This window comes from Heterodontus francisci, chromosome 1 (assembly GCF_036365525.1).
Source record: "Heterodontus francisci isolate sHetFra1 chromosome 1, sHetFra1.hap1, whole genome shotgun sequence".
Classification (NCBI taxonomy): Eukaryota; Metazoa; Chordata; class Chondrichthyes; order Heterodontiformes; family Heterodontidae; genus Heterodontus; species Heterodontus francisci.
This window is the reverse complement of record NC_090371.1, coordinates 196,708,527-197,861,959: the sequence shown is the minus strand read 5'-3', so window position 1 is coordinate 197,861,959 and position 1,153,433 is coordinate 196,708,527. Positions and strand designations below refer to the sequence as shown.

General features: G+C 43.9%; 1 protein-coding gene and 1 long non-coding RNA gene across 5 annotated transcripts; both read right to left on the bottom strand.

Annotated features, from left to right (window-relative positions):
• Nucleotides 1-152,241: 152,241 nt before the first annotated feature.
• LOC137353315 (uncharacterized) lies at nucleotides 152,242-157,427 on the bottom strand. Its single transcript, XR_010969839.1, has 3 exons — nucleotides 157,320-157,427; nucleotides 155,506-156,193; nucleotides 152,242-152,590 (listed from the first exon to the last, which is right to left on the bottom strand). It is a non-coding gene; the product is annotated as an uncharacterized lncRNA (long non-coding RNA).
• Nucleotides 157,428-198,725: 41,298 nt separating this feature from the next.
• Nucleotides 198,726-886,622, bottom strand: spock3 (SPARC (osteonectin), cwcv and kazal like domains proteoglycan 3). 4 transcript variants are annotated; one of them, XM_068039972.1, is made up of 12 exons: nucleotides 886,516-886,622; nucleotides 886,231-886,392; nucleotides 689,881-689,926; nucleotides 580,459-580,573; nucleotides 463,606-463,720; nucleotides 432,166-432,280; nucleotides 256,127-256,255; nucleotides 237,844-238,005; nucleotides 231,692-231,913; nucleotides 216,829-216,891; nucleotides 202,008-202,145; nucleotides 198,726-200,215 (listed from the first exon to the last, which is right to left on the bottom strand). In XM_068039972.1, exons 2-12 carry the CDS (start codon nucleotides 886,390-886,392, stop codon nucleotides 200,046-200,048), a joined length of 1,437 nt encoding a protein of 478 aa, XP_067896073.1. In that variant the 5' UTR covers nucleotides 886,516-886,622; the 3' UTR covers nucleotides 198,726-200,045. The 4 variants fall into 4 exon arrangements, with proteins under 4 accessions (XP_067896073.1, XP_067896081.1, XP_067896088.1 ...); XM_068039980.1 differs by having other exon boundaries at nucleotides 256,127-256,252; XM_068039987.1 differs by lacking the exon at nucleotides 237,844-238,005.
• Between the last annotated feature and the right edge of the window lie 266,811 nt (nucleotides 886,623-1,153,433).

The window sequence follows — 1,153,433 nt, the reverse complement described above, 5'->3', positions numbered from 1 at the left end:
TAGTTAAGTAGCCTCATCAAGACATATAGAATTGCCATAAGACTTCTTGGGGGCTAAAGTGGATAGCCCCTGAAATCAATCGTGGGTATTGCAATGCATGATTCCCGCACCCGAATGACGTGATGAGGCAGCATGCAAATTTTGTGCTGTCTGCTCATTTCCATGAATGTGGAGGACGGCCCAATGTTGATAGTCCTACTGAGTGGCTGCACACCTCAGCAAGGGGCCCAAGTTCATGCAAGGCTAGCACCACTTAAAGCTACACTACTTAAAGCCAGACAGCACCTCTTAAAGGTGAGCTGCATTCTGGCTACAGCAGGGGTTGAAACTGCTCAGACAGTACTTGAAGTCCTTCAGGAAGGCCCCAAAGTGGCACAACAGGCCAGAGAGCAATCCCAGGTTTTTGGATGGCACCATAGAGTCACTGGTGCAGAGAGGTTCTCTTCCCCCTGGGGCCCAGGAGACCCTCTGGACAAGTGCTCAGAAGGTAGTGGGAGAAGATAGCCGTGGCAGTCAATGCCCCCAGTCTGGTCCTAAGGACCTGAATGCAGTACTGAACTCACACGAGTGGTCAAGGTCAGCGAATGCATCCTTATGTGCACAACTAGACTCACACATTGGCCATTTACCACTGTAGCCTATCCCCACTACTGGTCCGGAGGTTTACTCTTGGTATCAACGACTCAAGACTACCAAATTATTGTTCACACATGGCACATTTATTCAGCGTTTCAAAATCTTATCTTCAACAGAGTTTATACTCACGCGTCCATGTAAGCTAGGTTACTTAGGTTCATCCGAGAGTCGAAACGGAGCAGATGATCCGTCCTCCCTTTCCGATTCTCCAAGTAGTTATCAGACTACTTAGCCCTGAGCTAGCTAGCCAGCACTTCCGAGCACACTTTCTTATACCCTGTTTCATGCATGCTACCTGCATGATCAACTCAGGATGGGTTGGACCTGATGACCCGCTGTACAGTGATTGGTTGATCAGCTGTCGCTAACACCGCGGGTGCGCTACGTCAGCCACAGTTGGTCAACCTTTCACTGGTTTTGATATCTGCTCATTTTTAGTAGCCTCATCCCTCAAGTTTCAACCACATTGCATAGCTAGTTCTCTGTTCTCCAACCCTTGTCTGTTAACAAGGCATTACCTCACTCTGCCAAACCCCGGTCTCCAAGCAACCAGCCCACATGGCGCGTCTGTTACAAACTTAGCTATAGTTTAGATATACCTTAATGACCACCTTGCAGGTTTTACTACATTCACTTCCCCTTTATCAGTTCAGTTCCACCACATTGCTGCTTCAATACATCCCACGTCCCTGCTGTGGACACTTATCTACCACTTTTAGCCGCACACACTACTTTCCCCACATACCAGGTTACATACAGTTCACGAGTTGGATGGTGGTCGCTGACAGAGCTCCATCCACCCTTTAGACCTTACCTGGCCCCTTCAGTGTCCAGTTAAGTTTAGATAAAACCTTCCAATTCGTGATCCTCCAACCTCCCCCGAGAAGTCCCTTTTTGGAAAACCTCTCGTATAAGTGCTTGATTTTCCCGTTTCTTAGTTCATCGCCTTCGCTGACAGAGGATGATGAGCAGGCAGAACAGCACCACCAGCTGAGCTACAATCACAACATGTGAGAATATTCTGATCTGGGGTGAAATTGTATGTTCATTCCCCACTTGCCCACTCCTTTGCTGAAGGATGTAATAAATCGGTCCAGCCCTTGTCTAACCTCTGACATACGTTCTGGCAATGGGGGGGTAAGGGGTATGAGAATTGGCTAACATACAGTTCCAGATCGTCCCTCAAACTTTCAGTGGCATTGAGGACCACTGCCTCTCGCCTGTGTATGTCCACCAGTTCCACCTGGCCTATCCTTGAGGAAAGCTTTGGGGTAAAACATACTGTACTATTCTCTAGGGGGCACTGTGTCCTACCATACCAGAATGATGTCTGGGAGGTAGTCATACAATATTTCCTCTTACTCATGTAAGCCAACCGAGTTGGATTCATAACTGCTGATACTGCCTCCATAGTGCAATTAACTGTTGCAGTAAAACCACAGACTGCTTCCTCAATGGCATAGACAGGATGTGAATACACTATGGTCAATTCTCCCATACAACATCCTCTCAATGACGTTCCCAGCATTACATTTCTAGAGCAGACTGCATAGGAGTGAATGTGATGATACACAACATGGTGTCCTTCCCTCGTTACTCCAATGTTCTCTCCCCGGTATACATCCTTAGGTGCATGATTCAAAGTATTACCAGTACCATTCCCAATAACATTCCTCCCTTTTCAATACAGTTAGTATTAGTAGCATACACATGTGTTAATCCCCTGAATTGGCAACCGGTTAGATTGATGGGTTTCGAAACCAAATTCTTAACCTGATCATCACTGCTCCAGAGGGGTACCTCTCCTTGGTGAATTTGCCTCAGGTTTTCCCGGGCCTGTTTGACAACCCAACTAACCATAGGTAGAACAGGCATCGTTCTTAGCTACTCTCCTGACTCCTCCACTTCCCTACACAATTTATTGATTGTTTTCACATGATCCTCCATGGTGGGCACCAACAATTTAACTCATTTGGTCAGTCTTTGGGCATTCTGGAACCCAACAGTTCGGATCTTTTGTCTGTCCCTTAGAATTTCTTTCAACTGAGCGCTGAGGGTCCTAACCTTTTGGTCCAAATTGCCTATGTCTAGGGTGTTTACTACTTCTGGACTGGTATTAAAACCTGTTATTACATCATTCACCAATCCACTTTTACTCCTTCTCAAACTTCCCCAAGATCCACGTCTCGGCCCAGTCTCCCTCTGGAGCTCTGGCCTGGGATCCCTGTGCATGGGTTTCCTGTTTGATCATTTGTTTCACCAATTTTTCATATATTGTTCTGGCCAGATTTGAGCACCACAGGGGTAATCCCAAATCTGAGATGTTTCGGACCATGGGTACCAACTCATGGTGTACATTAGCAAACAAAACATTTTTCATTTTTGTCAACACTAGTCCATTCTCTGGTCCAGGGCTTAATGCTGGGCAAGGGGGATCCGTTAATTGCATCCGCGGTGTTTTGCCTTTACTCGTTCTTGCCGATACACAGCATTATTGTCGGTGTTACCCCTCCCGTTCTGGGGAGGTTCAACCCGCCCCCTGGTCTTACGCACTTAAATCGTACTTTGCAGTCACTCTCGCTGCAGGCCTCTCTCACGGAGAGCAGGAGAGGGTATTCATCCGAGGAGGGGACCTCAATCTTGTTTCCCTCCGGACACTTGAGATACACCCAATGCCCGATGGTGACCTTCACCACAATCATACTAGTTGTGTCCATATTGCCCTGGTAGTTGCCATCTATCTTTATGCCATCTGAGCCTTTGTTACTACAGCAGTTTTTTGGGGGGATTAATATGTACTGAACTTCTGCCTGTCCCCAATCCCAGTAGTATCAGTATGATGAATAGCATTCTGCAAGATATAATGTCCTTCTCCAGTTGTCACTGGTCAGCTGTGATTAATTCTGCAAGACAAAATATTTACACATTGCTAAGGCTTTTACTCAAAGGCCTTGCCAGAGGTATTAGAAATCCATAAAGAATTCAGCCCAGTACGACAGCTTTCGCCGTTTCCGGTTACTTTGATGAGACCAAAAGGTCGGAGGGGTATCCTCCCTACAATGGGATTGGGACCGACTTCGTCGATCCCAATGGGGTATCGGAAAGGCATCCTCTTCCGACCCTTCTGAGTCGTTTTATTGTCATGCTCATCCCAAACTAATGGGCTTATCGAGGACTCGAGTTCCTTTCGAGGTGTGCTACTCGTCACCTTTCCTGTCTCATGGGTTGGCAGATATACTTTCTTCATTTGGTTTCTGTGGAACCATTTAACACGTTTGGGCAATTGGATGGTATAAACCATAGGACTAACCTTGTCCACAATGTGGTATGGGCCTTTGTACAAGGGTTCAAATAGTCCCGCCCTTGCATAGTTTCTTACCATGACCTGGTCCCAACGTCCCATTCTTGGGACTTGCCCGGCATCAGCAGTAGTTTTCCTGCCAATGCTTCATCCTGATAGTATGAACTGTACTTTCATGCAACAATTGCAATTGGTTCCACAGATCTCGTGTGAATTTATGTTTTATTACTTCCTGGGCCTGCTGTTCCGTCGGTGTGGGTATCAACAGGTGGGTGGGGGTACGCATGAGCCTCCCTGTCACTATTGTCCCTTTGGACTTCTGTCCTCTGATGTGCATGAGGACTAGGGGCAGTACTTCATCCCATCGCTGGGACTGTCCCTCCAACTCTTTCCCCAAAGCTGTTTTAATGGTTCTGTTCATGCATTCCACAATCCCCGATGATGGGGGTTTGTGTGACACATGTCATTTGTCCTCTATCCCCAGCAATTTTAGAGTTGCCTGTGTTACCTGTCCATGAAGTGGCTTCCCTGATCTGATTCCACTGTATCAGGCAATCCCCATCTCGAGAACACCTCCTTGACCAGAGTCCTAGCAATCCACAAAGCTCTGGCTAACACATAGGGGGAAGCCTCCACCCATTTAGTGAAATTGTCCACTAATACCAGGCAGTGTTTATTCTCCCTTTTGGTGGTGGGTAAGGGTCCGATAAAATCAATCTGGATTGACCACCAGGGTCCCTCCACCTGAAAACTTTATGCAAACTTTAGGTCAGCGCACTGTCTCTCGGCCTCTTAAGCTCTGCAGCGTTGCGTGTGTGCTTCCTCAGCCCAGGAGTCACTCTGGCACTGATGGTTCACACGCTGAGTCAGCTATACCACTTTTCCTTTTCAACCTCATGCTTTTCTAAATCCTCTAGCGACCTTGTCGCTCCTCTTCCAATTCTTTTAGTAATCTATTCACTACCGCTTCTCTCTCCTCCCGTTCCTGTCTTAACTTCTGCATCTCCTCTTCTTTTGCCAATAAACCATCAACCAAATGGCCCTTTCTATGGCTGACTTCCGAGTGGAACTTTGTATTCACTCGTCCACCTCCTGTACCGGGTCCTCACTTCGGAGGATGGTCTGCGCCCATCACTCTTTGAGGGGCACCTTTTTCCCTATGTAACCTTGTACTAACGCGTCCATGTTTAGTCTCATCATTTCTTTGCCTTCAACCTCTTGGCTGGCTTGCCAATTAATCTGTACCCTATCCCCACTACTGGTCCGGAGGTTTACTCTGGGTATCAACGACTCAAGACTTCCAAATTATTGTTCACACACAGCACGTTCATTCAGCGTTTCAAAATCTTATCTTCAACAGAGATTATACTCAAGCATCCATGTAAGCTAGGTTACTTAGGTTCGCCCGAGAGTTGGAACGGGGAAGATGATCAATCTTCCCCTTCTGATTCTCCAAGTAGTTGATCAGACTACTTAGTCCTGACCTCGCTAGCCAGCACTTCTGAGCATGCTTTCTTATACCCTGTTTCGTGCATGCTGCCTGTGTGATCAGCTCCGGATGGGCTGGACCTGACTACCCGATGTATAGTGATTGGTCGGTCAGTTGCTAACACTGCGGATGCGTTACGTCAGCCACAGTCGGTCAACCTTTCACCAGTTTTGACATCTGCTTATTTTTGGTAGCTTCATCCCTCAAGTTTCAACCACATTGCATAGCTAGTTCTCTGTTCTCCAGCTCTTGTCTGATAACAAAGCATTACCTCACTCCACTGACCCCCGGTCTCCAAGCAACTAGTCCACATGGCAGCTTTCCAATTAACCCTCCCTTCTTCCAATCAGTGATTAGTCTTGTATTAAAGGATGCCTTTCTTGACCAACCAAAGATCATTTTGTGATGGTTGCTAACCTTTCGAATTTGCGCAAGTAGTACCTTTTTGTGTTGACTACTTCATATCAATGCGTTTACATTTTGAGGTTCCTTATCTCATTACGAGACAAATCTACACAGAAGCTGTTTTCACTGTCTGCTCTCAAGGTCTCACCCTTTTACTGCAAGTAAGCATTTAAAATTTGACATAATCTCCCAGAATTCCTCTACCTTGACATCTTATCTATACTGTGCCCTATTTCCTAAGTTTTCCCACTTTACCATACTACAAAGAAGGGGCTGCATTCTATGTACCCCTCGCCGTGCGGCTCATGTGGCGGCTCATTTAAATAGCCAGGATGGGCCACCGCCCCCCCTCCAATCACCTGGTGGGGGCAGGCTAGCCATCCCTGGCAATGGCGTCAGCTGCCTGTGCGTAGACGCTAACGCCATTTTTAAAGGGCTGCCAGCCCTACTGGGAAATTTTAAATATTTGAAGGGAAATGGAATTGAAATAAATAAATAAATCTCTTTTGCCCCTCTCCCACCACACCCCAATAACGATTAAATTAACTATTTCCCTTTTCCCCCCAAAAACACTTACCTTTACCACCTGACTTTCTCCCACCACAAACTGCACAAGCTTTCATCTACAATTTTTCCCACCATCCCCTACACCCATGATGCTAATTTGACCCTGTTTCCCCTCCCCCCACACCGTGCACTGATAAACCTACCTCACCCCCTCCCACAAGTGTTCTGCCTTGTTTCTCCGTATGGGGATCCGAAGGCGCAGGAGTGCTGGCCACCGGGCTGAAGATCGCGGCGCGATATTGGTAGGCGACATGAGATTAATTAATTCACTTATTTTAATTTATTTAAATATTTAAATTGTGGTCTCATCATGAGCGTTGGGGTGGGGGGGGGAGTGGTGGTGAGGGCCGCCATGAGGTCTCGCCACCACTGGAAATATTGGGCTGGGCCCTCCCTGCGTCGAGGTGCGTGGCAGGCCTCTCCCAGAGGTATTTTCCAGCGCCTCCCACCGCCACCATGAAACCCGTGTCATGGGGTCGGTAAACCAGCCCAAGGGTTCTAATAAAGTTAAATGTTAGTTTCTAATAATGTCAATTGTTAGCTTATAGTAGCTATATTTTAACAGTTAGTACTCTGGTTAATAACTTTTAGTAACCTAATAATTTTACAATTCCCCCAGTTGAGTGGAAGATTTCCTTATCGACCCCTCATGAATTATTTTACTATTTTCAAGAAAAGCTGCAAGCTCCAAGTTTCATGTTCTGTAACACACCTGTCGCTCAAGTAGCAAATAGAAAAGCATGAAGAGTCCTCCTACTATGGCCTGGGTTAGTATCATAAACATGGCTAGAATCTGGAGTCATGGGTATTGGCCTACATTATATACAGTCTCTCACCTAGCCGTTGTATTTCCTGCATTCTATGGTCATTGTTCTGCATCTTTTTTACCAAGTGTTTCTGTGAGTTGTTGTGCTTTCTGTTCCAGGCTGCAGTGCTGACTGCTGTACCGATACCCAGCCATTCCTCTTCCTTGATTCTAACCTGTCTAATTGGGGTGGCAACATGGCCCAATTACATTGGTCACTAAAGCGTCATATTACATTCATTACAGCAAGGCTCTCTACATCCAGCCCAAGTGGACTTAAAAGTTTCTCCAGCTCTCTCTTTGCCTGAATCCATTTCGTGGATAGTTCTTACTCAATATTATTATTTTCCTAGCCCTTCAACTGTCTCGCTGAACTTTAATTTTACTCCCTCTGTCCATTACCAGTATGTTTAATTTATCCTGATTTCTCTATGGAGAATGTATCAATGCCTTGATAATTTAAAATATTGTATCATTTTACTGGCCACATTAATCATTTCATGCCATGCTGTTTGTCAAGTAGGTGAACATGTCTGAAACCCATTCTACAGTGCATTTCACCTTGCATTTTGCATGTTAGTTGATTCACATGTAACAAGTCACATCAGAACTATTTCATGCCACACATTCTCAATTGTCAGCAGATATTATCAAAAGATTAAGAGTGGTGGTGGTTGTGGTGTCTGAAATATTTGCTTATCTCCCCCTGCATGGTCCCAGTGTCTCAGGTAGTCACCAGACTATCAAATGCAGCTCACTTAAAAAAAAAAACTCATCAGCAAGGATACAAAAATCTCCGAGAAAGTTATCAAATTACCAGTATTACCTTATTAGGTATTAGTTAGGATTATATTCGCTGATATTCGCTGGAGTTCAGAAGAGTGAGGGGGGATCTCATAGAAACCTATAAAATTCTAACAGGACTTGACAGGGTAGATGCAGGAAGGATGTTCCCGATGGTGGAGGAGTCCAGAACCAGGGGTCATTGTCTAAGGATATGGGGTAAACCATTCAGGACTGAGATGAGGAGAAATTTCTTCACCCAGAGAGTGGTGAACCTGTGGAATTCACTACCACGGAAAGCAGTTGAGGCCAAAACATTGTATGTTTTCAAGAAGGAGTTAGATATAGCTCTTGGGTTCAAAGGGATCAAAGGATATGGGGCGAAAGCGGGAACAGATTACTGAGTTGGATGATCAGCCATGATCATAATGAATGGCGGAGCAGGCTCAACGGGCCGAATGGCCTACTCCTGCTCCTATTTTCTATGTTTTTATGTTTCTACCTACACTTTCCTGACTTTGGAAATTTCTGGACTTCTTGGAAATTCCACACTATATTCATTTAATGGTTTAAATTCTAATTTCACCATTGTGTGTCCCCAAAATTCCTTTATCAGCTCTTGCATCAGTCAGATCTAGCTTCCAATTCCCATTAATTATAATTCTATTTCATTTTTTTAGCCCGAGAGAAACTTTATAGCCCAATACTCATAATATTTTTAAAACAGAAATCAAACATTCCCATTTGATTCCAGGCATTTTGTTTGTTTGTCCTTTATCTTGGATAACATTTTGGTTTCCTAAAAGTAACTTGCAAAATTACACTGGACTTTTTACATCTCAAATTATTCCAAATTCACATAAGAGTGTTGCTGGGGTGATAGGTTTTGTTAATGTTCCATTTATCCTTCCCAAAAGAGCCTTATTCCTCAAGGTTCATAGAAACTACCTTGACTGTGTTTTTTTAAGTTTTCTAAAAATTTGACTATCCCTTAAATTTCAAATAAATTCCCCTTTGAGTGATTCCAATTTCTTAAGCCCAGGCTAGTTTGTTTGTGTTTTACATGGTGTTTTACATTAAAGACAGACGTGCTTGCAACTATCTCTCCTTCTCAAACACTTTGTGTTGGAAGATAACAAATAACAAAAGTTTTTGAAAAGGCAAAGCCTTTAGTCCAAATTGTGACAATGCTGTGACATTTTATGCCGACAGATAAGTTCTTAAATTCTTAAAGTTGCTGGATCGCTAGCAGTGGCATCAGTTCTCATGTGGCCCTGGAAACCATTGTCACCTGTTTAAAAATAGCACAAAGAATCCATTGTGACTATATCTGTCAATTTAGAAACTTAAACTTTAATAATGTCCAATATATAAATTTTAAGCTCAGCAGTACAAAAGTTGCTTGGTGAATTAAATGAAAAAAATAAATTTAATGAGAAAAACAACAGCTGCAGCAGGGTTAGCTTTTCTGCTTGTCTCCAAGGGGGCAGAGCAAATCATTCAAACACATGGGATCCAGGGTGAGCTAGCAAATTGCATACAAAACTGGCATGGTGATAGGAGGCAGAGGGTTGTAGTGGAGGGTTGTTTTTCAGATTGGAGGTCGGTGACCAGTGGTGTGCTGCAGGGATCGGTGCTGGGCCCTCTGTTGTTTGTCATATATATTAATGACTTGGATGTGAATGTAAGGGGCATGATTAGTAAGTTTGCAGATGACACCAAAATTGGTGGTAAAGTGGACAGTGAAGAAGGTTGTCTAAGGTTACAACAGGATATAGATCAACTGGGCAAGGGAGTGGCAAATGGAATTTAACGCAGACAAGTGTGAAGTGATGCACTTTGGGAAGTTAAACCAGGGCAGGACATTGAATGGCAGGGCCCTGGGGAGTGTTGTTGAGCAGAGAGACCTTGGGGTGCAAGTACATAGTTCCTTGAAAGTGGCAGCACAGGTAGACAGGGTGGTGAAGAAGACGTATGGCATGCTTGCCTTCATCAGCCGAGGCATTGTGTACAAGAGTTGGGACGTCATGTTACAGTTGTGCATTACGTTGGTTAGGCCGCATTTGGAGTACTGTGTGCAGTTCTGGTCACCGCACTACAGGAAAGATGTGATTAAGCTAGAGAGGGTGCAGAAAAGATTCACAAGGATTTTGCCTGGTTTGGAGGGCTTGAGTTATAAAGAGAGATTGAATAGGATGGGTCTGTTTTCCCTGGAGCGAAGGAGGCTGACGTGGGACATGAAAGAGGTATATAAAATTATGAGAGGCACAGATACGGTAGATAGCCAGAGTCTGTTTCCCATGGTAGGGGTGACTAAAACTAGAGGGCATAGATTTAAGGTGAGAGGGAGGAGGTTTAAAGGGGATCGAAGGGGTAAATTTTTCACACAAAGAATAGTGGGTATCTGGAATGAGCTGCCTGAGGAGGTGGTGGAGGCAGGAACAGTAGCGACATTTAATAGGCATCTGGACAGGTACTTGAATGAGCAAGGCATAGAGGGATGTGGAATTAATGCAGGCAGATGGGATTAGTATAGATGGGCATTATGGTCGGCATGGACACGGTGGGCTGAAGGGCCTGTTTCTATGCTGTACGACTCTATGACTCTATTCTGAGATGTGTCACTTTACGTAACTTTTTTAAAAAGCTCTGATTGAGAAAGAACTAACCTCCATTTTAAAATGTTTTTTCCCCTAATTCCTTTTGGTATCCTTAGGGATTGAAAACAACAAAAATCACTAGTAACGTTATCAACTTCAAAGGAAAACATCTCCATCAGGGAAGAAAGCATTTTATATTAAACTCCAATTGTTCCCAAACTTTTTAATATCTCTTTGTAAGAGGTTTCTAACCCAAGGATTTTTTTTAACAGAACCGAGCTGATTCCAAATTCCAATTCACAGCATGAAACATTTAAAAGTCAAAATTGCCAATGTTATATGAGTGAGCCTTATATCCAAAATTAAAGACTCCCTCAAAACTTGACATGATTACTTGGAAGTTCATTGTGGCCACTAATGAAATTCCAGTTTTCCCAACTTAACAGGTTAGTTAACCTTAATAATTTAAATTTACTTCAGATCAATACTTACTAACTACACACAGAATAGAATAGCACATTTTAAAAAAAAAGTAAATTACATAATTTTTCTTGCTCTTTCTTCAGGACCCTTTTCAAATGACTGTGATAAAACCAAAAAAACTGAAGACAAAGTTATTTAACATTCTTACTACAAAAGCCTTAACACAACTTTCCCATATCTCCTTTATTTATCCTTTCTCTCCCTTAAACCAATTTCAAATGCCTGATGTTTGCTACTTAAAAATAGTCAGTAAGTCATGTCTTTAATTTAGACTGCAAAAAAAGCAATAGCAGATTTTAAACTTTGGTCCTTTTAAAGCAAAGTGTTTTAAAATTTCAAATTGGATTTCTGCCAAGCATCTTCAAGCATTCAAGGCAGAAGCCTATCTCTTACAAAATTGTTCATTGCTTTTTCACAGTTGCAAAACCATTTCTGGGTACACAATCTTACATTGAAATGAACACACTCAATAATCACATTCACTCTTTTTAATTCCAAACAACTTAGAAATAATGATTCCTGTAATAGGTTGTGAACTAAAAGCATCAAAAATCTGTGTTAAATTCCCTGTCCCAAGCCCAAGTAACACACAGGTTCACCTAGTTCATAACCAAAACATGACTCAGGAATATTGAAATAATGGAACAAGTAACAGGCTCATGTTTTCAACATTAAAGACAGAATACAAAGGGTTGATGACCATTAGCTTTACAGAACACAAGCTACATAGATAAGGACATTCATTCGTGGAAGCTTCCAACATTCACACATGCGAACAAAATACACAGTAACTTGCTTTTACTCACTTTAAATTTCACTAAAAGTGTTTTATTTAAGTTGTCCCTCTTTCCTCAACCTGATGCCACTCACTTTCCCACTCCAGCTCTTCCCAATCTACATTTCTACCATCGTCCTCGTAGGAGGTCGGGATAGTACGTCCCACGGTTACTGCAGATACAATTGCTCATTGTCTCCCCAATCTTCCCTGCAATTCCAAAACATTTTTAAAACATTCATTCTTCTCCTCCTGTTGTTTCAACTGACTTTTATTTTCCTGAGTATCAATCATGGCTGTGCCAGCATTCAGGTTAAAGATATGTTGCTGTTGTAACAGGGCAGTCATACGCTTGTGGAACAGCTCCAAATCTCGAACCTGCTGATTGAGGCGCTCAACCTCTTTATCATTCTGAGTATCAGCCTCTTGGATCCACTGAATGCTGTAAGCCAGAAGGTTTTTTGCCTTCTCTATCAATAACTTCTTCTGGCGCATTTTGCGGTCCCCAAGCCTTTAACTGAGGCATGAGGTCCCGCCTAATGGAGCTGCGGCCAATCATCAGGCTGGCAGCTCTCTGTCCCAGCACTTCCGTCAGGAGCGGTAGCCATAGCTGGGACTGCAACCCAGCTTCAGCAGGAAGATGTTGGGGAGCCCCGGAGAATCGGTATGATTTTGGGGCCTCGCTGGGGGTATTCGGTCGGGCCCCACGAGGCAAGGGTGGTCGATTGGGGGGATGGGGGGCATGTTGGGCATTGAGAGTGGTTGGGGCATCAGGAGCAGCCCTCCATCGGGCGAAGGGTGCCTGATCAGGAGGGCTTCCCCCCGCCCCCCCACCCCCCAGGCCATCGGAAAGCCGCCCACCTTTACCAGGCGGCTTTTCTCGGGCCTGGGCCACCTGCCAGCCAAGGGTAAAATCCCCATGGGGTTGGGCGGAGGCCCTTAAGTGGTAGTTAACTGGCCACTTAAGGGCCTTGATTGACCTGCGGCGGGCGGTCCGTTTTTCGCCACCACCACCCTGTGTAAAGTGGCGGCGGAGGCGGGAGTGGGGCGAGGTGGGCCTCCCCGAGCCTCCCGCTCCATTTTACGCTCTTCCCACGCACCACCCCCCCCCACCCCCCACCACCATCCCGTTCTTTGTTGGGGGGGGGGGGGGGGGAGGAAAACTCCGGTCTATAACTTCCTTGTATTTCTGCTCGAAGTCGCATTTAACATCTTTAGGCGACATAACTTTATCATTATCTCTTTATTTATCACTTCTCTTTATATATTCTCATTTAAGAGTCCATTTAGGTCCCCGCATTCCCCAAAAGGGTTTTCCCTCCCAAGACTCGTGTTGGCTGGACTAGCAAGGACCCAAAAGCCTACCATCTTTCGGGGGCCGTTGTCCCTTCTTGCTGCTGTTGGCTGGGTATAGACCCAGCCGTGGCCACTGCTCCCGGAGGCGCTGCTGGTACTAAGAGCTGTTGACCTGCTGATTGGCTGGCAGCTCCATTAGGCTGGACTTCCTGACTCAAGGAGGTGGAAGTCCTGTCTAAGGCCATTTAGCAGCCTGAAGAGCAAAAAATCCTGGTGTGGCTCCCCAGGCTTGGCAGAGATTGGCTCACCTCTGACTTTTTGGTCAGTGGGTGGAGCCTCCCACCCAATGTAAAATTCCGGCCCTCATCTCTGAAATACATCCATGGGCCAGATGGAAACCTTTGGTGGGCTGTATGTTGGACAACCCTGATCTAAAGGTATGGGACGAAGACAGATATACTTATATTCTGCATTTTGTAGACCTAGCAACCAGATGTAGTCTTTCTAGAATAATACTTAGGACAAAAGGGTTATTACAGACAAAATCATGGAGAAATGGATAAGGACTGAACTTGGAGGAGCACCAGCAAAGTTTCTGACTGATATTGGAGGGGAATTTGCCAACGACTAGTTCAGAGAAGTGTGAAAGCATGAATATTGTGATCATGAATACTGCAGCTGAAAGTCTTTTCAGCAATGGACTCTGCAAAAAGCATATGGTGATCAATGAAATGCTGCATAAAATGGAACCCAGAAGTCCCAGTTTAACTCAGTGACTATTTATAGGGGAACAAGTGAATCCCCAGTTAATGCCCACCACCTGCTTACAATTAAAAACACTATTAATGTACAATTAACAGTCATGAGATCTATTCTTGCTGCCATGCAAACCCAGCTTGGTACTATGTAGGCTCAGACTGCTGCCATCATAGCTGCAGATACCTGTGCTCAAAGGAGCTTGCAAGCTCTCAAAGCAATCCAGCAATCTGTCCTCCAACAGATGAGTAGCATTCCAAGTAGTCACAAGTGGCGCTAATGCCATTTTTCACATCAACTGCGCCCCCCCCCCCCCCCCCCCGCCCACGCCCCCCATAGCACTGAAACCACGGGCACTATGGAGCTGAATTTTGTTGCCCTTTACACTCATACTCCAATCCCTTTGTAATAAAGACTAACATACTGTTCATTTTCCTAGTTGCTTGCTGTACCTGCATGTTAACTTTCTGTAACTTATGTGCAAGGAAACTCATATCCCTCTGAATACCAACATTTCCCAGTCTCTCATCTTTAAAAAAATATTCAGCTTTTCTATTCTTCCTTTCAAGGTGGATATTTTCACATTGCTCCACATTATACTCCACGTTCCTGCCCACTTACTTAACCTGTCTAAATCCTTTTGCAGACTCTTTGCATCCACTTCACAGTTTACTGTCCCACCCAACTTTGTATCATCAGGAAACTTGGATAGATTACACTTGGTCCCTTGACCTAAGTCGTTCATACAGATTGAAAATAATTGAAGCCCAAAACTAACCCGTTCATTCCTACTCTCTGTTTTCTGTCCATTAGCTATTCATCAATCAATGCAAATATATTACCCCCAATCCCATAAGTACGAATCTTGTGCCATAACCTTTCTGTGGCACCTTATCAAATGCTTTTTAAAAATCAAAATATGCTACATCCACTAGTTCCTCCTTTTCCATCTTATTAATTACATTCTCAAAAAACTCGAACAAATTTGTCAAACATGATTTCCCTTTCATAAATCCATGCTGACTCTGTCTAGTTATGTTATGGGGATTTTAAGGAGCTCTTGACTTTGGGATCCATGGCGGGGCGTGGGGGGTGGGGGGGTGAGGGGTGGGTTCCTGAAGATGGTCCCGGATGAGGCCCGCCACAGACCTCAACTCTGCAGAGCCCGGCCCGATCCTCCCGGTGATGGCGAGGTACTGTGGTGGCCTCCCGCCACTGGGCAATGAGGCCACAATTTGAATAGTCAAATCAATTAAAATAATTAATTTAAATATACTCATGCCTCCTGTTGATGGTCCACCGTGATCTTTGGCCTGGCGGCCAGCACTTCCGCACCTTCGAATCCCTGTCCGGGGATACCAGGCACAACACTGGTGGGGAGGGGGGAGGAGGTATGTTTCGCAGTGCGGGAGGGGGTGGGACAGGGTCAAATTAATGTCATGGGTGTAGGGGATGATGGGAAGGGTTGTAGTTCAAAATTTGTGCAGTTTGGGGGGACGGTCAGATGGTAAAGGTAAGTGTTTTGGGGGGAAAGGGCAAATAATTAATTTTATTGTTATTGGTGGTATTGGGAGAGGGACAAAAGAAATGCATTATTTTATTCAATCTACCTTTAAATATTTAGATTTCCTGGTAGGGCTGACAGCCCTTTAAAAATGGTGTCAGCACCTGCACACAGACAGCTGACGCCATTGCCGGGGACGGACAGCCTGCCACCTCCACAAGATTGTGGGGGGAGGGGTGCAGCCCGCCCTGTCTATTTAAATGAGCCGCTGTGCTTGAGATTGCGCCGGATCTATGGCGTGCAGCTCGCATGGGCAAGCCACCATTTTTGAAGCAATCGGCGGTGATGATTTTCCAAGTGCCCAGTTATTACATTCCTAATAATAGATTCTAACATTTTCCCGACTACTGATATCAGGCTAACTAGTCTATAGTTCCCTGTGTTTTCTCTCCCTCATTTCTTGAATCGGAGTGTCTCCTGGCAACAACAGCCAAGTGCTGACATCATCACTGCGGTCCAAACTGAGCGCATGTGTGAGTGTATTCATCCTTGCGCACGCGCTAAATTCACCCAAGCTTTGCCAACTTGCCAGAACTAATGCTCGCATGCACGCGAGCACATCATCACGCAAATGGATGTCAGCCTCCAGCGCGGGTTTTGGAAAGCGACCTGAATCACCGCTTCTGTTCCCCGCTCCCTCCCACAATCAGCGCCTCAATCATTGCTTCTCTTCCCCGCTCCCTCCCGCCGTTTTCCCCTGCACCTGCCTGCTCGTGGCTCCATGTCGCCACTCCCAACTGGCCACCGTTCCATCCCGCTGCTCGCTTCCCGCCTTGCCGAGAGCACCCTGCTCACTCCCCATCCCCCCCCAACCTGCCGCATCTCTGGGCAGTGAGGCAGGGAGCGCGCAGTGGGAGGGAACGGTGACCAATCCGGTGCGGGGGAGAACGGCGGGATGGAGTGGCAAGCAGTCAGGAGCGGCGAGATGGAGTGGTGAACAGTATGAAGCGGCAGGAGGGAGTGGTGAGAAGGCGGGTGCGGGAGGGAGCGGGAGATTGAATATGGCGATTGAGGCGGCCATGGGGGGTGGTTTAGATTCAATTTTTTTTTGTGTTAAATTGAGCAGCACCATCTTTATTACTGGCTGCTGCCTGAGACATTGCAGATGATTCAGTCGATGAGACTGCATTTGCACATGTACCAGTACTGTGCCGCCGACTGGTTGCATTGTCAACAAACACAGCCTTCTTGAATAATAGGGTTATATTTGCTACCTTCCAATCCATGGGAACTGTTCTAAAATCTAAGGAATTCTGGAAGATCAAAACCAATGCATCCACTAGTTCTGACAAAAGTTCACAGACATGAAAAGTTAACTGTTTTTCTCTCCATAGATGCTGCCTGACCTGTTGAGTATTTCCAGCATTTTCAGTTTTTGTTTCATATTTCCAGCATCCACAGTATTTTGCTTTTGCACTATTTCTGTAGTGACATCTTTTAAAATCCCAGGATGCAGACCATCAGGTCCAGGGGATTTATTAACTTTTAGCCCCATTAATTTTTCCAGTACTATATCTTCATTAATATCCTTAAATTCCTCATTTTCACTGGACTCTTGGTTTCCCTCTACTTTCAGAATGTTTTTATGTCTTCTACCATGAAGACAGATACAATGTATTCCTTTAATGTCTGTCATTTCCTTATTCCCCATTATAATTTTTCCTGTCTTTGTTTCTAAGGGATTCATGTTTAATCTCGCTAATCACTTCCTTTTTGCATACCTGTAGATGCTTTTACAATCTGTTTTTATATCTCTTACTAGTTTACTCTCATAACCTTTTTTTTCTTTTTTTAATCAATTTCTTGGTCATTATTACGGACCGAGATGAGAGAGAACTGAAACCCCAGTTCTCCTCCCTTAATTCTGGCAATCAGTGTGTTTTGAAAAGGAAGATGGTTGTGTTTCTTAACCCCTGATTGTGGGGCCAATTTGAATAACTAACAGCATGCTTTTTGTGGGTTGAAATAAAGAGGATTATTTTTATTCATATGTTCTCCCTGAAGGTCTGATGCTATGTCACTCATTCACCACTCACATGCACAGTCACGCACACACACTCGAGAAAGAAAGCCGTTAAAGAGAATAGTGCACTTTTACAAGTTACAAATGAAGGAATAGTTCATAAGTCATGTGATTTGGCTCGTCTTGGGGAAAAGGCATGTGTTGTGGGCCCGGAGAAGAAGGTGTTTTCACTCCTGAAGTGTAGTTAGGTGGATTCGATAGCTGGAGTCGTATATCAAAGTCATTGCAGAATTCTCCTGAAGAGGTGGATTTTCAGCTGGCCGTGAAGTTAGTTGCTGGTAGTCTTATTACCAGGAGGTCTGTTTTCTGTGCTGGTGGACTGGAAAAGGAACAGGCTTGAGGCCTTACAATATGGTAGTCTCCAGTTTTAAGGTATATGTGTTCTGCCTTTGCTGCTGTCTCTGCAGATGTTTTTTGAAGACTGCTCAGTATCTCCCTGGTGCTTAGAGTAAAAATATTCAATATCTGTGATTAATTTTTGTCGGATGACCACCTGATTAATATTTCTGTTGTCCACTCAGAACGATTTGCCACACAATGGCCAGAAAAATGAAAGCCCATGGGATACAGGGGAATGTGGCAATTTGGATCCAAAATTGGCTCAGTGACCGGAAACAAAGGTTAATGGTCGACAGATGCTTTTGTGAATAAAAAGCTGTTTACAGTGGCATTCCACGGGCCTCAGTGTTGGGTCCCTTGCTGTTTGTGGTATATATTAATGATTTGGACTTAAATGTGGGAGACGTGACTGGGAAATTTGCTGATGACACAAAAATTGGCTGTGTTGTAGATAGTGAAGAGGATGTCTGTAGACTCCAGAATATCAGTGATTTGGTTGAGTGGGCGGAAAGATGGCAAATGGAATTCAATCCAGATAAGTGTGAGATAATGCATTTGGGGAGGGCAAACAAGCAAGGGAATACACAATAAATGGGAGGATATTGAGAGGAGTAGATGAAGCGAGAGACCTTGGCGTGCATGTCCACATATCCTTGAAGGTGGCAGGACAGGTGGATAGGGTGGTGAGAAAGGCATATAGAATGCTTTCCTTTACTGGTCTATGATGACATTACGAGCAAGGTGGACAGTGGGGACCCAGTGGATGTGGTGTACCTGGATTTCCAAAAGGCCTTCGACAAGGTGCCGCACAAGAGGCTGCTGCATAAGATAAGGATGCATGGCGTTAGGGGTAAAGTATTAGCATGGATAAAGGATTGATTGACTAACAGGAAGCAGAGAGTGGGGATAAATGAGTGCTATTCTGGTTGGCAATCAGTCACTAGTGGTGTGCCTCAGGGATCGGTGTTGGGACCGCAATTATTTACAATTTATATAGATGATTTGGAGTTGGGGACCACGTGTAGGTTGTCAAAGTTTGCAGATGACACTAAGATGAGTGGCAGAGCAAAGTGTGCAGATGACTGTGAAACTTTGCAGAGGAACATAGATACATTGAGTGAGTGGGCAAAGGAATACAATGTTGATAAATGTGAAGTCATTCATTTCGGTAGGAGTAACAGTAAAAAGGATTATTACTTGAATGGTAAAAAGTTGCAGCATGCTGCTATGCAGAGGGACCTGGGTGTCCTTGTGCATGAATCGCAGAAGGTTGGTCTGCAGGTACTGTAAATAATTAGGAAGGCAAATGGAATTTTGTCCTTCATTGCTAAAGGGATTGAGTTTAAAAGCAGAGAGGTTATGTTAGAACATTAGAACATTAGAACATTACAGCGCAGTACAGGCCCTTCGGCCCTCGATGTTGCGCCGACCATCTGACCTACACTATTCCATTTTCATCCATATGTCTATCCAATGATCACTTAAATGCCCTTAAAGTTGGCGAGTCTACTACTGTTGCAGGCAGGACGTTCCACGCCCCTACTACTCTCTGCGTAAAGAAACTACCTCTGAAATCTGTCCTATATCTTTCACCCCTCAACTTAAAGCTATGTCCCCTCGTGTTTGCCATCATCATCCGAGGAAAAAGACTCTCACTATCCACCCTATCTAACCCTCTGATTATCTTGTATGTCTCTATTAAGTCACCTCTCCTCCTCCTTCTCTCTAACGAAAACAACCCCAAGTCCCTCAGCCTTTCCTCGTAAGACCTTCCTTCCATACCAGGCAACATCCTAGTAAATCTCCTCTGCACCCTTTCCAAAGCTTCCACATCCTTCCTATAATGCGGTGACCAGAACTGCACGCAATACTCAAGGTGCGGCCTCACCAGAGTTTTGTACAGCTGCATCATGACCTCGTGGCTCCGAAACTCGATCCCCCTACTAATAAAAGCTAACACACCATATGCCTTCTTAACAGCCCTATTAACCTGGGTAGCAACTTTCAGGGATTTATGTACCTGGACACCAAGATCTCTCTGCTCATCTACACTACCAAGAATCTTCCCATTAGCCCAGTACTCTGCATTGCTGTTACTCCTTCCAAAGTGAATCACCTCACACTTCTCCGCATTAAACTCCATTTGCCATCTCACAGCCCAGCTCTGCAGCCTATCTATGTCCCTCTGTACCCTACAACACCCTTCGACACTATCCACAACTCCACCGACCTTCGTGTCATCCGCAAATTTACTAACCCACCCTTCTACACCCTCATCCAGGTCATTTATAAAAATGACAAACAGCAGTGGCCCCAAAACAGAACCTTGCAGTACACCACTAGTAACTAAACTCCAGGATGAACATTTGCCATCAACCACCACCCTCTGTCTTCTTTCAGCTAGCCAATTTCTGATCCAAAGCTCGAAATCACCTTCAACCCCATACTTCCGTATTTTCTGCAATAGCCTACCGTGGGGAACCTTATCAAACGCCTTACTGAAATCCATATACACCACATCCACGGCTTTACCCTCATCCACCTGTTTGGTCACCTTCTCGAAAAACTCAATAAGGTTTGTGAGGCACGACCTACCTTTCACAAAACCGTGCTGACTATCGCAAATGAACTTATTCTTTTCAAGATGATTATAAATCCTATCTCTTATAACCCTTTCCAACATTTTACCCACAACCGAAGTAAGGCTCACAGGTCTATAATTACCAGGGCTGTCTCTACTCCCCTTCTTGAACAAGGGGACAACATTTGCTATCCTCCAGTCCTCCGGCACTACTCCTGTCGACAATGACGACATAAAGATCAACAACAACGGCTCTGCAATCTCCTCCCTGGCTTCCCAGAGAATCCTAGGATAAATCCCATCTGGCCCAGGGAACTTATCTATTTTCACTCTTTCCAAAATTGCTAACACCTCCTCCTTGTGAATCTCAATCCCATCTAGCCTAGTAGGCTGTATCTCAGTAATCTCTTCGGCAACATTTTCTTTCTCTACTGTAAATACTGACGAACAATATTCATTTAACGCTTCCCCTATCTCCTCTGATTCCGCACACAACTTCCCACTACTATCCTTGATTGGCCCTGTTCTAACTCTTATCATTCTTTTATTCCTGATATACCTATAGAAAGCCTTAGGGTTTTCTTTGATCCTATCCGCCAATGACTTCTCGTGTCCTCTCCTTGCTCTTCTTAGCCCTCCCTTTAGATCCTTCCTGGCTAGCTTGTAACTCTCAAGCGCCCTAACTGAGCCTTCACGTCTCATCCTAACATAAGCCGCCCTCTTCCTCTTGACAAGCGCTTCAACTTCTTGAGTAAACCACGGCTCCCTCGCTCGACAACTTCCTCCCTGCCTGACAGGTACATACTTATCAAGGACACGCATTAGCTGCTCCTTGAATAAGCTCCACATTTCGTTTGTGCCCATCCCCTGCAGTTTCCTTCCCCATCCTACATATCCTAAATCTTGCCTAATCGCGTCATAATTTCCTTTCCCCCAGCTATAATTCTTGCCCTGCGGTATATACCTGTCCCTGCCCATCGCTAAGGTAAACCTAACCGAATTGTGATCACTATCGCCAAAGTGCTCACCTACATCTAAATCGAACACCTGGCCGGGTTCATTACCCAGTACCAAATCCAATGTGGCATCGCCCCTGGTTGGCCTGTCCACATACTGTGTCAGAAAACCCTCCTGCACACACTGGACAAAAACAGACCCATCTAAAGTACTCGAACTATAGTATTTCCAGTCAATATTTGGAAAGTTAAAGTCCCCCATAACCACTACCCTGTTACTCTCGCCCCTGTCGAGAATCATCTTTGCTATCCTTTCCTCTACATCTCTGGAACTATTCGGAGGTCTATAGAAAACTCCCAACAGGGTGACCTCTCCTCTCCTGTTTCTAACCTCGGCCCATACTACCTCAGTAGACGAGTCCTCAAACGTCCTTTCTGCCGCTATAATACTTTCCTTGATTAACAATGCCACACCCCCCCCTCTTTTACCCTCTTCTCTGTTCTTACTGAAACATCTAAATCCCGGAACCTGCAACATCCATTCCTGCCCCTGCTCTACCCATGTCTCTGAAATGGCCACAACATCAGGATCCCAGGTACCAACCCATGCTGCAAGCTCACCCACCTTATTCCGGATGCTCCTGGCGTTGAAGTAGACACACTTTAAACCAAGTTCTTGCTTGCCAGTGCCCTCTTGCGTCCCTGTAACCTTATCCCCTACCTCACTACTCTCAACAGCCTGTACACTGGAACTACAATTTAGGTTCCCATTCCCCTGCTGATTTAGTTTAAACCCCCCCGAAGAGCACTAACAAATCTCCCCCCCAGGATATTGGTACCCCTCTGGTTCAGGTGAAGACCATCCTGTTTGTAGAGGTCCCACCTACCCCAGAAAGAGCCCCAATTATCCAGGAAACCAAAACCCTCCCTCCTACACCATCCCTGCAGCCACGTGTTCAACTCCTCTCTCTCCCTGTTCCTCTCTTCGCTAGCACGTGGCACGGGCAACAACCCAGAGATAACAACTCTGGTTGTTCTCGCTCTAAGCTTCCACCCTAGCTCCCTGAATTTCTGCCTTAAATCCCCATCTCTCTTCCTACCTATGTCGTTGGTGCCTATGTGGACCACGACTTGGGGGTGCTCCCCCTCCCCCTTAAGGATCCCAAAAACACGATCAGAGACATCACGTACCCTGGCACCTGGGAGGCAACACACCAACCGTGAGTCTCTCTCGTTTCCACAGAACCTCCTATCTGTTCCCCTAACTATGGAGTCCCCAATGACTAATGCTCTGCTCCTCTTCCCCTTTCCCTTCTGAGTAACAGAATGTTGCAGCTGTATAAGGTACTGGTGAGGCCGCACCTGGAGTACTGTGTGCAGTTTTGGTCTCCTTACTTGAGAAAGGATATACTGGCACTGGAGAGGGTGCAGAGGAGGTTCACTAGATTGATTACGGAGTTAAGGGGGTTGGCTTATGAGGAGAGACTGAGTAGATTGGGATTATATTCATTGGAATTCAGAAGAATGAGGGGGGATCTTATAGAAACATATAAAATTATGAAGGGAATAGATAAGATACAAGTAGAGAGGATGTTTCCACTGGCAGGTGAAGCTAGGACAAGAGGGCATAGCCTCAAGATTAGAGGGAGCAGATTTAGGACTGAATTCAGAAGGAACCTCTTCACCCAGTGGGTTGTTAATCTATGGAATTCCTTGCCCAGTGAAGTAGTTGACGCTTCTTCAGTAAACGTTTTTAAAGCTAAGTTAGATATCTTTTTGAACAATAAAGGAATTAAGGGATACGGTGAGAGCGCGGGTAAGTGGATCTGAGTCCACGAAAAGATCAGCCATGATCTTATTGAATGACGGAGCAGGCTCGAGGGGCCGGGCGGCCTACTCCTGCTCCTAGTTCTTATGATCTTATGGTTGAAGTATAGAATACAAAAGCAGGGATGTATTGCTGGAACTGTATAAAATGCTAGTTAGGCCACAGCTGGAGTGTAGCGTACAATTCTGGTCACCACATTACAGGAAGGACATAATTGCTCTGTACAGAGGAGGTTTACGGGAATGTTGCCAGGACTTGAAAGCTGCAGCTATGAGGAAAGATTGGATTAGCTAGGATTATTTTCCTTAGAACAGAGGAGGCTGAAGGGTGACTTAATTGACGTGTACGAAATTATGAGGGGCCTAGTTAGAGTAGACAGGAAGGACCTGTTTGTCCTAGCGGAGAGGTCAATTACCGGGGGCACTGATTTAAGGTGATTGGTAGAAGGGTTAGAGGGACATGAGGAAAAATGTTTTAACCCAGAGGATGGTGGGTATCTGGAATTCACTACCGTGAATGGTGGTCGAGGCAGAAACCCTTAACTCATTTAAAAGGTACCTGGACATGCACTTGAAGTGCTGTAACCTGCTGCAAGGCTACGGACCAGGTGCCGGAAAGTGGGATTAGATTGGGCGGCTAGTTTTTTTTTTTAGCTGGTCAATTTCACAGCTGATAGCTGCTAAAGCAGCAACATGCTTCCCAACTTTGACAGATTTTTAAAAAGCCCGCCAGAAAGCCCCAAATCTGCCTGATGTTGGGAAGCACATTCCTGCTTCAGCAACTGTGAAACCGACAGCATGATATTTTTAAACAAACTGACCAACCACAAAGCTGCTCAGCTGAGCACTCCCACTCAGTCAGACTGTAAGAGAGGGGGACAGAGAGAGAGAGGGGGGAGCAGAAGGAGAGAGAAACAGAGAGAGAGAAGGGGGGAACTGAGACAGAGAGAGGGGGAATAGAAAGAGAGAGGGAGAGAGGGGAGAAACAAAGAGAGCGCAAGAGGGAACAGAGAGAGAGAGCGCGAGGGGGAACAGAGAGAGGAGGTAACAGAGAGGGGGGACAGAGAGGAGGGGAAACACAGAGAGTGAGGATGACAGGGAGAGAGAGACACACACAGATTACTCCTGACAGATGGATATCTATCCAGAATAGTCTGCATCACTACATCAAGTGTGCGGGCAGAGATTGACTACTTAGGCAAGCAAAAACAATGCCAGGTATGTCACTAAATCAGTTTTCAATATAGTGATGAGAAAGTAAGTCGATGAATTAGTCTTCTCATTTAAAACTTCTTCACAAAAATGCACATTTGTGGTTGTTTTTATTAGTGAGATAAATTTTTAATGCCTTTATCTTTTGAAATTTGGGCCGAGTAAAAGTCGTAATGCGACCCTCCGCCCAAAAAGGTTGGACAACCCTGGTTGTAGACAGTGAGTCTAGGAGTCCATGGATATTGAGTATTAGGTAAGACCATAAACAATAGACGGTAAGAATTCCACAAATGGTTTTGTCTTGGTATGTCCATTCAAGGGAGTCATTCCACTCATGGTCATTCAATTAGGAATTTTCCAGAGGCTTGAGATACATCTGAGTCTTGGCCAAAATTGCAAAAGTCACCTGACCCTGGACAGCCATCTTATGCAGCATTTTAATGTCCATTATGGACCATTTAAAAAAAAATTCAGCTCCAATTGATTCTATGCTGAACACAGTCCATGTTTAAAGTTATGAATAAGACATGCCTTTACTGGGCATGACAGTCATCCTTCAATTATTTTTAAAATCCTTCCAATCCCTGGGCTTACTACTCTTTTTGGCAACAATATAAGCCTCTTTCTTTAATCTAATACTATCTTTAACTTCTCTTGTTAGTCACAGTTGAACCACTTTTCCAATAGGATTTTTATTCCTAAAAGGAATGTATATACATTGTGGATTATGAATTTACCCTTAAATGTTTGCGATTGCTTATGATATCCTTTCACCTAATTTCTAATCTACCTTAGCCAACAGAATTATCTTCAGTTTCTGTACCAGTAATATTAAATCATTTCTGGTCCTGATCATATTTAAACTCAGATAACATTTGTCCTTAGCTTCAGCCCTGGGTCAAGGAGTAAGAATTTACCATTGAAATGCCTATTCTGTGTGATATTATATAATGTTGTTTACTTCCAAAGGATCTCAAAAGACACAACTAAAAGTCCAGGGATACTAATTGGTTTGTGTTGTGCCCACTTTCTGGGTGTAATTTTATCAGTGGGATGTCCCAAACCCAATCTGAATGTGCGTTCAGTTTATTTATCAGGAATATTTTTTAGGCTGCCTGGTGGCCTGAGTTGAGTGAAGGTTATTGTTGCCAGACTAAATAACCCTTTGTTGTAATCGCAACTACAGGAAATCTGTTAATAGATTCCCTTGCCAAAACTGGTTGGCAACAAATGAAGCAGGAGCTAGGGCTGCTTTGCTAGAGATTCTTCAGCCACCCCTACAGCTACCAGTGAAAGTTATTTTTTTATTTAAATTCAGAAATTGTTACTATGGAACCAGAAGGAGCAGGAGAACTCCCATGATTCCACAGCCCTAGAGATGGCACCCCTCTCCCTTAACCTTCCCCCATCCACCCAGACCCCCACCATTGCTGTCCCAACACACCCCTCTCAGCACTTACCTACAGGTCTCTGTTGGTGAAGCAAATTGCCAAATATTCTTCGAAATAAAATGCGTGAGCTGCCCGTTGAGGCACCACATGCACCAGCTGCTCATGCAACAATGTTGATGAGGCCCAAGGACGCAATTTCAGTCTGGCCTCGGGCCTCCTGATTTGAGGCTTGCACATAAGAAATAGGAGCAGGAGTAGACCATACAGCCCCTCAAGCCTGCTCTCCCACTCAATGCAATCATGGCTGATTCTGTCTCAACTCCACTTTCCTGCCCACTCCCAATATACCTTGATTCACTGAGAGACCAAAGATCTGTCTATCTCAGCCTTGACTATACTCAAAGATGAAGTATCCACAACCCTCTGGAGTAGAGAATTCCAATGATTCACAACCCTTTGAGTGAAGAAATTTGTTCTCATCTCAGTCCTAAATGATTGACCCCTTATCCTGAGACAGTACCTCTGTGTTCTAGATTCCCCAGCCAGGAGAATCAACCTCTCAGTGTCTGTCCTTTCATGCCCCTTCAGAATCTTGAATGTTTCATTCTTCTAAACTCGAGAGAGTAAAGGCTCAATTTACTCAGCCTTCCATCATAGGACAACCCTCTCAGGAACCAATCGGGTGAACCTTCGCTGTACCGCCTTCAATGCAAGTATATCCAACCTTAAATATGAAGACTAAAACTGTGCACTCCATTGTTGGTGCAATGCTGGTTATGGACCCATAAAACAAACCGTAACCAATTTCCATTCGCATCCTTATCTTTCTGTTTATTCTGAATCAGGAGCATAGACTAATCTGCACAATTCAATGCAGGATAAACGAATCGACTGAAATATCCATTACAGTTGGCTAAAAGCCCATCAAAGCCAGATGGTTCTACAGAATGGCCAAACTTTAACAGATTGTTTATCAGCTGTGCTGATCAGTGGCCCATCCATATGGCCAATTAGGTATGCAAAATTGTGGTATGTATTAACTTCCTCAAGGTTAAGTGGTTCTAAATGTGCTTTAAAATTATCACTAAAATGCATTTTTCAATTAACTATAAAAATCTTAAACCAAAATGGTTTGCATTTATTTATTGAATGAATGAGCTAAAGGAATCTTCAGCGACTCTGGAGTTAAAGCACTGTAAAGTTTTGAGACACATTTTGCTTCTATTAGGTTGTGGTTTTTTGGCTACTTAGACAATTTCCAAGCATTTGTCGTGCCTGTAGAACATTCTGAACTCTTAACAGAATTCTGGCATGCACTTGTTTTCATCATGGGGATCTTCTGGTTAGAGGAGGAAGAGGCTCAGGAGGAAGATGCACATCAACCCATAGGGAAAGCAAATTGAAGGAGGTCCTCTTACCCTCCCTACAAAATGTAAAGCCCAAGACAACCAACTGAAGTACTTTGTGGAATAGGGCGTAAGGAAGCTAAGCTTCTCCAGGGAGGCTGTCACAGAGTTATACTATCTTTTTATTTATTCATTCATGGGATGTGAGCGTCGCTGGACAGCCAGCATTTATTGCCCATCCCTAATTGCACTTTAGAAGGTAGTGGTGAGCTGCCTTCTTGAACCACTGCAGTCCATTTGAGGTAGGTATACCCACAGTGCTGTTAGGAAGGGAGTTCCAGGATTTTGACCCAGCGACAGTGAAAGAACGGCGATATAGTTCCAAATCAGGATGGTGTGTGACTTGGAGGGGAATTTGCAGGTGGCGGTGTTCCCATGCATTTTCTGCCCTTATCCTTCTTGTTGGTAGAGGTCGTGGGTTTGGAAGGTGCTGTCTATGGAGCCTTAGTGCATTGCTGCAGTGCACCTTGTAGATGATACATACTGCTGCCACTGTGCGTCGGTGGCGGAGGGAGTGAATGTTTGTAGATGGGGTGCCAATCAAGCAGACTGCTTTGTCCTGGATGGTGTCGAGCTTCTTGAGTGTTGTTGGAGCTGCACCCATCCAGGCAAGTGAAGAGTATTCCATCACACTCCTGACTTGTGCCTTGTAGATGGTGGACAGGCTTTGGGGAGTCAGGAGGTGAGTTACTCGCCTCAGGATTCCTAGCCTCTGACCTGCTCTTGTAGCCATGGTATTTATATGGCTTCTCCGGTTCAGTTTCTGGTCAATGGTAACCCTTAGGATGTTGACAGTGGGGGATTCAGCGATGGTAATGCCATTGAATGTCAAGGGGAGATGGTTAGATTCTCTCTTGTTGGAGATGGTCATTGCCTGGCACTTGTGTGGCGCAAATGTTACTTGCCACTTATCAGCCCAAGCCTGGATATTGTCCAGGTCTTGCTGCATTTCTACACAGACTGCTTCAGTATCTGAGGAGTCACGAGTGCTGCTGAACATTGTGCAATCACCAGCGAACATCCCCACTTCTGACCCTATGATTGAAGGAAGGTCATTGATGAAGCAGCTGAAGATGGTTGGGCCGAGGACACTACCCTGAGGAACTCCTGCAGTGATGTCCTGCAGCTCAGATGATTGACCTCCAACAACCACAACCATCTTCCTTTGCGATAGGTATGATTCCAGCCAGCGGAGAGTTTTCCCCCTGATTCCCATTAACCTCAGTTTTGCTCTGGCTCCTTGATGCCATACTCAGTCAAATGCTGCCTTGATGTCAAGGGCAGTCACTCTCACCTCACCTCTTGAGTTCAGCTCTTTTGTCCATGTTTGAACCAAGGCTGTAATGAGGTCAGGAGCTGAGTGGCCCTGGCGGAAACCAAACTGAGCGTCATTGAGCAGGTTATTGTTAAGCAAGTGCCGCTTGATGGCACTGTTGATGACATCTTCCATCACTTTACTGATGATTGAGAGTAGACTGATGGGGCGGTAATTGGCCGGGTTGGACTTGTCCTACCTTTTGTGTACAGGACATACCTGGGCAATTTTCCACATTGCAGGGTAGATGCCAGTGTTGCAGCTGTGCTAGAACAGCTTGGCTAGGGGCGTGGCAAGTTCTGGAGCACAGGTCTTCAGTACTATTGCCGGAATATTGTCAGGGCCCATAGCCTTTGCAGTATCCAGTGCCTTCAGTCATTTCTTGATATCACGTGGAGTGAATCAAATTGGCTGAAGTCTGGCATCTGTGAAGCTGGGGACTTCAGGAGGAAGCCGAGATGGATCATCAACTCGGCACTTCTGGCTGAAGATTGTTGCAAATGCTTCAGCCTTATCTTTTGCACTGATGTGCTGGGCTCCCCCATCATTGAGGATGGGGATATTTGTGGAGCCACCTCCTCCAGTTAGTTGTTTAATTGTCCACCACCATTCACGGCTGGATGTGGCAGGACTGCAGAGCTTAGATCTGATCCGTTGGTTATGGGATTGCTTAGCTCTGTCTATCGCATGCTGCTTCCGCAGTTTGGCATGCAGATAGTCCTGTGTTGTAGCTTCACCAGGTTGACACCTCATTTTGAGGTATGCCTGATGCTGCTCCTGGCATGCCCTCCTGCACTCTTCATTGAACCAGTGTTGGTCTTCTGGCTTGATGGTAATGGTAGAGTAGGGGATTTGCCGGGCCATGAGGTTACAGATTGTGGTTGAGTACAATTCTGCTGCTGCTGATGGCCCACAGTGCCTCATGGATGCCCAGTTTTGCATTGCTAGATCTGCTCGTAATCTATCCCATTTAGCACGGTGATAATGCCACACAACACGATGGAGGGTATCCTCAATGTGAAGGCGGGACATCGTCTCCACAAGGACTGTGCGGTGATCACTCCTACCAATACAGTCATGGACAGATGCATCTGCGGCAGGCAGATTCGTGAGGATGAGGTCAAGTATGTTTTCCTACATCAAGACCAACAACCAAATGCCACAGCAGTCAAGATCACTGCTGTCTTCAACTTATTTGCCTCTCGCTCCTTCCAGGCTGTCACAGGGATATCAATAACATCAGCCAATCTGCTTTAAGCAGGTAACTGATGCCATCTTTCATCACTGTCACTGCGGCTGCTGAGCTGCAGGACACTGCACGTCTTTCTCAGAGGTCCAGGTAGCTTCAGAAAATGTAACCCCCATGTTACAGGGAAGTATCACAAGCAATAAGGTGGGATTACCCTTCGTGGAATCCAAGGTACTTGAGGTAAGTTGAACAAAGTTGCTGTCCCCTATGAAATCAGTGATTTTAGGCTGAAGGAACTGCTCCTGTCAGCATAAGCCTTTTTCTGTGGCAGACCACAGGCTTGCCTGTTTCAGCCTTTATACTGCTCAAATTAGGTCAGTTTCACTCGATGACATGTTCTCGCTGTGCACTCGCCTTCTCCAACCTGATAAGTTACAGACACAGTGTGGAATTTGTGCGTTATTGGGATTCCACGCTTAAAATGCTCTAATTGCTATTTTAAGTACCTCAGTTGCTTGCCTGCCAGACCTAGAGAGGCTCCCCACTGGACTCACAACCTGCCTGGGGAAAGCTGGAAGAGGGCGAGAGCGTGTCAGGATCATGACCTGGGGACATTTTCTCGAACTTTCCCACCCCACACGTACTGGAAGCCTCCTCCACCAGGCTGGGAAATTGTGCTCTATGTGTGAGAAGAGCTGAAGATCAGTAAGTAGAGTGGGATGTATGAAAAACTTATCAAGTGGAACAGGCTCCAGTGGACCAGGAGTCCAGTGGAAGAAAAATGTAGCTTGGCACTGAGGTTGCGGACTACCCTGCCAGAAAAATATTCAGGCGAGACAACCGGGCTGGGGTGCCCCCATGCCTAGCATTAAGCCATTTGCATCCCCCACCCTCCAAAGTGCCATGTACATACCCATCCCACGTTGCCATGCCCTATTATTTACTTAGAAAACAGCCTGCTGTCCTCCAAGTCAATTATTTGATTTCCTTGATAGTCTGAACCACTTTTAGAAAGTATGTCAAGTACAGGAAGACAGATTATTTTGTACGAATTAAATAAAAAAAAACAATGGGCTGGATTTTATCCAGCCAGTAGGAGGCGTCGGGTGGGGGGGGCAGAAAACTGGGAGGGGACACGCTTACCCAGAAACCCAACGTCGTGACATCATTCTGGATTTTATCAGTGGCGGGAAAGGTCCAAGGCAGTGTTGAGGCTACGACAATGCTGGACTGCAATTACAATTGTTGATCGGCTATTTACCATGTATTTGCATCAGCCTGACTCAGATTTTATGGGGGGGTTTCCAATTTCGTGAACGGCACACAGGGATCTCGTGCCTTCAGAACCCCGGTGTTGAAAGGTGATGGTACCGAGGCGAGGCCTCAGTGACACCACGGGAAGGCAGCCATGGGGAATGTTGGATGAATATAGGAAGGGGAACAGTGGGGTGTGGAAGCCATTGACTGACAGCGGTGCAGCCCTTGAGGCAAGAGTGGTCTTCATCTCAAGTGGTGAACTCTGTGCAAGGGTGGGTGGGCACTGAGGGGCATTAGCCTGTGTTCAGAGGACAGTGGCAAGGGAAAGGTTCCAAAAGCAAGGTCCTCTCTCCAGAGACAGTGCACAGAAGGGGAAGTGACCAGCTGGAATGTGTCACTCGGCACTGCAGAGACTCACAGAGAGGCAGGGCCCAGCGGCGGCTGGGCAAGCTGGTGAAGATTGACTGGAGGAGCCACAGCAGCCGACCACAGCAAGAAGGGCCAATCTGTGGCAGAGAGTGTACCAAACTCACCTCAGTTACTTCCAAATGTTCAAGTGGCAGTGTCAGCAAAATCTGTGACTTTCCATGGGTCATGCTGTAGGACAAGCTGTGACCCATGGGCTTTGGTGGACATCTAATGCCCGTGGGCCTAAAGATCACTGTGCTACTCAACTTCTTTGCCTCTGGATCTTTCCAGGGATGCACTAGGGATATGTGTGAGGTGTCCCAGGCAGCAGCCCATCGCTGCATCAAGGAGGTGACCCATGTTATGTTCAAGAGGGCCGGCGATTGTATGCGGTTCTCGACCCACTCTAATTGTCAGGCAAAGAGGGCCAGCACCTTTGGAGCCATCGCTGGATTCCCCTAGGTGCAAGGTATCAATTGCACGTATATGACCATCAGGTTTCCCACAGAGCAGCTAGCGGTCTTCATAAATGGACGGGCTTCCATTCCATCAACGTACAACTGGTCTGCGACCACCTACAATGTTTCCTGCAGGTGTGTTCCCACTTCCTGGAAAGCAGCCATGATACCTAAATTCTTCAGCAGTCCCAGGTGCTGCAGCTTTTCTGGACCCCCGCTCGCCTTCACAGATGGATTCTTGGGGACAAGGGCTATCCAATGAAGACATGGCTACTGACGCCTGTAAGGAACCCTTGCAATTCAGTGGAGGAGAGGTACAACACTTGCCACAGCTCCAGCTAAGTGACCATCAAGCAGGCCAATGGGCTGCTGAAGATGAGATTCCGGTGCCTGAATCGATCTGGTGGAGCCTGCAGTCTGCCCCAGTGAGGTTTCATGTATCATTGTGGTCTGCTATACTCTGCACAATCTAGCACTGCAGAGGGGAGAAGCCTTGCATCAAGAAGACATGATTGATCACCACTCCTCATTCAACGAGGAGGATGTGGAGGAGGATGCCAAGCAGACAGTGCAAGATGATGAAGCCCTTGTACTGGAGGCAAGGGCCATTGAGAGACGCACAAGGGAAGCTCGGGAAAATCTCATACATACCCGGTTTCTGCCACCATGATGCCCATTCCAAGTGAACTTAATAAAGACTCACCCCACTATATTCCGCATGTCGCCTCTTTCCTATCTCACTACCGCACCTTGCCCCAGGCTCACCAGGTGCACACACAGAGCTGAGAAGGTGCCCATATGCAGCCTGTCCCTGCCCATTGAGGGAGCATATGTGAAGGCTGCATCTGACAGGGCAGCAGGAAAATCATGAGAGATTCTCAGCAATGAATGTGACCTCAATTTAGTTAAAAGTTTACAATACCCAATAACAAGACCAAGTTACACGCATCCGTAAAACTCCAAGTGCATTCTCTTCACCTGATTCCTTGAGCTTCTATGCAGTGCTGCCCCTGTGCTGGCAGCTGGGGTGGAGGAAAGCTGCTGAATACATTGCCCCCTGGCTTGGGATGACCTAGGCTGGCATCCTCTGCTGCTGCCTGAGGTCTGGAGGGCCCCTGCTGGCTGAGGGCTTCCTGCACAAGTGCAGGAGTCTCCTCAGTCGTCGCAGCTACTAGAGCTGGAGTCACTGTCGGAGGGGCTGAGGAGCCACTGTCCACACTCAGAGCACCCTGAGAAGAGCCCCCAGATGAGGAGGTCAGCCTTTCCTCCTCCCTTTGAAGGACCACTTGAACCTCCCTGCTACCAGAGAAAGATGAGAACCTGGAGAAGACTCCAGGTGCCTTGGCCCCTTCTCGCCTTGCCACTGCTGCATTGAACTCATGGCCAAGGCGATGGTATGCAGGTCTGCATGTATCTTCAGGATCTGGCTCTCCAGGAAGGCCACCGACCTCTCGTTGGAGGAAACCATGCACTCACACACCTGAGACATGGCAGCACTCCTTCATCGCCTGCACATGACTGCGCATTGCCTCTGGCAGCTCCGTCAGATGTTCCCTTACCTCTCTGTGCAACTCCAGCAAGTTCTGTGCTGTCGACACCAGAGGCTTGTCATCAGCCGGGGGCTCAGCACGAGCCAGGCCTCCCACAGTCCTCCAACTGTCAGTGGCCTCGCCAGTCACAGCCTCTATCAGCTGCTTGGATGCATCTGTAGTGCTGTCACCCGCTTGTGAAGCTGCATCTAAGCCTGAGTGCATACCCACCAATGTGAGAGTCTCTGCGCTAGTGGAGGGTGCAGGGGAATGGTGTGATAGTGCACCCTCCGAGGATTCTTCCCCTCATCCTCAGAGGGCGATGCTATTCCAGCAGCATCAGCAGACAACCTTCCCTCCCATGTTCCACAACCTGCATGAGAAAACTCAAACATTTAAGGGTTCAGTTACATGGATCTGCCCATGCAAACCACACGTGATCTGGTTCCCTAGAAGGGCAGTGGTGGGCACATGAACACCAGCACAGTGTCTCCAGCAGGGGTGGGGGGGGGGAGGTGGGTGGGTTAGCAGCACACCTGCCAATAGGGGTCAGCAGCACAGGGACACCAGGTGGGGGGGGGGTCAGCATCACAGGGTCTCCAGCTACGGGGGTCAGCAGCACAGGGTCTCCAGCCAAGGGGGTCAGCAGCAAAGGGTCTCCAGCTACAGGGGTCAGCAGCACAGGGTCTCCAGCCAAGGGGGTCAGCAGCACAGGGTCTCCAGCCAGTGGGGGTCAGCAGCACAGGGTCTCCAGCCAAGGGGGTCAGCAGCACAGGGTCTCCAGCCAGTGGGGGTCAGCAGCACAGTGTCTCCAGCTACAAGTGTCAGCAGCACAGGGTCTCCAGCTACGGGGGTCAGCAGCACAGGGACACCAGGTGGGGGGGGTCAGCAGCACAAGGTCTCCAGCTACAGGGGTCAGCAGCACAGGGTCTCCAGCCAGTGGGGGTCAGCAGCACAGTGTCTCCAGCTACAAGTGTCAGCAGCACAGGGTCTCCAGCTACGGGGGTCAGCAGCACAGGGACACCAGGTGGGGGGGGTCAGCAGCACAAGGTCTCCAGCTACAAGTGTCAGCAGCACAGGGTCTCCAGCTACGGGGGTCAGCAGCACAGGGACACCAGGTGGGGGGGGTCAGCAGCACAAGGTCTCCAGCTACAGGGGTCAGCAGCACAGGGTCTCCAGCCAGTGGGGGTCAGCAGCACAGGGTCTCCAGCCAAGGGGGTCAGCAGCACAGGGTCTCCAGCCAGTGGGGGTCAGCAGCACAGGGTCTCCAGCCAGTGGGGGTCAGCAGCACAAGGTATCCAGCTACAAGTGTCAGCAGCACAGGGTCTCCAGCTACGGGGGTCAGCAGCACAGGGTCTCCAGCTACGGGGGTCAGCAGCACAGGGTCTCCAGTTAGCAGCACAAAGACAAAGCAGCAGCAAACTCACTAAGTGAAGCAGCTGTACAAACGGGGCTGGCAGTGCCTTAAATATGGCACCAGAACCTGCTTTCATCTCAGCTGACGGCACCATCAGCATTTCATTGCCTGCCCCCATCCTCCAATGGGATGGGCCCCACAACTCCTGCATTCAAATGGGCTGGCCGCCACGTGATCACAGTCAGGCAGCCGCACAGTGATGTGCAGCGACAGCACCCTCATTCAGTGCCGCCATTGGGACCTGCGACAGCTGCTAAAATTAAGCCCAATGTCTTAAAAAAAGTGCTTGACAGCTGTTGATCATTTGGAATGCAAACAGTAGGAAATGTTCTATTCATCATGATTGAAAACTGTGCTGGTGCTGCGATGCTGCTGAGCCCCCTGGCTGGAGTCCCTTGTGAGCACAAACAGATTTAAAATATTCATGATAATTTAAAAAAAAAAGAAATATTGTTTTCATTTCTAAAAACACCTAAGAACAGCTACAGTAAATCATTTGTGGAGAAATCATTACAGAAATGAGTTGAAATAACTCTCAGATCAGTGATGCATTTGTTGTGTAGTAACTATGTATCTATATTCTTGGTAAAGTGACAGCAGCCATTCAAGCACTGGTTTAATAGCCATTTCAACAATTTGAACATTTTGCTGCATTTCTAAATAAAAACAGGTCTATTTTGTGTAAGTACCCGTTTTTTCTGAAGATAACTGGTTTTAGGTTAGAGTTGGCCAACTGGTCTCACTGGAATAGCTCAATTTACTTCGAGCATCACTGTTTCCTGTCTAACCCCTAAATCTTGCCTGGAATGGCAAAATGTCATTGTCGCAGCATCCAGCTGGATGAAGGTATATTGACTAACAATACAGAAACAACAATCCTAAAAACAGCAGCAGTGGCTGAGATGTACTTAATTTCTTTAACTAACAAAGCACAGATACACAAGAGTGATTACAAGACATTCGTCTCGTTGTGGCTTTCAAATGACTCAAACTTGTTTTTCTGATATATGGATGTCATTATAACTAGTAATGAGCTTAATTTTATTTATTTTTTTGCTGGCAGGGATTATTCTAACAGCCAGTGTGTTCCCTGCTGTTGAAGCATGATGACATTTACTGATGGACGAACAATTGTGAGATAATCACAGTAAATTTATGAAGCTACAATCAACAGTTGATTACCAGAAAATAATGCAGATAGTATAAGTATTGTAAAGACATTATGCCATAGCTGAAAGCTGATGGCAGCATATGATCTAATATCGGCAGGAAGCAAAGGGATGTTTTGATGGATGTTTTTGTGACTGGTTGGCTGTTTCCAGTGGGATTCAACAGTGCTCAGTATTTGCTGTTTCTCATTTATATCAATGATTTAGACTTCAATGTATAGGGGGCATGATTAAAAAGTTTGCAGAAAGTACACAAATTGGTCATGTGGATAGTGTGGAGGAAAGCTGTAGATTTTAGGAAGATAGGAAGGACTCATCAATCCAGAGAGTAATCAGGTAATGCATTTGGGGAGGGCAAACATGACAAGGAATGTTAGTATAAATGGGTGGTTGTTGGTTGGCACAGACTCAGTGGGCCGAAGGGCCTGTTTCAGTACTGTATCTCTCTATGACACTCAATAAATAAATTTCCCACCCTGCCCCAGTAACAACTACAATAACTATTTGCCCTTTCCCACCCCCCAAAACACTTGGCATTTACATCTGACCTTCCCCCCACCACCCTAAACTGCACAAAGTTTAAGGTTCAATCCTTCCCACCATCCCCTACACCCATTACGTTTGTTTGACCGCGTCCACCACCCCGCACTGACAAACTTACCTCCTCACCCCTCCCCACCAGTGTGGCGCTGTGTTTCCCTGGACAGGGATCTGAAGGCGTGGGAGTGCCAGGGCTCTTAAGATCGGAGGTAAGTGTGTTTGAATTTATTAGTTTTATTGATGTGCGTATTTTAATTGTGGCCCCATCACCCAGCGGCGGTGGGGGGTTGGTGGGGGGGGAGCTGCCACAGAGCCTCACCTCCACCGAGAGGATCAGGCCAGGCCCTGCCAGCATCGAGGTCCATGGCAGGCCTCATCCGGAGCCATCTTCCGGCCTCCCCCACCACGGATCTCGACGTGAAGGGCTTCTTAACATCCAGCCCCATGTGTGCAGGACTCCATCTTGGCAAAGGGGTTTGCGTGGGTGCACCTATTGACTAACGGCAAGATTCAGAGCAGGCAGATCATGACGCGAATCAGTGTGCAACCTTGATTTGATATAAGCGCTGCCATTTTTGAACTCCACACTCCAACCAAGGCCCCGTCTTAATCTTGCATGGCTGAACATGACATTAAACAGAATGAAAGCCGCTTAAAGGGATTATGAACAGATTAGATTATTTCTGGGTTATATCTTCTGGCTTCTGGTGCAATTGCACTTGTGTTTGGAGTTTTCTTATACTTGGCTAAAGTTTGAATAGTCTACAGGGTGTGGTCTGGCTGGAGCTGGAGTATTTTCTGTTCATTTCAAAGCTGGTGCTGATGCAAGTTGCTTCCAGTCATGGGTGTCCAAGTAGGGCTTCTTCTGGGAATTGATCAAGACTGGAAGAATGAAGAGAGGTCATGCAAAGCAGGACAAGCTATGTGAAGAGGGAGGAGGAGGAGGGGGTGAAAGGCTGTCAGCAGGAAACCATATCTGCTGTGTGTCTTTAGGGAGCAATTCGTTTACCTCAACTTCAATTGTTGAGACATCTTCTCTTCACTGAAGAGTTTTTAAATGAAATCTGCCAAATGTTACAGCTACAACTGCAACCCCAAAGCAGGGTAGGATACACATTACCTATGGCTGTCAAGGTATCTGGGTGTGCTTCTTAACTTTTATGCATCTGGCTGCTTCCGGGCTGCTACTGGAGATTAAAGCATCATTTTGCAGTTTGCAGTATGTTGCTGCATAAGGAGCTCACTGAACACAGAGAAACAATTAATCTCATTCCCTTTTGCCAAAGACAAGGGGCTGGATTTTCAGTCCCTGCTGGGACCAGGAATTGAGGTGCGCGGGTGCTAAACATTGCACTGCCGGCCTGTGTGCCAGTTCTCTGGCTCAACTCTGTGCCCAGGCGGGATGAGGGCGGCAGGGTTATCCACCCGGGGCAGCCGATTAAGCCAATTAGAGGTCTATTAAGGTCTGTTGACTGAGGCTGACTGGGATTTTCCAGTTGGCCTCCAGGTTCTCAGAGGCAGCGAGGGCCAGTTTATCTGCCTGAAGGTTGCCTCCCAGTGGCAGACCGAGGAGCCAACGCTGCAAGCAGTCTTTATAGGATCTCCCTGTCTGCCCGGATGCTGCAGCAGCTGCAGGCCGCTCTGTCGAGGGCTTCCTCACCCCACAGTGGTGGCCTGGCTGCTAAAGCTATTATTTTGTTTAAACTTCAAAAAAACATGCCTGCATTTTAGGCGCCCTCTTGCTTACGTACCTGCCATTGCATTTCAAGCTGGAAAGCTTCTGATTGGCCCTCCAACTTCGAGAGCCTGCCCGCTGTCCTTAATTGGATGGCTAGTCTGCCCTCTTGCCGTAAATGGTGAAGATCACATTGAGTGACTGTTTCCCACACAATGGTTGGTATTTTATGCTCTCCAATGGATGGGTTTGGAGACGCGGAGGCCATAAAATGGGTTGGGATGGTAGCTGGAGGGAAACCCCACCACCATCCTGACTCCACCAAAATTTAGTCCAGAGCAGGAAGGCCTGTGAATGGCCTTCCTGTCCTGCCACTAGCTGAGGCCCTTAACTGTGTAAGGTCCTCTTACCTCCACAGCCGCAATTACCTGTGCAGTGGGCGGCCCTGTCACTGTATGGGAAGCATGGCACAAAAACCGTGCAGTCTGCTTCCCGGTTCTGGGGTGGGGTGGGGTGGGGGGGAGCCCTCAAAGGCACATAGTACCTGAACGAGGAACCCAGCATCTGGAAGGGGGGGGGCCCGCTGAGGGCCACTGCCCTGCCCTTGCTGCCAATCCCTCTCCTGTCCTGTAAGACCCTTCCCACCCTGACCTATCTTAAGCCTGGTTCCGGCACCATTCTTCTGTGTCTGGTGACTGCAGCTACAGCGGCAGCCACCGCCCCCACCCCCCGGTGGCGCTGTAGCTGCTGGCCTCTTATTGGCTGGTCGTTATGCAAGGTCGGGACTTCCAGCAACGGGATCCTAAATCCTACACAATGCCCACTGCTCTCAAGTTATGTGCTTGATTGGCACTAAATTCGGTTGGCCTTCCGTACAAAAGGCAACGTGGGGATCTCAGTGTCAGTTTCCCCCAACATCGAGGTCCCCACCACCAGCATAAAATTCCATCCAGTGTGGGCTTCTGACCCCCATTTGAGCCTGGCTGTGGGGTTCAGAGACCGCAGGGAAAATCCTGCCCAAGCAGCTGGAGTAAGTTGAGGCTTTGCATGGATTGCAGGCTTTATCGTGTTGCAGGGTGACATGGACTGCACACACTTTGCTTTGCTTGCAGCTCATGTGAACTCAGCCATTTTCATGAAGCGGAAGGGATTCCACTCCCTCAATGTGCAGCTAGTGTGTCACCACAAGCAGCTCATCATGCAGGTGAATGCCTGTTATCCTGGCAGCAGTCATGGCTCCTTCATTTTGTGGAAGTACCCTCTTCCACCACTTGGTTTTGACCACCACGGCAAGTCAGCCTGCCTACTAAGACATGGCTCACGACTTTGGTCCGGAACCCACATACGCATGCAGAGAGGACCTACAATGAGAGCCATGATGCCTTGAGGAATATTATAGAGCACACCATCAGCATCCTCAAGTAACACTTCCACTACCTGGACTGCTCTGGAGGAACCCTGCAGTATTTAGCCAAGCAGTTATCAAGATTTGTAGTAGTATACTTCATGCTGCACAACCTGGACATTATAGGAGCATAGGAACAGGAGGAGACCATTTAGCCCCTTGAGCCTATTCCACTATTCAGTGAGATCATGGATGACCTGTGACCTAACTCCATATACCCGCCTCACCACAAAACCCCTTAATTCCTTTGGTTAATAAAAATCTATCAATCTCAGATTTAAAGTTAACAATTGATCTATCATCAATTGCCATTTGCAAAAGAGTGTTCCAAACTTCTATTATCTTTTGTGTGTAGAAGTGCTTCCTAATTTCAAGCCTAAAAGGTCTAGCCCTAATTTTTAGATTATGTCCACTAGTCCTAGACTCCCCATAATGAGAGAAGGCCCCTAGCCACCACATATCAGGTGACAAGTTGAGGAGCAGTGGCATGAGGAAGAGGAAGAGAAGGAGGAACATAAGAACATAAGCAATAGGAGCAGGAGTAGGCTATTCAGCCCCTCAAGCCTGCCCCGACATTCAATAAGATCATGGCTGATCTGTCCCAGGCCTTAACTCCCCTTTCAGTCCTACTCCGCATAACCCTCAACTCCCCGAGATTTCAAAGATCTCCTCCTTAAATACATTTAGTGACCCAGCCTCCTAAACTCTCTGAGGTAGAGAATTCCAGAGATTCACCACCCTCTGAGAGAAGAAATTCCTTCGCATCTCAGTTTTAAATGTCTGACCCCTTATTCTGTAACTATGTCCCCTAGTTAGACATTCCCCCACTAGTGGAAACATATTCTCAACATCTACCCTGTCAAACCCCCTTAAAATCTTATCTGTTTCAATAAGATCACTTCTCATTCTTCTAAACTCCAATGAATAAAGGCCTAACCTGTTTAGCTGCTCTTGATAAGACAGCCCCTTCATCCCAGGAATCAGCCGAGTGAACCTTTTCTGAACTGCATCCAATGCTAGTATATCCTTCCTTAAATGCGGGGATCAAAACTATACGCAGTACTCCAGGTGTGGCCTAACCAACACCCTGTACAGTTGTAACAAGATTGCTCTATTTTTAAACTCTAACACCCTAGCAATAAAGGCCAAAATTTCATTTGCCTTCCTAATTACTTGCTGCACCTGCATGCTAACTTTTTGTGTTTCATGTACAAGAACACCCAGATCCCTCTGTACTGCAGTATTTTGTAGTCTTTCTCCATCTAAATAATAATTTGCCTTTTTATTCTTCCTACCAAAGTGGATGACCTCACACTTTCCCACATTGAATTCCATCTGCAAAGTTTTTGCCCATTCGCTTAACCTATCTATATCTCTTTGCAGATTCTTTGTGTCCTCGTCACAACATGTCTTCCCACCTATTTTTGTATTATCAGTAAATCTGGATACACTACACTCTGTCCCTTCCTCCAAGTCAGTAATAGTTGAAGCCCGAGGACTGATCCTTGTGATACCCCACTAGTTATGGCTCTCCAACCTGAAAAAGACCCATTAATCCCGACTCTCTGCCTTCTGTGTGTTAGCCAATCCTCAATCCATGCCAACATATTACCCCCAATACCCTGAGCTCTTATTTTGTGCAATAACCTTTTATGTGGCACCTCATCGAGCACCTTCTGAAAATCCAAATACACTACATCTACCAGTTCCCCTTTATCCACTCTGCTTGTTATATCCTCAAAGAACTCTAACAAATTTGGCAAACATGAATTCCCTTTCATAAAACCATGTTGACTCTGTCTGACTGCATTATGTTTTACTAAATGTCTTGTTATTTCTTCCTTAATAATGGACTCTAGCATTTTCCCAATGACAGATGTTAAGCTAACTGGTCTATAGTTTCCTGCTTTCTGTTTCCCTCCTTTCTTGAATAGCGGTGTCACATTAGTGGTTTTCCAATCCGCTGGTACCCTACCAGAATCCAGTGAGTTTTAGTATATTATGACCAATGCCTCCACTATCTCTGCAGCCACTTCATTTAAAATCCATGGATGTAGGCCATCAGATCCTGGCGACTTGTCTGTCTTTAGTCCCATCAGTTTGTCAAGCATCTTTTCCTTCGTGATAGAGATTGTTACAAGTTCCTCCCTCCCATTTACACCTTGTTCATCTATTATTGTTAGGATGTTTATAGTGTCCTCCACCATGAAGATCGATGCAAAATATTGGTTTAAATTATCTGCCATTTCCCTGTTATTAATTCCCCAGTCTCATCCTCTAAGGGTCTCACACTTACTTTAACTGTTCTTTTCCTTTTTATATACCTGCAGAAGCTTGTTTGTTTTTATATTTCTTGCCTATTTACTCTCAATCAATTTTCTCTCTTTTTATTAGTTTTTTTAGTCATCCGTTGCTGGTTTCTAAAAAATTCCCAATCCTCTGGCCTACCACTAGCTTTCGCCGCTTTGTATGCCTTTGTTTTTGATTTGATACTCTCCTTAACTTCCTTTGTTATCCACGGGTGGTTCATCGTTCTCATCGAGTCCTTCCTTCTGACTGGAATAAATGTTTGCTGAGTGATATGAAAATACTGCTTAAAAGTCTGCCACTGCTCATCTACTGACTTCCCTTGTCGTCTATTTTCCCAGCCTGCTTTAGACAACTCTTTCTTCATACCTCTGTAATTGCTCTTGTTTAAGTTGAAGACACTGATTTGAGACCCGAGTTGCTCACCCTCAAACTGAATTTGTAATTCTGCCATATTATGATCGCTTCCCCCAGAGAATCCTTAACTATGAGATCTCTTACCAATCCTACCTCATTACACATTACCAAATCCTAAATAGCCTGTTCCTGGGTAGGTTCTCCAATGTATTGTTCTAAGAAACAATCCCTGATGCACTCTATAAATTCATCTTCCATGCTACCCTTGCCAATTTGATTTGTCCAGTCTATATGTAGATTAAAATCACCCGTGATAATTGCAGTGCCCTTCTGACAGGCCTCCATTTTGTCCTGATTAATACTTTGTCCTACAGAAAAGCAACTCCTCGGGGGCCTATAGAACAGTCCCACCCGTGAATTCTTTCCCTTGCTATTCCTTATTTCTACCCAAACTGATTCTACATCACGATCTGTTACACCTATGTCATTACTCACAACTGCACTGATCCCTTTCTTTAATAACAAAGCTACCCCACCTCCTTTTCCTTTCTGCCTATTCTTCTTGAACACTGAGTTTCCAGTCCTGGTCATCCTGCAACCACATCTCTGATAGCTATCAAATCATATTCATTTATTTCTATCTATTTCATCGACCTTATTACAAATGCTACGTGCATTCAGATAAAGAGCCTTAAGCTTTGACTTTTACCATTTTTACCTACTCTGGTTCTAATTTCTGCTGTACTCTTATGCTTGTATTCTCTGTCCCTTCCTGTCACTCTCTGATTAATGTATGTCCCTTCACTACCCTGCACCTCTTCTCTCTTGTCACTTTTCGACTTTTTAAACTTCCCTTCAATTGAACCCTCCCCCTAACTATTTAGTTTCAAGGCTTATCTATAGCCCTAGTTATACGATTCGCCAGGACACTGGTCCCAGCATGGTTCAAGTGAAGCCCATCCCATCGGAACAGCTCTCTCTTTCCGCAGTACTGGTGCCACTGTCCCATGAATCGGAACCCATTTCTCCCACACCAATCTTTGAGTCACACGTTTACCTCTCTAATCTTATTTACCCTATGCCAATTTGCACATGGCTCAGTAATCCAGAGATTATTACCTTTGTGGTTCTGCTTTTTAATTTAGCCCCAAGCTGCTCATAGCCCCTGAGCAGAACCTCTTTCCTAATTCTACCTATGTCTTTGCTACCTACGTGGTCCATGACAATTGGATCCTTCCCCACCCCCCACCACTCCAAGTTCCTCTCTACCCCTGTAACCTTGGCACCAGGTAGGCAACACAGCCTTCAGGACTTTGCTGCAGAGAACAGTATCTATTCCCCTAACTATGCTATCCCCTATTGCTACAACATTTCTCTTTTGTCCCCTCACTTGAATGGCGCCTGAACCCCAGTGCTGTGCTCAGTTTGCTCATCCTCCCTGCAGTCTCTGCCCTCGTCCACACTGGGAGCAATTTAAATACATTTAAAAGGAAGCTGGAGCATTCTTACTGGCAGTTCTGAATCTTCTGAGCGATGTGTGGCATTTTCGTGTCTTCACTTTCCCGTCCAGGAAAAGCTGGCACCACCAATGTGGGGAAGGGGGGAAACTCTGCATTTGCAGTGAAGTGGGCAGGAGGAATGGGTCAACTCTGCATTGTCAGTGTAGTGGGGGGTTGCGGGGAAGGGTTGAACTCGGCAATTAGGTCTGTTGGGAGGGGTGAAAGGGGTCAACGCTGCACTTAGTGCTGTTGGGATGGAAAAGGGGTAATCAGGGCTTTTCTGGTGTAGTTGGGGGGTGGGTGGGTCAAACTTTACTTTTTCTTGCAGTTGTGGGGGGCGTGGGGTCAATTTTCATCTGTCAACACAGGCCTGGCAGCGCTTAATAAATGGTGCCAGCGCCTGCGCAGAAACAGGCGACACCGTTGACGGTGTCGCCCCCGCCCCCACGATTGGGGAGGTGGGGTGGTGGCCGCCCTGCATATTATAATGAGCCGCCGGGCTGAAGATTGCGGCGGCATGGTGGCACGTGGTCCATGTGTGTGGGCCGCCATTTGTCTCACCCACTGCCGCTGCCGGCTGCGCGAAAACAAAATTCAGCCCGCTGTCTTTCGGATGAGATGTTAAACCAAAACCTCACCTGATCTCTCAGGCAGATGTAAAAGATCCATGGCATTATTTTGAAAAAGAGCCCTGTGTCCTAGCCAATATTTATCCTTCAATCACCTGTTTGTTCTGTCAGTGGGCTTTGCCCAACTTCCAGGTTTCCTGACCAGTGAGGATGATGCACCAAATCTGTCAGAGGAAGGATTTCTAGTTAAAGGGACCCCAGTGGGAGCCAGAATGGCTGAACTGTACATTGGTTTCTGTGGCTTCAGCAGCCAGAGGAATGGAAAAGAGACCTGGGAATGCTGCTCGCCTTGCCCCCAGTTCTCTAACTCTTACTGGGGGGTTCTGTGGGACTGAAGTGAGGTCATGTTTGCCAAGGAAAGGAGGAAAAGCAAAATACTGCAGATGCTGTAAAACTGAAATAAAAACAGAAAATTCTGGAAATATTCAACAGGTCTGGCAGCATCTGTGGAGAGAGAAACAGAGTTAACACTTCAGGTTCATGACCCTTCATCAGAACTACGAATGAAAGTGGCCAAGGAAGTAAGCAGTAGGAGTGTGGTCCCTCCAACCTGGAGACAGTGCACCAAGAGATTCTATTAGATCAGAAGTGCAGGAAAGATGTTTGGTATGACATCTTCAGGTGCCAACCTCCACATTCTGACTTTCTCAGCATTCTCCTGCACAATACACCTCAATACACCTTACAGCTCCACTCATTCCTCTTTCTCCAGGCACCTCCTCACATCCCCATCTGATCAGCCAACACTCACACTCATCTTTGTGCCATCTCACACCTATCTCTCACAGTCACCCTCCACAAATGTTGTCCTTCCCTCTTCTCCACACATTCCATTTCTCACTCACAATTCTCTGCTTTCTCTCCTTACAGGCAAAGACAGTGCAGAACTTCAGGGAGAGGCAGGAAATATGAGGGCGGCTGGGGTATGGGGGAAATGGTGGAGACCTCCAGTGATAGGCACCTTGATGGCCACTGGCAATGCATGCCTACTTGGTCTTGTTCCAGGATGTTGCAGCTGTCAGCAATGACCTGCCATGAAAACCTGAGCCTCACACATGTCGAGAGAGCTGATCCTCTGCCTGTAGACCCTATGTTAGGGATCATGCTTCCTTGGTGCTGGATCTCTGTGTCCATCCCCTCTGTCCTGTGGAGTGGCATGTGGCTGAGGAAAAGGCAGCTGGTGCTGTTGGTGTTGCTCCTGGTGCTAATCTTGTTCCTCATCGGAGTTGCAAGGTAGAGCTGCATAAGTTACTCCCATGCCACAATGAAGGCTGAAGCAGGGGCTTGAAGACCAAGGTGAGTGAAATCCATGACAGTTGAACTTACTTCCAAGAAGTTGGAAATCACCTATCAAGGAGTAAGAGCACATTCTGAGAAGAAGTGCTATAAACAGCGGCCTCTCACCTAGGCATGGCTATAGTTCTTCAGATTTACTGTTTGAAGGCTTCCCACCTTGTCAGTATCACTTGTTTTTAAGGTTTCAATTATCAAGAAAATTCATTTTACAAAAAGATGAACAAGCAAATAACTAAGTGATATAACATTTTTTTTTGTGGTGATATTTTGGTCCCGCACATCAACCAGAAAACAATAATACCTCTCCCTGCTCCCACTGGAACAGCCACTGTCAACTCCTTTCCCACCTGCTACATGCATGTAGTGTTTGGGGAGGGAAAGGTTTGGTTCCTCAGTTGATTTCCCAGTTACTGCAGCTTTACATGTCTGTCATGGGGAAGGTGGGGGTAGGCCCTTGGATAACCATGGGTTTCCATAATGGAGGGAAAGGCCTTTGTAATGCTCCCCTCATCCTCCATTCCAGCTCCCACTTATCTTCTGGAAGCCTCAGTGCCTACTAGGAAACCAATGTTTCATTGTTTGGGCTGCTTCTGCTCCATTAACTGCCTGGCCATATCTTGCGGTGCCATAGTGTCAGTCGCACTACAGCATCACTCGAATTTCATAGATTGGCAACAGCAGGCTCTCTGGTAGGAATCCTGCTGGAAGCCCGCTGTACATACCAGATGAACCGCAATCCGGGAAACTGGATCAGGATTCCAGCAGTGGTGGATGGGTAAGTAAAAATCCATGGAACACCACCTCTGGGAGGACAATACAGGCCCTGTTCTATAGACATGTGAGCTCTGTAAATATGAAATATTATTCAGTTTGTTGGAAATCTTTACATCAAGCTGTTAACAATGTCAGTTCGACAGCAGAGGTTAAAAGCAAGAGTTTGAAACTGCAGTGAAATTCTTGGATTAGAAAAAGCAAATCGATTTTCACTTCCTGCCTGAGGGACCAGTTCATATGGAAAACTTGTGAAAATGCAAAACTGGCTGAATATACCCTGCAGAAATTAGCATTTTTCTCACTGAATTTACAGACATTTAGGCCAGAAATTTTTCAGCTGAAGCAGCAGTCTTGCTGCTGGGGCCGAAAGTGGGGGGTGGATGGGCTAAATGACACTGCAACAGGAGCAGTGGGACCTGGGGCTGCATTCTGCCAGCAGCAGCCAATTAGGTGACAGTCACCAGGGCTGCCATTCCTATTAAAGTCAGCTGCCCGCCCCCAAGAGCTACCGGCCCAGTCAGAGGGCTGGCAGCTCAGCAGCAACTCTGCTAGCAGTGACCATTGCTGGGGCTGCTCCTGGGTGATGAGTGTGCATCAATGGTTGATGCCCTTGAAGAGGGGTAGGTGGGGTTGGGGCAGCCACGACCTGGTAGGCAGGTCCCAGCAACTGGGAGGGGATCTCAGTGGACAGGTGGCACCATTGCCGTGGGGCAGTCATTGTCACCGGTGGACCCCTCCGTGGGCCAAAGAGTGCCCAAAAAAGAGGCCCTCCCCCATTTGAGACCACTGAAAGGCTGCTAAGTTTCACTGGATGGTCTCCCCACACAGTGGTGGGCCCCCCCAGCTGTTGGCACAATGCTCGCAGAGGCGGGAAGTGGCCCTTAATTGGCCATTTAAGTGGATCAATTGGGCTCTGGGCAGCTAGTCTGCCATCTTTCCCACTGCTGGAAAAATGGCATGATGGCGGGAAGGCATTGGACATGACCAACGATGCCTTCCCACTTCCCAGCCTGTCCAAAAAAGGATGGTAATATTCAGATCTTATTCTCAAGATAAGCCATTATTATGGAGGGTAATTAATATATCATTTGATTTTTTTTCAATGCATGTACATTTCTGAACTTTTTTCTGTTGGCATTTGTGAATTATGGTGCTTTACATCATTGCTGACTTGTAAGAAAAAGTGCTTAATCTGTAAATCTCTGGGGTTTTGTGGTAAAGATTTTGACAGTTTGTTGTATTCGAAAGGCAGTTTTCTGCGAGTGTGACAATTTTCAGACCTCCCAGTCATTACCTCTACAAGAACTGAATATAAAAAATGTATACTTTATGGATCACAGGGAACAAGGTTGTATGGGAACCATTGTTAGACAGTGGAGAAAATGCGAGAGAAATGATTGTAAAAACCCTGCAGTTGTAATAGATTGGTTTACAGCCCTTCTAAAGTTTTGACTTTATTGTTACTGAATGGAGCTGCTCTGTACCACCTCTATCAATTATGGAGTAGCTTTGGGTAAGAGCAGTGCCTGAAATGGTGAGTAAATCAGTCATTGAAAGAAATAAGTTGCATTTATATATCAACTGTCATGACCTCAGTACACCTCAAAGCATTTTACAATGAATTAAGTACTTTCTGAAGTAAAGTCACTATTGTGATGGAGGAGACACAACAGCCAATTTGCGTACGTCAAGCTCCCACAAACAGCAATAATACACTGACCAGATAATCTGTTTCAGTGATGTTGGTTGAGAGATAAATATTGGCTGGGACACTGAGGATAGCTATCCAGCTCTTCTTCAAAATAGTGCCATGGGATATTTATCATCTACCTGTGAGGATAGTTTAGTGTCTCACCTGAAAGACGGCATCTCAGTGCTGCCGTGAACTGTCACACTGGATTATGTGCTCAGGTCTCTGGAGTGGGACTTGAACCAACAATATTTTGAGCCAGGAGTGAGAGTGCTACTGCTGAGCCAAGGCTGACACTGCCATTAAGCCAAAGGTATCTTGCAAAAAGGTGTGGGAAAATAGATTGTACTGCCAGTACTACTTCTACACTTTGTCTTCATTCAATTTTAATTAATAATAGCCCTAAATGTCCATGGGCTTTCTGCCATTACGTTACTGTAATTTCATCAGTGGTGTGACAGAACCCTCATTTACATGTATAACCAGGGTTTCTGTCACACTTCCAATGAGGTTGTGGCAGTGTAAACTCATAAGGAGCTAAATTTGATGGACCCCAAATTCAGGTGCAGGGATAGCAATGTGCAATTATCTCGTGCCCGATTGAAGTAATGCAGGCAGCACGCAAACTTCATTCTGCCTGCCCATTTCCATGATTACAGCATGTAACTCAACATTGAATGTGTTGCTTAGTGGCTGCATACTTCAATTTAAGGAAACTCAGGGCCAGATTTTAATACACTAGTATCTTAATAGGAGCTCAGATGACAATTTAAATGGCAATGTATAGAAGTGTAGTACACTTTTGCAATGGCATATCTCTCATTAACTTTGCCCAAGGTGAAAATTGTAGACATAGCAATGTTATAACAAAAACAGTATAAATTCAGTCTGAATCAATAATCGGACAAGAAAATGGTTTGACCTCATTCAGCAAGGGGAAAACATTCCCAAATGATCATAAAGAAAGAGATATAAAACACTTTTAAAATTAGTTCTGCTTTCCGTCATACAGTGATAAAAAGAGATAAGAATTACAAATGTTGGCAATTTGAAATAAAACAGTACGCTGATCTAGTTAGGGACCATTACTTTTAAAAAGAGAAAGTCGAATTCTCAGTTATTACTGAAATGATTACACCACAAGATTTCATGTTTTAAACAAAAAACTTTACTGTACAAGAGTGAAACAAGCAAACCACTACTATGATAAAAGCAAAATACTGCGGATGCTGGAAATCTGAAACAAAAACAAGAAATGCTGGAATCACTCAGCAGGTCTGGCAGCATCTGTGGAAAGAGAAGCAGAGTTAACGTTTCGGGTCAGCGACCCTTCTTCGGAACTGACAAATATTAGAAAAGTCACAGATTATAAACAAGTGAGGTGGGGGTTGGGCAAGAGATAACAAAGGAGAAGGTGCAGATTGGACAAGGCCACATAGCTGACCAAAAGGTCACGGAGCAAAGGCAAACAATATGTTAATAGTGTGTTGAAAGACAAAGCATTAGTACAGATTAGGTGTGAATATACTGAATATTGAACAGCAGCCACTACTATAATTTGGAAACACATATTTTAAACTTAAAATCTTAACAAAACACTCCTGTTTGACTGTTACTTTCACCCTAAGAGTTCCCCTATACATTACAGGATCTTGGTGGTTTGTTCACTTCTCCGGGGACCAACCAAAGTGTGTACCACAGCTCTTAGAAATTCACTTTGATTCCTTGGTTTCTCAGCTATCACCCAAGGCATGAGATCACCTTCTGAATCTGGACTTTCTAGCTCAAGTACAGTCCTGCCTCAAAACAGAAACATCCCTGGTTCCCGAAGACCTCTTTGCTCCTGAGTCCAACTGACTTCCAAAAGCAACTGCTTTCTCTGTAACCAACAGCCTGTCTGAAGTCAACTGCTTTTCCAAAAACCAACTGCTTATCTTTCAGCAAGCACACAGATCAAAACACTAACAGGCACCCACTACATCATCTAAAATAAAAGCAAAATACTTCAGATGCTGGAAATCTGAAATAAAAACAAGAAATGCTGGAAATACACAGCAGGTCTGGCAACATCTGTGGAGAGAGAAGCAGAGTTAACGTTTCAGGTCAATGATGAAGGGTCACTGATCTGAAACGGTAACTCTGTTTCTGTCTCTATAGATGCCGCCCGAACTGCTGAATATTTCCAGCATTTCTTGCTTTTATTATCTTTGCATTATCTATCTCCATTGCAAGTCCCAGATAGCAATTTAAACTAATTATTTCCAATTCCAAATCTTCTCTTTGTTCTGGGAAATCATATGAATAATTTAAACCCCTGATAGAGGCAGCTGCAGACACACCATCTCCATCAAGAAGTTCAGAGAAGTTCCCATTGTTTAGGGTTTTCACACTTCCCATTATGACCTAAGTAAATAAACATGGGCTACCGTTTGATTTGTCAGCACCCTAGGTTTGTTTACCAGCTTCTCAAACCAGATGTTTTCATTTGTCTTGCATTAAAAAAAATCAATTCCCAAGTTAAAAGTTACATCTAGAAAATTAATACAAACCATGAACCAGGTGATCATAACAAAAGAAAATAATGGTACTGTCCAGTCAGTTTGTCAGCACTTGAAAAGGAAAGTTGGGTTAAAGCTTCGGATTGCCTCGACCGTCAAATCACTAACCTGTATTTCTTTCAACTGATGACTGCCATTTACTGCAATGTGGGACTAAATTTGATAGGCCCCAAATCTGGGTGCTGGGATCGCAATGTGCGATTATCTCGTGCCTGATTGAAGTGATGCAGGCAGCATGCAAATTTGATTTTGCCTGCTCATTTCCATGATTGCAGCATGTGTTGAATGTGTCGCTGAGTGGCTGCATGCTTCAACAGGGGCCACAAGCTCATGTATGGCTAGCACCCCCTAATGCTAGCCCGCATTACTTTAAAGCCAGACCATATTTTTAAAAGGCATGGTGTATTCTGGCTGCAGCAGGGGCTCAAACAAGGATGTTGCCAGGGCTTGAAAGTTGCATCTATGAGGAAAGATTGGATAGGTTAGGGATGTTTTCCTTAGAACAGATGAGGTTGAGGGGTGACTTAATTGAGGTGTACAATATTCTGAGGGGCCTAGATAGAGTAGACAGGAAGGACTTGTTTCCCCTAGTGGAGAGGTCAATTACCAGGGGAAACAGATTTAAGGTGATTGGTAGCAGGATTCGAGGGGCCATGGGAAAAACTTTTTTACCCAGGTGGGTGTCTGGAATTCTGTGCTTGGATCGATGGTGGAGGCAGAAACCCTCAACTCATTTAAAAGTTATCTGGACATGCACCTGAAGTGCTGTAGCTTGCAAGGCTACGACCAGGTGCTGGAAGGCGGGATTAAATTGGGTAGCCAGTTTTTTCAGCCGGCACAGACACGATGGGATGAATGGCCTCTTTCTGCGTCATAACATTTCTATGGTTCTATGGTTCTAAACTGCTTGGGCAACATCAATAATGAGGTCAGATTGACCTTCCTTCAATCATAAGGTCAAAAGTGGGGATGCTCGCTGATGATTGCACAATGTTCAGCACCATTTGCGACTCCTCAGATACTGAAGCAGTCCGTGTAGAAATGCAGAAAGAACTGGACAATAGCCAGGCTTGGGCTGATAAGTGGCAAGTAACATTCACGCCACACAAGTGCCAGGCAATGACCATCTTCAACAAGAGAGAACCTAATCATCTCCCCTTGACATTCAATGGCATTACAATTGCTGAATCCCCCATCATCAACATCCTAGGGGGTTACCATTGACCAAATACTGAACTGGAGTAGTCACATAAATACCATGGCTACAAGCACAGGTCAGAGGCTAGGAATTATGGGATGAGTAACTCACCTCCTGACTCCCCAAAGTCTGTCCACCATCTACAAGGCGCAAGTCAGGAGTGTGATGGAATACTCTCCACTTGCCTGGATGGGTGCAGCTCCAAAATCACTCAAGAAACTCGACACCATCCAGGACAAAGCAGCCCGTTTGATTGGCACCCCATCCACAAACATTCACTCCCTCCACCACCGACGCACAGTGGCAGCAGCGTGTAACATCTACAAGATGCACTGCAGCAATGCACCAAGACTCCTTAGACAGCATCTTCCAAACCCGTGACCTCTACCAACTAGAAGGACAAGGGCAGCAAATGCATAGGAACACCACCACCTGCAAGTTCCCCTCCAAGTCACACACCATCCTGACTTGGAACTATATTGCCGTTCCTTCACTGTTGCTGGATCAAAATCCCGGAACTCCCTAACAGCACTGTGGGTGTACTTAGCTCACATGGATTGCAGTGGTTCAAGAATGCAGCTCTCCACCACCTTCTCATGGGCAATTAGGGATGGGCAATAAATGCTGGCCTGGCCAGTGACGCCCACATCCCATGAATGAATAATAAAATAAAAGAAGAGCTTCAGGAAGGACCTGAAATGTTGCAACTGGCAAGAAAGAGTGCCCCTCGGCTTTTGGATGCCACGCTTGAGTCACTGGTGCAGGTGGTAGATTGCAGGGGAATGATTCTGTTCCCTTGAGGCAGAGGGAGCAGGTAGACATAGAGATCAATGCCAACACTCTGGTGCCGAGGACCTGGATGCAGAGCCACAAGAAGTTTAATGACCTCAAGGTCAGTGAATACATCCTTACATACCAAGTCCTACCAGCTGCACCAGGAGCCTCACACACTGCTACAAACACCACTGCCCCTTCCCATTCCTACCAGCAATCTATATTAACCACGACTTAATCCTCACATTCATATGCTGCATCACACCTTCACACACTTAGTGCTGCTAGAAGCTGCACATTCACATCTCACAGCTTGCACATACTGTCAGCTATTCAACTGTGGCAGGCACATAACCCAAACATATTGCACTCACTGACACATTTCCCTCTTTTGGACAAGGTGGCCCATAATAGATGGCAGCAGCAACTGACCAGTTGGGGGGGAGGGAGCGGGGGGGTGCAGGCATGACCGCTTACCCTCACCCCCATGAAGGAGACAGTGCTGGAGCGGCCGTCACTGACGCCATTGCATTCAGCATCGCTGAAGCCATTGAGAATGAAGGTATGTTCCCATCTTATGCACCTTCTCAAATCCCACTTCACCCTCATCCTGCAATCTGTTATGATGTACAAGCTGCAGATGGTGCAACCATACAACTGTTGCTTTCCCCTTACTCCGTTTCTCTCACATCAACACATCCCTTGTGCATTTATGCTTTCAGATACCTGTTACGTCAATGTGTTTTGTTGAATGATAATTTTCTTTGGTCCACTGACTGGAGATTTGACTTAATTTCTTTTTGAAGAAACTTAAAAAGAACATTTTGAAAAGGATGACGGCTGGCAGCTTAAGATGATCACCTCGTCTACAACACTGTATCCTACATTGCAAAGGAATTTGAAGTGGGAGACGAAATGGCTGCATTTCCCAGCAAGAACCAAGACCCAGGAAGTTTAAAGGAACTGTTTGTTCTTTTCAGAAAGCAGAGAAATACTCCCAACTACTATGTTTTAAATCACTGAGTGACTGTCATGTGACAAGCCCCTCCCCATCTGTGGTTTTAAGCTGGTGTTTTCTCTGCAGCAGAGGAGAAACAACTGGATTCTGGCATGAGCAGACCTTAAGTGGTGTCCCTCTCTCTCTCTCTCTCCATTCCAGCTCGAAAGCTTTCAAATCCTGCTTGTTGACTGATCACCTTTGCATACTCTGGCTACAATCAGAAACCCCATTGGAGGAAATCCTCCGCATCGCCGTCTCCAAGAGACTCACTAACTAGTCATCTATTACTTCAAAGGAAAAGCCTCAGGATCACTGAATTCAGCTAGAAGCCAGCCGAATCACCAAACTCCACAGACTGTATACCTTTTATATGGACTCTAACTCAACCAATTTACCCCTGCCCACTCTGTAACCTTTTGTGTATGTATAAACCTCTCGGGCTGAATTTTATTCGGGCGCCGCGCTATGCGGTGGCGCCCTTTCAACTCAGCGCGGCGCCCGCATTTAGCGACTGCCCCACAGCTCCCGCGATATTCAGCGCAGTGAGACAGTTTTTGACAGTTGTGCAGCAGGTGCTGGGAACCCTATTTTAAGCGCCCCAGCACATACTTCCTGACAGCTGTCAAAGAAATACTTACCTAACTACTGAAGAGTGGGGCTGCTGTCAATCTGCAAAGCAGAAAGTGCTGCAGAAATCCAGCAGGTCAGGCAGCATCTGTGGAGAGAGAAGCAGAGTTATCTTGACCAAGTTCACGCACCTGAAAGTTAACTCTGTTTCTCTCTCCACAAATGCTGCCCGACCCGCTGAGTTACCCCAGCACTTTGCGCTTTGCTGCCACATACTTACCCTGCTGTGTCCCAGTGTCCTGTGAAGTTGCGATCCTCTTCTTCCACTCAAGTGTAACATTCCTTCCTCCTGGGTGAATAATCTTAATTTTGCACATTCCAGGACGTGGGACTGAAATATACCATAAATGGTATTACAGAGGTTTACAGAGAGCACACTGACACAAATGAGACTGCACAGGTATCACAGCAATGTAAACACGTCTTTCACTAAACATTCCTCACCAACATGTGTGTCCTTTTCTCTGTGTGAATGATGTGTGCCAGCATGTAGTGTCAATGTCACATCCCTTTGCACCGCTGGCCTTTTAGGAGAGCCAATGTATGCAATAACATCATTGCCATGCCATTACTTATGAGCGTCTCCAAGGATTCAGTGACATGGACATTGGCTCAGTCAGCTGCTGCCTCTAATGGTTTACACAGGGATGCTACAGATGTGAATTGGTGCACAGCAGGTGAGTGAGGGTGATGTGTGGCATGCAGAGCTCATGTCGGTTTGTATGGTGCAGACAGCCTTTGTCTGAAAAGCCACTTCCGTACATCCCTACCTCACTGCCTGGGTCCATCTGCCCTTCCGTGCGTCTTTCATGTCGTAGATCCTCAGCATTCTCATAGTCCGAGAACGAATCCTGTTGACGTTTCTCCTCATCAAGCCAGGCCTGGACCCTATTGGGTGCGTAGTTGTGCAGAGCAGCAAAGAAAGGAGCTGGTTTATTCGGCACATAGTACAGAGCATCACCCTATCCATACAGGCATTGGAGGTGTTCTTTCAGCATGCTGATCTCCTGCTCAATGGTGGCTCATGTAGCTCAGTGGCTGGCGTTGTATCTCTCCTCTGCAGCAGTGGTGGGGTCTCTCATTGGTGTCGGGAGACATGTCTGCAAAGGATAGCCCTTATCTCCAAGAAGCCACCCCTCCATCTGAGCCAGTTCAGTGAACAGCAAAGGCAGCTGGGACCAGTGCAAGACCCAGGTGTCATGGCAACTGCATGAGATGCGGTCACACATTCATTGCAAGCATCTGCGGTGTTCACATACTAGCTTCACCTAGATTGAGAGGGCTCCTTTAATGGTGACGGCTGCATGCGGTAGCCTGATGGCCACATGAGTGCAGTCTATGAACATTATAACCTATGGTTCTCTGGCAATGGTGCCAGAACCAATGGCCCTCTGGGCCTGGCTGTGAGAGTCCGTCCTGAAGCGGACATACTCACTGGCACTCCGGTGCAGGGCACTGGTGACCTCCCTGATGCAGCGGTGCACTGCTGACTGTCTGACCCCACAAAGGTCTCTGGTGGGCCCCTAAAAAGGTGCATAAACATCAGGCTTGAGAACCGCTGCCACTATGAGGAACAAAGACATGGGATGTCCACCAGAGAGAGCCCATGGACTGCAGGTCATCCTTGAGCAGGGCACAGAGACGTGTCACCACCCTCTCTATATGAGCAATCTCCTCTGACACTGGCGCTCTGACATCTGTTGGCATGTCATGTGGCGCCTGTAGATGCACGGTAACGGTATGGCGAGCTCCCCTTGGGGGCTGCTGCTCACGACCGGGGGCATCTACGTGGATCGCACCCGCCTGTTGATATTGCGTCTGGCACATACGGATCCTCACATGCAGAGGATCACACAATGTAGGATGAGCCATACCTATTTCCATGTGATAAATAAAGTTGAACCCTTCGTGTGTCTGAAGTTTCCTAACAGGGCAGGGATTGGTGTTGACAGGTACATCAGCTGCTTTCCTGGATCGACTATGTGGCATGCCATGGCACTGCCCATCTTGGCCAACATTTAGAGTGGCTCAGCATGACCACATCAAGATCCTACCAGCTGAATCGATTGCCCCCACCATCCATATAGCCTTAATGCTCCTGCCTTTTGTGTGCCATTCCCCCCTCACAAACATAGAGCGTACACTGTTAATGGAGGGATGGTACACGGTACCTCCCTTTATGCCAGCACAGCTTTCCCTCCAGTAATCCCAGACCCCTCCCTTCTAGAATGCAGATTGAGACCCCTTTGTATTCCATCCTCCCCCCTCCCTTTAGGAATGCAGAGCTAGACCCCTGCCTATCCCTGCTCCCTCTTCCTTTAGGAATGCAGAGTTAGATCCCTGCAATCCCCCCTCCCTCCTCCCTTTAGGAATGCAGAGTTAGACCACTGAATATCCCCCTTCCCTCCAGGTATGCAGAGATAGACCCCTGAATATCCCCCTTCCTTCCTCCCTTCCATAATGCAGAGTGACATCCCTGAATAACAGAACTTACCTTCGCTGGTGACAACTTCTGCCTCTGAGGACCCGCCGGCTTTTCAAATAGTGAATGGGAAGGCACGTGAGGGCTGCCCGTTCAGTGAAAAATCAAGAAGTGTCAGTCGAGAGGTGGCGGGCTGCATAATCAGCGAAAGTAAGTACTCTTTACCATATGCGTATTGTGGTGCCGCCGCGGCGGGAGGACCGCACCAAGGTCCCGCCACTGCCAGCAATATGCAGCAGGCCCTTCTTGACATCACGGGTCGTGGTGAGCCTCTCACCACAGCATTATACCAGCCCCTGCACCGCGGCCCGCGATGTCGAGGAGCCGGTAAAATTCAACCCCTAGTGTGGGTGTGAGGGTGAAAGTTGGTGTGTTTTTTTATTATTTTATTAGTTCGGTTTAAGTACAATAAAATTAAACTCTTTCTTTGTTAACTCAAAAAAACCTGTCTGATTGGGTCTTGTTATGAGCATCGAAAGGAAGTAATCAAACACTTGTTGAATTTTCCAGTACATCCACTTTAAGAAAGAATTAAACCTGTTGTGGTCAAATAAGGAGAGGGAAAAGAGGAGAGGGAAGCCCTTTGACCCCTCCTCACTCGATCTTAACAGAAATTTGGGAGCTTGCATCTGGGAAATTGGAAGCGGAAAACTAAATTTATCCCTAGCAATAATTTGAAAACTTCAGGTTATCCTGTGGTTTTCAGTACTAGAGTACTAAAATGTCCACATTTGAGGCCAGCATCCTCCCAGAGCAGAGTGAAGTAACTTATGTTACGATGAAGGCAGGAGGAGTGCACTAGCTTTCTCTAGTTCCATTTCTCCACAGGTCACAACATGTAATTAAATGTGTACCCAGTTACCAATATCTATACTCTATCTATTTTAGTTTCAGAATAAAATACACCAACTAGGATTCTTCAATAAACAACAAAAGTATTAATTTATTATAAAACAAGACTTAGTCAATAAAGATGCAAAGCTTCAGCATGCAGTTTGAAATATGACAGTAAATATACATATTCCCTTCTAAATATCCAACACATGCATACACACACACACCTTTTAAAGGAAAAATAAAGATGCTTTGGCCAAAGTATTTGATAACTCTGAAAGAAAAAGGATTAGATATCTTATGTTCCAGAAGGCATTCACTCTAGCATCGGAATACCTGTAGACGGGACACTGGGATCTTTTCAGAAGCAGTTCGTTCAGGAGATGACGAGAGGAAGTCTTCCAAAGATTTCTCAGGAGAAATGCGGCATCAGGCATTACAGCTATCACACACTGGATTTTATTTTTGCAGGGTTTTTGAGAGAGGTGGAGAAAAGATGAGCTGGGTGTTTCTTTCAGCAGACTACAAATCCAACTGACTCAAAACAGTATTCAAAAATGAAACCCACTCTTCAGAACCATAAATCCTGACAAGTGACTTCTCTAGTAAACAACTCCCATAGTCAGAAGGCACCTGTTGTTTACAGAAGACATGTGACATCCAGTAAATGTTGTTTTTAAACAGAGTCCTTCCAGTGACCCTTTAAAAAAAACATGGAATCCCTTCAGTCTTACATGAATCCATCTCCACAATTCGAAAACATAAGTCCTCAAAAATATTTTATGAATGGAAGCACTTTCATAACACTTGGGCTGGGTTAAAAGCCCTATCTGTTGAAGAGTTGAGGAATACAGCTGGGCAGTTAGAGATTACTATCCGTCCAAAAGCGAGGAAGCCTGAAATCCTAAAACTTATGGCCAACCATTTTAAAACTGACCCTGAAGAACTGAAGACAGGCAAAGAATCTGAAACAGACAAAGTAACATTTGCTAATGTACAACTAAAACAGAGGAGACTAGAATTAGAATTCCAAGAAGAAAAAAGAGCATTTCAGGAAAGGGAAAAGGAAAGATCTTTCCAAAGGAGGTTAAGGCAGCTCGAACTATCTTGGGGAAGAGTCAATACAATCAAAGAACAAAGAACAAAGAACAAAGAAAATTACAGCACAGGAACAGGCCCTTCGGCCCTCCAAGCCTGCGCCGATCCAGATCCTCTATCTAAACATGTCGCCTATTTTCTGAGGGTCTGTATCTCTTTGCTTCCTGCCGATTCATGTATCTGTCTAGATATATCTTAAAAGACGCTATCGTGCCCACGTCTACCACCTCCGCTGGCAACACATTCCAGGCACCCACCACCCTCTGCGTAAAGAACTTTCCACGCATATCCCCCCTAAACTTTTCCCCTCTCACTTTGAACTCGTGAACCCTAGTAATTGAATCCCCCACTCTGGGAAAAAGCTTCTTGCTATCCAGCCTGTCTATACCTCTCATGATTTTGTACACCTCAATCAGGTCCCCCCTCAACCTCTGTCTTTCTAATGAAAATAATCCTAATCTACTCAACCTCTCTTCATAGCTAGCGCCCTCCATACCAGGCAACATCCTGGTGAACCTCCTCTGCACCCTCTCCAAAGCATCTACATCCTTTTGGTAATGTGGCGACCAGAACTGCACGCAGTATTCCAAATGTGGCCGAACCAAAGTCCTATACAACTGTAACATGACCTGCCAACTCTTGTACTCAATACCCCATCCGATGAAGGAAAGCATGCCGTATGCCTTCTTGACCACTCTATTGACCTGCGTTGCCACTTTCAGGGAACAATGGACCTGAACACCCAAATCTCTCTGTACATCAATTTTCCCCAGGACTTTTCCATTTACTGTATAGTTCACTCTTGAATTGGATCTTCCAAAATGCATCACCTCGCATTTGCCCTGATTGAACTCCATCTGCCATTTCTCTGCCCAACTCTCCAATCTATCTATATTCTGCTGTATTCTCTGACAGTCCCCTTCACTATCTGCTACTCCACCAATCTTAGTGTCGTCTGCAAACTTGCTAATCAGACCACCTATACTTTCCTCCAAATCATTTATGTATATCACAAACAACAGTGGTCCCAGCACGGATCCCTGTGGAACACCACTGGTCACACGTCTCCATTTTGAGAAACTCCCTTCCACTACTACTCTCTGTCTCCTGTTGCCCAGCCAGTTCTTTATCCATCTAGCTAGTACACCCTGGACCCCATGTGACTTAAATTTCTCCATCAGCCTACCATGGGGAACCTTATCAAACGCCTTACTGAAGTCCATGTATATGACATCTACTGCCCTTCCCTCATCAATCAACTTTGTCACTTCCTCAAAGAAATCTATTAAGTTAGTAATACATGACTTTCCCTGCACAAAACCATGTTGCCTATCACTGATAAGCTAATTTTCTTCCAAATGGGAATAGATCCTATCCCTCAGTATCTTCTCCAGCAGCTTCCCTACCACTGATGTCAGGCTCACCAGTCTATAATTACCTGGATTTTCCCTGCTACCCTTCTTAAACAAGGGGACAACATTAGCAATTCTCCAGTCCTCCGGGACCTCACCCGTGTTTAAGGATGCTGCAAAGATATCTGTTAAGGCCCCAGCTATTTCCTCTCTTGCTTCCCACAGTAACCTGGGATAGATCCCATCCGGACCTGGGGACTTGTCCACCTTAATGCCTTTTAGAATACCCAACACTTCCTCCCTCCTCATGCCGACTTGACCTAGAGTAATCAAACATCTGCCCCTAACCTTAACATCCGTCATGTCCCTCTCCTCGGTGAATACCGATGCAAAGTACTCGTTTAAAATCTCACCTATTTTCTCTGACTCCACGCATAACTTTCCTCCTTTGTCCTTGAGTGGGCCAATCCTTTCTCTAGTTGCCCTCTTGCTCCTTATATATGAATAAAAGGCTTTGGGATTTTCCTTAACCCTGTTTGCTAAAGATATTTCATGACCCCTTTTAGCCCTCTTAATTCCTCGTTTCAGATTGGTCCTACATTCCCGATATTCTTTCAAAGCTTCGTCTTTCTTCAGCCGCCTAGACCTTATGTATGCTTCCTTTTTCCTCTTAGCTAGTCTCACAATTTCACCTGTCATCCATGGTTCCCTAATCTTGCCATTTCTATCCCTCATTTTCACAGGAACATGTCTCTCCTGCACGCTAATCAACCTCTCTTTAAAAGCCTCCCACATATCAAATGTGGATTTACCTTCAAACAGCTGCTCCCAATCTACATTCCCCAGCTCCTGCCGAATTTTGGTATAGTTGGCCTTCCCCCAATTTAGCACTCTTCCTTTAGGACCACTCTCGTCTTTGTCCATGAGTATTATAAAACTTACGGAATTGTGATCACTATTCCCAAAGTAGTCCCCTACTGAAACTTCAACCACCTGGCCGGGCTCATTCCCCAACACCAGGGTCCAGTATGGCCCCTTCCCGAGTTGGACTATTTACATACTGCTCTAGAAAACCCTCCTGGATGCTCCTTACAAATTCTGCTCCATCTAGACCTCTAACACTAAGTGAATCCCAGTCAATGTTGGGAAAATTAAAATCTCCTATCACCACCACCCTGTTGCTCCTACATCTTTCCATAATCTGTTTACATATTTGTACCTCTATCTCACGCACACTGTTGGGAGGCCTGTCGTGCAGCCCCAACATTGTTACCGCACCCTTCCTATTTCTGAGTTCTGCCCATATTGCCTCACTGCTCGAGTCCTCCATAGTGCCCTCCTTCAGCACAGCTGTGATATCCTCTTTGACCAGTAATGCAACTCCTCCACCCCTTTTACCTCCCTCTCTATCCCGCCTGAAGCATCGATATCCTGGGATATTTAGTTGCCAATCATGCCCTTCCCTCAACCAAGTCTCAGTAATAGCAATAACATCATACTCCCAGGTACTAATCCAAGCCCTAAGTTCATCTGACTTACCTACTACACTTCTTGCATTAAAACAAATACACCTCAGACCAGCAGTCCCTTTGCGTACATCATCTGCTCCCTGCCTACTCTTTCCCTTAGTCACGCTGACTTCATTATTTAGTTCCTTACAGGCTTTAGTTACTTCCTCCTTACTGTCCACTGACCTCCTCATTTGGTTCCCATCCCCCTGCCACATTAGTTTAAACCCTCCCCAACAGCGTTAGCAAAGGCACCCCCAAGGACATTGGTTCCAGTCCCGGCCCAGGTGTAGACCATCCAATTTGTAATAGTCCCACCTCCCCCAGAACCGGTCCCAATGTCCCAAAAATCTGAAACCCTCCCTCCTGCACCATCTCTCAAGCCACGCATTCATCCTGACTATTCTTTCATTTCTACTCTGACTATCACGTGGCACTGGTAGCAATCCTGAGATTACTACCTCTGAGGTCCTACTTTTTAACTTGGCTCCTAACTCCCTAAATTCTGCTTGTAGGACCTCATCCCGTTTTTTACCTATATCATTGCTGCCTATGTGCACAACGACAACTGGCTGTTCACCCTCCCCCTTCAGAATGTTCTGCAGCCGATCTGAGACATCCCTGACCCGTGCACCTGGGAGGCAACATACCATTCGGGAGTCTCGTTTTCGACCACAGAACCGCCTATCTACTCCCCTTACAATCGAATCCCCTATGACTATAGCCCTTCCACTCTTTTTCCCGCCCTTCCGAACAGCAGAGCCAGCCACGGTGCCATGAACCTGGCTACTGCTGCCTTCCCCTGGTGAGCCATCTCCCTCAACAGTATCCAAAACGGTATACCTGTTTTGGAGGGAGATGACCGCAGGGGACACCTGCGCTGCCTTCCTGCTCTTTCTCTGCCTTTTGGTCACCCATTCCCTTTCTCCCTCAGCAATCCTAATCTGCGGTGTGACCAATTCGCTAAACGTGCTATCCACGACCTCCTCAGCATCGCGGATGCTCCAAAGTGAGTCCATCCGCAGCTCCAGAGCCGTCATGCGGTCTAACAAGAGCTGCAGCTGGACACACTTCCTGCACGTGAAGGAGTCAGGGACATCAACCATGTCCCTGAGCTCCCACTTTGAGCAAGAGGAGCATAACACGGGTCTGAGATCTCCTGCCATTTTTAATGTTAAGCTTAACTTAGATAAATGAAAAAGGAACGAAAAGTTTTTACCAATCTCATGATAAAACAAAAAGAGAAATAGAAAAAGCCTTACCTTATCTTTTTTTTGGTTCGAGGAGGAGGGTGAGTGGGAGACACTACACGTGTAGTGTCTCAGGTTCAGAAACAGCCCAAATATATAAGTTTTTACTTACCCAGCAGCCCCCTGGTTCGCCGAAAACAAAAGGAAAATTAAGTTTAAGTTGAAACTGACCTTCCCAGCTGATCACTCGCTCAGCACTCTCTGCTTCCGAATAAGCTGCTGCAACGAAAGACATTGCTAGTGAGGGAGTTTCCTCTAGCTCAGGACCAAGTGCTGAGCTCTTAAAATTCTCCCAGTTGACACCAAAGTTTAACAAGGGAATGTGGAAGCATTTTCATCTCTTTTGAAAAGCTTGCAAAACAGTTGAAGTGGCCAGTAGACAGCTGGACACTGTTATTGCAAAACAAACTAACAGGAAAAGCCCTGAGGTTTATTCACTTTTGCCTGATGAGGGTGCATCAGATTTTGAGATGTCTAAAAATGCTATCCTGAGTGCATATGAGGTAGTACCGGAGGCGTACCCCAAAAATTCCAAACCTTCCGACAGCAGCTGGAACAAACTTACATTGAGTTTGAAAGGGTTAAGCAACTCGCTTTTGACTGATGGATAAGGGCAGTTAAGATAGAGTCCACCTATGAAAACCTCAGAGAAGTGATCCTCTTTGAGGAGTTCAAAACTCGCTTCCCATTTCCATAAAAAACCACGTGGAGGAACAAAAGGTTCCGGAAGCCAGGCAGGCAGCAATCCTGGCTGATGATTATACACTTATTCACAAGCACTTTCCCCAAGGAAAACCCTTCCCTTGTCACCTCCAAAAACCTGAAAAGGATAGAAGGTGGGAAAGTGATAGGATGATGAATAGCCAGCAGCGAGAAAGGAGATTTGGAAACACAGGGGGCCCTCCTCAGGCCAAAATGGAAGGTCCTGAGAACAGGAATGATGCCCGAAAGCTTGTATATTTCCACTGTAACAAGGCAGGTCACCTTTGAGCTAACGGCTGGAAGTTAGGGGAAAACAAATAGGTTTAGTCAGGTTACACCAGAACAGTGCAGGAAAAGGGGCCCTGATGGAAAGCACAGCAGACCAGGCTGTGGCTTTAACTGTGGCAGTAAAACCCAGTAAACCTACCGCTGAGAGTGCCGGAAAATGTAACAAAATCCCTGAGAGTTACCAGGATTTTGTGTCCAGAGGAAAAGTGACCTCATACCCCTCGAGTGAGGCAAGTAAGCCCATTGTCATACTTGGGAAACAGGGGCCACCCAATCCCTTCTGCTGGGAAAAGGCATGACCTTTCCCCCAGAGATTGCACTGAATGTTAGAGTGCTAGCAAACAGTATCGTAGGAAAGTATATGCCCATACTTTTTTACTGGGTGCACCTGGAGTGCGACCTTGTTACGGGACTGCTAACCGTGGGGATTGTCCCTAGTTTACGTGTGGATGGGGGTTGACCTTCTCCTTGGTAATGATCTGGTGGGGCAAAGGCGGTAGCTTCCCCAGTGGTTTTAGAGAGACTGAAAGAGGTCAGGGAGACAGAGCAGTTACAGGAAAAGGTCCCTGGCATTTTTCCTGACTGTGTGGTGAAGCAGTCCATGGCCAGACAAGCTCCGTCAGAGGAGGCTGAACTGGCACTGCAGACAGATGACCCTACTGTCTAATTATCTGAAACCTTCTTTGGGAAGTTAGAGGACCCAAAGGATGTGTTAAACAAATCTTCTTTAGTTGAGGCTCAGCAAGCTGACCCAGGGTTAAAAAAGTTAGTACAGACTGTCCAAACTGAAGCTGAAGCAGAGGGAGTTCCAGAGTGCTACAATTTAAAGTATGAGGTGCTGATGAGGAAGTGGAGACCTCACAGGCCTGCAGTGAACAGTGAACAGTGGTTCACCAGGTAGTGGAGCCACCGAGGTACCATAAGGAAATATTGAGAATATCCCACGAGATTCCAATGGCTGGACATGTCGGTATCAGAAAAACCCAAGCCTGCATTTGGCAGCATTTTCACTGGCCACAACTCCACAAAGAAGAGGTGGAGTTCTTTAAAACTTGCTACATGTGCCAGGTTTTGGAGAAGCCTCAACCTGCACTTTTAATTCCCTTACCAGCTTTTGGGGACCCATTCAGTAGAGTGCTGGTAGATTGTGTGGGATCCCTGTCGAAGACAAAAGGGGGCTACCAGTATCTTCTCACAATTATGGATGTGGCTACCCGATTTCCAGAGGCTATCTCTCTAAGAACTATCTCTACCAAGTCAATGGTGGAGGGGCTAACCCAATTCTTCACCCGATATGGGCTGCTTGCTGAGATCCAGTCGGATCAGGGCACAGATTTTATGTCCAGAATTTTTCAAAAGGTCATGGGTAATCTGGGCATAACCCAGATAAAGTCTTCAGCCTACCACCTACAGTCAATAGGGGCTTTGGAGCAGTACCACCCAACCCTAAAGACAATGATCAGGGTATACTGCTATGTGTACCTCATGACTGGGACAAAGGGCTGGGATTTCTTCTGTTTGCTGCCAGGGACTCACCCAATGAGTCACCTGGCTTTAGTCCCTTTGAATTAGTTTATGGACACGAGGTGAGAGGTCCTCTAAAACTAATGAAGGAGAGGTTTTTGGGACACAGGGACGAATCTTCCCTGTTAGACCACATCGTCATGTTCCGAGAACAGCTCATGAGAGCCTGTGCAGTGGCTCAGGAACACCTAAAAACCTCTCAGACAGCTATGAAAAGGTAGACAGAAAAAAATGCCAAGGCCAGAATATTTCAGCCTGGAGACCACGTGTTAGTGCTATTACCAATACAGGGAGAACCATTGAAAGTCCGGTTTGGTGCCCGTACAGAGTAATGAAGAGAATTAGCCACGTGAATTATATAATTGACACCCCAGATCGTAGGAAAAAGAAAAGGCTGTGCCACATCAATATGTTAAAGCGGTATCACAGCCGGGAAGGGGACAAACAAGGACAAGTCTGTCAGGTTGTCAGGAAAGAGGAGGGTAAAAGGGATTGTGAGGGCGAGTTAAAGGAAGGGCTGGAGGATTCCCAAATCAAACCCCCTACAGTCCGGTTAGCTAACACTGAAATGTTAGGAAAATTAAATGCCATACTCTCCTATTTAAACATAGAACAGAGAGGATACAGAACAAAGCTGCTCACAGTGTTTAAGGAAATCTGCAGGAACAAACCTGGGTGCACAACCCTAACCTTACACGCTGTGGATGTAGGAGAGATCATTCCCATAAAACAAAATCCCTGTCGCCTAGGTCCCAAGAAACTGACCCAAGTTCAGGAGGAATTTCAGTATATGCTGGAGCACAACTGAGTTCAGTCAGAGCAGTTGGAATTCCCCACTAGTGCTGGGGCTCAAACCCGATGGCTCAACAAGGCTCTGCATTGATTACAGAAAGATTAATGCAGTGACCAGAGCTGACTCCTACCAAATTCCTCACCTGGAAGACTGTATAGATAGAGTGGGAAATGCCACTTACGTAACCAAAGTAGACTTGTTAAAAGGATACTGGCAAGTTCCCTTAACTATCTGAGCTAAAGAGATTCCGGCTTTTGTCACCCCAGACGGTATATTGCAGTGCCGGGTGATGCCCTTTGGATTAAGGAATGCCTCAGCCACTTTCTAAAGCCTGATGAACCAGGTAGTGGCGAGCCTATCCAACTGTGTAGTGTACCTGGATGATCTGTTAGTGCACAGTGACACCTGGGGGGACCACTACACCAGTTAGAATTACCTCTTCCAAAGGTTGCAGTCAGCTGACCTCATGATAACTCTTGCAAAGAGCGAGATCGCTAAAGTTCAAATAACCTACCTAGGGCATATTGTGGATCAAGGGAGAGTGTTGCCCAGAAAAGCAAAAGTACAGGTTGGCGATGAACTTTTCCATCCCCACAACCAAACGGGAAATAATGCAATTTTTGGGGATGTGTGTGTTTCACCACAAGTTGGTCACACACGTCAGTACTGTAGCTGCCCCACTGATAGACTTATTACAGAAAAAGGCAAAGGTAGTGTGATCACAGACGTGCCAAATAGCTTTCAAGCAGCTGAAAGCCATTTTAAACAATGAACTGGTGCTGGCAGCTCCAAACTTTAACAAATCATTTAAAGTGTCAATGGATGCTAGTGACCTAGGGGTGGGTGCTGTCCTGCTCCAAGATGATGAGTTAGGCATTCAGAGACTAGTTAGGTACTTCTCCAAAAAATTAAACAAACATCAAAGGAGGTACTCTACTGTGGAGAAGGAAGCCCTGGGACTGTTGGTGGCTCTCAAAGAATTTGAGTTGTATGTCCAAAATGGATAGAGAGAGAGACTGTAGCTCATACCGACCACAATCCTTCTGCAGTGATGCCCTGGGACTGAGATGATTGACCTCCAACAACTACAACCATCTTTCTTTGTACTAGGTATGACTCCAACCAATGGAGAGTTTTCCCCCTGATTCCCATTGACTCCAGTTTTGCTAGTGTTCCTTGATGCCATACTCGGTCAAATGCTGCCTTGATGTCAAGGGCAGTCACTGACACCTCACCTCTGAAGTTCAGCTCTTTTGCCCATGTCGGGACCAAGTCTAATGAGGTCAGGAGCTGAGTAGCCGTGGCGGAACCCAAAACTGAACGTCAGCGAGCAGGATATTGCTGAGCAAGTGCCAGTTAATAGCACTGTTGATGACGCCTTCCATCACTTTGCTGATGATTGAGAGTAGACTAATAGGGAGGGAATTGGCAGGGTTAGAGTTGTCCTGCTTTTTGTGCACAGGACATACCTAGGCAATTTTCCAGATTGCTGGGTAGATGTCAATGTTTAGCTGTACTGGAACAGCTTGACCAGGGGTGTGGCTAGTTCTGGAGGACAAATCTTCAGTACTATTGCCAGAATGTTGTCAGGGCCCATAGCCTTTGCAGTATCCAAGGCCTTCAGCCGTTTCTTGATATCACGTGGATTGACTTGGATTGGCTGAACACTGGCATCTATGATGCTGGGGACCTCAGGAGGAGGCCGAGATGGGTCATCCACTCGACACTTCTAGCTGAAGATGGATGCAAATACTTCAGCCTTATCTTTTGCAGTGATGTGCTGGGCTCCCCCATCATTGAGGATGGGGATATTTGTGGAGCCACCTCCTCCAGTTAGTTATTTAATTGTCCACCATCATTCACGACTCGATGTGGCAGGACTGCAGAGCTGAGATGGTTGTGGGATTGCTTACCCTGTTATTGCATGCTGATTCCGCTGTTTGGCAAGCAAATAGTCCTGTGTTGTAGCTTAACCAGGCTGACACCTCATTTTTAGGTAAGCATAGTGCTGCTCCTGGCATGCCCAACTGCACTCTTCATTGAACCAGGGTTGGTCCCCCGTCTTGATGGTAATGGTAGAGTAGGGGATATGCTGGACCATAAGGTTACAGATTGTGGTTGAATACAATTCTGCTGCTGCTGATGGCCCACAGTGCCTCAAGGGTGCCCAGTTTTGAGTTGCTAGATCTGTTCTAAATCTATCCCATTTAGCACAGTGATAGTGCCACAAAACACAATGGAGGGTATCCTTAATATGAAGACTGGACTTCGTCTCCACAAGGACTCTGCGGTGATCACTCCTACCAATACTGTCAGGGACAGATGCATCTGCGACAGGTAAATTGATGAGGATGAGGTCAAGTAGGTTTTTCCCTCTTTTTGGTTCCCTCACCACATGCCACAGACCCTGTCCAGCATCTATGTCCTTTAGGACTTAGCCAGCTGTGGTGCTACCAAGCTACTCTTGATGATGGACATTGAAGTCCCTCAACCAGAGTACATTTTGTGCTCTTGCTACCCTCAGTGCTTCTTCCAATTGGTGTTCAACATGGAGAAGCATTGATTCATCATTCAAGGTGGGGGCAGTAGGTGGTAATCAGCAGGAGGTTTCCTTGCCCATGTTTGACCTGATGCCATGAGACTTCATGGGGTCTGGAGTCAATGTTGAGGACACCCAAGGCAACTCCCTCCCAGCTGTATACCACTTTGCCGCCACCTCTGGTGGATCTGTTCTGTCGGTGGGACAGGACATACCCAGGGATGGTGATGGTGGTGTCTGTGACATTGTCTGTAAGGTATGATTCCATGAGTATGACTATGCCAGGCTGTTAGTTGACTAGTCTATGGGACAGCTCTCCCATATTTGGCACAAACCCCCAGTCATTTCCTGTACCTAGGTTGATGCCAGGTGGTCCGTCTGATTTCATTCCTTTTCTTAGACTTTGTAGCTGTCTGATACAACTGAGTGACTTGCCAGGCCATTTAAGAGTCAACCACATTACTGTGGGTCTGGAGTCACATGTAGGCCAGACCAGGTAAGGACAGCAGACTTCTTTCCGAATGGGCATTATTGAACCAGATTGGTTTTTACAACAATCGACAATGGTTCGATGGTTACCATGAGACTAGATTTTAATTCCAGATTTATTAATTGAATTCAAATTTCACCTTCTGCCGTGGTGGGTTTGGAACCCATGCTCCCAGAGCATTAGCCTGGGGCTCTGCATTACTAGTCTAGTGATATCACCACTCCGCCACCACCTTCCCTCTGATGAGTCTGTGTGTACCGTTTCTTTTTTAATTTATGGCCTCATAATGAAATGTTCCTGCCGTCACATTTCATTTTGTGTTGGGGATTGGGGGGATGAGATGGTACTCCAATGTGTTTTGTTGAATGATAATTTTATTTGGTGCATTGACTGGAGATCTGAATTTATATTTTTTGAAGAAATTTGAAAAGAGTATTTAATAAAGGATGACTGCTCACACGTTAAGATGATCACCTAGTCTGCAGCACTGTATCCTACATTGCAAAGGACTGTGAGGAGGGAGATGAAATGGCTGCATTTCCCAGCAAGAACCAAGACCAAGGAAGTTTAAAGGCACTGTTTGTTCTTTTCAGAAAACAGAGAAATATGTTTTAAATCACTAAGTGACTGTCATGTGACAAGCTCCTCCCCATCTGTCATTTTAAACTGGTGTTTTCTCTGCAGCAGAGGAGAAACAACTGGACTCTGACATGTGCAGAGCCTAAGTGGGGTCCCTCTCTCTCTCTCTCTTTCTCTCTCCATTCCAGCTCGAAAGCTTTCAAATCCTGCCTGTTGACTGACCACCTTTGCATACTCTGACTACAATCCGAAACCCTATTGGAGGAAATCCTCCGCATCATTATCTCCAAGAGACTCACTGAACCAGTCATCTACCTCTTCAAACTAAAAGCCTCAGGACCACTGAATCCAGCTAGAAGCCAGCTGAATCCACAGACTGTATACCTTCTTTTATGGACATTAACTCAACCAATCTACCCCTCCCCACTCTGTAAGCTATTTGTGTTTGTGTAAACCTCTAGTGTGTGTGAGAGTGAAGGTTGGCACGTTGTTTATTATTTTATTAGTTAATAAAGTTAACCTCTTTCTTTGTTAGCTCAAGAAAACCTGTCCGCTTAGTTCTTGTTATGTTCATAGCAAGTAAGTAATCAAACACCTACTGAATTACATCCAGTTTTAAAAGAGTTAAATCAGTTATGATCAAACAAGGAGAGGGAAAACAGCCTTTCGACCCCTCCTCGCTTGACTGTAACATACCCATGAACAGTCGCCTGGCCAGCCAACAGTACCTGAGATTGAAGGCCCAGAGGAAATGCACAGCACTGAGGAAGAAATACTGTCACGAGCTCAGATACTGCCACAATACATACCTTTGAGGGTAACATAGAAGCAAGAATATGCATGTGGTGAGTCACTGGGCACAAGTGGGCTGCTGCCAGGCCGGGGAGAAAGGATGGTTTGTGTGCCAGCTCAACAAAGGGTGAGGTTGTTGATGAGTTGTGCTGCAGAGGATTCAGTTGAGGAGCACGATGGGACAGCATACAGGCGAATGCTGGTGGGCATGCACACCGAGATGCTGGGTGCATTGGCAGGCCTGCCAGCTAATCTGTTGTCACTATTAAGGAGCATAGAAGAGTCCAGCTCCAACTTGGCAGAGCTTGAAGCCCATCCTTTCCAGCATGGAAGTGGTGGCCAACTCCATGATAGCATTTGCGGACCAGACTATAATGCAACATCTGTTGGCCGCTACCTTAGCTTCCATTCCTGCACAGTCAAAAACACGCAATGTCTGACTGCTGCAGTGGAAGCTCAGATTGAGGTCATGAGATCTCTGCTTGATGACATGCAAGCCCAGTTTGATGCCATAGAGGCTCAGACTGCTGCCATCATGGCTGCGGATACCAGTGCCCAATGTCTCCAGACTCACAATGTCCAGCAACCTGGGGATTAGCAATGACTCCATGGACAATGAACCTGCTGTCCCTCTCTCAGGATGACAACATTCATGCTCCCACCACTGCCACGCCACCAGTGACCTTGCTGTTGCCTGTCAGCCAGTCATCCCAGACTGCTGTCACCCATGCCGAGATGGTGCAGTCTAAAATTTGGCCCTCAAGGTCCAGAGCTGCTTGAGGTCACCCTGCAAGGCCATCTGCAGTCTCCCCACCAGTGAAAGTCAGCAACCAAGCTACAGCCATGGGAGTAGTACTGCATAGGAGCACTAGGCCAGGCAAAGGCACCTGCAAGACAGGCACTAATGGAATGCAAAAGGATGATTAGTTGAATATTATATGGAGTATTGGATGTGTTGTTGGATAAAGTTTGGATGTAGTGGTTACTCTGTGGTGGATTTTATTTCAGAATTGAGGCCAAGAGGACACTATGATTGTCTGTGATAGAGGGATCATAAACTGGGGAAGTGTCAATCAACGGGGATCTGGGGTTTCATCCAGGAGAACCAGATTCTAGCGATACCCTCATGGACAGCATCCAGAGCACGTATGTGCCGGCTGCCTTTTTCCTTCCTCGTCTTTCCTCTCCTTCTGAGGTGGCCAGGATGTGGACGATGCAACAGACTATCGTGAATGGGGAGACATGCTCTGATGAGTACTGGAGGGCTGCTCCTGAGTGGCTCAGGGAGCTTCAGCATGCTGTCGGTCTGCTCTATGATGTTCCTCATTACAGCTTGGCTCTCATATGAGGTGCTGGCCATGTGTGGCGTGTTTGTGGAAGGGAGTCATTTGCCACATATACAGTGCATAGCCCTTGACGCCAAGAAACCACCCTCTGGTTATATGTGGTGGCTTGAAAATGGCTAGCACTCTGGACTAGCAAAAGATGAAAGCATCATGGCTGCTGCCAGGAGAGCAGACATTCACCAGCGTGATGTGTTAATCTGTTAATTGTGTATTATTTGTTTAATTATATGCAGGTGCAAGGTGTTAATTGGGGATTTACTTGAGCATTTATAAGCGGATACTTACTGAGACTGGTGCAGGGTTTTGAGTGAGGAGCTACATGTTTGTAATCCTTTTACTCTGTACAATAAATGTGAAACTAAATAAAGATAGGCTCCAGCATTATCCTTCCATAACAAGCTTTCTGGAATTTAACATGGTAGCAGACGATGGTTACCTAAAGCTGAAGGTTGGAAACTAGGATTTTATTTTACATAGAAAACTAAAATCTCACGGGTTATTGTGGAAAATATGGCAGAAAGCAAGTATAAATTGTGAGGATATAATTACCCTCCAATTTTCTCTGAGTCTGAACCGTATGATTGGTGGAAGAATGAAGTGGATATGTGGACACGGGTTACATCTCTGCCAAAGAGGAAACAAGGTATGGCTTGGCGTTGTCACTTCCTACCAAAAGTAAAATCAGAAGTAAAGTGTTTTGTGAACTGGATGTTCATCAGTTGGATACTGATGAAGGGTTGGATCTTCTGTTAGAATTCTTGGATGAAATGTACAAGAAAGAAAACCAACTGAATGCATTTGAAGTATGAGGCATAGTCAGACTTTGATAGATTTTAGAAAACAGATGGTTATTCAATGGAGGAATATATCATGTACTTTAACAGACTGTATAGAAGATTGAGAAAATTCAATTTGGAGATCCTTGGTTCAGTGCTAGCATTTAAATTACTCGATTGTGTTAGGGTGTCACATATGAGCAGGCTCCTGGTTCTAACTGGGGTTTGATCTTTGGACAAAGACTCTCTGTTGGATCAAATGTCTGCTGCCTTAAAGAAATTCCTGAGGAAACTTTCATTTCCTGCAGCCCTGGTAGAACACACAGGGCATTCTTTGGTAACACAAAGAATGGAGTACTCAATGTTTACTAGATTTCAAAATGGTCCTGATACTGGAAGCAGGCAATAGAAGTGTTAAAGACAGGGGGAACGAGGATGAAAACACCTTTGCAGGTCTGACTATTACAGTGCAAGACAGAATTAGAACAGCAATTATCGACAAATGAATCCCAGGAATGCCCAAGGAACAGTTAATAGGTGCTTCAGATGTGACTCAAAGTATCATTATGCAATGAACTGCCCTAAGCAGAGCGGCAGAGTCCTCAAAATAACACATGATGCAGAGAATTCTGATGCAGAAGAGGAAGATACTAATGAATCTGAATGAATTGTACTAGTCACATGAAGTTTTAGCCCTGAGATGAATGTGTCAGTTGCAGATTCATTCAACCGTGTTGTATTGGATAGTGCCTGCACGTTGACAGTATGTGGAACTGATTGGTTACAATGTTATCTGGATTCACTTAGTAGTGAGGATCGACGCAAGGTTAAGGAGTATAATAGTTCTACCAGCTTTAAGTTTGGTGATGACAACACATTTAAGTCACTGAAGAGAATAGTAATTCCATGTAAAATAGCTGGAGTAAGCCACTTTATCAGTACCGATATAATCTCTAGTGAGATACTTTTACTGTTGAGTAAATCTTCAATAAAAAAGGCACAAATGAAACTTGACATGGAGTATGATAAGGCAATTGTTTTTGGAAAGTCATTGAATTTGCAGTTTACCCAGTCAGGGCATTATTGTATACCCTTAACAAAACCTGATGTTTCTTGTCAGAGTGTTAGAACAGTATGAATGGCTTCAGGTGCTAAGAATCAGAGACACACAAAGGAAATTGTCTTAAGGTTACACAGACAATTTGCTCACCCTTCTTGTCAGAGATTAAAAATCCTGCTAAAGGATGCAGGTGTGATTGATGAATAGTATAGGAGGCTGATAGAAGAGATTAGTGAAAAAAATCAAATCTGTAAAAAGTATCGGAGGATACCATCACATCATGTTGTTGGTCTTCCATTGGCATGTCACTTTAACAAGGTAGATGCCATGGATTTAGAGGTGTGGGACAAAGACAAGAATATTTACATTCTACATTTTACAGACCTATCAACAAGATTTAGTCTTCCTACAACAATAAATAGCAAGGACAAAAGGATGATTATAGACAAAATTATGGAGAAATGGATAGGGACTGGACGTGGGGCACCAGCTAAGTTTCTGACTTTGCCAATGACGAGTTTAGAGACATGTGTGAAAACGTGAACATTATGGTTATGAATACTGCAGCTGAAAGTCCTTTCAACAATGGGCTCTATGAAGGGAATCACGCAGTGGCTGATGAAATGCTGCATAAAATCTTAGCTGACCAGCCAAACTGCAAGTTGGCAACTGACCTGGCATGGGCAGTTCGTGTGAAGAATTGGCTTCAGATGGTTGGAGGATAGAATCCCTATTAATTGGTCTATGGGCCGAATACTAAATTGCCTTTTTTACTGTGCGACAGTCCTCCTGCTCTAGAAGGAACTACAGTTAGTTCAATTTTATCTGCACGTTTGAATGCTTTACATGCAGGGAGACGGGCTTTCATCAAGGCTGAGGTCTCTGAGAAAATTCAGAGAGCTCTGAGGCATCGTATAAGGCAATCTGAGGTGGAATTTAATTCAGGAGATTTGGTGTATTTCAAAGCGAGGGTCATAGGGAATGGAACGGCCCTGCCAAGGTAATCGGTCGTGATGGTAAGACAGTAGTTGTCAAGCATGGAAATCAAACTGTTAAGGTTCATTCCTCATGATTAATCGGGGTTGATTACAAAATCTCAGAATCTGAGCAGTTGATAGAGGGAAATAATGCACCTTGTACCTCAAATACTCATGTGTTTTGTGATGAAGGACCTTAGTAACAGAATGAGGTAGATCAAGGGTTGGATAATATTGTGAGGGATCTTGATGCTCAAGAAAGAGCTATCACATCCAAAGGACAATTGTCCCGAGTAGGTATTCGAGTGACATATATTCCAGAGGGGTCTAATAGATGGAGGGATCCAACATTTGTGGGAAGCGCAGCAAAATCTACTGGCAAGTTTAAATATTGGTTAAATGTTCAAGATGATGACCAATAAGCAAGGTCCATAGACTGGCAGATGGGGTGAAAGGGTGGAAGGTAAGAAAGTGCAGTGCAAGTACCAATAGTGGGTCTCGAAGTGACTATTGCATATGAAAGTGATCACATACTGGAGAAAGGGCCTCCGATAATGTGCGAGGGAGGTCTTCTAGCAGTAGTCCCGAAAGACATCAAAGTAGGGGCTGTAGTTTGAGCAGATTCCACAATGAAACGAGGGCTAGAGAATAGTCTCAGAATAGAACTAGATGCAGAAGTCCTCATGACCATGAAGTTTTAGTGGCTGCCAATGAACCTGAGGACAAACTGATAAGAGAAGCAAAACATAAGGAATTAGAGAGTTTGGAGTTTATTCTGAGGTATCAGATAGGGAACAGTCAGCCTTGTCACATAGATGCATTTGAACGAAAAAAAGTCCTTCCTGAGGGAACTTATAAAACTAAAGCGAGGCTAGTTGCAAGGGGTTTTGAAGAGCGACCTGGTGATACTGATGTTAGAGTGGACTCTCCTACAGCTGGAAAAGTAATCTTGAAAATCCTTTTAGCTCTTTTGGCCACATATTCATGGGAGTGTAGATCCACTGACATAAAAGCTGCATTTCTGCAAGGTGATACTTTTCAGAGAGATGTGTTTCTGAATCCACCCAAAGAGGCTGCAGATGCAAGAGGAAAACTATGGAAACTGAACAAATGCATCTACAGCCTTAATGATGTTTCCAGGGCGTGGTATTTCTCGGTGAGATCTGTTTTGTTGAAAATTGGTTGTGTTCAACTAAAAGCAGATCCTGCAATGTTTTATTGGTATCATAAAGGGAAACTCTCAGGCATCTTCATGATGCGTGTTGACAATTTCCTATGTGGCAGTACTGCGGATTTTGAGAATTATTATTAATAAGATTCGGGCACAATTTAAGATTGGAAGTCAGGCTTGTGGGATCTTTAAATACATTGGTTTAGATATTAAGCAGACTAAGTCTGGAATAACTTTAAATCAACAATCCTATTTAAAGAGTGTTACTCCCATCCCGGTTAATCATGTTAGGTCATCACAGAAAGATGGCGATGTATCTAAAGCAGAGACTGAGCAATTGTGAAGCTTTATTGGTCAAATAAACTGGTTATGCTCTCAGACTAGGCCTGATGCTAGTTTTGATGTGCTGGAGTTAAGCACGATGATGAAACATCCAAAAGTTGAGAATGTTTTAGGGACAAATAAAACATTAAAAAACTAAATCTGGAGAAATGTGTACTGAAGTTCCTATCCTTAGGTAACCCAAAGAACATGAAGCTAATAACTTTTAGTGATGCTTCACATGCTAATCTTCTTGATGGTTATTCAAGTGCAGCTGGTTTCATAATATTTCTGATGGGTGAAAATGGGAAATGTTAACCTTTAGCTTGGGAGGCTAAGAAAATAAAATGGGTCATTCCAAGCACTTTAGCTGCAGAAACACTGGGTCTTGTGGAGGCAGTGGATAGGGGTTCTATTTCGGGTTAAATTCTGAACAAGGCACATACTAAAGAAAGGATACCCATTGAATGTTGTGGGGATAATTGTTCTTTGTGGGATAATGTGCACTCTACAAAAAGTGTGAGTGAAAAATGATTACATATTGACCTTGCTGAATTGAAACAAATGGAGAGAAAGGAAATTTCCAAACTTAAATGGTAGATGCAAGTCATCAGCTATCTAACTGCTTCACAAAAAGAAATGCTCATACAAAGAAATTGTTAGGGGTGCTAGAGGAGGTGCATCTCACAATGCAATACTTCGTAGCCAATATGGAATTTATTTAGATTTATTTTCAAATTTCTTTGAGCATGTTAATAATTTGTGCATAATATGGAATTTATTTTGAATTGTTGTTTGAGCATATTCATCCACATTGTATTATAAAAGAAAGAAGGGAATCTGTTAATCTGTTAATTGTGTATCAATTGTTTGATTATATGCAGGTGGAGGGTCTTAATTGGGGACTTACATGAGCACTTATAAGCAGACACTCACTGAGACTGGTGCAGGGTTTTGAGCGAGGGGGCTACATGTTTGTAATCCTTTTACTCTGTACAATAAATGTGAAACTGAGTAAAGATAGGCTCCAGCATTATCCTTCCATAACAAGCTTTCTGGGGTTTAACGTGATATTCTGGGCATAGTCACACACCAACTGCACATTGAGTGACTGGTACCCCTTGTAGTTGTGGCACACCTCCCTACTGAGATGTGGTACCTGTAAAGCCTCTTGCATGCAGTTGATGGCTCTCGGCTCCAAGGGGAAGCCTGTTATCCTGGTAAAGCCATGTGTCCACTCCTCCTGCTTTTCTTTGTTTTGAGAGAAGATAATGAATACCCTCTTCTGGTGTGCATGCCTCTGTGACCTCCCGGATGCACTAATAGATGGCAAACTACGATCACGCCTGTTCCAGCTTGGAAGGATCGATTGATGTAGAAATTGATAGCCAAGGTTGCCTCAACAGCCACTGGCAGCACCGTCCTTGCCCTATTCTGAGGCTGCAGGTCTGGATCGAGGAGGGCGTACAGTTCTGTAACCACCTCCTTGGTGAAGCGCAATTGCCGAAATCACTGCTCCTAGCTTAGGCAAAGGTAGGAGATGTACTTCCTGAAGACCCTAGGTATGTAAAGCACCTGCTGAGATCCCTCCTTCTCCTCCCTCTGTGAGAACTTTGTCTTCTACTCTGCCTCTGCTCCATCTCCCACTGATGCTGCAGCCTAAGGGGAACTGTAACTATAGCCCCCATGAGTGGGAGCAAGTGGTGTGCTCAGAGGCCTTTCAGAAGCACACAATCTCTTCCAAATATCCAGCATCACTCCCTTCTAACTTAAACAACTTCTCACAACTCCTCCAATAACCCAGTGCTTCAACTAAATCTGCAATAGCAAATAAATAGTCAGAAGTACCTCACCTGCAAGTTGGATGATGATACCGCTGGTGGGGGTGAGGGTTGTGGGGGAGGTGGGGGTCCCTCATGCAGCTGAACACATGTTCAGTTGTGCGTGTTTAGGAGAGGGTGTTTTCAGGAGTGGCGAGGTCGGGCGCCACGATCTGCACACTCAGCATACTTCCGGCACATGCACAGGATGCCTACAGTATTGGCTTCCACAACATAGCGATCAACATGGGCTGTGCCAGAAGTGGTCAGGATCGGTTTCTTCTCACCACGATTTTTCACCTCAACCAGTTCCTGTAATGCTGAAACCACTGGTGCTATACAGCTGAATTTTGCAGCCATGATGTTTTTAATTTCTAAAAGCTTTGATATTGTAGTCTTTTTTATCAGGTTCATTCTGAGCAAGATATGGTAGTATAGTCATAGATTTTAACTGACAATATCAGATCATCCACTCATTATCCATCCCACCCAATGTTCCTTTCCACTGAACTAAATGTAAAGGAACAACAGATGGAGTTGAATTTTATCAGCTCTCTAGGGACGGGCATGGAGGTGGGGGGGTGCCGGGGGGGGAGCTACCCATAAAATAACAAGGAAAAGCAGAGGGTGGAGTGCCAGTCATTTTCACAACGCCATTGAATTTTGTCAATTAATGGCCACTTGAAGGCCTCTTTCTAACACCGCTCTTAGCATTTAACCAATGGTGGAGGGACCCTCCGCCATGTGGGGAGGCCACCCAGTAACACCAGATGGCCTCCCTGTGGGCTGGGTGCGGAGAGGAGGCCCTCCTGCTTGGAAAATCTGTAGCTCATGGAGGGCCACTGGCAGCAAAGGCCACCACTGCGCTAACATTTCTCCCCTTTCCCTCAACAACTATTCTGCCCCCCCCCACCCCCCCCACCACCACCTACACCTCACCAGGGCCTGCCCAACTAGTCCGGACGAGACCCCCCATTTACCTGCAATCCGAGATTCCCTGGCCGCTCCCGGTGGCGCTGCTGGGACTAAGAGCTGCCGGCTCGCTGATTGGCTGGCAGCTCACTGAGGCAGGATCTCCTCCCTCAAGTGGGTGGAAGACCCGCCTTGAGACTATTGAAGCTCGGGGACCCGTAAAATGCAGGACAGATCCCCGGGCTACGCAAAAGCGAGTTTGCCACCGACTTTTATGTTGGTAGCGAATTCCTGTCCGCCAAAGGTAAAATCCAACCCACTGTGTCATGATCCTGAATAAAAGGGATGCAAATAATGCAAATCTAGAAATTTCTGTCAGCTTATTAATGTAAGAACAGTTAGTACAACGATATGGCATTTCTCTATTTTAATGGGGTATTCATAATATTTTTTTTAAAGGTTAATACCTCGAGTAAAATAGCAGGCAGAAGAATGTCATACAAGGGCTTAAAAAGCTTATACACTGATATCACGAACAATAATTTCCAGGCTTTAATCTCTCTGACAGTACTTTCGTGATAAGTGATTAGAATGCAGAAGCACTGCTGTAAGTACAATTTAATGCTTCCATATGTTTGGGAACAATCTTACTCACTTTCAATATTCTTTCAGCTTTAATCTGATGCCAATTCTAATTGCCATTGTATAGAAAGAATTACAGATGACTGTGTCTGGCCACCGGAAACAACTTGCCTTGTTTTTCCTTCAATAGTCTGGACATAGTTTAGCCAAGCCACTGGTATCATGCAGCTGAGAAAGTTCAACTTAATTGTCAAATGTGTAAAAATACAATGACTGGTTTCTGGTCCAAAGTCTGTAAGCATGAACATTTTTTATTTACATCATTTAACAAAAGGGATCTACTAATGGCATTTGGTTCTTCTTTAGACATAATTTGGAAACACTTTACTGATAGATTTTAAATATCTCACTGTTGTGCTAAAATAATTCATACACAAATTGGCAAAACTGATAAATTTTCTGAAATCTCAGTTTCCAGTGGAATCCTGTCAGTCGAAACACATCAAAAGTAATATTCACATCAATAAATTTGTAACTTACAACTATTCTTATACACAAAGGGCAGGATTTTCCTCATGGGCTTCAGGACCTCTCCGTCAGGCTCAAATGGGGGTAAGAAGCCTGCACAGTGTGGGGAACAGTCACTGGGCTGTGTTTTTCCCCAAATTGGACAATTAATGGCCAGACAACAGTCTCGCTGTCCAATTAGGATTAATGGGTGGGATCTTGAATCCGGAGGGACAATAGGAGGCCCTCCAGCACTGAAGAAGCAGAAGCTAGCCTTTCAAGGTAAATGAGAGAGGTGCTTCAGTATGGAGGCACCCACTGTCCAACTTTTTAAAATTTAAAATTAAAAGAGCCCTTAGCAGCTGAGCCACCATTCTGGAGGAGAATACTTTCTCAGAGCAGCCTGTGGCTACAGATAAAGCAGGCAGGCAGAGAGGGCCTCTAAGCCTGCCTGGAGCACTTCCCCCCGGTCTGCCGCCAGGAGGCCACCTCCTAGCAGCTGCCCCATTCCCCGATGCCTCTGGGGACCTGGATTCAAATGGAAAATTCAAGTCGCCCTCCAACAGTAGGCCATAATATGCCATTAACAGGTCACTTCAGGTAGCTGTGCTGCTCCCCTGCCCCCTCCATCCCCAATCCTGCTTCTGGAAAAAATGGCCCGGGAGCAAAATGCAGCCTGGGAAATAGAATACTGGCTGAAGGTGCGAAATTGCAAGCCCGCGGGCCTCTGTGCCCACCCCCATTTGGACCTAAACATTCAGCCCTTGATGTATATATAAAGCCAAAGAACTGAATCACCACATAATTTTGTGACTTTTGGTTCTGTGATTTATAAATCCTAGCAGTTACTCTCAACATACCAATTTTCACAAATTATATACAAATGTCAAATACTCATATTCTGAAAGTTAAACAGCACAACAATCCCAGCTTCTGCCATCACTTTCCTTTAATGAACTAATCATTTGAACAAGAAAACCTATTGGTGAATTAGTTTACTGCAGTTTCTTCATCTGAAACATTAAGCGTAATATTGTATTTTACGTTAAGGCACTCAAGAACCATATCAGCAAACAGAGATTTGTTGAAATTCCTTTGTATGCCAATTTTAGTATTTGCACCAAATTCCTGTATGTGCGGTTTATACAACGACGTCAACCGTAACTCATTATAATCATTATCGAACAGACTTGAACTGAGGTATACAAATGACTTGGTTCTGGGTTAGAAACGAAAGGAGAAAAGATAGCTCAGGTGTAGACTCTTGTCAACAGTTTTCTGATGAAGGATCTGTACCTGAAATATAAACATTTTTCTCTTTTTTCAGATGCTGACAGATCTGCTGTTTTCCAGCATTTGCAGTTTTTCTTTTAGTCTCTTGATTACACCCATTTTGGGATTAGGTTGAGGCTACTACACATTTTCTTTTAAATAACCAAGCTGTGCACAACGGGAGTTGCCTGTTCCAGTTTCTCAAGCCAGTTTTCTTTCTTTATGTATACACAGCAGTCCCCATTATAGACAGTAAACTGGGTCAAGCAATTACTGCACTAGGCTGTTATTCCAAGATTTGTTACAGATTATGGAATCTGCGTGACTGTAGCAAACCTGTGCTTACAAAGAAACAGAAATTCTAGCATATCAATTCACTTGTGTATTAACTAAATGAAATAACATGTTTGCTGTAATGAAATTATGACTCGCTTACAGCTCTCTTCCACTTTTTAGCCCGTGAGGAACAGTGAAATGTGTCCAACAGATCAATGAAAATTGCTGCCTTCAGTCACAAAGTGATTAATCTTTGCCTGTTCATTGACTGAATGACCTAATTACATAGAGTATATGCAATGGATAAAGTATTTTTACATTTACCACTAATTAAAACTATTGCATGCTTGAAAAATATTTTAGTATTGCTAAATGTGAGCTATCTTAACAGATTTTAATACTACCAGACACAGTAAAGCACCAAGTGGCAGCTATTCCAGAAAGCTTTCATCTTATGTGCTCCTTTTATTTTAAGATCTAGTTACAATCAGCAACCAAGGGGGATTTTTATGCTCTCCCCTGCATCGGGTTTGGAGTTGGGATGGTGGGCGGGGGGAGGGGGGAGGGGAGCCCTGCCACCTTCCCGCCTCCACCCTAATTAAGTACGGCACGGGAGGGCCTGTGAACAGCCTTCCCACCCTGCCACCAATTGAGGCCCTTAAGTGGGAAATTAATGCCTGTTGCCGCACGGGGATCACACGCTGAGAGCCAACCCCTGCCTTTGCTGCCAACCTCCCGACACCCTCTCCCCCACAATGCTCACCCCGTGAAACCCCTCTGGCGGAGACTTACCTGTGGCCTGGTTCCAGGGCCTTGGGTAAGTGCTGTACCAGCAGCAGCCACTGCCTCCGCAATGTAAGTGCTCAGTTAAAGAGCTGCCAGCCTCTAATTAGCCGACAGCTCTCAGCAGGCGGGACTTCGGTCACTGGGGTCCTTGATCTTAAGTGCCTAATTGGCACTTGATCCGGCGGGCCTTCCCCAGAGAAGGCGGTGCAGGGCTCTTGCCAGTGCTTTTGCCAATGGATGAGACCTCCCCTCATCCAGACAAAATCCCGGCTCAAATTTCTGCAATATTAAGGGGACGATTTTAATGTAACCCAAACATCAAGAAACTGATAAATCAGATGCAACGTTACTTTTACACCCCACCTGATTGTACCCTCCATTGAAGTCAATGAAGGGCAAAATTGGTTAGGATGTAAGACTGACATTCCACCTGATGTTGTGGGTTTCCTGCTTGGCAAGTTACATTAAAATTGTCCCCAGCAGGCTGACGTCACATAAGAGTTAATTGTTTGAGGTAATTGCCCCTAACAGTCAGACATCATATTAGAGGCAACTGCAAAACAGAAGAAGAAAGAATGATAAGCTAACCAGAAACACTGATGGGTTTCTGCATATAAATTACAACTATAGTAGGGATAAATCTGAAGGTAAAAATTGCAAGGGAGGGAAAAGTGATTCAAAAGCATTATAAAAAACAAAACTTTTTCTAGAGCAACAGAAAATAAACATGGAATTTTAGTGACATGGTTGCCAACTTGAGAATAATTTGGTCTTTTCTCCAAATTGTGATTTTAAACTCTCCATGAGAGAGCTGATTTTCTTTTCAGATTTGAACCACTCTGTGCCAATTCATACTTGGAATGACATGCTGTCAAGTGCAATACTGCCATGTTTATTTCTGCACTATATTAAATCCTATATCCTTATATTTTCAGCTGACATAGCGGAGACAGAAGTTTGGTTGTGACAATCTGGATTTATCCATCATCTTCAGAAGTTCCTATGTGACAAAAACACTTAGGGCCAATGTCAAATTATCCTGAGGAAAGAAGAAAGAAAAAATACAGATGTGGATAGAAAAATAATATAACCTGACACCACTGAAGGTTAATTGTTTTAACAACAACAGACAATATACTTTACCAAAAATAGATACAGAAACACATTAGTCCAAATTTTATTGTCAAAATAACTTTAAGGCAAATGGCGCTCACTGTTAGTTATGATCAAATGCTACAGCAACCTTAGGCGAGAGCAGAGAAGCAATTAAACTCAAAAATCCAAAAGTTGCCACAGAAAATAAAGCCATGTCCGTTTCCTTTTAACAATGTGATAAGTCTTAATTACTACCATCAACCTCTCTGGCTCAGAAAATTAACTATTGCAAATGTGAAGTCTCATTCCTTCAGATTTTAATTAGTGTTGGAGATTTTAAAAATGTCAAATTTTATATGTGTTTTTTAACTTTTCTTTTCTGTCTCTTCCTCTCTGTGTGTCTTAATCCAATTTTTCTTCTCTCTTTATCTCTCTTTATTTCTCTTTATGGACTTGTCTTGACATTGGAGTCATTCACTCTAATTTATACTCTCTTCTCAGTCCTTGCACTATTAATTTCACAATCTTTCAACCTGTTTGGTTAAGGAGATGCACAGTTCACTCAGGTCCCAGATACCCAGAGCTGGATTTTCGGCCCCCGCTGAGGCTGGGATTGAGGTGGACGGGAGCAAAAATTGGCCGCTCCGGCCTGCATGCTGGTTTCCCGGGTCCATCCCGCCTGTGAACCATTTTTGTGGAGGCAAAATTGGCAGCTGGTAGGGCTACCCACCTGCATGCGGCGAATCAGTCTCTTTAAGAGCATAATTGAGGGCAATTAAAGGAGACTGACTGACATTTTCCAGTCGGCCTCTAGGTTCCTGGAGGCGGCAGGAGCAGTTTAACTGCCTGGAAGCGGACACCTGGTGGCAGGCCGGGGGACAGCGGTCCAGCATGCCTAGAGGCCCTCCCTGCCTGCCTGGGTGCTGCAGCAGCCACAGGCCACCCTGTAGAGGGAGTTCTACCAAACTCCACCTACCCCCCCACCCCCCCACCCCCCCCCCCCACCCCACCACCAACACACAATTATGCCCTGGCTGCAAAGGCCATTTTTAAATTAAAGATTTCAAAAAGGTTGGAGAGAGGGTGCCTCCATCTTTAAGTGCCCTCTCTCTTATTTAGCTTCCATTACAGCCTGCTGTTCCTTTCTATCATCTGATATCATTACGCTATAACCTTCCTATCATTGGAATGTCTGTGCCAGCCATGCATCTTTACGCTTTTACATACAAATATATGAACATACGAATTAGGAGCAGGAGTAGGCTAGTCTGCCCCTCGAGTCTGCTCCGACATTCAATAAGATCATGGATGATCTGATTGTAACCTCAACTCCACATTCCTGCCTATTCCCAATAACCTTTCACCCCCTTGCTTATCAAGAATTTATCTACCTCTGCCTTAAAAATATTCAAAGACTCTGCTTCCACTGCCTTTTGAGGAAGAGAGTTTCAAAGACTCACCACCCTCTGAGAGAAAAAAAATTCTCATCTGTCTTAAATGAATGACCCCTTATTTTTAAACAGTGACTCCTAGTTCTAGATTCTCCCACAAGGGGAAACATCCTTTCCACATCCACCCTGTCAAGACCCCTCAGAATCTTATATGTTTCAATCAAGTCACCTCTTACTCTTCTAAACTCCAGCAGATCGCAGCAAGCTATGTGGAACCGTGCAACTTACCTTGGCTGAGCGTAGGAGGTCATTGACCCTCTTCCTGCATTACACCCAGTTATAACGGGTGACCCACGGCTGTTACCCACCTCTGCAATCTCCATCCAGGCTTGCTTGGTCAGGCAGGAGCATTCTCTTCTTGCCATTGCTGGGGAAGAGGACCTGCCACCTTTCCCTTGCAGCCTGGAGGAGAATCAGCAGGGAGGCATCACTGAACCATGGCCCCACCCCCCCTCTTGCAGCAGGGGTGATGCTTGCTGAAAAATTATAGCAAACCACTGAAGTGTTGCTGCAGTAAGCTCCTATTCAATGCAGAGAGAGTAAATGCAGGGCTGGTAGCCTTTTAAAAATGGCACAAGCACCTGCTCCAACATCAGGTGACGCCGGGAATGGTGTTGCCAATGGTGCCCCTGCCACGTGATTGGGCGGACAGCTGCCGTCATTATGCAAAATGGCCGCCTGCTGCGTAATCGAGGCGGCATGCCCACAAACATCACAAGCGGAACCGCCGACATTTTTTGCACCCGCTGTCACTCACCTCGGCGGGATAATAAAATCCAGCCCTAAGAGTTAATTTGGTGCAATTCGATTAATACAGCTGAAAATAGGTTTATCACAAAAAATAAGCCTTTTAATATCAGTGGCAATCCACCATCTGTAAGTAATCTGATTTCAAGTAACTGAAAATAAGTTTAAAAAAATAAAGAAATATTTACTAGTTATATTTGGGTACAATAGTTAGTTTCCCAGTAAATTTAAAAAATACATTCCAAAGCTTTGAATATGTGCCTTTTAGTGTCCTTGCACCCAAAAGAAGTGGGTGAATTTTTACAGCCTCCTCAAAGGCCTAAAAACAATCACAATTAGTAGAAACTCACAATGGTGATTAAATCAACTTGGCAGCATGGCCAGTTTTGTGGGCCGAGGGCTTAATTCGAGCACAATGTTTTTTAAAGTAGTGCAAAAAATCATGGAAACTCGATGTGTGCTGAACTTAATTTGCACTTAAAATTCTGTGATCTTTTGCATGGGTTATGCTGATTTTGGGTGAACCACACTGAAAAAAACAGCATAACTGAGTGGAAAGCTACCCCACATGACTGGGCCTCCAGTTATCAGCTAATTCAGGTGTAAACTGGATGTAATTGTAAAATTCAATGGAAGCCTTTATGCTGGATAAATTGAACACCCAAGTGTTTGGGAGGCTGGATAAATTGAAACCTTTATATGTGGTTTCTTAAATACCCATCTAGGCAAAGAAGAAAGTGTTTTGTTACTTAAGATAAAATATTGAATTCTAAGCCGAAAAGACTTAGTCATGGATATGGTGTTAGGGTTTGGGTTGATACATATTTACTATGCTTAACCTGAAATAGCAGAACATATGGGGTGAACACCAGTGGTCTAGACCTGATGTCAATCCCTCGGGGCTAATTCTAACTTTGTGCAATCAAGAACGGGTGACAACAAACCAGCAGTCTTTTTACACTTCTCCCGATTTTTATTTCAATGGAGATAAAATTTGGGAGAGGTGTAAAACTGCCTGCCAATTTGCTATCACCCATTCTAGCTACACTATTGCACAAAGTCAAAAATGACCCCTCCTGAGTGGGAAGGGAGCTTCGCCAATGGCGTATAGGGTAAATGCATTAGCTAGTTTGGTATGGATGCAGAAAATCAGAAGGGGACACAATAATTGGGAAGGAGGGGAAACGTTTAGGAGGGGTCACAAGCCTGATTGTTACCCACTGACAAGTATGCATCTGTAGACATTGGGTGAAGATATAGTCAGGTTTGGCTGTAAGGTGCCCCAATGTTGAATAGCTGCCGTCATACACCTGCTAGGTTTTAGACATGAAGAATAGCCACTTGAATAAGATACCAGAGGGCTTCCAGCACCCTCAGAATGGCACATCAGTAAAATTCAGGTAAGGAGATCAGGAAAGACAAGTGAGAAATAAGTGTGGGAAAGTTAATGTTGTACCAACCCCCTGACAGTGAGGGAGTGACATAGAAACATAGAAAATTTACAGCATAGTAGGAAGCCATTTGGCCCATCATGTCTGTGCTGACCGAAAAAGAGTGAACCAGCCTAATCCTACTTTCCAACTCTTGGTCCATAGTCCTGTAGATTCCAGCACTTCAGGTACATATCCAGGTATTTTTTGAATGTGATGAGGGTTTCTGCCTCGACCATCATTTCAAGCAGTGAGTTCCATTCTCATGGTTAAAAAGATTCTCCCCTTTAATCCTTCTTCCAATTACTTAAATCTATGCACCTTGGTTATTGACCTCTCTGCTAAGGGAAATAGGTCCTTCCTATCCATGCTATCTAATTTTTTGCACCTCAATTAAATCTCCCCTCTGCCTCCTCTGTTCTGAAGAAAACAACCCCAGCCTATCCAATCTTAGCTTATTGCTAAAATTATCCATTCCTGGCAACATACTACTAAATCTCCTCTGTACCCACTCTAGTGCAATCACATCCTTCCTGTAATGTGGTCACCAGAACTGTATGCAGTACTCTAGCTGTGGTCTAACTAGTGTTTTACACAGTTCTAATATAACCTCTCAGTTCTTATATTCCATATCTTGACTAATAAAAGAAAACATTCCATGTGCCTTCTTAACTACTTCATCTACTTGCCCTGCTACCTTCAGGGGTCTGTGAACCAATGTTCGCTGTTCCCTTTAAACCTGAGTTGTTCTGCACTGCCCATTATTTTCAGTGCGCATTGCCTTTAAAATGTTTTGTGTGGCCCTGCACACACATTAATTATCACAGAACAAGGCCTGCACGATACTTTTCAGGCTGCTGTGCAGCCAATCACCCAGGCAGCTTCGCGAAAACATTGTTGTGGTCATGCATTTCAAGGACCATTTGTTCCTCTACACTTCTCAGTCATTAATCCCATATTCCCTACCACATCCCCACCATTCTCCTACCACCTACCTGCACTAGGGACAATTTACCTATCAACCTGCAAGTCTTTGGTTGTGGGAGGAAACCGGAGCACCCGGCGGAATCTCACCTGATCACAGGGAGAACTTGCAAACTCCACACAGGCAGTACCCAGAACTGAACCTGGATCACTGGAGCTGTGAGGCTGTGGTGCTAACCACTGTGCCACTGTACCACCCATTATTTAATTATGGAGGATCTTTCTTTAAAAATTTAAATATGTCAGCAGGGCTGGCTGCCCTTTAAAAATGGCACCAGCACCTGCACACAGGTAGCTGACGCCATTGCCAGACAGCACATCCCCACCACGCGATTGGTGCGGGGCAACCGCCCCAGCTATTTAAATGAGCCACCGCACTTAAGATCACGGAAGCTCTTTGGCGCGCGGCCTGCCATTTTTTGAGCTTGCCACTGAGATCGGCAGTGGGCTCTTAAAATCCAGCCCATCCTGTCGGAAGTGTGGGCATGAATCTCATACCCTATTTCTACTCCTTATGTGGTGTATTGCTTCTAAAAATAGGTGCGACACAACCGAATAAGATCCCACTAACTCTGCATTCTGCGTACAACCTGAGGCAGCGCATTTCTTCCTATAGGCTCCTGCCTTTTTAACCTTCTTACAGCAATTCGCTGCCTGAGAGACTTCTAGCTATCTGTGTCCTAACTTTTAAAAAATCCTACCTCACTGTGTGAAAGAAGCCTGCGCCTCTTCTATTTCCCCATTCACATACCAACAGGGAGCAAAGACTTTTTCAACGTATGGTGACAGGTATCTTTCTGAAAATCTAGCCAAGCTGACAAATCATTTATTGTTGAATCTGCAGAAACAGCAATTTCCAATTAGCATACAAGCTATCTTTTGTCTAGTGACTCTTTTTGAACAGTTTGTGAGGATATATATTGCATTTGATACTCAGCAGCAAACAGTCATTCTGTGAAAATATAGTCAAAAGATTCAGTATTCTGACATGTTGCAGCCCATTCCCAGACTTCTTTACCATTTTGTATACACATTACAAAGTTATTTGAACTGAGTATTGTTAGCGTTGTCTGTTTGTCCGGGAGCATGATGTGATCAGTATTTAATATATTGTAAACCTTACAAACATCTTTTAAATTCTGTAAATTAATGAACTAATTAAACTCATAGTTGGTGCCTGACTGTAAATGTAAATGTTTCTGCATTGTAGTGGTGCTGTTTAATTAGGAGTGTGAAAGTAGGTGAAATTTTAATTAAGTCTAATGATTCACACTAATGAAAATAGATTCTTTATTGTAAATAATGTGCAATAATACCAGGTGCATGAATTTTCCATTAAACTCATAGCAAATTATGCATTGTGTTTAACATTTAACAATTAATTGGTTGCTAATTCATGCAGCTCATATTTTATTTAGTTGCTTTTCCCACCAAGGTGCTCGGAATGTATTATATTAATTTTACACGCATTATATCTATTATCCTGCTGATTCCAAGGTGTTTCATTTTGATGCATTTCTGCAGGTTTATCATTTTCTGTGCTCTGTTTAGGTCATCCTGTTCTTTCTTGAACATATTGTCATTTTGCTGCATTACAGGTACATATGGCCATTTGTAAGACCGCAATACCTGGTGCAGTACCTCACTGGACAGAAGAGAGGTTGCATAATTGGATGGAGAGATTTGTGGGCTGCCAAATTTCCCCACAAGAAGACTTTGAATAATTTTTGAGGCCTTTGGCAGACACATTTAAAGCCTCATTGTACCTTCAGTTTCCATGGTAACATATGGTAATTGGCCCCATGCAGGCTTTTTACAATTTTGAGGAGGTCTCCTCCCCTAGAGCTGTTCATCCATATAAAAAGGCACTAACTGTTTTGGTGACCTGACCTTTATGAATTGCTTTCTTAAAGGTGTGTTATACTTTTTGACTTCTGTTTGCAAAGTGGATCTTTTAGCCATACTGTGTAGCTTGATCTGCAGTTTGATTGAGCACTACTTACCGTGGTTGTTCAACCATGATTTTTATTTCTAGTGAACTGCCTTCAAAGTGTCAACTTTGATTCAACAGTGGCAATCTTACCTAGGAGTTAGAAGGTCCACTCCAGAGACATGAGTACATAATCTAGGCTGGGACTCCAATGCAGTACTGAGAGAATGTCAGAGATGCCATCTTTCAGATGAGATGCTAAATCAATGTCCTTCCGCCCTTTCAGATGGATCCCATGCCACAATTTGAAGAAGAGCAATGGAGTTCTCCTGGTGTCCTGGCCCATATTTATCACTCAAACTGTTGTTTGTGGGACCTCACTGTGTGCAAACTGTGGGCCGTGTTGTCTTATTTACAATCATGACTAAACTTTTAAAGTTCTACAAGGAAATTTACAGCCCTTTTGATGCATTCCTGCTATTACTCCAGCAAGAGTGCACAGAAGAACCAGAAATTAGGTTGGAACTCCATGTTTCCAGGTTCCGGCTTTGCGTGGGAATTCCCGCTTGGCCTATCTAATGGGGTGGAGCCTCTGCCTGTGTTGACCTAAGCTGGGGAGGCAGAGTTTCTTCCTCACATGCCTTAATGACTGCATACTCAGATCAGGTTTTGGGCTATGTAGCATCTGACCTTGTCCTCATCTCAGTATCTGAAAAAGGATTTTTCGGAGTGTAAAATTGGTGCCTAAGCATTTAATATGATGGGCAGCATGCATGCACACATTCCATGCTGGAGTATCAATGCCCAAGGCCCACGTCTGAAACAGACATTAAACCTTTTGTAGAAGCAAATAGACAGCCCAATGCCTGTTTCAAGGCCACTTCTGAAAATAGGAATGGCCTGAATGTTGCCTGCACACTGGGTCGGTTATGTTCTGAATAACCAAGTCTTTATGTAGCCTAACCAGCAACCCTTAAAGGAATCATCGAGGCTGCCACCAAAAAGGTATGCTTTTGAAAAAAAACCTGAATGTGAAGCTATGAGGAGTTGGCATGCTCCTTGCAACTGCAAAGCAATTGGGAAGACAGATTGGCCTACTTCCAATCATCCCCTCCTGTTGGTGGCTGCGCCAATAGGTGTTGGCAACTCACTGGTCTAATTGAAATAAGGCCTGAGGCCTAATATTGAGTGTACCTTGGGCCTACCTGTGAAATTTAGTCATAGAGAGATACAGCACCGAAACAGGCCCTTTGGCCCACCGAGTCCACACTGACCATCAACCACCCATTTATACTAATCCTACATTAATCCCATATTCCCTACCACATCCCCACCATCTACCTACACTAGGGGCAATTTACAATGGCCAATTTACCTACCAACCTGCAAGTCTTTGGCTGTGGGAGGAAACCAGAGCACCCGGTGGAAACCCACACAGTCACAGGGAGTACCCAGACTGAACCCGGGTCGCAGGAGCTGTGAGGCTGTGGTGCTAACCACTGCGCCACTCCTATCAAGAATGCTGGGCCTAGAAATTCCTTGGTGCTGTATCCATTTTACAGGCACAAAATGTGTCCCTAATCATCGAAGATGGCAAGCAGCATGTATGCATGCATTCTGCATTGGAAGTGCACTGCCAGCCATATTGGCGCAGCACATTCCTGCTGGTTCCCTCCCACCCCAATCATCCTTTCACTGCCATATCAACCTCCAACTTTGGACCAGTGTCGGGGTCCTAAACGTGTACCTGAAGTAGGCATTTTGCTCCTTTGCATATGCAAATAGGGGGCATAACACCTGTTTTAGGACTCCTTCCCAGATTGGTTTGCCTTGAGTGCAGTCGGCACATCTAGGGCTCCACAACAGTCACAAATCCCATTGATGACACCCGTTCAGCTCCCTCGCAGCAACCTGAATTGATGCCACTTCACAAGTGAGCTGCTGGTGATTGCAAAGCAGGAATTCACAGCTCGCTGGTCTAATTTAAATGAAATCCAAGGTCCAACTTTGATCAGACCTCTGGCCTACCCATTCCAGCACTTGTGTCAACTTTGCACGGGTAGGCCCTTGCTGTTCAATTTCTCCCCGCTGGTCTTTTATTGCTCCCATTACATGACCAGAATATGCAAGGTATTAAATATACCTCTGAAACTGTGCAGTTTGATTTCATCCAGGTGTACTGGAATGCAATATTTAATTTGTACGTGGGATGTGGGTGTCACTGGCAAGGCTAGCATATATTGCCCAACCACAATTACCCTTGAGAAGGTGATGGTAAAAAATGAATGCTTGCTAGAAGGCAGTTAAGAGTTAACCACAACGCTGCGGGTCTGTAGTCACATGTAGGCCAGACCAGGTAAGAACGGCAGGTTTCCTTCCCTAAAAGACATTGGTGGGTTTTTATAACAATCTGGTAGTTTCATGCTCACCATTACTGACACTAGCTTTTTATTCCAGATTTATTTAATTTACTGAATTTAAATTTCCCAACCTCTGTGGTGGGATTTAAATCTATGTCTCTGGTTTATCATTCCAGGCTTCTTCCAGTTACGAGTCCAGTAACATAACCACTGTGCTACCAAACCCATTTTTTCATTGGTCACAGGGGGTTCCCTCTGTGATTTAACTGCTTGTTACACCGATCAAAAACTAGCAAACAACCTTCTTACAGTTTTTGGGATGTTAATGTTTAGATCTCCTTCAAGATGGCTAAAATCAGGGCAGCATCCAATGCCACTGATCACTTCATTCAGTGTGTGATTATGGAAAACACATATGCAGTTTTCTCTAAAATGGTACTCTAAAACAGTGTTCAATGCTTAGGAATTATTCTTTTGTTCCTTACTATTGTGTACACAGTGATGGAGTAGAATATTTGTAGAAACTGAAACGATCTGGAGCTAGAGGTTATGCCTTTGGAAGGTCGGAGTATTGCATTTTTTTTGCTTTGCTTCTACGATTGGCAGCATCGATTTCCCTCTACCAGGTGTTAGGAAAAAAAAGAACCAATGAACGGATGTGAGTTTAAAGTAAACTTAATTTCCTTTTGTTTTCGGCAGAGACCAGGGGGCTGCTGGGTAAGTAAAACCCTATATATTTGGGTCGTTTCAAATAACTTGCCTTTCACTGCAGCAGCTTTTTCGGGAGCAGAGAGTGCGAGCGAGTGAGCAGCTGGGAAGGTCAGTTTAAAGTAAACTTAATTTCCTTTTGTTTTCGGCGGAGACCAGGGGCTGCTGGGTAAGTAAAACCCTATATATTTGGGCCGTTTCTGAACCCGAGACACTACACTTGTAGTGTCTCCCACCTGTCCTCCTCCTCTAACCAAAAAAAAAAGGACTCGGTGGTGTGTAGATAAGGTAAGGCTTTTTCTATTTCTCTTTTTGTTTTATCGTGTGATTAGTTAAAACTTTTCGTTCCTTTTTCATTTAACTAAGTTTAAGCTTAAGAATAAAAATGGCAGGAGATCTCAGACCCGTGACATGCTCCTCTTGCTCAATGTGGGAGCTCAGGGACATGGCTGATGCCCCTGACTCCTTCACGTGCAGGAAGTGTGTCCAGCTGCAGCTCTTGTTAGACCGCATGATGGCTCTGGAGCTGCGGATGGACTCACTTTGGAGCATCCGCGATGCTGAGGAGGTCGTGGATAGCACGTTTAGCGAATTGGTCACACCGCAGATTAGGATTGCTGAGGGAGAAAGGGAATGGGTGACCAAAAGGCAGAGAAAGAGCAGGAAGGCAGTGCAGGTGTCCCCTGCGGTCATCTCCCTCCAGAACAGGTATACCATTTTGGATACTGTTGAGGGAGATGGCTCACCAGGGGAAGGCAGCAGTAGCCAGGTTCATGGCACCGTGGCTGGCTCTGCTGTTCAGAAGGGCGGGAAAAAGAGTGGAAGGGCTATAGTCATAGGGGATTCGATTGTAAGGGGAGTAGATAGGCGGTTCTGTGGTCGAAAACGAGACTCCCGAATGGTATGTTGCCTCCCAGGTGCACGGGTCAGGGATGTCTCAGATCGGCTGCAGAACATTCTGAAGGGGGAGGGTGAACAGCCAGTTGTCGTTGTGCACATAGGCACCAATGATATAGGTAAAAAATGGGATGAGGTCCTATAAGCAGAATTTAGGGAATTAGGAGCCAAGTTAAAAAGTAGGACCTCAGAGGTAGTAATCTCCGGATTGCTACCAGTGCCACGTGAGAGTCAGAGTAGAAATGAAAGAATAGTCAGGATGAATGCGTGGCTTGAGAGATGGTGCAGGAGGGAGGGGTTCAGATTTTTGGGACATTGGGACCGGTTCTGGGGGAGGTGGGACTATTACAAATTGGACGGTCTACACCTGGGCCGGACTGGAACCAATGTCCTTGGGGCTGCTTTTGCTAACGCTGTTGGGGAGGGTTTAAACTAATGTGGCAGGGGGATGGGAACCAAAAGAGGTCAGTAGAGAGTAAGGATGTAGTAACTAAAGCCTGTAAGGAACTAGATAATGAAGTCAGCGTGACTAAGGGAAAGAGTAGGCAGGGAGCAGATGATGAAAGCAAAGGGACTGGTGGTCTGAGGTGTATTTGTTTTAATGCAAGAAGTGTAGTAGGTAAGTCAGATGAACTTAGGGCTTGGATTAGTACCTGGGAGTATGATGTTATTGCTATTACTGAGACTTGGTTAAGGGAAGGGCATGATTGGCAACTAAATATCCCAGGATACCGATGCTTCAGGCGGGATAGAGAGGGAGGTAAAAGGGGTGGAGGAGTTGCATTACTGGTCAAAGAGGATATCACAGCTGTGCTGAAGGAAGGCACTATGGAGGACTCGAGCTGTGAGGCAATATGGGCAGAACTCAGAAATAGGAAGGGTGCGGTAACAATGTTGGAGCTGTACTACAGGCCTCCCAACAGCGAGCGTGAGATAGAGGTACAAATATGTAAACAGATTATGGAAAGCTGTGGGAGCAACAGGGTGGTGGTGATAGGAGATTTTAATTTTCCCAACATTGACTGAGATTCACTTAGTGTTAGAGGTCCAGATGGAGCAGAATTTGTAAGGAGCATCCAGGAGGGTTTTCTAGAGCAGTATGTAAATAGTCCAACTCGGGAAGGGGCCATACTGGACCTGGTGTTGGGAAATGAGCCGGGCCAGGTGGTTGACGTTTCAGTAGGGGACTACTTTGGGAATAGTGATCACAATTCCGTAAGTTTTAGAATACTCATGGACAAAGTCGAGAGTGGTCCTAAAGGAAGAGTGCTAAATTGGGGGAAGGCCAACGATACCAAAATTCGGCAGGAGCTGGGGAATGTTGATTGGGAGCAGCTGTTTGAAGGTAAATCCACATTTGATATGTGGGAGGCTTTTAAAGAGAGGTTGATTAGCGTGCAGGAGAGACATGTTCCTGTGAAAATGAGGGATAGAAATGGCAAGATTAGGGAACCATGGATGACAGGTGAAATTGTGAGACTAGCTAAGAGGAAAAAGGAAGCATACATAAGATCTAGGCGGCTGCAGAAAGACGAAGCTTTGAAAGAATATTGGGATTGTCGGCACAATCTGAAACGAGGAATTAAGAGGGCTAAAAGGGGTCATGAAATATCTTTAGCAAACAGGGTTAAGGAAAATCCCAAAGCCTTTTATTCATATATAAGGAGCAAGAGAGTAACTAGAGAAAGGATTGGCCCACTCAAGGACAAAGGAGGAAAGTTATGCGTGGAGTCAGAGAAAATGGGTGAGATTCTAAACGAGTACTTTGCATCGGTATTCACCGAGGAGAGGGACATGACGGATGTTGAGGTTAGGGACAGATGTTTGATTACTCTAGGTCAAGTCGGCATAAGGAGGGAGAAAGTGTTGGGTATTCTAAAAGGCATTAAGGTGGACAAGTCCCCAGGTCCGGATGGAATCTATCCCAGGTTACTGTGGGAAGCGAGAGAGGAAATAGTTGGGGCCTTAACAGATATCTTTGCAACATCCTTAAACACGGGTGAGGTCCCGGAGGACTGGAGAATTGCTAATGTTGTCCCCTTGTTTAAGAAGGGTAGCAGGGATAATCCAGGTAATTATAGACCGGTGAGCCTGACGTCAGTGGTAGGGAAGCTGCTGGAGAAGATACTGAGGGATAGGATCTATTCCCATTTGGAAGAAAATGGGCTTATCAGTGATAGGCAACATGGTTTTGTGCAGGGAAGGTCATGTCTTACCAACTTAATAGAATTCTTTGAGGAAGTGACAAAGTTGATTGATGAGGGAAGGGCTGTAGCTGTCATATACATGGACTTCAGTAAGGCGTTTGATAAGGTTCCCCATGGTAGGCTGATGGAGAAAGTGAAGGCGCATGGGGTCCAAGGTGTACTAGCTAGATGGATAAAGAACTGGCTGGGCAACAGGAGACAGAGAGTAGCAGTGGAAGGGAGTTTCTCAAAATGGAGACGTGTGACCAGTGGTGTTCCACAGGGATCCGTGCTGGGACCACTGTTGTTTGTGATATACATAAATGATTTGGAGGAAAGTATAGGTGGTCTGATTAGCAAGTTTGCAGACGACACTAAGATTGGTGGAGTAGCAGATAGTGAAGGGGACTGTCAGAGAATACAGCAGAATATAGATAGACTGGAGAGTTGGGCAGAGAAATGGCAGATGGAGTTCAATCAGGGCAAATGCGAGGTGATGCATTTTGGAAGATCCAATTCAAGAGTGAACTACACAGTAAATGGAAAAGTCCTGGGGAAAATTGATGTACAGAGAGATTTGGGTGTTCAGGTCCATTGTTCCCTGAAGGTGGCAACGCAGGTCAATAGAGTGGTCAAGAAGGCATACGGCATGCTTTCCTTCATCGGACGGGGTATTGAGTACAAGAGTTGGCAGGTCATGTTACAGTTGTATAGGACTTTGGTTTGGCCACATTTGGAATACTGCGTGCAGTTCTGGTCGCCACATTACCAAAAGGATGTGGATGCTTTGGAGAGGGTGCAGAGGAGGTTCACCAGGATGTTGCCTGGTATGGAGGGCGCTAGCTATGAAGAGAAGTTGAGTAGATTAGGATTATTTTCATTAGAAAGACGGAGGTTGAGGGGGGACCTGATTGAGGTGTTCAAAATCATGAGAGGTATAGACAGAGTGGATAGCAAGAAGCTTTTTCCCAGAGTGGGGGATTCAATTAGAAGGGGACACGAGTTCAAAGTGAAAGGGGAAAAGTTTAGGGGGGATATGTGTGGAAATTTCTTTACGCAGAGGGTGGTGGGTGCATGGAACGCTTTGCCAGCGGAGGTGGTAGACGCGGGCACGATAGCGTCTTTTAAGATGTATCTAGACAGATACATGAATGGGCAGGAAGTAAAGAGATACAGACCCTTAGAAAATAGGCGACAGGTTTAGATAGAGGATTTGGATCGGCGTAGGCTTGGAGGGCCGAAGGGCCTATTCCTGTGCTGTAATTTTCTTTGTTCTTTGTTCTTTGAGGTGATGTGTCTGGACTCTGCATATCGTCAAGAGGAGCACAGATCGCATCATACAGAAGGTATATGGATTTGGTTTGAGTGATCTCCGGCACAGGTTTCAATAGCCTGAGATGGTCAGAGAGGAATTTTCCAAATTATTTTTTACCCTTACTGACGGTGTGTTTTTTTAGTTGGTTTTTGTCTCCCACAGGAGGTCTTGTGGCTGCAAGGGTCGGGGCAGCAAGTGATTCTCCAGCCGTCATGATTGTGGGGCAGGCCTGATGGACCAACTAGTCTTTTGATGTTGGTCATCTTCGTATGTTCAGTATCCACACATTCAGACATGCAAGCAGAAGTGCCCAGACTGTACTTTGGCAGATGATGAATGCATGCGAAGGCTCATAATTTTAAAGGCTGCTGGGACAATCCCTGATTGCACCATTAAAATATGTGAAAGCCTGATTAATCTTAATGTCAATTATTTCCTTGAAAGCCCTCCAATTACAGTATGTCATGTGTTCAGTGAAATAAGGCACAATAGGATAATTAACAGCCAGTTTCCTGCCTGGCCAGACCCACCAGTATGGTATCTTCCAAACTTGTAGCACCAGGTAAATGGCCATTGGGATCTATCTGTACCAGGCCCTGGTGATCAGAAAGCCAGATTAGCTAACCATTGCCAGGGCACCTGCAGTTACCTTGCAGCCTAGAGTTGGTACACCTAGTAACAATAACAGTTAGCTGCAGACTGAAACTTGGCTCCAGGTCTTTTGCAGAAATGCTACAACGGTGACTCAATGAAACAATGAGTTGGAATGGTACAAAAGGCTACCCACCTCGCAGCCATATGATGCAGTACCACCCCCACTTTCGTACTCAGCAAGCAGAAACTCACTGCTGGACAGTTCCATAACTTGCTGCAGACTCACAACAACAACTTGTATTTCTATAGCACTTTGAACGCAATAAAAAGTCCCAAGGCACTTCACAGGAGCATTATAAAACAAAATATAACACTGAGCCACACAAAGAAATACTAGGGCCGATGCCCAAAATTTTGAATAAAGAGGTAGGTTTAAGGAGCATCTTAAAAGAGGAGTGAGAGGTAGAGAGGCAGAGAGGTTTAGGGAGGGAATTGCAGCTCTCAGGGTGCAAGCAGCGATTAAAATTGGGGATGCTTAAGGGGCCAGAAATAGAGGAACACAGATATCGCGAAGGGTTGTAAGGTTGGAGATAGGGAGGGATCATGGGATTTGAAAACAAGAATGGGAATTTTAAAATTGAGGCATTGCTTAACTGGGAGCCAATGTAGGTCAGCGACTACAGGGGCGATAGGTGAACAGAATTTGGTGCAAGTTAGAACATGGGCAGCAGAGTTTTGGATGACCTCAAGTTTATGAGGGTAGAACTTGGGAGGCCAGCCAGGAGTGCTTTGGAATAGCGGTAACAAAGGTATGGATGAGGGTTTCAGCAGCTGATAAGCTGAGGCAGGGACGAAGTTGGGCGATGTTATGGAGGTGGAAATAAGCGGTCTTACTGATGGCACGGATATGTGGTCGAAAGCTCACCTTATGGTCAAATATGACACCAAGGTTGCAAACAGTCTGGTTCAGCCTCAAACAGTAGCCTGGCAGCAGGATGGAGTCAGTGACTAAGGAATAGAGTTTGTGGCAGGGACTGTGGTATTGATCTTCTCAATATTTAGTTGTCCTCACCTTGGGTTTCCCTTCGCTTCATTTCTTAATCCTCACTCTCATCAGCCTTGGCAAAAGCTGTTAATGGTTAAGGTGCCTTTTGTGCTTTCTAAAGGCTGTTATTCCTCCTTAATTATCACTAACCCTTTACATTTTACTTACATGCAATGTTTTGCTCCCACCACTAGAGTGCTCACAGCACATGTCCAAATCTGTACCAGGAACTGTACATAATTGTGATAACGAGCTATGCTGATAGTCATAATAATGCACAGGTCCTGGTGCAAAACAGTAGTTTTAAATAGTGCAATTCCATTTATGTCAATACAAAACCTGTTTCTAACCGGTCAAATGTAAACTGCAGCCATATCAGAAAGTTTAAGCTGTAGTCTATTTAACACACTTCCATTCAAGGAGGAGCCATAATAATTACTATGCAAAAAGTGTTTTGATGTATATTTAAGCATGCAAAGTGATTACATATAAAAGGATTTATCAAATATATGATTCTATCTTCCCACACAATGTTTTTTTTTGCCTCTCCATGTCATTCTGCGACTTTCTTTTCTTTATCGAGAAGCTTAAGTGAAGGGCCAAAGTCCACACTCAAGGATACGATCAAGATTGAAAACAATCTGAGAGAGGAACTAAAGCATATCAGGATGTAGTGATTTGGTGATGATAAGCTTGAGTTGTCTGTAAATAAAAAGGAGATAAAGACTGAGGGAGGTAGAGAATTCCAACAATGTGTTAGTGTAGTACAGAATGTAATGAATCTTGATTTCAGGGAGGTTGCAAGGTGAAGAAAAGCATCACTCCTTTACTGATCCATTCATGGTAGAAATTTTGCTGCATGCTATTCTTAGTGAGCTTGTTAACGGGTTCACATCAAATTCCTGTGTATGTGATTTTCATGAAGTCGTTCACTCATTTAAAATGAACAGCATAACGACTTAGTTAAAATAGCAAACAAATTAATTTGATACAAGCTACGTGCACTAAAATAGTGGAAAGAGGGACTTCTAGAAGTGTGCTAGAGAAGTGCAAGAGGAGCCCTCCACACATCCACCCTTTCTTGAACAGCTTGTCTGGTCACAGGCACCTTGTTGAATTGTGTGAAACTCACTCTCAAATGTCAGTTGAACCTTGAGTTCAACTATGGGTCACTTGATTGGGACATCAACATTTACATTTTAGCCACTGGGCTGCCAATCATTTATTTTCCTGTTGTCTTCCATCTGTGAGATTCTGTGTAAAGCAAAGAAATACATGGAGAACATTAAGTTTTTGTGAGGGTGTGAAGAATGGGATAGCCCCCTTTGACTCTGTTTTAGACATATACACATGCTGTGATCTGACATGATAATAACTGCTTGTTCAGCTATTCTGACTAGCCATACATGAGCCAATTAAATCAATATAAAAAATTCATTATCCATATGGAGCTTGACAGTTATGCAATGATAGCATACAGATAAATCAGACTAATGCCCTGATTTAAGTCTGGGCAGGATTTTGGTGGCTGAGAAGAGTTTGAAATTCAGCTGCTGCTCCAAAAGGCTATTTTAGCTCATTAACTATTTTGGCCAACTTCCCACCCAGAACGGGCAACAACTGAGCGAGAAGCAGCTGTCAGCATGTGCAAAATTGAGCTGCCACATATGTAGCTGTGGGGAAGGGAGATCTGGCAGGGTCGCACCGGAGGAAAGCAGGGGGAGTCAGGGAGGTAGGCCTCTACCTTGCTTCACAAGACAAATTTAAAACATTACCTTAAATGGGCTCTTAAACGGCTTTGAAATTGCAGTCAGTGTCCAATGATGTCATCAGACACCCGTCTGCATACCTCAGCGAGAACCCACCCCATCTAGAAACCTGAGTCAAAATCCCGGATGGCAGGACCCTGGCAGTAATGTGGGGGATTTTAACTATCCTCCCACCTAGTTTCTGCCAGGGGGATAGGGTTAAAAATCCATCCCACCCAACCCCACAACATTAGCTTACTTTTGGAGTAGAAAGCTACAGTTGTGAAAACCTTTTTTTAATTCATTCATGGGATGTGGGTATCGCTGGCGAGGACAGTATTTATTGCCCATCCCCAATTGCCCTTGAGAAGGTGGTGGTGAGCTGCCTTCTTGAACCGCTGCAGTCCATGTGGGGTAGGTACACCCACAGTGCTGTTCGGAAGGGAGTTCCGGAATTTTGACCCAGTGACAGTGAAGGAACAGCAATATAGTTCCAGGTCAGGATGGTGTGTGGCTTGGAGGGGAACTTGCAGGTGGTGGTGTTCCCATGCATTTGCTGCCCTTCTCCTTCTAGTTGGTAGAGGTCGCGGGTTTGGAAGGTGCTGTCGAAGGACCTTGGTGAGTTGCTGCAGTGCATCTTGTAGATGGTACACACTGCTGCCACTGTGCATCAGTGGTGGAGGGAGTGAATGTTGTGGATGGGGTTCCAATTAAGCAGGCTGCTTTGTCCTGGATGGTGTTGAGCTTCTTGAGTGTTGTTGGAGCTGCACCCATCCAGGCAAGTGGAGAGCATTCCATCACACTCCTGACTTGTTCCTTGTCGATGATGGACAGGCTTTGGGGAGTCAGGAGGGGAGTTACTCACCGCAGGATTCCTAGCCTCTGACCTGCTCTTGTAGCCATGGTATTTATAGGGCTACTCCAGTTCAGTTTCTGATCAATGATAACCCCCAGGATGTTGATAATGGGGGATTCAGCGATTGTAATGCCATAACCCTGGCATAATGTATGTGGCTTAGCACTGTGAATAAAGAAATAGCCATTTAAAGGTATTTCTTAATGAATAATAAATAGATTTGGCAACAATACAGATTTACACAAACTGAAAAACATGTTTTTACTACAGCAAAGAAGCAATTCCATAGAAATAAAATTCAATAACAATTCCAATATTTTGTGTATATTCATATATAAGTATATATAATTTAGAAACAAAATCAATCCTGTCAAAAACATAAGAGATCTGATAATCGAGTAATTTAAAATATATTTAAAAAAAATACCGCTTTCACACTGACAGGTAGAAATGCAGGCAGTTTTTAATATTATTTTGCTAGAACAGAGCTCCAAGGCAATTTTTCAACCCTTGGAGAACAGTGAGAACCTCCAATAAAGGCCAACAAGCAGTGCACAAGAGATTGAACAGATGGCAGCATGGTTGTATACTCTCAAGTACATGGTTACAAATCAGTGTCTAAAGGTCCTAACGTGTTTCCTGTCACTTTCTTTAATAAAATAATTTCTCAGCACTTTATCATTCAATTTTGACTATCTTAAACCGGATGTGCTAAACATCTCCTTCAGTCCGGCTCCTGCTTTGTAATTTAAAAAATGGGCAGGAAAGAAACACGACATTAGCTTTCGATCTTCCCTTGGAGACGTGGGGCTGGATTTTGTGCTGGAGACGGGCTCCTGGCACCAGGCTGAAAAGGTGGGGATAACCTCACCTCTGCATTTTCTAGGCCGCCTGGAGCGATCCTCCTGTCTTTTTGTGTCAAAGTTTAAGGAGGCAGGATCCTCGTCCCTTTAAAGACTAAATCAGAGGGCCGACGGCTCAACAGTATATTCCACTGCCAGTATGCAGAGGCCTCAGATCCAGGCCCAGCAGTGGAACCCCAGTAGGAGAGGCGGGGTCACCAGGGCCAGTCCAGAAGGCCCCGTTTGAGGGGGGTGGTGCTGGAGGGTGGTCTTGAAGTCCAGTGGGAGAGGGGGGTCCCGGGGGCTGAATTGGTTCCTGGTGGGGGTCCTCCATGGGTCACAAATTGCCCACGGAGGAGGGACGCCCCCCACAAGCTCACAGAGAGGCGCCTCATGTTATAAGGTGTCCTCCACACACGGCGGAGGCCCCCTCCACTGCCACTGGTAAGATCCCAGAGGCTGCGGGAAGAGGCCCCTAATTGGCAGTTAATAGGCCACCTAAGAGCCTCAATTGGCCTCTGGGTGGGAAGGCTGTCATTGGCCTATCCCGCCCCCGGGATGATCGCTGGGTGACAGGCCCTCCGCCCCACCGTCCACCACCCCCCGCCCCCCCCACCACCATCCACCCCCCCCTCCACCCCCCACCACCTGTCGTGATACTCTATGCCCCATGCCTCCGATCCCACCTCAGGGGGGCCCCGTAAAATCCAGCCTGAGGACTGGGAAATTCTGTGGAGCTGCTCACCCTCCACCATCATTACCTGGCCTGTGATGTGAAGCAGAAACCACGTTAATGGCCTTTCCGCTGCACTCCCTATGCAATAATGCTGGTAGAGTGGGAGCAGTTCCAAGGAACTTATAGCCAGCACTATATTGTACATATGACAACATTCTCCAGAATATTATTGGATGGAATTTTCAATTTCACTGGCAGTGTAAAACTGGCAGTATAGGATCATCCACTCATTAAACCCGTGCCTGGACTGTTCGGGGGGAGCCCTCCAGTACACGCTGGAGTAGGTGTCCAAGTTCATGGTGCTCTGCTGCCTCCTCCACAACATCTCATTTTACTTTTAACTTAAAGGGCTCTTTTTGCTAAAGTAACTTTAGACACAAACCCCTTTATAAAGAAAATGATCATTTATCATTAATATGCTATAAAATTGATATTAGAATCTATACAATGTCATGGGTTTATGTACGAATTAGAAATGCCCCAATAAGACAACACCATCTGAATTTCCAAAATGTGTAACATTTTAGAAATGTCTACCCTATAATGAAAGTTATATACTCATGGTTGGCTCAAGCTTGTCAAGTAGATTCCAAGTATTTTGATGGATAGTGTTGTAATGTGATATGGCTTTACCTTGTTGCTTCACAAAGGGTGGAATTTTATTCTCTCCTCCGGAGCGGGTTTGGTAGCTGGGAGAGCACAAAATCGAGTGGAATGGTGGCGGGAGCGGGAAGCGTACCCCAAAACCATCCCACCTCCACCAATATTTTGTCCGGGGCAGGAAGGCCTGTGAACAGTATTCTTGCCCCACTGCCAGCTGAGGCCCTTAACTGGGTAATTAATCCCCAGTTAAGGGACACTTCCTACCGCAGCCCCAATTATCCATGCGGCAGATGGCTATGCTGCCACATGGGAAGCACGGTGTGAAAAACCATGTGAGCTGTTTCCCGGCTCCAGGGGAGTAAGGGTGGCAGGGATGGGGTGGTCCCTTGTTCAAAGCCACTTATTGCCTAAACAACGGACCCGGCATCAGGAAGGGGAGGCCACTGAAGGACACCCCCCGCCCTTGCTGCTGACCCCCTCGCCCCCTCCCCCACAACCCCCAATCCACAAGACCCCTCCCGCCCTGACCTACCTTAAGCATGATTCTAGCGCCGGTCCTTGGTGTCTGGTCATTGCAGCTATCGCAGCAGCCACTGCCTCCATGTGGACGCTGCCGGCCTCTGATTGGTCAGCAGATCTGCAAGGCCGGGACTTCCAGCAACGGGGTCCTAAATCCTATGGAAGACCCACCACTGTCCAGTTAAGTGCCTGATTGGCACTAAATTCGGCGGGCCTTCCGTAGAAGAAGTGGCACAGGGATCTCGGCGTTGTTTTCCCCTGACGTCGAGACCCCAGCTGCCAGCATAAAATTACACCCAAACCGTGAGTCTGCAGAGGTATGAAGCTGTGAGGTAGCAAACAGTCAGGAAGATATGTCAGTTGGGGCTGCCATGATGCAAAACGCAAAGTTGGAGCAATTGCAGTGGAGATCTGCCTCTTCCTACTCTAAATTCTGCATAGCATTAAAAGACTTTAACATAGAACAACACCTCTGTGGCAGTGGCTTATCAACAATAGGTTCCTACAAATACAACCCACAATTGATATACACGCTTGTTTTCTCTCAGTGTCCACAACGTAACATATGCATTTGTTCAAAATGACCTCCAGCTGGTCGAGACTTACTTTTGTTGTTATGGTGGTCTATCTTCTGCTGTATGGTCTTTTACAATGTGTCCTTTTAAGGTCTTTTTTCTTTAGACATGCTGGAGTCAATTTAATATCAAGCTTTCGTTTATCAAATAAATTTTCCCTGTATCATTTAGCTCCCTCAGGGGATTGAATAAGTTGATAGAGACTGTGGGATAGTGTAAATTGAGCATGCCCTTAGAAGGAGCAAGATCTAGACCAGATGGGCTGAAAGGTTTTCTCTGGAGGCATGGCAACACTTCAAAAATCATAATCAGGTGGTAGGGGTCAAACCAGAAGTTTCTCGGAATTCAATATGTGCTCAAGCAACTGTGGTTCAATAACGATAGTTAACTCTGAATTTGAAATGTTGAATTTAAAAAAACCAAGGGGCTGGCGGTCTGTCCTCCTTTGTACATGGATGTTAATTAATCATCTATGGAGGAAAATTGGGTAGGCTCTGTTACAAACATGCAATCCTCCCCATTTGAACTCTCCTTTCTTTGTCAATGTCGAAACATAAAAGAGGAAATTCCTCCCCAAAAGATTCAAGCAATGACACAGTCATGAGAAAGATGTATAGGCAGGACATGTGGTCTGTAAAGTTTCATATTCAGGGAATTACTGAAATATAGAACAAAGAACAAAGAACAAAGAAAATTACAGTACAGGAACAGGCCCTTCGGCCCTCCAAGCCTACACCGATCCAGATCCTCTATCTAAACATGTCGCCTATTTTCTAAGGGTCTGTATTTCTTTGCTTCCTGCCCATTCATGTATCTGTCTAGATACATCTTAAACGACGCTATCCTGCCCGCGTCTACCACCTCCGCTGGCAACGCATTCCAGGCACCCACCACCCTCTGCGTAAAGAGCTTTCCACGCATATCCCCCCTAAACTTTTCCCCTCTCACTTTGAACTCGTGACCCCTAGTAATTGAATCCCCCACTCTGGGAAAAAGCTTCTTGCTATCCAGCCTGTCTATACCTCTCATGATTTTGTACACCTCAATCAGGTCCCCCCTCAACCTCCATCTTTCTAATGAAAATAATCCTAATCTACTCAACCTCTCTTCATAGCTAGTGCCCTCCATACCAGGCAACATCCTGGTGAACCTCCTCTGCATCCTCTCCAAAGCATCCACATCCTTTTGGTAATGTGGCGACCAGAACTGCACGCAGTATTCCAAATGTGGCCGAACCAAAGTCTTATACAACTGTAACATGACCTGCCAACCCTTGTACTCAATACCCCGTCCGATGAAGGAAAGCATGCCGTATGCCTTCTTGACCACTCTATTGACCTGCGTTGCCACTTTCAGGGAACATTGGACCTGAACACCCAAATCTCTCTGTACATCAATTTTCCCCAGGACTTTTCCATTTACTGTATAGTTCACTCTTGAATTGGATCTTCCAAAATGCATCACCTCGCATTTGCCCTGATTGAACTCCATCTGCCATTTCTCTGCCCAACTCTCCAATCTATCTATATTCTGCTGTATTCTCTGACAGTCCCCTTCACTATCTGCTACTCCACCAATCTTAGTGTCGTCTGCAAACTTGCTAATCAGACCACCTATACTTTCCTCCAAATCATTTATGTATATCACAAACAACTGTGGTCCCAGCACGGATCCCTGTGGAACACCACTGGTCACACATCTCCATTTTGAGAAACTCCCTTCCACTGCTACTCTCTGTCTCCTGTTGCCCAGCCAGTTCTTTATCCATCTAGCTAGTACACCCTGGACCCCATGCGACTTCACTTTCTCCATCAGCCTACCATGGGGAACCTTATCAAACGCCTTACTGAAGTCCATGTATATGACATCTACAGCCCTTCCCTCATCAATCAACTTTGTCACTTCCTCAAAGAATTCTATTAAGTTGGTAAGACATGACCTTCCCTGCACAAAACCATGCTGCCTATCACTGATAAGCCCATTTTCTTCCAAATGGGAATAGAGCCTATCCCTCAGTATCTTCTCCAGCAGCTTCCCAACCACTGACGTCAGGCTCACCGGTCTATAATTACCTGGATTTTCCCTGCTACCCTTCTTAAACAAGGGGACAACATTAACAATTCTCCACTCCTCCAGGACCTCACCCGTGTTTAATCTTTGTCTTCTCTGCAATATGTTAAAACATTTTTGATTTTCAATAAAACTGTGTTGTTCTCCTTCATCAACTTTGCAAAGGTAATATATATTTCACAATAATAATTAATTAGTATTTCCAGATTTCAATCAACTAAAAGTAATTGGTATTTTTGTTTCTTTGGCACATAATTCTAAATCAATATTTACTTCTCGCAAGAATGCCAGCACTAATTTATCAAGCTTCTAGAAAGGTTTTGTCCTTTATGCATGAAAAATGGGGTGCCAGGTGCAGAAATTGTGTTTGTTTTACTAAATTAAATTTAAACATGCACCATTAAATTATCTTACGCCCCCTCTCCCCCCGCACCCACCCCCAACCCAACATTGGAAAGGAATTTCAATCTAGACTGGTTCTGTTTACACAGGAGTATCAATTAAGAGATTCAGAAATCAGAAATAATTGTTTAAAAAACTAGATGTAATAATTTTGTAAACCTCTCTTTCCACCATGTCTTATCAATGTAAACATTATAACTAGAAACTTGCTGCTCTTTGTCTGAAAACACACCTGCACTACAAAGCACTGCAAACAGAACATTATCCCTAAGGTGTGAGCATTACCGAAACATGAAAACAAAGATGACAAAACGAGTGTTTGATTAATCAGTTGAGGACCTCAGCAGCAATATTGTACTGATATAAAGACTGAAACAGATTACAATGTTCTAAAGGAATAACAAATAATGGAAATGATGGAATATTCTGGAATTAGACCCTTTTCTCGAACTTTGATTTTAAAAAAATCTCAAAACTATATCAGGCAGATGTTGAATTTAGTTTACCATCTTAGTTAACTTTTTCCTTTCCTACTTGTTTCTGTGCATTTAATTTACAGCCACATGAGATGAAAATCTCCCAGAAATACCAGGAAACCAAGGAACTTGTAAAAATGAGGAACTGAAATTAATTAGTATCAAGAAAGAGGTGGTACTCAAAAAATTATTTGGATTGAAAGTTGATAAATCCCCTGGACCAGATGAGCTACATCCCAGAATATTGAAGGAGGTGGCTATAGAGATCATGGGTGCATTGGTGGTTATCTTTCAAATTCTATAGATTCTGGAAGGGTTCCTGCGGACTGGAAAGTAGCAAATGTAATCCCATTATTTAGGAAGGGACCAAGATAGAAAATGGGGAATTACAGACCTGTTAGTTTGACACCAGTAGTAGGGAAAATGTTAGAACCTATTATAAAGGATGAGATAACTGGACACTTGGAAAATAATGATATGATTGGGCAGAGTCGACATGGATTTGTTAAAGGGAAATCATATTTGGCAAACCTGTTGGAGTTTGTTGAGGATGTTACTTGTAGCATAGATAAAGGAGAATCAGTGGATGTGGTGTATTTCGATTTTCAAAAGGCTTTTGATAAGATCCAACACAGGAGGTTAGCAAACAAATTAGAGAACATGGGATTGGGTGTATTATACTGCAATGGATTGAGAATTGGTTAACAGGCATAAAGCAGAGAGTAGGAATAAACGGGTCATTCTCAGGATGGCAGGCTGTTTCTAGTGAGGTACCGCAAAATCAGTGCTTGGGCCATGGCTGTTTACAATCTATATAAATGATTTGGATAGGGGGACCAATTGCAATATTTCCAAATTTGCAGATGACACAAAACTAGGTGGGAATGTAAGTTGTGTGGAGGATGCAAGGAGGCTTCAAGGGGATTTGGACAGGCTAATTGAATGGGCGAGAACATGGCAGATGGAATATAATGTGAATCAGTGTGAAGTTATCCACTTTGGTAGGAAAAACAGAAAGACAAAGTATTTCTTAAATGGTGAGAGGTTGGGAAGTGTTGATGTCCAAAGGGACCTGGTCTCCTTGTACATGAGTCACTAAAAGCTAGTATGCAGGTGCGGCAAGCAATTAAGAAAGCAAATCGTATGTTGGCCTTCATTGCAAGGGGATTTGAGTACAGGAATAAAGATGTATTGCTTCAATTGTATAAAGCCTTGGTGAGACCGCACCTGGAATATCGTGTACAGTTTTGGTCTCCTTATCTAAGAAAGGATATACTTGCCCTCGAGGGAGTGCAACAAAGGTTCACCAGACTAATCACTGGGATGGTGGGATTGTCTTCTGAGGAGATATTGAGGAAACTGGGCCTGTATTCGCTAGAGTTTTGAAGAATGAGAGGTGATCTCATCGAAACTTACAAAATTCTTAGGGGTGTGGTAGGGTAGTTGTGGATAGGATGTTTCCTTTAGCTTGTGAGTCTAGAACAAGGGGACACAGTCTTAGACTAAGGGATAAGCCATTTAAGACTGAGATGAGGAGGAACTTCTTTATTCAGAGGGTGGCATATCTGTGGAATTCTCTACCCCAGAGGGCTGTGGAAGCTCAATCATTGAGCATGTTCAAGACAGAAATGTATAGATTCCTGAATACTAATTACATCAAGGGATATGGGAATAGTGGTGAAAAATGGCGTAGAGGTAGATGATCAGCCATGATCTGTTTGAATGGCAGAGCAGGCTTGATGGGCTGAATGGCCTACGACTGCTCCTATTTCCTATGATCCTATGATTTGGCAACAGCTACTTGAAGGTAAATCAGTGTCATATCCATGGGAGGCATTCAAAGAGGAGATAGAGAGGGTTCAGAACAAATATGTTTCCTCAAAGAAAAAGGGTGGGATTTCCAAATCTAGATGCTGCTGCCCCCACCCCCACAGATGTCAAAGAGCATACAGAGTAGGATAAGGCAAAAAAGGGAAGCTTATCAGATACCAAGAGCACAATACTGCAGAAAGCCTAGAGAAGTATAGAAAGTGCAGGGGTGAAATGAAAAAGGAAATTAGAAAGGCAAAGAGAGCGTGAAAAAATATTCGGAAGTAAGATCAAGGAAAAGCCAAAGGTGTTTTATAAATACCCGGGAACAGGCTATTTAGATTCGGTAATGTGTAAGGAGGTAGGATTAATAAGAGATCACGTCGTTAAGGATCCTTTGGGGGAAGCGATCATAGCATGGTAGAATTTCAAATTCAGTTTGAGGGTGAGCAACTCGGGTCTCAAACCAATGTCTTCAACTCAAACAAGGGCAATTACAGAGGTATGAAGAAAGAGTTGTCTAAAATGGGCTGGGAAAATAGACTACAGGGAAAGTCAGTAGATGAGCAGTGGCAGACTTTTAAGCAAACATTTATTCCGGTCAGAAGGAAGGACTCGATGAGAACGAAGAACCACCCACGGATAACAAAGGAAGTTAAGGAGAGTATCAAATCAAAAACCAAGGTGTACAATGTGGCGAAAGCTACTGGTAGGCCAGAGGATTGGGATTTTTTTTCGAAACCAGCAGCGGATGACAGAAAAACTAATAAAGAGGGAGAAAATTGATTATGAGAGTAAATTGGCAAGAAATATAAAAACAAACAGTAAGAGCTTCTACAGGTATATAAAAAGGAAGAGAGTAGCTAAAGTAAGTGTGGGACCCTTAGGGGATGATACTGGGGAATCAATAACAGGGAACAGGGAAATGGCAGATAATTTAAACCAATATTTTGCATCTGTCCTCACGGTGGAGGACACTATAAACATCCCAACAATAATAGATGAGCAAGGTGTAAATGGGAGGGAGGAACTTGTAACAATCTCTATCACGAGGGAAAAGGTGCTTGACAAACTGATGGGACTAAAGGCAGACAAGTCACCAGGACCTGATGGCCTACATCCAAGGGTTTTAAATGAAGTGGCTGCAGAGATAGTGGAGGCATTGGTCATAATATACCAAAACTCATTGGATTCCGGTGGGGTACCAGCAGATTGGAAAACCGCTAATGTGATGCCCCTATTCAAGAAAGGAGGGAGACAGAAAGCAGGAAACTATAGACCAGTTAGCTTAACATGTCATTAGGAAAATGCTAGAGTCCATTATTAAGGAAGAAATAGCAAGACATTTAGAAAAACAGAATGCAATCAAACAGAGTCAACATGGTTTTATGAAAGGGATATCATGTTTGACAAATTTGTTAGAGTTCTTTGAAAATCTCACAAGCAGAGTGGATAAAGAGGAACTGGTAGATATAGTGTATTTGGATTTTCAGAAGGCGTTCAATATGATTTGATTTAGATTTAGAGATACAGCACTGAAACAGGCCCTTCGGCTCACCGAGTCTGTGCCGACCATTAACCACCCATGTATACTAATCCTACACTAATCCCATATTCCTACCACATCCTCACCTGTCCCTATATTCCCCTACCACCTACCTATACTAGGGGCAATTTATAATGGCCAATTTACCTATCAACCTGCAAGTCTTTTGGCTGTGGGAGGAAACCGGAGCACCCGGAGGAAACCCACGCAGACACAGGGAGAACTTGCAAACTCCACACAGGCAGTACCCAGAATTGAACCCGGGTCGCTGGAGCTGTGAGGCTGCGGTGCTAACCACTGCGCCACTGTGCCGCCCCTGCGCCAACATGGTGCCACATAACAGGTTATTGCACAAAATAAGAGCTCAGGGTATTGGGGGGAATGTGTTGGCATGGATTGAGGATTGGCTAACACACAGAAGGCAGAGAGTCGGGATTAGTGGGTCTTTTTCAGGTTGGAAGCCGTAACTAGTGGAGTGCCACAAGGATCGGTCCCAGGGCCTCAACTATTTACTATCTATATTGATGACTTAGAGGAAGGGACAGAGTGTAGTGTATCCAAATTTGCTGATGTTACAAAAATAGGTGGGAAGGCATGTTGTGATGAGGACACAAAGAATCTGCAAAGGGATATAGATAGGTTAAGTGAGTGGGCAAAAACTTTGCAGATGGTGTTCAATGTGGGAAAGTGTGAGGTCATCCACTTTGGTAGGAAGAATGAAAAAGCAGATTATTATTTTGATGGAGAAAGACTACAAAATACTGCAGTACAGAGGGATCTGGGTGTTCTTGTACATGAAACACAAAAATTTAGCATGCGGATGCAGCAGGTAATTAGGAAGGCAAATGGAATTTTGGCCTTTATTGTTAGGGGGTTAGAGTTTAAAAATAGGGAAGTCTTGTTAAAACTCTACAGGGTGTTGGTCAGGCCACCCCTGGAGTACTGCATACAGTTTTGGTCCCCGTATTTAAGGAAGGATCTACTAGCATTGGAGGCAGTTCAGAAAAGGTTCACTGGGCTGATTTCTGGGATGAAGGGGTTGTCTTATCAAGAACCGCCAAACAGGTTAGGCCTTCATTCCTTTGAGTTTAGAAGAATGAGAGGTGATCTTATTGAACCATATAAGATTCTGAGGGGGCTTGACAGGGTAGATGTTGAGAATATGTTTCCACTGGTGGGGGATCTCGAGCTACGGGATATTGTTACAGAATAAGGAGTCACACATTTAAAACTGAGAAGCGAAGGAATTTCTTCTCTCAGAGGGTGGTGAATTTCTGGAATTCTCTATCTGAAAGAGATTTGGAGGCTAGATCACTAAATGTATTTTAAGAGGAGGTGGATAGATTTTTGAAATCTCGGGGAGTTGAGGGTTATGCGGAGCAGGCCCGAAAGAGGAGTTGAGGCCTGGGACAGATCAGCCATGATCTTATTGAATGGCAGGGCAGGCTTGAGGGGCTGAATGGCCTACTCCTGCTCCTATTTCTTACATTCTTATTAACTAAGGAAGGCGTAAGGCCGATAAGAGACCAAAAACGTAATGTGTGTGGAGACAGAAGACATGGGCATGTTTGTTAATGAATACTTTGCATCTGTTTTCAGAAAAGCAGGGGGAGAAACAGATATTGTAGTTAAGGATGTGGAGTGTGAAACATAGGATGGGATAAGCATAGTTAGAGAGGAAATAGAGGGTTTAGAATCCTTGAAAGTAGATAAATCACCAGGCCCAGATTAAATGTATCCTAGGCTTCTAAGAGAAGAAAGGAGGCTCTGTCTATCATTTTTCAATCCTCCCTGGCTACAGGGACGGTGCTTGAGGACTAGAGGACTGCTAACATTGTATTGTTTTATTAAAAAGGAAAGAAATGATAGCCTGAGTAATTATAGGCCAGTCGGCCTAACCCCATTGGTGAGCAAATTATTGGAAAAATTTCTGAGGGACAGTATAAATTGTCATTTAGAAAGGCACAGATTAATCAAAGACAGTCAGCATGAATTTTTTATGGAAGGTAACAAGGAGGGTTGATGAGGGTAGCATGTTTGATGTAGCATACATGGATTTTAGCAAGGCTTTTGATAAGGTCCCAGATGGCAGACTGGTCAAAAAGTAAGAGCCCAAGGGCAAGTGGCAGGAAGCCAAAATTGGCTCAGTGGCAGGAAGCCAAGAGTAATGGTTAATGGGTGTTTTTGCAATTGGAAGACTTTCCAGTGGGGTTCTACAGGGCTCGGTACCAGTTCCCTTGCTTTTTGTGTACATATCAATGATTTAGACTTAAATGTAGGGGGCATGATTAAGAAGTTTGCAGATGATACAAAAATTTCCCAGGTAGTTGATAGTGAGGAAGAAAGCTGCAGACTGCAGAAAGGTAATCAATGGACTGGTCAGGTGGGTAGACAAGTGGCAAATGGAATTCAATCTGGAGAAGTGTGAAGTAATGCACTTGGGAAGGGCAAGGGAAGGGAAAACACAATAAATGGTAAGATACTGAGAAGTGTAAAGGGACCTGTAGTGCATGTCCACAGATCCCTGAAAGTAGCAGACAAGGAGAATGGTTATTTCATAGAATGATTGCAGCACAAAAGGAGGCTATTCAGCCCATCATGTCCGTGTCAGCTCTCTGCAAGAGCGACTCAACTAATCCCATTCCCCCACCCTTTTCCCATAGCCCTGCAAGGTATATAAAGTGGTTAAGAAAGTATACAGCATACTTTCCTTTATTAGCTTAGGCATAGAATAGAAGAGCAGGGAGGTCATGCTAGAACAGTATAAAACACTAGTTATGCCACAGCTAGAATACTGTGTACAGTTCTAGCCACTGCATTACCGGAAGGATGTGAGAGAGCACAGAGGAGATTTACAAGGATGTTGGCATGAATGGGGAATTTTAGCTATGAGGAAAGGTTAGATAGGGGATGGTTGTTTCCTTTGGAACAGAGGAAGCTGAGGGGAGATTTAATTGAGGTGTACAAATTATGAGGGACCTAGACAGAGTGGATAGGAAGATCCTATTTCCCTTGGCAGAGAGGTCAATAACCAGGGAGACATAGGCAGAAGGGTGAGATTGGAGTTGAGGAGAGCTTGTTTCACTCAGAGGGTGCTGTGGGTCTGGAATTCACTGCCTGAAAGGCTGGCAAAAAGAGAAACCCTCATTGCATTTAAAAAAATACTTGGATATGCACTTGAAGTGCTATAGCCTACACAGCTATGGAGCAAAAGCTGGAAAGTGAGATAAGGCTGGAGAGCTCTTTTCTGCTAGCACAGACACAATGGGCCGAATGGCCTCCTTCTGTGTAGTATTTTTTTTTAATTCAATATTTTCTATGTTTCTATGTGTTTTCTCTCCACCTACCTCCAGCTCTGACTCATTCCATTCAGATTCCAATGGAAGTGTCTTTTCTATCATCAAGAGCATATTTACATGGCAAGTTTAGAATTGACATAAAATAATTTCTACTTTAAACTGGCACTATAGTGATGCTAATGATCCAAAGGCAGGGCCTGAGCTAGCTCTATAACGGAGTGGATTGAGACTTTCTGAAAGTGATATCTCACACTGCTTTGGTTTGCCATCCCGTCAAATGTCAATTCAGTAGTGTCAGCTCCCACTTACAAAGTGCTCAGGGAATCCACTAGACCCTCAGGGCACTTTGCAAACCCACCTTGCCTCAACTTAAATGTATAGAGATCATGAATTTAGCTGCCGTTATACTCAAAATGTTTCAATTTCTATCCATTGGGAGAGAGCTGTGTCCCAGCGTGTATTCAGGCATGTGCACAGCTCTTTCCTAAACAGCACAGTTCAAGTTCCAGCCAGGCAGAAGCCAAATGAGTTAAACCAGGTTCTGCCTGGCTGGAACCTGAACTGTAGCTATCTGTTTCTGATGCCATGTGAATGCACTGTAGCAGCTTTCTAGTAAGTAGAATGCCTTAGGTATCTGTTGTTTCTCCCCTTCAGTTTTCCAACCTAAAGAGCTTATTTGCCTTTAGGATATCCCAAAGTGCTTTACAGCTGATGAAAGGTCATTATTGTTGTAATATAGGAAATGCAACAGCCAATTTGTGCACACCAAAGAAGATTCTACAAACAGCAAACAGGCCAACTGTTTTAGTGATGTCGGTTGAGTGATAAATATTGGTCAGGACACTGAAGTCAAATCCCCTTTTCTTGTTCAAAATATTCCTGTAAGACCATTTACATCCACCTGAGAGGGCAGATGGATTAACATTTCATTTGAAAGACGAAACATTCCCCAGTGCAAAGCTGCCTCAGTACTGCATTAAAGTGCTGGCCTGGATTATGTGCTCAAGTCCCTGGAGTGTAACTTGAACCCACAATCTTCTGGCTCAAAAATGAGATTGCTGCTACTGAACCAAGGCTGACACCTTCACATTTTCTTCCTAGTATTTTCTGTTTCTTTTTCATATTTTACATAGTGTTCAATGCTATGAGCTTGTCCATTCACCTTGATTTTTCAATGCTTTGAGCTTGTCCATTCACCTTGATTTTTCAATTTTAAAAAATTGACACGTAAAGAACATTTCAGAGGGCCAATCTAATCTGGAGATGTTTCAACTCTGAAGATGCTGAAATGAGCAAAACAAATTATGCCAGAACGAATCTTATATCTGCCAAAATCATATTCACTCATGACCGCCAGCTACCTGGTTTGAAGCAAATCTGCTCTTGTTCAGGATATAACATGAGGGTGTTGTATAGCTCCACTGTAAAGTATACTAAGGACACGAGACAGCTGCAAGTAGGAGATTGATAAGGTATTAGAATGAGGAAAACAGAGCCTATGAAAGAAAATGTTAGAAATAGCATCGTTCCAGGTGGATGAACCAACAAAGTTTTTTGCATATTCATTCACAAGGCAAGCATTTATTACCCATCCCTAATTTTCCTTGAGAAGGTGGTGATGACAACTGAGTGGTTCACTATGTCATTTCAGAGGGCAGTTAAGAGGTAACCACATTGCTGGAGTCACACAAAGACAAGACTGTCCAATAGGATATTAGAAAGCTAGATGGATTTTTACAACAATCCAGTAGTTTCCACCATTACTGATACTAACCTTTTATTCCAGATTTAGTTAATTAGTTGAGTTTAAACTCCCCAGCTGAGTGGGGGAGTTTGAATATACATTGTTTGAACCATTAGTCCAGGCCTTTGTGTTACTAATCCAGTGACATTACCACCATGCTACCATATCTCTTATGAGTGAATTCATTTACTAAAACATTTAAAAGGATGCGAGAGGGTAAATTCATCAACCTTTCCATTATGCAAGTTATTAAAAATTATCTTTATATGACAATAAAATGAGAGGATAAAGAACAGAATAAAATCCTTCATGAAAAATATGCTTGTGATAATAGGCAGAAAGTCTTAGGGAAAATGTTAGAAGCTATTATTAAAGATGTTTTAGCAGGTCATTTAGAAAAATTCAAGATAATCAGGCAGAGTCAACATAGTTTTGTGAAAGGAAAATCATGTTTAACCAATTTATTGGAGTTCTTTGAGGGAGTTACATGTGCTGTGGATAAAGGGGAACCGGTGGATGTATTGTACTTAGATTTCCAGAAGGCATTTGATAAGCTGCCACATCAGAGGTTATTGTCCTTTTCCATAGCCAACCTAAACCTTATGATGCAATGATCACCGTCCCCTAAATGTTCCCCTACTGACACTTGATCCACTTGGCCCACTGTTATGTTTACGCAGGGTTACTGGGTTTAGTTTATAATATCTGATTTAACTCTGAGCAATGCAGATATCAAAGAACAAAGAACAGTACAGCACAGGAACAGGCCATTCGGCCCTCCAAGCCTGCGCCGATCTTGATGCCTGCCTAAACTAACACCTTCTGCACTTCCGGGGCACATATCCCTCTATTCCCTTCCTATTCATGTATTTGTCAAGATGTCTCTTAAACGTCGCTATTGTATCTGCTTCCACCACCTCCCCTGGCAGCAAGTTCCAGGCACTCACCACCCTCTGTGTAAAAAACTTGCCTCGCACATCCCCTCTAAACTTTGACCCTCGCACCTTAAACCTATGTCCCCTAGTAACTGACTCTTCCACCCTGGGAAAAAGCTTCTGACTATCCACTCTGTCCATGCTGCTCATAACTTTGTAAACCTCTATCATGTCGCCCCTCCACCTCCGTCGTTCCAGTGAAAACAATCCGAGTTTTTCCAACCTCTCCTCATAGCTAATGCCCTCCAGATCAGGCAACATCGTGGTAAACCTCCTCTGTACCCTCTCCAAAGCCTCCACGTCCTTCTGGTAGTGTAGCGACCAGAATTGCACGCAATATTCCAAGTGTGGCCTAACTAAGGTTCTGTACAGCTGCAACATGACTTGCCAATTTTTATACTCTATGCCCCGACTGATGAAGGCAAGCATGCCGTATGCCTTCTTGACTACCTTATTCACCTGCGTTGCCACTTTCAGTGATTTGTGGACCTGTACACCCAGATCTCTCTGTCTGTCAATACTCCTAAGGGTTCTGCCATTTACTGTATACCTCCCACCTGCATTTGTCCTTCCAAAAATGCATTACACTTGTGTTAAATAACCAACTGGTTTATTTACAAGGCTTTAACTTAAGAGGTTCTTACATGATTTAAGTACATGCCTTGAGAGCCATGTTTTCTATGTGGAAGCTTCCAGAAAACTCCCTCAATTCCATTCCTGCTCACTGGCTCCACTTGGAGGCTTGAGCAATCAAACACAGCGAACACAGATAATGGACAAACTGTCACAATCAAACCTGATCGATCAAACACTACATTTTTCCCCCTTTTGACTAAAAACTTTATTTTTACATTAACGTATTCTAAACAACAAACAGATATACATCAAATTATTTCTTAGTGTTCAACTTGTCAGTTTTCTCTAAGTACAGAAATAGTCTTTGAGATAGGAAGGTCGCTTATGTCTTTGATTAGATGTACAAATTTGAGGTTGTGGATCTGTTTGGCCAGCTTGATGAGGCGGATTCTCAATATCATTCATAGGATAAGAAATGTATCCTCATCACCACTAACCTAGAAATATCTTGGTCTGCTCTCCATCAAACGTCTCGCATTCCACTTGCTGTTGTCAGCCAACAAATAAGCATTTGTACTGAGCAAATGTTTAATCTGCTTTGGACCTGATACTGATGAAGCAAGTTTGTGGTTGCCTTTTGGCCATTTGCTTCGAACCCAATCCCCAACTTTAAACTGTGTTTCCCTTGTTTCTGTATGTTCGGCAAAGTATGCTCTTGTTTTATCTTGTCACTTTGTGATTTAATCTGCTTTTGCTCCGACATCCTCGTTAACAGGTAGTGGTGGCTTAAGAATGGTCAGTGGCAAGTGAAAGTTACAACCTATCATAAGTTGGGTTGATGTCTTGCTGGTCAGAGAGTGTGGGGTGGATCGGTATGTGCGGAGTAGGATGTGAACGGACTGTTTGAATGTTTTCCCCTCCAACATCCTAGTTTTCAGACTTTCCTTCATTACCCTGTTGAACCGTTCAACGCCACCATTCGATTGTGGGTTGTAGTGTGACGCCAGCTGGCGATGGATACCATAACCGGCTGAGAATTCCGTGAATTGACTTGAAACAAACTTCAGTCCATTGTCTGACGTGATGGTCTCTGGCAAATCCCATTTTGTAAATAACTTGTCCAGAATGACAATGACTGATGTGGTTATAATGGAACTTGTTGTAGAAATTCTCAGCCATTTGCTATGGAGATCATGAACAACAAGCAAAACATGTTGATTCCTGGGGGGCTGCTTGGACTTCTCCAAAAACATCAATGTGAAGTTGTTGCCATGGTTTCATTGGCCATGGGGTCAGTTTCAGAGGCGGAGGACAAGGTTTAACAGATTTTTTACTGAGTGCACAAGCTGCACCGTCCCTAAAGAACTCCTCTATACAGCGATCTATTCCTGGCCACCAGACTGCTTCACTGGATCGTTGTTTCATCTCAACAATGCCCAGATGTCCTTCATGGGCAAGATGCAATATACGTTGCTGTGGTGCCTTTGGGATAACTGCCCGAGGGCCACGTGCAATATGGTTATCACCAAACAATGCGAGTTTGTTGCGTTCTCTGTAAAACAGGATCAGTTCTTCCCCTATATCACGAGGCCACTCAGATTTGAGGTATTGACTTACTTGCTTCAGTACATCATCTGCTGCTGACTCTGTCTCCAACTCCTCTCGTGTAACCAACCAGAGCAATCTCTGTGGCACCACTGGTGGCTCAGCTTCACAGGAGAGGAGGAAGAAGAGTGGAAGAGCAATTGTGATAGGGGACTACTGTTTGGTGTCCATCTTCACATTGAGGATACCCTTCATCGTGTTATGTGGCACTACCTCCGTGCTAAATGGGATAGATTTCGAACAGATTTAGCAACGCAAAACTGGGCATCTATGAGGCACTGTGGGCCATCAGCAGCAGCAGAATTGTACTCAACCACAATCTGTAACCTCATGGCCCACATATCCCCCAATCTACCATTACCATCAAGCCGGGGATCAACCCTGGTTCAAAGAAGAGTGCAAGAGGACATGCCAGGAGCAGCACTAGGCATACCTCAAAATGAGGTGTCAACCTGGTCAAGCTACAACCCAGGACTACATGCATGCTAAACAGTGTAAACAGCATGCGGTAGACAGAGCTCAGCAGTTCCATAAACAACGGATCAGATCTAAGCTCTGCAGTCCTGCCACATCCAGTCGTGAATGGCGGTGGACAATTAAACAACTAACTGGAGGAAGTGGCTCCACAAATATCCCCATCCTCAATGATGGGGGAGCCCAGCACATCAGTGCAAAAGATAAGGCTGAAGCATTTGCAAAAATCTTCAGCCAGAAGTGCCGTGTTGATGACCCATCTAAGCCTCCTCCTGAAGTCCCCAGCATCACAGATGCCAGTCTTCAGCCAATTCGATTCACTCCACATGATATCAAGAAAAGACTGAAGGCGCTGGATACTGCAAAGGCTGTGGGCCCTGACAACATTCCAGCAATAGTACTGAAGACTTGTGCTGTAGAGCATGCACCACCACCACCCCCCCTCCCCACCTCCCACACCAGCCAAACTGTTCCAGTGCAGCTACAACACTGACATCTACCTGACAATGTGGAAAGTTGTCCAGGCACATCCTGTACACAAAAAGCAGGACAAGCCCAACCCAGCCAATTACCGCCCCATCAGTCTACTCTCAATCATCAGTAAAGTGATGGAAGGTGTCATCGACAGTGCTATCAAGTGGTACTTGCTGAGCAATAATCTGCTCAGTGACGCTTAGTTTGGATTCTGCCAGGGCCACTCAGCTCCTGACCTCATTACAGCCTTGGTTCAAACATGGACAAAAGAGCTAAACTCAAGAGGTGAGGTGAGAGTGACTGCCCTTGACATCAAGGCAGCTGAGTATGGCATCAAGGAGTCCTAGCAAAACTGAGGTCAATGGGAATCAGGGGGAAAACTCTCTGCTGGTTGGAGTCATACCTATCGCAGAGGAAGATGGTTGTGGTTGTTGGAGGTCAATCATCTCAGCTCCAGGACATCATTGCAGGAGTTCCTCAGGCCCTAGTGTCCTAGGCCCAACCATCTTCAGCTGCTTCATCAATGAACTTCTTTCAATCATAAAAAAGTGTGCAACATAGGAATTTTGTCGTGTTAAAGGGTATTTATTTAAATGCAAGGAGTATAGTAAATAAAGCTGATGAGTTGAGGGCACAGATAGACACATGGCAACACGATATTGTTGCTATAATGGAAACTTGGCTTAAAGAGGGGCAAGAATGGCAGCTCAACATCCCTGGGTATAGAGTTTTCAGGCATGATAGAAAGGGAGATAGAAAAGGAGGGCATGTAGCATTATTAGTTAAGGAATCAATAGCAGCTTTGAGGAGGGATAATATGCTAAATAAATTATCAAATGAGGCCATATGGGTGGAGCTCAGAAATAAAAAGGGGGCAGCCACATTATTGGGAGTGTACTATAGCCCCCCAAATAGTGAGAGGGAGATAGAAGAACAAATAGGTAGGCAGATTTCAGGGTGCAAAACCTTAGGGCAATATAGTTGTGGATTTCAACTACCCCAATATCAACTGGGATACAAACAGTGTGAAGGGCACAGAGGGGACAAAATTCTTGAACTGTGTTCAAGAGAACTTTTTTTAGCCAGCACCTAACAATCCCAACAAGAGGGGGCGCAATTCTAGATTTACTCCTTGGTAATGAAGCTAGGCAAGTGGATGAAGTAACAGTGGGTGACCATAATACAGTTAGTTTTAGCATAATCATGGAAAAGGACAAAGATAAAATAGGAGCAAAGGTTCGAAATTGGGGGAAGGCAAATTTTATGAAACTGAGAGGTGATATGGTGCAAGTGGACTGGATACAGCTACTTGAAGGAAAATCAGTGGCAAACCAGTGAGAGGCATTCAAGAGCAAGATACTATGGGCACAGTGTAGGCATGTCCCCACAACGATTAAGGGTTGTACTGACAAATCTAGAGCCCCTGGTTATCTAAAAGCTTACAGGGTAAGTTAAAGCAAAGAAAGAAAGCTTATGACAATCACAAATATCTTAATATTTTAGAAAGCCTAGAGGAGTATAGAGTGAAGTAAAAAAGGAAATTAGAAAAGCAAAGAGAGGACATGAAAAATTATTGGCAGGTAAAATCAAGGAAAACACAACGATGTTTTATGAGTACTTTAAGAGCAAGAGGATAACTAAGGAAAGGATAGGGCCTATCAGAGATGTACAGGGGAATTTATGCATAGATGCAGAAGATCTGGGCAGGGTTCTGAATGAGTTTTTTGTCTCTGTCTTCACAAAGGAGAGGGTTGATGCTGATATTGTAGTTAAAGAGGAGGAGTGTGAAATATTAGATACGATAAGCATAATGAGAGAGGAAGTGCGTCAGGGTCTGACATCCCTGAAACTGGATAAATCAGCAGGACCAGATGAATTGCATCCGAGGTTGTTAAAGGAAGCCAGGGAGGAAATAGCAGGTGCGCTGAGGATCATCTTCAAATCCTCACTAGATACAGGCGAGGTATCAGATCATTGGAGGTCTGTGAACGTTGTACCATTGTTTAAAAAGGGTGCGAGGGATAAGCCAAATAATTATAGGCCGGTCAGTCTGACCTCAGTGATGGGTAAATTCTTAAAATCTATTCTGAGGGAGAGGATAAACTGTCACTTTGAAAGTCAAGGATTAATCAGGATAGTCAGCATGGATTTGTTAGGGGAAGGTCATGTCGTACTAACTTAATTGAGTTTTTTGAGGAAGTAACAAGGAGGATTGATGAGGCTAATGCAGTGGATGTGGTTTACATGGATTTTAGTAAGCCATTTGACAGGGTCCCACATGGCAGACTGGTCAGTAAAATGAAAGCCCATGAGATACAGGGGAAGGTGGCAGGTCGGATCCAGAATTGGCTCTGGGCCAGGAAACAAAGGGTAGTTGTCAACAGATGTTTTTGTGAATGGAAAGCTGTTTCCAGGGGCAGTCCACAGGGCTCAATGTTGGATCCCTTGCTGTTTGTGGTATATATTAATGATTTGGACTTAAATGTGGGAAGCATGATTGGGAAATTTGCTGATGACAAAAAATTGGCCATGTCGTTAATAGTAAGGAGGAAAGCCGTGGACTCCAGACAGATATCAATGGTTCGATTGAGTGGGCAGAAAAGTGGCAAATGGAAGTCAATCGAGAGAAGTGTGAGGTAATGCATTTTGGGAGGGCAAATAAAGCGAGGGAATACACAATAAACAGGAGGATATTGAGAGGGTTAGAAGAAGTAAGAGACCTTGGAGTGCATGTCCACAGGTCCCTGAAGGTGGCAGGAAAGGTGGATAGAGTGGTGAAGAAGGCATATGGAATGCGCTCTTTTATTGGCTGAGGTATAGAATACAAAATCAAGGATGTAATGCTTGGAACTGTATAAAACGCTGGTTAGGCCGCAGCTGGAGTATTGCATACAGTTCTGGTCACCACATTAAAGGAAGGACATAATTGCTCTGGAGAGAGTACAGTGGAGATTTACAAGAATGTTGCCAGGGCTTGAAGGTTGCAGCAATGAGGAAAGATTGGATAGGCTAGGGTTGTTTTCCCTGGAACTGAGGAGGCTGAGGGGTGACTTGATTGAGGTGTACAAAATTATGCGGGGCCTAGATAGAGTGGACAGGAAGGACCTGTTTATTCTGGCAGGGAGGTCAGTTACCAAGGGACACAGATTTAAGATGATTGGTGGAAGGATTAGAGGGGATATGAGGGGAGACCTTTTCACCCAGAGAGTGGTGAGTGTCTGGAATTCGCTGCCAGGAATGGTGGTGGAGGCAAAAACCCTCAATTCTTTTAAAAGATACCTGGACATGTAATCTGCGAGGCCATGGACCAGGTGCTGGAAGGTGGGATTAGTTTGGGCAGCTAGTTTTTTTCAGCCGGCACGGACACAATGGGCTGAATGGCCTCCTTCTGTGCTGTACTTTTTCTATGGTGCTATAAGGTCAGATTTGAGGACATTTGCTGATGATCACACAATGTTCAGCACCATTCGCAACTCCTCAGATACTGAAGCAGTCTGTGTAGAAATGCAGCAAGCCTTGGACAATATTCAGGCTTGGGCTGATAAGTGGCAAGTAACAATCGTGCCACACAAGTGCCAGGCAATGACTATCTCCAACAAGAGAGAACCTAACCATCTCCCCTTGACATTCAATGGCATTACCATTGCTGAATCCCCCACTATCAACATCCTGGGGGTTACCCGATTGATCAGAAACTGAACTGGAGTAGCCATATAAATACCGTGGCTATAAGAGCAGGTCAGAGGCTAGGAATCCTGTGGTGAGTAACTCACCTCCTGACTCCCTAAAGCCAGTCCACCATCTACAAGGCACAAGTCAGGAGTGTGATGGAATACTCTCCACTTGCCTGGGTGGGTGCGGCTCCAACAACACTCAAGAAACTCAACACCATCCAGGACAAAGCAGCCCGTTTGATTGGCACCCCATCCACAAGCATTCACTCCCTCCACCACCGATGTCCGGTGGCAGCAGTGTGTACCATCTACAAGATGCACTGCAGCAACACACCAAGGCTCCTTAGACAGCACCTTCTAAACCTGTGACTTCTACCACCTAGAAGGACAAGGGCAGCAGATGCATGGGAACACCACCACCTGCAAGTTCCCCTCCAAGCCACACACCATCCCAACTTGGAACTATATCACCATTCCTTCACTGTCGCTGGGTCAAAATCCTGGAACTCCCTTCCAAACAGCACAGTGTTTGTACCTACCCCACATGGATTGCAGTGGTTCAAGAAGGCAGCTCACCACCACCTTCTCAAGGGCAATTAGAGATGGGCATTAAATGCTGGCCTAGCCAGCGATGCCCACATCCCTGGATTTTTTTAATTCCTACATGGGTTCATGTTAATAAATAAATAAAAACATAGACCTGGCTTTCCAGGGTGCTGATGGCCTCAAACAGGTGTAGGACTCCTTATTTGCATTAGCCATGTTTCAGACCTGGGCACTGCACGGCGATTGTTTGGTCCCATCAATAAGGCGGGTGCCATATTTCCATCTTGCAATGAGAGTGCATTGTCTACCCTTCATATTAGAAGCTGTTTAGCAGCTGAATTTCTCGGCCTTTGAGTCTCAGGGTTCTATGATTGCTGCGTTAAGTCCAACTGCAGGAGGTGGGAGTTGACAAGTCTTTCTCATTGCTGCCTGATGGTGACATCTTTTAGGAAGAAATGGGTATGAAGATTTCCTGCCTAAAATGTTGCCATTGTTCTGACACTTGGTTCTCTCTGCCACTTACCAAAAACCTCAACAACTTATTGATTACACATTCCTTCTCGTTTCAGTAACTGGAGATATGAATATAAAAAAAAACAGGATTCCTGCATCCCTGCAATATGATTGAATTTGCACAACAGTACTCTGTGAGAGAACCACAATTTTCATCTCCAGGACATCAGTATTCCATTCTAGTCTGTTATTATTTCTGTCTACCTGGTGCAGTCAGACAGCAAACAAGATTGAATAAAAATGCAGTCTGGCCACATGATCCTTCAGTTTTGCTGTGAACACATGTTAATGCTGACTAACCTTTTTCTTACCCAAGTGTAAAACTGCAGTGCTGACATGTCATTTGGTAATCAACATTTTATGAATGCTGCAATGCAAAGATCAGCAGGTGACCTGTGAATTTCCAAAACAGAATATTCTGACAGCGTTTAGCAGTTAAAGCAAAGACTATGCAGTGTTGTGGTTACACCTCTACCTCCCTGATGTGTTGTGGAATGAATGATAAATATGGAAGTTTAATGATTTCAAGCACATTTTTGGTTACCAATGAGTATAGGAAATTGTCACAGCCTTAAAAGCATTTCTTATCATATTGGGATCTGTCAGCGTCAATGGTCCTTTCAGCAACTACTGTGGATTCACTGATTTAGAAGAAAGGAAGTGAAATTTGATGCCTGTAATACAAACACGTTCAAGTCTTGTTAATGCATGGAAACTGGAACCCAATTAGGATTGATATATGCAGGTGATAAAATAGCACTTCACTTGAGATAGAGTTCTTGTTAAATAATTGCTGAGAATATCACCTAGAACAGTCAACATGACTCTACCCTCATGGGAACCTCAATTGTTGTTATGAATGTTTCAGTTTTGAAGGGTTTTCATCACCTGTAAAGTTCAGATGGTAAGGTTTTCTTTGGTGTTATGTAAACACTTACATGATGGTAACATTTCTGTCACAAAGTCATCATATTGTGAGAACACCATAACATCGCTGAAGTCACTGTATATTCTATTCATTGTACCTGTTTCATTTTTCATCCCCTCACATAACAGTAATCTGCCTGTAATATCTTATGCCATATCCAGCTATGTTCTCCAGTAACTGATTAGTTAACCTAGAGTTTTCAGCCAGTATCACCAAATAAATAAATGTAAATCAGGTGAAACTGACCATTCTGCTGTGTCCAACTTCTCAATACTAAATCTGAATCGTGTCAGTAACACCTGCCAGTTCACGATGTATCCATGCAAATACAGTCAAAATGACCAAATAGCATTGCCATTTTCCAGAGTTCATGCCATGGTAGGACTGTAACAACCCACATAAAATTTGCATCCATGATTGCTAAGGATGGAGAAATTTACAGAAGTGCCTTTAAAAAGCACTGTAATAAGTATAAACATTAAAAAGCTATTTTTGTACTGATTATCATTTTTTTAAGTTGTTACTTAGGTTGCAAAAATACTTCGCAGCAATTGTACAGATATTGTAATTTTCCAGTGGAATTATCTTTTACTTGTGTTATTGGTAAGAAGATAGGGAGCAATGGAAAGATGCTGCAGGTGAGACTAAACCACAGGGATTCTGCACCTTCCTATACCAGAATCTACAAGCAGGAGTACCTATATATCCATTTGTCAGAGAAACAGCGCCTCTGGAGATTTCAATTTCAAGGGATGCACTGACTGAATTGTGGCACACGCTGCAAATTGATTTGCAGCCAAAGTCTTCCACAGGTCAGTGACGGTCATGCATCATAAAAACTTTTAACTTTTACATTTCAGATTCATTCCAGGATGCTACTGGGAACATTAGCAACATAAGACAAAAGCCATACATAATTGCATAAAGCAAGTTACTGGTGCCTTGCTGAGTTCTGATGAAAGATCATCAACCTGAAACATTGGGCTGGATTTTCTCACGGGCTTCGGGAGTGCAATGTAAAGATCAAATGGACGTCCCTAGTCTGCAATTGCCAGCAACATGCCCGCGGGCGCAATCTTCCCGGAGACTGCATCCTAATTGGCCACTTCCGTGCTCACCATCCTATTAAGAATGGTGGTCGGGCTTTCAATGTTGCAGGCCCAATCAGAAGGCTGACAGCTCTGGAGGTTTGGCATCCCCACCGGGAGAGGTGGGCACTGCTGAGGCCGTTCAGGGACCACGAGGGCACCTCAACATAGAGGAGTGCTCGCTGGCCTCAACATAGAGGCATCCTTGCTGGCCTTCATAGCAGTGAGTAAATAAACAAGATCTAGGTCAGTAGGTACATTGGGATAGAGGGGAAACCCTTATGCTGGATCAGGGTTGGCCACAACTGCAGCCTTTCATGCCCACAGCCCCCTCTTTGGGACATTGAGCTTCTGGCTCCAAAGATCCCCCAGTCTGTCACAGGAGGCTGCTTCTACTGAGCTGGTGGCCTCCACATGCGGCAGGAGGGCCATTCCACCAGCAGGAAAATACTGGTGCGGCCACAAAATCACTCCTAATTGGGGCCTTAATCGCTTTAATTGGCTGCCTGCCTCCATGGTGCGAGAAGCTGATCCAGGTCCCCACCCAGCCCTGTGAAACATTCCCAGCAGCAGGAATACATCAGGGAGCCTCCCCACTATTCTCATGACCACACCACCACATCTCCAACCTGTCGCCTCCAAGCCTGCTTCCACAGGGCCAGGGAAGTCCTGCCTGTTAACTCTATTTCTCTCTCCACAGATGTTCTAGCATTTTCTATTTTATTACTGATGCTTTGTTTGCATCAGCAAGCAATTCTATTTATTTCTCACTGACAAGAACCTTAGAGGGCTGTGTAATTTTCGACAGTGACAGGATGCCTGAAGGTCTGAAGATTATTGATTGTATATATGTGCCATTACCTGTTCCCCTGCATGATGCCACTACCTACTTACAGAGGGAAGGATTCCACCCTCTCAATGTTTAGCCTGACTGCAACCATCACAGCAGATTTTCTAGGGCAGTCACAGATCACCTAGATGCATCGCATGGTGGAACATTGGGCAGTGAGAATTTAGATGGGTAGAAAATCCATTAGACTCCATGATGTGTGTAATCCTCCCACTTGATTTTTATCCTTTACTCAAAAGCACAATAAGAATAAGTGCTTATTTCTCAGCTAGCTGACATGGTCCCTTCATTGTAAGGCAGTCCACCATTACACCAATATTTGGCTCAAGATAACTTTTTGTGATTAGGACTTTCCTCATCAGACATGATTCATGACAACATTGTGGAATCATTAAGCATACCATTAAACATACTTCCAAACCTTGGCCAAAACACTGTTTGCACGCACAACTTCATTGTGTTAGCAATGTTAACAATGGAACGTGTCATGTGACACAGTGCATCAGATGCTTGGGCAGTCCTGGGAGCATCCTGCAATAAAGCCAGACCTAGGATTCAAGGATTGTGGTAGTCTTCTTCACATTTCTCAATTTCATCTTGCAAAGAAGCATCATCATAGACATCCCTGAGGATGATGTGCATCAAGCTCTACCTGGGAACCACACAGAAGAGCACAAGCAGCTTGATGAGACTGTGTGAACCATTTCTCAAGCTCTCATACAGGTAGCCTTCTCTTAATTGGAAAATGTTCCCACTGCATTAATAGTCCGGCCTACATCCATTCAAAGTCCTGCACAAATATACCTCCACTTACAATGTTTTAAATCTTCCACACAACTCATTAATCTCCTAATCATGGGACCTGACGAAACATACTCCCACAGCTTTGCAAAAACCCTGTCTGTTCACACAACATCAGTGCAAACGGGTTATTAACAACGAAAGGCGGCATGTGTATTTTTGTTGTACCCTTCCACAGTGTTCCTCTTGTCACGCTCATGTAATGTGCAGCGATTGAAATACAGAACCCAAACTGAAGAGTTATAAATTGACTTTTCCTTTAAAAAAGTGGACAATGTGCTGCAAAAATGGCTGCCGCCTGGCCCTGCATATTCATAATGACTTACTGTCTGTTGAAGATAAAAGGATACATGCCAACTAAGAGGTGTCAATTACACCCATCCTGAACCCATCGAGAGACATTTTTGAATTGAATGGGTTCTTCTGAAACCAAGAACCAAGGTGATTTGAGAGTTACTGCCCTTGACATCAAGGCAGCATTTGAGCGAGTATGGCATCAAGGAGCCCAAGCAAAACTGGAGTCAATGGGAATCAGGGGAAAAACCCTCTTCTATTTGGAGTCATACGTAGTGCAAAGGAAGATGGTTGTGGTTGTTGGAGGTCAATCATCTGAGCTCCAGGACATCACTGCAGGAGTTCCTCAGGGTAGTGTCCTAGGCCCAACCATCTTCAGCTGCTTCATCAATGACCTTCCTTCAATCATAAGGTCAGAAGTGGGGATGTTCGCTGATAATTGCACAATGTCCAGCACCATTTGCGACTCCTCAAATACTGAAGCAGTCTGTGTAGAAATGCAGCAAGACCTGGACAATATCCAGGCTTGGGCTGATAAGCGCCTCACAAGTGCCAGGCAATGACCATCTCCAACAAGAGAGAATCTAACCATCTCCCCTTGACATTCAATGGCATTACCATCACTGAATCCCCCACTATCAACATCCTAGGGGCTACCATTGACCAGAAACTAAACTGGAATAGCCACATAAATACCGTGGCAACAAGAACAAGTCAGAGGCTAAGAATCCTGCGGTGAGTAACTCACCTCCTGACTCCCCACCATCTACAAGGCACAAGTCAGGAGTGTGATGGAATACTCTCCACTTGCCTGGATGGGTGCAGCGCAAAAACACTCAAGAAGCTCGACACCATCCAGGACAAAGCAGCCCGCTTGATTGGCACCCCATCCACAAACATTCACTCCCTCCATCACCAACGTACATTGGCAGCAGTGTGTACCATCTAAAAGATGCACTGCAGCAACGCACCAAGGCTCCTTAGACAGTACCTTCCAAACCCGTGACCTCTACCACCTAGAAGGACAAGAGTAGCAGATGCATGGAAACATCACCACCTGCAAGTCCCCCTCCAAGTCACACACCATCCTGACTTGGAACTATATCGCCATTCCTTCACTGTCGCTGGGTCACAATCCTGGAACTCGCTTCCGAACAGCACTGTGGGTGTACTTACCTCACATGGACTGCAGTGGTTCAAGAAGGCAGCTCACCATCATCTCTCAAGGGCAATTAGGGATGGGCAATAAATGCTGGCATAGCCAGCGACGCCCACATCACATGAATGAATAAAAAAAAGGTGTGAAGTAGCCACACCCTGGGGTATTGTTGGTCACCAGAGGGAGGGGAGATCTATGGGTCCCCACAGGGGTAACGTGTGAGGAATTTTTCACCTTAAAAAGTAGCCCTCTGGAGAGAGAGGGAGAGATCAGAACAACATCACGCAAGTGTGTCCAGCTGAAAGCTGAGGGAGATCCAGCAAAAGCCAAAGAAAGTGCCCTGCTGTGAATTCTACCCAACACATTGTGCAGCAGAGAACCAAAAGTGATCCCCCATATCCAGATTGAAGTCTCAACTACCAGAGAAATCTACAATCATGGATCAAATATTAGTTAGCTAACAGGAAACAGAGAGAAGGCATAAATGGGTCATTTTCTGATTAGCAAGATGTACTGAGTGGTGTGCCGCAGGGATCAGTGCTGGGGCCTCAACCTTTTACAATTTATATAAATGACTTGGATGAAGGAACTGAAGGTATGGTTGCTAAATTTGCTGATGACACAAAGATAGGTAGGAAAGTAAGTTGTGAAAAGGACATAAGGAGGCTACAAAGGGATATATAGATAGGTTAAGTGAGTGGGCAAAGTTCTGACAAATGAAGTATAATGTGGAAAATGTGAAATTGTCCATTTTGGCAGGAAGAATAAAAAAGAAGCATTTAATCTAAATGGTGAGAAACTGCAGATCTCTGAGATGCAGAGGGATCTGGGTGTCCTAGTGCATGAATTGCAATAAGTTATTATGCAGGTTCAGCAAGTAATTCAGAAAGCTAATGGAATGTTATAATTTATCGCGAGGGGAATTGAATACAAAAGTAGGGAGGTTATGCTTCAGTTATACAGGGCATTGGTGAGATCACATCTGGAGTACTGTGTACAGTACTGGTCTCCTTATTTAAGGAAGGATGTAAATGCATTGGAAGCAGTTCAGAGAAGGTTTACTAGACTAATACCTGGAATGGGTGGCCTGTCTTATGAGGAAAGATTGGACAGGTTAGGAAAGCAAGAGACGACTTGATTGAAACATATAAGATCTTGAGGGGTCTTGACAGTGTGGATGTGAAAAGGATGTTTCCCCTTGTGGAAGAACTAGGGATCATTATTTAAAAATAAAGGGTGGTGCATTAAAGACAGAAATGAGGAGAATTATTTTCTGTCAGAGGGTTGTGAGTCTTTGGAAATCTCTTCCTCAAAAGGCAGTGGAAGCAGAATCTTTGAATATTTTAAGGCAGAGGTAAATAGATTCTTGATAAGCAAGGGGGTAGGTGGCAATGTGGAGTTGAGGTTACAATCAGCCATCAGCTTATTGAATGGTGGAGCAGGCTCGAGGAGCCAAGTGCTCCTAATTTTTGCTCCTAATTCATATGTTTATTTGTTCTTATGTACATAAACAACCCAGGCCTGCAGCTTTAAAAGACAAATTGACCTCCGAGAACATTCAACAGGTTTACCGTGAACCCCAAAAACCTACCTCACTTCAAACTACTTACACCTTTTCCTCTCTATCTGGTTTTTCTTGTGTGCGTGTGTGGGTGCATGTGTGAGTACGGTTATGACAATTTGGGACTGAATATTGCTCAATAAATAAGCAATCTGCTGTTTTAAACCTAGAAGAAAAGCTGTCACTGTCTGTTTATTAGATAAATAAAGCACTGCAGTCAGTTAAGAGTTGAATAGTGAGAACCACCCACACCCCTTACCACCTGACCAACACTCTTGATGACCTGTGCACCATCTGGTCTCATACTGAGCCTTGTGATGCATCTCTGTAGTATCAGAGACAGGAAAAGGTGAGATGGTTGGCTGCCTTGTGTGAACAGGAGTTAATCGCGAATGAGGAAGGCCTTGGCATCCAGGCAGCTGAGTCCTGAGGTGGACCAGCTGCAGCCTGTCATCACTTCCATAAATACATGAGCGGCTGTGTCCTGCTCACTTTCCATTACATGTGCTGGAATGGAAAATAGTTGGTGGAAGGGTCCAGATGGGTGGCCTCCTGATTTATAGCAAAATCATCCATGCCCATTCCAACTGTGCTACTGCTTGGTACTGTCTCATGGCCACTGATCAGCATAAAATCCTGGATGCTTCTTGTGCCCTTCAGGACCAGATGTGTAGGAAGTGTCACCAGCTAGAGCAGCTCAAGCTCCGGATTTCAGAGCTTGAGTGGCAGCTGGCATCACTATGGTACATTCTCGAGGTTGGAAGCTTTGTGGATAGCACATTTCTGGATGTGGTCACCCTGCAGCTTAAGAGAGTGCCGGCAGAGAGGGAATGGATGACCACCAGGCAGTTAAGGAAGATCAGGCAAGTAGTGCAGGAGTCACCTGAATGCATCTCGCTCTCCAACCAGTATTCAGCTCTGAAGACTGGTGGGAGTGATGCTTCCTCTGGAGAGTGCAGGCAGAGCCAAGTCCACTGCACCATGTGTGGCTCAGCTGCACAGAGGACGAAGAAGAGTGGAAGAGCAGTAGTGGTGGGGGATTCAATAGTGAAGGGAACAGACAGGTGCTTCTGCGGTGGCAGACATGACTCCAGGACAGTAAAAATCAAGAAAAACCCAAAGATATTTTATAAATATGTAAAGAGTAAGAGGATAACTAAAAAAAAGAGTAGGGCCCATTAGGAACCATAAGGGTAAGCTGTGTGTGGAGGTGGAGGACATGGGTATGGTTCTTAATGAATACTTTGGGCTGCATTTGTGCTCAGCCGAACGACAGGTTCCGTGGTAGTGGGGGGCTGGGGGGAGAGGGGAGTGCTGGGAGATTGGAGCGGCTGCAGCCTACTACGGAACTCGACACTGTGGTTACTGGGTCCAATCTCCCCGGCGGCGGGGAAGCTCCGTGGCAGCCCCTCCATTGCTCTGCAATGGGACCCTGCTTTCCAGATGCTAGTTGGATCTTTGCATTAATCTAAATGTAACCTGCAGCAATCTTACCTTCAGTTCCCGATCTTGAGCTGGTCGTGCGGCACACACACGCCTTCATTTTCCTGCCCAGAGATGGGGAAGGGGTCAACTCTGCAATATATACTGTATGGCGTGGGGGGGGGGGGGTGGTGGTGGAGGGGAGGGCCAACTTTAAAATGGTAAGTTTCTTATGAATTGTCCACTGCAGCATTGCTGCTAGTTTCTGCTAAGGTTTTATTGCACATTTATCGCAGAAATAAATCACTGTAACTTTATTCCATCAAATGATCAGTAGCTGACTGCATATGGAATGTTACAAGAATGATTCTTGTGAAGTGAATTAGTGACTAGGCCTGCATTTGAGGTCTTTCCTTAAATAAAGAAACTTTGATGCTGTGTAGTAGAAAAATGGGTTTGACTCATTATTCCTCAATGGTTCTGTAATGCCTATTGGGAAAGCAGTGATTGAAAAAAAGTTTATTTTTTTATCCTGTTTTGTGTATAATCTATCATAAAGGGCATTTTGGGAAAATTCCTGACAGCTAAAACAGTCTGACCCGGGCCAGGCCGATTTCAGCAGTACGACAATGTAAGGACTGGCAGCCTTATAAAAATCGCGCCAGCACCTGCTCCTTCATCGGGTGACATTGTGAATGGTGTCGCCAATGTCATCCCACCACATGATTGGGGTGCAGCCACTGGCCTTATGTTAAGTGGCTGCCGGACACAAGATTGTGGTGGCACGGCGGTCCAGGCCCTGTGTTTGACGGCTGCGATTTTCTGCACCCGCCGCAGCTCCCGGCAGTGGGAGAATAAAGTCCAGCCCTTTGTGTCTGTTTTCACAAAAGAGAGGGACAATACAGATATTGCAAAGAGGGAGGAGGAGTGTGATATATTGGATGAAATTAATATAGTGAGAAGGAAGTATTAAGGAGTTTAGCATCTTTGAAAGTGGATACATTTCCAGGCCTGGATGAAATGGATCCTAGACTGTTAAAGGAAGCAAGAGAAGAAATAGCCAAAGGTCTGACCATCATTTTCCAATCCTCTCTGGCTACAGATGTGGTGCCAGAGGACTGTAGGCCAGCTAACTTTGTACCATTGTTTAAAAAGGGAGAAAGGGATAGACTGAGTAATTACAGGCTAGTCAGCCTAACCTCGGTGGTGGGAAAATTATTGGAAAAAATTCTGAGGGACAGGAAAATCTTCTTTTAAAAAAATGTGAATTTATCAAAAACAGTCAGCACGGATTTGTTAAAGGAGGGTCATATCTGACTAATTCATTGAATTTTTTGAGGATGTAACAAGGAGGGTCGATGAGGGTAATGCATTTGATGCAATCTATATTAGAGGCCTGCTACGTGACCCAAACCCGACAGTGTGACCAGAACGCACTGCCTGAAGAGGTGGTAAAGGCAGAAACCATCACAACATTTAAGAAATATTTAGATGAGCACTTGAAACGCCATAGCATACAAGGCTATGGGCCAAATCTGGAAAATGGGATTAGAATAGGGAGGTGCTTGATGGCCGGCACAGACACGTTGGGCTGAAGGGCCTGTTTCTGTGCTGTATGACTCTATGACTCTATGACTCTATGACCCAACAACATGCGTCAGGTTCGGGTCGGGTTGGGCCCATCTTCCAGGTACGGCTTTCGGGCTCGTGTCGGGTCAGGCCGAGTCCAGGTTGAGTCGGGTCGGACACACACGGTAAGTTCTCTGCTGGTAAGTATTGAAATTTAAAAAAACTTACCTGAGCTGTGAGTCCGGGACAAAACTGAGTCTGCATAGTGAGTGAGTTATGTCACTATGACATCATCACGCATGCGCTGCAGCTTCCTGGAGGGTCGATGTCAGGAAGGTAAGTAAATGGATGGTCAGGTCAGGCCGAGTCGAGACAGGTTCAGGTTGGGTCGGGCTCGTGGCAAAATCAGAGAGAATCGGGCCAGGTCAGGCTCGGGTCCGCTGTGGTTCTGTCGGGTTCGGGTCGGGTTCTTTTTTCCCGACCTGAGCAGACCTCTAATCTATATGGGTTTTAGCAAGGCTTTTAATAAGGTCCCACATAGCACACTGGTCACACAAGTAAAAGCCCATGACATCCAAGGCAAAGTGGCAAGTTGGATCCAAAATTGACTCAGAGGCAGGAAGCAAAGGAGAATGGTCGATGCTTTTATTTATAACTGGAAGGATGTTTCCAGTGGGGTTCTGCAGGGCTCAATACTCAGGCCCTTGCTTTTTGTGATTTATATCAATGATTTGGACTTGAATGTACAGGGTATGATCAAGAATGCAGCAAGACCTGGACAACATCCAGGTTTGGGCTGATAAGTGGCAAGTAAAATTCGCGCCACCCAAGTACCAGGCAGTGACCATCTCCAACAAGAGAGAATCTAACCATCTCCCCTTAATGTTCAATGGCATTACCATCGCTGAATCCACCACTCTAAACATCCTATTGACTAGAAACCGAACTGGAGTAGCCATATAAATACCATTGCTACAAGAGCAGGTCAAAGGCTAGGAATCCTGTGGCGGGTAACTCACCTCCTGACTCCCCAAAGCCTGTCCACCATCTACAAGGCACAAGTCAGGAGTGTGATGGAATATTCTCCACTTGACTGAATGGGTGCAGCTCCAACAACAGTCAAGAAACTCAACACGATCCAGGACAAAGCAGCCCGCTTGATTGGCACCCCATCTACAAACATTCACTCCCTCCACCACCGACGCACAGTGGCAGCAATGTGTACCATCTACAAGATGCACTGCAGCAACGCACCCAAGGCTCCTTAGACAGCACCTTCCAAACCCGCGACCTCTACCAACTAGAAGGACAAGGCAGCAAATGTATGGGAACACCACCACCTGCAAGTTCCCCTCCAAGTCACACACCATCCTGACTTGGAACTATATTGCCTTTCCTTCACTGTCACTAGGTCAAAATCCTTGATCTCCCTTCCTAACAGCACTGTGGGTGTACCTACCTCACATGGACTGCAACGGTTCAAGAAGGCAGCTCACCACCACCTGCTCAAGGGCAATTAGGGATGGGCAGTAAATGTTGGCCTAGCCAGCAACGCCCACATCCTATGAATGTATAACAAAAGTGTGAGGTAATGCATTTAGGGAAGGCTAACAAGGCAAGGGAATACACAATAAATGATAGGATATTAAGAAGTTTAAAGGAACAGAGGGACCTTGGAGTGCATGTCCACAGACCCCTAAAGGTGACTGGACAGGTGGATAAGGTGGTCAAGAAGGCATATGGGATACGTCTTTATTAGACAAGGCATAGAATGTAAGAGCAGGGAGGTTATGCTGAAACTGTATAAAAAACTAGTTAGGCCACAGATGGAGTACTCCATGCAATTCTGTTCACCACACCATAGAAAAGATAGCAGTAGAGAGGGTACTGAGGAGATTTACGAGGATGTTGCCTAGATTGGAGAATTTTAGTTACGAAGAAAGATTGGATAGGCTAGGGTTGTTTTCTTTGGAATAGAGGAGGCTGAGGGGAGACCTAATTGAAGTGTATACATTTATGAGGGGTCCAGATAGAGTGGAAAGGAAGGCCCTATTCCCCTTGGTTGAGGGGTTCATAACCAGGGTATATGTATTTAGGGTGAGAGGTAGGAGTTTTAGAGGGGATTCAACGGGAAATATTTTCACCCAGAGGGTGGTGCAGGTCCGGAACTCACTACCTGAAAGGGTGGTAGAGGCAGAAAGCCTCATAGCATTTAAAAAGTACTTGGATGTGCACTTGAAGTGCTGTAACTTGCAAGGCTACAGACCAAAAGTCAGAAAGTGGGATTAGGCTGAATGGCTCCTTGATGGCTTGTGCAGACATGATGGGCCGAATGGCCTCTTTCCATGCTGTAAATTTCTATTTCTATGCTAACAGCAGAACAAATGCTACCAAGGAGACCAGTGCAGTCCTGCTGCATGATTCTCTTTATCCACTCTCCCGGCAGCTCCAAGCCACGGAGATAACAGCACTTAGTTCAATCCCCAACCATGAGAATGGGGTGTGTAAAAAATTATAATATTGCCTGCATGGCACTCACCAGTACCACTCTTAACACATGCCACACATTATTTTAACAGGTGCATTTCAAGCAGAGTGTGAGGCCCTCATCCAAGGCAAGCAAGAGCCTTATTGAGATTAAAAATTGGAAGTTTGATGATGATGCTAGTTTGACTCGGTGTAGTGAGGTCATCATCTGTTTCTGGCCTCACCAAGCTGATACCAGGAAGCTGCCCAGAAGAGGGCAGAAGAAGGAGACCAGTCAATTTCTGTTTTTTCAGTTTTCTAGTGGACCAGAAGGGGCAGAGGCAAGAGTGCTCCTTCAGGCCCCACAAGGAAACTTTGATCTTCCCTTGCCCCAGGCTTTCCACCCTCCCTTAACCACTATTCACTCACCTGATTGCCTGAGACCATTTTTGTGCCTCCTGTCATGGCCACTGGACTCCTGCTTATGGGTTTCCTGTAATTGATGCTGGGATCTCGAGAGAGTCAGGCCAAGTTATTTAAATGAGGCACCAGAGTTAAAATGGCCTGGGCCTGACTTTAATGATCCCCACATGAGTTTAATAAGGGTTTATTGCTCCCGCTCTGGTACCCCGGACCTCTATGGCAGAAGCTGAGCAATCCTGGGAGAAGCATTAATTGCCTTTGGGTTCTTTGTCATTGAATACTTCACCACAAATATCCCCAGAGTTGCCAGTTGATAAAGAAAAGTATATACCCAATGTTTCTCTAAAGAAGCTTTCTGACTTCCAAGTATGTATATAAACCACACCTGCATGTTTATGCTGCTGCAAATCTGCAGTACATCTGATTTTCTACCCACCAATGGGTGATGTTCTCAATCATGGTTTTTTTTGTGGCAGGAGCTGGTCCATATTATGATAATGGGGTTGGTCCATCAAATACAAATGGGGCCAGCTCAACCAAGGTGGGGTCTGTTCCTTCACTGTCCCACTTCTTCTTGAGCCAACATCTGACTGGAAAAGCTGGACTACTATTTCTCATTTAAATCATCAGAAGTCTAAAAGTGTTCCATTCTGCCATGTGGAATTATGAGCTTTTGCATGGAAATGTCAAATGGATTGAGACTAGTTCTGGTCACATTTCTGTAAGACTTTCTGCCTTTTGCCAGTTACAAAGCTGATCAACTTGCCTGGTTGCATTGGAACCTCACAACCCAGGGCATCAACTGTTGTTTATCCTTTCTGGTAAAAAAAAGATCAACTAATTGCTTCCGTCTGACTGCTTTTAGTGTGTAACCTAGATTACATACTAAAGAATAGTGATCTGTACAAAAGTAAATGTACGAACCATGCAATATTATTATGAGACTGATGTCTCCTTAGAGATTTTAAATGGCACTATTTGGACTTTACACAGTTTAATATGAGTTGGCTATGGAAAGAATGTCATCCAGTTAAACTGATTGAAAGGACTTATGAAAAGCACTTAACCTGCAGCTCTATTGGTGATAAAAAAAACATCAAATTCTGCATACAAAATTAAGCATCATATATTGGATATATGTTTGCACTGATTGAAAATCATAATATCTGTGTACATTTTAACAATTGTGGCTCATCACTCCACAAAGCATAGATGAACAAAAGAGAAATATACTGCTGATAAAATTAGATTCTCATTTCAATCAAACCCTTGTGGGCAATGGCAAACTGGGATCCGTTGTGTCGAACTTGGTTAATAATCTGTCCTCCCAGATACTCATTCTGACTTATTAACAAAAAGATGTACTGTATTTTATGGTTGTAGCCAATGGCAGCAGCTTGTTCATTAGCTTAGGAGCACCTCATTAGCATAATATTAACCTCTGCTTGTAAAAGATAACTTACTCTTCGAAGTCACTGCCTGCCAAAACACATGCTAAAACGAGTGCTCAGTTGCACTGAATAAATTGTGTCTATCTCGTAATAGAGAGTCAGTTTGAATTTTCCATAGGTGCAACTTGGGCACGTTTTTTGACAACAGCAGAGAATTTGTGAACTGAATTGCCTATTATAAATTAGAATCATAGGAAGTTTATATATGCAGAAATAATTGAGGTGGGAGTGGGTTTGTGACTATAACATATGTGGCAATAAGATTTCTCTCCATCCATAATCAGATGAGATACAAAGTGGCTGTAACCAGCCAAGATTTTGACAGAAGTAATCAATCAAATGAATCCTGTTCGAGTGTTGAGTTTAGTTTTATTCTGTTACAAATGACTCACAAGAGGCCAAGTAAGCAACACAGTACTTCAGTTACGAATGGTTTATACCCCACTGTACTACTTTTTTCGGACTGTTATTTTATTAACCCTTAGAGTGCCAGTATCTCTATGAAATTCTGTATCCAGTTGCTTGATCCTTTTTTTTTAAGAATGGGAAGCTCTTTGATCATTGTGGATGTTAACATCGGACATCATAGAATTTATTATCCCTGTTAGATTATTATACATTTTCTGTAATCTATCCAACTTCACAACAGACCAACAGAACAATGACAAGGATTCTTGAGACTGCAGATAATGCAGGTTTTACATCTGTCATATATTTTAGACTAGTTCTCAGCCAATCATCTTCATCGGGTTATAATTTTATCTTAAATCTGCTTTGTCTAACACATTAGCTAAGTCAGTGTTATATATTAGAAGCCCAGGACTAGCTATGGCATAAAAGTTTAGGTGCTTTAGAATTTCACTGCATGTTGTTTGAGATCATTAATAAAGTTGTGCTGCAAAAAATAAGGCTATTAAATCAGCCAGACTCACAAGATCATATGATACATACAGATGAATAACATCATTCTAACCATTTTAGCTGTTCCATCCAGAAAGACCCTATAATCCCCTCATAAGGGCATCTAACTGTGTATGTAATGGTTCTAGAGTTTTTGCCTTCATTGTAATTGCCAGAAGTCTACTCCATACTTTGATCACTCTTTGTGTGAAGAGATTTTTGACACCAATCCTAAATTTATCTTTTATTACTTTGAACCTGTGCCATTTTGTCCTACCCTAATATTTAGTTTGAGCATGGTTTCTCCAATGATATACCAAATGAGAAGTTAATGTAAAATTAATCACATAAAAGTAACCAGGTCATAAATGTAGCCATTAATCTGATGCTTATTGCCCATTTTAATATATTTTTGTAGTTTTGTAAAGGATTTTTTTACCTTATGTCTGTGTAATATTTACTGTGCTGAATAATATAAAACCATTGATAGTAAAACGAGAAAGTTGCTTATGGATCAATTTTTTTCTGTACCACTTACTATCTTATATGCTTGTCCAAGATCATCTCATGGTGACAGATTTCAAACCTGAAAACCTCAGCTCTCTTCAGTTTTGTCTTGTAACTCAGTTCTCTAATAGGGATCATTCTCATAACCTTGCTCTGAACTGCCTCCAAAGCTTGATGTATCTGTACTGTTAATGGTGTCTTAGTGATCAGATCTTGGCACAGTGCTCAAGATGTGGTCTGACCAGAACCCTACATTCCACTAATGAGAATTTGAAATAGTTCTTCCTTGGGAAAAAAAAATCAATATGAATTAAGTTATGTAAATAGCACAGCAAAATGGGACTTTAATGCAAAAGAAATTGAATTATTAGACAATTTAAATTAAGCAGCATTAGAGGAGTAGATTGTATAGAATTATCTATCCCCTTTGATTTCTACTTGATTATTCATCAAATAAGGAAGAAAAACGTCACAAATAACATAAACGTAAGAATGTAGTAATAAAACTTAATACTGCAGATGGAGATTCTGGGGTTTAGGAGCATTGGTCTGGTCCTGAAATAAAGGTCATTGGGAGAGAGGTTTCCAGAATAGGGTGAGAGTACTGGGGTTCAGAAGAGCTGGGATGGGAATCTGGGAGGTTTTTGGAGATTGCTGGGTCTTAGCACTGGGGAAGACAGGGTCTAGCAGCCGATGTGGGAGGATGTCCACAGAAGTGAGACCCTGACATCCCATTGCCTTTTTTGAATCATCAGGCAACACTTTTGCTCCCTTCAGCATGCTCCTGGCTGTAGATCTCTTCCCCCAACCATTTGGAGTCTCTTTTGTACCTTCAGGGTCCTGCCTTCCCCCACTGTTTTCCCCATTGTCAGGTAGCTCCTGCAGTCCCGAGGAAAGGTCTTAGACCTGAAACGTTGATTGACTGACTGACTTTTATTTCTCCACAGATCCTGTAAATATGCTCTAGAACCCTGTTCATTTTGGCTATAGCTTATACTTTAGTCATGGGCCTTTAAAAATCGTTGGACTGATACACTAAGATCTATTTATTTGACGTTTAGCTTAAATTCTTTTCCCTGCAGGGGGTATGTATCCCTAGCCCAAGTGTATGACACTACACCTTTCTGAATTGAACATCGTTTTCCAAACACGAGCCCAATCCTTCAGCACATCCAGGTCTTGTATTGGTTGCGCATCCTCTACAGTCCTAACTCTCGCACCTTGGTATGGTCTGAAAAGTTGTCATTCCCGATCACCTACTTCTACTCCATAAAGGGAAATATTAAACAGCAAAGGTCCAAATACCGATTCCTGCAGACTGATAGCTAGTCTTCAAACAATTCCAAATCCATTGACTACAACTTTCTGCCCATGGGCATTCAGCCTATTGTCAATCCACCACAGCAGAGTATCACTAATGCCAAGGATCCTATCTTGTAGAAAACCTCTTATGTGGTACCTTATAATTATGGATGGGGTATTAGCAGAATGACATTTTTGAACTTGCTTTCCTTGGCAAAAAGTTTCAATAACTACTCCAAAATGGAAAAGGGAATCAAGAGAGGTGTATAGTGGGCAGCTGAATTGTTATCACCTATTTTACACTGTCACCCAGAGTCAACATTACCCCCAAATACAATAATGAGGTTTCCTAATCCTTGCAATTGTGAGAGAATGGTAATGCTTATGATGAACAAAAATTAGTTTTCACCCATGATCTCTCAGCTTTGTTCAACTAAAGGCTCAAAATGGACTTCAGGAGTCTGCAAAATACATGGGATCTTTTACATAGCAAATTATTTCCAACCTTGTATGGGTCAGGATCATTTACAAAGGTAAAGTTACAGAAATCTTGCGCTATCTTGCATTTCAGTGGAGTGAAATCCCTGCAAATTCCTCATGATTAAAAGATCAACTTAATAGATTCCTCTCTGTGATTAAGACAACAGTTATTGCTGGTAATTGTTTCGATTATGGCTTTTACTTTATTAGGCTAATATGCATTGAGTGCAACCTCAGGGTTCAGGTGGAAGCAATCTCCAGTTGTTAGTATTGGTATGACTTTGTTTTTCACTTTTAGGTACGACAGCACAGATGAATGGGTTTCCTGTATTTAACATGTTAGATTTCAGCAAGGTAAAGTGGATTTTGATCTAAGAATAGCTTAGAGCCTTTTTTTAAGTGCTATGTTTATTCTAACAAATCCTTGTGAATGAATGGCTTTGGTTTAAAGATTGCTGAGAACTTGTTACACATGATCCATAATAAATTAATTGGAGTTTAAAATTCAGCATGGATTCTCTGCCATAAATTCTAATGAATATTCCTTCAATTTTCTGTGATACAGCATTGTTGAACTGTACTCAATTATTTGGTCAGTCTACTTTAATGACTTACCACAGTTCTGCCCTTCAACATTTAATTTATCTCTCTCGTTAAATTATTCTAGAGCTGGGATCAACGATTTAACAGTTCCCCTCAATGAATTACTCTTAAGCTGTGCTTAATAAATTAACTCAAGATATGCTTAGTGACTCTCCTCAATAATTCCTCCCAGAATGGAGCCCATTAAGTTACCCCAAAACTATGCTTAACATCTTAAATGCTATTTTATTCTCATACTTTTCCATTCCCGATGTGATTCTCATTACTCATTTCCATCCCTCTGGACTTAGATTAACTATGCTGCTTCATTTTTCTTTCAGGTTGCCAATTGTTTACTGTGTTCCACAAGTCTCCACAATTTGGAGATGTTTGGTGGGAGACCTACCATGTGCTGCTATCTTAAGAAAGAGAGCTATGTTATGATGGACGACTTCTGCCATACCATTGGCAATGGGTCCAGGTTAAGGGTGGTCACTGATCAGTGTGAGGGAAGATTTAATGGCTCCCACAGGATCTTGAAAGCCACAAAAGAGGATCTTTTGTAACTCAAACCCAAGCCCAGGATGTTACAAAGCTCCATGGCAGGGGGCTGCTGAAGATTGTTCCGGCAGTGGCCTGCCATGGAGCCCGACGCCAGGAGGACCAGGCCCGATCTTCTCAGCAGTGAGGCTCCGGGACCCGGATTAAAATATTCAAATTAGTAGAATGCATACATTTAAATAAAATTGACTCCAATCTTACTGTCAGGCTATGATCGTCTGAGCGACAGCCGGCACTCACACACCTTCACTTTCTCGTCTGGAGAAGGCAGGCGCCGCAGTGGTGGGGAAGGGTGGAACCTAAGACTTTTGGCGTGGGGGAGGCGGTGCGGATGGGGTCAAATTTACATCATTAGTGTAGGGGCTGGTGAGAAGTGGTGACCTGTGCACTTTGTTCAGTTTGTGGAGTGGGGGGGGGTGGTGGGGATGAAGGTCAACTGTCAAAGGTAAGTGCTTTGGTGGGGGAGAGGGCAAATGATGAATTTTATTGTTATTGGCGGGGTGGAAAAGGGGCAGCAGATTTTTAATCAGTACAGTGGGGGGGGGGGGGGGGGTGGGTAAAAATTTAAAAATTTAAATTGGCCGGCAGGGCTTTAAAAATGGCACCAGCATCTGCACACAGGCAGCTGATCCCATTGTTGGCATCGGAGAGCCTACCCCCTCCATGTGATTGGAGGGAGGGGTGGCCTGACCGGCATATTACTGTGGGCTGCCACGAGGAAGATTTTTGCCTGCTGCCAATCCTGGCAGTGGTTGCATAAAATCCAGCCCCAAGTGTCTGGAAACTGGAATATAGTACTCTCTCTCAAGTCTATCACTAAAGACTTAAAGGCTTTAGTCTGTACTTCCAAAGTAGAGGCCAGGATTTTTCAGAGACAGTAGGGGTCCCACCGCCAGGGCCGAAAGCCAGGGGTGAGCCTGCTTTGGTGAGCAATGGGATCCAGAATACAATTAAATGGCTACCATCAAATTAAGAAATGTGGCCTTTCCCCAAGAGCTTCCAGCCCAATCAGAAGGCCGGCAGCTCAGCAGACTCACTGTTGGGGCTGCGCTTGGAGGACAAGGGTGCATTGATGTATGTGCGACCTCAAAGTAAGGTAAGTGGAGTCTGGGGGCACCAGGGCCAGTCAGGCAGGGCCTGATGAGGGATGCATGAAGGTGAGGCCGATAGTATGGAATGGCCATTGCTGCCGGGCAGCCCCTTCGTGAGTCAAAAAGTGCCCAAAACGGAGGGCCCACTGAGAGGCCACAAGGGTTTACCTGGCAGTCTCTCCACTTGGCAGACGACTGTCGACCACTGGTAAAATGCCAGTAGAGGCAGGAAGAAGCCCTTAATTGGCCACTTAAGAGACTCAATTAGGCTCTGGATAGGCAGGCCATCTGTCACCCTTCTTGCCACTGTCAAAATGGCACGGTGATAGGAAGATTTGGGCATGCCACCCGACGCCTTCCCGTGCCTTTTTTCTGGCCTTTCCACCTTCAAGCCCATCCCCAGTGGCCCCATAAAATTCAAGCAAATCAATTGTCTTGGGCTATCTTGGCAGATGGGCTACAGTATGTAAACATAGGTGTTATGCTTATTAAATAGCCTTCTTTTCTGAAGAGGGCTCAAGATACTCCTCTACCAAGGGTAACCCTGTTTGCAGCTTGCACTCATTGTTGGTAGAATCCTCTTCTACTCCCTATTCCTTCAGCTCCTCAATGATCTGTAATTTTCCCGGTGCAAAATCCTCAACATCACTATCTTTCTTATGTTGGGTGAAAGTTTCTGAGCTGACGAATTGGAAAGAAAGTGCAAGTGATGCAGGGGCAGAAGAGAAAGGCCACAACCAGAAGTTGAGGGATTTTGTCGTCTTCATTATCATTATCATCCTCCTTCTCATTTTCCTCCCTCTTCTGTGAATGGTCTGTAGAAGAAGAGGAAAGGAGCTAAAATGGAATTGAAAATTGGGAGAGATGTAAAACAGGCAGCTGAAATGATATCACATATTTTATCCCAATGCCCAAAGCCAAATGCTCCCTGGATGCTGAACATGTCATTCCATGCAGCTGGTAGCATGCAGACCATATGGGATTGAGATCTGGTAAATGTCATTAGCAAGGGAAATCTTGTCAGGCTTTCAGTGTAACTATTCATGTTGTGAGAGATGTGATGGGGACTTTCTGGGTTGCTATAAATTGATGGCAAGTTGATGAAGCACTTAAAACAGTTGGGGAGATGGTTGTTAAGTGTAAACCATAATATCACAGTGCAAGGGATGTCACAGCCCTATCTTTTCTTGGCTGTCTTGATAAGGTCATTGAATTTATGTTGGCTCTGGTCCCCATAGTGAAAATGCTGAAGGTAACAAGAACTGTCATGGTCAACCCCTTCCATTGTGACTGGATATCTCTTTTTGATGGGTACCCCTACGCAGTACCAATTCCTTGCTCTCCCATCTGTCTGATATGGGCCTGTGGTTCCTCTACCAATGAGTTCAGGAAATTTGGAGCTTAGGATACTGAAGCTATGCTTCCAGATATACCTTCTGGAAACTTTCAGGAGTACCTCAAATTTTGAAATTTGTATCCTGCTTCTTGAGGCAGCACCCACTCTTGGCAAACTTCCAATGGCAAGTAGCATTAACACCAGGAGCCCACCACAAAAATAAAACCAGGAAAGTAGTTGGCTCATGGCCCACCTTACTGCCTTCCTGGTGGCAATCCCATTCCCTTCAGAATGTCAAGGCCATTGAATTATCAGATGAGCTTTTAATTTAGGTATACACATTATTGTTGCTTTGTATGTACTAGCCAGGCTGGTTTCAAATTTCTATCCCTGATAGGAGTTTCAGGTATCAATATCAAATTGTTAAAGTGCATGTCCAGTAGATGAATCAGCATTTAACACTAATATTTGGATAAGAGGAAGAGAAGACATGCTGGTCACTAATCCGCACAACCTATTGTCCTTATATAAGCATAATTGATTACCAACTTGGCCTTGTTCAACCTTGTCAGATTATAAAAAATCATTTTAATCAATAAGACAAAGATAAAAATGCCATTATTAAATGTATTTCATTTTGAGTGATTTATCTGGTTTCGGTAGAACTACAACACAGACTGGAGAAGCTGATCCTTTGGTGGATAAATGTCAGAGCTGTTACTTTGCCATAGGCTGTGTCATGATGCATCATTAGGTTATCCTCATTATTGAGAGGCAAGGGGTTGGTCAGAATGTTATCTACAAACAGCTGACTGTTGAACAAGCTAAGTATTTTTCACTTACAATGCCAATAAAAGAGAAACAAAAGAAAGAACTTGCATTTGTATAGTAATTTTCACAACCTCAGAACATTACAGTTACTGAAGTGCTTTTGAAATGTCGTCACTGTTGTAAAGTAATGACAGTCAAACACAGCAATGCCCATAACTGAATGACTAAAATGCCATTAGGCCCCTTTAATAAGTAAATTATCCTAACAGCTGTTGAAGACCCTCTTGCTGAAATTAGTTACTGATGAGTGGGGCAGATGTTGGGCCTCAGGGTTTTTCAATGGCTCCCGTAACCGCCAACGGAAAATTAACGTTTATTTAATTAAAGAGAAAACATTTCTCGGGAACTAGGAGGAACAGGAGCATTTCTCTGACTTCATAGGATTTGCAGTTAGGCCCCACTGTTAGCCTGCTCCAATTCCTCTTCCCGAGGGTTGCTGTCGGTGAGGCAGGTGTCCTAACATTGATCATTTCACTCAGGCGAACTGCTTGTAGAGGCGTGACCAGTGCTGGCAGCTCTGGGTGAGCTGTTGTTGAGGGTCTTAAGGACTAATTTCCATCGATCCTCAAGCCTCTTGAGTGCATACTTGTTTTACATTACTGAGTCTGGGCCTGAAAACAAGCTCAGGCCAACATCTGCACCAGGATATGTAAACTTCGAATGTTATCAGTTATTTTTACTTCACCCTTACTTTGTGTTGCGGACACATCAAAAATAAACAACACTTAGAGCCATACAAAGTTTTGATATTTAGATCCCACAGTGGATAAATGTAACCCTGCAAACTCTAGATTAACACAAGAACTCTCCAAGATTCTTAGGGTGAGCAGAAAAAACAATAAAAAGGAAGACTGAGCTTCATAATGATATTACTCGCAATCCCATAACTACTATTCTAATACTGGCTTTTTCATGTTATCCCAAGGCCAAAGCATTACTGAAAAACATGCCAGAGCAGAATATTAGACAAATATTGATCTTGGCTCATGATACTAAGCTCATGTAGACTGATGGCAACTGAATGATGCTTATTTTATGGAGCAGTGATAGAATTGCTAAAATATAATTAAGTACTTTTTTCTTTAATCTTTTATGGACAGTTTATTCTATTGCTATGTATCGCTATGAGCAGAATATGACTGAATTGCAGATAGAATTGTAGAATCATAGAATGGTTACAGCACAGAAGGAGGCCATTCAGCTTGTTACGTCTGTGCTGGCTGTCTGAAGGATCAATTCACCTAGTGCCACTCCCCCACCTTCTCCCCATAGTCCTGCACATTCTTCCTTTTCAAATAATAATCCAATCACCTCTTGACTGCCTCGATTGAACCTGCCTCCACTATATTCTCAGGTAGTGCATTCCAGATCCTAACCACTTGCTGCATGAAAAAGATTTTCTTCATATCGCCATTGTTTCTTTTGCCAATTCCTTAAATCTGTACTCTCTGGTTCTCGATCCTTCCACCAATGAGAACAGTTTCTCTCTCTCTACTCTGTCCAGACCCCACATGATTTTGAATACCTCTATCAAATCACCTCTCAACCTTCTCTTCTCCATGGAAAGCAATTGCAACTTCTCCAATCTATTTACGTAACTGAAGTTCCTTATCCCTTGAACCATTCCTGCACCCTCTCTAATGCCGTCACATCCTTCCTAAAGTATGATGCCCAGATGATTTTCTAATATACTGTAAAACAGTAAATTCACTGCTTTAGAAAGAAAAATTTTAATGATACTTTTGCTCAAATTGATTCTGCTGAGATTGAATTAAGAAATAGTAAGGGTTCGTTTTCATATTGGCCTAGGCAATTTAGAGAAGTTTGAGGTCATAACATTTGTAATAATGGCAGATTTGAACTATTCTAAGATAGACTGTGATAAAAGAAAAACTTGTGGTGAACTTTGGGAGAAGGTTCTCGAAAGGTATCGATGGTAATGTTTGATAAGCAAGGACTACAAGTATCATATTTGGTTCTGGGTAACTAAGCATGAAAAATAAATGACCTGAAGATAGGAGAATACTTTGGAAATAGTGTCCATACTAAATTACGTTCAGATTGAAAATAAAGAAAAAGAGTTACAGACATTGACCTCAAAACTAGTTGAGTTCAGTGGGCTAAAAGGGCTTCTAGCCGAGAATAAATGGCTGAAACATCTGGCAGATAAAACAGTAGCCGGAATTTTACATTCCCCCCCTCCACAGGAGCAGGCTGGTGTCGGGGGTAGGGGAGGCATAAAATTGATTGGGAGGCGGTGGGTGCTGTTCAAGATGGCTTCCTGTCCCTGCTGCAGTGGTGGTGAGAAGCTGCTTGCCAGCTCCAGGCCAATCAAGGCCCTTAAGTGGCCAAGTAACTGCCACTTAAGGGCCTTCTTCCACCGCTGCTGGTATTTTACCAGTGGCTGGTGGGTGCCTTAGGCCCCATAGAAGGCCCCCAGGTCCTTGCAGGCTGCGGGGGTGGACCCTCCTGATCGGGTACCCTGTGCTCCATGGAGGGCGCCACCCCCAAAGCCCCAACTATCTCCACTGAAATAAAGTCTTCCCCCTTCCTCCAACCGATCCTCCCCTTGTTTTGCCAGGGCCTGGCTGATTGTCCCCACGAGGCCTCAAAACCTACCTCTCTTCCGAGGTCAACGTCCACGATCCTGCTGTTGGCTGGATGGAGTCCTAGCAGTGGCCACCGCTCCCAGTGGTGCTGCTGGGACTGAGAGCTGCCAGCCCACTGATTGGCTGGCAGCTCCATTAGGCAGAACTTTCTGCCTCAGAGAGGTGGAAGTCTAGCCCAAGTCCAATTAAGGGCCTTGGGAATGCAAAATCCTGGAGTGGCTCCCAGATCCGGTGGAGGTGAGCTGGCCACGACTTTTTGGCTGGTGGGCGGGGCTTACCAGCCAACATAAAAACTCCAGCCTCTGGATCAGCTGTATAAGGTCAAATGCATTCTCATCACGAGTAATGGGAGTGCATCAAAGGATGGATTTGGATAATTAGAGAGAAAAAAATTAGCTTTAAAAAAGGGGCAAATGATAATTAAAGAAGAAATAACACAAAAAGAAATAGAATTATTAAATAAAAGGATAAGGGGAGATTAGGCAGGATAAGAAGCTATATGAAAGAATATTGATAGTCAACATAAAGGAAAACAGCAGGAGCTTTTAAAAGCACATAAAAAACAAACGGATAGTCAAAGATGGAGTGGGATGACTAAAAGTCAAGGAGGGAGTCATCTTAGACTTGAAAATGAAAAAAATGTTTCCTATAGATTTTGCTTTATTTTTTGCAGAGAGAAGTGATAGTGGAATTGTAGAAGTACCTGAGCAGTGTATGGAAAGACCATTACTGGAAATGATCTTCCTCAATTGGTGTTAAATCATCTATTTTATGATGCTTGCTTATTGCTTGGGTAGGGGCGCATAGATGAAAATTTGATGGGGAGGATCACCTAACTTCAATCAAGCATAACATTGGGCAGTGTGTAAATAACATGGGCTGGAAAGTGACTGACTTTACTTATGCATTTTAGATTTTGGATGGTGTTGCTTTCTGAACCATTCAATGAGATTACTACCCCAAAACATATAATAGCTTATATATTAACTCATCTGCATCATCCTTTCAGATTATATAAAGAATATGGTTCCCAAAAGCATCATATATCAGATAAAAGAGCTATCCCATCAAAAGAACTTGCTGAGGTGACATGCCTTCAGATTGTAGCTCAAACAGTTCATAACTGTCATGGGAACACTAGTTTCCATGCTTTTGATGCATGATATCACAAACACAGAAAGATTAACAATTACAATATAATGAATCGAAGTATATTGAATTATATAGCTAATTACGTGAATAAAACATTGTGGCTGTATTATTTAAAATATATTAAATTGACTGATGTTGGATTTTGGGCTTCTCACTGGGAAGAAGGGGTGTGACTAACACTTCCTAAGTATTGTGTTGGTAATGTGACTAGATCATTTTTTTTCTTTTAGGAACAAATGAAGAGTATTTCTTTGAACTGATAGCTGCTAAAATTCTAGCAGAATCTCAGCCAGTTATATAAGTCAGCATTTTAATGTGGAAACAAATCAATTTACTTTAGACTTTTGTAGCTATGTAATACTTCATCATACCGAGAATTCAACAGTCTATTTAGAACTGAACTTTACCATGTTTGCATGTTGATATGCAGGTTGAATTCTTCATTTAAAAGTTGTTAAAATATCATAATATCTGTGATTCTTAGTTACAAATATTAATCCCCACTGATTTTTTCCCCAGTTACCTGCTTCAATCATTGTACTAATATATTTATAAAACTGTCGAAATTTAATTTGCGTTGAAATCATTTCACTTGTTTTATTGCTGCTGTAAAATCCCATCCAATACCTTAATTAACTCAGATTAAGGCTCACTTTTGGATGTGGTATTTATTCTTCAAACTCCACTGTAATCACAACTTCCAGGTACGTCTGAAAATCAAAAGGAAGGGCCACAAATAATACTATTTGTTGAGATATTTTTCTTTGTACAGCCGACACCCATTCTGTGCGGCCATCCTAACTTCGTGGCCGGGATTTTGCCAGTAGACCAGAGGTCCCACTGCCAGGACCAGAAGCGGGTGACGCTCCCACTTCTGAGGTCAGCGACCGGGAGGAAGCAATATTGAGCTAGTTGGCCAAGTAACTGCAGCAGGCAGAGTGGCGAGGTGATGGGCGACCAGTAAGGCAACGGAGGCGGTCGCTCAGGCGGCGGACGCAGCATCAAGTGATACCGCTAGAGGTGCTGTCAGCATATTTAAAGGGCTACCAGCACTCTCTCAATGCCGCTGCAGACGCCTACTCGCTGGTGCTTTTGGAGATCCTTCGAACACGCTTTGAAGATGCCCTACTCAATAGTGCCTTTGAACAGCTTCTGAACATGCTTTGAGACCTCTTATTCGCTGGTGCCTGAGTAAGCCTGCTGCCTTCAAAATAGCCTGCTCCCATCAGTGGCAACCCCAGTGAAGGCCTGAGGAAGTAAATGTGCCTGAAGGCATGGCGGAAGGAAGACCTTGGGTGGCCTCATGGTTCAGTGATGCCTCCCTGCAGACTCTCCTCCAGGCTGATCAGGAAAGGCGAGGAGTCTTCTTCCCCAGGGAGTAGGAGAGCAGGCCGCCTAACCAAACTAGCCTGGATGGAGGCCACAGAGGAGGTCAGCAGCCATGGGGTCATCCGTAGAATGTGACTGCAGTGAGACAAGCTGTTGAATGACCTTGTTTGTTCAGCCAAGATGAGGACTCCACTCCTTGCTTCCCTCAGGGGTTTTCAAGTGGCAACGTCTAAAGTCAGCTTGGTGGAAAGGGAATGCCCACCCTTTCGGTAGCAAATGGGTCAAGCAGAATCATATCCTGTGTTACAACCTCAATTAAAAATAAGAGATATGAATTTCCCAGACCAATTAAAGATTGACACAACACAATTTCACATTTTGAAACTTTTACTATAATAACTAAACTAAAAATCAATATTAATTAAAAGATACTTAGTAGGTAGCTAATACACTAAACTACAGAGAAAGGTATTTCCCATTAAGTTATTTGCACACTCAAAACCCCACACCACATTTATACATTACTCAGTGTTCTTACTGAATCGGTATCTTTGCAGTTAAAAGTCCCAATCTCCTCCCAGTTGCAATGGGTTGGATCTCCCAGTCCTTTACAAAGCCAATGTCCTCTTTGCTGACTTCTTCCGAGCACACTTGTCTGGTCTTCTTTTCATAACGCAATCTCTGCTGATCCTGTTGGTCTTTTCTTCTCTCCAAACGGCAACTTTTGAATCGAGTTCAATCTTAGTAACATATCGCTGTATCAGTGTTCTGAGACTGTGCATCTCCTGTTGGTTTCCTCATGTCTTCCTTTCTTCCTTACAGCCTGTCAGACTTAGGAAAGCATGTTGAATTTATCCAGAATCAAAAGTCAATAGGTGCTTTCCTTTACAGTATTCAGAGTCCATTATTCTGGCCATATCAAAACCACCTATACCTTCCTTTATTTTCAGGTGTTAATAATTACAACGCAAATTTGCATTTTCAGAGCCCTTGGCTCCTTTTACGATCTGAGTCTGGGAGAGTGAAACCCATTGCCCATCAGGTGTTACAGACCTTGCACTTTGCTTTCAAAAGGATCTTTGATCTGGGTTCCTTGTGTTCATGGTAACCAACTTATTTCTGGGCAGACCTTTAGGGGGAGGCGGTGGCGTACTGGTATTGACACTGGACTAGTAACCCAGAGACCCAGTTATTGCTCCGGGGACATGGGTTCGAATCCCACCACAGCAGAAGGTGGAATTTGAATTCAATTAATAAATCTGGAATTTAAAGCTAGTCTAATGATGGCCATGAAACCACTGTCGATTGTTGTAAAAACCCATCTGGTTCACTAATGTCCTTTAGGGAAGGAAATCTGCTGTCCTTACCTGGTCTGGCCTACATGTGACTCCAGATCCACAGCTATGTGGTTGACTCTTACATGCCCTTGAAATGGCCTAGCAAGCTACTCAGTTCAAGGGCAATTAGGGATGGGCAACAAATGCTGGCCTGACCTGCGACGCCCACATCCCATGAATGAATAAAAAAAAACCTGGTGTGAGGTCACATGTCTCCTCTGAATCTTTTTACACTGCATTAAAAATTACAAGTTTTTAAAACATAATCATACTACAAAGTCAATAACATCTGTCAGAGGCATGGCTACACCCCAGTAACGGGCGGTCATCAGTTAGTGGCGAATGTGGCAAGGTCAGTCCAGAGTGACTGCATGCAGGAGGCTTTGGTGTGACCCCATCATGGACAGCTAGGATGCCACCAGCTTAGGCATTGTTCTCATATTTGCCAGGTGACTAACATTCTTCATCTTTGTACATGCAGGAAAAGAGAGCTCAGAATACTAAAGGAAGGGCCCAGGCCAGTGGCGGTGTTCCCTTCCTGGCCATCCTAACACCTATGGAGATGGAGGCACTGGAATTGGCAGGCTGGCATGCTGGTTACTCCATTGCAGATAGTGAGACTGGAGTGCGTTCACTAGCGACTGAGTACCTTCATGGATGGGCACAAGGTAGCCTTTGGCGATCATGAGGCATGGTGATCCACTGGACACATGTATCTCCACAGTGGCGGAAGGACATGGTGGGCAGTGCAGAACCCTTTAATCTATCTTCCCTCTTATGCAGGTCATCAACAAGAGCAGAGTGCTGCAATGACCAGGGAAAGCCGCTGGTCTAAGGAGGAGGAGGGATCCTCAAAGAACACAGCATCATGTCATTCCCCTGTGCCGTCCTTTAGGGCAGATACTCTCAGGTCAGTGGGTATCTGTTTGCATTTAGATTCAGGGTCACCACCTAGTGAAGACAACATAGACAGCCTGAGCAGCTGACGGAGGCTGTAACAGCCAAGGCCACTGACACTTGGAGGAGTGTGGGAGGCCAGGCCGATGCTGAGCCCCAGGCTGGTGATGTGCCTCTGGAGTCGTCAGTAAGGCGACGGATGCTGGAGGTGCAGTGTAAGGTGTGTGAAGATCTGGCGGAGCTTCCAGAGGGTGTGCGCACCCTGGCTTGCACAGTGGAGGAGTCCATCCAGGCCATGAGTGCTGCACTTTCCCTCCCGTCTATGTGTGTGGCTTCCTTCGTCAAAAGATTGGCAACTCTCACGAAGAGCCAGATCCAGCAGACCACTCAACGGATGCCGGAGATGTGCACAGACTTACACACCATCATCGAGTCCATGAGCCTTGTGCATCAGTGGCTGGGCAAGAGGGGGACAAGGCATCTGGCTTCACCGCCAGCTCCTCGCACTACTCAGGTCAGCAGGGAGGTACAAGTGTGCCTTGTGACAGAAGAGGAGTGGATGCCTTCCTCACCTGCGGGTTCCTCTCAGGACGCCCCTGTGTGGACAGCAGCTCCTCAGCCCTTCTGTCAGTGACACCAGTGGCTCAAGTAGCTTTGATGGCAGAGGAGGCTTCTGCACCTGTGCAGGAGTCCATCAACAAGCCGGGGCCCGCTAAGCCTCAGGTAGCTAGAGGAAGGCCACCAAGGTCATCCCAAGCCACGAGGCACCAAGATCTGACTGCACCTCAGCTGCAAACATCAGGGGAGAACCTTGTACATGCACATGCAAAAGAATTAAGAGAAGCCACTAGCTGCACTTGGGGTTTATGGTGGGAACATTGTTAAACATTTACCGTTTCAGGCTGTTTTTATATACAATAATGGTCTACTGCGTTCTGCCGATATCTGTTTTCCATTACTGTCGGCCCTCTGGGACTTCAGGAGTACCCAGACTCGCCCCAAGGGCTGTCTCCTCAATTGCCCTTCTCCTTCCTTCCCACCCCGAGGTTGCTGCTTCCCACTGCCCGAGGCTGCAGCTCTCTCCCTCTCCGCTGCTCCTCCTCACCAGATCTTCTGCCTCCTGAGTGCACAATGCCCATGGCAGGTGGGAACTCTGAGCTGGCAGCGCCTATGACTCGAGTGCCTCCTCCATCCATCCCACGCCACCCCCACTCCCTCTCTGTTTAAAGCACAGAAGTGCCAGTTCCCAGATGGAACTCTGGTGGCTCCTGCCTGCTGTGCTGGCACCTTAGCTCCCACTCCTAGCAGCGATCTCTGATCCCCACACTGTTCTAGCCTCCCTTCCAAGGCATGCTACCTCACTTGATGACCATCACGTGAAGCCAGCCCTCATTTCGCATTGACCTGCCACTTTCGTATACTTGGTGGGACTCTGACGGCCCATGGACACTGTGCACTTTTGGTAAAATTCAAAAAACCGCTGTCAATTGGCAAATTAATTGCCTCAATTACCTGTTTGAAGTGTTGAGGCGCACTGCTTCCCGCCAAGCTGTCCGTCCCTTGGAAAATACAAATCTGACATAAAGAAGTCGGGCTTGCATCCTAATAACTTTAGTTGCAATATTCTGCACCCCACCGCACCTCCAATTCCATCCTCAAAGGACATGGAAAATCCTTGTGCTTATTGTTTGAACTGAGTGCCTTTCTTTTCATATAAACATAGAAATGTAGGTACAGAAGGAAACCATTTTAACCCACTGTCTGTACTTCTGTTAATTCACACCAGAGTTCTCACCCAATGTCATTGTTCTTTCAGTGTATCTTTGAATAATTTTCTGCAGTGTTTATCCAACTCCCTCTTAAATGGGCGGCACAGTGGCGCAGTGGTTAGCACCGCAGCCTCACAGCTCCAGCGACCCGGGTTCGGTTATGGGTACTGCCTGTATGGAGTTTGCAAGTTCTCCCTGTGACCGTGTGGGTTTTCGCCGGGTGCTCTGGTTTCCTCCCACAGCCAAAGACTTGCAGGTTAATAGGTAAATTGGCCATTGTAAATTGCCCCTAGTATAGGTAGGTGGTAGGGGAATTTAGGGAAGGTGGGGATGTGATAGGGTAATGGGATTGATGTAGGATTAGTATAAATGGGTAGTTGATGGTCGGCACAGATTCGGTGGGCTGAAGGGCCTGTTTCAATGCTGTATCTCTAAATAAATAAATAAAATAAATCAAGTTAAGTAACTATTTATCGGGATATATTCTGTATTCTAATAATACTTTTTGTGAATAAATTCTTCAAGCTTCCCCATTATCCTGATAGTACTGATCTTAAATTATGTCCCCTTATTACGAATTCACCAACCAGTGAAAATAATCTTTCACTATTTACACTCTCAAATCATTTAATTGCTGAGTAACTGCTCAAGTGAATAGAGCTCTACGTTTTGAAGTCTCTCATCATAACTCTACTGTGGTCCAGTGGGGGTAGCTTTTGTCACTAGGTGGGGGGGGGCCCTCTGTGGGCCACAGGATGCCTGATCAGGAGAGCCTTCCCCTCACCTGAGCATGCAAGGAAGTTTCCAGGTATTACCAGGCAATCTCCTAAGCTGATGAAGTGCCTGGCTGTTGCTGGTAATATACCAGCAGTGGCGGGAAGAGGCACTTAAGTGGCAGCTGATTGGCCACTTAAGGGCCTCAATTGGCCTGGGGTGGGTGGGCTGTTTTCCACCTCCCCTGCCACTGGTAAAATGGCAGCTGGGGCGGGTAGGCGAGGGGAATGGCACTCCTTGCTTCCCACTCGATTTTATGCCTGCCCCTGCCTTCAGCACCTGGGGCGGGAGCGTAAAATTCCCGCTTTAATCTAGGCTGACATTTCAGTGTAACACTGAAGAAGTGCTGTTTTTTGGATGAGATGTTAAACTGAGGCCCTGCCTGTCTTCTCAGGTGAACATAAAAGATTTCATGGCACTTATTCTAAGAGCAAGAGAGTTCTTATGGTATTTTGGTGAAAACGTATCCCATTCACAAATGTCACTAAAACCGATTATCTAATGATTTACATTGTTGCTCTTTGTGAGACCTAGCTGTGTGCAAAATAGACGACTATGTTTGCTAACATTTCATCGGTAACTACACTTTAAAAATAGTTCAATGGCTATGAAATACTTTGGGACATCCTGAGGTTGTTAGTGACTCTATGCAAATGGAAGCTCTTTTCATATTGAATGGAAGTATGAACGTTCTTTTCATATAGTATTAAATGGAAGTTCTATGTTCACAAATTTCCATTTGTTTGTTATTCTTTTCCCCAAAATGTATAAATTCACATTTACCTCTGTTGATCTGCATTTTGTACAGAGCCATTCACCACCCTGATTTGTCGATGTCCTGTGGTCTCCTGCATTCTTTGGCATCATTTGCTGTGCCCACCATTTGTAACAGTAAAGTTTGTACTATTTTCTTCTTTGCCTATGCCCAAATCATTTACGTACCTCGGGGTAGATTTTACAAATTAATGATCCCTGCACAGAGCTCAGTGCAACAGGACTGCTGATTCAGGAGTTTAGTCATAGAACGCTTTGTGTGATTTTCCATCTTTAAATTTTAATGAGCGGAAAATCCTGTAGGGCTTACTGATTACTCCAGTCATGCGAAGCTCTGCACAGGGACCGTTAATTTATACAATCTAGGTAGAGAAAAGATATTTCATCCGGTGGAGAGTCCAGAACAAGGGGACATAACCTTAAAATTAGAGCCAGGTTGTCAGGAGCGATGCCAGGAAGCATGTTTTCACACAAAAGGTAGTGGAAATGTGAAACTCTCTCCCAAGGTCAATTGAAATTTCAAAACTGAAATTGATAGATTTTTGTTAGGCTAGGATATTAAACATTACACAAGCAAGGAGGGTAGGTGGATCAACACAGATCAACCAGGATCTCATTGAATGGCTGAACCTGCTTGAGGGGCTGATGGCGTGCTCCTATTCCTATGTTTCCATATACCTTAGTAAATGAGAAATCCCTAGGGCACACCACTAGGCACGTCTTGCCAATCCAAGAATCATTTATTAACTCCTAGGGGGGGAATTTTAATCTGCCAGGTGGGTGAGTTTCTGTGCAGGCAGCAGATTAAAACACCTGCAACTCCCAGTGTATCAGGAAGCCTGCAGGAGTCTGCCAATTTTCGCCTTTAACCCAAAATAAAGCAAAATACTGCAGATGCTGGAAATCTGAAATAAAAACAGAAAGTGCAGGAAATACTCAGCAGGTCTGGCAGCATCTGTGGAGAGAAAAACAGAGTTAACGTTTCAGGTCAGTGACCTTTCATCAGAACTGGTAAAGGTTAGAAATGTAATAGGTTTTAGGCAAATAAAGTGATGGTTGGGAAAAAGAGAACAACAGGGAGGATGTGTGATAGGACAGAGGGCCAAAGAGATTAACTGACAAGGAGGTCATTGGCCAAAGGCAAATAAAGTGTGCGAATGGTGTGGTGAAAGACAAAGCATTAGTGCAGAGAGAGTGTTAATGACAGAATAATAGGCAGCCCTAACTAAAAGCACAAACATGAAATAACCAGTAGGCAGGTACAGGGTAAAAAACAAAAAAAAAAGCAAAGTGACTCCTGACAACGCAGTGGCCCGCCGACATCATCAGAGTGCTCCAAGCTGTGCCAGGACTAAGTGGCGCATGCGCATGATGACATCATAGCATATCCGCGCCACCATCATCATGCTTGGTCGGTCTTCGCACATGTGCCTGGACTGTGCGCACGGGCGATAAAGTGTCATTGGGAATCCAGCCCCTTTGAGGTTGGTGATTGATCCCCCTTTCCCCTCCTCCCCAGCAGTCGCTTCCCTCCCCCTCAGCCACACACTACAGACCTCGCTGCTCCCCCCCACTCCCCTGGCCGATTGTTTCCTGCTCCTTGCTTCGCACCACCCTGCTCTCCGGCCGCTCGCTCCCCACTTCTCCCCCTCCCCTATTCCTAGCTCTAGGCCGCGTCATTTCCCTCCTCTCGGCCACTTGCTCCTACGTCACCCCTCGCAACCCACCTTGCTTCTTCGGGCGTGCGTGGAGAATGATCAAACATTGTGAGCGAGTGGCCAAGAGGAGGGAAGCGGCGTGACCTAGTGCTGGGTGGGGTGGGGGGGGGTGAAGTGGGGAGCGAGAGGCTAGAGAGCAGGGTGGCGCAAAGCAAGGAATGGGGAACAATTGGCCAGGGGAATGGGGGGGAGCAACGAGGTCTGGAGAGAGCAGTTGAGTTGGGGTGAAATCAGTCCTGGTCAGTCATATAAAATGTGGATAACAAATTGGCAGCACATTTTACACTCTGCCCGATTTGCTTCTCCATCGATTGGGGTGCCAATTCACTATCTCCCAAAGTATCAGAGCATGGAAATTCATTCATAAAATTCCTTTTGTATTTAATAGGATTACTGGAATATTAAATGGATCTGAGGATTACGGTTCGTATATTACTGGGCTTCCATCCAACTTAATGTAAAGATAGTTTGCTAGAACTAACTTCTTCTTTGGCCTCCTTGTCTTGAGAGACAATGGGTAAGCGCCTGGAGGTGGTCAGTGGCTTGTGAAGCAGCGCCTGGAGTGGCTGTAAAGGGCAATTCTAGAGTGACAGACTCTTCCACAGGCGCTGCAGATAAAATTGGTTGTCGGGGCTGTTACACAGTTGGCTCTCTCCGAGGCTTCTGTCTTTTTTCCTGCCAACATGTAGGTCTCTTCGACTCGGCCCCCTTTAGCCTCGCCTTTACGGCTGTCCGCCAGCTCTGGCGATCACTGGCAACTGACTCCCACGACTTGTGGTCAATGTCGCAGGACTTCATGTCGTATTTGCAGACATCTTTAAAGCGGAGACATGGGCAGCCGGTGAGTCTGATACCAGTGACGAGCTCACTGTACAATGTGTCCTTGGGGATTCTGCCATCTTCCATGCAGCTCACATGGCCAAGCCATCTCAAGTGCCGCTGGCTCAGTCGGGTGTATATGCTGGGGATGTTGGTCGCCTCGAGGACTTCTGCGTTGGAGATATGGTCCTGCCACCTGATGCCAAGGATTCTCCGGAGGCAGTGAAGATGGAATGAATTGAGTCATCGCTCTTGGCTGACGGACGTTGTCCAGGCCTCGCTGCCATAGAGCAAGGTACTCGGGACACAGGCTTGATACACTCAGACTTTTGTGTTCCGTGCCAGTGCGCCATTTTCCCACACTCTCTTGGCCAGTCTGGACATAACAGCGGATACCTTTCCCATGCGCTTGTTGATTTCTGTATCGAGAGACAGGTTACTGGTGATAGTTGAGCCTAGGTAGGTGAACTCTTGAACCACTTCCAGAGCGTGGTCGCCGATATTGATGGATGGAGCATTTCTGACTTCCTATCCCATGATGTTCATTTTCTTGAGGCTCATGGTTAGACCAAATTCATTGCAGGCAGCGCAATCCTGTCGATGAGTCTCATCTGTTGATGTCTCACCAGACCCCTTTCCTATCCTGAGTGGCGTGAAACAGGGCTGTGTTCTCACACCTGCACAGTTTGGGCTCTTCTTCTCCCTGCTGCTCTCACATGCATTCAAGTCTTCAGAAGAAGGAATTTTCCTCCACACAAGATCAGATGGCAGGTTGTTCAACCTTGCCCGTCTAAGAGCGAAGACCAAAGTACGGAAGGTCCTCATCAGGGAACTCCTCTTTGCTGACGATGCTGCATTAACATCTCACACTGAAGAGTGTCTGCAGAGACTCATCGACAGGATTGCAGCTGCCTGCAACGTATTTGGCCTAACCATCAGCCTCAAGAAAATGAACATCATGGGACAGGGCATCAGAAATGCTAGAACTAACTAGTCATAAGCATTTCCTATGATAAATTGAGCAACACCATCTTGATTCCTGGCAGTTGCCAGAACGTCGCAGGCAGTGATGTTTCAGTGGAAGAGGCTGCATTTGCTCATGTGCTAGTACTGCTCCGCCTAGTGGCTGCGTTGTCAGCAGCAGCCTGTAAAAAATGTGTAATGATGAAACAAACTAAAATAAAACGAAATAAAAAGAAATAAAAATTAAAAATACAAAGTTAAACTAAAAAAAAGGGGGCCATTCACGCTCTGAAATTATTCAACTCAATGTTCGGTCCGGCAGGCTGTGCCTAATCAGTAAATTAGGTGCTGTTCCTCGAGCTTGTGTTGATGTTCACTGGAACACTGCAGCAATCCCAGGACAGAGATGTGGGCATGAGAGCAGGGGGGTGCATTGAAATGGCAAATGACAGGAAGCTCGGGGTCATGTTTTCGGACTGAGCGGAGGTGTTCCTCAAAGCGGTCACCCAGTCTGTGTAGAGGAGACCACATGGAGAGCAGTGAATACAGTATACTAAATTGAAAGAAGTACAAGTAAATTGCTATTTCACCTGAAAGGAGTGTTTGGGATCTATAGTTATGTTTTGTAGCTTCACCAGGTTGGCACCTCATTTTCAGCTATGCCTGGTGTTTTTCCTGGCATGTTCTTATGTTCTTAGAAGAACATAAGAAATAGGAGCAGGAGTAGGCCATTTGGCCCCTCAAGCCTGCTCCACCATTTAATAAGATCATGGCTGGTCTGTTCTTGGCCTCAAATCCACTTTCCTGCTTTCTCCCCATAACTTTTGAATATATTCAATCACCCAGCATCCACAACTCCCTAGAGTAGAGAATTCCAAAGATTCACAACCCTCTGAGCCAAAAAATTCCTCCTCATCTTTGTCTTAAACGGGCAACTCCTTATTCTGAAACTATGCCCCCGAATCCTAGATTCCCCCATGAGTGGAAGCAACCTCTCCGCAACTACCCTGTCAAACTCCCTCAGAATCTTATATATTTCAATAAGATCACCTCTCATTCTTCAAAACTCCAATGAGTGTAGGCTCAACCTGCTCAACCTTTCCTCATAAAACAAACCCCTCATCCCAGGAATAAGCCTAGTGAACCTTCTTTGAACTGCTTCCAATGCAAGTATATCCCTCCTTAAATAAGGAGACCAAAACTGTACACAATACTCTAGGTGTGGTCTCATCAAGGCCTTGTACAGTTGTAGCAAGACTTCCCTACTTTTGTACTTCATCCTCTTTGCAATAAAGGCCAACATTCCATTTGTCTTCCTAATTACTTGCTGTACCTGCATGCTACCTTTTTGTGATCCATGTATAAGGACACCCAGATCCCTCTGTAACGCAGCATTCTGCGTTCTCCCTCCATGTAAATAATATTCTGCTTCTCTATTCTTCATACCAAAGTGGATAACCTCACATTTTCTCTCCTTATAATCCATCTACCAATTTTTTGCCCACTCACTGAACCTTTCTGTAACCCTTTGCACACTTTTTGTGTCCTCCTCTCAATTTGATTTCTGACCTATCTTTGTTACGTCAGCAAATTTGGGTACAATTCACTCAGTTCCTTCATCCAAGTCATTACTATAAATTGTAAATATTGAGGCCCCAGCACTGATCCCTGTGACACCCCACTAGTTACAGGTTACCAACCTGAAAATGATCTATTTATGCCGACTGCTGTTATTTTGCCAATCTTCTATCCATGCTAATATATTACCCCATCTTATGCAGAACCTTTTCGAATGCCCTTTGGAAATCCAAATATGCTACATCGAGTGTTTCCCCTTTATCCACCCTGCTTGTTGCACCCTCAAAAAAATCTAATACACATATTGAATCAGGGTTGATCCCCTGGCTTGAGGGATAATTATAGAGTGAGGGATTTGCCAGACCATGAGATTACAGGTTGTGGTGGAATGCAATTCTGCTGCTGATGGTCCACAGCACCTCATGGATGCCCAGTTTTGAGCTGCTAGATCTCTTCTCAATCTATCCCAATTAGCATGGTGGTCATGCCACTCAACACAATGGAGGATGTCCTCAGTGTGAGAATGGGTCTTGGTCTTCACCAGAACTGTGGGGTGGTCATTCCTCCCAATACTGAGATGGTCAGATGCATCTTCGACAGGTAGATTGGTGAGGATGAGGGACAGGTAGGTTTATCCCTTGCGTTGGTTCTCTCACTACCTGTCACAGACCTAGTCCAGCAGCCATGTTTTTCAGTACTCAGCCAATAGTGGGGCTAGCGAGCCGCTCTTGGGGCTGGACATTGATGTCCCCCACCCAGAGTACATTCTGTGCCCTTGCCTCCCTCAGCGCTTCTTCCAATTTGTTCAACTGTTCATGCAGTAGAATCCGCTTGATTTGTCTGCCAAGCCAGATGACCACTGTAGCCTGCTGACCATTCCAACCAATTCCCTGCTGCTCCATTACAACATTAAAGGGGATTATTTGCATTGTTCATTTGTGTGCAGTACAAGCTGTTCAACTGATACCATCTAATACTTGGCTTTGCCTGTAAGCTTTTACATTCTTTCTTTTCAGATATCCAGATTATATTTATTTTTATCATTTATTTATTTATGTGATGTGGGCATCACTGGCAAGGCCAGCATTTATTGCCCATCCCTAACTGCCCTTGAGCAGGTAGTGGTGAGCTGTCTTCTTGAACCACTACAGTCCTTGGGTGTAGGTACACCCACAGTGCTTTAGGGAGGGAGTTCCAGGATTTTGACCCAGTGACAGTGAAGGAACGGCGATATAGTTCCAAGTCAGGATGGTGTGTGGCTTGGAGGGGGAACTTGCAGGTGGTGTTGTTCCAAAGCACTTCATGCCCATGTTCTTCTATATGGTAGAGGTCACAGGTTTGAAAGATGCTGTCAAAGGAGGCTTAGTAGTTGCTGCATGATTTTACAGTTTCTGTCTCAATAGCTGTTTGTTCTATTAACACGCTGTGTGAAGAATTTATTTAACTCTTCCCATTGTTCTTTGAGTCTTAACCCTGAGCTCTCAGTGCTGTTGGATACTTTGAGTAGCTGAATATTCAGTTGCTTTGTTTTCTTTCTGTATCCGCCTCTTTGCTTATTTAATCCCATTCATCCGGCCCAAGACTGCACTCTGAGTCAGACGCCAATCAGAGATTCAAGTAGGAAGTCTCTCAACTGATTAAATTGTTAGTTAAGTCTGAACTGTCCCATAAATTATCCCAGGATCCAGGATAAGCTGAACAGAACCAATAATGACTGACCAGAAAAACCTGCACATTTTAGATAAACTTGTTTTAGTTTCCAGGATTTGAGGCTTTATGTCTGCATAGTCACTAGGATGGATTTTATTGTTAGAATTAGAACATTACAGCGCAGTACAGGCCCTTCGGCCCTCGATGTTGCGCCGACCTGTGAAACCATCTGACCTACACTATTCCATTTTCATCCATGTGTCTATCCAATGTCCACTTAAATGCCCTTAAAGTTGGCGAATCTACTACTGCTACAGGCAGGGCGTTCCACGCCCTTACTACTCTCTGAGTAAAGAAACTACCTCTCACATCTGTCCTATATCTATCACCCCTCAACTTGAAGCTATGTCCCCTCGTGTTTGCCATCACCATCCGAGGAAAAAGACGCTCACTATCCACCCTATCTAACCCTCTGATTATCTTATATGTCTCTATTAAGTCACCTCTCCTCCTCCTTCTCTCCAACGAAAACAACCTCAAGTCCCTCAGCCTTTCCTCGTAAGACCTTCCCTCCATACCAGGCAACATCCTAGTAAATCTCCTCTGCACCCTTTCCATAGCTTCCACATCCTTCCTATAATGCGGTGACCAGAACTGCACGCAATACTCCAGGTGCGGTCTCACCAGAGTTTTGTACAGCTGCAGCATGACCTCGTGGCTCCGAAACTCGACCCCCCTACTAATAAAAGCTAACACACCATATGCCTTCTTAACAGCCCTATTAACCTGGTTAGCAACCTTCAGGGATTTATGCACCTGGACACCAAGATCTCTCTGTTCATCTACACTACCAAGAATCTTCCCATTAGCCCAGTACTCTGCATTCCTGTTACTCCTTCCAAAGTGAATCACCTCACACTTTTCCGCATTAAACTCCATTTGCCATCTCTCAGCCCAGCTCTGCAGCCTATCTATGTCTCTCTGTACCCTACAACATCCTTCGGCACTATCCACAACTCCACCGACCTTAGTGTCATCTGCAAATTTACTAACCCACCCTTCTACACCCTCTTCCAGGTCATTTATAAAAATGACAAACAGCAGTGGCCCCAAAACAGATCCTTGCGGTACACCACTAGTAACTAAACTCCAGGATGAACATTTGCCATCAACCACCACCCTCTGTCTTCTTTCAGCTAGCCAATTTCTGATCCAAAGCTCTAAATCACCTTCAACCCCATACTTCCGTATTTTCTGCAATAGCCTACCGTGGGGAACCTTATCAAACGCCTTACTGAAATCCATATACACCACATCCACTGCTTTACACTCATCCACCTGTTTGGTCACCTTCTCGAAAAACTCAATAAGGTTTGTGAGGCACGACCTACCCGTCACAAAACCGTGCTGACTATCTCTAATGTACTTATTCTTTTCAAGATGATTATAAATCCTGTCTCTTATAACCTTTTCCAACATTTTACCCACAACCGAAGTAAGGCTCACAGGTCTATAATTACCAGGGCTGTCTCTACTCCCCTTCTTGAACAAGGGGACAACATTTGCAATCCTCCAGTCTTCCGGCACTATTCCTGTCGACAATGACGACATAAAGATCAAGGACAAAGGCTCTGCAATCTCCTCCCTAGCTTCCCAGAGAATCCTAGGATAAATCCCATCTGGCCCAAGGGACTTATCTATTTTCACACTTTCCAAAATTACTAACACCTCCTCCTTGTGAACCTCAATCCCATCTAGCCTCGTAGCCTGAATCTCAATATTCTCAACAACATTTTCTTTCTCTACTGTAAATACTGACGCAAAATATTCATTTAACACTTCCCCTATCTCCTCTGATTCCACACACAACTTCCCACTACTATCCTTGATTGGCCCTAATCTAACTCTAGTCATTCTTTTATTCCTGATATACCTATAGAAAGCCTTAGGTTTTTCCCTGATCCTATCCGCCAATGACTTCTCGTGTCCTCTCCTTGCTCTTCTGAGCTCTCCCTTTAGATCCTTCCTGGCTAGCTTGTAGCTCTCAAGCGCCCTAACTGAGCCTTCACGTCTCATCCTAACATAAGCCTTCTTCTTCCTCTTGACAAGCGCTTCAACTTCTTTAGTAAACCACGGCTCCCTCACACGACAACTTCCTCCCTGCCTCACAGGTACATACTTATCAAGGACACGCAGTAGCTGCTCCTTGAATAAGCTCCACATTTCGATTATTCCCATCCCCTGCAGTTTCCTTCCCCATCCTACGCATCCTAAATCTTGCCGAATCGCATCATAATTTCCTTTCCCCCAGTTATAATTCTTGCCCTGCGGTATATACCTGTCCCTGCCCATCGCTAAGGTAAACCTAACCGAATTGTGATCACTATCACCAAAGTGCTCACCTACATCTAAATCTAACACCTGGCCGGGTTCATTACCCAGTACCAAATCCAATGTGGCATCGCCCCTGGTTGGCCTGTCTACATACTGTGTCAGAAAACCCTCCTGCACACACTGGACAAAAACTGACCCATCTAAAGTACTCGAACTATAGTATTTCCAGTCGATATTTGGAAAGTTAAAGTCCCCCATAACAACTACCCTGTTACTCTCACCCCTGTCGAGAATCATCTTCGCTATCCTTTCCTCTACATCTCTGGAACTATTCGGAGGTCTATAAAAGACTCCCAACAGGGTAACCTCACCTCTCCTGTTTCTAACCTCAGCCCATACTACCTCAGTAGACGAGTCCTCAAACGTCCTTTCTGTCGCTGTAATACTCTCCTTGATCAACAATGCCACACCCCCCCCTCTTTTACCATCTTCTCTGTTCTTACTGAAACATCTAAATCCCGGAATCTGCAACATCCATTCCTGCCCCTGCTCTACCCATGTCTCCGAAATGGCCACTACATCGAGATCCCATTGTTACTCACTCTGACTTCCTTAGGAAATGATATAAGCTGAGGGGTATCAGAACATAAGAGTAGAAGAAATAGGAGCAGGAGTAGGCCACTTGGACCTTTGAGCCTGCTCCACCATTCAACAAGATCATGGTTGATTTTCTACCTCAACTCCACCGTCCTGCACTATCCCTATATCCCTTAATTCCCTAAGTATCCAAAAATCTATCCACCTCTGTCTTGAATATACTCCACAACTGAGTATCCCCAGCTCCCTGGGGTAGGGAATTCCAAATTTTCACAACCCTTTGAGTGTTGCTCTTTTTAACTTCTTTTCTCTTTACCCATCCTAAACTGCTCTCTTCTATCTTCATGCCTCCTTTGACTTCTCCACTCTCAGATACTCTGCCCTCCCAATTCCCGACCCCACCTCTTCAGTACTCCTTGACCCTCCTGCTCTCTTGCCACTGTTGAGGGCTTGGCTCCCTCTTAGATAAGCCTACAGCTTCCCACTCTTGGCATCTTTCAACAGGCTCATCGAGGAACTCGGCACTGGCTAATTATAAGCAAGAATCCAAATTGCCCCATCCTACTCTGTATTGATCTTGCTGCCCATTGCGCCTGCTAGGGGTTAATCTTGTCAATCTTCTTCCTGTCTAACTCACCTCTCCCACTGCTGATGCTGTGGACTCTGCCAGCAGATCAGCTCTCATCACCCTTCCATGAATCTTAATAAAGGAAAGTATGAAGATATGAGGCGCGAGTTGACTATGATGGATTAGGAAACTTTATTTAAAGGGATGACGGTGGATAGGCAATGGCAAGCATTCAAACAGCGCATGGATGAACTGCAACAATTGTTTATTCCTGTCTGGTGCAAATGTAAAACGGGAAAGGTAGCCAAACCATGGCTTACAAGGGAAATTAGGGATAGCATTAGATCCAAGGAAGAGGCATACAAACTCGCCAGAAAAAACAAAAGACCTGAGGATTGGGAGCAGTTTAGAATTCAGCAAAGGAGGACCAAGGGATCGATTAAGAAGGGGAACTTAGAGTATGAGAGTAAGCTTGCAGAGAACATAAAAACTGACTGTAAATGTTTCTAAAGGTATGTGAAGAGAAAAAGATTAGTGTAGATAAATGCAGGTCCCTTACAGTCAGAAACAGGGGAATTTATGATGGGAACAAAGAAATGGCTGACCAACTAAATGCATATTTTGATTCTGTCTTCACAAAGGAGGACACAAATATCATACCAGAAATGGTGGGGAACACAGGGTTTAGTAGAGAGGGAGAGGAACTGAAGGAAATCAGTATTAGTAGAGAAATGGTGTTGGGGAAATTGATGGGATTGAAGGCCGATAATTCCCCAGGGCCTGATAATCTACATCCCAGAGTACTTAAGGAAGTGGACCTAGAAATAGTGGATGCATTGGTGGTCATCTTCCAAGATTGTATAGACTCTGGAACAGTTCCTACAGATTGGAGGGTTGCTAATGTAACCCCACTATTTAAAAAGGGAGGTAGAGAGAAAACAGGGTATTATAGGCCAGTCAGCCTGACGTCGGTAGTGGGGAAAATTCTAGAGTCCATTATCAAAGATTTTATAGCAGAGCACTTGGAGAACAGTGGTAGAATCGGACAGAGTCAGCATGGATTTACGAAAGGGAAATCATGCTTGACAAATCTACTAGAATTCATCGAAGATGTAACAAGTAGAGTTGATGAGGGGGAGCCAGTGGATGTGGTTTATTCGGACTTTCAGAAGGCTTTCGACAAAGTCCCACATAAGAGATTAGCGTGTAAAATTAAAGCGCATGGGATTGGGGGTCGTGTATTGCGATGGATAGAAAATTGGTTGGCAGACAGGAAACAAACGGGTCTTTTTCCGAATGGCAGGCAGTGACTAGTGGGGTACCGCAAGGATCGGTGCTAGGACCCCAGCTATTCACAATATATATTAATGATTTAGATGAGGGAACTAAACGTAATATCTCCAGATTTGCAGATGACACAAAACTAGGTGGGAGGGTGAGTTGTGAGGAGGATGCAGAGAGGTTTCAGGGTGTTTTGGACAAGTTGAGTGAGTGGGCAAATGCATAGCAGATGCAGTATAATGTGGATAAATGTGAGGTTATCCACTTTGGTCGCAAAAACAGGAAGGCAGATTATTATCTGAACGACTATAAACTGAGAGAGGGGAATATGCAGCAAGACCTGGGTGTTCTTGTACACCGGTCGCTGAAGGTAAGCATGCAGATCCAACAGGCGGTAAAAAGGGCAAATGGTATGTTGGCCTTCATAGCGAGAAGATTCGAGTACAGGAGCATGGATGTCTTGCTGCAATTATACAGGGCCTTGGTGAGGCCACACCTGGAATATTGTGTGCAGTTTTGGTCTCCTTATCTGAGGAAGGATGTTCTTGCTATGGAGGGAGTGCAGCGAAGGTTTACCAGACTGATTCCTGGGATGGTGGGACTGACGTATGAGGAGGGATTGAGTCGGTTAGGATTATATTCTCTGGAGTTCAGAAGAGTGAGGGGGGATCTCATAGAAACCTATAAAATTCTAACAGGACTTGACAGGGTAGATGCAGGAAGGATATTCCCGATGGTGGGGGAGTCCAGAACCAGGGGTCATAGTCTAAGGATATGGGGTAAACATTTCAGGACTGAGATGAGGAGAAATTTCTTCACCCAGAGAGTGGTGAGCCTGTGGAATTCACTACCACAGAAAGCAGTTGAGGCCAAAACATTGTATGTATTCAACATTCATTGTATGTATAGAGTTCGATATAGCTTTTGGGACGAAAGGGATCAAAGGATATGGAGGGAAAGCGGGAACAGGTTACTGAGTTGGATGATCAGCCATGATCATAATGAATGGCAGAGCAGAGCAAGGAGAAGGACTTGGTGGATGATGAGCCTAGGGAAGGGAGTGCAGATAGTCTCAGTCATCTCATTATCAAAAAGGAGGAGGTGTTGGGTGTCTTGCAAAGCATTAAGGTAGATAAGTCCCCAGGGCCTGATGGGATCTACCCAAGAATACTGAGGGAGGCAAGGGAAGAAATTGCTGGGGCCTTGACAGAAATCTTTGCATCCTCATTGGCTACCGGTGAGGTCCCAGAGGACTGGAGAATAGCCAATGTTGTTCCTTTGTTTAAGAAGGGTGGTAAGGATAATCCAGGAAATTATAGGCCGGTGAGCCTTACGTCAGTGGTAGGGAAACTATTAGAGAGGATTATTCGGGACAGGATTTACTCCCATTTGGAAACAAACGAACTTATTAGCGAGAGACAGCATGGTTTTGTGAAGGGGAGGTCGTGTCTTACTAATTTGATTGAGTTTTTTGAGGAAGTGACGAAGATGATTGATGAGGGAAGGGCGGTGGATGTTGTCTATATGGACTTTAGTAAAGCCTTTGACAAGTTCCCGCATGGTAGACTGGTGCAAAAGGTGAAGTCACACGGGATCAGAGGTGAGCTGGCAAGATGGATACAGAACTGGCTCAGTCACAGAAGACAGAGGGTAACAGTGGATGGGTGTTTTTCTGAATGGAGGGATGTGACTAGTGGTGTTCCGCAGGGATCAGTGCTGGCACCTTTGCTCTTTGTAGTATATATAAATGATTTGGAGGAAAATGTAGCTGGTCTGATTAGTAAGTTTGCGGACGACACAAAGGTTGGTGGAGTTGCGGATAATGATGAGGATTGTCAGAGGATACAGCAGGATATAGATCGGTTGGAGACTTGGGCGGAGAAATGGCAGATGGAGTTTAATCCAGACAAATGTGAGGTAATGCATTTTGGAAGGTCTAATGCAGGTGGGAGGTATACAGTAAATGGCAGAACCCTTAGGAGTATTGACAGGCAGAGAGATCTGGGCGTACAGGTCCACAGGTCACTGAAAGTGGCAACGCAGGTGGATAAGGTAGTCAAGAAGGCATACAGCATGCTTGACTTCATTGGTCGGGGCATAGAGTATAAACATTCGCAAGTCATGTTGCAGCTGTACAGAACTTTAGTTAGGCCACACTTAGAATATTGCGTGCAATTCTGGTCGGCACACTACCAGAAGGACGTGGAGGCTTTGGAGAGGGTACAGAGGAGGTTTACCAGGATGTTGCCTGGTCTGGAGGGCATTAGCTATGAGGAGAGGTTGGAAAAACTCGGATTGTTTTCACTGGAACGACGGAGGTGGGGGGGGCGACATGATAGAGGTTTACAAAGTTATGAGCGGCATGGAGAGAGTGGATAGTCAGAAGCTTTTTCCCAGGGTGGAAGAGTCAGTTACTAGGGGACATAGGTTTAAGGTGCGAGGGGCAAAGTTTAGAGGGGATGTGCGAGGCAAGTTTTTTTACACAGAGGGTGGTGAGTGCCTGGAACTTGCTGCCAGGGGAGGTGGTGGAAGCAGATACGATAGCGACGTTTAAGAGACATCTTGACAAATATATGAATCGGAAGGGAATAGAGGGTTATGTGCCCCGGAAGTGCAGAAGGGGTTAGTTTAGGCAGGCATCAAGATCGGCGCAGGCTTGGAGGGCCGAATGGCCTGTTCCTGTGCTGTACTGTTCTTTGTTCTTTGTTCTTTGAAGGACCAAATGGCCTCCTCCTGTTCCTATGTTCTATGTTTCTATTCAACTCCCTCCAGAATGCCCATTCATTTGTGAACAAGGCCCTTGCCATCCAGAAAACTTATTGTGGATGATTGCATCGATATCATGGCCTTAACAGAAACCTGGCTGGGATGACACCTTTGCTCTTAATGAAGCCTCCCCACCTGGCTACATCTTCCAACACTTGGGGATAAGCTGCACACTGCCAAGACTGTTGTGGTGGCAGTGTGGAGCTTATCATCAGATCACATCTTGGCTTGTCCCCCTCCTCAATTGGCACTTCCTCCTCCTTTCAGCATCTCACCTACATCCACCTCTCTCACCACTCTTTCAAAATCATCGTTCTCCACCACCCTCCCAAGTATGGTAAAACTTTTCTCACCGAGATATCTCCACTGCTTCCCTCCCTCATCCTCGGTGATTTCAACCTCCATCTCAACTCATCACGTCCTCTCTCCTCTGAGTTCAGTACCCTCTTATCCTCCCTAAATCTCTCCCTCCATGTAAACTTTCCAACCCATAATCACGGCCATTCCCTTAACCTTGCCATCCCACGTCCCATCGTATCAATTATAGGCAAGTTCATCTCTGAATACTTCCTTATTCATTCACTCTTCCACGCCCCAACCTGACCACCTTCTGTACCCGTCCCTGGAAAAAACTATCCCTCAATTCACTTACAACTTCACTTTCAAAATCCCAACTATCTTGCCTTTGGACCTTTATTCACCACAACATTTTTGCAGCTACTGATTTGTTTGACTGCACCCTCACCTCCACCTTTGAATGCCCTTGTTCCCATTAAGACCATTACACTCTCTCATGCTGGCCGTTCCCCCAGTACAACTCTCATCTCTGTTACCTTAGTCCAAGGGATGTAGACACGAACGGATATGGAAAACAACTAGATGAGCAATCCGCCGTCAGATCTGGCTGGACCACTTAAAACACTATCGCGTCCTGCTCTTGTTTCATGAAACTGCTCACGATTCCAGGATCATCCTGCAATGCAAAGATAAACCCCAGCCTCTTTTCTTGACTGCAAGCCATCTTCTTAAACCTCCCTCCCCTGAACTCTCCATCCGTACCTCCAACAATAAGTGCGATGCTCTCATGGGCTTCTTTGTCACTAAAATCGAGACCATCCGATCAGTTGCCTCTGCTGCATCCCTCCCCTACCCTAGCCCTAAACTTGGTTCCTTCGTTTCTCTCCTATCTCCCCTCATGCCCTCTCTGAGCTCATCTTATCCATGAGACTCACTTCCTGCTCCCTCGATCCTATTCCCACTAAACTGCTGCTACTCAACATCCCCTCGTGGTCCCCATGTTAGTCGATGTTGTTAACAGTTCTCTTTTTAAATCTGCTGTCATCACCCTTCTCCTCAAAAAAAGCACTTGATCCCACTGTCCTTGGAAACTACCGTTCGAACTCCAACCTCCCTTTCCTCTCCTAAGTCCTTGAACATGCTGTTGCCTCCCAAATTCATCCCCATCTTTCTTGGAACTCCATGTTTGACTCTCTCCAATCAGATTTTCGCTCCTGCCACAGAACCAAAACAGTTCTGATCAAAGTCACAAATGACAGCCTATATGATGGTGACAAAGGTAAACTTACCCTCTTGTCCTTCTTGACCTGTCAGCAGGTTGTTACGGTTGGCCACATCATCCTCTTCCAACGTCTCTCCAGTATCGTCCAGCTGGGTGGGACTACTCTCACCTGGTTCCATTCTTATTTATCTAATCATAGCCAGAGTATCACTTGCAACGGTTTCTCTTCCAGCTCCCACCCCATCACATCTGGTGTCCCCAAAGGATCTATCCTTGGCCCCTTCCTATTTCTCATCTACATGCCGCCCCTTGGTAACATCATCCGACACCACAGCATTAGTTTTCACATGTACACTGACGACACCCAGCTCTACCTCACCACCCCCTCTCTCGATGACTCCGCAGTTGCTAAATTATCAGACTGCTTCTCCGACATCCAGGACTGGATGAGCAGAAATTTCCTCCAATTAAATATTGGGAAGACTGAAGCCATTGTTTTCGGTCCCTGCTCCAAACTCCGTTCCCTAGCTATCAACTCTATCTATCTCCCTGACAATAGTCTGAGATTAAGCCAGTCTGTTCGCAACCTTGGTGTCACATTTGACCCCGAGATGAGTTTCCGACCTCATATTTGTGCCATCACTAAGACCGCCTATTTCCATCTCTGTAACTTAGCCCAACTTCGCCCTTGTCTCAGCTCATCTGCTGCTGAAACCCTCATTCATGCCTTCGTTACCTCGAGACTCGACTATTACAATGCATTCCTGGCTGGTCTCGTACTTGAGGTCATCCAAAACTCTGCTGCCAATGCCTTAACTCACACCAAGTCCAGTTCAACTATCACTCCTGTGCTCACTGACCTACATTGGCTCCTGGTCAAGCAACATCATGATTTTAAAATTCTCATCTCTTTGTAACAAAGGCTAACATACCATTTGCCTTCCTAATTTCTTGCTATACCTGCATGTTAACTTTCTGTGATTCATGTACAAGGACACCCACATCCCCTGAATGCAAACATTTCCTAGTCACTCACCATTCAAAACAAATTCTGATTTTTTTTTAAATTTTTGCTACCAAAGTGGATAACTTCACACTTCACTGCATTGTATTCCATCTGCCATGTTCTTGCCCACTCACCTAACCCAGTCTGTATCACTCTATAGCTTCATTGCAAGCTCCTCACCACTTACTTTTCCAAATAACTTTACACTCAGTCACCTTATTTAAGTCATTAATATAAATTGTAAATAGCTGACGCACAAGTACTGACCCTTATGGTTCTTTTGGGCCTCCTTATCTCGAGAGACAATGGATACGCGCCTGGAGGTGGTCAGTGGTTTGTGAAGCAGCGCCTGGAGTGGCTATAAAGGCCAATTCTGGAGTGACAGGCTTTTCCACAGGTGCTGCAGAGAAATTTGTTTGTCGGGGCTGTTGCACAGTTGGCTCTCCCCTTGCGCCTCTGTCTTTTTTCCTGCCAACTACTAAGTCTCTTCGACTCGCCACAATTTAGCCCTGTCTTTATGGCTGCCCGCCAGCTCTGGCGAATGCTGGCAAGTGACCCTTATGGTACCCCACTAGTTATAATCTGCCAACCCAAAAATGTTTTCTTTTTTTAAATTCATTCATGGGATGTGGGCATCGCTGGCTAGGCCAGCATTTATTGCCCATCACTAATTGCCCTTGAGAAGGTGGTGGTGAGCTGCCTTCTTGAACGACTGCAGTCCATGTGGGGTGGGGATACCCACTGTGCTGCTAGGAAAGGAGTTCCAGGATTTTAACCCAGCAACATTGAAGGAACGACGATATAGTTCCAAGTCAGGATGGTGTGTGACTTGGAGGGGAACTTGCAGGTGGTGGTGTTCCCATGCATTTGCTGCCCGTCCTTCTAGTTGGTAGAGGTCCCAGGTTTGGAAGGTGCTGTCTAAGGAGCCTTGGTGCGTTGCTGCAGAGCATCTTTTAGATGGTGCACACTGCTGCCACTGTGCGTCGGTGGTGAATGTGAATGTTTGTGGATGAGGTGCCAATCAAGCGGGCTGTTTTGTCCTGGATGGTGTTGAGCTTCTTGAGTGTTGTTGGAGCTGCACCCATTCAGGAAGTGAAGAGTATTCCATCACACTCCCGACTTATGCCTTGTAGATGGTGGACAGGCTTTGGGGAGTCAGGAGGTGAGTTACTCGCTGCAGGATTCCTCACCTCTGACCTGCTCTTGTAGCCACAGTATTTATATGGCTGGATAGTTAATTTTCTCCAGTGCTATTTCTTTACTTATCATAGAATAGTTACAGCACAGAAGGAAGACATTCAGCCTGTTATATCTGTACCAGCTCTCTGCAAGAGCAACTCACTTCGTCCCACTCCCTGCCCTTTCTCCATAGCCCTGCAAGTATTTTCTCTTCAGGTGCTTAACGAATTTTCTTTTGAAGGCCTTGATCAAATCTGCTTTACTTATACTGATTTCTTTAAGTTCTTCATTCTTGCTGGATCCTTGCTTCCCCATTATTTCTGGAATTTGTTTGTGTCTCCAACTGTGAAGACAGATACCAAGCATTTGTTTAATGTGTCTTGACAAACAAGGGAGTCAGAGGGTATCGGGTGTAGGCAGGAAAGTGGAATTGAGTCCACAAACAGATCAGCCACAGATCTTATAGAATGGCGGAGCAGGCTCGAGGGGCCGTATGAGTATACGAACACACAAACATACGAATTAGGAGCAGGAGTAGGCCATTCCTGCTCCTAGTTCGTATGTTCGTATGCCATTTCCTCATTTCCCATTATAATTTCACCTGTCTCTGCCTTTAATATCCCACATTCCCTTACACTAATCTTTTCCTATTTATATACATACAAAATTGTTTACAATCTGTATTTATGTCTCTTGTTAGTTTACTCTCATACTCTCTTTTCTCTTTCCTTATCAATTTCTTGGTCCTCCTTTGCTACAATCTAAAATCCTCTGAATATAAACAAACCTTCTACAGCAACAACTTTCCAATTGTCAGCTGGCTGGCAATATTTCCATAGTTCACGATCCCTTCACAAAGCAAAGCTGTTCAGTTCTTCTGCCTGACCACATTCACTCCTAGATAGATCAGCCAGTTAGTCACATTCAGTGCAGCTCCCTTTCCATCACTTAAACTGGTTGTGCAGCCTGCTGCCTTAAACCTACCCAGTATACAAACATATTGTGATGTCTGATCTCTCTGATATGTATTGTGAGGTTCATATAGGTTACAATGACTTGCTGAGTTGGAATGCAATAGCAGGTTTCCATGTGGTTATGACCCAGAGAACGGGCTGCATGGGCGAGGGCAGTGATGGGATTGTTTGCCTTTTCCTTGGCCCTTTCTCTTGGTGGAGAATGATCTCAATGCTCCAATGTCCTTCTGAAGTAGTGATTGTATTGCTTGGGTTTGGAGTGCTGTAGGTCATTGGCAGAACTGGATACCGTTGATCAAGATTGACTGATCACTGCTGATTGTGTGGCAGGGAGCTGATTGGTGTTAGTCAGACCTTAAATGGGGCTGAATTAAGTTCCTGCTGGGCTCTATATGTTGTTGGAGTCAAGGCCTTTCAACAAGTCCATGTTTGAGACAAAGGCCCGGGGGATGAACTGGTTCTGTTAAACTCTGTAATGTACCTGCAGCGAGCAGGGGTAAATATCTGCCTGGTACGTTAGGGTAGAGGCAGTAAGCATTTATAATGATTGCACTGTCTCTAAACTCTCCAGTGCATTGCTGTGGGAGATGTACCAATCATGCTAAGCAGTTGTATGCATTTACAGAATAAGGAGTGAGCACCAATCTCAGGGTCTGGCAGAATCTGGACAACAGGGAAGAACCTGGGAGTGGGGCTAAGTAACCATCAGTAACTTGGCTCAAGGTGCAAGAATGCTTATGTGCAACACCAGGGAAGATCTATTAATGACAATAAATTCAACTATGAAACTCTGATGTTGTTGATGGCAGATTCTCCACAGGTGAAGATCATGGGAAGGCTTATCTCTGTGGTAGTTGGCATTATCATTGGTGACTGAGGAGGCCAATTCTTGATCTGCAGGCTCTTGAGCAGTTGGAGTACCAGATCTCCTGGTTTGGAGGGGGCTCTGGTACAAGCAAACTCCTTCTTTTGTTTGCACCTTTCTTCATCAGCCTTACGTCTGTTAGTTTTGAACTTGTAGCCACTTTCCTGGTTGTTATGTACCAGCTGTCTCTGTTGGCAGCCTCCTGCTCCCACACCCATTGGCCAACATCAGTCAGAGGAAGCTGTCTTTTCAGCTGGTGTTTGAAGAGTTTGCAAGGTGCAATCACGATCTCGATTATCGAAGCTTAGTTCAGTATAAAGTACTGCTTTTGGCATTCTGGATCCTCCATGCGTGACACATGTCTTGCCCAGTGAAATTGCCATTGTAAGAGAATGCCTTCAATTCTGGGCAGATTGACTCTGTTGAGGACTTCATTGTTTGCGATGTAGTCCTGCCATCTGATGTTCATGATGGATAGAAGACAGCTTTGATGGAAGTTCTCCAGCAGTCACATTTATTTTCTGTACAGAACCCATGATTCTGACCCACACAAGAGGGTGATGTTGAAAATTGCTCTGTATACTTGAATTTTGGTAGAGATGTGCAGTGAATGGATTCACCAGACAGAATTCAAGAAGCGGTCAAAGGAGCTGTTGGCCTTGGACAGTTGAGTCTGTGTCCTTGTACAGAGTGTATCATTTGATAGGTAAATTGTTCTACTGCATTGAGATTGCTGATGTCAATGTTGATCTATGATGGACTGTAATTTCCTCGGGGCTGTGGTTGGTACAGCACCTCTATTTTCTTTAGGCTAATAGCATGGCCAAAGGAATTTGCTGCATCAGAGAAACAGTTTACAATGAGCTGCATCGTCTCCTCCGTGTGTGCCAGAAGGGCGCAAACATCAGCAAACAGAAGCTCCATGATAAGCTCTTCTGTGGTTTTAGTATGTACGAGTAGTTGTCACTTGTTGAGGAGACTACCGTCTGTTCGGAAGCAGATGTATATGCCCTCTGTCAAGCCTGCCTTTGCCTCTTGAAGCATCAGACTGAAGAAAATAGAGATAAAGGTCAGTACCTGAGCACACACTTGCTTAACAGCATTGTAGATAAGGAAGCTGTCTGAGAGGGCTCCATTCTTCTTGACCTGACCTTTCTGGCTTTCCTGCAATTGACGGAGAATAATGAGGAACCCTCGAGGCACCCCAATCCAGATGATATCTTCCAAAGTCTGTCCTGGCTGACTGTATCAAACGCCTTGGTGAGAGTTGCAAAAGTAACATTCGGACCTAAGTTTTATTCTCCACATTTCTCCTAGATCTGTCTCAGCAAAAAAATTATGGCTGCAGTTCCCTTATTGGGTCTAAATCTGTACTAACTTTCAGAGAGGCTTTCTTCAGCAATTGTCAGAACAATTCTATTTAGAAGTAAACTGACCAAAATTTTCCCTGCAATGGAGAGTAAGGTGATTCCTCTGTAGTTTAAACAGTTAGACTTCTCCCCCTTATTTTAGTCTCTTGAAGGTCATGAGGAACTATCCCTTCCTCCCAGCATTCACTAAATAGGTCTGTAAGTCTATTAAGGATCATATCTCCTTCCTGTTTATAGACCTCAGCTAGAATCCCATCTATTCTGGTGGTTTTGTGTGTTTTAAATTGTGTTGTGGTGGCCTCGATCTCTTCACGGGTTGGAGGGTCGTCCAGCTCGGATTTCACTTCTCTCTGGGAGATCTTTGCGATGGACGTCTCCTGCACCATCCGCTGGTCATCAGATAGGCTCTCAAAAGTGTTCTGACCATCGGTCCAAGATGAATTCTTTATGAGCAGGGTTGTGCCATCCAAAGATTTTAGTGGTGTCTGCACCTGGTACAGACCAAGGCTTTATAGAAGGATCTCACATCTCCCATACATGCATGCATTTGCATCCACTTAGCGAGTGCTGTTCACCAGTTGTTTTGGATGACTCGGATGTTGGCTTGCAGAGTGTTGCAGGCTTCCTGATATGCAGCTTTTGTAGCCTGGTCATCAGGGCATGCAAGTAATATATTGTGGCAAGAGTGTTTCTTTTGAAGAAGTTCTTAGATTTCCATGTAATTTTCATCAAACCACTCTTGGTTTCTTCTGGTGGAGAAGCCAACCACTTCTGCAGTTACTTCTTGCAGGACAAATTTTGACTGTTCCCACTGCCCAGATTCTGTCTTCAAGCTTACTGTGGAAAACTGCTTTTACGTCTGGTAGATAAAGTCTTTGGAATTGTAGTTTCCTTGTTTGTGGGCCTTCCCTTTTGGGTGATGGTTTGATTTCATCCTACTGTGCATCAATATTACAGGGTCTGTTAAACTTTTCATATCGCTCATTATTGTGGCTTTCACAAATAATAAAGCAAGACAAATATGTTGAGACACACATTTCAATGTCCACAACCTTCTGTCTAATCTGCTGGTTATATGTGTTTCCATTGTTCACGTTCCGTTCACAAAGCAAAGCTGTTCAGAATTTCTACTTCTTTGCATTCACTCCTAGATAGATCAGTCAGTTGGTCACAGTCAGTGCTGATCCATTTCCTTCACTTAAATTTCACTTTTGTTACATTACAACAGTGACTACACTTCAAAAGTACTTCATTAGATATAATAAGCCTTGGGACATCCTGTGGTCATGAAAGGCACTATATAAATGCAAGTCATTCTTTTTCTTTTTAAACTGATTGTGCAGCCTCCTGACTAAAATTTACCCAGTTTACAAACCTATTGTGATATCTAATCTCACTGTGACGGGCAGTGTGAGGGTGAAGCTTGGCCTGTGATGATAGGGATTGATTAAACTAATTAAAAAGGCCTCACCTTGATGAAACAGTGTTTGGCAAACCCTTAAGGGTTATTTTAGCCAAAGGGTGACAACAGGTGCTAAATAGGTGCAGTGCCGAAACGTCTAGCCTGTTTGAAAGTCTGGATTTAGCAAATAATTTTGGTCCAAATTGCTGATTACTATAATTTGAACTTGTATGGAGTTGCTAAACCAGAAACCTGCAGGTTTAGCACTCAAGTGCTGATTAAGCACAATTTTCATGATGCAGTATATGTGGGCGCCTTGGACCCACTTTCAGTAAAGATGTGGACTGGGCTGGCTGACGCACAGCAGCACATTGAAGGACCGAGGGAATGTGCATGGATTCTCTGATGCAGCACTGGAGGTTCTGGTGGAAACGATCCAGAAGAGGAGAGATGTACTATATCCATCAGAGGGCAGATGCCACCTTACCATCCTCACCCTCACTCCTACAGCAGCTGGTGATGTTCTGCCTGGTCTCATGTTCTCTCTCCAACCTTTGTCCAGACCAAGGGGGATCCCTCGCAAGATGCCCATAGCCAAGCACTTCATTTCTCCTGATGACTCCTATAAGGTGGAGTAGCAGAGCATTTACCCTTTTTAGGTGAAATCCTCAGAGAATTCCTGGAATAAATGTTGTTCGTGTGTTGGTGAAGTCTTGACAAAGTGTTGCAGAAAGTTTCAGGAATCAGAGGTCCTCTTCACAAATCCAGTAACAATGAGCATTAACTGGTGAGTATCCCTTTAAGTGGTGAGTATTACTTCAATTAGTGCTTGAAATTGCCATCAATGCTGTGTTTCCTCCCAAACAGCTGTTTGCTGTTTGGAGGGAGCATTATTTGAAGCACGAGCCACTACAATGCCGTGCAACCTCTTTAATGAGCAGCAGCAGGAATTTTAATTGGTAATCAGCTTTTTAACAAGCCTCGACGCTTCATCTCCTTTACCAAGATGGTGTCTTGCATGAACCACAGGCTAAACCAGCATTTCAGTTTAAGACCCCATCTTGGCCACCTCTTTATATTTCTTTAGTGCTGGAAGTGTTCAGCAAAAGTTGCCCCCTCTAGCTTCATTTAGGTTACAATGATTTGATGTGCTCAAATGCAATAATAGATTTCCAATGGTTATGACCCAGAAAAAGCACGTGTAGGTGATTGACAGTGATGGGATTGTTTGCCTTCTCTCAATGATATTCAGTAGTTGTATACATTTACAGCACCAGGAGGATGCTTTTCAGCCTCTTAAGCCCATTCCACCATTTAATTAAATGATGGCTGATCTGTACCTCAAATATATTTACCTGCCTTTGATCTTGTTCTGGACTCACTCACCAGAGGACATAGTTCCACTCTGTTTTCTATATTATATTCTTTAATAATCTAAAAAGGCTCAATTAGATCCCCTGTTATCCTTCTAAGCTTGAGGGAATACAAGCCAGTCAATGCCACATGTCCTCATGGTTTAACCCTCTAAATGCTGGTTTCATCCCGGTGCATCTATGTTGCATCCCTTCTAAGGCCAATATATCCTTCCTGAGTTCTGATGCCCAGAACTGAACACAATACTCCAGGTGGGGTCTAAGCAGAGCATGAAACAACTGTAAAATAACTTCCAGAACCTCTTGAGAGAAAGGCTAACATTCCATTTGCTTTTTAAATTATTTTCTGGATCTGTCCACCAGTTCTGGGACAGACACTGTTGGAAACACATTGATGTCGATATGATCTAATACTGGAGCCTGGGACCGACACTGCCAGACATCCCAATAAATCTGCTTTTGCTTCATATATCAGCTCCACTTCTGCTATCCACCCTCCCAATATTGGCACTTCCTTCTCCTTGCAAGCTGCTGTTCCAACCGCCACACCAGGCATTCTGCCAATCCTCAATCAATGCTGTTCTCTGGCCCAGCATCAGGGCCTACTCCAGACCTTCACTGCTCTTGTCCTTCCTTAAATACGTTAATACATCTAGTACTGTCCTACATGTAATGTAAAGCCATAGCTTTCTTCTTGTAAAAGCGCATGCTAAATAAAATAGTTTCTCCTGAAACTAAAGGTTTTTTTTCTTTTCGTTAAGCAGCAGGAAAACATTTCAACATTTACAGTTTGGGTTGTGGTTAAAACGTATCAAAGCTAACTGACTAGAACTGAATGGTGGACCTTTGTGACATTTTAGCCAACTGTTGAGACGAAGGTCATTCCGCAATGATGTTGAACAACACTTGGATTTTGATAATTGATTTTCCAAAACCACGTTTTATCAATCAAAACCAGAAAGTTTCATTGATATTCTCATTGGCCCAGACTTTCTTGTCAAAATAATAATAAGACTAATGGCATCACTGTTATTTATAGGTAAATGGGGAAAAAAACAGATAAGGAGTAAATCTGCAGTTAAATGTCAATAACCAAACGTTGGTGTTCAAGTTGCACTGCTTTATTTATAACCTCCTGGAGCCCCACAACCCTGCAAGATATCTGGACTCTTCTAATTCTAGACTTGAGTATCCCCAATTTTTAATTTATTTACTGCTGTGGCTGTGCCTTCAGCTGCCTAGGCCTTAAGCTCTGGAATTTCTTCCCTAAACTTGTCTGCCTCTCCACCTTGCTTTCCTCCTTTAAGATTCTCCTTAAAGCCTACCTCTTTGACCAAGCTTTTGGTTATCCACTCTAATATCTCCTTATGTGGCTACTAGTCATATTTTGTTTGATAATGTCCCGTGAAGCATCTTGGGGAATTTTATTACTTTAAAGACACAAAATAAAAACAAGTTGTTGTTGTTCTCGTTGAAACCTGCATCTTGCTAACTCGCACATCAATTGAAATTTATTAAATGGTGTCATGGTCATCGGCTGTCCCTTGATTTGAGGATGATGTCTACTCATGGTCAGGGAGCATCTGTGAAGAAAGAAGCAGAGTTAATGTTTCAGGTCTGTGATCTTCCATCAGAACTGACAAAGGTTAGAAAAGTATTAGGTTTTAAGTAAGTGAAGGTAGGTGGAGGGCGGTGGGGGGAGCGGTGGTGGTGGGGAAGAGAACAAAAGAGAAGGTGTGAGATAGGGCAGAGGGCAGGAGAGATTAAATAACAAAGATGTCATGGGACAAAGGCAAAGAAAGTGTTAATGGTGGTGGTGAAAGACAAAGCATTAGTTCAGAGAAAATCCTAATGGCAGAATAATGAGCAGCTCTGTCCAAAAGCACATGAAAAACAGGCACATGGTGAAAAAAATAAAATATTTTTTTAAAAATATAAAATGAAATAATAAATAAATAAATGGAATCAATGTTGAGTCCACAAGGCTGTAGAGTGCCAAATCGAAAGAGATTGTGTTGATGTTCACTGGAACATTGCAGCAGGCCAAGGACAGAAGGGTGGGCAAGAGAGCGGGGTGGAAGGGGGGGTGGGTGTGGGTGGTGGTGTTGAAACGTGGGTCTTCATCATTTCTGCACCACCGGATCTTTAGGCACATGGGGCAGAACTTCCCACAAGGTAGTGGGATCCGGAGTGCAGGATTTGCTTCATTTTCTTTCCTTCTCTTCTGCCACTCTGCCTCATCATTAAAGTCTTAGGACTCTAAGCATGATGCAGCTTGATGGACAGGTTGTCCCAGTTTTGGACAATTGGTAGCTAGCTGCTCCCAGTCATCAATGTCAATGCTGCTGTGCTTCAAAGAGAGCTTCAGAGTGTCTTTGAAGTGTTTTCTTTGTCCTCCCATGGAACACTGGCCATTTGAGAGTTGAGAAAACAGGGCCTGGCGAGGGAGACATTTTCGGCAATCTGGACACAGTGTCCAGTCTATCAAAGTTAATTTTGCAGGAGTTTTGCCTGAATCCTGTGGAGCTGGCTTCAAGAAGGACACTAGCATTTATTCGACAGTTTTCCCATTGATTTCGAAGGATGCAGCGAGGCATTGCTGATGGAATTTCTCTCGCGCTCTTAAGTGTCGCTGATACACAGTCCTGGTCTCACGGCAGTACAGGAGTGTGGTAATAACAACCGCTCTGGACATCAGGACTTCTGTTGACTTGCGGAGATCTTTGTTGTCAAACACTCGCTGCTGTAGTTTGTAGAAGGCTGACCTGGCGCAGCTGATCTGATGTTGGATCTCCTCGTCAACGGAGGCTTTTTGAGAGAGGTGGCTGCCAAGATATGGGAAGTGCTCAACATATTCCAAGTCTCTCCTTCAACATATATGGGAGGTGGAATATTTGGCTGACCAGGTGTGGGTTGTTGTGAGTTTTGTTTTGGCAGAATTTAAGGACAGGTTGAGTCTCTTGCATGGAATATTGAAGAGACAGAAAGTGGCTTACAAATCTAGTGCAGAGGGGGCAATGACATTGCAGGCATCTGGAAACTGTAGATCATGTATGTCTATGGTGGTTAGGTTAGTTTTGGCACTGAGGCGACTGAAGTTAGAGTTTTCCATCTAGGCTGTATTTAATACTCACACCAGAGGCAGTTGATCTTTGAGATGAATAGCACTGTCAGGTAGATTGTAAATTGTATGGGGGCTATCACACAGCTTTGCGTGACCCCGGTCCGGATTTTGAAGGCATCTGTTTCAGATCTCCCACTCAAGGCAGTTATGAAGTTGTTCAGTAGATTTGAACCAACTTGTCCATTCCACTCTAAATACTCTTTTAACAATGTGATAGAGAGTTTGATTTTCAGCTCACCCAGTATCCCTTGGAGCATCATAAGCTCCTAGTTTTAGTCTGAATAATTTTATCATTGTCACCCCCACTGCCACTGAAACTCTCAGTCATGTTCAACTTTTTAAAATGCTCATAATAAAGGTCAAGTCCCTGAATAGGACATTCAGCCCAGTAGAGCCCATTCCTCAAGCCCTCCTATTACCACACACAGCTCTAATATTCTTGCAGGATAATTTCCATGGAGCTTTCCTAATCTCCTGCTGTCACTTCAGTGATTGGCAGAGCCCCAGAAAAAGGTGTAAATGGCTATTTTTAGCTATTTATTTTGTTTCACTGGCCTTCTGCTGAAGTTATGATGAGAGTTCGAGAGAGCCCTTGCGAGCATTCCAGACATTTGGCTCTACAATTGCACCTGTGGATTATTCCAAATATTTATTACTCAAGTAAAGTTGTTCTTCCTAATATTGGTTGTCAAATAAACAAGAAAAAAAACTGCAGATGCGGGAAACCTGAAAGAAAAATAGAAAATGCTGGAAATACATGGCAGGTCAGTTTGCATCCTTAAGAGAAAGGGCAGGTGATGATGTTTAGTGTGCACCTTCATCAGAACTAACCCACCCAGCTTGTTTCCATTTCCTCCTAAGATTGATAAGCTGAAGTGTCCTAGCACATCTGATGAAAGGCCACAGACCTGAAACATTGACTTTGTTTCTCTCTCCACAGATGTTACCAGACCTGCTGTGTATTTCACTTTCTGTTTGTCTGTGCTAGCACCAATTGTTTCAGCCTGTTATCTCATTTCCTGTCCCTACCCAATTATACCTGTGACTCGGGTCACTCTGTCCCCATCATGACATCTCAGAATTTGAGGCCAGAATCTTCTACATATTCAATGCAGGCAGTAGCGTAGTGCCCACCTTGTGTACCTGCTTAAATATCAGAGCACCACCTTGCTGCTCTGAGATGGGTTGTGGGAGGGGGGACAGGGTGGCGAGGAGTGGCAGGGGGGAGTTGGGGAGAATTTGTGAAGCCACAGATAGGTTTTACTGAAGATTCAAAGACTTCTTATGGATATAGTCTTGCTACATCTTTCCGCACGTTCAAGAGCTGCGTCTTTGACCATGCCTTTTATCACCTCCCTTAACCTTCTCCCAATCTGTGCTTGGTGTTAATGTGCTTTTGGGAAGTGCTTTGGGATGTTCTGCTACATTAAAAGTACTATGTAGGTGTAAGTTGCTGCTCACTGGCATCAGTGATATCCAATACTGCTGCTTTCTTTTTCCTAGTTCAGGAGTTCAGACACTGTCAAAGCTATGGATATTGTAGGGTAAGTTTTTTTTTATGAATTTGCATTCGAGGCATAGAGCTTTGAGCACTGATGACACATGTCAGGAATTCAGATCCAGAGGTTGAGAATTTTCTGCCCATTAAAATTAATGGATAGAAGTTGCTGTGGCAATTGATGATTTCTGTTCTTGAATTCCCAAAATGTGCCCCCAGTTTGCAAAAACTGTGAACTAAGACTGCTAAAGGTGACCATAGAACCATGGAAAAATTACAGCACAGAAGGAGGCCATTCAGCCCGTCATGTCCGTGCCAGCCGAAAAAACTAGCCGCCCAATCGAATCCCACCTTCCAGCACCTGGTTCATAGCCTTGCAGGTGACATTGTCTCAATATGTGTAATGTCACAAACTCCATACATGTCCAGCTAATGACTCGAGAATGTAACCAACTGAAAGGAGTGGGTCCAGCAAAAAGTCCTTAACAGATTTCCAGAAGGCATTTGATAAAGTCCTCAAAAGGGGGCTAAAGTTGAAGCACATAGAACTGAAGGCAAATTATTGACCTGGTTAGAAAATTGGCTGCGTGACTGGAGACAGAAAGGAGGGATAATGAGCAGGTACTCTTAATTAGCAGGATGTGACTCGTGGTGTCCCACAGGGATGTGTTGTGACTGTGTTTATTAATGACTTAACGATGGGATAGAAAACCACACATCCAAGTTAGCCTATGGTACAAAGATAGGCAGTGTAGAGGGGTGCATAAGATTACAAAGATATCTTAATAGATTAAGTGAATGGGCAAAAGTGTGGCAAGTGGATTTCAATACAGGCAAGTGTGAGGTCATCCACTTTGGATCCAAAAAGGATAGATCAGAGTACTTTCTAAAATGTGAAAAGCTTGAAACAGTGGAGGTCCAAAGAGAATTAAGGGTCAATGTACATAGCTTGTTAAAATATCATGGACAAGTACAAAAAATAATTAATAAGGGAATGCTGGTCTTTATATCTCGATAATTAGAATACAAGGGGGGAGAAGTTATGCTACAGCTATACAAAGTGCTTGTTAGATCATACCTGGAGCACTATGAGCAGTTCTGGGCAGCACACCTTAGGAAGGGTATATTGGCCTTGGAGGAAGTGCAGTGTAATTATACCAGAATGACACCTGGACATCAAGAATTAAATTATGAGGAAAGATTAGACAAATTACAGTTGTATCCCCTGGGATTTAGAAAGTTAGATTTTTTTTAGATTTTAGATTTAGAGATACAGCACTGAAACAGGCCCTTCGGCCCACTGAGTCTGTGCCGACCATTAACCACCCATTTATACTAATCCTACACTAATCCCATATTCCTACCACATCCTCACCCGTCCCTATATTTCTCTACCACCTACCTATACTAAGGGCAATTTATAATGGCCAATTTACCTATCAATCTGCAAGTCTTTTGGCTGTGGGAGGAAACCGGAGCACCCGGAGGAAACCCACGCAGACACAGGGAGAACTTGCAAACTCCACACAGGCAGTACCCAGAATTGAACCCGGGTCGCTGGAGCTGTGAGGCTGCGGTGCTAACCACTGCGCCGCTGTGCTGCCCCTTTACTGAAGCTTCAAGATAGTAAGATGAGCTGAGCACTTAATATTCAAAGATACACAATAGCCTGGATTTTGTCCCACGGCATTCCCGATGGCAGAACTGGAAGTTGGCATAACTTCCAAATCTGTCATTTTTCCCGTTTCCCATGCAATTTCATATGTAAATTAAATGTGCGGCAATGGGCACGGGGGGCACATGTGATTATACGGCGGGGATGGCCTTTCATTGGCAGAATCTGCCATCACTGGGCCAAACATCATGATCGCCGCGGCTATAAAGCATTCTGTGCTTGTAGGCTCAAGAATAAGAAGCCTTCCTGTCACTGCAATTCTCTAAATAGGAGCCTGAAATGAAGCTTGAAGTCAATTCAAAATGCTTTTTCCTCCCTTAAATTTTGTAATCCAGCACTAACTTCATATCATTTACTTTCTTCTTCAGCAACACGAAAGAAAATGTCAGGCAGCAGAGAGCCTCCCGCCCCATGGTTCGGTGATGCCTCCCTGCAGGTTCTCCTCCAGGTTGTGAGGGAAAAGTGGGAGGTCCTCTTCCCTGCAGATGGAGTGCAAAGACTCTCCCACCTGACCAAGGCAGCCTGGATTGAGGCAGCAGAGGAGGTCTCAAACCATAGGGTCATTCATAGAACCTGTGTGCAGTGTCGCAAGCACATCAATAACTTGCTCACATTGGCGAGGGTAGTAGTCTTGGCAAAGTTGTTTCATTGTTTTACTCCCTCACTCCGTCTCTTTAAGACAGAGGGCAAATAAGGCATGCAGTGGATTGTGTGAGTAGCCTGAGTGCTGTACACTAAATGACTTTGCACAAAGTTGGCAATTGGCATTGTGATATACTTGGATGTATCATGCAAAAACCAGTCCTGAATGAGTGATGTAAACGCATGTTTACAATGGTTGTTTTGCATCTTAAAAAAACTCCCATTCAACCTGTACTATCTCCTGCAGGACAAACAAACCCACAACGAGTGTGAGTGAGCCAAGACAGGAGGAAGTTTCGCTGACATTATAATCCTGACACAGCTGAAGAGCAGGCTGCACAAATAGCCAGAGAGGAGGAAGACAGGGCCATATCAGATGGCGAGGCAGGATCCTCAAGGCGTAAGGATCTTCAGTCTTGCAGCCAGGTGTGCACACCCACCGAAAGTGTGCAAACCCCTGCGCAGCTGATGCTTAATGTGTCTCTGTTTGAGTCTCCACTGCTGGTGCCTGCACTTGAGTGTCTGGAAGCCAAGACAAGTGAGACCCAAGACTCCTCCTTTGGGGAGGAAGAGGAAGACAATGTCCCAGAGGGTGCATTGTCACCTGTTTCTTCTTCCATCTCCACCAGTGCAGATACATCGACACCCTCTGCTGGGTATTTAAGATTACAATCTGGGTCACAATCTGGTGTTCATGACTCAGATACGTCCCAGCAGCTGAGGGAGCATGTGCTAGCCGGGTCTGTTGACAATCTGAGGACTGCTAGGAACCAGGCCCTGCTCAGCCCATGACTTCTGCCATGGCCCAGGCATTTGAGCATATGTCTGCATCAATCGAGAGTTTGGCGAGCTCCATGACACATTTAGTTGAGCACTGAGCCATAGGCAATCTGACCTGCACTCCATCACTGTTGCTATGGGCTCCATGCAGCACAATCTAAGCGGGGGGGCGGGGGGCGGAAACAAGGAACTTGGACCTCCCTACAGGTGTTCCTTCCCCTCAAGGAGACAGGCAGGTTCCATCCTGCACCCAGAAGGAGGAGCAGCGCATGCCGGCTACCCCAGGGCCTTCCACTCAGGACACCCCTAGGGTATGCAGCATCTCATCCTCATCCCTAACATTGACTCCCTTACCTCCAGCAGGCAAGCACATAGGGGATACTCAAGCACCATTGCTGCAAACCCCCTGTAGGATGGAGCCATCAAGGCCCCATTCCTCCAGAGGAAGAATGCCGCAGTCATCCACAGCAGCGGGGCAGCACACTGAGCAAACCGCCTCCAGCTCAGCTGCCAATGTCGGGGTAGCACCTAGACATAGTGGGAGAAAATGGAAAAAGAAACAGTTTGAGCATGAAAGTGGCAATGGTGCAGTAAATATTGTGCAACTCTTCAATAAGTTTAAATACATCTTCATTTACTTTAACATTTGATGCACTCTTTTAAATCATTTGCTTGGCTTCAGATGAAAATGGAAATGTTCATTGGAGGCCTATGGCAGGAAAGCATTGATGCTTGCAAAGCTTCTCAGAAAATATACAGTGTCCATTTCTCATTGCTATTTGAGCCATCAGTCTTGAATGATGGCTGTTTGTCGATTAATGATTATTCACTTTTTTTTACTGCGGACATGCCTTACATTTGTGGTTCCGCTGTCACAACCTAACTTTGCTTGCAGTGGGGTGTATTCGGTTCCATCGTAGCCCATAGAAGATTTAATCTGCCAGTCACATCAAAGTGCAACAAAGCTTCTTTTAGATTGCAGCAATGAATAAGACCTCAGGCGTATGTGAATATTTGTGGGGAGATTTTTGTTTCTCCTTCCAACGCTCCTTGATGAAGTGGCTTATTGTTGGCTGAAACATGCTGTCAGGCAAACCCCCCACCTGCCAAGACTGAGGTACACATTATTTCACCACATGAACATTAAAACTTAAAATTGCAAGCCCCTGACTGGAAAACATGGTAACAGACAGTGTTGGAACATGGGACAAAGGACCATGCCCTGATCCATTCAACCAACAATGCAGTTTTGATTACCAGATGGTCAAGGTGGGGGGAGCTAGCATTCCAGGTTGACTACTAAGATAGCCGAATCCACAAACACAGAAGTGATCAGACCAGTTTTAGTCACATGACTAGCTGGCTGTTGGAATTTGAAGTTCCAACAGAGTGTTTGAAATCAGAAAGCTCCTGGTTTGAGAAGACTGCTCTCATGTCATTTTTCACCAGCTTTGGAATCCATTGAAAACACGTGAACCTCAAAGAGAGAAAAGTGTCCTATATGAACAAGGTTCAAGAAGAACACTGGGCCCCGACGAACAGCAAAACTACCTACAATCAAGTGAGCTTGAAACACAGTAAACAAGAAACTCTTCTGATATTGCCTCAAACCACTCTCCATTATATTTTCCTCTCCTCTTTTCTGTCCCCATTTGCATGTGTATATCATGTGTGCATACTAGCATGGGCGCATCGTATATCCGTAGGCATTAACCATATTAAAATTTAAGTTTAATAAATTTCACTCTTTCTTCTTTAAAACTGAGAAAACCTGGTGTGTTGGTTTCTTTGTCTTATAATTGGAAAGCTGTGAACAAGGATTCACAAAGGGGGACCTCAAAACAGTGTGTTTAAAATTAAATCCTGTTACAATAAGACCAGGTGAAGACAGCAACAGACCCCTAAACACTTTTCTCACCTGGTTGTAACAATGCAAATATGAGGTTCTCCCTGATGTCGCTTGCATGTCTCTCCATGGCCCTCATATCGATGACGGCATCATTGGCAATGTTGTCCTCCTCCTCACCCTCTTCATAGTCATCATCATCTGAGGAGGCCTGCTGTTCCTCTGCTTGCAGAATCTTGCCACATCGAAGTGCAAGGCTGTGCAAGGCACAGCAGATAACGATTATTTGTGACACCCTCTGTGGTGCATGGTGAAGAGCCCCTCCAGACTGGTCAAGGCAACGGAACTGCATTTTCAGCATGCTAATGGTGTGTTCAATAATGGCTCTGGTGGATGTGTGAACAACATTGTACGTCTCTTCAGCAGCACTTTGGGGATGACGCACTGGTGGCATCAACCATGTACAAAGGAGGTAACTCGTCACCCAGGATCCAACTGTCCACTTTGGCTGGTGCATCAAAACCTCCTGACAGCTGTGAGTTCCACAAAATGTAATGGTCGTGACAGCACCCTGGGAAACGTGCGCACACATGCATGATTCTTCTCTTGTGGTCGCAAACTAGTTGTATATTTAAAGAGTGGAAGCCTTTGCGATGCACAATATAGCAGGCTGGTCCCAGGGAGCACTAACGGCCACATGAATACAGTCGATTACCCCTTGCACTCTAAGGAACCCAGCGATGGCGTCAAAGGCTGCAGACCTTGCTGCCTGGCTGTCCTCATCTACAGCTAAGTAGATGAAATCATTGGCACATCTAAAAAGGGCACTGGTCACCTCTTTGATGCACATGTGGGTTGCAGACTGTCATATCCCACATATGTCACCCATGGATTCCTAGTAGGACCTGCTAGCAAAAGGATTGAGTGCAGCAGTCACCTGAGGGCAACTAGCATGGGATTCCCACCAAAGCCAAACGGTTGCATGTCATGCCACAAATTTCTGTGACCATTTCACGTGACATCCTTAGGCGTTTCTGGCATTGCCTCTCTGACATTTGACGGTAATTTGTCCTTGACCTGAGGATGTGATGATGTGCCAGGGTCCGTCTTCAATAAGACTGTTCCTGCATGTTATTCAGACATGATGAGCTGAGCCCTCCTTAGTCTCTCCCTTTCCTCTTCTTCCTGTGGTACAAGACAAATTGGATGTATGAGACCCATGTCGCTGTAGTTTTTCTGAACAATAAATAGAGTGTGGTGATTCAGCCCTCTGTTAATACTGAGCTGAAACATTGAGGCAATGATCAGCTCCCTTATATCTGCCTTCAATTGCAGCCAGGTAGAAGACACATCCACTATCGTTTGCCTCCTCCCACTCTCCTTGAGTGTCCATGTCATTTTCATTATCGTTGGAGAAAATGGTGCACGTGGAATTCAGGGCAAGTCTCCCCACCTTCCAACCTCCACCTGCAATCTTCCAACTTGAATCCATTACCCTCGACCCACCCAACGTTACTGTTATCCTTCCCTCTGTTACCATTGAGCTTCCCCCCATTACCGTGCATGGTGTAATAATCAATTTATTCATGCCATCCCTCCCTCCTGTTCCTACTCCCATTACTATCAACATGCTGATTCTGACACGTGATCCTCCTCAAATCGACCCGATCATTGTTTTCAAGTTTCATTCCCTCCTTATGATGCCATAGAATACCCTACCTTAAGTCTTGACCTTCCCCCCAACAGAATCCATTTGCCCCCATTGATTGTGACTGTTCCCTCTGCTAGCCAATACCCTCAATTTGCCCCACAGCTCCCCGACGTTGACAGCATTCATCCCTCCCTTTAGGCCATTGCTGACTATCTTTAGAATGTAATGCTCTAATTAACCCACCAACCCCGCAGCCGCCCACATCCAGCTTCAGCAACAATAGCAACCAATACACACCCTGGCTCTGCTCCTCTCTCCCCTGCTCCTCCATGCACTCGGTCACCCTGCCCTGTCCACGCCAAGTATCAAACCCTGCTCCTCCATACACATGATCACCCCACCCCTTGTCCTCCGCTCCTCTCTCTCTGCTCCTCTAATGCAGACCACCCCCCTTCCCCATGCCTTCGCTACCATCCCCTGAGAAGAATCACCCTTATTGGTGCTGAGCTTGGAGGCAAACATCCATACCAATGCTGGCCTGGAGTCAAACATCCATTCCATTGCTGGCCTGGACATATTGAGAGAATAGTTAGCAAAGTATATGGGATCTTGGGCTTTGTAAATAGAGGTATTGACTACAAAAGCAGGAAGGTTATGCTGAACCTGAATAAAGCTCTGGTTAGGCTACAGCTAAAGCACTGCATCCACTTCTGGTCACCATATTTTAGGAAGAATGTGAGCGTCCTTGAGAGGGAGTAGAGGAGATTTACCAGAATGGTTACAGGGACGATAGATTTTAGCTAAAGGTTTTAGGCTATGTCCCCTATTTCTAGACTCCTCAACCAGCAGAAATGGTTTCTCTGTACTTCCTTTCTTTCTTTGGCCTCCTTGTCTCGAGAGACAATGGGTAAGCGCCTGGAGGTGGTCAGTGGTTTGTGCAGCAGCGCCTGGAATGGCTATAAAGGCCAATTCTAGAGTGACAGACTCTTCCACAGGTGCTGCAGATAAAATTGGTTGTCGGGGCTGTTACACAGTTGGCTCTCTCCTTGCGCTTCTGTCTTTTTTCCTGCCAACTGCTAAGTCTCTTCAACTCGCCACGCTTTAGCCCTGCCTTCATGGTTGCCCGGCAGCTCTGGCGATCGCTGGCAACTGACTCCCACGACTTGTGATCAATGTCACAGGACTTCATGTCGCGTTTGCACACGTCTTTAAAGCGGAGCCATGAACGGCCGGTGGGTCTGGTACCAGTGACGAGCTCGCTGTACAATGTGTCCTTGGGGATCCTGCCATCTTCCATGCGGCTCACATGGCCAAGCCATCTCAGGCTCCGCTGGCTGAGTAGGCTGTATATGCTGGGGATGTTGGCCGCCTTGTGGACTTCTGTGTTGGAGATACGGTCCTGCCACCTGATGCCAAGGATTCTCCAGAGGCAGCGAAGATGGAATGAATTGAGACATGGCTCTTGGCTGACGGACGTTGTCCAGGCCTCGCTGCCGTAGAGCGAGGTTCGGAGGACACAGGCTTGATACACTTGGACTTTTGTGTTCTGTGTCAGTGCGCCATTTTCTCACACTCTCTTGGCCAGTCTGGACATAGCAGAGGAAGCCTTTCCCATGCGCTTGTTTAATTCTGCATCGAGAGACAGGTTACTGGTGATAGTTGAGCCTAGGTAGGTGAACTCTTGAACCACTTCCAGAGTGTGGTCGCTGATATTGATAGATGGGGCATTTCTGACCTCTTGTCCCATGATGTTCGTTTTCTTGAGGCTGATGGTTAGGCCAAATTCATTGCAGGCAGCCACAAACCTGTCGATGAGTCTCTGCAGACACTCTTCAGTGTGAGATGTTAATGCTCTGTACTTACCCCATCAGTTATAGAGTCATAACATACAAACATACATATGAATTAGGACTAGGCTACTTGGCCCCTCGAGACTGCTCCAACATTCAATAAGATCCTGGCGGATCTGATTGTAACCTCAACTCCCGATTCCTTACGACCTCCAATAACCTTTCATCCCCTTGCTTATCAAGAATCTATCTACCTCTGCCTTAAAAATATTCAAAGACTCTGCTTCCACTGCCATTTGAGGAAGAGAATTCCAAAGACTCACGACCCTCTGACAGAAAAAATTCTCATCTCTGTCTTAAATGGGCGACCCCTTATTTTTAAATAATGATCCCTAGTTCCAGATTCTCCCACAAGAGGAAACATCCTTTCCACATCCACCCTGTCAAGACCCCTCAGAATCTTATATGTTTCAATCAAGTTGCCTCTTATTCTCCTAAACTCCAGGGGATACAATAAAAGCAAAATACTGCGGATGCTGGAAATCTGAAACAAAAACAAGAAATGCTGGATTCACTCAGCAGGTCTGGCAGCATCTGTGGAAAGAGAAGCAGAGTTAACGTTTCGGGTCAGTGACCCTTCTTCGGAACTGACAAATATTAGAAAAGTCACAGATTATAAACAAGTGAGGTGGGGGTTGGGCAAGAGATAACAAAGGAGAAGGTGCAGATTGGACCAGGCCACATAGCTGACCAAAAGGTCACGGAGCAAAGGCAAACAATATTAACATATTGTTTGCCTTTGCTCCGTGACCTTTTGGTCAGCTATGTGGCCTGGTCCAATCTGCACCTTCTCCTTTGTTATCTCTTGCCCAACCCCCACCTCACTTGTTTATAATCTGTGACTTTTCTAATATTTGTCAGTTCCGAAGAAGGGTCACTGACCCGAAACGTTAACTCTGCTTCTCTTTCCACAGATGCTGCCAGACCTGCTGAGTGAATCCAGCATTTCTTGTTTTTGTTCCAGGGGATACAAGCCTAGCCTGTTCAACCCTTCCTCATAAGACAACCTGCCCATTCCAGGTATTAGTCTAGTAAACCTTCTCTGAAGTACTTGCAACGCATTTACATCCTTCCTTAAATAAGGAAACCAATACTGTATACAGTACTCCATTTGCGGTCCCACCAATGCCCTGTATAACTGAAGTATAACCTCCCTACTTTTGTATTCAATTCCCCTCGCAATAAATGTTAACATTCTATTAGCTTTCCTAATTACGTGCTGTACTTACATACTAACCTTTTGCGATTCATGCACTAGGACACCCAGATCCCTCTGCATTTCAGAGCTCTGCAATCTCTCACCCTTTAGATAATATGCTTCTTTCTTATTCTTCCTGCCAAAATGGAAAATTTCACATTTTCCCACATTATACTCCATTTGCCAGATCTTTGCCCACTCACTTAACCTATCTATATCCCTTTGGGGCCTCCTTATGTCCGCTTCACAACTTGCTTTCAATTCCTATCTTTGTGTCATCAGCAAATTTAGCAACCATACCTTCAGTCCTTTCATCTAAGTCATTTATATATGTTGTAAAAAGTTGAGGCCCCAGCACTGATCCCTGCGGCACACCACTCATTACATCTTGTCAACCAAGCAGCGGCCCAGTGGTTAGCACCGCAGCCTCACAGCTCCAGCGACCCGGGTTCAATTCTGGGTACTGCCTGTGTGGAGTTTGCAAGTTCTCTCTGTGTCTGCGTGGGTTTCCTCCGGGTGCTCCGGTTTCCACCCACATGCCAAAGACTTGCAGGTTGATAGGTAAATTGGCCATTATAAATTGTCCCTAGTATAGGTAGGTGGTAGGGAAATATAGGGACAGGTGGGGATGTGGTAGGAATATGGAATTAGTGTAGGATTAGTATAAATGGGTGGTTGATGGTCAGCACAGACTCGGTGGGCCGAAGGGCCTGTTTCAGTGCTGTATCTCTAAACTAAACTAAACCAGAAAATACCCATTTTTGCCGATTCTGTTTCCTGTTAGTTAGCCAATCTTCTATCCATGCTAAAATATTACCCCCTACACCATGAGCTTTAATTTTCTGCAATAACCTTTGATGTGGCACCTTATCAAATGCCTTCTGGAAATCTAAGTACAGTACGTCCATCAGTTCCCCTTTATCCACAGCATGTTACTTCTTCAAAGGACTCCAATAAATTAATTAAACATGATTTCTCTTTCATAAAACCATGTTGACTCTGCCTGCTTACCTTGATTTTTTTCTAAGAGCCATGCTATAATGTTTTTAATAATAGCTTCTAACATTTTCCCTATTACGGCACGGAAGTAGGCCTTTTTGGCCCATCGAGTCCATGCTGGCTCCTTGTAGAGCAATCCAATCAGTTCCATTCATCATCTCTGTTTCAACCACTCGCTGTGTAAAAAAAGTTTTTCCTTACATCCCTGCTGCATCCTCTGCCCAAAAACTTAAATCTGTGTCCCCTCGTCCTTGTACCATCAGTTAAGTTTAGGAAGTCTGCAAATTAATGATAACATTGATATAGTCTGAAAATTAGAATCAGGCTTTTCATGAGTGAAGTTTGAAAACATTTCAGCATGCAAAGGGTGGTAGAAGTTTGGAACTCTCTTGTGGAAATGGCAGTTGATGGTAGGTCAGTTATTAATTTTAAATCTGAGATTGATAGATTTTTGTTAACTAAAGGTATTAAGGGATATGGGACTAAGGCGGGTATGTGGAGTTAGGTTACAGATCAGCCGTGATCTCTCATTGGATGGTGGAACAGGTTCAAGAGATAAAATGACCTACACCTGTTCCTATATTCCCAAAAGACTACCATTGGCTAATGTTGTAAATCTGCATTCCTAAATTTTCTAATTGGTGTTTATTTTAATTTGAGTTAAATAAATATATGGGCTAAATACTCTGGTAAACAGGCCAGAAAGCCAAGGCAATTGGATTTCTACTTGCACTTATATTTCTTACTCTTTTCATTTGTCCAGTTTACTTTTTATGGGCCTAAGGTTTTGGAAAGAGCTGTTCTTAGCACTTTTTCCTCCATGGTGTTCAAGCTTAAATCAGAACACCAAGAAAGAGTTGTGTCCACAGTTTAGGAAGTATGCAAATTAATGGCAACATTGATGTACTTGTAACCTCCAACTTCACCTGATGGATTATGGTGTAAGCAGCTAATTGGTCCACAGAGACAAAAACGCTCGACTTAATAACCCTGGTTCTACTTCTGGTTTATGTTGATGCTAAGTCGTTTTCGATGTATGCTGTTGCAAAATTGGTAGTATAACTCGGATGTTATTGGCATTCTGATCTGTATAAAGCCTCCCAAACCAGTGACCTCTACCATGTAGGAGGACAAAGGCAGGGCAGTTGGTACATGGGAATGTCATCACCTCCATGTTCCCATCCAGGTCACACAGCATACTGCCTTGGACATCTGTTAACTCATGGGCTGCAGCAGTTCAAGAAGGCCCACCACCGCCACCATCTCAAGGGCAACCAAAAATGGGCTTTGCCAGAGATGCTCACAACTCAAGAATAAATATTAATTTAATTAAGGGATTTAAGGTAATTAATAAATAACAGTTCTTAGATAATTGGCAGAAGACCTGTGGAGGACCTGAGAAGAAATTATTTTATGTAGCGAGTTATGGTGATCTGGAATGCACTGCCTGAAAGGGTGATGGAGGCAGATTAAATAGCAACTTTCAAAAGGGAGTTGGATAAATATTTGAAGGGAAAAATATTGCAGGACTATGGGGAAAGGGCAGGAGAGTGAGTCTAATTAGATCGCTCTTTGAAAGAGCAGGCACGGGCACAATGGGTCAAGTGGTCTCCTTGTGGGCTGTATGATTCTACGATTAAAAAGAGATGTTTTCAGGCCGTGTCCAGGAGATGGTTTCACATTTCTCAGGTTTCACACCAGCTGGGACAATTAGCTCTCTCCTAAAAGACAGTTTTACCAACCTTTAGAAGACAACTAGTGGAGATGTGTACATGGATACAAGCAAATATGTTGTGGGTTCTGTTCCTAGTCAAAGAGCAAAACAGGAACCAGTGATGCAGTTCAAGCTGCTGGCTCTGCCTGTCTCAGACAGGTACCTGTAATATAATTGGTCCTTAAATCTGCTTTCTTGAGTTTGGCAAAACAAACATTAAGTAAAACACCTCACTTGTTTATAATCTGTGACTTTTCTAATATTTGTCAGTTCCGAAGAAGGGTCACTGACCCGAAACGTTAACTCTGCTTCTCTTTCCACAGATGCTGCCAGACCTGCATTTCTTGTTTTTGTTTCAGATTTCCAGCATCCGCAGTATTTTGCTTTTATTAAGTAAAACAAAATGTTTTCTCTAGCATGCGAGTTTTTTCAGATTACTATTATGTAACAGCAATAATACCAATGTAATTGGTTACAGGAGTCCTTTATTATTGCAAACTATACATACAGTAAAAAAAAATGCAGCATAGCTTTTTCATTTTAGAATGCAATTCAGTCTAAGGAAAAGATAATTAAAATGAGTTATTATTTATGATTTTCCTTTAGTTTAGATTTCAGGAGAAACAATTAAGACTGACAATCATATGTTCTAAATAAACAGCACACAATGTAAAGGTATGTTAATAACTACAAACAACGTTAATTTTAGTTGACAAAGGACTTAAAAGGCTCAACTCTAGTATGCATCAAGGCGGTGGAATTCCAAAATGTCTATACAATCAATTAACATGCTAACATAAATACAGGGCAATTTAGTCTATAGCAAAATTGTTCATTGCTACTGCTACACATTACTGGTATATACTCATAGTCCGTAGGATGACTGCCATAACTATTGAAAAATTTATTATTTAAAATTATTTTTCTCTTATCCAATGTTTGCAGCTGCAGAACTTATGCTGTGACCAGGTGTGCTTGAATATTACCTGAACTCCTATCTTTCATACACAAACAAAAAATATTTCTATTTTTAAGTTGAAAGGCACATCACAATGTGACTTCTATTCATTTTAAACAAGTAATTGAAAGTATATATACCTTTAAAAAGATGATTACATTTTATTGGAAGAAAAAAAAATCATTCTAGTAGTCAAGGCATCCACAATCTTCAGCAATGTTAAGGTAGAGGTATGGCAAGAACGTTTTGTTGCCATAACCACTCCTGTCTAAAAATTCTAACTGCTGCAAATTCTGCCATATAATTCTGAAAAAAAAGGATTTGTTCAGTTGTAAAAGTTGACTCATTATTGACGAAATTATTTTTGTTTTTTTATTGATGACATAAGTATATTTTAGCTTTTGCCATCTGAATAACCAAGAGTTTTCAAAAAAAAGTACATCAGTACTGTGATGAGTGGTTTCAGGGACAACACCAATGAGCTGTGTACACAAGTCATTTGTGGACGAGGTGCCGAGATTTACTGCATCACAATGCGAGCACGTACAACGACAAGGAAACTGATTTTCAAAAACAAAATTGAGATTTTCTTATGTGTTCTGGTATTGTATTTCTCTTAACTGGTTTGGATTATAATTTTTAATTTATGTTTTCAAAAACACCAGAGTAAAGATGTACTGAAACAATTTTTAAGGGATGTAGACTTTGTTTGAGGGTATAATTGTACAAAATATACATGTTGACTGAAATATCTTTTGTTCATTTTTAATGTGTCTAGTAACTCATGAGATTTCACTATAGAAACGTGCAAAATATTAAAGTTCATGACATTTCCAGACTACCATATGTAGCCACCTACATCATATTCATCATCATCATCTTCGTCATCTTCATTGTCAACTTCATCATCTTCTTCCTCATCATTGGTATCTTCCTCATTGTCCTCATCATCTGACCATTCATGGAAGTCACCGCTACCAAAGTCACCTGAAATCTCTATATCACCGCCTAGAAAATAAACCACCAACAAAATATTCAATTGTGAAAACATATGTCCTTGTCAGACAACAATGGTTTGCTTTTTCGTGCGGATAACTTTGTATGAAGTGCGATGATAATCTCTTTACTGTCAGGTTCAGTAAGAACATAACTATCATTTATGTAAAAGAATAATCTGTTATACTTTACCCATCTTAAAAAGAAAGAAAAACAGAAAGTGTTGGAAATACTCAGCAGGTCTGGCAGCACCTTTCATCGACCTGGAACATTTACTCTGCTTCTCTCTTCACAGATGCTGCCAGACCTGCTGAGTATTTCCAGCATTTTCTGTTTTTATTTACAATTTCCAGCATCTGCAGCATTTTGCTTTTATGCTTGCATCTTAAAAAGAGCTTGGGGAGTGGGCCTCTCCCCATTGCTCAGTGAATAAATGCAGTATAGTGCCACAAAGATTCTGTGTTTGATTTCTGGTCTGTGATGAATTAGCTTTTGGCAATAGTGTGTGTGCTACAATCAGCTTCCATGGCCTGGGCACTGGAGGTGAAAAAAAATCAGAATTCTCATTCAATTCACTGTTCCCAAAAAGACAATAAATTCTCTTTCTTGTGCTTGTACAGCAGGTTTATGCTATTGAGGTAAACTACAATAACAATGTGAAGTGAACACTGGCAAACATTAATGCCCCAAAACTGAGGAAGCCCTACCATAGATCACTAGTAGTAGGATGCAACAAATGGATTTATGTTGAAGGAAATGAACAAGAAGTTATAGGCCACTTAACTATTTATTCACTGCATTATATGCATATTTTAATCAATCAGAGTCTCTAGCTACCTCTTTGAGAATAGTGTGCTTCACTCTCCCGGAATGTAAAATCACTTTCTCACTCATTATATTTATTTATTTTATTTACTTATTTATTTATTATGTATTTAGAGATACAGCACTGAAACAGGCCCTTTGGCCCATCGAGTCTGTGCTGACCAACAACCACCCATTTATACATTTAATCCTACATTAATCCCATATTTCCTACCACATCCCCACCATTCTCCTACGACCTACCTACACTAGGGGCAATTTACAATGGCCAATTTACCTATCAACCTGCAAGTCTTTGGCTGTGAGAGGAAACCGGAGCATCCGGCGGAAACCCACGCAGACACAGGGAGAACTTGCAAACTCCGCACAGGCAGTACCGAGAACTGAACCCGGGTCGCTGGAACTGTGAGGCTGCGGTACTAACCACTGCGCCACTGTGCCATCCCATGATATTAGTTGCAGGATCTCGTATGTATTTTGGTGAATCTACTTTTCCACAGCAATGTAATGGCCTGTAAAGTGCTGTGTGCTCCTGGAGCCATGCACATTTGATTCTGCTGAAGCAGTCAATTAATCCTTTTACAGACCTTGACCTATATTATGGTTTGAACAGATACACTCCAGATATTTTGTTTTTTCTTTTAGCTAGGAAGAATCACATGTGTTTGACATTCTTTAAACTAAATTACACAACCAAGATGCATCTCAACAGGGATTTTGACAAAAATCATATATTAATGAATAAAAACAGAAAATTATTAGTAATTAGCTGTATTCAAAATAATTTCAGAATAACCAGGACTGCTGCACTGAGAACTTCCGCATCACCAAAATGGAATAATAGTTAAGTGTCACCCTATAGAACTGTAGGTTGTTGCTTAAATTATATAAACATGTGATTTACAGATTTCTGAATATTGCAGGTGTTTTAAGTATTAGCATATGAGACTGAAAGTTTTGCTTTGGTTATAGTGCATACCACAGTCTGGCAATCCACTTGATCTAGATCCTCTCATTTCATTCCCATATCGGTCAACGCACCAGCATTGTCCAACACTGCCATGACACTGGGTGGCTTTATAATAACCATCTTCATCACAGGTTGGAAGAAAAATTCCTGAAGTAACCAAATACATATCATGAAGTATGCATGAGAACATTGGAACTAACTTAACACTCTGGATGCAGTGAATGAGATATATTGTGTCAGTATCATCCACTCCCTGCTCAAGAAAACTAGTCAGGCTTGGGAGGCTGGAATTGCCTTGGATGCCCACTGGTGAAAAGTCAATTCAATTATGAACCAAATAAATTTCAAGACACTTGGAATAAGGTGTTGCTGCACTAAAAGTAAAAATTTCCTCAGTATTTACTCTTAGAAGTATTTATAAAATCTGCAAGCAATTTTCTTCTCAATATGATATTTGAATGTTTTTTAAACTAATATTAAAGGTAATGATAACTATTGGGTTCAACAATTCTGGCATTAACTCTCGCAGTGATGCTTTGCATGGAGAGGAGGGAATGAGGTAATTGAGTACATGGCTACAGAATTTTATGTTGGCTCCCAATTGTCCACTCTTCTAAATTCACCTGTGATAAGGTCAACCTAGTCTTTCAGTCCTGTTTAACATTTGCTTTGACATGAACCACCAGCAGAATATTTGAACAGTTAATCTGGTAGTTGCTGCTCACCATGCCAAGTATACAAAATAGCCGTGGAGCAGATTTATCCCAATCAGTAACCCAGTACCATCTACTGAAAAAAACCTCTGGAAATTGCTGTGGTTTAGCACATTCATTTCAAATGCCTCCCTTTGCTGATTTAACTGACATGTTAACTTATTTCAACTAAACAGGCTAATTCTTTTGTAAAACTGAAAAGAAGAAATTGATAAAAGCATATTTAAAGTTTAAAAAAAACAAAATGTTCACCATAGTCTCCAGGCTAGTATCCAGATAATCATTTCTGCAATCCTAAGTATTCCTTTTCTGTCGATCAGACCAAAGATGGCTCAATTTTCTTCTAAGTGTCAATAAGACTCCCTGTTGTACACCTTGAACTGGCTTTAGGCTATTTCAACTACTTGGTTGCAATTAATTCTGACACCAACAAGGAAACCCCATGCATCTCAATCATTTGAGCTCCCATTATTTTGATGAGTAATATTACTTATTGAATTCATTTAAAAACAGATGGCATAGGCTATTCAGAGGTTTTCTGTTACTTGTCAAGCAAACAACATTTTTTGCACTCTCCATGTAAAAGAAATGCATCAGTGTGCCTAAGTATATGGAAAAGTGGAGGCAGACCCTCAAAAGGAAATCTGTGAGAGTGGAGACACATAAGGCACAGTCAAAGAAAAGAGCTTTTAAGGAACTTCCAAAGGAAACAGAGGGAGCTAGCCAGGAATAGTGGCTTTTGGGGAGAATTCCAGGGGCAAGAACAAAACTGTTCAGCCTCTGACAATGTTGCAGGAATATTGAGTTAAAGGAGTGAATAATGTGAGCAATAACTGGAAGATTCCTTATAACATGGAGGGAGACAATGGATGAATCGAAATATGAAAACAAATATCATTAGGTTGACTTATTGGATCACAAGGAATTGCTGGAGCTTGGCAAGATTGAGGGTGATGTGCAGAAGAAAACATGGGTTATGAATGAGTTGAAATTTCCCAAGGATGGAGTTAGGGGGACTAGGGAGGAGGCCATTTGAGAAGTCAATTTTATAGGTGATGAAGGCTTGGACTAGCAACATGCACAAGTGAAGGATTGAGAAATTTAAAAAAAATTAAAAATAGCCTTTGAGGAAAATTTAAAGGAAAGAGCATGCAAAGAGCAGGTCATTCCAATATGCATGACTGTATTTTTGACAAGTAATCATGCTTGTAACATTGGGAAAATCAGCTTTGGGTTTGCAAACAGCACAATCCCACAAACAGCAGTGAAATAAATGATCAAATAATCTGTTTTAGTGATTCTGGTTGAGAGATAAATGCTAGCCAGGCCATCAGGAGAAAGAAAGCAAAGCCAGGGGATTTAAAGAAAAAAAATTATTACCATAGAAAAATGGCTGGAGTCTCTGCCATTGATGGTGGAGTGATAGAGGGAAGGAGTTGTAGAGAGACTAGGGTCAAATGGAAACATGAGCACAGGCTGAGGCAAAGGCTGCAAATGTAGTGTAAGGTAAAGCCATAGAGAGATTTGTAAATGAGATCAAGAATTTTGAATTTGAAGTATTGGGGAAAGGGACCTAATGGTGGGGGGCGGTGGGGGGAGTGTTGGAAAATTTGAGGTATTGAAATTAGAGGCAGAAGTAGGAACACAGTCAGGCAAAGATATATTTTTGCGGTGCTATTCTACTGCTGTAAATAAATTATTTTTTGCCCTCTGTACTATTACCAGCACCAATAAGTTTCCCAATGACAATCTTTCCAACTAATGTGTACGGAAGAAATGGATGGCATACAGGCTGCATGAACCATATCCTGTGCCTAACCTGCACATCAGTTTCCTTCAGGAAAAAGAGCCTTCACATGTGTGATAGAGTCCTTGTGTGTAGACTGTGCAGCTGACCTGTTGGGTGCTATGACTTTGGATTCAAAATGTGTTTTTTTGAGACAGAGCTTGATTCAAAAATGAAACTAAAAGTCTCAATGTTCTCGGAAGTCAGAACCAGGTTTTTTAAAAATGTTTTTTTTTGTACCAGAGACATGATTGAAGTTTAGGTTTCAGTTTTACAAGATGACCCTGGAGGGTGGAGGCTAGCTGCACAGCTAGGGATTGTTTTAAAAGGTTTCCCAGAGCTGCTGAACTGAAACAATCTGGAAGCTGCTGCTTTGAAAAAAGACGAGCTCTTTGAATTGGAAGTTGCTTTCTGGGAGCAGATCTTTGGAAAATTCAAGTTGCTATTATTGTTTTCAGTACCTGAAAGAGTTGTGTAAGGTGGAAGCAGTGAAGATACACCACCAGGACTGTTGTGAGCAAAGCCACAGAAGTTCTGGAAGGGTGCGCAGTTTTGGTGGAGACAGTATTGGTGGGGTTTGGATTGCAGAGAAACTGCCATGGAGTGGAATTGACGTTTGCAACTTGGGAGACAGGATCTGGAGGTCTACTTGAAAAGTTCAAAGACCTGAAGGAATTTGTGATGGTTCGGCTGATAGGACTGCCAAAGGACTTGTGAGATGCATCCTTGTTGCATCTGATAGTTAACGTGTAGCCTTTAAGATATATATATATCAAACATGATTAAACTGTCAGTTCACATTTAATTTATATAATAAAAGCAAAATACTGCAGATGCTGGAAATCTGAAACAAAAACAAAAAGCGCTGGAAATACACAGCAGGTCTGGCAGCATCTATGGAGCTCCTGCCTTATCAGACACCTTTCCCTTTGTCCTCTCCCCCACCCCCTCACTTGCTGAAAACCTAATTATTTTCTAACCGTTACCAGTTATGATGAAAGGTCATAGACCTGAAACATTAACTTTGCTTCTCTCGCCTCAGACGCTGCCAGACCTGCTGAGTATTTCCAGCACTTTTTGTTCATGTTTAATTTATGTTGGTTTTGGTTTAAGTGTTAAAGTAAAATATATAAAAGGGAAATCTTGTCCGTTTGGTTTTCATTTCCTAAATTGGAGTCAGTCGGTGGATTCAATTCTTTTGGTTTGTTGGTGGTCTCCACGGGGATAACAAAATTGGGGGCTCATCCAGGATCTGATTGGTCCAGATGAGGTAGTGAAACGGGCTCTCTGGAATTTTCCAGAGCTTAAACAAACAAGATTTCACATTTACTTTGGCTATGTTCAGTGGGAAATCAACATGATGGTCAGGGCTTTGTGCAGAAAGGGGATTTGTCTCTTAGTATCTTGAAACAGTTGACAAAAGAAAATCTGAAGGCTACAGCAGGGAACCTAAGGGTCAGCTTAAAGCCACGGACTAGAAAAGCAGAGATAATCCAATAATTAGTTCCTCACTTGAAGCTTGAGGAAGAAAAGGTTGTTTCTGCTAGTATTCAAGTAGATCTATCCAAAATTGAATCAGAAAAAGAAAAGGAAAGAAGGCAATTGAACGAGAGAAGCTGAAAGTGGAAGAAAAAGAGAAGAGAAGAGAAGAAAAGGAAAGACAATTTGAAATGAGAAAACTTGAAATTGCAAGAGAAAGGGAAAGGGAAGAGAAAGAAAAAGAACAAGAAATGCAAAGTTGGGCATTAGACCACAACTAGAAAATGGAAAGGCTCAAAGCTGGTGGATGTGAATTGGAGGTGAAAGATAAGGATGAACTAGAGGAAACTCCTAGTAGTTTTGATTTGGCAAAGAATATTTATTTATCTATGGTTTTAAGCTGGTGTTTTCTCTGCAGCAGACGAGAAGCAACTGGACTCTGACATGAGCAGACCCTAAGTGGCAATCCCTCTCCATTCCAGCTTGAAAGCTTTCAAAACCTGCTTGTTGACTGACTCCCTTTGCATACTCCAGCTACAATCAGAAACCCCGCTGGAGGAAATCATCCGCATCACTATCTCCAGGAGACTCACTGAACCAGTCATGTACCTCTTCAAACTAAAAGACTCAGGACCACTGAATTCAGCTAGAAACCAGTCAAATCACCAAACTTCCCAGACTGTATACTTTGTTTATGGACTCTGACTCAACCAATCTACCTTTCCCCACACTGTAACCTATTTATGTGTGTGCGTAAACCTCCAGAGTGTGTGTGTGAATGAAAGTTAGTGTATTGTTTATTATTTTATTAGATCAGTTTAGGTACATTAAATTTAACCTCTTTGTTTATTCAAGAAAACCTGTTCGATTGGTTCTTGTTATGATCATAGCAAGTAAGTAATCAAACACCGACTGAATTGGCCTGTATGCCCACGTTGAGAAAGAATTAAACCTGTATGGTCTAACAAGGAGAGGGGAGGCCGTGGTGTAGTGGTAATGTCACTAGACTAATAACTAATGCTCTGGGACATGGGTTTGAATCCCACCACAGCAGATGTTGAAATTTGAATTCAATTAATAAATCTGGAATTAAAAGGCTAGCCTTGTGGTGACCATGAAACCATTATCGATTGTTGTAAAATCCCATCTGGTTCACTAATGTCCTGTAGGGAAGGAAATCTGCTGTCCTTACCTGATCTGGCCTACAGGTGTCTCCAGACTAAAGGCTTGCTCAGGTCAGGAAAAAGAACCTGACCTGAACCCGACCGAACCACAGAAGACCCAAGCCCGACCTGGCCCGAGGCCCTCTGATTTTGCCCCTTGCCCAACCTGACCATCCCTTTACTTACCTTCTGACTCGGAACCTCCAGCGCGTGCGTGATGACGTCATAGTGACGGCACTCGCTCACTGCGCAGACTCAGTTTCGTCCCGGTCTCCCAGCTCAGGTAAGTTTTTTAATTTCAATTATACCAGCAGAGCACTTACCGTGTTTGTTCGGCCCGACCCGACCCAAGCCCGAAAGCCATACCTGGAAGAGGGGCCCGACCTGATCCGAACCCGAGACATGTCGTTGGGTTCCGGTCAGGTAGCAGGCCTTTACTCCAGACCCTCAGCAATATGGTTGACTCTTAAATGCCCACTGGAATAGCCTAGCAAGCCATTCAGTTGTATTAAAACCACTACAAAGTCTAAGAAGAGGAATAAAACCTGGAAACGACCAAGGCACCTGAAACGACAATAGCAAACCCAGCCTTGTCGACCCTGCAAAGTCCTCCTTACTAATATCTGGGGACTTGTGTCAAAATTGGGAGAGCTGTCCCATAGACTATGTCAAGCAACAGCCTGACATAGTCATACTCTCAGAATCATACATTGCAGACAATGTGCCAGACACCACCATCACCATCCCTGGGTATGCCCTGTCCCACTGGCAGAACAGACCCACCAAAGGTGGTGGCACAGTGGTATACAGGTGGGAGGGAGTTGCCCTGGGAAACCTCAACATTGACTCTGGAACCCATGAAGCCTCATGGCATCAGGTCAGACATGGGCATGGAAACCTCCTTGTGATTACCACCTACTGCCCTCCCCTCGGCTGATGAATCAGTGCTTCTCTATATGGAACACTACCTGGAAGAAGCACTGAGGGTTGCAAGGGCACAAAATGTGCTCTGGGTGGGGGACATCAATGTCCATCACCAAGAGTGGCTTGGTGGCATTGCAACTGATCGAGCTGGCCTAGTCCTAAAGGACATAGCTGCTAGACCGGGCCTGCTGCAGGTGGTGAGCGAACCAGCAAGAGGGAAAAACATACTTGACTTCGTCCTCACCAATCTACCTGTGGCAGTTGCATCTGTCCATGACAGTATTGGTAGGAGTGACCACCGCACAGTCCTTGGGGAGATGAAGTCCTGTCTTCATACTGAGGGTACCAATCATTGTGCTGTGTGGCACTACCACTGTGCTAAATGGGATAGACTTTGAACAGATTTAGCAACTCAAAACTGGTACCCATGATGTGTTGCAGACCATCAACAGCAGAAGAATTTATTCAACCACAATCTGTAACCTCATGGCACGACATATCCTGCACTTTTCCATTACCAAAAAAGCCAGGGGACCAACCCTGGTTCAATAAAGTGAGCAGGAGGACATACTAGGAGCAGCACCAGCCATACCAAATGAGGTGTCAGCCTGGTGAAGCTACAACACAGGACTACTTGCATGTCAAACAGTGGAAGCAGCATGCAATAGATAGGGTTACGTGGTCCCACAACCAACGGATCAGATCTAAGCTCTGCAGTCCTGCAGAGTTGTGAATGGTGGTGGACAATTAGACAACTGACAGGAGGAGGTGGCTTCACAAACATCCCCATCCTCAAGGATGGATCAGCCCAGCACATCAGCGCAAAAGACAAGGCTGAAGCATTTGCATGTTGTGGTTGTTGGAGATCAATCATCTGAGCCCCAGGACATTACTGCAGGAGTTCATCAGGGTAGTGTCCGAGGCCCAACCATCGTCAGCTGCTTCATCAATGACCTTCCTTCAATCATAAGGTCAGAAGTGGGGATGTTCACTGATGATTGCACAATGTTCAGCACCATTCGTGACTCCTCAGATACTGAAGCAGTCCGTGTAGAAATGCAGCAAGACCTGGACAATATCCAGGCTTGGGCTGATAAGTGGCAAGTAACATTCGCGCTACACAAGTGCCAGGCAATGACCATCTCCAACAAAAGAGAATCTAACCATCTCCCCTTGACATTCAGCAGCATTACCATCGCTGAATCCCCCACTATCAACATCCTAGGGGCTACCATTGACCAGAAACCGAACTGGAGTAACCATATAAATACCGTGGCCACAAGAGCAGGTCAGAGGCTAGGAATCCTGAGGCGAGTAACTCACCTCCTAACTCCCCAAAGCCTGTCCACCATCTACAAGGCACAAGTCAGGAGTGTGATGGAATACTCTCCACTTGCCTGGATGGGTGCAGCTCCAACAACACTCAAGAAGCTCGACACCATCCAGGATAAAGCAGCCCGCTTGACTGGCACCCCATTAACAAACATTCACTCCCTCCACCACTGATGCACAATGGCAGCAGTGTGTACCATCTACAAGATGCACTGCAGCAATGCACCAAGGCTCCTTCCAAACCCACGACCTCTACCAACTAGAAGGACAAGGGCAGCAAATACATGGGAACACCACCACCTGCAAGTTCCCCTCCAAGTCACACACCATCCTGACTTGGAACTATATCGCCGTTCCTTCACTGTTGCTGGGTCAAAATCCTGCAACTCCCTTCCTAACAGTTCTGTGGGTATACCTACCCCAAATGGACTGCAGCAGTTCAAGAAGGCAGCTCACCACCACCTTCTCAAGGGCAATTAGGGATGGGCAATAAATGCTGGCATGGCCAGCGTCGCCCACATCCCATGAATGAATAAAATCAAATCCATCTTCTGTCAGTAGTGCCAAGTGGATGATCCCTCTCGGCCTCCTCCTGAGGTCCCCAGCATCACAGATGCCAGTCTTCAGCCAATCCAATTCACTCCACCTGATATCACGAAATGGCTGAAGGCACTGGATACTGCAAAGGCTATGGGCCCTGACAACATTTCCGCAATAGTACTGAAAACCTGTGCTCCAGAACTCGTCACACCCCTAGCCAAGCTGTTCCAGTACAGTTACAACACTGGCATCTACCCGGCAATGTGGAAAATTGCCCAGGTATGTCCTGTTCACAAAAAGCTGATGCTCAGTTTGGGTTCCACCAGGGCCACTCAGCTCCTGACCTAATTACAGCCTTGGTCAAAACGTGAACAAAAAAGCTGAACTTCAGAGATGAGGTGAGAGTGCCTGCCCTTGACATCAAGGCTGCATTTGACTGAGTATGGCATCAAGGAGCCCTCGCAAAACTGGAGCCAATGGTAATCAGGGGAAAAACTCTCCATTGGTTAGAGTCATACCTAGCACAAAGGAAGATGGTGGCGATTTTTGGAGGTCAGTCATCTCAATCCATGGACATCACTGCAGGAATTCCCCATAGTAGTGTCCTAGGCCCAACCAGCTTCAGCTGCTTCATCAATGACCTTCCCCCCATCATAAGGTCAGAAGTGGGGGTGTTTGCTGATGACTTCACAATGTTCAGCACCACTTGCGACTCCTCAGATACTGAAGCAGCCCATGTCCATATGCAGCTAAACCTGGACAACATCCAGGCTTATGATCCGGTGGTGATAAAGGTGGTAGCTTCTCCAGTGGTTTTAGAGAGACTGAAAGACGTCAGGGAGACAGAGCAGTTACAAGAAAAGGTCCCTGACATTGTTCCTGACTGTGTGGTGACCTAGTCCATGGCCAAACAAGCTCCTTCAGAGGAGGCTGAACTGGCACTGCAGACAGATCTGAAACCTTATTTGGGAAGTTAGAGGACCAAAGGATGGGTTAAACAGATCTTCCTTGGTCGAGGCTCAGCAAGCTGACACAGGGTTAAAAAAGTTAGCACAGACTGCCCAAACTGAAGCTGAAGCAGAGGGAGTTCCAGAGTGCTACAATTTAAAGGATGAGGTGCTGATGAGGAAGTGGAGACCTCCTCACAAACCTACAGATGAAGAGTCGACAGTGGTTCACCAGATAGTGGTGTCACCAAGGTACTGGAGGGAAATATTGAGAATAGCCCACAAAATTCCAATGGCTGGACATGTCAGTATCAGAAAAACCAAAGCCCACATCAGACAGCATTTTCACTGGCAACAACTCCACAAGGATATGGTGGAGTTCTGTAAGACTTGCCACACATACCAGGTTGTCGGGAAGCCTCAACCTGTAATAGAATTTGCACCCCTTAATTCCCATACCGGCTTTTGGAGAACCATTCAGTAGAGTGCTGGTAGATTGTGTGGGGCCCCTGCCAAAAATAAGAGGGGGCTACCAGTATCTTCTCACCATTATGGATGTGACTACTCGATTTACAGATTTTTTTTTATTTTAAGAGGCTATCCCTCTTAGAACTATCTCTGCCAAAGTAGTGGTGGAGGTGCTACCCAATTCTTCACCCAATATGGGCTGCTTGCTGAGATGCAGTCGGATCAGGGCACAAATTTTATGTCCAGTATTTTTCAAAAGATCATGGGTAATCTGGGCATAACCCAGCTAAAGTCCTCAGTCTATCACCCACAGTTACAAGGGGCTTTGGAGTGGCACCGCCAGACTCTAAAGACAATTATCAGGGTATACTGCTATAAGTACCTCCATGACTGGGACAAAGGGCTGGGATTTCTCCTGTTTGCTTCCAGGGATTCACCCAAAAAGTCTACTGGTTTTAGTCCCTTTGAATTAGTTTATGGACACAAGGTGAGAGATCCTCTAAAACTAATCAAGGTGAGTTTTTTGGGACCCAGGGACGAATCTTCCCTGATAGACTACATCTCCATGTTCAGCTCACAAGAGCCTGTGCAGTGACTCAGTAACACCTAAACACCTCCCAGACAGCTATGGAAAGGCAGCCAGATAAACATGCTGAGGCCAGAACATTTCAGCCCGAAGACTGCGTGTTAGTGCAATTACCAATGCAGGGAGAACCACTCAAAGCCCGGTTCAGTGGCCCATACAGAGTAAAAAAGAGAATTAGCCAAGTGAATTATATAATTGACACCCCAGATCGTGGGAAAAAGCAATGGCTATACCACATCACTATGTTAAAACGACACCACAGCTGGGAAGGTGGTAAACAAGCACAGGTCAGTCAGGCAGTCAGGAAAGAGGAGGGCGAAAGGGACAGTGAGAACGAGTTAGAGAGAGGCCAGGCGGATTCCCAAATCAAATCCCCTACTGCCTGATTAGGTAACACTGAAATGTTAGGGAAATTTAAATGCAGGACAGAGAGGAGACCTAACAAGGCTGTTCAGAGTGTTTGAAGGGATCTGCAGGGACAAACCAGGGTGCACAACCCTAACCCTACACAATGTGGATGTAGGAGAGACCCTTCCCATAAAACAAAATCCCTGTCGCCTAGGTCCCAGGAAACGGACCTAGGTTCGGGAGGAAATTCAGACTGAAGACCTAGAAATTATAATTTAAATTCTGAGGGAGACATAGAAAAGCTTATGAGCCAAAGGAAAACCCTAAGCCCAGAAAGGTTTTTGTAGCAGATTTGGAGGGTGGTGATGGTGTGGTGACTACAAGTCAAGTATCCGAACTGAGGAGGAATTGTGGGCCAGGCTGGATGAGTTGGAACAACAGGAAGAGATGCAGGACGAAATTGATAGGTGGAAGGGGAAAAAAAAAATCCAGCATTGGCTTAAAGTACAAAATGACTATAAAGCAGGCTTAAAACTTTGCCTGACAAAGTGTCTTATGCAGTTATGGTGCCATTTGGCCCACTTCACAATTTTCCTAGGTGATAATTGGTTTGCAAAGTGCTCTACAAAACAAGCTGTTAGCCTGGTGGAGCAAAGGAAAAACCATGTACATAAAGCACTGGATGATTTTCACAAAGTTATGAACAACTTTGAATCCAGGGTTGAGTTCACTGATATTGAGAAACTATATGTATCCTACATTGCAAAGAACTGTGAGGAGGGAGACAAAATGTCTATGCATTTCCCAGCAAGAACCAAGACCCAGGAAGTTTAAAGGAACTACCTGTTCTTCCAGAAAACAGAGAAATACTGCTAACTGCTATTTTTGAATGACTGGGTGATTGTCTCATGACAAGACCCTCCCCATCTAAGGTTTTAAGCTGGTGTTTTCTCTGCAGCAGAGGAGAAGCAACTGGATTCTGACATGAGCAGACCCTAAGTGGGAGGTCCTCTCTCTCTCTTTCCATTCCAACTTGAAAGCTTTCAAAACCTGCTGGTTGACTGACCACCTTGGCATATTCCGGCTATAATCAGAAACCTTGTTGGAGGAAATCATCCGCATTGCTATCTCCAAGAGACTCACTGAACTAGTCATCTACCTCTTCAAACTAAAAGCCTCAGGACCACTGAATTCAGATAGAAGCCAGCTGAATCACCAAACTCCACAGACTGTATATCTTTTTTATGGACTCTAACTCAACCAATCTGCCTTTCCCCACTATGTAACCTATTTGTGTGCAAACCTCCAGAGTGTGTGTGTGAGTGAAAGTTGGTGCATTGTTTATTATTTTATTAGTTCAGTTTAGGTTAAAGTTAACTCAAGAAACCCATCCAATTGGTTCTTGTTATGATCATAGCAAGTAAGTAATCAAACACCTACTGAATTGGCCAGTATATTCACTTTAAGAAAGAATAAAACCTGTTGTGGTCTAACAAGGAGAGGGAAAAGAGGGAAGCCCTTCATTCCCTCCTCACTTGATCGTAACATTTGTCAAATAAACAGACAGTGACAGGTTTTCTTGTAGATGATTAATTATCTATAAAGCAATATGCATTCCCGAAATAGTCGCAACCGCACATGCATTTACTCGCACACACACTCATAAGAAAAGACAGAGAGAAAAAGGGGTAAGCGTTTTGAAGTGAGCTAGGTTTTTGTGGTTCACGGTAACTGTTGAATCTTCTCAGAGGTCAATTTCTCTTTTGAAGTTGCAGGCCTGGGTTGTTTCTAGATGTCTCTGGTAGTTGAGTCTTCAATCTAGAGATGGGAGATCACTTTCAGTTCTCTGCTGCACAAGCCAAAGTTTAGAACTCACAGCAGGGCACCTTCTTTGGCTTTTGCTGGATTTCTCTCAGTTCTCAGCTAGACAGACCTTCATGATGATTGTCCTGGGTCTCTCTCTCTCTCTCCAGAGGGCTACTTTTTAAGGTCAAAACTCTCACATTTTGCCTCTGCTGGCAGATGTAGATTTCCTTCACTGTAGTGACCAACAATGGACCAGGATGTGGCTACTTCACATCTTCTTTGTTTCAGAAGAACTCATTCAATTCAAAAATGTCTCTTGATGGGTTCAGGATGGGTGTAATTGACACCTCCTAGCTTGGAATGTATCCTTTTGTCCTTACCAGATAGTGAGACAGTTTGAATATACAGGGCCAGGTCTTTTGACTTTGGCGGTCATTTTATCCAGCACATTGTCCACTTTTTCAAGGAAAAGTCCATTTTTAAAACTGTTCAGTTTGAATTTTTGTATTTTCAATCACTGCACTTCATATGAGCGTTAACTTCAGCACAGTAGTCACATCATTGACTAATCTGTTACAGAAGGACATGAAGTTCGAATGGTCGGAGTCATGCCAAACTGCATTTGAGAAGTTATAGGTCATTTTAATAAAGGAGACAGTTCCTGTAGCCCCAGATTTTAATAAACCATTCAAAGTGGCTATTGATGCCAGTGACGTAGGGGTAGGAGTGGTGCTACTCCAAGATGATGATGCTGGTATGGAACGGCGGGTTAGCTACTTCTCTTGGAAGCTCAAAAAACATCAAGTAAAGTACTTGACCATCGAGAAAGAAGCTTTAAGTTTTGTACTGGCTTTACAACAGTTTGAGGTATATGTAACCAATAGTCAGGGGGAAATATTGATTTATACAGATCACAACCCACATGTGTTTCTGGAAATTTCAGAACAAAGAACCCCAGGTTGTTTCGCTGGAGCTTAATGTTATAGCCATTTACATTGAAAATTGTACATATTGCAGGGAAAAGCATTGTAATTGCTGATACTCTGTCCAGAGTTTAAGAAAGGATGTTAAGAGTGAAGGAAAGCTCTGAAATATTTACCATGTCTGAATCCTATTAATCTTAATGTTGTCATTGGTTAACCCTTATGATTATGTAAATATGATGTGTGTAATTTTAACATAGGAAAATGTTACCTCGACAGTACACAACAAGCTATTTGTTAAAAATGTTTATGATATTAAGAACCTATTATATTTTTTGAATTGTTTTAAATAAAACCTTACTGTGGTAAGGCATTATTTTACCCAAGGGGTCTGGGGATGGGAAATGTGATGCAGTCCTTGTGTGTAGATTTCATTCTGTGCAGCTGACCTGTTGGGTGCTATGACTTTGGATTCAAAGCATGTTTTTTTGAGACAGACCCTGATTTGAAAATGAAACTAAAAGCCTCAGTGTTCTGGGAGGTCATAGCCAGGTTAAACAAACAGTTTTTTTTGAATGTGACATGTGATTTAAGTTTAGGTTTCAGTTTTACATGACGACCTTGGAGGTGGAAGCCAGCTGCAAAGCTCAGGATTGTTTTAAGAAGTTTCCCAGAGCTGCTGAACTGAAACAAGCTGGAAGCTGTTGGATTTAAAAAAGACAAGCTCTTTGAATTGGAACCTGTTTTCTGGGAGCAGACCTTTGGAAAATACAAGTTGCTCCCATTGTTTTCGGTGCCTTAAAAAGTTGCGTAAGACATGCGCAGTGAAGCTACACCACTAAGACTGTTGTGAGCAAAACAACAGAAGTTCCAAAGGGTTCAAAGTTTTGGTGGAGATGGTATTGGTGGTGTTCAGATTGCTGAGATACTGCCATGGAGTCGAAACCGGTGGTTGCATCTTGGGATAGGGGATCTGTAGATGTACTTGTAAAGTTCAAAGACCTGAAGGACTTTGGAAATCTAGTCCATTTGTTTTTTGTTTCTTAAATTGGGGTCAGTCGGTGGCTTCCATTCTTTTGGTTTGTTGGTGATCTTCATGCGGATCATAACACATACTAATCTTCTGTTAAAACAGGGGTTGGTCACTTCTCTCTGCAGGTGTAGGTGTGCAGGTGTGAATAGTTAAGCACAGAACAGTATTCATGCAGCCTGGCATCTCTCCATATACTATCCTTTTCTTGCATGTACATCACTGCCACAGGTCCCACCCTCTGGAAACAGCATCTAGCTGCAACGTGCACTCCCACCAGCCACTGATTTATATTGCAATGATTTGTTAGTGGTCATCAGTTATAAATTTCAAATTAAAAAAAAACAAATTATAAAAAAGACTTAGAGTTACCATTGATTCAGCATAATTGGTGCATTATTGTGGTGACAAATGTTCAAAGAAATAACATCCAGCAAATATTTGTTCCAAATATTAACATGAGAGTACTATTGAAACTAAAATATTCATATGTACGTTGCAATAATATCCACTTAATATTTAAATAAAATGCATAATACAACCATTTAAAATGTGCAATAAATAATTGTAATATTCTATATTTCACCTTTTCTTAGCTTTTCTGACAAACATAAATGTACTGTCTGATTAATATATTGAAAAAGACTAAAATAATTAGTGCAAAATTAAACATAGCTGATAACAATTGGTAAAGTAACTTAAGAAGTTTTGTTGGTTTATTTCTTTTCAAATTATTTCCATTATTTAAATTAAAACTGGTTGAAAACGAATAATCGAGAGCTCACCAAGCAGTTTCTTTCCCCGTTGCTGTCTTTGAATATTGATCAGTTCCATCTGGCAGGGCGGGTCTGGAATGAATTGAACATATTATTTTGTTTATTTATTTATTTATTTTATTTAGACATACAGCACTGAAACAGGCCCTTCGGCCCACCGAGCCAGTGCCGACCATCAACCACCCATTTATACTAATCCTACACTAATTCCATATTCCTACCACATCCCCACCTGTCCCTATATTTCCCTACCACCTACCTATACTAGGGACAATTTACAATGGCCAATTTACCTATCAACCTGCAAGTCTTTGGCATGTGGGAGCACCCGGAGGAAACCCACGCAGACACAGGGAGAACTTGCAAACTCCACACAGGCATTATCTGAAAAGGTTTCCAGATGATCAAAGATAAAGGTGCTAAGCTGCATCCAATTATGATCTATGATGTAAAACTTCCAAAATATTTACACTTCCTGATTATTCTGCACTGTGGTAACATTAACATTTGCTTAGAAAATAAAAACATGAGATGACAGGATTTTGTACAGAATATTTTCCTTTAATTACAAAATTAGCAAGGTATTTGAGCCTGGTGGAACTAATTAGATGGACAAATGGGGGAAAAATTTGTTCACATGATGTGGTGCTACACAGACTACATCTATTCCCTGGGGGCAGACAGTGCCACAGCCTGTTACCTGCATGGCGTTTGAGGAAACCCACACAAGTAACGCTCGTGGCACGGCTTGCCCCCTGGGGAATCAACAGTGTTTGTGTGGTGCCACTTCACATGAACAAACGTTTCCCCCAATATAATCTGAATTTCTGTACGGCCTAGAATATTCACTGCGATACTGTGATGGCAGTTAGGCTGTGTTTGCACCTGCAGTGAAACTAGTTACTTAGCTTGTCAAAGTTTGCAGAGTCAGGGGAAGTTCCTCTGTGAGTAGATGCTTCCTGGTACATCCCCCTCAAAGACCCCAGAAACATCAGTGATAACTGTCCAGTTTAGGGGTAGATGTGTGCTGCTCCTCCACCCACCTCCCCCAATGAAAAGGAATCTGAATGCCACCACAGGTTCCTTACAAAGGCTGGTAGGTGCTTCAAACTCTCCTAACCAAAATTTGTTTGGCCTCTGATATTTGGGGGTCTTTGTCCCAACTATGGCCTGGACTCTTATCTGGGACTGAACAGGTATGTATGATGAGACCAGGCATACATGCACTGAATGTACACCAGGTTCTAACAGAGGCCATGGGAATGGGAAGTCTTTAGCTGAGAGAGTTTCCTCTCCTGGACCAGCCCCTTTATAGTGAAGGATTGGTAAGAATGGGCAGAGGCTGCACTTCACAATGCCAACACAGAAAGGCATCACAAGGTCAGGACCTGGTGTATATGGTGTAAATGGGTCCAAGTCAGTTTTGCAAATTCAACTGAACATATATTAAGATGCTGCTGGAACACACAGGTAGTTTCATGACCTATCTGTTTTATCAAGCAAGATTATTAAGCACACATTCTAAAGATTGACAGACCTTTTTGTATTGATGACTGTGCTGACTATGTTTGCAAATTATGACAATAGAAGGATTATCTAAAGGATTCAATTTATTCAAGATGATGGTACTAAATGCCAAGAATACCATGCAAAATACTAGTGGTTTTAGGGTCATAAACCGTCCTGATGCATTTTTGTGCTGATCTTTCTGATTGGCTTTGCTCAACCAGAACTTTGCCATATCATATGCCAGGTTTTTCTGAAGACCTGAGATAAAATGAAAATACCGTGAAATAGCACCACAGTGCTTACAAATTAATAGCATTAGCTGCAGATGGACAAAACCAACTTGAAAGATAAATACAGAATCACATCAGAAAACTTGCAACTTGAAGAGGCAAGTAAGCAACAGATGGTGTTGCTCATTTCTAGTTAAACTGTTTTCTAATTTAACAACTATACTCAAAAAACTAGACAAGAATCAAACAGAATCATTAAATTGTTTATTGTATCGTGGAAAGGAAATTCAAGTTTCTACAAATAGATACAACATGAGGAACAGATCAAAAGAAATTCCACAAGTCATACAGACCTTCACTCTGCTTTCTGATCAAATCTCATAAGGAAAAATTCAACTCAAAAATACATTTAAATATCCTAATGTGATCAATAATATTAGAATAAAGCTTTATTACATTCTGTGATGCCATATGCATTTCTTTAGTTTTGTTTCTTATCATTGTTTTTGCTCGAAATTTAATAAAGTTTTGGAAACTGTGATTTTTATCTCAGATACAAAACCAGAATCCAAGTCTGAGCATCTGCAAATGCCAGTTTTTGTTGCTCAACCACCCTACTTATTCTGTGGAAAACATAGTAGTAAAAAAGCCATTGCACAATTTCTTGGTCAGGGTTTCTACTGGTAAGACCTTTTTAAGTTGTAATTTAGTGACAGGAATTGGAATAGTGGTTAACTGTTCTAACTGTAACAGAGATGAATGTGATTTACTTTTTATTAAAAGTATTATTTAAATGGTGGTATATTGGGTTAGCCATTGACCTTTTGCCTCTGGGTCTTGGCTGGAAAGCAGCTCAGTGATCCATTGAAAGTTTCTTTCTCTGTTGGCTGTAAGGATCTTACATGAAGCGGGATTGTTCAGAGTAAGGGGTTGGTTTTGATCAGGAAAGAACTAAGCCTGGGTTTAACAATACCAGAGTCTATGGTGGGAGAGTTATATTAAAGACCTGAGGGGAGATTTGCCTTGGTCTTCGCTTAAGTGTACTGGATCTTATTGTTGCAGTGAGTGTGGGGTAATCATGTGGGTTGGAGAGCACACCTCTAAAGAAACCAGCCTGATTTTCCTTTCATAAATTTAAATGAAAGGAAAATCAAGCGAGTTCTGAAACAGATATGTGTTCCGACCTGCCCAATTTTCTGACATTCATTATGGCCAGGCAATGACCATCTCCAACAAGACAGAATCTAACCATCTCCCCTTGACATTCAATGGCAATACCATCGCTGAATCTCCTTCTATCAACATCCTGGGGGCTACCATTGACCAGAAACTGAACTGGAGTAACCATATAAATACCATGGCTACAACAGCAGGTTGTAGCGGTGAGTAACTCACCTCCTGACTCCCCAAAGCCTGTTCACCATCTACAAGGCACAAGTCAGGAGTGTGATGGAATACTCTCCACTTGCCTGGATGGGTGCAGCTCCAACAACACTCAAGAAGCTGACACCATCCAGGACAAAGCAGCCCACTTGATTGGCACACCATCCACAAACATTCACTCCCTCCTCCACCAACGCACAGTGGCAGCAGTGTGTACCATCTACAAGATGCACTGCAGCAATGCACCAAGGCTCCTTAGACAGCACCTTCCAAACCCGCGAACTCTAGCACCTCGAAGGATAACAGCAGCAGATGCATGGGAACAGCACCACCTGCAAGTTCCCGTCCAAGTCACACACCATCCTGATTTGGAACTATATCGCCGTTCCTTCACTGTCGCAGGGTCAAAATCCTGGAACTCCCTTCCCAACAGCAATGTGGGTGTACCCACCTCACATGGACTGCAGCGTTTCAAGGAGGCAGCTCCCCACCACCTTCTCAAGGGCAATTAGGGATGGGCAATAAATGCTGTCATAGCCAGTGATGCCCACATCCTATGAATGAATTTTTAAAAAGTCAATCCGGTGTTGCACCCATCCAGGCAAGTGGAGAGTTTTCCATCACACTCCTGACTTGTGCCTTGTAGATGGTGGACAGGCTTTGGGGTGTCAGGAGGTGAGTTACTCACCACAGGATTCCTAGCCTATGGCAAGTAACTCACCTCCTGACTCCCCAAAGCCATCTACAAGGCACAAGTCAGGAGTGTGATGGAACACTCTCCCTGGGCAGAGACCCAAGAAAATGCCCCTTGGAATTGGAAATGGAACATTTTTCCCCTCTGTGTACAATTTGAATTTGATAGCACACTGCAATTCAGATCAATTCAATGCTGCCTAATGACAATTACTTCCATATGAGCATTTATTACATCCATTTCATCTGGATTCCTACCTTCTATTTAAAAAGTCAAGTATTCTTCTCATTCTTAGCATCTACTAGGGTTCTTTTCACCTACTTGTCAGTTCTTAATCTCAATGACCTTCAATTTCAGCAATGGGTTTATTCAGTATCAGCTAAATGTATGCTGCTAATTCTGTCTTCCCCTTTGGATTTCTCCTTCAAGAATCAAAGGGTTTAACTCATCTTCAGTAGCTGAATGCACACACATGAAATAGGTAAACTTTTGGTAATGCACTTGGGTTCACTTCGTTACTCAGTGCCTTAATTCCTTACTTTTATTTATTTATTTATTTATTTAGAGATACAGCACTGAAACAGGCCCTTCGGCCCACCGAGTCTGTGCCGACCAAGAAATCCTACATTAATGCCATATTCTCTACCACATCCCCACCATTCTCCTACCACCTACCTACACAAGGGGCAATTTACAAGGGGCAATTTATCTATCAACCTGCAAGTCTTTGGCTGTGGGAGGAAAACGGAGCACCCAGCGGAAACCCACGCAGACACAGGGAGAACTTGCAAACTCCGCACAGGCAGTACCCAGAACTGAACCCGGGTCGCTGGAGCTGTGAGGCTGCGGTGTTAACCACTGCGCTGCCCACTTAAGTGAGAGAACTTTGGAATTAACGTTCCTTTTTGAGCAGTTACTAACCAATGAATTAGAGATCTATGATATCAAAATATCTTCATTGATAATAGATGGTGGTCAAGTGGTTAAAAAAATACCTAAAAAAGTTGTGCTTTTTTTTTATAAAGCTACTGAATGAAATTGGAACTATTTAAATCACAATTAAAATGCTGTACTTAAAGAAATAGAATGTTGAGGAGTCCCTGACAGATAATATTTACCCTTACATGCTTCCCAAGATGTTGTTTCTTTAAAATCGATTAGTTTCATAGATAGTTTCATTTATAAAACACTTCCATTGAACATTGTAAAAATCTATTTTGACACTGACTGAAATCCAAACTGATCAAATGCCATAGACTATTTCTCCACATGGAATCTATTGAGGCAGTGCTTGTTGTACATTATTGCCATTATAAAAAGAAAGACTCGCATTTATAGAGCGCCTTTCACAACCACTGGACATCTCAAAGCGTTTCCGGCCAATTAAGTACTTTTTGAAGTGTAGTAACTGTTGTAATGCAGGAAACGTGGAAGCCAGTATGCGCACAGCAAGCACCCACAACCAGCAATGTGGTACTGACCAGATAACCTGATTTTGTGATGTTGATTGAGGGATAAATATTCACCACGACACCGGGGATAATTCCCCGGCTCTTCTTCGAAATAGTGTCATGTGATCCTTTACATCCACCTGAGCAAGGAGATTGTAGTACAAGGGCCATAAAGGGTTAATGTTTGAGACAGTGAGAATATACCCCTACCACTGTAGTGATGATAATGTAATAGTCACATGGGTATTAGGCTGGAAAGAAGTTAGAAGCAGCAAAAAGTATGTTGGCTAGACAGGCTTGTGGAGAACGTAAATAGTTCTATCTGCACATAATAAGAGAATCATTTTTTGGCCCTCCAAAGAACCCGAGACTTCTTTAGATAACACTCGATCTATGCTGCAATAATTTTTTTTTTATTCATTCATGGGGTGTGGGCGTCACTGGCTATGCCAGCATTTATTGCCCATCCCTAATTGCCCTTGAGAAGGTGGTGGTGATCTGCCTTCTTGAAACGCTGCAGTCCATTTGGGGTAGGTAGACCCACAGTACTGTTAGGAGGGGACTTCCAGGATTTTAACCCAGCGACAGTGAAGGAATGGCAATATTGTTCCAAGTCAGGATGGTGTGTGACTTGGAGGGGAACTTACAGGTGGTGGTGTTCCCATGTATTTGCTGCCCTTGTCCTTCCAGTTGATAGAGGTCGCGGGTTTGGAAGGTGCTGTCTAAGGAGCCTTAGTGCGTTGCTGCAGTGCATCTTGTAGATGGGTACACACTGCTGCTACTGTGCGTCTATGGTGGAGGGAGTGAATGTTTGTAGATGGGGTGCCAACCAAGCGGGCTGCTTTGTCCTGGATGGTGTCGATCTTCTTGAGTGTTGTTGGAGCTGCACCCATCCAGGCAAGTGGAGAGTATTCCATCACATTCCTGACTTGTGCCTTGTAGATGGTGGACAGGCTTTGGGGAGTCAGGAGGTGAGTTACTCGCCTCAGGATTCCGAGCCTCTGACCTGCTCTTGTAGCCACGGTATTTATATGGCTACTCCAGTTCAGTTTCTGGTCAATGGTAGCCCCTAGGATGTTGATAGTGGGGGATTCAGCGATGGTAATGCTGTTGAATGTCAAGGGGAGATGGTTAGATTCTCTCTTGTTGGAGATGGTCATTGCCTGGCACTTGTGTGGCGCGAATGTTACTTGTCACTTATCAGCCCAAGCCTGGAGATTGTCCAAGTCTTGCTGCATTTCTACACGGACTGCTTCAGTATCTGAGGAGTCACTGAGGAGATAGGTATGACTCCAGCCAGTGGAGGGTTTTCCCCCTGATTCCCATTGACCTCAGTTTTGCTAGGGCTCCTTGATGCCATACTTGGTCAAATGCTGCCTTGATGTCAAGGGCAGTCACTCTCACCTCACCTCTTGAGTTCAGCTCTTTTGTCCATGCTTGAACCAAGGCTGTGATGAGGTCAGGAGCTGAGTGGCCCTGGCGGAACCCAAACTGAGCGTCACTGAGCAGGTTATTGCTAAGCAAGTGCCGCTTGATGGCACTGTTGATGACACCTTCCATCACTTTAGTGATGATTGACAGTCGGCTGATGGGGCGGTAATTGGGCGGGTTGGACTTGTCCTGCTTTTTGTGTACAGGACATACCTGGGCAATTTTCCACATTGCAGGGTAGATGCCAGTGTTGTAGCTGTACTGGAACAGCTTGGCTAGGGGCGCGGCAAGTTCTGGAGCACAGGTCTTCAGTGCTATTGTCGGAATATTGTCAGGGCCCATAGCTTTTGCAGTATCCAGTGCCTTCAGTCGTTTCTTGATATCACGCGGAGTGAATCGAATTGGCTGGAGTCTGGCATCTGTGATGCTGGGGACGGCCGAGATGGATCATCAACTCGGCACTTCTGGCTGAAGATTGTTGCAAATTCTTCAGCCTTATCTTTCACACTGATGTGCTGGGCTCCCCCATCATTGAGGATGGGGATATTTGTGGAGCCACCTCCTCCAGTTAGTTGTTTAATTGTCCACCACCATTCACGGCTGGATGTGGCAGGACTGCAGAGCTGAGATCTCTTCCGTTGGTTATGGGATCGCTTAGCTCTGTCTATCGCATGCTGCTTACACAGTTTGGCATGCAAGTAGTCCTGGGTTGTAGCTTCACCAGGTTGACACCTTATTTTGAGGTATGCCTGGTGCTGCTCCTGGCATACCCTCCTGCACTCTTCATTGAACTAGGGTTCATCTCCTGGCTTGATGGTAATGGTAGGATGGGGGATATGCCAGGCCATGAGGTTACAGATTGTGGATGAGTACAATTTTGCTGCTGTTTAATGTAATGTAGTGCATTTGGATTTCTAAAATGCATTTGATAAGGTACCACATAAAAGTTTAGTACACAAGAAAAGAGCTTATGGTGTTGGGGGTAATATATTAGCATGGATAGAGGATTAGCTAAATAACAGGAAACAGTGAGTCAGAATAAATGGGTCATTTTTAGGTTGGCAAAATATAACTAGACAGGTGTTACAGACAAAAGTGCTGGGGCCTCAACTATTTACAATTTATATTAATGACTTGGATGAAGGGACAGAGTATAGTGTAGCCAAATTTGCTGACGATACAAAAATAGGTGGGAAAGCAAGTTGTCAGGAGTACAGAGAAGGGGCTGAATTTAGTGGAACCGGCAAGGGTCCTGATGACAGGCCAAAAAGGCAAAGGGAACCCTGCCTCTGCCCTGCAAAGCCCTCACGGTGCAATTCAATGGTGCTTGGGCAACTGACTGCCCAGCACCAGGGTCCCCTCGCTTTAAGGACGGGGATCCTGCCTCCAAGAGCTGCCAGCCAATCGGAGGACTGGCAGCACAACTGGGAACGGTGTCCACTGCTAGTACTATACCAGGCCTTGGACCAGGCCCAGCACTGGAGCCAGGACCCAAGGTAGGTGAGGCAGGTCCCACCAAGGGGGTGGGGGGTGAGGGGGGTAGGATGATCTTTGAGGGTGTGGGGGTTATTGGAGGGGAGGCCTTTTCCACCAGGGGCCCTTCATGGACCACATATTGCCCAAGGAGGAGGCATAGCCCAAACCATAGGTAAGTCGCCTTGTTTTACTGGGCAGCCTCCCCGTGTGACAGAGCCCTCTCCTCCCCAACCTTCCCCGCCACCCCCCACAACAGCTGCTGGTTTAATTCCAGCTATTAATTTGCCACTTAAGGGCTTCAGTTGGCCTCTGGGTAGGAAGGCCGTCTTCATAATTTTCCGCCCCTGACTTAATTGCAGGGTGACGGGCCCTCTTCCCTACTCCCCACACCTTCTGTTACGATTCTATAGGTCCCCTGCCTCCAAGCCCATTTCCTGGGGGCCCATTAAATTCTTCCCTGAGTCTGCAAAGGGATATAAATAGGCAGGGTCCTATCCTCTACAGGCGAAAGGAGCATGTCCAGGCCTTGTGCCGTTTTTTGAATTAAACAAAGCATAGGGGACAATATTTTCCTGGTGCATTCTCTATGGCAATACCTTGACCAATCAGAATCAACTTGCCAACCAATCAGAGTCAACTTGCCAACCAATCAGCACCCTTTTCTCATGCAGTATAAATTGTTGTTCTCTCTGAAATTTGACATTCTTGCATCTGTATTGATAAGTGCAAGATGAAAAGGTTTGACATGTCTCTTTTTTTCAGCAATACTCAAGTTCTGTACTTCCAAGCGACTACATTGATATAGATCGGTTAAATGAGTGGGCAAAAATCTGGCAGATGGAGTATAATGTGGAAAATGTGAGGTTGTCCACTTTGGTAGGAAAATTAGAAAAGCAAAAGTTATTTAAATGGAGAGAAACTGCAGAATACTGCGGTACAAAGCGATCTGGGTGTCCTTGTACATGAATCACAAAAAGTCAGCATGCAGGTACAGCAAGTAATTCGGGAGGCAAATAGAATGTTGGCCTTTATTTCAAGGGGGATGGAGTATAAAAGTAGGGAAGTCTTACGACAACTGTACAGGGCATTGGTGAGACTGCACTTAGAGTACTGCGTACAATTTCGGTCTCCTTACTTAAGGAGGGATGTACTTGCATTGGAAGCAGTTCAGAGAAGGTCCACTCGGCTGATTCCTGGGATGAGGGGTTTGTCTTATGAGGAAATGTTGAGCAGGTTGGGCCTATACTCATTGGAGTTTAGAAGAATGAGAGGTGATCTTATTGAAACATCAGATTCTGAGGGGGCTTGACAGGATGGATGCTGAGAGGATGTTTCCCCTCGTGGGGGAATCTAGAACGAGGAGGCACAGTTTCAAAATAAGTGGTCTCCCATTTAAGACAGGGATGAGGAGGAATTTCTTCTCTCAGAGAGTTGTTAATCTTTGGAATTCTCTACCCCAGAAAGCAGTGGAGGCTGGGTCATTGAATATATTCAAGGCTGAGTTAGACAGATTTTTGAATCTACAAGGAAGTTACAGTTTTCAGGGGATGGCAGGAAAGTAGAGGTGAGGCCACAATCAGATCAGCCATGATCTTATTGAATGGCGGAGCAGGCTCGAGGCACCAAGTGGTCTACCTCTGCTCCTATTTCTTATGTTCTTACGTTCTTATCATCCATTATTGGAGGCTGAGCACAGAGCTTCTGCAACCAGCATCCTCTTTTTAAAAGTAGAGCTACTGAAATCAGGGTTCCCTGACTCCTCAGCCACAGATGAAAGCATCTGACCCTCTGAACCTCAGCCAAAACCACCTCCTCTTCCAGAATGCCCTCATCGTGATATCAAGTGCTCTGTGAATTACACTGTGAAATTCCTTGACCGGAGCTATCTGGGAGCCCTTGAGTGCTTTGATCTGTTGGCTGCTGCAGAAGGATGTCAAGGATTTGATAGTGCTTTAACTTCATTCTCTGCATTTTCTTGAGAGCTCAAGGGATCTATGGCATTACAACATGACACTGAACTTAATATACTGCATGTGTAGAAGGGGTATAAGCAGTCACTCAATAATGATTCATTCTCGAATTTTGTTGAGGATTTCTTGGCTTTGGACTTTCTGATGACCATGTCTATTAATTTAGAATAGGACATCTAATCCCTGGTTTCATGGTTGACTCCACTTCTCCATCATCAATACCTCCATGATAGGTTTCCACAGGACCTGAATTACTTCCTCTTCATGGTGGGGAATCAAGATCTCATGAAAGCCTGCTTCCCCCGCCTTCCATTCTTATGCACTGAAAGTACACCTCTTCTCACAGGGGTAGGCAATTATTATTAGAGGAAAAATAATTGTGCAATGGAGTTGATATCAATAGTCATGGACATGCTGAGATTGTGGTTACAAGAATCATTTGGATGTTTCAATCAGTAACCAACAGCATCCGCTATACACTCATAACTTGTGGTCATTCCAATGAGAATGATAGCACAAATGTTGCCGAGTTAAGCAAAATGCCAATCTATGCTTGGGAATGGTGAAGACTCATTTGCAGCTTTCAGTTGTTCTGTGCTAATATTACAGCTATATGCAGGCAATAGTGCCCAGATGCCTCCTGGAAAATGCAGGTGTTAGACTTACTTTGAGACCCTTCTGTCAGGTGATTAAATTTCTTGCAGGAGGTGGCACTAACAGCCAGTACAACCACTGTCCACTTTGCTGCCACCACCAACCAAGCTGCCTGTTCCCACTTCTTCCAGGTAAACTTTCCTTTCTTCTTAATTCTGCCAGCAATGCCTCCAGTTTGGTCCCTGCAAAATTGGCAAACCTTCTTATTCCTCACTTTTGACTGGCCACCTTATCCACCTGGCACCTTTGACTGCTCTTGCTCTTTCAATCTGTTAAAGTATGCCTCCAGCCATGAATTCCTGCCTTCCTCAATGTAATGTACTTGTATAGTATGCTAATGACGTAATGGTGCAGACAAATGGAGTGCAAAGCCCAATATAAGGGAAAGTCCCTCAATTGTTGTATTATCGTCATATACATTGTTGTAGCGAGATATGTCAACATACCAACGTTAATGGGCAAAGACTGGCTTCGCAAGCTGAAGTTAGACTGGAAGCATGTTTTCCAAGTTGAGACGACCAAGAAGCTTGATCAGCTATTGAATAGTTACAGCAACATTTTCGAGGACAACTATGAAGGCATAATCGGTGTGAGGGTGCACATTCGCATTAGCCTGATGCTAAACCAGTATATTGTAAGGCTAGGCTGATTCCTTATGTTCTCAAGAGCCTTGTTGAAGAAGCTAGAGAGAAATGGTGTGCTAGTGAAAACTGATCACAGTGATTGGACAACCCCAATTGTAGTAGTGCCCAAGTTAGAGTGAAATGGGTATAGTCGAAAGCACAACTAGATGCTTATGATGCATGTAAGAGAAGCTTGACCAGTGTTGCACTATTCATTCATTACAACACAAATCGTGACCGGAAGCTAGCATCTGACACTTCAAACTATGGTGTTGGAGCAGTAATCAGTCATGTCATGGATGATGGTCAAGAGAAACTCATTGCATTTGTGTCCTGTACCCTGACCAAGAGTGAACACAGCTATGTGCAAATAGAAAAGGAAACACTTGGAATCAACTTAGCAATCAAAACGTTTCACCAGTTTTTATTTGGTAGAAACTTCATGCCAGTAACAGATCATAAATCCCTAATAACAATTCTGGGACCAAAATCTGCAATACTAACGATAGCAGCATAAAAGCTTCAGCAGTGGGCTTAATTTCTCTCACTGTACAACTACAACATCGAATATCGCAGTTGGAAAGAGAATGATATTGCTCACACATTGTCGCGTTTGCTGCATGAAAACTCAGAAACAAGCTGTGAAGGTGCAATCTTCAGAATAGGAGTAGAAGATGATGACTTTCCAATCACTGCAACTGAAATTGCAGCTGAAACTCAAAGAATCTATGAACAGACATTGAATGGATGGACAGACGAGGAACTGATACCATTTCATGTTTGTCACAATGAGTTGTCATGTGAACAGGGCTGCATTAAGTGGGATCATACAGTAGTAGTACCTAGTTTTCTGAGAGATAGGATTCTGGCAGAACTCCATACTGAACACACAGGAATAGTCAATATGAAATCCATAGCTAGAGGTTTTGTTTATTGGCCTGGTCTAGACAGTGATCGAGAATAATTGGTTAGTAAATGTACTATCTGCCAAAACTATAGAAATAAGTCACCTAAAACCCCTTTGCAATCATGGTCATGGTCAAGTCGACCATTTCAGAGAGCTCATGTAGATTTTTTGAGAAAGAGACAAGATATTCTTTAAATACTGACCCAAAACCAAACAGTACAAAACCTGCCTCGACACGAAAACCTGTTAGGAGATCCGAAAGACTTTGTAAACCAGTTATTAAACTTGATTTGTAGAAATAGTTCAGGGTAGCAGAGTCATGTGAGACTTTGGGGGTGGTCACCCCTGCCCTTTAGCGAGTCGCCCCAGGCCCAGGTCAGGGTCCCATGCCCAGGATTATGAGCCATGGCCAATGGCAGAACCAGCAAAATTTCGGTGGTGATGGCGGAAGAGCTAGAACTTTGAGGGACAACGGCTGCTTACAGCTGGGGGATCCTTCAGGAAGAGGACTTGTGTTTCCTTTAAAGCACACAAGAGAAAGGCAACGGGAAACCTCATGTACGTTTTCCCGAGTCATTTTACTCATTTCTCATGGAAGTTAAAAAATGGGAGGCTGTTACTAGCAACTGAAAAGGATAGGGCCGTGAGACATGGAGAAATGAACAGAGGTCTTTAAGAATAAAACCAAAACCAAGCAGTCCACAACCTGACTCTATACCAAAACCTGTAAGGAGATCAGAAAGACATCTTAAACCAGTTATTAAACTTGATTTTTAAATATAGTTCATTGAAGAGAAACAACAATGAAAATACTTTTCTTTTGAAAGGGGAAGCAGTTGAATGTATTTGTATACCATGTTAATGATGTAATGACATGGTGTAATGTCATGTTGTAATGACATGATGTAATGACGTGATGTAATGATGTGATGACTTAATGACATAAGTAAACACTTCCTTGAACTGGCCATGCTTGGTGTTCATTTTCTCTTCTAGTGCCACCTGAGTATATTACACTTTGCATTCCTGGCTACTGTCTGATGTTCTCCAATGGGAGTCTATCAATCAATATGCAAATTGACTTGACCCCAGGAAAAACCTCATCAGCCGCATAGACTTTTGGAAGGAAGAAGTAAATGTCTACGTATGATAAGCCTGCACATCTGGTTTACAGCTACAGTACCTCAATTAGGGGGACAAAGTAATGCATTTATGAAAGGTTGTTGTACCACAAGAACATGTCCTATTAACTATTCAATTGAAGTAGCCAGACTGTACCATATTATATTTTTAGATTGTTTTGTAAATAATTAATTCACCCTATAATCTTATCAGAAGAAAATGCTTTTATATCAAAGTGGAATCCTGGATATGAATATTTCAGAACTACCAACAATGACTCATTTTGTTTAGTCTCGCCAAGAGGAATGGGGATGAATTAGGTTCCATAAATTTACATTTATGTAATTTGGATGATAATTGTACTCTTATTTTTGTTGAGGAACAAAACTGATTATTTCTCTGAGAAGTCAATGGAAAGGAAAGTTGGGGAGGGTGTATAATGGGTGAATAATCTGCTGCCACCCATTTTACACCCTCGCCAAAGTTGAAACTTCCGTCCTTTTAGTACTGAATAGACTGTTCAACATTTTTCAAATACAGCTTGTTTCTGTAACAGTTGTATTCATGCAATAACTTGCTAAGTTTGTACACAAAATGGCAGGAGTGATAGATAGTATCCATCTTCTGAAGTGACGTCAGATGTATTGGAATCCTATGTAGTACAGAGTGATGACTTAATAACAGAGAATTATTTGAAAACAAAAACAGAAAGAGTTGGAAATAATCAGCAGATTAGGCAGCATCTGTGGAGAATAATGGGATAATCAGTTGATATTTCAGGTCTTAGGAACCTTCATCAGGGTGTATGTAGGTAAAAATAGGCCCAATTCATGTACAGGCATCTCGTGCATCCTTTTAAGGCTAATCTCATCATTTGAGGTTTTGTGAGAAACAAAAGATTCCCTAGAAAATGCTGGGATTGCAAAAAGCACTATAAAATAATTGAATTTAATTTCAGTCATGCAATGTTTGTTATTTTGAATTAATTTTAATTGGTAACGGTAAATATGCACTGGGATTTTAATTTCATGGATATTTATTATTCACAATAGCAGCCAATTAAAAAACTGATGTAAACAAAGTATTTATAGCAGCTACATACCTTAAAACAGAAGAAAGAAAATCAGACCTTAATTTACATTTTGAAATTGAAAAATACCACTGGGGTCAAGCAGATTTTACTATTTTTATGATTCGTATTTGAATTTAAAGTTCCAGCATTAGTGAATGATTAAATTTCAATAAACTTAGAAATAAGACAATAAGAGTAACCTTGTGAGGCTCTGCTCTCAGTGAAGCCTCACTAGGCAAGAATGTTGTAGGTCCATCTCCAACCTGTAACTCGATCTAGCAAGGCTTCACACTGGGAGCAGAGCCTTCCAAAGTTGCCACCAATATACTATGAACATTATGATCTCTCACCTTGATTTCTCTGAAAGCAGTAGCACCACTCATTGTTGGAAATGCGACCATCTCTATATGTGTCACATGAGTTGAAAAATGGCTTCATGCACTGGTCATGGTTGTCAAAATAAATGCTTCCCAGCTCTGACTGATCAAGCAGCAGGTCATAGTTTGTGTCTAGTCTGTTAAACATCCAACCAAGTGAGTCCTTGCAAATGGGTAGAATGCTGGTGTCAAATCCTAAGGAACAGAGGAGAAAATAGCAAATGATTTTTTAAATAGCCTAAACTCATTGCTTATTAGATAATGGTATAATATGAATTATTCACATTAGTGACTATTGTGTAAGAGTTAACATTATCCAACTGATACCTAGTAGCATGTTACACAGCAATAATACAATGGGATTCAACCAAGATCATAAATCATAGCTGAACACCTAAATATGCTGCTACTTTAAACATTTTTGTTGCTTATTATATACATGCACAAGATCAAAAACCTTACAGGAGGAAGAAATTCAGAAGCATAGCAGCTAACAAAATTGGGCAGTAATACAACATGACCTTGGGTATGCCATAGTAGATGCATTGAGGTTTTATTCTACATAACGCATGCTGAACAATATTGGCCCATAATTTGCTGTCAAAATAATGGCGAGACTAACAGTGCTCACTATTATTTATGCACAAATGCTACAGTGCTACATGCTCAGGTGAGGGCAGATATACAGTTAAACATGGCAATCCAAAAGCTGTTGTCTGGGTTGTGCCTCTCTGCTGCTGGCTTCCTGAAAATGGCATCTCACTGTCTGGTTGAATGGCATTAAGTTGTCATATTTTTTGCAGTAGGTACAAACTAAACTCACCACAGAAAGTTAAGTTCTGTCCACTCCCCCCTGCTCTCATGCTCACATCTCTATCCTGGGCTTGCTGCAGTGTTCCAGTGAACATCAACGCAAGCTCGAGGAACAGCATCCCATTTACCGATTAGGTACACTACAGCCTGCCGAACTGAACATTGAGTTCAATAATTTCAGAGCATGACGGGCCCCCCATTTTACTTATATTTTTATTTATCTTTTCTTTTTTCCTTTTTTACATTTTTTACAATTTTTTTTTAATGTTTATTTCATTTTGTCTTAGTTTGTTCAGTTTGCTTACCCACTGTTTTTTTTTCATGTTTGTACTTGCTGCTGTTCAATCTTCAGTCCGTTAACACCCTATCTGTACTAATGCTTTGTCTTTCAACACACCATTAACATATTGTTTGCCTTTGCTCCATGACCTTTTGGTCAGCTATGTGGCCTTGTCCAATCTGTACCTTCTCCTTTGTTATCTCTTGCCCCACCCCCGCCTCACTTGCTTATAACCTTTGACATTTCTAATATTTGCCAGTTCCGAAGAAGGGTCACTGACCTGAAACGTTAACTCTGCTTCTCTTTCCACAGATGCTAACAGACCTGCTGAGAGGTTACAGCATTTCTTGTTTTTATAACTAGCTAGTAAAGGTTATCATCATTAAGCGCTGTCAGATGTACATCATCCCTTTTATACCTGTTGCTTCTAATATTTTCAGCAGTTTAACATCATATTAAATTTAGGTCAGGAATGTGACTGTCTTAATTATTAAGTTATCAGGAAACCAGAATTAAGACAAGAAGTCTATAAACTGCCTGCCTTACATAGTTAATTCCTTAACCTGAAGAGATATATGGCAAAGAGTGGCTGCACCAAATACTTGGTGGTGCAGTGAACTTGAACACTTTTCAACTTGATTTGAGAGCAGACCAGATTGGAAATGAAAAATTCCTCACGAATTCCCAGCAGTTGCAGTAAGTTGTGAAGCTAATATCAGCATATAAAAAACCAGTGATTACCACTTAAAGGGTGCACTATTTGTTTGAAATCAGCAATTGTGCTTCAAATCAGTTTGCCCTCTCAGACAAGCCTGAAAGGAAGGATGCTGTGCTCAGATTAGTGTGAAAAGTCTGCTCTATTCAGGGTAAAGGACCAACAGGATTACAACTCAGGCAGATGACATCTGACTACAGAATCAGGACTGCACCATGTAGAGATAGAACTCAGTGTTTTATAAAATTGAACTACACAGCCTTCAACAGTGGTGGAGATCAGTAAATACTTCAGTGATTGTCAGTAAATATCTTGCAGGACAATTTAAAGTTTATCCTAAAAATTAAGATGGTATTGCCTGATGCAGGAGGTGCAAGCTGTTCTCTAATGGATGCAGTCTTTGTTTTGTGTTATGTACCTGGTTCAATCTCTTCGTATCTTATTGATTAGCATGCTGCGGTCAGATAGAAGAACAGGAGGAGTATTTTAATTAGTTGGGATTTTAATGAGAAGCTCTGCTTTCCAGCTACTAGTTTTACTTGTTACCCTTCCTAGAGCATAATTTGTGAGCACATTGTATCCTGACTCCCAGCACTGTTTTTTTTTTAGATTAGATTAGAGATACAGCACTGAAACAGGCCCTTCGGCCCACCGAGTCTGTGCCGAACATCAACCACCCATTTATACTAATCCCATATTCCTACCAAACATCCCCACCTGTCTCTATATTTCTCTACCACCTACCTATACTAGTGACAATTTATAATGGCCAATTTACCTATCAACCTGCAAGTCTTTTGGCTTGTGGGAGGAAACCGGAGCACCCGGCGAAAACCCACGCAGACACAGGGAGAACTTGCAAACTCCACACAGGCAGTACCCGGAATCGAACCCGGGTCCCTGGAACTGTGAGGCTGCAGTGCTAACCACTGCGCCACTGTGCCGCCCTGTGTTCTGGTAACAGTTGGGTGAACTTGCCTAACAAAGCACGACTGGCTATAACCTCTGCCTGTGCTGAAATATCATGCAGAAGCAACATAAGCTGCAATATTTCATTGGTCCATCTAAACTATACCAGAATAAACAGACATTTGGATTCTACCAGAAGAAGAAAAGGGACAGAACATGTCAACCATACGCATTAAATGTGAGCAACTGACAATTATGGCACTAATTCACACAAACACAGAGTGATATAAGGTGGGTTTGCACCTCTTATCTTAACACTGCTAAGTCCCAAATCTAAGGTGTTTTGCTATAATGGAATAGTGAATGCAACTCAGATAAAATCAGTGGAAGGAAAATCAGGCAGTTCTCTTACAGGTATGTACTTCAACCCACCTAATTTTCCTGAGTTCGCTGTGCCCAGGTGGTCAATTAACTCAGGTGCAGGACCAGGTAAATCTTCTCTATACTTTCTAAAGAGCAAAACATTCGTCCTCCATCTCCATCCTGCAATCCTTGCTTGATTCACTCCTATACACAGCATTTACCTTCTCTCTCATCCTACAGCAGCAAAAGAATCAGTAGGTCCATGGAGTATTTGATCGTCCTTATATAATCTTAAATCCTTTCACAAACCCTATATTCATTCTGCTACTTTCTTCGGGAATTTGTTATACCTTTTGTAATTTTCATTGTAATTAAAGCTTCCAAATTTTAAACTATTGTCCTCAAATTCTGGGTGCGTTGTCTAAGTTCAATAGCCTATTTAGATGTATATCCTCGCAGCCTCTTAAAGACCTGGATTTTGTCTCCAGCGCCTCAGTCCAAAAAATAACGTTAATTTAATTTTTGGTTATATCTCTGGACTTTGAATCTTAACTAGGTTATACTGACAGGTTTTGTAAGCAAATTAGCTCAAAAGGGTAACTTCTACATCCTTTCACTTCTGCAGGTGAATGCTTATTAATAAATATACATTAACATGTTGCTGTACAGATAAAGGAAGACAGAAATCCTGCACAACCATTTGAACTGGTGGAAGAGAGCAGTGAGGCCAGATTTCCAGCCCTGCTACTGACCCTGTCCCAAATACTAGGGAGAGTGTAATCCACCTAATGGGAATGAGCACCTATGCCTGTGGTTGTGAAACAGAAGTGTCTGTATTCTAGAAATGATAGATTATGGAGCAGCACCCTGCTGGTCAGAAAGGGCAGACCTAGATTGGGCAGCAGATATTTACTGCCCTCAGGGAACAGAGAGATTACTTGGTGATGAACGCAATCTCTCACACACAGAAGACTTTCTTCCTTAGCAGTTCTTTAAACATTATGGGGTCCAAATTTAACATGGTTGCTGCTGTTTTCTGGGCCTAAAATGGCCTCAATGTTTATTAATTTAGCAGTGGCCCTGCACCTGAACTGCACAGGAGTTTGAGCCACTGCTAAATTGGTTGAAGCCTTTTTTTTAGGTCCCTGGTAGCTGCCTGAATTGAGTGCAGTTTCAGAGATTGCTCAATTCTAATGCATCTGCCCAGTAAGGGCAGGAAACTTGTTGAAATCTTAGTTTAAAATAGGACCATTTCATTGTGCTCACATAGTCTGTTTTCTGTTTCACTGTAGTTGGTTTATGTGCAGTAGAGAACAGGGAGGAAACAGTAACCTTGAAAAAATAATTATAAGGCACATCATTAGAGACAAAATTTATACGAGCATACAAATTAGGAGCAGGAGTAGGCCACTCGGCCCCTCATGCCTGCTCCGCCATTCAATAAGTTCATGGTTGAACTGATAACTCCATATTTCCATCTATCCCCAATAACCTTTCACCCCCTTGCTTATCAAGAATCTATCTACCTCTGCCTTAAAAATATTCAAAGACTTTGCTTCCACCGCCTTTTGAGGAAGAGAATTCCAAAGACTCACGACCCTCTGAGAAAAAAATGTCTCCTTTCCCACTTTCCCACATTATACTCCATTTGCCAGGTCTTTGCCCACTCACTTAACCTATCTATATCCCTTTGGAACCTCCTTATGTCCTCTTCACAACTTACTTTACTTCCTATCTTTGTGTCATCAGCAAATTTAGCAATCATACCTTCGGTCCCTTCATTTAAGTCATTTATATATATATTGTAAAAGATTGAGGCCCCAGCATTGATCCCTGTGGCACACCACTTGTTACATCTTGCCAACCAGAAAATGATCCATTTATGCCTACTCTCTGTTTCCTGTTAGCACACAATCTTCTATCCATGCCAATATGTTACCCCCGACTCCATGAGCTTTTATTTTCTGCAATAACCTTTGATGTGACACCTTATCAAATGCCTTCTGGAAATCTAAGTACAATACATCCACCAGTTCCCCTTTATCCACAGCACATGTAACATGTTATTAATGTTATAAACTGAAACTGAAGGTATGGTTTTTCCTGGCAGTATCTCCCTGCTGCATTGCGCCCCTCCACCAACTATTAAATTGAGCCGGAGGCAGGACGAGGCTCTTAAGTGACCATTAAGGGATTTTTGGCCATTAAGGAGCTTTGCAAGCCTCCAAACCACTGGCTGATCCTCTCACACAGGGACCAGCTTATTAAAAAATCACAGGTGCATTGTTTGTGATTTTCATCCTGGTTAGGTCAATGGACAAAAAATCATGGAAAAAGCACAAGTGGGCAAAGCATCGTGTTTTACCAATAAGTCATTCAGTGTGTGTGAGGCCCCTTTCAGTGGTGTGGAATCTCGGAAAATTCTGCCCTATATGTCCCTCACAATGTTGCCTTAATTCTAAGAGCTTCGCTAAATAAGGAAGTAATAATGCCCAGCCATCTGCATAGGCTTTGAAAAGCCCACTTTCCTGTATCTGTGACCTCCCTTAATATATTCAAACCAGTGTCAGGACTTTCCCTTTGTTCAAGTCTCTCGGGGCTCATAGCTTTAAGAGACAAAGCCCACGTTCACTTGTGCAGTGCTACAATTATGGCACAGAACTACTAGAGACATTTGTGGCACCTAACTGCTCAAGTGCTTCTCTACACATGCTAATGCTGAAGGGCATGTCCTCATCATGCTGACTAATCTCTCTGAACAGTTAGCAATTAAAATATCTCTGACTCCTTCTGCCATTGTTGTCTATAAATAGGTATCAAGCAAGATGAAGGAGGTGTGACTGTTCGGTTTTATCTATTCATAGCGCTTTCTAAAGCTAGCTGTATGGCACATATGGAAGCAACTGACTACTCAATGTGGTCCATATGTTCTAACGTCTTATGTTCGTAAGTAAATCTTTCAATGTCAGTAACTGAAGACAACTCAGCGGGGGTACGCAACACACAAATCAGCCTTGCACTTACAAACCACTTATCAAACCCCACCTCCAACATCAGTGCCCTGTCCTTCACTGTGTGCTTCCTTATCCACATCACTATACAATTGTTGCAAAGTGTCTGTATCTGTCCTGATGCTTGCTTCAAGTTGGCGCCCTGGTGACTGATGCCCTTCAGGTGCATACTGCTGATCAGTTGGTTCTCCTTGCTCTGTGAAGAGGGCAGATGGGATATTTTGAGTACATATGCACATATCCATTTCGGTATTGCATTAAATGCAGTACATAGAAGTAGGCGTGCACACCATCAACTTGTTTAGACCCAATACTTGAGTCTGTTCTCTTATTTCCCCAATTTTTTGTCCCTACAAAATTAACTTTCTCCTATTATATTCTTACCTTCAGATAAGATGTGATAAATATTACCTTATTGTGGATTAAGACAATCTGATTAGGCACCTGAAACTTCATTCTCTATGTGAGCACAGTTCTTTTCATTCATATAATAGGGGTAATTTTATGAAAAGTGTTTGCAATGAAGCTTGGAATTCAACTTCATCTCCATGTAAACTCTTCATTTCTAAATTAAGCAAAGCTAATTTGATACCTGGAAATTCATTAATTTCTCTGTGTAAATGTATAAATACTTGGGAGCAGAATTTCTGCTCATTTATGCCAGCAACATCAGTGCAATCTAGGCAGAATTGACTGAATCAGCACAAATGATCAGGGAATTTTAAAAATAAGTTAGGCCCAGTACACTTTTCTACTATTTTTTACACTGGCTCAAGATTCAATTGGCCTGAATTAAGCCACACTGCCAAAACTGGCCATCACCAGGTCAACAATGCAAGATTCTGCTGACTGCACTGGTACAGAAGGCTCTTCAAATTGTGCTCATTTTTTATTCAGGTGCACAGGCAAATTTTAAAAGCTTTTTCCTATCAAAAAATATCTAATTTATTAAGATACTGACTAGTGTACATCAATGAAACTATTAAATGGTTCAATATAATATTTTAAGTCATTTTCTGTGATTTTAAATCAGGTTACTCCCACCCTGAAGGACTTACTAAAAATGCTTATTTTTGGTGATAAACACATTTTCTTCTGCATTAATAAAACTGCACCAGGTTCCACTCTTAAATACATCAAAGAATACTTGTTAATGGAAACAAAAAAAGAAAAATGATTACAGTGCATGATTACTCGGGTTCAGGAAGATTTTATATGTGTGATTATGCAAATGAGTTTTAGCAGAAACTTGAACTGTAGCCTACTCCTTGCATTGTTCCAATTTTGCCCAGAACAGAAACTCTACCCCTTAAAGTTAATACTTTATTTTTCATCTAGATCTTCCACAACTTGGGCTTAAATCTATCTCCTGAACAAGAAAAAAATCTTGCATTTTCATGTCCTCGGGACATTCAAAAATGCTCCACAGTCAACAAATTACTTTTGAAATGCAGTTAGTCTTTAGACATCAAATATGCACATAGCAAGTTCCCTCTAACAGCCATGAGATAAATTAATATATAGGCTCCAAAATTCAGTTGCATAGTGCCCGTATCTTCAGTACTACGGGTGCCTTTTCAGGTCCAAAATGGCCTCTGCGCCGTGCATGCACACCTCTGCTGCTGCAAGAGCATTAGCCTGGACGCAGCAAGCGTTTGCCAGAAGTATGCAGAGTGCAGAGTATGCAGATTGTGACATCATGCTGATTTGATTCCATTGGTGCCATTTTCAACCTAAACACTCTAGCTAACATGCATTCAGCAGCAGGAAGGACACCTCACCAGCGCTATTTAAAGGGTCATCAACTACTTTCAGGTTAGTTGCTGAGTGACTTTTATTGGCTGCTGCTGAGTTTGGAGAAGTGTTTGGTGGTTTGTACTGTTATTTAAAGTTGCTGAAGTCTACCGGGAATGGGGTGGCACATGGTGAAGGCCTTGGTTTTGACTTCAAGGGTTCTGCTCAGATCACTTGCTCCCAGACATGGCGACAGTCATTTCTATCCCATGACCTGCAGCATGACAGGCACAATGATCAGAGATGACACAGCAGAGGACAAGCTGCTTAAAGAGGAGAAGAGGGAGGAGGCCATAACCGCCCAGGTAGCAACACTCCATTCTCAACCTCAGCGAGGAGTAGTGCATTCCATGTCTCAGCTTTACTAAGGAAGTGGTCACTGAAATCTACTACCTGCAGCAGCCCAAACTGCAGCCTTAGAACAGGATGAGGATGGCATCACCAGTGGTTGTGAAGGTAACAGTAGCCATGGACTTTTATACCTCTGGCTCCTTCCAGGCTGCAGCAAGCGATATTTACAACATCTCTCAGTTTGCTGTCCACTGTTGCATAAGGTAGGTCACTGAGGCTCTGGGCTGGATTTTGTTCCCAACCGGACATCGGGTTCTGTGGCGGGGTGGGGGCAGCAGAAAAATCGGAGCGGCAGCAGCTGCCATGGAACCAGATGCCAAAACTGTCGGGCCTGATCTTCCCGGCGGCGGGGAGCTCAGTGAAGGCCCCTCCGCCACTCTGCAACGGGACCTGATTTAGCATATTTAAATAACATATTTGCATGAATTAAAATATAAACCGCAGGATCTTAATTTCAGTTCCCGATCCTATGTGCAACCAGCAGCAATCATGCGCCTTCACTTTCCCGCAGGGAAAGCTGGTGCCACTGAGGTGGGGAAGGGGGAGAAATCGGCACTCCGATGGGTCGGGTCGGGGGGAGAAGAGGTGAACTCTGCACTCTGATGGGTTGGGGGGGAGGGGTGAACACTACACTCGGATGTGTGGGGGGAGGAGGGTGAACACTGCACTCGGATGGGTGGGTGGAGGGGGTGAACTCTGCACTCTGATGGGTTGGGGAAAGGGGTGAACTCTGCACTCTGATGGATTGGGGGAGAGGGGTGAACTCTGCACTCTGATGGATTGGGGGAAGGGGTAAACTCTGCACTCTGATGGGTGGGTGGAGGGGGTGATCTCTGCACTCTGATGGGTTGGGGGAAGGGGTGAACTCTGCACTCGGATGTGTGGGGGGAGGAGGGTGAACACTGCACTCGGATGGGTGGGTGGAGGGGGTGAACTCTGCACTCTGATGGGTTGGGGGAAGGGGTGAACTCTGCACTCGGATGTGTGGGGGGAGGAGGGTGAACACTGCACTCGGATGGGTGGGTGGAGGGGGTGAACTCTGCACTCTGATGGGTTGGGGGAAGGGGTGAACTCTGCACTCTGATGGGTTGGGGGAAGGGGTGAACTCTGCACTCTGATGGGTTGGGGGAGAGGGGTGAACTCTGCACTCTGATGGATTGGGGGAAGGGGTAAACTCTGCACTCTGATGGGTGGGTGGAGGGGGTGATCTCTGCACTCTGATGGGTTGGGGGAAGGGGTGAACTCTGCACTCGGATGTGTGGGGGGAGGAGGGTGAACACTGCACTCGGATGGGTGGGTGGAGGGGGTGAACTCTGCACTCTGATGGGTTGGGGGAAGGGGTGAACTCTGCACTCTGATGGGTTGGGGAAAGGGGTGAACTCTGCACTCTGATGGATTGGGGGAGAGGGGTGAACTCTGCACTCTGATGGATTGGGGGGGAGGGGTGAACACTGCGCTCTGATATGTTGTGGTGGGGGGGGGGGGAAGGGGTGAACTCTGCACTTTGTGTATAGGGAATTGGGGGAAGGGGACAACTCTGCACTTTGTTGAACTGTGTGCAGGGCTAGCAACCTTTTAAAAATGGCGCCAGCACCTGCTTCTGCATCAGTGACGCCGTGAACGGCATCAGCAATGCTGCCCCCGCCACATGATTGGTGGGAGCGGGGGGGGTGCCTGGCGGCGTGAATATGTAGAATGATTGCCCGCCGCAGAATCACAGCAGCTTGGGTCCCATGGGGGACAGCCACCATTTTCCGCGCCCGCCACTGCACAAAATCCAGCCCTCTATGTGGAAAGGGACCTGAATATGTTTAATTCTCTCTGGTCAGAAAGCAGCAGGTGGAGTGAGCACACAGCTTCATCAGGATTTCAGGGTGCCATTGATGCTCTCATGTTGCTTTGCGGGGGTCACATATAAATTCTGAGAACTGCCACAACTGAAAGGTGTTCCATTCCCTCAATGTCCAGCTGGTGTACAACCATACTCGGAGAATCATGCAGGTCAATGCCCAATATCCCAACAGCAGTCATGATGCCTTCATTCTGCAGCAGTCTACTGTATCATTTGCATCTGAGTCACCACGACAAACCAGACGGTGGCTATTGGATGACAAGGGCTATCAACTGACCACATGGCTCATGACTCTTGTGCGCAACCATGCACATATGGCCAGCACTTACATAATGGAAGCCATGCTGCCACCCGAAATGTCATTCAGCAGAGCATTGGGGTGCTTAAGCAGTGCTTCCACTGCCTGGACCACGCTGCAGGAGCCATGCAGTACTCACAAGAGCATGTGTCAGGATTTGTTGTGATCTGCTGCATCTTGCACAACCTTACCATCATGAAGGCACTGCCTTTGTCACCAGGTATATGGCAAGCAGCTGAGGAAGAGGAGATAAAGGAAGGACAGGTTGCATCTGAACTGGAGGGGCACCAATATCCTGGGCGGTAGGTTTGCTAGAACTCTTCGGGAGGGTTTAAACTAGTTTGGCAGGGGGATGGGAACCGGAGCTACGGATCAGTGGATGGGGTAGCTGTTGAACAGGCAGATACCGAGTGCAGAGAGTCTGTGAGGAAGGTTAGACAGTTGACAGGGCAAAGTTGCAGCCAGTATGATGGGTTGAAGTGTGTCTATTTTAATGCAAGAAGTGTCAGGAATAAGGGTGATGAACTTAGAGCATGGATCAGTATTTGGAGCTACGATGTTGTGGCCATTACGGAGACTTGGATATCACAGGGGCAGGAATGGATGTTGGATGTTCTGAGGTTTAGATGTTTCAAAAGGAATAGGGAGGGAGGCAAAAGAGGTGGGGGAGTGGCATTGCTAATCAGGGATAGTATCACAGATGCAGAAAGGGAGGTCGTCGAGGAGGGTTTGTCTACTGAGTCAGTATAGGTGGAAGTCAGAAACAGGAAAGGAGCAGTCACTTTATTGGGAGTTTTCTATAGACCCCCCAATAGCAACAGAGACACGGAGGAACAGATTGGGAGGCAGATTTTTGAAAGGTGCAGAAGTAACAGGGTTGTTGTCATGGGTGACTTCAACTTCCCTAATATTGATTGGAACCTCCTTAGTGCAAATAGTTTGGATGGAGCAGATTTTCTCAGGTGTGTCCAGGAAGGTTTCCTGACTCAATATGTAGATAGGCCGACTAGAGGGGAGGCTATGTTGGACTTGGTGCTTGGCAACAAACCAGCCAGGTGGCAAATCTCTCGGTGGGAGAGCATTTCAGTGATAGTGACCTTTACTATAGTCATGGAGAGGGATAGGAGCAGACGGGATTGGAAAATATTTAATTGGGGGAGGGGGAATTACAATGCTATCAGGCAGGAACTGGAGAGCTGAAATTGGGAACAGATGTTCTCAGGGAAATGCACGACAGAAATGTGGAGGTTGTTTAGGGAGCACTTGCTGCGACTGCTGGATAGGTTTGTCCCAATGAGGCAAGGAAGGGATGGTAGGGTGAAGGAACCTTGGATGACAAGAGATGTGGAACAGCTAGTCAAGAGGAAGAAGGAAGCTTACTTAAGGTTGAGGAAGAAAGGATCAGAAAGGGCTCTAGAGGGTTACAAGGTAGTCAGGAAGGAACTGAAGAATGGACTTAGGAGAGCTAGAAGGGGACATGAAAAAGTCTTGGCGGGTAGGATTAAGGAAAATCCCAAGGCGTTCTACACTTATGTGAGGAACAAGAGGATGGCCAGAGTGAGGGTAGGGCCGATCAGGGATAGTGGAGGGAACTTGTGCCTGGAGTCGGAGGAGGTAGGGGAGGTCCTAAATGAATACTTTGCTTCAGTATTCACTAGTGAGAGGGACCTTGTCATTTGTGAGGACAGCGTGAAATAGGCTGATATGCTTGAACAAGTTGATGTTAAGAAGGAGGATGTGCTGGAAATTTTGAAAGACATGAGGACAGATAAGTCCCCGGGGCCAGACGGGATATACCCAAGGATATTACGGGAAGCGAGGGAAGAGATTGCTGCGCCTTTGGCGATGATCTTTGCGTCTTCACTGTCCACTGGAGTAGTACCAGATGATTGGAGGGTGGCAAATGTTATTCCCTTGTTCAAGAAAGGGAATAGGGATAACCCTGGGAATTACAAACCAGTCAGTCTTACGTCGGTGGTGGGCAAATTATTGGACAGGATTCTGAGAGACAGGATTTATGATTATTTGGAAAAGCATAGTTTGATTAGAGATAGTCAGCATGGCTTTGTGAGGGGCAGGTCATGCCTCACAAGCCTTATTGAATTCTTTGAAGATGTGACAAAACACATTGATGAAGGAAGAGCAGTGGATGTGGTGTATATGGATTTTAGCAAGGCGTTTGATAAGGTTCCCCATGGTAGGCTCATTCAGAAAGTAAGGAGGCATGGGATACAGGGAAATTTGGCTGTCTGGATACAGAATTGGCTGGCCCATAGAAGACAGAGGGTGGTAGTAGATGGAAAGTATTCAGCCTGGAGCTCTGTGACCAGTGGTGTTCCGCAGGGATCTGTTCTGGGACCTCTGCTCTTTGTGATTTTTATAAATGACTTGGATGAGGAAGTGGAAGGCTGGGTTAGTAAGTTTGCCGATGACACAAAGGTTGCTGGAGTTGTGGATAGTGTGGAGGGCTGTTGTAGGTTGCAACGGGACATTGACAGAATGCAGAGCTGGGCTGAGAAGTGGCAGATGGAGTTCAACCTGGAAAAGTGTGAAGTGATTCATTTTGGAAGGTCGAATTTGAATGCAGAATACAGGCTTAAAGACAGGATTCTTGGCAGTGTGGAGGAACAGAGGGATCTTGGGGTCCACGTCCATAGATCCCTCAAAGTTGCCACCCAAGTTGATAGGGTTGTGAAGAAGGCGTATGGGGTGTTGGCTTTCATTAACAAGGGGATTGAGTTTAAGAGCCGCGAGGTTATGCTGCAGCTCTATAAAGCCCTGGTTAGACCACACTTGGAATATTGTGTTCAGTTCTGGTCACCTCATTATAGGAAGGATGTGGAAGCTTTAGAGAGGGTGCAGAGGAGAATTACCAGGATGCTGCCTGGACTGGAGGGCATGTCTTATGAAGAAAGGTTCAGGGAGCTAGGACTTTTCTCATTGGAGCGAAGAAGGATGAGAGGTGACTTGATAGAGGGGTACAAGATGATGAGAGGCATAGATAGAGTGGATAGCCAGAGACTTTTTCCCAGGGCGGAGAGGGCTATCACCAGGGGGCATAATTTTAAGGTGATTGGAGGAAGGTTTAGGGGAGATGTCAGATGTAGGTTCTTTACACAGAGAGTGGTGGGTGCGTGGAATGCACTGCCAGCGGTGGTAGAAGAAGCAGATACATTAGGGTCATTTAAGCGACTCTTGGATAGGTACATGGATGATAGTAGAATGAAGGGTATGTAGGTAGTTTGATCTTAGAGTAGGTTAAAGGGTCGGCATAACATCGTGGGCCGAAGGGCCTGTACTGTGCTATACTGTTCTATGTTCTATGAAAGGAGGAGGCAAGCAACACCGTCCCTTTCTGGCAGGGCTGTCCATGATCAGCTCATTCAACTGCAGTACCAATGAATGCAACCCCAATTCCACATTCACCAATAATCCCACAACCTAACTTCCCTTTGTTACTGACCATCACAGCATCTGCTTGGCCGCAAATATTGAAATAAAAGCCACCACAAAATAAACATTCCAAACCAACTTTATCAATCAAACGATCCAATATTCCAGGACAGAAGTCAACTAATTATCCTTGTGTCTTCCCTTAGTGCCTGTCTTCCGTTTGTCTTTGCCTGTTCTGGTACACCTACAGAATCCTACCCCAGTGGCTGCAGCAGAGATGGTGAAGGCTGCTGATGTTCAGTGGGGGAGACTGCAGATAGCCTTGCAGGATGACCTCGAGCAGCTCTGGGCCCTGAGGGCCTGGCTTCAGACCAGTGGTTAGGCCGCTGTAGAACTGGACAAACAGCAGTGATATCTTAAAATAGACATTAAGCTCCTGATCAGCATATTCACCATCATCAAGGCTTCTGTGGCAGCACCTCTCAAACATGTGGCCTCCACCACATAGAAGGACAAGTGTAGCAGGTGCTTGAGAACACCATCACCTCCAAGTACTACTCCAAGTCACACACTACCACAGGGACATAAATCAGCATTCCTTCATTGTTGCTGAGTCACAATCCTGGAACTCCCTACCTAACAACATTGTTACAGTCAAGTGAGAAGATGTTGAAGGGCTTTCCTCTTTTCCCTCACCTTTTTTGACCACAACAGGATCAATTCTTTCTGAAAGTGGATGTACTGACCAACTCAGTAGTTGTTTGGTAACTTACTTGCTATGAACATAGCAAGCCTGTGCGGAGTTTGCAAGTTCTCCCTGTGACCGTGTGGGTTTCCGCCAGGTGCTCCGGTTTCCTCCCACAGCCAAAGACTTGCAGGTTGATTGGTAAATTGGCCATTGTGTCTTGCCCCTGGTGTAGGTAGGTGGTAGGAGAATGGTGGGGATGTGGTAGGGAATATGGGGTTAATGCAGGATTAGTATAAAATGGGTGGTTGTTGGTCGGCACAGACTCAGTGGGCCGAAGGGCCTGTTTCAGTGCTGTATCTCTAAATAAAAATAAATAAATAAGAACCAATCGGACAGGTTTCCTTGAGTTAACAAAGAGGTTAACTTTATTGTAGCTAAACTGAACTATTAAAATAATAAACAATGTGCCAACTTTCACTCACACACATACTCAGGAGGTTTACACACACACAAATAGGTTACAGAGTGAGGAAATGTAGATTGGTTGAGTTAGAGTCCATAACAAAGGTATACAGTCTGTGGAGTTTGGTGATTCGGCTGGCTTCTAGCTGAATTCAGTGGTCCTGAGTCTTTTAGTTTGAAGAGGTAGATGACTGGTTCAGTGAGTTTCTTGGAGATAGCAATACGGATGATTTCCTCCAATAGGGTTTCTGATTGTAGCCAGAGTATGCAAAGATGGTCAGTCAGCAGCAGGATTTGAAAGTTTTCAAGCTGGAATGGAGAGAGAGAGGAACCCTATTTAGGGTCTGCTCATGTTAGAGTCCAGTTGCTTCTCCTCTGCTGCAGAGAAAACACTAGCTTAAAACCACAGATGGGAGGGGCTTGTTTCATGACAGTCACTCAGTGATTGAAACATAGCAGTTAGCAGTATTTCTCTGCTTGCTGAGACAACAGGTAGTTCCTTTAAACCACCTGGGTCTTGGTTCTTGCTGGGAGATTAGCAGACATTTCGTCTCTCTCCTCGATACTGTGTTGTAAATTAGGTGATCATCTTAAGCTGAAAGGATAATTTTGCTGGCAGCTTGTCTTTTTAAATGTCTTTTAAAAGATTTATAAATTCAAATCTCCAGTCAGTGGATTAAAGAAAATTATCATTCAATCTCCCCACCACGCAATACGAAATGTGACAACAGGAACATTTCATTATGGGGTCACAAATTTGAAAGAAACTGTACACACACACTCCTCAGTCTCACTGTCGTAACCATACTCAAGTTTTTATTTATCCTGGATTGGGCATGAGCACAACTGGGGAACACCAACTGCTCTGACTGGGCTCAATCAGCTTGTGCTCCAGCATACACTGAACTTCCTCATGTATTTCTACAATATCTGCGTTTTACAGTTTCTCTGTATCAGTGAACTCAACCCTGTATTCAAAGTTGTTTGTAACTTTAGGAATGTCATCTAGTGTTTTTTCTGTGCTCATCCAGCCTGGCCCACAAATCCTCCTAAGTTAGGATACTTGACTTGCAGTCACAATCACCATCCTCCAAATCTGCCACAAAAATTGTTTTCGTCTTAAGGTTTTCCTTTGGCTTCCAACAATCAGCTCGAAGATGACCTGCCTTGTTACAATGGAAACATACAGGGCTCCAGGCATCACTTCTCTTCTCAGCACCTTCCTTTTCGGCCTGAGGAGGGCCCTCTTTGTTTCCAGCTCTTCCTTCTCATTCATTGCTGTTCATCCTCCAATCACTCTCCCACCTTCTATCCTTTTCAGGGTTTTGGAGGTGATTAGGGAGGAGTTTCCCTTGGGGGAAGGGCTTGTGAATAAGTGTATAATCATCAGCCAGGATTGCTGCCTGCCTGGCTTTTGGAACCTTTTGTTCCTCCACGTGGTTTCTTATGGAAAGAGGAAGCGTGTTTTTGAACTCCTTGAGGAGGGTCACCTCTCCGAGGTTTTCATAGGTGGACTCTATCTTAAGTGCCCTTATTCATCGGTTTCGAACTTGATGTAAATTTGTTCCCGCTGATTTTGGAGAGTTCGGAACTTTTGGCAGTACGCTTCCATTACTAGCTCATATGCACCCAGGATAGCATTTTTAGTCATCTCATAATCTGATCAACTCTCATCAGGCAACAGTGAATAAACCTCATGGGCTTTTCCTGTTAATTTGCTCTGCAATAACAGTGCCCAGCTGTCTACTGGCCACTTCAACTGTTTTGCAAGCTTTTCAAAACAGATGAAAAATGCTTCCACAACCCCCTCATTGAACTTTGGTATCAACTGAGAGAACTTTAAGGGCTCAGCGCTCGGTCCTGAGCTAGGGGTAACTCCCTTACTAGCGGTGCCTTCACTTGTTGTGTTGGGTCTTACCCTAGTTAGTTCAAGCCGCCTTAACTCTCTTTCCCCCTTCTCCTTTTGGAAAGTTCTTTCTTTTTCCCTTTCCTGAAAGTCTATTTCTTTCTCCCTTTCCTTAAATTCTCTCTCTTTCTCTCTCTGGAATTATTTCCCATTTGTCTTTGGGTTTGATCCCTAAGGAGACCTCCAAATTTCTGTTATAAGGAGGTGTCGAAAGGCTTCCCTCTGCTTGTTTGATCACAACAGGTTTAATTCTTTCTTAAAGTGGAATACTGACCAATTCAGTAGGTGTTTGGTTACTTAACTTGCTACGATCATAACAAGAACCAATCAGACAGGTTTCCTTGAGTTAACAAAGAAAGAGGTTAACTTTATTGTACCTAAACTAAACCAATAAAATAATAAACAATACACCAACTTTCACTCACACACACACTCTGGAGGTTTACACACACACAAATAGGTTACAGAGTGGGGAAAGGTAAATTGGTTGACTTAGAGTCCATAAAAAAGGTATACAGTCTGTGAGATTTGGTGATTCGGCTGGCTTCTAGCTGAATTCAGTGGTCCTGAGACTTTTAGTTTGAAGAGGTAGATGACTGGTTCAGGGAGTCGCTTGGGAATAGCGATGCAGATGATTTCCTCCAACAGAGTTTCTGATTGTAGCTGGAGTATGCAAAGGTGGTCAGTCAGCAGTAGGATTTGAATGATTTCAAGCTGGAATGGAGAGAGAGAGAGAGGGAGACCCCCACTTAGGGTCTGCTCATGTCAGAGTCCAGTTGCTTCTCCTCTGCTGCAGAGAAACCACGACGGGGAGGGGCTCATCACATGACAGTCACTCAGTCATTCAAACATAACAGTTAGCAGTATTTCTCTGCTTGCTGAGAGAACAGGTAGTTCCTTTAAACTTCCTGGGTCTTGGTTCTTTGCTGCTGGGATATTAGCAGATTTTTGTCTCCCTCCTCACAAGCATTTCAGTGTAGGATACAGTGTTGCAAATTAGGAGATCATCTTAAGCTGAAAGGATGACTTTGCTGGCAGCCTGTCTTTTAAAAAAAAAAGTGCATTTATATATATATATATATATATATAAAAAATAAATAAATTCAGGTCTCCAGTCAGTGGATTAAAGAGAATTATCATTCAACGAAACATAATGGCGTAACAACATCTTAACCACATGAACTGCATCAGTTTAATAAGAAAGTCGAGAACTACCTTCTCAAGGGAAAATATGGATTGACCATAAATCCTGACCTTGCTATTGATATCCCAAAGAACACCTGTTTTAGGTAGGTTCCTTGCACACTCCTTATGGAATCTGGATGCAGGACACAATTGCTCGAAAGTTATCACACCAATGCTCATTTTCATGTGGTAAATGGGTGCAGTGTGGCCTAATTCTTCCCCAGAGAGATCAAGGGATACAGAGATATTTTAAGGTCAGTCTGCAGATTAAAAAAAGGCCATCAAAAAGGAAAGTAGTATTGTGTTTTAAATCTGGGATCACGGAATACAAAAGTAAGAGAGTGATGTTAAATTTACATAATATAGTAATTAGGTTTTTTTTATTCATTCATGGAATGTGGTCGTCGCAGGCCAGGCCAGCATTTATTGCCCATCCCTAATTGCCCTTGACCTGAGTGGCTTGCTAGGCCATTTCAAGGGCATATAAGAGTCAACCACATTGCTGTGGATCTGGAGTCACATGTGGGCAAGACCAAGTAAGGACAGCAGATTTCCTTCCCTAAAGGACATTAGTGAACCAGATGGGTTTTTACAACAATTGACAATGGTTTCATGGCCATCATTAGACTAGCTTTAAATTCCAGATTTATTAATTGAATTCAAATTCCACCTTCTGCTGTGGTGGGATTAGAACCCATGTCCCCAGAGCAATACCTGGGTCTCTGGATTACTAGTCCAGTGATAATACCAGTACGCCACCGTGTAATAGGAGCATTGTATGCAGATTTTGATATTCATTATAGGAAAGATATTAGCGTTATGGTAAGGGTCTTACAAAACTCACTAGAATTATACCATGAATAAGGGGTTATGATTATGAAAAATGGGTTAAAATGCTTTTTTTTCTTCACTGGACCAGAGAAACTTGAGGTTGATTTTACAGAGGTTTTCAAAATACTGAAAGATTTTGAGTTGGGTACCAATTGAAAGAAAATTTTAAGTGTATTGGCAAATTGGTACTAAGAGGCATGTGTGGGATTATCATTGAATGAATAGAGGGAATTAGAATTTTTTTCACACAGAAATGTATGAGAACATGGAATGCTTTAACCTATGTGATTCTTGAAATCGAGACTATTAAAGAATTTAAAAGTGAATTGCATAAGTCTTTGAAAAGTAGGAATATAAAACAGTATGGGGACAGCGTAGGAAATAGGATTAGTGCAGATGGCAGCAGTTGAAGAACTAGCACCAGCGCCGGTGCAATGGAGCAAATGGTTTTCTTTTGTGCTGAAACTTCTCTAATTCTTTGCATTCTAGTTTAAAATAGGTTATTGGAGTAGTGTCTAATATGGGCAGCTGGGGATCAATACCTTTTTCAAAGTCTACCTGGTATAAAAAAAAGAATGCATTTATGACTCGAGTCTGTGGATTTTGCAATCTGCATTAAAGCAAATCTCTAGGCTCCAAGCAACTCATATTAAATACATTGAGCACTCTTCCAGTATTTAGTTTCCAGTTCTAATTCACTTTGATAATTTCATCTACGCAGTACAGCAAGTACAAGCCATTAATTCCTGTGAAGAGATTGTTAGCAAACTTGCTACATGTCACATTACTTGCTGCTAGACTGAAATTAAATGGGTTCTTCAGGTTTAAATTTCAGTTTTGAAACCCTATTTGTAAAACTTGTAAATCTATGGTGATGGCAAATGGGGTAATTTTTAAGCTCAAAATGCTTTGAGGGTTTATATATATATCAATTTTTTAAATGACTCTCTTACATTCTGATTAGTTTTCCAACAGAATATTAATAAACTTTACTTTTGAAAATAAAGTTTAAACAGGATTGTATGGTTGAAGTTATGGAGCTATTTTTCCAACAGTACAAAAGCAACATAGACCACAATCCATAATTGGGATTGTCGCTTTTTCCTCCTAGCTGTCATTATTTTTAATGCAGTCATTTGGTCCTGGATCATATAATTTGTAACTCTTCTATTCCTGTGAAAAAATACAGAAGTATAATGGGTCTCTAGTTACTGGGTTATTGTGGTGCTACTATTCCTGCCACAGGGATACAAATACCAGGATAGTGATTTTGAACAAGGATCAATCTGTTTGCTTATTCAGGCTATCGCCAACAAACATCCAACATGTTTAAAATTATAGCCTAGCAAATACAGTAACATGGTATAACTGAAAGGCAAGTGATGAAATAAGGCAGCTAGCAAGCAAATGGGCAGCAGGACAGAACAGCTGACTACATGTGCAAGAAAGTATATCAAGTGGTTTAAATAAGTGTGATTCTTAAGATTAATGAGGGCAGCCAGCCCTCTAAGAAATGTTGAGTAATTGAAGAGAAGAAACAAAGATGGTTCTTAAATGTAAAATATTATTATATAAACTGTTTCTTCTTCTTCTTTGGCCTCCTTGTCTCGAGAGACAATGGGTAAGCACCTGGAGGTGATCAGTGGTTTGTGTAGCAGCGCCTGGAGTGGCTATAAAGGCCAATTCTAGAGTGACAGACTTTTCCACAGGTGCTACAGATAACATTGGTTGTCGGGGCTGTTATACAGTTGGCTCTCCCCTTGCGCTTCTGTCTTTTTTCCTGCCAACTGCTAAGTCTCTTCGACTCGCCACACTTTAGCCCCGCCTTTATGGCTGCCGCCAGCTCCGGCGATCACTGGCAACTGACTCCAACGACTTGTGATCAATGTCACAGGACTTCATGTCGTGTTTGCAGACGTCTTTAAAGCGGAAACATGGACGGCCGGTGGGTCTGATACCAGTGACGAGCTCACTGTACAATGTGTCCTTGGGGATCCTGCCAACTTCCGCGGCTCACATGGCCAGGCCATCTCAAGCGCCACTGGCTCAGTAGGGTGTATATGCTGTTTTAATAAACTGTTTAATGCTAACCCATTCGACTATTTTTAAGGTGGGTCATTATGGTAATCAAGAAATTACAATTGCTGGCAAGAAAATTGTAATAACGTACTGTGGTGGGTAACATGTCACTATTGTAATGTGCTGCTGTCTTAAGTAAAAATAAAAATTACAATGTTTCACACTTGCCCTGAATGTGTTTTCCCCCCACCCCACCCCCAGACACTAGGTAGATTAAACAAAAAAGCATGAGTTCATCCATTATGGGCATTTTCAAGTATTTAGAATTGAAGCACAGGATGTCAGGTCAATTCCACGAATGAGCAGTTTGTCTATTATGTTGACACACACTGCTAATCTGTACTCTTGTCTGCTGATCAGAGCTAGAACTCAAAAGGCAAAGAGAAGTGATCAACAACTGGGCACGAATTTTCGGCAAATTTCAGCTGCTTTGAAGAAATTGTTTAAACACAAGTCTTGTTTAAATCATTAAAGGCCTGAAATTGTATGTCTGATGCACCCCTGTGCAAGGGCACTTTCTGCAGATGGTGCCTGGAGGAAAGCCCTTCAGAGTTTGTACTGCCCTATTATAAGCATATCGGTGCTGTGCAGCCAGCAGTGGTAAGGAGGGAGTGCTATTTCTGAACACTGCCTTAAAAGAGTAGATACAGCAAGAGTAGAGATGCAATGGCACCTTCTGTGGGTTCCAAAAAGGGTAGTTTGGAGAGCAGCTTTGGTGAAACCATTGGAAAACATGTACACAGTCTGACAATTACAAGGATGCAGACAGGAATGCTTCCTTTACTGAGAGTGTTCTGCAATTCATGGTGAAGAAAGTAGAGGGAAGGAGATGTGCTATCTTTTGGCATGAGAGGCCCCTTCCTCAACAAGATACAGTCAAGGCTCCACGGAAAGAGGTGAGTACAATTGTCAAGAAACCAACTTCCCAGTTAAAGCAAGAAAACCTTTCAAGCCGTGTACTCTTATTTCTCTGTTTGTAATGCCATGCAACACACACACTTTCACCTTCATGAGCTTCATACGTAACTGGGATGGTTTGTTATTTTTGCACACTCCTTGCATAGAACCCATTCACTGTTTGGTGTGCAGGACCAGTAAAACCTCATTCAATTTTTGTCCAGAGAAATCTGATCCAGAAGTAGTTCTCGATTCATATTTGTCTTGCTACTTGAGAGGTGCTGATAAATCATGCATTGCCTCTCGTTCTGACCCATCTCTGGCCTTTCCTCGTGCATCCTCTATCTTTCAAAGAGCTGACAAAATCTCAAAATGAATCCCCATGATCTAGGCCAGGAATGACACCTGAAAGTCCTGGTGCAGGGAAGCCAAAGTCCTAAACAAATATTGTCAAATGACTGCACCCCTTCATGTTAAAACATACCACTCAGAAATTCTAAGGGTCTTGCAAGTAGAAAACTAGCACAATAAAGAACAAGTAACATGCTCACCAAAGACAGACATGAAGACAAGGGATAGATTTACACTTTCACCACCAGGTAGTAAATAGGCAGGTGATGGTGGATTGCCTGCCAGTTAACACCCCACTCAATTTTCCTTTCCTTGAATAAATAGCAACAGATGGTTGAAAGTTAAAACTTTACTACATTGAGTTATTTTTTAAGATGTACTGGGGTTTTTGTGTGAGCTTCACTGTCCACTTTTTTTTTTGATGCATCAGATGGCGTTGTACCCATGGCACAAAGTAGTGCAGTTTCTGAAGCCCTGGATGCTTCCCTAGAATGCAAAACACTTATTTTAATGATGCTTGTGGCACGAGGCAACAGAAGCCTCTTGTGCCCCTAATGCAGTATCTGAGCCAGGCGCAAACTCGTTGGAGGGATTAAATTCTAGACTTGCTGCTTCTTCCGTGCAGAGTCTTGCAGGCAGCATAAGGGGTGCAGGTTCAAGTCCTAAAAGCGAAAGTGAGCAGTACTGGAAGGCATGCAGACTAGTGGCACCCATCTTCTTTCAGTGTGATATCTATGCTTAATCCCCTTGCTGGTGGTGAAATATAAATAGGGTTGTTTCAGCAACAGGAAATAATGGTGAATTACTGCTCCTCACGTAGAGCTTCGTGCGATTGGAACATATATTGGGAATTCAGCTATGGATGTTAGTGGCCGCCACATGATGTTCCATCCATTAAAACAAATAGTCGCACCTATCTTCCAATTTCAGGGAAAACTAGGATCTGAAATTCTTGTGGCCAGGAAGAGTATGTGCATTCCTTGCTAAAATTCAGGATGGAACCAAATTCCAATGGGTTTGCGTCCCAATTCCCTTTCACATTAAATTCTGGCCAGTGAGTAGGTGATTCTTCTGGCCACCACCCCACCCCACGTCAAGGTGTCGTGCTCAGGGGGTGCTGCCAGGCTATCTCAGGATTTCTACCCATTATGTCCTTGTAAAGAAAGAAAGACAGAACTTGTATTTATATAGTGTCTTCCACAGCTTCAGGATGTCCCAAATCACTTTGCAGCTAATTAGTTACATTCTGAAATGATATCAGTGGGAAGGAACACACAGCAGGCACTTTTGACACAGCAAGATAAATGATCATATAATCTGTTTTAATGGTGTTGACTGGGAAATAAATAGTGTCCAGGACACAAATGGAACTCACCTGTGCTTCTTCAAATTGTGCCATGGGATCTTTTATGCCCACCCTTGAGGACTGACACGGTCTTGATTCAATGTCTCATCTGAAAGGTAGCTAGCTAGCACTTCTATCCATTTTTGGGTGGGGGACTGACCTGCCTATGAAGATTTTAACTTCCAGGCCTCATGGTGAGGAGGGCCAGACAGTCTGAAGACCTCCACGGCCCCTGTCCACATGACTCCCACCAAGGAATTCAAGTCACTGGAGTCAGGTTTGGACCCATGACCTTCTGACTCAGAGGTGAGAGTGCTACCACTGAGCCAAGGTTGACACACAATGCCACAATGGAACATTTTCCAAGTTAGAGCTACCATGATTTCCACTGAGGACTTTGAGATGGTTCCTAAAAGATTCCAAGACCTAAGCAGTTAATCCAGGGATTCATTAACTTTAATTAAAAGAATTACAGCTCACTTAGGAGTTGAAGATTTAAAATGCTCACATATGGGAGAGGGGGAGACTGGGGAATGGAGGCTCGGGGAGAGAGAGACTGGAGGATGAGGGCTTGGGGAAAGAAGACGATGACTGGGAAATAGGGGCTTGGGCCCTAGATATATACCTAAAAATTGGATTTCAAATAGCCTAATGAATTTATATGTGAAATTGTGTCTGTGTCGGTGTCACAAAAGTACATTCTTGTGGTATGAAATCATATGAGAGAACAGGATGACATTTTGAAGAGTTAATTTGTTCAAAAGTAAAATGTTCACCTGGCAGTTGGTTAAATTAAGTATTTCTAAATATTGTACATTATGTTTTGTTTCCCAATTTTGAGAAAAGTAAAAAGTTCAATCAAAAAAAAATGAAGAGGACACTCACTAACTCTGTCCTTATCTTGTCTCTGAAGCCCACGAGCTTTTTTGTTGTGGTTTCCATTTTCGTGCAGCACTTTGAACCAGTCCTTTAGTCTCGATACAACTTCTCTGAACTCCCTGTCACCACATTCTGCTAAAGAAACATTAGAATGGTTATTAAAAATGTGACCAAATAATAATGTATACATATCAAATTACATAGATTTTCTTTCTTCTTTTGTTTGCTCCAATTCCAAAACATTTATCACTGGAGGATGCAATAATTTTGGCAATATATTTCAAGACTGCATGAAATGATCAATTGAGGATAAAAATTCGTTGATGTAACAGAAGTTAGTTTTCCTCTTTCTCTCCTGATATTGTACGGCACTCCTGCTATTGTATGAAACTCAGATTTTAGCTGCGAACTGATAAACTGAGGCAACTAGGCTTCACTGAGCACTGAGACTTAAACATGTAACTCCCTGGGTAGGAGACAAATACTTAATTGTGAAGCATAAGACCACCTCATTGTTTTGTATATACATGCTTTCCAATGGAGATGCACAGCCTCATTCATAAAGGGAGGGGAGCTCATTACTCTCATTAATCGTTACAGGTGTGCAAGCACATTTCCACTTTTGGCAATTATTCCCTCTAATCTGACACTTGTAACAGTAAAGATTTTATCAGTAAAGTGAAATACTTGATTTTAATACTAATCTTCTGAGACTACCTGTTTCATTAAAATACGCAAAGATCTTTAGTGACATTACTCAGAGTAAGTTGGAGTTGTTTTATGAACAAGGATGTTATAGAAAGACAGAATTTGTTTTTAATATAGTGTATTTTTACCTCCTCAAAGATGTCCCAAAGCAGTTCATAGCCCATGAATTACTTTTGTGGTGTAGTCATTGCTGTTATGTAGTCAAAACTGTCAGTTAAGTTCGACAAAATCCATAAGATCAATGAACAGTACTGTGGGATATTTTATGTTCACCTGGCTTTAATAATTCATCTGAAAGATGGTACCTTCAACAATGTAGCACTCCATAGTATTACACAGAAATGTTAGCCTATTATATGCTCAGCCTTCACTTTAGGCAGGATTGAGAACTGGGATCTTGGTTAAAGAATGTTCAGAAGAAACAGAAAAGTCGTATACTTTTTAACCTCAGTTTCTCCCCAGTCTTCTTAGATCTGGAGACTATTTTCGACCCCTGTGCAATGTACTTCCATGCATTTATCATCTCTGCTTATTTGTAATGCTGCTTTGCTCAACAAATATTTCATGATAAAAGTCCATCGACGATATCCAGAAACTGGAGTGATTTGTTTCTTAAAGAGCCATTTTCTCCTATAATTGCTCACTCGATAACTACAGGACTGATGTTTTAGAGATTTAAATTGAATAAGTAGCTTCTTAGTTGCTTGAGAAATGTTAAAAGGATTACCATAGGTGTATTGTAATTGGTTGATATTTTTCATTATTGCCAATTAATCCATTTTTGCTGATATTACATATTACAGAATTATCCATTTACATTTTTGTTACCAAGATGTGTCTTTCTTGAATTTAAAAGAGGAATTTTAGACTCTTCAGGTATAGCATCACCAGTCTTCATGAATCTTATCAGTTTTGTAACTCCAAATCCAAATTTCATACCTATGCAATACATACACTGTACGTTATACTTCACTGAGGTTTAAAATTTGAAGCTTTAAGCAAAATGCATTTGATGCTATAGATTTGTTTAATTAGATTCAGGTAGGTGGAAGAGTGAACAAGTGAGTTTCAATAACACCAAGATATTGCACTACAGTTCGGTGTTTGTCCAGTCCCAAATCCCTGCCTTCTGGAAGAGGCAGAAAACTCTACTCTCCAATGCCTGTGAACTAATGTAACTCAGCTCCCTGGATAACCCAGGATTTGGTGCTCATGGGGCTTATACAAAAAGTCGCAGTCAGATTTAAAGATGTGGGCCAGGATCATACTGTACAAGGAAGCATTGCCATCCAGATACTGTTTTAGCAGTGTAATTCTTTTAGTAGTAATTCTACTTTCCACATAATAACTGTCAGTTCGCATTTTCCATGATGGATTAAGCATGGCTTAATGAATTAGCACACAGCAACTAAAACACTAATTAAACCAATTATTGGGGACTTAACTAAGCTAACCACCCATTTCCCACATTAAATACCTACATTAAATAAATGTAGGTCAACACATGACAAGCGGGAACCAACTTACTCTGCCATAGATAAGGCCCACTATTCTGCTTCATGGCATCTTTTCAAATCCGTAAACATCAGCACAGCACTGGTAAAATTGAAGCTCCCACCTTAATAGCGAAAACTAGAAAAATATTTATATCTAACAATTGGAGCTGAATTTTCCCAGTCCTGCAGAGACGGGTTTGGAGGAGGGACCAGGATCTTGCTGGACACAGGGTCTGACTGGTACCAGCTACCAGTTGAGGGAGGGGCAGGATTGGCAGCTCAATATCCCGGGATATAGAATCTTCAGGCGAGACAGAGGAGGGGGTAAAAGAGGAGGGGGCATTGCAATATTAGTTAAGGAGTCAGCTACTGCAGTAAGGAGAGATGATATCTTGGAGGGGGCATCAAATGAAGCTTTATGGATAGAGTTTAGGAATAAAAAAGGGACAGCCACATTGCTAGGTGTTTATTATAGACCCCCAGATAGTCAGCGGGAAATTGAGGAGCAAATATGTGCGCAATTCGCAGAGGTGTGTAAAAATTATAATAGGGTAATTATATTAGGTGATTTCAACTTTCCCAACATTAATTGGGATAGTCATCGTGTTAAAGGCTTAGATGGAGTGGAGTTTTTAAAATGTATACAGGAGAACTTTTTGGCTCAATATGTAGAGGATCCAACAAGGGAGGGTGCAGTGCTGGATCTAATTCTGGGGAATGAAGCCGGACAGGTGGTTGATGTGTTGGTGGGGGAGTATTTTGGTGATAGCGACCACAACATGGTACAATTTAAGCTTGTTATGGAGAAAGAAATAGACAAGTTGCAAAAAAAGGTTTTGGATTGGGGGAAAGCGAATTTTAGTAAAATAAGGCAGGATCTGGCCAAGGTAGACTGGAAAGAGTTACTTGTCGGGAAATCTACGGAAGAGCAGTGGGGGGGGGGCATTCAAAAAGGAAATGGGGAGGGTACAGGCCCAACATGTTCCCTCTCGGGTAATAGGTAGGAGCAACAGGCCCAGAGAACCATGGATGACCAGAAATATTCAGGGTACGATGAGAAGGAGAAGATAGGCTTTTAGCAAATACAAGGAGAGCAAATCAATGGAAGCATTAGTGGAGTACAGAAAGTGTAGGATGGAGCTTAAGAAAGCAATTAGGAGAGCAAAGAGGGGATTTGAGAAAGCTCTGGCTGGTAAAAGTAGGGAAAAATCCCAAGATATTCTATAAGTATATCAATGGGAAGAGGATAACCAGGGAAAGAGCAGGACCCATTGGGGACCAAGGAGGAAATCTGTGAGTGGAGCCAGAGGACATTGGTAGGGTTTTGAACGAATACTTCACATCTGTCTTCACCCAAGAGAATGAGGATGTAGATATGGAACTCAGAGAGAGAGAGAGAGACTGTGAGGTTCTTGAGCAAATTGTCATAGGGAGTGACAAGGTATTGGAGGTTTTGGAAGGCTTAAAAGTGGACAAATCTCCAGGTCCGGATGATTTGTGTCCCAGGATGCTGTGGGAGGTGAGGGTGGAGATTGCAGGGGCTCTGACCCAAATTTTTAATTCCTCTCTGGCCACGGGGGAGGTGCCAGAGGACTGGAAAACAGCTAATGTGGTCCCACTATTTAAGAAAGGTTGTAGAGATAAGCCAGGGAACTACAGACCAGTGAGTTTCATGTCAGTGGTAGGGAAACTATTGGAGAAAATTCTGAAAGAGAGAATCTATCTCCACTTGGAGAGGCAAAATTTGATTAGGAATAGTCAGTATGGCTTTGTCAGAGGGAGGTCATGCCTAACAAATTTGATTGAATTTTTTGAGCATGTGACCAGGTGTGTAGATGAGGGTTAGTGCAGTTGATGTAGTTTACATGGATTTCAGCAAAGCCTTTGACAAGGTCCCATATGGGAGATTTATCAAGAAAGCAAATTCACATGGGATACAGGGTAACTTGATAAAGTGGATTCAAAATTGGCTTAGCTGTAGGAGACAGAGAGTGATGACAGACGGCTGTTTTAGTGACTGGGAGCCAGTGGCTAGTGGCATACCACAGGGATCTGTGCTGGGTCTCCGATTGTTTGTCATTTATATAAATGACATAGATGACTATGTGGGGGTAGGATTAGTAAGTTCGTGGATGACACAAAGATTGGCCGAGTGGTTAACAGTGAGGTTGAGCATCTTGGGTTACAGGAAGATACAGACGGGATGGTCAAATGGGCAGATGGAATTTAACCCTGAAAAGTGTGAGGTGATACACTTTGGAAGGAGTAACGTGACACGGAAGTATTCAATGAATGGCCTGACACTGGGAAGTTCCGAGGAACAAAAGGACCTTGGCATGTTTGTCCATAGATCTCTGAAGGCAGAAGGGCAGGTTAATAGGGTGGTGAAAAAGGCTTATGGGACACTTGCCTTTATCAATCGAGGCATAGATTACAAAAGCAGGGAGGTCATGTTGGAGTTGTACAGAACTTTGGTAAGGCCACAGCTGGAGTACTGTGTGCAATTCTGGTTGCCACATTATAGGAAGGATGTGATCGCACTGGAGGGGGTGAAGAGGCGATTCATCAGGATGTTGCCTGGGATGGAACATTTAAGCTATGAAGAGAGGTTGGATAGGCTTGGGTTGTTTTCGTTGGAGCAGAGAAGACTGAGGGGTGACCTGATCGAGGTGCACAAGATTATGAGGGGCATCGTCAAGGTGGATAGGGAGCAGCTGCTCCCCTTAGTTGATGGGTCAGTTACGAGGGGACACAAGTTTAAGGTGAGGGGCAGGAGGTTTAAGGGGGATTTGAGGAAGAACTTTTTTACCCAGAGGGTGGTGACGGTCTGGAATGCACTGCCTGGGAGGGTGGTAGAGGCGGGTTGCCTCACATCCTTTAAAAAGTACCTGGATGAGCACCTGGCACGTCATAACATTCAAGGCTATGGGCCAAGTGCTGGCAAATGGGATTAGGTAGACAGGTCAGGTGTCTTTAATGCATCGGTGCAGACTCGATGGGCCGAAGGGCCTCTTCTGCACTGTATTATTCTGTGATACTCACCCGACAGAGGCAGGTAGCTAATTGGAATAAAGTGCCAACTTGGGGGCAAATTGGTGACGCTGCCAGGATCTTCCTGACGGCAGAGGAGCCCCCCACCAAGGCTGAAGCCCAGCAGTTGCCTGGACGTGGCCTTCTGGCGGCAGGCTGGAGGGCCATTGATGCCTCCTTTAAATGCCCCATCTCCTGGAGACGCAGGGTTTAGAAGGCTATAGTCGCGGCTGCAAGCCATCCTGAGGTGGGGGACCCCCTCCACAATGATAGCCTGGCAGCTGCAGCCACATTTATTTTTTTTACAATTTTATAATTAGTCATTTGGTAATACAGAACTTGAGTATTGCTGAAAATAGAGACACGTTGTCGAAGCTTTTTGTCATGCATTCATCAGGACTATCTGCAAGAATCCAATGTCAGGGAAAACGACGACTTTATACTGTATGAGAAGAGAGTGCTGATTGGTTGGCATGTGAACTCTGATTGGTAGAGGCATTGCCATGGAGAATGCACCAGTTTACCGTGACTGACAGTTAACTGCCAAGTTTTGTTTGAAATTTAAACCAGGCAGCTTGACTCTGATTGGTCAAGGCATTGCCCTGAGGAATGAACCAGTGAATGGCTATCACTTATTTTGTTTAGCTGGAACATGCGCAATGTTTGCACATGTTCTTTCTGTCTGCTAAGAATAGGGCCCTGTGTATTAGTATATGTAGCCTCCAGATTGCGCAAATGCGCCACACTGCAAGCCCTACTGGCAATCTTAAATTGGTTGTCAGTGTAATTCTTAGCACACTGAGGATCATTTCGCAAATGTTGTCCAATCGCAGAATCACATCTAATGTTGAACACTGTTTTGAGTTTTGCAAGCACGGGCTGGTTGGGTACGGCCTGCACCTTGCCCGTTGCGAACAGTGGAAGGGACATGTTGTTTGATGTGATCCACCAGTCTTTGGGATGTATGGCCTATATACCATGCATCACACTGGCATTGAAATTCATATATCACATTACTCATTTATTTATGATAGGCAGGGCATCTCTTTGGCCGGATGGTAGCATCCTGTTAGTGGCAAACACCACACGTGTTACTACTGCATAATAGCAGTGTGAGACAGCTAGCTTCACCTGTTGCTCAAATCTTTGGGATACATTACCCTTCCAGGGTAATTTGAGGTAGACTCGGCACTTTTCAGGGCTGAAAATGATGACCATAGGCCCATTCATAAGTTTGCGCGATGTACAGCAAGAAATGATCTGATCAGGGTAGCCATTGTCACACAGGATGTCTTTGATTCGGCCTATTTGAGCATCAGTTTTAACGACACCATGTATGCCCAAATAGGTGGCGTTACCCATGGGATCCTTTCTAGGCCCAGCTCTCGCTGTTGGGTTCCATGAGAAACGTGTCATTGAGGGAATGACACCTAGCCTCCTACCTCTTGCATATTTCCGATATGAAGATGACACGTTTGCTATATTTGAATCTTTAGCTGCATGCAATAATTTCCTTACATGTCTTAATGGGCTCCATTCTGCGTCCAAACTTACCTTTGAAATAGAGCAGTCAAATGAGCTCCCTTTCCTTGACGTACTAGTTGAGAAATCTGTTAAGGGGTTCTCTACCATGGTCTACCGCAAACTTACCTTCACTGGTTAATACACACATTGGGATTCTTTCAGTTCCACGGGCTATAAGATCGGCCTTATCGGCAACCTCGTAAATGGGACCCAAGCTATTTGCTCACCATGCAAGCTTGATGCTGAAATAGGGTGAATCTACCAATCAGAGTTCACTTGCCAACCAATCAGCACTCTCTTATACAGTATAAAGTTGTTGTTTTTTCTTACATTGGTATTCTTGCGGATTGTCCTGATGAATGCAAGACGAAAAGCTTCGGCAATATGTCTCAATTTGCAGCAATTTTATAATTCTTCAGAGACTGCCTCCATCTGGAGGCACCCTCGTGTTCTCCTACCTACATCGGCAGTGACCACCTCTCCTGGTGGGGCTGCCAGCCAGACATCATTGTGTGCCCTGTGATTGGGCCTTCCAGTTCCCTGTCCACCCGCTGTCTTTAATTGGACGGAGCTTCCAGAGGCGCTGAATTAAGCAGTCTTTAGGAAGATTGCGACCGGAATCCCGCCATGGCCACTTCTGAGTTCCCGATCCAGAACTGCGGTTGACATTGGGATCACAAACCAACCAGGAAAATCAAGCCTTTGGATTCTATTGTTCGGTTCAATTGAGTTGATCACTGACAACTAACATTTGTGCCATACTAGTGTCAGGCAATGACCATCTCTAACAAGAGAAAGTCTAACCACCTCCCCTTGACATTAAATGGTATTACTACTGCCTAAGTCTAACTATCAACACCCAGGGATCACCATTGGCCAGAAACTTAACTGAATACTGTGGCTACAAGAGCAGGTCAGAGGCTGGGTGTTCTGTGGCAAGTAACTCACTTCCTGACTGCCCACATCCTTTCCATCATCTACAAGGCACAAGTCAGGAGTGAGATTGAACAATCTTCACTTGATTGGATGAGTGCAGGTCCAACAACACTCAAGAAGCTCGATACTATCCAGGACAAAGTAGCCCCTTATGATTCGCATTCTCACCACCACTGGCAAACTGTGGCTGCTGTGTGTACCTTCTACAAGATGCACTTCAGCGACTAGCCAAGGTTTCTTTGACAGCACCTCCCAAATCTGCGATGTCTACCACCTAGAAGGACTAGTGTACTTGGCACGAGCTGCAGATGCTGGTCATGTCTCTACAGGCAACTTGCTCACGTGTAGACATCAATGTTGGGGCATCTGCCTTGCTGGAAGTGGCACTCAGGTAAGTCCTGAGAGTGAAGACTGCTGCGGTGTATTTGGGGGAATGGAATGATTGAACTCCTGTGGAATTGGAGGAGCACTCCTGCTTTTCCTGGCTCCACTAGAACAGTTAAAATAATCTTAACTTACTTCGCGATAGTGGCTGCTGAAGAATCCTAAGCAGGAAGGCCTGACACTTGCCCCACTCATTGGTGGCTAATTTGAACAAGTGGTCAAATTTACATGTTGAAGGGGCCTAACAGCTGGTTTAGATATCTGCCTGGGGCAACTTTGCTTTCAGAGGTGTTGACTGCTTTTTAAAAGTGACAGCCCTGCCAGAATTTCTACTTTCCTCCACAGATGAAGTACTTATCAAGCAGCACTGGAGCTTGCCATGAATACTGAAATGAGGCTTGACTGTGAAATTGGTTGAGGTCTCCTACCACCGACACTGGGCACCCGTAGCAGACACCAAGCCCACTGCCTGATCAATATAGGTGCTACATGAAAATCACTCCCTCAGTTTCAAATTTGAATAGTGGCAAAAGTTGACCTAAGGCCAAATATTACCACTTTTCAAATTGTACAATGGGGAAAATGCAATAGCCTCCTGAAAATGGAAGCAGGGATCGTGATGTAAATTCACCTGCACCCATTACTTTCAATGCTGGGAGCATGCCATCTTCATGTTGTCTGCTAATTAGTATGACTGTAGCTTGCAGCCATCACTAACCGTGCTGTTGAGTGGCTGTACACCCAGCAGGAGGCCGGAAACCATGTGAAGCTAGTACTAGTCAAAGCTAGCCTGCAACACAAAGGGAGGTGCATTCTGGCTGGAGCAGGTCTACAACGGATTCTGATGTGGGAAACACTCAATAATGGCACAACATGGGAGACAGCGGGCTTCATGATTTTTTGACGCTGCACTGGAGGCCTTGTTGAGGAGGCACAGAGGAGGAGAGGTGTGCTCTATTCACAGGAGGCCTGGAGGGCCACCAGCCAAACTCTCAGAAGGCAGCAGACCAGATAGCTGTAGGGGTAAATGCCAGGAATCAAGCCCTGAGTACTTGGATGCAGTACTACAAAAAATTCAATGACCTCACATGAATGGTCAAGATCAATAAATGCATCTTCAAATACTGTATCCTACTAATTGCACCACTCGGCTCAGACCCTGCTGAATGCATCACACCCCTAGCACTCACCTACCAACAATTTTAATCAATCAGGACTCATACCTAACATTCATAGTTTCACCTTAGCCTCACATGCTTAGCACTTCTGCAAGCCTCACACCCACATTTCAAAGCTTGCACATTCAATCATGATAGCCACGTCATCCAAACATTTTGCACTACATTCACTGACGCACTTCCTTCTCTCCTGCACAAGCTGAGCACAACTGGAGGCATCAGGTGCTAACCAGCAGAGGGCAGGCATGGCTGCATGTACTTACCCCCAGGGAGAAGACAGTGCATGCCACCACTGGAGTACCCATTGTTGAGGCTGTGACCAGCGGTGAAGCAGAAACCATAGGAGATGACTAGATCCTCATACCTAATCCTCATTCTCATAATCCAATGCCCTATCATACCACAATCTCTTCTGATTTAAAAGATGCAGATGGTGTAAGCGTGCAGCTCTTACTTTATCCTTACCACAACCCTATCCTTGTACCTCTCTCCTTTCAGATACCCAAGAACTGCAATCTGGCCAGGGAGTTTTTTTTTATTCATTCATGGGATGTGGGCATTGCTGGCCAAGCCAGCATTTATTGCCCATCCCTAATTGCCCTAGAGAGGGTGGTGGTGAACTGCCTTCATGAACGGCTGCAGTCCATGTGGGGTAAGTATACCCACTGTGCTGTTAGGAAGGGAGTTCCAGGATTTTGAACCAGCGACAGTGAAGGAACGGCGATATAGTTCCAAGTCAGGAAGGTGTGTGACTTGGAGGAGAACTTGCAGGTGGTGGTGTTCCCATGCATTTGCTGCCCTTGTCCTTCTAGTTGGTAGAGGTCGCGGGTTTGGAAGGTGCTGTCTAAGGAGCCTTGGTGCAGTGCATCTTGGAAAGGGTACACATTGCTGCCACTGTGCGTCGGTGGTGGAGGGAGTGAGTGTTTGTAGATGGGGTTGCGGGCTGCTTTGTCCTGGATGGTGTAAAGCTTCTTGAGTATTGTTGGAGCTGCACCCATCCAGGCAAGTGGAGAGTATTCCATCACACTCCTGCCTTGTGCCTTGTAGATGGTGAACAGGCTTTGGGGAGTCAGGAGGTGAGTTACTCACCACAGGATTCCTAGCCTCTGACCTGCTCTTGTAGCCACGGTATTTATATGGCTACTCCAGTTCAGTTTCTGGTCAATGGTAGCCCCTAGGATGTTGATAGTGGGGGATTCAGCGATGGTAATGCCATTGAATGTCAAGGGGAGATGGTTAGATTCTCTCTTGTTGGAGATGGTCATTGCCTGGCACTTGTGCAGCGCAAATGTTACTTGCCACTTCTCAGCCTAAGCCTGGATATTGTCCAAGTCTTGCTGCATTTCTACATGGACTGCTTCAGTATCTGAGGAGTCACGAATGGTGCAGAACATTGTGCAATCATCAGCGAACATCCCCACTTCTGACATTATGATTGAAGGAAGGTCATTGATGAAGCAGCTGAAGATGGTTGGGCCTAGGACAATATTTTTATTTATTTATTTAGAGATACAGCACTGAAACAGACCCTTCGGCCCACCGAGTCTGTGCCGACCATCAACCACCCATTTATACTAATCCTACATTAATCCCATATTCCTATCACAACCCCACCTGTCCCTATATTTCCCTACCACCTACCTATACTAGGGGCAATTTATAATGGCCAATTTACCTATCAACCTGCAAATCTTTGGCATGTGGGAGGAAACCGGAGCACCCAGAGAAAACCCACGCAAACACAGGGAGATCTTGCAAACTCCGCACAGGCAGTACCCAGAATTGAACCCGGGTCCCTAGAGCTGTGAGGCTGCGGTGCTAACCACTGCGCCACTGTGCCGCCCTGAGGAACTCCTGCAGTGATGTCCTGGAGCTCAGATGATTGACCTCCACCAACCACAACCATCTTCCTTTGCGCTAGGTATGACTCCAACCAGCGAAGGGCTTTCCCCCTGATTCCCATTGACTCTAGTTTTGCTTGGGCTCCTTGATGTCAAGGGCAGTCACTCTCAACTCACCTCTTGAGTTCAGCTCTTTTGTCCATGTTTGAACCAAGGCTGTAATGAGGTCAGGAACGGAGAGGCCCTGGCGGAACCCAAACTGAATGTCACTGAGCAGGTTATTGCTAAGCAAGTGCCGCTTGATGGTACTGTTGATGACACCTTCCATCACTTTACTGATGATTGAGAGTAGGCTGATGGGGCGGTAATTGGCCGGGTTGGACTTGTCCTGCTTTTTGTGTACAGGACATACCTGGGCAATTTTCCACATTGCAGGGCAGACGCCAGTGTTGTAGCTGTACTGGAACAGCTTGGCGAGGGGTGCAGCACGTTCTGGAGCACAGGTCTTCAGTACTATTGCTGGAATGTTGTCAGGGCCCATAGCCTTTGCAGCATCCAGTGCCTTCAGTCATTTCTTGATATCATGCAGAGTGAATCAAACTGGCTGAAGGCTGGCATCTGTAATGCTGGGGACTTCAGGAGGTCACTGAGATGGATCATCAACTCGGCACTTCTGGCTGAAGATTGTTGCAAATGCTTCAGCCTTATCTTTCGCACTGATGTGTTGGGCTCCTCCATCATTGAGGATGGGGATATTTGTGAAACCACCTCCTCCAGTTAGTTGTTTAATCGTCCACCACCATTCACAACTGGATGTGGCAGGACTGCAGAGCTTAGATCTGATCCATTGGTTATGGGATCGCTTAGCTCTGTCTATCGCATGCTGCTTACGCAGTTTGGCATGCAGATAGTCCTGTGTTGTAGCTTCACCAGGTTGACATCTCATTTTGAGGTATGCCTGGTGCTGCTCCTGGCATACCCTCCTGTATTCTTCATTGAACCAGGGTTGGTCTCCTGGCTTGATGGTAATGGTAGAGTGGAGGATATGCCAGGCTATGAGGTTACAGATTGTGGTTGAGTACAATTCTGCTGCTGCTGTTGGCCCACAGCGCCTCATGGATGCCCAATTTTGCATTGCAAGATCTGTTCGAAATCTATCCCATTTAGCACAGTGGTAGTACCACACAACACAAAGGAGGGCATCCTCAATGTGAAGGCAGGACTTCGTCTCCACAAGGACTGTGCGGTGGTCACTCCTACCAATACTGTCATAGACAGATGCACCTGCGGCAGGCAGATTGGTGAGGACGAGGTCAAGTATGTTTTCCCCTTGTGTTGGTTCCCTCACCACCTGCCACAGACCCAGTCTAACAGCTATGTCCTTTAGTACTCGGCCAGCTCGGTCAGTAGTGGTGCTACCAAGCCACTCTTGGTGATGGACATTGAAGTCCCCCACCCAGAGTACATTCTGTGCCCTTGCCACCCTCAGTGCTTCCTTCAAGTGCTGTTCAACATGGAGGAGTACTGACTCATCAGCTGAGGGAAGGCAGTAGGTGGTAATCAGCAGAAGGTTTCCTTGTCCATGTTTGACCTGATGCCATGAGACTTCATGGGGTCCAGCGTCGATGTTGAGGACTCCCAGGGTAACTCCCTCCCTACTGTATACCACTGTGCCGCCACCTCTGGTGAGTCTGTCCTGCCGGTGGGACAGGACGTACCCAGGGATGGTGATGGCAGCGTCTGGGACATTGTCTGTAAGGTATGATTCTGTGAGTATGACTATGTCAGGTTGTTGCTTGACTAGTCTGCGGGACAGCCCTCCCAACTGTGGCACAAGTCCCCAGATGTCAATGAGGAGGAATTTGCAGGGTCGACAGGGCTGTATTTGCCATTGTCGTTTCTGGTGCCTGAGTCGATGACGGGTGGTCCATCCGATTTCATTCCTTTTTATTGACTTCGTAGCGGTTAGATACAACTGAGTGGCTTGCTAGGCCATTTCAGAGGGCATGTAAGAGTCAACCACATTGCTGTGTGTCTGGAGTCACATGTAGGCCAGACCAGGGCAGATTTCCTTCCCTAAAGGACATTAGTGAAGCAGATGGTTTTTTTTTTACAACAATCGACAATGGTTTCATGGCCATCATTAGACTAGCTTTTTAATTCCAGATTTATTAACTGAATTCAAATTCCACCTTCTGCTGTGGTGGGATTTGAACCCATGTCCCCAAAGCAATACCCTGGGTCTCTGGGTTACTAGTCCAGTGACAATACCACTATGCCACCGCCTCTGGTGGAAGAGAAAGAGGTGGAAGAGCAAGATGGCAATGGTGAAGAAGAAACACTTGATTTAACACTTGCAGCCAGGTTCAGGAACTGACACGGCACGTAATTTAGAGGAGGGATATGCATGTAGTGAGATACTGAACATGAGTGGCAGGGGGCAAGGGTAGCACAGGTGCCAGTTCCCCAGAAAGTGAGGGCACACACGAGCTTTGCTGCAGAGGACTCAGATGAGCACTCGATGGGGCAGGCTACAGAAGGCGGCTGATGGATCTGCACAATGAAATGCTAGGTGCACTAGCAGGCCTGCCACACAGGCTGCGGTTAATGTCAAAGAGCATGGAGGAGTCCGGCACCAATTTTACATCGGGCTTTGTGAGCCTGGAGCACATTCTTTACAGCCAATTCAGTTAGCATGCTTGTGGCCCCAACCATGTTGCAGTGTCTGATGGCTGATGTCTCAATTTCCATTGCAGCACAAGCAGAAGCCATTCAGTATCTGGGGGCTGCAGTGGGAACTCAAGCTTTTGTCATGCAAACTCAGCTTGCTGCCAATTCAAGCTCAGAATGTTGCCATCATGGCTGCAGATACCAGTGTTTCAAGGGATTTGCAGAGTGTCATAGCAATCCAGAAATCTGCCCTTCAACAAATTACTAGAATTACTGAGATATTGCCTGACAGGAGTGGCAGTGGCACCATGAACCTACTGTCCTCGCTCAGGAGGACAGCATTCATCCTCCCACCACTGCCACTCCAACAGTGCTTTTGCTGTTGCCTGTCAGCCAGCCAGCACAGACTGTAGCTGCCCATGCCGGATGGTGCATCCGGAGCCAGGTCTTGTAGGCCCAAAGCTGCTCGAGGTCATCCTCCAAGGCCATCTGCAGTCGGCCCCACTGAAAGTAAGCAGCCATGCCCTAGCACTACGTAGGAGCACTCGGCAAAGCCACATACAAGGCAAGTACTAAAGCAATGCACATGGATGATTAGTTAACATTTATATGTAATATAGCATGCTCTAATTTTTAAATATAGTTTGAAATGTTTATTTTATGCTGGCTTTTATTTTTGCATTATGGCCAAGCGATGTTGTGATGGTCAGTGACAGAAAGAAGAAAAGGTTTAGGATTGCACAGTGGGGAAGCCTGCAATCCTCGCGAAGCCATGTACTCGCTCTGCCTGCTGCTCTCTTGGAAATGCAGAACCTCAGTGACCTCCCTTTCCAACAGTAAATGGAAATTTGCGAGATGTTGCAAATATCTCCAGCTGCAGCCAGGAACAGTATCCATAAAAGTTCATGGCTGTAGTCATATCCTCACCCTGTTCTTAGGTTGCAATTGTGGCTTCAGTAGGTGGCAGTTTTCAGTGAGACGTCCTTACTGAAGCACAGACCACCTGAAACATCGGGCTGGATTTTCCAGGCTCCATGGAGACTGGGTTGGAGGTAGGGGGGATTAGGAAAATAGTGGAGAGCCACATCGGGATGGCTCTCTAAAACATTCCTGCCTCCGGCGACTTTTACAGAGGCAAGCTGGGAACTGGGTCAGCTGCCCGCTGCACAAAGACAATCCATCAATTAGTCCAATTAAGGCCCAGTATTTTACTGATGTCGGAGCAGCCCCCCTGCTGTGTGCTGAGGTCGCCAGCTCAATCAAGTAGGCCTCCTGGTGGCAGGTCAGGGGCCCATTGGAGCTAGAGCCCCCATGCCCCAATGACGGGGCTGTAGGGATAAAAGGCCACAGCTCCATCCGTGAATAGGCCTGCGGAGGGGTTTCCCCTCTAAGCTGATGGCCCTTATAGGCCTTGGGCCTTTTAATTTATAACTTCAATGTAGGCAGCTGAGGGTACCTCCATTTTGAAGCACCCTAGTCCTCACCTGCCTGCTTTGGCAGCGCCTATCTCTCCTGGTGGGGCTGCCAGCCTGATATTTCTGCAGGCCTTATGTCTGACAGTTCCCTGATCTTTAATTGGATGGTGCTCCCGGAGGCGGCTGCCTCCAGGAAAGCCCCACCATAGCCACTTCTGGGTTCCCGACCTGGAGTTGAGGCTGATGTCAGGGTCCCAAGGATCACGGCAAAATCCAGCCGACTGTTCCTCGCTGAGCTTTAGGTAAGAGTATTGTTCCCGAAACACCTTGGACACATATGACATCCTGCTAAGAAACTCCTCCTTTTCCCCCTCTTCATCCTTCCCATTCCAGAAGCTTGTCCTGTTCTGTCACCTTGGCTCATTTTCTCAGTCATGCTGTATTCCAAGGAGAATCCCTACTACTGTCTCCATGACTGGGAGCAACTGGTTTGTGCAGAAGCCTTGAAGTCAGCAAAAAGTTCCTCAGCACCTGCACACCCCACTCCCTGTTAATAAAAACAAGAAATGCTGGAAATACTCAGCAGGCCTGGCAGCATCTGTGGAGAGAGAAGCAGAGTTAACGTTTCAGGTCAGTGACCCTTCTTCAGAACTGGCAAATATTAGAAATGTAAAAGGTTATAAGCAAGTAAAGCAGGGGTGGGGCAAGAGATAACAAAGGAGAAGGTGTAGATAGGACAAGGTCACAGAATAGCTGACCAGAAGGTCATGGAGCAAAGACAAACAATATGTTAATGGTGTGTTGAAAGACAAAGCATTAGTACAGACAGGGTGTTAGCGGACTGAAAATTGAACAGCCGCAAGTACAAACATGAAAAAAAAAACAGTGGGTAAGCAAACTGAACAAACTAAGATGAAATAAAATAAAATAAACACAAAAAAAATTTTAAAAAGGAAAAAGAAAAAAAATAACTAAAAATAAAAGTAAAATGGGGGGCCCATCATGCTCTGAAATTATTGAACTCAATGTTCAGTCCGGCAGGCTGTACTGTGCCTAATTGGTAAATGAAATGCTGTTCCTTGAGCTTGCGTTGATGTTCACTGGAACACTGCAGCAATCCCAGGACAGAGATGTGAGCATGAGAGGAAGGGGGAGTGTTGAAATGGCCAGCAACCGGAAGCTCGGGGTCCTGTTAATCTCCCTGTTAATCTTTGCAACTTTAAACAAGTATAGAAAGCACCAAACACTTGCACAATTGTAGCAACAGCCAGTAGAAATCGATCAATCAGAAACTAATCTGAAAGTTGTTGATAATACCTTTAAATAGCACTGGTGGGGAGTTTCTTCCGGTTACTTAATGCGTGTTCAGCCATGTGAGATTAAGAGAGAACATTAGCTGGAGCAGTGAGCTCCAAAATTGCAATGTTGGAATCAAATCAGTGTTACAAGTTCAGCTTTATCTGCCTGCTCTTTATGTTTCTGGTGAATGCTCAGTCTGCGTGGTGCTCATGCCCTCAACAAAATGGCGTCCAGTGCAATATGCACCAGAAGTGTGCACCTAAGCCTTTTGGATCTTTAAGGCCACCCATAGCACACAAAAATATGGGGCTATGCATATGAATTTTGTGGCATATGTCCACAGACGGTTGCAAATCTTCAAAGTTGACCATTAAATTTCCATTCTACCTTGTCTTCATAAATGAAGAGAGTAAAACTAGTAATCTAAACTGATTTTCAATTTGATCACTTAGCAGTGTTTATAGTTGAAATACTAAGGTGAAGTGATCGAATGAAAGATGATCAGACGGAAAATCAAATTTCAGTTTGCTCCAACACACTGTCACATATACGAGGAAGGTAAGTAAGATTAAAGTCATGCTTCGCACAGATCAAACTGGGTTTCCCATTTCCCATTTAAGAGGTAATCCGTCAGTTCAAATTACAAGGAATAGCTATCAAGATGTAACAAAAAGCCTAACCGGCATCAAGATACATTAGAAAGTAAGTCAATTTGAAAATTGTGGCACAGCTGTTGATATTTTTTTAAATTGGGATGGCAAGAAAATTACAGCATCGGAAATGAGAAGGCATATCACAACTTAGGATACTATGCAGCAGTATCCTAGGATTCTATCTAAAATGATGAATGCACACTAACCAAAGATTCAATTCTCTGCCCTACTGTGCAACTGAGGTTCAGGCTGCTCTTAATGAAGCAAGTAAATGAAACGGGATTTAGTGGGGAGGACAGTTAGAGGACTTCCAGTTCAGAGAAACTGTTCTTTTTGCCACAATAAATGGAAACCCAATAAGATAAAGTGTGTTGTTTTAGATTCCTGGCCATTCCTATGACAGAATTGGGGGAGGAGAAACAGAACACCTGAAAATCATATGCTGCTACTGCTTCACAAATGTTTAATCTTTTTAGAATCTCACATTCCCATACAAATACACATCTGGAACCTCTTGACAATGTTTAGTGCAAATGGCAAGAATGTGTAAAACTCATTCTTTGAAAGTTCAATCTAGCTTACTAGGTTCTAGATAGGCAGAACTTTTTTGAAGTCCTAGTACGGTTGAAATTCCACTGTCCGCAATTCGTAATGAACTTATTAATGGTCCAGATACGGTTTTTCTATTTGCTATTTTCACAGTCATTAGCTCATTTAAAATAAATTGACTGACTACTTTGATAAAATAGAAAACAGAATATGCTAACCAAGGGCAGAAAAGCCACTCCCATGCACTGGCAGCATATGTACACATTGGGTGCAGAGTGCTCAGAAAACTGGGATGATTATCAGTGCATTTGATTTGTGGTAACTATGGGTTTCTTGATGGGGTTACGCTGCAGGTGCAGAAGGCTTGTGCTGCTGTTGGCTCAAGCCTTGGTACATTTTTCATTTGGGGCATTTCCTTGGCTCTACTGGAATTATAATGAGTTACATCCTTGGCACCAGACTAGCTCTCTGTACCGTTAAAAGTTGAGGTAAACCACACTCCTGCAGATGCATAGCAACTAGAAGTAGCGTTAAAACAATCCCACTGACCTTTTGATGGAATTAGTCCTTATTTGTTTTTTGGCCATTTTTGGTCTCTTGGCATTACACCATTGCCTGCTACATTGCATTTAATGTTTTGTCGCTTTCTTCTGAGTTCAACTATAATGCTAGATCCCAGAAATCAAAGGACTTGGCTTGGCACAGATTTTCTTGCTTTCCACCTGTACATAACACACTCCTGTCTCATCTCCACACAAAGCATAGCAGAAAATAAACATTTTCAAACTTTGCCGCTAACAGGAAGTACAGCTGTCACTTTCAGAAACTACATCAGTACACTTCTGCTGCTACCCAGGAAATCCTAACATCTGTCCTCATTTAAATGCAGTTGGTACGTAACCCACACAATCTGTGTCACGCAAATTGTGCTGGGAGCACACCACCTGCATTTAAATGGGTGGACAGTAGAAAACTTGTGCACCATCTGTGCACCATCAGTGAAAAATGCAATAGCATCGCCAATATACTAGGATCAGAATTTCAGCTCCCCATTTGTTAAAAATGTTAGAAATACCAAAATCGAAATTCCAGAATTCCTTTATTACAAAAGGGCGTGTGGAAACTGGGGCTGAACTTAGATCTGCAGTGTTTCAATCTCTTTTACACAGCATACACTGCAAACAAATTGCAATCCACCAGGTGGCCACTACTTCTGCGCCAACAAATATGAATTTGAGTGGCCTGGCAGATGCACAGCAGCTGAATGCAGGTTGTTACGACCAGGTGAGGAAGGGGTCCAGGGATCCCCTCTCAGCCTTTCCCTGGTTTGGCCGTAACAGGGTTTAACTTTTAAAACAGTGTTTTTAGCTTCCCCTCAGTGAGTTCTTGTAGTCATAATTGCAAAGAAATCAAGCAGACAGATTTTCTCAGATTTAAACAAAGAAGGTGGAAGTTTATTAATCTTAAAACTCTAGCTCAGTTAAAACTACTAAAAATATGCAACGCGATCACACTAGCATGCATGTGCGACAAACACACATACAAATAGAGACAGAGGAGAAAGAAATAAAGGGGAAAGGTTTGAAGTAATAGATGGAGTTCAGTTACTGGTTTTGGGTTGGATGTCAAGTCTTTGATTGAAGTTAAGTCTTGCAGTTCTCATTGGGACCCAGTGCACACTTTCAAACTTGGTTCACTGGTCTTCTGTCTTGAGGCTTAAGTTACTTCTGTGGGTCCCTGGGACTTTGCAAGAGAGAGAGACAGGGAGAGGTAGACCTTCCTCCTCGATTTCAATTGCAGTCTCTTCCAAAAACTGTTCTGTGAGCACAATTCAATTAACTCCAGGTTGGCCAGCAGGCTAGTCATGTGACTAGCTTTTTGCTTGAGACAGCCTCGCCTGTGAGTTTTGTGGATTCTTCACAGCTTACCAGACACTTTCAGAGCAGAGGCGGAATGCTAACTCTTACACATTCAATGACTCGCAATGTCTCTTGATCATCACTACCGACAAAATCCTTCTGGCTAATTGAATTTGGCAGTACTCCCACTGTCTCTTCAAGCCATTATCTTTAGAATGCAAATGTGCAGCCGTGTTTTCAGCTACTGTTCTGTGGTCTTTTTAAAAACAAGTTATGTTCAATGTCCAGAAAGCATTCAAACAATGGTCCATATGACAAAATTAGTATTTTTCCATCTGGCAGATGTGGTTTCCATCGCAAGGTTCAGAATCCATTATGGACTTAAAGCCAGCCCAAATTGAAAAAGGAAAATGGCAACCAATCCCAGGCCAGCAAGTGAATTTGGATCCCTTTCTTCTTTGGTCTGAGTGGCCCCTTGTTTCCCTCCTCAGAGCCAGCACTATTATTTCAATGACCCTGTCCCCCAGATTTTGGAATTAAATCATGGCCAGACAAAAGCAGCATGTAGAAATTCTGCCCTGCCACACTTCCAGTGGTGCAATTGCACTGTGGAATTTCTCCCCTCAGTAGAACCATTAAGAATTTTACACTAATTGAAATAAAAAATGTTACTGCTGAGATGGATTGTTTTCTACATACTTTATTTACAGTGTTAGCACAGAAAAGACAGTTTGGCCCATAAATTCTGCTGCTTCCACAGTTCATGTACCCCATCATGGACTCCACATCACTTATTTAGTATCCTGTGGGAAATTTCTGTGTAACTATTTGCTGGACTTCTAATGTTAATCAAACAAGAGCGGAAAGTTTCTATGTGATCCTGCATCTCCAGTGTCTAGCTCTGCCTAGCTGCTTTCAACAGATTGCATTTCCTTGGCCATAGGAGCCCATTATATTCCATGGAGAATTTAGTTATCTCTCTCCAAATACTTATCCATATAAACATTCATAACCAGATATTCATTGATTTTTTTTCAAAGAAATGCATTGATACCATATTGCCTGTATTCTGTTCAGGGAAAATAAGCATGAGTAGCCATCAAAGGAGCTACCTTGGAATCGTTATTTTTATCCTTAGTCTTTATTGTTACATTCAGTTATTGATAGTTTTTTTTAATCCAAAGGTATTAAGGGATTTGGGGCAAAGGCAAATATATGAGGTTAGTTCGCAGATCAACCATGATCTCAGACTTGAGCGACTAAATGACGCCTACCCCTGTTCCAAGTGTAACTGTACAATGATTAGTACAGCTTAAGTGTTCACCTACTTTTAAGTTGCTAATCACGTCTAATGGACTGTTAAACACTATTAAAGAAAACATCCTTTATTTGGAATAAATGCATTTTTAGTACGTACATACGTGTATTCATGATTTTGTTGCCCTTTTCCCACCATATCTAATACAACACTTGGTGTAGCGCTCACTAATCACCCAACAAAATTGCTTGGACATTCAAGCCTCCTTTTTGGCCATCTCTGTTCTATCCATTTCATGTCTGAGATCACATTTGAGGGGCAATCCCATGATTCAGTGCTTGCAGAAAGTGCATCTTGAGAAATGGCAGATATAGCTCACCTTATATCAATTCAGCCAAAAGCTTTAATCCATTATTATACTTAACAGAATGACATTCTTATTTCTGATTTCTACCATCAATTAGTGCCAAATTATATGCTCATTTGGATAGCAGATGAACATACTAGCTTTAAAATGTTTACAGTAATTTATGTTAGTACCTTAACAGCCATCAGAGAGAAAAAAAATCATCCCAACAATGTGGACCAGATCAAGCTTAGGTCGCAGAAGTAAAAAGGATGATGATCTGCCTACAGTGAGGTTGTTTGCAGAAATTCAGGACAATTGCGTTAGCCTCTTGTTTTCCTACTTTGTATTTAAATATGTATCTGGAAAAACCTAGTAATTGCTGTTTCAGATGGCAGTCTAAAAAAAACCTTGTTTAAAGGATTACATCAACAATACAACTTTCATTAATCCTAGGGGGTAGAAATTTGACCTTGTGCATCTGTTTAACAGGTGTAAAACAGATTCAATGAGGGCCAATTTCGGAGACCAATGTCCTGTGCCTGAAAGACTAAGATTTAGTTGGGCCATTTTTCAATCATTCCTGGCTGCTGCCGAAAATGGGTATTAGGCCCCTTTCATATGTAAGTGAGGGGGCTAATGTCTGTCTGGGCCCCTCTGCCAAACGGAATACTGATTTATGGAGCACACCTGCTCTGCTCAGGAGTCTTCATTGGCTGCCACTAAAAATTTAATTTAAAAGAAAATAAATTGAAACAAAAACATTTCTGTGGATTCAAGACAAGCAAGTGTGCTCCTTCAACTGCACAGTATCCTGATCGCGCTCTCCCTCATGCCCCGATCCCCTCCCCCACAACTGCCATTCCACTCTTCCCTTCCATTCGGGCTACTGCTGGCGAGCCAAGCAGCCTAACATTCACCTATTTAAAATGGGTGAATTGCTTGTGGAGGTGCAGTTAACCCAGCAGCTCACCCAACTAATCTTAATGAGGCCCGCTGACCAATCTCAAGTCAGCCTTAAGCCTCCCGATTGGATCGTGTCTGGCACCCATTTCAGGACTGAAACAGGCCTAGAGCAATTTCCACTCTCGGATGTTTACAATGGATTCATCTATATCGGTCCTTTCGCCTTGATGACTTTACCTTTTACTTATGTATTGCATCTAACTGCATGTGTCTCTGTCAATATTTAGAATTGAAGTTTTAGATTGGCTATAGAGTTGGACAGACAAATGGCAAACAAAACTGTAATATTGATAAAATGTAAGTATCGCATATTAACTAAAAAAAAATGTGCAGTTTATGTATACAATGAATGGGACTGAATGGGCAGAAGGAAATTTAAAAATGGAGTTGAGAATGATGGTGAATAGTTATTTTCAATGTTGTAAACAATTAAAAGGCCAACAGAATTCTGGATTATATAAACAGAACATTGGATGTAAATCAGTAGAGGGTCATGCTAGGGGAGACATTGAAGAGGCTGCAGGGAAAGCAACTGATGTGAAATGTAAAGGGGTGGAACTATAATAAAAGACAGAGAAGCTCAAGCCTCACAATCTGGAAAGAAAACAATAAAGAAAATATTAAATGGTATTGGCAAGGTAAACTCAGAGTATTCCCAGGCCAGTGTAACAGAAAAGGAAATTAGTGAAGAGTAGATTCAAAACAGATATTAGGAAGAATGGGTTAAATTTTCATTTCTGTCATACATTGGGTGGGATGTTGGGGTCATCAATGGAACAGCAGACTTAAGCAACAGGGAAATATAATAAACATACTAAGCAGAAAATAGTTGAAAATAAGGGAGCCTTTAAGGGTTAAAAGTCCTAAAAAGACCATTCATGAGCCTCCAGAAGTTTTATGCCATCTTTCAACCGGCCAAGGGCTACTGAGGATGCTGTGGGCTGAATTTATGAGGTAGCCTGAAGCTCCCAGACATGCCATTGATAAAAGGGGGAAGGGATGGAAGATTCATTCTCTTCCATCCATCAGAATTTCACCAGGATATGTAAGTGGGGCAGAATTCCCAGGGACTGATTGCTGAATGATTTGTTGTTGCCCTTGTTGGATATTTCTGTTCAAGTTGTAACCTGAGCGTGATTGAAATTACTTGCACTAGACTTTCTCAAAAGAAAATCCACATAAGTAGTTGCCATGAGACACTGATAAGTGAAGGGAGCTGAAAATTCAGTTCTCATATATGATACTTACAAAATGCATTAAACGAGAGACACATCAAGGAGTGCAGGACATACCACCAATTTTACACATCAAGTGGTCACAATGAGATCAATTATTTCTTGTTTGTACTACCACCACTGTTATATCAGACATTTTGACTGGTTTAATAGCAGACTGTTGTATTTGAATGCTATGCTAATCATGGTGTAGGTGGATCAGTGTTGGAGAATAGAATACTTTTTCCTCCTTTGTCACTCAGATCTATCAGCACCAAGCACTTCTGGTTCAGTCAGTTGCAGAATAAAACTCCCTCTACTCTACCCAGCAACATGCCTCAGCTCAATGTCAGGAGAGCACTCTACTGCACCAGTGTAATCTTTTCTATTTCCCTGAGCAATTCTTATAGGTTACCTAAGTGAAATTGCCAATTTAGGATATGCTGTGTATTGCGCAGCTCATGCCCACAAGGAACTGGTTGCAGTCTGCCTCAACTCATGTCACAGGCAATGTGTGTGTCTAGCAGACAGCCTAGACTGGATTAATATCCAGATCACAGAGATGAGAAAGGTCAGTGTCTGAGGCGTTGTGCCACCCAGTTGTTACAGTTAGCTTTTTTTTTTGTTCTAGCTGGGTATATGATTCAGGTAGAACACTGATAAAAAAATCAAATCATTATACAGCAATTTGGAATAAAGCAATTTAACATAAACTGTAAAATAAATGGAATAAAGTAATTCAGAACCAAACCATTACTGTATCTGATGGACTGATAAATGATGCTTTAATGGGAAAAGCCAAACATGAAAGATTGTTGTAGCTTAGGCCCTAATAAAAAATATGCATAACAAATCAAAAGCTTCCCACACAAACTTGACAGGAAGTGCTTTAGATCAGACCATCTGCCAGCTCAAACTATCCTTAATATTACATCTAATTTTTTCGCCATTAACAGAAATAGGTTAACAGCAGAGTGAAGCTGACAGTTTCGAGGCTACCTTATCTTTATTCATCATCTAAAATAAAATTTACTTCAATTTAAAATTGTAATCAAATGTTCCAGAATTCAGTTCTACTTACAAGGTCAGATTTCTTTTGTGATTGCTCTTTAACAGCCTCTGCTCCACCACACGAATTATAGTACCTTAAGTCAGTAGCAAAAACTTAACATAGAAATATACAAAATTTATGGCACAAAAGGAGGCCACTTGGACCATTGTGTCTGCGCCAGCTGAAAAACGAGCCACCCATCCTAATCCCACTTTCCAGTATTTGGTCCTTAGCCCTGTAGGTTACGACACTTCAGGTGCATATCGAGGCACCTTTTAAATGAGTTGAGGATTTCTGCCTCTACTACCCTTTCAGGCAGTGAATTCCAGACCCCCACCACCCTCTGGGTGAAAAGTTTTTTCTTCATCTTTCCTCTAATCCTTCTACCAATCACTTAAATTTATGCCCCCTACTCACTGACCCCTCCGCTAAGGTAAATAGGCCCTTCCCATCTTCTCTATCCAGCCCCCTCACAATTTTGTACATCTCAATCAAATCTCCTCTCAAACTCCTCTGTTCCAAGCAGAACAACCCCAGCCTATCCAATCTTTCCTCATAGTTGCAATTTTCCAGTCCTGGCAACATCCTCGTAAATCTCCTTTGTACCCTCTCTATTGCAATTACATCCTTTCTGTAATGAGGTGACCAGAACTGCACACAGTACTCAAGTTGTGACCTGAACATGCAATAAAATTACACACTGTACTACAGTTAAGGATGTGACAGATTTTCTGGAATTACTTGTATACTTATCAAGAATAAGAAAGATTTGTATTTATATAAAACCTTTCACAACCTCAGGATGTCCCAAAGCACTTTACAGGCAATTAATTACTTTTGAAATGTAGGCTCCAATAGTAACTCTTGAGGCACGCTTGGAGATGAGGCAGGGTGGGTGGGGTGTTGGGTGGTTGCGTGAGGGTGCAATATTGGGTTGGAAACCAGGAAGAACTTACAGCACATCAGTCTGTGCCATTTAGGCAGTCACCTAATTCTAATATTTCTGGGTTAAGCCTCAAATGCTGTGCAGCAGGTATGGTGCAAACTGCATGACACAATCTCAACTGGAGTATTTAAAGGACCAAACCAAAGATGAAATTTGGAGGAGTATGAACAAAGAAAGGGAGAAATTTCATCATGGGTTCTGGATGGTCAAATGTGATTTAACAAGACATAATTTGTTGCACTGCTGGGGCAATGAGTTGTCAGAGAGAGATTCTCTTCTCCAGCAAAGGGAGGAAGGAACCTGCTGCTACAACAAAGAAGGTGTGGCTGGAGGTGGCCAAGGAGGTCAGCAGCAGGAACATTCTTCAAGTGCACAAAGCACTTGAAAGACCTAACCAGATCAGGAAAGATGAGTACAGATGCACATTCACCTACATACTTGGTGTATATCAACCCTTTGCCCCACTTTTGCTTTGTCAAGACAACTTGCAAGCACATGTGCATCTGTACTCATCTTTCCTGATCTGGTTAGGTCTTTCAAGTGCTTTGTGCACTTGAAGAATGTTCCTGCTGCTGACCTCCTTGGCCACCTCCAGCCACACCTTCTTTGTTGTAGCAGCAGGTTCCTTCCTCCCTTTGCTGGAGAAGAGAATCTCTCTCTGACAACTCATTGCCCCAGCAGTGCAACAAATTATGTCTTGTTAAATCATTCTCTTTCCATGCACTTACTCACATTTCTATCTTTCCATCCACCCGTGCCACTCATGCTGATCCTTAAGCAGTCTGATGCATCTCCCTGATTGGTACTGTCACCAAATGCCCTGCAGCTGCTGAGTGAACACATGCCATTACAGTCACTCAAAGCTCAGTTCTTTTCCCTATTACAGAGGAGAGTACAAAACACAAGGGTTAAAGAGAGGATGAGCTCCTCCACAGATTTCCCAGTTGACAGCTGCAGAGGAGGAAGAGCTGGAGTTCAGTGGTTTTTCAGCAACCCTGACCACTGGAGATGAGGAGATGGGGACCTCCCAGCTACTTGGTGACAGAATTAAATATCAGTGGCCAACAAACATACCGTACAACATTCGGTCATACTGACCTGATTTCAGCAGCGAGTGAAATATGACCATCATCAATGTTAATTTTTAAAATTTTTACCTCGCCAGTACTAATTCACATCTTTTTTCTGCCAGGGCCTTCATGTGTACAGCGGTAGTTTGTGGACTCCCAGACAACTAATCCTTAGAGGAGTGATTTCTTTTGAGTGTGCTCCATCACAGGACTCATGTACCAGCTCAGATACTCACACTTTGGTGGGACATATGCTTACCATGCACCAATGCAGAGACTTGCATTTTAGACAGACAGATAATTGGGTTTGCACCCAGTGACTGACAGTTCACAACAGCAGACAGTAATGGAAGAAACAGTACTGGAGAGTGTACATCAGAGGCACAGCCCCCTTCAGGCTCTGTTCAGCTGGACACAGATGCTGTACACCAGAGCCACTGATCAAACAGATAACGACTGAAGGGCAGCAGAAAGTATGTAACATACTGTCAGGATTTCCAAACACATAATCCATGATTGTAGAGAGAACGGAGGAGTCCAGGTGAATCCTGAGTAGGTTGATGTTGCAGGGCATTGCAAGGATGTCTTATCCATGAAGACATTGACAAACTCCCTGGAACATCATTCACGGCAATCAAATATGTCTATGCAGGATTTGACCATGGCCATGCAGACTGCAGATGCCAACATGCCAGGTACCTTAAATAGGATGGCAGACATCTTATCCTTGGTCTTACATCGCATCACTGATTTGTGCCAAGCTACTCTCCAGCACAGTGGTAGGAGTGAAGTGCGGCTAGACTATGCGAGAGATGATGGCAAAAGGAAACTTGGAAGTAGGAACTCCACTCAAAATGCTCCCACTTCTTACCTGTTCCCTCCCCTCTCCCTAGCCAGTAGCCCACATGCTGCCATGTGTACCAATGCCAGAGTTTGCCCCTGTACAAGTGCAGGTGGAGTGGTCTTTGGTGGGGCTCTCACAGGCTCTAAAACTCAGAGGTCATCAGCCAAGAGCATGCCAACAGTTAGAGCAGTGATCTGAAAAGCGTGCCTCTATCTCTGCTGAAGCCATAGGGGTACACCACTTAGGAGCAGTAGGAAAAGGAAGAGTAAAGCTTTGTATTTTTACACTTCCATTGTTTAGTACGAACACAAAGTTTATTACTTTGCACCATTTTCCCTTGTTGCCCATTCTTGGTTGCTGGGAAGACATGAATTGATGGAAACCAGGAGGGGAATATGCAATGGGTGAATGGTTGCTTACAGGACTGCTTTGTGTCAGTGAGTTGAGTGAGGTGAGAAAGGAGGAAAGAAAGAGAGTGGCTGTTGGATGTGACTAACTGATTTAAGGGAATCCCAGGCGGCAATATGATCAGCTGGTGCTGCTTTGGAGTCACCATCTTAATCCTCCGTCTCCTCGACATCCTCAATGGTTTCATCCTCAATGTCTGCTCAGCGCCTTGTTCCTCCCGCAGCTCCAATCCCTGCTGCTGCACAATGATGTACAGAGAGCAGCACACCAGAATTATTCTGGAGACCCTGTCTAGCGAGTACTGAAGGACACCTCCAGATCTCTCCAAACACCTTAACAGCAACTTGATCAAGCCGATTGCCTGCTCAATGACACATCTGGTGGCCATTTAGCTGTCATTTTACTACTCTTAGGCTTCATTGGTAGGGTTTCTCACAGGTGTCATCAGCCAAGTTCGAAGTGGTAACCCTTGTCTCCTAGCAGCCACTCTTTAAGTCTGGTTGCAGATCTAAAGAGGTTGGCGGGCTTGGACGGCCACAGGATGAAAGATTCATGGCAGCTCCCCGGGAATTTGGCGCGCACGCCTGCATAGTCCTGGTTGATCTGGGAGTGTGTGGATTGCAATGTGTGTACAGTTGATGGCCTCTTGCACCTGTGGGAGGCCAGCTAGAGATGCAAACCCAAGTGTCGCGTAGTCACAGGCGAGGTTGACACAATTGCCGGCCCTGGCAAACATTCCATCAATGACCTGTCTTATGCATTTATGTGCATCAACTGGGAGGTCCAGGATATGTCCATTAGCACCCTGGATGGATCTGGGGGCAAAAAAGTTAAGGGAAATGATTATTTCCACAGCTACTGGTAAAGCATAGCTACCAGGTCCAGCAGAGAACAGGTCTTCTCCAAGGCGGTTGCAGATGTCTACAAACACCTGGCATTACAATTTCAGCCTTTGAAAGCACTGCTCTTCCGACAGGTCAAGAAAGCTGAACCTCTACCTGTACACTCTGTTAAGGGAGTAGCGCCTCCTCTGCTGCTTCCCAGCTCTGCTCACAACCCCTCAGGTCTCTCCTCGATTGCTGCTGCTGCTGATCTTGCTCCTTGTTTGAGGTCCAACGTAAGGCAGCATGATGTGTCACCCAAACTGATCTCGAGTCTCAATACCTTCAAAGTGCAGGAAGTAGCCTCTTACCACAAGTACTCTCAAGTATTTATTGTTGTATTTGCTTGACTTTTCATCTTAGTTTCAATGGCAAATTTCAGGAAGCCCAGGAAACCCATGCATGCCCTGTTAAATTTAAACAGTTAAAATATTATTGCAATCCACTGATTTAAATGTTCAAATTTCTGACCCGTTGCTCCGGAGAGGGTTACACACACACAACTGACATTTTTGCCACAGCTAACCCACACCTGAACACATGCACTCTTCAATGTTTCCCCAGTAGTCACTATTGTAATGTAGGAAAAGGGGCAGTCAATTTGTGCACTGCAAGGTCAACAATAACAATAACTTGCATTTTTATAGTGCCTTTAACATACTGAAAGCATCCCAAGGCACTTCACAGGAGCACTGTAAAACAAAATTTGACACTGAGCTACATGAGGAGATATTAGGGCAGATGACCAAAAGCATGGACAAAGAAATAGGTTTTAAGGAGCGTCTTAAAGGAGGATAGAGAGGTAGAGAGGCGGAGATTTAGGGAGGGAACTCCACAGCTTAGGGCCTAGGCAGCTGAAGATATAGCCACCAGCGGGAGAGCAATTCAAATTGAGATACTTAAGATGCCAGAATTGGAAAACATAAGAAATAGGCACAGGAGTAGGCCATTCAGCCCCTCAAGCCTGCCCCGCCATTCAATAAGATCAGGGCTGAGCTGTCCCAGGCCTTAACTCCTCTTTTGGGCCTGTTCCGCATAACCCTCAACTCCCCGAGATTTCAAACATTTTTCTACCTCCTCCTTGAAATACATTTAGTGACCTAGTCTCGACAACTCTCTGAGGTAGAGGATTCCAGAGATTCACCACCCTCTGAAAGAAGAAATTCCTTCGCATCTCAGTTTTAAATGTGTGACCCCTTATTCTGTAACAATGTCCCCTAGTTTGAGATTCCCTCACCAGTGGAAAGATATTCTCAACATCTACCCTGTCAAGCCCCCTTAGAATCTTATATGTTTCAATAAGATCACCTCTCATTCTTCTAAACTCAAATGAATAAAGGCCTAACCTGTTTGGCGGTTCTTGATAAGACAACCCCTTCATCCCAGGAATTAGCCTAGTGAACCTTTTCTGAACTGCCTCCAATGCTAGTATATCCTTCCTTAAATATGGGGACCAAAACTGTACGTAGTACTCCAGATGTTGGCTGGAGAGTTGCAACAAGACTCCCCTATTTTTAAACTCTAACCCCCTAGCAATAAAGGCCAAAATTCCATTTGCCTTTCTAATTACTTGCTGCACCTGCAAGGTAACTTTTTGTGTTTCATGTACAAGAACACCCAGATCCCTCTGTACTGCAGTATTTTGTAGTCTTTCTCCATCTAAATATAATCTGCCTTTTTATTCTTCCTACCAAAGTGGATGACCTCACACTTTCCCACATTGAACTCCATCTGCCAAGTTTTTGCCCACTCACTTAACCTATCTATATCTCTTTGCAGATTCTTTGTGTCCTCATCACAACATGCCTTTCCACCTATTCTTGTATCATCAGCAAATTTGGATACACTATACTCTGTCCCGTCCTCCATGTCATTAATATAGATAGTAAATAGTTGAGGCCCTAGGACTGATCCCTGTGGCACCCCACTAGTTATGGCTTTCCAACCTGAAAAAGACCCATTGATCCCGACTCTCTGCCTTCTGTGTGTCAGCCAATCCTCAATCCATTCCAACACATTATCCCAATACCCTGAGCTCTTATTTTGTTCAATAACCTTTTATGTCACACCTTACCTTCTGAAAATCCAAATATACATCTACCGGTTCCCCTTTATCCACTCTGCTTGAAATATCCTCAAAGAAATCTAACAAATTTGTCAAACATAATTTCCCTTTCATAAAACCATGTTGATTCTGTTTGATTGCATTATGTTTTTCTAAATGTCCTGCTATTTCTTCCTTAATAATGGACTCTAGCATTTTCCCAATGACTGATGTTAAGCTAACTGGTCTATAGTTTCCTGCTTTCTGTCTCCCTCCCTTTCTTGAATAGGGGCGTCACATTAGCAGTTTTCCAAGCCGCTGGTACCCTACCAGAATCCAGTGAATTTTGGTATATTATGACCAATGCCTCCACTATCTCAGCAGTCACTTCTTTTAAAACCCTTGGATGCAGGCCATCAGGTCCTGGCGACTTGTCTGCCTTTAGTCCCATCAGTTTGTCAAGCACCTTTTCCCATATGATAGAGATGGTTACAAGTTCCTCCCTCCCATTTATACCTTGCTCAACCATTATTGTTGGGATGTTTATAGTGTCCTTCACCGTGAAGACAGATGCAAAATATTAGTTTAAATTATCTGCCATTTCCCTGTTATGAATTCCCCAGTCTCATCCTCTAAGGGTCCCACACTTACTTTAGCTACTTTCTTCCTTTTTATATACCCGTAGAAGCTCTTACTGTTTGTTTTTATATTTCTTGCCAATTTACTCTCATAATCAAATTTCTCCCTCTTCAGTAGTTTTTTTAGTCATCTGCTGCTGGTTTCTAAAAAATTCCCAATCCTCTGGCCTACCACAAGCTTTTGCCGCTTTGTACGCCTTTGTTTTTGATTTGATACTCTCCTTAACTTCCTCTGTTATCCACGGGTGGTTCTTCGTTCTCATTGAGTCCTTCCTTCTGACTGGAATAAACGTTTGCTGAGTGTTTTGAAATATCTGCTTAAAAGTCTGCAACTGTTCATCTATTAACTTTCCCTGTAGTCTATTTTCCCAGCCCGCTTTAGACAACTCTTTCTTCATACCTCTGTAACTGCCTTTGTTTAAGTCGAAGACACTGGTTTGAGACCCAAGTTGCTCTCCCTCAAACTGAATTTGAAATTCTACCATGTTATGATCGCTTCCCCCTAGAGGATCCTTAACTACGAGATCTCTTATCAATCCTATCTCATTAACATTACCAAATCTAAAACAGCTTGTTCCCGGGTAGGTTCTGCAACGTATTATTCTAAGAAACAATCCCTGATGCACTCTCCAAATTTGTCTTCCATGTTACCCTTGCCAATTTGATTTGTCCAGTCTATATGCAGATTAAAATCACCCATGATAATTGCAGTGCCCTTCTTACACGCCTCCATTATTTCCTGATTAATATTTTGTCCTACAGAGAGGCAACTCCGCGGGGGCCTATAGACCACTCCCACCCGTGATTTCTTTCCCTTGCTATTCCTTATTTCCACCCAAACTGATTCTACATCATGATCTATTACACCTATATCATTACTCACAACTGCACTGATCCCTTCCTTTAATAACAAAGCTACCCCAGCTCCTTTTCCTTTCTGCCTTTTCTTCCAGAACGTCAAATATCCTTGAACATTGAGCTTCCAGTCCTGGTCATCCTGCAACCACGTCTCTGTTATAGCCATCTATCTTATTACAAATGCTACATGCATTCAGATAAAGAGCCTTAAGCTTGGATTTTTTACCATTTTTACCTACTCTGGTTCTAATTTCTGCTGTACTCTTATGCTTGTATTCTCTGTCCCTTCCCGTCACTTTCTGATTAATGTATGCCCCTTCACTACCCTGCACCTCTGCTCTCTCGTTACTTTTCGACTTTTTAAACTTCTCTTCAACTGAACCTTCCCCCCCACTATTTAGTTTAAAGCCTTATCTATAATCCTAGTTATATGATTCGCCAGGACACTGGTCTCAGCATGGTTCAAGAGAAGCCCATCCCAACGGAACAGCTCTCCATTTCCGGTGCCAGTGTCCCATGAATCGGAACCCATTTCTCCCACACCAATCTTTGAGCCACGCATTTATCGCTCTAATCTTATTTACCCTATGCCAATCTGCACATGGCTCAGGTAGTAATCCGGAGATTATTACCTTTGTGGTTCTGCTTTTTAATTTAGCCCTGAGCTGCTCATTTGCAGAAGTGCAGAGATCTCAAAGGCTTGTATGGCTGAAGGAGGTTACAGAGATAGGGAGGTACGACACCATGGAATGATTTCACAGGAATTTTCAAATTGATTTGTTGACTGACCAGGAATTAATGTAGGTTAGGGAGCGCAAGGGCGATCGGTGAACGTGACTTGGTACTCGTTAGGATACAGTTATGGATGAGCTCAAGTTTATGCAGGGTGGTAGATGAGAGGCCAGCCAGGAGAGCATAGTTAAGTCTAGAGGTAACAAAGGCATGGATGAAGTTTATACTAGCAGATGAGCTGAGGTAGGGTGGAATTGGGCAATGTTAGACGTTGAAGTAGACAGTCTTAGTGATGGAGCAGATATGCAATCAGAAGCTCATCTCGCAGTCACAAATGACACCAAGGTTGCAAACAGTCTGGTTCAGCCTCAGACAGTGCGAGGGATGGAGTCAGTGGTGGGGACCAAAGCCAATGGGTTAAGTCTTCCCAGTATTTAGTTGGATAACATTTGTGCTCATCCAGTATTAGATGTTGGATAGGCAGCATGACATATCAGACAGTAGAAGGGTCGAAAGAGGTGATGGGGTAGAGCTGGGTGTCATCAGTAATGTCTCATGAAGAACATTGTGATAATGACCAGATAATCTGTCCTTAGTGATGCTGTTTGAAAGATAATTATTGGCCGGGACACCGGGAAAAACTCCCTTGCTCTTCTTCAAAATAGTGCCATCCACCTGAGAAGGCAGTCAGGGCTCAGTTTAATGTTTCATATAAAGACAGCACCTCTGACAATACAGCAGTCCCTCACTACTGCACTAACTTAGATTTTGTGTTCGAGTCTCTGGTGTGGAACAGGAAGTGACAGCCTTCTGATTCATGGACGAGATTTCTATCACTGAGCCTCATCTACCTGCCATAAATTTTAAACTCTCTTACAAAGAAAATAAATTTAAAAGGAAGAAGAATGGGGCCCATGATCAGTTCTGATAAAAGACCATCAGCCTGAAACTTTGGCCTGCAGTTAAGTACCAGGTTTCCTAAATGTCCAGTAGAATTTAACTGCAGGATTCCTTTAAGTCAGGTTCCTGTCCAGAGGCAGCCTCATTGACAGGTTGGAAGCCTTTCAGGCAGAAAGTCTGCTTCACAGGACCAAGGCCAATGAGAGCAATTAGGATTATTGTTAATTAGGTTTTAAAAATCCCTTCTAAGTGTGTAGATTTTCACAAAGAATGTCTCCATTTGGAGTAATGTGGCCTATTCTTTTGGTTTAAACTCATTAGAAGTATCATTTACTGTCTCTGCAATGTAAAAACTGTAAAGAGAAAATCCTCAGACTGTGTCACGAGTAAATAATACTTTTGGATTCTTGGGGAAGTAGGAGAGATCCTGGGGGTAGTGGGTGTGCATGGGGAACGCAAGGAGGGGTCTGATGGTGGTCATCCTGACTGCAGGGGGGGGGGGGGGAGGGCGGGGTCCAAATGCTGATCCGGGAGGTCCGATGGTAGTCGGGGTGGGGAGCAGGCAGATCACAAGCTAGGTGGGGGATGGGGGTGTGAGGGGGAGTTTACTGGGTAGCTTGTTAGGCAGAAGGCAAATGCTCCTACTTCACCTGTCCCACAAGCAGTACTTTAAAGGCAGTTACTTCATGGATCCAGTCTCTCTCACTTCTTTCAAGCTGCTGAATTTCTCGAGCTCCAGGAAACCCAGCTGCCTATGGTTAAATAAAGAACGGCCACTAAAATAAAGACACACAGCCTCATTATAATATTTAAGTGGTCAACATACTTCCTGCAAGTATATTGGTCGTCCACTCCTCGTACTGCCTCCGTTAAAACTGGAAGTGGGTGGGTGGGTTCGATTCCTGTTCCACATTTTTGCCGTTATAACCTCTGACACGACCCCACTCACCCATTTTTGGGAGTTAAAATTCAACCCTTTAACTCTTTTCTTTCTCTACAGTATACAAAACAATTATGAGGGGCATTGATAGGTTCAACAAGAAACTTTTTCCCTTAGCGGAGGTGTCAATAACCGGGGACATAGATTTAAGGTAAGGGGCAGGAGGTTTAGAGAGGATTTGAGGAAAAAATTTTCACCCAGAAGGTGATTGGAATCTTGAATGCACTGCCTGAGGGGGTAGTAGAGGCAGGAACCCTCACAACATTTAAGAAGTATTAAGATTAGCACTTGAAACGTCATAACATACAAGGCTAAGGGCCAAGTGCTGGAAAATGGGATTAGAATAGACAGGTGCTTGATGGCCAACACAGACACGATGGGCTGAAGGGTCTTTTTCTGTGCTGTATAATTCTATGACTCTATGACAGATGTTGCCTGACTTGCAGAGTGTTTCCAGCACTTTTTTTATTTCAGATCTCTGACATCCACTATATGTTGCTATGAAGAAATTGGTAATGTGGTCCCATCAGCCTGTGCTGCATTTGCTCCTGGGTTCAAAGGTGAAATTTTAATGTGGTAACTCAATGGACCATCAAGTTCCCAGGATAAATATTAATTTCAATATTAAAATTGTGTTGCAGATGAGTATAGTGATGTGATATGTCAATCATATTTGTAGTTTAAGCAATTAGCATTTGTGCTAAATGATCATGCAATAAAAATGTCATCAAGAAAACTCCATATGCCAAATAAGAAATATTAGTTTCATCGGTCGGAAACTTACATTAAACTTTTAAAGGAAACTTGGAAAAAACTAGCAGCCAAGATGGCTACTGCAATTTGCATCAGAAATACCAGGAGATTGAACTGGAGACAAAAGTCGAACAAGAAGCCCAGCCAGGAAAATGCTTTGGCTAACTGAATAGATTATGCAGATCATCCTCATTAGCAGGACAGTCAAAAGTATCGTGAGACATTCATAAATGGAGAGGTTTTTGGTTTTAGACTTTGGACCTCATTAAAAACAAAGGGGACTGAGAGAACCATGTGACCGTCTCTCCATCTCTGGAAAAACTGGGAGTTTTGTTACACTCATAGAAGACAAGCAGTAACTGAATGTGCAGCAGCAGAGAAAGCTGCCTGCTTCCCTTTCTCTCTCTCGGTTTGAAAACCGTCTGCGACTGTGAACCCTCCAAGCCTACAGACTGCTACAGCCAGAGACCAGGGGAAGACAGCCAACTACAGTTCTGCCTCTAAGAAAACCTTGAGCCAAGCAGGCTAACCACAAAGTGCACTTTGACCAGTGAGGACTTCAAGAATACAGCTTCAGTCAGAGGACTATCGGATCATCCACTTCACAAACTGTGTATTTAAGTTCCATTTGTTCTGGATTTTAACCCAACCACCAAATCTATTTTTCCCTCTGTAATCTATTTGTGTGTGTGATTCTTGTGTGAATGTGTAGCGTATTTTTAATTATGTTTAAAAAAGGAATAAACCCTGTTGTGGTCAAATAAGAGGAAGGCAAGATGGGAGTGTGAGAACCCCTCCTCACCTGGCCATACAAATATCTGTTAAGCGTATCTTTTATGGAAGCAAGATGTTTACTTTTTGTTGAAATATACAAGTTTTCAGTGCATATTCCCAATTTCACTACTGCAAGTTATATTCAGTTAATTGTTCCTGCCAGTGTATCATGTCCAGAACTTCTTAGAACGTAAGAAATGGGAGTAAGAGTAGGCCATTCAGCCCTTCAGCCTGCCTGCCACTCAATATGATCATGGTTGATCTACCTTGATTCCACCTTTCTGCATTATCCCCATATACCTTAACTCGCTTGATATCCAAACGTCTATCAATCCCTGCCTTGAATATGTTCAATGACTGAACAGCCACTGCTCTCTGGGTTACAGAATTACAAAGATCCACAATCTTCTGAGTGAAGAAATTTCTCTTCACCTCAGTCCAAAATGGCCAACTCCTTATTCTGAGACTGTGACCCCTAATTCTCGACTCCCCAGCCAGTGAAAACATCCTTCCAGCAGCTACTCTGTTAACTCTGTTTAAGAATGTTACATGTATCAATAAGATCACCTCTCATTCTTTTAAATTCCAGGGACTATAGACCCAGTCTACTCAATCTCTCCTAGCACAATCCCCTCATCCCAGGATTCAGTCAGTCTAGTGAACCTTTGTGCACTCCCTCCAAAGCTAGTATATCCTTCCTTTGGTATGGAAACCAAAACTGTACACAGTACTCCAGGTCTGATCTCACCAGGGCCTTATATAATTGCAGTAAAACTTCTTCCCTCTTATACTCTAATCCTTATGTAATAATGGCCAACATACCATTTGGTTTCTTAATTGCTTGCTGTATCTGAATGTTGACTCTTTATGATTCATGTACAAGGACACCTAGGTGACTCTGAATACTAACATTTCCCAATCTCTCTCAATCTAAAAAATAAATCTGCTTTTCGATTTTTCCTTCCAATGTATATAACTTCACACTTCCCCATATTATATTCCATCTCCCATGTTCTTGCCTACTCAATCAACCTGTCTATATCCCTTCGCAGCCTCTTTGTGTCCTCCTCACAGCTTATCTTCCCACCCAACTTTGTATCAGCAAAACTGGATACATTACGCTCAGTCCCCTCATCTAAGTCATTAATATAGATTGGAATGAGCTGAGGTCCAAGTATTGATCCTTGTAGCACCCTGCTAGTTACAGCCTGCCAACTCAAAAATGACCCGTTTATTCTTACTTTCTGTTTTATTTCCATTAACCAATCCTCAATCCATACTAATATATTATCCCCAATCCCATGAGCCATAATTTGACATAATAACCTCTTGCAGGCATCTTATCGAATGCTTTTTGATCATCCAAATATAACACATCCACTGGTTCCTCCTTATTTACCTTGCTAGTTACAACTTAAAAAAAACTAACAGATTTGTCAACCATAATTTTCCTTTCATAAATCCACATTGACTCTGCCTCATCATATTATGATTCTCTAAGTGCTCCGTTCCCACGTCCCTGATGATAGATTCTAACAATTTCCCTCGATTGATGTCAGCTCAACTGGCCTATAGTTCCCGGTTTTCTCTCTCCCTCCTTTCTTAAATAGGGGAAGAGGGTGACATTTGCTACCTTCCAATCCATGGGGACCATTCTTGAAGCTAGGGAATTCTGGAAGATCAAAACCAATGCATCCACTATCTCTGCAGCTACATCTATGAAACTGCTAGGATACAGAGTATCAGGTCCAGGGGATTTGTCAATGTTAAGTCCCATTAATTTCTCCAGCACTATTTCTTCACTGATAACATCCCCAAATTCCTCATTTCCACTAGACCTTTGATTCCCTATTTCCAGAATGCTTTTTGTGTTTTCTATCGTGAAAACAGATACAAAGTAGTTGTTTAATGCCTCTGCCATTCCCTTATTCCCCATTATAATTTCTCCTGTCGCTGCCTGCAAGGGACCCATGTTTATTTTCTCTAATCTGACATTTTATTCTGATCTTTTAAAATTTGGTTTGCATGTCTATCTTATAATGTTATCATGCAGTCAGCTTTTTCTCATTGTGCTTTTTAAAAACCATGCCAGCAGACTAAACAACAAGTTACTAACAGCAATTCTAAAAATAAATCATAGAAATGAAAGGCTGATTAGGATGGGCACCGCTAACATTACTTCACGTCAATGAAAAATAGGATCATGCTCAATTCTATCTCCTTATCACACATTAAGTTGAGGGATCGAAAGCTATCACCGACCAAATCAACTTTATCCTGACAGCAGGAAAATGGTTATCAGAAAAATTGCCTCTGGAGACTGTTGGTATTGATGTTTGATTATAATATCTTTCTGTTCAAAATGTGTTATTCAGGTTTCTCAAGGAAATAAGGAGGCCAATAAGATACAGTGAAGGATCATGAAAACTTGGTCTTCGTGACCTAGGAACTGGACATGACAAAGGCGCACCCATCCCAGTCGACCTTGCAAAGTCCTTCTCACTTACATCTGGGAACTTGTGTCAAAATTGGGAGAGCTGTCCCACTGGCTAGTCAAACAACAGTCTCAAATAGTCATACTCACTGAATCATACCTTACAATCAACGTCCCAGACTCTTCCATTACCATCCCCGGCTATGTTCTGTCCTACCTGCAGGACAGACCTACCAGAGATGGCAGCGTAGTGGTATATGGTTGGGATGAAGCTCCTCTGGGAGTCCTCAACATTATCTCTGTACCCCATAAAGTCTCATGGCATCGAGTCAAATATGGGCAAGGAAATCTCCTGCTGATTATCACCTATTGCGCACCTCAACTGATGAATCCGCACTCCTCCATGTTGGAAACCACTTGAGGGTTACAAGGCCGCAGAATGCACTCTGGTCGGGGGACTTCAATGTCCAACACCAAAAGTAGCTTAATAGCACCATAACTGAGTTAGCCGAGTCCTGAAGGACTTGTCTGCCAGACTGGGCTTGCAGCAAGTGGTGAGAGAACCAACACGAGAAAAACCTACTTTATCTCAACTTCACTAATCAACCAGCCACAGATCCATCTGACCATAAGAGTATTGCTGGAAGTGACCACGGCATTTCACACTGAAGATACCCTGCATCGTGTTGTGTAGCCAATAAAAAATGTGATAGATTCAGAACAGATCTAGCAGTTCAAAACTGGGAATTTTAGGTCATCAGCAACAGCAGAATTGTATTCCACCACAATCTGTAAGCTCATGAGCTGGTGTAACACACACTCTACCATTACTTTCAAACCAGGGAATGAACCATCTCCAACAAGAGAGTGTCAAACCACCTCCCCTTGACACTCTATGGCATTATCTTCACTGAATACTCACCACAACATCCTAGGAGTCATCATTAACCAGAAACCTAACTGGACCAGCCACATAAATGTTGTAGCTGCAAGAGCAGGTCAGAAGCTGGGTACTCTTTGGCAAATAACTCACTTCCTGACTCCCTAAAGTCTTTCCACCATCTACAAAGCTTAAGCCAGGAGTATGATGGAATACTCTCCATTTGCCTGGATGAGTGCAACTCCAACAGCACTCAAGAAACTTTTTACCATCCAGGACAAAGCAGCCCACTTGATTAGCAACCTATCCACCACCAACAAACCATGGCTGTAGTGCGTACCATCCAGAAGATGCACTGCAGCAACTTGCCAAGGCTTTATCAACAGCACTTCCCAAACCTACAACATCGATCACCCAGAAGGACAAGAGCAGCAGGCACATGGGAAGACAAACTCCAGCAAGTTCTCCTCCAAGTCACACATCATTTTGACTTGGAATTGTATTGCTAATCCTTCATTGTCACTGGGACAAAATCCTGGAACTCCCTACGTAACAGCACTGTGGGAGTACCTTCACTACATGACTGCAGCATTTAAGAAGGCGGATCACTACCACCTTTTCAAAGTCAATTAGTATTGAGCAATAACTGCTGGCCTTGCCAGGGACCCCAATAGCCCATAAATCAATAGAAAAAAAATTGTTCACAATGACGGAGTTGTTAACTCTTCCAACTCCTCCCCATCTCACTTCACTTTCATGATTTCCTTGATGTGGGACCGCCACAACTCTGTCCAAATGTTAAAAGGATGACTTAGGCCCTTGTTCTTAAATTGGCTTTCACTATACTTCACTCTACCTGTTTTATATGTCTAACAGCATGAGCAGACCAATTGATCATTTGTGTGCGTGAAAACTATTTCAACAATAAACTTATTTTGGAGAGACTGGACAATGGTGTTGAATCCTGAGAAGAGGTCTACACATTACTTGAACAATATTTTTAGCACAATGTTTGTTTGTGCTAATGTAGCAGTGACAGGAGGTAGGAGCTGTATTACTAATAGACAAAAATAATAGAAGTGGTCAAAGCACTACTGGAGGTGGCTTTAGTGTGGCATTCCCGATGAATGTGGAGTCAGACTAGCAAGTTATATATGTCCAAATAAAGACTTCTGTTCTGGTCACCCCAGTGAAAAAATGAAGAGCAGTCATTTTGAACTAAGAGCAGTATGATCATAACAAGGAGCAGCAGTAAACACAGAGAAACCACATAGTTGATCTACAGTGTGCTCAGTAACTTTAGGAGAAACAGTTGTGGCAGCATTTTAAGTATCAGCTGCTAGTGAAAAGGTAGACGGATTGTTAATTGTACGTGATATTAATTTGGAGTTGTAATAAGTAATAATCTTAGGATGATTAAAAGAATTTTTTTTCCTTAAGTCAGTTTGTAATGAGTATTTTACAAGCCAAAAATATGTACAAGGAAGATAGATTTTGCTGAGGAGATGGCAACGCATAGTTTTTTCATTTGTGACAGAAGAGGTGAGCTTAGAATGAATAACAGGAAGTTTTGAATTAATAAAACTGCGGCTAAGAGATTTTGCTTTTACATGACTACCTATTCTGTGTGGTGTCACTTTGGTGGGAGCAGAGATCTCAGTATGATTAACACTAAACTGTTTAATGTGCAGCTGTGCGTTTGTGTTCCATTGAATGCTATTTATACAAGTTGATTTTTTTTATTGGATACAAGTATACAATGCTGCAAGTATACATTTTATTAAAATGTAAATTAACACATTGTTACGGCCAGGTGAGGAGGGGGTCTCAGGCTCCCCTCTTATTTAACCGCAACAGGGTTTATTCCTTTTAATGAGTAGTTGTGCTTGCCACCTGTGAGTGTTTTACCTTTTCCTTTATTGTGATTGTGAAAGAACCAATTGGACAGGTTTTCTTGAGTTTAAACAAGAAAAAGGTAAATTTATTATACTTAACATTCTAACCCGATTTGAAAATACTAAAAATACTCTACACATTCACACGAGAATCACACACACAGAAGTCGATTACGGGGGGAAAATAGATTTGATGGTTGGTTTAAAGTCCAGAATAAATGGAACTTAAATGCAGTCTGTAAAGTGGGTGATTCAGTAGTCCTCGGCTGAAGTTATATTCTTGAAGTTTTTGGTTGATCAAAGTGTATTTATGCTGGCTTGCTTTGCTCAGGGTTTTCCTGAAGGCAGAATCTGTAGTTGGCTCTCTTCCCCTGGTTGCTGGCTGTAGCAGTCTGTAGGTTTGGAGGATCCCCCAGTCTCAGATGGTTTTCACTTGATGTTTTCTGGGGACAGAGAGAGGAAGGAGAGAGAGGAAGGAGAGAGATAGGGGAGCAGCAGCCTTCTGTGCTGCTGTACAGAGATGAACAGACGGTCACATGCTTCTCTCACTCCCCTTTGTTTTTAATGAGGTCCAAAGTCTAAAATCCAAAACTTCTCTTAGGTGGGGTTGGCAGTGTTTACGCCCCTGGAGGGACTTCTCCATTTATGAATGCCTCGAGATGGTTTGGAATGTCCCGCTAATGAGGGTGATCTGGCTAATCTACTCAATTAGCATTGTTCTGGCTGGGCTTCTTGTTGTAACTTTTGTCTCCAGCTCAATCTCCTGGTATTTCAGATGTAAATGGCAGTGCCCATCTTGGCTGCTAGTTTTTTTTTTGAAGTTACAGTAGGGTTTTTTTTCCTTTAAAAGCCTAATGTAAGATTCCAACCAGTGAAATCAATATTTCCCATTTGGCATACAGGGTTTTCCTGACAAAATGTTGCACCAACATCAATTTGACAGGCATGTTTTAAACTACAATTAAGAGGTATGTTCTTTGCCTCTCTGATTCTGAGCTTTCTGTAATCTTGCTGACCATAGGCAAGGTCCCTTTTTTTCCCAGAAATTTGAACAGAATTGCAGATGGCCCCGCAAGCAGGGAAAAATCCCATAATTTCATGGGGTAAAAATTTACTTGGTCATCATAATCTAGTGGGTCACATTCTAAATGATCAGAATGTAGCATGCGATTCTTAAAACACCTATAAATGTCCCAAAATATCATGCGATAATCTGATTATTACTTATTCTATCACCATAATGTGCTATGCTATCTCAGTTGGTCAAGACTGAAGGTGGGAGGGAGAGGATGGATGTGTCCATGCTCTCTGGAAGTTTAGGAAAATATGTGTACCAATATGAATTATCAGGATTTGATCTCAGCTTCAAGGGTACTCTAATACGGTTCTCCAAAGCCAATGGCTAAAAAATATCCTGAATGCTCATTGTAAATTAAAATATATAATTACCACTTGGCAGATAAAACAAAGCATGTTGCTACTACAGTAACAAATATATTAGTGTAATTTACAGGAATGACTCCATAATCTGACACTCACATGAAGTGCATCTTGGAAAATCATGGGAGTAAAATTGCGGTGCACTCCCTATCACATTACTACAGCTCACCACTGAGAACATTGAAGTGTGGAATCACTCTTTATACCGCAGTGTTTATTTGCAACAGAAGTGGGTTGGACTAGATTTCTGATGGGTCCCCAAGGAGGACAAGACACATCCAACAGTTTGTCTGGAATGTGTAATTTGATCCGGTCTGCTATTGAGTAATTCAAGAGGCAGAATTTAAATTGCCAAGGCGGGGTTACGGGTTCATTGGCGACTGGGGTGTTAATGCCCCGAAAAGTGGCGTCAGGTTGGGAACCTGATACCATTCCCTCCCTCCACTTCAGGGTTTAACCTGGGTGGGTTTGCAGGCGAGTGGGAAACCCCCGTGGAGTTAAAATATTCAGAGGCAACTGAGGATTTAACCCAGCATTCTGGCTTTAACCGCCAGTGCATAAGTTTCCCAAACTCTCTGCATCTTACCAGGGTCAATGAGGGGTGTGCACAGCAGGGAGTGCTTCCTCAGTGAAACTGACAGGTTGGGAAGCATTCAAACAGTGAAACTGAATAGCTACAGCAATGCCTCGGTGAAAGGCTAGTACTCACAGCCTCTGAGAATGTGCTCTTACTGCTTGACAGGTGATTTGCAACATTTTGGAAGTCAGTTCATCTATCTTAGACTTTACTCACCTTGATTTGCACTTCCCTGCTGTCAGGCTTCATTGCGGCATTGGAGCAGCTTATGCAGCTCCACCTTGCATCTCTGATGAGGAACAGCAACAGAAGCAACACCACCAGCTTCCTTCTCCTCAGCCACCTGTCACTCCACAGGACAGAGGAGATGGACACAGCAATCCTGCTTGAAGGAGGGGAGACTTGCAACACAGGGTCTATAGGCAGAGGAGCAGCTCTCTCGACATGTATGAGCACCAGTGCCTCAGGCTTTATTGGCAAGTTAGTGCCCACACCTGCAGCCTCCTAGAACAAGCCCTCCTTCCCGGTGGACCAGGTGGATGTCGTGTTTTGAAAATTGCATTGTGCATTTTGTCCACTTGAGGCTACCATACACACAGATACCAGCAGAGAGGGCTGGCAAACAAAAGCACAATAAAGGAATCCATGTTTTTTAACAGCATGCAGCAATTCTGTGTCTCTTACTAACTCTGGCTGAATCTAAGTCCCAAGAACATCACAGTGGGCACATATTGTCATCATCTGGAAGCCCTCTCCCTGGTTATCTGCTCTCTTCTCTTGCACTCTTGTGAGTGAGAGAAATGGATTGTGTGGATAGGAGGGAAGGACATCATTTGTGAGGCATAGGTGTGAGAGAGTGCAAAGATCAGGGTGAATGTTGGCTGTTCGGGTAGGAATGTGAGAAGGTGCCTGGAGTGAGAGGAATGAGTGGAGCTGCAAAGTGTGTTGGCCTGAGGAGTGTTGTGCAGGAGAATGCTGGGAACTTCAAAGTGTTGGGTTTGGCACCAGAAAGTGTTATGCCACTCACCTTTCCTGCCCTTCTGAGGTCCTTGAACTATCTTGTGCATTGTGCTGCTCACTTCCTCAGCCACTTCCATTTAAATCTGCTTGATTTGAGAGGCTGCCTCTTCATCCCATTCTTGACAAACATTACCTCACTTCAGTCCCACAGTAGGACCTCCAGTTAGCATCTGAGACCTGGGGGCAGCCTTTCCAGGTCTCCTTTCCACTCCTGTCACAGTCAAAGAGTTATACAAATCAGAAACAGGCCCTTCGGCCCATCATGTCCATGCCAGCCATCAAGCACCTATCTTCCCATTTTCCAGCACTTGGCCCGTAGCCTTGTATGCTATGGCATTTCAAGTGCTCATCTAAATGCTTCTTAAATGTTGTGAGGGTTCCTTCCTCTACCACCCCTTCAGGCAGTGTGTTCCAGATTCCAACCACCCCCTGGGTGAAAAAATATTTCCTCAAATCCCCTCTAAACCTCCTGCCCCTTACCTTAAATCAATGTCCCCTGGTTCTTGAACCCTCTGCTAAGGGAAAAAGTTTCTTCCTATCTATGCCCCTCATAATTTTGTACATCTCAATCAGGTCCCCCCTCAGCCTTCTCTGCTCTAAGGAAAACAACCCTAGCCTATCTAGTTTCTCTTCATAGCTGAAATGCTCCAGCCCAGGCAACATCCTGGTGAATCTCCTCTGCACCCTCTCCAGTGCAATCACATCCTTCCTATAATGTGGCGACCAGATCAGTACACAATACTCCAGCTGTGGCCTAATTAGCATTTTATACAGCTCCATCACAACCTCCCTGCTCTTATATTGTGTGCCGAATAAAGGTAAGTATCCCATATGCCTTCATAACTACCTTATCTACCTGTGCTGCTGTCTTCAGTGATCTATGGACAAGTAAACCAAGGTCCCTCTGCCCTCTGTACTCCCTATGGTCCTACCATCCATTGTATATTCCTTTGCCTTGTTAGTCCTCCAAAAAGGCATCACCTCACACTTCTCAGGATTAAATTCCATTTGCCACTGCTCTGCCCATCTATATTGTCCTGGAGTCGAAGGCTTTCCTCCTCATAATTTACGACACCACCAATTTTCGTGTCATCTGCGAACTTACTGATCATACCTCCTATATCCACGTCTAAATCATTAATGTACACTACAAACAGCAAGGGTCCCAACACCGATCCCTGCGGTACACCACTGGTCACAGGCTTCCAATCGCAAATCAACCCTCGACCATCACCCTCTGCCTCCTGCCACTAAGCCAATTTTGGATCCAATTTGCCAATTTGCCCTGGATCTGATGGATTCTTATCTCCTTGACCAATCTCCCATGCGAGACCTTATCAAAAGCCTTATTGAAGTCCATGTAGACTACATCAGCTGCTTTACCCTCATCTACACACCGAGTCACCTCCTCGAAAGATTCAATCAAATTTGTTAGACATGATCTCCCCCAACAAAGCCATGCTGACCATCCTTGATTAATCCCTGCCTCTCCAAGTGGAGATTAATTCTGTCCCTCAGAAATTTTTCCAATAGTTTCCCTACCACTAATGTTAGACTCACTGGTCTGTAATTACCTGGTTTATCCCTGCTACCCTTCTTGAATAATGATACCACATTTATTGTCCTCCAGTCCTCTGGCACCTCTCCTGTGGCCAAAGAGGATTTGAAATTTTGTGTCAGAGCCCTTGCAATCTCCTCCCTTGCTTCACATAACAGCCTGGGATACATCTGTGGTTGCTGCAGTCACAGGAATCAATGTACAGTTCAGCATTCTGACCCCTGCCATGCTCCCTTTAATTAGAAATCTTTTCTTTGACAGATTCAGCACGTCATCCTGGTCACTGTCTCTGATTAGTCGGGAAACCCAGAAGCAGATACTATTACTGTGGCTGAGTTAAAGAGCCACAGCAAAGCCTGCTGATGAACCAAACGTGTTTCCAACCCACTACCAGTCTCCATAGTGCATGCAGGTCTGTCAAGATAAAATTCTATCCAAGGTCACAGCATTGTGTAACTTGATTCATTCAATGTCAGACAGGCTCCACAGCACATGGTGCCAACACTACTGCTTTCAGAGAACAGAAAGGGCTCACACTCCGAGTTCAGAGAGTGCAGAGTGCTCATTCTCCCAAGTTCAGAAGGTGCACACTACATACACTCCCGAGTTCAGAGAATGTACAGTGCTCACACTGATTTCAGAAAGTGCATAACACTCATACGCTTAAGTTTAAAGGCCGGAATTTTATGGGCTTGCTAGGGGCAGGAACGGAGGCAGGGAGGCCCCATAAAATAGCAATGGATAGCGGGGCAGAGTGCCTATCGCCATGTAGTTGTGTCGGGCAGGAAAGGCCGAGGACTGCCTTCCTGCCCAGAGGCCAATTTAGGCCCTTATGTGACCAATTAATAGCCACTTAAGGGCCTCTTCCCACCCCCGCTGTATTTTACCATTGGCTGGTGGGAACTCTGTCACATGGGAAGGTTGCCCAGCAAAACAAGGCAGCCTCCCCTCCTCCATGGGCAATCTGTGATCCATGGAGGGCCCCCCGGCAACAAAGGTCGCCCATTCATGAACACCACCACCCCTGCCCTCAACACCTACTCTCCTTCCATGCCCTCACTGGGGCCTGCTGGACTGACGACCCCACCACACTTACCTGGGGTCCGGGTCTTCAACAATGGGCCTGGTCCCAATCATCTTGTAGTACCAGCAGTGACCACCACTCACCGCTACTAAGCTGCTCTCTGATTGGCCGGTAGCTCTTGGCGATGGGCTTCCTGTCCTTAAAGGGACAGAGTCCACAGTACCGAGCAGTTAATTGCCCAAGTGCTGTTAAGTACAGCCAGGAGAGTCTTCAAGGGGCCGAGGCGGGGTTCCCCTCACCTTTTAGGCACAGCGTCGGGACCGCTGCCAACTCCATAAAATTCAGCCCAGTGAGCGCACAATCCTTATACTCCCAAGTTCAGAAAGTGCACAACGCTCACACTCCTGAGTTCAGAGAATGCACAGTGTTCACAGTCCTGAGTTCAGAGAACACAGAGTGCTCACTCTACTGATAGCAGGGAATTGACAGGTTAGCACTCATACTACCGAGTCCACAGAATGCACAGCACTCACACTGCTGATTTGAGGACAGACAGTGCTCAAGTTCAGAGAGGCACAGTAAAGGCCTCCTACCCGACCCAAACCCGACGGGCCCCCTACGACATGTGTCGGGTTCGGGTCGGGTCGGGCCCCTCTTCCAGGTCCAGCTTTCGGGCTCGGGTTGGGTCGGGCCGGACACACATGCTAAGTGCTCTGCTGGTAAGTACTGAAATTAAAAAACTTACCAGAGCTGGGAGTCCGGGACGAAACTGAGTCTGCGCAATGAGCAAGTGACATCACTACGACATCATCACACATGCGCTGCAGCTTCCTGCAGGTTCGATTTCAGGAAGGTAAGTAAAGGGATGGTTGGGTCAGCCTCGGGTTGGGTCGAGTCGGGGTCGGGTCCGGGTCAGGTCAGGCTCGGGGCAAAATCGGAGGGACTCTGGCCGGGTCGGGCTCGGGTCTGCTGTGGTTCGGTCGGGTTCGGGTCAGGTTCTTTTACCCGACTTGAGCAGGCCTTTAAAGCACAGTGCCAAAACTACTGATTTTAGAAAATGCATAACGCTCACACCACAGATTTCAGAGAACATGCACTCATGCTGCTGAGTTCAGATAGGAAGGGTGATGCATAGAGGGGTTTCAACATGAGAAAGAGACTTTAAACATGCTGGACTGGGAGCCAATACAGGTCAATGAGCACAGGGTGATGGGTGAATGGGACTTGCTGAGAGTTACGATACATGCAGCAAAGTTTTAGATGAGCTCAAGTTTATTGAGTATGGAAGATGGAAAGCGGACCAGGAGAACATTGGAATAGTCAAGCCTGGCAAATAACACATAAGTGCAGCATAATGCATGTTGGTAGGAGCATAGAATACTTTTTTTTAATGAGAATGACCCCTGTTTCTCTCATCTCTCCACATAACTGAAGTCTTTCATCCTGGGCACCTTTCTAGTAAATTTCCTCTGCATCCTCTCGAAAGCCATTCCTAAAGTATGATGCCCAGAATTGGCCACAGTACCCAAGCTGAAGCCTAAATAGTGTTTTTATAAAGGTTTTGCATAACTTCCTTGCTTTTGTACTCTCTGCTTCTATTAATAAAGCCAGAGATCCTGTAAGCCTTTAACAGCTTTCTCGACTTTTCTGGCCACCTTCAGACTTGTTTTCGAAGACCCTTTTAAAATTGTACCATTTAGTTAATATTGCCTCTCCTCATTCTTCCTTTTTATCCCCACAGCCCCTCAAAGGGTTCCTGACCTTCTCCCCCAAGCCCAAATTCCTGACCTTCCCCCTGACCACCAAAGAGTTCCTGATGTTGTCCCACCCCCACCAGAGTCCTGAATTTCTCCAGGCAAACAATGGATGGGAGAAAATATGGGTCAGATTGCAAACTCTGGCTAACTATATGCACAGTCACAAACGAAGTGTGCATGCATGGTTGTGGAAGAGGGGCGGGATGGTCTTTGGGCTGGGTCCACATATAGCTGTGCTTGCGCACAAGAACAGCTGATATGCTTTGCAAGTAACTGCTCTGATCCCTGGGGAACTCCACTATAAATATTCCTCCAGCGTGAAAAACATCCATTAACTACGACTCTTTGTTTCCTGTCACTCAGCCAATTTCGTACCCATGTTGCTACCATCCCTTTTATTCCATGAGCTACAAGTTTGCTCACAAGTCTGTTGTGTAATACCCTAATTAACTAATTAATTAGTAACTAGAGTAACTAAACGGAGGGAGGAGATCACTGTATTCAGTTAGCATTTAATATTTATAGTAGAAATCTAGCCGAGGGACTATATAGTTAATTGTAACATAATTTAGTAAGGATTTAATAAGTATTTATTTATTTTAAATTAATTTATTAATTAGTGCTAGAAATGTCAGTTAGAGGGGTAAAATGCTTCAGCTGTGAGATGTGGGAGGTCCGTGACGCTTCCAGCGTTCCGGACGACTACATCTGCCGGAAGTGTACCCAGTTGCAGCTCCTCACAGACCACATGGATCGGTTGGAGCAGCAACTGGATGCACTTAGGAGCATGCAGGTGGCAGAAAGCGTCATAGACAGGAGTTTTAGAGAAGTGGTTACACCCAAGGTGCAGGCAGATAGATGGGTGACCGCTAGAAGGGGCAGGCAGTCAGTGCAGGAATCCCCTGTGGCTATCCCCCTCTCCAACAAGTATACCGTTTTGGATACTGTTGGGGGGGGATGGCCTATCAGGGGAAAACAACAGCAGCAGCCAGAGCAGTGGCACCACGGCTGGCACTGTTGTTCAGCAGGGAGTGATAATGCGCAGAAGAGCAATAGTTATAGGGGACTCTATAGTCAGGGGCACAGATAGGTGCTTCTGTGGACGTGAAAGAGACTCCAGGATGGTATGTTGCCTCCCTGGTGCCAGGGTCAAGGATGTCTCTGAACGGACAGGGGACATTCTGAAGGGGGAGCGTGAACAGCCAGAGGTTGTGATACACATCAGTACCAACGACATAGGCAGGAAGAGTGACGAGGTCCTGCAGGGGGAGTTTAGGAAGTTAGGCAGTAAGTTAAAAGACAGGACCTCCAGGGTTGTAATCTTGGGGTTACTCCCTGTGCCACGTGCCAGTGAGGCTATAAATAGGAAGATAGTGCAGCTAAACACATGGCTGAACAGCTGGTGTAAGAGGGAGGGTTTCAGATATCTGGATCACTGGGATCTCTTCAAGGACAGGTGGGACCTGTACAAGAAGGACGGGTTGCATCTAAACTGGAGGGGCACAAATATCCTGGCTGTGAGGTTTGCTGGCGTCACTCGGGAGGGTTTAAACAAGTGTGGTGGTGGGGGCGGTGAGAACCAGAGCAGTAGGACAGCAGGTGAAATAACTGAGGGGGAACTAGTAAATAAGGTCAGTAAGACGAACAGGAAGAGCATGCAGGGAGATGTTGCTGAGCACAGCGGGACTGGTGGTCTGAAGTGCATTTGTTTCAATGCGAGAAGTATAACAGGTAAGGCAGATGAACTTAGAGCTTGGATTAGTACTTGGAACTATGATGTTGTTGCTATTACAGAGACTTGGTTTGAGGGAAGGACAGGATTGGCAACTAAATGTTCCAGGATTTAGAAGCTTCAGGCGGGATAGAGGGGGATGTAAAAGGGGTGGGGGAGTTGCATGACTGGTTAAGGAGAATATCACAGCTGTACTGCGGGAGGACACCTCAGAGGGGTCATGTAGCGAGGCAAGATGGGTGGAGCTCAGGAACAGGAAGGGTGCAGTCACAATGTTGTGGGTTTACTACAGGCCTCCCAACAGCCAGCGGGAGGTAGAGGAGCAGATATGTAGACAGATTTTGGAAAGATGTAAAAGCAACACGGTTGTAATGGTGGGTGATTTTAACTTCCCCTATATTGACTGGGACTCACTTAGTGCTAGGGGCATGGATGGGGCAGAATTTGTAAGCAGCATCCAGGAGAGCTTCTTGAAACAATACGCAGATAGTCCAACTAGGGAAGGGGCCGTACTGGACTTGGTATTGGGGAATGAGCCCGGTCAAGTGGTTGAATTCTCAGTAGGGGAGCATTTCGGGAACAGTGACCATAATTCCGTAAGTTTTAAGGTACTTGTGGATAAGGATAAGAGTAGTCCTCGGGTGAAGGTGCTAAACTGGGGGAAGGCTAATTATAACAATATTAGGCAGGAACTGAAGAATTTAGATTGGGGGCGGCTGTTTGAGGGTAAATCAACATCTGACATGTGGGAGTCTTTCAAACGTCAGTTGATTAGAATCCAGGACCGGCATATTCCTGTGAGGAAGAAGGATACATTTGGCAAGTTTCGGGAACCTTGGATAACGAGGGATATTTTGAGCCTAGTCAAAAAGAAAAAGGAAGCATTCGTAAGGGCTAGAATGCTGGGAACAGACCTTGAAGCCCTTGAAGAATATAAAGAAAGTAGGAAGGAACTTAAGCAAGGAGTCAGGAGGGCTAAAAGGGGTCATGAAAAGTCATTGGCAAACAGGATTAAGGAGAATCCCAAGGCTTTTTATACGTATATAAAGAGCAAGAGGGTAACCAGGGAAAGGGTTGGCCCACTCAAGGACAGAGGAAGGAATCTATGCGTGGAGCCAGAGGAAATGGGCGAGGTACTAAATGAGTACTTTGCATCAGTATTCACCAAAGAGAAGGACTTGGTAGATGATGAGTCTAGGGAAGGGAGTGTAGATAGTCTGGGTCATGTCGTTATCAAAAAGGAGGGGATGTTGGGCATCTTGCAAAGCATTAAGGTAGATAAGTCCCCAGGGCCTGATGGGATCTACCCCAGAATACTGAGGGAGACAAGGCAAGAAATTGCTGGGGCCTTGACAGAAATCTTTGTATCCTCATTGGCTACAGGTGAGATCCCAGAGGACTGGAGAATTGTCAATGTTGTTCCTTTGTTTAAGAAGGGTAGCAAGGATAATCCAGGAAATTATAGGCCGGTGAGCCTTACGCCAGTGGTAGGGAAATTATTAGAGAGGATTCTTTGGGACAGGATTTACTCCCATTTGGAAACAAATGAATTTATTAGCGAGAGGCAGCATGGTTTTGTGAAGGGGAGGTCGTGTCTCACTAACTTGATTGAGTTTTTTGAGGAAGTGACGAAGATGATTGATGAAGGAAGGGCAGTGGATGTTGTCTATATCGACTTCAGTAAAGCCTTTGACAAGGTCCCTCATGGCAGACTGGTACAAAAGGTGAAGTCACATGGGATCAGATGTGAGCTGGCAAGATGGATACAGAACTGGCTCGGTCATAGATGACAGAGGGTAGCGGTGGAAGGGTGCTTTTCTGAATGGAGGGCTGTGACTAGTGGTGTTCCGCAGGGATCAGTGCTGGGACCTTTGCTGTTTGTAGTATATATAAATGGTTTGCAGGAAAATGTAGCTGGTCTGATTAGTAAGTTTGTGGACGACACAAAGGTTGGTGGAGTTGTGGATAATGATGAGGATTGTCAGAGGATACAGCAGGATATAGATCGGTTGGAGACTTGGGTGGAGAAATGGCAGATGGAGTTTAATCCAGACAAATGTGAGGTAATGCATTTTGGAAGATCGAATACAGGTGGGAAGTATACAGTAAATGGCAGAACCCTTGGGAGTATTGACAGGCAGAGAGATCTGGGCGTTCAGGTCCACAGGTCACTGAAAGTGGTAACGCAGGTGGATAAGGTAGTCAAGAAGGCATATGGCATGCTTGCCTTCATCGGTCGGGGCATAGAGTATAAAAATTGGCAAGTCATGCTGCAGCTGTATAGAACCTTAGGCCACACTTAGAATATTGCGTGCAATTCTGGTCGCCACACTACTAGAAGGACGTGGAGGCTTTGGAGAGGGTACAGAAGAGGTTTACCAGGATGTTGCCTGGTCTGGAGGGCATTAGCTATGAGGAGAGGTTGGATAAACTCGGATTGTTTTCACTGGAACGACAGAGGTGGAGGGGCGACATGAAAGAGGTTTACAAAGTTATGAGTGGCATGGACAGAGTGGATAGTCAGAAGCTTTCTCCCAGGATGAAAGAGTCAGTTACTAGGGGACATAGGTCTAAGGTGCGAGGGGCAAAGTTTAGAGGGAATGTGCGAGGCAAGTTCTTTACACAGAGGGTAGTGAGTGCCTGGAACTTGTTGCCGGGGGAGGTGGTGGCTGGAGGTACGATAGCGACGTTTAAGAGGCATCTTGACAAATACATGAATCGGATGGGAATCGAGGGATAGGGTCCCCGGAAGTGCAGAAGGTTTTAGTTTAGACAGGCATCAAGTTTGGCGCAGGCTTGGAGGGCCAAATGGCCTGTTCCTGTGCTGTGCTGTACTGTTCTTTGTATCAAATGCCTTTTGAAAGTCCATGTACACCACATCAACAGCATTGCCCTCATCAACCCTCCCTGTTACCTCCTCAGAAAACTCCTATATATTAAACAGTAAAAATACATAACACCACAAATTTTAAAATGTTGCTAGCTTCTGTTTAAAAAAGTTAATAGTTTTCTTAAAGGAATATGCTAGGCTCTGAATGATATGCATTTATTATACAGACCACTTCTTTCATATCTAGCTGTTAGAACTAATTAATATTTATTATTCTAACTGCACAACAATAACAACTTTCAAAGTGGTTCTTTTTCACTTCGTGAGAACAGTCATTAATGCATGTGGTGAATGGTTAATAGTTCTTTATCACTAAAATATACAATGCTGTTTCAAGTCAAGAAATTTTGCAAGTTTTTTTTTCCCTTCACAATAATAGCATACACAAAAAATTACCGAACACGAGTAAAAGCCTGATCTAATAAAATCTATTTAAAAACAAAAAATATTCCCATGTTCTTGACTTGTTGTATTTCTGGTTGTAGCAAACAGTATGGAAGTATGATCAAGGAACAAAAGAACAGTGATTAACAGCTCTTTATAGAAAAAAATATTTGCTCCAAGTTAGATAGTTGTGGCCAAGTGAAAGTAGGCCAGCCGTTAAAATCAGATGGTGCTGGTGGGGCAAGGGGGAATCATGGGACCAGATATTGCAGTAAATGTTATCACTGCTGTCATTGATTGTCACATGTTGAAAGTGTATGTTAGGAATTGAGTTATAGATATCAGAATGCCGAACTCTCACGATTTTCTATCTGTTAAAATTACACCATTTGACAATCTCACTTATATTGGCCATGGAATGTTTAGTGTCGAAAATGGAAAATTCACACTTGTATAGGATGGGCTGCCATGGGTCCCAAGCCTACACCCATCTCTACCTCACCATCACCTTTCTCAAACCCTCCATTGCCTGACTTATCATGCTGCTTGTCTAGAATCCAGTATCGGACAAGCAAATCTCCTTCTAATAAATATTGGGGAGACTGAAGCCATTATCTTTGGTCCCACCACAAACTCCCTTCCCTCGCCAGTGATTCCATCACTCACCCTGGCTACGGTCTGAGGCTGAACCAGACCTTTTGCAACCTTGCCGTCTTATTTGACCCTGAACTGTGTCTCCCAAACCATGTACTCTCCATCACCATGCCGACCTACTTCCATCTTTGTAGTATTGCCCACCTCCACTCCTGCCTCAGCTCCTCTCCTGCTGAAACCCTCATCCATGCCTCTGGACTTCACTATTCCAAAGCTCTCCTGGCCTTGCACCATCCGTAAATTTGAGCTCATCCAGAACTCTGCAGCCTGTAACCAAACTCACACTAAGTCTTGTTCACCCATCACCCGTTCTCACTAACTTACATTGGTTCCCAGTGTGGCAATTCCATGATTCTAAAATTCTCATTATTTTCAAATCCCTCCATGACGTTTGTCCTCCCTATCTCTGTAACATTCTCCAGTTCTACAACCCTCTGAAATCTCTGTGGTCCTCCAATTTTGATCTCTTCCGCATTCCATCACTGGTGACCATGCCTTCAATTGCCTAAGTTCTGGAATGTTCACTGTAAATCTCTCTGTCTCCTCCTTGAAGACACTCCTTAAAACCAACGTCTTTAGCCTCTTTCAGTCAATGTCCGAGACTCCTCAATCACCAGCTCTGGGTATGTCCTGTCCCACCAGCATGACAGACCCACCAGATGTGGTGATACAGTGGTATAGTCTGGAGGAAGTGGCCCTTGGAGTCCTCAGTATCGACTCTGGACCCATGAAGTCTCATGGCATCAGGTCAAACTTGGACAAGGAAGCCTCTTGCTGATTACCACTTAATGCCCTCCTTCAGCTGATGAGTCAGTACTCCTCCATGTTGAACAACACTTGGAAGAAGCATTGAGGGTGGATTTTAAGCTCTCCCCTATGGCGAGTATAAAGGCGGGGAGAGCATTTAATCGGGCAGGATGGTGACGGGTGGGGTCCCTGCCACCTTCCCACTTCCACCCTAATTAAGTCCATGACGGAAAGACCCGTCGCTGGCCTTCCCGCCCCACTGCCATTTGAGACCCTTAAGTGGGCAATTAATGCCCAATTAAAGCAGTGGGTGAGCCTATCGCCACAAGGGAGCAATACAAGAAAACCCCTGCAGAGTGAGGGGGGGGCCTTGTTCAAAGGCACTTAGTGCCTGATCAAGGGACCTGGCATCAGGGAGGGGTGGGGGCTCACTGAGAGCCATCCCCTGCCTTTGCTGCCGACCGCAACCCCCCCCCCCCCCCCCCCACACCCCTCTTCCCATGGCTCCCATCCAGCAAAACCCTTCTGCCATTACCCACTTGTGGCCTGGGTCCATCAATGATTGGGGGCCTCAGGTGGGTGCTTTACCAGCACCAGTCACTGCCTCCATGGTGGTGCTGCTCAGTAAAGGAACTGCCAGCCTTTGATTGGCTGGCAGCTCTCAGCAGGCAGGACTTCCATTGTCAGGGTCCTTTATCCCGGGGCAAAGCCTGCTGCTGCCCAGTTAAATGCCTGATTGGCATGTGATACGGCAGGCCTTCCTGCGAAGAGGAGACATTGGGCTCTTGCCAGCTCTTCAGCTGGTTGCCGAATCCCCCGTTGCCTCCATTAAAAATGTGCCCTGAGGATAGCAAGGGCACAGAATATATTCTGGGTGGGGGACTTAATGGTCATCACCAACAGCGGCTCAGTAGCACCACTACTGACCGAGCTGGCCAAGTCCTGAAGGACATAGCTGCCAGACTGGGTCTGTGACAGGTGATGAGACAGCGAATATGAGGGAAAAACGTACTTGAACTCATTTTCACCATCCACCTGTCACAGATCCATGGCAATATTGGAAGAAGTGACCTCTGCACAAACCTATTGGAAATTAAGTCCTGTCTTCACAAAGTGGACACCACCCATTGTGTTGTATGGCACTACCACCGTACTAAATGGAACAGATGCAGAACAGATCTAGCCACTCAAAACTGGACATCCATGAAGTGATGTGGACCATCAGAATTGTATCACATCACTACCTGTAACCTCATGGCTCTGCATATCCTCACTCTACCATTACTATCAAGCCAGAAGACCAATCCTGGTTCAATGAAGAGTAAGAGCATGCCAGGAGCACCTAAAAATGAGATGTCAACCTGAAGAAGCTACAACGCAGGACTACAGGCATGCTAAATAGTGGAAGCAACATGCTATACAGAGCTAAGTGATCCCACTATCAATGGATCAGATCAAATTTCTGCAGTCCTGCCACCCCCAGTCACAAACGGTGGTGCACATTTAAACAACTAACCGGAGAAGGAGGTATCTTTAACTTTCCCATCCTCAATGATGGCAGAGCCCAGCACATAAGTGCAAAAGTCAAAAGACAAGTCTGAAGATGTGCAACCATCTTCAGTCAGAAGTGTCGAGTGGATGATTTGTATTAGCTTCCACCTGAGGTCCCCAGCATCACAGATGCCAGTCTTCAGTCAATTCAATTCACTCCATATGATATCAAGAAACGGCTGAAGGCAAAGGTTATGGGCCCTGAGAACATCCGGGTTGCAGTTCTGAAAACTTGTGCTCCAGAGCTAGTCACACCTCTAGCCAAGCTGTTCCAGTACTGCTATAACATTGGCATCTACCCGATAAAGTGAAAAATTGCCCAGGTACGCACTGTTGGCAAAAAATAGAACAAATCTAATCTGGCCAATTACTATCTCATCAGTCTACTCTGAATTTTCAGCAAAATGATAGAAGGTGGTACCCACAGTGCCATCAAGCAGCACTTCCTCAGCAAAAGTCTGCTCACTGATGCTCAGTTTGGGTTCTGCCAGGACCACACAGCTCCAGAGTTCACTACAGCCTGGGTTCAAACATGGTCAAATGAGCTGAATTCAAGAGGTGAGATGACAGTAACTGCCCTTGACATCAAGGCAGCATTTGACTGAGTGTGGCATCAAGAAGCCCTCGCAGAATGGGAGTCAATGGGAATCAGGGAGAAAATGCTCCACTGGCTAGAGTCATATCTAGCACAAAGGAAAATGGTTGCGGTTGTTGGAGGTCAACCATCTCTGCCCCAGGATATTGTAGCAGCAGTTCCTCAGGGCAGTGTTCTAGACCTAACTGTCCAGCTGTTTCATCAATGACCTTACCCCCATCATAAGGTCAGAAGTGGGATGTTCACTAATGATTGCACACTATTCAGTCCATTCGTAACTCCACTGATAATGAAGCAGTCCATGCATGCAGCAAGACCTAGAAAACATTCAGGCTTGGGCTGATCAGTGGCAAGTAACATTCATGCCAGTCAAGTGCCAGGCAATGACCATCTCCAACAAGAATGAATCTAACTGTTTTGCCTTGACATTCAACTGCATTACCATCAATGAATCCCCAACCATTAACATCCTGGGGGTCACCATAGACCAGAAACGTAACTGGTCAAAACACAAGAGTGGTCAGAGACTGGGAATTCTGCAGCGAGTTACTCACTTCCTGACTCTCCAACCTTCCCACCATTTACAAGGCACAAGTTAGGAATGTTATGGAATATTTTCCACTTGCCTGGATGAGTGCGGCTCCAACAACATCCAAGAATCTGGATACCGTCCAGGACAAAGCAGCCCGCTTGATCGGCACCTCATCCACCACCTTAAACATTCACTCCCTCCGGCATCATTGCTGCAGTGTGTACTACCTACTGGATGCAATGTAGCAACTTGCCAAGATGTCTTTGACAGCACCTTCCAAACCCATGACCATTACCCTCTAGAAGGTCAGGGGCAACAGTCTCATGGGAACACCGCCACCTGCAAGCTCCCCTCCAAGTGACACACCATCCTGACTTGGAAATATATTCCTGTTCCTTCATGGTCACTGGGTCAAAATCCTGGAACTCCATTCCTAACAGCACTGTAGGAGTAACCACCACCACCACCACCTGCAAGTTCCTGTCAAGGCACACACCATCCTGATTTGGAACTATATTGCTGTCCCTTCACTGTCGCTGGGTCAAAAACCCAGAATTCCCTTCCTAACAGCACTGTCGGTGTACCTACACCAAATGGATTGCAGCTGTTTAAGGCTGCTCACCAACACCATCTCAAGGAGAATTAGGGACAGGCAACAAACACTGGCCGAGCCAGCGACACTCACATCCCGTATGAGAATAAATAACACTATGCTACGTGGACTGCAGCATTTTAAGAAGGCAGTTCACTACCACCTTCTCAAGGGAAATAGGAATGGGCAATAAATGCTGGGCTTGCCAGAGATGCCCACATCCTATAAACAAATAAAAAGAGCATATTGCTTACATAATAATAGTCTAAATGGGGCACAAGAGCAATGGATACAGATATACAAATCACTGAAAGCAGCGACCCAGATAAATAAGACCATAAAAAAGTAAACCAAGCATCGTGGTTCATTTCTGGAGAGTTAAAATTGAAAAAGAGAGAAGATATGTTGAACTTGTATGGAATCTTGGTTAGACCACACTTGGGGCTGAATTTTGTTCTGTCCTTGGAGGCGGGCACGAAGGCGGGGTGGGGGCAAACAAAATGGCAGGGGACGCCGAAGGCCAATTGAGGCCCTTAAGTGACCAATTATTGGCTACTTAAAGGCCTCTTCCCGTCTCCACCTCAATTTTATTGAAGGTGAAGGGGCCCACTGCCACATGGAGGCACCACCAGGTAAAGCCAGGCAGCCTACTAGCGGGATCAGGGAGTTCCTATGGGGGCAATTCAGGGCCTTGGGAGGGCCTGCCCTGGTGGCAATTGCCACGCCAATGGGAAGACCCCCTCCCCCCCAACCCTGTCGGCTGGGCCTGTCTGAATGGCCCCAGTGACTCCGACTCCACTTACTTCTTCCAGGGTCTTCTTTCTTTGGCAAGGTTTCCTGCAGTACTGGCAGTGGCCATCATTCCCAGTGGCGCTACCAGTACTGCAGAGCTGCCAGCCTTCCGATTGGCCAGCAGCTCTGGAGTTGGGAGCTCATCCCCTAAAGGGATGGCATCCCAAACTGCGGGCAGTTAATTGGCTCCCCGCTATTAAATAGCTATGGGGATCCAACGAAGGACCGAGGCAGGTTCCCCCCACACCTTCCGGCCTGCCGCCAGGGCTCCCATTGCCGGAATCTGGTCGTTGGAGTACTGTGCACAGCTCTGGCTTTCACTTTATCAATAGCATAGAGGCATTTAAGGGAAGCTAGGTAAGCAGATGAGGAAGACAGGAGTACATGGTTATGCTGAAACAGTTAGATGAAGAGCAGTGGAGCATAAAAACCAGCACAGATCATTTGGGCCAAATGGCCTGATTCAGTGCTGTAGACTCCATGTAAGGCTTTTGCTCACCTGTCCTAATATTTTCTTATGTGCCTTGGTGTCAATTTTTGTTTGATTAACACTTCTATGAAGCATCTTGCATCATTTTACGATGTTAAAGACACAATAAAAATGCAGTTGTTTCTCACAAAATCATACATCCAATTACAAAAGCCTGCTGCCTACCACAGATTGTTGCCTCGCAGGAGGCGGTGGCGTAGTGGTATTGGCACTGGACAAGTAACCCAGAGACACAGGGTACTGCTCTGGAGACATGGGTCCAAATCCCACCACAGCAGAAGGTGGAATTTGAATTCAATTAATAAAAAAATCTGGAATTAAAAGCTAGTCTAATGATGGCCATTGTCGATTGTTGTAAAGACCCGTCTGGTTCACTAATGTCCCTTAGGGAAGGAAATCTGCTGTCCTTACGTGGTCTGGCCTACATGTGACTCCAGACCCATAGCAATGTGGTTGACTCTTACATGCCCTCTGAAATGGTCTAACAAGCCACTCAGTTGTATCTGACCGCTCCGAAGTCAATAAAAAGGAATGAAACTGGACGGACCACCCGGCATCAACAGAGGCACCAGAAATGACAACGGCAAACCCAGCCCTGTCGACCCTGCAAAGTCCTCCTTACTAACAGCTGGGGGCTTGTGCCACAGTTGGGAGCGCTGTTGACAGACTAATCAAGCAACAACCTGACATAGTCATACTCATAGAATCATATCTTACAGATAATGTCCCACACACTGCCATCACTATCCCCGGGTATGTCCTGTCCCACTGGCAGGACAGACCGAGCAGAGGTGACGGCACAGTGGTATACAGTAGGGAGGGAGTTGTCCTGGGAGTCTTCAATATTGACTCCGGACCCCATGAAGTCTCATGGCATCAGGTCAAACATGGGCAAGGAAACCTCCTGCTGATTACCACCTACCGCCCTCCCTCAACCGATGAGACAGTACTCCTCCATGTTGAACACCACTTGGAGGAAGCACTGAGGGTGGCAAGGGCACAAAATGTACTCTGGGTGGGGAACTTCAATGCACATCAACAAGAGTGGCTCAGTAGCACCACTACTGACAGAGCTGGCCGAGTAATAAAGGACATAGCTGCTAGACTGGGTCTGCAGCAGGGAGCGAGGGAACCAAGAGGGAAAAACATACTTGACCTCGTCCTCACCAATCTGCCTACCGCAGATGCATCTGTCTATGACAGTATCGGTAGGAGTGACCACCGCACAGTACTTGTGGAGACGAAGTCCCGCCTTCACATTGAGGATACCGTCCATCGTGTTGTGTGGCACTATCACCATGCTAAGTAGGATAGATTTTGAACAGATCTAGCAATGAAAAACTGGGCATCCATGAGGCGCTGTGGGCCAACATCGCAGAATTGTACTCAACCAGAAGCTATAACCTCATGGCCTGGCATATCCCCCACTCTACCATTACCCTCAAGCCAGGAGACCAACCCTGGTTCAATGAAGAGTGCAGGAGGGCATGCCAGGAGCAGCACCAGTCATACCTCAAAATGAGGTGTCAACCTGGTGAAGCTACAACCCAGGACTACTTGCATAAGCAGCATGCAATAGACAGAACTAAGCGATCCCATAACCAACGGATCAGATCTAAGCTCTGCAGTCCTGCCACATCCAGCGGTGAATGGTGGTGAACAATTAAACAACTAACTGGAGGAGGTGGCTCCACAAATATCCCCATCCTCAATGATAGGGGGGAGCCCAGCACATCAGTACGAAAGATAAGGCAGAAGCATTTGCAACAATCTTCAACCAGAAGTGCCGAGTTGATGATCCATCTCGGCCTCATCCTGAAGTCCCCAGCATCACAGATGCCAGACTTCAGACAATTCGATTCACCCCGTGTGATATCAAGAAATGAGTGAAGGCACTGGATACTGCAAAAGCCATGGGCCCTGACAATATTTCACAATAGTACTGAAGACCCGTCTTCCAAAACTTTCCGTGCCCCTAGCCAAGCTGTTCCAGTACAGCTATAACACTGGCATCTACCCTGCAATGTGGAAAATTGCCCAGGTATGTCCTGTACACAAAAAGCAGGACAAGTCCAACCCGGCCAATTATCACCCCATCAGTCTACTCTCAATCCTCAGTAAAGTGATGTAAGGCGTCATCAACAGTGCCATCAAGCGGCACTTGCTTAGCAATAACCTGCTCAGTGACGCTCAGTTTGGGTTCCGCTAGGGCCACTCAGCTCCTGACCTCATCACAGCCTTGGTTCAAACATGGACAAAAGAGCTGAACTCAAGTGGTGAGGCGAGAGTGACTGCCCTTGACATCAAGGCAGCATTTGACCGAGTATGGCATCAAGGAGCCCTAGCAAAACTAGAGTCAATGGGAATCAAGGGGAAAACTTTCCGCTGGCTGAAGTCATACCTAACGCAAAGGAAGATGGTTGTGGCTGTTGGAGGTCAATCGTCTGAGCTGCAGGACATCACTGCAGGTGTTCCTCAGCGTAGTGTCCTAGGCCCAACCATCTTCAGCTGCTTCATCAATGACCTTCCTTCAATCATAAGGTCAGAAGTGGGGATGTTCGCTGATGACTGCATAATGTTCAGCGCCATTCGCGACTCCTCAGGTACTGAAGCAGTCCGTGTAGAAATGCAGCAAGACCTGGATAATATCCAGGCTTGGGCTGATAAGTGGCAAGTAATATTTGCGCCACACAAGTGCCAGGCAATGACCATCTCCAACAAGAGAGAAACTTACCATCTCCCCTTAACATTCAATGGCATTACCATCGCTGAATCCCCCACTATCAACATCCTCGGGGCTACCATTGACCAGAAACTGAACTGGAGTCGCCATATAAATACTGTGACTACAAGAGCAGGTCAGAGGCTAGGAATCCTGCGGTGAGTAACTCACCTCCTGATTCCCCACGCGTATGAGTTTGTCCACCATCTACAAGGCACAAGTCAGGAGTGTGGTAGAATACTCTTCACTTCCCTGAATGGGTGCAGCTCCAACAACATTCAAGAAGCTCAACACCATCCAGGACAAAGCAGCCCGCTTGATTGGCACCCCATTAACAAACATTCACTCCCTCCACCACCGATGCACAGTAGCAGTAGTGTGTACCATCTACAAGATGCAATCCAGCAACGCACCAAGGCTCCTTACACAGCACCTTCCAAACCCGCCACCTCTACCAATTAGAAGGACAAGGGCAGCAAATGCATGGGAACATCATCACCTGCAAGTTCCCCTCCAAGTCACACACCATCCTGACTTGGAACTATATCGCCGTTCCTTTACTGTCGCTGGGTCAAAATCCTGGAACTCCCTTCCTAACAGCACTGTGGGTATACCTACCTCACATGGACTGCAGCGGTTCAAGAAGGCAGCTCACCACCACCTTCTCAAGGGCAATTAGGGATGGGAAATAAATGCTGGCCTAGCCAGCGATGCCCACATCCCTTGAATGAATATATAAAAAAAAACCAAACATCCTACCAGTAAATAAACAGAAATGGAATCCTCCATCGTAATGGTGAACGCTGATAGCCACACTGTTATTCTCATTGCAAATCCCAGGCCCATATTAACTGATGTTACAGATGGCAGAAATGGTTTACTACACAATTTGCACCTGAACCTCACTGAAATCTAATTCACATTTGATTGCTTATTGAAATCATTCTCTCATATATGTTTTGTTGACGTGTACTTTACATTAACTTAAAAGGCCAGATAGAAACTTCAAGATTCAAGTACAGATCTGAAAAAAAATTTGTAACACAAGCCAATTGTGTGGTCATGACATATCTATTGTGTGTCAGTTTGCACCAACTGGACATTTTGCCCCATAAACTGCAAGAACATAATTTGACAGTTCTTCCTGCCTTGGAACACATTTCAGCATGCTTTATTCTGCGTATGAGTTTGCACCCCATGCTGGGAAAACATACTGGAAATTCTGGCACAAAGGGTAGTAGATCCTGCGATGTTTTCCATCCATGGAAAATTCCAGCGTGAAGCTCTGCGTCAAAAGTGCAAAATCATAGAGTCGACTGTTATGACCAGATGAGAAAGGGGTCTAGGGTTCCCTCTCAGCCTTCACCTCGTCCTACTGTAACAGGGTTTTGTTTTAAACACACTATTTTTTTAGTTCCCCTTAGTGAATCCTTGTTCACTAACTTCCAACTATAAGGCAAAGAAACTAGCCAAACAGGTTTTCTTAGGTTTAAAGAAAAAAGGTTGAACTTTAAAACTCTAATTCAGTTAACGCGCATACGGTACGCGGCGCACCCATGCTAATATGCATACGGGATACACACATGCAGATAGAGACAGAAAAGGGCAGAAGAAATAAAGTGGAAAAGTTTGAGGCAACATCTGAAGATGGTTCTGGTACTGTTCTTTGAGCTAGCTGTAAAGACCTTGATTGTAGGTAGGTCTTGCTTTTCGTTGGGGACCAGTATTCTTCTTAAACATTGTTCTATGTAGGAGACTTTTCTCTCTTGAAGTTCATGTGTCCTCAGTGGGTCCAGAGGCTTGGGGAAAGAGATGGGAGCAGACAGGAGAGGTCTTCTCACTCCAGGAACAAACAGACTTTCTGAGTTCAAAAACTCTGTGGCTAGTTCAAAAAACCCTGGACCAGCCAGTTAGCCATGTGACCAGTTGGTTTAACCAGTCTTGGCTTTTGTGGATTGTATCACCTTAGCAGTCTCTGGAATGCTCTTCCTTACACCTTCAATGGGTTGAATGTGTCAGAGAATGGTCCTTTTGTCTCCACAAACACTGTCTGTTAGTATGCAAATCTTTTTCACTTAAGTATCTGGAAGCCCTTGTAACAGGCCTTCTCTTCATCCCAGCAAGTTTAAAACCAATGTTGATATGACAAAATTAATATGCCTCATTCTTGGCAGGTGGGGGCCTGCATGACACTACCCATCTGTATAATACATAGTAACTTCTGGAGTATGCATATCCGCAATTAAAGGTAAAGTTCAGAAGTTGCTGTCAGGGATGCCCTGCTCCTTTAAATAACTACAATGATGTGAACTTGAGGGACCTGTCCATTAGCTTTACACTGAAAACAGCTGAAAAAGGTACAGCTGATGCATTCAGGAGTGAGTTTGAACGGTGGGCTAAGTGACAATTACTGGTGACTGAACTTTCTGGCACTGAAAAATTAATTTTACACTTGTGCAGTCTCATTTCCTCAGAAGAAAATTAGTGTTGGAGGTTAATTTACAAAAATTAAAATAGTTTTACTTTTTTGTTTGTCTCTTACCTCGCTTCCTTAATTGCATCTGTTTCCCAATCTTGATTTAACTTTCTGTACATTGTCACGCCAACATTTTATGTTGAATGATGTTTTTTAATCCACTCGTTGGAGACCTGAATTTACCATTTTTACAGATCTTACAAAGGAACAGATAAAAGGTGACTTTAGGTGATGGCCACCTAATTTGCAACATTGTATCCTACATTGCTAGCCTTGTGAGGTTTGAGACGAAGAGTATGCCCTGCTGCAGCAAGAACCAATACCTGGGAAATTTAAGGGAACTGCCTGTTCCCAGCAGAAAAGTATCAAGACTATTACTTGAACAATAGGTCCCTGGCTGTGAGAAGGAAATCCCCAGTATGGGTTGTTTTAGATACAAGAAGAAATACACATGCTAACTACCATGCTTGAATCACTGTGTAACTGTCATGTGACAAACACCCCTCCCACCATTTGTGTGTTTTAAGCTGGTGTTTCTCTGCAGCAGGTTGAAACAAAGCATCTGGACTCTGTCAAGTGCAGACCCAAGTGGGGGTCCCTCCATTCCAGCTTGCAAGCTTCGAATCCTGCCTGCTGAATGTGATCAGCTTTGCATTCTCTGGCTCCAACCAGAGACCCCTCAAAGGAAATCATCTGCATCGCTGTCTCCAAGAGACCCACCAAATCAGTCATCTATCTCTTCAAACTGGAAGCCATAGGACCACTGAATGCAGCTAGAAGCCAGCCGAATCACCGAACTCCACAAACTGTATACCAATTCTTTTCTATGGACTTTAACTCGACCAATCTACCCTTCCCCACTCTGTAAACTATTCGTGTGTATGTGAACCTCAAAAGTGTGCGCGTGTGCAAGTTGGAGCGTAGTTTATTGTTTTACTTAGATCGGTTTAAGTGCAATAAAGCTAACCTCTTTCTTTGTTAAACTCAAGAACACCTGTCCGATTGGTTCTTTTTATGATCATTGCATGTAAATAATAAAAAAACTCACTGAATTGGCAAGTACATTTACTTTAAAAAAAGAATTAAACCTGTTGTGGTCAAACAAAGAGAGGGAAAAGAGGGAAGACCTGAACATAACTGAAATTTGGAGGAGTTCGTCTGGGATCAAATCCAAAGACAAACGAGAAATTGGAAGCTTGATCCCAAGATAAGGGCTCTGGAACTTTCCCTGACTATGTCGTGACCCAGTCCATGGCCAAACAAGCTCTGTCAGAGGAGGCTGAACTGGCACTGCAGATGGATGACCCTGTTGTCGGGTTATCCAAAACTTTCATTGGGAAGCTAGAGGACCCAAAGCAAGTGTTAAGCAGGTCTTCCTTGGTCGAGGCTCAGCAAGCTGATCCAGTGTTAAAAAGGTTGCTACAGACTGCCCAAACTGAAGCTGAAGCAGAGGGAGTCCTAGAGTGCTACTCCTAATACAGGGTGAACCATTGAAAGGCCTGTTCAGTGGCCTGCACAGAGTAGAAAAGAGAATTAGCCAGTTGAATTATATAATTGCCACCCCAGATTGTAGGAAAAAGGAAAGGCTGTACCACATCGATATGTTAAAATGGTATCACAGCCGGGAAGGTGACAAACAAGCACAGGTCTGTCAGGCAGTCAGGAAAGAGGAGGGTGAAAGGGATAGTGAGGACGAGTTAGAGGGAGGCCTGGAGGATTCCCAGATCTAACCTCCTACTGTCTGGTTAGTTAACACTGAAATGTTAGGGAAATTAGATATTGTACTCTCCTATTTAAATGCAGAACAGAGAGGAGACCTAACAAGGCTGCTCACAGCATTTAAAGAGATCTGCATGGACAAACCAGGATTCACAACCCTAACCCTCCACAATGTGGATATAGGAGACAGCCCTCCCACAAAACAAAATCCCTATCGCTTAGGTCCCGGGAAACTGACCCAGATTCTGGAGGAAATTCAGTATATGCTGCAGCACAAGCTGATTGAGCCCAGTCAGTTGAGTTGGAGTTCCCCAGTTGTGCTCATGCACAAGCCCGATGGCTCAACAAGGTTCTGCACTGATCACAGAAAGGTTAATGCAGTGACCAGAGCTGACTTCTACCCAATTCCTCACCTGGAAGACTGTACAGATAGAGTAGGAAATGCCACCTACATAACCAAAATAGACTTGTTAAAAGGACACTGGCAGGTTCCCTTAACTACCCAAGCTAAAGAGATTTCGACTTTTGTCACCCCAGACAGCTTATTACAGTGCCTGGTGATGCCCTTTGGATTAAGAAATGTCCCAGCTACCTTTCAAAGGCTGATAAACCAGGTAGTGGCTGGCCTACCCAACTATGTAGAGTACCTGGTTGATCTGTTAGTGTACAGTGACATCTGGGGGGGAATCACATAGACCAGTTAGAAGCCCTCTTCCAAAGGTTACATTCAGATGACCTAGTGGTAAACCTTGCAAAGAGTGAGTTTGCTAAAGCTCAAGTGACATACCTAGGGCATTTTGTGGGTCAAGGACAAGTGCTGCCCAGGGAAGCAAAAGTACAGACGCTGATAGATTTTCCCATCCCCATGACCAAATGGGAAATAATGTGATTTTTTATGGACTCTAACTCAACAAATCTACCCTTCCCCACTCTGTAACCTATTTGTGTGTATGTGAACCTCAAGTGCGTGTGCGTGTGAAAGTTGGAGCGCAGTTTCTTATTTTACTTAGATCGGTTTAAGTGCAATAAAGCTAACCTGTCCGATTGGATCCTTTTATGATCATAGCACATAAATACCAAAAAACGTCACCGAGTTAGCAAGTACATTCACATTAAAAAAGCATTAAACCTGCCGTGGTCAAACAAGGAGAGGGAAAAGAGGGAAGTCCTTCAATCCCTCCTCACCCACTGTAACAACATCATTTAAATCTAATTTATATTTTTTGCTTTACACTTCCTGGTTTGGTCTCTGCATGTCTCAATGATGACACTTCACACTTATTGGTCGAAGAGGAACAGCATCGCTGTTAGTTGTCATGTTCACAGACGCCACAGATCTCCCGTGGAAGGCGCAGTGGAGAAAAGTCACCGGATTAGAGGAAATCTCTGCTGGCAAACCTGCAAAGCATCTGTGGGCAGCTGTCAGTGAGGTGAATGGCAAAAGCTGATCCTTCACCACTGAGAGAAAAATCTGGGCTAACAGTGTCAGGATGTTACCACACTTTTAGGATTGTTATTCCTTTCTTAAGGCAAACACACACACACACCTGATTTATAACACTGCTGATTCCAAACGGAACTGAATTCCCAGCTGGCTGTCACTCAAAACTACCTGCCAAGGTTAAAATAAATTTTGCTAGCACTCAGTTCGACTGCCAGGGCAAAGAGAGACCGTTTCCTTTATGTGTCTCAAAGAGAAAAAAAAAGTTTGGTTTTGATGAAGAGTCCACACCTGAAAACCAGCTTGCCTGTGAGTGTTTCCAGCATTTTCAGTTTCAATGTTAAATTTTGGTTGGCTATCTACCAACATGGGTATCAACTGTAAGGATCCACATTTAAGGGCACACCATTCTTCTAGCTGATACAGGCTACAAAGAAAGGTGAGGTCTCGAAATAAAGCCTGAAAAATAATTACATTTGCTGCACTTAACGCTGAGAAAATAAATAGGGGTTATTTCAGAAGTTTTTATGCTTTTAAACACTAAATGACTGCAATTTGATTCCCTTAGTACTTAGCTAAACATAATGAATTTTCTACTCCAGTTAACCTGTGGTATGGCATAATTAATATAAAAGCCCTAGATATCATATCAGGAAACTGCAGCTGCTTTTTCATACTGCCACAAAATTAATGTTCCATTCACCAGACTTCTCCTGATTAATGTCTCAGAAAATATGAAATGATTTCACTTAAACTGTTTTTTTAATGAAATATACTTAATCTGATTTTTCTGTTCAGATATTTGAGAGCAATGAGTATCAATGGATGCTGATTGATGTAATGTGTATATGCAATGGAAACATCTATCTTTGTAAATTCATGAATAAAACTAAAAACTTTTGCAGCTTCGTATCCAAATTAAAATATATATCTTGCACATATTGAAAACATACTTTATGAACATGTGAGCTGCACTTGTGTTTAAAGCTAATGATATGTGCTTGAAGAAAGTCAACTGTTCATTGAATTTTAATGCAAGCAATTGCGCCCCCCGCCAAAAAAAATGAAAGCATTTATGTTATTTGTGTCAATTTCTCCAATACTGATTTGCTATTTTTCTGCTTCAATTCTTTCATGTGAATACTGAAGAACATTGTGCACAAAATCTATTCAGACCACATCCAAAATATCCATGTATCTCCTACACACATTTTAAATCCATGGAAACACAATGCGTAGAGAACTGAATGTCTCCAAATGAAATTAACAACAATGAAGATATGAACAAATAAATCACATTTTTTGTTAGCCCTCTAAGGATTTCAGCAGAGTTCTGCAAAAAAAAATTACTCACTTTAGAGTGAAGCAATCCTCGTTTTTCTGAAGAAACATTTACATCATCTCGCATAGTTTTAGTGCTAAACCATTACTTAAAACAGAAATTATGTACCAGCCTCTTTAAAAGATTTGTGTGAAGTGTGTCTAGGCAGTTCTTTCAATGTAGCTTGTGACTGCCTTCAGTTCTCTTCACAAACCATGTTCAATTCACCTGCTACGCAGCTTTGTTCTGTCCAAAGTTGTGCATCAATGCTTAGGTTCAAGAAGGCTACTCACCACCACCTTCTCGAGGGCAATTAGGGATGGTCAATAAATGCTGGCCTAGCCAACAATGGCCACATCTTAGCAACGAATAAAAAAAATAGCATTTGCTCTTTTAATAAATGCATAAACAGCACCTAAAGGTGACCCACCTCCCATCCTTTTAGAAAAATACAGAAATTACTACACTGTTGATATTCTGAAACCAAATGCAAACTGCAGTAGAACTACTAGATTATTTTTTTTCTTGATAACGGTATAAAATACAAAATAGACAAACTTCCCCTTGGGCTTTGGTTACTATACCAACTATATTAAAAATTCAGTGCAACCACGTGCACTTACTCCATTATCTAATTTCAGATGTTCAGCAGGTCAAAGAGTAGAGGAAAGTGGGATGCCAGTATTTGGAAGAGCCTTACATGTGGCGAATAAAGATTATTTTACCAAATGTGATTAAAGTACTTTTCTTTCATTTTTATACAATTGTCTATGTATACAAAAGCATTATCTCCTTAAGCGTGGAGTAGTCTAGGATATAACTAAAGAAAAAAAGGGTCTACAAACCTTCAGTTCTCTGATGGAAGGCAGATAAATGCATTAATCGTAAATACTGTGGGCTGGATTTTGTTGTCCCGCCACTGTGAGCGATGCTGGGTGCAGAAAATGGCAGCCGCCCTGCACAGGACCCAAGCCACTGTGCCGTCGCGATTACACGGCAGGTGGTCACTTAATATATTGACAGCGGCCGCCCCCCAATCATGTGGCGGGGGCAGCACTGGTGATGCCGTTCACGGCATCACTTGATGCAGGGGCAGGTACTGGTATCATTTGTAAAAGGCTGCCATCCCTGCAAACAGTTCAACATAATGCAGAGTTGACCCCTTCCCCCTACAAATCATGCAGAGTTGACCCCTTCCCCCTACAAATCATGCAAAGTTGACCCCTTCCCCACTTCTCCATACAAATCATGCAGAGTTGACCCCTTCCCTATACAAATCATGCAGAGTTGACCCCTTCCCCCCTTCCCTATACAAATCATGCAGAGTTGACCCCTTCCCTGTACAAATCATGCAGAGTTGACCCCTTCCCCCCTTCCCTGTACAAATCATGCAGAGTTGACCCCTTCTCCCACCTCCCCATACAAATCATGCAGAGTTGACCCCTTCCCCACCTCAGTGGCGCCAGCTTCTCCTGGACGGGAAAGTGAAGGCCACACGACGAGCTCAAGATTGGTAACGGAAGGTAACATTGCGGCGAATTAAATTTATATTTATACAGAGTGGTATTTTAAATATTTAAAGTAGGGTCTTGTTCGAGAGCAGTAGAGGTGCTGGCCTGGAGCCTCGCCCCCGCTGGGAACATCGGGCCCAGGATTCCCGGTGTCAGGCTCTGTGGTGGCCTCTGGTGCTCCGATTCTCCAGTCGCCTCCCCCAACCGCCACGAAACCCGCCATCAGGCAGAGAACAAAATCCAGCCCTGTATGTGGCTAACTCTCCATTAAGTGGCAGTCTCTTAGGCTTTTAAGGTAATTTGTTAAGGGATCATCAATCAGATAGATTATTTCTTCATCTTAACTGGTAAGAATGGAAAATCAATTCAATTATCCACTTTACAATTTGCCCCTTGGAAGGATGACACTTCACTGATCTTTCTGATGATCTTGTGTAGGTTTAAAACAGGGCAGTGGAACTTACATTCTACATCTGAGCTGGAGGCAAAAAGAAAGCTGAAACTCAGGGAACATCAAGGGTGGGAATTTAGGATGTGACTATAATACAACTATATCCCTGAAAATCTTGGCACTGGACATTAAGTTGTGAAAAGCTAGGTTAAAATATCATTGGAGAACAAAGGCTGTATGAGAAAGTTTCTAAATGTTCTGGGATTCCCATATTTGGAAATTATATGTCTGAATGCTCAGGAAACCCCTATTATATTGAAATTTCCCATCTGGTTTGCAAAATGTCTGCTTGGAAAACACGAGAGCCAGCTCTGCTAAAAGTGTAAGACAGCAACTTAAATCTTCTGATAATATGGGAGAGGATAGGAATTAAGGGAAAAGATAAATTTCAAAGTAATGAAACAACATTAATCAGACAAGAAATAAATGAGTCAAAACAAAAGGGCTGAGCTTGATAACGGCTGAATGCCCATTTTTTTCCTCTAAATTCTCAGCTGCTGAGAAAAGGATTTGAGCCTTGAAAATTCAGTAGCGGTGTATCCTGGCATAAATATTAAGATATACCCACGAGGAGGCTCTGCTTCCTAACCTCGTGGACTTTCTTGCGACAGATAGAGGTTTCCGCATTATTCTGGGAAGGATGTGCATATCTAAGGCCCACCAAAAAGGACAGCCAAAAGTCCCAGCTGGAGTAGTACTATTGGTTCTAACTGCAGAACACAACTTTATGCTGCAGCCAGTGGCCCTCTACGGTGAAAAATATATATTTTAAACTCATTATTTTTTCTTTTAGGTGAGGGTGAATGTTTCATGCTACAAACCAGTTCTGTTTGGCAGGTAGATTAGCCTACTTCCACCAGCAATATGCTGGATCTCTCAGAGGGGCTGGGAAAGTGATATCATTAAGCAGCCCTTGTACTCACTGCTCTTACATCAATGGCCAGGCTTAGGATGGGCAAAAACAGCACCTCCAACAAGCCAACTCAGAATCCCCAACTTAAAGTCGGTAACCAGCTGAGCCCTTGGTGCCTTTTGCGTCCACAATTTATGCCTTCGAACATCTGCCAAAGCCTTTGGGTGGCAGTGTGGAAAGCAGCAAAGAATTCTGGTAATTCACTTTAATATTTCAGTGAAGTATTGTCAGTCAATTTTCCATAATTAAGGCTGGGAATTTCCTCAGAGTTGATTCCACTCCTCTGCTATAACTTCACTGGAAGTATAGTGGAAACCCATTAAACATGCACTTCCAGCAAAGTACAATGGTGAAGTTGGAGCAGTCTGAGGAAATTCCAAACCAAGTGTTTTTTTAAAACACGAAAATTAATCAGCATCATTGGGAGGACTATTTATTAAAGTCAAAGGGCCTAACCGTGTGTACTACCACCTGTGAAAGCACCAGACATTTTGGAAGTGGAAACAAGTTTAGAAAAAGCAGAATTTTTATTAGCTGAAATAGTCAGTCAAAGCCTTTTTACAACAAACTGAAAGCACAATGTTGAAACACTCATGTGGTCACATCTATCAATCTTTGATATTGCTTTACAGATTAAGTCAAGTAGACGGTTGCTGAACAAGTACACTTGTTACAGGCTTTTGAATCAGACTTGACTGAAGATAAATAATCAGATACTGCTTACAGGATTAACAATTCATACAATATTTTTATTTCAGTTAATTAAGTAATAAGAGATGTAATGGTAGTCCTTTGGCTGGAATTACGACAGGAGTATGCTAGACATGTCATGGATTATTAACCTTGCGATCTCCACAGTTTACCAGTGTAGCAGTTGAATCTCAATAACTGACTAGAATGCCAGTAGTCTGTGGAAATCTTAAACAGAACAAACCACTGTAACTCCTGCCAACCAGTAAATGAGTGGCTTGGAACTGTAATCATAATGGATATTGTTAAATTTGCAGCTGACACTAAGCTGAAGGATTGTGGACTCAGAGGAAGTCAACTAGATCTTGCATAGAGTTTGCACCTGGGCTGGTAAAAGATAAATGGAGTTCAACACAGACAAATATTTACACAGAGTGGTAAGAGTGTGGAATTTGCTACCACATGGAGTGGTTGAGGGGATTAGTGTAAATGCATTTAAGGGGAAGGTAGATAAGTACATGAGGGAGAAAGGAATAGAAGGGTATGTTATTAGGGTGAGATAATTTAAGGTGGGAGGACGCTCATGTGCAGCAAGAATACCAGCATATACATGTTTGGCTGAATGGCCTGTTTCTATGCTACATATTCTATGTAATTCTGTGTAAAAATGTAAAGTTCTGCATACTGAAAGTAAAAGCAGAACTCCATGGGTAAGATGGAATTTCCAAGACTGAAGTTAAAAGAAAAATATTAGTTGGCGCCATCACTCACCATTAGAATCATAGAATCTTACAATGTAGAATTAGGCCATTTGGCCCATCGTGCCTGTGATGGTTCTTTAAAAGAGCTGTCTAATTTAGTCCCACATCCCAGCTTTTTCCCCACAACCCGAAAAATGAGTCCCAACCAAGTACATGTCCAATTGCCTTTTGAAAGTTCCTATGGAATCTGATTCCATCACACTTTCAATGTGTTCCAGACCTTAACAACCCTCTATGTGAACGAATTTCTCCTCATTTCCCCTCGATTTATTTTGCCAATTATTTTAAATCTATGAACTCTAGCTACTGAACCCCTTGCCAGAGAGGAATTAGTTTCTCCCTACTTGCTCTATCAGCCACACCGCACCTCCACCAACACCAACCACCGCACCGCTCCCCCAACCCCAATGCCATTGCTAAACATTGTTAGGTGACTATAAATGAAGCAAATATGATGCTGGGTTATATTATCAAAACAACTGAGAAAAAATCCTTATGCTCATCTGAAGTCTTACAATGCACTGATAAGGCTACATTTGGAATGCTGCATTCTGTCATGGCCCATCAGACTCCCAAGACAGTGCACAGCAGAGCAACAATGCTGATCCGTCTCAGAGGAAAAAGTATGAGGAATTTGATAAATTATGGCTCTTGACCTTCCAAAAGATACATTTCATAAGGGACCCTGTAGTGGCTTAAAACATAGAGAAAATAAATCCAAAATACTACTTTGCAGATCCACCAGAAAAGCAGCGCTGTAAAGGGTAAACTAACTTATACAAAGAGTGAAGAAAAGCTGGAAGCAGTTGCTAATAAGGATGGTTGAAGCCAGCACTCAGTTAAGATTCTGTAAGGATTTGTATTCTGGAATGATGGGATCATATGGGCTGAAGGATCTTATGCAGCCAATCTTTTGATCTGTGGTTAACTGGAATAAATCAGTTTCCATTTATTAGGAACATGGGAAATAGAAACAGGAGTAGGCCATTCAACTAGATCATGGCTGATCTTCTACCTCAACGCCATTTTCCCACATTATCCCCATATCCCTTTATATTTAGAAATCTATCAAACTCTGTCTTGAATATACGCAATAATTGAGTCTCCACAGCCCACTGGGGTAGAGAATTCCAAAGATTCAGCACCCTCTTAATGAAGAAATTCCTCTTCATCACAGTCCTAAATGGCCTACCTCTTATTCCGAGACTGTGTCCCCTGGTTCCAGATGCACCACACCAACACCCCCGCACCCCCCCACCCACCCACCCTTCCCCAGCAAGGGGATAAATCCTTCCTGCATCAACCCTGTCAACCCTTAGCACTTAATAGACAATAAACCTAAAATGGTTTCAAGAAATATTTTGTATATGTGTAGATGATTTGATTTCATAGATTACATTACTTGTTCTAACAATCCTCCCATTAGGAAACACAACTGCAATAATGTGAAGTACTCCTTTGTTTTTTAAACTGCCACTTTTTTTTCCATTTTATGAAACATTAGCAGAGAAAATAATTGAAGAAAAACAATAATCATCCCCCTCAGACAATTACATCCTATTTTAGATTAAAATATATACATTTAAGAATTAAACTATTAGTGGTGCTTCTCAGTATGGTACAGAAGAAAATTTAGGGGAGAATTGCTTAGGATACAAATCTTTACTGAGAAAAACCTGATAATGATGAAACTGAAAATTATTTTGCTGGTGTGTACTAAAATTTGGTTACTTACACACTATTTTCATTTTCCAAAGGTTCTTGATATACTTATGTATAGATTAGATTAGAGATACAGCACTGAAACAGGCCCTTCGGCCCTCCGAGTCTGTGCCGAACATCAACCACCCATTTATACTAATCCTACACTAATCCTATATTCCTACCAAACATCCCCACCTATTCCTATATTTCCCTACCACCTACCTATACTAGTGACAATTTATAATGGCCAATTTACCTATCAACCTGCAAGTCTTTTGGCTTGTGGGAGGAAACCGGAGCACCCGGAGAAAACCCACGCAGACACAGGGAGAACTTGCAAACTCCACACAGGCAGTACCCGGAATCGAACCCGGGTCCCTGGAGCTGTGAGGCTGCGGTGCTAACCACTGCGCCACTGTGCCGCCCTTACGTCCTCCTACTAAATCAAGATAGTGGATTGAGTATTGGCTGCAATTGCTCTGTGATTATTCTGCACAGCTTTAAAGATTCATGAAAGAACAAAGACAGAGTAAGCCTTCATCAATGGAATCAACAGTTTGCCAGTGTGGTTGACAACACTTGATGGAAGTTGTACTTAAGAGAACAGTAAATGGTCCATCTTTTATATTTTACTTTTTAGTGCTTTTCTCTAAATGTATTTTTAAAAAGACTCAGAACATGTCTCTTACACAAACTGATTGTTCTAATTCTCAGAACACTTCTGCTAAACAAGGATAGGAATTTTCTTTTCCAAATTTGCACATTAAATTAAAATAAGAGACACAATGAGTATTCAGTAACAGAAGAACAATGCCATCCGATTTATAAAGATTTAAGGGGTGAATTTGCTGCCCCGGTTAAACAGAGTACAGAAATGACTGGCTGCAGGCACAAAGCAGGTCAATTGTGCAATGAACTGACTGCCTGCAATTTTTCAGGGTCAGCTCATTTACATAATAAATAATAAACTCCTGTGTAGTTTTGGTCATGCATGGAGAGCTAGCCTAATGAGAAGACAAAATCTGGCTGCAGCTGAAATTTAAAGATATATGTTTATTTAAATGGTCATACTGAGATGGGGAGAAAAATTCTTACGAGTATGCAGGAAGAGTTCAAAATGCATATTAACCCTTTGGTAGGCTTTTTCAAGGCGTAAAAAGGACAGCGGAAAAGAAGGACCAGGCAAAAACTGAAATCAAAGAAAATCCAATCTGAAGTCATGAAATGAAGTCTCAGAGGGGGTGAAATTGGTATTTCCCAGTAGCATGGACCAGGCTCATAATGAATCAACAGCACGTTTTACATCACACCCAATTCTCTTTTCCACTGAAATCATAGTTAATTTGCGATGAGCCTGTTTTGTGTTACTAGTGAAGACCAATTTTACCCCATGAACCTTTTTTGGTGAGGTGGTGATAATGCTGCATAAGTTGCTTGTGATGGGGATAACCCTATTTGACACTGCACACCATCCTCCAGAGCAGGTAGCAATGCACCATACCTAGCAAGTTGTAGTGGCTATGCTTAATGCTGTTTACACTGCCTGCAGGACTTGGGAACTGGCACATGAGAAAATAGCACACTTTAAGAAATCTTGCAAAGTAAGATTAGCCAAGATACCATGCAATCTGGTAGGCATCCAAGATTAGAATGCCATAATGTGTTGCCTGTCAACCTGTTCCACATTTACTGACCATCCGTGTCAAACCCTCACACAAAAACTTCAATTGCATCTCATCCATTCTCATACCAAAGTACGGTGCACATTTAAGCTAGTAGCATAATTGAAATCCTTGCCACACTTACATCTTCCAGGGGCATTACACCTTAAGTCAAACTATCAGAACCTAACTGCATGATGCATCAATACGTACTGACACACAGTTTAGGTACATAACTGTGATTCTGCAAGTGTTACTTCAACTTACAAGTTTGCAAGAATACTTTTCTGCTTGTAGAATTAAATGGCACATATTGAAGGGCACAATTTGACTTGGCGATGGGCTCACAAATCATGCACCGTTCACTCCCTTGGACAAAGCCAACCAGGATATCCGTGTCACAGCATGGTGTGAATAGGGAATATGAAAGACCAAATCTCTCTGAAACTCAGACATAGCACCAGTCTGCTCTTATGTCTTTCCCCTCTCTCATACACTGACAGATAAACATACACACTATTTCATAGGCATCACACACAGTGACCCCAAATTTCTACAGGGCCACTGTTGTAATGAATGGGATATTCACAAGAGGCCTGGGAGTGGTGCAAAATTGCAATTCACTGAGGATGAGCACAAAATAATGAACATGGGTGTAAGGGATCATAGGAGAGATTTGCTATTTCAGCACTCCTAGTACATGTTGAAAGTGTACATCGGGAAATTCTGCTGCCACAGTTTGTCATTTTCTGCTTATTAATATTAATGAGTGGCAAATCATGGGCTAGGAGTGTGCAATTTCCTGGCAAGTGTTCCAGCAGTGTTTTGAAAGTACCACAGTGGAAAATCTAGCCTGAAAAAGGGCTCATGGGATAAAATTGGTCTTCACCAGTAGCACGAAACAGACTCATAGCAAATTAGCTATGATTTCAGTGGAAAAGAGAATTGAGTGTGTTATAAAATGGCCTGTTGATTCATTATGAGCCTGTAACATGTTATTGGCAAAGCCCAATTTCACCCCCTGTGAGATAACTGGAAGTGGCACAGTTAGCTAATCAGAAGAGATCAAGCGGTTGTAGTAAATAAATAAATGCTTAACTGCAATAAAAAGGCAAATAAAGTACGTTGGTATGTTTACAAAATATTTGAGTACAAATCAAACAGTTATTGTTGCTGCAGAGAGCTTTGGTCACACACCATGTAGAATATTTTATGCAGTTCTGGTCACTTAATGACAGAAAATATATTAAGGTGAGCAACCAAGATAATTTCAGGTATTAGAATATGACATTCGAGGAAAGATCAAGAAAGTTAATCTTGTTTGACTTTTTTTTATTTTCAAGATTAGGAAAAAACTGATAAAATTGATGAGGTCGTAGTGTTGAAATATCAGGTAAGCAAGCCAAAAAATTAGGAAATTAGGATTAAGAAGGAAACAAGGTTGAACCTTTATCACCTCAAAATAAAAAGCTGTAGAATAAGTTACTATGAAAGACCACTAAAGCAGACAGTATAAACGGATGATGGACAAGTAAAAGTGTTTATGGAGAGAGAGCAAACATATGTTAAATTGAATAGTAGTTCAGCAGGGTGATCAGGATAAATATCTAGCACTTATAATCATTTAGTCATCAGCACAGATCTTAGCTGCAGTCAGAACATGGGTGAATAAGGTGTGGGGTTCATGTTAACAGAAGGGATATAGAGAGCTTGCTCTATGAAAAGGCACAGCACTGTTTGGGCTGAATAGTCATCTCTTGTTCCAAAAATGCAGCTTCTAAACAAGATTTTTTTTTCAACTGACAACAATAATTCCAGCATTTGGATTGATCATGTAAAAATTGAACACATTCTTTACTTAATAATCTATGTACCTATTTTGTTTATATGTTACATTTTTATTTCTTTTTTAAAGTTAAGAAGCTAACCCATTGGTGAAATGAATTGTGATCATAGGATTCAGATAAGCTTTCAACTACATTTCTGAATTGCAAATACAGTGTTAACTTCACCAAGTTCATGTTTTGGTGCCCTGGAGTAGTTGTCAGACCTTGGGGAAAATTTTACACAGCCCTTGATGTCGGGGGTCATGGCGGGGGGCCTGGAAAATGCCTCTGCGAGAGGCCCGCTATTGACCTTGATACCAGGAAAGCCTGGCTCCATATTGCCAGCGGCGGCGAGGCCTTGTGACGGCCCCCCAGCACTCGGTGATAGAACCAATATTTCCATATGTTAGAAAATGTAAATGAAAGAATAATTACTAACCTCGTCACATAGGCTGTCCTGCTGCCCTAATACGGTCGGTGGCCTGAACTCCCATGCTGTCCGATCCCCGACCAGCGAAGTATGCTAAAACACTGATGGGGAGGGGGGAGGAGGTAAGTTCTCAGGGTGGGGGTTGGGTGGGGGAATGGCGCCAAACCTTTTTGATTGGTCTACAAGGGGGTGGGAAGTGATAATTTCATAGTTCATTAACCTTGGGGGGAGCGGGTGAGGTCAGGATCTCAAGGTAAGTTTTTGTGGGGCGGGGGGGGGGGGGGGGGGGAGAAAAGGGCAGATACTAAATTTTAAGGTCATGGGGGAGGAGTGGGAGAGGGTTGTGATAATTTTATTCAGTTTTCTTTAAATCCGGTTTCTTTAAAAATTTAAATTACAGTGAAGAGCTGGAAACCCTTTAAAAATGGCACCGGCAGAGTCTCTACGTCATTGGGGGCGGGCAATCCACCCCAGCCATGGAATGGAGCTGCCGCATATAATATCATGGTGGTTCTGTGGAGTGAAGCCCGCACAAGCGGGCCTCCATCTTAGAAGCTCGCCGCCGATCTCAGTAAAATCCAGCCCCTTATCTTTTCCTATCTATCCACGTGTCCCATTCCCATTATCATTCACCTTCTTAAAATTTATTCCATAAAACTCTCCCAACTGATCCCAAAATTCAATGAGGGAGAAGTGGAAGTGTTTTTTGTGTCTTTTGAAAAACTGGCAAGGCAGTTGAAGTGGCCAACTGAGGCTTGGACTCTGCTGATACAGAGCAAACTAGTAGGAAAAGCCCATGAGGTTTATTCCATGTTGCCAGATGAGAGTTCATCAGATTATGACAGACAAAAATTGCTATCCTCGGGGCATATAAGCTTGTACCGGAAGCCTATCGCCAAAAGTTTAGAACCCTCAAGAAGCAAGCTGATTAAACTTATCCGGAGTTTGAGAGAAGTAAGCAGCTGGCTTTTGACCAGTGGTTGAGGGCTCTTAAAGTACAGTTCAGCTATGAAAATCTCAGAGAAGTAATTATGTTAAGAGGAATTTAAAAACTCTCTCCCACTCTCCATCAGTACACATGTAGAGGAACGAAAGGTTCATATAACCCGGCAGGCAGCAGTCCTGGCCGATGAGTTTGCTCTCATTTACAAGTCAGTTTCCCAAGGGAAAACCTTTCCTAATCACCCCCACAAATCCGAAAAGGACAAAGGGTGGGAAGGTGATAGAAGCCCAAGCAATCCTGGGAGGGAAAGAAAAGCAGGAGACACAGGGAGCCCTCCTCCAGCCAACAAGGAAGGTATTGTAAGCAGGACTGAGACCCAGAAACCTGTGTGTTTCCATTGTAATAAAGCAGAGCATTTAAGAGCTGTCTGCTGGAAACTAAAGGGAAAACATGTAGGGTTAATCAGGGCACACCCGCTCAGTGAAGACAGGAACCTGATGGAAAGCACAGCTGAACAAGCTGTGGCTTTAACTGCAAGAGTGAGACCCAGGAAGCTTACGGCTGCAAGTGCAGGAAAAATTAACAGGATTCCTGAAGGTTGTCAGAGCTTTGTGTCTGAAGGGAGAGTAACCCTATACCCCTCAACTGAGGCAAGCAAGCCCATAGTAATCGTCAGGGACACAGGGCCACTAGATTCATTTTACTGGGAAAAGGCCTGGCCTTTCCCCCAAAGAGTGCAGTAAACACCAGAATGGTGGTGAATGGTATTGGACGGCAGTGTATGTCTGTACCTTTACAGCGGATGCACTTGGAGGGCGACCTAGTTTCGGAACTGGTGACCGTAGGGATTGTCCCTAGTTTGCCTGTGGAGAGGGTTGACCTGCTCCTAGGTAACGATCTGGCAGGGATGAAGGTGGTAGCTTCCCTAGTAGTGAAAGAGAGACCACAGGAGGTCAGAGAGACAGGGCAGTGGCAGGACATGGTCCCCTGCAGTTTCCCTGAATGCGTAATGAGTGAGGCCATGATCAAACCAGCTCACCCAAAGGAGACTGAATTGGCAGTGCAGGCAGATGACCCTGAGGTCTGTCTGTCCGAGACTTTCTTTGGAAAGTTAGAAGACCCAGGGAATGAGTTAAATAAATCTTCCCTAGCTGAGGCTCAGCGAGCTGATCCAGTATTGAGAGAGTTAGCACAGGCTGCCCAGTCTGAAATTGAAGCAGAGGGAATCCCTGATGGCTACTATTTAAAGAATGAGGTACTGATGAGGAAATGGAGTTTCCTCACAGACCTGAGAGCAAGGAGTGGACAGTGGTTCACCAGTTAGTGGTGCTACAGAGGTACCGGAGAGAAATAGTAAGAATGGTCAATGAGACTACAGTGGCTGTACACGTCGGTATATGAAATACCAAAGCCCGCTTAAGACAGCAGTTTGATTGGCCAAAACTCCACAAAGAAGTGGTGGAGTACCATAGGAGTTGCCACATGTGCCAGGTTGAGGGGAAACCCCAACCTACAACGAAATCTGCACCCCTAAGTCCTGTATTGGTGTTTGGAGGACCCTCCAGCAGTGGGCTGGTGAACTGTAAGGGACCCCTGCTGAGAACAAACAGCATTTACAGGAACCTGCAGAGACAAAGAAAGGCAAGAGGGCAGAGAAACTGTGAGGGTGATGCCTCACCTAGTTGAAGTGCTGCAGGGGAGTACAGCAGAATCTGGCCAAATACCTGCAAGCAGGAGTATTCCAGAGGACAAAGGGAAAATTAGAAAAGAATCGCCCCCCACAGACAGGAAAAAAGGGAACCAACCATCTCCTAAGGTGAAAAACCCTTGCATGACTCATCAAAACACTGAAAGTTCAGACTGGAACCACCCACTACCGCCATCCCTGAGCAGAACTTCAGCCTAGGGCTAATTAAATCTAACCCTCCCCCTGCAGATCTGAACAAGAACAAAGAGATCCTAGGCAGTCATGGAAATGTGAAAACTGAAAAAAAAACTTTTTTGGGATGCCAAAAAGAGCCGTTTAAAGCAGCAGTGCTACCAAGCAAGGTCAAGCTATAACAATTGTTAGGATTCTGAATGAATGAGAGAATGCACGTGTGTCTTCCTGTCCTTATCTTCTCTCTCCTCCCTTTTAATGAAATGCTCTTTTAAAAAAATTGCATTTCATTCCACTGGGTGTGAATGTGTCATGCAGAGTCCCACCTGCCAAGAATGAGGCATATTAATTTTGTCATATGAAGACTGATTTTAAACTGTTGCTGGAGTGAAGAAATGACTTATTGAAGAGATCACCAGATCTTTGACTGGAGGATATTTGCATACTAAGAGACGGTGCTTGTGGAGACAAAGGACTACTCCCTGATCCAATTAACCCAAATGGATTTTGATCACCAGACACTGAAGATGTAAGGATGCGCATTCCAGGGATTGCTAAAATGATACAATCCACAAAGACGGGACTGGTTAAACCAGCTGGTCACATGACTAACCAGCTGGTCCAGGCTTTGAATGAGACAGTGGGCAGTTTGAATTGAGACTAGAGTTTGCAGCTGAAGCTGGAACAAGGAAGCCTCTCTCCTGGCTGCCTCTCTCTCGCTTTCTCCCAAGCCGCTGGACCCAAGGAAGACATGTAAATCTCAAGAGAGAAAAGACTCCGACATTGGAACAAGTTGAAGTGTGCACTGGGCCCCAACGAATTGCAGGAGTTACTGGCTACCAAAGACTCCATACTGATCTTAAAGGACTGTAATTATAATCCCGATATTGCCTCAAACTTTCCCCTTTATTCTTTTCTACTTATTCTGTCTCGATCTGCGTGTGTGTTTATCATGTATGCATGCTAGCGTGGTCGCGTCGCATATTCGTAGTCATTAACCAGATAAGAGTTTAAGATTAATAAACTTCCACCTTTCTTGTTTAAATCTAAGGAAACCTGTATGATTTCTTTGCCTTACAATTGGAGCAGTGAACAAGGATTCACTGAGGGGGAGCTAAAAACTGTGTTTCTAAAAGTAAACCCTGTTACGGTTAAACCAGGCAAAGGCTGAGAGGGAACCCCTAGACCCTTCTTATCTGGTCATAATACCAAGGTCGACAAAACCTAATCACAGTTTCCTGATGTACTTCTATTCTTTTCATCCTTGACAGTATCCTTTCTGATGAAACTTGGCCTTTCAACTCCTCTCTCTGGCCTCCTTGTCTCGAGAGACAATGGATACGCGCCTGGAGGTGGTCAGTGGTGTGTGAAGCAGCGCCTGGAGTGGCTATAAAGGCCAATTCTAGAGTGACAGGCTCTTCCACAGGTGCTGCAGAATAATTTGTTTGTCGGGGCTGTTACATAGTTGGCTCTCCCCTTGCGCTTCTGTCTTTTTTCCTGCCAACTGCTAAGTCTCTTCGACCCGCCACACTTTAGCCCCGCCTTTATGGCTGCCCGCCAGCTAGATTTCTAAATATTATGCAATTCTATTGGTGTACTGCTATGATTTAACGTTCAGGTATGAACAAGTTTTAATTACAGACCAATGGCATTACAGAGTTTTTTAGCCATGCAGAATAAATTGTCCTTATTTAGCATATCATTGATTTAGCATCACTGTTTCTAGACTTTACAGTTGTAATATTTTGCGTTCAATTAAAATGGCAATGAAATGTGTTTTTCTTATTTGTTCTTGGGATGTCGGTGATGCTGGAAAAGCTGCATTTAATGCCTGATCCTAATTATCTTGAGGTGGTGGTGTTGGGTCTTCACTTTGAAACACTGCAGTACTTGCAGTGATGGAACACTCACATTTCATTGGCAGCTTTGAAAATTGTTTACTTCATCTCAGTGACTGCAAAATTTTCACAAATGAATACAATCAGCTGACTACATTAGACTTTATGCAGTTTACTGCATGAAATTGCCATTATATCATCACTTTACAATTACATGCTTTCCCTAAACAATTACAATCACACCAGTTCACCTAAGTGGCGAGGGAAAACCCTCCGTCACACAAAGAATGTCATATGTTCCTTAATTTAATAATAGAACAGTATTATAAAAGCTTAAGCCATGTTGACATAAACAAGAAACTGGCAAACCAGGCTTTATTTGTTCAATGATCTTCACTTTCTATAACTACAATAAATTACAGACCACATAATTCCATTTATGGATTCATAGAAACATAGAAAATAGGAGCAGCAGTAGACCATTTGGCCCTTCGAGCCTGCTCCGCCAGTCATTATGATCGTGGCTGATCATCCAACTCAGTAGCCTATTCTAGCTTTACCCCCATATCCTTTGATCCCTTTTGCCCCAAGAGCTATATCTAACTCCTTCTTGAAAACATACAATGTTTTGGCCTCAATTGCTTTCTTGTGGGAGCAAGTTCCACAGGCTCACCACTCTCTGAGTGAAGAAATTTCTCCTCATCTCAGTCCTGAAAGGTTTACCCCATATCCTTAGCCTATGATCCCTGGTTCTGGACTCCCCCACCATCGGGAATATCCTTCCTGCATCTACCCTGTCAAGTCCTGTTAGAATTTTATAGGTTTCTATGAGATCCCCCCTCACTCTTCTGAACTCCAGCGAATATAATCCTAACCGACTTGATCTCTCCTCATATGTCAGTCCCGCCATCCCAAGAATCAGCCTGGTAAATCTTCGCTGCACTCCCTCTATAGCAAGAACATCCTTCCTCAGATAAGGAGACCAAAACTACACACAATATTCCAGGTGTGGCCTCACCAAGGCCCTGTATAATTGCAGCAAGACATCCCTGCTCCTGTACTCAAATCCTCTCGCTATGAAGGCCAACATACCATTTGCCCTTTTTACCGCCTGTTGCACCTGCATGCTTACCTTCAGCGACTGGTGTACGTGAACACCCAGGTCTTGCTGCATATTCCCCTCTCTCAGTTTATAGCCGTTCAGATAATAATCTGCCTTCCTGTTTTTGCTACCAAAGTGGATAACCTCACATTTATCCACATTATACTGCATCTGCCATGCACTCGCCCACTCACTCAACGCGCCCAAATCGTCCTGAAGTGCCTCTGCATCCTCCTCACAACTCACCCTCCCACCTAGTGTTGTGTCATCTGCAAATTTGGAGATATTACATTTAGTTCTAAATCATTAATATATATTGTGAATAGCTGGGGTCCTGGCACCGATCCCTGCGGTACCCCACTAGTCACTGCCTGCCATTTGGAAAAAGACCCGTTTATTCCTACTCTTTGTTTCCTGTCTGCCAACTAATGTTCTATCCATCGCAATACACTACCCCCAATCCCATGCGCTTTAATTTAACATGCTAACCTCTTAGGTGGGACTTTGTCGAAAGTCTTCTGAAAGACCAAATAAACTACATCCACTGGCTCCCCCTCATCAACTCTACTAGTTACATCCTCGAAGAATTCTAGGAGCTTTGTCAAGAATGATTTCCCTTTCGTAAATCCATGCTGACTCTGCCCGATTCTACCACTGTTCTCCAAGTGCTCTGCTATGAAATCATTGATAATGGACTCTCGAATTTTCCCCACTACCAACATCAGACTGACTGGTATATAATTCCCTGCTTTCTCTCTACCTCCCTTTTTAAATAGTGGGGTTACATTAGCTACCTTCCAATCTGTAGGAACTGTTCCAAAGTCTATAGAATCTTGAAAGATGACCACCAATGCATCCACTATTTCTCGGGCCACTTCTTTTAGTACTCTGGGATGTAGATTATCAGGCCCTGGGGATTTATTGGCCTTCAATCCCACCAATTTCCCCAACACCATTTCTCTACTGATAATGATTTCCTTCAGTTTCTCCCTCTCTACTAAACCCTGTGTTCCCCGACATTTCTGGTATGTTATTTGTGTCCTCGTTTGTGAAGACAGAACCAAAGTATGCATTTATTTGGCCAGCCATTTCTTTGTTCCCCAGAATAAATTCCCCTGTTTCTGACTGTAAGGGACATACATTTGTCTTCACCAATCTTCTTCTCTTCACATACCTATAGAAATATTTACAGTCAGTTTTTATGTTCCCCGCAAGCTTACTCTCGTACTCTGTTTTCCCCTTCTTAACCAATCCCTTGGTCCTCCTTTCCTGAATTCTAATCTGCTCCAAATCCTCAGGTCTGTTGTTTTTTTCTGGTGAATTTGTATGCCTCCTCCTTGGATGTAATGCTGTCTCTAATTTCCCTTGTAAGCCATGGTTTGGCTACCTTTCCCGTTTTACTTTTGCGCCAGACAGGAATAAACAATTGTTGCAGTTCATCCATGCGCTCTTTAAATGCTTGCCATTGCCTGTCCACCGTCATCCCTTTAAGTAACGTTTCCCAATCCGTCATGGCCAACTTGCGCCTCATACCTTCGTACTTTCCTTTATTAAGATTCAGGACCCTAGTTTCAGAATCAAATACATCACTCTCCATCTTGCTGAAGAATTCTATCATATTATGGTCGCTCGTCCCCAAGATCTCGCACAATTAGATTGTCAATTATTCCTCTCTCATTACACAATACCCAGTCTAGGATGGCCTGTTCTCTAGTTGGTTCCTCTACATATTGGTCCAGAAAACCATGCCGTATACACTCCATGAATTCCTCCTCTATGGTATTGTGACTAAATTGATTTGTTCAATCTATATGCAGATTAATGTCACCCATAATTACAGATGTTCCTTTATCGCATGCATCACTAATTTCCTGTTTAATGCCATTTCCAACAACATCACTACAGTTTGGGGGTCCAAACACAACCCCCACTAACGTTTTTTGCCCCTTAGTGTTTCTCAGCTCTACCCATACAGATTCCACATCGTCAGAGCTAATATCCTTCCTCACTATTGCGTTAATTCCCTCTTTAACCAGCAATGCAACTCCACCGCCTTTTACTTTTTGTCTGTCCTTCCTAAATACTGAATACCCCTGGATGTTCATTTCCCATCCCTGGTCACCCTGCAGCCATGTCTCCGTAATCCCGACTATATCATACCCATTTACATCTATTTGCGCGATGAATTTAGCCACATTATTGCGAATGCTACACGCGTTATGGCACAAAGCCTTTAAGCTTATCTTTTTAACATTACCTGTCCCCTTCCCACTATTTTCCACGGTGGCACTATTTGATTCTGGCCCTTGATTTCTCTGCCTATCACTTTTCTTATTTCTCTTACTGTCTTTTGTTCTTGTCCTTGATCCCACACCCCACCCCTCCTCTGACTCCTTGCAAAGGTTCCCATCCCCCCTGCCATTTTAGTTTAAACCCTCCCTAACCACTCTAACAAATACTCCCCCTAGGACGTCAGTCCCGGTCCTGCTCAGGTGTAACCCATCCAGTTTGCACTGGTCCCACCTCCCCCAGAACCGGTCCCAATGTCCCAGGAAGCTAAAATCCTCCCCCTCACACCATCTCTTCAGCCACGTATTCATCCGATATACCCTGCTATTTCTACTCTGACTAGAACATGGCACTGGTAGTAATCCTGAGATCACAACCTTTGAGGTCCTACTTTTCAACTTACTTCCTAACTACCTATATTCTGCTTTTAGGACCTCATCCCTTTTTTTACCTAGGTTGTTTGTACCAATGTGTACCACGACCACTGGCTGTTCACCCTCCCCCTTCAGAAAATCCAGTAACCACTCTCAGACATCCTTGACCCTCGCACCAGGGAGGCAACATACCATTCCAGAGTCTTATTTGGGGCCACAGAAATGCCTATCTATTCCCCTATTCATAGAGTCATTTACGGCACAGAAGGAGGCCATTCAGCTCATCGAGTCTATGCCAGCTCTCCGCACAGCAATCGAGTCAGTCCCCACACCCCATGCCCTTATAGCCCTTATTTCCTTCAGGCGCCCACCCAATTTCCTTTTGAAATCATTGATTGTTTCCACTTTCACCAACATTGTGGGCAGCGAGTTCCAGGTCATTACCACTCGCTGTGTAAAAACGATCTTCCTCACATTCCCCCCGCATCTCTTGCTCAAAACCTTCAATCTGTGTCCCCTAGTCCGAGTACCATCAGTTATTGGAAACAATTTTTCTTTTCTAACTTATCTAAGCCTGTCAAAATCTTGTAAACCTCTATCAAATCTCCCCTCAATCTCCTTTGCTCCAAGGAGAACAACCCCAGCTTTTCCAACCAAACCTTGCAACTAAATTCCCTTATCCCTGGAACCATTCTGGTAAATCTCCTCTGCACCCTCTCAAGGACCCTCACATCGTTCCTAAAGTGTGGGCCTAACAAGAGCTTTATAAAGGTTCAGTATAACTTCCCTGTTTTTGTACTCAATGCCTCTATTTATGAAGCCCAAGATCGCATATGCTTTGCTAAACACTCTCTCAATATATTCTGCCACCTTCAAAGTTCAATACACATGCACCCCCAGGTCCCTTTGTTCCTGCACACTCTTTAGAACTGTGCCATTAAGTCTATATTGCCTAATTTTATCCCTTCTGCCAAATGCATCACCACACACTTGTCTGTATTAAATTCCATCTGCCACTTGTCTGCCCATTCTGCTAACCTATCGATGTCCAATTGCAGGCAGATTGCATCATCCTCACTGTTTGCAACTCCTCCAAGTTTGGTATCATGGAAAAATTTTGAACTTCATTACACTTTATTTCAGAATTCCTTTTTAGCTAGGAAACAGCTTTCTAATACGTACTTAAGTTATTCAAAGTCATCTTGGCAAAAATGATCCGATCGATCTAGTAATTTGAATTAGCAATGCAACTTAGATGACACCAGAAGTATTTTTTGGGATGGGAAAAAGTTGAATTAATAGATAATTCAAAGTAAGCATCTTTAAACCAGGAGATGTAAGGCTGGATTTTATGGGGCCCCCTGAGGTATGTGGCGGAGGGCCCGTTGCCGCCCCATCACCAATTGATTTTGCCTGGGGCAGGATAGGCTAATGACAGCCTTCCCACCCAGAGACCAACTGAGGCCCTTAAGTGGTCTATTCACGGCCACTTAAGGGCCTCTTCTTGTCGCCACTATGATCTAACCAGCCTTCGCCACATGGGGAGTAAAGGTCTGCAAAGGAAACCCGACGCGAGGCCGAATGCCAGACCCGGAGGTCCGACCCGACCCAAACCTGACACATGACGTCGGGACCCATCGGGGTCGGGTCAGTTAGCAGGGCTTTACATCAGTACATGGGTAAAGGCCTGCTACCCGACCAGACCCAGAAGGGACCCGACGACGTGTGTCGGGTTCGAGTCGGGTCGGACTTCCAGGTCCTGCATTCGGGCTCAGGTCGGGTTACCTTTGCAGACCTTTAATGGGGAGCGTGCCTTGTAAAATCCCTGTGAGCTGGGGGATCCTTCTTTCATGAGCAATCTGTGATCCACGGAGGACCCCAACCGGCAAAACCAATGACTCCATGGTCCCCCCTTCCCCTGGACGTCACGCCCACATGCCCACTTTCCTCCACTTCGCAGGGCCTTCTGGACTGGCTCCGGCAACTCCGCCTCACTAACCTGAGGTCCGGGATTCCAGCGCTGGGCCTGGGTCCAAGGCCTCTGCAGTACCGGCAGTGGCCACCACACCTGGTGGCGCTGCCAATACTACTGAGCTGCCGGCCCTGTAATTGGCCTTTTTAGCCTGGTGCCAGAAGCCTCGCCTCCTCCACAGAATCCAACATGTAGGTTGCATCAGGACACTTGTAAAAGGTGCAGTAGTACATTGGTTATGTTACTGAACTAGTAATGCAGATGCCTGGACTAATAATCCAGAGAATGTGAGTTCAAATCCCACCATACTAGTTTGAGAATTTAGATTCAGCTTAAAAGATGTGCAACTAAAAAACTGGTATCAGTGTAAACGACTAGGAAGCTATTAGATTTGTCCACATTTTGCGGTCAGCAGCGAAGCAACAGCTGACCTCAAAGAAGGTTGCATTGAGAAATTTGATGATTTCTGTGACAAATACTTTAACTCTCTACATGCAATTGATTGTACCGTAGAGAGTCATAGAGTTATACAGCACAGAAACAGGCCCCAAGGCCCATTGTGTCTGTGCCGGCCATCATGCATCTAACTATTCTAATCCCATTTTCCAGCACTAGGCCCATAGCCTTGTATGCTAAGGTGTTTCAAGTGCTCATCTAAATACTTCTTGAATGTCGTGAGGGTTCCTGCCTCTACCACTTCTTCAGGCAGTACGTTCCAGATTCTAACCACCCTCTGAGTGAAAAACTTCTTCCTCAAATCCCCTCTAAACCTCCTGCCCCTTACCTTCCGCTAAGGGAAAAAGTTTCTTCCTATCAAGCCTATCAATGCCCCTCATAATTTTGTATACCCCAATCATGACACCCCGTCAGCCTTCTCCGCTCGAAGGAAAACAATCCTAGCCTTTTCAGTCTCGCTTCATAGCTGAAATGCTCCAGCCCAGGCAACATCCTGGTGAATCTCCTCTGCACCCTCTCCAGTGCAATCACATCCTTCCGACAGTGTGGTGACCAGAACTGTACACAGTAGTCCAGCTGTGGCCTAACTAGCATTTTATACAGCTCCATCATAACCTCCCTGCTCTTATATTCTATGCCTCAGCTAATAAAGGCAAACATCCCAAATGCCTTCCTAACCATCTTATCTACCTGTGCTGCTGCCTTCAGTGATCTATGGACAAGTACACAAAGGTCCCTCTGACCATCTGTACTTCCTAGGGTCCTACTAACCATTGTATATTCCCTTGCCTTGTTAGTCCTCCCAAAATGCATCACCTCACACTTCTCAGGATTAAATTCCATTTGCCACTGCTCTGCCCACTTTGCCAGCCCATCTATATCGTCCTGTAATCTAAGGCTTTCCTCCTCACTATTTACGACACCACCAATTTTCATGTTCTCTGCGAACTTGCTGATCGTACCTCCGATATTCACGTCTAAATCATTAATGTAGACTACAAACAGCAAGGGTTCCAGCACCGATCCCTGTGGTACACCACTGGTCACAGGTTTCCACTCGCAAAAACAACCCTCAACCATCATCCTCTGCCTCCTGCCACAAAGCCAATTTTGGATCCAATTTGCCAAATTGCCCTGGATCCCATGGGCTCTTACCATCTTAACCAATCTTCCATGTGGGACCTTATCAAAAGCCTTACTGAATTCCATGCAGACTACATCAACTGCTTTACCCTCATCTACACATCGAGTCACCTCCTCGAAAAATTCAATCAAGTTAGTTAGACACGATCTCCCCCTGACAAAGCCATGCTAACTATCCATGATTAATCCCTGCCTTTCCAAGTGGAGATTAATCCTGTCCCTCAGAATTTTTTCAATAGTTTCCCAACCACAGATGTTAGATTCACCAGCGTGTAATTACCTCGTTTATCCCTGCTACCCTTCTTGAATAATGGTACCACATTCGCTGTCCTCCAGTCCTCTGGTACCTCTCCTGTGGCCAGACATGATTGGAAAATTTGTTTCAGAGGCCCTGCTATCTCCTCCCTTGCCTCACATAACAGCCTGGGATACATCTCATCTGGGCCAGGGGATTTATCCACTTTTAAGCCCGCTAAAACAGCTAATACGTCCTCCCTTTCAATGCTAATATGTTCAAGTTTATCACAATCCCCCTCCCTGATCTCTACACCTACATCATCCTTCTCTACAGTGAACACAGATGAAAAGTAATCATTTAAGACCTCACCTATGTCCTCCGGCTGCATACACAGATTGCCACTTTGGTCCCTAATGGGTCCTACTCTTTCCCTGAACATACTTATAAAACGCCTTAGGATTTTCCTTTACCTTGCCCGCCAGTGTTTTTCATGTCCCCTCTTCGCTCTCCTAATTACTTTTTTAAGTACCCCCCACACACTTTCTATATTCCTCTCGTGCCTCCGCTCTTTTCAGCGCTCTGAATCTGCCATAAGCCTCCTTTTTTTTCCTGATCCAATCCTCCAAATCCCTTGACATCCAGGGTTCCCTGGATTTGTTGATCCTACCCTTCACCTTAACGGGCACATGTTGGCTCTGAACTCTCACTATTTCCTCTTTGAATGACTCCCACTGGTCTGATGTACACTTTCCTACAAGTAGCTGCTCCCAGTCCACTCTGGCCAGATCCTGCTTTATCAGATTGAAATTGGCCTTGCCCCAATTCAGTACCTTTATTTCTGGTCCATCTTTGTCCTTTTCCATAACTACCTTAAGTCTTACAGAGTTATGGTCACTATCCCCGAAATTCTCCCCCACTGACACTTCTACCACTTGCCTGGCTTCATTCCCTAGAATTAGGTCCAGTACTGCCCCTTCTCTTGTAGAACTTTCTACGTACTGGCTCAAAAAGCTCTCCTGTATGCATTTTAAGATTTCCGCCCCCTTTTAGCCTTTTGCACTAAGACTATCCCAGTTGATATTGGGGAAGTTGAAATCCCCGATTATTACCCTATTATTTTTACACGTCTCTGAGATTTGCCTACATATCTGCTCCTCTATCTCTCCCTGACTGTTTGGAGGCCAGTAGTACACTTCCAGCCAAGTGATTGCCCTCTTTTTGTTTTTAATTTCTACCCATATGGCCTCATTTGAGGAACCTTCTAAGATATCATCCCTTCTTACTGCAGTAATTGACTCCTTGATCAACAGTACAATGCCACCTCCTCTTTTACCCCTCCCCTGTCTCGCCTGAAGATTCTATACCCTGGAATACTGAGCTACCAGTATTCCTTGGCATCAGGTGGCAGGACCGTATCTCCAACACAGAAGTCCTCGAGGCGGCCAACATCCCCAGCATATACACCCTACTGAGCCAGTGGCGCCTGAGATGGCTTGGCCATGTGAGCCGCATGGAAGATGGCAGGATCCCCAAGGACACATTGTACAGTGAGCTCGTCATTGGTACCAGACCCACCGGCCATCCATGTCTCCGCTTTAAAGACATCTGCAAACGCAACATGAAGTCCTGTGACATTGATCACAAGTCGTGGGAGTCAGTTGCCAGCGATCGCCAGAGCTGGCGGTCAACCATAAAGGTGGGGCGAAAGCGTGGCGAGTCGAAGAGACTTAGCAGTTGGCAGGAAAAAAGACAGAAGCGCAAGGAGAGAGCCAACTGTGTAACAGCCCCGACAACCAATTTTATCTGCAGCACCTGTGGAAGACTGTCACTCTAGAATTGGCCTTTATAGCCACTCCAGGCGCTGCTTCTCAAACCACTGACCACCTCCAGGCGCTTACCCATTCTCTCTCGAGACAAGGAGGCCAAAGAAGAAGGAGTCCTGCCCCTCCCTCAACCATGTCTCTGTGATAGCAATATCATAATCCCATGTGCTAATCAATGCCCTCAATTCATCTGCCTTACTAGTAAGACTCCTTGCATTAAAATAAATGCAATCCAGCCTTGCATTTTTCACTTGTGCCTGAACAGATCTATATTTGCTCTGCCTTCCAGACTGACTCAGTTTCTCTTCTATATTTGACTGTGCATCACCCCCTACTGTACCTCCACTCTGTATCCCATCCCCCTGCCAAATTAGTTTAAACCCCCCACAACAACACTAGCAAGCCTCCCAGCAAGGATGTTGGTCCCGTGCCAGTTCAGGTGCAACTCATTCAACTTGTACAGGTCCCACCTTTGCCAGAAACAGACCCAGTGATCCAGGAAACTAAAGCCCTCCCTCCTGCACCATCTCCTCAGCCACGCATTCATCTGCTCTATCCTCGTATTCCTATACTCACTAGCATATGGCACCGGGAGTAATCCAGAGATTACAACCGTTGAGGTCCTGCTTTTTAATCTGCTACCTAGCTCCCTAAATTCTTGTTGCAGGGCCTCATCCCTCTTTGTACCTATGTCGTTGGTATCAATGTGTACAACAACCTCTGACTGTTCACCCTCCCCCTTCAGAATGTCCTGCAGCCGCTCCGTGACATCCTTGACCCTAGCACCAGGGAGGCAACATACCATCCTGGAGTCATGTTTGTAGCCACAGAAACGCCTATCTGTACCCCTTACGGTAGAGTCCCCAGCACTATAGCTCTTCCACTCCTTTTCCTCCCCTCCTATGCAGCTGAGCCACCCGTGGTGCCACAGACCTGGCTCTTGCTGCATTCCCTTGAGAAGCTATCTCCCCCAACAGTATCCAAAGTGGAAAATCTGTTAGAAAGGGAGATGGACCCAGGGGACTCCTGCACTATCTGCCGAGTTCTTCTACTCTGCCTGGCGGTCACCCATTCCCTTTCTGGCTGAGCAGTCTTTACCTGCGGTGTGACCACCTCCCTGGACATGCTATCCATGATGATCTCAGCCTCGCGGATGCTCCACAGTGTCTCCAGCTGCCGCTCTAGATCCGAAACGCGGATTTTGTGTAGCTGCAGCTGGAGACACTTCCTGCACACATGTTCTCCCTGGACACTGGAAGTGTCCCTGACTTCGCACATTGCACAGGAGGAGCATTCCAAACTGCCGAGCTGCCCTGCCATGACTTAACCTTAATTTATCACCTTAAATTACCCAAAAATTGGATTATTTACACTAGGGACCTGGATTCCCTAAAATAAACATTACCTACTATATAAAAAAAAATTGTCGACCTTTCCCTTTACGTTTACTTACTTACCCAGCTATTTAGAATTATTCCCTAACAGCAGTTACTCACCAACTAATCACCTTGTAGCTTTCCTGTGACGTCACTGCTTACTTTGTTTTCAAACTCCGGCGTGCCTGGACTGCTCTCCTCTCCACTCCCGGAAGGTAAGTGAGTGGGCCTCAATCCTCGGGCTCAATTTATCGGCTCCGCTCTCGGTGTTCTCCCCTTAGGTCCGCTCCTCTCCGCGCTTGGAAGTTAAATAATTAATCATAATGGAGCCATTTAATAACATTCCACAAATATAAAATTATTTTCCAATGCCAGATCAGTTGTTCAGCAGTAGTTATTACTCAGATCACTGTTAAAAGTTAAAAGTCAATTACACTTCATTGAACAAGTCTTAACTTTTTATGGGATTTCCAACAGCGATATGAGAGCAGAAAAGGGGATGATGATCCTGGCAAATCAATTGATTCATTTTGCTGATTGCTAGCTCTGGGGTGACTTGTAGCGTAAGAATCTGAAAGGGTTAATCTTGAGAAAGTGTAAAGAAACCTCCTACCATGATGATGTGAGAGAGACTCAAGAACAGATACAGTGTGGCTTTTGGAGGAGTCACACAGGCTAGAGTGAAGTGTAAATAGTTATACTGTAATAAAGATTAATTTTTAACTACAACAGACAAAGAATCTCTCTGGCTAAACTAAATATGGTGGCAGAGTACAGAGCCAATATATAACATGACTGAGCAGTGAATGTAAGACCACAACTTCAGGACTTTCTCGTTAATTCGTGTTTGTGCTAAATCCTGATGTTGCAGTCAGATTCAGAGGAGTAATGATGACGATCGCTGACAGTTCTTGGTCAAAAACCCTGCAAATTGTGGGCCATTGTCATTAAAAACCCAACTGGTTCAATCGTCTCCTTTAGAGAAGCAAACCTGCTATTCTTAACCAATCTGGCTCATATGTGGATCTCGTACCAAGCCAACATGGTTGACTCTTAACAACCTTCTAAAAGGTCTGACAAATCAGTCAGATGCAAATAAAACTAAAGTGATGCATTTTGGCAGAATGAGAAAAGGAAATATAAAATAAATTGTACAATTTTAAAGGGAGTGCAGGAACGGAGACACCTGAATGTGTCTCCGGAGGGCTGAATGTATACAGATCTTTGATGGTGGCAGAACAAGTTGAGAAGCTTATTAAAAAAGGCATTTTGGATTCTTGGCTCTATAAATAGAGGTGTACGCCACAAAATTGGGATCGATAGCGCCTGTTTTTTGGGTGCTATAGTTGCCATTTGGGAAGAAAAATGGCATTCCTGGTGGATGTGCACAACTTTTGGGTGACTTGCACCGGACACCATATTAGTGAGCAGGTTAGCAGAGTAGGCAGATGATGACATTAATCAGCATGCAATGCTGATTTGATATCAGTGGTGCAATTTGAGTTCAATGCTCCAGCTAACACCATCTCTTATTCTCGAATAGCTGAACACGTATTCAACATCAGGAAGAATCCCTTCCGCCCCACCTACCTGCCAACCAGCACTATTTAAAGGGATCATCAAGTGCTTGCAGGTTAGTTGCTGGGTGATTTATTCTGGCTGTTGCTTTGATTTTTCAAGAATTCCCTGCTTTTTATCGTTAAAGTTGTAAAAGTCTACAGGGATTGGTATGGCAGATGTACAGGGAGTTTTTGTTAACTTCAAGGCTTCTGCACAAACCAGTTGCTGTTGCCATTCTCTGCTGAATACAGCATGACTTGAAGAATAAACAGAGGTTACGCAGAGCAGGACAAACTACTTGAAGAGGGAGGAGGAGGACGCTCTTAACAGAAGGCCATATCCATCCAGGATGTTCAGGGATCAATTCTCCTACCTGAACCTCAGCAAGGAACAGTGTCCGAGATGTCTGCGCTTCAGTAAGATCACTGAGATCTGCCAACTGCTGCAGCCACAACTGCAAGCTCAAAGCATGGCAAGGACTGCATTTCCAGTGGCTGTGAATGTGACCCTAGTGATGAACTTGTGTGTGTCTGGCTACTTTCAGGCTGGAGCTGAAGATATTAGCAACATCTCACAGTTTGCTATCTACTGTTGCATAAGGGAGGCTACTAATGCTCTCTGTTCATTGAGAGCAAACTACATTACATTCTCACTTGCTAGAAACAAATAAGTGGAGAGAGCACGTGGCTTTGCTAGGATTGCAGGCTTCCCTATGGTGAAGGTTGGGGTTAACTGCATGCACATCACTTTGCGGGTGCCATATGTCAACTCTGCCCTATACCAGAACTGAAAAGGATTCCACTCCCTCAACGTCCAGCTGGTGTGTGACCATAGGCAGAGAATCATGCAGGTCAATGCCCAATATACTGCATGTAGTCACGAGGCCTCTATTCTATGGCAGTTCACTGTGCTGTCTGCATTTGAGCCACCACGGCAAACCAAAGGACAGCTACTGGATGACGGGAGCTATTTGCTGATGACACAGCTAATGATTCTTGTGTGCAACCACTTGCACAGCACGCATACAATGAAAACCATGCTGCCACATGAAATATGATCGAACAGATGTGCTGAAACAATGTTTCTGCTGCCTGCACCACTCTGGAGAGTCTTGTAATACTTGATAGAGTGGGTATCAAGATTTGAGGTGGTCTGCTGCATGCTGCACAACCTCGCCATCATGAGGGAACAGCTCTTGCCACCAGCTACAGGGTGAGCAGCTCAGGAGCATGAGCAGGAGCAGGAGGAAGAAAGGAGGAAGCTACCACGACATACCATTTATGATCAGGCTGACGTAAAGAACTCACCCAAGCGCGATAAAGTAACCACAACCTCAATTGCACATTCACCCACAGTCCCACACTTCACCTTCACAATGCATCTCCCCTTTAAGAGGTGCAAGCTGGCTTTAAGCAGTGCCAGCTAGCTTCGACTGCTGCTAGCCACGCAAGGTATTGGATCCTGCTTAGGTGCCCAGCCAGTCAACAGCGAAGTTAGCACTGGCTGGACACGGAAATCGTTTAGAACAGCAGGCAACATGAAGTTCGCGTGCAGCTTGCATTCTAGTCAACGGGCATGAATTAATCATTCGCTGCGATCCATGCTCCTCTTTTGGGGGGCTATTGAATTTCACCCCCCGAGTACAAAGCAAGGAAGTTATGCTAAATCTTTACAAAGCAGTGGTTAGGCTCCAGCTGAAGTATTGTGATCAATTTTGGGCACCACATTTTAAGAAGGATGTCAAAGCCTGAGGGTACAGATGAGACTCACTATAGGGATGAAAGACTTCATTTACAAGGAGGGACTAGAGAAACTCGGGTTGTTAGAGCAGAGAAGGTTAAGAGGAGATTTAATAGAGGCGTTCAAAATTGTGAAGTATTTTGATGGAGTAAATAAGGAGAAGCTGTTTCTAATAGCAGAAGGGTCTGTAGCCAGAGGATACAGATTTAAGGTAATTAGCAAAAGAACTAGGGGTGAGATGAAGAGATTTTTTTAATGCAGCAAGTTATGATGATCTGGAATGCACTGCTTGAAAGGGTGATAAAGCAGATTTAATAATAACTTTCAAAAGGGAATTCGATAAATACGTGAAGGGGAAAGTATGCAGGGTTAAGGGGAAAGGGCAGGAGGATGAAACTAATTGGATAGCTCTGTCAAAAAGTCAGCACTGATACAATGGGCTGAATGGCCTCCTTCTGTGCTGTATCATTTTATGATTCTATAAAACAATTGGAAAGGCGGCGGCTCACCATCACCTTCTCAGGGCAACCAGGGATGGGCAATAAATAGTGGCCTTGCCAGCCATGGCAACCTCTCAAGTATTAATATAAAAAGCAAGTGCTCATGTAATGCATGCTACTGGATCTCTTGTAATGTTGTCACATTAAGTCAGAGCGTATGGTTGCTCTTACCCGTCTCTAGTCTTTATGTTGATATTTGGCTCGGTCTCTCTCTCCACTTCTGTTTTTCTATCTTTCTGTTCTCTTCAGTTTCTGGCTTACTTTTAGAGCTGAATATCGCCAGCCCTTTGAAGATGGGCTGGGAGATGGGAGTGCTGGCAAAATGGCAGGGGAAGGTGTTTGGAGGGGAGCCCGATGCCTTCCCACTGCCAAGGTGCATTACCAGTGGTGGGAACCTCAGTGCCACAGCCGCCCACCAGGTAGCCAATTGAGCCACTAAAGTGCCCACTGCTATGTGGGGAGGCCGCCATGTAAACCCTGGCAGCCTCGCAGTGGGATCCCGGGGGTAGGGGGCTCTCCTTTATGGCCGCTCCATGGCCCACAGAGGGGCCCTGCTGGCAGCAATGGCTGCCCCCACAACTACGGCGCTGCCACTTGAAGGTGACGCCACCCCCACAGATCGCCAGGGCCAGCCTGCCTGGCTCCGACTGTGTAAAATGAACTTACCTGGTCTTCTAGGGTGCCTGCCCTTCCAAGGCTGCTGGCCCTTTAATTAGTCTGACAGCTCTTGGGGGCAAGCGGCTGTCTTCAATTGGGCAGCGGCTGTTAATTGGCTGCTATGGCAAAATGCTGCCCCAGGGTCCTGCCACCTGCTGGGATTCACTCTTACTTTCGGTGCCAGTGGTGGGTCTCGATTGTTGCTGGAAAAATTCAGCCCTTATTTTTATGTGGTTTTTGTTCTATAGAACATAGAACAGTACAGCACAGTACAGGCCCTTCAGCCCACGATGTTGTGCCGACCCTTTAACCTACTCTGAGATCAAACTACCTACATACCCTTCATTCTACTATCATCCATGTACCTATCCAAGAGTCGCTTAAATGTCCTTAATGTATCTGCTTCTATAGAACTATCATCTTCTGTTCCTGGTCCTTTGTTCTCATTTTCTATTGGGTCAGAGATAATAGGTGGTAGGGAAGGAAGGTACAAAAGGCTGCAAGTTGTATTTTCCAGTGGTATGTTTGGGTCTGTCAACAGCTCATTTTGCATTTTTGTGTTTGTTTGCCTCATTGTTCTTGCTTGCTTTCTGCTCTCTCAATCTCAAACTGTCTGCTAACTTATCCCATTCTCAATACTTAATATTCAATATGCTCCACCCTTGCTATTACCACTCATTTCTATTGCCTCCCTTATGTGTTCCCCTTTGCACTACCCTGTCACTTGCTGAATCATTGCTTCTATGTTATTTCTGTATTACCTGCCATCTCTGTAACACATCTATGCATTATCTTTTGTAACCAATTTATTTACCAATAACCATGTGTGGCTGCAACAGCGGGTATTTAGAGACTCTCTTCTACTCTCTTATCCCTTAAGCCTCCTCTTTGTTTTTATCTCACTTGACCCTATCACATGCTGAAAGCACTATGATATTTTCTTACGCCCTCAGTTTAGCTCCTATTTGATTATCCCTGATCCCTTGCCCTCCTATCACCACTCCCTTTGTGAGAATTCCCATCCCACTGAATCTCATATGGACCAACAACAAGATCAGTTCAGATGACAGGTCATTGACCTGAAATGCTAACTCTGCTTTTCTCTCCACAGATGCTGCCTGACCTGCTGAGTATTTCGAGCATTTTCTGTTTTTGTTTCAGATTTTCAGCATCCACGGTATTTTGCTTTTGCGTTGACCAAGATCAGTTTATCTCACTGCCACTTGTATCTTCTCTTTCTGTCAGCTGCAGCCACCCGCAATGACACTCTCCCCAGCCCCCTGCCCCAACTCCATAAGCACACTATTCCCTCCACAGCAAAATGGCTGGAAATGCTGTTTCTATAGAGTAAATTTAGAAATTTGCATTTTTTAAGGCTACAGCACTATGAATAGAACATAGCACTATAACTCTTTAAATAAAATTGTTGACTCCCAAGTTTACTTCTTGTTAATGGTGAAGATTGAGTAGGTCATTAGGAACGGTGAATAGCCAGCTAGATATGCAAAGGATGAGCAGGCCATGGCCATGGAGCAGCCTAACCCCAGGCCTGAGCAGGACCTCAGGGGCAGGCATGCATGAGGCCTGGTGCCCAAAGGAATCCTACACAACAGGGAGTATATTATGGGAGTATGGAGAACTTAGATTTAAAGTGAGCAATGTCGAAGAAAAGATTAAATGGTAGCCAGTTAAGAGACACGGTTAGGAGGATCAATGCAGTGGCGAAGCAATGGTACATAAAGAATTGCCTTCCAAATGTTTGCAAAGGCGGTTTCAATTCCACAAGTTTCCACAAAGCATTAGCAAAAATCATGGCTGCAGGTATAAAACTTGAATTCACTGACTTGCATATAGATGGCATTGTGCACAATGAGTCAGAGGCTATGCTGTTGCAAAAGAGGGAGGGGAAAGCTCATGGGGAGTGACAGTGTGGGAGGGGTGCATGTTTCCAGTGAAAGAACTTGGAAAGAAACCTGTAAGAGATCCGCATGTTTGGTGGTTCAAATGGCCTATTTTTCATGTTTTTTTATGTTCTTTGGGTGTACCAATGGATGGCAGCAGCTGCTAACAAAGACAATACCTGCATATATATAATGGCTTATCATAGTTCTCAGAACTGTCTTAAAAGTGCCTTACTTAAAATCAATCACTTTGAACTGGTTATGTAGGCAGCCAGTTGTGTACATCAATGACAAAGAAATGTATTTATGGTGGTACTGGTGAAGGAAGAATGTTGGACTGGGTAACAGGAGAACATCCTTCACTTCTTTACCACTCATCTAAACATTTGCAACTGGTAGACACGGCCTCACTATAATGTTTTATACCAAAATGTCGCAATCCTGCAGCACTGAATTGAAATGAACAAATGCTCAAGTCTGGAGTGGAATTTGAACCACAGCAAGTTATGAATGAATCCAGGAGGAAATGCAAGTGGTCATACTCTCTGAACAGATTTTATTGGGTTCGCATAAGTTACCATACTATAACTGAAAGGCAGTGCTTCATGTACCAGAAACTCAGAACACGTCCATCCTGGTTGACTTATGTAATGATTTCCAGTGATTTGGAATCGATCTATAATTCCAAATACCTATTGGTGGCGATTAAAGTGGCTGTGAGCTATTGCTCTTTCCAAGCATGTTTCTAGTGTTTATGAATCATATGCAGTAATGGAGCTTCAAAGGAATTGTTCCACCTTCTCCTTAACAAAGGTCAAAAAAGAGTAATGATGGCCATTTTTCAGTCTCCGTGGTCAATCTCCAACTTAAGACTCCATGTTTTTACAGCTAATTGAACACCAATAAGTTCCTCCTGCATTCCATCCAGTCTTCTGGCTTTTTAAGACTGCATTAAAAAATGAGCAATTTCACCATGATGTGCTAAAGATACACAGACATCTTGCCTAAATGCAAACACTGCTGCTTGACATGGTTCTATGCAAAGATACTCTAATGTTTCATTGGCTCTTTGTTTATAGAATAACAGACTAATTTCTAAATCAATTAAAAACAATTGCTTTGAACTTAGATTGGATTCTGAAATTCACAACTAGCTGATTCAACCATAACAGGAGAGATAACAACTAATGTTGCAATAGAAATATTTAACACCTCCACCATGCAAGCTAAAAACTCTGCCTATTTATCTTCATTTAAGCATAACTAGACATAAAACTAATGGACTGCTGTAGTATTTACCATAGTAAATTCCTGAGTGGCAATCAGACAAAACTGGAAATAAATTTTCAATAATACAAAAGCAAAATACTGCAGATGCTGAAATCTGAAAAACAGAAAGTGCTGGAAATACACAGCAGTTCTGGCAGCATCAGTGGAGAAAGAAACAAAGTTAACGGGTGGAATTTTATGCACTGCACCACAGTGGGTTTGGAGGCAGGGAGAGCATAAAATCGGGTGGGATGGTGGCACCGACCCTGCCACCATCCCACCTCCGCCAAAATTTAGTCTGGGGCAGGAAGGCCTGTAAACAACCTTTCTGTCTCACCACCAATTGAGACCTTAACTGCGTAATTAATCCCCAATTAAGCGCCTCTTTCTACCACAGCCGCAATTACCTGTGCGGCAGGTGCCACCATCGTCGCATGGGAAACATGGCATGAAAAACCACGTGGGCTGCTTCCTGGCTCTGGGCTTGGTGAGGCGGGAGTGATGTGGTGGGGAGCCCTCAGTCAAAGGCACTGTGCCTGACCGAGGGACCCAGCATCTGGAAGGGGGGGGGGCGCTTAAGGCCACCCCCTGCCCCGCCTTCCCCGCAACCCCCAACCCATGAGAACCCTCCCGTCCTGACTTACAATATAAGCCTGGTTACAGCGTTGCTCCTTGGTGTCTGGTCGCTGCAGCTACAGCAGGAGCCATCGCAGAGGCGATGGTGATGCAACTGCCGGTCTCTGATTGGCCGGCAGCTCTGCACGGCCAGAACTTCCAGCGACAGGGTCCTAAATCCTATGGAAGGCCTGCCACTGTCCAGTTAAGTGCCTGACTAGCACTAAATTCGGCAGGTCTTCCGGAAAATGGGCGACGCGGGTATTTCGGTGTCCGTTTCCCCCGACGCCAAGACCCCACCGCCAGCATAAAATTCCCCCCAACGTTTCAGGTCGATGACCTTTCATCAGAACAAGACTAGAAAGGTCATCAACCTGAAATATTAACTCTGTTTCTCTCTCCACAGATGCTGCCTGACCTGCTGAGTACTTACAGCACTTTCTGCTTTTATTTCAAACTTTCAATAATATTCAATATGAAAACAAAAACTATGAACTTCTTGGAAAAAAGCACTTTCTATGGAAAACATTGTACTATAATGGAGACAACTGCCTAGACTTTCTAACAGCTCCCTGCCAATTTTTCAGCAGATCTTGGGTGTCAAAGAAAAATTGTTCATGGACATACCCTGCTGCATCCTTGTCACTTTACCTCTCCTTGTGCATTCAGAATGTGTCCAGGCATCCATATGTGGACATATGGAAAGACATGCAAAAGAGGGAAATACATCCGCTAATCATTTATGTCACTTGGAACTCTGGAAGTAAGAAACACCTGTTAGGGCCAGTTATCCTGTATTCAAGTCATGAGGCCCCAATGCCTGCGGCTGGAAAACTTGCCACCATTTTAATGGGATTCCCAGCAGAGGATTGAGAGTCTGCCTCTTGCATTAAAATGATCCCAATGACAGTAGTTCAGGACGCTCCTCCTTGGCGTGTGAATCAAGGAGTGACAGAATACCTAGACTGACTTTCACTCTACATTTTATGGCTAACTTTCCACTTCAACAATAACAACTTGCATTTATATAGCACTTCTAACACAGTAAACTGTTTCAAGATGCTTCACGGAAGTGTAATCAGACAAAAAAAATCAAAGCTAAGTCAAAGGAGGAGATACTAGGATCAGTGACTAAAAGTTTTGTCAAGGAGATGGGTTTTAAGGGGAGTATTCAAGGAAAGGGGGAAGGTGAAGAGGTTTGGGGAGGGAATTCCAGAGTATAGGGCCAAGATCAAGGCTGAAAATAGGGCCACCAACGATGAGGCAAGAAGAGTGGGGCATGCACAAGAAGCTAGAGTCAGAATACAGAGTTGTTGGGCTGGAGATGGCTACAGAGATAGGGAGTGATGTAATCATGAAGGAATTTGATCAAAAAGTTGAGAATTTTAGTGATGGAGAACCAGGAGCCAACATAGGTCAGTGAGCACAGGTGTAAGACATACATAACCTTGTACCACTTGACAGGTTACTCTACTATTCAGATACAAGAATTATGAGAAATAATGAGACAACAATCAAAGCCCAAATTAAACCCTGTCTTTACTAGGTTGGTATAAATACTAGTTAATACAATACACCCATCATTCACAAATATATTACAATGAGTTATACACACAATCAGCCAGTGAGTGGTCATCTCCCTGCCGATCATTCTCTTCAGTAGCTGACCAAACTACCCGACTTAAGCACTGAATCACTCTTTGCAATGATTTTTATATATTTCTTTCCAAGGTGGATAGGATGCAGCATTGACAAAATCGTGCTATCCTATCAAAATCCACCATCAGCTACAGTTGTCCAATAAGGCATCTAATTCTTAGTTCAAACTATGATATTAGAAACTGCCTTGACGATGAGCATATGTTTACATTTCCTTCAGTAATTTCATCACCCCTCGTAAACATTACAGATGCCTTCAAGATCTTTATCAGCAAACACAATAGCAGATTTCTTTCCTGGTCATGTATATACTTTCAAACAAAGATAATTAAACAACCAGAGTACCTCAAATTACTGACTTCTTACAAACTGTTGCTTGGAGAATTAAAGAACAAGTTTATCTGACAAAGCATATTAAAAAAAGCTTCTTGTACAGTTAATTTCTCCACATTTCAAAAGAAGGCAAACTCTGATGACATCAATCAGCGTCAGTTTGTCACTCTCCTGCAATTTTTCAAAACACTTTGGACCACTTAGGCCAGCTAAATTAGCATTTTTAAAACATGCCAATCTCTTGTCTTCATGTTTCCAGACACCATGACTCCACGTTTTTGTGTATGTGAAGCTTCTCCAAAGTTCTAACTTGGCATCAAAGCCAAACATAGCTTTGACGTATGTCTGTTCATTGGTTTCAACTTGTTTTTACAACTTCTCTGATTTTTGCTAAACATTCCAGAGCGTCAAAGTGTTTTTTCACGAGTGAAACTGTTTAACTGTAATTAAAACAGCTTGTAGCTGCTAACGGGTAACTTCAGCTCAAAAAGCCCTTTTGGCCTTCGCAATATATGCTGGTCAGATTCAGGCAGGTTTCTGTACAGCTGTATACCTGTATACATTTAAACTATCGATGCTCCAGGGTTGGATAGCCTCGCAAATCTCAACAACAAATTTCGATTGAAATAATATTAGACTCTTGCACAGGGATGATGGATGAGCAGGACTTGGAGGATAAGATCCAGGCAGCTCAGTTTTAGATGAACTGATGTTTATCAAGGGCAAAGAATCGAAGTCTGGCTAGGAGAACATTGGAATAGTTGGGTCTAGAGGTGCCAAAGGAGCAGAGAGGTTGATGGGTGGAGATGGGCAATGTCACAGAGTCAGTAGTAAGTATTTTCTGTAATGGAAAGTACATTGGATCAGCAGCTCAGCTTGGAGTCAAATCAGATGACAAGGTTACAAACGGTCTACTTCAGCCTGAAACAAGGGAGGGGGACTGGAATTGGTGATTATGAATACAGAGTTTGTGGAGGGTCCGGAGACAATGGCTTTGGTCTTCCCAGTGTCTAACTGGAGTAAATTGTGACCAATTCAGGATTAAATGTCAGACAAAAAAGGCTTTTCTGCATAGTGGCTTGTGCAATATTCATTGAAAGTGCAGTGAGCTGACTATGGACTATGCACAGGCAGCTATGGATAATTATTCAAATGAGCTGATTATGGAAAATTCTAGGTAGTCAGCTCATTTGAATAATTATCCATAGCTGCCTGTGCAGCTTTGGCTTTGTGCAGAGAGCTAGCCTAATGATGGATGCATTAAATTTAAAGGGATATAGGAATTAAAGGTAAATTGCCACATGTGGAGGCAAAAATTATAACAATCTTTACAAAGGACAAGGACAAATAATGCGAATCGTAAAATTATTTTTGAATCCTAGAGAAGTGGACATTTTCAGCAGAGTGAGGCCTAATATAGTGTTAAATGGTCCAGACTGATCAGGTGATGAATGGCAAGGCTAGTTGTGCACCAGACAGAGTCAAGTCTGCACTCTTTGTATTCGAGGGAGCAATGCTGAGGGATGAGAATGACGAGGAAGGGAAAGAGTAAAGGGCTTGCTGGAGATAGGGCATGAAGATTAGAGATGAAGGAATGGTTGATCAAATTGTCAGCTGTAAAAATATCAAAGTGAATGGAAGACCAAAGACTCGGCAGTTGTAAGTTTGAAAGTACAGTTTTAAGTGACTTGAGGGAAAAGTGGTAGATTGTCATGAGATGGGTATGAGGAGGATCGCTCCATATGGTACTTCAAGATATTCTTGTGAGATGTCAGTAGTTCACCATTCCTAGAAACAGATGCTGACCAGGACAACCAATGCTGTCGACATTACAGGTTGAATTTTATGCCGCCCCAGCGGGTCGGATAGTGGCGTGGGCGGCGTAAAATTGAGTGGGAGGCTCTGGGAGGCCTACCCTCCCCACTCCCGCCTCCGGTGAACTTTACGGTGGTCGGGGGGGGGGGGGGGGGGGGAAATGGCCCGCCCGCTCGAGGCCAATCGAGGCCCTTAAGTCGCCATTTAACGGCCCTTACCCACCTCCCGGGTATTTTACCCATTGCAAGTGGGCAAGCTGGGGACGTGAAAGGCTGCCCAGAGATAGCTGCCAGCCTTTCCGCGCCCTGGGGGGCAGCCATGGCAGTCAAGCACAGGGTACCCGAATGAGGGCCGCCCCGGCCTCCCAACATATTCCCGGGACCAAGATGCCCCCCCCCCCCGACACCAAATGACCACCCTAGCCTCACCAGGGACGTACCAATCCCCCTGGTGAGGCATACCCAACTTACCTCGCCCCAGGCTCTCTGGCGTCGGCTGGGCTACAGTCCCAGCAGTGGCCACTACTCCCGGTGGCGTTGCTGGGACTAAAAGCTGCCGGCCCGCTGATTGGACGGCAGCTCACTGAGGCGGGACCTCCTCCCTAAAGTGGGTGGAAGTCCCACCTCGGGACAATTAAAATGCGGGACGGATCCCCGGGCTAGGCGGAAGCGGGATCGCCACCGACTTTTACATCGGTGGCGATTTCCTGTCGGCCACGGTAAAATCCAGTCCTACATGCTGGATACAGACACGAAAATAAAGCACACGTTACAGAATCTGAAAAGATAATCCTGCCGGATAGAACTGTGTGTCAGGAAAAAAACTTTGCATTTATAATAGCGTCTTTCACAACCACCAGATGTCCGAACGACTCAACAGTCTATGAAGCACTTTTGAAGTGCAGCCACTGTTGTAATGGAGGAAACATGGCAGCTAATTTGCACACAGCAAATTCCAACAAATAGCAATGTGATAATGACCAAATAACCTGTTTTTTTCTGATGTTGCTTGAGGGATAAATATTGGCTAGGACACCAGGGATAACTCCCCTGCACTTCTTTGAAATAGTGCCATGGGATCTTTAATGCCCACCTGGGAGGGCAGACGGGGCCTCGGTTCAAAGTCCATCCAAAAGACGACACCTTTGAGTGGCAAGGTAACGCCATTGAATGTCAAGGGGAGATGGTTAGATTCTCTCTTGTTGGAGATGGTCATTGTCTGGCACTTGTGTGGTGCGAATGTTACTTGCCACTTATCAGCCCAAGCCTGGATATTGTCCAGGTCTTGCTGCATTTCTACACGGACTGCTTCAGTATCTGAGGAGTCACAAATGGTGCTGAACATTGTGCAATCATCAGCAAACTTCTGACCTTATGAAGCAGCTGAAGATGGTTGGGCCTAGGACACTACCTTGAGGAACTCCTGCAGTGATGTCCTAGAGCTCAGATGATTGACCTCCAACAACCACAACCATCTTCCTTTGTGCTAGGTATGACTCCAGCCAGCGGAGGGTTTTCCCCCAGATTCCCATTGACCTCAGTTTTGCTAGGGCTCCTTGATGCCATACTTGGTCAAATGCTGCCTTGATGTCAAGGGCAGTCACTCTCACCTCACCTCTTGAGTTCAGTTCTTCTGTCCATGTTTGAACCAAGGCTGTAATGAGGTCAGGAGCTGAGTGGCCCTGGCGGAACCCAAACAGAGCGTCACTGAGCAGGTTATTGCTAAGCAAGTGCCGCTTGATGGCACTGTTGATGACGCCTTGCATCACTTTACTGATGATTGAGAGTAGGCTGATTGGTCGGGTTGTACTTGTCCTGCTTTTTGTGTACAGGACATACCTGAGCAATTTTCCACATTGCAGGGTAGATGCCAGTGTTGTAGCTGTACTGGAACAGCTTGGCTAGGGGTGCGGCAAGTTCCCGAGCTCAAGTCTTCAGTACTATTGCCGGAATATTGTCAGGGCCCATAGCCTTTGCAGTCTCCAGTGTCTTCAGTTGTTTCTTGATATCACGCGGAGTGAATCGAATTGGCTGAAGTCTGGCATCTGTGATGCTGGAGACTTCAGGATGAGGCCGAGATGGAGCATCAACTCGACACTTCTGGCTGAAGATTGCTGCAAATGCTTCAGCCTTATCTTTCGCACTGATGTGCTGGGCTCCCTCATCACTGAGAATGGGGACATTTGTGAAGCCACCTCCTCCAGTTAGTTGTTTAATTGTCCACCACCATTCACGGCTGGATGTGGCAGGACTGCAGAGCTTAGATCTGATCTGTTGGTTATGGGATTGCTTAGCTCTGTCTATTGCATGCTGCTTACACAGTTTGGCACGCAGATAGTCCTGTGTTGTAGCTTCACCATTTTGAGGTATGGCTGGTGCTGCTCCTGGCATGCCCTCCTGCACTCTTCATTGAACCAGGGTTGATCTCCTGGCTTGATGGTAATGGCAGAGTGGGGGATATGCCGGGCCATGAGGTTACAGATTGTGGTTGAGTACAATTCTGCTGCTGCTGATGGCCCACAGCACTCATGGATGCCCAGTTTTGCATTGCTAGATCTGTTCAAAATCTATCTCATTTAGCACGGTGGTAGTGCCACACAACACGACGGAGGTGTGAAGGTGGGACTTCATCTCCACAAGGACTGTGCGGTGGTCACTCCTACCAATACTGTCATAGACAGATGCATCTGCGGCAAGCAGATTGGTGAGGACGAGGTCAAGTATGTTTTCCCCTCTTGTTGGTTCCCTCACCACCTGCCGCATACCCAGTCTAGCAGATATGTCCTTTAGGACTCGGCCAGCTCGGTCAGTAGTGGTGTTACTAAGCCACTTTTGGTGATGGACACTGAAGTCCCCCACCCAGAGTACATTCTGTGCTCTTGCCACCCTCAGTGCTTCCTCCAAGTGCTGTTCAACATGGAGGAGTACTGACTCATCAGCTGAGGGAGGGCAGTAGGTGGTAATCAGCAGGAGGTTTCCTTGTCCATGTTTGACCTGATGTCATGAGACTTCATGGGGTCCAGAGTAGATGTTGAAGACTCCCAGGACAACTCCCTCCCCACTGTATACCACTGTGCCACTACCTCTGGTGGGTCTGTCCTGCCAGTGGGAAAGTCAGTCAGCTATGATTCCGTGAGTATGACTATGTCAGGCTGTTGCTCTCCCAACTTTGGCACAAGCCCCCAGATGTTACTCTGTTAGATCGATGCCAGGTGGTCCGTCCGGTTTCATTCCTTTTTATTGACTTCGTAGCGGTTAGATACAACTGATTGGCTTGCTGGGCCATTTCAGAGGGCATTTAAGAGTGGGTCTGGAGTCACATGTAGGCCAGACCAGGTAAGACAGCAGATTTCCTTCCCTAAAGGACATTAGTGAACCAGATGGGTTTTTACAACAATCGACAATGGTTTCATGACCATCATTCGACTAGCTTTTTTAAATTCCAGATTTATTAATTGAATTATTAATTCCACCTTCTGCTGTGGTGGGATTTGAACCCATGTCCCCAGAGCAATACCCTGGGTCTCTGGGTTACTAGTCCAGTGACAATACCACTACACCCTCTCCACATTCGTTTGGAACTCTTCCTCCTTTACTCACTCATTGAGGACAAGAAGAATTTCCATCCAAGCGCCATGGTATTTCACATGACAGTGAAGCTCCATTGAATGGTGGAAAAGAAAGACAGAAAGGAAGGAAGGAAGGTAAGAAAAAAAGAATTTATAGAACATCTTTCATAACCTCATGATGTTCCAAAGCACTTTACAGCTAATGAAGAACATTTTTTAAAAGTTACTGTTATAATGTAGGGAAATATCGCATTCAATTTGCCCACATGTAAGGTCACATAGGCAGAAATGAAATAAATGACCAGTTAATGTATTTCTAGTCGCATGAAGTCCAGCTCGATTGAGTCCTGAGACAGAGTGCTTAACTCAGGGAATTTGGTAAGTGAGAGAATTTTAAGGATTGATCTCTCTCCAAAATCTAGTCAAGTTTGCATTTAACATTTAACCTAACCTTAACATTAAATTGTTGTTTCTTTCAGTCTCAGTGATAAACAATCTCCCTGCTGGAGGCAGCTGCACAATTAGTTAAGTAGGTAGCTAGTTAGAACTGGTTCCCTAGTCAACAGGGCCTGACTCAGGTCTCTGGAACTGCAGCCCATATAAATACAGAAGGTTTTGCTAACGCACAAATTAAGTAGCATGAAGTCCAGCTCAGTTGAGTCCTACGAGACAGTGCTTAGCTTAGCGAATTTGGTTAGTGATGGAATTTGGTGCAGTGAGAGGAGGCGCTGTTCTGGTCTTCTACAGGACAAGGAATAATCCCAGAGAGGGAGCCAGAGACAGCGAGAGCGAAGAGCTGAAGCCTTTAGGCAATAATTACGTAAGCAGGTAGATGATTGGTTGTTGTGTATTAAGGTTCTTTTCTCTCTACACTAGGACAGTAGTTTAAACTGGTAATGGGCAGATATAAGTATTGTATTAAATTTATAGTTTAACTAGTTAAACTACTTAATATAACTACAAATAATCGTTGAATGTATCAGTACCTTGCTCTATGGCAGTGAGGCCTGGACAACGTATGTCAGCCAAGAGTGACGTCTCAATTCATTCCATCTTCGCTGCCTCTGGAGAATACTTGGCATCAGGTGGCAGGACCGTATCTCCAACACAGAAGTCCTCGAGGTGGCCAACACCCCCAGCTTATACACACTACTGAGTCAGCGGCGCTTGAGATGGCTTGGCCATGTGAGCCGCATGGAAGGTGGCAGGATCCCCAAAGACACATTGTACAGCGAGCTCGCCACTGGTATCAGACCCACCGGCCGACCATGTCTCCGCTTTAAAGACGTCTGCAAACGCGACATGAAGTCCTGTGACATTGATCACAAGTCGTGGGAGTCAGTTGCCAGCGTTCGCCAGAGTTGGCGGGCAGCCATAAAGACGGGGCTAAAGTGTGGCGAGTCGAAGAGACTTAGCAGTTGGCAGGAAAAAAGACAAAAGCGCAAGGGGAGAGCCAACTGTGTAACAGCCCCGACAAACACATTTTTCTGCAGCACCTGTGGAAGAGCCTGTCACTCTAGAATTGGCCTTTATAGCCACTCCAGGCGCTGCTCCACACACCACTGACCACCTCCAGGCGCTTACCCATTGTCTCTCGAGATAAGGAAGCCAAAGAAAGAAAGGAAAGGATATTTCTAAACTTGAAACCTAATTAGTTAAATAAAATACAGTAAAAATGGCAGGGCAGGTGATGTGTTGCTGCTGTAGCATATGGGAACTGGTGGACACCAGTGTGATCCACAGCAAACACATCTGCATTATGTGTCTGCAGTTTGCGGAACTTCGGCTCAGAATTGATGAGCTGGCGTCCGTGATTTTGACACTGCGATGTATCAGGGAGGGAGAAAGTTACTGGACACCTTGTTCCAAGAGGCAGTCACACCCCTTAGGCTCGGTATCTCAGATTTGGTCCATGGTCAGGGACAGCAGTGTGTGACGATGAGTGAGGCAGGTATGGGGATCCAGAAGATAGCAATTGAGGAGCCTCAGCCCTTGTACGTGTCCAGCAGGTTTGATCTTGCAGCTTGTGTGGACAAGAACAGGGACTGCAGGGAGTATGGGAAAACTGACCACAGCACCATGGTGCAGGGGGCCATTCAAATGGGGGAAGTAAAAAGTAATGCAGTTGTAGTAGGGGACAGTCTAACGAGGGGCAATAGATACTGTTCTCTGCAGCTGACAGCATGAGCCCTGAAGGCTGTGTAGGCTGCCCATTGCTAGGGTTAAGGTCATCTCCTCAGGGCTGGATAGGAACTTGGAGTGGGAGGGGAAGAATTCAATTGTCGTGGTCCACATGGGTACCGACAACATAGGTAGGACTAAGAAAGAGGTTCTGTTGAGGGAGCATGAGCACATAGGGGCTAAATTAAAAAGCAGAACCACAAAGATAATAATCTCTGGATTACTACCTGAGACATGAGCTAATTGGCATAGGGAAAATAAGATCAGAGCTGAATGCATGGCTCAAAGATTGGTGTGGGAGAAATGGGTTTGAATTCATAGGGCACTGGCACCAGTACAGGGGAAAATGGGTGTTGTACCACTGGGAAGGCCTTCATCTGAATAGCACTGAGCTCAGTGTCCTGGTGAATCGTAAAACTAGAGTTCTAGAGAGGGCTTTAAACTAAAAATGGGGGGGGGGGGGGGGGGGGCGGGATTTCACGTGAGGGGAGTTTTGGAAAGTTAAAGAGAAAGGTCAAGGGCAATAATATGGGTAACAGTACAGGTAATGATAACCAGAGTTGACAGGAAGGGATAGATCATATAAACAGAACAGGCACCAGAAAATAAGGTTAGAGTAGAGAAAAGAAAGCAAAAAGACAGAATTAAAGGCTCTTTATCTGAACACATGCAGCATTTGGAACAAGATGGATGAATTGATGGCACAAATAGAAATAAATGAGTTTGATATGATAGCCATTACAGAGGCATGGATGCAAGTTGACCAAGGCTGGGAATTGAATAGTCAAGGATACTTGACATTTTGGAAAATAGGAGGAAAGGAAAAGGAGGCGAGGTAGCTCTGTCAATAAAGGATGAGACAGTGAGAAATGATCTTGGCTCAGATGATCAAGATGTAGAATTGGTTTGTGTGGAGATAAGAAATAGCAAAGGAAAGAAATCACTGGTGGGAGTAGTTTATAGGCCCCCTAACAGTAGCTATACTGTAGGAGAGAATATAAATCAAGAAATAATAGGGGCTTGTAAGAAAGGTACTGCAATAATAATGTGCGATTTTAATCTTCTTATCAATTGGACAAATCAAATTGGCAAAGGTAGCCTGGAGGATGAGTTCATAGAGAGTATTCAGGACAGTTTCTTGGAACAATATGTTCTGGACCTGACCACGGAGCAAGCTATTTTGGACCAGGTAATGTGTAATGAGACAGGATTAATTAATCACCTCATAGTAAAGGATCCTCCAGGCAAGATTGATCATAACATAATTGAATTTCACATTCAATTTGAGGGTGAGAAATGTGGGTCTGAAACGAGTGTCTTAAACTTAAATAAAGGCAATTACAAGGGTATGAAGACAGAGCTGGCTAAACTGAGCGGGGAAAACAGGTTCAAAGCTAAGCTGGTAGATCAGCAGTGGCAGACATTTAAGATATATTTCATAACTCTCAAAGATATATTCCATTAAGAATGACTATGAGAAGGATGCGCCATCTGTGGCTAACTAAGGAAGTTAAGGATGGTATCAAATTGAAAGAAAAGGCGTACAATGCTGCGAAGATTACTGGTAGGCCAGAAGATTGGGAACAATATAGAAACCAGCAAAGGACGGCTAAATAAAAATAAACAGGGAGAAATTAGAGTGTGAGAGTAAACTAGCAAGAAATATAAAAACAGCTAAAACTTCTACAAGTATATAAAAAGGAAAAGAATAGCTAAAGTAATGTTGGTTCCTTAGAGGATGAGACTGCAGAATACATAATGGGAAATAAGGAAATGACAGAGACTTTGAACAACTATTTTGTACCTGTCTTCACAATAGAAGGACCAAAAATATCCCAAGAATAGTAAAATCAGGAGGAAAAAGGGAGGGAGGAATATAAAACAATCTCTATCACTAGAGAAAAAGTACTCGGAAAATTAATGGGACTAGGGGCTTGATGGTCGGCACGGACACAATGGGCCAAAGTGCCTGTTTCTGTGCTGTATAACTCCATGACTCTATGACTAAAGGCTGACAAGTTCACAGAACCTGATGGCCTGCATCCTAAAATCTTAAAAGAAGTGGCTGCAGAGATAGTGGATGCATTGCCTGTAATCTTCCAAAATTCCCTAGACTTTGTACAGATCCCAGTGGATTGGAAAACTGCAAATGTAACACCTCTATGCAAGAAAGGGGGCAACAGAAAGCAGGATACTATAGGCCAGTTAGCCTAACATCTGTCGTTGGGAAAATGCTAGAAATCATTATTAAGGAAGTAGTAGCAGGACATTTGGAAAACTATAATACAATCAGGCAGAGTCAACATGGATTTATGAAAGGGATGTTGTGTTTGACAAATTTATTCGAGTTTTTTGAGGATGTATCAAGCAGGGTGGATAAAGGGGAACAGGTAGATGTGCTGTATTTGGATTTCCAAAAGGCATTCGATAAAGTGCTACATGAAAGGTTACTGACTACACAAGATAAGAGCTCATGCTATTGGGGTAATATTTAGTATGACTAACAGGAAACAGAGTCAGGATAAATGGGGCATTTTCAGGTTAGCAAACTGTACCTAGTGGGTATTAGTGCTGGGATATCAACTATTTACAATCAATATGAATGACTTGGATGAAGAGATGGGGTGTATTGTAGCCAAATTTGCTGATGATACAAAGATAGGTAGGAAAGCAAGCTGTGAGGAGGATTCAAAGAGTCTGCAAAGGGATATAGTTAGTTTGAGTAGGCAAAAATTTGGCAGATGGAGTATAATATGGGAAAATATGAGGTTGCCCACTTTGGCAGGAAGAGAAAGGCAGAATATTATTTGAATGGAGAGAGACTGCAGAATGCTGTGGTACAGAGGGATTTGGATATCCTTGTACATGAATTACACAAAGTTAGCATGCAGGTACAGAAAGTAATTATGAAGGCAAACGGAATGTTGGCCCTTATTGCAAGGGGGGATGGAGTATAAATGTAGGGAAGTCTTGTTACAACTGTACAGGGCATTGTTGAGCCCACACCGAGAGTACTGCATACAGTTTTGGTCTGCTTATTTAAGGAGCGATATACTTGCATTGAGGCAGTTCAGAGAAGGTTTACTATGTTGATTCCTGGGATAAAGGGATTGCCTTTAGAGGAAAGGTGGAGCAGGTTGGACCTGTACTCTTTGGAGTTTAGAAGAATGAGAGATGATCTTATTGAAACATACAAGATTCTGAGGGGACTTGACAGGGTACACACTGAGAGGATGTTTCCCCTTGTGGGGAACCTGGAACTAGGAGGCACAGTTTCACAGATGTCACAGGCAAAAAGGTTATATAGGATTCTGACATTACATCTCAATTTTATTTTATATTAGCTCTGAAATGTAAATTTATAAACTTTGAAAATGTTTTCTCTATAATAGAATGAAGGCAGCAGCTAGTCAATTTATATTCTCCATATAAAACTCAAAACAGAAGGCAATGGAACTTCTCTATTATGAAAGGCTATTTGTCAAGTCAATTTTTTAAAATTATATTCCAAGATGTGAATTGCCATAATTGCATTGGAGGTTTGGGTACCTTTAATGACAAAAATAATTTATTTATCAAAGAATTCATTAAAATGGGATTTCATTACATAAACATTTTGAGTGAAATGATTTCCTTTTTTATTTTGTTTCTGTTAATTGTGCCTTAATTTGCTGGTCTGAACTGGAAGCAAATCAAATTTACTGAATGCAATAGATCTGTTTAAGGCTTTATTAAATACATTTATTTGTAAAAGCGCTGTGGATCACTGATAAGTTTATGTGAAAGAATGTGGCAAGAGACAAAGAACTCACCTCGTAAATGAATGGCACATTTTTGAGAAACAATTCTATTCAAAGCATGTTTACTTGCTGATATGTTCTTACATATTTTTCAAAATTAAATTTTGCCTTCTACTACATAACCCAGAGAGGCAAGTTTAGGGCCATGGAGGCAAGCAATACTCAGGAATTGAATGTCTGGGATCAGATTTTCTTCATATTTAATTTTGGGATATGGGCATCGTTGACAAAGGTAGCATTTAGTGCCCATTCCTGGATGACCTGAGAAGAGAGTGGTTGGCTTTTTTCTTGAAGAGTTTGATACAATTGAGCGACTTGCTAGGTCACTTCAGAGGGTAGTTGGTGTGGGACTGGAGTCACAAAAAGGCCGGCAGGTTTCCTTTCCTAAAAGACATTAGTGAACCCAGTTGAGCTTTTATGACAATCTAACATTTTTTTTATTCGTTCATGGGATGTGGGTGTCGCTGGCTAGGCCAGCATTTATTGCCTATCCCTAATTACCCTTGAGAAGGTGGTGGTGAGCCACTTTCTTGAACAGCTGCAGTCCATGTGGGAAAGGTACACCCACAGTGCTAGTCATGTTTATTGGTGTCAGCCCTTCCTCAGTGGTAGCACTCTCACTCAGAGCTAGACATCATAATAGGTTCAAGCCCTACTCCAGACTTGAGCACATAATCTAGGCTGACACTTCAGTGGAGTACTGAGTGATTACTGCACCGTCAGAAGTGCCATTTTCAGACGAGACCTTTAACTGAATCCCGTCTGCCCTCTCAGGTGGACATAAAGGATTCCATGGCACTATTTTGAAGAACAAGGGAATTCTCCCAGCGTTCTAGCCAATATTTATCCCTTAACCAACATCACTAACTTTTATTTGTGGGATCTTGCAGTACACAACTTGGTGCTGCAGTTCTGTACATTACTAATAAATGCACTTCAAAAGTACTTAATTGGCTGTAAAGCATTTGGGGAAGGAATATTTATCACTAAATAGTAACCTGGTTATTTATCTCTGCTGTGTGTGAGACCTTGTGTGCAAATTGGCTGCCATGTTTCCCTACATTATAGCAGTGAATACATTTTTTAAAAAAGCACTTCATTAACTGGAAAGCACTTTGGAATGTAAGGTGCTCTGTAAGGTGCCAGGTAAATGCTATGTTTTTTGCAGTGAATCTTAGTGCATTCTAGGAGGAAAGTTTGGCTGCTTGTCTATTTGAGATAAAGATCAGATTGTGGCCTGAATCCAAAAGATTGTTACGTTTTGAAAATTTATATGTTGGACATAGATGGAATGTTCATATCACACTGGATATTCACCATTAAATTTCTATTGTTAATCTATGTTTACACTATTGTGTATGAAATACTGATGAGTTTGTGTGTGGATATTTACATCAAGAAATTATCAGAAGTTCAGAGGATGAAAATACTGAAATCACCAAACCTTTTATCACTGATTTCAAATAGACTCAAACTCAGTCAGAATCCTTTCTTAGGAAGAACATTAACCCATTACGGGCCTTTTCACTGAATATATGTCATATACTCTGCTTTTATTATCGTGCTACATCTTAATATTTGCTCATAAATATAGTAGTCACTTTGATAAGTAACCTTTTGTCCTGTATGGTAATACTTCTCATTACAGACATAACTTGGTAGCATAGGTTTAATCAACAACAACTTACATTTATATAGAACCTTTAACATAATAAAATGTCACAAGGTGCTTCATAGGAGCAGTATAAAACAAAATATGACAGTGAACCACATCAGGCGATGAGCAAATGCTTGGCTAGAGAGAGAGGTTTGAAGGAGTGGCTTAAAGAAGGAAAGTGAGGAAGAGAGAGAGGTGTAGAGAGGAAATTCAAAAGCTTACGGCCTAGGCAACTGAAGGTGTGGCCACCAGTGGTGGAGCAATATAAATCAGGGATGTTCAAGTGGTCAAAATTAGAGGAACGCAGGTATCTCAGAGCATTGTAAGGCTGGAGGAGATTATAGAGATCCAGTAAATCCAGTAATCACTACAGGTGGAATCATTATAAATACTTGGGTATGTGCTTCTGTGAAGATAGTTAATAGAGAAGGTGCAGCTGCATGATCATTGCATGAGCTACTTTATAATCAGCCGATGAAAATTGACAAAGTGCATTGTTGAATTACTTCTATTTTATGAAATGATTTATAGTTATTACTTCAATATCAGTCAGGACTGTATAAAAGCATCATCTGTTCAGTTGCTGTGTGAAAGATATTCAAGAAACTGCAGGCAGGGCAGCTCAACTTTGAAAATTTATTGAAAATATTGATGCATTTTTAATGATTTCTTGTACAAGATTTTTCCATTCAGATAAACATTTTCTGAAGTCAGCCAAGGTAATCTTATTCAATTTCTTGACCGTCAATGAACAGTGAAGGAAGATTCAATAATTTCTAGAGGAAAGATGTTAACATAATTTTTAGGGTGTAGATATAGCTACTGTCTGGTTATTTGAATTACAATATTGTCTACTGACTCGAGATGTTAATTTATTTTTTAACCCTGACAAAAATTGATTTAGTATCAAAAACTGGGATTTTGTCACAGTGGCAGTAGCCCCGACAACGGACTGGAAAGCCGGGGGAAACCCTGCCTCGTCATTTCTGCGAGCCCTGACCAGATTTTACGCCCATCAGGCAGCTAATGATCTGCTGCTGGGGCTCCTGTCCTTTTAAGAAACAAGATCCTGCCTCTAAGAGCTGCTGGACACCGGGAACGGTGATCACTGCTGGGACTGCATCCAGCCCAGAGAAGTAGCATGGACGCCAGCCTCGGACCAAGGTAAGTGGGATCGGGTTCGCCAGAGCCAGTCAGGGCAGCGGGGGTGGGGGTTGGTGGTAGTGGTGCGGGGTGGTTGGTGAGGACAGGGTGCATGTTGTCACAGGGGCAGCCATTGCCATTGGTTAGGGTGTTCACTCTCTGTAGACCACAGAGTGTCCAATCAAGAGGTCCCTCCTCCGAGGCTGTAGGGAGGCTGCCAGGATTTACCTGGCCATCTCCCCTCATGGCAGAGTCTGGTAAAATCACAGAATCGTTACAGTGGAGGAGGCCTCCATTCGGCCCATCATGTCTGCACTGGCTCTCCAAAAGAGCAATTCCCTCAGTTCCATTCCCCTGCCTTCTCCCCATAACACTGCACATTATTTCTCTTCATATAACTGTCTAATTCCCTTTTGAATGCTTCAAATGAACCTGGCTCCACCACCTTCTCAGGCAGCACATTCCAGACCTCAGCTATTCATTGCATAAAAAAGGTTTTCCTCATGTCACTTTTGCTTCTCTTACCAAATACTTTAAATCTGTGCCCTCTCGATCCTTTCATGAGTGGGAACAGTTTCTCTCTATCTACTCTGTCCAGACCCCTCATGATTTTGAATACTTCAATCAAATCACCTCTTAGCCTTCTCTTCTCCAAGGAAAATAATCCTAACTTCTCCAATCTATCTTCATAACTGAAATTCCTCATCCCTGGAACCACTTGCGAGAATCTTTTCTGTACTCTCTCCAATGCCCTCACATCTTTTCCTAGAGGCGCCCAGAACTGGACGCAATATTCCAACTAAGGCCGAACTAGTGTCTTATACAAGTTCAACATAACTTCCTTGCTTTTGTATTCTATGCTACTATGAATAAAGCCCAGGACACTCTATGCTTTATTGACCACACTCTCAACTTGTCCTGCCACCTTCAATGACTTATGCACATATTTACCTAGGTCCCTCTGCTCCTGCGCCCCTTTTAGAATTGTACCCTTTATTTTATATTGTCTCTCCATGTTATTCCTACCAAAATGAATCACTTCACATTTCTCTGCATTGAACTTCATCTGCCACCTGTCTGCCCATTCCACCAACTTGTCTATGTCCTTTTGAAGTTCTACATTATCCTCCTCACAGTTCACAATGTTTTCAAGTTTCATATCATCTGTAAACTTTGGAAATGGCAGTGGTGGTGGGAAGAGATGCTTAATTGCCCACTTTAGGTCCTCAATTAGCCTCTGGGCGGGAGGCTACCTGCTGCTGGCAAAATGGCACCCACCTGTCCTCGCACCTGATTTTTCACTCTCCCCCCACCACCCAGCCCGCTCCTTGAAGCTCTGTAAAGTCCAGGCCAAACTGCTTCTAATGTCTTATTAATGACAAGATTCTGTAGCAGTATTTAAGAATTGGACCTACCATCATAAGTGCCCGCTCTATTTAGGATTCTGACGTGCTTCCATTTTTTATGTTACTATTTATATTATTGTGCATACATACTAGCATATTCTTTATCATATACAAATACTTAGCTTCACAAGAATGCACTTTAGTGAGTATAAGTTATCATTTAAAATCTGTACTAAAAGTTTATTTGATAGTTCTACAGAGTGATCAAAGCATCAGGTTGATGAGAATGTGTTCAAGTATTTTTTTTCATTAGCAATGAAGACCACCACCCAAATTTGCCCAGAGCATTCATGATTTATGTGCCATTCAATTCTGTAAATGAGCACTAGTTACGCATCATTGCAATAAAATATCATCTATATGTTACATCCAATCGAACTTACAAATTTTCTACCAGGTTCCTTTATTTAAGCCTGAAGCTACACTTACCCGCTGTCAGTAGTAGATAAGAGTCATAAACTTTTCAGCTATGTACAATGGCATTACCATCGAGCATTTGCAACCACCTTCAGCCAGAAGTGCCGATGATCCATCTCAGCCTCCACCTAAGGTTCCCAGGATTACGGATGGCAGCCTCCAGCCAATTCGATTCACTCCACGTGAAATCAAAAAAAGGCTGAACACACAATGCAGCAAAGACAATGGACTCTGACAACATCCCAGCTGTGGTACTGAAGACTTATGCTCCAGAACTCGCCGCACTCCTAGCTAAGCTACTCCAACACAGCTACAACACTGGTAACTACCCAGCAATGTGGAAAATGTGGAGTCAAGGTCCAGCACCAAGGGAGGGGCACAGTGAGTTTAAAAAGGAGTGGCAGTGAGGAAGAAATCTCAGTCAGCACTGAGGGAGGAATTGTCTAGCACAAACACCAGAGGATTCTCGGAGTTCTGAAAGAGTGACATCAACATTGACCTCACAGTGAGCACGCAGGTGAAGCTCAGGGTAAGTAAACAGAAAGTAATGTCTTTAACAAGTTCAGAGAGTGGGAGCTAAGGAGAGCAAACTGAAAGGCATTCAGGGTGAAGCATCAGGATGGGGTGAGCACAAGCATAAGGGAATGAGGTAAGAAAAAAAACTAAAAGCGACTTGAGAACGAGGGAATGTTCTGATTGGTGAGTAGCTGGAGAGATTTGTTTTGTAAACGTCTTAAATACATCTTTAGTTTATTCCAGTTAAGTTTCGTTGATCTACTAAATAGAGGCATGGCAGCGCACTTCAGTCCCACGGAGTGCACATCCCGTTCTATGTGGAAATCCAGGACACTTCTCATGGCCTGGACAACCACTTATGAAGGGAGTGTTGTCAGCTGGAGCAGCTTGAGCAGAAGCTGCATCACTGTGGATAGCATGTTACTGGATGTGGTCACCCCACAGCTTTAAAGGTGTGCATGCAGAGAGTCCCTACACATGTATGGCAGTTCCCTGAATGCATCGCACTGTCCAACCGGTATTACTGATGAGAGTGATGGTGTGCAGCCAGGACCAAGTCCATGGCACCACAGGTGGCTCAGCTTTACAGGGGGACAGGAGGAAGACTGGGAAATCAATAGTAATAGGGGATCCTATAGTTAGGGGAACAGGCAGGTGTTTCTATGGCCACAGACGTGATTCCAGGATGGCACGTTGACTCCCTGGTGCCAGGTCAAGGCTGTCACTGAGCAGCTGCGGAGCACTTTGAGAGGGGAGGGTGAACGACCAGAGGATGTGGTCCACATCGGTACCAATGACATAGGTAGAAAGAGGGATGAGGCTTTGCAGGCAGATTTAGGGGCAATGAAGGAGACTAGCAAGAGGACCTCAAAGGTAGTAATCTCTGATTACTCCCAGTGCCGCATGATAATGTGTATAGTAATAGGAGGATAAGGCAGATAAATATGTAGCTGGAGAGATAGTTCAGGAGGGACAGCTTTATATTCCTGGGACATTGGGACTGGCTCTGGGGGAGGGACCAATACACGGCAGATGGGTTGCACCTGAACAGAGCTGGGACTAATGCCTTCATGGGGTGGTTTGCTAGTGCTGTTGGGGATGGTTTAAACTAACTTGGCAGGGAGATGGGAACCAGGAGGTAGCATTAGAAAGGAGAACAAGGACACAAAGGATTGGGAGAGATAGATTGCACTAGAGTAAGAAATAGTAAGGTAAAAGCAAAATACTGCAGATGCTGGAAATCTGAAATAAAAACAAGAAATGCTGGAAATACTCAGCAGGTCTGTCAGCATCTGCGGAGAGAGAAGCAGAGTTAATGTTTCAGGTCAGTGACCCTTCATCAGAACTGACAAATATTAGAAATGTAAAAGGTTTTAAGTAATGAAGGCGGGGGTGGGGCAAGAGATAACAAAAGAGGTGTTGATAGGACAAGATCACAGAGAATAACTGACGAGAAGGTCAGGGAACAAAGGTAAATGGTATGTTAATGGTGTGATGAAAGACAAAGTGTTAGTACAGAGAGGGTGTCAATTGACTGTAAAATGAACAGCCTGGCTCAAAGCACAAATATTAAAAAATGGGTAGGCACAGTAGAAACAAACTAAAATAAATAAACAAATAAGAAAATAGAAAAAAATAACTACAAATAAAAAGAGGGGCCCGTCATGCTCTGAAATTACTGAACTCAATGTTCAGTCCGGCAGGCTGTAGCGTGCCTAATTGGTAAATGAGGTGCTGTTCCTCGAGCTTGCGTTGATGTTCGCTGGAACACTGTAGCAATCCCAGGACAGAGATGTGAGCATGAGAGCAGAGGGTTGTGGGGGGGGGGGGGGGGGATGTTGAATGGTAAACAACCGGAAGCTCGGGGTCATGCTTCCAGACTGAGCGGAGGTGATCCTCAAAGCGGTCACTCAATCTGCATTTGGTCTCCCCAGTGTAAAGGAGACCACATTCTGAGCAGCGACTACAGTATACTAAATTGAAAGAAGTACAAGTAAATCACTGCTTCACCTGAAAGCAGAGTTTGGGGCTTTAGATACTAAGGAGAGAGGAGGCAGGTATTACACCTCCTGTGATTGCAGGGGAAGGTGCCGAGGGAAGGTGGGGGTAATGGAGGAGTAGACGAGGATGTCGCGGAGGGAACAATTCCTTCGGAATGCTGACAGGGGAAGGGAGGGGAAGATGCCTTTGGTAGTGGCATCACGCTGGATATGGCAGAGGATGATTCTTTGGATGTGGAGGCTGGTGGGGTGGAAAGTGAGGACAAGGGGAACCCTGTCATGGTTCTGGGAGGGAGGGGAAGGGTAGTAAGGTATAGGTAAGGTAATAGTAAGGTGGGATCAGAGTAACATGGAATGCAATAAGACCCAAATCAGGTTTGCAGAGTATGTATGTTAATGCACAATGCATGGTAAATAAAGTTGGTGAGCTAAGCACAGATAATTGCATGGAAATACGATGTTATGGCAAAAATGGAGACATAGCGCAAAAAAGGACAGGATTGGGTAATAAATATTCCTGGATACAAGATGTTCAGGAAAGATAAGGAAAGAAAGAAAGGAGGAGGAGCAGCAGTATTGATTAAGGAGAATATTACAGAGCTGGTGAAAGAGTTTGTCTTAGACGGGCTAAGGACATTAATCCTTTTGGTTAGTTAAGAAATAATATTCTACAGGCCACCAACTACTGGGAAAGATATAGAGGAGCAAATTTTTAGGGAAATTACAGGGAGGTGCAAAACTATAGTGATAATGGGGGACTTTAATTATCTTAATATAAACTGGGATAGTAATACAGTAAAGGGCAAAAAGGGGAAGAGTCTTTGAAGCGTGTTCAGAAGAATTTTCTTGATCGGTATATTTCAGGCCTAATGTGGAAGGAGACATTGCTTGATCTGGTTCTGGAGAATGAAGTGGGTCAAATGGATCAAGTGGCAGGAGTGGAACATTTAGGGAACAGTGATCATAGTATCATAAGGTTTAAGTTCATTATGGAAAAGGACAAGGAGCAATCTAGAGTAAAAATACTTATTTGCAGGAGGGCCAATTTCTGGGGGTGAGAAAAGATCTGTCCCATCTAAATTGGAATCAAAGGTTGGCAGAAAAAACTGTGATGGAACAATGGATTGTCTTCAAAGAGGAGATATTCAGGTACAGTTGAGGTGCATTCCTACAAGGGGACAAGGTAGGACACACAAAGCCAGAGCTCCCTGGACGACAAAAGAGATAGAGAGCAAAATGAAGCAGATAAAGGGTGCGTATGACAGACGTCAGCTTGGTAATCCAAGTGATAAGCATGCTGAATATAGAATGTTCAGATGGGAACAGAAAAATGAAATGAGAGAGGCAAAGACAGAGTATGGGATGAGACTGACAACCAACATAATAGGGAATCAAAAAGTCTTCTATAGATGTAAATAGTAAAAAGGTAGCAAGAGGAGGGGTGCAGCCAATTAGGGACCAATTATGGAAGCAGAGGGCATGGCTGACATACTAAATGAGCACTTTGCATCTGTCTTTACCAAGGAAGAAGATGCTGCTGAAGTCATAGTGAAAGAGAAAGTAGTTGAGACACTGGATGGGCTAAAAGTCAATAAAGAGGTATTAGAAAGGCTGGTTGTAGTTAAAGTTGATAAGTCATCAAGACTGGAAGGGATGCATCTGACGATACTGAGGGAATTATGCATGGAAATTATCAAGGCACTGGCCACAGTCTTCTAATCTTCCCTACATATAGGAATGGTGCCAAAGGACTGAAGAATTTTGCACCCCTGTTCAAAATAGGGTGGAAAGTTAAGTCCAGCAATTACAGGTCAGTGAGCTTAACCTCACTGGTGGGAAATCTTTTAGAAATGATAATCTGGGACAAAATAAACAGTCGTCATTTGGACAAGTGTGGATTAATTAAAGAAAGCCAGCACAGATTTGTTAACGACAAATCATGTTTAACTAACTCATTTGAGTTTTTTGATGAGGTTACAGAGAGGAACTTCCAAAAGACATTTGATACAGTGCCAGCAAAGTTCAAGCCCGTGGAATAAAAGGGACAGTGGCAGGGTGGATATGAATTTGGCTGAGTGATAGCAATAGCAAACAGAAAGTAGTAGTGAACAGTTGTTATTCAGACTGGATGAAGGTATGTAGTCGGATCCCTCAGAGGTCAGCACGAGGTCCACTGCTTTTCTTGACATATTTTAATGACCTAGATGACGACATGGCACAATTTCAAAATCTGCAGATGACACAAAACTTGGACATATTGTGAACTGTGAGGAGGATAAGACAGACTTCAAGAGGGCATAGACAGGTGATGGAATGGGCAGATGAAATTTAATGGAGAGAGGTGAGAATTGATATATTTTGATAGGAAGAGTGGGGAGGGCAAATAAAGGGTTCAATTCTAAAGTGGGTATAGGAATGGAGAAACCTGGGGGTATATGTGCAAAAATCATTGAAGAGTCAAAAAGTAGTGATAAAGGCATATAAGAGTATGGACTTCATAAATAGAGGCATAGAGTGCAAAAACAAGGAAGTTATGATGAACCTTTATAAGACACTGATTCGGCCTCAACTGGAGTATTATGTTCAATTCTGGACACTGCATTTCAGGAAGGATGTGAAGGCTTTAGAGCGGATGCAGAAAATCTTTACGAGAATGGTTCCAGGGATGAGGGACTTCAGTTACATGGACAGATTGGAAAAGCTGGGGCTGTTCTTCTTAGAGAGGAGAAAGTCAAGCGGAGATTTGATGGAAGTGTTCAAAATCATGAGGGGTCCAGACAGAGTAGATAGAGATAAACTGTGCTCATTGACGGAAAGGTGGAGGACCAGAGAACACCGATATAAGGTGAATGGCAAAAGAACCAATGGTGTCATGAGGAAAAATGTTAATGCACAGCAAGCGGTTAGGATCTGGAATGGACTGCCTGGGAGTGTGTTGGAGGCAGAGTTAATCATGGCTTTCCTAAAGGATAAGCACCTGAAGAGAAACTAATTGCAGGGTTACTGGGAAAGGGTGAAGGAGTGGAACTGGCTGAGTTGTTTTTGCAGAGTGCCAGAATAGATACCATGGACCGAATTGCCTCTTTTTGTGCAATAATTCCATGATTCTATGAAATTGCCCAGGTATGTCCTGTCCACAATAAGTAGGACAAGTCCAATCCAACCAATTATCGCCACATTAGTCTATTTTCAGTCATCAGCAAAGTGATGGAATGCATTATCGACAGGGCTATGAAGTGGCACTTACTCAGTAATAACCTGCTCACCGTTACTCAATTTAGGTTCTGCCAGAACCATTGGCTTGAGACCTTATTACAGTCTTCATCCAAAAATGAACTAAAGAGCTTGAATTGCAGAGGTGAGATGAGAGTTGACTGCCCTTGACATCAAGGCAGCATTTAATTGAGTGTGACATCAAGGAGCCCTAGCAAAATTGAAGTCAATGGGAATCAAGGGAAAACTCCAGTTGGAGTCATACCTAGCGCAAAGGAAGATGGTTGTGGTTGTTGGAGGTCAATCATCTCAGCTCCAGGACATTACTGCAGGAGTTCCTCAGGGTAGTGTTCTAGGCCCGACCATCTTCAGCTGCTTCATCAATGATCTTTCCTCCATCATTAGGACAGAAGTGGGGATGTTCGCTGATGATTGCCCAATGTTCAACACTATTCGCAACTCCTTAGATACTGAAACAGTCCATGCCCATATGCCTGAACAACATTCAGGTTTGGGCAAATCAGTGGCAAGTGACATGCGTACCACACAAGTGCCAGGCAATGACCACCAAAAAAGGAGAGAATCTAACCATCTCCCTTGATGTTCAACGGCATTACCATCACTGAATCCCCCACCATCAACATCCTGGGGGTCACCATTAACCAGAAACTTAACTGGACCAGCCATATAAATACTGTTGCTACAAGAGCAGTCAGAGACTGAGAATTCGGTGGTGCAGCCTCATTTTCTGAGTCCCTAAAGCCTGTCCATCGCCTACAAGGCACAAGTCAGGAGTGTGATGGAATACTCTCCACTTGCCTGGATGGGTGCAGCTCCAACAACACTCAGGAAGTTCAACACCATCTAGGACAAAGCAGTCCGCTTGATTGGCATGCCATACAGCACCTTAAACAATCACTTCCTCCACCACAGGCGAATAGTGCTGCAGTGAGTACCACCTACAAGATGCACTGCAGCAATTCACCAAGGCCCCTTCAACAGCACCTTCCAAACCCGTGACCTCTATCACCTAGAAGGACAAGTAGCAAACACATGGGAACACCACCACCTGCAAGTTCTCCTCCTAGTCACTCACCATCCTGACTTGGAACTATATTGCCATTCCTTGACTATCACTGGGTCAAAATCCTGGAACACCCTCCCTAACAGTACCGTACCAGAACCCACAGGCTGCAGTGGTTCAAGAAGGTAGCTCCCTTCTCAAGTTCAATTTGGGGATGGGCAAAAATGAATAAAATTTGGCCTTGTCAGTGATGCTCACATCTCAAGAACGAATAATAAAAAAAAATCTACTGAATTTCCCTTGTCTACTCTCTCCGTTACCCCTTCAAAAGAATTCAATGAGTTTGGTTAAACAAAAATTTCTCTTCTGAAATCCATGTTAACTTACATTATAATATATTTGGTTTCTCAATGTTTTTTCTATTTTCTCCTTTTGGAAAGGGATTCCATTATTTTTCCTGCTATCAATGCTAATCTGACTGATCGACAGTGAAGTGACCTGGATATATTCTAACTTCCTTTGAAAATATAGATTTAATCTTAGCAAGCCACCAGTCCTCTGGCATTATATCTTTCTCTAACGAATTATTAAATGTGTATCTAATTATGCCTCTACCATCTCTTCTCTAGATACTTTTAAAATGTGCGAAGCAATCCATTCAGACCAGGGGTTTTATTATCTTTGAATTCGATTAGTTTATTGAATATTTTTCTGTTTTCATTTTAAATGCCGTTATATTGGGCTTCATTTTACAGCCACCCCGATGTCGGGGGTCGTGGCGGGGAGGGACAGAAAATGCCTGTGGCAGAGGCCCACCACATGCCTCGACACCGGGAAGGTCCGGCCCGATATTGCCAGTGGCAGCGAGGCCTCGTGGTGGCTCCGCTGCCGCTCGGCGATGGTAGCAAAATTGACATATGTAAATACATTTAATTAAAGGAATTAATTACCTCCTCGCCTCCGCCTTCCATCCCGCTGTGATATTGGTGCCGGCGGCCGCCAGTCCTGTGCCTTCGGATCCCTGTCCGGGGAACTGAGGCGTAACACTGGTGGGGAGAGGGAAGCAGGCAAGTGTGGTGGCGGGGGAGGCAGGAGTGGGGTCAAACTAACCTCATTGGTTTAGGGGATGGTGGGAAGGGTTAGCATTTAAAGTTTAGTACTGGGGGGGGGGTGGTTTTTAGGTCAGGTGGGGGAGGAGAGGGCAAGTAATGCATTGCATGATTATTGGGGGGGGGGTGGGAGAGAGGCAATTTAAATGTTTCAAAAACTTTTTGAAACCTATTTCTTTAAATATTGAAATTAAATGGAAGGGCTTGAAGCCATTGCCGGGGACAGACAGTTGCCCCCTCCATGTCATTGGGGTGGGCAGTCTGCCCGGGCTATTCAAATGTGCCGCCACGCTGAATATCATGGCAGCTCCGCGATGTGTTTACATCTGCTGCCGATTTCGACGGGGGCATTATAAAATACAGCCCATCATTTCTAATTTCATTTCTCCGAGTTCAAGCCCACCTGATCAATCTCCCTGCTAAATTCTGAAGCAAAATAATTATTTAATATTTCTGCCTTTTCACTACCATTGACTACGTTTTTATCTTGACCGTCTTGCTTTCCTTTTTTATGTGCATGTGGAATGTTTTATTTTGTTTTATATTCCTTGATAATTTAATTTTCTTTTCCTTCCTAGTTGTGTTTTTGACTCCTCTCCTGGACTCGTCATATTCTCCCTTGTTGCACTATTTCTTGTTGTCCATGTACTTCATGTATGTTTTGTTGCTTACCCTCATCTATGATGTCTCATTGTGGTTAATTTGTTATGTTTTTTAAGCTGAATATATTTTTCCTAGGCTCTGTTGAGCACTTTTTTAAATGCTTCCCATGACTGTTCTACATCATCGTTTGCCAATTGTTAATATCATTGCCCATTTTATTTTCTCAAGTTCTATTCTCAGTCCCTCAAAATCAGCTTTTCTCCAATCCATTACCTTGCTTTTTGTCATGCTTATGTTCTTCTCAATTATTATCCTAAAACATAAGATATTATGGTCATGATTGCCTAGATGTTTCCATACTGTTACTTCTCCTTTCTGCTCTGTTTCATTCCCCATTATCAGATCCAACAGCAAATCCTCCCTTGTTGTGTTTCTTACATACTGAGTTCAAAAGGATTCCTGTACACATTGTCAGAACTCCATTTTCTTATCCCCTTATCCCCTCTTCTGGCCAATTACATTTGAGGTGGTTGAAATCCGTATTGATTATTCTATTTTTTTTTACTAATTTCCCTAATTTGTTTCCCTATTTCTTCCTCCATCTCCCTTCCGCTATTGGGTGATCTTAGACTACCCCTATTAGCGTGATTGATTCTTTAAAAAAAATATTTTATCTTTATTCACATGAATTCTATTTCTGTTTTACTAATGGCTGTGTTACTTTTATTTACTGTCATTATGTTACCTCTAATATGTACAGTTACTGCACCTCTAAATTTTCCTCTATTTTTTCTAAATGTGTTATACCCCGCAATGTTTAATTTCCTGTCTTTATTTTTCTGTAGCCATGTTTCAGTAATCCCTACTATATCTGGTTCCCTCGCCTCCAGTTCCTCTGTTTCATTATGGACACTGTGTGTATTGCTGTACAGATAGTTTAAATAATTTTATTAGCCTTTCCTCTCACTTTATTTTTCAACCACTTTTACACTCCTGGTCTATAATTCTATTTATTCCCTAGATATTTATGTTCTCCCTTAGTTTAATCCACCCCATGCTCTTGGTTCCTGTTTCATTTATATTTAAGCTAGTTTCATTTCTTGCAGATCCAACCCCCCATCTCACTTATTTAAAGCCTCTTTCACCTCCCTATTTACCCTTTCTGCTAGCACACTAGCCCTATTCCCATTTACGTAGAGCACGTCCCATCAGTACAACTCCTTCCTGTCCCGGTATTGATGCCAAAGTCCTATGAAAAACCCCACATTTCTACACCAGCTCTTTAGCCATGTATTACTTTGACTGATCTGTCTGTTTACCTGCCAATTTGCATATGGTTTGGGAAATAATCCAAAGATTATTACACTCGAGGTCCTGCTTTTTAATTTAGTTCCTGATATTATCTTAGCAGGACCTCCTCCCTTTGTCATTTGTTCTAATATGGAGCACAACAACTGGTTTCCCCCCTCCTTTTCCAAATTCCTCTCCAGCCACTTTGTGATACCCCTTACCCCGGCAGCGGGAAGCACACCCTTTGGACTCTCAGTCGTGGCTACAGAGCATGCTATCCCACTAATTATAGAATCAACTATCAACACATTTCTATTCTGCTCCTCCCCCCCCCCCCCACTTTGGAGAGTCTGCGGAAACATTGGCCCTTGGTCTGCATTGTGGCTGCCCCCCTGTCGAAGTCTTTCTTTTTGTCCTCACAGATAGCGAGCACATCACAGGAGCAGTGTCTGCAGGAATTCCTTCTCACTCTCCCCTAAGTCCCCTCTACCTAGCTTGCTGACAGTCACACCCTGAATCTGTATTTTCCTCTAGGGTGTGACTGTTCTGGATAAAATTACCCAGAAACTCTTCCCCCTCCCATATGTTTTGGAGTGTTTTTAACTTGCACGCTAGCTCATTGACTGAGATGGAGTGATTTAAGACACAGAGATTTCCTGCAAATGTGGGAATCTGGGAGACTCTTGCTGTCCACAAACTCCCCCATACTACAGTCGTGACAGGCAACCTGCTCTGGTATGCCTAATCTTCTTTTATTTGTGCACCTTGCAGCCCAAAATCCTAATGGCCTTAATGAAAATTTTTGGAAAATTTTCATAGGTTTTTTTTTGAAGAACCACTGGAGAGATGAGAATTTTTTTTTTGTGCAGTGAATTACGATGATATGAAATGCACTGCATGAAAGGGAGCAGATTCAACAGTAACTTTCAAAAGGCAATTAGATAAATACTTGAAGGAGGAAAAATTGGCAGACATGATGGGCTGAATAGCCTCCTTCTGTGCTGTATCATTCTATTTACTTGTTTAATGATAGCCTGCATTAAAATTAAGTAGACAACTTTTATTTAAAAAATTACCTACTGTTTACTCACCCTATTTACTTACCCCTCAGAGCTCCTCCTCCATTTACTCCCTCCACCATTTGTACACCATGGATGCAGTGTGTACTATCTGCAGGATATACTGTAGCAACTCTCTAGAACCTCTCAAACCCATAACATCTACCACCAAGAACAAGAAGTGCAGCAGGGGCATGGGAACATCACCACCTCAAAGTTCCTCACCAAGTCACACACCAACCTGACTTGGACATGTATCACCGTCCCTTCACTGTTGCTGCGTTAAAATCCTGGAACTCCCGACCTAACAACACTGCAAAAGCACCTTCACCACATGGACTTCAACAGTTCAAGGAGGATCTTGCCACCACCTTCTCAAGGACAACAAGGGATGGACAATAAATGCTGGCCTTTAATGCTGAATGAAGAGAAACAAAATGCTTTCTTTACAATATACAGCACAGGAACATTTGGCCCAACTTGTCTACGCAAGTGTTTATATTCCAAATGAGCCTCCTCCCACTCTAGTTACTGTTTCACACCATGCTCATATATTTCCTTCTCTCGCACGCAGGCATAAAGCCTCACCTTACATGCTATCTGCTTCACTCTATAAGACAGTGAGTTCTACATTCTCTCCACTCATAGTGAAAAAAGTTCCTCCTAAATTCTTCATTTGATTAATTTTTTCCCCAAAATATACTTTATTCATAAAAAAGTATGTCACACAACAGTTCAAATTTGAGATTACATAAAACGTAATATAGATCGGTTTCTTTCAATACAGTACATGAGGTGCCTCACTACACTTGCCATTACAGGTTCTATTTACAATGTACATTTACATTTCATGCCGAACATTCTCGGTTGCATAAATCCCAAGGGGGTTAGCAGCTCCTTGGTGTATTATGGTGGGGGGACCTTACACAGTGGCCTTTCCCCATTGAGCCTTTGCTGTGCCTGCCCCAAGCTTTAGTGCTTCCCTCAGCATGTAATCCTGGACCCTTGGAATATCCCAGTCTGCAACACTCGGTCATGGACAGCTCTTTGGGAGACCAGAAACTTGTGGCAGACCAAAGTGCGTCTTTCATTGAGCTGGCGTCCACCAGCAGCAGTTAATGTTTATTTCGGTGTGTGTCCCTGGGCACAGCCTGTAGAGCACTGAATCCTGCATAACAGAGCTATTCAGGATGAAACTCGACAAAAACCACTGCATCTCTTTCCAGACCTGCTTTGCAAAGGCACATTCCAGAAGGAGGTGGACGATGGTCTCCTTCCCACTGCACCTCGAGGGCAGCGTGTGGAAGCGGTGAGACTCTGGGCGTGCAGGAAGGATCTGATGGGGAGGGCCCTTCTCACCACCAGCCAAGCTACTTCTTAGTGCTTGTTTGAAATTTCTGGTGCCAAATGTGTTTGACAGTCTGCTCAGGGAACCTTCAGGATCCACCAAGTCCTTTTCCCACAGAACCTCGAGCACATTAAGTGCTGACCACTGCCTGATGGACTTGTGGTCAAAGGTGTATAAACATTTCCAAGAGGGACCAGCAGTACGGTACAGTCCAAATGAATGGAGCGTTCTGTGACAATGTGGCCAGACCCATCCTTCGCAACACCAGGGACAGAGAAAACCACAGCATGTAGTGACATTTGTTGTTTTGCATACAGAGCATCTATGCACATAGAAGCATAGAAACATAGAAAATAGGAGGAGTAAGCCATTCGGCCCTTTGAGCCTGCTCCGCCATTCAATAAAAGATCATGGCTGATCGTCTAATTCAGTACCCTGTTCCCGCTTTCTCCCCATATCGCTTGATCTCTTTGGCATTAAGAAATATATCTGTCTCCTTCTTGAATACATTTAATGACTTGGCCTCCGCTGCCTTCTGCGGTAGAGAATTCCACAGGTTCACCACCCTCTGAGTGAAGAAATTTCTCCTCATCTCGGTTCTAAATGGCATACCCCATATCCTGAGACTGTGACCTCTGGTTCTGGACTCCCAAGCCATTGGGAACATCCTCCCTGCATCTAGCCTGTCTAGTCCTGTTAGAATTTTATAGGTTTCTATGAGATCCTCTCTCATTCTTCTAAGCTCTAGTGAATATAGACCTAGTCCACCTAATCTCTCCTCCTATGTCAATACTGCCTTCCCAGAAATCAGCCTAGTAAATCTTCTTTGCACTCCCTCCATGGCAAGAATATCCTTCCTCAGATAAGGAGACCAAAACTGCACACAATACTCCAGATGTGGTCTCACCAAGGCCCTGTACAACTGCAGTAAGACATCCTTGCTCCTGTACTCAAATCCTCTTGCAATGAAGGTCAACATACCATTCGCCTTCCCAACTGCTTTCTGCACCTGAATGTTTGCTTTCAGCGACTGATGTACAAGGACGCCCAGGTCTCGTTGCACCGCCCCCTTTCCAAATCGAACACCATTCAGGTAATAATCTGCCTTTCTGTTTTTACAACCAAAGAGGATAACCTCTCATTTATCCACATTAAACTGCATCTGCCATGCATTTTCCCACTCACCCAACTTGTCCAAATCACATTGGAGCCTCTTTGCATCCTCCTCATAGCTCACATTCTCACATTCCCCCTGAGCTTTGTGTCGTCTACAAACTTGGAAATGTTACATTTAGTTCCGTCACCCAAGTCATTAATATATATTGTGAATAGCTGGGGCCCAAGCACTGATCCCTGCAGTACCCCACTAGTCACTGCCTGCCACCCGGAAAAAGACTCATTTATTCCTACTCTCTGTTTCCTGTCTGTCAACCAATTCTCAATCCATGCCAGTATATTACCCCCAATCCCATGTACTTTAATTTTGCACACTAACCTCTTATGTGGGACCTTATCAAAAGACTTTGAAAATCCAAATATACCACAACCACTGGTTCTCCCTTATCTATTCTACTCGTTACATCCTCAAAAAACTCCAGTAGATTTGTTAAACATGATTTCCCTTTCGTAAACCCATGCTGACTTTGTCCAATCCCGTTTATGCTTTCCAGGTGTTCTGCTATCACATCCTTTAAAGTAGACTCTGGCATTTTCCCCACTACTGATGTAAGGCTAACTGGTCTGTAATTCCCACCATTTTTTAAGTAGTGGGGTTACATTTGCCACCTTCCAATCTGTAGGAACTGCTCCAGAATCTATAGAATTTTGGAAGATGACCTCCAATGCATCCACTATTGTCAGGGCCACTTCCTTTAGTACTCTGGGATGTAGATTATCAGGCGCTGGGGATTTATCAGCCTTTAACCCCATTAATTTTCCTAGCACTATTTTTGTACTAATACTGATTTCCTTCAGTTCCTCCCTCTCATTAGACCCTTGGTTCCCTAACATTTCAGGGAGGTTATTTGTGTCCCTCTTTGTGAAGACAGAACCAAAGTATGTGTTTAATTGTTCTGCCATTTCTTTGTTCCCCATTATAATTTCCCCTGTTTCTGACTGTAAGGGACCTACATTTGTCTTCACTAATCTTTTTCTCTTCACCTATTTATAGTAGCTTTTACAGCAAGTTTACTCTCATACTTTATTTTTCCCTGCATAATCAACCTCTTTGTCCTCCTTTGCTGAATTCTAAACTGCTCCCAATCCTCAGACTTGTTGCTTTTCTGGCAATTTTATATGCCTCCTCTTTGGATCGAATACTATCCCTAATTTCTTTTGAAAGCCAAGGTTTCCAGTTTTATTTTTGCATCAGACAGGAATGAATAATTGTTGTAATTCATGCACACGTTCTTTAAATATTATCCATTGTCTATCCACCATCAACCCTTTTAGTAATGTTCCTCAATCTACCATAGCCAACTCGCGCCTCATACCTTCGTAGTTTCCTTTATTTAGATTCAGGACCCTAGTTTCGGATTCAACTACTTCATTCTCCATCTTAATGAAGAATTCTATCATGTTATGGTCACTCCTCCCCAAAGGACCCCGCACAACAAGATTGTTAATTAATCATTTCTCAATGCACAATACCCAGTCTAGGATAGCCTGTTCTCTAGTTGGTTCCTCAATGTATTGGTCTAAAAAACCATCACATACACACTCCAGCGAGTCCTCCTCCACAGTATTATTGCTAGTTTGGTTTGACCAATCTATAAGTAGATTAAAGTCACCCATGATTACAGTTGTACCCTTATTGTATGTGTCTCTAATTTCCTGTTTAATGCCATCCCTTACATCTCCCCTACTGTTTGGGGGCCTATAGACAACCCCCACCAACGTTTTCTGCCCCTTGGTGTTTCTTAGCTCCACCCATACAGATTCTACATTATGATTTTCCGAGCCAATATCCTTCTTCACTATTGCATTGATGTCCTCCTTTACTAACAACGCAACTTGACCTCCTTTCCATTTTTGCCTATCCTTCCTAAATATTGAATACCTCTGGATGTTCAGTTCCCATCCTTGGTCACCCTGCAGCCATGTCTCTGTAATCCCAACCATATCAGAACCGCTTATATCTATTTGCACTGTTAATTCATCTACCTTATTGCGAATGCTCCACGCATTAAGACACAATGCCTTTAGACTTGTCTTTTTAACACTGTTAGTCATCTTAGCTTAAATTGCACTGTGGCCCCATTTGTTTCACAGCACAAGCTTGATGCAGCCACAGACAAAGGTGGCAATCAAGATGAAGGCGACGTTGAGTACGTTTGTTTCCCCCTTTGTCAAGAGGTTTGAACATTATGTCACTGTGGACACCAGTCCATTTTCGATCTCCATATAAAGTGGAAGATGGCTCGGGGAACGCCATGGCGTAGGAGCTGGGTATTGGCCAGACATGTGCCACGTAAAACAACACTAAGAGTGCCTCGCACCTAATGACCAAGTTCATACCCACAATGGAGAGGGGAGCATCACTCCCACATGCCCGGTTTCTTTTTTACCATGGCTATTTGCTCCTTGCAGTTTTTGCCGCACACCCCAGCCCCTCTGAACCATATCCCCAGCACCTTCAGGTAGTCTGACCTGAGGTGAAGGGGAAAAACGATCGGTCAGCCCTGTTCCCAAAGAACATGGCCTTATTCTTACCATGATTTACTTTGGCTCCCGAGGCAGAAGGTGGCGACATCGTCCCTGTGCAGGGAGGCTTTGACCTGAATGTCTCTGCTGCCTGGGATTGTCAGCCCTCTTATGCCTTCCTGGTGGGTTCGGCAAAAGGTTCCATACAGCACATGAACATGACAGGGGAGAGGGGACATCCCTGCCTGATTCCAGATTTGATCTGAAAACTTTCCAATTCCCACCCACTGATTGAAACTGCTCTACTGATCTTTGTGTACAGCACTTGGATCCAATTGCAGATTCCCGCCAAAAACTCCATTTTGGAGAGCATGTCCATCATGTAAGTGTGCGATATACTGCCAAAGGCCTTCTCCTGGTCAAGCTGATGAGGCAGGTGTCCGCCCCCCTGTCCCGTACATAAGCAATTGTATCCCTGAGTAGCACAAGGCTGGGTACAGTGCAGGTCTGATCAGGGTGAATCACCAACTCCAGAGCAGACTTGACCCGATTGGCGATCATCTTGGAGAGAAGTTTTTTAGTCCATATGAAGCAGCGAAATGAGCTGCCAACCTCGGATTTCTGCCCTTGCCTCCTTCTGCTTGTGGATGAAGGTGATGATGCCTTACCTCACAGATTCTGAGATGCTGCCAGCCAGAAGCATACTCTCATACACTTCCAGCAGGTCTGAGCAGATCCAGTCCCACAGTGTCAAATACAGCTCGGCCAGTAAGCCACCACATCAGGAGTTTTACTCAACTCGAAGGACCTGACGGCCTTTGTCAGCTCATTCAGAGTTAGCAGTTTGTCCAGACTCTCCCGCATACTTTCGTCTAAGACCTCCGTGATAGAGGACAGGAAGGACTGGGAGGCTAACATTACCCAATGGCTTACACAATGGGAATGATTTTCATGTGGAGCGTAAATTTGTAGGTGTGACATGTACGATGCTTGCCCAGAAGAGTCAGCTGTGGACCCAAAGCATTTTGGTTTCGATCCTTGTTATCATATAGCTGGTTAGTTGCTGGTATGAAATACACTAGCCAAGAGAGTGTGGGAAAATGGCGCACTGACACGGAACACAAAAGTCCGAGTGTATCAGGCCTGTGTCCTCAGTACCTTGCTCTATGGCAGCGAGGCCTGGACAACGTATGCCAGCCAAGAGCGACGTCTCAATTCATTCCATCTTCGCTGCCTCCGGAGAATACTTGGCATCAGGTGGCAGGACCGTATCTCCAACACAGAAGTCCTCGAGGCGGCCAACATCCCCAGCTTGTACACACTACTGAGTCAGCGGCGCTTGAGATGGCTTGGCCATGTGAGCCGCATGGAAGATGGCAGGATCCCCAAAGACATATTGTACAGCGAGCTCGCCACTGGTATCAGACCCACCGGCCGTCCATGTCTCCGCTTTAAAGACGTCTGCAAACGCGACATGACATCCTGTGACATTGATCACAAGTCGTGGGTGTCAGTTGCCAGCGTTCGCCAGAGCTGGCGGGCAGCCATAAAGGCGGGGCTAAAATGTGGCGAGTCGAAGAGACTTAGCAGTTGGCAGGAAAAAAGACAGAGGCGCAAGGGGAGAGCCAACTGTGTAACAGCCCCGACAAACAAATTTCTATGCAGCACCTGTGGAAGAGCCTGTCACTCTAGAATTGGCCTTTATAGCCACTCCAGGCGCTGCTTCACAAACCACTGACCACCTCCAGGCGCGTATCCATTGTCTCTCGAGTTAAGGAGGCCCAAAAGAAGAAATAGGTAGCTTGTCAAATAAAAACAGAACATGCTAGAAATACTCAGCAGGTCTGGCAGCATCTGCGGAGAAAGAGGGACAGCTTGTCAATCTGGGGGTGGAAAATTGGGTAGGACAAATTAACTTGAATGCCTCACAGCAACGCCTTAAAGTTGAAGTAGTAGAAGCACTGGGACTGAAAGGAAGCACCAGAGAGAATAGCAACCAACATTTTTGCAGAACCTTAAATGTGTAAGAGTTTCAGAATCAAGACAACTAATAGAAAGAAACAGTTATGAGCCAAAGGATGGTGCAGAACATAGAAACCATGGACTTCCTTGGAAGATGCATACCCAATGGTTCCACAAAGTGTTGCCAGGCAACCTGTTGGACTTTACTGCTGACACATGACCCAAAATGTTATTTCAATGTGAACCATACATATCGATATAGTGCAACCGCTCCAAACAGTCCTGGCAAGTGGGATTGGAGGTCCGGCTCTGAATTTTAGGCTGACATCCGACAAGATACTCGCATCTGATGGATATGGGTGACCCCCTCATTGTATGGGTTGTGGAACTCATTAAACCTTCCTGCTGTAGAGAACTAACCATCCTAATTGGCTGGTATAAAGATGGTTATGGTCATGGCAGGAGTACTCACACTTCACACTTTTCTCCAAGGGAAGGGTCATAGAGTAATCTACAGCACAGAAGGAGACCATTCGGTCCATCGAGTCCATGCCAGCTCTCCACGGAGCTATCCCCCAGTCAGTTCCAGTCCCCCACTCGATCCCTGTAGCTCCACAAGTTTATTTTCCTCAAGTGGCCATTCAACTCCTTCCTGAAGTTATTAATTGTCTCTGCTTCCACCACCCCTGTGGGCAGCGAATTCCAGGTCATTATCTTCATAAAAATACATTAAAAAGTGCTTCCGCATATTCCCCCTGCATCTCTTGCCCAAAACTTTCAATCTGTGTCCCCTAGTCCTTGTAGCATTATTTAATGGGAACAGTTTTTCCTTGTCTAACTTATCTAAACATGTCATAATCTTGTACACTTGAATTCAATAACCTCTGAAAACGGATGTGGGGATCGTGATGCACAATTAACCCATGGCTGTTGACTGCAATGCAAACAGCATGCCAACCTCGTGCTGCCTGCTCATTTGAATGATCTATGCATTCTGCCAGTGCTAACCATGCTACTCATGAGCTGTACATATCAGCAGGGGGTCAATGTTGTAAGTGGCCAGCACCACTTAAAGCTAGCCTGCACTATTTAAAGCTTCAAAATTGCAAATCATGTCTATGCTGACTCTTTGATCGAGCAATCCAAAACTACTATCACTGGCCTGTTTTCTCCCTATCACTCTGCAGCTTTCACTGCTTCAAATATTTATCCAATTTTCTCTTAGAATATACAAAAGTCTCTGCTACTTCTAGCGATAAAGCATTCCATTCTCCAATAAGTCTCTGGACAGAAATTTCTCCTCAATCTCTTAGTGATCATTTTAAATTGATGACCCAGTGCCTGTGACTCCCAGCCATGGAAATAGTCTTTCCCTATTCAGTCTATTGAACTTTAATAATTTTAAATACCTCTAAAAAATCTCCAGTGGAAAGTCTTCTCGGTTCAATTTTTCTTCCATTAATTTAGGAATGGAACAAAATTGGGAGTGTTCTATTAAAGACATGTGATTTTCCCCAGCTACTTTGCCTCTCTGTCCTCTGCCTAAGCAATAGTCAGGCATTAAAAGATGAAAATGTATTCCCAAGATTAAACATCAAATAAAAAAATCTGCTAATCGTACAGAATTGCCCATGTGACAAATTGGCTTTGAGTGAAGTGTAAGTCCTATAATATTTTGCAATGTATTTTTCCTGACAGCAAGTGCCTCTCTGGTATTTTTAAACTATTCAATCTTACCCAAGTTGACAGTGTAGCACAACTAAACCAGCCAAATAGAAATTAGTCTGAATTTATGGAATGAATGAGTTTCATATCAAACTCCAATCACATCATGTCAGTTTATTCAAAATTATAAAGCCATACATTAACATACCTCGTTTATTGTCCTTCAGCTTGTCAGGGGCCTTTTCCTTTTATACTTGTGTTTTAATAATTAAATCAAATGCTTGTTTCTGCATTTATACTTCAGTGAAATCTTTTCTTAGATAATCAGAGATCAGTATTCAATTTCATCCAATTAGAGTTGTTCATTTATGATGAGTTCATCATTGACACGTTGTTATTACACCAATAAAAATCTTATTCTGATTTAAAATGGTAGTTGTATAGGTCACTGGTGAGACCACATCGAGAGTACTGTGTACAATTTTGGCGTCCTTACTTAAGAAAGGATATAATTGCATTAGCAGTTCAAAGAAGGTTCACATGACTGATTCCTGGGATGAAGGGGTTATATTATGAGGAAAGGTTGGACAAGTTGGGCCTGTAACCATTGGAGTTTAGAAGATGATCTTATTAAAACATATAAGATCTTGAGGGGACTTGACAGTGTGGATGCTGAGAGGATGTTTCCCCTTATAAGAGAGACTAGAACCAGGCAAAACAGTTTAAACATAAGGGGTCTCCCATTTAAGACCGAGATGAGGAGAAATTTTTTCTCTCAGATGGTCATTAGGCTGTGGAATTCTCTTCCCCAGACAGCAGTGGAGGCTGGACCATTGAATATTTTTAAGGCTGAGTTAGGAAGATTCCTGATTGACAAGCTAGTCAAAGGGGGTAGACAGGAAAGTAGAGTTGAGATCACAATCAGATCAGCCACGATCTTATCAAATGGCAGGTCAAGCTTGAGGGGCCAAATGGCCTACTCCTGCTCCTAATTTTTATGTTTGTATGATAAACATTCAAATAAACATCCAGACGAACTATGTTTTCAGTCAAACATGTATGAACTTGACTGACCAATGTAAACTGCTGAACCTGATAGACCCCAAAAGATATACATTATTGTATGGAATTATCAGTAATTCTATGAGAGGTCAGTGGAATTCCTAAAGCAGTTTAAACATCTAAAATCTTCCATTTATGTCCTTTCTCTGTGGGCTCCACCAAAATTATGACAAGGATTGGGACAACCCCATGGAAATTCAATGCCAATCTCTGTAACTACATTGGGACTGTGACAAACATCGCAACAAACTTTTTTTTTCCTGTTGGTAGTTATTTGGGGCTACTGTTTTTACTGTAGTAACCTGGAAGCTTCTTTCAGTTAGGTCTAAGCTGCAGACATCCCTGTGCATACAAGTGTCACCAATACCAATTCAATGTTGACAATTTCAACATTGCTTCTAGTGTTGCAACCAAGACTTGTCAGTTTCTTTGAATTTCTGAAGAATGGGCCATCTATATCAATATTGTCCAACAGAATATGCAGATTAGCCAGAGGTGTAGCTATACCAACACCATTTTAATCACATGCACAAATTTAGTGGAAAATGCCTCACACCCAGGTAAACGTGCTTCATGTATATATTTACTTAAACATCAACCATTAAGTGTGAAACTTTGCAATCTTTCTCATAGCAAAGCTTAAATCTCAAACAATCATAACTTCAAGATTTTTTTATCCATTAGTTACAAGCAGTACTTTGACTTCATTAGTGATTGCTGAGAATGTTGACTTGAACAAGATGCACCACACCTATCCCTGTTCTCCATCCAGAATGTGGTTGGATGCTGCTCATCCTTTGTCACAATGCACTTGGATGGAGTTGCTTATTATTGGTTGGCCTTGCTTTCATCTTCTGCTGTACTGGGAGGTAATTCCAATTGATTGAATTGACCATGGTGCCAGCTCCACTCTCCACACAATGGTGCTGATGTTTGCACGGTGCACTTTCATCCATGTTAACACACCATCCTGGCAAATAACAAATAAGCAGTAACCAAGGAAGTAAAGCACACATAACAATCAAAAAACACTTCCATGGTCTGCTTTTACAAAACATCCTTTTTCCAAAGGATGGCAAGAAGAGGTCCCCCCACCTGACCAAGCAAGCCTGAATGGAGATTGCAGAGGAGTTCAGTAGCTGTGGGGTCACCCAATGCACTGGGTCCAGTACAGGAACAGAGTCAATAACCTACTTCATTCTGCCCAAGGTGAGTGCTCCATACCTCTCTCCTCTTTGGGGCTTGCTTGTGGTTTTGCTAGAGGCAGTGTGACATGGGGAGGGAGTGACCACAAAGGCAATGGCAAAGAGGGTAGGCATCACCACATACTGGCAGATGCATGGATGCATCTCGGTGACAGGCCGCCTTCTTTCATTGCTCAGCACACGTGCCCAAGCAGCTGGCTGAGACCGAGACAGCCGAATCCTCTCTCAGCTGGAAGACTGTGGGTGGCCAGGCCCATGCTGAGCCCCAGACTGATGATGAGCCTCTGGTGTCGATAGCACATGGCATGTTGGAGTTGCAGATAGAAGTAAGGCAACATCTGGCAGATATGCCAGAGGCAATGCGCAGCCATGAGCAGATGATGCAGGAGTTCATCCATGCCATGGGTGCTGCCATGCCTCAGATGTGTGAGCACATGGCTTCCTCCATTAAGAGGTTGGCAACCCTTATGGAGAGCCAGATGCTGCAGATGCGCACAGACCTGCACACCATCGCTTTGACCATGAGCTCAAGGCAACAGTGGCAAGGCAAGAGAAGGACAAGGTACTTGGAGTCTTCTCTAGCTCCTCGTCCTTCTCTGGTCTGCAGGGAGGTTCAAGTGAGCCTTGAAAGAGAGGAAGAGAAGCTGATCTCCACAGCTGGGGACTCCCCTCAGGGTGCTCAAAGTGTGGAACCAGCTCCTCAGCCCCGCCACCAGTGAGCACAACTTCACTAGCCGCGACACCTGAGGAAAGTTCTGCACCTAAGCAGGAAACCCTTAGGCAGCCGGAACCCTCCAGACCTCAGGCAGCCAGAGGATGGCCGCCTAAGTCATCACAGGCCAAGGGCAGCCTGATCAGCAGCCTGCCTGAAGCCCAGGTGCTGTCGCAGGGATCACACCTCATAGAAGCACTCATAAATGTAGAAAGAAAACCTCATAGAGACACTTGGGGTTTAATGGGTGCTTGAAATTTGACAAGTGGCCTCTTTCTGTGTCATTAACAGTCTATGATTTGCTTAATCATGTAACGTTCTTTGGTTTTTGAAATTAACTATCATTGTGGAAAAGTGATTATTCTATCATGCATTGATTGTGAGCTGTTGATTTCACCCTTCCCCCTTAGTGGATGCCAGTGTAGGCACAGCCCTCATCTGAATAGGGTCTCCAATGGGCCTTAGCGCTTGGTTCAGCTGGACACTAGGCACAGAAGACAAATAGAAAGCAGGCAACAGACTGCATGCATTAAAGTGAGACTTTATTGTTTTTACTCTGAGTGGCCATCAGGATGTCTCTTTCCTCCTTTGCCCGTTGCTCAAACTGCTTGGCTTCCGGTGCAAAGTGTTCAGCATCCAGTGCTGCTTCCTCATCTCCCTCCTCCGCATCTTCCTCATCAGTGGAGGAGTACCATTCAATCATGTCCTCATCATGCAAGGCCGCCCCACTCTGCAGTGCCAGATAGTGCAGAGCACAGCAGAAATGTCACAATGTCAGATTTCCAGGCGAACATGTTTAATGCAATTCTCTTGCCCCCCATGCCTCCTTTCCCACTCCAAATGGCTGCATTAAATTCAGTCCATACAAAATTTAGATTACCTGATTATTATTTTTCTGGTTCTAACAGGTGTTCTATTCTTGGAGAAGGAGCCCCTGGTGGATCAGATGTCTGCTGCCTTGAAAGCAATCCTGGGGAAACAATCATTTCCTTCTGCCTTCATGGAACAAATGAGACATTTCATGGTACACAAAGAATAGAAGACCCAATGATTGCCAAATTTCAAAATAGTCCAGATCCGGATGCAAGCCTCAAAACAATGGAAGGATAAAAACAGACAAAATGAGGATGAAAGCACCTTTAACAGATCTGACCATTACAGCATAAGACAAAATTGGAACAAATATAAATGGGCAAATGAATCCCAGGAATGCCTAAGGAACAGTTAATCCATGTTTCAGGTGCACTTCAAAGTATCGTTATATGGTGAACTATCCAAAGTGAAGAGGTAGGGTCCTCGAAATGATATACAACAAAGAGAATTCTGAGAAAGAGGAGGAAGATAATGATGAAACTGAACAAATTATACTGGTCACAAGGAGTTTTAATCCTGTGATGAATGTGTTTGTTGCAGACTCCTTTAACTGTGCAGTACTAGTAGTGCTTGTACTTCAACACTAGGTGGGACAGATCAGTTAAAATGTGATCTTGATTCACTAAGTAGTGAGGATCAATGCAAGGTTAAGGAATATAAAAGTACTACTTGGTTTAGGTTTAGTGATGACAACATTTTGAGGTCACTAAAGAGATTTGTCATTTCATGTTAAATAGCTGCAGTAAGCTGTTTTATAAGTACTAATATAGTCTCTAGTGAGATGCCTATGCTGTTGAGTAAACCTTCTGGGAAAACAGCACCAATGAAATTTGGCATGGAGCAGGATAGGACAATTATTTTTGAAAAGTCAGTTGATCTGCAGTTTACCCAGTCAGGACATAAATATGTCCCCTTAACAAAACCTGATATTTTTCATCAGAGTGTTAGACACGTATTAATGGAATCAGGTGATAAGAATCCGAGAGAAAAAGAAATGGTCTTAAAGTTACGCAGACAATTTGCTCACCCGATGTGTCAAAGGCTAAAAATCCTGCTATAAGATGCAGATGTGGCTAATGAAGAGTACACAAGACTCTTAGAAAAAAAGCGAGAGGTATGAAATCTATAAAAAGTATCAAAGAATGCCACCATGACCTATTGTAAGCCTTCCACTAGCAGGTGACTTTATTGAGCTAGTTGCCAAGGATCCAAAGGTATGTGACAAAGCCAGAAACATTTTAATTCTACATTTTGTAGACCTGGTGACCAGATTTAGTTTTTTTACAATTATACATACTAAGGACAAAAGGGTTATTATTGATAAAATCATGGGGAAAGGGATAGAGACTGGACTTTGGGCACCAGGAACATTTCTGACTGGAAAATTCCCCTCTATTGTCAATGGGATTCAGGGAAGTGTGAAAACATGGACATCATGGTCATGAATACCACAGCTGCAAGTCTTTCCAGCAATGGACTGTGTGAAAGGAATCAGGCCATGACTGATGAAATGCTGCATAAAATTTTAGCTGGCCCGCCAGACTGCAAGTTGACAACTACCCTGGCATGGGCAGTTGATGCAAAGAATTCATCCCAGATGTTTGGAGGGTATATCCCTATCAATTAGTCTATGGGCAATATCCCAAATTGCCTTCTGTTCTGTATAATAATCCTCTTGCTCTGGAAGGTACTACAATTAGTCCTATTTTTTTCTGCACATTTGAATGTTCAAATGCAAGGAGACAGGCATTCATCAAGGCTGAGGTCTCGGAGGAAATTCAGAGAGCACTGAGGCATTGTATAAGACCATCTGAGAGAGAATTTAATTCAGGAGAGTTGGTACACTATAAAAGGGAGGGTCATAGGGAATGGAGAGGCCCTGTAAAGGTCATGATGGTCAGACAGTACTTATCAAGCATGGCAATCAAACTTCTAATTCCTCAGGATTAATCACAATTAATTACAAAATCTCAGAATCTAAGCAGCTGATAAAAGTAAATGAGGCACCTTGTACCTCAAACGTTCATGTGATTTGTGATGAAGGTTCCGAGGAACTGGATGTGGTAGATGAAGGGCTGAATAGTGGCAATGTGAGTGATCATGACACACATGACAGAGCTGTCGTATCCACAGACCAATTGCCTAGTGTGTGGGTACTCAGGTGGCATAGTGGAGTCTAGTGAATGGAGGAATGTGACAATTGTGGGACATGCAGAAAAAACAACTGGTAAGTTGAAATATTGGTTGAATGTTTCAGATGACGGCCGTGAAGCGTGGAAAAATAGTGGAAAGTAAGAAAGTGCAGTGCAATTAGTGATAGAAGGTCTGGAAGTGACTCTTGTGTCAGAAAATGATCATAATTTGGAGTAAAGAACCTCCCGTAGTGCAAAAGGGAGATCTCACAGTAGCAGACCAGACAGACATTAAAGTGTATGTAAAGGCCAAAGCTTGACTAGATTAAACAATGCAGAAAAGGCCGCACAACAGTCTCGGAACAGATCTAGAAGCAGAAATGCTAATGATCGTGAAGTTTTGATGGCTGCCAATAAACTTGGGGATAAACAAATATGAGAGACAAAGCAAAGGGAATTAGATAGTTGGAGAGTTTGGAGTTCACTCTGAGGTACCAGATAATGGTCAACCGACTTTGTCACATTGGTGGCTTTTTACTGAAAAAGTCATCTTAAAAAAACTTTTTAGCTCTTTTGGCCTGATATTCATGAGAGTCCAGGGGCTGGATTTTAAGAGGCCGCTGCTGATCTCGGCGGCATGCTCAAAAAATGTGCGGGCTGCACGCCAAAGATCCACTGCAATCTCCTGCGTGGCGGCTCATTTAAATAGCCGGGGTGGCCCACCCACACCCCCACTCAATCACAAGGAGGGGGCAGGCTGTCCGTCTCCGGCAATGGCTTTAGCTGCCAGTGCGCAGGCGCTGCCACCATTTTTAAAGGGAAGCCAGCCCTGACAGTCAATTTGAATTTTTAAAGCAGTATCCCCCGAAAATTTATCCGATAAACTTCTAATACCCCTTTCCCACCCTCCAATAACAATTACATTAATTATTTGCCCTTCCCCCGCAAAAAACACTTAGCTTTTAAATCTGACCTTCCTGCCCCACCCCAAAAGCTGCACAAACTTTCAAGTTCACCACTTCCCATCATCCCCTACACCCATTAAGTTTATTTGATCCCATCCCCCACCCCGCACTGAAAATCTTACCTCCTCCCCACTCCCCACCAGTGTCACGCTGGCTTTCCCCAGGCGGGGAATTGAAGGCGCGGGAATGACAGCCGCCGCACTGAGGATCACGGCAAGCCTGGAAGATGGAAGGTAGGTTTATTTAAATGCATTCATTTTATTGATTTAAATATTAAAATTCAGGTCGCATCGCCCGGTGGCGGGGGGACCACCATGGAGCTTCGCCGCCAACAGGAGGATCAGGCCGGGCACTTCCAGCGTTGGCCTCCATGGTGGGCTACTGCTGGACCCACATTCTGGTTCAGAGAACAGTGTTTCTGAAACTGCCCAAAGAGGCAATGCATGCAGAAGAAAAACTATGGAATCTAAACAAATGCATCTGTGGCCAGAATGATGCCTCCAGGTTATGGCATTTTTCGGTGAGATCTGTTTTACTGAAAATAGGTGTTCAACTAAAAGCAAATCCCGCAATGTTTTATTGGTATCATAAAGGAAAACTTTCAGCTATCTTAATGATGCATGTTGATGATTTCGTACAGGGAGGTAATGCAGAATTTGAGAAATGTGTTACTAATAAGATTAGAATAGAAATTAAAATTGGGAGTCAGGCTTGTGAGGCTTTAAAATATGAAGCAGATGATGGAATTTGAATTCAATTAATAAATCTGGAATTAAAAGCTAGTCTAATGGTGACCATGAAACCATTATCAATTGTTGTAAAAACCCAACTGGTTCACTAATGTCCTTTAGGAAAGAAATCTGCCGCCCTGACCTGGTCTGGCTTACATGTGACTCCAGACCCACAGCAATGTGGTTGACGCTTAAATGCCCTCTGAAATGGCCTAGCAAACCATTCAATTGTATCAAATCACTGCAAAGCGTAAGAAAAGGAATGAAACCGGACGGACCACCCAGCATCGACCTAGGTACTGGAAACGATAACGGCAAACCCAACCCTCTCGACTCTGCAAAGTCCTCCTTTCTAACATCTGGGGGCTTGTAACAAAATTGGAAGACCTGTCCCACAGACTATTCAGGAAACAGTCTGATATAATCATACTCACGGAATCATATCTTGCAGACAATGTCCCAGACACCACCATCACCATCTCTGGGTATATCCTGTCCAACTGGCAGGGCAGACCCACCAGTGGTGGTGGCACAGTGGTATACAGTAGGGAGGGAGTTGCTCTGGGAGTCCTCAACATTGACCCCGGACCCCATGAGGTCTCATGGCATCAGGTCAAACATGGGTAAGGAAACTTCCTGATTACCACCTATCGCCACCACCCCGCCCCCCCACCCAACCCTCTCGGCTGATGAATCAGTGCTTCTCCATGTTGAACACCAATTGGAAGAAGCACTGAAGGGAGCAAGGGGGCAAAATGTGGGTGGGGGACTTCAATGTCCATCACCAAGAGTGGCTAAGTAGCACCACTATTGACCAAGCTGGCTGAATCCTAAAGGGCATAGCTGCTAGACTGGGTCTGTGGCAGGTGGCAAGCGAACCAAGAGGGAAAAACCTACTTACCTATTCCTCACCAATCTACCTGTCGCAGATGCATCTGTCCATGACAGTATCGGTAGGAGTGACCACCGCACAGTCCTTGTGGAGACTAAGTCCCATCTTCACATTGAGGATACCCTCCATTGTGTTGTCTGGCACTCCCACTATGTTAAATGGGATAGGTTTCAAACAGATCTAGCAGCTCAGAACTATGAATCCAGGAGGCACTGTGGGCCATCAGCAGCAGCAGAATTGTATTCACCCACAAGCTGTAACGTCGTGGCAGGAAGACATAACAGGCGCAGCACCAGGCATAGCTAAAAATTAGATGTTAGCCTGGTGAAGCTGTAACACAGAAATACTTGTGTGCCAAACAGTGGAAGCAGAATGCAATAGACAGGGCTAAGCGATCTCACAACCAACGTATCAGATCTAAGCACTGCAGTCCTGCCACATCCAGTCGTGCATGGTGGTGGACAATTAAACAACTGACAGGAGGAGGAGGCTCCACAAATAGCCCCATCCTCAATGATGGGGGGAACCCAGCATATCAGTGCAAAAGACAAGGCTGAAGCATCTGCATCAATTTTTTGCTGTATGTTCTGAGAGGATGCCATCTCAGGCTCCTCCTGAGGTCCCTAGTATCACAGATGCCAGACTTCACCCAATCCGATTCACTCCACGTGATATCAAGAAAAGGCTGAAGGTGCTGGATACTGCAAAGGCTATGGGCCCTGACAACATTCCGGCAATCACACTGAAGGCTTGTGCTCCAGAACTAGCCGGACCCATAGTCAAGCTGTTCCAGTACAGCTACAATACTGGCATCTACCCGGCAATGTGGAAAATTGCCCAGGTATGTCCTGTGCACAAAAAGCAGGACAAATCCAACCCAGCCAATTACCGTCCTATCAGTCTACTCCTGATCATCAGCAAATTGATGGAAGGGGTCGTTGACAGTGCAATCAAGCGGCACTTGCTTAGCAATAACCTGCTCACTGACGCTCAGTTTGGGTTCTGCCAAGGTCATTCAGCTCCTGACTGCATTACAGCCTTGGTCCAAACATGGACAAAAGAGCTGAAATACAGAGGTGAGGTGAGAGTGACTGCCCTTGACATCAAGGCAGCATTTGACCGAGTATGGCATCAAGGAGCCCTAGCAAAACTGGAGTCAATGGGATTCAGGGGGAAAACTCTCTGCTGGTTGCAGTCACACCATGCACTAAGGAAAATGATGTGGTTGCTGGAGATCAATCATCTCAGTCCCAGGACATAACTGCAGGTGTTCCTCATGGTAGTGTCCTAGCCCCAAACATCTTTAGCTGCTTTATCAATGATCTTCCCTCCATCATAAGGTCAGAAGTGGGGATGTTTGCTGATGATTGCACAATGTTCAGCATCATTTGCGACTCCTCAGATACTGAAGCAGCCTGTGTCCAGATGCAACAAGACCTGGACAACATCCAGGCTTGGGCTGATAAGTGGCAAGTAACATTCACGCCACACAAGTGCCAGACAATAACCATCACAAACAAGAGAGAATCTAACCATCTCCCCTTGATGTTCAATGGCATTACCATTACTGAAACCCCCACGATCAACATCCCGGGGGTCACCATAGACCAGAAACTGAACTGGACCTGCCACATGAATGTTATGTCTACAAGAACAGGTCAGAGGCTGGGTATTCAGCAGTGAGTAACTCACCTCATGACTCCCCAGTGCCTGTCCACCAGCTACAAGGCATAAGTCAGGAGTGTGATGGAATACTCTCTACTTGGCTGAATGGGTGCAGCTCCAACATTCAAGAAGCTCGACAGCAGCCTGTTTGATTGACACAATAAACAAATAAAAAGGAAAAAATAAAAAATAACTGAAAATAAAAAGAGGGGCCCGTCATGCTCTGAAATTATTGAACTCAATGTTCAGTCTGGCAGGCTGTAGCTTGCCTTATCGGTAAACGAGGTGCTGTTCCTCGAGCTTGCAATGATGTTCACTGGAACACTGCAGCAATCCCAGGACAGAGATGTGAACATGAGAGCAGGGGCGTGGTGTTGAAATGGTGAGCAACCGGAAGCTCCGGGTCATGCTTACAGACTGAACAGAGATGTTCCGCAATCGGACACCCAATCTGCATTTGGTCTCCCCAGTGTAGAGGAGACCACATTGTGAGCAGCGAATACAGAATACTAAATTGAAAGTAGTACAAGTAAATCGTGGCTTCACCTGAAAGGAGTGTTTGGGGCCTTGGATAGTTAGGAGGGAGGAGGTAAATGGGCAGGTTTGACACCTCCTGCGATTGCAGGGGAAGGTGCCGTGGGATGGGGACGAGGTGGTGGGAGTAATGGAGGAATGGATGAGGGTGTCAAGTAGGGAACCTTTTCCATTTCTAATATTTGTCAGTTCTGATGAAGGTGACTGACCTGAAACGTTAACTCTGCTTCTCTCTCCAGATGCTGCCAGACCTGCTGAATATTTCCAGCATTTCTTGTTTTTATTTCAGATTTCCAGCATCTGCAGTATTTTGCTTTTATTCTAGTTGCTCTGTTAAAAGTGGTTACAGCCATTGTCTACAAAACAGTGACTACGCAACTGATATCCTGAGGAAGTGATTGGTTGTTATATAATGGCAAATTATTTCTTACACTAATTCTGCTTTGAAAGGCAAAAATAATTTCTGTTGGAAAGTTTGCAAGTATTTGAAACATGAAAATAAAATACTTATATGGACTTCAATTCAATGTTAGAGGTTTCTTTTATTGGAACATTAGCTCCGGACACATCAAGTTAAGTTGTGAACTGAAACAATTTGCAAAATGCACCTGAGAGATACAGATGAAGATGGTGAAGAAAATGTGTGCTTATGACAGATGTCAGGTAGACAACACAATGGGGAACCAGGCTGAATATAAAAAGTTCAGAGCGGAAGTGAAAAAAACAATTAAGAGAAGTAAATTGAGAGCAGGAAAAGAGACTGGCAGCGAACATAAAAGGGAATCCCAAAGTCCTCTATCAGCATATAAATAATAAAAGGGTGGCAAAAGGTGGAGTAGGGCTGATTAGAGACCAAAAGGGGGTTTGACGCAAGGAGGCAGGGGGGAATAGCTGAGCTATTAAATGAATACTTTGCATCTGTCTTTACCAAGGAAGGAGATGCTACCCAGGCCACAGTGAAACAGGAGGCAATTAATACACGAGAAGGATTTGAAATTGATAAGGAGGAGGTATTAGATAGGCGGTCTGCACTTAAAGTTGATAAAGCACCAGGGCTGGATAGGGGAGGCGGTGGCGTAGTGGTATTGTCACTGGACTAGTAACTCAGAGACCCAGCGTATTGCTCTGGGGACATGGGTTCAAATCCCACCACAGCAGAAGGTGGAATTTGAATTCAATTAATAAATCTGGAATTAAAAGCTAGTCTAATGATGGCCATGAAACCATTGTCGATTGTTGTAAAACCCCTGGTTCACTAATGCCCTTTAGGGAAGGAAATCTGCTGTCCTTACCTGGTCTGGCCCACATGTGACTTCAGACCCACAGCAATGTGGTTGACTCTTACATGCCCTCTGAAATGGCCTAGCAAGCCTCTCAATTGTATCTAACCGCTACGAAGTCAATAAAAAGGATTGAAGCCGGACGGACTACCCGGCATCGACCGATGCACCGGAAGTGACAATGGCAAACCCAGCCTTGTCGAGTCTGCAAACTCCTCCTTACTAACATCTGGGGGCTCGTGCCAAAGTTGGGAGAGCTGTCCCACAGACTAGTCAAGCAACAGCCTGACACAGTCATACTCACAGAATCATACCTTATAGACAATGTCCCAGACACTGCCATCACCATCCCCGGGTATGTCCTGTCCCACCGGCAGGACAGACCCACCAGAGGTGGTGGCACAGTGGTATACAGTAGGGAGGGAGTTGCCCTGGGAGTCCTCAACATCGACTCTGGACCCCATGAAGTCTCATGGCATCAGATCAAATATGAACAAGGAAACTTCCTGCTGATTACTATCTACTGTCCTTCCTCAGCTGATGAGATGAGTCAGTACTCCTCCATGTTGAACAGCACTTGGATGAAGCACTGAGGGTGGCGACGGCACAAAATGTACTCTGGGTGGGGGACTTCTATGTCCATTACCAAGAGTTGCTCGGTAGCACCACTACTGACCGAGCTGGCTGAGTCCTAAAGGACAAATCTGCTAGACGGGGTGCAGGGAGCCAACAAGAGGGGAAAACATACTTGACCTTGTCCTCACCAATCTGGCTGCCACAGATGCATCTGTCCATGACAGTATTGGTAGGAGTGACCAACGCACAGTCCTTGTGGAGACGAAGTCCCGCCTTCACATTGAGGATACCCTCCATCGTGTTGTGTGGCACTACCACCGTGCTAAATGGGATAGATTTCGAACAGATCTAGCAATGCAAAACTGGGCATCCATGAGGCGCTGTGGGCCAACAGCAGCAGCAGAATTGTACTCAACCACAATCTGTAACCTCATGGCCCGGCATATCCCCCACTCTACCATTACCATCAAGCCAGGAGACCAACCCTGGTTCAATGAAGAGTGCAGGAGGGCATGCCAGGAGCAGCACCAGGCACACCTCAAAATGAGGTGTCAACCTGGTGAAGATACAACCCAGGACTATCTGCATGCCAAACTGCATAAGCAACATGCGATAGACAGAGCTAAGCAATCCCATAACAAACGGATCAGATCTAAGCTCTGCAGTCCTGCCACATCCAGCCGTGAATGGTGGTGGACAATTAAACAACTAACTGGAGGAGGTGGCTCCGCAAGTATCCCCATCCTCAATGATGGGGGAGCCCAGCACATCAGTGCGAAAGATAAGGCTGAAGCATTTGCAACAATCTTCAGCCAGAAGTGCCGAGTTGATGATCCATCTCGGCCTCCTCCTGACGTCCCCAGCATCACAGATGCCAGACTTCAGCCAATTCAATTCACTCCGTGTGATATCAAGAAACGAATGAAGGCACTGGATACTGCAAAAGCTATGGGCCCTGACAACATTCCGGCAATAGTACTGAAGACCTGTGCTCCAGAACTTGCTGCGCCCCTAGCCAAGCTGTTCCAGTACAGCCTCAACACAGTCATCTACCCTGCAATGTGGAAAATTGCCCAGGTATGTCCTGTACACAAAAAGCAGGACAAGTACAACCCGACCAATCAGCCTACTCTCAATCATCAGTAAAGTGATGGAAGGTGTCATCGACAGGGCCATCAAGCGGCACTTGCTTAGCAATAACCTGCTCAGTGATGCTCAGTTTGGGTTCCGCCAGGGCCACTCAGCTCCAGACCTCATTACAGCCTTGGTTCAAACATGGACAAAAGAGCTGAACTCAAGAGGTGAGGTGAGAGTGACTGCCCTTGACATCAAGGCAGCATTTGACTGAGTATGGCATCAAGGAGCCCTAGCAAAACTGAGGTCAATGGGAATCAGGCGGAAAACCCTCCGCTGGCTGGAGTCATACCTAGCGCAAAGGAAGATGGTTGTGGTTGTTGGAGATCAATCATCTGAGCTCCAGGACATCACTGCAGGAGTTCCTCAGCGTAGTGTCCTCGGTCCAACCATCTTCAGCTGCTTCATCAATGACCTTCCTTCAATCATAAGGTCAGAAGTGGGGATGTTCGCTGATGATTGCACAGTCAATCGCTGAAGATTGCTTCAGATACTGAAGCAGTCTGTGTAGAAATGCAGCAAGACCTGGACAATATCCAAGCTTGGGCTGATAAGTGGCAAGTAACATTCACGCCACACAAGTGCCAGGCAATGACCATCTCCAACAAGAGAGAATCTAACCATCTCCTCTTGACATTTAACGGCATTACCATCGCTGAATCCCCCACTATCAACATCCTACGGACTACCATTGACCAGAAACTGAACTGGAGTAGCCATATAAATACCGTGGCTACAAGAGCAGGAATCCTGAGGCGAGTAACTCATCTCCTGACTCCCCAAAGCCTGTCCAGCATCTACAAGGCACAAGTCAGGAGTGTGATGGAATACTCTCCACTTGCCTGGATGGGTGCAGCTCCAACAACACTCAAGAAGCTCGACCCATCCAGAACAAAGCAGCCCGCTTGATTGACACCCCATCTACAAACATTCAGTCCCTCCACCACAGACGCACAGTGGCAGCAGTGTGTACCATCTACAAGATGCACTGCAGCAATGCACCAAGGCTCCTTAGACAGCACCTTTCAAACCCGCCACCTCTACCAACTAGAAGGACAAGGGAAGCAAATACATGGGAACACCACCACCTGCAAGTTCGCCTCCAAGTCACACACCATCCTGACTTGGAACTATATTGCCGTTCGTTCGCTGTCGCTGGGTCAAAACCCTGGAACTCCCTTCCTAACAGCACTGTGGGTATACCTACCCCAAATGGACTGCAGCAGTTCAAGAAGGCAGCTCACTACCACCGTCTCAAGGGTAATTAGGGATGGGCAATAAATGCTGGCCTGGCCAGCGGCACCCACATCCCATGAATGAATTTTTTAAAAATGCATCCAAGGATGCTGAGGGAAGTCAGAATAGAAATTGTGAAGGCACTGACCATAATTTTCCATTCTTCCTTAGACTCAGAGGTGCCGCCAGTGACTGGAGAATTGCAAATGTTACACCCTTGTTCAAAAATAGTGTGAAGATAAGCCCAGGGACTACAGGTCAGTCAGTTTAACCCTGGGGAAACTTCGAGAAGCAATAATTTGGGATCAAATTAATGGTCACATGGACAAATGCAGGTTAATTAAGGAAAACCAGTACTTTTTGTTCAGGGAAAATCATGTTTAACTGACTTGCTGGAGTTTTTTTGAAGAGGTAACAGAGAAGGTTTATAAGAGCAATGCTTTTGATGTGGTTTATATGGACTTCCAAAAGGCATCTGATACAATGCCGCACAACAGACTTGTGAGCAAAGTTATTGCTCATGGAATAAATGGGCCAGTAGAAACATGGATATGAAATCAGCTGAGTGACAGCAAACAGTGAGTAGTGGTTAATGGATAAAAGCAAAATACTTCAGATGCTGGAAATCTGAAACACAAACAAGAAATGCTGGAAATACTCAGCAGGTCTGGCAGCATCTGTGAAGAGAGAAGCAGAGTTAACGTTTCAGATCGCTGATGCTTCATCAGGACTGGCAGATATTAGAAATGTAAAAGGTTTCAAGCAAGTAAAGCAGGGGTGGGGCAAGAGATAACAAAAGAGGTGTTGATAGGACAAGGTCACAGAGAATAACTGACCTGAAGGTCAAGGAGCAAAGGCAAATGGTATGTTAATGGTGTGCTGAAAGACAAAACATGAGTACAGAGAGAGTGTTAATGGACAGAAAACTGAGCAGCCTGGCCCAAGCATGAAAATGAAAAAAAAGTGGGAAAGTACAGTAGAAACAAACTAAACAAACTAAAATAAAATAAGCACAAAAAAGAAAAAGAAACAAGAAAAAAATAACTAAAAATAAAAATAAAAAGGGGGGCCCGTCATGCTCTGAAATTATTGAACTCAATGTTCAGTCCATCAGACTGTTGCGTGCCTAATCGGTAAATGAGATGCTATTCCTCGAGCTTGCATTGATGTTCACTGGAACACTGCAGCAATCCCAGGACAGAGATGAGAGCATGAGAGCAGGGGGTGTGTTGAAATGGCCAGCAACCGGAAGCTCGGGGATCATGCTTTCGGACTAAGCGGAGGTGTTCTGCAAAGCGGTCACCCAGTCTGCGTTTGGTCTCCCCAATGTCGAGAAGACCACATTGTAAGCCACGAATACAGTGTACTAAATTGAAAGAAGTACAAGTAAATTGTTGCTTCACCTAAAAGGAGTGTTTGGGGCCTGGGATAGTGAGAAGAGAGGAGGTAAATGTACAGGTATTACACCTCCAGCGATTGCGGGGAAGGTGCTGTGGGAAGGGGACGAGGTGGTGGGGATAATGGAGGAGTGGAATAGGGTGTCATGGAGGAAACGATCCCTTTGGAATGCTGACAGGAGAAGGGAGGAGAAGATGCGTTTGGTAGTGGCATCATGCTGGAGGTGGCGGAAATGGCGGAGGATGATCCTTTGGATGTGGAGACTGATGGGGTGGAGAGGACAAGGGCAACCCTGTTGCGGTTCTGGGAGGAAGGGGTTTTCACAACCACATCTCCTTCGTCAGTGACTGTCTCCGGCTCCGACTTATTCCACGTGGATTCCAATTGCAGTTTCACCCAATATGCTTTGAATCCACCCAGGATTACAAGTATCTCCGAGAAATACAACGTTCCTCGGATTGCTGTTCACGCCGCACCGAGATCCACATTCAGTGCTCTGCGCCGCCACATGTGCACACTGGACCTCTCTCGCCAGAAGCACCGCTTCACCTTATCTCAAAGTTGTTTACTCCGCAGTTTCATTTCATCCTTCGTCTTATCCGACGCATTAACAAAAACTTTTTTTCTTCCTTTCAGGTGTTAAGGAACGCAAGCTCCAGCAGCTGATGGGGACTAATGCCCCTTCAGATCGTTCTTCCCCTTCACTTCCCTCTGACCCCACCCCTTCTGATCTGACCCCTTGCCGTGTATTCACTATAGCCTCTGACCTTCCCCTCTTTTACGATGAATGTTCTGTACTCAGCAAAGGTCTCAGTTTTATCCCCTTACACCCCCACCTCAATGAATTTCACGCTCAGCATGACGTTGAGCTCTTCTTCCATCGCCTCCACCTCCGGGCTCACTTCTTTGACCAGGAGTCTTCCCCCTGACCAGCGGACCCATTCACCCGCCTCCAGCATTCTCCCTTTACCTGGACCACTCCCTCTGGCCTCTTACCTGCCCTTGATCTTTTCATTGAAAACTGTCGGCGAGACATCGGCCATCTCAATTTCTCTGCCACCCTCACTCACTCTAACCTGTCCCCCTCTGAACTTGTCGCACTCCGTTCTCTCAGGTCTAACCCCAACATTGTCATCAGGCCTGCACACAAGGGTGGTACTGTTGTTGTCTGGCGTAACGACCTCTATCTTGCAGAGGCACAGCGCCAACTCTCAGACACTTCTTCCTACTTCCCCCTGCACCATGACCGCACCACCGAACATCAACCGTCTGTCCACAGGACTGTCACTAACCTCATCTCCTCTGGAGATCTTCCCTCTACAGCTTCCAACCTCATAGTCAGCCTGTTCCTGCCCCACTGAACCTATTTCTTCCTATCTTGACTCTATTTTTTCTCCCCTGGTCCAGTCTCTTCCCACCTACATCCGTGACTCTCCTGATGCCCTACACCATTGTGACAATTTCCAGTTTCCTGGCCCCAACCGCCTCCTCTTCACTATGGACGTCCAATCTCTCTACACCTCCATCCCCCACCAGGATGGTTTGAGGGCTCTCCGCTTCTTCCTTGAACAGAGTCCCAACCAGTCCCCATCCGCCACCACCCTCCTCTACCTGGCTGAACTTGTTCTCACATTGAACAACTTCTCCTTCAACTCTGCTCACTTTCTTGAAGTAAAAGGTGTTGCTATGGGTACCTGCATGGGTCCTAGTTATGCCTTTCTATTTGTGGGATATGTCGAACATTCCTTGTTCCAGTCCTCCTCAGGCCCCCTCCCCCTATTCTTTTTCGGTACAATGATGACTGTATCGGTGCCATTTCCTGCTCTTGCCTGGAACTGGAAAACTTTATCAACTTTGCTTCCAATTCCCACTCTTCTCTCACCTTATATGGTCCATCTCTGACCCTTCCCTTCCTCAACTTCTCTGTCTCCATCTCGGGGGATAGGCTGTCTACTAATATTCATTACTAGCCCACCGACTCCCACAGCTACCTCGACTACACTTCTTCATACCCTGCCTCCTGTAAGGACTCCATTCCATTCTCCCAGTTTCTCTGTCTCCAACACATCTGCTCTGATGATGCTACCTTCCATGACAGCACTTCTGATATGCCTTCCTTTTTCCTCAACTGAGGATTCCCCACCACTGTGGTTGATAGGGCCCTCAACTGTGTCCGGCCCATTTCCCGCACCTCTACCCTCACCCCTTCCCCTCCCTCCCAGAACCGCGACAGGGTTCCCCTTGTCCTCACTTTCCACCCCATCAGCCTCCACATCCAAAGGATCATCCTCCGCCATGTCCACCACATCCAGGGTGATGCCACTACCAAACCCATCTTCCCCTCCCTTCCCCTGTCAGCATTCCGAAGGGATTGTTCCGTCCACAACACGCCCACCACCTCGTCCCCTTCCCCTGCAATCGCAGGAGGTGTAATCTCTTCTCACTATCCAAGGCCCCAAACTCTCCTTTCAGGTGAAGCAGCAATTTACTTGTACTCCTTTCAATTTAGTATACTGTATTCGCTGCTCACAATGTGGACTCCTCTACATTGGGGAGACCAAACGCAGACTGGGTGACCGCATTGCAGAACCCCTCCGCTCACTCTGAAAGCATGACCCCGAGCTTCCTGTTGCTGGCCATTTCAATACTCCCCCCTGCTCTCATGCCCACATCTCTGTCCTGGGCTTGCTGAAGTGTTCCAGTGAACATTAACGCAAGCTCCAGGAACAGCACCTCATTTACCGATTAGGCACGCTACAGCCTGCTAGACTGAACATTGAGTTCAATAATTTCAGAGCATGACAGGCTCCCCTTCTTATTTTTATTTATTTTTTTCTTTTTTTGTGTGTTTATTTTATTTTAGTTTGTTTCTACTGTGCCTACCCATTGTTTTTTTCATGTTTGTGCTTGGGGCCAGGCTGCTCAGTTTTCTGTCCATTAACACCCTCTCTGTACTAATGCTTTGTCTTTTCAGCACACCATTAACATACCGTTTGCCTTTGCTCCATGACCTACTGGTCAGTTATTCTCTGTGACCTTGTCCTATCCACACCTTCTCTTTCATCATCTCTTGCCCCATCCCCGCTTTACCTGCTTAAAACCTTTTACATTTCTAATATCTGCAAGTTCTGATGAAGGGTCACTGATCTGAAACGTTAACTCTGCTTCTCTCTCCACAGATGCTGCCAGACCTGCTGAGTGGTTAATGGATGCTCTTCGGGTTGGAGGAAGGTTTGTAGTCGAGTTCCCCAGGGGTTCGTGATGGGTCCCTTGCTTTTGCTGATATATATTAATGACCTAGACCTTGGTGTACAGGGCACAATTTCAAAATTTGTGGATGATACGGAACTTGGAACTATTGTGAACTGTGAGGAGGATAATGTAGAACTTCAAAAGGACATAGACAAGTTTGTGAAATGAGCGGACAAGTGGCACATGAAGATCAATGCAGAGAAATATGAAGCGATTCATTTTGGTAGGAAGAACATGGAGAGTCAAAATAGCATAGAGGATACAATTCTAAAGGGGGTGCAGGAGCAGAGGGACCTGGGTGTATATGTGCATAAGTCATTGAAAGTGGCAGGGCAGGTTGAGCAAGCGGTTAATACAACATAATGTATCCTGGGCTTCATTATTAGGGGCATAGAATACAATAGCAAGGAGGTTATGTTTAACTTTTATAAGACACTACTTCGGCCTAAGTTGGAGTACTGGATCCAGTTCTGGGCGCCGCACTTTGGGAAACATGCGAAGGCACTGCAGAGAGTACAGAAAAGATTCATGAGAATGGTTCAACGGATGAGGAACTTCTCTTGGATAGATTGGAGAAGTTAGGACTGTTTTCCTTAGAGAAGAGATGGCTGAGAAGAGATTTGATAGAGGTATTCAAGATCATGAGGGGTCTGGGCAGAGTGGATTGGGAGAAACTTGTGAAAGGAGAGAGAACAAGAGGGCACAGATTTAAGGTGATTGGCAAAAAAACCAAAAGCGACATGAGGAACATCTTTTTCATGCAGAGAATGGTTAGGATCTAGAATGCGCTGCCTGAGAATGTGATAGAGGCAGGTTCAATCGAGACCTTCAAAAGGGAAATAGACTGTTATCTGAAAAGGAAGAATATGCAGGGTTACGGGGAGAAGGCAGGGGAATGGCATTAGGTGAATTGCTCATTCGGAGAGCCGGTGTTCCTTCTGCACTGCAGCAATTCTGTAATTCTGTAAATTAATTCCCGAGGCAATGCATTCTACATTCACAAGACAAAATGTGCAGTGTCACGCTCACAAGAAGTACAGCGATGAAAATGCAGAACCCAAGCTGAAGAGTTATAAAAATTGACTTTTCCTTTAAAAAAGTGGACAATGTGCTGCAAAATGGCCACTGAAGGTCAGACAACCTGGCCCTATATATTCAAACTGTATTACTGTCTCTTAAGCATAAAAAGGTAATATTTCAATGTATGAGGTGTCAATTACACCCATCCTGAACCCATCAAGAGATATTCCCGAACTGGAGTACTGCACCAAGTTCTGGTCACCACATTTTAGGAAGGATGTGAGGATCCTTGAGAGGGTACAGAGGAGATATACCAGAATGGCTCTAAGCATAGAGGATTTTAGTTACAAGGTTAGTTCTTCTTAGTGCAAAGGAGATTGAGGGGAGATTTAATAGAAGTGTGTAAGATTTTGACAGACTTAGATAAGTTTGATATGAAAAAACTGTTCCCATTAACAAATGGTACAAGGACTGGGGGACACAGATTGAAAGTTTTGGGCAAAAGATGCAGGGGGAATATGAGGAAGCGCTTTTTTATGCAGCAGGTGGTAATGACCTAGAACTTGCTGTGCACAAGAGTGGGGAAAGTGGAGATGATCAATGACTTCAAGAGGAAGTTGGATGATTGCCTTAAAGATATAGAATTGCAGGGCTCTGGGGATCGAGGTGGGGAGTGACTGACTGTGTTGCACCATGGAGAGCGGGCATGGACTGTGCTGTAAATGACTCTATGAATGAGTTCTTCTGAAACAAAGATGATGTGAAGTCGCCACATCCTGGTCCATTTTTGGTCACCACAGGGAAGGGGTCCTGCATCTCCTAACACAGGCAACATGTGAGATATTTTTACCTTAAAAAGTAACACACAGGAGAGAGAGAGAGAGATCACAACATCACAAAAGCCTATCTAGCTGAGAGCTGTAAGATCCAGCAAAAAACAAAGAAGGAGCCCTACTGCGAATTCTACCCTTCAATTTTGTGCAGCAGAGAACTGAAAGTGAACACAGTCTCCAGATTGAAGTCTCAACCACCAGAAAATCTGCAAACAACCCAGGCCTGTAACTTTAAAAGAGAAACTGTCCTCCAAGAGAATTTAACAGGTTTGCCATGAACCCCGAACGCCTACCTCACTTCAAACCACTTATTCTTTTCTTCATGATCTATCTATCCTTGTGTGTGTGTGTGTGTGCGTGGATGCAGTTGCCACCATTTCAGGAATGAATATTGTTCAATAAATAGTTAACCTTCTGTTTAAAATCTACAAGAAAACCTGTCACTATCTATTTATTTGACAAATAAAACACAAAGGAGTAAAAATTCTAGTAACAAACTTAATGAGTTCTTTATGTTGTCTGAGGCAACATCAATGAGATGCGTAGAGTCCAGTTTGCTGAAGATCTCAAAGAGGTCTATTACAGCTAAACTATTATGTATAGTACAGAGCAAACTATTTACAGAACCTCACTCTAAGTGTTACAGCTACAGACTTACTCTGGCTTCGAGTCACATGATCCTGGTACTTAGCTCTTAAGATCTTAAAAGGACATCACTCTTAAGGGCAATCATACAATATGCAATTTCTTTCATAAAGTAAGTTCCATATGTTACAAGTACATAAAATTATACATCAAAACTAGTTACACAGGGATGGAGATTGTGAAATTTACAAGTACAGAATCTTAAACGTCCATATATCATTTTGGTAGTTTGACAATTCTTCCAGATCTGGTTATGATATAACCTTCTGAGGATGTGGATTTCACCCTTGGCTGTTTTGAGTTTGTAGGCATGTTGTCAACGTGTTGGTTGTTGTCCTGTTGTTCTGTTAGACCCTGATTGTCAGAATGTGTTCTTTAGAGTCCGCTGTGTGCAATTGGAGTATTGCGCACTTCTCTTATTTGGCTTCAGTTCCTTCTCAACACCGCTCCGCTAGATATTGTAATCTCGTAGGACCTAGGCTCACTACATACTTTGGCTATCTCTGCGGGTAACCATGTTCTCATTGTGGGGTGTATGATCCTGACCTTTTGTCCTACATATAGCTGAGGTAGTTCCGTCTCTGTGTGTCGGTCATGCATCATCTTCATTCTCCCGTGTTTCTCGAGCAGTGTCTCCTGCATCTTGGAGAATTTGGACAGATGATGGCTTGGCAGAGTCGTTTGCACTTGTCTGCCAAACATGATCTCTGCTGGAGATGGTAAGCCCATATCCATAGATGTAGCTCTGTGACAGAGCATGGCAACACAAAAATCTTGTTTTATTGTCCTACACTTCAGGATAATTGCTTTGACTGTGCAAACCATTCGCTCGGCAAGACAATTAGATCTAGGGTCATGTGGTGAGGACATCACACAGTTTATACCCTATCTGATGCACATAACCCTGAAAGGTTTGCCCGTAAACTGCGGCCCATTGTCAGAAATGCTTTAAGACTTGTTCTAAGACCCTGCACTATTTACCCTTTTCGAAACTCGCTGTTATTTAGATTAACTGCTTGGATTGAGAGAAGCAGGTGTTTGACAGTGCTCTGTGTTTATCTTGTTTGCAGCACATTAGCCTGTCTGCTTACACAGCTGTTCAATAGGGAGTTCAATTGCTTTTTTTGCTAGAGATTTTTTGTAGCACTTAAACTTGACTGTTTACACAGTTGTTCAATAGGCAGTTCAATAGCTTTTTTGCGGGAGTTTGTTTATGTTCTTCACCTTTGAATGGTTTACTGGTATTTTTATAGCTGTGGTTGCATGAATGGAAGCTCTTCTTCATGCTCGAGTGATTTAATGAGTTTTTAAAACTTTGGCTATGTGAAGGGAGATTCTGCAGTGATCGGGGTTTCCCCGCGCTTTTGCAATCAGATGCCTCCTGTGATGGCGCCGATCTGGATCAGCCTGGGAGAGGAGTTGGGTCTTCCCCTTTATTTTTAAATGGAGCCTATGTAAAAAGGAAGCAACTTTCTAAGCACTTCAAAGCAATTTTTTTTAAACGGAGATCTCTCAACCATTGTCACAATGATTCACCCGATTTACTTGCACCCTGTCATTCTGTGTTCAGTCTTCAACAGCTGGAGGTAAGTTCCTTTTTCTTTCTACTGTTTGAGCCAGTATTTCTCTTGAATTTTCTCTCTTTTGGCTGCAGGAAATGTCATTTTCAGAGCTGTTTTACCTGTGGTCTTCAACGTAGACTTTTTTTCCTCCCACCACTGCTGCCACCATGTAATGAATTCTTTATGTTGTCTGAGGCAACATCAATGAGATGCGTGGTGTCCAGTTTTCTGAGGATCTCAAAACAGGTTTACAGAACCTTATTCTATGTGTTACAGTTGCAGAGTGACTCTGGCTTTGAGTCATATGACTGCATCCTGGTACTAGGCTCATTAGCATACTAAGATCTTAAAGGGACATCACTCCTAAAGGCAATCATACAACAAAAACATTGTTGAGAACAGTTGGAAGGGAACTCACACCCCTTATCACCTGGCCATAACAGGAAGTACAAATCTGCCCCTGTCCTCATAACTCCAATTGAGGGTATGCTGAAGTGACTCATAGAGTCATAGATTCGTACAGCATAGAAACAGGCCCTTCGGCCCACCGCGTCCATGCCGACCATAATGCCTATCTATACTAATCCCACCTGCCTGCATTAATTCCATATCCCTCTATGCCTTGCTCATTCAAGTACCTGCCCAGATGCCTCTTTAATGTCACTACTGTTCCTGCCTCCACCACTTCCTCAGGCAGCTCATTCCAGATACCCACTATTCTTTGTGTGAAACATTTACCCCTTTGAGCCCCTTTAAACCTCCTCCCTCTCACCTTAAATCTATGCCCTCTAGTTTTAGTCATCCCTACCATGGGAAACAAATTCTGGCTATCTACCCTATCTATGCCTCTCATAATTTTATATACCTCTATCATGTCCCCTCTCAGCCTCCTTCGCTCCAGGGAAAACAGACCCATCCTATCCAATCTCTCTTTATAACTCAAGCCCTCCAAACCAGGCAACATCCTTGTGAATCTTTTCTGCACTCTCTCTAGCTTAATCACATCTTTCCTGTAGTGCGGCGACCAGAACTGCACACAGTAGTCCAAATGCGGCCTACCAACATTATGTACAACTGTAGCATGCAAGTTATTTTTACTTTTAAGTAACTACAGGATCAAAACAAAATTATAGAATCGAGATCTGATGAAGGATCCCACCCAAATAAATGGTAGTTTACTAAAAGAATACTCTTTTTAAACAATTACTGATCTTAAATTCTTAAGACGAGTCTAGAAATGGATTTCTTATTCATTCATGGGATGGCAGCATCGCTGGCAAGGCCAGCATTTGTTGGCCATCCCTAATTGCCCTTGAGAAGGTGCTGGTGAGCCACCTTCTTGAACTGGCACAGTCCAACTGGTGTAGGAACACCAACAGTGCTGTTCGGGAGGGAGTTCCAGGATTTTGATCGAGCGACAGTGAAGGAATGGTGATATAGTTCCAAGGCAGGGTGGTGATCTGTGACTTGGAGGGGAACTTGCTAGTGTTCCCATGCGTCTGCTGCCCTTGTTCTTCTAGGTGGTAGCGGTCGTGGGTTTGGAAGGTGCTGTTGAAGGAGCCTCGGTGAGTTGCTGCAGTACATCTGTAGATGGTATACTCCGCTGCCACTGTGCACCGGTGGTGGAGGGAGGAAATGTTTAAGGTAATGGATGGGGTGCCAATCAAGTGGGTTGTTTTGTTCTGGATGGTGTCTAGCTTCTTGAGTGCTTATGGAGTTGCACCCAGCCAGGCACTCAGCCATTGTTGATGACTCCGTGGACATAGAAAAAGAAAATACAAATAACTTACATTTTATCCAGTACATTTCATGACCTCAGGATATTGCAAAGCACTTAACTGTCAATGAAGTACTGGTGAAGTGTAGTCACTGTTGACAAACACTGCAGCCGATTTGTGCAGAACAAGGATCTACAAACAGCTTTGATCTTGCCAAAATAGTTGATTTTCTTTTATTGGGGACAAAAAAATGCTGCAATCATTAATAAAAAATGGTGAACAACAACATGGTTTGGAGGAACAGGGACAGCGAACTGAATGTGGTACTCTCAGGTGATCTATCATCGGTTTTGGATTTGCAATCAAATATACTGCTATTAATCATTCATACCATTCTTTTGGGTGTTTATCAGGCTAATGAGAGAGACAGCTGGTGAAGTATAGCTTGAGGATCACCAATCCTCAAGCATGGGGCAAGGCGAGTAGACAGGCCTCCATGAACTACCACAGCTGGTATGGGAACTGAACCCATGCTGTTAGTGTCTTTCTGCAGCACACTCTAGCTGTCTAGCCAACTGAGCTAATCGACCCCCCATCATTGCATGGTAACAAAAGAATTTCCCCTATGGGTTTGCAATCAAATAGAAAACAGCTATCAAAGAACATAACCAAGCACTGCACTCTCAGAAAACAGCGCAGACGTTTGCAACACACATCACAGTTGTGCACTGTAAGAAAATTCTAAATATGGCAATCTCATCAGAATTAAGCAAAACTCATTACAGCAATCCAACACCCTGTTTTATTTTCAAACTCTGGAAATTTTGCAAGTCTAACGTCAGCAACAAATAAAATCAGTCAATGGATTCACCTTATGGAACTGTCCACTAATCTTAAAAAAATAGTTTTAAAAGTTACATTTGAGCAGCTTGTTTGTTATTTATATATAATTTATTTGGGGAGAAACACTAAATAAATACTTCTTAATGACTCTCAAAATGTCACCAGTTCATCTTAAAACTGTGAGCAAAACCATACCTGCCAAGATTGAGGCATATTAATTTCATCATATGGAACATTAATTTCAAACTCTTACTGGACTGAAAACATGGCAGTACCTGCATTCTAAAAGTACAGTGGCTGGAAACATTTGTGTTCTAAGAGTCAGTTGCCTGGAGAAGACAATGGAACTACTCCCTGATTCAATTAACCAAATGGTTTTGATCAAAAGACATTGAGTTTGTGAAAGATAGCAATCTAGACCCCTTACTGAGGATGTCTACTGAGATTGAAAGAATCCACAAAAAATACAGGTGGGGAGCTAGTCACATGTCTGGCCTGCTGGTTCAGATTTGGTTTGAATTGTGATCATAGAGCAGTTTGGGTCAGACTGCAATTTGAAGACAAAAGGGAAGGCAAATGCACATGGGATATAAGGTAACTTGATAAGGTGGATTCAAAATTGGCTTAGCTGTAGGAGACAGAGAGTGATGACAGATGGCTGTTTTAGTGACTGGAAGACAGTGCCCAGTGGCGTACCACAGGGATCTGTGCTGGGTCCCCTATTGTTTGTCATTTATATAAACAACATAGATGGCTATGTGGGGGGTAGGATCAGTAAGTTCGCGGATGACACAAACATTGGCTGAGTGGTTAACAGTGAGGTGGAGTGTCTTAGGTTACAGGAAGATATAGACGGGATGGTCAAATGGGGAGAAAAGTGGCAGATGGAATTTAACGCTGAAAAGTGTGAGGTGATACACTTTGGAAGGAGGAATGTGACACGGAAGTATTCAATGAATGGCCTGACACTGGGAAGTTCAGAGGAACAAAGGGACCTTGGCGTGTTTGTCCATAGATCTTTGAAGGCAGAAGGGCAGGTTAATAAGGTGGTGAAAAAGGCTTATGGGACACTTGCCCTTATCAATCGAGGCATAGATTACAAAAGCAGGGAGGTCATGTTGGAGTTGTACAGAACTTTGGTAAGACCACAGCTGGAGTACTGTGTGTAATTCTGGTCGCCACATTATAGGAGGGATGTGATTGCATTGGAAGGGGTGCAGAGGCGATTCACCAGGATGTTGCCTGGGATGGAACATTAAAGCTATGAAGAGAGGTTGGATAGGCTTGGGTTGTTTTCGCTGGAGCAGAGAAGACTGAGGAGTGACCTGATCGAGGTGTACAAGATTATGAGGGGCATGGACAGGGTGGATAGGGAGCAGCTGTTCCCCTTAGTTGAAGGGTCAGTTACGAGGGGTCACAAGTTTAAGGTGAGGAGTGGGAGGTTTAAGGGGGATTTGAGGAAGAACTTTTTTTACCCAGAGGGTGGTGATGGTCTGGAATGCCCTGCCTGGGAGGGTGGTAGAGGCAGGTTGCCTCACATCCTTTAAAAAGTACCTGGATGAGCACTTGGCACATCATAACATTCAAGGCTATGAGCCAAGTGCTGGCAAATGGGATTAGGTGGACAGGTCAGGTGTCTTTAATGCATCGGTGCAGACTCGATGGGCTGAAGGGCCTCTTCTGCACTGTATTATTCTGTGATTCTGTGAAGGCCTCTCTCTCTCCCTCTCATGCAAAGACAGGACCCACGGAAGAAATTAAGCCAAGAAAGAAAACCACTGAAACAAGTTTGAAAGAGTGCACTGGGCCCCAATGGGACGGCAAGATTTAACTGCAGCCAAAGACTTTACACCTTTCTTGTTTAAATCTAAGAAAACCTGTCTGATTGATTTCTTTGCCATTACAATTGGAAAGCAGTGAATAAGGATTCACGGAGGGGAAGCTAAAACACGGTGTTTTAAAAATTAAACCCTGTTACGGTCAAACCAGGAAAAGGCTGAGAGGGAGCCTGTAGACCCCTTTCTCATCTGGTCGTAGTAAAACCTTTTTGCTCAAATTCACACACAACCAGAACAGGCAAAAAAAATCTAATCTAATTGAGTGGTTCTGATGGCCTTTAGCCCCACCCTCCAACGAAACTGATTCATTGACACTGACAACCTCCAATTGATTTTTATTGTCAAACATCAACAAGCTGGCTGTCAGCTTAAAATTTTAATGGTGGCCAGGAGGAAAAAACAGTAAACTAGTGGTAGGAGGCTGCAGCTGGGAACCCTTATGTACAGTCCCAAACATTCAGTGGAGCAGTGCTTGAAAATTGGAGGCGGAGGGAGGAAAGGAAGAAGACCCATCGTGGCAGTGGGGTAAGGTCAGCTATTAGTGCTGGATGGAGAGATTGTTGATCACAGCAGGGTAGAGAGAGGCTGCGATCTGCGCAACGGAAGTCAAAGGTTTCCGTGAGGGGCAGGGGGAGTATCTCTGCTTCTCCTGGCCCACAAGGTGTGCTAAAAAAGGCACCTTTGTGGAGCTGGCAGCTTCTGTCTTTGTTTTACTGCCAGGGTTCCTGACCCCTGGGAAACCTGCACAACAGTTGTAAAACTCAAACGGGGCTCCCCATTACACTTTGGGAGCCTGATCTAAATATGTTAATGAAGTGCCCCACCTCTCCATCGTGGGACATTCAGATACCTCGATATCCACTGCGATAAAAAAAGCCAGAGAGTGTATGCCCTGTGAGTTGGGACTGTGTCCTCATATTCATGCCTTTAACCATACCCTCCTGACCCTCTCCCACCCATTGTGAGCAATTAATAGGTGCCCAATTGTTTCTCATTCACAGATACAATCTCCCCCCACTTTTTATTTAAATTCCTCCTTGGTACAGAGAAAATCATATTCATTTAATTTGCAGGTTGTTAGCTGTAATGAAGCCCAATGCTTTGTTGCTGCAAACAGGGAGATTAAAACTAAATGAACTTGTGATATATAATTTTAGCTTCATGGAGGTTAATAGTTTGCAAATCCTCTTTCCCACTCTTCCACACAATAAGATTCCATTTGTTGTTGGCAAACAGGATGCAAGGCACTCTCTCATAATGAAGGTAAGGGAAATAAAATATCAGAGGATAATTTCAACATTGTTGGTCTTATGCATCCAGTAATGGTTCAAGAGTGACCATTTTTTCTTCTTATTTAACTGTGAATGGTCAGATACATAGGGGGAGAAATTTGAGCACGCCCATTTTAGGGCACGCAGGGGCTCAGTGTTCAGAGGAACATAGGACTTAGGAGCAGAGTAGGCCATTCAACCCTTCGAGCCTAATCCACCATTTGATAAGATCATGGGTGATCTGGTTGTGATCTCAACTCCAGTTTCCTGTCTGTCCTCCATATCCCTCGACTCCCCTGTATATCAAAAATCTAACATAGGCTTCCATCTATTCTGAGGGGAAGGGGGGGGAGTAACAATCCCTATGTCTGAATAGTGAGGCCTGCGTCAAACCAATATTGGCCGCTAGACCTCATTTCCATCAAGCCAGCATAGCACAAACAACCAGCTGGCACAGAGCCATTTATGATCCGGTAACTGAAGGCTGGGTGGGGGAAAACAAAGCCTGTGGAGTTGGGTAAAAGAGTAGTGATAACCAGGAGAAGGAGTGGCTGCTCACATTCGTTAAATGTGGAGTTGGGAGGTCTGCTCCTGGTCTTTTTGATGCCACATTCAGCTAAATGTATTTCAAAAATTACCTTGCTGGTGACAGGTGGTCCCAAGGCATGGTTTTCCTGAGTGCAGCTGGGGCTGGTGCCAATTTCGCAGTGTGGGTTTCAAACAAGTGTTCGGCCCCTAATTTGCAAATGCAAACCAACCCAACACCTGTTTCAGGAGTAGGCAATGCACTGCCAGAAATGTGCACCCAATTCCTACACACCACATTGGGGGCTTAGTAGGTTAGCTAGTGCCTGAAAAACGAGCACTGTGTGGCCAAATTTATAGGCCATACCCTTTTGATACAATTTTCTGATTTACATCTTACAACAATGTAAATTTGACACCAAAATGTTTAGCTAGACATGGTTCTCTAGGATTCCCAGTTTGATTGTACATTGCAGAAATTTTTACTCTCCATTCCAGAAATCTTGCAAGAAAGTGTTATTATGTTGAGGCGCTGGAGACTGCAGTATCAATACTCCTGTAAAATAAATGTTATTTTCAAAGCTTAGCAATGATACTGAGATTATTTCTACCTCTCCCCTGACACATCACTTTTGGTCTCCAAACAATATGACATTTTTTCACCTTTTCCTTTCAGTAAACTGCAAGGTCACTGATTTTGTTTGCTCTGATAATCTGTCAGAGAGAGATTAGTTTACATTCTCAATGCATCACTTCACACCCAACTGAATTTGCATGTTTACACTCCTTACTTAAAAGGTTCAATTTTTTCCATTAGTTTTACACAGTATTTTTTTAAAATGAGGAATCCGTGCTTTAACAGCTGTGCAGCATAGCTTTCAGTAAAAGAATTTAAGATCTTTATCGCCAATAAAAGACATAAGTAATTATTTTAACCAAATATTAATTTGTTGACAATTGACACTGAGCTCAAAGTCAGTAAGGATGAAGGAACTGAAGAAACGGGGAAATGTTAAATACATACACTGAGACCAAGAGATCTGAAAATTATATCTATCTGCAACTGCCTAAAATGTAAACCCATTATGAAATTCTGAAAAATATGATTTACCAATGCAGTATTTAAATAACATATAAGGGAGCTCAGATTATTTTCAATTCTGCAAGTAAATAACCTAGTTCACTGTTCAATAAGTGAAAGGTTTCTAAATGCCTGACAAAGGCCTGTGCAATTTTATTTACTATTACGCAGAAATGTGAGACCCAATTTCTGAGAAAAGGAGTTTGTTACAGTTGTTTTTCTCTTGCTCCAGCTGAACCTGAATCTGTGCTATGAGAAACACTTTCATTGACTTTTTATCTCCAATTTTTAAAACAGATATGCTCGATTATGATCTTATTTAGGTGAAATGAAAAAACAGGAAGGTGGTTCATCAAAGTTCATCCCCAATCGTTTTCCTTACTCTTTGCTTCATCCTTCCCCATACCTGAACTCACATCAGCTGGATCATCCCACTCCAGTTCTAACTTCTCATTTTTCCCACTTTCCTCTCCTGTTTTGCTCCATTTCATCCCCGTCAGCTAAACTGTCTATTACTGTTTATTGATTGGCCCAGTTGTTTTTGTTTCACTAATCCTCAGAGAGTTTCTGCTTGTCCCTTGTCACAATAAAGACATCACAACATCACTAGTTAATAGACAGGAAGAAATGGGACAAAGAAAAACCACATATAAACAGAAAAACCCAATAATATAATAGAAACCAATTCTACAGGTACCCACTGAGTGCTGCCCATTATTGGGCAGATCTTAGGTATGCTGATTGCCCAAATTGTATTGCATTTCATGACACAATAAGCTAGTGCCAGAAGAGTAATATAAAAATTCATATTACATGTATTACCTTCATTAAAAACAGCAAATTAATTTAAACCATCTACTTTGTTCATAACGTGGTTGTAATGCCAGGAAAGTGCTTCAAATGCCTATTCAAATACCCAGTCAGCTATTTTGGGATTCTAGACTTGAAGAAAGTGTTACATTTCATTGAGGCAAATTTATTTAGCTACCTGTGGCACATATTTTGTAGACCTCTTGAATTTTTTTAACCACAGTACATTTTCCTATTTGTTATTGAAATTTTATCTGCCAGTTCTGTGTTGTTTGTTCAGTGCTAGCTAATGCAGTAGTGCTGCAGATCTGACCATGATATGCTGCTCAGAATATCACTACATTTGCTGTTCTAGGGAAAGAGAGAAGGATCAGAGGAATCCTGAAAGGGAGATATGTTTACACCTTAGCTGATCAGGTTACACTTGCCTTTATTCAACTGCATGTGTGTACATATTGAATATATATTACACATAATAGCTCAAAGAGCATCTACCTTGACACGTTATTGGAATACTGCCCATGGAGACTTGCAATGAAGGAGGCAGTAGCAAAAACATATTGTCTCCTCGAGCTAGATCTTCAGATCAGGTCCAGATAAAGATGGATCTGTTAACGGCTGTCAAATGCTTTAAACTTCTATCCTACTGGTTCCTTCCAAACAGCAGGTGCCAAATTTCTGCCAACTGATGTTGCACCATTATTTTAAGACTGCATGGATAGCTGCTCAGAGACTGAACTTAACCTCTTCAGGTCTGGTTCATTTATCCCCTTGAGTCAGCCTTGAATAAGAGCAGTAAAAAGATTATTAAAATGAAGCACACCCTAATACCATGGTCATTAGGATGGTGAGTCAAATATTTTGATGGCTTGAGATCAGAATGTGTTGCATATGTTCCTGTGAAGGTTTCCACAATATTAAGGTCTGCTGCTTTTTGCCATCCATAGACCTTGCCATGAGACAAATAAAAGGGGCCTCCCAGTTATAAGCACAATAAGACACCACCTGGAGTCAAGTATACCAAACCTCACGTTGACGATTTGCTGATCGGCACAAGCTGAGTGAGTGACGTGGAGTATAATTTATGCCTGCCTGACATCATGGGCCAAATTTTAAACGGGTGTGGAGTAAAGGCCTGCTCAGGTATAAAATTGAAACCCGACCCGACCACAGCCAACCTGAACCCGACCCAGGCCAGAATCCTTTAATTTGTTTTCGTACCCGACCCGACACGAATATTGCAATAAATTTAATGACATCTAACATGTTATTATGCTCTACCTCGTCCAAATGGTAATACTTGTGATCCTGTTCATCCGTTCCAGCAGCAGGCTATTCCTGCAGATGGAGTTGTGGGGAATCAAGGGTGAGCCTGATCCCGTGAGTTCTCAGAAGCAGCACTATCCAGCCCGACCCGAGCCTGAATGTTGGACTTGGAATAAAGACATGACTCGACCCAAACCTGACACATGTAGTCAGGTCGAGTTGGGTTCGGGTCGGGTAGCCAGGCTTTAGCGTGGAGGTGGGATTGGAAGCAGACGGGCCAGCAATTTTCCATGCTAGTTTGCCAGCTTGGTCCCACCTTGGGGCCATTTTTGAAGAGCCTGGTTGTTGGGGTGGGTGGTCATGGTTGTGGGGGGAAACAGCACTTAATTGGCTGCCTCCTCAAAAGTCACCCTCTTGAGTCCTGACGCTGGCATGTGTGTGTTTCTGACCTGCATTTCCTCGTAGTGGTGATATCGGGACGCACAAATGAAAATTCAACTCTAAAAGTGCTGACTCCACTTTCTGGGGTCAGCCTCATTATAATATTTTAGGCAAGCATCTGTTATCAGAAACACCTGTGACTGGGAATTTACCTATTGGGAGGTAGGAAATAGCTTCCTGCTGCTGGGTTTAAAGGTCTGCAGCAGTTTAAAGGAGCAGCCATCATCAGAATCATAATTGTTACAACAAGGTTCACAGAAGATGTCTGGCATGTCTGTATGGGAACACAGAGCTCCAGGTTTACAGATATAACAAAGGATGCACCGCTCATATTAAATGCACTGAATAGCATATACCTTGCATTAATGGCTTAGGTCAATCATCAAAAATGCACAAAATATGTAAAAAAAAAAAATGTGCATGTCATTCCTGTAGCAATTCCACAACTTTAAATGTGGATAATGCCATATTTCATGACTATACCAACACAAATCTTTTAACCATGGTTATAGCAATAGATTCCGGGGCAGAAATTACTCAGCCATTCCAGTGGGCCCCCTTGTACTCCAGTGTGACTACAAACACCACCTGGACTTCTACACTCCAGAATTGTACAGGATTTTCCTGTGGCCATGCTTACGTGAAGAACCTCTGCCTACTCCAAATCAGGCCAGTGATGTCGAGGGGGAGAGACTTCCTGAAGCTGGAATTTTCCATGTTCATGATCTTACAACACAGATCCAGTCAAAGGTTGGGGCTTGGTATGCTGAGGGAAATGAGGTTGAAGTGCTGTGGAACTTTAGCCCCCAAATGCTTTATGGTATATTTTCATGCTACCATTTTTGCTCAAGTTGACTGGGGCATGGTCTCATAATCCATCTATAGCTAAAAACACTGTTATATCATTCACAACCATCATTTGATTCTGGAACTTAAACAATAACGTAAACTTCCACAATACTGGTTTTGGAAACTCTTCAATACAGTGTCCCTGTCAAATTTGTTCTGCTGCAATTGGAAGTGGCAGACTTGCATCTAGAGATTTTAGCAGTACTGGGGAGATTACATTTTTTTGGTTCTGGCCTCTATCTACAAATAGAATGTTAAAATCAATAGCTGAAGGATAGAATTTCCATTTTCTTCAGTGGTGTTGCTAATTACTTTGCCACCCACTAAGTTAATAAATATACGTATCACCATCATCACAAACATCAGAGAATGCTTCCCCCCATAGTATTTTATATCTACAAACAACTTCCACATACTTTCATACTTACAGCAATCATAATATAAAAACATGAAGTGAAAAATTCAGCTAAGAAAACATAATCTAGCTAGCATGGAATAGGACACGGTAACAATTATAACAAACACTACTGAGTTCAGCAATAAACACAAAGACCACCATTTTAAGTGGGGAACGGACAAGCTATAAATATGTTTCCACTTACTTCAATACTTTCTCTTGTTTTTGACTGAAATTGAAGTATTGTGTCATGGCAATTTTTAACACAATCACTTGGGCTACAAACTGCAGTAGCCACATTAGATTTGAGGACTGATTCTGCAATCACGTGTTCCAATAGGGAGCACTGCTTGCAATCAATGAATTGCAGGTAATGCATTGCAAGTGCACTGCCTGTTATTTTCTACTCATTAAGATTATCGGATGAAAAATCACAGACTCGGTGACCTTGATGTGCTTCCTATCAGTGCTGCTCCCTGCTGGAAGTACAGGAATGTGGAAATGGTCCTTGACTAATCAAGCAACATTTAACAGCAACAGAATAAGAGTAGGAAATATATTTGATTCTAGACTGTCTTGCTTTAAACGTAAGTTCTTACTTTTTTAGTTTTTAAGTGAAGAAGTGTTCTTTCAAGTATCTTTAGTACTGAAACAATTCTGAAACAAATTGACTGAAATAGTAAAATCTTTTTAAAAATCAACACTTAAATGTGTTACAACTAACATGCACATGTGCTGTATTTCCAGCATACAGGAAATAAGAAAAATATGGAGATGTCATTCTTCATCCTTATACTCCAAAATCTTCATTAAACTGGGGAATACAACACTCATTCTGCAAAAAGTCTATTTGAAAAGCCAGTAAAATATTGACACATACCTTTTTTTTCATCTTTTCCTTCAATTGATGGTTTATCTGAGGAGCAAGGGCACCGTCCTTCACATTTGACTGAGATCTGCTTGCCTGAAACACATGCTTGATATTCCAGTTTGCACTATGAGAAAGGGAAAGATTGAAACTGAACAATCATTTAAACAGAGATAAACTGTTCAATAAAATGTAGTAGATTACATATTTTACAGTACTTTTGCAAATTAAACTAGGATAAATATGGGAACCAATACAATAGCTCTCAGAGACTGTCAGCAGTATGAAGGTGCACGGACAACTGCAAATAACACTGATCCCTGGGAGCACTCCACCCAGAACAACTCCCCAGCCAAACATCAGTGCCCTAATTATTACCCACTGCTTTCTCTCTTTCTGGCGATTCTTTATCTCAAAATAGGGCAGCTAAGTAAAAAAAAAAATTAGATACGCCATTAAAAGATTTCAACGAGAAATAAATATTCCAAGGGTGGGACCTACCATCCGTGGTTAACTAAAACAGTTAAAGGTAGTATCAAACTAAAGAAATAGTCTATAATTGCACAAAGATGTGAGGCAGGTCAGAAGATTGGACAGAATATAAAAAACAGCAAAGAATAACTAAAAGACTGATCAGGTAGGTAAAATTAGAGTATGAGAGAAAGTTAGCTAGAAATATAAAGACAGATAGTAAGAGTTTCTATAAATGTTTAAAAAAGAGTTACCAAAGTGAGCGTTGGTCCTATAGAAAGGGAGTCTGGAAAATTAATAATGGATAATAAGGAGATGGCAGATGACTTGAACAGATATTTTGCATCGGTCTTTACTATTGAGGATACAAGTAACATTCCAGTACTAGCTATAAGTCAGGAAATGGAAGGGAGGGAGGATCTCAAGAAAATTACAATCAACAGGGTGACACAGTAGCGCAGTGGCTAGCACCGCAGCCTCAGTTCTGGGTACTGCCTGTGTGGAGTTTACAAGTTCTCCCTGTGACCGCGTGGGTTTCCTCCGGGTGCTCCGGTTTCCTCCCACATGCCAAAGACTTGTGGGTTGATAGGTAAATTGGCCACTGTAAAAAAAAAAATATGCCCCTAGTGTAGATAGGTGGTAGGAGAATTGAGGGAAGGTGGGGATGTGAGAGGGATAATGGGATTAATATAGGATTAGTATAAATGGGTGGTTGATGGTCGGCAAGGACTCGGTGGGCCGAAGGGCCTGTTTCGGTTCTGTATCTCTCTATGACCAGGAAACAGAGAGTAGGCATAAATGGGTCATTTTCTGGTTAGCAAGCTGTAACGAGTGGTGTGCCACAGGGATGTGTGCTGCGGTCTCAACTTTTTACAATTTATATAAATGACTTAGATGAAGGGACCGTAGGTATGGTTGCTAAATTTGCTGATGTCACAAAGATAGGCAGGAAAGTAACTTGTGAAGAGGACATAAGGGGGCTACAAAGGGATATAGATAGGTTACGTGAGTGGGCAAAGACCTGGCAAATGGAGTATAATGTAGGAAAGTGTGAAATTGTCCACTTCGGCAGGAAGAATAAAAAAGAAGCATATTATCTAAATGGTGAGAGATTGCAAAGCTCTGAGATGCAGAGGGATCTGGTGTCCTAGTCCATGAATCACAAAATGTTAGTATGCAGGTACAGCACATAATTAGGAAAGCTAATAGAATGTTAACGTTTATCGCGAAGGGAATTGAATACAAAAGTAGGGAGGTTATGCTTCAGCTATACAGGGCATTGGTGAGACCACATCTGGAGTACTGTGTACAGTACTGGTCTCCTTATTTAAGGAAGGATGTAAATGCGTTGAAGGCAGTACCGAGAAGGTTAACTAGACCAATATCTGGAATGGATGGGATGTCTTATCCGGAAAGATTGGATAGGCTAGGCTTGTATCTGCTGGAATTTAGAACAGTAAGAGGCGACTTGATTGAAACATACAAGATCCTGAGGGGTCTTGACAGGGTGGATGTGGAAAGGATGTTTCCCTTTGTGGGAGAATCTACAACTAGGGGTCACTGTTTAAAAATAAGGGGTCGCCCATTTAAGACAGAGATGAGGAGAATTTTTTTTCTCTCAGAGGGTCGTGAGTCTTTGGAATTCTCTTCCTCAAAAGGCGGTGGAAGCAGAGTCTTTGAATATTTTTAAGGCAGAGGTAAATAGATTCTTGATAAGCAAGGGGTTGGAAGGTTATCGGGGATAGGTGGAAATGTGGAGTAATCAGTTCAGCCATGAATTTATTGAATGGCGGAGCAGGCTCGAAGGGCCGTTTGGCCTACTCCTGCTCTTAATTCGTATGTTTGTATGTAAAGATCTAACTGAAAGTTGAAGTAACCTTTAATAATTAGAAACTCAAATTCAAATTGAATTTCAACTAAATTTAAGGGCCTAGGCAAATCTGGGTCCCAGGATATCTGTAACCAGATCCACTCAGAGATCTCAGCAGCTGAGACTCATTTCCTATGTTGCTTAACTTTGTCCAAGTAAGTGCCATGGTGGATCAAGTAATGTCTCTGTATTCTGGCATAGAATAGGCCAAAAAATAACTGAAGTTTTCAAAGTATTTTCACTCTATTTTACTTCAATAATTATTCAGTATTGTCAAAATATAACATATATGCAGTTGCATTTTGACTACAAAATTTCAAATCACTATGAATGACATACGTAACAATATAAAAACAAAGCTGCAAATCATATCATGCATTATAAAACTTGTTTCTCGGATCTGAACAGAATTATTCCAAATTTTGCACAATTTTGTGAGTACAAAATTGGGAGACTGAAAGACCTTTTCAAAATTTTGTAAATCATGTTTCTTTCCTCCCACCTAACAATGAACAGAAAAATTACTGTTCCTACTTTGCTCATATGGAGCAGTATAAAACTGCATTAGTGAAAAAGGGCCGAATTTCCTCAGTAATTCAGCTGGACTCCTGTCATAATTCTGGCAGAATTGCTCGGAAAATGCCCAACCCGGATATATTAAATTCCAAACTAAGTTGGGAAATCCTGCTTGGTCTTAGAAGAGAGTAACCTCCCTCCGCACCTTAAAAGACCAGTCAAAATCAAAGCGCATGGGGCCAGAGGCAGACTCCATCCCATTTTCTTGCCCATTGGAACTTGGGTGTTTTCTGGAGGTGGGTTGCCAAGTTAGCTGAGGCATACCAGCTGCCAGAACAGTGCAAGTGAGCCCCACTTGGAACAGCTAGGGTTCAGGTGGCGGAGGGGGATGTGCGGGGGTGGGGGTCATCCAAGCTGCTGAATTGGCCTGGACCCTCAAATATACAGGCTATTGAAATAAAGTTTTAGATGTTTTGGTATTGTTTCCCTTACACAAGAGGCTGAAAGGGACTGTAAATGGGGTCTCATTGGAGGTATGGGGGGAGGGGATCTGGCTGGCCATTGGGAGTTTTTGGCAGCATGGGATAGGTGAATACATGAGATATACCCATAGCAGCGCGAGTGCCTACCAGGCCCATAATAATGGAGTGTCCTACCAATGATCTTGTAAACTTCAACGTGGCCAGTATTGGAGGGCACTAGTAGACACGACTGCAATATAACTGCTGGGATCGCAGCCTGCACGTTTTCAGGCTCATGATTTTAATTCATAGTACTCTTTCGTTATCTTTTCAGTTCTATACCACATTCATATTGGTACCATGCTCAGATGACATGCAACCAGTTTTAGTGTCCTTAGTATTATGATTGGAGATCATGCTATATATAAACTATGAAACTCTGTCTGGCTCTGCAACTGCAACCTGTCCAATTATTAAAGACAGCTGCTCCCATGGCGAAAAAATGCAGCAATAATAGCATTAGTATGGACTCTGAACTCAAGAAACTCACTTTAAATCCGATCCCTAGTGTAAAAACGAGGATCAAGATATTGCTGCCAATGTGCTGCAATTATTGCACTGAAAGTAATTTCCTACAGAAGATAATGCTCAGGATATTTAAATTAACTAATGCACTTTATTGCAAACATTGTTACTCAACTAATTGTTCAGTTGGCCAACATTGTGTTAATAAAGCTAAACACAACACTCTGTTCCAACCTTAGAAAAATAGCACAAACTCTTGTCAGTCTAAACAATCAAATCATTTGTATGCTAGATGAAGAACTGAAAACATGTTGTGTAGTGAACTATGATCCAGAGAAAGTCATTCTCAAGCAGTAATAATAGGCTGCATGACTGGTTGCATACTTAACCTTATTCAGGAAGCTCAGTTATTACCTGCCCAGTGCTCATGTCATTCTTCCAACCAACAAAATTGTAACTTGCTAAATTAATATGATGTCCCACTATACACTATAGATAATTCTGCTAATCTAGGGTGAAATCTATGCTCTTAGGATATGAGCAGTTGGAGGGACAGTAGCCTCTGATGGTGATAACCCACCTTTCGGAAATCACCCAGAGGCGGAAACATGTTGGCCCACTGACCCGATGCTTACATTGCTGAAATTTATCCTGGTCCTGCCTTCAAGCCCGTCTCTGTGGGACTGGAAAGATTCCGCCCATAGTGTGCAATGAATTTCATCCTCTGCAGTCCACAATGAATTGTAAAAACATTTTTCAAAAGTTCCTTACTGGCCAATCAGTTGAGAAAATATTTACAATAAAACATTCATTGTGTTAGGACAGTTATCTTTCTTCCTAGAGTTCTTGATAATTTTGCAATACTACACTTTATTATATAATCCAAACTAATTCAACTGAAACATTACACAAAAATTAGTGTTCAAAAGATTAATGTTTATTCTGAGAAAGGATATCCAAGAGTGCTTAAAATTTTCAGACATAGCAACATTCTTATCAAACCAACTGCTTTAAGGCTGAATGATAATAATGAATATTGATTTGAAATATTATATCACTTGAATGGATGCTAAAGTGCCACATGTTTTTCATAATTTATCACACTAAATAATCTATACCCTTTCTGTAGCAAATTCCATATTTAATTGAAAGTCAAATATAGACTTTGTGTACAACGGTAAATTCAAATTTTTAAAACTATTAATATTGTTCAGAATAAACTCATGAAGATAAAACTTCATACTAGCTCCTGGGCTCACTGCCTAATCAAGTTGCCATTAGGAATGAGCTGCCAAATAACTTAAGAGGTGTCAGTTGGTTCAGTGGTACAATTCTTGCTTTGGAATCAGGAGATTATTGGTTCAAGCCCAACTTTAGGGACTTGAACACATAATCTAGGTTTACACTTCAGTACAGTAATGAAGGAACATTGCATTGTTAGGGTTCTTGCCTATTGGATGATAAGTTAAACCCTTCTGTTTGTTTAAGTGAATATAAAAGATCCCGTGGCACTATTTGAGGGAGACCTGGTGTTCTGGCTAACATTTATCCCTCAATCAACACTTTCAAACAAGCAGATTAACCAATAATTTCTCATCCTGCAGTGTGAAAAGTGGTTGCCATATTTGCTTACAGAAGTCGCTACACTTGAACAATTCATGGACTGTGAGGTGTTTTGTTAAGTTCTAAAAATACGAAAAGTGGTACTTAAAGTCCCTTCTCTCCCATTGCTACAGTTAGAGTAAACTGATGGGACGGTAATTGGCTGGATCAGATTTGCCCTGCTTTTTGTGGACAGGACATACCTGGGCAATTTTCCACGTTATCAAATAGATGTCAATGTTGTTGCTGTACTGGAACAACTTGGCTAGGGGCACAGCTAGTTCTGAAGCATAAACACTACAGCTGGGATGGTGCCGGGACCCACAGCCTTTACTGTATCCCTAAATTCTATCAGATAGGGAATCATTTCAATGGGCTGGCAATCAAAATTACTGCCCTAAGGTGACCCCATCTCTTTGATGAATGAGCATGAAACTTCCAGCATCTACCTAGGTAAGTTGCCCACTGTGCAAATGAAAAAGGATGACACCCTATACCATCAGGTATCACAAGGGAGGTATCTTTTCAAAATACTATGACGTTTAATATTGTACCCAACAATCCAACATTGTGCAACTAATTATCACTGCAATTCACTATTGTGGAGACTAGTTAATGCTAAGAAAAAATGCTACATATAGCCTTTGGAGCTAACCATTAACAAGCTGAATCTAGAATTTCAGAAATATTCTGATTTTTAAAAAGTACAATACAGAAAACCGAGACAAAATAGAAGTTGTTATTTGCTATACTACTGCCAGTCAATGGACTTGTTTGAATTTCAGAGAAGATAACATGAAGTGAAGTACCTGTCTGAATGATATTGTTACATAGCTATTGACTTTGTTAATTTGGTTTTGTTCTGGATTACTTTTGTCCATGTTTCCAGAATTAGAAGCACAAAATATGATTGTATTGATTTGACATTATGAATATTTTAACGAAGATGGCTTCTGTTACTCAGGAAAAACAACCAAATTTAGTTCATTTGATACTCTAAATATATACTGTAAGCATTGGTACAAATATTTTATAAAGCTAGCACAATCTGTTTAAAGAGATTAAGGGTGATCAGCTTCCCAGTATTCTTTCCTTTAGATGTGGGTAGCACTTCAAGCACTCCCATTTATTACTGAGGCCTTTCAATGATATTAAAAGCACCACAGCTTGCTTACTGAGATAATTATACTATTCTAGTGGAAGCTATAAAGTCTTCGTAATCTATTATAAAGAGACTGGCGATTTATTGGTTATTCAATTACCATGGATCACAGTACTGAAAGAATCTCTGTGACATGTTGTACAATATTACTAATTTATCATTATTATGTTATAACATATGAAGAAGTTCTAATTACAAAATAATTATGAGCTAAATTGAACTGTTAAACATGGTGGAAATAAATATATTTTTTAAAATGAGAATCGGTATCCATACTGCAAAATTTATTCCTTGGGTGTGCCATTTGGCTTGTAGATTATAATCTACATACTATTTAGAGCTTATTAATATTCTGTATCTTCATGTTTGCAGATCTACAGATTTTCCTGAAATAACCAAGTCCATTATTTCAAACTAATTTTATGAGGTCTATGTAAAAAAAATCACATTCGCCAACTGAAGACTACATGGCTACTAGATGACTAATAAGGTACAGGGGTAGAGTATCTACTAGTCTGCACTATCAGCACAAAATAGGTGAATGCAAGCGAGCAAGTGCAAAAGTTCTAGGAATTATAAACACGAGTTACATCAAATATAAATCGAGCTTCCACAATCTTTAACAATGGTTTCAAAAATATTTTTGCCTGAAGTTGGCCCTGCCCAGATCAAAATAATGGTCCGGAATTTGTGGCTGTAATGATGGCGAAATTGTCAGTGTTCGTCATCATTACTGTGTAAAACCGATAGCAACTCTGGCATCCGCACATGTGGAAATTCTTCAGTTGCTGACAGTAATATCTTGTGCCTCCACAGGGCGTGCTCTTGCAGACTTTGCAAATGCTATCAGCACAAAATCAGTAATTTGATGTGAAATTTAACTTTTTACACGCTATTCTCAATGTAAAAGCCTTGTTGAATAAAGAGTAATTGAGTTTTATAAAATTGTGTACAAAGTCATAATTACTACTGAACTCAAAATGAATGATTCTGATTGATAATTAATGAATGATAATTAATTCCTGGCTTTATATCTGAGAATGCTTCAATTTGATTGGCAGCTCAGCCTGCTCGATGACTTCACTGTTCCTGGATACCAGAGATTCCCGATAGATGGCGACAAAATGAAATTGGGGAAATCATTGCCTCATGGCCCTCAAAACCTTTGTGGGCAGCTTTCTTCAAGGTCAATGACAAGTGCCATCCCTTTGCCGCCGACTGCAAAATCTGGGCTGACTTTTTGCCAAATTGCTTCAGTTCAAGGACTCTCTTCAAACTGATCTTTTTTTTGGTTGGAACAGGTATTAGTCAGCATATTTTAAAAGATTTTACATCTTAAAAATATTTAGTTTGCAAAGAAACTGAATAGTTGTTCAGCGTATTTTTTTTAAAGTTATTTCCAGTGATTTAAAGTCAGTTTACTCACAGGTGATGGACTAGGCACTTCTTAAAAATGTTTTTTTTGTAATAAACCTATTTACAACTAAATTAATAAAACTGCACCAGGTTACCACTCAAATATATCAATGAATATTTTTAAAGCAAAGAAAATAAAATAAATGAACATGCTCCACAGCACTAATTAATGGAAGATTTTAACACTGGTGATTATGCGCATCGGTTTGGGTGGAAACTTGAACCATAACTGCACTATGAAAATTTGCGCCCAGTTTTCCGATTGTGCCCAAAGTGGAAACTCTACTCCACAATGTAGAATCTTAGCAGATATCAATACACTCAATCTTTGATAATCACAGCCTACTATATGTTGGAAACGGCTTTTAATATTTTACAGCTTATTTGTTAGGAACTTATTCAAGAACATGTATATCTGTACACATTTGATGATGAAGTATGATTTTAAACCTTTAATAGTAACTTAATTCTGAAAGCAACCCTGCTCCAATGTAAATTTGTTAAAAGGTAAGACAACCTATCCTGAATTCCCTGTCTGGCTATACTGCAAATCCGGGGCAGGGGGAAACAAAAAATGGTCAAGGAGATTTTTCCACTGGCTCACCACCCCAGAACTTAAGATGTTTTTTTTAATATCAGGAGTGATGTCAGGTGTGTAACACATCTGCCCAAATATGGGTGTGCATATTATAATACATAGCAATGATGGTGAGTACATCATATAAAGTGTGTTGTCTTATTTGCACTTCAGCAATGCTTAACACAAGACAGATCTATGCAGCCTGTTGTCCTGCTTTCCTGAGGGCTGGGAGAGAATGTGTTCGAATTACATTTTAAACGTCTGTTACCCTCATGGAATGATGCTATGGAAACTGCCAAATTTCAAAGCAGGTAACGTTAAAAAAAATCTTTTATATCGCAGCAAAGTGCTGCAGTGATGCAGCAGCACTGTAAGTCTTCCTGGCATGTGTTAAAAATATTTAGATAGCCCAAACCCTGTGATATGTATCACAGGAGCAACCATGGATCAGGTAAAGTTTGCATCTTGCCAAAATAGTCTGTGTCATAATGCCACCACAGGAATTTGTAGACTCCTATTTCTTGTTTATTGCAATTAGGGAGGTAAGAGATTACAGTCTGACTTTCCTGTTTCAGTTCAGGCTGGAATGGTGATTTATCAATCTGTAGAAGTTTTCGGGAAAATTTTGAGGCCTTCCACCCAGTCGAAATGGAGCAGTGGTGCCCAAATATCACAGGGAGGAATTTATTGCCCTGTTCCTGCCAGCGCTGTGGTTGTCACTATTTTGAAAAGGTCTTTGAAATAGATGGCCCCCGAAGCATATGGCTATCTTAGGAATTTAAATCAGAGTCCTATACCACAAGACTCCAGTGACATTTTAGATCTCAGTTGGGCAGTGTATGGATGCTTTGTCTATTATAAGCTGCAGCCCAGCTGAAGTGGGCGTGGGGGGGGGGGGGGGTTGGGGTGCAAAGGTAAATATTGTCTATTTTTGTAGAGCCAGGAGAATCAGGAGTGCTCCTTGGGGTTCAACAAAAATAAACTGGACCACTGCCATGTCTTGTCCCTGCCTCCTGAGAATGGACCCCTCCACCAACCCCAAGCCTGCCTTCTCGTATCCTTGAGGGGACATCCAACATTACATTGTCAGGCATTTGCATGTCTTAGTGGTATCGTTGGGTCTTCTGCCTGAGCTTCTTTTGAATGAGAGTCTAATTATGTGTGGCTACAGATGTAAGGGTCCTATCACGTGGGCTTTTGTGGCACCTGATTGTCTGGCAACCCTCCATAGCTCTTCCTCTTCTTGCAAACAGTTCAAATAGAGGACTCCCACTTGGAAACCCACTAGTATGAATAATGCTGCTGAGGGGGGAAATAAATGAACAATTGGCACAATGATTTACAAGAGTTTAAGTGCCAGCAAGAGAAACATGAAAATAAATTAACAAAAATAGTGAGGAAATGACTAAAATATTAAATTTACCTCTCTGTGCCTTTTAAATCAACTATTGACACGTCTGATTCTCTAGCAACCTTGGATGCTCCTTTCACCTGAACAACAGGAGGCTGGCATGCAGGACAGGTACAGCCCCAAATGCATATGTTAATGAAGGGCCTACCTGTTTGAAATGGGTGTTTCCAAAGCTCAAACCACAGAAACTGAATGTCCACTATTACAATGGGTTGCCAGCAGCAAAACTTCCAGTATTAAAAGGTTCACGTCCTCAAATATACAGCGCCAATGTTTTTTGTTGACTTTGGACTATTGGCCATATCCAGTCACTGACAAATACATCTACAATACAACATGCTTGCTATATTGTAAAACATTGCATAGATAGTAATGTAGTTTGACTGCAGAATCAAAATAATTCATGCCTGAAATAACAAAAATCGGATCTTTGTTCTTCAATGTCAATCCTCCAGTTGCAGCAACATTTGCATTTGGAATAACTTTAATTAAGCACTTGCTGTAAAATATGTTAAACTCACAAAGTAGGTGGGACTTTTTTCATGTTTGAAAGCTCAACTTGAATCCAGTCCGAACTGACTGAATGAAAGGCTTTTAAAAATCTGACGTGTGTTTGGGCTATCTCAAACTGGTTCTTAGTGGATATAGGTCTGCACAAAACTGGCAATAACACTCAATGGCTGTAAGGATATCCAGTATAAGAAATGTAGAAAAAAGTATTTTGGAGTTGAATTAACAAACAAACATTGTGAAAGCAAAGTAAAATAAAAACACTTTGATCTCTGTATCTTACTGACAAGTGCTTGATTCAGTAAAAGAATCTTCAATGTGGATTTAATTTCCTACATAATTAAAGTGCATCTATGTTCAGTGTATTTATTCTGTCCATTAAATTGTCTGGACACAACAGAATGTTAAATTTTTTTTAGAAATCAATTTAGCGCTTTCCACAGTATGGAATTTCAGTCTTGGAGAGTGGAACAGATGTTCCCCTTCACTCAGAGTACAGAAATTTCTATAAATTGCTTCACCACAGAAGTAGCGGCCCTTCACTGATATCTTATTTTTCTTATGCTAAGACATTGGCAGAATACTCAAATGTATAATAGACAGGGCAGTCTAGCCTCTCCTTGACTTGTGGCATCAGTATTCAGCTGCATCAGGTAATTTCTGCCTCTCTAAATGACTGACCTGGTTACTGTCACAATTCAGCCAGATCTCTTTGCCCTATTTCCACTGTTCGCCAGTGGGATAAAACAAAATAACTGTACCAGGATATGTGACTAGCCCAATGTTCATAGGACCGATGAATGGGCTGCATTATGACAAAAAATGTCATGAATATATGTTAGTAACAACCATGTTAACATATTCATACAAAATTCTACTGCCCAGTATTTTAATAAAGATATGATCTTATAAATGTGGATGTACTAACATTTTCATTACTAGTATCACATCACATTATTTCAAGGGATATGGGAGGTAAAAATTTAAGGCTCTTGGAAAGAAGGAAATCGAGTAGACTGATATCCGTTCTTTGTTATAGTGAGGACGTAAGCACGATAAATAACATGTAAAGATGCATCTTTTCAGCTTAGCAGGAAACGAGAAAGGAAAGTTCAGAGAAGCAGCAACCATAGTGATTTCGATAAAATAGAGAGAGGCAAGGAAGTTTGTGATAGAAAGAAGCTCGTCACAATGACTGAAGTTATGTGAGAATATTTTTTAATGGTTTAAGTGGTCAAGCAGCCAGAGAATGAATGTGGAGAAAAGGGGAAGTTATGTCTTGTCTCCATGTCTTAAGTGAGAGAGTTTGGAAGCTTAAAGACAGAATGCTGAAGTTTCAAAACTATGATAAACACCCAAGTCAAGAGATGGCCCATACCTAGATAAGAGACTAGTTGCTAGAAGACACCAACATACCACAGTAACTGATTGTCTTAGTAGTTTCTCAATGCTATCAGAAATATGGAGGCCAGCAAGGCCATATGTAAATAAAGACAGGTCTATGCATTTGCGTACAACTGAAAGAAAACTTGTAGGACGGAGTTGGACCTCAAAGTCATAGAGTTATTACACCACAGAAGGAGGCCATTCAGCCCATTGAGTCCATGCCAGTATTCATCGCAGTATTCTACTTTAGTGTGTATTTCCATGCCTTATTTGCCCTCCTCAATTGCTTTACCTCATACTTTTCCAGAAAGAATTCCATCTGCCACTTTTCTTCCCACCTGACCGGTCCATTGATATCTTCCTGCAATCTACAGCTTTCTTTCTCACTTTTAACCACATGTCTAATTTTTGTAACATCTGAACAACCTCTTAATCATGCCCATATATTAAGTCTAAATCATTGACATACCATGAAAAGCAAGGGCCCTATTGCTGAGCCCTGTGGAACCCAGTTACAAAGACACCTGGCTACCATTAGCATTCACTTCCTGGCACTGAATCAATTTCAAATCCAACTTGCCTATTCCCTTGGATCCAACATTCCCTCTAAGCTGTGTGGCTGCACAGCAATCTGAAATGCACCATTCAGGGGACAAACAGGCCACACACAAGCAACGGTCCCCTTAAGATCAGTGCCTGCATGGCCATGTGACAATCTTAAAGTGACCACGCTGTGCACAGCAAAGGGAAATTAGACATTACTTGGATGCCATGGGTTTTACATTTCTGCCCAGTCTGCCATGTGAGTCCTTGTCAGAAGCCTTGCTCAATTCTATGTAAACTACATTGAACGTCAACCATCCTTGTTACCTCCAGACTAAAGTTTCTTCTGCACTTCGTTTTAAAAGTACAAAAAGAATAGTTTCCATTTTAAAAGGACTGACGGACTATATTCCCTTGCTTTCTGACCCCATTCCTTTACTCTGTGCCTCCCACTCCCTCTCTCTGGGCTGGATTTTACTAACCCCCCCCCCACTCCCCTCCGACATCAGGGGTTGCGGCAAGGGGGGCCTGGAAAATCCTTCCAGGAGAGATCTGCCACGGGCCTCAACTCTGGGACGGCCCCACCCCATTTTACCGGCGGCGACAAGGCCTTGGGGAGGGGCGTGCCCTCTCCCACCACCGCTCAGCAAAAAAAACGAATGTTAATAAAGCTTAATAAATTAACCTAACTTTCAATGACGGCCATCCCACACCAATATTCCAGATGGCTGCTGGAAGTCCCGCACCTTCGGATCTCTGTACGTCGATCCGAGGTGGACCACTGTTGGGGAAGGGAGAGGAGTGAAGTTTTTAGGGCGGGAGGTGGGGGGGGGGGGGGGGAGTGGAGAAAACTATTACGATTGGCTGAGGGGATTATGGGAAGGGTTGAAGAGCAAAGATAATAACGTTTGGGCGTAAAAGGTCAGGACCGGCAAAAGTGTTTTTTTTGGGGGGGACAGGGAAATGAATATCTTGTTTGGTCATTGGCAGGGGGTGGAAGAGGAGCTTTGATCTTTAATTGACTGTTTACATTTAAATTACAAGTGCAGTACTCTTTCAAAACTTAAATTAGCTGTCAGGGCTTGAAGCCCTTTAAAAATGGCACCGGCAATGGCCCGCCCCCCTACTGCATTGGACGGGTGCTCCGCCCCCTTTATGTTAATGAGCCACTGCACGAGAACGGCAACGAACGAATAAAATTCAGCTCTCTGTCCCCTTCTCCCTCTTTCTAGACTCCATTGTTCTTCTGTCCCTCCCTGTCATTCGAATGTTAGAACATAGGAAAGAGGAGTAGGCCATACAGCTCTTCAAACCTGCTCTGCCATTACCTGGTGAATATTTGTTGCACCACCGCCAAGGTAACCACATCCTTCCCTAGGTACGGAGACCAAGATTGTATACGGTACTCCAAGTATGACCCCAACAAAGCCATGCACAACCGCGGCATGACTTCCTCACTCACACACTCTAATCCTCCCTGCAATAAAGGCCAACACAACATTTATCCTCCTATTGCTGGCTGCACCTGCATATAAATCTTCGGTGCGATTTGTGCACAAGGTCACCCTAAACCATTTCCAAAAAGATTCTGTTTTTCCATTGTTCATACCAAAGTGGACTACCCCACACCTCCCAACACTACACAGTGTTGATTACCACTTACTACCCTCCCTCAGCTGATGAATCATGCTGAATACCACTTAGAAGAAGCACAAAGAATAGCAAGAGCATAGAATATACTCTGGGTGGGGGATTTCAATGTCTAACACCAAGAGTGGCTCAGTAGTGTCATATTACTTGCTCCTTTTATATGTGAACTATTGTAAGATTCACACAACTCCTAGCAATATCCAAAGAACATGTGGATTTTTATTATAACTTAACTAGAACAGATATATACACAGCTACTACAGGAGACACATCTACACACATCTCACTCCAGTGACCTGCACTTGCAGCCTCTTAAGGTGGTCCCACAACAGGTGGCACCATTACTGACAGAGCTAGCTGAGTCCTGAAGAACATAGCTGCCAGACTGGGCCTGTAGCAGGTGGTTTGGGAATCAGCAAGAGGGAAAAACTTGCTTGAGCTCACTCTCATCAATCTACCTGCCGCAGATACATCTGTCCATGACAGTATTTGTTGGCGTGACCACCCCACAATCCCTGTGGAGACCAAGAACCGTCTTCACACTGAGGATACCATCCATTGTGTTGTGTGGTACTACTACCGTACTAACTGGGATAGACTCAGAACAGATCTAGCAGCTCAAAACTGGGCATCCATGAGGCGCTGTGGGCCATCAGCAGCTGCAAAATTGTATTCAAACACAATCTGTAACCTTATGGCCTGGTGCATCCCTCACTCTATCATTACCATCAAGCCAGAGGATCAATCCTGGTTCAATGAGGAGTGCAGGAGAGTATGCCAGGAGCAGCACCAGGCAGACCTAAAAATGAGGTGCCAACTTAGTGAAGCTATAACACAAGACTACATGGATGCTAAACAGCGGATGCAATATGCTATAGACAGAGCTAAGTGATCCCACAACTAACAAATCAGATCCAAGCTCTGCAGTCCTACCACATCCAGTCATAAATGCTGGTGGACAAGTAAACAACTAACCAGAGGAGGCGGCTCCATGAACATCCCCATCCTCAATGATGGGGGGGGGGGGGGCGAGCATGTCAGTGGAAATATTCAAGGCTGAATCATTTGCAACCATCTTCAGCCAGGGTGCCAGGTGGATGATCCATCTCAGCCTCCTCCTAAGGTCCCCAGCATCATAAATGCCAGTCTTCAACATATCCAATTCACTCTGTGACATCAAGAAATGGCTGAAGGCACTGGATACAGCAAAGGTTATAGGCTTTAACAATATCCCAGCTGTAGTACTGCAGACTTGTGCTCCAGAACTATCCCTGCCCCCTAGCCAAGCTATTCCAGTACAGCGACAACACTGGCATCTACCCAACAAGTGGAAAATTGCCCAGGTATGTCCTATCCACAAAAAGCAGGAAAAATCCAATCTGGCCAATTACCGCCCCATCAGTCTACTCTCAATCATCAGCAAAGTGATGGAAGGTGTCATCGACAGTGCTATCAAGCAGCACTTATACAGCAATAACCTGCTCACCGATGCTCAGTTTGGGATGCGCCAGGGCCACTCAGCTCCAGACCTCATTACAGCCTTGGTCCAAACATGAACAAAAGAGCTGAATTCAAAAGGTGAGGTGAGAGTGACTGCCCTTGACATCAAGGCAGCATTTGACCGAATGTGGCATCAGAGCCCCAGAAAAATTGAAGTCAATGGGAATCAGGGGGCAAACTTTCCATTGGTTGAAATTACACCAATCAAAAAGGAAGATGGTGTGGAGGTCAAACATCTCAGTCCCAGGACATCGCTGCAGGAGTTCTTCATGGTAGTGTCCTAGGCCCAACTATCTTTGACTGCTTCATCAATGACCTCCTCTCCAATATAAGGTCAGAAGTGGGAATGTTCACTGATGATTGCAGTGTTCAGTACCATTTGTGACTCCTCAGATACTGAAGCAGTCCCTGTCCATATGCAGCAAGATGTGGATAACATCCTGGCTTGGACTGATAAGTGGCAAGGAACATTCTCACCACACAAGTGTCAGGCAATGATCATCTCAAACAAGAGAGAATCTAACCATCTCCCTTTGACATTCAGTGGCATTACTATCGCTGAATCCCCCACCATCAACAGCCTGGTGGTTACCATTGACCAAAAGCTTAACAGGATCAGCCATATAAATATCGTGGCTACAAGAGCAGGTCAGAAGCTGGGAATTCTGCAGCGAGTAACTCACCTCCTGACTCCCCAAAGCCTGTAAGCCACAAGTCAAGATTGCCAAGGAATACTGTCCACTTGCCTGAATGGCTGCAGCTCCAACACTACCCAAAAAGCCCAACACCATCCAGCATGAAGCAGACTGCTTGATCTGCACCCCATCTACCACCTTAAAGATTCAGTCCTTCCATCACTGGTGCACAGTGGCAGCAGTGTGTACCATATACAAGATGCACTGCAACATGGCTGATTGTGGCCTCAACTCCACTTTCCCACCTACCCCCAATACCCTTTGACTCCGTTGTTAGTCAAGAATTTATCTACCTCTGCCTTAGAAATATTCAATAATACTGCCTTCACCGATCACTGTGGAAGAGCGTTCCAAACACTCACAACCCTCGAAGAGAAAATAAATTCTCATCTCCATTTTAAATGGGCGAATCCTTATTTTTAAACTGTGTCCCCTCATTCTAGTTTCTCAACATCCACCCTGTCAAGTCCCCTCAGGATCTTATATGTTTCTATAAGATCACCTAATCGGCCCCACTCCTCCTTTTACCACAGTTTTACTATTTACATGCCTATAGAAAAATTTAGGATTTCCTTTAACGCTAGCTGCCAGTCTCTTTTCATGCCTCTCTTTGCTTCTCTTATTTGCTTTCTCACTTCCCCTCTGGACCTTCTATATTCAGCCTGGTTCTCAATAGTGTTTTCTACCTGGTATCTGTCATAAGCACACTTTTTCTTCTTGATCTTAATGTCTACCTCTTTTGTCATCCAGGGAGCTCTGGATTTGTTTGCCTTACTTTTCCCCTTCAAAAGAACATACCTTGACTGTGCCCTTTTTGAAGGTAGCCCATTGTTCATCCACTAGTTTTCCTGCCAGCTTTTGCCTCTAATTTATTCACTACAGCTCCATTCTTACCCCATTGAAGTTAACCTTCCCCCAGTTAATTATTCTTATGCTGGATTGCTCTTTGTCCTTTTCCATAGTCAGCCTAAACCTTATGATACAATGATCACTATCCCCTAAATGCTCTCCAACTGTTACTTGATCCACTTGGCCCACCTCATTCCCAAGAACCAGGTCTAGCAGTGCCTCCTTTCTTGTTGGACTAGCAACATACTGTTGTCGAAAATGTTTCTGTACACACTCTAGGAACTCTTGCCCCTCATTGCCCTTTACAGCGCTATTATCCCAGACTATGTTTGGATAACTAAAGTCCCCCATTATAACTACCCTATAATTTTTGAACCTCTCTGTAATTTCCTTGCAAATTTGTTCCTCCATGTCCTTCCCACTAGTTGATGGCCTGCAGACAACACCGAGTAACGCAACCACACCTTTTCTGTTCCTTAACTCTGGCCAAATAGATTCTGTCCTTGACCCCTCTGGGACATCCTTTTTCTCCAGCACTGCAATGCTCTCCTTAATCAATACTGCCACCCCTCCCCCTTTTTTCCCTTTCCTTTCTTTCCTGAACACCTTGCATCCAGGAAAATTTAACACCTAGTCCTGCCCTTCTTTGAGCCAGGTCTCTGTTATAGCCACATCATCATACTTCCACATGTCTATCTGCACCTGAACCTCACCAGTCTTATTAACCACACTCCGTGCATTCACATACATACACATTAACCCTGATTCAGACTTTATTACGTTCTCCCTTACTCTGACCCCAACCTAATAACTTACTATTCCCTACTCTTGTGCTATCTGTCTCCCCCAGTATTCTGCGCATCTTGGTATTCCTCTCTAATACTTGCTCCTGGTTCCCATACCCCAGACAAGTTACCAGTTTTGCTTCCCTCAAATCTGAGCTCCGTCTCTGGTTCCCATCCCCCTGACAATTTAGTTTAAACCCTCCCCAACAGCACGAGCAAATCTCCCTGCGAGGATATTTGTCCCAGTCCTGCTAAGATGCAACCTGTCCATCTTGTACAGGTCGCACCTGCCCCAGAACCGGTCCCAATGCCTCAGAAATCTGATGCCCTCCCTCCTACAGCAGTTCTCCAACCATGTGTTCAATCGCTCAATTCTCCTATTCCTTTGCTCACTTGCACGTGGGACTGGGAGTAATCCTGAGATTACTGCTTTTGAGGTCCTGCATTTTAATCTCCTTCCTAGCTCCCTAAAATCTGCTTTCAGGACCTCATCCCCCTTCTTACCTATGTCATTGGTACTGATGTGGACCACGACCTCTGGCTGTTCACCCTCCTCCAGAAGAATGTCCTTCAGCCGCTCCATGACATCCTTGACGTTGGCACCAGGGAGGCAACACACCATCCTGGAGTCACGTTTACTGCCACAGAAATGCCTGTCTGTTACCCTAACTAATGAATCCCCTATCACTACCGCTCTTCCACTCCTCTTCCTCTCCTCCTGTGCAGCTGAGCCACCTGTGGTGCCACAAACTTGGCTCTGACTGCACTCCTCTGAGGAACCATCACCCTCACCAATATCCAAAATAGAAAACCGATTAGCAAGTGAGATTGTTTCAGGGGACTCCTGCACTACCTTCCTGGTTCTCTTAGACTGCCTGGCGGTCGCCCATTCCCTATATGCCTGCATACCTCCAACCTGCAGTGTGACCACCTCCATAAACGTGCTATCCAAATAGCTCTCCACCTCGCAGATGCACAACAGTGACTTCAGCCACCGCTCGAGTTTCGCAACCCGGAGCTCAGGCTTCTGCAGTCAGTGACACTTCCTGCAGATGTGTTCGTCCAGGACACGTGGTGTGTCTATGATGTCCCATAAACCGCAGGATGTACATTTAACTCGGCAGAGCCGCCCTGCCATACCTTAACTTAGAGTCATAGAGTCATGGAGTCATGGAGATATACAGCACAGAAACAGGCCCTTCGGCCCATCGTGTCTGTGCCGGCCATCGAGCACCTAACTATTCTAATCCCATTTTCCAGCACTAGGCCCATAGCCTTGTATGCTATGGCGTTTCAAGTGCTCATCTAATAATGTTGTGAGGGTTCCTGCCTCTACCATCTTTTCAGGCAGTGCGTTCCACCCTTTGGGTGAAAAAATTCTTCCTCAAATCCCCTCTAAACCTCCTGCACCTTACCTTAAATCTATGCCCCCTGGTTATTGACCCCTCCGCTAAGGGAAAAAGTTTCTTCCTATCTAACCTATCAATGCCCCTCATACTTTGTATACCTCAATCATATCTCCCCTCAGCCTTCTCTGCTCTAAGGAAAACAACACCAGCCTTTGCCCGGGCAACATCCTGGTGAATCTCCTCTGCACTCTCTCCAGTGCAATCACATCCTTCCTATAGTGCTGTGCCCAGAACTGTACACAGTACTCCAGCTGTGGCCTAACTAGCATTTTATACAGCTCCATCATAACCTCCCTGCTCTTATATTCTATGCCTCGGCTAATAAAGGAAAGTATCCCATATGCCTTCCTAACCACCTTACCTACCTGTGCTGCTGCCTTCAGTGATCTATGGACAAGTACACCAAGGTCCCTCTGACCCTCTGCACTTCCTAGGGTCCTGCCATCCATTGTATATTCCCTTGCCTTGTTAATCCTCCAAAAATGCATCACCTCACGCTTCTCAGGATAAAATTCCATTTGCCACAGCTCCGCCCATCTTACCAGCCCATCTATTTCGTCCTGTAATCTAAGGCTTTCCTCCTCACTATTTACGACACCACCAATTTTCGTGTCATCTGCAAACTTCCTGATCATACCTCCTATATTCACGTCTAAATCATTAATGTACACTACAAACAGCAATGGTCCCAGCACCGATCCCTGTGGTACACCACTGGTCACAGGCTTCCACTCATAAAAACAACCCTCGACCATTACCCTCTGCCTCCTGCCACTAAGCCAATTTTGAATCCAATCTGCCAAATTGCCCTGGATCCCATGGGCTCTGACCTTCTTAACCAATCTCCCATGCGGGATCTTTTCCAAAGTCTTACTGAAGTCCATATAGACTACATCAACTGCTTTACCCTCATCTACACATTTCGTCACTGCCTCAAAAAATTCAATCAAGTTAGTCAGATACGATCTCCCCCTGACAAAGCCATGCTGACTATCCTCGATTAATCCCTGCCTCTCCAAGTGGAGATTAATCCTGTTCCCCAGACTTTTTTCCAATATTTTCCCTACCGCTGATGTTAGACTCACTGGCCTGTAATTACTTGGTTTATCCTTGCTACCCTTCTTAAATAATGGTACCACATTCGCTCTGGTACCTCTCCCGTGGCCAGAGGGGATTTGAAAATTTGTGCCAGAGGCCCTGCAATCTCCTCCCTTGCCTGGGATACATCTCATCTGGGCCAGGGGATTTATCCACTTTTAAGCCTGTTAAAACAGCTAATACTTCCTCCCTTTCAATGCTAATTTGTTCAAGTATATCGCAATCCCCCTCCCAGATCTCTACACCTACACTGTCCTTCTCCACAGCGAACACAGATAAAAAGTAATCATTTAAAACCTCACCTATGTCCTCCGGCTCCACACACAGATTGCCACTTTGGTCCCTCATGGGCCCTACTTTTTCCCTGGTTATCCTCTTGCCCTTAATATACTTATAAAATGTTTTTTTTTTCCAAAATATACTTTATTCATAAAAATCTGTAAAAATTACATTGCCAAACAGTTTCCAAACAGCACCAAAAAATACAAACATTGCAAGGGAGATCAGTTTCCTTCAATACTGTCATGAGTTTCTTCCCAACCCTTCCGTTTCACAATTGTCATGTCAATTACAGTTTTACATTTACAGCAATTCAGAATATTAATGATACAGTTCGAGGGGTTTCCCATGGATCCAGCCCCTCAGTCCAGCTTGGTGGGGGAACCTTACACTGTGGTCTTTCCCCATTGAGCCTTTGCTGCGGCTGCCCCAAGCTTTAGTGCGTCCCTCAGCACGTAGTCCTGGACCTTGGAATGTGCCAGTCTGCAACATTCGGTGGTGGACAACTCTTTGCGCTGGAAGACCAGCAAGTTTCGGGCAGACCAAAGGGCGTCTTTCACCGAATTGATAGTCCTCCAGCAGCAGTTGATGTTTGTCTCGGTGTGCGTCCCTGGGAACAGCCCGTAGAGCACAGACTCCTGTGTTACAGAGCTGCTTGGGATGAACCTTGACAAAAACCACTGCATCTCTTTCCACACCTGCTTTGCAAAGGCACATTCCAGGAGGAGGTGGGCGACCGTCTCTTCCCCACCACAGCCAACGCGGGGGCACTGTGCGGAGGGGGCGAGACTTCGGGTGTGCATGAAGGATCTGACGGGGAGGGCCCTTCTCACCACCAGCCAAGCTACGTCTTGGTGCTTGTTTGAAAGTTCTGGTGATGAGGCATTCCGCCAAATGACTTTGACGGTCTGCTCGGGGAACCATCCGACAGGATCCACCGTTTCCTTTTCCCGTAGGGCCTTGAGGACATTCCGTGCAGACCACTGCCTGATGGACCGGTGGTCAAAGGTGTTTTCCCGCAGAAACTGCTCCACGAAGGATAGGTGGTACGGCGCCGCCCAACTGCATGGTGCGTTCCGCGGCAATGTGACCAGGCCCATCCTTCGCAACACCGGGGACAGATAGAACCTCAGCACGTAGTGACACTTGGAGTTTGCGTACTGGGGATCTACACATAGCTTGATGCAGCTGCACACGAAGGTGGTCATCAGGATGAGGGCCACGTTGGGTACATTTTTCCCGCCCATGTCCAGAGATTTGAACATCGTGTCCCTCCGGACCCGGTCCATTTTAGATCCCCAGACGAAGTGGAAAATGGCTCGGGTGACTGCCACGGCGCAGGAGTGGGGTATGGGCCAGACCTGCGCCACGTAGAGCAACAACATGAGCGCCTCGCACCTGATGACCAGGTTCTTACCCACAATGGAGAGAGATCGCTGCCCCCACATGCCCAACTTTTGTCGTACCTTGGCTACTCGCTCCTCCCATGTTTTGGTGCACGCCCCGGCACTTCCGAACCATATCCCCAGCACCTTCAGGTAATCTGACCTGACGGTGAAGGGGACAAAGGATCGGTCAGCCCAGTTCCCAAAGAACATGGCCTCGCTCTTGCCGTGGTTAACTTTGGCTCCCGAGGCTTGTTCGAACTGGTCGCAGATGCTCATCAGTCTGCGCACGGACAGCGGATCCGAGCCGAAGACGGCGACGTCATCCATGTACAGGGAGGTTTTGACCTGAGTGCCTCCGCTGCCTGGGATTGTCACCCCTCTTATGCTCGCATCCTTCCTAATAGACTCAGCAAAGGGTTCAATACAGCAAACAAACAAGACCGGGGACAGAGGACAGCCCTGTCTGACTCCAGATTTGATCGGGAAACTTTCAGATTCCCACCCGTTGATTGACACTGCGCTACTGATGTTTGTGTAGAGCAGTTTGATCCAATTGCAGATTCCCTCCCCAAACCCCATTTTGGAAAGCACGTCCACCATGTAGGTGTGCGATGATATACTTATAAAATGCCTTAGGATTTTCCTTTATCTTGCCCGCCAGTGTTTTTTCATGTCCCCTCTTCACTCTCCTAATTACTTTTTAAGTACCCCCTTACACTTTCTATACTCCTCCAGTGCCTCCACTGTTTTCAGCACTCTGAATCTGCCATAAGCCTTTTTTTTTTTACTGATCCAATCCTCTATATCCCTTGACATCCAGAGTTCCCTGGACGTGTTAGTCCTACCCTTCACCTTAATGGGTACAGACTATTTATTATATGTAGAGTAGCTTACCAGGTACTCACCAAACAGCTCCTTCCACTGCACCGAAGCAGGAACCAAATACTGGAGGGTTAAAAAGGCATGAAAAAAGTAGAAAAATGGAGCACCTCTTCTCCCCTTCACCGAACTCACCACATTCAAATCTTCACACTCAGCTTGCAGACTGCACACCATTTGCAGGCTGCACCCAGACCTCTGTATTTATACCTTTTGAAGCTGAAACTGCAGCAAACAGATTTGGCTGGTCATCTACTTAACTAATCAGCTACTCTGCAGTTGAGCCTGTTAATCCCTGCCTAAGACTGTAAGAAACTTACTTTACTTTTTAACCCTACTTTATTTCCTTAACCTTACTTTATCTAGAGAGTAAATCCCAGTTAAATGCTAACTGCAAACTAGACTTTTATCAAGATATTCCATTCCCCTTGTAATAAAAGCCAACATTCCATTTGCCTTCCTAATCACTTGCTATATCTGTAGACCAACCTTTTGTGATTCAAGTAGGACACCCAGCTCCCTCTGTACCTCAGAGTTCTGCAATCTCTTTCCATTTAGATAATATGCAGCTATTCCTGCCAAAGTGCATAAGCTCACATTCTCCCACATTATACTTCATTTACCAAATTTTTCTCCACTCACTCAATCTATCTGTATCCTTTTGAAGACTCCTTATGTCCTCTTCACAACATACTTTCCTACCTATATTTGTGGCCTCAGCAAATTTGGCAACCATACATTTGGTCCCTTCATCCAAGTCATTGATATAAATTGTAAATAGTTGAGGTCCCAGAACTGATCCCTGTGGCACTCCACTCGTCACATCTTGCCATTCTGAAAATGACCCATTTATGCCTACTCGGTTTCTTGTTAGCTAACTAATCCTCTAGCCATGCTAATATGTTACCCTCAATGCCATGAGCTCTTATTTTGCTTAGTAAGTTTTGATGAGACACCTTATCAAATGCCTTCTGGAAATCTAAGTATAGCACATCCACAGGTTCCCCTTTATCCATGTTGTTTGTTACTTCCTCGAAGGACTCCAATAAATTACTCAAACAGGATTTCCCTTTCATAAAACTATGTTGACTCTGCCTGATTACATTGAGATGTTCTAAGTGCCCTGCTATAACCTCCTCAATAATAGATTCCAGCATTTTCCCTGTGACAGATGTTAAGCTAATTAGCCTGTGGTTTCCTGCTTTCTGTCTCCCTCCTTTCCTGAATAGAGGAGTCACATTTGCTATTTTCCAATCTGATTGGACCTTTCCAGAATCGAGGGAATTTTGGAAAATTGAAACCAATGCATCTACTATCTCAGCAGCCACTTCTTTAAAGACCATAGGATGAAGTCCATCAGGAACTGGGGACTTGTCAGCTTTTAGTTCTAATAACATTTTTAGTCCCCTTTCCCTGATAATTGTAATTGTTTTAAGTTCCTCCCTCCCTTTCACCTCTTGATACAAAATTATTTCTGGGATGTTATTTGTCTCCTCTACAGTGAAGACAGATGAAAATATCAGTTCAATTCATCCATCATCTCCTTATTTTCTATTATTAATTCCCCAAACTCACTTTCTACAGGGCCAACGCTCACTTTGCTTAGTCTTTTCCTTTTTAAATACCTGTAGAAACTCTTACTATCTGTTTTTTATAACTCTAGCTAGCTTTCTCTCATACTCTAATTTCTCCCTCCTTATTAACCTTTTAGTCATTCTTTGCTGTTCTTTATCTTCTGCCCAATCTCCTGACCTGCCACTCATCCTCGCGTAATTATATGCTTTTCCTTTCAATTTGATACTTTCTTTCACTCCCAGAGTTAGCCAAGGATGGAGTGTTCTTCCCTTAGAGTCTTTTTCATTGGAATGCATCTTTTCGGAGTAGTCTGAAATATCTGCTTAAATGTCTGCCACTGCATTGCTACTGACATATCCCTTAACTTAATTTGCCAGTTTACTTTAGCCAGCTCTGCCTTCATGTCCTCATAATTGCCATTATTTAAGTTTAAAACACTAGTCTTAGATTCGCCCTTCTCTCCCTCAAACTAAATGTGAAATTCGATCATATTATGATCACTGCTACCTAGGATAGATAAGGGGGATAAAAACAAGAAATGCTGGAACCACTCAGCAGGTCTGGCAGCATCTGTGGAAAGAGAAGCAGAGTTAATGTTTCGGGTCAGTGACCCTTCATCGGAACTGCCAGACCTGCTGAGTGGTTCCAGCATTTCTTGTTTTTATTTCAGATTTCCAGCATCCGCAGTATTTTGCTTTTAGATAAGGGGGAATCAGTCAATGTGGTGTATTTGGATTTTCAAAAAGCTTTGGATAAGGTGCACACAAGAAGCTATCACACAAAACAAAAACTCATGGGATTGGTGAGTGGGGGCGGAGCAACACCCCAGCACAGATTGAGAAATGGCCAACACACAGAGCAGGAATAAATGGGTCACCCTCTGGCCGGCAGGCTACAAATAGTGGGGTACCACAAGGATCAGCACCTAGGCCCCAGCCACCCACAATCCACACCAATGGCTCAGATTAGGATGTTGCATAATCAGCTCCAGCATGGGGTCAGCTTGTGTGAAAACTGTTTTAAGTACATGCAGCACAAGGTGGCCAAATAGCATAAGAGTAAACCCTTTTCCCTCCAAAGGTTAGAGTACTCTTGTGGACAGTCAGAAGTCCTTTTGCTTTAATAGTAACCCATGAAGCTGCAAGTCTGATTAGCTTAGACTTCATGTAAGAAACAGACTGAAATAATTGCTCATCATTTAATGTAAAACTGTAGAAAAGCTGCATAAGAATAATGCAGTTATTAATCAATGTATATTACAGCTGGCTGTTTAAAACTACTTGGGCCTGAATCACACAAAGATTATTGTTGCAGGGTCTACAACTCATTGCTGTGACTGTTCCAAGGGAAATCTGGTAACACTGGCGCTGCCTAGGTGGGCTTGAGTTAAAAGTTTGAAAATAACTGGCATAAAGAGATTGACTGGTCCTGACTTGAGGATTTGGTTTTTTTTGGTAATGACCGAGTTATAAATGGTCACTAACCCATTAAGCAAAGGTAAATCAGAAGGGGATTTTTGGTTGTGACCTATTTATAGACAGTTGCCAATCCCAACAATAAAAAGAAATAAGAATGACGTGCCCCAGGGAAATAAAACATTAGGGTTGTGCATAGCCTTGAATTAACAAAGAGTAAACAAAGAGCAAGGGGAGTTGATTAACACACTAACCAAAGAGGTGTTTAAAAAGGAAAATTGGAAAGCTTTGGCAAAGACAGAAAATTATAAAACAAAAGAAACAATTAGAAGCAGACCCAAACTGAGAGCAATGCTATCAAAGGTTTGAAAACCCAATTAGATCAAAAAGACTAAAGACTGTGTGACCTTAGCCATGTCAGTACATTATTTTCAACATGAAGGTGCAAGAAAATCTGGGCAATTAGTTTCATGTAATGTCAAGCAAGAACAGAAGGAGGGTTTAAATAATATGTGGGAAGCAAAGGTAGACAAATTAACCAGTGCCTTAAGTGGGGTCCTCAAACAACAACAGGGGAACCAACATAGCCCTCGAGACATGGCAGACCCAGATACACATTGTCAAAAGAAAATACACGGTCTGCAGGAATGTTTAATGTAAAGGAAAGGTATCATCCATGCCATAATCACCAAATTCATTTACCAACAAGATTGCAGAGGCTGTGAGCAAGTATGAACATGACTGAGAAAGAGCAGGAGGACCAGGGTCTGGAATCAGGAACTCCTGATAGACACTAAACTCTCCAAACTGTGATATGACCTGTACAAGTAGTAAACATGGACAGAGCAGGCATTGACGTGAAATTCTCTAATATTCTCTGGGCGCCCGTGTGAAAGGGCACGTGAATATGTGAAAGTCTGATAATTTACAAATGTTCAACAGAGTTATAAGCCATTTAACCATCAGTGATCTTGTCTTTGGTTTATAAGTATTTTAAACATTTTAATCAATGACTTTTCCACAAGTATATGCTATTTTAAGTTGGTTGATTGTTTATTCTATGTATGTATACACATGTATTATTTTTGAGATACCCGAGTCATGTTTTTGTTTTGAACTGCTTTAAACTGTGAATATCCCTTAGGCTTACAATCTGGGAACATCATGTAAAAATCTGGCACTTCCTGAGTTCGTAATCCATGACATGGATCAATATTTTTCAGGATCATCAAAGTGTGAATATGGTTGTTGAGTATGTTTAGGATTAGGAGTTTGCTCCCAGAATTGTGGAAAACATTGTGACTTACATTTTAAGTTAAAGACACTGGTATGGATTTATTTTGACTGACGTTAACTTAAGCAAATGTGAAAAGCAGAAGGAGTTAGCTTTAAAAAGATTCTACCTTGAAGACTTGCAAGTTACAGTTGCTGCGGTGTCTGGTGCTAGATAATTTGAACTTTTCAGGGGACTTTATTTCATTTGTATTATAGCCAAAAAACTGCAATTGCTTTGTGCAGTTTAAACTAAAAATGTGTGGTCTCTTATTTAAATCAATTCAAACATTTACAAAGCACTGTTTTCTTAATTTGGTTACTGGAATTCTCAGACCCGCTATTGTGATTGACTCCTCCCCACCTCCTAAGACTATGACAATCAAGAAGTTATTTGGAATAAAAGCTGACTTACCTCCGCAGACTGTAAAACGTTGCCTTTGGCAGGACTGATCCAGTGGATTCTAGCAGAGGCGAAGAGGAGGCAACAGCTCTTATGGGTGGTCCAAGTATAAGCCCATTTTAAAATCACCCCCTGGACCAGTGAGAGTGGCCAGGTAGATCAGCTAGCAAAGAAGTTCAAGATTGCCATTGAAGTGTTAGAAGCATCTACAGCCTTGCATGGCCAGATAAATAAAGCTCGTGAAGTACCCCTTTTAGAGCTTGCAGGAGTGCAGCATGAGAGGATCCTTTAATTAAATCAGTCCAGGCAAATCATCAAAAGTAAGGGTTCATGGCCCAAAAATGCATTTGACATTGAAGATCAGGATAACTTTTTTTAAAATCAGGGCAAGTGGGTGGCCCTGAAGTCGCTTTGCATCAAGGTGCTCCATGAGTTCGCACTTCGAGTGGGCACCAGAACGGCGACAACCTGGTCCAAAAATTAGTGCAGATGGGGTGGCTTTGTATGGATCAGACCGTGAATGCCAGTATTAATGACTGCCTTGCATATGTCCAGTATGATTCGGGCCCACAGTTGAAACTAGCCTGGTCGCTACATTCATGGCCCATGAAAAAATGTACAAATTGATTACACTGACCCGCTTTAAAGAGCTCATAAGGGTATCCAGTATGTCTTGGTTAAAATTGACTTCTTTCAAATGGGGAAAAGTAACAATCATCAGAAGCTGTAATAAAAACAGAAAGTGCTGGAAATACTCAGCAGGTCTGGCAGCATTGGTGGAGAGAGAAACAGAATTAATGTTTCAGAACCTGAAATGTTAACACTGCTTCTATTTCCACAGATGCTGCCAGACCTGCTGAGTATTTCCAGCACTTTCTGTTTTTATTTCAGATTTCCTGTATCTGCAGTATTTTGCTTTTATCAGAAGCTGCAAATAGGTTTGAGAGAAAAGAAGTTAGTTCACAATTGATGAAAGAAAGGAGAAAGGGAAAGATTCTGTCCCTTTTCTATTATCACAAGCTTCAGGAGTGATTTGCTTTCAGTGTACTGTCTCTTTAAAAAGCCTGTGTTAAGTGTAATGAGTTCTTTATGTTGTCTGGTGCAACAATGAGATGTGTGGAGCCCAGTTCATTGAAGATCTCAAAACAGGTTTATTACAGCTAAACTATTATATACAGTATAGAGCAAACTATTTACAGAACCTCCCTCTAGGTGTTACAGTTGCAGAGTGACTCTGGTTTCATATCACGTGACTACATCCCGGTGCTTAGCTCATTAGCATACTAAGATCTTAAAGGGACATCACTCTTAAAGGCAATCATACAACACTGAGTGTCCTCTATTTCAATGTGGAAGGATGTTGCAAAGATTTAGTTTAGTTGTGAGGACTATTTTTCTTCAGCTTTATTCTGTATTTTTACAGTCATTTGGAAAGGTGTTTGAAGAACAATAAGAATGATGAAGTAATTTACTGTTTTTTTGTAAGCATGTCCTGTTTTGATAATTTTATCTGTTCTTAATTGTGCTTAATTAAATATTGGTCAGCATAAAAATTGTGAACTAACTTATTAAATTGTGAAAACTCAACTTTCATATGGCCACAGAGAGATTCTGGTTATTGTAAATTATATGGAAATCTCTTGCCCAGAGGTGGAGACCATAATTTATTTTTTAAAAATGTCAGTTTTGAATTTCTTTAATGTTTTATGATTTGAAGTGGAAATTGCTATCTCTATGGCAACAATCTGGACACATCTTGTTGTTGGGGTGCACTAACTAACTGAAGAGTTAGTTCCTAAATATGATTTAAAGGTTACAAAAAAGGCAAAGAAAAAGGTAAAATGGAGTATGCTTCTTTATCTTTCAGGTAAATTTTTTTAAAAAGTGAAATCACTTACTTGCAGTTCATATCTTCCTGTAAACGTACAAAAAGTTAAGCCTTTCTATTGACAGCTGTTATTAATTCACTTCATAATGACTTTTTTGTATTGCTTAAGGTAAATACATATTGGGCTTTATTAAATAATAATTTTCTTAATTTGAGTGGGTATTTCCTCATGGTGACAGAAGGAAATCATGAATTGATAAACTAACCCCTTGTTCTCTCAAGAAGAGCCACAATAGGTTCAGTGTTTTTCTTTTCTGTTAAATAGGGGACCATGGTTATCCAGATCATATGAATGTTGATGGCACAGCAAAAAATCTAGTAGTTTTAGGTATTTACCTGTAGACATCAAGGACAGGATTTTCCCATGGGCTTTGGGACTCCGATGTCAGTCCCGAGCCCACACTTGCTGGCAGCGCGCCCGCCGGCACAATCTTCCCAGAGGTGGCCTCCTAATTGGCTGCCTCCGTGTTCGCTGCCCTATTGAGGATGGCGGGCGTGCCCTCGATGCTTCAGGCCCAATCAGAGGGCCTGCATCTTTGAAGAATCTTTTAAGTCCATGATTTATTGATAATATAGCACACTGTAGTTTTCTGTACTTCCCTGTCTGTATCTGATGTGTAACCTTGGTCAAATAAAATTTAGATTAGTTATTATGTATTACTTAGACAAGCCCACATAAAATTAAAGAGAAAAACAAGGAACTGGGTCAGAGAAAGCACTCCCAAGTCTGGGGTACAGGGAAACCTATGGATGATAATCAACAAATGGAATAAGGTCAAAGAAACTGTTGAAGTAACACTTTTATGTTATGTGTTCATATGTACATATAATACTAACCAACTGCAAACTCCAAGATGAAGCAAGAAAAAGCCAGAAAGAAAGTTAATAGGTCAAGTGAAAATTGACCCAGAGTGGTTCCACTGAGGTGTGAAAAAGAAGGAATGTTAGCACATTTTAAAGTGGTTAAATGGTCGTATCCCAGCATGCTTTGCTTTAATATTTTAGCCAGAGAACAAATGTGGAGAAAAGAATCTTGCTTCTACTTCTGAACAAAAGACAGTTTGGAATCTAAAAGACAGACAATGCTGAAGTTTCTATACAGTGATAAACTCAGGTTAAGAGACGAGGACACCAACATACCAGAATAACTGATAACACTAAAATACTCCAAAGGCCATCAGAACTATGGAGGCCTCCAAGGTTACATGTAGATAAAGACTGTTCTGTGCATTTCTGAGTACAATAAACAAAGCTTGTAGGACTAAGTTGTAGACTGAAGACATTAGGACATTGTGTAAACAGCTTAAGCATGGCATCAGCTTGGTGGGGTACTTTATGAGTACGTGCAGCCCTAGGTAGCCAAATAGTATATTGATAGAACCTGTTCCTTCTAAAAGCTAAAGTGCTCTAGTGGGCATTTGAAAGTCTTTTCACCTTAATGATAGCCCACAAAGCTGTATCAGCTTGGACTTTGTGGAGGAAGCAGGTTGTATTAATTGCTCATCATTTAATGTAATGCTGAAAAACAGCTGTATAAGAACAATACTGTTATTCGTCAACATATATCGACATTTTTGTTTAAAATCACTTGGACCTGAATCAGACAGGATATATTACAGGACTAACAACCCTTTGTTGTCACTGTAACCATGGAAAATCTGCTAACATTGGCATCTCCTGGGTGGGCTTGAGTTAAAGGTTTAAAAGTAACAAATATTGCAGTTTTTAAAAATACAACCAAATATATATTATGAGTAGAATTATCCTATAATTTTACGGCCAATGCATGCTGAATTGAGGCCAACAAGTGCACCCCCACATAATAAATACATTTTGATATAAAAATAAAGAAAAATCCTTTGCTAAAGCAAAATGTGGAAATGTCTTATGTTTTACTTGTCGACATATCCTTACCAGAGAAGAGTAGACATGGCCATCAGTTCCACATATAGGATGAGGATGAACTACTGGACATGGTTTGCAGTTTGCTCCTTTCCATTGCTTGCTGGCCAGATCAGTTTCCTTCATGCTACATGGAAAATAAGTGTAAAAACTGTCATAAACGGCTGACAAATACTTTATCCCATATGAGTAACATTATGCTGAAACATGGGGCTGGATTTTACGTCGGACAGATGGGATCTGGCCACCGACGTAAAAGTCTGTGGCGAACCTGCTTCCGCCTAGCCTGGGAATCTGTCCCGTATTTTACGGGTCACTAGGCTTTAATTGTTCTGAGGCGGGACTTCCACCTGCTTGAGGGAAGAAGTCCCGCCTCATTGATCTGCCGGGCAATCACCGGGCCGGCAGCTCTTAGTCGCAGCAGCGCCACCGGGAGCTGCAGCCCAGCCAGGGACATGGAGCCAGGACTGCAGGTAAGTTTGTGTTGCCTTGCCGGGGGTAATAGGTCAGGCCCCGGCGAGGCAAGGGTGGCCGTTTGGGGGGAAGGGGGGGCATCTTGGGTCCTGGGGGTGGTTAGGGAAGTGGGGGTGGGCCTCAATCGGGCACCATGTGCTCGATAGTCAGGGCCCCCCTCCCCGGGGCGCTGAGAGGCCACCAACTTTCACTGGACAGCCTTTCCCGGCTCCAGGATGCCCGCTTGCCATGGGTAAAATCCCCGTGGAGGTGGGCGAAAGCCGTTTAGTGGCCGTTAACTGGCAACTTAAGGGCCTTGATTGGCATGGGGCAGGTGGCCCATTTTTCGCACCCCCCCCCCCCCCCCCGCCCTACATAAAGTGGGGCAGAGGCAGGAGTGGGTCCAGAAGGCCTCCCGCTCCATTTTATGCCACCCCTCCCACTGCCACCATCCAGCTCGCTGGGGTGATGTAAAATTCTGGCCATGGCATCATTTGCATTATACAAAAAAAAAGAAAAAAGCCATTGAAGCTCATGCCTCTTGCAGGAAACATCTTTAAAAAAAAATTCCAACTGCACTCTGAACATCACTAATATTTATTATAAAAGCAAAATACTGCGGATGCTGGAAATCTGAAACAAAAACAAGAAATGCTGGATTCACTCAGCAGGTCTGGCAGCATCTGTGGAAAGAGAAGCAGAGTTAACGTTTCGGGTCAGTGACCCTTCTTCGGAACTGACAAATATTAGAAAAGTCACAGATTATAAACAAGTGAGGTGGGGGTTGGGCAAGAGATAACAAAGGAGAAGGTGCAGATTGGACCAGGCCACATAGCTGACCAAAAGGTCACGGAGCAAAGGTCAGCTATGTGGCCTGGTCCAATCTGCACCTTCTCCTTTGTTATCTCTTGCCCAACCCCCACCTCACTTGTTTATAATCTGTGACTTTTCTAATATTTGTCAGTTCCGAAGAAGGGTCACTGACCCGAAACGTTAACTCTGCTTCTCTTTCCACAGATGCTGCCAGACCTGCTGAGTGAAACTAATATTTATTATCTCCGCTACCATGCCTGGCAGATTATTTTGAACATTTATTACTCCTAGTAAAGAACCTTGTGCAAATATCTGTTTCAAATTTTCTTTTTTTTTGTTAGAAATTTTAAAATAATGTTTTCTGATCTTATTTTCTTGCCTTGAAATAATATTCTAGGTTTGCTTTATTCTATTATGTAATATTTAATATACCTTTATGAGGTCCCTTACTTAATCACTTTTCTTTCCTAGTCTGTAGAGCTTGAGTTTCAGTAGCCTGTCTTTTTTTACACTAGGGATCTGCCTTGCTCCTCTACAGTGGAGGCACAGTGACTGGAGTTGCACACCGAGCTCAACGTGTGGCCTGAGGGTGCTTTGTAGAGGCTTAGTACAAGTTCCAAAGGCTTATAGCGGTTAATTAAATGATTTAGTACTCCCAGTACAAAGACTCACAGGACAGTAGCAGGTACTGAGTATTCAGGTCTGGAGACCAGAATGCCCCATGTGATTTCTCTCTTTTAAAATTAAGTAATGAAAAAATGCACAAGGCATGCTGGCTTCTGCCCTTGAATTCATAATATTTAGCCATTACTACACTCCTCCAGCTAAATATTCCAGCACTCTATTTACTATTTTAACTACATTGCCACCGAATCCCAGATATCAAAAGTACGAGTGCACTATATTCCAATAGGTTGCTTTTGAAGTCTCTCTGTTCCAATTAAATTTTATTTATTGTGTGTTCATGAGGCACATTTTCTTGGCAAATGCATAATAGCTTACATTTATTTATGTTAAGTTCCATTTGTCTGCCAGTTGCATAACCAATCTAAATCCTTTTTAAAATCTTTTTACATTTCCTCTTGCTATTTTAATATCAGAAAATTTGACACTTCTATTTGGTTTCAATATTCTGGTCATTAGTGTAGATTAGAAACAACTGCAATCAATGCACTGGCCCCTGCTAAATACCTCTCCTTATTTTGACTATATGATGTTGATTCCAAAATGCATTTTCAGGTTCAATCAGTTCTGCCCAATTTCAGCCAAAATTCAGTCCTGTTTAACCATTTAACCAAGTCTGGAATGGGCATTAAGCAGCCAGGAGTTTCATTTCTTCAAAAGTACCATGGAAGGTACCACACCATCTCCCAGCTGATGAGCATTCTGGAAGCAAAGTCCAGAATACATCCAGGAAATTTAATTTTAGGGTTGCTAAGAGCAGACTTCTCAGGTGGATGTTTAACTCAAGGACAAGATTTAGAAAGTAAGACCGAGGGTTTTGAGACAAATACTCAGCTGCTGTGTGACTGCCCCACCTCTGGTGAGAAGAGGAAAGAAAATCACCGCAACAGTAAAGTGGCTGGTGGCTCCCAGGGGTGTTGTGAAAAAGTTTTTTTTTCTTTAAAAAGTGTATGTTCTCGAGAGTAATTGGTCACTCTGCAGTTGATTCCACCTGCTTCAGCAGCCCTTTAGTATTTATGCACCTCTGCCAGGAATGCAGTGGTCATTCCTGATGCTCATTATTGCTAAGGTATGAATGACATATTCCTTTTTATTACTCTAACATTCCAACATATCCATCCTTAGGATTGGCCATCAGCTGTCATTTCTAATAGAAAATTCCAAAAATGGTAGCTGAAGTCACAGAACCGTTAGAATGGCTCCCTGGCCCCGTTCCCAATGCTCACTAGCCCACATCGCATAGAAAACCCTGGTTTATGAGTCTTTTGGTTTTGTGCCAGCTCTTCGTTAATTGCCATGTATCTGTCATCAGTTGCCTTTACTAACATTAATGGAATGCCTCTGAATTGAATTATTTGAAAGAGGAGGAAGACCTACCGAGAGAATCTAGGCAGGTCAGTCTATCAAAGATGTGCCCAGTGCCCGATCAGGAGGAGCAGCGGTTGAGGGGGATGGGGGTGAGTGGTGGCCTGTGTTCGTTAAATGTGGAGTAACAAAGAACTCTGCTGCTCCTCCTTACCCACATACAGGTAAGTAGATTTCAAAATCTCACCTGTTGGTTGTAGTATACCACGGTTCCAAGCCCTGGCTTTCCTGAGTGCCAGCCACCTCAAGGTAAATCAATCTTGCCTCAAAAAGGAGTTATGTCCCTATTCGTACATGCAAAGAGCCTAATGCCTGTTTGAGCTGTGGGCGCTGCATAAGAATTTTTCTATAGTTTCCACCCTCCCCCACCAACAGAGTGGCAGTGGACCTGTTGCCCTCTCTCAGGATGATAGCTTTCATCCTCGCACCACTGCCACTCCGACAGTACCCATGCTGCTGCTCATGCTGAAGTGGTGAACTCCAAAGCTAAGTCTTCTAAAGCAGGGTTGTCCAACCCTTGAAAAAAAGTCAGAACCCACCGGAAAACCCTGAATCTGTCCAAAGTTGGGAAATCGCTGTTCCTGATGTCAGCATCTGTCAACCGTGAAACTGAGCGCAATTTTTTTTTTTAAACGGTCTGAAAGAAGACAATGGAAAATTTCTCATCTCTGAGATACATCAGTGGGCCGGATGGAAACCTTTGATGGACCGGATCCTGGCCCGCGGCCTGTATATTGGACACCCTGTTCTAGAGCCTGTGCTGTGCGAGGGCATCCTGCAAGGCCATCTGCAGTCTCTCCCACCTGAAAATCAGCAGCCTTTTGCCAGCATAGAAACACTAAGACAAGCAAAGGCACATGGAATGTGAAAGGGTGATTAGTTGACTTTTGCATGGCATATTAGATGGTCGACTGATAAAGTTGGTTTGGAATGTTTATTTATTGGTGGCTTTAATTTCAGTATTGCAGCCAAACCAGTAGTAGAGGTTGCTGAATAGGGAACTGAGGTTGCGTTCACTAATACTAGAGTCCAATGAGCTGATCACAGACAGCTCAGCCAAAAAGCAGCTGTGTTGGCTGCCTCCTCCCTTCCTCCATCTGGTGGCAAGGGCAGTGCCCTCATGATGGCAAGGCTGTGCAGAATACAGCAGACCATGACTAATCGTGACATATGCTCTGAAGAGTATGCAGGGTTCCTCCAGAGCATTCCAGGCAGCAGAAGCATTGCTTTGGCACCTCAATAGTCTGCTCAATGTGTGGCAGCATGGCTCTCATTACATGCATGTTGTCCACACGTGAGTGGCTTGTACACCAGAGGCATGAGCCAGATGGTCAGCAGATAACCCTTGCTGCCAAGTAACCACGTTCAGGTTTCTCATGGTGGCTGGAATATGAACAATACAATAGACTAGCACACAATAAAAGCATCATCACTGCTGCCTGGATACCTAGCATTCACCTGTATAATGTGCTGAATATGACTGCACACCAGCCGGATATTGAGGGAGTGGAATCCTTTGCAGTTATGTACATCTTTAAACTTAAATGTGGTGCATACACAGTGACATGTGTGCAGTCGATGGCACCCTGCACGATGGGAAAGCCTGCTATCGTGGCGAAGCTGTATTCTCAGCGACAAACCAAAATGAAATGTATTCCTCCCCTCTTTGCATACAGAGTGCCAATGCTCTGCCTCACTCAACAGTGGATGGAGAACTGCGAATTGTTGGAGATGTTCCCTGCTCCAGCCTGGAAGGATCCCAGGGCAAAGAAGCTGAAGACCACAGTCACCTGTACAGTCACTGGCAATGCAGTCCTCAACCTGCCCTGAGGCTGTATTTCTGCCTACAACAGGTGGCAGATTTCAGTAAGCAACTCCTTTGTGAAATGGAGATGTCACACACACTGTTCCTTACTGTGGCTGAAATAGGAAAATTGCTCTCTGAAGACCCTGGGTGGATAAGGCCTCCTGCTGAAAGCCTTTCTCCTCTCCTCCTTCTCACTTTTTAAACCGCTTGACCCTATTCTGTGTTGCCTCTGCTTATTCTCCCTGTCATGCTTCAGGCCAAGAGGGATAGAAACTACAGAACACATGACTGGGAGCAAGTAGTCTGAGCAGAACCCTTGAAGTCAGAACCAAGACCTTCCCCACCTGCCACACCACTCCCTTTAAACTCCAGCAACTTTAAACAGCATCACAAACTACCAAACCCTTCTACTAACTCAGTAACAATCAGTAGAAATCAATCAGCAACTAACCTGAAAGTATTTGATAACCCTTTTAACTAGCGCCTGTGGAAGGTTCTTCCTACTGCTGAATGCATGTTCAGCTATGTAAGGTTAAGAAAGGGCATTAGCCGGGGCACTCAAGTCGAAAATGGCAGTGCTAGTGTCAAATAAATGCTGCATGCTGAATGACATCATGATCTGCCTCCTCTGCATACTTCCACCACACGCTCCCAGCATGCATGCTAACAGCCTACCCAAAATAGCATCTGGCACAGCCAGCACCATAAGTGTGTATATGCGGTGAAGATGCCATTTTGTACCCGAAATGGCACCAGTAGTGCTGAAAATACAGGTGCTATGCAAATGAATTTTGCAGCCATAGGTTCTACAACTTTAATTTTAAAGAAGTTTGAGAGTCTGATGGCAAAATGAATAAAAGTGATGTCAATAATTGTGGGTTATCAATTAGCTTAACTGTATGTTTTATTAAGTCCCTTGCTTGCTTTCTTGAGCATTAAGTAATGTTTTAAAAACCCTTGGTATACTGATTTTCTCTGAATGTACCCAGTTTATCTTTGCAGCCAATTTTTCACACTGACTTTCTCTTGTTTTGCACACATTAAGATTTTTTAAAAAATCTATGTTTTTAAATTGGTCATAAAAACTTTAAGGAGAGAATTTTAACTGCCAAGGGAGATGGGTTCGGGTGCAGGTGGGGTGTTAAATCCCACAAAATGCCTGTGTGTGGGTAACCCCTGTGGAGCAGCTGGGTCTGTAATTTCTATCTGTAGCCAAGTAATTGTGCCTTTAACCCAACATTCTGACTTTAACAACCAGCACAAAGGTTTCCTGAGCTGTGTGGAACTCACCAGGGTCAACAAAGTGAGAGCACAGCAGGGAGTCATTGAGCAATGAAGGTAATAGACTGGAAAGCTTTTAAAAAGAGTGAAGCTGCATAGCTGTTGCCCTACCTATGTGAAAGGTTTGTGCTCACAGGACTTGTTCTGAGAATGTTTTTTCATTGCTTTATAGGTCATTTCTCCTATCTTGGACTTTGACCACTTTGGTCTACACTTCCCTGCACTTCACTGCAGCATAGGAGCAGCTTATGCTGCTCTACCTTGGACCTCTGACGTAAACAACAGGAGCAGCAACATCAACATCAACAACAGCAGCAACAATGGTAGTAGCTGCCTTCTCCACAGCCACTCCATAGGACAGAGGGGATGGACACAGAGCTGCAGCTCGAAGGAGGTGATACCCCAGCACAGGGTATGCAAAGGATCAGCTTTTTTGACATGATGGTGGAACAGTGCCTCAGGAGGCTCAGGTTCAGGGAAGGTTGTTGCTGACGCCTGCAGCCTCCTGGAACAAGACCTACTTCCAAGACAGCCATGTGGCTACGCATTGCCAGTGGCCGTCAAGGTCACCACAGACCTGAATATCTTTGCTTCCAGCAATTTGTTAATGACATCTCCAAGGACCTCACAATCTGCTGCCCACAAGTGTATCTCCTAGGTGACAGATGCCATGCCGTCTGGAGCTGCCACTTACAACCACTTTGATAATTGTGAAGCCAGTCAGGTACAGGGGGCTCTCACATTTGCTTCAGTGGCTGGATCCCCACAGGTACAGAGACTCACCGACTGCACACGTGGCACTCAAGGTACCCTCAGATCATCCAGGATTATCAATTGGAAGGGATCCACTCCATCAATATTAAGCTAGTTTGTGATCACTAGCAGGTTTTCATGCATGTCTATGCAAGGTATCCTGGAAGCTGTCATAATGCTTTCATTTGCACCAGTCGCACCTCTCACAGGTCTTCGCACCTCCAAACAGAGTCAGCGGATGTTTTCTTGGAGATGAGGGTTAACCTCTAAGGACGTGGTAGATGACACTTGTGAACAGCCCAACAATTGATGCAGATCAATCCATTCAATCTATATAAATGATTTGGATGTGGGGCTCAATTGTAATATTTCCAGATGTGCTGATGACACGAAACTAGATGGGATTGTAAGTTGTGAGGAGGATACAAGGAGGCTTCAAGGGGACTTGGACAGGCTAAGTGAATGGTCAAGAACATGGCAGATGGAATATAGTGTTACTAAGTGTGAAGTGATCCACTTTGGTGGAAAAAAAAGAAAGGCAGAGTATTCCTTAAATGGTGAGGGATTGGGAAATGTTGATGTCCAAAGGAACCTGGGTGTCCTTGTTCATGAGTTACTAAAAGCTAGCATGAAGGTGTAGCAAGCAATTAGGCAGGCAAATGGTATGTTGGCCTTCATTGCAAGGAGATTTGAGTACAGAAGTAAAGATCTCTTACAATTGCATAAAGCCTTGGTGAGACTGCAGCTGGAGTATTGTGTACAGTTTTGGTTTCCTTATCTAAGGAAGCCAGAAAGGTTCACCAGACTAATCCCTGGGATGGCAGGATTGTCTTATAAGGAGAGATTGAGGAAACTGGGCCTGCATTCGCTAGAGTTTTGAAGAATGAGAAGTGATTGCATTGAAACTTACAAAACTCTTACAGGGTGTGACAGAGTAGATGTGGACATGATGTTTCCTCCGGCTGGTGAGTATAGAACCAGGGCACACAGCCTCAAAACAAGGGTCAGGCCATTTACGACTGAGATGAGGAGTAAGTTCTTTACTCAGATGATGATGAATCTGTGGAGTTTTCTACCCGAGGGCTGTGGAAGTTCAATCATTGAGCATGCTCAAGATAGAAATCGACAGACTTACTAGGCACATTTCAGATAAACTGAGTGTGTGAAGCCTTATTGCATAACAATGCTGAACCCATTTCCCTCCCCCCAAATATAAACACAAATCATTACCAATTCAGAAATCTCTCTATCCCATTCACTCTTAGCTCTTCTTCCACTCTGGTCATACCATTCTTCTGAAGGCCAATTTCCATATAAGGATGTGACTAGTAGGGTAGATAAAGGGGAACCAGTAGATGTAGTATATCTGGATTTTCAAAAGGCATTCGATAAGGTTCAATATAAAAGATTAATAGACAAGATAAGAGCTCATGGTGTTAGGGGTAATATATTAGCGTGGATAAAGGATTGGTTAACAGACAGGAAGCAGAGACTGAGCATAAAGGGGGCATTTTCATGTTGGCAGGCAGTGAATAGTGGGGTGCCGCAAGGATCAGTGCTGGGGCCTCAGCTATTTACACTCTATATTAATGACTTGGATGAAGAGACAAAGAGTAATGTACCCAAGTTTGCAGATGATACAAAGCTCGGTGGAACAGTAAGTTGTGGAGGGGATGTAGAGAGGCTGTAAAGAGATATAGACAGGTTGAGTGAGTGGACAAGATGGCAAACGGAGTATAATGTAGGGAAGTGTGAAGTTGTTCACTTTGGTCGTAAAAATAGAAAAGCAGAATAATTTTTAAAAGGTGTAAAATTGATAAGTGTTGATGTTCAGAGAGACTTGGGGGTACTCATACAAGAAATGCACAAAGTTAACATGCAGGTGCAGCATTTATTTGGAAGGCAAATGGCATGTTGGCCTTTATTGCAAGGGGATTGGAGTACAGGATTAAAGAAGTATTACTAAAATTGTACAGGGATTTGGTGAGGCCGTACCTGAAATACTGTGTGCAGTTTCGGTCTCCACATTTAAGAAAGGATATACTTGCACTGGAAGCAGTGCAGCAAAGATTTACTAAATTGGTTCCTGGGATGAGGGGGTGGTCCTAAGATGACAGGCTGAGTAAATTGGGCCCATATTCTCTGGAGTTTAAAAGAATGAGAGGTAATCTAATTGAGACATACAAGATTCTGAAAGGACTTGATAGGGTAGAAGCTGAGAGATTGTTCCCACTGGTCAGGGAATCTAGAACAAGGGGATGCGATCTCAGGATAAAAGGTCAATCATTCAGGACTGAGAGGAGGAGAAATTACTTCACTCAAAGGGGTGTGAATCTTTGGAATTCTCTACCCCAGAGGGTTGCGGACGCTACACCATTGAATACATTTAAGGCTGGGCTAGATAGATTTTTGGTCTCGCAGGAAATCAAGGGAAATGGGGAGCAGGCACGAAAGTGGAATTCAAGCCTAATATCAGCCATGATCGTACTGAATGATGGAGCAGGCTTGACGGTCTACTTCTGCTCCTATTTCTTGTGTCCTTGGAAGTTGGGAGGCAACAATGGGGATGAATGGACAATGAAAACAAGAAATAAAGTGCATGATTCATTTACATGTAGCAACAAATTAACATACCGACATTTTTATAATCGCCAAGGTGGTCATCACAACTTGAGTTAATGCATATGCTTGAGCCAACTCTCAGAGATTAGTTTTCCAGTTCTGATGAAAGGTCACTGACCTGAAATGTTAACTCTGCTTCTTTCTCCACAGATGCTGCTAGACCTGCTGAGTATTTCCAGCACTTTTTGTTTTTATCTCAGAGATTAGTGATTCTCTTAATTAAAATATAAATACTGTTTATTGCAGCTCCATCACCTGAACATTCAGGCAAAGAATAAGTGAAAAGAAAGGTTCTGTTTCACTGCTCTTTGAAGAAACTGATTTACATGAGTGGACATTTCTGTGTCTACTTGCCCTGTTGGCATTGCTAGCACTTGACTGTTCAACATGCTTTAATACACATGTCTCTTTTGCATGGCTAATGCATATTAATATGCCATCCTCTAGGATTTGATCAGAAAATTGCAATTTCATACTTGAATGTAAGTTGGGCTCACTGGTCCATGGCATTGCAACCAGGTCCACACAAGCCACTGAAATGAAAGACTGCACCAATGTGTTTTGAAAAGTATGGTATATCAAAGGAGACAATAATAGACGATCAGCAATAATGTGTTTTTAAGTAAAAAAACAAGGTGGTGTAAGAGAGAAGTTTACATTTTATATTATGAAACTGTATCAAATTATTTTAATATAGAATCATAGAAGTCACAGCACAGAAGGAGGCCATTTGGCCAGTCATGTTAATGCCAGCTCTCTGCAAGAAAACTCAGCTAATCCCACTTCCCCACCCTTTCACCCATAGCCCTGCAAATATTTTCTCCTCAGGTTCTTATTCTACTTCTTTTTGAAAGCCACAATTGAATCTGGCTCCAACACACTCTCAGGCAGTGCATTCCAGACTCAAATCATTCACTGTGTAAAAAGGTTTTCCTTTATGTAGCCATTGGTTCTTTTGCCATTCACCTTATATCGGTGTCCTCTGATAACCGGCCTTTCTGCTAATGGGAACAGTTTCTCTCTATCTACCCTGTCTAGACCCCTCATAATTTTGAATATCTCTATCAAATTTCCTTTCAACCTTCTCTTCTTTAAGGAGCACAACCCCAGCGTCCTCAATCCATCCACATAATTGAAGTCCCTCGTAAATCTTTTCTGCGCCCTCTATCGAGCCTTTACATCCTTTCTAAAATATGGTGTCCAGAATTGGACACAATACTACAGTTGAGGCTGAATAAGTGTTTTACAAAGGTTCATCATAATGTCATTGCCTTTGTACTCTACTCCACTATTTATAAAGCCCAGGACTCCGCATGTCTTTTTAACCACTTTCTCAACCTGCCCTGCCACCTTCAACAATTTGTGCATATATATACACCTCCCAGTCTCTCTGTTCCTGCACCCCCTTTAGAATTGCAGCTTTTGTTTTATATTGCCTTGCCTCATTCTTTCTACCCAAAGATACCACTTCACACTTCTCTGCATTAAATTACATCTGCCACATGTCCGCTCATTCCACCAGCCTGTCTATGTCCTCTTGAAGTCTATCACTAACCTCCTCGAAGTTCACGATACTTCTAAGTTTTGCGTCATCTGCAAATTTTGAAATTATGGCCTGTACAACCAAGTCTAAGTCACTAATATGTATCAAGAAAAGCAGTGGTCCTCGTACTGACCCCTGGGGAACCCCACTGTATACTTTCCTTCAATTCAAAAAAACAATCGTTCATCACTACTCTCTGTTTCCTGACACTCAGCCAACTTTGTATCCATACTGGCACTGTCCCTTTTGTTTCATGGGCTTCAACTTTGTCAACAAGGCTATTATGTGGCACTTCATCAAATGCCTTTTGGAAGTCCATGTACACCACATCAACCACATTCCCTTCATCAATCGTCTCTGTTATTTCATCAAAAAAATTCTATCAAGTTAATTAGCATGATTTACCTTTAACAAATGTGTGCTTAACTTTTCTTAATTAACCCACACTTACCCAAGTGACTGTTAATTTTGTCCTGGGTTATAGTTTCTAAAAGCTTTCCTGCCAGCAAGGCTAAACTGACTGGCTTGCAGTTGCTGGATTTATCCTTACATCCTTTTTTGAATAAAGTTGTCATGTTTAGGGGAGATGGTGGGGTAGAGGTAATGTCACTAGACTAGTAATCCAGAGGCCCAGGCCTAATGCCCCAGGGACACAGGTTCAAATCCCACCATGGCAGCTGATGGAATTTAAATTCTGTTGACTTAACAACTTTAACTAAAGAAGTCTTTTTAATACTTCCTCTATCAATTTTTAGCCCATCCAGTGTCTCAACTACCCCCTCTTTCACTATGACATCAGCAGCATCTTCTGGTGGAGACAGATGTTGTGTTACAATTCTATTGTTAATGATATTTTTCTTGATTTATTGGAAATCATTTAGGAAGCACAGCAGAATGTATTGAATATGAAGCAAAATTATTTGATTGATGATTTGAGATCACTGAAATTCAGGATCTTCTGAAGACAGTTTTCAATTCAGAAATGACACTCATGCTTACCCTTCCCCTAACCCAAAGATTGGCACAAACTTTTCTAAATACATATCCTCTGGACAAGAGGGCAAAACATTGTTTGTGCCTGAATATCTGCCTTACTTTTTCAAATGATTCCACTTTTTTTTTACATCTAACACAATCTAACACAGGAACAGGAGTAGGTCATTCAGCCCCCAGAGCATGTTTTGCCAATGAATTAGATCATAGCTGATCTGTACTTCCACTCCCTTTTCTCACTTTTTCTCCATTTCCCTTAAAAACCTAGCAAAATTCTAACAATCGCAGTATTGAATTATTCAACTGACCTAGCCTCAACAGATTTTTAAGGAAGAGAGTTTGTGTGAAGAAGTGCTGTCATCAACCCTGAACGGCCTAGCTCTAATTTTAAGGTTATGTCTCTTGTTCTGGACTCCCTCATCAAAGGAAATTGTTTCTATCTTATCAAATCCTTTCATCATCTTGAACATCTCACTTGGAGCACCCCTTCATCTTCACAACTGAGAATCCGCAACACACCCACTTTAATATATCCTTCCTGAGGGGCAGTGCCTGAGCCTAACACAGTACTCCAGATGTAGTCTAACCAGTTTTATAAAACTGTAGTATAATTTTTAAAACCCTTGTATCCCTTTGAAATAAAGGCTACCGTTCCATTAGCATTCTTAATTATTTTGTGTACCTGTCCACTAGCTGTTAATGATTTCTGATTACGGACCCCTAAATCTCTCTGCTTTTCTACAGTTCCGAGCTTCTTAGCATTTCATAGGATCATAGGAAATAGGAGCAGGAGTATGCCATTTGGCCTCGAGCCTGCTCTGACATTCAAACAGATCATGGTTGATTATCTACCTCTACGCCATTTTTCCTCACTATCTCCATATCCCTTGATGTCATTCGAATCCAGAAATCTATCAATTTCTATCTTGAACATGCTCAATGATTGAGCTTCCACAGCCCTCTGGAGTAGAGAATTCTACAGATTCATCACCCTGTGAGTAAAGAACTTACTCCTCATCTCAGTCTTAAATGGCCTGACTCTCATTCTGAGACTGTGGCCCCTGGTTCTAGACTCACCAGCCAGAGGAAACATCCTATCCACATCTACCCTGTCAGGCCCTGTAAGAATTTTGTAAGATTCAATGAGATCACCTCTCATTCTTCGAAACTCTAGAGAATACAGGCCCAGTTTCTGCAATCTCTCTTCATAAGACAATCCCGTCATCCCAGGGATTAGTCTGGTGAACCTCCGTTGCACTCCCTCTACGGCCTTAGATAAGGAGACCAAAGCTGTGCACAATACTCCAGCTGCAGTCTCACCAAGGCTTTATACAATTGCAGAAAGACATCTTTACTCCTGTACTCAAAAACCATTGTACTGAAGGCCAACATACTATTTCCCTTCCTAATTGCTTGCTGCACTGCATACTAACATTTAGTGACTCATGAACAAGGACATCCAGGTCCCTTTGGATATCAACACTTCCCAACCTCTCACCATTTAAGAAATAATCTGCCTTTCTGTTTTTTCTACCAAAGTGGATCACTTCACACTTTAGACTAATGAATATGGGCAGAGAATTCAGAGTCGGGGACAGTGCCAGAATGGATAGCTAGCTGGCTTCAAGACAGAAAACAGAGAGTGGGAGTAAAGGGTAGTTATTCAGAGTGGCAGAAAGGAGGAAGTGGTGTTCCATAAGAATCAGAGCTGGGACTGCTGCTGCTCAGAATTTACATTAACAATTTGGACTTTAGAATCAAAACTACAATTTCTAAATTTACAGATGACACCAAATTTGGGGGGATAGTCAATACTGAGGAGGACTGCAACAAATTACAGGAGGACATTAATAAACTTGCAGAATTGTCAAATAATTGACAAATGAAGTTCAACACAGATCAATTTTGGGAGGAACAATAGGGAGGTCACTTATTACTTGGAAGGTGTGAGTCTAGGCAGGGTAGAGGAACAAAGGGATCTTGGAGTACAAATACACCAAAGTTGCACCACAGGTTAGCAAGGCCATAAAAAAATCAAACCAAGCACTAGGCTTTATTTCTAGAGGGATAGAATTGAAATGTAGGGAAGTTATGCTAAACCTTGATATTCTTGATAAGCAAGGAAATGAATGGTTATCGGGGGTAGGTGGAAATGTGGAGTAATCAGATCAACCATGATCTTATTGAATGGCGGAGCAGGCTCGAAGGCCCGAGTGGCCTACTCCTGCTCCTAATTCGTATGTTCATATATTTCATCTGCCATGTTCTTGCCTATTCATTTAGCCTGACCAAATCTCCTTGAAACCTTCCTCCATTCTCCTCGCAACTTACATTCCCACCTAGTTTTGTGTCACCAGCAAATTGGGAAATATTACATTTGGTCCCCATATCCAAATCCTTTATTTTGATTGTGAATAGCTGTGGCCCAAGCACTGATCCTTGCAGTACTCCACTAGTAACAGCCTTCCATCCTGAGAATGACCCTTTTATTTCTACTCTCTACTTTCTGACTGTTAACCAATCCTCAGTCTATACCAGTATATTACTCCCAATCCCATGTGCTCTAATTTTGTTTACTAATCTCCTGTGTGGGACCTTATCAAAAGCCTTCTGAAAATGCAAATACACCACATCCACTGGTTGTCCTTTATGTATGCTGCAAGTAACATCTTCAAAAAACTCCAACAAGTTTGTCAAACATGATTTCCCGTTCATAAATCCATGTTGACTCTGCCCAATCGTATCATTATTTTCCAAGTGTCCAGATATCTCATCCTTTATAACATTTTCCCTACTACTGACATCAAACTAACAGTTCTGTAGTTCTCCATTTTGTCTCTCACTCCCTTCTTAAATAGTGGGGTTACATTTGCTACTTTCCAGTCAGCAGGAACCCTTCCAAAATCTATATAATTTTGAAAGATGCATCCACTATCTCTATAGCCACCTCCTTCAATACTCTGGGATGTAGCTCATCTTGTTCAGGGGATTTATCAACTTTTAATCCAATTAATTTTTTGAGTACTACCTCGTTACTGATAGTAATCTCTTTCAGTTCTTCATTTTTATATGTACCTTTTTTCCATAGTATTTCTGGGAGATTTTCTGTGTGAAGACAGACATAAAATAATTACTAGTCTCTTCGCCATTTCCTCATTCTCCATCCAAACTCTCCTGTGTCCACCTGCAATAGACCACATTCATCCTTGCTAATCCTTTCCTTTACACATACCTGAAGAAGCTTGTACAGTCCACTTTTATGTTTCTAGCTAGCTTGCATTCATAATTCCTTTTCCCTTTCTTTCTTGGTCCTCCTTTGCTGGATTCTAAATTGCTCCCAATCCTCGGGCTTACCATTTTTTCTGGTGACCTTATAAGCCACTTCCTTTGACCTAATGCAATCTTTAACTTCTTTTGTTAGCCATGGTTGATTCACTTTCCTGTTGGGTTTTTGTGTTTTACAGGAACATATATTTGGAAAATACTCTCTCTACCTATACTAGATCCAAGATGGATGAGTGCACAATATCCCACATTGAATTCCATCTGCCAGAGTTTTGCTGACTCACTTAATCCAACATAATCCTTTTGCAACTTTCTGCTCCCATCTACACTACTTATTCTGCCACCTAACTTAGTGTCATCAGCAAATCTGGATATACAGCTCTCTATTCCTTCATCTAAATCATTGATATATATAGTGTAAAGCTGAAGCCCCAGTACCAATCGCTGGGGGACAACACTAGTCACATCCTGTTAATTTGAGTACATACCTATAACCTCTACTCTCTGTTGCCTACCTCCTAACCAATTCCTTACCCATTTCATTAGGTTGCCTCCAATTCCATGCACTTTCATTTTTGTTAACAATCAATTGCACACAAGATTAATAATTACCTTCTGGAAGTCCATACAGTAACATCCATAACCCCTCCCTTTATCTACCTTGTTAGTTCAATCTTAAAAGAAAAACTAGGTTTATTAGATATGACTTATCTTTTACAAATCCTTGATCAGTTCATATTTATTCAAGTGTTCATTCACTCTATCTCCAATAACAGATTCTAGTAACTGCCCCTCAACATACTTTAAGACTTATAGGTCTAAGAATAGGTCTATAATATTCTGATTTCTTTCTCCCAACTTTCTTTTAATAAACCAGGAGCGCTCTTCCAAGCCCCAAACTAAAACTTTGGGTGTCTCTTGCTTAGGGCTTCCCTCCCTTCTGGGGCTGCCATTCGGATGCTGTCATGGACATTTCCTTCCTGCCCCAGTTCCCATAAATCACACTCCAAACCCAATTGAAAATCATGGGATGATACGTTTTTTCAAATTTTAACTAAATTTCAAAAATATGAGGTAATTGGGATGGGGTGACAAGACAGTATATAGACAGAAAGTATCCCAAATTAAATTCCCTGCTTCAAGGATTATTGGCGATTATAAAGGATAATGAACTGATTTTTTAAAAAGTCATCTTTTTAAACCAAAAAAAGTCTTCATTACTGAATTTATGTATGAATAATGTCATAACCAAGATAACTATATAAGCTTTAGATTTCTCTTCAAAATTATAGATTTACCTTTCAAGAGGCAATCTCAAGCCTATTTAATCAAATGAAGAATTTCTCCACTATTAGCATAAATTTCAACTAGTTCAGCCATATGTGCAGCTGTTCTAAGAACTTTGAGGATTGAAACTTCATTGTTAATTCCTTCCAATGCTTCATTTTTAACAAGTTCAAAAGCAGCTGCATCAAATGGAGTTAATTGGATTAGACCAATGGAATCTTCTAAAGACATGGGGGGGGGGGGGGGGAGGGAGGTTGTAGAGAGAGCGAACTAAAATAGTAAAACTTCCAAACTGCAGCAGTATGCAATGAGTTAGCTGTGAATGTTCGAGATATTGATGAGCTTTGAGAGAGATGGACTGTTGAGCTTTGCAATGGAACCATTGTTTCCAATAAACTTCCTCTTAGTGAAGGCAAATATCTTGAAGGTATATGAAGATCAAGTAGAACATCCCTCCATCTATTTACGTGATGGCCGGGATTTTGAGGGCCCCTGAGGCAAGGTCGGAAGCGGCTGGGGGGGGGTGGCACGGAGTATCGCTGCGGGTGGCGGGGGGAGCGGTTGGGCAGAGAGCCCGTTGCCCACGATCTTCCCGGGGGCGGGATAGGCTGACAGCCTTCCCACCCAGAGGCCAATTGAGGCCCTTAACTGCCCCTGGGATCTTACGGGTGGCCGGGGGGCGGGGGGTTCCTCTGCGCAGGGATAACGCCTTGTAAAATGAGCTGCCCTCCCTGTGGGCTTGGGGGTGGGGTGGCCCTCTGTCGTGGGCAATTTGTGGTCCACGGATGACCCCCACCGGAACTACTTTATCCCCTGGAACCCACTCCCCATGGACTGCAGGACCACCACCCCCAACTCCCCCCTTGCCAGAGCCTTCTGGACTGGCCCCAGTGACCCTGCCTAACGTACCACTTCTCCGGGGTACCAGCACTGGGCCTGTGTCAGAGGCCTTTGCAGTACCGGCAGTGGCCACTGCTCCCGGTGATGTTACTGATACTGCCGAGCTGCCGGCAGCTCTTGGAGGTGGGATCCGCATCCCTTTAAAGACTTTAAAAGTACGGGGATCCTGCCTCCTGAAACTTTGATTTAAAAAGAGCTTCGGAGATGGGGGGTGGTGGGCACGAAAATGCAGAGGCGGGAGCCCTGCTTCCAGCACAAAATTGAACCCTATATCACTGGATGCTGCTACAAATGTTAGCATACGTAAACGTGAGATTTCACAATTTTGTTCCTTCACCATTTACTTGTGTTACTGATTTATTAAAAAATACATTACGATTGATATTTAACACAGAATCGGAATTGGGGATATGGAGGCTAAGGGCAGCAAATCATCTGGTACTCCACATTGCAAGGCCCAGGAGATTTTGACTCCTGGGCTTTGTTTGAATACCCTGTCTCTGACTGTTGCTCAAAGCTGGCAGGAATGACAGGTGATGATGGGTTAAAATCAGCCCTAGATTTTCCACATGCTCCACAAATACAGATTATGGAACAGGATGTTTTACTGCATCAATAGTATAAAAAAAAAACTTGCATTTATACACTGCCTTTCTTGAACTCAGGATGTCCCAAAGTGCTCTACCAGCCAACCACATGGTTGCTGAATTTCCAACATTATAGCAATGACTATACTTCAAAAAAACAATGTGCACAACAAGGTCCCAAAAACTGAAATACGATAATGACCAATTTTTTTTTAAGTGATGTTGGTTGAGGGATAAATATCGTTCAGGACATTTTTCTTCAAATAGTGCTTTGGGACATTTTACATCCACCTGAGATGGTAGATGGGGTCTTGGTTTAATCTCATATCCAAAAAGTGGCCCTTCTGACAGTGCAGCACTCCCTCAGCACTGCACTGGAGTGTCAACCTAGATTTTGTGCTCAAGTCTCCAAAGTGCGACTTGAATATCTTTAATTTATCTATGTGGGCAGGTATATATTACAGATTGAGCGAAATGAGCAGGTATCAAAGTTTTTGCATCATGTAATCAGAACTAGCAGGGATTATTGTGTTATTACTTTCTTCAGCAATAAGGTACCAAACAATCTTGAGCTTAATGGTAGTTAACGAGTGGGTTCTTTATTGCGACGTTACAAAAGAGCTCTATCATACACGTGACTAGGTGACCAACACTTCTCCAACTGAACTATCAAATGTTGATTGATGTCACTTCCTGTGATATGTGAAGTACTCAGACTGTTAAAGTGGTATCACAACATCCCCTTCCCTAAAATGGAAATACACAAAGGATAAACTATGTAATGAAACAGAACATTTTTGAACAATATTTACATATACACTGACTCTCATGTCCTTTAGTCAAGTGTCTCTAAAATGTACAGGTGGTCTACTGACTCGCCCTGATCTTGTCACTGTATAGCTTGGTTGAGAATTAGATCTGTCAACTTTTTTCTCTTGACCTGTGTGTCTGTTCTGACAGTCATCCTGTGCTTGAGCATTATACTTGTCACTTATCTTTGCTACGTTATGTGGATTTAAATGTGAATGTGTTCTTAAAGCAATAGGGTTATCAGGCACAATGTTGTTAGCTAGTTCCCTCAGCTGACATCAGTTTCTTCTTAGTACTACTCCATTAGGAGTGCTAACTTCACATGACCTTGATTCATTGCAGATTCTTGACACTTCCTCGGGAAGCCACATTCTCTCCTGCTGATGCTCAGGGCTGGAGAGGAACTTGCAGTGGAAGGGGGAGGATCCAATTTTCATGGTCCACGTAGGTACCAATGACATAGATAGGACTAGCAAAGAGGTTCTACGTAGGGAGTATGAGCAGCTGGGGGCTAAATTAAAAAGCAGAACCTCAAAGGTAATAATCTCTGAATTATTACCTGAACCATGAGAAATTGGCATAGGGTAAAAAAAGATTAGAGTGTTAAATGTGTGGCTCAAAGATTGGTGTGGGGGAAACGGGTTTCGATTCATGGGGCACTGGGGAAAGTGAAAGCTGTACCGTTGGGATGGTCTTCACCTGAACCATGCTGGCAGCAGTGTTCTGGCGAGTCGTATAACTAGGGCAGTAGAGAGGGCTTTAAACTAAATAGTGGGGGCGAGAGATCCAGTGATGGAAGATGCGGTAATTTAAAGAGAAAGGAGAAGGAAAGAAAGCAATAAGGGTAATGATACTCAGAGTGTGCAAACTTAAGAGTGCAGCAGCAGATAAAGCTAGAAGTCATGAACTAATGGAGGGGGGGATTCAGGGGGTGGAGGGTTCGGGTGAAGGGAGATTTAGAGATCCAAAGAGAAAGGTCAAGGCGTCGGAATAGGATAGCATTGTGGGTAAAGACAAGCAGAACAGGACAGAAAGTTTAACAAAAATTGTACATCAGCGAATAAGGTCATTGCAGGGAATAGAAGAAAAAAAATAAAATTAAAGGTTCGTTATCTGAATGCGTGAAGCATCTGCAGAAAGATAGATGAACTAGTGGCACAAATAGAGGTAAATGATTTAGATCTAATCGCCATTACAGAGACATGGTTACAAGCTGATCAAGGTTGGTAAATAAATATTCCAGGGTATACAATATTTTGGAATGACAGACAGAATGGCAAAGGAGAAGAGTAGCCTTGATAATACATCAGTAAGAAAGCATCTGGCCTCAGAAGATCATGAAGCAGAATCAGTATGGGTGGAAATTAGGAATAGCAAGAATCCGAACACACTGGTGGGAGTAGTTTATAGGCCCCCTAACAGTAGTTATGCCATTGGACAGAGCATTAAACAAGACATTATTGGAGCTTGTAACAAAGGCAATGTAATAATTGTGGGGAACTTTAATCTTCATATCGACTGGACATTGAAATTGGCAGGAGTGGTCTAGATGAGTTTGTAGAATGTTTTCGGGACAGTTTCTTAGAGCAATAAGTTGTGGAGCCAACTAGGGATAAAGCTATCTTAGATCTAGAATTGTGTAATGCATCAGGGTTAATAAGCAATGTCACAGTAAAAGATCCACTGGGAAACAGTGATCGTAATACCATTGAATTCCATGTTAAGTTTGAAAGTGACATGCTTCAATCACAAACGAGAATCTTAAACTTTAGCAAAGCCAATTATGTAGGTATGAGGGAAGAACTGATTAAAGTAAATTGGATAAATAAACTAAAAGATATGGCAGTAAATGACCAGTGGTAAACCTTTAAAGAAACAATTCAAAATGTTCAACAAAAATACATTCCATTGAAAATCAAAAACTCAGCAAGAAAGACCCATCAGTGGCTCACTCAGCAAGTTAAGGATAGTATTAGATTAAAAGAAGAGGCTTACAATGTTGCAAAAAAGAGCAGCAAGTTTGAGGATTGGGAGTGTTTTAGAAACCAGCAAAGGGCCACCAAAAAGTTGATAAAAAAGGAAGAAAATAGAATACAACTAAACTAGCCAGTAATATAAAAACAGATAGTGAGAGCTTTTAAAGGTATATAAAATGAAGAGTAGCTAAACGTTCATACCAGAAATAGATGGTAAACTAAGGGCTAAAAAGAGTGAGTAAATTAATATCAGCAGAGAAAAAGTATTGGAAAAACTTGAGTAACTAAAATCCAACAAATCCCTGGGGCCTGATGGTCTACACTCTAGGGTTCTAAAAGAGATAGCTGCAGAGATAGTTGATGTACTCGCTATGATTTTCTAAAATTTCTTAGATTTGGGAATGGTCCTATCAGATTGGATGTTGGCAAATGTTACACCGATTTTCAAGAAAGGAGGGAGAGTGAAAACAGTGAACTACAGACCAGTTAGCCTAACGTCAGCCTTTGGGAAAATGCTGGAATCTATTATTAAGGGATTCTTAACAATGCTCTTAGAAAAACACAGTATGATTGGAACAAGTCAACATGGTTTTATTAAAGGGAAATCCTGTTTGACAAATATTGAGTTTTTTAAGGATGCAACTAGCAGGGTAGATAAAGGGGAATCAGTAGACGTAGTACATCTGAATTTCCAAAAGGCATTTAATAAGATGCCACACAAAAGGTTAATAGGCAAGATAAGGGCTCATGAAGTTGGGGGTAATATATTAGCATGGAAAGAGGATTGGTTAATGGACAAGAAGCAAAGATTGGGCATAAGGAGTGGCACAGTGGTTAGCACCACAGCCTCACAGCTCCAGCGACCCGGGTTCGGTTCTGGGTACTGCCTGTGTAGAATTTGCAAGTTCTCCCTGTGACCGCGTGGGTTTCCACCGGGTGCTCCCGTTTCCTCCCACAGCCAAAGACTTGCAGGTTGATAGGTAAATTGGCCATTGTAAATTGCCCCTAGTGTAGGTAGGCATTAGGAGAATTGAGGGAAGGTGGGGATGTGGTAGGGAATATGGGATTAATGTAGGATTAGTATAAGTGGGTGGTTGATGGTCGGCACAGACTCGGTGGGCCGAAGGGCCTGTTTCAGTGTTGTATCACTAAGTCTCTATAAACGGGACATTTTCAGTTGGCAGGCAGTGAATAGTGGGGTGCCGCAAGGATCAGTGCTGGAGCCTCAGCTATTTACACTCTATATTAATGACTTGGATGAAGAGACAGAGAGTAATGTATTTATGTTTGCTGATGATACAAAGTTAGGTGAAAAGGTAAGCTGTGGGGAGGACACAGCGAGGCTGAAAAGGGATATAAACAGGTTAAGGCAGTAGGTAACAAGTTGGCAAATGGAGTATAATGTAGGGAAGTGTGAAGTTATTCACTTTGGTCGTAAGAATAGAAAATCAGAATATTTTTAAAAGCTGTGAAACCTGTCTGTTCAAAGAGACTTGGGCATCCTTATACAAGGAACACAGAAAGTTAGCATGCAGGTACAGCAAGCAATTAGGAAGGCAACTGGCATGTTGGCCTTTATTGCAAGGGGATTGGAGTACAGGAATAAAGAAGTATTGCTGCAATTGTACAGAGTTTTGGTGAAAGCACATCTGGAGTACTGTGTGCAGTTTTGGTCTCCACATTTAAGAAAGGATATACTTACATTGGAGGTGTTACATCAAAGTTTCACTAAATTGGTCTCTGGGATGATGGGATTGTCCTATGATGAGAGGCTGAGTAAATTGAGCCTATACTCTCTGGAGTTTAGAAGAATGATAGGCGATCTCATTGAACATGCAAGATTCTGAAAGGACTTGATAGGGTAGAAGCTGAGAGATTGTTCCCACTCGACAGGGTAGACATAGGGATTGTTTCTGTTGGTTGGAGAATTTAAAATGTGGGGGCACAGTCTCAGAATAAGGGGCCGATCATTTAGGACTGAAATGAGGAGAAATTACTTCACTGCAAGGGTTGTGAATCTTTGGAATTCTCTACCCCAGAGGGTTGTGGATGCTCCATCATTGAATACATTTAAGGCTGAAATAAACAGATTTTTGGTCTCTCAGGAAATCAAGGGCTAGGGTAAGTGGGCAGGAAAGTGGAGTTGAAACCTAAGATCAGCCATGATTGTATTGAATAGCAGAGCAGGCTCGATGTGCCACATGGTCTACTCCTGCTCCTATTTCTTGTGCTGTTGTGTTCTTGTGATGAATCATTCTGACCTTCTGTCCAATCTGTAATGGTGGACATTTCACGCTTGCATGTTTATCATGCATAGCTTTCATCTTTTCTTGTTTTGCCTACAGTTGGTCCTGCATTGATGAAGATTTCATGAAATGATGACTTGGAAGAGTCTTGATTTGCCTTCCAAATATAGTTTCCATAGGTGAAGGTAATCCTTTGCCAATTGGTATTGCCCTTAGGTGTAACGTGGCTGCAAACAGGTCTTCTTTGGTCTCTTGACACTTCATAATCAATGACTTGACCGAATGTACTATTCTTTTTGGCGAGGCCATTCGATCTCGGTAATGTGGTGACGATGTGACATAGTTCACTGCCCATTTCTTGCACATCTTCAAATAGTGTGGCGGCGTATTGCGGGCCATTGTCTGATACTATCTCCTCCAGGGGACCAAATAAACTGAAGATTACACTGACAGTGTTAGCAACTGATGTGCTTGATGTGTCCCTCAATTGATGGATTATGGGGAATTTGGAGAAGCAGTCGGTTAGCAATAGATAATGGTCACCTTTAACAGAAGAGGTCAGTGGCTATCCTTGACCAAGGATGTGACAGAACTTTGTGCAGATGGAATGGCACTTTATGCTGGCTTGGTTGATGCTCTCAGCATGCACCACATAACCGTACCACTCATTCAATGTCACTGTTAATTCCCGTCCAGTAGATAATTTCACGTGCAAGTCTTCTGGAATTCTCAATGCCCCTATGATCTTGGTGCAACAGTGAAAGAATATCAAGGCGAAGTGTTTGTGGAATTAGCACCTGTCTTTCTTTGAAGATAACGCCAATAGAAACCACCTGTTCATCTCGGTATGGCCAAAAGATTCTGAGTTCTGTAGAAACTTCTTGTATTGTGTCAGGCCATCCTTTGCCAATAAGCTGCCATAACTCCTTTAAAACTGGGACTTTGGAAGTTTCTTCCTGTAGTTCTTCACGTTTCCTATGCCCAAACCACATCAAATCTATCTGGTATACATCTTCCAGTTCTCTGTTGACTTTATCAATCTGGAAATTTAATGGAATGTCTGCACACTTTCTTAGATTGGGTAGTCTGCTAAGGCTGTTGGAAGTCACCATACGATTCCCAGGCTTATATGTGACCTCAAGTCATACCCTTGCATCTTGATTCATAGCTGCTGTAGTTGAGGTGGTGCACTGTTAAGTGGTTTCTGTCATATCATTGCCAATGGTTTGTGATCCAACTCAATTATAAAATGCTTGCCGAAGAGATAAATGTGAAACTTGGTGATTCCGAATATCAGTGCTAGTGTTTCCCTCTCTATGTTGGAATAGTTGGCCTGTGTGGGCAATAAAGTTTTTGAACCAAAAGCAATTGGATGACCTTCTTGCAATAAGCATTTTCCGAGACCTTTTAACGAAGCATTTACTTCAAGAATGGTACCTTTGTTCGGGTCATAATACTGTAAAGATGCCTTTGTTGACAGTGATTAATTCAGCAAATCAAATGCATACTGGTGGTTTTCTTGCCACAGATATAGTGAATCCTTTTTGAGGTATTCCCACAGAAATGAAGACTTCTCAGAAAAATTTCAGATTTAGGGAGCTAGGAAATGAAATAGACCAAGACATCTCCGTAAGTCTTCCTTGTCGTATGGACTAGGCATGGACTGAATATCCTCTACCTTGCTGGGATCTGGTCTTATGCCTGTATCAGAGTAGACTCAGCTAAAAATGTTAATGTGGTTCATGTTAATGGCACACTTCTTGCTGTTGGATACAAGGCCTTCCTTTCTGGCTGTTTGCATTAGGATGTGCGGATTCCTGTCATGTACCTCTTTTGTGTTGACCATTACTGCTATGTCGTCTGCAATGCAGACACATGTTAGGGTCTGAAGTTCTGTTAATGGATGATAAATATCTGGTAAAGATAATAGAGTGAATAGGTTTTGGGTGTTAATTATATTCAAGTATGTATATATAAAGAGCTGGCCAGCACTGGCTGGGGGTGTTGTTTGGAGAGCAGAAGTAAGCTCTGTGGCAAGCAATAAACAATCTCCACCAAAGCATCCTAGTCTCAGGATCTTCTTCACAAACAGGCTTGGAGATTTCTATAACAACACACCCTGGCATATTTTTTGTGATATGATCCATACATTGTTGAAATAAATCCTAGCTTATTGATAGTAAGTGCAAAAAACAGTATCTTCCAAATGGAGTTCCGAAAGTAGATAACTCCTGTGAACTTTCAGAGAGATGGACCGACCAGTATCTGTGTTTTGCATCTAGCATCGAAAAGAAGCTATCTCTTGTAAACTTTGGATTTAACTCTTCCAAAGTGGGAATTTTATCAGGACATTGCTTTAATGCCCGGTTCAGCCTTCTAAGATCTAAACGTACCCTGATGCTGCCGTCTTTTTTGTTTCTAGCCATTATCAAGATGCACCAATCCATGTGCTGCTGCACATGCCGAATAATTCCTTGCCTCTCCATAGAATCCACTTCGGCTTTCAGTTTTGCCTTGATGTAGACGCTACATTTTCTTGGTGGATCTATAAGAGGAATGGTGTCATCCCTCACATATGGAGTAACATCCCCTCTGAAACTTCCCACGGTATCAAAACGATCTGGGCACATTCATTGCAAATCCTGAATGGACTCTATGGGATCACATCTGTTCTGGTCATGTGTCATTAGCACACTGCTGATCTCATGGATTGTCATGATTCGAAACTCACCACATTTCGGTAGCCCTGTAACTGCTGGACCATTGGTATCAACAATGTAGAAAATTTACTGTGACCACGAAGAGTTTCCGTACCTGCACTCCAATGCTATTGTTCCCATACAGTTGATCAGAGAACCATTGTACACAGTAAGTCTTGCCTTTGTAGGCTGTATCATGGCTTCCCATCTTGCCAGGTACAATTTCTTCAATATTCTCAGTGGCAAAATATTTGCACTTGCCCCTGTATCAACCTTGATTCACAACTTGTGCTGGTCACTCTTTAAGCATAAGATGCCAATGGTGGTGAATGCTTCCTGCTGTGTAACCACAACCATTTGGTATGCAACTGTTACTGTGTGAAAAGCTTGTTCACCACCAGTGCCCTCTTTATTGCTCATGAGATTGTCTATCTCGTGGACATGTCTGTGTTTAGATTGGCCTCTTATGAATTAATGCATCCCTGTTTCTCCCACAAGGTGGTGTTTGTTTCTTGCCAGGTTATGGCCTGCTGTAACTTCGGGTCAATTTTCCATGACCAGACCTCCTGTACAGCCTTGCACAATGTCCTTTCTTAGTACACACCGTGCAGTTATCCGTATAAGCTGGACAATTAGTTGGTTGGTGCATCATACCACACTTACCATATATCTTGCCTTGCTGATGCACGTTGTTCCAAGTGCTCATATTCACTGTCTGCTTACTTTTGATGCCATCTCCTTTTTCTCTGTCTAATAGGTCTTTCTGAAAAGCTTCCGTCAGGGTAGATGCAATAACCAATTCCATTATCCGTTTGGATAACTCCACCTCCAGGAAATCACAGATTTTTCCTTTCTTGCAGCAACTGCATAGGAATTGATCAATGGTCTCCGTGGACTGCTGACTGTATGCCATCAGTTCCAGATGATGGAGTCTAAAATTAATCTAGACCTTCAGCTGGTCCTCTAATGTAGTCCTGAGTTTTGTGGGGTCCCTCTGGTCCACTTCAGATACTCTTGAGGTGTTGATCCAATGCAGCTTTGTCGATCACAATTCTAATTTTGATTGCTTCCTTGTCAAGCTCTTTGACAGCAAGATCCAAACAGCACAACCCCATGCGCTGTTTGAATGGTTGGAACTCGTGGAGGAGATCTTGGTCTTTCCAATTCATTGGCGAGTATTTGGTAGTCATGGTACCAAATTTCTTGTCTGCAAGAATCTTTGGCTGGAGCTTTCCCCTTTAAATGACTCCCTCTTTCTTTTTTATGTTTTGAAGCTTTCCCTGAAGGGGAAAAAAATACAGGTCTGCTGTGTCTGCAGCATTGGGCTTCAGTCACATCCTGTGCTCAGTGCCTGCAGCACGGCATTCAGCCTGTGATCAGGGAGACTCCGCCCACAAAGCAATTATGGCGGGAAATTACATAGCACGTAATGGCAGTGCCGCTCCACAGCCCCTCGCTTTTCCTGAGTCCAATTTTGTGCGTTTCCTGACTTCTCTTGCCAGCCGCCGTTGAAATAACAACCCCCTTTTGTCTACTCACACACTCCTGAGCACTGAATTCAGTGGATGGTCGCCAAACTTAACAGTGTTGTGCCGCTGCCGACACCTCCAATGATGCATCACTTTGTCTAGTCTTCAATGGACTCTGACGGGAGAGATTGCTGATCCCATTGAATACAGTTCCTGAGACTCTCTGCAGTATTGCTACTGTGATGCATTCTGCTGCCTCCATGGTGTGGTCTTCAAATACACATCACTGCCACCATATTGTGTTATTGCTTTCTTCAGCAATACGGTACCAAACAATCCTGAGCTGAATGTCAGTTAAAGAGCGGGTTCTTTATCGTGAAGTAACAGTTTACAGGAGAGCTATATAATACACGTGTGACTAGGTGACTAACACAACTCCAACTAAACTATCACATGTTGGCTGGTCACTTCCTGTGATGATGTGTGAAGTACTCAAACTGTTAAACTGATATCAAAACAGGGATGTATGGAAAATTGAGGCTAAAGTCTAACTAGGCAAATGTTTGTTGTACAAAATGAAATCACAGCAGTAATATTGAAACTTGTATATTTCGCAGAAAATGATAAGAAGGATTTCTAGGAGAATGAGAATACTGTTGAAAAGGTGAACAAGCAATGGTTGTTATGATACTTCAGGTTAAAAATGTGCCCTTCAGAGCAATTAATATAGCTGGGACAATTGCTCTAACAAGCTGCACAAGTTATAGTACAGAATCAATCAAGTCAAAGTTGGCAGAGGTGTTGATAGAATTATAGAAAGTTTACAGCACAGAAAGAGACCACTTGGCCCATCATGTCTGCGCAAGCCAACAAAGGAGTCACCCAGACACGAGAGTGGTTCCAGGGATGAGGAATATTCATGAGAATGGTTCCAGGCATGAGGAATTTCAGTTATGAAGATAGATTGGAGAAGTCAGGACTGTTTTCCTTGAAGAGAAGGCTGAGAAGTGATTTGATAGAGGTATTCAAAATCATGAGGGGTCTGGAAAGAGTAGATAGAGAGAAACTGTTCCCACTCGTGAAAGGACTGAGAACGAGAAGGCACAGATTTAAAGTACTTGGTAAGAGAAGCAAAAGGGACATGAGGAAAAACTTTTATACGCAGCGAGTGGTTAAAGTCTGGAATGCATTGCCTGAGAACGTGGTGGAGGCAGGTTCAATTGAAGCATTCAAAAGGGAATTAAGACGGTTATATGAAAAGGAAGAATGTGTAGGGTTATGGGGAGAAGGCAGGGGAATGGAACTGAGGGAACTGCTCTTTCAAAGGGACAGTGTAGATACAATGGGCCGAATGGCCTGCTTCTGCACTGTAACGATTCTGTGATTCAGTCTAATCCCGCAATCTTAATCACATGATCATTCCAATAATTTTGATTTATTTGGTATGTTGAAACCTCTTGTGCAGAAGAAAGCTCATATTAATGCTTTATTTCTGATCTGAATATTTGACTACCCTATTAACAGATTGAAATTCACACATAAATTGTTCTGCCTAGGAATGAAATATTTTATTGCTTTAGTTACAGTTTTGTTGTTGCATCTTTTCTTCATATCATTGCCAAGGATTAAAGTATATGTACTTTATGAATATAATAAACTTTAAAACTTTATAATAGTTCTGCATTTCTGCTTTGCCTGACATCTGCTTGACATTAACGGTATATTCTAAATAGGTATTAAGTCAGAGCAGCACAAATTTTTCTTCCTTTTATAAACTGCGTAAAATCAAACTGTTTCACCGATTTACCATGTATATTTTGCGATTGCTGTTTTTGCTTGAATGTACGTTTCTAGTAATAAATTGCTTCCTTGACTTATCATGTAAAAAAAAATACACCAGGCATAAATATGAGTAGCTCTGTAATTTCCAATTCTTTAAGCAAGTGATAACTATCTTACAATGATGGACAGATGACAGCTTAAGCTCGTAAATAAAAAAAAGATTGTTTTCTCTTTTGGCCAAGGAAGGATGCCTTTTCACGAGACATAAAGGACAAGACTGAGGCCTTCAAAGGTACGTTATTGTGGCCAAAATGGAAGATCGGGCAATGGAGATCACCAGGATCCCAAACGAGGAGAAAATCAGCCATGGTGAGACCGGAACACATGGTCCAGATGGTGATTACAGGGGGCACAGCGCTCATTAGGTGGATGGTACGTCATCCTCATCCAGTAGCATGCCGAGCACGGAATTGAATAGGGTAGCTTCAGCACGTCAGTGGCTTCTGCACTCCTAGGCAAGTTCTCACGATATTTTCTTGCATCTCCCATAGGTGCAGGCATCCACCCAATGTCATCCTCTCCCTCTACAGCCCCAGAGGAACAACACAAGACCAAAGCAGCATCATCACACCTGACAAGTGCACTGTCCACCAGCGCAGAAACTCTCAACTCGGTGAGTCCCGGTGTATGTTTAGGCAGGGTGGCTGCTCCGGGTGAGGAGCATGGCACAAGTATGCAGGAGGAGGTCCCAGAGCCAGAGGCAGCTGCGGGCAGTTCCTCTCAGAGGAGGGAGGACAGGCACAGCTCTGCTCAGCTTGGCACAGATGCAAGGCCTCGGGAACCACAAGGAAGTTCTACCTGGAAGAATAGCAGGAGATGTGCTCCCACATGTCAAGAGTTCCCTGAGGCAGTGCAAGGTCTTGGGCAGAGAATGGAATCCACCCAGCTCATGGCTCAGGGCTATGAGCGCATGAATGCTTCCACAGAGAGTGACCAACCTCATGGAGAGCCATATGCAGCATCACTGAGTAGATGCAGAAACACCGCACTGACGTGCACAGGATATATGCCACGCTGTGCAGCCTGCAGTAATCAGTGGTGCTGCTCGCGCAGAGACGTTTTGAGTGGATGCCAGTTACGCCCCAGCTGATGTTCTCCTCCAGCCAGCAAGTGTGCCCTCCAAGGGCTGAGGATGTCATGGAGGAGGATAAGGGTGCCACGCCTCATGGGGCCTTCATCATCCTCAGCCTCCCTGACTCCTCTGACTGTGGGAGCCTCTGTGCAGCAGGGCCAAGTGATGCAGGTGCAACAGCCTCTGGAGATGCCCTGACAGGCACCTCCACAATGAAGACGACTGCCATATGCATCTCAGCCACACCCAGAGACAAATGAGCAGGCTGCCTCCACCTCCTCTGAGATCACAAGGGGAGCACCACATAGCAGTGGCCGAGTGTGGAGGCTTCCACGTCAGGTAGAGCACTGACTGGGTCACTAGGGTGTGTCTTTTTACTGTCTCTGTGCACTGTCCTTCCTGTGGAGGATGATGCTCCCACCATTGGGCCCAAAATCCAAGAGCCATGCCCCCATTTACAGGTGCTGCCTCCTTTCTGCTAGCTAGCTACCCAATTTTTCCTAGCAGCCTTGCCCACTGCTCTTCTGACCCCATAATGCCAGGAGGGCGATGATCCCCTGCACAGCCCGAGCGGTGACTGCCCACTCTTCCCACCATCTGTGCAGCACCAATGGCATCTGTTACCCAATGGCTGAGTTCCCCTCTGTGCTGTTGAAACCTTTATGGCTCCATGGAGTGGCTATGACTGACCTGCCACTCCGTACCCTTTCACCTGGTCTGCCCCAGACAATGTGGGTAGCCCAAGTGCCCCTGTAAAATACTTAACTCCTTCTGTTAACAAGTTCTTAATGAGCTCTTAATTGCCGCTGTCCATTCCAGTGCCATATTGGTGCCGGTGGCCGGCACTCCCACGCCTTCGAATCTCTGTCCAGAGATCTGAGGTGGAACACTGGTGGGGAGGGGGGAGCAGGTATGTTTTCTGTGCAGGAGTGGGGGAGAGGGGTAAAACTAATTTCATTGGTCTGGGGGTGGTGGGAAGGGATAAAGTTTAAAGTTGATGAACTTTGGGGGGGACGGGGGAAAGGTTGGGAGCACAAGATAAGTGTTTTGGGGGGAGAGGGCAGGGTTGTTGGGGGCAGTGGGAGAGGGTCAGGCTAAATTTATTTCAATTTTTAAAAACACTGCATCTTAAAAAATGTAAATTGTAATGTAGAGCTCGAAGAGCTTTAAAAATGACATTGGCACCTGACTCTGTTGCCAGGGACAGACTGCCCGCCCCTTCCACGTTATCAGTGAGGAGGGGGGGTCCACCCTGGCCATTCAAATGAGCTGCCGCATTTAATATCGTGGCAGATCTGCAAAGTTCGGCCCGCACATGTGGGCCGCCACTATTTACGGCCACTGCCGATCATGACGGCGGCAACATAAATTTCAGCCCAATGTCTGCTTGCACACTTGATGTAGCAATGCAGAGAATTCAGATAGATGTCCATCTGTCAGGAGTGATCTTGATCTCTTTCTCTCACTCTCTCCCTCTCTGTCAATCCCCATCCCCTCTCTGTGTCCATCCCTCCCCTCTCTCTGTCTCCCCTCTGTATCCATCTCTCTCTCTCCTATTTCTGTGTCCATCTCTCTCCCCTCTCTTTCTCCCATTTCTGTGTCCATCTCTCTCTCCTCCCTCAGTTTCCATCCCTCTCTCCCCCACCTTCTCTCTCGCTCTTTCCCTCCCTCTCCCCCCACCTTCGGCCATCCCCATTTCCCTCCCCCGCCCTCTCCCCCCACCTTCCCCCCTCCCCATTTCCCTCCCCCTCCCCCCCCTTTCCCTCTACGACCATTGCTGAGAGCAGGAACAGTGGTTTGAACTTCGGACAGATTCCGTGTTTTTCGGTGGGCTTTTAAAAAAAATCGGAACCTCTGGAAAACCCCGAGACTGTCCAAAGTTCAGAAACTGTTGTTCTCGCTCCCAGCATCTGTCAGCTGTGAAACTGACATTTGCAATTTTATTTTTTTACAGCCGCTCTGGTTGGAAAGAAGAAGCCAATGGAAAATTTCTCGTCCCTGAAATTACCAGTCACGAACTTCAACATTATTTACCATGGACACTGGTGTCCGACTCGAGTGGAACCTTACAATCTCTCTAAGCTGGGCAATGGAGGAGACACTTTGGAGGAGGATCATGTATTTTATTGGGTCAAAAGCTGCTGTGATGTCAAGGAGGACAAGTAGAGATAATGCACCATGGTCAATCGCAGAGAATGTCCTTGACTTTGCCTAGGAATATTTCAGCACTGTGAAAGGGGAGGAAACAAGAGGGATTTTTAAAAAATTTGTTCATGGGATGTGGACATTGCTGGCTAGGCCAGCATTTATTTTCCATCCCTAATTGCCCTCGAGAAGATGGTGGTGAGCTGCCTTCTTGAACCGCTGCAGTCCATGTGATAGGTACACCCATAATGCTGTTAGGAACGGAGTTCCAGGATTTTGATCCAGCGACAGTGAAGGAACGGCGATATCATTCCAAGTCAGGATGGTGTCTGGCTTGGAAGGGAACTTGCAGATGGTGGTGTTGCCATGCATCTCCTGCCCTTGTCCTTCTAGGTGGTAGAGTTTGTGGGTTTGGAAGGTGCTGTCTAAGGAGCCTTGGCGCGTTGCTGCAGTGCATCTTGCTGCCACTGTACGTCAGTGGTGGAGGAAATGAATGTTTGTGAATGGGGTGTTTGTTTGTACTAGTATGACTTCAACCAGCAGAGAGTTTTCCCCCCGGTTCCCATTGACTCCAGTTTTGCTAGGGGGTGTAAAATAGTGAGGGAAGGTGAGGGGTGGTTTATTTACAGCACTTTAAAGTATCTCAGCTCTTAAAAGATCTCAGAACAATGTCTTCTCAGAAAAGTCTCTGTCTTTTTTGGTTTCAGTTTCAAACTCTTCAACTCCACCCATAGGCTTAAGCAATCAAACGCAGTGAACACAATCAATGGACAGACAAATACAATCAAATCCAGATTAATGAAACACTACATTTTTCCCCCTTTTGACTAAAGACTGAATTTTACAAGCCCTCTGACGTCGGGGATCGTGGTGTGGAGCCCCGGAAAATTTTTCCGTAAGAGGCTCGCCATGACCCCCGAATCCAGGAAGGCCCCGCTGCATTTTACCAGCAGTGGTGAGGTCTTGGTGTGGCAGTCCCCTCGCTGCTTGGCGGTGGAGCCTTCATCTCCATACTGAAATCAATGTAAATAAATTTAAATGAACTTACATGCTCCCAACGGCCGTCCCATTCCAATATTCCAGCCTCCAGCCAGATGTCCCGCACCTTCGGATGTCCGCACAGACATCCAAGGCGAGACATCGGTGGGGAGGGGGGTGCAGTGAAATTCTCAGGGCAGGGAGGAGGAGAGGGAAAAACACTTTCTGTTGGCTGAGGGGATGGTGGGAAGGGGTTGAAGGGCAAAAGTAACGAGGTTCGGGGGGGTGGGGAATGTCTGGGTTGGGAATTAAGTTTATTTTGGGAGGGATTTTTTTTATTCATTCATGGGATGTGGGTGTCGCTGGCCAGGCCAACATTTATTGCCCATCCCTAATTGCCCTTGAGAAGATGGCGGTGAGCTGCCTTCTTGAACCGCTGCAGTCCATGTGGGGTAGATACACCCACAGTGCTAGCGGTTAGATACAACTGAGTGGTTTGCTAGGCCATTTCGGAGGGCATTTAAGAGTCAACCACATTGCTGTGGGTCTGGAGTCACATGTAGGCCAGACCAGGTAAGGACAGCAGATTTCCTTCCCGAAAGGACATTAGTGAACCAAATGGGTTTTTACAACAATCGACAATGGTTTCATGGCCATCATTAGACTAGCTTTAAATTCCAGATTTATTAATTGAAATCAAATTCCACCTTCTGTTGTGTGGGATTTGAACCCATGTCCCCAGAGCAATACCCTGGGTCTCTGGGTTACTAGTCCAGTGACAATACCTCTACACCACCGCCTCCCCAAAATAGGCCCAAAACCAAACACTGAGGGGTTGGGGGGTGGGGTGCAAGGGGGGATTTCATCTTTTATTTAGTTTTTTACACAAATGTGCAATGAATGTCTCTTTAAAAATTCAAACATAATTGCAGGGCTTGAAGCCGTTTAAAAATGGCACCATGCCTGCGCAGTGGCACCAGACACTGTTGTCTGGGACAGAGTGCCTGCTCCCTCTACGTCATCGGGGGCAGCAATTCCGCCCCCTCCAGTTAAATGAACGCCCACGATATTTATGTTTGCCCTCCCCAGATGCATTACCTCACAATTCTTTGGATTGAATTCCATTTGCCACTTTTCCGCCCACTCAACCAAATCATTGATATCATTCTGGAGTCTACAGCCATCCTCTTCACTATCAACTACATGGCCAATTTTTGTGTCATCTGCAAATTTCGCAATCATGCCTTTCACATTTAAGTCCAAATCATTAATATGTACCACAAGCAGCAAGGGACCCAACACTGACCCCTGTGGAATGCCACTGCAAACTGCTTTCCATTCACAAAAACATCCGTCGACCACTGCCCTTTGTTTCCTGTCACTGAGTCAATTTTGGATCCAACTTGCCACTTTCCCCTGTATCTGACAGGCTTTAATTTTTTCTGACCAGTCTACCATGTGAGACCTTGTCAAATGCCTTACTAAAATCCATGTGGACCACCTCCACTGCACTACCCTCATCAATCCTCCTTGTTACTTCCTCAAAAACTTCAATCAAGTTAGTAAGACACGACCTTCCCTTAACAAATCCATGCTGACTATCCCTTACTAATCCGTGCCTTTCTAAGTAGCAGTTTATCCTGTCTCTCCGAATTGATTCTAATAATTTACCCACCACCGAGGTCAGACTGACCGGCCTTTAATTATTTGGCTTATCCCTCGCACCCTTTTTAAACAATGGTACAAAGTTCGCAGACCTCCAATCCTCTGGTACTTCGCCTGTAACTAGTGAGGATTTGAAGATGATCCTCAGAGCATCCGTTATTTCCTCCCTGGCTTCCTTTAACATCCTGGAATACAATTCATCTGGCCCAGGCGATTTATCCACTTTCAAGGATGTCAGATCCTCCAGTACTTCCTCTCTCATTATGCATATCGTATCTAATATTTCACACTCCTCTTCTTTTACTACAATGTCTGCATCATCTTTCTCCTTTGTGAAGACAGAGACAAAAAACTCATTAAGAACCCTGCCCACATCTTCTGCATCCACGCGTAAGTTCCCTTTACATCTCTGATTGGCCCTACCCTTTCCTTAGTTATCTTCTTTCTCTTAATGTACTGATAAAACATCGTTGGCTTTTCCTTGATTTTACCTGCCAATAATTTTTCATGTCCACTCTTTGCTTTCCTAATTTCCTTTTTTATTTCACCCCTGCAGTTTCTATACTCCGCTAGGCTTTCTACAGTATTAAGTTTTTTGTGGCTGTCACAAGCTTTCTTTTTCTGCTTTATCTTACCCTTTCTTACTCTGTTTGATCAGCTTGATGAGGTGGATGATCAATATGATTCATAGGAAAAGGAAATGCATCCTCAAAACCACTATCCTCAAAATAACCTCGACTGCTCCTGATCAAGCGTCTTACATTCCATCTAACAGATAAGCATTGGTACCTGGCAAGCGTTTAATCTGCTTTGGACCTGATACTGACGAAGCAAGTTTGTGGTCATGATTTGCCTGTTTGATTCGAACATGATCTTCAACTTGAAATTGTGATTCCCTTGCGCCTGTACTTTTGTCAAAGTATGCTTTTGCTTTACCTTATCGCTTTGTGATTTCATCTGCTTTCATTCTGACATTTTTGTTAACTGGTAGCGATGGCTTAAGAATGGTCAGTGGCAAGCGTAAGTTACGACCAATCATAAGTTCAGCTGTTATCTTTCCCGTCAGAAAATGTGTAAGCTTTACTCCAGTTGCTGTCACTCTATAACTTAGAAGGTCAATTTCAGGCGCGTCAAACATGCATCCATCCTTGTTGTGTCAAATTGTATTTTGCAAGTCGAGTGAGCACTCCTAATAATCAATGATCATGTTCAGCTTTGTCCCTTCGGTGGACAATGACATCGTCAAGTAGGTTAAGCATTCCCTCAACATCTGACAAGACTGAAGAAACGATCTTCTGGAATGTGCTAGGTGCTGAACTTAGTCCATCGGATATTCTGCAGTACTGAAACACACCTTCATGGGTAACAAGATTTGTAAGTTATCAGCTTTGTTCTGCTAGAAGTATCTGAAGATAACTCTGTCACATATCAAGCTTTGTGAAGACTGTGAAGTCATGAATGGTGCTGACAGTTCTTCATCTGTAGGAAGTGGATATTTGTCTGGTATGATAGACTACAATTTGACCTAAAGGCAATTGACAAAGCTATGTTTGCCATTTTTTGAAAAATGGTTCCACTTTAAACATGAGTTACACATTTTCCCTCCAGCTGGACATGGTGTCATGACTTGATGAGCATTTCCATAACTTGGGCACAGTTCTGAAGGTAACTGACCGTGATGGGGCACATTTTGATGAGGTTGCTGAGGTCTTCTTGTCCTTAACCCTTGCACTGAAGCTGGCTGAGCAAGCAGCATCTGCAACTCTGAGTTTAAGGGTGCATGTGTGTGTAACCTCTTCAAATCTAACATGATTCGATCTGGACTGCCCAGGTTATAGCTTTTTCCAAGGTTAAATCATCATCCTCCATGAGGAGACATTCCTTAATTCATGGAATTGAAGTCTTCTCAATTAATTGGTCACAAATTAGTTTGTTGGTTAGTGTGCCAAATTTACATGTAGCTGCCAATTGTTGCAATACTGTCACATATTGTTTAATGGGCTTACCATGTCCCTGGGATCTCTGGTGTAATGCGTATCGCTCTATCATCACACTTTTCTTTGGCCCAAAGTATTTTTCCAGAGCACTTACCACCGTATCAAACGTTGACATATCCTCTGTAGCTGCTCGAATATATGCTGGCCTTCTGCTCCAAATCAATGTTCAAGTATCGCTTTCTTGCGATTCGCTGCTATGTCTGGGCTGTCCATCCCCGTAGCGAGTAAGTAGGTCTTGAACACCAAAATCCATCGCTCCCAGCACAAGGGAGGATTTCCTGACATGGAAAGACATAGTTCTGGAGTGGATAACAGTACATTTTGTTGAATCATCCATGTAGCCATGTTTTTGTTATGTTTACGTCAGGTTGCTGAATATATTTTTATATATCTGATTTATCTCAGAGCAATGCAGATATCACACTTGTATTAAATCATCAACTGGTTTATTTGCAGCACTTTAATGTATCACTGCTCTAGCAAGATCTCAGCACAAGGTCTTCTCAGAACAGTCTCTGTATTTTTTGGTTCCAGTTTCAAACTTTTCAGCTCCACCCATAGGCTTAAGCAATCAAACACAATGAAGACTGATCAATGGACAGAGTAATACAATCAAACCCTGATTAATCAAACACTACAGTTTCCTGGGCTCTTCTGAAGTTACAGTGGAAGAATGCGAGAATCCTCATAGAAATTCACCCCTATGTGTATATGAAGGGCAATTTTTATTAGTGAAATACAAATTCACCTATTCATTCGCAGCAGTTATTCCCTGAGAACTGGTGGGGGGCACTGCTAATGTTAGAAAGCCCAAAAGAACAGGTTTCCTGAATGTCCTGCGGAATTTAATTGAAGAGCTCCTTCATGTCGGGTTCCCAGCCCAGGCAGCCTGATTGACATTTCTGGGCAAGAAGCCTGCTTCACAGGGCTGAAGCCTACGACAGCAGGTCGGTTTATTGTGGAGGGTGGTGGGGGCAGAAGGGCTGGATTTACTGGGTAATCTGTTTGACCTGGAGGAAGCACTTCTGCTCCTCCTGGCCCAGAAGCAGTGCTGTAAAAGTCTCTTGCCTCATGGATTCAGCTTTCCTTGCTGACTTTAAACTGCCGATTTCTCCAAAGATTGAAAATATAATGACTTAAAATAAAGGCATGGAGCCTCATTGCAGTAATTAAATGGCCAACCTGCTTCCCACGAACAGGGTTGGTCACCTTTCTACATTAAAACCAGAAGTAGGTGGGTTTGCTTCCTGTGCTTATTATTTTTTGCATTTTAATCTCTGACGGGACTCCAACTCACCTTTTTTTGGAAATTATGGAGGTGGGCAATAGGGGTCTCAGTCATCGGCTAATGCACCGGCGGGAGCCCCGCATCGCCTCCTCTGGGGAAGGACCGCTGCATTATGTGCCAATTCCTCACTTATGTGGACAGCAGCAGGCCTTCTCCGGGATTAAGGACCCTGGCAATGGAAGTCCTGCCTGCTGAGAGCTGCTGGCCGCACAGACAGTGGCTGCTGCCAGTAATGGACCCATCGGAGGCACGGGACCCAGGCCACAGGTAAGTCAGGATGGGAGGGGTTTTGTAGGGGGGTCGGCAGCAAGGGCAGGGGGCTGGTTCTCAGTGGCCCCACCCCTTTCCGATGCTGGGTCCCTCGATCAGACAATAAGTGCCTTTTTTGATTATTTGCTTGTCGTGCTCCCCATGTGGTGATAAGCCCACCCGCCGCTGAGATAATACCAGTGGCGGCAGGCTGAGGCCCTTTATTGGGCATTAATTGCCCACTGAAGGGCCTCAATTGGCGGCGGGGCAGGAATGCCGTTCATGGGTCTTACTGTCACGGTCTTAACTGGGGTGGAGGTGGGAAGGTGGCAGGGACCCCACATTACCATCCTGCCCGAATAAATGCTGTCCCTGGCTCCAAACTCGCTGATTATGATGATTTCAGAATAACTATTTATTAAAAATAAAAGTATCACTCAGATCACTTAGTTATGTGGCACAAGTTATTTTGTGCACATGGGGAAAATTTAATACAAAGGTGGATTATTTATTTTTACTGTCCATCAGTCTGATGTACAAGCACAACTGATTTCCAGACTATGTTCTTAGCGATTAAGAACTGCAGCCTTTTTATTTACTAATAAAGACCACCCTAATAGTTGGCTCAGCAACAACCACATGCATGGTATGAAAGCTGAATCAAGAGCCAACCATCATGTAATACAAGGTATTCACTGAGCAACAGTGGCCTGGATCTGCAAGCAAATTGTTTCTGTTGCACCAGCACTTTTCCAAGTACTCAGGGCTGAGTCAAATACTCTGGTGCTTTAAATTACAGCTCAAGTTGCAAGGCTGATTATTCAAGAAAGTCTGCAGACTGTAAGTTACATTTTGTGTGTTTGAGAAGGCCAAGGGATTGTATTTCATCTAAAGACAGCAAGTTTGTTTTTAAAGGACAAGTTATTCTAAACAAAACTTGTGTAAAATAGCAAAATGCTGCATAAATTTAACTATTTTAAAGACACCTGCTGAAAATATTTTAGACTTAAGGGATATTTGTCTTTGCTACAGCATGTTTTACAATTCAATGATATTCCATATCTAAGTTTGATAAGTACACTGTTCACTTACTAACTAATTAGATATTGTCAGCAGTCTTCAACATACAGATTATTTTCCCCTACAATATTTACTGAAGGACTTGCTGAATACTTAAGGCAGGTATGATTATACACTGTAAAAGTCAAACTGTCATATTCATACTCCTGGTGGAAATCATTCCACTCATTAGGCTATAGACTGCTTTTTATAAAACAAGTAATTTAGATGAAGGATATTTCTGAATGAGATGTGTGACTCTAAACCAATATATTAAAAAATTCTTCATTGCTGCAAACTTATTATATTTCCGAATTCACAAATGGGTAATGCAAGTTTTAGATAAAAACAAAACCTTCAAGCTCAGAGGAGCTGATGACAAAATAATATACTAACTCCAATCAACTTACAAATGTAAACTAAACTAAATTTTTCCTTCTGTAAAAAATAAAGGACTTCTCAATGCCTGGAGAAAGCGAGACCAGCCCTTGAAAGTTACAATTGGGTCCTGTAACAGATAAAGGACCCCAACTGCATATTTAAACAGCCTTCTGTCTGTTTTGGGTTGGAGGGGGGAGTGGGGAGGGGGGAGTGGGGAGGGCGGGGGCGCGGGGAGGGGAGAGTGGTTGGCACCCATTTAAAGGTATGTCTGCAAGTTGATTCGGAGGAGAAAATGTGTGATCTGAATATTCAGCTAAGCTAAATTTTGCAGACAACCATAAAATATTGATGGAATAAAACTTTTGTTTCGTATTTCCTATTGTGCATCTTCTGTGGAAAATAAATGGAAACTGTAGTCTTCTGTCCAGACATATAGTTGTTTGAGAACTGTTTGAAACTGAGCAAACAAACCTTCTGGCCCACAAATTCCACAGGGTTCTTCGGGTAATTCTCATAAGAGACCAAGAAACCTCCAAGAAAATATCTTGTACTAAGCAAGAAGGGGCATAAACTTTTTACTATGGGATTTCATTGGCCTTCAGCCAGAGTTATGATGGGAGACCAGGAGAATCCTCCACCAAAATATATGAGCCTCTCAACAATAGTTTGTTCAATGAACTTGTTAAAATAAACATTGCACAGTAGTTGTGTATCAGGCATTTATAGTAAATGAGTTATGGGAATTCACCCTGTTTTTATTAGGTCTAGTAAGATAATGCAGTAAAATGTTATCCACTTAACACAAAACCACACCTTCAAATCTATGGGAAAATCTGACTTTAACTTTTGACTTTGAAAGGAATAGCTCTTTCTATTTTACCCAAGAGACTAGTTATATCTAACCAGCACACAGATATAGTGTGTCCTAATTAGCATAACAAATGCATCTCTCATAGTTTCATAAAATGTAATTTTCAAAATATTAAAATGCAGAGAAATTTATAAAATCTCTTTCACTAGATTCTCTCTCTTTTTAACTTTTCACCTGTTACAGATACAGAAGAAAACTACATAAAACTACAATATTGCCTTATAAAATGATAATGTAATATGTGGTTCTTAATAACCTTAACTGTCTGACATCTCAATGTATTTTCTATACCAGTGAAGATGGTAGAAACTTGTGTTCTCGGCTTCCAAGAAAAAGATCTTTATTGTACTAAGAACATGCCCATTATCTGCATTTCACTCCGATTGTTAGCATTTTCAGGGCCTGGTCTAGAGGCCTGCTTTAGGTCGGGAAAATAAAACCGACCGAACCACACGGACCCGAGCCGGACCCTCTCCGATTTTGCCCCGAGCCCGAGCCGAACCGAACCTGCTACTACTCAACCCGACCCGAGCATTCCTTTACCTTCCTGACACCGAACCTGCAAGAAGCTGCAGCGCATGCGCAATGACGTCATAGGGACACACTCGCTCACTGCGCAGACTCAGTTCATCCCAGACTCCCAGCTCAGGTAAGTTTTTTTATTTTTAATACTTAGCAGCAGAGCACTTATCGTGGGTGGCCAGCCCGACCCAACCTGGACTCGACCCGACCCGAACCCGAAAGCCAGCCCCGGAAGATTGGCCCGACCCGACCCGAGCCCGACACATGTCGTCGGGTCCCATCCGGTTCGGGTCAGGTAACAGGCCTCTAGCCTGGTCTACAAAACAACAGGACTGCTCTCCTCTCTCCTTAGCACAATTCCTGTTAATGGCAGTGGTTCCTACCTCCAAATTCTGTACATGCAAATTATCTTGAACAGGAGTTCTAGCCTGCCATAAGCAGTGCTTGGGAGCAGCAACACTCAAATTTGGAGAAATGGAGGAAGAAAGGGGAAATGAATAGCAACACAGAGGAGAGGAAAGGGGCAGAAAGTGAGAGGAAGAATAGTTTCAACGTTAACTGAGAGGGACTGGGGATGGACAGTGTCAGCATCAACCGAAGTGGAAAGAGTGCCACGTTGGAAGTGAAGATAGAAGCAATAACAGTTTGAACTGTGGAGGAAGAAGACCAGCTTCCACGTCTGGTCAAGAAATTAGCTTACATTTTCATGGTCCTATATGCTGGGATAGAAGGTGCAGAGGGAGCACTGAATTAGGAGAGCAGATAATGAACCAATTTCTTTCTGCCCTACATTTCAACACTTCTATTTCAACTGACTTCTTCTGGCTGTTCCCTGCATGAGCCTCAAAGGAAACCCAGATTTAATGCAACAAATATGTAAATATACACAAAACAATTTAGATGTATTTGTGCCAAGTTTCGTTCCTTTTCTTTGTGTGCCTATTTGATGTGGGAATAAAGGAGATCCATGGGAACAGCAGTTCTTAAATAACATTTGTAAGATTTTTTCTTTAATGTTTGTGTGGCTTTGTTTAATATACATTAATCTTTTGGGAAAAAATAAACTATTTATAGTTGAGATGGTACTTGGTGAAAGAAAGTAGGCCCTAGATCTACAGATCTTGACATACCTATCTGCCAATGATCCAGGATAATACTCTCCGCTAGCTTTGTTTGTGCTTTTGACCTTGGACGCAAGCTCTTTTTCCCACCACCCCCTCCTCCATACAGCCTTTCTAAAGGCTAAAAAGAACTGTGACCCTTTCTGAGACTACTCATCTGAGACAAAGAAACTGTAAAGGGATCTAACAGTTTTCTCCTACTATACGCAAACCCATTATTAAGTGGCCTCATGCATTTAATTCTGAGCTGCAGCCCTTTTAGGGTTGCATGCTCTGAATTCATTGAACAACCCTTCATTATCTTCCCTGCGTAAGGCTCAAGTTATACAAGAAACAGTTACACAACTGCATGCACTGAGACTGGCCCATTTTCTCTGGTATTAGTTGTCGAATTAGCCCTGTAAACTACAATGGTCCCAAACTTAGTTAACTTGGTTACATTACACCACTCCTGCCTTTGAATCAGCAAATTGTGAATTCAAGTCCCATTGCAGGGATTGAGCACAAATTCAAGGCCAACTGGACATACTGGCTATATTAGATAGCCTCTGAAAACAGGTGTGGGGATAGGGATGCGGGAGACAGCAGGCTCTAAGATTTTCCAACACTGCACTGGAGGCCTTGATTGAAAAGGTCCACAGAAGGAGAGATGTATTCCATCCACAGCAGGGCCCCCAGACAAACTCTCTGAAGACAGTGGAACCAAATAGCCATGGCAGTCAATACCAGAAGTTAAGACCCAAGGTCCTGAATGCAGTGCCACACAGTTTCTTTGTCTCAGATGAGTAGTCAGCATCACTGAATGCATCTTCAAATACCATATCCCACCAACTGCTCAATGAATCATAGATCCATCATTTACCAACAATCTCAATTAATCAGGACCATTCCTCTATAGTCATAGACTCACCTCATTCTCACTCACGTAGTACTGCTGCAAGCCTCACACCCACATCTCACAGCTTGTACACACTGCCACACTTTTGAGGAAGAGCGTTCCAAAGACTCATGATCCTCTGACAGAAAAAATTTCTCATCTCTGTCTTAAATGGACGACCCCTTATTTTTAAACAGTGACCCCTAGTTCTAAATTCTCCCACAAGGGGAAACATCCTTTCCATATCCACACTGTCAAGACCCCGCAGGATCTTGTATGTTTCAATCAAGTTGCCTCCTCTTCTAAACTCCAGTGGATACAGGCCTAGCCTGTCCAATCTTTCCTCATAAGATAACCCACCCATTCCAGGTATTAGTCTAGTACACGTTCTCTGAACTACTTTCAATGCATTTATATCCTTCCTTAAATAAGGAGACCAATACTGTACACAGTACTCCGGATGTGGTCTCACCAATGTCCTGTATAACTGAAGCATAACCTCCCTACTTTTGTATTCAATTCCCCTGACAATAAACGATAACATTTATTATTAGCATTCCAAATTACTTGCTGAACCTGCATACCTCCATACTAACCTTTTGCGATTCTTGCACTAGGATACTCAGATCTCAGAGCTCTGCAATCGCTCACCATTTAGATAATATGCTTCTGTCATGCTAGGCCCCCACCTGCCAAGAATGAGGCACATTCATTTTGTCATGAACATTGATTTTAAATTGTTACTGGAGCGAAGAAAGGACTCGTTAAACATTTGCATATTAACAGATGCCGATTGGAAGGACTAAGGACCATTCCCTGACACATTCAAACCACAAAAGATCTTGATCACCAGGTATTGTGTGTAAGAGGCGCATTCCAGAGACTGCTAAGGTGATACAATCCAAGATGTGGTTAGACCAGTTAGTCACATAACTAACTTGCCTGGCAACCTGGATTTTACTGAATTGTACGAACAGTTTGAACTCAGAAAGTCTGTTTGCTCCTGAACTGAGAAGATCTCTCTTGACTTCTCCCATCTTTTTCTCACAAGCCTCTGAATCCACTGAAGACACATGAACCCCAAGACAGAAAAGTCTCCTACAATGAATAAGGTTTAAGATGAATACTAGGCCCCAATGAAAAGCAAGATCCACCTACAATCAAAGACTCTACAGTGAGCTCGAAGAACCATAACAAAAACTCTTCAAATAGTGCCTCAAACTTTTCCACTTTATTTTTCTTCTGCTCTTTTCTGTCTCTATTTGCATGTGTGTATCACATATGCATGCTAGCGTGGGCGCATCGTGTATTCGTAGGCGTTAACCAAATTAGAGTTTAAGTTTAATAAATTTCAACTTTTCTTCTTTAAACCTAAGAAAGTCTGTTTGTGCTGGTTTCTTTGCCTTATAATTGGCAAGCAGTGAACAAGGATTCACCAAGGGGAAGCTAAAAACACAGTGTGTTTAAAATTAAACTCTGTTACGGTAAGACCAGGTAAAGGCTGAGAGGGACTCCCAGACACCTTTCTCATCTGGTCGTAACACTGTTTTAATTCTTCCTACCAAAATAGACAATTTTACATTTTCCCACAGTATACTCCATTTACCAGGTCTTTGCCCACTCACTTAACCTATCTATATCCCTTTGGAGCCCCCTTATGTCCTCTTCGCAACTTACTTTCTTACCTATCTTTGTGCCATCAGCAAATTTAGCAACCATACCTTCAGTCCCTTCATCCAAGTCATTTATATAAATTGTAAAAAGTTGAGGCTCCAGCACTGATCCCTGTGGCACAGCACTCGTTACGTCTTGCCAACCAGAAAATGACCTATTTATGCCTACTCTCTGTTTCCTGTTAGCTAGCCAATCTTCTATCCATACCAAAATGTTACCCCCTACACCATGAGTTTTTATTTTCAGCAATAACCTTTGATGTGACACCTTATTAAATGCCTTCTGGAAATCTAAGTATAGTACATCTACTGGTTCCCCATTATCCACAGCACATGTTACATCTTCAAAGAACTCCAATAAATTGGTTAAACATGATTTCCCTTTCACAAAACCATGTTGACTCTGCCAGTTTACCTTGCATTTTTTCTAAGTGTCCTGCTATAATGTCTAAGAATAGCTTCTAACATTTTCATAAGACAGATGTTAAGCTAACTGTCCTGTAGATTCCTGCTTTCTGTCTCCCTTCCTTTTTGAATAAATGAGTTATATTGGCTATTTTCCAATCTAATGGAACCTTCCCCGAATCTAGGGAATTTTCGAAAATAAAACCAACGCATCAACTACCTCACTAGCCACTTCTTTTAGGACCCTAGGTGAAGTCCATCAGGACCCGAGGACTTGTTAGCCAGTAGCTCCAACAATTTGCTCAGTACCACTTCCCCGGTGACTGTAATTTTATCGAGTTCCTCCCTCCCTTACTTTTCTTGATGTAGAGCTATTTCTAGGATGTTACTTGTATCCTCTATAGTGAAGACTGATGCAAAATACCTGTTCAATTCATCTGCCATCTCCTCATTTTCCCTTATTAATTCCCAGACTCACTTTCTTTAGGACCAATGCTTACTTTGTTAACTTTTTAAAATATCTATGGAAACTCTTACTATCTGTTTTTATATTTTGAGCTAGATTGTTCTCTCTTTAACAATCCTTTAGTCATTCTTTGCTTATTTTTATATACTGTCCAATCTTCTGACCTGCCACCCAGCTTTGCGCAATTATATACCTTTTCTTTAAGTTTGATACTATTTTTAACTTTTTTAGTGAACCATGGATGGTGAGTCCTCCCCTTGGAATTTTTCTTTCTCATTGGAATGCATCTATTCTGTGTATCCTGAAATATCCTCTTAAATGTCTGCCACTGCATCTCTATTGACCTATCCCTTAACCTAATTTGCCAGTTCACATTAGCTGGCTCTCCTTTCATGCCCACACAATTGCCCTTATTTAAATTTACAATACTAGTCTTGGACCCATTCTTCTCTCCCTCAAACTGAATGTAAAATTCAATCATATTATGATTCAGGGCGGCACAGTGGCGCAGTGGTTAGCACCGCAGCCTCACAGCTCCAGGGACCCGGGTTCAATTCTGGGTACTGCCTGTGCGGAGTTTGCAAGTTCTCCCTGTGACCGCGTGGGTTTTCGCCGGGTGCTCCGGTTTCCTCCCACAGCCAAAGACTTGCAGGTGATAGGTAAATTGGCCATTGTAAATTGCCCCAAGTGTAGGTTGGTAGGGAATATGGGATTACTGTAGGGTTAGTATAAATGGGTGGTTGTTGGTCGGCACAGACTCGGTGCTGTATCTCTAAATAAAATTTAAAAAAAGATTGCTGCTACCTAGGTGCACGACAGGCAAAATATACTAATGACAGGCGCTAAAGGAATATACAAGGATGGTAAGTTGCCATTTGTAGATTTGCATGCTTTGATATATAAATTTGGCTTGGAGTGTTTATTTTGTGTTGTTTTTTATTATTGCATTGTGGCCAAGCAGATGATGTAATGATCAGTAATGGAGGGAAGGTAAATTGTGAGGCTGTTGGTGTATGGGGAATGCAATTATGTTTACTGGTTCCCAGACAGCCCGTCCAGAAAGGTGCTGTATGGTTGCCTCCTCCCTGCCTTTTCCTCCTCATCATATAGCTTATGGCAATGGCTGTGAAGTTGTGCAGCATATAGCAGAACAAATTGAATCTTGACATCTGCTCCGCTGGGTACTACAGGGCTCGTCCAGAACAGTCCAGGCAGCAGAAACATTGGCCTGAATTTAGTCGAGCTGGCGGGGGTCCCGACACCGGGCTGAAAAGTTGAGGGAAGCCCCACCTCGGCCCTTCAGAGCCCCTCAGTGGCGCAATTCAACAGTGCTTAGGCAATTAACGGCCTGGCGCTGGGGTCCCTGTCTCTTTAAGGACAGAGATCCCACCTCCAAGAGCTGCTAGCCAATCAGAAGGCTGGCAGTTCAGTAGTATCAGCAGCGCCACAGGGAGCAATGGTCACTGCCGATACTGCACCAGGCTTGGGACCAGGCCCAGTGTTGCAGCCCTGGACCCCAGGTACGTGAGGTGGTGTCATCGGAACCAGTCCAGCAGTCCCTGGCGACAGGGCCGGGGTTGTCTTTTAGGGCAGAAGTAGTTAGCAGAGGGGCTTTTGCCGCTGAGGGCCCTTCGTAGGCCACAGATTTCCCAGCAACGGCGGGAAGAAGCCTTTAATTGGCTAGTGATTGGCCACTTAAGGGCCTTAATTGGATTCTGGGTGGGAAGGCTGTCTTCATCCATTTCCGCCCTGACTTAATTGCAGTGCGGCAGGAAGTTAACGGACCCCCACCTTTTGTTGCAATCCTACAGGCCCTACGTCTCCTAGCCTATCTCCTGTTGGCCCATGAAATTCTGCCCATTGTTTCAGCAGAGCAATGGTCTGCTTGATCACATTTCATGTAACATCATGGTTTTCATTGTATGTATGTTTGGATTGTACACCGGTATCATGAGCCATTTTGGCAGCAGATAACCTTTGTCATCCAGTAACCACCCTTTGATTTGTTATGGCGGCTGAAATGCAGATGGCAAAGAGGACTGCGGCAGAATGACGGCATCATGACTACTGCCAAGGATACCACTGACCCGCAAGATCAATTGCATGCCAGCTATTCATTGAGGGAGTGGAATCTCTGTCTGTTGTGGTACATCTTAGAGTTGACATGCCATGCCTGCAAAACTGTGTGTGCAGTCAGTGGCACCCTGCACCAGGGGGAAGCCTGCAATCCTTAAGAAGTCATGTGCTTGCTTTGCCTCCTGCTCTCTGGCAAGAGAAAATGAAATATAGTCAGTTATCTTTGAATAGTGTGTCAGTGGCTTCCTTGTGCAACAGTGGATGGCAAACTGCGAGATTTTGCAAACATCTGTAGCTGCAGCCTGAAGCATAAATGTTCCACGCCACTGACACAGCAGTCCTTGCCCCACTGAGGTTTCAGTTGTGGCACAAGAGTAGAGTTGTGGTGACAGGAGGGGGAAGTAAGAGGTGGTGAATTTGCTGAGCTCAGATAGGAGAATTACTCCCTGACCACCCTGGTCAGAAATTGCATCCTTCTGGGAGCCCTTCTCACCTCTTCCTCCTCCCACTTGCAGCTGCTTGTCCAGCTCAATCTCCCAGTTATGCTGTATTCCAAGGGGAATGCCTACTACTGCACCAACGACTGGGAGCAACTGGTAAGTGCAGAAGCACTGAAGTCTGCACAAGACCTTCAGCATGTGTCACACCACTCCCTGTAGACTTTCGTAGATTTCAACATGTATAGAAAGCACTAAACACTTGTACAATTGTAAAAGCAGCCAGCAGCCAGTGGAAATCAATCAGCAACAATTTTGAAAGTAGTTGATGATCCCTTTAAACAGGGCCTTCTTGCCACCATGCATGATTGAGAGGGCATTAGCAGGAGTGTTGAGCTCTAAAATGGAAGCACTAACAAGCGTGCCCTGGTGCCCTCACCAATGTGGCATCCGGCACAACTTGCACCAGAAGCGTGCACGTAGCACAGATGCCATTTTGGACCTCCTAGGCTACCCTAAGCACCCAAAAAACAGGTACTAAGGATTCGAATTTTGTGCCAGTTAGGTCCAATTCTAATTGCTCCACCTGGTAATAGTGGCCTGATAATTGTACTGCTGCACTTACTCCTCTCATCGTGTCTGCCAACATTTTGCTTGGGGCCTTTATTAAGACAGCCAAGCCTCACACCTGAAGCAGGTAGGAGCCTCATTAAATTATATACATTTTAGGATGTCAACAAGACCCAAAAACATTTTCACGATGAAAAGCAGAAGTAGTAAGCAGTACTAGACCTGTCCAGTACTGCTGGACAATTTAGTATGAAATGGCAACTGGGACAGCTATGTAAAGGGGCATCACCAGTAAGTACTCTGGTCACTGTTGGCTATGTGTAATTCACCAGGTTGGATTTCTTACACTTTTTCCAAGGGAATTCACTGATTTTCACTCTTCTGTTTCTAAACCTTCAAGCTCAGGGCTCAAGTTGGAAGTAATCTTGACAACTCTACTGTGGTAGACGAAATGGAGTGATAGAAGTAGCAGCAGAAATACATCAGGGAAACTCAAGCAACTGCAGTTGGGGTTCTGAGGAAACCACACGAGAGGAGCTGCTCACAGGCATTCTTACCCTGCCTACAGGCCCAGTCAGTTACCCCAAGTTTTCCAAGCAGCAGTGCACCAAGAGACTGTTTCTCCAGAGGGGCCGTCCAAACTCTTATATGACCGACAATCCACTCTCCCAGCCAGTCACGCAATGCCTGTGGCAGGCAAAGTGACTACGGCCATTAATATTTTTCCCCTCTGGCTCTTGGGCTGCAGCAGGTGATAGCAGCCAGTCTGCAATCAATGCCTATACCAGTGCCCTCTGATTTTATAATATGCCCCATAGGCAGCAGCAGTCAGTAGGAAAGGGCTGTAGAATTTGCTGCCATAGTGGCTTCAGCATGGATGGTGGAAGGCTACTGGTGCTCAGATGAGGGCTCGAGGGGCATGTGATTGGTGACCTCCAGGAGTACAGACCTCAGAGGGCTTGGCTGCAAACTGCTGCATCTTGGTTGCAGCCGCGGCAGTCTGGCCCAGCTGGATTTCTGGCACCATGGTGGGCATTGATTGAAAGGTTGGTGAGAGAGTAGATGTGCTGTCATTTTGACAGTGGGAAACATTTGTCGTTTCCATTGCCATTCCCATGAGGCTGTGGTTCATCAGTCCCACTGTTCTGTGGGAGAGTGGGCTGTGGATCAGTAACATGGTTTAAATCCTATCCATGTGGGTGATGGAGCTCAGAGCCTGAATGGCACCTGTTTCAGCTTCAATGAAAGCTTAGGAATGCATGGCAGAGTCCTGGTGTGAGGGCCCAGCTGCAGCATTCATGTTCCACAGCAGCGTGCTGATACCTAACGTCAGAATCCCACACAATTTAGAAGTGCATTCCCCCATGGTTTCAGACATGATGAGGCAGTTCCAATATCGTATCCAATTGCACATGTGCAGAAAGAGGTTTTCTTTTGAAAGCTGGGCCTCAAAAGTAGTTTCTCAGCAGAGCTTACACTCCAGTGAGCCATCTCCTGGGTGTCCTTTCCGTTAGCCCCTGTTCCTGTTCGCTTGTGTTCCGAGATCCACCAGGTCAGTCCCCTTCAACTGTCTATTGATAGCACCGGAATGCTGTCTTCTCTGCTGATGCTCAGGAGGAATGGAGGTAGTGCTCATGCTTCTTCTGGACAGTTGTCCCTTGCAGGTCTTGTTTTGCAGGTCCCAACTCTTTACAGGGAGCTAGAAAGAGAAGCAAGGGTCAGCCATGAATGGAAATCCTAGACAGTAATAGATGATTCACTGCACTATGCCACCAGCAGGTTGCCACACTGCCAGAATGTGCAACTGCTTGAAAAGAGTTGCGAATCCTGAATGGGCAGACACCCCCACCCTCAAGGGTGGCCTACAGCCTTGCTGTCACCAACACACTTTGATCTACCTGGTGAAATTATGTCCGTTGCTTCCTTGCTTCCTCCATTTGGGTGAGAACCTGGATGGAAGCTGGTGCTCCTGAGGTACTGGTCCTCTCCCAGTTGATGTGAGATAGCTTCTCCTGTAGAAAGAGAGGGAGTGAATTAGTGTGTGGTTGGTGCAAACCATTGTGCAGATATGTGAAGCAGCTTCCAATGGTGCACACGTTGAAGGGGAGAAGCAGCAAATTGTAGCAGGATGGTGAGGTGCTAATGCGCAAGAAAGTTGCTCCATATGAAAGCAGTCAGCAGAGGAATTAAGTGTTTAGCTGTTGCAGTGTGCTGTTGTGAGGGCAGGAGCAGCAAGTGAGGTCCGTTTGATATGAGGAGAGCTGATAGTGTTCCCTTGTGATGGGTGAAGTAGTACATGGAGCGGGGAATAGAAGTGTGAGAGTACTGTGGGAGAGTGGGGGCATGATATGGCTTAGTCTAATGCAGAAAAAGAGAGAGGAAGACATCGTTCTTACCCTTTCTATCCAGTTGAGTTACTGAAGCACTTGTGGCACATATCCTGTGATGATACTACAAGTGTTGCCATTGCCAGGTACCTCCCTCCAAGCGTGCTGCAATGTCTGCATTGGCATTTTCCTGCTATCCATGTGAACAAGACCTGCCTGCAAGCCCCCACCTACACCACAAGCACCTGCACCACTGTTCCTGTGAATTTAGGTTTTCTTGTCCATGATGTCTTATTCTCGAGAAATCTTTGAGTAGCAACGCAGATTTACATAGAGTTGAATGAAGCCTTGCTGTAAGATGTGTATTCACTCTTTAACTGGCTGCTGAGCTTGGGCATGCTGCCCTTTATAGTTGGAAACGTGTTCAGTAAAATATAAATGAAGCACAACCATCAAATGATGCCATCTGTCAGGCAGCCCAATCACCCTAAAAACTACCCATGGTAAAATTTGACTCTGTTGTCTTTCAGATAAGATGTCAAACCAAGGCACAGTCTGCCTTCTCAGGTATGTGTAAAACAGTCCATTGCACTATTTGAAGAAATGCATAGAATTTACAGCACAGACACAGGCCATTCGACCCAACTGATCTATGCCAGTGTTTATGTTCAACATGAGCTTCCTCCCACCCTACTTCATTTAACCCCATTAGCATATCCTTCTATTCCTTTTTCATGTACTTATCCAGCCTCCCCTTATATGCATCTGTATGCTATTTGCCTCAACTCTTCCCTGTGGTATCATTTTCCACATTCTAATCACTCTCTGGCTGAAGACATTTCTGCTAAATTCCTAATTAGGATTTATTAATTACTATCTTATATTTATGATCCCTAGTTTTGGATTCAGCTACAAGTGGAAACATCTCTATCTTATCAAAGCCTTAAGAGGTCACCCCTTCACCCTTGTCTTGTCTAGAGGAAAGAGCCATAGCCTGTTCAGTCTTTCTTGATGGTGTTACGACCAACCTGTCAAAGTCCCCATTCAAAATATACGATTCTGATTGTGGTGGGACCAAGGCACTGTTAATTCAACCCCGTTGCTCCACAGATCGGCTAACATATCATTTAAAACTTTCCAAATTAAAGAAAGACCCAACCAAATTGTACCATCTATTAACCCCCGAATGAGGCTAACCAAACCAGGTGTCTTTAAATCAACAAATTAACTCTTTAATTAGAAGAACTAAATTCTTAAACACTATGAAGATATAAACATTTAAAAATAGAAAAAATTAGAGTCGTTGCAAATTTACAGTCCAATGTTGCTTGAAGTTCTCACAATGTGGGAAGTCATCCGATCTGAGAAAAAAGGTTCTTCCACTGTAAAACAGTCCGTAGTCTTCTCCAGCGAATTAAAAAAATTAACGACTTGCAAACACTTTCAATGGAATCAAGCTGATTTTAGAGTTTTTGAGGGATAAAAGATTGTCACAGTCTAACTTCCCTTTGTTCAATTTAAATTACCAGAGATCTCTGTTTTGGCTTGACTTTTTCTTCGAATTTTGAGAGATAATAGTAAAGCTTGAAATCCTATTCCTTCAGTTTAAATGGTTGAGAGCTCTTTTTCAGGTTTGCTAAACACAGCTGTGTCCTGTGTGTGTTTTGTTAGAACAAATTGTCAACTAAAAGCCAGTTCAAAACTGAATTGTAACAAATGTATCGCATGAGATTCACTCCCAGTGGCTGTATCTATGGTAACGAGAATGCACCCTTTGAATCGCAATCTCCAAATGGCTGTTTCTAACGGCAACCAAAAGTGCACGTTTCTATAATTCCTGAAGCTTGCTGGTTCTTAAAGCAATACTGATCCTTGGCAAGCCTGAAAGGCAAACGGCATATTCCCGAAAAAAAAACACGACAGGGCCATGACAATGATTATAACCTCTCAGTTCAGATTATTATCCTTTTTTGAACCTTCTTCAGTGCCTCTATATTCTTTTTGTGCTATGGAAATGAGAACTGTGCACAGTACTCTCTGTGGTTCAACCAAGGTAACACAGTCTCTTTGCTTTTCAATTCTATTCCTCTAGAAATGAACACCATTTGTATTTTATGGCCTTATTAACCTGCGTTGCTACTTTAAATGATTTGTGCATCTGTACCCTAAACCCCTTTGCTTCTCTACCTCATTTAGACTTTTATTTTCCAGGGTGTATGTGGCCTTCGTACTCCTACCAAAATTACCACATTACACACAACTATTCTAAAATTTATTTGCCATTTATGCACCCATTCTGCAAGTTTATTAAGTCCTATTAAAGAGGAGCAGAGTTTTCTTCTTGTATCTAGCCTACACTCATTCCTCAACCAATGCCATCAGGTAAATTTCTGTCTTCACACTCTAGGTGGTAATCTGGTGGAGTGGACTGCATGTCCATTGTAAAACCTGTTTGATTTTTTCATTCTTTCTACAATGGATGGTCAATCCGCTCTGCCCAGGCAGTGAAGGCGAAAATTTACCCTCACCAAAAACAGATTAGCTAATTGTTTGTTGGACCTTGCTACGCACAAATTGGCTGGCACATTTGCCTAAACGGACTACTACCTTATTACACTTTGGGGTGCACTGAAGTCATGAAAGATGCTACGTAAATTAAGTTTTTTGTTTCTTTACAGAACAATACCTACATTTCAGAAAAGTTCTTTGTATACAGAGTCATACAGCACAGAAACAGGCCCATCGTGTCTGTGCCAGCCAACAAGCACCTAACTATTCTAATCCCATTTTCCAGCACTTGGCCCATAGCCTAGTATGCTATGGCGTTTCAAGTGCTCATCTAAATACTGCTTGAATGTTGTGATCATTCCTGCCTCTACCACCGCTTCAGGCAGTGTGTTCCAGATTCCAAACACCCTCTGAGTGAAACAATTTATCCTCAAATCCCCTCTAAACCTCATGCCCCTTGCCGTAAATTTATGCCCCCTGGTTATTGACCCCTCCGCTAAGGGAAAAAGTTTCTTCCTCTCTAACCCATCAATGCCCCTCATAATTTTGTATACCTCAGTCAGGTCCCCCTCACCCTTCCCTGCTCCAAGGAAAACAACCCTAGCCTTTTCAGTCTCTCTTCATAGCTGAAATGCTCCAGCCCAGGCAACATCCTGGTGAATCTCCTCTGCACCCTCTCCAGTACAATCACATCCTTCCTATTGTGTGGTGCTCAGAACTGTACACAGTACTCCAGCTGTGGCCCAACTAGTGTTTTATACAGCTCCATCATAACCTCCCTGCTATTGTATTCTATGCCTCAGCTAATAAAGGCAAATATCCCAAATGCCTCCCTAACCACCTTATCTACCTGTGCTGCTGCCTTCAGTGATCTATGGACAAGTACACCAAGGTCCCTCTGACCATCCATTGTATATTCCCTTGCCTTGTTAGTCCTCCCAAAATGCATCACCTCACACTTCTCAGGATTAAATTCCATTTCCCACTGCTCCGCCCATCTATATCGTCCTGTAATCTAAGGCTTTCCTCCTCACTATTTATGACACCACCAATTTTTGTGTCAACTACGAATTTACTGATCATACCTCCTATATTCATGTCTAAATCATTAATGTAGACTACAAACAGCAAGGGTCCCTGCACCGATCCCTGCGGTAGACCACTACAAAAACAACGCTCGACCATCACCCTCTGCCTCCTGCCACTAAGCCAATTTTGGATCCAATTTGCCAAATTGCCCTGGATCCCATGGGCTCTTACCTTCTTAACCAATCTCCCATGCGGGACCTTATCAAAAGCCTTACTGAGGTCCATGTAGACTACATCAACTGCTTTACCCTCATCTACACATCTAGTCACCTCCTCGAAAAATTCAATCAAGTTAGTTAGACACAATCTTCCCCTGACAAAGCCATGCTGACTATCCCTGCCTCTCCAAGTGGAGATTAATGCTGTCCCTCAGAATTTTTTCCTATAGTTTCCCTACCACTGATGTTAGATTCACCGGCCTGTAATTACCTGGTTTATTTCTGCTACCCTTCTTGAATAATGGTACCACATTCGCTGTCCTCCAGTCCTCTGGTACCTCTCCCATGGCCAGAGGGGATTTGAAAATTTGTGTCAGAGCTCCTGCTTTCTCCTCCCTTGCCTCACATAACAGCCTGGGATACATCTCATCTGGGCCAGGGGATTTATCCACTTTTAAGCCCACTAAAACAGCTAATACTTCCTGCCTTTCAATGCTAATATGTTCAAGTATATCACAATCCCACTCCCTGATCTCTACACCTACATCATCCTTCTCCAAAGTGAACACAGATGAAAAGTAATCATTTAAAACCTCACCTATGTCCTCTGGCTCCACACACAGATTGCCACTTTGGTCCTTAATGGGCCCTACTCTTTCCCTGGTTATCCTCTTGCCCTTAATATACTTATAAAACGCCTTAGGAAAAAACACGCCAGTGTTTTTTCATGTCCCCTCTTCGCTCTCCTAATTACTTTTCTAAGTACCCCCCCTACACTTTCTATACTCCTCTAGAGCCTCTGCTGTTTTCAGCACTCTGAATCTGCCATAAGCCTCCTTTTTTTCCTGATCCAACGCTCGATATCCCTTGACATCTAGGGTTCCCTGGACTTGTTGGTCCTCCCTTCACCTTAATGGGTACATGTTGGCTCTGAACTCTCACTGTTTCCTCTTTGACTGACTCCCACTGGTCTGATGTAGACTTTCCTACAAGTAGCTGCTCCCAGTCCACTTTGGCCAGATCCTGTTTTACCAGATTGAAATCAGTCTTCCCCCAATTCAGTACCTTTATTTCCAGTCCACCTTTGTCCTTTTCCATAACTACCTTAAATCTTAGAGTTATGGTCACTATCCCCGAAATGCTCCCCCACTGACACTTCAACCACTTGTCCGGCTTCATTCCCTAGGATTAGGTCCAGTACTGCCCATTCTCTTGTAGGACTTTCTACATACTGGCTCAAAAAGCTCTCCTGTATGCATTTTAATAATTCTGCCCCCTTTACGCCTTTTGCACTAAGACTATCCCAGTTAATATTGGGGAAGTTGAAATCCACTACTATTATTACCCTATTATATTTACGCCTCTCTGAGGTTTGCCTACATATCTGCTCCTCTATCTCTCCCTGACTGGAGGCCTGTAGTACGCTCCCAGCCAAGTGATTGCCCCCTTTTTGTTTTTATGTTCTACCCGTATGGCTTCATTTGAGGAACCTTCTAAGATATCATCCTCCCTTACTGCAGTAATTGACTCCTTGATCAACAATGCAATGACACCTCCTCTTTTACCCCCTCATCTGAATATTCTCTACCCTGGAATATTGAGCTGCCAGTCCTGCCCCTCCCTCAACCATGTCTCTGTGATAGCAATAATATCATAATGCCATGTGTTAATCAACACCCTCAATTCATCTGCCTTACTAGTAAGACTCCTTGCATTAAAATAAATGCAATCCAGCCTTGCATTTTTCACTTGTGCCTTAACGGGTCTATATTTGCTCTGCCTTCCAGACTGACTCAGTTTCTCTTCTATATTTGACTGTGCATCACCCCCTACTTTACCTCCACTCTGTATCCCATCCCCCTGCCAAATTAGTTTAAACCCCCCACAACAACACTAGCAAGCCTCCCAGCAAGGATGTTGGTCCCGTTCCAGTTCAGGTGCAACATGTCGAACTTGTACAGGTCCCACCTTTGCCAGAAACAGACCCAGTGATCCAGGAAACTAAAGTCCTCCCTCCTGCACCATCTCCTCAGCCATGCATTCATCTGCTCTATCCTCCTATTCCTATACTCATTAGCACGTGGAACCGGGAGTAATCTAGAGATTACAACCTTTGAGGTCCTGCTTTTTAATCTGCTACCGAGGCTCCCTAAATTCTTGTTGCAGGGCCTCATCCCTCTTTGTACCTATGTCATTGGTATCAATGTGTACCAGGACCTCTGACTGTTCACCCTCCCCCTTCAAAATGTCCTGCCGCCGCTCCATGACATCCTTGACCCTAGCACCAGGGAGACAACATACCATCCTGGAGTCATGTTTGTGGCCACAGAAAAGCCTATCTGTACCCCTTACAATAGAATTCCCTATCACTATAGCTCTTCCAATCCTTTTCCTCCCCTCCTGTGCAGCTGAGCCACCCGTGGTGCCACAGACTTGGTTCTTGCTGCATTCCCCTGAGAAGCTATCTCCCCCAACAGTATCCAAAGTGTAAAATCTGTTAGAAAGGGAGATGGACCCAGGAGACTCCTGCACTACCTGCCTAGTTCTTCTACTCTGCCTGGCAGTCACCCATTCCCTTTCTGCCAGAGCAGTCTTTACCAGCGGTGTGAGCACCTCCCTGTACGTGCTATCCACGATGATCTCAGCCTCGCGGATGCTCCACAGTGTCTCCAGCCTCTGCTCCAGATCCAAAACGCAGATTTCAAGTAGCTGCAACTGGAGACACTTCTTGCATACGTGTTGTGTTCACCCTGGACACTGGAAGAGTCCCTGACTTCCCAGATTGCACAGGAGGAACATTCCATGCTGCCGAGCTGCCCTGCCATGACCTACCCTTAATTTATCCCCTTAAATTACCCAAAAATTTGATTATTTACAATACAGACCTTGATTCCCTAAAAAAACACTACTTACTATATTTTAAAAACTGTAGACCTTTCCCTTTACTTTTAGTTACTTACCCAGCTATTTAGAATTATTCCCTAACAGCACTTACTCACGAACCAATCACCTTGCAGCTTTCTTGTGACATCACTGCTCACTTTGTTTTCAAACTGCGGCACGCCTGACTGCTCGCCACTCCGCTCCTGGAAGATAAGTGACTGGGCCTCGATCCTCAGGCTCAATTTATCGGCTCTGCTCTCAGCGTCCTCCCCACAGGTCCACTCATCTCTGCTCCGCTCCCGGAAGGTAAGTCCAAAAATTCAGAAGTATGAATTTTTGCATGGTCACAAGGATTTCCAACAGGGATTTAGTTGTATTTAATTTGTCACTGAATTCTATGACCACACCATTCCCAAGACCTGCACAAACCCACATACATACCAAACAATCATTGCTTCTGTATTTCTGCACTATTTGCTTAATTAGAATTGATTATAACAACTTCCTTATCACCATGATCAATGCAAAATCTCAAATGCAAATATCTTGGATGAATGAAGTATACCCAAAAGCATACCTGTAAGCTCCTATTTTACAAAAAAAGTTGATTTGGAAGGATAATTGTTAACTATGCTTATTAATTATAATACTTTCATGCACAAAATTCCTAGCAGAAAGTCCTATAATCAGAACTGAAAATTATTATATAATAGATAATTTGGAAACCTTCGGGAGCCATTTAACAGGATTCAGATAACCAAATTATTACTGGAATATAGCTGAAGGTACAGTCCTCGGCTACAGACACAATAAATACACCAGTGAATTTATTAAAGTAATTTTATCTATTAAGAATTCACTGCTGAGCTGACGAACATAAGTTTAGTCGTGATATTATCTGCTAAGATTTCGCAGAGCAGGAAGATTAAGAAAGAACTTGCACTTACATAGCATTTTTCACATCCTCACAACATACTAAAGTGCTTCACAGTCAATGACATCACCTTGAAATGTAATAATGTTGGCAAAATAGCAGCCAATTTGGAAACAGCATGGTCCACAAACAGCAGTGAGATAAATGACTGATAAATGATAAAATCAGTTTTAGTGGTGCTGGTTGAGGAATAAATGTTGGCTAGGACACTGGGAAAATTTCCCTGCTCCTTTTCGAATAGCAGTGTAGGATATTTTGCATACACCTGAGAGAGCAGACATAAATACAGTTTGGTTTAATGTTTCATTAAAAATCTGCATCTCCAACAGTAAAACACTCCCTCAGTACTGCCCTGAAGTGCCAGCCTAGTTATTGGAGTTTGTTATTGTGGGCAACCCACAATTGTCTGACACTGCGCTCAGCCTAACATTTCTGTTTTCTGCATTTCGGTAAATCCTCTTCGCTGAGCTTGACATAAAATAAGACTTGAAAATTTAATCCAGTGTGTTTCTACATCACAATGTGACCATTGTTTACCCATAAAATGGAATAAACTGGCAATATAACATGATAATGCATTGTTGACTGTGCATTATTTTGTATTTGGACTGTGTAATACCTGAACTGATACTTGTTGCTGAGAGTGCAGAAATGTTTCAGCGCCAATACTCAGCATTCACAAGCACAGAAATGCACCAAAAATCTAATTGATCACTATATTATTTACTCACATTATAGTAGCCCTGACGTAAAACACAATGAATACAGATTTTCTTTAAAAGTCTGCTTCAGTAATTATACTGGACATTTTTAACTTCGAGAAATTGTTTGTAGAGGATGGGAAGTGAATCCTGTTTGACACTAGTCAATTATAGAATCATTACCTAAACCATGCTAGTTTCTTATAAATAATAGTAGTATCTACCACGAATGCTTATGGAGTGGACAAAATATCAATTTTCTGTTTTAAAACATTGATCTCTTACTGCATAGTTTGAAAGAGACAGGTCTTGCAAACTTTTGGAATATTTTTTAATGGACTGTTTTCCTAGACTTACTTCTGAACAGAGATTATCTACATTAGTGAATAAAGGAGAAACCAGTCGGTTTGAAGGTATCAATGCCAAATTCAAAAGTTGAAATCAGAATTGGAGCTTCATTTTGTAACATGGTACTTCTCTATTACCAACACAAAGAGGTTTCTAAACAATAGTACAGACTGGTATAATAACTACTGTGGTAGCACTCTCACACTGAGTCAGAAGGTTATGAGTTAAGTCTCATTCCAGAACTTGAGCATGTAATCTAGGTACTAAGGGAGTGTTGTACTTTGGAGGTGCAGTCTTTCAGATGAGTCATTAAACCAAGACCTCACCTGTAGGTTAGGTGGATGTAACAAATCCAGTCAAACTATTCAAAGAAGAGCAGAGGTATCTCACTGTCCTGGACCCATATCCCTCAATCAACATCACTACCACAGATTATCTCACCCTTATCTCATTGATGTTTGTGGGACTTTACTGCTCTCAAGTTGGGTGCCAAGTTTCTCTGCATTACAACAGTGATTATACTTCCAAAGTACTTCATTGGCTGTGAAACAATTTGGGATGTCTTGAGGTGATGGATGTCATTATATAAATGCAAGTTTTTTCTTTACCCAACATTGCAGATCACTTACCTTCATTTTATTTTGCAAATTCCAGGCTCTTCCCAAATGAAAACTATGCTTCTGAGCAATCTGGGAACTAGGCTCCATTCCTTCTAATCAAGCTATGCAATTCAGGAGTATTTTTGTTTCCAATCTTTGCTCGGTTTCTGGTTCCTTCTCTTCTATGCCGTTTCATTCATGTTCCCTTACTCATCTATATTGCTCCCAGCAGATTGAAAACATGCTGCTTCGATCCATTCTGTTACAACATCCAGGTCTTTTGAGACATAAATCTTACTCACTTTTCTACTATTCATTCAATCTAAATTTCCAGTGTAATCATGAGGAAAATATTGAATTGCAACTTGATGTTTCCAAGTATAAAGTGCAAAATGAACAACTGAAGAATGAGACAAAAGTTGGTTTCTGGTAATTTATTGGAACCTATTTTATTCAATACTGCTCAGAAATTAATCCAGATAATTTTATTCCAGCTAGGGAAATCTAAAATTCTCAGTTTCTTGATTACTAATTGCTTGCAAGAAATTATACAAGATGTCCACTGTTAACTATTTATGCCAAAACCCTTGATGGGTTCTTTGTAAGAATAAAGGAACTGAAGTCATCCAGTCGGTGGAGCCTGCCGTACTGCTTTTGTTAGCCATGACAGCTGTGGCTTTTCAATCCCAATTTCTTGCTCTTTTGTATGCACTCAGAATTCTGCTATAAATAACAAACAACGTAAATCTTCCTCCTCTTGAGTTAACAACAGAGCCAAGGACTGAAACACTTAATGGACTACATATTGATTACAAGCAGACTAGCATGGAATTTAGCAACGTGAAGGTCTACAGATAATAAAATCTATTGAATTAATTTGTGAAAAGGAGACGCAAAGAATCAGATAACACTCCTGACTGGGAAGAATTGTGAATATTATGCTGGATATTAGTGGCTTTAATAATTGGGCTCAAAGATTGTAAAATGCCTGATTTAACCAAATTTATAGCAAAACCTCAAATGAGCATAAAGTTGGGTACAATTAATTATGTAAAGACTAATTAGGCAATTATTAATAATTCATTACGATGATTATCTTGCTGAATAAATAGGAACCCCAATTTGAACATTATAAATGGTAACGTCACAACTGATAGTTATGTATCCACTTCCCTTGAACAAGGAAATTGGCTGGATTCTGCTCCTGTTGGTGGATTAGCTGTGGCGTGGCACTGCCACCACTCATGTGTCACTACTGCTAACCCACTGTACTTTCCTGGAATGATGCAAATCATGTATTTCAGGCAAGTTTGTGGCAGTAATATTGCTGCCTATTAGTTCACCACCACTGGGAGGGAGGTAAATTCAGCACTCTGTGAATATTTAAAAAGCTGCTGCTAATTAAAGAGGTATAAGTTTTTTGCTGGGGAGCAGCAAAACATTGCAGCAAGATATCAGGAAGCAGCAGCCTCTGGGGGTCTGGATCATCAGCAGGAAGAGCTCCGATACTTACAGGTGGTTCGGTGAATGTTCCAACAAAAATAAGACCCAGAAGAGATGTATTCCCAGGGACTGAGGGTAGAAAGCTCCACAAGAGGGTGGTCCAGACTTGTACAGAGAAGTGACAGGGCCAGCAGGGTAAGCTTTTGTCTTTATCATTTGGGCAATATCTGGCAGAGCTGGCCACCCACCCATTATATAAACCCGCCTGATTTTTATTCCATTGATTTCAGTAGACAGGTTTTATAACAGACAAGTGATCTGCTCTGCCAATTACTGTCCAAGGTGATGAAGGGGAAACTGACTGCAACCTCCATCACTGCACAAATTGTCACAGAATGCATAAAGAAGTTTAATGAATTCACAAAGCTAGCCAAGCTAAGTGAAGACACTGTTCCCCATGAAGATCTCATTGCCTTGCATCTCATGTCCTAGGTGAACAGAACCTATTCAAAGGGAAGCCCTGGTAACGCTAATGCGCTATGTTAACACCAAACCACTGTAAACAGTCATATTGCCTGCCACAATGAGTTTTCAAGTCTTGAAAGAGTGGTGTTTAAATGAAGCCGACAGCTTGCAGTCTAATAAGAATGGTAACTAAGCAGACATATGGGCTGGAATTTAATGCAACCACTGGTAGGTTTGCGGGACTGGAAGCAGAAGCGACTGGTGAAGGCCCTCTGGCTCCAGCGTCCGCTCCCACTGTGATTGCACGCCAGCCAGACAATTAGTGACCGGCCGGTGGAAGGTGGAGCTGACAACGAGTAGGTGTGAGGGGACTGGAAGAAGGTGCTGGTGGCCTGTTTAAAGGATCGCCAGCACCCAATATGGCCTTCAGACTTGGTATGTCATTACTGTTCTATTCTGTGCGTAATCATCAAAGACCTTTTAGTTTCAATCAGCACTGCAAACTACCCTCCAGCTTACTCGGACCACCCCATTTGCCAGTAAGCACATGGGCACCTCACCTGGCTCACAGCATCTCACTAGAAGCCCTTGAAGCCTATGTAACCCATTTGTGGCCAAGGCAGAGGCAATAACCCAAGTGGCTCCACTGTTCAGCAATGACTCCCTGCACGTTCTCCTCCAGGCTGCTGGGGCAAGGCGGGAGGTCCCCTTCCCCTGAGACCGAAGGAGGAGACCTCCCCAGCAAAGCAGGCAGGCCGGGATGGAGGCAGCAGAGGAGATAAACAGCCATGAGATCGTCCAGAGAACCTGGATCCAGTGCCACAAAAGTGTCAACGATCTTCTCCGCTCTGCCAGGGCGAGGGCCAAACCTCAGTCTCCCTTGGGTCGGAAGCAAGTGGGTGGGTCTGTGGGTGCGGATGTTGGGACATGCAGGGAATGGCTGCAGCTTTGTCAGTGGGTGTATGCCTTGCACAGCTGACCCGCACAAGGGTGCAGCTGAGTGCCAGACTAACAATTGCATGACACTGGCCCCAGAGGCTGCAGTAAGCATGCGGAGCGTGTGTTCACTGAAGTCCGAGCATTGAAACGATTCTCATGTGTCTCCACAACAGAAGAGGACCCAGAATGTCAGAGAAAGGGCATGGATCAGTGGCAACGTCCTCATGTTGGCCATCTTGATGCCAATGGAGGAAGGGGTGCTGCAGCTAGCTGGTGACCAGGGAGGCCGATCCATCGCAGAAGGTGAGGCCGGAACACCTATTGAGGAGGGAGAGTCCCTCAGATAACGAACGTGGGGGGGTGGGAGCAACAGGCGAGCATGAGTGATGATCATGCATTCCAAGTTACAGACATGTGGCCAAGCTGCAGCCAACTCTGAGTGCTTTATCTGGAGTGACAAGCGGGCCTGATCTTTCTGCTTTCTCCCACAATTGAATCCCAACAACAGCCAGGCAATATCTCTGGGGGATATCCGTCCACCTCTGAGGAGGAGGAGGGGACCTCATGCACTCCACCAGCTCAGATACTGTCACCTTGGTGGGTAAACTTGCGGGTAGCGATTCGGAATCACAACCTGGTACCAGCACTGCACAGTGCCAGACCTGCTGTCGGAGGCTGTGACAGCCGAGGCCTCTGACACTCTGAGAACTATGGGAGACCAGGCCCAGGCTGAGACCAAGGTTGATGATGAGCTTCTGGAGGCATCCGTAAGGCACCAGATGCTGGAAGTGCAGTGAAGATCTGGTGGAAATTCCAGAGGATATGTGCACCCCAGCTCGGACAGTGGAAAGGTCCATCCAGCCCATGAATTCCAACTTTTTCCTTTCACCCGTGTGTGTGGCCTCCTCCAGCGAGAGATTGGCAACTCTCCTGGAGGGCCACATCCAGCATGCCAGTCAATAGATGCAGGCGATGCATGCTGAACTGCATGCCATTGCCTTGTCACTGAGCGCGAGGGCAGAAGAGCAACAGCAGTCTGCATCTGGGGGCTCCTCTCAGGGCACTCCTCATGTGGACAGTGGCTCCTCAGCTCCTCTGCCAGTAACACCAGCACCTCAAGTTGCTGTTCAGGAATCTTTCAGTACGCCGGGGCCCTCCCAGCCTCAGGTAGCTAGACGTCGGCAGCGAAGGGGGAACATCACGTAAGAGCACTTGAAAAAGATTTAAGAAAGCACTGTGATTGTACTTGGGCTTCATGCATGCAAGTTCAACTTTTGTGGCATGTTGAATTGTTTAGTAAGTATTATTTTTTTGCCTATGACTGTCTCAATGCAATGATGGTGGCCGTGGCAATATGCATGCGTGGGAGGTGGTGACTCAGGGGCTGGTTGGGGTTGACCATGGCATGTGCGCTGATCAGATGGACCATCACCAAAGTGCTATGATCTGATGGGCGAGTGGTTCTGGGCTTCCAGTGGACACGACTGGCTGCAGTGAGCCTGTAATCTGGATCGTTGATGGTTGATTAGACAGTTGGTGTGCTGCAGTTCAGGAGAAAAGCCTTGGTATAAGAGCTTCCCAAGGCACTCTGGCACCTAACTCTCGAGGCCCTCCAAGTGGTCTCCCAGGCCAATCAGGAAATTGCGACTCCTCTTCGGCACCCTCCTCGTCTCAGGATGCCTCATGTTCTACCATGTCTTCGACAGCCAGAGCCTCCCCCCTCTGCAGTGCCAGGTTGTGCAAGGCACTGCAGACAAACCACAATCCAGGAGAACTTTGCTGGTGCATAATGAAGGGTGCCACCCGAGTAGTCCAGGCACTTAAATCTCATCTTGAGCAGACCGATGGTCGCTCTGGTCACCGCATGGTTCGCATTGTAGCGTTCCCTTGCCTCGGTCCGTGGGTTTCTCACTGGTATCATCAGCCATCACTTCAGCGGGTAACCCTTATCACCGAGTATCCATCCTTGCAGGCGCAGGGGGTGAAAAGCTGTGGCACCTGGGAGTGCCGGAGAATGTAAGCATTTTGACTGCTCCTAGGATAACAACCACACAATCTGCAATATCTGCTCGTGGTGGCCACAGGCAAGTTGGACGTTGAGGGAGTGAAATCCCTTCTGGTTAATGAAGGCTCCAGGCTGGTCTGTGGGAGCCCTGATGGCCATATGCATGCAGTCAATGAGTACTTTAAGCAGGGAAATCCAGTCTCTGGCTCTCTTGGCCTGACTGTCTGCAAATGGCGTTCAGGCATGAAGCCGTTGGGGACCTGAGCCGACGTTATCATGCGCTATTTTTTGTTTCCCCCTCCACCACCGTCTCTGACAACTTCCGCACTTTGAAGGTAAAATTCCAGTCATGGAAGATGCTAAGTGTTCTTGCCAGTTATAATTCGTTAACTCTGTGTTCTTTCATTGCAATGGAAAAGGTAGAGCATAAATGCTGCAACTAAAGGATAAATAGTAATCTTGAAAATTGAATTGCATAAGAAGTTCTGCAACCAACTTTAGTTTCCACATATTGCTGAAAACACCCAGCTCGACCTCACCATCACTTCTCTTGACTCCTCCACCTGTGCCTCTGTGTTGTCAGATTGCTTTTGTCCCAACACCCTGTACTGGATGAGCCTAAATTTCCTGCAATTAAACACTGGTAACACCAAAACCATCATCATCTGCCCCTGCCACAAACTCTGTCCCCAAGCCATTGACTCCATCCCTCTCTCTGGCCACTGTCTGAGGCTCAGCCAGACTCTTCGCAACATTGCCATCCTAACTGACTGAGCTTCCAACCCCATATCCTCTTGATCACAATGACCACTTACTTCCACCTACATAATATCATCCATCTTTGCACTAGCCTCAGCCTATATGCTGCTGAGATTCTTATCAATGCTTTTGCTATCTCCAAACTTGATTATTCCAATGCTTGTTTGGCTAGTCTCCCATCATTCACCCTTCATAAACTTGAGTTCATCCAAAATTCTGCTGTTCGTATCCTAAATCTCACCAAATTCTATTCACCCATCACCATGTGCTCTCTAACATTCATTGGTTCCTGGTCCACTAATCCCTCAATTTTAAAATTCTCATCCTCGTGTTCAAGCCACTCCATGGCCTCCCCATTTCTGTAACTTGCTCGTGCCCTGAAAGCCTCTGAGAAATCTACAGGGACAATTTTTGACAAATATTTTAGGCATTAAATAGTCTCTGAGGTAGCCAAGATCGCATCTTAAGCTGTAACGTCAATTTAGCCTGCATTCAGCAAAAGTCATCATCTTCGTAAAGGAGTTGAAGTCAGCACCAGGAATGGCTGCCCAGAGGCTCATTAAACAGACATTACCATTTAAAATGCCTGCCAGTACTCATTAAAGAGGCTGCACTACATTTTGGTGACTTGCACTTCAACCAATGCCCTCTCCTAACAGCAACAAACTGTTTGGAAGTAAATACAGCACGGATGTTGATTTCAAGCACTATTTAATGTTCATTGATGCTGGGGTTGTGAAGAGGACCTCTGAAAGATATAGGGAGGCTTTCTGGGAAACTTTTGTCAAGACGTCACTGTCATGGTCCTGTAGATTTTTTTTTCGGAATATGCGGTTTGCCTTTAAGGCTTGCAAGGGGTCGGTATTGCTTTAAGAACCAACAAGCCTCAGGAGTTATAGGAAGGTGCATTCTCGTTACCATAGAAACAGCCACTGGGAGTGAGTCTCATGCGATACATTTGGTACAATTCAGTTTTGAACTGGCTTTGAGTTGAAGACAGTATGTCCTAACAGAACACACTGACGGAGGACACAGACAGCTGTGGTGTTCAGACAGCTGTGGTGTTCAGACACCTGAAAAATAGCTCTCAACCATTTAAACTAAAGGAATAGGATTTTAGTCTGTTTTATTACTGTCTCTCAAAATTCAAAGAAAAAGTCAAGCCAAAACAGAGATCTCTGGTAATTTAAATTGAAGAAAGGGAAGTTAAACTGTGACAATCTTTTATCCCTCAAAAAACTCTAAAGTCAGCTTGATTCCATCGAAAGAGTTTGCAAGTCGTTAATTGTTGAAATTCGCTGGGGAAGGAAAGCAACATTCCGGGAGGACTTCAGGCAACATTTTGGGAGGACTTCAGGCAACATTGGACTGTAAATTTGCAAGGACTCTAATTTTTCTATTTTAAATGTTGTTTATATCTTCATAGTGTTTAAGAATTTAGTTCTTATAATTAAAGAGTTAATTCATTGATTTAAAGACACCTGTTTTGGTGAGCCTCATTCGTGGGTTGGGTCTTTCTTTAATTTGGAAAGTTTTAAATGATATGTTAGCCGATCTGTGGAATGACGGGATTGAATTAACAGTGCGTTGGTCCCACCACAATCAGAATCGTATATTTTGATTGGGGGCTTTGACAGGAGCAGTCGGTCGTAATAATACTTGAGCAGCATTTATTCTGGAAATTCTTCACCTAAAAGGAGTAAGTGCTGTGCTAGTGCACCTTATAGGAGTCACCAGGAGAAAGGGAATGCTTGGTCATGTGCATCTTTCTAGGAGTCCACCTTGGTCTGGATGAGCACATGCAGCCAGGCAGAGCAGCACCACTTGTTGCAGAAGGGCAAGGTAGCATGTTTTCCCCTTGCAGGTGCAGGCCATCCCAACTTCAGTGGATCTCCTCCACCAGGACTAACAGTGCCCCATCCAAGAAACTGTGCACCCTCTCCCTCAGTCCCTGAGCCAACATGCTACTGCGTGCCTGCCAGCCAGCCAGCCCACTCCACACCTTTAATGGAAGTGGATGCCAGAAGCCCACATATATTGCTCCACCAAAATTGTGTCTAATCCACACTTCAGTGTTCAACCTGCACGTTTCTGGTCCAGGCCAGATTATTATAGTAATCAGCAATTTGGACCAAAACTATGCGCGAAATCTAGACTTTCAAACAGGCTAATCTTATTGGCACTGCACCTATTTAGAAGCTGTTTTCACCCCTTGGCCAAAATAACGTCAAGTTCCACCAACTCTGGCCTCACTTCCTTCACCCCACCATTATCGGCCTTCTGCCCTGCAGATCCCAAGCACTGAATATCCTTCTCTAAATCTTGCCGTCTCTCTCTCTCCTCCTTAAAGATGCTCCTGCTCATATGTCCAAATGTTCCCTTTGTCTCCATGTTAATTTTTGTCAAATCTGCTCCTGTGAAGCATTGAGAGATGTTTTACTCCATTAAAGCTGCTACATAAATGCAAATTACTGTTATTACTGTTGAATGGAAGACAAACAGGAAAGGCTGTAGGAAATGGAGAAGTAGAAGAGATGAGTTGAAAAGGTTAGGTCGATACAGGTTGGGAAGGGGAACAGTGGCAGACTGGTTACGCTACTGGCCTAGTAATCCAGAGGCATGGACTAATGCTCCGGAGGCATCAGTTCAAATTTCACCATGGCAGCTGGGGGCCTTTAAATGCAATTAATTAATACATCTGGAATAAAATGCTAGTTGCATTAATAATGATCATGAAACTACCGATTGTCATTAAAAAAAACATCTGGTTCACTAATGTCCATCGCGGAGGAAATTTGTATCCTTATCCAGTCTGGCCTACACGTGATTCCAGGCCCACAACAACATGGTTGACTCTTAATTACTCTCCAAAATGGTCTAACAAGCTATTCAGTTTTAGGCAGCTCATCAGTACCTGCTCAAGGGCAATTAGGGATGGGCAATCAATCCTGGCCTTGTCAGTGATGCTTACATTCCAAGGATGAATAAAAAAAGGTAGCTTCACTTTAATGTGGATTGCCAAAGTATAGCAATTCCTGTTGTGATACCACTTCAACAGTCGGTATTTCACACATCATCACAGGAAGTGACATCAACTAACACACGCTAGCTCATTTGGAACTGTGTTAGTCATCTAGTCACATGTATTATAGAGCTCTCTTGTAAACCTATTACTTTGCAATAAAGAAAACATTCTCTGATTACCTTTCAACTCAAGATTGTTTGGTACCTTATTGCTGAAGGCGGCAATAACACAATATGGTGGCAGCTTGTGGTTTCTGAAGTTTTTTGAGTTTTGGGCGCACCATCCATATCTGATAGGGTCAAGGTGGAGTTGACAACAACAGCATGGAGGTAGCAGAATGCATCGAAGTAGCAGTACAGCAGAGAGGCTCAGCAGCAGCATTCATCAGGGACAGCAATTTCTCCTGTTGACATCTATCGGAGGTAGCATGACACTGTCAGGTTCAACGACCATCCGCTGAATTCAGAGCTCAAGAGTGTGAGAGTACACAAAAGTGGGTTGTTATTTCAATGGTTGTCAGTGAGAGAAAGAAAGATTCGAGCTCAGGAAAGGTAAGCAGAGTCAGTTCACGTCAGGCAGCGGAGTGGCACAGCCATTGTGTTTTCCCACCATAACCGCTTTGTGGGCAGTGTCTCCTGATTGCAGACAGAAAGCCCACGCTGCAGGGCACGGCTGAAGTCTGATGTGCACAAAAGAGACCTACGTTTTTTTTCCCTTCAGTAAAAGCCTCAGAAAAAGGAAGGAGTAATTTAAAGGAGAAAGCTCCAGTCAAGGATTATTACAGACCAGTAACTTGGCACGATGACTATAAAATACCCATCACTGAATTGGAAAGCCAAGACCTTCTCAATGAATTCCAACTTTTCAGGCAATGCAAGGAATTGTAATTCTTGGATCTTGCTGTCACTGAGCTGGATAAGCGAGCAATCAAAATAAAAATCAAAGCAACACCTCAGGATTATCTGAAGTGGACCAGAGGGAGCCAGCAAGACTCTGGACTACACTAGAGGACCAGCTGAAGGTCTAGATTTATTTTCAAATTCATCGTCTTGAATTTATGGCGTACAAGCAGCAATCAAAAGAGACCATCGATCAATTTGTAAGCAGATGCCGCAAAAAAGGAAAGGTCTGTGATTTTTCAGAAGTGGAGTTATCCGAAAGGATCATGGAATCGGTCATAGCATCTATCTCTATATAAGCTTTTCAGAAAAGAGCTACTCGACAAAGAAAAAGGGTATGATGCAGAAAGTCTCCTGAGAGAAGGCAGGAAATTTGAGGCCATACTTGCAAGCGGGCAGTGCATACGAGCATTTCGAACAACGACCATTGGCAAGGTAACCAGATCACCTCAGCAAGGCAAGATATGTGGCAAGTGCAGACTGATACACCAACCGAGAAACTGTCCTACTTACATGGACAACTGCAAGATGTGTGGCAAGAAAGGGCACGGGGCAAGGCTGTGCAAGAGGTCTAGTACTAGAAAACTGGGGGTCTGGAACTCACTGCCTGAAAGGGTAACAGAGGCAGAAACCCTCAACTCATTTAAAAGGTGTCTGGATGAGCACCTCAAGTGCTGTAACCTGTAGGGCTACGGACCAAATGCTGAACGGTGGGATTAGGCTGGGTGGCTCATTTATCGGCCAGCGCAGACACAATGGGCCAAGTGGCCTCTTTCTGTGATTCTATGATTGGCAGCATCTTTCAGGTGTAAAGTGGCTAATCCTTTGAAACTTCCCACTGTATCAAAACAATCCGGTTACATTTGTTGTAAGTCTTGGATGGATTCAGTGAGATCACGCCTGTTTTGGATGTCTGTCCTTGGCACACTGCTGAACTCGTGAATGTCACAAGTCGAAGCTCGCTACATGCCGGTAGCCCTACAACTGCTAACCCGTTCGTATCGACAATGTAGAATGTGTGCTGTGACCACAAAGAATTTTCATACCTACAATCTAGCTTTAGTGTTCCCATACTTGTGCCTAAGTGACAGTTTATCCTGTCTCTCAGAATAGATTTCAATAAGTTGCCCACTACGAAGGTTAGACTGACTGGCTTGTAATTATTCAGTCTATCCTTCACTCCTTTTTTAAACAGAGGTACAACGTTAGCAGTTCTCCAATCCTGTGGCACCACACCTGTATCTAATGAGGACTGGAAAATGATGGTGAGACCTTCTGCTATTTCCTCTCTTGCTTCTTTTAACAGCCTAGGGTACATTTCATCTGGCCCTGGTGATTTATCAACTTTCAAGGATTTTCTCATATCTATGGAAACTCCTTCAATAAGATACACCCTATCTGTGACATGAAAACCACCAGCGTGCATTTGAATTATTGAAGCAATCACTATCGACAGAGGCATGTTTATAGTATTAACACCCAAACAAGGATACAGTTCTTGAAGTAGAAGCTTCGTTGAAAGGTTTGGGAGTGTGCTTACTCCAACAGGGTCATCCAATTGCTTTTGGATCAAAGAGCCTGTCAGCCACACAGGCAATTTATTCCAACATAGGAAGGGAAACACTAGCTCTGGTATCCAGAATGAACAAGTTTCAGAATTAACTTTTTTGGAAGCATTTCATAGTCAAGATGGATCATAAACCACTAGCTATGATATGGCAGAAACCGCTCATCAGTGCGCCACCCCATCTACGACGACTATTGATAAAAGTGCAAGGATATGACTACGAGGTCAGCTATAAGCCTGGGAATCTTATAGTGACCTCAGACACCCGTAGCAGATGACCCAATCCCAACAAGTGTGAAGAAATTCCATTCGACATCCAGGTTGACAAAGTCAACATAGAACTGGGAGATTAATACCAGATAGATTTGATGTGCTTCGGAGAAAGGAAGCGTGAGGATCTACAAGAGGAAACTTCTAGAGACCCAGTCTGAATGGAGCTTTGGCAACTCATTTTCAAAGGATGGCCTGACACAATAGAAGAAGTTTCTGCAGAACTTAGAATCTTTGGCATTACTGAGATGAGTTGGGGGTTTCTAATGGTGTGATCGTCAACGGAAGGCATGTGTTAATTCCACAATTGCTTCGCCGTGACATTCTTTCATAGTCGCACCGAGATCTGATGGGTGTAGAGAAATCCAGAAGACTTGCACGTGAAACTGTTTACTGGTTAGAAATTAACAATGACAGCGAGCAAGCAGTATGGTCATGTGATGCATGCCAAAAGCATCGATCAAGCCACTCTCCCGCATGCAGTTCCGTCGTATCCTTGGACAGGTCCCCACTGATCTCTTCTCTATCAAAGGTGATTGACTATCTTTTGCTAACCGTTTATTTCTCCAAGTTCTCCATAATCTGGCAATTGAGGGACACATCATGCCAATTAGTTGCTAACACTATTCAGCTTATTTGGCCCTCTGGAGGAAATAACATTGGACAAAGGACCGCAATATACTGCCAAACCATTTGAAGATACATGTAAGAAATGGGTAGTGAACCATGTCACATCTTTACCATCTAGCCCAGGTAGAATGGTGTAGCCGAAAGAATGGTACGCACAGTCAAATCACTGGTTGCAAAGTGTTGAAAAAGAATGGGCAACACCAATCAGCACAAGATCACCATAACCTGTGGAAATTATATTTGGAAGACAAACTAAGACGACTCTACCAAGTCATCACTTTATGAAAAACTGATAGCAAATCAGGAGAAGATGAAAGCTGTGCTCTCAAACATGCAGGTGTGGAAATTGCACCATTACAGATTGGACAGAAGGTTCGAGTGATACATCCACAGGAGAGAATGTGGTTTCCTGTGGAGGTGTCTAAAATCTGCACTGAACCAAGATCGTATGAAGTTACCAGTCCTAATGGAGCAGTACTAAGAAGAAATCACTGTTAGCTTAGGTTGGTCGAGGAAAAAAAGTAAACAAATCTAGTTCTCATCCAAGCCCCACGGTGCCAAGATCAGATCGAGTCATAGAGAACCAGTACGTTCTAGAGACACTTGACTGAAGGACTTGGAAGTCAGTGAATATGTAAATATAGTTCAAAACGGTTTTCTTTTATCATGTAAATAGTTTATCTTTTCTGTATTTCCATTTTAGTAAAGGGTGATGTTGTGATACCACTTTAACAGTCTAAGTACTTCACACATCATCACAATAAGTGACATCAATCAACACGTGATGGCTCAATTGGACTTGTGTTAGTCATCCAGTCATACGTGTATTATAGAGCTCTCTTGTAAACCTGTTACTTAGTCATAAAGGACCCACTCTTGGATTAACTTTCAACTCAAGATTGGTCGGTACCTTATTGCTGAAGGCGACAATAACACAACAATGGCCAAGCATTCTGCTGCAAATGCTATAAGGAGCCCTATAAATGTTTATACAGCTAAACAAGGGGGGGTGGGAAGAGAGCGTTGGGGGGGGGGGGGAGGAAGAGAGATGGGGGGGGGGAAGAGAGATGGGGGGGGAAGAGAGAGTGGGGGAACGCGAGATGGGGAGGGGAACGCGAGATGGGGAGGGGAACGCGAGATGGGGAAGGGAACGCGAGATGGGGAGGGGAACGCGAGATGGGGAGGGGAACGCGAGATGGGGAGGGGAACGCGAGATGGGGAGGGGAACGCGAGATGGGGAGGGGAACGCGAGATGGGGAGGGGAAAGCGAGATGGGGGGGAAAGCGAGATGGGGGGAACGCGAGATGGGGGAACGCGAGATGGGGGGGAACGCGAGATGGGGGGGAACGCGAGATGGGGGGGAACGCGAGATGGGGGGGAACGCGAGATGGGGGGGAACGCGAGATGGGGGGGAACGCGAGATGGGGGGGAACGCGAGATGGGGGGGGAACGCGAGATGGGAGGAACTGCGAGATGGAGGGGAACGCGAGATGGGGGGGAACGCGAGATGGGGGGGAACGCAAGATGGGGGGGAACGCGAGATGGGGGGGGAACACGAGATGGGAGGAACTGCGAGATGGAGGGGAATGCGAGATGGGGGGAACAAGAGACGGGGGTAAGAGAGACGGGGGTAAGAGAGATTGGGGGAAGAGAAATGGGAGGGAAGAGAAATGGGAGGGAAGAGAAATGGGGAAAGAGAGATGGGGAGTAAGAGAGATGGGGAGTAAGAGAGATGGGGGAACGAGAGATGGGGGGAACGAGAGATGGGGGGAAACGAGAGATGGGGGAACGAGAGATGGGGAGGGGAACGAGAGATGGGGAGGGGAACGAGAGATGGGGAGGGGAACGAGAGATGGGGAGGGGAACGAGAGATGGGGAGGGGAACGAGAGATGGGGAGGGAAAGAGAGATGGGGAGAGAAAGAGAGATGGGGAGGGAAAGAGAGATGGGGAGGGAAAGAGAGATGGGGGGAAGAAAGAGAGATGGGGAGGGAAAGAGAGATGGGGAGGGAAAGAGAGATGGGGAGGGAAAGAGAGATGGGGAGGGAAAGAGAGATGGGGGGAAGAGAAATGGGGGGGAAGAGAAATGGGGAAAGAGAGATGGGGAGTGAGAGAGATGGGGAGTGAGAATTATGGGGAGTGAGAATGATGGGGAGTGAGAGAGATGGGGAGTGAGAGAGATGGGGAGTGAGAGATGCGGAGTGAGAGAGATGGGGGTAAGAGAGAAGGGGGGAAAGAGAGATGGGGGAAAGAGAGATGGGGGAAAGAGAGATGGGGGAAAGAGAGATGGGGGAAAGAGAGATGGGGGGAAAGAGAGATGGGGGAAAGAGAGATGGGGGAAAGAGAGATGGGGGGAAAGAGAGATGGGGGGAAAGAGAGATGGGGGAAAGAGAGATGGGGGAACGCGAGATGGGGGAACGCGATATGGGGGAACGCGAGATGGGGGGAACGCGAGATGGGGGGAACGCGAGATGGGGGAACGCGAGATGGGGGGAACGCGAGATGGGGGGAACGCGAGATGGGGGGAACGCGAGATGGGGGGAACGCGAGATGGGGGGAACGCGAGATGGGGGGAACGCGAGATGGGTGGAACGCGAGATGGGTGGAACGCGAGATGGGGGGAACGCGAGATGGGGGGAACGCGAGATGGGGAGGGAAAGAGAGGTGGGGAGGGAAAGAGAGGTGGGGAGGGAAAGAGAGGTAGGGAGGCAAAGAGAGGTGGGGAGGCAAAGAGAGGTGGGGAGGCAAAGAGAGGTGGGGAGGCAAAGAGAGGTGGGGAGGCAAAGAGAGATGGGGAGGGAACGCGAGATGGGGAGGGAAAGCGAGGTGGGGAGGAGAAGCGAGGTGGGGAGGGAAAGCGAGATGGGGAGGGAAAGCGAGATGGGGAGGGAAAGCGAGATGGGGAGGGAAAGCGAGATGGGGAGGGAAAGCGAGATGGGGAGGGAAAGCGAGATGGGGAGGGAAAGCGAGATGGGGAGGGAAAGCGAGATGGGGAGGGAAAGCGAGATGGGGAGGGAAAGACAGATGGGGAGGGAAAGACAGATGGGGAGGGAAAGACAGATGGGGGGGAAGAGAGAGCGGGGAGGGAAGAGAGCGGGGAGGGAAGAGAGCGGGGAGGGAAGAGAGCGGGGAGGGAAGAGAGCGGGGAGGGAAGAGAGCGGGGAGGGAAGAGAACGGGGAGGGAAGAGAGCGGGGAGGGAAGAGAGCGGGGAGAGAAGAGAGCAGGGGGAGGAAGAGAATGGGGTAAGAGAGTGGGGGAAGAGAAAGGGGGGGACAGAGAGAAAAAGAGAGGGAGGAAATGGGAGAGGGCAACACAGAGGGGGGAATGACGCGTGGAGGGAAACCACCACGGGTGGGATGACACAGGAGGTAAGCAACACAGTGAGCGGAGGGGCAACACAGAGAGGGGAATGACGCGTGGAGGGAAACATCATGGGTGGGATGACATAGGAGGTAAGCAACACAGAGAGGGAAGGGAGCAAGGCAGGGGGTGAACAACGCAAGGGTGGCCAACGCGGGGGGGCGGTTGCCAGGACACGGGGGGGGGGGTGGTGGAGTGGAAACGACCCGGAATGTACGCAGTGGGCGGTGACACAGGGGTCGGAGGTGATGCAGGGGTGGGAGGTGACGCAGGGTGGGGGGGGGACGCGGAGACTGTGCTTTGATGGCGTTGGATTGGTGATACACTTCATATACAGAGTAACTGTCCCCATGTTTGTGGCTGAGTCAATAATTTTGTCAAACGCTGGTGGTGCAACATGTCGGTGCCTATCCCTGCCTCTACCACCTATAAAGATAAGGGCAGCAGGTGCATGGGAAAACCACCACCTTGACGTTCTGCTCACGTCACACACCATCCTGACTTGGAACTAGATGACTGTTCCATCATTGTTGCTGGGTCGACATCTTGGAACTGCCCACCTAACAGCGCTGTGGAAGTATCTTCACCACACAAACTGCAGCAGTTCAACACAGCAGCTCACCACCACCTTTTTAATGGCAATTAGGGATGGGCAATAAATGCTGGCCTTGCCAGTGACACCCACATCCCTTGAATTAATGTAAAAATGTCAGACACAAACATTTTCTGAGACGCCATATGCTTAAAGCCATTCATCTAGCCTCTTCCATTTACTCTTCTCTCCATAATATCCAGGCAAAGTTTCACATAGCTTCAAATATATTAACAAAATGGCCTGCTCAACAGCATATCCAGGGATAATTGTGAGCTGTTCACACAGCGATCTATATAGTGGTAGTGCTCTCAGAAGCAGGGCTTGGATAGCAATTGGCAGCTGCTACCACTTTGATATGGCCCAGTGGGATCCAAGTGGATGGTAGTGTAGACTGGCACGGTTTAATAATTTTTGTGCAACTATTTTGGGCAGTATGGTCACATTAGACCACACCACCTATGTTACCTATTTTAACAATCGAAAACCATCAAAAAAAAAACAGTAAGAAGTATAATCAACAGCAATTCTTAACTGGTCAGTAACATGCCATTATCATAGCTGCTGCTTACTGTCCACCAAAAGTAATGATTAGACTTTGAATGATTAAAATATTCATTTATGAAAAGGGAACTCTTCAATCAGTATTTTATTCTTGTTACCATTAAGTTAGGGAGATTCAGAATCCTGGTCACAGGAAAATTGCAGGAAAATCTGTGGCCACCTCTTATAAATTTGCAGGATATTGGACTGAATTCAGAGACCTTCTGCCCAACAGAAACAGGGAGGTGAGTTGCTGAAAATGGTATGGAAAAGAATATTGTCCTGGTCCTGCCGGTGCTGTGGGCACCTCCATTTCGTTCAGGTCCATCAGACAGACAGCCTGGGTGGCCAAATGAAAGCAACAACCTTAGATATTTAAATCTGGGTCCTTTGATGTCAATGAGACCCCAATGTTATTTTAGGACTGAACTGGGAAGAACATGCTGAAGAGTAACAGGTACATTTCATTTTATTTTTGTGGGTCCAGGAAGGGCAAGAATGTTCTGCCAGGGTTCACAAAACTAGCTCCAGCCAGCCCCAACCCAAGATCGGAGCCTACGGCCATGGACTTTACCTTCTTTCAGCCTTAAGGCTAGCTGGGCCACCCGATATTGTGACAGCTGAAGCTGTTGGACTGCCCCGGGCGTTCAATTTCTGCTTGCAGCCTACTGGCCCAATGTTAATGAGGCAGGGCCCTCAAAATGGACTGGGCCTTGCACTGGTACAATCGCCCAAAGTCTGCTGAAGGGGAAAATCAACCCCAATGCATTCTTATCATAATAATGAAAAAAAAAATCTACACATTTTTAGTCACAAAGAAGCAATTGCTACTGTTGAGCAGTAGCTTTTTTCAGCAGCTTTCCACTGACCTAATTTTTTTATTGGTTTACTCTTGCTCTACCAGCATGACAATTCAACGTTTTATTGTTATATACATTATCTGACTGATGAGATGAATTTGATTAGCTGGGAACATCAACAGCTGGGCTATGGATTGGAACGTTAAAGAATGATTGCCATATGAATTTCTGCTGGGAGAACAGATGGTCATTTTCATTGAAGTGCCAGCCATTTCTTTGAGTTTATTGGTGCAGATAGGGAAGACAATGCACAAGAGTGCATCAGCAGAAATATTTAACAAAAATATTCAAACTGTAAATATGACATTGAATTTCTTGCTTTTTTTCAAAGATAGGATTGAGAATTTTATGAAAAATGAAAACAGAAGATTTTTATGGCATCCGTGACAAAACATACCAATCTTTCGGTAGTGCCTTTTACCAAAATCATACCAGCATTACCTGCCCATCCCTAACTGCCCTTGAGAAGATGATGGCGAGCTGCCTTCTTGAACCACTGCAATCAGTATGGTGAAGGTACTCCCACAGGGCTGCTACATAGGGAGCTCCAGGATTTTGACCCAGTCTTGATGAGGGCAATGGTGATACACTTCTGAGTCAGGATGGTGTGTAACTTGGAGGGGAATTTGCAGGTGGTGGTGCTCCCATGTCCTTGCTGCCTTGGAGCAACGTCCTGGGGCTAAGATAATTGGTCTCCAACAACCACAACCGTCTTTCTTTGTGAGTATGACTCCAGCCAGTCACGGGTTTGGGAGATGCTGTTGATGAAGCCTTGGCGAGTTTCTACGGTGCACCTAGTAGATGATACACACTACAGGCACAGTGCACCAGTGGTGAAGAGAATGAATGTTTAAAGTGGTGGATGGGGTGCCAAGCAAGTAAGTTGGGACTGGAGGATTTCACTGCAAGTCAAGCAGGTATGGGGACCCAGGGATGCAGTGATAGAGGAAACTCAGCCTTTGACCTTGTGAGGTACGAGGTACTTACTACCCTTTAAGGATGAGAGCAAGAACTGCAGGGAAAAGGGGCAATATGACCAGGGCACCATGGTACAGGAGGCCATTCAAGTAGTGGGAGTAAAAAAGAATGAGGTAGTGTTAGGGGATAGTATAGTCAGAAGGAATAGATACTGTTCTCTGTAGCGATAACTGGGAGTCCCGAGGCTGTGATGCCTTCCCGGTGCCAGGCTTAAGAATATCTCCTCATGACTGGAAAAGAACTTGGAGCATGATGGGGTGAAACATGTTGTTACGGTTCACATCGGAACTAATGACATAGGCAGAACTAGAAATGTGTGTCTGCTGAGACAGTTTGAGGAGATGGGGTCCAAGTTAAAAAGCAGAAGCTCAAAAGTAACAATCGCTGGATTACTATCTGAGCCATGTCCAAGTTGCGATAGGGTCAAACATATCAGAGAGTTGAATTTGTGGCTCAATGGTCTGGATTTTACATTGCTGGCCACTGGCACTAATATTGGTGCGGAACAGAGGTCGGGAGCGAGATGCTCATTAATGCAGGTATTTAAATAAATTTGCTTATGTAAATTCTGGTCCGATTGCTGAGCAGTGGGGGGCTGCTATGAGGCCTCACCTCCGCTGACAATATGGGGCCAGGTCTTCCCGGCGTCAAGGCCAGTGGCAAGCCTCTCCCAGAGGCATTTTCTGGCCTCCCCTGCCACGACCCCCGACTTCGGGGGGGGCTGTAAAATCCAGCCCATAGAGTGGTGTGGGAGACAGGAATTTTGACTCACAGGGCACTGGCACCAGTATTGGGTACAGAGGGAGCTGTTCCAGTGGGACAGGCTCCACTTCAGCCAGGCAGGGACCAGTTTCCTGGCAAACCAAATAATTAGGCCTATAACTAGGGCTTTAAAGTGAAAAGGGTGAAGGAGCGTTCAGGTGAAGGAAAATTTATAAATCGAACAAGTCAAGGCTGTAGAGCAGCATAGCGATCTGGGCAAAGACCATCAGAGTGCAACAGGGAGGGACAGTTAACAAGAAGAACTTGGATTTATATAGTACCTTTAACATAATAAAATGTGCCAAGGCACGTCACAGAAGTGTTATGAAGCAAAATTGGACACCGAGTCACATAAGATGACATTAGAGCAGATGGCCAAAAGCTTGGGCAAAGAGGTAGGTTTTAAGGAGCCTTTTCAAGAAGGCGAGGTAGAGGGGCAGACAGGTTTAGAAAGAGAATTCCAGAGGTTAGGGGCCAGGCAGCTGACAGCATAGCCATCAATGGTAGAGCAATTAAAATTGGGGTGCTCAAGAGGTCTGAATTAGATACATGCAGACATCTTGGAGGGTTGTAGGGCTGCAGGAGATTACAAAGATAGGGAGGGACAAGGCCATGGAGGGACTTGTAAACAAGGATGAGAATTTTAAAATCGATGCATTGCTTGGCTGGGGCCCAGCATAGCTCAACAAGCACTGGGGTGATGGGTGAATGGTACGAGGCATGGGTAAGGATACGGGCAGAAGAGTTTTTGACTTCAAGTTTATGGATGGTGGAATGTGGGACATCGGCCAAGGGTTCATTGGAATAGTCAAGTCTAGAGGTAACAAAGGCATGAATAAGGGTTTTAGCAGCAGATGAGCTGAGACAGGGGGAGAGTCAGGTAATGTTACAGAGTTGCAAATAGGTGGTCTTAGTGTTGGCATTAACATCAAGTCAGATATGTAGTTGGAAGCTCATTTCAGGGTCAAATATGACACCAGGGTTGTGAACAGTCTAGTTCAGCCTCAGACAATTGCCAGGGAGAAGTGCGGAGAGGCTAGCTAGGCAACGGAGTTTGTAGCAGTGATCAAAGACAACGGGTTTGGTCTTCCAAATGAATAACTGGAGGAAATTTCTGCTCATCCAATACTGGAGATCAGACAAGCAATCTGATAATTTAGCAACAGTGAAGGAATTGAGAGAGGTATTGGTGAGATAGCGTACATGTGAAAACTAACGCTGTGCTTTTGGATGATATCACTAAGAGGCAGCATGGAACTGAGAAATCAGAGGAAGCCAAGAATAGAACCTGGGAGTACATCAGAGGTGCATGAGTGGGAATAGGAGATATTGGCTATGATTAGATATATAAGAATGGAACCAGGCAAGTGCAATCCCATCCAGCTGGACGGCAGTGGAGAGGCATTGGTGGAGGAGGATGGTGTGGTCAATTGTGTCAGAGACTGCAGACAGGTTGAAAAGGATGAAGAAGGATAGTTTACCTTTGTCATCATCACAGAATATTACTTGTCACATTGTTGAGAGCTATTTCTATGTGGCACGGTGTACTGTGGCAGGGGTGGAAACCAGATTGGAGGGATTCAAACATGGGGTTCTGGGAAAGATGGGCAACAGCACATTCAAGGACTTTGTAGAGAAAAGGGAGGTTGGAGATGGGGCGATTGTTTGCAAGAACAGTGAGGTTAAGGGTTGGTTTGTTTGGAGCAGAGGGGTGATGATGGCTGATTTTAAAGGAGCGAGGGAGAGCATCTGCTAACATGGGGACCAGGAAGGGAAGTTATGTGGTCAGCGGTTTAGTGGGAATAGAGTCAAGGGAGCATGAGGGGAGCTACAAGTTTGGTGCTTGGGCAGGGGTGATCTTTAGAGGGAATTTGGCCCAATCAGCTAGTGGAAGAGAGGGAAGCAGCAGATGCAGCTGATTGGACGGTCTCGATCTTAGTGACAAAGAAGTCCATGAGCTCCTCGCACTTGTTGAGGTGAGGGTGGAAAGGTTTAAAACAATAGAGTGCTGTAGAGAAAAGAAGCTGAGGCTTATGTTTGCACTCCAGGATGATCCTGGAATAATGAACAGTTTTAGCACAGTTATGAACACTCGACTTTATAGCCTGATTTTGTTTTGAAAACTGATTGTTAATGTAGTTTAAGATGGAGTCAGAGAAGTCAAATGACCTCATATCAACTCTGCTTACAGGCAAGACAGGAATCTTAGTTACCAGGATAAAAAAGAAACCAAATCAAAGACCTTTTTGAAAAGCAGAGATTGCAGAGGTTTTACAACAGAAGAAAAATGGTTTCACCCTCCCAGTCTTTCAGATCATAAACAAAGTTCTACAAATTGCAATTGTTAACACCTGGAAACAAAGGAAAGCCCAGGTGGCTCTGCTGTAGCCAGACGGATTTTGTGGATTTTGCTTATTGGAAAAGACAAATAACTGTTGGCTTTTAACTCCAGATAAATACAACAGATTTTCAGAAGGCAGGCAGGAAGACCAGGAGAAGACCAGCAGTGGCAGCCTCAGAGAGAAGGGGGAATACCTACTCTCAGAAAACTGATATAGCGAAAGGGGGGGTTAGTGTAAAATCAAAAGCTAAAAAGGCAGAAATTGGTGAAGTGTTGGCTCGGCATTTTAACCTTGAGGAAGAAAAGGGTGATCCTGGTAGCACTCAGATTGAGTTAGCTAGAATTCAGTTAAGAATGAGGCAAACAGGAGGTTGGGTGGCTTTGTTAATAAAGGAAGGCATCAGTGTGGTGGTGAGTAGTGATATAGGTGCAAAAGATCGTGATGTGGAATCAGTTTGGGTGGAAATAAGAAATAGCAAGGGGATGAAGTCACAGGTGGGAGTCGTCTGTAGGCCCCCGAAGAGTTGCCTCACTGTAGGACAACGTATAAATCGGGAAATAACGGAGGCGCGTAAGAAGGGCGTAACAATTGTCACAGGTGATTTTAATCTGCATATTGACTGGACAAATCAGATTGGCAGAGGTAACATGGAAGAAGAATTTGTAGAGTGCATCAGGGATCGTTACTTAGTGCAATACTTTGCAGAACCTACCCAGGAACAGGCTATTTTAAGATCTAATAATATGTAATGAGGTAGGATTAATAAGAGATATCGTAGTTAAGGATCCTCTAGGGGGGTAGCGATCACAACATGGTAGAATTTCAAACTCAGTTTGAGGGCGAGCAACTCGGGACTCAAACCAGTGTCCCCAACTTAAACAAAGCCAATTACAGAGGTATGAAAAAAGAGTTGTCTAAAGTGGGCTGAGAAAATAGACTAAGGGAAAGGTCAGTGAATGAACAGTGGCAGACATTTAAGCAGATATTTCATAACGCTCAGCAAAAATGTATCCCAGTCAAAAAGGACTCGATGAGAAGGGTTAACCACCCATAGTCAAGGAGAGTATCCAATCAAAAACTAAGGCATACAAAGCGACAAAAACTAGTGGTAGGTCAGAGGATTGGGAATTTTTTAGGAACCAGCAGTGGATGACCAAAAAGCTAATAAAGAGGGAGAAAATTTATTCTGAAAGTAAATTGGAAAGAAATATAAAAACAAACAGCAAGAGCTTCTATGGGTATATAAAAAGAGAGTAGCTAAAGTGAGCGTGGGACCCTTGGAGGATGCGACTGGAGAACTGATAATGGGGAACAGGGAAATGGCAGATAGTTTCAACCAATGTTTTGCATTGGTCTTCACGGTGGGGGAGACTATAAACATCCCACAGATATCAGATAAGCAAGGAGCTAATGGGAGGAAAGATCTTGAAATAGTCTCTATCACGAGGGACAAAGTATTTAACAAACTAATGGGACTAAAGGCAGACAAGTCGCCAGGATCTATGGCCTACATCCAAGGGTTTTAAAGGAAGTGGCTGCAGAGATAGCAAAGGCATTGGTCGAAATATTCCAGAACTCACTGGATTCTGGGAGGGCCCCAGCAGATTGGAAAACCACTAATGTGACACCCCTGTTCAAGAATGGAGGGAGATCAAAAGCAGGAAACTATACGCCAGTCAGCCTAACATCAGTCATTGGGAAAATGCTAGCGTCCATTATTAAGGAAGAAATAGCAGGACATTTAGAAAAGCTTAACGCAATCAAACAGAGTCAACATAGTTTTGTCAAAGGGAAATCATGTTTGACAAAATTGCTAGAGTTCTTTGGAGATATAACAAGCAGAGTGGATAAAGGGGAACCTGTAGATGTAATGTATTTAGATTTCCAGAAGGCATTTGATAAGGTGCCACATAAAAGATTATTGCACAAGATAGGAGCTCACGGTTCTGGGGGTAAGGTATTGGCTTGGATTGAGGATTGGTTAACTCACAGAAGACGACAGAGAGTTGGGATTAATGGGTCTTTTTCAGGTTGGAAAGATGTAACTAGTGGAGTGCCACAAGGATCAGTCCTTGGGCCTCAATTATTTACTATCTATATTAATGACTTGGAGGAGGGACAAGTGTGGAATATATCCAAATTTGCTGACGATACAAAAATAGGTGGGAGGGCATGTTGTGTTGAGGACATAAGGAATCTGCAAGGGGATATAGACAGGTTGAGTGAGTGGGCAAAAACTTGGCAGATGGAGCTTAATGTAGGAAAGTGTGAGGTCATGCACTTTGGTAGGATGAATCAAAAGGCAGACTATTATTTAAATGGAAAGAGACCAAAAAAGTACAGCACAGAGGGATCTGGGTGTTCTTGTGCATGAAACACAAAAAATTAGCATGTAGGTGCAGCAAGTAATTAAGAAGGCAAATGGAATTTTGACCTTTATTGCTAGGGGATTGGAATTTGAAAAATAGGGAAGTCTTGTTACAACTATACAGGGTGTTGGTGAGGTCGTACCTGGAGTATTGTGTAGTTTTGGTCCCTGTATTTATGAAAGGAAATACTGGCATTGGAGGCAGTTCAACAGAGATTCACTAGGCTGATTCCTGGGATGAAAGGGTTGACTTATCAAGAATGGCTAGACAGGTTAAGCCTTTATTCATTAGAGGTTAGAAGAATGAGGGGCGATCTTATTGAAATGTACAAGATTCTGAGGGGACTTGACAGGGTAGATGTTGAGAAGATGTTTCCACTAGTGGGGGAAACTCGAACTAGGGGACATTGGTACAGAATAAGGGGACACTCATTTAAAACTGAGATGCGAAGGAATTTCTTCTCTCAGAGGGTAGTAAATATCTGGAATTCTCTACCCCAGAGAATTGTGGAGGCTAGATCACTGACAGTATTTAAAGAGGAGGTAGATAGATTTTTGAAATATCGGGGAGCTGAGGTCTATGAGGAGCTGGGATGAAAGAAGAGTTGAGGTCTGGGGCAGATCAGCCATGATCTTATTGAATGGCGGGGCAAGCTTGAGGGGCCGAATGACCTACTCCTGCTCCTACTTCTTATGTCCTTATGTTCTTCTGTAACTAGAACTTGAAAAAAGGAGAAAAATACAAGAAAGGGATAAAGAGAAAAGCGACAGACAATTCCAGCTTGAAATGAGAAAGCTTGAATTTGAAGAAAAAGAAAGAGACTCACAAAAAGAGAAGCCAGGAAATTTACTCTGGACAAAGAAAAGCTTAGATTACGTGAAATGAGAGTGGCAGGAAGGTTTGAGGATCAATCCGATTTACCACCTGGTTTTGATTTGGCAAGGAATATTCGCTTAGTGCTTAAATTCAGTGAGGAAGGAGTTGAAATGTATGTATGTCCTTTGAAAAAAATGCTATGAAGTTGCAATGGCTGAAAGAAAGTTGGACAGTTTTATTGCAAAGTGCGTTAGTGGGAAAAGCATAGGAGATATATTCAGCCCTTTCAAAGGAATGGTCATGTGATTACGAAATGGTTAAAGCTGCAGTTCTCAATGCTTATTAGTTGGTACCAGAGGCTTACAGGCAAAAATTCAATAATTTAAAAAAGAAACAGGGCCAGACATTTATGTAATTTGCTAAAGAGAAGTATATGATATTTATTATGGTATAGGTCCATGAAAATTCAGCAAGACTTTGAAAGCCTTAGGGAAATAATCCTAACGGAGGAACTTAAAAACAGTATCCCTTCAAGCATAAAGTCCCACCTGGGAGAACATAAGGTTGATAAAATAAGGAATGCCGCAATAATGGCAGATGATTACAAACTGACCCACAAAAGCAGTAGTTAGAGGCTCCAGTTTGGAAACTTAGAGAAGTTGCAAAGAGAGGAGGGTTACCAATGAGAAAAGATTTGGTTTTGGTGAGAGAAAGTGTAGAGGAGAAGATACAGGCAATCCTCAGAGTGGCAAAAGAGATAGTCAGGAGATTAGGGTTGAGTCAAAAGGTCCAATGTGTTATTTTTGAAATAAAAGAGGGCATATAAAATCAGAATGCCGGAAGTTAAAAGGCAAACTGGTAGCTGTGGTAAGTTTACCAAAAGCCTGTCGTGAAAAGGAAGCCCCAATAGGTGACGCTGCTCCTAAGCCAGAGGCTTTGGCGATGTTGAATAGTGAAAAGAGGTGTGCTCCCCTGTGTGCTAATGAATTAAGTCAGGTCCCTGAAGGTTATGGAATGTGTGTGTTCGGGATATGCATCAAATAAGGTAGGTAAGCTGATTGTGTTGCTTAGAGATACAGGGACAACCCATTCATTAATGGTAGCAGGAGTAATAGCAACTGAACAACAATGGGTTTCACCCTCCAAGCCTTTCGGATCATAAACAAGGAGTCAGTGTTCTACAAATTGCAATTGTTAACACCTGGAAGAATGGAAAGCCCAGGTGGCTCTGCTGTCGCCAGACTTGTGGACTTTGCATTTTGTATGCAAATTCAACAGATTTCCAGAACGCAGACAGGCTTTAAGGAAGACCAGCAGTGGCAACCTCAGAGGAGAGGACAGGGAACATCTACTCTCAGAAGACTGATACAGTGAAAGGCTGCAAAGACTTGAACCTGTTTTGAAAGTTGAGTTTGCGGAGAAGAAAAGACCAATGGAATCACCAGAAATCAACTTTTTTATGGATGTCCAGATCGAAAGTGCTCGGAAAAAGTGAGCAGAGAGGACACTGCCGATCAGAAAGGCCTGGCAGATCCAACCCATTGCAACTGGGAGGAGTTTGAGACTTGTGGTCGCAAAGATTTCACCATCACGAAGGACTGTGTAAAGTATTAAGAGTGGTGTGAGGTTTTCCAAATGTTTTAATAAGTGAAGAAAATATCTCTCTCTGTAATTTGTGGTATCAGCTACTTACAAAGTACTATTTAGTTAATGTGGATACTTTTAGTTGTTAAGTCTTAAACATGAAATCTTGTGTAATTCGTTAAATTGGCTCGGGAGCTCATATCTCATGTTTTAATGTTAACAGTCTCACTGAGGTCATAACAGTAGACAAGAGCATGATCTTATCATGCTTTATGTGATGCAGCCAGATGTGGTGGTGAATGGCTGAACCACTTGTCTGCCACATCCGTTCAAACTCAGCATCCTTTGAACTTAAGCAAGCAGAGATGAGGGCCATACCAGGGGAACAGCCAGAGTGAGAGAAAGTAATGAGTTTTGTTAGGGACTAGAGCATCAAAGGTGGTGGTGAGGGTGCGGTTGAGCAAATCAGTAGCTGGTGAACAGAGGACCAAAGACTAGACAGTTGGGATTTTGAAAGTGAATTGGGGGTTGTTGTTTCCAGGCGAGGACACAGAAGGAGGAATAGTTGGGATGTGGATGGGGCAAGTGGGTGGAGATTGTTGCGAGTAAGTGATCAGAGATGGCCTCATCTGTAATTAACACGATGGGAGTAGCAAGGCCACATGAGATGACAAGGTCAAAGGGGTGGCCGTGAATATGAATTGGGGAGTTTACATGGAGGGAGAGATTAGTTTAGTTTAGTTTAGTTTAGTTTAGTTTAGAGATACAGCACTGAAACAGGCCCTTCGGCCCACCGAGTCTGTGCCGACCATCAACCACCCATTTATACTAATCCTACACTAATTCCATATTCTTACTACATCCCCACCTGTCCCTATATTTTCCCTACCACCTACCTATACTAGGGGCAATTGCTAATGGCCAATTTACCTATCAACCTGCAAGTCTTTGGCATGTGGGAGGAAACCGGAGCACCCGGAGGAAACCCACGCAGACACAGGGAGAACTTGCAAACTCCACACAGGCAGTACCCGGAATTGAACCCAGGTTGCTGGAGCTGTGAGGCTGCGGTGCTAACCACTGCTAAGAGGGCAGTGAATTCCAAAAAAGAGCATGTTGAGTTGAAATGCAAGTTGAAATTGGCAAGTATGAGAAGTCATTAATGGTAATAATGCATAAGTAAACAAGGTCAAGTTAGGGAAAAATTGTAAAAAGTTAAAATTAAAAGAGCTTTATCTGAATGTACAAAGGATTAATGACAAGACAGATGAATAGATGACACAAATAGAGATAAATGGGTTTGATCTAATTGCCGTTACAGGGACGTGACTGTGCTGACCAAGGGTGGGAGCTAAATATTCCATGGTACTTGACATTTCAAAAAGACAGATAAAATAGAAACATATAAGATTCTGGGGAGGGCTTTACATGGTAGATGCTGAGAGGCTGTTTCTCCTGGCTGCAGAGTCTAGAACTAGGAGGCATAATCTCAGATAAGGGGTCAACTATTTAGGACTGAGATGAGGAGAAATTTCTTTACTCAAAGCGTTGTGAATATTTGGGATTCTCTACCCCAGAGAGTTGTCGATGCTCAGTCGTTGAGTTTCAAGAATTAGATCAATAAATATTTGGACCCTCAAGGAATCAGGGATTGGTTGGGAAAGTAGAGTTCATGGATCAGTCATGATCCTATTGAATGGTGGAGCAAGCTCGAGGGTCAGATGGCCTACTTCAGCTACTATTTCTTATGTTCTATCCCATTTAGCACTCTTGTGGTGCCACACAACATGCTGGAGGGTGTCATCAGTGTGAAGACGGACTTCTTCTCCATAAGGATTGTGTGGTGGTCACTCTTATACCAACATCGTCAGGGACAGATGCATCTGCAACAGGCAGATTGGTGAGGATGAGGTCAAGTAGGTTTTTACCTTGTGTTGATTCGCCACAGGCCCAGTCTGGTAGATTTGTCCTTCAGGACTCAGTCCACTCAGTCAGTAACGGTGATACTGAGCTACTCTAGGCGCTGGACAATGAAGCACCACTACCAACCCCCAACCCCCACCCCCCCCCCCCACCCCCTCCCCTCAGAGTCAATTCTGTGCCGTTGCTACACCCAGTGCTTCTTCCAAGTGACATTCAACATGGAACAGTACGGATTCATCAGCAGGAGGTTTCCTTGCCTATGTTGACTTGATGCCATAAGACTTCATAGGATCCAAAGTCAATATTAAGGACTCCCAGGGCCACTCCCTCACAACCGTATACCACTGCGTTGCCTTTTGTGGTGGGACGAAAAGTACCCATGGATGATGATGGAAGAGTGTGGAACATTGGCTGAAAGGTATGATTCTGTGAGTATGACTATGTCAAGTTGTTGTTTACCAAGTTTGGCATTAGTCCCCTGATGTTAGTGAGGAGGACTTTGTAGGATTAACTGGGCTGAATGTGCCTTTTTGTATCTAGTGGTCCATCCTTATTTTGTAATGGTTTCATTCAAATGAGTGGCTTGCTAGGTTACTTCAGAGGGAAATTAAAGTCAACTACATTTTTGTGGGTCTGGATTCACATATAGGCCAGACTGAATAAGGATGGCAAATTACCTTCCCTGCAGGACACTGGTGAGCCAGATAGGTTTTTAATGAAATTCCAGTAGTTTTGTGGTCACCATTACTGATACTAGCTTTTTAAAATAAATTTGATTAACTGAATTTAAATTCCCCAACTGCCATGGTGGGAATTAAATTTGTGCCTTCAAATCATTAGTCCAGACCTATGGATTACTAGTCCAATAGCACAACCACAATGCCATCGTACCAGATGGGATACAATACACTGCCTCTGACACCTGACCAAATCTACTCAGTCAGGGATTGCTGAGCAGGAACAGCAGGGTCCCAGCAAGATCACTGCCACTAAGAATGACCTGACTACTGCAAGGTACAAGATACTGGTTGGAATGCTGCTGGACCACTTCTGCAGCATCAGAAGAAGCATGCTAAAGAGGCAGAAGTACCTTCAGGTTCTGACCAGATGTCCCATCAAAAGCTTCCGTCAAGATTGGGGCCCACGAGGACTCCTCACGCAGTTACTACTGTTGGTTTGGACCTTCTCGATGGTGGCCGTGGGAAACAGCAGATTTATGTAAATACAGGAGGAAAATCAATAGGGTCTTTGTTCCCAGCCATTCCCCCAACCCCACTTAAATGCAATAGATGGGAAAGGAGAGGCTAGCAGCGGTCCTGAAGGATGCAAGAAATCACAACGCAGGTCGAGAGGTGAAGCGGAAATAGGCCTCGCTGCCCAAACTTCTCCTTATTTTCTGCCGTTTTTTAGCTCGATTTTGGGTGGGATTGTGGAGGAAGGTTCAACCCCAGGTGTGGGGCTCATTTGTGGAGCATCTCAGGCCTACCTGAGCCAGACTCTGATGCCTCCAAGTTTTGCTACCCACCCCCCACACCACCACTGCAATTTAGAATTGGAGTGCAGCAAAGCAAGAGAGCATGCTATTAATAAATCATATTTATGAGTTTTGCTGATTTCATTGTATAGTCTCATAGGAATAGTTTTAACCATGTGTGGATACAGTCCTAGTTACCAAAGACATGCATTGTCAACACTGGTTTATTGTTCAGTGTGAAATTGAAAACCATAGTAAATATTTTGGAGCTATGAAAAGGACAGTTAAAAGAATTTATTGTATCTCTTCATATGAGCACAAGAAGTACTTAACAAGCTTCAGACTTTTATGTCAATTTGGAATTTGTTGTTAAATGGAATAGCAGCAGACTTTATGGGGCAAGGCCTTTGAATGCACTAATCAGCTGCACTGAAATGAAGCAATGATTTATCTTCGATCCAGGTCTAAAAATAGAACAAATACAAACCATCCCAAAAATAAAGGTTAAAAAAAGGTCAATCTAGTTTTGTCAAAGGAATGAGAGCATAAGATAGTCAATGGGTTTAATTTATGCTTAGCTGATTAGCACAGCTCATCCCATGCATGAGTGCTTTCATCAACATTGCGGACGTGAGTAATTATGTAAGATTACTAACACAGAAAAGCCAGATCCAGCCAATCCAGGTACAAGATCTGCAGTGAATAATAAAAAATAGTTATCCTAATTCAGGCGAACATTACCAGGTATACAATCAGGCCACCCTTGTGCCGAGGCAATGAGATAACGACTTCCTGGATGCGCTTGTAGCACATTAATGCTGGACTCACACTATAGTTTCAAATGAACAGTTATATCCATATTTTAATGGGGCACTCTGTAATGCTGCTATCACAATGGCCTGGATTTTGTGATCAGTGTTGAAAGAATGACACCCGTCATTCATTACACTCACAGCTGTCCACAGACTTTTAGTGGGCCTTTGAGCAGTAACTTAGTTACTGCTTCAGTGTGGCACCCTCTACAGGGGATCTGTGGCATATGTAAGCAACAAAATTCTCCTCAACTAATCAGATTGAAGAACCTTCACAGCCACACGGGTGCAGGGTTGTGTTTCATGTTTCAGGGCTATTTCCATATTCCCACCTCATCTGCATAATTGTAGATCCTGCACTGCTATCTGCTCCTCCAAGCAGCCTGCTACCTCTGTGTGCAGCAAGAGGGTCTGGCAGCATTGTTTGCTGATCATGTGGTACAGCCTGCCTGCTCTTCTTAATGGCAGGCTGTATTTTAAAGGGCAGATGCACAAAAATATTTCTGCAATATAAATTATTGCAAAGTGAACACCAGCCCAGACAGAAGGTTGCAGATGGGCAGGAGGAGAGATGCCATGCTTCTGCGGGAGCTAGGAGGTCATCAAGGATTATCCTCAAAAGGAAGTGGGAGCAGATGGCCATGAGATCAACTCCCGAAGTCTGGACCCGAGGACATTGCAGCAGTCACCCTCGCACACCCACCAATTCTCCCAGCCTCACATCTACCTCTGGCTGCTTCCACATACTTCCAGCTACTCAGCGAAAGCAGGCACATCAGCCAAACACAGTGCTGCACAATCACTAACATTCTGCCCTCTCTCTTGCAAGACAAGGTGGTACATAACAGAAGGGAACAGAACAGAGCCAGTGGGGAACAAGAATGCCTGAATCTCCTAAGCCTTACAGAGGAGATGATTCTTTCTACCCTGGTGCTGGCGGCGATGAAGTCCACAGCATCCAGCATTGCTGAGAACATTGAAGATGACGGCATGTTCCTGCCTAATGCCCCTTCTCAACTCCCAGCAAACCCTCATGCTGTTATCTGGCGTGATGAGCATGCTGCTGATGGTGTGACCATGGACCCCTTGTTTCCACCCCACCTCCCTCACATCGACTTTCCCCTTTTGAGTTCCCGCTTTCAGACATCCAAGGTCTGCCGAGCCACAAGAGCCCAGGAGGAGGAAAGAGAGCAACAGCACAACAGTGATGAAGAGTCCCCATCACTTGATCTGACATTCACAGACACCAGCTCAGATATTGACACTGCACATTGTTACAAGGGTTTCCATTTTTATGTTTGAACTTGAGATCTATAATTTAAAAACTGAAAAGGATTTAATGGATGCTGGAATCTTTATGATGATAAACTTTGGGTGTTTATCTTAAAAGGAAGGTCAACAAAAGGTTGACCAATAAACAAACCTTATTGGAAAACATCTGATTTCCAGTAAACATAGCAGGGGTGTTCTGACCCGAAGTTTTTTTTTAGAGATACAGCACTGAAACAGGCCCTTCAGCCCACCAAGTCTGTGCCGACCATCAACAACCCATTTATACTAATCCTACATTAATCCCATATTCCTACCACATCCCCAACTTCCCTCAATTTCCCCGACCACCTACCTATACTAGGGGCAATTTATAACAGCCAATTTACCTATCAACCTGCAAGTCTTTGGCTGTGGGAGGAAACCAGAGCACCCGGCGAAAACCCACGCGGTCACAGGGAGAACTTGCAAACTCTGCACAGGCAGTACCCAGAATTGAACCCAGGTCGCTGGAGCTGTGAGGCTGCGGTGCTAACCACTGCGCCACTGTGCCGCCCAAGTGACAGATGTTTACAAGGAAATGACAAACCACGATTTATAGCTGTTACAGAATTGCTTCTGAACAGTTAGTTTCATTTTGAACTGTTTAAAAAAAAGCCTGTTGGTGAAGTTGGAGTCTGAGTATTGACCTTCCAGGCCAGAAGATCCAGCCAGATCATCTTTCTCTCTTGAAAAGCAAATCCTGTGTCAAATGTGTGCTGTTGCCTCCGGTATTTGAAGAAATCCTGAATGCTTGCAGAAGTCTTGCATCGTTGAAAGAATTTTGCATCAAATGTGTGAGAACTGAAACCTTTGTTACTGCACACCTGAAGTAAGACCTATGTGAAGTCTTCTGTAGCTGCATTTCTTGAAAGCCTACTCAGACTGTGCATCAATATCACCTGGAAAGAACTGGTTGAGGAGGATTCGTAGTGGCAGCCATCTATTCGCCTTTGGGACAACTCACCAAAACAAAGGACTTCCATGCCTTTTCAGTCTAGGCTTATTTTTAGTATTCCTTCTATTTCTTTGTAACAACTGTAAACAAAAATCCCTTTTTATTCCCAGTTAACCAGTTATGTTAGTGTGTGTATGAGGGCTAGGATAAAATAAGGAGCTTTAATATTTCCATTTGTGCATACGTTTTACTTCTTCATTGATTAAGACTTGGTTTATAATAAATGGACAGTTTAATTGTTTATTAAAGAAACCTGGTTGGTGTGCTTTATTCTAGGGACAAACAGAGTATCTGACTGACTGTTTCGTTAAGTGGGAAAATTTAAATACATGTCGTGACCTGTGGAGAAGTGGGACTGAATTAACAGTGCACTCCTCATGCCTCGGTCGTAACAATATATCTTGCAGTCTAGTATAGACTTGGGATCAGCATATGGTGAGACATCCGGCATGAATGGCCTGCAGCCAGGCTAGGGAAATTGGATGGTTCATATGCGAGCTCACCGGAGAGCAAGGTGGCAAGACGAATTTGCTGCAGAGGATTCAGATGAGGACCTCAACGAAGTGACGTAAAGGAGAGCGCTGAATGGGCATGCATACCAAGATATAGGGGTGCATTAGCTGGCCTGCCAGAGAGCCTCCTGTCACTGTCAAGGAGCACGGAGAAGTCTGGCTCCAACTTGGCAGAGGGCATGGTATAGAGATTGCTCTCTCAGCATAGAATCCCCTCTAAACCTCCTATCTCCCATCTTAAAAGCTATGTCCCTTAGTTATGGACCCTTCAACCAAGCAGAATATGATCTTCCTATCCACTCTAACCAGAACCCTCATAAAATGTATACACTTCAATTAAGTCTCCCCTCAGCCTGCTCTGGTCCAAAGAATACAATCCTAGCCTATCCAATCTTTCCTCAGAATTAAAATTCTCCAATACAGGCAACATCCTCGTAAATCTCCTCTGTACTCTCTCGAGTGCAATCACATCTATCCTATAGTGCAGTGCATTATATAAGTGCATTACGACTAACCAATTAATGAAGGTACCCCACCAGCATTCAGATCACTTGAGGACAATGGTGGGAGCTGATGAAATGTTTTATTACCTGCACCCCCTTCCTCCACCCCCTCCCGCCCCCCCGCTCCCCCCTCCCCACCTCGCACCATCTTCCCCTCGCACCCGCTTCCCTGCACCCCCTCCCCTACCCCCCTGCAGCCCCCTTCCCTCAATCCCTTCCCACCGCACCCCTCTCCCTCACACCTGTTCCCCCCACCGGCATCCACCTATCCCTGAGCAGGGACCCTAACAACCCCACTGCCTTGTGGGCGTCTCGGGAGAGACCAAGGCTAAGGGAGTAAACCTCAAGAGAAAATCCGGAACGGAACCCCGAAGGCGGTCATGTGTCACCTTTGGCATATTTCCAGCAGTTCCTGCAGCCATATCGGTGCCAAACTTCGTGCTCTGCACTCCTTTGGACCCCACCAGGAAGGCCGAGAGGGGGGTTTTGACGCTTAGGCAACTCACAACCTCCATACATCCGCCCAGGCATGCGCCATGGAGAGGTCACTCCATAGTCGCCTCACAGCGACCAAAACAACACGGAAGGCAGCAGTTACGGGTTATAAGTCCAGCTCAATTGGCGTAGAGATTGGGCGCCACGGGTTGCCTTTGTCAGTGGGAGAGGTTATCGCACCTCACTGGACAGCTACCGCCCGCCTCAAACCGGGCAGCCCCCCGGTCAGTAAGGTTCTGTCCCGCCACAGTCCACCTGCTTCAATGGGTGCTTGGAGCTCAGGGTCATAGCCCGAAAAGTGGACTGCAACACCGCACCAAACAGCACGATAAAAACAGGAAAGAAGGTACCAGCCCTTTGTTTTGCAAGCTGGAACGTCAGAACTATGTGTCCTGGCCTGTCGGAAGACCTTACACAAATCAACGATTCTCGGAAGACCGCCATCATTAACAACGAGCTCAGTAGACTCAATGTGGACATTGCAGCACTTCAGGAGACACGCCTCCCTGCGAGCAGCTCTCTAAGAGAGCAAGACTACACCTTCTTCTGGCAGGGTAGGGCTCCTGAAGAACCAAGACAACATCGAGTGGGCTTCGTCATCAGAAACTCTTTGCTCAGCATGAAAGAGCCATCCTCAAATGGCTCAGAATGCATACTGTCCATCCGACTGCTCACTGCGTCTGGTCCAGTACACCTACTCAGCATCTATGCCCCAACAGTCTGCTCCCCACCTGAAGCTAAAGACCAGTTCTACGAGGAACTCCATTACATTAGTAGCATCCCCAATACCAAACATCTGTTCCTGCTGGGGGACTTTAATGCCAGGGTTGGGGCCGACCATGACTCATGGCCCTCCTGCCTTGGGCGCTATGGCATTGGAAGGATGAATGAGAATGGACAGAGACTGCTTGAGTTGTGTATCTATCATAACCTCTGCATCACCAACTCGTTCTTTCATACTAAACCCTGTCACCAAGTTTCTTGGAGGCACCTAAGATCACATCATTGGTACCAGCTGGACCTCATCATCACAAGGCGAGCCTCTTTAAACAGCGTTCAAATCACACGCAGCTTCCACAGTGCGGACTGCGACACCGACCACTCCCTGGTGTGCAGTAAGGTTAGTCTCAAACCAAAGAAGCTTAAGGGCCGCCCGCGCATCAACACTAGCAGAATTTCTTATCCACAGCTGTTACATAAGTTTCTAAATTCACTTGGAAAAAGCCCTTCAAAACACTCCTACATGGGATGCAGAGACCAAGTGGGCCCACATCAGAGACGCCATCTATGACTCAGCAATGACCACTATGGCAAACGTGTGAAGCAGAATGCAGACTGGTTTCAATCTCATTTTGAAGAGCTGGAACCTGTCATAGCCGCTAAGCGCATTGCACTGCTGAACTACAAGAAAGCCCCCAGCGAGTTAACATTCGTAGCACTTAAAACAGCCAGAAGCACTGCACAAAGAATAGCCAGGCGCTGCACAAATGACTATTGGCAACACCTATGCAGTCATATTCAGCTGGCCTCCGACACCGGAAACATCAGAGGAATGTATGATGGCATTAAGAGAGCTTTTGGGCCAACCATCAAGAAGATCGCCCCCCCCCTCAAATCTAAATCGGGGATACAATCACTGACCAATGGAAGCAAATGAACCGCTGGGTGGAGCACTACCTAGAACTGTACTCCAGGGAAAATGTTGTCACTGAGACCGCACTCAATGCAGCCCAGTCTCTGCCAGTCATGGATGAGCTGGACATACAGCCAACAAAATCGGAACTCAGTGATGCCATTGATACTCTAGCCAGCAGAAAAGCCCCTGGGAAGGACGGCATTACCCCTGAAATAATCAAGAGTGCCAAGCCTGCTATAGTTTCAGCACTCTACGAACTGCTTTGCCTGTGCTGGGACGAGGGAGCAGTACCACAGGACATGCGTGATGCCAATATAAGAACAAGGATGACTGCGGTGACTGCAACAACTACTGTGGAATCTCCCTGCTCAGCATAGTGGGGAAAGTCTTCGCGTGAGTCACTTTAAACAGGCTCCAGAAGCTGGCTGACCATGTCTACCCTGAGGCACAGTGTGGCTTTCGAGCAGAGAGATCCACCATTGACATGCTGTTCTCCCTTCGCTAGCCACAGGAGAAATGCCGCGAACAACAGATGCCCCTCTACGTTGCTTTCATTGATCTCACCAAAGCCTTTGACCTCGTCAGCAGACGTGGTCTCTTCAGACTACTAGAAAAGATCAGATGCCCACCAAAGCTATTAAGTATCATCACCTCATTCTATGACAATATGAAAGGCACAATTCAGCATAGCGGCGCCTCATCAGACCCTTTTCCTATCCTGAGTGGCGTGAAACAGGGCTGTGTTCTCGCACCTACACTGTATGGGATCTTCTTCTCCCTGCTGCTCTCACACGTGTTCAAGTCTTCAGAAGAAGGAATTTTCCTCCACACAAAATCAGGTGGCAGGTTGTTCAACCTTGCCCGTCTAAGAGCGGAGACCAAAGTAGGGAAAGTCCTCATCAGGGAACTCCTCTTTGCTGACTATGCTGCATTAACATCCCACACTGAAGAGTGTCAGCAGAGACTCATCGACAGCATTGCGGCTGCCTGCAATGAATTTGGTCTAACCATCAGCCTCAAGAAAACGATCATCATGGGACAGGACATCAGAAATGCTCCATCCATCAATATCGGTGACCACGCTCTGGAAGTGGTTCAAGAGTTCACCTACCTAGGCTCAACTATCACCAGTAACCTGTCTCTTGATGCAGAAATCAACAAGTGCATGGGAAAGGCATCCACTGTCTAGACTGGCCAAGAGTGTGTGGGAAAATGGCGCACTGACATGGAACACAAAAGTCCGAGTGTATCAAGCCTGTGTCCTCAGTACCTTGCTCTACGGCAGCGAGGCCTGGACAACATATATCAACCAAGAGCGACGTCTCAAATCATTGTATCTTTGCTGCCTCCAGAGAATCCTTGGCATCAGGTGGCAGGACCGTATCTCCAACACAGAAGTCCTCAACGCGGCCAACATCCCCAGCATATACACCCTACTGAGCCAGCGATGCTTGAGATGGCTTGGCCATGTGAGCCGCATGGAAGATGGCAGGATCCCCAAGGACACATTGTAACTGGTATCAGACTCACCGGCCGTCCATGTCTCCACTTTAAAGACGTCTGCAAATGCGACATGAAGTCCTGTGACATTGATCACAAGTCATGGGAGTCAGTTGCCAGTGATCGCCAGAACTAGCGGGCAGCCATAAAGGCGGGGCTAAAGTGTGGTGAGTCGAAGAGACTTAGCAGTTGGCAGGAAAAAAGACAGAAGCACAAGGACAGAGCCAACTGTGTAACAGCCCCGACAGCCAATTTTATCTGCAGCACCTGTGGAAGAGTCTGTCACTCTAGAATTGGCCTTTATAGCCACTCCAGGCGCTGCTTCACAAACCACTGACCACCTCCAGGCGCTTACCCATTGTCTCTCGAGACAAGGAGGCCAAAGAAGAAGAAGAAGTAGTGCAGTGACCAGAACAGCACACAGTACTCCATCTGTGACCTATCTAATGTTTTATATAATTCCAGCATAACCTCCTAACTCTTACATTCTGTGCCTCGGCTAATAAAAGCAAGTACCTCGTATGCCTTCTTGACGACCTCATCGACATGTCCAGTCACATTCAGGGATCTGTGGACATGCACTCGACGGTCCCTCTTCTCCTCTACACTTCTCAGACTCTTATCATTTATTGTGTATTTCCTCGCTTTGTTAGCCTTCCCCAAATGCATTACCTCACACTTCTCTGGATTGAACTCCATTTGCCACTGTTCCGCCCACCCATTGACTTGTTCCTGCAGTCTACAGCTTTCTTCTTCATTATGAAGCCCATGGTGAAGTTAAAATCAACAAAGGCAGAATAAGCCTCGAGAAAGACTTTGGGAACCCATCATTTTTTCATTAGGCACTGAAGAAAACTGTCTGCCATTAAGGTTGGTAACCTTTGAATTGAGTTCAACAGCTATTCAGTTACAAGTTTTACAGAGACACATACAGATTTGCTGAAAGTGATTCTGAGATACTAATAAAAATCCTGAAATCCAATGTCATTTACGTAAATGTAACTTACTTCGTCATTTTGAAGCTGTGATCTTGATCATAGACCTTTATCCAGGGATGTTTTCTAGTTGTTTCCTATTTATTTGAGGTTTGTGTCAGCTTTTATTTTTGAAGTTCTTAATCAAATTTTCTTTGAGTTTTGTAGCTTGGCACATATAGTCAGTGTCGTGCAGGTGCAGGTGCCACAACCCCTCTGTGATGCTTGAAAGAATGAAGCTGGTATGTGCAACAATGGTGATGAAGGTGTGGAGTTGTATAAGGAACATTGAAAGCTGTACAATCAGGGCTAGCTCAATATGTCACTAGGAACATAGGAACATCAGAGCAAGAGTAGGCCATTCAGCCATCGAGCCTGCCCCGCTATCATGGCTAATCATCCACTTCAATGCCAATGTCATTTGTATTTAGAAATCCGTCAATCTCTGCTTTAAACATGCTCAATGACTAAGCTTCCACAGCCCTCTGGAGTAGAGAATTCCAAAGATTCACAATCTCTGAGTAAAGAAATTTCTCCTCATCTCTGTCCTAACTGGCTTCCTCCTTATTTTGAAATTGTGTCCCCTAGTTCTTGACTCCCCAACCAGGGGAAACATCTTAGCTGCATCTGCCCTGTCTATCCCTTTAAGTATTTTGTAGGTTTCAATGAGATCACCTCTCATTCTTCGAAACTCTAGAGAATACAGGCGCAGTTTCCCCAATCTCTCTTCATAGGACAGTCCTGCCATCCTGGGAATAAGTCTGGTGAACCTTCGTTGCACTCCCTCTATGGCAATAATATCCTTCCTAACGTAAGGGGACCAAAACTGCACACAGTACTCCAAGAACGGTCTAACCAAGGTTCTAGACAATTGAAGCAAGACTTCACTACTCCTGTACTCAAATCCTCTTGCGATAAAGGCTAACATACCATTAGCCTTCCTAATTGCTTGCTGCACCTGCAGGTTAGCTTTCAGTGACTTATTGACAAGGACATCCAGGTCTTTTTGTACATCTACATTTTCTAATCTCTTACCATTTAAGAAATACTCTGTGCATCTATTCCTCCTACCAAAGAGGATAACCTCACATTTTCCATATTATATTCCATCTACCACATTCTTGCCCACTCACTAAGTCTGTCCAAATCCCCTTCCTCACAACTGCAGATCATTACTGTGTGGGTTACCCAACCACCAGTTGTAGGTTGGGAAGCAATGAATCAGAAAAGATGTGCTAAGCACCTTTTATGAATATGTTGGTTAATGCTTGACTATGACCAAAAGAGCCTGTATTCCTATTAATTTGAAATTAGTGCCCTATAAGACATTTTAGAAATCCTGTCAGATTTACAAAACATCCTGTCAAATTTACAATGGTTTATAACTCTGCAGAATGAAACAAGACAAATTCTTTTCATAGAATTATACAGCATAGAAGGCAGCCATTCAGCCCATCATGCCTGTGTTGGTGTTTTGTAAGAGTTATCCAATTAAGCCCACTCTTCTGCTCTTTCCCACAGACCTACTTAATTTTCCCTTCAAGTACTTATCCAATTTCCTTTAGAAAGTTATGATTGTGTTATGAATGCTGGACTTTGTAGGTGGAAGAGGACATGGGTTTGGAAGGTGCTGTCGAAGGAGCCTTGATGAGATGCTGTAGTGCATCTTTAGATGGCCCATACTGGTGCCACTGTGCACTGGTGCTGGAGCGAGTGAATGTTTAAGGTGGTCGTTAGGGTGTCGATCAAGCTGGCCTCTTTGTCTTGGATGGCGTTGAACTTTGAATGTTATTGAAGCCACATTTATCCAGGCAAGTGGAGAGTATTCCATCACACTCCTGACTTGTGTTTGTAGCTGGTGGACAGACCTTGTGGATTTTGGAGGCGAGTTACCCGCCACAGAATTCCCAGTCTCTGACCTGCTGTTTTAGCCACTGTATTTATATGGCAGGTCCAGTTAAGTGAATGGTTAATGGTAAACCCCAGGATGTTGATGGATTGGGGTTTCAGTGATTATAATGCATTTCAATGTCACGGGGAGATAGTGAGATTCTCTCTTATTGGAGATGGTCATTGCCTGGCACTTGTGTGGCACGAATGTCACTTGCCACTAATCAGACCAAGCCTGAATCCTGTCCAGGTCTTGCTGCAAGTGGGCACAGACTGCTTCATTATCTGAGTAGTTGTCAATGGTACTGGCACTGGTAATTATATGCTAACATCTCAACTTCTGACCTTAAATTGGAAGGGAGGTCATTGATGAAGCAGCTGAAGATGGTTGGGCCTCGGACACTACCCTGAGGAACTCCTACATGATGTACTTGAGCTGAGATGATTGATCTCCAACAAGCACAACCATCTTCCTTTGTGCTAGGTCTGCCTCCAACCAGCGGAGAGCTTTTCCCTGATTCCCAGTGGCCTCAATTTTGCAAGGGCTCATTGATGCCACATTTGGTCAAATGCTGTCTTAATTTCAAGGGCAAACACACACCTCACCTCTGGAATTCAGCTCTTTTGCCCATTTTTGGACCACAACTATAATGAGGTCTGTAGCTGAATGGCCCTGGCAGAACCCAAACTGAGCATCGGTGAGCAGGATTGCTGAGTAAGTGCCGTTTGGTAGCATTGCCAACGATACCTTCGATCACTTTGCTGATGATCGAGAGTAGACTGCTGGGACTTGTCCTGCTTTTTGTGGACAGGACATATCTGGGCAACTTTCCACATTGTCGAGTAGATGCCTGTATTGTAGTTGTACTAGAACAGCTTGGTTATGGGCGCGGATAGTTCTGGAGCACAAGTCTTCAGTGCTACAGCAAGGATATTGTCAGGGCCCGTAGCCTTTGCTGTAAATAGTGCCTTCATTTATTTCTTGATAGAACATGAAGTGAATCAAATTGGCTGAAGACTGGCAGCTATGGTGGTTGGGACCTCAGGAGGAGGCCGAGATGGATCATCCACTCGGCACTTCTGGTTGAAGATAGTTGCAAATTAGAACATAAAAAATAGGAGCAGGAGTAGGCCATTCAGCCCTTTGAGACTGCTCCGCCATTCAATGAAATCATGGCTGATCTTCTACTTTAACACTATTTTCCTGCACCAACCCCATATCCCTTGATGTTTTTAATATGTAGAAATCTATCGATCTCAGTCTTTAACATACTCAACGACTGAGCCTCCACAGCCCTCTGGGGCAATGAATTCCAAAGATTCACCACCCTCTGAGTGAAGAAATTCTTCCACATCTCAGTCCTAGATGGCATCACCCTTATTCTGAGACAGTATCCCCTGGTTCTAGACTCCCCGGCCAGAAAAACATCCTTCCTGTTGAGCCCTGTAAGAATTTTGTATGTTTGAATGAGATCACCTCTCATTCTTCGAAACTCCAAAGAATAAAATCCCAGTCTATTTAATCTTTCCTCATAGGACAATCCCTCCATCCCAGGAATTAATTTGGTGAACCTTCGTTGCACTTCCTCTATGGCAAGTATATCTTTCTTTAGGTAAGGAGACCAAAACAGCAAACAATACTCCTGGTGCAGTCTCACCAAGGCTCTATATAATTGCAAGAAGACATCTTTACTCCTATACTCAAATCCTCTTGTAATGAAAGCCAACATACCATTTGCCTTCTTAATTGCTTGTATGTTAGCTTTCAGTGGCTCATGTACAAGTCCCTTTGAAGTTCAACACTTCCCAGCCTCTCACCATTTAACAACCACTCTATTTCTGTTTTTCCTACCAAAGTGGATAACCTCACATTTCTCTACATTGTATTCCATCTGCCAAATTTTTGTTCACTCGCTTAGCCTTTTCAAATCCCCTTGAAGCCTCTTTGCATCCTTCTCACAATTCACTCTTCCACCTAGTTTTGCGTCATCTGCAAATTTGGAAATATTACATTTAATCTCCACATCCAAATCATTGATATAGATTGTGAACAGCTGGGGCTCAAGCATTCATCCTTGCGGTACCCCACTAGTCACAGCTTGTCAACATGAAAATAACCCATTTATTCCTACTTTCTGGCCAGAATTTTATGCCACCCCCCGACCAGGAGCAGGATAGAGATGGGGGGTGGGGGATCGTAAAATTGAGCAAGAGGCGAGGGGTGTGTTCCCATCACCTTCCCGCCCCGCTGCAATTTTACAAAGGGCGGCAGCGGTGAGAAACAGCCTGCAAGCCCCAGGCCAATTAAGGCATTTAAGTGGCCAATTAACTGCCACTTAAGGCCCTTTTTCTGCTGCTGCGGTTATATTACCAAGGTGGGCAGGTGGCTTACGACCTCCAGGAAGGCTGCTCAGTAAAACCTGGCAGCCTTCTTGCAGGCTGAGGGTGGGGCCCTCCTGATCAGGCACTCTGTGCTCCATGGAGGGGCCCTCATGGCCCAACCTCCCCCGCTGGACTGCATTCCGACCCCCACAACCGACCCCCTCCCCACCCTGGCAAGGCCCCACACACTTATATTTTTTCCGGGGCCGGCATCCATCTTGCACCTCTCCCTGGCTGCAGTCCTAGCAGTGGCCACCGCTCCTAATTCTAATCCACCTGGGCCAGATCTCTTGTAAACGTATTGAAATTAGCCCTCCTGTGGTTGAGTAATTTTACATTTGATTTCTCCTTGTCCTTTTCCATAACTACTCTAAACCTAACAACATTGCAGTCACTGTTTTCCAAATGTTCTCCAACTGAAACATGCTCCACCAGAGCCACTTCATTACCCAGCATTAATGCTTTTAATTCCTTCCTTGTTGTGCTAGAAACACATAGATCAAGAAAATTCTCTTGTACAGCTTTCAGGAATCCTTGCCCCTCTGAGCCCTTTGCATTGTTATTTTCCCAATCTATATTAGGATAATTGAAGTCCCCCATTATCACTACTCTATTGTTCTTGCACCTTTCTGTAATTTGCCTGCAAATTTGTTCCTCTATCTCCTTCCCACTATTTGGTGGCTTACAGTATACATCCAACAGCATAATAGCTTCCTCTTATTTCTGAACTACTCTTTATTCTAACAGAGTTTGTCTCTTCTAGTCCTCTCTGAACCTTATGTCTCCTCTCTAATATATTATTCTGTTGCCCTTCATACCATCAAATTAGTTTAAACCTTCTCCCACAATTTTAATCCACTTTATTTCCTGTGAAATGTTGCACTAGCTGCCTTACCGGCAATAATCCATTATAAATTATGCTTTCAGTTTAACCAGGACAATCCTTGCAAAAATATTCACTGGAACTATAATGAATGATTTTTCTGGATAACTCTAATATTAATTTATTTTTGAACAAAAGCCCTGCAAATTGCTTAACACTTTACATGGGAAAATAATTGGTTGCATTTCAAAGTTCATAAATTATTGCCCAAGACAGACATTACACCATTCTTCACTGTGAACACATTTTAAGGACTAAGAATAATTTCTGTCAGGTAAAAAAAGAATCTTTGTACCATACCTTTTCTATGAATTTAGAAGGTTATAATACCAAGATAGGTTTTAAAAATATCTATTATTGAAAATGTTAGGGACATTAAACCTGTCTCAGCAATATGAAGTATTATATTATGCAGTTCAGCATTTATGGGGTTGAAAGCTGCATTAAATGGCATCCTTGAATTCAGACAGCAATTAGATAATAAAACTTGTATTAATTACATTTTCTAGGTCGTAATACAAGTAAATTATCTCAGTTAAAAATACTGTAAAAAACCCGGGTGAGGAAAGACTACCTGGAAGAGAAAATCTTCCAGTTTTCTTGAGTGAATTGTGGTGGAACCTCTTTGAGCAGATGGTCACAATATCGATGTATATATACTTTGATTATTATTTTTAATTCATTAAACAAATACCATCATACCATCATCACAAAGCAGTGCTATTTAATAAACAGGTGCTGCAACATGAAAACAAATCATTTCTTCAATTGGCGCGTGTCACTGTAACAGAAAAATAATCAAAGAAGAAAAAGTTGCCAAACATTTTGGCATGAAACCAATTCCCTTTGTTTATTTATCCAAGGGATGTGAGCATCACTGGCAAGGCCAGCATTCACTGCCCATCCCTAATTGCCCTTGAGAAAACAGTGGTTTGTTGGGCCATTTCAGAAGACAGTTAAGAGGCAACCACATTGTTGTGGGTCTGGAGTCACATATAGACCAGACAGGGTAAGGACTGCAGATTTCCTGGCCTAAAGAACATTAATGAATAAGATGAGTTTTCATAGCAATCTGATAGTGAATTCACCATTACTGATGCTAGTTTTTATACCAAATTAAGCTGCTGAGGTAGGATTTGGACTCATATTTCTGGATCTTTACTAGTCCAGTAACAAGACTACTATGCTACCATTCCCAGTACCCTTTGATTATTGTTGTTTGTAAATTAACAGCTTACTAGTTAGGAAATTGACAAATTCTTTTCAGTTATGATTTTTTCTTCCCTTATTTTTGTTTTCCTTTATTTACTCTGGTCTCAACTTTAGCAAAACAAATGTAGATTGCAATGAACAAACAATACAGTCACACTGAGCACTCCTCTGAGGATTGCTACCACAAAAGAGTTAACAGAAAATGAGAATCCTGGCCCTAATTTCCAAGCCCCTCCTACTCTTAAGTTATATGAAAGTTCCGTTACTGAAAATCCAAAAGATATGCTAATGAGCAAACCGCTATTTTATGGCAGTATAAAGTGAACAACATCGACAGGCAGAAGCCCCAGTTCAGCAATACAACCTTGGAACAAATGGACCTGTGGAAGTTCAGAGGCCAAATTCCAATGTGTTGAGTTTACAAAGACATTTTCCATTATAAATCTGGGCATGGGAATTTATAAGGAAAAAGTTAATGTGACGTGTGTACAGATGTGAGATTTTTAACGTTTTATGAGTCAATCTGCTGTTGCGTAACACATGACAAGTCAAAACCAAGCACAGTCTTCAGCTCAAGCAGGCGGCGGGAGGAAATTGGATCACGGAAGAGGCACGACTGCAAAAATGGAACATTATGTGACCAGAGGTTTTAAATGTTGGAAGGTTAGAAGCTAGAAGGGAGGAGAACGTGCATGAATGAAAACTATGAGCGAGAAAGGGGAGAAGGAGGATTAAAGGGGAGAGGTGGGAAGGATGAGGATAACGAAAAAGGAAGAAGAAAGAACAGGAGAGAGAAACAAGAGGGAGACAGGATTAGGACAGGAGGTCAAAGGGGAGAAAAAGTGAAAGGAGGAGCAGGTGCAGGAATAGGGAAGGCCAGTAAAGGGGAAGGATGTCGGCAATGGAAGGGGAAGGTGAGAATGGAGAGCATGAGAGGAAAAGGAGAGGGGAGGAGAGGAGATGGTGAATAAAGGGCAAGGAAGAAAGGGAGAGGAGGGGTGAAGGAGATAAAAAAGGATGGAATGTTGATGAGGGTAGGAGAGGAATGGAGGATAAAGGATAGAGGATGCAGGATGGAGCAGCAGCAAGGATCGGAGCAGGAAGCATAGGGAAAGTGAAAAGGATGGGAAAGGAGAGATGTAGGGAAGGGAAGGAAAATATAAGGGTTGAGCAGGTAGTTCAAAGAGATTGAGGTAGGAAATGATGTTACTTCAATATCCTCGGTCTCAATGATCTTCCCTCCAAAATAAGGTCAGAAGTGGGGACATTCGCTGATAATTGCAGAGTGTTCAGTACCATTCGCAACTCTTCAGATATTGAAGCAGTCTATGTCCATATGCAGCAAGATCTGGACAACATTCAGGCTTGAATGAGAGACAAGTAGCATTCACCCACCTAAGTGCCAGGCAATGACCATTTCCAACAAGAGAGAAGCTAACCATTTCTCCTTGGCATTCAACAGCATTACCATCGCTGAATCCCCCACCAACAACCTGGCAGTTACCACTGAACAGAAACTTAACTGGACCAGCCAGATAAATACAGTGGCTACAAGAGTAACTGGGAATTCTGTGGCAAGTAAGTCACTTCCTAACTCCCCAAAGCCTGTTCACCATCTAAAAGGCACAAGTCAAGACTGTGATGGAATACTCTCCACTTGCCGGGATGAGTGCAGCTCCAACAATAGTCAAACTGTCGATACCATCCAAGACAAAGCAGCCTACTTGATCAGTGCCCCATCCACCACCTTAAACATTCACTTCCTCCACCACCGATGCACAGTGGCAGCAGTGTACACCATCTACAAGATGCACTGCAGCAACTCTCAAAGGCTTCTTTGACAGCACCTTCCAAACCCGCAACCTCTACCAACTGAAAGGACAAGGGTAGTAGACACGTGAGAACACCACCACCTTCAGGGTCCCCTCCAGGGCATACATCATCCTCACTTCGAACTGTATTGCCATTCCTTCAGTCACTGGGTCAAAATCCTGGAACTCCCTCCCTGTGGGTGTACCTACACCACATGGACTGCAGCGCTTTAAGAAGGGAGCTTACCACCATTTCTCAAAGGCAATTACGGATGGGGAATAAATGCTGACCTTGCCAGTAATGCTCACATCCCAAGAATGAATAAAACAGATTGAAAAAAAACATCCTTTAGCCCTCCATTCCTTCACCACTATTACCTACTGATCTCTTTTCCATCTACCTCTTGATCCCCCTCTCATCCTTTTTCTCTTCCTTCCTCTGTCCTCCTCCTCCATCTGTTCCACCTCTTCTTCTCTGCTTTTCTACTGTCCTCTCTTTATCCCCTTCCCTTGTCGACTTTGCAGAGCTATTCCAGGATAACTTGTGACACAGTAAGGATGGGTGGTCTCATTGGCCAAGATGCAGCTAGGTGAAGCAGCATGTGGAGGGTGAATTTGCTCCATGGATGAGATGGGAATTATTTGTTTCAGGGACATGTTGTTCAGTTTCTGATGCTGGGTTCCTGCTCTGTGGGGCGGCTGGGTGGGTGAGATTGTGGTGAATCTAGATAGGATCTTTTCTGTTGATAAATTTGAGAGACTTCAATTCCGAGTGAGCAACTGAGTGGTCAGCAGATTGGAAGGATGACGTTAAATTTCATTGGTTATTCTGGCAAACGTCTGCTGTAACTCCAGCTCAGGATTACCCGAGGCCAATGATTATAGAAAGAAAAAATGTTTTAACTTTTAAATTGAATGGCAAAAATGTGTTGAACACTATGGACGAGAAAAGCGACTGCTTCAAGTGCTGGTTCCCAGTGGCCTGAAGTCTGACTGAAATTTGGCCTCGAACATCATTTGAATTAATAGGCGTGCTGGACATTTTTTGCATGGCCTCCAAGAGATGCTTTAGAACAAAGAACAGTACAGCACAGGAACAGGCCATTCAGCCCTCCAAGCCTGCGCCGATCATGTTGCCTGTCTAAACTAAAACTTTCTGCACTTCCGGGGTCCGTATCCCTCTATTCCCATCCTATTCATGTATTTGTCAATATGCCTCTTAAATGTCGCTATCGTACCTGCTTCCACCACCTCCCCCGGCAGCAAGTTGCAGGCACTCACCACCCTCTGTGTAAAAAACTTTCCTCGCAAATCCCCTCTAAACTTTACCCCTCGCACCTTAAACCTATGTCCCCTAGTAACTGACTCTTCCACCCTGGGAAAAAGCTTCTGACTATCTACTCTGCCCATGCCACTCAACTTTGCAAACCTCTATCAGGTCGCCCCTTCACCTCCATCATTCCAGTGAAAACAATCTGAGTTTATCCAACCTCTCCTCATAGCTAATACCCTCCAGACCAAGCAACATCCTGGTAAACCTCTTCTGTACCCTCTCCAAAGCCTCCACATCCTTCTGGTAGCATGGCGACCAGAATTGTACGCAATATTCCAAGTGTGGCCTCACTGAGGTTCTGAACAGCTGCAGCATGACTTGCCAATTTTTATACTCTATGCCCCGACTGATGAAGGCAAGCATGCCGTATGCCTTCTTGACTGTCTTATCCAACTGCGTTGCCACTTTCAGTGATCTGTGGACCTGTATGCCCAGATCTCTCTGCCTGTCAATACTCCTAAGGGTTCTGCCATTTACTGTATACTTCCCACCTGTATCAAACCTTCCAAAATGCATTACCTCACATTTGTCCGGATTAAACTCCATCTGCCATTTCTCCGCCCAAGTCTCCAACCGATCTATAACCTGCTGTATCCTCTGACAATCCTCATCACTATCCGCAACTCCACCAACCTTTGTGTCGTCCACAAACTTACTAATCAGACCAGCTACATTTTCCTCCAAATCATTAATATATACGACAAACAGCAAAGGTCCCAGCACTGATCCCTGCGGAACACCACTAGTCACGGCCCTCCATTCAGAAAAACACCCTTCCACTGCTACCCTCTGTCTTCTATGACCGAGCCAGTTCTGTATCCATCTTGCCAGCTCACCTCTGATCCTGTGTGACTTCACCTTTTGTACCAGTCTGCCATGAGGGACCTTGTCAAAGGCTTTACTGAAGTCCATTTAGACAACATCCACTGCCCTTCCTTCATCAATCATCTCCGTCACTTCCTCAAAAAACTCGATCAGGTTAGTGATACATGACCTCCCCTTCACAAAACCATGCTGCCTCTCCCTAATAAGTCCATTTGTTTCCAAATGGGAGTAACTCCTGTCCCGAAGAATCCTCTCTAATAATTTCCCTACCACTTACATAAGGCACACCAGCCTGTAATTTCCTGGATTATCCTCGCTACCCGTCTTAAACAAAGGAACAACATTGGCTATTCTCCAGTCCTCTGAGACCTGACCTGTAGCCAATGAGGATACAAAGATTTCTGTCAAGGCCCCAGCAATTTCCTCCCTTGCCTCCCTCAGTATTCTGGGGTAGATCCCATGAGGTCCTGGGGACTTATCTACCTTAATGTTTTTCAAGATGCCCAACACCTCTTCCTTTTTGATATCGACATGACCCAGACTATCTACACTCCCTTCCCTCGACTCATCGTCCACCAAGTCCTTCTCTTTGGTGAATACTGATGCAAAGTACTCATTTCGTACCTTGCCCATTTCCTCTGGCTCCACACATAGATTCTCTCCTCTGTCCTTGAGTGGGCCAACCCTTTCCCTGGCTACACTCTTGCTCTTTATATACGTATAAAAAGCCTTGGGATTCTCCTTAATCCTGTTTGCCAATGGCTTTTCATGACCCCTTTTAGCCCTCCTGACTCCTTGCTTAAGTTCCTTCCGACTTTCTTTATATTCTTCAAGGGCTTTGTCTGTTCCCAGGCTTCTAGCCCTCACGAATGCTTCCTTTTTCTTTTTGACTAGGCTCACAATAGCCCTCGTTATCCAAGGTTCCCAAAACTTGCCAAACTTATCCTTCATCCTCACAGGAACATGCCGGTCCTGGATTCTAATCAACTGACGTTTGAAAGACTTCCACATGTCAGATGTTGATTTACCCTCAAACAGCCGCCCCCAATCTAAATTCTTCAGTTCCTGCCTAATAATGTTATAATTAGCCTTCCCCCAATTTAGCACCTTCACCCGAGGACTACTCTTATCCTTATCCACAAGTACCTTAAAACTTACGGAATTATGGTCAATGTTCACGAAATGCTCCCCTACTGAAACTTTGACTGCCTGGCCGGGCTCATTCCCCAATACCAGGTCCAGTACGGCCCCTTCCCTAGTTGGACTATCCACATATTGTTTCAAGAAGCCCTCCTGGATGCTCCTTATAAATTCTGCCCCATCCAAGCCCCTAGCACTAAGTGAGTCCCAGTCAATATAGGGAAAGTTAAAATCACCCACCACAACAACCCTGTTGCTTTTACATTTTTCCAAATTCTGTCTACATATCTGCTCCTCCATCTCCAGCTGGCTGTTGAGAGGCCTATAGCAAACCCCTAACATTGTGACTGCACCCTTCCTATTCCTAAACTCTACCCATATTGCCTCGCTGCATGACCCCTCCAAGGTGTCCTCCCACAGTACAGCTGTGATATTCTCCTTAACCAGTAATGCAACTTCCCCCACCCCTTTTACATCCCCCTCTATCTCGCATGAAGCATATAAATCCCGGAATGTTTAGCTGCCAATCCTGTCCTTCCCTCAACCAAGTTCTGTGATAGCAACAACATAATAGTTCTAACTACTAATCCAAGCTCTAAGTTCATCTGCCTTACCTGTTATACTTCTCGCATTGAAACAAATGCACTCCAGACCACCAGTCCCGCTGTGCTCAGCAACATCTCCCTACCTGCTCTTCCTCTCAGTCTTACTGGCCTTATTCACTAGTTCCCCCTCAGTTATTTCACCTGCTGACCTACTGCTCTGGTTCCCACTCCCCTGCCACACTAGTTTAAACTCTCCCGAGTGACGCTAGCAAACCTCGCAGCCAGGATATTTGTGCGCCTCCAGTTTAGATGCAACCCGTCCTTCTTGTACACGTCCCACCTGTCCCGGAAGAGATCCCAATGATCCAGATATCTGAAACTCTCCCTCCTACACCAGCTGTTTAGCCACGTGCTTAGCTGCACTATCTTCCTATTTCTCGCCTCACTGGCACGTGGCACAGGGAGTAATCCCGAGATTACAACCCTAGAGGTCCTGTTTTTTAACTTACTACCTAACTCCCTGAACTCCCCCTGCAGGACCTCATCACTCTTCATGCCTATGTCGTTAGTACCAATGTGTACCACAATCTCTGGCTGTTCACCCTCCCCCTTCAGAATGCCTCCTGCCCGTTCAGAGACATCCTTGACCCGGGCACCAGGGAGGCAACATACCATCCTGGAGTCTTCTTCACATCCACAGAAGCGCCTATCTGTGCCCCTGACTATGGAGTCCCCTATAATTATTGCTCTTCTGCGCTTTGTCCCTCCCTGCTGAACAACAGAGCCTGCCATGGTGCCACTGCTCTGGCTGCTGCTGTTGTTTTCTCCTGATAGGCCATCCCCCCCAACAGTATCCAAAACGGTATACTTGTTAGAGATGGGGACAGCCACAGGGGATTCCTGCACTGACTGCCTGCCCCTTCTAGTGGTCACCCATCTGTCTGCCTGCACTTTGGGTGTAACCACGTCTCCAAAACTCCTGTCTATGATACTTTCCACCACCTGCATGCTCCTAAGTGCATCCAATTGCTGCTCCAACTGATCCATGCAGTCTGTGAGGAGCTGCAATTGGGTACACTTCCTGCGGATGTAGTTGTCCGGAACGCTGGAAGGGTGACGGACCTCCCACATCTCACAGGTAAAGCACTTTACCCCTCTAACTGACATTTCTAGCACTAATTAATAAATTAATTTAAATTACTTAATAAATCCTTACTAAATTAAGTTACAATTAACTATATGGTCCCTAGCACTAGATTTCTACTATAAATATTAAATGCTAAATACAGTAATCTCTTCCCTCCAGTTTAGTCACTCCTCGACTTATTAATTAATTAGTGTTAATTAGTTTATCAATGTTTTATTTTCAAATTCAGTGCAGATTCCCTACCAGCCAATCAGGTCACAGCTTTCCTGTGACGTCACTTTTTCAGTTTTTTTTCCACCCAAGGTAACTTACTCTGCCCTCACAGTCTTCTCCCAACCAATCACCTTGCAGCTCCCCTCTGACGTTACTATTGGCTTTTTTTTCAAAACTCCGGCGCGCTGGAAGAGCTCCTCTCCACTTCACTCCCGGAAGGTAAGAGACTGGGCCTCAATCCTCGGGGTCGATTTAAGGGCCACTGGTCAGGCTGTTCAAGATCTGGTATAACTGGAAGGAACACGAGCAGCAAAGCTTCCAGCCTTTTGTTGACCATTTATGATTGGGGTCCTACAACTGGCATTAGGTTCCTTGCAGATGCAAATCAGGGTCCTAATACCCATAGAAAGAGGGGTAGGCCACAGAGTAAAGCAGAGAGTAAGCCAAGAAAGGAAGAAAAACTTGTAGTTGGAGAATCCAATGCAATTGTTCTCTCAAAGGCAGTGATGGTCCATCTTCAAAATGCATTTGTCACAGTCTGAGCATGTGATGACATCGATCTAGCTTCACAAGTTGATATCTGTCGCAGTATTGAATTGCTCCAGATAAGGTTCTTGTGTGGATGGGTAACTCCTTGGCCCTTCGGGTCTGTTCCACCATTCAATTCGATCATGGCCGATCTGCATCTTAACTCCATCTACCTGCCTTGGTTCCATAACCCTTGCCTAACAAAAATCTATCAATTTCAGTTTTGAAATTTTTAATTGACCTAGCCGCAACAACTTTTTGCGGGGGTGCGGTGGAGAGTTCAAGATTTCTGCTACCCTTTGTATGAAGAAGCGCTTTCTGGCATCACCCCTGAACAGATTAGCTGTAATTTTAAGGCTGTGTCTCCTGATTCTGGACTCCCCCCACCATAGGATAAAGTTTCTCTATCTACGCTATCAAATCCTCAATCATCTTAAACACCTCAATTAGATCACCCCTTGATATTCTATATGCAAGGAAATAGAAGTCTAGTCTATGCCAGTGTCCTTATAATTTAACCCTTTTAGCCCCAGTATCATTTTGGTGAATCCGTGCTGCACCCCGCCTACTTCTTGACATACAGTCACCTGAAAGGAATATATCCCTCTGAATGGAGTCTACCAGAGCTCTGTACCACTGTATCATAAAAGCCAACATTTTATTAATCTTTTTAATGCTTTTGAAGAAGGCACCTTAAAAGTCACCGGCTTCCAATTTGGCAGTCGGTGCACTTTCACAGGAGATTGGGCGAGGAAGATTATGACATGAAATCAGCCTCCCCCACCTTCATTTTACACTCAAAAGAACAGTGGAACAATGTTGAATGTCTCCCTCTACATGTTTAAACTGACTAAAGAAACTTACAGAAATACATTTTTTAAAAAAGATATACCTACATAGGTAGACAAAACTTGTCTGGAGATTAAGTAAAATGGGAGCAGGAAGCTTGGAAATTTTTCCTGAGACAGTTTGAAAATGTCCATCAAGGCAAACAAGCAGGCAGATTGTATAAGTACATACAAGTTTATATAGAATTTATATTCTTTAGGACATTAGAATATATAGTTTATAGAATATATAGAATATATTGTTTTTACTGCTAAAGAAATCTCATTCTAAGAAATTGCACATATCGAAGAGGTGATTTCACTAACAAATTTTCCCAGCTATGGACCATTCCCAGACATGATAATCAGATGAAGTGCTTTTGAGTCAGTTGTTAGGAAGTCAAAAAAAAAAGGAAAATACACATTTATTGTCTTTGAAGTTCTTAGGTTGTCCCAAAGTGCTTTATGGCCAATGAATTCCTTTTGAAATGTATTCACTCTTGTTATGTGGGCTAACACGGCAGCCAATTTGCAGACAGTAAGATTCCACAAACAGCAATAAGGTAAATGATCAGATGTGTGAATTTGGTGGTGTTATTTGAGTGACAAACCTTGGCAAAACACTGGGACACCTTCCAAGCTCTTCTTTGAATCATGCCGTGGGAACTTTTACATCCAGCTAAACAGGCAGATGGGGCCTTGGTTTAATGTTCTTCCAAAAGGTGGCTAATCCAACAATGCAGAAGTCCATCACTATATTGATGTATCATCCTAGATTATGGCCAAAACTTCTGAGCTGCTCTGAGGAAATTCCTGGCCACTGTACTCATGCCCTTCTGATTCAGAGTTGAGTGTATCAAGTTAATACATACTTGATTTCCTTATTAATGTTTAGTTTCCTTCTCTGTGGAAAAAATATCTGGCATGCACTCAGCAGTTCTCCTGCAGTAGACCCATATCCAACCACTTACTAGACCATTATGTTGAATATCTAAGTACTGATTTTCAAAAACCTGAGAAGAAATCATATTGATGACTCATGCAATAAGAAAACATCACTTACATATATATCTAATGAAATAAAAATATTGATGGTATAATTAACAGCATCTACAGCAACTTTACTAGATTATCTAACAAACAATAGATTGACCATAACTGAACTCTGGTAATTGTCTGAAATCTTAATTTTCTTGTAATCATCAGTGTAGCCAAGTCCTTGTGGTATACTGCACATTACTTACACAAGCCAGAAGTACTCATTATCAGGTGCATTCACTGTCAGTCAGAATAGTATAACAAAGACCTTCACACATTATTCTGCCCAATTTTCAACATGGTCCATTACACACACAAAGAAAAAAATATACACAGCATGGTTCCTAATCATTTTTTCTTTAGTCATATTATCTATTTGGAAATTGCATCAACTGATTTACGTTTATCAGGCAATCCATTAAGTTTATGATGATGTAGAATACTATATTTATTCACCAAAGTTTATATAAAGGATTATGGTGCTGAAATTCTCTGGGGGTTCCACAGACCTGCCACCGTGACTCTGGAGGAAACTTTGAGAACCCATGGAAATAGCGAAAATATGCAGAACTCTTATGGAACTTTAATGCCTTTGACTATACTTAGCCATTTATATGACTTGAAAATTAAACAAAGCAATCCTTGCCTCACATAAAATATACCATTTAAAGATGCCTCCATCACATGTTAGATATTGTCATGCCAACGTGCTATGTTGATTGAGTATTTTTAAATCCACTGACTGGAGACCTAATTTTTTTTTTTAAATAAGTTAAAAAGGGATAGATAAAATGTGACTTTGCTAGCAGCTTAAGATGGCCACCTAATTTGCAACACTGTATCCTACATTCCAAGGCCTGCGAGGTAGACATGAAATGTCTGCCCTGTCCAAGCAAGAACCAAAACCTGGGAAATTTAAGGGAACTGCCTGATCCTATTAGCAAAGCATCATGACTATTATTTTTGAAAATTGGTTGTGAGAAAGGAATCCCCAGACATGGGCTGTTTTAGTTGCAAGAAGAAATACACTGCTAGCTACTATGCTTCAATCATTGGGTGACTGCCATGTGACAAGCACCACCCTCCCCTTAACCCCCCCCCCCCCCACCACCCGATCTGTGTGTTTAAGCTGGTGTTTCTCTGCAGTAGACTGACAAGCATCTGGACTCTGACATGTGCAGACCCAAGTGGGGGTCCCTCCTCTCTCTCCATTCCAGCTTGCAAGCTTCGAACCCTACCTGCTTACTGACCACCTCTGCATATCCAGCTGCAACCAGAGACCCCTTGAAGGAAATCATCCACATTGGTGTCTCCAAAAGACCCACCAAATCAGTCATCTATCTCTTCAAACTGTAAGCCTCAGGTCCACAAAATACAGCCAGAAGCCAGCCAAAACACCAAACTCCACAGACTGTATACCCTTTTTCCTAGGACTCTAACTCGACCAATCTGCTCTTACCCAATCTGTAACCTATTTGTGTGTATGTGAACCTCAAATGTGTGTGTGTGTATTTGTGTGCAAGTTGGAGCGTAGTTTATTATATTACTTAGATCAGTTTAAGTAGAATAAAGCTAACCTCTTTCTTTGTTAAACTCAAGAAAACTTGTCCGATTGGTTCTGTTTATGATCATAGCACATAAATAATCAAACACTCACTGAAACGGCAAGTACGTCCACTTTAAAAAGGAATTAAACCTGTTGTGGTCAAAAAAAGAGAGGGAAAAGAGGGAAGCCCTTCAACACCTCCTCACCTGACGGTAACACTATATAAAATTGGAGTGGATTGGAAATGATTGTTTTTTAAAACTGCATAAAATACATAAATGATTGCCTCATTTAGATTTTAATTGTATAAGATTAACACAACATAAATGCCTTGAAGCTCTGAAAAGGACTTAAAACTAAATAATTTAAGTGAAAAATATTGAAAATATATCTAATGAAGTAGATTTAAATTAGAATAAGGTACCTTACCTGTGTGTTAGCCGCCTATGACTAATGCAAACCACTCTATGGTTGTCTTGCGCAATGCATACTTTGTGTCGACTACATTTCACATTTAGGCACGGATCTTTCGTAGAATCGAGCCCTAGAGAAAATAATTGGAGAAGAAATTAAGAATTATGCAAAACAAATAGAATTTCTGTTACTCCTGATAAACAATCATTAGAAATGGCTAAAAGATCAAGACAAAGCGGGAATGAAAATCAGCTGTCATTCCCAGTCCAGAAAATTAAACAATAAAATAAAGATAACTTTAGACATTTATGTCCTCTTTTTTATTACCGAGAAGGTGGTTATAACGGTGGAATTCTGTGCCAAAAGCTTGTTCAGACAGAATCCATAGCACATTTTAAAAGTAATTCAATAATTGCTTGAGAAAAAGCATTGTTAAAAGCTATTTGCAACAAGCAAGAGTGGGATTACAGTACGTGACTCACATAGAGGAAAAAACACTGGTAGATACTTGGTATGTCAAATGGCCAGTTTCTGTGCTGTAAAGTTTATGATTCCAGATACAATTACAAAATAATGTCTGTGAATGCTCTGGCACCTAAAGATATGAGCCAATAATTCAATGGATTAGCTGATAGAAATCTCTAATCAAAACTCTATTTTCCTGTTTAAGTTCTCCCTTACTTTTATATTTTACTTGTCGTCCACCTGATGCCTCAGGCTGAGATGGTGGGCAAATTGCCGTTGTCTTTGCCCCTGTGGCCTCCACCAGGAGGCATCAAAAATGGCCCAGCTATGGATATTCCTTCCAATTTCACCATCCCCTCCCCCTGCAACCTGAAATACCACAACGTCCATTTGCTTTGATTCTGTTTGATGAATCTCAAAAATGGGATGGAACTGAGGAGGATCAAAGCTATGATGTTTTTTGTTCTGTGGCTATGTGTTAGTGCTTTAACAGTGTCACTGCAAAGTTAGAAATCTCTGTCTAATGTAATATACTTCTTTTCAAATATAAGCAAGTATCACACATGTCAATTATATTTGAACTTTAGCACCACATTCATGTTGTATTAATGGCAAACAGTACTAAAATTCAAGCACAACTCTCTACAATACTGCTCTTAACTGTAACAGAGAGACTGAGACATCTGCAAGTATGACTATTATTTAGACCTTTACTAAACAACTCTACTAGCTGGCACAAAAATGAATACAAACCTTTTAATTTAAAGCTGATTTAGTATAACTGTAATGGTGTATGTAGCTTGACATAGACTTTGTACCTGTGTGGACATCAACAATGCAATGTATGGCTATTTTCCCAGCAAGCTTAGCTTTTTATGGGGTCTTGACATTTATTGCAATTATTGATATTTATGCCTTGTATGTAAATATTCTGATTAAACAGACTGACAGCAGCAGACAATTCAGGAAATGTTGGCATCTTTCCTTGGATGCATCTTTTAGCTTCAGATGCAATGAAGCCTGCCAAAATGTGTTTTTTGACTACCCACTTAGTTAACATATTTCCTAAATTCTAGTTCATTACAATAAATATGTTGTCCACTTGCCTTGTTATATATCTCTTCTTTAAACTTAACCCTGGCAGCATATTACTTCCAAGACTTCCTCCACATTAAGCAAACATGTAGCAAGCTACATTCTGAAGACTGTCACCTGCAAATCTCCAGCTTCGATATCTCATAATTTTTCTCCTTCCTCCGAAGTTCTTAGCAGCAAGAGCCTCCTGTACAAGACGCATTGGAGAAGAACAGTCCTCCCAAGGATGCATCGTCACGCATTCTATCCCTAGCAGGCACCAATTCAGGCATTAGCACTCCATGTGGGTTGGTTCATGAATTTGAGAGAGTCATCAACATGAGGTGAGTCGTAGACCACCAATGAGTAGCAGGAGGTACTGGTGGCAGGGACAATTGAGGATAGAGCTCACCGTAGGATCTGGTCCTTTCCGAGTTTCCCAGGAGGATACAGATAACAATTTAAGGCAGCAGCCATAAAAAAGCTGCTGGCATCACACAAACAACCAAGGAGTTTTACCCTATGGTTGACATAATGGAGCAATCTGCTTCCAGCCTACGTGGGGTCATCTTGCATGGCATCAGTATTCTGACTGTCTATCGTGGACAGTGCAGTCACCTCCAGGGATTCTGGAGCCAGGTTCTCACAACATGAGTCTTTTACACCCTTTGGTGGGAGTTCAAATGACAGCCATGTAGATTCTGGGTTACAACATCAAGAGAGAAAGAGAGGTGACTATTGTGTTTCCTTCTATCCTTCAAACATAAACTCATCAATCACTCAAGTAGAACTGATAAACTGTGAGTTCTGTATTCAAAGATTACTGTAGTATAAACATATTGCTGGAGAGCTCTTACTGGTACGTCCTGCTTGGTCAACTAACACATTCCAACAGTGTCACGTGACAGAGGACATCATATCCTGACTGATGATGTCTAAGATTATACATAAAGGCATACTACAACATCCCACCTTTTTTATAAAGTTGAGATTACACACTTATAATAAACAGATAACAAGGATGTCATAATACTATTCACATTACAGTAAAACTTTTGTGCATTCAGTTCACAGCTTTATGAGTTTACATGTCTCTGAAGTGTAAAAGTGGTCTGCTTATATGAACCGATTGGGTAACAGTGAAATTTCTTTGAGATCTCTGATTTGTAGGTGCATTGCTTTCTGGCACAACATCGCTTTGGTTCTCTTCACCATGATCTTCCACAGTGCTATGTTCAGGTTTCACCTTTGAACATGGTCTATTTGCGATAGGACTGCTGGGTATTGCATAATTGGATATCTACGAGTTGACATTAATTTCTGCGTAATGTCGCTCCATTTGGTGTCAGTACTTAATAGGATCTCAGCTCTCAACAAACATTAGCTATTTCAGCTGGAAACCAGGTCCCTCTGTCGGATGTAGAATCCAAACTCTTTGTCCTATGGTCAAACTTGGCAATTCTTTACCTGCATGCCAGTCATGCCCATCCTTCACGTAAACTACAAAAAGCAGGAAACTATAGGCCAGTCAGCCTAACATCAGTTGTTGGGAAAATGCGAGAGTCCATTATTAAGGAAGAGATAGCAGGATATTTAGAAAAGCTTAAACAATCAAACAGCGTCAACATGGTTTTGTGAAAGGGAAATCATGTTTGACAAATTTACTAGAGTTCTTTGAGGATGTAACAAGCAGAGTTGACAAAGGGAAACCGGTAGATGTAGTGTATTTAGATTTCCGGAAAGCATTCGATAAGGTGCCACATAAAAGATTATTGCACAAGCTAGGAGCTCACGGTATTGGCAGTAATATATTAGCATGGATCGAGGATTGTTTTTTAATTCATTCATGGGATGTAGGTGTCACTGGCCAGGCCAGCATTTTATTGCCCATCCCTAATTGCCCTTGAGGAGGTAGCGGTGAGCTGTCTTCTGAACCGCTGCAGTCCATTTGGGGTAGGTATACCCACAGTGCTGTTAGGAAGGAAGTTCCAGGACTTTGACCCAGCGACAGTGAAGGAACGGCGATATAGTTCCAAGTCAGGATGGTGTGTGACTTGGAGGAGAACTTGCAGGTGGTGGTGTTCCCATGTATTTGCTGCCCTTGTCCTTCTAGTCAGTAGAGGTCGCGGGTTTGGAAAGTGCTATCTAAGGAGCCTTGGTGCATTGCTGCAGTGCATCTTGTAGATGGTACACACTGCTGCCACTGTGCGTCGGTGCTGGGGGGAGTGAATGTTTGTAGATGGGGTGCCAATCAAGCGGGCTGCTTTATCCTGGATGGTGTCGAGCTTCTTGAGTGTTGTTGGAACTGCACCCATCCAGGCAAGTGGAGAGTATTCCATCACAATCCTGACTTGTGCCTTGTAGATGGTGGACAGGCTTTGGGGAGTCAGGAGGTGAGTTACTCGCCTCAGGATTCCTAGCCTCTGACCTGCTCTTGTAGCCACGGTATATATACGGCTAATCCAGTTCAGTTTCTGGTCAATGTTAGCCCCCAGGATGTTGGTAGTGGGGGTTTCAGCGACGGTAATGCCGTTGAATGTCAAGGGGAGATGGTTAGATTCTCTCTTGTTGGAGATGGTCATTGCCTGGCAGTTGTGTGGCGCGAATGTTACTTGCCACTTATCAGCCCAAGCCTGGATATTGTCCAGGTCTTGCTGCATTTCTACATGGACTGCTTCAGTATCTGAGGAGTCACGAATGGTGCTGAGCATTGTGCAATCATCAGCGAACGTCCCCACTTCTGACCTTATGATTGAAGGAAGGTCATTGATGAAGCAGCTGAAGATGGTTGGGCCTGGGACACTACACTGAGGAACTCCTGCAGTGATGGCCTGGAGCTCAGATGATTGACCTCCAACAACCACAACCATCTTCCTTTGTGCTTGGTATGACTCCAGCCAGCAGAGGTTTTTCTCCCTGATTCCCACTTACCTCAGTTTTGCTAGGGCTCCTTGATGCCATACTCGGTCAAATGCTGCCTTGATGTCAAGGGCAGTCACTGTCACTTCACCTCTTGAGTTCAGCTTTTTTGTCCATGTTTGAACCAAGGCTGTAATGAGGTCAGGAGCTGAGTGGCCCTGGCGGAACCCGAACTGAGCGTCATTGAGCAGTTAATTGCTAAGTAAGTGCCGCTTGATGGCACTGTTGATGACACCTTCCATCACTTTACTGATGATTGAGAGTAGGCTGATGGGGCGGTAATTGGCCATGTTGGACGTATCCTGCTTTTTGTGTACAGGACATATCTGGGCAATTTTCCACATTTCAGGGTAGATGCCAGCATTTTGGCTGTACTGGAACAGCTTGGCTAGGGGCGCAGCAAGCTCTGGAGCACAGGTCTTCAGTACCATTGCCGGAATATTGTCAGGGCCCATAGCTTTTGCAGTAACCAGTGCCTTCAGTCGTTTCTTGATATCACGCGGAGTGAATCGAATTGGCTGAAGTCTGGCATCTGTGATGCTGGGGACTTCAGGAGGAGGCCGAGATGGATCATCAACTCGGCACTTCTGGCTGAAGATTGTTGCAAATGCTTCAGCCTTATCTTTCGCACTGATGTGCTGGGCTCCCCCATCGTTGAGAATGGGGATATTTGTGAAGCCACCTCCTCCAGTTAGTTGTTTAATTGTCCACCACAATTCACGGCTGGATGTGGCAGGACTGCAGAGCTTAGATCTGATCCGTTGGTTATGGGATCGCTTAGCTCTATCGCATGCTGCTTACGCAGTTCGGCATGCAAGTAGTCCTGGGTTGTAGCTTCACCAGGTTGACACCTCATTTTGACGTATGCCTGGTGCTGCTCCTGGCATGCCCTCCTGCACTCTTCATGGAACCAGGGTTGGTCTCCTGACTTGAGGGTAATGGTAGAGTGGGGGATATGCCAGGCCATGAGGTTACAGATTGTGGTTGAGTACAATTCTGCTGCTGCTGATGACCCACAGTGCCTCATGGATGCCCAGTTTTGCATTGCTTGATCTGTTTGAAATCTAACCCATTTAGCATGGTGATAGTGCCACACATGATGGAGGGTATCCTCAATGTGAAGGCGGGATTTTGTCTCCACAAGGACTGTGCGGTGGTCACTTCTACCAATACTGTCATGGACAGAAGCATCTGCGGCAGGCAGATTGGTTAAGTCAAGGTCAAGTATGTTTTTCCCTCGTGTTGGTTCCCCCACCACCTGCCGCATCTATGTCCTTTAGGACTCGGCCAGCTCGGTCAGTAGTGGTGCTACCAAGCCACTCTTGGTGATGGACATTGAAGTCCCCCACCCAGAGTACATTTTGTGCCCTTGCCACCCTCAGTGCTTCCTCCAAGTGGTGTTCAACATGGAGAAGTACGGAGTCATCAACTGAGGGAGGGAGGTAGGTGGTAATCAGTAGGAGGTTACCTTGCCCATGTTTGACCTGGTGCCATGAGACTTCATGGGGTCCGGAGTCGATGTTGAGGACTCCCAGGGCAACTCCCTCCCTACTGTATACCACTGTGCCACCACCTCTGGTGGGTCTGTCCTGCCGGTGGGACAGGACATACCCGGGGATGTTGATGGCAGTGTCTGGGACATTATCTGTAAGGTATGATTCCGTGAGTATGGCTATGTCAGGCTGTTGCTTGACTAGTCTGTGGGACAGCTCTACCAACTTTGGCACAAGCCCCCAGACGTTAGTAAGGAGGACTTTGCAGGGTCGACAGGGCTGGGTTTGCCATTGTCATTTCCATTGCCTAGGTCGATGCCGGGTGGTCCGCCCGGTTTCATTCCTTTTTATTGACTTCGTAGTGGTTTCGTACAACTGAGTGGCTTGCTAGGCCATTTCAGAGGGCATGTAAGAGTTAACCACATTGCTGTGGGTCTGGAGTCACATGTAGGCCAGACCAGGTAAGGACAACAGATTTCCTTCCCTGAAGCACATTAGTGAACCAGATTTTTTTTTTACAACAATTGACAATGGTTTCATGGCCATCATTAGACTAGCTTTTAATTCCAGATTTATTAATTAAATTTAAATTCCACCTTCTGCTGTGGTGGGATTCGAACCCATGTCCCCAGAGAAATACCCTGAGTCTCTGGGTTACTAACCCAGTGAGAATACCACTAAAACTACCACTAAGCCACCGCCTACCCTACTAGTTAACTCACAGAAGACAGAGAGTCGAGATTAATGGGTCTTTTTCAGGATGGAAAGATGTAACTAGTGGAGTGCCACAAGGATCAGACCTAGGGCCTCAATTATTTACTATCTATATTAATGATTTGAAGGAGGGGGCAGAGTGTAATATATCCAAATTTGCTGACGATACAAAAATAGGTAGGAGGGCATGTTGTGATGAGGACTTAAGGAATCTGCAAGGGGATATAGATAGGTTGAGTGAGTGGGGAAAAACTTGGCAGATGGAGTTCAATGTGGGAAAGTGTGAGGTCGTGCACTTTGGTAGGATGAATCAAAAGGCAGACTTTTATTTAAATGGAGACAGACTTCAAAAAAGTGCAGCACAGAGGGATCTGGGTGTTCTTGTGCATGAAACACAAAAAGCGAGCATGCAGGTGCAGCAAGTAATTAAGAAGGCAAATGGAATTTTGGCCTTTTTTGCTAGGGGGTCGGAGTTAAAAATAGGGAAGTCTTGTTCCAACTATACAGGATGTTGGTGAGGCCACACCTGGAGTAGAAACAGAAACATAGAAAATAGGAGCAGGAGTAGACCATTCGGCCCTTTGAGCCTGCTCTGCCATTCATTATGATCATGACTGATCATCCAACTCAGTAACCTGTTCCCACTTTTCCCCCATATCCTTTGATCCCTTTCACCCCAAGAGCTATATCTAACTAACTCCTTCTTGAAAACATGCAATGTTTTGGCCTCAACTGCTTTTTGTGGTAGCAAATTCCACAGGCTCACCACTCTCTGGGTGAAGAGATTTCTCCTCATCTCTGTCCTGAAAGGTTTACCCCGTATCCTTAGACTATGACCCCTGGTTCTGGACTCCCCCACCATCGGAAACATCCTTCCTGCATCTCCCCTTCATGTCATGTTAGACTTTTATAGGTTTCTATGAGATCCCCCCTCACTCTTCTGAACTCCAGCGAATATAATCCGAACTGACTCAATCTCTCCTCATATGTCAGTACCGCCATCCCAGGAATCAGTCTGGTAAACCTTCGCTGCACTCCCTCCATGGCAAGAACATCCTTCCTCAGATAAGGAGACCAAAACTGCACACAATATTCCAGGTGTGGCCTCACCAAGGCCCTGTATAATTGCAGCAAGACATCCCTGCTCCTGTACTCGAATCCTCTCGCTATAAAGGCCAACATACCATTTGCCCTTTTTACTGCCTGTTGGACCTGCATGCTTACCTTCAGCGACTGGTGTACGAGAACACCCAGGTCTCGCTGCATATTCCCCTCTCTCAGTTTATAGCCATTCAGCTACTAATCAGCCTTCCTGTTTTTGCTTCCAAAGTGGATAACCTCACATTTATCCACATTATAGTGCATCTGCCATGCATTAGCCCACTCACTCAACTTGTCCAAATCACCCTGAAGCCTCTCTGCATCCTCCTCACAACTCACCCTCCCACCCAGTTTTGTGTCATCTGCAAATTTGGAGATATTACATTTAATTCCCTCATCTAAATCATTAATATATATTGTGAATAGCTGGGGTCCAAGCACGATCCCTGCGATACCCCTCTAGTCACTGCCTGCCATTCGGAAAAAGACCCATTTATTCCCACTCTTTGTTTCTTGTCTGCCAGCCAATTTTCTATCTATCACAATACACTACCCCCAATCGCATGCACTTTAATTTTACACACTAACCTCTTATGTGGGACTTTGTTGAAAGCCTTCTGAAAGTCCAAATAAACCACTGGCTCCCCCTCATCAACTCTACTAGTTACATTCTCAAAGAATTCTAGTAGATTTGTCAAGCATGATTTCCCTTTCGTAAATCCATGCTGACTCTGTCCGATTCTACCACTGTTCTCCAAGTACTCTGCTATAAGATCTTTGATAATGGACTCTAGAATTTTCCTCACTACCGACGTCAGGCTGACTGGTCTATAATTTCCCATTTTCTCTCTACCTCCCTTTTTAAATAGTGGGGTTACATTAGCTACCCTCCAATCTGTAGGAACTGTTCCAGAATCTACAGAATCTTGAAGGATGACCACCAATGCATCCACTATTTCTCGGGCCACTTCCTTAGATGTAGATCCTGGGATGTAAATTATCAGGCCCTGGGGATTATCAGCCTTCAATCCCATCAATTTCCCCAACACCATTTCTCTACTAATACTGATTTCCTTCAGTTCCTCCCTCTCACTAAACCCTGCGTTCCCCAACAATTCTGGTATGATATGTGTGTCCTGCTTTGTGAAGACAGAACCAAAGTATGCATTTAGCTGGTCAGCCATTTCTCTGTTTCCTATAATAAATTCCGCTGTTTCTGAGTGTAAGGGACCTACATTTGTGAGTACTGTGTACAGTTTTGGTCCCCGTATTTAAGAAAGGATATACTGGCATTGCAGACAGTTCAAAAGAGATTCACTAGGCTGATTCCTGGGATGAAGGGGTTGACTTATCTAGAATGGCTAAACAGGTTAAGCCTTTATTCATTAGAGTTTAGAAGAATGATGGATGATCTTATTGAAATATACAAGATTCTGAGGGGGCTTGACAGGGTGGATGTTGAAAAGATGTTTCCGCTAGTGGGGAAATCTCGAACTAGGGGACATAGTTACGGAATAAGGGGACACTCATTTAAAACTGAGATGCAAAGGAATTTCTTCTCTCAGAGGGTATTGAATATCTGCAATTCTGTACCCCAGGGAGTTGCGAAGGCTAGATCGCTGAAAGTATTTAAAGAGGAGGTAGGTACATTTTTGAAATATCGGGAAGTCGAGGGCTATGAGGAGCTAACACCTAAGAGGAGTTGAGGTCTGGGGCAGATCAGCCATGATCTTATTGAATGGCAGGGCAGGCTTGAGGGGCCGAATGGCCTACTCCTGCTCCTATTTCTTATGTTATGTTCCCCCATTTTTCCAGTAACTCGTCTCGTACAACTGTAAGCATGACTTGGAAGAATAGTTTGAACTTGCCTCTCAAACATGAAATTAGCAGGTGAGGGTAAAGTTACACTCACTGGTGTTACCCATAGATGCAGCATTGTGATCTGGAAATCCTGTTTCATTTCTCAGCATTTAATCATTAAGGACTTAACAGTACGGACCATGCTCGGCCGTTTGATCGAGAATAATGTGAGGACAACGTAATGTGATCAATGCCCCACTTCATACACATGTTTCAAAAGAGCTTGTCCGTGTACTGAGGACCGTTGTCTGACAATTTCTTGTGGCCTTCCAAACAAACTGAAAATGGCACTCAGTATACTGGAATTGGCTGCAGTCAATGTATTCTGTAGTTATTGAATTATCATAAACTTGGAAAAATAGTCCATCACTAGTAGAAAAACGTCACCACAAACACTAAATATGTCTGTAGCAATCCTGATCCATGGGTATGATGGAATCTCATGAGGTATCAATGGATGATGTGCCTAACATGCCTCGGAAATTCTCTCAGTTTTCTCTCTATCACTGCTGATCCCTGGCCAGTTTACGGTTTCTCTTGCCAGACGTCTAGTGCACTCAATACCCATGTGAACATAGTGTAACTGCATCAGAATGTCTGGTCAGAGTGACTCAGGTATTAAAACCGGTCTACCCTTGAATATTCTGCCTCTGGATATTCCTAATTCATCTTGGTAGGCCCAAAATGGTCTGAACTTTCCTGGACTTCTTGTAGTGCATCAGGCCAACCTTCAATTATGGCTTTCCATAGCACCTGGAATTCTGGGTCTTTGGATGTCTCTTCCTGCATTTGTTGGCATTTGTGCCATCCAAAATTCATCAAAATGACTTGTAACACATCTTCGACTTCTGTATCTAGTGAATCAACTTGCAGATCTAATGAAACACCTGCATTCGTTACTGGATTTGGCAAACTGCTGAAAGTGTCTGAAGTAACCATATAGTTACCTGACTTGTAGTGAACAGTGCAATCATATCCTTGAATTTTGATCAACAATTGTTGCAACCTAGGTGGTGCACTCGCCAATGTTCTTCACCATATCATTTCAAGCAGTTTTGTGGTCTGTTTCCACAATGCATCTCTTTAAAAACAAATGTGTCTGAAATTGTGATATGCCAAATACTAGAGTTAGTGTCTCCCGTTCTATATTTGAATAACTTACTTGTGCTGGAGATAAGTTCTTCAATCCGAAGGGAATGGGTTTACCATCCTGCAGAATGCAAGCTCCGAACCCCTTGTGTGGTGCATCTACCTCCAATGTGGTTTCTTTCCTGGGGTTGTAAAACTGGAGTGAGGACATTTCCTCTGACTTTCTTAACCCTCAAACACGTGCTGATGGTCCTCTTGTTATATGAATGTCACTTTCTTCCTCAATAGCTCCCTGAGTAACGATGCCTTCTGAGCAAAGTTAGGACCGTATGGTGTTGGGAAGTTAAATAACCCCAGACAATGTTAAAGATCGTCCCTGTCCTGTGGCGAAGGCATGGAGTGTACGTCCTCCAATTTGCTTGGATGCAGACGGATACCATCGCTCAAATATGTAGAACCGAAAAAGTTAATATGACACATTCATCTCGCATTTTTGACTATTGAAGACAAGGCTTTCAAGATGTGCTGCCGCCATTAAAAGGTGTAAATTGAGATTGTGTCCTTCCTTCATCTTGCCAACCATGGCATTATCATTGGTGAAGCAAATATATCCCAGCATCTCTCCCGTGATTTGGTCCATGTACCATTGGAAGATTGATAATCTAAAAGGCAATCTTTGGCAACAGTAACTTCCAAACCGTGTTTGAAATGTTGTCAACTCCTGAGATTCTGCTGCCAGATACCATTTTTAGCATCCAACTTGGAGAAGAACTTTGCACCAGCCAACCTTGGATTCAACTCTTCCAACTTTGGAATCTTTTCAATGCTCGGTTAAGATGTCTCAGGTCTAGACATACCTTAATCATTCCGTCCTTCTTTACTAGACACGTAATCAAACTGCATCAGTCCATGTGCTGTTGAACTTTATGGATAATACTGCCTTGTTCCATTTTCTCCGGCTCGACTTTTAATTTGCCTTGGATATGAATGCTGCATTTTCGCGGGTAGTCTATTGATGGAATTGCATCCTCTCATAGGTGTAAGACTGCATCCCCTTTAAAACTGCCCATTGTGTCAAACTGGTTTGGGTACTTAGATTTTAAGTTGAGGACTGACTCAATGGGGCTGTTCTTGATATCTGGTATCCTCACTGGTACCTTGCTGATCCCATGAATAGTAATGAGCTTAAGGTCTCTGCATGCTGGAAGGCCTGCTATAGCTGAACCTTGTGTATCAACGAGATGAAAGACCTGTGATAGCCATGCCGATCGTTTGTAGCTGCACTTCAGCGTTATTGGACCAATGCAATCCATTATACACAGTTAACTTAGCTGGACTTGGTTGTACCATTGCCTTCCAATGTTGGAGGTGCATATCTTTCAGTATCCTTAGGGGAAGGGTATTGGCATTTGCCCCAGTGTCAGTTTTGGCCCTCAATGTGTGCTTTCCAATCTTCCTAGGACAAACAATATTAATTGTTGAAAATACTTTCAGTGGTGTGATTGCATCCATGGACCTTGTCACATTCATGTACTTTGTTGAATGATGATTTTCTTTAAATCCATTGTCTGGAGATCTGAATTTATACTTTTGTAAAGGCATTTAAAAAAGAACAGCTAAAAGGATGACTTTGCTGGCAGCTTAGGATGGCCACCTAATTTGCAACACTGTATCCTACATTGCAAGGCCTGTGAGGAGGGATACGCAATGTTAACTCATATCCCAGCAAGAACCAAGACCCAGGAAGTTTAAGGGAACTACCTGTTCTTTTTAGCAAGAGAGAAATACTGCTAACTGATATGCTGTAATTACTGAGTGACTGTCATTTGACAAGCCCCTCCACATCTGCGGTTTTCAGCTTGTGTCTTTCTGCAGCACAGAGGAGGAGAAGCAACTGGACTCTGGCACGTGTAGACCCAAGTGGCGCGCCCCCCCCCCACCTCCATCTCAGCTTACAAGTTTTGAACTCTACCTGTTGATTTACCACCTTTGCCTACTCCGGCTACAATCAGAAACCCTGCTGGAGGAAATCATCCGCATCACTGTCTCCAAGAGACCTACTGAACCAGTCATCTACCTCTTCAAGCTAAAAGCCTCAGGACCACCGAATTCAGCTAGAAGCCAGCCGAATCACCACATACCACAGACTGTATACCTATTTCTCTATGGACTCTAACTCAACCAATTTACCTTCCCCATTCTATAATCTATTTGTGTGCGCGTAAATCTCTAGTGTGTGTGTGTGTGTGTGTGTGAGAGAGAGAGAGAGCAAAAGTTGGCAAGTAGCTTATTATTTTCAGTAGTTTGGTTTAGGTGCAATAAAGTTAACCTTTCTTTGTTAAACTCAAGAAAACCTGTCCAATTGGTTCTTGTTATGATCATAGCAAGTAAGTAATCAAACACCTACTGAATTGGCCAGTACATCCACTTTAAGAAAGAATTAAACTCGTTGTGCTCAAACAAGGAGAGGGAAAAGAGGGAAGCCCTTTGACACTTCACTGTAACAACCTGGTAAAATTTACAATGTGGAACGTTTGCTCGCTCTCCTTTATAAGGACTTGCCCATCATCATTTTCCATGCTGTCCACAGCGTTGGTGACTCCGTATATGTGCTTGCCTCCATGCCTAGCATGCTCTGTGTTGCTGCCTGTGTGTGCATATCTTTTCTACTTGGTTTGGCTTGCAGTGACTTCTTGCCACAGTTTCTGAACTGAGTTTCTTACATTTGTGCACCCAATGCCCTTTCATACCACATGCCTTAAAGTGATCCTGGTATGCTGGACAGCTTCTTGGTGGATGAAGAAGTCCAAATCTTCCGCATGGCCTGTTTGGTTTTGCCATCTTGGCTACTGTGTCAATAGTTGAAGCCACACCTAGTGCTTGCAAACTCTGTCATCCTGCAAGAATAGCTTCGAGTTTACGCCCTACTTTTAATGAAGCTTCAATGTCAAGACCTTTTGGTTTTACTGGGGGGTCCTTTTGAAAAGCTTCAATGGGTGTTGATGCTATTACTAGCTCTGTAATTCTTTCAGATAACTCAGCTTCGGATCTTCTTCCAATAAGCCTGAGGTATTCAGCCTATGAAGCCCTTTGTTTCCAATAGTTATCTTAATTTTGACTACTTGTTTATCTGGTTCTGATAAAGCCAAATCAAGGAATCACAGCACTACTCTGTTTGAAAAATTTGATTTCGGAAAGAATATTTACAGCTTTCCAATTCATACATTGGCATTTTACTGACCTCTTACTGAAGTTCCTGGGATTTTCCATGATTTCCTAGGTAGGAAGAAGCTTTCCTCCACAGGAAGGTTTTGATGTGTTGCAGATCTTGCTGCCTGCAGTACTTTTACTTGCCACGCCCTGTTTCTGAACTCTATGGCACTGCGGGTCTGTGGCACTTTTGCTCCCCTTCGAGGAAGTGGTGTTTTAGCATGAATGGCACCACAACACTCCAAATATCTGTAATTGCTTTTTTCTTTCAGCCATTTTTAAGCCTGCCTTTGAATCAACCTGCACTGGCCCAATCCAAATCAACTGACTGCACCCCCTAGCTATCGATCCAGAAACCCTTTGTACAGTTACTCACTATTCCCGATAGAATACTGCCTGCTGATAATGCTTCACCTCTCATACCTCTGTTGGCGTCTTCTGCTTCCCTTGCAGACTTCTGGTATAGGCCCAAGCTGAATCTAACACTCTTCTGATGTGCCTTAAAGCTCAAAATCTTCGAACTCCGATTCACTGCCAGTATATTGTGTTTCCTTCTATCCTTCAAACACAAACTCACCAATCACTCAAATGAGACAGGTAAACTACACTGTAAATTCTTTATTTGAATATTACAGTAGTACATACATATTGCTGGAGAGCTCTTGCTAGCATTACTAGTGCTACTTGCTTGGTCAACTAACACATTCCATCAATGATGTCATGTGACAGATGAAATTATATTCGGTCTGATGACGTATACAGATTATGGACATACCCACTTACGACATACTACAACAGTGACCACTTTGGATAGAGTGCTGACCTGGATCTCCAGTCCTCTTCTGCAGTCTGCTCTCCCCTTTATTCAAGAATGGGGTGGGGGGAGGCAGAAAACAGGTAACTAAAGGCCAGTTAGCTTGACGTCTGTCATGGGGAAATTGTTAGAATTGATCATTAAGGAGGTTAGAGCAGGGTACTTAGAAAAACTCAAGGTAATCAGGAATAGTCAGCATGGTGTTTGTAAGGGGAAATCATGTTTAACCAATTTGTTGGAGTTCTTTGAAGAGGTGACATGTACTGTGGATAAAGGGGAGCCCATTGATGTACAAGACATTTGACAAGGTGCCACATAAAAGGTTACTGTACAAAGTAGGAGCTCATGGTGTAGGGGATAACATATTAGCATGGATAGAAGATTGGCTGGCTGGTAGAAAACAGAGTATGCATAAATGGATCCTTTTCTGATTGGCAGGATGTTACGAGTGGAGTCCTGCAGGGGTCAGTGCTGGGACCTCAACCTTTTACAATTTATATCAATGACTTAGATGAGGAGAGCGATGGCATGGTAGCTAAATCCGCAGATGACACAAAGATAGGTAGGAAAGTATGTTGTGATGAGGACATAAGGAGGTTACAGACCGATATAGATAGGTTGTGTAAGTGGGCAAAAATCTGGCAGATGGAGTAAGATGTGAGAAAATGGGAAGTTACTTAAACGGAGAATGACTGCAGAATTCCGAGGTGCAGAGGGATCTAGGTGTTCTAGTGCATGAGTCACAAAAAGTTAGTATGTAGGTACAGCAAGTAATAAAGAAGGCTAATGGAAATCTATCCTTTATTATGAGAGGAATTGAAAATAAAAGTGAGGATGTTATGCTTCAGTTATACATTGCATCAGTGAGACCACATCTCGAATACTGTGTGCAGTTTTGGTCTCCTTATTTAAGGAAGGATGTAAATGTGTTGGAGGCAGTTCAGAGGAAGTTTACTAGATTGATACCTGGAATGAGCGGGTTGTCTTATGAGGAAAGGTTGGACAGACGGCTCGTTTTTACCGGAGTTTAGAAGAGTGAGGGGAAACATGATTGAAGTATATAAGATCCTGAACGGTCTTGACAAGGTGGATGGGGAAAGGATGTTTCCTCTTGTGGGTGAGTCCAGAACTAGGGGGCACTATTTTAAAATTAGGAGTCACCCTTTAGGACAGAGATGAGGAGACAGTTTTTCTCTGAGGGTTGTGCGACTCTGAAACTCTGTCTCAGAAGGTGTTGGAGGCGGGGTCATTAAATATTTTTAAGGTGGAAGTAGATAGATTTTTGTTAGGCAAGGGAATCAAAGGTTATCAGGGGTAGATGGGAGGGTGGAATTCAAACCACAAACAAATCAGCCATGATCTTATTGAATGGCGGAGCAGGCTTAAGGGGCCAAATGGCCTACTTCTGCTCCTAATTTGTATGTTCGTATTAGCCTTGGCGAAGAGGGTATTGGCTACATGCACACTGGTAAATGCGGGTGAAATCTGCTGCAGCAGACTAGAAAGAGCAAGTAGCAAGAAAGGTGAGGGGAGTGCTGACTTTGAGAGTCACTGACAAGGAATGGCCATTACTGTGGCCCTTTGCACGCTGAATGCTCTGTATGGCCTCCGACGATCAGCTCCTCTTAATTGGTGTATTCTGAGAGACAACAGCAGCACCCATCACGATTCGAGAAAGAGTTTTGGGCAGAGTATAGCAAAAAAGTGTACAAGAGGTGATCTGCAAGCTGCAGACTGACTCTTAGGTCCAATGATCCATCATAAATACAAAAGTAGGGAGGTTATGCTTCAGCTATAGAGCATTGGTGAGACCACATCTGGAGTACTGTGTACAGTACTGATCTCCTTATTTAAGGATGGATGTAAATGCATTGGAAGTAGTTCAGAGAAGGTTTACTAGATTAATACCTGGAATGGATGGGCTGTCTTACGAGGAAAGGTGGACAGGCTAGGCTTGTATCCGCTGGAATTTAGAACAGTAAGAGGCAAATTGATTGAAACATATAAGGTCCTGAGGGGTCTTGACAGGGTGGATGTGGAAAGGATGTTTCCCCTTGTGGGAGAATCTCCAACTAGGGGTCACTGTTTAAAAATAAGGGGTCGCCCATTTAAGACAGATGAGGAGAAACTTTTTCTCTCAGAGGGTCATGAGTCTTTGGAATTCCCTTCCTCAAAAGGCAGCGGAAGCAGAGTCTTTGAATATTTTTAAGGCAGAGGTAGATATATTCTTGATAAGTAAGGGGTAGAAGGTTATCGGGGGTAGGTGGAAATGTGGAGTAATCATTTCAGCCAAGAATGTATTGAATGGCGCAACAGGCTCGAAGGGCCGACTGCTCCTAATTCGTATGTTCGTATATTCATATGCTGCAGCTGCATGCCCATTTATACATCAGTGAGTCTCTGGTTTTACTGGAAGTGTCAAGCTGGATGGTCTTCCTTATAAGAAAGTTAAAATCATGTTATAGTGCCAGTGGTATCATCAGGCCACAACCTTCGTGTGTAGTAGGGGCCTGCTGACCTAGGTTGCCTTAGCAAATCTTATTTTGATGAGTTAAAATAGCGTCAGGTGAGTATGCAGCATGAACCTCTCCAAGCCAGCATTTTAACTGGCCACACACCATGTTTGCATCTGATGTGTTGGGTTAAAATTGGGGCTTATGACTCCATGTAATTTGGGGGATCCTGACACTCACGGAAATTGCAGGTCCTAATCTGTTGTTGCAAAGTTGCTCTTGGAGAAGGGTTGCTCAAGAAAACAAAGTAAAAGTGTACTTGCTTGATGCATCACTGGCCAGCCAATTGAGTATTATAAATGTCTCAAGGGGTAACTAGAAGTGAAACTGCAGCATAAAACTGAGGGCAGTGGTAACCTTCACAGTCATTGAGAGTGTAGTACCTACAGTAGGACTGCCTGGACTGCACTACAGGTTGAGGTGCAGCATGCAACACAAATATTGATGATTTTCCTTGATAAGCTGCTCCTAGATCAGCTGGAGGTAGGAGCACCTTCAATGTGGAGTGAGGATATCAGAGGCTGGGTGCCATCGTAGCTCACTCTTGTTTCTCTTCTCCTGCTTTTTTATTCGTTCTTTTTATTTGAGCATCACTGACAAGGCCAGCATTTATTGCCCATCCCTTATTGGCCTTAAGCAGGTGGCAGTAAGCTGCCTTTTTGAACTGCTGCACTCCATGTGGTGAAGATGCACTCACAGTGCTGTTAGGGAGAGTGTGCCAGGATTTTGACTCAGCGACAGTGAAGGAACGGCGATATAGTTCCAAGTCAGGATGGCGTGTGACTTGGAGGGGGGGAATGGCAGGTGGTGGTGGTCCCATGTGTCTGCTGCCCTTGTTCTCCTAGGTGGTAGAGGTCACGGGTTCGGCCACTATGCGCCAGTGGTGGACGGAGTGAATGCTGAAGGTGGTAGATGGGGTACCGATCAAGCAGATGCTTTCTCTTGAGTGCTGTTGAGCTTTTTGAGTGTTGTTGGAGCTGCACTCATCCAGGAAAGTAGACAGTAATCCATCACACACTGGTGTCTTGTAAATGGTGGACAGGCCTCAGGGAGTCAGGAGATGAGTTACTTGCCTGCTCTTGTAGCCACTGCATTTGTACAGCTGGTCCAGTTAAGTTGCTGGTCAATGGTAATCCCCAGGATGTTGATGATTGAGAATTCAGCGATGGCAATGCTACTGAAGATCAAGGGGCGATAGTTAGATTCTCTCTAGTTGGAGATGGTCATTGCCTGACATCTGTGTGGCGAGAATGTTTTTTGTCACTTATCAGCCCAAGTCTTGCTGCATATGGACATGATCTGTTTCAGTATCTGAGGAGTTGCAAATAGCATTGAGCACTGTGCAAACATCAGCGAACATCCCCACTTCTGATCTTATGTTGGATGGAAGGTCATTGATGAAGTAGCTGAAGATGGTTGGGCCTAGGACACTACCCTGAGGAACTCCTGCAGCGACTGGTTATCCATTACAATCCGCACTTGTAGATTCCAAATTACATTCTCCATGTTAAAGGCACTCTATAAATGGAAGCTGTTGTTGTCAAATCCATTATGGAGAGAATGGGGATAAACATCGTACTTTTGAGAACTAACATACATGTGGGTAGTGGGTCAGCGGCTCTTTGTGTACCCTGTTTGATTTTCTTTTCTGTTGACTTTGATAGAAAGGAAAACGGGTGGCAGATTTACTATTAAAAATTTCAGCCCCAGTATTAAGCAACATAAAGGCTGCAGAGATCCCATATTTCTAACCACCTACAAGTGGGGAGGTGGTGGTGTCGTGGTAATGTCACTGGACTAGTAATCCAGAGGCCTAGGCTAATGATCTGGGGACTTGGGTTCGAATCCCACCACGGCAGATGGTGAAATTAGAACTCAATTAATAAATATGGAATTAAAAAGCTAGTCTAATGAATGATTGTGAAACTGTTGTTGATTGTTGTGAAAAACCATCTGGTTCACTAATGTCCTTACCTGGTCTGGCCTATACGTGACTCTCCAGACCCACAGCAATGTGGTTGACTTTTAAATGCCCTCTGAAGTGGCCTAGTAGTCCAGGGCAATTAGGGATGGGTAATAAATGCTGGCCTAGCCAGTGATGCCCACATCCCATAAACGAATAAAAATGAACTAGATGCAATAATCCAGCTGAGGCCGAACTAGTGTTTTATACAAGTTCAACATAACCTCCTTGCTCTTGTACACTATGCCCCTATTAATAAAGCTTAGGATATTGTATGCTTTATTAACTGCTCTCTCAACCTGTCCTGCCAGCTTCAATGACTTATGCACATATACACCAACAGGTCCTTCTGCTTCTCCACCCCCTTATAGTTGTACCCTTTATGTTATATTGTCTGTCTACGTTTTTCCTACCAAAATGAATCACTTCACAGTTTTCCTCATTGAACGACATCTGCCAATTGTCCACCCATTCCACCAACTTGTCTATGTCCTTTTGAAGTTCTACACTGTCCTCCTCACAGTTCACAATTGTTTCAAGTTTCACATCATCTGCAAATTTTGCCCTGTACACAAAGGTCTAGGTCATTAATACATATCAGGAAGAGCAAGGTCTCAACCCTGACCTTGGGTAATTTCACTACAAACCTACCTCCAGCCCGTAAAACATCCATTAACCACTACTCTATGTTTCCTGTCACTCAGCCAATTCTGTATCCATGTTGCTACTGGCCCTTTTATCCCATGAGCTATAAGTTGTGCGGCACTGTATCAAATGCCTTTTGGATGTCTATGTATACCACATCAACAACATTGCCCTCATCAACCCTCCTGGTTGCCCTTTAACGAATCCATGCTGGCTTTCCTTAATTAACCCACATTTGTCCATGTGATGATTAATTTGGTCCCAAATTATTGTTTCTAGAAGTTACCCCATTGCCAAAGTTAAACTGACTGGTCTGTAGTTGCTGGGCTTATCTTTACCTACTTTTTTGAACAAGGGTGTCACATTTGCAATTCTCCAGTCCTCTGGCATCACACCTGTGCCTGAGGAAGATCATCAAGGTGAGTGAGTTCATCTTCAAATGCTATATCAACTGCAAAATTCTCGACACCCACATCACCCATCTACCAACCATCTCTGTCAGTCAGTACTCAAAAACTACCATTCATATGCTTTAACTCACCCTCACACAATTAGCACTGTTGCAAGCCTTGCACCCACAACTCACAGATCACACACTCTGTGATGTGGGTTCAATGCTACATATCTAGCACCCATCCAGAGTTGTATGGGGTGGAAACGTTTATCCTTTCCAGCAGATGTTGGTATGCACGCGCCACATTAAGTAGTCATTTTCCTCTATACACATGGCAATGCAAAGCAGTATGTGTAGGTCGAGCAAATGGTTGTTTGCACTGAAGTATGTTACTGAGCATGTGGCAGCACCAATGGTATCTGAAGATCTCATTAGTAATACAGGCCATAGACAGAGTAGCAGGATCTCTCATGACTATGCCACTGCTGCTACAGAAGCATTGGGGACCAATTTCATTGGCAAAAAGCAGTCATGGTCAGTTTCAACTCATCTAGAGACCATGGGGTGGTGGGGGGGGTGGGCGGTGGTGTCCAGTGTTTTGTCCTGTGTGTTCACACAGATCAATGGAAATAGTAAGGAAATGCCAGGAGCAGCATGTGTGAAGTAGCACAGGAGCAGTCAGTTAGCACTTATATTAGTAGCAATACTGTGGCATAGTCTTCTTTCTTTGGCCTCCTTATCTCGAGAGACAATGGATAAGCGCCTGGAGGTGGTCATTGGTTTGTGAAGCAGCGCCTGGAGTGGCTATAAAGGCCAATTCTAGAGTGACAGGCTCTTCCACAGGTGCTGCAGAGAAATTTGTTTGTCGGGGCTGTTACACAGTTGGCTCTCCCCTTGCACCTCTGTCTTTTTTCCTGCCAACTACTAAGTCTCTTCGACTCGCCACACTTTAGCCCCGTCTTTATGGCTGCCCGCCAGCTCTGGCGAACGCTGGCAACTGACTCCCACGACTTGTGATCAATGTCACTGGATTTCATGTCGCGTTTGCAGACATCTTTAAAGCGGAGACATGGACGGCCGGTGGGTCTGATACCAGTGGCGAGCTCGCTGTACAATGTGTCTTTGGGGATCCTGCCATCTTCCATGCGGCTCATATGGCCAAGCCATCTCAAGCGCCGCTGACTCAGTAGTGTGTATAAGCTGGGGATGTTGGCCGCCTCGAGGACTTCTGTGTTGGAGATACGGTCCTGCCACCTGATGCCAAGTATTCTCCGGAGGCAGCGAAGATGGAATGAATTGAGACGTCGCTCTTGGCTGACATACGTTGTCCAGGCCTCGCTGCCATAGAGCAAGGTACTCGGGACATAGTATATCCCCACATAAATGACAGCAGACTGTAACTCTGAAAGCAGAGACTCTACCAAAGACGACACTTGGCACAAATAAAGGCTGAATGATAGATACTGCTATTGGGTCTAGTTAACTAGGTAGCCACCAGTGATAGTTCTTCCAGCTACATGAGCATATTGTCATGAGCCAAATCTGCAGTCAACACACTGATGCTTGAGTAATTGAACTGAATACTTAACAAATTAATTTTCTGAAAACATTTGATAAGGTCTCACTTAGCAGACTCATTACAAAAATCAAGCCAAATGGTATTTTATAGAATGTAGCTGTAACGATAGAAAAGTGGCTATGGAAGTTAAATCAAAAATAGAAGTAATTGGCTGTTTTTCAGATTGGCAGGATATAGATAGTGCTGAGTCCCAGACATGGGTGCAGGACGTCTTTTGATTTCCATTTATACAAATTACTTGGATTTAGCCACAAGAGGAATGCTTTGAAGTGTTGGATCCCATCAGTTACAAAGAGAGATGAAGTCCGACCGTAACTTTTAGAAACTTTACTACAGTTGTTACTATGGTTGTTACATTGCAAGGATACAAAAGGAACAAAAAGCAAAACAAAAGAACATGCAAAAGAACATGTGCTCACTACAGCAAGCCTTTCTTATAGTTATTCAAACAAAACTAAGAATGCACTCCCCCCCCCCCCCCCCTTGCTTCTGAGTGGTTTGCAGACTTCTATTATCAGTGCATGATTGGTTCATTCGTCCCAGCATTTTATTCTTGCATCTTATTTCAGTAGTTTCACATCCCCCCCCTCCTTGAACTGTTTGGCTGATTATTAAACAATAGGCTACTATTAAGCTATCTGCAGCTGTCCTGTCAGCTTCTGCTTGTTATTTTTTATAAATTGGCTCCACAACTCCACAGTTAGTTTGTTAGCTGATTAGCTTACTTTTGATCTGTCCCCACAGTCCCCCCTTTGATTCTTCAAACTACTTTAAGAATCATTCCATCAATTCCACCTTGGTGCCTTTAATGGTCTCTACTTGTCTAGAAACAGCCTTCAACACCCGGAGGGGTTGCGCTTAATACGTTGCCCACTTGTGCCACAAGAGGGGACGGTGGGAGCTCTGTCAGGGCATAAGCTTGGCAGGGGCTTCAGTTACTTGTTTACAACAACACTTAATAAGCAAAAACATAAAATACAAAATTATGATTAGAACAAAAAAGATCAAACCCTGTACCATTGAGGTCCCTATTGAGCCCAACCACCCGGTCAACCAACTCCATAAGGTGGGACAAAAACAAGAAATGCTGGATTCACTCAGCAGGTCTGGCAGCATCTGTGGAAAGAGAAGCAGAGTTAACGTTTCGGGTCAGTGACCCTTCTTCGGAACTTCGGTCACTGACCCGGAACGTTAACTCTGCTTCTCTTTCCACAGATGCTGCCAGACCTGCTGAGTGAATCCAGCATTTCTTGTTTTTGTTTCAGATTTCCAGCATCCGCAGTATTTTGCTTTTATTCCGTAAGGTGGGAGTTGGGGGTTGTTTGAGTTTTTCTATCAACGGGCATTTCCCTGGACACTCGATTAGTTCCCCAAAGTGGAAAGGTTTGGTTAGCCAAAAGTAAGCAGATACTTAAAATGCATGCAAAGAGGATAATAAAAATTCTGAACATATTGGCAAATGGTAATTGTCCTGATAGCAGATCGGTGTTTAGTCACAGGTCGCTCAATTGACGTGAGAGGCATGTATCCAGGCTTTCTTCCCTTCCACCTTAACTGCTGCCTGGGTGGTCAGTAGCACCTGGAAAGGTCCCTCCCACTTTGCGCCCAATGGTTCTTTATGTATTTTCTTCACATAGACCCAGACTCCCGGGACGATGTCGTGCCCTCCTTCTGGTGGGTCGCCCCAAGCTGCTGATACCTGCGAGGAAGCAGAACTGATAGCATATGTTAAGTTCTGACAATATTCTAGTAGAGTGTCACTCATCAGGTAACAATCAGCTTTTCGCAAATCAATTGTTCCCGGCAGAGACATCGGTCTCCCTGTTATTATTTCAAATGGACTCAGGCCCGTAGTTCTGTTCGGAGTCGCCCTAATACTGCACAGAACTATCGGCAGCGCCTGGGGCCATGGTATTCCTTCCTGGTGATACTTAGATAGTCATTGTTTTAGGGTCTGGTTCATTCGCTCCACTTGGCCCGAGGGCTGTGGGTGGTGAGGACAGTGTAAATCCCATGTAATGTTCAGTAGCCGACAAGACTTCCTGACAGACCGCGCCTGTAAAATGAGTCCCTTGGTCAGAATCAATGCTGACCAGTACTCCCCATCTCGGGATGTAGTCCTTACACAAGACCTTAGCGGTGTGACTGGCCGTGGCTCTTCTGGCTGGGACAGCATCTACCCATCTGGAAAATCTGTTGACAATGACGAGAATGCCGGTGTATCCCTGGCAAGGCGGAAGAGTGATGTAGTCGACTTACAAGCACTGGAATGGGCCGGCTGGAGCAGGAGCTCTTAGTTGAGGCATTATCGTGGTGGGTCCTGGATTGTTTTTCTGACAGACCACACAGCGGTCAGCCACCAGCTGGGCATGTTTTTTGAACCCCCGACCTCACCAGCTTTTCTGGAACCGAGCCGTCATCTGTTGCGGGGCCAGGTGCCCCCAGGAGTGAATCTGTTGGGCTAAAAAGGGCATCAGCGCCGGTGGCGTGACTGGTCTCTCGGTGTCCCTCTGCCTCCAGGTGCTGTCTTCACATAGCTTGATCCCAGCTTCTATCCAGGTCCATTTTTCGTCTTTGGGGCACTCGCTCTGCATCACTTGTAGGTCTTGTGCCAAACTGGGTACATTCAGTTTACATATTTGCATCCGTGCGTCCGGGGAGTCACCCTGCAAGGCAGCTCCCTTGGCTGCCTGGTCGGCTGGGGCGTTCCCCTGCGCCTCGATGGTATTATCCTTCGTATGAGCTTTTCATTTCAGAATGGACACCTCTTGTGGTAATTGCATGGCCTCTAGCAAGTCTCGGACCTCTTTCCCATTTCGGATAGGTGTACCGGCGGTGGTGAGAAATCCTCTTTTGCGCCACAGCTGACCAAAGTCTTGAGCAACTCCAAAGGCGTATCGTGAGTGAGTCCGTATAAATATTAGCCGTCTTTCCCTCTGCTATCCGACATGCCTCCGACAGGGCCTGTAGGGCTGACGTCCCCGAGGGCAGACATCCCGTCGCCACAACTTCGTCTAGGGTTGTCACCGCCCATCCTGCTTTCCGGGTACCGTTGTCAACAAAGGAGGAGCTGTCTGTAAAAAGGATTAAATCCGGATTGTGCAATTCCTCCTCCGCCGCTAATGTTACTTCTTCTGTCTCTCTCATAGCCTCCACGCAGTCATGCTCTTCCCCCTCTTGCTCCCCAGGCAACAGGAGCATAGTTGCTGGGTTTACCAGGCTGGCTTGGACTATATGGAGGTTGGGGGGCCTCTAGGACCGTTGTCCATCTGGTTGCTGTCACTTGGGATACTTTATTCATGGACAGCAATGTGTGGACGGTGTGTGGACACTTGACTGTTAGCTTTTGATCCAATACCAGACCTGCAGTAGCCATCACAGCTTGGCATGTGGCTTCCATAGCCCTTAGGCAACTGCCCCATCCTAGGGCCATGGTGTCCAGTTTTCTCGAATAGTATCCAATAGGTCTCTGTGTCAATCTGGCGGTCATGTATCCCTCTTTTTCATGTACAAACAGGGTAAACGGTTTCCCGTTGTCAGGGATTCCCAGGGCCGGCGCCGAGCACAAGGCCCTCTTTAAATTCTCGAAGGCCTCTTGTTGGTTTCTCGTAAGGGTGACCACTTCCTTCGAGGCCCTCTTCCGTTTCAAGAGATCATTTAATGTTTGAGCCAGTTGTGTGTAGGAGTTGATCCAATTTCTGTTGAAGTTACACAAACCCAAAAAGGACCTAATCTCCTGGATAGAGGTGGGCTGTTTGGCAGCCCAGATGGCTGTGGTCCTGTCCTGGGTAAGTTCCCTCTTTCCTTTTGAAATCTTTTGTCCCAGGTACACGACCTCTTCTTGGGCTATTTGTGCTTTGTCGATACTGGTCTTGTGTCCTCTCCGATGAAGGTGGTCCAGTATCGGACGCAGATCTTGTTCATGTTGTTCTTCCGTTTCAGAGGCTAACAGGATGTCGTCCACGTACTGGATGACTGTGGAGTGCATGGGAGGTAACTCCCTCAAATGGTTTTGTAGGGCCATATGAAATACCGTAGGGCTGTCGTGAAAACCCTGTGGCAGCCGGGTCCAGGTGTACAAAGAGCAAAGAACAGTACAGCACAGGAACAGGCCATTCGGCCCTCCAAGCCTGCGCCGATCTTGATGCCTGCCTAAACTAACACCTTCTGCACTTCCGGGGCCCATATCCCTCTATTCCCATCCTATTCATATATTTGTCAAGATGTCTCTTAAACGTCGCTATCGTATCTGCTTCCACCACCTCCCCTGGCAGCAAGTTCCAGGCACTCACCACCCTCTGTGTAAAAAACTTGCCTCGCACATCCCCTCTAAACTTTGCCCCACGCACCTTAAACCCATGTCCCCTAGTAACTGACTCTTCCACCCTGGGAAAAAGCTTCTGACTATCCACTCTGTCCATGCCGCTCATAACTTTGTAAACCTCTATCATGTCGCCCCTCCACCTCCGTCATTTCCAGTGAAAACAATCCGAGTTTTTCCAACCTCTCCTCATAGCTAATGCCCTCCTGTTGTTGAACGGTAAAGGCGAATCACGGTTGGACCTCGGGTGCCAGTGGCACCAACGAAAATCCATTGGCCATGTCGATAACAGAGAACCATTCATGTTCTGGCCTCAGAGCATTGAATACCGCGGAGGGGTCAGCTACCAGAGAAGCCTTTTGATCAATACATTGGTTAGCCCTTCTAAAGTCAACAGTAAGCCGCCAGGTCCCGCTTAGTTTCCGTACTGACCACACAGGGCTGTTGGAGGTACTGTGTGTTTTAGCCAGCACGCCTCGCTCCTCTAATTGTCTAATTCCGGGTAAGATTCCTGCAATTGATGTTGGACTAATGGGGTATTATTTAGTACAGGGCGGAGCGGATCCTGTAAACGTTGCCGGTTCCATTTGAAGTAGCCCACAATCATTCTTATCCCGAGCCCATATTGGGTGCTCCCTCAGCTCCTCCTTCTTCAGACTTCTGATAGACCATGTTACCTGGCCGCCTTCAAAATGCAATGAGGAGTTCAGCTGGGTAAGAATGTCCATACCCAGAAGGGCCTGGTCCACCGGACCTATCCAGACTGGTGTTATCAATTCGTGTGGACCAAGACCAATGCGTATGGGCTGAGTTTTCCTGATCACCACCCCATGGCCACCAGCCCCGTGGGCGGTCTTAACTTTACCGTTCATCGGTACAGAGTTCCCGTATCGTTGAGGTAGACACATTAATTCGGCCCCAGTATCCAATAGGCAGTCTATATCTTGATCACCCACCCTTGTGGTTATATACAATCCATCTCTTCATTGTTCTATTAGTGCCAGGAGGGGCACCGAAAGGGCGAGGGAGGGCTCCGCTAGTTTTTTGCCGCACCAAGTAACGCCGGTATCTCCTTCCGTTGCTGGGGTGACAACTGTTTGAATTTTTCTAGGTCATTGTCTTCAGAGGAGGGACCTGGTCTTGGTGCCGGATTGTATCCTTGCCGTCCTCTTCCCGGCCCTTCGCTCTACACATCTTAGCCCAATGGCCTTCCTTCCCGCAGTAGTGGCATGCCCCGGGTCGCCTATCTTGCACCTTATCAGGGCCTTTGGGCGTCCAACCCGCCTACAGAGCTCGGAGCTTTGCTCCCATGTCCCTGTCCAGCTGACTGCATCGATCAATCAACTGCGCGTAGGTTACTCCTGTGCCTCCCACTCTGGTAAGGTTACCTTCAGCATCTTGGATAATTCTGGTTTTAGCCCTGCAATAAAGGCAGACTTCAAAGGCACAAAACGGGTATTGTCCAGATCCTCTGGAGCAATGTCCGTTATCCCGAGTGTTCCAGCCAAGCAGATCTAAACCTCTCTTCATACTCCCGCACCTCTTCAGTACCTTTTTGCTGACAGGCTGTAATTTTATTCCAATCCGTCTTTGCGGGACAGAACGCTCACAGCCACTAACTAATCGCAGCCCATCCGGCATCTAGTTGTTGCTCGTCTTCGCCCAAAGCAGTTTGGATCTCTCTGTTCAGTCTTCGCCCCGCTCGCCCGGGCACCATCACAGTCAAAATCTGTACCCCGTCCCAGGGGTGGAAGTGGTAAATTCCCTTCAGACGTTCCAACTGTTCCCACGTCTTCTGACCCCCTTTTTCAGGTCAGGCAATTCTTTGGACCATTTATCAACTTTCTCAGGATCCGCCGGGACATGCATCCAATAAGTGTTATGCTCAGACGTGATCACCTTGTTACCGTCTGTAGTCTTTTCCTGCTTGACCTTAATGCGTTTCTGTTTAGGGGGGGGGGCGAGCCGCGCAAAAGGAAACTCATCATCAGTATCACTTTCTTCGCTGGAGGACTCAGCTTCCTCTATACCGGCTTCACGCCGTTGCGTTTTTCGTAGTTCTTTTAGTAACGACTCCAGATTCGGGTACAGACAAGACAGTTCGGTTTCCGCAGGGTGGTCCCGGTCCCTTCGGTTGCGTTGCCTGTTCTTCTCGTAATTGTTTTTTAAGTTCTTTATTTAATGCAGACTGGTTTCAATCTCATAATGAAGAGCTGGAACCTGTCATAGCCGCTAAGCGCATTGCACTGTTGAACTACAAGAAAGCCCCCAGCGATTTAACATCCGCAGCACTTAAAGCAGCCAGAAGTACTGCACAAAGAACAGCTAGGCGTTGCGCAAACGACTACTGGCAACACCTATGCAGTCGTATTCAGCTGGCCTCAGACACCGGAAACATCAGAGGAATGTATGATGGCATGAAGAGAGCTCTTGGGCCAACCATCAAGAAGATCGCCCCCCTCAAATCTAAATCGGGGGACATAATCACTGACCAACGCAAACAGATGGACCGCTGGGTTGAGCACTACCTAGAACTGTACTCCAGGGAGAATGCTGTCACTGAGACTGCCCTCAATGCAGCCCAGCCTCTACCAGTCATGGATGAGCTGGACATACAGCCAACCAAATCGGAGCTCAGTGATGCCATTGATTCTCTAGCCAGCGGAAAAGCCCCTGGGAAGGACAGCATTACCCCTGAAATAATCAAGAGTGCCAAGCCTGCTATACTCTCAGCACTACATGAACTGCTATGCCTGTGCTGGGACGAGGGAGCAGTACCCCAGGACATGCGCGATGCCAATATCATCACCCTCTATAAAAACAAAGGTGACCGCGGTGACTGCAACAACTACCGTGGAATCTCCCTGCTCAGCATAGTGGGGAAAGTCTTTGCTCGAGTCGCTCTGAACAGGCTCCAGAAGCTGGCCGAGCGCGTCTACCCTGAGGCACAGTGTGGCTTTCGTGCAGAGAGATCGACCATTGACATGCTGTTCTCCCTTCGTCAGATACAGGAGAAATGCCGTGAACAACAGATGCCCCTCTACATTGCTTTCATTGATCTCACCAAAGCCTTTGACCTCGTCAGCAGACGTGGTCTCTTCAGAGTACTAGAAAAGATCGGATGTCCACCAAAGCTACTAAGTATCATCACCTCATTCCATGACAATATGAAAGGCACAATTCAACATGGTGGCTCCTCATCAGAGCCCTTTCCTATCCTGAGTGGTGTGAAACAGGGCTGTGTTCTCGCACCCACACTTTTTGGGATTTTCTTCTCCCTGCTGCTTTCACATGCGTTCAAATCCTCTGAAGAAGGAATTTTCCTCCACACCAGATCAGGGGGCAGGTTGTTCAACCTTGCCCATCGAAGAGCGAAGTCCAAAGTACGGAAAGTCCTCATCAGAGAACTCCTCTTTGCTGACGATGCTGCTTTAACATCTCACACTGAAGAGTGCCTGCAGAGTCTCATCGACAGGTTTGCGGTTGCCTGCAATGAATTTGGCCTAACCATCAGCCTCAAGAAAACGAACATCATGGGGCAGGACATCAGAAATGCTCCATCCATCAATATTGGCGACCACGCTCTGGAAGTGGTTCAAGAGTTCACCTACCTAGGCTCAACTATCACCAGTAACCTGTCTCTAGATGCAGAAATCAACAAGCGCATGGGTAAGGCTTCCACTGCTATGTCCAGACTGGCCAAGAGAGTGTGGGAAAATGGCGCACTGACACGGAACACAAAAGTCCGAGTGTATCAGGCCTGTGTCCTCAGTACCTTGCTCTACGGCAGCGGGGCCTGGACAACGTATGCCAGCCAAGAGCGACGTCTCAATTCATTCCATCTTCGCTGCGTTCGGAGAATACTTGGCATCAGGTGGCAGGACTATATCTCCAACACAGAAGTCCTTGAAGCGGCCAACACCCCCAGCTTATACACACTACTGAGTCAGCGGCGCTTGAGATGGCTTGGCCATGTGAGTCGCATGGAAGATGGCAGGATCCCCAAAGACACATTGTACAGCGAGCTCGCCACTGGTATCAGACCCACCGGCCGTCCATGTCTCCGCTATAAAGACGTCTGCAAACGCGACATGAAATCGTGTGACATTGATCACAAGTCGTGGGAGTCAGTTGCCAGCATTCGCCAGAGCTGGCGGGCAGCCATAAAGACAGGGCTAAATTGTGGCGAGTCGAAGAGACTTAGTAGTTGGCAGGAAAAAAGACAGAGGCGCAAGGGGAGAGCCAACTGTGCAACAGCCCCGACAAACAAATTTCTCTGCAGCACCTGTGGAAGAGCCTGTCACTCCAGAATTGGCCTTTATAGCCACTCCAGGCGCTGCTTCACAAACCACTGACCACCTCCAGGCGCGTATCCATTGTCTCTCGAGATAAGGAGGCCCAAAAGAAAGAAAGAAAAAGAAAGATTGATTTTCGGTTTCCAACCTTGCTTTTTCAGTTTCTAGTTTTTCTAATTTAAGCTTTTCCTTTCTCAGTTGTTCGCAGACCGCCTTCAATTGGTCCTTCGCATTAGTCAGGTCGCAGTCGCGTTGAGACATTTGAGCTTGTTTGATAATTTCATTACGCTGTCGGATCTAGCCCATTACGGCTAAGGACCATTGGGTCCGTTCTTTGTCCTTTATACGGGTCGTTTTTCCCCAAACTCTCTTTATATCTTCCAGGGACCACTGTCCCTTGGAGGCATTGTATTTCTGTTCAATTTCAGTACAGGTTTTAGCCAAATTAAACTGTTGCTCTATATATACTTTTAACTGCCGAAGAATTTTGTCTTCGGAAACGTCTGGCAACTGTCGATTTCCTTCGGCAGTCATTGTACCAATTATGTGTGGGGCAGGGGGTCTTGAGCCATGGGGCTTCTTATACAGGTGCCGTGGAGCTTTTCAGCCGGGCTGGTGTATTACCATCGAACACTGCCGACTTAGACGTGTATAAAGGAAGGTTCGGGATCGCGTGGTGGAGTACCGAAACTAGACAACAGCCGAAAACTTTTTAAAGTAAAGAGGAGTCTTTACCTCCGGGGACCGATATAGGTCTGATGTCCAGGGCTTCGGTCTTTATCCTCCAGCAATCCTGCCGACTACGCCAAGTTGTTGGATCCCATCAGTTACAAAGAGAGACGAAGTCCGACCGTAACTTTTAGAAACTTTATTGCAGTATATGTTTGTTACATTACAAGGATACAAAAGGAACAAAAAGCAAAACAAAAGAACATACAAAAGAACAAAGCAAAAGAACATGTGCTCACTACAGCAAGCCTTTCTTATAGTTATTCAAACAAAACTAGGAACGTCCCCCCCTTGTTTCTGAGTGGTTTGCAGACTTCTATTATCAGTGCATGATTGGTTCATTCGTCCCAGCATTTTATTCTTGCATCTTATTTCAGTAGTTTCACATCCCCCCTCCTTGAACTGTTAGGCTGATTATTAAACAATGGGCTACGATTAAACTATCTGCAGCTGTTCTGGTAGCTTCTGCTTGTTATTTTTTATAAATTGGCTCCACAACTCCACAGTTAGTTTGTTAGCTGATTAGCTTACTTTTGATCTGTCCCCACAGTTGTTTTCCAAATTAGAGGGCGTGGAAAACTGTGGATATTTCAGAAGACAGTAGACAAGTTAACAAAATGAGCAGACATGTGACAATAACAATTCAATGCAGAGAAACTTGGTAAGTAATTTTCAACTTCACCACCTGGCAGCAACCTAGTGGAGCAATGGCCTGCCACTTGTCGAACACCTCCTAATTTTCATCAACTGAAATGAATAAAGTGGTACATTTTTGGAAAAAGAAAAATGCAAGGAAGTGTAACCTAAATGGTAAGTTTTTTTAAACAGAGTGGTGGAACAGACATGATGCCCCGGAAGGTGAGGCCCCAGAAATCTATGATGGGGGAACATTCCAGTTTAATTGCCAAGATGTGCCTGCTGCGAACCTCCAAGGTCAGGGAAGTTCCATCGTTTTCCGTCAATGTGGATGTTCACATCACTAGGCTGTCTACCTACCCACTTAGAAAAAATTGTGCAAGTGCCCCCAGCAGCATCTTTTGTGAGGGGGCTGTTTAAAAAATATATATATATATAAAATGCTTCTCATCTCTAGGGCTCCAGGCCGGAATCATGACAATATATATTTTACAGAGGCACAAGAAACACTCTTCCAGATAGGTTACTTACATGAATTTTCTGTGCCACATATTCTCTATGTATGCTATATATTCTCTGTAAACAATTTCACAGCCCAAACTTAATACTTATCTTGCACATTGACATTTGAAGTAAAACTGGTATAAGCACCATCAAGAAAAATGCGACACCTTTATAGTTTTTTCTATTGTAAAAGAAAAACTACAACTGAGTGTAAGTAGCATTCCTACATTTTCCCCACTTTTCTCCCTATCTGCTTCAGAGGATGCTAATTTTGGGTACAGTACTGTAACGATCATGTTAATGGACTAGTAATCCAGAGGCCTGGACGAATAATGCAGAGCACGTAAATGTAAATCCCACAGAGACAGGCAGTTTTCCAATATAAATTTAAAAATCTGGAAATAAAAAGCTGGTGTCAGTAAAAGTGACCATGAAGGTGTCAATTGGTGTACGAACATCCTTTGTGGAAGGACACCTGCCATCTTTACCCAGGCAGGCTTATATGTGATTCCAGTCCCAACATGGCTGACTCTTAACTGTGCTCTGAAGTGGCCCAGCAAGACAATCATTTGCATCAAAACTGCTACCAGTGATTCAAAGGCTGCCTGCCAGCATCTTCTCAGAACAACTAAGGATAGAAAATAAAATGCCAGCCATGCCAGCGACGCCCAAATCCTGAAAATAAATTTGAAAAATACTTATGCTATACTTGCACAAGTTTGTAGTACCTTGTACGAGTGTGAACCTGGCCAGAATATTTTGGCAGGTTATCTGAACAAAAAAAAATTGAGGACAGTTTGTCTTCATCCAATGTAGGCAAATGCACTTTCCAGCAACACTGGATAGGAATCGGGAATATTAACTCTGAATATTTTCTTTCCTCATTAACCCAGGGAACCTGACACCAAATATACTGACCCACTGTCAGCTTCATATAAATCAACTAATTCAGCACAGGCCAGGAATCGAATCTGGGTCTTTCCTGAAGGTTCAGTAGTACCCTGAAAGGTGTTTTAAATCACTATACCTCCATGTTAGGGCTTTAGTGTACAAATCATTCTACTTTATTTAGAAGGAATGAAAATGGCACTGAAATGTAAAAATGCAGCCTAGGTGAAATTGGTCTAGGCAGCAGTGCAAAACAAGCTCATGGCGAATCAGGAGACGGTTTTGCATCACACCAGTTTTTATTTTCCATTGAGTTGGAAAATATTTTTAATTTCCAACCAAGTGAAAGTGACAGGGAGACTCAAAAATGAGTTCCGAAAAGGGTTTGAGCTATGCGGTAAGAAGATTAGGTGCAGTGGAAAAAAAAAATCAGCTGCTGATTCGCTACAAGCCTGTTTTATGTAGCTGGCATAGGCCAAATTCACCCCTGTCGCTTTTAGAACATTCATTCTAGAATTTAAGCAAAATTGCAAAATTCCATTGTTTAATGTTAAAAAAGCACTTCACACATACTCAAAATGACCTTGCTTACTTAGAAAGTCAACTTTTTTTGATGTTCAATTTACACTTTTGGGTGGTGAACTGGCAGAGCAGATCACCCACCCATCCTGGAACCTCCCTGTGAATCCTCTCCATTCAATCAATGGAATTAAAATTAGGCACATTCTGTAATCCGATGAACCACTCTGCCAGATTAATAGTGTCAACTTTCATCTTCATGTGGTGAAGATGAAAGTTGACACCATTAACTTTATAAAATAACCCACAAGATATCTATTTTTTAGAAAGTCTAAATGTATTGAAGTACTTATTTATGTCTGTCACTTTGCATCAGTAGTGTAAGAGTGAAGTCTAAATGATTGTGTATAGTTTGTAATCTAATGAGTTTGAGTCCAAATATTTATGTGAGATGATGACCCAGTGACTTTAGCAATTGGGACTAAATTTTATTAATATTTTCCAAAATTGCATAAATGCACATGACAGATTTTATTTTGCATATTAAAATGCCCAAGAAAAAAAAGCAATGTTTTCTTGTTAAACACAAGATAACATTAGAGGTGTTGTATGCCTCAATTTGGCACTGTTGTGTTGGAATTAGAAAACAATTCTACCAAAAACACACTGCCAAATAAAAAGAACTTGAAGTCTTATTGCACATTTCATAAAGGATCCATAGCACATCACATCAATGAAATTACTTTGAAATGGAATCACTGTTATGTGGACAAACAAATAAAGAGGGAAAATGAACAGTGCACTTTTAGTTCTATAAACAAATTCCTTGATAAAGACGGAATATATCCCAGAATAAGAAAAGTGGAAAACAGAATCACTTGCCTGGCAGAACTTATGGTACAGCAATTAGAAAAATTCTAAAATTTAAAAGAAGGAAAATCTCTCTCTGGTAGCTGTATGAATCTATTTAACTCAATTATTTCCCAGTGGGTTCACATCAGTACTTCAGAATTATCCACAAAATTAGCACCAATTGCAGCCTCACTCTGAGAAGCCATAAACAAGAAAGAATTCCACTGGTGCTATGCATAACCATCTTTTAAATGTGTTTATGAAGATTTCCTCTGTTCATTATTTCCAGAATACATTTAAGATTTCATTGGGAATAGCCAACACGAAATCTTCACTAACACATTTACAATGTCACTACATATAGTAACCAGGGAGGTTTTATCCTGAGGTGACTTAGAATGAGAAATGAAAACAAGTTGCACGACTGGAGTGCGAGATGCTCTTCTAAGGTTGTAATTTTAGCACGTTGTTGTGACAGAAGGAGCTTTATTCTGCACATATGACGGAATGGCCTGGATCTTGTTGGGGGAAAAAAATGGCGTATTAACAAAGCACGTCGTTATTGATGTGCAAATTGGTCAGCAAGTTCAGGTGATCAAGAGACATGGCGCGAATTGCGCATCTCCAGAACTTGCTGCTCAATTTAGGTTGCTCCATCAATTGCCTGGCACAAATAGCATCTCACCCTTAGCTTCCATGCAAATTAACTGAATTTGCTCATTAATTGACCAATAAACTCACCACAGAAATTTAAGTTTGGTAATTAATATGCAAGTACTTTTCAACTATACGATAATTGTTAATGCAGTACCAATGCAGAATGCAAACAATTTAAAGTTCAATCTCATTCCTGTATGTAGAGAATTGCTGGAGATTTAAAAAAAATCACATTTTAATGTTTTTCTTACTTTACTTACTTTGGCAGTAAGGCTTTTGATAAGGTACCGCATGGGAGATTGGTCAAGAAGATAAGAGCCCACGGAATCCAGGGCAATTTGGCAGATTGGATTCAAAATTGGCTTAGTGGCAGGAGGCACAGGGTGATGGTCGAGGGTTGTTTTTGCGATTGGAAGCCTGTGACCAGTGGGGTACCGCAGCGATCGGTGCTGGGACCTTTGCTGTTTGTAGTGTACATTAATGATTTAGAAGTGAATATAGGAGGTATGATCAGTAAGTTCGCAGATGACAAGAAAATTGGTGGTGTCGTAAATAGTGAAGAGGAAAGCCTTAGATTACAGGACGATATAGATGGGCTGGTAAAATGGGCAGAGCAATGGCAAATGGAATTTAATCCTGAGAAGTGCGAGGTGATGCATTTTGGGAGGACTAACAAGGCAAGGGAATATACAATGGATGTACAGAGGGACCTTGGTGTACTTGTCCAGAGATCACAGAGTGCAGCAGCACAGAGGGATAGGGTGGTTAGGAAGGCACATGGGATGTCTGCCTTTATTGGCTGAAGCATAGAATATAAGAACAGGGAGGTTATGATGGAGCTGTATAAAACTAGTTAGACCACAGCTGGAGCACTGTGTACAGTTCCGGTCGCCACACTATAGGAAGGATGTGATTGCACTGGAGAGGGTGCAGAGGAGATTCACCAGGATGTTGCCTGGGCTGGAACATTTCAGCTATGAAGAGAGACAGGATAGGCTAGGGTTGTTTTCCTAAGAGCAGAGAAGGCTGAGGGGGGACCTGATTGAGGTATACAAAATTATGAGGGGCTTAGATAGGGTAGATAGGAAGAAACTTTTTCCCTTAGCAGAAGTGTAAATAACAGGGGGCATAGATTTAACATAAGGGGCAGGAGGTTTAGATGGGATGTGAGGAAATATTTTTTCACTCAGAGGGTGGTTAGAATCTGGAACATACTGCCTGAAGGGGTGTTAGAGGCAGGAACCCTCATTACATTGAAGAAGTATTTAGATGAGCATTTGAAATGCCATAGCATACAAGGCTACGGGCCAAGTGCTGGAAAATGGGATTAGAATAGATAGCCTTGATGGTCAGCGTGGACATGGGGGCCAAGGACTTGTTTCTGTGCTGTATTACTCTATGACTTTACCTTGCTGTCTCTTTTTCGCTCTTTATTAATCAAATTTTTCTTGCCCTTTCTTTATTTTGCCTTCTGTTCCTAGTTTGACCCTAATTCACACCTCTTCTCAACCTCTCAGTTCTTAAATCTCATTGGTTAAGAAGATAAATTGTTGGCCCCGCCATTCACTAAGTGCCAGGTGAAGTTATGGCCCAGACATTTTGAGTTGAAGGGTGCCAAAGAAAGTCTAACAGGTCATGCCGAAATATACTTCTCCAGAAGTGTAGCATGCAATTTTTTTTTAAATTAAGTTCTATTCTTGATGTGTAATATCAATCAGTACAAAGATTCACCTAACTTTTCTTTTATATTTCAGGCAAAGTACCATGTTTCCTTTCCTATCAGACTGCAATTTTACACGAGGTAGTTAAGCAGACTGCTGTTCTGCAATTCCACCAAAAGGCAATCAGAACCTATTTCTCATGCAGCATAAAGTAAAATAACAGAGATATGGAATGTTCACACTATCACAACTGATCATTAATTTGCAAAAAAAAAGCACTAGTTAAGGGGCAAATTCAAAATGAAATATTAAAAAGAACACTCAAATAATTAAAATGTATATGCTTCAGCCTGATGGATGTTTTGTTCTCTAAATTAATCATCAAACTGTCAAATTATGCTTAGCTTAAGTGTATAATTATTAGCTTACATAACTTTCACATGTTTTGGGAGATGTATCTCTTGTGAGGCCTTTATCAATGCTGCTCTCCAGTGTATTGCTAGATGATGCCTAAGATAGGCTGTGGTGATGCACCAATTGTTTTTCTATTTATTTCTCCCAATGTGGTAAAATCCTACTTGGTTGCTCCCTCCAGAAGACAAGGGTCAAATTCAAAGTCTAATAGTCAATTTCTTTTTGTGTCCATGGAAAACTTAGTTTTCGGTTGCAGAGCAGAGGAATAAGGGGCAAAGATCTGTGATGGGTCTCAGTCCACAACGTGTTATGCTGCGATTTCTGGGTTTTCCTGCACATGCTTGGAGCACCTGCAGCAGGAACAAGCACTATAACCCCATGGTCATCATTTTCCTCTCCAAAGCTGGACAAAAATCCCTTAGAAAAGACAGCCAGAATACGCAAATACAGGAACGTTCTGATCAGGTCCAGTTGTGCTCTTGGTGAGGGAAAGTCAACCCTACTGTGTGGGGAAAAGGCAGTGTAAATGCATGTCGTCCATCCCTGGAGCATCCCTCAAATTGTTAAAAGAAACTAAGGGCATGGGACAGGAGATTGAGTGTTGAAGGTACCTCCCTAATTTCGTCTTTAATAAAATTGCTCGCTGTATCTGTGGAAAATGCACAGTAGGTGACAAATTTTGTTGGTGTGATGAAGGCCAGGTGCAACCCCACCTTGGCCATTTCTGGGACTTTCGGCCGCATTTGGGGCCCATCCGGCAACTAATTAGTTGCTGGTGGAGCTCCTGTCCCTTTAAGGGATGACAGCCCACCTCCAAGAGCTGCCGGCCAATGTCAGCAGCGCCACCACTGTCACCAGGAGGCCCCTCCATGGGCCAAAGAGTGCCCGATTAGGAGGGCCACCCCCCACCCCCAAAAAAGCCCACAGGGAAACTGCCAGGGTTCACAGGCAGTCTCCCCATGTGGCAAAGGACCCACCTGCTGCGGGCAGGAGGAGGCCCTTCATGGACATCTTTAGTGGCCTCTGGACAGGTGGGCCATCCTCCACCTTCCCCACCACTGGTAAAATGCCATGGTGGAGGGAAGGCGACGGGCACACCACCCCACTTCCCTCACCATTTTATGGGTCCCACCCCCCAACTCCCAGCCCAACTCTAGAAGTGCGGTTAAATCCAGCCCCGGGTCATACAGTAATACTACATACCAAGCCACCAAACGTCTGCTCTGCGGCCTATCTGGGGGTCTAGGTATGATTGTAGGTGGGTCTGCTGAAAATTCAGTAACTTCTTTTTTGACATTGCAGCTCCTTTACAAAAAGGTCCAAAGGAGCACTACACCCTGCGATTGGGTGGGGGGAATCTAGCACCCACCCGGCCGAAAAACTGGTACTGTAGTATGCAGCCTCTAGGGTGATGCAGACACACTAGATGTGCCTCTGCTGTACAGGCAACCTTATTGGTATCGTAATTAGCAGTCCCCTTAGCTCGCAGATTTTTAACTTCATTGTGGAAAAGAAATTACTGCACAATGCATGCCCTGAGCTTTTACAACACATAACACAGGGAGTTGAGAATGCCACCTAGGTCACTAACGTCGATGTGCAATGACCTCAAAAATATCACTGCATTTGAATCCAAAACATAGTTTCTTCAGAATGTTGTGTAGCTTTGCCAAACTTTAGCACAGGTGTACAGGAGGCTAAATGACAAAACTGTACATTAATATTTTTATTTAAGGATTTTATGCTATGCCCGTCTTTAAGATAAAATGATTTAGAATAGAGGTGCAAATTATATCCTTAAATACCCTTGAACTCTTTATGTCATGATTTGCTCAAGTTACACATGCAGTAGATTATAATAGCAATGAAGTGTATTGAGAAGACACAACAATGAAGTCTCACATTTATATTGTATTCATACCAAGGTAACCTGCCTTTTGAAATATGGCATCATCAAAAAAATGGATCATTTAGCAAAATTCACATTCCAGTGAGGCAGGAGCCAATAAAAATATTGCGATCTTCCTAGTAAAAAAAAAGCTGTCTTACACAACATATTAAATCCTCTTTAACTAAAAAGAATTCATAAACATCACATTGCAAGATTTGGTAAGTTAATTTGAACTGTTTACAAATTTGTCATTTAGTGTATCCCAGGAATCAAGCACAGGGTCTTTAGTATAAACAAATTAGCAAAAATCTGCAGATGCTGGAAATCCCTCAACAGATGTTACCTGACCTGCTGAGTGTTTCCAGCATATTCTGTTTTTGGTACAGGATTTTAGCAGTGGGTTCTTTCTACTGAATGTAAATTTTAGCATTTTGTACCAAAGTAAAAATGCAACAAAAGAAAAGCAACTGACTTGCATTTTATAGAAATAATACTGCAATTCCATATAAATAAAAATAATTTATTCTGCCATCATAAACCATGGGCCTAATTATAAACCTATGGATTTGTTGAATGTGTGATGCAAATCATCAGTAAAAAATCTTATAAACCTCTGTAAAGAAATGGAGTTTGACTTATGAGATCAGATTTTTCTCTTATAGTTCAAGGGCATAAATACATTCAAATATATAAAGTTGCAACATAAAAACAGGCCACATGGGCCTACGAGTCCTTATCACCATTTACCCTACATATAAGCAAACAGTCCTGATCACACCAATTCACCCTGTTCCCATATCCTTTCAACCCCTTTCCTTTCATCCACCTAAAGAATCTAATCTTGACCTAGTATCTGCCTTAACCATTAACTCTGGAAGTGAATTCCACAATCTTACAACTCTTTATTTTTCCTCTCCATTCTAAAACTCTTGATATAATCTTGTATCGATGACCCTCATTCTAGAACCCTCAACTAATGGAAACAGTTTCCTTCTATCTATCCTGACCCATCCTTTGTTATGAACACTTCTATCATACCGCCTTGTAATTTCATCTGGTCCAACAAAAAAAAATATTTTTTGAAATCTATCTATATATTCGTATTTTCCTCACCCAAGCAGCATCCTAGTGAATCTGCATTTTAAACTCTCTAAAGTTTTAATAATCTTCCTATAATGCAAAACCTAACATAAAAGCACCTGAGCACAGCATGTAGACAACAACCACAGAGCAGGTACACTGGACGGGAACTTGTCGGCCCATATTGGACTCTACCCAATTGTCCATTCATAATTTTAAATGGATGAAAAAAATCAGGTGGACTCTATAATGTGCCTCACCCATTTTTCCTCTATGTGTTGTTCAGATGGTGTTTTACATTCTATTTAGTGGCAGAAAACATGAATATATTTTGTAAACTGAAAAAGTCTTTACAGTTCAAAGAGCTCACGAAGATTGGGGGGAAACGGGTTTGCTTGGACTGATACACAACGTTGGCCTCAATTTTAACTGCAAGTCAGTTTTCAGTAGGACAAAAAAGAGGTCTTAGATTTTTTCAACTCCTGGGCCACATGTAAACAATGTCAGCCGGCATCCCACCTATTCGAGTTGGGAAGTCAGTGGGAAATGATGGAAATTGGCCAGCTGCTGAGACCAGCTAAGTGGTAGGGCTGCTGGGCTGTCGTTCAGAGTCCACTGCAATTCGGGAGGGGAAAGATCAGGCAGGGAAGACCTGCTCCTCCTGGCACCCCCCCACCCCCGCCATGGAAAGTGGAAAAAAGAATACATTTTAGGCCAACTTTGATTCCTGATCCATTTCTTCACTGGGTTAGCCTGATGGGAAATTCACTTACAGTTGCCAATAGGCCACCTAGTAAATATTGCAATCAATCCAATGGCATCGGAAGCAGGAATGCAGATGTTGTAAATGAGCCCATCTGCTTTGGGTGGGTGTACTTGCTGCCTGATCAGGAGATCAAGTGAAAATAATTGCAGGTAAGCTCCTGGCGTTCCCTCGCACATAAGTAACCTGGGTGATTTTAATTATCAGGATGGGTAAAGTTAAAATTGTTTACATTAAATTATTTACAAGATAAATGGAGCTCCTACAATCGCGCAACTGTCCTCAAAACAGCGATTAAATTATATGTAAAATAATGCAATCCCTCTTTGATTACTTCTCAGTGGCAATCTAAATTCACAGGGAAAAGTACGTTTTGTACTGACTTTCCCATGGCATTTCTGTACTATAATAAGACTGCACCACCTAGGAATTATCAAATAAAGTGTATGTTGGCCTAAATGAAGTCAACACTCACCCTAGATCTAGATTAAATTTAAAAGTGCAAACCAACTGCATGAGGCTCCAAACGAGTTAAAATGTATTTGCATGTCCCCAGATGATTGCTCCAAATGCACCCTGCACATACAGTGTGACATCTGAAAATGGCATTACTGTATAAATGGATAACAAAGACTTCACTTAATGTCTTCATACATACCAATTGTTACGACCAGGTGAGAAAGAGGTCTAGGGTTCCCTTTCAGCCTTCACCTGGTCTTAATGTAAAGGGTTTAATTTTTAAACACATTGTGTTTTCAGCTCCCCCTTGGTGAATCCTTTTTCACAGCTTTCCAATTATAAGGCAAAGAAACCAGCACACAGATTTTCTCAGGTTTAAAGAAGAAAAGTGAAATTTCATTAAACTTAAACTCTAATTCGGTTAACCCCCATGGATACATGACCACCCTCGCTAGCATGCACATGCGATACACACATGCAGATAGAGACAGTAGAGACAGAAAGAAAGCAGAAGAAATAAAGTAGAAAAGTTTGAGGCAGTATCTGTGGAGGTTTTTTGTGTTACAGTTCTTCAAGCTCACTGTAGTATCCTTCATTGTAGATAGATCTTGCTTTTTGTTGGGCCCCAGTATTTTTCTGGTTTGCTGTAGGAGACTTTTCTCTCTTGGGGATCATGTGTCTTCAGTGGATTTGGAGTTCCGTGAAAAAAAGATGGGAGCAGGCAGAAAGGAGAGGCTGTGGCGAACCAGTCAGGAGAGATCTTCTCAGTCCAGGAGCAAACAGACATTCGCCTAAACTGTTTGTATAAATCCAAAAAACTCAGGTTGCCCAGCAGCTTAGTTATGTGACTAGCTGGTTTGACCATGTCCGTTTGTGTATTTGGCCATCTTAACAGTCAACCTGGAATGCAAGCTCTCCCACCTTCAACGTCTGGTGATCAAAAGTCCAGTGTGGGTTGAATGTGTCAGGGAGTGGTCCTTTGTCCTTTCCAAGCACTGTCAGTTAATATGCAAATGCCTTCCAAGGCAAGGGTCCATTGCTTGGGTTGAATGTGTCGGGGAATGGCTGCTTTTTCCTTTCAAAGACTGTCTGTTAATATGCAAATGTCTTTCCAGCCAAGATTTGGCAATTTATTTTTAAAGCAAGTCCTTTCTTCACTTCAACAACAGTTTGAAATTTAGTGTCCATATGATGAAATTATTATGCCTCATGCTTGGCAGGTGGAGGCCTGCATGACATAATGAATGAAATTAATCTGGCTTTAGATGTGCTAAGCAGATATTAGAATCAGTTAAGCTTAGAACATGGCTCTGAAGTACACCATTAAGATATCCTCGTAACATGCTATTGTGACCTCTGCAATGAAGAAATTCCCAGTCGGTTCCAATGAATTCCAGATTGAATGTTCACAACCAATGGTACAGAGCAGTTTGCAATTATATTGGCAATTAATCCTTCAACAAAGCTTTCGTTGAGTTGAAGCAGAATTCATTTTGCAGTATTTGTTGAAAATTTACAATCACAAGGAGACAATGAAGATAATTCCATCCCATTCATAAAGCTACTTACAAAGTAAATGGCAGACATGGTAGGCTATAAACAAACCTGACAGAAGAGAAGGGTTAATTCTTTTTCTTTGTGATACTTATATCACAATTAGTTTCTTACACTGCAGCAGGACAAAAATCCAGTCTTCCATTCCGGTGCTGTGCACAGAGAAATAGAGTCAGTGGTTCTGATATTCCTCATCTCTCCTGCACCCAGGCACAACTGCTATCTGTATTGGAAGTGGGCAGGATAGAAGCACTTGACCCTGTCCATATTCCCAGGTTGAGATGCTTCACATATTGTGAGTTTGTGCTGGTCAGATACACCACCTGTCACTGGACACATACCTATTTTTGGGGAAAGCATTCTTATGTAATTGCCAGTCTTAAAAGTATGCTACAGCTTAGGGGCACACTGACTTGGTGGCTTGCAGTGTGATAGTTGAACTTCCGTTTGCTCCAATGGATTATAGAAAGTTTGCATATAGCTTTCCATCCTTTGCTTTTGTACTGCCTGAAAAGTGTTCTTGGAACTTCACATTTGTTAAGCTGGAACTGTTATTCGTCTGTGTGGAAGGTGGCATTGCAATTTTCTGGTCTGGTATGACAAGTAGTACTAGTGGAAGAAGCAGGGCTGCTGGAAGGCAGTTTTATTCTGCCTGCAGGGCCACCAGGTCCCCAGAAGTGTGACACAAAGAGCTTGGCTGCAGGTGGCAGAACAGCTAACTGAAAGCAGCAGAAGCAATGAACCCTCTCATAAGCTTCCCTTTACATTGCAGCTTACGCATTGCCTTAAAGACAATCTGCCGTATATTATATCTGTTACTTGGTGAAGGCAGGTCTTCTCTAAGTTTTTCTTAAAACATTCACTAAATTTTCTGTTTGCGTCTCTGCAGATATAGCAGTATTGGGACCCACTCAGCAGCAGCTAAGCAGCATCTCATCTCACAGCTTGGACAGGATTTTTCATTTTAGGTACGGACCCAATTAACATTGGCGAGCGGGCTCTCAAAGCTGGAAGGGTCAATAGGAGGTCCTCTGGCAATGAAGGAGCTGCAGCCTGCATTGCAGGTAAGGGGGAGAGAGAGGGCACCTTCAACTTGAGGTGCCCTGTCAGTACTATTAACATTTTGAATTTAAAAATGGCCACAGCTGCCAAAGCACCATTGTGGAGGGGAAACTCTTCCACAGGACAGCCTGTGACCAGGTAGGTGGGGACAGCTCAAAATGATCCTGGAGCACTGGCTCCTCGGCCTGCCACTGGGAGGCCACCTCCAGGCATCTGCCGTGCTCCTAACACCATGAGAATTCCAGTCGGCCTCTGACCGAAGGCCTTAATTGGCCTCTTAACAAGCTACTCACCTCTTGCAGGCGGATAGCCATTCTGCGCCCAAACCAGCCTTCCCAAAAATGGCTCGGGGGCGGGATGGTGCCAGTAAACCAGTGCGCCAGCCAGTGGCACGACATTTCACACCTGCTCGCCTCAGTTCCCACCGCCATCGGCCTCTGAAAATCCTGCCCTTGTTATTGCACCTTACTCAGGGAAGCACCAGTATAGAGCCAGAAACTCCAGAAAAGTAGTCAGTTTGAAGGAGTAACCTGGGTGGTCCACAGAGTACAGATAAGCAGGTGCCAGAAAGGTGGTTCTGAAGAAGGAACCCACACTCCAAATGTCAACTTATGTTGATGAGATGGATGCTACCAGACCCGTTGTGTGATTCCTACATTTTCTGTTTTTAATATCACCTCCTTATTAGGCAGGGAGAGCTTTTGAGCTTGACCAAATTAGGTGAGAGAGATGGGTATAGGCTTCTAGCCACCCCATAGGTGCCAGATTAAGTAGAAGAGTGCAACAGATACACATTGACAGGAAATGCAAACACCACAACAGCAGAAACTATGTTCAGGGACATTGCAGTTTTTTTTCCAAAATACAGAATTTTGCACACTGTATTCAGTGTTAGGATATACTTTCATTTGCTAAGCTGGTGAAATTGCTGTGCTGGGCAGATGCATGTTACTGGGATAGAGATACTTTGGTGTTTTGTTAATCAAATCATAGTTGGTATATTGTGTGCAAATTTGGGCTCAATATTATAGGAAGGCTCTTAGAATCTTAGGATCTTGAAACAATCGGAATAGGGAAGGAACTGCGTAGGTTGTAATCTATTGAGCTGCTTCTGAGTGCTTATTTCAAGTGTCCATTTTGAATTTTCACAGGCTCCAAAAATATTTATGAAAGGGTTTTGTTAAGCTTAATGACGAGTTAAATAAACAAATGGTATTTCTTAAGCAACAGATGTTTAACATAATTTTTTACTGTTGATATAAATCATAATTTTTCATCTTAAATATTAGAGAAGAATATATATACATTTGTGAAGTGGACAGAAAATCCTGCAGTGCCTACTGAGTTCTATGGCCAAATTCCCAATATGCAATCCTGCTGCAAGTTCCATGCAAGTGTACAAATTCATAATGTTTGCAACGACAACACAACAGACATATGAACAGAGACTATGTTAAACAAGTAAATTTAGTGCCAAGAGTGCTTAAAATGCAATTTTGCAGCCCTAATTCACATTTATTACCTATCAGTATAAAAGGTGGAATTTTAACACCTGGACAATAAGCCAATGGGACCTACAAGCATTGCTCCAGGAGCTGCAATGGTGCTTGATCCATTTTAACAGCTGGATCTCAATAACATCATGTCGTATAGGTGTCCATATCACCACCTAGACTGTCAAGTGGCCCCAAATACTGAAAATTGTTATAAAATGATTTTAGGGTAGCCCCTTTTGTTCAGGGGCACGTGCATTTTTAATTGGAGGAACCCCTACGCTCCTCCCACAACTCTTCAAAGGAACTTCAAACTTTAGTATTGCTGAAAAAAAGAGACATGCTGTCAAAGCTTTTCATCTTGCACTCATCAGGACAGATGCAAGAATGCCAAATTTAAAAGGGAGCAACAATTTATACTGCACGAAAAAGGGTGTTGATTGGTTGGCAAGTCGACTCTGATTGGTCGAGATATTGCCACAGAGAATGCATCAGGGAACTATTGTTCCCCATGCTTTTGTTTAATTCAGTAAAAGGCAGAGTGCTTGGGTATGTTCCTTTTGCCTACAGAGGACAAATCCCTGTGTATGAATCTATGTAGCTCCTGGCAAGTGTAAGTGAGCCACAGTGCCAAAAGACCTGCAGGTTGATAGGTGAATTGGCCATTATAAAAATTGCCACTAGTATAGGTAGGTGGTAGGGGAATATAGGGACAGGTGAGGATGTGGTAGGAATATAGGATTAGTATAAATGGGTGATTGATGGTCGGCACAGACTCGGTGGGCCGAAGGGCCTGTTTCAGTGCTGTATCTCTAAATAAAAATAAATTTAAAAAAAAATTGCGAGCCTGACTGTTAATCTTAAATTGGTTGTTAGTGTAATCCTTAGCACACTCAGGATTGGTCAGTAAGTCCAATTGCGGAATCACATCTATGATTAGACATTATGTTGTGTTTTGCAAGTATGGCTGATTGAGTACAATCAGTACTCTGCCTATTTCGAACAGCCGGAAGGACGTACTGTTTGATACGATCCACCAATTTTGGGACATACAGCCTACATATCTGGCATCGTGCTAGCACTGGAATTCATATACCATTGTGTGGTAGACAGAACATCTTTTTGGCTTGACAGCAGCATCCTGTTAATGGAAAATACCATTTATGCAGCATCTTGAATCCTGAATACTGGAAAAGCAGGAACGCTTGTTTCCAATTCAGAAAACACGAAGTCCTGGAAACAGAGACACAATGTCTATCAAACCCCCATGTCTCAACTGGAAGGCAGCAGGCATTCTCTCTTAATTCAAGCTGTTCAAGCAACGCACAGAATTATCGATTTGGCAGTGTCAGAACTGGACAGGCAAGCTGTCAAGATAAAAATCACAATAGATAATGAAGGGCTTCACAGATTGAACACGTCTGGGTTATCAGAAGAGGAGCAAAAGGATCCCAACAAGATATGGTCCACTTTAGAAGACCAGCTGTGTGGCAAGCTCAACTTTCACATTCATCGCCTGGAATTCATGTCCTTCAGACAATAGCCAAAGGAGTCTATAGATCACTTCATTAGATACTGTAGAGACAAGAGCAGAGACTACAATTTTTCTGATACAGAATTGGCTGAGAGAACCACCGAGTTGGTGATAGCATCAACACCAAAGTCATAAGGGTACACTCTTGAAGCACTACTGAAGGATGGGCACAAATATGACACAATCCTCACAGGGTAGCAAACTCTACAAGCTCTGTGTGCAACTTCAACTATTGGCAATTTCACGCTCATGAAAAGAATAGTCATGAATTAAATGGAATTGGAGTAATTATGAAAAGTAAATATGAATTAAACTCCAAAAAATTGATACATTTTGCTGCAGACAAGATGGGTTAAGAGTCTGGTGACCCCTCCTGTACTGCAAATACACACGTGGCTGTTGGAGACTAAACTCATCATCACGTCTGGACTAGTTCTGGGGAGGAATATTAAAATGCCAAACAGGCCATTCAATGCTAAATGGCTCCTATCTTCAAGAATTGGGTTGACAAAAACCTTCACAGACAGGGCAACTCCAGATGCAAAGCCAAGATAAGGTGGAAATAACACCACTTTATCCTGATAAACAACATTCCAACTCTATTGTGTAACAATGGCCCTACATTCAAGACATTGAACGGACACACCAGGGGAGAGCATCTATGGTCACCTGACCGAAACCCAGCGTGATAAAGGTTTTCTTAAAAAAGAGATTTCCCAGGGACAGAGAGAGAAAGCCAACCAGCGAGGGAGCTGAGACATCCATTACAGCTAAGACTAAGACCCTGTTTGAAGGTAAATCCACATTTGATATGTGGGAGGCTTTTAAAGAGAGGTTGATTAGCGTGCAGGAGAGACATGTTCCTGTGAAAATGAGGGACAGAAATGGCAATATTAGGGAACCATGGATGACAGGTGAAATTGTGAGACTAGCGAAGAGGAAAAAGGAAGCATACATAAGGTCTAGGAGGCTGAAGAAAGACGAAGCTTTGAAAGAATATCAGGAATGTAGGACCAATCTGAAACGAGGAATTAAGAGGGCTAAAAGGGGTCATGAAATATCTTTAGCAAACAGGGTTAAGGAAAATCCCAAAGCCTTTTATTCATATATAAGGAGCAAGAGGGTAACTAGAGAAAGGATTGGCCCACTCAAGGACAAAGGAGGAAAGATATGCGTGGAGTCAGAGAAAATGGGTGAGATTCTAAATGAGTACTTTGCATCGGCATTCACCGAGCAGAGGGACATGACGGATGTTCAGGTTAGGGACAGATGTTTGATTACTCTAGGTCAAGTCGGCATAAGGAGGGAGGAGGTGTTGGGTATTCTAAAAGGCATGAAGGTGGACAAGTCCCCAGGTCCGGATGGGATCTATCCCAGGTTACTGAGGGAAGCGAGAGGGGAAATAGCTGGGGCCTTAACAGATATCTTTGCAGCATCCTTAAACACGGGTGAGGTCCCGGAGGACTGGAGAATTGCTAATGTTGCCCCCTTGTTTAAGAAGGGTAGCAGGGAAAATCCAGGTAATTATAGACCGGTGAGCCTGACGTCAGTGGTAGGGAAGCTGCTGGAGAAGATACTGAGGGATAGGATCTATTCCCATTTGGAAGAAAATGGGCTTATCAGTGATAGGCAACATGGTTTTGTGCAGGGAAGGTCATGTCTTACCAACTTAATAGAATTCTTTGAGGAAGTGACAAAGTTCATTGATGAGGGAAGGGCTGTAGATGTCATATACATGGACTTCAGTAAGGCGTTTGATAAGGTTCCCCATGGTAGGCTGATGGAGAAAGTTAAGTCGCATGGGGTCGAGGGTGTACTAGCCAGATGGATAGAGAACTGGCTGGGCAACAGGAGACAGAGAGTAGCAGTGGAAGGGAGTTTCTCAAAATGGAGACGTGTGATCAGTGGTGTTCCACAGGGATCCGTGCTGGGACCACTGTTGTTTGTGATATACATAAATGATTTGGAGGAAAGTATAGGTGGTCTGATTAGCAAGTTTGCAGATGACACTAAGATTGGTGGAGTAGCAGATAGTGAAGGGGACTGTCAGAGAATACAGCAGAATATAAATAGATTGGAGAGTTGGGCAGAGAAATGGCAGATGGAGTTCAATCAGGGCAAATGCGAGGTGATGCATTTTGGAAGATCCAATTCAAGAGTGAATTATACAGTAAATGGAAAAGTCCTGGGGAAAATTGATGTACAGAGAGATTTGGGTGTTCAGGTCCATTGTTCCCTGAAGGTGGCAACGCAGGTCAATAGAGTGGTCAAGAAGGCATACGGCATGCTTTCCTTCATCGGACGGGGTATTGAGTACAAGAGTTGGCAGGTCATGTTACAGTTGTATAAGACTTTGGTTCGGCCACATTTGGAATACTGCGTGCAGTTCTGGTCGCCACATTACCAAAAGGATGTAGATGCTTTGGAGAGGGTGCAGAGGAGGTTCACCAGGATGTTGCCTGGTATGGAGGGCACTAGCTATGAAGAGAGGTTGAGCAGGTTAGGATTATTTTCATTAGAAAGACGGAGGTTGAGGGGGGACCTGATTGAGGTGTACAAAATCATGAGAGGTATAGACAGGCTGGATAGCAAGAAGCTTTTTCCCAGAGTGGGGGATTCAATTACTAGGGGTCACGAGTTCAAAGTGAGAGGGGTAAAGTTTAGGGGGGATATGCGTGGAAAGTTCTTTACGCAGAGGGTGGTGGGTGCCTGGAACGCGTTTCCAGCGGAGGTGGTAGACGCGGGCACGATAGTGTCTTTTAAGATGTATCTGGACAGATACATGAATCGGCAGGAAGCAAAGAGATACAGACCCTTAGAAAATAGGCGACATGTTTAGATAGAGGATCTGGATCGGCGCAGGCTTGGAGGGCCGAAGGGCCTTTTCCTGTGCTGTAATTTTCTTTGTTCTTTGTTTGTGACATTTTCAAACCACCAAGGCAGCGTCTCAAAAGGTGACCTTAAAACTCCATATCTGAGAAATTTTAACAAGCTTGTCCACTGATTTTGACTGAGTCTTAAACAAAGGAATCTGCAATACTTCAGTGAACATTAAGCCTGCAATGCTGTAAAAGTTCCTCACAGAAAACCATAAAGGTTTCAAAGTGAACTCTGTTTACAACAATTGGACTTAAATGAACGCTATCCTCTAATCTCTATCTTTTCTTGTGTGTGTGCATGTGTGTGCCTTTGTGAGTGAATGAGGTTGCAAACGTTTTCGGGTATTGTTTAATAAATAGTTATCTTTCTTTTTAAACCTACGAGAAAACCTCTTGTTTGTTTATTTGACCCTTAAAACACTCAAGGATCTGCAATCAGTTGAGAGGTGAAAAGTGGAAGTCACCCACACCATTTCCCACCTGTCTGTAACAGCACAGTCGCTAGATCAACCAAACCCAGCAAACCATGTGGAAGACGTGGTCTTCTGCATGCACCTCGCAGTTGTCCAGCACATGATGAAATATGCAAGGCGTGTGGCGTAAAAGGACACTGGAAGAGCCAGTGTAAAAAATCCAACCCAGCAGGGGTTACCAAAGCTCGTGACAAAATCCAGATAGGTGACAAGCAGATACAACACTCTGGCAGGAGCAGAGGGCATGCCAAACACCATGGGAAACACATTCATGAAGTGGCTAGCAAAACTGAAGAAGTGGACAATGACAATGATCGAAGTCCTACAGAGCATGGTGAGCAAGCATTTCATACTATCAAGGAATGCGTGGATGCTATTGCACCATTAGAAGCATTCACAATCATGATCAACATATGTCCTCAGAAAGTTGGGCAACGCACTATATGGGCAAAGATTGACACCAAAGTGAGCGTCACTATCCTGCTCTTAGAATCCTAAAGGACATACACCCACAGAAGTGGAAAACAATGGCATAGCCAACAACTGCAAAGCTGATGGCATACAACGGATCAGCAATTCTATGCACTGGATCCAAAACACTGCAGTGCAGATATGGGCAATCAAAAAGGTTGTCACAATTATTCTACATCGTCAGCACCAAACAGCCCTGGAAGAGATTTTTGTATCATTGTTAGCCACGGGTGAGGGACCGGAAGACTGGAGGATAGCTAATGTTGTGCCTTTATTTAAGAAGGGCAGCAGGGATAAGCCAGGGAACTACAGGCCGGTGAGCCTGACAACAGTGGTGGGAAAGTTATTGGAAGGGATTCTGAGAGACAGGATTTATATGCATTTGGAAAGGCAAGGTCTGATTAGGGATAGTCAGCATGGCTTTGTGCATGGGAAATCATGTCTCACGAATTTGATTGAGTATTTTGAGAAGGTGACCAAGAGGATTGACGAGGGCAGGGCGATGGACGTTGTCTACATGGACTTTAGCAAGGCCTCTGACAAGGTCCCACATGGTAGGCTGGTCCAGAAGGTTTGAACACATGGGATCCAGGGCGAGCTAGCCAACTGGATACAAAATTGGCTTGGTAACAAGAGGCAGAGGGTGTTAGTGGAGGGTTGTTTTTCAGATTAGAGGCCAGTGACCAGTGGTGTGCCGCGGGGATCTGCGCTGGGCCCTCTGTTGTTTGTCATATATTTTAATGACTTGGATGTGAATGTAGGGGGCATGATTAGTAAGTTTGCAGATGACACCAAAATTGGTGGTAATAGTGGACAGTGAAGAAGGTTATCTAAGGTTACAACAGGATATAGATAAACTGGGAAAGTGGGCAAGGGAGTGGCAAATAGAATTTAACACAGACAAGTGCGAAGTGATGCATTTTGGGAAGTTAAACCAGGGCAGGACATATACAGTGAATGGCAGGGCCCTGGGGACTGTTGTTGAGCAGAGAGACCTTGGGGTGCAAGTACATAGTTCCCTGAAAGTGGCAACACAGGTAGACATGGTGGTGAAGAAGGCATATGGTATGCTTGCCTCCATCGACTGAGGCATTGAGTACAAGAGTTGGGACGTCATGTTACAGTTGTACATAACGTTGGTTAGGCCACACTTGAAGTACTGTGTGCAGTTCTGGTCGCTGCACTACAGGAAAGACACGATTAAGCTAGAGAGGGTGCAGAAAAGATTCACAAGGATGGTGCCTGGTTTGGAGGGCTTGAGTTATGAAGAGAGATTGGATAGGTTGGGTCTGTTTTCCCTGGAGCGAAGGAGGCCGAGAGGGGACATGATAGAGGTATATAAAATGATGAAAGGCATAGATAGGGTGGATAGCCAGAGTCTGTTTCCCATGGTAGGGGTGACTAAAACTAGAGGGCATAGATTTAAGGTGAGAGGGAGGAGGTTTAAAGGGGATCAAAGGGGTAAATTTTTCACACAAAGAACAGTGGATATCTGGAATGAGCTGCCTGAGGAGGTGGTGGAGGCAGGAACAATCGCGACATTTAAGAGGCATCTGGACAGGTACTTGAATGAGCAAGGCATAGAGGGATATGGAATTAATGCAGGCAGGTGGGATTAGTATAGATAGGCATTATGGTCGGCATGGATGCGGTGGGCCGAATGGCCTGTTTCTATGCTGTCTGACTCTATGACTCAATGTCCAGCAATTGCAGACCTACCAGTGTGTAGACCTCACATTGGTTACAATTCATGGGATCGGTCAAATGCCCGAAGGAATATCAGATCTAGAGGAAAAGTTTGTCAATTTGATTTTTGACCTTGCTTCGCAATACCAGATTGTTTTGACATGGTAGGTAGTTTTAGAGGAAATGCAGTCTTCCGTTTGCAAGAAGACGCTGTTCCATCCATTGACCCTTCACGTATATATAGTGTCCATATTAAGGACAAGCTCAAGGTTGAGTTAGATAAGAGAGGACAAGATGGGATCACAAGCAAAGTTCAGGAACACATGGATGGATGCAGCTCCATAACACATGTTGTCAAAAAGATAGGTCAGAGTATGCTTGCAGCCTAGACATCAGAATAGAGCATTAAAATGTAATCTGCATAAAATTCCTATGCTGGAGGAATTAAATTCTAAATTTACAGGGGCAAGATTTTTCTCAAAACTGGATGTAAAGCACAGCTATTGGTCAGCTCACTTGGTGAAGAATTCACAAGCTTTGACTACTTTTAGGACTCCATGTGGGCGTTATTGCTTTCAATGATTACTATTTTTCTAAATTTACAATCATACATCAGTTACAGATACGTCCAGCGCAACCGTGGCACATATGTTGAGTGCTATTCTTAGCTTGTTTAGAGCACCACAGGAGCTTGTTTCAGACAACTGACTTCAATATATGGGAAAGCCATTCATGAACCTATGAGAGAGGTGGGAACTGGATCACATTGCTTCGTTAGCACACTATCCTGGGTCAAACGGTATTAAAAAATCGATGCATTTTTGGTTTGGGTTCATTTTGAGTGCTGCAGGAGAACTGTGAGCACCAAACATGTGCCTCACTGCAGCATGATACGATGAGAAAGGCTGGTTCAAGAGGATGGAGGCAATCCTAAGGGTTGGGCGTCTTGCAACATGTTGGCAGCACTGCAGAATTGTTTGACGGAGTACTGCGAAAAGTTTTCAGTTCCACTTAAGGACTGCTGCTTAGGTTGCTTGATGCCTGGTACAAGTAGGTGGAGCCTGTACAGTGCACACTCTACTCATTTATACCTAAAATTGCAATCTGGATCCTGTTGCTAACGTAGGACCCGATTTGCATATTTAAACAGCTTCCCATTTGTTACAGGCAGGTGGGCTGCATGTTCATTTGCAGGTCTACTGAATTGCATTGGGAAGGCCTCAGGTATCAGCAGGGTGGTCAAGGTGCCTCTCTCTCACCATGATTTTCAAATGCCAGCAACAAATGAGCAGTCGGCAGATGAAAATCACTCCCTTTGAAATGGAATCAGCAGGCGAATTCTATTGTTATAACCAAAAATGACAATATTATTTAACTTGTCACCACTGACAACATGCATTTCTATAGCATCTTTACTATAAAAAAAGGATCATGAAAAATATGGACACTGAGCCAAAGCAATAGAGATTGCGGGGCGGGGCCGGGGGGATCTAAAAGGTAAATTTCAAGAAAATGGTGGAGAGGATTTTTTTTCCAGAATGTCCTTTATTCATAAAATCTGTTAAAAATACATTACAAAAGAGTTCCAAAAAGCACAGTCAAACAATACAAAGGGTACAAAGGAGATCAGTTTCCTTCAATACAGGAGTGAGTTGCCTCACAACCCTTCCATTTCATTTGACAAGCCATGAACATTTTTACAGCAAACAAATATTCTCTGGCTACAGTTCAAGGGGTTTTCCATGGATCCAGCCCCTCAGTTCACCTTGGTGGGGGGAACCTTACACAGTGGTCTTTCCCGATCAAGCCTTTGCCGCAGCTGCCCCTAGCTTTAGTGCGTCCCTCAGCACATAGTCCTGGACCTTGGATTGTGCCAGTCCACAACATTCGGTCGTCGACAACTCTTTGAAGATTAGTGAATTCCAGAGCAAGGTCTAGGTGGATAAATGCATGTCCACCAATACTGGGGTGAAGGGAGAGTGTTGTGGTACACCTTTAAGTAGGTGTAGCTATGATTATTTACATCACCAGATAGGAAATGATGTAAGATACCACATGTTAAGTAGACTACAGTGTGTAATCATCCAAATAAGTCATGTTATCAAGAGCTCTCCAAGATTGTGCATGTGCTACCTCATTTTTTTTTAATTTCCAAAATAAACTTTATTCATAAAAATCTGTAAAAAATACATGACAAAACGGTTCTAAACAGCACCAAGTCAATAAATACAAACAGTGCAAAAGGAGATCAGTTTCCTTCAATACAGCTGCAATAAGATGCCTCACAACCCTTCCATTTCATTTTTCATGCCATATACATTTTACAGCAAACGAAAATTTTCCCGATACAGTTCGAGGGGTTTCCCATGGATCCAACCCCTCAGTTCAGCTTGGTGGGGGGACCTTACACCGTGGTCTTTCCCCATTGAGCCTTTGCTGTGGCTGCCCCAAGCTTTAATGCGTCCCTCAGCACGTAGTCCTGGACCTTGGAATGTGCCAGTCTGCAACATTCGGTCGTGGACAACTCTTTGCGCTGGAAGACCATAACGTTTCGGGCAGACCAAAGGGCGTCTTTCACCGAATTGGTAGTCCTCCAGCAGCAGTTGATGTTTATCTCGGTGTGGCTCCCTGGGAACAGGCCATAGAGCACAGACTCCTGTGTTACAGAGCTGCTTGTGATGAACCTCAACAAAAACCACAGCATCTCTTTCCACACCTGCTTTGCAAAGACACATTCCAGAAGGAGGTGGGCAACCGTCTCTTCCCCACCGCAGCCACCTCGAGGACATTGTGCGGAGGGAGTGAGACTTCGGGCGTGCAGGAAGGATCTGATGGGGAGGGCTCTTCTCACCACCAGCCAAGCTACGTCTTGGTGCTTGTTTGAAAGTTCTGGTGATGAAGCATTCCGCCAAATGACTTTGGCGGTCTGCTCGGGGAACCATCCGATAGGATCCACCATCTCCTTTTCCCGTAGGGCCTTGAGGACATTCCGTGCAAACCACTGCCTGATGGATCGGTGGTCAAAGGTGTTTTTCCGCAGAAACTGCTCCACGAAGGATAGGTGGTACGGCACAGTCCAACTGGGTGGAGCGTTCCGCGGCAATGTGACCTGGCCCATCCTTCGCAACACCGGAGACAGATAGAATCTCAGCACGTAGTGACACTTAATATTCATGAATAAAATACCCACATTTGAGTTTACCAATCCCATTTGAGTGTTTGGTATGTTTGTGTTCAGTAGTAAGAAAAGAAAACACAACAGGGAGAGGGGGTGCATGGGATAAATTCACAAGATGTTAAAATCAGTAGAATAAAGAAATCTAGAGATGAGGGTGGGGTGAAGCACTGAAGGAGGTTACAGAGATAGGGAAGGATTAGGTAATCATCAGATTTAAACACAAGATAAAAATTTACATTTGAAACATTGGTAGCCAATGTAGGTCAGCGAGAACAGATTGATTGACAAGTAGGACCTGGAACAAGCAACAGAGTTTTGGATAAGCTGAAGTTTATAAAGGGAGAAGGATAAGAGATTCGCCAAGACAGCATTGGAAAAATTTGAGTTTGGAGATGACAAAGGCATTGGCAAGTGTTTTGGTGACAGATGAACAGAGGTAGAAGCAGAGATGGGCTCTAAGAGGTAGAAGTAGTTCAACATTCTACAGGAGACAACTGATCTGGGATTGTTGCATTTCTGTGAGTCGCTGCATTCCTGAGTTTAGTGAGGTGAGCTCAAGCACATTAGAATATGCTCCCTGTACATTTTTCGCTCACACTAGTAGTACTATGATTAGCATATGGTTCGAAGTCTTCCTGATGTTTCACCACATGGCCTCTCACTTCCGACTGCTCCTCCCCATCCATCCTCACAGAACACTACCTTCCCACATCAACTGGAAAATAAGCAAACTCTTCATTAGCTGACTGGATGGTTCTTAACTGTCAATTAAACGGCCTTTTTCCCATATCCACTTTTGTTTAATGTCCAAATGATCTTTCTCCTAAAGGCCTGCTCAGGTCACGAAAAGAAAAACCCGACCCAAACCTGATGGAACCACATCAGACCCAAGCTCGACCTGGCCCGAGTCCCTCCATTTTTTTTTTTTACCGCGCCCGACCCGACCCCCGGTATGTTCCCTTTACCTACCTTCCGACTCCCAATCTGCAGGAAGCTGCAGTATGAGCGTGATGACATCATAGATATGCTCACTAACTCACTGCGCAGACTCAGAGTTTCCCTCTTTGATGTCCCGGACTCCCAGCTCAGGTATGATTTTTACTTTTAACACTTCTTGCTGTGTGTCCCCGACCTGGACCCAGATTGACCGGGACCCGTCCCGAGCCCGAAAGCCAGACCCAGAAGAGCAACCCGACATGAACCCGACACATGTCGTCGGGTTCCGTCGGGTTCAGGTCGGGTAGCGGGCCTTTACTTGCCCCGGGGTTTCTCGCAGCAAGGGGATTAATCTTTAACTTCTGGATTAGCAGGGTAAAGGCCTGCTCAGGTTACGAAAAAAAAACCCGACCTGATCCCGACAAAACCACATCATACCCGAGCCCGACCCGGCCAGAGTCCCTCCAATTTTGTCCCGCACCCAACTCAACCCGAGCCCGACCCCCGGAACGTTCCCTTTACCTACCTTCCGGCTCCCAATCTGCAGGAAGCTGCAGCATGAGCGTGATGATGTCATAGAGACGCTCACTCGCTCACTGCACAGGCTCAGAGTTGCCTTCTTTGACGTCTCGGACTCCCAGCTCAGGTAGGTTTTTTATTTTTAACACTTCGTGCTGTGTGTGTCCAACCAAGACCCAGCCCGACCCGAGCCAAGCCCAAAAGCCGGACCCAGAAGAGCGACCGGACCCGACCCGAACCCGACACGTCGTTGGGTCCCGTCGGGTTCGGGTTGGGTAGCAGACCTTTATGGCAGAGTACAGAATATCTGCAAAACTACAATTCTTAAAGGGGTATAACATCTACTTCCATTAAGCTGGGTTTCCTTTCAGTCCTATCTTCATGCATTAGAAATCCTCTGTGTATAATAACTCCTATGTTATCAAGTCAGAAAAATCCTGAATTCTGATACAGTATAATCAAATATTTATTTGTTCTAAGAAGTATGAATCAAGCAGAATAAAAAGAAATGGGGAGTCTAGGGATTACCCTTTTCAACTTCCGTAAGATAATGCTTCATGTTTTTTTAATGTTTGGCTTCAAAGGTGCTCAATAGTCTTGCAAAATAGACTCCAATATCTCCACAGTAATTCAATGAAATTTGAAGTAGCAAGCCACAAAATGTATTTGAGAGCAGCACCATGATAACTGCATTAGCCAATCTGCAGAAATAATGTGTGCTCTTGCATAGCCTTTAAACACAAAGGTGATCATGCAGGTTGATGGTAAAATGACATCCAGTCCTCACTTCTGCAATGAGATGTCAAGTTTCTCAACCTGGAGAGACCTCCTGGAGCTGAAACTCCAGCCGCTGCTACTCCCAGGCTGTCAAATTTAACAGCAACAAATCATGCTGTCAGGGAAAATAACACTCCAAGTTACTCAGTCTTAATTAGGACCAGGGCTACATCCAAAACTGAATGCCTTGGGAAGATACAGATATACTTTTTAACTGAGCAATTAAAAAAAATAGCAAGGGAATATTTCCAGGAGCCAACATACAAATTACCCAATTTACTGAGAGTGTCTATGCACTAACAATTTTCTAGTATTACATATCCTCTCAAACTACAGATATATTTACATAAAAATATGCAGCATTCAACAATTTCAACAGACATTGTGTTGGTCAAAGGTTTCAAAATGCTCTTATCAAAATCAGGAAATTAAATTGAAAACTGATTCATATATTCAGGCCAATAATTTTCAAAATGAATTCCCTTAATACATCTAAAAATAAATGGGGAGAATGGTTTGCTACGAAAGGATGAGGCAAGATTCATCTCTTTACAATTACACAGGTCACAGTATAATAGAATGACATAGCACAAAGAAGCTCATTCAGCCCATCGTGCCTCTGTCAGCTCTTCGACAGAGCTATCCAATAAATCCCACTCCCCTGATCTTTCCCCATAGCCTTATGGATTTTTAATTTTTATCTAATTCCTTTTTGAATGGTAGTATTGAATCTGCTTCCACTACCCTTTCAGACAGTGCATTCCAGATCACAACAACTCAATGGCTGGAATGTTATGTTGCGCCAGAGGCCCCGTCCGCCAACAGAAAAAGTCCGTGGCGAGTCCGTTTCTGTCGGGCTTGGAAGCCACACAGGGTGCCTGATCAGCATTTCCCCCCACACCCCCAGCCTGTAAGGAGGCTGCTAGGTTTTACTGCATGGCCTTCTGAGCAACTGAATCGTCCGCCTGCCACTGGTAATATACCAATGATGGTGGGAGGAGGCCCTTAAGTCACAAGTAATTCACCTGGGACAGGCAGGCCGTTTTTTTACTTCGTAAAATTGCAGCAGAGGTGGGAAAGCGACGGGAATGGCACCCCCCCGCCTCCCACTCAATTTTACGCCCCCACCCGCCTCCAGACCACTCCTGCGGAGGGCATAAAATTCTGGCCAATAGGTTTAAAAAAAAATTCATGTTGCCTCTGGTTCTTTTGCCAATCTGGGTCCTCTGGTTACCAACACTTCTGCCACTGGGACCAGCTTTTCCATATTTACTCTATTAAAACCATTCATTATTTTGAACACCTTTATCAAATTTGTTCTGAACCTTCTCTGTTCTGAGAATAACCCAGCTTCTCCACACAACTGAAGTCCATCATCCCTGGCATCATTCTAGTAAATCTCTTCTATACCCTAAGGCCTTCACATCCTAAAGTGTTGCCCATAATTGAACACAATTATCCCATTATTTTGTAAAGGTTTAGCATAACTTCCATTCTTTTGTTCTCTACTCCTCTATTAATAAAGCCCAGGATACCATATGTTTTTATAACACCCTTCTCAACTTGTTCTGTCACCTTCAAAGATTTGTGTACATACACCCTGAGGTCTCTGTTCCTGCACCACTTAATTCATATTGTCTCTCTTCATTCTTCCTACTAAAATGTATCACTTCACACTTCTCTGCACTAAATTTCAACTTCCATATATCAGCCCATTTTACCAGTCTATGTCCTCCTGAAGTCTGTTGTAATCCTCCTCATTGTCAACTGCATTTCCGAGTTTTGTATCATCTGCAAACTTTGAAATTATGCCCATATAACCAAGTCCAGGCCATTAATATATATCAAGAGCAATGGTCCTAATACTGATCCCTGCGGAACACCACTGTATACCACCCTCCAGTCTGACAAATAACCATTCATCACTACACTCTGCCTTCTGTTTCTTAGCTAGAACTGGAGCACAAAAATCAAGGCTGACACTCAAATGCAGTACTGAGATAGTGTTCACTGTTGGAGGTGTCAACTTTTGGATGAGAAGATAAAACCGAGGCCCTGTCTGCTCTCTCAGGTGGACATTAAAGATTCCATAGCCCTATTTTGAAAAAGATCAGAAGAGTTCTCCTTGGTGTCCTGGCCAATACTTATCCTTCAATCATTATCACTAAAAATAGAATATCTGGTCATTATCATATTGCTGTTTGTGGGAGCTTGCTATGTGCAAACTGGCTGCTGTGTTTCCGACACTACAACTTCAAAAGTTACTTCATTGGCTGTAAAGTGCTATGAGCCATTAGGTCGTTCTGAAAGGTGCTACAAAATGCAAATCTTTCATTTTATCCAATTTTCTACCCACACTGCCACTGTTCCTTTAATCCCATGGGCTTCAATTTTGCTAACATGTCTATTATGCGGTACTTTGTCAAACACCTTTTGAAAGTCCATATACACATCAACTGCACTACCTTCACCAGCCATTACTTCAACAAAGAACTCAATCAAATTGGTTAAACATGATTTGCCAGTAACAAATCCATGCTGGTTTTCATCTAACAGCCCATACTTTTCCAAATAACATTTTATTTTCAGGGTTATCTCAAAGGTTTCCTCACCACCATTAAGCTGACTGGCCTGTAATTGGCAGGTTTATCCCTCCCCTCTTTTTTGAACAGGCGTGTATCATTTCCACTCTTTCAGTCCTCTGGCAGCACCCCCCATATCCAAGGAGGAGCCTTAGCTTCCTCAGTAACCTAGGATGCATCCAACTGGACCAGGTAACTTATTTACTATGAGGAGTGCCAACCTTTTAAATAGATTCACTTTTTATTCTATCTAATATCGCTACTTCATCCTCCTTTGAAATTGGAAGGAGTGTTACGAACAGGTAGTTAATCTTTTTTTTTCTGAACTAATTTTCCTGTTTTTTCAACCACCTGTCTGTAAATAGATTAGTGATTGAATTTCTTTCCATCTCTTAAACTCTAATAAATGACCACGTCAACAACACTGTTTTTAAAGTTAAAACAAACAAGTAGGGTTTATTAACATATTCTTAAATTTGCCACACATGCTTACAAACATTCACGAAAAGGTTAAAGGCATAAAAAAGCAAAGACATTTACTAAATAGAAATTTAAACTGCCATGAACTTCAGTTAAATCTAGTGTCCATTATATTAGCAGAAAAAAGTCCAAAAATTGGAGGAGATTACTAACTAGAAATGCCGAATAGGGGAGGAGCCATTGGAAATTTCTCTTCTCTGACAAACTTCTTCTTCTTTGCACTCTCAGATATAAATGGAGAGATAGCTCAATTGTTTTTTGTCACCTTTTCCTTAGGTGGAGAGGAAGCTAGCAGAAGGCAGGTTTTCTGGGGGAGGGATAAACCTGCCAATTACAGGGATCATTCCCTCCGCCACCCTGGTCCACTTCTCCATTACCCCCGACACCTCGGCGCCTTCCCATGCAATTGCAGGAGGTGCAATACCTGCCCATTCACCTCCTCTCTCCTCACTATCCAAGACCCCAAAAACTCCTTCCAGGTGAGGCAGCGATTTACTTGTACTTCTTTCAATTCAACTGTATTCGCTGCTCACAATGGAGTCTCCCCTACATTGGGGAGACCAATCGCAGATTAGGTGACCGCTTTGCTAACCAACTCCACTCACTCCGAAAGCATGACCCCGAGCTTCCAGTTCCTTGCCATTTCAACACTCCCCCCTGCTCTCATGCCAACTTTTCTGTCTTTGACCAGCTCCAGTGTTCCAGTGAACATAGAACCATAGAAAAATTACAGCACAGAAGGAGGCCATTCAGCCCGTCGTGTCCATGCCGGCTGAAAAGACTAGCCACACTATCTAATCCCACTTCCAGCACCTGGTCCATAGCCTTGCCAGATACAGCACGTCAGGTGCATGTCCAGGTACCTTTTAAAAGAATTGAGGGTTTCTGACTCCACCACCATTCCTGGCAGTGAATTCCAGACACCCAACACCCTCTGGGTGAAAAAGTTTTTCCTCATGTCCCCTCTAATCCTTCTACCAATCACCTTAAATCTGTGCCCCCTGGTAATTGACCTCTCTGCTAGGGGAAACGGGTCCTTCCAGTCTACTCTATCTAGGTCCCTCATAATTTTGTACACCTCTATTAAGTCACCCCTCAGCCTCCACTGTTCTAAGGAAAACAACCCTAGCCTATCCAATCTTTCCTTATAGCTGCAACTTTTGAGCCCTGGCAACATTCTTGTAAATCTTCTCTGTACTCTCTCCAGAGCAATTAAGTCCTTTCTGTAATGCGGTGACCAGAACTGTACGCAATACTCCAACTTTGGGCTAACCAGCGTTTTATACAGTTTCAGCATTACATCCTTGCTTTTAAATTCTATACCTCGGCCAATAAAGGAAAGCATTCCAATATGCCTTCTTCACCACTCTATCCACCTGTCCTTCCACCTTCAGGGATCTGTGGACACACACTCCAAGGTCCCTCACTTCTACCCCTGTCAATATCCTCCTGTTTATTGTGTATTCTCTCGCTTTATTTGCCCTCCCCAAATGCATTACCTCACACTTATCTGGATTAAATTCCATTTGCCACTTTTCCGCCCACTCAACCAAACCATTGAAATCTTTCTGGAGTCTATAGCCATCCTCTTCACTATCTACTACACGGCCAATTTTTGTGTCACCAGCAAATTTCCCAATCATGCCTCCCACATTTAAGTCCAAATCATTAACATATACCACAAACAGCAAGGGACCCAACACTGAGCCCTGTGGAACCCCACTGGAAACAGCTTTCCATTCACAAAAACATAGAAACATAGAAAATAGGAGCAGGAGTAAGCCATTTGGCCCTTCGAGCCTGCTCCACCATTCATTATGATCATGGCTGATCATCCAAATCAGTAGCCTGTTCCAGCTTTCGCCCCATACCCTTTGATCCCTCTAGACCCAAGAGCTATATCTAAATCCTTTTTGAAAACATTCAATGTTTTGGCCTCAGCTGCTTTCTATGGTAGCCAATTCCACAGGCTCACCGCTCTCTGGCTGAAGAAATTTCTCCTCATCTCAGTCCTAAAAGGTTTACCCCGTATCCCTAGTTATGGATTCGCCCACCATCGGGATCATGCTTCCTGCATCTACCCTGTCAAGTCCTGTTAGAATTTTATAGGTTTCTATGAGATCCCCCCTCACTCTGCTGAACACAACACAGTGGCGCAGTGGTTAACACCGCAGCCTCACAGCTCCAGCGACCCGGTTTCAGTTCTGGGTACTGCCTGTGCAGAGTTTGCAAGTTCTCCATGTGACTGTATGGGTTTCCGCCGGGTGTTCTGGTTCCCTCCCACAGCCAAAGACTTGCAGACTGATAGGTAAATTGGCCATTGTAAAATGCCCCGAGTGTAGGTAGGTGGTAGGAGAATTGAGGGAAGGTGGGGATGTGGTAGGGAATATGGGATTAAATGTAGGATTGGTATAAATGGGTGGTTGTTGGTCGGTGGGCCGAAGGGCCTGTTTCAGTGCAGTATTTCTCGATGACTCTAACTCCAGCAAATATAAGCCTAACCGACTCAATCTCCTCATATGTCAACCCGCCATCCCAGGAAGCAATCTGGTAAACCTTTGCTGCACTCCCTCTATAGCAAGAACATCCTTCCTCAGATAAGGAAAACAAAACTGCACACAATATTCCAGGTGTGGCCTCACCAAGGCCTGTATGATTGCAGCAAGACATCCCTGTTTCTGTACGCAAATCCTCTTGCTATGAAGGCCAACATACCATTTGCCTTTTTTACTGCCTGTTGCACCTGCATGCTTACCTTCAGCGACTGGTGTACGAGAACACCCAGGTCTCGCTGCATATTCCCCTCTCTCAGTTTATAGCCATTCAAATAATAATCTGCCTTCCTGTTTTTGCTACCAAAGTGGATAACCTCGCATTTATCCACATTGTACTGCATCTGCTATGCATTTGCCCACTCACTCAACTTGTCCAAATCACCCTGAAGCCTCTCTGCATCCTCCTCACAACTCACCCTCCCACCCAGTTTTATGTCATCTGCAAATTTGGAGACATTACATTTAGTTCCCTCATCTAAAATCATTAATATATATTGTGAATAGCTGGGGTCCTAGCACCGATCCCTGCGGTACCCCACTAGTCATTGCCTGCCATTTGGAAAAAGACACATTTAGCCCTACTCTTTGTCTCCTGTCTGCCAACCAATTTTCTATCCATCGCAATACACTACCCCCAATCCCATGCGCTTTAATTTTACATGCTAATCTCTTATGTGGCAATTTGTCAAAAGCCTTCTGAAAGTCCAAATAAACCACATCCATTGGCTCCCCCTCATCAACTCTACTAGTTACATCCTCGAAGAATTCTAGTAGATTTGTCAAGCATGATTTCCCTTTCGTAAATTCATGCTGACTCTGTCCGATTCTACCACAGTTCTCCAAGTGCTCTGCTATAAAATCTTTGATAATGGACTCTAGAATTTTCCCCACTACCGACGTCAGGCTGACTGGTCTATAATTCCCTGTTTTCTCTCTACCCCCCCCCCCTTTTTAAATAGTGGGGATGCATAAGCTACCCTCCAATCTGTAGGAACTGTTCCAGAGCCTGTAGAATCTTGGAAGATGACCACCAATGCATCCACTATTTCTAGGGCCACTTCCTTAAGTACTCTGGGATGCATACTATCAGGCCCTGGGGATTTATCAGCCTTCAATCCCATCAATTTCCCCAATATCATTTCTCCACGAATACTGATTTCTTTCAGTTCCTCTCTCTCACTAAGCCCTGTGTTCCCCAACATTTCTGGTATGATATTTGTGTCCTCCTTTGTGAAGACAGAACCAAAATATGCATTTAGTTGGTCAGCCACTTCTTTATTCCCCATAATAAATTCCCCTGTTTCTACCTGTAAGGGACCTACATTTGTCTTCACCCATCTTTTTCTCTTCACATACCTATAGAAACTTATAGAGTCAGTTTTTATGTTCTCTGCAAGCTTACTCTCGTACTCTATTTTCCCCTTCTTAATCAATCTCTTGGTCCTCCTTTGCTGAATTCTAAACTGCTCCCAATCCTCATGTCTGTTGTTTTTCCTGGCAAATTTTTATGCCTCTTCCTTGGATCTAATGCTATCTCTAATTTCCCTTGTAAGCTGTGGTTTGGCTACCTTTCCCATTTTACTTTAGCGCCAGACAGGGATAAACAATTGTTGCAGTTTATCCATGCGCTCTTTAAATGTTTGCCATTGCCTATCCACCGTCATCCTTTTAAGTAGCGTTTCCTAATCCGTCATGGTCAACCCACGCCTCATACCTTCGTAGTTTCCTTTACTAAGATTCAGGACCCTTGTCTCTGAATCAACTACGTCACTCTCCATCTTGTAGTTAATATTTTTTCCTCTCGGAACAAATTTTTCTGTCTTTTTCAGCCACCTGTCCGTAAATAGATTAGTGATTGAATTTCTTTTCCTCCCTTAAACCCCAATAATAAATGACCGCATCAACAACATGGTTTTTAAAGTTAAAACAAAGAAGTAGGGTTTATTAACACACTCAAATACAGGAAGGGGTTTAACTTCGCCACACACGTTTACTAACATTTAGGGAAAGGTTAAAGGCACAAATGGCAAGGACATTTACTAAATAGAAAGTTAAACTACCATGAATTTCAGTTGAAACTAGTGTCCAAAAAATTAGCAGAAAAAGTCCAAAAATTGGAGATCACTGATTAGAAATGCTGAATAGGGGAGGAGCTGTTGGAAATATCTCTTCCTGCACAAATTTCTTCTTTGCACTCTCAGATATAAATGGAGGTAGCTTGATTTTTGCTGACGTCACCTTTTCCTTAGGTGGAGAGGAAGTGAGCAGAAGGCAGGCTTACTTGTTATTTTTGCTGACTGTGTCTTTAATTTTACTTCACTGTTTGTATTCTGAGTCTTATTTTTTTTTCTGGCTTTTGCAGACTGTTTTAGAGAGGGCTATGCAGCAGCAGGCACGCTGTGGCTTCTCTGAACAAAAAGCTATGAAAATTAACACGCTGTACCTTCAACTGTTAAGAGTTTCAAATTCAGCAGGCTGAAAAGGTGATCTCTTGGACAAGCTGTACCAGCTGACCTCTCTCCTCCATTTTGACAATCAGAACATAGAATCAAAACTTAAAGCATGCTGTATAAAATGGCAGTTGACATCAATATTTAAATGCACAAAATACAATTTTCAGGGGGTTCACATCTATTTGAGACTGAGGGAAGGAATGAGAGATTGGGGAGTAAGAGGACTGAGAAGGAGGGAAGGGAGCAATGTGGATGAAACGGGAAGAGAAAGAAGGTGACAAAGAGGAAGAGAAGTGGGATCGAGGAGGAATGGGAGAGGGGGCATGAGGAAGGTAGGAAAATAGAGGGAAGAAAGAGAAAGAGGGGGCAATGGAGTAGAGGAAAATAAGAGTTAGGAGAGCATATGAGACCAAGAAAAGAGAATGGGGGTGGTGGGGGTTAAAAAGGGTAAGTACAGAGAAGGGAGGAGTAGAGAAGGGAGGAGTAGAGAAGGTGGGGAGGGAAAAGTGGAAAGAGGAGGTGGCAGTTGAAGTTGGGAGAGGAGGTAAGGGAAAGCTGAAGGGAAGGAAGGGAAATAGGAGGTGGAAGGAGAGAAAGGGAAATGAGGAAAGAGAAGTATGGAAAAAAAGGATGAAACCAATACAGTTAAAAACATAATCAGATGGATACAGAACTGGATCTGTCATAGAAGACAAAGGGTAGCAGTGGAAGGGTGCTTTTCTGAATGGAGGGATGTGATTAGTGGAGTTCCGCAGGGATCAGTGCTGGGACCTTTGCTCTTTGTAGTATATATAAATGATTTGGAGGAAAATGTAGCTGGTCTGATTAGTAAGTTTGCAGACGACACAAAGGTTGGAGGAGTTGCGGATAGTGATGAGGATTGTCAGAGGATACAGCAGGATATAGATCGGTTGGAGACTTGGGCGGAGAAATGACGGATGGAGTTTAATCCGGACAAATGTGAGGTAATGCATTTTGGAAGGTCTATGACAGGTGGGAAGTATACAGTAAATGGCAGAACCCTTAGGAGTATTGACAGGCAGAGAGATCTGGGCGTACAGGTCCACAGGTCACTGAAAGTGGCAACGCAGGTGGATAAGGTAGTCAAGAAGGCATACGGCATGCTTGCCTTCATCGGTCGGGGCATAGAGTATAAAAATTGGCAAGTCATGCTGCAGCTGTACAGAACTTTAGTTAGGCCACACTTAGAATATTGTGTGCAATTCTGGTCGCCACACTACCAGAAGGACGTGGAGGCTTTGGAGAGGGTACAGAAGAGGTTGACCAGGATGTTGCCTGGTCTGGAGGGCATTAGCTATGAGGAGAGGTTGGATAAACTCGGATTGTTTTCACTGGAACGACGGAGGTGGAGGGGCGACATGATAGAGGTTTACAAAGTTATGAGCGGCATGGACAGAATGGATTGTCAGAAGCTTTTTCCTAGGGTGGAAGAGTCAGTTACTAGGGGGACATAGGTTTAAGATGAGAGGGGCAAAGTTTAGAGGGGATGTGCGAGGCAAGTTCTTTGCACAGAGGGTGGTGAGTGCCTGGAACTTGCTGCTGGGGGAGGTGGTGAAAGCAGGTACAATAGCAACGTTTAAGAGGCATCTTGACAAATACATGAATAGGATGGGAATAGAGGGATACGGTCCCCGGAAGTGCAGAAGGTTTTAGTTTAGACAGGCATCAAGATCGGCGCAGGCTTGGCGGGCCGAATGGCCTGTTCCTGTGCTGTGCTGTTCTTTGTTCAGTTCCAATGCCTTTTCTCAGTATTGCCCATTTATACTTTGCACTGCTTTTTATTTTACATTGTGTGCGAACATGCCAACCTAGAAAACTAGCAAAAGCTGACCAACAATTTCAAAATAGCTGACCATTCAAACACCACCCCCCCACCCCGAATATCAGCCTTATGATAGGTCAAGTAGTTAGAACGAAGTTGGGAATAGGCTTGTCACAACATAAACTACAGATACATCCAACTTCAACTATTGTTACTGCATTGAGAAAAACAAATAGTTAGATTTTCTACCCATTGACTATAAATGGATGAAAAACCAAAGAAGTACATAAGTAGCATGAAGTCCAGCTCGACAAAGCACTGCTGCAACAGTGTATGTAACTCAGGGAATTTGGTCAGTGAGAGAAGTCAGCGCAGTGAGGGAAGAGGTGCTGTTCTGGTCCTTTGCAAAACAAGGAGTGGCCCCAGTGAGGGAGCGGGAGACAGCAGCTGATATATCAGAGCAGGGAAAGACTGGACCTTACGTGGCGTTTTCCAGAAAAAGCAAGGAGTGACATCAGAGGATAGCAGGTAGGTGATTATTTGCTGAATGGCATTAATTGTAATCCACTATCAATAACCATAATTTCTAGCCTGTTTTGCTTTTTTGATGCTGTTGTAAAGCTTTATTTTCTTGTCGTGGAAATATTATTACAAGCTGCAATCATTTTTAAAAAGTTTAATGCACAGAAACATGGTTTGCTGAAACAGACAGGAATAAGTTTTGCACTCTTGGGTAAGTACGACTGACTTCCTCAGTCTTCTTCTTGTAAGCCATTATTCTCATATTAATCATCATCATTCCTCAGATTTCCCCTCGGAAAGTTGACTACTCTAATATGGACAGTGAGGGCTTTACCACAATCACTGCATGGTAACAGACGGATCTTCGGCTTGCATGTATAAATAAAATGGAGTTGCTTTCAAAGTTACGTACCATAACTACAACTCACCTGCAAACAAGTGAACAATCCATATCATGCAACATAGCAGTACACAGTAGTAAAAGCTGCTCACTGCCCTGCCCATTTGCAGATAAAAATTTCAGTCGAGGTCCTAAAACCTCGAGTTGCATATTTAGAAGAACTTCTGTGGTGTGTTTTGTTGAATGATCATTTTTTTTTGGTCCACTAACTGAAGATCTGACTTTATATTTTTTTGATGAAATTTAAAAAGACATTTTAAAAAGGATAACCTACTGTAACCTACTGTGCAAAGACCATGAGGAGGGAGACAAAATGTCTGTGCACTTCCCAGCAAGAACCAAGTCCCAGGAAGTTAAAAGGAACTATCTGTTCTTTTCAGCAAGCAGAGACATATTACTCACTACTAGGTTTGAATCACTGAGTGACTGTCATGTTTCAAGCCCCTCCCCATCTATGGTTTTAAGACTGTGTTTTTCTCTGCTGCAGAGGAAAAGCAATTGGACTCTGACATGAGACGACCATAAGTGGGGGTCCCTCTATCTCTCCATTCCAGTTTGAAAGCTTTCAAATCTTGCTTGTTGACTGACCAGCTTTGCATACTCCAGCAACAATCAGAAACCCCATTGGAGGAAATCATCCACATTGCTATCTCTGACAGACTCACCGAACCAGTCTTCTACCTCTTCAAACTAAAAGCCTCAGGACTATTGAATTCAGCTAGAAGACAACTATATCAAAAGTTACAGACTGTATACCTTTATTTTTTATGGACTCAAACAATCTACACTTCCCCATCTGTAAACTATTGTGTGTATGTTAACCTTCAGTGTGTGTGTGAGAGTGAAAGTTGGCACTTTTTTTATTATTTTAATAGTTCAGTTTAGGTACAATAAAGTTAACCTTTTTCTTTGTTGACTCAAGAAAAGCCTGTCTGACTGGTTCTTGTTATGATCATAGCAGATAAGTAATCAAACACCCACTGAATTGGCCAGTACATCCACTTTCAGGCATGACAGGGGAGGGGGTAAAAGAGGAGGTGGCATTGCATTGTTGATCAAGGAGTCAATTACTACAGTAAGGAGGGATGATATCTTAGAAGGTTCCTCAAATGAGGCCATATGGGTAGAACTTAAAAACAAAAAGAGGGCAATCACTAGGCTGGGTGTGTACTACAGGCCTCCAAACAGTCAGGGATAGAGGAGCAGATATGTAGGCAAATCTCAGAGAGGTGTAAAAATTATCGGGTAATAATAGTAGGGGACTTCAACTTACCGAATATCAACTGGGATAGTCTTAGTGCAAAAGGCTTAAAGGGGGCAAAATTATTAAAATGTATACAGGAGAGCTTTTTGAGCCAGTAGGTAGAAAGTCCTACAAGAGAATGGGCAGTACTGGACCTAATCCTAGGGAATGAAGCTGGACAAGTGGTAGAAGTGTCAGTGGGGCAGCATTTCAGGGATAGCGACTATAACTCTAAGATTTAAGGTAGTTATGGAAAAGGACAAAGACGGGCCGGAAATAAAGGTACTGAATTGAGGGAACGCTGATTTCAATCTGATAAAACAGGATCTGGCCAAAGTGGACTGGGAGCAGTTACTTGTAAGAAAGACTACATCAGACCAGTGGGAGTCATTCAAAGAGGAAAAAGTGAGGGTTCAGAGCCAACATGTACCCGTTAAAGTGAAGGGTAGGACAACAAGTCCAGGGAGCCCTGGATGTCAAGCGATATAGAGTATTGAATCAGGAAAAAAAGGAGGCTTATGGCAGATTTGGAGTGCTGAAAACAGCGGAGGCACTAGAGGAGTATAGAAAGTGTAGAGGGTACTTAAAAAAGTGATTATGAGAGCGAAGAGGGGACATGAAAAAACACTGGTGGGCAAGATAAAGGAAAATCCCAAGGCGTTTTATAAGTATATTAAGAGCCTATGGGATCCAGGGCAATTTTGCAAATTGGATCCAAAATTGGCTTAGTGGCAGGAAACAGAGGATAATGGTCGAGGGCCATTTTTTGCGATTGGAAGCCTGTGATCAGTGGTGTACCACAGGGATTGGTGCTGGGACCCTTGCTGTTTGCAGTGTACATTAATGAGGTAGACGTGAATATAGCAGGTATGATAAGTAAGTTCGCAGATGACACGAAAATTGGTGGTGTCCTAAATAGTGAGGAGGAAAGCTTTAGATTACAGGACGATATAGATGGGCTGGTAAGATGGGCGGAGCAGTGGCAAATGGAACTTAATCCTGAAGTGCGAGGTGATGTATTTTGGGAGGACTAACAAGGCAAGGGAATATACAATGGATGGTAGGACCCTAGGAAGTACAGAAGGTCAGAGGGACTTTGGTGTACTTTTCCATAGATCACTGAAGGCAGCAGCACAAGTAGAAAAGGTGGTTAGGAAGGCATTTGGGATACTTGCCTTTATTAGCCGAGGCACAGAATATAACAGCAGGGTGGTTATGATGGAGCTGTATAAAATGCTAGTTAGGCCACAGCTGGAGTACTGTGTACAGTTCTGGGCTCCACACTATAGGAAGGATGTGATTGCACTGGAGAGGGTACAGAGGAGATTCACCAGGATGTTGCCTGGGCTGGAGCATTTCAGCTATGAAGAGAGACTGAAAAGGCTAGGGTTGTTTTCCTTAGACTGGAAAAGGCTCAGGGGGCACACGATTGAGGTATAAAAAATTATGAGGGGCGCTGATAGGTTAGCTAGTAAGAGACTTTTTCCCTTAGTGGAGGGGTCAATAACCAGGGGGCATAGATTTAAAGTAACGGGAAGGAGGTTTAGAGGGGATTTGAGGAAACATTTTTTCACCCAGAGGGTGGTTGGAATCTGGAATGCACTGTCTGAAGGGGTGGTAGAGGCAGGAACCCTCACAACATTTAAGTATTTAGATGAGCACTTGAAACGTCATAGCACACAAGGCTACAGGCCCCAAGTGCTGGAAAATGGGATTAGAATAGTTAGGTGCTTGATGGCCGGAACAGACACGCTGGGCCGAAGGGCCTGTTTCTGTGCTGTATAACTCTATGACTCTATAAGAATTAAACCTGTTGTGGTCAAACAAGGAGGGGGAAACGAGGAAAGCCTTTCGACCTCTCCTCACTTGACAGTAACAACTTATATTTTTACAAGCAACTTTATGACCTCAGGATTTCCCAATGTGCTTTACAGCCAATGCAGTCACTGTTGTAGTGAAATATGGCAGCCAATTTGCACACGAGGTCCCAGAAACAGCAATGAAGTGAATGGCCTCATAATTTGTTCTGGTGATTTTGGTTTCGGGATAGATATTGGTCAGGATACCAGGTAAATTCCCCTGTTATTTAAATAGTACCATAGGATCTTATACATAGACCTGAAAGTACAAATAGGGCCTTGATTTAACATCTCAGCCGAAAGACAACACTGCACTGCTGTGTCAGCCTGGATTACAAACTCAAGTCTCTGCAGTGAGATTTGAACCATGAGCTTCTGACTCATGTGAGAGTGCTACTGCCATGATCCATGGTGGACAGGCTGCTCTCCCATTTACAGGCCCATGTGAAGCTGACTCTGCCAGAACCAGCAAGCTGCAGCAGGGCATCTGTAACTTCGCAGTGGCTTTTAAATGAGGCCTGGGCCTCAAAATGCCTCAGGACACACACTGGCAAAAATGGGGAACTCCACCAGCTTTGCACCTGTTTTGGGCAGAAGATCATCCTCTTTAATTTCGCGTTATAAGTTATGCAAGATGTGCTAATTTTATATAAAACTTTTTTTTTAGGGGCAAATACTAAACAAGCCCATCTACAACTGCCATTAGAGTACCTCATACTCTGCTGTTGCACAATCATATGTAACTAACTGTGGCAGAAAGCAATATGGAGTTGACTGCTACTGACAGCCCCCAGTCCCACACTCCAACCAATGTGACTGATTGGTTCTGACAAACTCTAGTCCCACCCTCCAACTCACTGCATTGCTTCTGACAAGCTGAAAATCTAACCTTAAAATGATCTGAATTTATTTAGACAGCCTCCAATTGAATCTTCTGGTTGATCTGATAGAGAAAATATCCAATTCCAGGGCAGAATTTTATCATGTACACCCGCTCACTGCGTGGAGGCCAGCTGCAGGTCGGGAACCCGAAAGATTTAGGAGTGGGTTTTGCTGTGGCCTTTTAACTCAGCCACACCATTAGCATCCCACTTCCGGGTTTTCTGACCAGAGCGAGCGGATGTGATGATGACTTACACCTATCTGTCAAAGGATTTCTATTTAAAATGGTCCTTGACCAGGGTTACAATTCAGCCATTTTCCAAGTATCAGCACGCAGGCAGCATGTTTTGTGATGATCAATGTGGGAGGTCACTTCTACCACCTTCTCCCCACCCCACCATCCAGTTTTTGGGCACATCCTTGAAGGCAATAAGGACCTACAGAGATGTGTTATTCCCAGCAGATGGGAGAAAGAGGCCAGCATCTGTGAGCAAACAGGCACGGTTGAAAATTGTGGAGGAGATGAGCAGCAGGAGGAGTGTGGTCTTGCAATCCTGGATACAGTGCTGGAAGAGGTTCAATGACCTCATCAGGGCAGGAAAGGTGAGTGGCATGCTACCTTCAAAGTTCTAACCCCTCACTAACAGGTTTTCCCAGGCCAAGAGACCTTGCAGCTCCGCCCATTCCTCTTTCTTGAGGCATCTCCACACATCTGAATCTAACAAGTGACCACTGACACCTTCGTCTTATTGCAATCTCACACCCGTCCGTCACAGTCCCCCTCCACAAATCTTGTCCTTCCAACCTCTCAACACTTGTAACTCTGCCTTTTCTCCTTGCAACATAACACAGCATAGTTCCCTCCTGTCAAAGTCACACTGACCACTGCTGAGCAGGACGTATTGGAAATCACCCAAGCTGCGGAGTACCTATCCATTGGAGATGAGGGACTCCCAGATACCTGGTGACAGAATTAGATCGCACACTACCATGTGGCACAGTCATTCAAGTTGACGTGCTGTTGCCTGTAATTGAAATAGGATCATCAGCAAAATGACAGCTTTGCTCCCTTTCCCCTCATTAGTTCTAATACATGTTGTTCATCTCCCACAAGCCCTTCAAGAGTGATACAGGAGCTGCTGTGGGAAGAGACAGAGGTTACACACTCTGAGGAAGCACCGTCACATGACTCATGTCCACCCTCCACCAGCTCAGATACACACACCTCGATGGGGCTTCCAAAGCAGGTAGCTATGCTGTCACAGTAAGCTACATATCACAAGTGAGCAGGAGCAGGTGTTGGAGGCAGGGACAGCAGTGGAGAGTCCCCAGAGTGTGAAGGACACTCCAAGCTTTGCTCAGCTGGACGCAAATGCTGAACCTCAAGGGTCATCAACCAACAGGACTATTCTGGAACAGCAACAAAAAATGTGTAAGCATCTGTCAACATTTGCAGAGGCACTCCACAACACTGGAGAAAGACTGGAGGAGACATCCAGTTCCATGAAAAGAGTGGCCACCTGCATGCAGCATCAGTCACAACTGGCAACTGAGTACACACTGGCCCTCACCAATGGCCTGCACATTCAGTCTGCCAGTTTAAATAAGATGGAGGAAAGCCGCGCCTTGGTCATTCAGAGCCTCAATAAAGTGCAGCAAAGTGCTGTCCGGCTCTTGGCTAGCAGGGAACTGTGGATGGACATGACAGGGAAATGGAGAAAGGGCACATGGAAGTGGGAACTTTGTTCATGGTGTTTCCACTTCTCCCCCTTTGCACCCCCCCCCCCCCCCCCCCAATCCCCTTAGTTACAGTCCCACATGCTGACTTCTGTCCCAATGACCGAATATGCTCTGCACACATATAGGTGGGGCAGTCTTTGGCAGGGCCCTCACAGGCTCCAAAACCAGAGGTCCTCAGCCACAAGCAGCCTGCCTCTAGCTCTGCTGAAGCCACAGGCATAGCACCAAGTAGGAGTAGTAGAAAAAGGAAGATAAAGGATTTGTTATTGCACAAGATCGATCACTTGGGTGTTTAAGTCTCTGTTAACTTGTCCATTTTATTGTAATTGTTAAGCACCATAAAATTTATTTCAAGTTTCCATTGTCCAGCAATCTCCATTGTTACCTCTGGCCTGCAAAATGGACATCAGCCTTGGGGTAAATGGTATAATGATATGAAAGGAGATGATGAGCACTGGTGTTAGTAAAGTGGAAGGGTTACTGATTTTGGAAATGCTTTGTGTAGGGGGGACAGTGGGGTTATCATTCATGAGCTATTACTAGCTGTTTCGTGCTTGTATGAGCTTTCTAACTGGTAGCTAGATATGCGACTGGAAAGACCCTTACCACAAGGCTTGTCCTTCTCCTCCTCCTGTTGCTACTCCTCTTCCTCCCAAGATGCAGCACAGTCATCACCTTGCTTCACCTGCAACTCCAGTCCTGTTTTCTGTGTCATGTAATGCAAGGCACACAGACAACCATCATACAGGCCTGCTGGGGCATACTGAAATGCTCCCCCAGATCTACCAAGGCACCTGAATCCCCTCTTCAGCAGCCTGATGGCTTGCTCAGTCACCACTCTTGTCCTTACGTGGCTTTTGGTGTACCTTTCCTGTGCGTCAGTGGTAAGCTCTTCACAGGTATCATCAGCCACATCCTTAAGAGGGTATCGCTGGTCTCCAAGAAGCCATCTGCTGAGTCTCCTTGGAGCTTGGAAGATCTGTGTTACACTTGACTGGCACAGAATAAAGGCATCATGGAAGTTTTCTGGATATCTTGCGCAGACATGCACAAATATTTTCTGATGATTTACATAACAGCTGAACATTAACAGAGTGGAATTTCTTTCAATTGACTAACACTCCCAGTTTGTGTGAGGGCCCCTTGATTACCACATGGGTGCTATCTATGATTCGCTGAGCTTGTGGGAATCCAGCCATTGCAGCAAATCCAAGGGCATTCTCGCTCTGGCTGGTCTCATCAGTAGCAATATCAGCATAAATGGCGGCCCAGTCAAACATGGCATCCGTCACCTGGGAGATGCACTTGTGGGCAGCAGATTGTGAAATTCTGCAGATGTCACTAGCAGATCCCTGGAAAGAGAAAATGTGAAGGAATTCAGGGCTGTGGTGACCTTTTACTGCCACTGGTGGTGCGTGCCCACCTAATGTACTGGAAAGGAGGTCTTGTTCCTGGAGGCTGCAGATGTCAGCACTGACCTGCCGGAAAGTCAGAGCCTTCTGAGCCATTATTGCTCAGTCATGTCCAGAAAGCTGATCCTCTGCCAGCAAACTCTGTTCGGGGTATTGTTTCCAGCAAACTGGAGCTCTGTGTTCATCCCTTCTGTCATATGTAGTGGCAGGTGGCTGAGGAGAAGGCTGCTGCTGCTCGTTCCTCCTCTTGTTCCTCATCAGAGGTCCAAAGTAGTGTTGCTCCCGTGCTGCTAAGAAGGCTGACAGCTGTGAAGTGCAAATCAAAGTGAAAAAGTCCAAGGTAGCAGAAATAACCTCCAAAGTATTGGAAATCATCTGCAAGGTAGTGAAAGCACACTCTCAGAAGAAATCCTATGAGCAAAAGCCTTCATCAAAGAAGCAGCTGTCCTTGATCAGTATTTAAAGACTTTCCAGCCTGTCAATTTCATAGCTCCATCAATTCCCACTGTGATATCACCTTGTTGACCCGCGTGAATTTCAGCGCACAAGTGTGGTGACAGTTAAAGCCAAAATGCAGGGTTAAATGTTCAGTCAATTGTTTTTTTAAACATATTTAAATCATTGTTCCAATTGTCCCACAGGGGTTCCCATACACCTCCAAAACAGTACCAGTTAAATGCAAAAGTCAGCGGATTTCTGACACACTGGGATTTTTTGTTTTTTGTTTTAACTGCCCCCACACGCACCGTCACCCACCCACCCTTGCAGGTTTAAGTTTCCCCCCAATAGAGTCACCTTAAAACACTATTGATTGTCGTAGGCAACAACCACCTTATTGTACTTTAACATATACATTTTCCTATTATAACGCAAATTGATACAGAATGCCATCAATATTAATTCCCTTAAAAATAAATAGTTGGATCTTTGGTTCTGAATTAGAAAGCAAGGTTAGATTCAAGCACAGGAAACCGAATTACTATGTATTATTATGGCTTCAGTACTATTGGGATCAAATAAAATGTTGACTGTAACACGGAATTGGCCAGGATAGCGAACATTGACTACAAAATTAAATCAATAATGTGTTGAGTGTTGACACAACTCGCTTTAGAAACCAGGAAGAAAGAATTGACATATGGTAAAGAGTTGCCGAGATGCTGCTTCATATATCTCCTTTCCAAGATATTAAAGGACAAAAAATCTTGCTTTAAGATTTAAATTCTTCTTCATAAAGTTCTATTTCTATACAATGCAATATAGGAGCTGAGATTATGCTTTCATGTGCTTTCATTAGGTTGTTGTCTCAGCACAGGGGCAGTGGAAAACAGTATTTGTAATGGTCTGGATTACCATTGTGACAGCTCTGCTGCTCCCCAGCTCAAGCTTCATCTGTACCTTCAGTGTATTTGTCAGGGCTGTCCTAGTTGCCCTGGGAATTCTGAGTTATCGTATCATTGGTACAACAATATCACTGTGCACCTGTAAAACCTGGAGCACAGCAGTTTCCTGGAGGTACTTAGTGATTAGAAGTATTCTCAGAGCGGTCCAGTATGATCTTTTGTTGAGATTCATTCACCTTGTTCTTAAACATTTTGCCTCTCACTTTGCTTAATTTTTTGGATTGTTTCTTTAATTTGTTACTTCTGTTTTTTTGACCACAACTTTAATTTTTTTAAAAATCATTCATGGGATGTGGGCATCGCTGGCTAGGCCAGCATTTATTGCCCATCCCTAATTGTCCTTTAGAAGGTGGTGGTGAGCTGCCTTCTTGAGCCGCTGCAGTTGGGGTGTAGGTACACCAACAGTGCTGCTAGGAAGAGAGTCCCAGGATTTTGATCCAATCACAGTGAAGGAACGGTGATATAGTTCCAAGTCAGGATGGTGTGTGGCTTGGAGGAGTACTTGCAGGTGGTGGTGTTCCCATATATCTGCTGCCTTGTCCTTCTAGGTGGTAGAGGTCGTGGGTTTGGGAGGTGCTGCAGTGCATCTTATAGATGGTACATACTGCTGCCACTGTGCATCAGTGGTGAAATGAGTGAATGTTGAAGGTGGTGGATGGGGTGCCAATCAAGCAGACTGCTTTATCCTGGATAGTGTCGAGCTTCTTGAGTGTTGTTGGAGCTGCACCCATCCAGGCAAGTGGAGATTATTCCATCACTCTCCTGACTTGTGCCTTGTTGATGGTAGACAGGCATTGGGGAGACAGGAGGTGAGTTACTCACCGCAGAATACCCAGCCTCTGACCTGCTCTTGTCGCCACAGTATTTATGCGGCTGATCCAGTTCAGTTTCTGGTCAATGGTAAACCCCAGGAGGTTGATAGCGATTGTAATGCCATTGAACATCAAAGGGAGATGGTTAGATTATCTCTTGTTTGAGATCGTCATTGCCTGGCACTTGGGTGGTGTGAATGTTACTTGCCACTTATCAGCCCAAGCCTGGATGCTGTCCGGGTCTTGCTCCATCTGGACATTGGCTGCTCTAGTATATGAGGAGTCGTGAATGGTACTGAACAGTGGGCAATCATCAGCGAACATCCCCATTTCTGACTTTATGATGGAGAGGTGGTCATTGGTGAAGCAGCTGAAAATGGTTGGGCCTATAACACTACCCTGAGGAACTCCTGTACTGATGTCCTGGGATTGAGATGATTGACCTCTAACAACCACAACCATCTTCCTTTGTGCCAGGTATGACTCCAACCAGAGGAGAGTTTTCCCTGCTTCCCATTAACTTTAGTTTTGCGAGAGCTCCTTGATGACATACTCAGTCAAATGCTCACTCTCACCTCACCTCTGGAGTTCAGCTCTTTTGTCCATGTTTGGAACAAGGCTGTAATGAGGTCAGGAGCTGAGTGGCCCTTGCAGAACCCAAACTGAGCATCAGTAAGCTGAACCAGTGCAGTTTGATTGCACTGTTGAAGACCCTTTCCATCACTTTGCTGATGATCGGGAGTAGACTGATAGGGCGGTAATTGGCTGGGTTGGATTTGTCCTGCTTTTTGTGTACAGGACATACCTGGGCAATTTTCCACATTGCCGGGTAGATGCCAGTGTTGTAGCTGTACTGGAACAGCTTGGCTAGCGGCGCAGCTAGTTCTGGAGCACAAATCTTCAGTACTATTGCCAGAATGTTGTCAGGGCCCGTAACCTTTGCAGTATCCAATACCTTCAGTCATTTCTTGATATCATGTGGAGTGAATTGGATTAAGACTGGCATCTGTGATGCTGGGAACCTCAGGAGGAGGCCCAGATGGATCATCCACTTGGCACTTCTGGCTGAAGATTGTTGCAAATGCTTCAGCCTTATCATGGATGTGCTGGGCTTCCCCATCGTTGAGGATAGGGATATTTGTGGAATCCTCCTGATAGTTGTTTAATTGTCCACCACTATTCATGACTGGATGAGGCAGGGCTGCAGAGCTTAGATCTGATCAGTTGGTTGTGGGATTGCTTAGCTCTGTCTATAGCATACTGCTTCTGCTGTTTGGCATGCATGTAGTCCTGTGTTGTAGCTTCACCAGGCTGACAGCTAATTTTTAGGTATGCCTGGTGCTCCTCCTGCACTCTTCATTGAACCAGGGTTGGTCCCCCAGCTTGATGGTAATGGTAGAGTGGGGCATATGCCAGGCCATGAGGTTACAGATTGCTTTTGAATACAATTCTGCTGCTGCTGATGGCCCACAGTGCCTCATGGATGGCCAATTTGAGTTGCCAGATCTGTTCGAAATCTATCTCATTTAGCAGGGTGGTAGTGCCGCACAACACGATGGTGGGCATCCTCAATGTGAAGGTGGGACTTTGTCTCCACAAGAACTGATTTTGGTTGTTCATTTTCTTTTCAAATTTATTTCTTCACTCTGATCATTCAACATCGCCATTAGCTAAAATGGGCATTCTTTTGCCTTTAGGAAAATGGAGGACGGAGGTGTTCTTCAGCCAGGTATAGAGACAAGTGTGGTTGCACGGCATAAGGGCTAACCAAACACAGCCAATCGAAGTAGCTGTGTGTTTTGACCTAGACAAAATTTTCTGGATCCATGATTTAGGGATTTCTGTTTCACCATAAAAACAATAGCAGAATTAAACAGATCCTATAACTGAAGATCCAAATATACTGCATGACTGGCCCTGCTCTGTCCATTGCAATGAAAGTGACAAGAGTGTTGGATTTGTGTTATTGGTTCCTTTCAGGATGATACAAGTGACATCTGTCAATCCAGCTCCTATACATTGCACTACTGCATCTAGAAGTTGAACGATGCATTGTTTTCCAGGGCCAACAACAACATCATGTACCTGAAGGATGAACAATATTAATAGGAGAGGAGTCTCCACTTTTTCAGAGCGGCAGGGTTCTCAGAAGTGCAAAGCCTTACTGCAGCCAGTTCCTTCCAAACGTGCCACTTTTAGGAAAGTGGTCTGGTTATTGACTGGGGCAGAGACAGCACCATACAGAATATAAGTGACTTTACAGCTAAGCATGGTCTATGTGATGTCCTAGACTGATTTTAATCATCTGAGGGGTAGGAGAGGAAATTCTTTAAGCTTATTTTTTTCTTTCATTGGACCTGGGTTTCTCTCAGTTTTTGATCTCTCCCAACTGATATGACTGGTGGGGGGGGGAAAGAGAGAAAGGCAGATGTTGTGGTGAATAGGAAGTAGGAAGCATCCAGTCATGATGCTCCAGCCATTGTGTCTGTGGGACAGGTTTGATGAGCCACAGCTTATCTTTTCACGTCCATCATTTTCTTATGTTTCGTGAGTTTCATATGAACAGGAAGCAATTAAACTTCATAAATGTGCAGGTTGTCTGTGACCATCATCATTGCATCATGCCGGTAAATGTGAGCTATGCTGAGTGCTACTCTGATTCATCAATTCTCCGGCACTCAACAGCACATCCTTACTTCAAGGGTGATCCTCCACAGATGAGTGGCCCTTGGGAGATCACAGAACCACCTCGCATCCTGGCTGATGATGCCAGTGCAGTGTAAAGAATGTATAATGAGGCACCTAGCTCCACTAGGAGCTAATAGAGCACACTATTGGACGGTTAAAGCAAAAATTCTACTGCTCGATTTGGGATAGAGGGGTTCTGCTGTACAGGTCAGAAAATATGTCCAAAATTATGGTGCTGTGCTAAATTTTTCAGAATTTTACTATCTGGAGAGGAATCAACATCCGTCAGGGACGGCAGCAGGAGCAGGAAGGGTTTCAAGTGGGTGCAACAATGAAGGAAAGTCAGATTTACTCGCTGCAGTTGAACAGCATGCATCGAAAATCAGAAAAAGGAAAATCCAGAACCAATTCACTTAAAACATACTTGTCTCAAGCACAACCAGGTGCACCCTGAGGTACATCATCAACCCCATTCAACATCCTGACAACATACTATACCTCAGCTGCTATCAATGCACATCCAGTCAAACACTCAAACAGAAAGATCCAAGAGGCATTTAGAAAACCTAACAAATACAACAAACTAAGAAAATGCTAGAACTATTCATCAGGTCAGGCAGGAACGACTGAGAGAACAGGTGAATTAATGTTTAAAGTGTAGACCCTTTATCAAAAATTTAGTAGAGATTGTCAAATCTTTTGATTAAATATACTTGGTTTACTGTTTCTTCCCTTGGTGACAATGTATGCTGAATATCTGGTACTATCTAGTTACCAATGTTTCTAAGTTCTACCATAGGAGCAGAAAGAGTGGGCATTGTTTCCTGGCTTTCTCAAGGGTCTCCCAAGATGAAAGGGGTTAGCTACCTCCTTCAACAGACTTGGATGATGTCCCTGCAACTGTATGATGCCACTTAATCTGCTGTGCTGGCTATCTTAGCCTGCTTGCTTTTGGGATCAGGAGTTCCTTGAATGAGGCAGCTGGGTATCTAGGAAGATGAGATTGTGAGAAATACGCCCCTCATCTCTATCTCCACCTTCCATGCCTCTGTTTCTGGACACTTTCTTGGCACCTTCGGTCGTCTGTGTGCAGGTAGAGCACAAAGCTGCTGAGAGATTGCAGAACACCACATTGGGCTGGATTTTGTTCTCAGCCCCACGGTTTCATGGCAGAGTGTGTGTGGGGGCAAAGAATTGGGGCAGCAGCGGAACCTGACGCTGGGATTGCGGTTTTGACCTTCCCGGCAGCGGCAAGGCTCCGTGGCGGCACCTCTGCCGCTCTGCGACAGGACCCTAGTTTAAATATGTAAAATACCTCTCTGCATAAATTTCAATGTCATCTGTCGCGATATTCCCATCCGTTCCCGATCTTGAGTTCAACTTGCGGCACTCACGTGCTTTCACTTTCCAAGAGAAGCTGGCACCACCAAGGAGGGGAAGGGGTCAACTCTGCATTTTGCATATAGATAGTGGGGGTGGGGGAAGGAGTCAACTCTGCATTATGTTGAACTGTTTGCAGGGCTGGCAGTCTTTTAAAAATGGTGCCAGCACCTGCTCCTGCATTAGGTGACGCCATGAACGACATCGCCAATACTGCCCCGGCTATGTGACTGGGGGGGCAGCCACTGTCAATATATTAAGTGGCCACCAGCCATGTAATCCCAGCAGCGTGGGTCCCGTGTGGGACAGCTGTTTTTTTCTGCCACTGCTCCTGGTGGCAGGACAACAAGAATTCAGCCCATTATGGTCCTTTCCAGATGATTTAACAGCAAGGAAAATCACCGAAGAAAAGACTCTGATTGGAGCCAAAGGTTTCCATGCCATCAGTTACAGAACTCAGAGCCCATAGCCATACTTAGGACCTCTCTACAGAGTAGTTCCTTGCAGCTGCCCCTGGAAGTGCCAGGTGGTCCAGAGTGAATTGTAATTCTGTAATTTGATCACAGATCACTACACAGGTCCAGTGAGCTCCTTTATGCTAGCTACCATATTGTGCAGAATTTGCTGCACATTCTCAATGGACTCAATAATTTCACAGTAATCAGACAGCTTTCAAATTTCTGGGAGTCCCACTCCAACAATAAGAGTTTTGCAGAGCTAAAGGCACACATCCCATCCCAGCCTCCTTTTCAGGGAGCCATCTAGGATCTAATAACTTAGTTTGGGAGACGATTGGAAACTTTTCTGGGGTCCCAACAGAACTCTCACCCTCTCTCAGTGGAATGCATAGAATTCCCAGGGTAACATGAAATTCGTCTTCTGTAAGAAAAGGGCAAAATTGCAGCAGAACTGAGCAGTACCCAATTTCTGGTTCTCCAACCAGAAATCTGCACTAATCCCAATCAGAACTTCAGGGTCACTGTGTTTTATACTTTAAACATTTTATTTTCAACAGTTTATTTCATATCTGTAACCATTTATTTACTGAGAAAATGCCAATTCCCTTATTTGATAATTGTATACCGATTTAATTAAATTACTTTGGGTAGTGAAGGGACATTTATAGCCACATACAGCTAACTCCATATTCAATTGAAATTGGGGGCCAGACAGGCAGAGGAAGTAAATGGAACAAATATAGAAACAAAATGCAGTGTATCTGTTAAAATCAGTCAGATTTAAAGTTGAAATCAAAGTGCCTAATTCCCCATGACCATGTAACTCCTCATTAGCTTCCATTTATATATTAACGTTAAAAAAGGTGCAAAGACTCTTCATAGAGACATATGGAAAACTATTTGCCATTTTGGAGTGTAGTGTACAGAAACTGGAGGGCAGAAATTGTGAGGCTCTGCTGCTAGTGATGAGCCTTGCAACTAGGCGCAAGTATGTCAAGAGCAAAGAGAGACGAAGCTGAATAATCTTTTTTGAATTAAAAAGATATTAAAATTAAAACTCAAAATCTCAGGGACAAGAGGAACTAGTAGTGTAATAGCATTAGCATACAACTGAAATTATTAACATAAAAGACACTAGCACAACTGTACAAATGTTCACAGGAAAAGTTGTGGACAGCCAGACAAAGAATCCAAATCCAGAATACAAAGAAAGGTCTTAGATAGTCCTTCCCTCTGCAGAGCAATAGCTTCGTCAGAAGGTAAACCCAAGGGGATTGAATTTCCTGATTATCTGCCCTAACCCCAATGACTGATGGCAAACACACCTGCATTGAAATGCTAAATGAAAACTTAAAGTCCCAAGACCTTTGACAAGGTCCCTCATGGCAGACTGGTACAAAAGGTGAAATCACACGGGATCAGAGGTAAGCTGGCAAGATGGATACAGAACTGGCTCAGCCATAGAAGACAGAGGGTAGCACTGGAAGGGTACTTTTCTGAATGGAGGGCTGTGACTAGTGGTGTTCCCCCAGGGATCATTGCTGAGACACTTGCTGTTTGTAGTATATATAAATGATTTGGAGGAAAATGTAGCTGGTCTGATTAGTAAGTTTGCAGACGACACAAAGGTTGGAGGAGTTGCGGATAGTGATGAGGATTGTCAGAGGATACAGCAGGATATAGATCGGTTGGAGACTTGGGCGGAGAAATGGCAGATGGAGTTTAATCCGGACAAATGTGAGGTAATGCATTTTGGAAGGTCTATGACAGGTGGGAAGTATACAGTAAATGGCAGAACCCTTAGGAGTATTGACAGGCAGAGAGATCTGGGTGTACAGGTCCACAGGTCACTGAAAGTGGCAACGCAGGTGGATAAGGTAGTCAAGAAGGCATATGGCATGCTTGCCTGCATCGGTCGGGGCATAGAGTATAGAAATTGGCAAGTCATGCTGCAGCTGTACAGAACCTTAGTTAGGCCACACTTAGAATATTGCGTGCAATTCTGGTCGCCACACTACCAGAAGGACGTGGAGGCTTTGGAGAGGGTACAGAAGAGGTTTACCAGGATGTTGCCTGGTCTGGAGGGCATTAGCTATGAAGAGAGGTTGGATAAACTCGGATTGTTTTCACTGGAATGATGGAGGTGGAGGGGCGACATGATAGAGGTTTACAAAGTTATGAGTGGCATGGACAGAGTGGATAATCAGAAGCTTTTTCTCAGGATGGAAGAGTCAGTTACTAGGGGACATAGGTTTAAGGTGCGAGGGGCAAAGGTTAGAGGGGATATGCGAGGCAAGTTCTTTACACAGAGGGTGGTGAGTGCCTGGAACTTGTTGCCGGGGGAGGTGGTGGAAGCAGGTACAATAGCGACGTTTAAGAGGCATCTTGACAAATACATGAATAGGATGGGAATAGTGGGATACGGTCCCCGGAAGTGCAGAAGGTTTTAGTTTAGACAGGCATCAAGATCGGCACAGGCTTGGAGGGCCAAATGGCCTGTTCCTGTGCTGTACTGTTCTTTGTTCAATCATACATTTATATATGATTCACTAAAAATTATATTTTTTCTTTACATTTAATGTTTCTTTTCCATGATTGTAATATATGTATATTTCATAAAACCAAAGTAATCTTATTGTACAACAAACTCTGAGCAGGGTAAACCTCACAATACATACAATCAAAAAGTTGCCAGTAGGCCCTTGAGTTACGTTTACAAATTTACAATCTTACATCTGATACAGCATATACTTAGAAAATATTTTATCGTAAAATACAGTATTGTTAGTAAACCTGTAGCAGCTGGTGATAGAAAGCAGACTGTCGGGTGACACATTCTTTTGTTGCATCATTAAACTAGAAAGTGTTAAGATTACTCTTATTTAATTTGAACTTGCCCTCTGGCAAATTTGAACTTGTTATGAAGAGTCCTGAGTTAACCAAGTACAACAAGCGCTACACATTACTTACTTTGCGTTCAGTAAATTAATGCATTTAATTTTAGACAAAAAGAATTGGAGAAAGATACTCCAACAAGTTGTACTGCCCTCAAATGTGCTGATTGGAATGTTACAAAATGAAATGTGCCCCAACTATAGACTACCCTCATCCATTGCAGACTGTCCAACATGTTAAAACTATTACTCATGTTCCAAAAGCAAAAATGGTCCTGTTATGTCTTTTTTAAATCTTGTATATGAAATCCAACTTGACGAAAACATACTTTGTCAACTATAAAAAAATAGCCTCAGTGGGAAATCTTATGACCTACGTTCGTAGATTGCATATGTAAGCTGTTCTATGTCAGTCACTGTAAGTCAAATGAATGTATTTAAAAATAATCTGTGCCTTAGGGCCATGAAAGACGCAGAAAGAATGCTCATATTGACTTTTCAGCATATGACTTACAGTAAATTTGAACATTTAAAGAATAATTGTAATGGCATTCATTGTTACAGAACTTACTATGCTGATTGCTATAATGAACTATTAATGATAGATTATAATGAATGTGAGGTTTTATGGATAAATCACAAATATAAACATTAATCTGGAACACTTTTAAAAATAAGTGGGCCTGAGATTCTTTGTGGGCTCCAATAGCTTTGTGCTCTAACTCTGGCCGGGTTTCTGCCATTTCTGGGAGGTCGCTTAGTGCCTTATATTTGATGAAGCTTCGGTTCAGCCCCTTCAAGGCCGTTGGCAAGCTAGGAGTAGGACGAACTGAAGGGATACCTTAAGCCAGGAGTTCTTGGCATTACGTGGCAGTCAGTAGCCCAAGTGAAATCAGATGAACTGGCCTCCATATGGACCCATGTGGGCTCCATAAGTGGTGTTCATGGATTGTTCCTTTGCTGGCACCAATCAGAACAATGCTAGGGCCAGGCAGTGGGGCTCGATTATCACCACCACAGATGGATTAATGCAGGGATTTCCTGTGGCAAAGCGCCGGTGGATACCATAGATACACCTGAAGTCTGAAGTGGTGGTTACACCTTCCTGCCGCTGCTGAAGAATCTTGACTTCAACTGGGTCAGTAAAATAAAAACAAAATACTGCAGATGCTGGAATTCTGACATAAAAACAGAAAGTGCTGGAAAAACTCAGCAGGCCTGGCAGCATCTGTGGAGAGAGAAGCAAAGTTAACGTTTCAGGTCAGTGGCCTTTCATCAGAACTGCCAAAGGTTAGAAATGTAAGAGGTTTTAAACAAGCAAAGTGGGGAAGGGCGAGTGGGGGGGGGGGTGGGGGGAAGAAAGAGAACAAAAGGGAAGATGTGTGACAGGACAGAGGGCCGGAGAGATTAACTGACAAGGTCATGGGCTCTCTGCTTCTTCATAATGGTGTGATGAAAGACAAAGTATTCGTGCAGAGGGAGAGTTAATGACAGAATGAGCAGCCCTGTAAAAAGCACAAACATGAAGAAAGCAGTGGGCAGGCACATGGTGAAAAAAGATGGAACAAAATAAAATTAAAATTAAAATTAAAAAAGGGCCAGTCGGGCTGTGAAATTATTGAACTCGATGTTCAGTCCGGTAGGCTGTAGCATGCCTAATCGGAAAATAAGGTGTTGTTCATCAAGCTTGCGTTGATGTTCACTGGAACACTGCAGCAGGCCCAGGACAGAGATGTGGGCATGCGAGCAGTGGGGTATGTTGAAATGGTAAGCGACTAAAAGCTCGGGGTCCTGTTTTCAGACCGAGCGGAGGTGTTCCGCAAAGCGATCACCCAATCTGGTCTCCCCGATGTAGAGGAGACTGAATTGTGAGCAGCAAATACAGTAAACTAAACTGAAAGAAGTACAAGTAAATCACTGCTTCACCTGAAAGGAGTGTTTGGGGCCTTGGATAGTGAGGAGAGAGGAGGCAAAAGGGCAGGCATTACACCTCCTGCGATTGCATGGGAAGGGACAGGGTGTTGGGGGTAATGGAGAACCGGGTGTAGCAGAGGGAATGATCCCTTCAGAATGCTGACAGGGGAGGGGAGGGAAGATGCGTTTGGTGGTAGCATCATGCTAGAGGTGGCAAAATGGCAGAGGATGATCCTTTGGATGTTTAGGCTGGTGGGGTGGAAAGTGAAGACAAGGGGAACCCTGTCGTGGTTCTGGGAGGGAGGGGAAGGGGTGAGGACATAAGTGCGGGAAATGGGTCGGGCACGGTTGAGGGCCCTGTCAACCACAGTGGGTGGGAATCCTCGGTTGAGAAAAAAGGAAGTCATATCAGAAGTGCAGTTGTGGAAGGTAGCATCATCCGAGCAGATACATCAGAGACAGAGAAATTGGGAGAATGGAATGGAATGAAGATGTGATGTTACTTTTCACTGGGAGGGGAGAATCCGCCATCTGGGTAAATCAGCTACTTTATAACATCGTCAGCACATTCCTTACAGTAAGCAGGGTGTGAGGAAGTGTATTCGAGGTAGCTGTGGGAGTTGGTGGGCGCATAATGAATATTAGTTGACAGTCTATCGCCAGAGATAGAGACAGAGAAGTCGAAGAAGGGAAGGGAAGTGTCAGAGATGTACCATACAAAGGTGAGAGATGGGTAGAAATTGGAAGCAAAGTTGATAAAGTTTTCCATTTTGGGGCAGGAGCAGGAAATGGCACCGATACAATCATCAATGTACCAGAAAAAAAGTTGGGGGAGGGGGCCTGACTAGGACTGGAACAAGGAATGTTCGACAGACCCCACAAAAAGAAAGGCATAACTGGGACCCATGTGGGTACCCATAGCAACACCTTTGATTTGAAGGAAGTGAGTGGAGTTGAAGGAGAAGTTGTTCAATGTGAGAAGAAGTGCAGTCAGGCGGAGGAGGGTGTTGGTGGATGGGGACTGGTTGGGCCTCTGTTCAGGGAAGAAGCAGAGAGCCCTCAGACTGTCCTGGTGGGGGATGGAGGTGTAGAGAGATTGGACGTCCATAGTGAAGAGGAGACAGTTAAGGCCAGGAAACTGGAAATTGTCAAAATGACGTAGGGTGTCACAAGAGTCAAGGATGTAGGTGGGAAGAGACTGGACCAGGGAGAAAAGATAGAGTCAAGATAGGAAGAAACAGGCTGAAATGTTGGGTCTCCCAGGACAGCCCTGGTTGTGGATTTTAAGAAGGAGGTGGAAGCGGGCTGTCCGGGGTTGTGGGACTAGGTGCCGTTGTTATCTGGCATACTGACCTCTACCCTGCAGAGGCTGAGCACCAACTCTCAGACATTTCCTACCTCCCCCTGGACCACAGCCCCACCACCGAACATCAAGCTACTGTCTACAGGACTGTCACTGACCTCATCTCCAGAGATTTTCCCTCTACAGCTTCCAACCTCATAGTCAATCATATGCAAACTGATCATGTAAAAATGTGTGAACACATTTGTTTGCAAATATGCACATGCACCTAACTAGTTTTCTAGGCCAGTTGCCCATCTGCAACATGCTTAAATTTTCATTTTATGCAACTGAATGCACATGTTCAGCATGAACAAATAATCCAATTCCTGCAGCTGTGAAGCATGTTAAGAATATGTTGTGTACAATTTGTGTCCCCCCACCCCACCACCTTAGTGTGCAGAGATTACCACCGACACCACCCACCCGCACCCCCCAGCGCTACTTCAAACCACAAATTTTGACCATTTTAAATTACTGATATTTTATGTGCATGAATTGCTTAATTAACAATCAAGTTGCCTGTAGAGACAGTAGAGGCAATCGATCGGGTAAAAATTGAGAGGGAGGAGGTATTGGAAAGGCTAGCTATGCTTAGGGTAAATAAGTCACCTGCTCCGCATGGCTTGCATCCCAGGTTGCTAAAGGAAGTGGGGATGGATATAGCAGAAGAGCGTGCCATAAACCTCCAATCTTCCCTGGATATGGGGGAGGTGCAAGAGGATTGGAGAGTGGCAAATGTGACATCCTTATTCAAGAGTATAAGGACAATCCTAACAACTAAAGGACAGGTGGTTTACCAGTGGTGGGTAAGGTTTTAAGTTAATTAAGGATAATCAGCAGAGATTTGGAAAAAGGCACATCATGGTTGACTAATCTAATTGAATTTTTTGATGAAGTAACAGAGAAGGTTGATGAAGGGAATGTGGTGGATGTTGTCTGTATGGATATTAAGAAAGCATTTGACAAAGTACCATATAAAAGCCTGGTGAAAAAATTTGAGGTTCATGGAATAGGCAGGTCAGAGTCCAGTTGGATAAAAAATATTGGCTCAAGAACAGAAAACAGCATGTTGTGGTAAATGGTTGTTTTTCAGACTGGAGGATGGCCCCAAGGGTCAGTGCTAGGACCACTTTTTTTTTTGCTATATATAAATGACTTGGATCTTGGAATACAGAGTAGAATTTCAAAATTTGCCGACGAGGAGTTCCGAACAGTGAGGATGATACGAACTACCAGCAACAGGGCATTGATGGGCTAGCAAAATGGGCAGATGGAATTTAATATAGACAAGCGGGATAAACCAGGTAATTACAGGCTGGTGAGTCTAACATCAGTGGTAGGGGAATTATTGGAAAAAATTCTGAGAGACAGGATTAATCTCCACTTGGAGAAGCAGGGATTAATCAGGGATAGTCAGCATGGCTTTGTCAGGGGGAGATCATGTCTAACAAATTTGATTGAATTTTTCGAGGAAGTGACTAGAGGTGTAGATGTGGGTAAAACAGTTGATGTCATCTACATGGACTTCAGTAAGGCTTTTGATAAGGTCCCGCATGGGAGATTGGTTAAGAAAGTAAAAGCCCATGGGATCCAGGGTAATTTGGCAAATTGGATTAAAAATTGGCTTAGTGGTAGGAGTCAGATGGTGATGGTCAAGGGTTGTTTCTGCGAGTGGAAGCCTGTGACCAGTGGTGTACCGCAGGGATCGGTGCTGGGACCCTTTCTGCTTGTAGTGTACATTAATGATTTAGACGTGAATATAAGAGGTATGATCAGTAAGTTCGCAGATGACAAAAAAATTGGTGGTGTCATAAATAGTGAGGAGGATAGCCTTAAACTACAGGACAACATAGATGGGCTGGTAAGATGGGCGGAGCAGTGGCAAATGGAATTTAATCCTGAAAAGTGTGAGGTGATGCACTTTGGGAGGTCTAACAAACCAATGGATTATACAATGGATGGTAGGACCCTAGGGAGTACAGAGGGTCAGAGGGACCTGGGGTGCTTGTCCATAGATCACTAAAGGCAGCAGCACAGGTAGATAAGGTGGTTAGGAAGACTTATGGGATACTTGCCTTTATTAGCCGGGGCATAGAATGTAAGAGTAGGGAGGTTATGATGGAGCTGTATAAAACGCAGGTTAGGCCACAGTTGGAATACTGTGTACAGTTCTGGTCGCCACACTACAGGAAGGATGTGATTGCAATGGAGAGGGTGCAGAGCAGATTCACCAGAATGTTGCCTGGGCTGGAGCATTTCAGTAATGAAGACCGACTAGATAGACTGGGGTTGTTTTCCTTGTAGCGGGAAGGCTGAGGGGGGAGCTGATTGAGGTGTACAAAATTATGAGAGGCATTGATAGGATAGATAGGAATAAACTTGTTCCCTTAGCAGAGAGGTCAATAACTAGGGGGCATAGATTTAAGGTAAGGGGCAGGAGGTTTAGAGGGGAATTGAGGAGGAATTTTTTCACCCAGTGGGTGGTTGGAATCTGGAGCACACTGCCTGAAGGAGTGGTAGAGGCAGGAACACTTACGACATTCAAGAAATACTTAGATGAGCAGTTGAGCCATAACATACAAGGCTACGAGCCAAGTGCAGGGAAATGGGATTATTTAGGACAGGTGCTTGATGGTCGGCATAGGCTCGTCGGGCCTGTTACTGTGCTGTAAAACTCTATGATTCTATGACTAAGTGTGAAGTGATGGTATACTTCTACTCCTATTGCTTGTGTTCTTGTATGCTCTGTCTTTAAATTCATTTAAGGTTGGGATAGGTAGATTTTTGGTCTCACAGGGAATCATGGGATATGAGCAGTGGGCAGGAAAGTGTTAATCGTATTGAATGGCTGGGCAGGCTCAATGGGCTATATGGTCTATTGTTCCTCCTATTTCTTGTGTTCTTGTGATACATTATGGCAGAATAGATAGGTTGAGGTACTATAGACTGAATGGCACAGTTCTAAAGAGTGCGCAGGAACAGAGGGACCTGGGGTTCATATGCATCGATATTTGAAGGTGGTAGGATATATTGAGAGTGGTTAGTAAAGCATATGGGATCTTGGGCTTCATAAATAGAGGCATTGAGTACAAAAGCAGAGAAGTTATGCTGAACCTTTATAAAGCTCTGCTTAGGCCTCAACTAGAGTGTTGAGTCCAATTCTGGTCCCCACATTTTAGAATAGATGTGAGGGTCCTTGAGATGGTGCAGTGGAGATTTACCAGAATGGTTCCAGGGATCAGGCATTTTAGTTATAAGGTTAAGTTAAAAAAAGCTAGGGTTGTTCTCCCTGGAGTAAAGGAGATTTGATAGAGGTGTATAAGATTATGACAGGCTTAGATAAATTACAGAAGGAAAAACTGTTCCCATTAAGTGATGGTACGAGGACCAGGGGACACAGAATGAAGGTTTTGGACATGAGGTGCAGGGGGAATATGAGGAGGAACATTTTTTTAATGCAGCATGTGGTAATCACCTGGAACTCACTAGCCACAAAGGTGGTGGAAGCGGAGATGATGAATGATTTCAAAGGAAATTGGATGGGCACTTGAAAGGAAATAAACTTACAGGGCTACGGGAATAGAGCTAGGGAATGGAACTGATTGGATTGCTTGACAGAGAACCAGCATGGACTCAATAGGCCGAATGTCCTCCTTCTGTGCTGTTATGACTCTATGGGCTGAATTTTACGCTGCCCCAGCGGGTCGGATGGTGGCACAGGGGCAGCATAAAATTGAGCGGGAGGCTCCGGGAGGCCTACCTGCCCCCCTCCGGTCAACTTTACGGCAGTCGGGCAAGTGGGGGGGGACAGCCCGCCCACCCGAAGCCAATCAAGGCCCTTAAGTGGGCACTTAACGCAACTTAGGGGCCCGCGCCTGCCTCCATGGGCATTTTACCTGTGGCAAGTGGGCACGCTGGGGACGTGAAAGGCCTCCCAGCGATAGCTGCCGGTCTTTCCGTGCGCCGGGGGGCCATGGCAGTTGGGTGCAGGGTGCCCAATTGAGGGCCGCCCCAGCCTCCCAACCCACCCCCGGGATACAAGACGCCCTCACACGACCACTCCAGCCTCACCAGGGAAGGACCGATCTCGCTGGTGAGTCATGCCCAACTTACCTTCAGTCCTGGCTCCATGGCGTCGGCTGGGCTGCAGTCCCAGCAGAGGCCACTGCTCCCGGTGGCGCTGCTGGGACTTAGAGCTGCCGGCCCTCTGATTGGCTGGCAGTTCAATGAGGTGGGACTTCCTCCACTTTTATTTCAGTGGCGAATTCCCGTCAGACTACAGTAAAATCCAGCCCTATGACTCCATAACAGTGCAATTTTGAAGCAACAAAGCCCTAGTTTTTCAAGAATTTCGTCATTTTAAAATCCTCTTATCCTTGGTGGTATCCTAGTTAACCTATGTTGCACCTTTTATAAGTTTATAAAATCTAGGTCTGAAAATCCAAGGTAACCATATTTTAGCGTAAGTGCTGGACTGTACCATTCTGGGACCTCTGGCATTGACATGCGAAAGTTCACAGAGTCAGAGGAAATCCTTTCTAATCTATTTTGCTTCCTCTAAATATTTTCTTTATTCAGCTTGATTTTCTTTGCATTGTTAGCCCTAGATTCACCACCTGCTTCTTTTTTTTTTTAAGTCTCAACTGAATTTTTCTACTCATCTAAAAGTCTCCGGCTTTAGTTACACCTTGCTACTTCTGTGGAAGTGTGAATAGTTTGAACACTAATCATATTAGAGTCATAGAGTTTTAAAGCACAGAAACAGGCCCGTCAGCCCAACGCGCCTGCGCTGACCATCAAGCACCCGTCCAAAACTAATCCCACTTCCTCGCACTTGGCCCGTAGCCTTGTATGTTACGGTATTTCAAGTGCTCATCTAAATACTTAAATGTCGTGTGTGTTCCTGCATCTACCACCCCTTCAGGCAGTGTGTTCCAGATTCCAAACACACTCTGGGTGGAAAAGTTTTCCTCAAATCCCCTCTGAACCTCCTGCCCCTTACCTTAAATCTTTGCCCCCAAGTTATTTACCTCTCCGCTAAGGGAAAACATTTATTCCTGTCTATCCGATCAATGCCCCTCATAATTTTGTATACTTTAATCAGGTATACAATCAGCCTTCTCCGCTCCAAGGAAAACAACCCCAGCCTATCCAGTCTCTCTTCATAACTGAAATGCTCCAGCCCAGGCAATGTCCTGGTGAATCTCCTCTGCACCCTCTCCATTGCAATCACATCCCTCCTATAGTGTGGTGCCCAAAACTATACACAGTACTCCAGCTGCGGCCTAACCAGCATTTTATACAGCTCCATCATAACCTCCCTGCTCTTATATTCTATGCCTCAGCTAATAATGGCAAGTATCCCGTATGCCTTCCTAACCACCTTATCTATCTGTGCTGCTGCCTTCAGTGATCTATGGACAAGTGCACCAAGGTCCCTCTGAACTTCCTAGGGTCCTACCATCCATTGTATATTCTCTTGCCTTGTTAGTCCTCCCAAAGTGCATCACCTCATACTTCTCAGGATTAAACTCTATTTGCCACTGCTCCGCCCATCTTACCAGCCCATCTATATCGTCCTGTAATATAAGGCCTTCCTCCTCACTATTTACGAAACCACCAATTTTCGTGTCGTCTGCAAACTTATTGATCATACCTCCTATATTCACGTCTAAATCATTAATGTACACTACAAACGGTAAGGGTCCCAGTACTGATCCCTGCAGTACCCCACTGGTCACAGGCCTCCGTTCGCAAAAACAACCATCTACCATCACCCTCTACCTCCTACCACTAAGCCAATTTTGAATCCAATTTGCCAAATTGCCCTGGATCCCATGGGCTCTTACTTTCTTAACCAATCTCCCATGCGGGACCTTATCAAAAGCCTTACTGAAGTCCATGTAGACGACATCAACTGCTTTACCCTCATCTACACATCTAGTCACCTCCTCGAAAAATTCAAGCAAATTTGTTAGACAAGATCTCTCCCTGACAAAGCCATGCTGACTATCCCTGATTAATCCCTGCCTCTGCAAGTGGAGAATAATCCTGTCTCTCAGAATTTTTTCCAATAATTTCCCAACCACTGACGTTAGACTCACAGGCCTAAAATTACCTGGTTTATCCCTGCTACCCTTCTTGAATAATGATACCACATTCACTGTCCTCCAGTCCTCTGGCACCTCTCCTGTGGCCAGAGAAGATCTGAAAATTTGTGTCAGAGCCCCCGCTATCTCCTCCCTTGCCTCACATAGCAGCCTGGGATACATTTCATCTGGGCCTGGGGATTTATCCACCTTTCAGCAGGCTAATACAGCTAATACTTCCTCCCTTTCAATGCTAATTTGATCAAGTATATCACAAGCCCCCTCCCTGATCACACACATACATTGTTCCTCTCCATAGTGAACACAGACGAAAAGTAATCATTCAAAACCTCACCTATGTCCTCCAGCTCCACACACAGGTTGCCTCTTAGATCCCTAATGGGCCTCACTTTTTCCCTGGTTATCCTCTTGCCTCTAACATACTTATAAAACGCCTTGGGATTTTCTTTTATCTTGTCTGCCAGTGATTTTTCATGTCCCCTCTTCGCTCTCCTAATTACTTTTTAAGTACTCCCCTACACTTTCTATATTCCTCTTGGGCCTCTGCTGTTTTCAGCACTCTGAATCTGCTATACGCCTCCTTTTTTTTCCGTTATCCAATCCTCTATATCCATCGACATCCAGGGTTCTCTTGACCTGTTGGTCCTACCCTTCACCTTTACGGGAACATGCTGGACCTGAACCCTTGCAATTTCCTTTCTAAATGACTCCCACTGGTCTGATGTAGACTTTCCTATAAGAAGCTGCTCCCAGTTCACTTTGGCCGGATCCTGTTTTATCATGTTGAAATCTGCCTTCCCCTAATTCAGTACTCTTATTTCCGGTCCCTCTATGTCCTTTTCCATAACGACCTTAAATCTTATAGAGTTATAGTCACTACCCCCAAAATGCTCCCTCACTGCCACTTCTACCACTTGTCCGGCTTCATTCCCTAGGATTAAGTCCAGTGCCACTCCTCCTCTTGTAAGAATCTCTACGTACTGGCTCAAAAAGCTCTCCTGAATGCACTTGAAGAATTCTGCCCCCTTTATGCTTTTTGCACTAAGACTATCCTCTCTAATATTGGGGAAATTGAAATACACTACTATTATTACCCTATTATTTTTGCACCTCTCTGAGATTTGCCTACATATCTGCTCCTCTATCATTGCCTGACAGTTTGGAGGCCTGTAGTACACTCCCAGCCAAGTGATAGCCCCCTTTTTGTTTTTAAGTTCTACCCATATGGCCTCATTAGAGGAACCTTCGAAGATATCATCCCTCCTTACTGCAGTAATTGACTCTTTTATCAACAGTGCAATGCCACCTCCTCTTTTACCCCCTCCCCTATCACGTCTGAAGATCCTATACCCTGGGATATTAAGCTGCCAGTCCGGCCCTCCCCTCAACCACGTCTCAGTAATAGCAATATCATATTCCCATGTGCTAATCAATGCCCTCAATTCATCTGCCTTACTAGTAAGACTCCTTGCATTAAAATAGATACAATCCAGCCTTGCATTATTTGCTTGAGCCTTAACAGGTCTACATTTATTCTGCCCTCCAGACTGACTTAGCTTCTCATTTATATATGATTGTACAATACCCCCTACTGTGCTTCCACTCTGTATCCCATCCCCTTGCCAAATTAGTTTAAACGCCCCAACAGCACTAGCAAACCTCCCAGCAAGGATGTTGGTCCCGTTCCGGTTTAGGTGCAGCCCGTCCATCTTATACAGATCCCACCTTCGCCAGAAACAGGCCCAGTGATCCAGGAAACTAAAGCCCTCCCTCCTGCACCATCTCCTCAACCATGCATTCATCTGCTCTAACCTCCTATTAATATACTCACTAGCCCGTGGCACCGGAAGAAACCCAGAGATTACAACCCTTGAGGTCCTACTTTTTAATCTGCTACCTAGCTCCCTAAATTCCTTTTGCAGGACCTCATTCCTCTTTCTACCTATGTCATTGGTACCAACCTGGACCACGACCTTCGGCTGTGCACCCTCACCCTCCAGAATACTTTGTAGCCACTCGGTGATATCCAAGACCCTTGCACCAGGGAGGCAACGTATCATCCTGGAATCACATCTGTGACCACTATCTGTTCTTCTAACCATAGAATCCCCTACCACTATTACCCTTTTGTCCATTTTTCTCCATCCCAGCACTGCTGAGTCAGCTATGACATTCCAGTCATGACTTTGGTGCATTCTCCAGAGGAACCCTCTCTCTCAGTGGTACTCGGAACTGAATACCTGTTAGAAAGTGGGATGTCCTCTGGGGACTCCTGCACTACCTGCCCTGACTTCTTTGTCCATCCAGCAACCACCCAGTCACCCCACCCCACACCCCCAGCCCGACTGTGCTCGCCTTGGCACCGGCTTGACTACCTCCTGAAACGTGCCATCCACGTAGTCCTCCACCTTGCAGATGCGCCACATTGAGTCTAGCTGCCGCTCAAGCTCCGAAATCCGAAACTCAAGCTTCTGCAACTGGAGACACTTTCTGCAGACATGTTTGTCAAGGTTACATGGCACGTCCACAACTTCCCACATTGCACAGGAGGTACATTCCGCTTGGCCGAGCTGCCCTGCCATTACTTATTTTTACAATGAAAAAAACTTGCTCGTGTAATAACTTACCAGCTATTTACAATCAACTTTTATCCGCTGTACCTTTGAGGCTGAGAAAGGAAAAGACCAAAGAGCACCTTCCACTGTCCCCAGCCAACGAAAATACCCACACTTAACTTACAGCCTCACTCCATGTAAACAGCACTAGTATAGCCAGTAAATACTAAATATCTACAGGCTATCCTAGGGCTTTAATTTAAAAGGAACCTTTTTTTAAACTCCAATCAATTTCAGTTATCCCCAGGCAATAACAGCTGCCGCCCACCAACCAATCAGTGCACAGAATTTCAGTGATGTCACTGTTCATTTTTTTTTACACTAAATCCAAACAGAGCACGCGCACAAACAGTCAGAGAGTTCGCTGCCACCGTCCCCGGACTTCAGGTTCGTCCCTGTTTGAAAAATTTCTTCTGCTTGGTCACTGTATCATTTGCCAATGTTTTCTTTCCAATGTACTTGTGCTAGTTCCTTTTCATCTTGAAGTTGTTTTCAATCACATACCTTTAACTTTGTTCTCTCTCCTTTTAAAATTTTATGTTGCGCTTGGCTGCTCCCAATTTTGTGTCAAAGCACACAATGTATGCCTCGTCTATGCATCTTTGTTTCTTATGAATATACATATTCTGAAAGCACTCATCTCTGTATTGTAGTCATGTAAATAACAGTACCAATGTACTGTGCACGTAATTAGCAGTTGCAAGGAAAGAAGAAATTGCTACTGAGCATCACAAAAACTCTTCCTCATTAATGCAACTGGGGAAAACTTAACCATCAAGCTTGAAATGAAAGCTTAATTTCTTAAGATTTTCATTAGGTATGAGAGATACATATTCCCTTCACATATATACGTCTAACTCTCATATCAAACAGTTGCAACTGCTTTTTTTCCAATAAATTTACAGCCACTGAACAGTGAAGCTGATATCATGGTGACAGTTTGACAAAATTTTGCTCTTAGTGTGGAGTCTCACCTTCATAAGCTTCACTTTCCATAAGCACATATCTCCATTGAAAGGGAGGAGGTAGTAGTGGTTTTAGTGGGCTTAAAAGTGGATAAATCCCCAGGCCCAGATGAGATGTATCCCAGGCCACTATGTGAGGCAAGGGAGGAGATTGCAGGGGCTCTGACACAAATTTTCAAATCGTCTCTGGCCACAGGAGAAATGCCAGAGGACTAGAGGACAGCGAATGTGGTACCATTATTCAAGAAAGGTAGTGGGGATAAACCAGGTAATTACAGGCCTGTGAGTCTAACATTAGTGGTGGAGAAACTACTGGAAAAAATTCTGAGGGACAGGATTAATCTCCACTTGCAGAGGCAGGGATTAATCATGGATAGTCAGCATGGCTTTGTCAGGGGGAGATCACGACTAACAAATTTGACTGAATTTTTCGAAGAGGTGACTAGGTCTGTAGATGAGGGTAAAGCAGTTGATGTAGACTAAATGGATTTCAATAAGAAAAAATCACATTTTAATGTTTTTCTTACTTTACTTAGGCAGTAAGGCTTTTGATAAGGTCCCGCATGGGAGATTAGTCAAGAAAGTAAGAGCCCATGGGATCCAGGGCAATTTGGCAAATTGGATCCAAAATTGGCTTAGTGGCAGGAGGCAGAGGGTGATGATCAAGGGTTGTTTTTGCATTTGGAAGCCTGTGACCAGTGGTGTACCGCAGGGATCGGTGCTGGGACCCTTGCTGTTTGTAGTGTACGCTAATGATTTAGACCAGAACTGTACACAGTACTCCAGCTTTGGCTAACTAGTGTTTTATACAGCTGCATCATAACCTCCCTGCTCTTATATTCTATGCCTCGGCTAATAAAGGCAAGTATCCCATATGCCTTCCTAACCACCTTATCTACCTGTGCTGCTGCCTTTAGTGATCTATGGACAAGTACACCAAGGTCCCTCTAACCCTCTGTGAATATAGGAGGTATGATCAGTAAGTTCGCAGATGACACGAAAATTGGTGGTGTCGTAAATAGTGAGAAGGAAAGCCTTAAATTACAGGACGATATAGATGGGCTGGTAGGTTGGGCAGAGCAGTGGCAAATGAAATTTAATCCTGAGAAGTGTGAGGTGATGCATTTTGGGAGGACTAACAAGGCAAGGGAATATACAATGGATGGTAGGACCATAGGAAGTACCTTGGTGTACTTGTCCATAGATCACTGAAGGCAGCAGCACAGGTAGATAAGGTGGTCAGGAAGGCATATGGGATACTTGCCTTTATTAGCCAAGGCACAGAATACAAGAGCAGGGAGGTTATGAATGAGCTCTATAAAATGCTAGTTAGGCCATAGCTGGAGTACGGTGTACAGTTCTGGTCGCCACACTATAGGAAGGATGTGATTGCACTGGAGAGGGTGCAGAGGAGATTCACCAGGATGTTGACTGGGCTTGAGCATTTCAGCTACGAAAAGAGACTGGATAGTCTAGGGTTGTTTTCCTTCGAGCGAAGAAGGCTGAGGGGGAACCAGATTGAGGTATACAAAATTATGAGGGGCATAGATAGGGTAGATAGGAAGAAACTTTTTCCCTTCGCGGAGGTGTCAATAACCAGGGAGTATAAATTTAAGGTAAGGGGCGGGAGGTTTAGAGGGGATTTGCAGAAATTCTTTTTCACCCAGAGGGTGTTTTGGAATCTGGAACACACTGCCTGAAGGGGTGGTAGAGGCAGGAACCCTCACAACATTTTAGTAGTATTTAGATGAGCACTTCAAATGCCATAGCATACAAGGCTACGGGCCAAGTGCTAGAAAATGGGATTAGAATAGATAGGCTTGATGTCCAGCACGGACATGGTGGGCCGAAGGGCCTGTTTCTGTGCTGTATTACTCTATGACTAAGTGCAGGTGCAGGACTCCCAGGACTTTTTCTTGGCTATTTAAATTAATTAGGTTTTGATCATGCATACAGGAGACAAGAGGAGTAATTTTATTAAATTATGCTCTCAACATGAAGACCATGAAGAATGTACTCCCAAACTCTCAATATTTACTTTCATTAGGAAAGGTTCATGGTAGGAGGACCATTTCATAAAATTACCCTTCTTGGTTCCTGCGGCCTGAATTTTGAAAGCTTGCCGCCGACCACATCAGAAAAGGCGTGGCGCACACGTGAGTTGTGCGCAGCGCCTTATTTACATGGAGGGGGCGGATCACCCGCCCCCGATGATGTAGAGGAGGTGGGCACTCCATCCCCAGCAAACGCGTCTGGTATCACTGCGTAGGCGCTATTTTTAAAGGGCTTCAAGTGCTTACAGGTAATTGTAATTTTTAAAGAGGCATGGTTGGTATATTTACATTTAAAAGTTTAATAAAAGATCAAAGCCCTTCTCCCACCCCCCTCCATGACGTTACAATTCATTTATTGCCCTCTTCCCCCCTCAAAAAACTTTTCTTCCCATCCCAAACTGTCCCCCAAAACTTGATTACCTTTGCCCTTCAAACCCTTCCCACCATCCCCTCAGCCAATACTTAAGAGTTTTTCCCGATCCCAACCCCCCCTCCCCGCCCCCCCCCCCACACCAAACCCTAAAACATTACTCCTCCCCCCTCCGAGCAGAGATCCGAAGGTGCGGGACTTCCAGCAATGGGCTGGCATATCAGCGTGGGACGGCTGTCGTGAAGACATGAGTAATTATTTAGTGTTTAGCATTTATTGAAATATTTTTATTAAGGTTCCGTCGCCAAGCGGCGGTGGGGCCACCACGAGACCTCGCCACCACTGGCAAAATGGGGCAGACCTTCCCGGTGTCAAGGCCTGTGGCGGGTCTCTCCCAGAAGTACCACGACCCCCGATATCGGGGTGGCTGATAAAATCCAACTCCTGCATAATTATTCATAAATTGCCTCCTTTCCCAGTAAGAGCTAACTGATTTCTCTATTCTAATTTTACACATTTTAGGGATTTTGCTATATCTCAAAAGATAAGGAAAGGATGAATTATATAGAATTTAAAAATAGGAAAAAAATACTTGGCAGGAACAGCTACTGCTTCATTTGGTGGTTTCAATGCAATATGCTGTGAGAAGTCAGCTGAATTGTTGCTGGGGTGGCCAAAATTTAGTTTAGAGATACAGCACTGAAACAGGCCCTTCGGCCCACCAAGTCTGTGCCGACCATTAACCACCCATTTATACTAATCCTACACTAATCCCATATTCCTGTCACATCCCCACCTGTCCCTATATATTTCCCTACCACCTACCTATACTAGGGGCAATTTATAATGGCCAATTAACCTATCAACCTGCAAGTCTTTGGCATGTGGGAGGAAACCGGAGCACCCGGAGGAAACCCACGCAGACACAGGGAGAACTTGCAAACTCCGCACAGGCAGTACCCAGAATCGAACCCGGGTCCCTGGAGCTGTGAGGCTGCGGTGCTAACCACTGCGCCACTGTGCCGCCCATTGAAATGTATGTTGTAGTAGTCATTCAATCTGTTGCAAAACAAGCTTTCACACCGTAACTTCTTTTCAGTTTTTACGACTATATTTTTCCAAATAACTTTTTGTTTCATGCAAGACTTGATCAGTGATAAAATTAGGTGAATAACATCATTGTAAACACTTCCACAAACTTGGTAAACGCCCCATCTTAAATGAAAAAGGAGTAGGATAAATTAGCATTAGGATGTTGTTTTGGAGGAACATGTAGCCCATGCGGAGATGTGTTTATACTTTTAATTGATCATAGTCTAATTATCATCCTCAGAGCACAGACAAAATTATGTCACTCATTTCATCTTCCTTATCCTCTTTTAACAAAAAGTTAACAAAACCAACTCGTCCTGGAGCTTGCTTTAAAAAGCAATAGAATTACACCCATCCACTCACATAAGTGAGATCTTTTCCAAATATTCACAAAGTTTCCTTCAGAAAGTATGATTTATTTGGGTATTCTCCCAATAAAATGAGTGGAGGTATAAAGAGTTCCACTACTGGGACGTTCAGCAACATTATGACTTGACTCTACAAAGACTTTATATAGAGAAATTATTTACTCACAATTGGCTGGATTTGCGGATACAAAAAGTGCTCAACATAAATCACATTACAATTCTCTACCCAAGAGCAACATTTCCCTTCTATTGAAAAGGAACCAGGGCAGCACAGTCGTCAGCACCGCAGCCTCACAGCTCCAGTGACCTGGGTTCAATTCTGGGTACTGCCTGTGTGGAGTTTGCAAGTTCTCCCTGTGACCGTGTGGGTTTTCGCCGGGTGCTCCAGTTTCCTCCCATAGCCAAAGACTTGCAGGTTGATAGGTAAATTGGCCATTATAAATAGGTAGGGGAATTGTGGGGATGTGGTAGGAATATGGGATTAATGTAGGATTAGTATAAATGGGAGGTTGATGGTCGGCACAGACTCGGTGGGCTGAAGGGCCTGTTTCAGTGCTGTATCTCCAAATAAATAAAGAAGAAATGAAACAAAAAGGAAGACATAACCAAAAGGCAATGAAATCTCACAAGTAAAGTTTTGAAAAGAATAAATTGTATAACATATACCATCGATCATTCACCTTGCTTGCTACTAGCAAATAAGATCATAAGGAAAAGTTAAATAAAGAGAAAGATGCTTGTTGTGCATATATGTAACCTATATATTTTGTTGGAATGCATACAATGTCAGATGTACAGATATGGGCTGGGATTTTACATTGGGGAGGAGGCCCCACCCACCGGTTTAAAAGTCAGGAGCAAGCCCACCTCCACCAAGCCTGGGAGCCATGCAAAGATTTTACATGGCCCAGGCCCTTAATTGGCCTCGGGCTGGACTTCCGCCCTCTGAGGCAGGAAGTCCCGCCTCCAGGAGCTGCTGGCCAATCAGGGGGCCGGGAGCTCCTCAGTCCCAGCAGCACCACCACCGGGAGCAGTAGCCACTTCTGGGACTGCAACCAGCCTCAGGAGGTTCGTGTACACCAGCGCCAAAAACGGTAAATGGGGCTTTGGGCCTCGCTGGGGACAATCGCCTGGTCCTTGGTGAGAGGGGTGGGGGTCATTCTGGAGAGCGGTTGGAGGTGCACTCGCACGGGTGGCAGGAGCTGCTGGGGGGGCCCTCTGTGTGGCACATGTTGCCCAATCAGGAGATCAGGAGGGTCCCGCCCCCTCTCTTGGGCCCGCAAAGAGGCCACCTGGTATCGCAGGGCAGCATCCACAGCTGACAAAGCGCCCACTCGCCGCTGGTAACATACTAGCGTCAGCGATTAATTGGTCACTTAAGGGCCTCAATTGGTCTTTTTAAAAATTCTTTCATGGGATGTGGACATCGCTGGCAAGGCCAGCATTTGTTGCTCATCTCTAATTGCTCTTGAACTGAGTGGCTTGCTACGCCATTTCAGAGGGCAGTTAAGAGTCAACCACATTGCTGTGGGTCTGCAGTCACATGTAGACCAGACCAGGTAAGGATGGCAGATTTCCTTCCCTAAACGACATGAGTGAACCAGGTAGGTTTTTTTTATGACAATCGACACTAGTTTCATGGTACCATTAAGGATACTAACTTTCAATTCCAGATTTGTATTAATTAATTGAATTTTAATTCCACCAGCTACCATGCTGGGATTTTAACCCATGCCCCCAGGCCATTCACTCAGGCCTCTGGATTACTAGTCTAGTGATGATCACTACACCACCACCTTCCCTGGCTTGGGGCAGGCGGCCCATTTGTCACCTCTCCAGCCATAAAATTGCAGCGGAGGTGAGAGGGCGACAGGAATGGCAACCTCCCCGCCTCCCAAACAATTTTACCCCAGCCTGCTGCCATGGGGGTGTAAAATTCCAGACATGGTGCTTAAAAATTGGTCAGCAGTGTTTTCCTAGTCATGATTCGAGGCCTACCTGCACACATTAACAGCGTAAAAATTTGGTGCTGACTCTTCATTTACCTGATTGTAGGTTTGGGCGGAGCAGGTCCCGTGCTGCTGGCTGCTCTGCATTTAGCAAGAGGCCGAGCAGCGTGTGCTAATAGCACATAGTTCAGCCAGCCATCTGATCTTAAAGGCAGTCTGTCCCTCTCAGATGGAAGCTGCATTAAATTACAAAAGACTGCCTCTGAATGCTATTGCTGCAATTCTAAACAAGGAAAATGGAACGAGTGGAGAGGGGACTCCAGGCTCCGGAATGCGTACTGGAGTCCTTAGTAGTGGAAGTGGACAGGAGGAGAGACACCACTGTTCCACGGGGCCCAGGAGGCCCTCAAGGACAACCTTCAGAACACATTGGAAGCAGGTGGCCAGGGAGATTATTCCCAATGTCTGATCCGAGGATCGGCAGCAGTGCCACAAGAAGTCTAATGACCTCACATGGGTGGTCGAGGCCAGCGAATGCATCTTTACATGACATCTCCAACAAACTGCTCCACTAGTCTCCCATGCTGCTCAATGCTCCACACCTCATCACTGACCCCATCAGCACTCAGAACTAATGTCCAACATCCAGATACTCCACCTTACCTCACCCACATTCCAATGATGGCAGACCCACACTCACCTTTCAGTGCCTCCACATATGTCCAGTTGTTCAACTGTGGCAGGAACATCACCCAAACACAGCACAATTCTTTCCTCTTTCTTGCAGGATAAGGTGACACACAGTAGACAGGAGCAGAATAGAAATGGCAGGGGTCAAGGACACCTGCATCTCCTGAGCCCTAGGGAAGAAATAGTCTCTGCATCATGGGGCTGGTTGCAAAAGAACCTGTGGCACTGAGGATATTGAAGATGACAGTATGTTCCTGCCTTATGCTCCTCAACTCCCACCTCACCCTCATCTTGCTATCTGGCATGATTAGATAATGAGCAAGCTGCAGATGATGTAACCATGGACCTCTTGCTTTACACCCACCCACCTTCCCTCATACCAACCTTCCCCTTCTGATTTTCTGCTTTCAGATACCTGGGAACTGACAGCCACCCAACCACAGCAGCCCCAGTAGGAGAGAGAGCAATGGCACAGCACTAATGAAGAGTTCCCGTCACTTGATCTGGCATTTGCAGCCACCAGCTCAGATACTGGCACTGCTAGTGCCTGTACCTAAGAGACTCATATAGAATTGGGATCTACATGTATTGAGTCACCAGGCAAGAGTGGATAGCAACCATGCCAGGAAAAAATGATGGCATGTGTGCCAGCTAACTGGGGATCGCAGAAAAGTTCTGCTACAGAGGAATCAGATGAGGCAACATGCAAGGAAACACTGATGGCATGCACACTGTGATGCTGAGTGCACTGGCTGGCCTGCCAGACAGTCTCCTGTCACTGTCAAGGAACATGGAGTCGTCCAGCTCCAACTTGGCAGAGGTCGCACAGAGCTTGCCTTCTCAACACCATCTGCTCTACCTCTCTGTCATCCTGCAGACCCTGCAACTTGCATACCAGTTGCAGCCTTTATGTGGACAGGTCAACAAATCCTCTGCAGCAATACTCGCTGCCAAATCTAGGAACTCCCCACAATACCTCCAAAAACACTCCAGGGTACTTCCAGAGACTATGCAATCGCAGAAGTTAAGTGATGCTAGTGCTGGGCAGCTGAATGCATGTTCTATGTTGAGTTACAAGCAAATTTGTTGAATGGACCGATTCGTTGATGGTCCAAATTTGGAAGTTGATCATCACATCAGCTGGTACATCTGAGTGATATCATAGCACCAGGTCACATATTTCTGGTTCATGCATGGGACACTGTGTGAGCGCTCTTTTCAGCATGTGGTGACACACGGGCCACATCAGAAGCAGCTGAAGGCACGGTGTGCAATATTAGGAGGGTCTTTGGCTTCCGTAGTACCATCAGCAGCAGTACAGTTCTGAATTTCACTCCCATGATGTCTAGACTCAGGTTAGCTGTGAAGGCAGAGTGAAGAAGCCCCACCCAAATTTGCTTTTGGTGGATAAACTAATAGCCCCTATTGTCAAGGTATATAAATAAACACACTCCAGAGAAATTATAAACAAATACTGAATATTGTTTTCTAGCAGACTAACATAATTATTCACATAAATATAGTTCACAAGGTCTGTAGACGGCTTAAAAGAACAAGACAATATTTTAAAGGTGGTGCTCTGCAATTTGTGATTTTTATGCAGAAAAACTATTGAAATTTTTCACTGAACTTTAGAGTTACATTGTCGCAGGTTTAATCTGAATTTCTCCAGTCCTCATGCTGGAATTAAAACCTTCTCCAGCATGTTGTTCCCTTGGCAAATATCTGCACCAGTGATACAGGGTTTTACAGGACACTAACATAGCTTCTGTGCAAAAGAATGTTGATCTGAACCATAATGGTGTAACCATGAATCAATGTTTACAAATTATTTTTCACTAGTTGGAGCTATAAGTTGTAGTAGCATCTGGTATACAAATTACCAGCATCTGCTATCTGCAAATAAAGTCAAAACTCTTCAATTTGTTTCACCAAAAACTACTATTGGTTTAAAACAAAAATGACACATCCAACTACAACAATTTATATTTATGAGTATTTAATATAGTAAAACATCCGAAGGCACTTCACAGGAGCATCTGACCCTGAGCCACAGAAGGAGCTATCAGTGCAGATGACCAAAAGATTGATCAGAGGTAGGATTTAAGGAATGTTTTAAAAGAGGAAAGAGAGGAAGTGAGAGAGAGGTTTAATGGAGGAAATTCAAGAATGCATGGCCTTGACAGTTGAAGACACAGCTGCCAATGATGGAGTGACATTAAACGGGAATGTTTAAGGAGACCAGAATTGGAGAAACACAAAGATCTCTAAGGGTTATAGGGCTGGAGGAAATTGCAGAGATAGGGAGAGGCAAGGCAATTGAGGGATTTGAAAACAAGGATGAGAATTTTAAATTTGAGGCATTGTTTAACCAGGAGCCAATATAGGTCAGCAAGCAAAAGGGTGATAGCTGACCGGGACTTGTTACGAGTTAGAACATAGTCAGCTGAGTCTCGGACGACCTCACATTTATGGAGGGTAGAACATTGGAGGCCGGCCAGGAGTGTGTTGGAACAGACAAGCGAGGTGTAACAAAGGCATGGGTGAGGGTTTTAGCAGTAGATGCGCTGAGGCAGGGCAGAGTCTGATGATGTTACAGAGGTGGAAATAGGAGGTCTTAGTGACAGCACAGAGTTGTGGTCAGAAGCTCATTTTGGGGTCAAATATGACACCAAGGTTGTGAATAGTTTGGTTCAGCCTCAGACAGTCACCAGGGAGAGAGACTGAGTCAATGGTAAGGGAACTGAAGTCAATGGCTTGTGTCTTCCCGATAGCTAGTTGGAGGAAATTTCTGGTCTTGCAGTACTGGATGCTGGACAAGCAGTTTGACAATTGAGATGGTGGCGTGGTAGAGCTGGGTGTCATCAGCGTACATGTGGAAACTGGTGCTGTGTTTTTGGATGTTGTTGCCAAGGGGCAGCATGTAGATGCGAAATAGGAGGGGAACAAGGATAGATACTTGGGGTAACAGTTGGGGAGTGGGAAGAGAAGCTATTGCAGGTGAATCTCTGGCTATGTTTGGATAGAGAAGAACAAACTCAGGTGAGTGCAGTCCAGCTGGGCGACAGTGGAGAGAGTGTGAAAGAGGATGGTGTGGTCAACTGTGTCAAGGATAGATTGAGAAGGATGAGGAAGGATAGTTTACATTTGTCACAGCAACATAGGATGTCATTTATGACTTTGTCACAGTATCTAAACAGCTGTTGGAGTGGAGACCTAATTGGAGGGATTTAAACATGGAATTTCCAGTAAGATGGGCACAGATTTGAGAGGCAACAATACATTCAAGGATTTTGGAAAGGAAAGGGAGGTTGGAGATTGAACAATAGTTTACATGGGTGGAGGGATAAGTTTTTTTTTGAAGAGGAGTAATGACAGCAGATTTGAAGGAGAGGGTTTAGTACCTGAGAAGAGAGAACCATTAACAACATTAGCTAACATTGGAACCACGAAGGGATGTTGACTGGTCAGCAGTTTAGTGTGATTAGGGTCAAAGCAGGAGGTAGGTCTCATGGACAAGCTGAGCTCAGAGGGAGCATGAGGGGAGATAGGAGAAAAAAAAAACAGAACAAGGTGCGAGTTCAGGGCTAAGGCAAAGGGCAACCTTAGAGTAAGTTTGGTCCAGTGGGCAAGGGGAAGGGAGAGACATGGCAGAGGCAGCTGATTGGATGGTCTCGATCTTAGTGGCAAATAAGTCCTTAACTGTTTGCACTTGTTGGTGGAGGTGAGGGGTGAAGACAGCGAAAAGTAGTTTAAGACGACAATTCACAGTAGAGAGAAAGAAACAGGGATTTTCTTGGCATTCTAGGATGATCCTAGAATAGTGAGAAATTTTGTCAGATGAGAGCAGGACCCGATAGTGCTTTATATGGTCCAGCCAGACGTGGCAGTGAATGATTAAACCAAATGCCTGTCATAACCATTCAAGTCTGTGTCCCTTAGACTTAAAGGAGTAGAGATGAGGGCCATACCAGGGGAATGCCCAGGGTAAGAGTGAGTAATGATTTTAATGGAAATTAGGATATCAAAAGTGGGGGGGTGTGGGGTGGTTGAGCAGATCAATAGCTGCAGAAATATCATGGTGAATGAATGGCCAAAGGCTAGACAGTTGAGATTTTGAAAGCGGAGGCATAAGTGAATTGTATAGATGGGTTGCATCTTTCAGTCATTAAAAAGAGTATTTTTTTTTCACAACAGATTTTTAAAAAGTGATTTTTTTCAGAACATGCAGACATAACTTATTAAGCAAGCTGCATTTTATGCTAAGGACATTGCAAAACAGTACTTTCAGATCGAAAACCCAATTTTGAAATATGAAATTAAGCATGATCTTGAAGAGATTTGTGATTTGGTACCTTGGTCCAAGTGTCTGCCAGTGTTCCAGCTCCTGAAATAGTCATCCTGAAAAAGTACAAAAAAGGATTTAATAAATATGTTATCTGTTTGTGGGCTGGTAATGTTTTAACCATCTTGTGAATAAGTAATGGCAACACATGCACAATTGAATAAATAAATACAAACCTCAACTTCCTGCGAGAGCAAGCATTAGAAACAGAGAAAAAAATCAAATTAAATAACTGGAAAAATCAATATTGTCAAAAATATAAATGAAACATAATTGCCTCTATGTTACATTATAAGATGCAATATTAAAATAATTTTCTAGGCATAACACCAAGATATTATCTACCGAAAATGCTGGAAATACTTAACAGGTCAGACACAGCATCTGTAACGAGAGAAACAGAATTAATCATTTCAGGTTGATGACTTTATATCAGAGCTGATTAAAGTTCATCAACCTGAAAAGTTGACTTTATTCCTCTCTTCACAGATGCTGCCAGACCTGCTGTGTATTTCTTGCATTTTATGTTTTTATTTCAGATTTCTTACATCAGCAGTATGTTGCTTTTGTAGTGAAATATTACCACTTTCTAAGATAAAGCTATTTGAAATGCTTCCAATGCTGAGCATAGACATTTTCCTGTCATAAGCAGTGCAGCTGGAAAACATTAAAAAGTCAGACAAGTTTATTCTCCAACTCCATAACCAATCTTTAAATAAACATTCTTGGATTTCACAATAGGATAATTGTTTCCATATTATCTCAGGTATTTTGATTATGGATTTTTTATTCCAGTTTCTGAAATCATTCCTATCATGTATGAACCTACCTGTGAAATTATTTCTGACATAAGTTAATTTATAAACGTCAGTTTTTCACTTCTGGAAACCCCTTTTTGTATTGAGCATTCCTAGGGTTGGGTACAAAATGGCTAGCTCCTACTCTATTGTACAAATATGACTTATTCGCAACATTAAAGGTGTGCTCCTTACTGCAATAACACTTTTTTAATAGGCTGTTACACGAACCATCTTAGTTGCATTTTTAAGTGTGAGTGACACTTTGTATTGAACTTGGGCAATTTTTTGCTGCAGACTTTGAACGTGAACTACCAGGAGCATGATTGTGACCACTGAAACATATTTCACAAAGGAGTATTACTGCCTGTGAAGACAGGAGACTTTTCACCTTCGCCCATTTGAATCTCTGGGATTCACAACAGGTCCCAAAAGTGAATGGAGGTTGTTGTAATTCACCACACCATCTACTTACTCCAAACTCATACATTTGTGTTCTTAAGCTATTTTAAGTTTCATATAGCCTTTCCATTTTAAGGTTTTGATCAAAAAATTTGGTTTATTGTTCCAAATAGACAGTAGTAAATAACCCCCACTACTGTTGTCAAGTACTGCTGTATACGGAAAGTCCAGATGGTGAGAGAGAGAGTCAGGCCATGTCACAAAACAAATGAAGGTTCATTCTCCATCGTTCAACTGATGATCTTATTTTAAACTGTTAATTTTTTTTTTAGTTATTAGCATGTTCAAGGCTTTGGTGAATATCACCCATGTTGGAAAGGTGCAGTCGAAACCATTAGTTAATTCGAGACACATTTATGTGTCTAAGAGTTGTAAACAATAGACTTCAAAAATAAAAATGTACTTCAACAAGAGACAATTTCATCCATATTATTTCATAAATTATTTTTTTTGAAAAGGCAAAAATGTACCATGTTATCTGATATTTTGTTTAGAGTTACATATTTCCTTCCCCTCCTAATTTTTCCACAACTCCTCCCCTAGAGGCATTGACTGCCGAGTGAGTATAGTTCCAAGGATGCTGGTTGCTCTCAATTATGTCACTCAAGTCCTTTATGTGCCAAAGAGACCATGTGTGGCAATTCTATTATTGGGTGTAATATATTGCAGCCAAATTTGATCCTGTCCATATCCAAAATCCAAGAATTTTCAGCATGGGTCAATGGACAAAATGACCCATTGCTCAATTTTTCTTCCCCAACACAAATGCAATACTTAGATCAGTCAAGTTCAGCTAGCTCAACATAGACCTGTAATTTAACATATGAAGCAGGTAGATCCTATGGCCCGGTATCTTAGGGCTGGATTTTATGTGCCCCCGAGTCAGGGGGGCCCATAGAATTGTCAAGGGAGGTGGGGGGCACAGGGCCTGTTGCCTCCCTTTCGTCAAGCAATTTTGTCAGGGGCAGGATAGGTCGATGACAGCCCTCCCGCCCAGAGGCCAATTGAGGCCCTTAGATGGCCTAGTAATGGACACTTAACGGCCTCTTCCCCCCCACCGCTGGGATTTAACCAGCGGCGGGAGTGCTTCCGCCATGCAGGGAGATCGTCCAGTAATACGAGGCACCCTCCCTGCGGGCTTTGCCGATGGGGGCCTCCTCCTTGGGCAACCTGTGGCCCATGGAGGACCCCCACTTGGAAAAAAATCCACCTCCCTGGACACCCTCTGCACTACATGCTCACCCTCCCCCCTCGCCCCCCTCATCTTTCGGACTGGCTTGGCAACCCTGCCTCACTTACCTGAGGTCCAGATCTCCAGCTCTGGGTTCAATCTCCATAGTATCGGCAGTGGCCACCGTTCCAGTGGTGCCGCCAATGCTGTTACACTGGCGGCCCTGTGATTGATCTTTAAAAGGATGGGGATCTCAGCGCCGGCCACTTAAGTGCCAGAACACCACAAGATTGCACTGGGCGGAGGTTGGGGGTGCTTGGAAAGGCGGTGGCGAAGCTTCCCCCACCTTTTCGGCCCGGCGCCAGGGGCCCTACAGGTGCCACAAAATCCAGCCCTTAAAGTGTAAACCAATTGAGCCATTGAAGAGAACGAAGATAGTAATTAGATTTAATGGAAATTCCAATTGTGCCAAGTAGCTTGTTTCAAATGGCTACCCACTACAGTTGCATATTGAAACATATACAAATGCTTCAATATGGATATTCATTTCAACCAGATTAAACAGAAATTCATCAGATTAGAAAGTGCATCACCTTCCCGAGCAATAGGCTGATCCAGTATCCAAACTAATTTTTCTACAATTTCCTGAATCAATTTAAATCCCAGTTTCATTGTAAATACATTATAAACAGTGTTGTTGTAAATGGAGTCTTCTCATTACCTGAAATCTCGTTTGAGGTAAAGATTTTTTTTTAAATGTGATTTTTCTAAAGCATGGCCCAGCAAATGAATATAAATCATATTGAAAGCATTCTGTACATATTGCATACATTTTATACACTACTACAATCTTAAAAGTTCACTGAATAATTATAAATGAGAAAAGTTACTTATTTTCGTCAATCCAGAGTAGTCCCATATTCCATCAGCTAATTGTTCCTTAAATGATTAAAGGATTCTACGTGCCACTCTTCAGCATGAAACAAATTCATCGGCCAATTGTGGAAAAGGAATTGGTTCTTTTTTTTTTAGCACAACTCAAAGCGAATAAGACACATACCCTACTCTAGGCTGCTGAATGAAGTAAAAGAGGAGAGAGCAGAGGATCTGGCCGCAATAAGGCAATCTTCTTTAAACATGCACCCCCTTTTGCCTTGCACTATCATCCTTTTTGTCAGTTAATCACTCCTACCTTCCATCCCATCACAGGCCTTCCTTTTTGTTCTCTTCTCCCCTCTCCCCTTCCCAAATACTTGTTCAAAACCTATTGCATCTCTAACCTTACAAAAGCAAAATACTGCAGAAGCTGGAAATCTGAAACAAAAACAGAAAATGCTGGAAATACTCAGCAGGTCAGCAGCATCTGTGGAGAGAAAAGCAGAGTTAACATTTCAGGTCGATGATCTTTCACCAGAACTGGCAAAGGTTAGAAATGTAATAGGCTCTGAGCAAGAGAAGGGTTGGGGCTGCTGGGAAGAAGAAAGGGAAGGTCTGTGATCAAGCGGAGGGAAGGAGACACATCCACTATGTAGAATATCTGAGGTGACCATGTGGATTCTTTGTGCATTCTAGGTCTAGGGAACCGAGGCACGTTATTGTCAAGCCACAGCATGCCATAAGCTTCATACTTATGGGTTGAACTACAGACTTCCATGCCTCATGGTACATGTCCTTGATAATGTGGAAAGGTAAAGTGTTGGCACTTGCACTTGTGTCAATCTTCTGTCTCAGTCGATGCTTCCAGCCTTATTGGGGCAGACGATCAGGAGTGTTGCAAAGCTTTTGCTTTGTTAATGGAATGGACCTGTTCCACTAAGGTGATTGAGTGAAATAGCTGTTCACCTGTATTATCTCCACCTTAATCCACCTCATCCATTTTGGTCAGACATTCCCCCATTTCATGGATGGGTCAATGCTTTTGACAATGTATGGAAGTGTCATGCCTCCCTCCAACTCTGGCTGGCATAGTTCTGTGGTTGAGCACTGCTGACTCTGGCTTCTCCCCACGTTTGTCCTTCTGCAAAGTTTGGCCCAGTTTCCTCTAAGCCCACATGCCTTGCACCTGTCTGCGTATGCCGGGCATCTACATGGTTAATGGGAGAGCCCGCAGTCACTGCACACCTTGTTCTGCATGGGTACCTTAGATATTGTATGAACACACTTTTCGGACCCTAAACCTTGCAAACCTTGCAAACCCTGTCTCCCTGCGATAATTGCCTCATATCCACATCTGGCCTACAGCATACTCTACAAGCTGTGCCCTTTCGGCTTTTCCAGGAGGTCTTTCTGAAATGCCTCAATAAGAGTGGAGGCGATAACCAACTTCATAATCCGTTCCAAGAGTTCAGTATCAGAGAAGTCTCACTCTTTTGCTTTCCCTCTGCATCAGTTAACGAAGTCGTCCAAGCTCTCGTTGGCTTTCTGCGTGATTTCCAGGCGGTGTACTCTGAAATTGAATTTAATCCTAAACTGACTTTCTAATGCTGCCTGTAGCTTTGATGGATCCTTCTGGTCAGCTTCAGATAAACCAGAAGTATTGATTCTGCGCAGACCTTCATTTCCAATGGCAATCTTAATTTTTATCACCTGCTTCCCTGCATCCAAAATGTCATTGTCCAAGAAGCATTGTTCAATTCTCTGTTAAAATACTTTGAACTCACCTGGGACATCAAGCGCTTTCCAGTCCATCTTTGGAAACCTGGATGCCATTGCCTATGCCTCCTGCTCTTTTCTCTCCCTGAGGAGAAAACCTTGCTTTAAAAGTTGCAGCAAGCTGCAATGTCTGCAGAGTTGAGCAGGAGCCATGCCCTGAGCTGTATTGCCACGGTGCAAGCTTGAGAGCTTGCAGGCCAAAAGGGCCCTGGCATTGAGGTCAGCTAATATGGCGCACGAGTCCGGCGATGGCAGGAAGGAAATACGCCAAAATACGACGCTGCACTGGTCTCTGTGACTGAAACTGTAGTATAACATAAATAAGCTGTCGCTGGGTAGCTTATGTATATGGACCTTAAGCATAATCACAGAATGTGAGGTCACGATTCTGAATCTCATGTTGCTCAGGTTTAGAGAACAGACCCCTGTAAATAAACTCCTGTTACTTTGACCTGAAGTCTATTATCCTCATTTAATATTAGTGGCACGCTGACCAGTATAGTATATGAAAGCAGCGGAAAAAGGACTTTTGTAGGGTAAAGACGGAAGAGATCGAAAACATCAGAGAGCGGCATTAAAAAGTTGATACCCTTACTAGAGGGCTTCTAGCAAGTGGCAGGGTCCAACCAAGTCAAGGCATAGCCGAGATGGATTCCAAGATTCAACAGGTTTCTGCGTCGGGTCTAGCAGCACGACCAAACAAGGAACAGGTCAGTGCTTTGCGTTACGCCATGAGACACAGTGCGGATGACATTTTAACTACCCTAGGATCAATGAAAAGTACATCTGAAACCCTGTATGGCGAAGTAATAGAAGCCTTGGAGGGAATTTTAAGATCAGAAAGATTATCATGGAAAGGGCGAAATTCAACAAATGCACCCAAAAAGATGTTGAGAGTATCGATTCAATCATTAATGATCTATATAAAATAGCAAAAGATTACGATTATGAGAGCTTGCGACAAGAACTGATTCAGGACAGAATAGTAGAAGGGGTCATAGACAAAGCGCTGTCAGACCAGCTTCAGCCAAAAGAGGATTTGACTTTGCAAAAGCCATTCTGTTGAGCAGGCAGGCAGAGGTCTGAAAATTCTGGGATCAGTTAAGTCTTTAGAGAAGACAGAGAATAATGGCACCAGAAAGCCTGAAAGGTGGGAGAGACATCTACAAGCAGCAAAACTGAATTATAGTAGATGTGGTTGAAAGCGGCACTGGCTGTAAAATTGCCCAGTCTGGGAGGCTGAATGCTTCTGCTGCAAGGGGGCACTTTCAGCATTCTGTCAGAGCAGAAAACAAACGCTGCAGACTAGCAAAAAAAAGATTAAATAAAAGAGAAACATACGATCAATACTCCTCTTCTTGAGGAAGTGCAAGAGAAAAACAAAGATTGCTGGGAAGCAGAAATCTTACTGGGGAAAAATAAAACCAATTTCAAGTTAGATACAAGAGCAGCAGTTTCTGTCTTATCCGACCACACACCATGGCTGTGGAAAACCAACAAGAAATTATACGTGCCAGGAGGAATTCAATTAAGGGCTGCAGGGGAAATACAAACAACCTTAACACACAGAAACAGCACCATTCTGAAACCCTATTTGCTATAAAGAACCAAGCCTGTTCACTATTCAGTAAGAAATCTTGTTTAGCCTTACAAGTGTTATGCAGGGTGAAAGAAATCAGGAACAAGAAAAACTCATTGCCATTATACAAACACTGTCTCAAAAGTAGGAGCACAGCTCGCACTTATTGTTTAATAAATCTAAATAAAACTGTCCTGTATCAATACAATGCATAAAATAATACACATGTATTTGAGAGAACTGTTATGCCATGACTGGGTCAGAAGTGCACCATTAATATTCAAATGCCCCCATCCCTGGCATTTGGGATTGGAACATGGTAGATGCAAAGCAGTGAGCCAAAGTTCAGCCCTACCACATTTCCAATGGTGCAACTGTGCCACCACAATTTCTACCTTTGTATTTCAGTTCATTTCTTATTTCAAGGGGAATGCACAAAAAATAGCAATAGATGAAACTTAATAATTGAGTAATACGGTGCACATGGTACAACTGATGTCTGTCTTGTTCCAGAGAATATGCATTTTCTTTGGTTTAAATGGGCACTATCTTGCCATATTTAAGAAATCTTTAGCACAGCGTGCCAGATAGTCATTAGCTGCAATACACAGCAAAAAAGGAATCTATCCAGGTGATATGGTGTTTATTAAAAGATGCAATTAAGCTTGCTTCAGAGTTGCAAAGAAATAATTAAAATTTGAAGAAAAATTAAGATTAGTGAACAAGGCCACAGAGTCAGGGCCTTCTTAGTTAATTGACATAGCTCACATATGGGCCGGAATTTTACATTGGTCGGGAGACCCCACCGACCAGCCGAAAAGTTGGTGGCGAGCCCGCCTCCGTCGGGCCTGGGGAGCCAGGCGGGGATCTTTCACTCCCCAGGCCCTTAATTGGTCTTGGGTGGGACTTCCACCTCCTTGAAGCAGGAAGTCCCGCCCAATGGAGCTACCCAGCAGTGCCAACAGGAGCAGCGCCACTGCTGGGACTACACCCAACCATCAGAGGCAACAGAAAAGATGGCCCCAGAACTCAGGTAAGCTTTTCGGACTGCGCCGGGGAAAATCAGCTGAGCCCTGGCGAGGCAAGGGGGAGGTCACTTATGGGGAAGGTTGGGGGGGGCGGTGGACGGTGAAGTGTTGTGCATTGAGGGCGGTTGGGCCCGATCAGGAGGGCCGCCGTACCCCCCCACCCCGTAAGAAGGTTGCTTGATTTTACCAGGCAAGGTTCTTGGGGCCTTTGCCAACCAGCCGCTGAGGGTAAAATACCCGCGGCAGCGGGAGGAGCCCCTTAAGTGGCAGTCAAAGGGTCTTGATTGGTCTAGGGCGTGCAGGCCGTTTCTTGCCACCACCGCCCTGCGTAAAATTGCAACGGGGGGGAGGGCGTCAGGAATGGCTCCTCTCCCCCCAACCCACCCCCACTCAATGTTACGACGCCCCGCCACCAGCCCGCTCATTGGGGGACTGTAAAATTCTGACCATGGTCTGCTTTCAGACTGAGCTAATAGGTTTGGCAGTGAGCTACAAAACATATTTAACCTTTATATTTTTTTTTCATTTTGTGAAATCTAAATACAATATAATGCTTTGCCCATTAATAAACTATATGCAGTGTAGAAAAATTTCAAACCATTCCAATGTCAACAGATTGACTATAAGCTTAAACTGCCTATACAGCATATGGTAGCAAGAACATACCATGTATTTAAAGTCAGCCCACTGGTGCTATGTATTTCGAAGAAGAACCATTAATAAATAGATTTAAACAAGATTCACATTTATAAAGTGCCTTTCATGATGTCAGAGCATCCCAAACCGCTTTACAGTAATGAAGTACTCTTGAAGTGTAATCACTATTGTAATGCAGGAAACATTAATGTTTTATTATTCCAATCAAACATTAATAACTCATCAGTGAGATAATTTGATGAAACTATTGCAAGCTCATTGACCGGTTTAGCTGTTTCTCTGCTTCCTTGAATATGATCCAACTCTTGCAAATAGTACAAATAGTCCTACCTTGCAAGCATCATTTTGCTAGGGATTGAGTCACAGATACAGAATCTTGTAAGTAAATCAACATTTCAGTGCAGCTATTGCACACAAGTATTGTACACTTCACAGCTGGAATTTTAAACTTTCATCAGTTATACTACTTAAGTGGTAATTTAGCTGGTTATGAAGTGTGAAAAGAACATAATGATAGCTGCATTGTGATTGGAACAAAGGCAGAAATCAATCAAAAAACAAACTGTTTCACAAAATCATTCACAAGAACATTTTGATGAGCAGTTGTTAAATTTGACAAAAAGGAAATGTAACCTTTTTTTTTGCAAAAAAGGGAAAAATATTTTTAATTAATTTAAATATTGCACTAGAGAGGGTGCAGGAGGCTCACTATACTCAGTCCACAATAATTATATGGTTTGTTTTGCTGTGTGGTAATAACGTTACATTGCAATAGTCATGATCCAATCACAGTTGCAGAACATAAACGGTATAGCAGATCAAGTATAGCAGTGGTTAGCACCACAGCCTCACAGCTCCAGCGACCTGGGTTCGACTCTGGGTACTGCCCGTGCAGAGTTTGCAAGTTCTCCCTGTGACTCCGTGGGTTTCTGCCGGGTGCTCCGGTTTCCTCCCTAAGCCAAAGACTTGCAGGTTGATAGGTAAATTGGCCATTGTAAATTGCCCCTAGTGTAGGTAGGTGGTAGAAGAATATGGGATTAATGTAGGATTAGTATAAATGAGTGGTTGTTGGACAGCACAGACTCAGTGGACCGAAGGGCCTGTTTCAGTGCTGTATCTCTCTATGACTCAAAACCCCACTGGTACAGAAAATCAGATTCCCCTGATAAGAGATAGTATTAATGTATAAATACATGCCAAAGACTTGCAGGTTGATAGGTTAATTGGCCATTATAAATTGCCCCTAGTATAGGTAGGTGGTAGGGAAATATAGGGACAGGTGGGGATGTGGTAGGGATATGGGATTAGTGTAGGTTTAGTATAAGTGGGTGGTTGATGGTCGGCACAGACTCGGTGGGCCGAAGGGCCTGTTTCAGTGCTGTATCACTAAACTAAACATTAAATCATGTAATATAAATTAATACTTTCAATTAGAATCAAGCCAATTATTTTGAATAATGCAGTTTAGGTTATTCATAATCGGTAAGGTCATTGATTCGTAGCTTTCACAGAAATCAAATGTAATCATGGAATACAATCCCTAAATACTGGTAGAAAATGTTTAAAAAAATGTTCAGTCAATGGAGGAAACAGTGAATATAATTCCTGAAACACTGATAAAAATCCTAGAATTCCATCTTCTAAAAATGAAATACTATTTATTCAGTCAGCATAAAACAGTGACCCTGAATATGGCTTGTAAGTGCACCAGGACAAAATCCTAAGAAGTTACATTAAGGTTATATCGCTAACTACATTTTTCAAGTGCACCTGATTAATATTCTTAATAGCAATTCAACTTTAATCCTACATCTGACTATCTTTATTTGTCATCATCATTTTAAAATATTATTGGGTGGAATGGTGAGGTTACACAGCACAGTGCCTGGTGTCATGAAATGGTAGGATCAAGTTATCACAATTCCACACATGGTAAATTGCTAATCTTAGCTGTCAAATTATGGATCCTACCAAGTAATGGGCAGACATCTTCCCACAGTGAGGAAGGAAAATTGGAGGCAATAGGCCATGGCCAACACCAGCCAAGTCCCCAGTTCCAGAACATCAAATGCCTTAGAGCAAATTTCTAGCCCATTTTTCCAAATAGGGAGGTGCAGGGCACAACGGCTGCACAAAAAGAAAAAAAACTTTTAAAAACACAAGTAGAAAAGCAGCAAGATATAAGCAACTTTTAATGGATCTAAGAAATAAGAACCCAAAAAATAATAGACTATTTCGATAGTCTAGCATGCCAAGAAAACAAATTTAGATATAATTTGATGTTAGAAAGGTATATTATTCTATTTCTCTACCGATAAGTTAATTGCTCTTTTTGTAAGTTCTTGAAAAAAACAGGCAATACATTTTAATGCATTTTGCCTGAACAAATGTTTTGTTCAGGATTTATAGTTTGGGTTGCTCTGGTGAACCCAGACTTCTGGGTTTCTGGCCTCCAGTACTTGTAATCTATTTGGAGGAGCAAGGATCAGGTTCAATAAACACAGAGCAAGTCAATGGGAGAAAAGGCCAAGGGAGCCTGAAATGGAGCCAAGCTCTCATGCATTTAGGAGAACCATGTAATCTTTCTACAATCTCTACAGATCAAATAAAAGGAAATTTAGGAAGAAGGTTTCTCACTGAAGTGCTTCATGGAAACAGCTGAAGATTTGTCACTTTTGTAGTTACAGGATTTTTTGCAGAAAGGAAGTAAAATGGAAAGTATATCCTTAAACAACAAATAGGTTAGATGCTGTAGAAAAGCAAAGTGCAAAGGTTGTTGTGTGTGTGGAACCTCGAGAATGATACTTGAGATGAAGTGTCCCTCTGTGAACTAGATGCTATAAATTGGGAAATACAAAAATATTTCTAAACTGGAGAATTTTTTAGGATGATTTCTAAATTTCTCTAAGATTGTACTGGACTGCATTATTGAAATGCCGTGAGTATGGTTTTAATTTAAAGTATGGATTTAAACTAACAGGAATCCTTAATACATAGCCTAATTATCACAGTTACTGTTATGCAATTTAGATACGGGCATGGAAAGGAGGTACAATGTACAGTGTGACATGGTATGTCATACACTCAACCCTGTGGGGCTAATTTTCATATAGCTAATGCTCACTCGTGTGCACCAGTTCCTACAGCATTAGGTAGAGGAAATATAAGCTGAGACTCTCTTTGCAACAGACAAGAATGCCCTCCTGAACTGATGCCAGAGTGCGGAGGGTGGGGGCCGGGTGCAGGGAAAGAAGAAAATAGAAGCCTCTTAAAAAAGGTGTGATGGCTATAGTTAAATATTTTCTATACACACAACTTCAATATATCCTATAAAATTGTTAGTTCTTTTATAAAACATTTAGGCAGTAAAAAGAGGGAAATCTATCCCAGTGACTCTGAATATAATTTGCAGTTATTTAAAGTGGGAAATAATTTCATTCACAAATGATGATCTTTATACAACATAAACCGGACCATGATAACTGGTCATTAAAAAAAAAACTTTGGCATCTACACTTCACTTATACAGAAACCACTTTTCTGCCTCTGAAAGGCTACCATATTGATTCTGTGAACTATGCTATTTGATCCTTACTGCTGTGCAATGCTTAACTGTTTGATCAGATGCATGTTATGTACCAGTATTGGGTATAAGTTAATGCTTGGTTTCTCATATAAACAGATTGTATTTTTCAACTAATCCACAGGCAAGGTATACATGATGACTGCCATGGGAGAGATTCAATGCACCTGTCTATCCATTCACTCATAGATCCATTAATTCACATTTCAATGTATTATTTACTTGTGAATATACAACTGATTTATTCAACACAAGAGAAGTCACTGGTAAGTATAACTACTTAAAAAATCAAGTAGTTTCTACAATGATTGATTTTGTCAGCTATTTTAATGTTGTTTAGAAATCAATGTTCTTAATTATAAATCATCTGAAATCTAAACCTAATAAAAGATAGGCACATATATCACAGAGGAAAGTTCTGATGACAGGTCATCAACCTGAAACATTAACTCTGTTTTTCTCTCCACAGATGCTGCCAGACCTGCTGAGTATTTCCAGCACTTTCTGTTTCGATTTCACATTTATCACAGCACCGTTAAAGTTCTCACAAAAAGTAATTCATATGTTTATTTTCCATAGATGTTTACAGTATGGAAAGAGGCCTTTTGGCCTGTCGTGTCTGTGCAGGCTCTTTACTGGAGCAATTCAAAACTCTTGCTACACTCTTTCATAGTCCTGTATAATCCTTTGATTTGAATATTTATCCATATTACAAGTGCCCACATAGCTTACAGGAGGAATTACAAACTTATGATTAATTATCTGACATCCTCCATGAAGAAGCACAACACTGAAATTTAGCTGGTTCATGGTTCTAAGCAAAAATGTAGAGCAAGAGTGTAATTTTGTAACAATCAAACATTGAGTGGAGAAAGATTCATCTTCACTTTAATCCTTTGAAAAAAAATTCAAAAGTGTATTAATAAAACTTAAAAAACATTTAACCTACTAATTTGAATTTGTAATAAAATATTTAAGTAAATTGCGGAAGATTTATCATACAGTATTAAACCCTGAATGCTAAGTTTTTGCTAAGAAGATGGACTGTGCTCAAAGGCATAAGGGTTGGTTGAAAACATCATGATTTAAATTATTTCTGCTTAAATTATAATGAAGAAAAGTCTACGTACTGGAAAATTCTAATAAGACTGTTTCCTAGAGGCTTGCTGTCAATCCAAAATGCCCTTGTACCATAAAAGTACCATCATTCCACCTGTGTTTTTCCCTACTTCCACATATGTACAAAGTCACAAGTGAAATATCATCATTGACATGTAGCCAGACTTACAGATCCAGGATAAACCGAAAGTGAGTAGCTTCACTTACAAAGATGAACATTTTTTCTTCCACTTCCCACCTCATCGCTGTAACTTTGCCAGAAGTGAAGAAACCTCATTCAGGCACACAAATGGAGCTTCTGCCACATTTTCAGTGCAATAACAGCAGCAAACTGAGGCAATTCCTGGCCCTTGTCTTTGGAAGACAGATTGAACATACATTCTAACAGAATGAAGCTGAGTCTCTAAACCAAAAGGCAATTTATTTAACATTAAACAAGTAAATGAACTGTATTAATCACAAACAGTATATTTACAATAGTTCACAAACTTTGATGTCCTCCTCAACAATTACAATGGCTCTCCTCCTGAGCTAGAACATAGCAATGACCAGTATAAATGGTTGCTCATTTCTTATTTCGTAAAACACTACTGTGGAAGTATTAACTTAGCATTGTCTCCCTGCTGGCCTCAGACTGAATGACAAGCTAGATGATGGTAGTTTCCACATAAGCCAGCACAGAGAAGCTCCATTTCACACAGCTGTCCATCAAAGGAAGTTCAAAGAATCATTGACCTTGTCCCTTCCAACGTATGTCTTTACCCCAGCCACAGCTGTCAATCAAGAATTGCTACCCACGATGACTTGCTTCATTGATAGTTGCCAGATCCCACCAAGTCAGATCAGAACAAAAGAGAATAAAGTGCAACCCTCATTGGCTCAGTTGGTTAGTGTATAGCGCGTAATAATGATGAGGTTGTGTTCTCCAATCAGATCTTCAATTAAAATAAGCAAATCTACATTAGACCAGCATCCATATTGTAAAACGAAACTGAATTCTCCTGCACTTCCATCTGAACCCAGAGTTTTGTGCTCAAATTAGTAAGAAACATAAGATACTAGTCCTCAGACTGAATTGATCAACGCTGTACACAATTGTTACCATAACAATTTGTCATCTATTGTGATAGCATTTTGAACACAATCAACCATAAAATTCCTATTGCAGACACATGTTCAATTGAGGCCCATGTAGGTGAGCCGTTGCATATGAAATTGGCTGGCCATTATTTGCAGGTGAATTTAGGCTTTTAACCACTCATGTATCATGACAAGTAAACAGGAACCAAACAAATAATCTAACAATAATATAAAAGCAAAATACTGCGGATGCTGGAAATCTGAAACAAAAACAAGAAATGCTGGATTCACTCAGCAGGTCTGGCAGCATCTGTGGAAAGAGAAGCAGAGTTAACGTTTCGGGTCAGTGACCCTTCTTCGGAACAAGCTGCTCACAGAGGGAGGAGAAAGAGGGGAAAGGTGCACTCAGCAGAAGGACTGATCCACCCAGGGTCACTGACCCGAAACGAATAATCTAACAAGATTGCTCCAGTATTGTCACAGCCATACCTTCCTCTATTCAACAATTTTAGCTACAATGTAGGCAGAAGGAAATGGTACCTGCAGAAACCATCCAAGTGGACCATTTACCAGTTGGCAGGAAAAAAGACAGAAGCGCAAGGGGAGAGCCAACTGTGTAACAGCCCCGACAAACAACATTTTTTTGTGGAAGAGCCTGACATTCTAGAATTAGACTTTATAGCCACTCCAGGCGCTGCTCCACACACCACTGACCACCTCCAGGCACTTACCCATTGTCTCTCGAGATAAGGTGGCCAAAGAAGGACCATTTACTGTGATTTACACAGAAACAGGTCATTCGGTCCAACTAATACATGCCAGTGTTTATACTCCACATGACTCTCCTCCTACCCTACGTAGCTCTTCCCAATCTGTTTCCATGTCCCTCTTGTTCACTTCTCCCTCATGTATCACCGGGGTAACATTGGTGGAATGGGAAAAAAGTTATAAGGAATTTCCCAACCAGTTTTACCTTGAACTTTTTTAGAATTTTAGAATTAGAACATTACAGCGCAGTACAGGCCCTTCGGCCCTCGATGTTACGCCGACCTGTGAAACCATCTGACCTACACTATTCCATTTTCATCCAAATGTCTATCCAATGACCACTTAAATGCCCTTAAAGTTGGCGAGTCTACTACTGTTGCAGGCAGGGCGTTCCACGCCCCTACTACTCTCTGCGTAAAGAAACTACCTCTGAACTCTGTCCTATATCTATCACCCCTCAACTTGAAGCTATATCCCCTCGTGTTTGCCATCATCATCCGAGGAAAAAGACTCTCACTATCCACCCTATCTAACCCTCTGATTATCTTGTATGTCTCTATTAAGTCACCTCTCCTCCTCCTTCTCTCTAACGAAAACAACCCCAAGTCCCTCAGCCTTTCCTCGTAAGACCTTCCCTCCATACCAGGCAACATCCTAGTAAATCTCCTCTGCACCCTTTCCAAAGCTTCCACATCCTTCCTATAATGCGGTGACCAGAACTGCACGCAATACTCAAGGTGCGGCCTCACCAGAGTTTTGTACAGCTGCATCATGACCTCGTGGCTCCGAAACTCGATCCCCCTACTAATAAAAGCTAACACACCATATGCCTTCTTAACAGCCCTATTAACCTGGGTAGCAACTTTCAGGGATTTATGTACCTGGACACCAAGATCTCTCTGCTCATCTACACTACCAAGGATCTTCCCATTAGCCCAGTACTCTGCATTGCTGTTACTCCTTCCAAAGTGAATCACCTCACACTTCTCTGCATTAAACTCCATTTGCCATCTCTCAGCCCAGCTCTGCAGCCTATCTATGTCCCTCTGTACCCTACAACACCCTTCGACACTATCCACAACTCCACCGACCTTCGTGTCATCCGCAAATTCACTAACCCACCCTTCTACACCCTCATCCAGGTCATTTATAAAAATGACAAACAGCAGTGGCCCCAAAACAGAACCTTGCGGTACACCACTAGTAACTAAACTCCAGGATGAACATTTGCCATCAACCACCACCCTCTGTCTTCTTTCAGCTAGCCAATTTCTGATCCAAAGCTCTAAATCACCTTCAACCCCATACTTCCGTATTTTCTGCAATAGCCTACCGTGGGGAACCTTATCAAACGCCTTACTGAAATCCATATACACCACATCCACGGCTTTACCCTCATCCACCTGTTTGATCACCTTCTCGAAAAACTCAATAAGGTTTGTGAGGCACGACCTACCTTTCACAAAACCGTGCTGACTATCGCAAATGAACTTATTCTTTTCAAGATGATTATAAATCCTATCTCTTATAACCAACATTTTACCCACAACCGAAGTAAGGCTCACAGGTCTATAATTACCAGGGCTGTCTCTACTCCCCTTCTTGAACAAGGGGACAACATTTGCTATCCTCCAGTCCTCCGGCACTACTCCTGTCGACAATGACGACATAAAGATCAACAACAACGGCTCTGCAATCTCCTCCCTGGCTTCCCAGAGAATCCTAGTATAAATCCCATCTGGCCCAGGGGACTTATCTATTTTCACACTTTCCAAAATTGCTAACACCTCCTCCTTGTGAATCTCAATCCCATCTAGCCTAGTCGGCTGTATCTCAGTAATCTCCTCGACAACATTTTCTTTCTCTACTGTAAATACTGACGAAAATTATTCATTTAACGCTTCCCCTATCTCCTCTGATTCCACACACAACTTCCCACTACTATCCTTGATTGGCCCTGTTCTAACTCTAGTCATTCTTTTATTCCTGATATACCTATAGAAAGCCTTAGGGTTTTCTTTGATCCTATCCGCCAATGACTTCTCGTGTCCTCTCCTTGCTCTTCTTAGCCCTCCCTTTAGATCCTTCCTGGCTAGCTTGTAACTCTCAAGCGCCCTAACTGAGCCTTCACGTCTCATCCTAACATAAGCCGCCTTCTTCCTCTTTACAAGCGCTTCAACTTCTTTAGTAAACCACGGCTCCCTCGCTCGACAACTTCCTCCCTGCCTGACAGGTACATACTTATCAAGGACACGCATTAGCTGCTCCTTGAATAAGCTCCACATTTCGTTTGTGCCCATCCCCTGCAGTTTCCTTCCCCATCCTACACATCCTAAATCTTGCCTAATCGAGTCATAATTTCCTTTCCCCCAGCTATAATTCTTGCCCTGCGGTATATACCTGTCCCTGCCCATCGCTAAGGTAAACCTAACCGAATTGTGATCACTATCGCCAAAGTGCTCACCTACATCTAAATCGAACACCTGGCCGGGTTCATTACCCAGTACCAAATCCAATGTGGCATCGCCCCTGGTTGGCCTGTCCACATACTGTGTCAGAAAACCCTCCTGCACACACTGGACAAAAACAGACCCATCTAAAGTACTCGAACTATAGTATTTCCAGTCAATATTTGGAAAGTTAAAGTCCCCCATAACCACTACCCTGTTACTCTCGCTCCTGTCGAGAATCATCTTCGCTATCCTTTCCTCTACATCTCTGGAACTATTCGGAGGTCTATAGAAAACTCCCAACAGGGTGACCTCTCCTCTCCTGTTTCTAACCTCGGCCCATGCTACCTCAGTAGACGAGTCCTCAAACGTCCTTTCTGCCGCTGTAATACTTTCCTTGATTAACAATGCCACACACCCCCCCCTCTTCTACCCTCTTCTCTGTTCTTACTGAAACATCTAAATCCCGGAACCTGCAACATCCATTCCTGCCCCTGCTCTACCCATGTCTCCGAAATGGCCACAACATCAGGATCCCAGGTACCAACCCATGCTGCAAGCTCACCCACCTTATTCCGGATGCTCCTGGCGTTGAAGTAGACACACTTTAAACCAAGTTCTTGCTTGCCAGTACCCTCTTGCGTCCCTGTAACCTTATCCCCTACCTCACTACTCTCAACAGCCTGTACACTGGAACTACAATTTAGGTTCCCATTCCCCTGCTGATTTAGTTTAAACCCCCCCGAAGAGCACTAACAAATCTCCCCCCCCAGGATATTGGTACCCCTCTGGTTCAGGTGAAGACCATCCTGTTTGTAGAGGTCCCACCTACCCCAGAAAGAGCCCCAATTATCCAGGAAACCAAAACCCTCCCTCCTACACCATCCCTGCAGCCACGTGTTCAACTCCTCTCTCTCCCTATTCCTCTCTTCGCTAGCACGTGGCACGGGCAACAACCCAGAGATAACAACTCTGGTTGTTCTCGCTCTAAGCTTCCACCCTAGCTCCCTGAATTTCTCCCTTAAATCCCCATCTCTCTTCCTACCTATGTCGTTGGTGCCTATGTGGACCACGACTTGGGGGTGCTCCCCCTCCCCCTTAAGGATCCCAAAAACACGATCAGAGACATCACGTACCCTGGCACCTGGGAGGCAACACACCAACCGTGAGTCTCTCTCGTTCCCACAGAACCTCCTATCTGTTCCCCTAACTATGGAGTCCCCAATGACTAATGCTCTGCTCCTCTTCCCCTTTCCCTTCTGAGCAACAGGGACAGACTCTGTGCCAGAGACCTGCACCCCATTGCTTACCCCTGGTAAGTCGTCCCCCGCAACAGTATCCAAAACGGTATACCTGTTGTTGAGGGAAACGGCCACAGGGGATCCCTGCACTGCCTGCTGGCTCCCTCTCCTTCCCCTGACGGTAACCCATCTACCTACTTCTTTTACCTGAGGTGTGACTGCCTCCCTATAACTCCTGTCAACAATCCCCTCCGCCTCCCGAATGATCCGAAGTTCATCCAGCTCCCTAACGCGGTCTGCGAGGAGCTGGAGTTGGGTGCACTTCCCGCAGATGCAGTCAGCAGGGACACTCTTGGCGACCCCTACCTCCCACATTCTGCAGGAGGAACATACAACTGCCTTTACCTCCATTCCCACTATTCTAGATTCCCAACAAATCTACTGAAAAACCAAACAAAAAAAAACTCAAAACTTGTTAGCTTAGCAATCCGACGGACTGAACTTTTTAAATAAAAAGCTTACCTTATCAACACACCAGAGTCCTTTTTTTTTGGTTAGAGGAGGAGGGTGGGTGGGAGACACTACACGTGTAGTGTCTCGGGTACTGCCACTGCCCAAATAAATAGTTTTCCCTTACCCAGCAGTCCCCTGGTCCTCCGAAACAAAAGGGGATTAACTTGTAACTTACACTGAAATTGACCGCTCAGCTGTAAGTTCGCTCCGCACCTCGTTCTGTCAAAGCTGCTCCTCGCAAAAAGAAAATGATTTTAAAACTGCTCAAATAAATAGTTGTCCCTTACCCAGCAGTCCCCTGGTCCTCCGAAACAAAAGGGGATTAACTTGTAACTTACACTGAAATTGACCGCTCAGCTGTAAGTTCGCTCCGCACCTCGTTCTGTCAAAGCTGCTCCTCGCAAAAAGCGAGGACTTGTATAACACTTCTCACTGTTACTCATTTTAAATATTTGCAGGTTCGCACAGGGTGATGAACATTAATGCATTTCGATGATTATTCACATTGTTTGCTTATTGTAGGGATAATGGTGAAATTTGGCTTTCCACAAAACAATTGCTACTAGGCCAGTGTTACATCAGAAAAGAACTGACAGAGTTGCCAACTGATATCTGATTAAAGTAAACAAAGAGCAAATTTACTCATTTACAGTAAACAGACAACTCATCTAAAAGTTGCTACATAAGAGAATCAAACACTCTGAAAGAAAGTTAACTTCTGTGGTTTATCAGGCTGTGAGCCTAACCTGAAGCTGTCTGATTATATACTTTACTGATGTATTTTGATCCATAAGCTTAAGTATTTCCAGTAACTGAATTAATGAAGTTTTTTTAAAAAAAAGTATATTAAAAGAATCCATCAGTGTGCAGACAGAGATTAGACATAACTATTGGAGGCAGTGCGTTGTGTTCATCAGTTTCTAGTTTCTACAATATGCTTGACACACAAACATGATAATGTACAGCACCCTGCAGGGACTTTTAATATGATTTGAATTGGGTACAAGGACATGTATTATACAGTTCCAGTAGTAATTTATATTGGAATGTGCAAAACAAGGTACATCCAGATTTTCACTACAAGTGAACATGTCATTACAGCAAAAATGTCATTTGTTTTTTTTTAAATCAAGGAGGGGGTGATTACCCAGGTTCCTGCTCTTTATTGGTGAGCCCTGCTGAAAAGTATACATGGATAAATGCTGGTTGAGAGCTGGATCAGGCTCAGTTTTGATGCTTTCGTGCCTGATTCTACTCACTGCCCAAGATCACACATGAAGAATGACTATTTGGGAAGGGAACTAGAGTACTAACAACCCCTGTGGAACTGTACTACACCACCAGCCACTGCATTCAAAAGAGGAACAGAGAAAATTGGTGGTGAAAAGAAATATTTAACCAACACACAAGGCTAAAAATTGGTTGGGCCCTTTTTTTTCAGCACAAGAGTTGTGATTTGCAACCTGCCCGCACCCGTTCAGACTGAGGTGGGCAACACACAAATTTTATGTACCTATCTGATCTAATGATTGTGCACTCCGAGTGGCCTCGGCATAGCTGTCTGCTCCTCAAACACTGCCTTTGGCCCCTATGCACAGCAGGAGGGCCTGGCAACTTTGTTTGCAAACCATGTGGTACAGCTAGTCTGCTAATCTTAAAGGCAGGCTGTAACTGAAAGGAAAACTGTACAAAAATATTGCTGCAAAGTAAATTATTGTAAAGCAAACACCAGGAATGACAGACAGATCCATAGTAATAGAAGAGGCACTGGAGGCATTAGTGGTGCAGGTGGTCAGGAGACGACACAAATTACGCCTGCAGGGGGGCAAGACAACTCTCAAGGGCCACCCTCAGTAGGGAATGGGAGCAGGTGGCCAGGGAGATCAATTCCCAAAGTCTGGACCCGAGGACCTGGCAACAATGCCACAAGAAGTCTAATGCCCTCACGCGGGTGGTTGACGTCATGAATGCATGTTCACATGACAACGCATACCTAACACAACACTAGCCTCCCACCTACTCAATGAACCATCCTCTGGCACTCGGGACTCATATCTAACATCCAGATACTACACCTCATTCTCACACAGCTACGAATACTGCTAGCCTCACACCCACCTCTCATTGTCTCCACATACCCCAGTAATTTGGTTAAGGCAGGCATCACCCAAAGTGCTGCACAACCACTGACATTGTGCCTGTCTCTTGCAGGATAAGGTGGCACACAGTATACGGGAACAGGGCAGAATTAGTGGGGGACAAGGAAACCTGCATCTCAGGAGCCCTGTGGAGGAAATGACCCCTGCATTATGTAATCAGCTGCGACAGGGTCCCTGGCACCTGACAACATGGAGGATAATAGCATGTTTCTGCCTTATGCCCTTTATCAACACCCAGCAGACCCTCATGCTGCTATCTGGCATGATGAACAAACTGCAAATGATGCGACCATGGACCATACCACACAGCTGCTTCCGTCACATAACATTCCCCTTTGAGTTCCTGCTTTCAGACACTAAAAACTGTTGCCTGCCGAGCCACAGGAACCCCAGGCAGAGAGAAGACAGCAACAGCAAAGCACTAATGAAGAGGCCCTGTCACTTGATCTGACACTCGCAGACACTAGCTCAGATAGTGTCACTGCACTACAAGTATCTTGGAGGCTAATATAGACTGGGGATCAGCATGTGGTGAGTCAACTGGGCACAAGTGACTTGTACCCAGGCCGCAGTAAAGGATTGCTTGTTTGCCAGCTCACCGGAGGGTGAGATGGCAGATGAGTACTGTTGCAGAAGATTTAGATGAGGACCTTGATGGGGCAGGAGAGCATTGAATGGGCACACATACTGAAACACTTCCTGTTGCAGCCAATGTGTACGCAGGTCACCTACTCCTCTGGCCCTCCCCGTGAGAATGCAGCAACATTCTCTGACAAATCCAGAACTCACCAAAACATCTCCATGCCAGATAGCAGATCAGGGTGCGCTGGGAGTTGAGAAGTGCCTTAAGGCAGGAATATACCGTCATCTTCAATATTCTCAGTCATGCTGGAGGCCAGAGGGCCAGTAATGCAGAGAGCAATCTCTTCTGTAGCACTCAGGAAATGGAGGCACCCCTGTCCCCCACTGGTTCTGCTCTGCTCTCTTCTATTGTGTGTTGCTTGCCCTACATGAGAGGGGGCAGATTGTGTAGCACTATGTTTGGGTGATATGCTTGCCATAGCATAAATTCTGGAGATATGTGGAAACAGCAAGAGGTGGATGTGAGGTGAGGCGGAATATTGGGATGTTAAGTATACCAGTATACCAGGGACTGCTGCTGGATGAGTGAGGGTGTGGTGCATTGTGTAGCATGACAGGTTGATGTTGTTGTGGGTAGTAGATGTCATATGAAGATGCATTGACTGGCATTGACCACCCACGAGGTCCTCGGGTCCAGAATCCAGAAACTGGCCAACTCCTCTCACTCCTTTCTCAGCATGGTCCTTCAGGACCTCCAGGCACCCCCCCCCCCCCCCCCCACCCCATATAACCATGCTGTCTCTCCACTTACCTGCCAATTTCCACCACCATTGCCTCCAGCATCACACCCATTACTCTGAAACCCTCTTTTTGCCTTGGTGTTCAATTTTCTGAGGTGTGAAATTGCAGGAATTTTCTTCAGTGCAGCTTCCCTTTAAGAGGGACAGTATGCCTTTAAGAAGGGAAGGCTGGCTGGACCACATATTTTCCAAATAGTGCTGCCTGTGTTCAAACCCTGAAATGGTCTTAAACCCACAAGATTTTGACTCAAATATTCATAAATCATATAGAATCTGTGATATAGGAACACAGGAAAAGGAGTAAGTCATTCAACCCGAGCTTGTTCTGTAATTCAATTAAATGACTGATCTGTGCCTCAACTCTATCTACCAGCCTTTGTTCCAAATCCTTTGATAGTCTTACCCAACAAAAATCTATCAATCTCAGTCTTTAGATTTCAATTGATCCAGCTTCCAATGCAGCTTTGCTCAGGTATAGGGAACAAATATGAGGACAGATGTGTGTGTCTGTCTTTATGAAGCTTCAAAATTAATTCTAGGTATTTATCAGTCATGACCATGACCATGGGAGTGTGGAGGATGACTGGTTTGGCAGAGGAAATGAAGTAAAGGGAAACCATAATCCCATTAGATGGGGAAAAAACAGTGAGCAAGTGTGATGGAGTGATACATCCGATCCTGTTTGATGAATGGATAAATGGTCATACAACTGTATGAGGTGGGTGTATGATGGGACACCAAATATGGCACTTCAGAGCACCCTCTCCATTGTACAACAGTACACCATTTATAGTAGAATGTTGCAAGCAGACTTAATACTGTGCATCTTGCCAAAGGACTTGGAAGCAGATGTTGAAGAATCAGTTAAAAGAATATGGTAATGAAGCAGTACCCAATAGTATAATGGATCTCATGGATGACCTGAAGATTGCTTCCACAAAGTGTTAACTGGTCCACTTGTGTTACTCATCCTTGCCAAGTCCTCATGTGATCTTACAGCCCTTTTTTTTTGTTTTTCCAAACATACCAATGCTTCAGATGCACACACCTTAAAAGATGCAATGTACAGCTGAAACCATACCACAGTCACATCTTGCATGGCCATAACCACCACAACTGCATGGTACACAATCAGTTACTGACAACCCAGGTTAGATTGCAGGTTGTTCACATGCCTGTCAGTCTGGATGTCATAGAGTCATCGAGATATACAGCACTGAAACAGGCTCTTCGGCCCACCGAGTCTGTGCTGACCATCAACCACCTATTTATCCTAATCCTACATTAATCCCATATTCCCTACCACATCCCCACCTTCCCTCAATTCTCCTACCACCTACCTACATTAGGGGCAATTTACAATGGCCAATTTGCCTATCAACCTGCAAGTCTTTGGCAGTAGGAAGAAACCGGAGCACCCGGCGGAAACCCACGCGGTCACAGGGAGAACTTGCAAACTCCGCACAGACAGTACCCAGAACCGAACCCGGGTCGCTGGAGCTGTGAGGCTGTGGTGCTAACCACTGCGCCACTGTGCTGCCCTTCAAAACCTAACTGCTTTGGACTACTTTTCTGCTGGTATAAGATGGCACCTGAGGGGCACCATCTCAACCTTCAGAAGGGCCTCAATCATCAAGTCTACTCTGCAGGGCCTGTAAACTACAATTTCTTACAAATGACAGGTCTCTTTGATTCACTACTGGTACAGGCAGATTTCCCGCTGATATATCTATGGACAAGGCCGCCTTAGATAATGAGGATTGTGCAACCAACACACTTCTAGCACGTGAAAAATATGATGGTTAGCACATTCCTGTAATTAACCTATAATTTGAATTCACATTCCGTGCTCACCATTATTTGCAGTGGAAAAAGTCAGGAAGCTGATGGAATGTTCCCCCACTGTGAAAGGAAAACAAATGGTCCTTTTTTGCATTTTGATGTATGCACATATATTTTAAAAATTATTCACTTCCACAATATAAGTATAGCATTATCATCTTGTATAGAATAGATAGGAATTGACACAAATATGCACATATCCAGAAGTACATAAATGGGACCATCAAATCCAGTGTTGGATACCAATGCCCCTCCGGATCCCTTCCTACTCTTCACTTTCCTCAGACTCCATCCCTTCTTCTAATCTGACCCCTTGCTGTGTTTTCACTATAACCTTTGACTTCCCCTCGCTGACCCTGAACGATCAGTGCTTAGGAAATGTGATGGAATATAGGTATAATAGGCTTAATTAGGTAGAATTTAAATTTAGTTAATATCTTATACCTTTTAGAATTAAAGATTGAATAAATGGTCAGTTTTCAAGACTCACTGATATTCCCCTTTATGAAGGTAGGGTTAAAAATGTCAAGGTCTCTCAAGGTCCATTTCACAATAGAATGTGAACCAGAAGCAAGTTGGAAAATCTATTTCAGTGTTTCTGTTGCCGGGAATTGGAGGATAAACACACATTGAAATGTCCTGTGTGACATCAGTAAAAGGTAGTCATAAATTTAATTAATTGATGGTGTTGGTAAATGTAAGCAGATTGACCCACAAAGTTCAAGCTACCATAAAAGATAATGATAGATAATAAAATAATGATTAGAAAAGTGCTTACAAAAACAGATGTCAAGTAAAGCCAATTATAAACATTTTGACCAGATAAATGCTCACAACTTCAAGAGCAGGGGAATTCCAGCAAAACATTAAGTGGAGATGTTAGTTAATGATATTCCCATAAATGGATCTTGAAAGCAAGAAAAACACACACAGAAAGGTAACACCTATATGCTAAAAGGTCAGCTGATATCTTAGGAACAGTATAAACATGAGAGATTCTGAAGCAAAAATTAGAAGTGCTAAATTCCTCAAACAATACTTCTCACCCTATGGTTTACTCGGGGAATTTAAGATAAAAGTTTACATTAAATTTTGATGGATATTCTAAGATATTTTGCTGTAACGTTAGCAAGATTAAACTTTTGGATTCTATGTTAAAAATAAGATTGTGTGTTACATCTCTTAGTAATATTTGATATTGAATTATTCTTATCCACCTAAATGTGTATTGCATGTTAAATTCTTTAATAAATATATAAAAGTTCATAAATTGTCTCATGTAGTATTCTGTATACAACGACAAGAACCACCCCCCCCCCCCCCCCCCACCGACCCCGTCTCTCTTTAAGTGAAGAGATACATATTGAAGAGAGTTTCCCAGACCCTTATAATATCTGGGATATTTATGACTTAGCCATAATTATTAAAAATAGGCTATCTGAAAGATGGTAATATTCTGTTAGTTTTCTTTGAGGGAAAATTCATTCAATTCTTTGGACCCAAATAAGTGTCTATAACAATTTGTCTGGATTGAACTTAATTAAAGGAGATTCATAGGGATGTGTGCCTGATTTGGTTTAGTCCCTAGAAGGGGTTAAAGTCATAAATCACTTCACAGCTTTATCCTCTTCTGGCCCCACCTCAATGAATTTCGAGCTTGGCACTACACTGAACTCATCTTCCATCACTTTCACCTCCGTGCCCACTTCTTTGGCCAGGAGTCTTCTCCCCTTTCTCCTGTTTTCAGAATTTTTATTCTACCTGGACCCTTCCCTTTGGCCTCTTACACTCTCTCGGTCTTTTTACTGAGAACTATCGGCATGACAATGGTCAACTCAATTTCCTTGCTCCCCTAACTCGAGCCTTTCTCTCTCTGAACTTGCAGAACTCCGTTCCCTTAGGTACATCCCTAACATTATCAAATCTGCTGACAAGGGTACCTCGGTAACAAACTGACCTCTTCCTAGCAAAGACTGAAATCCAAATCTCTGACAGGCCTCCTCCTACCGCTCACTGGACCGTAACCTCATCACCAAACATCAAGCCATCTTTTCCAAGACTGTCACAAACCTCATCTCATCTGAGGATCTTCCCTCCATGGCCTCCAACCCCATAGGTCCCCAAACCCACACAGCCCGATTCTACTTCACAAAATCACAGAAATGTTAGAGTGCAGAAGGAGGCCATTTGGCCCATCGTGTCCGCACCAGCTCTCTGAAAGAGCAATTCACTCAGCTCCATTCCCCCGCCTTCTCCCCGTAACCCTGCACATTCTTCCTTTTCATATAACAGTCTGATTCCCTTTGAATCCTTCAATTGAACCTGCCTCCACCACGCTCTCAGGCAATTCACTGCAGACCTTAAACACTCGCTGCTCATTTTTCCTCATGTCACTTTTGCTTCTCTTACCAAATACCTCAAATCTGTGCCCTCTCGTCCTCGAGCCTTTCACAAGTGGGAACAGTTTCTCTCTTTCTACTCTGTCCAGACCCCTCATAATTTTGAATACCTCTATCAAATCACCTCTCAGCCTTCTCTCCAAGGAAAACCATGCTAACATCCTGAATCTATCCTCAGAACTGAAGTTCCTCATCCCTGGAACCATTCTGGTGAATCTTTTCTGTACTCTCTCCAATGCCCTCATGTTTTTCCTAAAGTGCAGTGTCCAGAACTGGACGCAATTCTCCAGCTGAGGCCAAACTAGTGCCTTATACAAGTTCAACATAACTTCTTTGCTCTTGTACTCTATGCCCCTATTAATAAAGCACAGGACACTGTATGCTTTATTAACCACTCTCTCAACCTGTCCTGTCACCTTCAATGACTTATGCACACATACACCCAGGTCCCTCTGCTCCTGCATCCCCCTTTAGAATTGTATCCTTTATTTAATATTGGACCTTAGGCGGATGGGAAATCGCTGACATAAAAGTCAGTGGCGAACCTGCTTCCGCCTAGCCCGGGGATCTGTCCCGCACTTTACGGGTCCCCGGGCTTTAATTGTCCTGAGGTGCATCTTCCACCCGTTTGAGGGAGGAGGTCCTGCCTCATTGAGCTGCCGGCCAATCAGCGGGCCAGCAGCTCTTAGTCCCAGCAGTGGCCACCAGGAGCAGTGGCCACTGCTGGGACTGCAGCCCAGCCAACCAGATGGAGCCAGAAGTCCAGGTAAGTTGGACATGCCTCACCAGGGAGATTGATCCTTCCCTGGTGAGGCTGGAATGGTTGTTTGGGGGAGGCGGGGGGAGTCTTGGGTCCCGGGGGTGTGTTGGGAGGCGAGAATGGCCCTCAATCGAGCACCCTGTGCCTGATTGCCATGACCCTGGAGCTTTATCCACTTTAAGTACAGACAGCCTATCTAATACTTCCTCTTTATCAATTTTTAAACCCCTCTAGTGTCCGAAATACCACCTCTTTCACCATTACCATGGAAGAAGATGCAACCCAGACAAAGACAGATGCAAAGTATTAATTTAATACCTCAGCTATGCCCTCTGCTTCCATGTGTAAATCCCCTTTCTGGTCCCTAATCGGCCCCACTCCTCCTTTACCACCCTTCTACTATTTATATGTCTATAGAAAACTTTGGGATTTTCTTTAATGCCAGCTGTCAGTCTCTTTTCACACTCTCTCTTTACTTCACTTATTTGCTTTTTCATTTCCCCTCTGGACCTTCTATATTCAGCCTGGTTCTCAATAGTATTTTCTACCTAGTATCTGTCATAAGCACACTTTTTCTTCTTTATCTTAATCTCTACCTCTTTTGTCATCCAGGGAGCTCTGGATTTGTTTACCCTACCTTTCCCCTTCGAGGAAACATACCTCGACTCTGCCCAAACTATCTCTTCTTTGAAGGTGGCCCATTGTTCAGCTACCAGTTTTCCTGTCAACTTTTGACTCCAATTTATTTGCCCCAGCTCCACTCTTACCCCATTCAAGTTGCTCTTTCCCCAGTTATTTATTCTTATCCTGGATTGCTCTTTGTCCTTTTCCATAGTCAGCCTAAACCTTATGATACAATGATCACTGTCCCCTAAATGCTCTCCTACTGATACTTGATCCACTTGGCCCACCTCATTCCCAAGAACCAGGTCTAGCAGTGCCTCCTTTCTAGTTGGACGAGAAACATACTGCTGTAGAAAACGTTCCTGAACACAGTCTAGGAACTCTTGCCCCTCACTGCTCTTTACACTACTACCATCTCAGCCTATGTTTGGATAATTAAAGTCCATTATAACTATCCTATAATTTTTGCACCTCTCTGTAATTTCCTTGCAAATTTATTCCTCCACATCCTTCCCACTAGTTGGTGGCCTATAGACAACACCGAGCAATGTAACTACACCTTTTTTGCTCCTTATCTCCAGCCAAATTGATTCTGTCCTCGACCCCTCTGGGGCATCCTTTTTCTCCAGCACTGCAATACTCTCCATAATCAATACTGCCACCTCTCCCCCTTTTTTCCCTTTCCTATCTTTCCTGAACACCAGGAACATTTAACACCCAGTCCTGCCCTTCTTTGAGCCAGGTCTCTGTTATAGCCACAACATCATATTTCCACATGTCAATCTGCGCCTGTACCTCACCAAACTTATTAACCACACTCCATGCATTCACATACATGCATATTAACCCTGGTTTAGACTTTATTACTTCCTCCCTTACTCTGACCCCATCCCCCTGACAATCTAGTTTACACCCTCCCCAACAGCACTAACAAATGGGTCCTAGCTATGCCCATTTCTTCATGGGATATATGGAACATTCTTTATTCAATCCTACTCAGATCCCATCCCTCACCTCTTTTTCTGGTACACTGATGACTGTATAGATGCTGGTTCCTGATCTTGCCCCAGACAAGAAAAGATCAACGCTGCTACAAATTTCCATCCCTCTGTCGCATCCACATGGTTCATCTCCGACTCTTCCCTTCCTTGACTTTTGTCTCTCCATTTCAGAGAACACACCATCAATAACCTGGTTATTAACTCTATTTCTGTCTCCATGAATACTGCCTGAACCGCTGAGAAATTCCAGCATTTTCTGTTTTTATTTCAGACTTCCAACATCTGCAGTTTTCTGCTTTTCTACTTCCTTCCTGTGTTACTTATAAATTTGGGAGTTGATGATAATCTGTAAAATGGCCCTTAGCATATGTGCAAAGACCTTCTAGTGCCCTACCATCACCTGGTGCCATCTGTAACTGAAAAACAAGCAGAGGCAATATAAACTAAAGGGTACAATTCTAAAGGGGATGCAGAAACAGAGTCTATGTGCACAAATCATTGAAGGTGGTAAGGCAGGTTGAGAAAGTGGTTAAAAGGTATATGGGATCCTGGGCTTTATAAATCGAGGCATAGAGTACAAAAGCAAGGATGAACCTTTATAAAACTCTGGTTCAGCCTCAACAGGAGTTGTGTGTCCAATTCTCGTGCTTTAGGAAGGATGCGAAGGCATTAGAGAGGGTGCAGAAAAGATTTACAAGAATGGTCCCAAGGATGAGGGACTTCAGTTACGAGGATAGATTAGATAAGCTGGGGCTGTTCTCAGAGATGAGAAGGTTGAGAGGAGATTTGATGGAGGTGTTCAAAATGATGAGGGGTCTAGGCAGAGTAGATAGAGTGACACAGTTCCCATTGGCGGATGGGTCGCGAACTAAAGGACACTGATTTAAGGTGATTGGCAAAAGAACCAAAGACAAAATGAGGAATTTTTTTTAAATGGAATGAGTGGTTAGGAATGTGAATGCACTGCCTGAGGATGTGATGAAGGCTGATTCAATCATGGCTTTCAAAAAGGAATTGTTTAAGCACCCAAAAGAAAAGATTGGCACGGCTATAGGGAAAGTGCGGGGAAGTGGGGCTAGCTGAATTGCTCTTGCAGACAGCTGTCACGGTCTTGATAGGCTGAATGGCCTCTTTCTGTGCTGTAACCATTCTATGATTCTATATGTACAGAAATACAATCTGGTACTTTGATTGGACTAGAAACACATGCATCTGATCATAGGTGGCCTAACGGAGTGCATATGCAATATCCCCAGTGGTCTGGTTGCACTATGCTGCACTGCATCCATTCCTTCCTATTCTACTACCCAATTGCAATGGCTTAGCAAAGCTTGTTATTTTGGTAGTCAAAAATTCTGTAAAAGCTCCAAAATGTATAGTTCAGTTGTTTGGTAATTTCTTTTCATTATCAGGTCTGGGTTCAAATTCAGCCTAGACAGATGGTAAAGATCTTGGATGAAATGAGTGAGCTGTCTGAGTTCAATTCCTGATGAATAGGTAAACCTATCCATAATTTAGAAATAAATGGGTAAGCGCAGAGTAACAAAAAAATGGTCAATGCAGAGCTGACATGTTTTCCTGGCACAATGGAAAGAATATTTCAGACTCTATGATGTTACAGTTACAACAGTCTAGGTAATGAGGGGGCTAGGTTGTACCAAATCATAGAGCTTACACTTTGCAAAGAGAAGAAATAAGAGTTCCAACTTCCTGCAATTACTCTTCTAATTTAAGACAACAAAAAAACAAGATAAATTATATGTGGTCCATAATAAATAATTGAGACTGTTTTAGTGAGAAGTCAGTTTTGTCAGTTCTTGTGTATTAAAAACTTATTCGAATATAAATAAATACACTATTTCCCATACCCATTTTCAGCTAGCTTTTGCTGAACTCACCGTCATTGCAAGGAAATTCCAAATGCAATTTGCTGAGCTAAGCATAATACTGGTTTGATTTGCTTTTTTAGTTGTAACGCAAGTGGTCTGCAAACTGCATTTTTTAAAAACTAAATAGTTTTACATTGAAGGTTAAACATTAGTTCTGTTGCACTGGATAATTCCCATTGATTATCATTGTTTAAGTTGTGTCAATGTTGCTGTCATGTAAAATTGTTCTATGCTCTTTGACACTGCAACTTCAAAAAAATCTTATCCATGTCTTTATTACACAATACTGACACATTAAAGATAATGGTGAATTTTAATCTCCAAAAAGTGGTAGGTTTGAGTAGGGTGGAAAGCAAAATGATTGAAAATCTTAAACCCAAACTCAACTCACTCACTTCTAGCTTTGAAGGAGGTAGGACCGGGGTGGGGGAATTGGGGGGGCGGGGGTAGTAGAGGAGGGTGGCAATCAACCCAAAGTTGCTCATTTAATTATGTTAATAAGGCTACATGCTTCAGACTTCTTTGTTTGTTCCAGCTTTAATGCTGGCCAGCCAGCTTTCTCAGGCCACGGGAAACCTGGCAGTTAAGGGAAGTGAGAACTGCTGCAAGGACGAAGCAAGTGCTTGTTCAGCACTGCTTGTGGGCCAGGATGATCAGGAATGCTTCTTCGTCCCATCACAAAAGCAAACCTGGTAACCTCCCCAGTGGTCAACCACTCCCACCAATGTCACTCGCACACCCCCATCAACCTGCAATTCAACTCCCTTCAGATCACTTCCATGGCCCTCCTCCCCCCACCCCTTCCCACGATCCTGTCTGTTCGTCACCCAATCTGCCCAGCCCCCTGCGATCTTCTCCCCACCTCTCTGATCCCCGATCTCTCTGCTCCCCTCAATCTATCTAGACCTCTCCATTGTATCTCCCCAACCATAGATCTCTCCAAATGCCTATCAATATTTCCAAACCCACCCAACTCCGGATCTCTTCTGCACCCTCACCCACTCATTCATGTCTCCAAATCCCCAACCCCTGATCCCCCCTCTATCCTCCCAGGTCTGCCGCAGACCTACTTTTTTTTATTCTTTCATAGGATGTGGGCATCACTAGTAAAGCCAGCATTTATTCCTCATCCCTAATTGCCCTCAAGAAGGTGATGGTGAGCTGCCTTATTAAACCACAATACGGTATAGGTACACCAACGGTGCTGTTAGGAAGGGAGTTCCAGGATTTTGGCCAAGCAAGAGTGAAGAAACGGCAATTTATTTCCTAGTCAGAATGGTGAGTATTCCCATGCGTCCACTGCGCTTGTTCTTCTGGGTGGAAGAGCTTGAGACTTTGGAAGGTGCTGTCAAAAGAAGATTGGCAAGTTGCTGCAGTGCATCTTGTAGATGGTACACACAGCAACCACATTGCAACTATGGTGGAAGGACTGAATTTTTAAGGTGGCGAATGACGTGCCAATTAAGCAGACTGCTTTGTCCTGGATGGTGTCGAGCTTCATTCATCCAGGCAAGTGGAGAGTATTCCATCACACTCTTGACTTGTGCCTCATAGATGGTGGACAGGCTTTGGGGAGTCAAGAGTTGAGTCACTCGCTGCAGAATTTCTAGCCTCTAACCCACTCTTGTAGTCACAGCATTAATATGGATGGTCCAGTTAAATTTCTGGTCAATGGTAACCCCCAGGATGTTGGTGGTAGGGGATTCAGGATGGTAATGCCATTGAATGTCTAGGGGAGATGAATAGGTTGTCTCTTGTTCAAGATAGTCATTGCCTGGCACTGTGTAGTCCGGATGCTTCTTGCTACTTTTCAGCCCAAGCCTAAATGTTGTCCAGGTCTTTCTGCATATGGACACAGACTGCTTCAGTATCCGAGGAATTGTGAATGGAACTGAACAATTAATGAAAAACCACACTTCTAACCTAATATTCGAAGGAAGGTTATAGATGAAGCAGCTGAAGATGGCTGGGTCGAGGACACTCTCCTGAAGAACTCCTGCAGCAATGTACTGCAGTTGAGATGAGTGATCTCCAACAACCATTTTCTTTTTGCTAATTACGACTCCAGTCAGTGAAGAGTTCCTGCACCTCCCCACCCCAATTCCCTTCATGCCATGCTCGGTCAAATGCTGCCTTGATGTCAAGGGCAAACATTCTGGAACTCAGCTCTTTGATCCATGTTTTGACCAAGTATATAATGAGGTCTGGAGTCGAGCAGTCCTAGCATAACCCAAAGTCAGCATCAGTGATTGATGAGTAAGTGCTACTTGATAGCACTGTTGATAACACCTTTCATCTCTTTGCTGATGATTGAGAGTAAGTTGATTGGGCAGTGATTGGCCAGATTGGATTAGTCCTGCTTTTTGTGGGCAGGACATACCTGGGCAATTTTCCACCTTGACAGGTAGATGCCAGTGTTATAACTGTACTGGAACAACATGGTTAGGGCATGGCTAGTTCTGGAACACCACAACTGGGATATTGGCAGGGCCCATAGCCTTTGCTGTATCCAGTGTGCTCAGCTGTTCCTTGATATAACATGGAGTGAATCGAATTGGCTGAAAACTGGCATATGTGATGAGGGGACCTTCGGAGGCTGATTTGGATCATCCACTCGGCACTTATGTCTGAAGAGGGTTGCAAACGCTTCATTCTTTTCCTTTGCACTCTGGACCCCATGAAGTCTCATGGCATCAGGTCAAACGCAGACAAGGAAGCCTCCTGCTGATTACTACCTACCACCCTTCCTCAGCTGATGAGTCAGTACTCCTCCATGTTGAATAGCACTTGGAGGAAGCACTGAGGGTGGCAAGGGCACAGAATATATTCTGGGTGGGGGACTTCAATGTCCAACACCAACAGAGGCTCGGTAGCACCACTACTGACCGAGCTGGCCGAGTCCGAAAGGACATATCTGCTAGACTGGGTATGCGGCAGGTGGTGAGGGAACCAACAAGAGGGAAAAACATACTTGACCTTGTCCTCAAAAATCTGCCTGCCGCAGATGCATCAGTCCATGACAGTATTGATAGGAGTGACCACCGCACAGTCATTGTGGAGACGCAGTCCCACCTTGACATTGAGGATACCCTCTTTTGTGTTGTGTGGCACTACCACCGTGCTAAATGGGATAGATTTCGAACAGATCTAGCAATGCAAAACTGGGCATCCATGAGGCGCTGTGTGCCATCAGCAGCAGCAGAATTGTACTCAACCACAATCTATAACCTCATAGCCCGGCATATCCCCCACTCTAACAGTACCATCAAGCCAGGAGACCAACCCTGGTTCAATGAAGAGTGCATGTCAGGAGCAGCGCCAGGCACACCTCAAGAGGAGGTGTCAACCTGATGAAGCTACAACACAGGACTATCTGCGTGCCAAACTGCGTAAGCAGCATGCGATAGACAGAGCTAAGCAATCCCATAACCAACGGATCAGATCTAAGCTCTGCAGTCCTGCCACATCCAGCCGTGAATGGTGGTGGACAATTAAACAACTAACTGGAGGAGGTGGCTCCACAAATATCCCCATCCTCAACAATGGGAGAGCCCAGCACATCAGTGCGAAAGATAAGGCTGAAGCATTTGCAACAATCTTAAGCCAGAAGTGCCGAGTTGATGATCCATCTCGGCCTCCTCCTGAAGTCCCCAGCAACACAGATGCCAGACTTCAGCCAATTCGATTCACTCCACGGAATATCAAGAAACGAATATCAAGAAGGCACTGGATACTGCAAAGGTTATGGGCCCTGACAATATTCTGGCAATAGTACTGAAGACCTGTGTTCCAGAACTTGCCGTGCCTCTAGCCAAGCTGTTCCAGTACAGCTACAAGACTGGCATCTACCCTGCAATGTGGAATATTGCCCAGGTATCTCCTGTACACAAAAAGCAGGACAAGTCCAACCCAGCCAATTACCGCCCCATCAGCCTACTCTCAATCTTCAGTAAAGTGGTGGAAGGTGTCATCAACAGTGCCATCAAGCAGCACTTGCTTAGCAATAACCTGCTCAGTGACGCTCAGTTTGGGTTCCACCAGGGCCATTCAGCTCCTGACCTCATTACAGCCTTGGTTCAAACATGGACAAAAGAGGTGAGGTGAGAGTGACTGCCCTTGACATTAAGGCAGCATTTGATCGAGTATGGCATCAAGGAGCCCGAGCAAAACTAAGGTCAATGGGAATCAGGGGGAAAACTCTCTGCTGGCTGGAGTCATACCTAGCACAAAGGAAGATGATTGTGGTTGTTGGAGGTCAATCATCTGAGCTCCAGGACATCACTGCAGGAGTTCCGCAGGGTAGTGTCCTAGGCCCAACCATCTTCAGCTGCTTCATAAATGAACTTCCTTCAATCATAAGGTTAGAAGTGGGGATGTTTGCTGATGATTGCACAATGTTGACCACCACTCGTGACTCCTCAGATACTGAAGCAGTCCGTGCAGAAATGCAGCAAGACCTGGACAATATCCAGGCTTGGGCTAATAAGTGGCAAGTAACGTTCGCGCCACACAAGTGCCAGGCGATGACCATCTCCAACAAAAGAGAATCGAAGCATCTCCCCATGACATTCAATGGCATTACCATCGCTGAATCCCCCACTATCAACATCCTAGGGGCTACCATTGACCAGAAACTGAACTAGAGTAGCCATATAAATACCATGGCTACAAGAGCACGTCAGAGGCTAGAAATCCTGCGGCGAGTAACTCACCTCCTGACTTCCCAAAGCCCATCCACCATCTACAAGGCACAAGTCAGGAATGCAATGGAATACTCTCCACTTGCCTGGATGGGTGCAGCTGCAATAACACACAAGAAGCTCGACACCATCCAGGACAAAGCAGTCCGCTTGATTGACACCCCATTAACAAACATTCACTGCCTCCACCACCGACGCACAGCGGCAGCAGTGTGTACTATCTACAAGATGCACTGCAGCAATGCACCAAGGATCCTTCAACCGCACCTTCCAAACCCGCGACCTCTACCAACTAGAAGGACAAGGGCAACAAATGCATGGGAACACCACCACCTGCAAGTTCCCCTCCAAGTCACACACTATCCTGACTTGGAACTATATCGCCAGTCCTTCACTGTCACTGGGTCAAAATCCTGGAACTCCCTTCCCTCACCAGCACCTTGTCAAGGGCAATTAGGGATGGGCAATAAATGCTGGCCTGGCCAGCGATGCCCACATCCCATAAATGAATAAAAAAATTTTAAAAAGTAAAAAAAACTGATGTATTGTGCTTGACCATCATTGAGGATGGGGATATTTGTGGAGCCTCCTCCCTTTAGTTGTTTAATTGTCCACCATCATTCATGACTGGATGTGGCAAGTCTGCAGAACCTGGATCGCATCTGTTGGTTGTGGGATCACTTAGCTCTGTCTATAACACTGCTTCCGCTGTTTAGCATGCAGTAGTCCTGACACCAACCACTCCCTGGTGTGCAGCAAGGTTAGACTCAGACCAAAGAAGTTGCATTATTCCAAGAAGGGCCACCCGCGCATCAACACGAGCAGAATTTCTCATCCACACCTGTTACAAAAATTTCTAAATTCACTTGGAAAAAGCCCTTCAAAACACTCCCACAGGGGATGCTGAGACCAAGTGGGCCCACATCCGAGACGCCATCTATGAGTCAGCTTTGACCACCTACGGCAAAATTGCGAAGAGAAATGCAGACTGGTTTCAATCTCATAATGAAGAGCTGGAACCTGTCATAGCCGCTAAGCGCATTGCACTGTTGAACTACAAGAAAGCCCCCAGCGAGTTAACATCCGTAGCACTTAAAGCAGCCAGGCGCTGCGCAAATGACTACTGGCAACACCTATGCAGTCATATTCAGCTGGCCTCAGACACAGGAAACATCAGAGGAATGTATGATGGCATTAAGAGAGCTCTTGGGCCAACCATCAAGAAGATCGCCCCCCTCAAATCTAAATCGGGGGACATAATCACTGACCAACGCAAACAAATGGACCGCTGGGTTGAGCACTACCTAGAACTGTACTCCAGGGAGAATGTTGTCACTGAGACTGCCCTCAATGCAGCCCAGCCTCTACCAGTCATGGATGAGCTGGACATGCAGCCAAGAAAATCGGAACTCAGTGATGCCAATGATTCTCTAATCAGCGGAAAAGCCGCTGGGAAGGACGGCATTACCTCTGAAATAATCAAGAGTGCCAAGCCTGCTATACTCTCAGCACTACATGAACTGCTGTGCCTGTGCTGGGACGAGGGAGCAGTACCTCAGGACATGCGCGATGCCAATATCATCACCCTCTATAAAAACAAAGGTGACCGCGGTGACTGCAACAACTACCGTGGAATCTCCCTGCTCAGCATAGTGGGGAAAGTCTTTGCTCGAGTCGCTCTAAACAGGCTCCAGAAGCTGGCCGAGCACATCTACCCTGAGGCACAGTGTGGCTTTGGTGCAGAGAGATCGACCGTTGACATGCTGTTCTCCCTTCGTCAGATACAGGAGAAATGCCGCGAACAACAGATGCCCCTCTACATTGCTTTCATTGATCTCACCAAAGCCTTTAACCTCGCCAGCAGACGTGATCTCTTCAGACTACTAGAAAAGATTGGATGTCCACCAAAGCTACTGAGTATCATCACCTCATTCCATGACAATATGAAAGGCACAATTCAACATGGCGGCACATCATCAGACCCCTTTCCTATCCTGAGTGGCGTGAAACAGGGCTGTGTTCTGGCACCCACACTTTTTGGGATTTTCTTCTCCCTGCTGCTTTCACATGCGTTCAAGTCTTCTGAAGAAGGAATTTTCCTCCACACAAGATCAGGGGGCAGGTTGTTCAACCTTGCCTGTCTAAGAGCGAAGTCCGAAGTACGGAAAGTCCTCATCAGGGAACTCCTCTTTGCTGACTATGCTGCTTTAATATCTCACACTGAAGAGTGCCTGCAGAGTCTCATCGACAGGTTTGCGGCTGCCTGCAATGAATTTGGCCTAACCATCAGCCTCAAGAAAACGAACATCATGGGGCAGGACATCAGAAATGCTCCATCCATCAATATTGGCAACCACGCTCTGGAAGTGGTTCAAGAGTTCACCTGCCTAGGCGCAACTATCACCAGTAACCTGGCTCTAGATGCAGAAATCAACAAGCACATGGGAAAGGCTTCCACTGCTATGTCCAGACTGGCCAAGAGAGTGTGGGAAAATGGTGCACTGACACGGAACACAAAAGTCCAGGTCTATCAAGCCTGTGTCCTCAGTACTTTGCCCTATGGCAGCGAGGCCTGGACAACGTATGTCAGCCAAGAGCGACGTCTCAATTCATTCCATCTTCGCTGCCTCCGGAGAATACTTGGCATCAGGTGGCAGGACCGTATCTCCAACACAGAAGTCCTCGAGGCGGCCAACATCCCCAGCTTATACACACTACTGAGTCAGCGGCGCTTGAGATGGCTTGGCCATGTGAGCCGCATGGAAGATGGCAGGATCCCCAAAGACACATTGTACAGCGAGCTCGCCACTGGTATCAGACCCACCGGCCGTCCATGTCTCCGCTTTAAAGATGTCTGCAAACGCGACATGAAGTCCTGTGATATTGATCACAAGTCGTGGGAGTCAGTTGCCAGCGTTCACCAGAGCTGGCGGGCAGCCATAAAGGCGGGGCTAAAGTGTGGCAAGTCCAAGAGACTTAGCAGTTGGCAGGAAAAAAGACAAAAGCACAAGGGGAGAGCCAACTGTGTAACAGCCCCGACAAACACATTTTTCTGCAGCACCTGTGGAAGAGCCCGTCACTCTAGAATTGGGCTTTATAGCCACTCCAGGCGCTGCTCCACACACCACTGACCACCTCCAGGCGCTTACCCATTGTCTCTCGAGATAAGGAGGCCAAAGAAAGTCCTGTGCTGTACATCCACCATGTTGGCACCTCATATTTAGGTATGCGTGATGCTGCTCCTAGATCGCTCTCCTGTACTCCTCATTGAGCGAGGGTTGGTCCTCTGGCTTGATGGTAATGGTAGAGTAAGGTATATGCCAAGCCATGACATTATAGATTGTGGTTGAATACAGTTCTGCTGCTGCTGATGGCTCAAAATACCTCATGGACGCCCAGTTTCATGTCAGGATTGCAAATGAGGTGAATATCCAACCAAGTAACAATCTGTTTCATAATTTTGTTTGTTTTCATTTTTTGTTATTTAATCTACTCACTCAGAGTCAACGTTTCAGGTCAGTGACCCTTCATCAGAACTGGCAGATATTAGAAATGTTAAAGGTTTTAAGCAAGTAAAGCGGGGGGGTGGGGCAATAGATGACAAAAGAGATGTTGATCTGACAAGGTCACAGAGAATAACTGACCAGAAGGTCATGGAACAAAGGCAAACGGTATGTTAATAGCGTGCTGAAAGACAAAGTGTTAGTACAGAGAGGATGTGAATAGACTGTAAAGCACAAAGCACTCCAAGCACGAACATTAAAAAAAACAGAAACAGTGGGTAGGCACAGTAGAAACAAACTAAACAAACTAAAATAACGAAATTGAAAAAAAATAAACATAAAAAGAGGGGCCCGTCATGCTCTGAAATTATTGAACTAAATGTTCAGTCCGGCAGGCTGTAGCGTGCCAGATCAGTAAATGAGATGCTGTTCCTTGAGCTTGCTTTGATGTTCGCTGGAACACTGTAGCAATCCCAGGACAGAGATGTGAGCATGTGAGCAGGGGGGAGTGTTGAAATGGCCAGCAACCGGAAGCTCGGGGTCATGTTTATGGACTGAGCGGAGGTGTTCCGCAAAGCGGTCACCCAATCTGCGTTTGGTCTCCCCAGTGTAGAGGAGACCACATTGTGAGCAGCGAATACAGTATACTAAATTGAAAGTAGTACAAATAAATTGCTCCTTCACCTGAAAGGAGTGTTTGGGGCCTTGGATAGTGAGGAGAGGAAAGGTAAATCTTCTCTTAAATTAAAACCGTAGTATCTTTTTCATTCCTAGAACAAATCTTTAAAATGTTTTCATATACATTTAAGAGATAACTTACATTTGTCCAAAGTGTACAATATAGCAAAGAGCTCCTACGCAGTTGCGATAGTTTTCACGTTTTAACCAGTTGTTTTATTTAGGTTTAAATTACCATGTACATAATAAAAACAGTGAGTGGTTGCAAAAATCTAAGTGTTACCCATAGGTGCAATACCAGTTAAAGTCCTATTATCTGACCCATTGAGTATAGTGGGTTTTAATGAGCATTACGTGACAACTCCACAGTAATTAACTTCCCCTACCTCTCCCTGGCACCCCATTATAGAAAGGATGTCGAAACAATGGAAAAGATGCAGTAATATTAAACTGCTACAGGGGATGGCAAGCTATAGTTATGAGTAGGTAACAATTCAGGGATGATTTTAACCCTAACTACATAACAGCAACTCAATGTGCTTACCTGACCTTGAGCAGCAGGGAGCAAACAATTTCTAATTTTAGCTTGGTCTACTGCAGGGTTGTCCAACATATGGCCTGTGGGCCAGAATCCGACCTGCCAATCTTGAATGATGGCTCCCCCGTATGTCAGGCACAGGGGGTAAGCAGGCCTGTCTGTGATTGGTCACTCTCTATGACTGACAGGGACTGACCGGGCAGGGTTAGTGTTGATTGGTGGATTGCAGCACAGGTGCCCTGGGATCTGCCGCCCCTGCTGCTTTTGTGCGGTTTAGCAAATGTCCTGTATCCTGCGCACACTGGGCAGGTTCCTGCCTCCACTCGCCCCAACTTAAACAAAACAGGCATGGTAAGTATCCGGTTGTGGGAATGGCTGCTATGGGGAGTAGGTAGCAGGGAACACGGAGCAGAAAGTGAGGGGGACACCGAGTGAGATGGGGACAGCAGCAGGAAAGGGTGCGCAGGGACAGTGAGATGGGGAGAACAAAAGAAATAGGTACAGGAGTAAGCCATTCGGCTCCTCATGCCTGCCCTGCCATTCAATATCATAGCTGATCTGCCCCAGACCTCAACTCCTCTTTTGTGCCAGCTCCTCATAGCCCTCAACTCCCTGCTATTACAAAAATCTATCTACCTCCTCTTTAAATACTTTCAGTGATCTAGCCTCCACAACTCTCTGGGGTAGAGAATTCCAGACATTCGCTATCCTCAGAAGAAATTCCTTCGCATGTCAGTTTTAAATGAGTTTCCCATTATTCTGTAACTAAGTCCCTAGTTCAAAATTTCCCCATTAGTGGAAACATTTTCTCAACATCTACCCTGTCAAGCCCCCTCAGAATCTTGTACGTTTCAATAAGATCACCCCTCATTCTTCTAAACTCTAATGAATAAAGGCCTAACCTGTTTAGCCGTTCTGGATAAGTCAACCCCTTCATCCCAGGAATCAGCCTAGCGAATCTCTCTTGAACTACCTCCAATGCCAGTATATCCTTTCTTAAATATGGGGACCAAAACTGCACACAATACTCCAGGTGCGGCCTTACCAACACCCTGCATAGTTGGAACAAGACTTCCCTATTTTTAAACTCCAACCCCCTAGCAATGAAGGCCAAAATTCCATTTGCCTTCTTAATTACTTGCTGCACCTGCATGTTAATTTTTTGTGTTTCATGCACAAGAACACCCAGATCCCTCTGTGTTGCACTTTTTGGAGTCTCTCTCCATTGTCTGCCTTTTGATTCTTCCTACCAAAGTGCATGACATCACAATTTCCTACATTAAACTCCATCTGCCAAGTTTTTGCCCACTCATTCAATTTATCCATATCCCCTTTCAGATTCCTTATGTCCTCAACACAGCATGCTCTCCCACCTATTTTTGTAGCATCAACAAATTTGGATCTGTTAACATCTGCCCCCTCCTCCAAGTCATTAACATAGATAGTAAATAATTGAGGCCCTAGGACTGATCCTTGTGGCACTCCACTAGTTACGCCTTTCCAACCTGAAAAAGACCCATTAATCCCGACTCTCTGTCTTCTGTGTGTTGGCCAATCCTCAATCCAGGCTAAAACATTTACCCCCAATACCGTGAGCTTCTATCTTGTGCAATAATCTTTCATGGGACATCTTATCATATGCCTTCTGGAAATCCGAATACTCTACATCTACCGGTTCCCCTTTATCAACTCTGCTTGTTTTTTCCTCAAAGAACTCTAGCAATTTTGTCAAACATGATTTCCCTTTCACAAAACCATGTTAATTCTGTTTGAGTGTGTTAAGCTTTTCTAATTGTCCTGCTATTCCTTCCTTAATAATGGACTCGAGCATTTTCCCAACAACCAATATTAGGCTGACTGGCCTTTAGTTTCCTGCTTTTTGTCTCCCTGCCTTCTTCAACAGGGGCATCACATTAGCGGTTTTTCAATCCGCTGGGACCTTCCCGGAATCCACTGAGTTCGGGAATATTTCGCCCAATGCCTCCACTATCTCTGCAGCCACTTCCTTTAAAACGCTTGGATGCAGGCCATCAGGTCCTGGCGACTTATCTGCCTTTTGTCCCATTAGTTTGTCAAATACTTTGACCCTTGTGATAGAGGCTATTTAAAGATCTTTCCTCCCATAAGTTCCTTGCTTATCTGATATCTGTGGGATGTTTATAGTGTCTTCCACCATGAAGACCGAAGCAAAATATTGATTTAAATTATCTGCCATTTCCCTGTTCTCCGCTATCAATTCTCCAGTCTAATCCAGAGGGGGAGGGGAGAGTGTGCAAGAGAGCGTGAGAGAGAGTGAGGAGGGAGCAGGAAGAGTGAGGAGGGAGCAGGAAGGGTGGAGAGGGAGGGAGGGAGCAGAGAGGGGTGGAGGGAAGAGGAGAAAGAGAGCACGGGGGGGGGGGAGAGAGCACGGGGGGGGGGGGGGGGGAGAGAGCACGGGGGGGGGGGGGGGGGGAGAGAGCACGGGGGGGGGGGGGGGAGAGAGCACGGGGGGGGGGAGAGAGCACGGAGGGGGGGGAGAGAGCACGGGGGGGGGGGGGAGAGAGCACGGGGGGGGGGGGGGGAGAGAGCACGGGGGGGGGGGGAGAGAGCACGGGGGGGGGGAGAGAGCACGGGGGGGGGGAAGAGAGCACGGGGGGGGGGGGGAGAGAGCACGGGGGGGGGGGGGGAGAGAGCACGGGGGGGGGGGGGAGAGAGCACGGGGGGGGGGGAGAGAGCACGGGGGGGGGGGAGAGAGAGCACGGGGGGGGGGAGAGAGAGCACGGGGGGGGGGAGAGAGAGCACGGGGGGGGGGAGAGAGAGCATGGGGGGGGAGAGAGAGCACGGGGGGGGGAGAGAGAGCACGGGGGGGGAGAGAGAGCACGGGGGGGGAGAGAGAGCACGGGGGGGGGGAGAGAGAGCACGGGGGGGGGGGAGAGAGCACGGGGGGGGGGGGGGAGAGAGCACGGGGGGGGGGGGGAGAGAGCACGGGGGGGGGGGGAGAGAGCACGGGGGGGGGGGAGAGAGCACGGGGGGGGGGAGAGAGCACGGGGGGGGGGAGAGAGCACGGGGGGGGGGAAGAGAGCACGGGGAGGGGGGGGAGAGAGCACGGGGGGGGGGGGAGAGAGCACGGGGGGGGGGGGAGAGAGCACGGGGGGGGGGGGGGAGAGAGCACGGGGGGGGGGGGGGAGAGAGCACGGGGGGGGGGGAAGAGAGCACGGGGGGGGGGGAAGAGAGCACGGGGGGGGGGGAAGAGAGCACGGGGGGGGGGGGAAAGAGAGCACGGGGGGGGGGGGAAGAGAGCACGGGGGGGGGAAGAGAGCACGGGGGGGGGAAGAGAGCACGGGGGGGGAAGAGAGCACGGGGGGGGGAAGAGAGCACGGGGGGGGGAAGAGAGCACGGGGGGGGGAAGAGAGCACGGGGGGGGGGAAGAGAGCACGGGGGGGGGAAGAGAGCACGGGGGGGGGAAGAGAGCACGGGGGGGGGAAGAGAGCACGGGGGGGGGGGAAGAGAGCACGGGGGGGGGGAAGAGAGCACGGGGGGGGGGGAAGAGAGCACGGGGGGGGGGGAAGAGAGCACGGGGGGGGGAAGAGAGCACGGGGGGGGGAAGAGAGCACGGGGGGGGGGAAGAGAGCACGGGGGGGGGGAAGAGAGCACGGGGGGGGGGAGAGAGCACGGGGGGGGGGGAGAGAGCACGGGGGGGGGGGAGAGAGCACGGGGGGGGGGGAGAGAGCACGGGGGGGGGGAGAGAGCACGGGGGGGGGGAGAGAGCACGGGGGGGGGGGGGAGAGAGCACGGGGGGGGGGGGAGAGAGCACGGGGGGGGGGGAGAGAGCACGGGGGGGGGGGGGAGAGAGCACGGGGGGGGGGGGGAGAGCACGGGGGGGGGGAGAGAGCACGGGGGGGGGGAGAGAGCACGGGGGGGGGGAAGAGAGCAAGGGGGGGGGGGGGAGAGAGCAAGGGGGGGGGGAGAGAGCAAGGGGGGGGGGAAGAGAGCAAGGGGGGGGGGAAGAGAGCAAGGGGGGGGAAGAGAGCAAGGGGGGGGGGAAGAGAGCAAGGGGGGGGGGAAGAGAGCAAGGGGGGGGGGAAGAGAGCAAGGGGGGGGGGAAGAGAGCAGGGGGGGGGGAAAGAGAGCAAGGGGGGGGGGAGAAAGAGAGCAAGGGGGGGGGAGAGAGAGAGCAAGGGGGGGGGGGGAAAGAGAGCAAGGGGGGGGGGGGAAGAGACCAAGGTGGAGGGGGGGGGGAAGAGAGCAAGGGGGGGGTGCAAGAGACCAAGGTGGAGGGGGGGGGGGGGAGAGAGCAAGGGGGGGGGGGAATAGAGCAAGGGGGGGGGAATAGAGCAAGGGGGGGGGGGAATAGAGCAAGGGGGGGGGAAAGAGAGCAAGGGGGGGGGAAAGAGAGCAAGGGGGGGGGAAAGAGAGCAAGGGGGGGGGAAAGAGAGCAAGGGGGGGGGAAAGAGAGCAAGGGGGGGGGAAAGAGAGCAAGGGGGGGGGAAAGAGAGCAAGGGGGGGGGAAAGAGAGCAAGGGGGGGGGGAAAGAGAGCAAGGGGGGGGGGGAAGAGAGCAAGGGGGGGGGGGGAAGAGAGCAAGGGGGGGGAAAGAGAGCAAGGGGGGGGAAAGAGAGCAAGGGGGGGGGAAAGAGACCAAGGTGGAGGGGGGGGGGGGAAAGAGCAAGGGGGGAGGGTGAAGAGAGCAAGGGGGGGGGGGGGGGGGGATAAGCACTGCCTCCAGTGCAAGTATATCCTTTCTTAAATGTGGAGACCAAAACTGCACACACTATTCCAGGTGCAGTCTCACCAAAGCCCTGTACAATTTTAGTAAGATTTCTTTATTCCTGTACTCCAATCCCCTTGCAACAAAAGCCAACATGCCATTTGCCTTCCTAATAGCCCGCTGCACCTGCATGTTAACTTTGTGTGTTCCTTGTACGAGCACACCCAAGACTCTCCAAACATCAATACTTACCAGTTTCACACCTTTTAAAAAATATTCTGCTTTTCTATATTTACGAGCAAAGTGAACAAATTCACACTTCCCTACATTATACTCCATTTGCCACATTGTTGCCCACTCACCTAACCTGTCTATATCTCTTTGCAGCTTCTCAAAATCCTCCCCGCAGCTTACCTTTCCATCGAGCTTTGTATCCTCAGCAAACCTAGATACATTACTTTCTGTCTCTTCATCCTCGTTATTAATATAGGCTGTAAATAGCTGAGGCCGTAGCACTGATCCTTGCGGCACCCCACTATTCACTGCCTGCCATTGGAAGCCAAATTCTGCATGCTGATGGTGAAATACTGTTTTGTACAAGCTGCAATGTTTCGTTGGATGACACGCAGCAACCAACAGTTCAGCACCACTTAAAGTCTGAACACCAGTGCAGCAGAAAGACAGCAAGCAAAACCACACTGCTGGAAAACGATCATGCAAAAAAAAAAGCAATGATTTAATCGCTTTTTAAGAAGTCGACAGAGAGCTTAGAAAATTGTCAGTTGGTTACAATGGAACTTGCAAGTGCCAACATACCATTGGAAAAACTTGATCACCCAAAGCTGCAGGTATTTTGCTTACCAAGTGCAAATGAACTATGACAGGACTACCTACTGAAGGTTTTTGCTACACATTGCGAGGAGATGAAATCTCAGATTAATGCACGTGAGTCTTTTGCAATTATTTGTGATGAGTTCACCGATGAACAAGACAACTACGTCCTGTATGTTTTGTTTGATTTTATGTCCAGTAAGGCCGATAATGTACAGTTAGGAAAGCTAACAACAGTGCTCGCAGACTGTGTTCACTTAGAAGCTGTTAATTACACCACAGTTTCCCAAGCGATAATCAAAACTGTTTTAAAATACAGTGCAGATTTCAAAGTGTCTGCTTTTATTAGTGACAATACAACTTACAGGACAAAATCTTTCAAATCTGTGCTCCAAGGTGTAATGCCTAATGCTGTTCATATTACATGTAAAGCACATATAATTTCTCTCGTCAGTGAGCTGTGGAAAAGTAAGTTTGGTAAAGTTGACGAACTGGTCAGCTACATTAAAAAGATCTTCAAACGCTGCCCTAGCCGCAAGCTTTGATACAGTCAACACATTGCAAATGCAGCAGAAATGGCTGAAATTGGGGGACAAAACATTGCCCTTCCTCCAGAGTCAGTTAGAGTTCTTAGACTTAGTCTCTGAAGAGCTCACACTGACACCAAAAACACAGGGTTTAACAGACATGGTAGCCCTTCTAAATCACCTTAATGAGGAGGTTCAGTTTGTTGCCAAGAATGCTACACGACTGATGGATTTAATCAAAAATAAAAGCAAAATACTGCGGATGCTGGAAATCTGAAACAAAAACAAGAAATGCTGGATTCACTCAGCAGGTCTGGCAGCATCTGTGGAAAGAGAAGCAGAGTTAACGTTTCGGGTCAGTGACCCTTCTTCGGAACTGACAAATATTAGAAAAGTCACAGATTATAAACAAGTGAGGTGGGGGTTGGGCAAGAGATAACAAAGGAGAAGGTGCAGATTGGACCAGGCCACATAGCTGACCAAAAGGTCACAGAGCAAAGGCAAACAATATGTTAATGGTGTTTTGAAAGACAAAGCATTAGTACAGATTAGGTGTGAATATACTGAATATAGAACATCAGCAAGTGCAAACCTGAAGAAAAACAACCTGAAAAAAACAGTGGGTAAGCAAAGTGAACAAACTAAGATGAAATGAAATAAATGCAAAAAATGTAAAAAGGAATGCAAAAAAAAAAGGAAGAAAAAATAACTAAAAATGAAAGTAAAGTGGGGGGCTGTCATGCTCTGAAATTATTGAACTCAATGTTCAGTCCGGCAGGCTGTAGTGTGCCTAATCGGTAGATGAGATGCTGTTCCTCGAGCTTGCGTTGATGTTCACTGGAACACTGCAGCAATCCCAGGACAGAGATGTGAGCATGAGAGCAGGGGGGAGTGTTGAAATGGCAAGCAACCGGAAGCTCAGGGTCCTGCTTGCGGACTGAGCGGATTTAATCACTTGGTTTGCATCTCAACACGTCACAATCCACAAAGCTTACAATCAAGTAATGGATGTACTGTTCTGGGCTGAAGCACAGTCAAATGAACAACAATCTGATGACGCTGAATTAAATGCCTGTATTTAACAGGTGTTTTCTTGCATGACAAAGAATCTCAAACGATATTACTGCTATGGGGTAGAGTCAAGTGGTGAAGAAAAAACGGCTCAGAGGTTTCAACAACCTTCTGCAGCGTTCCTGAAAGCTGTGTGTATCTTTGACCCTGCTCAAATGCATCTTTTGATGGTAGATTTAAATTCATGTGATGTGATTCCTGGCTTTGACAAGAACTGTAGGCTGGAGATTCCTGCTTATAAAAGCATTGCAAAAGAAGCAGATTACACTTTGCCTTTGGAATGCAGAACCCCCCATCTTGCAAGGCTAGCATGAGCTGTCTGACAATTCCAACAAACTCTGTGGACGCAGAGAGAGCTGTGTTTAAACACGGACAGGTGTTCACAGCGCAGAAACAGGGAATGAAGAAAAAGACAGTTGTAGGTTGCTCCCTGCTGACATTCAACCGCTGACTTCAGTGGGAAAAGAATGTGACCTGTTTATAGTCAGCTTTTACAATAGTTTGAGTGTACAATAAATACCATTTGAAACTAGAAACTTCCCTTGTCTTGTTGTTGCTTAAGTAGATCATTTTCATGGTTTGTTGCGACACCATAAAATTTACAATTTAAATACGTGAAAGTGAAATTCACGGTTCTTAAAATGCTGTGACCATGAAATTTGTAACATTTAACCATGAATTTGGTAGGACCCTAATCATGAGGAATAAATAAGCAAGGACAAGGGATCAATGGCTTGTGTGCAGAAAAATACAAACGCAGACTTAAAGGTGAATGGCCTTTTTTGGTGCCCTAACACCTTATGATTTAATGAGAGCTGTGCTAGCTGCAGCTGGCCTTGCAACAGATAACATGCACCATAGTGCTGGCATGTCTAGTGATAGCACCATTAACAGAGCTCTCAAGTCTATTTCTTTATTATTACAGGCATGCTCCAATGCTAATCTAAGGGGGTGAAGTTCTACAGTGATAAAGAGGACCACAATCCTCACAACCACCTCAGTCAGCACCGATTCCACTTCATTAAGCATGGTGTTACCTGCAGACTCAAGCCTCCACAATAGATTTCCTTTTAGCTCATTTTTGCCTGCCATTTTTTAGCCCTCTCCCCCCATCAGAATTGGATCATTGGATGCACCCATTTCTAATCATTCAGGATTCATCGTTGGCAGCTGTCCCTCAATTCAAGGATGACATCTACTCAAGGTCACTAATTTCTGCTACGGGTATTAAATACAGTCTAGATGGAAAACTCTTTAACCTCAGTTGCCTCCATGTTAAAACTAAACTGACCACCACATATTCCAAAGTCTCTCCTTTAACATATATGGGAGGTGGAATATTTGGTTGACCAGGTATGACTGATATGAGTTTTGTTCTGGCAACATTCAAAGACAGGCTGTGTTCCTTGTATGCAGAATTGAAGAGATCAAGAGTGGCTTGCAAATCTGGTGCAGAGTGGGCAACACTGAAGTCATTTTCAAACTGTAGATCATGTACATCTGTGGTGGTCAGTTTAGTTTTGACATGGAGGCAAGTGAGGTTAAAGAGTTTTCCATCTCGGCAGTATTTCATACGATCAAACGAATTAGGAGCAGAAGTAGGCCATTCAGCTCATTGAGCCTGCTTTGCCATTTAATAAGATCATGGCTGATCTGTTTGTCTCAAATTCCACACTCCCATCTACCCCCGATAATCTTTGATTCCCTTGCCAACAAGAATCGATCTACCTCAGTCTTAAAAATATTCAATGACCCCGCCTCCACCACCTTCTGAGGCAGAGAATTCCAAAGTCGCACAACCCTTTGAGAGAAAAAAATTTCTCTTCGTCTCTGTCCTAAAGGGGCGACCCCGAATTTTCAAACAGTGCCCCCTAGTTCTGGACTCACTCACAAGAGGAAACATCCCCTCCACATTCACCCGGTCAAGACCGTTCAGGATCTTATACACTTCAATCAAATCTCCTTTCACTCTTCATACTCTCATCAGAGGGTAGTTGTCTTTCACGAGGTAAATAGCCACCGTCCGGTAGATTGTAAATAGTATGGGGGCTATCACACAGACTTGCTTGACCCCAACCTGGATTCTGAAGACATCTGTTTCAGATCTCCCACTCAAGACAGTTGCAATCATACCATCGCAGAGCAACTGCAGGATTGTAATGAAGTTTCTTGGATGCCCAAATCTTCAGAGCACAATCCACAACACCTCGCAATTTACTGAGTCAAATGCTTTGGTCAGGTCAATGAATGCAAGGAAGAGTTCCTGGTGTTGTTCCCAACATTTTTCTTTTCTGGATTTGTCGGGTGAGAAGGTTCCTCTGGAAGGTCTAAAGCCTCACCGTGTCTCTGAGAGAATTTCCTCAGCCACAGGAAGTAGGCAATTCAGGAGAATGCGTGTCAGGATTTTCTCTGCAATGGACAAGAGGGAAATAACCCGATAGTTTCCACAACATGATGCATCTCCCTTCTTGAAGATTGTCGTATTCCTGAAGTCGGGGTTTGGGGTGGGGCGGGGCGGGGCGGGAGGGGGCAGGGGAAAGGAAAAAAAAAAAAGTTCTTTTTCCTCCCAAATTCCTAGAAATGAGTGCATGGAGTCTCGAAGTGAGCAAAAGCCCACCAGCTTTGAAGATCTCAGGTGGAATACCATCGGGGCTGTAGGCTTTGTTGCTTTTCATCTGTTTGATTGCTTGTTACAGCTCTCCCATCGATGGTGGTTCATCCATGGATTCTACCACAGAATACTGGGAGATAGCCTGACGAGTATCAGCTGCCACTGTGGATTCATGGCTGAGTTGTTGAAAATGTTCTTTCCAGGATTGACGGATGGCATTGTCATATCGAAGAAGAGAGACACCATCCTGTGAGCGAAGGGGATTTTGTCCATTTGACCTTGGTCTATAGATGGTCCTGGTGGCTTCAAAAAAGCTTCACGTCATGATGGTCAGCATATTGATGGATCTCTCCGGCTTTCTCTTCCCACCACTTGTCCTTTATTCTTTCAGATTAGTCTTTGGGTCTCAGCCTTGAGCTGTTGAAATGCCTTCTTGACCTGCGACCTTGGGTTGTTCTGCCAGGCTTGAAGGCTGCAAATTTTGTTCCAGGAGGTCACATATTTCAGCATCGTTTTCATCGAACCAGTCCTGGTGACGACGCTGCTTGAACCCAATGGTCTGGACACAGAGGTGTAATAGAGCTAACTTTATTTGTTCCTACTGTTCTGAAATTGAGTTGGATGCATGAAGATTTTCCAGATTGGTTGTGAGCTGCACTTCGATTTCCTCTCTTCGGTCGGGCTGCTTTAGGGATGAGACATGGATCCTCTTCTTCTTGGACTTTTGAGTCTTGCGATGCTTTGGTGCTAGGTAAATGTTCATCACCAATCGAACAAGTCGATGATCTGTCCAGCAGGCATTGGTTCCCTGCATGGATCGAGTGATATAGACATCACTTAATCTTTGACTTGAACAATGACATAATCCAGGAGGTGCCAGTGCTTTAATCTAGGATGCCTCCATGTGGTTTTATATTTGTCCTTCTGGCAGAAGAGGGTGTTTGTTATAATGAGGCCATGCTGAGTAGACTTTGTCAGCAGGAGGACACCATTTTCATTGGTTTTTCCCACCCCATTTTTCCCCAATGGTTCCTCTCCAGACTTTGGCGTCATGGCCAACCCTGGCATTTAAGACCCCCAGAAGGATGATCTTCTCTTCATTTGCAGTGGCAGTGAGGACTTGATCAAGGTCAGAATAGAACCTTTCCTTAACATCTTCATCGGAGTCAAGGGTCGGGGCATAACCACTGATGATGGTGGCAATTGATTACGGCTATGCTGTAGGTGAAGTGTCGTGAGTCTTTCATTTATGTAGTTGGAGCGTTCTGGCAGTGCACCCAAGATCCTGTTCTGGATTAACCTCCACCCAAAGAGAAATATCTATCTCTATGATTATTCACGCAAACCACGTAGTGCTAAAATTTGAGAAATGATCACACCTATGTAAAGAGCAGCTAAACATTGCTATTCATAACCAAATTATGGAGAACATTATAACACAAACCATAATGCTACATTTCTTGAATTTGTTCAGGATTACTCCAAACTGATGGCAGATGACATGAATTAAGTTACACTAATATTGTCAAAATATGTTGCACTTTTGGAATTGTGCAATCTTAAACTGAAGCAAAATTCTAAATGGTTAACTCAAAAGGCCGGTATTTTAACTGTGAAACATTACATGTAATCCTGTTATATGTGATGGGCCAAGACAGACAACTATTTTTCCTGATTAATTTTAAGAATTCAGGAATTTATCAGTTTTTAATTACCCTTTTTCTTTAAAAAAAACAATTATCCAACTGTTATGAAAGTACCTTGTGTTTTGTTATTTTTTTTTGAGGATTCCTTTTTGAAAGATTGAAGAAATGTTTAACTTTGGGGTTTTCAAAGGGGGTCATGTAAAAGCCATTTGACTTTGAAAAACAGTCCCTGGAAATGTTTTTATAAAAAGGGGCACTGAAAGGCCTTGTGAGGAAACAAGCCTTTTCGGGAAACCACCTGACTTCCAGCTCAACAAACAACAGAGAACTTTGGACACCTGGAGAAATTATTTACAAAGAAGTGACAGGTCAATATCGATGGAGTCAAAAGACTGACCTCCTGTTTTCAGTTTCACCTTTGAACTGTTTTGAGTTGGGGTTGAACTGTATAAAAAGGAAGAGAACTCCCAAGGAGAGAAGAGAATTTACAAGGACAGAAGAGAATTCCCAAGAAAGAAGACCACAACCCAGCTCAGCTTTCCAGCACCTCTCCAAAAGACCCTGTGTCAACTCATCTCATCGTTGCCTCAAGGCCTTGCAGTGCCCCTTTTATAAAAACATTTCCAGGGACTGTTTTTCAAAGTCAAATGGCCTTTACATGATCCCCTTTGAAAACCCCAAAGTTAAACATTTCTTCAATCTTTTAAAAAGGAATTCTCAAAAAAAATTAACAAAACACAGAGGTACAACACAGGCTCAAACCAAGTCTAAAACGTCTAAATTTTCTGTGAATCGATTGGGCAAATGTGGATGATATTCTGCAAAACAAAATCTGTCAAATGTATCCAGTAGAATGGATTATATCCTAAAAAAAAGAAAAGCCTTAGACTTCATCAAATGTTTGTCTAGCCACAGTGAAGGAGATGTAAAAGCCGCAATTAGAAGAGTATAGCTATTAACAGCTCTCAGTGCATCAAATGCTACTCTGTACTGGGCAGATGTGATGATTAACAGCAACTTGCATTAGTACAAATTGGACTGTGCTTTTCCTCATTATTTTCTTCTTTTCCTGCCCTGTTAGAAAGCTATGCACAGCTGCAGCAACTAAATTATGCAACCACAGGCTGGTTAAATTACAAACTTGCAACATATCAAATGTTTGCATAGAAATTATATTTTACTTTATGCCTGGTATAATCATGTATGTATGTATTTGTTGAGATGCATGCATTAGATTTTACTCTTTTAGCCCTGATTTTCCAACTGCACATGCAAATACAGGTCCCTTACAGTCAGAAACAGGGGAATTTATTACAGGGAATAAAGAAATGGCTGACCAACTAAATGCATACTTTGGTTCTGTCTTCATAAAGGAGGGCACAAATATCATACCAGAAACGTTGGGGAACACAGGGCTTAGTGAGAGGGAGGAACTGAAAGAAATCAGTATTAGTAGAGAAATGATGTTGGATAATTCATGGGATTGAAGGCTGATAAATCCCCAGGGCCTGATGGTATGCATCCCAGAGTAGTTAAGGAACTGGCCCTAAAAATAGTGGGTGCATTGGTGGTCATCTTCCAAGATTGTATAGACTCTGGAACAGTTCCTACAGATTGGAGGGTAGCTAATGTCACCCCACTATTTCAAAAGGGACGTAGCGAGAAAGCAAGGAAATATAGACCAGTCAGCCTGACGTCGGGGGTGGGGAAAACTCTAGAGTCCATTATCAAAGATCTTATAGCAGAGTACTTGGAGAACAGTGGTAAAATCAGACAGAGTCAGTATGGATTTATGAAAGGGAAATCATGCTTGACAAATCTACTAGAATTCTTCGAGAATGTAACTAGTAGAGTTGATGAGGGGGAGCCTGTAGCTTATTTGGACTTTCAGAAGGCTTTCGACAAAGTCCCACATAAGAGATTAACACTTAAAATTAAAGCGCATGGGATTGGGGGTAGTGTATTGCGATGGATAGAAAATTGGCTGGCAGACAGGAAACAAAGAGTAGGGATAAATGGGTCTTTTTCTGAATGGCAGGCAGTGACTAGTGGGGTACCACAGGGATCGGTGCTAGGAGCCCAGCAATTCACATATATTAATGATTTTAGATGAGGGAACTAAATGTAATATCTCCAAATATGCAGATGACACAAAACTGGGTGAGTTGTGAGGAGGATGCAGAGAGGCTTCAGGGTGATTTGGACAAGTTGAGTGAGTGGGCAAATGTATGGCAGATGAAATATAATGTGGATAAATGTGAGGTTATCCACTTTGGGAGCAAAAACAGGAAGACAGATTATCTGAATGGCTATAAACAGAGAGGAGATCTGGGTGTTCTCGTACACCAGTCGCTGAAAGGTAAGCATGCAGGTGCAACAGGTGGTAAAAAACGCAAATGGTATGTTGGCCTTCATAGCGAGAGGTCTCGAGTACAGGAACAGGGATATCTTGCTGCAATTATACAGGGCCTTGGTGAGGCCACACCTGGAATATTGTGGGCAGTTTTGGTCTTCTTATCTGAGGAAGGATGTTCTTGCTATAGAGGGAGTGCAGCGAAGGTTTACCAGACTGATTCCTAGGATGGTGGGACTGACGTATGAGGAGATATTGAGTCGGTTAGGATTATATTCGCTGGAGTTCAGAAGAGTGAGGGGGGAATCGCATAGAAACCTATAAAATTCTAACAAAACTCGACAGGGTAGATGCAGGATGTTCCTGATGGTGGGGGAGTCCAGAACCAGGGGTCATAGCCTAAGGACACGGGGTAAACTTTTCAGAGATGAGGAGAAATTTCTTCACCCAGAGAGTGGTGAGCCTGTGGAGTTCGCTACCACAGAAAGCAGTTGAGGCTAAAACATAGTATGTTTTCAAGAAGGAGTTAGATATAGCTCTTGGGTCTAAAGGGATCAAAGGTTATGGGGCGAAAGCGGGAACAGGTTACTGATTTGGGTAATCAGTCACGATCATAATGAATGGCGGAGCAGGCTCGAAGGGCCGAATGGCCTACTCCTGCTCCTATTTTCTATGTTTCTATGCTGCTCATGAGGCCCTATATTGAGCCTTGGTAAATTTACCCAAGTCCATTTTACTGAGTCACAACTTCGATGAGCGATTTTTGATTAATATGGGCTGAATTTTACGAACACTCCGCATCTCGCAGTGGTGCTTTTGGAAGTCAGCGGCGTGATGAGCCCCCGCGATATTACGCACAGGGGCTCATTTAAATGGAGGGGGTGGAACGGCCGCCCCCGATGACGTAGGGGGGCAGCAGCCACGTCCCTGGCAACAGCATCTGGCACCACCGTGCAGTAAAGCGTGGCTAACCCAACCAGATCCGAAACATGTGTCGAGTTGGGTCGGGTCTCTCTTCCAGGTCCAGTAGTCGGGCTGGGGTCGGGTCGGGCTGGATGTGGACACTGCCGCCTTGCTCCCGGAAGTAATCTTCAAATGAGCATTCAGGACGTCAAGGTGGGAAACATGCAGCCCGGACTCCGCACTCTACAGTAAAGCATGGCTACCCGACCAAACCCAACTACATGCGTTGGGTTCGGGTTGAGTTGGGCATTTGAAAAAATTAAAGGACTCAGGCCCGGGTCGGCTGTTGTCGGGCCGGGCACGCGTCAGGTTTTAATTTTATACCCGAGCCAGGCTTTACCGCACAGGCGCCAGCACCATTTTTAAAGGGCTTCAGGCCATTCGGCCTCATTAATAGTTTTAAAGTGACAGAATGGTTAAAAATGCAGAACCCATTTATTCACATTTTCAATTCCCTGTCCCACACCCCCAGTAAGCAATAAATGTGTAAATGGTTTCATTCAGGTTCTGAAGTACCCCCCTACCAGCACCCCCACCCCAGCAAATGTAATAATCTTTGACACTCAACCTTTTTCCACCATCCCCACAACCAAAAGAACAGGTTTGCTCCATACGAAGTTCCGAAGGTATGAGAGTTGCAGCCAGCGGCCGTAAAATCGGCGTGGGACAGCCACCGGATCCAGGTGAGTTAATTTGCATTTGACTTTAATGAATTTTGTTATTTAAATGAAGGCATCGCCACTGCCAGTAATATGTGGCGGGGCCTTCTCAGCATCATGGGTCATGGCGAGCCTCTCCCACAAGTACTTTATGGGTCCACCGCCTCGATCCATGACCTCGAGGGACTGGTAAAATCCAGCCCCATGTTTCTACAACTTAGCCTTGTATATTAACAAAGGTGTTATTTTGACCTGTACGATAAAATATTTAATGTAAGAAATGCACAAACATTTAGGCTGTTGCCGTTGGATTTGTAAACTGCTTTGCAGACCAGTTAGGTTACACATGTCTGTGTTACGATTAAAGAGATTTCAATGCCAATTAAGTTTTTAGTTGTGGGTAGGAGAATATCATGAGGTGGTAGCTTGGGTTTCAGACTACCTGTAACTGCAGTATAACCTCAATAATCATGAAGTGTACTGTTTAAACTTTCAAATTTCATTTTATTTTTCAGAAATTCTCAGGTTTGCTGAATCACTTTTACATTTTTAATGCTGGTAAAGATCCAATAGGATCACAAATCTTTACACTAAAAATTCAGCAAACATCCCATGTATGGAGTGTCACAGCGAGAATCATTGCTGCTCCCAATGGTTCAGCAGTTCCTCTGTGCCAGAACTTTACATTGAGGCGATGGCCCCACCAACCGGCTAAAAAGTCGAGCGCGCGCACCTCCTCTGGGACTCCAAGAGCCGCTGACCTGAGAGCTGGTAGCTCCTCAGTTCCAGCAGCGTCACCGGTAGCAGTGGCTACCACTGGGACTGTACACAGCCAGAAGAGTACAACGGATGTATCCCTTCAGGAAGTTAAGTGAGGTTCGGACTGTAGGGTAGGGGGGGGGGATAGCTTTAGAGGGGGCAGCGCTTGCTGTTGGTGGGGACCTCTGAGAGGCACAGGGTGCCCAAGCAGGAGGGCCACACCCCCCCCACCAACGCACGAGGTCACCAAGTATTCCTGGGCGGCCTCCTTAGGTGCTGAACTGCCCGTGCACCACTGTTATGATACCAGCGGTGGTGGGAACAGCCCCTTAAGTGGCAATTAATTGGCCACTTAAGGGCCTCAATTGGCCTGAGGCGGGCGAGCCATTTGCCACCTCCCCCGCAGCTGCTAAAATAGCAAGGGCAGGCAGGAGACAGGAATGGCGCCCTCCACCACCCACTCATTTTTATGCCCCCCCCCCAACCCCCAAGCCTCCCAGCCTGCTCCTGGGGGGCATAAAATTCCAGCCCTAATGTCCCTGTTGTTATTCTGTAAACTCTTTCCCTTATTTTTAAACTAAATTTGAGAGAAAATATATTAAAAAGATTTAAAATGGTGCCATTTAAATGCTAATTGTTGTATGATTGCCTTTAAGATGTCCTTTTAAGATCTTAGTATGTTAATGAGCTATGTACCAGGATGTAGTCATGTGACTCCAAGCCAGAGTCACACTGCAACTGTAACACCGAGGCAAATTCTGTAAATAGTTAGCTCTGTACTGTATATAATAGCTGGCTGTTTAATAAACCTATTTGAGATTTTTAACATAACTGGACTCCACGCATCTCATTTATGTTGCATCAGCCAATAGAAAAAGAACTCATTACACTAATATGCATGTGCACTGTTCTACTTTTCACAGTTTAAAAGTGGTACTTAGCTGGGAGCATAATTTGGTGCTGTTGATTTGCACTGCTCTACAAGTGGATACTATCCCCAAACAGCATGATGCCACACAATCATCTTGATTCTTTTGGCTTATACCTCAATAAGTGTCTACTTTTCCTTTTCATCATGGTATCCTGTGACAATGGAAATAGTACCAGCCTTTTTACAGAACCAGGTCCATTAAAATTCTATGGAATACTGAGCTCTGCAAAAAAAAAATGTTTTCTTGGTATTTAAATTAAACTTCAGTTCATCAGGTAGTGCATTTCAGAGTACTCCTATACTTTATTCTGGGTATACTTCCATGGGAAGATTTTTTCTCATCATGCAAATCATCAATTCTGAATTTGCATGTTATTCTTTATGTTTAGACAACATCTTACAGTGAAAAGCAGGAAGAAGGGTGCACCTCCCTCCCTCTTTTTGTAGACTAAAATTTAATCTTGCAAGTTGCCTTAATTACTGTTCCCTCAATTCTCTTCTAATCAAGACAACTGAGTTTATATTCATCTGTGCTTAGAACCATAGAATCAAACAGCACAGAAGGCGGCTATTCGGCCCATCGTGCCTCTACTGGTTCTTTGAAAGAGCTCTTCAATTAGTTCCACTTTCCCTATTGCCGTGCAATTTTCTCCCCTTAAATTATTTATCTAATTCCCATTTGAAAGATACCTTTGAGTCTGTGTCCACCACCCTTTCAAGCAGAGCATTCTAGATTCAGTGTGTAAAAAAACTCATCTTACCTCTGGTGCTTTTACTAAATATTTTAAATCTGTGTCCTCATGTTACTGACCCTTCCTTCAATGGAAATAGTACATAAGGAGAAACTATCAGAACCCCTCATAATTTTGAATGCCTGTATTAAATCTTCCCTTTAGCTTCTCTGCCTTCAAGACAGAAATCGCAGCTTCTCTAATCTCTCCACATAACTGAAGCCCCTCATCCCTGGTACCATTCTAGTAAATCTCCTCTGCACCCTTTCCAAGACCTTGACAAGCTTCCTAAAGTGTGGTGCATAGGATCGGATATAATATTCCAACTGAGGCATAACCAGTGTTTTATAAAGGTTCAGCATAACTTCCTTACCTTTGTACTCTATGGGCTGAATTCTAACTTAAAAAAGGGTAGGTTTGGGGAATAAAGTCTGAAAAATCTGTTTCCTGATCCAAAACTTCTGCCAACCCACCCATTTACAACTTTAACTGAGACCAGAAGGTGGCTGGGTGACCAACCCAATCCAAGGAGGCAAGTTGCAACTTTAAATATGACGATCAAGGTGCAAGCCTCATTTTCATTCTGGTTTTGAAAGTTAACTGCTATCGGGATCGCCGAGCGTCAGCTAACCCGACAGCTTCCTCAAGGCAAAGACTTGGTGGATTCAGGATATAATTCCCTTAACACTTACCTCCTGGATCCAGGTGCCTGCCTGTGAAACCTCCACAATTGTTTCCCCAACCACGTAGCCTAAAATCTCCCCCCTCCCACCAGCAGGGCCGATTCCCTGACCACCGCCAAGCCCAGAGCCATCTGTGCTCCACCCGGAGGCCTTTAATCCTCCCTACCACAAGACCTGACGTTCCCCACACCCCCGCCCCAATATCCTGGCACAGAGTAAGTTACCTGCTGCTGTGATTGTCACTGAACAGCTCCCCATTCAACTGGTGGCTCAGCTTGTCAATTAGTGTCATCAGACAAACATGACTAAAATTGTTCGCGAATCCCGAATCTTGGGGTCCGCCCTGACTTTCTGACTGACCCGCTCCCTGTTGGTCAGGCCAGTAAAAATTCTGGTCTATGCCTCTATTTATAAAGCCAATGATAGCATGCTCTTTTTTCAACATCCTTATCACTTGTCTTGCCACGTTCAAACACTTATGTAGGTTGTCCCCGAGTGTGTTAAGGGTCAAATAAACGAACAAATGACAGGTTTTTCTCAGAGGCTAAAAAAAAAATAACTATTTATTAAACAATACCTGAAAATATTCACAACCTCACCCACTCACACAGGCACACACTCACACAAGAAAAGATAGAGATTAGAGTACAGCATGCATTTAAGTCTGATTGCTGTACAAAGAGTTCACTTTGAAACCATATCTTTTTGGAAGGAATTTTAACAGCTTTGCAGGCCTGATGTTGAAAGGTTTTCAGGCAGGGTCTTAGTTTTAGCTGGAATGGATGTCTCAGCTTCTACAGTAGCTGGCTTTCTCTCTGAGAAATCTTTTTTTTAAACAAAAACCCTGATATAGGGCTGGGTTTCGGTCAGATGGCCATAGATGCCCTCCCCTGGAGTGTCCATTTGAACATGGGGCTATTGTTACACAATGGGGTTGGAATGTGGTTTATCTTGATAAAGTGTTGTATTCTATTATCTTGGCTTTGCATCCAGAGTCGCTCTGTCTGCAAAGGTCTTTGTCAGCCCAATTCTTGAAGGTAGGAGCCATTTAGCATTGAATGTCCTGTTTAACATTTTAATATGTCTTCAGAAGAACTAGTCAAAACGCAATGATGAGTTTAGTCTCCAACAGTCATGATGTATAATTGCAGTACGGGAGGGGTCACCTGACCTCTTACTCCATTTTGTCTGCAGCAAAGTGTGCCCATTTTTTGGAGTTTAATTCACCAGTTCATGTTTACAGTTCATAATTGCTCCAGTTCACTTTAATTCATAACTGTTCCTTTCATGAGCATGACAATGTGAACCCCCAGGTCTCGCTGTTCCTGCACCCTGTTTAAAATTGTACTTTTTAATAGTTTATATTGCCTCTCCTCATTCTTCATTCCAAAATGTATTACTTAACACTTCTTAAATTTCAACTGCCATGCATCTGCCCATTTCACCAGTCTATGGCCAGAATTTTTTATTTATTGGATGGAAGCCGTCCACCAACCGAAAAGTTGGTGGGGATCCCGCCTCCGCTGGGCCTGGGGTCCAGTCCAGATTTTATGGTCCCCAGGCCCTTAATTGCGCTTGGCGGGACTTCCACCTCATTGAGGCAATCAGTGGGCCGGCAGCTGTTAGCCCCAGCAGTGGCCACCGATGGGACTGCAACCCAGCTTCCACAAGAGGAGGAAGGATGGCCCTAGAAAAAGGTAGATTTTTGGGGGCTGGGGGTAATCGGTCGGGAGGGTAGGTCAATTGGGGGAGTGGGGGCGTTGGGCATTGGGGGCGGCCCTCCATCAGGCACAGGCAGCTTATCTCAGGCCTGGGCCACTCACCTGCCAACGGTAAAAATCCCCGTGGCGGCAGGCGGAGGCACTTAAGAGGCCTGGGGCGGGCAGACTGTTTTCTACCGTTGCCGCCCCACGTAAAATGGCAGTGGAGGCGGGAGTGGTTCAGGAAGGGCCCCGAGCCTTCCATTCCATTTTACACCACCCCCCCCCACCCCGTTCTTTGGCCATGGGTGGGTGGGGGCGGCAGGGGGGTAACATTCCAGCCAATCTCTTCCTGAAGCCTGTTACTATCCTCTTCATTGTTTACTACTTTTCCAATTTTTGTGTCAGCTGCAAACTTTGAAGTTATGTATCATATACCCAAGTCCGGGTTATGTTATATTACATAAAGAGCAGCGTCCTAATACTGACCCCTAGGAAAAAGCACTTTATAATTCCCACAAGTCTGATAAGCTACTGTTCACTGCTACTCTCTGCTTTCTGGTCCTTAGCCAATTTTGTATCCACACAGCCACTGACCCTTTAATCCCATGGGCTTCAGTTTTGCTAACAAGTCTGTTATGTGGTACTCTATCAAACATCTTTTAAAAGTCCATATACACATCAACACCATTCCCTTGATCAACCCTCCCCATTACTTCATCAAAGAAGTCAATCAAGTTAACCAAACACAAACTACCTCTGAAATGTCTGTGCTGGCTATCATTGATTAACCTATGTATATCTTATTTAAAAACTGATTATTCAGGCCTGTTGGTTTCATGGCATGCAGTTATGCTTAGTTTCTTTCTTTTTGAGTATGACCATCTAGATGCAAAATGTTTTTAAAGTAAACCATGCTAAGAAATATCCTGTCATTGTAATGTATCACTTGACAGTCTCACACTTATTCTCAGTGGAAGACTACCATACCTCGTGCCTAATGGCTGCTGTTAACTTTCAGAAACAAGTAAACAAGTCAGACAGGGAGAGTGATTGTTTACTGACAACCTGGAACCTGTAAGGGCATAACGTAATGAAATAAATAAAAATGATACAGGCTTACAAAATTCTGGGATCTAGCAATTTTTCAACTATCTATGGTAGCGAATGTATTATGCTTGCAATGTAGAAACTCAATTTTTGCTGTGATTAAGGTTGATATGCCATACACACATCCACTCTGAACTAGTGCTCAGTGAAATCCAGTTAGATGTAGATGTAAACTGATCTCACAATTCAGTTAAAATTATTTTTAAAAATCCTCTTTAAAAACACAGTTGTTAGTACACCAACATTCCTGGATATAATTTTCAATCCTAATTATATTAATTGCAAAATGGAATATGACCTTGGAAATAAAATTCTAATCAAAATATTGACTTAAACATGACCTATAAATTAATGTTAGTGACATTAATGCTGTTTCAACTTTGGGATTAACTCACATGACATAAAATGGTTAGTATCTGTGTGGAAAGAGCAAACAACAAAGCATTATAAAAATGTGTTGATATTCATCTATTGCCACAAAAGGTTTTATTTTTGTGCTAAAATCTTGGAGTTCTATGTGTTTCAAACAAGAAAGGATATTGCTCAGTGAAAGAGACCTGCAAACATGATTGGAATTCCAGCAATGTTTTGAAAGGAAGTTCAGAACAAAGTTGAACTTTATGGGCGTTTTGGAAGGAAGTTAGACTTGTAAAAGGACAGGAAGGTCAGCAGTTTCAAGGAAATCACAGGGGTTTGACCTTTCTACAGAGTAGCTTGAGTGACAAGGGGGAGGCACTGTGTCTGGACATGTGACCATGTTCAAGAAGGTGCTTTTTTTCCACTTTGGACCCTTTAAAAGCCTGTGAATTGGACAAAGAGCAGGCATTTGAAATCATTGTTTGACTTGCCTGTAGCAAGAGGAAAAACAGAAAATTGCTACCTCTCTCTGTAAAAGAAGACTCGCATCTCTTGAAAAGGAATCTTGCATTTGAAAGGGAGCAGATTCCTGATGCCTCCGGTCTCTGAAGAATTTCTGCATCCAGTGAGATTCCTGTTGCCTCGCATTCCAAGAAAATCCTGAAATCTGAAGAATTCTTCTACTACTAGACTGCTGCTTCAAAACTCATGCAGACCCATTGCTACACCCCTGATAGAAGACTTATGTGCTGCCTGCTGCAGTTAAATTGCCATGATCACCTACCCATCACAGACTGTTCATCAGTCTTGCCTGGAGATACTGCAAGTGGCATCTGACTATTCAACTCTGGGATACCTCACAGTACTGAAAACATCCTACCAGAATGTGAACCTCCATTATTTTTATTATTCCTTCTATTCCTAAGAAACCATTGTAATGTAAAACACCCTTTTGAAATCGGTTAACCATTTCTTTTTGAATGTATGGGTGTTTGCATGAGGGTTAAGGGTTAAGGAGTTTTTCATCTATAGACTTATCTCGTTAATAGTTAAGACCTATTATTTCTTTTCAAATAAATAATGCTGTTGCTGTTTAAAGAAACCTGGTTTGGTGTGCTTTATTCTGGGGGAAAATACAGTGTTTAATTTGGCTAGTCTTCAGTAGGTGGGAAACTTTATTTGATATGCTATGACCTGTGGAGTAGTGGAACTGAATTAACAGTGCATTACTCCTACCTTGGTCATAACACTAATAATAATATTTGTAATTTATAGGCTATGAACTTCGTAAAGCAATGAAATGCCTCTTAGCCTAAAATTGGGTCTGGTATTCCTTCTTTCCTCGACCATATGATTTTAGCCAGGACCTTTGAGTGTGGAAAATTTTGTCGGGCTTTGCAAAATAAGGGCATTGATTTCATAGCTCTGTTGGCAGCACAGTGCCTTGCTGGAAGAAGTAGGAGTTGCAAGATTGGGCACACAGGTTATCAGCTATCTACAGATGTATTAAGGAGATGAACGATGCATTGTTACCAAAGGTGAAGGTAGCAGGATAGGTAGGCAGCCAAGGCTCCGCTTCAGGAAGAACTCTCCAGGAACTCTCAGTAAGCTTCCAGATACCTGTGGTCACAGCTCATAAGAGACAGTTCCACCCAAAATCCATGTCTGCTGTAAAAGCAATTTTGTCCCCCTTTAGCAATTACATAAACTTATTCATATGCTGAAATGTAGCTCTCCTTCAGAATCCCCACTCACTTTTTTTTTGGCAGGAATTCCTCCATCTTGCCACCTAACCAGTCAATACAACATTTCAATGAAAACAAGTCTCTGTGCTTTCTTACCACTTTTTACCACCCTGCTTTCCCTTGGTGCCTACAACTGTGTATCCTTTCAATTGGTGCTTCCTCTGTAGTAGTAGGTTAGCATGGCAGGTTGATGCTTTCCAGCAGAAACATTGGCAGACTGAATGGCAATGTTATCTCTGATTGAGGGCTGTTCTCTTCTTTAAGAAGAAAGTAGGGAATGAAGGCAGTCTGCTTGTCATTATATGCAATATAACTCAGGTGTGAGAAAGCATTCCTGAAAGCAAAAGACATGGCTGAAGAATTTCCAACCATCTTCAACCAGAAGTACCAAATGGATGATCCATTTCAGCCGCGTCCTGAGGTCCACAGCATGACAGATGCCAGTCTTCAGCCAATTCAGTTTACTCCACATAATATTAACAACTGTGTTCACTGGACCCAGCAAAGGCAATGGGTCCCGATAACATCCCAGATGTAGTGCTGATGACTTGTGCTCCATAACGATCCATCCCTTCAGCAAAGCTGTTCCAGTACAGTTACAACACTGGAATCTATCTGACAATGTACAAAATTGCCCAGGTACGTCCAGTTCACAAAAAGTAGAACAATCCAATTCAGCCAATCACTGCCCCATCAGGCTACACACAATCATCAGCAAAGTGATGTACAATATCATTGACAGTGCTATCAAGTGGCACTTACACAGCAATAACCTGTTCACTGATGCTCAGTTTGGGTTTCGCCAGGACCACTCAGCTCCAGATTTCATAAGAACCTTGGTGCAAATATGGACAAAAGAGCTGAATTGGGGAGTGCTTGCCCTTGACATCAAGGCAGCATTTGACTGAGTGTGGCATCAAGGAGCTCCAGCAAAACTGAAGTCAATAGGAATTGGGGGATAACTCTCCATTGGCTGGAGGAGTCATACCTAGCAAAAAAGATGGGCTGTGGTTGCTGGAGGTCAATCATCTCAGCTCCAGGACATTGTTGCAGTGTTTTTTTTGTCATTTTTTTGTGTTTTGCTGATAAAAGCTGTCTTTGCATTTCTTCCCCACCTCCAGCCCACCCACTGCCCCCACCACCTCCACACTCCAGAGGGTCTGTGTGGGTTAAAGAGCTTAGTAATGGCATAACTTCAGATAACACCAGTAAGATATATATGCATGTATCTGCAGTTTTAGCAATTTGAATAGTTTATTTCAACCAGGGAACCCATCAGTAAAATCATTGATGTAGCTGGGATGATATAAGATTTCGTTTGAAGCCATAAAGGAATACAGCCAGACATTGAGGCACCGTATTATGCCATTAAGCAGATGACTACACATATTTATGAATATTTAATTGCTTTTGATTACACAACAGCCAATAAGTAGAAGTGCACTTCTGATGCAACTTCCCCCATTATTGTATGTAACTGCTATAAAGCCTTAAAAATGAAAACAAAATAGATAAATTTACAAGGGACCTGAGTTTGAGGTATAATGACAGCAAAACTGTCAGCGTACACCATTACCCTATGACAACAACTTCTGGCATCCGCACATGCACAGTGAAAAGTGAAAATCCAGACGTTCCCATCAGCGGTTCCCTGCTCATTTACAAGGTGCGCTCTTCAAGTCCCTGCAGATGGCAATCTTTAAAAATCAGTGAACTGGCAAGAACCTCCTCTTTTATGCGTAATATAATTGTTAAAAAATGCTAAAAATAAACTGCACTTGGTTAATGAAGTATAACTGGGTTTTAACAGCTTATTAAGTCACAACTACTGAGGAACAACTTCTCTAGCTTTGGAAAAGTAATCTTATATTTGTGTAATGTCAAATGTTTTCATTACAATAACAATTCCATACTTTAATAAAAAAACATTTTGATGTTTATTGTATTTCAGCTTCTAAGGTGTACATCCCAATCTTCATTTTTCTCTGATGTAAAATTTATAGAAAGTCAAAGATTTTACTTCTTGGTTTGTTGTCTGTGAGAATGCTTCAATGGGATTGGCTGCTTACCCAGCCTGATAATAGCACTGGTCCTGGATGCCTGGAAATCCCCCTGCCTTGACGCCAGATTCAAATGAATGTCAGGAAAGGTGAAATCTATGTCAGAGATTGCTAGATTTTTTTGGGCAGCTTTCATCAAGGTCAGCAGCAACCGTCACTTCACTGCTGACTGCAAAATCTGGGCCGACATTTACCAAACACAAGACATAAACAATTCTAGGTGCATTAAATAATAGTACTTGGATATGCAGTGACCTAAGTGACCGGAACAAATTGTTAAAAGAAAATTTTGCAGGTATGTCATTATTTAGTTCTCAAAATCATTCACAAATAAAATTATATGCTGGCTAATCACAGTATTCAGATTAAGCAAAATAATGCTTCAAATGGATAGCCTGTGTAGTCTTCTTATAAAAATATACCATAATATCTGGTGTATGTATCTCCACTCCGGCCCTCTGCTCCCTCGCCGCAAAATCTCTACTCTGGTCCTCTGCTCCCGCTGCCGCGAAATCTCCACTCCGGCCCTCTGCCGCGAAATCTCCACTCCGGCCCTCTGCTCCCGCTATCGTGAAATCTCCACTCCGGCCCTCTGCTCCTGCTGCCGTAAAATCTCCACTCCAGCCCTCTGCTCCCATGCCCTTTAAAGCTCCGCTCTGGCCCTCTGCCCCAGTACTCATTAAATCTCCAACTTGGCCCTCTGCTCCTGTGGCCTTTAAATCTCTGATCTGGCTCTCTGCTCCCCCTCCTGTTAAATCTCCAACCTGGCTCTCTCCTCCTGTGTTCATTAAATCTCCAATCTGGTCCTCTTTCCTGCTCTTTTTAAATCGCTAGGCCCAGAGCTGCTTGAGGGGATCCTGCAAGGCCAATTGCAGTCTCTCCAGTGAAAGTCAGCAGCCTTCCAACAGCCATGCATCAATCATTCGGGTAGCACTGCATAGGAGGACTAGAATAGTGTTGAGTGCGTCTTTCTTTTGCTATAATGACTCCATAGATGCTGGAAATTTGTTTTTTTTTTAAAAAAGAGGTCATTCAGAAAGTCTTTTGGACTGAGCTTGTAAACAAGTTATTGGAAGGCACCTATTTTCAGATAAATACCCAGTAGGGTTTTTTTTTAAATTGGATAAAGATGTTTGCAAAGAAATGACAGGCCGAGATTTATAGCGGTCAGAAGTCTTGACTCCTGAGATGTTTTTATTTTCATTTTGGAGTGAGTTAGGATACCGTCAGCGTTAAAAAGACAGCTGGAGAAAACTTGCCAAGGAAGCAAACCCCAACTCAGCTTGTTCCATCTCCTTAAAAAAAAAAGACTGCCAACTTTTCCATCTCTTTAAGAGGCGCTGAGAAGAAAGTGGAAGAAACTGCCTGAAACTGTTGCTGCGTTTTTCCTGGAAAACCAGCCCCAACTGATCTTCAATGTTGCCAGACAAGAACTGTTCTAGGAAGATCCCAGCGACAGCCATCTACATGTACTTGGGATGCCAAACCAAAACAAAGAACATCTGACATCTTTCCATATTTTCTCTTTTTTTCTTCAAGAATTAGCAAGTATCTGGCCAGAGTATTTTTTTTTTTGCCTGTTTATTTGTAATAGAACTCTAAAGTGTAAATCTCTTTATTTTGTCAGTTAACTGGTGTGTGTGTGTGAGGGGATAAGATAAAATGGGGACTTTTATAGTTCAATCTGTGTGTTAATGCTTTACATCATTACTGGTTAAGACTTGTTTTATAATAACCTAATAATTTTGCAGTTTATTAAAGAAACCTGGTTGGTGTATTTTATTCTGGGATAAAAATAGAGTCCATGATTGGCCATATTGGTAACTAGGAAAAAATTTAAATATGTTGCAACCTGTGGAGAAGTGGAACTGGAAAAACAGTGCACTCCTCCTGCCTCAGTCGTAACAATAGGAAAAGTTACCTACAAGACTGGCACCAAGGAAATGTACAACGACGATTAAGTGAGTTTTGTTTGTAATATTAAATGTTTTGTTGCATTAAGTTGGTATGGAATGATTGTTGCTTGGTGGCTTTCATTTCAGAAGGGTGGTAAGGCTATTGTACAATGGGTATTGCAGTCGTGGGAACTGGAGTTGAATGAACTGCTCACCTACAGCTGGTCTGGAACATGGATGTGCTGGCCATCTCCCCCTCCTCCCCTCCTGCTTAAGGTGCCCGTTGAATTCCTGGTAGCAAGGATTGTGCCCTTATGAAGGCCAGGTTGTGGAGGATGCAGCAGACCAAGAGTCAGGACAGCCGGTCTGGCAAGTACCGGAGGGCTGCTGCCAAGTGGTCCAGGCAACAGAACCGTTGCTTCAGCACACCATTCATCTGCTTGATGATTTTTCTCATGGCAGCATAGCTCTCATTGTTTGCATGATGGCCACATGTGATTGAGTTGCAGAAGGGAGCACAATGGTAGCCTTTCTTGTTGAGTAGTCACCCTTCGGTTTGATGTGTTGGGCTTGAAGATTACAAGACAGCGAAGTGGTACAGGATGAATGAATCATGACTGCTGCCAGGATAGTGGGCATTCACCGTCATAATGTGCTGAATGGTCACATACCAATCGCACACTGAGTAAGCGGTAACCTTTGTGGTTGTAGTCCATCTCAGAATCGAGATGCAGCACCCGCAAAGGCACATGTGCGTAATTGATGGCACTCTGCACCGTAAGGAAGTCCGCTACCCTGTAAAAACCATGTGTTCATGCCTGCCTCTTACAGTTCAGCGACAACGCAGTGAAGTTCCCTCTCCTGGCATAAAAAGCCTCCGTCATCACTCTGATGCAGTAGTGGATGGAAAACTTGGAGATGGTACATGTCGCCTGTTCCAGCCTAAAAGAATCTCAATGTGAAGAAATTCACCTTCACAGCCATTGCTGGCAACATCCTCAACCAGCTCTGAGGCTGTAGGTCTGGTTTCAAGAGGTGGCAGAATTCTATGTCCACCTCCTTTCGTGAATCACAGACAATGAACACATTTCTCCTGGCTTAGGTAGAGGCAACAGAATTACTCCTAGAAGACCAAGATGCACAGAATACGGAGAGAGATCATTAGCACTAGCGTAGGGAACAATAGGTTAGGAGGTGGGGTCAGAATAAGAGAGGAAGTAACAAAGTCTAAATCAGGGTTAATGTGCATTTGGTCGGCACAGTGGTTAGCACCGCAGCCTCACAGCTCCAGGGACCCGGGTTCAATTCTGGGTACTGCCTGTGCGGAGTTTGCAAGTTCTCCCTGTGACCGCGTGGGTTTCCACCGGGTGCTCCGGTTTCCTCCCACAGCCAAAGACTTGCAGGTGATAGGTAAATTGGCCATTGTAAATTGCCCCTAGTGTAGGTAGGTGGTAGGGAATATGGGATTACTGTAGGGTTAGTATAAATGGGTGGTTGTTGGTCGGCACAGACTCGTTGAGCCGAAGGGCCTGTTTCAGTGCTGTATCTCTAAATAAATAAAAAAATAAATAAATGCACGGAGTGTGATTAATAAGACTGGTGAGGTACAGGTGCAGATTGTCATGTGGAAATATGATATGGTGGCTATAACAGAGACCTGACTCAAAGAAGGGCAGGTCTTGGTGTTAAATATTCCTAGATACAAGGTGTTCAGGAAAGATAGGAAAGGGAAAAAAGTGGGAGGGGTGGCAGTATTGATTGAGAGCATTGTAGTGCTGGAGAAAAAGGATGTGTCAGAGAGGGGTCAAGAACAGAATCAATTTGGCTAGAGCTAAGGAATAAAATGGTGCAGTTACATTGTTTGGTGTTGTCTACAGGTCACCAGCTAGTAGGAAGGACGTGGAGGAACAAATTTGCAAGGAAATTATAGAAAGGTGCAAAAATTATTGAGTACTTATAATAGGGGACTTTAATTATCCAAACATAGACTGGGATAGTAGTAGTGAAAAGGGCAGTGATGGGCAAGAGTTCCTGGAGTATGTTCAGGAAAATTTTCTGCAGCAGTATGTTTAGATTAGATATACAGCACTGAAACAGGCCCTTCGGCCCACCGAGTCTGTGCCGACCATCAACCACCCATTTATACTAATCCTACACTAATCCCATATTCCCTACCAAACATCCCCACCTGTCCCTATATTTCCCTACCACCTACCTATACTAGTCTCTCTTTCTTCCCCCCTCTCACCAGGTGACCTTGGGGGTGTTCGAAGCTTGTCTGATGGCTGGAAAAGATCCAAGACAAAGACCCCTGAGAAGACCACCTGCTCGACTGTCTCCAAGAACATCTACCAATCAAGATCAGAACTCGAGATTGATCTGGAAGACAGCTGAATTAAGACACCACAGACTGTATTTTGTTTTGCTGTGGATGACTTATCCAACCCAAACTTCATCACTCTGTAACCCATGTGAATGTGTGAGATTCTCATGTGTGTATGCATTTGTATGAGAGTGTGACTGAAAGTGTAGCGTAGTTTATTATTTTATTTCGATTGGGTTTTTGGTTTAAGTACAATAAACTCACCTGTTTCTTATTTAAACTCAAGAAAACCTGTCAGATTGGTTCTTTTATGATCACAACAAAGGCAAAAGGTTAAATGCTCACTGAAGTGGTAAGTATATCCACCGTTTTAAAAGGAATAAATCCTGTTGCAGTCAGAGAACAGGAGAAGAGGGGTGCCTTGTGACCCCTCCTCACCTGATCGTAACACTCATGTACATACAATTAGTTTAGTTTAGTTTAATTTAGAGATACAGCACTGAAACAGGCCCTTCGGCCCACCGAGTCTGTGCCGACCATTAACCACCCATTTATACTTATCCCATATTCCTACCACATCCCCACCTGTCCCTATATTTCCCTACCACCTACCTATTTTTTATTTTTTTTATTTTTTTATTTAGAGATACAGCACTGAAACAGGCCCTTCGGCCCACCAAGTCTGTGCCGACCATCAACCACCCATTTATACTAATCCTACACGAATCCCATATTCCTACCACATCCCCACCTGTCCCTATATTTCCCTACCACCTACCTATACTAGTGACAATTTTTTTTATAATGGCCAATTTACCTACCAACCTGCAAGTCTTTTGGCTTGTGGGAGGAAACCGGAGCACCCGGAGGAAACCCACGCAGACACAGGGAGAACTTGCAAACTCCACACAGGCAGTACCCAGAATTGAACCTGGGTCCCTGGAGCTGTGAGACTGCAGTGCTAACCACTGCGCCAGTTCAATGAGAAAGGAGGCACTGCGAGGCCTGGTTCTTGGGAATGAGGTGGGCCAAGTGGATCAAGTATCAGCAGATGATCATTTAGGGGGCAGTGATCATTGCATCATAACGTTTAGATGGACTATGGAAAAGGCCAAAGAACAATCCAGAGTAAGAATAATTAACAGGGGGAAAGGCAACTTCAATGGAGCAGGAATGGGGCTGGGGCGAATAAATTGAAGTCAAAGGTTGGCAGGAAAATAACTGTAATTAATTAAAGTAGTATTTAGACGAGCACGTGAAACAACATAGCATAGAAGGCTACAGGCCAAGTGCTGGAAAATGGGATTAGAATAGTTAGGTGCTTGATGGCCGGCACGGACACGATGGGCCGAAGGGCCTGTTTCTGTGTTGTATGACTAAAAATGGAAGCTGAACAATGGGCTACCTTCAAAGAAGACATAGTTCGTGCACAGTCAAGGTACGTTCCATCAATGGAAAAAGGCAGGGTTAACAAATCCAGAGCTCCCTGGTGGCTAAAATGGTAGAGATTAAGATAAAGAAGAAAGAGTGTGCTTATGACAGATGCCAAGTAGAAAATACTATTGAGAACCAGGCTGAATATAGAAGGTCCAGAGGGAAATCAAAAAGCAAATAAGAGAAGCAAAAAGAAAGCATGAAAAGAGACTGGCAGCTAATATTAAAGGGAATCCCAAAGTTTTCTACAGACGTCTAAATAGTAAACAGTGGTAAAAGGAGGAGTGGGGCTGATCAGGGACCATAAAGTGGATTTACGCATGGAGGCAGAGGGCATAGCTGAGGTATTAAATGAATACTTTGCGTCTGCCTTTACCAAGGAAGATGCAAACCAGGCAATGGTGAAAAAGGTAATTCAGACACTAGAATGGTTTAAAATTGATAAAGAGGAAATATTAGATAGGCTGTCCGTATTTAAAGTGGATAAAGCACCAGGACCAGATAAGATGCATCCAAGCATACTGAGGGAAGTGAGGGTGGAAATCGCAGAGGTACTGGCCATAATTTTTCAATCTTCCTTAGACTCGGGGGTGGTGCCAGAGGAATGCAGAATTGCAAACATTACACACTTGCCCAAAAAAGGGTGTAAGGATAAGCCCAGCAACTACAGGCCAGTAAGTTTAACTTCGGTGGTGGGGTATCTTCAAAAAACAATAATTTGGGACCAAATTAACAGTCACATGGACAAATTTGGGTTAACTAAAGAATGCCAGCATAGATTTCTTAACGGAAAATCATGTTTAACTAATTTGTTGGAGCTTTTTGAGGTAACAGAGAGGATTGATGAGGGCAATGCAGTTGATGTGGTGTACTTGGACTTTCAAAAGGCATTTGATACAGTATGACAGAACAGAATTGTGAGCAAAGTTATAGTTCATGGAATAAAAGGGACGGTATCAATGTGGATACGGAATTGGCTGAGTGAAACAAAAAGTAATGGTTAATGGATATTTTTCGGGCTGGAGGAAGGTTTGTAGTGGAGTTCCCCAGGGGTCATTGTCGGGACCTTGCTTTTCCTAATATTTATTAATGACCTAGACCTTGGTGTACAGGGCACAAATTTAAAGTTTGTGGATCATGCATAACTTGGAAGCACTGTGAACTGTGAGGAAGATAGTGTAAAACTCCAAAAGGACATAGACAAGTTGGTGGAATGGGCAGATAGGTGGCAGATGAAGTTCAATGTGGAGAAATGTGAAATGATTCATTTTGGTAGGAAGAACATGGAGAGACAATGTAAAATGAAGGGTACAATTCTAAAGGGGGTGCAGGGGCAGAGGGACCTAGGTGTAAATGTGTATAAGTCATTGAAGGTTGCAGGACAGGTTGAGAGAGCAGTTAATAAAGCATACAGTATCCTGGCCTTTATTAATAGGGCATAGAGTACAAGAGCAAGGAATTTATGTTGTAACTTGTATAAGACTCTAGTTTGGCCTCAGCTGGAGTAGTGTGTCCAGGTCTGGGTGCCACACTTTAGGAAAGATGTGACGGCATTGGAGAGAGTACAGTTGAGATTCACAAGAATGGTTCCAGGGATGAGGAACTTCAGTTATGAAAATAGATTGGTGAAGTTAGGGCTGTTTTCCTTGGAGAAGAGAAGGTGATTTGGTAGAGATATTCAAAATCATGAAGGGACTGGACAGAGTAGATGGAGAGAAACTATTTCCACTCGTGAAAGGATCAAGAATGAGAGCGCACAGTAACTGTTACTCTTAATTGGTAAGAGAAGCAAAAAAGTGACATGAGGAAAAACTTTTTCACAAAGTGAGTGGTTAAGGTCTGGAATGCACTGCCTGAGAATATGATGGAGGCAGGTTCAACTGAAAAGGGAATTAGACTGTTATGAGAAGGGAGAATGTGCAACATTACAGGGAGAAGGCGGGGGAGTGGAACAGAGTGAATTGCTCTTTTGGACAGCCACTGCGGACACAATGGACTGAATGGCTTCCTTCTGCACTGTAACCATTCTGCAATGACCGTAGGTGGATAAAGCCTCCTGCTGAGAGCCGTTTTCCTCCTCCTGTTAAGGCCATCATAGGCATGATACATACCAATTATCCGGATTAAACTCTAAGCCAGGTCTCAGAGGTAACACAACAGTGCTCTACTCACTAATATAAAAGCAAAATACTGCTGACACTGGAAATGTTAATTGTGCTTTTATCTCCACAGATGCTGCTTGACCTGTTGAGTATTTCCAGCATTTTCTATGTATATTGTTAGTACTCTACTCACTGCTACTCTTAGTCCTAAACCACAAAAAGAAAAATCCTTGAACAGAATGTGCATTTTAAGGGAAATAACACTTATTTTAATTGATTTAAAAATCTTTCTGTCTAATGCTGTGTGAAAATTCAATTATGGATCAAGTTGATCAAGTACTAAATTGGGTTAAACCTGTTGGAACATAGAACAACTACAATGGGATGGCAACCTAATGTTTAGACTAGTAATCCAGAGGCCAGACTATTGCTCCGGAGTCATTATTTCAAATCCCATAACAGCAGCTGGGGGAATTTAAATAATTAAACTGGAACAAAATACTAAAATCATTAATAATGATCAAAGAACTACCGGATGGTCGTAAAAACCCAATTGGGGTACTAATGACCTTCAGCGCAGGAAATCTGCCATCCCTACTCAGTCTGGCCGACATGTGACTTCAGATCCACAGGAATTTGGTTCACACTGAACTGCCCTCTAAAATGGCATAGCAAAACAGTCAGTTGTACCAAATGTCTACAGAGAAAAGCAGTGTGTGTGTACCTGCAGCGGTTCAAGAAGGCCATCTTCACCACCACCTTTTCAAGGGATAGGCAGTAAATGCTAGCCTTGCCAGTTACATTCACATCCCAAGAACAAATATTTAAAAAATTATTTGTTGTTACAATTAGGCGCTGCTGACAACTACTACCAACTCTGCCAGATTATCTGGGATCAGGAGTGGGTTGGCTAATTATAACAGTCAGCAGAGGTATTCCCTCCCTGCCGCCACCCACCCCCACCACCAAACATTCACTATTGGCACATTTTGAATGCCCATGATGGACGGACAGGGTGTGTGTATATGGCTCTGAATTGCTGCGTAGGAGCTCCTGGCTCCCTCTCCCCTTCCCCCCAGAAGTGCAGGTAGGCAAGCTGTTTACTCCTTTTTATAAGAGGGCTGATCCAAGCAGGCAAGTGAATGATTTCAACCTGGATACCTCAATGGACCATTTATTTGGTCAGGTCACTGCATGAAAGAATGGCGTCCCCCATATCCCTTTCATATCAAGATATGTTTGAGTCAGATAGAGATTCCACTCACTCCTGTTGGAAATTGATTGCCTGGGACTTATCACATCAGGGTTCCACCTAATTTTTCGCAGCTACTGTTACATTGACAGTCAATGTATGCTGGCAGTGTGCCTCTTGCCCTAAGGAGATTTGGAGCAGACATCTCAATTTTTTTTTTTACTTCTTTAACATTTTGATGTATTTTTTCCCAACATAAGTTTTCTCAGGCTGACAGATACAAGACCTTTCTGACTTTTGGAAATAAAACACTCTTCAACAGTAAATTCACCTTAGAAATCCCAGTGCTGTAGTTCAGAATTAGCCAGGTTTTGTGCCTGGAATATTTTTTCAAAATCTGGGATATCAAATCTTGTAATAAGTGGTATTCCTCAGTCTCTTATCAATCTCTGCTAGTCTCACTTGCTCTATACTCTTGGTGGAGTTTTGCTTAGTTTTATTTTTAATATTCCTCTTAAGACGCTTATCATAGAAGTATCGCAGAATGGTGACAGCACAGAAGGAGGCCATTCAGCCTATTGTGTCCACGCCGATTCTCTGCAAGAGCAATTCAACTAGTCCCACTCTCCCACCCTTTCCCTGCAGCCCTGCAAATTTTCTCTTCAGGTGCTTATCCAATTCCTTTTTGAAAGCCCCATTTGCATCTCCCTCCACCACACTCTCAGGAAGTACATTCCGGATCCTAATCACTTACTGTATAAAAAAGAAATTCCTCAAGGTGCCATTGGTTCTGTTGCCATTTACCTTAAATTAGTATTCTCTGGTGCTCAACCCTTCCGCCAATGGGAACAGTTACTCTCTATCTACTCTGTCTAGACTCATGATTTTGAACATGTATCAAATCTCTTCTTCACCCTTCAAGGAGGACGACCCCAGCTTCTCTAATCTATCCACGTAACTAAAGTCCCTCATCCCTGGAACAAATCTTGTAAATCTTTTCTGCACCCTCTCTAATGCTTTCACATCCTTTCTAAAGTGTGGTGCCCAGAATTAGACAAATTTCAGTTGAGGCTGAACCAGAGTGTTATAATGGTCCATGGTAACTTCCCACATAAATATTTACCACACAAATACTGCAAACTACTAGTTATTTCCCTATTTGAGAACATATGACTTGAGTTGGTGCAATGTATATGAGGAATAAGCTGTGGGTTGTTCATTCAGTAGTACCCATTTCTGAACTGGAAGTATCAGAACTAATTCTCACCAGCTTTTTCATGCCATGGTACTTCAGCACTGAGGTTTCCAATACCAAGGAGCTGCAACCCTTTAAAACTGCTCACACTCGAGAGCCCAATGTTATCGGATTTTTTCAAGTAGCTTTCTTCCAATCTTTAGTCATAATTCTTTCCATTTTCTCCTCGAATCACCATATCATCTAAGGTAGTATCCCATCCATTCCTTCTTTGTTATTTAGCATTTGTGAAGATCAACTTAAGTCAGCAGAAAATGCATGGACTGTCTGCCTGCAATTTCCTGTAATGCACTTTGTGAGATTGCTGCTGCCCAGGGAGCACAAAACCGGACCTTCATTTTCTCCATTCTATCTAGTTCATTTTGTGTGACTGACACTTTCCTTGGTGGATGTAAGACTGGTAAACTGTTTTGATTTCATAACATACTCTGCTTTTTGGCTTTGCACACCATGCCTTTAAATGCATCAGCATATTTGTCTGTCAGTGAACTCTGATACAGACATAAAAGCAGATGCTAAATGTGTTTGGAATGGCGTAAACTGGTACCCACAGAGGGTGGGGGGGTGGGAAAAACATGGAAGACCAAAACTAAAATGATGGTCTTGTAAAGTTCATGGGAAAACATAAATGGAAGAGTGACAATGAACAGGCAACAGTAGCTGCTGCTGAAAACTGAACGTGAAGGTATTTATGCTGAACTGGTCATCCATTTGCCAGGCTATAAGAAATAGGGATGTGCCAGTCTCTATTTGCAACTCACCTGTAAGAATCTAAAATGACACATGAAGTCCCATAACCCAATTGAAATCACTTCTAAAGATGACAGCATATAAGTTTTGTTTTAAAAGAAACAAATACAGCAGGACACAATTGAAATGATGCTGTTGACACAGCTCCAAAAGGTATCCAATTGAATAAGCTCCTGATTACAAGAAATGTGAAAGCTAGTGGTGGATTTTAACTTGCAGGTTCCCAGCAGAAAAAGGCATGAGTGAGTTAATTTGCTGCCTGACTTTGGCAGATGAGGCTATGGCAATTTTAATTGTTAGGCCTCATTAATACACTGCAAGCCAACTTTCCATCTGGAAATTATGGTGGGAAGTGGCTGTGGGTTTTGATGTGTCTCGTAGTAGGGAGTGTGGGTGGGGGGGGGGGCGGGCAGCGTGAGGGTTATCGGGGCAGTGGAGGCCTAAAAAAAACTTTCCTTGTGGGGACTAGAGGGACACTCCTGCTCCCCAAGCCCTAAAAGGGAATTATTATTTTTTTTTTAAAAACGATCTTGCATGGCCTTTTCAGCTTCCTATCTTTTTCAGACAGGCCTTCCACTGACAGGAAGGCCACAGCAGCTTTCCCAGAGGCCAGAGTTGAAACTGCAGTTGGGACCTGATGAAGTCATTAGACCCAGTTCTGTATAACTTGAGGACCTTGGCAGCTTTCGTAAAATTAACACATCAGGGTGGCACATTGGCAGGTGATCACTCTGTCTATTTTAACCATTTATGCAGCCAGTCTCCATCAAGCAGGTATGGTTAAAATCCATCCCTAGTTTATCCTCTCCTGCACGAAGTCCTGCTTGAACATGACCCTCAATGATCTACATTAACTTTCCATTCCTGAAATAATTTAAAAGTAAAAAAATATAAAACGGTCATGTGTTGTGATATCACCAAAGGAGTACCTAGGGCTCAGGTTATCTTTCTTTTGATGGGGTGTGCTGCTTGGTGAGTAGATTTTAGTTGGTGCTTCGTTGACAGCTTTTGAGTAATATGAAATGAGGTATAAAGGAATTTGCCTTGGGAGAAGTGAGGAAAAGATGTAAAGACAGACAGTCTGTCCTCATATCTGATTTACAGCAGAGCAGCAATGTTAGATAACCATCTGAGCAAATGTACCACAACTAAGTAGAACTAAATGAAACATATTTGTATTCATCAGTATTTATTTGCCATGTCCCCCAGTTCGCTGTCTATGGGATTGCTATTCATTGAATACAGAATATTTTTCTTTAATATGACAGATACAAACAGACCTCAGCTGGTATCAGATACTCATGGTCAAGAAAACATGCTATGCCAAATGAGGATTTTAATTCATAGGTTGGAAACCTACAATAAACTTTTAAAAAGGAAAGCTGGGATCCTACATGTAACTTTTAAAAAGCTAGCAGCCAAGATGGCCACCACAATTTGCATTGAAATACCTCACATTCCACGACATCGAACTGATGATGCATGTCTAAAGAGGTCCCACCCAGGACAATGGCTTGGATCACTGAATAGATTAGCCAGTATCACTCTTGTTAGCAGGACATTCAAAGCCATCTTGGAACATTAACAGTAGAGATGTATCTCCAGGGGGTAAACATTAAAGCAATGAGACTCGAAAAAGATTGAGAATTCCTAGACTTGAATCGAATTAAATTGCAAACGAGGACACTGGACAGTCATGTGACTGCTCCCCATCTGTGAAGAACTAGCAGCCTTTTGCTACAGGACACAAGCTGCTGAGACTTTGAAACAAGAAGAACCCATAGAGGGGTCTCTCTTTCTTCCCCCCTCTCACCAGGTGACCTTGGGGGTGTTCGAAGCTTGTCTGATGGCTGGAAAAGATCCAAGACAAAGACCCCTGAGAAGACCACCTGCTCGACTGTCTCCAAGAACATCTACCAATCAAGATCAGAACTCGAGATTGATCTGGAAGACAGCTGAATTAAGACACCACAGACTGTATTTTGTTTTGCTGTGGATGACTTATCCAACCCAAACTTCATCACTCTGTAACCCATGTGAATGTGTGAGATTCTCATGTGTGTATGCATTTGTATGAGAGTGTGACTGAAAGTGTAGCGTAGTTTATTATTTTATTTCGATTGGGTTTTTGGTTTAAGTACAATAAACTCACCTGTTTCTTATTTAAACTCAAGAAAACCTGTCAGATTGGTTCTTTTATGATCACAACAAAGGCAAAAGGTTAAATGCTCACTGAAGTGGTAAGTATATCCACCGTTTTAAAAGGAATAAATCCTGTTGCAGTCAGAGAACAGGAGAAGAGGGGTGCCTTGTGACCCCTCCTCACCTGATCGTAACACTCATGTACATACAATTAGTTTAGTTTAGTTTAATTTAGAGATACAGCACTGAAACAGGCCCTTCGGCCCACCGAGTCTGTGCCGACCATTAACCACCCATTTATACTAATCCCATATTCCTACCACATCCCCACCTGTCCCTATATTTCCCTACCACCTACCTATTTTTTATTTTTTTTATTTTTTTATTTAGAGATACAGCACTGAAACAGGCCCTTCGGCCCACCAAGTCTGTGCCGACCATCAACCACCCATTTATACTAATCCTACACGAATCCCATATTCCTACCACATCCCCACCTGTCCCTATATTTCCCTACCACCTACCTATACTAGGGGCAATTGCTAATGGCCAATTTACCTATCAACCTGCAAGTCTTTGGCATGTGGGAGGAAACCGGAGCACCCGGAGGAAGCCCACACAGACACAGGGAGAACTTGCAAACGCCACACAGGCAGTACCCAGAATTGAACCCGGGTCACTGGAGCTGTGAGGCTGCGGTGCTAACCACTGCGCCACTGTGCAATTATTATGGAATTGAAAAATTACCAGCATCAAATGCTTATGCTGGTCTTTGCACGCTATCAGGGACCATTCCCACCAATACATCACTGGTGGAAGCAAAAGCATACAATTTCTTTCAGTTACTCAGTGTTCTAGGTTCAAGGAAAAAGCTGCTGAGTCTCTATATCACAGAAGTGAAATTGATTTTCTAGGAAATGATTACATTTTTAATGAGAAATTATTATTAGTATTTACTAATATGGAAGTGATGGAATTAAAAGGTAATGAAATGTTTGAGTGGCTGAATAGCTTGCACACCTGTTCTTATGCTCTTTCATTAACATTTAATTTGAAGATGCCTGCCCAAATGTGGGAAAATGCATTCAGGGTCCTGTGTCACTTCTGGCACAAAATCCTAAAAATGCCAGTGAAGGCTGGGGACTTGGCCAAATCTTTCCCCACTATTTTTTTCTACAATTGCTCACCCAAAAACTGCCCATAAAATGGTTGTAAGACGCTTGGAAAACGCAAGTCATTATCTAAAAAAAAACACCATATTAACTGTTAATACTAAAATAGAATGACTCGAATATACCAGCAAAACAGATTGCAAGTTCCTGCGGCTCAACAAATTAGATAAATTAAATGCAACTCTTACAATAATCCCAGTGTAAAGTAGCAGCAATATATACCTATATAAAGACTTGGATTTGTATAGCAATTTCACAACCTCAGGCTGTTTCAAAACAGTTTACAATCAATGACGTACTTTTGAAGTGTAGTCGCCATTGGAATGTAGGAAATGCAGCAGCCAATTTGCACACAGTAAGCTCCCAGAAACAGCAATTAAATTCTGACTAGATATTCTTTTTTAGTGATGTTGGTTGGATTAATATTGGGAGAATTCTCCTACTTTTAAAATCATAACAGCACAGCAGGTGGCCATTCGACCCATTGAGTCTATGCCAGCTCTCTGTAGGGTGATCCAGTCAGCATCATTGTCGGGCTCTATCCCCGTAGCCCTGCAAGTTTATTTACCTCAAGTGCCCATCCAATTTCCTTTTGAAATCCATCATCTCTGCTTCCAACATGATCATAGGCAGCACGTTCCAGATCATTACAACTCGCTGTGTAAAAAAGTTCTTACTCACATCTCCTGCAAATCCTGCCCAAAACTTTAAATCTGTGTCCCCCCAGTCTTTGCACCATCAGCTTTGTCTGCCTTATCTAAACCTGTCATAACCTTGTATCTTCTTTGGCCTCCTTATCTCGAGAGACAATGGGTAAGCACCTGGAGGTGGTCAGTGGTTTGTGAAGCAGCGCCTGGAGTGGCTTTTAAGGCCAATTCTAGAGTGACAGGCTCTTCCACAGGTGCTGCAGAGAAATTTGTTTGTCGGGGCTGTTACACAGTTGGCTCTCCCCTTGCGCCTCTGTCTTTTTTCCTGCCAACTACTAAGTCTCTTCGACTTGCCACACTTTAGCCCCGCCTTTATGGCTGCCCGCCATAAATCTTGTATACCTCGATCAAATCTCCCCTCAATCTTCTTTGCTCCAAGAACAAACCCAGCTTCTCCAACCTTACCTTGTAGTTAAAATCCCTTGTACATGGGAAGGAGCCAATCAAACCAGCATTAAAAATTTTTTGTTGACAGTTCCTCTACAGTGGAGCACAGGATTAGAGAGATTAGGTGTGGATTACATGTACAGGATCATAGTGGAAAATCTATTAAAGACCTTGCCTTACAGCTACCAGCAAGTCTAAAAGCGCAGGGTGCAGAACTAGCTGCGGTCATTTTTGTGGTGACACAACCATACATGTTTCCCACACCATTTGATATATATATTCTGACTGTATGTGCTTGTGAAACAGTTTAACAGAGACCCCCGAAGGAGATAGGAAGGCCGATGAGTTGGCAAAGATGGGGGCCCCGAGTTCCCCGTATGGCAGTGCGTTGATGATGACTGTAGAAACCTACCAACATGTGTGAAACCACTCAACATTGGGGACTCTTGGCTCTATTGTGTTGCAAAAGATGACGTCGACACCCCTTGGCTCTGTACCGTGGGCGTATGAGGGCAAGAAGCATCAACCACCACGATTACCCCCACATTCGAATTATCAACCCAGCAGCCAACAGTGACTGATCTCCCTTGCCCTACTTTAACTGCAGGACCAGGAAACGGACTTGCAATCGTAAAAACTATTAAAATTGTATATGATAACATACAGCACACGTTGGTACCAGCAATATGGAATATCTCAGATAGCCAGCTACCTGACTGGTGCCCTGAGAAGACACGAGGGTTGCATATACAAGGTTCATGGATGTTAGAACAAACTTGGGAAAATCTGAGGCAAATTGGTAAGGGACAGGTGCCAGTTTGGATAAACGATACTCAGTTTAAGGATCTGGCTAGTCACACAAAGGATACAATTACCAGGTGCCAACTCAGGAAACTTGCTAAGGTATGGAAAGGTCAGGAGAGTGTAAATACAGGATCTATGAGTATTGGGAATATCTATAATTCCAAGGGATAAGTTAGGGATGCAATTATACGAAGTAGAAAATATAAGGGGAAGAAATTACATGAAATACTATGATATATTACCCTATGCTGTGGAAATTGGAAGAGATAGAAGTCTGGAATACCAGGCGGTCATATGTCCGCATCCTATATATAAAACGGCAGAATCAAAATGTGGGTTTAACGCCACTGTAAATTGCACCATAGAGACTAGGAAGGCATCATCAGGGCTAACCCAAGTCGCCTATATGGGAAAGGGAAGATATTGTTTAACCACCACAGCGAAGGAATACCAGTATGGACATAACCGAACATGCCCAGTGAGCAACAGTACGTTTATTTAAACCCACAAATACCAACTTAAGTAGGGAAGATGGAGTTGGTAGACATACATAAATGGAAGATAGAAACTATAAATGTGACAGAACATATTAAGGAGAACTTGATACATTACCTCTGGGAATACGAATATACTATTCAGCCATTGCCCATGCACTTCGGTAAAGGGAGACAGCAGCTAAAAGCCATTGGTGAAGTGTACTACAAACTAGAACAGTCAAAGAAGCTACAAGATGGAGACTGACGAGATAAAATATTCGACTTGGTGGGAGGACTTATGGAACTGGGGTCAAATGTGCAGCTACACCCCTGGTTTAGAATTATCTCCCATGTCCTGATAGTAGTTTTGGGTATCCTGGTGTTATATGTGACGCACTTAATTTGGAAACTTGAAAAAAAAATCAATTAAGAAATGTGAGAGGATGTATGAACACAGGTTGGACAGCTACCTTAAAGGCAATCAGTATTCAAACTTGCTCTATAATAAGATAGACAATTGATTATGTAACACCAGCATAATTGTATAACCTATGAGTGAACACTTAAAATGAATTAATGAATGATCAACGTACTCAAACAAAATCGCGACTGTATTATGTTGGCACAAGTGATTGTTTGTGATAGAGATGCTGAAATTGTGCTTTCTTTAACATTGCGTTATGTATGCTTTCCCTTTAGAAATGAAATTATGACTGTACAAGGGCGCAATTTAGAAGAATGAGTAATGTGATCCATAATAAATTAGAAAATTTATAAGGATCAAAGGGGGGACTGTAGGCCCTGAAAGGTTGGTCAAGTAACGCTTTATACCCAGCATGCTCTAAGGCAGCTAAAGATAAGTGCAGAACTTGCTGAAGTAAGCTAACAGACATGTCGAAGCTTGTGGTTAGGGATATGTAACCGTTAGACTAGACTGTTGAACAAGAATAGATAAAAGAGGAACAGATATAGGGGAATGAACGGTGGTTATTGTAAACAAGTCTGGACTTCTGTCCAGGTGACTAAATGGCTAATGCTTGCCAAAGATGAGATAATGCTTGAAGATTTGTGCAAAACAAGATCATGTGAATTATGGGTCGAGCAAGGAGCCTTCAAAGAATATAAGGGTTAACACTGGAGGGTATTCTCGGCGAGAACCCTGGAACAACTCTCGAAGGCAGGACCCTGAGTCTGGAGGCTCAGTGATCAACCGTGACAAGAGACCGATCACCTCTGTGTTGATGGGTAGTATCTTGTACAAGAAGTGAGACTTGTACTTATTTTGTGTCTCAATAAAACTGTTGTAAGCATCGATATGCTTTGAGTGATTTTAGTACGAATATAATGAAGTTATCTGAGACTTTGGTTTCAGTGTATCTTTGTCTGTCATGTCAGTTGGAAGTCTACAGAGAAAAAGGGTCAACACCCTCATCCCTGGAACCATTCTGGAAAATCTTCTCTGGACCCTCACATCCTTCCTAAAGTGTGGTGACCAGAAATGAACACAATACTCTATTTGTGGCCTAACCAGAGCTTTCTAAAGGTTCAGCATAACCGCCCTGCTTTTGTACCCTATTTATGAATCCCAAAATCCCATATGCTTTGCTAATTACTCTTTCAATATGTCCTGCCACCTTCAAAGATATATGCACATGAATGCCTGGGTCCCTCTGCCTCTGCACACTCTACAGAACTGTGTCAATCAGTCTACATTGCCTCTCCTATTCCTTCTGCCAAAATGCACCACCGCACCCTTCTCTAATAAATTCCATATGACTTGTCTGCCGCTTCTAAAAACCTATCTATGCTCTGTGGCAGTCAATTGGCATTATCCTCACTGTCGGCCACACCAAGTTTGGCATTGGCAAATTTTGAATTTTTACTCCGCATTTCAATATCCAAGTCATTTACATACATCAAAAAAAGCAGTAGTCCTAGCACCGACCCCTGGGGTACACCACTATCCATCATCCTTCAGTCAGAAAAACAACGATTTACCACTACTCACTGTTTTCTGTCCTTAAACCAATTTATTTATCCAAGCTGACACTGACCCTCTTATTCCGTGAGCCTCAGATTTGGTAACCAACCTTTTATGTGGTACTGTCAAACGCTTTCTTAAAATCCATATAGACAATATCCATTGCATTCCCTTCATCAACCTTCACTGTCACTTAAAAAATTGAATAGATTAGTCAAGCACAATCTGCCTTTTTCAAATCTGGGCTGGCACTCCTTGATTCTTTAAAGTAGTACCATGGGATCTTTTATATCTGCCAGAAGGGGCAGACAGAACCTTTATTCCACCTTCCATCTCAAAAATAGCACCTCCTCAGCACTCACTTAGGACTCTAATGGAGTATCAGCCTACGTTATGTGCTCAAATCCCTGAAGTGGGACTTGAACCCAAAGCCTTCTAACTCAGAAGCAAGAATGTTACCATTGAGCCACAGATGACAATTTTTATATCAAATACGGAACAGAAACAGGCCATTTGATTCAGTAACACTGAAACAGAATTCAATGCTATTCTCCCACTCACTCCTTCACCTTTAATATTCCCAGTGAAAGATTTTATGTGCTCTGCTTCAAAAATGGCTTGTGGCATAGAATCCCAGATTTTAGACAATGTTTGTAGACAGATAAAGCAAAATACTGCGGATGCTGGAAATCTGAAATAAAAACAAACAGTGCTGTAAATACTCAGCATGTCCGGCAGGATCTGTGGAGAGAGAAGCAGAGTTAACGTTTCAGGTCTGTGTCCTTTTATCAGAACTGGCAAAGGTTAGAAATGTAATAGGTTTTAAGCAAGTAAAGCGGGGGTGGAGACAAAGAGAACAAAAGGAAAGAGGGCTGGAGAGATTAACTGGCAAGGAGGTCACGGGGCAAAGGCAAAGACTGTGTGAATGGTGTGGTGAAAGAAAGCATTAGTGCAGAGAGAGTGTTAATGACAGAATAATGAACAGCCCTAGTCAAAACGTGAAAAACCCAGTTTAAGGCAAGCACATGGTTTAAAAAAGACAAATTAAATTAAATAATTTTTAAAAGTGAACAGTCATACTCTGAAATTATTGAACTCAATGTTTAGTCCGGAACGCTGTAGAATGCCTAATCGGAAAATGAGGTAATGTTCCTTGAGTTTGTATTGATGTTTACTGGAACACTGCAGCAGGCCAAGGACAGACATGTGGGCATGAAAGCAGGGCTGGTGGGGGGGGGGGGGGGGTGCGGGTGATGAAATGGAAAGCAACCAGAAGCTTGGAGCTCGGGGTCATGCTTGTGTTGCGGACTGAGCGGAGGTGTTCTGCAAAGCAGTCACCCAATCTGCGTTTGGTCTCCCCAATGTAGAGGAGACTGCATTGTGAGCAGCGAATACAATATACTAAATTGAAAGAAGTAAATCACTGATTCACCTGAAAGGGGAGTTTGAGGTCTTAGATAGTGAGAGAGGAGGTAAAAGCGCCAGTATTACACCTCCTGTGATTGCATGGGAAGGTGCCGTGGGAGGGGGGTGAGATGTCGGGGGTAATGGAGGAGCGGACGAGGGTGTCATGGAGGGAATGATCCCTTTGGAATGTTGACGGGGAGGGGAAAGGCAGATGCTTTTGATGGTGGCATCAGGCTGGAGGTGGTGGAAATGGCAGAGGATGATCCTTTGGATGTTTTGGCTGGTGTGTTGGAAAGTGAGGACAAGGGGAACACTGTCGCAGTTTTGGGAGGGAGGGAAAGGGGTGAGGGCAGAAGTGCAAGAAATGGGATGGACATGGTTGAGGGCCCTGTCAATCACAGTGGGGGGGAATCCTCGGTTGAGGAACAAGGAAAACATATCAGAAGCGCTGTCGTGGAAGGCTGCATCATCAGAACGGATGCGCCGGAGACGGAGAAAGTGAGAGAATGGAATGGAGTCCTTACAGGAAGCAGGGTGCGAGGAAGTGTAGTCAAGGTAGCTGTGGGAGTTGGTGGGCTTATAATGAATATTAGTGGATAGTCTATCCCCAAAGATGGAGACAGAGAAGTCGAGGAAGGGAAGGGCAGTGTTGGAGATGGACCATGTAAAGGTGAGAAGGGTGAAAACTGGAAGCAAAGTTGATGACGTTTTCCAGCTCGGGGCGAGAGCAGGAAGCTGCACCGATACAGTCACCAATGTACCAGAAAAAGTCGGGGGAGGGGGCCTGAGTAGGACTGGAACAAGGAATGTTCGACATATCCCATAAAAAGAAAGGCATAACTAATACCCATGCGGGTACCCATAACAACACTTTTTATTTGAAGGAAGTGAGTGGAGTTGAAGGAGATGTTGTTCAATGAGAGAACAAGTTTAGCCAGACAAAGGAGGGCGTTGGTGGATGGGGACTGATTGGGCCTCTGTTCAAGGAAGAAGCGGAGAGCCCTCAGACCATCCCTGAGGGGAATGGAGGTGTAGAGAGATTGGATGTCCATAGTGAAGAGGAACCTGCTTTTATCTCCTTCCCAAAATCCACAAACAGGATTGTCCTTAGAGACCCATCTTTTCAGCCTGTTCCCATCACACTGAAATTATGTCTTCCTATCTTCACTCTACCTTTTCGCCTCAGCTCCAGTCTCTTCCCACCTACATCCGTGACTCTTCTGACGCACGTCATTTTAACAATTTCCAGTTTCCTGGCCTGAACCATCACCTCTTCACAATGAACATCCAAATTACCTATGCTATTCTACATCCAGGGTTTCTTTGCCCTTTAATTTGTTCCTGGGATGAGCATCACTGGAAAGGCCAGCATTTATTGCCCACCCCTGATTGCTCGAGAAGGTGGTGGTCAGCTGCCTTCTTGAACCACTGCAGTCCATCTGGTGAAGGTACACCCACAGCACTGTTCGGAAGGGAGTACCAGGATTTTGATCCAGCGATAGTGAAGGAACAGCAATATAGTTCGAAGTCAGGATGGCTTGGAGGAAAACCTGCAGGTGGTCCCCATCAGTCTGTTGCACTTGTCCTTCTAGGTAATAGAGGTCATGGGTTTGGAAGGTGCTATCGAAGGAGCCTCGTCAAGGTACTGTCCCTTGCCATCAATACAGCATTTGAACGAGTGGGGCATTAAGGATTCCTACTCCATTTTTAAAATCATACCATTAAAGCTGTATCCCTATTCTGACTTATAAATGCTCCTCCTGGCTCCACATTCAGATAAATATTTTTTTTTAATAAACTTACCTTTTTGATAGAGCTTTCAGTGGTCCCTTTTAAGGGCTGCTGGGAAGACTGCTGCAGACCACCTTTTTCCTCACACCACTTGCATTCAGGGGAGAACAACTCTGTATATGGGACCTCGAATAGATGTTATGTATAATCAAATGGCCTGACATCTGTTTCAAGTGGGGTACCTGGATAACTATTTCTGCCTTTACCAAAATGGCAGGTGGCATGCAACGTGTGCATGTCTGCCACATTGAACATGTTGGCACCTGTCTTATGCTCAAAGAGTAAAGCAACCAATTTCTAGGCTTACAGGCAGAGGCTGCAAAAATGGTACAGCCTGCAGCTAAGCCATCTCAGGCCACTGCTCAGAGAAGCTGAGGAGCATCTCTATCTAAGAGCCTCTCATGGCCACACAGCAGTGAGCTACTTCAGTGGCTTGGGACCCTTCTCCTCTGGGTGCTCCATGTTGATTCCTCATTGTACAATGGAGTCATACAAAGCATAACAAATAACAATGATGTGCAAGACTTCAGTCAGATTGTACTATAAGATGCCCCTACCTTGTTAAGGCATCAGAATTTTGGTTTCACCCTGATCTGCTCAGTGTGGTTCATGTGGATGCATGTACATTATTATACTGTGCTTGGCACTGTACACAGTCAGAGCCATTAACTGTCTCCTAGATAACCTTCATCGCCCAGGAGTCAAACTTACATTTTTATTTCCAATACAAATACGCCGAGCAGGGTGGGTTGCCTTAAAATGATCACTGTTACTGAGGTGACCATTTACCTGCATGATTCTGCACAGTCACAGGTAAGCTATACACTGACAAAGTGGTGATTTTTGCAATTGATAAATGCAAGAACAAGTAGGGTTGGTGTGAATTGATGGCATCCTGAACTTTGTGAAATCCTGCCATATGGTAAAACGTAGAGCCCTTTCCTGTTGTGTTTACCTACAAAACACCAGTGACAACATTTCAAAAATAACGGTCGATGTGAAGCACTTTGGGACATCCTGAGGACATGAAAGATTCAAAATGAATGCAAGTTCTTTTTTTTTTTGCTGTTAATCCATCAGGAACATAGGAACAGGAGTGGGCCATTAGACCCCTGAAGCCTGTTCTACCATTCAGTTACCTTGGTTTTGTAACCCACAATACTCTTGCCTAACAGAAATCTATCAAGCTAAGTTTAGAAATTTTCAACTGACAAAGCTGTAACAACTTTTTGGGTGAGGAGAGCATCTGAGTTTCCAGCTTCTTACCATTTTAAGTCTCCATTCCACTTCTACTCTGACATACCTGTCCTTAGCTCCTACACTGTTCCAATGAAGGTCAAGTAAAAGCACCTGCTCTTTCGAAGACACACATTACAATCTTCAAAAATGAGTTCAACAATTTCAGATCATAACCACAGCTCCTTTTCTTTTTGGGCAGCAGGTGCTGGCAATGCTTCTGCTATGATCACTTACACATTCTCTAGATCTTTTGTTTCTTTACTTGTCCTATTACCACCACCTTTCTCCTTGCATCATCATCCGTTTAATCATTTAATCACTCCCGCCTTCCACCCTATGACAGCCCTTTACTTTTGTTCTCTCCTCCCCTTTCCCTGCCTCTGCAATTGCTTAAAAACTATTGCATTTCCAACTTTTTCCTGTTCTGACAAAAGTCATTGACCTGAAACATTAATTCTGCTTCTCTCACCATGGATGCTGCCCGATCTGCTGAGTAATTTCATTATTTTTTTTTATTCCAGATTTTCGCTAACCTTTGTACGAAGAATTGCTTTCTGACATCAACCCTGAATGGCCTAAATCCAATTGTAAGGTTATGCCCCCTTGCTCTGGATTTGCCCACCGGAGAAAACAGTTTCTTTCTATCTACCCTATCGAATCCATTAAACACCTCAATTAGATAACTTCTTAACCCTCTATATTTGAGAGAATACAAACCTAGTTGATGCAACCTGTCATCAAATGAACACATTTAGACCCAGCATCACTCCAGCCAATCTACGCTGCAAGATCATTGTATCCTGCCTGAGATGCAGTGCCCAGAACTGAACACAGTACTCCAGTTTGGTCTAACCAGAACTATATACAACTGTAGCATAAATTTCACCCCTTTTTTTTTTTATATCAGCCCCTTTGAGATGAAACCCAACATTCCATTATCCTTTTACATTATTTTTTGTACCTGTCCACTAGTTTTTAGTGATTTCTGTTCATTGGCTCTTAAATCTCCACTTCTCACAGGAAAGATAGGAATTCCTTCCTTTGGCAAATAATGCATGCTTCACGTGCTTTATAGATCTATGGAGACCAGCAGCAGGGAGGATAAAAGAGCAGCCCCAAGAGCAGGAGCACAGCAAGACCAGTGAGCAGGATAAACAAGCTTCAAGGGGGTGCGGGGTTCAGAGCGGACCCACTGCTTTTGAAAAAGAAAAGTGCAATGTCAGAGGAAAGCAGCTAAGTTGGTGAGTATTTCTCTTTTTGCCTTTCGAAGCTAGGGGATTCTTTCAAATTAGGAGCCTGGAAATAACCTCAGAGTGAGTATAACAGTGAGTGAATTAATAACTGTAGTTGCATAGAGCAGGTCTAGAAACATTAATTAAAATTATTTTAGACAAGGTACCAAATAAATTCTAAAAGAGGGAATACAGCTTCAGAACTAGTCACATCCCTAGCCAAGCTGTTCCAGTACAGCTACAACACTGGTACCTACCCGGCAATGTGGAAAATTGCCAGGTAGATCCTGTTCACAAAAAGCAGAACAAAATCAACCTGGCCAATTATCACCCTATCAGTCTACTCCCGATCATCAAAGTGATGGAAAGGGTCGTCGACTGTGCTATCAAGCGGCACTTGCTCAGCAATAACCTATTCACTTACACTCAATTTGGCTTGCCAGAACCACTCAGCTCTTGACCTCAGTACAGCCTTGGTCCAAACATGGACAAAAGAGTTGAACTCCAGAGGTGAGGCAAGAGTGACGGCCCTGGACATCAAGGCTGCATTTGACAGAGTATGGCATCAAGGAGCCCTAACAAAACTGGAGTCAATGGGATTCAGGGGAAAACTCCCGCTGGTTGGAGCCATACCTAGCGCAAAGGAAAATGGTTGTGGTTGCTGATCAATCATCTCAGTCCCAGGACATAACTGCAGGAGTTCCTCAGGGTAGTGTCCTAGGCCCAACCATATTCAGCTGCTTCATCAATGGCCTTCCCTGCATCATAAGGTCAGAAGTGGGGATGTTTGATAATGATTGCACAAGGTTCAGCACCATTCACGACTCCTCAGATACTGAAGCAGCCCGTGTATATATGCAGCAAGACCTGGACAAGATCCAGGCTTGGGCTGATAAGTGGCAAGTAACATTTGTGTCACACAAGTGCCAGGCAATGACCATCTCAAACAAGAGAGAATCTAACCATCTCCCCTTGACATTCAATGGCAGTACCATCACTGAATTCCCCACTATCAATATCCTGGGGTCACCACCGACCAGAAACTGAACTGGACCAATGTAAATGCTGTGGCTACAATAGCAGCTCAGAGGCTGGGAATCATGCAGCGAGTAACTCACCTCCCAACTCCCCAATGCCTGTCCACCCTCTACAAGGCACAAGTCAAGAGTGTGATGGAATACTCGCCAGTTACCTGGAAGCTTGACGCCATCCAGGCCTGCTTCACTGGTTCCCCATGCACCACCTTCAACATTCACTCCCTCCATCACTGACGCACAGTGGCATCAGTATGTACCATCTACAAGATGCACTGCAGCAACTCACCAAGGCTCCTTCGACAGCACCTTCCAAACCCGCGACCTCTACCACCTAGAAGGAAAAAGGCAGCATATGCATGGGAACACCACCATCTGTAAGTTCCCCTCCAAGCCACACACCATCCTGAATTGGAACTATATCACCTTTCCTTCACTGTCCTTCAAAATCCTGGAACTCCCTAACAGCACCTACACCCCAAGCACTGCAGAGGTTCAAGACAGCAGCTCACCACCACCTTCTCAAGGGCAATTAGGGATAGGCAATAAATGCTGGCCTAGACAGCGACACCCAAACAAATAAAAAGAATCTCTTTTCAGATCATGGATGGGCAGCCACGACCTGTTTGCTTGCAATTTCTGCGCCATGTGGGAACTGCAGGACACTGTATGTGCCTTGAGGGACATGTACAGGAATTGTTTCCAGCAGCTTCAGCTCGAGCTCAGGATTTCCGAGCTTGATGGGCAGTTGCATCAAGGAGTAGGAGAGTTTCCTGGATTGTATGTTCCAGGAAGTGGTCAGCCACATGCAGAGAGAGTTCAGGATTGTCGGCATGCGACCATCAGGAACAGCAGAAAGAGGCAGGAGGTACAGGAGGGGTGCGTGCTACTTTCAAACAGGTTCTCAGCATTGGCAACTGCTGGGAATGATGAAACCTGAAGGAGTGCAGTCCAGACCATAACACCAATGGGCAAGGGACTACACAGAAGGGAACAGTAGAAATGCAGTCGTTCTAGGAAATTTCAGAGTTAGGGGGACAGACAGGTGTTTCTGTAATAGTCATCATGAGTCTTGCATGGTGTGTTGCCTCCCTGGTGCCAGGGTAAAGGACATCAGGGAGAGGATGCAGGATATTCTGCAGGAGGAAGGGAGTGAGCCAGAAATTGAGATACATCTTATACTAACGACAGAGGGACAGCAGGTATTGAGCTCCTACAGTCAGATTTTCAGGAGCTAGGGAGGAAGTTAAAAAGTAGGACCTTGAAGGTAGTAATTTCTGGATTACTCCCAGTGCCTTGTGCGAACAAAACAGAAAGAAGATAGAGAGGATCAATGCGTGGCTTGAAGCATGGTGCAGAATAGAGGGCTTCAGATTCTTAAGGCATTGGGACCAGTTTTGAGGCAGGCGGTCCCCATTCAAAAAGGACAGGTACACCACTGGGACCAATGTCCTCATGGAGAGGTTCACTAGTGTGGCTGGAGAAGGTTTAAACTAAATTGGTGGGGGATGGGGTAAGCACCAGCATATACAAGAAAAGATGATTAAGATGCACAAGGTGAGAGCATTGGAAAGTACTAGAGAAGGAAGTAGTACCATATTAGATAGGAGCTGAATAAGAAGGACAACAAGAAACACAAACAAACACAGATTTACAATGCAAACACACAAGTATGGCGAATAGGGTTGGTGAGTTACAAGCACAAATAGCTGTGTGGGAATATGATGTAGTAGCAACAATGGAAACCTGGCTTAAAAATGGTGAGGACTGGGTGCTTAATATTCAAGGAGACAAAGTGTTCAGAAAAGCTAGGGAAGGGAAAAAGGGAGGTGGGGAACCAGTACTGATCAGGAAAGACATTGTGGTGTTGGAAAGAGCAGATGCCCTTGAGGGGGCAAGGACAGAATCCATTCGGTTATAGTTGAGCAGCAAAAAGGGGATGATCACGCTTCTGGGGGAATCCGATAGGCCTCCAAATAGTTAGAGCGATAGAAGAGCAAATCTGCAGGGAAAACAGAGATGCAAAAGAACTATACTCTGGTGATACAGGGGAACTTTAATTACCCAAATATCAATTGGGATAGTATTAAAGAGTGAGGAGGAGGGGGAATTTCTGAAATCTGTTCAGAAGTTGTTCTTTGACCAGTATGTTCTTAGTCCAACTAGGAATGGTGCTGGGAAATGAGGTAGGTCAAGTGTTTGTGGGGGAGCACTTGGGTAATAGGGATCATCATATCATAAGGTTTAGACTAGTAATCGAGAAGAGCAAGGATCAATCTAAAGTAAAAGTAAATTAAATTAGAAGAGGACTAACTTCAATGGTATGAGAAGGGATCTAGTCAGGGGTGAACTGGAACCAAAGACAGGGAAAACTATAACTGAACAATGAGTGATCTTGAAAGAGGAGATGCTTCAGGTACAAACTAGGTAAATTCCACCAAGGGCGAAAGATAGAGGAACCAAAGCCAGAGCTCCTTGAATGACCAGGGAGATAGAGAACATAAAATTTAAAAAAATGTGTATGATGCAGGCCAGGTAAATTCTTCGATTGAGAACCAGGTCAAATACAGTAAGTTGAGAGGTGAAGTGAACAGGAATATAAAAGTGGCAGAGAGATATCAGAATAGAATGGCAGTCAACATAAAAGGAAACCCAAAAATCTTCTACCGGCATGTAAATAGTAAGCGGGTTGTAAGAGAAAGGGTGGGGCCTATTTGGGACAAAGAGAGTGATTATAGGCTTAGAGGTGCAAAGCAAGGCTAGAATACTTAGGGATATCAGTAGAAGTGGAAATGGTAGAGGTAATGGATGGGGTTAAAGTTGAAAAGCAGGATATATTGGGAAGATTGGCTATGCTTAGAGTGGATAAGCTGCCTGGACCGGATGGCTTGGATATAAGGTTGCTGAAGGACATAAAATATAAAATAAAGAGTACAATTCTAAAGGGGGTGCAGGAGCAGAGGGACCTAGGTGTATATGTGCATAAGTCATTGAAGGTGGCAGGACAGGTTGAGAGAGCAGTTAATAAAGCATACAGTATCCTGAGCTTTATTAATAGGGGCACAGAGTACAAGAGTAAAGGAGGGCGGCTCAGTGGTTAGCACCACAGCCTCACAGCTCCAGCGACCCAGGTTCGATTCTGGGTACTGCCTGTGCGGCGCTTGCAAGTTCTCCTTGACTACGTGGGTTTTCGCCGGGTGCTCCGGTTTCCTCCCACAGCCAAAGACTTGCAGGTTGATAGGTATAGGTAGGTAGTAGGGGAATTGAGGGAAGGTGGGGATGTGGTAGGAATATGGGATTAATGTAGGATTAGTATAAATGGGTGGTGGATGGTCGGCACAGACTCGGTGGGCCGAAGGGCCTGTTTCAGTGCTGTATCTCTAAACATGAAAAAATAAAAAAAATAAAGTTATGTTGAACTTGTACAAGCCACTAGTTCAGCCTCAGCTGGAGTATTATGTCCAGTTCTGGGTGCTGCACTTTAGGAAAGATGTGGGGGCATTGGAGAAAATGCAGAAAAGATTCACAAGAATGAAGTTCCTCATCCCTAGAATCAGTTATGAAGATAGATTGGAGAAGTTAGGACTGTTTTCCTTGAAGAGAAGGCTGAGAGGTGATTTGATAGAGGTATTCAAAATCATGAGGGGTCTGGACAGTGTAGATAGAGAGAAACTGTTCCCACTCACGAAAGGATTAAGAATAAAAGGGCACAGATTTAAAGTATTTTGTAAGAGAAGTAAAAATAACATGAGGAAAAAAGATTTCAAGCAGTGAGTGGTTAAGGTTTGGAATGCGCTGCCTGAGAACGTGGTGGAGGCAGGTTCAATTGAAGCATTCAAAAGACAGTTATATGAAAAGGAAGAATGTGCAGAGTTACGGGGATAAGGCGGGGGAATGGAACTGAGGGAATTGCGCTTTGAGAGAGCCAGTACAGACACAATGGGCCAAATGACCTCCTTCTGCACTGTAACGATTCTGTGCTTCTGTGAAGGAAGTGGGGGTGGAGATAGAAGGGCATACCAGAATCTTCCAGACTTGCCTAGAAATGGTGGTGTTGCCAGAGGATTGGAGAGTGGCAAATGTGACAGCCTTATTCAAGAAAGAGTGTAAAGACAGTCCTAGTAACTACAGGCCAGTTAGTTTATCAGTGGTAGGTAAGGTTTGAGAAACAATTAGAGAAAAAATAACAGGCACTTGGAGAGGTTTCAGTTAATTAAGGCAAACCAGCACGGATTTGTGAAAGGCAGGTCATGCTTGACTAATCTAATTGAATTTTTTGATGAAAGTAACTCAGAAGGTTGATGAAGGGAATGCAGTGGATGTTGTCTATATGGATTTTAAGTATCTGACAAAGTACCACATAAAAGGCTGGTTAACAAAATTGAGTCTCATGGGAGTGCCAGGGTCAGCTTGGATAAAAAGTTGGCTTAAGAACAGAAAACAGCGAGATCATAGTAGTAAATGGTTATTTTTTTCAGACTGGAGGATGGTACAAATCGACTAACAGAATGGGCACTCCTTGCCTACAAGTGTGGTGGAGGCAGATATAATCAATGATTTCAAAAGGAAATTGGATGGAAACTTGAAGAAAATAAACTTGTAGGACTACGGGGATAGAGCAGGGAAATGGGACTGATTGGATTGCTGTACGGAGAGCAGCATGGAATCAATGGAGCAAATGGCCTCCTTTTGTGCCTAAATGACTATGACCTAACTAATATTGCTTACATCCACTGTGAGTAGGCAAGAATGAGCCTGAGGCAAAGGAGTTTAGGGTGAAATGACCTTGACAGGCATTGGCACTGGTATGCATGTGTGCCTTGAAGTTGGCACCAGATCAGGTTGCAACCAGACATATCTCGATCAAGACCTTTCTGGTGAATTGAATGTCCTGCAGACATTGTTCCTCAGACAAGTTCAGGTAAGTCTACTGTTGCTCATATATGCAGTTGGGACGTGAATGGAAAGTAGGCATTCTTCTAACTATGTTGTCTTGTATTTCTATATTTCTTGGCCCTTTTTCATTGTCATCCAAGTAATACAAATAAAGGTGTATTCCCCTAAGGGAGAGCCACTGTCCCAAGAAGTTAGACTGCTTTCAAAAATTAGTACACCAAAAGACTTCTCACAAATCCCTCCATCTACATAGCTCACCACAAAATATAATCCAAAGCAGCAAATGACAAATCACTCGTGACAGTTTCTGTCTGTCCTTTTAAATAAATTTTTAATGAAAGTTGCAGTCAACCAAGGATGCCCTGTTTATATGTGCAAAATGACTGTGTAAAGACAAGAAAATGGTAAGGATGGCTAAATATCACTTCTGCTATACTATAATATTGTAATGAAGCCCCTGGTAGAATTCTGGTAGACGCCTGCAGTACATGGCAAGATCCTTAGCAGAGGTGCACATCAGACATAGGTTGGATTAAGATCTGGTGGCAGTTAGCTCCTTATTTATCCATTCTGCTGTACCCCATGTGCACTTTTATTTTAAATGGGGCACAGCACAGACAAAGTGGAGCCAATAATATCTCATCAGTTAAAATACAAAACAAAATCCTCTGCATAGACAAAGCAAATATTTCCACTTCATTGTAATGAGCACAATCAATTAGAAAACTACGAGGAATTCATGATTCTCACAACTATATATTAAAAATCAGTGCTGCAAAGATCAAAATGTTTGCTAACAGAATAAAATTGAATTGCACATGATCGCACAATGGTGCCCTGTACATTCAGCAAAGGTAAGCATATGATGTGATTTTTAGGGCTGAATGTTAACCCCCAAATGGGTGTCTTGGACTCATGTCAGAGGTTAAAATTCAAAAACTCTGAAGGAATCCAACCCGCAGAACATGATCACTTCCAGTTTTAATGGAGATGGGACAAGGAGCAGATGACAAATCTGCTCGTGAGAGGCAGGTTGGCTATTTAAATATTATAATAAGGCTGCCTGCTTTCATTTTACCAGTTATTGTATTTTTAATTCATGTTGGCTAGGTTTCCCAGGCCTTGGGAAACCCGGCAGCTGAAAGGAAGCGAGAAGGACTGAATCCATGAGGGAAGTGCCTTTCCAGCACTGCTTGTGGGCATGTAAGAGCAGTAGTACCTCCTCCAAACCCAACAAGCTACCCAGTAACCCCAACCCTGCAATCTGGTTCCCACTTCCCCCACCTAATGCTCCTGACCACAATCTGCTCCCTCTTTCTGACTGCCACCTGCCACCCCCACCTCCCGACCCACCCCCAGCCATTGTGAACACCCCCCCCCACCCCATCCCGACCACTATATGCTCTCCCCACCCACCCATCAGACAGAGCCCCCACCCCACCCACGATGAGAACCCCACAAGAGATACCTGATCCTCTGGGCTGTGGCCTTGTGAAGCATGCTTCCTCGCCCACCAGGCCTCCACGCCTGTCAATAAGGCTACCAGGATAGAAAGCGACAGGAAAAGGTTGGGAGGAACCCTGCAGTTAAAAGCTGCAGCACATTCAGGAAACCCGTTCTTCCAGGTTTCCCAAAGTCAAAACAGAACCCTCCACCACCATCACACACACATGGAATTCTACTCCAAGCTAAAATCCAGGCTTGATGTTTCCCCTTATACAGTTATTAAAAAGATAAGTAGCATCATTTATGAATAATCAGGATAAGTTATACATAACTAATTGGATTTCATTCATTGAATATTTTATGTATTTTACTCAAATATGCAACTTTTTAAAATGAAAGCACATTTCAAAACTATAATAGATTATAAAGGAAGATTGAAGACTCCAGGATGTTTCCTTATAATTTATGATACTTCCGATTTTCAGTCAGCAATTTAAATGAATTTATTTCTTAATTTCTCTTTCAGTTAACTGCTATAGTGATTAGCTAATGATCAGATACTTGACTGAATGACATTGAGGAAGAGGGAGGGAGCGAACCAGGGGTGGGGGGACTGGATTTGTTTCCAGCCTGACGGGTTCCGTGGCGGCAGGGGGGTGGGCCAGAAAATCCAAGAGGCAGCAGCCACCACCGTACCCAACGCTGGGATTGTCGGGCCCAATCCGCCCAGCAGTGGGTAAGCTCCACGGCAGCCCCTCTGCAACGGGATTTGTCTTAGCATATTTAAATAACACATTTTCGTGAATTAAAATATAAATCGCGGCGATCTTACCTTCAGTTCCCAATCCTCAGTGCGATGAGCCGCACTCACACACCTTCACTTTCCCATCCAGCACCACCGAGGTGGGCAAAGGGGTGAACTCTGCACTTTGTTGAATTGTCTGCAGTGCTGGCAGCCTTTTAAAAATGGTGCCAGCGCCTGCTTCCGCATCGGTGACGCTGTGAACAGCATAGCCAATGCCGTCCCCGCCACATGATTTTTTTTGGGGGTGGGGGGGGGAGTGACTATGTAAAGTGGCCACCTGTCACAGAACTGCAGCGGCGCAGATCCCATGGGGTACAGCCGCCATGTTCTGTGCGGCGGCAGGACTACAAAATCCAGTCTGGGGGGGGGGGGGGTGTGTGTGAGAAAGTGCGAGCGTGTGATTGAGAGAGAAATCTGCAAACATCTCAGAAATAACTAACTGGTTTCAGCTTTTTTTGGTCTTTATTTCCAACAAAAACGGAAAAAAAAACAGCTGCCCCAGAAAAGGTCACAAACAGGTATTTTCCCCCAGATTTGTAAAATGAAGCTCATCTTAAAACAAACAGTCATACTCAAAATAAGTGTTAATTAAACTATATGGAATATCCATCTTCAACAGGCAATTCATTTTTCATTTGATTCAGTAGGTAAAATGAAAAACATCAGTAATCAAACTTACACTATTGCCATCTGAGAATTTGTTAGTGCAGGAAGCGTGTATGAATATCAAGTACATGCACCTGCTTCTCTTGAATAGATGGGAAAACACATCACAATAGCAATGCAAGAATGCATGTCAGATTACATAGTGCTCTTTGATTGCCTAATACAGGCTATATTTAGCAAACTCAAAAATATTCCAATGGTTTGTATCAAAGTTCTATGGAGATCACCAAAGGTATACAATTAAACCCCCTGGGTTATGACCAAGGAACTCAATTTAGCAACTGAATTTATCAATAACAATGCTACAAGCATAAAATACTTGCAATATTTTTTCAGACAGCAGGTGCTGGTAATGATTCTTCTGTTCATTATATCTCTCCTGTCTTTCACCCTATCACAGACCTTCCTTTTCTTCTTTCCTCCCCTTTCCCTGCACCTACTTAAAATCTGTTACATCAATCATGTTTTCCAGTTCTGACAAAAGGTCACAGACCTGAAACGTCAACTCTGTTTTTTGCTCCACAGATGCTGCCTGGCCTGCTGAGATTTCTAACATTTTCTGGTTATATTTCATATTAAAAGATTACATTAGAAATCAGACAACTAAATGGCTTGATAGTTATAACACAAGCGTTCTACAAATATTTCATATTTGTTTGTATATACTGATGTACTTTCAGATCTTCTTGCATGATCTTATTCTGCCCAGTCACTTATGTCCTGCCATCTATACCATGCTCAGTACGTCACCCTTATAAAGGTAAAAAAAAAACTCACAAATCAGCATTAAAGATAATAAAGAACAGAAACAGTAAACTGTATGCATTTATATAAAACAATAGCTAGGAATGAGTTGCAGATATGAGTGTGTACTTCACCAGTTAAAGACAGAAAGATGCACTTGCAGCTGCACTGTGTTTTTTAAACGTACGGGCCCCAAAACTAATTCAGGCAAGGCACACGTCTCCAAATTACCTTTGACCATCCACTATTCTCAGATATAATGTCATAAAGAAGTGGTACCATCAGTTTAATAAACATATCAAAATAGAAATGAAAACAGACAGCATTTTCTTTTGCCCTCAATCTACAGTAGCCTGAAACAAAGAGAACATGACAATCTCATTACTATGCCTTATCTGGAGTCAACAAATAGATTTTCAGTGATTTACAACCACAATAAATATAATTGGCTGCTGTTGATCAAAGGTGCCTCTGTGGATGTTTATTTTCTGAACTTTTCCCACCTGAAGCTGAACAAATGAGCACATTTTTTTGATCAAGATTTGGAAGATGAAATTGAATGAATAAATAAGACACATTGGATAGTAGTAATCACAAACTGTGAAGTAGAATGTGTAATAAATTATGCAATGATATTGATCCAAAAATTATTACATTTATTCCTTATCTCGTCGTATCCTGTCCTAGCTTGACATTTTTGATATTTGCAAAATAATGAATAGCAGTATTTAGGACTATTAGGGCCATTTACTAAAACTGAAAGGCTGAAGAACTACATAATAGCTGTACCACAGAGTATGACTACCTGAAAAAGAAATGTATTCTTAATAAAATAGATGCCCAAATTATACTGTGTCCATAATTACAGCCAGAATTGAGTAATATGAACAATATTATATGCTGAATCTGCATTATTTTTCCTGGCAACACAATCCATCCTCACAAGTAAGTCATGTTTTACTCAACTACCTCTTTAGGTATCATAGAATCATAGAAAGGCAGGAGGCCATTCAGCCTGTTGTGTCCATGCCGGCTCTCTGCAAGAGCAACTCAACTAGTCCCACTCTCCCACCCTTTCCCCTTGGCCATGCAATTTTTTTCCATTCAGGTGCTTATCCAATTCCCTTGGATTCCAGTAAGTCTTAAATAAAACTACTACTTCATTCCAGCAATTTTATATTTTTCTGAAAAATTAAGCACTGGTTAAACACGTAACCTGATATTGATAAATAATGCTGGGAAGATCTCTCCATTTATTAAAATTCCCACGCATAACTATCATATGGTGCAAAAAGTATTTCAAAAACTCTCATAACATGAATGCCACGGGCATATCAATTCTCAATCGGTTGGAAGTTAGACCCCAAAATTTAGCATGATAAAGGGAGTTTTCCAGTCTCCAAAATTTAATTTCAAATGCAAAAAATAAGTTACCAAACTATAGTTAGGGAGCTAAAATTTGGCCCAAACCATTATTCGTGTGTGGGGGTGGGGGGGGGGGGGGGGGGGAGTGGCGTAAGGGGCGATTGTGATTGGCAACCTGTCCACGCCTGTTCTGGTGGAGGTAGGTAGCACACAAACTTGGTCCTGCAACCTAATTTACTTGATTGTTGCTTCAGACCGAGCATCTATCACAATGTTGGCTGCCTCTGCACTCAGCAGGGAGCTGAGCAGTGTGTGCTAATAGCAATCTGTCCCTCTTAAAGGGAAGCTGCACTGAAGTACAGGAGGCCGCTGCTGAATACTATTGCTGCAATTCTAAACAAGGAAAATGGAATACGAGGACAGAGAGGGCTCCAGGTTCACGAATGTAGCAATGGAGGCCTTAGTAATGGAGATTGACAGAAGGAGAACCATCTTGTTCCAAGGGGTGCCAGAAGGTCCTCAACGACACCCTTCAGAAGGGACTGGGAGCAGGCAGCCAGGGAGATCAAATCCCAGCACCTGAACCTGAAGATTTGGCAGCAGTGCCACAAGATTTCCAATGACCTCACACTGGTAGTCAACGTCAGTGAATGCACCTTCACGCAATATCCTCTACCCGCCTCTGGTGCTGCTCAATGCACCACAGCCCCAGTACACATGCCCAACATCCAGATACTCCACCTCCTCCTCACACACCTACCAATGCTGCCAACCTCATTCAAAAACCTCTCTATCTTCATATACCTTCAGCTACTCAGCCATGGCATGCCAAACACAGTGCAACACAATCACTGATATTCTGCCTTCTCTCTTGCAGGACCAGGTGACACATAGAAGGAAGGAGCAGAGGAGAACTGGCAGGGAAGCAATAACGCCTGCATCTACTGAACCCTACAGAAGAGATGGGTCATCATGGGGCTGGCTACAAAAGGGCCTGTGGCATCCAGCATCACTGAGAATATGGAGGATGAAGGGCCTTAAGCCCCTTCGCAACTTCCAGGTTAACCTCATCCTGCTATCTGGCAAAATGAGCAAGCTACAGAAGACCAGACCACTTGCTTTGCACCCCACCCTAACCTTCCCCTCTGATTTTCTGCTTTCAGACACCCAAGACTTTCTGCCTGCCCAGCCACATCAGTCCAAGGAAGAGGGGAGACACACCATTGAGAAAGTGACTCCATCACTTAATATGACACTCGCAACCAACTCAGATACAGGCACTACACATACCTTAAAGGCTGGTTAAGAGTTGAGAGCTGCACATGGCGAGTCAATGGGCACAAGTGAGCTGCAGCCAGACCAAGGAGAAAGGAAGGCTCATGTGCCAACTCACCAGAGGGCAAGGTCACAAACAAGTTCTGCCACACAGGACTCAGATGAGGACCTCAATGGGCCAGCATACACAAGAATGCTGATGGGCATGCACACCGAGATCCTGGGTGCATTGGCTGGCTTACCAGAGAACCTCCTGTCATTGTCAAGGAACATGGAGGAGTTCAGCTCCAACTTGGACAAGTCATAGTGCACAGCTTGCCCTCTCCACAGCCTTTGCTCCAAGAAGAATGTCAGGTTCACAATACAATACAAAATCGAGCTGAATACAAAAAGTGCAGAGGAGAACTGAAAAATGAAATAAGGGACCAAGAGAATTTATGAGAAAAGTTAACAGGTAACATAAAAAAGGAACACTAAAGTATTTTATAAACACAAAGTAGTAAGAGAGTCAAAAGAAAGGTGGGTACCAAAATGAAAATCTTCTTGTGCACACATAGGTGTGGTTGGGAACTAAATGAATACTTTGGGTGGAATTTTATGCTCTCCCCAATGGCGGGTTTGGAGGCGGGAAGAGCATAAAATCAGGTGGAATGGTGGTATGGAGGGGACCCTGCCACCATCCCGCCTCTGCCGAAATTTAGTCCGAGGCAGGAAGGCCTGTGAATAGCCTTCCCACCCCGCCGCCAATTGAGGCCCTTAAATGGGTAATTAACCCCAATTAAGGGCCTCTTCCTGCCGCAGCCACAATTACCTGTACAGTGGGCTGCCCCGTCACCGCACGGGAAGCACGGCACAACAAATCCTGTGCAGGCTGCTTGCCTGCCCTTGCTGATAAACCCCACCCCCCACTGTGACACCCACTGTCATGGTTCCAGGACCGCTCCTCAATGTCTGGTCGCTGCAGCTACTGCAGCAGCCACCGCCTCTGAAGGGCCAGCAGCTCTGCAAGGCCGGGACGTCTGACGATGGGTTCCTAAATCCTATAGAAGGCCTACCATTTTCCAGTTAAGTGCCTGATGGACACTAAATTCAGCGGGCCTTCCAGGAAAGAGGCAACATGGGGATCTCGGCGTCTGTTTCCCCTAATATCAAGACCCTTGCTGTCAGCATGAAATTCCGCCTTTGTGTCTGTCTTCATAGAAGACATTTCCAATTTCACAATGGAAGAGGGGTAGAGAAATTGGACAGGATATGTATAAAAGAGGTGGTGGTATTTAACAGGTTGCCAGTACTCAAAGTAGAAAGGTCACCCAGTCTTGAACATCCCTATTTTGAATTGCTCTACCATTAGTGGCTGTGCTTTCAGATACCTCGGCCTTAAGCTCTGGCATTCTCTTCCTAAGCCTCTCCATCTCTCGACCTCTCTCCCCTCCTTTAAACCTACTACTTTGAGACCAAGCTTTTGGTCATCTGCCATAATATTGCCTTATGTGGCTCTGTGTCAAATTGTGCTTTATAACGTTGAGAAGTGCCTTGTGACATTTTATTAAAGGTGCTATATAAATACAAATTGTTGTATGTTATTCTTTATTATAAAGGGATTAGAGTACAAGAGTAAAGAAGTCTTAGTGCAATTGTATAGGGCCTTTGTGAGCTCACACCTGGAGTAGTGTTCAGTTTGTGTCTCCTTGCCCAAGGAACAATATACTTGCCTTAGAGTACTACAAAGGTTCACTAGGCTGATTCTTGGGAGAAGGGGATTGTACTGTGAGGAAAGATTGACTAGGCTAGGTCTAGACTCCCTAGAATTTAGAGGATGGCGATCTCATTGAAACATGTAACATTCTTTAGGGGCTTGATAGGTTGATGTGGGAGGATGTTTGCCCTGGCTGGGGAGTCCAGAACTAGAGGTAGCAGTCTCAGAGTAAGGGGTCAGCAGTTTAGGACTCAGATGAAGAGAAATTTCTTCACTCAAAAGGTTGTGAATTTTTGGAATTCTCTACCACAAAGGGCTGTCGATGCTCAGTTGTTGAGTATATTCAAGACATATTCATAGATGTTTGGGAATTAAGGGATATGAGGATAATGCAAGAAGGTGGAGTTGTGGTAGATCAGCCATGATTGTATTAACTAGTGGCGCAGGCTTGAAGGGCCAAATGGCAACTCCTGCTCTTATTTATGTTCTTAAACTTGGTTGAGTTCTTTGATTAGAGTGTCAATGAAGGTAATGCAGTTGATGTGTATATGAACTTTCAAACTGCAATTTGATAAATTGCACATAATAGGCTTGTTAGCAAAATTAAAGTCAAATGATTAAAGGGCCAGTGGCAGTATGGATACTTGACTAAGAGCCAGAAAGCAGAGAGTAGTGATGAACAGTTGCTTTTCAAATTGCATGGAAGGAGTTATTGGCCAGGGGTCGGTGTTAGGACCACTGCTCTTTTTGACATTATTAATGGCCTGGACTTGGGTGGAGGGGATAAAATTTCAAAGTTTGCAGATGACACAAAACTTGGAAATATAGCATACAGTGAGGTGGTTAGTAAGAGACTTCTGGAAGTCACAGACAGACTGTTGAAATGGACAAACACATGATAGATGACAAAAAGTGTGTAGTGAAACACATTGGGCAGGACAATTATGTAATGCAATATGAACTTACTTTTTTTTTATTCATTCATTCATGGGATGTGGGCATTGCTGGCCAGGCCAGCATTTATTGCCCATCCCTAATTGCCCTCGAGAAGGTGGTGGTGAGCTGTCTTCTTGAACCGCTGCAGTCCATTTGGGGTAGGTATACCCACAGGGCTGTTAGGAAGGGAGTTCCAGGATTTTGACCCAGCGACAGTGAAGGAACGGCGATATAGTTCCAAGTCAGGATGGTGTGTGACTCGGAGGTGGTAGTGTTCCCACGTATTTGCTGCCCTTGTCCTTCTAGTTGGTAGAGGTCACGAGTTTGGAAGGTGCTGTCTAAGGAGCCTTGGTGCGTTGCTGCAGTGCATCTTGTAGATGGTACACACTGCTGCCACTGTGCGACGGTGGTGGAGGGAGTGAATGTTTGTAGATGGGGTGGCAATCAAGCGGGCTGCTTTGTCCTGGATGGTGTTGAGCTTCTTGAGCTTTGTTGGAGCTGCACCCATCCAGGCAAGTGGAGAGTATTCCATCACACTCTGACTTGTGCCTTGTAGATGGTGGACAGGCTTTGGGGGGGGGTCCAGGAGGTGAGTTACTCACCTCAGGATAACTGGTAAAATGTTAAAGGGGGTGCAGAAACAGAGAGGCTGGGAGTTCACAGATAACATTTATTCAGCACCTTCAATGTAATAAAACGTCCCAAGGTGCTTCAAAGCAGCATTATAAAACAAAATATGGCAGATACTGAACCACATATATTATGTTTGCTCAAAAAGGTAGGTTTTAAGGAGCATCTTAAAGTAAGAAAACAAGGTAGAGAGACGGAGAGGTGTAGGGAGGGGATTCCAGAACTTGGGCAGCCTTTATGGTAATTAAAATCAGCGATGCTCAAGATGCCAGAATTAGATGAGCGCAGATATCTCAGAGGGTTGTGGGGCTGCAGGAGATAACAGAGATAAGCAGGGTGAGACCAGGAAGAGACTTGAAAATAAGGATGAAAATGTTAAAATCGAGGTGTTGCTTGACTGGGAGCCAATGTACGTTAGCGAGCACAAGGGTGATAGGTGAAAAGGATTTGGTGCAAGTTAAGACATGGGCAACAGAGTTTTGAATGACCTCAAGTTTACGGGGGATAGACTGTGGGAGACCAGCCAGAAGTACATTGGAATAGTCAAGTCTAGAGGTAACAAAGACCTGGATGAGAGTTTCAGCAGCAGATGAGCTGAGATATGGGAGGAATTAGAAAATGTTACATCACAATAATGTTGGGAAAGGGGAAGTCCGTGCCACAGATATCACTGGATCTTCATGGGACGCTTTCTTCAAAGTCTGGTGAATGCCGTCACTTCAGTGTTGACTGCATAATCCAGGCCATAGTTGACATGTTTGCATAAGATTTTAATATGAGTAAAGAGCTGACAGCAGTCCACTCTTTGCTGACATTAAACATTTCCCAGCATTCAGATTTTGGTGAACTGAGCTCTGCACATTCACTTAAAAGAAAATGAAGAACTCTAATTGTGCGTGAGCAGAGAATAGTGCTAGCAAATCCCTGCTACCTTATATTCCTCTCAATTTTATCTTGACTATTTTATTTTGACTATCTTTTTTTCCACATAGGAACAATAAAAAAAAATGAAGATTGAGTAACATCCCCAACAATCAAAAACTAAACTTCAAACTAACTGCATCAAATTTGAATCCGTGTCTCATCAAATGCTTGAACTCAGCAACCTTCCTTGGGCAAGGTTGGCCAACAAGGTATTACCTCCTGTCAGCTAATCATGAAACAAAAGTGACAGCCAACAGGGAGAAGTCAGTGACCCAGAGAGATGATGATTTATTCACCCTGCCAGAAGAGGAAACAAATGTAAGGTTCAAAAAAAAAATAATGAGAGAATGAAATGGTTTTGTTGCTTTAGATTCACCTGGTCTGACTGTGTCCAGTTTAACAGAATAGATCAATAAAAGCACAAAAATACTGCCTAAACAGCTGTACACAGAGAATGAGGATTACATGGAAAGGACTGCTTGGGGAGGCTGGGACAGATAGCAAAAGGAAATTCAAGAGGAAACTGAATAAATGAAAGATTATGGGAGACAAAATAGCAGTTAGTACTTTTTCAAACATTGGGACCAGCCAGGTCTTCTGGTCTTGTACATTGACATTCTAAGGAATGCTAAAATAAAATCTACAATGAATTGAAACTTATACTAATTGTTTTTAAATTAACATTTCAGATATCAGAATTAGGAAATTTCTATTGGCGAAATTGCATACATTGATCTTTTTCAACTAACACAGAAGACTGTGTAAGTAGAAAATTATAGGACATAAAATAATTTCCTAGATGGCAATGACAAAACATTGCTGGATATTTCCTAAAGCTGCAGAGCAACCAAACATTATTCACATTTCACTGGAGTGACTATGTTAACCCTCATCAAATTCGGGAAATAAATGACCATAAGGTGTTTCTATCAAAATACAGATGGCAGGATTTACATCACAATAGTGTAATATGCATTTAAGCATGCCACTGTGCAGCAGTAGATTACTGCATTCCATCATGTCTCACCTCAAGCTTTTTCGCACATATCAACAAACATTTGAACAACTTCCTTATCTCCAAACAAGATAAATAGTTAAAAAAATTTCAATAACACAAGCCAGAAAAATATGAAGTTTGACAATTAGTAGACCAATGTCCACTAACTGTTTAAAACCTCATGCTACTCTATCACATGCCAAAAGCGATAGCCGAATTTGAACATGCAGTAAATGGATTCTACTAATTTGTTACAAGTTTTTTTTTGAATAGCTACATTTATTTCTATCCAATTTAGGGATTTAATTAGGTTAATTAAATATATAAGTTATTACTATCTATTTTTGCTACAGCTAATTGCTATTAAATTTTCAATGTGATTTCCACCCTCTCTCTCCCACCCCCACCCCGCCCCCTGCACCCCCCCCTCCCCACAAGCCCGGTCCCAGACTTCACAGAAACACTGCAACTTTATGAACAAACTCGCGGCTGAATTACATGAAACTGTCAATCACTTCAAAAGTGAATACTGATCAAATGAAAGTATTGAGCAAGATTATATCCTTCACTATTATTCCATCAGAAAGCTATACAAAAAGTATACTGTAACCCTGATCCCTCATCTGGGGATTTGCAGTTCATCTGAAATCCAGATCAGTATGTACATCATGCATAGAATCCAAATTACTGCATACAGTAAATTGTATTTACCCATTTCAAAGAATTGATACATTTAATACATGGGGAAAAGTTCATGAGATAATAACGGTGCTCAATCTGTGTACCTCTTTAATTCATTATTTTAAAAATATTAAGAATGCACAGTTTTATCTGTGGTGTGGCAGCTGGAACTTTCCTACAAAATAAATATTTGAATATAATAAAGAAAACAAGCAAGACATCTATCAGGTTCAAACAACTAACGCCAAAGTTTAGCAAATGTAGCACACACTGTAATATTGTTTTGCCAGCAGCAATGCAGGAGATCCCAAATTCTTAATCAGAATGATATGGCACAGAACAAGGCCATTCAGCCAACATGCCTCTGCTGGCTCTTTGACAGAGCTATCCAATTAATTCCATCCCCCGCTTTCCCCATAACAATACAAATTTTCCCCCCTTCAAAGATTTATCCATTTCCTTTTGATAGTTATGATTGAATCTACTTCCTTTCAGGCAATGCATTCCATATCATAACTCACTGCAATTACCTTAAACCTGCATCCTCTGCTAACAACCTTCCAGCCAAAAACAGTATCATCGCCATTATTCTGTCAAAACCATTCATGATTTTGTGCACCTCTATTAAATGTCCCCTAAGCCTTCTCTGCTCTAAGGAGAACAACCACAGCTTCTCTCTTCTCCCTGCATAACTCTAGTCCCATATCTCTGGTATTATTCCAGTAAATCTACCCTGCACCCTATCCAAGGCCTTGATGTGCTTTCTAAAGTGGAATACCCAGAATTGGACACAGTACCTCAGCTGGGGCCAAACCAGTAATTTGTAGAGTTTTAGCACAGCTTCCTTGCTTTTATACTCTATACTGCTGTTTATGAACCTAAGGATCCCGTATGTTTTTCTTAAACAGCTTTCTCAACTTGTCCTGTCACCTTCATAGGTATCTTGCTAATTTTCTTTCTCATACCCAAATATTTACTTCCAGGTTTCTCTGTCCCTGCACTCCCTTTAAAGTTGTATCATTTAATTTATATTGCCTCTCATTGTTCTATGAAAATGCATCACTTCACAATTTTTGCATTAAACTCCATATGCCACAGGTCTATCCATTTCACCAGTCTATATAACCTCCTGAAGTTTGTTACTATCATCTTCATTGTTCACTACATTTCTGAGTTTCAGATCATCTGCAAATTCTGAAATTATGTCTTGTATACCCAACTGCAGGCCAATTAGTCAAAAAGAGCAGTGGTTCTAACGCCAACCCATGTGGAACACCAGTGTATACTTCCCTCCAGTCTGAAACAAATGTTCGTCACTACTCTCTAATCTCTTTTTCTTAGCTAATCTTGTAGCCGTGCTGCCAGTTCCCCCTTTAATCTCATGAACTTCAATTTTGCTAACAAGTCCATTACTTAGTAATTTGTCAAACTCTTGACAGTTTATATACACGATACCAACTGCACTGCCCTCATCAAACCTCTACATTTCTACATCAAAAAACTCAATCAAGTTAGTAAAACACATTTTAACAAATCTTTGCTGGCTGTCATTTATTAACTCATTTTTCCAATAGAAGTCAGTAGGTACTTGCTCCATGGAGCCACTGCCACTCCAATGTGCTCAGTTTACTGCCTAAAGTAGAAATCCATTTGCCTTTTATGCCTTCCCTAATCCTCCTCTTTCTTCAGAATCAGTAAATACAAATGGATGCCAAGAGAGATATCTTTAACTCCTGTGTTGGCTATGCTGTACCTGCTTCTTCAGCGAGCTCAGAGAGCAGACTTTTCCATAGCTCTCAGCAAAGACAGTTTTGGGAAGATAAAGTAATAAACGCACGTGAAACACAGTAGCAGTAGGATAAGTTGACTTTAAGGTAAAGAATCCAATATGGGACCTGTGCTTCCGCTTGTCAATTTGAATGCTGAGCATCTGGAGTTCTTGACTGCATTATAAGACTATAGCCTCAACTATATCTTTTGACATCTAAATGGGTCTAGTGTACACAGGCTCTCAGCACAAGTGATACTTAAATTGCATTATAAACCACAAAGTACAAAGGATGCTGAGCAGTCCTCAACATTCAATAACATGGTACCGCACCAAACACCACACTATTGGCCGCTTAGACTCATTTGTTCATATTCACACCAACCTATAGCAAAAAAAACATTTCTTTAATTAAGGTGATAGGGTTACATTTATTATATAATTGGGTATTTTGTCTTGAAGTTTTTTTTATTGGTGGTGTCCATTTGTGAACAATTTATAATGATGTTTACAACATTACAAGGAGCTTGTGCCCTGTGCCTTTAATGCAATGGAATTCATGTACCCACATAAACCACTTTAATTCATGATTTTTTAAAAAAAGCACAATACTGTGGATGCTAGAAATCTGAAATAAATTTATCTCACATGATTGGTTCTCTAAAATTTTCCCCACTACTGACGAGCAGCCTGTAGTGGCTGCATTTATTCCTCTCCCCTTTTTGGAACAGGAGTATAATATTTTCAAACCCTCAGTCCTCTGGCATTGCTCACATATCTAAGGTGGATCGGAAGAATGTAGCAATAGCCTCCTTATCTCCACCCTTACTTTCCTCAGCAGTATAAAATAAACCCAATCAAACTGAGGGAACGTTTCTACTTAGAGTCTGAGAACTTTTAGTACCTCCTCTATCAATTTGTATCCTTACCACCTCTTTTTTCTACTGTGAGGTTGGCAGCATCCTCTTCAGTGAAGACAGAGGCAAAGTACTGAGTAGCTCAGCAATGCCCATCTATTTGGTCCCTAATTGGCCCCACCCTTCCTTGGATGAACCTTTTACTATTTTGTTACCCACTAATCAATTCTCATACACTCCTTTTGCTGCTCTTTTTCATTTTTTTTGTTCATGGGATGTGGGCATCACTGGCTAGGTCAGCATTCATTGCCGATCCCTAATTCCCCTCGAGAAGATGGTGAGCTGTCTTCCTGAACCTCCGTAGTCCTTGGGGTGTAAGTACACCCACAGTGCTGTTAGGAAGGGAGTTCCAGGATTTGGACCCAGCGTCAGTGAAGGAACGGCGATATAGTTACAAGTCAGGATGGTGTGTGGCTTGGAGGGGGAACTTGCGGGTAATGGCGTTCCCATGCATCTGCTGCCCTTGTCCTTCTAGATAGGAGAGGTCGTAGGTTTGGAAGGTGCTGTTGAATCAGCCTCAGTGAGTTGCTGCAGTGCACCTTGTAGATGGGTACACACTGCTGCCACTGTGCGATGGTGGAGGGAGTGAATGCTAAAGGTGGTGGATGAGGTGCCAATCAACCGGGCTGCTTTGTTCTGGATGGTGTTGAGCTTCTTGCGTGTTGCTGCAGCTATCCAAGCAAATGGAGAGTATTCCATCACACTCTGACTTGTGCCTTGTAGATGGTGGACAGGCACTGGCATGACAGGAGGGGAGTTACTCATCGCAGAATTCCTGGCCTCCAACCTGCTCTTGTTGCCATAGCATTTATGTGGCTGATCCAGTTAAGTTTCTCATCAATGGTAATCCCCAGGATGTTGACAGTGGGGGATTCAATAATGGTAATGCCATTGAAAGTCCAGGGTTGATGGTTGATTCTCTCTTGTTGGAGATAGTCATTGCCTGGCACTTGTATTGCACGAATATTACTTGCCACTTTTCAGCTCAAGCCTGGATGTTGCCCAGGTCTTTCTGTATTTCTACATGGACTGCTTCAGTATCTGAGGAGTCGCGAATGGTGAACATTATGCAATCAGCGAAAATCACCAATTCTGACCTTATGATGAAAGAAAGGTAATTGATGATGCAGCTGAAGATGGCTGGGCCGAAAACACTACCTTGAGGAACTCCTGCAGTGATGTCCTGGGGCTGAGATAATTGACCTCCAATAATCACAATCATCTTCCTTTGTGCCAGGTGTGACTCCAACCAGAGAGAATTTTCCCGATTCCCATTAACTCCAGCTTTGCTAGGGCATCTTGATGCCATACCTGGTCAAATGCTGCCTTGATGTCAAGGGCAGTCACTCTCACCTCGAGTCCAGTTCTTTTGTCCATGTATGGACCAGGGTTGTAACGAGGTCAGGAGCTGAACGGCCCTGCCGGAACCTAAACTGAGCGTCACTGAGCAGGTTTTTGCTGAGCAAGTGCCGCTTGATAGCACTGTCGACGACCCCTTCCATCACTTTGCTGACGATCGGGAGTAGACTGATGAGGCAGTAATTGGCCAGGTTGGATTTGTCCTACATTTTGTGGACAGGGTATATCTGGACAATTTTCCACATTGCCAGGTAGATGCCAGTGTTGTAGCTGGACGGGAACAGCTTGACTCGGGGTGCAGCTAGATCTGGAGCACAAGGCTTCAGTACTATTGCCGGAATATTGTCGGGACCCATAGCCTTTGCAATATCTAGTGCCTTCAGCCATCTCTTAGGAACATAGGAACAGGAGTAAGCCATTCAGCCCATCGAACCTGCTCCACCGTTCAATACGATCATGGTTGATCATCCACTTCGATGCCTTTTTCCAACACTATCCTCATATCCCTTTATGATATTGGTATTTAGAAATCTGTCAATCTCTACTTTAAACATATTCAATGACTAAGCTTCCACAGCACTCTGGGGTAGAGAATTCCAAAGACTCTCAACCCTCTGAGTAAAGAAATTTCTCCTCATCTCTGTCCTAAGTGGCTTCCCCCTTATTTTGAAATTGTGTCCCCTGGTTCTAGACTCCCCAATCAGGGGAAACATCTTACCTGCATCTACCCTGCCTATCCCTTTCTGTATTTTGTATGTTTCAATGAGATCACCTCTCATTCTTCGAAACTCGAGAAAATACTGGCCCAGTTTCTTCATAGGACAATCCTGCCATCCCGGGAACAAGTCTGGTGAACCTTCATTGCACCTCTACGTGAACCTCTATGGCAATAATATCCTTCCTAAGGTAAGGGGACCAAAACAGCACACAGTAGTCCTGGTGCGGTCGAACAAAGGTTCTATACAATTGAAGCAAGACTTTACTACACCTGCACTCAAATCCTCTTACGATAAAGGCCAACATACCATTAGCCTTTTTAATTGCTTGCTGCACCTGGCTAGTTCGCTTTCAGTGACTTATTGACGAGGACACCCAGGTCTCTTTGTACACTTTCTAATCTCTTGCCATTTAAGAAATACTCTGCACATCTATTCCTTCTACCAAAATGGATAACCTCACATTTTTCCACATTATATTCCATCTGCCACGTTCTTGTCCACTCAAAGTCCAAATCCCCTTGAAGCCGCTCTGCAAATTCCTAACACACAGTTTTGTGGCATCTGCGAAGTTGGAAATATTACATTTGGTCTCCACATCCAAATCATTGATTATATATATTGTGAATGGCTGGGGCCCAAGTACTGATCCTTGCATTACCGCACTAATCACCACGAGAATGACCCGTTTATTCCTGCTCTCTGTTTTCTGCCTGTTAACCAATCCTTAATCCATGCCAGTATATTACCTCCTATCCCATGTGCTTTAATTTTGTTAACCAATCTCCTGTGGGGGATTTTATCAAAAGCCTTCTGAAAATCCAAGTGTACTACGTCCACCGACTCCCCTTTATCAATTTTGTTAATAACATCCTCAAAAAACTCCAACAGTTTAGTCAAACATGATTTCCCATTCATAAATCCATGTTGACTATGCCCAATCAGATTATCCAAGTGCCCATTTATCACATCCTTTAGAATAGATTCTAACATTTTCCCTACTACTGATGTAAGACTAACAGGTCTGTAATTCCCCGCTTTCTCTCTCCCTCCCTTTTTAAATAGTAGGGTGACATTTGCCACCTTCCAAACTGCAAGAACCATTCCAGAATCTATAGAATTTTGCAAGGTGATTACCAATGCTTCCACTATCTCCATAGCTATCTCCTTCAACAGTCTGGGAGAATATCAGGTCCTGAGGACTTATCAACCTTCAGACTCATTAATTTTTCCAATACAACCTTCTTACTAATGCTAATTTCCTTCAATTCCTCATTCCCCCAATCCCATGGATCTCTCATTACGGGAGATTTCTTGTATTTTCCTCAGTGAAGACATACACAAAGCAATCATTTAACTTCTCTGCCATTCCTCTATTCCCCATTGTAAATTCTCCTGACTCTGCCTGTAATGGACCCACATTTGTCTTAGACAAAAGTTTCCTTTTTATGTACCTATAGAAGCTTTTACAGTCTGTTTTTTGCTAGTTTACATTCGTATTCTATTCTCCCTTTATCAGTTTCTTGGTCCTCCTTTGCTGTATTCTAAAATCCTCAGGTTTACTACTATTCCTGGCAACTTTATAGGCCTTTTCTTTTAATCTTACACAATCTTTAACTTACTTTAATAAAAGCAAAATACTGCGGATGCTGGAAATCTGAAATAAAAACAAAAAATGCTGGAAATACTCAGCAGGTCTGGCAGCATCTGTGGAGAGAGAAGCAGAGTTAACGTTTCATGTCAGTGACCCTTCTTCAGAACTGGCAATTAGAAATGTAAAAGGTTATAAGCAAGTAAAGCGGGAGTGGGGCAAGAGATAACAAAGGAGAAGGTGTAGATTGGACAAGGTCACAGAATAGCTGACCAGAAGGTCGTGGAGCAAAGGCAAACAATATATTAATGGTGTGTTGAAAGATAAAGCATTAGTACAGATAGAGTGTTAACGGACTGAAAATTGAACAGCCGCAAATACAAACACGAAAAAAAAAGTGGGTAAGCAAACTGAACAAACTAAGATGAAATAAAACAAAAAAAATATAATAAAAAGGAAAAAGAAAAAAACAAAAAAAGTAAAATGGGGGGCCCCATCATGCTCTGAAATTATTGAACTCAATGTTCAGTCCGGCAGGCTGTAGTGTGCCTAATCGGTAAATGAGGTGCTGTTTCTCGAGCTTGCGTTGATGTTCACTGGAACACTGCAGCAATCCCAGGACAGAGATGTGAGCATGAGAGTAGGGGGGAGTGTTGAAATGGCAAGCAACCGGAAGCTCGGGGTCCTGCTTGCGGACTGAGCGGAGGTGTTCCACAAAGCGGTCACCCAGTTTGCATTTGGTCTCCCCAATGTAGAGAAGACCACATTGTGAGCAGCAAATACAGTACACTACATTGAAAGAAGTACAAGTAAATCGCTGTTTCACCTGAAAGGAGTGTTTGGGGCCTGGGATAGGTGGGGAGAGAGGAGGTAAATGGGCAGGTATTACACCTCCTGCGATTGCAGGGGAAGGTGCCATGGGAAGGGGACGAGGTGGTGGGGGTAATGGAGGAGTGGACCAGGGTGTCACCGATTAGGCACACTACAGCCTGCCGGACTGAACACTGAGTTCAATAATTTCAGAGCATGACGGGCCCCCCATTTTACTTTTATTTTTAGTTTTTTTTTCCTTTTCTATATATATATTTTTTGTGTTTATTTTATTTCATCTTAGTTTGTTCAGTTTGCTTACCCACTGTTTTTTTTTCATGTTTGTACTTGCAGCTGTTCAATTTTCAGTCCGTTAACACCCTATCTGTACTAATACTTTGACTTTCAACACACCATTAACATATTGATTGCCTTTGCCCCATGACCTCCTGGTCAGCTATTCTGTGACCTTGTCCTATCTACACCTTCTCCTTTGTTATCTCTTGCCCCACCCCCACTTTACTTGCTTATAACCTTTTACATTTCTAATATTTACCAGTTCTGAAGAAAGGTCACTGACCTGAAACGTTAACTCTGCTTCTCTCTACACAGATGCTGCCAGACCTGCTGAGTATTTCCAGCATTTCTTGTTTTTATTCCTTAACTTACTTTGTTAGCCACAGTAGACTGCCTTTACTTTTCGGGTTTTTGTGCCTTGAAGAAATGTATAGTTGCTGTAAACTATGTCATAACTCTTTGAAGACTATCCATTGTCTATGCACTGTCATACCTTTTAATGTATTTCCCCAATCCACCTCAGTCAATTTACCCCTCATACCTCCATAATTTCCTTTGTTCAAATTTAACACTCTGGCTTCAGATTGAACTTCCTCACTTTCAAACATAATGTAAATATCATATTATGGTCACTCGTCCCTAAAGGTTCTTTTACAAGATTAATTAGCACTTTCTCATTACGCAATACTAGTTCTAAAGTAGCCTGTTCTCTAGTCAGTTCCTCAACATATTACTCTCGAACACCATCCTTAACACACTCCAGAAACCCGTCCTCCACAGCATTAGTGCTCATTAGGTTTACCCAGTCTAGGTGCAGAGTGAAGTCACCCATAATTACTGTATTACCCATGCTACATATTTCTCTAATCTCTGATTAATACCATGCCCCACATATCACTACCGTTTGGTGGCCTGTAAACAACTCCTATCAATGTTTGCTACCCCTTGCTGTTTCTTAGCTCCACCCAAACATATTCCAGTTTGTTCTTCCGATCTGAGATCCTCCCTTACTGATATGCTGATCCCATCCCTTATCAGAGCAACACAGTTCCCAGTCTTGGTCACCCTGTTGCCGCGATTCCATAATGGCAATTAGATCATACCCATTTACCTCTATTTGTGCCTTTAAATCATCTGCCTTATTATAAATGCTGCATGCATTCAGGTAGAGTGCCCTTAACCTTGTCTTCTTTAAATTATTCTGCATTCTAAACCTAGTTGATTCTTGCCTTTGTTTCACATGCCTTCAAATGTTTCTTGCTACTTTTCTACCTCCTGTTGCCAGCTTTACTTCCTTCCACTTGCAGCTACCCCTCAGGGACGCTTCCCCCTGACAAGCTAGTTTAAACCCTTCCCAACAGCACTGGCAAATCCCCCTGCGAGGATATTAGTTCTGGTCCTGTTAAGGTGTAGCTCATCCATCTCGTACAGGTCCCACCTGCCCCAGAACCATTCCCAATGCCTCAGAAATCTGATGCCCTCCCTCCTAGACGAATTCTCCAGCCATGTGTTCAATCGAACAATCCTCCTATTCCTATGCTCACTAGCACGTGGCACTGGGAGTAATCCTGAGATTACTGCTTTGGAGGTATTGCTTTTTAATTTCCTTCCTAACTCCCTGAAATCTGCTTTCAGGACCTCATCCCTCTTCCTGTCTATGCCATTGGTACCAATGTGGACCATGACCTCTGGCTGTTCATCCTCCCCCAGAAGAATGTCCTGCAGCCGCTCCGTGACATCCTTGACCCTGGCACAAGAGAGGCAACACCATCCTGTAGTCACGTTTACTGCTGCAGAAATGCCTGTCGGATCCCCCATCAAATCCCCTATCACTATTGCTCTTCCACTCTTCTTCCTCCCCTCCTGTGCAGCTGAGCCACCAGTGGTGGCCACGGACTTTGCTTTGGCTGCACTCCCCTGAGGAACCATCACCCTCACCAGTATCCAAAATGGAAAACCGATTAGCAACCAAGATAGACTCAAGGGACTGCCTGCCTGGTTCTCAGACTGCCTGGCGGTCACCCATTCCCTCTCTGCCTGCATGCTCCTAACCTGTGGTTTGACCACCTCCCTAAATGTGCTATCCATGTAGTCCTCTGCCTTGCGGATGCACAATAGTAACTCCAGCCGCCGCTCGAGTTCCAAAACCCAGAACTCAAGCTTCTGCAGCTTGTGACACTTCCTGCAGATGTGTTCGTCTCTGACACATGGTGTGTCCATGGCTTCCCATGTACCACAGGCTGTACATTCCACCTGGCCGAGCTGACCTGCCGTACCGTAACTTTAAAAACTATTACAATTAGAAGTAGAATAACTTACCAGTTACTCACCAATCAGCTGCTTCCCCTGTACCGAAGAGGGGCAGCTACTGGAGGCTGAAAAAATGTAGAGAAAGAAAAAGGAGCCCCTCTTTCTCTGAATTCCCACTTTACACTGTGTACTCAAAGTAGCTGTCAGTGCAGACAAATTTATTTTCTTAATTAATTTATAGCTCTCCTCCTTACCGAACTCCCTCACTTACCAAACTCCTTTCTTCACACTCTATGCCCTCCAACAGCACTCTGTGCAGACAAGCAGCACAGAGTCCCCTAAATTTATGCTCCCTGTAAACAGTGATATGTCAGCCCTGCTTGAGCTCAGAAACCAGGTGAGGCTAGCTACCTAATTAACTAGCTACAGCTACTCAGAGAGCTTATATATCCCTGTTTAAAACTGTAGGAAACCTAACTTTCCTCTTAACTTGAACAGTAATTTCAATTAATTGCTAAATCTAGACAAAACACAAACTAGACTTCAGAGAGATTAACCCTTAAAATCAACTCACTGACTGAACTCCCTTCTTCACACTCTGTGCCCTCCAGCAACACTCAATGCAGACCTCTTGATATCATGTGGAGTGAATCGGATTGGCTGAAGACTGGCATGTGAGATGCTGGGGACCTTAGGAGGAGGCAGAGATGGATCATCCACTCGGTTGCACTGATGTTCTGGGCTCCCCCATCATTGAGGATGGGATATCCTTGCAGCCTCCACCTCCTGTTTGTTGTTTAATTGTCCGCTACCATTCATGAATGGATGTGGCGGGACTGCAGAGCTTAGATCTGCTGCGTTGGTTGTAGGATTGCTTAGCCCTATTGCATGCTGCTTCCGCTGTTTGGCATGCAAGCAGTCCTGGGTTGTAGCTTCACCAGGCTGACACCTCATTTTCAGATATGCTGGTGCTGCTCCTGGCATGCCCTCCTGCACTCTTCACCCGGCTTGATGGTAATGAGGGATATTCCAGGCCATGAGGTTACAGAATGTGGTTGAATACAATTCTGCTGCTGCTGACTGACCACAGCGCCTCATGAATGCCCAGTTTTGAGTTGCTCAATCTGTTCAAAATCTATCCCACTTAGCACAGTGGTAGTACCACACAAAACCATGGTGGGTACCCTCAATATGGAGACAGGACTTTGTCTTCGCAAAGTCTGTGCAGTGGTCACTCCTATCAATACGGTCATGGACAGGCAGATTGGTGACGAGGTCAAGTAGGTTTTTTCCTCTTGTTGGTTCCCTCACCACCTGCCTTAGACCCAGTCCAGCAGCTATGTCCTTTAGGACTCAGCCAGCATGGTCAGCAGTAGTGCAACTGAGCGACTCTTGATGATGGACTTTGAAGTCCCCCACCCAGAGTACATTCTGTGCCCTTGCTACCCTCAGTGCTTCTTCCAATTGGCATTCAACATGGAGAAGCACTGATTCATCAGCTAAGGGGGGGGGGGGGGCAGTGGTACTTGGTAATCACCAGGTTTCCTTGCCCATGTTTGACCTGATGGCATGAGACTTTATGGGAGTCATAGACTCGGAGTCTATGTTGAGGACTCCCAGGGCTATTCGATCCTGACTGTATACCACTGTGCCGCCACCTCTGGTGGGTCTGTCCTGTTCTCTATACTTTATGCATTCAGCTTGGCGCTCTTGTCTTATGAGCCTGACATTTATCATAAGCCTTTTTTGTTTCACTTTAACTTCTATGGCCGCAAAATTCGGTTATGGAGCGCCCATATTTTTGGTAGTATGGGTGCGTCTCAGGCCCAAAATGGCATCTGCACTGTGCGCACACATTTCTTGCTGTCATGAGTGCACATCCTTTTCCCCCAGATATACAGCGAGGAGCTGAGGAGGAGGAGGAGGAGGAGGAGGAGGAATAAGGAAGGAGGCAACCAACACATGTTCTTTCTGGCCAACTCATCCGAAAACGGCACCAGCAAACACAACCCCAAATCCCCATTCACCAACGTTCCCAAACCTTTCCTTGGTTCCTGACCATCACAGTGTCCCCTTGGCCATAAAGCTGAAATAAAAGCAACCACAAAACTAACATTCCAAACCAACTTTATCCAACAAATCATCTAATATTCCATACAGAAGTCACCTAATCATTCTTGCCCATTCCCTTAGTGCCTGCCTTCTGTGTGTCATTGCCTGTCCTCGTGCTACAACACAGTGCTACCCTAGTTGCTGCAGTAAGGCTGGTGGAAAACTGCTGACATTCAGTGGGGAAGACTGAGGGAGGCCTTGCAGGATGACCACAAGTAGCCCTGGACTGCGGAAGCCTGACTTCGGACATCACAATGGCATGGGCGGCAGCAGTCTGGACTGGCTGGTTGACAGGCAACAAGGAGGGCACCGGCAGAGTAGCAGTTGTGGGAGAAATAAAAATAGAAAATGCTGCAAACACTTAACAGGGTAAGGCAGCATCTGTGGAGAGAGAAACAAGATCAATGACCTTTAATCAGAACTGGAAGAAGTTACAGCTTTAGCAGCTCATAAGTACAGAGCCAGGGTAGAGGGCAGGAGTGATAAAATGACAAGGCGCAAGGCATAACAGTTTCGTAGGGCATATAAAAAAAATGGGTTTTTAGGAGGTCCAAATATTAACAACAGAACATGTTGTCCAAGAAAATGTGAGCTGTGTTTATATTACTGGCTAGTTTATTCTCATAATCTGTTATTTTCCTTTATCAACTTTTTGGTGGTCCTTTGCTGGTTCCTAAAGCATTCCCAATCCTCAGACTCGCTACTCTTTTTTGCAACATTGTAAGCCTCTTCTTTTAATCTAATACTATCCTTAACTTCCTGAGTTAACCACAGATGGGGTCTTTCTAGCTGAGTTCTTGTTTTTCAATGGAATGTATTTTTGAACATATTGTTCCAGCCACTATGCACCTCCCCTTTAAGGTGGTCAGGCTGGCTTTTAGTGCAAGCGAGCTTTAACTGGTGCTTGCTTCTTACAATTTTAGGACCCCTGCTGCGACATGTAGCCACTCAACAGCACAGCCTTGGTTGCATGTCGCAATCATGTTAATCAGCAGGCAGCACGAAGTTGGCGTGCTGCCTGCATCACATTCAACAGGTGTGGGTTAATCACACATCATGATCCCTGTGCTTTTTTTTTAAGGGAGGTACCAAATTTAGCCTCCTTGAGGTTACCAGATGTAAATCCCAATGCATATTAGCCAACTGCAGTATCAAAAGAAATTCAAATATCTCGACAAGTGTGCTAAGGTAGGAAACACCACTCAAAATTGCTCACCAATTCAACCACATCGGGCATGAATCATAGCTCAGCTCCCCCCAAAACTGTCAGTTCATTGGACGTTTCTCATACTTGCCCTTTAGGCAGCAAGAAAGACTTTGCTGCACCTCCCTTTACACCTTTCCTTACATTCAGTCAGTGACAACTACTTCCATCTATTGCAACAATGTGATACAGTAATGGCTAGTGGCACTTGGATTATTTTGAATGTTTTTAAAAATGTTGAAGTTCGTGCAGCAAACAAATAATTCTTAGATCAGCTTTCAAACTACAATATCGAAAAAGAAATAAATCCCAAAGAGATTGATTTATTTTCTATTATTAAGATAATGGTTTCACCAATTATCAGCTAGTTTGTAAGTTAAGTAAGTGCTGCAATCTTCAACAATTTCCAATATCAGTGGCTGCCTGTAACTGATAACAGAAGGCACAGTCCCCATGGAATAGATAAACAGATTGTCAGTCCTTCCTTTGGTGAGGCACCTTACATGGCAGTCAGCTCAAAATTTAATGAAACTCATCAAATATGTTGATAGGTAAGTTTCAATCGCAGTTCCTCAAAGGAATTGAAACCTTACCCGGAACAGCAGAATTGAGTCATGAGAATTTGGAGCCAATTTTTTTTTTTTACAGCAAAGGTGAATAGCATGTTAACTACAATCCTGTGAGGCTAATTTTAAAAAGTCAAATTCTGTTACAAGAACAAGACTTCTGAGTTATTAAATTAGCACTTTTTAAAAAATCATATTGGTAACTTTGTATTGCTTCCAATCATGACTTTATGTCATAAAAAAATTCAGAGGAACTTGCAATCTATTTGGATGGTTCGGTCTACTGGGAACAAAACCCAGTATGATTATGAAGTAGTACTGATGGAATATGAAACCACAGTACTGTTAGATACATCAAAATGAACGTGATCACAATTCTCAATTTATTTAGAAAGTCTTACATTTTAAAATATATTTTCATAGTTTTGCACATTTTTCAAATTCTACTTTATAGGAAACATTTACTGAGGGTCCACCAATAATGTGCTATCTCACAGGAAATAGGTAAGGTTCAGGAAATCAAGCATGTGCAAGGCACACTCGATTTCCTGAATGGTATTTTTCGATGCAACTATGCAAGCAGCAGTTCCTTACTCGCAGCTCGGGAATCTGAGTAAGCGACCACATTTAGATGATTATACAGTGGCATCACTGTCTTCAACTAAATGTGCCACACACCCCCCCCCCCCCGCCCCACCCCAAACCCTCTTCCTGGAATTCTCCACAGTGAGTAAGGAATAAGTATGCTGCCTGCCCAATTAAACTTAGCACATCACATATAACTGGACCCGACATAAACAAATAGGCTAAGGGTAGATATATGACCTTTAGTTGATCATTAGGGCCCAACAACAGGACAGTGGTACAGAAGGGTACACCATTTGGAATTTGGGGCAGGATGCATTTGCACCAGACCCTTTTTCCTCAGTCACATATTCCCATTGGAAAAACCGAACAACTGATTGTTATTAGAAAAGTTGCAACAATACACTGGAGGTCACTTTTTAAGAAAAAAAAATATATTTTCAGTTGCAAGAGCATACATCCATGCCCCAATGGAGCACCCATAAATAGTGCTGATGTCTGCCACTTCATGTAAGTGGCTTAATTTTTATGAATTGTGGTAGAGTCAAATATCAAATCAGACTGGTGAGAAGACCGGGCCAGTTAAGTTTCAGCAGTGGAGGGGACTCAAAGAATTTCAGGGCTTTCTTTTTTAAAAAATACACTTCGGGACAATTTTACTGTCCTGTACATCAGTTGATGTTCATGGGAATGCAGTCATTTCTAGCTTTGTTTGTAATTAGCATTTAAATCTCACTGTACAGAGGCATTCCCTGGGTTCTGAACAAGAGATGCTGCAGACAACGAAGAGCTCCTGAGGAGCCAACATATGCAGGTCTAATGCCAGCGAAGGTGCATCACTACCCCAGGGTCTGCATTTATAATTTCCTCAACATATGCATGGACATGTCAGAAGTGACCTGCCTTAGCACATGAATTCTGAAACAGGGATAGTTCTTCTTGCTATCTCTGTATGAAGCTTTTATATGAGCGGATTCTTCCAAAGTACCACAGGAGATATTTGCCATATCAGCCAGTCTGCATTGCATGCATTTTTTGAGCAAGTGCTAAATAATGGGGGCTAATTTTGATGGCCCCCAAAATTGGTTGGGGGGTTGCCATGCATGAATACCACTTGCCTGTTCAGAGTGAGTTTTTTTAATATTTATTGGCTTGGGGAAGCCAAGCCATTATTTATCGCCCATCCTTAATTGCCCTCGAGAAGGTAGTGCTGAGCTGCCTTCTTAAACCACTGCAGTCCTTGGTGTGTAGGTACACTCACAGTGCTGTTAGGAAGGGAGTTCCAGGATTTTGACCCAGCGACAGTGAAGGAATGGCAATATAATTCCAAGTCAGGATAGTGTATGACTTGGAGGGGAACTTGCAGGTGGTGGTGTTCCCATGCATCTGCTGCCTTTGTCCTTCGAGGTAGTAGAGGTCACGGGTTTGTAAGGTGCTGTCCTAGGAGCCTTGGTGAGTTGCTGCAGTGCATCTTATAGATGGTACACAATGCTGCCAGTGTGCGTCAGTGGTGGATAGGGTGCCAATCAAGCGGGCTGCCTTGTCCTGGATGGTGTCGAGCTTAGAGTGCTGTTGGAGCTGCACCCATCCGGGCAATTAGAGAGTATTCCATCGCACTGTTGACTTGTGCCTTGTTGATGGTGGACAGGCATTGGCGAGACAGGATGCAAGTTGCTCACTGCAGAATTCCCAGCCTCTGACCTGCTCTTGTCGCCACAGCATATATGTGGTTGACCAGTTCAGTTTCTGGTCAATGGTGACCCCCAGGATGTTGATGTTGGGGGACTCAGATGGTAATGCCATTGAACATCAAAGGAAGATGGTTAGATGCTCTCGTTTGAGATGGTCATTGCCTGGCACTTGTGTGGCGCAAATGTTACTTATAACTTATCAGCCCAAGGCTGGATGTTGTCTAGGTCTTTCTGCATTTCTACATGGACTGCTTCAGTATCTGAAGAGTTGCGAATGGTGCTAAAAATTGTGCAATCAGCAAACATTCCCACTTCTGACCTTATGATGGGGGCAGGGGGGTGGGGGGGGGGTGGTGGTCATTGATGAAGCAGTTGAAAATGGTTGGGCCGAGGACATTACCCTGAGAAACTCCTGCAGTGACATCCTGGGACTGAGATGACTGACCTCCAACAACCACAACCATTTTCCTTTGTGCTAGGTATGACTCAAAACAGCAGAAAGTTTTTCCCGATACCCATTGACCCCAGTTTTGCCAGGGCTCCTTCATGTCATACTTGTTTAAATGCTGCCTTGATGTCAAGGGCATTCGTTCGCACCTCACCTCTGGAGTTCAGCTCTTTTGGCCATGTTTGGATCAAGACTGTAAGGAGGTCAGCAGCTGAGTGGCCCTGGCAGAACCCAAACTCACCATCAGTAAGCAAGTTATTGCTGAGCAAGTGCCACTTGATGGCACCTGTTGACAACCCCCTCCATCGCTTTGCTGATGATCGGGAGTAGACTGATAGGGTGGTAACTGGCTGGATGCAGGCAGCACACAAATTTCACGGTGCCGGCTTATTTGAATGATTGCAGTGCTTAACACACTGCTGAGTGACTGCACACTTCAGTGGGAGGCCCAAGTTCATGCAAGGCGAACATTGCTTAAAACTAGCCTGGCACTACCTAAAGTCAGACTGCACTTCTTAAAGACGAGGTGAATACTGGCTGCAGCAGGGGCTGAAACTACTTGAAAATTTGAAGATCCAGAGAATGGAACAGAAATGGTGCAAGAGGCCAGAGAGCATGCCCCCTGGGCTATGGTTGCTGTGCTGGAGTCATTGGTTCAGCAGGTGGACAGGAGAAGAGAGGTTCTCTTTCTTCAGGGGACAAGGAGGCCCTCCAGTCAAGTACTGAATAATGAATTCTAACAGGTGGTCATGACAGTCAATGCCATCAGTCTAGCACCGAGGATTTGCTTGCAGGGTCACAAGAAGTTTAATGACCTGACATGAGTGGTCAAGGGCAGTGAATGGATCCTCACATGCCATATTCTGTCAACTGCACCATCAGCCTCTCACACTGCTCCATTTATCATACCCTTTCCCTCACCTAACAATCTCTATCAACCACGACGCAAAGTTTGCAAACATAACCTTCACCTCATCCTCAAACAGTTAGCACCCATTTCTCTCAGCTTGCAATACTGCTTGCTATTAAACTGTGACAGGCAGATCACCCAACCACGCGGCACCACACTCACTTGACACAATTCCCTCTCTTTTGCATGGCAAGGTGACCCATAATAGATGGCAGCAGCAGCTAACTGCCGGGGGGCAGGCACAGATGAATGCCCGCACCCCTATGGGAAAAACTCTGCTGGGAATAACTGATGCAGCCATTGCTGCGATCACGGCCAACGGCATCGCTGTAGTCATCGCAGATAATGATTTGTGCCTGCCCAACGTGCCTTCTCAAAATAGCTGTAAATCAGGAAATGGAAGGGAGGGAGGAACTCAATAAAATTACAATCACCAGGGAAATGGTACTGAACAAGTTGTTGGAGCTGCGGGTTGACAAGTCCCCGGTCCTGATGGACTTCATCCTAGGGTCTTAAAAGAAGTGGCTAGTGCGATTGTTGATGGGTTGGTTTTAATTTTCCAGAATTGCCTAGATTTGGGGAAGGTTCCATTCGATTGGATAAAAGCCAGTGTAACTCCTTTATTCAAAAGGGAGGGAGACAAAAAGCAGGAAACTACAGGCTAGTTAGCTTAACATCCGCCATAGGGAAAATGTTGGAAGTAATTATTAAAGACATTATATCTGGGCACTTAGAAAAATGCAAGGTAAACAGGCAGAGTCAACATGGTTTTGTGAAAGGGAAATCATGTTTAACCAATTTATTGGAGTTCTTTGAAGAAGTAACATGCTGTGGATAAAGGGCAACCGGTGGATGTACTGTACTTAGATTTCCAGAACGCATTTGATAAGGTGTCACGTCAAAGATTATTGCAGAAAATAAAAGCTCATGGTGTAGGGGGTGACATATTGGCATGGATAGAAGATTGGATAGCCAACAAGAAACAGAGAGTAGGCATAAATGCATCTGGTTGACAAGATGTAATGAGTGGTGTGCCACAGGGATCAGTGCTGAGGCCTCAACTTTTTACAATTTATGTGAATGACTTAGGTGAAGGGGCCAAAGGCATGATTGCTAAATTGGCTGATGACACTAAGATAAGGAAAGTAAGTTGTGAAGAGGACATAAGGAAGCTACAAAGGGATATAGATAGGTTAAGTGAGTGGGCAAAGACCGGGCAAATGGAGTATAATGTGGGAAAATGTGGAATTGTCCATTTTGGCAGGAAGAATTAAAAAAATTATCTAAATGGCGAAAGAGTGCAGAGCTCTGAGATGCAGAGGGATCTGGATGTCCTAGTGCATGTATTGCAAAAGATTAGTATGCAGGTACAGCATGTAATTAGGAAAGTTAATAGAATGTTATCATTTATTGCAAGGGGAATTGAATACAAAAGTAGGGAGGTTATGTTTCAGTTATACAGAGCACTGGTGAGACCACATCTGGCGTACTGTATACAGTATTGGTCTCCTTATTTAAGGATGGACGTAAATGCGTTGGAAGCAGTTCAGAGAATGTTTACTAGATTAATACCTGGATTGGGCATGTTGTCTTATGAGGAAAGATTGGACAGGCTAGGCTTGTATCTGCTGGAGTTTAAAAGAAGAGGTGACTTCATTGAAACACAAGATCCTGAGGGGTCTTGACAGGGTGGATGTGGAAAGGATGTTTCCCCTTGTTGGAGAATCTAGAACTAGGGGTCACTGTTTAAAAATAAGGGGTCGCCCATTTAAGACACAGATGAGAAGAAATTATTTCTCTAAGGGTCGTGAGTCTTTGGAATTCTCTTCCTCAAAAGGCGGTGGAAGCAGAGTCTTTGAATATTTTTAAGGCAGAGGTAGACAGATTTTTGATAAGCAAGGGGGCGAAAGGTTATTGGGGGTAGGCAGGAATGTGGAGTCTCTCTTGACTGATTGGGTTTTCTGGAGTTTGCAGTAAGGTTTCTATTGAAAGACTACCAATTTTAAAATCCAAATATAGACCTGTCGTGATACTCCACGTTGAAAGAACTGTGTGATGCCTGCTGCAACCAAAGTGCTTTGAATGCCGATTTGTTGTAGACTATCAAATTCGCCTGGAAACTTCGAGTGGCATTTGATTGTTCTAATCTGGGACACTTCACCAACCAGGAACGTAACTTAGCATGACATACAACCCAGCTAGTTATTTTATTCCTAAAAAACACTTTAAAAAAAAACCAGTTAACTGTTGACTTTTGAATGTATATGAGAGAATGGAAGAGTTAGGATAAAGAAGTTATAAGGTCTTTAGACATAAATTCATCTTAATAGTGTTTAAGATTTAGTTTTTTTTTTAATAAATAGTTATTTTGTTGTTGTCGAAAGATAACTGGTTTGGTGTATTTTATTCTGGGGGTTAATAAATTGTTTAATTTGGCTGTTTTCTGGTTAGGTGGAAAAATTTTAATATTCTGTGACCTGTGGAGTAATGGGACTGAACTGACAGTGCGGCGCGGCACAGTGGCGCAGTGGTTAGCACCGCAGCCTCACAGCTCCAGGGACCCGGGTTCGATTCTGGGTACTGCCTGTGTGGAGTTTGCAAGTTCTCCCTGTGTCTGCGTGGGTTTTCTCCGGGTGCTCCGGTTTCCTCCCACAAGCCAAAAGACTTGCTGGTTGATAGGTAAATTGGCCATTATAAATTGTCACTAGTATAGGTAGGTGGTAGGGAAATATAGGGACAGGTGGGGATGTTTGGTAGGAATATGGGATTAGTGTAGGATTAGTATAAATGGGTGGTTGATGGTCGGCACAGACTCGGTGGGCCGAAGGGCCTGTTTCAGTGCTGTATCTCTAATCTAATCTAAAATCTAATCTACACCTCGGTCGTAACAGAACCCAAGGACTGCCTCTTGGCCAACTAAAGATGTCTGAGACTGAAGGCCGAAAGGGAGAACAGATGGAGGAAGAAACAACACAGCCATTCGATCTGACATTCATGCCCACGGGCTCAGATACAAGCACAAAATGGACGTCAGAGGATAGCTTGGAAGTGGTACCTGCACATGGTGAGACACCAGGCACAAGTGGGATGCAGCCAGGCCGGGGGAAAGGATTGCACAGGCGCTAGATCCCTGGAGGGCAAGGTTACCCACAAGTTCTTTTGCAAAGGACTCAAATGGTGACTTTGAAGGGGTGGTATATAGAAAAATGCAGGCACAAGGACATACTTGGCGCATGGGCAGGCCTGCCTGCCGGAGACCCTGTTAACACTGTCAAGGAACATGGAGGAGTCTGACTCGAACTTGGCACAGGGCTATGCGCAGAGCTTGGAGCCTATCCTTTCCAGCGTGCAAGTGGCGGCCAGTGGATAGTCAATGCTTTAGCCTCTATTACAGCACAGACAAAAGCCACACAAGGTTTGAGTGCTGCAGTAGCTCAGATAGAGATCATGAAATCTTTGCTTGTTGCCATGCAAGCCCAGCTTGATGCCATGCCATCATAGCTTTGGATACGTGCTCAAAAGGGCTTGCAGGATCTCACATCAGTCCGACAATTTCTCCTCCAGCATATTACTAGGATTGTTGAGATGCTGCCCTGTGGAAGTGGGTGGCTCCATGGAGCGTAAATTTGCTCTCCTCTCTAATAACAGCATTTTCATGCTCCCACCGCTGCCACTTTGCCAGTGCCCTTCCTGCTGCCTCTCAGCCAGCCAGCTAGCCAGCCAGCCAGCCCACACGGCTTCTGCCATGCCCAAGTCTAAAGTACAGTCTAAAGCCAGTCCTTCAAGGCCCAGCGCAGCTCAAAGGCATCCTGCAAGTCCAGCTGCAGTGTCCCCCCAGTGAAAGTCAGCAACCTTCCACCAGCCAGGCTGCAGCCACTGAGTTAACACTGGGGCAGGCAAAGGTACCCAGAAGACAAGCACCAAGAGAATGCACAAGGGTGATTTGTTACGTATTATATAGTGTATTGGATGCGCTGTTGGATAAAGTTGGATTGTGACCAAGAGGACACTGTGATGATCTATCAGAGGGATGTTAAGGTACATGAACCGGAATCTCTGGACTCGTGGAGGCATTCTAGCAAGTCCCTTTTCATCAAGTAAGGAAACTAGAGGTTTGTAGTCTGTCTCTATGATGACCGTTAAGCCCATGATATAATCAGAACTTTCTGCAAGCTCATGCAACTGCGAAAACTTCTTTCTCTATGACAGTATACCTTATCTCTGTCAATGCTCTACATGCATAATAAACTGGTCTGAGACATCCATCTGGCTGTTCTTGTAAAAGGACTGCCGTTAAAACTGTAGATGTGGTGTCCACTGCAATTGTGGTTGGTAGTGAGGGGTTATAATGCACTAAGATATCGGGTGAAATCAGCATTTCCATAATCCTTTGAAATGTCTGCTCTTGAAATGCATTTTAACACCATGCTTGAGCTTTTCTTAACAGTTGTCTTAAGGGTTCAGTAACTTGTGCTAGATTTTGCCAACTGATTTATCATTCCAAGGAATTGTTGAAGATCTTGGACGAATAAGAAATTGGGAATTCACTAATGGCTCTAGTCTTTTGCGGGTCTGTCATTATGCCCTTGCTACTAACAACGTACCCTAGGAAATGAATCGATGTTTTCGAGAATGCACACTTTTTATTAAGTGTCGGGCCTTCTTGTAGACGATTCAAAACTGCTCTCACCCTCAAGTCATGTTCTTCGATGGATTCCCCATGGACTAAGATGTCATTCATATGGTATATTACTCCTTTCAGGCAATATAGAGTGTTTGACATAGTTCTTTGGAATATTTCTGATGCTGATGTTATACCAAATGGTAAACGATTAAAATAAAATCTTCAGAATGGAATAATGGCTTCTCATCCAAAAGCCACTATTCGCATCAAGCTTTGTGAACATGGTAACTTTGCCAAGCTTTCATCTACTGAGGACATTGGATGGACTTCTCTGGCCATAGCCTTATTACTTTAAGTCCACACAAATGTGAAGAGTACTGTTAGGTTTGGGAACTAGAACCATTCCCGAGCATCACTCTGTAGGCTCAGTGACAGGAGAAATGACTCCTATCCTGGTCATCTCTTCTTGCTGAAGTTGGACTTGTTTCATTAGTGGGTGTGGTATCTTCCTCGGCGTGAAAAGACATCTTTTCACAAAATACTATATTCGGTCTTAAGTCTTCCTAGACCAGTAAATAATTTTGTAAAGTCTTTTTGAAGTGACTGCTGGATTCTTGCTGCTTAACTTCTTCCACTCTCTTGATAAGGTTAAGGTTTATACAAACTCTTATACTTGAGAAAATTCTTGATTTTGACGAACAGTGTTTCCAATATCTGCTTTCCCTTGACTTTCAGTTCAATCCCTCCTGGATCATGTAACTGAGTTTCTGTTGGTTGCCGGCAATGCATTGCTAACCACAGTTTATTGTCTGACAAAGCTGTTACGTTTACTCTAGTGTCTAGTTTAAAGTTGGTGATATGTCCATTGACATACATATCTGTGGTGTAGAATGCATGATTAGGGTCATTAATCTCATCAAGGAAGTTTTTTGGTTTCTCTTCTGATGGAGATTATTTAACTTCATGAATAGCTCTATGTGGAAGACTTTCCTTCAGTATGTGTGAAAGTAGAGGTGTTACTTTGGCACATCTTCCCAAATTGGTCAACTTTCTTGCAGTGAAAACATTCTTTGTTTGTAGGATACTTCACGCCTGTGGGTCGTTTTGGTGCCACAGCGTGAGCAGGGTTTCATGGTATCTTGCACTTTCTCTCCCAAGTGTATCGGCTTTCTTGGTGCTTCTTTTACATTCCTGTGCTTAAGGAACTGTAGGGTCACTGGAGGTTTCCTAAACCAAGGTTTTTCTTCGCCTCTCAGGATTACTCTGTTCTGACAGACCTCTGCTCATCTTACCAGCTGTATTGCTTTGCCTAGGATGAGGTCCTCCTTAGACTGCAATAAATCTGATAGGGTTTCATCAGCAATACCAACTACAATGCCGTCTCTTATTAATTCTGCTTTTTGGTCTCCATATTTGCAGCCTTCAACTAGCCTGTGGAGGTCATTAATAAAAGCATGGTTCCCCTGGTTTCTGGACCCTTTTGAATTTGGCCCTTTCTAGAACTGTGTTGCTCCTCAGGTTGAAATAATCACCTAAGGCTTTTAAGACTTATCTGATGTCTCATTAATTCCTTGTTTTGCAATAACATTACTTTATTCCATGGGAGCAATAGCAGACAATATGTTGACTTGTTCTGTTTCAGACTTGCTGTCTAATTTTGAAGCAATCTGTACCTCAAAAATCTTTTTTCCGAAGTGACCAGTTTTGAGTTTGATTTGGTCCTTCCATGTGTTCAAATCTTCTGGGTTTTTTTTTAAATTAATTCATTCATTCATTGGATGTGGGCATCGCTGGCTATGCCCATCCCTAATTGCCCTTGAGAAGGTGGTGGTGAGCTGCCTTCCTGAACTGCTGCAGTCCATGTGAAGTAGGTAGACCCACAGTGCTGTTAGGAAGGGAGTTCCAGGATTTTGACCCAGCGACAGTGAAAGAACGGCGATATAGCTCCAAGTCAGGATAGTATGCGACATGGACGGGAACCTGCAGGTGGTGATGTTCCCATGCACCTGCTGCCCTTGTCCTTTGAGGTAGAGGTCGGGGGTTTGGAAGGTGCTTTCGAAGGAGCCTTGGTGCATTGCTGCAGTGCATCTTGTAGATGGTACACACTGCTGCCACTGTGTGTCGTGCTGGAGGGAGTGAACGTTTGTGGATGATGTGCCAATCAAGCGGGCTGCTTTGTTCTGGATGGTGTCGAGCTTCTTGAGTGTTGTTGGAGCTGCACCCATCACACTCCTGACTTGTTCCTTGTAGATGGTGGACAGGCTTTTAGGGAGTCAGGAGGTGAGTTACTCGCCGCAGGATTCCTAGCCTCTGACCTGCTCTTGTAGCCACGGTATTTATATGGCTAGTCCAGTTCAGTTTCTGGTCAATAGTAGCCCCTAGGACGTTGATAGTAGACTACATTTAACATCCATGGCTTTTCTAAGCTTTCTATATAGTTTACTTCCTGTTTTATATTTTCCCTCCAGTATTGGAAGTTTTCCCGTGCTGCTCAGCTTCGCACTGATTCCAATGCGGCCACTGTCTTTCCCGGAGAAATCTCTTTGCTAGACTAGGTATTTATTTCTTGAACGTAGCTTTGTAGTGTTATTTCAATAATCTCTTCACTCCCTTGACTTGACTTGGAGAATTGAGTATTTGCAGCTGCTTCTTTTTCCCTACCTCGGATGTCACGTGTAATGGCACCAACCTCCGATCTGCCCTTGCGAGGGATTTGGTTTTCCCGATGCTGGCTGCCTAGTGCAGCATTAAAACAATTTTTTACCTTTTTTAAGGATTGCTCACCAGATTCCAAACCGCTGCTTGGTTCTCCGACTCTAAGCCTGCAATCGCTGGACTGGCAATTTCCACCCCCCACCCACCCACCACCACACCTTTGTGGTGCAGTCTGAATGCCTCTGCAATCCAACTCCCTGAATCTCGGTGCCTCTGCGTTGTCCACAGAGCAGCTCTGGAGCTCCTCACAGCCTCTTCGAGTTCTGCAGTTTTGGCACCACCTTCTTCAGGTCTGACTTTCCACTTTTTTCTCAAAATTTTCTGGGTGTTGTATGGCAAGAATCAGTGATTCACCATATTGTATGTTTGGCTAGTTTAGCTAGGAGACATTTCTGAGTTTTAGGTAAGTTTTAACAATAACTAGTTTATTGTATATTGAACTGTATACAGCTTTACACAAGTATTTCTAACTACTCTGATGGCATGCTACTTCTCCTTCAAGTCTCTATCTCATGATCTCTTACATCATCATAGTGGGAGGTATTATTCACATTTCCCAAACATTAACCCTTTCAAATCCTCACACTACAGATTTCAGGATTGCAGCCAAGACAACCTTGTAGTGATCTGTCAAAGGGGGATGTTAAGATGTGGAAATGTTGAACAAGGGAGATCTGGGGTCTCATTCAGGAGAACCTGATTCTGACAACGTGCTTACAGACAGCCCATCCAGAAGCTGGATGGGCTGGCTGCCTCCTCCCTTCCTCTGCCTCCAGCTGAGGTATTTTCTGGATCCTTGACGGCAAGGGTTGTGCCCTGATGATGGCTAGGTCGTGGAGGATGCAGCACACCACCACCAATTGGGACGCCCACTCTGGCGAGTACTGGAGGGTTCCTCCCAAATAGTCTAGGTAGCAGAACTGTTGCTTCAGCACTTTGATGGTCTACTCAATGGTATTCTTTGTTGCCACATGGCTCTCATTGTCTGAGTGCTGACCATGTGTGGTGGAGCTGCAGAGAGGAATCATCAGCCAGGTGTAGCGTGGATTGCCCTCATCACCAAGCAACCACCCTCTGGTTCACCATGATGACTGGAAGATTAGTGGCAGTGGATTGGCTCAAGATGAATCTTGACTGCTGCCAGGAAAGTGTGTATTTACCAGCGTGATGACACACCAACTGTGTGCTGAGTGAGTGGTAACCTTTGCAGTTTCAGTACATCTCACCATTAAGTTGTGATACCCACAAAGTCATGTGTGCGCATTCGATCGCTCCCTGCACAATAGGGAAACCCACTATCCTGGCAAAGCCATGTGCCCACTCCTCTGTCTTCTCTCTATTTAGAGAGAAGACAATGAAGTCCCCTCTCCTGGCATACAAAGCCTCTGTGACCTCCAGCCTGGAACCATCTGCTGTTAAAAAATTCAGGACCACGGCCACCTTGGTGACCACTGGTAGTGCCGTGCATGCCCTGCAGGTCTGATCCCAAGAGGTAGCATAGTTCGGTAACTGCCACCTTGGGTGAAGAGCACTGCCAAACACACTGCTCCGGACTTCAGTGCAGGTGGACGTGCTCCCTGAAGACCCTCGCAGGTTAAAGCTGAGAGCCCCCCTCCTCGAGGAGCTTGTCTTCTTTGCTGCCTTTGCTCCATCTCCCTTTGAAGCTGCAGCCCAACAATATGAACTGCAACGATAGCTTCCAAGACTAGGAGCAAGCGGTGTACTCAGAGACCTTTGAGAAGCACACAACACCTTCCCAACATCCAGTACCACTACCTGCAAATTTTACCAACTTTTCTGAACTCCTCCAATAGCCCAATACTTCCACAAACTCAGCAAGAGCAAATAACTAGTAAAAAAAAAGCTCACCTGCAAGTTGGATGATGATGCCTTTGAATAGCAGTGGTGCAGGGACCCTCATGTTGCTGAAAACATGTTCAGCTGTGCATGTTCAAGAGCAGACATTAAGTTGAGCAGTGAGGTTGAAAATGGTTGGTCGGGCATCAAATCAGCATTAGACGCAAACTAGCATCACAGTCTGCCTACCCTGCATACTTACACTAGCATGGATGTTTCTGTGCATGCAATGTTGCGATCAGGTAAGGAGGGGTCAAAGGGCTCCCCTCTTTGCCCTCTCTTCGTTTGACCACAACAGGTTTAATTATTTTTGAAGTGAATATACTTGCCAATTCAGTAAATGTCTAACTGCTTATGCACCGTGATCATAAAAAGAATCAATCGGATAGGTTTTCTTGAGTTTAAGAAAGAGGTCAGCTGTATTGTACTTAAACCAATCCAAGTAATAAAATATGCACCAACCTTCTCATACACACACACAAATAGGTTACAGAGTAGGGAAGGATAGATTGGTCGAATTAGAGTCCAGAAAAACAAAAGAATCTGTGGAGGTTGGTGAGTCGGCTGGCTTCAGGCTGAATTTTATGGTCATGTGACTTTCCTTTGATGGTCCTGAAGCTTCCGATTTGATGCGCATGGTTGATTCGGTGGTTCTCCTGGAGACAGCAATGTCGCTGATTTTCTTCAAGGAGTCTCTGTCTGCAGCAGGGATATGCCTCAGTGGTCACAGTCAGCAGGCAGAGTTCGAAGCTTGCAAAGTGGTTTGGGGAGAGGAGGAGGGAGAAGGGATCCCACTTGGGCCTTCTCTTGTCAGTGTCTAGCTGCTTGTCTAGTTACTGGAGGGAAAGCACCATCTTAAGCACAGAGATGGTGGACCTGTCATATGACTGTCACCCAGTGATTCAAGCATGGTGGTTACCAGTGTGTATTCCCACTTGCAACTTAATCAGTCCATGTTTAGGAATTCCCTTCTCACAACCAGGGTCCCATTGCTCAAGTGATTATGTTCGAGTGGTTCAACTCCACCAGTTTAATATTCAGGCGATGGCCTTGATGCCTTGTTAATGGGAACAGGATAGGCAGTTTACTCAGATTCCCCAGGTCATTGTCTTAATAGGTTTCTGCAGACAATTCACCTCAATGCATTGGAATGTGGAGTACAGTGATGCAAATAGGGGTGGCCATCTTTAACTGCTAGTCTAGTCACCTTTTATCTGTTTCTTTTTTAAAAAATTAATTCAAATTTCCAGCCGGTGGATTAAAAATCAACAGACGATACAGCATGTTTTCGTGACACCCTCAACAACATGGCATTCAGCCCGGGCCACGCTGGAAGTGGATGCCATTTTTCACTTAAACCCACACTAGCAGCATCAAAACTAATGGCGCTGCCCAGCTGAATTATGCAGCCACTATATTATGGGGACAATATCTTCAACACTTCCCCTGTAGAAAACTAACTGGTGCATAGGACAGAGCTTTCAACAGATAGCAGAGTTCCCTTGACTGCATGTTGCAGATGGTACACATGTGGGTATCATAAATGCCAGCCTTGCTAATGTCACCCATATCCTTGAAATTATTATTTTTTTAAATTCTAGTACAATGCAAATTGCACATGGTCCACTGGGAGCAGTAGACTTGACAGGCTGAATAGCCCTTTCTCATTCCATACTTCTTAGATTAATCCTTCACCAGCAAACTTTTTTTTATTCATTCAGGAGATGTGGGCATAGCTGGCCAGGCCAGCATTTATTGCCCATCCCTATACATTGAGAAGGCGGTGGTGAGCTGCCTTCTTGAACCGCTGCAGTCCATTTGGGGTAGGTATACCCACAGTGCTGTTAGGAAGGGAGTTCCAGGATTTTGACCCAGTGGCAGTGAAGGAACGGCGATATAGTTCCAAGTCAGGATGGTGTGTGACTTGGAGTGGTAGTGTTCCCATGTATTTGCTGCCTTTGTCCTTCTAGTTGGTAGAGGTCGCGGGTTTGGAAGGCGCTGTCAAAGGAGCCTTGGTGCAATGCTGCAGTGCATCTTATAGATGGTACACACTGCTGCCACTGTGCATCGGTGGTGGAGGGAGTGAACATTTGTAGATGGGGTGCCAATCAAGCAGGCTGCTTTGCTCTGGATGGTGTCAAGCTTCTAGAGTGTTGTTAGAGCTGCACCCATCCAGGCAAGTGGACAGTATTCCATCACACTCCTGACTTATGCCTTGTAGATGGTGGACAGGCTTTGGGGAGTCAGGTGGTGAGTTACTCGCCTCAGGATTCCTAGCCACTGACCTGCTCTTTAGCCATGGTATTTGCATGGCTACTCCAGTTCAGTTTCTGATCAATGGTAGCCCCTAGGATGTTGATAGTGGGGGATTCAGCGATGGTAATGCCGTTGAATGTCATGGGGAGATGGTTAGATTCTCTCTTGTTGGAGATGGTCATTGCCTGGCACTTATGTGGCGCGTATGTTACTTGCCACTTATCAGCCCAAGCCTGGATATTGTCCAGGTCTTGCTGCATTTCTACACGGACTGCTTCAGTATCTGAGGATACGAATGGTGCTGAACATTGTGCCATCAGTGAACATCCCCACTTCTGACCTTATGATTGAAGGAAGGTCATTGATGAAGCAGCTGAAGATGGTTGGGCCTAGGACACTACTCTGAGGAACTCCTGCAGTGATGTCCTGGAGCTCAGATGATTGACCTCCAACAACCACAACTATCTTCCTTTGTGCTAGGTATGACTCCAGCCAGCGGAGGGTTTTCCCCCGATTCCCATTGACCTCAGTTTTGCTCTGGCTCCTTGATGGCATCTCGGTCAAATGCTGCCTTGATGTCAAGGGCAGTCACTCTCACCTCACTTCGAGTTCAGCTCTTTTTTCCATGTTTGAACCAAGGCTGTAATGAGGTCAGGTGCCGAGTGGCCCTGGTGGAACCCAAACTGAGTGTCACTGAGCAGGTTATTGCTAAGTAAGTGCTGCTTGATGGCACTGTTGATGACACCTTCCATCACTTTACTGATGATTGAGAGTAGGCTGATGGGTCGGTAATTGGCCGGGTTGGACTTGCCCTGCTTTTTGTGTACAGGGCATACCTGGGCAATTTTCCACATTGCAGAGTAGATGCCAGTGTTGTAGCTGTACTGGAACAGCTTGGCTAGGGGCACGGCAAGTTCTGGAGCACAGGTCTTCAGTACTGTTGCCGGAATATTGTCAGGGCCCATAGCTTTTGCAGTATCCAGTGCCTTCAGTTGTTTCTTGATATCACGCGGAGTGAATCGAATTGTCTGAAGTCTGGCATCTGTGATGCTGGGAACTTCAGGAGGAGGCTGAGATGGAGCATCAACTCGGCACTTCTGGCTGAAGATTGTTGCAAATGTTTCAGCCTTATCTTTTGCACTGATGTGCTGGGCTCCCCCATCATTGAGGATGGGGATATTTGTGGAGCCACCTCCTCCAGTTAGTTGTTTAATTGTCCACCACCATTCACAGCTGGATGTGGCAGGGCTGCAGAGCTTAGATCGGATCCGTTGGTTATGGGATCACTTAGCTCTGTCTATCGCATGCTGCTTTCGCAGTTTGGCACGCAGATAGTCCTGTGTTGTAGCTTCACCAGGTTGACACCTCATTTTGAGGTATGCCTGGTGCTGCTCCTGGCATGCCCTCCTGCACTCTTCATTGAACCAGGGTTGGTCCCCTGGCTTGATGGTAATGATAGAGTGCGGGATATGCCGGGCCATGAGGTTACAGATTGTGGTTGAGTACAATTCTGCTGCTGATGGCCCACAGCGCCCCATGGATGCCCAGTTTTGCATTGCAAGATCAGTTCGAAATCTATCCCATTTAGCACGGTGGTAGTGCCACATAACACGACGGAGGGTATTCTCAATGTGAAGGTGGGACTTCGTCTCCACAAGGACTGTGCAGTGGTCACTCCTACCAATACTATCATGGACCGATGCATCTGCGGCAGGCAGATCGGTGAGGACAAAGTCAAGTTTGTTTTCCCCTCTTGTTGCATCCCTCACCAGCTGCCGCATACCCAGTCTAGCAGCTATGTCCTTTCGGACACAGCCAGCTCGGTCAGTAGTGGTGCTACCGAGCCACTCTTGGTGATGGACATTGAAGTCCCCCACCCAGAGTACATTTTGTGCTCTCGCCACCCTCTGTGCTTCCTCCAAGTGCTGTTCAACATGGAGCAATACTGACTCATCAGCTGAGGGAGGGCGGCAGGTGGTAATCTGTAGGAGGTTTCCTTGCCCATGTTTGATCTGATGCCATGAGACTTCATGGGGTCTGGAGTCTATGTTGAGGACTCCCAGGGCAACTCCCTCCCTACTGTATACCACTGTGCCACCACCTCTGGGAGGTCTGCCCTGCCGGTGGGACAGGACATACCCGGGGATGGTGATGGCAGTGTCTGGGACATTGTCTGTAAGGTATGATTCCATAAGTATGACTATGTCAGGCTGCTGCTTGACTAGTCTGTGGGACAGCTCTCCCAACTTTGGCACAAGCCCCCAGACGTTAGTAAGGAAGACTTTGCAGGGTCGACAGGGGTGGGTTTGCCATTGTCGTTTCCGGTGCCTAGGTCAATGTCGGGTGGTCCGTCCGGTTTCATTCCTTTTTATAGACTTTGTAGCGGTTAGATACAACTGAGTGGCTTGCTAGGCCATTTCAGAGGGCATCTAAGAGTCAACCACATTGCTATGGGTCTGGAGTAACGTGCAGGCCAGACCAGGTAAGGACAGCAGATTTCCTTCCCTAAAGGACATTAGTGAACCAGATGGGTTTTTACAACAATCGACAATGGTTTCATGGCCATCATTGGACTAGCTTTTAATTCCAGATTTATTAATTAAATTCAAATTCCACCTTATGCTGTGGTGGGATTTGAACCCATGCACCCAGAGCAATACCCTGGGTCTCTGGGTTACTAGTCCATTGACAAATACCGCTACGCCACCGTCTCCCCTGAACTAGGGCCTTACTTTAACACCTCATCTAAAAGACGTTATCTTCAGCAATGCAACACTCCCATCAATATTGTACTGAAGCGTCAGCCTTGATTATGCTCTTATGTCGATGGTAAATGGCTTGACCCCATAACCTATAGGTGAAAGTGCGACCCCAATTGTGCCAAGTTAAATATAGCCTTCTGAACTGTGAAAACAAAGAGAAAGACAGTGCAATGCAGCGGGCTTGTCATAATTTAACCTTCACATTTACACTCAATTCATATTTTCAACAGGGAAAGATGACTTCCAGGTCCACAGAAGTGCAGTTTGGTGAGGTTGTGGATTTAGAACATACTTCGGGGAGCTGTGAATACAGAAAATACGTTATTTAATTTCTTAGGGAAAAGTTTAATTGTGCATGCTTTATTTTCTGTATTTTCCAGGACTTGGGAGTTATGTGTATTGCCTTTCAAGCTGAAAAAAATAGTTGTAGGATTTCAATACACTTTAACATCCAGAAAATAAAACTCCAGACATATCATGTTAATCTATGAACACACACCTACAACAATCCCAAGCAGCAGTGCATTATGTATTCAAGATAACTAGCTTCAGATGAAATAAGGGTATATCAGTATTGCTGAACCAAAAATGTATAACCATGTTTTGTTGAAGGATTACATCCAAACATTAACCTCCCTTTGCCTATTTCAGATGATCAACTTGCTATGCATTTCAAATATTTTACAACAGGAGACTAGAAATTGCTGTTGGCAATAAAAATCAGTCCTAAAACAGCCTGCACAACAGGTTGTTTCCAGCTTGCAAGATGGAAAGGTGGCAGGAGCTATGGGAATTTCTACATCTGAAAGCCTTACCTTCTCCGGCATAATGGGCTATGTTTGGGATCGAAATACTGGCGACTCGAGGCCCAACAGATAGCTTTGCTGCTGCATCTTCTGGGCAGTGCCCCAGCATTTCCAAATCCTGCCAAATTTTCAGCCTCTGCCAGACGTCTTGTGCCCCCATGCACACCTCTCCATGCAGCCACCTCACCAATTAAGCTTCAGAATGCAAGGAAATTTGGGATCAGCATGCTCAACATCTAGCAGTCATGTTAAAGTCAGCTTTAACAACAGAAGTTACTTAAAAATTGGTTTAATGGATTCCTGTCATGTGGTTAGCAAGAACTTGCTTGATGTAGTAACAGTGAAACTTAGCTAGTAACTTTGCTAAAGAAAAAAAGCAAAGGAAGAGGAAACTAAACTAAAGTGGTTGACCGACCCGCCCTGTAAAGCTGCAGTGCTACATTCCCTTGCCACTGGACATACATGAAACAACTACATTCATAAGTATGGAGCAAACCCTCTTTTGTATCCAGTTTTTAGGATGAAAACAAATCTGCTGTGGCACAAACTGCAGTGGCATTGTTATTCCAATGGGACTGCTTCCTCCATTTTTTTAATGTTGTTTAGTTGAAAGAAAAACAAACACTGGAGTTTTCTGCAATGTAATGTACTAATGGATCAGTTGTTCAACATGTTTAGTCATTTCATTCTATCGCGCACCTGATGCATTTTAGCCTTACGGCAATTGAGTAAATTATGATCCGCAAAATAAACATGTGCAGAGAATAACATGTAGCAGAACACCATTTTAAGTCTACAGATACCTGATGCAATAGCAAAATAGCTATATTAGCATTAACTCATGGACGTTTGAGTACCACTGAGGTAAATTTTTGGAGACTCTGATCCAAGCATGGAAATTTGTTCAATGAGGGAACAGATAGAATAATTGGAAAATTGGCAGTACTGTAAATCAAGCTTGACAGCATGCCCAGCTCTTTAATTCGTGATCTCATGGAGCAAGACTCCACATCAATGTGGAATCTCTGAAAACTGGATTATGAAAACATTTGTGAAACAGGAATAAAATTTATAAAGTCATCTGAAGTTCAGACATGATGCACTACACAAGTTGTGCCTGCCCAAATCAGGCTCGTTCCTTTGAGTTTCAACTTCCAGATTGGGGCTCATTATCTATCCAAATATTAACTCAGCACTAAAAGTTTAGAGTCAGGAGTGTGGGTAATTTTCTGCCCGTGTTCAAAGATTTAAGTAATTGCACCAAACTAGTAAAGATAAGCTCAATTAACACAAGTAATGGGATTGGGGCCGCAACTTTAAAAACGAAGATGTGCTGTAGCTGTGTCAAGGAGAAAGCGCACAGGGTGCCGAAAGGGTTCAACATTCCACGGCATCCTTCCACAGCTCCTGAAAAAATTCTTCTCACAAAATAAATTATTTAATGTATGCCCATTTACTTACTCACACTGGCTGCAGCATGGGGAAACAGGATGCCACTGTGTGTTATTCAAACTTCCTCTCCGCATTGCAGGCTGGATTTTCCACTTTTTTTTTATTTGGTCGTGTGATGTGGGCGTCACTGGCTAGGCCAGCATTTATTGTCCATCCCTAATTTCCCTGGAGAATGAGCTGCTGCCTTGAACTGCTGCAGTCCTTGGGTTGTAGGTACACCAACAGTGCTGTTAGGAAGGGGTTCCAGCCCTCTTGGGGCAGTTTCTGGATAGAAATTGTGACTGAGGCAAGCTGCTACCTCCCTAATGTCTGTTGCCATTGCCAGGATTTTGTGTTGTAAGTGATAGCCGATGTCGAATGCACCCACCCATATCCGGGTAGGCATCGCCAAATTATAGGGCAATGACAGGAAAATGTTATCCTACAGAATTCCCATTATTTTCTGACAAATGCTGCTTCATTTCTGGTGCTCAACTTTTCTAAAGAAGGGAAAGGGATAGCTACAAAAAGAAAGGGCTTCAGATCTTACTGTGAAAGGATACTAAGCAATGGAGGAAAGGCAATGCAGCAGATTTAAAATAAATGAAAAGCTTTTTTTTCCCCATTCCCACGAAGCTACAGCAGGGCTCTTAGCCACTGTTTGCTCCTCTTGCAGAAAAGCTCCAGCAAAAGAGAATACGATTAGTGGAGGGAGTCAGCTATGAATATTTTAATATGCCTGATCCTGGGTAATTTACTGGGGACAGATTGGTGACTGGGAGTCCGACCACTTCTAGCATGAACCTAGTCATTAAGGGAAATCCAACTCCTATATTTCTGCTTAATGGACAAATTGTCTCAAAACAGGAACAAGTAAACATAAATGAGAAAAGAGCCCCCAAGGTTAAGACCTGTCTACATCCGAGGATACCACTCTAGATATTATGACCGAGAGCCGAGAAGGAGATGAAGCCAAATGTCTTCCCAAGCTGGGGCCTAGCACTATCTTTGCCCGGATACTTTTTCTCTCCTACTAATCATTGTCACATACAGAGAGTCAAATACAATATCATAAAATATAGTAAATTGCCATGCAAGTACAATTTAAATGGACATCAGACAGCAGCATTCTAACGTAAATTCCCTTTCGGTTTCTACAGGTGTCTATTAGAACTAGCTGAAGCTCAACAGCTTTGGAAGATTTAAGCTATCAGGTCAAGGAAGTATCAAGTAAACCACAGAGCAAGACTGAAGAGTAGTATGGGCTCCATATAAAAGCATCCTACTTTAGTATGATTGCCTTCTGGAGCTATTTGTTGCTGTGCATAACACCCTGCAAAGTCTGGTAACAACGATGGCGAAGTCCACTGACCATATGTGTGAAATTGTACACAACTGCTCATTAGGATTGCAGACAATGAAGCATGTACATCACAGCTAACTCCTGAGCGGGGCTAAAAAATACAACATAACAGGTTGTAGATTATTCAGAAAACATACAGCAGGCAAAAAAGGTGGTATTGCCTTATATATCAAGAGCACTTGGTAGTAATCAAGTCAATGAAAGGTTATACAGTGAAGTATTCTATTGGACATCTTTTATCTGAAATAGCAAAGCTATTAGGGCTATGCTACAGACCAACCATTCTGCGTAAGAAGAAAGCCAGTTTCCTTGATGAAGCCTTGAGAAGGGCATGTGAGAACAGCAAAGTTATTTTAATGGACAACTTCAATCAACCAAATATATATTAAGATGACCCAGGTGGTTCATAGTCTGATTTGATGAATGCTTGATTGCTTCCTGACAAGTACACATCAAAAGACCAGGAATCATTCAGGACATGAAAGTTTTGGCACCCTTAGGGTTCAGCAATCACAGAATGATCAAATTCAGCATGATCTAAGATTCAAAAATACACAGAGCCAGGTAGACAACTTTAAAAAAAGGCTAATTTCAAAGAAATGAGGGAACTGCTTAGGCAGATCGTTAAGGGATGAGATGTAAATTGGAGGTGGGTGAAAAGAGAACGGGAATGCTTAACAACACTCCAGTAGACACACAAGCACCACCTTTAAAGGCATAATGCTGAACATGCAGGATAAATACATAACTAGGACCAGTAGATGTGATCCTCGCTAGATTTTTTTAAAAAATCAAACAGAAATTGCCCAAATGATGGTGGGAAAAAGGGAAAAGGTTTCACTGGGATAAATATAGCATCACAGACATGTTAAAAGTATGCTCTTCGTTGAACACCTGCACATCGATGGAGTGCACTTATGGCTCACGAATGCCATGGCGTTGTCTGTCTGTCTGTCCAGGGCATACATAGGTTCCATGCAGACTGTGCAGAATACTAAATGAAAGAAATAGTGATCTCTCATTGTTATTTTTCCATTCAAAAAGAGCTAAACGCATCTGTCCTAATGAACAAAGTATCTGTGATTTGCTTGATGCATCTGTATCCTGTATATTAACTGGCATTGCAGGTATTTCTGTGGTAGTTTGGAAGTAGCCACAGGTGTAGAGGTTCAGAGCAGTAATGACCTTTATTGCCATTGGGAGTGCTGCTACTGTGGAGAATTTTTGCAGATCAGATTGCAGCAGGCGGTGCAACTTCATCACCAGCTCCCTAATGAAACTCTGCTTGGGTTTACAGTTGTCTTCAGATACTTCCAAGCAGAGGTCCATGGATCTGTATATGTGGCTGCATGGGTAATGACTGATGTGGAGTGTCTGCCTTGAGTATAGCCACACCCTCCAAACATCATTTCTTTTAGCACCGTTTGCTTTATCAACCAAAATCCGAGAAGACACTTCCTGGAACTTGCCTAAATCTTTTATGTGGGCTACTGAACCCAAGGCATTGCTTTCCTGTTCGGGAGTTTCAAAGTGAGATCTGCAGCGCTGGTCTTTTCCTTCCAAAAACTGGGACACAATGGATTTCCACATAATGAACCAACCAGGTTGCTTATTAGATGATGGACAGTGACATTCTCTAACAAAGATTCTGTGGTCATATCCCACCTTAATATTAATTCAGTGCAAACAAACATTTACTGGTCAAGTAGGTCATGTGATTATGTGAGAAGCCCTGATGATATTAGTTCAAATTGTACTCATCCTTACTCAATGTATGTTGTGGCTCAGTTGGTAGGACTCTTACCTTGGAGTCAAAAGGTTGAGTGTTCAAGCCCCACTCCAGGACTTGAGCATAAAAAATAGGCTGACACTCCAGTGCAGTAATTAGGGCGTGCTGCACTGTCAGAGGTACCATCTTTCAGATGAGTCATTAAACCAAGGCCTCATCTGCCCTCTCAAGTGGACATAAAAGATCCCATGGCACTATTTCAAAGAACAGCAGGAGAATTATCCCCAATTTCCTGGTCCATATTTATCCATCAATCAATATCACCAAAAACTGGTTATCGAGTCATTATCACATTGCTGCTTGTGGAAGCGTGCTGTGTGCAAACTGGCTGCCGCATTCCCTACATCACAACAGTGACTACATTTCAAATGTACTTCATTGGCTGGAAAACACTTTGGGACACCCAATGGTTGTGAAAGGTGCTATATAAGTGCAAGTTTATTTTTCCCCACTGTATCTAGAAGAAACATGGGTACTGTCTATGGTAATAAAACATTTCATGTTTCGTATAGTTCGAAGACCATAAACTAATCCTAAACAAACACATTAACTGTTATTTGTTAGGCTTGTGGAAGAGTCTGTCACTCTAGAATTGGCCTTTATAGCCACTCCAGGCACTGCTCCACAAACCACTGACCACCTCCAGGCGCTTACCCATTTGTCTCTCGAGACAAGGAGGCCAAAAGGAACATATGGTCAACATTTATTTTAATAGAAAGATTTTTTTTAAACACCAACAGTTATTATCTTTAAATACATCCATGCAGCAAGTGACAGAAATGCCTGAAGCACACTTGGCAAAGATGTGCTGCATTGGAGACCTCCAGATGGGCTCTGGGAGAATGGAGGTCACATGGTCGTAATCTAGTCCCATCTAGCAGAATCAAATGCAAACAATTACCCAACAGAACTCACTACTATAGTAATAAAAGCATGAGCATTCAAACTTTTGCTTTGGATCTTTTTTGCCTGTATTAGGTTTACCTTCTTGTCCAGAGTTTTCCTTTTTAAAAATACACAAATTTCCCACCATACAATAGCCGTTATTTCTACTGCTGAATGTCATAAGGTACAAATAGGGAAATATACTCAATAGAATGATGCTTATTTCATGGTGTTGTACTCTTCCATAAGCTAATTATTTTGACATTTGCACTTGGTATTTTTCAGGGTGATCCTTGGCATCTTAACATGTATTCACTATGTAAACCCACACAATCATATCAATGGGGCAACAGTATTTAATTATTGGCTCTCAGTGGGGCAGTTCCATGACTATGTTTTCATGCCTTAGTTGATCTCCTGCAGAACTGCTTATATATAAAAGCTTCTCTCATTTCCTGTAACTACCTTTATATTTGTTTCCCATTCTCTAATTATTTGTCTCTTTAAATCAATTTATATGGCTTTGCTGTGGTCCAGTTAGGGTTGCTACAGCAAATGTTTGAGTATTGCTGTAAAGGAATTTGCAGAAAAAAATACACATATACACAAACATTATTTTACCTAATCTCATTCCTGGATATTTTCGCTGCAATCACACTGAGGAGTTTACTACCTACTGAACCAAAGGGAGAACTGTGGTAAATGAATTGCCTCAAGGTGTTGGCTAGCATGTGTGCTTTTTCATGTCAACAAGAAAAATAGACTATCTATTTGGGGAATGGCTATTCCATAAAAAGTCAGCAATTTACATGCAACTTCTGATTGGGCTTTATTTTTTGCCATTTTGAATCAAAATATTTGAACAATTTCAAATCCCTATCTGGGTAATTTTAAACTACACCAAATTGGGTGAAAATTGAAAAAGATCTATAATGGATGGGTGATTCATTCTGCCTATTTACTGCTCAAGCAATTAAATTAAAAATTACACCCCCACACATAGGGCTGGATTTTACGCCAGGCGGATGGGAGCTGGCCACCGACGTAAAAGTCGGTGGCGAACCCGCTTCCGCCCAGTACGGGGATCAATCCCGTATTTTACAGGTCCCTGGGCTTTAATTGTTCCAAGGCAGGACTTCCACCCACTTGAGGGTGGATGTCCTGCCTCATTGAGCTTCTGACCAATCATCGGACAGGCAGCTCTTACTCCCAGCAGCACCACAGGGAGTTGTGGCCACTGCTCGGACTGCAGCCCAGCCGAGGACTGGAGATAAGTTTGGTTTGCCTCACCGGGCAGATCGATTGTGACCCGGCAAGGCAAGGGCGGTCGTTGGGGGTGAGGGAGAAAGGGGAGGGGGGCGTCTCGGGTCCTAGGGGTGGTTGGGGAAGAGGGGTATCACTGGGTAGCCTTTCGCATCTACCGGATGCCCGCTTGCCATGGGTAAAATACCCATGGAGGCGAGCAAAGGCCCTTAAGTGGCCACTTAAGGGCCTTGATTGGCCTGGGGCAGGCGGCCCGTTTCTCCTCCACCTGCCGTGGCCCATGTAAAGTGGGGTGAAGGTGGGAGCGGGCTGGGAAGGCCTCCCGGAGCCTCCTGCTCAATTTTATGCCATGCCCCACCCGGCTCGCTGGGGTGGTGTAAAATTCCGGCCACAATCTTGCTTTCTCTCACCAACCTCAGTCCCACCTTGTTACAGATGCAAGGTGCCATACAGCTGATGTAACACATTCCTAAAATATCATAAGAAAGCAAAATTGGATAGTGGGAGTGACAAGATTCAGAAATACAACATTTTGGGGGCAAAATGCAATAGCACCCAAACATGGGCATGAGTATCACGAAGCGCAAATAACCCGCATCTGCTGATGGCATGCTGCCTGCATACCAAACTTCATGCTGTCGACACATTTCAATGATTTCAGCCTCCAGCCAGTACTAACCATGCTGTTGACTGGTGGGACACATCAGCAGGAAGCCAATATTGTGTGTAGATAGCACTACTTAAAGTTTGCCTCACTGCTTAAAACTCTCCTGCACCTTTTAAAGGGAGGAACTTGGTGGCTGGAGTAAAAACTGGCACTCATTCAGGAAGTGATTCTGACCTGGAAAGCATAACGTTGGACTGAGGGCTCCAAGGTTTTCAGATGCCGCACTGGAGGCTTGGTGGAGGAGATGGGAAGGAGGAAAATGTCACATCTCCAGAGGGGTCCAGGTGGCCCTCCAGACACACATGGACACACAGCAAGGGGAGCAGATAACCTTGGAGGTCAATGCCAGGAATCCAGACCCAAAAACCTGGAGGCAGTGCTGCAAATCGTTCAATGACCTCATGAGTGGTCAATGCCAGCGATTGCATATTCACTGGCCTCAAAAGCTGCTAAGTTCACCACATCCCCATCTACCAAGAGCTGCTATCAATCAGGACTCAACTGACATTCATATGCTTCAATGCACTCACATTTCAAAAAGTTCCTTTATGGGATGTGGGTGTCACTGGCAAGGCTAGCATTTATTCCTCATACCTAATTGCCCTTGAGAAATTGGTGGTCAGCTGCATTCTTGAACCACTACAAAGTCCATGTGGTGTAAGTACACCCAGAATGCGATTAAGGAGTTGCTGCCAGGATTTTGACCCAGCAACAATGAAGCAATGGCAATATATTTCCAAGTCAGGATGGTGCATGGCTTGGAGGGGAACTTGCAGCTGGTGATGTTCCCATGCGTCTGCTGCCCTTGTTCTTTTAGGTGGTAGAATCATGGGTTTGGAAAGCGCTGTTGAAGGAGCCTTGGCTAGTTGCTGCAGTGCACACTGCTGCCACTGTGCGCTAGTGATTTAATAAGTGAATGTTTAAGGTGGTGGATTGGGTGCCAATCAAGCGGGCTGCTTTGCGTTGTATAGCGTTGAGCTTCGAGTGTTGTGGGAGCTACATTATTCCAGGCAAATGGACAGTATTCCATCACTTTCCTGACATTTGCCTTGTAGACGGCAGACAGGCTTTGTGCAGTCAGGAGGCGAGTTACTCACTGCAAAATTCTCAGCCTCTGACCTGCTCTAGTAGCCACAATATATATGTGGCTGGTCGATAAATTTCTGGTCAATGGTAACCCCGGGATGCAGATTGCAATGCCGTTAAATGTCATGGGGAAGGTCTGAGATTCTCTCTTGTCCGAGGTGGTTACCAGCTGGCATTTGTTTGGCACAAACGTCACTTGCCATTTATTAGTCCAAGCTTGAATATTGTCTAGGTCTTGCTGCATCTGCACACAAACTGCTTCAGTATCTGAGGAATTGCAAATGGGACTGAACACTGCGCAATTGTCAGCAAACCTCCCCAATTCTGACTTTCTGATGCAGGCAAGGTCACTGATGAAGCAGTCAAAGATGCTTGGGCCTAGGACACTACTCTGACGAACTCCTGCAGCAATGTCCTTGGGCTGAGATGATTGACATCCAACAACTACAACCATTTTAATTTGTGCCAGGTATGACTTCAACCAGTGGAGATTTTTCCCCATGATTCCCATTGATGTCAATTTTGCTAGTGCTTCTTGATGCCACACTCAGTCAAATGCTACCTTGATGACAATGGCAGACAGTATCACCTCATCTCTGAAATTCAGCTTTTTTGGCCATGTTTGGACCAAGGCTGCAACGGGGTCTGAAGATGAGTGGTTTTAGCGGAACCCAAACTGACATCTGAGAGCTGGATATTGTTGAGTAAGTGCCGCTTGATAGCACTGTCGACTACAACTTCCATCTCTTTGCTGATTGAGAGCAGACTGATGGGGCAGTAGTTTGCCAGATTGGCTTTGTTCCGTTTGTGTACAGAACATGCCTGACAATTTTCCACATTGTCAGGCAGATTTCAGTGTTGGAGCTGTAATGGAATAGTTTGGTTAAGAGCAGGCTAGTTCTGAACTGCAAGTCTTCAGCACTACAACTGGGATGTTGTCAGTGCCCACACCCTTTACAATTGTTTATTCCTGTCTGGCGCAAAAGTAAAATGGGAAAGATAGCCAAACCGTGGCTTACAAGGGAAATTAGATAGTATTAGATCCAAGGAAGAGGCATATAAATCTGCCAGAAAAAACAAGAGCTGAGGATTGGGAGCAGTTTAGAATTCAGCAAAGGAGAACCAAGGGATTGATTAAGAAGGGGAAAATAGAGCACGAGAGTAAGTTTGTGGGGAACATAAAAACTAACTGTAAAAGTTTCTATAGGTATGTGAAGAGAAAAAGATTGAAGAAAATTGTAGGTCCTTTACAGTCAGTAACAGGGGAATGTATTATGGGGAACAAAGAAATGGCTGACCAACTAAATATGCATACTTTGGTTCTGTCTTCACAAAGGAGGACACAAATATCATACCAGAAATGTTGGGGAACACAGGGCTTAGTGAGAGAGGAACTGAAGGACATTACTAGTAGAGAAATGATGTTGGGGAAATTAATGGGATTGAAGGCCGATAAATCCCCAGGGCCTGATGGTATGCATCCCAGAGTACTTAAGGAAGTGGCCCGAGAAATAGTGGATGCATTGGTGGTCATCTTCCAAGATTCTATAGACTCTGGAACAGTTCCTACAGATTGGAGGGTAGCTAATGTAACCCCACTATTTAAAAAGGGAGGTAGAGAGAAAGCAGAGAATTATAGACCAGTCAGCCTGACGCAGTAGTGGGGAAAATTATCAAAGATTTTATAGCCGAGCACTTGGAGAATAGTGGTAGAATCGGACACAGTCAGCATGGATTTACAAAAGGGAGATCACGCTTGATAAATCTACTAGAATTCTTTGAGGATGTAACTAGTAGAGTTAATGAGGGGGAGCCAGTGGATGTAGTTTATTTGGACTTTCAGAAGGCTTTCGACAAACTCCCACATAAGAGATTAGCGTGCAAAATTAAAGCGCATGGGATTGGGGGTAGTGTATTGCGATGGATAGAAAATTAGTTGGCAGACAGGAAACAAAGTAGGGATAAATGGGTCTTTTTCTGAATGGTAGGCAGTGACTAGTGGGGGACCGCAGGGATCGGTGCTAGGACCCTAGCTATTCACAATATATATTAATGATTTAGATGAGGGAACTAAATGTAATATCTCCAAATTTGCAGATGACACAAAACTGGGTGGGAGAGCGAGTTGTGAGGAGGATGCAGAGAGACTTCAGGGTGATTTGGACAAATTAAGCGAGTGGGCTAATGCATGGCAGATGCACTATAATGTGGATAAATGTGAGGTTATCCACTTTGGGAGCAAAAACAGGAAGGCAGATTATCTGAACGGCTATAAACAGAGAGGGGAATATGCAGTGAGACCTGGGTGTTCGCGTACACCAGTCGAAGGTAAGCATGCAGGTGCAACAGGTGGTAAAAAACGCAAATGGTATGTTGGCCTTCATAGCGAGAGGATTCGAGTACAGGAGCAGGGATGTCTTGCTGCAATTATACAGGGCCTTGGTGAGGCCACACCTGGAATATCGTGCGCACTTTTGGTCTCCTTATCTGAGGAAGGATGTTCTTGCCATAGAGGGAGTGCAGCGAAGGTTTACCAGACTGATTCCTGGGATGGCGGGACTGACGTATGAGGAGAGATTGAGTCGGTTAGGATTATATTCGCTGGAGTTCAGAGGAGTGAGGGGGGGGATCTCATAGAAATCTATAAAATTCTGACAGGACTTGACAGGGTAGATGCAGGAAGGATGCTCCCGATGGTGGGGGGAGTCCAGAACGAGGGGTCATAGTCTAAGGATACCAAGTAAACCTTTCAGGACTGAAATGAGGAGAAACTTCTTCACCCAGAGAGGGGTGAGCCTGTGGAATTTGCTACCACAGAAAGCAGTTGAGGCCAAAACATTGTATGTTTTCAAGGAGTTAGATATAGCACCTGGGTCTAAAGGGATCAAAGGGTATGGGGGCGAAAGCGGGAACAGGTTATGGAGTTGGATGATCAGCCATGATCATAATGAATGGCGGAGCAGGCTCAAAGGGCCGAATGGCCTACTCCTGCTCCTATTTTCTATGTTTCCATGTTACTGTATCCAGTGTGCTCAGCCATTTCCTGATATCATGTGAAATGAACTGAATTGGCTGAAGACTGGCGTCTGCGATGCTGGGGGGACCTCAGGAGGTGGCGAGATGGATCATCCACTCAACACCTCTGGCTGAAGATGGTTGCAAAAGCTTCAGTCTTGTTTTTTGCACTGAGCTGCTGGGCTCCCCCATCATTGAGTTTGGGGATGTTTGTGGAACCTCCTCCTCCTGATAATTGTTTAATTATCCACCACCATGCACGACTTGATGTGGCAAGAGTGCAGAGCTTTTATTTGATCCATTAGTTATGAGCTCACTTCGCTCAGTCTATAGCATGCTGCTTCCATTTTTTAAGCATGCATGTAGTCCTGTGTTGTAGCTACAACAGGCTGGCATCTCATTTTTAGGTATGCCTTGTGCTGCTCCTGGCATGCACTCCCTCATTCCTCATTGAGCCAGGGTTGGTCCTCTAGCTTGATGGTAATGATAGAGCGAGGGATATGCCAATCCGTGACGTTACAGATTGTGGTGGAATACAATTCTGCTGCTGCTGGCCCACAGCACCTCATGGATACCTAGTTTTGAGCTGCTCGATCGGTTCTGAATCTATCCCATTTAGCATGGTGGTAGTGCCACACAAACACAATGGAGGGCATCCGCATTGTGAAGATGGGACTGTCTCCCTACAGGAACTACTCCATGGTCCCTATCAATATTGTCATGGATCGATGCATGTGTGGCAGGTAGATTAGTGAGGACGAGTATTTTTCCCTCTTGCTGGTTCTCTCACCACCTGCTGCAGGATCAGTCTGGCAAATATGTTCTTCAGCACTCATTCAGTTCCGGCAGTGGTGGTGCTACCGAGCCGCTCTTGGTAATGGACCTTGAAGACCCCACCCAAAGGGCTATTAGTTAACTTTTGGTCAGCAACAGAGGGAAGGTAAGATGTGGGACTGTTGGTGAATAGGGAACTGGAGTTCTGATTACTAGCATCACACTTGGATGAGTTCTTCAGACAGTCCAGCCAGAAAGGGGCCGTCTAGTTTGCCTTCTCCCTTCCTCTTCCTTCGCCTCCTCATGCTCATTTTCAGCTAGTGGCATGGGCTATGCACTCATGATGGCAAAGTTATGCAGCATGTAGCAGACCAAGAATCCTGACACCCACTCTGCCAAGTGCTGCACCAGAGCAGTCCAAGCACTAAAACTGTTTTTTCAGCATGTCAATAGTGTGCTCGATCACATTTCATGCGGCAGAATGGTTTTAATTGTATGCATGCATGTGCATGAAAGTATTGCAACAGGGTCTTTAGATAATGTGGTGAGCAGATAGCCCTTGTTGCCCAGTAACCACCCTTTTCTTTGCCATGTTGGTTGAAATGTAGCTGGCACAACGGACTACTGCAGAATCAAGGCATCACCACAGTTGCTAGGATACCAGACATTGACCTGCATGATTCACAATGCATGATTACACACCAGCTGGACATTAAGGGAGTGAAATCCCCTTTAGTTATGGTACAGGGCAGAGTTGACACGTGGCACCTGCGAAGCAATGTGTGTGCAGTCAATGGCACCTTGCATCCTGGGGAAGCCTGCAATTACAGGGAAACCATGTGCTTGCTCCACCTATTGCTCTCTGGCAAGAAGCAAGAAATATTGCTATCCCTTATTGAGTCGAGAGCCTCAGTGACCTCCATTATGAAAGCATGGACAGCAAACTGCAAGATGTTCCAAAATATCTCCACCTCCAGCCAGGAAGGAGCCAGATGCATAAAGGTTCATCACCATGGTCTCCTTCGCACTGACAACACAGTCCTTGCCCTGCTCTGAGGTTGTGGTTGCAGCAGGTGGCAGATTTCAGTGAGCATGTCCTAACTGAAGTGCAAACATCTCTCATGTTGTTCCTCAGAGGTTCAGGTAGGAGTATTGCTCCTTGAACACCCTGGCCAGATCTAGTCTCCTGCTGAGAGCCCTTCCCCTCCTCTCTCTTCCAGCAGTTTGCCCTGCATTGCGTAGCCTCTGTTCATTCAATCTCCAAGTCATGCTGTATTCTAAGGGGAATGGTTACTGATGAACCATGTCTGGGAGCAACTGGTTTGTGCAGAAGTCTTGAAGTCAACAAAACATCCTTCAGCACCTGCCACATCTCTCCCTGTAGACCTCAGCAACTTTAAATGACTACAGAAAGCACCAAGCACTTGCAGACTGAACAGAAAGAAACCAGCAACAACTAACCTGCAAATGATTAATGACCCCTTTATATACTGCTGATGGAGGTGGGGTCCTTCCTGCTGTGTTCAGCTGTGCAAGGTTAAGAAAGGGTGTTCTCTGAGGGTAATTAGTGTTTGAAATTCTCTTCCCCAGCGAGCAGTGGAGGCTGCATCATTAAATATATTCAAGATCGAATTAGACAGACTCTTGATTGACAAGAGTGTTAAGGGTTATTGGGGGGACAGGCAGAAAAGTGGAGTTAAGGCCACAATCAGATCAGCCATGACCTTACTGAGCGGCGGGGCAGGCTCGAGGGGCCAAATAGCCTACTCCTGCTCCTATTTCTTGTTATGTCCTTAGCTGGAGTGTTGAGCTCCAAAATAGCATGCTGGCATCAAATCAGTGTTGCACGCTGACTGACATCATGATCTGCTTGCTCTGCATACTTCTGGCAACTATCCACTGCACATTATGGCATCTGGCGCAATTCATCATAAAAATGTGCACACGTGCCACAGATAACATTTTGGAGCTATAAGGGCATGGTTAGCACCAAAAAAAGGCGCAATCAATCCGAATTTCTCTCCCTATGCTTCTAGAAACAGATTGTAAACAGGAATTTATGTACGCTCAGTAAATATGATAAATGTATTATCACGGCTTAATTAGTTTCATAGTGACATTTACAGTGACATTTGGTGAAAGAAGTTTTGACTTGCAGACTGCTTATTGTTTAGCACGTCAAAGATTAATCAGCTGGTTCACTCACAGTGACACTTAATTTCTTAATATGGGGATATACATGAAGTGTGCAACAGTACGGTCAGAATTTACTGTTAAAATAATGGTGAGGTTAACGGCGCTCATTATTTATGCACAAATTGTATAGCAAATTCATGCAATGGCAAACACCTGGTTAAACATTACAATCCATAAGTTGCAGTCCAACGTTCTCCACTCTGCCATTAGCTTCCCAAAAACACTGTCCTGCTATCTGACTCACCAAGTGCACTGAATGGAATGAAGTTCCTGTACTTCAATGGCAGTTATGAACTAAACTCACCACAGAAGGTTAGGGCTTGTCCATTTCAGGTTAAGTATTCTTTTTAATGGCATGTCAAGTCTTAGGTACTGTCAAAACCCTCTCTGGCACTGAAAATCAGCTTTTTACAGATGTGGAGTCTCATTCCTTCAGCTCTTAAATTATTGGAGATAAAAAAAAGGAATTTCTTTTTTACTTTTGCCTTTTTTTCCCCCTCTCTCTCAATCAAATTTGTCTTTCCCCATCTATTTCACTCCTCACACCCGATTTGACATTGAATTTACTATTCCAACTTACATCCTGCAGTGCTCATTAATAATTCTTCAATCTGACTGGTTAAGGAGATACACAGTTGCTTGCCCAGTCTACACTGATCCCCGATGCCCTGTAGAGAACAGTGTGCAATTTCAATCTCCCACACAATAGCTCATGGAAATTAAAAGGACAAGCGCAAGCCTAACAAATGGCAGGCACAGTTTATTTAGGTACAATAAATTTTGGCCTATGCATCGAGTAAAATTAGTCTTGAGTGATGGTGCAAAATAGACACGAGCAAATGGATGCCCAATTTTCTTTTCTATTGACTTGTATGTGTGTCAAACAGGCTGCCATTTGCAATATCACCCAATAACATGTACATTGTAAGCTTTTGAATCATACAGCAAGCAGATTAAGGGATAATGAAACCATTTCCATGAAGGAGGAATGCAAATATATATTTATCAAACCTGAAAATCAAGACTGTTCTGACTCTGAATTGGTGTCAAGGTGAATCTTCACCCAAAGATGGGTTTATTTGAACTTAGAAAACATATGGATCACAGAATTTGTTACATATATGCTGCCAGATAGTCGATCATTTTTTGCAAATTCAGGGGGGAGAGTGGGCAAAGACCAAAAGGTCTGAATTTTTTTTTGACAAGGAATCATGTAATTATAGCACTATTAATGATCTGTAATGAATGCAAGTGCTTCCAGGCCACTTCAAATGTATAGTTTTCCCTTTGTTTACCTTTGAATACCATCAAGACAGTGGACCAATGCATTTGCGTAAAATCACCAAAGTGACCTCAGCATTCCAACATTTAGTAGTTAGTCTGCACAATTTTTGCTGATTAAACTCCAGAATTATCCCTGCATGTACCTAAGCAATCCTAAAAGCTTAGTTGAGAGAGATATTGCTCCACAGAGAGTTCCTTATTGGGCAGAAAACATTAGGTATATGTAGATTATGCATTAGTTTGAATGGGGGATTCATGCATAGTGATGGATTACATGCATCAACAGCTGAATCCATCCAAAACAAAAGTCACGAATGTGGTAAACCTACCTCAGGTGCATAGACAATAATCATCCGCCAAGCTTCAATTGCACAAAAAAAAGTCTCAAATGAAATCAAAAGGAGACACTGGAATATTATAGGTCAAATTGTTTCAAGTTAAGGAAAGTTCCCAATTGAGTAAGGTTCCAGATTCTAAAGCTTGTCCACAAAACTGAGAATGCTACTGTAATGATTCGAAAGGTGAGCACTACTAGGAACTGCTGCTTCTGACCTTCGGGGCAGCTTTGTGGTTTACCAGCGGGCTTTTAAAAAAAGTTCGGAACAGTCAGTTGGAAGCTCCCCTCCAAGCAACACCATCCTGACTTGGAACTAGATCGCTGTTCTGTCACTGGGTCAAAATCCTGGAACTCCCTTCCTAACAGCAGTGTTGGTGTACAGACACCCCAAGGAGTGCAGCAGTTCAAGAAGCCAGCTCACCATCACCACCTTCTCATGGGCAATTAGGGGTGGGCAATAAATGCTGGCCTAGCCAGCAATGCCCACATCCCATGATCAAATGAAAAAAATAAAAACACTATCATTGGTGATATTTATACACATGTATTCAACGCTGTCAAAAGGCCAATGGTACAAGTGCACAAGTTGTACCACTAGTACCTTACATAGGCCATTTGATTATGTATGCGGTTCTTATACCTCTAATGTTCTATTAAGATTTATCCTGTCAATTTATAGCCTGAAGTCCATAGAGAGCACCAAAAACCTTAGAATTCATCATTTGATAGAAAACAATGAACAACTGCATAGATTCAAAATTCCTACATTTTAGAAGCCTGGTGCATGAGAATAATTTGCAAGGCACATAAATCTAAACTGCTGCTGCCCCAGGGAAGAACAAAAAGCAACAGTTGCTCATTACTAAGAGCCCCCAGTGAAAATACTGAAGTTGGACAGGGAATGGAGTCAATTTAGAAATATGACAAATCTGCTTTCGAACATCTAATTACTAAAAAAAGGACAGGCAGAACATGTTAACACCACAAATTTAGGGCACCAATTAAAAGTCTACAGTCACATTTTAACTAGGTTTCTATTGATTAAAAGCTCCACAGTATGAGAATTATCAAAATAGCATTTTAAAATGACCAGGTTTGTGATTTTGATGCAATTTAAAAAAAAACTGACTGCCCAATAAACTTTCGAATTTCATATCAATTGTTCTGCTTTCCAATGGCTGCTCACATCACTTGCTGAAGACAATCATTGATTGGCAGATAAAAACAAAGGAAAAACTACTTTCTCACATGACAGCTATTCAGCCAAATAACTTTTTGTTATATTTTTTCCTTCCTTTAGGTCCTGCCTCCCCTGTTACATGTAGCATTTCCATACAGTGGGGAAGAATAAGCAATTTCCTTTCAGGCCTCACTACGTTACACTTGAAATCGTTGGCTGGAGTGGCATTTGCTAATCCGTTCTCCAATTTTTCCCTTTGGTGAAGTAACTTGTCACTAATTGCTACACGCTGATGAGCAAATTAATATTAATTATCTCCATGTGGGAACAGAGAAATATGTTTCGCAAGTTATAGAATCAGCGTGGAATCTAAATGTTAGTCGCAACTTAAATTTCCCCTGAACAACCACCAGACCTTTTAAAAAAAATATATAAAAGGTAGCTCATTGACACCTTCACAGAGGGGTAAGGGCACAAAGTACTTTTTTTTTTTTTAATTTGTCCGTGGGATGTGGGCATCGCTGACTAGGCCAGCATTTGTTGCCCATCCTTAATTGCCCTTGAACTGGGTGGCTTGCTAGGCCATTTCAGAGGTTATTTAAGAGTCAACCACATTGTTGTGGGTCTGCAATCACATGTAGGCCAGACCAGGTAAGGACGGCAGATTTCCTTCCCTAAAAGGACATTAGTGAACCAGATGGGTTTTTACAACAAATTAGCAATGCTTTCATGGTCACCATTAGACTACTTTTTAATTCCAGATTTATTAATTGAATTCAAATTTCACCATCTGCCATGATGGGATTCGTACCCATGCCCCCAGAGCTGGACTCCAGATAACTAGGCCAGTGACATTACCACTACACCACCGCCTTCCCATTTAAAAAGACACTGTCAATTGCGTAACATGTGGTCTTGATTATTTATTAAAATGAAAACTACGGAAAATGAACACTACATACAGGTCCTGATTTTCCACAGCATTTGTGCTCATTTCCAGACATAAGAATACAGATAAATGGACAGGACCTATTACGCTGGATCTCTGGCTGAGATATGCTCGCTGTGTATTTCCAGTGGAGCACGAGCAGGTGAAAAATCTCCCACTAAAAACAGCTGATAACCTCATTAGCATATTTAAATGACATGGGAGTGTTATAGCTCTGGTAACTTAAAAAGAGCAGATAGCATCACTAGATATTCAGAGTTTCTAGGAGTTAAGAGTTAAATCTAACGGACCAAAATGAAAACTTAACTTTGCTTTTTTGAGGCCATTTCTGGCTCACTTATAATATTTCTCCCCCAAGGCACATAGGTTCTTAGAAGCCTTAGTGCTAATTATTTTATTACAAAACACTGCTGTGTCCCTCAATGTTTGCTCTAATGGGTATTGTCCATTTTGAGGTGCTTGGAGAAGAGGACCACCGCTGAAGGGATAGCAGGTGAGTCAGAATGCACAAGATATCCCTCATTGGTAGTGACTGTCAGCAAACCAAGCCAGACAGGCTGCACCAGTAAAAATGCCACCAACCACTTCCAAAGGCATTGCATTACCTACCTGGAAATGGCCATTACAGTTTTCAGATCAGCAAAGTCAAATCCCATCTGCTATAACTACATCTAGCATTAATATCCATCACAGAATTAACATACCAGTGACAGTACTCATAATATACAGCCTCAAGCCTACACATGGGACTTCCTTTTCCTTTATTTTTACCAGTCATTTTTTTAATCCTTTCCTCTTTTAGCATTCGAAAATGCGTTGACATGTTGAGGACGAAAATCTACTCAGTGTTGCTCCCACTTCCTGCAATAGTAACATAGCTAAAAGTGTGGCAGAAACCCTGTTCCCCTGCATCAACAGGTTCCCCGCCACCCTTCCAGTAAAGTTAATGGGAGCAACTCTAAAGACATACCCTGCCTTTCAAGATTTCAAAGCCCCACTGTAAATGTTATCCTCATGCTTTAATTTTCACTGACATTAAATTTTGCCGTCCCACTAGTGTACTTGTTACATTCGACCTGATCTGCAGCTGGATCTATGACTATTCTTTCAGATGAGATGTTAGACTGAAGCTTTATCTGCCATCTCAGATGGTGGTATAAAATTCCATAGCACTGCCATCACTGAATCGCCCACTAGCAACATCCTGAGGTTACCACTGACCAGAAACTGAACTGGAGCAGCCACAAATACTGTGGCTACAAGAGCAGGTCAGAGGCTGGTAATTCTGCAGCGAGTAACCCACCACCTGACTCACCAAGACCTGTCCACCATCTCTACTACAAGATACAAGTCAGGAGTGTGATGGAAACTCTCCACTTGCCTGGATGAGTGCGACTCCAATACACAGGAAGCTCGATGCCATCCAGGACAAAGCAGCCCACTTGATCAGCACCCCATCCAATACCTTAAACATTTAGTCTCTCCACTGCGATGCGCTGTGTGCACCAGATGAGGAGGCAGTGGCGTAGTGGCAATGTCACTGGACTAGTAACCCAGAAGCCCAGGGTAATTCTCTGGAACACGAGTTCAAATCCCATCATGGCAGCTGATGGAATTTAAATTCAATTAATAAATAAAACAAATCTGACATTGAAAGCTAGTCTCAGTAATGGTGCCATGAAACTATCGACTGTCGTAAAAACCCAACTGGTTCACTAATGTCCTTTAAGGAAGGAAATCTGCTGTCTTTACCTGGTTTGTCCTACATGATTCAAGACCCACAGCAATGTGGTTGATTCTTAACTGCCCTCTGAAATGGCCAAATAAGCCACCCAGTTGTCAAGGGAAATTAGGGATGGGCAACAAATGCTGGCCTTGCCAGTGACACCCACATCCCATGAAACAATGAAAACAAAATACAAGATGCACTGCAGCAACTCACCACACCTCCTTCGACAGCACCTTTCAAACCCACAACCTCTGCCATCTAGGGAGGACCAGGGGAGCAGGTGCATGGGAATACCACCATCTTCAAGCTCCCCTCCAAGCCACACAGCATCCTGACTTGGAAATGTATCGCCGGTCCTTCACTGTCGCTAGGTAAAAATCCTGGAACTCCCTCCCTAACAGCACTGTGGGTGCATACACACCAGATGGACTGCAGCGGTACTCGAAGGCAGATCACCACCACCTTCTCAAGGGCAATTAGGGATGGGCAACAAATGCTGGCCTTACCAGCGATGCCCACATCCCAAGAAATAAATTTTAGAAAAAGCAGAGAAGTCTCCCCATTATCCTGACCAACATTTATCTCTAATCTGCATTATAAAACAGATTAACTGATCAATTAGCACTTTGCTGTTTATGGGAGCTTGCTGTGTACATATTTTCCACTGTTACAACAGCGACTACACTTCAAGAAAGTACTTTGTTGGCTATAAAGTGCTTTAGGATGCCCTGAGGTCATGAAAGGCAAGTTCTTTATTTCTTTCTTTAGTGATGCATATGAGCTGATTCAAGAAATTGCAGTACAATTAGCACAGTACCACTCTGATAGAATTAGCACCAGCTCTTAACATTTTTAGATACGACTTGAACCAGAAGGCCAAAATTTGCCTCAATTTTGAAACCAATGAAATATTAGTTTTGGTGTTTTTATATCTACTGCATAAATACAATGCATGTCAGCCACCAATGGATTACAGAAAATAAATCACATCAGTTGCCAATGACAATTATTTACTTTGACAGTTTAGGAAGAAATTCAATGCCCTCAAGAGTGCCCAAGATAAGTCAAAACTCTGCTGCCAAAATACATCTTCTGCCACTCATGCAACTTCATTCACTTCTTTACTTATCATACTTTATCTCTGAGCATCTGGGAAATTACTACTGCTAAAGGCAACCTCTCCAGTTAAGCACATTCTTTACTCAAAACCACTCTTTCAACTCACTTTGTCTGCCACAGGGTTCTACTAGTTTTCAAAGGCACTTCTTTTAAAGGGACCAGGCATCTTTACTGCTCAACATGGTATGCATGATATTAAAGACTACTTGGATCTAAATGCAAGGAGTACAGCCACTGACTGTTAGAACAGAACAGACTTGAGAAGATAGAATGTTAAAACGGTTGTATTTTTGTTCCTGGAAATTGAGGTAACTAGTAACTCTATTACACACACTGCAAAATGCTTAAAGTTATGAACCTGAATTGCCACTGTTCGCTTGATTCACTAGTGTCCAAAACTACAAGACTCCATCTGTAGAGGGTCAACATAAAGAAAAAAAGGCATACAACCAATGGGCAGAGAAGGAAAACAAAACCAGCTCACTATACAAGAAAACCCCAAGTCTGCGGAAAGATGAGGTATTAGATACAGTAGGGGAGACCCTAAATGAGTGGTGAAAGTGAGCAAAATCATGCATCCATTTGAAAAGTAAAATGTGGGCAATACTGCTAAAAACACAATTATTGTCTCTCACTGTTTTTCTTGAGAAAGTGATCATGGATCATCTCCTTGAACTGCTGTGATAATGGTGCTCCTGCAACGGTGTTAGGTAGACAATTCCGGGACTACGTTCATTGTTGCTGGCTCGAACGGTGATAAATGTCCAAAATCGGAATGGCATATGACTTGGAGGGGAACTTAGGTGATGGTGCTCCTATGATTGCACTGCTTATCCTTCTTGATGTTAGGTATTATGGGGCTGGGAGGTGCTGTCAAAAGTAAGTTTTGTGGGTTACTGCAATGTATCTTACAAATAGTACATGCAAAAAAAAAATCTGGAACTGAAAGCTAATCTCAGTAATAGTGCCATGAAACTATCAGATTGTCATGAAAACCCATCGGGTTCACTATGTCCTTTAGGGAAGGAAATCTGCTGTCCTTTCCTGGTCATGTGACTCCAGACCCATAGCAGTGGCATAACTGCTGTGTGAAATGGCCTAGCAAGCCACTCTGTTGTCAACGGCAATTAGGGATGGGCAACAAATGCTGGCCTTGCCAGTGACGCCCACATACCATGAAAGAATAATAAAAAAGCCACACCATGTTGATAGTTGAGAACATGGATACAGAGTTCAGCAGGAGAAGCGCCAATCAAGTGACCAGCTTTGGTCTGGATGGTGTTGCTCTGTCGATGTTGAATATTCCATCACACTCCTGAATGGAGCCATGTAGATGTTGAATGAAGCTGAATAATGTAGAATTGTCAGTGAACATCCCCATTCTTGATCTTAAAACAGATCATTGATGAAGCTGAAGAACTTCAACATCATCTTGGGGCTACAATGATTGGCCCAAACAGCCACAATCACCTTCCTGCACATCAACAAGATGGCTGCGGCTGTCTGGGTCAATTACTTCAGCCACTGGAGGGCTTTTCTACTTACCCATTTGGCCTTATTTTTGCTTCGGGCTCCTTGGTGCCATGCTTAGTTGAATGCTGCTGGATGTTGAGGGCAGTAACTCTCACCTCTGCTCTGGAATTCTGCTCTTGCATCCAAAGCTGTGACAAGACCATGAGTAGCATGACCATGGCAGAACTCAAACTGAACATTGGTGAGTCAGTGTTACTTGATGGCACCACGGATTACCACTTCCATCACTTTCCTGACATTTGGGAGGAAGTTGATGGGGTGTTGCTGGTGTTTCTAAGGGCCAGCTAATTCTGGTGCACAGGTCTTCAGCACTACAGCTGAGATGTTGGCCAGGCCACACAGCCTATGCTGTGTCCAGTATACTCAGCAATTCTTAATGTCATGTGTGCTCGGAGTAGCAAGTGGAATTGGAGCAGTAGTGATATAGGATTAGCGTTAGATGAGAAACAGCTAGGCACCAGCATATCGGTAAAGGCAGTGATAATTCAGGGCTAAGCAGATACTCAAGTGTGTGAAAAGATGTCCTGAAAGGCCAACCATAAGTAGCTGAAGGGTTTATTAATGCTTTCTAATGAGTCAGTTGCTTATGAGTATAAAATACCTGTCTCATGAGTACTGCTTATGATAGGTTTCATACTAATTTTGATAAATAACGATTATTCATCAGTTGAGTCTGTCATTTATGTAAAAGCATAAGGATTATTATCCAACAATGTGGAACATACCAACTTGGCTGGACATGGCATCTAAGCGGAAGCCGAATAAGATTATTCACTTTTCGATGAAAATGCTTTTAAATACTTAAGCATTGCCTCTTGCATTCACATACTGTGTACCACCATGATTGAGGATGGGAATGGTCATGCAGGCTCTTCTTGCCATTTGTTTCCTGACTGTCCATCGCCATTCATGACTGGATGTGGTAGACTTACAGCGCTTGTTCTGATCTGTTAAATGTGGGATCGCTATGTCTATGACCTGCATGCAGGTAGCCCAGTGTTGCAACTTCAGAGTGTTGGAATCTTTTTCTAAAGTATGCCTTCTGCTGCTCCTTGCATTCTCTTGTATACTCTTCATTGAATCAAGGTTGATTGCCAAACTTAATGCAGATGGAACAACAAAAGATGTGCCGGGCCATAGCATTACAAATTGTGGTGGTACATAATTCTGTTGCTGATAGCCATAGTGCCTCAGGGACACCCAGTTTTAAGCTGTTCGATTTGTCCTTAGTGCATCCCACTTAATACAGAGGTAGTGCCACACTATATGCTGCTGGGTATCCTCACTGTATGCATGTAGACTTTGTCAACCTGAAACAACATATTAAGCTGGATATAGCATGTGTTACAAATTAACAAGGAAAATAATGAAATCAAGGAATTAGCAAGTATTCCGATGTCAAAGAGTTAAGAAGTCACTTAACTATAAAGAGTACCTAAAGTCCAAAAAGTGGTCAAATACTGTTAGTGCTGGCTGGGATGAATTTTCTGAGTTTGCGGAATTGGTGGGAATGGAGCACAGTAGGATTTATACTTATCAAGAAAGGGGAAGCCTAACACTGCCAAATCTTCCAGGATCAAGCCTAATTACTTACTTATGGCAAACACATGGCCCATATTGGGCCTGGAGTTGGAAGTTAGCTCAAATTAAGGGTGGCAGATCATTTCATAACTAAAATCCTTAAAAGATTGATGGTAGAATTTAAAAGATTGCAACTGTTTAAAGTGGTAAAAATTTCAACATTACAATGGCTCAAAATACATTAAGATGTATTTTTACGCTTTTCAAAGATTGTATGAATAAAAAGAAATGGCTGTCAAGAAGCAGTGATGGGCAAAATAAATGAGAATGTAGGATATGCAATCTATGAACAAATTTTGGAATATTGTACCACAAGAAAACACTGCTTCATGGCTAACAAAGAACTGGAAGTGTGGCGTAACAAGTGGGTATGAGCCACCTAGAACAGAGGACAGAAGTGCAGTATGTCTGGCAGGAGGTAATAAGCAGGTTCAAAGCTGTGTTCCCTACCTACAGATCAGCAAACCTGAAGCAAACTGCCAGAGTGGCAGTATACCATTTACTAGGCACACAGCCCAAGAGTGCATTCCAAAGAAAGTGTTGCCAATCAATCTGATCCACATGTATAGCTTATCTATGTCAGGCCTTATGTAATCTTGCAACTGTTTTGCTGCTGACCACACATACCCAGACTGCAGCTGTGAACACATTCAAGCTGAAAATTACAACCGAAACCCTTGACACACTGACATTTTCATAGGGGCTCATACTATCATGCAGACACTCACCTGCTAAGAATGAAGCATATTAAATTTGTCACATGAACATTGATTTTAAACTGCTGCTGGAGAGAGGCAACGACTTGTTAAACAGATCAGCCATGGCTGGAAAAAAAATTTACATACTAACGGACAGCGCTTGTGGAGACGAAGGACCATTCCCTGACACATTCAACCCACAATGGACTTTGATCACCAAACATTGAAGGTGAGGAAGCTCACACTCCAGGATGACTGATAAGATGGCCGAATCCACACACAGACGTGGTCAAACCAGATCGTCACATGACTAACCTGCTGGACAAATTAGTTTTTATGAATTGTACCAACAGTTTGAGAGAAAAAGACTGTTTGCTCCTGGACTGAATACCTCTCCTGTCTGCTCCCATCTCTTTCTCACGGAATTCCAAATCCACTGAAGACATGAACCTCAAGAGAGAAAAGTATCCCACATCGAACAAGGGTTAAGAAAAATACTGGGTCCCAATGAAAAGCAAGATCTACCGACAATCAAGGACTCTACAGCAAGCTTGAAGAATAGCCAAATCCATCTTCATACATTGCCTCAAACTTTTTCCTCCACTCTTTTCTGTCTCTATCTGCATGTATGTATTGCGTAAGCATGCTAGTGTGAGCATGTCGCGTATCCGTAGGCATTAACCAAATCAGAATTTAAATTTAATAAAGTTCAACAGTTCTTCTTTAAACCTAAGAAAATCTGTTTGGCTGGTTTCTTTGCCTTAGAGTTGGAAAGCAGTGAACAAGGATTCAGCAAAAGGGAGCTAAAACACTTAAGAAAAAAAATTAAACCCTGTTACGGTAAGACCAGGTGAAGGCTGAAAGGGAACCAGAGACCCTTTTCCTACCTGGTCATAACAGTACATTAAATCACAAACACATCCTACGATAACTTGCTGATACACATGACAGCTGCAGGTAGAATACATGCCCGTCAATGTGCATATCTTCTTTCAACATACAACTCAAGACTATTTCAATGCTTGCATGGCGTGATGGGGATAATTTGGCAATATGGTTGACTCTTAACTGCCCTCTGAAATGGCCTAGCAAGTCACTCAGTTGCAAAGGGCACTTAGGGATGGGCAACAAATGCTGGCCTTGCCAATGACATCCACATCCCATGAAATAATTTTTTAAAATGATTTTGTTCAATTGTGTAAAATGGGAGATAGCAAATTGGCAGTTTATTTTACATCGCTTCCAAAAAATTATCCTTGATAGTACAGAGAACAATTTGAATTGGAAGTGAGGTCAGAAGCCATAAGCCAGAAAGCTATAACAAGGTGAAGTTCCCCCAAACTGATACCATTCAGTTCCAATACCTGATTTCCATTCTCAACTCACGAACACAGAGACTTACACAATAACCAATACTGCAATCACGCATCATTCATATCAACATCTGCAAGCACCAGCATAGCTACATATTCCAGACAATGCAGTTAATGAGCTTCAGGCAGTAAGATTAGATTAGATTAGAGATACAGCACTGACACAGGCCCTTCGGCCCACCGAGTTTGTGCCGAACATCAACCACCCATTTATACTAATCCTACACTAATCCCATATTCCTACCAAACATCCCCACCTGTCCCTATATTTCCCTACCACCTACCTATACTAGTGACAATTTATAATGGCCAATTTACCTATCAACCTGCAAGTCTTTTGGCTTGTGGGAGGAAACCGGAGGACCCGGAGAAAACCCACGCAGACACAGGGAGAACTTGCAAACTCCACACAGGCAGTACCCGGAATCGAACCCGGGTCCCTGGAGCTGTGAGGCTGCGGTGCTAACCGCTGCGCCGCCCCACAGTGAGCCACAGTATTTATGTGAGGAGGACCAAGTGATAGTGGCAGAGGAGCAGCAAAATTCTTTACTGCTTGTCCTGAAATGCGATATCCCATAGATGTTTGAAGCCCAAATAGTTAACAATTCAAATTAACAAGTCAGGACTGAAAATCGATGTCCGAAATTAAGGTTTTAAGTGTTAAATCTTAAAAGTACTTGTAAATTATTAATTTTACAACGGTTTTCCAAAATGCAAGTGTGAACATCATGTGCATCAATATTCCCACTACCACTCATCACCCAACTTGCTGGTTAGTGGTAAGAGATAAACCATTTTTATTTTTTCATAGATGTTACGCAGACTGCCACCAGCAAGTGCCATATCATAATCTTAATAGATGGCATATGCTACATCTCTACAAGATTTAGGAATAAGCTAACTAGTGAGTATTGTCACATTAACACACTAATGCACACTGTCATGGTCCTGTAGTTTTTTTTCCAGGAATATGCTGTTTGCCTTTAAGGCTTGCAAGGGATCAGTATTCCTTTAAGAACCAGCAAGCCTCAGGAGTTATAGGAAGGTGCATTTTTGTTGCCTTAGAAACAGCCATTTGGAGACTGCTATTCAAAGGGTACATTCTCGTTACCATAGATACAGCCACTGGGAGTGAGTCTCGTGATACATTTGTTACAATTCAATTTTGAACTGGCTTTGAGTTGAAGACAGTTTGTTCAAACAGAAGACAGAGACATACAGACACAGCTGGTGTTGGCACCTGAAGAAAGAGCTCTCAACCATTTAAACTGAAGAGGATTTTAGTCTGTTTAATTATTCTCTCAAAATTCTAAAAAAAAAAGTCAAGCCAAAACAGAGATCTCTGATAATTTAAATTGAAGAAAGGGAACTTAGACTGTGACAATCTTTTATCCCTCAAAAACTCTAAAGTCAGTTTGATTCTGTTGAAAGTGTTTGCAAGTCGTTAATTATTGAAATTCGCTGGAGAAGGAAAGCAACATTCGGTGAGGACTTCAAGCAACATTGGACTGTAAATTTGCAAGGTCTCTAATTTTTTATATTTTTAAATGTTTATATCTTCATAGCATTTAAGAATTTAGTTCTTCTAATTAAAGAGTTAAATTGTTGATTTAAAGACACCTGGTTTGGTTGGCCTCATTCGGGGAGTGAATAGATGGTACAATTTGGCTGGGTCTTTTTTTAATTTGGAAAGTTTTCAATGATATGTTAGCCCATCTGTGGAACGATGGGATTGAATTAACAGTGCGTTGGTCCCACCACAATCAGAATCGTATATTTTGATTGGGGGCTTTGACTGGAGCGGTCAGTCGAAACATATTTATTGGGGGCTAGTCCCAGCATTTGAACAACATTAATTGGGATCTCATTCAAGATTTGAATCACATATTAGTTGAGTTTCTCGGGATTTAAATCGTATCTTAATTGGGGGTTCGCTCGCAGTTGAATCATTTAATTCACTGGATCGCGTCTGGGATCAGAATCAGACAGATTTGGAGGGCTCACACTTAGAATTATAGTAATTACTCGTCTCTGGGACAACATATTTAGATTGAGGTCCTGCATTTGGCATCATATTAATTGCTCTCGAGTCTGGGATCTTATCAATTGGAAACTTGATTGTTGGGATCTATATCTCCAATTACAAAGAAATTAAAAGAACCAGGTCTCTTGTATAATAAAGTACAGTCTATACCATTTTTATGGCATTAGTGGTTGTAGCAGAGTTTTGGGAAAGCAGAATGCTTCCCCCGAGTGACCTGATAACTTTAACTAAGAACAAATTAAAAGAATTGGCAGCGAAATTGGGGTTGGAATTGAAATCAGGTGCCAAAAAAGCAGAGATAATTGAAAAAATAGCCGAACACCTGGAATTAGTAGATGATGATGATACAGATGAAGGGCAATATGAGGAAGAAGAAAGGGAATATGAGAGACATGAAGGTAATAGGTTCGAGACTGATGCAGTGGAATTGACTAGGATTCAATTAGAAATGAAAAAACTGGAGCTTCAGCAGGAAAAAACATAAAAACGTGAGGCAGAAAAAGAAAACTTGAACTTCAAAGAGAGAGTGAAAAAGAGAGTGAATATAGGCTAAAAGAGATGGAACTAAGACAAAGGGGTAGTCTTAAATACAGGGACAATTCGGGTCAGGAAGAATCTGAATTTAAATCAGGACCCAGCAAGAACTTGTTTAAATTTATACAGGCTCTTCCTAAGTTCGAGGAAAGGGACGTAGAGGCATTTTTCGTATCTTTTGAAAAAAATAGCCAAACAGATGAAATGGCCAAAAGAAAGCTGGACATTGCTCATGCAGGGCAGGCTGGTAGGCAGAGCTCATGAAGCTTATGCCATGCTTTCTGAAGAGGCTTCTGCAGATTATGATCTGGCAAAAAAGGCTATTCTCTCTGCGTATGAGCTAGTCCCTGATAAATGATATGTTAGCTGGTCTGTGGAGCAACGGGATTGAATTAACAGTGCGTTGGTTCCACCACAATCAGAATCGTATATTTTGACTGGGGGCTATGACTGGAGCGGTCGGTCGTAACAACACAAAAACACAAAACATATTATTAATATTCAAGATACAAAGGAAGTAAAAACACTATACTTTATCGGATGTAATCAGAAACTCAACCCCAGGGATTCAAACTACATAAGAAAGCAAATTCAGAGTGATTCATAAATGGGAACCAATAGTGAAAAACTTTCTGCTTTCTAGTCAGTCCAATAATTTTTGTACTATGAACTTCTACTGCTTCATTTAATAGGTGTTGTTACAGACAGGTGGTAAGGGATGTGGATGGATCCCAACTGTTCACCTCCCAACTGACCACAATCGTGTTTTGTTTAAAATGATGAGTTAGCCCAAATGTTTTACTTGCCAAATAAACAGATAACTACAGGTTTTCTTGCAGGTTTAAAACAAAGATTAACTATTTATTGAATATTCATTCTCCGAAATGTTCGCAACACCACTCACACAAACATTCACTCTCAAGGGAAGATAGATATAAGGCAAAGGCTAAGAGTTTAAGGTGTGGTAGGTGTTCATGGTTTACTGTAAACTTGTTGAATCTTCTAAGTAGAGCAGTCTCTTTTAAAGGTGCAGACCTGGGTTGTTTGTAGTCTTGTAATTGTTGAGATGTTGTAGATTTCTGATGGTTAAGATGGGAGGCAGTGGTCACCTTCAGTTCTCTACTGCACCAAGCTGAAGTGTAGAATCAGCAGCAGGACAACTTCTTGTTAGGTTGGATATTTCCACAGCCCTTGACTGGACTCCTTCTGTGAGGGTGTTGTGTTCTCTCTCGCTCTCGCCAGAGGTTTGCCTTTTAAGGTCAAAATCCATCAAATTAGAGCCTTTATTAGTTGACAAATGGCTCTCTCCCCTGGTGTGACCACACAATGGACCAGGATGTGGAATCTATGGCCATCCATTGATGTCTGGATGGATATAATCCTGTTATGATGTGGCTACTTAACACCACCTTTGTTTCAGAAGAACCCATTCAATTTAGGAATGTCTCTCAATGGTTTCCGGTTGGGTGTAACTGACACCTTAGTCTGGAACGTATTCTTTTGTCCTTTTGAGACAGTGAGACTGTTTGAATATACAGGCCAAGTCAGCTGACCGGTAGCCATTTTGCAGCACACTGAAATTGACATTTCCTTTAAAAAGTGGACAAAGATTCCACATTGAATAAAGTTTGTACCTTAAAAGTAGGATAAGGATATGTCTTTACTGGGCATGACAGTGTAAACATTGAAATATAGATTTTAATTGTTGTTTACCCTTTAAGTTGGAAGTTCAGTACTGTAAGAGATGGTTTTATTATTTTAATTGAAATTTGTAGTTGAGATTTGTAAGACTATCAAACCTAGGAGCGTTGATAGTTTAAATGAATACAGGAAGTCAAGCTGTCTACAGGCATACAGAAAACTGACCAAACTCAACCAGCATGCATTGCAAAGGTCAAAAGGGCATTTCAAGCTAAAGTACCCTGTTAACTGCTGCAACCTGTTTTCACTACAGATAAACAGAATCACTTGTGAAAAACACTTTACAGCTATGTAATGTTTAGCAAAAGGCAGAAAAGTCATAAAAATGGAGTCAAAACCAATTGACATATTTCAAAGCTACATTTTGCGTGATGCTGAAGGAGGAGAACTTTAGAGAAGCTTCACGTACACAAAAATATGAGTTATAGTGTCTGAAAACATGAAGAGACTGAACATGCTTTAAGTAGTGCTAATTTGGCTGGCCTAAGTGGTCCAAAGCGTTCTGAAAATCTGTGTGTGACACAAACTGACGTTGACTGATGTCAGAGTTTGCAATCCTTTGAAAGGCTGAGAAAATTAGAAATTCTCCAAGCAACAGCTTGTAGGAAGTCAGCAATTTAAGGTACTTGAATTGTTTAATTGTCCTGTGGTTTTAAAATGTGTACAAAACCAGGAAAGGAAGCTGCTATTGTGTTTACTGATAAAGATCTTGAAGGCATATGCAACATTTACCAGGGGTGATAAAATTACTGAAGGAAGTTTAAAACATATGCTCATCCTCAAGGCAGTTTCTGATATTGTAGTTTGAACAAAGAATTAGATGTCTCATTGGACAATTGCAGCTTAAGATGGATTCTGATAGGACCATATGATCTTGTTAATGAAACATCTTGCCCACCCTGGAAAGGTCTAAAAGTCGTTGCAAATAGTAATTCAGTGCTTAAGTTGGGTAACTTGGTCAACTACTGAAGAGAACGATCAGCAAAGGGGTGACCGCTCACTGGGTGATCATGTATGAATGATTCCTTGTAACATATTTGTGACTAACAGGTGCATTGCTAATGGGTGTTTTCTATTGTTTACTAGGTTCAGAAGGAATACCAGTTAAGTTGTCAGTATTTAATTTGAGTCAGCGGCGCTTGAGATGGCTTGGCCATGTGAGCCGCATGGAAGATGGCAGGATCCCCAAAGACACATTGTACAGCGAGCTCGCCACTGGTATCAGACCCACCGGCCGTCCATGTCTCCGTTATAAAGACGTCTGCAAACGCGACATGAAATCGTGTGACATTGATCACAAGTCGTGGGAGTCAGTTGCCAGCATTCGCCAGAGCTGGCGGGCAGCCATAAAGACAGGGCTAAATTGTGGCGAGTCGAAGAGACTTAGTAGTTGGCAGGAAAAAAGACAGAGGCGCAAGGGGAGAGCCAACTGTGCAACAGCCCCAACAAACAAATTTCTCTGCAGCACCTGTGGAAGAGCCTGTCACTCCAGAATTGGCCTTTATAGCCACTCCAGGCGCTGCTTCACAAACCACTGACCACCTCCAGGCGCGTATCCATTGTCTCTCGAGATAAGGAGGCCCAAAAGAAAAGAAAGAATTTAATTTGAGCTTTGAGTGTTGTCTCATTTCTTGTAATTCTCATGTTCGAACCAATCAAGGGTAAAACATTATGTCTTATAGTACATAGTTAAAATTATTCAATGCTTTTGTGATTGCTATGTGGCTTATTGACTAACCAGGTGAATAATTTACCTTTAATTCCATAACCTTCTAGGTGTGGTCTAACTAGGGCTTTGTATAGTTGTAGCATAATTTCTATCCCTTTGTATTTTAGCCCTCTAGATATAAAACTCAGCATTTGATTATTTAATGTACCTGTCCATGACATTTTAATGATCTATGTATGTGAACACCCAAGTCTCTCTGGACTGCCACTGTTTCTAGGTTTTCATTTAAAAAGTACTCTGATTTGTCCTTTATAAGTCCAAAGAGGTCTAACTTGCCCAAGTTGAATTATATTGTCACAGTTTTGCCCATTTACTTAATCTATTAATATTTCATTGCAATTTTATGCTTCCATCTACAATGCTGTCTACCTTCGTATCATCAGCAAACCTGAATATTTTGGACAAAAACAGATGTTAAGTACTTTGAATCTTGCTACGGTATACTTCTAAGTAAATTACACAACAATAACCCAACCAAGCAGCTTAGGTACAGCTAACCCAATCAGCTTTTTATAATAGATCATTTTTGTCTATAGTTTTTCATGATCATCTGCCAAGTTTCAGTAGAGTTCAGGTCCTTCTGCTACTATTGCCTCTACTATTCTGCTGGCAAGCATTGCGAGACAAGTACAGCAAACGAGCAATACAGTTTAAATCAGAGTATGTGTTTTCTCTGCAAAGTATCAATGACACTAGGCACAGGTTCTCTTGCAGGAATGTTTTTGTTCATTTCAATGTTTAATTAGTGTCAGAATGTTTTGATCATATAAACTGTCCAACACAGAGCAGGCATGTCACGTGGGAACCAATGTGCCCGTTAGAAGTGGTGGGACTTTGTTGCTCAGCTGCAACATCAGGCATTCATCGAATACTTGACCTTCAAGAGTTATTGTCTGTGCATTCGAGATGGATTTGAAACCCAGATCTGGCGAGTTTTCAGTCTCCTACTTTAATGTGCTGTGGAGTCATATCACTAATCTGAGTTACACCAATCTAGTAGTGAAATCATTTGCAATGACATAACAATGGAGAGAGAGAAAAATGCACAGAGTTGTTCACACAAATCTTACTCTTCACACCTAGCAAATTATGAGAACCAAAGTAAAAACACATCTGTTACATTTGTACTTTTAAATTTGACGTACTTCCAATAATTTAAACGAGGCAAGTAATGCATATTCAACAGTTTTTCATAATTAAAAATCTGCAATTTACAGCTTGGTATAGCAACTCCAAAAGCTCCTTCTACCATTTGTGTTCACTACTAACATTTGCACTGCAGCAGATGAGGCTTATACTGCAGTGTAAAGTACTGCAAAGCAATTTTCGCAGGGCAGGTTAAGCTTCATCAACAAGAAACTTCAAATCAATTTTTATAAGTGATGCAATATTCCTGCTCATTTCATGTCTATAAACAAGCAGCAAAAAGTTTTATTTTATCAGTGTAATTAATAGAGGCTTATTAGCAAAACTGCATGAAATTTATTCAAGGGTTGATTTTCAGCAAATCTGCCAGATTCCTCTATTATGTTTAGATGTTGCTCATTATTTCTTTCCTAACTGTAGCATTTTCCAAGTGTTTTGTTTATCACTATGAACCACTAGGAGTGCAAAGAGTATGAAAGGTATAATTGTTAATCATGTTTTATTTTCCTCAAATCACTGCAATATACTTAAAGACACATAACTGAATATGTTTTATTTATTTATTTAGAGACACAGCATTGAAACAGGCCCTTCGGCCCACCAAGTCTGTGCCGACTAACAACCACCCATTTATACTAACCCTACAGTAATCCCATATTCCCTACCACCTACCTACACTAGGGGCAATTTACAATGGCCAATTTACCTATCACCTGCAAGTCTTTGGCGGTGGGAGGAAACCGGAGCACCCGGCGAAAACCCACGCGGTCACAGGGAGAACTTGCAAACTCCGCACAGGCAGTACCCAGAATTGAACCCGGGTCCCTGGAGCCGTGAGGCTGCGGTGCTAACCACTGCGCCGCCCTAACACTGAAGTGACAGCCCAAGATTTTCTGTAGTCAGCCCTGACGAATTATCCATAGTGAACCTCCAAACCATTTCTGCCACAGGAGCTTTTTAAACATTAATTGGGGGGGGGGGGGGGGTGGGTGCACAGACTGCAGACCACAGAAGCACTTAAAGTCTTCCATGTGAATTTGAAGGCACATGACCAATTGCAGGAAAATAATTAGAAGTAACCCAGAAAATATAATATTGGATAACAACTTCACCGCAAAATAAGTGAACATCACGGCAAAATCTTTTGCCTATGGTGCAAAATGAAACAATAGAGTACAGAGAGGAGTGTTACAAGATCAACATGTTCAAGGAGCCTCAGTGGTGTCAAGCTGAGGGGATGAAACTGGAGTAATTTTTTTTTTACATCGTTGCGACACTAGAGCAGAGTTATAATAACTGTGAGGCAGACAGGTTATTTTACAGAAAAATACTCTGCCTTACACAGGGAAAACACCTATATATTGCAACAAATATAATATAATGTGTTATGGAATCATAGAAATCTTACAGCACAGAAAGCAGACATTCAGCCCATCGTGCCTGTGCTAGCTTTTGAAAGAGCTATCCAACCCAATTAATCCCACTCCCCTACTCTTTCCTCCTATCTTTGTAATTTTTTTCCAAGTTCCTTTCGAAAGTCACTTGTGAATCTGCTTCCATCATCCTTTCAGGCAGTGCATTCCAGATCACAACATTCCTTGTGTAAAAACAAAAAGTCCTCATGTCACCTCTAGTTCTTTTGCCAATCACCTTAAAGCTGTGCCCTCTGGTTAACGTCCCTTCAGCTACTGCAAAGAGTTTCTCCTTACTAGGTCAAAACTCTTCACAATTTTAAACAGCTCTATCAAATCTCTTCTGTACAGCCAAGAAAGTAAGAGAATACCTCAGCTTCCCCAATCTCACCATATAATTGAAGCCCCTAATCCCTGGTACCATGCTAGTAAATCTCCAATGCACTAAGGCCTTGACATCCTTCCTAAAGTGTGGTGCCCAGAACTGAACACTTCCTTACTTCAATACTCTATGCCTCTACTTATAAAGCCAAGGATTTCATTTTTAACCTGTCCTGTCACCTTCATAGACTTGTGTCTCTGTCCCTGGACCACCTTTAAAATTGTGTATTTAGCTTATCTTGCCTCTCCTCATTCTTTGTACCAAAACTGATCACTTCAGATTAGTCTATTAAATTTTATCTGTCATGTGCCTCTCCCTTTTACCAATCTGTTTATGTCTCTTATTATCACAGTTTACTACATTTGAGCTGCATGCCATCGTAAAACTTTGAAATTATGCTGCTTATGTATAAGTCCAGATCATAAATATATATCAGAAACAGCAGTGCTCCTAATGCCAGTACCTGGAAAATAATACTGTATATTTGCCCCCAGTCTAAGTAACAACTGTCCACCACAACTCTGCTTTCTGTCCCTTAGTCAATTTCTTATCCACTTAGCCCTTTCCCCATTAATTTCATTGGCTTCAATTTTGCTAACAACTCTATTTTGTGTCACTTTATCAAGCACCTATTGAAAGTTGAACAGCTCAATCAAAGACCAGCACAGACATGATGGCCCAAATGACCTCTTTTTGTGTTGCATCATTCTATGAATCCACAAGTCCATATACCTAACACTACATGACCCACTTCCATCCTTTTGCTACATCAAAAAACACAATTTCACTTGAACAAATCCATGCTGGTTTTCATGTTTTAACCCATATCTTTCCACGTGCCAATTACATTTGTCCTTGATTAATGTCTCTAAACATATCTCTGGGGGGGGGGGGTGGGGGGGGGGGGGGGGGGAGAGGCGGAAGGGGAGAGGAGAAAAGAAGAGAGAAAAAAGAAAAAGAAAGGCAACATCCTAACAGTTTGTGTTCCAGCCAAGCGTGTGCCCTGCTGCAAAATCCGAAATCTACATTGAACAGCGGTGAGAGCTACAAGTCACCCACCGTCTTCAATTGAACCTTCAATTAACAGAGAAATGTACACTCATTCCAGGCCTGCATCCATTGCGAATGTGATTTCAAAGAGAATTTAATCGGCTTATCGTAACCTTCCCCCCCCCCCCCCACCGCCCACTAAAAGCCACCTTCCTTTTTCCCTTCCCGATCTGTTTCTTCACGCGCGCACACACGTGGAATGTAAGAGTAGATGCGGTTGCGACAACCGGGGGGTGGAGGCGGAGGCAGGACCTGGCTCAACGCTCAAGACCAGCTTCCTCAAAAGCACTCATCCTCCCTGGAAAAACCCTGGGAATCCCAATGCAATACAAAGAAGTTGAAACTGAGTGCCAGGATGACATACTTTTGAAAAGAGAGAGCCTGAAAGCAAACAAAGCAATCAGACAATTATACATCCTATTGCTTCACTCTCAGTTATCTACAATATAACTTGATTGCAGTTAAAAAGGTACTGTATTTTTCAACTTTTCTGATACTATGAAACATTTAAGCATCATGCTAACATTTCTCAAGTGCATGGGAAAGATTCAATATATTGCACTATAATAGGATACAAGATTCTCAAATTCCAATATAAAGTTATACGTATGAACATATATAAAATACTTCCTGTGTTACACCTGTTCCCTGTTGTTTTTTTTTCCAAGTAATGCTTCAATGACACTGGTGATGCCTGAGTATTGCCTATCTAATGCATGTCCATTGAAATCAACAGGTTATGCTAACACTAATGTCTGCATAAATATTTTGTCCATTGGTAGCACTGACTGTTCCTATCCTCTAGGTTGCTCCAGAAGTAGTGCTATAACATCTCTCAGCTGGTTGCAAATAGCGGAAGGGCTTGCCATAATCTTTTAATCTTCCCTGGATATGGGAGAGGTGCCAGAGGATGAGGGTGGCAAATGTGACGCCCTTATTCAAGAAAGCACGCAAGGACAGTGTTAGCAACTACAGGCTAGTTAATTTGTCAGTGGTGGGTAAGGTTTTAGAAATAATAATCAGGGGGAAAAAATCAACACATGTTTGGAGAGGTTCAAGTTAATTCAGGATAACCAGCATGGATTTGTAAAAGGCAGATCATGTTTGGCTAAATTAATTGAATTTTTTGATTAAGTAACAGCTAAGGTTGATGAAGGGAATGCAGTGAGTGTTGTTTATATGGACTTTAGGAAAGTGTTTGATAAGGTACAATACCACACCACATAAAGACTGGTTGATAAAATTGAGGCTCATGGAACAGCATGGGCAGTGTCCGATTGGATAAAAAATTGGCTTAAGGACAGAAAACAGCAAGTCGTAGTAAATGGAACCACTGCTTTTTTTGATTAAAAATTAATTGGATTTTGGAATATAGAGTAAAGCCTCAAGATTTGCTGATGACATCAAACTTGGAGGCGTGGCAAACAATGAGGATGCTATGAACCCCCTGCGACAGTACATAGACAGGCTAGCAGAATGGACAGAGAGGTGGCACATGGAATTTAATACAGGCAAGTGTGAGGTGATGCATTTTGGCAGAAGGAATAGGGAGAGGCAATACATACTTAAAGGTACAGTTCTAAAGAGTGTGCAGGAACAGAAGGACCTGGGAATGCATGTGCAGAGATCTTTGAAGGTGACAGGACATATTGAGTGTGGGGTTAGGAAAGCATATGATGATTTTGGGCTTTATAAACAGATGCATTGAGTATAAAAGGGAAGTTATGCTTTATAAAGCTCTGGTTAGGCCCAACTGCAGTATTGCATCCAGTTCTGGTTATAACACTTTAGGAAGGATGTGAGGGGCCTTGGAGTGCAGAGGAGATTCACCAGAATGATTCCAGGGATGGGGAATTTTAGTTACAAGGTTAGATTGGAAAAACTGGGGTTGTTCTCCATAGAAAAAAAGGAGCGCGAGGGGTTTATTACAAATGGACAAGATTATGACAGGCTTTGATAAGTTAGAGAAGGAAAAACTGTTTCCATTAACTAATGGTACAAGGACCACGGGACACAGATTGAAGGTTTTGGGCAAGAGATAGAGGGGGGATATTAGGAAGAACTTTTTACGCAATAGGTGGTAATGACCTGCAACTCACTGCCCACTTGGGTGGTGGAAACAGAGACAATAAATGACTTCAAAAGGAAATTAGATGGCCACTTGAAGGAAATAGACTTGCAGAGCTACAAGAATTGAGCAGGGGAGTGGTACTGACTGAACAGCTCCGTGGAGGGCCAGCATGGGCTTGATGGGTCAAATGGCCTCCTTCTGCGCCGTAAATGATTCTACAACTAAAGATTGTAAACTTCAGCAAACTCACTACTTCAGTACAGGAATTTTAAAATGGAAACCGCAATGGGGCAGGGGGAGCAGGTGCCTGATGGCCTAAAAAGGATAAAGGGTAGTTTAAATTTACTTGATCTTGCATCCCCAACAATGCAAGAATCCAATAATGCCAGACTCTGACTGCCCCAAATGTCCTAAACCCAGGACTCAGAACTTCTCTCTTGGTCACAGATATTGTAATCCTTCCCAGCACTCCCAAACCGGTATACTGCCATCCCAATGCTCCGAGACACCAATATCCCACTTCTGGCGCTCAGACACGGATACCCATCCACCTTCATCAGAGTAACATCAGACCCTAGGATTTAATGGACTGGAATTCCTACACAGCCTAACCGCCATACACAAATACAAATTCATAAAATTTACTCTCACGTCCCTGATATGCAACCTTTACAAAAGGTTTTTTTAAAAAAAAAACGACATGACATTATTGCAGGGTTATTGAAAATCATACGCAACTAATAAAGTTTTTTTTTAGTATGTTTGATATATATGGTAAATCCTTAATCTAGGAAGGGAGGTGGTAATGAAAGAGAAAGGAAAATAGATTTTTTAATCTGTTAGCTCTGTCATGCTAGGCTCCCACCTGCCAAGAATGAAGCACATTGATTTTAAACTGTTGCTGGAGTGAGGGGAGGACTTGATGAACAGATCAGCCGTGGCTGTAAAAGACATCTGCATATTAACAGACAGTGTTTGGAAGGAGAAAGCAGCCATTCCCTGACATTCAACCCACAATGGACCTTTGATCACCACACATTGAAGGTGGGGGAGCTCGCATTCCAGGTTGGCTGCTAAGATGGCCAAATACACAAACAGACATGGTCAAACCAGCTAGTCACATGACTAACCTGCTGGGCAACCTGAGTTTTTTGAATTTTTACAAACAGTTTGGGCAGAAAGTCTGTTTGCTCCTGGACTAAGAAAATCTCTCTCCTGTCTGTTCCCATCTCTTTCTCGCAAGCCTCCGAATCCACTGGACACATGAACCCAAAGAGTGAAAAGTCTCCTACAGTAAACAAAGTTTAAGGAGAATACTGAGCCCCAACGAAATGCAAGATCTACCTACAATCAAGGACTCTATAGTGACTTGAAGAAGCGTAACGACAACTCTTCAGATATTGCCTCAAACTTTTCCACTTGATTTTTTCTTCTGCTCTTTTCGGTCTCTATTTGAATGTATCACATATGCATGCTAGCGTGGGCATGTCGTGTATCCGTAGGCGTTAACTGAATTAGAGTTTAAGTTTAATAAATTTCAACTTTTCTTCTTTAATCCTAAGAAAGCCTGTCTGTGCTGGTTTCTTTGCCTTATAATTGAAAAGCGGTGAACAAGGATTCACCAAGAAAGAGCTAAAATCACGGTGTGCTTAAAATTAAACCCTGTTACGGTAAGACCAGGTGAAGGCTGAAAGGGAACCCTAGACCTCTTTCTCACCCAGTCGTAACAGTTCTCATAAGCTTTCCCCTTTACTTCAAATGGATCATTTCAGCTGCCAACAGATTACCTATTGCAGCAATCAAGAATTTCATAATAGGGCCGATTTCCTAATCAGGCACTTCAGATAAGATGCAGAACTCAAAACTCTGATCTGGAACTCACTGGCCTGTAGCCCTTGATTTTCCATCCACTAATTTAAATGTACAGTAAATCATGGCATGCTGGTCTGTAATTTTCCAGTTATTGCTATCTCAGCAAGCACTGCTTCTCATCAGAAACAGTTCAGAAATCAGTCCTAATGTCTACTCACAGATAAGCCCCTTTTTTTTTGTAAAGTCTTGAAACATTTGTCATATGCATAGCTGATGAGTTTTTTTTATTAGAAGGCATGAGGTTCAAACTGATGAATGAATGGCGAGTTCAGTTTTTGTTAGTTGGGTTTCAAAGCCTTTGTGTGTGTGTGTACATGGGCTGCAGTTGTTGATCTCAATGGTAAACTATTGCCTCAAGAGATAGAGAAGTGATAGAGTGTTTGCAATACCCAAAGGTTAATGACAAGGGCACATAGTTGCACAGCTGAGTTCATTTCTACAATCTGAAACATGTAGTTTATCCCACACCCCAAAGCTACCATCTGTATTTGCTTTATTGTCTTCTTAGACTACATCAATTTTAAAGAGGGTAGACATTTTTTCCAATTATGTCTGGTGAACACTCATGCAGGATATCTCTTCTTTTATGGAGCATTAATGTTCAATTGACTGCTGAAATCTGTTAATGCACATATTCTTAAGACATTGAATATTCATTCAAGAGCAATCATGTGGTAAGGAATTGCCATTTTAAAAGACATCCTTGTCCTCTCAGAGGGCTCAAAACCAACGCTGCCTATTACTACTAATGAGATTACAAAACTAACTGCAGCTTTCCCAAAATGGGTGAAAACATTTTTTTTGTTTCAATAATTAGCTCACTTTAAAGACCACAAATGACAAATATTGACTGCAGTTACAAGCTGTTTCACAAATTTGTGTGTTTTAGGAAAGCAGGAACATGAATAGGACTTTCAGACTCCCAAGCCTGATCTGCCATTCAATTAGATCATAGATGATCTGTATCTCGTCTCAATTCGCCGAATTTGGATCCATAATCCTAACATCTTGCCTAATAAAAACTTATCAATCTCAGTTTTGAAATGTTCAATTACCTAGCTCTAATTTTAAAGGTTATACCCCCTTGTTCTAAACTCCCCACCAAAGGAAATAGTATATCTCTAGCTACCCTATCAATTCCTTTAATCATCTTAAATACCACGACTAGATCATGCCTTAATCAAACATACGCACACCAGTGGCATTATACTATCTCCAGTGCCATTACGGAGTCTAGGCCTCGTATTCTGGAGTTTCCTGGGTTTTAGCAGTTCGGAGGAATCCTGGGTTTAGTAAGCATTGAAGGGATGATTCCAAACTTTAACAAGTATGGGTCTTAGAAATTGTACTGGATTGGGGACACTGGAGTTCAGCAATATAGTAGATGATATAGTTTAGAAGTACCAGAGGAGGGATGGGGGTGGAGGACCTGGGGTTTTAAGCACTAGCTGGAACTCATGGGGTTTTTACAACAATGGGGAAGTATCCCAGGTTTGGACAACACTGCTTTGGTGCCCAGTGATTTTGTAGCATTATTAGTGACTTGGGGCCTGGTAGAAGAAATTGAAAAACAGATACTGAAGTCAGTTCTTCCTTGATTGATAAATTTAGTATATATAAACATTGTTGCCATAATAAATGTAAATTATATATACACACAATCCCTAGTACATATCAAAGAATTCCTGAAAAAATATTCAGAGGTATATATTTTATTTTCTTTCTACATAGGGGCTGGAGTAGAGAAAGAATGCACATCAATGAAGATTTGGAAAATCATTAATTAATGCTTCTCTTAACTGCAGCTGCATATAACAAGATTTTAGTAAACATTGACCATTTATATTTAACAATTCCAAAACAGAGAACAGATGTTCTATCATGTGTTTTTCTGTTTCAGGTAGATTATCTTGCGGAAAGAAAAATAAATTATTAGCTTTCATGTGAAACAAAGCTTCTTAAATTTACTGCATTTTCACATGTTTCGGAAAAGGAAACTAAAATAATTAAATGCAGAGCAAAGACACAGTTTGATATTTGTACCTCTGTAAAGGCCAGTACTGAAAATAAAGTGGGAAATCAGTGGAACATTTTACACTGGATATATAATTGGTTAACGAATAAAATCCAGGTGGTGCTGGCACAGGGATTGGGAGAATGCTAAGCAGTGGAGTCCCACGGGGTCTGTTTGGGGGCCACTTTTTGTTTAATTTCTCTATAAATGATTTGGAGCTAGCAGTTGCAATCACAGTGGACAAAGTTTCAGATGATACAAAGCTAATGACGGTGGTTGATTCTAAATCTGAACAGGATAAGCTACAGAAGTTTTTAAATATACATGGGAATTGGGCAGACAAGTGATAGATAAAAACAAATGTATACCAGTGCAATGTGCTTCAAATGGGTTCAGAAAATACAGGAAAGGACTATTACTGAAATGGAAATAGAGTATAAAATAATGACATGGAAAATAAGAGAGAACGGGGGTCCTGATTGACAAACTAAAGCTATCACACCAACGCTTGGTGGTAGTAAGGAAAGCAAAGCAGACGTTGGGCTGTATTAAAAAAGGTCAGTATTGAACTGAAATAGTAAGGTAATCCTGCCAGTATATAAATCATTGGCATGGACAAACTAAAATGTTGTGTACAAATCTGGTCACCACAAGATATTGGAGATACTGAAACAATTCAGAAGACAGCAACCAGAATGATTAAGGAGATGGAGGGATGGAATTATGAGGAATGATTCTGTAAATTGGTCATATTCTCATTGGAAAAAGAGATGATTGAGGCCTGATGTGATTGCTGTTTTCAAGATTCAAAAGGGGTTTAATTAACGTAGATAATAACAAGCTATTTCAACCTTGTCCAGAACAGTAGAACCAAACGACAGCCTGTGCTTGAAGGGGGTAATAATATTTCAGTAAGCACGTGGCCAATCTATGGAACAGGCTCCATAGGGAGATAGTGGAAGCAGTCAGCATTTATTCATTCAATTACGAATTAGATGGATTTCTTTCAGAAAAACACATTTTGGTATACAGTATGAGTAATTTGAGACATGACATTTGATAAATATAGCATGCTTGAGAGGAAGAGTTGAGTTTGGACTTATGGGGCTAAATGTTGTTCAATCGGAGGTGGGTTTGGTGGCATGGCGGGGGGTGGTGGCCCTGAGAATCTCCACAGAGCAGTCCGCCACGAAATCCGGTGCTGTACCATAATGTGCCGATGCTGTCGGAGGCGGGGAAGTGCCATGGTGGTACTGATGCCCTGACACGACAGCATTATCATTTAAATGTTTGAAAAATTGCTTGGAATAAATTTGAATCTAATTCACCGCGATCCAACAAAGGTTTCTCAATTTTGTGGTTGATGTGCGGCACTCACATGCCTTCAGCTACACAACTTTGAAAAGCTGGCGTCACCGAGACAAGAGTCCTCAGTGCTGCGAAAAGGGAAGGTAACCGAACCAGAGCCTAGGGGAAGTGGGGTTTACAGTGGCCATTACTGTTATGCTGAGTGTCCAAGGGACTTGTGTGTGAACAGGGGTCAGGGGAGCTCTGCAAGGGGCTTGTGTGTGAATTGGGGGGAGAAACATCAGGTGACGCCGTCAACGGCGTCTCCATTGCCGTCCCTGCCACGTGATTGGCGGAGGGGGGGGGGGGGGGGGGGGCAGGGGTGACGGCCACCACCATGATGCAAAATGGCCGCCCATCGCATAATCGTGGTGGTATGGCCACTCATGGCACAAGTAGGACCGCCGCCTTTTTGCGCACCCGCCGAAGGGATCTTAAAATTCAGCGCATGGTACCCAAAGCTCTCCGCTACAGGGTTTTTCCTTGCATCACATTTGGGTCTGTTGTAAACTAACTGATAGAGATTAAGTGCTAAGATTAGTCAACAACTCCATTATCGTATCATGTGATTACCAGGAAGGCAGAAGGCAAACTAGATGGACCTTGGCCTTTTTCATCTGGTAATTCCTATATTCCTAGGTTGTGTTTTCACCAGGTGAGAAAGGGGTCTAGTGGTCCCTCTCAGCTTTCACCTGGTCTTACTGTAACAGGGTTTAATGTTAAACACATCGTGTTTTTAGCTCCCCCTTGCTGAATCCTTCTTCACCACTTTCCAATTATAAGGCAAAGAAACCAGCACAAACAGGTTTTCTTAGGTTTAAAGAAAAGTTGAAATTTATTAAACTTAAATTCTAATTTGGTTAACGCCTATGGATACACAATGCGCCCACGCCAGCAAGCATATGCGATACACACATGCAAATAGAGACAGAAAAGAGAAGAAAAATAAAGTGGAAAAGTTTGAGGCAATATCTGAAGAGTTTTTGTTACAGGTCTTCGAACTCACTGTAGAGTCCTTGACTGAAGGTAGATCTTGCTTTTTGTTGGAGCCCAATATTGTTCTTAAACCTTGTTCGCTACAGGAGACTTTTCTCTTGAGGTTCATGTGTCTTCAGTGGATTCAGATGCTTGTGAGAAAGAGATGGGAGCAGACATGAGACACCTTCTCAGTCCAGGAGCAAACAGTCTTTCTGCTCAAACTCTCTGTGGTATTCCATCACACTCCTGACTTCTGTCTTGTAGATGGTGGACAGGCTTTGGGGAGTCAGCTGGTGGGTATTTGCCACAACATTCCCAGCCTCTGACCTGCCGTTGTACCCCACAGTATTTATGTGGCTGCTCCAGTTCAGTTTCTGGTAAAGGTAACCCCCAGGATATTGATGGTGGGGAATTCAGTGATGGTAATGCCGTTGAATGTCAAGGGAGATGGTTAGATTCTCTCTTATTGGAGATCGTCATTGCCTGGCACTTGTGTGGCGCGTATGTTACTTGTGACTTATCAGCCCAAGCCTGAATGTTGTCCAGGTCTTGCTGCAAATGGACACAGACTGCTTCAGTATCTAAGGAATTGCAAATGGTACTGAACATCATACAATCACCACCGAACATCCCCGCTTCTGGCCTTATGATGGAGGGAAGGTCATTGATGAAGCAGCTGAAGATGGTTAGGCCTAGGATACTACCCTGAGGAACTCCTGCAATAACATCCTGAGGCAGAGATGATTGGCCTCCAATGACCACAACTATCTTACTTTGTGCTAGGTATAACTCCAACCAGTGCAGAGTTTTCCCCGATTCCCATTGACTTCAGTTTGGCTAGGGTTCCTTGGTGCCACACTTGGTCAAATGCTGCCTTGATATCAGGGGCAATCACTCTCATCTCACCTTCCCCTTTTTTAAGTAAAAATTAAGGACTTGATCATAGTTTGAATATGAATCTTGCACAAAAAAAAAATTGAAATCATGCAAATTTATATAGTACCTCATCAAACCCTTGGGTCATCATAAAGTACTTTATAAACACTGATTACATGAATAAAGCTGTTAAAATGTATTCCCAAAACTGGTTTTCATATAATTTGGAAAAACTAACTTAGAAAATCTGTTACAGGATAAAGAAAGACAGATTTTGCATTGCATAGTGAGAGAATCATCCTAATGCAAGGTCAAAAATTCTGCACATACCCAAACTGAAGCATCCAGGGAATTTTAAGCACAGAGAGAAAACTGTCATTGAGTGCAAGCACAGGCTTTTGAGATTGGCTGAGGTGTTGAAGGCTGAGACCTTGAAGGAAAAAACCTTACTGAAGAGAAAATAAGTGTATAAATTTAATCATGCTATTGTGAAATATTTCTATTTTGCAAAACCTTATATCAAACATTCGGAATTTTAGTTACTGAGAAAAAGAACGATAGCGAAAAGACTAAGATTTTCTTTAAGTAATCTGATTCCTTCACCTGCTTTTATTTAATCATGGGTTCTCTTAACTAGTCACCCAGGATTGGCTGGATTAAAGATACTTGGTATTTTCTTATTTGTAGTTTTCTAGCCACTTGCCTCACTTTGGATATGTGAATTCACGAACTCTTCAGTTCTGCTTCACTCCTGTTTTACACTGAGGCAATGTATGGCCGAAAAGTATGACAGAGTGACAGGAAAGTACCAAAGGAAGTGTGGGATATAGGCAAGAATTCTGATACACTATATAGAGGTAATATATTTTATAGATAATAGACCAAAATTAATATTTTTAACCCAAATCTAGAATTTTTACATCCATTTCATTCTGCATAGTAAATTACATTCTTAACATGGAGCAGTTTTTCTGCCCATCCTTCCCTTTCCATTATGGGAGTACAGTGGGTTGTGTCTGAGAGCTCTGCCTGGTTACCTCATCCTGCTGGAACTACTCCTGATAGTTCCAGTAGTACCCAAGTCTGCTGAGAACAGGCATAATTTCTTCTGTGGGCCTACACTGAGGCCTAAAGTTCAAAAGGAAATCAACAATCCAAATAGAAATGGTTGCTGTTGCCAATGCCAAACATCACAGGAGGGAAAAAAAAGATTTTGCTCATGTTCCATCTTCAGACTGACCTGCCACTAACACTCAGCTTTCTGCTGCTTCCATTGGCCAGATTTTCCTGTTGTACTGTTATAAGTAGAGGCTTTAAATTATTTAAATGAGCCCCCATCTGGAAATTTGTATCGGGGTCACAGCAGGAGCCTACTGGTGGGTGAGTTTTCTGCTCCACCACAGTTCCAGCGATACAATTGGTTTTCTGACCAATTGTTTTGGTATACTTTATTCTAAATATTTGAAATGCCACTGATTACAGTGATTGAACAAGTAAAATTGTGTTTTTATTAGAGTATTTACAGGAATGCAAATGATAATTCAAGCTCATATCCCATGATTATATGCCTATTGTGCAGAAAGTATAAATCAGTGGTTTGATTACTGCTGAATGTTCATTTGAACTATGGTAGTTAAATTTTAACTTTCACTTGGGTGTCAGCCAAGGTTCAGTTGATAGCACTCTCACCTGAGTCAGAAGGTTATGGGTTCAAGTCTTACTCCAGGACCTAAGCACAGAAATTGAATCTGACACTCCAGTGCAGTACTGATGGAGTGCTGCACTGCCGGAGGAACCATCTTTTGGATGAGACGTTAAACCATGGCCCTGTCTGTCCTCTTAAGTGGATGTAAAAGATCCCATGGCACGATTTCGAAGAAGAGCAAGGGAGTTATCCCTGGTATCCAGGCCAATATTTATCCCTCAATCAATATCACAAAAGAAAAGATTATCTGGTCATTATCACATTGCTGTTTGTGGGAGCTTGCTATGTGCAAAATGGCTGTCGTGTTTCCTACATTACATCAGTGTTTACACTTCAAAAGTACTTTATTGGCTGTTAAGTGCTTTGAGACATCCAGTGGTTGTGAAAGGCACTATATAATTGCATATCTTTTTTTTGTTTCTTTTATAAAGTCCAGGATACATGGGAAGTAGGTCGGAGGCGAGTAAAAGCCCTGGAGAATTAGGGCACCATGTAGGCTGGTAGTGTTAGGAGTATGATCGCGGGGTCCAGGAGCGAGGATCATATAATGAGTGCAAGATTTCGGAATCTGTATTCAGGAACAGAAAGTATGCTGGTATGTAACAATTAAAAAAATGAACTGGTCATTTTTGTTATCTGAATGGATCTTTTCCAGGCACGTGATCTGACATGGCAGCTTTCCATTTTACTAACATTCTTTTCTTTAACAGCCTATCTGGGAAACAGTTGGTATTGAAAATATTTCTCCAAAAAATGGTATTGATGATAGGTAGAATCACTAATATTCTGATTCTATCGATGATCTACTAATTAAAATAACTGTAGAAAATACCTTAGAACAATTTCAAATAATGTAACCCAACAACCATGGTTCCAACACTGCAACTTAAAGCAATGATAGGTTGGACTGACCATCTATGTACATTCCTCACTACCTACAATCTAACTAAGTAAACAGATAAAGTGCCCTCAGTAGGATGAAATTAATAATTATACTTTTATAAATACAGATATAAGGAACCAATTCAGGAAAAATTCTTTAGACCAGAAAGTAACTAACTTAAATTCATCCATATCTAATTTTATTAAACACAGTATATCTGCATTCTCTTTGAAAATTCCTATGTAAACAGTTGCTATGAACTTTTTCCTTAAGTGTGTCCACACCTATCCTGTGACATTTGTATGTAATATTATTTCCTGTGATGCCTATAGGTGGCACTGTAGTAATTGTATCACATATTGGGTATCGCAAACATTTCTGACTGTAGTGCAAGTCATTTCCCACAGCCTTTCTTGGGGCAAGTGCTGTGTGAACTTGGCTCTGGTAAAGATTGCAAGTTGCTGCTCAGCTGTAAGCTCATTTTTACTATTGAAAGTTTGAGACATAAAGATTTACTTATATTTGTAGAAATTTAGAGAGAGAAACATTTACATACATATTGCTGTTTGGGAACTTTGTTTTCTCTGCACTACTGCTTGCATTTTCATGAGACAAAAAAAGTAATTTAAAATAGAAATGCTGTTGCAGTGTTACTGTGTAAAAGAAAAATCACTTCCCCACTTTTAAGATGGACCCTGCTCCAAGTTGTCCTATCTGCAAAAAAATTACTCCACCCTCCTGTTACCAGCATTGCAATACAATCCCATTAATCTTAAAAATTGATTTCCTAATCCAGATGTTTAGAAAATAAATCCATGGTCGCACTGCCCGGCCCCAAATCCAGCCTCTGCTCTTGGCTGATAAAATACGGTTATAAAACAGGGTATCCTCCTGCTAACTGTAAGCAAAGGCACAGGAGATTTGCTAGTTATTTAAAATAAGATCAAGCATTATGTCAAAACTGCAGATCAAAAAAAATTATCAATAGTTCAGAAAATCTTTCCAATTGTTTGAGAAGTAATGGGTGAACACTTACAAAATACGTAACTTGTTAAAAGTCAACATGATTTCAGGCAAAGCTTCAAAGACAGGCCAGGGAAAGCACAGCAGGCCAAGGCCAAAATATGGACTGGGCACAGGGGCTCAAGATTGAAGGAGGAGGTATGAGAACCAAGGCTCAATCACTAGTGGAGGAAGGGGGTCATCCATGTCTAAAAGGAAGGCCCAACAGTAATGGGAACCGTAGAGTGGTGGCAGAAACAGACATGGTGAGGAATTCGTGGATACCCTCACTGTGATTAGTTTAGAGATACAGCACTGAAACAGGCCCTTCAGCCTACCGAGTCTGTGCCGACCATCAACCACCCATTTATACTAATCCTATACTAATCCCATATTCCTACCACATCCCCACCTGTCCCTATATTTCCCTACCACCTACCTATACTAGGGGCAATTTATAATGGCCAATTTACCTACCAACCTGCAAGTCTTTTGGCTTGTGGGAGGAAACCAGAGCACCCGGAGAAAACCCACGCAGACACAGGGAGAACTTGCAAACTCCACACAGGCAGTTCCCAGAATTGAACCTGGGTCGCTGGAGCTGTGAGGCTGCGGTGCTAACCACTGCGCCACAAGTGAGGAGGAACATGTTAATTTAAAAAAAATTTTTATAACAGCTAAACTTACTTGAATGCCTCAAATTGGTCCTTCCTGTGTCAAGTAAAAAGAAACACACATTGGAGGTTTCAAAAAATAAGTAGGGAGCAGCACCACCTACAATGGAGATCAAGTAATGCAGGATTCAAGTGATAACTAACATCAACAGACAAACAAAATCATGTGATAAAAGCATGATGGACATTGTGTAATGGAGAAAATGTGACAATGACAGAAAAAAATGTGACAATGACAGAAAAATGACAAAAACATAATAGATGTTACTGGAAGCGCTAAACAGGAAGGGTGCACAGACCAAGATTACACATATATAGGTACTGTGGATTTTACGAAAGCATTTGACAAAGTTCCATACTGGCAGTGAATGTCTAAGACAAGGAGTTACAGGATAAAGTGAAAAAGATGGCAATAGAGAAATAATATAACAGAAAAGTGAATGTAAATTTTTCACACAAGGAAGAGATTTTGAGTGTTATGCCTCACAACGTTTGCTATTTTTAATATACTCCAAGTGATTTCCCAGACATCACAAAATAAAAAGAAATATTGTGTAGCTGGTTTGCTCCCACACTTTATTTCTGTATTATTCTTCTATTATTTGTTTCCCAGTCTTTCTCTCTCCCTGTAGCTCAATTGTCTTCTACTTTTTCTTACTCTCCCCAGACATTTGTCCTTTTTTTTGGTTTCATTCTATCTCATGCATTTCTAACTGTACCTACATATGTTTAACATGTATTCTTTTTCTGATTTACTTTATTTCCAATTTTTAAAAAGCTCGTGAAGCAAGAAGAGACATGACATAGCTGGTCAGAGATTAAGATCAGATCCAAAAGAGGAGATGCTATCTGGAACTTGGAAGGAGTGCATTAAGACTTAATGTTGAATTGGGGATGAATTAGAATAAGGCCAGTGGTTCTGATTCAGCAGGAGCAAGGGAGTAGAAAGGAACAATAAACACAATAGCTAGAAGGGAGACAGGAAGAATTTGCAATGCTTTGTGTTTGTGGGACAGGAAAACATTGCTTCCATCTGCGTCAAGACCAAAGCACAATACTACTGCATATTGGCAGCTCATGTTTTAAGAGGATACATAATTTAGTTAGCAATAGGATAAGGAAATCAGCTGATTTTCTGAATGTTGAACCAGCTGATTCTGCTTTAATTTGCAGTAGTGCTTACAGTATCTGTAAAATCAGCTGCTTTAATAGTACTAAGGTTAGGAAACATGGTCCTCCAGCTTAAAAATTATGTTTATAATCTGCAACAGCATCCCAACGTGCCTGTATTTTGGAGACTGGAGTCAGAATGCAGTATAAGGATACATGGAGCATAGGTGAGCAGTGGGGATGGGTGAAGTTATCCCTACAACTACTAAAAGCGAGCAGAGTTTAATATGGTGGGCAAGAGGCATGGAACAAAGGCATTGGAGTTGGCCCGGGAGGGAACAGAGCAGAGCTAGAGTAATGAAGGGAGGGCTTTGGTGGCATGGAGGGGGCAGAGGGAAGACAGGGAGGAACAAAAGCAAGCAGAATGGACAAAGTGCTTGAGTTAGAAGAATGAGAGAGAGGAAAAAAATGGGGATCTATCATGGCAGCAAAAAATGTTGAAATTTTATAGACAGATAACTAAACGGGCTAACAAATTATCTGGATGTGGGTTTAAGTAAAATCTCTAGGGTTTCAGATGTTACCAAAATAGGAGGCATGGCAATCAATGAGATATAATTTAATCAGATTCAGCAGAACATAGATCATTCAGATAGGTGGGCCTGTAAGTGGCAGATACAGTTCAATAAAGGACTTGTATTTATATAGTTCATGACCTCGGGAAAACCCAAAGCACTTTACAGCCAATTGAGTATTTTGTTGAAGTGTAGTCACTGTTGTAATGTAGGAACCGTGGCAGCCAATTTGTTCACAGCAGGGTCTAACAAACAGCAATCTGATAATGGCTAGATAATCTGTTTTAGTTGTGTTGTTTGAGTAATAAATGTTAGCCAGAACACCATGAAGAACTCCCTTGCTCTCCTTAGAATACTGCTGTGGGCTCTTTCACACCACCTCTGGCAATGTAGCACTCCCTTGGAACTACACTGAACTGTCAGCCTAGATTATGTGCTCAAGTCCCTGAAGTGAATTGGAGTTTGAACTCATGACGTACTGACTCAGACAAGAATGCTACCACTGGGCCATGACTGATGATGTAATTGTGAAACAATGACTATGGAAGCAAGGTGCTAAAAGAGGAAGTGGGGCCAAATTTCCTCAGCATTTCTGTTGGATTTGTATCATAACTCCAATAGGAGTCTCATGGAACCATTTGGAGAAAGGTTGAGAATGAAAAACTCTAGGTTTCAGCCTTTGTTGGGAAATCCCTGTAAGGTGTGGCAAGGGGCTGAGCCTCTGATTGCCTCTTACAAGGATAATCATATCAGAATGAGAGAGACATAGGGGAGAGACCCCCTTTACTCAGACTTCCCACTTCCCTATCCCTTAAGAGACCCGCTAGAACACTAGAGATCATTATGCTGAGGTATGTCAGCTACCAGTAGGGCAGAAGTGAGTCCCTCTGGTGGGAGAAGCAGATCCAGGCAACAGAAGTAATCTAAATCCCGGAGGATTAGGTTTTTAAAAAATATATAGAATTGTTCCCCTTATCCTGGGGCTGAATGCAGTCTTGGGGGAGAGGATAGTGGATGAAACAGGTTCCAAGATGCACCCATGATGATATGGATACCTGCCAGCCACATGGTGCCTTTCCATTATCCCACAAACTCTGGTAGAATCAGTGCTGGAGGGCACTGCTGGAATCACAGTCCTCAGATTTACAGGGCTGGCATGTAGTGAATGGGATACTGGCATCATGTGGCAATCAAGAAAGAAATCTAGAATTTATAGTGGATAAATCTACAAAACTGCCCATACAGTGCTTCACTCCTGTAAGGCACAGTGTTGCATTCACAGAGGATTAAAATACAAATCTAAAAAGTTTGTACTGTTGTAGCGTAAGACAGCATTCAGATTCCGTCTGAGGTACGGAATGGAATTCTGGTCACTGAATCATAGGAAAGATATCACTGGTCTTGAAAGGTACAGAGCCAACCAAAGCTGGGGCAGCTGATGCTGCTTTTGACAGCAAAATACTGCGGATGCTGGAAATCTGAAACAAAAACAAGAAATGCTGGATTCACTCAGCAGGTCTGGCAGCATCTGTGGAATGAGAAGCAGAGTTAACGTTTCTTCGGAACTGGGTCACTGACCCGAAACGTTAACTCTGCTTCTCTTTCCACAGATGCTGCCAGACCTGCTGAGTGAATCCAGCATTTCTTGTTTTTGTTGCTGCTTTTGACAGGTCTGGCACAGCTAGACAAGCCTAATGAAATCAGCATGTTGCCATAATGGGCCCTTAATGCACATGCAAAACATTGTATTTTTTGTCTATAGCAAACTTCCATTATAAGAAAACAAAGTTAAAGAGGATGGGAAACAGGTGCAAAGAGATATAGGCAATAAACATTTCGTAAAGTCAACTACTTTCCTTGAACTTCTTGTTCTTAATATGCACATCACAACCCTGTGTCCCTCCCTTTAAATCTCACAACCCAGGTCTCCTTTCCCCTGCTCTGGTTGCTGATCACCTGGCAGTTTTTCTTATGGAATCCCATCATCATGATGCAGCACAGAGCCCCATTGCTCAGCTCAGTTATGCTTGCCCGAAACTTGAGCTATGTCAACAGCAACATTGAATAACTGGTTGAATGAACACACACACACAAAATTCTAGGTGAGGCAGTGCCTTTCACCTGACAAGGCACCATTGCAACAAAGTTGGTTCTTGGTGTCAAGATATTAACTATGAAGTAAGATAGTTAGACTTATTTTCTTTGAAGATGAGGTATTTTAACGGAAGTTTTCCCGATTACAAAGAAATTACTATGGTTAAAGTTTTAAATGCCAGAGGACAGAAATTAAACTAAGAACTTAGAAGTAAGAGGAGAAATCAATCAAAAAGTTTTTTCCACCCAGAGTGTGTTGTGGAATAATATTACCAAGGAAGGCCATTGACTGGGAGAATTAATTTGAAACAATTTGAATTGTTTTTGGAGAAGGATTGAGGGAGATACTGAGAAAGCTAATAGTTGGATTTGATCTTCAAAAATAAATAGAGATGGAGGTCATTTTCAACTTGCCTGATGGGTGTTAATGAGGCAAAATGGTTTGCCTAACAATTGTAGAACCCAACCAATTTTCATTTCATTGATTACTCCACTCGATTACTGCTCATGTGATAAAGTAGAAAATTACCCCACATGGCCTTTTTAGATCTAATGACACTTTTCTGTTCTTAAAAAATGAATGTTTCTCATGTTATAATACATGTATATAAACATGTACATCACCTTAAATTTTAATGGATTTACAGAAAAACAATGGTAATGTTGAAAAGTTACAATAGGAGAAATTACATCTTCTGTTATTGCATATTTGTCAGCTGTCCTTTGTTTCTAATTCCAATCAGTTTATTTTTTTTTTACCAGTTCTGATGAGATAATTGATCTGAAACACTGACTCTGTTTCTCTCTTCGCATATGCTGCCTGACCTTTCCAGCATTTTCTTGCTTTTATTTGAGATTTTCAGCAGCTGCAGTATTTTGCTTTTGTTTTATATTTCATTTTCACCATCGCTTTTGCAATGTTTTTCGTCCTTGGTGTAGCTTGATATTTAACATATGTACCAAAGGACATTTAAACAGATTGAGGGTTAAAAAAAATAATTTCGCTTATAAATAATGTTACCTTTCAGGATGAAATTCGCCCGAGAGCATTCGTTCGTCTTGAAAAAAAAAACTTTATCTGCCCAAGAAAACGTCTAGCATTCTAATGTCTGCTCGTTATGTCCATATATTTACTCACTAGAACTAAGCCGTCTACCTCTGTAGATAAACGTAAAATACAACCTGCAAACCTAATTTATCTTTGTCGACGTGGGCGGTCTCGGATCATATTGCACGTCCCTAGTTGGTTTTTTTGCTCATGCAGTATGTGGGTCATTAAATACACCGATGTAAATAACAGGTACATTGTACCTGCAACTGGGTGGTCGTGATTTTACACCTATTTAATGTTTAAGAAAATACTGCAGTTTCCTCTTGCCCACCAACGGCCTTCAAAAACAAGTGCCACTTAGCCGGAGGCTGTTGCTCATCTCCGTCTCACACATCTCTAATGTTTTCTGGTTTCCACTGACTCATTAATAATCCGCAAAAAAAATTATACGCACTCCCGTTAAAATGGTTTGTGTTTAGTCAGATTGTCAGACTACAGTTGAATTTCTTTGAACGCCCTCTTGCCACGGCACACGAGCCAAAAGCATCATGCCAGTAATTCAGTTACTTCACTCCAGATATATTCGTCCCAGTTTGATGCATTGGTTAATTTCAGTCGGAATGGCGAGAAAAAACTGACGGCAGACCGTCCAAACAAGTGAAACAAACAAATCGATTGAGATCAAAGATGTTACGGGTCAAGTAATACTGTGAGACTAGGGATATTAAAAGGACTTGGTGTAACCTGCTCAAGTAGGGCACCTGCGTGGCCCCGATTTTCCCTTGTGTTTTTGAATATTTCGCGTTGCCTGCTCAATTCGAGCTGGATCGTACGTTCAGCCCCACATCAATGACAGACTTTTAATGGATATGGATAGAGATTTTGTCTGTCGTCGGGGGGTCAGTGTAACTGAACAAAATATCGGTCCCTTAACCCTTCTGATTTCGATATTTGGCAAAATTAGTTGCCAATGTGTTTATGACTGTAGAAGGTAAAGTTGAATGAAGAATCATTAACACAGTGTAAATCAGGTGGACATTTGTTGGGAGTTTGTAGACAGAAATGCCAGGTGATGGGATCAGTTAGCGCAGTGCACACACACTGCCCAGAGTTCAGGAGCTCCGGGTTAAGTAACAGCGCCAGACAGGCTCTCTGAGCCTCTCATACACTCCTGCTGGAAAACACAGGCACAAAGCTCCCTTAACCTTAACAGCACTGAAACAGGTACATACGTCTCGGAATTTATTCCAGTGTCCAGGCTCCTTGTCATACTGCGAGATAGTAGTCAGCCATTGTTTATCATCCAGAAAATTGCCGCTGTCCGATGTCGCCCGTTGTCTGCCTTCTATTTGAAGGAAGGCTACAGCAACAACACAGATCAGGACCTTTATCATCTGTAAAAGAGAGAGGGTGGAAAACACTATCAGTACAGAAAAAAAACCCCCCGACCTGTAGGAACAGGTTGAAATAATACTGTTTAAATGCCCAATGTGAATGTTGGATATCATTGCCCTTGCCTTTCGCCGCAGCTCTTTGCAGCCTCCAGCTCCTTTCCCTCCTCACGCGACTGGCTCGAGCGCTGGGAGTTCAGGCAGCGAGCACGCGCGATCGGCGTGTGAGCGCAAAGCCCAGCGCGTTCCACACGCGCGCGCGATCCCGATCCCGGCGCGTTCCACGCGCGCGATCCCGATCCCGGCGCGTTCCACACGCGCGCGCGCGAGTCCGATCCCGGGCCCGGCGCGTTCTGAAGAGGCGCGAGCCCGGCCTCAGGCGGCCGTGCCCTGGGCTTGGAGGTTTGTTTAGGTAGATGGATAAAAATCACCGGGTGGAATGGTGGAAACTATTTTAACAAACTACTACAGATGCGTCCTGTAGACACTACCTGTATAATGGGCAAAGTGAGAGCCTGCGAACTTTCCAGTGACCAGGCTCCGGATTAAGTTGCGAAGACTTTGCTCATGAGTGATTTAAACTTTCCCCTGTGCATTTTCTTCAATATGCAATGTATGTGAATAGTTTTTAACGTCACAGACGTGAGTGAAATTGTGTTATACTCTACGCGAAGTCACGGCACTCAAATCAGCTTGAAGGTCGTCTAAACTGAGACTAAGTTCATTTGGTCCTAAGATATTACTTGTTCCCCTTATGCTGGCACGGTTGTGGTGTTGTAAATGATTGATATACATGCACAAAACCTGACAATTTCATTGACCACTTTGTTGAAAACAGCAGAAGAGTTCTTACTGCTTGAACTCTAATCAGGAAACCAATAAAGCAAATGATATAATGTGGGGAATGTACAGCAAAGCAGGCAAAGGCTGGCATCTTACATCAGTGCAATAAGTTCCAGTTTCTCCTCATATGCGTCATTACACTTGATGTGGGTTTTGGTATATTGCCACCTTTTGGAGAGCTTTGATTGTAATCGTCGCGCAATTTTTTTCCAAATCGTTTAAAAATCGTGGTACATAAAAGGTCACCAGTGCTGAAAAGGTGAAGTGCGAATAGAAAATGTGCGGCCATCGATTAGCGTTTGGGAGAAAAATCTGCCGTAACATTCCGGTTAGGAATGTTATCACAACTGGTCAATTCTGCTCGATAATCACACTCAAAAACGCTAATTTATCTTTCTCGCAGACAATAATTGACCTGTTATCCACTCCTAGCACTCTCTATACTCATCTTAAATAACTATTAACGTTTTACTACAGAATGTAATTGTCATTGTTGGTGCTGGAATTGCTATTATTCTAATTGCACCGTGAATGATTTGCTAAATAAAACATTTAGTTCAATTAATTGTAAGAGTAGAACTCCAGCTACTCCGGCTAACCATTTCGCAGGCCCATTCAATTGCAGCTGCACATTTCCGACCACCTGCAGCGTGACCCCATTTCCAGGGTAGCATATAATAATCACACGCACCAAAATCTCATTCCGGATACTGCATTGAGGTTGACAAAAGCAGCAAAATAAATAAGTTTTTTTTTAAAATTAGAAATTATGCTGATATAAGTACCTTAAAATTTGTTTCAAATTCTATACATTGATACAATGACATTTAAAACATGTTGCCAAATTCTAACAAGAAACAGCAACTATAGTATCGTATTTGACCTGGAAAACACAGGTGTTGAGATATTGACGTATTCGTTAACATGTTAAAAATAAATTGAAGCCGCTTTTAAAGCACGAATTAACCATTCAACACTATTCCTTGTACATGCCTTATCTAAATCCTGGGGAGTGAGTACAGAATTCCGGTAATCCTTATGATACCTGTTGATGGATAAATGGAGGTAACATCAGATGCATAGTGTATGTGAAGATTATGGAACTAAAGAGGTGGCTAAACTCCATCCTGGCGTTTGTAACACTAACCAATAACGTTGTTACAGTCACGTATCAACACCACAAACGCATTACAAGCGCCTCTGAGGGAAGATAATTAATAATTCAATGGGCTTGTCCTAGAAAGGGTTTTAACGTGGACCATAAGCGGTGTGATGGACGAAGGCAATTGTGCTAATTCCCAAATCGCAAACTAATGATGCTTACTTGTGTTTCAAGGGTTGGCAACGTTTAAAGTATACAAGGGCTATTTTAAAAGTATGTATTATGCCAACAAATTCAGAGCTTGCATAAGGTGTTTTGTCAGTGAAAATATTCCGACCACGCGCTAGAAATCTGTATCACTGACAGCAAGCATTAGCCAAATAGTTTGCATTGAAGACCCTTGGTCACATCGATCATCAGCCATTCACTCGCAGCCTTTCAAGTTGTTAAATCGTAGTTAAAAGCTGCTTGGCGTGACGCTACACAGCGGGCACACATCAGTCACCTGAAATCGACCTGTGCAACACTGTCCAGTTACAAAAACTTAACCAGCACTTCCAATTTTATATATATTTTATTTACCATCTTTAGTACCTACAAGAATAATCCACAGTTGAAACAATTTAACGATCTTAAAGTGTACATTGGTGTTCAAAATGAGCATTTCTCTCTGCTAGTTTTATTTTTAATTGATGATTAACAACTGTCACCTTTGTGGCACACACTAAGAGATTGCCTGTGAGTAACTGAAAGGCCAGATTTAAAAGAAAAACTCATTAAGGACCAGGCTACTTGGCTTCTCTGTGCTCTTTGCTCAGAAATCGGAATCACACAACAGTGGAGTTAAGGTCCATGAGCGCCTCCTTGCGGTTTATCTAAGTTACCGATACCGCGGCTGCGTTTCCAGCCTCAAATCAGTATTTAATTCTTAAATGTAGTGTCATATTAACTTCGCAAAATGTGCATAGCTCTGACAAATATGCTACATACAGTAAACTTTATAGGGGCTGGATACAAGAGGTTGTGTTCAGGAATTATGGATAAGAGTTTTGAATACTCTATTTACCACCACCTTCTCAAGGGCAATTCGAGATGGGCAATAATTGCTGACCGAGTCAGCGACGCCCACAACCTATGAAATAATTTTAAAAATGTGTGCCATATAAGCCTACTTGAATAAAGGGGTTAGGATATATGCAAATATATTCTATTAGTGAGATCTTCAGGGAAAGGCTTTTAGGAAAATCCTGATCCTTTAATAAAAACATTGGTAATTAATGGCTATTTATCAGGTATCTGGGACGCATAAACATTTCCCTAATACAATTAAGTAACCATTAGTATTAATCCCTAAGAAAAATTAACAGCCAATGCCACAATGAAGAGGTTTAAAGAGTGCTGAATTTCTGGAGTACATCTCTAAGCTCCATGTAAAGTGCCAGCTGAGAGAAAAACTGATCTGATGTCTGGAGTCCGACATACTAAGGATCAGCAAATCCTTTTATGTTGGGCTGCATGACGCGAAGCCTACAGACAGCAGAGCCTCCCAGTCCTTCCTGTCATCTATCACAGAGGTCTTAAATGACAGCAGGTGGGAGAGACTGGACAAGCCGCTAACTCTGGACGAGCTGACAAAGGCCGTCAAGTCCTTCGAGACGAGTAAAACTCCCAGAAGCGACGGCTTACCGGTTGAGTTGTATTCGGCCCTGTGGGACTGGGTCAGCCCGGACCTGCTGGAAGTGTACGAGAGTATGCTGCTGGCCGGCAGCATGTCAGAATCCATGAGGAAAGGCATCATCACCCTCATCTACAAGTGGAAGGGGGAGAGGGCAGAAATCAGAAATTGGAGGCCTATCTCACTGCTTAATGTTGACTACAAGATTCTGTCCAAAGTCATAGCCAGTCAAGTCTGCTCTGGAGTTGGTGATCCACCCTGATCAGACCTGTACTGTACCCGGCAGGAAGATCTCCGATAGTCTCGCGCTACTCAGGGATACGATCGCCTATGTACGGGACAGGAGGGTGGACACCTGCCTCATCAGCCTGGACCAGGAGAAGGCTTTTGACAGGATATCGCACATCTACATGATGGATGTGCTTTCCAAAATGGGGTTTGGGGAGGGAATCTGCAATTGGATCTAACTGCTCTACACAAACATCAGTAGCGCAGTCTCAATCAATGGGTGGGAATCAGAAAGTTTCCCGATCCAATCTGGAGTCAGACAGGGCTGTCCTCTGTCCCCGGTCTTGTTTGTTTGCTGTATTGAACCCTTTGCTGAGTCTATTAGGAAGGATGCGAGCATAAGAGGGGTGACAATCCCAGGCAGCGGAGGCACTCAGGTGAAAACCTCCCAGTACATGGATGACGTCGCCGTCTTCTGCTCGGATCCGCTGTCCGTTCGCAGACTGATGAGCATCTGCGACCAGTTCGAACTGGCCTCGGGAGCCAAAGTTAACCACGGCAAGAGTGAGGCCATGTTCTTTGGGAACTGGGCTGACCGATCCTTTGTCCCCTTCACCCTCAGTTCAGACTACCTGAAGGTGCTGGGGTTATGGTTCGGAAGGGCCGGGGCGTGCACCAAAACCTGGGAGGAGCGAGTAGCCAGGGTACAACACAAACGGAGCATGTGGGAGCAGCGATCTCTCTCCATTGTGGGTAAGAACCTGGTCATCAGGTGCGAGGCGCTCACGTTGTTGCTGTACGTGGCGCAGGTCTGGCCCATACCCCACTCCTGCGCTGTGGCGGTCACCCGAGCCATTTTCCGCTTCATCTGGGGATCCAAAATGGACTGGGTGCAGAGGGACATCCTGTTCAAACCTCTGGATAAGGGCGGGAAAAATGTACCCAACATCGCCCTCATCCTGATGACTACCTTCATGTGCAGCTGCATCAAGCTGTGTGTAGACCTCCAGTACGCAAACTCCGAGTGTCACTACGTGCTGAGGTTCTATCTGTCCCCAGTGTTGCGAAGGATGGGGCTGGTCACATTGCCACGGAATACTCCATCCAGTTGGACTGTGCCGTACCACCTATCCTTCGTGGAACAGTTTCTGCGGAAAAATATCTTTGACCACCAATCCATCAGGCAGTGGTCTGCATGGAATGTCCTCAAGGCCCTACGGGAAAAGAAGATGGTGGATCCTGTCGGATGGTTCCCCGAGCAGACCGCCAAAGTCATTTGGCGAAATGCCTCATCACCAGAACTTTCAAACAAGCACCAAGAGGTTACTTGGCTGGTGGTGAGAAGAGCCCTCCCCGTCAGATCCTTCCTGCACACCCAAAGTCTCACCCCCTCCGCACAATGCCCTCACGGTGGCTGTGGTGGGGAAGAGATGGTTGCCCACCTCCTTCTGGAATGTGTCTTTGCAAAGCAGTTGTGGAAAGAGATGCAGTGGTTTTTGTCGAGGTTCATCCCAAGCAGCTCTGTAACACAGGAGTCTGTGCTCTACGGGCTGTTCCCAGGGATGCACACCGAGAAAAACATTAACTGCTGCTGGAGGACTATCAATTCGGTGAAAGAAGCCCTTTGGCCTGCCCGAAACTTGCTGGTCTTCCAGCGCAAAGAGTTGTCCATGACTGAATGTTGCAGACTGGCACATTCCAAGGTCCAGGACTACGTGCTGAGGGACACACTAAAGCTTGGGGCAGCCGCAGCAAAGGCTCAATGGGGAAAGACCACTGTGTAAGGTTCCCCCATCAAGCTGAACGGAGGGGCTGGATCCATGGAAAACCCCTCGAACTGTATTGGGAAAATTTTTGTTTGCTGTAAAATGTATATGGCATGAGAAATGAAATGGAAGGGTTGTGAGGCAACTCATGATTGTATTGAAGGAAACTGACCTCCTTTGCACTGTTTGTATTTTTTTGACTTGGTGCTGTTTGGAACTGTTTTGTCGTGCATTTTTTTATTTTTACAGATTTTTATGAATAAAGTATATTTTGGAAATAAAAAATACTTTCTGAATGCATTCAGACATCATTACGCATGGCAAAGCCTGGTGAGCTGCAGGTGCTAATAGCCATATGGGAATATGATGTTGTGGCCATAATGGACACCTGGCTCAAAAAAGGGCAAGAACTGGGTACTGAATGTTCCTGGATACAAGGTGTTCAGGGAAGATAAGAAAGGAGGAGGGGTGGCAATACTGATTAAGGAGAATATTACAGCACTGAAGAGAGAGAATGTCCTGGAGGGTCAAGGACAGATTCTGGTCAGAGTTAAAGAAACAATAGAGGTACTATTACAGTACTGGATTCTACAGGCCACCAACTAGTCGGGAAGATATGGAGGAACAAATTTACAGGGAAATTACGTAGAGGTGCAGTGTCATGCTTGGCCACCACCTGCCAAGAATGAGGCACATTGATTTTCAACTGTTATTGGAGTGAAGAAAGGACTTGTTAAACAAAACAGCCATGGCTGGAAAAGACATTTTCATATTAACAAATGGTGATTGGAAGGACAAAGGACCATGCCCTGACACAATGGACCTTGATCATCAGGTATTGTGTGTAACAGGAGCATTCCAGAGACTGCTAAGGTGACACAATCCAAGACGTGGTCAGACCAGTTCGTCACGTGACTAACCTGCTGGGTAACCTGGGTTTTTTGAATTGTACAAACAGTTTGAACTCAGAAAGTCTGTTTGCTCCTGAACTGAGAAGATCTCTCCTGTCTGCTCCCATCTCTTTCTTACAAGCCTCTGAATCCATTGAAGACACATGAACCCCAAGAGAGAAAAGTCTCCTACAGCGAACAATGTTTAAGAAGAATACTCTGCACCAATGAAAAGCAAGATCTACCTACAATCAAGGACTCTACAGTGAGCTCGAAGAACCATAACAAAAACTCTTTAGATATTGCCTCAAACTTTTCCGCTTTATTTTTCTTCTGCTCTTTTCTGTCTCTATTTACGTGTGTATTGTGTATGCATATTAGCCTGGGCGCATCATGTATCCATAGGCGTTGACCAAATTAGAGTTTAAGTTTAATAAATTTCAACTTTTCTTTTTTAAACCTAAGAAAGCCTGTTTGTGCTGGTTTCTTTGCCTTATAATTGGAAAGCGTTGAACAAGGATTCACCGAGGGGGATCTAAAAACACAGTGTTTAAAAATAAAGCCCTGTTATAGTAAGACCAGGTGAAGGCTGAAAGGAAACCCTAGAACTCTTTCTCACCTGGTCGTAACAGAAATCTGGGTACTAGCATCTGGATTTGACCCACAGACAAATGAGAGAAATTGGAAGTGGGAAGCCAAATAGTTCCCAATCAAAAACAAGAGCAAGATTTCAATACAGATTTTCTTGAGGTTGTGTGTCCTTGAACACTAACATGTCTGCAACTGAAGCTAGTAACTCCCCAATGAAATGACTTGGGATAAGTTAAAAGCAATGTCTATGAAGGAGTTATGGAAAAATGGCTGAGCAGTGTGGGATCACTATACGTGACAATGCTAGGAAATCTGAACTCCTAAGACTAGTAGCCAACCATTTTCCCTTGAATCTGAAGAAGCAGAAACAGGGTTAGAAGTAGAACCCAGCAGGGTATTGCTAGCAAAACTACAATTTGAACAGAGGAAACTTGAATTAGAGGAAAGGGAGAAAGTAAGAGCCTTCCAGAAGGAACATGAAGAAAATGAAAGGCAGGAGAGGGAGAAAAAAAGAATATTCTGGAAGGAATGTGAATAAAGAGAGCTGAAGTGGCTTGAGTTAACTAGGGGGCAACAGAGTAACCTCAGTGAAAGCATGGCCAATATGGAAGAGCGTAATTCAGGGCTGGGTACAAAATTCTTAAAATTAGCTCAACTAATTCCAATATTCAATGCGGAGGATGTAGAAGATTTTTGTGTCCTGAGAGAAACTGGCAAGGAAGCTAAATGGCCAGCTAACACCTGGCCTCTTTTACTACAAAGCCAGCTAACTGGAAAAGCCAATGAGGTTTATTCCCTATTGCCAGATGACCGTTCATCAAATTATAAACTGACCAAAAATGCTATCGTCGGAGCATATGAATTAGTACCCGAAGCCTATCGCCAAAAGTTTAGAACCCTTAAGCAGCAAGCTAATCAAATTTATCTGGAGTTTGAAAGAAGTAAGCAACTGGCTTTTGACCAGTGGCTGAGGGCTCTTAAAGTACAGCTCAGCTATGAGAATCTCAGAGAAGTAATTCCATTAGAGGAATTTAAACACTCTCTCTCACTCTCCAGAAAGACCCATGTCGAGGAGCAGCGGGTTCAGAAAGCCCGGCAAGCGGCCGTTCGAGCTGATGAGTTTGCTTTAATTTATAAGTTGGTTTCCCAGGGGACAACCTTTCCGATTGACCCCCACAAATTCGAAAAGGACAAAGGGTGGGAAGGTGATAGGAGCCCAAGCAGTCCTGGGAGACAAAGGAAAGCAGGAGACACAGGGGCCCCTCTTCTAGACATAAAGGAAGGCGCTGTGAGCAGGAATGAGACCTGGAAACTTGTGTGCTTCCATTGTAATAAAGCAGAGCATTTAAAAGCTGACTGCTGGAAAATAAAAGGAAAACCTGTAGAGTTAATCAGGGCACACCCGCTCAGTGAAGAAGGAATCCTGATGGACAGCACAGCAGAGCAAGCTGTGGCTTCAACTGCAGTAAAAGTGAGATCCAGGAAGCTTATGACTGCAAGTGCAGGAAAATTTAATAGGATTCCTGAAGGTTATCAGGGTTTTGTGTTTGAAGGGAAAGTAACCCCATGCCGCTCAAGTGAGGCAAGCAAGCCCCTACTAATTCTCAGGGACACTAGATCCCTTTTACTGGGAAAAGGCCTGACCTTTCCCCCAGAGATTGCAATGAATACCAAAATGGTGGTGAATGGTATTGGAGGGCAGTGTATGCCTGTACCTGTACACCGGGTGAACCTGGAGTGCGACCTAGTTTCGGGACAGGTGACCATGGGATTGTCCCTAGTTTGCCTATGGACAGGGTTGACCTGCTCCTTGGTAATGATCTGGTGGAGGTGAAGGTAGTAGACCCCTCAGTAATGAAAGAAAGACCGCAGGAGGTCAGAGAGGCAAGGCAGTGGCAGGAGACGGACACCTGCAGTTTCCCTGTATGTGTAGTGGATCAGGCCATGATCAAACCAGCTCCCCCAGAGGAGACTGCATTGGCATTGCAGGCAGATGACCACGAGGTCTGACTGTCCAAGACTTTGTTTGGAAAGTTAGGAGACCCAGGGAATGAAACAAATGGATTTTCCCTAGCTAAGGCTCAGCAAGCCAACCCAATATTGGGAGAGTTAGCACAGGCTGCCCAGTCTGAAATTGAAGCAGAGGGAGTCCCTGATTGCTACCATTTAAAGAATGAGGTACTGATGAAGAAATGGAGTTCTCCTCACAGATCTGAGAGCAAGGAGTGGACAGTAGTTCACCAGTTAGTGGTGCTGCAGAGATACTGGAGAGAAATATTAAGAAGGGCCCACGAGACTACAGTGGCTGTACATGCCGGTCTACGAAGAACCAAAGCCCACATAAGACAGCAGTTTGACTGGCCAAAACTCCACAAAGATGTGGTGGCGTACTGTAGGAGTTGCCACATGTGTCATTTTGAGGGGAAACCCCAACCTACAGTGAAACCTACACCCTTTAGTCCTGTACCAGCGTTAAGAGGACCTTCCAGCAGAGGGCTGGTGAACTTTAAGGGACCGCCGCCGAGAACAAAAGGGGACAGGCAGGCTCAAGGCTGGCAAAAGGTTAGACTGGGAAGGGGAAAAGTGACCAAGAGGGCAGGTTAAAGGAAGTCTGGTAGGAATCCCGGATGAAAACCCTTAATATCCGGTCAGCCAACCTCGAAAACTGTGAAAAGTTAGAACCCCACATCCTTCTACGTAAATGCAGACACTAGAAGCACTCCACCAGAATTGCTAAAAGCATTTACAGGAACATGAAAAGACAAGGAAAGACCTCTAGGGGGAAGAGAAACCTGGAGGGTGATGCCTCACTGAGTTGAAGTGCAGGGGAGTGCAGTACAGTCTGCACAAACACCAGCAGGCAGGAGTGTCCTCTGGGACAAAGGGGAAATTAGCAAAGTATCCTCCCCCACAATCAGAAAAAAGAAAACTACCCATGCCCCAAAGTGAAAAGCCTTTGCATGACTGAGCAAAGCACTAAAAGAGAGTTCAGATTTGACCCGCCCACTACTGACTCTCCTGAAAAAAAAATTGCCTCAGCAGGAACAAAGACCGTAGGCAGCCATTGAAATGGACAAACAGAAGAGAAACTTCCCCAAAAAAGAACGAAATGTTTATTGGGATGTCAAAAAAGCGGTGCTTTGAATAAGTTTTAGGATTTGTGAATGAATGAGAGAAATGCATGTGGTTTTTCTGTATCTTAAATTTTCTCTCGACCCTTTTAATGAAATGTGCCATTTCTCAAATTGCATTTTATTCCGCTGGGTGTGGAGGTGTCATGCTAGGCCCCCACCTGCCAAGAATGAGGCACATTAATATTGTCATGAACATTGATTTTAAACTGTTATTGGAGTGAAGAAATTGTTATTGGATTGAACAAATCAGCCATGGCTGGAAAATAGATTTTCATATTAACAGACCATGATTGAAAAGACAAAGGACCATTCCCTGACACATTCAACCCACAATGGACCTTGATCACCAGGTATTGTGTGTAAGAGGAGCATTCCAGAAACTGCTAAGGTGACACAATCCAAGACATGGTCAGACCAGTTCGTCACATGACTAACCCCATTGGCATCTCCACAACGAGGACAACTGTCAAGTGCATCTCAGCCACAGGCAGAGACAAGTGAGCAGGCTCCTTCCACCTCATCCAAGGCCATAAGCGGAGCACCGCTTAGAAGTGGCCGAGCAGGGAGGCCACTGCATCAGGCAGAGCAACTGAATGGGTCACTGGCGTGTCTTGTATGTGTCATTGTGCACTGTTGTCCTCTATTAGCACCATGTAAATATTGGCACATGAAGCCAATTGTGTGAGTCTCCTTTTATTAATGGTGGTACATCAAAAGACGAATGAAGTGGTGAAAACAAGCAAGGTTCCATCTACAGTGATGGTGAAACCTCTGTCCAGATGTGCATCCTTTATTGGCAGTAAAAGTGTACATGTTCCAGGTTATGTCTTCCATGGAAGTGTTAGCACAGACAGCTCAGAGTGAGATCCAGACTATGCTGTTGCTCCCGGGGTCAAGGGGCTGACTCGAAATAAGCCTGAATCAGATGATCCCTGACATTAATGGCATCCTGACGAGACCCTTAAGTCCCACGCTGGGCCCGACCACCTACCTGGGCAGCTGGGACACCTCTATGTTCAGCATCTTCCTCCTCCACCCCTTCTTCCACATCCTGCTCTTCCTCTTCCTCCGATGAGCTTTGTCCTTCCAGGGCCTCACCCTCCTCAAGGTCCACACCTCTCTGGCCAGCCATGTTATGGAGAGTGCAACAGACCCCCATAATGAGCGAGAGCCTTGCAGGAGTGCATTTCAAGGCACTACCCGACTGGTCCAGTCATCCGAGCCACATGTTTAGAAGCCTGATGGCCTGCTCACTGGTTGTCCTAGTGAACGGATGGCTTTGGTTGCATCACCTCTGTGCCTCTGTCTCAGGCTCTCCTAGAGGGATGAGTAACCATCGCTTCAAGAGATATCCCTCATCCCCTAGAATCCATCCACATAGTTTGGGGGGTAGAATGAAGAACTGCGGTAGCCTGGATTGGAGGAGGATGAAGGAGTCATGGCAGCTGTCAGGAAAGCGAACGCACACATAGAGGAAGCTCTTGTGGTCGCAGACCAGTTGGACGTTGAAGGAGTGGAAGTAGTTCCTGTTGATGAATCTGACTGGCCGGTCACTGGGTGCCTTGATGGCCACATGGCTGCAATCGATGATGCCCTGCACCTGGCAGAATCCAGCGATAGAGGCGAACCCCACTGCCCTCTGTGCCTGCGAGGCCTCATCTGTCTGGAATTGAATGTACTGTCCAACTCTCACAAATAGGGCTTCAATGACCTGCAAGATGCAGTGATGTGCAGCCATTTGCAAGATGCCACCAAGGTTTGCAGCTGATACTTGGAAGGAACCAGAAACAAAGAAGTTCAAGGCCACAGTGACTTTGACGACTACTGGCAGTGTAAGATTTTACTCTTTTTAATCCTGGTAAGGGATTAATTGTGACAACCAAAGGCTGTGGCAGTAATACCTTATTGTTATAAGGCAGAGATGAACATATACCAATGTTTAGGGAACGATACACGGCATCATACGAACTATATACCTCCCGTTTCGATGTTGGATGAAGAAGTGCACAACGATTCTCTAGGTCCTTTACTTTCTATTCTTTTCTTCTCTCCCTTCTTCTTGGGTTTTCTTCTCTGTACCTTTTGTCGATAATACACCATTTTTTTACTTTTCTATTTGCACCCCTCCTCCAACCCTTAACCAATCCTGTACCTCCACGATCATCCTAGTCTAACCTTGTCAATCTCTCTCCTTGTCAATTTCTAACCTTGTCATTTTCTTATCGCCACACATCTTCGTGCATTCCTCTAACCTTGTCAGTCTCTAACCTTGTCAGTCGTTTATCGCTACACATCGGGTGGTTACTTGTAATTGTACCATTTCAGTTTGCTCAAGCACTTTTCTGTTACTTGACATATTTCCCCATCATGCACCCAAGAGCATAGGATACCTAAAATCCTACAGTAGGGCATGGCGAGCAGTGCTGTGAGGTCTTTGGCGATGAGGGCATGGATCTCTGACCATCTGCCTGGAGAGTTGCAGTCTCTTGTGGCACTGGTTCTCAGTCATCTCCAGGTAGCTCTATCTTCAGCAGTAAGTCCTATGCTGAGGGTATTACCTCCATGTCCTTCCGGCCCCTCATACCTCTCTTCTGCCCTTCTGATACCTGGAGCACGCCCCTTCCTGCAGAGGGTGTTGCTCCTCATTGCCACTAAACCCAACATCTAAGAGTCGTGTCCCCATTAACAGCTGCTGCCTTCCTTGTTCTCAGCTAGTTCCCCCAATTGTGCTTGGCAGCTTTTTCCCCCTCTTATGCCTGCATGAACCCAGGAGGGTGACAACCCCCTGCACTGCCCGAGCACTTAATGCCCAGTTTCCAAGCAACCTGTGCTGACTCAATGGCACCTGTTTCTCAATGTCTGAGTCCCTCTCTGCACTGTTCACCTTTTCATGGAGCCGACCTAATTTCATGGGGTGGTCATTACTGGCTCCCCACTGTGTGTCCTCCTCCATTTACCTGGTCTGCTCCAAACAGCGCGTGCAGTTCTTGTGCCCCGTTCAAAATCAGAACATGCCCCTTAACAAATTATCAATGAGCTCTTTAACATGTTAATTGGCCTTCCTAATGGATTAGGTGTTTGCCGATGCCAGTAACGGCATTGGGAAACTGACACACTGGCCAGCTCTGGTAGTTTTGTCTCCTGCCTGCCTCCGTTCCCCCACACTGAGAGACCTGAAAATTCAGCCCAAAATGTCAGACATGTCTCCGTAGTAGCACACTTATTTCTGAGTCAGAGAGTTATGGGTTCAAGCCCTACTTCAGAGACTTGAGCACATAGTCTGGGATAACACTTCAGTGTAGTATTATGGGAGTGCTGCACTTTAAGGGATGCCATCTTTTGGATGTGACATTAAATCAAAGCTTCATCTGCCTGTTAGTTGAAAGTAAAAGATCCCATGGAACTATTTGAAGAAGAGCAGGGGAGCTCTACTGATGTCCCAGCTAACATTTATTCCTTGTCACGCTCAAGCAAGGAGAAATTATGAACCATATAATGAATTTATGAAACAAACTCATGCAAGGACTGAAGGCAGCCAAAATGGCCCAGGTTCAAACTGACCAATCAGGAGAAAGGTCACTGCATGTTCTGGAGTGGTATCAGTGTTGGTTAATTCAGTTATTCATTCAAAAATGAGGATTCTATCTATTCCAGTTGTCATGAAAGTGTGCTATGTCGAATGATGATTTTATTTATTCCACTGGCTGGAAACCTGAATTAAATTTTTTAAAAGGAGCAAAAAACAGATATAAGGTGACTGCCAGCAGCTAAAATAGCCACTGCAATTTGCATCAAAATACCTTACATTCCAGTGCATCGAGGAGGAGACGTAGTGTCTGCTCAGTCCCTAGCCAGAAGAATGACCTAGGAATTTTGAGTGAACTACCTGCCTTGCCTCCATTAACAAGACATTAAATGCAATCACTTAGGACATTAAACTGGTGGGGATGAACCACTTAAAGGCAATCACTTGAACAATGGGACCCCGGTTGAGAAAAGGACATTTCTAGACATGAACTGATTAAGTTAGAAGAGGAAATACACACTGGGTAATGTCCATGTGACAGGCCTCACCATCTGTGTGTTTAAGCTGGTTTGTCTCTCTCTGCAGACCAGACAAGCAACTAGACACTAACCAGAGACGACCCAAGTGGGGTCTCTCTCTCTATCTCCAGTACACCTTGCAAGTTTCAAACCCTGCTTGCTGGCCATACCCATCTAGACCTATCACTGCTGCAGACCCCCATGAAGGAAACCATCTGCATCACTGTCTCCAGAAAAACCCCAAATCAGTTTGCCACATCAACAAGTCGGAAGCCTCAGGACCACCAGGTTCATCTGGAAGATAACCAAATCACCAACCTCCACGAACTGTATACCCCTTTTCATTGCTCTAGTCTCTAATCTGACCAATCTATCCTTCCCCACTCTGAAACATATTTTTGTGTGTGTGTAGGAACCTCAAGTTTGTGTGTGTGAAAGTTGGAGCATAGTTTATTATTTTACTTAGATCGGTATGAAAAGTATGATAAAGCTAACTCCTTTATTTGTTAAACTCAAGAAAACCTGTCCGATTGGTTCTTTTATGATTATAGCACATAAATGGTTAAACACTCACTGAAATGGCAAGCACAGCCACCTTAAAAAAGAAATACATCTGTTGCAGTCAAACAAGTATAGGGAAAAGAGGGGAGCCTTTTGACCCCTCCTCACCTGATCGTAACACAGTGAAAAGGAAGGACCCTGCCTAAGATCACCATCTTTAAACTACATGTAGGCAGAGACTGGAATTTGGCCTTGAACTCTGTACTGAGAAAGCGTACCAGCACTTCGCCATTGACCTTTGGCTGGAATATAACAAGAGCAGTCTGCAACAGCACATCCATCTTCCTGAATTCCCAAGTCTTTCTTCAGTGAGCTCGGGAAAAGATTACAGGCCTGCACTGTTTCAAGTCTTCACCCTGGGAAAAAGCAAATTTAACATAGAACTCTTTACAAATCATCAGACCTAACTCGTGTTATCTTTGTAATCCCTATCTTTTCTTGAGTGTGTGTGTGTGTGTGTATCTGTATCAGTGTGAGAGTGGGTGTTGTTGCATATATTTCGGGTGTTGTATAATAAACATTTATCTTTTAAAACTTAGGAGAAAAATCTGTCATTTGTTTGTTGACTATTAAAATGCTCAGGGGTTAAAACACTTTATAAAAAACACACTGTCTTTGGTCAGTTGAGAGGCGAAAAAGGGGAAACCATCTCTATCATCTCCCACCTGTCCATAACATCCTCAACCAGCAACATTAAAATGTTATTTAATCATTTATTTTGTTGCAATTTGAGGGATCTTGCTCTGTGCAAATTGGCTTCCATATTTGCCTGCGTGCTAACAGTGACTACACTGCAAAAGAAAAAGTACTTAATTAGCTGTGAAGTGCTTAGGGATATCCTGAATTCACGAATGTACTATATAAATTCAAATTCTTTCTTTTAAAATATGTGTCCTTTACCTAAATACAAAACAGTAAGAGTTCCAAAATTGATCCCTAGGGCTACCCTGCTTGTAAGCTATTTGCAGCCAGAAGGCTCCCATTTTATGGCTGTCCACTATTTTATGTTTCTAAACACCTTTCTAAATCACATTATACATCTTGTTCCATTATTCCTCACCTTAGTCGTTAAACACTGATGTGGATCCCCTGTTCATGTGAGTATTGTTTTCAAAAAACTTCAGGCTAGTTAGACAATTTCTTTCCTGAATTCATGCTGATTGCCTTTTTACAAGTTATGCTTTTCCAAGTGTTCACTCACTAAGAGCTAAATTTTTCTCTTCTATTAAAAATGGATAAAGTACTGTTTTAGTCTCGTAATTGTTATGACCAGGTGAGAAAGAGGACTAGGGTTCCCTTTCAGCCTTTATCTGGTCTTACTGTAAACAGGGTTTAATTTTTAAAAGATCGTGTTTTTAGCTCCCCCTTGGTGAATCCTTGTTCACTGCTTTCTAATTATAAGGCAAAGAAACCAGCACAAACAGGCTTTCTTAGGTTTAAAGAAGAAAAGTTGAAATTTATTAAACTTAAACTCTAATTTTGTTAACATCTATGGATACACGACACGCTCCACGCTAGCATGCGTATGTGATAAACACATGCAAATAGAGGCAGAAAAGAGCAGAAGAAAAATAAAGTGGAAAAGTTTAAGGCAATATCTGAAGAGTTGTTGTTACAGTTCTTTGGGTTCACTATAGAGTCCTTGATTGTAGGTAGATCTTGCTTTTCGTTGGGGCCCAGTATTCTCCTTAAACCTTGTTCACTATAGGAGACATTTCCCTCTTGGGGTCCATGTGTCTTCAATGGATTCGGAGGCTTGTAAGAAAGAGATGGGAGCAGACAGGAGAGAGATCTTCTCAGTTCAGGAGCAAACAGACACTCTGCCCAAACTGTTTGTACAAATTCAAAAAACTCAAGTTGCCCAGCAGGTTAGTCATGTGACTAGCTGTTGCGACCATGTCCATTTGTATATTCAGCCATCTTAGCAGTCAACCTGGAATGTGAGCTTCCCCACCTTCAGCGTCTGGTGATCAAAAGACCATTGTAGGTTGAATATTAGGGAATGGCTGCTTTTTCCTTCCAAACACTGTCTGTTAATATGCAAATGTCTTTTCCAGCCACGGCTGATCTGTTTAACAAGTCTTCTTCACTCCAGTAACAGTTTAAAATCAATGTTCATGACAAAATTAATGTGCCTCATTCTTGGCAGGTGGGGGCCTAGCATGATAGACCTAATAACCTACTGGTGAAATTTCAGGATGCATAGCTTTGAAACATGACATTTATTTAAACTTAGCTAAAGTTTCAGTTAAAATAACATGACATGAAAGTGTAAACCAAAAAGATGCACAGAAGAAATCATCATTAGTGTCATTGCAAAGGAAATTAATGTTCATTGAATGGCTTTGGACCTCCTTTGGATATGAAAGACGTCATAATAATGCAAGTCATTCTTCGAAGCATTGTTAATCAAACCCAAATTCAATATATTTAATAAAATTATATATAACTAAAAAACCTGTCAAAAAGAAATTTAAAATAATACATCAATTCATTACTGGCTTCTCTGCTTTACACTGCTGCAATTTCAGGTCCTGCACAGAATCCCATTTCACCACTGACTTCTGGGCTTTACTGTGACCTTTCAATCCCACTTTCTACACAGTCTACATTCTCTGCTGAACTACCTTTATTCCACTATGTGACCTGCTTTTGCTGTATCAGTTTCTGCTCCTTCACTGGACTTAATACTCTATGTTGGACTAAGTCTGATCTGCTCCTGCTAGTTCCCATCATGATCTGGATCCTGCTCCTATGCTGCTGAATGATCTTTGCTATTCTACTATCTGCTTGCTTCCTCAGGCCATTGACTGTCTCTGCTCTACTTGTCCAATGGAATTCCACTGTCACTGGACTGAGTTAGATGAGCCATTCAAGTTTCTGTTGCTGCTTCCAATCTTGTATGCTCCTCCCTACGTTGCAGTTGTCCCTTAGACCATCTCCCTAATCTGCACTGATCAATATTTTCAATAGAATTACATGGTTAATAACTACAGACTAGAATTTACTTAGTTTTCTCTGGTCAGCAGAAATGCTGATAGGGTGAAATGAAGTAAAGTGGAAGGAGAGTCATGTGGAGCATTAACCCCAGCATGGACCTGTTGTCCTGAATAGCCTGTTTCTGTGCTGTAAATTCTAAGTAGTATTATGTAAAGCCCCAGAAATATGGCATAAATAACAGTTTCTGTAGGGTTTTCGCAAAGTTACAGCAGGAGGTCGGGGACGCCAATGGAAATTCTACCCCTCATCTTTATTTTTATTTCATAATATGCATGATTACTGAATACAAAGTAATGCAATCTGTAAACTAAACTGCATTACCAGCATTTATATTGTTGATTGTAAGCAAATCATAATTTAGGCAAAGTTTATATTAGTCTCCAAGTCAAATTGATACGTCACTATTCAAAAACTAAGAATGTATTTTTGCTTGCATCCAACATTTCTGCAAGCAGTAAGATGGACTTAAAATCCTTGAATATGTTTTTGATAATATGTCATTGCTGATATGGCAAATCAAAGATTATAATCTTGAAATTAATGAACTATCACAAATTAATGCGCATAAATTTTTACACAATTTATAAATTTACAGCTTTGCATGTTTCAGAGCCGATTTGCAAACTTATAATGAGAATTATTATGAAATTATGGAATCTCATTTAAGATGGGAAATACATTTTATAAAAATTATACATAATAAACCAAGTGCTAAAGTTGTATATGGTGTTCTTAAAATGTAATGTTGTTGCTCATTCACAATCTAACATGTAGAACCTGTTTCAGCACCAGCAACTGTTGGCCTTTTCAACTCACATTGTTGCCAACTTAGAAAATGTATTCAGCCACCTATTAAATCCCTATTAAATAGGCTTGCCTCTCCTATTCATTTCTGTCACTGCAATGTTGATATTTTGAAATCTTCCTCTTTGCTAATCTCACTAATCCTGATAAACCTGAAGTAAAAGACTAATTTTTCATTTTGAATGTTCAGCTGTGGAATGTTGCACAAGTTTAGCAAGGTCTGAAGAAGCAAACACCTGGCAATTTATCCACCTTTCACGAGTGTTTGTTGATTCATTTTGGAGAAATAAAATTCCTTGGAGGACCACCAAGTATGGGCGACTGGAATCTTAGTGCTTTTTAATATCATGGCACTTTTTACTTATCTACTTTTTCAGGAATAGTTTGAAACACCTTTACAACAAGAGGTATGAAATGTTTTGATCTAGAGGGCTGAATTTTATGAGCCCTCCGGCATGGGGGAGGGGGGTGTCATGGTGTGGGCCCCAGAAAATCCTTCCGGGAGAGGCCAGCCATGACCCCCGATGCCGAGAAGGCACCATCACATTTTACCAGCGGCGGCGGCGGGACCTTGGTGCAGCCCCCTCGCCACTTAATAGCGGCACCCCAATTACCATATGTAAAGTGCTACTTACTTCTCCTGATATGCATCCCGCTGCCTCTCGCTCCAGAGTTCCGCATTTTTTGTTGACCGGGCGGCTGTCATGTGCCCTCCCATTCACGATTATGAAAAGCCGACAAGACATCAGAAGTAGGAGTACTCGCTCACAGTGTAGGTAAGTCTGGATATACTGGGGTCTCAACTCTGTATACTGGAAGGGAGGTGGGAGAGGGGATGGTATTACAGGGAGCACAAGTCTGCAGACGTGTAGGGAGCCACTGCGTTTCCGGCCTCCGTAAAGGTTGTCCACTCTGTGCCATTGATTGCCTCTGTCAGTGAAGGAGAAATGGCACTCGAGTCACCCTGTATGTGGGGAGAGTGCCAGAAATGGTAGGTGTGGGTAAAGCTTATAGATCTGGTGGGCCAATCGATGCAGCTTGTACAATATTTATGTGGTCATGCAGTGCCACTCTTAGTGGGAGCTAAGATGGGCAATGCCATGCCATGCCACATAGTTGATGCATGAAAGCACCTGATGTACTAGTCAACATCAGTCTCTGCCCTGTTAGGTACCTTCGGAGAAGTGAAGTAACCGAGTTTAATTGCAACATGGAGATGGAGATGTTTCACACTATATGCATTTTCCCACTTCTCGTAATGATCCATATGTGCAGCGGGCATAACCAACAGGCAGCTGCAGCCACCGGTCGTGAGCAGCAGCACCCAAGGACAGCTTGCCACTACAGATCGCTGTGTATCTACAGGTCCTTTAAGACATACCTGCAGATGTCAGAGCACCAGTGTCAGAGGTGACTGTGGATGTTGAGGGAGGCAGTGACACATCTCTGTGCCCTGCTCAACGATGACCTGCAGCCCATGGGCTTCGGGCGACATCCTATGTCTGTGGCCCTCAAAGTCACAGTGGCTCTTAATTTTTACACCTCTGCATCATTGCAGGGGCCCACAGAGACCTTTGTAGGGTCACACAGTCAGCAGTGCACCATTGCATCAGGGAGGTCATCGATGACTATGTCTGCTTCAAGATGGACCCTGAAAGGCAGGCCCAGAGGGCCATCAGTTTTGGCTCCATCACGGAATTCCCCCAGGTGCAAAGGGTCATAGATTGCACATATGTGGCCATCAAGACTCCTGCCAGGCAACCAGCTGAATACATGAACCGTAAGGGCTTCCGCTCAATCAATGTGCAGCTCATATGTGATCACTGGAAACACTTCATGCAAATCTGTGCCTGCTTCTCAGGCTGCTGCCATGACGCCTTCATCCCGCGCCAGTCCCAGCAGATGCTGCTGTTCACTGAACTGCCTCAGAAGGAGGGGTGGCTTCTTGGGGAAAAGGCATACCTTTGCAGACATGGCTCCTGATACCAGTGAGAGACCCTACCACTGATGCAGAGGGGAGATACAATGCCAGACACGGAGCTACAAGAGCCACCATTGAGTAGGCAATCGGCATGCATCAAATGCCTCTCTCCACCTGAATGGATCGGGAGGTGTTCTGTACCAAGAGTCACAAAGGGCAGCTCCTTTCTTTGCTGCTCACCGTGCTGTGCGCAACTACACACAAATAGGGGGCAGGCCTGGCATGATGAGGAGAGACGTCAGCAGGATTCCTCCTCAGACTATGAGTACTCTGAGGACTTACAACAGGAAAGGCACATGAGAGGGCAGAGTGCACCCAGGCTCCGCATGGGGCGCTATTTCCTCTGAGGATGTCTCTTCCTCTGCGGTGCAGGAGGTTTCTTCTGCTGCCATTGCCTACTCAGAGCGTTGACCTGCAAGATACAATGAGAAGAGCACACTGCCAGTCTTTATGGTGAGCATGTAACAATTGTGACAACATTGTGTCAAACAGTACAATTTTCACACTACTCATTGTGTATATCAAATGGATGCAAGTTCTCCCAGGAGTCTGAGCTCAACGGCACCGAATGCACGGTCCACATGTGTCGCAACCAGTTTGAGGGCCTCCTCTTCAGCCTGTGTCATCGTCCGCATATCTGGCATTCCTCCAACAGTCCAACTCACCTCACGAACATTGTGGGCTCTCTTTGCCCGGAGGAGCAAGGAGGCAGAGATTAACGATGGTAAGGCAACAACCCAAAACATGAAACAAAAGGGGTGCTGTGCCCAAAGGTAGGGAAGGCTCGCTGTGCACTATTGAGTGAGCCACTCATGTAGGTGCCATGTTGTGAGCTGCAGACAAAGGTGAGTTCTGTCATTCTTTCATCCATTCATGTCATGTCATTCATCCCTGCCCAACCTCCCTGTCTTTGGCATTGCATTCTGTGTGGGGACACCCAGATTCAGTGGGGCCATGATACAGAGTGCCACTTACTTTTATGGTGTGAAGCAGATCGTTCATCCTTTTCTGACATTGGATCCTTTCATGCAGGATGACCCCATGGCTACTTAACTCCTCTGCCACCTCCAGCGAGGCTGCCTTGGTCAGGCTAGCAGACCCCTTCTTACCATCGCTGGGGAAAAGGACCTCCTACCTTGCCTGCACAGCCTGCAGGAGAGTGAGCAGGGAGGCATCGCTGAACCGTGCAGCCACCTTAGAATACCCCTCTGCCATCTTCAGTTTTTGCTCTGGTCCTTTAAATGCAAAAGTGATTCCACAATGTAACTGCTCTAACTTCTGGCTGCAAGGTTTTTTTTGCACATGTTTGAAAACTAAAGCAGGACTAGTGAGGAAATCTGTGCTGTTGTCCTGGTTTTTCATTTATGACAGATCAACACATGTTCAGGTACACTTTGCTTCTGCAGCAGTTGATCATAATTATTGGTGTGATATTTCTGGTTTGCAATGCAGCTATAATGTAAACATATTTTCCTGGTTCTTTAAGAAGTACTTTTAATTCTAGTTACATGTCTTTTCACATAACAGTTGGCAACAAAATGAACACAGATTCCAAATGCATATTAGTCTGCGGCTTTTCAAATTCAGGTAATTAAAAGCCCATAGTATGTAGATATTCTTAAATTATGCTTTTGTTTCTGATAGCGTATTTGCCTTTTATGGTACAATTCGGTCCCACATTCTGGTAAGTGCAAAATTAAGATTATTCACCCAGGTGCAGCACACCTACAAGAAGGAATGTTACACTTGAGTGGAAGAGAAGGATCACAACTGCACAGGATACTGGGACACAGCAGAGTAAGTCAGCAAAGCAGAAGGTGCTGGAGAAATTCAGCCGGCTACAGACCTGAAGGTTAACTCTGCTTCTCTCTCCACAGAGGCTGCCAGACCTGCTTAGTTTCTCTCGCACTTTCTGCATTTCTGCCAGATTGCCAGCATCTCCACTTTTCAATAGTGAGGTAAATATTTATTTGGCAGGTGTCAGGAAGCAGGTGCTGGGGCTCTTGAAATAGGGCCCCAGCACCTGTTACACAGCTAAGCTAACGTCCATCACGGCGCCGGATGTCCCGCCTTCTGTCACATAATATGGGGTGGGGGGGGGCAGCATGTTACCATGATGCTAATGGGCCCCTGCGCAAAATATCGTGGGGGCTTAGCAGTGGTGCATCTGCGCCCGAAGACCCCCAACTTCAAAGTGCACCGCTGCAATTTGCAGCACGCTAATAAAATTTAGCCCATCGTTTCCAAGTAAATCTCTTGAGCTTTTGTTTGATTTCATAGTTATATGAGCTGCATTACACCCTTTGGAATCTTCCATTCCAGGATCCATGATCCTTGCCTGAGCCCCTAAATGGGTACCAATTAACTCTTTATTTTACCCGAAATGCCTCCACTGACCCCACACTCAGTCCTTATGAGGGTCGGGTAAGCAGGAACTCCTGATTTAAGGATTGCCCACTTCTCACCCCACAAGGCCATCCTGGAAACTGCTATGCATGGCTAGGACATACCTTATTTGAGTCCTGGGCTAAACTCTAACCCTTCTGGCAAGGATTGAGCTGGAAGAACTGCAGATTTGCATGGCTGTTATTCAGGAACAATAATGCGATAGTTAAATTGTCAAGATTTTCAAAAAGTACCTGATCAAAACTCCATTGGTATAAGATAATTTCTTAAAACTTTCATGGTTGGTTGACAGATGCAAGTAATTTGGCTTGAGAGTAACTTTGTAAAAGAACATAAACTATTAATTTGAGGTAATTGTTCATTTCATCCGTGCACCAACTTCTGCAGAAAAGCAATGCATAACCATTAATTTTAATTATTAAGATTAGTTGACAGCAGACTAGGTTATGAAGTCTAGGCTTTACATTGCAAATAACTCATTACCTTCATCACAGATGATAGCACCAAAACAAAAGAGTGGATATTTAACCGCAGGAAGAATATCCTGGTAAACACTTCATTTGAATTGATTTTAAGCTTCAATGTGACAAAGGTAAAGCAATTCAGTGGCAAATTCCACATCATATGGTATGAAAAGTGCAGTTGCACTGACCAAGAAGAAATGTAAATTCATTTTTACTGCAGTATTTTTGGAAATGATGCATGCTTGATCTTTCAACGTATTTTGGATGAGGCTTTAAACCGAGGCCCTAAGAGGAGCAGGGGTGTTAGCCATGATGTCCTGGCTAATATTTATCCCTCAATCAATATCACTAAACAAACAGATTATCTGGTGTTATGACCAGGTGAGCAAGGGGTATAGGGCTCCCCTCTCAGCCTTTTCCTGGTTTGGCCATAACAGGGTTTAACTTTTACAACACAGTGTTTTTAGCTTCCTCTCTGTGAATCCTTGCTCACTGCTCTGTAATTGTAATTGCAAAGAAATCAACCAGACAGGTTTTCTCAGATTTAAACAAGAAAGGTATAAGTTTATTAACCTGAAAACTCTAACTCAGTTAAAACTACTAAGGATACACAATGCGGCCATGCTAGCATGCATATGCAATAAACATACACGCAAATAGAGACAGAGAAGGAGAAAGAATTAAAGGGGAAAGGTTTAAAGTAGATGGATTTCAATTACTGGTTTTGGGTTGGATGTAAAGTCTTTGATTGAAGTTAACTCTTGCAGTTCTCGTTGGGGCCCAGTGCACACTTTTAAACTTGTTTCACTGATACCAGAAGGTTGCAGGAGTCTTCTGTCTTGGCTTAAGTTACTTCCGTGGGTCCCTGGAACTTTGTGTGAGAGACAGACAGAGAGAGAGACAGACAGGTGCTCTCTTCTTGAAGTTCAATTGCAGTATTTCTGTGCCAGACACAGGTTAGCCCCAATTGCAGGCCTGTGAGGTTTGTGGATTCCTCCAAGCTTACCAGACACACTCAGTGGGGGTCGGGGGGTGGGGGGGGGGGGGGGTGGCGGAGGGTGAGGGGGCTCTTACACATTCAATGACTCTCAATGTCTTTTGATCATCACTATTGACAAAACCCATCTGGCTAATTGAATCTAGGAGTACCTCCATTGTCTCTCTGGACAACTGTCTCTCAGAATGCAAATGTGCAGCCATGTTTTCAGCCACTCAGTACTGTGGTCTTTTAAAACAAGTTACGTTCAAAGTCCAATAACAGCTCAATTGGTGTTCCATACAATGAAATTAATATGTTTCCATTTGACAGGTGTGGTTTCTGTCACACTGGTCATGATTATATTGTTGTATATGGGATCTTGCAGTGTGCAATTGTCTGTCATTTTTCTTGCATTACAACATCGACTGCATTTCAAAAGTACTTAATTTGCTGCAAAGCGCTTTGAGACATCCCAAGGTCATGAAAGGTGTTATAAAAATGTTAGTCTTACTTTATGATCTGTAGATAATTAAATGAGCATTATAAAGATTAAAATATTGTGCAAATAACAGCATATTTATAGAATTTAAAGTTACCTGAAATTTGATGGTAAGAAAAGGAGTGATGACTGGAAATAGTCAATGTATTCCACACTAAACTATCAATTTATTGTTACTCTTCTAATGAAAGAAAATTGGGTGAGATTGGTGAAGAAAATTCTTCCAAATTTTGGTTATCAGGAAATATACATAAAGAGATTATTCAACCATATTTTGACATTCAAGGATGTATTAAGATATGATAATTTAAGATGTCCTAGTCAGTAATTAAAAGGAACATTGAATGGTGCATTTTAATTTGCAAAATTTGTCAAGTAAACAAAATTGAACAACATAGGAAACCTGGTCCACAATGATTTTTGACAGATGGTGGGAATTAACATTTTTGAACCATTTCATGAGTAGTGCCACTGGAATGCTACCAAAACTAACTATGTTAACTATCTTTCTTGTTATGCCAGATTTAGATACAAAATCAAATTAATCTCTCTGTGTATATTTACAATTTTCCAATCATGCAATTCACAAAAAAAAATCTTATTAATGTAAACATCCTGAGCTTAGTACAAATCTATCGCATATGAAACTTCACTCTAAAACTGAATGATCATAAAAAAATTAAAACTGAGAAATAAATTCAGTCTATTTCACACCATACCCACTTATCTTTTCCAGTCACGAGCACAATGTAAAATTGATTGATGATTCTCTATGATCCCATTTTGTGCCACTGGCACTGACTAGTTTCACCACCACAGATTAGTGTGGGGTCAGCTGCCAGTATCTTACCTTCTTATGATACAATCTTATGCCAATGGTTTGGGATTTTCACAAAAAATGGTCAGATTCAGACAGAATCACAGAATGCTATCCCTAAATGCTGATAACAAATCTTAGAAAATTTCAGTATCCCATGTAATGAAAACAGAAATTACTATACAGTCACCCTAAACCCATCACCCAGCTTATTATTTCTTAAGAGTAGAGGACATGACAGCAATTGTCCTTTGGAAAATATTCAGGTAGGCAACAGCCAAATATATGTTTGCTGATTATTTGAAGATATAATCCCTTACGGTGAAATCTGTAGAATACATGGACTGTAATATTTTTGTCTGAACATTAGTTTTAGGGACACAAAAGCAAAATACTGTGGATGCTGGAAATCTGAAATAAAAACAGAAAATGCTGGAAATACTCAGCAAGTCAGGCAGCCTCTGTGGAGAGAGAAAACAAATTAATATTTCAGGTTGATGACCATCAGAATTATCTGAATCATCGACCTGAAACATTAACTCTGTTTCTCCCTCCACAGATGCTGCCAGATCTGCTGATTAGTATTAGTGACTCTGTAACCACTAGTAACATATTTACAAATTTATTAAAACTAATGTGATGTTTTTCCACTGGAATGTGGTAACATTTTCTGACTCTATAGTATCCTGGTTTGATTTTTTAAAAATCTGTTATAACTTTTAAGTAACTTGGAAAGGGAACTTTTGAACTGTTGGTAAATTTCCAAGTCATTTAATATTCATTTGGAAATGTTGCTTTGGGCAGTAAGTTTACTTTTAATGGTTGTAATGCTATTCTGCAGTTCACAGTGTAAAAAACAATAAATGATCTCAGCTCATAAACTGGGATACCAATTTAGCCAAGCATTAGAGAGGTGGTGGTGGGGTGGGTATCTTACAGATTTTTGTTTGCTGCTTCTAAATACTTAAAAACCTTTGTTCAATAGCATGGTAAATTATAGTCCAACCAGGTTTTATTATTGCTACCAAAACAACTGCAGCATTTGTAGTCATTCGTAAATTATATTTCCTTTCAATAGTGCCAACTATCATTTTCAATAAGCGGCAGAAGAATAAATTGGAAATGTGAACACAAAGCAAGACAGTATTATGAGAAGGCCATATGCAGATGAATGCTATATGGATCAGGGATGATAATTTAGTATTTGTTTAGCAACAATGTCCAAGATGATATAATCATTTAGGGATTCATTGATAAAAGCCAAATGCTACCTCAGGGACTTCCTGTAATTCTTCCAGTAACCTAAGACCAATAGTAATTATTAATTGCTTTCATACAGGGTTTTTCCAGGCACCTGCAAGAGATTATCGTCCTATTGCTCTAAGCAGCATGTCCACCTGCACTCAGGTGCTGTTGGGAGGCTTGACAGGTTATGCATTTCTCTCCAAGTGTGAAGACACAAATAGCCACATTGTGAGGATTTTCTGGCACTGCAGTTTTTGTTTTTATCGTGCCGAATATGGCTGTCAGCAAATAATCCAATGACACTGTTACAAATTTTGAGTCAACACTAGATATTCTCTTGGCTTCATTGTTACTGCATTCTCCTGTTTGGCCGCCTGAAGGAGACAAGGGAGAGGGGTTTAAGAGACAGTTTACAGTAGCAAAAAGAAGTGCTTTATGGGTCTAGCCTGATCTGACATTAAATGACTAAACCAGTTGTTCACCATATCCTTTCATATTTGCGTCCCTTGGAATTAAGGGAGTGGAGATGAGGGCCATACGGGAGAATGGCCAGGATGAGAGGATCATTCTTTGTTGGAGACTTGGACATCAAAGGTGGAGGTGAAAGTGCGGTTGAGCAAATCTGCAGTATCCTGCAAAATCTTAGTATTTCTGCAAAGTCTGTACCTGTTTGTTATTTGTAACTTACGAGAATGCCCTCTGCTGGTAGAAGAACTTACATCTATATAGAGCGTTTCATGACCTAAAGTGTCCAAAAGTGCTTTATAGCCAAATGAGTATTTTACTGAATGCAGCCACTGTTATAAAAGGTAGCACCAGTAAAAGATCTGTTCATTAATATTCAACTTAGCTTGCAACATTATAGAAGATCAATGGCACTCAGTGAAGCTTATGCACCAAGGCAGGAAGCAAACTGAACTATTGCCTTGAAGGCTTCAAAAGTAGTATCACTCCAAACAGATCAGTCACTGAAGAGTAATTTACTGTTTGTGATGTCCCTCTTTTTGGTCCATTGTAGCTTACACAGTTGAAAGCAGCTGCTGACTTAGTTGAATCCAGAATTAATAGAATTTCTCACCTCTGATCATAAGCTGACTGCAATATTTCTTCTATATCGACAAACCATTCTCTCAGGCTTTCTCAGAAAGATCACCCCATATCTGATTCAGCTACAGTCTGGAGGTTTTGTCACTGAATTGTAGTTCAGAAATTAATAGTTGACGTTCTTTCCATTGTGGACTTTATTGCAGTCAATTTGAACCCCAACATCACATGAATCGAGTGCTAGGACCTTTACTATTCCCTAACAAGTGATCAACAGAATGCTAAAACTGCCAAACAAAGGCTTACATATTATGTTGTCAACCAATACTCTTTTTCTATATAGGTATGCCAATCAGTACCCATTTGCTTCTTGTCAGGCGCCTGACAACTGCAACTTGAAATTTTCTTTACTCCACTGGTTTTACTTTCATTTGTGTCATGTTAGAATTGATGTGCTAATGCTATTTTAATTGTATTAGGATCTATGGCTCTATTTCTACACTGCTGTCTTCAGCAGTGATGTTTCATGATGCAAACAGATATCATGGAATTCCAGATAATCCAGCATTATTGTAGTGGTAAGAATATATTTGATTAGAACTGAATCCATAGAAATGAGAAAAGTATTAATGTGGGACCATATCACACCAACTTCATGACCAAAAATGTGAAGTCACCCATTTTTGATCCAAGAAGATCAAATCAGAAAATGTTCTAAATGGCAAAAGATGAGGAACTGTGGAGAAACAAAGGGATTTGGGAGTCCATATCACTAGAATTTAGTGCACAGATACAAGAAGTAATCAAAAAGCCTAATGAAATGTTGGCTTTTATCTCAAGGGGATTAGAATACAAAAAGGTGGAAGTTATATTTCAGTTGTACAGAACCTTGGTCAGACCCTACTGTGGAGTATTCAGTTCTGTTATGGGCACCAGACTTCATGAAGGATATATTGGCCTTGGAAGAGGTACAATACTGATTCACTAGCATTATACCAGGGATTAAAGGATTAACTTGTGAGGACAGGTTGCAGAAACTTGGCTTGTCTTCCCTTGAGTACAGGAGATTGAGGGCTGATCTAATGGATGTGCTTAAAATGATAAAAGGATTTGGCAGAGCAACTATTACCTTTTTGGTTACATTTAGAACAAGAGTGCACAATATTAAAGTTAGAGTTAGGCCTTTCGGGAATGAACATTTTCAGACAAGAGTAGTAGAATCTGGAATTCTCTTCCCCAAATGGATTCTGGGTCAATTGAAATTTTCCAGACCGAGATCAATAGATTTTTTTTTATTAGACCTGGGTATCAAAGGATATTAATCAAAGTCAGATAAATGAAGTTGAAGTATAGATTAACCATGATCTAACCGAATGGTGGAATGGCCTTGAGTGGCTGTATGGCCTACTCCCGTTCCTATGTTCTCTATAATGAGCTCATCATAAACCATAAATAATTCCTTAAGCTTATTGACATAAAGTGATCTCATGAAATAACAAATGAGATATGTATTCAGGGTATTAAATTTATGTTAGAAGTTCACAATGTAAGCTTGACATCTGCTTTGTAAACAGCCAGAATTTTTGGAAGTCCTTATTGGAGTTTATTGGGGTGGCTTCTACCTCAAACTCTCCAACACTTCCATTAGATCACCCCTCAATCTCCTGTAATCAATGGAAGACAAGCATTCTGCTTTCGGGTTTCCTGACTAATTACAGAGTGCAGGTGTTACAACGACCCCCACTCTGCCAATGAAGGCTCACTATTTAAAGGGACCCCAGCGGGGGTCAGAATGGCTGGAAGAAAGCTTGCTTCTGAAGCAAAGAGAAAGCAAGAAGATGGAAGGAGGACATGGGAACCTGCACCCCCACCACCGCACCCACCCCCCAACCCAGTTCTCTGACTCTTCCGTAGAGGTCATGCTGGAGGCAGTGAGGGCCAGATAGGAGATCTTTTTCCCTGTGGATTGGAGGAAGAGGTCACCCACCCAAAATAAAGCATGTGTGGTTGGAATTGGCATAATCAGTAAGCAGTAGGAGTGTGGTGCCAAGGACCTGTTTTCAGTGCCGGAATTAGGTCATTACCTCATTAGGTCCAGAAAGATGAGTGTCATACCACTTTCAGGTGGAATTCATCACTCTTTCACCTCCCTAGCATTCCCCTGCACAGCACTCCTCTAACCGACACACCTTGTAGCTCCACACATTCCTCTCTCTCCAGGTACCTCCTCAAATCTTCATTTGAACAGCAGATGCTCATATTCACCCTCATCCTATTGTCATCTCGCACCCATCCCTTATAGTGACCCTGCACAAATGTTGTCATTCCAGCCTCTCCACACAATCCACTTCTCACACTCATAACTCTTTGCTTTCTCTCATTGCAGGGAGTGGAGAGCACACAACTCCAGGGAGATGCAGAGAGTTGTGGGGTGGACCTACAGCCATAGCCACATTGACTGTCTTGGAGGAGGGAGGCCTTGGAGATCGGCAGGCTGGTATCCACAGTGGGTGTCAGTAATGGAAGAATAGGGATGGTTCGGAGAACTGGTGTCAGCATTACATAATATACTGCCACTTGGGTACTTAACAGCCACTCATGTTGAATTGATTTCAGCAGTAACTGAAATGCCATGATATGCATTATGCTGAGTTTATACCCTTTTCCATGTCAGCGCGAACTCATGTCTTTGATCTCCCACAGGTCCTTCAAGGGTGATGGCAGAGCTGCTGCAGGAGGAGGCTAAGGAGTCCTCAGAGGAAGGTGAGCACTGTGAGTATGCACTGTCACATGACTGATTCGCACCATCCACCAGCGCAGATGCACACACCTTTGTAGATAATGGAGTAGAGATAGCTGGGTTGTCACATGGTGAGGCACATATCACTTGTGAGCAGGAGCAGGTGCTGGAGACAGGGACAGCAGTGGAGAGTCCTCATAGAAGGGCGCAGGAAACTCCGAGCTCTGCTCAGCTGGGCAAAGATGCGGAGCCTAGGGAGTCATGTATCTAAAGGGAACTTGTAGATCAGCAACGAGAAATCTCAGAGTCATAAAATTATAATGGCACAGGAGGCCATTCAGCCCATTGAGTCCATGCCTGCTCTCTGTAGAGCAATCCAATCAGTCCCGTTCCCCAGCTGTATTCCTGTTGTCCTGTACGTTTATTTTCCTCATGTGCCCATCCAATTTATTTCTGAAAACTTTCATCGTATCTGCTTCCACCACTCTCTTAGACAGCGAGTTCCAGGTCATTACCACTTGTGTAAAAAAGTTCTTCTTCACATTCCCCCCTGCATCTCCTGCCCAAAACCTTAAATCTGTGTCCACTAGTCTTTGTACCATCAGCTAATGGGAACAGTTCTTCCTTGTCTAACTTAACTGAACCTGTTATAATCTTGAACACCTCTACCAAATCTCCCCTCAATCTCCTTTGCTTCAATGTGAATAAGCCCAGCTTCTCCAAACTAACCTTGCAGCTAAAATCCTTCATCCCTGGAACCATTCTGGCGCATCTCCTCTGCACCAACTCAAGGACCCTCACATCCTTCCTAAAGTGTGGTGACCAGAACTGGATACAATACCCTAGTTGTGGCCTTACCAGGGCTTTAGCATAACTTTCTTCCTTTTCTATTCAATACCTCTATGTATGAATCCCAAGATCCCATATGCTTTGCTAACTACTCCCTCAATATGTCCTGCCACCTTCAAAGATCTATGCGCATGAATCCCCAGGTCCCTTTGTCCCTGTACACTCTTTAGAACTGTGCCATTTAATTTATATTGCTTCTTCCTAGCCCTTTCGCCAAAATGCATCACCTCACATTTCTCTGCATTTCATTCCATCTGCCACTTGTCTGCTCCTTCTGCTCGCCTATTAATGCCTGTTGCAGTTGATTGGTATCATCCTCACTGTCTGTCACACCTCTAAGTTTTGTATCATTAGCAACTTCTGAAATTTTCCTCTGTATTCTGATATCCAAGTCATTTATGTATATCAAAAAAAATCAGTGTTTCTAGCTCTGAACCTTGTGGAACACCACTGTATACCATCCTTTAATCTGAAAAACAAGCATTTACCATAACTCGCTGTTTTCTGACCTGAAGCCAATTTTATATCGAACTGACACTGACCTGCCTATTCCATGATCCTCAATTTTGTTAACCTTCCTTCTATGGGGTACTTTGTCAAAGACATTCCACAGCCATTGCTTTCTCTTCAAATCGTTCTGTTACTTGATCAACAAAACCAATTACTTAAACACAATCTGCTTTTTATAAATCTCTGCTGGCTCTCCCTAATTAACTCAAATCTCTCCAAGTGCCTGTTGATATTTTCTCTGATTATTGTTTCTAAAACCTTACCCACCGCATATGGTAAACTGACTGGTCTATAGTTGCTAGGAATGTCCTTACAACCCTTCTTGAATAATGATGTCACATTTGCTACTCTCCAATCCTCTGGCACCTCCCCCATATCTAGGGAAGATTGGAAGATTATGGCAAGCCGTTCCACTATCTCCATCCCCACTGTCTTCAGCAACCTGGGATGAAAGGCATCTGGGCCAGGAGATTTATCCACTCTAAGCATAACCAGCCTTTCCAATACATCCTACCGATCAATTTTCACCTCATCCATAACCTCTTCCATCTCCGCTTCTACCGATATTTTGTCAGTATCCTCTGTTAAACTCCAGAAAGCTTATTATGGAAGGATAATGCTGGAGCCTATCTTTGATCAGTTTCACATTTATTGGTCTTTATAGCCACTCCAGGCGCTGCTTCACAAACCACTGACCACCTCCAGGCGCGTATCCATTGTCTCTCGAGATAAGGAGGCCCAAAAGAAAGAAAAAAGAAGAAAGATCCTCTGTTAAACTCCAGAAAGCTTATTATGGAAGGATAATGCTGGAGCCTATCTTTGATCAGTTTCACATTTATTGTACAAAGTAAAAGGATTACAGACATGTAGCTACTCACTCAAACCCTTCACTCAGTCTCAGTAAGTGTCTGCTTAAGAACCCAGTTAACACTCTGCATCTGCAGATAATCAAACAATTGATACAATTAACAGATTAACATGCTCTTCCTAAGTAAACATTGATACAAAGTACTCATTAAGTATTGTAACCTTGCCTTGCGTCTCTAAGCATATATCACCCTTTTTGTCCCAAATAAGCCTCACCCCACCTTTTACTATCCACTTACTATTTACATGCTAGTAGAAGATTTTGGGTTCCCTTTTATGTTAACTGTCATTATATTCTCATATTCTCTCTTTGTTGGTGGTATTTTCCTTTTCACTTCCCCTATCAACTTATTGTATTTGACTTGGTTTTTGCTTGAAGAATTCACCTGACATGCATCATACACCCTGTTTTTTTATTTCATCATATTCTCTATTGCCCTCGGCAACCAAGGAGCACTGGCTTTGGTGCCCTTATCTTTTGCCCATTGTTGGAATGTACCTAGCCTGTACTTGAAACATCTCCTCCTTAAAGATCGCCCATTGCTCCATTACAACTTTTCCTTTCAACCTTTGGTTTCATTTTACCCTGGCTAGATCCCCGCTTATCCCATTGAAGTTAGCCCTCTTCCTATTTTGAGGTTCTGGTTTTGATTGTTCCTTAATCTTCTCCATTACTAATCTAAACCTTATGGTACAATGATCACTCTTACCCAAATGTTCCCCCACTGACACTTGGTCCACTTCCCGCCTCATTCCCCAGCACCAGATCCAGCATTGCCTCCCTCCTAGTTGGACGGAGAGCATACTGATCAAGAACATTTTTCTGAACACAGAAATTCCTCCCCCTCCTTTCCCTTTACTCTAATGTTACCCCAATTGATATTTGGGTAATCAAAGTCGCCCAATATCACCACTCTACAGTTCTTGCACATCTTTCTGTCATTTCCTTGCAGGTTTGCTCCTTTATCTCTCTCTCACTATTTGGAGGCCTATAGAATACCCCAGTAGCGGGATCATCCCATTTTTGCTTTTCAACTCTAGCCCAATGGATTCTGTCTTTGTTCTGTCATGCCAACTTGCTTTGTTGAATGATAATTTTCTTTAATCCACTGACTGGAGATCTGAATTTATATTTTTTGAAGAAATTTTTAAAAAGAACAGATAAAAAAGATGAAAGTAAAGTACTGCAGATGCCAGAAATCTAAAATAAAATCAAAAAGTGCTGGAAATACTCAGCAGGTCTGGCAGCATCTGTGGAGAGAGAAACAGAGTTAACGTTTCAGGTCTGTGACCTAAGATAAAAAAGATGACTTTGCTGGCAGCTTAGGATGGCCACCTAGTTTTCAACACTGTATCCTACATTGCAAGGCCTGTGAGGAGGGAGACAAAATGGCTGCTCATTTCCCAGCAAGAACCAAGACCCAGGAAGTTTAAGGGAACTATCTGTTCATTTTAGCAAGAAGAGAAACCCTGCTACCATGTTTGAATCACTGGGTGATTGTCATGTGACAAGGCGCTTCCCATCTGTGGTTTTAAGCTTGTGTTTTCTCTGCAGCAAAGGAGAATCTTCTGGACTCTGACATGTGCAGACCAAAGTGGGGATCCCTCTCTCTCTCCATTCCAGCTTGAAAGCTTTAAATCCTGCCTATTGGCTGACCATGTTTGCATAGTCCAGCAAAATTAGAAACCCCACTGGGGGAAATCATCTGCATCGCTGTCTTCAAGAGACCCATTGAACCAGTCATCTACCTCTTCAAACTAAAAGCCTCAGGACCACCAAATTCAGCTAGAGCCAGCTGAATCATCAAACTCCACAGACTGCATGCCCCTTTTTTTCTATGGACTCTAAGTCAACCAATCTACCTTTCTCCACTCTGTAACCTATCTGTGTGTGTGTAAACTTCTAGTGTGTGTGCATGAGTGAAAGTTGGCGCGTTGTTTATTATTTTCATTAGTTCGGTTTAGGTACAATAAAGTTAACCTCTTTTTTTGTTAAACTCAAGAAAATCTGTTTGATCAGTTCTTGTTATTATCATAGCAAGTAACTAATAAAGCACCTACTGAATTGGCCAGTACATTCACTTTAAGAAAGAATTAAACCTGTTGTGGTCAAACAAGGAGAGGGAAAAGAGGGAGGCCTGACCCTAACAGTTCCCTCAAGGACATCCTCTCTTTCCAACACTACAATGTCTTCCCTAATGAGCACAGCCACCACACCTCCCTTTTTTGCTTCCCTATCTTTTCTGAACACTTTGCATCCTCAAGTCTTAAGTGGCCAGTCCTCACCATTTTTAAACCACATTTCTGTTATTGCTGCTACATTATATTCCCACACAGGTGTTTGTGCTTGTAGCTCACCAATCTTACTATCACACTTTGTGTATTTACATACTTGCATTATAAACCTGAATTTGTATTTCTCATCATCCTTCTTAGTTTTCCCCTATCTAAGATGGTACTATTTCCTTCTTTGGTACTATCCAGCACTCTCACTCATTTATGCACCTTATTCGTCTTTTCTACTACTATATACTGGTACTGCTGCCCAGCTATGTGCTTCTGTCAGCATTTCCAAAGGCAGTGCATACTGTTGGAGAGAGATTGGAGGAGTCCATCTCTAGCATGAGTACTATGAGGTCTCAGGCATTTGTGCTGATGTTCACCTTCATGGAAAGAGTGGCCAACTGCATGCAGAATCAGACACAACAGGCAACTGAATGCATGTTGGCCCAGACCAATGGCCTGCACAATTTGACTGCCACTTTACAGAGGATGGAGCAAAGCCTTGCCTTGGTGCTCAACACCTCTCTGACATGCAGCCAAGTGCTCTCCTGCTCTTGGTTAGCAGGGACGTGCAAGTTATCCCTGAGAGGGAAGATGGAGAAAGGGCACATAGCAGTGCGGATTCTTCTCAATGTGCTACCACTTCTCTTCCCTTGACGACACCCCCCCCCCCTCCCCAACACCCTCAGACAGAGCCCCACATGCTGCCTCCAACCTTGATGACTGGATCTGCTCCAGCACAGGTGCACGTGGGTCAGTCTTTGGCAGGGCCAAACTCCGCACAGGCAGTACCCAGAACCGAACCCGGGTTGCTGGAGCTGTGAAGCTGCGGTGCTAACCACTGCGCCACGGTGCCGCACATCTGTACTTATCTGCACAAGCTTAAAAAAACTGTAACGAAACAACTTTTCAAGTCTAAAAAGTACATTAACATTGGAGCCACTTGCTGGAGGTGGTGATAAAGTGTGTCCAACCTAGACCGACCCAACCCGAGCCCGAATGCCGCACCCGGAAAAGCAACCCAATCCGACCCAAACCCGACACATGTCATCAGGTCCCGTTGGGTTCAGGTCAGGTAGCCATGCTTTACCCTCAAGGACTCCAGAACCCAGCACGGACACCTCATCTGTCAGGGCAGAGTAATGAGCAGCTTACCTCTAGCTCTGCTGGATCCAGTTGGTGAGCACCACATAAGAGTAAGAAGAAGTGAATTAGAACGTCTTCGTAGTTGTACACAGGGATACACTTGGACATGTATTAATGGTGTTATGTTGATGTTTATTTTAAGGAATGAAACAGTTTATTTGTACTGCGCATTCTTCTGGCCTCTACTTTGTTGTATGCAGCATTCACCCTGGATGGTAGCATTCAGGTGAATGGTATGACCTGCTTTTATGAGAAGAGAAGGGTGTGAATGTAATGGTTGGCTGGTTGACTGTTGAAATGAATTGTGTTTGGTGGGGAAGAGGTAGCAGAAGATTTTCTCATGGCACTCTCAGATGTCACATGGCTGCACACACTCAGGTTAAGTAAAACGTGCCTGGATGAGTCTGTCGCGGGCTTCTCTGGCAGCCAGTGCTGCTGGCACCAGGATCACATCTGGATTCTCCTCCTCTCCCTCCTGCTCCTGCCAGTCGATCTACAACTTCCTTGTCCTGCAGTTCCACTCTTCTCTGCAGCACGATGTTGTGAAGGGAACAGCAGATCACAACAATCCTGGAGATCCTTGATGGGACATTCTGAAGGGGCGACTGTAGATCTGTCAAGGCATCTGATGCGCATCTTGAGCTTGTTCTTTTATTACCCTTGTGGTCATGTGGCTCTTGTTGTATCTCTCCTCAGTTCACTGGTAGGGTCCTTACAGGAGTCATCAGCCAGATCTTCAGAGGGTGGCCCTTACCTCCAAGGAACTAGCCGCTGATGTTGTGTGGGGAGCGAAAATTTACAAGAGATGTGATTGCCGCAGAATGTATCATTCATGGCAGCTTCCTAGATATCTAATGCCGACATGCATGATCACCTTCCGGTGGTCACAAACTAACTGGACATTGAAGGTGAGACAATGGTGTCGTAGCAATGTCACTGGACTAGTAATCCAGAGGCCAAGGCTAATGTCCTGGGGAAATGGGTTCAAATCCCACCATGTCAGCTGCTGGAATTTAAATTAAATTTATTAATTGTCATGAAAACCCCACCTGCCAAGAATGAGGCATATTAATTTTATCATATGAAACATTAATTTTAAATGGTTTCTGGACTGTAAAGATGACTTGTTTAAATAGATCACATAAGTGGCTGGAAACATTTGCATTCTAAGAGACAGTTGCCTGGAGAAGACAATGGAACTGCTCCCTGATCCAATTAACCCAAATAGATTTTGATCACCAGACATTGAATGTGTAAAAAGCCAGCATTCCACCTCCCCTCCCCACCACCACTGAGCATGTCTGTTAATATGGAGAATGCACAAAAACGCAGGAGACTTTGTTTTAAAAAAAGCTGTTTACATGACTAATCTGCTTGCCCAGGTTTGGTTTTGAATTGCGTTCACAGAACAGTTTGAGTCAGACTGCAATTTCAAGACAAAAGAAAAGGAAATTCTCTCCCTGGCTCTCTCTCTCTCTCACAAATTTCCAGATCCAATGAAGTCACTTTAACCTCAAGAGAGAAGACTCCTACATCGAAACAAGTTTGAAAGCGTGCACTGGGCCCCAACGAAAATGGCAAGATTTAACTGCAATCAAAAACTCCACATCTAACTCAAAAGATAGTAAATTAACTCCAGCTGTTGCTTCAAACTTTTCCCTTTTATTCTTTCTCCTCTTCTGTCTCTATCTGCGTGTGTGTTTATTGCATATGCATGCTAGCGTGGTCGCGTCACATATTGTTAATAGTTTTAACTGAATTAGAGTTTTAAGGTTAATAAACTCACACCTTTCTTGTTTAAACCTAAGAAAACCAGTCTGGTTGATTTCTTTGCCATTACAATTGGAGAGCAGTGAACAAGGATTCACTGAGGGGAACGTGCTGTTTTAAAAATTAAATGCTGTTACGGTCAAACCAGGAAAAGGCTGAGAGGGAACCCCTAGACTCCTTTCTCACCTGTTCATAACATTAATAAATTCAATTAATTAACAAAAATCTGGAATTGAAAGCTAGTCTCAGTAATGGTGCCATGAAACTATCATCGATTGTCGTAAAAACCCATCTGGTTCATTAATGCCCTTTAGGGAACTGAATCTGCTGTCCTGACCTGGTCTGGCCTACATGTGACTCAAGACCCACAGTAATGTGGTTGACCCTCTAAAATGGCCCAGCAAGGCACACAGTTCAATTGAAATTAGGGATGGACAACAAATGCTGGCCTGTCAGCAATGCCCACATCCTATGAAAGAATAAAAAAGAGTGAAAACCCTTGTGATTGATAAATACTCTGGGCTGATCTAAGGGTGCCTTGATTGCCACATATGTGCAATAAATGACTCCCTGTACTTGTGGGAATCCAGTGAATGTGGTGAAGCTGGCAGCCCTCTGTGTCTGATTGGCCTCGACCGTGGCAAAGTGCATAACAGTGGCGTCATTGGTGAACTGGGAGATGCAATTATGGGCAATGGATTGTAAGATCCTGGAGATGTCACCAGCAGATCCCTGGAAGGAGCTGGAGGCAAAAGAATTCAGGGCTATGGTGACCTTGACCATAACTGGCAATGCGTAGCACCCCACCACCCCCGCACCCCCCCACCACCCCTTACACTGGCTCTCTTGGGCGGAGGTCTTGTTCAAGGAGGCTGCAGGTGTCACCAACAACCTGCTGCGAAAGCCTGAGCTTCCTGAGGTACTGTTTCTCTGTCACGTTGAGGAAGCTGATACTCTGTTTCTGGACCCTATGCTGGGGCATCACCTCCTTCAAACTGCAGCTCTCTGTCCATCCCTTCTGTCCTGCAGAGCAGCATATGGCTGCAGAGAAGGCAGCTGCTGTTGCTGGTCTTGCTGCTCCTCGAGCTGCTGGTGCTCTTGCTGGTGTTGCTGCTACTGATGCCGTTAGTGCTGCAGCTGTCGGTGTGGCTGCTTCTGCTGCTCCTCATCAGAGGTCCATGCTACTGCTGCATAAGCTACATGCTACAGTGAAGGCTAACAGCAGGGAAGTTGAGATCAAGGTGAGTAAACTCCAAGGTAGTTGAAAATACTTCCAAAAAGTTGGAAATTACCCTCAAGGCAGTGAATTCAGGCTCTCAGCACAAATCCTGTAAGCACAAGCCTTTCACTGAGGCTGGTCACAGACTTTGCAATTTCACTCTTTAAAGGCTTCTCAGTATGTTAATTTCATTGAACACTATCCCCACTGTGCTGTCGACGTGTTGACCCTGGCAAGTTGCAAACAGCTCGGGAAACCCTTGTGCTGGCTGTTTAAAGCCAGAAAGCTGGGTTAAATCCTAATTGCCTCTTTGAATATTGTAATGACTTACATAACAGTTCCATGGGGGCTTCCTCGCTCACCTGAAAGTCCACTCAGATTTAAACTGGAACTGAGTGGGATCATGTCATGTTCCTGAACCGATGCCACTTTTCAGGGACTTAACAACGAGTTTAATGACCTCATGACCACTGGTGAATGTATCTTCATAGGACATCTTACACCCACTACAACACCAGTCTCTCATGCTGCACAATGCACGACACCCCCATCACTCACCCATTGGCACTCCCTAGCACTCAGGACTCAGGCTTAACATTCTGATACTCTACTTCACCCTCACACACCTTCCAAAGCTGGCAGCCTCACACCCACCTCTCACTGCCTCCAAATACTGCCAGCTATTCAGCTATCACAGGCACATCACCCAAACATGGTGAAACACAATCTCTGATATTCTTCCCTCTCTCTTGCAGGTCAAGGTGGCATGAAATACAAGGGAGTAGCAGAGAACCGGAGGGGGACAGGCACACCTTCATCCCCTGAGCCCCATGGAAGATATGGTGCTCCAGATCATGGTGCTGGCTATGACATCTGGCGTCGCCAAGAGCATTAAGGATGATGGTATGTTACTGCCTTATGTCGCTTAGCTCCCCCCTTACCCTCATCCTCCTCTATGGTATGAAGTGTAAGCTGCTGATGGTATGACTGTGGTACTTTTGCTTTACACCCCACCCTGCTTCTCTCACTCCAAACCTCACCCGACCAGCCCCTGCAGCCTTACAATGAAGGGCGAGAGCTACACCAGACCTCCGAGGAAGAAGCAATGTCCCTTGATCTGACACACACAGTCACCAGCTCAGATACTGGCACTGTGAGAACTTTAGAGTGAGTACACAGTTGGGATCTGCGTGTAGTGAGTCACCAGGCATGAGTGGGCTGGGCCGGGGGGAAAGGATAGTTTGTCTGTGAGTTCTGCTGCAGGGGACACAGATGAGGAATTCAATAGGGTAGCACACAACAGAATGCTGATGACAATGCACACTAAGATGCTTGGTGCATTGGCAAACCTGTCAGACAATCTCCCGTCACGGTCCAGGAGCATGGAGAAGTCTGGCTCCAACTTGGCACAAGGCATCGCTCAGAGCTTGGAGCCATCCTTTCCACCGTGGAAGTCATAGCCAACTCCATTACAGCACTAGCAGATGCCACTGTGATGCAGCATCTGGTGGTCGCTGTCTCAGCTTCTGCTGAGGCACAAGTGGAAGTCATCTAACATCTGAATGCTGCAGTGGAAGCTCACAATGAGGTGATGATATTCATGCTTGCTGCCATGCAGGCTCAGACTGCTGCCATTACAGCTGCGGATCTTTGTGTTCAGTGGGGCATGCAGACTCTGACAGCATCCAGTAATCTGTCCTTCTGCAGATTACTAGCATTGCTGATGTGCCGCCCTGTGGGTGTAGCAGTGGCTCCTTGGAGCATGAGCCTATTGTCGTCTCTCAGGATAACAACAGTTGTGATCCCATCTCTGCCACTCTGCCAGTGCCTTTGCTGTTGCTTTTCAGTCAGCCAGCGCAGACTACTGCCACCCATGCCGAAGTGGTGCAGTCCAAAGCCAGACCTTCAAGCCCCAGAGCCCCAGAGAAGCTTGAGGTTAACGTGCAGGTTCAACTGCAATCTCCCACACTGAAAGTCAGCAGCCATCCACCAGTCATGCTGCAGCCACAGGGGTAGCACTGCATAGGAGCAGTAGGACAGGCAATGGCACCCACAAGACAGGTACTAAGGAAATGCACAAGGATGACTAACTTATTGTCGGAAGGTGGCCAAGGGAACCCTGTGATGGGACATCTCAGATGAATGTTAGTGTGGGGAATGGTGGATCCATGGTGTTAAAAGGAAGTAGTTTCATGGAAACTGGAGTTTGAGCAGGCTCTCTCGGTCAGCTCATCCAAAGCAAAGGGGACCAGGATGTATCCTTCCTGCCCCCTCCTCTTCCTCCTCTTCCCGAGGTGGCCTCCAGATTCCTGGTGACAATGACTGTGCCCTCCTGATGCCGATGTTGTGGAGGGCACAGCAGATCACCATGAACTTGGACACTCGCTCCGGCGAGTATTGTAGAGCTCCCTCGAGTGTCCCAGCACTTAAAGCGTAGCTTGAACATACCAATGGTCTGCTCTACAATGTTCCTGCTGGCTCCATCGCTCTCATTATACGCCCACTGTCCTTGCATGGTTAGGTGGCAGAGGGAGTTCATGAGCCATGTGTACAGGGTGTAGCGTTTAACTCTGAGAAGCCAGCCTCTGGTTCTCCATAGGGATACAAAGGCGGTAGGAACAGCAGACTGCCTCAAAATGAAGGTATTGCGGTTGTTGCCAGCACAATGGGCATTCACCGACTTGATATGTTGTGCATGGTCACACACCAACTGCATGTTGAATGATAGCCCTTGTGGTTCCTATACCTCTCCCTGTTGACATAGGGGAGCTCGCAGACCCTTGTACATCCAGTCGATGGTGCCCTGTGCCATCAGGAATCTTGCTATCCTGACAAAGGCACTGAAGCCATTTCATCGTGTTTCTCCCTGCTGAAGGGGCTAACGATGTTATTGTCAAGGCTCCAGGTTGGGTTGAAAGAGATGGCACATGTGGTATTTTGTAATAGCTGAGCATTTTGTTATACTGCCCTCTGTGCTGCCCTCTCTGTTGGGGAGGTGCAAATTAAGTTGTTCAATAATGGCTGCTTGCTGTGAGTGCACATATAGGACTGGATCTTATTCTCCTGCCGGCGGGAACGGCGGCAGGTGCAGAAAATGGCCACCACACATTGGCACCGCGCCGCTGTGATCTTGCATCTAGCTGGCACTTTACATATACACAGTGGCCGCTGCCCCCCAATCACATGGCGGGGTGGCCTTGGCAACGCCGTTCATGGCATCACCTGCTGAAGAAGCAGGTGCTGGTGCCATTTTTAAAAAGCTGCCAATCCTGAAAACAGTACAACATAACACAGAGTTGGCTCCTTCCTCCCCCCATACAGTACACAGTGCAGAGCTGACCCCTTCCCCACCTCGGTGGCGTTAGCTTTCCCTGGATGGGAAAGTGAAGGCGCGTGAATGCCACACGTTGCACTGAAGATCGGGAACTGAAGATAAGATTGCTGTGGATTACATTTGAATTAATGCAAATATGTAATTTAAATATGCAAATTCAGGTCCCATCGCAGAGCGGTGAATGGGCTACCACGGAGGTTCCCCACCGTCGGGAAGATCAAGCCCGGCAATCCCGGTGTCGGGTTCTGTGGCGGGCTGCTACTGCTCCGATTTTCCAGCACGCCCACCACAGAACCTGATGTCGGGAGGAGAACAAAATCCAGCCCTGTAGTCTCACTCAGTGAAATACACAACAGACAGATGACGACAGGATGGGTTTAAATTCTTTTTTACATTTCATTTGAGAAATGATGGCCTGAGGAACATTGTGACACACTTTTTGGAACTCCCAAAGTCAATTTGGAGGAAGTTTGGGGCGATTTGAAACATTGCTCCTTGTGTGTGCACTTCGTGTTCAGGTACAACTCAGTGAGTCAGCACAGTACACAATTGAAAACAAAAGGCACTGAAGACATATTTTGGGACAATGGGGAATTCAACCCTAATGAAGAGGACTGGTGTAATTATGAACAAAGGTACACCTTTGGTGAAAGATAATAAAATAGGAGATGAAGATAAAGTAAATGTTTTCCTCACCATGATGGGGCCCCATGCTTTTGAGGTGGTGTCTAATCAATGTTGCCTGTGAGACCCCAGTACTGCGGACTATTCTGAAATTAATGAGATCCTGGACTCATAATTATGGCATGACTAAGAATAAAATCGCACTGTGAGTTGCATTCCATGAAAGGAAGCAGTTACCAAGTGAGACTAGTGCAGATTATATACTCGAATTAAAGAAACTCTCTCATCACTGTGGATATGGTGCAAACTGAGACACATTCATTGGAGGTCTAAAGAACAGTAAAATCCTGGCCAAGCTTTTGAGTAAAGACAATAAGCTGACATGGAAGGAGCTCTACAATGAGGCCACAACTATGGGAACGGCAGGAAGAGATAGTTGCAGATGCAAGGCCGTTCTTTTCCTGAGCCGGCAGGGGAGGTCCACCGGACTTCAGCAGGAGCTAGACCGCAGCAGCCAAGTTCACAGACTCAGAGTCAGAAGTTTTGATGCTACCATTACAATGGTAGCCACCAACCATCTAAGTGCCCCCAATTCCAGTCAAAGTGCTATGCCTGTTGGAAAGTCAGTCATATCCAGATGGCATGCAGGAGTAGAGGAAATAGTATTGCTCCAGGTTGTGGTAAAGCAACGAGACCAGAGAACAAAGAAGAACTTAAAACATTCATAGGAATTGTTGGTGTATTATTCTAAGTTCATCCCTGACTTAGCTAATACATTCGCTCCATTGTATCAACTGCTCAAAGATGGAATGGATTGGGAGTGGACTGTGGAATGTCAGAAAGCATTTGAAAGACCCACTATGATCCCAAGAAAAACTGGTTTTAGCATATGATGCCTCACCACAAGGATTAGGTCTATCTCACGTAATGGAAAATGGTGTAGAGAAGTCGATAGCATATGCTTCACGTACTTTCACGCAGTCAGAGCAAAATTATTCACAAGTTGAGAAGGAGGCATTAGTGATCATATATGGTGTTACAAAGTTTCATAAATACATGCACCCTAGGAAGTTCACTTTATTAACTGACCACCAAGCCCTTACGATCATATTTGTTCAAAGAAGGGAGTACCATCTCTAGCAGCAGCAAGGCTTCAGAGGTGGGCATTGATTTTGGTGGCCCATCAGTAGATATTAAATATTGCAAGTCAGCAGATCATGCAAATGTGGATGTTCTTTCAAAATTTCTTGTGAAGACTGATTCATTTTTAGCCAATGAGTTACCTGTGAATTACTTCACATATACAAATGACATGCCAGTGTCTGCCAGAGAAATTAGTGAAGAAACTCGCAAGGATGTGGTACTTAGTAAATTACTCAATTATGTCATGAATGGCTGGCCGAAAGAGTATGATGATGAGAAATTACAGGAGTATTTTACACACAGAAATGAACTGACTGTATATCAAGGCTGTCTCCTTTGGGGTTTAAGAGTCATTATTCCGCCAAGGTTTAGAGAGAGATTATTAGAGGAACTTCATCAAGAGCACACAGGGATAGTCCATATGAAAGCAGTAGCAAGAAGCTATTTTGGTATTCAAAGGTAGATCGAGATATTGAAGAATTGGTGAAAAGTTGTGAAGTGTGTCTCAGAATGAGAAATGAGCCAACCAAGTCTCCTTTCATTCCATGGTCAAACACAAGAAAACCGTGGGAATGAGTATGTGTTGATTTCTTTGATGTGGAAGGGAAAGAGTGTTTTGTTTTGTTCGATAGCTATAGCAAGTGGATAAATGTTGAGTCTAAGCTTAATACCACAATTGCCAAAACTACTAAGGTTTTGAGAAGTTCCTTTGCAATTTATAGCTGAGCATTTTGTTATACTGCCCTCTCTTCTGCCCTCTCTGTTTGGGGAGGTGTAAATAAAGTTGTTCAATAATAGAAGCTTTCTATGAGTGGACATGTAGTCTCACTCAGTGAAATACACAACAGCACAGTTCTGTAACCACCTCCTTGTTGAACCTGAGTCAACTCGGGCACTGCTCAGTTAGAGGTAGGAGAAGTGCTCTCCAAAAAATTGCGGTAACACTTTCTGTGGAGAGCCTTCCTCCTCCTCCCTCTTCACAGAACATTCCCTCTGTTTAGGTTTCTCTCCATTTGCTGGTGTTCCTGCAGACCCATAGGCACTACAACAATAGCCCACATACCTCATGCAGAGTTTGGTCTCAAATACTGTTGCCTCCCTCAATATAAGCAGCAGCTCACCACAAAACCTCTAAACACAAATCACAGTACTTCCAGTAACTTTGCCTAAGCAGAAGTAAGTCCAAACCACCTCATATGCAAGTGGGTGGCTGGCTCTTTTAAATAAAGCTAGTCAGAATGGTGGAGGGTGGGGGGGGGGGGGGGTGGGGGTGGGGGTGGTGGTGAGTCGGAGAGGGGATTGTGGGTTGGTCCTTTGTGCTGCTTAATGCATGTTCAGCTGTGAGTGATTAGTACAGGCATTCAGTGGCCCTGCACAGACCATGTTAGTGAAGTGAGAGTCAAATCTGCCGGACTGGCTTTTTGACATCATAATAAAACCTTTGCCGATGCTTCCTGCATACACATGACATGCCCGCACTAGTGTCTTTCACAGCATTGAGCACCACGCAGACCACACCAGAAGTGGCTAGAAGTGCGGCTGATGCCGTTGTAGGCATTTGAGGTTTCTGTAGTGCCAGCAGTGATACGGAGCCCAATTTTGCAGCTTATATCTTGGCAAACTGAAGAATTTTAGGTGGGAGTGCTGGGTTTTGGAATAACCCCTTTTATTTCAAACTGAAGATACAGGGAGAAACTAGCCTGAACAAATGAAAAATTTCTAAGAATTTATAACATCTTCCAATTCTAATGAAAGTTTATCTAACTTAATTGTTGGTCTGGATCTTAACTCTCATAAATGGGTAGGTTGGGTCCAGTCAGAGGTTAAAATGCAAAAATTCTGAAGCAGCAATCCACTGGGCCTCGAACCCACCCACTTACGATTTTAACAGCGGTGGGATAAAGGGCGGGTGACCAATCAACTCCTGGGATGTGAGAATCTACGCAGCTGCAAGGAGTCAAGAAGAGCTGAATCGATAAAATGAGTACGTTTACAGCCTGCTTGTGGGCTAGAAGGAGCAGGAGTGTTTCCTCAACTCAAAGCAGGCACCCCTTAAACCTGCCTCCCCACCATCCTACGTGATCTATCTGCTCTCCCTGTCCCCCCGACCACCATCAAACACCCCATCTCCCAGCTCCCCACCCCAGGCCACCATCGGACACCGCCTCCACTGCAATCAGCCCACCTCCTCCAACTGCGTGATCTGCCCTCACAATCTCTTTCATTTCCACAATACATCTACCTGCTCGCAAAGACTTCGGCCTTATGAAAAGGTATCCGGCCCAAAAGGCTCTAGTCTATCAATAGGCTGGCGGTGGGTGGGAAACTGACTGAAAAAAATTTAAAGGAGCCTTGCAGTTAAGAACTGTTGGACTTTGGGAAGCCTGCTGTTCTGGGTTTCCCTACCTCACAACCAGGCCCCCACCCTCCCCGCTGCATGGAACTCACCTCCAGGCTAAAATCCAGGCATTTAAATATGTTTCTGTCTCCACATATACTGCCACTGAGCATTTTCTGTTTTAATTGCAAAATATCTATTCATTGTTTCCCCTCTTTACAAAACACTGTTGCATAATTCTCAACTGTTGCTGTATTATACCTTCACAATAAAGCATCCAATACCCCGAATCGTATCAGTTTTTAAACTAGTCATGCTTCAGATGACTATAGCAATTGAATTTATTGAAAATGTGTCAACTATACACAGCTGAAAGTTGCTTCTCAGATGTGCAACTTATCACAAGAATGATAACTTAGTCATATTAATTATCACCACTAAAAATAGATATTATAAGAACATGCTTTAATTTTTTTCTGAGGAAAATTATAAAATACCCTACCAAAAAAGCAGTGCAGTATCTTTACACATTTTTGTCAGACAAAACTCACTGTATTTATTGGAATAAGAAATTTAAAGTCAGAAAAACAGAACAGAAATGCTCCAAAAATATATAATGCATTAGAAATGTGCATGTGTTCATTTTATTTTTAGCAGTTACAACTGAATTTCCTGTGGCTTTGTTCATAAATTTGAGGAATTGACGGTCCCAAATTTCCTTGAGGTTTTGGGAATACTGGTGCCATTATCAAGGAGCATAGGAGTTAGCAGGGGTGTAATTTATGACAGAACCTGTTTGCACCAGGTTTCCGCCATGTTGCAGGCAAGAGAATTAGCACAGTTTCTTCCCCAGCTGCAGTGGCGATAGATTCTAACCTCATGAGTCTTTATTATAAAATATGATTGTTGGCTGATCAAGTTCATCTATCAGTCAGTTGGTTGATGCAAAATATCTTGCAATCCCTGGCTACATATGTGGAGGAATCCAATAGCCAGAATTATGCAATGGTGGGAGGATGATTATGTATCAACCCCTTGGACAGTGGCCTGTTGAGCGAGTTCCCAGCAGCGGAGGCCTGGCTGAAGTAGGCACAAATGAGATGACACATTGGATCCATCTGACATCCATGTGAAAATCAGAGAATTTATTCCAGAAAACAGATTAGCCAGGACAGCCACAGCAGCAGCAGTTATGGTGCAGTCAGCTATGTGTCCTTTAAGGAAGGAAATCTGCAGTCCTTACCTGATCTGGCCTACATGTGGCTCCAGACCCACAGAAATGTGGTTGACTCTTAAATGCCCTCTGAAATGGCCTAGCAAGCTAATCAGTTGTACCAAACCGATAGAGAAAAGTCTAAAAGGAATGAAATGGATGGACCACCTGGCATCGACCTAGGCACCAGAAACGACAATAGCACACCCAGCCCTGTCGACACTGCAAAGTCCTCCTTACTAACATCTGCCGGCTTGTGCCAAAATTGGGAGAGCTGTACCATAGACTAGTCAAGCAACATGATATCGTCATACTCACGGAATCATACCTTACAGACAATGTCACAGACACCACCATCACCATCCCTGGGTATGTCCTGTCCCACCAGAGGTGGCAGCACAGTGGTATACAGACAGGAAGGAGTTGCCCTGGGAGTCCTAAACATGACTCCAGACCCCATGAAGTCTCTTGGCATCAGGTCAAACATGGGCACTGTTAAAGCAGAGGTTGGAGGAATGCACTGTCTTTCTCGAATTCCACTACTCCACTAGTCACAATGTAGGTTTAAATGTTTTACCCAGTTACCAATACAGCCAATTATATACTTTATCCATATTTGTTTCAGAATAAAAAAAATCCACCTACCGGGTTTCTTTAATAAACAACAAACTTACTGATTTATTATAAAACAAGACTTATTCAATAAACACACAGTTAGAAATATGAAAGTATAAATATATACCCTTCTAAAATAACCTCACACACACACACACTGGTCAAAGGAAAAAAAAAGTGAAAAAACTAGCTCTGCAGCCATCAACTTTTAAAAAATACTTTGGCCAAGTTATTGTCAATTCTTGAAGAAAAAGGATAAGATATGGAATGTTCCAGATGGCCTTCGGTCTGGGGTCTGGGATCTTTCTGGAGTATTTCTGTTCAGGAGATGTCAAGGAGTAGTTTTGCAGGCTTTTCAGGAGAATTACTGCATCAATGGGGGTTCAGCTATCACATTGGATTCTCAGAAGATTTTCCAAAACAGGTGGAAAAGGATGAGTTGTGTGGCTTCTCTCTTAGCAGGATACATACCAACTGAACATGCGAACAGTCCAAGCCAAATCAAAAAGCCAAAACTCCTGACAACGTAAACCTAGACATGTGACTTCTCTGTAACCAACTCCAATAGCCAGTAAGGCTCCTTATATTTATTTTAGCAGTTCATTGTCTTTTCCAGTGTTTTTTAAAAAAAATTCAAAGTGTCCTTCCAGTAACCCTTAAAAAAAATCCAGGCAACTCATCAGTCTTTCAACTGAACCAATTTTCACAATCTTTGAAACACCAGTCCTCAAAAATAATAATAAAGGGAAAACCTTCATGACACCTCTACCCTCGGAGGAATGAAATACCATCTTTAAATACATTTCATTATAAAGTGTGGACAAAAAACAAAATATAAAAAAAATCACATCTACACACTCATTCTCATTCACACTTTACCTGTAACTAATACAGTTATACCCTGTATCATCTTAGATAACTCAAAGCAAAGTTAAATTCTAGACGAAGCATCAGCAATTACATTGTTTTTCCCTGCAATGTGGATAATCTTTAAGTGATAGGGCTGCAATAATAAACTCAATCAAAATAGTCTGCCATTCTGTATTTTGAATTTTTCTACAATGGCTAGGGGGTTATGATCAGTGTATACCAGTGTCTCCTGGTAGCCATGGCGGACATGTACTTCAAAATGTTTAAAAGATAGTAGTAAGCCCAGGGTTTCTTTTTCCACTGTAGAGTATCACTTTTGGTTTCTATTTAGCTTTTTGGAAAAGTATCCCACTGGCCTTTCTATGTCCGATTCATCTTCTTGTAACAGGACTGCATCTATCCCCAGGTCACTAGCATCAATTGCTACCTTGGAGGGCTTCGTGAAATTTGGGGCAGCCAACACTGGTTCATTGATCAAAATTGCTTTCAGCCTCTCAAAGGATGCTTGGCTCACCCCTGACCACACAACCTTGGCTTTCTTTTGTAGGAAACCCTTCAGTGGAGCAGCTACAGTGCTGAAATTTGGTACAAACTTTCGGTAGATGCCACACATCCCTAAAAACCTCATGATTTCTCGTTTAGTCTTAGGGGCAGGGAACTCCAGCAATGCTTGTACTTTTACTGTTCTTGGCAACACATATCCTTGCCCTACTTTATGCCCTAGGTAAGTTACCCGCGCTTTTCCAAATTCGCTTTTGGCAAGGTTTATCACCAAATGAGCTGGCTGTAATTTTCTAAACAGAGCTTCAAGTTGTTACAAGTGGTCCTTCCAAGTGTCACTGTATATCAGCATATCATCAAGGTAAACCATACAGTTAGGAACATTGGCTACCACTTGGTTCATTAGTCTCTGGAAAGATGCTAGGGCATTTTTTAGCCCGAATGGCATCACTCGGCAAGGGGGTGGAAGGTAATCGCGGGTAGGTGGAAATGTGGAATAATCAGTTCAGCCATGAACTTATTGAATGGCGGAGCAGGCTCGAAGGGTGGAATGGCCTACTCCTGCTCCTAATTCGTATGTTCGTACATATGTTCGTATGGAAAAGACTGTCTGTGGCACATTCAGCTGGTCTGCTGTGACAAAAGCCGTTATTTCTTTAGCTCGGGGTATTAAAGGAAGCTGCCAGTATCTCTTAACAAATCTATTTTGGTAAGAAACGTTGCACTGCAAACTCTGTCAATACAGTCTTCTGAGAAAGGAATTGGATAGGACCCTATCTTTGTTACTGCATTAATTTTTCTGTAGTCTATGCAAATTCAACTTAAACCATCAGGATTAGACACTAACATGACTGGGGAACTCTAGCTGCTTTGACTGGGTTCAATTAGGTGTTTTTCCAACATGTATTGGATTTCTGCTTTTACCTGGGACTGTTTCTCTGGACCAAAGCAATAAGGATGCTGTTTTATAGGAGAGGATTCTCCGACATCAACATCATGTATGGCGAAGGTTGTACATCCTGGTTTCTCCCTACAGATTCCCTTAAATACTATGAGTAGCCTTGTTAGGTCTCCTCATTGTTCTGCATCTAAATATGAAAGCATAGCATCTAATCTCCCTAACAATTCAGTGTTAGCTAACCTGATCATAGGCGGTTCAATGTGGGAATTGTCTGAGCCTCCTTCTGCCTCATCCTCACTATCTCTTTCATCCTTCACTGCCCCTACTACCTGACATACCTGTGCTTGCTTATGCTTCTCCCGGCAGTGATATTATTTCAACATATTAATGTGACACAACCAATTCTTTTCCTGGTGATCTGGGGTGTCAATCAAATAATTTACTGTACCAATCCTTTTGACTACTCTATATGGACCACTGAACCGTACTTTCAGCGGTTCACCCTGTAAAGGCAGTAATACTGACACATCATCCCCTGATTGAAATGTTTGGATCTTGGCATGCTTGTTTGCTCATTTCTTCATGGTTGTTTCGGAAGCTTTAAGCTGTTCCTGAGTCATTTTGCAGGCTCTCGTGAGCTGCTTCTGGAACACGGATACATGATCTAACATGGAAGATTCATCCCTCTGTTCTAAAATCCCTTCTTTGATTAGTTTCAGAGCACCTCTTACCTCATGTCCATAAACTAATTCAAAAAGACTAAAACCAATAGACTCATTATAGCACAGAAACAGGCCCTTTATTAGGTGAATCCCTAGTGACAAACAAAAGAAATTCCAGCCCTTTGTCCCAATCATGGGGATATTCATGACAGGATGCCCTGATAATCGCTTTGAGGGTCTGATGGTATCATTCTAAAACTCCTTGTGCGTGTGGGTGGTATGCTGAGGACTTTAACTGTGCTACACCCACATTACTTATAACTTGCTGAAAAATTGTAGACAAAAAATTGGAACCCTGATCTGCCTGGATCTTAATCGGTAATCCATATCTAGTGAAGAACTGGGTTAACTTTCTCTACCACTACCTTAGCAGAAATTGTTCTCAAGGGAATGGCCTCTGGGAAGACAAGCAACCATATCCATAATAGTGAGTATATATCGATGTCCCACTTTCGTTTTCGGTATAGGACTCACACAATCTACCAACACCCTACTAAATGGTTCCCCAAAAACTGGTATGGGAATTAGAGGTGCCGGTTTTATTGCAGGTTGCAGCTTTCCCACAATCTGGCACATATGACACATTCTACAAAACTGCACCATGTCCTTGTGAAGACCTGGCCAGGAAAAATGTTGACTTATACATGCTTGGGTCTTCTGGATTTCTACATATCCCGCCATATGAATTTCATGTGCTATCCTTAATATTTCATGGCGATACTTGGGCGGTCCCACTATCTGGTGAACCACTGTCTATTCTTCGTCCACAGGTCTGTGAGAAGGTCTCCACTTCCTCATCAGAGTCCCATTTTTAATATAGTAGCATTCCAGAACTCCTTCTGCCTCAGCTTTGGTTTGAGCTGAATGTGCCACTTTACTTAATTCTGGATTGGCTTGCTGAGCCTCTTCAGATATCCAAATCCCCAAAGAAAGTTTCATTTAGCTAAATATTTGTCTGTGGTGCCTACACATGAAGGAAAGATTCCTGGAACCTTTTCCTGCAACTACTCTGTCTTCTTGACTTCACTTGGACTTTCCATGACTACTGGAGAAGCTACTACCTTCGTTCTGGCCAAATCATTGACCAGGAGTAGGTCAACTCTGTCTACAGGCAAACTATGGACAACTCCTACAGTTACTGTTCCAGACATTAGGCCATACTCCAGATGCTCCTGCATCCCTAAGTATAACTACAGGTTTACCTGCCTCACTTGAGGAATAAGGAGTTACTTTTCCTTTTGACAAGAATTCCCTATAGCTCTCAGGTATCTTGTTTATGTTCCCGACACTCACAGCAATTTTTTTCCTTGGCCCTACAGCTGCAGTCAGAGCTGCAACTTGATCTGTCATACTGTCGGTCAGGGCCCCTTTCTCTGCATTGGCCTTGTGTACCCCAGTACGCCCGATGGGTTTACCCCGTAACTTCCAGCAATCCGCATGAAGGTGTCCCACCTTGTGGCAATGGAAACACTGAGGCTTCCGGACCTCACTTTCCCACTTCAGCACTTTCCTTTCTGGCCTGAGGAGGAGATCCCGGTACATTCCCAGCTGTCCCTTCTCATCCCTGGCTACTTGCCTCCTTTTATCCTCCCATCTTCTATCCTTCTTGTGTTTGTGGGAGTGACAGTAAAAGATCTGGACTTGTGGCCAAGCTCGTAATCATCAGCCATCTCAGCTGCCTGTCTGGCTGTTGAAACCTTCTGGTTCTCTACATGGGTTCTCACTAATGGAGGGAGTGAATTTTTAAATTCTTTCAGGAGAACTATTTCCCTAAGGGTCTCATACGTGGCCTCTACCTTTAGTGCCACATCCAACGATCAAAGTTAGTTTGCTTTACCCTCTCAAATTCTATGTAAGTCTGCCCAGGTTATTTCCGGAGGTTCCGAAATTTCTAGTTGTAAGCCTCAGGGACCAATTCATAATCAGTGAGAATAGCCTTTTTTGTCATCTCATAATCTGCAGAAACCTTCTCAGAAAGCATAGCATAAACTTCATGAACTATGCCATCAACCTGCTTCGCATGAGCAGTGTCAAGTTTTTTTTCGGCCACCTCATCTGTTTAGCTATCTTTTCAAAAGAAAAGAAAAATGCCTTTACGTCCTTTTCCTCAAACTTCAGGAGGGTTTGCACAGCTGCCCACTGGATCCTGGGTTGGAGTCAGATCCTTCCTCATCAGAATTTTCCCTGGAGTTAAGGCCACCCTTTTTTTCAGTTCCAGCCTTTCAAGCTGGTATTCCTTTTCTCTTTCCTTTTCTTCTTTTTCTCTTTCCCTTTGAAATTTCCTTTCTCTCTCCTTTTCCTCTCTTTATTTTTCTCTTTCTCTTTCCCTCATCTGATAAGTGGCAAGTTACATTCGCACCACAGAAGTTCAATGACCATCTCCAACAAGAGATAATCCAACCATCTCCCCTTGACATTCAATGGCATTACCATTGCTGAATTCCCTACTATCAACATCCTGGGGGTGACCATTGACCAGAAACTGAATTGGATGAGCCATAATAAGTAAAGCAAAATACTGCAGATGCTGGAAATCTGAAATAAAAACAAAAAGTGCTGGAAATACTCAGCAGGTCTGGCAGCATCTGTGGAGAGAGAAGCAAAGTTAATGTTTCAGGTCTGTGACCTTTCATCAGAACTGGGAAAGGTTAGAAAAGAATTAAGTTTTAAGCAAGTGAAGGGGAGGGGGGTGGGGGAGAGAACAAAGGGTTTGATAGGGCAGAGGGAGATTAAATAACAAAGCTGTCCTGGGACAAAGGCCAAGAGTGTGTTAATGCTTGTGATGAAAGACAAAGCATTAGTCCAGAGAGAGTGTTAATAGCAGAATAATGAGCAGTCTGACTACATTGAAATCAGGCACATGGTTAAAAAATAAAATATTTTAAAAAGGCCAGTCATGCTCTGAAGTTATTGAACTCAATGTTCAATCTGCAAGGCTGTATTGTGCCTAATCGAAAGATCAGGTGCTGCTCCTCGAGCTTGTTTTGATGTTTACTGAAACACAGGACCAGGCCAAAGACAGAAATGTTGGCATGAGAGCAGGGGTGTATGTTGAAATGGCAAGCAACTGGAAGCTTGGGGTCATGCTTTCGGACAGAGTATTCCGCAAAGTTGTCACCCAACCTATGTTTGGACTCCCCAATGTAGAGGCGACCACATTATGAGCAGCGAATAGAGTATACTAAATTGAAAGAAGTACAAGTAAATCGCTGTTTCACCTGAAAGGAGTGTTTGGGGTCTTGGATAGTGAGGAGAGCGAAGGTAAAAGGGCAGGTATTACACCTCCTGCGATTGCACGGGAAGGTGCCATGAGAAAGGGGACGAGGTGTCGCGGGTAATGGAGGAGTAGACTAAGGTGTCGCAGAGGGAACGATCCCTTCGAAATGCTGACAGAGGAGGCGAGGGGAAGAAGCGTTTGGTAGTAGCATCAGGCTGGAGGTGGCGGAAATGGTGGAGGATGATCCTCTGCAAGTGGAGGCTGGTGAGGAGGAAACTGAGGACAAGGGGAACCCTTTTGCGGTTCTGGGAGGGAGGGGAAGGGGTGAGGGCAGAAGTGCGGGAAATGGGCCGGGCACGGTTGACGACCCTGTCAACTACAGTTGGGGGGGAATCCTCGGTTGAGAAAAAAGGAAGACATATCAGAAGCGCTGTCGTGGAAGGTAGCATCATCAGAGCAGATGTGTTGGAGACAGAGAAAGTAGGAGAATGGAATGGAGTGCTTACAGGAAGCAGGGTGTGAAGAAGTGTAGTCGAGGTAGCTGTGGGAGTTGGTGGGCTTATAATGAATATTAATGGACGGCCTATCCCCAGAGATGGCGAGAGAGAAGTCGAAGAAGGGAATGGAAGTGTCAGAGATGGACCATTTAAAGGTGAGAGAAGTGTGGAAATTGGAAGCAAAGTTGATAAAGTTTTCCAGTTCGGGGCGGGAGCAGGAAAAGGCACCGATACAGTTATCAATGCACCGGAAAAAGAGTTGGGGGAGGGGGCCTGAGTAGGACTGGAATAAGGAATGTTCGACATATCCCACAAAAATACAGGCATAACTAGGACCCATGCGGGTACCCATAGCAATACCTTTTACTTGAAGGAAGTGAGTGGAGTTGAAGGAGAAGTTGTTCAATGTGAGAACAAGTTCAGCCAGGCGGAGGAGGGTGGTAGTGGATGGGGACTGGTTGGGCCTCTGTTCAAGGAAGAAGCAGAGAGCCCTCAAACTGTCCTGGTGGGGGATGGAGGTGTAGAGAGATTGGACGTCCATAGTGAAGAGGAGGCAGTTAGGGCCAGGAAACTGGAAATTGTCAAAATGACATATTGTGTAAGAAGAGTCATGGATGTAGGTGGGGAGAGACTGGACCAGGGGAAAAAAGATAGAGTCACGATAGGAAGAAATAAGTTCAGTGGGGCAGGAACAGGCTGAAACAATGGGTCTGCCAGGACAGTCCTGTTTGTGGATTTTGGGAAGGAGGTAGAAGCAGGTTGTCTTGGGTTGCGGGACTATGAGGTTGGAAGCTGTAGATGGAAGATCTCTAGAGGAGCTGAGGTCAGTGACAGTCCTGTGGACAGTAACTTGATGTTCAGTGGTGGGGTCATGGTCCGGGTGAGGTAGGAAGAAGTGTCTGAGAGTTGGTGCTCAGTTTCTGCAAGGAAGAGCCAGACAACAACAGCACCAAAATAAAAGCAAAATACTGCGGATGCTGGAAATCTGAAATAAAAACAAGAAATGCTGGAATCACTCAGCAGGTCTGGCAGCATCTGTGGAAAGAGAAGCAGAGGTAACGTTTCGGGTCAGTGACGGGTCAGTTCCGAAGAAGGGTCACTGACCCGAAACGTTAACTCTGCTTCTCTTTCCACTGATGCTGCCAGATCTGCTGAGTGATTCCAGCATTTCTTGTTTTTATAACAACAGCACCACCCTTGTCTGCAGGTTTGATCACAATCTCGGGGTTAGACATGAGAGAACGGAATGCAGCAAGTTCAGAGGGAGACAGGATGGAGTGAGTGAGGGGAGCAGAGAAATTGAGACAGCCAAAGTCTAGCTGACAGTTCTCAATGAAAAGATCAAGAGCGGGTAAGAGGCCAGAGGGAGGGGTCCAGGTAAAGGGAGAATGCTGGAGGCAGGTGAATGGGTCTGCTGGTCGGGGGGAGGAGTCCTGGTCAAAGAAGTAAGCCCGGAGGCGGAGGCACTGGAAGAAGAGCTCAACGTCATGCCGAGCGCAAAATTCATTGAGATGGGGGCGTAAGGGGATAAAACTGAGTCCTTTGCTGAGTACAGAACGTTCAGCATCAGAGCAGAGAAGGTCAGAGAGTATAGTGAATAAAGAGCAAGCAGTCAGATCAGAAGGGATGGGGTCAGAGGGAAGTGAAGGGGAAGAAGGATCTGGAGGGGCATTAGTCCCCATCAGCTGCTGGAGCTTGCATTCCTTAACACCTGAAAGGAAGAAAAAAAGTTTTTTGTTAATGCGTCGGATAAGACGAAGGATGAAATGAAACTGCGGAGTAGAACAGCTTTGAGATAAGGTGAAGCAGTGCTTCTGGAGAGAGAGGTCCAGTGTGTACATATGGCGGCGCATGGCACTGAGTGTGGATCTCAGGATGTGGCGAGAACAGCAGTCCGAGGAACGTTGTATTTCTCGGAGATATCTGTAATTCTGGGTGGATTCAAAACATGAAGGGTGAAACTTCAATTGGAATCCACATGGAATAAGTCGGAGCCAGATACAGTCGCTGAGGAAGGCGATGTGGCTGTGAAAACAAGTTTTGGTAGACACTTTATCAAACACCAGGAGGGAAATAGAAAGCAATGAAGGTGAACAAGGTAAAAGAGACAAATGAAAATCCTGTCAGAGAGAAGAGCAGAACTTCTTCAAGCAAGGCATTCCTGGAAGAGAAGTGAATTAACACTAAATTAATAGCAAAATACTGCAGATGCTGGAAATCTGAAATAAAAACAAAAAGTGCTGGAAATACTCAGCAGGTCTGGCAGCATCTGTGGAGAGAGAAGCAAAGTTAACGTTTCAGGTCTGTGGCCTTTCATCAGAACTGGGAAAGGTTAGAAAAGAATTAGGTTTAAAGCAAGTGAAGGGGAAGGGGGTGGGGGAGAGAACAAAGGGGAAGGTTAGCCATAATAAATACTGTGGCTACAAGAGCAGGTCAGAGGCTGGGAATTCTGTGATGAGTAACTCACCTCCTGACTCCCCAAAGTCTGTCCACCATCTCCAAGGCACATGTCAGGAGTGTGATAGAATACTCTCACTTGCCTGGATGGGTGCAGCTCCAACAACACTCATGAAACTCGACACCATCCTGGACAAAGCAGCCCGCTTGATTGACCGACGCACAGTGGCAGAAGTGTGTACCATCTACAAGATGTACTGCAGCAACTCACCAAGACTCCTTTGACAGCAGCTTCCAAACCCACGACCTCTACCACCTGGAAGGACAAGGATAGGAGATACATGGGAACACCACCACCTGCACGTTCCCCTCCAAGCCACACACCATCTTGACTTGGAACTCTATCGCCATTCCTTCACTGTCGCTGGGTCAAAATCCTGGAACTCCCTTCCTAACAGCACTGTGGGCGCACATGGTCTGCAGTGGTTCAAGAAGGCGGCTCACCACCACCTTTTGAAGGGCAATTAGGGATGGGAAATAAATGCTGGTCTAGCCAGCACTGCCCACATCCCGTGAACGAATAAATAAGGAAAGGCCATCTCAAGAACCAGCACAAAGAACTACACAGTTACCTGAATCCCAATCATCCCTTATTGAAACCCAGCAGTCAACAACCACACTTCTTCCACTGGACAATGGTCCAGGGGTTAGATGGTACAAGTCTGCCAATGCTGCCAGCCTCACATGCACCTCTCGCTAACTCCACATGTTTCCAGCTGTTCAGCTATGGTAGGCATGTCACTCAATCAGATTGCAATACAACCACCAATATTTTTTCTCTTGTAGGATGAAGGTGCACACAATAGAAGGAAGCAGAGTAGAGCTGGTAGGGGACAAGTACACCTGCATCTCCTGAGCTCTATGGAGGAGATTACTCTTCACATCACACCACTCACTTCCCTCACAACAAGCTTCTCCTTCTGATTTTCTGCTTTCAGACACCTAAGAACAGCTGCCTGCCCAGCCACAGTAGCTCCAGGAGGAAGAGAGAGAGCAACAACAGAGGACTAATGAAGAGCCCCTGTCACATGATCCCTCATGTGCCACCAGCTCAGTACCAGCACTGCTTGTAGCTTGGAGGCAAATATAAAGTGGGGAGCAGCACATGGTTAGTCATCCAGGCATGAGTGGGCTGCAGCCAGGCGAGGGGGAAGGATGGTTTGTTTGCCAGCTCACCAGAGGGTGAGGTGACGGATGAGTTCTGTTCCATAAAACTGAGATGGGGCTCAATGGAGGAGTATACAGGAGAGTGCTGCTGGGCATACACACTGAAACGCTGGGTGTACTTGGCTGGCTTTCCAGACAGCCTGCTGTGATTGTTGAAGAGCTTGGAGGTGTCCGGCTCCAACTTGGCAGAGGATATTGTGCAGATCTTGCCCTCTGCGCAGCCTCTGCTCCATCTCTCTGTCATGGTGCAGACCTAGAGGCCTTGCCACTGCTGCCCCAAACCTGTTACAGCCTTTGTCTGGGAAGGTCCCCAAATCCTCTGCCATCCCTATGAAGGTGCAGCAACACTCTGGCAAATCCACAAACTCATCACAACACCTCCAAAAACACTCCAGAATACTTCCAGACAGTTTGCAATAGCCAAAGTTATTCAAAATTACTTTACGTACAATTTGAGTGCCTGGCCCTTTAAGGTGCGCTAGTGCAGGGCCCATCTTGCAGCTTCACACTTGTTGGTTGAAGAGTGACGCCCGGACCTGCATGATTCAGGTTAAGTATCCTGGCGTCACATCAACTGTTTGGTTGTCTGATGTCAGGATAGTGCTCCTTCACAGCGTTCCAGAATAGACATGGGGAGCCCCTGCATGCACCCTTCCCTGGTAGAACTCCATGTGGACTGCATAGGAAGTGGCTGGCAACACCTAGTGCACAAGCAAAGTGGTGCTAGACCTCTGTAGCACAGGAACATAGGAAATAGGAGCAGGAGCAGACCATCCTGCCCCTCGAGCCTGCTTCACGATTTAATATGATCATGGCTGATCTGCCTCAATTCCGCTTTCTTGTTCACTCTTCATATCTCTTGATTCCCTGAGAGACCAAAAATCTATCCGTCTCAGCCTTGCATGCACTCAAATGATGAAGCATCCAAAACCCACTGGAGTATAGAGTTCCAAAGATTTTCAAACCTCATCTCAGTCCTAAATGATCAATCCCTTATCCAGTGGCTGTGTCGCCATGTTCTAAATTCCCCAGCCATGGGAAAAAACCTTTCAGTGTCTACCCTGTTAAGTCCCTTCAGCATCTTGTATGTTTCAATGAGATCACATCTCATTTTTCTAACTCCAGAGGGTATAGGCTCAATTTACTCAGCTTCTCATCCTAGAACAACCCTCCCATCCCATGAACCAATCTAATGAACCTTAACTGTACCAATTCCAAGCCGAGTATATTCTTCCTTAGATATGGAGACTAGAACTGAGCACAGTACTCCAGGTGTGGTCTCACCAAGGCCCACCACAGTTGTAGCAAGACTTCCTTGTTCTTGCACTCCAATCTCCTTGCAATAAAGGCCAACGGCACTATATGTACCGGAAAGCAACAGTAGGCACACATACCAATCTTTCAAATGGTATTACGCAACCCAAATTATCTCTGTATTATCACCTGTGCCATGTGCCAATTGGCATAGGAATAAGCAGATTAAGGAGTTAGACATGTTGCTAAAGGAGTAGTGTAGGAAGGGGGGTTCCATTTCATGGGCCACTGGTGCCAATATTGGGACAGGAAGAAACTGTACCATTGGGATGGGCTCCATCTGAACCAGGCTGAGACCAGAGCCCTAGCATAAAGGATAAATAAGGCAGTGAAAACTTCTTTAAACTCGTAAATGATGGGAAAGGGCTAAAGTGGAAACAACAGTATAAAAAATTATATAAAACAAATGAAAAGGAAGAGAAAAAGGGAACAGACAGAAATTGTGTGCTAGGCACCAAAGGTAAAGGGAAAACTAAAATATGCCAAGTAATTAAATCAGGTGAGAGTAATAGGAAACATGTGAGAAAAACAACATTAGGGCAGAAAGGCATATTAGGGCATGTGGTCCAAATAAGCAGAAGATTACTGAAGTTCATAATTAAGGTTAAAGAGACTGAACACTTTGAAAATCTTTAACTGATCAGAGAGACCCAGCATGGATTTGTGTAGGGTAAAGGGTAGGTCATGTAAAGGGTAGGTCATGCTTGATGAACCTGACTGAATTTCTTTGAAGAGGTGACTGTATTAGTGGACAGGGTCATCTATGGATGTGATTTATATGGACTTCCAGAAGGTATTCGATAAAATCACTCAAAGAGAATACTGAGATTCAGGCTACGAGGCTAGATGGGATTGAGGTTTACAAGGAGGAGGTGTTAGCAATTTTGGAAGGTGTGAAAATAGATAAGTCCCCTGGGCCAGATGGGATTTCTCCTAGGATTCTCTGGGAAGCTAGGGAGGAGATTGCAGAGCCTTTGTCCTTGATCTTTATGTCGTCATTGTCGACAGGAATAGTGCCGGAAGACTGGAGGATTGCAAATGTTGTCCCCTTGTTCAAGAAGGGGAGTAGAGACAGCCCTGGTAATTATAGACCTGTGAGCCTTACTTCGGTTGTGGGTAAAATGTTGGAAAAGGTTATAAGAGACAGGATTTATAATCATCTTGAAAAGAATAAGTACATTAGAGATAGTCAGCACGGTTTTGTGAAAGGTAGGTCGTGCCTCACAAACCTTATTGAGTTTTTCGAGAAGGTGACCAAACAGGTGGATGAGGGTAAAGCAGTGGATGTGGTGTATATGGATTTCAGTAAGGCGTTTGATAAGGTTCCCCACGGTAGGCTATTGCAGAAAATACGGGAGTATGGGGTTGAAGGCGATTTAGAGCTTTGGATCAGAAATTGGCTAGCTGAAAGAAGACAGAGGGTGGTGGTTGATGGCAAATGTTCATCCTGGAGTTTAGTTACTAGTGGTGTACCGCAAGGATCTGTTTTGGGGCCACTGCTGTTTGTCATTTTTATAAATGACCTGGAAGAGGGTGTAGAAGGGTGGGTTAGTAAATTTGCAGATGACACTAAGGTCGGTGGAGTTGTGGATAGTGCCGAAGGATGTTGTAGGGTACAGAGAGACATAGATAGGCTGCAGAGCTGGGCTGAGAGATGGCAAATGGAGTTTAATGCGGAAAAGTGTGAGGTGATTCACTTTGGAAGGAGTAACAGGAATGCAGAGTACTGGGCTAATGGGAAGATTCTTGGTAGTGTAGATGAACAGAGAGATCTTGGTGTCCAGGTGCATAAATCCCTGAAGGTTGCTAACCAGGTTAATAGGGCTGTTAAGAAGGCATATGGTGTGTTAGCTTTTATTAGTAGGGGGGTCGAGTTTCGGAGCCACGAGGTCATGCTGCAGCTGTACAAAACTCTGGTGAGACCGCACCTTGAGTATTGCGTGCAGTTCTGGTCACCGCATTATAGGAAGGATGTGGAAGCTATGGAAAGGGTGCAGAGGAGATTTACTAGGATGTTGCCTGGTATGGAGGGAAGGTCTTACGAGGAAAGGCTGAGGGACTTGAGGTTGTTTTCGTTGGAGAGAAGGAGGAGGAGAGGTGACTTAATAGAGACATATAAGATAATCAGAGGGTTAGATAGGGTGGATAGTGAGCGTCTTTTTCCTCGGATGGTGATGGCAAACACGAGGGGACATAGCTTCAAGTTGAGGGGTGATAGATATAGGACAGATGTGAGAGGTAGTTTCTTTACTCAGAGAGTAGTAAGGGCGTGGAACGCCCTGCCTGCAGCAGTAGTAGATTCGCCAACTTTAAGGGCATTTAAGTGGACATTGGATAGACACATGGATGAAAATGGAATAGTGTAGGTCAGATGGTTTCACAGGTCGGCGCAACATCGAGGGCCGAAGGGCCTGTACTGCGCTGTAATGTTCTAAGTTCTAAGACTGTTAGTTAAAGTTGAAGCTCATGGAATTGAAGGCAAAATAGCGACCTGCTTCAAAAATTGGCTGAGTGACAGGAAACCAGAGAATAGGGATAATGGGAAGATACTCTAATTGGCAGGATGTAACTAGTGGTGGTGTTCCACAGCGATCTATGGAGCCTCACCTATTCACTGTATTTATTAACGACACAGAAGACAGATAGAGAGTCACATATCCAAGTTTGCCGATGACACAAAGATAGGTGGCATTGTAAACAGTGGAAATGGAAGCATAAAATTACAGAGGTGTTATGAGATTAAGTGAATGAAGAAAACTGTGGAAAATGGATTACAATATAGACCAACGTGAGGTCATTTACTTTGGACCCAAAAAGGATAAATCAGAGTATTTTCTAAATGGTGAAAAGCTAGCAGTGGAGATTCAAAGAGATTTAGGAGTCCATGTACATAAATCATTAAAATGTCATTGACAAGCACAAAAAAAATAATCAAAAAGGCTAATAGGATTCTTGGCTTTATATCCAGAGGACTAGAATACAAGAGGTTAGAAGTCATGCTACAGTTGGACCACAACTGGAGTACTGTATGCAGTTTAGAACGCTTGGAGTGAGTGCAGCATAGATTTGTTAGAATGCCATCTGGACTCCAAGGTTTCAATTATGAGAAAAGGTTACACAAACTAGAATTATATTGCCTGGAATTTAGAAGATTAAGAGAATGATTTGACTGAAGTTTTCAAGATGTTGAGCAGAACTGATAGATAGAGAGAAACTATTTCCTCTAGTTAGGGGGTCTAGGACGAGGGGAAATAGCCTAAAATTTAGAGCCAGACCTTTCAGGAGTGAAGTTAGCAAAAACCTCTACGTGCAAAGGGTGGTAGAAGTTTGGAACGCTCTTCCACAAACAGCAGTTGATGCTGGGTGAACTGTTAATTTTAAATCTGAGATTGATAGATTTGCATTAACCAAAGATATTAGGACATATGGAGAAAACACAGGTATATGGAATTAGGTCATAGATCAGTCATGATTGCATTGAATTGTGGAACAATTTTGAGAGGCTCAGTGGCCTCCACCTGTTCCTATATAGCAGGACATCACCTTCCCTTTGATCTCAATCACCAACAGGTCAGAGCTCAGGGATTTGGCTGGCTTCCTTCATATTCAGGATGTCACTAGCTGCCCACTTGTAGCTGTAAAGCAGTGAAATGTGAAAATAAGGAATGTGACTTCACTTTAAGGGGTGATCGAATTGACGTGTTTAAGATGATTAAAGGATTTGATAAGGTAGATAGAAATAAACTATTTTGTCTGGTGGGAGAGTCCAGAACACAAGGGCATAGCCTTAAATTTAGAGCCAGGCCATTCAGGAATGATAAAAGCAAAATACTGCAGATGCTGGAAATTTGAAATAAAAACAAGAAATGCTGGAACCACTCAGCAGGTCTGGCAGCATCTGTGGAAAGAGAAGCAGAGTTAACGTTTCAGGTCAGTGACCCTTCTTCGGAACTGATGTTCAGGAGTGATCAGGAGTGATGTCAGGAAGTGTTTCTCCATGCAAACAGTCGTAGAAATCTGGAACTCTCAACAACAACAGCTTGCATTTATTTAGCACCTTTAAAATAGCAAAACTTTCCAAAGCATTTCACAGAGTGCTATCAAGCAAAATTTGACAACAAGCCGCATAAGGAGGTATTAGGTCAGGTGACAGAGGTGGGTTTTAAGGAGTGTATTAAAGCAGGAAAAAAGGTAAGGAGGCAGAGAGGTTTACAGAGAGAATTCCAGAGCTCAGGGCCAAGGCAGCTGAAGGCAGATCCGCCAATGGTGGAACAATAAAAATCTGCAATGCACAAGAGGCCAGAATTGGAAAAGCACAGAGATATCCGAGTGTTGTAGGGCTGAGGAGGTCACAGAGATAGAGAGGTATGAGGCCATTGAGGAGTTTGAAAGCAAGGATAAGAATTCCCAAATCCTCAAGAAGCTTCTGAGGCTAGGTCAATTTAAAATTTCAAAACTGAGATTTCAGAAACTGAGATTTCAAAACTGAGATTGTTAAATTTTTATTCGGCAAAGGTATTAAGGTTTATGGAACCAAGATAGATAGATGGATTTAAGATACAGATCCACCATGATCTAATTGAACGGCGGGCCAGGCTCAAGAGGCTGAATGGCTTATTCCTGTTCCAAAGTTCCTAATTCCCAGTCCAAATAGACCTGGCGTGGCCCTCCAGAAAATAAGCAGAGGAAATGGGTGTGATGCATTGTTTGCAATGAAATCAAGTGGGAAACCCATCAATAATTTTATAATGAGGCCAAGGAGTTAAAATTGCCTGAGCTTCAGGCTGGCGATGTCATGGGGCTGCTTGCTGTCATGTGCCCCTCTCCCTGTCCACTCAATTCCTGCCCTGAACTAAAATCGGGGATAGGGACCCAGCCACAGGTAGCAAGGTTCAGAAAAGGCTCAAAGGCAACCAGTTTTTTTTTAAACAGCATAGTGCAAGGTAGGCAGCAAAAGGTACTAAGCAGTTGGAGTTCAGGAGAGAATAGTAAAGAATTCTCTTAAATGGACAAGCATGCGGTGTTCCTTTTCTTGTATTACTACCTGAAGATAATGTGTACTGCTTAAATTTAAGTGAATTAATCATAACTGCTGTGCTATCTGTTCATTCCCTTTTGAAATAATGTTGCCTCAGTACAGTTCTGCCTCCTAAGAGATTGAAGCATTACATATGCAAAATACATAAACAACTAGTTCAGATCACAGGATGGTACTATTGCATTGCCCCTAGGTTATGCTCAAATGCAAATAACATAGGGCAGTGTGAGTCTACTTCCACAAATGTAAAAATAACATAAAATGTCAGAAGGGGAGATTTAAATATGCACTTGAAGAACTTGACGAGTTTTTGATGTGCTTAACGTCCTCTGAAGGTAAAGTTTCTTTGTGTGAGGTACGGGGCTGAAAGTTCATTGCAGTTGCCCTGCTCCAGTGCTCTGTCAACCTCACCATCACTGATGCTTAAGGTGCTGGAGGCATTGCTTATCTCCAGTGCCTCCTTTGCTGGGATCACTTCAATAATCAGTTGTGGTCCTCCACTGGTCCGAGCTTCCTTCTTGACATTCTGCACCAATCTTCTGCAAGTGGGGTAACAACAGTTCCATGAATGTCTCTTAAGAATGTGTGCTTCCTCTAGATCTAGTGCATACAGTTTAAGTTAAAATCGGGCAGATGTAAAAGAAGGGGGGATGGCATGCCATTGAGGAGAGTGGCTATGGTGCAAATTCATGAGGTATAATGAAAATGGGTGCAGGTGGATCAGATCATAAGAAATGTGATCAGAATTGGAGTCATTGGCAGTAGTGAAAGAAGAAAGCAGAAAGTGAATATGCGAAAGTAGTCAGCATGAGAGATGACGCCTTGAGCTGTTCTGATTGATGCTGAGGAAAGTGATGTAGCAATAACGAGTGTTGTGAATGGTGTGGGATGAACAAGAGGGAGTGAAAGAGGTACTTTGCTGGAGATGGGTGAAAATGGATATGTGCTGACCTTTTGTGACCTGGCTAGGTCATTGAAACATTTCAGTACTGGATCTGCGACCTTTGCATTACACTCCTACTACTCACTTGTTCTGCCAACTCTACCCAAGCCTTTTTTCCTATTCATTCATGTGATGAGGGTGTTGCTAGCAAGCATTTATTGTCCATCCCTAATTGCCCTTGAGAAGGTGGTAGTGAGCTGCAGTCCATGTGGTGTAGGTACACCCACAGTGCTGTTAGGGAAAGAGTTCCAGGATTTTGATCCAGCGACAGTGAAGTAAGGGTATATATTTCCAAGTCAGGATGGTGTGTGACCTAGAGAGGAACTTGCAGGTGGTGGTGTTCCCATGCACCTACTGCCCTTGTTCTTCTAGGTGGTAGATGTCACAGGTTTAGAAGCTGCTGTCAAAGGAGTCTTGGTGAATTGCTACAGTGCATCTTGTGGATGGTACACACTGCTGGCATGCTACACTGGTGGTGGAGGAAATGAAACTTTAAGGTGCTGGATGTTGTTTCAGCTGTACTCATCGAGGCAATTGGGGAATATTCCAGTATACTTCTGACTTGTGTCTTGTATATAGTAGACAAGCATTGGGAGGCAGGAGGTGAATTAGTTGCTGCAGAATTCCCAGTCTCTGATCCGCTGTTGTAGCCGTAGCATTTCATTGGCCGCTCTAGTTAAGTTTCTGGTCAATGGTGACCCCGCAGGATGTGTTGATGGTGGGGGCTTCAATAACAATAATGCTATTAAATGTCAAGGGGCGATAGTTAGATTCTCTCTTGTTGGAGATTGTCATTGCCTGGCACTTGTATGCTGCAAATATTACTTGCCATTTATGAGTCCAAGTTGTCCAGGTCTTGCTGCATGCGGACAGGGATTACTTCATTATCTGTGGAATTGAGAATGGAACTGAACTCTGCAGTGATTAGTGAACATCCCCACTTTTTTCGAGGTATGACTTCAGCCAGTGGAGAGTTTTCTCCCTTATTCCCATTGACCTCAGTGTTACCAGACTCCTTGATGCCACACTTGGTCAAATGCTGCCTTGATGTCAAGGGCAGTCACTCTCACCTCACCTCTGGAATTCAGCTCTTTTGTCCATGTTTGATCAAAGACTGTAATGAGGACTGGAGCTGAGTGGTCCTGGAAGAACCCAAACTGAGCATTGATGGGCATGTTATTGGTGAGAAAGTGTTGATTGATTCAACTGTCAATGACACCTTCAATCACTTTGCTGATGATTGCGATTAGTCTGATGGGGCAGTAATTGGTTGGATTGGATTTGATGAGCGTTATGTGGAGTTGGAAATTTTCCACACTGTTGGGTAGATGCCAGTGTTGTAGGTGCACTGGAACAGCTTGGCTAGGGGTGCGGCTGGTTCTGGAGCACATTTTTCAGCACTACAGCCATGATGCTGTTGTTGGGGACCATAGCCTTTGCTGTATCCAGTGCACTCAGCTATTTCTTGATATCATGTGGAGTGAATCGAATTGGCTGAAGACTGTCATCTGTGATGGCCGGGATATCAGGAGGAGGCTGAGATGAATTATCCACTCGGCACTTCTGGCTGAAAATGGTAACAAATGCTTCAGCGTTGTCTTCTGCACCCAAGGACTGGGCTTCAGGGAAGGAAATCTACTCCCCTTATCTGGTCTGCCCGACATGTGACTCCAAATCCACAGCAATGTGGTTGACTCTTAATTTCCCTCTGAAATGGCTGAGCAAGCCAATCAGTTGTATTAAACTGCTACAGAAATTTGAATAAGGATAAAACCGAACAGACCACCCTGATCGAACTAAGCATAAGATCTACAAAGGCACACCCAGCCCAGTCAAACCTGCACAGCCCTCCTCACAAACATCTGAGGACTTATGCCAAAACTGGGAGAGCTGTCATAGACTAATCAAGCAACAGCCTTCAATAGTCATAGTCACATAATCATACTTTTTGGCCAATGTCCCAGAATCCTCCATCACCATCCCTGGGTATGCCCTGTCCCATCAGTAGGACAGACCCACCAGAGGCAGCAGAACAGTGGTAGACAGCCAAGAAGGAGTTGCCCTGGGAGTTCTCAACATTGACTCTGGACTCCATGCAGTCTCATGGTTCGTGTGGTTCAGTAGAACCACTACTGACTGAGCTGGCCGAGTCCTAAAGAACATAACTGCTAGACTGAGACTGGGGCAGGTGATGAGAGAACCAACATGAGGGACACATCTATGCAAAGAGGACAGGTTACTCCATGAAGTGATAAGATAGACATGTGCAAAGAGAACGTTCATGTTAGTTGGAGCTTTAGCTCACTTCATGTAACTGAAAGTCCAAGCATTCTAGAACCTGGGCTAGTAAGTGAAATCCATCATTGCTTGCTGATCTAGGGATGCAATAAAAACAACCTGCACCACAACCTGATAATAACCATTGACCCAGATAGTATACTGGGAATCAAAGTAATAACATCCCTGCTGACGGCACCCATAACATGATTAAATTCTCCATGATTTGGGATAACCTAATAACACACACCATTACTGAGTTATATGGCTTTAAAAAAGCTAACTTGAAGATAATAGTGTAGAAATTGGCACTTTGGGAATAAAGTGGGAGAGAAGTGAGCAGTGGTCTATGCTGAATCTGCACAAGCGTTGGCCCCAATTTTATATTCATGGGACACAGTTTTTAGTTGGTTACCAAAATAAGTGTTAAGTCCCTTGCATATGTAAATTAGGGGCCTAATGCTGTTGTGGTTCCCTTTTCAAATTTGTTGCAGATGAGTGGGACAGGCATCGGATGGCAAAATGGTATGGAAACCAAAAAGGTAGTTACGGGTCTCGAACAAATGTTAAAAGTTGTGGTCAGAAGAAGAATGAAGGAATTAGAAATGAACACAGCTGCAGAAGCCAAATGCAACAATATTATAACACCATTAGGGTTATTAATGAAGAAGCGAGCTTCCTTAAGGATGCGTATGAAACTGAGAATAATTAACCACGTGACTATAATAAAAACAGAAAGTGCTGGAAATACTCAGCAGGTCTGGCAGCATCTGTGGAGAGAGAAACAAAGTTGACTTTTTCAGAACCGAAGGTAGGTAGAAATATGATGGGTTCTATGCTGTAAAAAGGGGAAAGGGGAGGAGGAGGAAGAACAAAGGGGAAGATCTGTGATAGGGCAGGGGGTGGGAGAGATTAAATGACAATGATGTCATGGAACAAAAGGAAAAGGGAGTGGTAATAGTTGTCGTAATAGACAAAGCATTTTTACAGAGAGAGTGCTAATGGCAGAATAATTAACAGCTCTGCCTGAAAGCAAAATCATAAAAAACAAATCTAAGACCTGCACATGTTTTAAAAAAATCAAAATGGGGGTAATAATCTGAAATTGTTGAACTCAATGTTGAGTCCAGATGGCTGTAAAGTGCCTAATCGGAAGATGAGGTGCTGTTCCTCGAGCTTGCGTTGAGCTTCACTGGAACACTGCAGCATGCCAAGGACACAAGTGTGGGCATGAGACCAAGGTGGTGAACTAAAATTCCAAGTAACCAGAAGCTCGAAATCATGCTTGTGGACTGAACAGAGATGTTTTGCAAAGTGGTCACCCAATCTGCATTTCGTTTTTCCAATGTAGAAAGACCGCATTGTGAGCAGCGAATACAGTATACTAAATTGAAAGAAGTACATGTAAATCATTGCTTCACCTGGAAAGAGTGTTTGGGGCCTTGGATGGTGAGGACAGAGGAGTTAAAAGGGCAGATGTTACACCTCCTGTGATTGCGTGCGAAGATGTCGTGGGAAGGAGACGGGATGTTGGGGGTGATGGAGGAGCAACAAGGTTGTCGTGAAGGGAGCAGTCCTTTTGGAATGCTGACAAGGAAGGGAAGGGGAAGATGTGTTTGGTGGTGGGATCATGCTGGAGGTGGTGGAAATGGTGGAGGATGATCCTTTGGATGTGGAGGCTGGTGGGGTGGAAAGTGAGGACAAGGGGAACCCTGTCGTGGTTCTGGGAGGCAGGGGAAGGGGTGAGGGTAGAGGTGCAGGAAATGGGCCGGACATTGTTGAGGGCCCTGTCAACCACAGTGGGGGGAATCCTCAGTTGAGGAAAAAGGAAGACATATCAGAAGCACTGTCATGGAAGGTTGCATCATCAGAGCAGATGCGTCAGAGATGGAGAAACTGGGAGAATGGAATGGAGTCCTTACAGGAAGCAGGGTGTTAAGAAGTGTGGTCAAGGTAGCTGTGGGAGTCAGTGGGCTTATAATGAATATTAGTGGACAGCCTATCCCCAGAGATGAAGACAGAGAAGTCGAGGAAGGGAAGGGAACTGTCGGAGATAAACTGTGTAAAGGTGAGAGAAGTGTGGAAATTGGAAGCAAAGTTGATAAAGTTTTCCAGTTAGGGGCGGGAGCAGGGAAAAGCACCAATGTACTGGAAGAAGAGTTGTGGGAGGGGGCCTGAGTAGGACTGGAAGAAGGAATGTTCAACATATCCCACAAAAATACAGATATAGCTAGGACCCATGCAGGTACACACCTAGCAACACCTTTTACTTGAAGGAAGTGAGTGGAGTTGAAGGAGAAGTTGTTCAATGTGAGAACAAGTTCAGTCAGGCGGTGGAGGGTGGTGGTAAATGGGGATTGGTTGGACCTCTGTTCAAGGAAGAAGCGGAAAGCCCTCAAACCGTCCTGGTGGGGGATGGAGGTGTAGAGAGATTGGGCATCCATAGTGAAGAGGAGGCGGTTAGGGCCAGGAAACTGGAAATTGTCAAAATGACGTAGGGATTTAGAAGAGTCAAAGATGTAGGTGGGAAGAGACTGGATTAGCAAAGTTACCTCTTAGGAACTTAGGAATATAGGAAATAGGAAATAGGAGCAGAAGTAGGCCATTGGGCCCTTTGAGCCTGCACCACCATTTAACTAGATCATCGCTGAGCTTCTACCTCAATGCCATTTTCCCACACTATCCCCATATCTCTTGTTATCTTAAATATCTAGAAATCTATTGATCTCTACAGATTCACTGCCCTTTGAGTGAAGAAATTCCTCCTCATCTCAGTCCTATATGGCCTACCTCTTATTCTGAGACTGTGTTCCCTGGTTCTAGACTCCCCCTCCAGCCAAGGGAAACTTCTTTCCTGCATCTACCCTGTAAGAATTTTGTATGCTTCAATGAGATCACCTTCTAAAATCTAGAGGATATAGGTCCAGTCTCCTCAATGTCTCCTCATAGGTCAATCCCACCATCCCAGGGATCAGTCTGGTAAACACTGGTTGCACTCCCTCTATGGCAAGTATATCCTTCCTTAGGTAAGGTGACCAAAACTACACACAATACTCCAGGTGCAGTCTCATCAAGGCTCTACACAATTGCAGCAAGACTTCTTTACTCCTGTACTCAAATCCTATTGTAATAAAGGCCAACATACCTTTTGCCTTCCTCATAGAATCGTTACAGTGCAGAAGGAGGTCATTCGGCCCATCGTGTCTGCACTGGCTCTCTGAAAGAGCAATTCCCTCAGTTCCATTCCCCTGCCTTCTCCCTGTAACCCTGCACATTCTTCTTTTTCATATAACTGTTTAATTCCCTTTTGAATGCTTCGATTGAACCTGCCACCACCACTTTCTCAGGCAGCGCATTCCAGACCTTAACCACTCGCTGCGTGAAAAAGTTTTTCCCCATGTCACTTTTGCTTCTTTTGCCAAATACTTTAAATCTGTGCCCTCTTGTTCTCGGATCCTTTCACAAGTGGGAACAGTTTCTCTCTCTGTACTCTGTCCAGACCCCTCATGATTTTGAATACCTCTATCAAATCACCTCTCAGCCTTTTCTTCTCCAAGGAAAACAGTCCTAACTTCTCCCATCTATCTTCATAACTGAAATTCTTCATCCCTGGAACCATTCTCGTGAATCTTTTCTGTACTCTCTCCAATGCCTTCACGTCTTTCCTAAAGTGCGGCGCCCAGAACTGGACACAATACTCCAGCTGAGGCTGAACTGTGTTTTATACAAGTTCAAAATAACTTCCTTGCTCTTGAACTCTATGCTCCTATTAATAAAGCCCAGGATACTGTATGCTTTATTAACCACTCTCTCAACCTGTCCTGCCACCTTCAATGACTTATGCACATACACACCCAGGTCCCTCTGCTCTTGCACCCCCTTTAGAATTGTACCCTTTATGTTATATTGTCTCTCCATATTCTTCCTACCAAATGAATCACTTCACATTTCTCTGCATTGAACCTCATCTGCCACCTGCCTGTCCATTCCACCAACCTGTCTATGTCCTTTTGAAGTTCTACACTATCCTCCACACAGTTCACAATGCATCCAAATTTTGTATCATCTGCAAACTTTGAATTTGTGCCTTGTACACCAAGGTCTAGGTCATTAGTATATATCAGGAAAAGCAAGGTTCCCAACACTAATCCCTGGGGAACTCCACTACAAACCTTCCTCCACCCTGAAAAACATCCACTCCTCTTATTTCCTATCACTCAGCCAATTTCGTATCCATGTTGCTACTGTCGCTTTTATTCCATGAGCTACAAGTTTCTCACAGGTCTGTTGTGTGGCACTGTAGCAAACACCTTTTGAAAATCCATGTACACCTCATCAACAGCATTGCCCTCATCAACCCTCTCTGTTACCTCCTCAGAAAACTCCAGCAAATTAGTTAAACATGATTTTTCCTTAAGAAAGCCATGCTGGCTTTCCTTAATTAACCCTCATTTGTCCATGTGACTACTGATTTTGTCCCGAATCATTTTTTCTGGAAGTTTTCTCATCACTGAAGTTAAACTGGCTGGCCTGTAGTAGCTGGGCTTATCTTTAAATCCTTTTTTGTACAAGGGTGTAATGTTTGCAATTCTCCAGTCCTCTGGCAACACCCGCGAGTCTAAGGAAGACTGAAAAATTATGGCCAGCACCTCTGCGATTTCCACCCTTACTTCCCTCAGTATCCTAATTACTTGCTGCACCTGCATGTTAGCTTTCAGTGATCTATGAACAAGGACACCGATATTCCTTTGGACATCAACATTTCCCAATCATTCACCATTAAGAAATACTCTGCATTTCTGTTTTTCTTGCCAAAGTGGATAATTTCACATTTTGCACATGATATTCCATCTACCATGTTCTTGCCCACTCATTTAGCCTGTCCAAGTCCTCTTGAAGCCTCTTTGCATCCTCCTCACAACTCCCATTCCCACCTAGTTTTGTGTCATCAGCAAACTTGGAAATATCTGCCTCCTCCTCTTCCTCCCCTTCCTTGTGCTCCTTCTCCTCAGCTTTTTGCCTGATAGGTGGTGACAAAGGCTGTACCCTCATGATACAAAGATTGTGCAGCATGCAGCATAGCACCACAAAACTTGAGACCCACTCAGCCAAGTACTGCAGGGCTCATCCAGAGGGGTCGAGCCGATGGAATCATTGCTTCAGGATGCTAATGACAACCTGTTTAGTGAAGTGCAAACATTGGTCCTCACTGAAGGTCAGGTAGGAGAGTTGTTCCCTGAACACTTTGGGTGTATATGGCCTCTTGTTGAGAACCCTTTTGCTCTTCCTGCTCCTCCCTCTTCTAGCAGCTTGTCCTGCTCTGTATGACCTCTATTCATTCTTCCTGTCATACTTGATTCCAAGCGGGAGGCCTATGAGTGCGCCCATGTCTGGGAGAAACTGGTTTGTGCGGAAGCCTTGAAATCAGCAGAAAATACGTCAGCACCTGCCACACCACTCCCTATAAACTTTTGAAACTTGAAACAACTATGGAAAGCACCAAAAGAAGTGTAGAATTGTAACAACAGGCTGAAGAAATAAATGAGCAACTAATTTTTAAGTAGGTGATGCTCCTTTTAAACAGCCCTGGTGAATCCTCCATGCTGCTGACATTGTGTTCAGCTGTGTGAGGTTAAGAGAGAGCATGGGCTGGAGCATGGAGCTCCAAAATGTTACCACTCATGTTAAATAAGTTGCGCACTGACTGATGGCATGATCTACATGCTCTACATACTTCCAACAGACATTCGGGGCTGGATTCTATGCAGCTGGCGGGGGTCCCGATGCTGGGGTCAAAAGACAAAGGGAACCTTGCTTTGGCCCTTTGGAGGACCCCCCGCCCCACCCTCCGGCTGTATTTAACAGCACTTGGGCAATTAACAGCCCATACCAGGGTCCCCGTCCCTTTAAGGATGGGGATACCGCCTCCAAGAGCTTCCGGCCAATCAGAAAGCTGGCAGCTCTGCAGTCCTAGCTGCACCACTGGGAGCAGTGGCCACTGTTGGAACTGCAGCAGTCACTGCAAAGGTGCCACCATGGAGCCCGTACTTCAGGTAAATAGGAGCGAGCTCGCCGGGGCTGCTCAGGCAGGCCCTGAGAAGGGGTTGGGGGGTGGGTTACTGAAGGCAGAGGGATGTGTGATGCCACAGGGTCAGCCTTTGCTGCCAGAGGCCCTGAGTGGGCCACGGAGAAGGGCTCCCCAACCTCGCAAGCTCATATGAAGGCCGCCTTAAGTTATAGGGCAGCCTCCTCACGTGGTGGAGGCACCCCCTCACCATTGTTAAAATGCGAGAAGAGCCCCGAAGTGGCCATTAATTTTCCATTTAAGGGCCTCAATTGGCCTCTGGGTGAGGCCTTCCCCCCCCTCAGACTAAATTCAAAGGCATCGGGAAGGCAACAGGCACTCCACTCCATCTTCCCACACAATTCTATGGGCCTCCCCCGCCTCCGTTCCCACCCCTAGGGGCCCATAAAATTCAGCCCTAGGCGTGCATGTGCTAACCCTTTTATCAATATGGTATCCGGCCTATTTCATATCAGCTCCTTCGACAACTTAAGGAACCTCGGAGAGGCCAAAAACTGGACACTACTGTGCCCAATTTCACCTATCACTCCATTCCACTGTACTTTACTCTCTTTCAGTATAACACTGTTAAAATGTCATAACTTGAAAATCACACCCCTCCTTAAAGAACCTGCCAGATTTTTTTTTCCCCATTGAAATGTGCAGTCCTCCCTGCCAGATTTTCCTCTATGCTTAGGGAGATGAAAATCTACCCCATGTTATCATTCATGGTAAGTTCATCCAAATTAGAGAAAGAAATCTCTCATTTATAAATGGTTTATGTTACTGGTTATATTTCAAGGATAATTTAAATCATTGTCTTGTGATTATGTATTACTTTTTAAATATTGTTCCATCACATAGATAAGTTGCTGATTGATGACTGATTATTCTATATTTTAGACAGAAAATATTGCACGTTGTATATTTTTATGTCTCATCAAATTAGCCTATGTTACACATGAGATACTATCCCTAGTGTACCCGATAATATATTAAAGTTACATAAAGTAAAAATAAACCAAAAACCTAAGAAAAAGCCTATTTTATATTCTAGTCCTCTAGTCTTATCTCTACAAGCTGATAGTTCTTCTTGAAACTAAATTAATTCATAAAAGTAACATAGTTGGTATTGATTCTTTCATATAGGTCTCTTTATAGCCTGGAAATTGCTCTTGGCTTAATTTCCTGCATCATTGGCAATCATGCAGGTGGGGACAATCATTTTATAAGTTCCTGACCTCGAGCTTCCTGCCCTCTGAGTGCAGTGATGAAAATTCCTATAAGGGATTGCATGTTTGTGGTGCATTTTCTCACAGGCTGTGCACTCACCTCATTATCAATTCAAATATGCTCATGAATATTACTTAATGGAAGCCTACAATTTTCCTGTTTCCATCACCACACATTCAGTGCAGTAACCTGGCATTTCAAATGAGTAGTAAAAGCCAGCCAAATTCTAGCATGCCGGGAACTAACAGTAACAATGTTAAATTGTTTCACTTGTAAGAAATGGAGATTATTGTCAGTGCTTGAAAGAGGACAAAGATGCTGAGCAAAGAAGGAATACCAAAGGCATAAGTGGCACCAGACACAAACGTGCAGAACCTACCAATATGCCACCACCCAGAGTGGGTCATTTTGATTTTTTGTGAGGGTGAAATGGGTGATGGTGAGTCAGCAGTTTCTTTTACACATCCCTGATTTTATTTCCATTGCTATCACCCACGATCAAAGTCAAAATAACCCCAAAAAGTGAAAAGAAATTCATCCGACAATTGAACAGTCATGGCGCTGTGCCACCTCCTTCAAGAAAACCTTCAGCCAACCATTACATAGGGATAACACTGCCAGTGACCCTCAAGATGACCATGACCCTTTACTCTTACGTCTCTACCTTTTTCTAGGTTAGCACAGGAACACCTTTAGTATCAGTCAAGTTGCTTTGCACAAATGTATGAAATAGGTGACTGAAATTCTTCAATAGGACAATGCCTTGTTACAGACGGGTGAGAGATGACCAAAGACAGTGTTTTTTTTAAGTGTTTTAATTCCTGAGTGCTGTAATTGTCAAGAACAGACAAATGACAGGTTTTCTCATAAGTTTTTAAAAAAGATGAATGTTCATTGTACAAAACCCGAAATATAGGCAACTACACCCACTCTCACACTCATACAGATACACACACACCTCAATAAAACATAGAGATTACAAAGTAACGTGCGTTTAGGTCTTATGACTTCAAGAGTTTTCTGTTATACTTGCTTTTCCCTGGGAGGAATACTTGAAACGGTGCAGGCCTGTAATCTTTATTCATGTCCAGTGAAGAAAAATCTTGGGAGGTTTAGGAGGATGGATGTGATGTTGCAAGTTTCTCTTGTTAATTCCAGTTCAAGTTCTGTGGTGAAACCCTGGTATGATTTCTCAGGTGGGGAGTTCAAGGCTAACTCCAGTCTCCACCTACATGTAGCTTAGAAGCTGGTGGTGCTAGTTAGGGTCCTTTCTCTTCGATGGCACATATGTTTCTCTCTCTGTCTTTGCCTGCCCAGAATATACCTTTATTAAAACTCCTTATCAGAAACCCAGTTTCTGTCATGTGACCAAAGTTTCCCTTCCATTGAATTCATAAACAATTTCTGATGGTTAGGCCATTGTCAGACAATGGAGTTCAGGTGTCACTCAATCTCATACCATCCTGATACAGTAGAGCTTTTCACACACATTCTTTGGACTTCAAGCTTGGAGGCACAGTATTGTTAACCCAATTGGTTAGAGAGATCAGCCATTACCACAGAAAGGGTTATTTGCATCTTAATGACTTCTCAAAGATATGTCCAGAAAGATTGTTTGTATTTTGATGATTTCACCAAGACCTGTCCAGACATGAAAATTAGCTCAGGGTTCTTATAGTTTCACTGTATTGGCAGGAAAGAAAAGGTCACCTGACCTCTCAACTCCATTTTGGTTTACAGGAAAAGTGTCAGTTTTGGGTTTATTTCATAAGTTAATTTTTTAGTTCATAAGTTCATATTATGCAAGCGTGACGGCCTTCTCCTGCTATCCCATTAACCAACATGATAACATGCCAGGGCTCCCAATTCACTGAACTACTACCTTCACTAAAGCACAAAGGGTGGTTGATGTCACCTTTGCCGTTATCATGGCTCCTTGGTCCACATGAATGGACAATATGGCCCTGTCACTGATTTAAGGGCATCTGTTGTTTCTATGGCTAACTAGGATGCCATTTTCTGCCATACCTGCTGTCACTTCCACAAGGTGTTGGCTGGCTGAGTTGCATTTGTGTTCTTAGGATGACAGAAATCCTAGTAAAGCTGCATTTATTGGCCATCCCTAGATACCCTGAGAAATACTTGATGGTCATTCTAGTTGAACTGCTGCAGTCTTTGTTCTTATGGTGCTCCCAAATGGATTTTGACCCAGTGATGATGAAGGAATGAGGAATATGTGCATGTTGTTGTGTTGTTGTATTTAGTGGTGTAACAGGGATGTTCGGGAGAAAGTCTCAGACTCAGAATAAGGTCAACTAAGAACTGTTTATTATTTACATAACATTGTATACACTCTCAACAAGCCTAAGCCGGCATCCTTCATGCTGCTCTCCCCTCCAGCCTAACCTCATGTGACTATGACATCATCACTTTTATGACGGGCGGGGTTGCTCTCACTGTCTTCGGCATTAACCCTTTGCATCCTTATACTACATCTCCCCCCAAGTTTTTATCCATACATTTTATCAAACATATTTACATACTTGACTTATCTACTATCATCTCTCCCCCCAAGTCTCTGACTTCACAGATTTAGTCAGTTAGGAGGTTTGACAACTCTCCCTGGCCTGGTTGTAGTCTGACTGTGACGATCAGTATCCTTCTTTGTAAGTCTGGATCACTGACTTGGTTGCTCTTTACTATGGATTTTAACCTACTGTTCTGATTAGGTTTGTTCCTCTTCACCTGGAGCTTCCAAATGAATGACTGACCGTTGCTTTTCAGGAATAGGGATGATAGTTCTCCTATTTCTTCTTACGTTTCCTTCAGTCATGTGTATAACATACGATCACTGGTAGTTCTTGTGTCTATGGATTATTGTACCTTCTCTTTCCAGGTCACGTATCCTTACTCTGACCATTTTTTAGTTCAGGTAAGTTTCTTGCTCGAAATCTTCGATTATAATTCTGGGTTTGTTACCTTCTGTAAAAGTTCTCCCTGTCTCTTACTTTTTCGTAGTCCTGGACATTCAATCCAGAAAACAAGTTCTTTGTCAATATAAGAAGTTGTGTTCTTACCTTCCTGCCCATCAGTAGTTCTGCTGGTGATAATCCACACTTCAGTGGCGTAGATTCACTAAAAGTGAAATTGGAAGATCTTCATTCTTTTTTAGTGATGATTTAATGGTTCTTACATCTCTTTGTACCTCAGCGTTTGATTATGGGTACCTTGGCAAACTCGTGAGATGTCAAAATCCCATTTTCGTTGCAAAGTGAGAAAAGTATTCATTTGTGCATTGTGGCCCGTTGTCTGACAATATTTCGTCAGGGATACCATGTGTCGCAAAGATGTTGAAGAAGTTCTGATGACCATTTCTGTCATTGTAGAATGCAGTCTTCTGACCTCAGTCCACCTTGAGAAGTAATCGATGATGATCATGTATGACTTCCTACTGAACGTAAATAAATCCATACCGAGCCTTTGCCAAAGTCTGGTTGGAATCTGTATGGTTAACAGGGGTTCACATTGTTCTGGTCTCTGTACTGTGCATGTCTGTCAGTTTTGGATCACATTCTCGAAACTCTTAGATATCCCAGACCACCATAGCTAATATTGTGCCCTCGCTCTGCACTTGGTTGTACCCAAATGGCCTTGGTGTAAACGATCTAAGAGCTCTGATCTCAGTGGGCTAGGAATGACTAGTCTGTTGTTGTATACTAACAAGTCATCTATAATGGTAAAATATTTCCGATATTCATAAAACATTTTCATTGTTCTCCCATACAGACATTCCTGTGGTCACCCTTATATGCAATACTGCCTTACGTTATTACAGTCCTTGTCACTCTTTTGGGCTTGGCGTATTTCCTGCAATTTCCGTGTGCTCCCTGGCCAATCTTATGCTGTATGTTGCAAAAATGATTCTATCTCACATACAAAATTCACATCCTGTTGTGTAGGATGGTCTACTGTCGCTTTAGAAAGTGCATCGGCTGACAATTGCAACTCCCTTAGATGTATACTGTCTCATATGTATACATCATCAACCTTAGATGGAAGCTTTGATTTGGAAGCATTTTTGCAATCTCCTTCTTGTATAACAAAGATACAAAGATTTATGGTCTGTCTTGATGAAGACACCAATGTAGTTGGAAAATTTTTCACTTGGCCAAGTAACAGCTAGCACTTCTTTTTCTGTTACTGCATACCGTGTCTCTGTGTCTGACAAAGCTTTTGACTCGAATATCGGTCTATGGGAACCATCAGACTGCTCCTGAAAAAGAACAGCCCTTAACCCATTTGAGGAGGCATCTGCCACTATCATCGTATGTAGTTTTGGGTTGTAGTGTGCCAAGATGTCCAGTGATCTTAGCATCTCTTTTATTCTCCTGAATGCTTTTTCCTGGTGGGAATTCCAAAATCATGCTTACTGTTTTCTGAGAAGTTGTCTCAGTGGATCAGTTATCTGTGCTACGTGAGGTAGAAACTTTGCTGGTTGTTTTACCATTCCCAGGAATCTCTGGAGCTGCTGAATGGTAGTAGGAGTAGGAAATTCTGTCATGGCCCTTTTCTTCTGTGGATCTGCCATTATGCCTTCTCTTCTCATTATGTGTCCCAGACAAATTAAGGTCTTGGAAAATACGCATTTCTCATTCAGAGTAAGTCCTGCGTCTTGAAGTCTCTGTAGAACCGTTTGAACTCTTTGGTCATGTTCCTCTACTGACTGCTTATGTATCAGGATGTCATCCATCTGACAAATAACTCCTTTGGGCCCTTCTAAGATGTTAGACAGAGACCTTTGAAAGATCTCTGGTGTGGGCGTTATCCCAAATGGTAACCTATTAAAACAACATCTCCCGAAAGACTTTATTAGCAATTTACAATGGCCAATTTACAAATACCTATCAACCTGCAAGTCTTTGGCTGTGGGAGGAAACCAGAGGACCCAGCGGAAACCCACGCGGTCACAGGGAGAACTTGCAAACTCTGCACAGGTAGTACCCAGAACCGAACCCGGGTCACTAGAGCTGTGAGGCTGTGGTGCTAACCACTGCGCCAGTGTGCCAGATGTGAAATGGTGTCCAACTAAATGTGGTGAGTTACGGTAAAACACCCTGTAGATTAAACATAATGCAGCCACAGTCCAGTGGTATTTGTGGAAACTGAATTTTTTTTTGAGAGATACAGCACCGGAACAGGCCCTTCAGCCCACCGTGTCTGTGCCGACCATCAACCACCTATTTATACTTCTTTGACTTCCTTGTCTCGAGAGACAATGGGTAAGTGCCTGGAGGTGGTCAGTGGTTTGTGAAGCAGCGCCTGGAGTGGCTCTAAAGGCCAATTCTAGAGTGACAGTCTCTTACACAGGTGCTGCAGATAAAATTGGTTGTCGGGGGTGTTACACAGTTATACTAATCCTACATTAATCCCATATTCCCTCAATTTTCCTACCACCTACCTACTCTAGGGGCAATTTACAATGGCCAATTTACCTATCAACCCACAAGTCATTGGCTGTGGGAGGAAACTGGAGCACCCGGCGAAACCCACATGGTCAGAGGGAGAACTTGTAAACGCCACACAGGCAGTACCCAGAATCAAACCCAGGTTGCTGGAGCTGTGAGGCTGCGGTGCTAACCACTGCGCCACTGTGTCGAGTGGCAGGGTGCTGTTCATACAGACTGCCCTGTCCTTGATGGGATTAAGCTTCTTGAATTTTGTTGCATCTATATTCCAACCAGGCAAGTAATGAGTATTTTATCACAATTTTGACTTGAGCCTTGTAGATATTGGAGAGGTTTTGAAGAGTCAGAAGATAAGCAGAGTTCCAAGTTCTACCCTATACTTGTAGCCATATTGTCAATATGGTTGGTCAAGTTAAGCTACTGATCAATGGTGATGCCAGAATGTTGGTGGTAAAGGGACCACAGCTATCGCGTACTCCAACACTGTATTCACTAATCTGCATAAAACCAAACACATAGGCATCAATCCGAGCACGTTGAAGCTGAACTGTACAGTAATTCATGGGTAGGCCAGTTAGCTCCTTGAGCCTGTTCTGCAATTCAGAACCAAAGACCTTTATGCCATCAGTCTGGACATTCACAAGAGGTACACTGAATCGGCACAGGATTTATGCCACTAATATGCCATCTCTTTTTTTATCAATGTACACAGATTGTACAGAGAGTATACTGTTCCACTCATGTGCCCAGACTTCAGAAATATAAACATAGGTTTTGCACCAGTGCAACATTTGCTTGCATAACATTTGCTTGTATAACAACAGATATGTTGCAGATTATTGTGGAGCAAAGACGTTCTCACAGGATACTCCACCGATCATTTAAAATAAGGACTAACCAATTTATGCAGCTGGTATCCAATAAATTTATATTTAATCACATCCAAGTCAGCAGATCCCAAGTACGTGTTGACCCTAATTTTTTTTCTTTTTTTTCTTTAATATCATAATTTATGTTGCATTTAAAACCTCTCCCCAGAAATGTCCTTATCTTCATTAGATTCCCCCCATATATGTTCCTGCATACTCAATTTACCTCATTAATTGCATATAGAAGTACAGAAATGATAAAACTGTACCCATACCCTTCTTTCTGTATGTTCACATCCTTACAGCTTTTTTCTAGAAATCTAGGATGATACAATATATAATTGCAACTATATATTGATTACAATATGCTGACAAACATTACATTCATATTGTACAATGCACCTGACATAGCCTAAATGGTAATTAGCTGTGGCTTTACTGAGTCATTTGGGTTGTGAGTGGCCCTACAGTGAGTACTGTAGTATTTATGGCTCATGTTTACTTTCACATTGTTTCTCTCTGCTTGGCCTCTGTTTCTTCATGTTAGCTCTTTTGCTCTACTTAAGCTTCATATGTTTATGTCCTTCCATTTCTGTTGTTTCTGAATTTATTTTCATTTTTAAATCCTGCTTACCTGAGATGACTCTTTCCTTCTGCTGTTTATTTCGCCTTTTTTCCTTTTCTCATATTGTCCTTTTTGACACAATACTGTCTTTGTGCAAAGCCTTTGTTATGCATCATTCAGCATATTGTGTTCAGATTTGGTCCCCTCTCATGGTGGGTGATATAGAATACCAGGAAAGGTTTAGAGGAGGGCCACAGCCATCTAAATTAAGGAGCATTAGTTACTATGATACGCTTAGAGGAGTGCCACGCAAATATAATTTGATTCACTAGGGCAGGCAGAGCGCAGATTGCCAACTGCTTTGGCAGCAGTGGCCCACGTGGCATTCTGCAATGACATCAATGAATAATGCCACATTCATTAGTGACCCGCAGTGCGGCTTGTCCCCGGTGAATTGAGGTAAGTTTAGCGGTACAATGCAAATGAATTTCTCCACAATGGATTTTGAGGAGATTTGATTGAGGTCTTTAAAATAACGACAGAAAGAAAGAAATACTTGCATGTATATAGTACCTTTCACAACCACTGCATTTATAGCCAATTAAGTACTCCAGGGAGAATGCTGTCACTGAGACTGCCCTCAATGCAGCCCAGCCTCTACCAGTCATGGATGAGCTGGACATACAGCCAACCAAATCGGAACTCAGTGATGCCATTGATTCCCTAGCCAGCGGAAAAGCCCCTGGGAAGGACAGCATTACCCCTGAAATAATCAAGAGTGCCAAGCCTGCTATACTCTCAGCACTACATGAACTGCTATGCCTGTGCTGGGACGAGGGAGCAGTACCCCAGGACATGCGCGATGCCAACATCATCACCCTCTATAAAAACAAAGGTGACCGCGGTGACTGCAACAACTACCGTGGAATCTCCCTGCTCAGCATAGTGGGGAAAGTCTTTGCTCGAGTCGCTCTGAACAGGCTCCAGAAGCTGGCCGAGCGCGTCTACCCTGAGGCACAGTGTGGCTTTCGTGCAGAGAGATCGACTATTGACATGCTGTTCTCCCTTCGTCAGATACAGGAGAAATGCCGTGAACAACAGATGCCCCTCTACATTGCTTTCATTGATCTCACCAAAGCCTTTGACCTCGTCAGCAGACGTGGTCTCTTCAGACTACTAGAAAAGATCGGATGTCCACCAAAGCTACTAAGTATCATCACCTCATTCCATGACAATATGAAAGGCACAATTCAACATGGTGGCTCCTCATCAGAGCCCTTTCCTATCCTGAGTGGTGTGAAACAGGGCTGTGTTCTCGCACCCACACTTTTTGGGATTTTCTTCTCCCTGCTGCTTTCACATGCGTTCAAATCCTCTGAAGAAGGAATTTTCCTCCACACAAGATCAGGGGGCAGGTTGTTCAACCTTGCCCGTCTAAGAGCGAAGTCCAAAGTACGGAAAGTCCTCATCAGAGAACTCCTCTTTGCTGACGATGCTGCTTTAACATCTCACACTGAAGAATGCCTGCAGAGTCTCATCGACAGGTTTGCGTCTGCCTGCAATGAATTTGGCCTAACCATCAGCCTCAAGAAAACGAACATCATGGGGCAGGATGTCAGAAATGCTCCATCCATCAATATTGGCGACCACGCTCTGGAAGTGGTTCAAGAGTTCACCTACCTAGGCTCAACTATCACCAGTAACCTGTCTCTAGATGCAGAAATCAACAAGCGCATGGGTAAGGCTTCCACTGCTATGTTCAGACTGGCCAAGAGAGTGTGGGAAAATGGCGCACTGACACGGAACACAAAAGTCCGAGTGTATCAGGCCTGTGTCCTCAGTACCTTGCTCTACGGCAGCGAGGCCTGGACAACGTATGCCAGCCAAGAGCGACGTCTCAATTCATTCCATCTTCGCTGCCTTCGGAGAATACTTGGCATCAGGTGGCAGGACTATATCTCCAACACAGAAGTCCTTGAAGCGGCCAACATCCCCAGCTTATACACACTACTGAGTCAGCGGCGCTTGAGATGGCTTGGCCATGTGAGCCGCATGGAAGATGGCAGGATCCCCAAAGACACATTGTACAGCGAGCTCGCCACTGGTATCAGACCCACCGGCCGTCCATGTCTCCGTTATAAAGACGTCTGCAAACGCGACATGAAATCGTGTGACATTGATCACAAGTCGTGGGAGTCAGTTGCCAGCATTCGCCAGAGCTGGCGGGCAGCCATAAAGACAGGGCTAAATTGTGGCGAGTCGAAGAGACTTAGTAGTTGGCAGGAAAAAAGACAGAGGCGCAAGGGGAGAGCCAACTGTGCAACAGCCCCAACAAACAAATTTCTCTGCAGCACCTGTGGAAGAGCCTGTCACTCCAGAATTGGCCTTTATAGCCACTCCAGGCGCTGCTTCACAAACCACTGACCACCTCCAGGCGCGTATCCATTGTCTCTCGAGATAAGGAGGCCCAAAAGAAGTAGTTTTAAATTATAGTCACTGTTGTAATGTAGGAAACGCAGCAGCCAATTTGAGCACAGCAAGCTGCAACAAACAGCAATATGATAATGACCAGATAGTCTGTTTTTGTGATGTGATTGAAGGATAAATATTGGCCAGGACACTTGTTTTATTCTTTCAAGGGATGTGGGCGTCGCTGGCTAGGCCAGCATTTATTGCCCATCCCTAATTGCCCTTGAGAACAAAAACAAAGAACAAAGAACAGTACAGCACAGGAACAGGCCATTCGGCCCTCCAAGCCTGAGCCGATCTTGATGCCTGCCTAAACTAAAACCTTCTGCAATTCCGGGGCCCATATCCCTCTATTCCCTTCCTATTCATGTATTTGTCAAGATGTCTCTTAAACGTCGCTATCGTATCTGCTTCCACCACCTCTCCCGGCAGCAAGTTCCAGGCACTCACCACCCTCTGTGTAAAGAACTTGCCTCGCACATCCCCTCTAAACCTTGCCCCTCGCATCTTAAACCTATGTCCCCCAGTAACTGACTCTTCCACCCTGGGAAAAAGCTTCTGCCTATCCACTATATCCATGCCGCTCATAACTTTGTAAATCTCTATCATGTTGCCCCTCCACCTCCGTCGTTCCAGTGAAAACAATCCGAGTTTTCCAACCTCTCCTCATAGCTAATGCCCTCACAGTGACGCAGTGGTTAGCACCGCAGCCTCACAGCTCCAGTGACCCGGGTTCAATTCTGGGTACTGCCTGTGTGGAGTTTGCAAGTTCTCCCTGTGACTGCGTGGGTTTCCTCCGGGTTCTCCGGTTTCCTCCCACATGCCAAAGACTTGCAGGTTGATAGGTAAATTGGCCATTATAAATTGCCCCTGGTATAGGTAGGTGGGAGGGAAATATAGGGACAGATGGGGATGTGGCAGGAATATGGAATTCGTGTAGGATTAGTATAAATGGGTGGTTGATGGTCGGCACAGACTCGGTGGGCCGAAGGGCCTGTTTCAGTGCTGTATCTCTAAATCTAAATCTAAAAATCTAAATCGCTCCTCATAGCTAATGCCCTCCAGACCAGGCAACATCCTGGTAAACCTCCTCTGTACCCTTTCCAAAGCCTCCACGTCCTTCTGGTAGTGTGGCGACCAGAATTGCATGCAATATTCTAAGTGTGGCCTAACTAAGGTTCTGTACAGCTGCAACATGACTTGCCAATTTTTATACTCTATGCCCCGACCGATGAAGGCAAGCATGCCGTATGCCTTCTGGACTACCTTATCCACCTGCGTTGCCACTTTCAGTGATCTGTGGACCTGTACGCCCAGATCTCTCTGCCTGTCAATACTCCTAAGGGTTCTGCCATTTACTGTATACCTCCCACCTGCATTAGACCTTCCAAAATGTATTACCTCACATTTGTCCGGATTAAACTCCATCTGCCATTTCTCCGCCCAAGTCTCCAACCGATCTATATCCTGCTGTATCCTCTGACAATCCTCATCATTATCCGCAACTCCACCAACCTTTGTGTCGTCCGCAAACTTACTAATAAGACCAGCTACATTTTCCCCCAAATCATTTATATATACTACAAACAGCAAAGGTGCCAGCACTGATCCCTGCGGAACACCACTAGTCAAAGCCCTCCATTCAGAAAAACACCCTTCCGCTGCTACCCTCTGTCTTCTATGACCGAGCCAGTTCTGTATCCATCTTGCCAGCTCACCTCTGATCCTGTGTGACTTCACCTTTTGTACCAGTCTGCCAAGAGAGACCTTGTCAAAGATTAGAGATACAGCACTGAAACAGGCCCTTCGGCCCACCGAGTCTGTGCCGAACATCAACCACCCATTTATACTAATCCTACACGAATCCCATATTCCTACCAAACATCCCCACCTGTCCCTATATTTCCCTACCACCTACCTATACTAGTGACAATTTATAATGGCCAATTTACCTATCAACCTGCAAGTCTTTTGGTTTGTGGGAGGAAACCGGAGCACCTGGAGAAAACCCACGCAGACACAGGGAGAACTTGCAAACTCCACACAGGCAGTACCCGGAATCGAACCCGGGTCCCTGGAGCTGTGAGGCTGCAGTGCTAACCAGTGCGCCACTGTGCCGCCCTTTACTAAAGTCCATATAGATAACATCCACTGCCCTTCCTTCATCAATCACCTTCGTCACTTCCTCAAAAAACTCAATCAAATTAGTAAGACACGACCTCCCCTTCACAAAACCATGCTGTCTCTCGCTAATAAGTTCGTTTGTTTCCAAATGGGAGTAAATCCTGTCCCGAAGAATCCTCTCTAATAATTTCCCTACCACTGACGTAAGGCTCACCGGCCTATAATTTCCTGGATTATCCTTGCTACCCTTCTTAAACAAAGGAACAACATTGACTATTCTCCAGTCCTCTGGGACCTCACCTGTGGCCAATGTGGATGCAAAGATTTCTGTCAAGGCCCCAGCAATTTCTTCCCTTGCCTCCCTCAGTATTCTAGGGTAGATCCCATCAGGCCCTTGGGACTTATCTACCTTAATGCTTTGCAAGACACCCAACACCTCCTCCTTTTTGATAATGAGATGACTGAGACTATCTGCACTCCCTTCCCTAGGCTCATCATCCACCAAGTCCTTCTCTTTGGTGAATATGGTTGCAAAGTACTCATTTAGCACCTCGTCCATTTCCTCTGGCTTCACACATAGATTCCCTTCTCTGTCCTTGAGTGGGCCAACCCTTTCCCTGGTTACCCTCTTGCTCTTTATATGTGTATAAAAAGCCTTGGGATTATCCTTAATCCTGTTTGCCAATGACTTTTCATGACCCCTTTTAGCCCTCCTAACTCCTTGCTTAAGTTCCTTCCTACTGTCTTTATATTCCTCAAGTGCTTCGTCTGTTCCTAGCCTTCCAGCCCTTACGAATGCTTCCTTTTTCTTTTTGACTAGGCTCACAATATCCCGCATTATCCAACCTTCCCGAAACTTGCCAAACTTGTCCTTCTTCCTCACAGGAACATGCTGGTCCTGGATTCTAATCAACTGACATTTGAAAGACTCCCACATGTCAGATGTTGATTTACCCTCAAACAGCCGCCCCCAATCTAAATTCTTCAGTTCCTGCCTAATATTGTTGTAATTAGCCTTCCCCCAATTTAGCACCTTCACCCGAGGACTACTCTTATCCTTATCCACACGTACCTTAAAACTTATGGAATTATGGTCACTGTTCCCGAAATGCTCCCCCACTGAAACTTCGACCACTTGGCCGGGCTCATTCCCCAATACCAGGTCCAGAATGGCCCCATCCCTAGTTGGACTATCTACATACTGTTTCAAGAAGCCCTCCTGGATGCTCCTCACAAATTCTGCCCCATCCAAGTCCCCAGCACTAAGTGAGTCCCAGTCAATATAGGGGAAGTTAAAATCACCCACCACTACAACCCTATTCCCTTTACATCTTTCCAAAATCTGTCTACATATCTGCTCCTCTACCTCCCACTGGCTGTTGGGAGGCCTGTAGTAAACCCCCAACATCGTGACTGCACCCTTCCTATTCCTGAGCTCCACCCATATTGCCTCGCTGCATGACCCCTCTGAGGTGTCCTCCCGCAGTACAGCTGTGATATTCTCCTTAACCAGTAATGCAACCCCCCCCACCCCTTTTACATCCCCCTCTATCCCGCCTGAAGCTTCTAAATCCTGGAACATTTAGCTGCCAATCCTGCCCTTCCCTCAACCAAGTCTCTATAATAGCAACAACATCATATTTCCAAGTACTAATCCAAGCTCTAAGTTCATCTGCCTTACCTGTTATACTTCTCGCATTGAAACAAATGCACTTCAGACCACCATTCCCGCTGTGCTCAGCGACAACTCCCTGCCTGCTCTTCCTCTTAGTCCTACTGGCCTTATTTACTATGTCCTCCTCATTTATTTCACTAGCTGTCCTACTGCTCTGGTTCGCACCCCCCTGCCACACTAGTTTAAACCCTCCCGAGTGACGCTAGCAAACCTTGCAGCCAGGATATTAGTACCCCTCCAGTTTAGATGCAACCCGTCCTTCTTGTACAGTTCCCATCTGTCCCTGAAGAGATCCCAATGGTCCAGATATCTGAAACCCTCCCTTCTACACCAGTTGTTCAGCCACGTGTTTAGCTGCACTATCTTCCTATTCCTAGCCTCACTGGCACGTGGCACAGGGAGTAATCCTGAGATTACAACCCTACAGGTCCTGTCTTTTAACTTTCTACCTAACTCCCTAAACTCCCCCTGCAGGACCTTGTCACTCTTCCTGCCTATGTCGTTGGTACTGATGTGTACCACAACCTCTGGCTGTTCACCCTCCCCCTTCAGAATGCCCCTGTCCGTTCAGAGACATTCTTGACCCTGGCATCAGGGAGGCAACATACCATCCTGGAGTCACTTTCACGTCCACAGAAGCGCCTATCTGTGCCCCTGACTATAGAGTCCCCTATAACTATTGCTCTTCTGCGCTTTGTCCCTCCCTGCTGAACAACAGTGCCAGCCATGGTGCCACTGCTCTAGCTGCTGCTGTTTTCCCCTGATAGGCATCCCCCCCAACAGTATCCAAAACAGTATACTTGTTAGAGAGGGGGATAGCCACAGGGGATTCCTGCACTGACTGCCTGCCCCTTCTAGCAGTCACCCATCTATCTGCCTGCACCTTGGGTGTAACCACTTCTCTAAAACTCCGGTCTATGACGCATTCCGCCACCTGCATGCTCCTAAGTGCATCCAGTTGCCGCTCCAACCGATCCATGCGGTCTGTGAGGAGCTGCAACTGGATCTACTTCCTGCAGATGTAGTCGTCCGGAACGCTGGAAGCATCACAGACTTCCCACATCTCACAGGTGAAGCACTTCACCCCTCTGACTGACATTTCGAGCACTAATTGATAAATTAATTTAAGATAAATAAATACTTATTAAATCCTTACTAAATTATGATACACTTAACTATTTGGTCCCTAGTGCTAGATTCCTACTATAAATACTAAATGCTATCTAAATACAGTAATCTCCTCCCTCTGGTTTAGTTACTCTACTTATTAATTAGTTAATTAGGGTTTTAATCAATTTTTATCACTGTTTTATTTTCAAATTCGGTACAGATTCCCTACCAGCCAATCAGGTCACAGCTTTCCTGTGACATCACTTTTTCAGTTTTTTTTTACCAGAGGTAAGCTTTTATCCTTACCGGTCTGGAACTCCGCCCTCTGAGTCTTCTCCGTGAATGTAGGCCGCGAATCCCTGAGGTAAGTTTTTCATACTTACCGGTCTGGAACTCTGCCCTCTGAGTCTTCTCCGTGAATGTAGGCCGCGAATCCCTGAGGTAAGTTTTTATACTTACCGGTCTGGAACTCTGCCCTCTGAGTCTTCTCCGTGAATGTAGGCCGCGAATCCCCGAGGTAAGTTTTTATACTTACCGGTCTGGAACTCCGCCCTCTGAGTCTTCTCCGTGAATGTAGGCCGCGAATCTCCGAGGTAAGTTTTTATACTTACCGGTCTGGAACTCCGCCCTCTGAGTCTTCTCCGTGAATGTAGGCCGCGAATCCCCGAGGTAAGTTTTTATACTTACCGGTCTGGAACTCCGCCCTCTGAGTCTTCTCCGTGAATGTAGGCCGCGAATCCCCGAGGTAAGTTTTTATACTTACCGGTCTGGAACTCCGCCCTCTGAGTCTTCTCCGTGAATGTAGGCCGCGAATCCCTGAGGTAAGTTTTTCATACTTACCGGTCTGGAACTCCGCCCTCTGAGTCTTCTCCGTGAATGTAGGCCGCGAATCCCCGAGGTAAGTTTTCTATACTTCCCGGTCTGGAACTCCGCTCTCCGAGTCTTCTCCCTGGATGTAGGCCGCGAATCCCCGAGGTAAGTTTTCTATACTTCCCGGTCTGGAACTCCGCTCTCCGAGTCTTCTCCCTGGATGTAGGCCGCGAATCCCTGAGGTACGTTTTTTATACTTCCCGGTCTGGAACTCCGCCCTCCGAGTCTTCTCCGTGAATGTAGCATGTAGAATGTAGAAGATGGTGGTGAGCCGCCTTCTTGAACTGCTGCAGTCCATGTTGGATAGCTACACCCACAGTGCTGTTAGGAAGGGAGTTCCAGGATTTTTATCCAGTGACAGTGAAGGAACGGCGATATAGTTCCAAGTCAGGATGGTGTGTGACTTGGAGGGGAACTTGCAGGTGGTGGTGTTCCTCAACATTTGCTTTCCTTGTCCTTCTGGGTGGTAGAGGTCGTCGGTTTGGAAGGTGCTGTCGAAGGAGCCTTGGTGCATTGCTGCAGTGCATCTTGTAGATGGTACACACTGCTGCCACTGTGCATCTGTGGTGGCGACAGTGAATGTTGAAGGTGGTTGATGGGGTGCCAATCAAGCGGGCTGCTTTGTCCTGGATGGTGTTGAGCTTCTTGAGTTTTGTTGAAGCTGCACGTGTCCAGGCAAGTGGAGAGTATTCTTTCCATCACAGTCCTGAATTGTGCCTTGTAGACGGTGGACAGGTTTTGGGGAAAACTGTGGATAACTCCCCTACTCTTTTCTGAAATAGTGCCATGGGATCTTTTACATCCACCTGAGCAGCAGAGGGGGTCTCAGTTTAACGTCTAACCCATAAGATGGCACCTCCCTCAGTGCTGCACTAGAATATTAGCCTAGATTTTCGAGCTCAAGTCCTGGTGTGGGGCTTGAACTCACGATATTCTGGCTCCAAGGCGAGAGTGCTACCAACTGAGCACAGAGCAAAATACTCTTTGGAAAGTGAAAATGCAAGAACAGCTTTATATGTTCAAGTGAGAATGTTGTGTGGCATGGATTTCTGTAATGAGAGCTGACAGAAGTGAATTGATGCTGTAAGATGCTGACTTTGACGGCAAAGTGAGGAGGGGGTCACAGTCACCCTCTCTTGCCCTTTCTCTTATTTGACCACAACAGGGTTTATTCCTTTTTTAAACAGTGGTTGTGATTACCACCTCCGTGAGTGTTTTATCTTTTACCTTGAATATGATCACGAAAGAACCAATCTGTCAGGTTTTCTTGAGTTTAAACAGGAAAGAGGTAAGTTTATTATACTTAACACTCTAACCCCGATTTAAAAGTACTAAATAAAAGTTACATATTCACATGAGAATCACACACACACAAACAGAGGGAGAAATTGATTTGGTGGTTGAATTAAAGTCCAGAATAAATGGAACTTAAATATACAGTATGTGAAGTGGATGATCGGTAGTCCTCCAAAGCATAAATTTTGCTTTTGTAATTCCTGTTCATGTTTCTACCAACTCCAAATCAGCTTACTGTCAAGAAAACCTCATATTCCAAATAAGAAATATTAATTTCATCAGTTGTAAACATACATTAGACATTTAATGAAAAAATACCCTACAGTAACTTTAAAAAAAATAACGAGCAGCCAAGATGGCGACTGCTGTATAACAACTCCCAGTTTCTTCAGAGATGGACAGACAATCACATGGTTCTCTCAATCCCCTTTGTTTTTAATGAGGTTTTCAGGAACCTTCTAATGAAATTCAAGGTTCCACATGCCCCAGGATGCCAATTCACGCTTGGAGGGGGTTGGCTCTTTCAAAGTGAATGGGTTGGATTTTACCTTAAGCGGACGGGACTTTGCCACTGAAGTAAAAGTCAGTGGCGAATCCGCTTCCGCCTAGCTCAGGGATCTGACCCGCATTTTATGGGTCCCCGGGCTCTAATTGTCCCGAGGTGGGACTCCCACCCGCTTGAGGGAGGAGGTCCTGCCTCAGTGAACTGCCAACTGATCTTCGGGCTGACAGTTCTTAGTCCCAGCAGTGCCAGCGGGAGAGGTGGCCACTGCTGGGACTACAGCCCAGCCGATCGAGGAGGATGCCATGGAGCCGGGATCCAAGGTAGGTTTTTGATGCCTCGCCGACAAAATCGGGCATGCCCCGGCAAGGCAAGGATGGTCGTTTGAGGGAAGGGGGGTGTCTTGGGTCCCAAGGGTGGGTTGGGAGGTGGGGGTGGCCCTCAATCGGGCACCCTTTGCCCGACTGCCATGGCACCCCCCCCCCCCCCCCCCCCCCCCAGCGCACTGAAAGGCCTGCAGCTATTGCTGGGCAGCCTTTCATATCCCCAGCACACCCACTTGCCATGGGTAAAATACCCGTGGAGGTGGACGAGGGCCCTTAAATGGCTGTTAAGTGGCCACTTAAGGGCCTTGATTGGCCTCGGGTGGGCAGGCCATTCCCCCCCCTCCCCCCTACCCGACTACTGTAAAGTTGGCCGGAGATGGCAGCAGGGCAGGAAGGCCTCCCGGAGCCTCCCACTCAACCTTATGCCGCCCCCATGCCACCACCCGACCTGCTGGGGTGGCTTAAACTTCAGCCCAATATGTGGGGTTTGCCCTGACTGCCATGCTAATGAAGCCAGTTTAGGTAATTCAATCACTTAGAGCAGCTATTGTCCTGGATGGGGTTCTTATTAGACTTCTGTCTCCAGTTCAATCTCCCGGTATTTCAGATGTAAATTGCAGTGGCCATCTTGGCTGCTGTTTTTTTTGAAGTTACTGTAGGATTTTTTTTCATTAAAAGTCTAATGTCAGTTTACAACTGATAAAATTAATATTTCTCATTTGGAATATGGGGTATTCTTGACAGTAAGCTGGTTTGGAGTTAAACCTGAACAGGAATTACAAAAGTAAATTTATGCCTGCGCTGAATGTAGTTGAGGTTATAATAAAAATTGTAACTGGTATATTGATCTGGTGCCTTATCAGATCATAATAATTCATGCATAGTGATAGAATTCAAGAGGACATAGACAGGTTGGTGGATTGAGCGGACAAGTGGCCGATGAAATTTAATGCAGAGAAGTGTGAAGTGATTGATTTTGGTAGTTAGAATGAGGAGAGACAAGATAAAATAAAGGATACGATTCAAAAGCAGAGGATTCATGGAGCATATGTGCACAAATTCTTGAAGATGTCAAGGCTGGTTGAGAAAGTGGTTAATAAGGCATATGGGATCCTGGGCTTTATAGATAGAGGCATAGAATACAAAAGCAAGGAACTTATGGTGAACTTTTATAAAACACTGGCTCACCCTGGCATTGGTTCAAAGTCCACCACGGCAGAAGGTGGAATTTGTATTCAATTAATAAATCTGGAATTAAAAGCTAGTCTGATAATGGCCATGAAACAACTGTCAATTGTTGTAAAAACCCATCTGGTTCACGAATGTCCTTTAGGGAAGGAAATCTGCTGTCCTTACTAGGTCTGGCCTACATGTGCCTCTAGACTCACAGCAATGTGGGTGACTCTTAAATGCCTCTGAAATGGCCTAGAAAACCACTCAGTTATATCTAACCACTACAAAGTCAATAAAGAATGAATCCAGATGGATCACCCAGCATCAACCGAGGCACCGGAAACGACAACGGCAAACCTAGCCCCGTTGATCCTGCAAAGTCCTCCTTCTTAACATCTGGGGGCTTGTTCCAAAGTTGGGAGAGCTGTCCCACAGACTAGTCAAGCAACAGCCTGACATAGTCATACTCACCGAATTATACTTTACAATGTCCCAGATACGACCATCACCATCCCTAGGTATGTCCTGCCCACCTTCAGGACAGACCCAGCAGAGGTGGCATCACAGTGGTATACAGGCTGGAAAGGGTTGCCCTGGGAGTCCTCAACATCAACTCCAGACCCCATGAAGTCTCATGGCATCAGTTCACAATGGGCAAGGAAATCTCCTGCTGATTGCCACTTACCACCCCTCCTCAGCTGATGAATCAGTACTCCTCCATGTTGAACAGCACTTGGAGAAAGCACTGAGGGTGGCAAGGACACAGAATGTACTCTGGGTGGGAGACTTCAATGTCCATCACCAATAGTGCTTGGTAGCACCACTACTGACTGAGCTGGCCAAGTCCTAAAGGGCAGAGCTGCCTGACTGGGTCTGCGGCAGATGGTGAGGGAACCAACAAGAAGGAAAAATATACTTGACCTCGGTCTCACCAATCTGACTGCCATAGATGCATCTGTCCACGACAGTATTGGTAGGAGTGACCACCGCACAGTCCTTGTGGAGACAAAGTCCCATCTTCACATTGAGGACACCCTCCATCGTGTTGTGTGGCACTACCACTGTGCTAAATGGGATAGATTTCAAACAGATCTAGCAAAGCAAAACTGGATATCTGTGAGCTGCTGCGGGCCGTCAGCAGCAGCAGAATTGTACTCAATTACAATCTGTAACCTCATGGCCTGGCATATCTCCCACTCTACCATTACCATCAAGCCGGGGGACCAACCCTGGTTCAATGAAGAGTTCAGGACGGGATGCCTCGAGCCGCACCAGGCATACCTCAAAATGAGGTGTCAGCCTGGTGAAGCTACAACCCAGGACTACTTGCATGCCAAACATCGTAAGCAGCATGCGATAGACAGAGCTAAGCGATCCCATAACGGATCAGATCTAAGTTCTGCAGTCCTGCGACATCCATTCGTGAATGGTGGTGGACAATTAAACAACGATCTGGAGGAGGTGGCTCCACAAATATCCCCATCCTCAATGATAGGGGAGCTCAGCACATTAGTGTGAAAGATAAGGCTGAAGCATTTGCAACAATATTCAGCCAGGAGTGCGAGTGGATGATCCATCTCGGCCTGCTCCTGAAGTCCCCAGCATCACAGATGTCAGTCTTCAGCCAATTCGATTCACTCCGCGTGATATCAAGAAACGACTGAAGGCACTGGATACTGCAAAGGCTATGGGCTCTGACAACAGGGTGGCATAGTGGTGCAGTGGTTAGCACCGCAGCCTCACAGCTCCAGTGACCTGTGTTCAATTCTGGGTACTGCCCGTGCGGAGTTTGCAAGTTCTCCCTGTGACCGCGTGGGTTTTCGCCGGGTGCTCCGGTTTCCTCCCACAGCCAAAGACTTGCAGGTTGATAGGTAAATTGGCCATTATAAATTGCCCCTAGTATAGGTAGATGGTAGGGGAATTGTGGGGATGTGGTAGGAATATGGGATTAATGTAGAATTAGTATAAATGGGTGGTTGATAGCCAGCACAGACTCGGTGGGCTGAAGGGCCTGTTTCAGTGCTGTATCTCTAAATAAATAAATAAAATAAACATTCTGGCAATAGTACTGAAGACCTGTGCTCCAGAACTTGCCGCGCCCCTAGCCAAGCTGTTCCAGTACAGCTACAACACCAGCATCTACCCAGCAATATGGAAAATTTCCTAGGTATATCCTGTCCACAAAAAGCAGGACAAGTCCAACCTGCCAATTACTGCCCCATCAGTCTACTCTCAAGCATCAGTAAAGTGATGGAAGGTGTTGTCAACAGTGCTATCAAGAGGCACTTGTTTAGCAATGTGATGCTCAGTTTGGGTTCTGCCAGGGCCACTCGGCTCCTGACTTGATTACAGCCTTGGTTCAAACATGGACAAAAGAGCTGAACTCAAGAGGTGAGGTGAGACTGACTGCCCTTGACATCAAGGCAGCATTTGACCAAGTATGGCATCAAGGAGCCCTAGCAAAACTGGAATCAGGGGGAAAACCCTCGGCTGGTTGGAGTCATACCTAGTGCTAAGGAAGCTGGTTTTTTTTTTCATTCATTCATGGAATGTGGGCATCGCTGACTATACTATTGTTGGAGGTCAATCATCTCAGCTCCAGGACATCACTGCAGGAGTTCCTCAGGGTAGTGTCCTGGGCCCAACTATCTTCAGCTGCTTCATCGATGAATCATAAGGTCAGAAGTGGGGATGTTCGCGGATGATTGCACAATATCCAGCACCATTTGCAATTCCTCAGGTACTGAAGCAGTCCGTGTAGAAATGCAGAAAGACTTGGATAATAGCCAGGCTTGGGCTGATAAGTGGCAAGTAACATCTGCGCCACACAAGTGCCAAGCAATGACCATCTCAAACAAGAGAGAATCTAACCATCTGCCCTTGACATTCAATGGCATTATGATTGCTGAATCCCCCACTACCAAGATCCTGAGGGTTACCATTGACCAGAAACATAACTGACATAGTCATATAAATACCGTGGCTATAAGAGCAGGTCAGAGACTAGGAATCCTGTGGTGAGTAACTCACCTCCTGACTCCCTAAAGCCTGTCCACCATCTACAAGGCACAAGTCAGGAGTGTGATGGAATACTCTCCACTTGCCTGGATGGGTGCAGCTCCAACAACACTCAAGAAGCTCGACACCATCCAGGACAAAGCAGCCTGCTTGATCAGCACCCACTTCACAAACATGCACTTCCTCCACCACCGACGCACAGTGGCAGTACTGTGTACCATCTACAAGATGCACTGCAGCAACGCACCAAGGCTCCTTCGACAGTACCTTCCAAACCCTCGACCTTTACCACCTAGAAGGACAAGGGCAGCAGATGCATGGGAACACCACCACTTGCAGGTTCCCCTCCAAGCCACACACCATCCTGACGTGGAACTATATCACCGTTCTTTCACTGTTGCTGGGTCAAAATCCTGGAACTCCCTTCCTAACAGCATTGTTGGTGTACCTACTCCACCTGGACAGCAGTGGTTCAAGGAGGAAGCTTGCCAACACCTTCTCAAGGGCAATTAGGGATAGACAAAAAATGCTGGCCTTGCCAGCGATGCCCACATCCATGAATGAGTAAAGCAAAATGCAGTATTGTGTCCAACTGTGGTCACCACACTTTTGGAAGGATGTGAAAGCATTATAGAGGGTGCAGAAAAGATTTATGAGAATAGTTTCAGGAATGAGGGACTTCAGTTACGAGGATAGCTTGGAGATGCTGGGGCTGTTCTCCTTACAGAAGAGAAGGTTGAGAGGAAATTTGATAGAGGTGATCAAAGTCATGAGGCGTCTGGACAGATTAGATAGGGAGAAACTGTTCCTATTGTCACGCCAACTTGCTTTGTCAAATGATAATTTTCTTTAATCCACTGACAGAAGAAATGAATTCATATTTTTTAAAAGAAATTGACAAGACAGATAAAGATGATTTTACCAGCAGCATAAGATGGCCACTGAATTTGCAACACTGCATCCTACATTGCAAGGCCTGAGGAGGGAGGCAAATTGTGTGCTCAACCCAGCAAGAACCAAGACCTAGGAAATTTAAGGGAACTGTTTGTTCTTTTTCTTTTAGCAGGAAGAAATACTGCTAACTGCTATGCTTGAATTACTGAGTGACTGTCATGCGACAAGCCCCTCCCCATCTATGGTTTTTAAGCTTGTGTTTCTCTGCAGCAGCAAGAAGAAGCATCTGGACTCTAACACATGCAGACCCAAGTGAGGGTCCCTCTCTCTCTCTCCATTCCAGCTTGTAAGCTTCAAATCCTGCTTGTTGACTGACCACCTTTGCATACTCTGGCTTCAATCAGAAACCCCTTTGGAGGAAATCATCCACATCGCTGTCTCCAAGAGATCCAGCGAACCAGTCATCTACCTCTTCAAATTAAAAACCTCAGGACCACCAAATTCAGCTGGAAGCCACCTGAATCACTAAACCCCACAGACTGTATGCCCCTTTTTTCAATGGACTCAAACCAACGAATCTACCTTTCCCCACTCTGTAGCCTATTTGTTTGTAAAAAAACCTCCAGTGTGTGTGCATGAAAGAAAGTTGCCGTGTCGTTTATTATTTTAATTAGTTTGGTTTAAGTACAATAAAGTTAACCTCTTTCTTTGTTAAACTCATGAAAACCTGTCTGATTGGTTCTTGTTATGATCATAGCAAGTAAGTAATAACACACCTACTGAATTGGCCAGTACATCCGCTTTAAGAAAGAATTAAAACTGTTGTGGTCAAAAAAGGAGAGGAAAAAGAAGGAAACCCTTCGATCCTTCCTCATTTGACTGTAGCATCATTGGCAGAAGGGCCAAGAACCAAGAGCCACTGATCTAAGGTGAATGGCAAAAGTACCAATGGCAACATGAGGGAAAACTTTTTCACACAGCATGTGGTTAGGATCAAGAATGCACTGCCTGGGAGTATGAGAGAGGCAGAGTCAAGCATAGCTTTCTAAAGAGAATTAGATAATTATCAGAAGAGAAAAAATGCAGGGAAGTGGGGAAAGGACGGGGGAGTGAGACTAGCTGAGTTCTCTTGCAGTGAGCTAGCACAGACATGACTGGTTGAATGGCCTCCTTCTGTGCTGTAACCATTTTATGATTCTACGATAATGAAGTACTTTGGTAGTGCAGAGGTCATTGTTATGAAGGTGAACACAGTAACCATTCCGTAGCACACATGGCAATAAGATGAATGACCAGGTAATCTGTTTTTTGTCTTATTGGTTGAGGGATGAATATTAGCCATTTCAGTTGTTACGACCAGGTGAGAAAGGTGTCCAGGGGTCTTTTGCTGTCTTCACCTGGTCTTATTGTAACAAAGTTTAATTTTAAACACACAGTGTTTTGAGCTCCCCCTTTGTGAATCCTTGTTCACATCTTTCCAATTATAAGGCAAAGAAATGAGCACACCAGGTTTTCTTTAGGTTTAAAGAAGAAAAATGAAATTTATTAAACCTTAAACGTAAACTCTAATATGCCTACTGATATATGCTGCACCAATGCATATGCGATACACACATGCATATAGGGATAGAAAAGAGCAGAAGAACAATAAAATGAAGAGGTTTGAGGCAATCTCTAAAAGGGGGTTTCTTGTCACTGTTTCTGTGTTTCCAGCTCGCCGTAGAGACCTTGATTGTAGATAGCTCTTACTTTTCCTTGAGGCCCAGTTTCAACATCTGGTAATCAAAAGTCCATTGTGGATTAAAGTGGAGCAGGGAATAGCTCCTTTGTCTTTTGAAGTACTTATCTGTTGATATGCTAATGTCTTTCTCCAGCCAAAGTCTCCAATTGTTTTTTAAAGCAAGTCTTTTCTTCACCATCAATAGTTCAAAAATCAATGCTCATGTGGTGAAATCAGTTTTCCTCATTGTTGGCAGGTGTTAGTGGGGGCGGGGGAAGGTGCGAGGTGGTGGTGTTGCCTGACACAGTGTTATGGAGTCCTCAGATAGGACCTCAGTTTATTGTCTCATCAGAAGAATGGTATCTCTGACAGTACAATGTTCTTTCAGTACTGTGCTGGAACGTTAGCTAGATTATACACTCAGTCTTGGTGTGGACTGCAAGTCCCCAACCTTCTGACTTAAAGGCAAGAGTGTTACCAGATGAACAAAGCTGACAGGTTGGAATAATCTAATTTGGGGCCAGAAATTTAACAAAGCTTTGAAACAGAAAGCGCATGACTGAATTGTGGTCTCTTACCAAACCTGTAAAGCTTGAAACATTGCTCATAACTCTTCCAATGAATATATGAACACACAAATTAGGAGCAGGAGTAGGCCACTCGGCCCCTCGAAACTGCTCCACCATTCAACAAGATCATGGCTGATCTGATTGTAACCTCAACTCCACTTTCCCGCCTACCCCCAATAATCTTTCACCCACTTGCTTATCAAGAATCTATCTACCTCTGCCTTAGAAGTATTCCAAGACTCTGCTTCCACTTCCTTTGAGGAAGAGAGTTCCAAAGACTCACGACCCTCCGAGAGAAAAAAATTATCCTCATCTCTGTCTTAAATGAGTGATCCCTTATTTTTAAACAATGACCCCTTGTTCTAGATTCTCCCGCAAGAGGAAATATCCTTTCCACATCTACCCTGTCAAGAACCCTCAGAATCTTATATGTTTCAATCAACTCGTCTCTTACTCTTCTAAACTCCAGTGGATACAAGTCTAGCCCGTCCAACCTTTCCTCATAAAACAAGCCACCCATCCCAGTTCTTAGTCTAGTAAACATTCTCTGAACTGCTTCCAATGCATTTACATCTTTCCTTAAATAAGGGAACCAACACTGTGCACAGTTCTCCAGATGTGGTCTCATCAATGTCCTGTATAACTGAAGCATAATCTCCCTACTTTTGTATTCAATTCCCCTCACAATAAACAATAACATTCTATTAGTTTTCCCTAATTACTTGCTGTACCTGCATACTAACCTTTTGCGATTCATGCACTGGGACACCAAGATCCCTCTGCATCTCAGAGCTCTGCAATCTCTCACTATTTAGATAATATGCTTCTTTTTTATTCTTCCCACCAAAATGGACAATTTCACATTTTCTCACACTATACCCCATTTGCCAGATCTTTGCCCACTCACTTAACCTATCTATCTGTGGCACACAACTCGTTACATTTTGCCAACCAGAAAATGACACATTTATGCCTACTCTCTGTTTCCTGTCAATTAGCCAATCTTCTATCCATGCCATTATGTTACCCCCTACACCATGAGCTTTCATTTTCTGCAATAGCCTTTAATGTGGCACCTTATCAAATGCCTTTTGGAAATCTAAGTGCAGTACATCCACTGGTTCCCCTTTATCCACAGCACATGTTACTTCTTCAAAAAACTCCAATAAATTGGTTAAACATGATTTCCCATCACAAAACCATGTTGACTCTGCCTGATCACCATGAATTTTTCATAGTGCCCTGCTATAACGTCTTCAATAATAGTTTCTAACATTTTCCCCATAACAGAAGTTAAGCTAACTGGCCTGTAGTTTCCTACTTTCTGTCTTCCTCCCTTTTTGAATTAAGGAGTTACATTGGCTATTTTCCAATCTAATGGAACCTTCCCCGAATCTAGGATATTTTAGAAAATTAAAACCAACACATCAACTATCTCACTAGCCACTTCTTTTAAGACCCTAGGATGAAGTCCATCAAGACCCAGGGACTTGTCAGCTCACAGCACCAACAATTTGTTCAGTACCACTTCCCTGGTTCTTGTAATTTTCTTGACTTCCTCCCTCCCTTCCATTTCCTGATTTACAGCTATTTCTGGGATGTTACTTGTATCCTCTATAGTGAAGACAGATCAAAATACCTGTTCAATTCATCTGCCAGCTCCTTATTTTCCCTTACTAATTCCCCAGACTTACTTTCTATAGGACTAATGCTCACTGTGTTAGCTCTTTTCCTTTTTAAACATCTATTGAAACTCTTACTATCTGTTTTTATATTTCTAGGCAGCTTTCTCTCATACTCTAATTTTCCCCTCCTTATTAAACTTTTAGTAATTTTTTGCTGCCTTTTATATTCTGTCCAATCGTCTGACCTGCCACCCATCTTTGTACAATTATCGGCTTTTTCTTTAGGTTTGATACTATCTTTAACTTTTTTAGTTAACTATAGATGGTGGGTCCTCTCCTTGGATTTTTTCTTTCTTGTTGGAATGTCTATTCTGTGTATTCTGAAATATCCCCTGAAATATCTGCCACTGCATCTCTATTTACATATCCCTTAACCTTCTTTTCCAGTTCACTTTTGCTAGCTCTGTTTTCATGCCCTCATAATTGCCCTTATTTAAGTTTAAAATACTAGTCTTACACCCACCCTTCTCTCTCCCTCAAACTGAATGTAAAATTCAAACATATTATGATCGCTGCTGCCTATGGGCGCCTTCACTATGGGGTCATTAATTACTCCTATCTCATTGTATAATACCAAGTCTCGTATAGCCTGCTGTCTGGTTGGCTCCAGAATGTGCTGGTCTAAGAAACTATCCTGAAAACATTCTATGAACTCTTCATCTAGACTACCTTTGCCCATCTGATTTATCAAGTCTATATACATATTAAAATCCCAATGATTATCGATGTACCTTTCTGACAAGCACCCATTAGTTTTTCCTTTATACCCCATCCTACCATGTGGTTACTGTTAGGGGGCCTATACATCACTCCCACAAGTGACTTTGTGCCTTTATTATTTCTCATCTCGTCCCAAACTGCTTCTACATCCTGGTTTCCTGATCTTAGGTCACCCCTCTCTATTGTGCTAACACCATCATTAATTAACAGAGCCACCCCTCTACCTTTCCCTAGCTTCTTGTCCTTCCTAAGTGTCATGTACCCTTCAATATTCTGGTCCCAATCTATGCCATCCTGCAGTCATGTCTCTGTAATGGCTATCAAAGCATACTTATTTATTTCTATTTGTGCTATCAGTTCATCGGTTTTGTTTTAAATGTTACATGCATTCAGATACAGAGCCTTTAGTTTGTCCTTTTATTAATTTAGTAACCTCTAGCCTTGTCTGCTGATTTACTCTTAGATTTGTACTCACTGTCCCTTCCTGCCATGGTCTATTTATCTTTTCTCACATTAATACTCTTTGATTTACCACATCTTCCCAAATTTGATCCCTTGCCCCCACTATTCAGTTTAAAACTCTCTCTACTTCCCTAGTTACGCGGCTCACTAGAACACTGGTCCCAGCATGGTTCAGGTGTAGACCGTCCCAACAGTACAGTCCCCACTTTTCCCAGTACTGGTGCCAGTGACCAACGAACCAGAACCCACTTCTACCACACCAGTCTTTGAGCCATGCATTCATTTCTCTAATCTTATTTGCCCTACTCCAATTTGCACATGGTTCAGGTAATAATCCATAGATTATTATCTTTGAGGTTCTGCTTCTTAATTTGGTGCCTAACTCCTCATACTGACTATGCAGAACCTCTTTCCTTGATCTGCCTATTGTTATGACCAAGGTGGGCGGAGTGCACAGTTAATTCAGTCCCACTTCTCCACAGGTCACAGCATATCAATAAATTTTCCACTTACCAAAACAGCCAATTAGATACTCTATTTGTCCCCAGAATAAAGCACACCAACCAGGTTTCCTTAAAAACCTCAAAATTAACCCTTTATTATAAAACCAAGTCTTAACCAATAATGAACTGAGATATCAAAGCTCCTTATTTTTCCCTAGCCCTCATGCACATGCACATACATCCAAAAACTGGTTAACCGGGAAAACAGGGATTTTTGTTTCACAGCTGTTTCATAGGAATAAAAGGAATTCAAAATAAACTTAGACTGCCATGATCTGGAAGGAGGTTCTTTGTTCTGGTGAGGTGTCTCAAAGTCAAATAGTTGGATGCCACTCAAAGTCTTTCCAGGCAAGGTTGATGAAAAGTCTGTGATGGGTAGGTGTTCAAAGAAATTCAGCTGTGGAAAGCTTCGGTTGGAGACTTGGGCGGAGAAATGGCAGATGGAGTTTAATCCGGACAAATGTGAGGTAATGCATTTTGGAAGGTCTAATGCAGGTGGGAGGTATACAGTAAATGGCAGAACCCTTAGGAGTATTGACAGGAAGAGAGATCTGGGAGTACAGGTCCACAGGTCACTGAAAGTGGCAACGCAGGTGGATAAGGTAGTCCAGAAGGCATACGGCATGCTTGCCTTCATCGGTCGGGGCATAGAGTATAAAAATTGGCAAGTCATGTTGCAGCTGTACAGAACCTTAGTTAGGCCACATTTAGAATATTGCGTGCAATTCTGGTCGCCACACTACCAGAAGGACGTGGAGGCTTTGGAGAGGGTACAGAGGAGGTTTACCAGGATGTTGCCTGGTCTGGAGGGCATTAGCTATGAGGAGAGATTGGAAAAACTTGGATTGTTTGCACTGGAACGACGGAGGTGGAGGGGTGACATGATAGAGGTTCACAAAGTTATGAGCGGCATGGAGAGAGTGGATAGTCAGAAGCTTTTTGCCAGGGTGGAAGAGTCAGTTACTAGGGGACATAGGTCTAAGGTGCGAGGAGCAAGGTTTAGAGGGGATGTGCGAGGCAAGTTTTTTACACAGAGGGTGGTGAGTGCCTGGAACTTGCTGCCAGGGGAGGTGGTGGAAGCAGATATGATAGCGACGTTTAAGAGACATCTTGACAAATATATGAATAGGAAGGGAATAGAGGGATATGGGCCCCAGAAGTGCAGAAGGTTTTAGTTTAGACAGGTATCAAGATCGGCGCAGGCTTGGAGGGCCGAATGGCCTGTTCCTTTGCTGTACTGTTCTTTGTTCTTTCGTTCACATAGGTATTCCATCAGGGGTGTCGCAACAGGTGTCAGGTCTCACATTTGATGTAAAAGTCCTTTTTTAAAAGATGCAAGATTTCTGTAAATTCAGGGTTTCTTCAAAAATGCTGGAGGCACCAGTACCACTTCATATGAGCTTTGCTTTTCAAGAGCAAGGATTCTTTGTGGAGAGGTAAAACCTTTCTGATTCTTCTTCTGATCTCCAGGTAGGTCAAAATCAAATTCCAATTGCCTGCTTTAGTCCAAACCCACTGGCTTTTAAACAGTTCAAAAATGAAACCAATTCCTTCCAGAAACAAGTCACATGCCAAGTCATAAATTCTTTCTTGTCACACAAAGGGTAGCTCTGATGTCAAGACCCTGCTGGTTTCTTTGAAATTACCTGGTTTCCAGTATTTGTTTACTGGTCAAAACCAGGAACCTCTCATTGACCCTGCCTTCCTTCCAAAAGCATCGACAAAGTTCAGCTATCTCCAGATGTCTCAATGCCCACTGAAATCCTTTTCAGTTTTTAAAAATATAGAATCTCAAGTTTTAATACAAAAAAATGGAAATTCTCGTAACACTATGTCATTGGTACCTACATGTCCACGACGACTGGATCCTTCCCCTCCCACTGTAAGTTCCTCTCCAGCCCTGAGCAGATGTCCTGAACCCTGGCACCGGGAAGGCAACACAGCCTTCTGGACTCTTGCTCTTTGTTGCAGAGAACAGTTTCAATCCCCTCACTCTACTGTCCCCTACTACCACTACATTCCTTTTTGTTCCCCCCACTTGAATAGCTTCCTGTACCAGGAAAGTTTAAAGTTACTAAATTGTCAGGTTTGCTGTTGGCAAATTCTGAATGATGTAGGTCGAGCAGCTTGAGAAAGGTTAATTTAATTATGAACAGCAGGGATTAATGTTCTGAAATACAGTTGTGATCTTTTTTGATCATAATTCATTACTTAATTAATTACAAAAAATCAGTTGCGCTGTAATCTAAAGTAAAACAGTCATTTCCATCATGTACTCATGGAAATCTTGTGCTAGTTATTAAGCAGATCAGCAATTATTACCTTTTTTTGTAATCTCCTAATTGGTTTTCATGTCACTTGCAGCAACCACAGTGCAAATCGTTCTTCATTCCACACAGGTGTGTTCCAATTTAATGTAAATCAGTTCTTCTTGCTGCTTCTGTACGTGGGGAAAATATCAAATGCACTGGATTGCTCCTTCGCACAATCTCTAGATTAACATTCGTTTTGTGAAAATTATACTTCATAGGTTACCAAGTCTGTTTAAGCTAAATATACACTGCTTAATTTTTACAGTTGGATGACTTGAATTGGCATTGTCAGTAACTTGTGACAAATTAGGATAAGAAAAGGGCACTTGACTACATTTGAAGTAATTACTTAACCCAGATCTATTACGTTTTGGTAATCATATAGGGTGTTTGTTATGCTCTTATCTCTCAACCACAGGACTTTGGCTTTAAGCTCTGTTTGAAGAAATTGACACCTGACATCGAACAGCAGTATACAAGGCTTACATTGTTCAAGCTATCCATCTAAACAGATGCCTAAGCCTCCAATATGGCGGGCAGGAAGCGCATGTTCATTATGAGCTGGTATTGCACCATCTGCCATATTGGGGAGGTTACAGAAAGTGTTATCTTGTGCCCATGCCTGAAATAGATGTTAGGCTACTTCCACATTCAAATAAGTGGCCTAATACCTGTTTGAGACCCACTCTGCAATATTGGGTTGCGCTGAATGCAGCAGACACCAGGCTCCAGGCCGATTTAAAAATGCAGGTTTACATGCTGCAGGACACAACTGACAAGGTAAGTGTTTAAAATATAGTTTTTATAAATGGGCCACTACCAGTCACTGCTGTCTCCCTGATTTCCTACCTTGATTCCTTCCACTTACCACCATTACTTCCCTGATTTCTGCCATCACCCTCCCGGTCCTGACTATTACCTTCACCATCCCAGCCACTATCTCTCTGATTGCAGCCAACTGTTACCCACCCTCCTGATCACTGCCCCTCATTCGGTCATCCCACTCTCCCAATCTCCTTTAAGGGCTTACCTGAGGACCCCTGCAAGGAAAGCAGTGGCCCAATCTCCAAGCATTCTGCTCCGGCAAGCTGCCTGGTGATGGCCATTTGGTGTCAGCAGCTCGATGGTTCAATAATAATGAGGCCTGAGACCCAATCTTACTTGTGCCTCAGGCCTGTCCCTTCAGGTGCAGGGATCATTTTTGGGTTTGCTCGAACTTCTGGGCTATCATCTTTCAGATGAAACATTAATCTTAGATCCATTTACTTGTGTTATTCAACAGAAAAGATCCTGAAATAATAATCAGAAAGATCTACTGAATAATCCCACGTTTTTCCCATATTTTGTAACAAATCGATCCGATAATCTGTTTCATCCAAAGCTCCAATTTAAGTGAACTATCAGAGTTCATTGGGACAAGCGTCTGCAAATAAATATTGTTAGGAATAAAGAAAGAAGCTATTTATAACAACTGTTAAAACTGTTCCACTGTGTACCTGTGATAATATGGTATTGCAAATTTCTAAATCTGGCTTAGGCACCCTGCTTTTTTATTTATTTTAGTTTGATACAGTATTTATCAAAATAAAGTACTGAACATCATAGGAGTCCTGAATTTATAAATCTGGTGACATATTTTCGTTCTTTTTTGAAGTAAAGTTAAATACCCTCTTCTAATCCCTTAATCACAAAGTAGACAAATGTGATTTTGTTACAGGACACTGTTGCATAAAAATTGATGACCAAAGTGACCTTCTCTCAATGTGGATGGTTGACTGTACAGGACTTTGTGGACCAGTTGGGAATGGCTCAGTCACAATCCCTGCTGTCCCTGAGCTTATTCATCCATTGTTGACTCTTGTGTGCTAAAAGCACTGTATGGGGTAGTTTGTTCTGAAAATGATGTGCCTCATATGATCTCTATGTTTCCAGGTTGCCCTCTCATTCTGCTGCAGTAGCCAACAATAGCTATTACATGCATGCTATGCATTGAAAACTCCTCTGTGCTGTTCACTTCTGTCAGTGTTGTGACATTTTAAAATATTGCCCTTCATTCATCTGACTAATCCTAGCTCAGAGTTTAGGAATCAATTTTTGTTTCTATCCTCCTTTGTAATGTTGCACAAATTTCTCCTGACTGGCCTTCAACAAGACCTCAATCGTCCTGAACAAACCTTTTTTTTTGCTCTTTTTGCTAATCTCTATTAACAGATTTTAAGAGACAGCAGGATTCAGAGGAGAATTACAAAGGGAGCAAATTCTGCTGTCACTTTCTATCAGTTTTGCTTCCCTGCTTATGCACCTGCACCTTTTTGCCTAAATTAATATTCTGAGAAAAACAAGAACATTCCCATCACATTCTGTGTTTACTGCATTACAGCTATTTTCCAAATGACTCCATGTGTTCTGTTTTCTATGTGTTTGCATAAAAGGAATAAATACAGAAACAGAACATGCTGAAGTTACCAGAAAACTTCACCAGGTCTAAGTGTATGCCCTAATTACTAATAAGGCTGGTTGAGCAGTTATATGAAATGGTTTGCAGCTGTAATGTGATAGCTGGGATTTCCTGGGGAACTAGATGCAGAATGAATATTGTGAGTGGATTTTTGATGCAATTTTCTAATAGATGTCCTTTATATGGTAACATTAAACTGTTTGTTAGCTTATGGTAAAAAAAAATGCAATTCGACACATCTCAAGGAGAGAAAATCTCTGTGTGCTAAGTGTAATGAAATCATAAACTCTTTGATAATGAATTTGCATAGCACAGAGGAAATCATCCCCGTAGGTTGCTAGAAGAGCTAATAGAACAAGATTTTTCCTATAACTAATGAAATTAAAACTCTAAACCACATTTCACTAATCATTTTACACATGTTTATGCATGTAATAGTAAAATATGCATGTATAAACTTTAAATATTGGGTTCCATTGTGCAAATTGTAATGAGCTTAACTTTACAGTAGTTATGAGAAAATGTTATTTTGAATTGTGTTTCTGCTTGCATGTCATGGGCTGTCTACCTCCATGCAAAGAAAGACAAAAATGAGATTATTACAGGAGAAGTTAGATCAAATTTGTTGACTCATACCTCAGATGTCAAGACTGTCATTTAAAATGCATATCCTTGGCAATATGAACCGCTGGGAAAGTACAACTGCAAAGTAGCTGAAGAACATAATTGGCAAGGATACTCTTGCTTCTATGATGGAAATAAAAATTGTGCATAGCAAGTAAACCCAATGCGGTCTGGGGAGAATTTTGGCAGGGCTTCAGTGCTAAAGCAATGTTTCATCTTTTGTGCTTTCTTTTCACAATATTTTTTAAAAAATAATATCAGCAATTCATTTTATCATGTCTTAGTAACTAATTATAAATGCATGCACATAGCTAGAAAAACATTAATTGAGAGAGGTCTGACATTTCTCCATTCACTTCCTCATGTGTTCTTCACTCAGGTTTCTCTAATGCTGTTTCAGTGAAGCTTCTTTGTTCACCCTTGGTGAGTTTACTAATAGTGGAGGAAAATGGCCCTTTGTTTAATAATCTGTCATGGAGAAACATGTGTGGTTCCCAACCAGAAATTATTTCTTCCAATTTCCACAGCTTCTTAAGAAGTAAATGAAATCTAATTGCAAAATATCAATGCATTCCACAGTTCCATGTGCATAAAATCGAAGAAAGAACTTGTATTCATACAGCGTCTTTTCCATCCTCAGGGTGTGCCAAGCACTTCAGAACCAATAATTTTTTTTTGAAGTGTTGACACTGTTTTATTCAGGCAAATGTGGCAGTCTATTCATACACTGAAATGCCCCACAAATATCAAACAAATGAATGACCAGATAATCTATTTTGTTGGTATTGGTTGAAAGAAGGAGGAGTAGTGTTCTTCAAATAATGTCAAATTATACTTTACATCCACCTGACCAGGCTGAAAAACCTCAATTTAACAGTTCACCTGAAAGACAGAACCTCCAACAATACAGGAATCCTCCAATACTGCGCTGAATAGCATGTGCTCAAACCCAAGGTGGGACTTGAAATCACAATCTTATGACTTAGAGGTGAGAATGCTATCAACTCAGCCAAGGTGGCACTAAGATCATTTTTGACATTGGTTTTCCTATTCATGTAGCAGTCAAATGATTTGTTTCCATTCCTAAAGACTTGCAGGTTGATAGGTAAATTAGCCATTGTAAATTGCCCCGAGTGCAGGTAGGTGGTAGGAGAATGGAGGGGATGTGGGATTAATGTAGGATTAGTATAAATGGGTGGTTGTTGGTCGGCACAGACTCGGTGGGCCGAAGGACCTGTTTCAGTGCTGTATCACTAAACTAAACTGAACTAAAGCCATTGACAAGTATAACAAACAATTTTTTCATAACTAATTCTGACATATAAGCTGATCAGTTTAAATATAGAACCCAATTTTACACAATAAAACATTTGTACTGCTTTTAAGGAATAAAAATAAGCTATATCTTCCAAAATACCAGGTAATATGGCAAAAACCAATAACCGTTGTTATGACTGAGGTGGGAGGAGTGCACAGTTAATTCAGTCCCACTTCTCCACAGGTCACAACCTATATTAAAATTAAAAGCAAAATACTGTGGATGCTGGAAATCTGAAATAAAAACAAGAAATGCAGGTAATACTCAGCAGGTCTGGTAGCATCGATGGAGAGAGAAGCAGAGTTAACGTTTCAGGTCAGCGACCCTTCTTCAGAACTGGCAAATATTACAAATGTCAAAGGTTATAAGCAACTAAAGTGGGGGTGGGGCAAGAGATAACAAAGGAAAAGGTGTAGATAGGACAAGGTCACAGAATAGCTGACCAGAAGGTCATGGAGCAAAGGCAAACAATATGTTAATGGTGTGTTGAAAGACAAAGCATTAGTACAGATGGGGTGTTAAAGGACTGGAAATTGAACAGCCGCAAGTACAAACATGAAAAAAAACAGTGGGTAAGCAAACTGAACAAACTAAGATGAAATAATTGTATTGCCCATCCCTGATTACCCATGAGAAGGTGGTGGTGAGCCGCCTTTTTGAACTGCTGCAGTCCATGTGGGATAGGTACACCCACAGTGCTGTGCTCCGGCCCCTACCCCACCATAAAACCTGCCTTCTGGATGAGCACAAGATCCAGCCCAGACGGTGGTGAATCTTTGGAATTCTCTGCCCCAGAAGGCTGTGGAAGTTCAGTCGTTGAGTATGTTCAAGACTGAGATCCATAGATTTCTACATATTTAAAACATCAAGGGATATGGGATAGTGCAAGAAAATGGTGTCGAAGTAGAAAGTCAGTGATGATCTCATTGAATGGCAGAGCGGGCGAAGAGCTGAATGGCCTACTCCTGCTCCTGTTTCTTATGCTCTTATGTTAACTAAATGGAGATGGGAACTCACTGTTCCAGCAGGCAAGTGCTTTTCAGAGCACTCCATATGAAGCAGGAGAAGCGGGAGTGAATCCCCCACACCTCAAATAAACCTTCAGCCTCCCCTCTGCTGATTACGGACTCTTCCCACTGCTGCAATTGGCTGACCCCCAGCCCGACTAAACCTGATCTCCAGCCTTCTCCATGATCAACCGACACCACCCAACCCACAACCGCACCCCCCATCTGCCCCCACCACCCCAAATAAGCTCCAACTTTTTCCTGCTGACCTTGCCATTACTGAGCTTGGTTAAATTTGTCAAGACGTCTGTGCATCCCCAGGATTTCCAGGATCCCACAGCACCCCCAGCTAGCACACTCGCCACTGCCTCCCAGACTCCCCTTATATTTCAAGGGCTTCATTTCTATTTCTGTGTCTATTTTGATTCAAATTCACCCTATTTCTTTTTCCGTCACTCCTCTGTTTCTTACCCTATCATTTCATTGGTTAAAGACATCGACTGTTGCTGCTGTCATTCACCAAGTTCCCAGATGCCCTGCTGACCTTGTCATGCATTATCAATGTGTACTTCCAGCAATTTGTGGTGCAAATGTTTTTTGAACTGAAGGGTGAGGAAATCCAACTCACTGGGCATACTGTGATATGCCCACTCCAGCAAATTCTGGCCTAATATTTCTTCTTTGGCTCAGCATCTATTTTTTCATTACGTCACTAGGAAGTATCATGGGATATTTTTCCTCATACTGTACAAATTCAAGCTGTTGTTGATAGCTTTTACATGCTCACATTCCTGGTACAGAGCTTTGAATGTAAGTCGGGCCTGGAAATCAGCAATCCCTGTAGGATAATGAATGGAAAATCCTCCAAGGCCCACTAACATCCATGTCTGAATTCCCAGTATGTCTCCTGGTGATAAAGCTTTATGCTGAAAGTCTGAATTTGTAAAATCTACCCAACTGTTCCAGGTTTATTGGGTTATAGCAATATAGTGGTTATGTTACTGGACTAGTAATCCACAGGCCTGGACTAACGATATGGAGGCATGATTTCAAATCCCACCATGGCAACTGAGGAATTTAAATTGAGTTAATTAATTAAAATGAATCTGGAATAAAAAGCTATTGTTAGTAATGGTGACCATGAAACCACCAGATTGTCGTAGAAACCCATCTGCTTCTCCAGTGTCCTTTAGGGAAGAATATCTGCTGTGCTTACCTATATGTGAGTCCAGACCCAGGGTAAAGTAATTGACTCTTAACTGCCCTCTGAAATGGCCAGGCAAGCCACTCAGTTGTATCAAAACTGCTACGAAAAAGTTGAATAAGAATGAAATCAGACGGACTACCCAGCATCAACCTAGGTACAAAATTCGGAAACAACAAAGGCACACCCAGCCAAGTCGACCCTGCAAAGTCTTCCTCACTAGCATCTGGGGACTTGTACCAGATCCCTGAAGTCTCATGGCATAAGGTCAAATATGGGCAAGGAAACCTCCCGCTGATTACCACAAGGGTAAATAGTTCAGTTTAGTATGTGTTTTTGGATAAAGTTGTTCTGGAAAGGTTTCTCATTGGTGTCTTTTATTTCAGGCCAAGAGGATGCTGTGATGGGATGTGGCAGATGAATTGAATGGTTGGGTGTCAGAATGATGTCCTAAGGGAACTGGAGGTGGCATTCATGGACAGTTCGTCCGGAATGAAGGGATCCCGATGCCTCCTCCCTGCCTCTCACTCCTCTTCCTCCTCCTCTTCCTCTCCCCAAGGTGGCCTCCTTAGGCCAGGTGTTAAGGGCTATGTGCAATGCGCTCATAATAGCGAGGTTGTAGAGGATGGAGCAGACCATCATGAATTTGGAGACTTGCTTCAACATGGGCTGATAAGTGACTAGTAACATTCATGCCACACAAGTGCCAGGCAATGACCATCTTCAACAAGAATCTAATCTGCTTTCATTGACAATGGTATTGCCATTGTTGAATCCCCCATCATCAGCATCCTGGGATTCACCACTGACCAGAAACTTAACTGGACCAGCCATATAAATACGGTGGCTACTAGAGTAGGTCAGAGGCTGGGTATTCTGCAGCAAGTGTCTCATCTCCTGACTCCCCAAAGCCTTTTCGCCATCCACAAGGCATGAGTCAGGAGAATGATGGAATACTCTCCATTTGCCTGGATGACTGTAGCTCTAACAGCACTCAGGAAGCTTGACATAGTCCTGAATAAAGCAGCTCATTTGTGTGGCACCCCATCCACCACCTTAAACATTCACTCCCTCCACTACTGGCACACAGTGGCAGCAGTGTGTACCATTTATAAGATGCACTGTAGCAACGTGCTAAAATAACTCATCATCGCCTCCTCAAGGGTAATTAGGAATGGGCAATAAATGTGGGCCTTGCAGTGATGCTTACATCCTATGAATGCCTCTCTCCCACATACATCAGATGCATTACTGAAATGAACAAATAAGAATGATGGAACGGTGGTGAGTTTCATGCAAGAAGTGTGAATATGTTGCATCAACATTACCACCACATGCTCTTAGCTGAGGCATAAGAGGAAGCTGGGAGTAGATTACTTCTAATAATTGGAGAGTGACATAATGAGATGAATCCCTTTACTACTCAGGTCAAGTTCCCTTTAAAAATGCAAGAAGGAAAGTATGAAAAAGCATAAAACAAAGGGTTCTGTTGTCACTATTAATACTGCTCACCTCATAGATTTTCATGTCACCCAATGTTCTGGTATCATTCAAATTACTTGTGGCAGTCTTCAGTCATGCGATTTATTTATTAGTGCAGCACCATTTACTCGCTGCACTCTATCAGTACATTGTTAAAGGAAAGACATTTTGGTACCAATGTTTTGTACTCTGTGGATGTCTTGTTCCACTTGTTACCCAAACCATTTAATTGTAATGATTCTAAAGCTTTTTGCAACGCTTCATATTGATAGTGAAGGCAAGTTACACAGTTACTACCTTCCACTGCTGCACCAGCAAATTGTAAAGTTACCTTTCTGGATTTATACCCTGGGTTCAAGATATTTATGTAACCATTATAGATATTGAATGATGATAAAACTGACTCCTAAGTGCATTGCTAGATTTACAAGAAAACATTTTTAAGTTGGTTCTTTCATTTTGATTTTCTGTGCAATTTTTGAAAGTTAAAACAGCCTGCAAGGAAAACCTAAAGAGAAATAAGGGGAAATCATGAAATCTTTAATATCAAAGTAATAATTTTTTAGAGGGGAGAGACTGTGGCTAAATTCACCATTTTAAACAATCTTTGGTCGATACTTTCAAAATTAATATTTTTAGATCCAAGATATCCTGTATTTAATAAGATTAAAAATGATTTTTTTTCATACTGTTGCAGCAGCTTTTTTTCAATATTGCAAATGTTAATCACTGTATTTTTTCAAGACTAATCAAACTTTAAAGATTGACTTTAGTTAAAAAAAGTTCATTGTAGCACAAAGAAAAAGCTCAAAGTAGCACATGGAAGATTCGAAAAAATTACTATTCATCGTTCTAGACCACTGTGGAACATGAAATAGAATATTGAAAATGTGACTAAAACAGACAGGAAAAGCAGCCCTGGGTTCTTTTATTGTGAAGTTCAGTATAAAAACAGTGAACAAATTGGGAAACAATATTGCCATCAGCAGATTTCTATTAATATTTTGAATGTAACGCACGCTGTGATTTTTCTCCTTAAAGGCGATAGCACGAATTTTATCAAATCAACACATCTGGCCATTGCGCTCATTAATCAACATTCCCCAACCACTACTTTTACAGTAGATATAAAGTGAAAACTGGCAAAAAGGAAACAATGATGAATGTGTGTGGGTAGGTATTTCAGTAACAGGGAATCCTAACAGTTTTAAGCAGGCTGATGAAAAGAATGAGCAGATCAATTATCTTACTGTCAAGTTGTTCATTGAAAAGCAATTTTGTATCTAGCAGCAGAGTGGAGTGCATTGAAGTGCCAATATACTGTGCAATGGAATTGTAGGATGTAAATTGCCATGATTCCTCATATATTGAATTGCTAATCTTTGCTGTATTATCTTGGTGAGGTACCAAGCAGAGACCAAGGCCTTGATATTAATCTTAAGGCAGCTTCCAAGTGGAGCCGTGGAATTATGCTGGCGAAACACGGAAGTCAATAGAGCAAGTTGAAATCTGTGATCTTAACTGAATTGTAGCAATTAATTTTGACTTCCGGGTTTCAAGTCTACAAGCTGCGCAACGGGAGTGATGCGCACTCGCTTGATGTGATCTCAGCTGTATTTAAAGGGACAGTGCACAAATGGAAATTAGAGGTATTCAAGTGGACATAAAACAAAGGTGGCACCCAGATTCAATGACACATCACTGAAATTAATGCTGGGTGCAGTCAGGAGGAGGAGGAACATACGTTTCCCCAGCAACTGGAGGAAGGGACCTGCTGCTCTCACCATGAAGGTATAGTTGGAGATAGTTGAGGTGACGAGCGGCAGAAGCATCGTGCCCAGGTCATGAATTCAGTGCAGGAAGTGGTTTAATGATCAAACCAGGTCTGGAAAAATGAGTACATTTGCTGATTAAACTAATTCCTGTGTTTTAATTCCCTCTGACCCCATTCTCTCTGCCTTGTTAAGCATTCTCCATCACATCACTCCTCACACCCATTCAACTTTTAGCAATACCCAACCTTCATTTTCTGTGAACTTGATCAACTCCCCATTTATCCATCGACCATTGCCACTCACCCCAAGATTTATGCAATGTGATGCATCTGTTTCATCATTACCCTCACCAAACGCACTGCATCCAACGGGTGAATAGCTAATCTTCACTCACACACAGGTCTATTTTTTCACCCCTCCTGGAAGAGACTACAAAGCACAACGAGGGGGAGGGCTAGAAATAGACCACCACAAATAGTTCAGATCCCCGATGCAGAGAAGGATGCTCGAGAGATATGTGACGCATTTGTGTCCCTCTCAGGTGCAGATGGCAAACAGGGAGCTCGCAAACAGCGGGTGACAGAATTACAACTATCTTTAACACACATATGCTGACTGCATTTGCATCAATGACTGAAATATGAGAAGACTGAATATGGTGATTGTCATGATTGTGACTCTGACACAACTAACTCATATTCTTCCAGGACCTTCATGCACTAAAATCCTTCCCCCCCCCCACCCCACCGCACCCCACACCAAGTGTTTGCCACAGGAAAGCCAGGAAAATTGAAGGAGAGTCACTCATGGAATTCCAAGACATCTTCCAGTGTAAGGTTACAGAGCAGTGTTCGAAGGAATGACTTATGATATGGAATGATCAACAGAAGCAATAAAGAGAAAATATAATTACAATAATAAAGCAGTGTGACCTCTCAACCCTTGTGTGTGCATGTGTGTGAGAGGAGGCAGTGGAAAAGATACTTGTTTGATGTAGTGCCACGTTGTCATTATTAATTGCATGGTAATTAGTGACAGAACAACTATTTACAGCAAAAATTTGGAAATTAGTTGTGAGGAAGGGAAAAAGTTGATTAAAAGTATCTAAATATTGATAAATTTTAATTTACACATAAAACAACCATGATTTGCAGGTAAATCCAGCAGCTAATTTCTGAGGTTTTTTCTTAAGGTGTATTTAAGCTCAGCAGTCAAACTGTATATTAATGATAATGAATTAAACGTGATGGTCCTGACATTCCCTGCAGAATGCATAAAACATAATTCTGTGTGATCAAAACATAGTGGGAAATTATGCAGACATTAAGCAGATGTGTGCACTTGCTTGTCTTTGCATACATTTGTTACCTAAACACAGAAAATGGCTATAGGGAGAATGCAGCATTTTAATTTCCATTGTTGCAATCTGAAAAATAATAATTGGAAAAGATTCTTAGGGACCTTTTGGAATTCTTTCTCAAAATAAGCAAAAAGGCTGATGATGTGTTGGCCTTCATCTCAAGGGACCTGGAATACAAAAGTGAAGTAGTGATACTTGAGTTGTAGAGAGCCTTGGTCAGACCCCAGGTGGAGCATTGCATTCAGTTTTGGGCATCGAACCTCAGGAAGGCCTTGGAGGGGGTACATGACAGATTCACCAGATAACACCAGGGCTTAGAGGGTTAAACTATGAGGACAGATTGCATAAACTTGATTTATATTCCCTTGAGTTTAGAAGTAATCTAATCAATGTTTTTAAAATAATAAAGGAATTTGATAGGGTAGAAACAGAAACAGAAAAACTGTTTCCCCTGGTGGGGGATAATCTAGAACAAGGGGGCATAATCTTAAAATTAGCGCTGGGCCTCTTAGGAGTAAAATCAGGAAGCACTTTTGTACTCAAAGGAAAGTGGAAATCTTGAACTGTCTCCACCAAAATGCTATGATTGCTTGGTCAATTGAAATTTTCAATTCTGAAATCGATAAGACTTTTGTTAGGTAAGGGTATCAAGGGAAATGGAGAAAAGGTGGGGAAATGCAACTGAGGTATATATCAGCCATGATCTAATTGAATATTGGAACAGGCTCAGGGGGCTGAATGGCCAACAACTGTTTGTAAGTTTCTATGTTTCTATATCACGGCATTTAATGTCCCTTTACAGTTCGCTTCAGGCTCACTCTGACTTAAATTATGATCTCAAAGGGCAGCTAGGGATGAGAAATAAATGCTGGCATTGCCCACATCACACAAATAAATAAAAAAAAATTGTCTTTCAATAAAGTTTGTGTAATGTTATCAGAGTTTCTTTGATGTGTGTATGCTTGTTACTTAAATAATGCTAGGCCTAATTTGTTTAGAATATGCTTGAAGTGTGGCATGTGTGCACAGTATTGATGATTAGTACTGATCATTATTATTCCATTTTGTTCCTTACATGTACACCATTTTTCCTTGTAAACATTTATTTTATCTCATTACGTAGGTCAAGGCCTGATTTTAGCCTAGAGGCGAGTTCTGTGAGAGGGTTGGGGTTGTGCTGTTGCAAGATAGGGATACTGAGAAGAATGAGTTTCCCACATGTCCTGCAGGGGTCGAAGTGGAGAGGAGCGAAGGTGATTGTGGGAGCCCAATGGTGGTCAGGGAGTCCAATATCATTTGGGAGGGAATAGACAGATTGTGGTTGTAAACAGATTGCTTTCGGGGCAGCTTGTTGGGCGTGAAGGAAACACTCCAGCTCCTCTTTGGCTCACAAGCAGTGCTATAAAGGCACTGACCTTATGGCTTTGGACTTTCTTGCGTCCTTGCACCTGCCATGTTTCCCGCGGCCTGAGAAACATGGGAAACATAAGTTAAAAATAGAACAAGTGTTGCAATGAAAGTGGGCAGCCTAATTATAATAGTTAAATGACCAACCTGCTTCCTGTGAGAAGATTGATCGCCCCTTCTCCTCCAGCGGAAGTGAGCATGTTCGAAGCAAGTTAGGTTTCTGTTTCAGATTTTTTTGTATTTTAACTACTGACACAACTCCAACCCACCCATTTTTGGGAGTTAAACTTCAGCTCCAAGTGTCCTTATGTTGATATAGCTCACAAAGTTCAAACATAAAAAGGACACGTCGAACAATTTCCTGCTTAACCACGAGAAGTAACTGTTAAAACATTCACTGTATTTAACATATCCAATGCAGTCAATAGCTTTCATGTTTTTTTGCACAATGCCAGCAAAGTATTTTTTCTTTTGTTAAATTGTGCAATATTTAGCTTGCAATCTTGGAAAATATCATTTGGCATTTATCTTGAACTTTGCAAAAGAAGTTCAAAGGTTGCTCCATTTCACCTGCAATGTTGGAATAGATATTGTATTGAAAATGTCTTCAATCATCTCAATTGCCTCTGTGTCTGCTGCAGAAATGTACAGTAAAAACATTGTGCACTTGTTCTGACAATAACTGATATTCTCAGAATTGATCAAACCATTCACATTTGGTGGAAGAAAGAGCCTTTTTTATAAAAGTAGTAGCAATTCCATTTAAACCTTCTTGAAATACAAAACGATTTTCTACAGAAAGGAAACATTCTGTTTATAAGCATTATTAAATTTCCCTAGTTTTTGAACATGTTTTGGACTGACAATGGATCTATCCATTGAAAATAAAGAACTCTGCTTTTGAACTATAGTTATAAGGTATTTTATTTCTGAAATTACTGTTTTCCCCTAACTGTGAAGTTTGTAAGGGATTAGAGAATCATGTTTTTTTTATTCGTTCGGGGGATGTGGGCATCACTGGCTAGGCCAGCATTTATTGCACATCCCTAATTGCCCTTGAGAAGGTGGTGGTGAGCTGACTTCTTGAACCGCTGCAGTCCTTGGGGTGTAGGTGCACCCACAGTTCTGTTAGGAAGGGAGTCCAGGATTCTGTTGCAGCGACGGTGAAGGAATGTTGATATCGTTTCAAGTTTCCAAGTCAGGATGGTGTGTGGCTTGGAGGGGAGCTTGCAGGTGGTGGTGTTCCCATGTATCTGCTGCTCTTGTCCTTCTAGGTGGTAGAGGTCATGGGTTTGGAAGGTGTTGTCGAAGGAGCCTTCATGAGTTGCTGCAGTGCATCTTGTAGATGGTACACACTGCTGCAATTGTGCGTCTGTGGTGGAGGGAGTGAAAGTTGATGGTGGTGGAATCAGTGCCAATCAAGCGGGCTGCTTTGTCCTGGCTGGTGTCGAGCTTCTTGAGTGTCGTTGGAGCTGCACCCATCCAGGCAAGTGAAGGGTGTTCCATCACACTCCTGACTTGTGCCCTGTAAAAGGTGGGCAGGCTTTGGTGAGACAGGAGGGGAGATACTTGCTGCAGAATTCCCAGCCTCTGACCTGCTCTTGAAGCCATGGTATTTATGTGGCTAGTCCAGTTCAGTTTCTGATCATTGGTGATCCCCAGGATGTTGATATTGGGGGATTCATTGATGGTAGTCCCATTGAACGTCAAGGGGAGATGGTTAGATGCTCTCTTGTTTGAGATGGATATTGCCTGGCACTTGTGTGGCGCGAATGTTACTTGCCACTTATCAACCCAAGCCTGGATATTGTCCAGATCTTGCTGCATATGGAAATGGACTGCTTCAGTATCTGAGGAGTCATGAATGGTGCTGAACGTTGTGCAATCATCAGCGAGCATCCCCACTTCTGACCTTATGATGGAAGGAAGTTCATTGATGAAGCAGCTGAAGGTGGTTGGGTCTAGGACACTACCCTGAGGAACTTCTGCAGTGATATCCTGAGACTGAGATGATTGACCTCCAACAACCATAACCATCTTCCCTTGTGCTAGGTATGACTCCAACCAATAGACATCCATATAACCCCCCCCCCCCCACCCCCACCACCACCCCCATCCCCAAAACCTTGGGAAAGTTGCACAGCAACTTATATCAGCAATTCTTCAAAAGAAAAGCAGCCATCCAATGTGCCAATGGGAGGTCAGGTCTATTTAAAACGCTGAAATTCATTAACATACAGCTGACTGGTGGAAAACAAATGCCATTCACCAACTTCGAGCCACCGCAATGTCAAGTAGCCTGCCTAGTTTTTGGTCTTGGAAGTAAGTAAGTAGGGATGAGATCTGATACGGACAGGGAGGGACCTGGTGCAGTAGCAGCTCACATTATTTTTATGGACTCCTAGCTTCTCCTCGCTCCCAAAAAATAAGTATTTACTTTTGGCATTCTCTTCAGCTGGACTGCCCCCCTGATGCTTGGAAGGACAGCCATTGTGAATTCTAAAGTGGCATTGGACTCCTATTAATATTATAGGAGCCTTATTTTGAAATCTAAGTTAGCTGTGCAGTTCCTTAAGGAAGTCACCTGGTCTGCCTATTCCAAAGACCCTGGGAAAATGGTAAGGGCAGGAACTCGACAGTAAATCCTTTGCTGCAAATTTTCAGGCACTATTGTCCCATTTCCACTGGGTAGAAGATCACAATATTTCCCCCCATGACTACACTTAAAGGAGGTTTGATAGATCATTGAAGAAATAAGGAATAAAGGGATAAGGAAACAGGGCAGACACGTGGAATTAGGACTATGGAACCAACTTGCAGTTGGATAATGTCTTTCATGTCAGGACATCCCAAAAAATTTCATAGCCACTGAATTACTTTTACATTATACTTATTGTTGTAATGTAAGCAAATATGGCAGTCAATTTGGATATAGCAAGGTCCCATGAACAGTACAAGATAAATGAGCAGACAATCTGTTTTTAGTGGTGTTGTTTGAAAGATTAATGCTGGCCAGGACAGCAGGAGAACTTTCTTGCTCTTCTTTAAATGGTGCCATGAGATCTTTTACATTCACGTGAGTGGGCAAAAGATGGCATCTCCAACAATGCAATCCCTCAGAACTGCACTGCAGTGTTAGCCTAGTTTACACACTCAAGTCTCTGGTGTGGTAATTGAACTCTCAACTTCTTGACTTGGACTTGAAAGGACTACCACTGAGCAAAAGCTGATACCAATAACTATTGCTTGTGTGGAGGATAAACCCATTGCAGACTGCTTAGGCTGAATGTTCTGATTCCAGCTGTGATTTCTATATAAAGTCCGGTGCAATTCTGGTGTAAATGATTAATTTCTAGGATAGCAGCTTTTACCGTTATCGTGTTATTTTCAACCATGGGGAAGATGCATTTTCTACCATTTCCCAGATCTCTTGGAATTAGCCTGTATATTAGAATAGTTATATTGTTGGTTTATCTGATTTACACCCAAAGTTCATACCCTTAGCCCAGCATTACACCATTTTTGCATTTAAAAAATGTCAGAATTTCAGGCTTGGCCTGAGTCCTGTGTGACAGAGTGAAATTTATGGCAATTGATATCAGAGGAGCCTGACCCCAAAGAATTAAGCAGGCTCTAGGACTGAAATGACAGGTGCTAAAGAAGGATAACTTCTCTGAGGCTGACATGGAAGAAGTCATAACATACAGCAGCATGTACCATGGGAAAGGAGATGTGTAGTGTAGCTGTGAATGGGAATGCCCCAAACCCAAGGTCCTGCTTGCAGTGTTACGATAATTTGAATGACTTCACTGGGATAGCAAAGGTAAGAGTGCTTTTAGATGAATTACAAGGGAAATATGTGACTCACAGAGAATCACATGGATATTCCCAAGCCCAATAGTCAGTGTACTTTTTGTACACAATAGTACAGTGTACTTTACTTTGCAAATTTACTTGGCAGCTCTCATGTCTTGTGTTCTGTAATGCATTACTAGTCAAATACTTCACGCCCTGTAATACATGCTAACACATTGAAGTTTAATTTCCTAGGTCTTTGTTTCCTTAGCTCTTAGCCCTGACTGATTTTACTGCAGGATCTGGAGGTTGCAGCAACCAACTAATGCTACATATTCTTCCTGCCAGGGAAGAGAGCATACAAATCCAGGTATCTGGAGGAGGACATGTCAGCACCTGAGGAGGAAGCAATAACAATAATTAGCTTCTACACTATCCGAGTAGTTGGAGACAGAAATGTAGGAGTCTCTAAGTCTTCAGTGAGTCTGTGAATTTTCTTTAATGTTTCCATGTATCTTTTAACCTGGCAACCAGCTAACACTTTCCTCCTAAGAGATCCACAGTAGATTAAGATAGAATGTTGCTAAAGCAGACAGAAGCTAACAGCGCTTTTTGTTTTGAGAGGCTGCAAACCATGATACAGGAGAGAAGATTACTGAAAGGCAAGAACTTGCAGTCCACTCTACTTCTGGCAACATTGATGACCAATCATGCGCACCGCCCCCACCCCGCCCCCACCACCTCCCCCCAAGTTGTTAACCATCTCCCTTGCACTGCAGCCCAAAGACACCCAATCAAGGGAATACAGATAGTGTTATTGAGGAACTGACACATAGTGAGATGCAGAGCACAAGGGAGCCAGAGGCTGCAGATGTAGAAATGGAATCTGATGTACTTGAGTGGAAGTTTAATACATGTCATCTACTGGCTGCAAAGCAAATGGGTGATGATCTCAGGGGTCGTGTCATGAAGAGAAGGATGTTAGCAGAGCATCAGATAAATATGGAGGTACTGTGTGGCTTCTCCCAATATGGGTGAGAATGATTGGGATAGCAGTACAATAGTGCACTGGCCTGCTGTGCACCAAAATCGAGGAGGGATTCAACCCAATGCAGAGAAGCCTGGAAAAAGTGGTAGCTACAGGAGCATCTGCAGATCTACTTACCTACTTCATGAAAGATTCAAGCAAGTTAGTCACTTCAATGTGGAGGTACTAAATGAAGGACTGTAGATCTTGGGAGGCTGCTGGCAAGTTCAGTGTCAACTGGATTGCAAAATGTACAGGGTAACCTCTCAGAGGGACTAAAGGATATTTTGTTCACTTTTTCTCAGGGATTTAAGAATCTTTCTGATTCCAATGTTGTGTTCTTACACTGTCGGGGAGCACTGTTAAGTTGTATAAACTGCTATCCTGGGAAAGATGGAATTGGTAGCTTACATTATGGAGGAGTGCACAGCAAATTGGTTGGTTCACAAATGTCCCCTGTGACTTCTTGAAATTAACCTGAAGCTTATGCATTGAGAGTTGTGGTCACCTTCTCTACTAGAGTCTGAGTTCCACATGCTGGGGACCTTGGTTGCAAATTTGGTTGCAGCAATGAACAGAGTACTTCCAAGTCTTCATGACTGAAGAACAACGTTTTGAAGCAGTGCTCCAGGGAAAGATCTCAGAAAGTGCACCTGGGTTGCTACATCCTGCTAGATGGGTAGTGTCACGATGGTCTGACAAATCACTGCTTGAACAATCTGTTTACAGCTTTCTATTGCTCTCTTGCTCCTCTTCTTCCAGCATATAGATCATGTTCAGAGGGATTCCCATTGGAAAGCTCATTGTACAGGCCTCAGATCCCAGCTTCATAATTGTCTTGAAATAGAATGCTTTTCAAGAGTAATAGAGAATGTGGTGGAAGGCTCCCTGAGTATAAGAAAAAAATCCAATGTCTACAATATATTCAAAGATCTGACCAAACATTTCCATAGATAACCTCAGTTGAGTAGTATCCTTTTAACCAAGTCCTTTGCCTTAATAAATGGGTATTGATAAACTCATATTCTAAACAGTAGCACATAGTCTCAGGGGTGGATAGGAAAACAGAAGTTATGGAATTTAGGATAGGTGGCATCATCCCATCCTAACTCTGTCATTTGCAACAGGACTCGTTCTCAGTGTGACCTAAAATTCCATGTAATTCTTGCCGGCCACTTCTCCAGCAGAATTCTGGCAAACTTTAGACCTGTTGAAAATTCCTAGCTCCACAAAGATACAATTGTTGACTTACAGCCTCCAACATTTCAGGAATTTTAGGGCCAGTGGGTCTTTCACATTGTGTTCAGTTCTTTTCATTATTTTATTTTCATTATTTAGATTTTTTCAGAATTTTGTCCATTGTGGAGTCTCTGTACCATATTTTTCAATATGTACCCCTTCAAGTCACACACCATCCTGAGTTGAAACTATATCACCATTCCTCCACTGTCACTGGGTCAAAAACATGGAACTCCCTCCCTAGCAGCACTGCAGGGTTACCAATCCCACATGGACTGCAGAGGTTCAAGAAGGCAGCTAACCACCACCTTTTCAAGGGCATTTAAGGATGGGCAATAAATGCTGGCCCACATCCCATGAAGAATGAAAAAAGGACTGGATTATTAGATGGCCAATAAACAGAAATCTGGGCCGGAATGTTAAGCCAATTAATTGCCTTTTAAGGGCCTCCACACCCAGCCACTGGTATCTTAACAGCAGCACTCGGGCACTTCAGGACTTGAGGAGGCTGCCTAGTAATAGCTGGTGGCCTTCTTGCGGACTGGGATGGCCCCTTCTTACCAAACGCCCTGTGCCCCACGGAGGGCCTCCCCAGCAGCACGGACCACCCCTACTTCCCCTGCCCCAGACTCAGACCCCCAACCCCCTCATCAGGGCCCAGCCGATTGTCCCCGGTGAGGCCCAAACCCCACTCGCCTTCCTGAAGGGTGACGTCCATCGTCCTCTTCTTGCTGGGTGCAGTACCAGCAGTGGCCACCACTCCCAATGGCACTGCTGGATCTGAAGACCTGCTGGCCCTCAGAGCGGCAGAAGTCCCGACTGAGGCCAATTAAAGGACTGGGCCATGCAAAATAGCAGTGTGACTTCCAGGCCCGGCAGAGGCGGGCTCTCCCCTGACTTTTTAGCCAGTGGGTTCAACGTAAAATTCCAGCCCTTGTTTATCTTTTTCAGGCAGATGTTAAATATTCCACAGCAGTATTTGAAGAGGGAAAAGGAGACCCCTTGTTGTCCTGGCTAACAATCTTTTGTCAACCAATGCTACCATAAAGAAAGATTAACTGGTCCTTGACTTCATTACAATTCCTTGGGTCTTGCTGTGAGACAAATTGACTGTTATATTTGCCTATGTAACAGTGACAGCTTTTCAAGTAATTCATTGTCTGTGAAGTGTTCTGAAATGTTGCTGACGTATGTGATAAGACCATTACGAAAGCAGGTCTTTCTTTAGGATTGCTTCTTTGAATTTTAACACGAGAAAATAAAAATAAAACTGCAATAATTTGCAAGATCAGTCAGTTTTCTTTTACAGCAAGTTTTTTTTAACTGAGGGTTATTTAGCAAACATTGACCTGGATTTTTTTTAACCAGCAGGAAACCTGCTGGTTTGGTTGCAAGGTAGGCTTTTCCCATCCCATTTCCACCCTGACCCTAGAGGATCTCCTGGGATTAGACTAATTATAGTAACTGTGTTGGTTCCTCAATGGAATGTCTGTTGATGTTACTTTGGCCACCTTGAGTGGGGAATGTCCATGGCTTGCGGAAAATTCCAGCAGAGGCCAGTGTGTTGGCACTATCATTCTCCACTATATTTCCGGCACTTGGCTCACCTCGAAACCTTCCAAAAATAGGGTGAAAAGCTTGGAAAATATGTACCATTGTCTAAACAGAGTATTATATTGATAATAATCCACATTATAATCCACATTATCCACGTATGTCAGCCAAGAGCGACGTCTCAATTCATTCCATCTTCGCTGCCTCCGGAGAATACTTGGCATGAGGTGGCAGGACCGTATCTCCAACACAGAAGTCCTCAAGGCGGCCAACATCCCCAGCTTATACACACTACTGAGTCAGCGGCGCTTGAGATGGCTTGGCCATGTGAGCCGCATGGAAGATGGCAGGATCCCCAAAGACACATTGTACAGCGAGCTCGTCACTGGTATCAGAACCACCAGCCGTCCATGTCTCCACTTTAAAGACATCTGCAAACGCGACATGAAGCCCTGTGACATTGATCACAAGTTGTGGGAGTCAGTTGCCAGTGTTTGCCAGAGCTGGCGGGCAGCCATAAAGGCGGGGCTAAAGTGTGGCGAGTCGAAGAGACTTAGTAGTTGGCAGGAAAAAAGACAAAAGCGCAAGGGGAGAGCCAACTGTGTAACAGCCCCGACAAACAAATTTTTCTGCAGCACCTGTGGAAGAGCCTGTCACTCTAGAATTGGCCTTTATAGCCACTCCAGGCGTTGCTCCACACACCACTGACCACCTCCAGGCGCTTACCCATTGTCTCTCGAGATAAGGAGGCCAAAGAAAAGAATCCACATTAGATATATTTTGATTTAAGAGAGCCTGCCAGCTAATCACATAAGATGTTAGCTGGATAGCAAATTTAATTGCTGAGGCCTGTCAGAATTTGCACACGATAACTATTTGGCAGCTGACACAAAAAGAAGAATATGAATCTGTTTCTTATTGCTAATAAATGTTATCGAAATGCCAGCGTCAGTGATACTGTAGGTGCTTTCAAATATAATTGCCTGCAAATATGCAAATGGAGCACTGCAGTGCATTAGTTTCAACTGAACTCTTACAAAGCTGACATAGTATCTCAAAGAAATTGAGTGCTGATTATAAGGTCTCACCACAATGTCAGTGGGATTGCTCTCCACTGTGCATATAGTATAGTAGTGTGGAGAGCTGCCTTCATGACATTACTATAGTTTGAATATGTTTGCTGTGCACATTGGTCTAAGTACAGAGAGCACTCATAACATGGACAGCATATCTGCCATGATGTAGCAGGTCTAGGAATATTTAACGGGATGTAGCCACTTGAAGCCCTATCTGATGCTTTATCTGCATTATTTACCATTAAATCTGCAGCTGTAAGGAGCCTTGCATAGGATGCATAGGATCATAGGAATCATAAGTTCATAGGAAATAGGAGCAGGAGTAGGCCATTCAGCCCATCGAGACTGCTCTGCCATTCAAACAGTACATGGCTGATTATCTACCTCTATGCCATTTTCCCCCACTATCTCCATATCCCTTGATGTCATTAGTATCCAGAAACCTATCGATTTCTGTCTTGAACAGATTCAATGATTGAGCTTCAACAGCCCTCTGGGGTAGAGAATTCCACAGAATCACCACCCTCTGAGTAAAGAAATTCCTCCTCATCTCAGTCTTAAATTGCCTGCCCTTATTCTGAGACTGTGACTCCTTGTTCTAGACTCATCAGCCAAAGGAAACATCCTATCCACATCTACCCTGTCATGTCCTGTAAGAATTTCGTAAGTTTCAATGAGATTAGCTCTCATTCTTTGAAACTCTAGAGAATACAGGCCAAGTATCTGCAGTCTCTCCTCATAAGACAATCCCATAATCCCAGGGATTAGCCTAGTGAACCTCCGTTGCACTCCCTCTACTGTAAGTTTATCCTTGCTTAGATAAGAAGACCAAAACTATACATGATACTCCAGCTGTGGTTTCACCAAGGCTTTACTCCTGTATTCAAATCCTCTTGCAATGAAGGCCAACATACCATTTGCCTTCTTAATTGCTTGCTGCACTTGCATACTAGTTTATAGTGATTTACGAATAAAACACCCAGGTCTCTTTGGACATCAACATTTCCCAACCTCTCACCATTTCAGAAATACTCTGCCTTTCTGCTTTTTCTACTAAAGTAGATCACTTCACACTTTTTCACATTATATTCCATCTGCCATGTTCTTGCCCATTCACTTAGCCTGTCCAAATTCCCTTGAAGCCTCCTTGCATCCTCCTCTCAATTAGCATTCCCTCCTAATTTTGTGTCATTAACAAATTTGGAAATATTACAATTGGTCCCCATATCCAAATCATTTATATAAATTGTGAACAGCTGTGGCTCAAGCACTGATCCTTGTGGTACTCCACTAGTAACAACCTGCCATCTTGAGAATGACCCGTTTATTCCTACTCTCTGTTTTCACTGTTAACCAATTCTCAATCCATTGCAGTATATTACTTCCAATCCTATGTGCTCTAATTTTGTTTCATGACCTCCTGTGTGGGAGCTTATTAAAAGCCTTCGGAAAAACCAAATACACCACATCCACTGGTTCTCCTTTATCTATGCTGCAAGTAATATCCTTAAAAAACTCCAACAGGTTTATCGAACATAATTTCCCTTTCACAAATCCATGTTGACTCTGCCCAATCATATCATTATTTTCCAAGTGTTCAGTTAGTTCATCCTTTATAATAGATTCCAACATTTTCCTTACTACAGACGTCAAACTAACAGGTCTGTAGTTCTCTGTTTTCTCTCTTGCTCCTTTCTTAAATAGTGGGGTTACATTTGCTACTTTCCAGTCTGCAGGAACCCGTCCAGATTTTTGAAAGATAACCAACAATGTATCCATTATCTCTATAGCCACCTCCTTCAACACTCTGGGATGTAGCTCCAGGGGATTTATCAACTTTCAATCCAATTAATTTTTTGAATACTACCTCTTTACTGATACTAATTTATTTCAGTTCCTCATTTTCACAAGTCTCTTGATTTCTCAGTATTTCTGGGAGACTTTCTGTGTCTTCCTCTGTGAAGACAGACACATAGTAATTGTTTAGTCTCTTTGCCATTTACTCATTCTCCACCACAAACTCTCCTGTCTCCATCTGCAATATACCACATTTGTCCTTGTTAATCACTTCGTTTTCACATACCTAGAGAAGCTTTTCCAGTCCGCCTTTATGTTTCTAGCGAGCTTGCATTCATAATCTCCTTTCCTTTTCTTTATCAATTTTTTGGTTATCTTTTGTTGGACTTTAAATTGCTCCCAATCCTCAGGCTCACCACATTCTCTGGTGACCTTGTAAGCCGTTTCCTTTGACTTCATGCAATCTTTAACTTCCTTTGTTAGCCACGGTTGATTCACCTTTCCTGTTGGGTTTTTGTGTCTTAGAGCAATGCATATTTGTTGTAAACTGTGTAATATTTCTTTAAATACCAGCCATTGGCTGTCTACCATCAAATCTTTTAATGTATTTCCCCAATCCACCATAGCTAACTTGCCCCTCATAACTTCATAGTTTCCTTTGTTCAAATTTAGTACCATAGTTTCAGAATAAACTATATCTCTTTCAAACATGTAGAATTATATCATATTGTGGTCACTATTTACTACTGGCTCCTTGTCAGCAAGATTAATAATTAGTCCTTTCTCATTACATAATAACAAATCTAAAATCGCTTGATCCCTAGTTGATTCTTCAACATACAGTTCCAAAAAACCATCTCATACACGCTCCAGGAATTCATCCTCCACAGCATTAATGCTACTTAGGTTTACCCAATCGATATATAAATTGAAGTCGCCCATTATTACTGTATTGCCCATGCTACATGCAGCTCTAATTTCCTGATTTATACCGTGCCCAACATTACCGCTACAGTTTGGTGGCCTATAAACAACTCCCACCAATGTTTGCTGCCCCTTGATGTCTCTTAGCTCCACCCAAACTGATCCTACATCTTGCTCCTTCGATCTAAGATCCTCTCTCACTAATGTACTGATCTCATCCCTTATTAACAGCACTACCCCACCTCCTTTCCTCCCCCACCTTGCCTATACTTCCTCAATGACGAATATTCAGTTCCCAGTCCTGGTCACCCTATAACCACGTCTCCGTAATGGCAATTAAATCATACCCATTTACCTCTATTTGTGCCTTCAAATTATCTACCTTGTTGTGATGCATAGGCTTATTGATGTTGAAATTAAAGGGCTTGTGCTCACATTTTCATGTGCTGTATCTATCACGTACTGATTAAGCCTCAGAAACCAATAGCAAATGCCTGAAATGCAGTTGTGCTTCAGGTAGCACAATTGCACTATAGTCCCCTATATAGCTTACCTTGGAACCCTTACAATCCTTTGAAGCACTGGTGTCTCAGCCAGTGCTCAAAGACAGACTATGGGTAGAATTTAATTTTCATTGCTGGGTGGAAATCTGGTGGAAGCAGATCAGCTGCCCATTATAAACCCTGCCCAATCTTTCCTTTCCAATGATGTCATTGGCAAGAAACAACATTCAGCAGCTAATCCACGATCACCATTTTTAACCCGATGGTAAAGGTTACAATCTACCCCTATATCTTGGTGGTTCATTTAAAAGCTGTCAAGAAGTTATTAATCTTGCTTATTCACAAATAAAACCAGTATTATAAAGTCCATTGCATCTTTTAAGGGAAAAGGTGATAAATGTTTGTAGAAGATGAAGAAGGTGGCTATAAGAGAGAGCAGGGCAGCAGAATTAGTTCTGATGAAGGGTCAGTGAGCTGAAATGTTATCCTTGTTGCTTTCTCCAAAGATAATGCTTGACTAACTGAATACTTCCAGTACTTACTGTTTTGTTTTCAGATTTCCAGCATCCCCACATGTCCCGCTATAGCAATTTCATGCACCATCTTAATAGTTCCCAGTGATACTTTGGCGGTACCACTATCTGATGAACAACTGTCCATTATTCATCCGCAGGTCGGTGAGGGGGTCTCTACTTCCTCATCAGAATCCCATTTTTAAGATAATAGCCTTCTGGACCTCCTTTTGTCTCCGTTTCTGTTAGAGCTGATTGTGCCATTTTATTTAGCTCTGGATCAGCGTGCTGAGCCTTGATCAGAGAAGACTTATTAAGTATTTCCTTCGGATTATCCAAATCCCCAAACAAAGTTTCAGATATTTGGCTATCTGACTGTGGTGCCAATTTTACCTCAGACAAGGGAACTTGTTTAGCCATTGTTCGGGTTACTATACATGAAGGAAAAATTCCTGGTACCCTTTCCTGCAACTGCTCTGTCTCTTGAACTTCACTTGCTTTTTTCATGACTACTGGAGAAGTTACTACTTATGCTCCGGCCAAATCAACTCTGTCAACTGGCAAGCTATGGACAACTCCTACATTTACCATTCCAGACATTAGGTCACACTCTAGGTGCACCTGATACAAATGTATCAGTATATACTCCCTGCCAATACCATACACTAAAACTTTAGTATTCAGTGCGCTCGGTGATGGAAATGTTATGCCTTTCCCTAGCAAAAGAGTTTGAGTGGCTCCTGTATCCCTAAGTATAACTATAGGTTTGCCCGCCTCACTTGAGGGATAAGGAGTTACTTTTCCTTTTGACAAGAATTCCCACTAACATTCAAGTATCTGATTCACAACCCCTGCACTCATATTGGTTTTTGTATTTGTCCTTACAGCTGCAGTCAATGCTACAGCCTGATCTGCTGTACGTTCAGCCATGGCCCCTTTCACTGCATTAGCTTTGTGTACCCCAATAGGTCCCACAGGTTTACCCCACAACTCCCAGCATTCTGCATGAAGATATCCCACCTTGTGACAATGGTAACATTTAGGCTTGGGGACCTCACTTCTGCCCTCAGCACCTTCCTTTCTGGCCTAAGGAGGAGATCCCGGTACGTTCCCAGCCGTCCCAACATGTCCCCGGCTACTTGCCTTCCTTTCACTCTCCCACCTTCTATCTTTCTCGGGTTTTTGGGGTGACAGACAAAGGGTTTTGGCTTATACACAAGCTCATAATCATCAGCAATTTCCGCTGCCTGTCTGGACTTTGAAACCTTCTGGTTCTCTACATGGGTTCTTACCAATGGAGGGAGTGAATTTTTAAATTCTTCCAGGTCAATGAATTCCATAAAGTTCTCATACGTGGCTTCCACCTTTAGTGCCTGTATCCAATGATCAAAATTAATTTGTTTTACCCTCTCAAGTTCTATACAAGTCTGCCCAGATGATCTCCGGAGGTTCCAAAATTTCTGTCAGTAAGCTTAAGGGACTAACTCATACTCAGCGAGAATAGCCTTTTTTGCCATCTCATAATCTGCAGAAGCCTCCTCAGAAAGCATGGCATAAACTTCATGAGCTCTGCTCATCAACTTGTTTTAAATAAGCAGTGTCCAACTTTCCTTTGGCCACTTCAACTGCTTGGCTATCTTTTCAAAAGAAATGAAAAATGCCTCTACATCCCTTTCTTCAAACTTAGGGAGGGCTTGCACAAATTTAAACAGATCTCCACTGGGTCCTGATTTGGAGACAGATCTTTCCCTACCAGAACTTTCACTGTAGTCAAGACCACTCTTTTGACTTAGTCCCATCTTTCTAATCTTAATTTCCCTTTCTTCTCTCTCTTTCTCTTTGCAATTCTAGCTCAAGTATTTTTATTGCCAATTTTTCCTCAAGCTCAAGTTTTCTTAATTCTTTTTCTTGCTCAAAGTCAAGCTGCTTATCTCTAACTGAATTTTAACTAATTTCTGATTTTCTTTCTTCTTCTTCCAATTTCAAATAGTGTGCTATTACTTCAATTATGACTGCTTTCTTAGCGACTGGCTTTAACTCTAACACCACAGTTCTACCAAATCCTTCAGTTTAACCTTGGTTAAATGTCTCAAATCACTCAGGGATACAGTCTCCTTCCCCAAAAAAGTCGCAGTAACTGTTCAAGACATTCCGGTAGAGTAAACTTTATTCTGTTGCTCAAGAAACCTGTTTTTTTTCCCCTTTCCAATTAATTATTATCTCACTTACAATTGTACGTCGTTGGTGTTGGGCTTATCCTGGAAAGAGAGCCCTCAATTATATGTGTTAATACTGAGGCAGGAGGACTGCACTGTTTATTCGAGTCCCACTTCTCCACAGATCACAACATATTATTTTGAATGTATCAGTAAGTGGGAAAATGTAATCATATACTCTATTTTTCCCAGAATAGAACACACTAACCAGGTTTCTGCAATGAACAACAAAAATATCAGTTTATTATAAAACAAGTCTTAACTGGGAATGAAGTAAAGCATAAACACAACAAATTTTAACTTTTAATGTTCCCTTTTTACCTTAGTCCCTTCACACACACACACATACACACATATACACCAGTTGATCAAAAAAAGGGATTTTTTTCAATTCAGAGCTCTGTTACAGACAAAAATATCTTGGGCAGATTACTTGCTCATTTTTGAAGAAAACAGGAGAACAGCAGATGAGATACAAAACGAGAAATGCTGGAAATACTCAGCAGGTCTGGCAGCTTCTATGGAGAGAGAAGCAGAGCTAACGTTTCAGGTCAGTGACCCTTCTTCAGAGGGTTCTGAAGAAGGGTCACTGACCTGAAACGTTAGCTCTGCTTCTCTCTCCATAGAGGCTGCCAGACCTACTGAGTATTTCCAGCATTTCTTGTTTTTATTTCAGATTTCAAGCATCTGCAGTATTTTGCTTTTATTATAGAAGATGAGATATGTTGTTCCAAAACTGACATACAGTCTAACCTTTGAGTACATGTAGACAAGTCACTGAGATCTTTTAGAACAGTTCTTTTCAGGTAGTGTTGAGAAGTAATTTAGCAGGCTTTCTTCAAAGACAGGAAACGAGATGAATGGACACAGTGAACTTCACAGGGTCTTTTATGGAGTTGCTGGAAAGCGAGTTGGGTTGTGGCCTTCTCTCCTTTTTTGGGAATTCTCCACCAGACTTGACTTTATCAATCGCTCATTCCATAAGATAGAACACACACACTGATCCAACAACCAAAAGCTTGTGAGTTTTTTCTGCCCATCCCAAGTGTGCTCTGCTGCTACTGGGCTTGTCCAATCAAGGGACACTCCTCACTTCTCTGCCCCTGTTACCAGGGTTTCCAGTCTATCTCTAACTTGAATCATGTGACAACCAGTAACATTGTTGCCAATCCGGTTCCCTCAGTGTCCTCTTGATGGCTCTCTCCTTTAAAAAAAATGGTTCAACATTTATTCAGTTTAACTATGAATTCCTTTAAAAAATATTATTAACAACAAAAATCACTTTCATAACAATATAAATTGTAAAAGGTTGAGGCCCCAGCACTGATCCCTGTGGTACACCACACGTTACATCTTGCCAACCAGAAAATGACACATTTATGCCTACTCTCTGTTTCTTGTTGGCTAGCCAATCTTCTATCCATGCCAGTATGCTACTCCCTACACCATGAGCTTTTATTTTCCACAATAACCTTTGTTGTGGCACATTATCAAATGCCTTCTGGAAATCAAAGTACAGTACATCCACCATTTCCCCTTGATCCACAGCACATGTTATTTCTTCAAAGAACTCTAATAAATTGGTTAAACACGACTTCCCTTTCATAAAACCATGTTATCGCTGCCTGATTACCTTGAATTTTTCATAGTGCCCCGCTATAACGTCTTCAATAATAGCTTCTAACATTTTCCCTATGACAGATGTTAAGCTAACTGGCCTGTAGTTTCCTACTTTCTGTCTCCCTCCCTTTTTGCATAAAGGAGTTACATTGGCTATTTTCCAATCCAATGGAATCTTCCCTGAATCTAGTGTATTTTAGAAAATTAAAAGCAACGCATTAACTATCTCACTAGCCACTTCTTTTAGGACCCTAGGATGAAGTCCATCAGGACCTGGGGACTTGGCAGCCTGCAGCTCCAACAATTTGTTCAGTACCACTTCCCTGGTGAATGTAATTTTCTTGACTTCCTCCCTCTCTTCCATTTCCTGATTTACTGCTATTTCTGGGATGTTACTTGTATCCTCTATAGATGAAGACCAATGCAAAATACCTGTTCAATTCATCTGCCATCTCTTTATTTTCCCTTATTAATTCCCCAGACTCATTTTCTATAGGACCAATGCTCACTTTGTTAACTCTTTTCTTTTTTAAATATCGATAGAAACTCTTACTATCTGTTTTTATATTTCCAGCCAGCTTTCTCTCAGACAGTAATTTCTTCCTCCTTATTAATGTTTTAGTCATTCTTTGCTTTTTTTTTACATTCTGTCCAATCTTTTGACCTGCCATCTATCTTTGCACAATTATATGCTTTTTCTTTAAGTTTGATACTATTGTTACGACCAAGGCGGGAGGAGTGCACTGTTAATTCAGCCCCACCTCTCCACAGATCATAGCATATTCTAAATTTTCCACTTGTTGAAACAGTCAATCGGATACTACTATTTTTCCCCCAGAATAGAGCACACCAAATCAGGTTTCTTTCCTGAACATCAAAATTAAGTTTATTATAAAACAAGTCTTAACTAGTAACAAAATAAAACAATAGCACATAGATTAAATTTTTAAATATTCAACATTAATTTTTAACATGTCCTCTTTTCCACCTTAACCAATTTTTAAAGTTCCTTTTTTAACCTTAGTCCCTTCACACTCACACTCACATATATTCCTATACCTAAATCGGTTAACCAGAAAAAGTAAAAAAAAAAGATTTTATATCAGAGCTCTGTGACAAAGAAAAAAACACACAAATGCATCACTTGCTCATTCCTTGAAGTAAACAACAGATGAGATATGTTGTTCCAAACTGGTATTCAGTCCAACCTTCTGAGCAGGGGAGGTGGTGTTGTGTAGTGGTGCTATCACTGGACTTATAATCTAGAGTCCTGGTTAATGTTCTGGGGATGTGGGTTCAAATCCCACCACAGCAGCTGATGAAGTTGGAATTAATTTAATAAATCTGTAATTTGAAAAAAAAAGCTACTCTAATGGTAACCATCAAACCATTGTTGATTGTTGCAACAGCTCATTGGGTTCAGTAATATCCTTTAGGAAAAGAAATCTGCCATCATGACCTGGTCTGACCTACATGTGACTCCAGACCCACAGCAATGTGGTTGTCTCTTAAATGCCCTCTGAAATGGCCTAGTAAGCCAAAGTTCAAGGACAATTAGGGATAGGCAATAAATGCTGGCCTAATCAGAGACGCCCACATTGAGTATAAAAAATATAGACAGAACTTTTAAAAACCGTTCTTTTACAGGCGGCGTTGAAAAGCAGGCCTTCTTGAAATGCAGGAACAAGACAAAATGGCACACTAAAATTCATCGAGTTTTTCAGGTAATTGCGAGAAAACGAGATGGGTTATAATCTTCTATTCTTCCTTGGAGTTCTTTCCTTTTCCTGTCTTTCTTTAGCAGCATTTGTCTCCTCCCAGACTTGACGCACACACTCTGACTAACAGCCGAACAGCTTGGCAGTTTTTTTCCACCCAGATGTTCTGTGCCTGCTGCCGGGTTTGCCCAATCAATGAGTGTTTGTCAGTTTTCTGCTACTATTGCCATGGTTTCTGCCTTAAGCTTAGCCCGAAACAGGTCACAAACCGTAACACTGTTGCAAATCAGACCTCACTGTCCCCTTGATTAAAGATTTACTAAAAATCCTGATATTAAATAATTACTTTTAACAGAACAGAGCCACTTTCATAACACTATTTTTAACATTTTTAGTTAATCACGGATGGATTTTTTCTCTCTTGTTGGAATGTATCTATTCTGAAATATCTCCTTAAATGCCTGCCACTGCATCTCTATTGATCTATCCCTTAACCCACTTTGCCAGTTCATCTTTAGCTAGCTCTTCTTTCATACCCCTCATAATTGCCCTTATTTAAGTTTAAAAAAAACTAGTCTTAGATCCACTCTTCTCTCCCTCAAACTGAATGTAAAATTCAATAATATTATGATTGCTGCTGCCTAGGGGTGCCTTCACTATGAGGTCATTAATTAATCCTATCTGGTTACACAATACCAGGTCTAGTAAAGCCTGCTCTCTGGTTAGCTCCAGAATGTGCTGTTGGAAGAAACTATCCCAAAAATATTCTATGAACTCCTCATCTAGGCTACCTTTGCCCATCTGTTTTTTCTAGTCGAAATGTAGATTAAAATCCCCCATGATTATCGCCGTACCTTTCTGACAATCTTCCATTATTTCTTCCTTTATACCCTGTCCTACTGTGTGATTATTATTAGGGGGTCTGCACATCACTCCCACAAGTGACTTCTTGCCTTGATCATTTCTCATCTGTACCCAAACCGCTTCTACATCCTGGTTTCCTTTCTTTTTTATTCATTCATGGATGTGGGCGACGCTGGCCAGGCCAGCATTTATTGCCCATCCCTAATTGCCCTTGAGAAGGTGGTGGTGAGCTGCCTTCTTGAACCGCTGCAGTCCATTTGGGGTAGGTATACCCATAGTGCTGTTAGGAAGGGAGTTCCAGGATTTTGACCCAGCGACAGTGAAGGAAAGGCGATATAGTTCCATGTCAGGATGGTGTGTGACTTGGAGGGGAACTTGCAGGTGGTGGTGTTGCCATGTATTTTTTTGACGTCCTTCTAGTTGGTAGAGGTCGCGGGTTTGGAAGGTGCTGTCTAAGGAGCCTTGGTGCATTGCTACAGTGCATCTTGTAGATGGCACACACTGCTGCCACTGTGCGTCGGTGGTGGAGGGAGTGAATGTTTGTAGATGGGGTGCCAATCAAGCGGGCTGCTTTGTCCTGGATGGTGTCGAGCTTCTTGAGTGTTGTTGGAGCTGCACCCATCCAGGCAAGTGGAGAGTATTCCATCACACTCCTGACTTATGCCGTGTAGGTGGTGGACAGGCTTTGGGGAGCCAGGGGATGAGTTACTCGCCTCAGGATTCCTAGCCTCTGACCTGCTCTTGTAGCCACGGTATTTATATAGCTACTCCAATTCAGTTTCTGGTCAATGATAATCCCTAGGATGTTGATAGTGGGAGATTCAGCGATGGTAATGCTGTTGAATGTCAAGCGGAGATGGTTAGATTCTCTCTTGTTGGAGATGGTCATTGCCTGGCACTTGTGTGGCGCGAATGTTACTTGCCACTTATCAGCCCAAGCCTGGATATTGTCCAGGTCTTGCTGCATTTCGACATGGACTGCTTCAGTATTTGAGGAGTCACAAATGGTGCTGAACATTGTACAAGCATCCGCGAACATCCCCACTTCTGACCTTATGATTGAAGGAAGGTCATTGATGAAGCAGCTGAAGATGGTTGGGCCTAGAACACTACCCTGAGGAACTCCTGAAGTGATGTCCTGGAGCTCAGATGATTGACCTCCAACAATCACAACCATCTTCCTTTGCGCTAGGTATGACTCCAGGCAGCAAAGGGTTTTCCCCCTGATTCCCATTGACCTCAGTTTTGCTAGGGCTTCTTGATGCCATACTCGGTCAAATGCTGCCTTGATGTTCCGGGCAGTCACTCTCACCTCACCTCTTGAGTTCAGCCCTTTTGTCCATGTTTGAACAAAGGCTGTAATGAGGTCAGGAGCTGAGTGGCCCTGGCGGAACCCAAACTGAGTGTCACTGAGCAGGCTAAGCAAGTGCTGCTTGATGGCATTGTTGATGACACCTTCCATCACTTTACTGATGATAGAGAGTAGACTGATGGGGCGGTAATTGGCCGGGTTGGATGTGTCCTGCTTTTTGTGTACAGGACATACCTGGGCAATTTTCCACATTGCCGGGTAGATGCCAGTGTTGTAGCTGTACTGGAACAGCTTGGCTAGGGGCGCGGCAAGTTCTGGAGCACAGGTCTTCAGTACTGTTGTCGGAATATTGTCAGGGCCCATAGCTTTTGCAGTGTCAAGTGCCTTCAGTCGTTTCTTGATATCACGCGGAGTGAATCGAATTGGCTGAAGTCTGGCATCTGTGATGCTGGGGACTTCAGGAGGAGGCCGAGATGGATCATCAACTCGGCACTTCTGGCTGAAGATTGTTGCAAATGCTTCAGCCTTATCTTTCGCACTGATGTGCTGGGCTCCCCCATCATTGAGGATGGGGATATTTGTGGAATCACCTCCTCCAGTTAGTTGTTTAATTGTCCACGGCTGGATGTGGCAGGACTGCAGAGCTTAGATCTGATCCGTTGGTTATGGGATCGTTTAGCTCTGTCTATCGCATGCTGCTTACGCAGTTTGGCATGCAGATCGTCCTGTGTTGCAGCTTCACCAGGTTGACACCTCATTTTGAGGTATGCCTGGTGCTGCTCCTGGCATGCCCTCCTGCACTCTTCATTGAACCAGGGTTGGTCTCCTGGCTTGAGGGTAATGGTGGAGTGGGGGATATGCCAGGCCATGAGGTTACAGATTGTGGTTGATTACAATTCTGCTGTTGCTCATGGCCCACAGCACCTCATGGATGCCCAGTTTTGCATTGCTAGATCTGTTCGAAATCTATCCCATTTAGCACGGTGATAGTGCCACACAACACGATGGACGGTATCCTCAATGTGAAGGCGGGACTTCGTCTCCACAAGGACTGTGCGTTGGTCACTCTTACCAATATAGTCATGGACAGAATCATCTGCAGCTGGCAGATTGGTGAGGACGAGGTCAAGTATATTTTTCCCTCGTGTTGGTTCCCCCACCACCTGTCACAGACCCAGTCTAGCAGTTATGTTCTTTAGGACTCGGCCAGTTCGGTCAGTAGTGGTGCTACCGAGCCACTCTTGGTGATGGACATTGAAGTCCCCCACCCAGAGTACATTTAGTGCCCTTGCCACCCTCAGTGCTTCCTCCAAGTGGTGTTCAACATGGTGGAGTACTGAGTCATCAGCTGAGGGAGGGCGGTAGGTGGTAATCAGTAGGAGGTTACCTTGCCCATGTTTGACCTGATGCCATGAGACTTCTTGGGATCCGGAATCGATGTTGAGGACTCCCAGGGCAACTCCCTCCCTACTGTATACCACTGTGCCACCACCTCTGGTGGGTCTGTCCTGCCGATGGGACAGGACATACCCAGCGATAGTGATTGCAGTGTCTGGGACATTGTCTGTAAGGTATGATTCTGTGAAAATGACTATGTCAGGCTGCTGCTTGACTAGTCTGTGGGACAGCTCTCCCAACTTTGGCACAAACCCCCAGATGTTAGTAAGGAGGACTTTACAGGGTCGACAGGGCTGAGTTTGCCGTTTCCGGTGCCTAGGTCAATGCCGGGTGGTCCGTCCGGTTTCATTCCTATTTATTAACTTCGTAGCGGTTAGGTGCAACTGAGTGGCTTGCTAGGCCATTTCAGAGGTCATGTAAGAGTTAACCACATTGCTGTGGGTCTGGAGTCACATGTAGGCCAGCAGATTTCCTTCCCTAAAGGACATTAGTTAACCAGATGGGTTTTTACAACAATCGACAATGGTTTCATGGCCATCATTAGACTAGCTTTTAATTCCAGATTTATTAATTCAATTAAAATTCCACGTTCTGCTGTGGTGAGATTCGAACCCATGTCCCCAGAGAAATACCCTGGGTCTCTGGGTTACTAGTCCAGCGATAATACCACTACGCCACCGCCTACCCTAGGAACTTAGAGGGATGAACCTAGGGCATCCCTCTCTATTGTGCTAATACCATCATTAATTAATTAATTAATTAAGAGCACCCCCTCCACTTTTTCCTAGCATCCTGTCCTTCCTCAATGTCATTTACCCTTTAATATTCAGGTCCTAATCTATGTCATCCTGCACCATGACTCTGTAATGTCTGTCATATCGTACTTATTTATTTCTATTTGTGCTATCAGTTCATCTGTTTTGTTTCGAATGCTCCATGCATTCAGATACAGAGCCTTCACTTTTGTCCTTTTATTATTTTTGTAACCTCTAGTCTTTTCTGTTGATTTACTCTTAGATTTGTTCTCTCTGTCCCTTCCTCTCATGGTCTGTTTATTATTTCCCATATTAATAACTCTCTCTCTTGCCTTTTCTCTACTCTTTTATTTACCACAACTTCCCAAATTTGATCCTTTTCCCCCACTATTTAGTTTAAAACCATCAATACTTCCCTAGATATGTGGCTCACCATAACATCGGTCCTAGCATGGTTCAGGTGTAGACCATCCCAACGGTACAGCCTCCACTTTCCCCAGTACTGGTAGCAGTGCCTCACGAACTGGAACCTGCTTTTACCACACCAGTCTTTGAGCCATGCATTCATTTTTATAATCTTATTTGTCCTCTGCCAATTTGCACATGGTTCAGATTGATCCAGAGATTATTACCTTTGAGGTCCTGCTATTAATTTAGTGCCTAGCTCCTCATACTCCTTATGCAGAGCCTCTTTCCTAGTCCTATCTATGTCATTGGTACCAAATGGACCACGAGCACTGGATCCTTCCCCTCCCACTGCAAGTTCCTTAATGAATGCCTAATTGCAATCCTTGGAATCACTGGACATTGTTACTTAATAATACGCTATATTCTTCAATGCAATGGGAGAGAGATCATCTTTCCACAGGGAGCCAGGACATGCCCTCCAGACACACACTTAGAAGATAATAGGAGCAGCTAACCATGGAGGTCAATGCCAGGAATCTTGACCCTTGGAACCTGGATGCAATACCAAAATAAGTTCAATGAACTCACTGGAGTAATCAAGGTCAGTAAAGGCATCTTCAAATGGCATATTCCAGCCACTGTGCCACCAACCTCTCATACTGCTCAGTGCACCACGCTCCCATCACTCACCCATCAGCAATCTCTAGCATTCAAAACTCATGCCAAACATTCATATCCTCCACCTCACCCTCAATCACTTATCGATGCTGCAAGCCTCACACTGAAATCTCACAGCTTCTATATACACCCAACTATTCAGCTAACACATGCACATCACCCATACAGATTGCAACATACTCACAGACACTCTTTCCTCTCTTTTGCAGGACAAGGAAAACAGAGCAGCAATGGAGCAGCAAGCCAGAGATGGCTCCCATATATGCTGTGAAGCAGCGGAGGGGGAAAGCCACAGGTATCAATGCATGGAGTCTGGTCCTGACTCAGGCTATTTGATGATGGGGGTGGGTCCCCCATGCAGTTGAATGCATGCTCAACTGTGTGTGTTTAAGTGGGGTCATTAACAGGACTGTGAGATCCAAAATGGCATGATGCATGACAAATCAGTGTTAGACACTGACTGACGTCATGATCTGCCCACTTTGCATGCTTCTGGCACACTCAGAGCATGGCCACACTATTGCCCTTTCAAACATGGTGTTTGATGCGGGACATGGTGGAGGTCATCAGAAGTGGTTCCCCCTACCATTTTTATCACCTCTGGGTTCCCATAGTCTCAAAACCATTGGCGCTAAGGAGTCCAATTTTGTGGCAAATATCATGATATATGTCCATTCCTGTCTGTTTCTGCATCAAAATCTCCTTTCTGAATTCTTTGGAAAGATAATTGAGCTGTTCTGTGAATCACAGCAGCCTTTTTGTTAACTAAAATTTTTAAAAGATCTTCAAAATTGAAGATTTTATCATCTGAGACTAAGACTATGATTTTAACCCTACGTGCTCTGCAATAAATGAGCAGATCGACAGGACTGGAATTGGTGTAGGAGGCGGGGCTCCCAACGCCAGGCCAAAAAGGTGGGGATGCCCCTCCTCTGCATTTTCATGGCCCCCCGGAGCGATCCTCCAGTGTTTTTCAATTAAAGATTTATGAGCCGGGATCCCCAGCTCTTTAAAGATGATGATCCCGCCTCGATGAGTTGTCTGCCAATCAGAAGACTGGCTGCTCAGCAGTGTCGGCAGCACCACAAAAAGTGGAGGCAGAGGCCTCAGGCCCAGACCTAGCACTGGAACACTGGACAAGAGGTAGGTGAGCCTGGGTCGCCAGGGCCACTCTGGAAGGCCCCAGTGAGGGGGTTGGAGAGGGGGTGGTGGTTGTGAAATCCAGGGGGTTATGTTGTCCCCAGTGGGGGTCCTCCGTGGATCACAAATTTGCCCATGGAGGAGGACCTCCCAAGCATGCAGGGAGGGTGCCTCATGTTGCAAGGCCTCCTCCCCCCCTCTTTGCTGGTTAGATCCCAGTGGCAGAGGGAAGAGGCTCTTACTTGGCCATTAATAGGTCACTTAAGGGCTTCAATTGGCCTCTGGGCAGGAAGGCTGCCATTGGCCTACCTGCCCCCGGGAAGATCTTCTGGCGATGGAGAGGCAACATGCCCTTCGCGCTGCCGCCCCCCGCCTCCTGTTGCGATACTCCATGCCCCCCAGCCTCCTTCCCCACCTTGGGGGGGCCCATAAAATCTCGGCCACAGTTCAAATTTCCCAGGTTACTTACTCATCCTCCAATTGCCAGGATCCCACCATCTGTGGTTTTGACCTCTGGACGGGTGGATACACCATCCATCCTACGTCGGTGGGTGCTCATTGACAGATGCAGATCAGAGTCCAATTATGTTACAAGGTTTCAACAGCTATTTTAATGCTGGCCTGAGTAGGCAAATGGGAAAGCATGCCACCTTTGAAAGTTTTTTTTGACTCAAGTATTTTTAAGAGTGTTAAGAGCGAGCAGAGGAAAAGAAAATATCAACAGAATTTGAGTGAACATCCATCAGCCCATGGTGATGCTTGCTTTTATGTCCTCTAAATTTTGCAATTCACTCAAGGTGGCATGTTTATCTGCAGCTTCTTTCTGTAATTGATTTAATTGTGGGATTGATGATCACTCCTAAAAGCTTTCTGTCTTCTATTTAATCCCTTGAGTTTAGAAGTGATAAAGATCTGCATAGAAGGATCTAAATAGCAATCTCCTGGGGCTATGAGATATATTTAGTACTATATCTTCATTTTTAGAGACAGCTAGCAGTGTTCATATTTTTCACTAGTATTAGCTGGTATTCTAATAATTTATTTACCCCAACTCCTGATATCTATACCTTATGTTGCCCAAGGTATGTTTTACCTGCTGAGGAAGTCATGAATTAAATTTGTCACAATTAATTGCTCTAGCTATGTATCACTCCATCACTTCCTGTTTGCTCAACCTATGTATCCTCCCATTATCCTTGCGACCACTCACCTCAGTTAAAAAAATGTCTGAAAGCATTTTAAGTGATTTGTGGCAACCAGCTTGTCATTAGGTGACAAGTTTACAAAGGAAACTCATTAAAAATATGGACCATTTTCCTAGGTTTTTGCCAATCTTCCATTAAAATTACAATGGGAGAACACCCAGGGAAATTCTTCCCCATTGTGCCCCTTTTTATCCTTGGGTGTTAATTTCTCTAAATATTTTGCCACACATTGATTTCTTTAATGACCAGTGAATTAAAGTCCTGGCTTATGGGTCTGGTTGTTCTACTCTTGTGTACGTTAAGACTTGCATTAGAGTCATAGAGTTATACAGCACAGAAACAGGCCCTTCGGCCCATCATGTCTGTGCCGGCCATCAAACACCTATCTATTCCAATCCCATTTTCCAGCACTTAGCCCGTAGCCTTGTATGCTATGGCGTTTCAAGTGCTCATCCAAATACTTCTTAAATGTTCTCCCACCCCTTCAGTCAGTGTATTCCAGATTTTAACCACCCTCTGAGTGAAATTTTTTTCCCTCAAATCCCCTCTAAACCTCCTGCCCCTTACCTTAAATCTTTGCCCCCGGTTATTGACCCCTCCGCTAAGGGAAAAAGTTTCTTCCTATCTATCCTATCATGCCCCTCAAAATTTTGTATACCTCAATCAGGTCCCCCCCTCAGCCTTCTCTGCTCTAAGGAAAACAACCCTAGCCTATCCAGTCTCTCTTCATAGCTGAAATGCTCCAGCCCAGGTAACATCCTGGTGAATCTCCTCTGCACCCTCTCCAGAGCAATCACATCCTTCCTATAGTGTGGTGCCCAGAACTCTACCACAGCTGTGGCCTAACTAGCATTTTATACAGCTCCATCATAACCTTCCTGCTCTTATATTCTATGCCTTGGCTAATAAAGACAAGTATCCCATATGCCTTCCTAACCACCTTATCTACCTGTGCTGCTGCCTTCAGTAATCTATGGACAGGTACACCAAGGTCCCTCTAACCCTCTGTACTTCCTAGGGTCCTACCATCCATTGTATATTCCCTTGCCTTGTTAGTCCTCCCAAATTATAACAGCTGATCAATGGAAGGCATAATTAACATTGTGATGTGCTAATGAAGAAGTAGGCAACAAGAAGAAAAAGATGAACCTGTGCTTGCATTAGGTGCATAATCTAAAACTATTAAAGATTTTCCCTACAATAACAGAACTGATTTTAGGATCTATAATAGTTTGTTCAGTGGCAATTAGTTTACATCACAGAATAAAATAACTATTCCTCTATTGTTCCAAGTGAAAGAATAAAACATCATCTGGTCTGTTGAATCTTTGTAGAGTTACCTAACATATTTTTACTTAATTAATTCCAAATTATATGATATATCAGGGTATGTGCCCATGACTATTATTTATCATTATTATCTGTGTTTGGTACATTCTACATGAATGTACATCTCTGTATTCAAAATGGAAATACCAATAGTTGAAATCTAGGGTCCCGCCACCAATCACGTGGTGGGGGCGGCATCGGTGATGTTGTGAACAGCATCACCTGATGCTGGAGCAGGTGTGGGTACCATTTTGAAAAGGCCGCCAGCCTGCAAACAAAATTCAGAGTTGACCCCTACCCGCTCCCCATTTATATACAAAATGCAAAGTTGTCCCCTTCCCTTCCTCAGTGGCGCCAGCATCTAGTGGATGGGAAAGTGAAGGTGCATGAGTGCCACATGTCGAGCTGAAGAGCAGGATTGGATGGGAAGATAGTAGCTGATGACATTGAAATTTATGCAGAGAAGTATTTTAAATATTTAAAATAGGGTCCTGTCACAAAGCTGCAGAGGTGTCACCATGGAGCTTCCCTGCTTTTGGGAAGATCGAGCCCAGCAATCCCAGCGTCGGGTTCCTTTGCGGCCACTGCCACTCTGATTCTCTGTCCTTCCACGCCACGGAACCTGATGTCAGGCCGAGCACAAGATCCAGCCCCTAAGCTTTCATAAGATTCCACAAAATGATCACTGTAGGGTTTATTGAGTTATGGTTAGTATCTTTGTTAAGTGATTATGCTTTGAATAAATATGCTACACCAGAATCAAGTTGTTCATTTTCAGTGCTTTTTCCCCAATTCCTTCAACTTTAATATTTTGTTACAACTTAGACATTAATATATTACACATTCGTAAGCCAATAGAAACTATAGTTGTCAGGTTGCTAAATTTGCTGACAGAGATGGGTAGGAGAGTAATTGTGAAAAGGGCATAAGGAGTCTGCAAGGGGATATAGATGGGTTAAGTGAGTAGGCAAAGAGTTGGCAGGTGGAGAAGAATGTGGGAAAGTGTGAACTTGTCCACTTCAGCCAGCAAAATAGAGAAGCAACATATTATTTAAATGGAGAGAGATTTCAGAGCTTTGCGGTACAGAAGGATCTGGGCGACCTAGTGCATGGAATACAAAAAGTTAGTGTGCAGGTACAGCAAGTGATTAAGGCAGCAAATGCAATGTTGTTGCTTATTGCAAAGGGAATGGAATATAAAAGTAGAGATATTTTGCTACAGTTGTGGAAGGCATTGGTGAGACCACAGTATTGTGTACAGTTTGGTCTCCTTACTTAAGAAAGGATATAATTGCATTGGAAGCAGTTCAGAGAAGGTTCACTTGACTGATTCCTGTACTGAGATGGTTATCTTATGAGGAAAGGTTGGACAGGTTGGGTCTGTATTCACTGGAGTTTAGAAGGATGAGAGGTGATCTTATTGAAACATATAAGATTCTGAGGGGACTTGACAGGGTGGATATTGAAAGGATGTTTCCCCTTGTGGGAGAGACTAAAAGTACGGGGCACAGTTTAAGCATAAGGGATCTCCCATTTAAGACAGAGATGAGGAGAAATTATTTCTCTCAGAGGGTCGTGAGTCTGTGGAACTTTCTTCCCTGGAGAGCAGTGGAGGCAGGATCATTGAATATTTTAAGGCAGAGGTAGACAAATTCTCAACAAACAAGGGAGTCAAAGGGTGTCGGGGGTAGGAGGAAAGTGGAGTTGAGGCCACAATCAGATCAGCCATGATCTTATAGAATGGCAGAGCAGGCTCGAGGGGCCGAATAGCCTACTCCTGCTCCTAGCTCGTATGTTCCTCTGTATGTTCGTATGACATGACCAATTCTGCAATTTATACTTGCTTTTATACTCTCTATATTCTGGATTATTTTTTTTTCAATTGACTATGTGTTTATATAGGTGTATGCACACAAACACACAAACACACACACACACATTGGAATCTTACATGGATTGACAGGGATGTTGATTTTTGTATTAACAATCTCTTATCATCTCTTCTAAAAGAAATGTAGTCAAAGATGTTTCAAAAGCCTTCCGCCATTTAGTGGAACCCTGGACCAATGATCTACACCACTTTTGTAAATTATATCCTCTGAATATATAAAATGACTTCACAAGATAATGCTAATCATTTAAACACACAGAAAGCTTCGAACTGTAAGCACTCTAGTGATACATTAAAATGATGGGCAGAAGTGGCAGGGTGCTAATTAGTCCAGTGATGTGTTCCATTTTCTAAATGGCAAGATCATCAATATTTCATCAGATGTTACTGCTGGAAAAAATTAACATTTGACAGTTTGAGTTTAACAAATTAGCAGATAATCATGAGTGTCTGCTGGGTGACATCAGTATCCTTCAATTTATAACAGAAAATGTAATAATGTTATTCACCATTTAATGTTTGCAAAGTTAGAAAAGTCAGAACTGCCCCTGTGAGAGCTTATCTGTATTTTTGTTCTCCTTGAGACTGTACCGAGGTGATTTATTGCATAACTTCTATAGCACAAGTGTTGATTCATAAATTTTTATTATGCTTGTACAGTTTTAAATACATTTTATTGACTATGAATAAGCAACTTAATTTTTAAATAAAAAATATCTACATGCAGATATTTTTGGAAATGTTAGCAGTTAGAATTCTACACACAGTTCTGGTCTCCATATTACGAAAAGGATATAAAAATACTAGACAAAATGCCAAAAAGATTTACAAAAATGATGCCAGAACTAAGAGGGTACAAAGATCAGGAAAGACTGAACAGGCTGGGGCTCTTCTCCAGAAAATAAAAGAATGAGTGGACCATGGAATTGTCTGTAGTTGTAAATTCCTGGAAAATGTTTTCTTGGAAAGACCTAATCCTAAATCAATCTGGAATACTTGGCTGGAGCTTGAATTATTGCATTGCACTTTGCTGACTGTCTGGGCTGGATTTTAAAAGCTCGCCGCCGAGGCTGGGCACACACGCGACTTGTGCACCACTGCACGGTGGCTCATTTACACAGAGAGGGTGGAATGACCACCCCCGATGACGGAGAGGGGGGTGACCGCTCTGTCCCCGGCAACGGCATCCGGTGCCACCTTGCAGGCGCCGGCGCCATTTTTGAAGGACTTCAAGCCGTTAGATCAATTTAAATTATTTAAAGGTCCCAGTCTCCGGGAAATAAAAATAGAATTTTATTACAACTTTGAATCCCATCTCCCACACCCCCAATTGAGTGATCTATATGTAAATTGCCCTTTCCCCCAGAAAAAACTTTAATTCATATCCCGAACTTCCCCCCCAAACCTTATTCCCTTTGACCCTCAGCCCCTTCCCACCATCCCCACAACCAATCGTGTTCGTTTTCCCTGCCTCCCCCACCCACCGTGAAAAATTCACTCCTTCTCCCTTCCCACCAGTGTCACACCTTGGATCTCCAAACGGAGATCCGAAGGCGCAGGAGTTCTAGCCACTGGCTGGGATATCAGTGTGAGTTGGCTGTCGGGACAAGGTAAGTGCTTTTGCATGTATTTAAATTTATTTACATATTGAAATGAAGGCTCCACCGCCGAGTGGCTGGGGGGGCCACCTTGAGGTCTCACTGTCACTGATAAATGCAGCAGGGCCTTCCCGGTGTCGATGCCAGTGGCGGGCCTCTCCCGGAAGTATTTTCTGGGCCCCCCGCCACAACCCCTGTCTTCGGGGGGCTTATAAAATTCTGCCCTCTTTCTGTTAATGTGATGATTGGCTGCAATCGATGTTAATCCTATCTCCTCTTTATCTTTGCTTGAGTGCTTTATACTTATCAGGAAAGGCTGAACAGGCTAGGGCTCTTTTCTCTAGAAACAAAAAGGCTGAGTGGTGACCTTATTAAGGTCATTAAAATTAGGAAGGGATTTGACAGGGTAGACAGAGAGACATAGAGTAGTCCAAAACTAGTGGCAATAAATATGATAGTCACTAATAAATCCAATAAGGAATTCAGGAGAAACTTATTTACTCAGGGAGTGGTGAGAATATGGAACTTGCTACCACATGAAGTGCTTGAGGAAAATAGCATCGATACATTTAAGGAGAAGCTGGAAAAGTACATGCAGGGGAAAGAAATAGAAGAATATGTTGTTAGGGTGAGATGAAGTAAGGTGTGAGGAAGTCTGTGTGAATCATAAACACTTGCAAAGACCATTTGGGTGGAATTACATGTTTCTATGCTGTAAATTCTATGCAAAGGAGAAGGCCATTTCCATATGATGCATATGTTAGTACCATCTCTACAACCTACTTCCTCTGCTTTTTCCCAGTATCCTGTAATAGTTTTCTTCTTCAAGTTGTTATCTAATTTTCCTTTAAATGCTGTGATTGACAGTTTCAAACCACTGTGGTAATCCATTTCCTACTCTAATAGTTCTTTGCATGGAAAGTAAATCCTCTATCCTTTCCATAACGCTTCCATTGCTAATCCTAGATTTATGCTACACTCACTGATTCACCAACCAGTGGAAATAATGGCCTTGATATTAATCTGAAGGCAGCTTCTGAGCAGGGCATGGAATTGTGTGGGTGAAACTTGGAAGTCAACTGAATGGTCAGAATGATCACATCTCAGTTAAAGCTATAAATTTTGACTTTCAGGTTTTGCATCTCCAGGCTGTTTCATGGTCTTGATGCATGAAATAATCTTAGCTGTATTTAAAGAGACAATGCACACATGGAGATTGGAGGAACCAGGAGGTGTTTACGCTGCACACAGAGCAAGGCAAGAACCCAGATTCAGTGATGAATCCTTGGAATTACTGATGATTGTAGTCAGAAGCAGGATGGAGATATGGAGAAGGGAGGAAGAAACCTGCTGCTCTCACTGAGAAGGTGTGGTTGGAGGTAGCTGAGGAGGTGAACAGCAGGAGCATTGTGTCCTGATCTTGGATGCAGTGCAGGAAATGTTTTAATGACCAGTCCAGATCAGGAGAAGTGCTGATTCACCTGTATCCTGTGATTTAACACCATCACCGCCCCCAACTTCCACTTGGCTTTGCCAAGCATAATCCAGCACATGACTCCTCACACCCACTCAACTTTTAGCAGCACTCATCCTTCACTTCCAATGCACTTAATTTCCCCATTTTATTCATCCACCATTACCACTCACTCCAATCCTTATGCATTGTGATGCATCTGACTCATGGGTGGCAATTTTAAACCACAAAAATGGATTGGGGTCGGTTGAAATGTAAAAATTTTAAAAATTTCAAACTAGAACCCAACCCACCTCCAACTTGTCTGTTTCCTGGTTTAATGGAGGCTAGACATGGGGTTGGGCAGCCAAACCACTCCCAGGATGTGAGTTGGCCATTTAAATAGTACAATGAGCTGGAGCCTCAGATTTAACCTTTTATACAGATTTAATTCTTCTGGCAGAAAGCCTCGGGAAATCTAGCAGCTCAAGGGAAGCACGAACAACTTCAGGGAAAAGGTCCTTGCTGCACTGCCTGTGAACCAGGAGAGTAGGAATGCTCTCTTCCTCCTCTTCTATGTTCTCCTCAGCTGAAGATAAATGATGACGCCTGTGGTCCTCCTCCACCTGCAATCCATGCACCATGCAGGCAGGGCACAGTACACCATTATCATCCTGGACAATCTTGCTGGTGAGTACTGGAGAGCACCTCAAGATGGCACAGTGGCGCAGTGGTTAGCACCACAGCCTCACAGCTCCAGAGACCTGGGTTCAGTTCAGGGTACTGCCTGTGCGGAGTTTGCAAGTTCTCCCTGTGACCGCGTGGGTTTCCGCCTGTTGCTCCGGTTTCCTCCCACAGCCAAAGAGTTGCAGGTTGATAGGTAAATTGGCCATTGTAAAATTGCCCCTAGTGTAGGTAGGTGGTAGGAGAATGGTGGGGATCTGGTAGGGAATATGGGCTTAATGTAGGATTAATATAAATGGGTGGCTGTTGGTTGGCACAGACTCGGTGGGCTGAAGGGCCTGTTTCAGTGCTGTATCTCTAAATAAAAAAACCTATCTAAGCACTGGAAAGCCATCTTCAACATGCTGATGGTTGGCTCTTTGACACACCTGGTATGTGGCTGTCATTGTAACACTCCTGCATCTCATTGGTGGGATTTCTAACAAGTGTCATGAGCCAAGTTTGGATGTGCTATCCCTTGTCTCCTATAAGTCTGCACCCTGGAATGACCCTGCCCTCTAGAATCTTGGACCGCTGCAGTATGAAATCACCATGATAGCTCCCAGTGAATGTGGCACAGATCTACTTGAACTTCTTGTGATTACACACTGATGGAAGAATATCCCTTGTAGTTTATTAAAACTCCCGGTTGCAGTGGTGGTGCTCAGATTACCACATGTGTGCCCTTGATGGCTTCCTGTACCTGGGGAAATCCAGCCAGAGAGGTGAATTTGAATGCCCGCTCATTCTAGCTATTGTCATCATAGGGGAAGTTTATATACTCCCAACCCTGGCAAATAATTCATTCATCACATACATTATGCATTTATGTGCAACGGACTGCAAGATCCTCAATATGTCTCCAGTGGCACCCTGCAAGGAAGCAGAGGCAAAAACATTTAAGGCTATGGTGAATTTCACAGCTACTGCAAGAACATCTTCTTCTTGGAGGCTGCAGATGTCTGTCACCATCTGATGTGATCCTGAGTCTGTGGAAGCACTGCTCTTGGAGAGATCAAAGAAGCCAAGTCTCTGTTCGTACACCGTGTTAGGTGGATAGTGCCTCCTGTGACTTCAGCCCCCATCCTGTGCACCTCTCTTCTGTGCACCTTTCTCCTTAGCATCTCTCTCCTGTGCACCTCTCTCTCCTGTGCACCTGTCTTTCCTGTGCACCTCTGTCTTCATGCACCTCCCTCCTACACGCCTCTCTCCTTTGCACTGCTTTCCTGTGCACACTTTTGATTGTCGTTGCTGCCATGGGTGGTGATGGTCTTCCTCTTCTGATGAATTGTCAAACAGCTCCAACATAGGGCGGCACAGTGGCGCAGTGGTTAGCACCGCAGCCTCACAGCTCCAGTGACCCGGGTTCGATTCCGGGTACTGCCTGTGTGGAGTTTGCAAGTTCTCCCTGTGTCTGCGTGGGTTTTCTCCGGGTGCTCCGGTTTCCTCCCACAAGCCAAAAGACTTGCAGGTTGATAGGTAAATTGGCCATTATAAATTGTCACTAGTATAAGTAGGTGGTAGGGAAAAAAAGGGACAGGTGGGGATGTTTGGTAGGAATATGGGATTAGTGTAGGATTAGTATAAATGGGTGGTTGATGGTCGGCACAGACTCGGTGGGCCGAAGGGCCTGTTTCAGTGCTGTATCTCTAATCTAATCTAAATATCTCGTACCCGAACTTCACGGTTTGAAAGCCTCCAAAGTTTAGAAAAATGGTATCAATGCAAGAATATGGAAAGAGACTGGCAGCTAATATAAAAGGGAATCCTAACGTCATCTATAGGCATATAAATCATAAAAAGGTGGTGAAAGGTGGGGCTGGATTTTCTGGAGGATACGGGGCTCCCGGTGCCGGGCTGAAAAGGTGAGAGGGTGGCATGAAATCCAGGGGTAGAAGTTCCATGATGATGGAGGTTTTTCCAGTGGGGCTTCTCCATGGGCTACAGATTGCCCACGAAGGAGGGACCCCCCACACCCGCTCCTGCCCGAAGCCTGAAGGGAGGGTGTTTCATTTTACAAGGCGCCCTCCCCGTGTGGCAAAGGCACCCCCCCACTGGTTAGATCCCAGTGACATCAGGAAGAGGCCCTTAATTGGCCATTAATAAGCCACTTCAGGGCTTCATCTGACCACTGGGCGGGAAGGCCGTCGTCGGCCAATCCTGCCCCCGGCAAAATCACTTGGCGACGGGGAGGTGATAGACCTTCCACCCAGCCACTCGTCACAATTCTATGGGCCCAACCCCCGCCTCTGATCCCACCTCAGGGGGGCCCATAAATAATCCAGCCCAAGGGGTGGGGCTGATTCAGGACCATAAAGAGGGTCTACACATGGAGGCAGGAGGCATAGCTGAGGTATTAAATGAATACTTCGCATCTGTCTTTGCCAAGGAAGTGGATGCTACCCAGGTCACGGTGAAAGAGGAGGTAATTAATATGTTAGAAATACTTAAAATTGATAAGGAGAGGTATTAGATAGGCTGCCTGTAATAAAGTTGATAAGGCTCCAGGTCTGGATGAGATGTATCCAAGGATACTGAGGGAAGTGAGAGTGAAAATTGCAGAGTAACAGGCCATAATTTTCCATCTTCCTTAGACTCAGGGGTGGTGCCAGAGGACTGAAGAATTGCATATGTTACATTCTTGATCAAAATAAGGGTGCAAAGTTAAGCCCAGCAACTACAGGCCAGTCAGTTTAAATTTGATGGTGGGGAAACTTTTAGATATAACAATTCGGGACAAAATTAATAGCTACTTGGACAAATGTGGGTTAATTAAGAAAAGCCAGCATAGATTTGTCAAGGAAAAATTGTGTTTAACAAATTTACTGGTGTTTTTTGAAGAGATAACAGAGAGGGTTGATCAGGGTAATGCTGTTAATGCGGTGTACATGGACTTCCAAAAGGCATTTGATACAGTGCCGCACCACAGACTTGTGAAAATGTTATAGCTTATGGAATAAAAGGGAGAGTAGCAACATGGATACAAAATTGGTTGAGTGATAGGAAACTGAGAGTAGTGGCTAATGGATATTTTTCATACTGGAGGAAGGTTTGTAGTGGAATTTCCCCAGGGATTAGTGTTGGGAACTTTACTCTTCCTGATATATATTAATGACCTAGACCTTGGTATACAGGGCACAATTTCAAAATTTGCGGACGACACGAAACTGTGAGGAGGATAGAGTAGAACTTTAAAAGGACATAAACAAGTTGGTGGAATGGGTGGACATGTGGCAAATGAAGTTAAACGCGGAGAAGAGAGACGTGATTCATTTTGGTAGTAAGACCGTGGAGAGGCAATATAATATAAAGGGTACAATTCTAAAAGGGGTGGAAGAACAGAGGGACCCATGTGTATATGTACATAAGTCATTGAAGGTGGCAAGACAAATTGAGAATGTGGTTAATAAAGCATACAGTATCCTGGGCTTTAGTAATAGGGGCATAGAGTACAAGAGCAAGGAGTTTATGTTAAATTTGTATAAAACACTGGTTCAGCTCAGCTGGAGTATTGTGTCCAGTTCTGGGTGCCATACTTTAGGAAAGACGTGAAGGCATTGGAGAGAGTGCAGAAAAGATTCATACGAATAGTTCCAGGGATGAGGAACTTCATTTACAAAGATAGATTGGTGAAATTGGGAGTTTTTCTTGGAGAAGCGAAGGCTGAGAAAAGATTTGATAGAGGTATTCAAAATCATGAGGGGTCTAGACAGGGTGGATGCGGAGAAAGTTTTCCCACTCGTGAAAGGATCAGGGATGAAACGGGAAAGATTTGAGGTAATTGGCAAAAGAAGCAAAAGCGACATGAGGAAAAACTTTTTCACGCAGCGAGTGGTTAAGATCTGGGATGCACTGCCAGAGAGTGTGGTGGAGGCAGGTTCAATCAAGGCCTTCAAAAGTGAATTAGATAGTTATCTGAAAAGGAAGAATGTGCAGGGTTACAGGAAAAAGGTGGGGGAAATGACTCCTGCTGAATTGCTCATTCGGAGGGCTAGTGCAGACATGATGGGCGAATGGCCTCCTTCTGTGCTGTAACAATTTTTTGATTCTGTGATTTTCTGCAAGAGGAAACTGAGACATCAGCTATAATAAATCAGCTTTTATTTAGACGGGGCAACTGCAATATAAATACCCACCTGAACTGCTGCTGAAACTCACTCTATTTCCCTGTGTCCCGAGTCCTGAGGAACCTGTGCTGGACACGTTAAATTTAAAGCTAAGTAAAATTCAATTGAAAAAGAGTTAATTAATGTCTCCTGATGATGTTAATTGCTGCAATAACCAGCAGCCTGCCTGCACTAATCAAGCCCCAACTTCGTCAAGTAGTTTTCTTGCTGGCATCTAACCTCACCTCTGTTAAACTCCAAGTGGGTGCTTTGGAGCCAGGTTGCAGTTGCAATCTCATATTCTCTTATTTTATCTACCCACCACCCCAAACTACCCACTCTTGGAGTTAAAATCCACCCCCCCCCCCCCCCCCCCCCAAATTATTCACATTCTTGAGCCCTTTCAAAATTTTGAACATTTCTATCAGAACCTCCCTTATTCTTTTCGGCTCTGGTGATCTCCAAACATGTCACATCTTACATCATAGGGCAAATTCAGCAAGAGTGTGCTCCTGGGGTGCAGCATTACTAGAAAGGAGCATGAGTTGCAGTTCATGCTCAAATGCTACAGCATGGATTTTAGCCTGGAGGTGCATTGTGTGTGTGTGTGAGGCTGTTGTGTATTCAGGAAACATGGAAGAATGGGTTTCCTGAACATCCTGCACGGTTTAACTCTGTGGCTCCTTTAAATTTTTTTCTGTTGGGATCCTACCGACAGGCAGCCTATGTATTGGGGAGGGTGTTGCAGATCACGGAGGGAGGGGTCCCGATCATGAAGATTAGATCACAATTGCGGGGTGGGTGAGGGGTTGCGATCATGGGGGTTGGGTCCAGTGGTGGTTGCAGGAGCAGATAGTGGTCAGGGAACCAGATGGTGGTCGGGGAAGTAGGGGAGGGGGAGGCAGGGGATCTGATGTTTGGCAGCGGGGGTGTCTGATGATATTTGGGGAGCAGATGGTGGTCAAAGGAGCAGATGGTGGTGGGTGGGTTGCTGGTTGGTCAGGTGAACAGGTGGTTGTGGGGGTGCATCTGATGGTGGTGGGAGAGCAGGTTCTGTTTGAGGTGGAGGTCTGATGATGGCAGAGGAGCGGACAGATTGTGGGGGATGTTTACCAGGTAGTTTTCTTGAGCCTGAAGGAAATACTGGTGCTCTTCCTGACTTACTAACATTGCTGTAACAGCACTTACTTTATAGATTCAGCCCTTCTTTCACCTGCTGGCTTCCCTGAAGACTGTGAAACCCAGCTGACTAATATCATGAAAACCTCAGTATAATACTTAAATGACCAACCCACTTCCTGCAAACAGACTGGTCACACCCCCTCCCCCCCTCATTCCACCTTCGCTAAAACTGGAAGTGGGTGGGCTCAAGGCAGGTTGAGTTCCTGTTTCAGGTATTTTGAATTTTAATCTCTGACATTCCCAGTCCACCTGTTTCTGGGAGTTAAAATTACCCCCATAGAATCATACAGCTTAAAAATAAGCCATTCAGCCCATCGTACCTGTGCCAGTTCTTTGGAAGAGCTGTCCAATTTAATCCCATATCACAGCCTTTTCTCCATAAGTTAAATCTCTTCAAGTGCCTCTTGAAAATTCCTATGGAATCTAATTCCACCACTCTTTCAGGCAGTGCTTTCCAGATCATAATGCTTGCTGACCCACTTGTCAGAGGAGTTTCTCCCTTCTTGCTCTATCAAAAGCCTTCATGATTTTTAGGCCCTCTGTTTGGTCTCTCCATAATCTTCTCTGCTCTAAGGAGAATAATCCAAGCTTCTCCAATATTTCACCATTATAAAGTCCCTTATCCCTGGTATCATCCTGATAAACCTCCTCTGTACCCTCCCCAAGGTATTGGCATCTTTCCTAAAGTGTGGTGCCCAGAAATGTACGCAATACTCCAGCTGAGGCCTAACCAGTGATTTATAACATTTTAGCATGGCTTCCTTGATTTTGTATCCTTATTTACAAAGCCCAAGTACCCCATACACTTTCTTAACCACCTTATCACCTTGCCATACCATATTCCAAGAATTATGTACATACACCCCCATATCCCTCTGCTCTTGAATATACCTCAAACTGATACCACTCAGATTATACTGTCTCTCCATGTTATTTCTCTCAAAGTACATCGCTACATTCTTAACTGCATTAAATTGCATCTGCCATGTGTCTACCCAATTCACCAGTCAGTCTATGTTCTCTTGAAGTCCTCTACTATCCTGCCAAGTATTTACTACATTGCTAAAGCAGAATAATGTGGAAGCTGGAAATTTGGAATAAAAACACAAAACTCCGGAAATAGCAGGTCATGCAGCATCTGCAGAGGGAGAAACAGAGTTAATGGGTGAATTTTACGCTCTCCCCTGCAGCAGGTTTGGAGATAGGGAGATCATAAAATCAGGTGGAATGGTGTTGGGGGGCAAAGGTGGTTCCTGCCACCTTCCCGCCTCTGCCAAAATTTAGTCCGGGTCGGGAAGGCCTTCCTGTCCTGCTGCCAATTGAGGCCCTTAACTGGGCAATTAATCCCCAATTAAGGGCCTCATCCCACCACCACCGCAATTAGCTGTGCGGCAGGTGGCTCTGTTGCTGCACGGGGAGCATGGTACGAGAAACCGTGCGGGCTGCTTCCTGGCTTCGGGGAAGGGGGGGTATCCTTTGTTCAAATGAGACCTGGCATGAGAAGGGAGATGGGGCACATTGAGAGACACCCCCTGCCCTTGCTACCAACCCCCTACACCCGCCTCCCCCACGACCCCCACCCCGTGAGACCCCTCCCGCCCTGACCTGCCTGTGGCGGTGGCACTGCTCAGTGGAAGAGCTGCCAGCCTCTGATTGGCTGGCAGCTCTCTGAGGGCGGGACTTCTGGCACCGGGGTCCTCGATCCTGCAGAAGACCTGGTGCTGTCCACATAAGTGCCTGATTGGCACTAGATTTGGCGGGCCTTCCGGAGAACAGGCAATGCGGGGTTCTCGGCGTCGTTTTTTCCAGGCGTCGAGACCCTCATCACCAGCATAAATTCCTGGCCAATGTTTCAGGTCAATCACTTCTCATCAGAAGTATGTTGCCATGTTTTGTATCATCCGCAAACTTTGAAATTAGACTCCCTAGCCACAAGGTCCAGAAAAGCAATGGTCCTAATCCTGATGGCTAGCAGACCCCACTTCATGCCCCACTTTAATCAGGAAGCACCTTTATCCTCTGCCTCCTATCCCTTGGCCAGTTACGTACCCAAGTGCCATCATCCCCTTAAAACCATGTGCTTCTATTTTCCAAATGAATCTGTTATGTGGTACTTTTTGAATGCCTTTTGGAAGTCCATATATATATCGATTGCATTACCTTCATCAACGCTCTCTGTTATTTCATTAAAAAAGTAAATCGCTCTGGCCTCATGGCCACACAGCCAAGTCAGCATAACACTAATGCCCTTATACTCATGGCTTTGTATTTTAACAGAGCCAGATGAACTGTATTCTATCAAATTGCTACTGTAATATTCATAGCTTCATGAAACCTTCATTATCAAATATCAGTTTCCATTACTGTTCAAAAGTCAACCACTTTAATAACAACGCATGCAAGAATAATATTTTCATACATGCTTATGTTTAAGGAGCAGTCTGTGGATTGCTGGTGAGTAATTCCTGATGATCTTGCCTGTAGCAATAATTAATCCTATATTGCATAATAAATGCGACAATAATGCATTTACAGTTTATAGATATAAGATATAATATATTAATTAACTGAAATGCTGAAATATTATTGAAAATTGAGAAGAATAAGCCTATAGATAATAACTGTGATGTGCTAATTAAAAATGTCATCTTAATTATGGAAATATAAACTGGATGTATGTTTTCGATGCAGGGGGTGACTAGAAATTATACGTACAGGTCTCTAACTACTACAATTTCTTTCAGTGACGCAACTCAAATCTCAGACTAGTCAATGAGGGGCTTCAACTTTTGCATATTAATATGTGCTGACTGTGAACAGTAACTGGCTACGTTCTCTCACCACGGACTTAAACACAAACCAAAGATGCTGATGAAAAAAGTAATGAGGAAAATCGTGGTTCAGCACAAAACACAGTCACAGATGAGACAGACTTAGTATGAAATGCAGTACATTTGTGACAAACAACATTTTGATTGTGGGAAATTATTTTAATGTCAAATGTAAGCTTGGAAAGCAAAACATTTTTCCAACTGACGCAAAGCATAATCTGCATTGGGAATTTTGTTTAAATATTACGCTGTCAGTTCAAGAATCAAATAAAAAAATGGCAAGCATATTTTGTGGACATTTCTGTTGTCCTTGAGGGATGGAAGCAACTTGGGCCTGGTCATGTGTGCAACCTTTGGGTAATAGGAATATCTGCATTTTTTGAAGGGCCAGGGTGCAAGGTCACATGTGGTGCTTGAAACCCTCCTGTGGCCAAAAATGTTGATAGCTCTTTTTGCTCTTACAGGTACTGACAGAGCTGTGGAGACATGAGAGCATGGCTCAGGTCCTCTTTCAGCTCTTCTACTAAATCCCTGCTAAACTAGTGCCTCCTTAAGCACTGCTCCTGGACGAAGGAATGTCCACCTTGAACTCTAAGCCTCCTTAGTTGAGTACCTCCAAGTCAGCACCCTCCTCCTCCTTTGCCAGCTCACCATCCTGGCAACTTGCAGTTCTCCCTCCTTTTCCTTGTCCTATTCGTTCTCCTCTTTCATATAGCACATGTAAAGAGGGATCACAAAGAACCCCAAGGTGAACTTTGCACTGGTGTCCTCCCAGCAGCCATAAAGAACAGGACAGACTAGCACAAGTGAATGCTTCTTTGAACAGCAATGCAAATCTTTTATATCAGGTTACTGGTTTACCTTCGCAAATTTGCTGAGTCATGTCTCATGGTGTTCGAACAGCTCTTTACTTTTCACAGTGCTCCTCATTTATGAAGGCAACGTATCCATTACTTACAACTTGTGCTGCATCCACAAATCGAGGCACCATTTATACGACAGAAGTTGGACAAAACACCTGTTTCATCTTTATGTTGTTTTCCGGTTCCCGGATGTTGGAAAGAATCACACTTTAAACTTGGAAAAGGCTGGAGTTGGTCTTGTTTATTTCTGCACCATGGCCGTAGTATGACAGACTTGTCTTCTTGCATACTACCTTTCTGAGTTTGTTGAAACTCCTGTCATGTGACTCTGACCACTGGAACTCTACATCGTCTTTCATCAGCTCCCGCAGGTTTGCTGTGTACTCCGACATGTGCGGAATAAAGGAGCTCATGTATTGTATTAAACCAAGGAAACTTCTCAACTCTCTCTGATCTCTTGGGGCTTCCATCCCCGAGATGGCTGAGATTCTTTCAGGGTTCGGCTTAACTCCATCAGGTGTGTACACCATTCTGAAGAACTGACATTCTATCACTTTCACAATGCATTTGTCTGCGTTTAGCTTAATCCCAGCTTTCTGGGTTCTTTCCATGGCTTCATGTAGATGGTTGTCATGATATTTTCCATCTACACCATACATCTGAATATCATCAGCTATGCTGACTGCTCCTTTGCATCCCCTGCATGTCTTGTCTACTTTCTGTTGGAACACATCCTGGCTCACTTTAAGGCCAAAGGGTAGACACAGGAATTTATACCGTCCAAAGGGTGTGTTGAATGTTGTCAACAATGAAGATTCTGTGTCTAGCGTCACACTCCACGAGCCATTTCTGGCATCAAGCTTGCTGAAAACTTTTGCCCCTGTCAGTGCTGGTGTGATTTCTTCCAATGTTGGAATAGGATAGTGATCTCTCTTTATTGCTTGGTTAAGATCATTGGGATCTAGGCAAATTCTTAGCTGTTCTTTTGGCTTCTCTCTCATCACAATGGAATTTACCCAATCTGTAGGCTCTGTTACTCTGGCGATCACCTTCTTTTCTTCCATTTCTTGGAGCTCTCTTTCAAGCTTTCCTTTTAGTTCTACTAGTACTTTACATGCGGGATGAATCATTGGTTTCATCACTGTTTCATCAATAGTGATGTGATACTCAAAATCTTCAAAGCATTCAACCATCTCATCAAAACACTCTGGGTACATCTGTATCAGATCTTCTTTGCTTCTTATCGGAGGGCACTTTTCAACAGGTGTACTTTCTTCAACCCTCAGTGTCGCCTCCTTCACCTCATGGTTTACTGAGATAATCTGCAGATCTTTACAACTGCTCAACCCCAGGATAGCTGGACCATCTGTTTCTGTGACATAGAACATACAGTTGCCATCTATTCCTTTGTGTGTCCCTCTGATTTGGGTCGTTCCTAGCTGTCGAATCTCAGTTCCCTGTATGCTGTTAGCATGACGTTGTTTGGTTTCAAAGCACCTTCCCTTGGATAACCATTTTTCTCCAAATTTTCAGGAAAGATCTTCTGGTATAGTCTGAGTGGAATGATGTTACTCTATGCTCCAGCATCAATCTTCACCTTCAGATTTATTGTTTTAGGCTTATTTCTCAGCTTCTTCCTGATCTGAATGGTCGTGTGAATTTCTTTTCTCTGGGAACTGTCACATCCAAACATTTCATGCAATTCTATGGTTCCTATGTCTATCATGTTCTCAAACCCATCGCCATCTTCCTGGGTATGGATGTTTTGGTTTCTTTCACTATTCCTTCGCCTTGTTACTCTGGCTCTGATGACTCATCTACCACCTTCTTGCCTTGTTCTGCACATCTTTTCCCAGTGATTGGTCTTTCCACAAGCTCTGCAGATTGATCCATATGTGGGACATTTCCTTCTATCTGTCAAAAAATGTGGTCATCCACAGTTCCTGCATGTCTTTCTCTCTGTTTGGTGTACATTCTTTAGTTGTTGTTTCAGTACATCGACCCTGCTGCCTGTCTCTTGGCTTAACTGAAGGCTCGCCATTTGGGAGGTCAGAATCTTCATCTGTCTGCTCATGGCTTCATGTGCTCTGGCAGCATCTGTGATATTGTGAGCTTGTCCTGTCCGATTAGAGCTTTCTGTAGATTAGAGATACAGCACTGAAACAGGTCCTTCGGCCCACCGAGTCTGTGCCGAACATCAACCACCCATTTATACTAATCCTACACTAATCCCATATTCCTACCAAACATCCCCACCTGTCCCTATATTTCCCTACCACCTACCTATACTAGTGACAATTTATAATGGCCAATTTCCCTATCAACCTGCAAGTCTTTTGGCTTGTGGGAGGAAACCGGAGCACCCGGAGAAAACCCACGCAGACACAGGGAGAACTTGCAAACTCCACACAGGCAGTACCCGGAATCGAACCCGGGTCCCTGGAGCTGTGAGGCTGCGGTGCTAACCACTGCGCCACTGTGCCGCCCTGTACTTCAGGATGTGCAGAATCCCAAATGAGCTGATCTATCAGCCGTTCATCTCTGTCCTTAAATTTACATTTTCTGGCTGCATTTTTCAATCTTGCTACAAAATTGTCAAAGGCTCACCTAGTTCCTGTCTGAGGCCTTGAAATTCATATCGGTATATCCGATGATTTAATTTTGGCTGGAGATGGGTGCTGAATCTTTCAAAAATTTTGACTGGGTTACTACTGTCCTCTTCGCTTAGGTTCCAGCTGTTAAATAAATGTAATCCTTTATCTCCAGCCCACAGAAGGATATAGCTGACCCTCTCCTCTTCCCTAGTGCCTTTTAGGAAACTACTGAATGCCAAATTGCACTTTTATTTAAACTTCTCAAATGTCTCTACGACATCATCAGCTTCCCAATTCATAATGGGCTGGAGCAGTGCAATCATTCCTGTCCCAGCTGACATTTTGGTTTTTTAGAGTTTTTGCATGAGTCACTCAGTTTTTCTTTCTCTCTCTCTCTGGCTCCAATTTGCATCACTTTTCTCAATCTTATGCTTTTAAAAATATTCTAGGTTTACTCACAGACACTTGCTGCCTCACCATAATTCATCTTTATGTTATTTTCTGTTTCCCAGATATTGGAAAGAATCATATTTTAAACTTGGAAAAGGCTGGAATCAGTCTTGTTTATTGCAGCACCATGCTTTGTGCTTATAGGGCCTGATTCAACTGGTTCTTGTGTTACATATAACATGACTCCCCAGTGCAGCCATAAATATGGCCTCCTACTGGAACAATTACACATAACAACTAGTTCCTACCTAATTAGTTCCGAACACTTTACAGATAGTATAACCATATATAACATGTATAACAACACCTTTTAGGGCAAATTTTCACTTTCTGCAATAGCACACAATGGGCAGTAGTGGATAAACCATCTGATATACACATTCCTTCCACTCCAGGTATTTCTATCCTGAAAAGGAAAATTGTGTGGCATGCATAATGAGTGGCTAATTACTACTGTCTATTTGGTGTTGTATATTGCTGCCAGCATCTTAGATGCTTGGTTGGTCTGGCTTGCATAGATTTTAGTTTAGATTTTAGAAAATAATTCACTTATTACATTGTAGAAACTTATATACACTTCCACTTACGCATGTCTAACCCTCTGCTGACACATGCTTCTTCTCTCTCTCGACACGTGATCTCTGACATCATCACAGTGGGAGGTGTTACTCACACTGATCCAAACATTAACGCTTTCAAAGCCTTATACTACATTTGGCATGGAATGAAAATTGGGCAGCTTCTGCAACAGGCAGATGACCCACTCTGCCAGATTGCTTCCCAAGTGGTGAAGACAAACATTTACTCATGGTGTTGTGCCTCACTGTATGTTTGGAAGACAGTGAAGGTAGGGGGAAAAGAAAGGAGATGAGAATGATGATACTGGCTTCTGACTTCACCCTCGCTCATTCCCTTGATGTTCACTTTAGTCATCATTTCCAGCTCAATCTTCTAAGATGCATTCAGTATGTTATGCCAATGTGTTTTGTTGAATGACCATTTTCTTTGGTCCACTGACTGGAAATCTGAATTTATATTTTTTTGAAGAAATTTAAAAAGAACATTTAAAACAGGATGACTGTTGGCAACTTAAGATGATCACGTATTTTGTTACACTGTATCTTACATTGCAAAGGACTGTGAAGAGGGAGACGAAATGTCTGTGCATTTCCCAGCAAGAACCAAGACTCAGGAAGTTTAAAGGAACTACCTGTTCTTTTCAACAAGCAGGAAAATACTGCTAACTGCTATTTCTGAATCACTGAGTGATTGTCATGTGACAAGCTCCTCCCCATCTGTGGTTTTAAGCTGGTGTTTTCTCTGCAGCAGAGGAGAAGCAACTGGATTCTGACACGTGCAGACCCGAGTGGGGGTCTCTCTCTCTCTCTCTCTCTCCATTCTAGCTTGAAACCTTTCAAATCCTGCCTGTTGACTGGCCACCTTTACATACTCCGGCTACAATCAGAATCAGAAACCCCGTTGGAGGAAATCATCCACATCGCTGTTGCCAAGAGACCCACTGAACCAGTCATCTACCACTGAATTCAGCTCTTTCTTCTTTGGCCTCATTGTCTCGAGAGACAATGGTTAAGTGCCTGGAGGTGGTCAGTGGTTTGTGAAGCAGCACCTGGAGTGGCTATAAAGGCCAATTCTAGAGTGGCAGACTCTTCCACAGGTGCTGCAGATAAAATTGGTTGACAGGGCTGTTATGCAGTTGGCTCTCTCCTTGCGCTTCTGACTTTTTTCCTGCCAACTGCTAAGTCTCTTTGACTCGCCACGCTTTAGCCCCACCTTTATGGTCGCCCGCCAGCTCCGGCGATTGCTGGCAACTGACTCCCACGACTTGTGATCAATGTCACAGGACTTCATGTCGCATTTGCAGACGTCTTTAAAGCGGAGACATGGACGGCCGGTGGGTCTGATACCAGTGGCGAGCTCGCTGTACAATGTGTCTTTGGGGATCCTGCCATCTTCCATGCGGCTCACATGGCCAAGCCATCTCAGGCGCCGCTGGCTTAGTAGGGTGTATATGCTGGGGATGTAGGCCGCCTCGAGGACTTCAGTGTTGGAGATACGGTCCTGCCACCTGATGCCAAGGATTCTCCGGAGGCAGCGAAGATGGAATGAATTGAGACGTCGCTCTTGGCTGACGTACGTTGTCCAGGCCTCGCTGCCGTAGAGCAAGGTACTGAGGAAACAGGCTTGATACACTCGGACTTTTGTGTTCCGTGTCAGTGCGCCATTTTCCCACACTCTCTTGGCCAGTCTGGACATAGCAGTGGAAGCCTTACCCATGCGCTTGTTGATTTCTGCATCTAGAGACAGGTTACTGGTGATAGTTGAGCCTAGGTAGGTGAACTCTTGAACCACTTCCAGAGTGTGGTCGCTGATATTTATGGATGGGGCATTTGTGTCGTCCTGTCCCATGATGTTCGTTTTCTTGAGGCTGATGGTTAGGCCAAATTTGGTGCAGGCAGCCGCAAACCTGTCGATGAGTCTCTGCAGACACTCTTCAGTGTGAGATGTTAATGCAGCATCGTCAGCAAAGAGGAGTTCCCTGATGAGGACTTTCCGTACTTTGGTCTCCGCTCTTAGACGGGCAAGGTTGAACAACCTGCCACCTGATCTTGTGTGGAGGAAAATTCCTTCTTCTGAAGACTTGAACGCATGTGAGAGCAGCAGGGAGAAGAAAATCCCAAACAGTGTTGGTGTGAGAACACAGCCCTGTTTCATGTCACTCAGGATAGGAAAGGGGTCTGATGAGGCGCTGCTATGCTGAATTGTGCCTTTCATATTGTCATGGAATGAGGTGATGATACTTAGTAGCTTTGATGGGCATCCAATCTTTTTTAGTAGTCTGAAGAGACCACGTCTGCTGACAAGGTCAAAGGCTTTGGTGAGATCAATGAAAGCAACGTAGAGGGGCATCTGTTGTTCGCGGCATTTCTCTTGCAGCTGTCGAAGGGAGAACAGCATATCACTGGTGGATCTCTCTGCTCGAAAGTCACACTGTGCCTCAGGGTAGGCACGCTCAGCCAGCTTCTCGAGCGAAGACTTTCCCCACTATGCTGAGCAGGGAGATTCCATGGTAGTTGTTGCAGTCACCGGGGTCACCCTTGTTCTTATAGAGGGTGATGATATTGGCATCGCGCATGTCCTGTGGTACTGCTCCCTCGTCCCAGCACAGGCAAAGCAGTTCGTACAGTGCTGAAAGTATAGCAGGCTTGGCACTCTTGATGATTTCAGGGGTAATGCCATCCTTCCCAGGGGCTTTTCCGCTGGCTAGAGAATCAATGGCATCACTGCGTTCCGATTTTGTTGGCTGTATGTCCAGCTCATCCATGACTGGCAGAGACTGGGCTGCATTGAGGGCGGTCTCAATGACAACATTTTCCCTGGAGTTCTAGGTAGTGTTCCATCCAGCGGAGTTATGTACCTATCATAACCTCTGCATCACCAACTCATTCTTTCACACTAAACCCTGTCAGCAGGTTTCTTGGAGGCACCCAAGATCACGCCGTTGGCACCAGCTGGACCTCATCGTCACAAGGCGAGCCTCTCTAACTAGCATTCAAATCACACTCAGCTTCCACAGTACGGACTGCAACACTGACCACTCCCTGGTGTGCAGCAAGGTTAGCCTCAAACCAAAGAAGCTGCATCACTCCAAGCAGAAGGGCCGCCCGCGCATCAACACTAGCAGAATTTCTCATCCACAGCTGTTACGTAAGTTTCTAAATTCACTCGAAAAAGCCCTTCAAAACACTCCCACAGGGGATGCAGAGACCAAGTGGGCCCTCATCAGACACACCATCTACGACTCAGCAATGACCACCTATGGCAAACGTGTGAAGCGGAATGCAGACTGGTTTCAATCTCACATTGAAGAACTGGAACCTGTCACAGCCGCAAAGCGCATTGCACTGCTGAACTACAAGAAAGCCCCCAGCGAGTTAACATCCGTAGCACTTAAAGCAGCCAGAAGCGCTGCACAAAGAACAGCCAGGCGCTGCCCAAATGACTACTGGCAACACCAATGCAGTCATATTCAGCTGGCCTCTGACACCGGAAATATCAGAGGAATGTATGATGGCATTAAGAGGGCTTTTGGGCCAACCATCATGAGAATTGCCCCCCTCAAATCTAAATCAGGGGACGCAATCACTGACCAACGCAAGCAAATGAATTCAGTTAGAAGCCAGCCAAATCACCAAATGTCACAGACAGTATACCCATCTGGTTTATAACAACATGCTTTGATTAAGTATGATACATTTGATGGTTGACTATACAGAACAAACTTTAATAATGTATAGTTTAAGTGATCAGCTGAACTCGACACAGAGGGCTGAATTTTGTCAGCCTTGAAGAAGTCCCACCGTGGGGGCCGAAAGTGGGAGCCGACCCTGCGCCAGCAGGCGCTGGGACCTTGGACGGCATTTTACAGGTGGCGGCCAATTAACGGGGTGTCACAGGGGGCACTGTCCAATTGAGGGCAGCGCACCCACCCACCCCCCCCCCCCCCAAAAGCTGCCGGCCCAATCAGAGGGGCCCTTGAAGAACAAGTAGGTTTGTTTTAAAGAGTCTGGGCCAACAGGAAGGCAGGAGGCTTAAGCGATTGGTGGGGTGTGTGGGAGGGCTTCTTCAAGTGGCGGCACTGTAGCTGTGGGGGTGGACATTGACGCCGGGAGAGGGGTCCCCTCTATGGGCCATGGAGCGGCCTTTAAGGAGGGCCCGCCTCTGGGAACCCACTGGGAGGCCGCCAGGGTTGCCTGGCAGTCTCCCCAAGTAGAGGCCGGCCCTCCCGATGTGGACAAAATGCCAGTGGATGTGGGAAGTGACCCTTAATTGGTCCCTTAAGTGGCTCAATTGACTGCCCGGTGGGCGGCCGGTCCGCGAAGGTTCCCACTGCAGGTAATATGCACGGCGCTGGGACAGCATCAGGCTCCTCTTCCAATGCTTTCCCGTATGATATTACCAGCCCTCCCGTCTCCCAGCCTGTCACCATAGGGCTGGGAAAATTCTGTCCAGTGAGGGGATTTTCAGTTACTAGTTGTACCTTTCAAAGCCTTTGAAGCCCTGCTGAAAACCATACTTCTTTATACATCAGATTTTGCCTACATCAAATGTACATGGCACAGATAACACCTCATGATGCAACATTTCCCAAATCCTTTTGTACTCTATTCATGGAAACAGTTGTAGTTGTTTATTCCAAAGCTGCTTCTCTCAAACAAGACTTTAACTGGTCTTAAACCCTTTGAAGAAGAGGCTTTATTAACCAGCATGTTTCTATACTATAGTTCATGGATTCTTCTACCTATGTTTACGACACTCGCCACCAAAGTAGTACTTTAATCATACATTTTGGAAGCCATTACTGTCACTTATTTCATGCACAAGCATTTCTCGTATTTAACACGCACAATAAAGCAGAAAACAAGCCCAATTTTCCTCTCATGACACTGCAAAGCCATGCTGTATTTTTCAGAAAGTCCATTGCTCCAAGATATGAGGAAGTTTGATGATTAACCTTTAACTCCCTAAGATCTCCAGCATACATCTCTCCAGGAAGTCCAACAAATCTTAAATAATAAAAGAGGAATTTCACACCCTCAGTGTTACGAGCTCACAAGACACCAGTCTGGTGTGTACTCTGTCTTTAATGAAACTGCTTGTAATGGCTGCCTCCAGTCAGAGTGCCTCATGGTAGAGGTCACATGACTACGGCAAGCCAGGAGGCAGATTGGTACAGTATTGCATTTCTGTCCCAAACACGCAGTCCCTTACATTAAAACAGAATCTAGCCATGATTTTTATGTGGCAGTGATGGGGGTGGTGTTGGGAGGGGGTGCAGTTTTGCAGTCAAGGTCCTGCGGTATTTAACAGCAGGACTTGATTACCATTTTCGAAGTCTCTTTCCTGGAGTCAGTTAGGCAGATAGAAAGGCCATACGGCTGTTGTTTGTGGAGGTTTGCGGCTCCAGGCAACAGCTGGGGAGCTTGGGGGAGGGCCGGAGAGATCAGAGGAGGTGAGGAGAAGATCACTGAGTACCGGAGAGATGGGGGGAGGAGGGAAATAAATCTCAGAGGGCCAGAGAGATTGGAGAGGAGGGAAGAAGATTATGGAAGTGGGCGGAAGGATCATGGAGCAGAAGAGAAGATGGCAGAAGGTACCAGAGAGATTAAAGGAAGAGGGAAAATGATCGTAGAGGGTCCTTGGAGAGCATGGTAGAGAATGGGACTGGGAGGAGATTGTGGGCTGCGGAGGACATCGAGAGGGCAGCAGATTACGGTAGCGGGGGATCCAAAAGCTGAGAACGTTAGGGTGTCTGGGTGGAAGCACTCCTGTCACTGAGTTCAGGGAGTTCAGTGAAGCAGGGTAGGAGGTGCTCCTTTGTCTCTTTCTTTTCTTTTCTGCCTTTTCAGCCTCCAGTAGTTGGTTCTTACTTCAATACAAGGGAAGAAGCTGATTGGTGAGTAACTAGTAAGTTATTTTACTTATTCCACTGACAATAATTAGTTTGTAAAGTTAAAGTATGGCAGGGCAGCTCAGCCAAGTGGAATGTGCCTCCTGTGGTATGTGGGAAGTCGTGGACGCACCATGAGTCCTTGACAGACACATCTGCAGAAAGTGTCGCCGACTGCAGAAGTTGAGCTCCAGTTTTCGGAACTCGAGTGGCAGCTGGAAACACTGTGGTGCATCTGCGAGGCACAGAACTATGTGCATAGTACATTTAGGGAGATGGTCACACTGCAAGTTAAGAGTGTCAAGGCAGAGAGGTAATTGGTGACCACGAAGCAGTCTAAGAGAACCAGGCAGGCAGTGCAGGCGTCCCTGAGTCAATCTTGCTTGCTAAATGGTTTTCCATTTTGGATACTGCCGAGGGTGAGGGTTCCTCAGAGGATTGCAGCAAGAGCCAAGTCCATGGCACCACGGGTGGCACATCTGCACCAGAGGGGAGGAAGAAGAGTGGAAGGGCATAGTGATAGGGGATGTGTTAGCTAGGGGAACAGACAGGCGTTTCTGTGCTGCAGACATGCCACCAGGATGGTATGTTGCCTCCCTGGTGCCAGGGTCAAGGATGTCATGGAGTAGTTACAGCACATTCGTCTGGGGGAGGGTGAATAGCCAGAGATTGTGGTTCACTTTGGTATCAAAGACATAGGTAAGAAGAGGGATGAGGTCCTGAAACCAGAGTTTAGGGAGTTAGCAAAGAAATTAAAAAGCAGGATCTCAAAGGCAGTAATCTCAAGGTTACACCCAGTGCCACATGCTAGTGAGCATAAGAATAGGAGGATTGAGTGATTGAACATGTGGCTGGACAACTGGTGCACGAGGGAGGGCATCAGATTTCTGAGGCATTGGGACCTGTTCTGGGGAAGGTGGGATGGGTTTCACCTTAGCAGGATTGGGACTAACGTCCTTGCAAGGAGATTTGCTAGTGCTGTTGGGGAGGATTTAAACTAAATTGGAAGAGAGTTGGGAACCAAACAGTGAGCTCTGATTGGAGAGAAGCAAAACTGCCTGCAATTGCATGGGAAGGTGCTGTGGGAAAGGGAAGCGGTGTCGGGGGTAATGGAGCAGTGGACCAGGGTGTCGCGGAGGGAATGATCCCTTCGGAATGCTGACAGGGGAGGGGAGGGGAAGATGTGTTTGGTAGTGGCATCAAGCTGGAGGTGGCGGAAATGGTGGAGGATGATCCTCTGGATGTGGAGGCTGGTGGGGTGGAAAGTGAGGACAAGAGGCACCCTGTTGCAGTTCTGGGAGGGAGGAGAAGGGGTGAGAGAAGAAGTGCAGGAAATAGATCGGACACGGTTGAGGGCCCTGCCAATCATAGTGGGGGGGAATTCTCGGTTGAAGAAAAAGGAAGACATATCAGAAGTGCTGTTGTGGAAGGTTGCATCATCAAAATAGATGCATTGGAGACGGAGAAATTGGGAGAATGGGATGGAGTCTTTACAGGAAACAGGGTGTGAGGAAGTGTAGTCAAGGTAGCCATGGGAGTCAGTGGGCTTATTCTGAATATTAGTGGACAGCCTATCCCCAGAGATGGAGACAGAGAAGTCGAGGAAGGGAAGGGAAGTGTCAGAAATAGACCATGTAAAGGTGAGAGAAGGGTGGAAATTGGAAGCAAAGTTGATGAGTTTTCCAGTTCGGGGCAAGAGCAGGAAGCGGCACCGATACAATCATCAATGAATCGGAAAAAGAGTTGGGGGAAGGGGCCTGAGTGGGACTGGAACAAGGAATGTTCGACATATCCCACAAAAGGACAGGCATAACTAGGACCCATGCGGTTACCCATAGCAATACCTTTTATTTGAGGGAAGTGAGTGGAGTTGAAGGAGAAGTTGTTCAATGCAAGAACAAGTTCAGCCAGGCGGAGGATGGTGGTGGTGGATGGGCCACTGTTCAAGAAAGAAGTGGAGAGCCTTCAGACCGTCCCGGTGGGGAATGGAGGTGCAAATGGATTGGACGTCCAGAGTGAAGAGGAGGCGATTAGGGCCAGGAAACTCAAAATTGTTAAAATGACGTAGGACGTCTGAAGAGTCATGGATGTAGGTGGGAAAAGACTGGACCAGGGGAGAAAAGATAGAGTCAAGACCGTAAGAAATAAGTTCAGTGGGGCAGGAACAGGCTGAAACGACGGGTCAACCAGGACAGTCCTGTTGGTGGATTTTGGGAAGGAGGTAGAAGCGGGCTGTCCGAGGTTGTGGAACTATGAGGTTGGAAGCTGTAGAAGGAAGATCTCTGGAGAAGATGAGATCACTGACAGTCCTGTGGACAGTAGCTTGATATTTGGTGGTGGGGTCATGGTCCAGGGGGAGGTAGGAAGAAGCATCTGAGAGTTGACACTCAGCCTCTGCAAGGTAGAGGTCAGTACACCAAACAACAACAGCATCACCTTTGTCAACGGGTTTGATAACAATCTCAGGGTTAGACCTGAGAGAACGAGTGCAGCAAGTTAGAGTGAGCGAGGGGAGCGGAGAAATTGAGACGACCGATGTCACGCCAACAGTTCTCAATGAAAAGATCAAGAGTGGGTAACTGGCCCAGGGGAGGGGTCCAGGTGGAGGGAGAATACTGGAGGTGAGTGACATGATCCGCTGGTCGGGGGGAGGACTTCTGGTCAAAGAAGTGAGCCCAGAAGCAAAGACGAAGGAAGAAGAGTTCAACGCCATGCTGAGCGCGAAATTCATTGAGGTGATAAAACTGAGTCCTTTGTTAAGTACAAATCTTTCAGCATCAGAGATGGGAAGGTCAGAGGGTATTGTGAATACATGGCAAGGGGTCATATCAGGAGAAGGGATGGGGTCAGAGGGAAATGAAGGGCAAGAAGGATCTGGAACGGCGTTGGTACCCATGAGCTGCCGGAACTTGCATTCCTAACACCTGAAAGGAAGAGATAAAGTTTTTTGTTAATGTATCGGAAAAGACGAAGGATGAAATGAAAGTGCGGAGCAGAACAGCTTTGAGATAAGATGAGGCGGTGCTTCTGGAGAGAGAGGTCAAGTGTGCACATGTGATGGCGCATGGCACTGAGAGCAGCAGTCCGAGGAATGTTGTATTTCTTGGAGATACCTGTAATCCTGGATGGATTCAAAACATGAAGGATGGAACTTCAGTTGAAATCCACGTGGAATAAGTCAGAGCCGGATACAGTCGCTGAGGAAGGAGGTGTGGCTGTGAGAACGAATTTTGGTAGACACCTTATCAAACACCAGGAGGGAAATAGAAAGCAATGAAGGTGAACAAGGTAAAAGACATATGTAAATCCCGTCAGAAAGAAGAGCAAAAGATTTTGTGGTAGATGGGCAATGGCTGGTATTTAAAGAAGTATTATACAGTTTACAACAAATATACATTCCTCTAAGACACAAAAACCCAACAAGAAAGGTGAATTAACCATGGCCAACAAAAAAAGCTAAAGATTGCATTCGGTCAAAGGAAGTGGCTTATAAGGTCACCAGTAAGCCCCAGGATTGGGAGCAATTTCGAATCCAACAAAAGAGGACCAAGAAACTGATAAAGAAAGGGAAAAAGGACTATGAAAGCAAGCTAGCTAGAAACATAAAGGTGGACTGGAGAAGCTTCTTTAGATACGTGAAAAAGAAGAGATTAACAAGGATGAATGTGGGTCCTTTGCAGGCAGAGACAGGAGAATTTGTGGAGGAGAATGAGGAAATGGTGAAGAGACTAAACAATTACAATATATCTGTTTTCACAGAGGAAGACACAGAAAATCTTCCAGAAATACTGGGGAACCAAAGTACTTGTGAAAACAAGGAACTGAAAGAAATTAGTATCAGTAAAGAGGTAGTACTCGAAAAATTAATTGTTGATGAATTGATTAGTTGATAAATCCCCTGGAGACAAGATGAGCTACATCTCAGAGTACTGAAGGAGGTGGCTATAGAGATAATGGATGCATTGGTGGTTATCTTTCAAAATTCTATAGATTCTGGAACGGTTCCTGCAGACTGGAAAGTAGGAAATGTAACCCCAATATTTAAGAAGGGAGCGAGAAGGGGTTTTGTGAAGGGGAGGTCGTGTTTTACTAATTTGATTGAGTTTTTTGAGGAAGTGACGAAGATGATTGATGAGGGAAGGGCGGTGGATGTTGTCTATGGACTTTAGTAAAGCCTTTGACAAGGTCCCGCATGGCAGACTGGTGCAAAAGGTGAAGTCACACGGGATCAGAGGTGAGCTGGCAAGATGGATACAGAACTGGCTCGGTCATAGAAGACAGAGGGTATCAGTAGATGGGTGTTTTTCTGAATGGAGGGATGTGACTAGTGGTGTTCCGCATGGATCAGTGCTGGCACCTTTGCTGTTTGTAGTATATATAAATGATTTGGGGGAAAATGTAGCTGGTCTTATTAGTAAGTTTGCGGACGACACAAAGGTTGGTGGAGTTGCGGATAATGATGAGGATTGTCAGAGGATACAGCAGGATATAGATCGGTTGGAGACTTGGGCGGAGAAATGGCAGATGGAGTTTAATACGGACAAATGTGAGGTAATGCATTTTGGAAGGTCTAATGCAGGTGGGAGGTATACAGTAAATGGCAGAACCCTTAGGAGTATTGACAGGCAGAGAGATCTGGGCGTACAGGTCCACAGGTCAGAAAGTGGCAACGCAGGTGGATAAGGTAGTCAAGAAGGCATACGGCATGCTTGCCTTCATCGGTCGGGGCATAGAGTATAAAAATTGGCAAGTCATGTTGCAGCTGTACAGAACCTTAGTTAGGCCACACTTAGAATATTGCGTGCAATTCTGGTCGCCACACTACCAGAAGGACGTGGAGGCTTTGGAGAGAGTACAGAGGAGGTTTACCAGGATGTTGCCTGGTCTGGAGGGCATTAGCTATGAGGAGAGGTTGGAAAAACTCGGATTGTTTTCACTGGAGCGACGGAGGTGGAGGGGCGACATGATAGAGGTTTACAAAATTATGAGCGGCATGGACAGAGCGGATAGTCAGAAGCTTTATCCCAGGGTGGAAGAGTCAGTTACTAGGGGACATAGGTTTAAGGTGCGAGGGGCAATGTTTAGAGGGGATGTGCGAGGCAAGTTTTTAACACAGAGGGTGGTGAGTGCCTGGAACTTGCTGCCAGGGGAGGTGGTGGAAGCAGATACGATAGCGACCTTTAAGAGACATCTTGACAAATACATGAATAGGAAGGGAATAGAGGGATATGGGCCCCGGAATGCAGAAGGTTTTAGTTTAGGCAGGCATCAAGATCGGCGCAGGCTTGGAGGGCCGAATGGCCTGTTCCTGTGCTGTACTGTTCTTTGTTCTTTGAGAGGTAAAACGGAGAACTACCGACCTGTTAGTTTGACATCAGTAGTAAGGAAAATGTTAGAATCTATTATAAATGAAGAGATAACTGAATAATTGGAAAATAATGATGTGATTGGGCAGAGTTAACATGGATTTATGAAAGGGAAATCATGTTTGACAAATATGTTGGAGTTTTTTGAGGATGTTACTTGTAGCGTAGATAAAGGAGAACCAGTGGTGTACTTGGATTTTCGGAAGGCTTTTGATAGGTCCCATACAGGAGGTTAGTAAACAAAATGAGAACACATGAGATTAGGGTAATATCCTGCTATGGATTACCACTGATACCACTGACCACCTCCAGGCGCTTACCCATTGTCTCTTGAGATAAGGAAGCCAAAGAAGACTGCTATGGATTGAGAATTGGTTAACAGACAAAAGCAGAGAGCAGGAATAAATGGGTCATTCTCAAGATGGCAGGCTGTTACTAGTAAGGTACTGCAAGGATCAGTGCTGGGGCCACAGCTGTTCACAATCTATATAAATGATTTGGATATGGGGACAAAAGTAATATTTCCAAATTTGCTGATGACAGAAAATTAGATGGATGTGTAAGTTGTGAGGAGGGTGCAAGGAGGTTTCAAGGGGATTTGGACAGGCTAAGTGAATGGGCAAGAACATGGCAGATAGAATGTAATGTGAATATGTGTAATGATACACTTTGGGAGAAAAAACAGAAAGGTAGAGTATTTCTTAAATGGTGAGAGGTTGGGAAGTGTTGATGTCCAAAGAGACCTGGGTGTCCTTGTTCAGGAGTCGCTAAAAGCTAGTATGCAGGTGCCGCAAGCAATTAAGAAGGCAAATGGTATGTTTGCCTTCATTGCAAGGGGATTTGAGTACAGGAGTAAACATGTCTTGCTGCATATAAAGCCTGTGAGACCACACCTGGATTATTGTGTACAGTTTTGGTCTCCTTATCTAAGGAAGGATATACTTGCCATAGAGGGAGTGCAATGGAGGTTCACTAGACTAATCACTGAAATGGCAGGATTGTCTTATGTGGAGAGATTGCAGAAACTGGGCCTGTATTCTCTAGAGTTTTGAAGAATGAGAGGTGATCTCATTGAAACTTACAAGATTCTTACGGGACATGACAGGGTAGATGTGGATAGGATGTTTCCTCTGGCTGGTGAGTCTAGAACCAGGGGCCACAGTCTCACAATAGGTGGCAGACCATTTAAGACTGAGATGATGAGGGATTTCTTTGTCAGAGGGTGGTGAATCTGTGGAATTCTCTACTCCAGAGGGCTGTGGAAGATCAATCATTGAGCATGTTCAAGACAGAAATCAATAAATTTCTGCATACTAATGACATCAAGGGATATGGGGATAATGGGGGAAAATGGAATAGTGGTAGATGATCAGCCATAATCTGTTTGAATGGCAGAGCAGGTTCAATAGGTCGAATGGCCTACTCCTGCTCCTATTTTCAATGATCCTACAATCTTATGCTCTTTGTGACTCACAAGCAGTGCTGTAAATGCACTTACCTGTTCCATGCAGCAGTCCTCGTCTCCCTTTAGTTTCCAGGTTTTCCAAAGCCCAGGACATCTGCCAGCCAGTGTTAAAGATGGAACACAGAAATAAAATCCGAGGCATGCAACCTCATTCAAATATTTAAATGGGAGACCGGCCTCCTGAGAGCATGTTGGTTACCTGACACCCACCCCTGCACCCCCAGTGGTGCCTCTGTTAAAAAATTGAGGCAGCTTGGGTCTGGTTTGAATGTTTTTACATTTTTGCTTCCCACCCAAGCCAAACCCACCCATTCTGGTGAGGTGGGGTGGGGGGGTGGGGGGGGGGGGTTGGTGGTGGGGGGGTTAAAACTGCCCCCTTGCATTCACATAACAGCTGCGTTAAACATAACTTATAGGAAGCAGCGGCAGGCTGAATACGCTTTATATTGTACCAATTTACTTTGCTGGTGTTTTATTTAGATTAGCGTAACTGTAATAAAACTTGAATAAGGCTAAATAAAGAGTCACCTGCAGAGCTCCATTGGGAAGGTTAGCTTCTAGATTCATCAGAGATCTGTCCCAATACATTCCCTTGTGTGTCTTTGTGACTATAGAAAAGCAATTAAAAGGCAACAAAACTAATGCTATTTTTATTGCGCCAACAATTGTTTACTAACTGAGTGGGAAGCCATGACTAACAGCCTGCTAACAATACTGTGAAGTTGAGAAAGGCAGAATTCTGCATGTGCACACTCAAATACATATATTTATCAGCCTCTGACTCAAGTCACTTTCTTCCGGTTGAGAAGCTCTTTTGGGCCCAGCCATTTTTGAAAGAAGCAAAAAGAAAGACTTACATTCATATAGCACCTTTCATGATCTCAGGATGTTCCAAAGTGCTTTACACGCAATGAAGTACTTTTAAAGTTTGATCACTGTTGTAATGTAGGAAACACGGCAAGCAATTTGAACACAGTAAGGTCCCCCAGGCTACAATGTTATAATGACCATATCTATTTTAGTGATACTGGTTAATAATTTTTGCTTAACAGTGTTGCTCCTGACAATGACCTGGAAACCCCTTTTGCGCAGACGCAGCTCCTCACAAGTTTGAGCATGCACTCCTCAGATGACTTTCTCATTCATGCACCATTCCAGCTTCAGGCGGTGACAACATCAGGTGTGCATCCTCTGGCAGGCTCCAGCAAGCTGAATTCATGTACGCACAAACTGGCCAAGTTTCTCATGCATGGGTAGTTCCAATTTCACATAATGATGTCATCAGACATGCAAATATATACCTTACGTTTAGCGCAATTTTCAAGCCCTTCGTGTTGCAGGTTCCACCAAATATATCCAGACCTTTGAGTAGCCCACTGAACAGAACTTTGTCTCTAGTCCTGCCGCCTTCATCTTTTTCCCATGGAACTGAATCTTATGAAAGCACATGAACCTCAAAGAGAGAAAAGTCTCCTAAATTAACAAGGTTTAAGAAGAACACTGGGCCCCGACAAACAGCAAGACTACCTACAATCAAGTGAGCTCGATGCACAGTAAACAAGAAACTCTTCTGATATTGCCTCAAACCCCTCTCTACTATATTTTCCTCTCTTTTCTGTCCCTATTTGTACGTCTGTATCGCATGTGCATGCTAGCATGGGTGTGCCGTATATCTGTAGGCATTAACCATATTAGAGTCTAAGTTTTAATAAAATTTCATCTTTCTTCTTTAAACCTCAGAAAACCTGTGTGAATTGGTTTCTGTGTCTGATAATTGGAAAGCTGTGAACAAGGATTCACAAAGTAGGAGCTCAAAATACAGTGTGTTTAAAATTAAACCCTGTTACAATAAGTCCAGGTGAAGATAGTAACAGACCCCTAGACACCTTTTGCACCTTTTGTAACAACATACATGGGCTATTGTAAGTTATGGTACAAACCTTATGTAAAAGTTCAGGTTTACAATGCATGAAATGCACTAATTGGGAGTCCTTTGGTTAGTTCATGATTTATTACATAATCAAATACTACAAGGAAACAACAAATTATTTTCATTCCTTCATAGCTGAATTTACTTTTTTAGCTTTAGGTCAGTACACTGATTAATAAACCCCTTATTCTTATGCACTATTTAATTTTGGATGACAGAACAGGTAAAAGAAGGTTTTGCATCGCACTGGCTATGAAGGCAGAAGAAGGCTGCAGTGGCAAGGTTCCAATCATTGTGGATCGGCACGTCACTGAAATCTGATCACCAACCCGTAAAACTCATGTGCACAATGACGGCAACCCAAGGTCTCCACGTTAAATAAAGTCAAGCACAGGCTTCTACCAGAGTCTATTTGCCAAGTCCTGTGACGATGGAGAATTGGCAATGGGGACAGCACTGTGAACCTGGGAGCCCCTAGTCAAGAATCTGCACACAGGCGACAGATGCATGAAGGTCTTTGGACACCTGTGTTGGGACAGAGGTGTCTTTGGGCAGCAGCATCTGTGACTGAGCAGTCCTCTTCAGGATACCCCCTGCTCACACCCCAAATGGGGAGAGGGCTAGAAAAGGTGCCCTAAAAATAGGCTGTCCCACTTTCTCCTGGCTGGGAAACCACACCCTGCAGAATCACCCTCTTTGTGGTCAAAGAAAGGAAACTTTAAATTTTGCAACTTGGAATGTTAGAACACTCATGGATAATCTCAAGAGTGACCGTCCAGAAAAAAGAACTGCAATCATATTGCGTGAGCTCTCAAGACTCCAAATTGACATTGTCACCCTCAGTGAGACCTGCCTTCCTGGGGAGGGGCAGCTGAAGGAACAAGCAGGGGAATACATCTTCTACTGGAAAGGAAAGGCTGACAGCTACACTCGTGTCCACGAAGTTGGATTTGCCATCCGGAATAGGATCTTGGATGCACTGCCAGAACGCCCAAACAGCATAAATGACTCATCACACTTCACCTACAACTCAGCCATAATCAATATGCCACCATCATCAGTGGTTATGCCCTGATCCTTGACTCTGATGAAGGTATTAAGGAAAAATTTCTATTCTGACCTTAATGAAGCCCTCACTGCCATCCCAAAAGAGGACATACGAACAAACAAATTAGGAACAGAAGTAGGCCATTCGGCCCCTCTAGCCTGCTCCGCCATTCAATAGATCATGGCTGATCTGTGTGTCTCGAATTCCACACTCCCATCTACCTCGATAAGCTTTGATTCCCTTGCCAAACAAGAATCTATCTACCTCCGCCTTAAAAATATTCAATGACCCTGCCTCCAGCACATTCTGAGGCAGAGAGTTCCAAAGTCACACAACCCTCTGAGAGAAAAAAATTCTCCTCATCTCTGTCCTAAAAGGGTGACCCCTAATTTTAAAACAGTGCCCCCTAGTTCTGGACTCCTCCACAAAAGGAAACATCCTTTTCACATCTACCTTATCAAGACTGTTCAGGATCTTACATACTTCAATCAAGTCTCCCCTCACTCTTCTAAACTCCAGTGAAAACAAGCCCAGTCTGTTTAACCTTTCCTCATAAGACAATTCGATCATTCCAGGTTATCAATCTAGTAAACCTCCTCTGAACCGCCTCCAACGTATTCACATCCTTCCTTAAATAAGGAGACCAAAACTGCATACAGTATTCAAGATGTGGTCTCACCAATGCCCTGTATAAGTGAAGCATAACATTTTTATTTTCAGCTCCTTTCATAATAAGGGATAGCATTCCATTAGCCTTCTTTGTTACTTGCTGTAGCTGTATACTAACCTTTTGTGACTCATGCACTAGAGCACTTCGATCCCTCTGCACCTCAGAGTTCTGCAGTCGTTCTCCATTTAAGTAATACTCTACTTTTTTATTCTTCCTGCCAAAGTGAACAACTTCACATTTTCCCACATTATACTCCATCCGCCAGATTTTTGCCCACTCACTCAATCTATCTATATAGGTCTGAAAGTTCCTTATGTCCTCTTCACAACATACTTTCCTACCTATCTTTGTGTCATCTGCAAATTTAGCTACCATGCCATCGCTCCCCTCATCTAAGTCATTGATATACATTGTAAAAATTTAAGAGCCCAGCACTGACCCTTGCAGGACACCACTCATCACATCCTGCCAATCAGAGAAGGACCCATTTATGCATATTCTCTATTTTCTGCCAGCCAGCCAATCTTCTATCGATGCTAATATGTTACCCGACTACAGCATGAGCTCCTACTTTGCTCAATAACCTTTTAAGTGACACCTTGTCAAGTGCCTTCTGGAAATCCAAGTACAGTATGTCAACAGGCTCCCCTTTATCCACAGCACATGTTACTCCTTCAAAGAACTCCAATAAATTGGTTAAACATCTCCCTTCCACAAAGTCATGCTGACTATTCCTGATTACCTTGAGCTTTTCTAAGTGCCCAGCTATAGCCTCCTTAATGATCAATTCTAACACCTTCCCCACAACAGATGTCAAGCTAACTGGCCTATAGTTACCTGTTTTCTGCCTCCCCCACTTCTTGAATAGAGGGGTTATATTTGCTATTTTCCAGTCTGCTGGAACTTTTCCAGAATCTAGTGAATTTTGAAAAATAAACATGAACACATCTACTACCTCATTAGCCACCTCTTTTAAGACCCTAGGATGAAGCCCATCAGCACCCGGGGACTTGTTAGCCTGCGGCTCCATCAATTTGGTCAGTACCGCTTCCCTGGTGATTGTAATTTCACCAAGTTCCTCTCTTCCTTCCACCTCCTGATTTACAGCTATTACTGGTATGTTTTTTGTATCCTCTATAGTGAAGACAGCAGCAAAATATTTGTTCATTTCATCTACCATTTCCTTATTATCTACTATGAACTCCCTATTCTCATTCTCTGGTGGACCAACACTCACTTTACTTACTCTTTTCCTTTTTAAACACTTGTAGAAACTCTTGCTATCCATTTCTAGCTAGCTTCCTCTCATACTGTAATTTCTTTCTCCTGATTCAACTTTTAGTCATTCTCTGCTGTTCTTTATATTCTGACCAATCATCTGATCTGCCTCTCATCTTTGCGCAATTATATACCTTTTCCTTAAGTTTGATGCTTTAACTTCTTTAGCTAACCACAGATGGTGGGTCCTCCCCTTATACTTTTCTTTATAGTAGGAATATAATTATTCTGAGTATTCTGAAATATCCCCTTGAATGTCTGCCACTGCTTCTCTATTGATCTATCTCCTAGCTTAGTAACCCAGTTCACATCAGCTAGCTCAGTTTTCATGCCCACATAGTTTCCTTTATTTAAGCTTAAAATACTTGTCTTAGACTCACTCTTCTCTCTTTCAAACATAATATAAAATTCAATCAGGAGAAGATCGTCCTTCTGGGGGACTTACATGCCAGGGCTGGCTGTGACTCCGATGTCTGGGAAAACGGACTGGGAAAAGCCAATGCAAATGGTGTCCTCCTGCTAACAAAGTGCACTCAGCATGGCCTCATTATAACAAACACCCTCTTCTGCTAGAAGGACAAAAACAAATCCACATTGAGGCATTCTAGATCAAAGCACTGGCACCACCATCGATGGGAGAGCTGCAACAAGCAACCAAACAGATGAAAAACAACAAAGCCTGCAGCCCCGATGGTATTCCAGCTGAGGTCTTCAAAGTTGGTGGGCTTTTGCTCACATCAAGACTCCATACATTCATCTTACGGATTTTGGAGGAAAAAGAACTCCCCCCCGCCACCCCACACTGACTTCAGCAAAGCGACAATTGTAACTATCTTCAAGACGGGCAATAAATCATGCGGTGGAAACTATCAAGGTATTTCCCTCCTGTCCTTGGCAGGGAAAATCTGACACGCATTCTCCTGAATTGCCTCCTTCCTGTAGCTGAGGAAATCCTCCCGGAGACACGGTGAAGCTTTAGACCTTCCAGAGGAACCTCCAACATGGTCTTTGTTGCGAGACAAATCCAAGGAAAATGTAGACAACAGCACCAGGAATTCTTCATTGCGTTCATCGACCTGACCAAAGCATTTGATTCGGTAAATTGTGAGGCTTTATGGATTATGCCCAAAGATTTGTGACCAAAGCAGTCGACTCAGTAAATCACGAGGCTCTGTGCTCCAAAGATTTAGATGTCCAAGAAACTCCGTCACAATCCTGCAATTGCTTCATGACGACATGACTGCAACTATCTTGAGTGGGTGATCTGAAACCGATGCCTTCAAAATCTGGACCGGGGTCAAGCAAGGCTGTGTGATCACCCCATACTATTTACAATCTACCTGGCAGTGGTTATTTACCTCGTAAAAGATCAGCTGCCCTCTGATGTGAGTATTAAATACCTCTTAGATGGAAATCTCTTTAACCTCAGTCGCCTCTGTGCCAAAACTAAACTGACCACCACAGAAATATATGACCTACAGTTTGCAGATGACTGCAGTATCATTGCCCATTCTGCACCACATTTGCAAGGCGCTCTCGATCTCTCCAATTCTGCATACAAGAGACTTGGCCTGTCCTTGAATGTTGCCAAAATAAATCTCATATATCAACCATATCTGGTCAGCCAAAAATATTCCACCTCCCATATATGTTGAAGGAGAGACTTTGGAATATGTTGAGCACTTCCCATCCCTTGGCAGCCACCTCTTTCAAAAGACCACCATTGACGAAGAGATCCAACACTGGATCAGCTGCACCAGCTCAGAGTTCTACAAACTATGGTGGCGAGTGTTTGACAACAAAGACCTCTGCAAGTCAACAAACATCCTAGTGTACAGAGCAGTTGTTGTCACCAAACTCCTGTACTGCAGTGAGACCAGGACTGAGTATCAGCGACATATAAGAGCGCTAGAGAAATTCCATCAGCAATGCCTCCATTGCATCATCTGAATTCAATGATGGGATTGACGAACAAACGCTAGTGTCCTTCTTGAAGCCAGCTCCACAGGCATTCAGGCAAAACGTTTGCAAAACCAACTATGATGGACTGGGCATTGTGTCCGATGGCGGAAAACCACCTCCCCGCCAGGTCCTGTTTTCTCTGCTTTCAAAAGGCCAGCGTACCATAGGAGGATAAAGAAAACTCTTCAAAGACACTTTGAAGCTCTCTTTGAAGCGCGATAGCATTGACATTGATGACTAGGGGGAGCTTGCTACCAATCATTCAAAATGGCGACAACTTGTCCAGTAAGCTGTATCATGCGTTGAGTCCAAACGTCTTATTGAAGAGGCAGAGCAGTGGCAGAGGAGGAAAGAAAAGGAAGCAAATCCTGCACTCCGGATCCCACTGCCTTGTGGGACATCCTGCCCTATGTTCCCAAAGAATCGGCCTGTTCAGTCACATGAAGACCTATGGCAGAAACTCGTGACCTTGAGCAGATGTCATCCTCAAATCGAGGAACAGCTGATGATGACTGCAGGAAGTGCACCAACCGATGAACATGTTGGCTTTGCAAATGAGATTACCCAATATTTAATGCAGGTGTGCTATACAGATGGCCTGATGTGGCAGGCGTTTTCTGCAGTGGATTGGAAGGGGTCAGTAGCACGAAAGCTTCATGCTTTCGTAACCTTCCTTTATGTGTTAAGATCTGTCCTTGTTCCAGATGTTGGTCCTGTGAAGTTGCTGGTCAATCTTCGGGCAAGTGACTGGCTGAACCCCTAGAGAAACACTGTAAAAGCAAATGGCCATTTTTAGGTTGTTTTGGGGGGATTCTGCTGATCTGTAGTCCAAGTTATGACAGGAGATCAGGACAACGCCCACAGAAATCCAGGGTTGATTATCTGCAGGCTATCCCACAGCAAAATGCCCTGGGATTATTTTTTTTAAATTAGATGTTGAAATCGGGGAGATGCAGGTTCTTTCTGGATGGATGAACCAAGATGGGCTGAATGACCTTCCTCATCTGTAATTATCTTGTGAGAAGGTCCAATTCTATGGCACCCTCTTTTGGTGAAGGTGTGTTGGATGACATGCTGAGGCCTGACATGCCCAGCTTGGCATGCCATATTCTATAAGTATGTGTTATTGCATCGAGATTTCTTGGCTCATCAAATTCATCTTCCTGATTGAAACATTCAGCAGTAACAGAAAACCCAAATGAATTCCCATCTTCACCACTTTGTATGGTATGATTGGAAAAGAAGCAGCAGCAACCATGAGCAATGGATAATGGCAGGAGGAAAAACAACTGTTAAAATGATGTGCCACCCAACAAAACCAGCCAATATATGCAGCAAAATTGAAATGAAAATACCAAAAAACACTCTTCATAACAATTCTGTAATGGTAATAATACCTTTAAGAAGCCTCCTTGACCAGATAAGCTTCTAGATTCCCTGATGCGGCCATTTTATCTGGATGACATATGCACAATGGGTAAAACCTCCATGGAGTTGGGAAATTTGGTATGGGGCGTAATTCAAATGAAAGTCACTTTTCAATAATGCTTGTGCTAGCCTTTAGTGCAACTCCATTTTCTCTATATAAATTGTATCTTGGACAATGGGACAAGCAATGATTTAAGCTGACCTCCCCCCCACCCTGCCCCCCCATTGCACCACCCCCCGAAGCAGCTCAATCCTAAGTCATTGTCACTCTTTTCAGCTGCTTCACTCAGTAAAGAATGTGTGGCTCTTTGATCAGCTGCAGCATTTTAAACACTGCAGAACAATATTTGCCTCCTTCTCAGCAGCAGTAAAGAGAGAACCAATAGTTTTATTGCTGTTGTTTCACCCCACGTAATTAATGTGGCCCTCCTAAGGAAATTTGAGTAGACCATTGCTGGAGTCATGTGGTGGGTGAAGGTCTATCCCACTGCAAAACTACCTCGATATTGTTCTGTATCTCCTGACTTCTCATGAAATTATACCATTGCTACCCATTAATCATAAGTGCTCAGTGCCTCACGCTGTTCACCTGTATAACAGCAATTACTGCAATACAAAGTAATGCATTTTATGTAAAGCACTTAGGGACATTTTTTGTTGTGATAAAGGACCATAAATATGCAATTCATTCTTTCTTCCTTCCTCTAGCTATGCTTGCTCTTAAATATAACTAAGACGGATAAATCTAATATCTGAGGAAATACAATTTCAAACTTTGCATGTGGCACAAAATTGGGGGTCATAGTTAATACTGAGTAAGACTGCAACAAAATACAAGATATTAATAGACTTGCAGAATGTAATTAGCAAATAAATTTCAATACAGATAAGTGCATGGTGTTACATTTTGGTAGGAAGAATAAGGAGGCCACATATTCTTTGTAAAATCAGAGTCTAAATGGGATAGAGAAGCAAAGGGATCAAGGGGTACAAATATACTTTGCACCATAGCTTAATAAGGCTATTAAAAATAAGAGCAAACCGAGCGCTGAGGTTCATTTCTAGAGGGATAGAGTTGAAAAGGAAAGACTATCTTAAATTTGTATAGAACTTTGGTTGAATCATATTCGGAGCACTGCACACATTTCTGGGGCTGGATTTTCATTATGGAGGTGGGGAAAGTCTTTGGTCAGAAACTTACCACCTCTGGGAAACTGATTCAGATTGCAATTTTCAAATGGGAAAGCCCTTAATTGGTACGGAGGCAGGTTTCCTGTCCTCTTAGAGCCATTGGATTTGAAAATGGCAGTGGGTCAGATCAAGTGTGGGGCTCATGTAGACTTCCACAGCAGCCATCACTGAGGCTGCTGGTTATCCTGAGGGAGAGATCTGCCTTTCACAGCGCCAGAGGGAAGAGAGATGTCACAGGGGAGCTGGAGGCCTGGCACTAGGGGCAGGGAAGACCTTTGCTTCATCAATGCCACCTGGATCTAATGCTGTAGGCATTGAGGTAGAGGAGGGAAATCCTCCTCCTGGATGGTGGCAGGATGAGGCCACCTTGTCGTGCAGCAGGGGCATCTCTCTGTTCAGTGTTGTCCCCCTCCGTCCCCTCTTCCTCCTCCTCTCTAACCTCCTGCTCCTCCCCTAATGGGCTGTCTCCTTCCAGGGCCACAATGTCCTCAAGGTCCACACCTCTCTGGATGGCTATGCTATGGAAAGAGCAGCAGGCCACCTCAATGACCAAGACCCTTGCAGGAAGGTATTGGATGGTGCCACCTGACCGATCCTGGCACCCAAACCACTTCTTCAGAAACCCGATGGCCTTCTCAGTAGTTGGCCTGCTGAGAAGGTGGCATTGATTGTTTCACCTCTGTGCTTTGTCTGAGGTTGCTGTAGAAGGGTCAGAAGCCATCTCTTCAAAGAATTTCCCATGTCCCCTTGGATCGAACCACACACTTAGGGGATGGAGTGAAGTATTGCGGCAGCCAGGACTGGCGAATCATGAAGGAATCATGGCAGCTGCCAGAAAAGTAGGTGCACATATAGAGAAAGCTCCAGCTGTAGTCGCGAACCAGTTGGATGTTGAGGGAGTGGAAGCCCTTCCTGTTGATGAATTTAACTGGCTGATCTCTGGGTGCCTTGATGGCCATTTGGGCACAAGCAATGATGCCCTGCACCTGGGCGAATCCAGCAATGGAGGCTGAACCCAATGCCCTCTGTGCCTGCACAGACCATCGGCATCCAAGTAGGTGTAGTCCCCTTCCCTCCTGAAATTGGCATCCGTGACCTACCTGGTGACCTGATGAACTACCAACTGCGAGATGCCACCTAGGTCCACATCTGATCCCTGGAAAGAACCAGTTGTGTAGAGGTTTAGGGCAACAGAGACCTTGATAGCTGCAGGTAATGGATTGCCATGGGGGCCGTGTGGCTTCAGGTCATTGTGGATCAGAGCACAAAGGTCCAAGACCATGTGCCTAGATAGGTGGAGGTTCCCATGGTACTGACACTCTGTCATGTGCAGGTATATGACTCCTGGACTGTATACCCATTGTCTTGAATAGCACTTTCCTCTCCTTACAGACCCCTCTGTGCTCCTCTGGCCTCCTGCTGTTCAGGAGGCTGTATCTGTCACAGCTCATTCTGGCTGCTCTGGCCAATGTCAGAGTAGCCTTTTCCCATCTGAACTCCTTCCTCTGGGCTTTGTCCATTCACCAGGCCTTCCATTGCCAACCCTAGGTGCCCAAATGATGCCAGCGGCCTCATGTCCTTCTCCGGATTCCTGCCACTCACCACTGAGAAAAGCAAGTCTTACAGCTGCAGCAATGGCCACTCTGTGGAACTTTTGAAGCAGCTGAGCTTGACTTTGTGCCTCTGCAGTATTTTATTCAGACCTTCCCATAGCCTTCATGACACCCTGCTGTGTTCATGTCTTGAACACCCTATCTGTTCATCCCATGACGTGCTCCACATTCTCAACCTTTAAAAATTAAATACTGCTGCTGACAAGCCTGTTAATGAGCTCTGCAATGAGCTCACAGGCCATTAATTGGAGGCATGCACCCAACCCATTCTCTCCCTCTTGACATCTCTTTAAAAATGGCGTTGCATTCCAGAGGCGGCGGTTCCCAGTGCCGACCTCCATGAATGCGATATTCAAAGCACTTTCGCCTCCATACCCACACACAGCGAGCTTTGAAAATCCGGCCCTGGTCTCCATATTATAAAAAGGATATAAAGGCAGTAGAATAGGTACAAAAAAGATTCACAAGGATGATACTGGAAATGCGAGCTTATACCTGTTAGGAAAGCTTAAATGATTTGGCATGGTGGGGGCGGGGGTGGGGAGTTGGTGTGGGGTGTGGGAGGGTGTGGGGGGGGTGACCTGATGGAGGTCTTTAAGATTAGGAAAAGGTTTGATAGGAGAGACATGAGAAGATATTTCCAATTGTTGGGAGATCAAAACTAGGGTCCATACATGTAAGATAGTCATTAATAAGTCTAGTCAGGAATTCAGGAGAGACTACTTTACTCAGTGGTTATAATGTGGAACTCGCTATCATAGAAAATAGTTGAAGCAAATAGCTGATGGGGAAGCTAGATAAACACCTCAAGGTGAAAGGATTAAAAGGATATGTTGATGGGCTTAGATAAGGAAGTGTGAGAAGAGGCTTGTGGGAACATAAACACCACCATGGGCCAGTTGGGCCCAAAGGCCTGTTTTAGTGCTAAACATAGCTGTGGGCACTGAGACCGCCCTCAATGCAGCCTAGTCTCTGCCAGTCATGAATGAGCTGGACGTACAGCCAACAAAATCGGAACTCAGTGATGCCATTGATTCTCTAGCCAGCGGAAAAGCCTCTGGGAAGGACGGCATTACCCCTGAAATCATCAAGAGTGCCAAGTCTGCTATACTTTCAGCACTGTACGAACTGCTTTGCCTGTGCTGGGACGAGGGAGCGGTACCACAGGACATGTGCGTTGCCAATATCATCACCCTCTATAAGAACAAGGGTGACCCCGGTGACTGCAACAACTACCATGGAATCTCCCTGCTCAGCATAGTGGGGAAAGTCTTTGCTCAAGTCTCTTTAAACAGGCTCCAGAAGCTGGCTGAGCATGTCTACCCTGAGGCACAGTGTGGCTTTCGAGCAGAGAGATCCACCATTGACAGACTGTTCTCCCTTCGACAGCTACAGGGGAAATGCCGTGAACAACAGATGCCCCTCTATGTTGCTTTCATTGATCTCCCCCAAAGCCTTTGACCTCGTCAGCAGACATGGCTCTTCAGACTACTAGAAAAGATTGGATGCCCACCAAAGCTACAAAGTATCATCATCTCATTCCATGACAACATGAAAGGCACAATTCAGCGTGGCGGCACCTCATCAGACCCCTTTCCTATCCTGAAACAGGGCTGTGTTCTCACACCTACACTGTTTGGGATTTTCTTCTCCCTGCTGCTTTCACATGCGTTCAAGTCTTCAGAAGAAGGAATTTTCCTCCACACAAGATCAGGTGGCAGGTTGTTCAACCTTGCCCGTCTAAGAGCGAAGACCAAAGTACGGAAAGTCCTCATCAGGGAACTCCTCTTTGCTGACGATGTTGCACTAACATCCCACACTGAAGAGTGTCTGCAGAGACTCATTGACAGGTTTGCGGCTGCCTGCACCGAATTTGGCCTCACCATCAGCCTCAAGAAAACGAACATCATGGGACAGGACGTCACAAATGCCCCATCCATAAATATCGGCGACCACATTCTGGAAGTGGTTCAAGAGTTCACCTACCTAGGCTCAACTATCACCAGTAACCTGTCTTTCGATGCAGAAATCAACAAGCGCATGGGAAAGGCTTCCACTGCTATGTCCAGACAGGCCAAGAGAGTGTGGGAAAATGGCGCACTGACACAGAACACAAAAGTCCAAGTGTATCAAGCCTGTGTCCTTAGTACCTTGCAGCGAGGCCTAGACAACGTACGTCAGCCAAGAGCGATGTCTCAATTCATTCCACCTTCGCTGCCTCCAGAGGATCCTTGGCATCAGGTGGCAGGACCGTATCTCCAACACTGAAGTCCTCGAGGCGGCCTACATCCCCAGCATATACACCCTACTAAACCAGCGGCGCTTGAGATAGCTTGGCCATGTGAGCCGCATGGAAGATGGCAGGATCCCCAAGGACACATTGTACAGCGAGCTCGTCACTGGTATCAGACCCACCGGCCGTCCTTGTCTCCGCTTTAAAGACGTCTGCAAACGTGACATGAAGTCCTGTGACATTGATCACAAGTCGTGGGAGTCAGTTGCCAGCGATCGCCAGAGCTGGCGGGCAACCATAAAGGCGGGGCTAAAGCATGGCGAGTCGAAGAGACTTAGCATTTGGCAGGAAAAAAGTTAGAAGCGCAAGAAGAGAGCCAACTGCGTAACAGCCCTGTCAACCAATTTTATCTGCAGCACCTATGGAAGAGTCTGCCACTCTGGAATTGGCCTTATAGCCACTCCAGGCGCAGCTTCACAAACCACTGACCACCTCCAGGCGCTTACCCATTGTCTCTCGAGACAAGGAGGCCAGAGAAGAAGAAGATAGCTGTGGGTACTTATGCGCGGTCTAGCTTTAAGTGAGGGAGATGATGGTTGGCACATCTGAGAACAATCAAAAAGAAAATTAGGTGAAGTTTCTATCACCCATTTTGCACTACCCCTGATAACCAATTTCATCCCCTGTATTATTAATATATGTACTATCATATACTTGTGCACAATTAGGGTTTAATATAGCCGAACTGGCAGGTGTCTCAGTGCTGGGCCAAAAAGGCGAGGGAAACCCCATCTCGACTCTTCGGACTCCCCCCTGCCCCACCCTGGGCGTAATTCAACAGCACTCGGGCAATTAACAGCCTGGCACGGGATCCCGTCCCTTTAAGGATGGGGATCCTACGTCCAAACACTGCTGGCCAATCAGAGGGCCGGCAGCTCTGTAGTAAAGGGCAGGGCCACTGGACATGGTCACCACTGTTGGTACTAGAGGAGGCCTGAGACCAGGCCCAGCACTGGAGCTCTGGACCAAAGGCAAGTGAGGCGGGGTCGCCGGGTCAAGTCTGGCAGGCCACGGTGATGGTGGGGGTGGGGCATGGTGGGCATTGAGGGTAGGGGGGAGTGATAATGGAGGGGCAGTCTTTGCTGCCAGGGGCCCTCCGTGGGCCACAGATTGCCCATGGAGGAGGGCCTCCCCCTCCCCCCTATCCAAGCCTGCAGGGAGGCCACCTTGTTTCACTGGGTGACCTCCCTGCATGGCAGTGGCAGTTGGAAGAGATCCTTAAGTGGCTACTGATTGGCCACTTAAGGGCCTCAATTGGCCTCTGGGTAGGAAGCCCAGCTTCGGCCTTTCTCTCCCTGACTAAATTGTGGTGCAACAAGAAGGCAATGAGCCCTGCGCCCCCACCTACCCTCGCAATTCTATGGGCCCCCGGCTCCTAGCCCATCTCCGCTGGGCCCATTAAATTCCATCCTTCGTGTTCACGAACACATCAATACCAGAAAATTATGTTAATCCAGTTGATCGGCACCAATACAGAGAAAAGATAGACTATAATATATTGATCATGCATCTTTCATCCATACTGACCTCCACAAGATAAGCAGATATATTACTTAGGTTAGAAAAAAATAAATTTTTTAAGTCTTTCCTTGTATTTGTATTCAGGTGAATCTGCAATGTTTCCTCTTTAAAGCCTCAATATTCTTCCTATAACGTGGAACCCAATATTGTACACAGTACTCCAACTGAGAGCTTATTATAGCTGTATATTGGCTTTTCATTGCCTCTTGGTTTTCATGCTTTATGGGGGCTAAATGTGACTGCTCCTGAAAACGTGATTACCCCACGACTATTCAAGGTGATCCATTCAGCAAACCTACTTTGTGGTGTCTGCTCATTACCATGATTGTAGCGGGCAGCCAGCGTGAACTGCGCTGTTGAGTGGCTGCACATCCTCAACACGGGGCCCAAAATCATTGAAATATCAGCACAAGTTAATGTTACCTGCAGTACTTAAAGATACCCTGGATCTTTTAAGGGGATGTGCATTGTGGCTGTGCAGGGGGTGGAAGTCCCTACACAAGTCACAATGGCATGGGAAAACTGAATACTGAATAACATGGGAGAGAGTGTACTCCAAGGTTCTGAAATGCTGCATTGGAGGCCTTGGTGGAGGAGGTGGAAAGGAGGAGAGAGTCCTGAATTCACAGCGGCCAGGAAGCCTTCCAGACAAACACTCAGAAGGCACTGGACACAGATAGCTGTGGAGGTCAGTGTCAGGAGTCAAGCCCTGAGGATCTGGATGCAATGCCGCAAAAGGTTCAGTGACCTCACACAAGTGGTCAAGGTCAGTGAATTCATCTTCAAATATGATATCCCACCAATTGCAACACTAGCCTCAGCAACTGCTAAATGCACAACACCCAATCACTCACCTACCTACAATCTCTATCGATTGGGGGTGGGGGGGTGTGTGCTTAATTTCATAGCCCCTGAAATCAGGCAAACTTCGTGCTGCCTGCTAATTATAATGATTGTAATGTGCAGTCCAGCACTAAATGCGCTATTGAGTGGATGCATATCTCAGCAAGGGGCCCAAGTCTGTGCAAGACTAGCACTACTTAAAGCTAGCCTGCACTACCTAAAGCCAGACTGTACCGCTTAAAGGCGAGGTGCATTTTGGCTGCAGCAGGGGCTGGAACTGCTTGAAAAAGAGTGGAAGCCCAGGAGGAGGCAACAGAAATGGTGCAATAGGCCAGAGAGCATACCCCGAGGTTCTTGGATGCTGTGTGCTTGAAGTTTGGTGTAGGAAATGGACAGATGAAGAGAGGTTCTCTTACCTCAGGGGGCCAAACGTCCCTCCAGACAAGTAGTGAGAAGGCAGTGGGAGCCAGTAATGCTAGCAGTCAATCCCCAAGGACCTGTATGCAGTGCTTCAAGAAGTTTAATAACCTCACAGAGTGGTCACTGTCAGTGAATGCATTCTCACGTGCCAAATCCAACCAACTGCACCACTAACTCTACGCTGCTCCATTAACCACACCCACTTCACTTGCCACCAACAACCTGTATCAACCACAGCTCAAACCTGATTCATATCCTTCACCTCACACTCACACACTTAGCTGGAATCGCACAGTGACATCTCGCAGTTTGCGCACGCTGCCAGCTGTTCAACTGTGGCAATCATTCACCAGTATTGCGCCACACACATTGACACAATTCCCTCATTGACACACTTCCCTTTCTTTTACAGGACAAGGTGTCCATAATAGGCAGCAGGAGCTAACCAGGCATGGCTGCATATGCTCACCCCCATGGAGGAGATGGTGCTGGGTTAAGTAGAGTGGCCCTCACTGAGGCAGTGGCCAGCAGCGTTGCTGAAGCAATCGAGGATGATGGGTATGTTCCCGCCTGATGCAGCTTCTCAAATTCTTCCTAAAAGCAGATGCCAAAATGTTTTACTGGTATCATAAAGGAAACCTTACAGGCCTCTTAATGATGCATGTTGATTTATAATGAGGTGATACTACAGAGTTTGAGAAATGTATTATTGATAAGATTCATGTAGAATTTAAAATTGGGAGTCAGCCTTGTTGGGATTTTCAATATATAAATTTAGACATTAAGCAGAATAGTCTGGAATAACTTTAAATCAACAATTCTATTTAGAGAGTGTTACTCCCATCCTGGTTAATTGTACTAAGTCCTCACAGAAAGGTGATGATATATATAAAGAGACAGAGCAGTTGTGAAGCTTGATTGGTCAGTTGAACTAGTTGGGCACTCAGATTAGACCAGATGCTCATTTTAATGGGTTGGAGTTAAGTACTATGATGAAACACCCTAAAGTTGAGAATGTTTTAAGGGCACATAAAATCTTAAAAAATTAAATCTAGAGAAATGCATATTTAAGTTCCCATCCTTAGGTGACCGAAAGAATATGAAACTAATCATTTTTAGCAATGCTTCACATGCTAAACCTCCTGATGGTGTTTTGAGTGCAGCAGGTTTCAAAATATTTCTGATGGGTGAAAATGGGAAATGTTGTCCTTCAGCTTGGGAAATAAAAAGGATTGTTAAAACCACTTTTGTTGATGAAACACAGGCTCCTGTGGAGGCAGTGGATGCGGGATTCTATTTCTCAAATATTTTAAGTACTGAAGATAATATACCCATTGAATGTTATTTAGATAATCGTTCATTGTGGGATAATGTGCACTCTATGAAAAGTTTGAGTGAGAAAAGGGTATGGATTGACCTTGCTGGCTTGAAATAAATGCTGGAGAGAAAAGAAATCACTCAATTAAATAGTGAGATGCAAGTCATCAACCATCTGATTTTATAAAAAGAAATGCATTTACGAAAAAATTGTTAATGGTTTTAGAAGAGAAGTCTTGCAATGTAATGCTTTGTACAGAACATGGAGTTTTTAAAAAATTTGTTTTGAAATTTTCGCTGTACATTTTGACTCTAATTTTTATTTAAAGAGAGAGTAGGGAATCTGTTAATTGTATATTAATTGTACGCTGGTGGTAGGTGTTATATTTTTACCGGGCTGCTGGATGCATTATATGTATATGATTTATCTCAGAGCAATGCAGATATCACACTTATATTAAATCACCAACTGGTTTATTTACAGTACTTTAAAGTATCTCAGCACTTACAAGATCTCAGTACAATACCTTTTCAGAATGGTCTCTGTTTCTCTCTTATAGTTTTAGTTTCAATTAGGCTTAAACAATCAAACACAGTGAACACTGATCAATAGACAGACTAATACAATCCAACCCAGATCAATCAAACACCACAGTAGGCATCAACTAGGGATTCACTAGAGTCTGTAAGAGATAGACACAGACTAAAACTGTGGCTGTTGGGTTAGGAGGTATATGCTTGTAATGTGTAACTCTGAAAATAAATATAAAAGTATGTAAAAATTGGCTCCAGTTCTATTATCCACCAATTGGTTTTCTGGAATAGAACACTATGCACCCTTGCTTTCCCCTGCTTCCTTCACCACACTCGTCATCCCACCCCCCACCCCAGGATCTGGGATTTCATTCAGAGGAACCAGAGTCTTATGAGGCTCATGAGGGGAATCAGAGGCTCATGGACAGTCCTTTTGGAACATGGATGTGCCTCCTCCTCTTCCTCCACCTCCTCCTGAGATGCTTGCCAAAGCTTTAGTTGCAGTCCCATGATTTCCAGGTTATGGAGGATGCAACAGACCACCATGAATCAGGATGCCTGCTCCAGTGGGTGCTGGAGGGATCCTCCTGAACAGTTCAGGCAGCTAGGTCATTGCATCAGCACTCCAATCATCTGCTCAATGACATTCCTTCTGGCAGCATGGCTCTCATTGCATGAGCACTGGCCATGTGTGGCTGGGTTGCAGAGGGGAGTTATTAGCCAGGTGTAGAGTGGATAGCCCTCATTACCAAGCAGTCACCCTGTGGTTCAACGTAGTGGCTGAAAAATTTCTGAAACAGCAAACCGGCACAAGATGAATGAATCATGATTGCTGTCAGGATAGCAGGGGCACTCATCAGCGTGATGTGCTTGGTGTGTTTGCACACCAACTGCACACTGAGTGACTGGTAAACTTTGTGGTTTCAGTAGAAATGCAGCGCTCGCAAAGCCACTTGTTTGCAGTCGATGGCTCCCTATAACGGGGGAAGACTGCTATTCTAGCAAAGCCACGTGCACACTCCGTCTGCTTCTCTTCGGTCAGAGAGAAGCCAATGAAGTCCCCTCTCCTGACCTATAAAGCTTGTGTCACTTGTCGGATACAGCAAAGGACAAGCAAACTGGAAAATATTTGCTATGTCACCTGTTGCAGCCTAGACGGATCCACTTGTGAAGAAATTCAGGGCCACGGTCACCTTGACAGCCACTGACATACTTGCCTTAACTTTGGGATTGCAGGTCTGGTTGCAAGAGGTGGCACAGTTCTACGACCACCTCCTTGGTGAATCACAGTCACTGAACACACTGCTACTGGCTTAGGTGCAGGTAGGAGAAGTGACCCTGAAGACCCTAGATGGATATGCATCCTGCTGAGAGCCCTTACCCTCATTCTGCTCCTCCCTCTGCCAGCAGATTGTCTTCTTTGCTGCCTCTGTTCCATCTCCCTCTCATGCTGCAGCCCAAGGTGACCTGCAAGTCTAGTCCCCATGACTGGGAGCAAGTGGTGTACTCAGAGACTTTACAGTAATAACTGACACTTTCCCAATGCCCAGCACCACTCCCTGCAGACTTCAACAACTTCTATGAACTCCTTCAAACACCCAGTACTTTCACAAACTAAACAAGAGCCAGTAGAAAGTAATAAGAAACTAACTTGCATGTTCAATGATAATGCCTCTAAATAGTGCTGCTAATGGGTCCCTTGTGTCGCAAAACACATGTTCAACTGTGTGTGTCTAAGAGTGGGCATTAACTGGAGTGATAAGTTCCAAAATGGCATGTCGGGCATCAAATCAGCATTAGATGCTGATTGATGTCATGATCTGCCTATTCTGCATGCTTCTGTCACATCTACAAAGTGCCAATGCCACGACCCTCAACAACAGTATTCAGCATGGGGCACATCAGAAGTGGGCAGGAGCAGCATTGACACCATTTTTCGACAATCTGTCACCTGTTGCGATGAAACTATCACTACTATGGTGCTGAATTCTGTGGTCCAGGATTCTTACCCGATATTCATAGCTGCACCTGACCTTCATACACTTCACACTGCTGCAAATCTCATACCCACATTTCACAGCTTTCATATGTTGCTTGCTATTCACCCATGACAGCCACAACACCCAAACAGATTGCATTGCACGCATTGACACACATCTATCTCTCTTTCAGGACAAAATGATGCACAACCGGAGATAGCAGGAACTAACCAGAGGGTCTCAGGAACTAACCGGAGAGGGACAGGCTCCCTCGCTTGTGCACACCATCGTTGGAGCGACTATTGCTAAGGCTGTGGCCAGTTGTGGGCTGAAAGCATTGAAGATAATGTTATCCTCCTATCTAATCATCCTTCACATATTCCACTTCCCCCTCATTCCAAACTCTCTTCTCATTTACAAGCTGCAAACTGTGTAACCATGCACCTCTTACTAACCCGCACTCCCCTCACTACAATTTACACTTGTGCCTTTCTCCTTTCAGACACCCAAGAATTGCAATCGGGTCAGGCAGTTGTGGAAGAGTAACATTGATGAAATACCTTCACTTGATTGAACACTCACAGCCACCTGCTCAGATATTGATACTGCATGAGCATAGTATAGAGGCAGGATCTGCACATGGCCTGGCTGCAGCCCACACATGCCCGGTAACTCACTAGGTGTTGACCCCAACTCTACACTAGCATGCAACGTATGTGCAGTGCCAGTGTCTAAGCTGGTGGCTGCAAGTGGCAGATCAATTGACGAGGACTCGTTATCTGTTTGGTCCTCCTGGGGCTGGGCAGGTGGCAGTTCTTGGGTGTCTGAAGCAGGAACTCAGAAGTGAAGGTTGGTGTGAGGGAAGGGGGTTGGATGGGAAGCAGGAAGTCCCATGGCCATACCATCAGCAGCTTGCTCATCATGCAAGACAGATGGTGTGCTGTGCTGAGAAGGGGTATAGGCAGGAACATACCATCATCCTCAATGTTCTCAGTTATATCGGATGTCATGGGCCCTGTCACAGCCGGCCCATGATGCAGAGAACCATCTCTTCTGTAGGGCTCAGGAGATGCAAGCAACCTTGTCCTCTGCTGGCTTTGCTGTTTTCCCTTCTATTGTGTTCCACCTTGTCCTGCAAGAGAGAGGGCAGAATGTCAATCATTGTTCAGCACTGTGTTTGGGTGTTGTGCCTACCATAGCTGAATAGCTGAAGGCATGTGGAGACCATGAGAGGTAGGTGTATGAGGGTGATGTGGAGTTCCTTAATGTTCGGCATGAGTCCTTAGTGCCAGGAAGCGCTGCTGGGTGTGTGATGGGGTGTGGTACATTGAGCAACATGAGAGGCCGGTGTTGTGGTAGGTTAGAAATGTTGTGTGAAGATGCATTCACTGAACTTGATCACCTGCATGAGGTCATTAGATCTATTGTGGCATTGTTGCCAGGTCCTCGGGTCCAGACTCCTGGAATTTTCCTTCTTGACCACTGCTCCCACTCCCTCTGAGCATGGTCTTTGAAGGTCTCTTGGCTCCCGGAAGCACCATATCATCTCTCCTCATGCCCACCTGCACCACTAAGGTCTCCAGCGCTGCAACTGTCCATCTGGATTCCTGTCTGCCCTGGTGTTCAGTTAGCAAGAATATACATTACAGCAGTATTTTTGCACAGCTTCCCTTTAACAGGCGGCCTGCCTTTAAGAAGAGGAGGCTGCCTGTACCATGTGGTTTGCAAACAATAGTGCCAGGACCTCCGGCTGTGTGCAGAACTTTCTGGCATAATTAAGAAGCAGAAATCAGCCCTGGAGACACACTAGCTAGCGTCACAATCATTCAGATGAAGTGGATACACAAAATCTTGGGGTGGATTTTGTTCACAGCCTAACGTCAGGTTTCATGCCGGGGGGCGCGGAGAATAGGAGTGGCAGCGGCTGCCATGGAGCCCGACGTCAGGATTTCCAAGACTAATCTTCCCGGCAGTGGGGAAGCTTCGAGGTGGCCCCTCCGCCGCTCTGCGATGGGACCCTGCTTTCCACATGCTAATTAGATCTTTGCATTAATTTAAATGTAACCCGCAGCGATCTTACCTTCGGTTCTCGATCTTCAGCGATCGTCACTCACACGCCATCACTTTCTCATTCAGAGAAAGCTGGCGCCACCGAGGTGGGGAAGGGGTCAACTCTGCACTATTTGTATAGGGAAGTGGGGGAAGGGGTCAACTCTGCATGTTGTTGAACTGCCTGTAGGGCTGGCAGCCTTTTAAAAATGGTGCCATTTCCCTGCATCAGGTGACACCGTGAACGCCGTCGTCAATGCTGCCCCTGCCACGTGATTGGGAGGGGTGGCCGCCATGAATAGGCTAAGTGGTTGCCCGCCGCAGAATCACGGCAGCATGGCGGCGTGGGTCCTGCACGGGGTGGCTGCCATTTTTTGCACCCGCTGCCACTCCCGGCGGGGGGACAACACAATCCAGCCCTTTGTGTGTCGCCCACCTCGATCTGAACAATCACAGGCATGTCACGAATTGTGACCTCCACATCCGAAAATTGGGACTGATGAATTTCTAGCCCTCTAAAAGTTTCCCTACTACAGATGTCAAACTGATTGACCTGTAATTTCCCTGATTAACTCTGTCTCCCTTTTTTTAGATGAACTGCAGTACAGGTCCAAAATGCTTTGCTTTTATTTCAGGTTCCTAACATTTGCTTTTTTCATGATTTAGAGATAGGTGGATTGATGTAATAAACTATACGAATTGTAGAATGCGAGCAGATCTCCCACGGTGTTACTGACTGGTAGTCTGGAACTGTTAACTTGTGCTGGGAATGTCTTCTGGGTTTTTCCCGAATTTTCATGGCTTCCCTGCCAAACTGCCACTAAAGTTATGGCAGCAATGCTAGAGAAGTATCCCAAAAATTCCTGGTGTTGTCATATTAGAATGTTAACTTGGCTGCTGTTCCTTCAAGGCCACTGCTCTAAATAGACAAATCCAGGCATTGTAGCTGGCTGCAAATTGCTGCCTCGAGCCATTAACACAGCAAGTGTTTAATGTATGTAAATTTGAGCTCAGGTTAATGACTAGATCTTTCATTTCTTTGAAGATTGTTTTGCAGCTGTCAAGTAAACAGATCTTAGGTTAATCAGAAATTGATAGTTGAGGGAGAGAACTGTGCAGGTTAGAAAATACTTGTAAGATTGAGGCTCCAGGTTAGAAATACCAGACATTGAATAACATTTTTTTTTTCATTTTCATTTTATTAGTTGATTCTGTCCCTGTAACCAAGGCTGAATTTTAAGCAGACCCGGGGACCTGAACAGAGGCATAATATCAGTTGGACAGGAAGTTCAACGTTGTGACGTGCCATCGTGAGTTTCCCGATAGTGGCAAACATGAAGGCTGGAGTTCTGATGGCGACACGGAGGGCAGATAATTAAGATAGTTAAGAGGTCAATTGAAAGCGATTTTATGGTTGAGATTGAAGTTTCGAGACAGTTCACAGGTTTCACAGGGCTCACCTCCTATAAGAATGCGACATGATGGCAGGACAGCATGGCTGGCTGCTCGAGGAGGCCATCGCAAGGCCAACTATTGACTACTTGGCAGGGTGGTGATGGGGGGACGTTGTGCATTACGTGAGGAATGAGAGGAATGGTGTCTGAGCTGTGGGGGGGAAGTGGGGGGGGCATTGCCAGACCTATCATGGGTCTCATTCATCCAGGCTTCAGGAACCCTGTTGAAGAGGAGGTGCAGCAGATTGGGAGAGAGGGCCGGGCACATGCAGCACATAGTAGGGTCGGCAGCAGTCTCTAGATGGTGGAGGAGGATGGAGGAGAAAGAGAGGGAGCTCCCTCAAGCAGAAGGAGGTACCTTCCAGAGAGGGTCTACAGGCAAAGGCTTAACTACCTACTGATGTCCAAGAGGCAATGAAGACTCCTGTTCAAGAAGGTAGCTCACCACTACCTTCTCAAGGGCAAAAAGGTATGGGCAATAAATGCTGGTCATGCCTGTGATGCCCATCTCCCATCAGCAAATAAAAAATTACTTCTGGCAGCAGCAAGGAAAGGGCTCCATGCTTGTTCCTCCTGCAGGTCCAAACCTTCTGCTGGGCAATGTTGTGCAGAGCACAGCACACCACAATGATTCTGCACACCCTAGCTGTGCATATTGATGGGCACCTCCAGATCTGATCAGGTACCTGAAACACACCTTCAGCATGCTGATGCTTTGCTCAGTGACGCATCTTATTTTTACTTGTTTGTGGGGTGAGGGTGTCTCTGGCTAGACCAGCATTTATTGCCCATCCCTAATTGCCCTTGAGAAGGTCGTGGTGAGCTGCCTTCTTGAACTGCTGCAGTCCTTGGGATGTAGGTATACCAACATCCTGGAATGGTGATACAGTTTCAGGTCAGGATGATGTGTCGCTTGGAGTGGAACTTGCAGATGGTGGCGTTCCCATGCATCTGCTGCTCTTGTCCTTCTAGGTAATAGAGGTCACAGGTTTGGAAGGTGCTGTCGAAGGAACCTTGGTGAGTTGCTGCAGTGCATCTTGTAGATGGTACACACTGCTTCCACTGTGCGTCAGTGGTGGAGGGAGTGTATGTTGAGGGTGGGTGGATGAGGTTCCAATCAAGCGGACTGCTTTGTGCTGGATGATGTTGTTCTTCCTGAGTGTTGTTGGAACTGCACCTACCAAGCAAGTGGAGAGTATTCCATCACACTCCTGACTTGTGCCCTGTAGATGGTGGACAGGAACTGGGGAGACAGGAGATGAGTCACTCGCTGCAGAATTCCCAGCCTCTGACCTGCTCTTGTAGCCACAGTATTTATGTGTCTGGTCCAGTTCAGTTTCTGGTCAATGGTGACCCCCAGGATGTTGATAGTGGGAGCTTCAGCGATGGTAATATCATTGAACATCAAGGGGAGATGGTTAGATTCTCTCTTGTTTGAGATAGTCATTGCCTGGCACTTGTGTGGCATGAATGTTACTTTCCACTTATCAGCCCAAGCCTGAATGTTGTCCAGGACTTGCTGCATGTGGATATGGGTTGCTTCAGTACTTTCAGTATTTGAGGAGTTTCAAATGATGCTGAACATTGTGCAATCGTCAGCGAGCATCCTCACGTTTGACATATGATGGAGAGAAGGTCATTGATGAAGCAGCTGAAGATGGTTGGGCCTAGGACACTACCCTTAGGAACTCCTGCAGTGATGTTCTGGGACTGAGATGATTGACCTCCAACAGCCACAATTATCTTCCTTCGTGCTTAGGTATGACTCCAACCAGCCGAAAGTTTTCCCCCTGATTCCCATTGACTCCAGTTTTGCAAGGGCTCCGCGAAGCCATACTCGGTCAAATGCTGCCTTGATGTCAAAGGCAATCAGTCTCACCTCACCTCTGGAGTTCAGCTATCTTGCCCATGTTTGGACCAAGGCTGTAATGAGGTCAGGAGCTGAGTGGCCCTGGAGGAACCCAAACTGAGAAGTCAGTGAGCAGATTATTGCTGTGTAAGTGCCCTTGATAGCACTGTTGGTGATGCTTTTCATCACTTTGCTGATGATTGAGAGTAGACTGATGGGGCGGTAATTGGCCAGATTGAATTTGTTGTGCTTTTTGTGGACAGGATATTCCTGGGGAATTTTCCACATTATTGGTAGATGCCAGTGTTGTAGCTGTACTGGAACAGTTTGGCTAGGGGTGGGGCTAGTTCCGGAGCACAAGTCTTCCATTCTACTGATGGAAGGTTGTCAGGGTCCATAGTCTTTGCTGTATCCAAACTCTTCAGTTGTTTCTTGATATCACATGGAGTGAAACAAATTGGCTGAAGACTAGCATCTGTGACGTTGGAGAACTCAGGAGGAGGCTGAGATGGATCATCCACTCGGCACTTCTGGCTGCAGATGGTTGCAAATGCTTCAGCCTTATCTTTTGCCCTGATGTGCTGGGTGCCCCTGTCGTTGAGGATGAGGATGTTTGTAGAGCCTTCTCCTCTGGTTACTTACTTACTTGTCCACCACCATACACGACTGGATGTGGCAGGACTGCAGAGCTTTGATCTGATCTGTTGATAGTGGGATCGCTTAGCTCTGTCTATCACATGCTACTTACAGTGATAGCATGCATGTAGTCCTGTGTTGTAGCTTCACCAGGTTGGCACCTCATTTTTAGGTATGCCTGGTGCTGCTCCTGGAATGCTTTCTTGCACTCCTCATTGAAGGGGGATTGATCCCCTGGCTCGATAGTAGTGGTAGAGTGAGGGATTTGTCAGCCATGAGATTAAAGATTGTGGTTGAATACAATTCTGCTGTTGATGGTCCACAGTGACCCATGGATGTCCAATTTTGAGCTGGTACATTTGTTCTGAATCTATCCCATTTAGCACGGTGGTAGTGCCACACAACAGGATGGCCGGTATCCTTAGGTTGAAGTCGGGTCTTTGTCTTCACAAGGACTATGCGGTGGTCACTCCTACCAATACTGTCATGGACCGATGCATCTGCAACAGGTTGATTGGTGAGGACGACGTCTAGGTCTAGTAGATTTTTCCCTCTTGTTTGTTCTCTCACCACCTGTCATGATGCATCTCCCCTTTAAGATGTGTAGGCTGCCTTTGAATAGCATGAGCCACTCGCAATACCAGGTCCCCTGTTGTGTGCAGCTAATGAACAATGCAGAGAGTGTTGCAAAGAGATATGGACAGGTTAAGTGAGTGAGCAAAAAGGTGGCAGGTGGAGTGAAATTTGGGGAAGTATGAGATTATTCACTTTGATAGTAATAATAGAAAAGCAGAATTTTTTTAAAAGGCATGAAACTTTTAATTGTTCATGTTCAGAGGGAGGTGGGTGTACTCGTACAAGGAACACAAAGTTAGCATGCAGGTACAGAAAGCAATAAGGAAGGCTTAGGGCATGTTGGCCTTTATTGCAAGAGGACTGGAGTACAAGAACAAGGAAGTCTTGCTACAATTGAATTTGGCTTTAGTGAGGCCATACCTAGAGTACTGGGTGCACTTTTGGTTTCCATATCAAAGGAAGGATATACTTGCCTTAGATGTGGTATAGTGAAGGTTTACTAGACTAGTTCCTGGAATGAGAGGGTTGTCCTATGATGAGAGACAGAGTAAATTGGGCTTACACTCTCTAAAGTTTTTAAGAATGAGAGGTGATCTCATTGAAACATACAAGATTGAAGGTGCTTGAAAGAGTAGACACTGAGAGGTTCTTTCCCTGGCTGGGAATCTAGAACATGGAGGCACAGCCTCAGGATAAGTGGTCAAACATTTAGGACTGAGCTGAGGAAAAATTTCTTCATTCAGGGGATTGTCAGACTTTGCAATTCTCTACCTCAGAGGCTTGTGGATACTTCGTAATTGAGTTTAGTCAAGGTTGAGATAAACAGATTTTTGATCTCTCAGAGAATTTGGGGAGCGGGTGGGAAAGTGGAGTTGAGGCAGAAGATCAACCATGATCGTATTGAATGGTGCAGCAGGCTCGTGGAGCTGCATGGTCTAACTCCTGCTCCTATTTCTTACATTTTTTATGATTTGATGTTCTTATGTTATTTTCACTCCTGGTCTTCATTGGTTGGGCTCCTCATGAATGTCATCAGGTGCATTTTAAGTGAGTATCCCTTGTCTCCAAGCAGCCAGCTGGTAAATCTGCTTCAAGGTGTAAAGACATTAGGGAGCGTGGGCTGCCTCAGGATTAAAGCATTAAGGCAGCTGTCCAGGAATCTTGCGCACACCTGCTTTAACATCTTTCTACGGTTGCACACCAGCTGCACATTGATGGACTGGAAGCCCTTGTGGTTGATGAACATTCCTGGGTGATCTGGGACTTCCTTAATTGCCACATGTGTACAGTCAGTGATGCCCTGCACCTTTGAGAAGCCAGCTGGATCCACAAACCCCAGTGCCCACTCACTCTGACTGGCATCATCGGTGGCAAAGTTGACATAATTTCCTGCCCTGGAAATCAAGCCATCAGTCACCTGTTTTATGCATTTGTGGGCCACCAACTGTAAGGTCCTGCAAATGTCTCCAGCAGAGCCCTGGAAGGATCCAGACGCAAAGAAGTTGGGGTGGTAAAGACTTCAACAGCCAATGGTAAAGCATAGCCATCAGGTTCAGTTGGTAGCAGGTCTTCTTCCAGCAAGCTTCAAATGTCAGCCAGCACCTGATGCAAGACACTGAACCTCCTGAGATACTGGAGTTACAATACGCCAAGGAAGCTTATCCTCTGCCTGTAGATCCTGTGTTGTGGCTATCGCTTCGTGTGAGCTGCACCTCTCTGTTCATCCTCTCTTTCCTGTGGAGCAGCAGGTCTGTGAGGAACAGGCTGTTAAAGCTCCTGCCGATGCTGCTCCTTCTGCTGGTGTTCTTCCTGCTGCTGCTGCTGCTGCTGCTGGTACTGTTGATGTTATTGGTCATCTTGATTCTCATCTGTGATCCAAAGTAAAACAGTATAAGTGACATCCATGCTGACCTGATAGATCAGAGCTGCAAAGTGGAGTAACCATTCAGCACAAGTACCGTGAACAAAGCCTTTCACACAATCAGGCAAGAAATTGACTGTGATGTTTCAGTACTTATTGGCATATTTCCCTGTCATGTCTTCGGTCCTCTCTATTGCCTCTCTGCTCTTACTTTGCTTTCACTTGGGAGTTCCAGTAAGCTGGGGATACCCATGCACTCGCAGTTGAATTCCCAACGTCATGTTACTATCACTCTAATTGAGTGATTAGTATATTGAAATGGACAACTGGCATCCCCTGAGGAATTTTCTTACACTCAGCCTAACACGCTGTAGTGATAAGCGGAAGTTGTCGGGTTGGAGCCAACTTCCCAAATCGCTGTCAATTTCCAAACTTTTAAGACCCACTAGCTCCTAAAACCCACATGCTCCTGCAAGTTAAAATTAATGACACAAATTCTGCTTAAAGGAGTGTCAAGTGATGCTGAATCCAAGGAAAAACATAAAAACTCCAAAAGGTGACAGGTACAGAGTAATCCTGCTTCTTCTTAATTCTTAGTTTGCTGCATCCTTGTTAATATTTTTTCATGTCAGCACAGAATTTTTTGCATAAAGGGAACTCCCATGAACTAGTAACAGTAGATTTGATGATACATTGGGGGTGGTTTTGAGGCCTAACGAAAATGGGGCAATAGTGTTCCAAAAATGGTGGGAATGACTCTGCCTGGTTCCCACTGTCACTGTGGCTGCTGTAGCCTTCCCTCGGCTTACCACAGGATGGCTGGAGCGTCCACGTGAGTAAGGCAGCTGGCCCTTTTATTATGTATATTGTCATGCACACCAGAAGTGCGATGATACAGCAATCATGGACTAACTCTGAAGAGTTATGAAAAGCGGACTTTGTCTTTAAAAAAAGAAGCTTTATTTTAAAAAGTGAACAATGGTCCAAAATGGCTGGAGACGAAAAAGGGATTGGCCTTTTGTGTGTTCAAACAGTCTTGCAAAAACAGAGGGCAAATCTTCAAAACTAAGAGGTGTCAATTGAACCCATCCTACTCCTATCCTAAAACATTCCAGAATTGAATGTCTTTTTCAGAAACAAAGGAGGTTGAAGTAGCCATGCCCTGGGCCATTGTGTGATCACTATGGGGAAGAGACCAGGGCATTTCCTATCAGTCAGAGAGAGACAGCAAGAAGCAACATCCTAACGGCTTGCGTTCCAGCCAAGCCAGAAAGCACATGCCCTGCTGCAGAATCCAACATCGACATTATACAGTAGTGACAGCTAGAAGTAAGCCACCTTCAATCAGAAGAGAAATTTACAATCCTTTCAGGCCTGCATCCGTCGAGAACTTGATTTCCAAGAGAATTCAACAGGTTTATTGTAACCTTCTCCCCCACTTAAAGTCACCTTCCCTTTTCCCTTCTCTGTATGTCTCTTCTTGTGTGTGTGTGTGTGTGTGAGCAAATGCGTGAGTGGATGCGTTTGTGAGCAAATGCGTGAGTGGATGCGGTTGCAACAATTTCCGAATAAAGCGTATTGATCAATAAACAATTGACTTTCTGTTTTCAAAACCTACAAGAAAACCCGTTGCTGTCTGTTTATTTGAAAAATAAAACACCAAGGGGTTAAACTCTAATACAAATACACTTGCTGCGGTCAGGTGGGGAGTTGAACAGTGGGAACCCACCCACATCACACTATGTCATCATAACAATATCAAGGTCCAATGATGTACATTGAGCATGTTTTCCATTTTAGAACAGTACGAGATGAAGTGTGTGTTGTGCACGCCCTACCTAGCACTAGTCTGCAACTTCAGAATGCAACAAAAAATATAATTTTAAAATCCTTGCAGATACTTTAAAAGTACTTTAAAGATAGACTTTGAATAAATTTGTCTAAATCTTAAAACTTTAAAGAAATATTAAAGGAAACATTTTTAAAAAATCATCTGTTAGCTGTGGTGAGAGAGGCACATGCAGAGTAGAGAAACGTTTGCTGATGCCTCATTCTAAGAACCTCCAACCAAGTGCTTTCCATGACTTTATCTTCCTCCTCTTCATAAGAAGATTGCATAACATCAAAATAAAAGTATTCTTAAAGAGAAATCCATGCTTAAAGTGCGATGCAGTACTTGCAGTTGAGTAAAAATAACAACAAAAGTCCAGGCTCAACCCCCAAACTACTAAAAAGGTTGCTATACAGACAGAGGAACATTAACCTTCAGTAGCAGCAAACAAAATGGCCTCCTCAATATTGTATCCATTTCATGGTTATTACAGAAGCTCTTACAACCACCACAATGCCAACTACTTGACATTGCTTTGAGGCAGAAATGGGAGCAATGGGGTTTAATGGTTAGCCATGTGCTATGATTCCATTTACATGTAGTGGAGTGGCTTGTAACAGTTCTTAAAGGGAGCTTGCAATTTGTTGGGAGGGAATGCAGGTGGAGTTTGTGATGGCTTTGAAGCGGTAGCCTTTAAGAATGTATTTTACTCTGCTTACAGCTAAAATCCTTCCACACAGTTCAGAGCAGAATCCAGGCCAAGAAGTTCAATTAGTGTACCTACCAGTGATGACAGAAGGATCATAACGATCATAATAAGCAATTATTCATGTTTTAACATTGGAATCTCCAAAGGAAATGTTAACATTGCAGGATTCAATGGATTGCATGTAAGAATTTTAATACATAAACATCTTTAATAGATGCTAATATCTTTCCTATTTACATCCTTGATACTGTTTTACAGTAATATTCCTTTGTGGTCTTTTTCAATTAGTGCAAATTCTTCTGGACCTCCTAGTAATTCTGCATATAGTTGACATCATGTTTCTTGCCTCCTTGGCATATTTGTAGGCCCTCTTTCAGATGAGACCTTAAACCGAGGCCCTGCCTGCCCTCTCAGGTGAGTGTAAAAGATCCCATGGTATAATTTTGAAGAAGACAGGGGAGTTGTCCCTGGTATCCTGTCCAATATATACCTCTCAATCAACATCAATAAAAAAACAGATTATCTGGTTATTGCCTTATTGCTTTATGTGGGAGCTTGCTGTGCACAAATTGACTACTGTGTTTCCTACATTACAACAGCGACTACACTTCAAAAGGACTTAATTGGCTGTAAAGCAATTTGGCACCTCGTATGGTCATGAAAAGTGCTATTTAAATGCACGTCTTTCATTTTTCCCTACCTAAAATTTGACATTCCATTGCAGAGGTTATTAGCATGTGTGGGGATTAATATTGAACACTCTATACCTCCATTAACAAACTTCTTGACATTTATACTTTTTTGGTATTTTAAGTAGCTGGGAACATGCTTAAAAAACATTAAAGAATCATTATTCCAGGTGCATAATTTTCAAAATGTACATTCCTGCACTTTCATTAATCATAAATTATAATAAAAAATACATTTTCCCATCTTTTTTAAATAAAAGAAAACTATAATTCCTGCAATCTTCTCTTGCAAGAAAATGTATTGGAGAGTAATACCCTTTTAAAAGTAAGCTAGTGGTTGTAAGTGGAGGACTCATTTCCTGACTGGCATTCTTGCTAAGTTTAATGTTCTAATTAATTCATGAGATGTAAGTTCAACATATTACTTTATTAGTTAAAGTCCATACAAACACAGTTAGACACCACGTTAATAGGCAGGTAACAAGCGACTATCAGATATATTCTGTTACAAGCCTTACTCAGTAGTTGAGTAAAGATTTACATGCTAGGGACATTTGGCTGGATTTGAATGTTGTCTCCTGTTCTCCAGAAGTGACAAAAAGTAAGTCCACTTTTCTACCCTTTATGGCTGTTTCTTTGTTCATATAAAATTTTAACCTCTTATAATTCTATCATGACAGGTAGGATGTCAAGTTTTAGCTTGTGATCCTTAGGCCATTGAGTTTAACTTCAGTTAGCTCATAATGTTTAGGTCGAATAGATTGCTGAACACACAACAATCGGACCTTATCCTTTACAGATTCGGACCATTGTCTAAAATTCTCATCTTTTTTTGAGAACGGTCACCCACCTTCCATTCCATGTGTCTCTGCTGAAATAACTTGTTATGCAGCTGATTAAGTTAAGCTATTTAAAAAGCTAAACTTCTGCTGAGGCAAGGAACTTCTAAAGGCTACATGCAGAAGCTCGCACTATTTTCTTAGGCTAGCTATCATTACCTTATGATGCTAATCTTTATCCTAAAGGATTGGAGTAAAGAGTAAGGAAGTTTTGCCGCAATTGTACAGGGCTTTGGTGAGACCACACCTGAAGTATTATTCACAGTTTAGGTCTCCTCGAAGGAAGAATTTACTTGTCTTAGAGAGATTAATTCCTGTGATGAGAGGGTTGTCCTAGAGGACAGATTGAGTAGAATGGGCCTATATTCTCTGGAGTCTTGGGGAATGAAAGGTGAACTCATTGAAGCATGTAAGATTCTGAGAAGACTTGACAGGGTAGATGCTAAGAGGCTGTTTCCCCTGACTGGAGAGTCTAGAACTAGGGAGCATAGTCTCAAATGAGGGGTCAGCCATTTAGGACTCAGATGAGAAGAAATTTCTTCTCTCAAAGGGTTGTAAATCTTGGGACTTCTGTACCTCAGAGTACTGTGGGTGCTCAATCATTGAGTATATCCAAGGCTGAGATGGATAGATTTTTGGACTCTAAGGGAATCGAGGGATATTGAGATCGAGTGAGAAAGTGAAGGTGAGGTTGAAAATAAGCATGATATTATTGAATGATGGAGCAAACTCAAAGGGCCATTTGGTCTACTCTTGCTCCTATTTCACATGATCTTATGTTTTACCCATAATGCTTACATTAGCCTTCTGGCTTGGTTTCATAGAGAAAATTGTACCTGATCCTGGCTACCCACATTCACCATTATGACACGAACTATCTCTACAGTCCTGTGAGCAACTGCAAATGCAGGTTCCCATCAGTAAGAGGGCATTTCCGGAGATGTTCCATCTACCAAAAGGACCATTGCAGCCAAATTCCACTATAAGCCTCTTGGGAAGTTTTGCTATGTTAAAGGCACTATATAAATGCAAATTGTTGTTGTATAAAGATGACCAGTTTCAGCCATCTACCTCCCTCAGATCTTTGGGACAAATTTCTACCCCTCGCTCCCTACATTTTTCCAGGCTAGCATAGGGTTATCTGCACTATCAGCCAATACTGCCCACAGGCATATTAAACTTCAAAATAACTGATGAGTTGTTCAGCATGGACAACACTTTCAAACTCCTTTTCAAATAGTGTAACAGGAGCAAGATATGACTGCCCAATTTCACTAGAGTGATTTCACAAATTATGGGCAGGTCATTGGTGCCATTCATATAGTTATCCTGGCAGCTAATGCCTACTGCTCCTTTGGCCACACTGCTTACGCCTCCTCACTTATGCATTGTGATTAATCTGGTGCAAATCCTCAAACTACCTAATGGTATTTGTGTGTGTGTGTAACTGTGCTGGTGCTTGCAGATATTGGTGAATGGGAAGCACAATGCTTTACAGTACTGTGTTGCTGTGAGCTCCTGGTAATACAGGTAAGCTACTCTTTCAGCCAACAATGACAGAGGAGGCATATCAGTTAGAATGCTGACCCCAGCAGATACCTTCAAACAAAGCTTGCGTTACAAAGTGTTGCATGGAGGATTTCCATTTGTAGTTACTTCAATTTTCATGTGTAATTTGGAAAGGCAAGGATATAGAATTAGATGGGAACATACCCCTCCAAATCCCCATTGATTTACTGGCATGTATTGATTTTATGGTGTCACGCCCAAAAACAGGGGGCCTAAACTAATGAGGTGTTAATGACAGGCCTCATACATCACACTTTTGGTTATTACCACAATAGCAATGCTGAAAGCAAGGGATGCCTTCCAGAACAGATATCCAATGTTGTTGGACCAGCAGAGACCTTTTTTCGATTTGAAACGTCTTCACAGAGAGAGTGTAATTGTTCATGGGGCAATCAATTCCTAGAACTCAGTGGGAAATATCAGAGGTCAGACACTTTTCCTGACTAGGAAGATGGCTCTGTAACTTGTTGAATTTAGACTGAGCCCAGAAAATTTGCAGAGTTCAACAGTGCACCAGTCAGGTGGGTGAAGGTCATAGAGTCATAGAATCATAGAGTCATATAGCACAGAAACAGGCCCTTCTGTGCCGGCCATCAAGCACCTACCTATTCTAATCCCATTTTCTAGCACTTGGCCCGTAGCCTTGTATACTATGGCATTTGAAGTGCTCATCTAAATACTTCTTAAATGTTGTGATGGTTCCTGCCTCTACCACCTCTTCAGGCAGTGCGTTCCAGATTTCAACCACCCTCTGGGTGAAAAATGTTTCCTCAAATCCCCTCTAAACCTCCTGCCCCTTACCTTAAATCTATGCCCCCTGGTTATTGACCCTTCCGCTAAGGGAAAAAGTTTCTTCCTATCTAATCTATCAATGCCCCTCATAATTTTGTATGCCTCAATCATGTCCCCTCTCAGCCTTCTCTGCTCTAAGGAAAACAAGCCTAGCCTTTTCAGTCTCTCTTCATAGCTGAAATGCTCCAGCCTAGGCAACATCCTGGTGAATCTCCTCTGCACCCTCTCCAGTGCAATCACATCCTTGGGGCGGCACAGTGGCGCAGTGGTTAGCACCGCAGCCTCACAGCTCCAGCGACCCGGGTTCAATTCTGGGTACTGCCTGTGTGGAGTTTGTAAGTTCTCCCTGTGTCTGCGTGGGTTTCCTCCGGGTGCTCCGGTTTCCTCCCACATGCCAAAAGACTTGCAGGTTGATAGGTAAATTGGCCATTATAAATTGTCACTAGTATAGGTAGGTGGTAGGGAAATATAGGGACAGGTGGGGATGTGGTAGGAATATGGGATTAGTGTAGGATTAGTATAAATGGGTGGTTGATGGTCGGCACAGACTCGGTGGGCCGAAGGGCCTGTTTCAGTGCTGTATCTCTAACTAACTAACTAACTAACTTCCTATAGTGTGGTGCCCAGAACTGTACACAGTACTCCAGCTGTGGCCTAACTAGCGTTTTATATAGCTCCATCATAACCTCCCTGCTCTTATATTCTATGCCTCAGCTAATAAAGGCAAAAATCCCATTTGCCTTCCTAGCCACCTTATCTACCTGTGCTGCTGCCTTCAGTGATCTATGGACAAGTACACCAAGGACCCTCTGACCTTCTGTACTTCCTAGGATCCTACCATCCATTGTATATTCTCTTCCCTTGTTAGTCCTCCCAAAATGCATCACCTCACACTTCTCATGATTAAATTCCATTTGCCACTGCTCCGCCCATCTTACCAGCCCATCTATATCATCCTGTAATCTAAGGCTTTCCTCCTCACTATTTACAACACCATCAATTTTCATGTCATCTGCGAACTTACTGATCATACCTCCTATATTCATGTCTAAATCATTAATGTATACTACTGTAGACCCAGTAAAAACACATATAGTAAAAACACATAAGAACGTAGTTGAAACAAAGGGGCTAGTTACATAACAATGAACAGTGTGTTAAAGCATGGGGATTGGGGGCTGGGTAGAAAGGGGCTACAGCACACAGATGGCCGAGGAATAGTAGACAGTATAGAAAAGACATATTGAGGATCCCAGACACTGTCCTTGCACATACCAGATAAAGGTGTCGCTGTGGACACTAAATATGATTAGACTCAGAGTAGACAATGGGAAACTGTAAAATGTTGAACAGGTTCTCACTGAGCCAAATAAAGAATTATCATTATGTCATTATACCAGACCCCAATGAGTAAATAAGAGGGGAGGGTCTCTGGAAACAAGATTTAACCCCTGACAGAAACTAGGGAAGGCACGAGAACCCTGGGGAAGAACACTCGAGAAGATACCCCTGAGCCAAAGGCTCAGAGAACAGAAGAGCAGCCGCAAGTCCGAGACTGATCACCTCATGCCTTAACGGGTAATATACTGTGCAGGTAGTGAGAGCTTGTATTTGATGATTTAATGTGTGAATAAAATATTGATATACCTTTCACCAATCGGATTCCGTGGATTCCTTAAGAGTAAGTGCATAATAGGCACAACACGACAAACAGCAAGGGTCCCAGCACCGATCCCTGCCATACACCACTGGTCACAGTCTTCCAATCGCAGAAACAACCCTCAACCATCACCCTCTGCCTCCTGCCACTAAGCCAATTTTGGATCCAATTTGCCAAATTGCCCTGGATCCCATGGGCTCTTAACTTCTTAACCAATCTCCCATGCGGGACCTTATCAAAAGCATTAGAAACCCATGTATACTACATCTACTGCTTTACCCTCATCTACACATCTAGTCACCTCCTCGAAAAATTCAATCAAGTTAGTTAGACATGATCTCCCCCTGACAAAGCCATGTTGACTATCCCTGATTAATCCCTGCCTCTCCAAGTGGAGATTAATCCTGTCCCTCAGAATTTTTTCCAATAATTTCCCAACCACTGATGTTAGACTCACCGGTCTGTAATTACCTCGTTTATCCCTGCTACCCTTCTCAAATAATGGAACCACATTCGCTGTCCTCCAATCCTCTGGTACCTCTCCTGTGGCCAGAGAGGATTTGAAAATTTGTGTCAGAGCCCCTGCTATCTCCTCCCTTGCCTCACGTAACAGCCTGGGATACATCTCATTCTGGGCCTGGGGATTTATCCACTTTTAAGCCTGCTAAAACAGCTAATACTTCCTCCCTTTCAATACTAATATGTTCAAGTATATCACAATCTCCCTCCCTGATCTCTACACCTACTCCTTCTCCATAGTGAACACAGATGAAAAGTAATCATTTAAAACCTCACCTATATCCTCCTGCTCCACACACAGATTGCCAATTTGGTCCCTAATGGGCCCTACTCTTTCCCTGCTTATCCTCTTGCCCTTAATAGACTTATAAAATGCCTTAGGATTTTCCTTTATCTTGCCCGCCAGTGTTTTTTCATGTCCCCTCTTCACTCTCCTAATTACTTTTTTAAGCACCCCCCGACACTTTCTATACTCCTCTCGGGCCTCTGCTGTTTTCAGCACTCTGAATTTGCCATAAGCCTCCTTTTTTTTCCTTATCCAATCCTCTATATCGCTTGACATCCAGGGTTCCCTGGACTTGTTGGTCCTACCCTTCACCTTAACGAGTACATGTTGGCTCTGAACTCTCACTATTTCCTCTTTGAATGACTCCCATTGGTCTGATGTAGACTTTCCTACAAGTAGCTGCTCCCAGTCCACTTTGGCCATATCCTGTTATATCATATTGGAATCAGCCTTCCCCCAATTCAGTACCTTTATTTCCAGTCCATCTTTGTCCTTTTCCATAACTACCTTAAATCTTAGAGTTATGGTCACTATCCCCGAAATGCTCCCCCACTGACACTTCTACCACTTGTCCAGCTTCATTTCCTAGGATTAGGTTCAGTACTGCCCCTTCTCTTGCAGGACTTTCTACATACTGGCTCAAAAAGCTCTCCTGTATGCATTTTAAGAATTCTGCCCCCTTTAAGCCTTTTGTACTAAGACTATCCCAGTTGATATTAGTTAAGTTGAAATCCCCTACTATTATTACCCTATTATTTTTACACCTCTCTGAGATTTGCCAACATATCTGCTCCTCTATCTCTCCCTGACTGTTTGGAGGCCTGTAGTACACTCCCAGCCAAGTGATTGCCCCCTTTTTGTTTTTAAGTTCAACCCATTTTTTGTTTTAAGTTCTACCCATATGGCCTCATTTGAGGAACCTTCGAAGATATCATCCCTTCTTACTGGAGTAATTGACTCCTTGATCAACAGTTCAATACCACCTCCTCTTTTATCCCCTCCACTGCCTTATCCCTCTTATGCATTGTCCTCATAAGGAAAAAGCTAAGCTTCTACATGAAGGTTACTTGGTTCTATGTTTAGTTACTTGGAAGTGACTGAGAAACATAGAAACATAGAAAATAGGAGCAGGAATAGGCCATTCGGCCCTTCGAGCCTGCACCACCATTCATTATGATCATGGCTGATCATCCACACTCAGTACCTTGTTCCTGCTTTCTCCCTGTATCCCTTTATTCCTTTAGCCCTAAGAATTATATCTAACTCTTGAATATATTTAATGATTTGGCCTCAACTGCTTTCTGTGTTGTGAATTCCACAGGTTCACCACTCTCTGAGTGAAGAAATCCCTCCTCATCTCAGTCCTAAATGGCTTACACCTTATCCTTAGATTGTGACCCCTGGTCCCGGACTCCCTCGCCATTGGGAACATCCTTCCTGCATCTAGTCTGTCCAGTCCTGTTAGAATTTTGTAGGTTTCTATGAGATCCCCTCTCATTCTTCTAAACTCTAGCGAATACGACCTGATCTCTCTTCATGTGTCAGTCCTGCCATCCCAGGAATTAATCTGGTGAACCTTCGCTGCACTCCCTCCATAACAACAACATCCTTCCTCAGATAAGGAGAACAAAGCTGCACACAATACTCCAGATGTGGTCTCACCAAGGCCTTGTATGATTGCAGTAAGACATCCCTGCTCCTGTACTCGAATCCTCTCGCTATGAAGGCCAACATAACATTTGCCTTCTTAACTGCCTGCTGCACCTGCATGCTTGCTTTCAGCGACTGGTGCACAAGGACACCCAGGTCTTGCTGCACCTCCCCCTTTCCCAATCTATCGCCGTTCAGATAATAATCTGCCTTTCTGTTTTTGCCACCAAAGTGGATAACCTCACATTTATCCACATTATACAGCATCTGCCATGTCTTTGCCCATTTACTCAACCTGTCCAAATCACACTGGAGCTTCTCTGCATCCTTCTCACAGCTCACACTCCCACCCAGCTTTGTGTCATCTGCAAACGTGGATCTATTACATTTAATTCCCTCATCTATATCATTAATATATATTGTGAATAGCTGGGGTCCTAGCACTAATCCCTGTGGTACCCCACTAGTCACTCCCTGCCACTCGGAAAAAGACCCGTTTATTTCTACTCTTTGTGTCCTGTCTGCCAACCAGTTCCCTATACATGTCAGTACCTTACCCCCAATCCCATGTGCTTTAATTCTGCATGCTAATCTCTTATGTGGGACCTTATCGAAAGCCTTATGAAAGTCCAAATACACCACATCCACCAGTTCTCCCTTATCTATTCTACTAGTTACATCCTCAAAAAATTCCAGTAGGTTTGTCAAGCATGATTTCTCTTTTGTAAATCCATGTTGACTTTGTCCGATCATGTCATTGTTTTCCAAGGGCTCTGCTATTACATCTTTAATAATAGACTCTAGCATTTTCTCCACTACTATTGTCAGGCTAACCGGTCTGTAATTCCCTGTTTTCTCTCTGCCTCCTTTTTTTAAATAGTGGGGTTACATTAGCTACCCTCCAATTCATTGGAAATGTTCCAGAGTCTATAGAATTTTGAAAAATAACCAGCAATGCATCTACTATTTCAAAGGCCACTTCCTTGTTTTTTAGAGCAATATGTTGTGGAACCAACCAGGGAGCAGGCTATTCTAGATTTAGTATTGTGTAATGAGGTGGGATTAATTAATGATCTCATAGTTAAGGATCCTCTTGGGAAGAGTGATCATAGCATGCTAGAATTTCAAATTCAGTCTGCGGGCGAGAAACTGGAGTCCCAGACTAGCGTTCTGGAGTTAAACAAAGGTAATTACATAGGCATGAGGACAGATTTGGCCCTAGTGGACTGGGTAGAAAGACTAAAAGGTAGGACAGTTGATGAGCAGTGGCACATGTTTAAGGAGATATTCAATTCCTCCCAACTAAAATATATTCCAGAGAGGAAGAAAGATTCTAAGATGGGGAAAAATATCCATGTCTAGGCAAGAAAGTTAAGGATAACATAAAGACAAAAACTAATGCATATCATATTGCAAAGACCAGTGGCAGGCTGGAAGGTTGGGAAACATTTAAAGATCAACAAAGGGTTACGAAAAAAGTAATAAAAAGAGCAAAGGTAAATTATGAAAGAAAACTAGCGCAAAATATAAAAACGAATAGCAAAAGATTCAATAAGTATATAAAAGGGAAGAGAGTAGCTAAAGTGAATGTTGCTCCCTTGGAGGATGAGACTGGGGAGTTAATACTGAGGAACACAGAAATGGCAGCGACATTAAATCAGTATTTTGCCTCCGTTTTCACGGTGGAGGACACTAGTACCATCCCAATGGTAACAGGTAATGCAGAGGTTATAGAACTTAGAACAATCATCATCACTAGGGAAAAAATACTGAGAAAACTATTGGGGTTGAAGACAGACAAGTCCCCAGGGCCTGATGGCCTATGTCCTAGGGTCTTAAAGGAAGTGGCAGTGGAGATAATGGATCCATTGGTTATAATATTCCAAAATTCCCTGGATGCGGGAAAGGTTCCAGTGGATTGGAAAAACGCTAGTATAACGCCCTTATTCAAAAAGGGAGGGAGGCAGAAAGTAGGAAACTATAGACTATATATGTTAGTTTAACATCTGTCATTGGGAAATTGTTAGAATCCATTATTAAGGAAGTAATAACAGGGCATTTAGAAAGTCAAAATGCAATCCATCAGAGTCAGCATGGTTTTATGAAGGGTAAATCATGTTTGACTAATTTGCTAGAGTTCTTCGAAGATGTAACAAGTAAAGTGAATAATGGGGATCCTGTAGATGTAGTATATCTGGACTTCCAGAAGGCATTTGATAAGGTGCCGCACAAAAGGTTAATACACAAGGTAAGATCACATGGGGTTAGGGGCAATTTATTAGCTTGGATAGGAGATTGGCTAACCAACAGAAAACAGAGAGTCGGGATAAATGGGTCCTTTTCTGGTTGGCAAGATGCAACTAGTGGGGTGCCACAATGTTAGGTCCTCGGGCCCCAACTATTTACAATCTATATTAATGACTTGGATGCGGGGATAGAAGGTACCATAGCCAAATTTGTAGATGACACCAAAATATGTGGGATAGTAAGTTGCAAGAAAGAAATAAGAAATTTACAAATAGATATGGATAGGTTAGGAGAATGGGCCAAAATTTGGCAGATGGAATTTAAGGTGGATAAGTGTGAGGTTATCCATTTTGGTCGGAAGAATAGTAAGGTAAATTATTATCTAAATCAGAGTGCTTCGGTGCAGAGGGATCTGGGTGTCCTCGTGCATGAATTGCAGAAAACTAGTATGCAGGTGCAGCAGGTAATAAGGAAGGCAAATGGAATTTTGGCATTTATTGCTAAAGGAATAGAGTATAAAAGTAGGGAAGTGTTACTGCAACTGTACAAGGCATTAGTGAGAACACACCTGGAGTATTGCGTACAGTTTTGGTCCCCTTACCTGAGGAGGGATGTAGTTGCATTGCAGGCAGTTCAGAGGAGGTTCACTAGATTGATTCCAGAGATGAGGGGTTTGTCTTATGAAGAGAGATTGAGCAGTTTAGGCCTTTACTAGTCTAGAGTTTAGAAGAATGAGAGAAGATTTAATTGAGGTATATAAGATGATTAAGGGGATTGACAAAGTAGACGTAGACAGGATGTTTCCTCTTGTGGGGCAATCTAGAACAAGAGGTCATAGTTTTAGGATAAGGGGTAGCAGATTTAAAACAGAGATGAGGAGAAATTACTTCTCTCAAAGGGTCATGAGTCTGGAATTCACTATCCCAGAGTGCTGTGGATGCTGGGACATTGAGTAAATTTAAGGAGGAGATAGACAAATTTTTAATTAGTAATGGGTTGAAGGGTTATGGAGAAGGGGCAGGAAAGTGGAGTTGAGGCCGAGATGAGATCAGCCATGATCGTACTGAATAGTGGAGCAAGCTCGAGGGGCTGAATTGCCTACTCCTGCTCCTAGTTCTTATGTTATTATGTTCTTAAGTACTCTGGGATGTAGATTATCAGGCCCTGGGGATTTATCGGCCTTCAATCCCATCAATTTCCCTAACATCATTTCCCTACTAATACTGATTTCATACAGTTCCTCCTTCTCACCAGACCTTATGTTCCCCAACATTTCTGGGAGCTAATTTGTGTCCTCCTTTGTGAAGACAGAACCAAAGTATGTATTTAATTGGTCTGCCATTTCTTTGTTCCCCATTATAAATTCCCCCGTTTCTGACTGTAAGGGACCCACATTTGTCTTCACTAATCTTTTTCTCTTCAGATATCGATAGAAGCTTTTACAGTCAGTTTTTATGTTCCCTGCAAGCTTACTCTCATACTCTACTTTCCCCTTCTTAATCAATCCCTTTGTCCTCCTTTGCTGAATTCTAACCTGCTCCCAATCCTCAGATTTGCTGCTTGTTCTGGCCATTTTATATTTCTCCTTCTTGGATCTAATACTATCCCTAATTTCTTTTGTAAGCCACGGTTGAGCCACTTGTTTTATTTTTGTGCCAGACAGAAATGAACAATTGTTGTAATTCATCCATGTGCTCTTTCAATGCTAGTCATTGCCTATCCACTGCCAACCCTTTAAGTAACGTTCCCCAATCTATCATAGTTAACTCGTTCCTTATACCTTCATTTTTTCCTTTATTTAGATTCAGAGAAGGGGGAGGAAAAGAAAGAAAAGGCAGAGAATTAAACTGATCTAAGCTTGGATCGGGAAAAGAATATCGGGCAGGGTGTAAAACAAGCTGCTGATTCGCTATTGCCATTTTACACTACTGACCAAAATCAATTTCATTCCACATACCTCCAATTTCTGAGCCAAATCATGTATGTATATGGTGAAGAGCAGTGGTTCCAGCATAGATCCTGTAGGATACTACATCCCACTTTTTGCCAATCCGAGAAACTTCCCTTAGCTTCTTTTACCTTCTGTTTTCTATGCTGTAGCCACCTTTCACTCCATTTTGGTACCTGGCACCTGACTCCACAGGCCATACCCTTTGTCAAGAGTTTCTTTGTGCAGCACCAAGTCTTTTCAATGTATGGATAAGTTTTTTTCAATTTAAACAAATGTTTTATGCCTTTTTCTTTCCTCGAAGACCTGTAACCTGTACCATAGTCTATTTCTTTGATAAGAAGCAGAAATATAATGAATAAAAGACCTCTGTCAATGCTGCTCCTCAGCTGGTCATTGGAAGATAGGTGATAGCAGCCTGGGTTATTTCACACTCTAATGTTTGCCTTCATTCATTTGTAGAAATCCCTGACTTTCTATCTGGATCATGCTGGAGGCATGATCAAAGCAGTCAGTGGCCTACCCAAATCTTCAGGAAAGGGATGCACATTTTTTTAAATATATGGTTTTGTAGCTTTAAAACGTACTGCAAGCTGCACAATATTTCTTGAATGATTGAATGGTTGAATTATCACTGGACTGTCAATTGTTCCAAGTTAATCTCCGATGTTGAATTCTGCTTGACAGAGTTCCTGCAATTAGCAACTCCTGCAGGAAATCCATATTCTGTCTTTTCACGGCATCCAAGAAATTCTGGAGGTTAATGTCCACGAGCATTCTCCTGCTTGCCTGTTGTAACTTTAGGTGGAACCCAGGAAAAACGGTGTAAACGCTACTTATGCCTTTCTCATAGGATTTCTGTGACACTTCTGCTGAAGTTAGGTGGAACAGTGGGAGAATTCATCCCACCCGTTTTTATTTATTCTAACTAGAAGGGGTCAAATTTCATTGTCTTACTTTAAATCTACCACTGTCGTGTGAAAGTGTAATACATTTATAATGGCAATATCATCCAATTTCTATAAATCATTAATGAATAGCGCATTCAACCATTAGATCAATTGTAGAAATTGCACTCCTCTGTTCACTATGGCATTTAATATTCCAGGGATGTCTTTAGAGCTATCCTGTAGTGATGAATCTTCTTGGCTAATTTCAACCAATTAACCATGACAATGATCTATAACAAAAATAAAATCATTTGATGCTGGGTTCAATTATGGTCTCTTGAGTCTAGATTAAGCATAATTAAAATCATCAATGTGCAAAAAAAGACTTATCACTGCAAATTAAAGAAGAGTTTAAGTAACATTAAATCATTGTAATTTGAATACTTACACATTAATTGAAATATCATCTTGTGAAATTTACTTTCTGTTATGTAGAAAGTTTTGAATTAATATCTCTTGCAGAACTGCATTATAGCCAATATATTAGAATTGCATACAACATGTTTGAGCAAACATTTATATTGGTATAGACAAATTGAACTCTACTAATCGTACAGAGTGGTCTTGGGCAGGAAAGTCGAGCAGAACCAGGAAAGGCAAGAGTTTCTGCCCCGAACAGAACGTAAGAGCATAAGAAATAGGAGCAGGAGTAGGCCATTCAGCCCTTCGAGCCTGCTCCACTATTCAATGAGATCATGGTTGATCTTTTACTTCAACACTATTTTCCTGCACTATCCTCATATCACTTGATGATTTTAATATGTAGAAATCTATCAATCTCAGTCCTGAACATACTCATAGACTGACCCTCCACAGCCCTCTGGGGCAGAGAATTCCTAAGATACACCACCCTTTGAGTGAAGAAATGCTTCCTCATCTCAGTTCTAAATGGCCTGCTCCTTATTCTGAGACTGTGTCCCCGGTCCTGGACTCACCAGCCACAGGAAACGTCGTTCCTGCATTTACCCATTACCAGTTTTGTTGTATCTTCAGTGTGTGGTCACTTCTTCTACCTCATACACAGCCTCTAACATCTTCAATAGCTTCACCTACCAACATTACAAGGGCTCCCACTTCCTTTTTGCCTAGTGTTACAACCAGGTGAGAAAGGGGTCTAGGGTTCCCTCTCAGCCTTCACCTGGTCTTACCGTAACGGGATTTAATTTTAAACACCATGTTTTTCACTTCCTGTTGGTGAATTCTTGTTCACCACTTTCCAATTATAAGGCACAGAAATCAGCACAACAGGTTTTCTTAGGTTTAAAGAAGGTTTAAATTTATTAAACTTAAACTCTAATTTGGTTAATGCCTACGGATACGTGATGCACTCACGCTAGCATGCATACGCGATACACACATGCAGATACAGATAGAACAGAGGAGAAGAAATAAAGTGGAAAAGTTTGAGGCAATCTCTGAAAAGGGTTTTTGTTAAGGAACTTCGAGCTTGTTGTAGAGTCCTTGATTATAGGTAGATCTTGCTTTTCGTTGGGGACCAGTATTCTTCTTAAACCTCGTTCGCTGGAGGAGACTTTTCTCTCTTGGGGTTCATGTGTCTTCAGTAGATTTGGAGTTCCGTGAGAAAGAGATGGAAGCAGACAGGAGAGGCTGTGGTAAGCCAGCCAGGAGAGGTCTTTTCAGTGCAGGGGCAAACAGACACTCTGAGTTCAAACTATTTGTACCATTCAGAAAACCCCAGGTTGCCAAGCAGGTTAGTCATGTGACTAACTGATCTGACCACATCTTGGCTCTGTGGATTGCATCATCTTAGCAGGGCCTGGAATGCGCTTCCCTGCCTTCAATGTCTGGTGCTCAAAGTCCATTGTGGGTTAAATGGATTAGGGAAGTAACCTCACCTGTCCCTATTGGTATGTAAATGTCTTGCAGCCAAGTGTCTGGCACAGGCCTTCTCTTCTTCCCAGCAACAATTTGTAATCCAATGTCCATATGGTAAAACTAATATGCCTCATTCTTGGCAGATGGGGGCCTGGCATGATACTAGTGAAATGGACTCCAGGAAGAAACTGGCCTTTAACTCATTGTTGTGATGACAATAGGGCTCACTGGGCATTCCAGACTGGGTTCATTGCCCAGAAAATTGTGGAAATGTTTTTGATTGAACCTCTTACAAAGGAGGGCTGATCACCAATTTCAGCTTCACCTTTTTATGTGGGTGGGCGGAGGGTGGTTGTGGGGAAGGCAGTGCTTGCGATTGTGGAGGAGGGTGCCATTTACCATCTGGTTCAACATCTTTCACTCTACCCCTTCTCCAGTGGGTTGCCACAGTGCATCTATATTACCTTAGGCATCTACAGAGAACATTTAAATCTGATGACCTCACCCTCGTCAGTAGTGGAGCTCAGCAATGGAGCAGGATACCTGCTCCACCGCCCAAAGGTTGACACAATAGACTCAAGGAATATTATCCCGTAAGATATTTGAGAATGTCACAGAGTATAGAACAAGCAGTAATGGGTTTAAACTTAAAAGAAAGTTGCATAAACAGTACAGATTTAACAACTTTATGTTGGCATTCTTGGCATCAGGTGGCAGGACCATATCTCCAACACAGAAGTCGAGGCGGCCAACATCCCCAGCATATACACCCTACTGAGCCAGCGGCGCTTGAGATGGCTTGGCCGTGTGAGCCGCATAGAAGATGGCAGGATCCCCAAGGACACATTGTACAGCGAGCTCATCCCTGGTATTAGACCCACCGGCCATCCATGTCTCCGCTTTAAAGACGTCTGCAAATGCGACATGAAGTCCTGTGACATTGATCACAAGTCGTGGGAGTCAGTTGCCAATGATCGCCAGAGCTGGCAGACAGCCATAAAGGCGGGGCTAAAGTGTGGCAAGTCGCAGAGACTTAGCAGTTGGCAGGAAAAAAGACAGAAGCGCAAGGGGAGAGCCAACTGTGTAACAGCCCCAACAACCAATTTTGTCTGCAGCACCTGTGGAAGAGTCTGTCACTCTAGAATTGGCCTTTATAGCCACTCCAGGCGCTGCTTCACAATCCATTGACCACCTCCAGGCGCTTACCCATTGTCTCTCGAGACAAGGAGGCCAAAGAAGAAGAAGAAGAAGCAGATGTGGTGGTCTGGGGTGGCGGGCAGTGTGGAGGTTAATGGAATGTGAAGTCTGGAGGTCAGTGGAGCCAGATAGTGTGCAAAATCATAAAAGACACCTGGTTAGATATTTGTGATATTAGCTTTTGACAGTCCCATACTTTCCCATACTCTTATAGGCCTGATCTTGTTTTCTCTACTGTCTCACAGTGCAGCACGAGTGGAGCATTAGCGAGGCCAAAATTGCAAAAAAAACATTCACTGCCAGCTTTCCGCTGTTGTCTGCTCACTGACAGTTTTCTGGGGCCCTGAATTTAATCCTCCAGCACTCCTGCTAGAAACATGATTTGAACATTTCAATGTTTTACAAAATTTGCCATTACAAAAAATTCTCACCCGGGGATGAGCTCATAGTGACTTTCTCACATAATTTTGGGTACTCGGCTACGCCTATGAAGGGAGCTGGAAGGCTGCTGATGCTCAGATGAGAGTTGAGATGCTCGTGGTCAGTGACGTCTAGAACTTGACGTCTGAGAGGGCCTGGCTGTGGACTGCAACATCTCGGCTACTGCTGGGGCAATCTGGCTCAGCTATCATTCTGGTACCAGGGATTGCACTGGTTGAGGGGATGGTGGGAAAGCAGATTTGCATTCATCCTGAGAGAGAACAACATCTGCTACTCCCATTGAACCACTGCATGGGCAGTGGCTCAGTAGTCCCATTCATCAGTGATTGGAGAGCAGACTGCAGGAGATCTGTGATACAGCTGAAGTCCCGATCCATTTGACCCCTCCAGGTTGTCCGAAGTGGAGTCTAATGGCAGAGTCCAGAGCCTGAGCCTGTATGGTGCCAGAAGAAGCATCCCTCAGAGATGACACTACAAGTTGGATGTCCAAAATCCGGCACGCTCGGGACCAAGACTGTGCCAGATTTCAAATTTTTTGAGATTTTGAACAATAAAATCAGGTTGCTATCTTAGGCCATATTCAGTGAATAAGAGATAGATGAAAGAGGTACAAAGTTCCAATGTGCATCCCCCCTAACTTAAAAAGCATTCGCTACTTCACTGCTTCTATTTCCCATGTCAGCCATTTTGTAGCCCCTCTCAGTCAGATTGCCTATTAGTGCAACCTTAAAGGATTCTGAATTGAGTTTCAGATTGAGTGTTACATGATTCTGAAGAGACTTTCATTCTGTCCATGCTCTGCTGATTAAAACCCAGCTCTTGATGGTGAATGATAGTATCCACAATACTTTCAAAATTGTCCAGTTTTCAGACAATTCCAGTTTTTGGACAGCAGGATTTTAGACATCCAACATCTACTGTGCCAGAGATTCCTGCAAAGAAGGCCCAACTGCAGCCTTCATTAAGGTGAGCACATGCTGTATGTTTGACTCCAGAATCTCGATGCTGTGGGCTAATATCCAACAGAAGTTGATGGTGGACAACTCCACAATCTCCAATATGTTGTTGAAGCTCTCTGGTAGCTAGTCCAAAAAACTGAACTATAGCTGGTGCATACAAAGCATTTCTTTTTAAAGATTGGGCCCCTAAAGTCGACAATTTTGTTGTCTTCAGCAGAATTAAGACTCAAGCTTTCCCTCCACTGAAGTGTTTCTTGGACAGTTCTTTTCAGCTGGACCTGCTCATATGTGTTCAGTAAATCATCCAGTCCAAACCCCTTTAATGCATTACACCATGTGGCGTGCCGATTGCAGTGCTGGTGCTTGGAAGAGTGAAATGTGTGACTGCACCCCTTCAGGGGGTTTCTCCTTCAGTCTGTGCGCCTGCAGAACCTGAGCTGTTTGAAGGACCTGGAAAGAGGCAGAGGAATAAGGGTTAGCAAATAATAGATAGGTAAGTCGTGGCGGATGAATGGTAGCTCAATGTAGCACCAAGTTATCATGTTGTCTGTATGTGTAATTGTTTGAGGAAAGAGAAATGGTAAGGGAAATAGCTAAACACATTGCAGCACTTGGCCTCTCTCACACTGTGGGCTGAATTTTGTTCTCCCCCAGGCGTTTATGTGGGGGGGGGGATGATCAGATGGTAAAGATAAGTGTTTTGTGGGGGGAGGGAAGGGAAAATAATTAATTTAGTTGTTATGGGGGGGTGGGAGAGGGGCAAAAGAAATATACTTTTAAAAATTCATTTTACCCTTAAATATTACAGTTAGCCTTTTAGAAATGGCTTCAGCACATGCGCACAGGCAGCTGACACCGTTGCTAGGGGTGGAGCGCTCTCCCCCTCCACGTGATCGGGGGGTGGGTGCTGCCCGCCTCGGCTAATTAAATGAGCCGCCACACAGAAGAAGGTGGCTTAGACTGTGAAATCAAGTGACAATGTGTCTTCATCATCGATTTGTTTATTTATTTAGAGATACAGCACTGAAACAGGGCCTTCGGCCCACTGAATCTGTGCTGACCAACAACCACCCATTTATCCTAACCCTATAGTAATCCCATACTCCCTACCACTTACCTACACAAGGGGCAATTTACAATGGTCAATTTACCTATCATCTGCAAGTCTTTGGCTGTCGGAGGAAACCGGAGCACCCGGTGAAAACCCACGCAGACACAGGGAGAACTTGCAAACTCCGCACAGGCAGTACCCAGAATCGAAGTCGGGTCCCTGGAGCTGTGAGGCTGCAGTGCTAACCCCACTGCGCCACTGTGCCGCCCAGGTGTTGGGTTCTGTGGTGGGGGGTTGCCTGAAGATGCCTCCAGGAGAGGGCTGCCAGGCATCCCGATGCCAGAAGGGCCTAACCCCATATTACCGGCGGCAGCGAGGCCTTGTGGCAGCTCAGCGACGGGACCCCAATTTGAATATTTAAATAAGTTAAAATGAATGAATTAATGAAGCTCACGTCGCTGCCTGATGTCCTGCTTTGATCTTCGGCCAGATGGCCGGCACACCTTGGTCTTTCTACACTGCTTGGGAAGGTTCCAGTTCTTGGGTATCTGAAAGGAAAAAGGGACAAGGGTAATGTTGCAGTGAGGGGAGAGGAGAAAGTAAGAAGCGCATGTTTACACTATCCGCAGCTTGTAAGTCAGAAGAGATTGTGGGATGAGGGGAAGTGAGAAGGAGGATTAGGTGTGAGAATACAATCATCTTCAATGGATTCAGTCCTACCGCTAGCCATAGCCTCAGCAATGGCCCTTCCAATAATGTCTAGCGCCGTCTCCTCCAAGGCAGCGTTATCCAACATATAGTCAATGGGCCAATCCTGTGTGACTGACATCGGGCTGCCCAGGTGAGGTGAATGCTGATTGGCGGTTCGCAGTGCAGCTGCGCTTTGATCTGACGCCTCTGCTGTTTTTGGGTAGTTCAGGGAGTGAATGAGTGAATGGGATTGGCTGCTGAGGGGAAGAGGGAGAGAGAGGCCGAGGTAAGAGCAGGAAGTGGGCCAGCGTACAGCCAGGGGTGGAGCAACGCTGAGGGAGCACAGAGTGAGAGAGAGAAAGTAAGACAGCCCTTTAAACCAGTACTGGCCCAGGGAGCAGAGAGAGAGAGGGAGTCAGGCGGCCCTTTAAACCAGCACTGACCCAGGGAGCGGAGAGAGAGAGAAAGAGGTTAGAGAGCTAGATACAGAAAGGGGGGAGAGAGGAGGGGGAAGGGAAGACACAAAGGGGGAGAGAGATGGGGAGAGAGGGACACAGAGAGGGGAGGGGGGAGAGAAATGGATACAGACAGGGAGAGAGAGGGGGAGAGAGAGGGGGAGCGAGGAAAGCAAGGGACATGGGGGGAGAGAGAGAGGGGAGAGAGATTGGACACAGAGAGGGGAGAGAGAGAGAGGGGAGAGAAATGGGAGAGAGAGGGGAGGGAGATGGACACAGATGGGACAGAGAGAGAGGGAACAGAGGGACACAGAGAGGGGAGAGAGATGGACACAGAGAGGGGGGAGAGAGGGAAGAGAGCTCGACACATAATGGGGGGACAGAGAGAGGGGGGAGAGAAAGAGATCAAGATCACTTCTGACAAATGGACCTCTATTCAAATGCTCCACATCACTGCATCAACTGTGCAGGCAGACATTGACTAGTTGTGCAAGAAGAAACAATGACAGGTATCTCACTAAATCAGTGTTTAACACAGTGAAGAGAAAGTAAGTTAATAAATTAGTCTTCTCATTTAAAGCTTGTTCACAAAAATGCACACATTTTGTTGTTTTGATTAATAGAGAGAAAAATTTACAAAGCCTTTATCTCACTGAAATTTGCTCCAGGTGGACCCTCACACAAACATGTTAGACACCCCTGGGTTAGAGAATGCAAGCAAGCCTCTCCCCCTCGAATTAGCTGATGCTGCCTCCAGTTGTGTGCCATCTTCTCCTGCAAAAGAGAGGGAAAGTGTCAGTGACATTCAATATCTAGGGTGACATGGCTGTCATGGTTGAATAGTTGGCTGAGTGTGTAGGCTATAAGATATGGGTGTGAGGTTTTCAGCAGTCCTTTGTGTCAAGATGAGGTGGAGTATATGAATGTTAGGTTTGAACTCTGATTGATAAATACTGTTGGTAGGTGAATATTGGTGGGTGTTGTGACTTGAGCAGTGTCTGAGGCTAGTGGTCCAATTAGTAGGATATGACATTTGAAGATGCATTCACTGACCTTGACCACTTGTGTGAGGTCATTAAGCTTCTTTCAGCACTGCATCTAGGTTCTTGCGGCTATACGCCTGGGATTGATCTTATCAGCTTTCTGCTCCCACTGCCTTGTGTCTGGAAAGTTTCCTGGCCTCTTCTTGATACAGGGAATCTTTTGTTCTTTGTTGTGCAGCACTATTTCGAATGATATCATCAGCCACAATGCACCTTCCCTTTAAAAGGTGCAGGCTAGCTTTTAGTAATGCTAACAAGTAACAATTTGCTTGCTGATGCGTGCAGTCAATGAACAGCACAGTTAGCATGAGCTGCATGCAGCAATCATTATAATGAGCAGGCAGCATGAAGATGCCAAACTGCCTGTATTACATTGAACAGAAGTGGAGTAATCCCACAACATGATCCATATTCAAGAGATATCCAATTTAATCCCCCAGGTGTCTGTTCAGCACCTCCAGGCAAGTTCAAATTATGGCAATCATCAATTTGGACCAAGTGCTGAACCCAAACTTTCAAACAGGCTAGTCTTATTAGCATTGGACCCATTTAGTGCCTGTTTTCACATGGCACGTTTCAGGAGATAGTCATCACAGCTTCTGAGGGTGCAGGCAGTGAGGGAATGGGTGACTGCCAGACAGAAAAGGAGGAGCAGGCAGGTAGTACAGGAGTCCCATGAGTGCATCTTGCTGTCTAACTGGTGTTAAGTTTTGAAAACTGGTGAGGGCGATGGTTCCTCTGGGGAGTACAGCCAGAGCCAAGTCCATGGCACCATTGGTGGCTCAGCTGTACACAGAGGAGGCACAAGGTTCGAAAAGTAGTAGTGATAGAGGATTCAATTGTTCGGGGAACAAACGGGCATTTCTGTGGTTACAGCTGTGATTCTAGGATGGTTTGTTATTCCCCGGGTGCCAGAATCAAGGATGTCACGAAGCAGCTGCAGAACATTCTGAGGGGGAAAGGTGAACAGCCATAGAACCATAGTAACATTTTGGCACAGAAGGAGGTCATTCAGCCCGTCGCGTCCGTGCCAGCCAAAAAAACTAGCTGCCCAATCTAATCCTACCTTCCAGCACTTGGTCCGTAGCCTTGCAAGTAACAGCACCTCAGGTGCATGTCCAGGTACCTTTTAAAAGAATTGAGAGTTTCTACCTCCATCACCATTCCTGGCAGTGAATTCCAGACACCCACCACCCTCTGGGTGAAAAAGTTTTTCCTCATGTTCCCTCTAATCCTTCTACCAATCACCTTAAATCTGTGCCCCTGGTATTTGACCTCTCCGCTAGTAGAAACAGGTCCTTCCAGTCTACTCCATCTAGGCCCCTCATAATTTTGTACACCTCAATTAAGTTACCCCTCACCTCCTCTGTTCTAAGGAAAACTACCCTAGCCTATCCAATCTTTCCTCATAGCTGCAACTTTTGAGCCCTGGCAAATTCTTGTAAATCTCCTCTGTACTCTCTCCAGAGCAATTATGTCCTTTCTGTAAATTTGGTGACCAGTACTGTACGCAATACTCCAAATGTGGCCTAACCAGCATTTTATATAGTTCCAGCATTACATCCCTGCTTTTGAATTTTATCCCTCGGCCAATAAAGCAAAGCATTCCATATGCCTTCTTCACCACTCTATCTACCTGTCCTGCCACTTTCAAGGTCCTGTGGACATGCACTCCAAGGTCTCTCACTTCATCTACCCCTCTCAATATCCTCCCATTTATTGAGTATTCCCTCACTTTATTTGTCTTTCCCAAATGATTTACCTCATACTGCACCTCCAGTGTGAAAGCAGTCAGCACAACAGTGAAATGTATTCAAGATGTAACCAGGTAAAAGCAGAATGTTGTTTGTGCCTGTTCTGAAGGCACTTTCAGGTGTTGAGTGTGTGTCTCTAAGCTGAAGGAGTATTATGCAGTGCTGCATTGTAATTGCAGGAGAAGCATGTGCAGTGGGGGAGGGCAGGATTGGAAGTGCTGGGGGTGAAGTGTGCTGTTGCAAGGCTTCATTAAGAGTGAAAGACAGATAAAGAAAACATTCTCATCTTTGCTGTGAATGTAAGTTTGCTGAATTTTTTTGGGCACTGCAAGCAGAACTTTGGAATTATGCTGTCGGTATTCACATACTCAGCCATTACTTTCCGTGCCTGTTGGCTGAGGTGTCTAGGCAACCGCTGTCATCCGAAGCATTAGAGGCTGTACTTCCTGGCCCTGACCTGTTCCATTTACACCTCCACAGCAGCATCATAGGAATGGGGTTCATTGGACAATGTGAAAAGTCATGCCTCATAACCATGATCAATGAAAAGGTTGTAGTTGAAAAAAGAGACATGCTGTCAAAGTTTTTCATCTTGCACTCATCAGGACAGACCCAAGAATGCCAAATTTCAAAGGGAGCAACAATTTATACTGCATGATAAAAGGGTGCTGATTGGATGGAAGTCAGCTCTGATTGGTCGAGGCATTGCCATGGAGTTGCACTAGGGGACATTATCCCCCATGCTTTTATTTAATTTTTAAAATGCGCAAAGCCTGAACATATTTCTTTTGCCTGCAGAGGACAGATCCCTGCGTTATGAATATATGTAGCTCCGAGCAAGCGTAAGTCAGACACTTTGCAAGAAGTACACTAAAAAACAATTTAAGATTATCAGTCCGGCTCAGAATCACTGCCCACCACCCAGCACCCACCGCCACTACTCACCACTCAATGCACACTCCACACCGCCCACTTCCCACCACTCACCACCCACTGCCCACTGCCCACCGCCCAGCACCCACCGCCCACCACTCAAAACCCAATGCAAACCCCATACCGCTCCACCCATTACTCACCACCCACTGCCCACTGCCCAGCACCCACTGCCCACCACCCACCAGTCACTGCCCAATGCAAACCCCACACCTTCCACCTCCCATCACTCACCACCCACCACCCACTGCCCACCATTCACACACTGCCAACTACTCACTGTCCACTATTTACTGCCCACCACTCACTGCCCACCATCCATTCACTGCCCACCATCCACACACTGTCCACCATCCACACACTGCCTACCACTTACTGCCAACCACCCACTGCCCTCCACCTACTGCCCACTGTTCATTGCCCTCCACCCACTGCCCACCACCCACCAAACACTGTCCACTGCCCACAATCCACACACTGCCCACCACTCACTGTTCATCACTCACTGCCCACTGCTCACTGCCCACCACACCTCCCCTCAACTCACCACCCACCACCCACCACCCACCACTCACTGCCCACCACCCGCTGCCCACCACTTACCACCCACCGCCCACCGCCCACCACCCACCACTCACTGCCTCACAACACGATGGAGAGCACTCTCAGTGTAAAGACTGGACTTTGTCTCCATAAGGACTGTGCGATGGTCATTCCTACCAATACTGTCTTGGACAGATGCATTTGTGACAGGTAGATTGGTAAGGACAAGGTCTAATAGGTTTTTCACTCTTGTTAGTTCTCTCACCACCTGCCACAGGCCCATTCTGACAGATATGTCCATCAGGACTTGGCTAGTAGTGGTGCTACCGAGCCACCTTTGGTTTTGGATATTGAAATCTCCTCAATGCATCTTCCAAGCGGTGTTCAACATGGAGGAGTAGTGATTCATCAGCTGAGGGAGGGTGGTAAGAGGTAATCAGCAGGAGGTTTCCTTGCCCTTGTTTGACCTGATGCCATGAGACTTCAATGGGGCCTGGAGTCAATGTTGAGACCACCACCTCTGGTCAGTCTGTCCTGTCAGTGGGACAGAGCATGCGCAGGGATGATGATGATGGATGTAGTATAAGGGATGAAAGGGGTAATGTTTGAGACAGTGAGAGTAAGCCCTTCCACTATAGTGATGAAGTGGTAATTGTCACATGGGCAGTAGGCTTTGGGAGGAGTTAAAAGCACCTTGAGAAGTACTAGCTAGAGATCCTATTGGAGAGTGTAAATATATTGTAAATATAAATAAATAGTTGATGTTCAGCCATTCAAAGATTCTGAGACGTTTGTGAAGAACACTATAACTACGCTACCAACAACATGCAACATAGTGACAGTTATGAACAGCATGGTGAACCGCAGTGGGTGCCATACAACATGTTAAATGGTGGCTGCCATGCATCACAACAGTGAACACACCCAGAAGATTTGAGAAGCCTGACCTGGTACAGTAGTGCCAAAAGACTGCAGATATTGTGGAGAGGCTGTGAAGAGCTCCGGAGCTGCTCTGCAGACAACAAAAAGACACAGTTGGTAAGTCAATTAGTGAAAAGTGCTGTGTGATTGCCTTTAAGAGTAATGTACCTTTAAATCTTAGTATGCTAATGAGCTATGTGCCAGGACATAGTCATGTGACTGCTTGCCAGTCCCACTCTGTAACTGTAACACCAAGAGGCAAGACCTGCAAATAGATAGCTCTGTACTGTATATAGATGTTAGCTGTTTAATAAACCTGTTTGAGATCTTCAACTACCTGAACTCCACGCATCTCGTTTATGTTGTATCAGACAACATAAAAAAGCTGCTCATTGCAAGAAGTTTTCAGATTGCATTATTGGCCTGAAAGTGGTTATTGAGACAGACCACAAACCCTTGGTTTGCTTACTGGAGGAGAAGGAAATTGCAAGGATGCCTCTGAGAATTCAGAGATTGCAATTGAGGTTGATGAGATATACCTACGAGATGGTATATCTTCAGGGGAAGATACAAACTTCTGCTGATGCATTATCAAGATCAACTGTTGACCATCCTACACAACAGGATATTAACTTTGTTGAAGAGATAGAGTCGTATTCACAGTACACAGTATCGCAATGACCGGCAAGTACACAGAAACTTCAAGAAATTCATCACGTTCAAAAGCACTATGAGAAATGATTTCTGGATACCCTAGTATTGTACAAAAGGCTGGCCACAGGAACATCCTAATGGGAAGGTAATGATAATTTTCTTTGAATTCAGGAGACACTTTACAATTGTAGACGATTTGCTGGTCTATAACGACAGATATAATCTTGAATTGCCAGAGATGTGCGGGACACAGACCAGACCAGAGGGAACCTCTGATAACAACACAATTTCCAACCAGCCCATGGGAACGTTTAGGAATGGTTTTATTTATGTGCAGTGGAAAATCTTATATTATTGATTATTTTTCATGATGGATTGAAATAAAAAGATTGTACTCAACCATAACATAATCTGTTATTGGAGCTTCACAGGAGATTTTTGGAATGCATGCTATTCCTGACAAGGTTGTGTCAGACAACGGACCACAATTTGTAAATGAATACTTCACACAATTTGCGAGGAAATGGAGATTTGAACATCTCACAAGTTCCCCTCATTATCCTCAATCAAGTGGTGAAGCAGAGAGAGGAGTATGAACTATTAAATCGTGTTGAAGAAAAACAAAGTTCTTCCAACTGCATTATTGAATTATCAATCTACTCCATTGTTATGTGGACGTTCACCTTCAGTGCTGTTGATGTGGAGGACACTAGAAACTCAACTTCTTATTCTACCCAGAAAACTACTTCCTGGACTAGACGTACAAGACTATAAAAAAGTTCAAGACAGAGAGAAGTCTTAAAGGAACCAACAAGCTCTCAATTACAGTAAGAGATTTTGTATCAGAACGTACCAAGGTTAAAAGATGGAGAGAAGGTATGGTTACGAGATCTACGACGTGAAGGTAGTCATCCAGAGAGATGAAGCTCTTCTGAGATCATACATAGCACACACTTCTGAGGGTACTATACACTAAAATAGGAGAAACCTTATCCCTATTCCTCAAACACAACAACCAGTCATATATCTGGAGGAACCAGATGATGGACAAGAAACCGAGAGATTACAGGATACTACAAACATTGGTAAAGGCCATCTAAGTCATCAAGCAAGACTTTCAAGAAAGACTACTGATCTTCCAGGTCCAACAAGAACATGATCAGGGAGAGTCGTGAAGCCTTATGGCCGATTGAATCAGTGACGTCAGAGACTTGGGGGAGATGGGGTAGTAGGTAAAGTCAATATGAAGCAGAGGTTTCACTGCTTAAATTACTTGTGGGGATCTCTCCAGTACATGCCCAAGAGGGTCTCCATGTTTGTGGTGGTGAGTTGCATTCTCCTGGCAATTCTGAGGGCCCAGTCACTACCTCCTGGAATCCAGAGGCCTCTTTGGGAGGAGTAGCAAGGGAGGAGACTGCATTCACCACATGCAACTGGACAGAGCGAGAGATACCTTCACTCAACAACTTTATCCAGCATCACATCAATAATACAAAAAAAAATCTAATTACCCTTGTGCATTCCCTTCAGTGCCTCTCTTGCGGGTAGCTTTGCCTGGTCTAGTGTTCCTACCCAGTGCTACCCCAGTGGCTGCAGCATGGCTGGTGGACAGCTGCTGACTTTCACTGGTTGAAACTGCATGACTTTCACTGGTGGAAACCGCAGATGACCTTGCTGGACACCATAGACAGCTCAGGGTCTTGGGGGCTCGACTTCAGACAGCACCATCTTGGCATGGATGGCAGAGGTCTGGGCTGGCTGAGAGACAAGAACAAGGGCACTGGCAGAGTGACAATGGTGGGAGCACAAATGCTGTTATCCTGAGAGAAGACAGCATGTTCGTGCTCCAAAGGAGCACTGCCATTCCCATGTTGTGGCAACTCAGCAATCTTCATCACCTCCTGGAGCACAGATGCTGGACTGCTGTGAGAGTCTCCATGCCCCATTGAGCACTGAGATCCACATCCACAATGACAGCTGTCTGTGTCTGGATGATAGCAGTCTGAGACAGAATGGCAGCTGTCTGTGTCTGGATGCCAGCAGCCAGGCATCTCATGACCTGTATCTGAGCTTCCAATGCAGCACTGAGACACTTTGGGAGGCTTCCACCTGTACTGCAGTGGAAGCTGAGACAGTGGCCAGCAGACTCTCCATCATGGGTTGGCCCAAGGTTAGCAAGGATGAGCTCAAAGCTCTATGTGATGCCCTGTGACACGTTAGAGCCAGACTCCTCCATGATCCTTGTCAGTGACTGGAGGTTGTCTGGCAGGCTTGCCAATGCTCCAATCATCTCAGTATGCATCATCAACAGTGTTTTCTTGTGGGCCGCACCGGAGCCCTCATCTGAGTCTCTGTCTGTGTCCTTGTCCACTAAGGAGTTCACATACGAGCTGCCCTATGCCCCTGGCCTGGCTGCAGCCTACTTGTGCCCAGTGACTCATCACTTGCAGATCCCGATTCTATACTAAGGTATGTGAGTGCCAGTCTCTGAGCTGGTGGCTGTGGGTGTAAAGCCAAGTGACAATGCTTCTTCCTCAGAAATGTGCTGTTACATTTGCCCTTCCTCAGAAGGCTGCAGTGGCTTACCACGTGGCAGTTCTTGACTATTTGAAAGCACAAAAGCATAAGGGGTGAGGGTGGGTTGGTGGTGGAAAGCAGGAGGTCCATGGTCAATCCACTGGCAGTTTCCATTTCATGGCATCTTTAAGGAGTGAGTGGTGTAAGATTATTAGATTACTAAAAAGTTACTAATCAGAACACTAATAGATAATAATAGCGAGATTTTAACAAACAACTAACTTATTATCATAAACTAACATTTAGCTTTATCAGAACCCTTCTTTGTAATACGGTAAAGTGGAAAAACTTCGTAAATAGGGCACAGAATAGACAAGATGTCAAGGTAGAGGGATTCTGGGAGATTTTGCCAAGTTTTAGAATGCTTACTTGCAGTAAAACGGTGAGACCTTGAGAGCTGACAGTGAAAACAGCTTCTGTGAGAACAGAATGTAGATTTGTCTCATAATGAGATATGGAACCTCAGAATGTAAAAGTATGGAAAACAATAGTCAACACAAAGGGCTATTACCTACATAAATCCAAAAGGTTAGCAACCATCACAAATGATCCTTGATTGGTTAAGAAAGGCATCTTTAATACAAGACTAATCACTGATTGTGAGAAGGGAGGGTTAATTGGAAAGCTGCTAGGATAAAAGAAGTCTTGTCTTTGACACTGTGCAGCTGAGAAAATCTTCGAAGAACAACAAGAGACAAAAGAAACAGTGAGAGAGAGAGACAGACAGACAGTGGAAAAGCTTGAGGACCCCAAAGCTGCAAAAGAAACTAGTCGTGCGCTTTACCGTCCAGTTTCCAATATGGGTAATATAATTTGTGTTAGACTGTTAATCACTGCCTAAGTTTGTGACTAATAGTATATCTGAAAACTTAATAAACGTGTCCTTACCTTTATTTCAATAAAGTCGATTTAGAACAAGCTTTGTGCTGCCAAGTCTGTCCCACCTTAGAAGGGGGCAGAAACCACCCCTATTTTATCTAATTTTGCGGTAAGGAAGGTGAATAAGCCGCAACTTACTGTCATCCTCGATGGCTTTAGTTGCACTGGTTGCCACAGGCTCTGTGACATCAGTCCCAATGATTTGTTGGACCATCTCTTCGAGGGTGCTGAGAGGATGTAGGCATGCTGGTCGTCCGCCGGTCCTATGAGTTTCCACCTGTTGTCTGCAAGGGAAAGGGAAAAATGTCAGTGACTGTGTGTCACTGTGCCTGCCATAGGTAAAATGCTGTAGGTTTGCACTGGCGGGTTGAGGTGTGTATGCAGCTGGCATGATTGGAAGGTGTGCTTAGATGAGGTGCAATATAAGGATGTTAGGGGTGAGCCTTGAATGCCAGGGTGTGCTGTTGGGTGAGTGATGGGGGTGTGGAGCATTGCGAAGTGTGAGAGGTGGGTGGTGTGGTGAGTATGAGATGTGATGTGCAAATGCATTCACTCACCTTGAGCACTTGAGTACTTGAGTCAGGGCATTAAACATTTTTCAGCACAGCTGCCTGGGTGCAGCATTGTGGACATTATCCACCCTTACCACCTGCTCCCATTCCCTTCTGAGGCTCATATGTGAGGGCTTCCTGATTCCTGCGGAAGCATGGCCCCCTTCCTGGCCTCCACATTTCTGACCAGTGCCTCCAGGGTGGCCTCACTGAAGCAAGGATTACTATCCCTGGCATAGTGTGTCATCATCCTTGTTGCTCAGTGTTCCAAAGTGATTATCAATTGTTCTGCAGTGCATTGCTGCAGCTTCCCTTTTATAGCGACTGCACCTTTAAAAAGGGTAGGGTGCCTGGAGCATGTGGTTTATTCAGAATGCTACTGGGCCCCCTGCGATGTGCAGAGGCCATGGGCAGTGCTACAGAGAGCAATCTGCATGGGATCCAGTCAGGGCACACTACAATCAGTGAGATGAGGTGGGTACATGAATTTTACATGCTGCACACCTTGTTTCAAACTGGCACAAATAGATTGTGAATCGCAACTCCATGCCCAAAACAACAGCATGGGCGAATTTCTAGCCCTAAGTGACTGCCCTGCATAAAATCAAACATTTCAAGAGAAAAACTTTCCACAATTTCCCTGTAGCAAAGAATGGGGCAAAATTTGACCGATGAGGCCTACCACCGCCTCACTGTCCTGTCCAGGAGTTACCTTCCCACCATCCCCGCCAGGACCACTGCTGGTCGCCTCTTCCTTGCCTGCTACATGTAATGGAGGTGAGGTATGAGACTCAGGACCTGGAGGATTTCAATCCTGTCTGCTCCACTTTGTTTCCCAGGGACATCATATGGAGGTTGGCAGCAGGCCCTGCATTCCCAGTAGAAGGATAGGACATTATAGCATCCATCGCTCCCTCCCTTTCAGATCCAGCACTTAACTGCCGAAAGCCTCAATTTCAGCCAACGCCTTTTGGTGTGCTTCTGATCTTTAAAGGTCCCTTGCTGCCTCTTCTGGTGCTGTAATGGCATTCCCACTCTGTTTGCAGCCTGATGCTGGTGGGTTCCCCTTAGTGAGAATCCTGTTGTATGCATCTAATGAGCCCAGACCTGGGGAATGGTCAGGATTGGGATTGAACTGAAAGGGTGTGTTGAACATCCCGGGTTATGTTTGGACAAATTAACTGGAAATTACTATCATCATTGCTATTGTGTGATTGCTTAATACGTTTGTAGCAAATTTACCACCAGTTTTTAACTGAGGCATTAGCCTAGATTTTTTTGAAGGTTGGTAACTAGTGCACACAGGCTTAAGGTGATTGGCAAAAGAACCAGATGCAAGATGAGGAGAGATTCCTTTCACATAGTGAGTTGTTATGATTATGAATGCACTGCCAGAAAGGACAGTGGAAGCAGATTCAATAATAACTTTCAACAGGGAATTGGATAAATACTGCAAGGAAAAAATTTGCAGGGGTCTGGGGATTGGACAGGGGAATAGGATTAATTGGATAGACCTTTAAAAGAGGTGGCACAGGCATGAAAGGCTAAATGGCTTCTGTCTGTGCTGTATCATTCCATGATTTTAAACAGACAAAAACTTCCATTATCCTTTAATTTACACATTAGTTTCTACCTATGATTCAAGTAGTCATCAAATATTGCAGTGTCTGGCAATTACCTTTTATTCTTGTCTGAAGCTGTGAAGCTAAATAAAATGTACTAGGAACACATAATGTCTGGTTGATTTCCTAAAGATCTATGTAGGCCACTGAACAATGATTCTGAGACTTTAGATGTGAGCATTGAAAAGCAGTCATTGTTTGGGGTTCCAAGAAGAGATCATGTGATGGTAATGTGGCACAATAAAAAATAAACCACATGAGTAGCTGAGGCAGAGTGAAGGCAAACACTTAATACTCGTTCTGGCACTGGAAATTTGTTGCTCCAGGGATCATCTTTCTTTGCTACATTTCACTCCCCCAAAACAATTCATACAGGAGACTCAGCTTGAATTTCTGCTTTATTCATTCACACTCACTTGAAAGTGGATGCCTGTGATGATTAAAGGCTACTGACATTTTCATGGAAGAGATCCAATGTCCTTGTGTGAATTAATTTTATATTCCCTGCAAGAATCACAAAATTGTTACAGTGCAGAAGGAGGCTATTCGGCCCATCGTATCCGCACCGGTTCTCCTAACAAGTACTTTACCTAGTGCCACTCCCCTGCTTCTCCCCATAACCCTGCACATTCTTCCTTTTCATATAACAGTCTAATTCCCTTTTGAATCCTTTATTTGAACCTGCCTCCACCACGTTCTCAAACAGCGCATTCCAGACCTTAACCACTCGCTGTGTGAAAAAGTTTTTCCTCATGTCACTTTTGTATCTTTGACCAATTAATTTAAATCTGTGCCCTCTCATTCTTGATCCTTTCATGAGTGGGAACAGTTGCTCCCTATTTACTCTGTCCAGACCCCTCATGATTTTGAACACCCCTATCAAATCTCCTCTCAGCCTTCTCGTATCTAAGGAAAACAGTCCCAATTTCTCCAATCTATCTTCAGAACTGAAGTTCCTCATCCCTGGAATCATTCTTGTGAATCTTTTCTGCACCCTCTCTAACACCTTCACATCCTTGCTAAAGTGCAGCACCCAGAACTGGACGCAATACTCCAGCTGAGGCCGAACTAGTGTCTTATACAAATTCAACATAACCTCCTTGCTCTTGTACTCTCTGCCCCCATTAATAAAGTCCAGGACACTGTATGCTTTATTAACCACTCTCTCAACCTATCCTGCCACCTTCAATGACTTATGCACATATATACCAGTTCAATGCAAAGGGGTGACCTCTCCCTCATTCCTGAGAAGGTGATATTTTTGCCCACAATCCAGCTCCAAAGCTATGACTATGAGAACAAGAGAACATAGTCAGATGTGATGTCAGGGTCAGAGTGGGGAGAATAAAAGCAAAATACTGCAGATGCTGGAAATATGAAATAAAAACAAGAAATGCTGGAAATACTCAGCAGGTCTGGCAGCATCTGTGGAGAGAGAAGCAGAGTTAACATTTCATCAGAGTGGGGGGAAGATCATTTACAAGAAATAAACAACCTCTTGAAATAAAATCTGCACAAGCAAATGATTAGTTAAGATAAAACACATGAGAGAATCGCACCTTACCTTGATTCGAGCCAGCAGTTTTTAATACTATTTCTAGAAAAGAAACATATAACATAGAAACGAAGATTGTTAAGTTGTAAGATTTAGGGTAATATTTTCCTCTTCCATGTAACAAAAAAGTAGATGTGAGTACCACCATTGAAGATATTCCCATTCCAAAATATGTTTCTGAAAGTTAGCCCTTCAAGAAAAAAGCAAGGTTTTCTCACTAAAGTCTGTTAAGTCATTTATTAATATATGAACAGGAGAAAAACATGCAATTGTGTGTGGGAAGAGGAGGAAAGATATATTAAAAAAAACTTACAATCTGACCGAGTGGGTTAGTTGCATAAAGAAAGAGCAAGCTTTCTAGGTTTCACCAGAGTACTATTGGTGCCAGTGTGGAATGGTCTGGGATTGGGGGAATGGGGGAACAGGTAGGGGAGGAAGGTAAATACATCACATTTATTAATTTCACTCTTGCCAGCAGCCTCTTCCTAACCTGACCCAACTCAACCTGATTTTCACTGAATCTGAAGTGCTCCAGGTATGTCTACTCCAAATTCACAATTGGCACTCCATTGTGTCTACTGCAATTGTGCAGCTGAACAATTAAAAGTAGTCTCTTCAAATATTACAACTTTCAACTTGAATACGTTTGTGTTAGAAATAGGAGTTCCGAGAAAACATATAAAACTGGTACTTCTTCAAAATGACTGGATGATCACACTTCAGAGGATAAGTTTGCCTGGAATTTCTTCCTATAGCTTTGGCAAGAGATTGTCATGGAAATTTTCCCTCTTTATCTTTAACTAATGAAGTGATATTCCTTCCAGTTGAAATTTCCTTAGCCGAGGAAGACTTATCATTTTGACAAGGACATGACACAAACCTGACTGACTTTTCACCACTGTATTTCTGGATCAACTCAGTGCAGTACTGAGTTTGTTTAATATTGACCAAAGTCATAAAAAAGTAGGTTATCTCATCATTTATTTTATTTGTTGTATGTGGGATTTTGCTGTATGTTTGCCCACACAAGAACAGTGATTACATTTGAAAAGTAAATAGGGTAATATTCGGACTTCCAGCTACTTGTGGGAAGCTTAGTCTATCAGGAGGTTTATCTGAAATGAGTGTGCACAATTTTATGGCTTATTTAAAATGTTAAAGTATCTGCTACAAAATTCAGCAAAATGCCCTGAACAAAGAGGATAAATTATTGTGGGTGTTTTTCCTGCTATAACCTTGGAGGGCAATCTGTGGAAACTCTGGAAAATTGGTCTAAGCTGTGCCTATGGTAATTTGTTTTCCTTAAAACAAAAGAATGATAAAGAACAGGATATAGTCAAACTTGACTATATTATTTTGTAAAGAAGTGCTTTTAGTGTTTAAGTGTATCTGTCATGAGTTTACAATCTGTTTCTTTAAGGTGTGTTAAATAATCCCTTGTGATTAATGTACTTCTATATATTACTTGTGGAAGTGCCCTCCTCTCAACTGTCTCCTTACCTGAAGTAATAGCGGTAGGCATTGACTGATGAATCAGCCAGTAAGCTGCCTGTGATACAGAGGGCCTGCTGCCTACATATGTGACTCTGATGTGCACTGTCAGGAATTCCCTGTGCAGTAACCATTGGGGGCTCCTTGATTTTGGAGACAATGTCTGCAGCCACAGTTGTAGAGTTAGGTAGTGACCCAGAATTGCTACTGACATTGCTGCACTCAAACTACTGAATTTGATAGATATGGCAATACCTATTGTCTAGGAAGAACATTTGCATGAGTAACTTGTGAGAAGGAGAGAAATCTAACATAAAGAGTCAGGAATGCTCTAATTTTAAGATTGTGAGTTCTTGTTCTGGATTCTTCTGCCAGAGGTTTTTTTGTATCAACCCTATTGAATCTCTTCATCATTTTAACTACTTTGATTAGCCCACCCTTCGGCCTTTTGACCTCAAAGGAAAATCAAGTTTATGCAACCTGCCTTCATAATTTAATACTTTAAGTCCAGATATCATCCCAGTGAATTTGAGGTTCACTGCTCAATACGGAACACAGTACTCCAGATATGATCTGACCGAGGCTCTGCACAACCAAAGCATCTCTTTCTCACTTTTGAATTTCAACCCCCTTAAGAAAAAGGACAACAGTACATTTATCCTTTTGTATCTGCACATTGAGATTTGTGTACATGGACTTTTAAATCCCTTTGCTCTTCCTCAGCTCCTAGTCTCTTATTAGGTAATCAGCATTTCTCATCAAGTCTTTAAGAGGAAATGTAATTTGCATTATTTTGTCTTTTTACTGTTTCCTATTTTGCACCAATTCCTTTAAGATGTATTTTTGAATAAGTATTTGCACAGAGCTATTATACACAGTTTACTCTGGTTTTGTGCTGCCCTGCTTTTTCCTTTAGTTTTAACAATTGTACAGTCACTGAGCCAGATGTTTCTATTTAAATTAGATTAAAATAGTCTTTGATCACATCATCAGCACCTGCTCCTAGCATTCCTCTACTTCCATTGGGAGTAGGTCATGTGTGTGTCAGCTGCAGACTGTTTTTATAACAGTGGAGGCAAAAGCGAGAGTGACATTGCATCTCTGAGGCTGTATTTTAAGTTGATCTTGACTGCAGTGTTACAGAGTTCAAATGCTGTATTAATGAATCTGGGATTTTATAAATGTTTTGCTTTGTATCCTGGGAGCTCTGATGTGCTCTGTAAATAGGACCAAAATGGGTGTGTTATTATATTTGGCCCATGGAGAAGAAGAAAATGGAGACATGTGGGAAGCTTGTCTTGATGACAGGACATGCAGACACAACAGGCAGAGGAGGGCACATTCTTGGTGCCATCTTGTTGGCTGTATTTTCCATTTGTGTGGGAGTTTGTTGTAGCTTGCCCAGGAGCAGTGAGGTTAAAGTTCATTACAGAGCTTGTGCTGGAACTATATGGCATTCTATATATTGATTTGGAGCTATGGTGCAGGGCTGCCCTCTGGCATTGTTTATTAAGATGAACAGAACCACTGACTTAAATTACTTTATCTTGGGAAATGAGTGGGGAAGGGGGGGAGGAATTCAAGCAAGTGATTTTTCTCCTCCTCATACTGCAGGCCCTATGTTTTCAAGACACATTACTTGAATGGGGTGAGGCCAACTATAATGCTTATCTCCCTCATGTATGAAGATGCATTCCTTGGGGATTTTGATTGAGTCTTTGTGTGTAGTCTGAGTTCTATACAGCTTGTATTTTGTTTTTATTTTTGGAGACAGTCTCTGATTTGAAATTGAAACTAAAAGCTTCCAGGTTCTGGGGAGTCAAACCAGGTTAAACAAACAAACAAACAACAAACAGTCCTATGACTGAGGAAAAAGTTTTTTTTTAACTAAGGACATGTGACTGAAGGCTTAGGTTTTCAGTTTGACCAGAAGACTTTTGAGAGTTGAGGAGAACACTGCAGTGGATGGAAAAATCAGCCAGTTATTGTTTAAAGAGACAGGCTGAGAGTTGCAAGTTTTTGCTGCTTCCAGAGAGGCTGCTTGGAATTAAAGCAGCCGGTTGAAGCAGTTGTTTTGACTGCAGGCAGATGAGCCTGGACTAAGGGCTGACCATTGGTGGCTTACCATTGGTGAATGGCTTACAGCAGTTGTCTTCAGTGACTGAAAAGTTATCAGTGGAACCATGCCATCAGGATGGCAGTGGGTAAGGCCAGGATTGTTTTCGAGGTGACAAAACCAAACTGTTAAAGGGAAGATTGCATTGTTTGCTAATGACGGGACCTCATTACTTCTGTATCTGCATCCTGGAGGGCAGAACTTGAAAAACTACCTGAGGAAGATCCTGATTTTTGTTGCACTGTGGGACTGTTCAATGTCATCTTGCTGATAAGCCTGTTCAAAGGACTAGCAAGGGCTACCTTTATTGCATCTGATTGTTAACATGTAACCTTGACAATATATATATATATATCGATCGTGGTTAAACTGTTAGTTCACGTTTAATTTATGTTGTTTTGGTTTTGAGTGTTAAAGTAAAATTTATAAAAGTGAAATCTTGTTGCAGATCCATGGGCAGTAATGGATGGGTGAAGGGAATGGAAAGGAAGGATGAATAAGAGGATTGAGATGATGTGAGCAGCAGTTAGTGCATAGCAGAAAGAAGTGGTAAAGTGCTGCCTGCCTACTTTGCTGCTCCTGTTGAGGTAATGGAATTTATTCCAGCACTGACTCCAGGTCCCCTGAATTGTGCTTGAGGCATTCAGTCTGTCAGTTTGTGCATACCATTGTCTTTGTGTGTCTGAGGCCATGCAAAGAAGTGAGCCTTGCTCAACTCTTTACTGCACACAAGACCACTTGTACCGCTTCCCCATCAAACCAGAGAGCCTTGCTTCTTCCAGCAATGCTTCCTAACAGTGAAGAACTTGGTAAAATTTCCTGTGAGATGCCACAAAGGCTACAGGAAGTTTAAAAAAAGCCTTCGCTTAGAAAAGATGGCAATCAGTCCAAGTGATGGCCAGATTTTTTTTAAATCTCCTCCCTTCCTCAGTCTATTTTAGGCCACATTCCCTTTTGCAGTTGCAGGGTTCCACTCTGACTTCCATCTCTTAAGCAAGTTCTTTTGTGCACCAAATATTCGCTGACATTTGAGACAGGATCACTGCAAGGGACGGCTGTACTTCTGATGTCTTGGAAAGGTTTGTGTGATATTTTGCCTCAACATAGCAGGAGTTTAGTTTCCCCTGAAGTTGTGCCAGTTTTCTGATGTACCTCAAGTAAAAGGAAGAAAAAATTGACCGGTGACAGATCCTGTCCCATTCTTTCAGTATCATTTCTGCCAGGTGGCAGAAGGTGTGGGTATAACTTAAGGCAGCAATGACACAGTGACATTATACATGACGTGTTCCATTATTGTCACCATAAGAATGGTGCACATAAGTAACATATGTATACAACTGAGATCCAGCATCGTTAATGCGGACCTTTATTATATTATAAGAAATTAAACGTCCACCATGGAAAGTGCAATCCATCAGGGGGTACTTTTCACAGGATTTGTCAGAGGCCAAACATGTTTCTTGGACTGGAGGAAGGTGGCCCCATTAAACCACTACAGACACTAGAGTTCTGCCATATTAGAGATTGTCTTTCTTCTGTTCGGCTCCCAATGCAGGTGGAAACCCTTCTGCAAAGTTTGGCCTATTGCCCTCTAAGCCCACATGCCTTGCACATGTCGGCAGTACGTTGAGCATCTATGTGGTTGGTGGGAGAGCCCGCAGTTACTGCACACTTTGTTCTGCCTGAGTGCCTTGGATATTGTACCGACAAGCATTTCAGACCATAAATCTTGCAAACACTGTCTCCCTATGATAATTGCCTCGTATCTGCATCCGTCCTGTAGCATACTCTCCACGCCGTGTCCCTTTACCTTTTCCAGGAGTTCTTACTGGAGTACCTCAATAGGAGTGGAGGTGATCACCAAGTCCATAATTTGGTCTGAGAGTTCAGCATCAGAAACATCACATTCTCTTGCTTTCTGCCTGCATCAATTAACAAAATCGTCCAAGCTGTTGTTGGCTTTCTGTCTATATCACAAGATTTCTAGGTGGTGTACTTTGAAATTGACTTTGATCCTAAGCTGACTTTCTAATGTTGCCCATAGCTTTGATGGATCCTTCTGGTCAGCAGCAAATAAACCAGAGGTATTGATCCTGCACAGAGCTTCATTCCCGATGGCAATCCTTATTTTTATTGTCCATTTCTCTGCATTCACAACCTCGCAGTCTGGGAAACATAGTTCAATCCTCTGTTTAAACCATTTTCATTCACCTGGGACATCAGGTGCTTTCTAGTCCATCTGTGGAAATCTTGCTGCCATTTCCTAAGCCTTCTACTCCTCTCTCTACCTGAGGAGCAAACCTCATTTTAAGCAAGCTGTGATGTCTGCTGTGCTGAGCAGGAGCCACACCCTGAGCAGTGCTGCTGCAGTGTGGGCTTGTCAGCTTGCAGACCGAAGGGGCCCTGGCATCAGCGTCAGCTAATGGAGCATGAGTGCGCCGATGGCAAGAATGGATCTGTGCAAAACATGTGCTGCACTGACCTCTGTGGCTGAAATTACTGATAATTTTCTTTTACCAGCTGAAGGCAAAATCGGGATTGCACTCAAATCGCCTTCAATCTTTACTCAGACCATTGCTCTCCTGATGTGAGAGCTGTAATCTAGTCACAGTGCTTCAGGTAGGGCTTCTGAATTGAACTGTTGTTTTCAGCTGTTAATCAATACTGTTGACTCACTACCACTGCCACCATATTGTATTCTCTCTTTCCAGACTAATACAAATTAAGCTGAAGGGCAGGCATAAAAGTTTAGAATGCAGAACTTTAATGGAGACTTATTGCTTCAGTTTACACATGCTAACTGTGCAGGAGAACGCAATCGTGATATTGCATCACTTCCTGCGATGACTTACATATAAGCATAAACATATATTTAAATGTTTGTACTTGGCATTTTAACAAATACAGTAACACAACAAACTTCAACCCCTCTCCCTGCCCCACCCCCCACCTAACAGATTTTCCATTCTGTCCTGACTCCAACCCCCATTTTAAAGCGACCAAAAACTTCTCTAGTCTGCAGCCCTACCACTAGAGCCCCATTCTACTCTTCTGGAAGGTAATATGCTTTATCTTACTCAAAATATCAGCCTCCTGTCTTATTCTGGGTCTTTTATGGGCCAGGGAAGTGGGAACATCTACCAAAGGCAGATCCTGAGCCTGACCCCTCCCTCTTTAACAGATGGCCTTGTAAGAAGCTGGCAAAGACTCTGTCCTGTACAAGCATGGGTGGGATTTCCTCACTGAGGTCAGGACACAAGGGAAGGAATGTAACATAAAAGCAAAATACTGCGGATGCTGGAAATCTGAAATAAAAACCAGAAATGCTGGAATCACTCAGCAGGTCTGGCAGCATCTGTGAAAAGAGAAGCAGAGTTAACGTTTCGGGTCAGTGACCCTTCATCGGAAGGAATGTAACCCCTGACCATGGGCAAGAGAGGGTTGTTGAGGGAGATTAATCATCAAATTTGTGAAACCTGACCCTAACCTGCCACAAGCATAGCTGTTTCCATTCTAACCACAGTAGATTTGGAAACATTTGCTCTAGAGAGGCAGGTTCAGAATTTAAGGGCCCTCCCCCACCCCATGAGCATGCTGGGAGGTTGGGGGTACTGTGCCCATTGCCTACCCATCCCACTGCTATTTTACCAACGGCCAATTAATTGCCACTTAAGGACCTTGTCCCGCCACTGATGGTATTTTACCTGTGATGGACGGGCATTTCAGCCTCTGAGTCACTCGTAATACCTGGTGGCCTCCTTGTGCGCTGGGAGGGTGCCCTCCTGACTGGGTACCCTGTGCCCCATGCAGAGCCCACCAGCGACATTGGCCGCCTTGCTATAACTACCATTCTTGTCCTGTTCCCCGATTTCCCCCATTATCCTGGGGTCTAGCCGATTGTCCCCAGCGATGCCTCACCCAACTTACTTTTTTGAAGGCCGGCATCCATTGTTCCTCTTCTTGCTATGTGCAGTCAGGGGCTGAAGGTAATGTGGATGTGTGGGAGAAATGCAATGGAAATTCATCCATATATTTTATATTTTGACAATAACAAGCCTGAGGAAAAAAATGGACTGGATTTTGCTGTAAAAATAAGGATGAGGCTATAACACAATTTACATGGAAATTGGATAGCAACTTCTTGCCTCAGCGCCTGTACAGTTAAATGCTGAAATCCAGAAGTCGCCGATCGAGATGCAACATTTCTCCAAAATCTTCCTGAAAATGGCAACTCATTGCCTGGCTTCCCATTCAAATACATTGAATAGACTGAAATTGTTATGCTTACCTCTTAACTATGAACTATATTCACCAGAAAAATTTAAGGTTTGTCTATTCCATTGTAAGTACCCTTTCAACAGTCTAGTAAGTCTTAATTGCTGCCAAACAACCTCTCTGGCACTGAAAATTAACCTTTACAAGTATGGTGTCTCATTCCTTCAGATTTTAATTATTGTTGAAGATATATTTTTAAATAAGTATTTTCACTTTTGCTATGACACTTGCTGACTTAGCACTGCTGAGTAACAATTCTTCAACCTGCTTGACTAAGGAGAAGCACAGATTTATGTCCTGTTCACATCGATCCCAGTTCCCCTGTTGTGGGCACTGTGTTTATTGGCTCTCTAATTTACAGTACATACCTTTGCAAAGCCCTGTAGAAAGGTTGTTGCTGTGAGCAAAATCCAACCCATCGCCGTTCCTAAAAATTGCAGCAAAATAACCAACTGAAATGATAATGTGTTTTCAAAATGTTACAAACGTTTTATACTCCAACATTAATAATATGTGATCTAATCTCTGCCTCACTGAACATAGCTATTTCGTCCTCATCGATGTCACATTCATGGTATTTGGGTCATTCAGATAAGGGGACCCAGAAATGCTGCTGCAATTTCATTTATGCTGGAGGAATTCAAATTCATCTGTTATCTAGTACCTTCTAAGTTACTTTGACAGAAGTCAGATGCAGGTCATCTGCCTGTCCTATCAGTTGGGAAATAACATGTAGCACATTGTCAGCTATTTCATAGTAATGCTGAATTATCTCTCAGCTCTCTTGGGCAAAGTCACAGGTTTCCAAAATCCGGTTTTCATTATAGGATATAAAATTAAAGCAGAAAATGCTGAAAATACTCAGCAGACCCGACAGTATCTGTGGAGAGAGAAACCCAATCAATGGATTGAATTTTCCTGCTGGTGTCAGGAACCCAATGTCGGGACCATATGCAGGCCATGCTTCTCGTAAAGGTGCCTGCTGGCGCAACTTTACATGAGACAGGCTGCAAATTGTCCACTTCCAGATTCGCCATCCAATTAAGGATGCGGGTGATTTCCCGAGATGGGAGGCCCAATAAGAGGGCCTACAGACCCATTGGGAGAGTTGGGCACAGCTGAGGAAGAAAGGGTGCCTCAAAATGCCTCCATATGAATGTTTTTGGCTGCAGCCTTTTCATTCTTGTGACTCATTCATTGAGCCAGTGAAAGGAGACACTAATGGCCCTTTGGCCTGCCGTCAGGAGGTCACCTCCAAGTTGTTGCTGGGCTCTGGACCAGTCTGATACCAAGAAAATGCCAGTGGGTTATGAAAATGGCCTTTAAGTGGGGCCTTAATTGGTCTAATTGAATTTCTGCTTAGGTGGAAGGGGTTGCAGATTCCCGTGGCAATCTGCCCTGGGAAACTCGCCCAGAGGTGGGACAATGCTGGAGAGCCATCCCGACACGCAACTGTCTGTATTTCCCCCCATCCCTCCCCACCCACCTCCAAAACTGCATCTACCTGTGTGGAAAAATTCAGCTCAATATTTCAGGTCTGTGAGCTTTCGTCATAATTGGAAGATTTTAGAGATGTAAACAGTTTTACGCAAGTACACAGACAAATAAAGGGCTGCTGGGGAGGAAAGAACAAAGGAAAGGTCTGTGATAGGGTGGAAGGCAGGAGAGATTAAATGACAAAAGGGATGATGGTGCAAGGCAAAAGGAGATGGTAATGGGACAAGTAAAGAAACAAAAGATGGATCTAGTGGAGGTGTAAATGTCAAGAGCAGAATCAATACCAATAGCTGCTGTCCAAAAAAACTGGGGGCAGTAATTATGATCTGAAATTATTGAACTTAATGTTGAGTTTGGAAGGTTCTAAAGTGCCTAATCAAAAGATGAGGTGTTGTTCCTTGGGATATGGTGAGCTTCATTGGAACAGTGTAGTTGGCCAAAAAGAAAGACTTGCATTTATAAAACACATTTTGTGACCCCAGGACGTCCCAAAGTGTTTTATAGCTAATTAAGTATTTTTAAAGTGTAGTCACTGTTGTAACATAGGAAATCCAGCAGCCAAGGTGAGCACAGCAAGCTCTCACAGACACCAATTTGATAATGACTAGATGATCTGTTTTGGTGATGCTATAAATATTGGTCAGGTCACTGTGGATAACTCCCATGCTCTTCTTTGAAAATAGTATCTTGGGATTTTTTTACATTCTCATGCGACAGCACGTTTATATAATGCGGATGGTTTGACTGCATTGCATCAGTCCTGTTAGGGAGCCAAAAGCTGTGCTGGTGGAGGTAGGCATTGGAGAGAGATTGGCTGTTCCTGGTGAAAAGGAGATCGTTAGGACCAGGAAATTGGAAACTTTTAAAGTGATAGAGGGCATACGAAGAGTTTTTGGATATGGGGAGAAGAAATAGCATTGAGATAGGAAGGAATCAATTCTTGTGAGGCAAAAACAGGCCGTAACCATGGGTCTACTAGGGCAGACCTGTTTGTGGATCTTGAGAGGGATGTAGAAACAGGCTCTGCAGTATCAGAGGACTATGAGATTGGAGGCTATGGAGGGAGGATCTCCAGAGGATATGAGGTCAGTGCTAGTCTTGACAATGATGGCATGATGTTCGATGGTGGGGTCATAATCCAAGGGAGGTAGGAGGAGGTGTCAGAGAGTTGGTGTTCAGTCTGTGCAAGGCAGAGGTAGATTCGCCAAACAACAACAGTGCCACCCATGTCAGCAGGTTTAATAACAATGTTGGGTTTGGACCTGAGAGAATGTAATGCTGCAAGTTTAGAGGAAGTAGGTTAGAGCGAGTGAGGGGAGCAGAGATATTAAGACAGCTGATGTCATGCTGGCTATTCTCAATGAAAAGGTCTAGAGGGTAAGAGGCCTGAGGGAGAGTTCTAGGTAGAGGGAGAATTTTGAAAATAGGAGAAAAGGTAGGCTGTGCAGGGAAAACTCTTAGCCAAAGAACTGGGCACGGAGACAAAGGCATAAAAGAGGACTCAGTATTGTGCCGAGCTTGAGACTCATTGAGGTGGAAGCCAAAGGGATGAAGCTGAGGCCTTTGCTAAGGACTGATCATTCAGGGGAATATCAAAGGGGTAAGGAAAATATGGCTAAGAGTGAGATTGGAAGAAGCAATTGGGGTAAGAAGAAAGTGAAGGGGAAGAAGCATCCAGAGGGGCATTAGTATCCAGCTCTGACCTCTCTATCCTTGGCCTCCTACACTATTCCAATGAAACCTAATATAAGCTCGAGGAACTGCACCTCATCTTTCGATCAGGCACTTTACAAACTTTAGGCCTCAAACATTGAGTTCAACAATTTCACATCATAACCATTGCCCCGAGGTTTTTGGTCAGCAGCTGTCAGTAATGAATTTCCCCCATTTCTCTTGAACTATCTCTCAACATTATCGGGTTTGTCTCCCAGTGATTATGCCGGGTGAGTTTTGGTTGATAAATTATTCCCTTCAACTCTCCTTGGCACTCTGCAGCTTCTCCATGTCTCAATGTTTAACTTCTGGAAACAAGAATGAAAAAAATGCAAAGTACAGCAGGCAGGAAGAAAGAAAACAGGTTATTAAACCAGAATGCTATGAAGGAAGGAAAAGGAGAAGCAACATCATGCACCTTAGGCACATAGTGAAATCATTCATTCAATACCAGCAACTCGAAAACAGCTGAATGCATGTTAGGAACATTGGAGCAGGAGTAAGCTATTCAGCCCATCGAGCCTGCTCCACCATTCAATACGATTATAGCTAATCATGCACTTCAATGCCTTTTTCCCACACGATCCTCATATCCCCTTATGTCATTTGTATTTAGAAATCTGTCAATCTCTGCTTTAAACATACTCAATGACTGAGTTTCCACAGCCCTCTGGGGAAGAGAATTCCAAAGATTAACAACCCTCTGAGTAAAGAAATTTCTCCTCATCTCAGTCCTAAGTGGCTTCCCCCTTCTTTTGAAATTGTGTCCCCTGTTTCTAGACTCCCCAACCAGAGGAAACATTTTACCTGCATCTACCCTGTCTATCCCTTCAAGTATTTTGTAGGTTTCAATGAGATCACCTCTCATTCTTTGAAACTCTAGAGAATACAGGCCCAGTTTCCCCATTCTCTCTTCGTAGGACTGTCCCGCAACCTCCTGGGAACAAGTCTGGTGAACCTTCGTTGCACTCCTTCCATGGCAATAATATCCTTCCTAAGGTAAGGAGACCAAAACTGCACACTGTACTCGACTGCGGTCTAACCAAGGTTCTATACAATTGAAACAAGACTTCGCTACTGCTGTACTCAAATCTTCTTGCGATAAAGACTAACATACCATTCGCCTTCCTAATTGCTTGCTGCACCTGCACGTCAGCTTTCAGTGACTTATTGACTTATTGTCTTTTGGACACCACAACAGGATTGTTTTAATCAGAAACCTTAATTATGAGTTACCTCTGTGGAACTCAGAGGAGCTCAACATGGCAGCAGGTTTGCAGGAATTTCAGTGATTTGCTCTCCATAACCAGAACCAGGCTTCTCTGCCTACTCTTTGTCCCATTTTGCTCCCCTACTTCATCTCCCGCTACCTTGCTCTTCTAATGTATGCCTTTTCCCCACTGTCACGACTCCACTATCTGTAGTTGCTTATTATGTCATTAGGTGTCAGCCATGGCTCCGTTGGTAGCATTCTTGCCTCTGAATCAGAAGGCTGTGGGTTTAAGTCTCACTCCAGAGCAATGCTTGCATGCAGCCACACAGCAACCTTGAATGGCACAGTGCAATAAACAAGCCACACACAACAAAGGAAAAATTAGAGGGAGATGTGAGAGCAGGATCTAGGCTAACAATTCAGTGCAGTCCTGAGGCTGTGCTGCACTGTCAGAGGTGTCACCTTTCAGATGAAATATTAAGCTGAGGCTACATCTGTCCTCTCAGTTGGGTGCAAAATATCCCATCACACAATTTCGAAGAAGAGCAGGGAAGTTCCCCTTGTGTCCTGGTCAATATTTATCTGCCAACCAACGTCACTAAAATACTAAGTTATCACCTTGCTCTTTGTTGAACTTAGTGCGCAATTTGTATGTCACGTTTCCAATATTACAACAATGACTATGCTTCAAAGTATCTGATGTCATAAAAGACACTATATAAATGCTAGGCTTTCTTTTGTTCTATTATGCTCTTTTCCACTGGAACACCCTGGCTATCTCTGTTTTCCTCAGCACCTTTTTTCCTGCTTCAACAGCTTGACTCACCTGATGAGATTCTCATGGATCAACATCTCCACTGTCCTCTTCACCATTCCTTTGTTCCTGGCAATGAATCTTCCCCATGCTCCTTCTATTGCTGCAGCAGGTCATCCCCTCTATGTCCCTCTGCAAAATGTCTGTTCTCTCATAAACAAAGACCTCCATCCACCTAATGAAACAGTCCAGTTACTCCATTTTCATGACCACCTATTCTTGGATGTCCTCATTAAGAGAGGTTGATAACTTGACACCAGCGTAGGAACAGTTTTGTACTGTGGGACCACATACACTGGGCACTGGATTAGGACATCCTGAATTCATTTTAAATCAAATTCTTTCATCTGTCAGCGTGAATTGAATTTGAATTCATATTTCAAAGGTGAAAGAGAAGTGCCTAAAATTGTTCTTCTATTGGCCATTGGCTTCCGGCTCATGCAACTGGAAGCCACTCCAAGATAACATACCAATTTACCAGTGGTCTTTCTGGGGCCAGTAAATGTGCTGCTCTGACAGCAACAGTATTCTTTGGTGACGACAATGTGGCACTATATCATGGCTTCATTATGCATAGGTGCTGCGAGTCTCTTTGTACTGACGTTGTGACACAATGCCGTAATGCCACAGCCTATCCGTGCACACACGTGGAATGGTAAGCCATTGCTTCGTGCTTCTCGCAACCACAATGCTGGCCAGTTACATGAAGACTGGTTGCACATTACTGAGCTAATTGTGGGAGAGTGGCACAGCTTGCTTGCTGTCCCAAGACTTGGGCTGGACAAGATCTGGGCTGCAGTATAAGAGCAACTTGATTCACTGCATTATATTGTCCCTCACTATTATCTGTGGAATTACAATCCCATTCTAGTTTTCTTTACACTACAGTGAGAAGTCATGTAAACAGTAAAAGCCATGTCCAATTTCAATGTATCTGAATGTGCCACATTCACTTTTACTTTATTGTTAACTGATAGTTATTAATGGCCGACAGAAATATTTCTCCTGGTGTGTCATGGGGATGGGCTGAACACAGTAACAGTGATGCAGCCATTGCAGGGTATGATAACAATTCCTTCAAGCTAGTGTGACTGGCAACCCAGACACATTTGGAGACTGAAATTTGTATTGGTTCCAGGAATTAAGCAGAGAATGCTCATCAGCCCCAAGTCAATAATCCTCCTGGAGACAATCTGCTCCTTAGTTCAAAGCTAGTCACACATTTGGCTCCTTTGTAAAAGATCTAAGCAATAATAGGAACATTTTAACTGATAACCAGTTGTGAGCAGTGTTCTGATTTTGGCTTTGATCACAGTTAAGGGACAGGCTGTCCAAAGGGAACTATTTCAGAGTCAAACTGTGAATGCAATTGATTTCAAAATGACTGTGTGTTTCATTTTGAAACCAACGCTGGCACTTACTTGGCCTTGGCTATCATTTTGCTTGCATATAGACTGCTGATACATTTAGCTCTACTTGGGAGACGTGAGTTATAATCAATTATATATTACAAATAACTACTGCAGTATTTTATTTCTGGGTTTGATGGAGTGGATTTGAATTAAATTCAGATCTTGGAATTAAATCCAAACCAATGTTTTCATACATGTTTCATATTAAAGGAGCATCGTCATTCTGAAAAAGTAGTTGGTGAACTTTTTACATTTAGTGCGAGAAATGTACATGGTTCACACGAGTAACCTAGTGACGAATTTCAATACATCATCCCTAATTTCCTTTATCCCACTCAGGGGACTGTGCCTTAAGCTGCTTAGGTCCTAAGTGCTGGAATTCCTTCCCTATACATCTCCACCTCTCTACCCCTCTCTCCTCTGATATGCTCCTTAAAATCTGCCTCTTTGACCAAGGTCTGTCGTAGTATCTCCTTATGTGACTTGGTGTCCAATTTTGTCTGGTAACAGTCCTGTGAAGTATCTTGAGACATTTCACTATATTAAAGCTGCTATATAAATATATATATATCTTTACTGAATGCTTGTTTCACTCTTAAATTCTGAGGGTTATCTCCACTAAAAAAAATGTAATGGAGCCAAAGGCTCTCTGATCAATGGAAAGAAAAATTAGGCAGGGTGCCAGGCAGCTGATCCCCACTGAAGCTGAATTTTATCTCCAATGTTAGAGACATAGGAACATAGGAAATAGAAGCAGGAGTAGGCCATTCAGCCCCTCGAGCCTGCTCCACCAATCAATAAGATCATGGCTGATCTTCTACTTCAATGCCATTTTCTCGCACTATCCCTTGATATCTTTAATATCTTTAAAACTGATGGAGCAAATAGAGAACACACAAGGTAAGTAGCAATTTAGTTGTACCTAGCAGTATTTGCTGCAAATGGACTATACCATATAAGCAGAGGAAGCAACGTATGTACACTTATATACAATTATACTGAGAGCAGTACAAGCTGTGTTGGTGATAAAGGAGCTAGAATTTCTCTGCCATTTTAACTGGCAACAACAGCGATATAAATGGCATACATTTTCTGTTTAAATGGTGCACAGCTCCCACATGATACTTTTATCAGTGTCACCCTTGACATTGTTTGTACTGTGCTAGAATGTAGGTGGTCTCACAGCACTCAAAATACAACCCCTATGTCATAATAACAGTGTCTCACAGCATCAGTGTGGAACTGGCTGACATAGCTATATTCTTTAAATTCAGCCTTGCAATTCTAATATTCTCCACAAACTAGCTGGATAAAAACTAATGACAAGTTGTCATTGTCTTAACTTCTCTTATCATTCAACGATAATCCTGTTTGCCTACTGCAAAAACTGCTCCCAACCCAAATTAAGAAACTACAGTCCTCGCTATTGCTTTTAAAACAGCATCACCCCACAATATGAGTCATAAAATAAGTAACTCCAGTAATAATACAAACACTTACGCTGGAGTTTTATGCCCCCAAGCAAGCAGACTGGTGGCGGGGGAGGGGCATAAAATTGAATGGGAGGCGGGGAGTGGGGCCATTCCTGACTCCCTCCCGCCCCTGCTACAATTTTACGCGGGGCAGTGGTGGCGAGAAACGGCCTGCCCGACCCAGGCCAATCAAAGCCCTTAAGTGGCCAATTAACTGGAACTTAAGGGCCTCCACCCACCGCCACAGGTATTTTGCCCTTGGCTGGCGGTGGCTGAGGCCTCAAAAAACTTGCCTGGTGAAACCAGGCGGCCTTCTTGCGGGCTGGTGGGAGCCCTCCTGATCGGGCACCCTGTGCAGCACAGAGAACCGCCCCCGAAGCCTGAACTGCCCCCAATGCAAAACACTCCCCTGCCCCCCCTAACCGACCCCCCCCCCCTGCCTTGCCAGGGACAATTGGGGCCCCAGGGAGGCCCCAAGACTTACCTCTTTTCCCGGGTCATCCTTCCTCTTCCTCCAATAGCTGGGTGTAGTCCTAGCAGTGGCCACTGCTTCCGGTGGCGCTGCTGGGACTAAGAGCTGCCAGCCCACTGACTGGCCAGAGCTCCATTCGGTGGGACTTGCTGCCTCAAAGAGGTGAAAGTCCTGCCCAAGACCAATTAAAGGCCCGGGAGCAAAAAATCCCTGTCTAGCTCATCAGGCCCAGCTGAGGCACCAACTTTTTGGCCGGTGGATAGGTCCCCCACCGCCTGACGGAAAATTCTGGCCTTACAATTTCTGTGCTGCTTATAGTCATCTACAATGCTACTCACTGTACTGCACCAGTGGATACTAGGAACTCATTGTACATATTTTCATATGTCAGTATTAAATATGGCTGATTTTCCTCTTTATTGTGCAGTTCCTAGGCATCATGAAGAGGAAATGGAACCTTGGCAACAGGTTTCCAAACCTGCTACGGTGCAATAGGATTTCCATGGATCCCTTCATTAGACGGCACTGGGCCTTCACCTATACTTGGAAACAAGGGATGCAGACGAGGTAGGAGTGGATGTTCACAGCACATCTCACTTACCTCTGAGTGCACCTGTGGGTACCTCAAACAGAGGGCCCCCGATTAAAACTGGCAAAAAGAGGGGTCTTGCACTGGGATCCTTCATGGACCAGATGGCGATCCTCGAAACCTCCCAAAGCTATAACATTCTCTTCTTTTTTTGCAGGATGATTTTTAACCTTGGGGTCTTCTGCAGACCCCTCCCACCAAATATTTCGACAAAGCCTCTATGCGATGTATCCCAATCTCAATGAGTTATATTTGGTCCCCACCTGGAACTGAAGGAATATCAAATGGTCTAGAGCCTATTCCTGACTGCTCACCCAGTGAAACCCTCCCCTTCCAACCTACAAAACTCGAAAGAGCTGTCAACCAGCTTTAAAAGAGGCTGACAACCCTCCAAAAATTGAGAACTTATAAAATATTTCCCCATCAACCCCTCAAGAAACTTTGAACTGGATGTATTGTGCTGGAAAATTAAGGAATATGGGACAAATAGGACCACTGTCACACCCTACCCCTACCGGAGCCACCTTTGACTTTCCTTCCTTCGTTCAAGCAGGAAGGTTGGCAAGCCACCACTTCATTCCATTACAACTGTCAAATGACAATGCGGATGTTGGAAAACTTCCTAATTTCCATGAATTCCGAAACCACTACTGCCAATCCCAAGGACTGTCGGGAGAGGGTTATTGGTAGACCCTGGAAGAGTGGCAGATGGTTGTCACAAAACTTCTTTCAGAGGGAAAGGGCCCAGTAATAGGTATCTCTTCATTTCTTCAGACACAAACCATTGACCTTTATTAAGCTTTTGCTCAGCCTGAGGCCTAACAGTAAAGTTTGTAGCAGATCTTTGAGGAGGATTCTGTTCATTCCATGTTGGGCTTTTCTCTTCTTCTGCTGTGGTAACAAGTATCCCTCTGTAACAGCACTGGATTTTTGTGGCCTCCCTCTTCATTCTGGAGATCCCACCTTGTGTAACTAATGACTTCTCCCCTGACCTGGGATATAGTTCATTATCACAGCAGGGCTGGGGTGTTGGGCTGAAGCCCCACACTAACTCTCCTCCAGAGGTGAACCCATCTTGGAAGAAAAGTTAGGCCCTTGATTTTTGTCACTTTTTGTGACATTGTCTAGCATTTTGAAGCCAAATTAATGCTACATACATCACAATAGATCACAGGTGAGTCTGACAAACAACATAATATCACGTGTGAAAAGAAACACAATTCAGAACTGTCAAGAACAGACATTCTGAGGCTGTCATCTATAATGCTGTGCAATACATTGAAGACACTGAATAAGATTCGTGACAGTGGACAACTTTGCCTCTCTCTCTTTAGGAAGAAGCAGGTTCTGTGAGACTCCCATTTACTCTTACATGGAATCTGGGAACTGACATTCATATCCTGAATAAAATCTAAAAGGTAGATTTGCAGGGAACTAAATTAGATAGTCCCCGAAAATGGGTAGGGGATCGCAATGTACGATCAACTGCGCCAGTTGATTGAAATGTCGGCATTTCCAGCATCACGCTGCCTGCTCATTTCAATTATCACAATGACCAGCCAGCAATAACGGCTGTTTATTTACTGTATGCATCAGCAGGGAGCCAATATCGTGAACCAGTTAATGCTTTCCTGCACTGCTTAAAGCTCGCCTGCACTTCTAAAAGGGCAGGTGCATTGTGATTGGAGCAGATGCTGGGAGTTGTGGTTGAAGAGAATCTGACCTGGGAAAGAGTGAGGAATGATTGTGGGCCTGTAGGATTTTGGATGCTCCACTGGAGGTTTTGGTGCAGGAGGTGGAAAGGAGGAGAGATATCTTGTGTGTCTTCAGGGAGCCAGGAGGCCCTCCAGACAAATGGTCAAATTGTAGTGGGAACATATTACCATGGAGGTCAATGCCAGGAGTGAAACAAGAAGGATCCAGATGCAGTGCTGCAAGAAGTTCAATGACCTCACATGGGTGGTCAAGGTCAGTGAACGTACCTTCAAATGGCATATCCCAGCAACGGCACCAGTAACCTCAGCCACTATTCAAATCACCACACCCACATCACTCACCTGCCAACAAAAGCTATCAATCGGGACTCATGCCTGACATGCAGAGCCTCACTTCACCCTCGCACACTTAACATTGCTGCAAACCTCATACCCCCATGTCACACATTTCACACAATGTTAGCTATTTAGCTATCACAGCCACATCACACAAACACATTACACCACATAGACACGATGGGCTGAAGGGCCTGTAGCTGTGCTGTAAAACTCTATGACACACTCAATTCCCTCTCTCTTACAGGGCAATGAAGCGCACAACCGGAGGCAGGAGCAGACCACAGGGGGACAGGCATGGCTGCATGTCCTAACTCCCATGGAGAAGACGGTGCTGGCCATTATTGGGACGGCAGTTGCAGAGGCTGTGGCCAGCAACAGGGCTGAAACCGTCGAAGATGACAGTATCGTCATACCTAATCCTCCTTCTCACATCCCACTTCCTCCTCATCACACACACTGTTCTGACATGCAATCTGCAGATGGTATAATCATGCACCTTTTACTTACACCCCTCCCCACACTACAACTCTACCCTTGTGCCTTTTTCATTTCAGATACCCAAGAGGTCCAGTCTGGCCAGGCAGTGGATGAAAACCAAGAAGAGAGTGATGATGAAGACACAGCAGCATCACTTGGTTTCACACTTGCAGCCATCAGCTCAGATAGTGACAGTACATGTATCTTGGATGATAGATTAGAGGCAGGATCTACACATAGTGTGACACCGGGGGCTGGATTTTAAGGAGTCCTTGATGTTGGCATCCATGGCGGATGGGGGGTGCTTGAAGATGTCCCTGGATGAGGCCCGCCACGGAGCTCGATGCCGGCAGGTCCCGGCCCAATGTTACCGGCGGCAGCGAGGCCTTGTGGCAGCTCCCCTGCCGCTCAGCGACGGGACCCCAATTTAAATATTAAAATAAATTCAAATAATTGAATTAATGAATCTCAAGTCTCCTCCTGATGTCCTACTGCGATCTTCAACCTTGCGGCCGGCACTGTTGCGCCTTCGGAAACTCCTCCAGAGAAACGAGTGGAGAGAGGGGGAATGTAAGTTTATCAGTGCTGGGGTGTGGGGGGAATGGGGTCAAATTAGCGTCATAGATGTAGGGGATGGTGGAAAAGGTTGAAGTTGAATGTTTGTGCAGTTTGAAGGGGGAGGTTCAGATGATAAAAGGTAAGTGTTTTGGGGGGGGAGGGCAAATAATTAATTTAATTGTTATGGGGGGTGGGAGAGGGGCAAAAGAGATGTTTTTATTAATTTTAATTTTATTTCCCTTCAAATATTTAAATTTCCTGTTAGGGCTGACAGCCCTTTAAATGTGATTGGGGGACGGCGCGCCCCAGCTATTTAAATGAGCTGCTGCACTTGGAATCGCGGCAGCTCTTTGGCTTGCGGCCTGCATGAGTGGGCTGCCATTTTTTCCGCCCACCGCTCAGTCCCGGGTGTGAGTAGGCTGCCTTTTATTTTTGCAATGTGACAAGCAGACTCTGTGATTCTTACTAACAGAGGGAAGATAAGGCGGGGGACTGTCAATGAATGGGGAACTGGGGTTGCAATTACTGGTGTCGCACTCTGATGAATTCTTCATGAACACACTCTACCTCCCTACATCTAAATCATTTATATAGATTGTAAACAACTGTGGCCCAAGCACTGATCCTGGTGGTACACCACTAGTAACAGCCTGCCATCCTGAGAATGACTCATTTATCCCTACCCTCTGCTTTCTGTCTGTTAACCAACCTTCAATCCATTGCAATCTCATGTGCTCTAATTTTGTTTACTTTATCTTGACCTCAACTCCACTTTCCTGCCTGTTCCACATAACTCCTGACCCCCTGCCCCCATAGTTCAGGAATCTGTCTATCTCAGTGTTTCCAACATTTCTATCGTGACTATGCTTCAAAAAGTACTTCATTGGCTGTAATGTGCTTTGAGATGTCAGGTGGTCATGAAAGGCGCCATATAAATGCAAGTCTTTCTTTCTGTTTGACTATGTTCAATGACATAGCCTCTTCTGTTCTCTGGGGTAGAGAATTCCAAAGATTCATGACCCTCTCAACTTAAATGGACAACCTCTTATTCTGGAACTATGCCCCCTAGTTTTAGATTTCCCCTCGAAGGGAAACCTCCTTCTTCTTCTCCTCTTCATGCTGCTGCTCCTGCTTCTCAGCTGGTCGCCATATAGCTAGTAGCAAGGGCTGTCCCTCTTGATGACAATGTTGAGCAGTTTGCAGCAAACCACCAGGAGCCTTAATGCCTGCACTGCTGAGTACTGCAGGGCTCTTCCAGAGCAGTCCATGCAACGGAACCATTGTTTCACTATTCCAATCGTTTGCTCTATCACATTTTGTATGGCAGCATGGCTTTCATTATATGCATGCTGTCACATGTGCATGGGTTCCGCACCAGAGTCACCAACTATATCATCCCCAGGTAGCTCTTGTCTCTCAGTGGCCAGCCCTTATAGAATCATAGAGTCAAAGAATGGTTACAGCACAGAAGGAGGCCATTTAACATATTTTGTCTATGTCGGCTCTCTGAAAGAGAAACTCAGCGAGTCCCACTCCCCTGTCTTTTTCATTTAGACCTAAAAACTATTTCTCTTCAGATAATTATCCAGTTCCCTTTTCAAAGCCACAATTGAATTTGCCTCCACCACACTCTCAACATTCCCGATCCTAACCACTCTATATGTGAAGAAGTTTTTCCTCATGTCGCCTCTGATTCTTTTGTCAGTCACCTTCAATCAGTGTCACCATAACTTCCTTGCTTTTTTACTCTATGCCTCTATTTATAAAGCCCAGGATCCCATATGCCTTATTAACCACTTTCTCAACCTGCCCTGCCACCTTCAACGATTTGTGCACATATACCCCCAGGTCTTGCTGTTCCTGCATCCCCTTTAGAATGGTATCCTTTAATTTATATTGACTTTCCTCATTCTTCCTACAAAAACTTACATAGGATATACAGCACAGAAAGAGGCCATTTGGCCCAACCAGTCCTTTCCAGCGTTTATGGTCCACTCGAGCCTCCTTCCATCTTTCCTCTTCTCAATCTATCATTGTAACCCTCTGTTCCCTTCTCCCTCATATGCTGTCTAGCTTCACCTTAAATACATCTATACTATTTGCTTTTAGCTCTCCCTGTGGTAACGAGTTCCACATTCGCACTACTCTTTGGGTGAAGAAGTTTCTTCTGAATTCCCTAATGGATTTCTTGGTGACTATCTTATATTGATGGCCTTTAGTTATGCTCTTCCCCACAACAGGAAACATTCTCTCCATATCCAAGGTTCAATACAGATTTAGCATACCTCCCCTACTTTTCAATTCTACCCCTCTAGAAATAAAGCCTTGTACTTGATTTGTTTTTTTATGGCCTTGCTAACGTGTGGAGCAACATTTAGTGATTGGTATATTTGTACGCTGAAATCCTTTTGTTCCTCTACCCCACCTAGACTTGCACCTTCTAAGTAATAAGTGACATCTCTATTCTTCCTACCAAAATGTACTGCCTCACATTTATCTGTATTGAACTTCATTTGCCAATTATTTGCCCATAATGCAGGTTTATTAATGTCCTCCTGTAATTGTTGCAGTCCTCCTCAGTGTTGAATATCCCTCACAAGTTTGTGTCATCCGCAAATTTAAAAATGGTATTTTTGATTCCAAAGTCCTAATCGTTAATATAAATTGTGAACAGCAGTGGCCCCAGCACTGATCCTTGTGGAACACCACTTCCCCCCCTTTTCCACCCCGAGTAACTACCCTTTACTCCCACTCTCTGCTTTCTGTCTTGAAGCCAGCTAGCAATCCATTTTGCTGCTTTTCCCTGAATCCACATTCTCTAACCTTATTCATTAGTCTATTATGGAACATCTTATCGAGGGCTTTTTGAAAATCCAGATAAATTACATCTGCAGTATTACCATTGCCTACTCTTTCTGTTACCTCATCAAAAAATTCAAAAAGGTTGATCAAGCAAGATTTTCCCTTTTGAAATCTGTGTTGACCATTCATTATTATATTTTTCATTTCTAGATGTTCATCTATCCTCTCCTTTAGTAGGAATTCCATTATTTTTCCTACCACTGATGTTAAGCTGACTAGTCTATAATTTCCTGGGCATGTTCTGTCCACCTTAAATATCGGAATTACATAAATATTCGCTAGTCTTCTGGCACTACACGTTTTTTTCTAAAATGCCTCTGCTATCTATTCCCTAGATTCTTTCAAAATGAATGAATGTAATGCATCTGGACCAGGGGCTTTATCCTCTTTGCATTTGATTAGTTCATTCAATACATCAACGTTTACATTTTAAATGCACTTATCTCATTGCTCATCTCATCATTCAATGCCATGTCTACCTGTTCTCTCCCTAGTAAACACCGAAGTGAAATAATTATTTAATATTTCTGCCATCTCTCTATCGGTACCTGTGATATTATCCTGTCTTATCCCTTAATGGTCCTATTCCCATCACAACCTTTCTTTTTTTTTAATTGATGTGCCTGTAAGATATTTTACTATTTTGTTTTATGTTCTTTGATAAATGAAATTCATAGTTCCTCTTTGCCTTCTTTTTGACTTCTCTCCTAATTCTTTCATATTCTCACTTACCATGCACTCCTCTGCTGTCCAAGTACTTCATGTATGCCTCTTTCCTAACCCTCAATTATTCCCTTAAGTTTTATTCATCCGTGTTTAGTTTGTTCTTTCCCTTTAGTGCAATATATTTTCCTGCACTCTGTGAACACCATTATAAATGTTTCCATTGTTGTTTTACATAATTTTTTGCCAATATTGTTGCCCATTTTATTCTCCCAAGTTCTACTCTCAGCTCCTCAAAATCAACTTTTCTCCAATCTATTAACATAGTTTTTGTCATACTTGTGTTCTTCTCAATCACCATCTTAATTTGTCTTATATTGTGATCACTATTGCCTAGATGTGCCCCTACCTTTAAGATCATAGCATCATAGGAAATAGGAGCAAGAGTAAGCCATTCTACCTGTCGGGCCTGCTGTGCCATTCAAACAGATCATGGCTGATCATCCAACTCTACACCATTTTCCTCCACTAACCCCTTATCCCTTGATGTGGTTAGTATCCGGAAATCTATTGATTTCTGTCTTGAACATGCTCAATGATTGAGCTTCCACAGCCCTCTGGGGTAGAGAATTCCAAAGATTCACCACCACACTCTGAGTAAAGAAATTCCTCCTCATCTCAGTATTAAATAGCCTGCCCCCTATTCTGAGATTGTGTTCCCTTGTTCTAGACTCACCAGCCAGGGGAAACATCCTGTCCACATTTACCCTGTCACGCCCTGGAAGAATTTTGTAAGTTTCAATGAGATCACCTCTCATTCTTCAAAACTCTAGAGAATACAGGCCCAGTTTCTGCAATCTCTCCTCAGAAGACAACCCCATCATACCAGAGATTAGTCTGGTGAACCTCCATTGCACTCCCTCTATGGCAAGTATATCCTTCCTTAGATAATGAGAGCAAAACTGAACAAAATACTCCAGGTGCGGTCTCACCAAGACTTCATGCAATTGAAGCAATACATCTTTACTCCTAAAAACAAATCTCCTTCTAATGATGTCCAAAATACCATTTGCCTTCTTAATTGCTTGCGGCACCTGCTTTTAGTGACTCATGAACAAAAACATGACAAAGGTCTCTTTGGACATCAACACTTCCCAACCTCTCACCATTTAAGAAATACTCTACCTTTCTGTTTTTGGCTACTTCACATATCTGCTCTGGTTCATTCTGCATTTCTAGATCCAACAGCGAATCTTCCCTTGTTGGGCTTTTCACATATTGGGTTATAAAGGAGTCCTGTACACATTATAGGAACACAATTCTCTTAATCTCTTTGCCTGCCTCTTCAATCACTATCTGGGTAGTTGAAATCCTACTACTTCACTTCACACTTCTCTGCAATAAATTTCATCTGCCATGTGACCGCCCTTTCCACCAGCCTGTAGATGTCCCCTTGAAGTCTATTACTATCCTCCTCACAGTTCACAATAATTCCAAGTTTTGTGTCATCTGCAAATTTTGAAATTGTGCCCTGTACACCCTAATCCATGTCATTAATATAGATGAAGAAAAGCAGTGGCCCTAATGCTGACCACTGGGGAACCCCGCTATATACCTTCTTCCAGACCGAAAAACAACCGTTCACCACTGCTCTCTGTTTCCTGTCACTCAACCAACTTCATATCCATGCCGCCACTGTCCCTTTTATATCATGGGCTTCCACTTTTCTGACAAACCTATTATATGGCACTTTATCAAATGCATTTGGAAGTCCATGTACACCACATCAACTGCATTACCCTCAACAATCCTTTCTGTTACTTCATCGAAAAACTCAATCAAATTGTTTAAATGCAATTTTCCCTTAACAAATCTGTGCTGGATTTCCTTAATTAATCCACATTTGTCCAAGTGACTGTAAATATAGTATAGGATTATCCTTTCTAAAATCTTTCCCACCACTGAGTTTAAATTAGTTGGCCTTTATTTGTTGGCTTGTCCTTATACCCTTTTTTGAATAAGGATGCAACATTTTCAATTCTCCAGTCCTCTGTCACCATCCCTTTATCTAAGGAAGATTGGAAGATTATGGCCAGTGCCTCCACAATCTCCACCCTTCCCTCAGTATCCTCAATGCATCTGATCTGATCCTGGTGACTTATCAACTTTTAAATACAGACAGCCTTTCTAATACCCTCCTTTTTATCAATTTTAGCCGATACAGTGTCTCAACCACCTCCTCTTTTCCTACGACTTTGGTAGCATCTTCTTCCTTGCTAAAGACAGATGCAAAGTATTTATTTAGTACCTCAACTATGTCCTCTGCCTCCATGCGTAAACCCCCTTTTTTGGTCCCACTCCTTTTACCACCTTTTTACTATTTATATGCCTATAGAAGAATTTTGGATTCCCTTTTATGTTGGCTGCCAGTTTCTTCTCATACTCTCTCTTTGCTCTTATTTCTTCTTTCACTTCTCCTCTGAACTTTCTATATTCTGCTTTGTTCTCACTTGTAATACCAACCTGACATCAATTGTAAGCACCCTCTTGCTGCTTCATTTTACTCTTTATCTCTTTCTCATTTAGTAAGCTCTGGCTTTGTTTGTCCTACCTTTC

Coding starts and splice junctions, on each gene's coding strand:
- spock3 (XM_068039972.1), bottom strand. CDS start 886,392: ATGATAAAGGTCCTGATCTGTGTTGTTGCTGTAGCCTTCCTTCAAATA. Junction 216,892..231,691: donor CTGCTTTCAGAGAAATCAAG/GTGAGAGATCAT, acceptor AATTCATTCCAG/ACCCGCCCTGCCAGATGGAA. Junction 200,216..202,007: donor AAGTGGATTGCCAGACTGTG/GTATGCACTATA, acceptor TTTATTTTCTAG/GCGGTGATATAGAGATTTCA.